This window comes from Mesoplodon mirus (assembly GCF_964341445.2).
Source record: "Mesoplodon mirus genome assembly, chromosome: 12".
NCBI classification, from domain to species: Eukaryota; Metazoa; Chordata; class Mammalia; order Artiodactyla; family Ziphiidae; genus Mesoplodon; species Mesoplodon mirus.
Window position 1 is genome coordinate 12,955,640 of NC_138988.1, and position 1,153,433 is coordinate 14,109,072.

Here is a 1,153,433-nt window from a genome sequence, read left to right on the forward strand (position 1 = left end):
ACTTAAGACTGTTGAAAAGAAAATCAGCTATAACCCAACCGCCCTTGGAATAATTGATGCATTGGCCCAGTCTCCATCTATACGGTTTTTATTTTAAAAATTGGAGCTAATGCTGTATAATTGGGTTTCTATTTGCTCCCCGGCCCCCTCATTAAGAGCGAGGTGGAGACTAAGGAATCTGAGCCTGTTTCTCCACGTGTAAAATGTCGTGCCAGGGGCGGGAACAGGCGAGGGCTCGGCACCTAGCGAGGCGGGCACCAAGTCACCGAGAGCAGCGGACACAGCGCTCGGCCCCCGTGGCGACGGCCCTCCCGCTCGCTGCGCCTTTCCTGGCGGGCCGGCGCGCGGTCCGCCCCGCGGGCGCCGCCAGAGGGCGCTGTGGCCCGGGACGCGACGGCGGCGGCGCGGCGCGGACCCTCCCCCGGCGGCTCGGCCGCCGCCCTGTCCCAAGCTCCTTTGCGGGTAAACAGACATGGCCGGCGAGGGAGATCCGCAGGACGCTGCGAACAACATGGGCAATCACTTGCCGCTCCTGCCCGGTAACTGCCCGGGCCCGGTCCCTGACGGCGGGAGGGGGCGAGGCCCGAGCCGTGAGCGGTATGGCGGGGCCGGGGAGGCGGGCGGGCGCTGTGGAGCCAGCGGGGCCGCGCCGGAAGCGGCCGCGCATCGGGCCGCCGGCCAGGGACCCAGTAGCGGCGCTTCTCCCAGCGGCTCGGTCCCCCGGGTTGGGGACGAGGGTTTGGGGGGCGGGGAGGGCGTCTCCCCCAAAAGGCAGGGATCCCGTGCTCTCCATCCTCCGTGTGCCCAGAACTTGGCTCCCAGGAAATGGTCTGAAACTGGGTCGGGGGAAGAGAGGGGGACTGGGACAGAGCTCAGCAGCCCAGACTTTTCCTCGACTTCTTCCCTTTGATAAGGGTGACAGCTACCATGTATTAACTGCTTACCACGTCACGGGCCCTGCCATAAGCGCTTTGCATGCGTTTCTCCGTTTAATCCTCTCCACATTTCTTTTCTAATCCTGATTTGGTGGGTGAGAAATGGATTGGCATATTAGTGTGTAAGGTCACACAGTTGTAGGGCCAAGACTCCTATCCGAGTCTGTCTGCATAGCTGGTGTCTCTTAACCACTTCACGGCCAAGACAGTATTTGGTCTGTTCTTAGGCACATAGTTCAAACACATGGTAGAACAAGCTTAATTAGAGATACTTAGGACTGTGATATTTTCTCTCTCTTTTATGTTTTATGAAAATTTATACTTTGGACTTACGTTGGAATACTGGGTACAAAAAACCCTGGAATAATTGTATAGTTTTGTCGTGGAATGCTCTAGACAGGAGATGCTTTCCAAGAGGTGTATCAGCCAAACTGAGACTATTAGCTGAGTCCCTTCACTGTGTGTCAGGAAGTGTGTTAGGTGTCCTGGAGATGAAAAGAGGTATGATACACAGTCTGATACCTGAGGAGGTTTATCATCTATATGAGGCTCCTGAATATATAACTAGCAGAAGGCCGTTGATTTAGGCCAGTTAAGCAAATGCTCTTACCCTCCATCAGAGGGATTGTTCAGGGCCGAAACGGATTGGGGGAAAGCCCTGTGGGGTATACTGGAGACATCCAAAAGCCTATAACTTAGGATAGGCTTGCAGAAGATAAGGCCTGGAATCTTGCTTCTCTTGCCAGTGAGACTGGGGGTTTCTTCCGTGGGTTGCAAAGAAACAGTTGTGGGTTTCAGACCTAAGAGAAGCTGTTCTTGGAGGACTAATTTGCCCACTGGGAGTGGCGTGGGTTGGAACAGGAAGAGACTGAAGGCATGCCTTCCATATAGGAGGGACCTTTTCCAGAGAAATAAATCAGGATCAGACTCAGTGGTCGATCCGGAAGCAACCTAGCTGAATTGAACTTGACTGAAGAGCTGAGCTGTTTTTTCAGAGACATCAGCCCCGCTGTCGGTGCCAAAGCCAGTGTGTCAGGGAAGATGCTGATCTGATGTTCTGTTGGCATCCGCATGGTGCTCCTGCATGAGATGAGTCATCACACTTCACCCTGGAAGCTCTCAACAGTCAGTGTGTTTTGTCAAAAAAAATTGGGTGCGAAAGGGCTCAGAGATTGTCAATACGATAATCATGCTTTTGCAAATGATACATGAGTTTTATTTGTAGAAACATTGGATTGTCCATACATCCATGTAGAATGAATTGTTTTGAAGAGTAATCCACTTTAAATGCTAAGGAACTAGCTTAATATTTAAGATTCGAAGAATCTGTCCCAACCAAACAAAACATCAATAGATAAACAGCCAAGTGGGGGAAGTGGGTTTCTGCCCTATATATGAGAGAGACTACTTTGTGTAAGGAAATCATTTAGAGACGGAAGTTGGAACAGTTAAAATGTAAATTTTAAAATTATGAATTCTAGTCTTTAAGCTAAAATTTGACCTTTTAAACTCTGTGTAATAGAGCAATAAAGTGTCAAAATGCTTAGTGAAAGCCATGCTGTCAGAATTGTGAATGCAAGGAAGTAGATTCAGAATATTTTTGTCATCAGTTTAGATTTTTCTTTGTTATCTCTTGGTCTCTTAATGAAATTTCTTTGTGCTTAGGAAAATTTTGTATGAAGTGTTCAACCACTGAACATTTGAATTTAAATTGAAATAATTATGTTGTTCTCTTTGACAAAGCTTTATATCTAAGGAATTTATAAGAATTGATAGATAGTCCAAGGCAATTGCCATGTTGAAAAACATTTATATTTTCTTGTCAGGGACCTAGCTGGAGGTGGTTTGATTTAAATAATGATATGCACAAAGGAAAATAACTATTTTGGAAAGACATTTTATCCATTTAGAAGTTTATTTGGGGGCTTGCTTGCTTCCTTCCTTCTCTCCCTCTCTCCTTCCTTCTTTCCTTCCTTCCCTCCTGTCTTCTCCAGAAACTCTTTAAAGTTAAACGTTTGAAAGAACTTTAGAGATTGTTCTTGTTCATGCCTGTCATTTTCCAAATGAGGGAACTAAGGTTTAATCAGGTGGGATGAATTGTCTGAGGTGTCAGAATTAGTTCCTAGCAAGGGAGAAGAGGTAAACCTCGTCTGCAGAAGAACTTCAAATCATTTATGCAGGTAGTCCCCCTTCAAGGAGCTGGAACATAATCCCTGCTCCTTAGATGTGAGTTGTCCCTAGTGATTTGCTTACGAAGAGTACAGTGTGGAAAGGAGGGGGAAGTAGCTTTCCGGTGGAGAAATCTGGCTATCACTGCCTCATCCAGGTGATCAGGGTCAGCTTCAGTAGTTATAAGTGACATCGACAGTGTGCACCCTTGACAGGACATGGTGAACATGGCTCTTCACCTCCCTAGGCTTCCTCCCCAAAACACAAATCCTAATTGAGGGACATCCTACAAAAATGCCTGACCAGTAGTCCTCAAAACTGTCAAAGCCATCAGAAACAAGGAACGTCTGAGAGACCAGCCCCGCCCAGAGGAAGCTAAGGAGACATGACAACTAAATGTAATGTGGTGTTCTGGATGGGGTCCTGGAAGAGAAAAAGGATATTAGATAAAAACTAAGGAAATCCAAATAAAATGTGTTTAGTTAACGGTAATGTGCCAATGCTGATTCCTTAGTTATGACAGATGTACCGCACTAATACAAGACGTTAGCTATCAGGAAATGGATGTGAGGTATGCAGGAACTCTCTATTATCTTTGCGACTTTTCTGTAAGTCTTAAACTATTCTAAAATTAAACATTGATCTAAAAAAAGTTGTTGGTGGCAGAGTGCAGCCTAGACCCCAGCCCTCAAGCTGCCTCTTCACAGTACTGTCCAGATTCCCAAGTGTGTGTGGTGTTTACAAGAACCTCTCTTTTCATGGGCCCAGAATCCTCATGAAGGAATTATGTATTTGAAAGGGAACATAGCTTTTACATGTTCATGCCTCTGTTTTTTGTCTGTTTTTCTTTTTCCTTATAATATTGTACTTTTACAGCAGAGGATGAGGAAGAAGATGAAATTGAAATGGAAGTTGAAGACCAGGATAGCCAAGAACCCAGGAAACCAAACATCATAAATTTTGACACTAGTCTTCCGACATCACATACAGTATGTAATTTTGTAACAGATCTAGTATGATAAATACGTACATTTAACTGTAGGTGAAAGTTCTTGAAAACGAATGACTGCTTTTAGCATTACTGGAAATTACCTCACACCAGAAGTTGTGGATGAGGACGTGGGCTCTTGACAGTAGATAAACAGTCTTAAGCTGTAATTTTTAAGCAGTTTGATACCATGTCTATTACTAGTTGTAATTCTTTAAAGAATTGGTGCCCTTCTTACGTCTTTGCTAGTAATGGGGCTACTAAAGTACTTCTTATTCTCTGTACCACTGGGTCCCAGGGTGTGATTTAACATTCTAGCATTTTAGACTTGTCATTTATGCTCTTTGGACATAGAGATGTCTAGCTTAGTCAAAATCAAATATCCGGTTGGCCAAAAAGTGCCTTTGGTTTTTAAGTGAAAGTAAAAGACATTTTTCATTTTCACCAAGAACTTTATTGAACAAGGTATTCACCCTGTTGTTCCACTACCTTCTGCCATTTTTTAGGCAACTTCATGATTCCATCTTCCCAAAACTTTTTATCTTTTTGAGCAAAGAACTGTTCCAAGTGCCTTTTACAGTCTTCCAGGGAATTGAAAATATTTTTCCATTAAGAGAATTTTGTAAAGACCAAAATAAATGGAAATCCGAAGGTGCAATGTATGGTGAATACAGCAGATGAGTCAGAACTTCCCAGCCAGGCTGTAACAGTTTTTGCCTGGTCATCGAAGAAACATGCGGTCTTGCGTTATCCTGATGGAAGATTATGCATTTTCTGTTGACTAATTCCGGATGCCTTCTGCTTTCAGTTGGTCTAATTGGGAGCAGTACTTGTTGGAATGAATCGTTTGCTTTTCCAGAAAGAGCTCATAATAGAGGACTCCCTTCCAATCCCACCATATACACAGCATTACCTTCTTTGGATGAAAGCGGCCTTTGGTGTGGTTGGTGGTGGTTCATATCGCTTGCCCCACGATCTCTTGCATCCGCATTATTGTACAGTGTCCACTTTTCATCACCTGTCACAATTTGTTTTAAAAACGGAACATTTTTGTTACATTTCAGTAGATAATCGCATGAGGATATACGGTCAAGAAGGTTTTGTTCCCTTAATTTATGTGGAACCCAGACATCAAAGTGATTCACATAACCGAGCTGGTGCACGTGGTTTTCAGTGCTTAATTTGGATATTTTGAGAATGTCGGCTATCTCCCACGTGGTATAATGTTGATAGTTCTCAATTACTGTCTCGATTTGATCGCTGTCAACTTCAACTGGTCTACCCGACGTTGGAGCATCGTCCAGCGAGAAATCTCCAGCACGAAACTTCACAGACCACTTTTGAAACGTTCGCTCAGTCACAGCATCTTCTCCCTCCATGGCACAAATCTTTTTTTTTTGCGTTTCAGTTGCATTTTTACCTTTCTTAAAAATAATAAAGCATACTGTGATGAAAATGTTGCTTTTTTTCTTCCATCTTCAATATTTAAATGAATACACAAAAATTCACCAATTTTGATCTGTTTTTTTTTTTAAATGCACGCTGATATGACAGCTGTCACGATACAGTCTGACAAAATTGTTTCGAGTGAAGTTGAAGACAACTAAGCGCTCCTAGAGCCGTCTTACAAAAAAAACGAATGAACCTTTTGGCCAACCCAATATTTTGAACTTAAAAAATGCTCTTGAATTTTTATGTATGTGAGAGATTCTTCACAAGAAATTAGAAATTCTACTTTTAAGAGTCAAAAATAGATTTTCATGTGGGAGCTGATACAGCAAGTTTATTATTTAAATATTTGTAACCTCTGTGTGTGTTTCCTTATGCTGATTTGCTGTTCAGTCTGTTGAGCTTGCGTTTTTGTCCCATATCTGTAATGACACTGACCCTGTGTGTGTTCCTCTGTAGTATCTGGGCTCTGATATGGAGGAATTTCATGGCAGGACTTTGCACGATGACGACAGCTGTCCGGTGATTCCAGTTCTGCCCCAGGTGATGATGATCCTGATCCCCGGGCAGACCTTACCTCTTCAGCTTTTCAGTCCCCAAGAAGTCAGTATGGTGCGGAATTTAATTCAGAAGGACAGAACCTTTGCGGTGCTTGCATACAGGTAAAATCCTAGCGCTAACTGACTTAACACTCTCTCATGCAGTCCCAGGAGAGGTGGTTTTAAAGCCAAAACTGATGACTGTTCTGCATGTACAGGACATGGGATGAGGTTGCAAAGTAAAACATTTGGATAAAAAGTGTGAAAGTGCAAGTTGGAGTATTCTGGTATGATCATTACCATCTAAATCAGGCTTTACCTTTCCCACACATTTGAACTTTCTGGTATTTGAAAGGTTTTATATCATTAATATTTAATGAAAAACATTTCTAGAATCTTATTTTCAAGAACTATCTTTATTTAAAGAAAAAGAGGGCTTTACATTGTAATGTAAAGTATTACTTTTACAGAAGAGCAACTAGTTATTTCACCGTCTCAAAATTCCTAAGCTGTCCTTTTACAGACCCGTGCTAAACTGAAGCTGAATTTCAAGTATCCCATGACAACTAGAGGAAATCGGTGGTAGAGGCAGGAAATCCATACAGGAAGGTCCCCCTCCAGCCCGGCCCCCAGTACTGTGCTGCCCATAAGCAGCAGAAAGGATGGTCTGCTGAATAAAAGGAATGCTTGGTTTGGGAAGTGAGAGTTTAAACTCCTGTCAGTCCTATAGGTCATTTTTAATGCCTAGCAATCTATTCTGTTCCTAATGGGCTCTAATGGTACTTCCTGAAGCCTCTTTATGTATCTCAGTTCCCTGTGTGATTCTAAAATACATAAAATTAAATAGCTTTGCAATGAGAGCAGATGGCTATAAATTGTTTTCCCATGTGTATTGCTTTTGTCAACTTGGCATATCTGAAAACTAAATGTTCAAAACTGTTTCCTTTTTTAAAATTTACCTTGGAAGTAACGTACAGGAAAGGGAAGCACAGTTTGGAACAACAGCAGAGATATACGCATATCGAGAAGAACAGGATTTTGGAATTGAGATTGTGAAAGTGAAAGCAATCGGAAGACAAAGATTCAAAGTCCTTGAGCTCAGGACACAGTCAGACGGGTAAGAAACACCATCTGTCTTAAAGCTCCTTGAACATCATAAAATGAAATGGTTTTCTTATATTTTTTCTGTTTTGCTGACCCTTCACATTTTGTGACTTTTAACTAGTTGTTCTTTTCCCTTTGAAAGTATAGCCTCGGGGTTTCCAACTTTGCTGTGCATCAGATGCCCTGGGAAGTTTTTAAAACTATAGATGCTTGAGTTCCAACCTCCCCTCCCATCCCTAGAGAGCCATCAGTCTGGGAGGGTGGCCACAGCATCGTTTCTGATGGTTTCTAGGTGATTCTAATGTCCCTTTAGGTTTGGGAACGGTAATGTAAACCCTGCAGGCAGTGTCATGTGGGGCAGGGCTTCTTTGGGGTTGAAGACCTCTCTTCAGATTGAAAAGGGTGGGAGGTCAGAGCCTGGCAAGCTGTGTGTGGCATTCCTGTGCTTGGGGAGCCATGGCGGTCAGCCTGCCGCCTGCTCCTTCTGGGCTGTGGAGGGGCGTTTACACGGAGTGCCCATCTCCACCGTGAATGTGCTCTCACCTGTAACGGGTCATATACTGAAGAAGTGACTAGGAAGCACTTGTCATCTCTGTGCCGTACACAGTTTAGAAATTCTCAGTGTGTTCTGTTTTAGCAGTTAACTATTCTGGCATGGCTCTCATAGTTAGGGTTTTTCACAAATTTAAGGAATACCTCATTTTTAAAAAGGCAGTTCACCTTTGCTCTTAAAACAAACAAACAAGCAAACCTCCCCAAAAAACCACACAGCATATTGTCCTCAACACTGCACGTTTCCTTTCATAGGAGTGGTTCTTAACTATGGTACCTAAGAATCACCAGTGAATCACCAGTGAAGTCTTAGAAACAGATTCTTGGGTCCCCCCAGCCCTAGTGAATTGGTCTCTTATCTGTAGCCACGGTTGAAAATCTTGTCAGGTCTCTGTGTTGCACAGGTAACGTCTTCCGAACACATGGACACTCAGAGGGATCTTTAAAGATTTAAAAAAGAATATGAGCTGCCTGTGGGCAGTAACTTTGTGTCTGTTCTGTTCACGTAGTGGGCATTCATAAATATTATCGAACTGTGAAAATATTGAGGGGTCAGCCACCCTTTGGAGCTTGAGAGAGCATAGAAGAAGGAGGGGTAGGGTGCCAGAGCCCTCAGGGGGGTTAGTGCTACCCCCCTGGTGACCCCCACCCAGAGCATTCGCTGCACAAACCCTCCGAGCACTGAACACAGTGTACTGTCATTGTAGGGTTGTGTGTCTCCCTCAAGAGGCGAGCTGCTCAGGACAGTGGCTGAGACTTCTATGTGTTCTGCATTTAGGACCATCACTGTTACGTGAATGAATGAAAGAGTGTCTCCCGAGGGCTCTGCATTGAGACAGCTGGCAAGCTGTTTTGTTGCTGTGGATTTTACTAACAGCTCCATTTTTAAAGTACTTCCTATCCTCATGCTTATAAAATTTTGAGTATTTGTGAATACTGTATTCCAGAAACCATAATGGCAAATTGACTTGGGGAAAAGTATACTTCTGAGACTGTCGACATCAGTGACTTGTGATTGTGGACAACTAGTTTGAACACAAGATGGCAATAGACCCTTAACTGTGAAAGCAAGTCAAGGGATATACCTTTGACTCTAGTAGAGATGAGCGTGAAACCGATAGGGCCAGACGGGACTGGGAAAGGGCCCATTCTCTGTAGTATCCCTGAGACCCACTTACACGGCCTCTCACAAAAGGGAGTCTGTCTTAATTTAAAAGACCTCCACGGAGTGAGAATCCTCTGTCTCCACTGTCCTTCTGGTCCTGCCACTACCTTCACTGGAAATGGTGAAACAGAAGAAACTATGGAGATAATCTAGTGGGAGCTCCTCTTTTTTCAAATAAGGAAACGAAGTGCTAGAGAGGTAAGTAATTTGCCTAAGGCCATACAACTAACAGGCACCAGCTGGCTGGTTCTACATCCCTGACTTCCAAACCAGTGCGCTTCCCACTAAACTTGAATTCCTCCATCTCACGTTTGCACCTCAGGCCAGTTTCCTTTTCTTTAGTAATGCAGTACCAGGTAATAGTCATTTGTCTTCCACATAAATGACTCTTCATATGTAAAAAGCATACTGCTACTTTTCCAGAGTGAGTCTTTATTTCTGTGGCATCTTCTGAGCACATGGAAATTTATTTGAAAAATTAATTTAAAAAAATGGAAGTGTATCATTGAATCACCGTAGGACTCTTCAGGAGTTCCTGAGTATTTATTACATGTAGAGAGGAAAAGGAGATTAATACTCTGTTTGGAATTACAAAAGAAGCTCTCTTACCTGTCATAATTGAGATGAATAATTTTTAGTGAAAAGGGTTAATTAAAAATAGAAGTCATAAAAATTTACATATATATATCTTAAACATTTTATTTGAACTTAAAATATATAAATGTCCCTTCATTCATTTTATGTTTGATGGAAAGACAGGATACTTTCTTCGAATTGGGTCTGCAGATTAGAGATGGCACTAGTCTTTCTTGCATTAACAGCTTTCATTGTGCATCATCTACCTGCAGTTTATACCTGTAGTTTTTCTTCAAAGAGAGGTTCTGAAGATACTCACAAGGCTGGCTGAGCACCAGAAGCCTTGCAGATTTGTGCGCTTTTTTTCTTACCATTAGAATTGTCTGAACCTAATTTGAAAGCATTTTTTTTGGCTCAACCTAATATTCATTGAAGCAGTTTTAATTCTGTACTTATATTTTATCAGTTGCTATAATATTTATATAGCTTGTCAAACAACAGGATTCTACTGTATAGCCCAGGGAACTATATTCAGTATCCTGTGATAACCATAATGGAAAAGAATATGAAAAAGAATATACACACACACACACACAGATGTGCACACACACACACGTGTGTGTGTGCGTGTGTGCATCTGTGTGTGTATATAACTGAATCACTTTACGGTACATCAGAAATTAACACAACATTGTAAATCAACTATACTTGAATAAAATAAAATTTAAAAGAAAACTTCCACTTCAAAAAATATTTATGTAAATTATGCAAGTGTAATCACAAAACAACTGCCATAAACAGGTCAGGAAGAAATAAAACTAGTTTATGTTACAACCAAAACTCAGCTGCTGGGAGAAGAAGCAGCTGTGTGCAGCAGACCCTGGGCGGGCTTCACAAAAGGAAGAGAGAGCAGTGCTTAAGCCTGTGAGGCAATTCAGACAGCCTGTGTACAGACTAATGATTAATACGATCACTAAGCTGATTTTTCAGTAGCATTAAAGTTTTTATCATAATAAAATCTTACATACTAGGTGGGTAAAACATAATTCTTATTCAGTTACTTTTGTTTTTAATGAGCTCTGATAACATAAGAACATTAGAACGTAGTTTGAACATAGTCAGACTTATTTTACCGTTTTCCAGAGTCATGTAGACATAAATTTGAGCTTGCAGGAAGGAATTGAAGTTAGTGGAGTGAGTCTAATATTATCGTTAAATTAAAGCTACATATTTTCAGACACATTTAGCTATTTTCATTTAATAAATCAGAAGAAGTATCAAAGTATCGTAAGTTTTTGTGGGTTGAGACAGTGGTTACAATGAAAGACCACTTTAGAATTCCTAAGCATGATTAATAGTGAAGCAGAGACTTGTCATATTTTTGTAATTATTTTGTAATATATTTGACTTCATCAGTCGGACAGTGTTTTGTTCCAGCGTTTGGATATGTTGATACCTTCTGCATTTGAAAAGGTATGCTAGGAGGTAAAATGGCTCATAAGACAATGGTTCGGAGGTACAACCTTCCTCTTGGCATTAATTCATGATGAGATGTTTGCAATTATGATATTCTCAAGTAGCATTCTAGAATGATGACTTTACTGTCATGAGAGTTGAATTTTAAAGTGAAAAAAGATAATATGATGGATATTTTGATTCTTTGCATATTCAGGGTAAATGCTGAGGAATGAGAAAAGGAATGCACATAGAAATAAGGCTACATGTAATTCTTTAGTCTTACCTAATCTTATCCATGTAAATGGGTTCTTGATTTCTCTTCCTTTCTCTACCGACTCCTCAGGTTCGGTGATTTATGAGAAGGCATAGTTGTAAGAGTCGGGCAATGTAAAGAGACGGGGCGAGGGGAGGGGCGGGGTGTCTAATCACGTCTGAGGAATTAATTTAGAAGTTATCAAGGTAGGCATAGGGGTTGGTTGTATATTGGTTTTTTAAACTTTGTTTCATTTATAGGCTATCTGAAATGTAAAAATCTCCATTTCCATTCCACAGTGAGAGAAAAAATCTTAGGTTACCTTTGGTTTTAACTTTGGTATGATTTATGAAATATAGTATTTTTTGAAAATTTCTTGTATCATAAGAGCATTTGATGAATACGTTTAAGAAAGAAGACTGTGAAACTCTTAGTATTTAAAATTACCCGTAGGGCCTCCCTGGTGGCGCAGTGGTTGAGAGTCCGCCTGCCGATGCAGGGGATACGGGTTCGTGCCCCGGTCTGGGAGGATCCCATATGCCGCGGAGCGGCTGGGCCCGTGAGCCATGGCCGCTGGGCCTGCGCATCCGGAGCCTGTGCTCCGCAACGGGAGAGGCCACAACAGTGAGAGGCCCGCATACCGCAAAAAGAAAAAAAAAAAAAAAAAATTACCCGTAATGTTTAGAAACTTAATAGTTGGAGTTAAGATTATCTAAAAAATGAACAACATGCCTGGTTCTCTTTATTTCAGAATCCAGCAAGCTAAAGTGCAAATTCTTCCTGAGTGTGTGTTGCCTTCAACCATGTCTGCAGTTCAGTTAGAATCCCTCAATAAGTGCCAGATAGTTCCTTCAAAACCTGTCTCATCGGAAGACCAGTGTTCATTTAAATGGTGGCAGAAATACCAGAAGGTGAGAAACTTATTTTTTATGCCTCTTCAATAAAACAAAGACAGGTCGCTTTTTTCCTGTTTAAGAAACAAACACAAACCACTCTCATGATTTCCTTCCCCAGACTCCTTCTGGACAATACTGTAGCCGCGTTTGATCATGCTGGAGCTTCTAAAAATTTCATAGGCAGCTGTTTATGTAAAAGCAGTTTGCAACAGTAGTAAAATGTTACCATACTGTGAGGTATTCCAGCTATTGTGCCTGTAAGTTATGTATTAATTCATAACTCGTGGTGTTAAGTTCTGCAGGAGTCTCTTATTAGACTGTGGTCAGATGAGATGCTGGGCTCTTGAGTCATAAAACGCTTTACCTCAGAAAAAGCGTTTGGGAGAGCGCACAGGAGTGAAGCGCGTTTGCCTCCTTCTGGACTTCTGAAAGGAAGATTTTTTTTGCTCTTTTTGTACAACACTATTGACATCACAAAAATTGGCTTGAGACTAGGTGCTCTTTAAAAGTATTGCCTGTTGGGGCATTAATTCCTGTGTATATCCTTTTGGCTAGATCATTCTTTCTCTTAGAAAAAATACTGATGAAGCTTGTTTGTATGCATTTGTGAGATGTATCAGTTATGAGTATAAAATACCTAATATTTATGATTTCTACCTAAAGGAAAAAATTTACTAGTTCCTAAATTCAGAATCAGTTGGCTTTTTGAGATTTATCTTTTAAAAATATGGAAAGACAGTTTTCATAGTAACCTGAAAAATCCTGTGCTCATCATCCTTTACTCTTTGTCATGTACAATAGTGGTTTTTAATTTTGATGTAGATTAGCATAGGATCCTAATTGGATGTGATTAGCATATATTATTCATAAGAGGGTCTCATACACTAGTCACTGTACCTCCACTTTTAGTGGTCTTGCAGTAGAAGTCATCCGGTTTCCAGAGAGAGCTTTGTGCAGGATGGGTGGCTGACGGGCAGCAGGCTTGTGACTGGCTTTCTGTAGGCGCCTTGGTCTCGTTATTTTGTGTTTCAGCTGACCAGTCTGTGTCATGATATACTGTGGTTTAATTCGTGTTTCCAAGGAGATTCTGATGGGAAAGTTTAATTAGACAGCTTGAAGTTTCCCAGGTTTTGACACTAAAATTTTGGAAGGTTTCAGAATATTGATATGCCATAGGTTTACAGTAGCTTTTGTGTAGCTGTGCAATACCTGTATTTTCAGACTCGATACAGGCACTTTAAATATCCTTTTACTCTTGTTTATTTTAGCAGTAGAACAGTGGAAGGGTTTGCTGTCATAGTCATTTTCAGTGTAACTGCTGAAATAAGTGTGTGGAGGACAGCTCTGTTGGTACGTGGCTCCGTGGAGCGGCTTTGGAACGCGTGGAGTCATTTAGTGCCTAACAGTGTGTCTGGCACTGGGTGGTGCTGAGATGTGGTTCTTTGGTGGGGTAACCGCATCAGGGTGTGCACCTCCACAGCCTCTCAGTATTTACACAGCTGTGTAGTTCAGTCACTGGATAAGTTTTCAGGAGGTAGGAAGTATTTTGATTTATATAATAGCTCTTCCACACCAAGATTTTTGTTAAAAACTCTTAACCACTTATAATCTTAAGTTAACTCTTAGCACAGCTCTAAGCATAGAGTGAGAGTGATTGGAGTTAATTCCTGACTTCAGTGCTCTGGGCGACTAGTTCCGTGTTCTCTTTGCAGGTCCTTGCCACCTTAAACCTGAACGTGGGTTAGGCAGATAAAACTTTTTACATGTAATTTTTGTGTGAATTACTGATTAAACTCTTCCTATTCTGTGGTTAAATCACCTCCACATGTTCACGTTGAATTCAGAATTAGGCCTTTGCAGCTGGGTTGTCACTGGCTCAACGACAGCAAGGAAGGACACATGTGCAAAGGCCAAGGAAGCACATTTTTGTTTGGAACCAGATCTTTTGACCTTTCCCTGTTGTCTTATTTCTCCAGTAATTCTGGACTCTCAAACATTAGCCCTCAGTTATCTTCATATTCAGAGAACTCAACAAAACTAAGAACTAAACAAAAGGTGCTAAGGCATGAGAGAGACATAAAAGGTTTTCAGAGATAGAAATGTCTCATCCCGTGTATTTTTCAGATCATTCAAGGGGTTCCCTTGCTTAGACTTTGGGTAGAGTTTCTTAGGTTCTGAAATTCGGATCTAGATCACTAGGCCGAGAAAAATTGCTAGCTGATCTATTTTGGACTCCAGGTGCCCTACAATCTCTGTCCTACTTTAGAGAGACCACTTACAGCCATTCTGCCAGCATCAAAATGTGGAGTGGAGCAGAGGGAAGGGATGGCAGGTGACCCCGGCGGGAGCTCCACTGGCCCTGGTCCCGTCCCAGTGGGTCGTCCTATTGCACCCATAGCCAGACACTAACTTGCGTCACAGCGCTTGTCTTCAGGCAGATCTGGGGCTCGGGTCAGCCCTCTTTGCAGAGTTTATTTACATCTGACTTGTGTGTCTTTGTCTTTGTGTCTGAGAAATGGTTCACGGGGCCAGAACTGGGAGATGCTTAGTTGATTCTTAAGCCAACTCGCAGTAATCGGGTTGCCACACACTTTTCCACCAGAAAAGATACTTAAAGGGTCTAGGAGTGGAGTGGAGTCTTCCTGACATGTATTCAGTTAACCTTGAAACTGTGCACACACCTCTCTTAACATTTGCCATTGAAAACTAAAAAATCCAAATGACAAAATTACTTACACTTCTGTTATCTTCCATCCTGACAAGGGAACATTGGAGAAGATGCCCCTAATGATTAAGGAGTTAGGCCAGTATTATCAGGAAGCGCTCTTCCAAACCCACTTCTATCTGGAAACCTTCCTCACTCAGTGATTCGATCTTGGAAACTCATGTTTACTTATTTCCTTTCTTATCACAGTGCCTTTCTCTCTTCACTGGGTTTACTGTAGTGGGATTCCCTGAAAGAGAGGAAAGTGTTGTTTCACCTACTTGGAGTACAATGTGAGTGTTTCTAAGTACACCCCCTGCTTGCCCAGACTATCTATCTACTTGTTGATTCGTAAAGCCCTCTATGTTAATCAGAAAAAGAGTTGAGTATGAAGTATAAAAAATCAAATGTGGATGGGCTTCCTTGGTGGCGCAGTGGTTAAGAATCCGCCTGCCAACGCAGGGGACACGGGTTTGAGCCCTGGTCTGGGAAGATCCCACATGCCAGGGAGCAGCTAAGCCCAAGTTTCCTTATGAAAATACAGATAAATATTCTAACTTCTTTCCTTTTTCTTATGTAAAAGGATCCATACTGTCCTGCACCTTGTTCTCTCCTAAGAGTGTAGGAGATTCTTCTGTATTTGTTTTTGGAGCACTGCTTCCTTCTTTTGAAAGCTGCACAGTATTCTCTGTATGGATGCACTCTAATTTATGTCACCAGTCCCCTCTGGATGACACACCTGCACTAAGTGCTGTGTACAAATGACCTTTCATACAGGTGAACATACAGGGCAGATTTTGAGAAGTGGGGTTATTGGATGTCAGGGCGACTGCACTTGTAATGTTGGTAGGTGTTTTCAAAGTACCTTATTAAGAAGGTTGTTCCTATCTGTGTCCTGATTGTCAGTGTTTCACCAAGGCTTTCGAGTATCCAGCTTAATTTTTGCTGATCTGATAAGTGAAATACAGTATCTTGTTGGAGGTTTAATTTGAATTTCTTTGAATATGAGTGAGATGTGTGGCATGTTGTGTTTTAGAGCAATTTCTGTTTCCTTTGGTTGGTATTGTCTTCATAGTCTTTGCCCTTCATTGATTGCTAGGAGTTCTTTACACATTAGGAAGCTTATCCTTTTGTCTGTGATTAATGAGTTCCAAACATTTCCTTTAGTTTGTCATTTTATTTTGTCTTTTAACTTTGTTTTTGGTGTGCTATCATACATAGTTGAATTTATCTTTTTTTTAATACTTCCATATTCTGAATCATAACTAGAAATACTTCCCTGTGCAAAGGAGTCTTCATTCTTTAAGAACAGTAAAACATGTAATCTTTTACTTGTGATTTCATTGTCTTTTATGACCAGAATGTAAGCTTTGATCCAAGTGTAGTTGATCCTGGTATGATTTCAGTGCTCCTTTTTCCAGGTGGCTCCTGGTTGTCCTGTGACCATTTTCTGAGAGGGTCATATTTTCCCTCACTGAGATGCTGCCTTAGTATAGACCAGATTTATGTTTTTTATTTTATTTTTCTTCTGCTCTGTGATCAGTTTGTTTATGCCTCACCAGGACACGGCTGTAACTGTCGACAGTTTATAGTTTTGTAAGTAAAACTATGAGCAGTAAAACCCCCCACTGCTCTTCTCCTTTTAAGGTTTGTTTGGCTCCTGTTACTTCTTAATTTTTGCATGTGAACATTAGAATCTGTTGTTGCCTTGTTCCAGGATAATAATAGTAGCAGAAGGAGCAATGATATTTGTTGTCTATTTTTATCGTAAAGAGAAGAAAAGTCTTGGAATCGTGGCTATGTGTATTCAGGGACTTCCTCAAACCAGAGTAGTGATTTCCCTGGCATACACCTTAAGCTTATAGTTGTCCATCTGCCATTATGAGCTTATAAGCCTCGGGATCAAGAAAAAGCTCGCCATTCCATTCCAGTTCTTATAAGCAAGTAGGATTTGATGAAGGAAGGAAGGAAACAGAAACTTGTTTCAAAAATTCAAAAGCTTGAATTATTTGGATAAATTGTTTTTATCATTTACATTGCTGATTGTGATAGGTCTTAATACAACAAACGACAACCTTTGGTCACTATGTAAACCAGTGGTAACATTTTACTATTCACACTTAGCCTTTCACATTACTCTTCCAATTTCATTGCACTTCAAAGAACCATTTAAGTGGAGTTTGACATTTTTTGAACATTCTACATTGTTGGGAGGCAAAGCCGAAGCTATATTATGAGGCTTAAAAATGGAAAAAATGTGATGGATTACCTCCACGTAACAGACAGTCATTTGAAGGGCCTTTCTGCCTGGTTTCAGGAGTAAGTCCTATTCCTGGAGCGAATACTACTTCGTTGGAGAATCAGTCATTGGTCACTTTCAAGCACCTAACTTTTTGGCTAGTATTAAAATTTTCTTGAAGTATAGCCCTTTTAGGAAGTGAATCATGGTGTTGATAGACTTGAAGAATGCCCATAAATTGCTGGGACTTATCATCCGTATTACCCAGATATAAGTCGGGCCTTTCCTATTGTGCCAGGAATCTAAATGGAACTCTTAAATTTGAGGATATTGAAGTGGCTTAAATTTTGGCAGTTCAGTAAAAGCTAGCTGATCTCTTCTGGTTTACTTCTCTTCAGTTTGTACACTTGACTTTCTAAAGGGTGTAATATTAAGGTTGTAGTACGTATATTTAATTGATTTGTAAATACAACTGTAGAATCTGTCAGGGTAATCCTGATAAAGAATTTTAGAGGCCGCTTCACGTTGAAAAGTAGGGAACAGAGACCTGAGGCTGCAGCTGGTTCACATTCACAAAGCCTGGTAGAGGCAGACCGGATGGTCATGACGCTGACCCTGATGGTGCCTTGCCCTTCATATCCTATTCACTGTATATTATAGTGAGAAGTAATGTTTATATATAAATAATTTTTTTATCTTTCTGTGGGTGTCAAATTACTTGCTTTTGTATCACAAAAGTGATCATTTTGATGTTTAAAGTACATATTAGTGACTGAATTCAGAGTGTGTCAGTCATCAAACTGAAAGTTCATTGGATCTTTGTCATTTCGTAATGCTAAGTACCCCTCTAGAAAGTAAGCTTCTCCCCACTAAAATGTAAGCTCCACAGGGCAATGAGTTTATTCTTTTGCTGTGCTTTTAAACATTGGTATACACCAAATGCATAAAAATGTCAGGTACATCCTAGGTGCTCAAAATATTTGTTGAATAAGTAACGGTTGGAGTCAGACCCCCTGAATGCACATCCTAGCCAACCCCCATTTACCAGCTGTGACCTTGAGCAAGCATCCTTCCGTGCCTGTTTCCTTGCCTTTAAATTGGGGTGATAATACTGCCAATCTTATCAAAATCTTTTAAGACATGTAAAGTGGTTGCCATTACTATTACTGAATATTCAGTTACCTGATGGGCTGTTAGCATTTTTATTCTGTAACTGGACTCTGACAAAAATTCTTTTTAGCGTTAGGTTTTGGTCTGACTCCTCAGGCTTAAATCACTACCTGAGCATGTGCTCAGAGGCCAGGCCCCAGACCATCTTTGGGTAGCTTCAAACATAAGAATTATATTGAGCCCCAAATTCTTCTTTAATAAGAATCCATTGGTTTGAGCAGTAGCCCACGAGCCTTTGAGGGCAAGTCTGTCCTCATCCACGTAGCAGTTTGATTTATTCGTAAGCAAGTATCACATCCTCTTGAGAGGCAGCTCCAAACCACACACCCCTCGTGTGAACTCTAGACCTTATCTTCAGCATCTGGGCCCCTGACGGTGAAAGTTCCCATTTGTGACCGCCACAGAAGAGCAACATTACTGCCTCATCTTGGTGCCTAGTCTTCTTCTAATAGCGCTAGAGTAAGACTGTGGGGGGGAGTAGGGGGTGAGCTCTGCAGTGCGTTGGTTAGTGTACGACCATCAGCTAAGACCCCAAGTCCTCTCTGCATGTGCCGTGCACCCACGTTCCCCATCTCACATCCACTCACTTGGTCTCGCAGGTGCAAGCGTAGGATTTCCCTTTTATTTTGTTAAAGGTTATCTTGCCTTTCTTGTTCCACTCTGATAGTTCTTTCTGGTCTCCCGTACCCCCTTCCCACCCAGTTTCACGTGTCATGCCTTCTGTCAGTTGACAGCTTGTGTACAGAATGACAAATGTGTGTGTACATATGTAGGTTTTGTTTATTAAGAGAATGTGATCGTTCTTTATTTTGTATACATTCTATTGTATTTAACTCTTGTTGAGAGATGGTTAGGTTGCTTACAACTGCAATGCATCCTTTCAATCCTGTTCTCGTGTCCTGTAGAACACTTCCCTTTCCAGATTTTCTTGGTGGTTTTTACACATCTGTTCTTTCAGATGAACTTTATACTTCTAAGTTCCAATCTCAGTGGTATTGCATTGAATACATACTCTGAGGACAGACATCTTAATTATTGGGTCTTTGCAACATTGAACTGCTGCAGGAATTCAAAAACATCATTGTCAAATATAAATAGATAATCGTCTATTATGGGATTATCTGCAAGCTTTTCCATCTTTTTGAAATTAGAAAGTCTTCCTGGGCCAAGATCATTTTTTAAATGTGTTTCTTTCTACTATAAGATCTTGATTCTGTGGTGTTTTTTAAGTGACTTTTTTTTTTTCTGTTTTCAGAGAAAGTTTCATTGTGCAAATTTGACTTCATGGCCTCGCTGGCTGTATTCCTTATATGATGCTGTAAGTAACTTACCTTGAACTTTGTGCTCTTGGGGGAAGCCATGGCATAATTAAGGGTCATTAGAACAAAATAGGCTTTCATACCCAGTGGGGTTTAATTTTTGGAACTAACGCCATTCATTACATTTAAGTGGAACAGGCAGGAATCATACTGCTGGATAGACTTGCAGCTTCAGGACAAGATATTGAGGCATTTTAGGGTTTATTAAGGAAATTTTGCTGAGTCAAGGGCTGGTTACATTTAGGAAAAATAAAGAATCCTTCAACAATGTTTTGGTTTTTTCCTAAACAAGTGTATTAACTTCAATCAATTTCCTGATCCCTAGTGTACTAACTGATGTATCCACCAATGTTTTTTTTCAGATTTTTTTATTAGGCAACTTGAAAAATTCATCAAGAGACTAACTGGAATAGTTCAGAGAATCTGGCTTTTAGACACAAAGACTGTGTTCAAAGCCTGATTTCTGTTACTTTTCCTGTGGTGTGGGGCAAAACTTGATTATCTATAAAATGGGGATAATGGCAGTTATTGTCTTTGGGATGTCGTAGACATTCAACAAATGTTAGCCTTTCGCTTAGGGAATCGGCCCGCCCACAGATATGGAGCCCTGGGCAAACTAAACCCATAGGTTGTTAGCACTTCCCACATGGGCAACACTAAAGGAAACTACAGTTCCGTCTGCCCTTCGGCAGCTTTTGAGCCGTTACAAACACACAATAGACAAGAGTGGTTTTTGCGTCCACTGGTGAAAACACGGTGAGCATCTTATGTAGTAAGTGCCAAGGAAGGTGTGTAGGTAGCAAGTGTGGGTGCAGCTTACAGGGACCGACAGAAAAGGCTTCCTAGAAAAGGGAAGAGGAGGCCTCGGAGATAGCCAGAGCGTGGGAGGAGAGGCCTGGAAAGCCAGCCTAGTGCTGTGCAAAGCTGGGTCTTCCATCGTATCTGCCTAAGAAAACAGACACATTTAAACTCGGAATTTTACTAGGTAGTGATGACTTAAATTGCTGCTAATATATTAGGTTTATTGAGTTGACAAGCTGCCGGTAAAGTGTAAAAAGTCTGTGAACCTTATTATGGCTACTTTTGTTTCAAACAAAACAAGGAAACCTTAATGGAGAGAATCAAGAGACAGCTACACGAATGGGATGAAAATCTGAAAGAGGATTCTCTTCCTTCAAATCCAATAGGTATGAAAAATCAGTTTCCTTCCTGTGACCTGTGATGCCTTGCTGAAAGAAATTTTTTTGTATGTTTTCTGTTTAATGAAAATGAAACAAAAAAATTTTTTTAAATTAGTATTCTGAAAAGCATACCCACTTCTTTTGCTTTGAGCAATTACAAATTATTTTTTAGTTAATAGTAGCAAAGTTCTTAAATTCTCTGAGCACTCCTGTTTTAGGCAAGGTTTTCATGAAAAGTTCAAGTTGCAATAAATGGTTTGCATCCAAAAACACCAAGTGTAAATACTCTCCTTTCCCTGGTCTTCAAGGTGCCCCTGAAAGTGACTGCAGTACCAGGACTTATTACCTTACTTACACATCTGTCAGTTAGGTCGTTTAGCTGTTCTTCTAGTCTCGTAGCAAATAAGTGACTTATCCTAACATGGGTTTGATTTCATGTTTAATTTAAAAGATTACATTTACAAAAACAAGTATGGGAAAAGAAGTTACATTGTAGAACCTCCTAAGAGTATACTTGAGAGCTGGTATATACTGCAGTACTGTTTATAATTGTGTGCAACGTGTTCTTTGGGAACCCTGTAGAGAAGAGTTTATTTCAAAAGGATGTTACCGTGTTCATAAGCTATCCTGATACTTAACGCCTTCCTAAGTTTAAAGCTTGAAAAACCCACCATGTCTTTAAGATTTTTCTTACAGAGTAGCTGCTTGTCTTCCTATTGATGATGTATTAAGAATTCAGCTCCTTAAAATTGGTAGTGCGATCCAACGACTTCGCTGTGAACTAGACATTATGAATAAAGTGAGTAAAGTGAATATGTTTGGATGCCCATGTTCAGTCAGTCTAGAGAGCGAGGGGGCACTGTTAGGAGAACAGAACTATGTGTAGGGTCCATTCATGTGGTCATGGAATTAGAGAACTAGTTGTTGTCTGTCATGATTTGCATTAAAAATATTTTAAAGGATTATTTTATATATATATTTCATTTGGGATCATAAGACAGAAACTTGAATTGTTTTGCATTCCTCATAGATTAACCTTTATGTGATCTTCATTCAGACTTTGAACATTTGATTTCTACATGAACCATGTATGGTTTTATATATATATATATTTTATATATATATATATATATACACACACACACACACGTCACTATTTCTCTATCCTAGAAGGTCATAAGTTTTATGAGTGAATATGTGTTAGATCTCAGATTGTGTTTTTCTTGTCCCATCTTTAAAACTATGTTGTTGAATGGTTTGGAAGGAAAATATGATAATCAGAGGGATCAACACCTTGGGAGCATTTTCCCCACTAATTTTCTCTTAAATTTTTTTAGTGTACGTCTCTTTGCTGTAAGCAATGTCAAGAAACAGAAATAACAACCAAAAATGAAATATTCAGGTGAGATCTTTATTACATTTTTTTTTTAGTATAGGTCTGAATACGTTTTCCCAACTGCTATAATAGAATTACAGGCAAGACCGTATTTCCGTTCTCCATATATTTCCCTCCATTAAATTACAAATACTTATTAGCAAATGGAATAGGGGGGAATTAACTCCACGTTGGGTAAGACAGTCTTCCTGATTGGGTACCCAGAACAAAAGTGGGGCTATGATGTAAATGATTTTTCATAGGTAATGAGCATGGTGAATGAAGTAAAACAGCTGAGCAGTTCTCTTGTCCCCCGCCCTCCACCTTCCTTGTTGAAAATCTGTCAATTAGAGGATATCTTCTTAGTGCTTAAGGACCTACGTACCATGATATTTCACTCACATATCAGTTTCACCACATAGCCTCAAAGATAAAGGAGGACATGCTTGAACATGTGCTGATGCTGTGTGATAGTGTTTGTTTGGAAATTATTTTCTGACAAAGTCATTATGAATCAAAAAGGGAAGAACTGCTGTTTGCAGAGTACTCAGATGCCCAAGAATGACCAAGTGGAAACTTTTCATTGGATTTTTGCCCTCTCGGGCTCCTTTAGGGGAAAGTTGAGTCCATACATTTGACAATGTATATCTTGAGGAAGATTTTACAAACTAGCAGTATTTTCCTTTTTGTCATCATGGAAAACATTTACACCAAATGAAACTGGGCTGACTGCCACTCTTATTATTAGTTTTAACTAAAAGGTTCAAAACTATAGCTCTTAGAACCTTGTTTCTTGGTGAACTTTTAAAGTATGTTATTTACTACCCCCACCCCACCCCATTTTGACTTGACTTATCCTGTGCTGATTCTCTGTTTTAGTTTATCCTTATGTGGGCCGATGGCAGCTTATGTGAATCCTCACGGATACGTGCATGAGACGCTTACCGTGTATAAGGCTTGCAACTTGAATCTGATCGGCCGGCCTTCTACAGAGCACAGCTGGTTTCCTGGGTAATGTGGTGGTGGTCACTTTTTTTTGGTTTTGCCTTAATTGGGAAGAAAAACCCAGAGTCCTAAGCAGAGCTGCTAGAATTATAATCAGAAGTAGACAATGAAGTAAATAATTCTGTTTAAATGTTCATTTCATGAACAGCTAGAAAAAGGTCTTCTTGCACAGTCTCACTGAATGTAAGGTTAGGGAGAAAGAAGGTGGCCAACTGCACTTCTCAGATTAACCATACACTTACTTAATCAATCCACACTCATTTTCCTGTCAGCTCAGTCTGAAAATCAACTGTTGTATGACCCAGTAAAACTACATTTGACCCTTAAACAACAGTGGGTTTGAACTGTTTGCATCCACTTAGATGCAGATATGTTTCACTAGTAAAATACTACAGTACTCCGTGGTCTGCAGTTGGTTGAATCGTTGGATGTAGAGGAACCGCAGATATGAGGGCCAACTGTAAATTACAGGCGGATTTAACCCCTGTGTTGATCGAGGGTCCACTGTGTATCTGTATCATATTCTGTACTAGAGAATGTTACCCAAGCAGTGATAGACACGAAACATGCAGAAACCACGCTTGCTTTTTTTTTTTTGCTTTAGCCCAGTGCCCTTCAGAGTATGACTGTGGGACCAAAAGCACCACCTGTTCGATTCCTTGAGCCATATTATCTTCAAGACCCCCTATTATTTGTCCAAATACTGGCTCAGCCTTTTTACTTTGAAAGAGGCAAGCTGAGTAGAGATTAGTGCTTATACTTACTCTTCTGGACCTAGAACCGTATCACTTAGATTGTCCAGTCTTATTTGATATCCTTCTTAAAAGGACTAAAACTAGAATTAATGTGTTAACATAAATACTAAATGGGGGATATATCCAGGGGAAAAAGTACCATTACATGGTTTGGGCTTTTGGTTTGTTTGGGTTTTCTTTCTGTAATGCCATGGCTTGTATTTTTGGATGAATTACCTGACAAATCATTCTCATTTTAGAAGAGTAGTCCTGAAATCTTTCATACGTGAGAAAAACACCTCCCCCATCCCCAGTTTTAACTCACACAAAAGTGCGTATTTCTACCGGTAGTTGCTGTTTTCTAACTTGAGTGCAATACAAAACCAAGAAAATGCAGATGCAATTTAGAGTGTGGTCCTGGCAACCAGCAATTTGTATAAATACACGTGTATTAGTAAGATTATTATTTTTTCTTTCTTGGCATTGGAGAAAAAAATTCTAAGCACAGCTTAAGAGTACAATCAATAATATATAAAGACTGACGCATTACCATGATGAACCGTACTAGAAAATCTTTTTGTGAGGTTTGTTTCAGGAAACTATAAATCCAAACTCAGAGTATTCCTTCTTCCCATCCTTAGAATTTGGCTCTAAGATCTGTCTTCCCAACAGGTTTATATGGTGATAGGCTGGGATACACAGCCTCAGCTGATACCTTTCCTTAATTTTATAGGTTCGCCTGGACCATTGCCCAGTGCAGGATCTGTGCAAGTCATATTGGATGGAAATTTACAGCAATCAAAAAAGACATGTCACCTCAAAAATTCTGGGGTTTGACTCGATCTGCTCTGCTGCCCACGATCCCAGACACTGAAGAGGACATAAGCCCAGACAAAATAATACTCTGCTTATAAACGAATACGGTAGGCATAAGGTTCCTTCCTTATTAGCAAAATCGGTATTCTAACATCAGGTCTGCTTTGGAGATTACTACTTTTGATGCACACCGAAGTAAAAAGCGACATTACATGGAAGGTTGCAGTTTCCTAGTCAAACAACAGTATTTGAAGATTTAGACTAAAATATACTATTGAAGAGGATGAAAAGCAGTCTAGAGTACTTGGTTTCGGGAGTTACCTACTTTAGGAGCTTGGTGCTCGTATTCTGTGGGATCTGATAGGACATGAAGACATCTGTGAAACAAACTGGTGAGAGTATTTCCTGCAATTCCTACAAATTCTTACAATGTGAGGGTTCCTCATTTGATCCTGACCCGTGGAACGGAACGGCACGTGTGTATCAGTGCTCCAAACAGAAGTTTCCAAAAGCTAGGGTGCCAAGCGCTAGTACTGATCCTTTTTGAAGGAGGCAAAGCAGTGTATTATTTTAAAAGGGCTTTGTTCTTTCTGATTTTCTTTAATACTTTCAAAATTTACAAATCAGTATCTCAGAGAAACTAAAGAATTACATAATACACAGTTTGAGCCCCAACATGTTTGTTTGTTAGTGAAAAGAGTATTTGTGTATTTGCTCAGTGTTTGGTTATTCTGTTCCAAAGTTTCATTTGAACCTAAGACTACTGTGGAACACAGATGCTAAAACATGTCCCCTTCCTCCAAGTGAGATGTGCTAATAATGTATTTTATAGGCTATTTTGTTCAATATAAACTAAAGAGACTGTAAGTAAACTAAGAGCAAAACTAAATTAAACATGTTCTTTGTTTAAATAATGTAAAATATCTACTCATAAGCAGATAATCTAGGTGTAAGAAATAATTCTTAAGATAAAGTTCTAGACAGACTGATTTGCCACCTACCTCTTTGCTTATACATTCAAGGGGTTTATTGGATACTTTTACATTTGCGTAATTTTGATGTTCCTTCACTGCTTTACATAATTCATTGGGAAAAGTTCAGCTAATCGGGTACAATGGATGTGGCCAAAAACGGACTGTTAAATTTCTTATGTTTGAATTTGTCAATATTTTCTTCTTCCAAACATGCAGTGGTTTTGACTGCCTAGCCTGGAATCCGCAACTGAGTATCATGTTGCATATTTATGTAAAGAGAGTAAATGAAAAGCAACTCAAGAACGCTGTCGGTTTTTAGCATGTGCTCCTGTATTCCATATGCCTAACCTTTACTTTGTTACGACTAATAACAACAACCTTGGGTTTTTAATGACTCTACTATTTGTTCATATAGTCAGTCAGTCTTACACTGAACTAAAATGTCCTCTAAAGGGAGTTCTTTTCAGTAGCACGGCACATCTCTTTATATCTAAACCAGGTGTAGTGAGGGAACATTTGGCCCCCTGAAGAGTGTAATCTCAGAATGTTCTATATTGTTTACTGACACTTGCAAATAAAATCTCCTGGTATATAAAAACACGCATATCCTACTTTAAAAAGTCTCTTTATACATGACAAAACCAGACCTCAAATAGCTGCATACTTCCTATATATATAGCACAGTATGAATTCTACAGTGTTGGTTCCAAATATATATCTTAATATACTTAAATATTTCAGTGGGTTATTTTATAAGACGTTTAATTACTGACCTGTGTGCAGTCGTTTCTGAGGCTCCCTTTCTTGCAACATAGTCCCTGTTTGTACACTGAGTGTTTGTCTGTCACACTTCCTCTTAGCAGGGCTTTAACAGAAATATGCATTTCAAAATTGTTTTATCAAGGTCCAAAACTGCTATTTACCAGTAGCACACAAAGATGCTCTGACTGGCTACACAGAAAGGAAAATTATAAAATGTCAGAATAAATAATACTTTGTGCCATACACCTGCAAGCATCTGGCCTCAAATCTTTAAAGAGCAAAAGGCCATAACCTTTATTTTTACTTTAAAGCAACAGGAGTACTGTCACTATGTATATATGGCACCTGTTCATATATATATATATATATATATATATACACACATATATATATATATATACACACACACACACATATATATATAGATACCCACATTTATCGTCCACTTCCTCAAGACTAACCAACCCTCAAGCTAATCTTTCCCGGCTTAGCAGGAAGTCACGGAAATCGTTCATTATGGCAGAGAAAAGTATCAAACTACATACTAAACTAAACTACAGCTCCCTAGGACAAGTCCTGGGTGTAGGAATGACGGCCACCCGGGACACCTCTGATCTTCACATTTTATATATGATGCTTTATGCAAATTTGTCAGCTATTTTCAAGCACAAGTTTATTCTGGAATTCAGATAAAAACCGACACCTATCATACACAATCGTAGGAAATTAAACCAGGTATTTCAAGTGCAAATACTAAGAAACATCTTTTTCAAGACAGTTACCACGTATTAGGATTAATCTTAGTACTGCCCTATGCAAAAACAAACCAAAAAACCTGCTATTTAAAAAAAACCTAGACAGATTAAGCGAAGCCAACTCTTTTTTTTTCCTCAGTAGGACTATTCCAAAAGAATTACAAGGCTCAGTGATATAAATCAGATTAAGAGGAGGGAGACTTTCCTTTAGCGCCTGAAATATAATTATATTTCACAAAATAAGACCTTTACCCTTCCGAAGAGATCCTCTAAGCTGGCTTTTATTCCAGTCTCTTCACTCTCACTAAGGGGGGGGATGGTCTTACCAAAACGTTTCTGCTTTTTTAGTAGCCAGCTCTCATCAATTTTCGGTCTTCTTTATGTAACTTAGCAGTTCATCTTTTTCCATTTGGTAACCACTTTTCTTCCACTGTTCTCTCAACTGCTGTAAGAGAGCCCCAATTTCTTTTCCGGAAGAAATGCCCACTTTTCTGATGTCATGGCCACTTACAGGAAATGGAGGAATGGACCACTGCTGCATCTCCTTCAGAAGACCGTGCTCTCCTTGGTACTTGAGGAGTTCACACACACGAGCAGTTGCATCGGAGTCTCTAGACTAAGGGCCAAAATCAAACATTACCCCACTTGCTAATGATCTTATCCTAAAATTTAAATAAATGCTCAATGTGAAATTTTTCATTTAAAATAAAAGAAATTCACATAATACTTTGTGGGTCTTAGTATTAATACATTTGTTCCACAATTAGCAAAGATGATTTATAGTCTGACCAAGCCTAGAACATACTTACATCTATAATGAAGTCTTGATAGGGTTTCAAAGGTTCTGAACTATCTGTTGCTTTAATTAAATCTTTCCTGTTTTTAACTATAAATAAACCAAGATTCTTCTCTTCTTTTGAAATCTTCAACCTCAGATCCAATTTTGTGACATCATCCTGTACTTTGAACAGTGAGGTCAAGAGAGTCATTGGCTTTGGGGAAAAACCTTCAACATTTTTACTGACTTTGTTAAATTCTTCTAAACTTGCATTAGCAGGTAAGCCTGTAGGGACAAAAGCATTTTTCACCCATTTTTTAGAGAGGATAAATTTAATAAAATAAATTCATATCTTTTTTTTTTTTTTTTTTTTTTGCTGTACGCGGGCCTCTCCCGCTGCGGAGCACAGGCTCCAGACGTGCAGGCTCAGCAGCCATGGCTCACGGGCCCAGCCGCTCCACGGCATGTGGGATCTCCCCGGACCGGGGCACGAACCTGTGTCCCCTGCATCGGCAGGCGGACCCTCAACCACTGTGCCACCAGGGAAGCCCTAAATTCATATCTTAGGCAAACACTGTTTCCGTTTGCAGATATGCACTGGCCCCAGGGCTCACTGTGGGGTCCAATGTGCTGCTCCACCTTACAGATGAACCACTGGGTACACTGTTACTGTCCTCTCCCACATCACAAAATCCCGCTGTTGCTTCTGAATATTAATTTTAACACCTACTGAACTATTTCCATGTATAAGGCAGGTCTTCTCCATGCTTTACATGTATTAAACTCCCGGAAGCTCTCAGCCCTTCCATTAGACAAATGCCATCACTTTCATACCCCTCTGTTAGATTCAGAAACTAACACGCAAGGAAATAACGCAAGTCACAAAGCTGATAAGTGGCAAAGCCTCACTGAAACCCACGATGGACTGACTCCAGAGGCCACTTTGTTCCACCACAATGTGCTGTCTCTGAGCTGTCCCCTACCTGTGAAAAAACTGTCCTACTCCTGACCTCAAAGTTTACCATCTTTTAAAATACTCCATTTTTCCTTTTAGAATTGTTAAACATTTTTTTTTTCTTAACGAAATTTTTAAACCAGATGTGTTTCATGGCCAAAAAGGCAAACATTTTTTAAGTTGGACTCACCTATGTAAGGAGCCACATCAAGATCATAGATGAGGTGAATCAAATGATTTACGTGGTTGCTAGTAAGAATTTTTTTCAGTTCCACCCAAATCCTCTCTCCTGATATTCCAGCCAAGCCTTTTGCATTTTCTGCAATTGCTTCCAAAGTCTCAGGATCGTGGTCACCAGGTATATCTACAATTTTCCCATAAAACCTACAAAGCAAAAGTCTCAGAATGTACTACCTCTATGCTGGTGTTTCAGCAGAAAAATCTGCTTTTCATTTTACCAGTACTATTGCAGACATCTATTTAATCAGAAACAACAGAGAAGTAGTTAGGTCTAGGAGGGACCTTAACAATCATCTGGTCAGTTCACCTTCTCTCTTCTCACAGGAGGAAACGTGAGGTCCAATAAAGTATAAGTAACCTTCTTAAAGTCAGCAAGAACCAGACCCCCTCCTCACTGCACTTTCACATCACTGACTGAAACGTTAGAATGGCCATCAAAAGAGGTCTCTGAATTGGTACTGACAGTGGATGCATAAATAAACCAGAGCAGTCTTCTCCAGGCACTAAAACAAGACTTGAAGTGCCATGCTGGAGGAGTCTTAACCCCTCAAAGGTTGCCTGTCTGTACACATCAATACTTTTAATTAAGAGCTTCAAATAAAATCTCGCTGCAGACAAGGGAGTGTATTTCATGGACTCTCAGAACTGGAAGCATTAAAGTATACCTGTTTTTACCACTCATATCTTCAAAATTCAGTTCATTAGTGATCTAAATTAAATGACTAAATGGCTATGGCTGTGCCTCAGTCTGTGTCCTATTATTTGTAGAGAGACGGTTTGCAAACACTGAAGTCTAAAGGGATAGCATTTATTGACAAAATATGTAGACTGTCAAAGAATATTCTGAGAGTGATCCCAACCAGTGAAAAATTAATATTAGTAGACATAAATTAGCCAGTTACAATAGTTTTCTTAAACGTTACAGTTCAGAGTTGAAAAAGCATTGCTACCCACAAAACCATCCAAATGCATTTCATACCTTCCCAATTCTTCGGACAGATTTCCCATGACCACCTAAAACGGTAAGCCATGTGAAGGCATACTTTGACTCACTACTCTGTTCAAAGCACCTAGCACAAGGGTTGGCTTGTGATAAGCCCTCATATCTGTGTAATGAATGATTTGGTGCAGAAAATATTCAATCAAAAAGAAAAAAGACATTTTTAAAGCTGAATTATTTAAAAGATCATCACAGAAAGGAGCAAATAACTGTTTTGGACAATGAAAAGATGAAGTATCTAGGTATCATCTCATGAGTCACAGTATCCTGTCTCTTGGAGACAGACATTTGGGATGTCACCATTGTGTACAGTAACCTGCTGTGCATTTCACATGATCAGAATTGTGCTCTGGTGATAATATTCAAAACTGTATCATTAATGTAACTTATAAAAATCCTTACCTGAAATATCTTAAAATTCGAAGATAATCTTCTTGTATCCTCTGTTTAGCTTGTCCAACAAATCTAACTTTCTTATTTTTTAAATCTTCATAACCATTAAAATAGTCAAATAAAGTACCATCGAAACCTATTCATTAGAAAAGAGGGAAGAAAAATCACTACTGACAAATAAGACCTGGAAAACAATGGCACATACACAATGGAATATTACTCAGCCATAAAAAAGAATGCAATCTTGCCATTTGTGACAACATGGATGGATCTCGAGGGCATTATGCTAAGTGAAATAAACCAGACAGAGAAAGACAAATACCGTATGACCTCATTTTTATATAGAATCTTAAAAAAACAAGCTCACAGACAGAGAACAGACTGGTGGTTGCCAGAGGCTGAGGCCAGGGGCCGGTGCAGTGGGTGAAGAGAGTCAAGAGGTACAAACTCCTATCTATAAAGTAAATAAATCCTGAGGAGGTAATGCACAGCATGGTGACTCCAGTTAACAATACTGTATTCTATATAAGATAGCAGACCTTAAAAGTTCTCATCACAAGGGGAATAAAATTCTGTAACTATGTATAGTGTCAGGTGTTAACTAGACTTTTTGTGGTGATCACTTCTTAATATACACAAGTAGCAAATCATATTGTATACTTAAACTAAGGTTGTATCTCAATTACTACCTCAATTCAAAAAATTAAAAGGAACTGAGAAAAAAACTGGAAAACTTAAGAAAATTAGCTAAAAACTATCACAAACAGTAAAAAGTAAGCAAAGTGAAGACTTACAAGGTTGAAATACAGACATGAATAGCATTCATCTATATCCAGTATCAAATGGAAGATATAATGGAATAAAAGGCTGCATTTACACCAGCAATTAAAATACTCTCAGTAAACTAAACAAGACCTATTCCAGTATGAAGTGGGCTGAGACAACATCAAACAAGCTGATTTTCAAGTGAATAATGGAAAATACCCAAGAACTGCCAAAATAATCCGGAAAAAAATACATAGTAGTAAAAACTCCCTGGAGAAATTAAGTACTAAAAGTAATAAATAATAAACCGTAGGAAAAAATTTTATAATCCTGAAATAGGGACGGCCTTTCGTCATCCCTATTGGTAAAATATAATTACCAAGAAGAAACAACAAAACACAACACCACAGCCTTCAAAGAAATTAATAAATCCAACTACATAAAACATCAGATATGCCTGCATAGCAAAAAACATCACAATGCAAAGCATCAGACAGATGACATACTGGGAAAAACACATTTCAGTCTGTATCATAGAGACAAATGGCTAATTTTGATAATCTACAAAAAGGTCTTAAATAGAAAAAGACCACATAAATGGAAAAATGAGCTAAAAATATATACAGGAAATACAAAAAGCCTCTTTAAAAATGAAAATTTTCAACCTTAGTCGTAAGAAATGCAAGTTTATGATACCATTTTTCAGCTTTGTATCAGCTTGGCAAGGATCCAAGTCGTATTACACTGTCAGCAAGGGGACGGTAAATCTGATGGTGACACTTCACCATGCAGCCTTTTAAACTTTGCGAATTTTGGACCATGTGAACCTAATATCCATTCAAAATGTTGTAAACCAATTTCTACCACAATATGCTCTCTCACATGTTGAACAAAATGAAAAAAACCTAACAATTTTAATATAAAGTGCATAAAACCTCAGGTATGAATAAAGTGATCAATTCATCCCAGTCATCCCAGGACTTTGCTGATTTTAAAACTGAAAATCGCAGGTCTCAGGAATTAGTTCAGTCCCAGGCAAACGGAGACAGATGGTCACCCTGAGAACTAAGAAGGAAAAAGAGCAACACTTCGAGCAGACACAGGTACCATCCAACCACCCAAACGGGGAGCTCTGTGAGCGTAAGAGAGACTTCACCTCGTGGCATCACAGAAAGGAAGCACTGCCAGAACTACAAAAAATAACCACTTGTCATTTTAATGCTCTTGAACCTGAACGCTCTTTGATTATCCCAAATGCAACCACACTGGTAAACTCAGGCTTAATACTTGCCAAACTCTTCTGATGTGGCATTTTGACACTTAGAGCCAATTTATAAGGCTCCAGATTCAGAAAAATATAGCAGGAAATGAGAATAGAAAACTATGTAAAGAGACAAAGGTAATGATTACAGTAGAACATAAATGTGGTCTATATCTGTCTCTTCATGTTACTTAATGAAGCGACTCTTCACTCCCTGGGGAATGTGGAAATAATAAGATCTTTTTCAGTAAAGGGAAGATCAAATTTGGAGGAAAAAAACATAGTGTGACAAAACAGAAAATAAGGGTTTTGAAAAGCAAAGTAACCCTCACCCCCAGAACCAGGAATGCTTTATCTGATAAGGCTTGAAAAAAGTCTGGATGGGAAAATGGGCTAAAGGTAAGGATTACTGAGTATATATCAGTGTGTACTTTGTTTTGCTCTGAATACCCTTTTAAAAAAATGATGAATAAAAATGAGAAATAAAGCTGTGTTGCTGAGCATAATGTGGTGGTTAAGGATGTGACCTCTGGAGTCAGGCTGCTTAAGTTGGAATCCTAATTCTCCAATTTACCAGCTGCAGGACTTTGAGCAAATTATCGTAAGTTAAATACCAGGAACTACTCATAGGGCTGGTGGGAAGACTAAATTTATGTGATGGGCTTAGAACAGTGGCTGGCACATTATGAGGGTTCAGCAAATGTTAGAAAACAGTAGTACCAATAAGAACAGCTTTTATTTTTATAAACTAGCATCTTGAAAAAGGCTATTAGTTTCTCTTAGTTATGTCTGCGTATGAGAAGCTAGTTGTACGATTTTTCATACACTGCACTAGTTGGAGCAGTTTAAATAAAAATGGTGTTAGAAGAAATTAGCACCTGGAGTTCCACCCCCTAATGGAGAGAAAACATGCCTCCAGCTGGGCTGCCTTTGGCCATAAATCACCCAGGCTTTGGAAACCAGTCAAGGCTCTCCATGACTTGAGCTCAAGTACTTAACATCTCTGAGTCTGTTTCCTTATCTGTCGAATGAGTTTCATACCCACTTTATGGAACTTTTCTGAGAATTAAATGAGCTAAAGTCTATCAAGTGAGCACTGATGCGCCTCGAACCGAGTAGGTGCTCTAGAAATGTTATTTGGCATTAATGTAATTAGCAAGAGATCCCATCTGGGCCTACAGCCCCCTTCCCCATCCCACGAAGTGGAACCCACTGCTTCATCCTTTCACAGTTACTGTGCCCCAAAGTAGGTTACGAAGAGTGGATGCTCCATCTCTCTTTTCTAATCCAGAGATTTAAACCTAAAGAGCTTGTCTAAAATTTAAAGGACAAAAAATAATGCTTCAATTGTGCACGAAAACACTAACCTAATTCACATCTACTCCCATTATGATTCTCACTCCTTTCATGAACAAGTTAAGCTGAGATGACACACAGGTTCCCTCTCACACGCCACCTCTGACAGAATACAGACAATTGCTGAGACGCAGTGCAACAGAAGACTGTGAAGTGGGGCTCGGCACACGGAGCAACGGGCGACGGAAGAGCTGAAGCCACTGACCGAGTGCACTAGCGGCAGCAGCAGAGAGGAAGGGGTGGAATGTGCGCACAGGAGAGACAGAGGAAGAGGGGCACAGCGTGTGTGTGTCGGTGTGCACGTTTCTGACCCAAAACCTAACCTTTTTAGATGCGATTAATAAGGTGCCAGGCACTGCGCCGGGGATCCGCCATGACCAACTCCTTGAGTCCTCACAACAACCCTGCAAAGGAAGCTAATACCACCTTCCTCGTTTTACAGCGAGAGAATGAGGGAGTCCGAGGAACCCAGGGATCTCGGCTCCAGGGTCGTCTTTAACCAGCAGGCTGGCTCTTGGGAGAAACTACTGCAAACCCTCAAGCTGGGGAACATTTCCAGGATGCAGGTTTCACTCAAAAAGAAGGCATTCAGACTGAATTAAAACATTATCTACATATATTACCTAAAAACATAGAATTTATAGTGAGATCTCTGCGTTCAGCATCTTTCTGCCAGTCAGTTGTGAATTCGACCTCAGCGTGTCTTCCATCAGTGGCAACGTCAATCCGTAGTGTAGTAATTTCAAAATTTTCTTCATGAAGCTGGAAGTAAATATATGTTTTTTTAAATTCATTTTTAGTATCACTGGATAAATTGAAATTAACATGTCAGTCCTGACAGGTATCTTCTTTCTTTTTACAGTCAACTAGTGCACATATACCTTGAGACAGGAAGACACCCATAGTATTCAAAGATAGATCCAAAGAATATTTTTAAGAAATAATAAACCCATCTTAATTAAAAAAGATGAGTCTGACATATAAAAATGGCATGTCTGACAAATCATGTGGCAGAAGGGACGAGCCCTTAAAAATAGTATATTCTGGTTCTTCAATTTCATACCAGGCTACTCTTTGAAATATTTTTTTAACAGCTCCAGTTTGCAAAGAGCTGAATATCAATTTACAGAATATATACCACTGAGCAAAGGACTGACAGAGGAAGGAATACAGTACCACATCCTGCAGCTCCTTTACTGGTAATCATCAATGAGGTTAAAATACAGTGCCACATATATCTCGGGAAGAGAGATTACCTCCAGCTGGGAAAAGTTGGGTAGCCTCATGTTAGAGGGACATGCGGTCTTAGCCTTGAAAAATAAGTAGGATGTGTACATGCAGATGTGGGAAGAAGAACATTCAGATGAAGAGAAAAGATGACCAAAGGCACAATGGCGAGGAAGAGGGATACCTGTAAGGAAAGCACACTGGACCAAGAGCACATCAGCACGGAGGGGAAGACAGCAGAGGGCGCTACATGCCAAGCAGGGGTCTGGAATCTCTTCATTAGGAACTGAAAGTCATTAATGATCAGTAAAAGTCTGTTCTAGAATTCCTCTCAACCTCATGCATATTCTTCTCTACAGACAAACTAGTGCTCACTACAGAATTCCAGAATCAGGAATTTGAGGCACAAGTTATCCCAAAGAAAAGGGTAAGAAATATGAAGCCTGTTGAAAATCCGTGTAAGAAAAAATTAGACCTCCAGAGTGACTCCCTCACCCAAGCAGAGAAACAGAGATTAACCAGAAAGGCTGACCCCAAAATAATCAGAACTTGGGGCACCAGACACATGACCGTGGGAGTGATGCACCAAAATGAAAATAACATGAAGAAAAAACCAACATGACCCCTATCGCTTTCCCCACTTGGTTTTCAAAATGCTAACAAGCAAGCTTATTCTAACCTGGGTAACACTGGAGGATTCCTCTGACGTCTCCTAATGAAAAGTCCTCCTGATATTGACAGTGGTGGTCCCACAACTAACTGGCTGACGCTTCCCACACAGAACTACAGGAGAGTGCTCAGGTCATTCTGCACACAGTAGATCCCCCAAACATAAAGAGAGACCAAAAAATACCCACACCGAAGGAAAGCCAACAGCAAAGACAGAACAAGCTCAGAGGAAATAAAGACATTGTCGAAGTACCTAAAATTGATGCCCTAAGGGAAATAAGAGAAGATACTGCATCTGAAACAAGAACAGGAAGCTTTCAAAAATACTGTAAGAAAGACCTCTTGAAAATTTAGAAGACAGCAAAAGTTGCCAATACAATAGGAAAACTGGATGATCAAGTTAAGGCAATCTCAAAGTAAAATAAAACAAATGAGAATATAAAATAAGAGACAAAAGATAAAACTAGGAGATGAGTCCCCATGGTCCAAAGTCCAGCATCACGGGATATTCCAAAGGGAAAGACATTTAACAAAGGGGATGACATCATGAGGGGAACACAAGGGGGCCCTAAGTGCCCTACACAATGAATGAAAAAATAAATCCGAGCCAAGGCACGTCATCTTGAAATTAAAAACACCAGAGATAAAGAGATCAGAAAGGCTTCCAAGAGGGGAAAAAAATAATAATAATCAGGTCTCAAACAAAGGAGAGATCCGAATGAGCTCAGACTTCTCAGTGGCAGCACTGGAAGGTAGAAAAACAAAGCCTTTACATTTCTGCCTGAAAATAATTCCCAGCCTTGAATTCCACGGCCAAGCAAACTATCAGATCAGTGTGAAGGTAAAATAAAAACACATTTCACACATGTAAAGCTCTCTCAGGTTACCAAAATGAGGGCATAATCCAGGAAAGACTACCACGGGATCAGGAACCAGGAGGTCTGGTAAGTAAGAGACCAAGGAAGCTCCCAAGATCTGGTGCGGAGAAATCCCAGGACGGGAGTGGGGAGCCGGCCTAGGACGCACAGATGGGAGAAGACAGACTGCAGCCGGTGAGCTGGCTCCAGAAAAAGGAACTGAAACTTGACGTGAAAGCCACCACGAGGAACTGCAGAGCACAGGATGAATGAATGAGCAGCACACGAGAGCTGTGTCACAGAACTACGCCGTTAACTCCAGGGAAAACCCAAAGCACGGAACACGAGGAATGTAGTCGAAACACACTGCACGATCTAGCCATAAACAACACTTATGAACTGATTTAGCCAAAAATTATGGCATATGTGTACTGAGAAAATGAGGGAAGGAGCATCGTATGTGCTTGCTGTTGAGGAGGGTGTGATAAGAAGGCTCAATCGTCTTCCATGCAGCAAGTCAACAAGCAACATCTTAAGACTGGAAATTAAAAACGAAAATGAAACACTGGAGCGTAGAAAGGTCTTTTTTAGAAATGTGGAGGGAAAAAGTAACTACTATAAAAATAAAAGGGCCTTCAGCAAAGGAGGATGCAGTATTTAATAGAGGGTAGAGAAGACTGACTTTTTTTTTTTAACTAGGCTTTTTGTTATTTGCTTTTTAAAAACTAGAAATGATCTATAACAATTCTTGACCTTACCAAAAAAGGCAATGCAGTTCCTGTCAAACTTTTCACTCACCCTGGCAGTGATCGTCCCGTGCTTTTCTCCTTTGTTGTTGATCATACGAATGCCGACCGACTGAAACAGCTCCTTCATTTGAGCAGGGGTAGCAGTGGTAGCAAAATCCACATCCTGCGGCTTTACTCCGCTTAATAAATCCCTCACTGCTCCTCCTGCTATTCTTAATTCATGATTTTCTTTGACAAATAATTCTGAGGTGAAAAAGAACGTTTTCTGTTTCAGTGTGTTTCTTTTAAGCGCAGAAGTACAAATTTTCCCATCTACTTGGGACAGCAGAGATTATTGAAATCAGCCTTTTTACATAAAAATTGGGAGAACAAGGCCCACAGCAATGAAGTGACCTGCCTACAGCGGAAAGCCTCTAACAAACATGAGAAGCAGGGAACGTGCAGAATTTCTTTTAGGTTAATTCGGAAGATCATTCAGAATTCCACAGTGCTTCAAGGTCATCAATGTAAATTTGAATTACTACTAAAAAGTAAAGTGAGTAATTCCGCGCTCTCTCTCCGGGTTTACGTGCATACTTTAGAAATGTGAAGTGTTCTTGCACATATTTCTCTCTGTGTATTGTGCTGAGGTGACATATTCATGCAGGAAGCTATCAAACATTAGTCTAACACACCACACATGATAAACGTTATAGCTAAGAACGCTTCAAGAAATAATCGACATCTGATGTCTGAAACCAGCTCAGAGCTCTTCTATGGAGAAGCCATATGACACTGGGGTCACCGTGAGGACCTGAGCCCAGGACACCCAAAGCAGGCAGAGGACAAGGCTGAGTCCACCACAACCACCCATGTGACTAAGGGACACCACAGGGACCCAGTGAGCATGACATCCAGGACCCGGCCTGACACCACCACCCAAGCCTTGGTGTTGCTATGAGCTGGACGCACACAGTGAGGCCCAGGTGTCCTCCTGTGAACATAACGGTGGCAAAGAACATCCACAGCAGACAAGGCCACCCTGTGACCAGGATCAAGACAACTTGTCATCATTTCTGAACAGGTGAGACACACACACTGCCCAGACAGCACCCTGTAACAGTTCGTACGTGTGATACCCTTAGTTCCCAGTCAGCGTTAGCCTCACACTGCGTAGGCTTCCCACCTTCCAGGTAAGAATCATTAAGACAATCACAGGTTAACCCCTGCTTCCTGACACCACCTGATGCACAGCAAAGCCCCGCTTCTTCAACTTGCCCCCAAAACACGTGATTCAAGCTCACATCCTACAAGACGTCCTTTCTACACCCCTGTTACTCAGAGGCCCCAAGGTGCCCCAAGGTTCCCCATGGTCAGGGCTCCCCGTCTCGGCGAGGGGTGTTCCTGCTGGTCTCTGGCAGGAGGGTGCTGACCTGAGCATTCAGCTAAAGGCGTCAGAGCTCCAGCAACACTAATCACAGCTCAAAACGTCATCCTCCGTCCCCGCGCCAGTCTCTGTGCTCTTTGTCGTCCTCCTCTACCTGTTCTTCCCAGGCCTTCCCGCTGCAGACCTCTGCAGACTCCCTCAAATGATCTGCTAAAAATAACAGTGGTTCCCTCCCTCTACCTTCTTGCCTTAACTAAAGGCTCTCCCACAGGGTTACCACTTCCGAGAGCCCCCTCCCAGAGGAAGTGTGCAAACTCCTTTAACTCCACATTTCCATTCAAGTCCCAATGAGTCCTTAAAATAAGGTCCATGGCCCTTTAAATTAAAATATAAAAATCATCTGTTAGTCCAAAGTTTTCCTGAGACTTAGAGAGGTAAGGTAAAGAAGAGTTTCATGAAGTAGTACTTACCCTTACTATACATACCATGCAATCTAATCTATTCTTTATCTCTTTTCCTCTATTTTTTAATGCTGGTCATGACCACTAAGTTGACTTTATGACCCACTCACCAGTCACACAGTGGGGAACACACACTGACCCAGCTCACCCTTACTCAACTCCTGTGATTCAGTTTAGGAAGCCTCTCCTCGTGGTGGAGTAAAGTGAATTCCACCTAAGCTAGGAGAGCAGCCTATCTTTAATTACATTAAAATTACCTGTTTATGTCTTTGTCTCCCCACTTCTCAGAGTAGAAAACCTATCTCACTCAACTTTATACCAAACTGGCTCACGATGGAACTGAACTGTGGTACACAAGCTTAAGAAAAAGAAAAGAAAACAAAGAGGGATCGCTTCACTGAAAAGTGTACTTTTTAAAAAGCTTTTCTTCCTTCAACTTCAGAGTACATAAGAAACTGTTGGAATGCAAAAAATGGGCAAGTTTTACTTTCATTTGAACCTACTTTAAGAGGATGAAAGTCAAGGCTGAACACAAAGATAACCACTGTTTTGAGATTCTCAAGCTGCGTCTACTAAAATAAAATTGTCAGTTCAAATCACCCAGTGTATTAACTACATTACAGAAAAAAATGTTCCAGAACTCGAAGTAATCTATTCATCATTTTGATTAGCCCTATGGAAATGGATAACTATGTCCAAAAATCCTCACAATCCTAACATTTTTATAAATGAGAATGGCACATAAAGGCATATGTACGTGCCTGTGTGAAACAGCAGTCATAAAAACTGCAAGAAAGGCATGATTTTATACTGACCCGAAACAGTAAGAATCATCCAGCTTAAAGAGGCTCCTTTTCCCCCTCAGTTACTGACATCTTCAATCTTACAGAAACAAGGACACATTCCACATTCCAACAAACTTTGTAAACTACATACATACTCAAGTGAACAAAACACCTCATACAACTAAACTTAATTGCAAATTCAAGCTTAAGACTCATGAAATGCAGGATCTCATCACTCCAAATGGTCTTAATTTGTGTCAGCTGCCACATCTGATAGCAAGCTATTATTAATCAGTCTGAAGAGCAACCAAAAGACCATGACATTAATTTGTCAGAAAACTTACAATTGTCTTCTACCTTCTAAATTTTATTTTAATTTTCAGTCAAATTTTCATAAACTGCTTCACTTTACAATTTTGAGTTTTGAGTGTTGGAGGTCGTAGGGATGGAGAGCGGGCAGGAAGTGTTAGTAAAAAGACCACTACACAGCACGACCGTTACTACCGGAAAACAAACTATCTGTTCCTTAGCGTTTCTAGGAAATCCCAAACTTCAAGAGTGATCAGCTATTCCAATTGTCCCAAATGTTAATATGACTTGGTGACATCACATACCTAAGCAGCAGCGGATAGCTAACCATGGAGCACTATCTCCCAGCAACCCTGGCTTGTCCACTAACCGTGTAACTTACACAAAAAGCACTAGGTTTGGAACTTCAGTCTCATGTATACAATGAAGAAATAATTTTATATGCCACTGGTATTATATGGCTGTCCTTAAGCAAAAGGAAACATAAATTACATGACATAAACTGACATTATAAAACGCTGTATGAGCAGAATACACTGTCCTAACCTCCCAAATTCTTGCACGCTGGGAACTAATTTTACATTTGGCAAAACAGCTATCATGATTTAAGAACTGGTACAGTATGAAACTGCACAGCATCACGGTACAACAGCCATCATTTTTTTCCTTTGTGTGTTTTTGTGCATTGTTTTCATACAGAACATTATATTTTACCAGGATACTCAAGTCTTTAGAAAGTAGCAAAGATCAAATAAAACTAATCAGTTGATTTTCTAACCACTGGGCACTGCACTAAAGGACTCCTTCTTGCCGGTTCCACTATAACCTAGAAAAACGCAATCTTAGAAGATGCCCATGCTCCCATTTGCCAGTCTTTCGAGGACCAGACCACTGGGCAAATACTACCACTCTCTTACCATACTATTCCGTCTCTAACTTCCTTAGGACTTCACCTCTCAAGGTGGAGAAGACTCAGCTCTTGAAGTCAGGGTTAGTAAGCCAAATGCAACTGTTAAAATAAAAAATGTTCAAGGACCTACAGTAATCAATATCCACAGCCTTGTTTCCAAAAGAAAAATGCAGAAGGATCTGAGATAGGCCCCCAAGAGTTAATTCCCTACATACAATCATTTGGCCCTTACAACGGAAGACGGGAAGAGTGGGAGCTGGGAAAGGCATGTAAGGAAAGAATAAGCTAGAATTCAACTCAAAGTTGAAGCTTCTAGACATGAGCCATACAAACAGTAGCCACACGTGGTTCTTGAGCACTATGAAATGCGGCGAGTCTGAATTAAGACGTTCTGTACGTGCTAAGGACCAGATTTCAAAGATTTACAAGCGAGAAGGAATTATCTCACTCATAATTTTTACACAAATTTGACATTAAAATGATGGTATCTTAAATATACTAAATTAAATAAGTTGATGTACTAAAAATAGTTATTAAAATTCATTTCACCCACTTCTCTATTTTTTTTTTTTTTTTTTGCTGTACGCGGGCCTCTCACTGTTGTGGCCTCTCCCGTTGCGGAGCACAGGCTCCGGACGCACAGGCTCAGCGGCCATGGCTCACGGGCCCAGCCGCTCCGCGGCATATGGGATCCTCCCAGACCGGGGCACGAACCCGTATCCCCTGCATCGGCAGGCGGACTCTCAACCACTGCGCCACCAGGGAGGCCCACTTCTCTATTTTTTTAATGCAGTTACCAGAAAAGTTTATGTACCATATGTGACTCACTTCTATGGGACAGTGAGTTTCTAGCATTTTTCACTCTAATTAAAAATCACAGCGAAGCATCTGCTTTAGGCCCTCCACTTCAAAACTATGAGAAGAACCTATAAAAATCAACAAGTTCTGGACCATTTATCTTGACATTCACCTAAAAAAATCACCTTATTTCAAGAATAAGAAAGTAGCTCTGTCAATAAGCTAATGCAAGGGAAGTCATTTTAAAGCAATGGTTCCTCCACCTTCTGGTCATGAGAATTAAGAGGAGAGTTTTTATCAAAATTTATGAATGCCCGTGCTTCCTAGAGATTCCGATTCCAGTTCAGTGGGGCAGGAGTGGGACACCAGCACCTGTATGTTATAAAAAGCTCCCCACGGGGCTTCCCTGGTGGCGCAGTGATTGAGAGTCCGCCTGCCGATGCAGGGGACACGGGTTCGTGCCCCGGTCCGGGAAGATCCCACGTGCCGCGGAGCGGCTGGGCCCGTGAGCCATGGCCGCTGAGCCTGCGCGTCCGGAGCCTGTGCTCCGCAACGGGAGAGGCCACAGCAGTGAGAGGCCTGCGTACCGCAAAAAAAAAAAAAAAAAAAAAAAAAAGCTCCCCAGGTGAATCTAATGGACAGCCAGAGTGGCAAACCAACAGTTACGGTCATGTCTCCACATGCACACGCCTTAGTATATCTCTGAAGGCGTGACTAAGGTACCATAGGCTTTGAAATGCAGCCGTGGGCACTGCAACAGCAGTAGCTGATACTGAGAACCAACGTAAGAAAGGATGGAACTGCGGCAAGCAAGATGAAGCTGCTGTAATCTGGCACTTAGCTCCAGTCGTTTCCCGTGTTCCTTCCAGGTAAGTTAACCCCCACTTCCTTCTACCTCCAGTTGTTTCAAAAAGCACTTATACCTGGGGCGGAAATATAGCTTAGTGGTTACAAGCTGGGTTCTCAAATCAAGACTGCACAAGTTCAAAACCCAGCTCTCCACTTATTAGCTATAAAAACGTTGGAAAAGCATTTCACATTCCTAAGCCTCTGTTTCTTCAACCATAAAACAAGAGGAAAAGTACCTACTCCTTAAGTTAGTAGGCCCAATTCTGTGATGCATATAAAGTACCTGGGGTGACACACAAAAAAGCCATGTTCCCCCCCCCCCGCCCCACCCCGGTACGCGGCCTCTCACTGCTGTGGCCTCTCCCGTTGCGGAGCACAGGCTCCGGACGCGCAGGCTCAGCGGCCATGGCTCACGGGCCCAGCCGCTCAGTGGCATGTAGGATCTTCCCGGACCGGGGCACGAACCCGTGTCCCCTGCATCGGCAGGCGAACTCTCAACCACTGCGCCACGCGCCACCAGGGAAGCCCAAAAGCCATGCTTTTTAACGGCAATCATTATTTGCCTCTTCTCATGATCTGGCTATAGTTTTGGATTACCCATGCATGGTAAACCCTGCTTTCATTAGCTTAACAACAACAAAAACCCATGAAGGTTGGCTAAAAAACGTTAACCCTCTGCCTCTCCATTTTTACAGGCTTCCAAAGCAAGAAGAGGCATCCTAATCTCTCACCTGTCAGACTCTTCAAGCCTTCTGTGAAAAGTGACTGGAACTCTGGAGACTGCAACTTCATTGTAAACAGAGAGTGCTTCAGAAGGCACAGGCTACTCCAGCTGCAGCTCAGCAACTGCCTGCGCCAGGGACCCAGGCACCTCAGCATCTGGAGAGAAAGTCACCAACCACACATCTACAAGACAAGCAAGCATGCCCAACAATGAAACTTCCCAGTGAAGGACAACAAAGGGATATTCTGCGATTTTACTTATCAACAGAGACAGACATTCATCTCCTGTTCAGATGAAAAACTGAAAAAAGCGACAATGGGAGGGAGAATTACAGCTGGAACTACACTTGTCGTTATCCGGTTTTGCACTCATGAAGCACATACTACTGATACTACCCCCGCATATGTATTTTACTGTTAGGGTGCTCTCCCGGGAGGTGGTTTAAAGCGTGAGGGCTGCCGAGAACAGTGGTTCTAGAAAATGTAACTCAAAGACTTGCAGGAATACCTGGTCTCCTCCAGAACAAGTCACGGACACACACTTGCCCACAAGCACCTGAGACTTACGACCCAGGGATATTTCCTAGGCACTGTAAAATAAGGTATTTCCCCATGACCGGTCCTTGCTGCCCGCTTCTTCCTCATTCACCATCCGCCCCTCCCATCACGTCTCCTGAATCCCACCCACCCAAACCCCGCCTTCCGTCCTCCGTCCTCCCACCCCGCTTTCCACGTAAGGTGGGCTTCCGTGAGGCAACAACAGAGCTCAAGTGACCCCCGACGGAAACCACTACAGAAGAACCATTCCTACACTTGGAAAGCAGGTTTCAAAGAGCGGCGCTTCCCACCAGGGGGCGAGCTCCCCTCATCCAGACCACTGGGGAGGACAAACACCGCGCTTCCTTCCACCTCCGATTCAACTCAGAAAAACCCAGGGGGGCGGACCCAGGCCCTGAAACGGCGTGTCCCGCCCCTCCCACGACAGGTGCTGGACAGAAGTCGGAGACCCTCAGGGGCCCGGCCGCGAGGAAGGGAAAGCGCCCGGGGGAAGCCCAATGAAGCAGCCCGCGGTTAGCGAGACGTGGCGCACACGCGGCCCCACGACCTCCAGGTCGGGCTCCGTCCTCTAGTGCGGAAGAGGCCTTTCACCGCCCCCGGCACCCGCCTTCCCCAAGACCCGGCCCGCGCAAGAGCCCACAGGCAGCTCGCGTCGTCGCCGCTGCTCCCCCTCCCAGCGGCGCGCACCCGCAAATACCCCGCGCGCCCGCTCACCGGCCCCGCTGCGCCGTCATCGCCGCGCGCACTTCCCGGCGGCAGGCGAGGGGACGTCACTGACGCGCGCCGGTCGACGGCAAATGGGAAGTCGCAGCAGGGTGTGGGCGGGGCCCGCGCAGGCTCTCCCCGGCCCTCCCACCACCCCGCGGAATCCGCTCGCTGGAGCGCGGTTCCCCAGCTACTCCCAGGGCTGCGCTGCCAGTCGTTGCTCCTGGGGGGACCCGAGGGACCAGGCTCTGTACATTTGTTTTAATTACATCTCACCGCGCCTCTCTCTGGCCCTGAGGTAGTTAGGCGCCCATCTGCACTGCATACCTGTGTGACCTTGGTCGAGTGACCCCGGCTTCCTTTGTAAAATGAGACGATCACTAGAACCTCTCTCAGGGGCCTGCCAGGCTTAAATGTCATGTTATTCACTAGTAAAGAGGAAGTGCTCAATAAATGTGAACTTGTTATTCTTGCCTGCTCCCTGGTTCGCACTTGACTCATGTTACTATTCTATACCTTAATCTCTGCCCAGGAGTAAGAACACATTTTTTAAAATACACGTACCTCGACAAGACCTAGGCAGAGGGTTCCAGAGACATTCGTTTTAAATTAAAAGCCTCGGGGCTTCCCTGGTGGCGCAGTGGTTGAGAGTCCGCCTGCCAATGCAGGACACAAGGGTTCGAGCCCTGGTCTGGGAAGATCCCACATGCCGCGGAGCGTCTGGCCCCATGAGCCACAATTGCTGAGTCTGCGCGTCTGGAGCCTGTGCTCCACAACAGGAGAGGCTGCGATAGTGAGAGGCCCGCGCACCGCGATGAGGAGTGGCCCCCACTTGCCACAACTGGAGAAAGCCCTCGCACAGAAACGAAGACCCAACACAGCCATAAATAAATAAATAAATAAATTTAAAAGAACTGAAGGTCTTAGTGTAAAAAATAATTAATTAATTAATTAATTAATTAATTAAAAGCCTCCGGTCCGTTGAAATTACTGGGCATATTTTAATTTTCCCATCTGAGTTTTGTAACCGTTGGCTTTCACGGTCTGGAGACTTTTGCAGCTGTAGAATGAAGAACTTGGATTTGATTCAGTGCTTTCGTTTCTCGGAGAGCAGAGAAGAATGAAGAAAGTGGCCAAAGAGTGGGAGGACAGCCCTAAATTCTTAACATGGGAAACTTCCAAGAAGTTTTCTAATAACCTAAAAAATAAAATCTGCATCGTGTAATGTCGTTTTAATATTGTGAGTGTAGTCTTTTTGCTTTAACTTTAATGTCCCTAAAACTGTCCTAGAAAAATTCATATGCTGTGGTATTTCTGTGGCTTCCCTTGATGAGACCTCTTATCTTCAGAGGGGTTAAGTGTCCCATTTTGAGGCACATATGACTAGCCTTCCAAGTTGCCACTCAGAGACAAAGCACTGATTCAATCCCACTCCTTAACACAGTAATGAAAATACATATATATGTCTCCTAACTAAGCTGGCCAAGAAAAAAATACAGAGAGCATTTAATGTAAAAGAGACCATCAATAGGGACTTCCCTGGTGGCACAGTGGTTAAGAATCCGCCTGCCAATGCAGGAGACGTGGGTTTGAGCCCTGGTCTGGGAAGATCCCATATGCCCACATGCCGTAGAGCAACTAAGCCCATGCGCCACAACTGCTGAGCCTGCGCTCTAGAGCCCGCGTGCCTAGAGCCCATGCTCTGCAACAAAACAAGCCACCGCAATGAGTAGCCTGCACACGGCAACAAAGAGTAGCCCCTGCTCGCCGCAACTAGAGAAAGCCGGTGCACAACAACGAAGACCCAACACAGACAAAAATTAATTAATTAATTAAATTTAAAGAAAAGAAGAACCATGCTCACAAGTTAAAAAAAAAAAAAAGAGCCCATCACTGAAGACATATGGACATTAACAGAATAATAGGAGACACTATGGACAACTGTATGCCAACCAATTTGATATTATAGATGAAATGGACAAATTCTTTGAAGAATACAACTTATCAAAACTGAAACAGGATCAAACTTTTAAATCTGAATAGCCCTTTACTATTAAAGAAATCAAATTTTGTTCAACAAACTTCCCACAAAGATAATTCCAGGCCCAGATAGTTTCAGTGGTCAAATTTATCAACCACTTAAGGGAGAAATAACACCAATTGTGAACAATTTTTGTTCAGAAAATAGAGGAGGAAACACTTTCTCTCATTTGAGGCCAGAAAATAGAGGAGGAAACACTTTCTCTCATTTGAGGCCAGCAAAGCACTGATAACAAAACTGAAATAGATATTACCCAAAAAAGAATTTACAGTTCAACATCCACATGAACACAGAAAGAAATACCTCTAAAAAAATCTTAGCAAATTGAATCCAGCAAGTTGGATCAAGTTGGGTTTATTCCAGGAATGCAAGGTGGATTTAACATTTAAAAACCAATCAATGTGGGCTTCCCTGGTGGCGCAGTGGTTGAGAGAGTCCGCCCGCCGATGCAGGGGACGTGGGTTTGTACCCGGGTCCGGGAAGATCCCATATGCCGCGGAGCGGCTGGGCCCGTGAGCCATGGCCGCTGAGCCTGTGCATCCGGAGCCTGTGCTCCGCAATGGGAGAGGCCACAGCAGTGAGAGGCCCGCGTACCGCAAAAACAAAACAAAACAAAAAAACAACCAATCAATGTTACTCACCGTATTACAGGCTAAAAAATAAAAACTATATGATCATCCCAATAGATGCAGACAAGGTGAAACCTAGCAGGACCTTGTGGGGCTCCTGGGCACAGAAGCCTTTCAAACACTTGCTAATCAGGGAAGGGAGGGGATGCAGAGACAAGGGAGGAGCAGTCAAGAAACATTAGTGTAGCCTTGGGGCAGGGTCCATAACAATATCTTTGAGGTCTTTTACAGAACTACCCCCCCCCCAACAAATGGAAGATGTTAGCATTTTTCTTTGCAGAGAAGCTCATCGTGAGACCATATGAGGCCAGATTAAAGGAACGGGGAGAAGCTCATTAGTAGATCACCTGAGGCTAGATTAAAGGAGTGCAGGCCCTGGGCACACCCTGATCCTTATCAGCAACTCCACTCTTGAACCACTGCTGTTAAACTCCTCACCAAATCCTCCCGGGTTGGGACTTTCTGTTTTTGTAGGGCACAAGCCCGCTGTGTCCCCCTTTGCGTGGCAAAGCTATTCTTTTCTACTTCACCCAAAACTCTGTCTCTGAGAGTTGATTCGGCACCAGTGCACAGAGGCGGAGTTTTCAGCATCAAAAGCACTTAAAATTCAACACACATTCATGATAAAAACTCCAAAAATTAAGAAGACTTCCACAATCTGGCAAAGGGTATCTCTGAAAAATGAACAGCTAATATCATACTTAAAGGTAAAATATTGGCTTCTTTCTCCCTAATATCAGCAACAAGAATGCCCATTCTCTGTACTTCTTTTCAACATTTTACCATAGTTCAAGCCATTAACATAAGGCAAGGCAAAGAAATAAAAGATACAATAATTGAGAAGGAAGCAAAATTGTCTTTGTTTTCAGATGACATAATAATTTACACGGAAATCATAGGAATTGGCAAAACTACTAGAACTAGTAAGTGAACTTAGCAAGGTCTTAGGATTCAAGGTTAATAAATAAAAATTATTTGTATTTTTATACAGTAGCAGCAAATAGTTCTAAATTCAAATTTTAAGAGTAGCTAAAGTATATGGATATAGATAGAGATATATAGGTACATAGTATAATGTAGAAATAAATGGAATAAAAGAAGCTATATGGTTGGTAACCAAGCATAGGTAAAGTAATTCAACATCAGCACGCATTAGGGAAATGCAAATTAAAACCACAGTGAGATGTCATTACATACCTATAGAACATTTTAATCAAAAAGAAACAAAAAAAACCCCTGATAATATCAAGTGCTGATGATGCGGACCAACTGGAACTCTCATACATTGTTAGTGAGAATACAAAGTGCTGCAGCCACTTTGCAAAACAGTTTGATGATTTCTGATAAAGTGATGTATATACTACCCACCATACAACCCAGCGATCCTGTTCCTAGATATTTACCTGAGAGAAACAAAAACTTATGTTCATACTAAAAAAAATGTATGTGAATGGCTACAGTAGCTTTATCAATAATCATTCAAGCCTGGAAATAAGCCAACTCTCCTCCAACATATAAATGGATAAGTAAACTGTGGTCGATCCACACAAAGAAATATTACTCAGCAATATAAAAAAAGTTAACTGCTGCTCCACACAACACGTCTAAAACTCCAGTCAAGAAAGCCAGACTTGGGAGGCTCAGAATGATTCTACTTATACGACATCCTGGAAAAGGCAAAACTATAGAGGCAGAAAACAGATCAGTTGTTGCCAGGGACTGGAGGCAGAGGGAGGGGTGTACTACAAAGGGGCAGGAGAGGATTTTGGGGGGTGATGGGATGGCTCTATATGTTGATAATCGTGGCAATCACATGACTGTGTGTCTTTGTCAAAACACACAGAAAGGTACACGAAAAAGGGTCAACTTTCCTGTATGTAAGTTATACCTTAATAAACCCGACCAAAATATTGTCTTTCTATAATATTAGCAAAACAACACCTAGAACATGAAGTTTTTAAAAAATATATTTTTAAAGGCTCTCAAGGAATGCTTATTCAAATGGATTCCATTTTTAAAGCACTGACATATAAAAGGAGAATGAAGAACTGAGGGTATTAAACTAAAGAGGGAAGAACTCTGTAGATAAAATGCCCCTCAATGCTCCTCCCCGGTGCAGCGAAGCTCACCATGGCTCTAGAGGAGTCCTGTGTCCTCCACACAGGATGTGCACTATTACCTCTTAACACAGACCCATCCTAAGGACCATAAACATTACCTGCCAAGGAGCTGACATTTACCACACTGAAATCCTAAAGGAAGTTTTCTCTTTGTATAGTATATACCCGAAAGTAAACATTATGAACAGAGGGGACTGTTAGGGTTCGGCACGTATCTATACTCTGGAAACATCACAGCCATGAGTGTGATGCTGCAGTTAGAAGGCAATGTATTATTAAAAAGAAATGTCGGGCCTCCCTGGTGGCGCAGTGGTTGAGAGTCCGCCTGCCGATGCAGGGGATACGGGTTCGTGTCCCGGTCTGGGAGGATCCCATATGCCGCGGAGCGGCTGGGCCCGTGAGCCATGGCCGCTGGGCCTGCGCGTCCGGAGCCTGTGCTCCGCAACGGGAGAGGCCACAACAGTGAGAGGCCCGCATACCGCAAAAAGAAAAAAAAAAAAAAAAAAAAAAGAAATGTCAATAAATTGAGATAAGAACAGTTTAGAAACATGTATCAATATTTATTATATATACCAACTTCAGGTCTTAACAGTTATCAGTGCTCGTTTGAAAACTCACTAATGCTTGTTGCAATATAAGTTCAGTGCTGGTTAAAGATTCTCTTAAGAGTGGACAGCTTCCATCTTTCTTCACAGGAAATCAGATCTTTGATTCCAGTCTATGTAACTAAGTGGCCAAAATTTGGCTCCCAAATGTCTAGTTGTCTCTTCACTCATCTATGTTTTGGTTGTGTTCCTCTGAAACTGATTCACTTCTGCAAACTAGAGAGAAGTAATGGTGTATGTATAGCAGTTATGAATGTAACACTGTTTTCTTTCTTCCTTTCATCCATCCATCCATCAAATGTTTGTTTAGTGTCTACTATGACCAATGACATGTGTGAATACTCACAATAAAGATAAGTTTATCTAACTATATTGTGCTTAGAACAGGGCCAGGCGTTGTATTAACACATTAATCCTCACAAACAGCCCATGAGGTATTTTACCAAAGAGGAAACTGAAGCATAGAGAGGTTAATTTGTCCAAGGTCACACAGGTAGTAAGTGGTACAAGCTGAAGCCAAACTCAGACATTCTGACTCAAAAATCACCACTGTCCTCTGATAAAGGTGGAAAACGAGACAGGGACCACCAGATCATGCAGGGCAGGGCACTTCACAGGATGACATTTGGTTCCTTTTTAATGTTAATACAAAGAAATGAAAGGTTTTCTACATAGGGCTTTCTATAAACCCATTTGTGTTTTCACCAGAGGGGTCTGGCTGTAGCATGGAAAATGGCTAGAAGCGTCTGGTGCATAAATTTATTATCTCACAGTTCTGGAGGTCAGAAGTCTAAAATGGGTCCACAGGGCTGAATTCCTTCTGGAGACACTTGGGAAGAATTATTATTATTAGTAGTAGTAGTAGTCTTTTCCAACTTCTAGACGTTCCCTCCTTCCATCTTTAAAGCCACCAGTGTAATATTTTATTTCCTCTCCCAGCCTCCTGCCACTTTCTTACAAGACCTTTGTGATGACATCACCCCCCCCACCCCGCATAATCCAGGATCATCGTCCCATCCAAAGATCTTGACCTTATTCACATCTGCAATGTAAGGTGATGTGTTCATGGGCTCTGGGAATTAGGATGTGGATATCTATGGGGGACCATATATCAACCTACTGCAACCCCAAGTGTGTGCTTTAGTGACTGGGGGATGGGAAGACATAGGAACACCATGGATTATTAAGTTACAAGCCAACTGACTGTTCAACTTGGGACGTTCACTTCATGGATCTTAATGAGGAATACTTTCTCCTTTTATTTTTTTTCTTTTCTTTTCTTTTCTGGGCTTTAGGCAGGTGGTTTTATTTCAAGTAAAAACACAAGGCTGAACAGAGGTAGAGCTATTAAGTGGCAGAGTGACAGCCTTTGGATAGTAGTTCTGCATTCCCCCTGGCGGCACCTCACTCCAGGACCCTTGAGCAAAAGCCCTCCTTAATCACTGCTCCCAGGAGCATTTGCATTCTAAACTAGGACAGAGAAGGGAGACTCATGCTTTGCATAAAGATATGAATTTATAATGAAAGCATGTTAGGCCCCTTGGAGACATCTGAGGCAATATGTAACAAAGGCAGAATAAAAACGTAATTATAAGGAAATTTTAATATTCTGCAGTTTTGTCATGGTGGTAGTGATCTACTCAAACCTGTCCCCCACCCTTTTCTTTTTTTTTTCTTTGTAAGGCACACTGAGTAATTTGTTTAAAAGAACAAGTTCTGTTTCAAGAGTGCGTTCTTTCACTGAAACAACAAAAAGTACCTGTTTGAAGAGAAAGTCATTCACTCGTTTTGTTCTCATAAAAGTTTAATAGAAGCCAACTAAAGTTTAAGATGTCCCAGAGGACAAATAAAGATATTTCTCAGCAAATGCAGAATTGCAATTTTCATTGGTGCTAGGGGACTTTCCACACAAATGCAACTTTATTTTACATTTAAAACAGGTAAGTAAATAGACAAATCAATTTTAGCAGTTCTGAAATTTCATACTGGGTCATTAGTTTTAAAAGATGGGACTTCAGTAATAGTTAAAAGAACAGAGGCCCAAGGGTAAAGACTGAGAATAATCACCTTCAAAATTCTGACAGCAGCAGCCTCAGATCAGAACCAAGAGTGGTGGCACAGTGGTTAAGACTCTGCCTGCAAATGCAAGGGACACAGGTTCGATCCCCAGTCCGGGAGGATCCCACATGCTGCGGAGCGACTAAGCCCGTGCGCCACAATTACTGAGCCCACAAGCCACAACTACTGAAGCCCATGACCGTAGAGCCTGTGCTCCGCAACAAGAGAAGCCACCACAATGAGAAGCCCTCATGCCTCAACGAAGAGTAGCCCCCGCTTGCCCCAACTAGAGAAAGCCCACGCGCAGCAATGAAGACCCAACGCAGCCAAAAATAAACAAACACATAAACATTAAAAAAAAGAAAAAGAGGAGTCTAAACCAGCTTTCTTGTGATGTTCTCCATCACATTCCTATGGAATTCCCTATTGTAATTACACAAACCCCTTCTTCTTTCCTTAAGACTGCACACTCTGATGGATTCTGGCAAGACCAAGCTAGATAAGATTAACACCTGTCTAGCGTAGAAACATCTAGTGGTAGAAACAGAGATATAAACATAATATTCAGTGCAGCATAAAAATAAAATTGACAGGTAACTGCAGCAATTGAACATACACTCAAAGTAAAGAGAGTAGGGTCAGAGATGCCTTCCCACAGGAAATCAGACTTAACCTAAAGTAATTAAAACTTTCTCAAGACGAATCTCCTCCCCCTTCCCCACCAACACCAAGTAAGATATTTACTCCCAGTTAAGTACTTGTTATACTGTTCCTTTTAAAATAATTATGGCAATTATATAAGGTTTTGCCATCCTGGGCAATGTGGCTTTGGAAAGCACCATAAAGAAGCTGTGCTAAGTAACTTCCCTGAGCCTCAGTTTATTTATATGTATAATAGGTTTATAGGAATGTGTGTAAAGCAATCGACACTCCCAAGCACACAGGAGGTTCCTTCCAGACTAAAAGGGAACACTAACTTACATTAGTAAAGTAAGTTTAATTTTTAGTTAGTCTTTTTTACATTCTAGTTGATTTCCTGTATCTGGCTTTGAGAGCAAAGAGCTGGCTCCTGCAAAATCATTTCACACTATATACTTATATCAAATCCTTATGTTGTTCACCTTAAACCTATACAATGTCACATGTCGATTAGATCTCAGTAAAACTGGAAAAAATAAAATAGTAAAATAAAACTGATCACTGAGTAAAGAACTGAAAAAGCTTAGGTTACTGAGATTCCTTACTGAAAAAACACATGCTTTTAAATTTAGCTGTACACAGTAAATCCAGACTGATTTTACACTGGAATTGTTCTAATAACACCTGGGATTCTATTTAAACCCTGTTAGTGCATCTTTCTATTTTTTTAATAACAGTTTTTTTTTTTTTTTCTTTTTTTTTTTGCGGTATGCGGGCCTCTCACTGTTGTGGCCTCTCCCGTTGCGGAGCACAGGCTCCGGATGCGCAGGCCCAGCGGCCATGGCTCACGGGCCCAGCCGCTCCGCGGCATATGGGATCCTCCCAGACCGGGGCACGAACCCGTATCCCCTGCATCGGCAGGCGGACTCTCAACCACTGCGCCACCAGGGAGGCCCTTAATAACAGTTTTATTGAGACATAATTCACATGTCATAAAATACATCTATGGTTTTTAGTATAGTCACGGAGTAGGCAGTTGCCACTGTGATCAATCTTAGAGCACTTTCATTACCTCAAAAGAAACCTCGAACCCTTTAGCAGTCACTTCCCATTCTGCCCAAGTTCTCGCCATCCAGCCCTAGGAAAACACTAGTCCACTTTCTATCTCCATAGATGTGCCTATTCCAAACATTAAATGTAAGTGGAAGTATGCAACATATGGTGTTTTGTGAACTGGATTTTTTTTGAATTTTTGAATTTTATTTATTTCTTTATACAGCAGGTTCTTATTAGTCATCCATTTTATACACATCAGTGTATACACGTCAATCCCAATCGCCCCATTCATCCCACCCCCACCCCCACCCCCTGTTGCTTTCCCCCCTTGGTGTCCATACGTTTGTTCTCTACATCTGTGTCTCAATTTCTGCCCTGCAAACCGGTTCATCTGCACCATTTTTCTAGGTTCCACATACATGCGTCAACATAAATTCCACATATTCTTAACCCACTCATCAGCTGATGGACATTTGTGTTGTTTCACTTTTTGGCTGTTACGATTAATTCTGCTAGGAACAGTCACATATAAATTTCCGTGTGGATGTATGTTTTCAATTCTTTGGAGTATTTACCGAAGAGTGGAACTGCTGGGTCATATAGCAACTCTATGTTTAACTTTTTTGAGAAATTACCAGACTGTTTTTCGAAGTGACTGCACCATTTTCCATTCCCACCAACAGTGTGTGAGGGTTCCAATTTCTCCACACCCTCACCAATGCTATTACTGTTTATCTTTTTTATTTTAGCCATCCTAGTGGGTGTGAAGAGGTATTTCACTGTGCTTTTGATTTGCATTTTTTTTCCTGATGGATAATGATGTCAAGCAGCTTTTCATGTGCATATTGGCTATTGGTACCTATTTTGAAGACATTTCCATTCAAATCTTTCACCTATTTTTAAACCGGGTTATTTCTCTTTTCACTGTTGACTTGTAAGATTTATTTTTTTTGTAGATACAAGCCCCTTATCAGGTATTTGATTTGCAAATATTTTTTCCTATTCTGTGGGTTGTCTTTTCACTTTCTTGCTCGTGTGCTTTGTTTTTATTTTTTAATTGAAGTATACTTGATTTACTATGTTGTGTTAGTTTCTAGTACACAGCAAAGTAATTCATAGATACATATATTCTTTTTCAGATTCTTTTCCATTATAGGTTATTACAAGATATTAAATAGTTTCCTGTGCTATACAGTAAGACCTTGTTGTTTATCTATTTTCTATAAAGTAGTGTGTATCTATTCATCCCAAGCTCTTAATTTATCCCTCCCCCTCCACCGCCTTTGGTAACCACGAATTTGTTTTCTATGTCTGTGAGTCTGTTTCTGTTCTGTAAATAAGTTCATCTGTATTATGTTTTTAGATTCCACACATAAGTGATATCAGATGATATTTGTCTTTCTCTGACTTACTTCACTTAGTATGATAATCTCCAGGTCCATCCATGTTGCTGCAAATGGTATTACTATTGCTGGTGTCCTCTGTAGCACAAAAGCTTCTAATTTGGGTGAAGTTTATCTTTTCTTTCCTTTCACTGCCTATGCTTCTGTGTCATATTTAAGGAACCATGGCCTCATCCAAGGTCACAAAGATTTATGCGTATGTTTTCTTCTAAGAATTTTATAGGTTTAGCTCACTGTTAGGTCTTTGGCCCCTGTAGAGTTAATTTTTGTATATGGTGTGAGGTAAGGGTTGAATATCATTCTTTTGCATGTGTATATGCATCACTTACTGAAAAAACTGATTTTCTCCCCCAATGAATCATCTTAGCAACTTTGTCAAAAAAATCAGTTGACAACTAATGTGAGGGCTTATTTCTGGACTCAATTCTATTCCATTGATCTCTATGTCTCTAATATTTTAAAAATATTTTTTATTCCAGCATTTGCTTTGAATAAAACATTGGTATATGTAGAAGCATAAGAAGAAATTTAAAGGAAATATCATAAGAACCTGCTATATAAAAAAATAAAATTCAAAAATTCAAAAAAAAGAAATTAAAAAAAAAAAAAAAAAAGGAAATATCAATCCCCCTGTGGGAGAACAAGCTACTGGTTCCAATTCTCACTCCTCTCTACTGGTTATATACACACATGCCCTTGCCTTAGCAAGGTGGGGGAACTGTACTGTGGACCATCTGACCCTGGGCTTGTCCATGCAATTAGCACTGACTCTTAGGATGTCAGTGAATGTGACATAAGCAGACACTTCAACTGCTCTTGTACAGTTGGTCTTACTTTCTTGCACTTTGGGGATCACATGAAAAGAATATGCCCTGCATAGCCCCAGGTTCCAAATGAACAACAGATGCTTGGAACAATCCTGAACCTGCTCTGTGACTGGGAGCCCAGCCAAGTTTAGCCAGACCCTAGTCAAAACTCAGAGGCTTGGGCAAGAAATAAATGCTTATCACTGTTTCCCACTACAGCATTTGTGGTTGGCTGCTCTGTAGCAATACCTAACTAAAACGCCTACCACCTAGAGATAACCACTCCTATCAGTTTGGTCTTTTGACTGAAAATGAGATTATGGAAAACAATTATATATTTATATATGCATATTTGCACTCCTGTTGTTTTTACTTAACATTTTCCCATAATACCCTGTGCTTAAAAGTTCTTGATAAACACTCCTTTTACTATCCACCTATTTCAACCTTTAAAAGCCATACATTTCTCTTAACCATTTCTACATTACTTTTTATTATAAGTAAAAGTACAATGAATTGTGTTTACTTTCCCTCTCTCAGATTAACCTTTTTCTACATTTCACATGTTTTCCAAGGAATGGATTCCTAGAAGTAAAACCTTCAATAAGCACTTTTAACCAGGGTTCAAGGTAAAACCACTGCATCCAGACTTCCATGTTATTAGTATTCATATTTTCACTTACACTCCTCAGCTAAACCCAGACTATTTAGCTTCTTAAGAAATACAGGCAAATTTGATTTAACTTTTTGAAAAACCATTTTTGTGAATTCTTCTAGCATGTTCCATTATACTGTCCTTGGACATTTACAATTTATTCTAAAGAGTCGTTCCCACACACACACAAAAAAACCAAACAAGAAAACAACTATACAAAGCCCTCCCTTTCTTATTTTCCTTTGGGCTTATTTGGAAATAGGGCATGGGGACAAAATGTGAGCACATTTATTTTTGCTTTTAATATTGGCATAGTTGATAAAGTGTCATATACCTACACTGATGGTATCCAGGGTACAAACCAGGTCTAATTCTCTTTATATCTGTAACAGTACCTGGCATAATGCATAGGTGCATTCAATAAATAGTAGTTGAATAAATGTATGTAAGAAATATAGAAAATGTTAAAACAGCCTTTCAGACCAGAAATTACTGCCCTCACAATGATTAGTAACTAGTTTTAAGGCTTCTAGAGTGACAAATATGCTACAACTAAAATTAGATATAGGACTCTAAAGAGCAGACCAGATGGCTGATACCATATCTGACATTTTCTGGGTCCTTCTTAGCAAACAAATGTTTCTCTCTCTGTTCCCTCTTCAACTTTCCTTTCCCCAAGGAAAAAAAATCACATTTTTTTTCAGATCATCTAATAACAATTTTTGTTTGTTTGTTAACAGGTTTACTGAGATTCATGTGCTCAACTAATTCACTCAAACCCCTTTGTAGTTAATATTAAGCAGTATAAAATTTCAGAATTAATACCTTAATTCTATTTTTTAACATCTTTATTGGAGTATAAATGCTTTACAATGGTTTGTTAGTTTCTGCTTTAAAACAAAGGGAATCAGATATATATATATATATATATATATATATATATATATATATATAATAGGTAGTTCTATTTGTAGTTTTCTAAGGAACCTCTATACTGTCCTCCATAGTGGCTGTATCAATTTACATTCCCACCAACAGTGCAAGAGGGTTCCCTTTTCTCCACACCCTCTCCAGCATTTATTGTTTGTAGATGTTTTGATGATGGCCATTCTGACCGGTGTGAGGTGATACCTCATTGTAGTTTTGATTTGCATTTCTCTACTGGTAAGTGAGGCTGAGCATCCTTTCATGTGTTTGCTGGCAATCTGTATACCTTATTTGGAGAAATGTCTGTTTAGGTATTCTGCCCATTTTTGGATATGGTTATTTGTTTATTTGATATTGAGCTGCATGACCTGCTTATAAATTTTGGAGATTAATCCTTTGTACCTTGCTTCATTTGCAAATATTTTCTCCCATTCTGAGGGTTGTCTTTTCGTCTCGTTTATGGCTTCCTTTGCTGTGCAAAAGCTTTTAAGTTTCATTAGGTCCCATTTGTTTATTTTTGTTTTTATTTCCATTTCTCGGCCATGGCTCACGGGCCCAGCCGCTCCACGGCATGCGGGATCTTCCCGGACCAGGGCACGAACCCGTGTTCCCTGCATCGGCAGGCGGACTCTCAACCACTGCGCCACCAGGGAAGCCCTTCCCAGCACCACTTATTGAAGAGGCTGTCTTTTCTCTATTGCGTATTCTTGCCTCCTTTATCAAAACTAAGGTGACCATATGTGCATGGGTTTATCTCTGGGCTTGCTATCCTGTTCCATTGATCTCTATTTCTCTTTTTGTGCCAGTACCATCCTATCTTGATTACTGTAGCTTTGTAGTATAGTCTGAAGTCAGGGAGCCTGATTCCTCCAGCTCCGTTTTTCTTTCTCAAGAATGTTTTGGCTATTTGGGGTCTTTTGTGTTTCCATACAAACTGTGAAATTTTTTGTTCTAGTTCTGGGGAAAATACCATTGTTAGTTTGATAGGGATTGCATAGAATCTGTAGATTGCTTTGGGTAGTAGAGTCACTTTCACAATGCTGATTCTTCCAATCCAAGAACATGGTATATCTCTCCATCTGTTTGTATCATCTTTCTTTCATCAGTGTCTTATAGTTTTCTGCATACAGGTCTTCTGTCTCATTAGGTAGGTTTATTCCGAGGTATTTTATTCTTTTTGTTGCAATGGTAAATGGGAGTGTTTCCTTAATTTCTCTTTCAGATTTTTCATCATTAGTGTATAGGAATGCAAGAGATGTCTGTGCATTAATTTTGTATCCTGCTACTTTACCAAACTCACTGATTAGCTCTAGTAGTTTTCTGGTAGCATCTTTAGGATTCTCTATGTAGAGTATCATGTCATCTGTAAAAAGTGACAACTTTACTTCTTCTTTTCCAATTTGGATTCCTTTTATTTCTTTTTCTTCTCTGATTTTTGTGGCTAAAACTTCCAAAACTGTATTGAATAATAGTGGTGAGAATGGATAACCTTGTCTTGTTCCTGATCTTAGAGGAAATGCTTTCAGTTTTTCACAATTAAGAATGATGTTTGCTGTGGGCTTGTTGTATATGGCCTTTATTATGTTGAGGTAAGTTCCCTCTCTGCCTACTTTCTTGAGGGTTTTTATCATAAATGGGTGTTGAATTTTGTCAAAAGCTTTTTCTGCATCTATTGAGATGATCATATGGTTTTTCTCCTTCAGTTTGTTAATATGGTATATCACATTGATTGATTTGCATATATTAAAGCATCCTTGCATTCCTGGGATAAACCCCACTTGATCATGATGTATGATCCTTTTAATGTGTTGTGGGATTCTGTTTGCTGGTATTTTGTTGAGGATTTGTAAATCTATGTTCATCGGTGATAGTGACCTGTAGTTTTCTTTTTTGCTGACATCTTTCTGTGGTTTTGGTATCAGGGTGATAGTGGCCTCGTAGAATGAGTTTGGGAGTGTTCCTCCCTCTGCTGTATTTTGGAAGAGTTTGAGCAGGATAGGTGTTAGCTCTTCTCTAAATGTTGGATAGAATTCGCCTGTGAAGCCATCTGGTCCTGGGCTTTTGTTTGTTGGAAGATTTTTAATCACAGGTTCAATTTCAGTGCTTGTGATTGGTCGGTTTATATTTTCTATTTCTTCCTGGTTCAGTCTCGGAAGGTTGTGCTTTTCTAAGAATTTGTCCATTTTTTCCAGGTTGTCCATGTTATTGGCATATAGATGCTTGCAGTATTCTCCCATGATCCTTTGTATTTCTGCAGTGTCAGTTCTTACTTCTCCTTTTTCATTTCTAATTCTATTGGTTTGAGTTTTCTCCCTTATTTTCTTGATGAGTCTGGCTAATGCTTTATCAATTTTATTTATCTTCTCAAAGAACCAGCTTTTAGTTTTACTGACCTTTGCTATTGTTTCATTTCTTTTTCATTTATTTCTGATCTGAACTTTATGATTTCTTTCCTTCTACTAACTTTGGGGGTTTTTTGTTCTTCTTTCTCTAATTGCTTTAGGTGTAAGGTTAGGTTGTTTATTTGAGATGTTTCTTGTTTCTTGAGGTAGGACTGTATTGCTATTCACTTCCCTCTTAGAACTGCTTTTGCTGCATCCCATAGGTTTTGGGTCACTGTGTTTTCATTGTCATTTGTTTCTAGGTATTCTGTGATTTCCTCTTTGATTTCTTCAGTGATCTCTTGGTTATTTAGTAGCATCTTGTTTGGCCTCCACGTATTTGTATATTTTACAGTTTTTTTCCTGTAACTGATATCTAGTCTCATTGCATTGTGGTTGGGAAATATTCTTGATACAATTTCAATTTTCTTAAATTTACCAAGGCTTGATCTGTGACCCAAGATATGATCTATCCTGGAGAATGTTCCATGAGCACTTGAGAAGAAAGTGTATTCTGTTGTTTTTGGATGGAATGTCCTATAAATATCAATTAAGTCAATCTTGTTTAATGCATCATTTAAAGCTTGTGTTTCCCTATTTATTTTCATTTTGGATGATCTGTTCATTGGACATAAATATCAATTAAGTCCATCTCATTTAATGTATCATTTAAAGCTTGTGTTTATTTATTTTCATTTTGGATGATCTGTCAATTTGGATAATCTGTCCATTGCGGTGTTAAAGTCCCCTACTATGATCGTGTTACTGTCAATTTCCCCTTTTATGTCTCTTAGCATTTGCCTTATGTATTGAGGTGCTCATATGTTGGGTGCATATTTACAATTGTTATATCTTCTTCTTGGATTGATCCCTTGACCATTATGCAGTGTCCTTCTTTGTCTCTTGTAATAGCCTTTGTTTTAAAGTCTATTTTGTCTGATATGAGAATTGCTACTACAGCTTTCTTTTGCATTTCATTTGCATGGAATATCTTTTTCCATCCCCTCACTTTCAGTCTGTATGTTTCCCTAGGTCTGAAGTGGGTCTCTTGTAGACAGCATATATACGGGTCCTGTTTTTGTATCCATTCAGCCAGTCTATGTCTTTTGGTTGGAGCATTTAATCCATTTACATTTAAGGTAGTTATCGAAATGTATGTTCCTATTACCATTCTCTTAATTGATTTGGGTTTGTTATTGTAGGTGTTTTCCTTCTCTTGTGTTTCCTGCCTAGAGAAGTACCTTTAGCATTTGTTGTAAAGCTGGTTTGGTGGTGCTGAATTCCCTTAGCTTTTGCTTGTCTGTAAAGCTTTTCATTTCTCTGTCGAATCTGAATGATATCCTTGCTGGGTAGAGTAATCTTACTTGTAGGTTTTTCCCTTTCATCACTTTAAATACGTTCTGCCACTCTCTTCTGGCTTGCAGAGTTTCTGCTGAAAGATCAGCTGTTAACCTTATGGGGATTCCCTTGTATGTTATTTGTTTTTCCCTTGTTGCTTTTAATACTTTTTCTTTGTATTTAATGTTTGATATTTTGATTAATATGTGTCTTGGCGTGTTTCTCCTTGGTTTTTTCCTGTATGGGACTCTCTGCTTCCTGGATTGACTGAATGTTTCCTTTCCCATATTAGGGAAGTTTTCAACTATAAACTCTTCAAATATTTTCTCAGTCCCTTTCTTTTTCTCTTCTTCTTCTGGGACCCCTAAAATTCGAATGTTGGTGCATTTAATGTTGTCCCAGAGGTCTCTGAGACTGTCCTCAACTCTTTTCATTATTTTTTCTTTATTCTGCTCTATGGTAGTTATTTCCACTATTTTATCTTCCAGGTCACTTATTCCTTCTTCTGCCTCAGTTATTCTACTATTGATTCCTTCTGAAGAATTTTTAATTTCATTTATTGTGTTGTTCATCATTGTTTGCTCTTTAGTTCTTCTTGGTCCTTTTTAAATGTTTCTTGTATCTTCTCCATTCTATTTCTGAGATTTTGGATCATCTTTACTGTCATTACTCTGAATTCTTTTTCAGGTAGACTGCCTATTTCCTCTTCATTTGTTAGATCTGGTGGGTTTTTACCTTGCTCCTTTATCTGCTGCATATTTCTCTGTCTTCTCATTTTGCTTAACTTACTGCACTTGGGGGTCTCCTTTTTGCAGGCTGCAGGTTTGTAGTTCCTGTTCTTTTTGGTGTCTGCCTCCAGTGGGTAAGGTTGGTTTAGTGGGTTGTGTAGGCTTCCTGGTGGAGGGGACTGGTGCCTGTGTTCTGGTGGATGAGGCTTGTCTTTGTGGTGGGCAGGACCGTGTCTGGTGGTGTGTTTTGGGGTGTCTCTGACCTTATTATGATTTTAGGCAGCCTCTCTGCTAATGGGTGGGGTTGTGTTCCTGTCTTGCTAGTTGTTTGGCATAGGGTGTCCAGCACTGTAGCTTGCTCGTCGTTGAGTAGAGGTGTGTCTTAGCGTTGAGATGGAGATCTCTGGGAGCACTTTTGCTGATTGATATTATGTGGAGTCAGGAGGTCTCTGGTGGACCAATGTCCTGAACTCAGTTCTCCCACCTCAGAGGCTCTGGCTTGACACCCAGCTGGAGCACCAAGACCCTGTCAGCTACACGGCCAGGTACGTGGGGAGTTTCTTGCCTTTTGGGAAGTCTGAGGTCTTCTGCCAGTGTTCAGTAGGTGTTCTGTAGGAGTTCTTCTACATGTGGATGTATTTCTGATGTATTTGTGGGGAGGAAGGTGATCTCCACGTCTTACTCCTCTGCCATCTTGAAGGTCTCTCTCATCTAATAACAATTGACCTGGTTCCTTTTTGGCAACTGTGAAAACAATTACCTTGGGGATCCCAATGGCTGTCCTTGCACATGACGTTCACTGACTTGCAGGACGTCTCATTAAGGGTCCCAATCATTTGTCATCTTGCAAACTGAAGCCCTTATCTCACCTGGCCATCACCTCTCTCTACATCTCCTCTGTGGGGACCTAGGCCACTCGGTTCCCAGTTCGGCAGTGGCTTCTCAGGGCCTGCCGTCACTCACCGTCTTGGGCTAAGCCTGGAGGTCCCCTTTCAAAGGCAAAGACTCACACCTGGCTCAGACACTTGATACATTAAGTGCCACTGTTGTCTATTCACACCCGGGCAACATTTTTTTAAAAAGTCAGCTTTGCAAGTCAGTGGGCTGGAAACTCCCCAGACAGAAATGGAACAAAGGACAGGAAAACCTAGCTAGGTTTACTTAAATTGAAGGTACTGAAGAGAGGACAGCTGAGGTGCAACACTGGGAACTGGGAGATGACAGAAAAGGGAAGGTCCCAGGGTGCGCGCAGACTGACACTGCCACCATCACAATTTGTTCAGGGCGCGTCCAGACTACCGATGCCAGCAACTGATGGCACCCGGAGACTCCTTCTCCCTCCTCTGCCCCCTCCCATGGCACACACCCATTTATCTGAGGGCGCAGGACCTGCTAACACAGCAGAGAAGGGTTAATGCATCCCCAGAAAACTGAGAATTGCTGATCAGCTTGTAGGGAATAGTGGATGCCCCGTTTTTCTGTCAAATCATGTGCCTGGTATTGTGTAAGTAACAGAGGCTCTATACATACTCTAGTTGACTGAAGCACGTAAAGAAAACAGAAACGCAGCGCTGGAAAGTGCCCAGAGAAAACTTGATTACCTTGTCACCCAGGAGCAAACGTTCATTTCAGCTCCTGAATAGAACAAAGCATCTTGAAAGAGAATGAAAATGCAGATGAGACGGTTATCAGATAGTGGCTATCAGGACAAGAGAGACCCTTCACTTGACAGCAGTTTAGTCCTCGGGAGTTTCAGTTACGGCTCGTCCAGAATGGCCCGCTCACAAATGCTCCTGGATATTTGCTTAGAGTAGCCCTGCTGCCATCCTATCGTCAAGGAAACTGGCTGTGAGTTTTTAACCATTACAGCTGCGATGAGGAAACAGTGAAGGAGGTCCGTCTCTAAGTCAAATAGTGCACCCAGAGATAAGGTTCATTTTCAGTGCCCTGTGGCTGCTTCTGATGACATGGCACTGCACTTCTCAGTAAGTGGGGATCCAGGCTGATTCATCTCCGAGTGAGCAAATGTCTCTTTCTCTCTAATAATACCCTGGGCTCCACCTCCTAATAATTTCATTACACGGTGGGGGCAGAGGGGGGATAGGAAAAGTGACTGAGAATGATTTATAAATATATGGCAAACTTTTAAATAAAGAAAAGAGGAAAACAAAACCCCTTGAAACTCTATTACTAGCAGGGACGGAACTAATACCGGTGCTATGGACATGGTATCAGGCAGGTCATATAGACTCTGGGTGTAGCGTTCTATTCCTGTGTGTTGGCTAAGTAACTGTGGTGTGCAAATCCGTGCGAAGGTGAGTCACATTAAAATAACACCTACAGTTTTTGTTGATGCTTGTGTAAGAGGCTTGTTTCCCACCGGTGCAGATACTTTAGTGATGAAAATGAGAACATGCGTTCTGCCAAGATTTCTGAGGAAATATGTGAATTTAGAAAATAGGGTACAGGATATAATAAAATATCTCAATATTTTGAGGAAGTTTCAGTTAATTGAGAAAGCTACAAATTAAGAAACAACAACAACAAAGAAGGAAATGACTGCATTGCCTCTAACTGAAGGCATTCTGCTTTTTTGTTTCTTCTGAGGGTTCTAGGATTTTCAAACAATTTTTTCAAAATTGTTTGATTTTATATAAAATGTACAAAAACTTGCTGAAATATCTCACTTGGTTTTATGTTCACTAATTCAATTTTCACCGAAAGCAATGTAAACATATTTTCATGTATACAGAAGAAATGGATGGAATGAAAAAAAAAGGAGAAAGAAAGACAAAGAAAAATCAGAATCTCTTATTAATCTATTAGCCTAAAATTCATCAACACATAAAATGACTGCTTTTATAGCCATATTGATTACTGTATTTGATACCCAATTTAATGAATTATCAGGCCGAAAATTCCATTACCTGGTACAGCTTCTACTTCTTGTGAAAGGGTATGCCCTCTTTCATAGTTATTGAAAAATATGTTAATGTCTGTAGCTATTTATTCAAAGTTTGCATTTCAAACATAATAAAGTTTTGGAATTCAAATCACCTCATTTGTTTTCATTACTTGAAACGCTGCTTGGGGAAATTTTTAGGCAAGTTACCAAAAGTATTACACCTCCCTCAAAACAGACCAGGCTTGTTACATGTTCCCAGCCTGCCGTCCTCTCATCTAACTTGTCCCTATGCTTACCCTAAAGGGCTTGACATGTTAAGGGTTGTGTGTTAATTTGCCTTTACTCTTTATAGGGCCAGGCATGTGCAGCACCTGCCCTGCACCTGACACTGTGCTAGGTGCTGATGGACGTGGTCCTGGCTTTCTGCTACTGAGTACAGTCGTGGGAAACAGGAGGACCGCAGGAGACAGGTAAGCCCGGGAAAGGGGGTGAGTCTGGGGAAGGGAACGCATGGATGTGGGATGAGAGTGCACCACATGCAATTCGCTAGAAGACATCCAACCTCTGGGAGATCTGCAGCAAACTCCTTCTGCCAGCAGTTTCCAAATACTCAGGGTGGCAGCACCTTTTCTGCCTTGGCTAATGAGTGTTTATGACTGTGGCAACAATTTGAATCCCTGAGTTACATTTTAGGACTATTTCAGAAAATTAATCAGAAGTTCCGTAGCAGAAAAAAAAGTTGCCTGCCTTATATATGGTCCTTGATACCCACTTGTATTTTTAGGAGTGTGTAGATTTCTCATTTGGGGGTAAGGCAACATACCTAGCTAAACTTGTCATTTGCATTTCACACCTTGGGTTACTTATTTATTCTTCATCCCCCAAGAGATAGGTTTTATTGCTGATTACACTGTACAGAGGGGAAAAAAAAAGAAAAGACGAAGTAAAAAGTAAACTCTACTTTTAAGGGCTTAACAGACCGTGAATCCTCTCAGTTGCTTTTCAATTTCCGTGCACTGATATTGAGTTTGAATTCATTGTCACCACAGTTGACTCAAAAAGTTTCTTTAAAAAGGGTAAATTCAACTTTGGTTATAAAAACAAATGTACTGGGCAGCAAAATATGTGGGAAAGAGTGGGGAAAATATTGTCTGAACTTCAGTAGAATCTGACGAATTCTCAAGAACACTGGGGAAATTTGTCGCCAATTTTCAGGACTTCACCCAACTTTCTAGAAACATCTGTAGTGCAAGAGATGGTGCTCCGGTTTCCTCTAAATTTGAAAGAATATAACACCTACTAGAAGCCAGATTCTCAGAGTGCTCAAGAAATTTTAGATTGACTCAGCAAAATGTCACACGAACAGGTAGCCCACGGGCTCTCTAAGACACTGAGTGTGCATTTTTTTTTCTTTTCTTTTTTTGGCTGCATTGGGTCTTCGTTGCTGCACACGGGCTTTCTCTAGTTGTGGGGAGCAGGGCTACTCTTCTTTGCGGTGAGCGGGCTTCTCATTGCAGTGGCTTCTCTTGTTGCGGAGCACAGGCTCTAGGCGCGTGGGCTTCAGTAGTTGTGGCCCGTGGGCTCAGTAGTTGTGGCTCATGGGTTCTAGAGTGCAGGCTAAGTAGTTGTGGCGCACGGGCTTAGTTGCTCCATGGCATGTGGAATCTTCCCGGGCCAGGGCTCGAACCCGTGTCCCCTGCATTGGCAGGTGGATTCTTAACCCCTGCACCACCACGGAAGCCTGAGCGTGCATTTCTGACAATCGTAAGTAGGAAACCCACGTTTGCTGCATTCTGCTGAATTTGAATCTCATTTTAACAATGTAATGGTTTTCTGCTGGATTTTAATTGGTAGCCATGAAAAGAATGAATTGAACATGTCATTCTGATGTATTTTTAAGGTAGTGAAATAGCCTATCGCACAATGAAATATTACCCAGTTGACATCTATATAGCAGTATATCTTTGGATTAAAGAGACGACCCCAAGAGATTCAAGTTGTTTTTCCAGTAAGGGTGATTGCTATGCCTGGAACCAGAAATATTAAGGCGACATGAGGAAAGGCTGAAGGTGTTTTCAGGGAACAAGCAAACAGAATTATAGAAAATACGGGATCAACTGTCAAAACTCCAGTAATACCCAGCCTTGTATGGAATTTATCTGGCCCACAAAAAATTGTCATTCTTGGTAAAATTTATACTCCCACTTGAGTATCTTATGTTGCCTATAAGACAACCATTTTTTGGTCAAAGTTATCATCCTGTTTAAGAGAAAATATCACAATAAGATGGGGAAAAATAGTGTATGGCTGTTTTATGGCCAAAAAAAATCATTGAAAAATTTTTGAATGATCAAATTTGAAAAAATAATTCTATATTCAACAGCTATAAAAGCAGAACACATAGCAAATTCTAGGGGAGACTGCTTGGTTGTGTAAAATATTCAATTATCTCCCCACTGAGACATTCAATAGTTTATTACTTCAACAATTTAATTGCAAAGGAGAGACATTTATTATTTTTACAAGTATGGTTATAACTTACTACTTACTCTGCCAGGCAGTAAAAGTCACTCAGGAATATCACTGTTACATTTTTTTCTGACCTAGAATTCTTCCTGTTAATGGATTACTACAAAGTTAGAACATATGTGATATTATTTCCGGAAATGCTGACATTTCAAAGACATCACCTTCTAAACTTGAAGAGGAAGCTATCTTTGTTGTTTGTTAAGGATTTTTTATTCTTGCTTCTCAGGCTTAGTAAATTACTAATGCTTCCCTTTAATTCCTTAACATTCTCACTTATTGAAACCTTTAAAAATACAAGAATACTTGCTTTTATTGTCACTGTTGTTTTAAAAATTCTTTTTCTACATGGTGTGAAATCATCAGAGAGAAAGAAACAGGATTATTTTTATCAAAAGTGGCATAACTCTGATTAGTAATACTTAAGTTTGTTTGAAAAAGGAATTAAATGCTTTGTATGCTGTTTCTGTTTTCTATGTTGTGACATTTTACTAATTTCATTAGCAAGTTAAGCAGTGATAACAGTAAGTTAAGTTGTAAAAGTGAAGAAAGCGTGGTTTTTGTACTTCCTGAACGTATCCATTTAGGCAAGTTCTATCTTCTGTGGTTCTACTAGAATTATGTTTGGAAAACACCAAACCATTTAAATAAATCTTTAAATTGAAAATCATGTCATTTAAATTAGTATAGAACAAAGGTTTTATGGTTGGAAGATCTGAGATTGGGTCTACGTTCCATGATTTACCAGACACGTGATTTTTGGCAAATTATTTAACTTTTTAGACACCTTTTCACCCTTGAAAATTGGATAATAACCACACACCACTTCCCTGGTGGGGAGGCGCGGGAGGTAGCTCATGAGAGAAAACAGGAAGAACTGCTTTGTAAAAGCGAGGGCAGCACACAGCAGGTGGAATGTTACTTTTGTTCTTTAAGTTCATAAGAAAAATGCCTTTCGAAATTTTTGGAGGAAACACTCAAGATTTCTAATCTACAATTCCCAACAATAGATCCTCCACTCTTTTCTTTCACATGTAAAAAAAAGTGGCTGGGATGACCTAACCACTTTTTCAGACGGTCACACTTGAGTTATGCTAACTTTTCTACTCGAGATTCCTTTTCATTGTCCACTTATTTCAAATAAATAGAAATACTGTTTTCATCTTCTCCAGGCCTATTAACTATGTCTTCATTTTCTTTTATGGCCTGTTCCTTTCTGGCTTCAACAAAAAATTCAGCCTCTTCACAGTTCAAAGTACCACACACATTCTAGGTTTGTGATACAAAGTTTCTCTTTCCCACATTAAAATTGTTTTAGATTTAAGTTTCTTGTCATGTTGGCTCATATTTAAATCCTTATTAATGAAACTGGCAATGGTATTTACTTTCAATTTGATTAACGCTGCCTAGAACTTTTACTGTTCAAAGACCTGCTCTGGTCTCCCGCTGAATAGCAATCCTCTCCTATTTTCCTTCTTCTCTTCCGGCTTTGCATGGCTGTGTGCAAGGCCACCAGAGATGCCTTTGCTCACTTGTGTGTGTGTGTCAAGAACTCTAGTTCATCCTTTAGGACTCAATTCAGAAGTCCCTTTGCTCCTACTGTGCCCCATAAACATCTTTATGGGAGCAGCTTTTCGACTGGAATTACAATTATCGAGTTACACTTCCTTCTGCCGCTCAGATTACGGATCCACACTGGCAAGACAAAGTCCAAGATTTTTTCATATTGGTATTTCTAACACGTAACAGAAAGTTCATAAATGTTCGTTAAATGGCAAAATGACTACATTTTTCTTTAGAAAGGAGCTGCCAGTTTTTCTTTAAAATGGTAACAGGTGGCAATTTGGATTTTTGTCTCTGTTTTCTGTAGGATTTGATCATCATGGCACCTGCATCACTGATTCTTTTGGGGGCCACAGTGATACTGCAAGTAGACTTACTTCCTGATAAAAAATGTAAGCACCGTCTATTAAATTCAATAATATTTTTTTGAGAAAAAGTACATTACAAAAAGGATAGCATTATTTTCTCCTAAATAATAATTAATTAGGAAATTATGATTTTTTTAAAGGGGATGGAACATTTACTCTTATCAGAATACAAACTCTTTAAACATGCTCTATTATAAGAAAGCAGAGTCAGCTGAAATGCACATTTTATGCTGCAGTTTACCTACACTTCATATTCCAAGTGTGGGTAAATGGGCACTCAGAACAAAGCTGCAGCTGATGGCCGTATTTGGAACGTCTTTCCAGGCAAGGGAACGGTTCCAAGTCCTCACAACCAAAGAATAAGAAGCTTCCAGTAGGTTTGCTTCAGAAACTTGTTGATCAATGGGTTTAAGAAAAAAAGAACTGCCACATGGTTCCCCCATCAGCACTGTCCAAGAGACCTTGCTATGACCATGACAATGCTCTGTATCTGCACTGTCCAGTGATAAGTGACTATCGAGCACTTGAAATATGGCTCATGCAATGAAGACAATGAACATTTGATCTTATTTAAATAAAATAGCCACATGTGGCCAGTGGCTACCATAACGGGCAGTGCAGTACAGACAGAGCCTCAGAATACTGTATGTGGCAGGTGTGGAAGCAGAGTCAGGGAAGGCTACTGAATATTAAAGGTCAGTGGAAACATCCTCACATGTCGTAAATTAATCAAAGGAGGTTTCATAATTGTACAATATTGTAATTTTAGCAAAAATTATTAAGTTGTATAAACATATGCCCAAGAAAAAAGATAATGACTGTATCACGTTAATGTCACTCTCGGTGATAGAAGTGTGGGTAAATTTTTCTTTTCTTTTTTGATCATTTGTGCTTTCCAAGGTTTCTAAAAAGAACAGGCACTGATTTTGTAATTTAAATGAAACCTTTTATTTTGTGAAAGCTTTTATTTTCAAGGCAACATTAGAGAGTGGTTCATTAATGGGGGGAATAGAACACTAAATGCCTATTTGAGTAATTTTGCTCACGAGTTTTTTTGACCTTGAATCATAATAAGAAATAAATCCTTTTAACATCATGAACCAGTACATATGCAAATATGTGAGTACACTTATAATAGAAACAAGAGGTTCATGAAACAGTACTTCTTATATATTTGATGCACCTGGTATTTTCTATTCTATTTTCTTCCATGTCATTAAACACATTGCTACCCACAAACTAATACATTATTGCAGTCCATTAATGGATAATGACCCTTTGAAAATTATGCTTGTATTCGGTAATGATATAGTAAAATATTCAGATTTCAATAAAATACCTGTAGATGTTACAGGTAAATACCTGGGCAAAGTAAAAAGAAAATGAGCTTAAAACATTTCTAAGGAAACTTTTCCCAAGATTATTTCAGTGTTATACATTCTGATAGCCATAATAAAATACTATACTACACAAAAAAATACTTAACAACTTTAAAATGCTATGTATAATTAAACATTGCGTGGCTTTTTTCTTTTGATCTACAGTTTTACTTCTCCCACCTGTCAATTTCACCATTAAAGCTATCAATTTAGCTCAAGTTCTTTTACGTTGGGAACCAAATACTGATCAAGAACAAAGAAATGTCCAGCTAGGGTATCACGTGAAAATAAATGCTCCACAAGAAGAAGATGTAAGTGTTTATTCTCATGGCAATCCTTATTTAAGTTTTAACTTTGACTGCATTTTCCTTATCAAAGAAATTTTAACTAAAAAAAAAGAAAACCACTAAAGGGCTTTTTGTTATATTCCCAGTAGAGCAATGTCTCCATTGAAATGACTGAGAACTAGTGCCACACCTGCATTAAACAGCAGCTCAGAACATTTTAACTTTGGGACAATTCTTCCACTTAAAAATCAAGTTTAGGGGCTTCCCTGGTGGCGCAGTGGTTGGGAGTCCGCCTGCCGATGCAGGGGACACGGGTTCGTGCCCCGGTCCAGGAGGATCCCACGTGCCGTGGAGTGGCTGGGCCCGTGAGCCATGGCCGCTGGGCCTGCACGTCTGGAGCCTGTGCTCCGCAGCGGGAGAGGCCACAACCGTGAGAGGCCCGCATAACACACACACACACACACACACACACACACACACACACAAAATCAAGTTTAGTAACTTCTGAGGTACAATGGTTCAGATATTGGTTTTATATAATTTCCTCTAAAATAGTCACAAGAACAGAAGAGAAAAGCTGAAAAGAAGAGGAGGGCAGGGTACCTAATCGAAGAGGCCAAGTTCGAATCCCAGTTCGGCCATTTCCTGCCTTTAGAGTCGTGGACCAGTCACTTAATTTCTCAGAGCCCCAACTTCACTGCAGGCATATATTAAAGCATCAGGTACCTAGTAGATGCTCAATAAAATTAAACAAATTAAATTCCAGTCAATATGGAATTCTAGAGAATTTTCCGTCAAAAGTTACCTCTGGTAAGGAGACTGGAACTAGAGATAGTAGTCAAAGGAAACTGGAGCCTTCATTGTAATATTTTGTTTGTTTTTATAAGAAGCATTTATTCAGGTATCCTTGAAGAATTAATTTTTATATTTTTATTATGTATTTTTGAAACATGTACACATCTCGAATTGGTTAATTTATTTATTCATTTTTAAAACCACTTTATTTTGATATAACTGACCTGTATTTTAAAAGCTGCACCTATTTAATGTCTACAACTTGATGAGTTTAGGGATAAGGACATAACCTTGAAACAGTGGGTTTAATTTTTTCTAGCAAAACAATTTCATTGCATTGTGTTTACATGCCATTTTAAAAATGGAAGAAAACGCCTAGTTGATTAAAATAGTTCTCTCAAGGCCACTTCCCCTTTGCATATTGTGACTTGTGGGTCTTATTTTTAGTACGAAACCAGGAACACTGAGAGCAGACGCACAACCATCCTTCATAAAGGCTTTTCAGCAAGTGTGCAGACGGTCCCGTGGAACGACCACTCCCTCCAGCCAAGCAGCTGGGTTTCCGCGGAGCTTAGAGCCCCACCAGGTAAGGCAGCCCTCTAAGAGCCCAGTTTTATATTTCAGGCTTTGTAAACACAGGAAAGTCAGAAAACACCACCTCAGTTTTCTCTTCTTTTGTCAGTCACCAGTTCCTGCCCAGTATCCTTTTACCTCATCAACATCCTCACCAAGACCATGATCACTTCTCAGCGTCATAACCCAGCCAACTCTGTCTGGCCGGTCCCTGTCAGCATTGTGGATATTTCTCCTCCCCGGCTCAAAAGACAGAGGGTCATAAACTAAATCTGGGCCAATCAGGTCTCTAATAATTGGGTTCCAGGACATCTTTCCAACCACCCCCTACGTGATTCCTGCGGTCTTCTCAGATGGATTTACAGCCATGACTCCTACACACTGGCACAGTCCTGCCTTGGAGCCCTCGCTTTCCTGGGCTCACCTGACTGCTTTTCTGAATCCTTCCTATACTTCAGAGCCCAAATCAAATCATACCTGCTCTGTGAAGCCCTTTTTGATGTCCCCAGTCACTACCCTTTCTAAACAAACAATCAGAAGCTGTCATGGCAATGTCTTGTTCTTTTTTTTTTTAATTTTTATTGGAGGATAGTTAATTTATATGGTTGTGTTACTTTCCGGTGTACAGCAAAGTGAATCAGTTATACATAAACATACATCCACTCTTTTTAAAAACATTTTTGACCATCTAGGGTCTCCTGGAACCTCAATTGTGAATTTAACTTGCACCACGAACACCAAGGCAAATAATCACACACACTTACGGCCGTACCAAGTTTCTCTTCACTGCACCTGGCTTGTTGGCAAGGATGCCCCTGAGGATACGCAGTATTTTCTCTACTACAGGTTAGTATCTGCTTTCACTTTCGCGAGTGGGTTGTTTCCTCCAGCCTTAAAAACTTACGAGTGTTCCAATTCAGGTATGGCTCTTGGACTGAAGAATGCCAAGAATACAGCAAAGACACCTTGCAGAGAAATATCGCCTGCTGGTTTCCCAGGACTTTTATCAATAGCAAAGGGCGCGACTCGCTTGCAGTGTATGTTAACGGCTCGAGCGAGGAAGCTGCGATCAAGCCTTTCGATGAGCTCTTTGCCCTTCACGCCATTGGTAAGATGGGCTTGACTCAAAGCCAAAATAACCGAGTCGCAGAATCTCAGCACTCGGAGGGGTTATAAGGATCACCTTGTTTAGCTACTTGTCTGATGCTAAGTGACCATCTGCCCGCTGCTTAAGAACCTCAGTGTCAAGGTTTCTCAGCCTCCGCGCTCCTGATGTATTTGGCGAAAGAACTCCATGTGTGGCCTGTCCTGTGCCTTACCAGGTGTTCAGTAGCAGCCCTGGTCTCCACCTACTAGATGCCAGTAGCACCTCCTCCCCCGCAAGTTGTGACAATAAAAATGTCCCCTAGGGGATAAAATCTCCCCTCGTTGAGAATCACTGCTCCAGGGAAAGTAAACTCACTGCTGGAAGAACACCATATCATCTCTCAGCAGCTCTGGCTGGTTTAGTAACATTTCTGCCCATGGGTCCTGTGATGGGCTGGTGCCACCCCCAAATAGGTCTGATTCTTTTCCCCACAAGATGGTCCCTCAGCTATCCAAAGGCAGCCAGGTTTCCCATCCTGAGATCTCTCTTCCCCGGGCTACCGGCCCCCAGTTCTCATGCATTCCTCTTATGATCCTCTATCCTTCTGGAATTTCTCCTCTGGCTGTTCTTGAGTTAGAGTGTCCCCCTTACGATGTGGTTCTCAGATCTAAGCCTATTATTTAAGCCTTCACTTGCTCAGTTCTCAAAACTGAAGACCTTCTCTTTCATCCTAGATACTTGTATTAATGCAGCTCATCAGGAGCCGCCTCTCACATAACATTTCTGGTTCTGAACGTTCAAGGTTTCAGTGGTGGCCTCTGCTTAGTAGAGTGGGCTGTGGAGCCAGGCTGCCTGGACTTGGGCCCTGGCTCCTCCACTGACTTGCTGAGTGACCTTAGACAAGCTGGTCATTTCTCTGGGCCTCAATCTTTTTATCTGAAATATGGGGAGAAATCAATACTTCCTACAAGGTCTTTGTGACAATTAAGTATGTTAATAATTATAAAGTGCTTAGAAGAGTGCCTGGCCTAAGTATCCAATAAATATGCAAAATGTTATTATTTAAAGGACATGGTTTGGCATGTGACACCTATATCTGTTTCTATCATCTATATGTGCATCAAACAGAGTATAACTTTGTTTAAAGAGGTTTAACTTTGTTAAAGAGGTTTGTTAAAGAGGTTTAACTTTGTTTAACTTTGTTAAAGAGGTTATATAATTCTCTTCGATAGAGTATTACTTAGATGACCTAAAAATATCACTTTCATAAAAATAGGTAATAAAAAATGCTGAGGGGGACCTGAGAAACAATGATATTAAGATGTCAATGGACACAGCCTGGGACAGACCATGGGCATTTTCTTGTGTGATAGTCATTTTATTGAGACCAATCTCTCAGATTACTAAAAGAAATAAATGTGTTTTTTTTTTTTTTTTGCGCGTTACGCGGGCCTCCCACTGTTGTGGCCTCTCCCGTTGTGGAGCACAGGCTCCGGACGCGCAGGCTCAGTGGCCATGGCTCACGGGACCAGCCGTCCGCGGCATGTGGGATCTTCCCGGACCGGGGCACGAACCCGTGTCCCCTACATCGGCAGGCGGACTCTCAACCACTGCACCACCAGGGAAGCCCAATAAATGCTCTTTTGATGAAAAATTTTTTGGCTTAGGGGATGGTAGCCTCTGGAGCCTGTGGGCCCCATTCTTAGCTCGTCCCTATGACTCAGTAACTGTGAGATCTAAGTCACATAACTTAAGACAAGGCCACTCACTTAGAGATAATTTCTATCCACATCAGGTGGCCATAAAACAATCATGTGAGATCTCGGGGGAAAGAACTGTGGAGTTATATGCAAAGGCAAGTTTAGCCTAATCCGTTCTTCTTCTGTAAGAGAAAACTAAATCCTCACAACAAACCAAAACAAGATACACAAAACAAAATGAAATATAAACTGAGGCCCAGGAAGAGGAAATAATCAGTCCAGCCACACACCTGCTTCATAGAGCAGGGCTTAGTGGAGGCTCCAGGGCATTCTCTCCAGGATCAGGTTTGCCCTCAGATCGGTCCAACTGGAGAAGTAAAAATGGATGGTGGGCTGGGTCTTGCAGTAAGCTGAAGGAAAAGGCACTTAACCATTCGATGCCCTTTGAAGTAGGAATCCTTGAGGTTTACGGGAGAGATCTCTCCTTTAGCACCACAAGACGGGAGTCAGATGTGAGTCGCTGGAGTCCTGTGGCTTGCAGGTTCGTAGATTAAATCCTGGTTAACAGTACTCGACAAGACGCAGCTTAGAGATGCCTTGAGAAATGTGGGTGGATTAGATTTATCAACAGTGATCACCGACCTCTCGGTTCTTTAACCTAGATCGAGTAAATCCTCCAGCAAACGTCACAGCAGAGATTGAAGGAACCTGTCTCTCTATCCAATGGGAGAAACCAGTTTCTGCTTTTCCGATCCATTGCTTTGATTACGAAGTGAAAATTTACAACACAAGGAAGGGGTATTTTCAGGTAATGCTTCAGCTCATTCTGATATTCGATGATAGATTTCTTTTAGAGACATTTAAAAAATTATTGTCAGTGACTGCGCTGGTTACACCTTGGAACTAGCAAGGTCAAAGGTAATCTAATCTCCATCTACCTGGGTTTTATGAAAATAACTCAAACCTTACTGGCTTTTTGTCTTGAAAGGATCTATTACTTTTGGTTGAAAATAATGCAACGGGTCAGATAAAAGTTCATTAGCACCACTGTTGGTGAAATGGTGCAGCTGCTATGGAAAGAAGTAAGGGGATTTCTTAAAACTTAAAAATAGAATTATCACATGACCCAACCTTTCTACTTCTGGGTACATATCCAAACGAATTGAAAGCAGGGTCTCAAAGATCTTTGTCCATCCGTGTTCACAGCAGCATTATTCACAATAGCCAGAAGAAGGAAGCAACCCAAGTGTCCATCGACAGAGGAATGGATAAACAAAATGTGGTCTATCCATACAATGCAATATTGTTAGCCTTAAAAAGGAAGACAATCCTGACATGTACTGTATCATAGATGGACCTTGAGAACATTATGCTAAGTGAAATAAGCGAGTCACTAAAAGACAAATATTGTACGAATCCACTTATATGAGGTACCTAGAGCAGTCAAATTCATCACGACAATGGTGAGACAATGGTGCTTTGGGGGGCGGGGGTGAGGGGTGAATGGGGAGTTTTTGTTTAACGAGTAGTTTCAGTTTTGCAAGATGAAAAGAGTGCTGGAGATGGGCTGCACAATGTGAATGTACTTTACTACTGAACTGTGCACTTAAAAATGGTTAAGTTAGTAACTTTTGTGTTATATGCATTTTACCACAACTTAAAAAAAAAACTGCCTCCTTAGCCTTAATGGACAAAAAGTTCAAGGGGAAAGGAACTGAATGAAAGTCAATATTTACTGAGCATCAACTATGCATTATGCTTTATTATCCTCACAGTTACTCTATTATGTAATAATCATTCTCATTTTACAGGAAAGTGAGGCACAGAGAGATTAAGTAAGTTGCCTAAAGTCACAAAGCAAGAATAGAATAGAAGTCAGCATTCAAACTTCTGCCTTACAAATTCAATTCAATTCAATTCGGGTTAATAAATATTTACGAGCTGGCTTCTCTGTGGGATATACAGAGATAAATAGGTACTGTTTCTGCTATCAAGGGGCCTGGTCTACTGGATGCACTCACTCAGCCTCAGAGCTGCCTGACCATCGTTAATGTCAACGTGGATACAAAGGAGGGAGTGGACAAAGCAAGGTGCCAGGGCCTCCACCCAGGGGAGGGGAATTGAACGGAATCTTGAAGGAGGAATAGAAACTTGCTTAGTGGGAGAAGCAGAGATGGATTTTTTTTTAGCCAGCACTTCCCCATGTATTTAAGCACACATGGCGAAAGACTGGCTTTCTTTTTAAAATTTCTAATCCACCCTACATTGGTACTTCTGTAAAATACAATAAAAATGATTTGCTAGAAAAATCACATATAGCCAAAGACAAGCCCAGTGATTCTGGGCGTGGACGCCACGGCAATGCCAGGTTGCTATGAAAGCTCCCAAATTGTTGCCTCCATTTCTATATTTATCTCCTCAAGGATCAGCAATAAACAGCTCCTGACTCACACCAGTCCTCCAACCACACCTGGAGTGGCAGGGGTTCTAGGCCGAAGGAGCAACCCCACAGCATGAGTGAGCATGGTTCCTTCAGCCCAGCGGCAGTAATGTAGTCAGCCTGGACATAAGGCCAACGCTGGAATCGTAACTCTAGCTCTTACACTGGGACTTCTCCCAGAATGACTCTAAGATTTTGTTTAAAAAAAGAAATGGTTTCTCTTTTTAAAACCATGGTCATAGACAATGGAAACCACTAAAGTGTTTAGCTTGATAGAAAAATGTGAACACATCTGCAGAATCGCAGAATTAATTTGGTAGCAGCATGAAAGCTGGGTATGGACGGAGAGGGGACATGTGGACATAGAATACCAGTTTCATGGCTACTGCAATGCTCCAAGCAAAAAATGATGAGACCTAAAATGGCAGTGGTTTTGGAGCAGGGACGAAGAAGGGAGAAACACATCCAGGAGTATGTAAGATACAGGCGGCCAGGGACACATCTCGGGTTTGGGGTATTAGCTGCATGGTAGGGACACTGACCAGTAGAGAGAATATAAAAGAAGGGTTTGATTGTGAGAAAACAGCTTCATTTCAACACTAGACAATGTTAGCCTGTGTTGCCTACAGCAAACTGGCATTTACTGAGTGCTTATTATTAGGTTGAACTGCCCAAAATGGCTGTTTCTGCAGGTCAAAAATGGGCTGGTGAATATTATCAGTTTTCATACGATACAACCCAATATATCTTTAAACTTGGGCTTTACAAAGTTAATTCCATTTAATTCAATAATCCATTAGGTGGTATGGTTCCTAGTTTAGAGATGAGAAAACTGAGGCTCAGAGAGGTCAAGGAAATTACCCTGCAGTTAGATGGAGGTAGACCTGGGATTCAAACCCCCTTCTTCCTAGATTCAAGGTCCTTGCTCTTTCTGCTTCCTTATGCCCCCTCCACCCCTTGCTCCTTGCCCCTTGGCTTGGGGTGAGACACTGTATCAGGGATCAGCGAACTTTCACTGTAAAAGGCCAGGTAGTAGGTATTTTAGGCTTTGCAGATCATACCGTTTTTGTCACAATTACTCAGCTCTGCCATCAATACAAGCAAATAGGCGTAACTGCATTCCAGTAACTGTGTTTGTGGACACTGAAATTTCAATTTCATGTACTTTTCATGAGTCACAAAATATTATTCTTTTTATATTTTTCAAACACTGAAAAATATATGTCATTCTTAGTTTGCAGTCCCTACAAAAACAGGTAGCAGGCCACATTGGCCATAGACTGTAGCTTGCTGGATCCTGTTGAATATGATGGAAGCCATGTGATATTGTGAGTTAGGTGATTAGAGAATATCCAGGGACAAGATGAGAGAGGTTATGCATTCTGCTATGTGCCACTCCAGTCTTTCAGTCTGGAAATATCAGTTGGACCCGGATGGATCATCTAGATCTTACAGTTGCCTGTTTTATTTATTTTGGTTACTACATAGCTTTCCCCCCAAGGGTGACTGCCAACACCTCCATAGTGAAGCGGTCTAGAATAAACTAATCGATGTGAGTCTTACTGATTTTAAACGGGTCACTGAATACTGAGTCACATTACTTACATACGACCTCCCATCCTGATGATTGCCATAATTTAAATTGCGTGTCCAGGGATTCTTACAATGCTATTTTTTCCCATTTAGACAGAAAAAATAACGACCAATACATTCATCTCCGTAATTGATGGTATTTCTCAGTATTCCATTCAAGTGAGAGCAGCAGTGAGCTCTGTGTGCAGAGCGGTGGGACCCTCCAGCGAGTGGAGTCAGCCTATTTATGTGGGTGAGTATCTCGTGTTTATTTTAAAGCAAGTGACCTTACTTGTGGTTATAACAGATCCTCCTGTAAAGTGTACACCTTCACTTGTGAATCTTGAAATGCTTTCATGTCCCTACTAGGCCTCATCCTCTGTCAGTCTGCTGCCTTTTTTTTTTTTTTTTTTTTTTATGGTACATGGGCCTCTCACTGTTGTGGCCTCTCCCGTTGCGGAGCACAGGCTCCGGACGTGCAGGCTCAGCAGCCATGGCTCACGGGCCCAGCCGCTCCACAGCATGTGGGATCTTCCCGGACCGGGGCAAGAACCCGCGTCCGCTGCATCGGCAGGCGGACTCTCAACCACTGCGCCACCAGGGAAGCCCCTGCTGCCTTTTTAACCAGAGGTGGATTTACCATGAGGCCAATGAAGCTCCAGTGTTCCAGCTTCTCATTAGCAAGAGCCCTTCCAAAGTCTAGTACTTTTTTTTTTCCCAGATTATCTGGTTCTACTTCTATTCAGTTTTTCCAAATTAATTTTTTTGTTTTGAAATAACTGTAGATTCATATTCAGTCATAAGGAATAATGTCGAGAGCTCATGTAGCCTTTACTCAGTTTCTCTCAAGAGTAACTTCTTGCAAAACTGTAATATAATATGGCAACCAAACAAGTGGCATTGCTACAACCCACTGATCTTATTCAGATTTCATCGATTTCGTATCTACTCATTTGTGTGTGTACTAGTTCTACGCAATTTTATCGCATGTGCAGGTTCATGTATATGTCACCACAAGGGTTCTTCCTTTTGCCCCTTTTTAAGTACTTTCATTTCTCTCTCCTCTCCTCCACTCCTAACCCCTGTCGACTACTAATCTGGTCTCCATTTCTATAATTTTGCTATACCTAATTCTGAATTTATGCTTTTGTTTCATTTCATAAAGAAGATTCCAAAACTGAATAAGCTCAGGGCCCACAAAATCTGGATCCAGCCCTGGGCCCTCAGCATAACAGACCTAGAGGATCCAAAGGACTGGGCATCACCTGGGCTCCTGCATTGGTTCTGCAGCTGTTTTTGTTTATGATTAAACTGACTAGCTTACTTGGCAAATAATATGATCATTGTATCTGTCTGTGGGATTGGAGAAGGGTGATGATGGTGGCTCTGAATGAAAGGGCAAATTTCCATTCTCCTTTTATGTCAGATGGCACTTCCATAACCTGGAGAGGTGGCCTTGCACCATGATGCTAGAAACATGTACACCCTGTGTTTGCTATTATCTGTGTATCTTGGCCAGTTAAAAAACAACTAGTGTATCTCATGTATGTGCCACAGACATGCAGCCTGGGGAAGCAGACGTATGTGGCTAAGTGCTGCATAAGAGCTACAAGAACACAAAGAGGGAGGAAAAATTCTGGAGTCTTCCATAGAAAGCTCAGGTTTAATGCCAGCCTTAGCACGTACTGACTACATACCCTTGAACAAACCACTTCTCTCTGCCCATCCGTGGATTCCCAGGACTAAGGAGATAATTAATATCCACCTCTCGTGTCTCACAGGTTATTGTGAAATACAAACAACAATGACAGCCGATAACATTTATTGCTGACTATCCTCCAAGCCCTGTGCTAAGTGCTTCACATGCACTAGCTTCACTAATCCTATCCACCAAACTGTTCTGCAGATGAGAAAACAGGTTTCGAAAGTTTAGACAGTTTGCTTAACTCCGCATGGCCAGTGAGTGGCAGAGAAGGAATTCAAACCCAAGTTGACTGACGCCAGCACCAGAGACCTTAGCTCTATGGCATGGGGGCCGGGATGCTGCAAGCTGCACAGAGCTGAACAAATTAAAGATGTATTTAAGGGATCCTGGTAGCTAACTTTGTGGTTATGGCTGGTCAAGCATGTGAATATCACTCTCTCTCATCCTACAAGGTAGTTAACGCTCCACTGAAGGGTGTACCTAAGGAGAGATTTCTTTCGGCACATGCTAGGATTTTCTATCATTTCATTCATTCACTTAGGCTAATAGGTGTCTCTGCAGGACATTCCTGGGCAGAGACCCATGGGCCCATGTGGATGTAAGTCAGACCAGACGCATAGCAGGGAGATTTCCAAGGGAGCCTGAGAAAGACAAGGAAAGACCCGAGAAATGGAGCTGGGTTCTGAGTCTGCAAGGGGACTGGTCTCACTGAGTCGCTGAGTTTCCAAAGGGGAAAGGAGCCCCTAGAGCTGTGTGACACGACCAGCACAGCCTTATGGCACGGCCGCCACATCTCCGCACTGGGACTCAGAGGACCAGCATGAGCCTTGCTGGGAGAGGAAACCGAAAGGACAAAAGGAACTGAGAACCGGCCAACTGCACCTACTTCATGTTTCTGCCAAAGCCAGTCTTTCCCCCTCCCCACTGCATCCTCCCCAGGTCCAGGCCCCAACCTGACGAAACAGACCCACCGCACGCAGGCACCCCTTCCACACCGCTTTATCTGCACAGACGGAATCCACTCTACGCCCCGAGAGGGGGACCAGCAGAAGAAACGTAAATCCGTCTCAGGGAATTTTCAACAAGGCTATGAATTTCTTCAAATGACTGTGATAGAAGCTTAATTTTCATGACCCGCATTTGGTGGATTTTTTTTTTTAATGCTGTTATTCCCCAAAGGCCGAAAACTCATTGGCCCCCAATTATTGACATTTCGGAGTGTCTTCCCAACATCACTGCGCGTACAGTTTCAGAGTTTTTTTTAAATTTCTTTTAAAATTCTGTTTGAGGACCTCAAACTAACTTGGAGACCAAGGTGGGAACCTTGGTTATGGAGCCAGTTCTGATTTTTTAGTGTTTGGGTTCTGAGTTCTCATCAGTGTTGTCTGCTGAGAGTTTAGAACCTAGAGAGCAGAAGAAAGCGAGAGGCAAATCAGGAGATCTAGGTTTTGGTCGTGGCTCGGCCAGTGCCTCGCTCCGACTGAAGTTAGAGATGCGGAGATAGTATTTCATGAGCCCAGTAATCAGAGACTGCTTCCACAGCTGTGTTGAGAGGGAGTCTCAAGTTACATCTAGGTCATCCAAAGGCGTGGTCCCCTGTTGTCACCCCTACAGGGGACAGAGTGGTGACCAGCGTGGCAGGGTTTGGCTGCCCCCGACCTAGTCAGTCACCTCTAACCCCTCTGGGTCTCAGTTTCCTCACCTGTAACACAAGAGTCTCCTCACTTGTAAGGTCTTCCCTGCTCTGCCTTTCATGTTCTCTTACCCCCATCAACCGCCGACAAAAGTGCTGAGAGATCGTGACCTGTGCTGAGTTTATTTTAAGCTTGTTTTTAATTTATTTTTCACTCTCCACTTTAGAGCTGCCGCCCCATGATTATTTTCTAAATAACAGCTTCCTAGCTTGGAACCGGGCTCATTATCGTTTGCCCTCAGGTGTGCCTCACTGCCATCACCCACGGCAAATCCCATTTCATTTGCTGCTGGCCTGGTCATGAAGATGAGCTGATTAATATTACCACGCGCCTTATAAATCCATCCTTTCTGGAATTGACTTCCCTGCTCACTTTAGGATCATCAGTGAATTTAATCAATGCAGGTTCTCCACTGTCATCAGGATGATTAATAAACATCACAGGAAGCTCGGGCTCCTCTGGGACATTCCACATGGCTCTTCCTTGCCCGGGGAGGATGCAGCAATAATAATGCTCCGCTTGCAGCCTACCAGACAGTGTTCCCGCTCCATTCATTTCCTCTAGACATCCTTCCTCCACTCCTACCTTGTCTTAAAAATGGCACCCTGGAGCCCTCCCCTTCCACTTTCACACCAAGGCCCGACACACATCACCTCTTTGTTAGACATTATTAAGTCCACCTCCTTTGAGGGAAATGGAGGCCCAGAGATATTAAGTAATTCAGTAGTTATCAAACAGCCAAGAAGTGGCTATTAATGGATAATATTCTCAAATAGGTGACATAGGAGTCAATTAGCAAATTGGAATAGATTCAATTTACTAATTAACCCATCATCACCCAGGGTTATTGAATCAAGAGAGAGACACCAGATGAGTAAGTTTTTTGACTGATGAAAAGGGAGGGCGGAGGAGACAGGACTGCTGTCCTGCTCCGGCTGGCAAGGTCCCTGGACAGTCAAGAGGCACAGGGGCAGTCGTCAGGGGTCCAGCCAGCCACAGTGTGCTCTTTACCTGCCCTGGAACTCTGCCCTCCTGTGCTGGGATTTCCACAACATGGAATACTTCTTTTTTTTTTCTCAGATGGAAGGAGCAGTTTCATTTTATCAGCCCTCATTCTCAGCTGCCCATCTTTTCACACTTCTTCCTCCTTTTGCAACTTTCTTAACTTCCGGACTCTTCTGTTCCCTTGTTATCTGGGCCATCTCCTGTTTACCAAAACCTGGTGTCTCCTGAGTGGTTTCTGGTCTGAGTGAAGACATTCCTTTTCTCAAGCCCATCATCTTCTCTTCTCTCTCCCCTCCCGGAAGCTCAAATATCATGCAGGAAACAAGCAATAATGAAAACAAAGTTTCCTACAATAATGCCCTTCCCCGTGGACAAGAGCGTTACACATGCGTCCACCCAGCCGTGCTGCTGGTCAGACTCTGGCTGAGTCCTGCATATCAGTGACGGGTCTTCCCCGCTCCCCCCACCCCAGGCACAGGCCCTGCCCCTCAAACAAACAATTGGGTTTTGCCCTGACGTCACTGAAGGCCGTATCTGAAGGCCAGGATCTATTCGATGATGGTACCAGGTACCAATTAAAATGTATTTACAAAAAAAAATATTGCTTTAGGCTTGAGATGTATAGCACTTACACCCCGGGGAGTAGGGGAAAGTTCACCGCTTTTCTCAGATGGTTCAGCTGTGCGGTCAAGGTCAACACGGGCGGCGGCTTTTCCTTTCGGGGCATCTTCCTCGAGACCTGTTACTCACAGGAAATCCTGGCCGTGGCTTTCTGTCACAGTTTGTTTGCTGTGTGTGTGTTTAGGGTGGGGAGAGCCTTACAGTCACATCACACATTCTAGAATCGGTAAGGACTTCATGAAAAGAGTTGGAAGCAGAAAATCAGGGAGGGAAGTAAGAACCGGGGCTGGGATGGAAGCAAGGCTCCCACAGGGAAACTCTCGTGCCTTTTTCCTCGGACTTGACATTCATGGGCTGTGAATGAGTCAGGAAACCCGGCACACCAGCCCCAGGGCACCTGGAATCAAAACCTGGAGGGCTTGGTGTCACCTTCGAGGTCCTCCAGCCCACCTCCTACATTTTACCCTTTGCCGGCTCCACCCTCTGACTCCGCGCCTGTGCTCTTTTTTCTTTTCCTTTCGCCACCAACTTTCTTTCTACTTCCTCACACTATCGTGAAAAAGCGAGAAAACCAGGAAGGAGACAGGTGAAGGGGAAACACTGCAGAGGGCTCAGATCCACTTTCCCTGGGTCTTCCAAATGAATTCTGCAAATTCAAAAGCTTCTGTGAAGAAATGGCCGGCTTCTGGCTCATTAGTGACAAAAACTGATTGAGGAATAAAAAGTTGACCCAGTCAGTAACCTGAAAAACCCACTTGGCTTCCCTGAGGGTGATATAACTTGTGACGATGCTGGGTTTTCTTTGTAAATGGGGGGTTTCGGGTTGGTAAATGTGGTGGCCGCTTTGATCCACTGTTTCCTTTTCCTCAGGCTCCTGTGGTTTCCAGGCTGGTAGCCCCACGCCTGGCAGCCCTACCGCTTACTCGTTCCCAACAGGGGAGCAGGACCACTTCAGCCCCGTGGCCTGGGGGAGGGCCAGCAGGGAGCCTTCAACTTCTGTCCCCAAATGTCAGGAGCAGGGAGCTCCCCTGTGCTTTCAGGCCCGGCCGCCTGGAGGTGTGGTGTCCACACCAGACTACCACGCGTGACCTTGGCCTCGAGATGGGCCCGCCAGATGATGGGAGGAAGGTGGGACTCCCCTCTTGGGGTAGGCACTGTGCTTGGCGTGTTCACCTATGTTATCTTATGTATCTTCACAAACACAGGATTTTCCTAATTTACAGATGAGCAAAGACACGCACAGGGGTTAAGGAACTACCCCAAGTGACAGAGCTAGGAAGTGATGGGCCCGGACGTAGAACACAGCCACAGGACTGGGTCCACGTCGCGCTCTTTCTGTGGTGCTTGTCACCCCGTGGGTGACAGTGCCAGCCAGGGAGACAGAGGCAGGAGGACTGGCTGTGGAGACTGGCGGCAGTGAAAGGGTTGCCCTGCCAGCTCATGAGCTGGTCAGCCTCCATGGAGCCCAAGCAATAGGGACATTTTCATTGACCTCTTCAGGCTACTCCAGTCTAAATACCCCCTTAGGAGGTGTCCACAGCGTTCATGTTAATACAAACCTCCTTGGGGTGAGGACCACCGTGCTTTATGCCCTTTCCTCCTCCCTCATATCTTCAATATTTGGTGTTTTCTTTCCCTCCAGGCCTGAGCTTATGACTCTGCCTTCTGAGGATTCTGAAAGGGCTCCAATCTTAGCCTGGCTTTGATGATTTAGGGAAATTATCTTGATGCCTTACTGCTGACACGATGTGTTTAATCATAATCACAGTTATAATAACATTCATTGAACACCTACTATGAACTAGCACCGGGCCAATCACTTTACAGGAATAACTCAGCCAGTTCTTATCCCTGTTGAACAAAGCAGGTGATGGAAGCTCCTGAGGGCTCCCTGCTCAGGGTCACCTCTGTTGCAAGCGGCCGAACCAGGATGAAAGCGCTTCACCCCTGTTTCTTACTTCTACGTGAAGGCTGCAGCCTCTGCAGCCAGCTTTCAGTTGCTTTAGCAGGTTGGTAGAACAGGGCCAGCAAACCCCTTACAGGGAAGAAAGTTCTGGGTTGCCTAGGGCCCCAGAAAGCACACACCTCTTGGTGCTGTCTGCAAAGAAGAAGAAGATGGCAAAGAGGAGTTCTCTATTTAGTTTCATCAGGTCGTGTCCTACTGGGGACAAATGCAGACCAACAGTACGGCAGTGATCCCTCTAGGGAATCCTGAGTGCGCAAAGGTACACCCCCCCACAACCCCCATCCCAAGCATCTCCATGTCCTTTCCATATTTTGGGTCACTGAGCCCAATTTCCCCAGATGAACACAGAACACGTTCTGTGCATTTTGCTCTGGACCCTGGACTACCTATGTTCCGTCCACTGAGGCTGCATTTGCCGATCCCTCTCTTTCACTCTCCCGAAATCAGGTAAAGGGATTTTTTTTCCCTAAAAAAAAAAACCTCCCACAATCCACTTGACAGCTGCCTTAGAAAGCTCACCCACCCAAAGGACTTGCTTATGATTTTTGCTTGCATTGTGAGCCTGTGACCGGCTTGGCGGGTCCCTTCACAGACGACGACGCAGCCTCCCGCTCTAATGAGAGACAAGTGCAGGAGGCTTCGTAGACTAATGCACCTGCATCCTCTCAGTTATCCAGCGCTGTCAGTGCCCTCAGAACTCCTCCCAGCGCCTGCTGGTTTAACAGAGTAGGGCTGCTTCACTGGAAGAGCCCCATCAATTTACTAATGAGCTCTTTTCCTGCAGAACCTACTGCTGAGTCTGAAATTAGATTCAAATGCAATATGGAATCCCTAGAAGTCATACTTGTATGAACAGCTTAAGGGTGGAACAAGCCTCCAAACCAAATCGACCTTCTGAGAGTTATTAGTCTGAACTACAAAGATCACACAATTCTAGAACAAGTGGGGCTGCAGCACGGGGAGGCACATGACTTGACAAAGCTCTGAGGGCAGCCAGAGGCAGAGCTGGGACGAGGGCCAGGGCCTGATTCTCTCTACCCACCATGCTATTCGTCCCCCTCTGTCCCTTTCCCACCATACACTCCCAGGACATACAGCACGAGCAGAATTTTCATTACTTGGCTAATTCTCAAGGTTAAATGGTCGAGACGTCAGAAACTGAGGGAGCCAAGGTCACCCAGAAACCAGACAGCTGAGCTCCCAAATGCTCCAAGTTGGCAATATTGGGAGAAGATCCTAGAATGAGGTGCAGAGTCTGAAGGGCTTCTTCTCCTTGGCAGGACAGGCTTTGCGACTTGGTCTTTCTAAAGCTCATCTCTGCATAACCAAACAGTGGCGCCCATCAATTTCTTGAAAATAGACATCTGTGGCTTCCGCGTTAACGGCAGAAAACTCATTCTTGAGTCAGAAAAAAGATTCAAGTTACCTTGAAACGCTTGTTCTTATGAAAATGTCCAACGTCAGAGACCCCAGAATTCAAATTAATGATGTACCGAGGGGCCTCCCAACTTTTACAGAATTGAAATTCTTAATCATTTTGACCGGAACAATATACATTGTCAGTGGGAACTGTACCCCTGTTCTACCTTCAGTGAAGTCAGAGGAGGTGCTGTCTTTAATTCATTTTACTTACATAACTGACTCTCAACTTCGTTTTTGCATTAATAAATAACGTAACAGTAGATAATCCCCAAGCAATTTCCATTTGGTAGTGAACATGTGAAACCTTTTTCTTGCACTGAATTTACGTGACAGTTTAGGTTTTCTTTGCAGGTAAAGCTGACCTCGGCTCTGCTGTCTGGGGGGTTAGCTCTGTTCTCAGGTGGCGGTAGGGGAGTAGTTCTGAAGCAAGGTGGGACACTGCAGAAACCAGGAGGGGAGAAATGACTCATGTGCCCCCTCCCTCCAGGCAGTGACGGTGACTTTGCTTTCCACACAGTACCCTGCATGCACCACTAACTTTCTTTTGATCGAAAGAAATAAAATCAGTTGCCTCTCCAAAGAGGTTTTGTTAATTCAGAGAGAATCTTCACTTATCACTGTGAGCGCTCAAGTGAACAGCTAGAGAGTGGTTTAACTGAAAAGGTTTGTGTAAGCACGCTCAGAAGAGAACGGCACTTTTATCAGGACCTGACATACCAGCCTGCAGAGAATTGCACAATTTGAGACGCCAACGGGACCCAGGGTGCCACCCTGATAATATTGAAAACACCACTCATTCTTTCTGCAGGACTCAAGCTTCACCTGTTTAACCTACTTGCAAACAGGAATAATTTTGCTACTGGCATAACCCTTGCTAAATTTATATTCCATGTATATGAGTCTAGAGTTTCTGAATGTACTTGTTAGGGGACTTGCATAATGGTTCAGAGTGCGCTACAGTGAGTTTCAGAGATGGGGCAATGAGGCAGGCAGAATCCCTTATTCAGGAAATCAGAGTGGGAAATAAAGCGAGCTGGTATTTGATTTCACGGTAGTAGTTCGTCCCAGTTGCTCTTTATATTAGCTACGTGCAAGTGCAGTAAAAACTAGGTTTAACGGGACACTCGGTGACAATCCAGAGAACTGAATACTAATCCTAGAACCAGTGAGTGTCTATGGGATTTGGGAAAATAAAAGGTTTGTAAAATGATGAAAAGCAGAGCCCCAGAGAGCCAAAGTGTGGCTACCACCTGTTTGTAAAACAGCTATAAATACATGAAACTTCTTTTTCAACGCCATGGTCAGAGATTTTAAATAAAGTGATTCGGTCCTGGCTAGAGCCCAGGGAGCATCGGAAGGACTGGTAGCTTACAAGGCAGCCCCCTTCTACTGCAGACATAGCCCGCAAACCCAGCCACACCCAACAGCTGAGACACCACAACAAAACAGGGCTGCCTTGGAAGGAAGTGGTATCCAGCCGGGAAGAGGATGCTCGGGAGGGTATTCCGTGACAGAGAAATGTTTAGGATGTGTCCCGTGAAGCGCCTGCCCATGCAGTGGGTCCTGGGTTTGGGGGTGGTGGGCAGTGGGACGGGGTCCCTGCACTGTGGTTAAGAGCACAGCTGCTCAGCACGTCCTGGGCTTCACCCCCAGCTACTAGCTGTGGTCCTCAGCTGACCCCCTCCACCCTTCTCTGCGACAGCTCCTCCATCCATCAAACTAGGACAGCAGCGCCCACCCTGAAGCACTGCTGTGAGAATTCAAGTGAAATTGCAAGGTGAACACTTTGCAGAGTGTCTGGTAACTAAAAAGGGAATGTCAAAACATGTGTAGAAGATAAGCTATTGGTGACTGCTGGTTTCTGATAACTTTTATTTTTTGTTCTTTTCTACAACTTTCCAACTTTCACCAATGAAAATCTACTAAAGTCAATTTTGTGAGAGGTCAGTATACACCAAACGACAATGCCGTGGATTGGGTCAGGGGTACTAAAAAATGTGCTGGATTGAGAGCATTCTTAAGGGTCAGAGTTCAACTTCCTCATTTTTGCAGATGAGGAAACTGAGGCCCAGAACGGCCACCTTCACAACAAGCTAAGAATAGAACCCAGGTTTCCAGACTAGGCAAAGTCATGACACAAAAGCATGCATATATTGCATTTATGATGGTACAGATGAACCTATTTGCAAAGCAGAAATAGAGACACAGATGTAAAGAACAAATGTGTGGACACTGGTGGTGGGGAGAAAGGGGGGTGGGATGAATTGGGAGGTTGGGATGGACATATATATGCCACTGGGTATGAAATAGATAACTAGTGAGGGCCTGCTGTATAGCATGGGGAACTCTACTCAGTGCTCTGTGGTGACCTGGATGGGAGGGAAATCCAAAAGGGAGGGGATATGTGTATACATATAGCTGGTTCTCTTTTATTTATGGTTGGGTGTGATGTACTGGTGTAAACCAAGTGGATGAGGAAAGGAGGGAGGGGCTACAGAGAATGAGAAGAATCCAAATGCCTTCCAAGGATTCCAGTTTGGGATCTTGGAAGAGGGGAGATCAGAATGGGGAAGTTATGAGGGAAGTTGTTTTGATGTGAAGAAAGGTGTGAGTTTGGTTTTGAACGTTGTCAGCTTTGAGACACATCCCAGTGGGTTCCACCTACAGGCAGTCTCAGATCCAGACTGGGAGCTGGGCAGGGATAAAGACTCGGGAGAGGATGCCATGGAATTAAAAGACGAAGCTGTGCTCAACAAACATTTCAAAGTTCAAAGAATAGACCATAGTGGAAAATACCAAAGGGTTAAGGCTGAGCGGTGAGGGGCAGTTGAAATTAGAAAGCGGGGAAGGAAATGATATTGAAGAAGAGGAATATTTGGGTAAAGGAGCCAGTGGCTTGGTTTCCAGGTGGGTGCAACCATCAAATCTGAAATTCAGGAGGGAGGTCAGGAAAAATAAAGTTGGAAAAAGAAACTGACCGTCCTTTGGCTTCAACCAGGAGGAAGCCACCAGCGAATTTTTAAAGTGCTTTCTGAGATGGGAAAATGAAGCTGCCTGAATCCCTTATTCAAGAAATGAGGCTGGGAAACAAAGTAAGGAGGTATTGGATAATAGTTGGGAGAGATGGCAAAGTAACGGCTTATTCAAGATAAAGGACTCTATGCATACCTGAAAGCAGAAGGGAGGAGATGAAGGAGGAGAGATTAAAGCTTTTGGGAGGTAGAAGATAAACCTCAACTAAGAGTTCTCAGGAGGCCAGAAAAACAAAAAAAAAGTGCACGAGATCAAGGCAACAATGGAATCACTAGCATTAAATCCTCAAGACATCTCTCCATCCTGATACCTGGCAAGATTTGAGTTTTAAGTACTTTGGGGCTTTTGGAAGTCTTAAGATATTTACAAGGGACTTGAAAATTCCACTTACATTCCCTTATCATTTTATAATAGAAACCGTTACCGGCAAACCGAGGATGAGGACCTGCTTCTCCCGGGGGGGTGGGGGGCGGGTGTGTACCTCACCTCTGTACTTAGAGCTGCTGTCACTGAATTACCTGTGTCTTTATTTGCTTATCGACTTCTTCCCTCAATTGCAGGAAGGGAGGGTTCACATGTTTTCTTTTAACGCTGTCTCCCAGCAACATGTATAATGTCCCACACATAATAGGAGCCCAATAAATACTGGCTAAATGGGTGGATAAAGGAACGAATGAACACAGAAAGGACCCATGCATTCAGGGAGATAACTCAAGATTTGCATTCTTCTCTAATAATGAATCAGACAGTTTAGCAAGCAGGTTACCCTTTAAACACCATTTGGTAAATGGCCTTGGGTTTTTCTTGAAGGTATTTCCAGTACCTTAAAAAAAAAAAAATCACACACACCCCAAAGCTATCATCAAAGCCCACAGAAGAACCTATCCTTGAGCACAGATTAGAAGCAAATTTAACTAGATAGTCAGGCAGCATGTGGCATATTTATACTTTCTGTACTGAATCAACTTAGCATCTACGTTTCCATCTGTGAAAACAGGTATAATCGTAAGAGGTGTTGTGAGGATAATTCAGATTGTAAACTTACAACCGAGTCTAATACCTTTGCTGTGAACTATGAGTATTATCCCACACTGTACTTCCTCTAAAAGTCCAACTTTGTAAAATGTTTTGACTGTACTGCAATTAGGTTACTGAGTAGGTTTACATTTTTGTACCTTTTTCACCTAAAAACCTTAGTACTCACCAAAAGCTGCTAAGCTCCAAGATCCAGCTGGCATATTACCTAAAATATACTCCATAAATATCTGCTCACTGATTAAATAATGCCTCAAGATTAAAAGTGGCCTCATTGCCATCGCTGTTATTTCATTTCACTCTTGTATCAACTTTGTGAGATGGATGCTCCCTGCCCACCCTGCCCCATTTTACAGATGAGAAATTTAAAGCTTGGGGAGGTTCAGCTACTTTCCCAGCATCACCCAGCACCTTCAACCCAGACCCAAGCCCCCTTATGCCCTAGTGTAGTCATCTCTCTTTTCTGCTGATGATTCTAGTTCTAATTTCTTTTTTTTTTTTTTTCATTAGGAAACAATGAGCCGAAACCCTGGACAAAATGGTTCCTTATTGCAGTTACGGTGACCATCTGCTTGATCTTGTTAATTTTCTCACTCATCTGCAGAATGTAGGTATTCTTTTTATTTGGGTGCTTTCACTGGGATCTAAATATTGGATTTTTACCTTCTTGCCATGCATCCACTGGATGGAGGGTTCTCGTTATCAGGTGGAATTTACGATGTTTTTGTGTCTTCCTGGACAGCCTTTCCAAGATGAGTGTGGACCAAATAAAAAACTGGGAAACAGTAGGTGATTTACAGAAACTGGACACAGAGCACAACACAGCCCTCAGTCGTTAGATACCCCCTTCCTGAATTTGCCAACAGTCTATTATTCATCTCCGTGAAGGATTTTTTTTTTGGCTGCACAGCGTGGCATGCGGGATCTGAGTTCCCCAACCAGGCATCAAACCCGTGCTCCCTGCAGTGGAAGTGTGGATTCTTAACCACAGGAATGCCAGGGAAGTCCCTCTATGAAGGTTTTTACATTTGTGTTTTTTTGATTCCCTGACTGCCTTCCACTCCGTACTTGGTTGCCTCTGTTGAGCCCCCAGGGCGTGCTTGTTCTGTCTTGGGTAAAGGAAGGCATCCCATTGGACGCTGAACTCACTCTGGTGCCTCCTGTTATGATCCCCAATTACGAGGCACCAACTCCTACCCTGGTCCTTCGGTCATCCAGTCCCTTACTGGCTGATCGTTCCCAGGTCAGACACAGATTCTAGAAGGGTCATGCAGATTTGGTGGCCAAACCGAGAGCTTACAAATGGCCCCATAAGAACTTCTCATCCCTTCTGGCGTCCAGGAAGGCCAAGTGCCACTTAGGAGGCTGCAGAACATGTTCTATCTTAGCTTTTTCATAATTTATAAAGTGACTTATTTTAAACAGCTTCACTATTATAAATGTCTTATCAGATGGCATCTATAGGCTGGGGGGGGCGGTTGGCAGCTCAAAGGAGAAGAAAAAGACAGTAAACCCTGAGAGCTGGCGCCTAGGGGGAGGGGCCGCCTACCAGCATTGTGGGTAACCCTGGGGCCCCACGCACTTGATGTACATCATTTTCAGAAATCAGGCCTGGTAACATGCACCAACATGAAGCAATTGCCATTTTGTCTTTCTTGGATGATTCAGAAGTCACATCAGAGCCTTGTAGTACCCCCAAGGTCTTCAACTATTATTACACTGTAGATATTTGGAAGTCTTAGTCAATGACGATTTTGAATTCACAAAACAGCAGGTCCAGGGATTAACTAGGTCAAGTATTAGAGTAGATATTTAAGGACAAGAAAGGCTGTTCTTGCTTATCTATTTCCCTCCTTTACTCTGTTTTCAGGTGCCACTTATGGACCAAGTTGTTTCCACCTGTTCCGGCACCAAAGAGTAATATTAAAGAATTCTTTGTAACTGTCAACTATGAGGTAATATTGAAGGTTATGATATGTCATATCTGCCCAGGGTTGGGTCCCCAGGGATCTGTCACTGGGTCATTCGTTTTCCATGTTACAAGGCAGGGTCTTTACCCAGGAGGACAGGTGACTTCATGTTGCTTTAGTCATTCTGCTCTTCGGCTGACTGTTTTAATATATGTTCATTACAGTCTCTGAATATTGCAAATGTCCTACTCAATTATGAGTGTCCTCACCAGTCAGAATTGAACTTTTATTTTCTATCACCCAGCTCTTATCACCCAGACCCTGGGCAATTCCTTCAACCCCATGGGCCCTGACTTCCATTTCTACACAGTAAGGGGCACAGATGAGATGGTCCAATGACCTGTTTAGCTCTGACGTTCTAACAATCAATGTTTCTACACATGGGTACCCCAATCAGTAAAGCTTTTCAGAGGGATTTTTCCTAGTTCCTTAGTATAAAGAACCATAGAAAAGGCAAATGATTTCCCCAAATATGTTTTCTTAGGCGCTGTTAACCATTCAGAGCACTCAGGCTTAACTGAATGCTCACTTACCAATGGCATCCAATGGTTCTAGCATCACATGGTAGAAGTCATCCTTTCCCTAGTGAAATGCCTTGGCATCTTTGTTGAAAATAAGTTGTTCATGTATATCTGTGTCTATTTCTGGACTATTAGGTTGCATTGATCTATTTGTCTATCTTTATGCTAATATAATACTGTCTTGATGACTAGAGCTTTATTGTAAACTTGGAGACCAGGTAGTGTAAGGCTTCCAAACATGACTGTTCAAAGTTGTTTTGGTTATTCTAGGTCCTTTTTATTTCCATATAAATTTTAGAGCCAGTTTATCAATTTCAACAAAAAAAGCTGCTGGGATCCTGATCAGGACTGTCTTGTATTATAGGTGCATTTGGGGAGAGGTGACATCTTAAACATAACGAGTCTTCCAATCTGTAAATGTGACATCTCACCTTATTTTTGTAGGTTTTCTTTAATTTTTGTCAGCAAGGTCTTGTGATGTTCAGTGTATTGCAGGTTGCTTGTTAAATCTGTCCTTAAATTGAATGGTTATTTAGATCAGGGGCCAGCCGACTTTCTGTGAAGAGCCAGATAGTAAACATTCAAGGGCCAAATGCTTTATCACACTGCCACTGTAGTGGGAAAACATCCACAGATGATATGCAAATGGCTCTGGCCAATAAAACTTTATTTACAAAACCAGGCAATGAGCCAGACTCAGCCCACAGGCTGCAGACTGCAGACCCTCATCAAGCAATTTTCTTAACAAATTTCATTTTCTCTCTGATAAAGTTACTCATGGTAGGATGAGTCAACTGGTGACTGGTTGTAGGGGCGTTTGGGTCGTTCACTCACTCACCAAAATGAATCACTGCAGTAAGCGGTGACCTTTCTTTAGAGTTTGCAGTTCGGGTGTTTGGGATGATTTAGCGGATGACAGTTACCGACCTACTGAAGCAGAGAATCGAGGCTGGTCCAAGAGTCACGCCTACCCTCAGTTCCACCCTTGTGGTCTCCTTTATCAGGGGGACCACGGGCTTGCTCTGGTTAACCCGTAGCTTTTCTGGAAGGAAAGTGTGCTGCACTGTGAAGCTTGTTTCGCTTCCTGTGAATTCGTGCTGTGGACCCCTCCTGGATCTGGCACACTCATGCCTGGAAAGCACCTGTGCTTTAAGCAGCAGAGACTCAAGTCACCTGTCCCAGCCTCTTAATAGGACATCTTAGTGCTGGCATCTCATTTCCCTACACAGCCCCAACGATTTCCTTGCACATTCTGAGGTTGGTAAAAGAAACTGGCTTAACAGCTTACTGTGTAAGTTTGCGGTTTGTTGTTAATTAAAATCAAGTTACGGGGATTTCCCTGGTGGTTCAGTGGTAAAGAATCCGCCTTCCAGTACAGGGAACGTGGCTTTGATCCCTGCTTGGGGAACTAAGATCCCACATGCCGCGGGGCAACTAAGCCAGCGCCACAACTACTGAGGTCAGCGCCTCAACTAGAGAGCCCGTGTGCCGCAAACTACAGAGCCCACACGCCCTGGAGACTGCGGGCCACAGCTAGAGAAGAGAAAACCTACATGCCAAAACTAGAGAGAAGCCCGCACAACTAAGACGCAATGCAGCAAAAAAAAGAAAAACCAAACATCAAGTCATGTGTGCAAAACAACAACTCTTGGGGTAGACAGGCTGGTTTCAGAATAAGCAAAGGATTCATGTCAAAACCCATCACTGCCAAGCTCTTCCGGACAACGCACTCTCCTCTCACATTGCAGCGGGTCAGGAAAAACAGATCAGTGAGAGGGACGGGGTGGGGCGGGAGGGCCGCAGGGTGGAGGGGGAGAGTGGGGACAACTGGGGAAATGAAGGGTCACCTCCTGCTCTCAGTTCTACCACCTCCACCTGGAGTAGGTGCCTCAGTACAGAGCTGACCACAGCTGGGCCACGTGCGGCAGGGCCCCAGCCTCTACCTTCAAAGGCAGAGCCTGTGCAACCCACTTTTGGGGCCTTTGCTACAAGGACAACGAGGGGGCCCATTAGAGTTATGGGCAAACCGCCAGGAAACCTCCCGCTGGTGGGAGAGGAAACCCTGTGCTTTTCATCACAGCTCACACCTCTAAGCTTGATGTTGGTACCCAGAATCCTGGGGTTCAGAGGGTAACTGCCAACCCAGAGAGGCTGTTAAGCATGTTTTTGCTTGTCCAGGCCTGAGTTAGAAATTGTTCTGTAACGTTCAAGACACAGGTTCTGGTGGGAGGAGAGGGAGGGAGGAAGCAGGGGGATGAGCTTTTCAGCGATGAAAAAGACGCACTGCAAAAACTCTTATTCTGAGCTTTCCATTTGTTACAGACTGGTTTCCAGCCATTCATTGTTTCTACGCTGGTAACCGGAGAGGTTTCCTTCCGAGATTAAGTAGACAACAACCTATTAAAAGTACATAAGGCAAAGAGCACAGCTGCCGTGTTCATCACTGCGTATTCAATGCATCACGTGGTGTCCAGTGCAAAAAATGATGTGCTGGGACTTCCCTGGCAGTGCAGTGGTTAAGGCTCCACGCTCCCAATGCAGGGGACCTGGGTCCAATCCCTGGTCAGGGAACTAGATCCCACATGCATGCTGCAACTGAGAGCCCATGTGCCGCAACTAAAAAAGATCCCACGTGCTGCAACTAAGACCCAGTGCAGCCAAAAAAACAAACGTGTGGAATGATTCCTACATTGTTGGTGGGAATGTAAGTTGGTGCAGCCACTATGGAAAACAGTATGGAGGTTCCTCAGAAAACTAAAAATAGAACTACCATATGATCCAGCAATCCCAGTCCTGGACAAAACTATAATTCAAAAAGATACATGCACCCGTGTTCACAGCAGCAGCACTGTTAACAATAGCCAAGACATGGAAACAACCTAAATGTCCATCGACAGATGAATGGATAAAGAAGATGTGGTGCATATATAGAGTACAATGGAATACTACTCAGTCATAAAGAATGAAATAATGCCATTGGCAGCAACATGGATGCAACTAGAGATTATCATATCAAGTGAAGTCAGTCAGAAAGAGAAAGACAAATACCATATAATATCACTTATATGTGGAATCTAAAATATGGCACAAATGAACCTATCTATAAAACAGAAACAGACTCATAGACATAGGAACAGACTTGTGGCTGTCAAGGGTGGGGTGGGGGGGAGGGATGGGCTGGGAGTTTGGGATTAGCAGATGCAAACTATTATATATAGGATGGATAAATAACAAGCTCCTACTGTATAGCGCAGGGAACTGTATTCAATATCCTGTGATAAACCATAATGGAAAAGAATACAAAAAATAATAATATATATGTGTAGAACTGAGTCACTTTGCTGTCCAGCAGAGACTGGTACAACACTGTAAATCAACTATACTTCACTTAAAAAATATGAAAAAGATGTGCTGAATGAGTAAATGGGGTCAAAGAATACAATCTCTTACAGGAGGTATTTTTTTGGTCATGAATTTTGTAATTAATATCAGCATTATCTATAATAGCCAAAATTGGACATAATACCCCTATTTTAAGGGAAGACGATAGTCAACTGTGGATGGCATACAATGGAACTATTCAGAATGAGGCAGCCAAAGAACATACAGTCATCCCTCAGCATCTGCAGGGAGCATGGTTCCAGGAGACCCGGCGGGCACCAACATCTGCAGACGCTCGGGTCCATTATGTAAAAGCGTGAAGCCTGTGGATACCGAGGGCTGGCTGTATGGAATTTAAAATAGGATGTGATGCTAAGCAGAAAGAAATCCACTTATAAAGCTCTTCATATAACTGTAAAGATAACTTTCTATCTAGAAAAAAGGGCTGAAGACAAACAGTGGGCTGTGCTTGGGAGTTAAGTTCATCGGTATTTTTTGGTTTTCTTCCTACTTATTTTCCGTATTTTCTTCAGTGACCATTTACTATTTTCATAAGCAAAATTGACTTGAAACCAATTGTAAAGAAATTCAAAGACTCAGAAAGTTCTCTAGAAGACATCTAAGGAAGGATGGTTTGTTTTGCAGAAAACTGGTTCCAATGAAACAGAAATTGAAGTCATAAGCTATGCGGAGGAGGCTGGATCTGAGACCCTGGAGGACTCCGTGTTTTGATTGTCCCTGGAGCACTGTCAAAACCAACTCACGCTCACGAGCCCCGGGGATAAGAATGGGAACAACTGTTTCTTGGCTAAGGGGAGTCTGGAGTTTACCGGACACTCAATTTAGCTGCAAGGGGAAAAACACCCAAATCCCTAACTCTCACAGGCTGATTGATTCATTGATTCATCTGACTGTCCTGCCAGGTCTGATCTCTGCACAGGGCAGCACCTCCTCACCTGCCAGCCTCCTGATCTGCATCACCCACCTCAAACACTTCTGCACGAGAGACAGTTATTAAGGCTAACGTCAACTGTGTTTACTCTGGTAGTGCCAGGTTGACTGGTTCAGCTGCCAATGGTAACGATCAGCTAAAATCTCAGGAAGAAAGCATTTTGCACCATTCTGGAGTGAATAGTGAACTTGGATTGAAGACTATCTTCCCTATAGCAAGTGGGAGCCATGGTGTTTTTATTCTGAGTTCTGGAATACTTTTTCTTTCAAGTAGTGTGTGTGTGTGTGTGTGTGTGTGTGTGTGTGTGTGTGTGAGAGAGAGAGAGAGAGAGAGAGAGAGAGAGAGAGAATCTAAAGTTCTATGGGCACAATCAAGTTAGTGTCATCTGATGCAAACTAATTTCAAAACATAAGAAGCTAACATATCAGTCCATACCAAAGGAGGGGACAGGATTTTCTTTGAAGATTATATTCTCAAAGCCAGCCTTGATATTCTGGGAATATTCTGAGAAAGGCATTGGGTGGGATTGTGTTGGAAGGGGATCACTTAATTAAGAATGAATTTTCTGAAAAGACGTCTGCTTGCAAAGGCTTGCAAAGACTTCAGAGCAACCTGTTGGGCATCTGGTCAAGTAGTGCTGGGGCAACGCTAGCCTTGGAGGTTTGGAAGGGGTACTACAGGTATCCCAACAAACATGCCAATCTAGACAGGAATTCCTCCTCTAACATCCTCCTGTATGAGTCTGCAACTAGATGGGTGGCCCTTGTGATGGGCCATGGGCTACAGGTAGAACCAAGTACAGGTGTGTCCTGGGCAGAGAGGGGTTAGGAGGGACAGTTGGTACTTGAAGGGATCCAAACAGTGCTGACCGTACACGGCCCTGGAGCAGGAAGCTTAGAACAGGGAAAGGTCACGGGGCTCAGAACGAACCTCCACCATGGCAGACTCTTGACATGCTTTGAATAGTTGATTTAGTCAGTCTGATCGAGGAATGAGGCATGTTGACTACCAAATACTTCCAGGGGTTGCGTTTCTTTTCTTTATTATTATTATTTTTTGGTTGCGTTGGGTCCTCGTTGCTGCACGCGGGCTTTTTTCTAGTTGCAACGAGTGTGGGCTACTCTTCACTGCAGTGCGCAGGCTTCTCATTGCAGTGGCTTCTCTCATTGTGGAGCACGGGCTCTAGGCGCATGGGCTTAGTTGCTCCGCGGCATGTGGAATCTTTCCGGACCAGGGCTCGAACCCGTGTTCCCTGCACTGGCAGGTGGATTCTTAACCACTGGGGAAGTCCCCAGGGGTTGTTTTTCTGATAACCATCCACTGCAAAGAGCAGGGACCTGGGCCCAGGACAGTAGGCACAGCAGTCTGGCAGCTGTCAGTTATTGCCTATTTCCAAGAGTTATGGACTGAAAGCACCCCACCCCCGATTCACGTGGTGAAACTCTACACCCCAATGTGATGGTATTTGGAGGTGGGGCCTTGGGCAGGTGACTAGGTTGGAATGCTCACGAATGGGATTAGTGCTCTTACAAACGGATCCCAAAGAGTTTTCCCCCCATGTGATGATATGAGAAGTTGGCCTTCTGCAACCAGGAAGAGGACTCTCACCAGAACCCCAGCATGCTGACACCTTGATCTGGGACTTCCAGCCTCCAAAACTGTCAGAAATAAATTTCTGTTGTTTATAAGCCCCCCAGACTGTGGTGCTTTGCTACAGCAGCCTAAGCTAAGACACCAAATGTCGGGAGCTGCACCAGATGCTTCCCAGACATCACCTCCAATCCTGGGAAGCCCACATGGTGCTAGTGCCCGTTTGACAGATGCAATCACTGTGGCTCAGAGAGCGTGTTAGATAAGAAATGGATAGTGAGGGGTTGAATACAGGCACTAGTGACCCCGGAAATGTGGAGGGGACGGTTAGGAAACAAGCTGAAGCCTGCTTAGGGATTGGGACCAGGAGGGCATGGCTGCAATGACTGGCAAAATATCTGATCACCTGATCTAGAAGCTCTGTGAATGGTGTTTAGGAATCTATAAGAGTCTTAGGTTAGGTATTCTCCAGCCTGAGCACATCAGAATCACCTGGCGGGGTTGTTAAAGCAGATCAGAGCTTGTGACCGAGTAGGCCTGGGGGGCCTGAGAACCTGCCTTCCCCTAAGCTCTCAGGTGACGCTGATGCTGGTGTCCTGACCCCACTTTGGGAACAGCTGCTCCAGGTGATTTCGCTGAATAACAAAATTTGAAAACCAACTGTTTTGTTGCAAAGCCCTGCAACCCCCCCCCCCGCCCCGCAAAAAAACCCTACCCCTTTTCGACTTATTACTCCACATCTGATCTCTTTCAAACTGGGGCCCGGAAACCTAGGACTGTGAAAACTGCCTCTGCCTAGGAGGCTGGACGACAAGGAGAGAGCCATGCCCAGTGTGGCCAGTTCTTTCTGTTCGGTGAGGTGCTGGCTTCACACCCACCTGCCTCCACCTCAGTAGCAGCTGTCACCCTGGTACTGAGCCCGACCCACAGCCTGATTTGGGGATATCAGTGTCAGGGCAGCAGAGAGCAGCCCAGGTGTCTCCCTAGAGGGTTAGGCCCTTCCTTTTCTGGCTTGTGGAACTCACACTCAGTCTTTGGGAACGTGTACCCCACGTCTCCTCCTTCGTGAAAACTTCCAAAGCAGAGTTTGCTTGATCCTGCCTCTGGGGCCTCATTCTGGGCCTCAGCCCCCCTCTTCCAGCGGCTGTCCTGTAGGATGGACCATCCAGGACGATGGGGCTCATGTGAAATGCATTTTTATCTGCAGCCTCCGGGACTGTCCCTGACTCTTAGAAGGGATCAATGCTTCTTGGACCCTCTTAAACCCTCTTCCCACCCCGGCACAGCTCCTTGCAAACAGTTGGAACTGAATGCTATTTGGCAGAGATCATCAAGGTCTAAACTGAAAGCACGGAGAGGAAGACGGGTGTCTAGTGAGAACATGATTGGAAATAACCAGGAGGCTCGCGTGTGCCTGGCCATCTGGCTGGTGTAGCCTGGGTCTCTTTCTGCTGATGATGTGGCTACGCTGCAATGTGTAAATTACTATATAAAAGGACTTGGGTTTTGAGTGGTGTGTCCTGTTTTCACTGCCCTGTCATGGCAAATCAGAGTGTGAACGCTTCACAGCAAATACCCTCGTCAGCAGGTTGATGAGATGTAAGCACCCGCCTCTTCCCATCTCCCACCAGGACACGGTGGACGGCCACCTCCCTCCCAAGAGCCTTCACGGTCACAGGCTCAGAACAGTGGTTCTGAACGACAGCCTTTCCAATAAGGATTTCAGCCCCATCTGAAATTTAGTGTCTGCGATGCGCTGAGCTCGGCAGGGGACGCGCCGGAGAGACCAGAGGGGGAAGGGCAGTTTGCCAAGAGCTCAGCCACCTGAGCCTCACTGAAATGCCTTAAGGCCTGAAGCTATTGACGCAGCCTGGGGAGGAACTCCGTGTGGGCCGAGAACATCCCGATTAAAAATCCAAACGTTTTCATGGGGGAGGTTTGTATGTGTCAGGACCATCTGCTGGTGGAATTAACAACCCTTAGGTGCTAATTTGTTAAAGAAAAAGTAGATATCTGGCAGCTAGAACGGAGAACCGAAAACAGTCTTTGAGGGCACGACTAAAGGTGAAAAACCTAATTAGAATAGGATTTCGTGTCAGCCCAAGGGTCTCCGTGACGACCCCTGTGCAGCTATTCCTGCTTCCACAGCCTACAGACCAAGTTCCAAGGTACCAAGTTTTCAAAAACTATTTCTTGTTAAAGAATTAACCGTGGTTTTTTCCCCAGTATTCCCCTTTTAGGTAATAGATATGAACGTAAATGCAGTTCAGAACGAGAAACGCCGAACAGAATTGACAGTGAATTATCTGCACGTTGAACAGGAGCACATTTCTCATTTTCCCCCCAAACACTCTCATTCTTTGTCCACACTACTGTCTGCATTATCTCTCAGCTAGGACCAACACAGCAGCCTCTCAGTATACTGGCCTCCGGTATTTCCTTTACTTTGAAACATCTAAGCAGAAGCACATCTACCTAGGTTACCCCTGCGCAAAACCCTTAAATAACTCCAGCACCTTCAAGTTCAAGCTCCTTTTAAAACAAAGTCCCCTCTGACTTGGCTTCTCCGTAGTTCTCCAGCCACGTCCCCGGGGAGCACCCCTGTAATCACAACTACCATGTCCCTCATCCCTCCAAGCCGCGGCTGAAGCTTTCTCTGATGGACAAGCCCTTTCAATCTTTTTTTTTTTTTTCCCTATCTTGTAGACAGTTTAGCTTCTAAATCTCGGCTCTTTGCCACCAGAAAGTCTATGTTCCCCAAGTACCCTCTGTTGCATTCTATTTTATCACTTATTATTTAAAAATTTTCTGTCTCCTTTATAGGGGAAACACTCCGAAATTGAGAAGGAGGCCCTGTTTATCTTAGTGCCCTGAACAACTGCGTAGGAACTGGTTGAACTTAGACTATGAAAAACAAAGTCAGTTTCTTAAGTGTAAGCCAAACTAGACAAGTCTATTCAGCTCATATCGAAAGAACCGAACTCTACGCAGCACACTCTCTCATTAACGCTGTGTGGGAACAGTAGAAATATCACCAGAGTTTAACAAAAAAGTTACAAGAACTCACGGTTGACGTGGCTCTCCCTTCAGAAACGCCTGCCTCGACCTCAGCGTCCGACCTGCACCCTAACTCCCGGAGCCTCTACCTCCCACCGACCTTCCGGGAGCCTTTAACGACCTTCCGGGAGCCCGAACCGCCCTTTCTGCTCACGTGACTCACGTGACTCACGTGCCTCACGTGACTCACGTGCCTTTTGTTAAAGTTCCAGTGGGCTCTTTTCCCCGTGAAGGTGTATTATTCGTTTTCTTTCATTTATTAAAATGAAAACCCAAGATTTGTCCCTGCCAGGTGATAAAATGAAAGAATGCATAAGCCTGGGGGAAAACTGTGGGAAAGAAATCAACACTTAAGCAACTGGTGTCATAGTTCAAAGGTGGGCCAGCTTCCTCTTAAAGGGCTAGACAGTAAACCATTTCAGCTGTGAGCGCCATCCGGCCCTAGCTCCCTGGACACACACACACCCCATCCTCGGAAAGGGGGTGGGAGAGTTCAGCAAAGAAAAGAGACTTTAAAACAGCAAACCTGAGGGTGCTGGCACCCTCAGAGGCATCAACCTTCAAAGAACTGATCACACATCAGCAAGACCCTGGAACTTAGCACTAGAAATGAATTACCTCAATGACCAGGCAACTTCTTCCCTGCATAAACTTGCCAGATTTAGCAAATAAAAATAGAGGAGGCCCAGTTAAATCTGAATTTTCGGTAAGTGTTGCATGAGACATGCTTATAATAAAAAAGTACTAGTTTTGAAATCCAAGTTTAACTGGGCCTCCTCTACTTTATCTGGCTACCCTGATCTTGTAGGATAGTCCGAGTGTGAAAAACAACTCTGAGACACCTGAAGCCAAGTAAAACAAACAAGCAAAGACCAGCCTTTGTAGTTGAAGAAGTCCAAGCAGCTGAGCTAGACCACTGTGGAGCAAAGAACTCACCACACCTGAGCTGTATGGGTTCTCCCTGCAGGAACCCTACACCTGGGAGCCCTGCCCCCGCCCCCCCCGTGCCCCAGGTCACTTTTCAACAACCCGGTGTACAACTTCCTAGGAAGCTCACTACCCTTCTTGTTGGGAACCGGCATCCTTATCTATCAACCTATCTATCTATCTATCTATCATCTCCCTCCCTCCCTCCCTCCCTCCCTATTGGTATAAATATCTAACTTTTTGGAGAGAGGCCTGGAGTCACAAGCCACCAGCATCTGAATTCCTGGCCTCCCTGGTCAGCTGTGTGACCTGGAACAAACCTATAAACCTCCCAGCCTTGGTCCCCCATGTACCAAATACGAATACTATGTGGGAACTAAACCAGCAGGTTGACTTGCAGAGACTGGCACATACTAAGAGCATCATTGTTATCTGCGATTATTATTATCATTGCATTTCTCTGTATTGTGACAAATGCCATGGCTGGTCCCTTGGCTTCCCCACCCAGTCTCATTCCAAACCAGCTGATTTCACACCAGCCTTAGAGTGTCCCCATCTCCTCCATTCTGCGGCCCTTGTGGGGTCCCCCTTCCTGACTGCCGGCCACTCCCCTGTGCCTAGAACAGGGCCTGGTACACAGAGGGCACAGGGTTCCTCTGAATGGCTGTCCTGCACCTGGTTCAGAACCCCTCCCCCTCCCAACCTCAACCTCACACACCTCCCCTCCCCCCTCACCACCATCTTCTTGCTGACTCAGTGTCCTGACTGTCCTCTGGTTGAATTTAAGAGACCAGCTTCTTACCCTCTCTTGTCTTTCCTCTCAGTAAATCCTTATTTCTAGGTGTTCAAATGCACTGAATTGAGAGTTCTAAATTCTTGTCCTGACTTTCTAATTGTCTGTGTTACCACGGACTTGTCGTATCACCTCTTTCCCTCCATTTCATGAGTGAAAAAGGGAGAAAACCTGCATCTGCTGCTTCTTAGTGTAAAGAGCCCTTAACACTAGAAAAAAATTTTGAGTTATTACTCTTTGTTAGTTAAAATCCTAAGATATACACATTTCCTGGGATAGTTTTGTATTCCTAACAACAGGTAAGAATATGTAGTGAAAGTCCAATTTACAGAGGTTGGGAATATCACATTTAAATTACTTCGGCTTTGCAGTTTCCTGACATTCAGCTCTATCATTTGGTTGACATTTTTTAAAAACTGCTTTCTCTCCATGTGGTCTATATTATGGGAGGGCTTCTCATCTACAATGGAGCAAATTGTTGGTGATAAAGAACAGAGGCTGATGTTGTTGAAATTGTGAGCTCTGTTGAGTGTTGTACTTTATCCTTGAGTTGTGGAATTGGAACATTTATTCTGCATGGCCCATTTAGCATGAGGGGAAAGGGGCCTCCTTTCAGAATGGGCAGTCTGACTGGCACATGGTAATCATATCCTGGCAGGAGGGCAGAGCCTGGGGAAATCACTCCAAATGGTGCCAGGGATTCTCCACCTTCTAGTTTTGTTAGGGTCAGAGATGGGGGCATACGAGCCTGGTAACAGAAGTCAAGAATCATAGCCAAACTGTAACCCTGAGATACTCTCTGTCTACAGGGAGGGAGAAGACACAAATGCCAGTGATTTAAATACCAGGTAGTGGATAGACAGACACTCATGAGTATTCATGACACGCTCTGGAATCACAGAAACGAGAGGTCAGTGCCAGATAGGGAAACTGAGAGAGGCTTTGTGGAAAACCTGGCATCTGACTGAGGACCCTACTGCCTAACTTCTTTTATTAACATTATTACATATTTTTATTTTATTAATTTTATTATTAAAATGATCAAATATTAATATTTATACTAAGAAGTGAAAATACTTAAGAAAAAGGTGATAATGGATGTGTCAGGTGAGTTCAACTCATTTTGGTTATGGAACGCACCCACATTCTATTTCGGGTTTTTTGTGACTGTCTCAAGTCACTTGGGAAAAAGAACAATGGCTGATTTATAGAATAATTTGCTAGTACTTGGAAAGCTGTGATTCTAGAACTTTACAAATGTTACCCTGTCGAATAAGTGGCAATTGTCTGAATATGTAAGGCCCCCGTGTGTGTCATTTTTGTATAGAATAATTTGGGGTAGGTCCAGAGATTGACTCTGAGTCTTTGATTTTTAAAAGGCTTGCTCCTGAAATCACTATGGGTGGCCAGAGGATTCTTCAGTTGTCACAAAGGAAAATACAGCCAATTCTTAAATCAAGACTACAATGAGATATCACCTCACACCAGTCAGAATGGCCATGATAAAAAGTCTAAAACCAATAAATGCTGGAGGGGGTGTGGAGAAAAGGGAAACCTCCTACACTGTTGGTGGGAATGTAAATTGGTACAACCACTATGGAGAACAGAATGGAGGTTCCTTAAAAAACTAAGAATAGCGCTACATATGATCCAGCAATCCCGGTCCTGGGTATATATCCAGAGAAAACAATGGTTTGAAAAAATACATGCACCCCAATGTTCATTACAGCGCTGCTTACAATAACCAACACATGGAAGCAGCCTAAATGTCCATCGACAGATGAATGGATAAAGAAGATGTGATACATATATACAATGGAATACTACTCAGCCAATAAAAAAGAATGAAATAAGGCCATTTGCAGCAACATGGATGGGCCTGGAGATTATCGTACTAAGTGAGTAAATAATCAGACAGAAAGACAAACATCATATGATATCACTTATATGCAGAATCTACAAAAATGATACAAATGAACTTATTTACAAAACAGAAACACTCACAGACTTAGAGAACGAACTTATGGTTACCAGGGGGAAATTGTGGGGTTGGGGGAAGGGGTAGATTGGGAGTTTGGGATTGACATGTACACACTGCTATATTTAAAATAGATAACTATTCATGGAAAAGACTCTGACAAGTACAGGTTTCTGGTAACTGACTATACTGATGAACTGAATGAATAAGCATTTTCAGAACTCTAATGGAAAACTGATGAACTCATAAAAGTGCTAACAAAAGATCAAGATGAAAAAAAATTAATTACATGGGACTGAGTGAACTGATGAGGATGATTATAATTTTTGTGACTTTCTGTTTGAATAAAAAATAATAATAAAATAAAATAAAATAGATAACTGACAAGGACCTACTGTTTAGCACAGGGAACTCAGCTCAATATTCTGTAACAACCTAAATGGGAAAAGAATTTAAAAAAGAATGGATACATGTATGGATATAACTGAATCACCCCGCTGTACATCTGTAACTAACACATCATTGTTAATCAACTATACTTCAATATAAAATAAAAATGAAAAAAAAAGAAAATACAGCCAATTCTTGATTATCTGTGTTAATGGAGGTGAACAGTAGCATTGATAATCCGATATGGTGTGCAAAAATCACCTGGTGGTTGATTACATTAAAATACTTTAAAAATTACATGACATTTTAGTAGCTAATTATGTACTATTTATGTACTTTTTAGAATTCAGCATCCCTGCAGCATATTTGCAGTAAGGTACGGGTGGCAGGAGAGACTGGGAAAAGGTTCATCAGGATTGAAGGCTGCTTCCCAGATGTGAATAACCAAAAATTTGACGGTAGGAATAACTCCATCATTATTTTAAGATAAAAGCTTATGGCAGCTCCCACCTCAGGCTGGAAGAATTCCAAGCTCACCTGAAGATGAAATTTATCACCCATGTCTTCTGCCCCCGTGGAAAGATGCTGTTTCGTACACAGGGTTTGTGGGCTTTATAAAAGCTCAGGAATGCTGAGAGAATCCACTTATCTGGCAAAATAAAATCTCCTTTTATACAGTTAAATCACAGGTGGACTATCCACACACAAAATGAGCATCAGAGTAAGTGCTGGGAAAGATTAAATTAGCAAAGCAAATAGACACTTTTCTAGTGCTTCTCCTTCAGAGTCACTGTGCAAAAATCCCAAGCAGTAATACATTCCCCCTGCACTTATTAACTGGTACTAGGGGGTTGGGGAATCCCGCCTGGAGGGCTAAGCATAGAAAGTGTGCTGCTTAGACCTTCTTAGCATTTATTATCCCATCTTCTGGAAACATCATCTCAATTTTCCTTTAACAAACTCTCTCTCCCCTATGAGTGCATGATCGAGATGCCTGGGCAGTATGACACAAATTGGATCGATCAGACTCTTCTAGGAATTTGGATACTGAACAGAGTGGCATCAAAATCAGAAACAGAGCCAATTCATCCCCACAATAGCTCCCCCAAAAGACTTTGCAAAGTTCCTGCAGGCTTGATCCTCAGAGTGGCCTGCTTCTTATTCTCACCAAGGCTTGAGCATTCAGTGTCTCCTTGGCTCATGTTATCTGACCAGGGTCATTCCTTTTTGTTTGCTCAGGTTATCCAGAGTTGCTTCTGTTGCTTGCAACCAGTGAGCCTAACCTGCAACAACCATGGAAACCAACAAATCAGACACGTTTGGGTGAAGGTGTTTATGGGGCACTTTTAAAAAACATCTTGAGCTCGGTCAGACTCAGCTAATCCAGGGCCTCATTTATCAGATGATGAAGCTGAGAGATTAAAGGACTTTTTCAAGGCATCAAGTTAGAAGCCAGGCCTTCTGACACTTTCTGCCACCTTGCAAAATAGTGACACAGTCTCCTCTGATTGGTTCACTAGGGCACACAGGTAGGCAACTGATGCAAAATGCTACTTCAAAGACCCCTTCGATCAATTAAACAATGATTATTTATTGCAAGGCACTGTGCTAGGCACTATGGAGAGTACACGGAAGATAAGACCAAAGTCCCTGCCCTCAAGGAGCTTACAATCTAGTTGGGAAGACAAGGCATACATACAAGGAAAATTAAGTAATACAGGAGTTAAGTTAAAATGCAAGATAACAGTACAAGAGATTTCCAAAAGTAGTACCTGATTAATTACTAAATGAGGGGTATCCACAGGGCTTACAGCTCATTCAGAGGAAGAATGTCAGCAAGGACTGGAGTGTGGGAAGGCTTCACAGACGAGCCTACCCTAGGACAGTGGGGATTCAGGTGACAAAGGACAGTGGGGTGTATTTCAGGAAGGGGCAGCCAGATGCCCGAAAGGCACAGAGGTGAGACCAAAAGCAAGCAGTGTTCAGGGGCCAGTGAGGACTCTGTGTGGCTGGGTACAGAGTTAAGTTGTTATTCGATTAAGAAGGGCCTCAAGTTTAGATTCTATCCTTTTAGCAGCGGGGTTGGGGAAACCTTAAAACAACAGATAGCCTTAGATTAAATACAGAAAAGACTTAGCTAATGTAGAGGATCTACTCAAGTTTGATCTTCAGGACATTTATTTGTGGATTTTTGTCCCTCTCTACCTCCAAAGAGGATTTGCAATGATGTTTTCAGGGTTGTCAATTCCAAAGGAAGAGCTCTGGGTCATCTAGCTTTGGATCGTGACCAGAGACTTCTGAGTCCCTCTATGATCTCAAATTATAACTAGCACAAGGGTGAGCTAACAAATTCCCTGACAGGCAGGCAGGAAAAATGCTCCCAAAAGACAAGTATCTTTACAAATGACAGAATATTTATTAACAATACCTTTAAAAAGAGATTACATATGCTAGATCACTGGTAAATATCATTTACACTGGGGTTGGGAACTACCTGGGGTATCATTTTTTTTTTCATTCATTTTATTATTTTGTTGATTTTTTTTTGCATGTGATTTAAATGTTGTTTTATTTTAACATAGAAGTAACCATATCAAACTAAGAAAGGAACACAGCTTGAAGTACTGACAATATTTTTTTCCAGTTACCACCCTAGTTTTTACACAAGTGGAATCCTTATTATGACTTTATTGGATAAATATAGCTAGAAGGTTGAAAAGTTAAGGAAAACTGACAAATTACAGGCAAATGTGAGCTCTCTGAGAAAGAAGAAAAGGTGGCAGTGTGTTTACATGTGAAAATTTTTATAGAAAATTTCATTGCCTTTTATATGCACTGTTCCACTAGTGTCAGCTTACAAAACCTCCCCCATTATTACAAATAGTTCTTTTCATAAGAATACAGTTTTGTTGATATTGTCATTTTCCAATGTGTGATTTTAAGACGTAGAAGATGAAGCTTGTAAAGCAACGAGGCTACCTATTGCAAAACCGGAGACTCATCGAGATACCACACCATTGCACTAAAGATCTTTGATAGAGTCATGAAAAAAATTCTTTGTGGCAGCTAGTTGCTGAAATAGGAGAGATCTGCCAGACTCCATACATAATTTTGATTCAAAAGAAGGGCTCTATTATTAAAGAGATACACGTATTATCTATAAGAAATTTTGTAAAGAAGTTACAAATCCATCAACAGAGAATTACCCTTTTTGTTGTTAAATGTACATTCAAGACAGATACATTTAAAGATAGTAAAATTATTTTTTATCCTTTGAAAGACATGGTTGACTCTATTAACTTTTGGTCTATGTTACTACAGGATATTTAATTTCCAATGTCATGTCTAAGATAATGCTACTACTACAAAGACAATGTTAACTGAGCTGACGGAAAAGAAAGTCTTACCGTAGGATGCTAAATTCAGGGATGGGAATATTGCACAAGGTGCCTCTTGGGCAGTTAGTTTAGGTTTTGAGATTGCAGCCATTCCTGAAACCATCTCAGGTTGTGTTGAACAACAGAATTCACAACAGGGCTGGAAAGCATATTGTACATGGCAAAACGACTTGATTCAGTACATTAGTCATCCCAAGAGTCATTTCCATACAGCAGCCTTGAGTTGCAGACCAAGTCTTCAGCTGTTCTGCCACTAAACCCTTATAAAACTGTACAAGGAATCTGCAATGTATTTACCAAGGTGAGTTTCCAACTCTGTCTTTAAAGGAACTATTTTCAAATAATAACCATATGATTGTGTTGCCCATAGCATTTTACAGCAGAGGAAAAAAATTAATATCTACATTTCATGTTAACTTTAAAAAATTCTATAAAACACTAAATATATAATAAAAAATATGCATATACGGACATATGTAAACTGCTTTGGTAACATCATATTACAGATGTCTTCAGTGCATTGCAGAGTTTCCAAAGAAACTTCAGACAAAGCTAGATTTGCTTTGAGGAAGTACTGTAGAATGCCATTCCTAAAGAAGCAAAGAACATTTTTTTTTCCAGTAATAAGATGTACTTGAACAACAATATTACTTAGTACTGGGCGTCTTCAAAACAACTAGCTAAATGTTGCTTATATTATAAACACCAAGTCCTTTAGAGAACTGTTGTCATAAACTGGACCTGGCTGTGAGGGAGATCATGATCGTACTGATGGCCGACAGCGTGCATGCGTTGGAAGTGGACGGCCCCGCTCCTCTTGCATAGGCATCTGGAGAGAGAAGAAATTTACTCACCCTGGCGACAAAGGGAGGCGGGGCCCCAGGGCTTTTGGAGACAGAAGAACTATCTGAAGTCTACTGGAAATGACCATCTCTTGTTGACTTTTTTAGTCTCAGTTCTATGACTCCCTAGCTATGAACCTGGGAGCAGGTGGTGGACATCTCTGGATCTCTGTTTAAGCATCTGTAAAAGGAGGGTGTCCCCCTCTAACATGAGAAGAAACTTCAATATGACTGGTAACATTACTGATAAATACTATGATATCAATGATGCAGCAAAATAAATATTGATGTTCCCTTTCGAATTCAAGCTTAATGCTGGGCACAGAGCCACATGACACTTAATTCCTATAAAAACCTTGAGGACCTCTGGTATGGTTATCACACCATTTAACTGGTAAGGAGATGGGGGCCCAGAGAAGTAAGATAAGTCTAAGATTACCCAGTTGGTAAATAGCTGAATTGGGATTCCAACTCATGTCTGTCTAAACATACCTCTTTTTTTTATTTTTTATTTTTTGCCCAACAAGATAATCTCAATTCTTTTAAAACTTTTTCTTATACATCTTACATTTTTTCACAGTAAGAAGTTACCAACTGTGATTTGAGGTTTTATCAAGATCGTAAGATCTCTGACCAACAAAATGGAAAACCTCTTGAGAAAGAGATCATGTTTTGCTCACAGTTACATCCTTATCATCTAATAATTTTACCAATAAAATTGCTTAAAATGTTTTTGTAATGAATAAAACCAAGAATCATCAGTCAGTCTTTAAAAAAAAAAATCCTTGCAATGATAAGCAAGTATGAAGTCAGATTTAAAGAAAGTGAGATAAATTAACCCCAAAACAAATTCTCATCTTGTGTGTTTTTGGCCTGGAGATAATTTCCACATCTCACCATAAATCTGGTTCCTTTCAACAGAAGTTAGAGTTCTCTTCTGATACGTAGAAACCAATTCTCCCCAGTGTTTTAAAAGACAAAAATGCCTTTAGTGTTTGTATGCAAAAAAGGTGCAGTACCTGGAAACTGGCATATTACTCCTGAATTCGGAGAATGTCTTGGGGCAGCCTTGGTTTCCCACCTGAAGTCCTGTTCTATGTTCATTAACATTAACAAGTGCTTATTCAGAAGAATGGTGAAATGACCATTAAACATTTTGTTTTCTGATTTGAGGCATCCAAATTTTATAGATGTAATTAAAATGGCTTAGTGGATGCTTTACTAAAACTTGATATCAGCAAGAATAGTAGACCCTTTCCTCATCTGAAAAATACTATGATGGACACTTGGCAAAGGGGCTGAAGCTCAGAACTCTGTAGTGAGGGTTGCCCATGATTTAAAATATCGTATCTCCACTGGTGGCTTGAAAGTTCATATCTCCAGCCTTCACCGAACCCCTCATCTCTAGACTGTTAAATCCAAAGGCCAATGAAAATCTATACTTAGATACCTAATGGCAATCTTATTTTTTTTTATTATTGTGGTAAAATACACATAATGTAAAAGTTACCATTTTAAAGTGTACAATTCAGTGACATTAAGTTCACTCCAATGCTGTACAACCGGGACTGCTATCTAGTTCCAGAACTTTTTCATCATCCGAATGGAAACCCAGTACCCGTTAAGCCACAATTCACACTGCTGGCCAGTCACTACCAGCCACTAATCTGCCTCTATGGATTTGCCTGTTCTATTTTTTTCTTTTAATTTCAAATAAATAAAATCATACAAAAAAAACAAAAAAAATAATACGCTGCTGAGATATTTGCAAACATAGTATTTGAAAACTAAGTTGAATGTGTTTGGCTCAGAAAAGAACACACTCTTCAACAGTCTTTGTAAACAGATAACCTTGACTATAGGTAGACATGTGCATTTATGTATATATGTTACATACACATGTTCAAAATAAACAGTGTCAAGTTCAAAATATTCTCAGCCAAAGACATTGTATTGTGTCACCACGGACAGGTTTCCAGAGCTTTTTAAAGAACGCTTTGCTTGTTCTTCCTGAGTCATGCTTTTAACTTTCTAAGCTGTAATTTTGGGGTTATTGTAGATGCAAACTACATGGGTCCACATGGAAAAGCCTGGGTGACTGATTTGGGGCTGCTTTAACCTGATTTTTGATTGCCAGCTGATTAAATCACTCAAAACTAGTCAAACTGTCTTCTGCACAAAACTACCTGAGATCAGCAAATACCAGTGGTCTGAGGAAGGGGGATGGCATCGTCCATTTTTATTTTAGCCTTTTTTTTTTTTTTTCGGGCTTAATTTCACCCTAGCCCTGACTCACTGGGAGGCTTAGGAGATAGGGCAGACAGGGAGAAGGGAGGCAAAAATGACATTCTTACTTGATATCTTTGGAATTCGAATCTGTTCACTGCTGCTGCCATCTCCTCCATCACTGAATGGCTTAATTTCTATTATATAATCTTCATCAAAAGGCAAAGAAAGCTCCACTGATGTTTCATTTGTTTCAATGACAGATGTGCTGCTTTGTCTGCTCCATCTGTACAAGACCTGCCAATATGGAAAGAACAGGTATCACCTGCTGTCCTCACAAAGGCCCCAAGGATGGAGCATTCCTTCACTTTCACCTCTGGGCACCGGTGAAATGCAGGGACGCCGAGGTTGTCAGGCTGCCCACTTGCATTTGGAAGGCTCATTTGATAGCGAGGGGCATGTCTGCAGCCACCACTGATTTCATTATGAGGAAAGAGTTTAAAGCGTTGTGCAGCATGGCAGCGGGGCTAGCATGAGTCTGACGACGTGCTGTGTGGCCTCATGTAACCTCTGGAAGGTCAGTTAACACACATGGAGAAGGTGGATGTACAGAGCTCAGTTACACATGAGGGTCTTTGGCATGAGCACAGACTTGGCTGCTGTGTGACCGCGGTCCACTTACTTTCCCGCTCTGAGCCTCACTGCCCACATCTGTAAAACAGGGACAATAACACCCACTTTTCTGGCAACTCTTCACGATTGCACAGGATTGAATAAAATGAAGGGCTCAAAGGAAGCATTAAGAAACAGTATCTATGAAGCCTTAAGGGGAACAAAAGGTACAAATACACATGCCAAAGGTTAGAAGCAAAAAGTAAGGCGTAAAAATCAGGCCAGGGCTTCCCTGGTGGCGCAGAGGTTGAGAGTCCACCTGCCGATGCAGGGGACGCAGGTTCGTGCCCCGGTCTGGGAAGATCCCACATGCCGCAGAGCGGCTGGGCCTGTGAGCCATGGCTGCTGAGCCTGCACGTCCGGAGCCTGTGTTCCACAACCGGAGAGGCCACAACAGTGAGAGGCCCGCGTACCGCAAAAAAAAAAAAAAAAAAAAAAAAAAAAAAATCAGGCCAAAAGTTATCATTGTTATTAATCCTTTGGAAAGAGGACATTTCAGAACAGGGAGAGCATCTCTGAAAGACAAGTGCTATAACCCCCTTTTCCTCCCACTGGACCTCTTTTTGAGCTACATAGAAAAGAGGGGATGTTATGGGGCAATTACTGTCACTCTAGAAGTGTCTGTACCTTCAACAGTGCCACTCATGTAGCTTCAACAGTGCCACTCTTTGTTCCCCTTCTTGGTTTCCTCTGGGTCAGAGACTAGGCTGGTAGTCCATGTGATGAGATGGGCAACTAGGTCTCTTGAAAATACATTCACCACTTGGCACTGCCTACTGTGGTCACCAACAATTCCCACCAGGAACAAAAGATAAAGGCCCAGAGAGGTGCACCTGCCTTTCTGGATATGATAATCGTGACGAGAACTGTCCCACAAATACTTTCTGATGTTTACAATGAACCAGGTACTCTATTGACATGACCATATTTAACTGCCACAACGACCTGACAGGAAAGGCACGGTTATTCTTTTCTGCAGATGAGGAAACTGAGGCCCAGAGATGTCACAGAGCTGGTGAGTGGTAAAATGAGGGCTCCTAAGCCTGTACTCTTGAATCACCATAACCCATCGTTTCTCTTGACAATAAAAAAAAAAAAAAAGGGTTGGGTAACATGAATGGTTCTGGTCCTGGCTGTGTGTTAGAAGCACCTGGGGAGCTTGTAAAAAATACAAGTGCTGCAGGCCACTGGTTCTCAACAGGGGCGGGAGAGGGGAGGACCAGTTTTGTCCCCGGCGGCATCTGGCAATGTCTGCAGACATTTTCTGTTGTCACAACGGGTGGGTAGGTCCTGCTATAACGCAGAGGACAGTCCCCACAACAGAGAATTATCCAGCTCAAAGTGGCACCAGTGGGGAGGCTGAGAAATCCTTCTCCAGCCTCGCCCCAGCCCTCCTGAGTCAGGCTCCATAGCAGAAGGGTCCAGCCCGTGACACATTGTTAAGAAAGATCTTCAGGGAATGTTCATTCAGGGAATCATGAATGAGATCAGGGTTCTCCAACCTGAGCGTGCATCAGAGTCGCCTGGGGGGCTTATTAAAACACAGAACACCAGGCTCCACCCCAGAGTTTCTGATTTAGTGGGTTTCAGGTGGAACTTGAAAAATCTGCATCTCTAAGAAGTTCCCAGGTAACACCATTGCCTCTGCTCCAGGGACCACACTTTGAGAACCACAGGACTGGCTTCTCTTTCCCTAAGACCCACTGTAAATTCTGATTGGCTGAGGTCAGAGACATAGGGTTACCCTACCATTGCAAAAAAAAAAAAAAAAAAAAAAAATCAAACACAAGTGAAATTCATAAAATTCCCTTAAAACAGTTTAGATCCCATTTGTTTCCTGGCATTTCATCACCTTTATTTATGTCTCTCTAATACAAGGTGGAAAACACAATTTCCTTGAGGTGCAAAGATTCATAAGTGTCCCCCTTCCTTCTCAGAGCATCAGTTGTATCACACTCAGCATCCCCTCACTAAAGATCAGGCTCAAATAAATCCTGAGGCACCTTCAGGACTGTCACAGCATCTCATCAAGGCCCTTCAGGAACATGAGCTGGCTGATGGGATGCAAGGGCACACCTGGCTTTGAGGAATAAATTGCTTCTTTGACTCACCTCTGCCAGAGCACAGAGGATTCAACTAGTTTCAACTGTAAATCCAAAAGAAAGACTTCCAGGAAAAAAACTGCCCTTTTATCAGCATTGCTTATCAGTCTTCTAATGATGGGGACTGCAGTAGCACCTAAATAAAGGCCTGTAAAACCTTTATTTACACTAAACACTTGGTTCAGCTGCTTGACTTAAAGGCTGTGTTTGCATTTCCTATAATCCAGGGTGGAAGACACGGAGAAAGAGTGAATTTGTGGGAATAATGATAATAGAATCAAACATTATTGAATGCTTACTATGTGTTTGAACACTTTATATTCTATGTGCTAATACAGGTTACCCCTTGAGGTAGGCACTGTTATTATTCTGATTTTAAAGATGAGAAATCTGAGACCTGGAGATGTTTAGCCATGTGCCCAGGGTCTCATGGCCAGTAAGTGGGGGACCCAGCATTCAAACCCAGGCAGTCTGGGTTCACAGCCTATATTCGTAACTAAGACCAGCTTGGCCACCACTGTGGGCAACTTGCTTCTCTTCTGTGGTCTCTGTCTTCATGAATGCAAAACAAGGGGGGTTAGATAGTAGAAAGCTCGTGGCCCATGGGTAACACTTGGCCTGCATATTTTAACTATTGGGCCCTTAGTGGGTTTACATTTTTTTTTTTGAGTTAGATGTCAACATGTAAAAACCAAGAAACTATACATGATAAAGTTTTGGGTTCTACTAAAAACTGGAAGATATGGCCACACTGGTCTACATTCCTGTCTGGCAATAAATGGCTGGAGCTGAGAAGCTGCTGCCTATCCTGGACCATCACAAGCTCTGTAGCTTATCACAGTCTCCAACACTTCCTATTGTGTCACACTGGCATGTGTCTACCTCAGGACCTTTGCATATCCTGTTCACTATGCTTGGGACACTCTCAGAGAGCTGCCTATCTTACTCTCTCCTTTTTTCATGGCCCAATCGAAATGTCACCTCTTGATAGAGCCTTTCCCTGTGCTTTATTTAAAATAATGTCTCTCCTATCTATCCCATGGCACTGCCTATTCCCTTCACTGAGTTATTTCTCTTGGTAGTACTTTATTACCACTTGATCTATTTGTTTACTGATGGCAGGCAGAATAGCTGAGTGGTTAAAAGGTGGGACTCTGGATCCATACTGCCTGTGTTCAGAGCACAGGTCTTCAATATACTAGATGTGTTAACAACACTGTACCATATACTTGAATGTTGCTAAGAAAGTAGATCTAAAATGTTCTCATCACAAACAAGGAATGGTAATTATGTGATGGGATGGAGGCATTAGTAAATGCTATGGTGGTGATCTGTTTGCAATATATAAATGTATCAAATCAACACACTGTATACCTTAAACTTACACAATGTTATATGTCAACTGTATCTCAATAAATGTGAAGTAGGCAAGTTACTAAACTCTATGCCATGAGTTCTTCATCTATAAAACTGGGGCTAATAACTGCACCTACTTCATGGGTTATTACAAAATTAAGAATTAAAACAGTGCTTGGCACGTATACTGACAGTATTTATTGAAAGGATTAAGCTAACTTAATCCCTTTACATAACCTGCCTGGCTCTGTAGACAGTTTAGTTTGTGATATTGAAACCAGACGCCCTCTTTTTAGCTCAAGTATCATAAAGTAGCTTGACACTTTGTGCTGAAAGAATATTTTGCACCTTAAACTGTCTAAAGTCAACTTCTTTTTGAGACTATTTACGCAAGCAGAAATCCCACGAATCTCGACAATTTAGGTAGAAAACCAAAAATACACACACATACACACAGATGTCTAATTTTTACAGAACTATATATATCCCTGAACATTAACATTGTATATGTAGCGTTTCAATATCTATAACCAGTTACAGTGAGATTCCTTGGGATCTAAATGAGGATGTGTAGGGAGTCTGGCTCCTCCAGTTCCAGGCCTAAAGGGCAGGGAAGGAAGTGAGTCGAACTGGAAATCAAGAAGTCACAAAGGGCCCTTTACTACCACCTGGTCTAACCTTGTTAATCCTCTTTCCTCTACTGTCATCACATGTGGTTTCTGCAGCATTTCACACACTTCGTACCCAGCCATGAGTGATGCTTCCTAAGGCATGAAATTCCCAACTCGGAGGTGCCACTCTATTTTTCATAGATATAGTTTAGATCCAACGTGAAAAACCATATTTGGGGGAAAAAAAAAAGCCTAAATCCATGGCTCTTGTTGTGTTGTCCTTTTATTTTTTTCCTGAGATAGTCTGTTCTTTCCTTGATTTCTGGATAGGACTCTATCTTAAGCTGTGGTGTCCTTTTTCTTTTTTCTTTTCTTTTTCTTTTTTTTTAAAAATTAAGTCTGTGGTTGAGCCCTTGTGACAAATATATTAAACAAATACATTTTGGATCCCCCCCCACACCAAATTAGCCTATATCATCCGATCTGCTGCTCACATCTGAAAAGGTTCCATGCTCTCCAGCTGTAATTTGTTCCAATGTTTTATTCTAGTTGTATAGAAATAAAAAGTTTCCCCAATCCTCCGTGAAGCCCCAGTTCTTTTCTGGGAGCTGAATACCGCCGTGTTGGTCTTATACTGCTTGATTCCACCACACCTGCCCGATTCTGTGCTGCTCAAGGGAATCTTCTAGATGTCTGCAAAAGTGTCTGTTGAGTTTTTAGAAAATACATAAGAAGGGCCTCCTTGGAAAAGTGCTACCAAGACAAGCTCATATGAGGGTTTCTGAGAGGGGGCAGGAAGACAAAGAAGTAGCAACTAAATAATACTCATTTTCCAAGTTTTCTTCTAAAACTGCCTATAATCTTTTAGACCCAGTTCACTGAAATAAAATTCAGCTTGCATACAGATCCCTGCCCTGTGAAAGCTGAGGGTGCTTCAAGTCACTTTACTCAATGGCCTTCGGTCTTCGCATCTGCGAAATGAAGGGCTTTGGCTGGATGATCTTCAGGATTTCTTGCCCGACTAACATTTTGCTTGGTTCCCTGAAGTACTTTAGGCAGCTCCCTGCCTTTCAAATTTATTTCAGCACCAGCTTCAACATGAGCTTAAAATCTAGTAAAAGGTTCACTCATGGAACTTGTGCCCCTCCACAGGGACTCCTAAAGCTTTCTGAATTTTTATTGTGTTTTCTCTCTCTGTTCTACTGGGCGACACTGGAAGCAGGGAGGAAGACTTTCTCGCTCCTGTTTTTTTTGCTTGTTTGCTTTTTCACTCTCCTCCTTGGTTTGGTTAAATTAATTCATCCCAGATCACATCTGCATCTCTCTCGTGCTGTGTTCAGTCCCGGCAGTGTCAGCCTGGGTCAGACCCCAAAGTTGCAAGGTCTGTCTTCACTTTTGCCTTCTTTCGAGTCTACTCTCTCCTCTCTCGTCTTCCAGCCTACCAAACCCCACATCTCTCTCGTCTTACGTAAAACTGATCAGATGAACTCTTTCCCATTATGTCGCACTAAGAGACTAATGATTTAGGAGTTCAAGAAACGAAGGCTCCCTTTAATACCACCATAGTGAATGCATCCGTGGTTTGAGAAATCATGGGGACCATTCAGCCACTGTGCTCGTGAGGCCCACAGTCTGGGGATTCACAATAAGTCATCAGCCAATTACAATTACCCAAGAGGATGGAAAGTACTTTAAAAAAAATCTGACAAATAGTGAGAGCTCTGGCCATCAGGGAAGGCTTCTCATCTTAGACCCGAAATATGCGTGGCTGATTAAGGATGGAGATGTAAGAGGCGGCAGTCCCAGGGAGATGGAATAGAGGTGCAAAGGCTCAGGGGAAAAGGAAGATACTGGAAGATTTCTCCTTTAATAAAAGAGAAATGCAGTCCCAGAGAGGTAACATGATTTACCTAAAGTCACATAATGACTAGAGCACCAAAATGGGGTCGTTTTTGCTCTATTCTGTAAGACCCTTCCAGAAAGTTTGCTTTTACAAAGGGATCCAGGGAAAGGTCTGAAGATTAGTTCTTAGGGAATGTTTCTCTGCTGGCAGAATACAAATCACTGTGCCACATGGATGAAGGAAAAACAGTCCATAGCAGTGACGGTTTCCGAATCCCTCTCTAATCATATCACCTAAGACTCTATGGCCGACTATGTCAGCTCCCAATTCCAGCCCTGGCTTTACTAACTGTAACTAGTGCCTGACAGCACTGTCACTATGCTACTCTCAACAGCTGCATCCAAAAATGTCACCAAATAGCAGCCTGCAGGCTTGATGCATCCTGCAGACTAGTTCTGTTTGGCCTGCCTTTGCATTGCCTCAAATGTTGTTTAAAAGTAAAACAAAACAAGATACTTAAAATGCCCTTTAATTGTGGTACCAGGGCTACATCCATTTTCTTTTCTAGTTCTTTAAAGTCAGGCTAACATTTATGGGATCAGGCAAACGAATGTCCTAAAAAATCCTTGTGTATATGTATGTATATGTATGTGTGTCTATGTGTGTGTGGGGGGGTGTGTGTATACATACCCCTAACAATAGGAACATGAACAAAAAAGATTAACCATTAGTAATAGGAAGAAGTTACTACTGTTGATTAAAAATACAATCAAGACAAGCACAGAACAAAACTGACAGTAGAAATGTTTAAAATGTGGTTCTTCATGATTTTTTGGAGACCCAACCACAGGGTCTTTAACTATTTCTGATTGTCTCTGCCTGGGCCCGAAGTATAGGCAATTCTCTAAATCCTGACCAGCTGTCATGGGCTGTTGACAAAACTCAGACCAAACCACTTTGGCGTTTGGGAGAAAGAGGCTGCCAGAGCGCTGTCAGGGAGAGTGAGGACAGGGTTTTGTTTTGTTTTGTTTTGTTTTTTTGTGGTACGCGGGCCTCTCACTGCTGTGGCCTCTCCCATTGCGGAGCACAGGCTCTGGACGCGCAGGCTCAGTGGCTATGGCTCACAGGCCCAGCCACTCCTCGGCATATGGGATCTTCCTGGACCGGGGCACGAACCCGTGTCCCCTGCATCGGTAGGCGGACTCTCAACCACTGCGCCACCAGGGAAGCCCCGAGGACAGGGTTCATGAGAACAGTGTGTCCCCACTAACAGCAGGAGCAGGTGCCTCTGCAAAAAGAAATTACCCACTTTGTATCCTTTTACTTCCGACTCATTATCCAGGGCCTTCACTTGATCCCAATTCAGGATAATTTTGGAGTCCGATGAATTCCATATGATGTTTCCGGGGGGTTGACTTGGCGCTGTAAAAATTTAAGATATACGAAGTCACAGATTATTAAGTCTCAATGGATTCTGAGGAATATCTCCTTCCTAGAATTCGAGAGTGGAGGCAATTTAACGGGCTATCGCACTAATATGTGTCTTCAAGGTCACTAAAATCTGATGAGATACAGCATTGCACATGGAAAAAAGATTCAGTTGGTCGCCTAACATTTATAGCTAAAAGAAGTGGCCCTTCCCAGTGAGGAGAAAACATTTATCTTTCTGTCCTCCGGAGCAATGAATTTTGCATGGTATTCGGAAAGGTTCAGTTAAAATGCTAAGGTAAATCTGAATTTCCATAATGACACCAATTAGTATGCAAATGATCACTGGGAGGTGGGGATGGGAATGAACTTGGAATATGTTTGACGAATCTCTAAAATATATCTGAGCAAGAATGTTCTTACGTGGCTTTCTGGTTGTCACGTTGACCGTCGCACTGGAGGGGCCTGTCCCTGCAGAATTATATGCCTTGACAGCTAAATGATACAGAGCGCTGCCTTTTAAGTTGGTGATTTTTGTTGATGTCTGATTTCCTATTGTTCGTATTTTTCGAGCATTTTCTTCTTTGTCATCATGTCTCCAATATTTTACCTGAGAAAATAAAAAGGAAGACCTTGGATGTCATACCTATCGGGGATATCTCCAACGTTATCAGGTGATTTTTTTTTTAATACAAGATTCTTATGACAGAGTTAATTTTCTATACAGCAAGTCGTAAGCAGAGCTTTCAGAACCAAGAGCTTTGTGCGTGCTGAGAAATTATCGATAATTAAAAAGGCCCCCTTTTTGTTCTTAGCTTCAGAGTGAGATGGTAAACTGGCACAGTCATGGTTGGGTATTTCTCCCTTTTTCCCCACCTTGTTTTGAGCCCAAGTGATCCTTGGTGTATCAGAAATCAAAGCTCATTTTGCCAACCACCTTATACATGCTTAGACCTGCATGTATTTAGGCAGAGTTCTCTGGAGAGTACCATGGAAATGGGTAATCTCACAGTGGAATGCTCAGGGCTTCCATTCATGCTCCTTTAGAAACAACTATTCTCTAAAACAAATGCCTCTAAATGGAACTTTAGGTCTTTTTTCATCAGAGGGTGTCTAGAAAGTTCTCATTGAGGGGTAGGGACCCTTTCCCAGAACCAAGGCACCTATCTCTTGCTTACCTCATACCCTTGTATCCGACCTCTATTCTTTTCCATGGGGGAGGCCCAGAAGACTTCAACGTCTGTTGCAGAAAGACTTCTGGCAAAGATGTTGGCTGGTGCTTTGGTGGGTTCTGCAGATAAGTATGGAAAAAGTTATGACTCTATCAGCTGCATCAGAATAGGCTTCTAGATGCAAAGGCATCATATGGGCAAAGAATCAATGATTATAGAAGAGTCCTTAGTGATTATGATCCAAACCCTCATTTTTACAGAGAAACCATCATTAACAGCTGGGAGAGGATGGTGATGGAGATGGTGGTGAAGAGACTTTTTCAGTCTTTGGCTTCTAAATTTAGGGGTAGGTGGAAGGGAAGTAACCCAGGACACTTAAGTTTAAGCACCATGTCTCATAGCCAGCAATTTATTTAACACACATCCTTCTTAATTAGCATTTGTCCTAGGTGAGAGTTGTAGTCACTGGTTACGAAAATTAGACAGAAAAAAGGAGAGTCAACTGACGTGACTAAGTTTCAGGAGGGCCGGGTAACGGTTCAGTTCTGCACAGCCAGCTGCACGTCTTACAAGCTTGGCTGTACAAGTCATTTATGCTTTCTGGGCCTCAACCTCCTCAGCTGCAAAGGAGAGTCTGGACCCAGTTTGTCCCCTAAATTTCAGTTCTTTTTGCCAGATTTTTGCCAGAGCTGTGTACCATTTTTATGTAAAGATTTTCCTTTCAGTGGTCTTTCTTAATGAACAACCTAGGCATGTTGTGAGTTGTAACATAAATGAAATCCTGGTTTTGATTTGATAGCTGTATTTTTTTCTGATGCAATTCAAATCGATATATAAGTATTAAATAATTTTAAAGGTTCATCTAGTACCATTTACAGTCAACTTGTGTGCTCCCTCTGGAATGCACATTATGTTCCAGAAAATGGTGTACATGGAGACCCCTAAGGTTTTGTCTATTTATAACAATGTATGATTCTATTTATGTGTTAATTCATTCAGTATTTATTAGGGGTCTGTGTGTCATACACGTTTTGACACTGGTGACACAGAGGTAAAAAATAAATAGCCGGCCCTCAAGAAACACACCTTAGTGAGAATATAAAACTAAAATTCAAAATTCATAATACATTGAGATGAGAATTATAACAGAGCAATGTTAAGACACAAGAAAAAAGAGAAGCACCTCACTCCGCGGGCCTGGGGAAATTAGAGAAGACCTCGGTTATTTGAGTTGAGTTTTGAAGGATGACCATGAGGTCACAAGGTGGGCAAAGCAGGGAACATTAAGAGAAGTTAAAGCATATACTAGGGGCTCAAGCTTGTTTGGATAATTGCAAGTCCTTTGGCTATGGTTGGAACATGGAGCATGCAGGGAAGAGGGGCAGGAGTTGAGGCAGAAAAGAGAGGTGGGGGCTAGATCATGGAGGGCCACTGAGTCTAAGGGGCTGACTTCTTTATCTGGACAGAAAAATTTATTGCATCTTCACTTACTCCAAGTCAATGACTCAACTTTTAATATGGTCTCATTCTGAACATCACCTTTGAAACAATGAAGGCAAACTCCAGTGGAAATGAATACCATTAGGAGAGGTATTCTGAGAGCAGGGATAGCACAGAGGCAGTAAAAATGAGTGAGAACCCCTAAACATGATAACACCGGAGATGACAATGAGAGCAATCACACTGCTTTGTGACTTACTCTATTCTTTAATAACAGAATAATTTTTGAGTACAATATGACTTATGAAAAAATCATATTGAGAGGAAATACAAATTATATTTTGGCATTTTACTTAAAGGCATAAAATAAAATAGAATTCTGTTGAAAGTAATGTGATATATACATAGACATGAAGATCTTATATGGTACTTGAGATTTTGGTCCTTAGCAGTGGAATTAATAAAGGATAACCATTTATTTTTATATACCATGGAGTTGCTGTCTTTCTAAGAGATTGGTGGTAGATAATGAATCATATTTTTCATATTACGCTTTTCTTGATTCAGGATATGCCTTCAGTTTATGGGTAGAGTGCTAAATTGATGGTACGTCCTAAAGTCAACATCTCAGAATTGAAGAAACATCATACCTTCTTCTGCAGAATACACCACCATGGTGGGACTGAAAGGGCCTTCTCCTTTATTGTTGAAGACACCCACTTTAACCTCGAAGGGAGAGAAGGGATGCACGCTCTCATTCCTGAACACGTATCTGGAGGCATCCGCGGAGGCCAGCACGGTCAGCATCCAGATCATTTTGCCATAAGGCCGGAAGGCCACCACGTAACCAAAGCCTCTGCCATTCTGTAATTCCTCAGGGACCGTCTGGGAAGAAAGGGAGGTGGTCTTCAGAGGCCGCAGTACTTTGATGCAGATGCTACATTGTTTTATTCCACTCCCCACCCCCACACACGCCCCTGTGTTCACGCTATCTTATTGGGGGCTTTGCCGAGAGTCTTCAATTTGGGACTTGCCATCAGTCTACCAGAGATATTCAGGGGGGATTGAAGCAGGGCTAAAAAAAAATCAATGAAAACCTGCAGTGGAGAGCCTGGCTTCCTGATGGAGGAGACCCAGCTCTGAAACTGTAGGAAATGACTGTGGAAGACACTGGACAGTTGATCTAAAAACCAACATTCCCAACATGTACCATCTAGTAGGATCCTTCCTCTAGTGTCACACAGACACTCATTGAAAGAGCTCTCACCAAAGAAGTGGGGACCATCCTGGCTCAGGCAAGATCTTCCCTCTCAGCCCGGAAGAGCTGGGCTGGAAGGGGTGAGTGGTTTCTCTCACTGCTGGGGCTCTGGTTAAATGACAGATTTAAACTTCCGTGGCTGTTGCCTAGAATCCTTCAAAATCATTGTGGACTCTTTCTGAAACTCCGACCTCCTCTCTCAATTTTTAATAAAGTGGTGACTAACACACCTCTACGTTGGTGAAAAAATACTTTACACAAGAGGGCTCCTGCAGCAAAGCCAATCTTAGGAAATTGTGCTGGTACACGGAGTCTATTGTGGGCAGATGTTTTAAATCAATTGGCCTTGCAGTAATTCAGGAAAAAAAGAAAAACTGGTTTTCTCTAAACCAGCCTTCTTTAATGTGCATATTATACATATATACATTTTTTCTTATGTTGTCTTCCCTTTCATGATTGTTTTTCCTGTGATCAACTGAGTTAAAACTTGACTCCACAACTGATGGGCAAGCGCCATCTTTTCCTGCTAGCCATTCACGAGAGAGGGAGTGTTAGCACTCAAACAGAGTTTTCCTGTTAAAAACAGAGAAGGCAGCTCCCCATACATGTTTAACACGGAGTAAAATAATAAAATAGCCTAGGCTAATGTATGTTCCTTTCGTTCTGCGATTCAGTTACCTCCCAGGTTATAACCAGTTCAGATTTGCTGCCTCCGCCTCCACTGACGTTAGCTGGGGTGACTTCGGGGACTGTACGGGAGACAAAACAACAAGTCATGTCAGGTGGCAAAGGCCAAGAGGGCCAGCAAGGTTGCCTGGCTGAGGTGACTCAGTTTAAACAGACACTCAGATGCACACAGCTTTGTCTTCTGAGATCAGAAATCGTATGGTCAAGGGTCCCGAAGCATCAGCTCGTGGAAGTGAAACATACCCAGGAAATTGCTATTAGTCACCTCTTTCCCATTCAACAAGAGGCACACATGTTATCTGACATGACTGAACAATGATTCAGCTCCACCCCTAGAGGCCAAAGTTCAGGGGGATGAGGAAAGGACTGAGGTTCTGGTTCCAAGGCTTGGGTAGGCGTTTATGAACCACGTGGCGGTACACAAAGAAGTGATGACACACACTCTGCCCGTGCAGAGCTCACAATCTAGTTGGAGGGTGGGAGCACATGCAGGACGATTACAGAGCGATGTCAACAACCAAAAACAGTGCAGCACAGACAGAATGGAGGCGTGCGGAGGCCTCCTGAAGCGCAGGCTGGGCTAATGGCTTCTCGGAGGAAGGTGAGTTTTGAGCTGGTTGTTGAAGGAAGCGGTGGACAGAGGTTGACCCCTGGCTCACTCTGCTTAACCTCTTTGATTCCCACTTTTCTCTGTAAAAGAGGGCAAATTATGGTAGCTTCCCCCTCAGGATTGCTGAGAGGAATTCATTAAATTACGATTTTGGAGGGGAAAAGGAAGCATGGGGTTCCTTCCTATAGTATCATCCTATAAATGAAAGACTCCAGACAGAATCTAAAAATGTCCGGCTGGGGTATAGATTTGGTGACTGGGAATGTCCCCTTGGATAAGGCCAACGAAATAGAGCCAGACGGATTTTTGTCCAAGAGTAGGGTCAGTTTCCATTTGCTCTGGGGCCTTGCTCTTCCTTCAATAAACATTTGGCCTCATCGCAGCTGGGACCTTTACACACACCCACACTAGGCCTCCCACTCTATGCGAGACAAATACAAGGGATGCAGATGAATTTATGCCGTTCTCTCACCGTGCTCACCCAAGCTGCGTACACAGAAGCTCCTACAAACTGCCGACCAGGCTTGCGTGAATTACTAAGATGTTCCCAATCTTAGCTTCTGGGAAGGGTTTATACCCTAAGAAAATCTTACTGAACATTTCTGAAGAACTTATTCTTTGCCACTTGACATTTCTGTGAGTTGATTTTATTTGAAGTGTGGGTGTGCATTTGAAAAAATAATAATCCTGGTAGGAGAGTCTTGGTGACAAAGGAACCAGTGAAGAAAGACGTGGTGTTTGAGAGAACAAAGCAGAGTGTCTCACCCTGTACCAGGGAACCCAGTGAAGAGTGAGAACGTAACTCTGGATTGAAACTCACTGCTAGGACTCACAGAGAGAGAGAACAAACTAGTGGTTACCAGTGGGGAGAGGGAAGGGAGGAGGGGCCATGTAGGGGTAGGGGAGTAAGAGGTACAAACTATTATGTACAAAATAAGCTGCAAGGACATATCACACAGGGGAATATAGCCAATATTTTATAATAACTATAAATGGAGTATAACCTTCAAAAATTGTGAATCACCATATTATACACGTATAACTTATATAATATTGTACATCAACTATACTTCAATAAAAGTTAATACATAAAACTAAAAACAAAAACACCAACAAAATAATGAAACTCCCTGGTGGTAAAGCTGAGCATCTATTGGTCTGATTTCTGATGATCACAGTCACTCAGGGAAGGGTGGGCTAGCATAGAGCCTCGTTAGGGCTGAAGAGCAGGGAGATTCAAAGCCTTTCCCTAAGGAACAGGAGCTCCTGTATCCTTGGTGCTACTCACGGGCCTCTTCTGTCCTCCGCTTCTCAGAGGGCTGACTGGGCTCCCCAATCCCAATCACGTTGGCTGCAACTGTGCGGAATTCATATTCGACCCAAGGGTTCAAACTCACCACAGTTGCTGTGAATGTCTTCCCATCAATGAGTTCTGGGACTGAAAGACATCAAAAGGTGAGTGTGTTTCATAGGATTCCATGTTAGGAAGATAGGAACTTCTATCCATCATCATCACCATTACCGTGTTCGGGGCATTGCTGCAGGTCTGAGGGTAGCTGCACAAACAGCCCTTGCAGGGAGGTAATCTCAGACCTCTCTGTGCCAGACTAATAAACTCAAATCACACACCAGCAGATGACATCACAAAAGACAATCTTCAAAGCCCAAAGCTACTTGACCATAATCACTGTTGTTCTCACCTCACATGTTTTTCAGCATTTACTGTATGGGGCTGGGCATATCATTTAATTCTTACAACTATCCTATGAGTAAGGTGAAATTATTCTCTTCATTTTTATAGTTGAGGAAAATGTACCACATAAAGGTCAAGTGACTGGCTCAAGGTCATAATGGATTGCACCTTTGACTGCATGGCTCAAGCTCTGTAACTTATTATAACAATGGAGTAATAATGTTATAAATCCACACAACTACTGTTAATGAACTGTATTAGCATATCAAAAGAAAGAATCTGTAAACATAAAAGGAACGGCCCATGAAGAACAGAAAAAGAGTCAGAGAGGCAGAATTTCATAGTGTTCATCCAGCAGGATTTGGGGAAGGCCTCCCTTCACAGAGGACAGGGCCCCCTGCTTGATGCCACAAGCCATTGAGCTCTGGACTTGGCTTCTATGCTCACTGCACAACCTTTTGGGTTTTGAATTAATTACTATGAAGATTTCCCAATGGGCCCAGGAGACTCAGAGGGATGTCCCCTGCGACAAAGCTGAGGGCCCTGTGACTAGGCTTCAGTGGCTTCTAGCCTCCTTGGGGCCACACTTATATAGTCCTTCCCTCCAAAGGTGAAGAAAGTGGGTTCTGGAGTCAGACAACCTGGATTCTAACCCTAACTCCACACTCAGTAGCCAAACGACCTTGGGCAAGTTGCTTCACCTTTCCATGCCTCGGTTTCCTCACCATGAAATAAGGCTAATAACAATATCTATTCACAGTGCAGTTGAAACACTCAAGAAAAGCACTTAGCAGAACATGTGGCACATAGTAAGGGCTTAATCAATTCCAGCTGTTTTCTTTTGTAAACCATCATTATTATCTTCATCAGAATCAGCATCTTCATCCCACTCTTTTCCTTCATTATATTTATTCAGCAATTTATTTTTTTTAAAGTATCACAATCATTTCTGTATGGGGTCATAACAATTCTTATTATTCCCATTTAACAGAAGAGGAAAATGAAGATGTATAGATATCTGCTGATTAGCAAAGTCAGGACTAGAATTCTTATCTCCTTAACTTCCAGATTTTTCCTTTCCTTCCTTCCTAAAACACTCCTGTGACTCAGAAGAAAGTCAATGATTCAGCTGGAAACACAGAAATCCATTTCAGAGGTTAGACAAGCTAAAATGGAAAGACTAGAAGAGTGTGTAACTTGCTTTCAATAACTACTTTTTTGTCCATATTTTCCTCAAATGAAACCTAAATAAAATAACAAAATGAGTCAATTTGGAGGTATAGACAGCAGCAGGGATGGTATGGCCAACACATGTATTCTTTAATTTTACAAACTCTCATGCCTCTTCATGCCCAAATATATCCATCTAAAAAAATGGGCAGCAAGTCAAGAGGCTCCACGCAGCCCTTAAATACAGGTTTCTTGAAAGCAGTGTACAAACTTTACAAAGACTGTGATTAAACAGTAACATAATCCACTGTTTTTCAAAGTGCCCCACTAGTGGTACACATAGGATTTTAGGCAATGCACAGATAGACGATGCATTTTATTTTTATAACTAATGTATTTTAAAATGTGTGTCAAAAATATAACACAACAGACCTACTATCATTTCAGACTCATTGCTTAGAACAAATTAACAAACAAACAAACATGAATCAGTAGAAAGAAAAACATAAAACAATAGTATGCTGGTTGAGGTATAGGAAACACTGCCATAAAGTCTCATCTGTAGCTGTGTCTGAATGAGAACCTAGACGCCTCTCGGCTTCTGCCACAGAGCTGTGTCCATTCTGCTGAGTTTCAGAAGCCCTGAGAGACACCAGCACCAGGCATCCGACATGGTACCTGTATTAACTGCTTGCCAGCCCACGGAGAAGGGAGTCCTGGCTTGAATGACATACATGGTGATGGGGCTGTGGTTGTCAGGCCCGGGTCTCCAGGAGAGCTGAGCAGTGGTGTCTGTAATTTCATCTATGGTCACAGCCTCTGGGGGGCCTGGAGGACCTGAGAAAGAGCAAGACCCTCAGAAGTTGAGCAGAGTGTTCAAATGTCCAAGGACGTGACCACTTTGTTGAATGGGGCGCTGACCTATTCAACCGTTGATTCATCCACCCACAGATTCATCACTTGTCAATTCCTTTTTGAATAGCTATTAGGAGCCTGGCTTTCTTCTAGGCTCTGAAACTACAGAGATGAGCGAGACATGGCCCGGCCCCTTCCTTCCACGGCTTCACAATATAATAGGAAAAACCAGTAGGTATATATAGAATTATAATAGAATATTTGTTCTAGATGTGAAGAGAGAATATTGGGGTACCACCAGGGCCCAAATTCATTAATCCATCCATCATATATTATAAGTTCCTACTACGGTTGGACACTGTTATCTGGGGATATAGTAGTGGTAAGTGAAGATTGGAGCCTTCTGGAAATGGTCATTTCTACCCCTGATGATGTGAGCGAAGATGACTTTAGAACTTTGGGGGTCTCAGTGCTGCTCTGTACATTCCAGCTGCATTGGAATGTCCACAGAAAATGCCAGCACACACTTGTGTGCCAGAGAACTGCTGTGAAAGTGGCTTGTGTGCAAGAGCCCCAAGACTGTGCCTTCCTCAAAGCGGTTTCAAAATCGGGTTGAGAGTCGAAGGACCACATTGGCAGTTTCTGTAAGTTTCATACCTGTATTTTCCTCCTTCTGCTCTGGATGTGCATTGTTTCTGCCATTGTACTTAGACCATCGAAACAGGAGGAAATCAGTTTTAAAAGAAGGCTTGCAAATCATAAAGAAACAGAGGGCTGGAAAGTGGTTGGTAAGCAAACACAAAATAACAGCAGAGCCAGAGCAGAGACGCAAAGCTGTCCTTGATTCCAACATGAAACGCTCTTAGTAGGCGGTTAAAGGCATTTCTAACAAGTGACCACCTGGGCAGAGAAGGTGAGTGTGAGGGACACATAATGACACAGCTTGTGTCCATTAGACAGGAGTAAGGAGATCTTCCTGGGGGGGATGTGCTGAGGCCCGGGACAGCAATCACATCTTCTTCCAAAATACTACGGGGCCACGGCACAGGGGCAGGGAAGGAAGAGACCTTTCACAGAGTGCTGAGAGGTTAATGGCAATTTCTGGAAGTAACACTTTGTTCTGGGACTTACTTCCGTACCCTTTAAGTGATGCCCTAAATTTCTCTTTCCTTTTTTAAAAATCGTTTCTTATAGACCCACAGATGAGACTAAATTTACCTTCTCCCTCCTACTCCTGAATGAAAGGTCTGCAAGTCTGTATGCTGGCACTGATTAATTTTCCACAGTGACATTTCAGCATGTCAGTCTAATGCCACCTAGATAGAAGTGAGGTAACCTCTGGTCTTCAGGACTCTTATTAATCAGAGAAAAGTCCAGAAGACAATATAATCTTTTTTTTTTCTCACCAGCTTTCTCATCTTAGCATTCCCATCCTTTTTTAAAATAGATGCTCCTTCCATGGCCTTTAGAATCAAAGTACCACAAGGAGAGAAGTGTTCCTCCCCACATTCCTCAATGAATTAAACTGATAGAGGAAGATCTGAGCCCACTGTTGGCAACTAGGAAGAAGGACATGAAGGGGTGGCATGAAGTTGGCCACTGGGGGTAAGATGGTACTTTCACAGCGCGGTTTGCTGTTTGTTATGTCCCTGCTACCAGCCCCACCCAAGTGTAGATATGCTACACCCTACAGAATGTTTACCACCTTTGTTTTGGGGAAGTTGGGTCTCTCTTTCAAAATGACAAAATGAGCAAATGTTTATCCTCTGAGCGAAGTGTTAACATGGTCTGGGGCTCAAACAGTTTGTGTCACAGGCAACAGCAGAGGGAATGCAGGTGTTACACCTGCATCCCTGTTTCTTTCTCAGGGAAGGGTGGCCTTTCTAGCTGCTGTTCGAGTGCTCTAGATTAAATAAAGTAAATATCAGAGAATCAAGGAAGCCAGAGCCAAGACTCCAAGCTTTACTAGTTTCAGATACAAAAATCTCTTACAGGTCAGTGAAACGCATACCAGCCTTGACTCTGCAACACGCAGAAAAGCTGAAAGGGCAGAGCTAGGAGGAGGTAAAACAAAAGATTATGGTTCAACATGGCATATTAATTTATTGGCTTTATTAACTGATCAGGCTAGAGGTTCTTTTAGACCGCATGTGCAAATTCCTCTTGGTATTTAATGTTCTTTTCTGTGAAATGAAATATACAGTATCATTTAAGAAATTCAACTATTACTAATTTAAATATTTATTAGTCTAATTTATTGGTGTGTAAACTGCTGATCTGAACATTATCCTATTGAAACAGAGGATACATTTTCAACAACAGAATTCTTTTGGTCCCCAGTGGGAGAGCAGACCAGCTCTGGTGTATTTTAAAATGGAAATAAACCCGGTCCCGTAGGTTATAGTATAGGTAGCTCTACCCAGGTTGGAAGTTCTTTCTCTTCTCTGGCCCTTATTCCTTCCATTATAGAAAGGTTTTTAAGGCGATTTAAAGGGGAACCAAAGCAGACCTGATGGAAAAGCTATTTTTCTTTAACCTCTCTTGACAATCAGTTTGAGTTGCTAACTTCCACACACCTCTCCCCTCATGTTATGCCCACAGGATACAGCAACACTTTTTGTGGCTTCCAATAATATCTTATTCTCTGTGTACTCAGATTCATCCTGCCTCCAAATCTGATACCCCCTGGATTTGTTTGCTTGCACTCAAAATTCTGCTGGCCAAAGATTCCTAAACACCAATAGTTAGGGTTCAAATGAAGGAGACACTGGCTAAGAGATTATTTGGATGTTCTGATTTGGCTTTACATTTAACTTTAGCAAACCCCTGAGCATGCATCAGTTTGATTCTGGCATGTACACTGGTTCACAAAGACTTGAACTTTAATTAAAAAATAGTCCTTAAAAGTCCACTTACTGTTCCTTTAAACATTGGTTTGTTGAGGCTCAGCCAAGTCATTCACAGCCATTTGGATGAAGTTAGGCCATGTCTGTCATATGCAAGAGAATCTCACCAATGTCAGTTTTGACATCAACTTCCTGCTTATTTACTATATCCCAGGCAGGAAATATTTCCTTCTAAAGACATATTTTAGAAACTGGACAGAACTATTAACTTTAGGGGAAAAAAAAATGGGAAAAACTGGTGATGATTTTACTTAAGCCACTGTTACATCAGTGACCTAACTCACTACAGTAAGTCCCCTACATGCGAATGAGTTCCATTCTGAGAGCGAGTTCGTAAGTCCAATTTGTTCCTAAGTCCAACAAAGTTAGCCTAGGTACCCAACTAACACAGTCAGCTATATAGTGCTATACTGTAATAGGTTTACAATACTTTTCACACAAATAATACATAAAAAACAAACATTAAAAAATAAAGAAAACATTTTTAATCTTACAGTACAGTACCTTGAAAAGTACAGTAGTACAGTATAACAGCTGGCATACAGGGGCTGGCATCAAGTCAACATGCAAGAAGAGTTACTGACTGCAGGAAGGAGAGGAAGTGGGAGATGGTAGAGTTGAAAGATTGCCAACAACAGGAGATAGAGGGCAAGCTGTAATTTCACTCACGCCTGACGTTGATGGAATGCAAGTTCGCATCTTTGAAAGTTTGCAACTTGAAGGTTCGTATGTAGGGGACTTACTGTAATTTGGCTGAGCCCAGATGAAACAGCAAAAGGCACAGTTTGATCCTTCTTTAAGCTATTTGCTTTTCTTAATCTAAAGTTATTCTGTTCTAGTTATTCTGGTGTTGAACTCCAACACTATAAATCAGAGTACTGGGAGCATTTATAAGAGTTATTTTCAGTACAGAGTAACTGAATTTGCTCTGCACTTTCTGATCCCCTACGAGAAATAGCTGCACACAAGACTTCTGTAGACTCTTAACCACTCTTTACAATGTTTACCTTCTATCGTCTTTTCCCCTGTAATTCTAAACCACTGAGGTTTTTAGAACTCTGTGCAGGAGCAGATATCACGAATATATTTTAAGAACAAAACCCAAAATTCTCATACCTCTCACAATCAGGTCAGCAGCGGCAGACAGCTTGTCTACACTTGTCTGGACCATGCAGACGTATTTCCCAGCATGCTTCAGCTGGATGTTTCGGATCATCAAATCACCAGCTGAATCCTGCTGATAAAGTAGGGGAAAGTGGCTACAATTACTTTTTAATGAGCTCTAAATATCATTATCACATGAAGGACACTGTGACTAACGGATTTATTCTACACTGGCTGATGAAAACATTAGTGATGCAAGCCGTGGCCTATTAAAAATATGTGAGCCTGCCTGAGAGATAAGAACAGCAACATCTTCAGAACACACCTAGGACAAGACCTCAGGTGTCTGGCTTCTCTGTGTCTCTGGAGCAGTTTGCCATCCACGTTGGAAGCACTTAAACTTACGTAATAAAGCGGCTGCTGACCTAGTCCTGTGGGTTTCTTCAGATATGCCCTCAGACTACAGCCTTCGCTGGCACTGCAGTACTTGGGAACTCTTTTTTTTTTTTTTTTTGCGGTACGCGGGCCTCTCACTGTTGTGGCCTCTCCTGTTGCGGAGCACAGGCTCCGGATGCACAGGCTCAGCGGCCATGGCTCACAGGCCCAGCCGCTCCATGGCACGTGGGATCCTCCCGGACCAGGGCATGAACCCGTGTCCCCTGCATCGGCAGGCGGACTCTCAACCACTGTGCCACCAGGGAAGCCCCTTGGGAACTCTTTAGTTGGAAAGGGGAGGCAAGCCCACATTTGGAAGCATCTGTATTTTACTGCACAACCCTGTCTTATAGGCATCATTCTGACTGCTCCCAGGTTTGAATTAATGAATTATGAGGACCAGACTCTCCAAGGAAATCTTGCATCACCTAGTGTGGAACAGTGCTAATTTGTTTTCCAATGCCAAATGTATGTTTGATCAGCAGATGAATAGGACTAATTACATCCCGGTACGGATGTCTATGTGCCCTAGAAATATTTCTACATCATTCACCAGCACGGTACTTTTAATAAATGTGAGGAGATGCCTCCACAGGCCATCACAAAGCTGGCATTTTTTTTTTTTTTTCGGTACGCGGGCCTCTCACTGTTGTGGCCTCTCCCGTTGCGGAGCACAGGCTCCGGACGCGCAGGCTCAGCGGCCATGGCTCACGGGCCCAGCCGCTCCGCGGCATGTGGGATTTTCCCGAATTGGGGCACGAACCCGTGTCCCCTGCATCGGCAGGCGGACTCTCAACCACTGCGCCACCAGGGAAGCCCACAAAGCTGGCATTTTAACTGAAGAACACTGCTACACCTTGGAGTTCGGTTTCAGAGCTCTGTTAATCAAAAACTTGGAGAACAGCTGCTTGAGCAAGCGAACACCCAAGGGTTCAGAGTCAGGAAGCTATGCTTATTTCTAAACCTTGATGGATGACAAGATAACATAGGTTATTTTGGCCCTATTGTTATTCTTCTAAATGACAATAATATTGGATAATACTTAATGATACTTAATATCTGGCAGGCCTATATTACACCAAATACTGACATGTCCTGTGAGGTAGGTACTTTTATTATCCCTACTTTACAGATGAGGAAACTCAAGCACAAAGATGTTATTCCTCTTGCCTAGAGTCACTTAGCTGATCAGTGGCAGAACCAGAATGTGAGCCCACACAGTTTCAGGCACCAGTCCCTACTCGTTACCAGACCACTGTACTATCAGCTGGAAAGATCTTCTTCTCATTCTAAATGTGTACTTAGTTTCCCTCCTTGGTTTCAGTACAGCATATTACATATTTACCCACGGCAATGAAAGACACAGAACTGCTAATAGTTGTAAACAGGATTAGAAGAAAGGCAAAAGCCTATTGACAAGAGAGAGCTTAAGTTTTGGGACTTAGTTGTCTAGGGCTGATCCCTGCTGTGTGACTTCCTGTGAATCTCTTAATGTCTCTGGGCCTTAGTTTATTGACCTGTGAAAGAAGGATGCATTGCCTACTGTGCTAGAATCTAATGAGATTGTATGTGTATGTGAAATCCTGAAAACTGTGAAGCACAGGGTAAATTTAAACTAGTATTACGGACGGCTACGATCAGTTTTCTTTGTGAAACAATTATGTCAAAGACATTAAATCTAATTCAAGGAGAGCTGTGATTTTTTTTTTAAACCTGAAATCTATTTTTCATTTATAACACGGGTTCTCATCCAGATTCTACTATTTACTAATCAAGTCTTATAATTGCTAGTAAAATAGGATAATTGCTACCATATTTCACAGAGATTCTGTGAGGATTAAAGAGCTGATATATATGAAAATGCTTGATAAATGATTAGGCACTTTGCAAATATAAGGTATCATCATCATCATGATTATTAATACTACTTTACCTAAGACATTTCATGTGCTAGGACTTTGAACAGAGGCTTAAAACAAAAAATATGCCTCACAAGGGGGTATATGCAGGGAAAGTGGGAAGTCATAGTGGTTTAAAGGAAATGGCTACACTATCTCAATAATTTGTTTTATTCAACAAGGACTTGAACGTCAAAGAAACCAGTTGTAGCCAGCAGATTTCAGAGCACAGCAATCCATTAACAGAATTTTATGACTGTGTGGTTTGGAGCGTGCTCTCCTTATTTGCAGATTTTGACCAGATTTGTGTTTTTAATGTAAAAGTGAAACAAAGAAAAAAATAAAGTCAGGATTGAGGTATGAGTCTCACAGAAGGAGACCCCAATAACTTTCTCTTCCCTTCAAAGTCATACAGACCAAACTGTTTACTGAGATCTACATTTATGTTCCTACCAAAGAGAACAAAACAGCACTGTTGTCTGCTCTGTTCCTGACCGAACACTCAGAGCCGCTCAGACGACAATGAAATAATAACTCTTCCAAACACTGCAATAGGTTGGCTCTCCCAAGCATCTTCTGTACCATACTGACACAGGAAGTAGAAACTGAGAAATGGGCTTGACTTCAGAATTGCTTCCTTACCTCTACTGTTATCCAGTGCTAACCCTATAGACACTAATGATCCTGGTGGCTAATACACTTAGCTCTCACAATTTGTAGTGTTGTCCCGCATTTTGCAGTTACTTCTTAGCAATGGTTGATTGGTGCTAGTACTGGTATCACAAAAGAGACAAACACTTCCCATACAAAAGGCTAATGAGAGTGATTCCATGGACAGAGGTCTCGACAAAAGGTGCTCACTAGTGCTTGACTCCATCACGGGTAGCTCCATCTGTGCCTCAGCCCTGGCTGATGTGCAGCCTGTCCAGCATGAAGTGCGTATCTGTCTGACTGGCAGGACATCTATTTTGATTGCCCAAGCATCTGTTCTGATTGGCTGGTGCCTGTGCCATTCTGAGAGATAATATTTTTATTTTTTATTATCTCTTATGCCCAAGACATTTATTCTAGTCTGAAAACAAATATTCTGCTTAATCTATGAAGGTTTTCTCAGTATATATGCTCATGTTATTAGAATTAATGTTACCCTTCCTTCAATGAATACAACCGTTAATGTTTCTCACAAACTTCTTGTGGTAGGCGTTGGGCTATGTAGTTTTCTAGACCTGAAGGTATTTAATATCCTCAATGCCTTTGTGAAGTAGTTAATATCACTCTCACTTGGGCACAGTTATTAGGCTGAACCATATCAAAGTGGTTCAGAATGGTTAATAATGGCAATTTCATCCAGCCCTCCTCAACCAGGACTCCGAGAGAGAATTACTAATGACTCGAGTCATCCACTGATGTAATGAATTAACTTCTGTCTCATGCATCTAAAATGGTACCAGTTGTATATGATCCTTGGGAGAGTTGAGAAAATAGTTACTCAAATCATTTTTGGTGTTCTGTAATTCAGTGGAGAGGTACTGTCTGAGAAAGGCAGCAAGAATGTAAATAAGAGGAATAGCACTATCTTTGAGAGGAACATAGGCCCTCCACATATCATACGGATAATTTGTAAGCCTTAGTCCATTTATTCCCAACATAAGGGATGGGGGTAAGATGAGGTGAGTAAATCAGATTCCTGTGGGACCATGAGGGATGGGAGGGCTTTTCAACACAGACTCATGCTTATATTCTGCTGTCTTTGATTGGACTCCTCCATGATAATAGCAGCCAGAATGAACCTTTTTTTTTAAATTGGACTACAGTTGATTTACAATGTTGTGTTAGTTTCAGGTGTACAGCAAAGTGAATCAGTTATACATACATATATCCACTCTTTTTCAGATTCCCTTCCCATACAGGTCATTACAGAGTATTGAGTAGAGTTCCCTGTGCTATTCAATAGGTCCTTATCAGTTATCTACTTTATGTATAGTAGTGTGTATATGTCAATCCCAATCTCCCAATTTATGCCCCCTGAATCTTCATTACTAATAGGAGAGTAGGGCTATGTTAGGGCAGAACAATTTTTTTTTAAGATTTTTTTGATGTGGACCATTTTTAAAGTCTTTATTGAATTTGTTACAATATTGCTTCTGTTTTTTTTTTTTTATGTTTTGGTTTTTTTGGCCGTGAAGCATGTGGGATCTTAGCTTCCTGACCAGGGATTGAACCCACACCCCCTGCATTGGATGGTAAAGTCTTAACCACTGGACCTTCAGGGAAGTCCCAAGGGCAGAAAAAATATTTTTGAGAATGATTGTGATAGATTCAAACTATTTCCAGAGTTAACCTCTTCCTGGTGTGAGAGTTCAATGATACTATGTGTATTTTATGGAAAGTAAGGCATTTTGAAAATTCAACGATTAGAATTCAAATTATCTGGAGATATTAAATAATCTGATCAGACTTTCAGATTCATGAAAGAGAGCCCTAACCTCACAATGATAAGTCTTCTACAAGAGCCAAAGGGTGTTTAATCAGCAGCCTAAAAGCATCTGAGTAAACTGTCCTTAAGCTATTTTCATCAGGTTCAATGGCATATGGTACAGTATGGGGCAGAGACTTTGGGATTTGAAGTTTGAAGCTGATTTCTGCAATTTAGTAGCAGTGAGGGCCAGGCAAGCCATATAGCTCCCATTAGCCTCAGTTTTCTCATTCATACACAGTAATGAATAACTACCTATAGGGTTAAGGATTATGAGGATTAAGAAAAGGCATGGCCTATAGGTGGCTCAATGAGCAGGGCTGCATTCAACACACAAAAAGGAGCAGATATTAACCAAGAGTTTTTGGAAATAAGGTGTTTGAACAAAAGTTAGTCTAAACAACTCGTCTGGGTCAGTTTTGAGACCTTTAGTTGCTGACTGCATTTCCTGGGGATAGTTTGATACTAATACTTACCCCTCCGACTCTTTCAAAGTGGTCCCCGTCTTTGTCAAAGTCTATCAGGTGTCCATTAAATGACCAAGTAAACACGATGTTTAGCGAGTGATCGTGGGTTACCTGGCATGGCAGAACGATACTTTCTCCAACAGTGACATCCATACTGGAAGGTGGTACCATTACCCTTGTTGGATCTGGAGAGTGAAAACAAAGCAAAACAACAAAGCCTGTGAGCTGGTGTGAAAATAAAATGTAGAATCCAAGTGCTGGATGAAATACTAAGGAGTTTTGCTTTATTTTGTCTTAGTCTGTGCCCGGCAAACCTTAGTCATCTGGGAAGCTCAGAGTCGGGCCAGGAGGTCATTTTTAATATGAAAAGATGAAAACACTTATTATGTCAACCTTCACAGAGCCGCAGAACTCAGCTGGGGAGCACTGGGGTTAGCTCTCTTGAGACACTTATGGAAGGGCCTACTGCTGGCAGACTGCTCTGAAATTATCTCTTCGAAAAGGTTTTTAGATCTCCCCAGTTTCACTAGAAAGCAATACTACAGCTGAGTGCAAACAGGAAAATCCATGTTAATTTGAAGTTTGTTGGGGGTTTTTTCTATTATAAAAGCGATACATGTTTAGTATAGGGAATTTAGAAAATTCAGGGAATTTGAAAGAAGGGACCAAAACAAAACAAAATCCTACTTCATTTCTGACTGTCCAGATAAAACCCCTATTTTCATTTTAGTATAATTTCCTCCTGTCTTTTGGATTCATAGTTTTTCAGTTGTCTTGTTTTGCATTATTGTAAACATGCTACACATGTGATTTTCCTCTTTTCTCTACTTAATATAGGCTTATACCTTTATCCACATATTTTTATAATCTGCATAATATGCTGTTAATAGTTTCAATCACTTTGAAACTAGTACACATTTTAGCAAATTTTATTATAATTATAAATAATGTTGTAATGAACACCACTGACAAAATTATATGTATATATAACTTTTTTTTATTGAACAATAGTTGATTTACAATGTTGTGTTAGCTTCTGCTGTACAGCAAAGTGATTCAGTTATACATATATATACATTCTTTTTCAGATTCTTTTCCACTATAGGTTATTACAAGATATAGAATATAGTTCCCTGTGCTATACAGTAGGTCCTTGTTTATTTTATATACAGTAGTGTGTATCAGTTCCTCCCAAACTCCTAACGTAGCTCCCACCTTCCCCTTTGGTAACCATAAGATTGTTTTCTATGTCTGTGAGTCTTTCTGCTTTGTAAATAAGTTCATTTGTATCATTTTTTTAGATTCCACATATCAATGATATAATAATATTTGTCTTTCTCTGTCTGACTTTACTCATATATTACTTCTTTAAAATAAGGACTACTAATTCATTTTTAAATTCACCCTTTACTTTACAGTTTTAATTGGGAGCAGAAAGGACTTGCTTAGCCAACACAGTTTATAAACTCAGAACTACATTCACACATAGGTAGTCTCTTATTTCTCACTGAAATAAGCTTTCATAAATGGTATCAGAGAATAAAATGGTGAAAAGCAATCTGAGTTAAATAAAAAGGTCATATAAGTGCCTAAAGAATAAATTATGAATTCAGCCATATTCCAGAAATTTCTCTGTACTAAACAAAGTCAAACAAAACCAACCAAACAAACCATAATAAAGAAGACAAATCAAAAGCAAACAAAAACAATATAAGAACAATGGTTAATCCCCTTCAACATTCACAGGGTTGTGTTTCACACGCTGTGTGGCACATAAACATTTACTGAATGTAGCTCTTAGATTAAAATCTCAGCTGAAAATTTTGTAATGGAGTCTCATAGAAGGCTTTTGATTGGTCTTTTTTTTTCCCAACAACCCACCCACTAAAATTTCCTCCTTAAAGAGAGTATTTAAAACAGTTTTTCTATCCTTTTATCCAACTGAGGAAAGCAAACATCTCAGGTTGTTAAAAAAGGAAAGTCTGTGTCCATAAATAGATTATAATCTAGTGGAGGGACATATTTTTGCTGTTTTCTGAAAGTAGGTAAAGCTCATGATGAGTGGACTGGTGTGCTTTTAGTCACTGCTGAACGAATGATGTCCATGAAATGAGAAGCGAAAAACAGGTATTTCTAGCTAAGAGGTAATGGGAGACAAAACTGTTTGTTTCAAAACCTGAGGCTTTTTGCAAGTCACATAATCAAAATATACTCCATTGGTTAACTGACCCACAGGAAAAGATTCAGACTGAGATTTTTTTAATGAGCGAAGGAGTTGAGAGCAAATCACCTTAGAATAATGCTAAGCAGAAAATCTAGGAATAGCTCCATTTGACTTAACATGTCATTTATCATTTTTTAATTTAAATTTTCACCTATAAAATGAAGATTGGAACATATAATTCCTGGACAAAATGATATATGTCTATGGTTTGTATTTGGCAAGATGTCACCTTATTCTATTTTAAATAGCTGTCCACTGATTTCACAATTTAGATTTTCATTTTAATGTACCTTCATTCATTTGTTGATCTATCTACCAAGCACTCATTAGGTGTTATAAGGATAACAGTACCCTAGTACCAAGAAAGATTTAAAAAACTTATTTGTAAAAACTAATTGAGCCCCTCACATTCTAGATACCATGTTACACACTTGACAAGGACTGTTTCATTTATTCTCAACAAATACGTAGTATTATCGGCCCTATTTAACAGATGAGGGAAACTGATACCTAAGGGTGGTTGAGGAATTATCTATTGTGCTAAGCTGACTCCCTTCATTTAGCTGAAAACATGATATCCATTCACAAATCATCCATGCAACAAGGCTAAGGGCATAATATAGCAATTTGCACTCTTGATTATGTGTAGTCAGCTGAGGATATGTAAATGCAGAAGAAATTCAAAGAAGGCCATGGGGTGAAGATGGTTTCAGAGGGCTTCACTGCAAGAGTAATCAAGTTACTGCCTTAGACAGGTAAAAAGCAGTGATGATTTTACACCTAAAATGCTGGCTCTAGCTATATGCTTACACATCACACTGATGAGTGCAGAGTCAAATGTCCAGGTTCAAGTCCTTAAAAATGTCTTGCAGTTGGCACCTACCCTAAAGCCTAGAGTCATATACAACCCTGGCCGACATTTTTAATTGACATTTGTTTCCTAAAGAAATGTTCATCCCTTTATGCACATGTAGCTATCTGGGACAGATTTTATTACTGGTGAACTCAGTTGCCTGTTAACCAAGGACCAGAGAAATGCTCTAAATCAAGGATTATGCTGGTACAGTTGCTGTGCTGACAGCTGCTAATTCATTACCTTAGCACTTGTCACCAATTCACATTTTGAGCCCTGAAGTACCAAGAATCAATGCAAAGGAAGTCAAGCACTGTACACACACCAGAGAGGTCTCCTTGGGACTAGAGAAGATTAAACTAAAGAGGTTCAAAACCTCATTAGCTACTTGGTTTTCTCAAATTGTATGCTTGTTCAGTACTCCTGTTTTCTGTGTTATGAATTCTGATGCTTTATACTTGATGAATTTCTTGAAATTTGAATACAAACACTGTACACAAATAAACAGATGGCTTCTTCAAAACAAAACTGTCTCCCCTCCTTTGGTTTTAATTCATTAAGATCAGGAAGAACCTATATTTACAACTTCTGTTCTGAAGAGTCACTCCAGCTATTGTTCTGCGCACAGAACTCTCAAAGGCAATTAGAAATCAAGATGTGAATTGACGTCTGGGTTTGGATGTAATTAAATAGCAACAATAAATAGGACCAACAACACTTAAACTTTCTAGCTTGTGGTTGGTTCATCCCACGGAGAATGATAAATTCAGAACTCCAGAGGACTGATGCTCAAAATATATATATATATATTTACCAAGCACTTAACCCTCCTAGAGTAAAAAAAATTCTTTTATGCTTTATAGTGTTTTCTATAATATCAAGAGGTCAGAAAGTGAACTATGCTTTGTTCTCAAGGTCAAAACAATGATGGAAGGGAGATTTAATTATTAACCACTCTGTTAATGATTAGGTCAACAATTAGATGCATAATTTCTTACACTAACAATGAAATATCAGAAAGGGAATGTAGAAAACAATAGCTTTTAAAATTGTATCCAAAAAATGCCTAAGAATAAACCTGACCAAGGAGGTGAAAGACTTATATTCTAAGAACTATAAAACATTAATGAAGTAAATTAAAGAGGATTCAAAGAAATGGAAAGATATCCCATGCTTTTGGATTGGAAGAATTAATTTTGTTAAAATGGCAATACTACCCAAAGCAATCTACAGATTTAATGTGATCCCTATCAAATTACCCATGACATTCTGCACAGAACTAGAACAAGTAATCCAAAAATTTATATGGAACCATAAAAGACCCAGAATTGCCAAAGCAATCCTGCGGAAAAAAATAAAGGAGGAGGCATAACTCTCTCAGACTTCAGACAATACTACAAAGCTACAGTAATCAAAAAAGTGTGGTATTGGTATAAAAACAGACATATACATCAATGGAACAGAATAGAGAGCCCAGAAATAAACCCACACACCTACGGTCAATTAATCTTCGACAAAGGAGGCAAGACTATAAAATGGGATAAAGACAGTCTCTTCCGCAACTGGTGCTGGAAGAGTTGAACAACTGCGTGCAAATCAATGAAGTTAGAACACACCCTCACACCATGCACAAAAATAAACTCAAAATGGCTTAAAGACTTAAACATAAGACATGACACCATAAAACTCCTAGAAGAGAGCACAGGCAAAACATTCTCTGACATAAATTGTACCAATGTTTTCTTAGGTCAGTCTCCCAAGGCAATAGAACCAAAACCAAAAATAAACAAATGGGACCTAGTCAAACTTATAAGCTTTTGCACAGCAAAGGAAACCATAAAAAACAAAACAAAAATAAAATAAAGCAAAAAAAAAAACCCCACAAAAAATGAAAAAACCTACAAAATGGGAGAAAATATTTGCAAATGATGTGACTGACAAGGGCTTAATCTCCAAAATATACAAATAGCTCATACAACTCAACAACAGGAAAACAAACAACTTGATTGAAAAATGGGCATAAGACCTTAACAGACATTTCTCCAAAGAAGACACACAGATGGCCAGAGGCACATGAAAAGATGCTCAGTGTCACTAATTATTAGAGAAATGCAAATCAAAACTACAATAAGGTATCACCTCACACCAGTCAGAATGGCCATCATTAAAAAATCTACAAATAACAAATGCTGGAGAGGGTGTGGAGAAAAGGGAACCCTCCTACACTGTTGGTGGGAATGTAAGTTGATGCAGTCACTATGGAGAGCAGTATGCAGGTTCCTCGGGAAACTAAAAATAGAAATACCATATGATCCAACAATCTTACTCCTGGGCATATACATGGACAAAACTATAATTCAGAAAGATACGTGCACCCCTATATTCATAGCAGCACAATTTCCACTCCATCGACATGAGTGGATAAAGAAGGTGCGGTGTATATATCATACTACGTGAAGTAAGTCAGAAAGAGAAAGATAAATACCACATGATATCACTTATATGTGGAATCTAAAATATGGCACAAATGAACCTATCTACAAAACAGAAACAGAATCACAGACATAGAGAACAGACTTGTGGTTGCCAAGGGGCAGTGGGGAGGGAGAGGGATGGAGTGGGAGTTTGGGGGTGGTAGATGCAAACTATTACATTTAGAATGGATAAACAACAAGGTCCTACTGTATAGCACAGGACACTATAACTAATCTCCTGGGATAAACCATAATGGAAAAGAATATTAAAAAATGTATATATGTGTATAACTGAGTCATTTTGCTGTACAGCAGAGACTGGCACAACGTTGTAAATCAACTATACTTCAATAAAAAAAATGTAAAAAAAAAAACCTCACATACATTTAAAGCATGTAATAAAAATGTGGACTCTAACATCTTAATGTTTTTTGTAATCTCTTAAGTTTAGAGTTTATTTTTTAAAGAAGATTATCTCTCATATTGAAGAAACACTTTGTGTTCACTGTACTTTCTTTTCCTATTAATTTTAGCTAATATTTAATGTTTAATTTTCATTTTTGTGTTTTCTGCTTTGCTCAAATTGCTTAAGGAGAACATGTATACTTTTATAAAAACAATTATTTTTCTTAAAAGAAATCTAGCTGCACATATTCCAAGATGTTAACATTGATCAATTCTGAGGAGCATGAAAAAAAAATTAGATGCATAAATTATAACATATTACTCAAGTCATATTATATTCTGACTTTCACTGTTGGAAGAAAAGCTTTCTGATTTCAGGCTTTTATTATCTGTAACAACAAGTGTCTGTAGTTTATGGGATAAGAATTCCATTTTGATGTTGCTTGCCTTTTATTACATCAACCCTTCCATTTCAGTTTATAATTTCTTTCCCTTTCCCTCACAGTGCCAAGATATTCACTTGGTGCCTATCAAGGAAAGTGCTTAAAATGTGTGTTTTAGTCATCTTCATTCATGGGAGGTATACATCTCCTTTTGTTAGTGAATTTCTTAACTGTAATGGTTTTGATGATGCCTTGCAGTCAGGTTGTGTCTTCTTTTTTATATTAAATTTTGTAGGGAAACTTTAAAAAATGGGATCCTTCAAAAACAAGAGTTAGTGAAAGAGCTGACAGTCAACTCACCTCAAATGACACTAAAGGGGATTGGATAGAGAACTATTTTTTTTTTTTTTTTTCGGTACGCGGGCCTCTCACCGTTGCGGCCTCTCCCATTGCGGAGCACAGGCTCCGGACGCGCAGGCCCAGCGGCCATGGCTCACGGGCCCAGCCGCTCCACGACATGTGGAATCTTCGCGGACTGGGGCACGAACCCGTTTCCCCTGCATCAGCAGGCAGACTCTCAACCACTGCGCCACCAGGGAAGCCTGAGAACTATTTTTAATAGTCGTTAAAGGCCACAACAAAGACAGTTGATTAATGATCACAATCAACCTGGAGGGAGAATCTCTAGGGATGAATTTAAGCTCTCTCTGGTTGGTCATATTTTTTTTAATAAAAACAAAACCAGTTCTGGATGTACTATTTTTCATCGAATTTGCATAAAACACACATAAGAAAGGGATACCCTACACATGAGATGAGAGTCAAAATTCCCAGTGATTTCAAGCTGGACCAATTCTTTATTTTAGGATGAGATCTAGTAGGGGTAAAGCAAAAAGCTACACTTATAAAATCAACTACATAGGTTCAGGCTGGGGAAAAAACTGGGTTGGCAGTTCACATGGAAAAGACTTGAGCATTTCAGTCTCAACACGGTCCATGCTGCTGCCAAAGAAAGCTAATGCAATCTTAGGCTGCATTTAATAGCATGTGGTATTCCATCTTAGAGAGGTAAAAATCCCATTATATTCTTCATTAATGAGACCACAGCTTACTAGGAACATCCTTTGGATTCACTGACAGATTAGTCCACCTAGGTTAGTGAAGGAGCTAATAAATCTATAACAGTTAAAATAAATGAAAATGTTTGACAGGAGTAAGAGAAATGAGAGGAGACATGAGACTGGTCTGCAAATATGTGAAGGGCTTATAGGCAGAAGATGAATTGAGCTTATTTTGTGTTGTCCCAAAGTAGAAAGCAACAGTACCTACAAAGAGGCACAGTTCGGCTCTACATAAAAGAGAACTTTCCAAATAATCTGATCTTATCAACAGGAAAATGGGCTGCCTCAGGAGAACATGCATCACCATTTCTAGAAGTATTCAAGTGGAGGTGGGCTCCATCAGAGAGGGTGTGTCAGGAGACACTGAAAGCCAGCCAGGGTAGATGAAGCCTATTATTTCTCCGAAGAGTGTATGAATCCAAACCACTTTCCCAGTGTTTTCCTGACCACTCTCCTCATGGGTGATCCTTTCCTTGTGTAAAGCTTGTCAGCATTAACTGTCTGTTCTATTTCTTCAACATTAAGCTTGAGCACTGCTGTGGAATATCATTGACATATGTCCCATTTCTCCCTTGTAAGCACGTTCCTGGGGGTTGGGGACCACATCTTACACTTTTATAAATCCCCTGTGCCTAGGTCTGTCCCTACTCATGAGAGTCGGTTAAAGATTGATTGGGTGATGACCCATGAATGGTAGTGTTGGTGACTAACCAAAGTAGGGACTTGAACCTTGACATGCTGTAGATTGGGAAGCTGTTGTGCTGCATTTCTTATTATTTATCCTGACTTAAATTGACTACTGAACAGAAAAAAGTAGCTACCTAAGGGCTCAATCACTGTGCAAACTCTGACCTTTTGTCTGTGCTCATTGCTGATTTTTGCCTCCAAGGCCATATTTAGAATTTTTTCTTGCTTTTAGAAAATAATTCATTTGAAAAGTAATTTATTTAAAAAATAATTTATTTTGAAATAATTTCAAACTTATAGAAAAGTAGCCAGAAAAGTACAAAGAACTCTTTCACCTTCGCACAGACCCCTCCACTGTTAATATTTTATTGCATTTGCTTATTTCCTGTTCTTATATATAATAAAGATATGTAATAGATATATGGTATTATCTATAATTTATATTTACTTATTATCATTAGTCTTTTTCTGAACCTTTTGAGAACAACTACAGACATGCTATCTAATGGGTAGACATGCTACCCTTAAACATTCCAGTGTGTATTTCCCCAAACAAGAACACTTTCTTAAGAACCAGCACAAAATCCTCCGAATAAGGAAATCAACACTGGCACATCATCACTATGCAATTCAGGTCCCATTCAAAATTTGCTAACTTTCTCAGTAATGCCTCTTTATCTTTTGGTCCAGGACCTTACCCAGGAATAAATGTTGCAATTAATTGTCATGCTTCTTTAGACTCCTTCAAGTTAGAACATTTCTTCAGTCTTTCCCTACCTTTCAAATCCTTGACAGCTTTAAAGAGAACAGACCTTACATCTTGTAGGGTGACTCTCAACCTGGATTCATCGGATGTTTCCTCATGACCTGATTTAGGTCTGTATTTTCAGCAGGAACAACACTGAAATGCTGTGTGGTACCTTCAAAGTGTGTCAAATCAGGAGCTGTGTGATGTGATGTGAACTCATCTCAACACTGACCAATGACCATGATAACTCTAATCACGGGTCATGCTGGTGTCTGCCTGGCTTCTCTACTTTGTATTTAGCATTTTCCCCCTTGCAACTGATTAGCATTTTGTGGGGAGGTATTCCAAAATTACACCAATATTTTGATGCTCATCAAACCTCCACCTCCCAGCCTTAGGATCCACTGAAGACTCCTGCCTGAAGCAACCACCTCTCTGATGTTGTAAAATGGCAAATCTCCATCATTTCTTCTACATATACTAGATGACATTCTACTTTAAAAAAGAGCTTTCCTGGGACTTCCCTGGCGGTCCAGGGATTAGGACTCTGCAATTCCACTGCAGAATGAATATAGAAAATGTATCACTTTACTAAAATTGAAACATTCTGAGTTCCGCATTTCACACCTGGGTGAAAATTTAAGTCCATACATTTATAAAATACCTAAGGCATTATTTAAAATTAATTAAGCTTTTGGACAATAATTCATTATTAAACAGAATAAAATTTAAACCTAAATTGTCCAATAATAGATGAATGGATAAAGAAGATGTGGTACGTATTTACAATGGAATATTACTCAGCCATAAAAAGGAATGAAATTGGGTCATGTGTAGAGATGTGGATGAACCTGGAGTATGTCATACAGAGTGAAGTAAGCCAGAAAGAGAAAAACAAATACCCTATATTAATGCATATATGTGGAATCTACAAAAATGGTACAGATGAACCTATTTGTAGGGCAGGAATAGAGACGTAGATGAAGAGAACAGACCTGTGGACACAGCGGGGGGAGGGGAGGGTGGGACAAACTGGGAGATTCGGTTTGACATAAATACACTACTATGTGTAAAATAGAGAGCTAGTGGGAACCTGCTGTATAGCACAGGGAGCTCAGCTCAGTGCTCTGTGACCACCTAGATGGGTGGGATGGGGGGAGTGGGAGGGAGGTCCAAGAGGGAGGGGATATAGGTATACATATAGCTGATTCACTTCATTGTACAGAAGAAACACAACACTGTAAAGCAATGTTACTCCAATAAAAAATTAAATAATAAATAAACAAACAACAGAGATTAAGGCCAAAAAAAAGGCGTTACTTAAAATTAATTAAGCTTGTAGAGAATAATTCATTATTAAATAGAATAAAATTGATTAATATTCTAATTCTTCTTCTCTGCTAGGTCATTTGGCTCTACATTTGAGAGCAGCTATCAAAACAAAACAACAGCATAGCTTCCGGTTTGTTCTTTTTCTCTGACTTACTTCTTAGAAATCCATTCTGTCAGGGAGTCAGGTAGGAAGCAGGGAAGGATGGGGTAGGTAAGGTTATCCTTGAGAAATCTACACTACTTAGTTAAATGTCCTTTCAGATTGCTCCATTATTGCTACTTTTGAGAGTGTGAATTCTTCTCTTTGTTGTATTTGCCAACTATCTCTTATGGTGGCAGACTTCCTCACTGTCTTTTTTTTTTTTTCCCCTCTGGTTGTGGCGAGCAGGGAATGCTCTTGGTTGCGGGGTTGCGGGCTGCACATCGTGGTGGCTTCCCTTGTTGCAGAGCACGGGCTCTAGGCGCGTGGGCTCAGTAGTTGTGGTGCATGGGCTTAGTTGCTCCGTGGCATGTGGGATCTTCCCACACCAGGGCTCGAACCCGTGTCCCCTGCATTGGCAGGCACATTCTTAACCACTGCGCCACTAGGGAAGTCCCCCCTCACTACCCTTCTAATTTTGGTTTGGAAGTTCATCTTGTAAGAGAGTTTTTCCCTCCTCATGAACATTCCTCGCTATGTGTGGTTGCAAAGCCCCGAACAGGTTATGGGAAAGGTTTGCGGTTTACACCCCATGGGGGAGCAAAATATAGGGCATCCCACCTTATATTGTACAGGCCTGGCTCTTGTTTCCTTAAGTGGCCTTGCTGCTCACTCTGGCCATAAATAAATTCCCTTTAAAAGTTCTTAAATCTGAGAATTCCCTCTCCCCTACCCGACCCCTGTTTCCTGGCAGGGAGCCAAGATCCAGGCCCTGATTTAAGGCTTAGGCAGCTTTACCTGCCAAAATACCCTGATGAAATAAAATATATTCAGTGTATAATCATCTAGATAAGATCAGGCATCTAAGTATCTGGTATTTGTTTCCAAGTCTCCATTTTGGTTATAATTACTACTCTTTTCGAAATCTTTTAGACACTTGATTTCTTTTAGACACTTACTTTTCACTTAGATTTGTTTTGTACTGAGCAGCTAGGCCTGTGAAATGAGAATTTAGAAAATTTTAAGACAAACGGAGGCCAATTCTCTTTGTTTATCTTATCTCTCTTTTTGTTAACACAATTTAAATCTGATTTTGTTGAGTGAAAAAGTGAAGGGCCCAATGATTTTGGCCAAACCAATGATTTGGCCAAACCAATGATTTTATCTTGGCTGAAGACAAGGAAACCTTCCCAATTTTGGTGGTGGAAAAACCACAGCAACGGCATAGGGCACTTCAATGAGTCAAGGTTTTTAAGCAATCCGTGCCAAGAAGCACTGCCACGTAGTACTGTGACCTGGTTCTTTGAACAACTTGTGCACCTTGACAAACAACATTGGAAGAAAACATAAGGCAAATTCTGACCCCAGTCGGACTGAGCAGAAACTGGAGCCTTCTGTAAAGCAATTTACAAATCACCCCTGAGCAGAATGCTTATGGATCTATTTTCAAGGACTAGGGAAAAAACACAAAGCAGAGCTGTTTAATAAGCCTGACTGCCACAAATGGAAACTGCTACGCACGAGTCAATTGAGGGTGGCCAGGTATAGGTGCTTGGGAAACAAGCAGTCAAATGATAATCAAACTTATTAGATTTGCCTGGTCAAAATGTGTAGCATAAAGCACCTACTTAATTATGCAGACTGCTCTCATGCCACCCGGTTGCCTTTCAGGCTTCCAAGTCACTTACAACTATTAATAATGACTTTTTGTTTTGTCTTGTTTTGTTTTAAATAACCAAAGTATCATTTATCTTAAAATCATTCATGGTCATCTTGTTTGCTCTTTTTTTACCTGCCACCAGGGCAAGCCAACCTCCTGGGTTTGGATTTGTGCCATGTTTTAGAAGCAAGATTCTCAGTTGGGATGTCTTTCGAAATGGAAAGAATTGTCTGCAGGTGTGTAAGTGTCCACTATGAATAAGAATATTCTGCAAGCAAACTAGAAGCCATAACAGAGGTAGAGTAGGATATGCTAAATTTGCCCTCTCATATTTTCTTTGTGAAGCTTTCTTTAAGATTTAAAAGGAACGATCTAAACAGACTATTAGAAAAGACTATTCTCATTGACAAATTACATAAATTGCATCTTCAAGTCAAGATATAATTAACATTAATTACTCTATGACATTTTTGGGACGGTGATTGAAGATGAAAAAGAATGGTAAATGGGAGTTACAGGTATCTTTTAACCATGGAGAAACATTTTCATTATATAATAATTCGAATTTTTCTTTTTGAGATGGAGGGATTATAGGCCTGTTGTTTTGCAGCTACTACACATGAGTAACTCTCCCTTATGAGTCACTGGGCAAAAAGTTACAAAGAAATCCCATTAGTGTCAGTGAAAAAAAGTAAATCCCATCGCATGCCATGCATAAGAATGGCGAAATGAGGTCTTTGCTGATTAAAGGAACATATAATTGTACTTGATGGGCATCTGGCTGTATCTACCGATACAAGGTAAGAGAATATTTATCTAAACTACAAAAGAAGTGAAACGTACATCATGAGGCAAGGGCAATGACTTCCACAGACAATGCATTCCTCTGTCATTATATGCAAAATAACAACTAGTGCCCCATTCTTGCAGTTTGCTACACGGGGAAGCATTAGGATCTGGTCAGTAGGTGGTGCCAAAACCACAGCAGAAGGAAAAAGCATTGCGTCTTTCTGTTTATCTGGTTCCTGTCAGCAATTTTCTACGTGTTTTCAAATTCCTCCATTTAAGAACTCTGCAACTTGGAAAAGAGGCAATAATTCTCATCCTCTAAAGTGGTATTTCTTCGTTTGCCTACCGATGTAAGAGAAGGTCACCGAGGAGTATATGATGCTTAAAAAAGAAGGTATGACTATCTTTGTGGACATGACTAGGCCCCTCCCTCTATGTGGTGCAGGAAGGATTGATGTATAAAGCTTTCTGCACAACAGAATCAAACAAGCCACCCACCCTAGCACCTGGGCCACTACTGACTAGCTTGTTTGGAGGCTTGTCCATAATTCTAAGTGAACTTTTTCCTGAAACCCTTCAGGATGGACAACTATTAATAGCTCCCAGGTCCCTTCAACTGCTGAGATCTCCTGTGTGCACGGCAGGTAAGACACCCTGAGTTGAGCTAACTAACAGATTCCTCTCCCTGTTGCATTGCCTGCTTCAGAGTGTGATCTGTATACACATTCAATGAAATTTAAAGGAAGAAGAGGGAAAATGGGGCGAGTCCTCAATGAAGATTTCGTTACTGCTCTTCACTGGAGGAGAAACAGGCAACTACCTGGGAAACACACTCCTGTCGAGAAGAACTCGTTTCTGGGGTAGATTTTGAGGGTCATTGCACGTTTAGTTCACTCTTCCACACCAGAGACAGGGAAACTTTTCTTTCTATTGAGAGTTGCTGACCCAAAGAGGGAAAAAAAATCAGCGAAGTAGAAAGCAACTTAAGTTTATTTTCAGAGAGATGTTTACAACTTTTCATGTCTTTTCAACTAGGTACAGGGAACACGAAACTCTAAAGGTACATCAAATAATTTAAAACTTACATCTAATATCTAAAAAGGATAGTGGAGATGAGGGCAAGTGGGAAGGCAGGGAGATGGAGAAAAGATGAAAACACGGAGAAACAGCAAGAGAGACAGAGGTAGAGAGTGGCAGAGTCGCCTTCTCCACAAACACCGAAGAGACTCTGTGCTGAATCAAGGACACAAACACCAAGAGGAAGGCATGCAGAGGCAAAAGAATTTTTGGAAAGTGAAATAGCAGTCTTTTGTGGAGCAACAAACATTCCATCCTTTGGTTTTTAGGCTATCAACAGAGAAAACCTTTGTTGGGAAAGATGCAGCTTTGTAAATTTAGTCATTTACAGATAAGTTCTGGAGGGGAGCGAAATCTGCTACCCAGAAATGTGTCTCTTTGGCATGAAGATTAATTTAGGCTAATTCTTTTTAAGAAACAGAAGACTCACAAAGTCTTTTTTTTTTTTTTTGGCTGCACTGTACGGCATGTGGGATCTTAGTTCCCTGACCAGGGATCGAACCTACACCCCCTGCACAGGAAGTGTGGAGTCTTAACCAATGGACCACCAGGGAAGTCCCAGAAAATCTTTCTTTTTACCTCCACCTTAGCTGCCTAAGGAATTTAGATAGAGTGCCTGTTTCCAGAATAGGACCATCACCAGAAATATCTGCCAAGAATACGGGCTAGGTGTGGTAGGGGAAACTCGGCAGGGCCTAGAGATCAGAGCCGCTCTGTGTCCCGGTGTCTCTGCCTGGCCCAGAAAACATTTGTGTACCAAACATTTGCTTTTCCGTTTCCAGGTCCATTGCCTTCCTCCTCTTTGAGTCCCAAACCAGTACCCCCAACATCCTCTTTTGTTCTTACCTGAAGATGGTATTTAAAGTGAGGGTTTTGGCCATTTGGGGGGGTTATTCAGTTTTCCTGGGTCTCTCCCATGTATACCTATGGTTAAACTTCTGTTTGATTTTTCTCCTGTTAATCTGTCTCATGTCAATTTAATTCCTAGACCAGCTGGAAGAACCTAAAAGTGTAGAAGAAAATGTCTTCCTTCCTGAAAGTTGCATCTTGCTACTTGCACCTAAAGTGTGCTTGAAATTTAAGTCAGAGTTCTAGTTTGACCCAAAGTCCCACATTTTCTACATATTCATTGACTGTCCTCTACAATGACAACTGGGCTTTGCCGTGATGATTACATGAAGCACTGAAGTGTTAATACCATCTAAATATACTGAGTCATGATCAGCATTAAAAATTGGTGAGATGGGCTTCCCTGGTGGCGCAGTGGTTGGGAGTCCGCCTGCCGATGCAGGGGACACGGGTTCGTGCCCCGGTCTGGGAGGATCCCACGTGCCGCGGAGTGGCTGGGCCCGTGGGCCATGGCCGTTGGGCCTGCGCGTCCGGAGCCTGTGCTCCGCAACGGGAGAGGCCACAACAGTGAGAGGCCCACATACCGAAAAAAAAAAAATTGGTGAGATATTTTAGAAAGGGATTTATTAAGGGCAAAAAGAGAAATTGTTTTCTGGCTAGGTCTTGGTTAACTGAAAAAAAAAAATTAACTACTTCCTCATTCCAGAAACATGTTAATTACTTGAATTAAAACCAACAAACAAACCCCCTAAAAGTAAATGTGTGTGTGCATGCGTTCAAATGTCCATTCTTCAAATCCTTTTAGACTTTACAGGAAATGTACTCATTTCCTGTACTATCCATTAGAATCTAACAGCTCCTTTCTGGTAGGGAAGATAGTATGGCAAGACCCCCAGCACAGGTTATAACAAATACAAACACATTATTTGTATGACTTATGCCAAGTCCCGAGGGTGTCTCTCTGGGCTGTGGTGCAAAAGAGTGAACAGAGTTTTGCAAATTGCTGCAGCATCAAATAGACCAAAACTCACAGTGAGGTAAATAAGAAAAATCAATTCATTCATTCATCCAAGCAAGCAAGATATATAAAGCACATGACCCTTTACATTTGGAGATCATTCTACAGTTTACAAAACAGTTTCTCACCCATTTCCACAGCTCTCTTTTTTTTTTTTTTTTTTTTTTTGCGGTATGCGGGCCTCTCACTGTTGTGGCCTCCCCCGTTGCGGAGCACAGGCTCCGGACGCGCAGGCCCAGCGGCCATGGCTCACGGGCCCAGCCGCTCCGCGGCATATGGGATCCTCCCAGACCGGGGCACGAACCCGTATCCCCTGCATCGGCAGGCGGACTCTCAACCACTGCGCCACCAGGGAGGCCCTCCACAGCTCTCTTGAACCTTAACTTAGACTCCACTGGGAGTTATTTCTGTATTACATAGAAAAGCAAACAACCTCACAGAGATCGTCTTGCATTTGGCCACTATACCAGGATACACTACTTTGCTTAACTCCAGAGAGGACCATTTCTGCAATGTTACCTTGTGCAACACAGCAGCCAACAGAATGCCCTGCCATTTCTTCCCAGTCTGGAAGCTCCCAAACAATGTTGGAGGAGCAGAATCAAGCTGGATGCTCATTTCACTGCAAATACGCCCAATCCCAGAGCTTGCCTCGGAAATGGCACCTGGGAGTTATTTCTCATGGAGTAAAATACCTTCTTTGAGTGATTCTTTGATGTTGACATAGGTTTGGCTAAAAATGTCAGCATGATAAAATGTATAAAACACTTTATTTAGTGCCTTAAAAATCTCATTTCCAGGTTTGGCCATACATCAGTGATTAGGTATATAACCATCAAGAAGTCATTCGACATCTGAGCTGTAGTTTTCTCATCTGTAATTTCGAAGTGATGGTATTTGGCATCCCAGGATGACTATGAAATTCAAACTGGGTTAATGGATTTTCACATGCTTCATAAACCATAAAGTTCTACCTGAGACACTATTATTACCATTACTATTGATGCCGAAGATTTACTTGGGAAATAAAGGAAAAGGAGAGACCTATTTTGAGGATAAAAAGAGGGTGACATTCTAAGGGAAAGAGCTCACTGTTGTAAGTCATAGTTCCAAGACAGCTGCTGGCTGCTTAATAAAAGCCAGTGAAGATGACAAAGTAATTTCTGGTTCAAGCATGAATGCTCAAGTACAGGTGTTTATGTTCGATTGCCAGATGCTTCAAGCTAGCAGCTAAATCCGAAGACACCAAAGACACTTCATGCAACAACAATATCCTGGCTTCTCAAGTCAGAGCACTGCATAAATGCACATCCCAAAAGGAAAGGATGTCACTGGAAAATTACCCGGGAGGAAGAGTAATTGTGAAACTGATGAGAAAGATGGCAAATTCCACAAGAATCATTAAACTACTGGTTAGAAAAGGAAGTAAAACATGAATAGGGAGGGACTCTCCTGGTGGTCCAGTGGTAAAGAATCCGCCTTCCAATGCAGGGGACGAGGGTTCGATCCCTGGTCAGGGAACTAGGTTCCCACATGCCGTGGGGCAACTCAGCCCGTGCGCCACAACTACTGAGCTCGTGTGCCTCAACTAGAGAGCCCGTGTGCCACAAACTACAGAGCCCACGTGCTCTGGAGCCCGCTCCACAACTAGAGAAGAGAAAACCCGCACGCCGCAACAAAAAGCCTGCACACGGCGATGAAAGATCCCACGTGTCGCAACTAAGACTCGACACAGCCAAAATAAAATAAAAAAGTTAAAAAAAAATATTTAAAAAAATCATGAATAGAGAAAATGCAGCATCTATAGTGTTGGGTGATAAAAAAGATAACACTGCTGTTTTCTAATGATGAAGATGACCATCCTTCTTGATGCTGGAAGAGGCTGCATTCATTTATGATTTTTGGAAAGATTTTTGGAAATCTGTCAATGGAAGATTTAATGTGGGTGATTTAACAGAAATTGTTAAAATGTTTACCTATATTACTCTAACCGTAAGTTAAGACTCTAGTGTATTTATCAAGATGATAAGTAATGTGTTAATGTAACCTTCTCCCTTTTGCTTTGTGGTTATCTGGTAAATAATGTATCTGAGGGGGGAAAAAAAGAAAGCAAGTAGATTTATTATGGTGCCTAGTTCTTGTTGGCTGGAATTATCATTTCAAGTTCTCGGTGAAATGGTGATGATCCATGCTGGCCACAGCACCATCCTTGAATACCATTATCATCATCATCATTGCAGCTTACATACATTATGGAATATATTTACATAATGACAAACATTATATTTACCATGTGTCAGGATCTGTGCTAAACACCTGCATTTATGACCTCACTAAAATTTAAGCATTGTGAGGGCAGGGAACATACTTTTCTTGTTCAGCATAGATACCTTGTATGTAGCATAGTTAATGTCAAAATAGGCGCCTGATAAATATCTGTAGCAGTTAAATGAATCACCAGCAGTTAAACCTCACTACTCTGCGATAGGTCTCATTATTATCACCATTTAATATACAATGAACTTGAGGCTTCCCTAAAGAGGCTAAATATATTTCCCAAGGACACAGACCTAATTAGAGGGAGAAAATAGGTATTCAACCCCAGGGCTGGTTGACTGGAAAGCCCTATATGTTACTGATTTCCATTCCAATATGACTGCAGCTTACTGCTCACTTTAATTCATTTTGAAAGAGGCGTTTGGGTGGCTGCCAATGTTTAGGTATAAATGAGCTTTGCCTCATTCTCCTTTTATTCTGATAGAGTGTGACATGATGTGTTGGAACTAGAGGTGGTTGCAGGAGTGAAGTCATAAGAAGGAGGAGGAAACAAAGGAAATCCAATGGAGCCCAGTGTGATGAGGTGAGAAAAGGATTCAAGAGAAGAATGGCAAGAATCAGCTCTGGAAAAGCCAGAAAGGAATCATTATGCTTTATTTCAAATGCTCTGAAAGGTAGTAATGTCCTAGTTATTTATGGAAACCAGCTCCATAAACGAAGGCTCAGCTCAAGAGGAGGAAAAATATATGGATATAAAACATTTCCAAGTTAAAAAAAATCATTGCCACATATTATATACTGGAAAATTGGACTCCTTGAATGATGGGCAATTTTGTTTACAGATTAAAAATGTGAAGAGTGGAGCCAGACTACCTGAGTTTTAATTCTAATTCAATCACTTACTGACTGTGTTGATCCTAGGAAAATTATTTCATTTCTCAGAGCTTCAGTTTCCTCAGATTTAATGGGAATAAGAACATATACCTGCTACTTTGAGGATTAAGTGAGTAAATTAATATAAAGATTTGGAAACTGAGCTTGCCACATAATGTTAGCTATTAGTAAGACTCTAGCAAAAACAAAGATGCCTCCATATTTCATTCTGAGTAAATGCTGAAATCCTTATCATGGCCAGTAACACCCTACCTGACCTCAACTGACACTTTTATTGAAGATAGAAATCTGAAGAACCTCTTTCAGGTGTAAAGATAAATACCTGTACCATGCATATCCAAAATGAAAACTGCTGTGTAGACTCCAGACAAGAAAAGAGGGTGTAGATTCTAGGTAGACAGCTGCATGTACAGACAAGAAGTGGTTAAGAAACTGAGCTGCGGAGTCAGAAATATCTGGATGCAAATTTTATCTCTACCACTTACTAGGTGACTGATTGTGGGTAGGTCACTTGACTGTAAGTCAGTTAATTTGTTTCCTACCTTTAGTAGTCCTGTGGCTACGTGTAATAGGACTAAAACATGTTAAGTGTGTGATACAAACTATCTCTCATCATCATCACCATCTTCATCACTGAGCTTATTTGTGCCTGGGTTCCATGCATTGTAACTGCAAGAACTTTCAGAGAATATCAGCTTCCTCTAACATGTAGAGATTGGGGAGGGGGAGAGCAAAATTTAGTGAGAGAAAAAGGTCCCCATAAATCTCCAAAGCAATACAGTGGGTCTCTAAGTTATGACAAAAATCTGCCTCAACTTTACACGGAAGCAAAAGAGAAAGCAAATTGACAGCTACTAAAAATGATAACGGATGCTCAAAACAATTTGCTGCTAGTGGAAGTATCATAAGGAAATTATCATTGTACGTAGACATTTCTTTGCCAGAACAGTGTACAAACACCCAGATAAGTAGCACAGGTGCTGTCTTGTTCACTTGCCAGGACCACACACCAAGGCTGAAGACGTTCCCCGGAATGACATCAAGTCAAGAGATTATCATGCTTGTTGTATTCACATTCCAGGACCTCCATTAACTCTCTGGACATCATCAGACACTGTGAAAAATGCTGAAGACAGGACAATATGACCCTGAGCTGAGAAGATTAATAACCGGTGAATATCTAAACTAGCTCACTGATAGTTTGATATGCTGATTTCTACAGCTATCTTAAACGAATTATTTGAGTAAGTTATGGGTCATGGCCAAAAATATACTTTACTGGGGGACACAAAAAGTCTGAGCAAAGCCTAGGTGAGTGCCATCTTTAGCTTTTAAATACAGAATCTTTTAAAATCTTTGTTTTCTCCTCTTGTCCTCTATTTCATAATTTTCCAGAGGCCAGAAATCACGCAAGCACTAAGCATCAGCACAAATTCCCAAAGACACCGTAAGATTGCTCACCACACAGGGTCACCCTGAGGCATACTGCTTGACTCTGTACAAGTGATACATGTGGGGAGGTGCCGTACCAAACTTTCGAGGGAATTCCACTCTTCGACAGAAGTCAGTAGAATCAACTAGTCATCAACAGATCTGATTCCAATCCAGAGATGGACTTACATGATGCTAAACACAGAGTTAGAATCCTCATCATGTTAGTGGCTGAGTGTGACACACTCAATCCCTATTTCTTTCACAAGCTCAGTCTAAATCATCATGGCTATACAGATAACCTAAGAACAGTGGCAAGTGACTCTTGAATAAATCAGATAAATTACATAAGTCTTGATTTCACAGGGCTTTCCCTTTCTATCCTATTTGACTATAGAGAGAAGGCCAAAAATAATTTACATACCGGGATGATTTTATGAGAATAGAATAATAAAACAGCAACAAAAAGTAATCACTATGATTATGTGTCAGTTACTGGGCTAGCTTCTCTCCATAAGTGACCTCATTTCCTCTTCAAAATAACTCTGTTAGGATTCTGGGACCTCTCTAAAATCTCTTTAAACAGTAGCACAGGGATTGTTTACAAAAGGGCATAAACTGTAAGGATAGAAGAATGGTTGTGGATGTTGGGAAGCCACTGGATGGTCAGCAGACAAGAAGCCCTGATCCTAAGCTGGCAGCAGAGAAACAGAAGGAGCAGCCTGACTTACTCTTTAGACTATCCCCCCAAGATCCAGGAAGTGGTGACCTCAGTTGCCACCAGAAGTGCAGGTGATGGAGCACTGGATGAATGTTGTTTAGAATTAGTTAAGTCCCCAGTTACTTTTCCTTATTGCATGCAGCCAGATGACTAGCTTCCTTGCCCCAGAAGGATGCCGAGATTTTACTTTCTAAGCAGATAACAGAGGAAGGTTTCTGAGCCAGAGGATACCAGGTTCAAATGAGGGTAGCAAGGATTTTGTGAACATGTGTCCTGTGAATGTTGGGGTTCCCAGCTCCCTTCCTCAATATGGCTCTCCAAACACTGGCAATGAGATATCTGTCTCTAGGGACTGTGATGAATTCAAATGCAAACACCTAAAAATACTGACATGGGGAGGGGTTTTCTCCCTAAAATGGCTCAGTCATATTGAACTCAAGAGTCAATAAACTTGACCCACAGGTTCCTGGCTTCAAGTTAGCATGTTAGTGCCTCCCTCTTCCATATGAGCCGACAACTGAGAATCACTAGATATCTGAGGACAGCTTCTAACATCAACGATCAAGTCCAAGGCGAGTACAGAAAATCTATCATTAATATTTTCAGAGAAACAAGAGAGATTGAATTCATGCATAGACAAAAAAACTCCCAATATCACAAATTAAGGAACATTCAGAGACTAAAAGAGAGTTGCTAGAAATTTAAGCCATGGTAATTGAGAGGTAAAGGGTAACTTGTCTAAGACTAGTCTCCTGTGGGCTGGCCTCCAGGAAAGGAGGAGAATTTTTGCCAGGCTCCATGGCCTAGCATTTAAGGCAATTAATCCTAGTCAACTCTAACACTGGGCCTCTAGTCCCCAATAATGTCAGTGTTCTTCCCCAATCGTGAACACTGAGGTGGTGTTCCTGCACTAGCTCACACACTAGGAACCACAAGGCTTGGCCTCTGTTCTGCAAAGAAAGTGTGCTAAGAAAGAAGCCATGCTTCCATAATCGTGCAGTTTGAAGCCCCACAGCCCAAGGTTCAGCACCCCATTTTGTCATGTGACAGTTAGCTTACTTCATTTCTGTGGGTTGCCCTAGAACGCTGTGGACAACGGGGAACTTGTATTCCTACTAGTGCTCATGTCTCCGTGAATTTCTCCCTGGGAATGCTGCTTCAGCAGGTGTGATGTGTGTGCAGCCTGGATATTTGCCTCTGTTAGCCTGGCAGTGGCTGAGATGAAAATTAGTTGGAAGAGAAATCGGAGGAAAGTTTCTGGAGGATAGAGCAAAAACACAAAGAGATAAAACATGGGAAGAAGGAAAGAGAAAATTACAGGAAAAAGACAGGAGAGAAAGGAATTCTTACTAAAAGAAAACCCCCGATTTCCCGGAAGAAAAGGACATCTGTTTCCAAATTAAATAGGCCCAAATTGAGTATCAAACAGAAAAGAGAAAATTAGATTTCACACCAAATCACTCTACTGTAACATTTCAGAATAATGGAAATGAAGAGAACAATCTGTAAGTGTCTAGAGAGAGACAGAGAAAAACAAAACCAAAAACAGGTCACATACAAAGGAACAGAAATTAGAACTGCTTTGGACTTTTAAACAGTAATGTTGGAATTTGGAAAGCAATGAATCAATACCTTCAAAATTCAGAAGAAAAACTACTTCTAGCTTAGAATTCTATTCCCAGCCCAAGTATCATCATGTGTGAGAGTAAAAGAAAGAAACTTGGAGAAAAGCAAGCTGTTTTTCAGGAAACCAGTGTAGGATATGCTTCAAAAAATGAAGGAATACATGAGATCCAGGAAATAGGTGATCCAAAATAGGAAAGAGATGATAGAAGTTTCCAGGAGGATAGAGGATGGTGAAGTAACATCCTAGAAGGATAGTTTACAGTAAATGTTTAATCACATCTAAAAAGTTTTTTGAAAGCTGGCCAAAAGTTTTGGGTTCAAATTTATGTTATAGAAATTAATGTATAGAAACTAAGTAAATAAACAAAAAGATAGTAGAGAAATAAAAAATATGTGAAAAGAAAATATTCAATAAAAGGAAATTAATCATGGTTTGTTCCATTGCTCACTTGGGAATAGCTTTGCATAGTCATAATTATGTAATCACGGATTCATTATCTAACCAGGATTATGATTTGTTTATATTAGGAGGACATGGACAATAAGAAGGGTATTATGTAAGTATGGGGTATGTGAAAGAGAGCTAAAAACTCATTTTCTATAGTAAGTCAAAAAATAATCCCTAAAATGGGAAAATCAAGCCATAGCAAAGCAAGCATGTTATTTAAAGATATAAAAAGCCATACAAAACCAAAAAAAAGTCCCCCCAAATGAAAGTGGTTACCTCTAGGAAAGGGAAAAAAGGGAACAGGAGAGTTTATCTTTCTCATATGAACACTCATATATAACCCTGGAGAAAAAATTAAAACTGAGAAAACAAAATTTTGTCAGGTAGACACTGCTATGCCTATTTCAAAGATGAGGAAACTGAAGCTCAGAAAGTCACACAATTCGTAAGTAGCAAAGGGGAAATTGTAACCCGGATCTGTGGTTGTTCTTAACTAGGATGGTGAACCTAATTGCCTCTAGAAGGGAAAAGTCCCATCATTTTGCAGATTGTCTTTTATGCGTCAGGTTGTAGGCTAAGTGTTCTGCATAATGTACCTTACTTAGGCTCATGATAACTTGGAGTGGTGGGTATTTTTCCCGTTTTACAAAGGCAGAATCAGAAGCTTCGAGAGGAAGTGGAGAGATCTGGATTCGAAGGGAGGTTTCAAAGCCCATGCTAAGGAGCCCATAGCAGTGAATATTTTAATCCTTCCCATCACACTGAATAAGGTGGGGACATTGTCGGTCTTTATGTAATATTCCTAAGAAGTTTTCTCAATGTAAGCCCTGCTTCTTTGACCTGCTATTTTTGAATCAAAAATTCAACTCTGATGTTTGTTTTCTTTGGAGGAGCTGTACCAGCTAAAATGTTACCTGACACATTTCTCATTCTGTCACCTAACGTTCATTTAGGAGAAAGGTCGTTTTCTGCTTGACTCACTATACCTCCAAACAAAGATTTCAGTGTGGCACATTTGCATTTTCTCTAAACTGACAACAGAAAAGGATCTTAGTGCAGGCAGAAAACTGTCCAAACTTGATGTAAGATCATCCTTCCCAGGAATTAACAGCTCTCCTCTCCTAGCAGGAGCCATTGCCTCAAATACGGAAAAACACACATTCTCTACATGGCTGAATAGTAAGTGATGGTTCATCTGTATCACCAAGGACTCTCCTCCGAGAATCCAGGGGAGGAGTACACCACAGAAACATCATCAACCCCAAATATCCCAGTTACTTAACATTACAAGGGTCAGTTCTGGCTTATCTGTGTTGTCCAGTCTCTCAACAGCATTCTACTCTGGATGAAAAACTATATAATAGTCTACAGATAATTCATTGTTGCCTCCATTTTTGTATGCGGGAGCTGAATTGACTGCATCCCCTACTCTTTTCTTGCCCCCATGCCAACGTATGTGTTACCAAGCCAGTCCTTTGTAATGGAGATGGACAAGGTGGCATCTTACCTTCTTGGTATTCTCGCTTTCTAACAGGGTACCAACCAGAAAACAAGTATGCATTTCCCTAACTTAATGCATTGTTCTACATACTGTTTTAAAATAAAGCTGACTTAACTTCCAAGATGCTTTAAATTAAACCAAATATGACAAACGACAGCACCGTTTTGGTCAGATATTACAGATAACCACGGGCAGATCCAGGTGACATCTGTGTAAGGTATTGATTAAAAGGAGCTGATATCCATCTTTCCAAGCACAGAATAATCCTCTGGCATTAAAGAAATGATGGCAATCTTACAGAGAAGGTTAATCAGATACATGGGAAATCACATCTGCTCCTCGAGAAAGTACAAGTCACGCAGAGTTCAGTCAGACACCAGGCATCCCCACCGTCCCTCAGAAAACAGAATTCAAGGCAGGCGGATCCTGGTTTGTCAAACACCTAGTACAAAACAAGACATTCTGCAGGTCTGAACAGTTTTGCCTGCTGAGAGCATTGATTTGTGGGTTTTATAATACATGTGCCATGGTAAACAACATAAATATAAGAAGTAGATAAAAAATGATTTCCTTTTTCTGAGAAGAGAGTGACTAATCTCTCAGACCTCAGTGCTGCTACAAAAACACTGCTGGATTTTTGGCACAGCCTTAGGGAAACTTAGTGAGACACAAATTTAAGCACTTTGAGACACTGCTCTTGAATCACTGTAGTGGAGTTGATGGGGGGCAGGCAGTGAAAGGAATACAAGCACAATGCTACTGACTGTCAATTAAAGGTACCTACTAAATGCCAGGGGCTGTTCCCTGCTTTACACAGAGAATTTGAATCCTTACAACAGAGGGACTTTCCATTTTATAAAGAAGACAGTAACACTCCTAAAGATTTATTTTTTTAGGTCAGAGACCTGCCCAGAAGTGTTGGACTTGGTACATGAAACTAGGCTTTCAGACACCAAAGCCCATATCCCTTTCACTGTGCCCCATTGACCTCTATTTTCCCCTAGTCTGTTGCTTATTAATTTCCTTAGCCATTGCTTTAATAACGAGAATTTGCTGAGCTCCTTTGGGAGGCAACATGAAAGAGTAGAAGGAAGAAGAGGCTATTGTGCCTTAGCTTGGATATGTAATTTCCTCTTTCTAGTTTCCTCTACAAAAAGAAGGGGCTGGAATAGATGATCTAATCTCTTCCAAGGATCTCAACGGGTTCTTTCAATTGGGTCAATTCATGAACAGACTGTGAGAATAGGCTGATTTTAACATGCTATAAAAGGAGTCTTAGTTAATGTGGTCTATTCCTTCGCTCGTTTGTTCATTCATTCATTCAAGAGATATTACAGAGCTTCTAATATGGGCAAGGCAGGTGCTAAAGACAGTGGTTATGGGTCAGTAGCTCCGATCCTCATGAAGCTTACATTCTAGGTAGGGTGATGGATGATGGGTTTATAAGTAAACAAAACCAAAAAATATGTTTAGATGTTGAAAAAGTGTTTATGAAATAAATGAATAGGGACCATGATAGAGAACAGGAAGAAACTTCTTTTGATAAGATGGTTAGAGGAGATTCCTGAAGGAGATCTGAGCTCTGAAGGATGACAAGGAGTCAGCCACAAAGTGGAGTTAGGAAGTGAGGTGGTAGGAGGAGAACTTTATGATATAGAGAAAAATGATCCAAATATCTCATATTATTATAAGAAAGACAAAGACAAGCATGCAAGCATACTTGCACGAACACACACACACACACACACACAAATAGACCCTACTTCTGGTAGGTATTTACATCATCAAAGCCCACTGGCAAAACAAAAACAAAAGCAATAGAAAACACATAAATACATAAATAAATGAAATGGATTCACCTTGTCTTTTAGATGAGGAAACTGAAGCTCAGAGAGATGGTGAATTTTGGTCCTGGTCACCCAGGCTGAGAAACTAAATAGACAAAAGTTAAGGTTGTTTAATTAAGCCCACTGGGAGCAGACTCTACCATGTACCATAGCATTTAAGGTTTGCCTCAGTCAACGTAACTGGTGGGATTTATAATATCCAGAGTCCAACACACAAGTTCTCCTTGTGTCTCACCAAGATGGCCTCAGGTAATCAATTCAACCCAGTGACACAGCCAGCAATGTTAGCTACTGCTCCAGGCTAGCTTAGGGGATTTCATAGGAGATTTTTCTAGAGGCTTCAAACTTTAAATTGCCAATCTACACCATCATGACAATACTAATGACACCTAATGTTTACTATATGTTTACCACATGGACAGGTAGTGTACTGAGCATTTGAAAGAATTCTCAGTTAATTTTCTCAACATCTTTATGAGGTAGGCACCATTTTTATTTTCATTGTATGCTTATCTGACTCAAAGACTCAGAGATAGTAGAGTATAATGGAAACAACAGTGGACATTGTGTTTTAAGATTGGATTCTGACCCAGGATTACTATTTGCTAGCTGGGTATCTGAAATATGTCACATTACATTTCTGAGCCTCAGTTTCCTCAATTTCCTTAAAAAATGGGGAAATAAAACTAGTTTCTCTTTGCCTCACTCAGTCAAGATGGTGTGTGTTCTATGTTATGTGAAGTGTGTGAAGTGGCCAGTATTATTTTCTTGTAGATACTGAGTCATCTCTTCATTTATTTGAATAAAATATTAGTGGCAGATGACACAGGAAACCACCCAAGCTAAACTATGTGAGCAAAGCCTGTAAGTGCAGTTTGTCTACAGGACCCAGCGGGCATGGATCTAAGAAATGTTAAGTCAGTCAAAGTGCTAAAGAAGGATAGCGGTTGGCTCCCTTGCCTCCTTGGAACAGTCTCTCAGAGTTATTTGAGACGCTGTCTCCCTGGGCTTAAAGTCCTAAGAATGTCCGCTGAATAAAACGTAACTCTCAATAAAACAACTCTCAAAAAAACAAAAAACCAAAAGGATAACGGTTGGGAAGGAAGGCAGAGGGATGGACTAGGATAGGAGCACATAAGTAGATTTAAGTTTATGATAATAATCTAGTTCTTAAGTTGGTCATGGGTCTATAGATATTTGTTATTTTAATACAATAATAAAAAATTCAAAGAAGAGTTATAAACATCCAAGGGAAATAAACGCCCATCATTATTGGCTGTCAAATAGTTGGGAGTTACTTCTTCACCAGAAAAACGAACTATGCCTCATTACTCATTGATTTACCAAAATTTACTGAATTGTATGCTTGGCATTAGAGATTCAAAAATGAAGAGTAATCAAGGGGGAGTCATAACTAGATTGTTACAAAAATGTAATAGGTGAAACGAGAGAGATATTCACAAAGAAATATGGGAGTAGTATCAGGGAGTAATAAGGATAACTCGCCATGGATGGTGCTGCGACCAAATGAAAGAGAGCACTCAAGAGGAAGCGCTAGAGCTAAGGGAGAGGAAAAGAGAGCTAACATGGCAGAAATGCTTTATTTGTGAAGCCAAGTATGTAGAGGCATAGACAAGATGTTTGTAGAACATGGCTGATTGGCCAGGTGCTGAAGCTCTCAATTGGTGGGCTGTGAACAGTAGTCAGAGAGAAGAGGAAAAAAATATTTGAATGCTGATATGTGCTAATGAATGGAAATACATATCGAATAGTCTTCCCAACAATCCTGTGTAATAGGGTCTGTTATACCCATTTCACAAGTTCACTCTGAACAGCTTGGAAATGATCATGCTGGGATTTGAACCTCATTTGTCTCTCTGCAATGCTTGTATTCATCCCCCTTTAATATATTAGTAGAGAAGGAAAGAGGTGGACCATATTGGACATACCAGAGACCTTTTCTACCCAGTTACTCTGCTGTTAATATCTGGCACGGTGTTACAGCACTAGAGAGGAACAGCCCAAGATTCTGCAGAGCTACAGCAGATGGAAGACATGGTGAGAGTACTTCTCCAACCATGTCTTCAGGAGCAGAGTGGAGGGCTGTGATCAGAGTAGAAGCAGGATCAGGAGAATCACCTAAGTAACTGAGAATCATAGAGCTGGCGATCCCTGAGAATGTGTCAAGCTCTAGGAATTATATGACACCTGGATATCAGAGTTGGTATATTTATTAGTCCTTTTTCTTTTTCTTTCTTTTTTTTTCAGTGTCCAAAATGGATCATAACTTATTTTTTTCCTTTTAAAATTGAGATATAATTCACATAACATAAAATTCTTCTTTTAAAGTATACAATTCAGTGGGTTTTGTATATTTACTTTTGTGCAACCATCACTACTACCTAATTCCGTAACGTTACATGACCTCAAACAAAACAAAACAAAACCCTGTGCCTATTAGAGTCAATCCCAATTCTCCCTTCCCCTATCTTCCGGCAAAAGCTAATCTACTTCTGTTTTCAGGAATGTGCCTGTTCTCAACATTTCATAGAATGACATCATACAATACATGGCCTTTTGTGTTTGGCTTCTTTCACTTAGCATCATGTTTTCAAGATTCATCCATGTATCAGTACCACGTATCAGTATTTCATCTCTTTATGGATTAATAATAGTCCATTGTATGGATAGACCACATTTGGTTTATCTCTCCATCAGATGATGGACATGTGGGTTGTTTCCACTTTTGGTTTTTATGAATAATGCTACTATGAACATTCATGTACAAGTTTTCATTGCTTTCTCATACATCTACACAGGGCTCTGTTTTAAAGTCAGTATGTAAAACAAAAGTTTTATATACTGAAAATTGCCCTTAAAAATCAAAACATTATTCAAATGAGCCAGTTTTCTCACCAGCTCTCTTTGGCTATGAGTCTGCTGACATGGCTGGCTTGTGTTTGGTGGCCATAATGTAAAAAATCAACATGTAGTCAAACACTGCAATCCCATTCAGTGCTGTGAAGTGATCATATTTTCAGAAGTATATGAAGATTGAGGCACACTTAGCCCAGGGTCCTTTCAGATCCCAACCTCGTGACCATGCGTGGATGGACTGGTTGATAAAACTGCCCACACCACATAATTTTCATTTTTTCTCTTTCCTTCAGGGATTATAGCCTGAACTAAGAGAAAATAGATGTTTATACAATGCAAATCTCCTGCGCACGAAGATTTCATCTCATTTTCTTTGAGAGCCTGAGTGAGAGCACCTCTGGATAGATTTTTTTTGTGGTTGCCATTGAGTGAAAAAGAAGTTGGACATTAGAGGGCTTTCATGCTGTATTTCAACTTAAGCACTTCTTTATCAAACCACAGAACTTCAGAACTGGAGGAGGCCTTAACTCTCTCTATTCAAGGCTCTTCATTTTACAGGTGAGAAAACCAGAGTCTGAGGCAATAAGATCCAAGTAGTGTCACCCAATTGGCCACTAAGAGATCTAGGACCAGAACCCAGGGGATGGCAATCATTCCCACATTCACAAAATTTAGAAAAAGTAAGCCATACCTTCTCAAGTTTTTTTTTTTTTTTTTTTTACTGTTCACAACCTTTATAACCCAGCACGTTGTCTACTGTTTCCTTCTTTCTCACTCTCTTTTTCTCGTGCTAAAGCTGAACTCTAATCCACCTCCAGGCTGGCAGGGGTTCCAAGAAGACAAGTTAACCAAGGGAAAGAGCTATTTTGCTTATAATTTATGGCTTTTCCTTTATACATACAGAGCTTTCCCAAACATACTGGCACATTAATGACTGCAGCTGGAAGATGGCACCCCGATTTTCTGGAGCTGAATCTTAGCACCAATTTTGTCATTCAAACACAGTAGTCAAATCAATTAGAAATATTCATGAATATGAGAAAATGAGTTTGTAGGTATTTCACGACCACTATTTTAGTACCATTAAGCCACATCTTCCCTATTTCTTTGGCAGTTGACAGGAATCCTCAGTCAGCAGATAGAGAAAGCAGAGTCTTTTTAAAGACAGGGCTAATTTTTTTCCCGGTGAGAGGTGACAACCTGCCTCAATTTGCTTCAGATTTCTCAAAGATAATGACTTATGTTCTCTTGTCCCAATTAACCACTAGCTGCTCCTGAGAAGAGCGTGTACATTCAGATAACTGAGTTTCTATTCCCACTGATAACCTCCTGGTAGAGATATGGGAGTGAAATGCAGATTTGGAGTAAAATCTTATACAGAATTATAAATAGAAAGATTTGAAACATTCCCTTTTCCAGTCTTCTTTCTGTTATAGTCCCACCATGGTCAATTTATATTGACTTAATAATTTAATAATTGGAAATAATCAAAAGGCTGGTCTTCCCCCCAGAGTCATGAGACCCACTTAATACTGCATGTCAAATGCTTACAGAGGTCCTGGCAGTATCACCAAAGTGTGATTTAGAGATATGAGACAATAATGAATAATGAGGTCTGGGGTCAATTTAGAGAGCACATGCCCCCTTGTTTAAAAGCATTCCAATTCAAAAGTTTTAAACACTCACAGCCAAAGAAAACCAGTCTCTGGGTTCAAGTAAAGTCAGCCATGACAGCTACCAGTTTGCAACCTCTGGTCTACAGCTGACTTTTAGAGACTCTTGATGTTTCCTAATACTCCTCTTCTCTCTCCTCCCCTGCCTCAGTCCTTCTCATTCAGTGGTGAGTCTGGGAAAAAGCAATAAAGCATTTCTGGTTCCATGCCACTCTTTCTCCTGCAAGTGTGAAGGAAGAACATACAGTTGTTTGATTCTCCATGTTGCAAGTTTCAAGGGAGAGATCTGATGTTGTATAGCGGCACAAGTCTACCCAATTTGGAGTTCAGTTTTAGGAAGCCCACCATTGCTGTTTACCCAGTCACATTCTTTTCTATACGCTGTATGAGTTACAAAGCTGACATTTGATTGCCATCTGCCTGACAGCCTTGGCTTACCTCTCAAAGGGTTCAAAACTCAGGCAATGAACAAAGGTATCATTTACTGAACACTCTCAAATTGCAACATATAATTAAAGAGAAAATTGATTTTTTATAGGACTCTATTTTAAGAATATACTATTCATAATTAGCAGAATAACCTTTTCAACCCATGCTGCACTGCTGATTATGGATAAATTCATGCTGGGAGAAAAAAACAGAAAGAGTCTGCCATAAGAAAATACAGTCAACGTGACAGAATTCAACTTAGTGGCAAAATTTTTGCTCAGGGCTAGAAAAACACACAGGGCAGAAATAAGTTTTTAAAACCATAAAATCAAAGAACAATAACATTTCAGAATTGGGAGGTTCACATGGATCCAGGTTTACAAGGTCACCTAAGTAGACCATGAAAATGCTAAAATGACTAGGAAATGCCCCTTACAGGCCACTCAGACCACACACTCCCACCTGATGCATGAATTCTTTATGCAGTGTTTCCCCGGAGTACTTGTCCAGTCTGGAAATGAACATTATTGATAATAGAAAAATCGTTAGTTTCATCTTCTGCATGGTCTAATTATTTGAAACTTTTTCGTCTTATTGAACACAAATAATATCCTCTGCTCCAACATTTATCACCCATCTATTCAGGGACTGTCTTTTGATACCACATAGAGTTTGATAGCTCTTTAAATGTTTGAAAACATTGATTAGCCCTCCCCTTCACCCTACCTAAATCCTCTTCTTTGACTTAACCTCCTTCACCTGTGTCTCCTATCACCAGCTCAGTTGTCTTCCTCTAGGCTGATTTTAAATTTTAATGCCAATCTCAAAATAAAAACACAATCCTCCTCCAGTTATACTTTCATCAGGTCTACTGTAGATTTTTAGATTGTCCCTCTCTTGTTTCAGGTCCTCTATTAAGGTATAGATGTAATTTGCTTTTTTTTTTAAAGCATAGAATATTGTTAACTCACCTTTAACACACAGCCTTACCCTAAAATTTGACTCTTTCAATCTAGTTTTTGGAGACAAGTGAAAATCTTTACATTCGCCACTATTAAAATTAATCTTGTTACATTTGGTTCACATGATTACCTTTTCAAGGTCATTTTGGATACTGACTTTGTCATTTCATCTATTCCCTAATGGTTCATGTGATCAGAAAATGTACTCAGCATATTATTAGTAACATCATGTGTCACTGATAAGAAATTCCAATAGGAAAAGGTTGAGGAAAGAGTGCAGAGGGATAGTTCAGGATCTCCCCTCCAGGTTGACATGAATGCCCTAATCAACATCTTCACCAGTCCTCCAAATTATCCTCCAGTATCCTCTCTCCATCTTACCCACACAGGTATCACAAGAGAGTCTTTTTAAAGGCTTCTTCCTGATGCTATTTTGACTAGCAGGAGAAAGAAACATATTTATAAGAAAATAAGGCTAGTACTTATTTCTTGTTCAAAAATCTATGCTGGCAGAAAGCTATTAATGACAAAAGAGGTTATAAAACAGTGTGTATAGTATAATCTTTAGTATAATCTTTTAGTAACAAGGATATTTATTTACAGGTTAGAAGACAGACATAGGGACTTCCCTGGTGGTCCAGTGGTAAAGACTTTGCCTTCCAGTGCAGGGGTTGAAGGTTTGATCCCTGGTTGGGGAGCTAAGATCCCACATGCCTCAAAGCCAAAAAACCAAAACATAAAACAGAAGCAATGTTGTACAAATTCAATAAAGACTTAAAAAATGGTCCACATCAAAAAAAAAAAAAAAAGACAGACATAGATTTAAACATACACACACACGTATATACACATACACATATTTCATATATATGCATGCCTAGATGTAATTCTGGAAGAAAACATAAAGATTATGTGGCTCTCTCTGAATGATGAGATTATCTTTTCCCCTGATATTTCTATAAATAATATGCATTATCACATACTTTAAAAATAATTTTAAAAATCCTATGTTGGTGATAACTGCTTTTCTTTTTAAATTCTCTTAGAAGATGTAAAATTTCCCCTGAAGTTGGTGTCAAGATCATTTAGGTAGTTGATGGAACCTGTTTTCTTTGCATTGAAAAGAAAATCAAAATGTTTGCCTCTCTATTGTCCACAGTTGCTGAAATGTGATTGATAGTGTTTCATGGGCTGCCTCTCTGGAAGTGTTCTCATCTCATCTTTCAAATGTATTTTTTCTGAACTTGCTGGGGATTTTCATTCCTCTCATACATTAGATAAATTTCTTCTGCCTGCAATTACCTTTATATTTTTTAACCTGGTGAACTTATTCATCTTTTTGTTTGGCTGTGTTGGGTCTTTGTTTCTGTGTGAGGGCTTTCTCTAGTTGCGGAAAGCAGAGGCCACTCTTGATCGCGGTGCGCGGGCCTCTCACTACCGCGGCCTCTCTTGTTGCAGAGCACAGGCTCCAGACGCGCAGGCTCAGTAGTTGTGGCTCACGGGCCTAGTTGCTCTGTGGCATGTGGGATCCTCCCAGACCAGAGCTCGAACCCGTGTCCCCTGCATTGGCAGGCAGACTCTCAACCACTGCGCCACCAGGGAAGCTCCTCTTATTCATCTTTTAATTTCCAGTTCAATGATTACCTTCACTCCCCTAGTTAGTCACTCACTCTGTTTTCTTCCTTCCTTCCTTCCTCCCTCCCTCCCTTCCTTCCTATTCCTTTCATAGTTTGAACACAACTCTATTTCTTGGCTATTGGTATGCATCCTTAGACTGTGAGCTCCTAGGTTTTTGACCTTTGATGTATGCAGGTATTCCCTGGGGAACTTACTAAAAATAAAAATTCCTGGGTTGCACCCCTGGAGGTTTTTGTTCATCAGGTCAGGGGTCCAGGAATATGCATTTATTAAAAACAAAAAACAAAACAAAAAAAAACCCCAGACAATTCTGTGGCTTGTGGTCCAAGGCTCACAGTGTCCTAGAGGGAGAGAGATGGCTACGTATTTTGTGTCTTTGACTATTCCCTTATATTCAGACTGCATCAGTGTCCCCTCATCATCTATACTGGTCTTTATAATTTAGTTTCTTTTGTCTTATCCATCAAAAAGTATTAGCACAAATAGCACCAGATGTTTTACTTATGCTGTGGGCAGAGACAGTGGAGATACATGTTATATCAGAAGAGATGTGGGCTAGGCTTATAAGAGTAGGCATGGAAGAGAAGGCACTTCTGACTGGACTCTTTGGATCCCACTCTTTTAGGCCGAGCCCAAGCTTGACTTTTATTTATAAGCAGTTCTACTGCTGAAGAGAGAGAAAGTTTGGGGGGGGGGGCGAGTTAATATGATAATACGGGGCATGTTTTCCAGTTCGGGAAATTTTCAAAGCAGATGTTGCTAATCTTCACTAAGGAACATGTCTTGCACTTTTGCACACTGATTATAGAACTGCTAGAAGGCCATGTAAAAATCCACTGTTGTTCTAAATGTTCTGCTTACATTTCTTCTCCCATAACCAGTCGCCTACTTTCAGCTCTTCAAACGGCTGCATAAAAGAGACAACCATTTTAACCTTTTAGAAATGGATCTTGCTAGAGTAAATCAGAGAGAGTTGATGGAAATGTTAATTAACTTGTTTTCATCTTGGTCAGGGTCTCTATTTAACCTAAAGGCCTACACAGTCTTTTGGATGGTTTTCTCAGATTTGATTGCCTATGACAGCCAGAGAAAGTCAATCATGGTGTGGTGAGGTTACTTGTTTGGGAGGGCAATACCCCTCCTGCCTCTCGCATAGAGAACAAATGCCAAGAAAGGAAGGTAGGTGAGTCACTCATGAATTATTCTGACACATCTCTTTTCTGGTTCAGGGTTGGTAATAGACCAAATTTTCCTTTTCAAGGTTGGGAACCAAGTGTTGGCTTCCCCCATGGGGCCGCCTCTAAAATACAAGGAGAGGGATGATGTGAAACACACACACACACCCCTCTGCTTATGAGAGAGCACGTCCCTATGAAACCGGTCTGCATGACAAAACATTATCCTCAAACCACAGGGAGCTTCAATATTTGGGAACAGAAGATAAAAGTGCTTAATTTTACTTTCCTCCTTATTTATAACACAATTAGTCATTCAAAATCCATTTCAACATTGGACATTATAAAAAAGAAAACTCACTATAGTTGAAAACAAACCACATGGATCTTGAAATACTTCATCACTGAAAAGCTCAATGTAAACCATTTTTTTCCTTCAGTAGGGGACTAGCTGTATGGCAAGATATAAGAGGACAGACGTAACTTAAAGGATGTATGTGAGAAAGAGAGGGATTTTTATTTACGTATTTGAAAAATATATAACTTTAATAATGCTGGGCATGTGTTCAGACATGGTAGCAGAGGTAGGTCAGAGATCTATGCTTTTTAATATCAACCTCCTCTCAAGTAAGGATTTTATCACATTAATAGCTAAATCATACTGATTGTAAAACAGCTGAAATGAGGCAATTAGTATGGCCTATGACAGCCGTGAAGAATGAAACGTGAGGTTTTCAGGGCAAGCCAGATGGATATCTTCAATATACTTCTTATTATCTGCTTGTGGTAATAAGTTCAATTAAACTGAATCAGTACAACACAAGTCTCTTTGAATTGCAGGGAAAGCAATTAATTATGTGCTTCACACTTAATGAAGCCAAAAAGTCATATTCTGTTTGCCTTTTTGTTTGTTTTGTTTATTTTGATTGGTAAGTACTCATTAGGAAATAACCATTTATTTCATTCTACAGTAGGGTTTTTTCCTTAAAAGAAAATACTTGGATTAAACGGGTTAAATATCACTAGGAATAAGGTCTTCTCTATTCTACAATGTTTAGGAGAGAAGGAGACAATCAGAACCATTCTCTGGATGATTTTGACTATAATATCTGACCATGTAGAGGAATTCTGACCCGAGGTTTTCTTTTTAACTAGAGATATCACACATGTAAAACTACAAAAAATGTTTACCGATACTCATATTCCCATTTCTAGAATTAACAGTGTTTAACATTTTTCCCATAGATCTCTAGCCTTTTCCCCCTCTGAATATACATTAAAAATTTATCCCCCAAAATATTATCAATACAGCTAAAGTCCTTTCATGTAACCTTACTCCAGATTCCCTCCCTCGCAAATATAATCACGAGTTAGCACTTATGTTGAGCATGTATTTGTATGTTTCAACATTATATGGTATTATTTTTATTACTAATTCTCTATTAAATCATATTGCATGCATTATATGAAATACTACCAAATGTATTATTCTTTAATTTGCTTGCATTTTTTTTTTGTCATTGCAAACAACATAATGAACATCTTTGCAAGTCTACCTCAGAACATGTGTAATTTCCTCTAGAGTAAATACCCTGAAATAGAATTGCTGGGCCAATTTTACTAGTTCTCCCCAGTGTCTATTGCAGGTCACATTCCTACTCATACTGTGTGAGTACCATTTTCTTCACATTCTTACCAACAAAAGGTTTGGTTAGATGTCTATCTTTTGCCAGTCTTATATATATAATGTCATATCACACTGGTACTTTAATTTGCATTTCCCTGATTACTAATGAGGCAGACAATTCTTCAAAATCTTGTTGATACACACGATGTCTTTTATACTAAAGGCAAGTACATGAAAGCTGCTTTCAGCATAGAGGCCTTCCTAGGAAAAGGGCAGAGTTAGCGTAGAGAAGCACAATAGTTAAGGAATTATGTCTTCCCTCTGGACCAAGGATGGAGAAATGACGGGTAGGATGGAGTCAGGGTAGACTGTCCTGACACACAGTCTTAATAAATTTAAATCTCAACAGTATAAAAGGAGAGAAGCTCTTTTACAGAGATGATCAGACAAGAGGACGATCATACCCATGATTGATACTGCTAAAGGCACACTATTTACTAAATCTATGTGGCCCTCATTAGGGCTCACAAGAATCTCAGGGGAAATAATTATGCTCTGTTTCATTGAAATCTTGGCTTCGTGTCTTTGTATAAAGAGAGTTCTAGGTTATGTCATGCTCCGTGAGCACAGGAAGAACAAGAGGCACAATCATCTACACTTTCTTTAGGCTTCTGCTATTTGAGTTAGCTGCTACAAACTCCAGTGTGGTAGGTCTTCTCACATCTAACAGGATCTAGTACTGAAATGTTCCGGCCACTGTTACTCTACCAGTAAATCTAACATAATTAGCATTTAGCACTTCTAACAACAAACTTTTCCTTCCTATTCTAGATGCCTTGGGTCAGAATTTGTGTCAATCCTATTAAAAAGGCCCTTAATTATCATCTCGAAATAACTGGTTCCAGTAGAAGACATCCAATTAGGTTGAAACGTATTCTGTTACAAGGGCCCGACGTTAAAAGCTTTTGTTGTGGGTTAGTAGCCAAATGTCATTGTTGGTTACTGATTTCTGATTGATCCTCAGTCAAATATGGATAAAGCCTTGAATAACTTTACATAGAAGATGTAGGCTGCTTCAAACTCATTTTCAAAAAAGGTTCCAACTGAAAAGCCTCTACATTATCGTGTCGGTCATGCCATGCCTGGAAAGGCCGATATTTCGGAATTTCCTACAGTTTAAACAGAAGAACAGTTTTTTATAGTGCACTGTAGTAATGTTGCAGAAACTCTTTGGTGTTGGTAAGAAAATTCCTTTTTGTCTGCTACCTGTATGTATAGGATAGTATCTTGTCTTCTAAACATAAGTAAACTCTTGATGGAATGGACAATGAGGACTAATTCTGACAAGGAAAAAATGAATTAAATGTTCAGGAAGCCAAAGGAACATCTTCACTTTGCAGGGTTACAGAATGAGAACACAAAATAATCTCTTATTAGGAATATATATGGTCTTAGTTAAATACTACTGAGAACCCTTTTTCTATCAAAGACAGTTAAACTACAAGGTTATTTTTTTCTTAAAATAAAAGTAATTCTGTGCACTGAATAAAAATTAAAATAAACAAAAGAAATATACTTATACATTTATTCAAAATTAAAAAAAAATTATATTAAATTTATTTATTAAGAAATCTTTTAAAATCCAGACGGAATCAGGATAAAATTTGTATACAGAAAAACTTCAAAAGAAAAAAAAAGAACAAATTATTAGTAAAAGACCAACCTGCAGCCTGAGAGATGTGTATTCTACATGTTGGACAGTTCAATTGATTTAGGCTGTGACAGTAGGAAGTTCAGGAAGAGATTAATATCTTGGAAAACCTCAGTTGCCATGTTTATATGCTCAGCTGATACACTTTAGGATTCTCCCTGGCATAACAGTCTGGTTCTAGCAGTGTGAGGGTTTCTCAATTCCTAGAGAGTCAGAGTAAGCACACTGTTCCAGTGTCTGCCAAGGTTTTATCCTCCACTTTCTCAATCAGTGATCCAATTGCCTCTCCTCTGGATTTTCACCTTACATCCAAGTACTGAGATCAACCCTTTTGATACTGGGGTGGGGCTAAGGGCCTGGGAAAGAAATCTCCCTACCAGTTCCAGCTTGTAATCAGACTCAAGGAGATGTGAAAATTTCCAGTTGTGTTGTCACCTGACTAGGCTACACCTTGGAACAAATTTTGATGATCTGTCTGGGGAAGGAAAAGGTTATCAAAAGAAAGGATTAGTAAGTATTTTTCTGTAAAGGGCTGAATAGTAAACGTTTTAGGCTTTGCTGGTCAAGAGGCAAAACTGAGGATATTATGTAGGTACTTATATGATCTCTGTCATGACTGCTCAACTCTGCTGCTGTGCAAAACCACCATCATTAATATGTAAACAAATGACACAGCTGCATTTCATTAAAATCTTATTTATGCACACTGAAATAAGAACTTCATAAAATTTTTACATATCTGAAAGTATTATTATTCTTTTGATTTCTTTTCAACCAGTTAAACATGTGGAAACCATTCTTAGCTGCTGGGATGTACAAAAATAGATGGTTAGCTGGATTCGGCCCATGGGCCATAGTTTGCCAACCCCTGAAAATGCAGTCTTCTGAGACTTTGGTGTGTATGATGAGTTTATTAAAAATGTAGTGTTTTCAGGTCTCATCCCTAAAGATACAGAGTTGTTAGGTTATGGGTGAGGCATTGGGAATCCACTGAACTTCCACTTAGTAGGTGGCATGTACAAAGTTCTTTGATGTAGGATATGGTTTCTCAAAGTATGGTCTGGAACCACCAGCCACAGAGTTACTCAAGGTCACTTTTCAGCTAGATAACAGCACAGCTTATAGCCGTGCATTTCATTTTGAGCCCTGGAGGTGATTAATAAGACCTAGGGTTGCTATTACCATAATTATCTTGATGAACTATATCCAAGACAAAGAGAAGTCACTCATCTTGAGGACTGCTACTTAGAAATATCCGTTATAGGAAACCTGTACAGTAAAGACACTGTGTCATGCAAAATGGCATGCCTTTAACTCTGCTCTAGAGATAAAAATGAATTAGTAAGTACAGTACTGCAGGGAAATGTGGCCTGCCTTCCATATAGTTCTTAACAATGCTCACAATTGCTAAAGCACTTCTTCCATGAAAGGTCAAATATGATGCTTTCTGTTAGGATCCAAGGGTCTGACTCGAGAACTCTTCTTGCTTAAAATGAAATAGCAAACCAAAATTCGAAATAGACGCTAACTAGCTAAAAAAAATAAAATCAGTCAAGTTTAGAAATTCAGATGATGGGATGATAATCAAGAGCCCCCTGGGCACCTGTCAGAATTCTGCAGTTTGGAAGCCTGCTCATGCATAATCTGAATATTTCTCCATTTTGTGGTTGCCTGCTAGAGATGTATTTTAAACCTACTGTACCTGCTGTAGTGGATTTGTCCTCTCTTTCCCTGCCTCTACTTACTGTCCCTGTGTTTGACAGTATCTTCAGCTTCTCTCCAAAACACTGGGGTGGGGGTCGGGGGAAAGAGAATTGGATTTTAAAAGCGTTGTTAATGACAGAATTATTGTAAAACGGTTAGAGGAGATGTGTTCTCATGTCTGACCTTCACAGTGTTTTAATCTGAGACATTGGAGGAGATCAAAACGAATACAAGCACATTTTAAGGTTAGAGTGCAACTTCTCTGATAAATTAGTCCCTTTGTAGATCTCTAAATTGAATTAAAACACAGTGCTCCATCTATTTTGGACTAAACTACTACATTTACATTAAAGGTACAGCACTCAAGTATTCTGATGTGAGATTCAGGACCTGGCACAGTTCATACGGAGTTCAGAATGGTTTTCTCTGCCTTTATCGTGCTTTACAGGGCAGATTTCTAAACTGTATTTCTCCATTTATGTTAGTGTCCTTCTCGGAGACCTGGTGGTCTGGGTGCCCCTCTGCACACGCGTGTCCTTCCCATTAATGCTAATGGGAGTCAGAACCAAGCAATGGGAAATAAATGTTCTCTCAAACATCTTCTGACCTTACCCAGGTAACAGGATTAACCCTGTGAACATATTAACCAGATAAAGCTCATATTTCTTTGTCCCACCTCACCTGGAAGAATAATATAAGAATCAGAGGGCCTCTGTGGAGAAAGTGACTACAGTTGAATACCAGAAAGAACTCTGCTTTGAAACAAATGAATTCCCCCAACAATCAGGTGGGGAAACATCATACTTTGACTTCACAGTTCCTGCCTACCTCTGCCTTCCTCTTTTCATAGGCCACCAGGCTCTTCTGGTCCCATCCTTCCCACTCTCCCATCTATTACAAAATCTCAGTTTTTAAAGTACTCATTTGTACAGGTGAATCTATTTGCAGGGCAGGAATAAAGGCGTAGACATAGAGAACAGACATGTGGACACGGGGGGATGGGGAGGGTGGGACGAATTGGGAGATTAGGTTTCACATAAGTACACTACCATCTGTAAAATAGATAGCTAGTGGGAACCTGCTATATAGCACAGGGAGCTCAGCTTGGTGCTCTGTGACCACCTACATGGGTGGGATGGGGGTGGGGTGGGAGGGAGGATAAAGAGCAAGGGGATATACATATACATATATCTGATTCACTTCACTGTACAGCAGAAATTAATACTACATTGTAAAGAAATTATACTCAAATAAAAAAAAATAAAGTATTCATTTGCCTCATCAAAAACTAGTATTTTCCGAGCCCAATCCACCAGAGGGCAGACAGCAGAAGCAAGACGAACTACAACCCTGCAGCCTGTGGAATAAAAACCACATTCACAGAAGGACAGACAAGATGAAAAGGCAGAGGGCTATGTACCAGATGAAGGAACAAGACAAAACCCCAGAAAAACAACTAAATGAAGTGGAGATAGGCAACCTTCCAGAAAAAGAATTTAGAATAATGATAGTGAAGATGATCCAGGACCTTGGAAAAAGAATGGAGGCAAAGATCGAGGAGATGCAAGAAATGTTTAACAAAGACCTAGAAGAATTAAAGAACAAACAAACAGAGATGAACAATACAATAACTGAAATGAAAACTACACTAGAAGGAATCAATAGCAGAATAACTGAGGCAGAAGAACGGATAAGTGACCTGGAGGACAGAATGGTGGAATTCACTGCTGTGGAAGAGAATAAAGAAAACAGAATGAAAAGAAATGAAGACAGCTAAGAGACCTCTGGGACAACATTAAACACAACAACATCTGCATTATAGGGGTCCCAGAATGAGAAGAGAGAGAGAAAGGACCCGAGAGAACATATGAAGAGATTACAGTCGAAAACTTCCCTAACATGGGAAAGGAAATAGCCACCCAAGTCCAGGAAGTGCAGAGAATCCCATACAGGATAAACCCAAGGAGAAACACGCCAAGACACATAGTAATCAAATTGGCAAAACTTAAAGACAAAGAAAAATTATTGAAAGCAGCAAGGGAAAAAGGACAAATAACATAAAAGGGAACTCCCATAAGGTAAATAGTGGATTTCTCAGCAGGAACACTACAAGCCAGAAGGGAGTGGCATGACATATTTAAAGTGATGAAAGGGAAGAACCTACAACCAAGATTACTCTACCCAGCAAGGATCTCATTCAGATTCGATGGAGAAATCAAAAGCTTTACAGACAAGCAAAAGCTGAGAGAATTCAGCACCACCAAACCAGCTCTACAACAAATGCTAAAGGAACTTCTCTACCTGGGAAACACAAGAGAAGAAAAGGACCTACAAAAACAAACCCAAAACAATTAAGAAAATGGTCATAGGAAATAGATAATTACCTTAAACATGAATGGATTAAATGCTCCAATCAAAAGACACAGGCTTGCTGAATGCATAAAAAAACAGGACCCATATATATGCTGCCTACAAGAGACCCACTTCAGACCTAGGGACACATACACATTGAAAGTGAGGGGATGGAAAAAGATACTCCATGCAAATGGAAATCAAAAGAAAGCTGGAGTAGCAATTCTCATATCAGATAAAATAGACTTTAAAATAAAGAATGTTACAAGAGACAAGGAAGGATGCTACATAATGATCAAGGGATCAATCCGAGAAGAAGATATAACAATTATAAATATATACACACCCAACATAGGAGCACCTCAATACATAAAGCAACTGCTAACAGCTATAAAAGAGGAAATCCACAGTAACACAATAATAGTGGGGGACTTTAACAGCTCATTTACACCAATGCACAGATCAATCAAACAGAAAATTAATAAGGAAACACAGCTTTAAAGGGCACAATAGACCAGATAGATCTAGTTGATATTTATATGACATTCCATCCAAAAACAGACTACACTTTCTTCTCAAGTGCGCACAGAACATTCTCCAGGATAGATCACATCTTCGGTCACAACTCAAGCCTCAGTAAATTTAAGAAAACTGAAATCATATCAAGCCTCTTTTCTGACCACAATGCTAAGAGATTAGAAATCACTTACAGGGAAAAAAACATAAAAAACACAAAAACATGGAGGCTAAACAATACATTACTAAATAACCAAGAGATCACTGAAGAAATCAAAGAGGAAATCAAAAAATACCTAGAGACAAATGACAATGAAAATACGACAAGCCAAAACCTATGGGAGGCAGAAAAAGCAGTTCCAAGAGGGAAGTTTATAGCAATACAATCCTATGTCAAGAAACAACAAACATCTCAAATAAACAATCTAACCTTACACTTAAAAGAACTAGAGGGCTTCCCTGGTGGCGCAGTGGTTGAGAGTCCGCCTGCCGATGCAGGGGACGTGGGTTCGTGCCCCGGTGCAGGAAGATCCCACATGCCGCGGAGTGGCTGGGCCCGTGAGCCACGGCCGCTGAGCCTGCGCGTCCGGAGCCTGTGCTCCGCAACGGGAGAGGCCACAACAGTGAGAGGCCCGCGTACCGCAAAAAAAAAAAAAAAAAAAAAAAAAAGAACTAGAGAAAGAAGAACAAACAAAACCCAAAGTTAGTAGAAGGAAAGAAATCATAAAGATCAGAGCAGAAATAAATGAAATAGAAACAAAGAAAACAATAGCAAACATCATAAAACTAAAAGATGATTCTTTGGAAGATAAACAAAATTGATAAACCATTAGCCAGACTCATCAAGAAAAAGAGGGAGAGGACTCAAATCATTAAAATTAGAAATGAAAAAGGAGAAGTTACAACAGACACTGCAGAAATACAAAGCATCCTAAGAGAACACTAAAAGCAACTCTATGCCAATAAAATGGACGACCTGGAAGAAATGGACAAATTCTTAGAAAGGTATAACCTTCCAAGACTGAACCAGGAAGAAATAGAAAATATGAACAGACCAATCACAAGTAATGAAATTGCAACTGTGATTAAAAACCTTCCAACAAACAAAAGCCCAGGACAAGATGGCTTCACAGGTGAACTCTACCAAACATTTAGAGAAGAGCTAACACCCATCCTTCTCAAACTCTTGAAAAAAAATTGCAGAAGAAGGAACACTCCCAAACTCATTTTGTGAGGGCACCATCACCCTGATACCAAAACCAGACAAAGATACTACAAAAAAAGAAAATTACAGACCAATATCACTCATGAATATAGATGCAAAAATCCTCAACAAAATACTAGCAAACAGGGGCTTCCCAGGTGGCGCAGTGGTTGAGAGTCCGCCTGCCGACGCAGGGGACACGGGTTTGTGCCTCGGTCTGGGAAGATCCCACATGCCGCGGAGCGGCTGGGCCCGTGAGCCATAGCCGCTGAGCCTGCGCGTCCAGAGCCTGTGTTCCGCAACGGGAGAGGCCAAAATAGTGAGAGGCCCACATACCGCAAAAAAAAAAAAAAAAAAAAAAAATACTAGCAAACAGAATCCAACAACACATTAAAAGGATCATACACCATGATCAAGTGGGATTTATCCCAGGGATGCAAGGATTCTTCAATACATGCAAATCAATCAATGTGATACTTCATATTAACAAATTGAAGAAGAAAAACCATCTGATCATCTCAAGACATGCAGAGAAAGTTTTTGACAAAATTCAACACCCAGTTATAATAAAAAACTCTCCAGAAAGTGGGCATAGAGGGAACCTACCTCAACATAATAAAGGCCATATACGACAAACCCACAGCAAACATCATTCTTTTTTTTTTTTTTTTTTTTGCTGTAACGCGGGTCTCTCACTGTTGTGGCCTCTCCAGTTGCAGACCACAGGCTCCAGACGCGCAGGCTCAGGAGCCATGGCTCACGGGCCCAGCTGCTCCGCAGCATGTGGGATCTTCCCAGACCGGGCCACAAACCCGTGTCCCCTGCATCAGCAGGCGGACTCTCAACCACTGCGACACCAAGGAAGCCCCAAACATCATTTTTAATGGCGAAAAACTGAAAGCATTTCCTCTAAGATCAGGAACAAGACAAGGATGTCCATTCTCACCACTATTATCCAACATAGTTTTGGAAGTCCTAGCTATGGCAATCAGAGAAGAAAAAGAAATAAAAGGAATACATATTGGAAAGGAAGAAGTGAAACTGTCACTGTTTGCAGATGACATGACACTATACATAGAAAATCCTAAAGATGCCACCAGAAAACTACTAGACCTAATCAATGAATGTGGTAAAGTTGCAGGATACAAAATTAATGCACAGAAATCTCTTGCATTCCTTCCAACAAACAAAAGCCCAGGACCAGATGGCTTCAAACAAACAATCTAACAAAATGCAAATCTCTTGCATTTTTCACTGAAGATGAAAAATATGAAAGAGAAATTAGGGAAACACTCCCATTTACCATTGCAACAAAAAGAATAAAATACCTAGGAATAAACCTACCTAGGAAGACAAAAGACCTGTATGCAGAAAACTATAAGACACTGATGAAAGAAATTAGTGATACAAACAGATAGAGAGATATACCATGTTCTTGGATTGGAAGAATCAGTATTGTGAAAATGACTATACTACCCAAAGCAATCTACAGATTCAATGAAATCCCTATCAAATTACCAGTGGCATTTTTTACGGAACCAGAACAAAAAATCTTAAAATTTGTATGGAGACACGAAAGACCCCGAATAGCCAAAGCAGTCTTGAGGGAAAAAAACGGAGCTGGAGGAATCAGACTCCCTGACTTCAGACTATACTACAAAGCTACAGTAATCAAGACAATATGGTGCTGACACAAAAACAGAAATATAGATCAATGGAAGAGGATAGAAAGCCCAGAGATAAACCCATGCACCTATGGTCATCTAATCTATGACAAAGGAGGCAAGGATATGAAATGGAGAAAAGACAGTCTCTTCAATAAGTGATGCTGGGAAAATTGGACAGCTACAGGTACGAATGAAATTAGAACACTGCCTAACACCATACACAAAAATAAACTCAAAATGGATTAGAGACCTAAATGTAAGACCAGACAGTATAAAAATCTTAGAGGAAAACATAGGAAGAACACTCTTTGACATAAATCACAGCAAGATCTTTTTTGATCCACCTCCTAGAGTAATGGAAATAAAAACAAAAATAAACAAACGGGACCTAATGAAACTTAAAAGTTTTTGCACAGCAAAGGAAACCATAAACAAGACGAAAAGACAACCCTCCGAATGGGAGAAAATATTTGCAAATGAATCAATGGACAAAGGATTAATCTCCAAAATATATAAACAGCTCATGCAGCTCAATATTAAAAAAAACAAACAACCCAATCAAAAAATGGGCAGAAGACCTAAACAGACATTTCTCCAAAGCAGACATACAGATGGCCAAGAAGCACATGAAAAGATGCTCAACATCACTAATTAGCAGAGAAATGCAAATCAAAACTACAATGAGGTATCACCTCACACCAGTTAGAATGGGCATCATCAGAAAAGCTACAAACAACAAATGCTGGAGAGGGTGTGGAGAAAATGGAACCCTCTTGCACTGTTGCTGGGAATGTAAATTGATACAGCCACTATGGAGAACAGTATGGAGGTTCCTTAAAAAACTAAAAATAGAATTACCATATGACCCAGCAATCCCACTACTAGGCACATACCCAGAGAAAACCATAATTCAAAAAGACACATGCACCCCAATGTTCGTTGCAGCACTGTTTACAATAGTCAGCTCATGGAAGCAACCTAGATGCCCATCGACAGAGGAATGGATAAAGAAGATGTGATACATATATACAATGGAATATTACTCAGCCATAAAAAGGAATGAAATTGGGTCATTTGTAGAGACGTGGATGGATCTGGAGACTGTCATATAGAGTGAAGTAAGTCAGAAAGAGACAAACAAGTATCGTATATTAACGCATATATGTGGAACCCAGAAAAATTGTACAGATAAACAAGTTTTCAGGGCAGAAATTGAGACACAGATGTAGAGAACAAACGTATGGACACCAAGGGGGGGAAGTGGCAGTGGGGGGGGTGGTGGGATGAATTGGGAGACTGGGATTGACATACATATGCTAATATGTATAAAATGGATAACTAATAAGAACCTGCTTTATAAAAAAATAAATAAAATTAAAAAAAAAGAAATTTGTGCAGATGTGAACCAGATCACAGGAACAAAGAGAAAAAAGAACTAGCATTTTCCTACTATACACTGAAAGAAATAATTACTTAAATTCAAAAAAACCAGTTTAACTCTGGATTGCCTAAAATAATCTGTTATATCATACATGCGGAATCACTGTTTACATTTTACTAGAAGGCAAAAAATGAAATGTTAAGTTTCTTAACATAGAAAGGAGTTACTATGTCAGCAACATTTATATCCACCCAAGTAAGGAGGCGATCATTGTGCATTTCATCATTGGTGTCTCTCTAAGCTTTGTACCATAATTCACTACAAGAGGAGCAGCAGGGAACTCTATGCATGGTTAAGAATGTTTTTATCCTGGGGCTGGTGGTACTCCTGGGAGATGGACTCTGATGGGAAAGAGGACTTTCCTTTCTGCCAACTATTTTGAGAGCTGAGGAAGTCAGGTTTATAAGAAGGATACTAACCAAACACAGGACATAACTTATTCCTACATGTGAAAATACCCCAGTTTCAACAATACATAGCAGCATATATATGGCGTCTCTGCTCAGGTGTTCATAGTCTTTCACAGTCTCAGTCATGTCTTTGTGGCAGGCTCCCTTCTCTTTACTGATTCTCCTCATGGGTGGAAACTTCATGAATTTCCATTTCAATAAGATTTAGATGGTATGTATAGCCATTTTGTTAAAATACAAACAACAACAGCAAAGCAACTACTAGTATTTCCTAAGTGCCAAGCACCATGTTAAGCGGTTCACATGGATAATCTCAGTCATCAAAACAACCCGATGAGGTCAGCACTGCTATTATCCCAACACAGGTTAATTATCTCATCCAAGGTCACGGAGCCAGTAAGTGGGAGAAATGAGATTCAAAGCCAGATCTCTCTGACTCTAAGCCCAGCCTCTTCATCACTACTGAAGACTTCTGCCTACTCTTCTCTTTTAACTCCATAACTAGCAAATCATCTATAGTTAGGTGTCAGCTCTGTCACTGATCAGCTCTGAAACCTTGCGGTTCCTCCTGGTCCTAGTTCATCACTAAGTTTCCTTTTGTAGCTGAGAAAGCTATACATTAGCAAAGACGTCTAGCTGAAATTTTGTTTTACAAGTATTACTAACTTCTTTTTCCTCTGCCCTGTGAAACAGAACGAACACATAGTCACATACCCACACTATTGCTCTGAGTGAATAATAGGTTGAAATAGCTGGAGTCCATCCAAATACAGATTTACGTCTGACTCTTGAACTTACAGTTTTCTATCTGCATAGACAAGTATGTCTATGATAAAAAGGCTTCCATAAGTGGCAGTACTTTTCCAACTTCTAATGACTCCGAAATATGTAATTAGGTAATTTTTAGTTTTCTCCTTTAAATTAAAATATAGGCAAATATTCTTTTGGGGATATTTTTATTTGCCTTAGCCTATCTTACTTCACAGAGGGAGCTACAAATGGGCAAGAGGGAAATAATCAGTATGCTATAACACATCTGTATCTATTATAGAGAAACAGGAAAAATGAGTAAGATTTCCTGGCACAGTAGAAAGAACCAGGGAGATTGCAGAATCAGGATTCCTGGGTTCACATCCCTCTTCTGCTACTGGTGACCCTGAGAAACTCACTAACCTAAGCTTTATCTTCCTCAGTCAGATCATTGCCAAGATCCCTGACTCAGGGGCGAGATATAAAGTGATAGAAATGCAAATTAAATGTAAATTAAAATCTCATCTTTCACAATTCTTACTTGGTACTTTCAGCCCATCCCATCAACCTGGTGTTGGAATACACTTACATCCTGTGCCATGCCAAGAGCATAAAGGACTTTCTGTCTCTACTAAAAAGCACCCAGGCTAAGGGATGTGGAAAATTTTATTTCTTTAAAACTGACAGGGTTGGCTGGGTGACTGAAGCAAAACACAGGGGTGGTCAAAGCCCTTTATTAATATAATAATCCACATCCATACCCCTGATAACCAAGGCAGCTCTTTTAAAAAACTGCCAATGTCATTGCTTAAACAATGTTAGCTAAAATTAGTATTTGAGTCGTGGGTTTTTAATTTGTTAGCACAGTGTTCCTAGACATGAATTCCAAATCTATAGAGACTTGAAAGAAACTGAATTAAAGGGTTGAAGAAACATTAGTTATGATGCTATAATGGCTACAATGGCTGTAATTCTCAGAATTGTATTGGATAATTCTGCAGTAAGACAGCTTTTCAATCATATGCATTACCAACAGTTCTCTAAGAATTGTTAATCATATCATGTTTTCCATGATGAATTAATTTACCAACACAGTGATATCTGTACCTATTAATATGAAGGATGTCACTTCAATAGACTTCATTGTTTGAAATGAGGACACACATATTAAGCCATATGTTCTCTGGGTTAGTAATTACCTTTTACTACCAGGTTTCCAGTACTGCTGGCAGTTCCAACATGGTTAGTGGCTATGCAGGTATAACTTCCGGCATCTGATTTAGTCACACTGATGATTCTGAGACTTCCGTCTTCAGAAATGGTAATTCTGAAATCAAAGCAAATAAACCCCAAATGGTAAGTTTATCCCATATGACCAACTGGCAATTATTTCTGTCATTCTGTCATTTTCAAACTATTAAATCATGGCTACATCACTTGACAGCCTCATCTTTAGGGTATTCATCTACATATACATAATTAGGATGCATGACTTAGGACTTTTAATACTTTTCTTGCTAATATGGTCTCAACAGTCTGTTGGAATAACTATTAGAAATAGGAGACAGGTTGTAACTATTCTCTCTCCTTGGCAGCTCTAACCACATTATGCAAAGAGAAGACTTACTGTAGATCACCATTAGTCTTAAAACTGCTGAAGAATAAGAAAAAAAAAATCCCTTGATTGGCCACTTTATGCATTTTCATTGAAAGTGTTTTCTTCTAGATGAGAAGGCTTAAATTAAATGAGTTATTATTAAGCATATTTCTTTCTGAAATATGTCAGGCAATACACTTTTAAAAAGATGGAAAAACTGAACTTAAAAAATTAAAATATTCCACAACATGGTATGACTTTGGCAAAATAGCAAATGTAGATGGCACATCTCAGGGCCCACAGTTAGGGACAAATATCTACTACCAGGTGGGAAGGAAACACTTTCACTGACAGACACAAAACTGGAACAGGAAGGATTCGAGAGAACCCTGTTTTAAACTTGACTACAGCTGAAGGGAGAGATGCAAAGATGAATAAGACATACAGCATGGCTTAGAGGCTAGCTGGAGAAACAAGAAATGTACACAGATGGCCCATTCAAGGTAAATGCTTGTTGAATCTTCACTGTATCTTTCAAATCTACCCACTTCTGTCTATCTCTTCTGCTCCCTCTTTTTCACCCAACCCTTCATGACAGCCTCTTAAATGATCTGTCTATTTCTACTCTTGTCCCTCAAATGCATTCTTCAGTCAGTGGCCAGGGGATCTTTCAAAATATAGATCAGATTACGTCACACCCCCCAGGCTTAAAGATCCTTCTTTGGCTCTGAGTTGCACTCAGAAGAGATTCTTTCCTAGAACCTACAAAGCCTAAGGGATCTGGCCTTTGCCCTTCTCTCGCCTACTTTATTTCATCCTAATCTTTCTACCCTTTGGTGAACTCTAGTCACACTGGCTTCTGCAAGTTCCTAAAGTATCTGAACCCCTTTCCCACCTCAGGACCTTTCTGTCTGCTGTTCTGTCTGCCTTGGTATCAGGGCATAGCTGTCACCTTCACACCCTCTCAGGACCTCAACTTGGAGATAGCTGTTCCTTATAGACTTTTCCTGACTCACATTTCTAAAGTGAATTTCCCTTTTCCTGTTATTCTCTTTTCCTGCAGCCACTTTATTTCCTCCCATTCAACACAATCCAGAAGTTTTGTTTACTAGTTAACTGTCCCATCACATGGAATATCAGCTTCTCTGAGGGCAGGGACTGTGTTTGTTTGAGGACTCAATCTCCTGGATCTAGTACACAGGACCGACATGTAGTAGATGCCCTGTAAGCATCTGTTAAGTGATGGAGTGAATAAGTAAATAAATATCATAAAGAAAAATCAATATTATGTTATAGGAATTCAGAGTCACTGAACCACTTGGCGCTAGTTCCAACCTTAACAGAGTCCTTTACAAAAGGACTAGGATGGGCACAGCTTTACTTAATAGAATTTTGGCTAAACATTTTAAAATCAAGGGAAGATTTAGATGCACTGGATCGCAAATGCTGCATATACTTTTCTCAAAGGCTCTTAGAGATAGAGAAGTGACAGCCTTCCTGACGACCCATTCCAGGTTCTATGATTCAGGCTGATGAGACAGTATGAAGGTGTAAGAACTCTACAAAGGATGCTGGCATCAGAAGGATGGGTATTCAAATTCCAGTTCTATCAGCTCTAGCTGTGTGACTGGACGGAGGCAACTTGCTTAACTTTTTCAGCTTTAGCTTCCTCATCTATAGAATAGAGCCATAGTACCAATCTTCTAGGATGACAGTAAAAACTTATGTAAGAGGGTCAGTGAGATTTCTGGTAGTTATTAGGTAGTAGTTCTCTTTTATCTTCAAAACTGTCCTCTTATTTAATCATTGGCATATATGGGGAAAATGGGACACCATTCTCTTAATATAGTTATTAAATCAGCCTGCTTCATGCACTCCACCTATCACATGTGACAACCTGAAGGCATATACGAATTAACTGGGTCATCCCAAATCAATGTACAGGATACAGACAGGGAGGCCCTTTGTTCATTTACACCATAGATATACACATAACACTTGCTCAATAAAGAACATATGATACCCCATGAGCCAAAGAGCAGAATGTACTTACAAAAATAGAGTGGTGATTAAATCCTAATTACCTCAATAATCACAAAAATAGCTTTAAAGGAATTAATCATATTCCCATTTACAAAATAATTTGCTGGAAACTGTGAAATGTTGGCATACGAGAACTCAATAAGGAAGGTGACATTTGTGTTTTCGACATGGAGTCTTCTTCCACGAAGTAACATAGGCCTACAGTGTATTAAACACTCTGAGGGGTGAGCTGACTCTTTCAAAGCACCAAATTTATACCATTTAAAATTCCCCAAACCTAAAAAGCCTGTATCACACTGCATACTGTATAATGCCAAAGGATATGAATAAGGAAACAAGCACAGGATTTGTCATCAGATGACCTGGGTCCTAGCCTTGACCCCGATACTTCCTAAGTGTATGACCTGGCCAAATGACTTATGCTCCAAGACAAGGTTTCTCAACCTTGGCACTACTGACATTTTGGACCAGAGAAGTCTTTGTCCTGGGGAGGATGTTTAACAGCATCTTTATCCTCTACCCACTGTACTCCAGTAGCTCTGCCCCTCCTCCCAAGTCGTGACAAACAAAAATATCTCCCAAATGTTCCCTGGGGGCAAAATCACCCCAAGTTGAGAGCCACTGATCTACATCGGTCTTTATTTTTTAATTACACAGGATACTATGAGGATTATCTTATACAATAGATAATATATGTGAAAGTTTCTATTAACTGTAAAGTGCTATACAAATGTTTTTCCCAGTGTCATTTCCATCCGTGCATCCCTAATTTTGGTATTTCCATTGCACAAAAGGCACCCAACATATTGTGGCTACTCAGCTATGGGACCCAGCTAGCTCTTCACAACCTCTCACAAGGCTCTTCTTTCCCTTTATGGAAATCCACTGTTTCCTCAAAACTTCCCTGTCCAATTTCCTATGGGTCTCATGAAATGAGAAAGGAAATTTATAAACTACTGTACTACCCAATCTTCAAGATTTCAGTGCCTCACAGGGGTTTAGTGTTTTAATCTTCCCATTGTTTTTCACAAAGAGTTGAACAAAGAGCTAAGCCTCCAGTGCTAGAGTTCCAGACAAGGGAGAAGATCAGTGAAGGAGAAAATTTGTAGAAGAATTTGTAATTTTTAGTAGCTGTCATTAAATCACATCATACTTCTATGACTGCTTACTCTTCCTAGGGATAATCCAATTGTGGGTGCAATATGAAGTTGGGAGAACTGCTCTTTTGGGAAATTCAACCACTTCCTTATCTGAGCAATGCAGTGTAGTGAATAAGAACATATGATCTGGAACTCAATTGTCTAGACTCAAATCAGGCATGTACCAGTTATGAGCTATGTGACTTTGCGTAAGTTAATGTCTCTGTATCTAAATTTTTTAATTTGAGATAATGTAATAATAAAAGTAACTATATCCATAGGGTTGTTGTAGAGATGTGCAGTGCTCAGAACAGTGCATGGCACATAAAATGCACCATGTAAGTGCACTAGCCAAATGCTCTATTAACTAAAGCTCTGTTCCCTCCTAGATCCATTGTTTCAAGCATTAATAAAAGCCTCTGTTAAGACTAAGACTACTCTGCAGTAGTTCTTTCCCTCTGAAGTCTGGCAACACATGATTATGCTTAAGGAACACACAGGTGACCACAAGTTGCAATGGAAAGGGATGAAAAACCGGGCTCATGCACTTGTAGATATCTACTATCTACCTCCTGTATACCAGGCCTCTATAAATCAGGAGGACCTTAGATGGTTATATAACTAGAAGTGATTCCACTGTGTTATATACCATAACGCACACATTTCTATAAATGTATAGAAAAAGGGGCATTACTTTTTCCAGTGGAGAAGCTGTTTCCTATACTATCTAGAGTATAAAGATGGGCAAGGACTCAGGAGGCCTGGCCAATCAGGAGACCCTATTCTCCTCTCTGCAGTGATTGGTTTAGAAATAGGCAATTCACCAAAATCAGGAGCTATTTGAGGAAACCGCCTTTCTGCTGAATTGTTAAGTCCGGAGATGGGCGTCTAGAACCGTTGGCAGTCATTTTGCCTGCCAAAGAAATCATGTCTTCAAGAAGCCAAGCAAAGATAAATAGAGCCCAAGAGACACAGAGAAAAAAAGAGGTAGAGACCTTATGACATCTTTGAACCCCTGTTTCCATCCATGCCTGAAGGCTGCAGTTTCCTTTGGATGCTCCGGTCATACGAGTCACTAATTTAAGATATTAGAAATTGGGTCCTAAGCCCTTATAACCGGACGAATCCAATCTCTTAAAGTAATTACCGAACTTGTTCAGGAGATAGTGGCAGTGAACGTGGAGAGGAGGGAATGGATTCTGCAGATGATTCTGTGATGCCACCTCCATAGAACTTGTTGCTAGAAGACTGATTAACTCCACTATGGAGGAATAACCATGGGGTGCTGAGTATGAAAAAATTGACATCAGCTTCTTCAAACCCAGCTGTAACATATACCATTTATTTCTGCAAATAAAAGCTAACTATACAATGACCTATTGCTTTGAATCTGCTTTTTGGGAATTTGAGGAGGGATGAATTAGCTACAGAGCTAACATTTGGCCTTGGGGGCTAATTCGGATGAACTCAAGGAACTTCTGAACTGCACCTCAATACTAATATGTAGATACTTGCTTCCCTTCAATTTGGATCCTATATCAACTTAGAAAAAGTATTTTTCACCTAATACTACTGCATCCATTTTTGTTCTATGAATAAAGTGCCTAAATCTAGTTCAAGGACAGTTTCATTTTCATGTCTGTTTCTTCATGAGGTTTCAAAGTTTCTACTTCATTTTTGTTTCCCTATTTCAGACTACTGACTGACCTGTAGCTATTAGCTTAATATGAACTCTGACTCCTCCTAATACTCACGCATAGTGATGGAGTTAGATAAAAAGAATTGAAAATGTAAATCTGTTTCTGGCTTAGAACAGAAAGGTTAACCTTGACCTACCTGCAGGCTCTTTTTGAAACATTGATAAGTATCAGAGAAAAGTCAAAGATGATAAATCAGCAAGCAGTAAAAATAAAGGTATGACATAGGACTTAACTTTCTTTACATGAGAAGAGGTCAGAGGTCATCTAATTCACAATATAATAAATTACCAATCACACAGAGAAGCAGTTGTTCCTCCACTGTCATTTGGAGACTTCAGATCCATAGTGGCTGGGAGCATATTTGGAATTATGAGACAAATTGAATCTCTCTTTCTCAGTATGAGGCTCTGGGTTACAGCCACTGAAGAGCTGACCTTGTCAGTCCTATAAATCTAAACCTGCCTGGGGACATTGGACCTTTAAACATGCTGATCTTTTCTTTTTGGGGGCTTTAGTAACAGAGGACAAAAACTGCCAACTCCACAATACCCTATCACCCTACAGAGGAGAGTTATTCTAAAATGGCGACCTATGATTTTCTGGGTAATTCTCCATGGAAGCTCAGTTGCTGATGACAGAGGCAGCATGTCCTCGCCTGCCTCTGAGTCATAAGGAAACATTTCCCTTATAAGTAAATCCCTTTAAAGTGCAGCTTAGAAAATCACTTCTCCCCTTCTGCCAAGGGAGGAATTACGGATTAATAGTTTCCTTTCAACAAACAATGGAAGTATCAAACTGTTAAGTTAAATTTAATATTATCTTTAATATTGTTAGATCATGACTCACTTAAAATTTTACGTAAAAAAAAAAAAAAACCTCAAAGGGTCACAACAGGTTGCCCCTTTGTTTTATACATGATGAGTTCCAGAAAACATGTTTGGAAGTTGAAAGCCTGACTGTCAAAGAATCGGTTTACACGTTACACTGGGAGTGAACACTGGGGGAAGGTTGTGGGGAAGGAATAGTTAGGGAATTTGGGATTGACATGTACACACTGCTGTATTTAAAATGGATAACCAACAAGGACCTACTGTATAGCACAGGGAACTCTGCTCGATGTTATGTGGCAGCCTGGATGGGAGGGGAGTCTGGGGGAGAATGGATACTTGTATATGTACGGCTGAGTCGCTTTGCTGTGCACCTGAAACTATTACTATATTGTTCATCAGCTGAACTCCAATATAAAATAAAAAGTTAAAAAATTAAACAAACGAAAAAACTTCAAACATCGTCAACAGAAGCACTGCTACGTCTCAGCTCAAGCAAACTGACAGGATGGTGGGGTGCTGTCACAGGACCCCTGGTCCCAGGAACCACAGGTGATGCCCTAGAATGAGGAACTGCCTAGCCATACATGCGTTTGCTTCATTCTGCAACACAATTTTCTTTTAAACCAAATAATGGGGAGAGTTCATGTAAAAACTCATTCCTGGCTAATTATGGCAAATGGAAAGATGGGGTAGTCCTGCAACACTTCCCCTCGGGCACCAGTGGGCTAGAGGAAAGGAGGGGAAACTCCTTTAAGCAGCTGGTGGGCTTTCTAGCTCCCACCATCCCTGGCTTGAACAGCTCATTAATGTCTCTACCTCACTCCTGTGGCCTTTTGAAATTACTTTAAACCTTCATGATATGCTGAGCTAATGGGATAGGGCTTGGGGGCAGCCTTTAGGTTTAAGGGCACACTTGCTTCCCTCTTGGACTCTCCCCACCCCAGACATCCCATACAGAACAGAGCAGTGGCGTTCGAGGAGAAATTGGGCTTTGTATTTGTTTCCTAGAACTGCCATAGCAAAGTATCACGAACCGGGTGGCTTAAACCAAGAGGAATTTCTTGTCCCACAGTTCTGGAGAGCAGGAGTTTGAAATGAAGGCACTGGCAGAGCTGGTTCCTTTTGGAGGCTCTGAAGGAGAGTCCTTCTTGCCTCTCTTAGCTTCTGGTGACAGTCAACCATCCTTGGTGCTCCTTGGCTTACAGATGAATCACTCCAATCTCTGACTCCATCCTCACAGGTAGTTCTTACTGTGTGTCTCCTCACATCGTCTTCCCTCTGTGCATGTGTCTGTACCCAAATTTCCCTCTTCTTACAAGGACCCCAGTCATTGGTTTAGGGACCATCCTAATCTTGTATGACTTCATTTGAACTTCAGGTAGATATGAAACTTAAGGGACATTCTTCAACTGATTATAAGTGTTAAGAACGGAAACTCACCAGAATTATTGGTCTAGGTTGAGCAAGCAGCTTCAGGGCCTACTTTGCAGCCATCAGAGGATGAGGAGAAGGGGTGATGTGGGGGGTTGAACCATCACACGTGGTCTCCCCAGTGCATCCACTTCCCTTCTCCATGGGCCTGGCCCTTTTCCCCAAGAGTAGCTAACAGAGACTTGAAATTATTGCTCTTTAGGTGGTAATAAACTAATAATCACATGTGGTGGACATATATACACTACCAAATGTCAAATAGCTAGCTAGTGGGAGGAAGCCACATAGAACAGGGAGATCAGCTCGGTGCTTTGTGACCACCTAGAGGTGTGGGATAGGGAGCGTGGGAAGGAGATGCAAGAGGGAAGGGATATGGGGATATATGTATACATATAGCTGACTCACTTTGTTATACAGCAGAAACTAACACACCATTGTAAAGCAATTATACTCCAATAGAGATGTTAAAAAAAAATAATCACATGCAGAGTCTGAAGGACAGTTTGATGTGGTAATGGATAATATGTAGAAGGGTAAAAGTCTAAGAGGAAAACAAAGATTAAGGCCTACCTCCAATTTCAATTTTTTCTTTAATTAACCCAGTTTATTTGTTGGAATCAAGTAGTACTTCCGTTCTCTCTCTTCTTTGTTGTCTAGACGATTAATTAGTATTTATTTTGATGTTAAAATTATGGTCAAAATTAGGTAGAGGAGATCTCTACCAAACGGTGACCTACGGTTTTCTAAGTAGTTCTGCATAGAAGCCAAATTGCTGGAGAGCAGCCGTATCTTTACTTGTCCTTGAGGCAATAGCAATACAAAATAGTTTTAGAATACGACACCCATGAAGTAGTCAAAACTTTGAAGGAGTGGAGAGGTGGTAAGGAAGAGGCACAGGTTTGTCTTTTCAACCTATCAACTAGAGAATCAGCCTGTGACCAACAGACTTGAAGACATATGGACTCAGAGCTATCCCTGGCTTTGTGCCAGTTGAGAAATAGGAAAAGCCTGGCAGGTTAACCGGCATTGGTATGCTGTAGACATCAGCAAAACACACTGAAACACTGCTCTGAAGAAAAAAAAATAGGGCTTGTTTGGGTTTGAATTTGGCTATCTATTTTCTAAAATTCAAAAGATATTTTAATTTTTGTGATGGTTAATTTTATGGGTCAGCTTGACTGGGCTAAGGGATGCTCAGATAGCTAGTAAAACATTATTTCTGAGTGTGTCTGGGAGGGTGTCTCTGGAAGAGATTAGCATTTGAGTTGGTGGAGAGAGTATAGATTGCCATTGCCAATACGGATGGTCATCGTCCAATCTTTAGAAGGCCTGATAGAATAAAAAAGCTGAGGAAGGGAGAATTCATTCTCTCTTTGAACTGGGACACCCATCTTCTCCTGACCTTGGATGTCCGTGCTCCTGATTCTTGGACCTTTAGGCTTGGACTGGGACGTATGCCTACTCTCAGGCTTTGGAACTCTGAATGACACCACCAGCTTTCCTGCTTCTCCAGCTTGCAAACGGCAGACCGTGTGACCTCCTGCCTCCATAAATGTGTGAGCCCACTTCTATAATAAACCTTCTCTCCTATATATCCTATTGGTTCAGCTTTTCTGGAGAATGCTGGCTACTACAACTTTTAACTGGAATTTGCTTGAGTTTATATACTTAATTTCAAAAGATACATGGAAATGCTCAGCCTGACTGGGGAGAATGAATTATCCTAGTTTATGAAAGAAAGACTTTCGTAGTAATGCGCAATTTATAAAGAGTCAACTGAGAGCTCTAGGAGATGGCTTTCCTCCCCATCTTAAGAATAAAGGATGCTTTGGATGACCAATTTAAGTGAAGGTCAGTGGGAAGAAACTTATTCTAAGGGTGGTATCAGGCCAGCCTGTCATTGATATTTCTGTGTAATGTCCAAGGCAGCAATAGACATCGCTATTGAACAGACACCCTGGTGATAAAGTTCCCTTAGAGATAATTTGCTTTCTGTCATCAGATTCGAATTTAATAAACCAGTGAGCAACCTGTGTGCTTCTGCCTGCAGAACAACTGGCAGTTCAGAGCTACTGCCCTTGCCTGCAGCACTGCTGGAAAAAGAAAATAAACTCATGTTTGTTTAACCTGGTTTGATCCGGCTCTAACTTTCTCTGAACAACAATTTTAAAAGATTCATAAAATAACCTGGAAGGATCTATCTGCCCAGGGCAAGATGAGTATTTAATATTGTAAAGTTCATTTTAATTATTCTTTATGACATGGTGTGTGGATGAATGTAGGAAATACATTTCTTGGGCAGGTAAAACTTTGTAATTTTCTGTATTACAAATAACACTAAAAATACCATGTTTGGGGGAGAAGAAATAAAATACAGGACATGGTTTTGTCTAAAATTTGTTTCTTAAATTGCTACCTTTCATTCAGATAGTACTTCTCTGTGTCTCTATTAATATAAGACTTAGAATTCCTTTTTTCCAGTTTCTTATGACCTGAGATAATTTCAAATAAATTTACAAGGCATTGGGAAGATAAATGAGGTGGGGACAGGAAGGTAATATAATATTCTATTTTCTGTACCTCTATGTATTTTTATTAAAGCAAGAAAATGAGAAAAAAACTTATTATTAAACTACAGGCACTCAGGAAGTTTTACGTAACAACCTCTTGGGACACTAGAATAGTTTAATAACCAAGTGCAGCTGTCCTTAGAAATCATTGGAAATAAAGAAGACATACACAGAAATGGACCAAAGGACCCAGAGGAATAGCTGTAAATATACTCAGTTGAGTGTTGGGCAGGGCAAGGTGTGAAAAAGCTTATTAAGCACCTACAGTGTACTACTGGGTGCTGTTGAGTGCTTGCACTTATCACATTTAATCTGCACAATCCTGAGAAGCGTTATTATTCCAATTTTTCTGTTGAGAAAAATGAAATCCTGAGAAGTGAATGAAAATGTCCAACTTTAGTTAATAAGGGATGGAGTATAGTTTCTAACTCAGATCTCACTACAAAGCCTGCACTCTTTCTACCAAGCCATCCTGCAGGGCTGGAGGGCCCAGGAAAGGAATGAAACAAGAAGCAGAAGAACGTTATAACCACGTGTGAGAGGTTTTCCTTAAATTTGCCATTAGATCTTTGATTATAATTAAATACATTTTTTTGGCTTTTTCATTTTACTTGTTGAAATTGCTTTTTCTAATATTGAGAAATGTGTGTTCACACTATTGTCTCAAAGCAGAAGCAAAAGAAAAGAACGTATAAAAACACAGCAAAGTTGTAATCGCAGAAGGTTCCTTTACTGGGAAGTGGCTAAAATGCCTGGAAGACAACGTTAATTATTAATTAGAAAGGGAGGGTCACTATATAGATTACATAATTTAGTAAGGAGAAGAGGCTTCTACAGCACAAATAGCTATACTGGCTATGCTGGAGAAAAAAATGTTTTAATTTGATTATGTACCCAACTTTCAACCCTTTGGGAATTGCAGGATCATGGTTTGTACCCAACTTTCAACCCTTTGGGAATTGCAGGATCATGGTTTGTACCCAACTTTCAACCCTTTGGGAATTGCAGGATCATGGTTTGTACCCAACTTTCAACCCTTTGGGAATTGCAGGATCATGGTTTGTACCCAACTTTCAACCCTTTGGGAACTGCAGGATCATGGTTTATGTGCTTCAACCCCTCAACCCAGGCCTTTATAACACTGTTAAGAGAGAAAATCAAAGTGGAGTCTCCTAGTTCCTGCAATATCACGATAGAACCCCACTATCAGGGCCCAGCAACAATTCCGTAAGTACCCCCTGCCCTGCACACGAGCGGCACCTATCAGTTTTTGCCTTCTACAAAAGAACATAAAGTCCTAACTGTATCACCGTAATGGTCGTACAGTCTAAGCTTTCCCAAACTCCCCAGCATGTTCCCAGTTTCTGTCATATTCATGTACTACCAGATAGCTTGAATCCTTGCTCCAATATTTATTAGACACGTGACTTGGGAAAGTCTCTTACCCTCTCCGGGCTCCAGTTGGCCATCTCTAAAATAAAAATAACAGCACCTCCATTTCACAGGGTTTGTGAGAAGGTTAAATGTAAAAATACCCATGAAACGTTTATAACTGTGGTGGTGCATAGTAAATACCTAATAAATGTTAGCTGCAATGATCATTTTTACTATTATTATTTTCTGCATCATTATCATAATTAATAGTCACAATATTTTCTTTAAATGGCTCAAAGTTTAAAATTAAAGTAATTAAAGGAAACCAGTATCACTTGTCATAAATATATGCTAAAGATAAAAATAAATATGATAAAAACATACCTAAGATATCACATTCTACCTGGGTGTGCTTATCTGCCAGGATACTGAACTGACAGCCTGCTTTTTCTTTGGCAGAAGAGGTATTAACCAGGATTTCAAAAGTGTTCAGACACAGTAGGACCAGACTGACTTTCTCCCTGGACTCAGGAAAGACAGAGAACTACGTGGTTCACTGGCATTCAATGTCTGTATACTGTGTACCGTCCTTGGAGAGGCACAAAGTCTTACACTTTGTGAAACACACACCTATTTCAACCATGTTCTCAGGATCAAGTTCCTTTTACAATATTATGACCAAGTGGGCCATCAACCTGTGTTGGGCAGGTCCCATTACTGCAAATTCATGACACTGCAAGGTTGTCCAATCTACTCACATGGCATTTGTCATATACTGCCTCAATATCCCATCACCCCACCTACCCAAACAATTTCCAGAAATCAGGGCCCAGGTCTTACACTTCTTTCTGTCCCCTTACTATTTCATATACCCCTTTATGTACAAAGAGGTACACAGTAAATATATTGATAATTGGATGAAAATTCAGTCTTGAGAACTGTAGAGACACTAGTGACACCTCCTTGGATAAAAACCTTGATTTCTAACCTTTTTTGGTGGGTGGAAGTCAGAGATCTCTTTAAGAATAGGAAGCAAATTATAATATTCTCCCTCCCCCACCAAATGCAACTACGTACATTGTTTTTGAAAGTTCATAAGCCTCCTAAAGCTCCCCCTGACCCATGTCACAAAGCTAAAGAGAAATCATTGCCCTGGAGTAAATAGAGATGCCATAAAAATTTTAGTCATGAAAGTGTGTAAACTGTATTACTGTTTTCTATAAAGCTCAGTAAAAAGACTCTACATGCTGAAGTTAATGTCGGATATTCTCTTTTCCAGGGGAGTCATTTGTATGTGCCCTGTACCTGCAAGTCTATTTTGCATTGGAGAAACTTCCACGATCAACCCGAGTCCTTGCCCCAATCTTCTTTTCTCTCAACAAATACTCAACCAAGTGTCATGTGGAAAATGTACACAGGAACCTGGTGGTTATACTATTTTTTCCTCCCTGGCTGGAAAAGAAAGCAATTTCTTTTCAAGGAAGTCTTCACTCTTTTCAGACGAACCACCGAAAAAGAACTGTGAAGTCACATAGGTAATGGGTTCCAATAAATAATTCTCATGATGACAGAACATTTAAGGAATTGATATATGGGTCCGCTTCTACTTAATAGCCAAAGTCTGCAAGGACCTTTTCCTAACTCCAAGGGGAAGCTGATGACAGAAGAGGGGAAGAGCTTAAGAAAGAAGCAGGAAGCTCTTATAATTAAAGGTGTCTTGGGGATGGACAGAAGATACTAATTTAGATATGCCAGTGATAAGGGGAGTTCGATAAGGATATTGCTGGGGCGGGTTTTGAAGAGAACAGATCATCATGAATCTGACTTACTTAAAGTGAAGGACAGGATAATATCTGAACATATTTGTACTGTATATACATACAAAAGAGTTTTCTGGCAAATCCTCCTCTAATAATCAGCACACCACATTTCTTGGAAAATCTGGTAAATGAGGCTTTTGCATAAATGTTAAACTTGAATGATGAAAGGAATATAGTAGCCCTGAAAATACTGATAATCTCAAGCAACAAACCAAATGTGCTACCATTCTTTTTCGAAGAATTCACAGTAGTGAATTATTCAAATTAGATATCTCTAATCATTAAAAAATCAGACTGGCTGATATGAGCCCCAACACTTTTGAAATCCTGCTTAATACCTCTTTTGCCAAAGAAAAAGCAGGCTGTCAGCTCAGCATCCTGGCAGATAAGCACACCCAGCTAGAATGTGATATCTTAGATATGTTTTTTATCATAGTTATTTTTATGTTTAGCATCTATGCTTTTTTGCTTTAGTTTGCTTATGTGTCCAACATCTCAGTGATGCAGAATTGTTAGACATGTTTGCCTTGGGGAGATGATAAGATTCAGATAAAGAACTTACTAGAAGCTTTTCCTTGATTGTGTGCCTGGGAGTGAATAAATCAGTGTGTGTGTGTGTGTGTGTGTGTGTGTGTACATCTATGAGTTCAGTCCAAAAATGAGGAGCAGAATGATGATTAATATTTATGAGTTAGAGTGATATGAGAAAACTGATGTGAATAGTAAATTCATTTTTAAAAATGAAGTAACCTGAATAACAAGTGATTTAGGATATTCGCTTTGTAGCAGTCAAATAGCAGAGGGAAACAAAGTTGAAAAGAGTATAAAACATCAGGAGGTCTGTATAATTAATCAGCAATCCTACAAAGTATGCCATAAATTAGAGCTACAATTATACTACTGTGCTTGGAAAGTTTAAGAAACTGGACTTTTTATATAAGCACTCAGACTTAATTTTAAAAATCGAGCTCTAGCATAATGTAAAGTGCACTTAGGAAATGTGGCTAAAAGAGTTGATGCTTCCATCGCTGCTATTTACAACCTAATTTGCAAGTTTTTACAGCACCTTAATAGTTATATTGCAGTTAAGAAAGAAATAGGGTTGCCATTTTTGAAGATCCTGTCAAGAAATAAAACTTTAAAAGGCACTGGAAAATAAAGCTTCTCTGGATGCTAAAATTTACTACGAACAATTTTCCTTTTTTGAAATTAAGTATAAAATTTACTTTTAAAATATAAGTTGTATCTTTGCAACTTTCAACTTCATTTCTTTCTACAGACAATATACTCCAAGGTATTCATTGTACTAAATTATTTATTCCAAACATTCCGGAATTTTGCATTGTTTTTACGTTATGGGTAAAGATTTGTATAGTTTGAAAGAAAAATGTTTGCTGAGTATAAATTACAACACGCGTGGGGTTCCTTGCCGGCTTATGTTATACCACTGAAATGATTCCTGGTCATTCACTGGGGTCACTTTTCTGAGAAAAGGGCATTAAGAGAGGCCCTACACAGGGGAAGAGTCTGGTTGCAACCTGTTTTTGACTTTCTACACACATCCAGCCATTCTCTATCATTTGCCCATGTAGCCTCTCAGAATAAGCCCCAAATTATCAGCTTTTAAGTATACTAGTCATCTTCCTAATTTTGGTAGCCTTCTCAAGCAATAAAATAAGTAAACACAGAGTCCTTCATTCTTAGTCTGCTCTATGTTTTAGCCTAAATATAATCAGGCCACAGATATTTCCTGAGCAACTGCTACATAAAAGGCACTGTGATAACCACTACAGGGGATTCAAAAGGAAAGAAGCAGCATTTCTCTGATCAACAAGTTCTCCTGTGGAGTGGACATCTACTGTATTGCCTGCCTAGAATCCATTCCTGTTTGTCTAGTAATATCAATAACCCCTATTTTCCTTTGGGGATCCATGTCTCCCTATTCTCAGACCACAGAGTTTGGTGGTGATAACACCATCCTCTCAGTACCAGGTTGTTCATGTGACTCAGGCATGGCCGATGAGAGTATCCCATGCTCTTGGTCAAGGTGATTGGTTCAGGGGTAGGCATGTGACTTACTCTAGGCCAATCAGGGGAAACGAGTGTTATCCTAAGACACTTACTAAAACAAATGGAAAAGAGGTAAGCATTTCCTACTGGGGTTACTAAAATGGAAGATGATCTGTCAAGGGTCACCTCTAATTCATATCGGGGAATAGCTTGCCTGAGAAAGAAACCAAGAGAAATCAAGTCTTGAAGATATTCCTCCAGCACAGAGACGAAACTCTGGAGTTTTCAGGTACGTGAACCAGTAAACTCTCTTTGAAGGGTGATGAAAATATTCCAAAACAGGATGACGGTGATACTTGCAAAACAGCAAATTTACTAAACCTCGTTGAATTTTACACTTAAGATGGGTGAATTTTATGGTATGTAAATTACACCTCCATAAAGTTGTTTAAAAATCCACTGTGTGCCAGTCTGAGTTGGGTTTCTGTTATCTGCAATCCAAGGAGTTGCGACAAATACACAGTCTTACTGGTGAGAGTGTGGACAGAAAGGAAATATTTGTATGGCAAGAGATGATGCATCAAATGGTGAAACACCAGAAGGGGTCATTATGGGTGCTTAGGCTGATTATAACTGTCCACTTCCTTATCTACCTCCTCACCAGACTCTGAGCTCATGAAATATAGTTCTTTTCCTCTCTCTGTTCAAAACCTAGTGCAGGGATGACTCAGAGACACTATAAACACGTTTGTTCTGTCGTAGTGGCAGTGGAGCTGCTGGGAAGCTGTTCTTGTGAGAAGTGGCTTGTGGAAAGAGAGTGAATTCAAAATGACCTTGACTGTATGACACACAAGAGGAAGTGTTTGCCTTTCCTTTTGGTATCTCATCAGAAAATGCTTTTCTGCCTTAAAACAAAATCAGTCAAAGTTTGTCATTAGCTCTATGTCTGTTTCCCAGAAAATTCAGGCAAAAATTATTTGACACAAAGAAGTCTGAACCTGTAAATTCATCCTCCCAACTGGGCAAATTCCCTGGATAACTGCTAAAGTTTTCACCTTGCTTTGTCTACCTGGGGACAGAGTTCTTTGTAGGGATTATATAACCCAATACATTTAGGTTGGCCCCTCCACATTTTTTCTCAGCACTGAAGCATTTCTTTAGCTGTTTAGGAATACATTCCAAAGTATGAAATGATACATTCAGATATTTATCTTACTTTGGAGGAAGGAGGAGAAAAAAAGCATATTGTAATCAACTTCCAAGAAGCTTAGAAAGTGATTTTCCTGTGAGAAAAAATACATACATGCTCACAGATTCTCTTCTCAGTTCAGCTGCTGACAAACGTTTTTGGAACTGTTCTTGAGATTCATGCAGAAAAACAGCAAACGCAATCTCAGCTTATTTGTTCCGGCTGATAACATCTGAAGAGAAGCCCAAAGGCATGGCCTTTTGAGATAAGGCAGACTTCCCCAACTTCCAACTGAAAACATGCATGGTTCAAGGACAGATGACAGACTCTGCTTTTAAAAGGGGGCACAACTTTGTAACTTTTATTTGAAGGTAAATCTCATCAAAATCGTTGTCATGGTTTTTCATAAACTTCTCTGAAGCAGGTATGTAGAAAACAATATGCCTTTCCTCCCAAACTTAGCCTTTTAGAATGTGTCCACGTACATACAAAGTTTGACTGAATTCACCACTCACTTACTGACTTACCACGGGCATGTGTACAATTTCCTTTTCCGAAAAATGATGGGGTTTGATTTAGTGTTTTCTGGCTTGGAACATTCATAATCGTGTTGCCAGTCAATAAAAAAATTCAGACACTTCAGCGAAAGGAAAAGCGATTTGGCTGATTGAAACAATCTGCCTATGTAGAGGACATAATGTCTTTTATTTTGCACATTTTAAACTAAATTCTAAATATCAGTTGTTTTTAGGAAAGCCATCCAAAAACCATGTCCAACTTGGATTTATACCAGCTGTTAATGATAAGAAAATAAAGTTAACTGGAAATTTGTACTTTCCAAATAATGAAGAGCCAAGATTTTTAAAAATTGTGTATATTACTGGTTTAATTCTTCTTTCATTTTTTTCCTCCTTCCTTTCTATCTTACATTCATTCAATGTCTTTGAGTGCTTACCAATCATGGTAGGTTCTTGGGCAATAAATTTGAATGGGAAATAGTCCCTGCCTTCAAGAAACTCACAGTCTGGCTAAAAATGAAAATCTCACCACCATCACCATCAAAAAATAAGAGATTAGACAATGTGGTTTCTTTCCTGAAGGGATATATATATTTGTAGGATATACTGAGAACATTTGGCAGAGGTGCTGAGAGGGAATGAATTGTGAAAGTTCTTTCATGGAGATAAACTGATTTTTAAAGGATATGTAGGAATTAGATACATACATGGAAAGGACAGTATGTGATAACAGAACCTCATTGCCAGGCATTAACTTGAGGAAGAAAGGAAGCTGGAGGACTCAGCAAGGGACCAGTTCACAAAGAACCTGTATGTCATGCTTGAAACAAAGATTTTATCCTGGGGACAAGGACTTCAAGCATGGGAGGGATACCACTGGATTTGCATTTTAAAAAGATCACGCTAGTGAATGAGTAAGGAAAATGAATCTGAGAACAAGATGGAACCAGTGGAACCAGGAAGAAAGCTCCTGCAAGAGTCCAGGTGTATGCTGTCCAAGAGATAGCCACTAAGCATACGTGGCTACTTATATTTAAATTAATTAAAATTAAATTAAACTTAAATTTCAGCTCCTCAACTGCATTAGTCACCTTGTGAGTGGTCAGTAGACATGTGTGGTGAGTGGCTGCCATACTGGACAATGCAGATATGGAAAATTTCCATCATTACAGAAAGTTCTATTGGATGCTGCTGGACTAGACAAGAGATGAAGTGGCTCTAAACTAGGCAGCTGTGGCCAGGATGGCCCAAAACAGCACAGGAGGAACAATTTCAGAGGAGAATTATGTGAACAAACATATGAAATGGATATGAGAAGGGGTGTGAACAAAGGTTCAGACGTGCTTGATTGCAATGAGACAAAGGATGTGGGAAGATGCTTTGTACGGTGCTGATGACCTGCTGCATTTAGGTTTATTAATTATGACCATGCAGGTAGAAGATGATGTCTAAGGTAATGCCTTAATTCTAGAGTTACATTTTGTAAATATGGTATAGTTTAATAGAATCAATGAGCATTGGAGTTGGACGGGCCAGTCATTCATTTTACATATCAGAATATAAAGTGAGACCTTTGTCTCATTCACTGTGATATCCCCAGCCCCTATTATAATGCCTGATGTGTAGAGAAGCATAAATAAACTCACTGTGAATGAATGAGGCCCAGGCGTGATGTGAAGCAGTATATAAGGTGGAATAATCATGGTTCCTGAAGCGAGAAACATGGTTAAATTTCCAGTTGTGTTATGAATTAGATGTTGAATCATAGGCAAATTATAAGTTTTCTAAACCTTGGTTTCCTCATTTATAAATGAAGCATTGGGTCACTGTAGGGATTAAAAAACTAACTTACAAAATATTGCTTTTTTTTTTTTTTTTTTTTGCCTGCGGTACACGGGCCTCTCACCGCTGTGGCCTCTCCCGTTGCGGAGCACAGGCTCCGGATGCGCAGGCCCAGCGGCCATGGCCCACGGGCCCAGCCGCTCCGTGGCATGTGGGATCCTCCCGGACCGGGGCACAAACCTGTGTCCCCTGCATTGGCAGGCGGACTCTCAACCACTGCGCCACCAGGGAAGCCCCAAAATATTGCTTTTAAAACTATGAAGAGCTTCACTTGCATAAGATTGTTTATTATTATTATCCAGGCTTATCTAGTTCCTTACTCAAAATCTGGCTGTGGATCAGCAACACTGTCATATCTGGGTGCTTGTAAGTAATGCAGAATCTCAGTACCCAGCCTAGATAGTCTCTATCAGAATCTTTATTTTAATAAGATTCCTAGATATTTGTATGTTTCTTAAAGTCAGAGAAACACTGAACTACTTACTACCAGACTTGGTATTTCAACTCAAGCCTTCCAATTCTTAGAAGACAATGAATGAAGCATCAACACAATTACTAAGCCAATTTGGTGGGAAACAAATGTACTTGAAGTGTGATTTATTCACATTGGATGTTCATAACTGATTGATGGCCCTAGAAAATTGCTAGACTCCAGTCTAATTTTCTTATGTAGATGCCGTCTTGGTGGTGGCTAAATTTCTCCAGTGAGATTGCTGACTACTTGGATGAGGACAGGGATAACATACCAACTTCTTCTCCAGATGATACAAAGGTGAGAGGGAAACCTCCCATATCGTGTATCAGTCAGGGTGCAATCAGAAGGCAGAAACCACATTATGCATGACAGAATTAAACTCCCAAATGATCTCTACCATCTGGAATCCTGGGCTGAAGATAATAATAAATGACATTTAATAGGGATAATTATAAATATTTCTATGAAGGTTCAAAAATATTAATAATGAAAATATGATATTCTTTCATTCATTAAACAGACATGTTATAAGAAACTACTGTGTGGCAGGCAATGTACTGGAAAAGCCTTGGTGAGCCAAACTGATGAGGTCTGCCGTGATGGAACTTAAATTCTTTCGGAGAAGACCATTTATTCTATGGATGACTATTCTCACATTCACTAATTCAACAAATATTTCTTGAGCATCAACTGGAAGCCCTATACTCTTCTGGGTATTGAGCACACAGCAGTAAATGCGACAAATAATGTCACTGCTCTCCAGGAGCTGACATTTTAGTGAAAGGAGAGAGATAAGAAACAATAAAGCATATATATGAATGTGGTAATTTAGATCAGTAATATGTGCCAAGAATAAAATACAGATATTAATAAGATAGATTTGTGTGTTCAAGGAACAGAAAGAAGGCTAGTGGGAGGGGAGAGGAGGGGGTAAGATATGACTTTGGTTGCTAAGGCTTGAGCCAGGCCGTGTAGTAAGAAATTTAGATTTTATTTCTAAACCAATTTGAAGCTAGTCATATGCAGAAATGTAAAATTATATCATAAAGGCTGCTATAAAGGAGAAGTACACAGTATTATAAGAGTTAATAATAAGAGGAACTGAGTCTAAGTAAGTGATGATGCCACTGAAATCTGAAGCAAAAGTAAGAGTTAACTAGGCAAAAACAGAAAGCAGGAGAGTGTATTCTAGATAGAGGGGAGAGAGATGATCACAACAGGGGAGACATGGTGTAAATTAGAGGAACAGTGAGGAAATTAATTACTATATTTCAGGTGACCTAAACTCAGTCTGATACAATGGAATGATGAGGTTGCCAAAACTGTGAGCATAGTCGTGGGCTGCATGAATAGATATATGGCATCCAGAACGGGGAGGGAATAGTCCCACTCTACTCTGTGCTGATCAGACTGCAGCTGGAGCTAAGGCACCATCATTCAACAGCCTTTGAAAAACTTTACTGTGTTTATTTAGGACATATCGATGATGCGTGGGAAGAAGGGGGATGGGACTCTAAGCCTCTTCATGTGAAAATGAAAGAACAGTGCTCAACATTTGTTGTTGTTTCTTGACTACTTAGCATCCTTCTCCCCTTATAATAGCACCTACATTTTCTTTTGAGGACATCTTTTCCCACTGGATTTGACCTGGTGGGGCTGTAGTCAGGGGCTCTCTCTTCCCCTGTGGCCTGGGACCTATGCTACAATGGTCACACACAACCACTTTCCCCTAGAATAGCAGGACAAAGAGCCTGAAGATGGTTGGAATTTATTAAACTCAACAGTGGCAGCCTGATCAAACTACCCCCATAAAGAAACAGCTTCTGCATTTCCTGTTTCCTAACCCCAGAGAACCAACTTGGGCCCACTTAGTTTCAAACTTGCTTTTTCCATGGATTTTCTAAGTCCTCCATATCCTCCCAGTAAAATTCTTGTTTGCTTGAGTTAGCTAGAGTTATTTTTGTTAACTGCAACCAAAGAACACTGATACATTTAGCTTTGGTGAACAAAAGACTTGGGTGAACCTGGGGACAGGAGAGCTGCTGTTTCCAAACATTTCTGAAAAGAAAGCTTGGATTTCTCCTACACCATACCAGGGAGCTGGCTTAGAACTCAATGATAAAAACTCTATTTATGGATAAGCATCTTAATAAATAAAATTTCCCTAAGGGGTACAATTCTCCGTGAAAGGCCACCAGGTTCTATTAGTTGAGGTATTTTTAGCAGAAGGGAGCTAAACAAGTTAGGCTTTTCTTAGAGGGATTTCAAGAATGGCAGGGGCGGGGTGGGGGGAATAGTTGAAATGATTTTTATAAGGTCCAGAGATTCAGTAATTCTCAAGGTTCAAATGACATCTGTCATATAACTTAAATTTTCAAATGTAATTTTTTTGGCATATTTCTTGCCAGTATACTCTCCCCAAGCTTAAACAGACTTTGATGGAGAAAAAAAAAAGGCAATGGATTCTTATAGGAAGTGCAATTAAAAGCAAAAATACAAAAAATTCAAGTATCTAATGGACTGAAAAAGTTAGGGCATGCTTTCTAGACCAATTTCCCTGTATAAAATGCTTCTCAAAGGTTATTCTGAAAAACAAACAAACAAACAAAAAAACGTTATGCTGTGCACATGGCTTTGTTTTCACCCTCAAAGCATGACACCGAAGCTAAACTGCAGCCTGGTAATTTCATTCTCTCCAATCCACATTTTAAGTGTTTGAGAGAGTGATAATAGCCTTTGCTTCCCCAGATATTAAGCAGGGTAGCTTTGCATGACTGAAAGGATGGCTGGTTTCTAATGATGTGGTTTGGTTCAGAGGTGGGCATGGTACCTTCAGCAGGAATTCAATAATATTTAATGTAGTAGGCACTGAGGCAACTAAAAAGTATTTTTATTTTTACATAAGGTATGCCCTCAAGGGTTGTCATTTTTTATAATGAAGATATTCCTGTAGTTGCTGAAAAACTACTGTGTAAGACACTATTCACTGTATTATCAAATATCTCTCATATGAGACTCTGTATCAGTTACCTATCACTGCATAGCAAATAGCCACCAAATTCAGTTGCTTAAAACAACAAGCATTTTTATTGCTTATGAGTCTGTGCGTTGGCTAAGTGTTGGCTGGAGTGACAGGGGTGACTGGGATTGTGTGTCTTTTCCTCATCCAGAAGACTGCCCTTATCTTATTTGCAGGGTAGTGACAAGCAGCCAGGGAAAAGCTCTAATAGGGCAACCACTTTTAAAGCATTTGCTTGCATCAATTTTACTAACATTCCACTGGCCAAAGCAAGTCACATAGCCAAGCCCAGAGCCAAGTGGGAAGGCAATGTCAAAGGGCATGAATGTAGGTAAGTGTAAAAACCTGGGGACATTGCTGCAACCAATCTACTACTGGATTCAAATAATAATTGAATTGGCTATATAATTGGCTATCAGGAGAAAGTTGTCTCTTTTCAATAACATTTTTCAGACAATGAACCTTAGTAGCTCACTGATTTCTCTTTTGGCTTAGGTTACTAGGAAGCTCAAAATATTAATATGTATTTATCCAAACCACTACTAATATATGCTTCTCCCTTCTTGTACAGGTCTAATTGTTCTATTTGAACAGTCTTATTGTATATAACTTGTAAGCTACCTCAAGTATTTTTTTATTTGTTTCAGAGAGAGATTGTATATTAACAAAAAGTGAATATATGGTCATTGTCCATTAAGTACCTATAGACATCAAAATATCTGTGGACAAAAGAAGAGAGAGAAGCTTTCTTTTTGAAAGAGGCTTTAGTCATCATTACATATTACATTCTCCTGGTTCTACTGTGAACCAAAGTGACAGCTATACATCTCAATAAAAGTTTTTCTGGGAATTACCTCAAACCAATTTCCACTAGGGATGTAGCCTCTTACAATCTCCACAGGTTCAAAAAGAGAGGTATTTTAAAATTCCGAACTCACACCGAAGAAGGTGACAGATGTAAAGAAAATTCATCCAAAAATGAAGTTCTTCATTTCATTTTAGAATATTTCCTCTAAAGATATCATGGGACAGATTTTCAAAGGACTTTGAAGATATAGCGGCAGTGTTTCATATCCATATGATTGAGTCCAGGAAATATTACCTGAGCCTTGGCAGTAGAATTTGAAATGCTGACTTGAAATATTTTCATTGAAGTTATACCAACATTAAATAGAACTAGAAAGTTATTAAAGCTGGTTTTAACATTTTCTTATATATTTCCTCTGAACTGACAGCAAACTCTCAAAGCTAGTGAGACAAAGAATTAACAGGTGTTAAAAATCTTTGGGGGAATTTACCTCTGGAAGACACCAGAGGATTTTTACAGATTCCAAATTATTTTTGAGGAGTTGAAGATTTCTTTGTGATAAATCGGTCACAAATCAACATGAATCTGAAAATAAAGGATGAGCTCTCCCAACTAAATGAAGAATAGGCTAGGTATTCAATTTAATGGTAAGGAAATGATTGAAATTAAAATAATAATTAGACTGTCTATACCAATTCTAAAACAAGGGATACCTCCTCAGTGATTTTCACACAATAGGTTGAGAGGTATCAATGTGAAAAGGGCTATAAAAGTTACAATCAATCTGAAGAATTCACAAACACCTTGTGTAGACTTGAGGACTTTCTGGTTTCATCACAATGAAATATGGTTAGGTATTTATAATTTTAAAGAGCTTTCCACAGAAACTCTATAGATATTACGGACGTAACTTAAAATATATTGCCTTCTGAACACTTGCTCTGAAAATATCACCCACCTCCTCCTTTTTAATATATTTCCCTCAGAAGCGAATTTCATTGACCTAAAAGGACTTCAAAGGATTCTATTCTATTCTTCTTCTTTTAAAAAATATTTTATTTATTTATTTGGCTGCATCAGGTCTTAGTTGTGGCGTGCAGGATCTTTCGTTGCGGTGCATGGGCTCTTAGTTGTGGTATGCGGGCTTCTCTCTAGCTGTGGTGTGCGGGCTCTAGAGTGCGCAGGCTCAGTAGTTGCAGCATGCAGGCTCTCTTGTTGCGGCACGTGGACCTGAGAGCGCATGTGCTTAGTTGTTCCACAGCATGTTGGATCTTAGTTCCCCGACCGGGGATCAAACCTGCATCCCCTGCATTGGAAGGTGTATTCTTAACCACTGGACCACCAGGGAAGTCCCTATATTCTTTTCTTGATGTCAAATTATCATTGTAATTTCCTGTAATGATATTTATTCCTATGCAGGAAGGAATAGTTTATAGCTAATGTTAAGGGCTTATATATTATACTCAGTATGATCCAGGGGAAGGCTCTAGCACAGATGCTGAGAACTTTGATTTCAATTAATGCCTCAGTTGCTCTCTTTATGGGCATGTCTTTGTCTGTAGGTATGCGGATACCCAAAGGACTGCTGATCTTTCTGTTTCCTAGGGGCACAATTTTTGTCTAACAAATCATTTGGGCAAATTAACTAGTCAGTACAATGCCTGTTTCATCTTTATGCTCGTTGCTCTACAGTTATGTAGGAATTTAGAAATTCGTAAAATCTATATTCCTCACGTTTGTGGAGAGGGTAAGGAGACGTATTCCTTGCATTCCATGAGTCAAGTGGGGAAACTAAAACTAGACCCCTCTGCCTACTATTTTTTAATGGTCCTTTTAACTTTGGAATGTTTTATAAGACTTTTCATGGCAGATTTGCTTTCTTGATTAGTTTTGCTTTAGCCAATATTAAAATAAGATTGCACTGCTAGGCATCAGCCTGCTGTTATCTACCACAAGCCCCTTCAAAATATTCCAGGTGGGGCTTCCCTGGTGGCGCAGTGGTTGAGAGTCTGCCTGCCGATATAGGGGACACGGGTTCGTGCCCCGGTCCGGGAAGATCCCACATGCCACGGAGCGGCTGGGTCTGTGAGCCATGGCCGCTGAGCCTGCGCGTCCGGAGCCTTGCCCCGCAACGGGAGAGGCCACAACAGTGAGAGGCCCGCGTACCGCAAAAAAAAAAAAAAAAAAAAAAAAAAAAAAAAATATATATATATATATATATATATATACACACACACGCACACACATATATATATATTCCAGGTGATGGGAAGGGGGAGAGGGACTATGGTTAAACATTAGTTTTACAATCTACGACTTCTTATGGTGAGAGAAAAAGATCAGAGAACAAAAGCCAAGATTTAAAAATCTAAACAAAATTGTCCAGAGACAGAAGCTTAAAATTAGTACCAGACACAGAGGATGAAAGCACTAGAAAATTCCATATGGTATTGTTGTAATTACTTACTAGACCTAGATTGCATGACTATAACGTTATTACATTGCAAGATTAAACGCACTGAAGCTATAGGTCTTTGCTATCCATCCTAGGCGTGAAACGTTCCAACTCCAATACATGAATGGTCCTTCCCCTCAGTGCAAACAGGAGGAAGGAGTCAGGCATTGTTGGCCCTATTGATTTGGGTGACGCATGTTCTCTGAACCACATAGAGGGACTCTCCGTAGACTGAATGAAATCCAAAGGTCAGAGAAAAAAACCTGATAAATATAATTGCAATTTCCTTGCAGCACCATATTTGATGACAAGACATTTGACACTGTGACAATTTAATATGTGGAAAGGGGAGAAAGACCAGACATACTGTCCATCTGTAGTAATTGATGTTCTGCAAGTTCCCACTGGGCACAGGGGGACAATGCTCATAAATAGCTTCTTTATGTAACCCAAAGGGAGAAGGTGAAAGACCTTGTTCATTTTGGTGAAGCTTCCTCTTTCTCTCTAGGAGACAAGCTGACATGATGACATCAAGCAGAGGGACCAGAGGAGGCTGGGTGATGTGTAGGCAATCAAGATAAGGTTTCTGAATGAAAACTCAATCTCCCTTAGGTCAGCCTTACTAGGGTGCAATTATCTTGTATGACATCCAAATATATCTCCATTTTGGAAAGAATTAATATCTATTTTAGAAAAGGAAACGCGGGGATGAGTGAGTCAGAAATCCTCCATTCACTGTGTATTATGGAAACTAAAAGCTGATTCTAAAGTTATCAATTTAATTTGGAATTACTTAGTGCTTAGATAAACTGCTCTAACATTTTTATCTAGAGTCTTAGCATAGTACCTGGCACATGATGTTGTTTCTAAATAATATTTAAATGAATAGATTGATGAATTAATGGCTCCATTAATCAATGAAATCCTGCAGGTGGTTTGGAGAACATTTGTCGTCTAAATCAATAGGCCCAACAAAGCTTGATGGCTTTCCCCACCTTTCACTGAGGGGAAAGATGGTTCACGTTTTGGAGTCAGAACTTTGCACCACTGGCAAGTAAGCAAAGACTGAGGTAGATGTTCAATAGCCTACTTAATATACTCCTCTGAAGTTTGTAGAAGTCTGGGCTACAGATAAAACTTGGGCTCCCTTAGAATTTAGAGAGCTTATAAGGCTGAGAATTAGATGAAGACAAGACACCTAGGAAGAGGGAACAGATAGATAAGAGGCCTAAACACTGGGTCCTGGGTCACTTTGGAGATTGTAGAGATGAGAATACAACAGACTCAACTAAGAAGGAGTGACTGCAGTGTAGAAAGAAAACCAGGGTTCTGGATATCAAGTAAAACAAGAGTTTCACTCTGGGAGGAGTGATCCACACCTGTGTCCAGTGCTACTGAGAGACCAAGGTGAAGACTGAATCCTGGCCATTAGATTTGACAATCCATGGGTCACTAACCTTAACAAGAGTGGTTTCAGGGTGTGGTGGGGAAGGTGAGGGCAGCCTGGTAGGTGATGGTGTCCCACATAGAAATGGGGTACATTGGGGGACACATTTAAGGGAAGGGTGAGATGGTGAGATCAGCTATAGATGTGGTGAGCTTGAGATCACACAGGATATTGATATGATGGTGTTTATGCTGTTTTGAAGTCAAATAAATCTACAAATGAACTATGGTTTTGCCACTTACTCATCTGAAAGGCTATGGGTAAGTTAGTTAACGCTGATGAGCATCAATTCAGTTCCTTCAAGTGTAAAAGAGCACAATAATAATGAGCTGGAATGTTCTGGAGAGATTTATACAAAGTATACACCTAGCACATATTAGTCACTTGAAAAATGCTAGCTGTTACTGTAGTCATGTTGGTGGAGATGCCCAAAATATGACTGCTTGGAAGTTCCCAAGGTTATTATTATAATTCTCATTAGAATCCTAGAGATTTGAAGTGGCTGATGTGAACTGCAGTGAGTTAAACAGCATTTCTCAGGAAGATACTGAGTTGCCTAAAACTTAAAAATACTTAGAATGAACTGACAAAATCACATAATGCCACAGGATCTAGCCATTAAAAATGAAAGAAATGAAAATATGTTCTATACTTACATTATGAAATGATATCGACTGTACATTTTAAATCGAAAAGTCAAGTTATAAAACAGGTATAAGAGAATGCCATTTTTGCAAAAATGTGTATAGGTTTAAAATCTATAGAATGAAACCTCCACGGTGCTTTACCATTTCTAAAGCACTTTCCCCTTTAATGAAGTCTCACCAGAACACTGTAGGTATTTATTATTAAGTCCATTCTAAAGACAAGAAATTAACTGACTTGCTCAAGGCCACAGAGATGGTAAAACTTGGCCACTGATTCCATTCCCCAAATATAGTCCTTTTCATATCAAATCATGTCACTGCAGTAGCCGCAAGTTTTGAGAGTCTCTGGGACTAAGAGTTCAAAATACATGGGAAGGTGTGAGCCCAGACAGGCTCCATGTACATCTGCAAAACCATCTAAGGCTTTTAGACAAGGCTGTTCTGGGAAAAAGTAGTTCTCAAGCTCTTTATCTTTCTTCTCTCTTTGTGAGGACTTTTGTCTCTGCTTTAGTAGAAGCTCCCTATAACAGGGGCAGCAGGATTTCTCTCCAGGATTTGGGGCTTCAGGCCAGGGGTGGCTGCCAGGCCTTTCTGTGTTGGGTGACTTCCAGAACCCACCAGGCACCTGGGTATAGGGTTGGAAATCCCCTGGGTCTTGTTGTAGCTGTTGTTAAATCTGTCAAGTGTCCTTTAGTTCACCCAGTCATCTAAGTGCCCCCAGCACAGGGATCCGTGACATATGTGGCTAGTTTGCGAGTTAAAATCCACGCATGCCAAAACAAAACTACTTTCTAAAATAGTGTTTAGAAGGTGAAGTCACTAGAGGCATACATTCACACATATTATGATTTTGACTCTTGCAAAAAAACGAGTTGCAATGAAAGGAAATAAATGGAACTGTCATAGAGAGATGAGTCACATTTGCTGTTCTGACATACACATGAAGGAATGAAACTTTGTGGGAAGTTATAAATAAATATATTCATTTAGTATCTATTACATGCCAAATACTGTGTTAAGAACTTAAGATACCGCAATGACCAAGGCAGGCAATGTTGTCCTCATGGGGCTTACAGTCTAGTGTAGGAAGTGGACTCTAAACCACTAACTGCAGCTTCAAATGCTCTAAAAGCAAAGTGCATGAGCTATGAGAACAGGGATTTAGACCATCCTGGGATTCAGGAAGGTCTCCATGCAGAGTTGAAATCAATTCATCCAAGAATACTTGAGTATCTCTTCTTCCTCCACACCCACAAGGTGCTGGGGGGGCTTAAATTACAGCCTAGGTGAGGGGTCCCATGTTGCCTTTGATATTCTGCCCCAATGCCATCACAATGCTGTCAGGGCGACGGGCACTCATTTTGCTGAAAGAGGGTCTATTTCAGCATCTCTGGGCTCAAGTGCACTGCACGGACATGGGCAAAGTACCCTATCTGGATGTCACTGGGATGGGAAGCTGCTCATCATCACAGACTATGGCAGGTCTAACTGCTGAGCACAAAATGCTTATATAACAAGATACTGATGTGTTAGGGGTTTCCCAAACTCATTTGGCATGTTCAACCCCATTGTCCAAATCTCCTTCAGCGAGAATCAATGAAGCAGAGAAGTTCAATGATTCATCCTGGGAGGATACAGATGCCAGACAACCTGAGTCTGCACAAAGGCAGCCAAAAGGTTTCATCCAAAGTATTTCACAGACGCCAGTGTAAGAACCAGAATGCTGAGCACATGCCCACGGCGGTGGGCAGCGTCACACTCCAGTGCGTGCTCTCCTTCTAGAGAAAAGAGCTCTCTGGAGGGCACACATTTGTTTTAATTCCAGGGAATCCTGCCACTCCGCACGCTCAACTAACGCCATTAGTCCTGGACAACATACTTAATCAGGCTGGTAACTAGTTAAGTTGAATGCAAATGCCTTTGTGAAGCACAATGCTTCAAACTGTCCCTCATAGGTTTTAGATATTCAAGATAATAAGTTGTCTAGTTCAAATGGGATAAGGTGTAATCATTTTTAAGAACTAAGATAAATACCCAAATGATATTAAAGGGTTGCTTCTTATTTTTCTAAGGCAGATTTAAAGGAAAAAAAAATCTTGTTACAGATAATCCAGCTGTTTGCTTATATCAGTTAGGGATATGGAGTTTTAAGTAACCCAAACAGACCTTGGTTAACTTATGCAACTCATTTGAAGGATATGGAGTAGCTTACAAACTGGGGAAGGAACTGAACAAAAATGGCTTGGAGAGGATAGAGATTAATAGTAAGTAGCTCTGGGGATGTAGGGAGTAGAATCTAAGGAGGAGTATCCCCAGGGAGCTGCCATCAAAGGACTCTGCTCTAACTTTGTTCTGCCCATAGGAAAGTTCTAATTCCTGAAGATGGAGAGAATCTGGTTGGCTCAGCTGTGCCCACTCATACCTCCACCCACTGGATAGAGAGGGCAGAGCACTGGGATCAATGAATTAGGGAGATGGCGTGAATGTGGAAAGGTACTTCCTGAGAAGATATTATGCTTTTTTTTTCATAATATCCGAATTCTTTCTGATGTTATCTCATCTATGAACCCAAGAGAAATCTGCCTAATTTACCATCACTCTTTTTGGTTTGCATGACAGGAACAAGGTCTGTCTGCAGAAGTAGCATGTCAGATGCGATGCAGGACAAGAGGAAGCCAGACACTGAAGATCAGTGAGGTGTATTTCAGTCCAAGGGAAGAGCAAGTGCAAAGGCCCTGAGGCAGAGAAGAACTTGATGTCTTTGATAAACTATTTACAAAACCAGTGTGATTACAACTAAGTGAAAGAGCTGGCAAATGTACATACCTCAAAATATAAAAAGACTTTGTTGCTAAAAAATGTTAACCTCATCTCAGCCTTTAGCAAGTAGTAACATCAAAGATCACCGATCACAGATCATCATCACAAATATAATGAAAAAGTTTGAAATATTGTGACAATTACCAAAATGTGACACGGAGACACGAAGTAAGCAAATGCTGTTGGAAAAACGGCACCAGCAGACTTGCTTGATGCAGGCTTGCCACAAACCTTCCATTTGTAAAAAAACACACTATCTGCAAAACACAATAAAACAAGGTACACCTGTACCTTGAGCACGATGCTTAAAATCACTGAGTCTCAGTTTATTAGATCTTCTTTACAATGGTCTAGTACATAACCCAAATATCCTCAGGGAAAGCTGTGTTTTAGAATTCAGGATTTCTAATATTAAGAATCATACCATGGCACATAGTTTATTGTAGGTAACATTCCCCCAAAAGTCTGATGTGGCATCTAACCATCCAATACATGATTTAAACACAATTTCTGCAATTAAACACAAGATAAAAAAAACAATTAAACACAAGATAAAAAAAAAGTTTATAGCCTCAGTTTGATTTTGCCACCAGATGAGTTTGCTACAAAACTGCCAAAAATAGACAAATAAGTAAGAAGAAAAAAGGAAAAAAAAAAAAAACCTTCTGTTTTCAGAGCATTTTGGATCTCTAAGATACAGATACAGGACTGTGGCTCCATGCCTGAAGGTAACAGTGTTCCTTGGTCCTGGCACTAAGGGAGAGTCAATACATACTTGATAATTTTCCCTTTTCCATCACTTACCCACCCCCCCATCTCCCTCCAAGTCCTAATATCCAAGTAGAGCAGAGTGAAAACGAAGCACTCCTGCTGAGGGTTCTTCCTTATTTGTTCCACTCTGCATCATGAACTTCAGTTCCTTCCTATCCCTGGGCTCTGTGGGCTCGAACAAATGTGTAGGTTTGCAGATCACAGAGCCTGTCAGGTCTACAACATAATGGGACCAACTGGGAACACGACCGACAACCAAATCCCCCAAAGAGAACAAGACTTTCTAGAGTTTCTAGGTCAGAACCTACTCTAAGGTGAGCCAATGAAAGCTCCTTTATATAGTAACTTGTTTAATTAAGATAACAGATGTTACTATTATACGAGTCCTAGTGAGCCACTATTTAATTGGACACTCATTCACAAGGCTTGTGACTGGTAAAAACCAGTTCAAACAACCATTTCCCTTGCATAAGGTTTTTTTTTTTTCTTTCTTCCTACAATTAAATTGAATAAACAATGCACCCAGGGCCCATCGGTTTAAAAGAGACAGCTTTAATGGCACAGGAGTTTAACATGAGCAATAATGTTAGAATAGAATAATTTCCTATTTAAAAGGCAAGTTTAATTCTCTTTTTTATCTATCAGGCAATAAGGCTGACAATCAGCTGCTCAGGAAAAACAGCCGAAAAAACCCCTCACCTGGGGTGTTGTTAGATATCTGATATTTATAACAGAAGAGAGGTCTGACTGTAGCTTTCACGTTCAAATTTTAATATACTCTGGAAAGAGGGATAATTGACAACCTGTCATGCATGTCAGTATGACAGAGGGAACAAAGTCAAAAAGAGGAGGAAAAAACACCAGTAGATTAGCAGAATCACCAGGGAAGACAAAATACAGAGATTCTATTATTTAACCATTCATGGGAAAATAAAAACAACACTGTGCTAGATAGCAGGAAGCAGATTCTTGTCCAGCCTTCTTCGGCTAGTCTCAGGGATTCCAAACCATCTTCTTCCTCCAAATTATCACTGCTAACATAAAGGAACAGAACTAGATCTAGATTTACAGATGCCATTACCTATAGGGTTTAGGTGGGTAATATACACGGACCAAGTTTGTGAGAATGTTTTCATGATACACTCTGCTTATATTTGAAAACAAGAATTTAATTATGAGCATAAGAAAACACACTCTTTTTCTTCTTCTTTTTTTTGAAATGTGTGGCCTTTTTGGCCAAGCTTTCTTTTTCTCATTTTTGATAGAGAAATAGATACCATCAGTATATTACTTTTATTTTAAGTCTACTGTAAGAAAAACAATAATTCAAGAGCAGTGATAAATGGCCAACTGACATTACATCTTAATATGGGGTACGAGGGTTGTGTGGCTAACAGGAGATTTCATGCCCTTGCTAAAAGGATAATTGTTTCTCACCTCTGGCCAGCTCAGCTATAGACATGCAGGCTGGTTGACATAGATGATCTAGTTTTTTCAAAAATAAATCAGAAATCTGATTTATATGACATATTCCAAATTTTAATGGTTAGAATCTAATTAAAAAATGTAAACATAATTCTGGATAATGTCATGTGTTTGCCAAAGAAAACCTTCCTGCAAGCTGAATTCATTGAATCTTGGCTAGATGACTTTTGGGATCTTCTGATGGTATCTTTCTGGTATTCTAAATCCTACTCTTGCTATGAAGTTTTATCACCAAACCAAGAATGGGAAGGGGTTTCTTTAGTTTGGACACACTATTACATGAGCATGTATGTGCCAACAGTTGTGGGACCTGCTATGAGTCACCTAACCCCTGTGTTCTCATAAATGTAGATCAAAAGTGCTGGTGCTGGGGAACCAGTGATTCCCACAGACTGGGAAGCCATGCATGACAGCATATTCTGGAGGGATTTTTTTCAAATCATGTCCTGTCTGAGATTCTTATCTATCATATGTTCCTGGGCTCCCTCCCTCCTTTGCTTTCCATCCCCTGTTCCTCCCAGTCTCCATTGGAGATTCTCTCTGCAAATAGCATAGTAAAGGCTCTGAGAAGGTTTGAAATATAGACATTATACTTGCTTGATCACAGAATACTGCTTTATATAAAATGTGTCACACACCACCCCCCACCCCAAGAACTAGCTTTGAAAAATACTGCTGTAGATACTTAAAACTTTACCCTTGGGTCAAGCCTCTCCATTTAAAAAGAATAATAAATTAACTATTCATTCATTCATTCTTGGCCCCATCTCACATAACTGAATTTACTAACTTGCCTATTATCACTACATAACTTGACAAATGTATAAAAAATATAAGGCACATCTATGAAATCTTGTATCTACTATAGTAATTCTGTCTCATGGGGAATATTTTTCCAATATTTCACTATCAGGTAAAACAACTACTTTAAATCTTACAAATACTACAGTTCTTTTAACTAATTTTGTTTCTCTCTTTGCTTAGGTAGTAAGACAGGTATATCCAAATCTGTGAATTATACAGAATGTGTTTCCATGTACTAATTTCACTTCTGACATTTTTGTTTTCTACTGATTTCCCATTATTCCCAATCTCTAAATTACTAACTTTTATCTTTTCTATTGCTTGTATTTTTTTAAAGCAGCCTCAAATCCTTTGTGAAATGAGGTACACTGTAAGTTTACTGATTCTTTTCTCCATTTATTCAACAATTACTGATTCAACTCCTCAGCACTATTCCTGTACTAGTGCTGGATAAACAGTGGTGAATGAAACCAGGTCCGGTCCTACCTAGCTTACACACCAGTCTGGGAAGATAGATAATAGGTAAAACAGACATAAATATGTAACCTCAAATTCAGAAAAATGCAAGGAGGAATTGAAGAGGAAAGCAGGCACTGGAGATCTAAGGAAAAACAAGATACACACGGTCTTAGATATTTTGTCACTTTGATTAGTGAAGGGGAGGATATTGAAACAAAAAACAAAAATAATACAATAAGGAACCAGATCATGCAGTGCCTTTAAGGTCCTGGTCAGCAGCTTCTGTCTTAAGGGTTAGTGATAAGATCTGAATTATGTTTCAAAAAGACCATTGTGGCCATGGTACAGGGAACAGGCTGGAAGGGGGTGAGTATGGTACAGGGCAACTGGTTAGGAGATGTCATGGACTGACTGTTTGTGTCCCCTTGAAATTCATATGTTGTAATCCTAACCCCCAGTGTGATGGCATTAGCAGGTGGGGCTTTGGAAGATGATTAGGTCATGAGGCGAAGCCCTCATGAATGGGACTAACACCCTATTAAGAGACCCCAGAGAGCTCCGTCCGTCTTTCTGCCACGTGAGTTTAGAGAAGACCGTTGTCTATGAACCAGGAAGCAGGCCCTCACCAGACACTGAATCTGCAGACACATTGATCTTGGGACTTCCCAGAGCCTCCAGAACTGTGAGAAATAAGTGTTTGTTGTTTAAGCCACCCAGTCTATGGTGTTTTTGTTATAGTAGCTCGAATGGACTAAGACAGAGGCTACTGGAATAATCCAACAAGAGATGATGGTGGTTGGATGAGGGCACAGACAAAGCAGATGGAAAGGAGACAGATTCTATATATTCTCTGGAAGGAGAATTACCAAAATTTACTAATGCATTGGATATGTGGGACGTTGGAGAATAAAAATCAAAGATGATTTCTAGGTTTCTGGCTGGAACAACCAGAGGGAGATGGGGTAAGCAGGAGAAGAATGGGCTTTAGGGTGGAGGCTGGAGGCTGGAATGAGTTCTCTTTGGGGCATGTCAAGCCCAAATTGCTCAAGCCTAGACTGAAGATGTACATTCGGGAGTTGTTAGTACAGATGGAGTTTAAAGCCATGGGAGGAGGTAGATGAGGAAGATGAAGATACGCTGACCAGAAAGATCCAACAGAAAGTGAAAGCGGAGGGAAAGTTTGATGAGGAAGGAAAGAACAGGGGTGACTGAAGGTGTGAGAGTCCTTGAGTAAACGAGAAAGGGGAAGAAGAATTTTAAAGTGCATTGTTTGTTCTGAGTCAGAACATATTGAATTCAGCTGAAAAACATTTTTCTTGGTGTTAAGAGCAGGCAGTTTCACTTTTTCTGTAACAATTTTATGCATCCTTTGGAACAAACCACCTCTTTTGGAATAAAACCCTTTCGAGCAAATCAATATATGGGAAAGTCAATGTGTGTGGAAGCAACAGAAAACATAAAAAGCACAATCCAAATCTTATCTAATTTCTATCACATTGACACATAGATGTCATAGATGACAGTCTAGGCATCTTTCTCTCTGAAGCACACCAGCACCTCCCATGGCCACGCTTTCATAAGATGACCTTGACTCTCATTTTATTGAGATCATGGTCAAGGCCATATTCCATGAAATTCCTCAACTCCCTCTTTCACACATTTCTCTGTGCCCTCACCTACCCTCCCTTCCTCCCCACAGTCAGAGGAGACAGGTTCATCCTTCTTTCCCACAATAATTGATTTCAGGTCTGACACCCTCCTTGAGAATACCTCCCCTCTCTTACATTGTTAACTCCTTCTTTACCTTGGTGTGATTCCCCTCAGCTATAAATATGCTCTAATGTCCTCCATCCTAATAACATCCTTGCCACAAACATGTCACTTCCCTCCAGTGTATCTGATCTTCCTCTTTCCATTACTTGACACCAGCAAAAATCAGTTACTGCATCCAGTCGCTGATCCGGCCAGAAAAACTTTTGCTCTTATTGAAAGTGTTTATTTCAAAGTTACTTTTCACTTCATTAACACCACTCCAAATATAGTTTGAGGTCCTGATTCTTTATGACCTCTCAGTGATACCCGACAGTGTCAAAGACTGCCATTTATGATACTTTCTTACCTGGGATTTACAACACCCCGATTTCCTGTTTCTCCTCTTAGTCTTCTGATGAATGTTTTGGGATTTCTTTTTCTCTTTCATGCACTTGACAGTTTTGAAGAATCTATCCAGAACTCTTTTGTTTTCCCATTTTTTCTCAATTAAACTTATTTACCATCATCACTTCAAAGAAGATGAGCTAGAAAGCTGTGTTTCTAGTCTTCATCTCTCCCATGAACTCCAAACTGGCACTGCCAACTCTGAGCTGTGTTATGTGCCGCAAATAATGATGTGCTGGTAAATGTTTAACAACTGGCCCTCTATGGAAAAGAATGTCCTGATGTGTGCTAATTTCCATGGTGTAAATACTCCCGCTATGGTCAGTGTCAAGCTACCAAGGTGACATCACTGAACATGGTCCTGAGGAGAGTTGTGCACGTTTGGCTCTTACGAGCCCGTCCAAGTGGAGTCCAGGATACTTTCTCATGATAAGCCTTTCAAATTCAACACACTGACGCTGAACTCATCATGTACCAAACTGGTTAGTCTACTTCCAGAGATGATAAGTAGGCATTAAAAACCCCTTTTTTATTATTGGTCAAAGGATTCAGGCCTATTTTTGCTATATATTTTGCAGCCATTTGGGTAGGTTATTTTGCTTGGAGGGAGGAATACATCCATCAAGTAACTTATCTTATACAGAGCCGCTTCCAGCATTGCTGACTTACTTCACATGATAACTTTTAGAGGTATGGAGGGTTAAATAATTTATGCTAATAGTATCAATGATTTGTTTTATTTAAAAATGTAAAACTCTTATGACATAATTATGTTTCATGTGGGAAGGACAGTTGAATTACAACCCATTTCTTATTCTGGGGAGAGGAGGAGGAATTGTATGCATTAAAACACACATACACACACGCACACAGAGCAACTTTGTTTAATAGAGTCTTTTATCCACTACCTGGGTTTCTCATCAGGCAACCTATAATTCCACTATAGGTACCCTCTAGGTGCCATATGTTGTAATTATATAGAGAGCCAAATGTTGCTCTAATTAGATCATTTGGCAAAAGGGATTTAGAAACACCATGATGGATATTTACTAGTAGAGATCTAATTAACTCTGGCATGTCTGTGACTGAAATATGAGGATAAAACTGCACTATAGAAATATAGGGTCAAACATAGTGCATGACACTAGACCTTCAATATTTCTACAGCATCTACACGGTCTAGCAGATACTATTTCTAGAGATGACCAAGTTAGGAGGAACCCAAATTACCTGCCTTGTCTCTACTGAGGAGGCACAAATATTGTCTTTCTGGTTTTAATATCCAGTCACATCACTTCGGTTCTAATTGCTCTCAATTACATGCCACTTTGGTTGGAATATTTTCATGATCATGTAAATCCATTTGACGATACAGAGCTATTTTCTCTGAGCAAAGGCACTGCTGAGGTAGTTCGAGGATTTAATTTACCTCTTCTCCAAGGGGCTTACATGGTTCTAACCCAAGCCCTGAAAACAGACCATTATGCCTCTTTCCCCAGGAAACTAGAAAGCCATGGATCTGAAGGCTGCCAATTTATTATTGAAAATACGAAATGAGTAACAGTAAAAGCTGCTTCTGGCCAATTTATCTATATTAAAGGCATCAGCAATATTCCAGTTTCAAAAGGGAGGTAATGCAAGCAGAGCTTTATTTTTACTAATAATTTATTGGCTGACCACCAGATTCCATGCTCTCTTTAAGTAGAGAGAAGCATCTAATGCTGGTTCCTTCTTCAAGCAAAGCTGGTAGAGACATGGCTTCTGGAATAAGTGAGACCTGGATTTGAATCCCAGCTCTAACACTACCAAGCTTTGCAACCTTAGATAGGGTGAAAACCCTCTCTGGGCCTAGATTTCCTTATCTAAAAGATGGGATTAATAATAGGACTGATCTCATTAAGTTTTTCTGAGGACTAAAAGAAAACACATTTAAAGTGTTTAGCAGAGGGCATAGTAAAGACTGAAAAAAGCTAGGTAATATTACTCACAAATGGGAGAAAAGCGATGGCCACAAGATAACTAGGAAATACAGGAAAAGAGCCAAAGTAATCAGTATCCTGAATCCCCAAGGATTCCCAAGGCACAAGGTTTATTCGTGAATGTACTAGTGACATAAAGGGAGATCAAAGTCTCATTTCAACTTAATAACTAGAGATTTCTGAGCTGTTTCAGAGCCAAGACAACTCACAGTGTTTCTGTCACTATTATTTTATATCTGTCAACATTATTTCAAAATGTTAATCATCTCTTGTTAAGAAATCTGAAGCATCTCCCTACTGATTATTCTTCCATTTCTTCCATCTAAACTCGACCGACACCCAGTCTCCCACTTGGCTGGATCCCTCCTGACTTGCTCACATCTGTCCCTTCATCTTGCACATACTCGAGCTCCCACACGGAGACCTCCCGCTTCCCCCTCTGCCTATGTAAACCACTTCTTTCACAACTGCTTAAACTCCAGTTGGAAGCCAGTTCTGGCAGACCCTGCCTAACTCGGAGAGTTTCTTCTCTGTGTGTTCCCTAAGCACTGCCGCCTATTTCTGTTTGGAAGATATTATGTTAATTTGTACTTCACTGGTGGTTTCCAAATTGTTTCATGTGTGTATATATTGTCATAATAGCTGAATTTTATAAAACCCTAGGAAGCGAGTCTTGGGGTTTCTATCTCCTCTCTCCTCCTTCAACTGAAACAGGCCATTTATCATTTAAAAAATAATTTTTATAATCATAAAGTGAAAATAGAAACCCCTCTGCAAAACAGTCAGTGTAAACCACAGATGCTTAACCTGGGATGAAGAGTTCCCATCGCTTCATTCTTTTACTGGTTTTCTAGAAATTTAGGGAAGAGGATCCAGAAATACACTTCCCTCTCCATCACCAACATCTCTCACCTTTTGGGTCTTCACTTTGCAAGTTCCCCTCTGCTGATTTCTCCAGGCAGTTCAAGGCTTTGGGGGCATTAAAAGAAGTTCCCTCTAGCAAAATGTGGGAGCCACTGCTCTAGAGACAGAAGGGACAGCATTTAGGTCTCCAGCCAAATTTACTTCCTTTTCACTTTGCATTTGATGGACCCAGTAAAAGTGACAATTTAATCAAAACGTAAGTCACAAAGAACAGGTAAAAGACAGCAAACCAAAATAAAACCAAAATAAAAAAGCCAGGCAAAGGGAGAGTTGTGTTACTGGAAGATGTTTTAATACCCCTCATTTCTAGAAACATGCCATGAGTTGGATCGAGGGACACAAACTTTTTCTGTAAAGGGCCAAATAGTAAATATTTGAGGCTTTGCAAGCTAGGTGGTTTCTGTTGCAACTACTCAACTCTGCCGCCCATGTAGCACAAAAGCAGCCTAGACAATTTGTTAATGAATGAGTATGGAGCCGGGTCCAATAAAACTTTATTTGTGGATGCTGAAATTCGAATTCATCTAATTTTCATGTGTCACAAAATGCTATTTTCCTTTTTATTTTTTTCCTATCTTTTGAAAATGTAAAGCCATTCTCAAGCATGCGGGCTGTGCAAACACAGGTGGAGGGCTGGATTTGGCTGTGGGGCTGTAGTTTGTCAAGCACTGGATAAGAGAGTTTTGGGCAAAAAGAACAGCTTGTTGAAAAGCACTGTGGTAGGAAGAATAAGGCCATTTGAAGAAATGACAGGAGGTCCACGTGGCTCAAGAAGTAAGATTCAGGGAGAGTAAGAGAGAGCAGTTAGGACAGTGTGGCTGGAGCGTGACCAGTTTAGGGTTTTGTTGGTCATGTGATGGGCTGTCTGTCCTGAGGTTAACGGGAAGCTATTAATATAGTGCCCCACCTGGCTGTGCATTAGAATCACCTGGGAAACTTAAAAACATATTCAGACTCCTGGTCTCATCTCAGAATTCCTTAGAAAGAATCTTTGGGGACAGAGAGTGGGATTCTGTATTTTAAAATGTACCTCTGTTGGTCCCAATGCAGTTAGATCAGCACCAGCCTGCAGACCTGAATTTGGGAACTACCTGTGGATCTCTGCTTGAGGGATGGAGAGACCCTAGGAAGGTCAAGTGAGCTCCCAGATGGGTGCACAAGAAGGCCCAGCAGATGCTTTCTGAATACACACATCGAACACAACTGATCAAGGATGAGAAACAATTTAAAAAGAGTGCAGAGAGCTGTGCCCAAATCACTTCCTAACTCTGTCTGTTCCCCAGTGAAGTACCAGTTCCTCAGCCTGCTTTTGAGAAATTTTCCAGCCTGATCTCCCCCTGTTCAAAAATTCCTCTGTACTTTCCTTTTGAATATGTTTTATTCCTGCTGCTCCTTTCACTTAAATATCCCATCACCATCTTCTCCACTGATCTCCTCTAAGAATCAGATGATGCAGGATGGTTGGTTCATTCATTTCGTACAAAAATCCTAAGTATCTACGGTATTCTAGGCATAGTACCAGGAGTGGGGGCACTCGTATGCTCAAACACACATGGCATCTTTGCTCATGGTCATTCTAGCCTGTTATGGGAAATAAACATTAATAAAATCATACCCATAAACACAAAATTTATAACTGTAAAGAGAAGGAAGGAAGGAAGGAAGGAGAGAGGAAAGGATAGAAAGAAGGAAGAAAGGAGAAAGAAAGAAATCCATACTCCCAACTCCCAGGCAAACCACTATTTTGGTGGACTTCCTTCCAGGCTTTTTCTCTGCATGTATATCAAAATATGAATATGTATATGCGTGTTGAGACTATAGAATGATACTTTATATACTGTTAAAAAATAAAATTTATACCTGTAAAAGATGAAAAGTCTCTTTCCTTTAAACCACTGTAGAAATTTTTTCCCTTTCAAAATGACACCTGTATGGTGTTAGGTAGTGTTCTAATTTCATTCTTTTACATGTAGCTGTCCAGTTTTCCCAGCACCACTTACTGAAGAGGCTGTCTTTTCTCCGTTGTATATTCTTGCCTCCTTTGTCAAACATAAGGTGACCATAGGTGCGTGGGTTTATCTCTGGGCTTTCTATCCTGTTCCTATTGATCTATATTTCTGTTTTTGTGCCAGTATCATACTGTCTTGATTATTGTAGCTTTGTAGTATAGTCTGGAGACAGGGAGCCTGATTCTTCCAGCTCTGTTTTTCTTTCTCAAGATGGCTTTGGCTATTCAGGGTCTTTTGAGTCTCCATACAAATTGTAATATTTTTTGTTCTAGATCTTTGAAAAATGCCACTGGTAATTTGATAGGGATTGCACTGAAGCTATAGATTGCTTTGGGTAGTACAGTCATTTTCACAATGTGGATTCTTCCAATCCAAGAACATGGTAAATCTCTCCATCTGTTTGTGTCGTCTTTGATTCTTTCATCAGTCTCTTATAGTTTTCTGCATACAGGTCTTTTGCTTCCTTAGGTAGGTTTATTCCTAGGTATTTTATTCTTTTTGTTGCAGTGGTAAATGGGAGTGTTTCCTTAATTTCTCTTTCTGATTTTTCGTTGTTAGTGTATAGGGATGCAAGAGATTTCTGTGTGTAAACTCAAAATGGATTAAAGACCCAAATGTGAGGCCAGACACTATCAAACTCTTAGAAGAAAACATAGGCAGAACACTCTTTGACAGAAACCACAACAAGATCTTTTTTGACCCACCTCCTAGAGTAATGAAAATAAAAACAAAAATAAATAAATGGGACCTAGTTAAACGTAAAAGCTTTTGCACAGCAAAGGAAACCATAAACAAGACGAAAAGACAACCCTCAGAATGGGAGGAAACATTTGCAAATGAAGCAACTGACAAAGGATTGATCTCCAAAATATACAAGCAGCTCATGCAGCTCAATACCAAAAAAGCAAAAAACCCAATCAAAAAATGTGTGGAAGACCCAAATAGACATTTCTCCAAAAAAGACATACAGATGACCAACAAACACATGAAAAGATGCTCAACATCACTAATCATTAGAGAAATGCAAATCAAAACCACAATGAGGTATCACCTCACACTGGTCAGAATGGCCATCATCAAAAAATCTACAAACAATAAATGCTGGAGAGGGTGTGAAGAAAAGGGAATCCTCTTGCACTGCTGGTGGGAATGTAAATTGATACAGCCACTATGGAGAACAGTATGTAGGTTCCTTAAAAACTAAAAATAGAACTACCATATGACCCAGCAATCCCACTATGGGGCATATCCCCTGAGAAAACCATAATTCAAAAAGAGTCATGTACCCCAATGTTCACTGCAGCACTATTTACAATAGCCAGGACATGGAAGCAGCCTAAATGTTCATTGACAGATGAATGGATAAAGAAGATGTGGCACATATATACAATGGAATATTACTCAGCCATAAAAAGGAACAAAATTGAGTCATTTGTAGTGATGTGGATGAACCTAGAGTCTGTCATACAGAGTGAAGTCAAAAAGAGAAAAACAAATATCATATATTAGTGCATATATATGGAATCTAGAAAAATGATACTGATGAACCTATTTGTAGGGCAGGAAAAGAGATGCAGACGTAGAGAATGAACTTGTGGACACAGTGGGGGAAGGGGAGGGTGGGACGATTTGAGAGAGTAGCACTGACTTATATACACTACCATGTGTAAAATAGATAGCTAGTAGGAAACTGCTGTATAGCACAGAGCTCAGTGCTCTGTGACGACCTAGAGGGGTGGGATGGGGAGGGTGGAAGGGAAGCTCATGAGGGAGGGGATACAGGTACACATATAGCTGATTCACTCTGTTGTACAGCAGAAACTAACACAACCTTGTAAAGCAAATATACTCCAATAAAAAAATGACACCTGTAGAACCCTGTTTTAAATTATGTTCATAATCTCAAATGTGTCTTATACGGAGGAGGGGTGTGACAGATGTCTACTGAATTGAATATATCAGGGATGTGATGTGCGAAGTTTGATCTCGTGGAAGATCTGAGTGAGGGCTGGTTGCAAATAAACCAGTTAAGAGGTTAGTTTAACAGTTGCAAAGTCTATACAAGAGATAATAAGGGTAGAAACTAGGACAGGGGCAGAGGACTGACCGACAAAGAAACAATGAACGTGGGAGACAGCTAGAAGGATTTTACCAGGTGTTGCCTTTAGACTGGGGACCTTATTTTAAATACTTCCACATAAAAATTCAGTTCTCTTGCCAGCATATCCTGAGGCATAACCAATACTGCGAGCATATGAATAGAACAAGTGGCAGGTAGTCCCTGCCTGAATTTGGATACCACTTTAAATTCTGACCATAAAACAATATGACATAACTATACTGAGGTAGGAAAGGCTGGTGGCTGAGGGTTAAATTCATGGAGTCTCCACAGGACAGGGTCTGTGTACCATTACAGCCATTTAAAAACAAATGTCTCTAAACTCTTCTGCAACTGCTCTTCAGGGGAACTCAAAGCCATAACTATTTTATGCATGGCTCTAGGAGAGACAGACGGAAGGAATGGGGGAAAGTTCCAGGTCTGAACTGGAGAGCAGGATAAGCTCTGCCTATTTCCATGACTGCACATGCAAAATTTAAATGATATAGTACTGCCAGTAAGCAGGGCAACAGATTCTATCTAGAGCAATGATGCTCAAGTTGCTTTGATGTTGTTTTGCCTCCAAGACAGGATTTCCATTATTATGGAGATGAAGTGCCTCTAATTATTGCAATAACATAATTGTTCCCCAGGGCAGAATTCCTAATAACAGAGTTGTATGCCTCTGCAGCCCCTGTAAGAGATATCCTGAGGGCAGGTTTCTCATTAAGAGCACATATATAGACAGGCTGCCTCTAGAAGGGAAACAGAATGCCTGAAGCAATAAACTTTCCTTTCCACGCAAGGACTGCACCAGCCTTCTGGGCAAATACCTGCCATCACATTTGCTCTGCCTCCCAGACTGCCAGTGTCTTCAGACCAGAGTTTCATACCTTATAGACAACATGGAGTTTTGCTGCCCTGTGCTGGGATTTTCCTCCACGTTTTACATGCATTTCAACTCTCCCAAAGGCCTTTGGGAAGAGAGGCAAATTAGAGCCATGATCTAATTTCACCTTGGATGAAGACTTCAATGTCTCTAGACAAGACATATGCATTTTATTCCTATTTGGGTTGAACAGTCTCATAGGATGTTAGACTTGCTCTGATTATACCGTGGGGTCAGGCAAACATAAACATATATTTCAGTCTGGGAAGGAATGCCTAAGAATATGGATAATAATACCATTTTATTGTCTTCAGAATGTGTCCACTGTGGCCTCAGCGTGCTCGCCCAAGGTGATGTTAAGGTTCCTAGGTCCAGCACTCATTTTTGAGCCATTATTTTGTCGGACCGCTTGGAAGCACCAAGCGCTTGCTCCTTCTTGAAACTTTCTGCTCCCTTGGTTTCTGTTTACTACGTTCTCCTGGTTGTTCCCCCACGTCTCTGAATTCCCACTCCAGTCCTCCCAGTGGCCTCTGCTCCCACCCATTCTTTGCATGTGGCCGTTCCTCAAGGTTCCTTCCTTTGATTCACAGGTGTTCTCATTCTACAAAACTCTCTCTGGATTCACTTCTCCACTCCATGGCTTCTTATCTACTGGTGACATCTAGGTCTCTGTCTTTACTCTCCTCAACTCAGACCCATAGTTCCTGTTAGACATTCACTCACTGAAAACTTACTCTATACCAGGCATTGTCCTAGATGCTAGTGTTACAGAATTGGACAAAACACAACGGGCTCCATGTAACCGTGATGGTCCTTCAAAGTAGAAGAGAGAAGCAGAAGAGGAGGTTGAAGTGCTGTGTTGTGAGAACTCGACTGGACTGCACTTGACTTTGTTAGCTCTACACCACGTGCCAAGGAATGCAGGTGACCTCTAGAAAGCCAGACACCGCGTCTCCCCTAGAACCTCCAGGAGGAACACGTGACTTTAGCTCAAGAGGAACCATTTCAGACTTATGACCTCCAGGGCTGTATGATATTAAATTTGTATTGTTTAAGCCACACACACACACACACCCCACACACATGTCTCTGTTTTCATGGAATTTACATTATGATTAAATGGAGGATGGAGAAAACAGATAATAAAACAAAAAAGCAAATATGCAGCATGTTATATGGTGATAAGAACTATGGAAAATATAAAGCATGGAAAGAGGATGGGGGCGGTGTTTACAATTTGAAATAGGTTAGTTGGGAAAAGGCTTTGCTGAGAAGGTGGCACTGAATGGGAATTCCAATCTGAATGTGACCTCGCCACTTACAGGCACCTCAGATTTAACGTGTTAATACTAATGTCTTTATTTTCCCCTCTCAAACTTGTTTTTTCTCTACTCAGTATTGTGGTAAATGGCACTGCCATCTACCAGCTGCTCAAGTTAGAATCCTAGGAGTCATTTTCTTTTTTGCTTCCTTCTTTCAAAAATCTTTCTACTTAAATTTAAATTCTACTCTTTAATAGCTCATCTATCTGTCTTCTCTCCTATACTCTCAGAAGACTGACATCATTGAAGTCCTTTTGATTTCTGTCCCAGCCTACTGCCTGCAACTGGTCTCTGTACCTGCCAAATCTTCTTCTACTCTGATTCTTTCTCCATGTCATGGGCAGAGCAACCTTTCTGCAGCACTTGTATGACTGTGCACTCCCTTGCATAAAATCCTTCAATTCTCTCCCAGAATTCAAGTCTAAACTCTACAGACATAAAATTCAAGGCTTCCACAATCTATTGTTGGCCTACCTTTTCCAATGTTCCATCTTAATATATCACCTTTATAACATACACCCTAGGATTATTGAAAAACATATTGCTATTTTGCTACTGAGCCCCCTGCACTGTTCTAAGAGCATCTTTTTTAAAAATAAATTTATTTATTTATTTTTGGTTGTGTTGGGTCTCTGTTGCTGCACTTGGGCTTTCTCTAGTTTTGGCGAGTGGGGCTATTCTTTGTTGCGGTGCACAGGCTTCTCATTGCGGTGGTTTCTCTTGTTGCAGAGCATGGGCTCTAGGCACGCAGGCTTCAGTAGTTGTGGCACGTGGGCTCAGTAGTTGTGGCTTGGGGGCTCTAGAGTGCAGGCTCAGTAGTTGTGGCACACGGGCTTAGTTGCTCCGTGGCATGTAGAATCTTCCCAGACTAGGGCTCGAACCTGTGTCCCCTGCATTGCCAGGTTGATTCTTAACCACTGCACCAGCAGGGAAGTCCTCTAAGAGCATCTTGAGGGCTGGGTTTATGTCTCCGCTTTCTCTCTGTCCTCAGTGCCAAGCAAAGGGCTTAGCATGTGGCAAGCATCCAATGAATGTTTCGTTCATTGATCAAAATTTGTGTTGGCTAGTTTGACAAAATAGTCCTGCTGCTGTTCTGAAACCATGCCTGTGACATGCAGGCTGTAAGTTTCAGATTCTTTTCGGAAACATTCAGCAGCATATCTCTACTTAGTTATTATCCATTAGCTTGATATAATGTATTAGCCTAATGTCTAAAAGGAAGCAGAGAACTTCTCAAGGATGAGTAAGAATAAGAAATCATTATTCACACATTGTTAACTAGAATAACATTTCACTCATTTCTTCAGCTTCAGTGAGAAGCAAAATATTTTCTCTAAGTGAATTTTCCAGACAACTAGATTTACCCCTTTAAGCACTAAGTTAATTTTTAAAAATAATCACTGGGAGGGAGTGGTCTTTCTATGATGTACACTCACCTGCCTTACTAATCTAAGCTCACTGAAGATAATTTTTCCTCTTTAGGGACATAATAAAACAATAATTGTCATTGTTTGCTACAGAGATAAAGAAAGATATTTATTCCCTTATTAATACTGCTTTAATTCCAAATAGCAGATTTAATTCTGGCTTTCAGAAAGACATTGAAAGAAATGCTTAAGACAGTGAGAGGATGCCAAATAATGTCATATGAAGATGATCAGGGACATTTGGGCTTGGAAAAGAATTGAAAGAGGACTTGAGAATAGCTTGTTAGAATACAAGGGGAAGAGGGGTGGTGGAAAAGAATTAGATTGTTTAGTATAACTTTAGAGTGGAAATTACAAGGATATTGGTTATAAAGAAATAATCTAACAATTAGTTAGGTCTCCATCTTAGACGTAGCCAGGGAAGGTGAGGGTCCAGCCATTGTGGGGATCCCTGTCCTGGAATGGAGGCTAGGCTCCATGACTAGAGTAGGAATTTGACATTACTGCCTGCCTAGCATCCATTTATTCTTTTTCTGGTTGTAGGACCCTACATTTCTTTGGAGAAACCCCTGTCCCATTCTCAGTCCATGAGGTCTGAGGTGGCGCTTCTCCAAGGGCCTCGTAGGATAAGCACACGATCATGTGCTTCTAATCAGTGCATCATACCCCCTTGAATGTTACTGGTTCAGGGAAGATCACTGACCAAGGCAGGTTTATTCAATTTCATGAACACCTATTCTGGAACTGTTAGAAGAGAGGGCAAGCATGGTGCTGCTGGCAGCCATCCTACCACCAGGAGAGGACAACCCATCAGAAAATGGAGCTAACAAAGAGGAAGGCACTGGTGAGAGACGAAGAGAGCCATCCAGTCCTGATGTCAACGTGTAAGCACCTGAACCTGGTTACACCTCAAGTCACAGCCCATCCCTGGTCTTCTTAAATGTGGAGCCAATGAATTCCCTTTTGTACTGAAGCCAGCTCTGAGTTGGGTTTCTGTCACTTGCAATCAAGAGTCCATCCAGGTTGGTTTAATGGTTCCCTATAATTCTAGGAGCCTAGGTTTTTATTAATGATTCTGTTATTTCTATATTTTGATGTTTTTGTTTGTAATAGATCAACTTCAACCTCATCTGTCTCAAATGCCTTCTGTCTAGAAACTGAAAGTAAACAAAATTATCAACTTTATTCAGTTAGTTGGCTTAATTGTTCAATTAGTCCAAATGATGCCACTGCTTTGGTGGCAACTAGAGGCCTCTCCTGAGAAGTAAAGTACTTGCACCTTTGTGACAAGTCTTCCCTGTTTTAAATGTCTGCTATTGCCTACACTCCGATTGCTGGATAAATATACAAGAAAACAAGAAATGATTTATGTTTATGGCTATTCTGCCTACACAATAGCAAAGCTATAAAAATTGAAGATTCAGTCTTTCATTTAGATGATTGGTTTAATATAGATAAGGCCAGTGTAAATATGATTTAAATTTCTAAAGCCTTGAAAAACCAAAGTAAGGATATACAAACATATTTTAAAAATTGCTCACATGTTAACATTAAATCAGTATTTTTGAATCCATACCCACTGAGATAATTATAATACCACCATATAAGATCAAAATGTAAACATTTAAAAATGTTGCTTCTTATACTTTTATTGTAAACTCATTTGTAGGCAGTTGATTAGTTAAATTTGAAATTAAAAATCACTTAAGTAGCATTTGGCAAAGTCAAAACATAAGCTCTAGGGAGAACATTAATAAAAAGTGGTGCTTGATCACAAATTTTGCTCCACTGAAACTTGGTTTATATCGATATTTTGTAATTGAGATGAATAATCTTTTATTCAAATGTTAAAGGCCATCATTAAGAAGTCTACAAGTAACAAATGTTGGAGAGAGTGTGGAGAAAAGGGAACCCTCTTGCATTGTTGGGAATGTAAATTGGTGCAGCCACTATGAAAAACATTATGGAAGTTCCTCAAAAAACCAAAAATAGAGTTGCCATATGATCCAGCAACCCCACTCCTGGGCATATACCCAGACAAAACTATAATTCGAAAAGATACATGAACCCCCTATGTTCATAGCAGCACTATTCACAATAAATAGCCAAGACATGGAAACAACCTAAATGTCCATTGACAGATGAACGGATAAAGAAGACGTGGTACATATATACAATGGAATACTAATCAGCCATAAAAAAAGAATGAAATAATGCCATTTGCAGCAACAAGGATGGACCTAGAGATTATTATACTAAGTGAAGTAAGTCAGAAAGAGAAAGACAAATACCATATGATATCACTTATATGTGAAATCTAAAAATACGATACAAATCAACATATCTATGAAACAAAAACAGACTCACAGACATAGAGAACAGACTTGTGGTTGCCAAGGGGGAGGGGAGAGTGGGGGAAGGATGGATTGGGAGTTTGGGATTAGCAGATGCAATCTATTATATACAGGATAGATAAACAACAAGGTCCTACTGTACAGCACAGGGAACTATATTCAATATCCTGTGATAAACCATAATGGAAAACAATATGAAAAAGAATATATATACGTATAACTGAGCCGCTCTGCTGTACAGCAGAAATTAACACAACATTGTAATCAACAATACTTCAATAAAATTTTAAAACATCTTTTATTCAAATGTTACTGCCTTTTGATTCTTAGGATCCCACATCTCAAAAAAGAATTAGGGCTAACAAGTCAGTATATTAGAAAGTATTACTCAACACTGGACACAGTCAAAGAATTTTTCCTTTTGTGTTGTTCTAACAATGTCAATCCTTTCCTAAAATAGGAACTCTAAAATTTTTCATTTCTGAATTCTACATATGATTGCTTTTGTTCACTTATCCACTTAATTATGCTTCTCCTTTATCACAAAAAAAGAGGAAAATGGTGGAATTTCCTCTCTGCCAATGAGAAAATAATGGTAATATCTTTCTTATTTTTTACACTTTTCAGAAATTACAGGATGTTCAGCTGAGATTATGTCTTTCTCGTAACTTAAAAACCAGCAGCCCAGGGCCTCCCTGGTGGCGCAGTGGTTGAGAGTCCGCCTGCCGATGCAGGGGATACGGGTTCGTGCCCCGGTCTGGGAGGATCCCATATGCCGCGGAGCGGCTGGGCCCGTGAGCCATGGCCGCTGGGCCTGCGCGTCCGGAGCCTGTGCTCCGCAACGGGGGAGGCCACGGCAGTGAGAGGCCCGCATACCGCAAAAAAAAAAAAAAAAAAAAAAAAAAAAAAAAAAAAAAAAAAACCAGCAGCCCATGGAGTAAAGTTGGTCCATGGATGTGTGGACCATATTGTACTAACATTAAAATTTTAAAAAGGTGCTGATGATTAAAAATTAAGATAGTTCAAATTAAATTCCTTATTTCTAGTTTCCCTTGAAAAATGAGATGGTGGGGAGGCAACGGACCTGCATCTCCATTTGGTGGCAAAAATATGCTAGAATTGAGTGGCAGATGTCTCCCTTGGATGGGGCACATACTGAAGTCCCCACCATTCCCCTTTCAATTACACCTGGCCAGCTTTTGGATTCATTTACATTAGGGAAATCAACCTATCTGTTTAATACATTGTGAGCGAGGTAGCAGGGAGAAATAAAACTGTGAGAACACAGCACCCATGGAGAGAAAAAGTGCTAATACTGATAGTTTGGGTCATGCCTGGTGACACTGGAGGTGGAGGTGATAAATACCAAGACTTGAGCAATGATGGGGAGTTCCCTCGCTTTAAAGATACCTTTAGTGCCACATAAATATTGAAGTAATATTTGAACCCCATTAATCAAGTCAGAAAAAAAAACAAAAATTGGAGAGAGATAAGCTTTGTGGTAAGCTAAATGGTAGAAACAGTCAATTAAATTCACTTATTAAAAATAATTCTTGATAGTGATATATCATTTTCCCAAAGTTAATTTAATCAACTTATAGCAATGATTAAGTTATAGCAGTGGTAAACAATCATTAATACTGTTCAAAATGTTAGGCTGTCCCTTTTCTTCTAGGCACATAGTAAGACTGGATTTCCCTGCTGGGTTGAATTTGGGCAGAGCCATGCGACTTGGTTTGGTCACTGAAACATGAGTGAAAAAGAAGTGTTTCACTTCTGGGCAGAAGCTTTAAGAGCCCATGCATGTTTAGCCACCCTCTTTCTTCTGCAATTCGAATGTTCCAGAGAGTGCTATTCTACCAGTCTATACTTTAGAGGGCAGCAAAGCCCCCAGCAGACCCCTGGTGTGCGTGCAGTGTGGATGAGAAATTTCCTTTTGTTGTTTTAAGACACTGCAGGCTGCTTGTGACAGTGGCAAAGCTTATTTGCCTCTCCTGGATTTTGATCTACCATGTTGCTAGAGCTTCATTCATTCACGTTTTTTTTTTTTTTTTTTCCAGAATGTGGGCCTCTCACTGTTGTGGCCTCTCCCGTTGTGGAGCACAGGCTCCGGACGCGCAGGCTCAGCAGCCATGGCTCACTGGCCCAGCCGCTCTGCGGCATGCGGGATCTTCCTGGACCGGGGCACGAACCCGTGTCCCCTGCATTGGCAGGCGGACTCTCAACCACTGCACCACAAGGGAAGCCCCATTCACGGTTTTTGACATGTCTGTCTCGTATCCATATTATGAAAAAAAATTTTTTTTTCTTTATATCATGGTTATATTAAAACTTTAAAAATGCAGCCTTAATCTAAGCAATACATGTGGTACATAAAATAAGAAACTGTGCTCTCAAGTTCCAACTTTGGCTCCAGATTTAAATGCCATGCCAATAATTTGTAAACTATACTGCTTTCTTGATATGATAGAAATCAGAGAGAGATGTATATTACAAATTTAATATATGTGAATACACCATCTATAAACCATATCAGGTTTGTTTGCAAAAATCATTAATAAGGACAACATCATCAGTGCAATGATCTACTTTGCATATGCAAATCCAAAGGTGTACAGGTATAAAGTTGATACATACACATTTTTACAGCCTTCCCCAATTGCATCTTTGAGTACTTGACCTTTAGCATCCATGAAAATCGTTATGTATAGAGCTGGTAAATGTGATCTGATGTGGGACATGGACTCATGTGCAATTATCATTTTCCAACAGATTGAGTAGATTACGGAAAGGGGTGGGGAATATATTTTATGGAGGTGACGGCCAAGAAAAGGTCTTAAGAGATACCTGCCATCTGTCACAATGTGACCTAAAACCCCAACAACCCCTGTAATTACACTGTATAAACAACATGCCTTCTAAACGTAATTCCCTTATAATAGGAAACACAGGTGACGAGTTTAGATATCAGAAAGAAAAAAAAAAACTTTTCAAAAAAAGTTTCTTTTTGGAACTCTGTTTCACAAAGCCATGATTAAAATGATCAAAACCATCCTATTTGAGAATGAGTTTTGGAATTAGAGACATTTAGCTCCAAAAAAGGAGAGACTAACAAGAGACATACTAGCCACTGCCAAATATCTGAGGGGTTGTCATCACAAAGAAGAACTGGATTTACTTGTTTATACAAAAAGGAGTAGGATGGAGAAAAGTGGGCAAACCTACAAAAATAAATCTTAGGCTAAAATAAAGAAAGATTATTTCTAGTTGCTCATCTTTGGGCAGCTCCAACAGCCTTCAGGAGGGATCATGTGACCTCTCTGTGCAGGAAGGGCTTTCTAGAATCTTAATATCAAGAAGGATTATAAAGACCAACTAATTTACCACCCTTTTCCAAAGCTTCAGTTCTTTGATTAACAGTTAGTTCACGAACAGCAGAGATTAAATTCTTCCCTCTAGGACTATTAATAACAGACTTATAAATTATTGCAGGTTAATCAAATATTAAAAATATTTCAAGATAATACCTTTCATTTTCTCTTAATATGTCTCTTCCTTTCTTCCAGGTGTAGGCAGGTTTCGGAGAGGCTTTCGGCTTACACTCAATGACAACTTCACCTCCCACTTTGACAAGAGTTACTCTTTTTAAGAGGGCTCTTGAAAAATCTGGGCCCACAGCTGGAAGAGAATATAGAAAATAGAATAATGAATTATTATGGAAGAAAAAACCCACTAGATCATTCTTTATAGCTTTTTTCTTTCTGTAATGGACTTATTGCTGTCTTGGGCATCAAAGGGAGGATGCTACTTTTTTTTCTGAAGTAAAGGGAGTAGCACTGGAAGTTTTGATAGATTATGAAAAGTTGAGCTGTAATTTGTATATGGTAAAATATACCAGCTGCAAGTGCATACAGCTTGATGCATTTGGTATACTCCAACATGAAGATCAAAATACAGAACCTTCTATCACCTTATTGAGTGATTCTTTAAAAAAAATGATTCCATGTTCAAATGAAGATAAATTTAAAAATTTCAGGGAAGCAAAAGGGAGAGACAAAACAAAAACCCATAAGGTATTTTTCTGATTGTGTAGACTAAAGCTTTCCTTCATTGATAGTTACCACCTCTGCTCTTTTCCATAGCACTCTGTGCATGTCTCCATCAGAAGATGTGCTGAAATGTCTATAGCATCACCATGTGTAAAGCTTCTCCTTAAAATCAACGACTTGGTTCAGATTTCCACTACTACTGCCCAGTGCAATGCTTGGTTCTTGCTGGATAAACTGTGACTTGCTCTTACAAAACTCTACTCCATCCTCACTTCCAGTATTCTAAAAATTCACTCATGTTGACATCAAATATGTAGTTATGGGGATATAATATTAAATAATTCTTTCTTTCCTAAAACAAAAGATATACATCTGTGTCCTTACAGAAATATAGAAGGGGCCTTTCTGAAAAATCTCTATTTTCTTCTGCATTTATTGAATTAACACGTTTTAGGATATGCTGTGAGCACAGATTCATCTCCTGGAATCTTAATTTTATCGTATTTAAAATCCCTAACTCACTGCCATTTGACCCGATGGAATTTAAGATTTCATACCATGCTGAATGTGAAATTTAAATGCTAACCACAAATTACTTAAAAGAGGACAGGTAGTGAGTGTGTATTATGTAGGTGGGGAGGACGGGGGTCAGTTTTTTTAAACGTACTCAAGCCATAAGCTGGTGATTAAAAAAAATAAAAGCAGGCTTCAGCAGAAGCAAGGTAAACCTTTATTAAGTGCTTTTGTCATGGAAATACTTTCAGTGTCTAGAAAGAAAGAAAGATGGAAAGGTTACTTTTTAATGGGGTGATGCAATGTACACATGGGGCTGGTTTTACTATGTGAAGGTTAAAGTAAATAAATGAATCTAGCAGGCAATTGATACTTCAATCTGTGCTCCTTGGATTCATGAGGGGAATCTATAGTTCAAAGAGTAATTCCATAATGATAAATGAAATTAATAAGTAGAGTGCAAGTACAAATGTTTTTGCTGTAATTAGATAAATGCATTCCTTGTATGATCTGCAAAATCACATAATAAAAATTATAGGGTTCTCAAAAAGATAAGGTCAGGACAGACGTACTCGATATTTATGTAACAGGAATGCTAACAAAAACAATAAACATTCTAGTAAATATGTTAGCATGACTAAAAAGACAGATTAAATTCCTAATAGATAAATACTACAAAAAATACAGGACTTTAGTGTGTGTGTGAATGAAGACAGCTTGATGAAACAAGGAAGCTGGAAGAGAGAAGAGTTGAGATTGGTAAAGTATAAAACAAGTACAAAGTGCAGAAGAGAACCACACTCTGAACATCGCTATGTTAGAGTACGTGACCAAACTCAGTCAAGAGGAAAATGTGGGCTGAATGGGAGTCACGGTCAATGTGCTTTTTGCCTTGGCTAGCTGTGTTGACCTGAGTTAGTGGGCCTTGTGCTCGGTTGCTGGAACTAGTGACATACATGGACAAAGCCAGCATCTGCTATACTGACCTCATTTGCCACTCCCACACATGCTAATTTCAACACAGAGAAGTTACTGTTTTTTTTTCTTTTTGGCCTCACCGCATGGCATGCGGGATCTTAGTTCCCCGACCAGGGATGGAATCTGTGCCCCCCTGCAGTGGAAGCACGGAGTCTTAACTACTGGACCACCAGGGAAGTCCCACAGAAAGGTTCTTGTAGCAGAATAGACTCACTCCCACCTTATGGAAACACCTGAACTGACACATTAATGTAAAAAAAAAAAAATCAAGTTTCTAGAACATTTTAAAAAAGGGTATTGTGTGAAATAGTTACAAATCTGTAACATATAAAAATCCCTTCTTAAAACTATATCTTTCTACACACATTTTTATCACTTTAGGCAGACATTTTTCATCTGTTCAACAGGAATTCTGCAGTTGCATTTAAATGAGTTACATAAATCAAACCATGCACAACACATGGGTGTATTTGTCAAAAAACTATGTATTGCATTTATGCTTTGAAATAGCACGATATCAGCCACGCAGAAGGCAGAAAACACACATTCCAATGTCAAAAGAATTTGTACTGTACTATGTATGTGCATATTATCTTTTGGATATCCTAGAGAAAGACTGCCTTTGAATGTCTTTCACTAATAAAAATGGAATTATAAATTTAAATCTTTTCTCTTTGTCTACTTCGTTTGCTTAATTTATTTCTAGTGTTATCAAACTCTGCAAATCTATCAGTTGCCACCATAAGCTGCAATGCTTCCTAGGGCAAAATTGTTAGACCTTCATCTGTTTTTGAATACTTGATCCATTAATGGATGTCTTAATACTCTGCCATTTTGTGATCATCTTTCACACTTGAGATACCCTAAAGCTTGTGGGATGACGCTCTTTCATGTCTGTACCTTATATTTATTCTGATTACTAACCAGGAAGGTTAGTAATCAGGAGAGGAGAGGCTTGAAGGCAAAGTAAAAGGACCCTGTTAATTTGACATTCACAGAGAATCAGGTTTTAAAAGTTATTGGTAAGGTCCCAACAGGGCACTGTTAGAATCCAACCTTTGGTGGCACTGGAAAAAGTGAGTGCACTTTGAAGGTGAGATTTCAGTGGGTTCCTAGTAGTTCAGAAAAGATAAAACCAATTGTCAAATTACCCACTTGAGCCTGAGAGTAGCACCAATCCTGGGAGATCCTCTTTTGCTAAATCTAATACACTTCAAGGACAATATTTCTTACATGGGCGACTAGGGGGCACTGCTCACCCAGTATTGGAATAATCCATACTACAGGACCACTTCCCTGTGGGAAATCAACTTTTTATTATTTATCAATGATCTTTAATTCATTAACATTACATTACCTAGGAGAAGCATCATCCGGCTGAGAGAAGTCTTCTATGCAATTCTCAACTGTTTGTTTTTACTTAATTAAATGGTTCTTGGTCACATGTCAAGGGTATTTTAAGTGGCCAACAGAACCCTTGAAAACTGAAGTTGTGCCTTAGGATCATTTCTCAAGAGAGATAGTAAGAATGATAACTCCTTAATGGGATGTGCAGTGGCAGTCCCATCTGGGAGATAGATGGGTGTGATGTGTTACTCTATTATTGAAGGGGAAAGGATTAATTCTGTGTGCCTGTTCTATCATAGTCTGTAGACACAACACTGGGAACACTGCCAGTTGATGGAGACCATTAAGGATGGCTCTTTTAGAAGTTCAGAATTTCATATTATTTTAACTTTTATTTATTATCTTTATTACCTCATCATTCCATAAAAATAAACCCAGAGTACATATATTCATTCAAGTATTTCCACCACTGAAGAGATAGTGCTGGTATCAGATACTAAAACCCCAAACTTCTCCTGGTTGCTGGGTAGGTAACTAGAAAGCTGGCTATACTGGAAATATTCTTCTTTCTAGGTCCATCATTTCAGAATGGCTGATGCAAAATCAGCCTCTCTGATTTGGGATGATATTCACAAGGAGACTGTCAAGAAATGCTGAAGTAAGAGTTTTCTGTTCTAACATCAACATTATGTGTCCCTTCTAAGTCTCTAATACTCTGCCCTGCTGGTTTTGGTCTAATTCACTGAACGTCCCGTTTCCCCAGGGCTCCTCCTACCATGGTAGCTCTTGTTGATGGGCTCCTGCTCTTTCGGGGAAGTTATTATAAAACCAAACAAATAATATTTACAGTCACAAGGTTGCTTTGCAGATTAAAAAAAAAAAACATGTATTGTACATATAGTACTTAGCTCAATATTGTCCCAGAGTAAGTCCTTTATACCAACTCTTCCCCGCTACTATTTCTACTATCACCACCACCATTTTTAGAGCATTTTAAGTTTTGTTTGAAAACAGAAAAAAAACTTTTTATTTTGAAATAATTATAGATTCATAGGAAGTTGCAAAGATAGTACAGAGAGGTCCTGTGTATCCTTTACTCAGGTTCTCTCAGTGGTTACAGCTTATGTGAGCATAGTACAACATCAAAACAAGGAAATTGATCATGGGTACAGGGTGTAGAGTTCTATGTTATTTTATGAAATACTTCGATGTTTGTACCTTCCACTGAAATAAAGATACAGAATGCTTCCATCACCACAAAGCTCTCTCTCATGCTACCCTTTTAGAGGCACATCCAACCCCCTCCTGTCTGTCCTCTCCCTATGCCTAGAACCCACCATTCTGTTCTGAAACTCTATAGTTTTGAGAATATATATATATATATATATATATATAAAATCATACATTATATGATCTTATGGGATTTCTTTTTTTCTGTCAGCATAATGCTCTTGAGATCCACCCAGGTTGCTAGGTGAGTTCTTACTATTGCTGAGTAGTCAGTCATATCTTATATCTTACCCATCCTGGTATGTATGAGAAATTCATCTTTACTGTTGGCATTTCAGGCACTATGATAACTGACAAATGCTTTTAAGCACAGGAACCATTTCAGGATCTTTCAACACTTTCTCTGTCCACAAGTAGCATGCAGATTAGCCCTTTTTTCTTTTTATAAAGGTTTGAACGCCAAAAATTAATTGTGTAGACATAGGTGGAATCTTTCTTATTCAAAGAAAAAGATTTTAAAGCCATTTTAGAACGTCATTTCTTATACAATAATTAACATGTTGATTGAAAATCATTCTTACATGTTTTAAAAGCTTTAGCTGCTAAACCCCTATTAACCTCCCTTGAGTTACCCTATCTGTATGACGATCATAAGACAGTATGCATTTTTAAATATCTGGAAGCACTTGACCTTGCTATATCAGTCCAAATTAGTGACATTCCATTATACTTGGCACAATGTCCTAAACACTCACACATATTTGTGTCCTTGGTTAAACAAGTAGTGTATGGCAGTACAATGCCACATTTGATTACGAGTAACTTTGTCATGAGATCGAAATCTTTGTTGAATTTTATTTATTTAAAAAAATTTTTTTTGGCTGTGTTGGGTCTGTTGCTGCGCGTGGGCTTTTTCCTCCAGTTGTGGTGAGCAGGGGCACTACTCTTCATTGTGGTATGCAGGCTTCTCATTGCAGTGGCTTCTCTTGTTGCGGAGCACGGGCTCTAGGCGTGCGGGCTCAGTAGTTGTGGCGCGCGGGCTTAGTTGCTCCGCAGCATGTGGGATCCTCCCAGACAAGGCCACGAACCTGTGTCCCCTGCATTGGTAGGCGGATTCTTAACCACTGCGCCAGCAGGGAAGCCTCTATTTGTTGACTTAACAGAAGAGGGTAATTAGACTGTGAGAGTTCTGGAATTCCAGTGGTTAAGAAATGGTAGTACTTGTTATTAGCAATTACTAGCTCATCAGTTCCTTGAAGGCAGAAACTATGAATTATGGATCTTGGACTTAGCACAGTCCTTGGTACGAAGTAGATGTTCGATCAGTATGTGCTGAATTAATGTGTGTTGTAGGAGAAAACTCAGGAATTAAGTTCCAAACAGGAAATTCCCTTCTCATGATGCTTTGGCTGGATATCACAGCCCTGTCTTTTATCCAAGTGGGGCTGTAAATGGTTTCTTGAACTTCCTGGCTTGTGTATAGGACACTCTGTCCTCTCTGGACGTCAGTCAAATGAAGCAGAATTACCCAAGAAACAATCTGGGCTGTTGATACGGTTGTCCCTTGGCATCTGCTATCCACAGGGAGACTGGCTCCAGGACCCTGAAGGTACCCAAATCCGCAGATACTATAGTCCCTCATTTGAATAGCATAGTGCAAGGAATACAGCCAGCTCCCCATAACTGGCGGATGCAGAGTGCTGGCTGTATTCTCACACCACGTGAACTGGTGTGATGGTAGATGTTTAACAACTGGCTCTCCAAGCAAAACAAAACACCAAAGAACTTGGTTTCCGGTGCTTGCCAATTTCTGTGGTCTAAATACTCCCATTAGGGCTGAGCTCAGGCTACCAACAAGAAGTCACTGAACGCTGGACTGAGAAGGATACATCAACTCAGCTCCTGCCGATATGAACTAGCTCCAGCATATAATATCCTTTCCCTGCTTCCCTAAAGCACATACTTAGGAGAAGGGCACAGGGCAAGTGGGCCCTGGGAGTTCAGCTTTCCCCAGATTTGGGTCTTTCTCTGAGGCAACACACGACTGTCTCCCCTTTCCTCCCGGGTACTCCCTGACAATCCAGTGGTGAGAAGACGGGAACTTCAGTTCCCTTCCAATTCCTTTGACTGGTTCACTCCGTTTAAAGAATCTGTATCCTGGGGCTTCCCTGGTGGCGCAGTGGTTGAGAGTCCGCTTACCAATGCAGGGGAAACGGGTTCATGCCCCGGTCCGGGAAGATCCCACATGCCTAGAGAGGCTGGGCCCGTGAGCCATGGCCGCTGAGCCTGCGCGTCCGGAGCCTGTGCTCCGCAACGGGAGAGGCCACAACAGTGAGAGGTCCACGTACCGCAAAAAAAAAAAAAAAAAAAAAAAAAGAATATGTATCCTGACACTTCATGAGTAACAATAACACAGCAGTTTTAAGGGCTTCAGCTACACGTGCCCTGACCTAGACATGCAGGCTCAAGAGAAACATACTGCAATGTGGACAAGCGATGTTTAAATAGCCCAGCAGTGACTGATCTCTTGCTTATCATGTTCCTTCAATAAGGCACTTAACTGAAGGAGTTTTTTGCTTTGTTTTTTGGTTGCTTTTTTTTTTTTGCCTTTGCACTATGCTTATTTTCAACCACATTCAAAAGGCTTTATTAAAAGCAACATGCCTCATACTAAGTACAAATGAATTTCTTCAGGAGCCTAGAAGAGCCAATGTCTGTTAATGTTGGGAAAAAAAAAGCTGGAATGTTGTTGGTACAAACGCTCTGTTTCTAGAAGAAATTGTCTCACATGATTAATAGAGCTTTTGTCAATACTAGGTTTAATCATGGAAGCACAGATTAATTGGAAGTAGAGTGGTTATACCAACAAATCATTATTCCTCCCTCCAACTCCTACTTGCTTTTACAAGTTAGCTACTCTGCTGGGATGGCTTAAGACTGGATAACAAAGGGTTCTATAGAGCAGATCTTAGATGGGGCACCTAAATTTAACTGATCATAAGAATCACCTGGGGCTTCCCTGGTGGCGCAGTGGTTGAGAGTCCGCCTGATGATGCAGGGGACACGGGTTCGTGCCCCGGTCCGGGAAGATCCCACATGCTGCAGAGCGGCTAGGCCTGTGAGCCATGGCCGCTGAGCCTGTGTGTCCAGAGCCTGTGCTCCGCAACGGGAGAGGCCACAACAGTGAGAGCCCCGCGTACCGCAAAAAAAAAAAAAAAAAAAAGAATCACTTGGAGGTCCTCCTCAACTCTACCCACCATGAAAGGGGGCCTGAGAATTTAAATTTTACTATTTTTGCCACTAAAACAGTGATCCTCAGAACAGAAGCATTGGTGATCACCTGGGAGCTTGTTAAAAATGCAGACTCTCAGGCCCCACCCCAGATCTGAAATCAGAATCTGAATTTAACAAGACCCTCAAGTAGTTTAAAAATGCATCAAGGTTTGAAACTCACTGCTAAATCTTTGTGAACACCAATTCTAACACTCCCTGGGTCAGGCTACTAAAAGAGAATCAATTTGTTGCCAGAAAGTAGTGGAGAGAAAAAATATTTCATTTATTTATTTATTCAGTAATTCACAGAGACTTGCAGCAGATAATGATAAAAGACATAAAGTAATAAATACATCTAAAATATGGCTGAGGTCAAACATAGGAAAGGTAGGAAACTATCTTACTAGACTTAGTACTGTAAAGTGAGCTACTATGAAGCCAAAACAGACAAGTCAATGTGATGGGCAGAGGGAAAAAGAATATATTTCTTTCTAACTAATAAAAAACAAAGACAAAAAACCAAACCAAACCAAACTATATAATTTTTTAGAAGACAAACTTTCCTCCTGATTCTACACCTTAACAATTTATTGGAAATCCCTTTATGTAAAGGACTAAGGACTTTGGAATGGATAATGCCTTCATAGCACTTTTACAGAAAACTCAGACTTCGGTGGAAGCATAGTACATCAGGCCCTCAGTATACATAGCTTCCGAAATCTACAGTTGGTTGAATCCAACAAAAATGAATTTGCAGATACAGTGGGCCAACAGTACATGGGATTAAGACTCAGTGATGCCTTGGGCTGCATTCCTGAGTTATATTTTAAACTCTAACTCACGGAAGGCATTTCTTTGGGGGAAATGACATAAGGAATTGTCATAATATTTATCCTTCAGATTTCAAAGTCTCCCTTCAGTTGGCTTTAAGCCACTGAAGGGAGACGCCAAGAACATCTAAGTATAATCCTCACATGGCAGCCAAAGTCACTCTGTGGGCCTAATTCTAACTCACCATCTTGGTAAAATGGGTCCTTTAAGACATGGTTGGAATCTCTGATGCTTGATATTTCTCTTCTGCAGAAGGACTTCAGTTTCAGAGTCCTGATCCAAATCAGAAGGTTTGCCAGGTAGACCATATTCAACTTAAACAAACAACAACAACAACAAAAAACCCTCTGTTCAGGCTAGATTTCCTATTTTAGGATCGTGGTTTTCCAAGTGCAGTGTTGGACTGGCAGCATCGGCATCACCTGAGAACTTGTTAGAAATAAACATCCTCAGGCACCACCCCAGAAGTACTGTGTCAGAAACTCTGGAGGTAGCGCTCAACAATCTGTGTTTTAACAAGTCCTCCAAGTGATTCTGATGCATGGTAAAGTTTGAGAATCAATACCATGGGAAAACTTAATTACCCTCTGATCTAATCAATTACAGCAGTAGTTCCCAAACTGTGCTGTCCATTGGAACCACACCTGGGCGGCTTTAAGGAATAAAGGGTCCCGGGGTCCCAGGCCCAGGGATTGAATTAGTTGGTAGGGAGGATGGTAGAGTATTGGGCTCTTAAAGAACTCCCCAGATGACTGTCATATGCAGCACAATTTGAGAACCACTGAAATGGGGTTTTCTGGTGATTGTGCAGCTGTCTACATTATAAGCTTTTGGTATGGATACTAGTTAAAAACAGCAACAAACAAACAAACAAAACACATCTTACTATATTGCTACACTTTTAGATTTGCAAGAAGTTTTCATATGTGATCACTTTTAGTTTTGGCAATGAGGAGTAGCACCCTCATTTTACTGATAAATGTAGGCTTAGCAATTTGTTAAAAGATACCAAATTTGCATTTGAGATCCGAGGGCATAGCTTCCCCTTTTCATGACGAGTTATGCAAAGCTCCTGCCTAGATGACATTTGGGTAAGAAAGGCGTCCGTCCTCTCATTGGATGCTGATCACACTCAGCACATTTGATTATTTTGTAATCTGGCTCAACGAGGCAGTTGAGAAACCAGATGCAGATGAGCACTTGTGGAAGTCCCTGTGAAATAACTTTCAGTTGAGACTTAATGTTTTTCTAATTTGTGAGCCAATCATTTGGACAAATGCCAAATGAACCAGATAATTGCTCAAGCCTGCACCTCACTTTAATTGGACTATCAGTTCCTTAATGGCATTGGAATGTCCTGCCAGGGTCTGATGTTCTCCACCACACGGGCCAGGAGAATCCCCACGGTCCTGAACCATCAGACGGAAACTCCTCAGGGTGAAGCTACTTCTATCCCTTACACAGTCTTGGCAAAGTCAGGTCACATTCAAGACCACTTGAATGTGAAGACACACACTTGCTCTTTGGGATAGTTCATCCCATTTCAAAATCAAAGACACTCTAGTGACACTGCTGGTTATGATCCAGGTAAACTGGACCCAGTACCCAAGCATCTTGCTCTAGCAAATCACTTGTCTTCTGTACAGAATTGTTGGTTCCCTCACTCAGATTCTTTTTTCTGGCCCCAGCTGCTGCGAGCATTGGTTGTCTAACACCTCCAGCTGACCCCTTCTCTGGGAAATTGACTGGGAGGTTTTGCTCCATCTGCCCTGCCATCGCTACCACCACCTAAAGGGCAGTCCAATGAATAACTGATACAGAGATTTTTTTTAAAGGCCAGCCTCCTTGCCTCAGGTGGGAATAGCTCTGAGATGCAGTTTATACTCTAGACATCCCCTTCCAGGATGCAATATAGGCGAGACTTCATCTGAGACCATGTCCCTGCTCAGCTGCCCTCCATCGCCTCCCTAGCTTGCTTTCTCTTCCAGGTTTTTCCCAGAGGACACTCCTCCAGTGACTCATAGGTACCTGAATCCCTGCCTCTGCTTTTGAGGGCTTAGGCATCCTCTATCTTTACCACACGATATATATAGAGTGACATTAGTATTCTGTCGGAGCAGCATAGAAAATGTCAAGTTAAGCAATTCAGTCAGCATTCCCTAGAACCAATATGATCATCTACCTAAGTGGACGCAAACATTAAACATGAATAGAAATATTTCATTAGAAAAGTTACTTTTCAATCAATAAAATACCTAGTTTGGTTTTTTAAATTATATTTTTTATAAAAGACTCAAATTTCCTCAAGATTATAAGAGTCTATTCACTCTAACTCCAACATGCCTTCATGAGTGGAGAGAGAGATGTGATGATGGTATGACCCAGGGAATTTTTTCTGTGTAGCACCCCAGGGATGCCCATGAGCATATATCACACGAGTGAATCTCATCCATGACCTAGGCTAACACAGGAGAAAAAGTCTGGGAACAGTTGCCTTGAGGAATAATCAACTATCAATTGCACCCCAGGGATGCCCACGAGCATATGTCACACGAGTGAATCTCATCCATGACTTAGGCTAACACAGGAGAAAAAGTCTGGGAACAGTTGCCTTGAGGAATAATCAACTATCAATTGCAATAGGTCAGTCATAAACAAGGACACTTCTATTTGATGTACTCATAACCAGGCCTACTCTAATATACTGACCTCAAGGTAAAAGTCTCTCTATGGCATTCACCCACCCGGTGAGTAAATCACCCAGCACCTAGGTTAATTATTTAGCAGTTTTAATCCATTAATTATAGATACGTTACCTATACATTAAATACCCAGACAGACACATAAAACAAGACCAAGGGAAAAGCCTATTAAATATACGCTTCCTAACCATCTCTTATTCATGACTTTAGGGCTATTACCCAGCATGAAAAGGAGTCTCCTCTCTAGCACTGGAGGATGCTTAAATTTGATCGATAGCTGGAACCAACCTCCATTTTTTCTTCCTCATACTGAAGTATCTTGTTTTCATTTTGTTTCTTTGTTCATTTCAACCTCTCTAAGATTCTACTACAGGTAATAACTACTCAGTTATTTGATCCATAAGAGTCTAACTATTACCATTTGACAAGAAACAAAGTGACTTGTGAAACACAATCGTATTAGAGCTTACCCAAGTTAACCAATATTAATTTATGTCTATTTTTAAATAGTCAAATGTCTTCTCCCTCCTTCACTTCAGATGGACTCTACGATTCACCCATTCAATACTTAACTGCCCTTCAAGTCACCTGGAATATACTAGTGTGATTTTTTTGGGGGGGGACAGGAAAAATGTGATATTAAAGAGGGAGCTTCTAACTTGCTGTTTAAGATCCTCTAAAATTGGCCGTTAAATAATTTTTCCATCTTTCTCTTTCAAGTTTAAAGTTTGCCTGTACGCTTTATGTATTTGAATCAAAAATTCTGAAAAACATTCAGGATTCTCTATGGGCAAGAAACTATCCATATGTTTTATAACTTTGAACCTTTGTTCAGGCCATTTCACTCTATTCTGCAATGTTCCTGGTCCTTTTCTTTTTTCTTTTTTTTGCCTGTACAAAAATTATTTTTCAAAGCTCATCTGACTAGCCCAGTCCATTAGCTAAAGTCTTTTCTGAATTTCTGGAAGACTTACTATTTTCACCACTTGCTTGGCCTGTATCAGTCACTGACATGCCTTACCGTTCTCATACTCAACAAGGTTGAAATCGGGGGTTAAATAACCTCTCAGGCATTTTTATCTTATCTTTACTGATCTTGCTTGCTGATCTCAAGGGACTTAAGAAGACTCAGATCAAGAATTCATTTGGAATTAGTTCCAACTGGAAATGATTTGAAATAAACCCCTGAATGTAAGAGTTGAAGCAGTGATTACCACCTCACAGGCCTTGAACCCTGGGTAGGGGGAAGGGAAAGGATCTGGTGAGGATCTTGGGATATATAAATGTAAATCATAACATACGTATATAGAGATAGATATAGATATGGATATATAGAGATGGATGTATACACACATACACATCTCTACATACTGTTATGTTCAGCTGTGGGTACGTGCTCTTGATAAAAATCATTTAACGGCCTTTCTCACTTTTGGCTCTGCTTTTGGGACTTTAGTCATCCTCTATTTTTATCCCATGACTATGTCGCATGATTTCCAGTCATCTGTTACTGTCAAATTTTTTCATTTTAACTAAGGGACCTACAAAATCTTTTAAAATTATCACGGCATCCCCAGACTTAGCAATTGGCCAGCACTCACTTAGAAGGTTTCAGGACTATGTGATTCATTTCTTAGGCCACACACCCTCAGTTTTAGCTGTTCTTCTAACCAGCTGACATAGTGTTTAATAGAGAGCACACTTCTTTCTGCAGAACATCCGAAGCAATCTACCTTCGTGAACTGCGCTCCACAAGAATCGGCTCTAACTACCAATAATCAGAGCCCATTTGGCCATGGTGGGATCATTGTACTTGTCCTGGAGGAAGCTGGAATTATTGTTCTCAATATTTATAGGGTGGGAGATATGTGTGTTTAGGTCATCCTTACAGCAGGCCAAGCCAAGCTGATGATGACTCCAGGAGAAGAGAATTCTCCTAGGCCTCTTTGAGAAAGACTGCAGCCTCGTGAACTCTCACAAATTCTTGTCTTTGATGGGATGTTGGTTCAAGTAAAGAATTTGGTGAGAACAACAATTATGGAAGCTTTTCCATCCGTTTTTACCTTGCAGAGGGTGGAAGGACATTCAATTTGGCAGCAACTACTTATGCATGTCAGATCTACAGTCCAGGCACCGAGAAGTGCTTTACAGAAGGGCAAGTCAGGTCTCTGAATATGGGAAAATTATCAGGGCTTATGGAATCAGCTCCCTTTGTGTGCTGCCTTTCTCTTATTTATAATCTTTCAATTATGTTCTAAGAAGAACTGCTGCTTAGATATTTAAGATAAATTCTGAAGTCAGAGTCAAGATTTTTCTACAAGACAAATGCAAGTTGATGGCCTGGAGTTCTTGTTTCCTTGTTTTTTTTTTTTTTAATGCCCATAGGTTTGTTAAATCACTTAATTGTGTTTTCAATGATTTACTTAACTCATTAATTCATTTTTTTAACAGTCTCTCAACTCCTTCATCACTTAGTACAGTCGTTCATCCTTACATTCATTCATTATTTATTGAGCACATACTTTGTGCTTCAACATTGTATTAAGTCCTGAGGATTAAATGATGAGTTAAACCAAATATGGTCCATGACATCATGGGGAAGTTAAAGGGCAGTTAGAGAAAAAGACAGAAAAATCACATAAGCAAATGTAAAATGCAACGGTAGCATGATATATGAAGAGGGGACAGAAAAGCACTCTAGGCAGAGGAAACAGTGTGGACCAGTGGCCTGTGGAGGAAGGGAGGGTGGTGAACATGCAGCACAGAAAGCTCAGCATTGCTGAAGAGCAGAAGGAAAGGGCACATGGTGAAAAATGGAGCTGGAGGGGCAGACCACCAGTGCATAGCCTGGAAAATTCAGAGGTGAAAGAACAAGATGCACTTTGCTGGCTGTTCAAATACACCTTTCCACACCAAGTCCGCTCTTCCTCTCTCCAAGCCCAATCAGAGTGATAGCAACAGACGCCAAAGCATTTCATAAACTTCAGTCAATTTAGAAGAGGGGTTGATAGAGGAATAAAAATGAGCACCAAGGGAACTACGCCACCCATTGTAAGCATCAGGAGAAGCTGATTTAGAAAGTGGTCTCTTCTTATTGCTTACAGAATGCATTCCTTGTTTCTCGAGCGATATCTTCGGCCTAAAGATTTCTTCACCCCTTTTTCTTGGATTGAACGTTTATGTTTGGCAGAGGACATGGTAGTTTAGTGATTTTAAGAGTTTTTACTTTTTTTCTTTCCAGTATAAAGACTCACCTATAACACTAAGCTCTGCGCTGGAAAAGATAACTCCATGTTTATTTTCTGCCACACATTGATACATGCCAGCATCTGAGAGGTTCACTATTGTTATGTTGAGTGTTCCTTGCTCGATATGAATTCTATCCTGTGAAAGAAAAGAGGAACACAAAACAATGACCTTCTACAACTGAGACCTTAAGGCAATTTTGCTGCATGTTATATCAAAGGGGCTTAATGGGAAGAAAATAGCTATCACATAAGCAATTTACATACCATGATCTATTTATCTGTCAACTAAATTTGTGGCAGGTCAGATGCTAAATGGAACAACCCGTACATCACTTGGTAAATGGAATTTAAATTGTAGGACTCTCTTGAGCTCTCATTGATTTAACAGTGAAACCATTCAGATTAATATCCCCTCTAAATAGATGAACTTGAAATTTAAAATGCTTTTTTTACTCCAAGGCTTTGTGCTAACTGTGAGGAGTGGGAAATACAAGTAAGTTTACCTTTTAGAGTAGTTAAAACACTCTGATTATAATCAGGCAACACTTTGAAAGTTAATAGGATTGTAATCTTCTTGGATGAAGCAGAGACAAATATTTAATGTCAGCCAAAATTTACTAAGAAAAAGAGTAGGTATTAATAATTTAATGTTCCCTTACTCAATTGCTATCGGGGGCATGATCTAAGCTTAGGACCATCTGCTGGTAGCCAATCTGAAGAAAGCAAAGTTAGTGTACGGTACAATAGACCATCCTCATTCATGAGCCTGAGGCTATGTAACTTGAGGGGTCAATTTTTATAAGTACCCAAAAGGATCTCCTCTTCTCCAGAAGACCTGCCATTTAAGAAAGTAAAATATATAAAGACATACTGGTTTTCTGTTTGCCCCGGGGTTGTGATTTAGTTGGGTGGATACCATATTAGGCTTTGATCAAATCTAAGCATCCATGTTCTCTCTCTCACATTAAATAAAGGGAAGAAAATGCCAGTTACCTGGGTACTTACACTCTAGCGATTAGAGTTTGGCTTTTAGAATTGAGAGAATCATGGGACCAAAAAGAGTCCAGCAGTGACAGGCAGAGGTGTGGGTGGCAGGGTGTGGACTAGGCTCATCACACCAGCCCGTTTCTGCGGCTGCACACACCACACTGACATCCTGGCCAGCGCTCAGAGCAGCTGCTCTTCTCTGGGGGCTGACGGGGGAGGAAACCTGAGCACAAAAAACTGGCTCTCAACTTGGGGCCTGAGGAAAATGTCGAATTTCAGCGAACATTGGACTTCAGTAGGAAAATTAAACTAGACACAATTGTTCCTCATTCTAAGGTCCCACCTTCACTTATTTTTATGGGCATCATTCCTTCAGTTATCTCTTTGAGCATCCTTAACAGACTTATTCCGATTTCTGTTTTAGACTGTTCTACAGGTTGGTTATCTTTCTAAAAAAATTTTTTTTGCATATGGTTTGGAATATTGGTGTGCAGGCTTATTTTGAAAAGGAGTTACTTTTGTCTGTCTTTTCCCCTCTATTTAGCAGTTTTGTGGTTGCCTCCACCTCACCCCCTGGGCCGCTGGTCCAGAAGCAGAACTACTCATGGCTTCTCTCAGGTCCTGATCTGGGAGGATGCTTGGACTACTGCAATTCCCATCCACGGCCAGTAGGGGGCATAACCTGGTACCTTCTACCTCTCTTATGTCACAGAGTCCTATTAAGCCAGGCAGCAGTTTGTTTGCATTTGCACTTAAGCCTTAGCTACAAGGATATTGTACCCTTGACTCCAGAGAGGATTTTTTTATACCTGAGCTCTCAGCTACTACTGCCTGCTTCAGGGCCTATAGGCTGGTGCCTCCAGCCTCACTCATCACTTTTAGTTTTTCTTCTATTTCTGTTGCATTAGAGATGTTAGTCTCGAGCTTGCATATGGCATTGTTAAACGTCTGAGGCAGAGTGGGCATTTTCCTGGTGAACATACTGGACCATGTTGTCCACTAGTCTCCTCAGACGGAAGACGATAATAAAACCACATTGAAGGGGAGAATTTGGATGCTGAAAGGTGTTACTCACTCATTCTTGTCTAGCATACATGCAAATTTGTGTCTTAGCACAATTACATGTTCCAGACCTTCAGCATAATTTTCCAATTGTAAAGCCAGAGATGTTAATCTCTGAAGACCAAAGATCAACAATAGATGCTTAACAAGGTTGAACAAGGCTGGAGTATCAGATTTATGTACAGTTTGTATTTATCAACTGCATTCGCTTTCACTTTTTCCACTCTTTATGGCACTGGGCTTCATATAATTTTGGAGACAATTGGTCATTTTTCTGTTTCCATAGCAACAACACCAAATTCAACATTACAGTAAATATTAAGACACAATTATCATCCATTTGCTTACCCAAGTTAACAGTGGTTCACCATTTTTCAGCCACCTGTAGGTAGGTTTGGGCCTTCCATTGGCTTTACATTCCCAGAAGACATTTTCTTCAATGGCCACATGAATGTCATTTATTTTTTGAATCCAGTTAGGTTGAGCTACAGCAGTTCACAAAGCAAAGACATACATTCAGTGTATGTTCAATCCATGTTTATCATATGCAATCAAGGGACAAAAATAGGCTTATAATAAAATTCCTTTTCCAGAGGTTATGCAAATTATAAAGCTGGGTAGAAGTTCAGGGGGTGCTTTTAGAAAACACCCCACCCTATGTCCAACTCTGAATGTCGTATTTTTGCAGCCCACGTGGCTGGTTCTTTCATTACTAAAGGCAGAATGAATAACACTACCATGAGTCACATGGTACAATTAACTGACCTTCCCCCCAAATATCTATTCTTCCTTTTTTCCTTTTAATACGAGAAATCTCCCACCACCAGCCTACTACTTTTAGCTGGGCTCATGTTTTTTCTAGCTACACGCTGCATTTCCAAGATTCCTTTGCAGCTGGTGGTAACCATGGGCCTAAGTTCATACCAATGATATGTGGTGTGTGTGAAAGTGATGAGAGCAACTTCCAGGTGACTGACTTAAAGATACGTGTCCTGGACTCTCACTGCCCTTCCCCACTGACTGGAAAAAGTAACAACAGAAGTAGCTTTGGGCTCAGAGATGAAGCTATGTAGGATGAAAATGCTGACCTGCCAGCCTCAGACCTTGAATGGCCCTGTGGAGGAAAGCAGCACCAGACCCACCTGCCTAATTTTGGAGAGATACATGTGAGAGAAATAAACTTCTTAGTTAAGGCACTATATTTCTGGGTGTCTCTCACACACATCATATGGATACTTTTTGTGACTCCTTTCTCCTTCGAGGCTATCATCATTTTCTATTATTGACTTCTTTCATATCGATAGAATGTTATCCACAAGCGTATGGCCCTGGAATTCCAAATCTCTGATGAGTCCTGGTTTTTGCCAAAACCTTCTCAGGAAATCAAGTCCTGCCCACAATCTAACACAGGAATTCAAGACAGCACTTAATTCCCACACTGCCCAATGCCCTCTTCCACCCTCCCCACCAAAATTATGCCTAATTTTTCATGCTTCAATTAAGGTCATATTTTCTTTCCTTGTTCTTAAGGGAGATAAAGACAATGTTAACCTATGTTCCCTAAAAAGTCTTCATCAATATCAAGCCTTCCCTAAAGCACAATTCGTGCCATTGGTAACTATAATGGCAAACATATTTAGGCAGAAGACCCTCAGCACAAAGTTCATGCAGGAGAGAAGCACAGTTGTCATTCTGGAATGTTATCTTCTAACAAGGCACTTCCACAGGATAATGCCTACCAATGTAAACTTAACAGTCAAAACTGGTATCAGTATTTAATTAGAAGATGCTACTCAATATTCTTAACTCATCTCTTTGCTGACTTGACCTCAGTATCTTTATTCAGTGAGGCTACTGATCATCCATAATTTAATTCAAAAGGAAATGACTAGTATTGAGGCCAAGCTATCTTATCTTCCCAGCAATAAATGAAACTGGAAAAACACTAACAAGTCACTTAACCAGCAGAGGTCTCTAGGTCCCTGAATAAATGCTGCTTTCTCCTTTTATCCATCTATAAGCAATTTCATGTTTTTCAAAGAGCAAAACACAATTTGACAAATCCTCTACTGATGGGGATGATGCATTGCTGCATATGCGGAGAGGCTGAAAGGGTCAACTTTCAAAAAAGTTATAACATCAACAAGTATTAACTTGAACAAAGGGTTATAACCTTTATCCTTGAAAGAGCTGCAAGCCGACCATTTTTCTTTATCTTCCTGCTGCTAATGCAAAGGAGCTCAAAAGGTAGACACCTTTTTAGTTCTCTGCCTGGAAAATCTGATGTGTACTCCTGATAAGGCTAATGGCAGTTGTCTGCCTGATTTCACATTCAACCTGCTGAATATTTACCCCCCACAGAGTTTATGAAAACAAAGCAAAAAAGAAAAGCTACAGAAATCTGTGTGGAATATTAACAACTAAGCCAAACTTTTCAAAGAGAGTGAGGAAGAAAAAAAATGGAAGGGCAAATGTAACTTATGAAGCAATGTCAAGTTGAAGTTCAAAAAGGAAACATCAAAACGATGTGCAGAGACAGAGATTTCAATGTCATAGATTTCCTGTAACTCTTGGGCTTATTCATTGCTTTCTTTCAAAAATACAGAAAGCTGGAAGCACTACCTTGCAATCTCAAAAAGGAGATGGGGAAGGGAAGGGAGGGCCTTGAGAGGATTTTGAAAAGACCTTGCAAAGTTCTAACTAATTAAACACTTCTGAGGGCTCATTCTGTCTCTTGCAACAGGGTTATGGAGGTTAAGGTGCTCGACAGGAATGCTCCGTGGTAGTGATTTGTGCTGGTCAAGGTGAAATCGACAGCAAATTCAGCCTTTGGGAGACATCGTCAGGTACTATCCTTTTTTTTAAGTAAAATTAATTCGTGGAAACCAAATTTGAATGGTTAAAAACCTATTCCTCCTGAAGTAAAATAAATTCATATATGCCAAATCTGAAATGATATAAACATGTTCCTCTTGAAGTCAGTATCTGGACATGGGCCCAGGGGGTCAGGATTGGAATATCATATTATATAAATGGCAAAGAATGAGATAATGTTTTTTTTTTAACATAACTGCAGATCTACAGGGCAAAAGCCCACACAGTGAAGGTTCCTCCTGCCACTCACTTAGATTGGATGAATCATCTCTAAGTGGGTGAGTTTTTTGTAATAGAATAGTCCTGTGCCTGATGGAAATTATTCATATCTCTACATAGGTCTTAGGGTCACCCAGTTCAAAGTCCTTGGATGACAAATGGTTCATTTTAGTGCATAATAGAAAATATTGTTTCCTGTAACTTGTTTTTGATAATGTATTTGGGTCCATTGTATTTATCACTTAATATCTAGGTTCGACTACATTTTATAACTCCATGTCTGAAAAATAGCTCCAAGGAAGGCTTGAACAGGTTGATTCAGCCCTATTATTTCAGAAAGAAGGTTATGTCTAAATGTCTTTTGGGGCATTATATATATAGATCCCAAATACTAAACAGAATTAATCATATTCACATATTAAAACAGGACCATCTGTTTTGGCCATTCATGTTCTTTCAAGGTTTGAATAGAAGAATCTCTCCTCTAAAACATCTTAAGTCTTGTTCTCAAGATACAAATTCAAATATACAGTTAAATGGTTGTGTTTTATTTGACCCTGTGACACTGTTAGTCTCTTGGATAAATGAACAAGCTCTTCATTTCAATCTTTAGTTCAATAACTGCCAGAAATGACCTAAGTCAATGTATATTCCAGCCACTGGAATCATGCAAGCATCTTATCCAATAACAATTTATATTGCAGACAGATATAATTTGAACTTAGTGGTTAAACAATTCTCAGACATATCTGGCTCTCTGACTGTCCAAACCCAGAAATTTCTGGTAGAAAGAAATGCCATCATGAGCCTTAGACCTTAGAAAGTTAAAAATTTTAAAGAAAGGATATAATGGGGAAAAACAATTTAAATTGTTATTAGAATGATGACCTGTGGGCATTCAAAATTATTTCTGGTTGCTTATACAGTCTTGGAGAAGATGAATCATGTCCAAGGAATGCAGAGGTCTGGCTAACATTACTTAAGAATTATACTGTTAGTGAGCTCTATGAACCTGAGGATAATTACTTGGCTTCAGTTTACCATATATATAGTTGCTTCCCAAATCTTTATCTCCAGCTGGAATTCTTATACTGTTGACAGAATCATTGAGATACTGTCAATATCTGTACCTTGAATCCAACATTCCCAGTATTGGCACTTGAACTATTCCTTTTCCAACCTTACTGTAGAGAGTCTTCTAATTTATTGTTATAGTTTCCTCTTAAACCCTCAACTTCTCATTTGCAGAAGTCACTAAAAGGAAGGACGAGCTTCACAAGAAATACTCATACTGTGTTCTGTGCTAGGGTCCAAATTTGATCTCCCCTCATAATCTCCAGTCCTCTGACTTCAGGCTCTCATCCACTCCCCACACAACACCAGCAACCAATATCCTAATGAGCAGTGGTCCCCAACCTTTCTGGCATCAGGGACCGGTTTTACGGAAGACAATTTTTCCACGGACTGGAGGTGGGGGGATGGTTTTGGGATGATTCAAGCGAATTACATTTATTGTGCACTTTATTTCTATTATCATTATATTGTAATATATAATGAAATAATTATACAACTCACCATAATGCAGAATCACTGGGAGCCCTGAGCTTGTTTTCCTGCAACTAGATGGTCCCATCTGGGGGTGATGGGAGACGGTGACACCCGAAGTGTGTTGCTTATGTCCAGTCTACTCCATAAGATGCAGCTTAATTGTCACTTGCCACTCACTGATAGTGTTTCTGCAAGCAACTGATTTCTTACGGTCTCTGTGCAGTCAAACCTCTCTGCTAATGATAATCTGCATTTGCAGCCGCTCCCCAGCGCTAGCATCACTGCCTCAGCTCCACCTCAGATCATCAGGCATTAGGTTCCATAAGGGGCGTGCAACCTAGATCCCTTGTACACTCAGTTCACAGTAGGGTTCATGCTTCTCTGAGAATCTAATGCCTATGCTGATCTGACAGGAGGTGGAGCTCAGGTGGTAATGTGAGTGATGGGGAGCGGCTGTAAACACAGGTAAAGCTTTGCTCACTAGCCTGCCGCTCACCTCCTGCTGTACCTAACAGGCCACGGACTGGTACCGGTCTGTGGCCGGGGGTTGGGGATCCCTGCTAATGAGGGTTTTCAAATTCAGTTCTATGATGCTCAGAGAATTCTTGGGAGGGACGTCCTTCAACTAGGACAGCCTTGCTTTGTTTTAAATATTGAAAATTTCATGTTTAAAAAAGTAACGTGACAATTTAACAATACATACATGTTGAAAAGTACTATTTTGAGGTATCTAAATCTTGTCCTTTTGTAGAAAGAGCTTTGAATTTGGAACCTGGAGATTGAGCGCATACATTTTCTCATTTAAATCAAGGGATGGCTGGACTTGGTGTCTAAAGTTCCTTCTGACTTTAATGTGCTAAACCTTTAATTACCTCTTGAACCATCTGAATTCTTGGATCTCCTGGGTTCTCTGTTAATTACTGTTTCACTCAGACTTTCCTATTTGTGATCTCTTCATCTCTGTGTAAGTTGCACTGTACTTTTGCTCCTGGCAATGGCAGAGGAGGTGCCACCAGGCCAACTGTCTCACAGGTAACAATAATAAGCCACAAAGAATATAAAAACCAACAATGTGAAGGCACGCTTACGGGTAACCAAAAGCAGGTACATTTCTATTAATAGGTACTCATTAATATATAAAACAGATATGATTGTAGGAAGTAATCCATGCATGAGATAATGGATAGAATGTGCGAATGTGCTTTGCACACTGTAAATGTTGTACAAATTAAGAGAATATTGCCATCATTTCATATTTTTAGGCTAGTATTTAAAGTACTCTGTCATCTGGTTCTACCTAGTTCTCTCACTTTCTGTCCAAGTATGCCCAGTGAACACACAGCTCCTGTCAAATGAGGGTCTTCTTTGTTCTCAAATCCAATAAGCCAGCTCCTGCCTCATATACTTGTTCAAAACAACTTGTGTTTTTGGAATGTTCTCCTCCCCTTCATCCCTACCCAGTGTTCACTCCGCGGAAACACTTCCTCCACGAAGCCTTCCCTGATCTGTCAACTGCTATCCTCCTGAACACATACAGCTCATAGGGCACGAACACCAAAACTGTTCTGTGTCATCATGTGTATTGTTTTTGAATGGGTTGGTTTAACTCTTTTTTTTTTTTTTTTTTTGCAGTACGCAGGCCTCTCATTGTTGTGGCCTCTCCCGTTGCTGAGCACAGGCTCCGGACGCACAGGCTCAGTGGCCATGGCTCACGGGCCCAGCCGCTCCACGGCATGTGGGATCTTCCCGGACCGGAGCACGAACCCGTGTCCCCTGCATCAGCAGGTGGACTCTCAACCACTGCGCCACCAGGGAAGCCCTGGTTTAACTCTTTTACTGCTACCTAATTTCTATAAGAACATACGTTTTCTCTTTTCTTCCTGGATGTGTTGTAGTCATTTCAGAACTTGAGAAATGAATCAATGAATAAAAAAGGATTGGAAATTAGCCATATGTTCATGAAAAAGGTCTTAAGGCTGGTTCACTAAGCCCACTGCCACCCAAACAAACCAAGCTATTATCTAGTTTAACACAGACTAATTTCTTTATGTTTATTTTTAATTCTCAACTCGGTCACTGCCTACTGTTTCTCTGAATGTGCTCTTATTGGGTTAAATACATTCCTTTCTCCATCCCCCTATTCACCTTCTGAACAGAGTACTACCAATCACAGACACTAAAGTACTGACATAATATCTCTATCAGCATCACTTTATATGTGCTATTTCTCGACCTCATAATAACCTGCAAGTTAAGTGTCATTGTCCCCATTTTACAGATGAGGTCCAGAGACATGAAAGTCCAGATTCAGAAAGTGGCTCAGTTAGGACTGGTACACAGGCCTTGCTTGGCTTCAACATCCGTGCTCTCCTGACAGGCTCTTAAACTATGCCCCTACTGTCAATGGAGAAGGGAGTATTCTTTTGGACCCATGGTTCTCAAAGTGTGGTCTCAGGACCACTGGGGTTCCCCAAGTCTCTTTCAGAGAGTCCATGAGAGCCTTTCTTTCTACCTACACATCTGTGTGAGATCAGATTTTCTTTGTACACTTCAACCAAAACAACAATCGTGACAGATTAAATACAGAAGCACATACCAGAATCTAGTTTTTTCTGCTAAAATAGACATTAAAGATATTTGCAAAAACCTAAACAACATCCCTCTTTTTTGTTTGGAAAAATACAGTTTTCTTAAAATACATTAATTATGTTAATATGCACTGATTATACTGTTGTCATTTTAAAATAAAGTACTCAAATTCTCAGGATTAATTTCTAATATGCTATATACTGGCAGAAATAACCCACATAAGCAAAAGTTTTTTGGAGTATACGATAATCTTTCAGAGTGAAAAGGCGATCTGAAACCCAAAATTTGAGGACTCCAGCTTTAGAGAAGCATGGAAATTTTCAGATAAATGAATATATGTATGCAAAACTTGCTACAAGTAAATTTAAACAATATTCCTTGATAGATAAAAATTGTAACAGTTACTTCTGCCTTCTTTGATGACAGAGTAAGGGAATGGAACTGCATTTCACTACATTGTCTTTGATGTGACTTTTTCTTCCCTGGTCTGAAGCTTCTCATGGGGTAAGGACCCTGTAACCCTACTCCTGTATTACTTCCCAATGACCATTATTTACAAAATGTTTCAATGTGCACCCCTTGAAAAATTGCACCAACCCACTTAATTGGAACTACCAGCTGAAGTGAAGGAAACAAAAATTGTTGACTATCTGAAGTGACACTCAAGGAAACTGAGGGTCTCGATATCAGTTCTGTCTAGGACAGTTAAGCAGATTACAGCTTTACTGCAAAATTACCTTATCTGTTGTGTTCATTTTTTGGTCACTCAATCCTTTAAGCCACTTTGTGGGGCTGAATATTATCTAGTGATCACATATACATAGCACATCTGTGGGGAAATTAGTATGAGATGCTACACGATGCTTCTGTATTCTGACCTTAGAGATAACCCAACACCACGTGCAGTGTCATCATGGCTACAGTTTTGCCTTTAGAGCCAAAGGACCATTGCCCACAAGGTCTAGACATATAGCCATAGATGTAAGTTGGAGAGGAAAATAAAAAAGAACTCTTTTGGACTCAATAATCAGGTGGTCACCTTGGAAAATAGGAAGTGAATAAGTCAACTGTTCAACTGGATGTTTTAATTTATGACTTTGGTTGTGGAAAATAAGCAGAAGTATCTGGATGATTGATGAATTTTTTCCCTTTACCTATTTTATTAAAATGTCTTATTGGCAGGAAAAGGAACACAGAAAGAGCAGTTTTAGTCATAGCTCTGATTCTCGCTCATTCTATCACCTTGGGTAAGTTATTTTATGTCTCTGGGACTTTTTCTCTTTTTCTTTTTTTTTTTTTTAACTTATAAAAATCAAAGAGAAGGGCTTCCCTGGTGGCGCAATGGTTAAGAATCCGCCTGCCAATGCAAGGGACATGGGTTCAAGCCCTGGTCCAGGAAGATCTCACATGCTGTGGAGCAGCTAAGCCAGTGCGCCACAACTACTGAGCCTACGCTCTAGAGCCCGCAAGCCACAACTACTGAGCCCTTGTCCCACAACTACTGAAGCCCACGCGCCTAGAGCCTGTGCTCCGCAACAACAGAAGCCACTGCAATGAGAAGCCCACGCACCACAACCAAGAGTAGCTCCTGCCCACCACAACTACAGAAAGCCCGCGCGTAGCAACGAAGACCCAACACAGCCAAAAATAAAAATAAATAAAATAAATTTAAAAAATCAATGAGTTGGCCCCAGTAGATCCTTCCAGCTCAAACATTATAGGATTCTATGAACAACAGCCTGCTCACCGCTCAAATATTATATTCCCTATTTCCTCATGGTGAAGATGATTTTACTCTCTTAACACCCGTTACATATGGGAGAAACTGAACAAAAGGCATTAAATATCAGGCTCCTTTAGTTCATGCTTCATTCTTCTAAATGATGTTACTCTGTTGGTCTATTTGTGCAAAAAGGAAGTGACTATACAGACATAATGAGGTGGAAAGATGAATAATTATCAAGTGAATTAAATCCATTTTATACTTCCCTTTCCTTTTTTCAAAGATAATTACTTTAGCACCCTCCTACTTTGTCTATGTAGACTGGCCATAATGCTTGATGTGACAGCAAGCTGGTAGCTTTCATGGGAAGCAGGAACACCTTTGCTTGCATGTAATTTAATCTTAGGATTCACTCTACCACTTGAAAACAGCCTAGCACGAGAGCTATGGTTCTCACACTGTGGACTCCAGACAAGCTGCATAAGCATGACCAAGGAACTTAACAGAAATACAAATTCTCAGGTCCCACCCTAGTTCTACAGAATCAGAACTTCTGGGGATAGAATGCAGTATTCTGTATTTTAATAAAATTTTCAGATTACTCTAAAGCACACTGAAGTTTGAGAACCTCTAGCATGAAGGAACAGGCATAGAATTTGGAATCTAGCTCTACATAACCATGTAACTTCAATCAGTAACATTTTCTCTTTGGGAATCAATTTCCTTATCTATAAAATGGCTAAGTGTAGGAATGACTTGGGAGTGTCTTACTCATTCTAACTCCAAAATATATGTCAAGCCTCCATTTATTTTCCTTCTTTGAGTCCTAGCCACCAACCTCTCTCACCTGGTTGGCTTCTTGACCAGTTGTCCTGCTTTTACTCTTGGTTCCCTATAATCTAATCACCACAGAACAACCGGAGTGATCTTTTAAAAGCATGAATGTGATTGAGTCATTCCCCTGCTTAAAATCCTCCACTGGTTTCCCGTTATGATCAGAATAAATCCCAAACTCTGTGCCTGGCTTACAAGATACTGCATCATCTGTCACCCTCCTATGTTTCCAAACTTTTTGCCCTTTCTCACTATGACTAAGTTACACTAGCTTCCTTGATACATCTCACAATGCAGTGTTAATTGCAATGTTAAGTAGTTTCCTGTCTCAGGGGCTTTGCAGTTCCTTACCTTCTGCCTGGAATGTACCACTCCTTGAATGCCTGGCTCTTTTGCGTCCTTTAGGTTTCAGCTCCAAAGTCAAATCTCAGACAAGTCTTCCCTGACTACCTTATCTTATGAAGCCTTTCTTCTGCTCCTAGTTATTTGCTATCATATCATACTACTCATTTTCTTCACAACTCTTACCACACTATGAAATTTTCTAGTTCGTTTATTTGCTTAATAGTAAATTGCCCATCAGCTTCTAGTAAAAGACAAGCTCCTTGAAGGCAGGGATTTGTCCTACAACCCTAAGTGCCCAGCATTGCCTGCCATATGGTAGGCAATAAAAATTTCTTTTGAACAAATTAATAATATATTAAAGCCATTTTAGAAAATGTCAACCTTTAAGTAACAAAGATCTGTAGTATTTTAACCCTGAATATATAACAGATCTATTTTTAGGAAGTTTTTTATGCTGAAAAATATCTGAAAGAGCAGATTAAAATTAGACCACACAGACAAGTATAGGTCATGGCAAAATAAATTGGGAAAATGGAGATGGGTAAAAATATTTTATGTCTGAACTAGCTTCAGTTCTTCCCATATCCCAACCACGAGTAGCACATGCTAACCTAAAGACACAGCCACAGTGGAAACACACCAACCAGGAACAGGGGCTTCTATCATCCTGACACAGGGAACATAGGAGCAATGGAACCATGCCCAGCAGGTCTTTGGAGGAAGGTAAAAGGGTTTTAGGGCAGGATCAGAAAAATTGCCATTTTGTCAGGCCAGAACAGAAGTGAGCACACCTGTCCGTGGCTGTTCAAGTGAAGAGTTGATGAATGGGATGCAGCAACCTGGAACCAAAAAGGAGAAGCAGGTTTCTAAGCTGAAACCCATGGTTTATAATCCCTGAGCACAGCACATATTAATGTTGTAAGAAATTTTCTTGTTAACAAAGACAGAACATTCATGGATAAGTGACTGGGGCTACTTTCTCCCCTTTTGTGAAATATATGGTGACTTTAATGATAATAACTCATTTAACTTGGAGATCTAGGCAGCTGGATATCAGAAACACAGCATTGGACAAACCCACTACAGACCAGAAAAAATATTTAAAAAGAAAGAAAAAAAATGACAGCCAAGCACTTTTGTATAATTAAGCTCTCCTGTGACAATGAAAACAATTTGATAATTTCTGTGTCAACTAGCTGATACGCTAGTTGAGGATAAACAAAAGAATAAACATAGATGCAAAAGCCCAGCACCATGAAAGTCAACTTATTAGACAAGCTTCTAACACCAAGGGTGGTTGACAACTGAGGAAAAAGCTGAGTTATCTTCAGAAAGTAGGCAAATTTCATTCTGCTTTCTTCTCCATGCATGGATGCAGACAACTTCATTTAAAAGGGAAACACTGTTAGGACCTGATTTTCATCTCCAGGCAGGATCCCTGAAAAAACCTTTCACTATACAAGGCTGGAGGCCAGTGACAAGGTTGATTCTCCAGAACAGTAACAGTGGACTCTTCTATTTCTGGTGCAGGAAATCTCTGACCTACTAGAAAGCACTATGTCAACTCCTGGTAACAGACTATTTCACGCCTTTTTAACATAGTGAAACAGATATTTCACTTCAAAGAAAAACATGAAAGTGAAAAATGACTCAATCAATTATTCGAGCAACACAAGTAACATTTAGGAACCACCGCCACTGGATGGAAATATCTATCCAACTAATTTTAAAAAAATTGGTCATTTACCTAAATATTTTCAGGTTGTTCCTACCTGATACAGGAGAAATAATTATTACACTGGAGAGAAAAATGTACCCTAAACACTTAAAAAAGACAGCAAGTGCATCTCACTGAACAAATCTGTAACCTTCAGTCTTATGTTTTTCCAGCCAATGAACTGTGATGTCTTTTGCTTTTCAACCAATCAAATAAGGTATCAACCATGACAGTTTATGAAAGAGCAAAGATCAAGCATCAAGTCTGTCATCTGGCATGAGTAGAGTTGGTCCTTTATTGTTGAAGGAAGATGGGTGATTAAAAAAGAGTGCATATTTATTCAAACAACTGGTGCTGAAGTCATCACGTGAAGCACTTGGTAAAATCATGTGTGTTCTTCCACCAAGTGGGCAATGTCAGAAGTATGAGTCCAAAATGCTGAGGGTCAATGGGGGAGGTTGCTGAAGGCTAGCTGATATTCAAAATCTCCGCCCATTTTCTAATCATGCTTCTAAAAAACCTTACACGATTACTGAACAAAATTCTTTCCCCATATCTTAAAACCAAAATGCTCTGGAAGAAGAATTGATGAAATAAATACACTTTCATGGTATTAGTTACTTCAAGAAAAAGGAAGGTTTAAAGCCTTTGCTACAACTTGGCCCTGCCTAAAGAACTGCTCTCAGCCTTTTAATATACACTGTTGTTTATTTAAGCCATTCTTGAATACTTATCAATCTATAATATTTATTTTCAATATGCCAGACAGATGGGATTCAGGCATGTTCCAATTTGGGAGAACTCAATTTGCTTTCAAAATGCCTATTCACTGAAATCCCTTTCTGGATTTCAAATCAATACCCTAACAGGGTTTCCAAGATAGGCTCAATTGATGACCACTTGCTAGAGGTTTTACATTTATATTATGTTTGGATCAATGCCGATGATTCGATTGGAATAGGAGCAGCTGCGCGGAAAAAGTCTTTGGGGTGAGAGAGATTTGTCATGCTCTGCTCTGGTAAGAACTAAATTTGGACAATGTGCATTTTGAAATGTTCATAGCACCATATTAAATCACTACCAAATAGGAGCAATTACAAAGGATTAACACGAACTCCAAATCAAAATTCGAATGAAGAAAAGCAGAGAGCTTTAAAAAAAAAAAAAACAGGAACAGGAATAGCAAAACGTTTCCTGTGTCAGTTTTGCAGCTTGATGGCAGGAGAGAAAATAGGTCCTCTGCAAGTGTGTTCACACTAATTTCTATGCCCCAAACGTATCAGCCTATATCTTCCATCCCTGCCCCCCATCCTCACTCTCCCCACCCAGAATCACCCAGGGCATGCTAATTAAGCAGCAAACCAAGGGTTTTACATGATCCTATTTCGAACAATCCTTCTGAAAAAACCTGAATGCACACCTCCCAGCTTACAATGTTAATACCAGGAAGGTCAACAAATGATAAACTGGAATCACAGTCTTACCAAAGAAAGTCAGCTGTCCCCTTGCTATGTTTTTGCCTCTTGAATTTTCAGCCACACATTCGTACCAACCAGCATCCTCCTGCTGAAAATTGGGGATTTCAAGAATTCCATTTGACTTGTGTCTTCTGGCTTTCCTTGCTATCGGCTTTCCATCAGCTCTTCTCCAGATAATAGTTGGTACTGGACTGATAGCAAGAAAAAATGGGAGTGAATCAAGTTAGAGTGACTGTTTCTTTTATTTGAACCTAGGCTGCTTACAATCCCTTCCTTCTTACTTCTAAACATTATAAGCTTGCACTAGACAGTGTTCCCCAAATGTCATTTATTCACATATCACCATTAATGATTTTAGTGATATTCACATCTCCAGTATTATTATATACTTAGTGTTTTCCTTAAAATCAAATAACCTTAAATAAGTTAATCTATATCGTATGCAATATTACCAATGAAATAAAAACAGATTTTTATATGCTTCTTCTATTTTTTCTAGTGCATCTGTTTCTTTTAAAATCATAAATATGAAAATGAAAATGTCCATGCACAAATGGGGAGAATTAAACATGCCTTCCACTAAGGTGAGGTCCAGGCCCCCCTCTCCTTGAAACTGGTGGGTTCTTTGGCTACCTGGATTACTGAAATAAGGCAGAAGTGATGTGTCAGTTTCAAGGCTCAGGGGATACGAAACTGGCAGCTTCTACTTGCTGCCTCTTGGGACACTCTCTGTGGAACCTTTAGGAGTCCATTGTAGCAGTCCATTAGGAGGGTGGTTTCAGGAAACTCTACTTAAGTAGTGAGATAAGGAAAGAAACAATCTGTGGGGTCTTTAAGTACTCTCAAGACATCTATCATCCTCCAGCCGAAACTGTTAGGATGCATCTTTTTTTTTTTTTTTTTTACATCTTTATTGGAGTATAATTGCTCTACAATGGTGTGTTAGTTTCCGCTCTACAACAAAGTGAATCAGTTATACATATACATATGTTCCCATATCTCTTCCCTCTTGCGTCTCCCTCCTTCCCACCCTCCCTATCCCACCCCTCTAGGTGGTCACAAAGCACCGAGCTGACCTCCCTGTGCTATGCAGCTGCTTCCCACTAGCTATCTAGTTTACGTTTGGTAGTGTATATATATTGCAAGGGCATCACTGAATCTGCAAATCAATGGTTTAGTGAGCTAACCACAGCTTTTAAGATTGCGGCTTCCTAGTAGGGGATACAATTGTTTACATATTTATTTTTTACAAAAACACACACAGACAAGTAATTACACTAAAGACTTGCTAATCTTCTCTGGAAAACCTGAGACGGTATTTAAAAAATTAGAGCCATCAACTCTACTATACTTATTTTAGAGGAATTTAAGTTCATTAGGCAGACACTAACTCGAAAGGCAGAAAGGGTTCTATCAAAAGTACATTATGGGTGTCTTTACATGTGATGAGATAGACACTTAATACGTGCCTTTACAAATAACTGTACTTAGAGATAGTCTTTCTGCTCTTAAGCGGGCCACGATGATGTGTTTCCGCAGCTGGATGTGCATACCCAAACATTTCTGTGTAGATTGGAGGAGCCCAATTTGGGGCCTTTGTTTTCATTCTAGTGCCATTCAAGCAGTGTGAATAGTGTGTAATTCATACCCCCTTTGAAGTGGGAACAACGTAAATTTTGCTGTCTTCCTCCACAGAAGATTTTTCAAGGTGTCACCTTGCAGAGTTCACCAAATACATTTCTAGCCTATCCAGTTACCTTCTCTCATCTTTTCTTTGAATTAAGTTTCCTAATATATATATAAATATATATTTATATACAATAAAAAACAGGACCATCTTCTACTGTTTGGCAATCTGCTTTTAGTCTCTTAGTAATAAACCATGGGCATTTTCTAGGTTTCACATGTTGTTTTACAACTTGACTTTTGATGTTGGTACAGTGTTCAATCCTACAGCAAGGTCATAATTTATTTAACGGGGTAAGTTTTCAGGACATAGAAAATGATCACTGTATATTTCAGCACCAAAGTAAAGATACTACTGCAGCGTATACTACCATGACTTGAAAACAGGAAAACCAAAAGAATCCTTTCTTTAGAGCTAAAAATAAAATTGAAAAAAAAAGGAACAGCTTTCTTCCATGGTTGCTGTAAAACACAAAATCATGCTGACACAGGGGTTGAGCAAAAGTTAGTGTTGCTGCCTTAGCCAACATTTGGGTACAGGAAAAGGATGAGGAGTTAGCAGTGGGTTAGCCAGATAGGTGGGGTTGGGCATAGAGATTCACGTGCATCATTAAAGTACATAGATGACCAAAAAATTCTTATTTCAGATGACAGTTTTTATCACTGATGCCAAACCTTTCCTGCAGGGTTACTGGCAAAATCTTAACTGATCTGCTTTTTATCTCCCTTATGCCCTCTGACAGATACTGTAACGGAAAATCTAACTGGTTCCCAAGTAGGCTTATCTAAGAAGACTCCACAGATTGAATAATAAAATTGTGAATAATTTTCAGATGACTTTGTAAAATAAAGACTCTCTTAGAGAATATCAGGTCTTACCAATCTCTAGCCAAAGCAGAAGGAAATCGAAATCGAAAGTAGAAAGAAGATGCTATTGCTTACATGTGGAATCTAAAATATGACACAAATGAACTTATCTATGAAACAGAAACAGACTCACAGACATAGAGAACGGCCTTGTGGTTGACAAGGGGGCGGGAGGTGGGGAGGGATGGATTGGGAGCTTGGGATTAGCAGATGCAAAGCAGTATATAGAGAATGGATAAACAATAAGCTCCTACTGCATAGCATAGGGAGCTATATCCGATATCCTGTAATAAACCATAATGGAAAAGAATATATATATGTATAATTGACTCACTTTGCTGTATAGCAGAAATTAACACAATACTGTAAATCAACTATACTGCAATAAAATAAAATTTTCAGAACAGGAGAAAGAAGAGACGGGCAATTTAAAAGGAAATACAAGACGTTTGATGCATATTCCGTAAACTGGGACCCGAATGAAAGTCCACATTTTTCCAGTCAACTTCACAGTACCTCAAATGAAGGCCATTGTTTTCCTATCATTCTGGGTTAGACAACATGTACATTACAGGTCATTGTAATAGAACAAAGCACTTTTTCAGAACTGCCCATTCTCCTCTCCTTTGTGGCCATGTCCATCATGGCAGCCTAATCCCTCTCGTTCCATGACACATCCCCTCTCCATGATGAGAGGGCGAAATCAAAGATGTGCACACAGTATCACAGCAAGAGAGGCTTGGCTTGCTTTTCAGTTACTTCAGAAACCATCACGGCGAACAGTGCAAAGAAAATTCTACACTTGCCCAAGCTGGAGGGAGGACAAGGGAGAAGAGAAACCAGAACTTACTTTCCTAACGCAAAGCATTCCAGCTTCACTGTTGTTCCTTTTGCAGTCGGGACCGTTTCTGGGAACTGCACTTCTATTTTTGGCTCATATTCACCCATCACCCCTGTGAATAAACAAAGGAGCTAAGTCTTGGAGATTCTTTTAAAACGTACACAAGTGTTTTTCTGTTAACGTAGGATGCTCCTACACACCACTGTGTGTGCACTTAGTTCCTTCCTGTAAAACGGCTCCTATCTCTTAACAGCCGTGAATCATGGCTTCTCTCCCAGTTACTGCTACAGAAAAATTTGTATCACAGCACCACACCATCTGCCTAGGAGTAAATTCTCCATGCATACCCCATTGCTTCTTGAAAATACTTTTTAAAAAAAAGTAGTCATGGAAGAAAAAGAGGAAGGGGTATAAAGTCCTAGTCACCAGGAATATATTAATTATTTTTTTGGAAACGTACTGCAGAAAATTTAAAATACATTAAAATAATATGTTCATGCTTTATTGTGTCTATATAAAGACAATTTCTGAGTAATCATCACCACAAATTACTTTTCTTTCACTTTTGAAGGTCAATCTGAATTAGTCATAAATTGGTATATGCAAGGTAACACAAAATTCTTATATTTTTAATATATTCTGAAACAATGACAAAAGAACAATAGGAAGTAACCACTGAAAACAACCTTTAAGTTATACCCACCTTGCCAATGGCAGCAATGGCAGGCTAACTTTGAAGGTCATATTCTCCCACTTTTCCATATCCTGGAAAATTACTGTATAATTATAGCCAAGGCAGCACAGCCGAACAAATTAAGTCCACGCTTTATAACTAAATGCTTATGAATGATTTCTTATCAATACATTCTTGACACTGTCTACCACTACTCTAATTGTTTTAATACATTTATTTCTATTCAATTTCTAGTCATTTCCTGTGGTCTCTGATTCAACTGTGCCAATATAAAGTTTGAAATTATCTAGCTTACTAAAACATGATAGGATCCTCCATTTCATCTCTTCTTTAGGCTTCCCACAGTTAGAGGGAAAAGAGACTGAAGGATTCAGATGGAAAGGTTAAAAGTAAGGAACAGATGGGGACAGGTAAAATGACTAAGAGAAACAGTTCCATTCATTTTGCAGAGGTGACCCTCTTTATCTGCAGCTTCACAGTTTGGGAAGCAGCAATGGGATTTCCTCAATGTGTAAAAAAGAAATCAACCCCAAGTGACAAATGATGCATTAGTCTAGCTAGGTTTGCTGTGACATATGTCATCAAAAGCGCAAAGTTGAACATAGCTGTTCGTTTTTATCCTTTCGTAGACTGACAGGGAGGAATGGATTTGGAAGACACCTTTGAGTTAATTTGGTTCAGTATTCTTAATCTTGGCATTCATGGATGCATACTTTTCTGCAGAAAGGACCCATACCTAGCAACCCATACTAGAAAGGACCTTAACCCCCGCAAAATGAAAACCACAGTTCTAGTCTGTCCCTGCCTTTCACAAGCAAGTCTGTAATCTCGAAGGGGTTAAACTGTTTGTCTTTAGTCCCACAGCAGACTAGTATTCAAGGTTGCAACTCTGGTCCCTGAGTCCTCATCTTAGTCTTTTACTATGGCCTCTGGCCACTGCAGGAGTAACACTCCAAAACTAAATTCCAATACATGAAATCCATGCTTGACACGTTCAGATACAAAACCATTCCCCCCTTTCTGGTCAGTCTCTGAGTCCTCTTGCACTTATGTTTGGGTTTGCCTTCCCTTAAGCATGCGCCCTCACAGCAGGACCACAAAGAGACAGGGCTTGCTAACGCCCGCATTCGCACACTTCTGCTCAACTTGCTAATAAACAACCCATACAGCTGATTCACCATCCCATAAATATCAGTAGTATGACTCGGAGCTCAGGAACAACTTAACACCTCTGAGTGCTGTCTGTGTGGCTGTGTACCCCGAGAGCAGTGTTAATTAGAAAAACAACTGCCTTGAGAGAAAGAGGTCTTTGGTCCTCCCGGGAAATCAAGACAAACTACATTGCGGTGTATTGTGAGCGGAAGGGAGATGAAATGATACGGTTAAAATACGGAGGGTCAAGACTGTCTCAGCCATGATCAGGTTTCCCCCCTACCCCCTCGTTCTATCAACATTACATATAAACCTGGTTCCTGTAATCCAACTATGAAAGGATCATCAAGGATCAAAAATGTCTCACACATCCTTGTCCTGAGCAACCGAAATAGCACTTGCTCAGTGTCCCAGGTCCCCTCAGCTATTATCTCCTCAACCTAAAATCCCACCTTTTATGGCCCCGATTCAAAATCCCCTCCTCCAGCCTGCTGTACCCCTTTCCTTAGTATGCCCTACACTCTGTAGCCCACAGCAGTCTTTAAATGACCAGAAAGTATCAAATCTCTTTTGCTTCAGTTCTCACTGTTTCCCATGACTTACTGTAAAAAACATGTAATGATTTTGTAAACTGACTGAGTCGTGCAACCATCAGCATAAGCCAGTTTTAGAACATTTTCATCACCCCAGAAAGACCCCTCATGCCTGTTGACAGTTAATTCCAGAACCAATCCCAGCCCCCGGCAACCACTAACCTGCTTTCTATGTCTATAGATTTGCCTCTTCTGGACATTACATATAAATGAAATCATACAGTGTGTGGTCTTTTGCATTCGGCTTCTTTCTTTCTTTCTTTCTTTCTTTCTTATTTTTACTGCCCTAGATGCCAGGAATACAACTGGGAATGTAAGGGAGGAAAAACTTTTTCCCTACCTTTCTAAAATTCTTTTGGCTTATTTATTAATTAAGACATTAACAGGAGAAAAAAACAAATTTAATTTTGTACATATGGGAGCCTCACACAGGCATGAGAGGGTCAAAGACAGGCAGGCAGTTAAAGCTTATAGGCCATCCTGAGCTAAGGAGGAGGGGGTAGGGATATGGGTCTTCAAAGGGAAGGAAGACAACTCACAGAAATACGGGAAAAGCAAATGTTTGGTAAACAAAGTCTGTTATGCCATGCAGAGACAATAGGATAGAGTTAGGAATTTGAATACACAGGTCCACTGAGCCCTCCCGAGTCTACCACACCTAGGCCATACTCTTTGTAGTTATCTCTGGTAATAGCTCTCTTTCTGGACCAGGCCCTCTATCTAAATCCTTCTTTTTTTTGTTTTTTAATTTAATTTACTTATTTTTTATACAGCAGGTTCTAGTTTATTAGTTATCTATTTTTATATATATTAGCATATATATGTCAATCCCAATCTCCCAGTTCATCCCACCATCACCACTCCCGCTGCTTTCCCCCCCTTGGTGCCCATACATTTGTTCTCTACATCTGTGTCTCTATTTCTGCCTTGCAAACTGGTTCACCTGTACAATTTTTCTAGATTCCACATACATTAATATACGATATTTGTTTTTCTCTTTCTGACTTCCTTCACTCTATATAAGTCTCTAGGTCCATCCACGCCTCTACAAATGACCGAATTTTGTTTCTTTTTATGGCTGAGTAATATTCCATTGTATATATGTACTGCATCTTCTGTCGATGGGCATTTAGGTTGCTTCCATGACCTGGCTATTGTAAACAGTGCTGCAATGAACACTGGGGTGCATGTATCTTTTTGAATTATGGTTTTCTCTGGGTATATGCCCAGGAGTGGGATTGCTGGGTCATAGCCATATTCTTCTTAACTGCCATCTTGTCTTGCCTACCAGTTGGCTCCTCACTGAACAATTTTTTTTTTTTTTTTTTGCGGTACGCGGGCCTCTCCCTGTTGTAGCCTCTCCCGTTGTGCAGCACGGGCTCCGGACACGCAGGCTCAGCGGCCATGGCTCACGGGCCCAGCCGCTCTGCGGCATGTGGGATCCTCCCAGACCAGGGCATGAACCCATGTCCCCTGCATCGGCAGGCGGACTCTCAACCGCTGCGCCACCAGGGAAGCCCTGAACAATTTTTTAAAGAACATCTCTTTCAAAGATTTCAACCTTCTGAAATATTTTGTTTATTTGTGACTTCTGTCTTCATCACAATGTATACTTCTCATGTTTAGTTCTTGTGTTTAGTTCTGTCTTCCATCCAGATTGTAAACCCCATGATGTCAAGTAATATGTCCATCTTTTTCATCCTTGCTTTTATTTTTGTCTCTGTACTTAATAGGTGCTCAGTAAAAAACTGCCATGAAACATTTTACAAATAAACTTCTGGGTGCTCTCGAATAACATTGCTGTTTTCTATCATCTTTATAGCTATTTATACATTTGTCATCTCTTCTGTTGTACTTTTACTTCTTTGAGGAATGGAAGTACTTCTGATTTTTTTCTGTTCCTCACAAATCTTAGCTCAGTACAAGGCATATGGAAAAAACTGTGATATGTAGGAATTTGTGAAAGGGAGAAAAAGATGTAGAAATGTGGCTCTTTATACTGATACTGGGACACATAATAGCCATTAAGTCAAACATGGAAGTCTTCCCAGGCATGGAAGTTGTTTTTAAGTATTATCATGGCTCTTGTCCAAGTTCACTAACTTCAGATCATGTTTCTCTAAAATGAGCTGTGTAGGTTGTTTATGTGGTCACATGGAGTGATTTCTGGGTGGACACACAGTGGTCTATATTTATGGCTATAGGAACCAAGTAATAGAGTTATCAGTAATGGTGAAGATTAAATGGTATTTATGGCAGTAGTTATAGGACATAAAGATAGGGATCAGAGGTGAAATGGCATGCATTTCACTGCTCTTTAAACAATTTTTATTGTATGTAAAGACTGTCCTAGTATTTAAGTCATAAAAAAATGAAGGAAGACATTTTCTTCAATTACATTATGAACATTTTTTGGAACACCTGTGAAGCGTTCCATTTAATTTGATTACATCTTGCACAGGCTACATTTTTATTTGACTATTTCTTTCATTTCAACTATTTTGGCCTTTTTCTATATTAAATTTAAAAAGCTGTTGCCTTTTTTTATTTTTTAAGAAACAAAAGGCCCCTTAAAAGAGGAGCACATTTTTCAAGTCATTCCTCTGACCACCTGTACACTTTTGAAATTAATTGGTCTATAGCTGCTCTGGTGATTTACATAATAATTAGGCAAAAAGGGTGAGGCCATTGATGGGATTGCTCCAGAATCCTTTTTCCATCTTCAAACTATTTAGGAAGTCGGGAAGATATAATGGCCTAGGTATGTCTACACAACCAAGGTACAGCTGAAGTAAAAGTGCATACAATATTGTCAGGATCAACCAGGATTTATAATCTCAGCAATATTTCCTTTCTCCTGACTGAAATATATACATTGCCTATAGAAAAAAATCTTGCTTTCAATTCTAAATAGAGATACCTATATCTATAATTTTAAACATAAGGTGAAAAAAGTCTTAATTCATTAAAATGCATTGTCAATATTTTCTATTCATTGGAATGAGAGCGCCGGCTGCTATAACAGTAGTGAAAGTTATATCACTTAAAATTTCATACATCAAAGTCTTCAGGAGTCAGGGGCTTAGGTGTATTTACATTCCAATGAATTCAATAAATATTGATTTAACACCACCTATAGCAATGGGGTTACGATGTGCATACCACAGACCTGATCATTATCTTCACGACATTTGTAGTTAACCTTTTCCAGTGCCTTGTGTAGTGATGTGGCATATGCAGGGAACAATTAATTGTTTATGGAATAACTGAGTTTATTTCCTAAAGAAGATATGCTACAAATTTCTAGGTGTTTTTTCCAAAACCAGTGTTCCTAAACTTTAAATCACCTGGAGGGCTTGAGTTTCAACTAGTAAGTTGAGATGGAGCCTGAGAATGTGCATTCTCACAAGTTCCCAGGTGATGCTGATGTTTCTGGTCCAGGGAATGTACTTTAAGAACTTCTGTAGCAACCACGAGGTATTGAGCCAAAGCAGGAAGTTGCACCGAAGAGTAACATACATCATGGGCTAGTCACTGGGAGATGACTAGTAATGCAGAGTCACACCAGCCACAATGCCAATCAAGAGCCTGGATCCTGCAGACGACCTTGTGGCAATGATTATCTCCCTTTCAAAGCCTGAAAAATTATTAAGGCTGATGCTGATGTCTGTAAGAACTAGAATGTGACAGAATAACTGCCAAATTATAGAATATAAAAGAGAAATCAGCCACACACCACTCTTGTTTAACTACAACTTGCAGACAGCTGTCTTGGCAGAAGGAGGCCAGTTTGCAGAATTTTGTGCCTTAAGATTTTGCCAACACCTGCCTTAGCTGGAATCTGCAGTTGTAAATTAAACCACAGAAGGGACTTTTACCAACTTCTACAGAGTGGGATTTTCTACTGAAGAAAAACTGCAAAAACTGTCCTATGAAAAGTTCCCACATGGCCTTTCTTGAGGAATGAATCATATGATATATATTCCATTTATCTAAAAATATTTGGAAATATCTGATTAGTCATACACATTTCTTTGGCTGAGTTCACTATTTTACTCTTTTAAGAAAAGCTTGTTTTGCCCTGGGTTGAAGGGGACATTGTAGGATCTAGGGGACTGTCCATGGAATCTCCACCACTACCCAGCCCCTAATCAGTGAATTCCCGTTCGAGGCAATAATTGTGCAAATAAGAACTTCCCCAGTGCTGGAAAAGAGGAATAAGACACCTGCGGGTGTATCTCACTTACACTGGGGTTTTAATGTGACTTCAGAAGCCTGTGGGAGGTGAAAACAAACCTCATTATTTGACCTCAATCAAACCTACATCTCTTTCCTTCCTTCTCAATAGTTAAAGTGCAGAGATAACCTGAACTATTCCAGAAAGGTGTCTCCTATGAAGGGAGAGTAACTATTTATCCTTGCTTGCCTGGGACAGTCCTGGTTTACAACAAGTCCTGAAGTAATTTGCTAATAGTTTCCACTTTGGGCAATTAATTATAAAGCCACCATCTTTTAGGTGAAAGAAAGCCGACTTTTGTCTTTTTTTGACGAAGTACTTTTATATTGATCCTACTAAAAAGTTCTTCATATTGTGAGCTAAACAACTCTCTCTCCCTCATTTTTTATGTCTTTCTTATGTATGTATGTATGTATTTATTTATTTTTGGCTGCATCGGGTCTTAGTTGCAGCACACGGGATCTTTGTTGAGGCATGCAGGATCTTTCGTTGCTGCATGTGGGCTCCTGTCTAGTTGTGGCGTGAGGGTTTTCTCTTCTCTAGTTGTGGCGCATAGGCTTCAGGGCACACAGGCTCTGTAGCTATCACGTGCGGGTTCCAAAGCACGTGGGCTCTGTAGTTTGTGGCGTGCAGGCTCTCTAGTTGAGGCGCATAAGCTCAGTAGTTGTGGCATGGGCTTAGTTGCCCCGTGGCATGTGGGATCTTAGTTCCCTGACCAGGGATTGAACCCGCATCACCTGCATTGGAAGGTGGATTCTTTACCACTGGACCACCAGGTAAGTCCCTCTCCCCCAAATTTGTACATGGTGGTCCTAGTTCAAGTCTTTGGAGCCACAAAGAACAAGTCTTGATGGACAGTCTTAAAATATTTAAAGATATTATCCTGTTGTCAGAGATTGGCAAAGTTATTTTTTGCATAGACACAGATAGCAAGGATTTTATTTAGGTTTTGTGAGTCATGCAGTCTCTGATTCAACTCTGCCATTGTAGCTGGAAAGCATCCATAGACAATATGTAAACAAATAAGCATGGCTACTTTCCAATAAAATTTTATTTACAAAAACAGTGGTGGGTTATATGTGGCTCATAAACTAAGGGCTGGCTAAGTCCTGGCTTAGAAGAAATGGGGAAGACAGCAAAGTTTGAGAGAGTCAACAGCATCAACAAACTATAGAACTAACAAGATTTCAGCAAGCTTGCCAAATGCTGAATCACTTACAATTAAATAGAGAATGTAATTAAAAATAAGATACCATTTACAATAGCAATAAAAATTACAGAGAATCTAGGAGTTAGCTAAGAATACTCAACATTTTTATGGAAAAAAATGTTAAACTTTATTTACAAAAGCAGGCCACGGGCCAGACTGGCCTACAGGAGGAAATTTGCCAGCTCCTGGTTTAAACAAACACTGTATCCACTGCCTGGAATTCTTATCCTTCCTGTTAGATCGGCCAACTCTTTATGGAAGCTTGAGCTGATTCCCAAGACCAGGCCAGACTTCCTTACACACAAACTTTGATTGTCTGCATAATCTCACTGCACCTTCACTGCTCCTTGGTAGCTCTTACCACAATTGAAGCTTAAATAATCCTGCTTTAATTCTCCATCCTCCCCAGTCTGGCTCCACTCCTGCCTTAGGTTGTAATTAGGCTCCTAAGCTAGACTATTATCTATGAGGACATAGAAGAATTTTGTATCCCTAGTGACAAGTATACAACAAGCACTCAATGAACATTTCTTGCTTAAAGGCACGATCAAATGAATGCCCAAGTCATCTGTATTCTAGGCTGGACACCTCTCCTGTCCTCTTTCATTTCAAATCCCTCTATCTGTAAATGTGTTTCGTAGAACCCAATTCAATAATTCCAGTAAGGATGAAACTTTAGACCTTTTATTAATTTGGAGTTCTCTAAAACTGCAGGCTCCCAGGGGCTCTGATCACATCTTTTTATTTTACAGTGTACTATACACAACAGGTACCTCATAGATGCTTCCTAACTGAATAGTGAAATGACCATCTAAGACCTTTTGGCTCCCACGGACCTGAAATGAATCTGACTATGCTAGAGGTCTAAAGCTGACTGACAAGTTCCTAAGCTTGTCAAGGTTTCAAAATATCCAGATCATTGAGACACTATTAAATCAGATTAGCAATGGCAGTTTAGCAAAATATCTCACATCCTTTAGTCATTCAGATGTTCTTCTCATAAAACAAGTTTTATGCCCACAGATCCTCAAATGTGATGTTGTTAGAGAATTAAATGAAAGACATGATCGCTGTGACAAAGCCACACGAAAGTTGCAATCAGAAGTGAGAGTAAAATAAAGCAACGTGTTTTGGGACAAACTCTAGGTCTTAGGCAATATAAAATTACATGCAAGTCAAGGGCACATCTCTCTGCCTGTTGCCAGGCAGAAGTTTCATCCTTGCCAGTCTAAAGGCTATATCATCAAAAAAAGGTTGTAGATCAAGTTTATAATCAAAAAGAGATCCTCTTAATGCTTAGGTTTTTAATCTGATGGCTAAGTTAATTAAATGGCCTACAATTGAAGCTGATCTATTCAAGAAGACCCATTGCGGTTGTTAATGCTCACTTGAGGATCTAACCCAATTTGGGGCAATATTAGGAAAGTTTACTATGAACAGATGGTAGTGTCATAATGAAGACTACATTACACTCCATCGATAATCCAGAATACTCTAGAATATTCTAGTTTTCTCTTTTCGATTTTTTTAGTCTTTGGTCTTAAATTTGGAACATTGAAGGGAATGTAGTCTTCTGAGCCACTAGGAAATCCAATGGCCACAGAGGTGAAGGTTCACAAAATGACCTGTGATAGCCTGAAAGAGTGAATGCACCTAGTTTTGCATTCAACTAGGATTGGTTGTTAGCACTAAGAAGAAATCTGATCCAATGAACAGCATCTGTGTGGTGAGTTGTATTTGATATTATGTAGCCTGTACAAATGCTGAGACTGGAGTAAAGTAAGGTAGAGAGTTGTGACTGGCATCTCAGAAAACAACTAGAAGGACCCTTAGATATAACTTATTATAACTCACTCATTTTTAGAGCTAAGAAAACTGAGGACCAAGGAAATGGCATGATTTGTCTCATATGAGTTAGTGGTAGATCTGGGACTACACTTCAGAATCCTATAACTTTTTTTTTCTTCTTGACTTTTAGTGCTACCCTTCTTTTACTGCATCCTAGGTGGCGCCACAGCAAACAAGACAAAGCTGGGTGGCACCAATGATGGACACTCTCAATCCTATGTTCAGCACATCTGTTTCTGTCCCATCTTAGACTGCTCTGAAACTCTAGGCTGCTAGAGTTATCAGTTGGTCTCTTGTCCAGTAGGTTAAAATTTGATTTATGTTGAGAAGATTAAATGCTTCAATGCTGACCTTGTTCAACGTTTTCATGGCTAAATAAAATTAGGCTTGGGGAAATGGGTCAGGATTTAGAAAAATATGGTCAGTTATTTTGTTATACTGAAAATACAAATTTTTAATAATTTAAATTTACAGTGAAGTATAATAAACATTCAGAAAAGTGTTTTACATTTTAACTTCCAAAGACAATATATATAGTGTATATAAATACATGTATATTTATACACACACATCCTACATATATATGCTTATCAATGTATAAAAATATGGGGATGGAGGAAGGAAAGAGAGACAGAGAGAGAGAGAATGTGAATTCTAAGATAGGATAAATCCTTTGTTTCCTGTTCCCTAGTAGCTCTTCTATTGAGAGTTCTAATTAGTGGTAATATTCAAAAATATTTAACAACCAATGTGCAAAGCAAAGAACCATCAGACACACACTGGCTGTAAACTGCTGAACATTTGTCTTGGTTCTAATAAGCAAAATAAGGAGCTGCCCAACCAATCCCCAGACAGGCTCAAGGAAAACACAGAAAAAAGGCAAAGGCCATACAGTAACTTTTCATGCTCAGTTACGTACCTGTTTATGTAAAGTACATAAACAACCTCACAGACCTGATCTCATTTTCCCAAGACTGTCCTAATTTTTGCTAATTTTTAAAATCTTTAGCCATTTTAGAGCAAGTCCGGGGTAATAACTAAAGACAGAAAACGTAGCCATTATGATTATCATCTAAATCTATGATTTCTCTCATGGTTATGCTCCTTGGGTGGTTCATTACCTTTGTTTATGGAAATATAGGTACAATTCTTCGAAATTTGTGAAGAAAGCACACAATGGAGCAACCTCATCATCAATAACCAGCAACTGGGTTAATATTCATCCTTGGACTACTTTAGTATCTGTGGTAAAAATAATTATGATATATTTTTCTCAATTAAATCTTTTTCTTTCACGGTACCAATGCAACTGGTGCACTTTCCCACATAATGAGTTTTATTATCATTTCAAAGCAGATTTGAAAATACCCAGATAAGGGAATTCGCTGGTGGTCCAGTGGTTAAGACTCCGCACTTCCACTGCAGTGGGCGCGGGTTCGATCCCTGGTTGGGGAACTAAGATCCCGCATGCCGTGCAGTGTGGAAAAAAACCTAGATAAATAAATATTAACTCTAATGTAAAATTCTCTCACATTTGTCCAGCTCTCAGTTTTATAGTACTTCCTCGTGATGAACACTACAAATAACATACAGGTTTTAGGAGAATTCCCAAAATAAAATTTGCAAAATCATAATGTAAATATATAAATCCAGAAGCCAAAAAATCTTTTCTGAACCTCAGTTAAATAGCATGGTAACTGGAGACTAAGAATTTGATCCCACTGCTGTCCTGACTTACTTCTCTGGTCCTTAGTTCCCTTCTTTCTCGAAGAATAAAGGTGTAAAATTGGGTGATCTCTAAGTGCCTTCTAGATTCAATAAAATGTGAATATCCCTTTCACCAAACATTCTTCTAAAACAAAAAGAAAATCTCTAATCATTGAAGAAAGATGAGAAAACACAGAGAAGCAGAAAGAAAATAAATTAAGAGCGGAACATTTTACCACTAAAAGTTAACTGCTTTAAAGTTTAACACTGTTAGCCTTTTGGAGAGTAGGATTCCAGCTTTCTCTGTCATTCTCCACATACATTTTACAAAACAAGGATAACACTAACCATTCACTCTGTAATCTGTTTTTTTTAAAATGTAATTTGTGGAGCATATCTTAGGTAGGGAAGTTACTGATGTACAAAACAGTACTGCTGTGTTGTCACTGTTCAAAGCAGTTTACCTATAATTTCACACACGGAGTAAGCCTCTGAGGTAGGTACTGCTATCCTCATTTGACTGATGAGCACACCATGAGGTGAGGTTAAACTGATGTCCAAGGTCACGTCTCTAATTAGTGGTGGGGCTGGATTCCACCCAGGGAACCTGGCTTACCTCCTCAACACCCTGCCCTACATTTCAGTCACGATCTGAGATGTAGGCAGGGGTGAACCATGTGAAGAGCTGGGGAAAAGGGAACAACAAGTATGAAGGTCTCGCAGAGCCACAGTGTGCTGGGGGAGAGAGCTAAAGAGGGTCAGTGGGATCAACATGGAGCACATCGCCCTTGGATCCTGATAGGAACATGGACTGATGGCAGTTGTCCGCTGTTCACTTCTGACTCACTGTAACCTTTGGGGCTGGAAACAGTCCCAGTCCAGACTGCTTAGTTGAAACTCTAAAGAAATAATCTGAATACTGAGGATACCTAGCTCTTTAAGCTACATCTGCACTTAGCAAGGGAAATGATCAGCCATGCCAATTAGTTCAGCGCAGGCAAAAAGCTCCATTGCCTTGCTTATCCACATTTTGGAGGCAGAAGGAGGCTATGAAATTTTGAGTGAGCTTCAATTATCGAGATGCTTATACAAATTGTATACTCACCTTGCACTTAGCAGTCTAATATACAGTCACTAAATACCAGATTGTGCAGAACGAAAATTTCATTGATTTTAATCTCACAGTGTACACTTTAACAAGAATGTCATTTTTATTTTGCAATCTCTTCTTGATTTATATTTCTCCTTTTCTCTTACGTCCAGACAAGAGCTAATTAAATAATCTATTTTGTGCTTAGTAATACAGTTCGAGCAGCCACTTTTTTTATGTATTCCAGCCTAAATGGGAAAGACATATTATGAATTTTCACCATGCAGCTCTCATGGAAATTAGAAATGAATGGGCATTACTTGCTGAAGAATGAGATCCTTAGTCTGCTAATTTTGTGATAAAATATTCTAATAAAACACATTTGTCATCTCTATGAAGATATACTAGGCAAGTCGAGATAAATCTAAAAGCCAAGCAGAAGGCAGAGTTGTGGCCAACTTGTGTCACCTAGGAAGATTATGGACTTCCTGTGTTCCTGAATTTTTGTTCCTTCTCTCTGAAGCAGCAACTCTGGGTGTTGTTTCTCCTGGGCTGTGTATTAGTGCATCAAAGTCAATATTTGACTATATTTTCTCCTTGATATACCAAAATGGATAACACCACCGAACAGACATTTTGGCATAAGCGTTATTATGGGCAGAGGCCAGAGGGGCTGTATTTTTAAATAATTCAGTACAGAATGCCCCTGGAACACATATCTCAAAACAGATTTTTTTATCCTTAGATCTAGAGAGACGGCACTGATAGCTTTTAACAGAATCTATCCTTTGCCTACCTTTCTCGTTAAACCGATGAGATTGTTCAGTTTTATTTAATGTAACTCAGCCTAATGCAACATAGTCATTTAACATTTGCCATGTGGCAAGCGCTGTGCTGCACCCTCGCACCAAACTGGTTGAAAACTGTGGTCTGTGCTTGATCACATGTCAGTGTCAGCGGGGTGGAGGAGGGCAGGCTGACAAGTAAATATGAATATACCAGATGAATATTATGATAGAGAGATGGACAAAGAAGCACAAAACAAACAATTCTTTCTGTTGCCAAGGGAAAAGTCATGCTTTTGGCTTCATAAATAATGACTAAAATAATATTCTGAATTTCTCCCTTGTAGACCTGTTCAGTAAAACCATTTCAGTAAATGGCATTCCCATCCACCCAGGTACTGTGCCAGAAACCTATGTGTCATCCTCGATTTTCTCTTTCACCACCTCCCACATGCAATGCATCAGCAAGTCCTGGCAGCAAACTGCAAACTATATCCTGAATCCATCCCCTTCTCTCCTCTCCACTGCCACCCGCTAGTTCAAGCTGCCATCGTTTACTGAGTGAATTATGGCAACTGTCTTTAACTGGACTTCCAGTTTTGACCCTCACTTTTTTAAAAGTCCATTTTCCACACAGTAGCTAAGCAATCTTTTAAAAAAACATACATAACTCTCTTACATAAAACCCTCAAATGGCTTTTCATTTCACTTGAAATAAAACACAGTCTCCAACTTCAACTCAAACCACCCTCTACCCTGGTCATTATGCTCTATAAGGCTCACATTCTCTTTGCTCTCTGAACATACCAAGTGATTTATTTTTAGGCCTCAGGGCCTTTGCATGTGATGTTAACTCAGCATGGAAAGCTCCTCCCTCTGATCTTCACAGGACAGACTTCTTATCATTCAGGTGTCAGCTCATGTCATCCCTTCAGAAAGGTTTTGCATGACAACCCTGTCTAAAGTAGACATTCCGCCCCACAGAACCTCTGTTTCATCATATTCATTTATTTATTACTATCTAAAATACCACATTTTGGGTTTTGTTTATGTTTGTTTGTTTGTACCTGTATCCTTTGAACAATGTAAATGCCATGAGAAGGGGTCTTATGGTTTTTGTTCACGGGCGCCCAGAGTAGTGACTGCCACATAGCAAGTGTTAAATGAACATATGTTAAATTCATGAATAAGTAAATGACTGATTGAAATCTACATTATTTGCTCAAAAATTCAAGCTTGGTCTACGCTGTAAGGATGCTCAGACTTTCTCTGCAGAGGTGGTTTGAGAAGGCACCCGATACAGCATAGTTGAGGGGGAGGGGTCACACAGACATAACCTCCTGGAGAAAGTAATATATTTGAAGAAACTGGAAGGACCAGTATAAGTTAGTCAAGAGACCAAGAGAAGGAAGAGCATTTCAAGAAAAGAGAACAGAATACATATAAAGACTCATTGTGAACGTACAACGACTCATGGTGGGGAAAAGGCGTGGTGCTATTAGAATTTGGCATACAAATCGGCAAGATTGTCTTCAAAACGCACATGATGAATTACCATACACTGTTATGTCATCCATCTAAGTAAGTAAAGTGAAATTCATATATTTTCTTGAAATATTCGTACCAAAGTGTGGGAAATTAAAACTTCTATCTCAAATAAGACTTGACATTCTTGCATTTCACTGTGGTTGGAACTATGTCGTCAGTATCATAAATCCAGAAGTTATTTGGATAATTTAGAACTTCTCTTTGGACACTGAATACTAAATTACATAGAATTGATTAATGAGCTAATTGTTTAACCTTCTACTTCATTTTGCCTGTGTATACAATTTAAGTGGAAAGAAACAAGAAATAGATTCCTTTGTTATTTATAGTCACCTAAATCCACATTCCGTTCCTGTTGAGATTAGCAATTAGATTTCTAATTAGTCTTCCAAAATGGATTCAAGGGTTTATTTCTTACATAAGTGTAGGAAATATAGGTACTGAATGTAGAAGGCATTAAACTTTTCTTAAATTTAATTGACACAGTCAAGCTTTGCATGCCAATAACATAACAACCTCCTGAACTCAACCTATGATCACAAAAAGCAGAATTACGAAAATGCCTTTGAAAACTCACCATCATTTCTCAATATTAGCGGTGTGGGTGGCCCCAGGACCTTTTGGTTTGTTACTGTATTTGTAACCACACAGGTATAATTTCCAACATCTGATTTTTCTACTTTGGCAATATACAGATTCCCAGTCTCTTGAGAAACGAAGCGGCGATTATCCTGATAGGAAGGGTATTCATTGAAAATCCAGGCATAGCTCAGCTCTGAAAGCAAAAGGAATCATCATTACAAATATGTCTTTTGTAAGAACTCTACTGTGCTCATGAAAGAACTGGTCAAGTTAAAAATTCATATTCCTGCCCAGTGGTCTTTTTTCAGCGGGCTAAATATCAATAGGAAGTAATTACAGTCCCTTAAAGCATTTATAGTCTTCCTACCATCAGTCAGTAAGATTTTACTCCTATATGCCTAGAAGGTACACTGATAGCCGATTAAGAGAAGTCCAATCTCTTTAAATCAAGGGAGTAAGTAAGCATTTATAGTTTGCTAAGCATGTGCCAAACACCATGTAATTACTTACAGAGCTAATGCTCAAATTACAGACCCAGAGAGTCTACAATCTTGATATACCCTGGAAACTATTTAGATCACTTCTTTCAACTGATAGATAATAATCATAATAGTACATCACGGTACCACATACTTGCATAGTACTTTGCGGGTTTCCAATACACTTTATAGTTTTCCATTAACTGAGAAACTTTGGCACAGAGGAACAAAGTAAAGAACCTAAACTCAGCCCTAGTTAGAGAAAATTCTGAGTCTCAATCCAGTCTTTTACCAATGCCTCTTACTCTTGATGCAAATTCTTACTCCTTTCTCACTTGTGAGGTTGAACTCCTCTCCCACTATTTTAGTGAGATGGGGATTTAATATTGTAGCAAATAATCACTAAACATACAATGACTGGTTGCCTGGTCCCATAAATGCAAATATGTATTTTTAAAAAATAAGCTGAAAAAATTATTACATACGTAAGGGAGTGACTATAAAGTAGCCATCAAAGAGCAACCTTCTCACAAACACTTATTCATCCCAGAACGCCAGTGGGATGAGTGTAATAGGCAGTCATACTTGAAAATATTCCTTTGAAATATCTAACTTTTCTTAAGAACTAGGTGAATGTTTTGTGAACGAGCACGTTAGCCCATGCTTTCAATTTCAGAAAAGAAACCTAAATGACAGTGAGTTTAAATGATTTGCTGCAGTGAACTACTGTGCTCTGAGGAAACCAAACTTCTTTAGCTCCAGGCATTCCATGATTCCTCTCTTTAAAGTGTGATCCCCAGATTTGTTCAAAGCTGGAGAAGTGATATAGTACCCACTGGCACTGATTAGCCAACATGACCTGTTTTATTTTCAAAAGTTATTTTAGGCAGGAAGAGGAAGCAACTAGAGGCAAAGGGAGTCTCAGGTTTCAGAACTAGTTGGCTGTGTTCTTGTATGCCGCTCTTTAATATGATCCTGGCCTAAATTCTAAATGTATGGAGTGTCCTTGGAAAATGGCAGAAAGGTCACCTCAGCTTTGTATAGAGAATACGAACTATTGGAAAAGGCACTTGTTGTTTAGTACTTCAATGAGTCCCCAGTTGTAATTGGCCTCAATAACTGAATGTGCAACAGGAAACGTATTCTATCTTAATAACCCACTGTTTACATACAAAGGAGGGGTCATGCAGATTTCTTTCCCTTTATCACTGGATTATAACATTTCCGTATGCATTATTTTAGAGAGATATAATTATGTTTATATGAGAATAGCTAATCATTTTATTTACACATGTGCGTGTAATTATAAATAACCCCATGCTGATGTCAAGAGGATACTCAGTGTAAATAAACAAGTGCTTCCTAAAAAGCTAGTTACTTCCTCATGAAACTAAAATCTGGGGGAGGAAAGGCCCCTCTAATAGGTCATGAAGAAGTACAATGTGATATGGCAATTTCCCATAAAAACAGGAGATTTAACAAACAGCACAGAGCAATGTACTCCTCTCTCAATTTGGTATGTGAGTTTCAGGAAAACAAAGTAATCTCTGAGCTTCTCAATTTTCTCATATGAACAATGAAGAGAACGCTGCTTATCCCCTAATTAACTATAGGAGAGTTTTAAGAATAAATTAACATATCCAAAGTCACAAGGTAGAAGTTAGAAAGTAATTTACCAGCAAAATATTAACACACACTTCTCCAAGGAGAGTTATAATCAAATATATAAACTGTGTATATATATTTTTTCCTGAAGATATTTTTCAAAACTGTTGCTAGTGGCTAGTGCCACAAGGCTTTCTTAATTTTGTAGGAGAAGGACAGTTTAGTAACTAGAAAGTTGTATGGACCACACATATCAGGAAAAAAGACATCTGCTTTGTTATTTTCCTAACTGGAGTAAAAAGAAAAAAATGACGAGAAAACCAAAACTCAAACCTGTATTCCATAAAGAAAGCCATTTAAATTTAAACACTCTCCCTTTCAATTTCTTAATCCATCAAAAGGGGATAATTAATAAATGTGATACAGGTATGTGGTGACGATCAAGTTACGTGAAAGCCCTCTGAGTCATAAGCACATCTGTATCATTAAAAGTTAATCATTTTTAAAGTAAATATAAGAACAAAAGTCAATTAACATGCTGTTGATCTATTTAAATTATTTTGGTTTCACTGCTTTTGTTACTTAGTGCTTTAGTAGGAGATGCAAACAACTGTAAACATATTCTGCAGGATTTTCTAAACTGTGGTCCTTGAAATATTAATTCCCTGTTAACAGAAGTTCTCTACACCCCCGTCTACCTCAAATTTAAAAAGGTTACATGACCAAATGACTTTAAGAAGCACTGGATTAAGTGAAGTTTAACTGATTTAAAAATGTTTCCTTTCAGGACTTGCAAGAGGTTTTTAACATGCCAATGTTCCTCAAATTTCTTAGAGAGTATGTAAGCCATGCAAACTTATTTGATATAGAACTGCCTCCCAACCCCTCCACCCACACACTGTTTTTCTAAAAATTTATTAAGATGTCACAAAACCTAGGTTGGGAAATCCTGAACTAATGCAATGATTTCAATTCAAGAAATGGTAAGTATAATATAAAGATTATTAACTGTATTACTTCAGTTCTGGGGAAAGCCATTAAGGTACAATAAACAACAGAAAACAACAAAATGTTGAAATAAAGTTGCAATAAGTTTCCAAAATTGTAATAGTAATATAACACTGTAACCATTTCCAATGCTGTAGACAAAGGAACAAACCATAGTTCTGAAGACAAGCCTCAAGTGGATTGTGCTAAGGATGGTAACTAACATCAATTCAACATGCAACCTTTGTAAAATACTGTTGAGCCCCAGAGTGCAAAGGTTAGCCAAAGAATCTTGGCTGGTGCACTGGTGAGATCACGTTGAGCTAAACGCTGAGCCCCTTGAAGGGGGAAAGTCTCTAAAAATGATATTAATTTATTTTTCTTCACAGTAAAGAGCACTACCTGGAATACTGTATTTTTATTTACCCACAACAATGAGTAATATAATATAATGATAATGCAGACATCAAAGCAGGGAAATATGTAGTAAGGCTAAAAATTATGCAACATATAACTTGTCTTATCTGTTCTTTTTAAAGGTATGAAAGAGGAACAAAGCTGAAGGCATCATACTCACTAAATTCAAACTATACTACAAGGCTGAAGTAATTAAAACAGTATGGTATTAGCATAAAAACAGACACACAGATCAATGAAAGAGAATAGAGAGTCCAGATATAAACCTATACATACATGGTTAGTAAACTTACTACTAAGGAGCCAAGAATATACCATAGGGAAAGAACAAGAATTTGGTAAATGACATTGGGAAAACAGGACAGTCACATGCAAGAGAATGAAACTGGAACACTACCTTGAACCATACACAAAAGGTAACTCAAAGGGGATTAAAGATTTGAATGTAAGACCTGAAACCATAAAACTCCCAGAAGAAATAATAGGCAGTAAGCTCCTTGACATGGGGCTTAGAGATGACTTTTTGAATCCGACATCAAAAGCAAAAGGTAAAATAAGCAAGTGGGACTGCATCAAACTAAAAAACTTTTGCACAGTGAATGAAACCATCAATAAATTGAAAAGGCAACCTACTGAATGGAAGAAAACACTTACAAATCATATATCTGATAAGGTAGTTAATATCCCAAAAAAATATAAAGAACTACAACTAAGCAGCAAAAAAAAAAAATCTGACTAAAAATGGGCAGAAGCTCCCTGTTGGCTGTTTGGCCTGAGGCAACTCAGCACTGGAGCCCACCTGGCTCTTTTTACTTTTTTTTTTAACATCTTTATTGGACTATAATTGCTTTAAAATGGTGTGTTAGTTTCTGCTTTATAACTAAGTGAATCAGCTATACATACACATACAACCCCATATCTCTTCCCTCTTGCGTCTCCCTCACTCCCACCCTCACTATGCCACCCCTCTAGGTGGCCAAAAAGCACCAAGTTGATCTCCCTGTGCTATACTGCTGCTTCCCACTGCTTTCAGTTTTACATTTGGTAATGTATATATGTCCATGCCACTCTCTCACTCTGCCCCAGATTATCCTTCCCCCTCCCTGTGTCCTCAAGTCCATTCTCTAGTAGGTCTGTGTCTTTATTCCCATCCTGGCCTTAGGTTCTTCATGACCATTTTTTTCTTTTTCTTTTTTTTTTTAGACTCCATATATATGTGTTAGCATACGGTATTTGTTTTTCTCTTTCTGACTTACTTCACTCTGTATGACAGACTCTAGGTCCATCCACCTCACTACAAATAACTCAATTTCATTTCTTTTTATGGCTGAGTAATTTCCATTGTATATATGTGTCACATCTTCTTTATCCATTCATCTGTCGATGGACGCTTAGGTTGCTTCCATGTCCTGGCTATTGTAAACAGAGCTGCAGTGAACATTGTGGTCCATGACTCTTTTTGAATTATAGTTTTCTCAGGGTATATGTCCAGTAGTGGGACTGCTGGGTCGTATGGTACTTCTATTTTTAGTTTTTTAAGGAACCTCCATACTGTTCTCCATAGTGACTGTATCAATTTACATTCCCACCAACTGTGCAGGAGGGTCCCCTTTTCTCCACACCCTCTTCAGCATTTATTGTTTGTACATTTTTTGATGATGGCCATTCTGACTGGTGTGAGGTGATATCTCATTGTAGTTTTGATTTGCATTTCTCTAATGATTAATGATGTTGAGCATCCTTTCATGTGTTTGTTGGCAATCTGTACATTTTCTTTCAAGAAATGTCTATTTAGGTGTTCTGCCCATTTTTGGATTGGGTTGTTTGTTTTTTTGATATTGAGCTGCATGAGCTGCTTGTAAATTTTGGAGATTAATCCTTTGTCTGTTGCTTCATTTGCAAATAATTTCTCCCATTCTGACACCCGGCTCTTTGGTGGGGCTAATGGTGGACTCTGGGAGGGCTCACGCCCCGGAGTACTTCCCAGAACTTCTGCTGCCACTGTCCTTGTCCCTGCAGTGAGCAACAGCCATGCCCTGACTCTGCAGGAGACCCTCCAACACTAGCAGCCATGTGGCTGACAGGGTCTTGGTGCTCCGGCTGGGTGTCAGGCCTGTGCCTCTTAGGTGGGAGAGCTGAGTTCAGAACATTGGTCCACTAGAGACCTCCCGGAGCCATGTAATATCAAATGGTGAAAGCTCTCCCAGAGATCTCCATCTCAATGCTAAGATGAAGCTCCGCTCAACAACCAGCGAGCTACAGTGCTGGACACCCCCTGCCAAACAAGTAGCAAGAAAGGAACACAGCCCCACCCATTAGCAGAGAGGCTGCCTAAAATCATAATAAGGTCACAGACACCCCAAAACACACCACTAGATGCGGTCCTGCCCACCAGAAAGACAAGATCCAGCCTCATCCACCAGAACACAGGTACCAGTCATCTCCACCAGGAAGCCTACACCACCCACAGAACCAACCTTTTCCACTGGGGGCAGATGCCAAAAACAACAGGAACTAAGAACCTGCAGCCTGTGAAAAGGAGACCCAAACACAGTAAGTTAAGCAAAATAAGAAGACAGAGAAATAAATATACAGCAGATGAAGGAGAAAGGTAAAAACCCACCAGACCAAACAAATTAAGAGGAAATAGGCAGTCTACCTGAAAAAGAATTCAGAGTAATGATAGTAAAGATGATCCAAAATCTTGGAAATAAAATGGAGAAAATACAAGGAACATTTAACAAGGACCTAGAAGAAACAAAGAACAAACAAACAATGATGAACAACACAATAAGTGAAATTAAAAATTCTCTAGAAGGAATCAATAGCAGAATAACTGAGGCAGAAGAACGGATAACTGACCTGGAAGATAAAATAGTGGAAATAACTTCTACAGAGCAGAATAAAGAAAAAAGAAAGAAAAGAATTGAGGACAGTCTCAGAGACTACTGGGACTACATTAAATGCACCAATACTCGAATTATAGGGGTCCCAGAAGAAGAAGAGAAAAAGAAAGGGACTGAGAAAATATTTCAAGAGATTATAGTTGAAAACTTCCCTAATATGGGAAAGGAAATAGTCAATCAAGTCCAGGAAGCACAGAGAGTCCCATAGAGGATAAATCCAAGGAGAAACATGTCAAGACACATATTAACCAAACTATCAAAAATTAAATACAAAGAAAAAATATTAAAAGCAGCAAGAGAAAAGCAACAAATAACATACAAGGGAATCCCCATAAGGTTAACAGCTGATTTCTCAGCAGAAACGCTGCAAGCCAGAAGGGTGTGGCAGGACAAATTTAAAGTGATGAAAGGGAAGAAACTACAACAAATATTACTCTACCCAGCAAGGACATCATGAAGATTCGACGGAGAAATTAAAACCTTACAAACAAGCAAACGCTAAGAGAATTCAGCACCACCAAACCAGCTTTACAAAGAACGCTAAAGAAACTTCTCTAGGCAGGAAACACAAGAGAAGGAAAAGACCTACAATAACAAACCCAAAACAATTAAGAAAATGGTAATAGGAACATACTTATCAATGATGACCTTAAATGTAAATGGATTAAATGCTCCAACTAAAAGACATAGACTGTCCGAATGAATACAAAAAAAGACCTATATATATGCTGTCTACAAGAGACCAATTCAGACCTAGGGACACATACAGACTGAAAGTGAAGGGATGGAAAAAGATATTCCATGCAAATGGAAATCAAAAGAAAGCTGGAGTAGCAATTCTCTTACCAGACAAAATAGACTTTAAAATAAAGACTATTACAAGAGGGCTTCCCTGGTGGCGCAGTGATTGAGAGTCCGCCTGCCAATGCAGGGGACATGGGTTCATGCCCCAGTCCGGGACGATCCCACATTGTCCCGGCCGCGGAGCGCCTGGGCCCATGAGCCATGGCCGCTGAGCCTGCGCATCCAGAGGCTGTGCTCCACAACAGGAGAGGCCACAACAGTGAGAGGCCTATGCACCACAAAAAACCAAACAACAACAACAAAAAAAAACACTATTACAAGAGACAAGGAAGGACACTACATAATGATGAAGGGATCAATCCAAGGAGAAGATATCACAATTGTAAATATTTATGCACCCAACAGAGGAGCACCTCAATACATAAGGCAAATGCTAACAGCCACAAAAGGGAAAATCAACAGTATCACAATCATAGTAGGGGACTTCAACACCCCATTTTCACCAATGGACAGATCATCCAAAGTGAAAATAAATAAGGAAACATAAGCTTTAAATGATACATTGAACAAGATGGACTTAATTGATATTTATAGGAAATTCCAGCAAAAACAACAGAATACATGCTCTTCTCAAGTGCTCATGGAACATTTTCCAGGATAGATCATATCTTAGGTCACTAATCAAGCCTTGGTAAATTTAAGAAAATTGAAATCATATCAAGTATCTTTTTCAACCACAATACTATGAGACTAGATATCAATTACAGGAAAAAATCTGTAAAAAATACTAACACATGGAGCTAAACAATACACTACTAAATAACCAAGACTTCACTGAAGAAATCAAAGAGGAAATCAAAAAATACCTAGAAACAAATGACAATGAAAACATGATGACCCAAAGCCTATGGGATGAAGCAAAAGCAGTTCTAAGGGGAAGTTTATAGCAATACAATCCTACCTCAAGAAACAAGAAACATCTCAAATAAACAACGTAACCTTACACCTAAAGCAATTAGAGAAAGAAGAACAAAAACCCCTCAAAGTTAGCAGAAGGAAAGAAATCATAAAGATCAGATCAGATATAAATGAAAAGGAAATGAAGGAAATCATAGCAAAGATCAATAAAACTAAAAGCTGGTTCTTTGAGAGGATAAACAAAATTGATAAACTATTAGCCAGACTCATCAAGAAAGAAGGGGAGAAGACTCAAATCAATAGAATTAGAAATGAAAAAGGAGAAGTAACAACTGACACTGAAGAAACACAAAGGATCATGAGAGATTACTATAAGCAACCCTATGTCAACCAAATGGACAACCTGGAAGAAATGGACAAATTCTTAGAAAAGCACAACCTTCCAAGACTGAATCAGGAAGAAATAGAAAATACAGATAGACCAATCACAAGCACTGAAATTGAGACTGTGATTAAAAATCTTCCAACAAACAAAAGCTCAGGACCAGATGGCTTCACAGGCGAATTCTATCCAAAATTTAGAGAAGAGCTAACACCTATCCTTCTCAAACTCTTCCAAAACATAGCAGAGGGAGGAACACTCCCAAACTCATTCTACGAGGCCACCATCACCCTGATACCAAAACGAGACAAAGATGTCACAAAGAAAGACTACAGGCCAATATCACTGATGAACATAGACGCAAAAATCCTCAACAAAACACTAGTAAACAGAATCCAACAGCACATTAAAAGGACCATACACCATGACTAAGTGGGGTTTATCCCAGGATGCAAGGATTCTTCAATATATGCAAATCAATCAATGTGATACAGCATATTAACAAATTGAAGGATTAAAAACCATATGATCATCTCAATAGATGCAGAGAAAGCTTTTGACAAAATTCAACACCGATTTATGATAAAAACCCTCCAGAGAGTAGGCATAGAGGGAACTTACCTCAACATAATAAAGGCCAAATATGAGAAACCCACAGTCAACATCATTCTCAATGGTTAGACTGAAACCATTTCCACTAAGATCAGGAACAAGACAAGGGTGCCCACTCTCACCACTATTATTCAACACACTTTTGGAAGTTTTAGCCACAGCAATCAGAGAAGAAAAAGAAATAAAAGGAATCCAAATCAGAAAAGAAGTAAAACTGTCACTGTTTGCAGATGACATGCTACTACACATAGAGAATCCTAAAGATGATACCAGAAAAGTACTACAGCTAATCAATGAATTTGGTAAAGTAGTAGGATACAAAAGTAATACACAGAAATCTCTTGAATTCCTATACAGTAATGATGAAAAATCTGAAAGAGAAATGAAGGAAACACTCCCACTTACCATTGCAACAAAAAGAATAAAATACCTAGGAATAAATCTACCTAAGGAGACAAAAGACCTGTATGCAGAAAACTATAAGACAATGTTGAAAGAAATTAAACATGATACACACAGATGGAGAGATATACCGTGTTCTTGGATTGGAAGAATCAATATTGTGAAAATGACTATACTACCCAAAGCAACCTACCGATTCAGTGCAATACCTAACAAATTGCCAATGGCATTTTTTATGGAACTAGAACAAAAAATCTTAAAATTTATATGGAGAAACAAAAGACCCCGAATAGCCAAAGCAGTCTTGAGGGGAATAAAGGAGCTGGAGGAATCAGACTCCCTGACTTCAGACTATACTACAAAGCTACAGTAATCAAGACAATATGGTACTGGCACAAAAACAGAAACATAGATCAATGGAACAAGATAGAAAGCCCAGAGGTAAACCCACACACCTATGGTCAACTAATCTATGACAAAGGAGGCAAGGATATAAAATGGAGAAAAGACAGTCTCTTCAGTAAGTGGTGCTGGGAAAACTGGACAGCTACATGTAACAGAATGAAATTAGAACACTGCCTAACACCATACACAAAAATAAACTCAAAATGGATTAGAGTCCTAAATGTAAGACCGCACACTATAAAACTCTTAGAGGAAAACATAGGAAGAACACTCTTTGACATAAATTACAGCAAGATCTTCTTTGATCCACCTCCTAGAGTAATGGAAATAAAAACAAAAATAAACAAATGGGACCTAATGAAACTTCAAAGCTTTTGCACAGCAAAGGAAACCATAAACAAGATGAAAAGATAACCCTCCGAATGGGAGAAAATATTTGCAAACGAATCAACAGACAAAGGATTAATCTCCAAAATATATAAACAGCTCATGCAGCTCAATATAAAGAAACAAACAACCCAATCCAAAAATGGGCAGAACACCTAAGTAGACATTTCTCCAAAGAAGACATACAGATGGCCAAGAAGCACATGAAAAGCTGCTCAACATCACTAATTAGCAGAGAAATGCAAATCAAAACTACAATGAGATATCATCTCACACCAGTCAGAATGGCCATCATCAGAAAATCTACAAACAATAAATGCTGTAGAGGGTGTGAAGAAAAGGGAACCCTCTTGCTCTGTTGGTGGGAATGTAAACTGATACAGCCACTATGGAGAACAGTATGGAGGTTCCTTAAAAAACTAAAAATAGAACTACCATATGACCCAGCAATCCCACTACTGGGCATATACCCTGAGAAAACCATAATTCAAAAAGAGTCATATACCACAGTGTTTGCTGCAGCTCCATTTACATTAGCCAGGACATGGAACCAACCTAAGTGTCCATCAACAGATGAATGGATAAAGAAGATGTGGCACATATATACAATGGAATGTTACTCAGCCATAAAAAGAAACAAAATTGAGTTATTTGTCATGAGTGGGTGGACCTAGAGACTGTCATACAGAGTGAAGTAAGTCAGAAAGAGAAAAACAAATTCCATATGCTAACACATATATATGGAATCTAAAAAAAAAAAAGGCGGGGGGCAGGACAGGAATAAAGTTGCAGACCTACTAGAGAATGAACTTGAGGACACAGGGAGGGGGAAGGGTATGCTGGGACAAAATGAGAGAGTGGCATGGACATATATACACTACCAAATGTAAAATAGATAACTACTAGTGGGAAGCAGCCGCATAACACACGGAGATCAGCTCGGTGCTTTGTGACCACCTAGAGGGGTGGGATAGGGAGGGTCGGAGGGAGAGAGACGCAAGAGGGAAGAGATATGGGGATATCTGTATACGTATAGCTCATTCATTTTGTTATAAAGCTGAAAGTAACACACCATTGTAAAGCAATTATAATCTAATAAAGATGTTAAAAAAAGGGCAGATCTGAACAAGTATTTTTCCAAAGAAGACATACTGATGGCCAACAGGCACACAAAAAGACGCTGAACATCGTTAATCATCAGGAAGATGCAAATGAAAATCACAATGAGCTATTATCTCATATCTGTTAGAATGGCTATTATCAAAAGGATAAGAAATAACAAGCATTGGAGAGGGTGTGGAGAAAAGGGAACCCTTGTGCACTGTTGGTGGGAATATAAATTGGTGCAACCACTATGGAACACAGTATGGAGGTTCTTCAAAAAATTAAAAATAGAACTTCCATATGATCCAGCAATCCCACTTCTGGGTATTTACATCAAGAAAACTAAAACACTAACTTGAAAAGATACCTGCTCCCCCATGTTCACTGCAGCATTATTTACAATAGCCAGGTATAGAAACAACCTAAGTGTCCACTGGTGGATAAATGGATAAACACATCATGTATAAATATAAATACACACATACACACACACACACACACACACATACAGAGAATGGAATATAATTCAGCCATTAAAAAAAGGATTAAATCTAGGGCTTCCCTGGTGGCGCAGTGGTTGAGAGTCCGCCTGCCGATGCAGGGGACGCGGGTTCGTGCCCCGGTCCTGGAAGATCCCACATGCCGCGGAGCGGCTGGGCCCGCGAGCCATGGCCGCGGAGCCTGTGTGTCCGGAGCCTGTGCTCCGCAACGGGAGAGGCCACGGCAGTGAGAGGCCCGCGTACAGCAAAAAAAAAAAAGGATTAAATCTTGCCATTTGGGACATCAGGGATAGACCTTGAGAGTATTATGCTAAGCGAAATAAGTCAAAGAAAGAAAGATGATTATCACATGATCTTACTTATATGTGGAATCTAAAACACAAAGCAACAAACCAACAAACAAAGTTTGTAGATATGAAGAACAGATTGGTAGTTGCCAGAGGCAGGGGATGAGGTAGTAGGAGAAATGGGTGAAGGTCATTAAAAAGGTAAAAAACAAACTGAATTTATAAAATCTTAAAACAAAACTCCCTAGCAATTCCATTACCTCAACAGAATGATAGCTATCGTTTGGAATACCTTTTCAATTCTTGCCTATATGCCTGTAGGCTTTCCATGATTTTAACCATAGCTTAAATATTATTAAACAACAAAAAAAAGGGAATTCCCTAGTGGTCCAGTGGTTAAGACTCAGCACTTTCACTGCTGAGGGCTCAGGTTCGATCCCTGGTTAGGGAACTAAGATCCTGCAAACCACACGGGACGGCCAAAAAAAAAAAAAGTGTTTTTTTAACAAAGCAAAAAGCCAACAACAACCAAACAAAAAATATGACAATTCTGAGGCCTAGAAAAGGTAAGACTGGAGAGTCAGAAAGTGGCAAAACAGACTACATCTTAGTCCTTCTACACTCCCATTCGAATGCTCCCTCCCAAAGCAGTAAAAGCTCTTGAAGTTTGAAAGCAAGGAGTTAGTATTGTTATATTACTCACGAGACAATGCAGTTTTCCCCTAAGAACCAGTCTATTTTAATCACAGCAGAACATTAATTCACTGGGTAACATGAAATGCTATCCACATTCTGAAAAAATAAAGCCAAGTAAATAAAACAAAATAAATGCTCATGTGCTGCAAAAATGTATCCCACTCCGTCTGATTTCCTTAGGGACTTTCATGCAATATTTATACTTGTTCAAACTTGACAGATTTCTTTTGATAAGTTCTCACACACTAATTGCTCTGGAAGTGACAGACAGTTCCTGTCTCATTGGCAATTTTTATCAACTGAGTAAACAGATACTTGGAATGCAATATTTAATAGATTGTGAGGTTTCTGATGCTCAACTGAAAAATACTGAGACTGGTTAGAATGTGATAGCTATTAAGGCAGAAGGACCTAGGGATGGTTTTCTAAGTCGTAGCATCTAAGTCTATAGGAAATTAACTATGAAACATCACCCTCTTAATTGGTTCCTTTTTCCATATCTTTGGGCCAATAGCGAAGGATGTTTGTTTATTATTTTTAAAAGAAGACATCAATCAAGGAATTTTCAAATTCAGGTACTCATTGAGCAAGTTTACCCTCTGATCAGAGTCCTCAAGATGAATGCTCTTAACTTCACCTTGATGCTGCCTAATTTCTTTCTAGAGTTATATTATGTTGCATGACATTCTGAGTCATATCCCAAGGGGTAGCAAAGATGTCAGTTTTCAAAGATTCCTTTCTTAATCCTCAAAGTTTTAAATTTGAAAGGGACCTAAGTCCAACCCCTGTGATTTTACAGATCAGGAAGCTGAGGCCTAGAGAAATTACATGCCTGGATGACAGGCACACATTTGATAAGTGGGCAGAAATGGGATGATGGGGTAGTTGCAATATTCAGATGAGCTGGTTCTGTTAGCAAGCCATATGTTCCTCTCAGGATTTAATCTGGAGCTAGAAGAGATCACTTTTCTTTATCTGTAAATTTAAAGAGTAGAATTAGATAACCTCTAAGTATCTTCCAGCATTAAAATCCCATGATTCTATAAGCACACCATCAAATCCAACACCCTGTTTTGACAAATGAAGAAAGTGGGATCCAAAGAGACTCAGTAACTTGCTAAGATTCACAAAGGTAATTTATTGGCAGGTCAAGAACTAGAACTTTTATACACACACACACACACACACACACACACAAACAAACAGGCATACACACTTATATTTGAGTTAAGCTGTGCTGTGTAGAAGGATAACTGACTTGATAGTCAGGAGACCTGGATTCTAGTCCTTGCATTGCAACCAATTTGGGCTTTGACAGTTGTTTCAACAGCACGAGAGCCTCCTGATCTTTAGATAGATTTATACGCACCTCTCCTACTTTTTGCACAGTCTTGTGAGGTTAAATTTCAACTGAGATATGATTCTAAGCAAGTAGATGTGATAACGAAATAGGTTTTGAGAATGCAGTCATTGGTTTACTTGTTGGCCAAATATTTACCTGGCATTAACCATTTACAAAACCATGGAGCTCAGGGCTAGAATGGAGAGCAGCTAGAAAGACAGGGATCACCATCAGTGAGTACTCTGTGTGGGCAAAGAGGCAGAGAGCATAACTCATTGGAAAGATCCCTGAATTTGGTGTCAAGAAACACAGACTGAGGGCCTCCCTGGTGGCGCAGTGGTTGAGAGTCCGCCTGCCGATGCAGGGGATACGGGTTCGTGCCCCGGTCTGGGAGGATCCCATATGCCGCGGAGCGGCTGGGCCCGTGAGCCATGGCCGCTGAGCCTGTGCGTCCGGAGCCTGTGCTCCGCAACGGGAGAGGCCACAACAGTGAGAGGCCCGCGTACAGCAAAAAAAAACCACAACAGTGAGAGGTCCGCGTACAGCAAAAAAAAAAAAAAAAAAAAAGAAACACAGACTGAGTCTTGGCTTCAGTGTTTCTCAGCTAGAAAGTAATTTCTACTTCTCAGTTTTCTCATCTGAAAAACAGGGATAATAAAAAGAACACCTGTCCTGCTAGGTGGATATCAACTATGTTAATTTAAGTCAATTTTTTAAAGATTCTGCTGTTTTTGTTTTGCTTTGTTTGTTTTTGCTTATAAACTGATCGATAAGTCATTTGTCTTCCTCTGACCTGAGGAGAAGGGAGACATTAAAAATTGTGAGTAATCTCATTAATTCCAGAAAAAAAAAAGAACTCAGCGAGGAACCTTAAACACAAAGCGGCCCTAGTGATTATGCACCATAAACAGGTAGTGGGAGAGTCAAAGAAAAAAGTGTGTTTTTCTGTATTGAAGTGTTATCCCAAGAGGGGGTGACTGATAGACTTCTGACTTCTGAAAGCTGAAGCCTCTGGATGACACCTCTAATACTAAGACGCTAAATGATCAATACAAGTATATTTGAATAGCATCTTGGGAAATAGGAGTGGAGGGGAGGTGTCTGAGAGGAGCTGAAATTGAAGGGCTGGAATAGGACAGATATTGTACCTCTGTTAATTAGAAGATGGACTTATGGGTGTTTAATACCTATGGTAATGGCCACAGCCCTTGACAACTTTGGTTGCTGAAATCATGGCTGTGGCTGAAAGGACCCCCGTTATAGATGCTCTGTGTCCCAGAGAACTGGGTTTAAACAAGGAGCCCATCATCAAGCAGGACCTCCCAGGGTTCAGACACTGTTTTGCATTATTCATTAGTGCTGAGTGGAGTAGGGATGGCATATATGTATCACTTGGACCAGCAGGTGCCATGCCTTCTCTCATGGCAGACACTGAAAATTGACTATGCCAGACACAGATTCACAATCCTCAACGCAGCGCTTCAGGCTGTTACCTCCAATCAATTCATGTTGGCACATGAAGTCAAACCTTTTTACCATCTTTGCAAAAGTGATTTAGGGGAAATGAAATGGTGACCATGTGAGGCAAGGATTAGATAAGACCCAGTGCTAAAACTCATCCAAACTCATGGCAAGCCTTTCTAAAAATAAGCCTCCTGACTAAGCCTCCTGACCACTCACTGCATTCAATGATTTTTAGTACACGCTCTTTACTCACTCAGATGTGGCAGTGGAGGTATGGGAAGTAAGATGGAAAAAGAGTTTTCTAGTCATGTATACAGCTCTTGAATATTGCTCTTGTGTATGGCTCACGGTTTCCCCCATTTTATGGGTGACTTCTTGGTTTTTTGTCTCTATTTTATTGGGAAATTGGACATTTTTTCTGGAGTATAAATTTTCTTTAAACATTTTTAGATGGAAGTTTAGGAATTTAACTTGAAGGCAATTTAACACATTGTTCTGACAAAAAGCCAGAAATGAGTATATGATGGAACAGTATAAAACTCACACAAATTTAAAGGTAAAAGGAAAAACTTCAACAAAATCTGTACTTTGCAGTGGATTGCTTTAGGATATGCTCCCAGATTCCCAGGGGCAGATGCTGACTCTCCTTTGCTCTCATAAATGGATCAGTAAAAAAGTTTGAGAAATACTGCCTAGGCCTGGAGTCAGCAAACTTTTATACTCCAAGGGGAGAAGCCCTATAATTTTTAGACAGAATAGCATCCTTTCTGTTAGCATACTCAGACTCTTGAGTGGAGGCAGGAAAGTGATGGCACATGAAATGGATTTAGCTTACAAAACTGTGTGTGTGTCTTTTATGGCTAAAACTGTTTTGAAAACACTGAAAATCAAACAGACATCTAGATAATTAGGGTTTTCTTGAAACTCAAACACAGTTCTTAAATATCAAGCTTTGAGAGGAATCAGGGGGGTGCACACAGCACCCACTGCTCTAGTGGGTCCCCAGCTAGAGTGAGCTCCAGAATTATCAGAAGGGCTTGCTACTACACAGAATGCTGGGTCCCACCTCCAGAGTTCCTGATTCAGGATGTTAGGATGGGGACCGAAAATCTGCATGTCTAACGGGCTCCCAGGTGGTGCTGGTGCTGCTGGTCTGGAGACCACACTTGGAGAAACACTCCTTTAAAAGGCTGACTAAATTAGGCTCTCATTCTATCAGGGAAACAACTGACAGAGCTGAGCACCAGCTTCCCACTTGGAAGCAGGCAAGCGGTCTTCTGTTTGCCACAGTCTCTACCAATCCCTAGTGTACACCAGGCCCATATTACTCAGTAGGCAATTTAGCTTGTGAGCTCTGCTTTGGTATCTAGAAGGAAAGACAAATCAAGATATGGGAGTGACCCTTAGTTGTGTGCTTTTGTTAGCATGAGAATGGTACTGGAGACCATAAACACAAGCTAACCTGAGTATTTTGATGAGATGAAGGTGGAGGTGGTGCTGAAACAACACAGAATCAATATCAGAGCTTTGTGTGACTGTAACAGGGAATGGTCCAGCCTGCTCACTGTGGTCAAACTAGCAAGGCCACAGCACAGCTTGAGTGGACTATGATGGGCAGATGAAAATACTGTTCATTGGGGATTACAGGATTTTTCTTTCAGTTATTTGTTAAATATTTAGCATTTAAAGCACTCAAAATAGCACCATATTTTATGAAGAGCTCAAACAACAGCCGAAGTTCATTTGAGAAGTATTAATCTCGTGAAGCATAGATACCCTTCAAAAGCCAAGTATAAAATGTGAAAACCACGTAAAAGTTGACGAGCTCATTGCCCAATTCTAGAAAGAATACCACTTTTCCTGGGGTAGTGGGAGAACAGAACATCAGATGACAAAATTCTTTCAGCTTAATATTTATGCCCTCTTCATACAATGCCCTCCCCCAGATCCGAGATATCTCTAGAAGGTGTAAATTTCCTACTGCAGGGGGAAGGGCAAATGTAATCAGCATACAAGTCCTGTTTTTTGCACCCATGGCTGTCTCACCATTACCTCTCATTGGCTTAAGGACATTCATTTTGCCAACTTCAGGCTGACTGCCACTCCACACCAACCCACACACAACTGCCAGATTAATCCTTCTATGGAACAACTCTAAATCAGGCCCCTCCTTTGCACACAAGTCTTTTGTGAGCCCTGATGCCTCTTGGATTAAGTAAAATGCATCAGGCTAGTATTCAAGTCCTTCCAAAGCAGGACTCCATATTATCCAGTCTTAGCTTTCCACACTTCTTTACATGTAGATCTATATTTGGGAGAGGATTCCTCAAGCTAAACTCTACAAAACTCCAGGGAGGCTGAGGAGGGGCAGCCATGATTAATTTATTCATACAATACATCCTTATTCCCTCAGGGATCACTTTTTGATACAAAGATGAGGCACCAAGGGAAGGCTCTGCCCACCCTGTTTGGCTTTAAGTAGAGAGCTCTGTTGTATATCTTTTGTCTGATTTGCACCTCTCAACAAAATTGTATCTTAAGGAAGGTTCATACTGCTAAGTAGGGTCATTTAAGGTAACATGGAAAAACAGTCACTGCTCCCCGGAGAGTCTCCCTGCCCAGGCCAGTGCGCTGTCTTCCCAGGATTCCCTTCCCACTTCTGCTTAACTCAACCACTGCCTTCTGCAAAGAAGCCATTTTCTGGCCTGGGAAATATAAGTGATCTCTCCTCAACAACCAAATAAGCATGTGTGTCTTTTCTGCCTCATAGCAACTGCACATTCTCTCACATATTAAAATGTTTTTCCCATATGAGAATGGCTCAATTGCTTGTCTCCTCTCCGACTACCAAACTTGAGTACTATTTGTGCACCAGAATACGTATGGCAGGAGAACACAGGTTTCACTTTGGTCCCTCACATTCTGGAAGCAACTCAGGTAAACATTAGTTGAATTGACCTGAAATTCCAAATGTCAGAAGTTTCCTAGAGCCACAATTTCATTACTGAACTCGAGGCCCAGAGTGCTAGTGAGAAGTAAGTTAACTGCAAATAAGAGGCTACAAGACTTTCATCAGACCACTGGTGGCAAATCAAAATCACTGAAATCAGAGAAGGGCAAAAACTCTGTAATATCAGAGTCCATATGTTTTCAGTCAGAACGCATAAGGCCTTTCCCTAAAAAAGCTTTCTTTTTCTGTTTTTTTTTTTGACTCTCGGATGCAGTTTACTAAGTTTACAAAATGGCAGAAAGAAAAGATGACTGATTCATAGTCTTTCGAATATCCGAGAGTGAGAAAGACTCAGGAAAAGCAGAGAGGTAAGCATGCAGGGGTGAAGCTGGCCCATACGACTTAACAGGCTAAATGACATATATTGAAAAAATGACTTGAGTTACCAGATGATGCCTGTGTGCCCTGGCCAGATTACAGATACTCAAAGTTAGCAGTAATCCCTGGACTAAGATATTTACATGCACAAGAAAGGTAAACCTGGCTCCAGTGAGCCAGATTTTCCCATCTACCTTTAAGTAAGGCTACATCTTATAAGTACAGGCTTAACTCAGAGATTATTGGTTCCTGACCACTGCAATAAAGCACCTCATATGAGGTGCTCTGGTTTTCCAGTATATATAAAAGCTATGTTTAGATCACACTGTAGTCCATTAAATTTGCAATAGCATTGTATCTTTAAAAATGTACATACTTTAAAACTAAAAAATATTAATACTTTATCCCTAAAAAATTCTTACCATCATCTGAGCCTTCAGTGAGTTGTAATCTTTTTGCAATTGTAACATCAAACATCACTGACCACAGATCACCATAATATATATAATAAAAATGAAAAAGTTTGAAATATTGTGAGGATTACCAAAATATGATACAGAGATAGAAAAGAGCAAATGCTGTTGGAAAAATCGTGCCAATAGAACTTGCTTGACGAAGGATTGCCCCAAACCTTAAATTTTAAAAAAATGAAATATCTGTGAAGTGCAGTAAAATGAAGTGCAATAAAATGAGGTAAGCCGATACATTAGCAGAACCATAACTTGCTTAATTCTTTACATTTCCAAAACACTTTGGTATCTATTATCTCATTTGTTGGCTCTGACAATTTTTGGAAATAAGTAGGATAAAGATTAGTTCTGGGGACTTCCCTGGTGGCACAGTGGTTAAGAATCCACCTGCCAATGCAGGGGACATGGGTTCGAGCCCTGGCCCGGGAAGATCCCACATGCCGTGGAGCAACTAAGCGGATGCGCCACAACTACTGAGCCTATGTTCTAGAGCCCACGAGCTACAACTACTGAAGCCCACACGCCCTACAGCCTGTGCACGGCAACTACTGAGCCCACGCACCGCAACTACTGAAGACTGCACGCCTAGAGCTCGTGCTCTGCAACAAGAGAAGCCACTGCAATGAGAAGGCCATGCACCACAACGAAGAGTAGCCCCCCTCGCTGCAACTGGAGAAAGCCCGCGCACAGCAACGAAGACCCAATGCAGCCAAAAATAAATTTTAAAAAATTGCTGTTAAAAAAAAAGATCAGTTCCGTTGGAGACAGAGGAAATGTAAGACACAGGAAAGTCAAGGGATCTATACCAAGACCACAGAGAGAACCAGTGGAATTAGTCTTGGGATTAAAACAGACATCTCTTAAGACTGTGGCAGAGATTTCTTTTTCTGTGCTACAAACCATCACAACCACAACCTTCAGATTAACTGAGCCAGTAATGTGGTGGTCCAGGGGTTATCATGACTGATGCTCCACCCCGTTTGCTGACAGAGCTGCAGTAAGGATTGTGGCAAGGATCGTGACAATCTTGACTGCTTTTGTATTCCACAGTACCTAATCCCAGAGCTGGCACTCAGGAGATGCTCAGAATTTCAGAGAACTAGCTGACCAGCTAAATCCTGAAATATCAGGATGTACACATCAAGTGTATCATCAGAATTTAAAGACATGCTCTAAGAAAAGGCTGCACCAATCATCATTAATAGAATTTGTGCTTTCTGTCACAGCATAATCAAAATCTGTGTTATTACTTTAAGCTAAGCTATTTCTGGTGACAGAGAAAAAAAAAGAAATATTCAATGTGGGAACTGAAATACATTCACAAGAATGATGAAAATTTTTGAGTAAATGGTAAAAAAAAGGAAATTAAACTATAATTATTTACATTTTAAAAGGATTCAAGCAGTAATATGGTTAGCTGAACAAGCTTTCAAGCAATATCAACTCCCACACAACTCAGCAATACACAGCCTTTTCACCAGATTATTAAACAGTTCTACACCCTTCTCAGTTAAAGATGTGATCTAAAATTCAAATAACTGACATTTAAATTCTGAACATAAATTAACTTTAACTCAATCAAATTTATCAAGAAAATACTATTTTTCACTGGAATCCAAGATACTTTTTCTTGTCTCTTCCCTTTATCTTGCCAATGTTGAAGTGAAACCCATACCAAAGCATTCAGCTTGGTGGTCTATTAAAAATGAATCTGTCCTTCCCCAAAGAGAAGTATTTTCTGTTTTTATTTGGACCTTTAAAAACAAAAAAAGTTTTGTACTGACTGAAATGGTCAAGCTTTGTTTTGAGGTGTGGCGGACAGGACCAGATGAAAGATTTATCACCCATGAGTTAGAGTTCATTATCTGGTTTGCCATGAAAGGCACTCTTCTTCTTCTTAGCAATATTTCTTCACTTGGTTCTCATAGTATGGAATCACCATTCCTCAAAGGCTAGTTATAGGAATGAGGGTGAATCATGAGGTAAACCAATCATATTACCTCACCTCCCAAGGCACAGTGACTGGTCCAGTAAGGGTCATATGACATAAGCCAGCAAGCAGAATTTTATAAAATTCAATCTGAGCACGAAGGGCTTTTTTTTCCTCAAGTTTCAAGTCTCAGTCTGTGAGCAGAGTCCTCCATGCCCGTGTCTAAGGTGCTCCTGACAAGCTGGTGTGAATGGGTGAAAGGAAGACTCAAGAGGTGACAGGCAGAGCAAGTGAGTGCACGTGGTGTTGAGTTCCTTGAGAAAAATCAACTCGGAGGAAACATTCTTGCCCTTCATGTAATCTTCTTTCTCTTAAAAATCAATAAATTGTTCATTAAAAAAAGAAAAATTCCCCAGGGATACTGAATTCCTGTCCCCTGCAATCAAAAGTGTCTTGGCTAATATTAACTCTTGGCATTTCTTTTCCTTCTTAGAGATTTACCATACCTCCTCTCCCAAATTTAGTAATGGCTTCTTCTTACCATCCTTCATTAAGTCCCCTCAGAATGTCCTTTGAAAAATACTTGTTTACTAATCTACCATCCACCCACTACCACTTAAAACTGTTCTTTAAATTAGTGACTCTTAGGAACTGTGGATTCTTACCAATGACTCTTCTATCTCTTTTAAGGCAATAAAACAAAGACCTGCAAGAAAAAAGGCAGCTTCAAGAAAACTTTTCAGTAGGAAAAAAACAAGTGATGATCACTGCCCTCTATCTGATGTTTAAGCAAACCTGTGTGTGTTTGTTTTTTTAAATAAATATTCTTCCCTCAGGTGTTTCAGAGTATTTTCTATAACTGGTCAAGTATCTACCCTAGTATTTGGAGTTAGACATACCTGGTCCTGAAACCCTGCTTTGCCACTTCTGTGAGACCATGGAAAGTTACTGATCTATGACTCAGTTTTCTCATCTGAAAAGTGGGGATAATAATACTTACACTTCATAGGTATTTGAGAGGATCAGGGGTAACTTGGTAAGCAAAGTGCTTAATTACAATTAGCACAATGTCCAGCACATACAAGCACTCAATAAATGTCAGTTAATATTTGTTGTTATTATGGATAAGGCAAAGATGGTGACTAGAACTGTCTGATAAATTATATATTCATTCAAATTCACTCTAAAGATACATTCTAAATCATCCACTTATATTAACAAATCAGATCAGGATTTATGATTAATAAAGCTACACTGACATCTCAGTATATTCTTTCTTTTTCTGAAATTATTTTCACTTATGTTATTCATTTGATTCATCTCTAGGAGGTAATATCTGCTTTCGGGAAAGGAAAGTGAAGGACAGAGAGAAAAATGACTTATTAAAACTTAGCATTAAACAAAGCTAGCCCAGAAAATCAAATCTTCTGACCATTTGTACAGTGCTAGTATACTACGCCAATAAGAGGAAATAGCAAAACCATAACTCAAAATTAATATGTTCTCTCAGTTTCTAGAAACTGAGATCAGAGAGAAGCTGGGGAAGCAATGACAAACAGAGCTCTGTGGGTAACAAATACTGCACTGGGGAAACTTAGCATTAAAGTTAAAATCAGAGCTCATGTATTACAGATTTTAGCTAGAATTACTCTGGAGAAAATCTGACCAACACTTTCCTTTTCAGAAGCAGGGAGAGGCACCTAGAGGGGTTATCTAACTTTCATGTTCTTTGCTTGTTTGTTTTGCTTTGCTTGTAGTTAGTAAGTGATTAGGGTAGGACTTGGTATCCATGACATTAGTCTTTATACCTATTCTTCTCTTTTCATACAGTGTACTTGAAAGGCGGGAGGGGAGGAGGTGTCCTCCACCTAACTTTGTGATCTTGGCCAAATCACAATCTCTCTAAGCCTCAATTTTCTGGAATGTAAAGAAGGGATAACCCTTACCTTAGAGGCTTGATGACCAAATAAGACATCTATGTGAAAAGGATTTGTAAACAAGAAAACACCAAGCCAAGGTGAGAAATCATTATCGCACGGGCATAGTGAATAGATTTCAACTTGACTACAGAGCCCTGCCTGATTGGTATTGGCGATCTGGAATGCTGTTAGGGTTTTGAGGATTCACTGGGACCCACAGGAAAAAGGAGTCATAATAGATCTGGGATGCTCCCATGGGTACAAGAGTGGAAACTGGGGACACATGTAACAATATTTAGGCTGCTGCCCCTGCGTAAATGAGTAGTGGCTAGGATGGGGAGGGGGAAGTCTTTAATTAAGAGACTATGTTCTATGGCATAGTTTTCTTTACCTCTCTGTTCCCACAAAATGTAAAATTCTGTAAAATGGAAATTACCAAATTCAGTGTTGTCTTGAAGATGCAATTAAATAGTATATGCAAAAGAGCTCAAGAAACTGCAAAGCAACCTCCAGTGGAGATGGATTAATACTATTATAGCATAAAAAAATTACACATGCAGCCATATCTTACCCATAGAAAATACCTCCTTTATGTGTATGAAAATAAAAGTTAATTACCCCTCCATAATACAGGCAAAACAATATGAAACTGACATTCTTAAGTGAATGTTAGTAAAAATATTTTGCCCACTTTTTCAATTTCTAGCTTTTTGCCTGTCACTTTAAATTGGCTAAATGTTTGACAGATGTTCAATAACTGACATAGCTTATCTTCCTCTCTCAGGCTCCTTTCCTACTCAATTGCCAGCATTTCTAGTCGCTATAGCAACTGTAAACATTAATGATTAATTCTAACATGCCAAGGGGATTTAAACACATTCTTTCTTAAGGAAAGAAAGGGAAAAAAAATCTATCCATCTCTGGCAAGATGGAAGATATTATATGATTTAAATTCCTTAGTTATAGCATTTATTAAACACACAAGCCTATTTCTATAGGTCGCACAGGTAATGAGTTTTATTTTCTCCCATTTGACTAACAAAAGGAATTGTGGGGAACTGAGAAACTCAGTTTTCTCTCATGTGAAGGAGAAAGAATTAGTCTGGATAAATGATAAATAAAAGAGCCTGAGGGGGAGCTTTGAAAGCAACCACCTGAGGTCACATGATACAGAGCACTGTTTCACAGGTATTTGGGTACAAGTTTAGGTCCTTCCACTTAAAGCCTCAGTGGTTTCAAAAGTAAAATTGGGATGATGGTATCTATCCTACCCACACGTCACCCTCAACTGTTAAATATACAAAATACATGGTATCATTACTATCATCTGTGAGAAAGTAAATAATAGTCTACCCTTTGGAGGAAACTGAAAATAAATAAAAAGAGAGTAGCATTGACAACATTTATTTCAAGCTGTTGGACCATGGGCCAGATCTGTATAATAGTTGTGTTCTATTTTCCATGCTTATGTTATAAATTTTTAAAAATTGATTGCTAACAGACAAAAATTGAAATATTTCATATAGAATTCCACATTATGGTTTCTCATGAAAAACCCTAAGATCAGGCAATACTAAGCCTATATTTCTCCAAGGCAATAATTGGCTTGAGATGAGCAGTCGCTGGCATGTTCGAGTGGGGCACATGAATCTTGGCCAGACATTCTTACTTGCCTGGGGCTTAAAGACAGAAGAGGTTTCAAAATCTGGCTGAACCTCTTATATACATCACATGCATTCATAAAATAAACCTTCCTGACTTCTATCAGTCCTAACCACTTTGTATTTCCTGGTTTTATTGTGTGAAGCAGGGGGCAGCTAATACCTGTGCCCTACTTTGGTGGACCAGCACCGGATAACTGCTTCTGCTCCCACTGGTGACTAAACAACTCCTGAGGTCTAGCGACTCACTAAGGCAAGCTTAAAGGGAAGAAGCCATCAAAATATTGCCTTTCTTAATGGGCAGAAAGCCTCAGTAGACATTTTTCCAAAGAAGACATACAGATGGCTAACAGGCACATGAAAAGATGCTCAACATCGCTAATTATTAGAGAAATGCAAATCAAAACCGCAATGAGATACCACCTCACACCAGTCAGAATGGCCATCATTAAAAAGTCTATAAATAACAAATGCTGGAGAGGGTGTGGAGAAAAGGGAACCCTCCTACACTGTTGGTGGGAATGTCAGCTGGTGTAGCCACTATGGAAAACAGTATGGAGGTTCCTCAAAAAACTGAAAACAGAGGTGCCATATGATCCAGCAATCACAGTCCTGGGCAGATATCCGGACAAAACTATAATTCAAAAAGATACAGGCACCTCTATGTTCATGGCAGCACTATTTATAATAGCCAAGCCATGGAAACAACCTAAATTTCCATTGACAGACAGATGGATAAAGAAGATGTGGTACATATATATATACTGGAATACTACTAAGCCACAAAAAATGAACGGTCATTTCCAGCAATATGGATGGACCTGGAGATTATCATACTAAGTGAAGGAAGTCAGAAAGAGAAACACAAATACCATATGATATCACTTATATATGGAATCTAAAATATGACACAAATGAACTTATCTACAAAACAGAAACAGACTCACAGACATAGAGAACACACTTGTGGTTGCCAAGGGGGAGGAAAGGTGGCAGAAGGATGGATTGGGAGTTTGGGGTTGGCAGATGCAAACTGGTATATATAGGATGGATAAACAACAAGGTCCTACTGTATAGCACAGGACACTATATTCAATATCCTGTGATAAACCATAATGGAAAAGAATATAAAAAAGAATGTATGTATATATATATAATTGAATCATTTGCTGTATAGCAGAAAGTAACACAACATTGTAAATCAACTATACTTCAAGAAAAAAATCTTGCCTCTCTTAATGTCTAAGTTTTTCCCTTTAAAAATTATTGTGGCAAAATATACATAAAATTACCATTTTAACCACTTTTATGTATACAGTTCAGGGCATTAAGTATGTTCAAACTGCTGTACAACCATCACCATTATCCATCTCCAGAACTTTATCATTATCCCAAACTGAAACTCTATATCTATTATGTCTGTCATTCAACAAATATTTAATGTGCTCTTACTACGTGCAGGCATTCTTCTAGGCACTACAGATAGGGCAGGACATACACAGCAGGGGTACAGTTCTACGGGAAACAGATTTCCCAAATCCTGATCATGTTTCCAGGATGGTAGATCTTGTGGTTCATGGAATTCACTTTCTCTATCCTGCAATAACTGTTTGAGGACGGGATCCTGAACTGTAACCTTATCTTTGAACACGGTAACAACCGGACATCATTTGTTCTTGTTGCTTCGCTTCCCCCCACCATGTACCCTCATCTCCATTTTTCATCAGGAACTATTTCTCCTCCCACTCTCAGTAGATGTTATTATATGAGTGAGGCCGATCCTCATTCTGGCTCCAGGAATGGGCACGTGTTCTAGGTCTGCTCAATCAAATAACCCTTCAGTTATCCTAATTAGTTTAGAGATGGGCATATGACTCAAGGTGACACATCACAGGCACTTCTGAAACTTTTGCTAAATTTTGCAGAAATTATTGGGAATGCGGCATTCTCTTTCTGCTAGCGTTACCGTGAAGTGAGAGTCACTTTGAGGAAAGTCAGGCCAAGAGATGGAGAGACAGATTCCTAACACTATCATTAGAGAACTAAAATCCAGCTGCCTCTAATGGGAATTTTACACCAATAGATTCTCATTTTTGTTTAAGCCCATATCATTTGGATTTTGGCCCTTGCAACCAAAAGGATCCTGATTAACAGAACAATTAGATAATAGACGTAGTATTAAAGAGTGTTATATAATCTTAACAAGTGTCCAATGGCCAGTTGTATGGTGACTTCTGGAAATCCGTTCTCAAAGTTTACCTTCTAAATTCTCTTTAAAACAAACTTATTCCCATTGCCCCGCCCTAGTCCTGCTCCTGTTCTAATACATCCTTGGCATCTCTGCTTTAATTCTTCTTCCTCAGATGTGTATGCAGCCTCACTCTAATTGAAAAACATGTTATCTAAAAGCCTATGCTAAGATTTTAGATACAATGTCACATCTACCAACTGTTAGCCATGTGATCTTGGGCAAGTCACTTCAACTCACTGAGCTGTCTGGCCATTAAGTCCACCTGTGAGAGCATGAGGATGAGGAAGGAGGCAGGTAAGTATTCCCTAAGGTATCTCTGTAGTTGATCTCTTCTGATGGATGGTGGTGAAGATTCAGGAGAGACGTGAGGGGTGGAATGAGGGAAGGTCCTTCTCACTAAAAGCTCTGAGCACAAGCGTTCACTGTTCATCTGATATTTGCTAGGTGGTCAGGAACTAGCACACTATGAGTTGGCACAGGAGAGACACAAATGACAGTCAACCACAAATGGCCTGGTTATCCTGCAAAGAACAGCATGAGGCTGCAGCAGGGTCAGGGCTAAGGTCTGCAGAGCTATTTTCAACTGGCTTCACAACACAGAGCTATCACCTCCTGACGTGTCAACTTTAGCTCTAAGGGACAACAAGATACATATAATTTTAGCATTCTTGCCACCCTTCACATCACTAATTGCTGGGTGAACACTGATTAGCTGACTCTTTTTGATGATGCTGACCCTAGATGCACTTGTTCAGCTTGTGGTAGAACTTCTTTTGCTCCCCATAAGCTTCTCAACCAAGACTTGTTGAGCAAGGGGTGATCTCAGTCTTTAGCTGACTCTCTGCTTGTGGATAGTTGCATGGAGCCCTTACTGACCTCTAAGGGTAGGGGTGCCAAGGTCACAGTTCAGCTATCAGAAGAAACGGCCAAGTCTATTTCTGGAAACACTTGTCTTTTCTCTCCTGAATATGATAAAGAGCTGAGAAAAATAAGAGTACAATAAAAAGATTCAGACCGGAGAACTATGGTCAACAAGCTGAGAGTATGTAAGAACAGGACTCCATATAAGAGAAAACATAAGCACACATTCTATAAAACAACATTTACAAAATGTGTGCATGGAATACTGCTTCAATTGAATTTAAAGTGGCATTACATGATAAAAACGTGGACAAATATGTTTGGGAGATACTGGGTTGAAAAAAGTTGGGTACATTTATTCACTACATTTTTCCTAATCTCGGCACTGTAAAATCTCCAAAAGATTTGATATGCAGTATTTACCAAATCAGGGAACAGCCTGACACCCTCTTAAGCTACAAGAGTTGGTCACTGGAGATGAAAAATGGCATTTCTATTATCACAATGTCATAGTCATTCAGGAGCTATTAAGTAAAATATATGATTAGGTCAGCAGTCTTTATTTAATTTATTTATTATTTTTGGCTGTGTTGGGTCTTCGTTGCTGTGCACGGGCTTTCCCTAGCTGTGGTGAACGGGGGCTACTCTTCATTGTGGGGCGCGGGCTTCTCATTGCGGTGGCTTCTCTTGTTGCGGAGCACGGGCTCTAGGTGCACGGGCTTTAGTAGTTGCAGCACATGGGCTCAGTAGTCGTGGCTTGTGGGCTCTAGAGATCAGGCTCAGTAGTGTGGTGCATGGGCTTAGTTGCTCCGCGGCATGTGGGATCTTCCCGGACCAGGGATTGAACCCGTGTCCCCTGCATTGGCAGGCGGGTTCTTAACCAGTGCGCCACCAGGGAAGTCCCAGGTCAGCAGTCTTTAGCTGACATTTATTTTGAAAAAGCTGCATTATAAAAGATCTAAATAAAAAGTGTGGGAGAAGAGGTTCAAAGAGGCAATAAGTCTAAGAATGAAGAGCATGATCGATCCTTAAGTAAGACACATCTTAGTTCTCAGCAGGTTAGTTCTAAGTCATTTACTCTCCTTAAGTCTCATGCGTAAAATGGGAATAATAATTTACTTTTCTCACAGGATTGTTCTGAGTATTTCACCTCCTTTGCTATTCTTGACATGTCTGTAATGGGATTATAATCTCTACTTTCGAAAACTGTTTTCAAATAACGTAAAAACTCTCTTATCTTCATACACTGTTGGATCCTAGAGTTGGTTGGTTAATTGAAAAAGTTGGTAGAAGTGTGAGACCATAAAAAATTCCATATTTACATCTTAAACATATCATGCAATTAAATTTACATAGTTTATCTATTTATATAGTTTACATATATTTATTATTCATTATTAAAATGTTTATTTTTCAGGAAATTAAATTTATTATTTGTCATTCTTTTGACATAGAACCAAATGCCCCTTTGTCTTTTTATTTTTTATCCTTTTAAAAAAAGTTTAATACTGACTTGGATTGTTGTTATCATTTTCATATAAACTACACTCATCACGTACAACCTGCCCTCATATCCTGTCTTGATTTCCTTAAAAACGGACTTGTAAAAATATATTAGTAAAGAATCCTACAAGAGTTTAATGATTCCCCCCAAACTCTTATAATTGTCTTGCCCACAGCATCTTTATTTTTTACTGACTTGCCTTTATTGAGCCTTCCCCAAAGGATTTCCTGTAGTTTTTATGGAAATGGAAATTTTTTCCTTTTCATGATATTTCAGCACTTTATATAATATTTAAAGTACATAATTATAAGTACAACTGGCATAAACAAGTTTAGGACTAAAAACAACTGATTCTTGGCAAGTATGCAACTCAACAGGTAGGAACAGAGAGATACACGTTTACCTGAAAGTAGCCTTCCAGCCACGAACCTACAGCTTGCTACATGGAACGATCACTGTGTATCACAGAAGGAATGAAGAGAATCTGCTTATCCAGAAAGTTAGTTAAGGGACGGTGCTTTAAAATGTCATATTCTGCTTTATTGCCCCATAAACAGACTCTTGCTCATTAGACCACGTAACTTTATCTCAAGGTCTCTGCAAAGGCTGCCTAGAGAGGCACTGCAGGTTGACTTCTAATTATGGTTGGTACCACTAGGGGAGACTAATGTGGGACTTTACAGGTATGATCGCAGCTCAATGACAGATGAATGTGGAGAAGAGCATTTTTAGGTATCCCTCAACTGCATAATATTGATGATTGTCCAGTCCATACAAAACAGAGCATTTCAAACTTTCCTACTGATGTATCCCTCATTGAGGAGTAGATCAACACACACTTCTGAAGGCCCAGAAACAAATCCTGAAGCACCTCCCCTGCAAGTCTGGAGTGTTTACATTACTTACTTATTCTACTTCAGAATGCCATGGCACAATATATCGATGCTGGATTTAACATAAAATGTTTTAAAATATTGCCATGAAATTCCTCAAATCTGTTAATAAATATAATTCTCAGGAATGAGCATTATGTCACATGGTGTCAAACACTATTAGGAAAAAAACCAAAAAACAATGAAAGACATGGTACTATTTTAGAAATATCAGGGAAGGAGTAAAAATGAGCATGGCTATGAAATGAGAGAAGGCGGCCAGCCATGCTGGTGTCTGGGGAATGAGAATTTAAGGCATGGAAACAGCAATCACAGAGGGCCCAATACAGGCAGGGGCACATTTAGTGTCTTTGAGAAACAGTCTATGGCTAGAGCCCATTGAGACAGGGGATGGTGATTGAGAGGTAGCCAGGGACCAGTTTATGGAGGCTACTAGCCAAGATAATGGTTCTATATATTTTTTTCCTGAGTGAGATATAAAAGCCTTTGGAGAGTTTTAAGCAAGGAAGAAACATGAGATGACTTATATCTCAAAAGTATCATTCTATGTCTTATAATAAGAAACAGCTGGAGAGGGGCAGGAGCAGAAGCAGGGGGACCAGCTAGGAGGCAGTTATGAAAGTCCAAGATGGATATGATGGGAATCTGGATGAGGGTGGCAGTGGTGGAGGTGGGGAAAAGTGGCTAGATGTAGAGTATATTTCAAAGGTACAGTAGACAGGATTTGTTAACAGACTGGATGGAGGTATAGGAAAAGAAAGAAATTAAGGACTATGTCTTAAGTTTCAGTCTTGAGCCACTGGCTGAATGGAGTGAGTTGCTGTTTCTCACGACTGGCGAAACTCTAGGAGGATAAGATTTAGGAAGAAGATCAATGCTCAGGTTTGGTCATATCATCTTTGAGATAACTATTAGGAAACCAAGCATGCTAATGACAAGACAATGGATACATGAGTCTAGGATTTAGGACGGAGGGGTGTTGCAGATAGACATTTGGGAAATACGAGTATAAAGATGGCAGTTGAAGCCATGAACTGGATGACATGACTAGGGAGTATGCACATATAGGGGGTCCTGAGCCTGAGGATGCTTATAATTTACTTTAAGAAGATGACAGGAAAATGAGACAAAACCAGGAAGGGAGACCAAAATGTTAAGCCAGTGATATAAAGGGGGTACCAAGAGAGCTGTAGCCCAAAGGCCTAGGGAAGAAAGTATTTCAAGAAATTTAGAGTGATCAACTGTATTGAGGGCTGCTGACTGGTTGGATAAGACGACAACTGAGAATTTACCATTGGCATTAGTACCCTGGAGATCACTGACGAGACTATTTTTGCGCAAATGTGGAGAAAAGTCCTGTGGGGCTGGGTGCAAAAGGCAGTGAAACAGAAGATGTAGAGACAACACTTTGGCGAAGTTTTGCTGCAAAGGAGAGCACAGAAACTGGGTAGTGAGGTCAGAGGAGTTTCTAATTTATTTAAGATGTGAGACACTGCTACATTTTTAAATGCAGATGGGGAAGATGTATCAGGGAAGGAGAATATACCTAATGCAGGAATGAGGAGGGAAACAGTGCCTAGAGCAAAGTTCTTGAGTGAGTGAGAGGGGAGAGAATCCAGCCACAAGGGCGACCCTAAATAGGAACCCAGAGAGATTCTGTGTTTGGGTTTCAGGGAGGGAGCAGAAAGTACCCATCACTACAGCCATTATACAGGACAAAGAATCAACACCTCTTAGCTGGCTACTGCAACTACCACTTTCTTTGTCTCTGCACACACCCCTGCCCTGCTGCAGCCATTTGCTGCACTCTTCAAAAGAGTTAATTTTCAAACTATAAATATAATTACCTAAAACCAAATGGCTTTTCATTGCATTTACGTTACAGAACAAAATTCCTTACATGGCTTCAACAAATCTTAGTAAGAATATTTTAAATGTTGAATGAAGGCTCAATATCTTCTCTTAAAAATTTTTTTAATCAATTAATTAATTAAATTTTTTTTTTTTTTTGGCTGCGTTGGGTCTTTGTTGCTGCGCATGGGCTTTCTCCAGTTGCGGCGAGCGAGGGCTACTCTTCATTGCAGTGCACAGGCTTCTCATTGTGGTGGCTTCTCTTGTTGTGCAGCACGGGCTCTAGGCGCCTGGGCTTCAGTAGTTGTGGCACGTGGGTTCAGTACTTGTGGCTCACAGGCTCTAGAGTGCAGGCTGAGTAGCTGTGGCGCACGGGCTTAGTTGCTCCACGGCATGAGGGATCTTCCAGACCAGGGCTTGAACCCGTGTCCCCTGCATTGGCAGGCGGATTCTTAACCACTGTACCACCAAGGAAGTCCCTCAATATCTTCTCTCAATGAAAGTGGTCTTGAAAAAAATGGGGGGAGGCAGTTTCTGTAATTTTTTTGTATGTTTCAACAGAAGAAAAAAAGGTCCCTCTGTTTTCATATCATATATTACAATGTGACCTAGTTAATCCTTTAAGAGCTAGCTTTCAACATCTTTGATCAGCTTCTTACTGTGATATGAAAGATTAGATCCTGTTCCTAAGACACAATCTCCCATTGAACATTTCCTTGGTGAAATGTTTAATATTGTGGCCAGTGGAGGAAAATGAAATTCCTACAAATGCCTGTGTTATCATGAATGAGAGCATTTCTAATAACTGTGAGGCATCATCACTTTCAACCTAGACCCTTCTGTTCCTCATGGATACACTTTTCCCACATAACAAAGAGCCTCTGGGGACTTCCCTGGTGGCGCAGTGGTTAAGAATCTGCCTGTCAATGCAGGGGACACGGGTGCGAGCTGTGGTCCGGGAAGATCACACATGCCGTGGAGCAACTAAGCCCATGAGCCACAACTACCGAGCCCGCACACTACAACTACTGAAGCCCATGTGCCTAGAGCCTGTGCTCCACAACAAGAGAAGCCACCGCAATGGGAAGCCCATGCACCGCAACGAAGAGTAGTCCCTGCTCGCTGCAACTAGAGAAAGCCCGCAGGCAGCAAGGAAGACCCAACGCAGCCAAAGATAAATAAACAAACAAACACATAATTAATTAATTTAAAAAAAAAAGAAAAAGAGCCTCTGATCCACAAAAATTAAAAAGATTTCTTCGAAAAGGATTGAGCAAATAATCAAATCCCTAGGCTACTGGCCAACTGTAGATTTGATACTGGAGCCAGGTTGGGAGTTGATAAATTCCTTTCTTCATTTCTGGCTAAAGAATGGAATCCTTTACTTGGTCTCCATAAGACTGCTGATGAAATTGTACCAGGAATATAAAAATGAAAGTAATCCTAATTTCCTTCATTTGTAAATAAATTCTATATCACACTACCTTGTCTTGGTGATGATGGTAGAGTTGGCAAAATATTTTTGTGTGTGTGATTTGTGGGATTGTAGGCTATAACGGTATCACAATATGAAGCTGTTTCAAGGATTGTAGCCTCTGTAACTACCCTGGTAATAATCTCTGTGGTGTGTATTAACATATCAATGCTCTGAAAAACTGGACTGAAAGTCAAAATCCACTCAGATGTAACATTTTGGGCCCAGTCTCTTTGGGTGATGCAAACAAAAGCAGATATATTGGTCTTTGTTGGGAAATCTTGTCCAATAACGAGATTGGCATCAATCATTTATAGTTTTGAAAGACCTTTGACTATTTTACACTCACTCTTTGGTTTCACATGATAAAGCACGATAGAAAAACTGAGGGAAGAGAAACAGGGTCCTTGGCATTGAGCATATGAGCAGGAAGTATCAATTAGAAAATAGCAACAAAATCATTAGAAATATCTTCTCACTTGAACTTAGGCAAGACTTTTACTTTACAGACGTAGCTCACACAGCTCATTGCTAGAATACTAGGACACAGCTCTTTTATTTTCTGGCCCAGGGCTCTTATTATAGTACTCTCACTTGAAATTTGGGAGATTTAACTTTTAAAAACTCTGGACTTCTATCCTTTTTAAAGGAAGAAGGAAAGGAAAGAGACTGAGGAGGAGGGGGTAGAAGAGAAGGAGGAAAAAAGGAAAAGAAAAAGAAAGACCTGAGTCCACACTCCCATATGCCAGCAGCGGGTTCAGTGTTAAAAACCTTTCTTCTTCTCTATGGACAAATTTATCTCGGGTTAACTTTCTGGCTTGTGACCCCAGAAACCTGATGAAGGTGAAATGTCAGTCGTGTGACCAGGCAACGTTGTTATGGTAAAAATGACCCAGGATTGGCACCCTGCATCTGGCTGGGAGGAATGCAAATGAACTATTCATAAATATCTGGTGTTGGGCTTCCCTGCCTGTGATGATTTTCACCACTGGGCTTGTTCCTCTGCAGAACTTTGGAAGATCTGCCAATAGAAATGTTACAAGATATCTTTTTAAGACATGGGCCTTCTAAGTCAGGAGGCTCCACACTTAACTGATTCTTAATTGTTTGCTCTTAAAATATCACTTGGAAAAGAAATAATTAAAAAAAAAAAAACTCCCTGGAGATATGTGTTTGGACTATTCCAGGATGCCCAGTGAAGAGAAGGGTCTGGCACAGCTCTGCTGGCACGTCCTGGGTCCTGCCCTTAAGTACCTGTTGCTAAGTGTGATCCACAGTGATCATGTCATTTCAATTGTCTAGTCCAGCCTATGAACACTCTTGGGTGAACTGTAGATATAACCAGGTACACCTTTTTGATGAAATGTATGCTCTCTAGTTCACCAGAGTCGTCACCATTCCCTATCATCTTACATCTGGCTTGCTCTAATTCAGTTTCAGTGTGACCTCTGAAAGTTTTCGAGGCCAGTTCTAGATTCTGGGTGGGATAATTTCTTCCTACAGTAACTTGACAAGTAACCTGTCAAGGGAAGCACTGAACCTCTCAATATTTATGAGCTTTAGAGAAATAAAAATCACTCACCTACAGGAGTCTAATATATTTCTCTTTTGATCACCTCTTTGTTCTTTCTTGTGTTTTCTGCAGAAAAGCAAAGACCTGCCATCCTGGCCCAGAGGGTTCTCAATTTTCTCTTTCCAGCCCCTAGTTTTTACCTGCACCTAAGGTGGATTAATAAGCACTCCAGCCAAAATCTTACAGGCAATTTTGACTTACTTCAGAGAATTCTTTTTTTAACAGTTAATTGGAGAATAGGTCTTGACAACATATTTATCTATCATATCCTAGAACAATTCCGTAGCAGACGTGGAAAGAAATAATGTTTTCAAAATAATTGTGCTCTATCTCCAAGGATTCAACCTAACAATTAGAAATATATCTTTTAAAAAAAATTTAGAATGTGTGTGTCACTGTGGGTGTAGGGTGTTTTTCTTTTCTTTTCTTTTTTTAAACTGGTTACAGGCTGTCACCAAGCTAGAGGAATGAGACCATTAGCACGACATTCATCATTCAGTATTTTCAGGAACTTCATTTGAGAGAACAATCTACCTGCTTTAGTTTTTATGAACCCCCTATGAGTTACAGACGCCAGATGTCTTTTCTCTGGCCGTCTCTCTGATGACAAGCATAGTGGCACATAAAAGGAAAAGCAGTCGGTGTTGGGGAGGAAACTCACAGCTTACAGCGGGCCAGTCCATTATTCATGGAGAAAGTCACAGGGTAGTTAATGTATGGATGTCAGACTTCCCAACTTTCAGAGAGTTCCCTTGGGAAGTGGTGCTGACAGATGTGTTGAAGGCAGAACTGCAAGCAGAGCGGGATAGTCAGCAGGGGATCATTAGTCTGCTTCAAGAGCTGGGGCTCCTGAGTGATTAAGAGGTAACAGCTTACAAGAGCCATGCATAAATTACACATCCCAGGGTCAACGCCCCAAATTCTTCTTAATTTTTTTCTTACAAGGCATAGGGTCTGAATGGCAAATAGATCCTAGTAGTCTGTCAACAAAAACCTTTACAACTTTAATATTTCTCATACTATCTATAAAAGCCAACTGACTCTTTAATTAATTAATCCTGGACTGTCTCCCAGCTTCTGTTAGAGGAGGACTGTATGTGAAAGGGTGTCCAGGAGAACACTTTCATGTGCTTGTAACTCATTTTAACGACACTTGTTCACCGCAAAGATGAAAGCCATTAAAGCTAGGATTAGGGAGGATTACTTTTAGTCTTAGCCAGCTCTGTCTTTTAATGAGCCCATTCATTCTCAACCTGAAAATTTCAGTATAGTGAAGGAGAACAGAATATGTCACCTCAAAGCGTGCCATGCTGGCATATTGATTACTTGGAATTAAAGTTACTTAAGAAACGGTCCGTGCAAGCAAGACACTCTGACCCTCCTTTGTCCTCCTGAAAGCAGGAAATAAATCTCCCACGTGAAAGGCACCGTCCCTCTACCAAAGGTAGAGATCATCCTTTATCACCAGAGATAGGAAATTTAGGGCCAAGAAGGATGTATTTAACCAACTTTGTTACTTCTTCACTAATTTACTACCCTAGGCCCAAACTTCTTTGTCTTGTCAATTCTTCACAAGTTTATTGTTCTTTTGTCTAAAAAGTATAAAAGCTCCTTGTTTTGGTCACTTCTTGGAGTCTCATATTTGTATGGGCTCCTGTACACACAAAATTATTTATTTTTCTCTTGTTAATCTGTCTTAGGCCAATTTAATTATTACCAGCCAAAGAACCTAGAGGGAACAGAGGAAAAGTTTTCCTCCCCTACAAGAGCTACATGAAAATTTCTACACCTTAAACTTTATGGATCTACCCTGACATAAAAGCAGAAGTCACACGTGGTGCTTAAGGGGGGAGCACCTAACATGAGGTTTATTGAATGAAGCCGGGCATGGTCAGAAAACTGGCTGAACATCATTCTCGGCTTTACCCTAAGATCCTCAGCCCTGAACCTCTGGATTTAATTCAGACTGGATCCTTAATTGCTTATGAACTGTCTGGAACGCTGGTACATCATGAGATAACTTGTGTGGATTGCATTTTTGCTGTTAAAGATTGCTGCTGGGGGGCTTCCCTGGTGGCACAGTGGTTGAGAGTCCACCTGCCGATGCAGGGGACACGGGTTCGTGCCCCGGTCTGGGAGGATCCCACATGCCGCGGAGCGGCTGGGCCCGTGAGCCATGGCTGCTGAGCCTGCGTGTCCAGAGCCTGTGCTCCGCAATGGGAGAGGCCACAGCAGTGAGAGGCCCGCGTATCGCAAAAAAAAAAAAAAAAAAAGATTGCTGCTGGGTACATGGGATTTTGTGGAAAATAAGAGGAGAAGGTCTACCAGTGGAAAGCAAATTTGGTATGGTGTCTGCTACAAAATAAACCATGACATATTTCAGATCACAGCCACTTTCAAGCTTTGGACCACTGACTCCCCCTGTCCCCCCCCCACCCCCCACCTCTGCCATATTTCACTGGTTGATTTTTAGCGGCAAACGCCGCGTTTCCCCAGCTGAGATGAGTACGGAAATGAAGAGAAGCTATGTCAACTTGAATTTAAAGTTTTCTGACCTGAAAATGAACTAGTCCTCTTAGCATAATGTACTCCCCTGCAAGCAATTCTCTTAACTAGGCTACAGTGCCATTTGGGAATGGGGGTGTTTACTTTTTTCATTCCCTGCAGAAAGTCAAATCATCTGAGCATTGATCAGTGCAGATTTAATGCACAACACTGCACATTTGCCCCAGTAACACAGTGAAGGTCTGCCACTGGAGATTCAAAACAGCTCCAGGCAGAAGCAAAGCATATTACTGCCAACCCAGGCATTTTTAGTGATAACCATCTCTCAAGGCAGGGTAGCAAGGACAGCTATTAATAACCAGAGTGATTTTCAAAAGGAAAATAAGTAATAAAATAGCTATATGTCTGCACATCGTAGAAACTCCTCCATGCAATGCAAACATCTTCTTGCCTCAAAGGCTGATACAAAAATACTTTTATGGAGAAGGAGATAATTAACAATGGAGGATCATCTAAAATCTGAGCTGGAAGCAACCTTGGAGATCACTAAATCCAACCACATACTTGTATTTTTAAAGTTTTTGTTATGGAAAATTTCAGACACACACCAATTACAAAAGTAGAGATAATGGTATAAGGAACTCTCTTCTACCACCCAGCTTCAGTAATTATCAACATTGTTTCATTCTTGTCTCTTTACTCTCTCTGGGTGTTGGCTATAATTTAATAGGACATAGAAGTATCTTTCTACAAGTCATTATATTTTTCTTTTATAACTTTTTGTATTTTAAATTTGGAATATGGGAAGAATTTAAGCAAAACTCTTTTTGGGTTATCTGTACTTTTAAAACTTTTTGCTCCTTTTATATACATATCCAAAAATGGTTGTTCATAAGGTGTTGAGGAACTTCCTATTTACTTAAACAATGTCTCAGGGATTTTGCCATTTATAAAATGGCTGTATAAGGCAATTATATCACCAGGTTGTTGTAAGAATTACATTAGTGAATTTATGTAAAGCTTTTAAAATAGTGCCTGAAATATATTATCCACTATATGTGTTACTAACATTCATAAGTGAGGCTACCTCCCCCTTTTGCTGTCTTTGTCAGGTTTTGGTCCCAGTGTTATACCCATTTCATAAAATGAACTGACAGCTTGTCTTTTGCTCTGAAACACATTATTTGGCAAGGGAATTACCTTAAAATTTTGAAAGAGTTCTTTGTAAGATTTATAGGCCAGAGTACTTGGAGAAAGTAATTCCTGACAACTTTGAATTCTTTCCATGATAATTAATCTATTCAGATTTTCTATATTTTCTTGGTTCCATTTTGTTGCTTATATACTCTCAGCAGATTGTTCATTTCATCCAGATGTTCAAACGATCATAGGGTTGTATCTAGTTTTCTCTTATGATTTTAAATCTTATATACAAAATTATATGCTCTTTTTAATTTCTAATTTTGTATATAGTCATCCCTTAGCTTACCATCTGTGAGGAACTGGTTCCAGTATCCCCCCTTGGATATCAAGGAAATCTGTGGATGCTCGAGTCCCTTATATAAAATGCTGTAGTATTCGCATATAATCTAGGTACATCATCCCGTAAATTTAAAATCATCTCCAGATTACTTATAATACCTAATACAAGGTAAATGCTACATAATTAGTTGTATACACAGGTAAATGCTATATAAACAATTGCCAGCAAGCAACCAATTCAAGTTTTGCTTTTTGGAAATTTCTAGAATTTTTTTCCATGAATATTTTCGATCCTTGGTTGGTTGGTTGAATCTGAGGATGTGGAACCAGTGGATACAGGGGGCTGACTGTATTTGTACTCCTCTTCTTTGTTCTTGATTATATTTGAAGAGGAATACACTTGTATTTATCTTTTCTTTTGTCTATCAAAACTCCTCTGTGCTGTTTCTATTTTCTCATCCACTAATTTCAACCTTTGTCTTCCTTCTGTTTCCCTGAGGTTTGTTTCATGTTCTTTTTTAACTTCATGAGGTGAATACTTAGTTTACTCATTGTGATTTCCAGAATTCCTTGCTTAATAATGAATTTAAGGTTACTGACTTGCTTCAGAGTAAACTTTTCATAAATTTCGTTAAACGTAGATCTGTTTTCATTTCTTCAATTTTGAAACGTCTATAAATTATGGTTTTTATTTCTGTTTCAACCCAGGAGATACTAGAAAGCAGACTTGAAATTTACACGAGTTGATTTAAAAAAAAATTGTGGTTGTTCTCATTGTGTAAAACTGATCTATAGCTAATCTCTAGTGTAACTACATTATGGCAGAAAATAAGGCCTGATCTGTACAATTTCAACTTGTTGAACCTTTTCTTTTTTTGGCTTAATATATAACCAATTAAAATAAGCATTATATGGGCACCACAAAAGGAAGTACATAAATACATATTGTATTATTACATTATTCCAAGTTTTGTATCATTATTTCTATTTACTTAACTATCAAGTTACATCACAAACGTACTTTAGTAATTTCTCCTTGTATTTCCAAATGTTGAGTATTATAAATTTTTTTTTTTTTTTTTTTTTTTTGCTGTACGCGGGCCTCTCACTGTTGTGGCCTCTCTCGTTGCGGAGCACAGGCTCTGGACACGCAGGCTCAGCGGCCATGGCTCACGGGCCCAGCCGCTCCACGGCACGTGGGATCTTCCCGGACCGGGGCACGAACCCGTGTCCCCTAGCATTGGCAGGTGGACTCTCAACCACTGTGCCACCAGGGAAGCCCAAGTATTATAAATTTTGACCCTATGTTTTGCGATGTTTAAAAGAATAAAATTGGAATGCCTTCCTTGAGGTTTGTGTATTTAATAATAAAAAGTATCTTTTGCCAAGTTACTGCTTTTGCATATGAATAATAATTGGTCCTAAACTAATAATTCTACCCTCTTTTCTTTTACAGTCTACTTTATAGAGTTTATTTGAAATAAATGCCATCATACTTCAGTTAGATCACACAGATTTTTAATTCAATTGTATGCTCTCATTAAATATAGAAATTATACCTCTATATTTTCTGCCACAAGTCATATATTCTTATATCTGTCATCTTTTTTGTATTTTTTTTATTTATGCTGTTTTTCTCATTTTTCTTTTTGGCCTTCGCTTTAATAGATTACTATTTCTTTGATTGAACTGTCTCCAGCAACTTGGAAGGTACACATTTTTTTTTTTTTTTTTTGCGGTATGCGGGCCTCTCACTGTTGTGGCCTCCCCCCGTTGCGGAGCACAGGCTCCGGATGCGCAGGCCCAGCGGCCATGGCTCACGGGCCCAGCCGCTCCGCGGCATATGGGATCCTCCCAGACCGGGGCACGAACCCGTATCCCCTGCATCGGCAGGCGGACTCTCAACCACTGCGCCACCAGGGAGGCCCCACATTTTGTTTTTATATCTATCTACCTAGATTTCTATTTCCATTAATTATTAAAATAAAGAATACATTTTGGCTCCCTCTCAAAGAGGAGAAAGTACAATAAGTGTGTCATGATATAAAACAAAATGGTATACACATATATACTGGTCAAATATCTTTATCAATTACATTGATTATATATAGATTAGATCTTTACTTCTTAATTGCCAAATTTACAAAGCTTCCTGGTCATTATACTTTCCTTTTACATATTAAAAAACAAAACAAAACAAAACAACTTTAGTTAGTCATGCTTATCACTAATTCAATTTTCTACAATGTTCATTTGGCTTTTTACTGAGTCTGCATTCCAGATTTTAATTCTTTCATTACTAATTTTTGTTAGCGCCCTTTAAACCCCAGTTAGTATCAGAGTTAGGTCTCTCTTCACATGAGCATCTTTGTTTCACAGATTCCATGGTTTCTTGTGCTTAACAGAAGGCACAACAGAGATGCATCTTTTAATTTTATTGTATTTTCTTAAGACATCTCTTTCACATGCATTTCTGGTGTCTGTTTTGTTTTGCATCCTCAGGCAATAGCTGACACTTCCCCCCTTCCACCCCTCCCCTCTTTTTTTTTTTTTTTTTTTGCGGTATGCGGGCCTCTCACTGTTGTGGCCTCTCCGTTGCGGAGCACAGGCTCCGGACGCACAGGCTCAGCGGCCATGGCTCACGGGCCCAGCCACTCTGCAGCATGTGGGATCTTCCCGGACTGGGCACGAACCCGTATCCCCTGCATCAGCAGGCGGACTCTCAACCACTGCGCCACCAGGGAAGCCCAATCCCTCCCCTCTTTTAACACTGAATATTTTCTTAGGTCACCATGATGGAGTAGTTTTTTTTATTTAACTCTGTCTATTAACATTGGTTGTAATTCTATCCAGGTCTTAGCTTCACTAACCAAAAGTGGGTGTATCCGTTTATTCCTCCAAAAGTGTGTGTGGGGCAGCTTCCAGAATTCCTATCTGAGGAACTCAGATGGAACTTTCTGTTGCTTCAGTTTCCACCTTCAGAGTAAGCTGGTATCACCCTTTTGCTATGTCCACACCCAATATGCCATGTTAGCCTCTTTCCCTATAAAGTATTAGCTAGAATTATTAATTTCCAAGTAATTTTTTGGCGGGGAAAGATGGTGTATGGCATGTATGTGTGTGTTGGTAAGTATGGTAGAACATTTCCTCTGGATTCCTTAGAAAAATGTTTCCTTTATAACAAGCGAACACCTGATTTTTTAAATAGGTGTCCAGATTTAATACGTATTTCATAGAGAGATACAAAGTGGCTATTGCGGCTACTGCTGAAAGCTTTTAAAGATAACCTCTCTATCTCCCCGTGTTGTCAATTTAGTTCTTTAGTTATTAGTCTTTAGCCTGAATGTTTGTGTCCCCCCCAGAATTCATATTTTGAAATCCTAAACCATAAAGGTGATGATATTAGTAGGTGGGGCCTTTGGGAGGTGATTAGGTCACGGGGGAGCATCCTCCTGAATGAGATTAGTGCTCCCGTAAAAGAGATCCCACAGAGTTGCCATGTTCCTTCCACCACGTGAAAACGTGCTTGTAATAAACCAAGAAGAGAGCCCTGACCTGATCATGCTGGCACCCTGATCTCACACTTCCAGCCTCCAGAACTGTGGAAATAAATGTCTGTTGTATATAAACCACCTAGTCTGTGGTATTTTGTAGTAGCCTGAACGGACTAAGACTGTGAGATGGTCACTTCTCAACTTGACCTGTGCTACAACTACAGGTAATTGTTCAAGTAAATTTTTAGTGGTTACCCTCTGTTTCTAGTCTGATTAAAACATTGCTTCTTTCTTTGTTTTTCATAGAAAGCTGGGTAATAATAAATCAGCCTTGGCTTCCAAGAACCCATTTTAAAACTGCCTTCCACTCTAACTTATAACCTATCTCACAATGCTACTTAAAACAATCTTTAGCGATTCCTAATTTCTTTCTGGAAAAACACACAAATCATTACCACCACATCTGACCCTAGTTTCTGCCTGTATCCCAACCTGAGACTTATCCTACTCTCTCTGCTGCTCTGGAGGTCCCACCACACTGCCTTTCTCTCCTGGCAGGCAATCTCCCAGACTTATGCACTGTTCCATCTGTAATACTACTCCTTCTTTCATCTTTCAAAATCTAAGCTCCAGAGCTACTTCTTCAGAGAAGCCTTCTCCCAGACTACATCATGTCCTTCTATTCTACATGATCAGATCATTGAACCCAATTCTTCTCCCACCTCACAACCAAAAGCACACGTCCCAGTGTGATTTTCTGATTACCCTCTTACTCCCCAGCAGACCGGTAGGTCCCATGGTAAGAGGAACCACTGTTTTTGTTCGCTCCTATATCTGCCATGTCTACTAAATGCCTGACATCTGAGAGTTTCAACCAAAGTTCGATGCTTTCACTTTTAAAAAATAATCTGTTCTCCTCAACCTCAATATCCTGATTTACATACTCCACTGGGACCCAATCATAAATCTCATTCATCACAACAGTTTCACTGAAGTAACCTGGAACTGCACATTGAGAAGGAATGCTGGCTTGCAATATACTGAACAAATTCAAAAGGCAGCAACACTTATAGAGAAGGTGTAGGGATGTCTTTGTTATAGTTAAGTGTTGATTTCAGAGGTGTGTCATACTGGCCTCATTTTGCAATAAGTGGGAACCACAAAGGGAAGAAATACATGATACTTAAATCAGCTACAATTTATTCTGAAAATCCCATTTACCTTCTCAAAAGGCAAACCTGAGTTTGCATGAAATGATAAGAACTGGGGCTTCAAGCACCTATAAAACTGAAGTATTTTGGCATTTCCCAGGTGTTTCCTATTGTATGTGCTGGTTTGAGGGAAAAAGAAAGTGTACAAATTCAAAATTACTTCACAAAGTAGAGATTCTTTGGATATTTCTGAGACGCTACATTAGCAACTGCAACTATCTTTCCAGCTGTGCCCGCCATACGGATCTATGAATTACTGCGGAGTGTCGTTATAACACAACTGCTTCCCAGGGGTTCATTTTCACGGTGAGGATGGTGATAATGTGTTAACCTGTGACTAGGCGATGAGAGAAAAACAGGGTGTGTTGCAGTTAGAAATGGGAGGAGCTTTCTTGGCTCGATACGATACGGCTGCCCACTGTCTCATCAGCAGCCAGGACCCACCTAAAATATCATGAACATTCTCCCAGCAAGCCTCTGCACTAAAGATACGACATTTCTTTTAGTTCATAATGTAGGCAGAGTTGGTCTCTCTGTGAAAGGATTACTACTTCATGTGAAAATTTGTGTTTATTCTATATGTCTCAAATGCCAAAATCGTTAGTGAGTATAGTTAACTCAGATAAGCATGATGCGTAAAACAGTTTTTCACCCATACTGTTTGTCCTAGATGAACAAGCGACTTCATTAAGTCATTTCCTTTTAAATCAGCAGCTATAATCCTACCTTTAGACAAAATGCCACCATCTATTCCTTTGCCTATAAAAGTGAACTTTACTTGTCCAAATGCACAGTGTTGTCTGGTCTTTGATTTGACTGACTCCAGGTATTTTCTTCTTAAATGTCTGAAAACTAAACTGAATGAGTTAAAAAATATATCAGAAAAATGGCCAACTTTTTTTTTTTAAGTTTTTTCAAAAAATTATTTATTTTATTTATTTATTTTTGGCTGCTTTGATTTTCGTTGCTGCACGCGGGCTTTCTTTAGTTGCGGCAAGTGGGCACTACTCTTCGTTGTGGTGCATGGGCTTCTCATTGTGGTGGCTTCTCTTGTTGCGGAGTATGGGCTCTAGGCGTGCGGGCTTCAGTAGTTGTGGCACGCGGGCTCAGCAGTTGTGGCTCAAGGGCTCTAGAGCGCAGGCTCAGTAGTTGTGGTGCACGGGCTTAGCTGCTCTGCAGCATGTGGGATCTTCCCAGACCAGGGCTTGAACCTGTGTCCACTGCATTGGCAGGTGGATTCTTAACCACTGCGCCACCAGGGAAGCCTGCCAACTTATTTGTGCCATCACACTCAGAAGATCAAGATCCCTGACAGTGGTGAATATTCCACTTTTGAGACTTCAATTTCTGATCTCCCAACCTGAGTCTCTTTCCAAATTTCCAGGACTCAACCAGCATTTCCTCATTCTATGTACTGCACCATTATCCTGCTTAATTCAATGTAACATCATGATGTACTGACCTGACAAAACACCGATTTGTTGCTGAAAATGTATCCAAAGGGCTGCTCATTTCTTTTTCACCTGAAAAGATGAGATTCATATTTCCAGTGGACATTAAAACAAGAATGCTTGCTATATATCCTGCAGTGATTGTCCACTGGATTATTTATGAAATGCTAAGCCAGGTTCATGTTGTTGAAAGATCACTGTTGATCATTTGTTCTGCTCTGGCTGGAACATCCCTGGTAGCACTCTTAACTGGGTATGTAATGTGTTTTTCACATCTCCAGACTCTTCATCTCCCAGTTAGCACCTGGGTTTCCACATAGCATCATCCCTCACTGCTTTCTGGGATAGGACAACTCCAAAAGGGAACTCTGCATGCAGCTGAGCTTTGTTGAATGATCACAGTTTGTAGATCATTTTGCTTTTATGGATCAAATCTCATTTTCCAAATGCCATTTCCTTTTGGTGCTAATGTGTCTGACCCTCACTCTGATGGATCAGTGGTCCTCCAGTTCTAAGGATCAAACCTGGAGATAATCACTTTGATTTTTTTTTTTAATGTTTGAAAAGAAAATAGAGACCTTCCCAACTTGAATTTACATCTACAAATACAGTGCCTATCATTAAATTAAGTACAGAGTAACCATTAGCAGAGAAGCTGGGTAATTAGGGCCATCATTAATTTACTAAAATCCGTGGTTTCAGCCAAATAAAGAACATGGAAACATCTGCATAAAAGCAAAGAAGGAAAAAAGAAGAGATAGAATAAAATTCTTGCAATGTAGTTCTGTTTTTTTTCTAAACTAAATGATCCTCTTTAGGCTACTGAACACTAAGAAATTTAATTAACTGCTATTAAGTAGCTAAGTCTATTTCTAAGTGCTACAGCCTGGGACTTGCTATAGATGCAAAAACAGCTTAAACATCTCTCTTACTAGAACTGAAAGCAGAATGAAGGTAGAAGGTATACAACTGCCACTCCTGGGGAACTTTTCTTTGAAAACAGACCAGCAATTCTCTATACAGGTTAAGAAACTGGGGGCTCAGAATTATTCTATGACCAGGGAATGTTTGCCGTCTATACAAACTCATTTCTTCTACTCATAAGTATATAGTTGTTGACATCTAGGCTTTCAAAAGTAACGTCATGGAACCTTCAGATTGTTTTAAAGAGCTGAAAGGAAAATTCAAAGGTAAAAAGTATGTTGGTAGCCTCACAGAACATGCTTAACTAATTCTGGAGATAACTGACATCACAAATATTCATCTCAGTTCTTCTTGTCACATCTAGTGATGGAGAAGCTCACCATTCTTCTAGAAATGTGGAGCCTGATTTCTCCCTTTTGCTTCCCTGTTGATTCCTTCTTTGAGCTACGTGGCTCTCTCACGGCTGAGAGAAATGCAGCCTGTATCTGGTGTGGTAAGGACAAAAAATCTTAGTGGCCTCTCCTCCCAAACATGAAACACTCCACCAGGCCATTTAGGTTAGACAATTTTATAACAAGTAGTCCCTGATCAATGTGGCTTTTTTTTTTTTCTCAGTTGGTGAAAAAAGGGAGGTTTAATGAACGGAGAAAAGCATCATCTTCCAAATTGTTGCCCATTACTCTACGCTGATTAAATCACGTGTGTGCTATAACCTCTGCTGGTTGGCAAAATGGGAAAAGAAAAAAGGGAGGAACTGGATCAATAACTTTCAGATAAAAGAATCCAGGTTTGTATTTTTCAAAGGAACATGGTAGTCAAGGAGCATCAAACAGGATTGCTTTAAGAATATTTAAAACAAGATTTAAAAAAAACACCTAGTACTATGGTGTTGATGAACCTATCACTAACTAAATATTAACCTCTCCTCACCGAATTTCAATAGATGTGCATTCAAGTGAATATATAATGTCTTGGGCTTAGAAGTGGAACTCGGAATGCATTTTCCATAGAAATAATATCATACAAGTTGGTTTACCAGAGTTTGATCCGTAATATTCTTGAAGACTAGAACAGTAGTATTATTTCAATGCTGCTCCAACCAGCATTTTAAACATTATTTCCCGGGATCCCACATCCAGAAAACCTCTTCTCAATCACTGATCTCCAACAAGGTCACTCTTAACTTACTGAACACCTGTGGTTCTAAAATTTATTCGTAGGAGATAGGGCATCTCTCAGGAGAGTCACTTCTCAGGTGACATGAAATGGGCATCAAAGGGCAGCTATTTCAGTGGTGACCAAACATTAAGGGCTCAAGATCCTAAGATCACTTGTTATTTAAGTGTCTTAAAAACTGAGTCTATTTTTGGGCATCTTCCCTCACTCCAAAAACACGTACACAGAACGAGATGATTCAAGTGCAATGCCGGCCCTTCATCCTGATGTGCACGTTCAACCATGTCCCCACTATAACCAGAAAAGGAGATTGGTACCACACTTAGAAAGGGACTCTTCTTATAGCTTTTCATGACAATTAAGTGACTGTTAAATCTTATAACCATCTAAAAATTTCAAATTTTGCTTTTTTAAAATTGCCATACAAAATAAGCTGAAGATTATGTTCCCTAGTCTCTTAAAAAAAACTCCGCAACATTTTAAAACCCTTAGCTCCTCTGAGGCCCACTTAATGCTTTGCTTCTTCTAAGGAAATGAATGGAGCCCAGGCGCATACTGTGCACACTAATGCAACATGCAAACATAAAGAATTACATGGGGCTTGGCCTCTGAGAAGACGATTGGCAGAGTTCATCTCAATTGTCATGCTGAGTCTTTAAGAGCAATTTTCAAATGTTAGGAGAATGGCTAAATCAGCATTTTAATAAAGCCACAATGCCAGAGCATGATGAGTTTATGTTAATAATAGATGCATATTCCAGATGAATCTCTTGGAAGATACATCTGAAAAATATTTGCCTACTTAAAATTTGTTAAATGAATGTAAATCAAGAATCATAATATGTCTTCAAAGACATTCGATTTTCTGATTTAATTTTAATTCCAGGCTTAGGCAAATGAAAAAATCAAACCAGGCCTAATTAATAAAATCAGGAATGTTTGGATGTTTGAATTTTGCAAACTGGTGCCACATTTATTATGTCTTTAATCCTTACAACACACTGGGGAGATTTAAAGGACAAAGATAAATTCCATTTGGCTGGCATAAGGCTGTGTGAGGATTTGAGAGTTATACTGGGAACCGAGATATGGAGGAGAAGAGCATGAAATCTCGGTGAGAGAAAGTAGAGGAATAAGTTGGAAGTGGAGGGACTGCTTCCTGAGGAAGGTGGTCAGTTGTCTAATCAACAGAGTGAGGAAATTAGAACCTAGCCAGGAAGATGTCAGTATCCAAAGGCGTCTGATATGGTAGGCAGGGCCTGGTAACTAGACTACCTGGAGGTTGCAGTACTCAGAATCCAAAGGATAGTGTGTTATGGTTTGAGGTTTGGAGCTGGATTAAAATGGAACCTGCATGTACCTTTGGGTGAAACATGAAGGCAAAGAGCTAAACTGTCTGGACTGCAGTGGAATGGGTTGGTATTTGGAGCTAATATGGATGCCCCTGAAAATCTAAAGTTATATAAAATTGGTAAGCAGTTTGGGGCAGGCATGGGAATAAGGCATGGAGAGGGGAATTAGGCACTCCTGCCTTATTCATTATACATTCTTGACTAGCATGTAGATGTCTTGAAGATTATTCTGGGCATAAAGGATGCTCATTTTAGCAGAGCAAGATTAGTTGTGGCCCAGTGACCTGTCAGCATAGTTTGGACTAATTAAGAAACTGGTGAGCCGGATTCTGAAGGTGACATCTTGATGCCGGAAGCTGAGTATGTGTGGGGAGATAGAAAAAGAATAGGGCTCAGAGAAGTTACATAATTGGCTCAAGTAAGTTAACAGCAGCACTAGGATTAGAATGTGGGTGTCCTAGTTCCATGCTTTTACCTCTGTCCTACAGCAAAGACAAAATATCCAGCTGAAATAACCATGCTGTGGGAGGGCATGATTGATTTTTTTAAGACTATAATATTCATGATATGTCTAGATCAAATCAAATTTCTGGGCCCCTGGAGATGTTTGCAAATCGAAAGGTTTTGCTGGGACAAGACCTACTTGATTTTGTAGGGCAGACACACAAGTTTTCCACCCTGGCTACATATTCGAATCACCTGGAGTGCTTTCAAAACTATGAATGATGTCAAAGGAACCAATCTCAAAAAAAAAAATCAGATTGAATTGATATGGGATGGCACCCAAAGAACTAATGTATACAGAGTACAAAAAAGTAGTTGTATGGTTGTCTCCTGACTATAAAAAAAATGGGGCACATTCTACGCAAAGGTAACTACTAGACCTGCCATTGATTAATGTGTGACCTCACTTAATCTCTTTGCTTTTACTTTCTTATCTATGAAACACGTCCTTATTTCTTATAGGATTATTGTAAGCATCCAAAGATAATATAAAGTAAACTAAAGATTATAAACACCATAAGGGACTCTACAGATGCTGTTATAAGGTCCCTGAGTCTGCGGCCATGCGAATGGGATCTAAGTTTAACGGGGATGTGTTCAGCGTAAAAGCATCCAACGACGACAATTATAGCTAGTTTCTCTATAACTCATAACAACGAAAATAATCTCAGAATCAGAATCATGTGGGTTTCTTTTTTTATACTCTAGGAAGGCATACTTTCTCTAACAACGACATAGTAAGAGCTGTTCGAATGTAAAATGCTACTTCTTCATGTGAATACCTGAGAAAATGCCAGCCTTTTCTTAGTTGTTCACCTCTCTTAACAACAATGACAAAAATATAGGAAAGCCTGAAGTGATTATATTTTATTTTAAATTCTTTTAAATATGAATTGGACATAAAAAACGTTTAACACTTCTGCTTGGCTTTGATGTGGAAATCAAAGTACTCCACCTCAGCAGGGTGAACCTGGGCTGGTTTTGTAGAAGGTGATCAAAGTGGGCGCATCTTCAATCTGGTTCTGCCTCAATCTGTTCCAGTCAACTGGAACAACAGTTTTGGGGACCCTGCCCTGGGTTTATGGAATCAGAATATCCGTGGGCAAAGGCCAGGCACCTGTGGCTCTAACATGCTGCCCTGGTGATGCTCCCGCTTCTTGGACACCTCTAGCCAGAGGTGCGGAGTGTGGGGGGAGCATAGGTGAAGCTCAGGGCTTTTCAAACTTTAATGTGCACATGAATCACTTGGAGATCCTGTTAAAGTTTGAATTCTGATACAGTAGGCCCTGTGTGGCACCCAACACTCTGCCTTTTTAACAGTCTTCCAGGTGGGGTAGATACTTCAGGTCCAAGGACCACATTTTGAGTAGCAAGGATCTGGGTGACATATAAAAGGAAGGTGGAAATGAAAACATCCCTTGGTGAACAGTTCATGAGGATTTCACTGGTGAATAAGCTGTCATGTTTTAGTAAGCTAGGAGGAAGAATCTCAAAGTACCTCACTTCTGTTCCTATTTAATGAGTGGTTGAAGAGCACGAATTCCTGCTGCCAAATGACCCTGAAGTTGATGGAAAGCATGGTGAAAATTCTAGATCTCAAAATACTCTGCTTCTAATCTAAAGAAGCATCATAGACAACCAGAGCCCCATCATCCATAGTGATTTCTATTTTTTGGTGTCTGTGTTAAAGATTTAGTAGTACAATCTATGAGACGACATCACATCTGAATTTGTACCTATTAACCAAGAAATGACAAAGACGCTATGCATGGTGATTGGTAGAGCACTGGAAATACGTGCTGACGGAAATGCTTTTCAAAGTAGATTAATTGCTGCTCATTTCTATGTTATCCTAAGAAGGTCTGACACTGCACAGCTTTTGAAATAGGGCATGCAGCATCCCTTACAATGGATTTCATGCCATTACCCAGTATCCCACTGATACAATAAAAGGCTGACTCATTTCCTTTCCTCTTCATGATCTGTTACAATAGAAACTGGGATACCATATGCTGGGTTTAAAATGCTCAGTATGTCCAGCGGCTCTTGGCGATGCTGCCAGCTTTAAGGTGATTACAGCCTGGAGAAGCAATGAGCAAATCACTGCTGGACAGTTTGCATTGGAGGGTTTTGAGTAACTGGGGAGATTTCATCAGATAATCATTGACTCCACTGCCCCAAACTGATGGATGTCTGTGATGCTTTCTTATAACCTTCAATACCCACCTTGTTTTCTTGCAAATTTCCTTGCCTTGCCTGCCTTGCCTACAGTATTACTGAGCTCACAGTTTCTAATAGAGCCCATAATGAGAATATTTATTTCCTTGTCTTTCACCATCAAGACTGTCAGGAATGTCAGCACAACTCAGGGAACTGGATTTCAGAGCTGCTGACTGCTGCCAGTGGAGACAAGCAAATTTCAGTAGATGTCTACAGAAATTTTTAATATATTTCTGAGTGGGAAGGGAAAGTATTCAGGTTCATTCATTGTGGAGCAGCACCACAGTGCTTCTTGTGTTTTGCCTTTCCCAAAGATATCATTATACCAGGGAGTAGTGGGGTATTTTTTTCTCAATATGCTGTAAGATTAATTTTCAGAGTTGCTGCCATGTTATGAAAGATTAATGCTGTGAAGGTAGCCTGCAGGAGAAATTAGCAAAATCTTCCTTTCTTATTTGATCAAATTTCATAATAAGAAGAGAACTGTTAATGTGAGTGAACATCACTTTAACCTAAATAGATGTCCAGTTAATTGCTCTCCTCATATAAAGGACAGGACTTCAATAATGCACATATAGTTTATAAATACGTTTAGTTTTTATTCAGCAATTATTATGTAATGATAGAACTAAAAGGGATCTGAGAGATTTCTTTTAATCTCTTCATTTGAGATAAGTAGAGATAGAGAATGTGAACATAGTAGCCCAATATCAAACAATGATTTGAAATAGAGCCAGGAACAGAATTCACGTCCTGGACTCCAAATTGAATGCTTCTGATACTAACTTGGCAAGAAAATTAAGTCCTAAAGAATAAACCCATTTCTCAGAAGACAAACTCCTGAAATCTAATCTGGATTCTTTGCCAGTCTCAAACACCAGAAACCCTAACAATTCCATCCCTCCATCCAGACTTGGAGGGGTGCCTGCCTCTTCCACCTGCTTATCTATTCACCGTGCTTGAAATGCAAGCCATGTAGCTGTTTTACTAATTGTTATTTCCTGCTAAAAACGTTAGCTGGGGCATTAGGTGAGAAGGAAAAGTTAAAACTTCTGAAGACAGGACAAAAATAAAATGGTGTTTTCAAATTCTCAGTTTAAAATATTTTCTTTTTCCATCATATGTAAAGTCAAATGGAAAATTAAGGTAATAACAAGGAGAGCAGGTATCAAACTAAATTTTAGCCAGAGTGACCACAAATGGAGTTTATCAATCTTGTCAGCACAAACTGTAGTGAAATCCTAATAAATATCACTAACTATTAAACCTCCAACCTACCGAACTCTGTATGTGCAGAGTCACCTTACAGTCATCATTAGTCCTTTCTGCAGACACTGCAAACTGCCTACACATCATCTCTCTGCATTCTCCCTTATTATCAAAATTATGATGTTTTAGGGCCATCACGTATCTGTAGAAAATACTTGATTTTTGTGTCTCTTTTGCCACTGGAGTGATCAATGAAATGTACATAAAAGTCTTTGGGCAAAGCAAACCTTCCATAATACAAAAGCAACTCGAAATGAATAGACTTCTGACATTTGCCCTGCCCTCTTCCCATTTCTACCTTTCTGCACTGCACATTTGGTGCCTTAGCCATGCCCCATGTTTAGGACTTCAGAGAAGGATCAAAGAAAGGGCTTGGGTCCTGGGAGATGTCCCCCCAAAAGTGGTGTCAGCTTTAGACCACATACCTTTGGAAGTCTTGTGTGTGAGAACAACACAAACCCAAGTCCACTGAAGCCAGTGTTATCTGGGTTTTCAGGGACTTGCAATCAAATGCATTCCTAACTGATCTAGTCATTATGCGTCCTTACAAAGTCATCTTGGATTCTGTGGTCAAGGGACTTTGGTTCTGGGTCTGATCCCTTCCCAGACCAACAATGAGATGAAGAGAAGCAAGGCCATCTTTTAATACGATCAAGTTGGAAGAAGTGCTGGCAGTTTTACCTACGTGGCTTTACCAAGCAACAGGATTCTGATTTTGATTGACTCAGGTATCTTTCCCCTTGAGCCAGGTAGACAGCAGGGGGATGGAACATTTGTACAATCTGATATTTTCCTATCCTAACTATGGGAGGCACTGACGATGCTTCCTCGACACAGAGGGACTTTGGGAATCTCTACAAGTGACACTGTCCCCCCTGCTAATGCCAAGAGGGTGAACAATCAGCAAGAAAAATAGCAGCCAGTGACGTGCACATTTCGGTGCAGAGTTACCTCCAGAATGGGCTGGTGGGCCGCACAGCAGTACCATCCCCTGACCTTGGCGGACAGACACGGTACTTCTCGTTCTTGTTTTAAAGTTTTCAAGATCTGTTGGGAGAAATAAAGGAAAAGGAGTTTAAAATTTAAAGTCCTAAGACATTATGGAAGACTAATACTACTTCAAAAGAGGATAGTCTTCTGCTGAAAAATAGCCTTTACAGCACCCAGATCAGGGAAATTCAACTTGACCCTCTTCTTGCATGATATTGTCCCATCCTCCATGACTCTATATCTATACTGTAAGGTAGCTACTTGCCACATGTGCTTATTTAAGTTAAAAACAGTTACAATCAAATAAAATGTATGAATTCAGTTCCTTAGTCACACTAGCTGCATCTTAAGTGCTCAAGAGCCACACGTAGCTACTGGTTTCCATACTGGACAGCAGAGAGAGAGAGAGAACATTTACATCACTGCAGAAAGTTTTATTGAGTAGCACATGTCTGGATGGAGTAAGTGACCTCTCCAACTCTATCTGTAATTAAATATCATTATCAGGATGTAAATTCTTGTTTTTTGATAGTCAACTGTTTACTTCACAAACCGTTACATTATATGCAATTATGTTTGTTACTCTATATATACCTAGAATATGACTACCTCTGTCTACACACACACACGCTACATACAATGTGTAAACAGACATACATACACAATTGTTTTATAAAGTTCCTGTGTATTTTTAAATACTTATAAGGTACTGTCCAAGGTTCTGTTTGGAATAAAGTTCCCCCTTCTCAAGGAGGTCAAATCTGGTTAGAAAGATAAGACATTACAAGCCCAAAGATCACAGTTGGAGTCAGTAAATACACAGTTGCCAATAAAAATGAGTTAATATAAGAAATATGTCTAATAAAGTGACAGACATATTATTGTTCAAAAAGATTTTTCTTTCATCCTTCCAAATGCAAATCCTCTCAGCAATGATTGTTTTAAGTGCCATTTCATTTTTTGTTGTCTGAAACATTTGATGTAATAACCTGTTACCAGATTTGAGGATTATTCTAAGCCAAGTATGTTCTGTAGGGTTGTAAGCCCTGTAACTGTGCACATCAGAGTTCAGTAACATTTATTGACTATTTCCTCCATTTTGGCCATTTTGGTAAGTATTTTATGGTGATTATTTCAAGGGATCCTAACAACAATTATATGAGTTAAGTACCATTAATATCCTCATTTTACAGACTAGAAAAGAGAGGCACTATAACATTTGTTAAAGGGTACAACATCAGGGAGTAATGGAGCTAGGAAATAAACCTGGACAGCATTGCTGCAGTTACAAAATGGAATGTTTCCACACTCAGGCTTGGTTTCAGGGAGTGTTCACAGGGTTAAAAATAATTTATACAGTGAGCTAATCTCCTTGTGCTATGTGGCTGCTTCCCACTAGCTGTCTATTTTACATTTGGTAGTGTGTATAAGCTCGGTGCTATGTGACCACCTAGAGGGGTGGGATAGGGAGGGTGGGAGGGAGATGCAAGAGGGAGGAGATATGGGGATATATGTATATGTATAGCTGATTCACTTTGTTTTACAGCAGAAACTAACACACCATTGTAAAGCAATTATACTCCAATAGAGATGTTAAAGAAATAATCTAGGGCTTCCCTGGTGGCGCAGTGGTTGAGAGTCCGCCTGCTGATGCAGGGGACACGGGTTCGTGCCCCGGTCCGGGAGGATCCCACATGCCGCGGAGCGGCTGGGCCCGTGAGCCATGGCTACTGAGCCTGCGCGTCCGGAGCCTGTGCTCCGCAACGGGAGAGGCCACAACAGTGGGAGGCCCGTGTACTGCAAAAAAAAAAAAAAAAAAAAAAAAAAAAAAAGAAATAATCTATACACATACATGTCTTCATTACCAGCTTCTTCTAGAATTAGGCAAATTTAAGCTAATATATTATTGCTTTTATCAATTAAAACATATACAAATTTGGCTGCCAGCTCAGGATACAGACATGAAAAGAAAGCTTCTGCCCTGTAGGGACTCAAGAGTTTGGTGGGCAGGACTGACAGGTAACACCTAATCAGGGGAATCCAAAGACTGCTGAAGGTGAGGTGTGCAGAGCGACACCTTGAGGACCCACACGTACTTAGTGCAAAACAAGACATGACTACAACTTAAGTTTTGATGTAATAAAATTCCTTTTATTATATTTCTGATGTAATAAAATTCCTTTTATTCCATGAGTATCAGGTGAGGCTAGGACGTGGTTTTTTCTTCTCTTTAAGGAAATGGTTTGAGAAGCCTTCGAAAATGATTAAACTAGAGATTTTAAAAACTTCATTATGGCATTAATACTGTAAACCATTATCCCTAAAAATGATACTGAATCATTCTAAATTGTCGCTTCTGCATAGAGGTTCTTAAAATAAGTTATCTAAGTTTTGGCACAGACATCTCATCCAATCTCCAGAGTTGCATGAAAAATTAAGAACTGATGGATAATAGAGATCAAGTCTTATCCAGGCAAAATCCACCTTGATTCTGACTAGAGAAAGAGCATGAGGAAATGGGAAAGAAAATGAGAAATATATGCAACGATTTTTTAACTTGTCCTTATTGAGTTTTAAAAACTGCATTCCTGTTTATTTCCCTATAGTTTATGAGTCCATGCAGTTCCACAGGATTTGGACAGTTAGAAAAATTGCATTTATCTGGTATTTGAGATAATATTTCGATAAGATTCTTAGCAGTTAAGTGAAATAGATTCCAGATGGTAAACCCTACCTACATAGTGAATGGAAATATTGCATTTGGGCAGATCTGAGTTTGAAAGTCATCTCTGCCATGTATTATGCAAGGTTTAATTTTCTCATAAATAACACGAGATGTAATTAAATGTAATTTATTTTGAAATAAGAATGATGCGAAAAGATTAAATGAGGTAATATTTAAAAAGCACAAAGTCTTTCCTGCTACAAGTTCGGTGCTTACTATATGTTTGTTCTGTTCACTGAGGAATAATGTAATCCAGTGGCAAATCATACCCCTATTATTCCATTTAAGAAAGGGTTTTGAATAGCAAATGTACTCTAGAGAGAGGTGAAGAGGCTGGTCAAAGGCCACCATATTTATGCACATGTTTAAGAAAAGACTGCATGTCCATTATTGGTCTTTTCAGATGTTATTATCCATTCAGATCCTAATTGCTAGCAGCATGATAATTTTCCAAATTAAAGAACTATGTGTGTGTGAATGGGTATTTTTTTGAAACTTGGACATGGCCAGGCCTTTCCCAGAAATATTCTCATATATATTATCTTATTTAGGGTCATTTTATCTCCAAGGACTTGGTACTAGGTAATGATCAGTAGCAACAGGCATTCCAAGTTAGAATACGTTATAGATAATGTTATGTCATCATGACCGTAGCACTCATAGCAATAATTGGATCTACTTGCAAAATGTATTGAGTTCATACCATGTGCTAACAAATTTTCACACAGATCTCATTTAATTCCATTATAGTTTTAATTCCCAATTTTCAGGTGATGTAACTGAATTTCAGAACCTTCTTCACACACTGAGAAAGTGGCCAGAAGAATACAAACTCATCTGCCTCTCTCCAAACCCACCACTATCAAGTACCAGAATCTATAATTTCCCCACTGACTTAGTGAAGCCAGTGAAAAAGGGCATTCAAACTGGTTACTTCACATCCTAGGGACCAAAAAAAAAAGTTTGTTTGAATGAATTTTATGTTCTTCAGTGAATATGTAAGAAAGTCCACATTTCAATGCACAATGCTATGAGTCGGTACATTTGATTCCAAATTTTCTATTCCTTTGCTTTTCCTTGCGGGTGATCACTTGATGGGGGATTTTAAACATCAGGTGCAAAGGATGGACTGGAACAAGGAGAAAACAATCAGAAACCACCGTACTGAAAAGCAGGATTGGGCCTCCCTGGTGGCGCAGTGGTTGGGAGTCCGCCTGCCGATGCAGGGGACACGGGTTCATGCCTCAGTCTGGGAAGATCCCACATGCCGCGGAGCGGCTGGGCCCGTGAGCCATGGCCGCTGAGCCTGCGCGTCCGGAGCCTGTGCTCCGCAACGGGAGAGGCCACAACAGTGAGAGGCCCGCGTAGTGCAAAAAAAAACAAAAAAAAAAAACAAAAAACAACAACACCAAAAAAAAAAGAAAAGCAGGATTGCTGCATTTTTAGGGAGGTAGCTGAACCATGACACTTGGGTAGTATTCCCTTTAGCTCTGTGCAGCTAGTTACTAAAGGTAGTTGGATAAATGATAGTTACTAAAGGTATCTGAATAAATGATATACTCGTATGACAAGGAATTAATATCCATGTACTGTGGTTTCTCAAAACATTTTTTGCAGCTTTGTATATGGTTCATTGAAAAGTGACTTGTAGACTTTTTAATAAAATGAGTGACCATACATTAGGGTGTTGACTTCATTCATCAGCATTTTATATAAATTTTTCCAGAAATCATGGGCTAAAAAATGCAGTTTTGTGGCAGATGTGTTTTCCTATCATGTTTTTCTGTGAAAACAACTGTCCTTTATTCTTCTGTAGAATATAATATTAGCACTTTATTTTTACATGAGGTTTTAAAAAATACACTATTACAGTACGTGGAATGTGTAGCTCATTGAGAGCTTAGAGGAAGTGCTTTAGCAGCTAAATTCCTTGAGGAGTAAAAGTGTACAAAGGTCTTAAAGCTGCAACATGAGATAAATAATAAAAGCCTTAATATAGGAAAACATTTGGAATTCAGGCCACAGAGTAAATCAGACAGTGAGGGGGAAAAAATCTCCAGATATTTACTGTCTGGAAAGTTATTAAATGTTTAGAGCTGGGGATGAGGTAGTCTACAAAAAATACCTGGATGGGTTGAAAGAAAACAAAATCGAGGGTCCAAGATATTTTTTGAGAAGTAATAACAGTAAATAAGAAAGGGTAACTTTCTTGTCCATCATTAAGGGACTGCCCATCACACTTATGAACAGGAAGAGTTAAAGCCATCCACGGGGTGGAGCCCGAGAAGAAGAGCATAAGAAATTCAGCTTTAAAATGGCCAGGAAAGGTTAATGAGATAGTAACATACATCATGCTTTGTCAAGAATCCACAGAGGGGCAGGAGAAGAGGAAAGAGGAAAAATGATACAGTAAACCATGCAAGTAATGCACATATTTTTAATGCATGTATTATTTACTACAAGTTAAAAAAATACCTATTCACTTTTTTCCTGACTTGGGTAGACCTAGATTCTATTAATTCTCACAGGGTGACTTTAGAACAAGAAATTGTCAGTGACAGTTGCCTTTGTTACTGCTTCTTTCAATTTTGAAAGAAGCAATCAATAAAAAAATCAATATCAGCTTGGAAAAATGGTCAAGTGATATATTTGTTATGAATATGCTTTCCATAATGATGATTGCACTATTTATTTTAAAAAGAGGTATTTGGGGGGCATAACTTTAAAAACCAGTTATCATGCAGCATATCTAAAATTATGTCTTGACTCTGCCATTTGCTCCTTGAGTGTGTACATATGTGGATCTGCATGGCTTCTTGGATTCTAGGGACTCAGAATGACAATAAGTCTAACTTTACAAAAACCTTATGAGTTGCAAAGTCACATTTTTGACATTCTTTCCACACAAGAAGGAAGAAATCATGAGGGAGACTGGTATGGCTGACGGGTTTTTCCTGTGAGAGTGTATACAGCAAGAGGAAGAATTATTTAATGGTTTAGCACACTGGCTCTGGAGTCAGAAGGACCTGAGCACAAACTCGGTACTCTCACTCTTTAGCTGCATGATGTGGGTGAGTACTCTCCTTGAACTTCAGTTTCTTCATTTCTAATATCAGAAAAATAATTCCTATCTCATATGGCTCTTTAGAGATTAAGATCATGAATATAAAGCACTTAACACAATGACTGGCCCAAAGTCAGTAGTCTGTAGATGCTAGCACTATCATGATCATTTCTGAGCACCACAGGAAAGTCTACAGAAAGTGACTCACTGGGGCAAAGCTAGTGATTCCAAACTTCCACCAGATAAAGTAACAGTAGAGTAGTCAGGTCAATCCCACTGTGGCAAAATAAGCTGATAAGACTTAAAACATCTCTTCTTTTGCTGGTCTTAACTGTGTTTTCAAGTCTAGATTGGTGCTAAAGTAAGCCAGATACCTTATCCTTTGCAGTGCATGGAGTGTACTCTTCATGTGACTTAAAATTAAGATATACTCACATATACTGAGTTCAGATAATTTTCCTTAAGAAATTCCTATGATGGTATATTCTGAGCAGGTATAACTTTTTTTTTTTTTTGCGGTACGCGGGCCTCTCACTGTTGTGGCCTCTCCCGTTGCGGAGCACAGGCTCCGGACGCGCAAGTTCAGTGGCCATGGCTCACGGGCCCAGCCGCTCCGCGGCATGTGGGATCTTCCCGGACCGGAGCACGAACCCACGTCCCCTGCATCGGCAGGCGGACTCTGAACCACTGCGCCACCAGGGAAGCCCAGGTATTACTTTTTAATGTTAAGGTGGGAAATATCATTTCATAAAACAGTAAAAACTGATGTTTGTATATCTTTATAAAGGATACAAAATATTGTTATTTTAACAGAGAAATAAAAGACGAAACATACTATTTACTGATTATATAAATTTACTCGTTGCACTTAAAATTTGAGGAGTTTACACTGTATACCAGATGTAAATAGAATGGATATAAATGGAACTGGAAAAAATATATATATACATTATATGTTTGTCAGTATCTTGCTTTTCCTGTCATTAATTTTTCCATCTGTTTAGCGAAACTTTAGCAAATAATTTTTCAGTTCCTCTTTTCCTCCAAGTATTGGTGTCAGCCATTTTATCTCTCCAACAACTAAGTAAAACAAAACAATCAAAAACCTATGGATATGCTGAAGATCTGACATTAAATATCCCAATTTGTTGGCAGTTTAAAGGAAGGGACCAAAATCTGATTCTAGGTAGCTGTTTGACTTTGAAAAGAAAAGCCAATCTCTTTCCTGGAGATCTTTGTATAGATAATAAAGGACCTTATCAATATTCCTAAATTAATGTACACACACTTTACAAATGACTCAGTTATAGAAATTGTTTATGACCTTCTTCTTTCATAGCCTAATGCTACTTCTATCGACATCCCTATGAAAATCCTTAGAGCACTTGTTTCAAAGTGAAAAAGGAAGAACTCATGGGAGCTCTCCCAGGTGCTGATTCTGACCCTCACAATGTTTTCCCTGTGTCTGAATTTTTCCTCAACCTCTTTAGTCATATCAGATGAAAGTCTATAATTTAGGGATTACTTTGGAATTACAGAAATGCCATTTTAAACCCATATATGGCTGCAAATGCATTACCTTGCTATGAGTCACTTACAGTGAAGAATTAATTAATTCAGAGATTGTTTCCTCTTAAATAAATAAGAGCAGTATGGATTCTTTGAATGTGAGTTTTGATTAACCAAAAAAGAAACAAAGAAAATGTAATCTATGGAGTAATAAGGAAGGCAACGTAGGGCTGAGAAAGCTCAAGAAAGGAATAATGACTTAAAAATACTATTAAATTTGATTTTCTTCACAGGTGTTTCTTACTGAAAGAGTTATGTACCAACAAAACTATCTATAAACAATACTAGTTTCTCACTCAAAATTCTTTACCTTATTTTTTTGTAGAAGAGCTGAAAAGGAAAGAGAAAATATATAGATAGGATGAGAAAGGTGTGTGCAGATTGCCAAAGACAAATTTGTCTGGAGTCAGCAATTCCGCATTTAGCAAGAGGTTACTCTCCTCTTTCTCTTCCTGCACCACATTACTACATCACTTTTTCTTTCCAGTAACAAAACCTAGGCAAGACCTGAAAATAGCATAATGAAGGTTACCTGTTAAGGAGGCTTCTGTGGGCTGATTTGGAAATTTAATCACTTTTGTAAATATTAACTCTTTGGGAGAAATGTAAGGCCAGTTTCAACTAACTTATGTAAAGAATACAATTTCTCACTTTCCATGCATTCATTCATTAAATCCTCACAACAACTCTATGATGTATTATTACTGATTCCACCTTATAGAAAGAAAAAAAATCCATATCCAAGATCACAGTCCTAGTATAAGGAAGAGTGTGGATTAGACCCCAGCTCTTCTTTGACCCACAAGTCCACGTATTTAGCCTCTATTCTATACTGAGTTAAATACCAGGAATGAAACAACACATGTTGATATTCTGGTTGACTATTTGAGACTCATATTTTTTTACCCCTCTGCTATTATTTTCTTGACTTTACAAGAAAATAAAGGTTGCTTTGCTGCCCTTTTCCCTGTAAGTGTACCACTTTCCTGATAGCTATTTTTATTTCTGATTTCAGATTTTTTTCTTTCCTCATTGCTTTGACATACTCTATTTTACCTAGACCTTCATGCTATTTAAGAAGCCAAAGAGCAACCCAGTTTCAGATGTTTGAGTTTCCCTGCATGTTCCATAAAAGTGTGCACCTACCAGACTCATGAGGTTACTGTGATTAGTACAATCTGCCATCATAAATACTGTTGTTCTCCTTTGGAGACAGGTGCCCTAAAACACAAGCTATTATTACCAGCATTTTTCTCTACAGGAGCACATCTCCTTTTGCATATCATCCTGACTCAGGAGTGTTAATGGTTAGGCATCTGCATTCTCTATCTTTGGTTTCATACTTACACAACACAAAGAGAAACAAAAGTTTCAGAAAACCATTTGGCTTAGAAAATTTTAGAACAAAATATGGACTCTTTGCTGAGCTCTACAATAGCCCTTAGGGATCTGATCCTTGCCCAGGTCCCCAGTCTCATCGCCTGTTAGGTTCCCCCTTACTTATTTATACTGTAACAACCATGTTTTGCTTTCTGTTCTTCAAACACCTTAAGGCTAATCCTGTTTCAGGACCTCTGAACTTACTGTTCTCTTTGCTTGGAATGCTCTTTACCCATCTTTTAGCTTATCATGCTCATTCTTTGGGATTCAATTCAAATGTCACCTCCTCAGAGTAGCCTTCGCTGAGTTTTTAATCTGAAGTAGCCCACCATGCAGCTCCGGTTACTATCTATCACATCACCTCTTTATTATGTCTTTCATAGTGATCATCACCAACATCTGCGATTACTTTGTTCATTTATATAATATTTGGTTTATTGTTCCTTCCCCCTCGCCCCACCCCAAAATGAAGGCTTAATAGAGGCAGGAATCTTTTCAGTCTTTATCAGGCTATATATAGCACAGTGCCCAAAACATGTCTAATACATATGTTGTGCTTAGTTACTATTTGCTGAGCACTATTCCCTTTCCTGCTTCACACACTGAGGTGGTGGTCAGGGGACTTGCTGGAGTAGGGTGAACCTTCTTGTAATATTTGTCCATATGACACACTGTCTTCCAGCATCTTGGCTATGATGGACCTTTGTGTGCTCAATGACCAGGGATGCTCTAAAAGATAACTTTAAGAAAAGGTCTTTAATCAACTGCACCGAGCCACCTACGATGCCTTAAAATGAAATTTAAAATGAAAGCTTAGAGGCACACTAAGATTGGAATGCAAGCAGCATATGAGACAAATGCATTGCTTGGCAAAAGAAACACTCTCTCACCCACTGACACCTGCCCCAGGGAACACTTGAGATGAGGAAAACATGAAAGGACATCATGCAAATTGCACAGGCTTGTTGCTCTTTGTAATCAGGGCTGTTATCAGCTAGTCAGGGAAATATCCTATAATTATCTGTTCTTCACCTAGTGTGAGAGTTCTACAACTTGATAGACTTATGATCATTACAGTTTTGATGGAAAGAAATGTGAATCTTCATTTCGAACTTTTACTTCATAGGCTTTTTTTCTCCCCTCTGAAAATTAAAATCAGAAAGTTGTCATTCATTGCCCAAGTCTTCCTAAGAAACGGGCGACCCTAGTGGGCAAGTCAGATATATTCAAGTAACATTAGAATAAATATTCTCTGAAGAAATGCTGAAAAGGCACTGCATCAAGAGGACATCGTAAAGCAGCTAATCTACAGGAAAAACTTTGGGGATGTATTACTGGATGGAGATATATGGGCCACAGATCATGATAAAAACCCAGAGACCACAACTCTACCAGCCAAACGATTTGTCACGAAAAACCTTGCTTTAAAGTGAAGGGAAATTGCTTCATCTCTGACTTTTTCAGTCCATTTCTTTTCTTTTGTTAAGCTTTCAGGGGTACAAGCCTGAGTAATGAGATGGCTACCGAATTTGCCTAACAATGGCAGTGGATACAATCTCTGAAGGAAGAGGGGCAATTTCTCACTCCTTGATCATAAATAAAATTAGGTAGATGTTCGTACAGTTAAACTGGCTCTTAATTCTATCCAAAAAAGTAGGCATTTTCCCCAAGCAGCTTGGGAGGAAATTACTCTGATGGTTAACTTTAAAGGGAGACGCAAACTTTACTAGTATTTCCTGACACCAATGCTCTGCAGAACTTTTGCTTTAAAAGCAAGTAGAAGACTCCTCACTATGTACTCAGTTGTGGATTTCTGAACTAATAAAATAGGGATTGGTGACTCATAACGAAAAATGCCAGTCATGCTTAAATTCATTGCTCCTAAGAAATTGGACATGTTCTGCCATACAGCTATTTGGGGGAAGTCAAAGCTTTTGGAAGTAACAGGTTTGTTTAACCACTGGCTCATAGAGGGCTATTTCTTTTCTCTTTTCCTTCCCCTTCTCAGAGTATAAAACATTTCTTGGGACACTGGATGCTGAATTAGCTGTATACTGGTTAAAATTTTTTAAGGGCATAAAAAATGCTGTATATGGATGAAATTCCCGGATGAAGAGCAGCTGTTATTTATGTTGAATTTAAGTTGCTTCGGCAACTCCAACCATATATTTTTATCTCATTTAATTACAGTTTTGAAAATAAAACCATCATCAAATATACATGCAAGCCATGTGTTTATTCATCATCTATTTAGACTTTGCTATGGGGGCTGTTTCACCGTTCCCTTCACAGAGAGAAATCAGAGATAAGGCTGCACTGCGGTAAAACTGCCAGTTTTTGGAAATGTCATCACTCAAGCACCTTGCTTTTAAATACACCCTGAGAACAAATAGAAGTTCATTCAATACCTACAATAGGCCTCCAATGAGCATCTATTATATGCCAGCCACATTTTAGGCACTGGGGTTACATCATTGAAAAATAAAACAAAACAGATCTCTCCCGTTAAAGAAGGTAAAGTGGGTGAAAGGACCATAAACAAAATAAATAAATCATGCACAGCATCTTTGAGGGTGATAAGTGCTATAAAAAATAAGTTAGGGAAACAGGATTGGGAACTGGCATAAAAACTATAAAAGAGGAAGATAATATAAAAGTAGAATCTTGCTACTTTCCATCCCACTTCCAAATGTGGAGGAATAAATCACTCTCTCTCTGCCGACTCAGCTCCTGGCGCCCACGGAGGCTGCAGAGAAGGGCAAAAAGTAGTGTCAAGCGACACAGCTGCCCTGATTTAGTTTTGTACTTTCTTATTTATAACTGAAGTTGAAGTTTCCTTAGTTCGGGTAACACCTGAGGAAACTAATAAATAAGTATTTTCATCTTCCATCTAAAAGTTTCAAAGAGTGCTAACTTCTTGGTAACTGAGGAAGTGAGAGAAACAACTGAGCAGGCATACTAAAATATACACTGATTTCCTAAGGGAAGACAATTACTAAACCAGTATTGTGATAACTTATGCTCTGCTTTAGATACAGTTACTGTTTTCTGCCTCAGAAATCTTACAAATCTAGAGAATTTCAGAGGTGGGAAGATCTTACTGTCCGTCTTAGTCTGTTCGGGCTGCTATAACAAATATGCCATAGATGGGGTGTCTTATACAACAGACAGTTATTTCTCACAGTTCTTAAGACTGAGAAATCCAAGACGAAGGTGCTGGCAGACCTGGTGTCTAGTGAGGAATTTCTTATAGGTTTGCAGATGGCCGTCTTCTCACTGTGTCCTCACATGATAGAAAGCAAAGAGAGAGGAAACTCTTCGTGTCTCTTCTCATAAGAGAATTGACCCATTCAAGAGGGCTCCACCCTCATGACCTAATTACCTCCCAAAGGCTCCACCTCTTTATAACAGCACTTTGCCAGGGGGTGACGGTTAGAATTTCAACGTATGAATTTTGGGGGAGACGCAAACATTCAGTCCATAACAGCATCCTTTCTTCAATCTGAACTCCCTCCCTTGCCCCCCTCCCTTCTTTCCTTCTCTCCATCAACATAATTTATGGTACCATGTGTGGTGGATGCTGTGGAGAATATTATGGTAAGTTGAACATGATGCCTGACCTCAAGAGGTTTCCAATTTCGATTAGATAGGCACATAAAGAACTCTACTGCAAGGTACAAAGGAAGTAGTCAATTCTGCAGAGCTGTAGAGAGAAAGAGCTATGGGAGTTGATAAGAAGTACTTTTTGCTGGGGTGATTCATCCAGTCAGCATTTCAGCTGCACAAATGATGGACCCAAGTATATGGATCCTGGATCTGGGTTTTAATTTAAGTCAGTGCCCAGGACCTGTTTCCTCTCCATCTCTATCTCAGCCCTGCTCATTCTCGCCACTTTCTCTCCTACAGATCAAAGCTCACAGACAGCACAGGGCACTGCCTCACTCTTACTCAAGGTGTGACTGGATTCTTATGAGAACTGTAGCATCAAGTATGTCCAGGTCAGTTGCTCAAACCCATCAAACCTAGACTCTGTCAACCATTGAGACTCCTGGTTTTCACAGGAGACAAGCTCATATGCAGCTCTAGCCTTATCTTCAGAGCACTGACGTGCCATCTTTCCATCTTCACAACATCACTCCTGAGGTCATTTTCCAGCTCAACATCTCTGGGTATATCTCTGCCTCACAACTTTAAGGCTAGGGTTTTGAGAATATTTTAGCACAATCCCCACTGTCACAAGACACTCTACAGCAAATTTACAACCTCACTGTGGCACCTGGATTTCCACAGACTTCTTTAAACATTGTAGATGAAGCCTACATCTGTGTATAAGGATGTTACACAGCACAGCAAGTGACAGACCCATTTTTAAATGTCCCTAAAGTGTGTGTGTGTGTGTGTGTGTGTGTGTGTGTGTGTGTGTGTGTGTGTGTAGTTGGGTGATCTAGTGAAGGTATTACAGATCACTGCTGAGGCATCCTGGGACTTAAGTGATGATGCAATGCTCACATCCTTCTTGCTCAGTTGGAAGTTTGGTACTAATTCAGAGGTGGCTCTGCGTTGCAGTAATAATAATAGTAATGACAGCTAAGATTTATTGAGTGCTTACTATGTACCAGGTACTATTTTAAGCACCTTTCAGGTATTAACTCATTTAATCTTCTCAACAATACCATGAAATAGGTACTATTTATTCCCTTTTATCTATGAGGAAATGGAGGCAAAGAAAGTGAAATCATTTGTTCAGTTTCACACTGATAATAAGTAATAATGCCAGCATTCTAAACCCAGGCTTGGGATAACCTGATAACCTGATAACCAGATAACCTGATGTTCTTCTTTATTTTGAACTTTTGTCAATCTGGTATATAAATGGCAATCCATGATTTCTCATTTGCATTTCTTCAGTTACTAATAAAGCTGTTTGGTTTTTTTTCATGTTTATGGGCCACCCACATTATACCATTCTTAAACTGCCAGTGCATGTCTTTTACCTAGTCATCTAGTGGACTTGTATTTACTCTTACTGATTCATTGCTGTTCTTTACATATTTGGGACCTTCTGTTTGTCAGTTTTATATATATATATATATATATATATTTTTTTTTTTTTTTTTTTTTTTTTGCGGTACGCGAGCCTCTCACTGTTGTGGCCTCTCCCATTGCAGAGCACAGGCTCCGGACGTGCAGGCTCGGCGGCCATGGCTCACGGGCCCAGCCACTCCACGGCATGTGGGATCCTCCTGGACCGGGGCACGAACCCGTGTCCCCTACATCGGCAGACAGACTCTCAACCACTGAGCCACCAGGGAAGCCCTGTCAGTTATATTTTTATAATTATCTTCTCCTGGTACATGACTTTCTTCCCCGCTCTCTTTCTATTATTTTTGATGACTGGAAGTCTTCTGAATGTATCAGTCTTTGCTTTAAGCCTAACATTCTTAGTTTCTTACCTAAGAATCTCTTCCTTATCCCAAAGTCATAAGGATATTCTCTGCTATTTTGTTTTCTAAAAAGATTAAAGTTTTGTCATTATCATTTAAGCTCTTGTACTCAATCACAGCACAACACTATCAGGTATCAACAGGCAGTTCTCAGCACTGATGGAATTATGTCCTATAAAATTGCTGCAAACACTTATTTAGTGAATACTGTACTGTTGTTCTGAAGGGAATTACAGGGTCAGGTTTCTATGAGTCTCTGCTCATAACATTTTCATCCACCGATCAACACATAACCTTGTATTATGTGTGTTTATATTTAAATACACCTTTTAAATATATAATGTTGATTCACTAACATTAACTCAATGCCAACAGCACTGTAACTTATGCCTGAATAAAGCTTACCTAACACACGTATTTTCTCTGTAAGGCACAGCACGGCCTTCGCTAGCTTAGGAACACTAGACAGTACTAAAGTACTACACTTTGGGCTATTTTAAATAGCAAAATTACCAACAAAGAGAATAAAAATGCAAAAAAAAGGCACTAAAAAGACTGCAAAAAGAACACTGTTTAATTAATGCACAGAAATCTCTTGCTTTCCTATACATTAATGATGAAAAATCTGAAAGAGAAGTTAAGGAAACACTCCCATTTACCACTGCAACAAAAAGAATAAAATATCTAGTAATAAACCTACCTAAGGGGACAAAAGGCCTATATGCATAAAACTGTAAGATACTGATGAAAGAAATTAAAGATGATACAAACAGATGGAGAGATATACCATGTTCTTGGATTGGAAGAATCAACACTGTGAAAATGACTATACTACCCAAAGCAATCTACAGATTCAATGCAATCCCTATCAAACTACCAATGGCATTTTTCAAAGAACTAGAACAAAAAAATTTCACAATTTGCATAGAAACACAAAAGACCCCGAATAGCCAAAGCAATATTGAGAAAGAAAAACGGAGGTGCAGGAATCAGGCTCCCTGATTCAGACTATACTACAAAGCTACAGTAATCAAGATAGGATGGTACTGGCACAAAAAAAGAAATATAGATCAATGGAACAGGATAGAAAGCCCAGAGATAAACCCACGCACATAAGGTCACCTTATTTTACATAAAGGAGGCAAGAATATACAATGGAGAAAAAACGGCCTCTTCAATAAGTGGTGCTGGGAAAACTGGACAGCTACAGGTAAAACAATGAAATTAGAATGCTCCCTAACACCATACACAATAATAAACTCAAAATGGATTAGAGACCTAAATGTGAGACCAGACACTATAAAACTCTTAGAGGAAAACATAGGAAGAACACTCTTTGACATAAATCACAGCAAGATCCTTTTTGACCCACCTCCTAGAGACATGGAAATAAAAACGAAAGTAAACAAATAGGACCTAATGAAACTCAAAAGCTTTTGCAAAGCAAAGGAAACCATAAATAAGATGAAAAGACAACCCTCAGAATGGGAGAAAATATTTGCAAATGAAGCAACTGACAAAGGATTAATCTCCAAAATTTACAAGCAGCTCATGCAGCTCAATATCAAAAGAACAAACAACCCAATCCAAAAATGGGCAGAAGACCTAAATAGACATTTCTCCAAAGAAGATATACAAATTGCCAACAAACACATGAAAGGATGCTCAACATCATTAATCATTAGAGAAATGCAAATCAAAACTGCAATGAGATATCACCTCACACCTGTCAGAATGGCCATCATCAAAAAATCTACAAACAATAAATGCTGGAGAGGGTGTGGAGAAAAGGGAATCCTCTTGCACTGTTGGTAGGAATGTAAATTGATACAGGCACGAAGGAGAACAGTATGGAGGTTCCTTAAAAAACTAAAAATAGAACTACCATACGACCCAGCAATCCCACTACTGGGCATATACCCTGAGAAAACCATAATTCAAAAAGAGTCATTTACCACAATGTTCACTGCAGCACTATCTACAATAGCCAGGACATGGAAGCAACCTAAGTGTCCATCGACAGATGAATGGATAAAGAAGATGTGGCACATGTATACAATGGAATATTACTCAGCCATAAAAAGAAACAAAATTGAGTTACTTGTAGTGAAGTGGATGGACCTAGAGTCTGTCATACAGAGTGAAGTAAGTCAGAAAGAGAAAAACAAATGCTAACACATATATATGGAATCTAAAAAAAAAAAAAAAGAATTGTCATGAAGAACCTAGGGGCAGGACAGGAATAAAGACGCAGACCTACTAGAGAATGGACTTGAGGACTTGGGGAGGGGGAAGGGTAAGCTGGGACAAATTGAGAGAGTGGCATGGACTTATATACACTACCAAATGTAAAATTGATAGCTAGTGGGAAGCAGCCGCATAGCACAGGGAGATCAGCTGGGTGCTTTGTGACCACCTAGAGGGGTGGGATAGGGAGGGTGGGAGGGAGGGAGATGCAAGACAGAAGAGATATGGGGATATATGTATATGTATAGCTGATTCACTTTGTTATAAAGCAGAAACTAACACACCATTGTAAAAAAAATTATACTCCTATAAAGATGTTTAAAAAAAAAAAGAACACTGTTTATAGTATGAGAGCTGAACCAAGAAGGCAAAGAGTCATCTTGTTCAATCTCAGCAGGAAAAGGGTGTGTAGGGTGACTCAGTATTTTGCTGCTCTGCACCTGTCCATGAATGACCATGAATGACCGCAGGCTGGATACTTTGTAGGCACTCGATAAATGTAATAGTAAAATACTTAGTATCTTACACAGAGTTTAGACATGGGTGATACCAGACATTTTATGCTCTTAGGCCATGTTTCAGGTAATATAATAGTTATGAAGAAGACGATGACGACGACGACGACGATGATGATGATGATAGAAATAATTTAGCAATGATGACAATCATAACATTAAAACTATTAGATGTTGTAGTTATAATAAAAGTAGCAGCAACAGGACCAATGATGATGTTTCCTTATATTTTTATAGCACTCTAAAAAAATGCTTTATTTTTGTTGAGCTTTCTTGAATTTGGGACCACGTTAATTCTGAAAGGCACCTGAACTCATATATGCAAATGAATATAGTCCTTTAACATGTAGTGCTTGGGATGTGCATATTTTTTTCCTCTAATTTTTTTATTATAGTAAAATATATGTAACATAGAACTTCCCTTCTTAAATATTTTTAAGTATACAGTCCAGTGGTACTAAATACATTCATAGTATTGTGCAACCACCATCTCCGTCTATCTCCAGAGCTCTTTTCATCTTGTTAAGCTGAAACTCTACCCATTAAACAATAACCTCCTGTTCCTCCTCCCACCAGCCTCTGGCAACTGCCATTCTACCTTCCATCTCTATAAATTTGTATAGTACTTATTTTTAACAAGTAAACAAAAATCAACATTTTTACTTATAATAACTCATTGGATCATTAAAACATCTCTCTAAAGTAGGAGGCGACAGCATTAAGTATTAACTGTACTGCATAGAAGACATTTGAAATTCAGAAAAGTTAAGAGAGTTGCTCAAAATTAAACCTCTAATAAGTAAATGATACAGTCATTTCCAGATATTGGCTACTGTAACAAATGCTGCAGTGAACATGGAAGTGCAGGTATTTCTTTCAGGTCCTATGTTCATTTCTTAAGTATCATTCAACAGCTGCATGGATAAAGAAGATGTAAGACATATACATATATACATGTATATGTATATTATATTTATATAAAATAGAATATTATCCAATTTATGAGACAAAAGGAAATCCTGACATTTGTGACAAAGTGGATGGACCTTGGAGCATTATGCTAAGTGAAATAGGTCAGGCAGAGAAAGACAAATTGTGTATAATATCACTGACATGTGGAATCTAAAAAAGCCAAATTCATAGAAACAGACAGTAGAATGGGGTTTACCAGGGACTGGGAGGTGGGAGAAATGGGGAGATAGATGTTGGTCAAAGGATACAAATTTCCAGTTATAAGATGACTAAGTTCTGAGGATCTAATGTACAGCATGGTGACTATAGTTAACATTACTATATCATACTTTTAAAAGTTTTTAAGACAGATCTTAAATGTTCTCACCACAAAAAGAAATGTAATTATGTGATATGATTGATGTGACAGAGGTATCAGCGAACCATATGGTGGCAAACATTTTGCAATATATAAGTGGATCTTATCAACATGTTGTACACTTTAAACTTACATGATGTTGTATGTCAGTTACATCTCAATAAAGCTGGAAAAAATTAGTAAATGATCTGAGACTAGAATTCAAAACACTTTCAGTGAAGACTGCAAGCTCCTTGAGGGCAAGAATGACATCTCGCATTTGTTAGGCTCCAAAAACTTATCTCGGTGTTCTGATGGAGTGGACATGTCATGAAATATTGCACTTAACTATGATGATGATGAAGGCAGTGTTGCATTGGATTAAAGAGTAGAAACCTGGTATTTTCAAATAGGGACCCACTTTTTTTGAATGCTCTATTTTCCTCCCCCCAAGAAGTCTTCATTATTTTACCAAAATTCTTTAGAGGGAACAAAACCGATCTGATGAAACTGACACATTGTGTCTAGAGTGATATGTTAGGCTACGACGATTCAACAATCTGGTTCAGCTGTGTTATTAATATTGCTCTTCCCAATTAGTGTTAACTGGAATATTTTAATTGGTGTAATGTTTTACTACCTTCACAGCTTGAGCGAGGTAAGGTGGAGAGAACAATTTTTCAATAATGAAAGCTAACAGAAACTACCCTGATCTTACTAAGTTCCATATGAACATATTGTGACAAACAGCACACACTCGCTGTACTAGAAAACAGGATGAAAATCACGTTCATTTGCTCTATTCTTTTAACATATGTTAATGCAGTGCCTAATATAGGCCAATCCCTGCTCAAGGGGCTTGGGACACAGCAATGAAGAAATCAGACAAATATCCCTGCGCTTGTGGAACATACATCTAGCCAGGTGAGGCTGGATGATAATAAACATGATAAATTTTAAATTATGTAGTGGGTTAGAAAGTAGTGAAGCAGTGGGAAAAAGAAAACAGAAAACCAGAACAGGGTAAGAGGGATTGGGAGAACTGGGAGGAGGGAGAAAGCTGTAATTTATAATGCGCTCAGGGTGAGTCTGAGCAAGATGAGGACATTAGAACAAAGAGCTCCAATTCTGATATTTAAAGGAGTTGAGGGATTTAATCAGGTAGTTATTTAGGGGAAATCATTCCAGGTAGAAGAAAAGGCTCTGAAAGTAAGGATACTAAGCATGTTTTAGGGACACCAGGAAGCCAGCCTGGCTGGAGTGTAATGAGTGAGAGAGGGAGCAGTTGGGAGATGGAGTCACGGATATACGGGGGCAACCGTGTAGGGACCCCTGGAAGGTCCTTGGCTCCTATTCTGAGCCAAAGTGGAAGCCACAGCAGGTGTCTGAGAAGAGTGACATGGTTTGACTTACGGTTTTGTGGTTATTCAACTCAATTCCGTTCAACCAGAATGACTGCCTATTACCTCCTGGGCCGAGTGCTAAGAAATGAAAGATGTAAAGATAAATGAAGATAAAGCCACTACCCCTAAAGAGTCCCTCATCTTGTAAGGAAATGTGGACAATTACCTGGTTCAAACAGACAATGGCAAGAGCTTTAGCAGACGTGTAAACAAACTGCTATGGGATCACAAAGGAGAAAGCAAATTATTTTTCTTTCAGGAAAAAAATATAACAACACGGTATATAACATTAAGTCTTGACCTGGAAAAAAATTAAGATTTTAAGAGGAGAAAAAAAAAGAAAGAGATTGACGGGGTAAAGGACAGCTTGCACAAAGATCAAGAGGCATTAAATATATGTAGTATGGTCATGGAAGGACAGTCAGGTGTCTGCACAAAAATAAGAGGAATGATGCTAGAAAGGTAGGTAAGGGTCATAGTGTAGACATTGTTACCACCCTGGAATTGTATTTTGTTTCCCACAGAGTAATCTAATAAAATAGAGATGGTTCAAAAATGTTTTGTGGTTAGTTGCAAAAGGTAAAAAATTATATTGATCTCTTAGAGATTTACCGTGCACGGTGCAGAAAAAATCCACAGTAAAGGGATTTGCTTAACTTTATTAAATCGATTACTTCCTAAATTTATTTGAGTCTGTACACTTTGGAAGTGCCTCTATTAACATCCTGTAGAACCAGAGTTCACCAATTTGAGAAACATTCTTACAAACAACAATGGATAGAGCAGGAATTTGAGTGTGCAGTAGGGGTGATGTCGTGAGCAACATGATAGTTACCAGGATTTTGGAAAGTTAACTCGACTTATGGAATGGTCTGAACTCTTAACTTAAGGACGAACACTTTGGGGGTATAGCAACAGAATAGGATGAAGCTAAAAATATATACAAAGGTATCTGCCCTCCTCCATTTAATCTCTTCCAGAGAACTTTAAAGAACACACTGTCTTATATAAGGACTTAAGCAATTAACATTTCTTCTGATAAGTCTTAAAGAAAGAAGCTGAAACACAATGCGAACTGGTAATACTTATTCATCTTTATTCAGAACACTGGTACTAGCCTAAATTAGATTTCATTGAATTAATGTAGCAGTGAGAAAACTTGGGGGTATATTTAGCTTGTGTATTAAGTACGGATTTTATTTTTAGATTCCAGCTTTCAATTTCCATTTTTTTTTCCTCAGAGAAGTAAAGGCGCATTAAAAACATACTATGGAATTAAAACGGATATTGAAAAGTGAACTTAATCAAGTGGTATTTTTAGATCAGGGGAGGCCAAAAGATTCTGCTTGATTGGCTTTAAGAAAACTCAAGTTCATGCCAACCATGCTGATGAGTTCTTCAACTTTCCACATTTTGGTTTCTTGAAAACCTTCAGATATAATTCTAAAAGTGACATCTCTTAATAACTATTTCAGTAAGAACTACAAGGAAGAAGGAAGGTAGTTCAATTTGTTCAAGTTATGGTGTAGCTTAAGTCCCTATTTTTTTGTCCAAAACCAAGTACATAATGAAATTGAAATGCACTTGGATTTACTTTAAAAGAAGAGAACAAACACAAACTTAACTCCCTACGTCGAAGCTTCAAGAAACCACTAAACAACAGTTCTATAGTGAGAACAAAACATCCTGTTGTTTCCTCCAGCTGTTTCTGTGATTAATGAAAGGATAAGAAAAGTAATTATCAGAATTCTGATAGAGTGGTCTAACTTCTCTACAGTAATGAACACATAAGAATTAGGTGTAATGAAAAGATTACTTTGCCCACAATCAAATTTTACATAAATCTGATTAGTTTTTGCATTGATCATACATATTCTTTTGGATAAAAACACAAATTTGAATCAAAAGATACCTTTCTATTACTCAAAAATAAGACTGTTACGAGTACTAGGAGATGTTTCATACCTATTTAATAGAATTTATAATAGGGGTCCCCCCCCGAAGGGATTGTCCCCTGAGTTGTGGGGAGAAAAGGTACTGAGGTCCCACCAAATTCCAATTATACAAGTTGCTCTCCATTCTTGAGAATGGGAAAAAAAGGACACATGTGATGACCTTTGCACCAGACCCTGGAGAGAGGGGAGGGGGGTGGATGACTGAACTAATGCCATCAGGAGAATATCTGAGCCCTTCACCCCTCACCCACTCACTATCCCCAAAATCTTGTGTTGCACCCAAATCTTTTTTAGCTTTTTATTTGAGTGTAAGATTAAAGTGTCTGCCTGCTAGTTCGAATTTTGATATTTAACCTGCCTAATTGGGATTATTTGTCCATGACTATGATACTTTCAAAATATTAACCCTTTTCATGTAAATCATTTAACTATACCAGTGGATTTGATGATTCTTTCTGACACCAGCAGATCATCATATTTGCAAAATGGAAATGTGGGTATCACATGGGGATCTACTTAACCTTGAACAAAGAATTACAGCATTCCAAATTTTCAAAGGACTCAAGAGATCATTTATCTCCACTCCCAAAGAAAGCTGAGGCTGAGAGTTGTCACGTGATTTGCTTTGAGTGCCCTGTTTGTCACAGAGCTGGGATTAGAACCCAAGTTGACATTTTTCCTGCTTTTCCATTCCACGATGTTGTACAATGCTAATGTTTCTTACATTATTATTAAAGTTCATTTCTGAGAACAATGATTTTTCTATGAACAAAAAGGGGATTTATCATCAAATGAGTTTGGGATTTACTACTTCCTGTATCTCCTTCCTGGGGATATACAACGCACATTACAGCATCAAAGTCTCTCAGAAGTCCTGCAGAAAACAAACCTATGAACTGTTCATTGCTGATCTCTCCTGAATCAGTGTCCTCCGAAGCATACATTGAGAACAGCTACAGTGGAGCATCACGCTAATTTTTCACTAATGGATACAGTACCAGACATTATTTGCAGAGGGTGAAATATTTCTGTGATGATATAATCAACTTTTAGGATCAGAATCTATAAAACATGAGACATGTTTTTCATTATTTGTCCCAAAATATTAAAAGAGGTGAATGGACAGGAAAATATATCTGAAAGTATGGCAGATATGAAACATGCTAAATTTTTCTATGCTGTAAACTTTGTGTCATAAATTGACAAGAACAAGATGTGTGGCAGTGCGCATTTTTATTTCGTATTCCCAACTAGTCAGAGCCTACCAGAAAAGTGGGAGGCAGCAGCTGGTCATTCTTCTTAGATATGAATAAGTCTCAGAAATGTATGAGTCTTCTTCGTGACTCATACATATGAGTGGGTTACCTGAATGTTACTTGAGTCCATTCAACTTCCCAGAACCTGGAGCTCATGACTTTGCTATTCTCTCCTTCTTGTATATTCAGTAACTGTGATCAAGGCAAGAAGTGGTTACCTTTTTCCTTGTTATTTTTCCTATGCTGCATGGAATGAGACAATGCCATACTGGTAGCCACAAACGAGGTTATCACAAAGGTCTGGAAATTTGAGAGTTGAAACAAGTATATCAATCTTGGGAACTAGATAAGAAATAATACTTTTAAAAAGTCCCTTAAATAGCAGTGATCAAGAACTGAAAAGAAAAATCATTTAGGTTCTCAATAACTGCAACTATATTTGGTTAAACTATACCACCCCATATTTCATGAAGGTAATTACCAATAATTAAGGGCCCCAAATCCCAAAGTAAAGCCCCAAATCCCTTTTTTACATTATGGATGGAAATAAGCCAAATGGTTATGGGAACAAGCGAGAGGTAGAAAAACTTAGGAGCAAGGACAAAACTTGCTCTTGGACCTTTTCTGACAAGATTTCACAGGTTAATAAGAGAAATTAGTGGGCTTGCTGGATAGATAAGATGAATAACCAGCCTCCTTAAAGCTATGAAGAAACAAGCAGAAGTATGTTAGGAACTGAGAGTGAAATGCATGACCTCTGTTTCCAGCAAATACACCTATTTCCATTTAGGATGAAACTAATTGTGAAGTTTTTTTCATTTGAACTCTGGCATCCTGTTTACAGCATTTTATACAAGGTTAGCTTTCTTCGTTTCATTGCCCATAATGTGGAAATAATTCAGCAACGGCACTTAGTGCTCCTTGGTAACCATAATGAAAACAAGAATACTTCCCCAAGGAGGTTCCATGTCTCAGGTCATTGGTGGTGTGACAGAGATGTCCCTATCCTTTATGAAGGCTACGCTCTGCTTTGCAAATCTTTATTCACCAGGGGAATGATCCTGTGAACACTGGCATTTCAGAATCTATGTTATAAAAATGCACAGTATACACACACCCCTATATACACCTCTATATTAATTTTGTGGGATTTACTGTTATTACACTCATTTTAAAACTAAGAACCTAAACTAAGGGTCTCTCTCTCTCCCTCTCTCTGGGGATGGAAGATACGCAGTTAAAACAAAATACCCTTTAATATTAGAAGTGAGTGGTAAGTGAATGGAATTGGATGTGACAGGTGTCTCTTAGCAAGACGGTTTCTGTAGCTGATTGCTCGTGAAGGACTTCCACATTTAGCTGAATAATGCTATCCAAATCCGAGTGCATTTGTTACTTCAGCTGGCTCTCTAGCGTTTTTGCTTAGGAAGCTCACAGCCAGAATTAGTACATATTCAGTTGCAAGCTAAAAGATGCATGTATCAATTGGTTTTAGATATTTTAAAACCATCTCACTCAAAACTAAGAGCAATATTTATATTCATGCAAATTAATGTTATTTCTTTTTAGCCAGGATTGCGGATCCTCAGATGACCTAGCTCTGAAATAAAGATTGTAAACAGCCATGATCACCAAAGTAGTCAGGTAGTAGAAATTTTTATTGTTTGATTCCAGTGGTCTAACATTTCTCACTGCAAAAAGTGTCCAATTAGCATCCATACTGGAAGAGCATCGGGATCATCTACATTTATGGAGACCAGGTAGAGTGGGCTGAATGATGCTCCAAAAAAAGGATATGTCCACATCCTAAGCCCCAGAATCTGTGAATGTGACTATTTGGGAAATGTCGTTAAGGATCTCCAGATGAGAGAATTATCCTGGATTACCTGGGTAGGACTTAACTGATGAGTATCTTTAATAAGAAAGAGGCAGAGGGAGATAAGATAGACACGCAGAAGAGAAGGCTATGTGAAGAGGAAGGCATGATATGGCCACAAGCAGGGGGAGGACAGGGCAGCCACCAGGGGCTGGAAGAAGCAAGGAACAGATTCTCCCCTAGAGCTGCCAGAGGGAGTACATTTGTACCACACTTTGGACTTCCAGGCTCCAGAACTGGGAGAGAACACATTTCTACTGTTTTTTTTTTGTTTTGTTTTTTGTTTTTTGTGGTACGCGGGCCTCTCACTGTTGTGGCCTCTGCTGTTGCGGAGCACAGGCTCCGGACGCGCAGGCTCAGCGGCCATGGCTCACGGGCCCAGCCACTACGCGGCATGTGGGATCTTCCCGGACCGGGGCACGAACCCGTGTCCCCTGCATTGGCAGGCGGACTCTCAACCACTGCGCCACCAGGGAAGCCCTATAAAACTCATTTTAACACTAATCTCAGAGCAGTTAAATGACTCATCCTTGTTGAAACAGGGAGCCTATAGGGACCCCACCCTTGATCTTCCTTTTTTCCCTTCGTTATTCAATATATAATATGATTAGGACACTGTGATCATCACCACTCTGCTGACGTGGAGTTTACAGTCTAGCAGGGAAGATGAATATTAAGCAACTAAATCCAATCTCACTTGAATTTTATAATTAAACAAGAGTAATAATACCTGTAACTTCTGCAAATTGATGCTGGCAGACGCTGATTATCATTAAGTATTTATCTATTTCATGTATAGAATTTACATCAAAGATAAGATCACTTTCTCTGGAAAGGAAGGAAGTCAAGAAAATGTAGGAGTTACAGGTGGCAGGAAAAGACAACTCATTGGCCATCCTCTGAACTGCTTTTCTGGAAGGTAGACAGGTCTCTGACAAATACCAAACTCACTCTGCTACAGTGGAAGGCATTTGATAAATCCATACAGTACTCACAGAAAGCAAAGTGATCTTCCTGCACTTAAGACCTGGAGGCTGGTTTCCTGCACTTAAGACTTGGAGGCTGGTTTGCCTGCCATGTTAAACAGAAAGTTCTCAAGCAGAACACCTCCCAGTAAGCTTGTCAGCTGGGGGCCCGGGTCACATGGAGCACACCTGCCCACTTATTCCCTTACTCCACCATGCCTGCCCGGCTCCGCTCCTCTGCCTTCTGGGGATGTTGTGAAGTGACTATCCCTGAAGATCTTTCAGAGAAAAAGTAGCAAGCATCTGTCCTAGATGTCTGGGTCATAAACCTGATGGAGGCACTGAGCTGGCACAGCTGATCTCTCCAGATCTATCGTGGCTCGATGCCACCCTTTTTAGCTCACTCAGCCACAACGAATCCCTTTAGATGGCCCGGAATACCAAAGAGGGACGCAGCAAAACGGCAGCATTTAGAAGATAAGAATCTCCTAAACTCAGGTTCAAATTCTAACTTTGCCCTTCTTTAGTCTTAACCTTGGCTTTCTCGTTTTTAAAAGAAGATAATGATTTTTCCCCCTACATATAAAGTGATATTATGTCAGTAAATTGTGTAACCTGGCGTCTGGTGAATGCTAAGTGCTAAATGGCAGCTGCAGCTATTATTATATTCACTCACCATTGTTATCAAATCCACCTTTGGAAATAAAGAGTTACCTCACCTGTAAACTCTACCAAATGGCTGAAACCATACACACTTCCCTAGTCTGATGGAGCCAGAATCACAGGTCGGGTTCAAAGTGAAAAATTCACTCTTCATCTTGCAACCAGATATATACCTTTCCAAGTCTCTTTGAGTTAGTTTCTTTTCCCCTTTACCACTCTGCACTGTTCTTTGGGATCCCTCTGTTTTGTATCAGAAGGAAACTTCGGAGTTGCATCCACCTGGGTAACTGGGTCAGAGCTAAGACCTTTCAGGTATGGCAATTTAAGAGTGATGATGGTACAATAATAGTAACTACACACCATTCCACATTTCACATGGGTCATATCTTTAATCCTTGCAACTGCCCCATGGATTAGTTGTTGTTATTATTATCCTTATTATTATTTCACAGATGACGAAATATTCAGAGTAAGGGACCTGCCTAGAAGCACACAGTTATTAAAAGGAGCCAAACTTGGATCCTACACAGTCTGGTTCGAGAGACTTCCTTCAAATGGTCAGGCAAATTCCTAGGCATCCTGTGTCAGTATAATTAAGACTAGATGGATACAACATCACACACAGTGAAGATCTACCGATTACACATTGAGGACAATCTTAAAGGCATAAAGAGATAAATATACGTGGCAGACAGACAGAATCAGAACACTTTTCTCCCCTTTCTTGTCATGTCTCTCAGAAAACTGATACGCTGAACTTTGTAAAGACCTATGTCTCTGAGAGTTTTATTTTTTTTAAAAAGGAGAAAGTTTTTTGTCATTTCTTAAGCAACTACAGTGGTTCTGTTCTCCTGCTGGCCTTGGGAATTCGGGCAAGGCTTACCTGCCAGCTGGAGGGATGGATGGTTCTAACAGAAGACCTTTGGATACTGAGCTTAATGGTTTTTCAACTTAAGGGTTGGCATTCTAATGACTTCTTTCTTAGAGCCTTGAGGATGAATGCTTTCTAATTTGACCTTTGGAATAGAAGTTTTAGATACTATTACAATTTAATTGCAAAATAATTTTAAAAGATATAGCATATTCTCCAAAAGATGGAGGAGAATCATTAGCCAAATAATGGTGTTTAAAAATCATCCTGTCACAGATGCTTCTTTTGTATATGTGTTTTTGGAACATCTGAACTCGATAAGAATGTTGTAAAGAAGTATTGGTATCGTTTGAGAAATCAATTATTTATATCTCCACACTCCATTTTATCCTTACATTATGAGGTAGTGAATATTGAATCAATTTATATTCCATTGGGTTAAATAATCCCCAATTGTATCATACAGTGAAATGAATGGGTGCATGCAATTAGGGAGGACCCAGGACACAGAAGAAAATTCGCATTTCAGAAATCCGTTTCCCTTGAGTACCTCCATGACTTCTCCACTCCCAAGTGCCCACTGGCACTTTTGCATTTGCCCTATTGCACCTCATGCCCGAAGAAAGAGACATTATGAGCTACTCTCTCACCAAAGAGTTTCCTTGCCAGTGATGTGAAATTCATTAGGGGTGCTGGCTAGTGTCCTGAGGAAGGAGGAATCTCACCTCAATTGTCCCCAAAGTAGGAGACAGTACATATCCCAAAACTGTTTAGAATTAGAAATAGAAGGGGTAAAGAAGAGCCCACCATCACCCGTCATCTAGATGCTAGGAAGCAAGCCTCCGGAGTAGGGAGCACAAAGGAAGAATGGGGGAATCATGCCTGATTTCTGTAGAGAGTGCTGCTTTACCAGCTGAGGGAACAGTCACATGTACTTTATTGACAGCCTACATTCCCCGCCCCCCATTCTGATGCCTGGGCACAGAGGCATACTGGTTCATAAACAAAGTGGAAAGAAAGGGACTCTGAGGAGATGTCAGAGCTCATACTTCAGGCCTAGAACAACCTGAGAAGCACTGAGGACAATGCCAAGCAGAAGAAGAACCTGATATAAGTTATTGAGTAAATGAATGACTCTGTGTTCTGGCAGGATCTTCCTTACACCATCACTGCAGAAAATCTTTTAAATAAAATAATAAGATGAAATTTTTGCACATACCCCTACATATACTAACCGGTATTTAACAAACTACATAGGGGATACTTTATTGGCTCTAATTTAAATTTTAAATGCAAAAATTGAAGCTCCTTTTAAAACAACAATAAAAAAATTATTATAACAATGAGTATGCATTACGAAGATGGTGGTTCTTATTAATTTCAGTCAATAGCTAGAATTATTATTATTATTATTATTAGCAGCTAATGTTAATAGAAAAAGGCACACTGTTATGTTTAATGTATGGGTACTAGAGTCTTGCTAGCAGAGTTCAAACCCTGGTTCTACCACTTACTAACTGTGTGATGCTGGGTAAAACACTTAACTTCTCTGAGCTTCATTCTCCTCATCTATTATGTGGGGATAATAAGATTTCTTACAAATTTGTGTGAAGATTAAGAGAGTTAATACATGTAAACTGGTTACAATAATGCCTGGCACAAAGTAAGTGCTCACAACATACTAGCTATTTCTGTTATGATGATGATGTGATAGTATTATTATTACTATTATTATTGTTATTATTATTTTTACAATGTGGCAGGACTGTGATAAGTACATTCCATGTATTAGCTAACTGAATAACCCTATGAACTATGTGCTACATCAGCTCCATTTTACAGATGAGGAAAACAAATGGAAAAAGTAAATAACTTGCCTATGGTTAAACAGCTGATACGTGACAGAGACTGGCTTTGAACTCTGGGAATTTTGGAACCTGCAACTCAATCATTACAAGATGTTGCCTTTTCTACATTATCTAGTGAAGGGTGCAGACGTTTATCCAATAAACACCATGGCTTTCATATCAATAATTCCTGTATATAAGGACTGCTGTATGTCTCCTCAATTTACTTCTCAAAAGGTATAATAATCCTGGTCATATGCCTTTTTAAATTACCCTTCTCATAATTCTTATTAACATAAAAAATCAATTTTTTTATTTTCTTGAAAAGCTGTCAAGTTTCCTTATTCCTTTTAACCATCAAAGTCAAACTGCACATTCATTTTATACCATGTGCCTACTGTTACATCAATTTCTGATACAGTTTCTGCCTGCATGAGTGTTGGAAAAAAGTTCAAATAAAAAATAGAATTATTTGAGTGAATTACTAAGGCCACTCACTGCATTTGAGGTTAATATCTTATTTTTGGCCACAAGACTGACACCATATTTTGTTCTCCTGGAAATATGCCCTTGCTGATCTGTGATGGTATTCACCATACAATTCAATTGCACTTCACGGAAATGGAGCTCATAATTTTTAAATACAGGAAACCATATGCAAAAGTGTGCTTTTTCTTGAGGCCAAGCCACTCTTAGTTCCCTAGGACCTACTTTCTTTCCTGAACATGATTAAAACTCTTGAAAGAGATGAGAAAAGTTTTGACAGTTACCGAGATTATTCGTTATTTCAGGCGAACAGGAGGTGGTGATGAGGGGTGGAGATCACTTCTTGTCTTTTAGGTCTAAACTCAAACATCCACCTCAGCAGAGCCACCACTTGGGGTAGCAGAGATTATGAAGGATAGTTCTGTCATCTAAGAGGTCTTCCTGATCACTCACTCCCAAGTTTCCTTATAGTTCCCATCTTCACAAACCAGTTGTATTTTCATTATAGCATAACTTCTGTATTAAATGATTCTGTTTGTTTATTTGTTCTCTCATCTTCTATTTGGCTTCATTCTAGGATATAAGCTCCATGAAAGAAGAGAACTTACTTGCCTTATCCATCGCTGTACAACTATGGGACATAGCCAATCTCAATAAATAGTTACAGAACAGATGAATGTGTCCACCTCTATGATTAGATGGAGGAAAAAGTAAGAACCTAGGGGCTTTGGGGTCCCGGGACAAGTAAGCTAAAATGTGAGGGCTGATTGAAGCAGGAGCTACTCAAGTTTAATCATCCAGGTACACAAAAAAGGGACTCTTTGTAAAAATCTCTAGCTTCATGCCAGCGCTCCTTTCAACTCTATAGGAAAAGGCAACTAGTCCTTATTGAATGCCCTCTGCGAGCCATGGCATTTAGTTCATAAAAGCACCGGGTGAAGTGAGTCATAATCCTTTCATATAAGTGGAGGTGACGCTCAGAAAGGTTAAGTAAGTGTCTCAAAGTGAGACAGCTGTGAAGTCATAAGCAGAGCCGCGATTTTAATCCAGTGATGTCTGCCACCAAAACTCTACTCTTTCTAGGTCATGACAGTGCTTCTAGGCTACTTCCTTCTGCCTGACTAACAACTATTCTTTCAGTGAAAATACTGCTGGGTTTCCTCTGGGTTCAGGTCCTGTTTCCCATGGTATCATCTCAATTCTGACTCATGTATCAGTATGATTCAGCCTTCAGTGAGATATTTTAATCAGGCCACACATATTAATGGTAAATCACACCTAGAAGGAAGCTTAGAAATGATGTAGCTGTTGAACCCTCTGATTCTGCAGATCAGAGAGAATGAAGTACAGGCAGGTAAATGCCCTGCCCAAGGTGATACTCTCACCTACACAAAAAGATCAGAGAAGACAGCAGGGTCTGAGTTTCTTTCCTTGTTGAGAGGTTAAACAGATTGCTCAAGTTGTAAACCATCTTTCCTGCCTGGGTGGATATACCAGTGTACATTTGATAAAAGATATCTGAGAAATGGCTCCTAGAATTTAGCATGGGAGATTCCATAGTGGGCACAAAACCATAGACGCACCAGAATGAAAACCAAAATATTTCGACATCAGTGTAAAGTCACTCTGTTCAGGGCAAAGTTTGGCCTGAAATGTAAATCGCACAGTTAATAGTTTGATGTCCTTTCAGCACTAACAGAGTGCGTTCATCATATTATCTTCTTTCCCTTTTGGACACAGTTTCTGTTTTTCAAGCATCAGAGTATGCTTTGTATTGACTTTGAGTATCATTCTACCACTTAATAGCTGTATGGCTTCAGGCAAAGACCTTAACCTCTCTGAAATTCAGTTTCCTCATCTGAAAAATGGGGCTAATTATATTTTCCCTATAGCGTTTCAAAGATCATATGTACAAGCTGGAGAAAGGTGAGAGAATCGGCCCAAGGTGTGTTGGGCCTGCTGAACAAAATGATTAAAATGTTTTCAAAACACTGATTGTGATAAAAAAAAAAAGAGCACACACGTGTGTTCTTCTGGTCTGGCACAATTTTCACCTCTCTCTTTTGATATCTATCCCCCTCTTCCATCCACTCATGTTACCCACCTGGACTGTACATGAGTCTGAGTTTCTAACTCCTGAGGGAACAGTAAAGAGTGTTGGCTGTTATTATCCCAATTTTCTGAATGCCTACAAGTAAATATTTCAGCAGGTGATGAGATGAATACAGATAATCTACATAATCTAAATTTTGAAATCACAGCACAATATTGTCTGTTCTCTGACAAATATACACCCAGAAGACCAGGAAGGATTATGATTAATAAAAGAGTATATTGACCTTTCCAGAGGAATTATGCATGGCACCTTTATAACAAACACTGTAAAATGAAAAACAGCCAAGAAAATTGCAGGGTTTAACCAACTAGAGAATGGATTCATTATGAACATTCATTAGATGTCAACCTGGTGGATTAGGAACAGTAGTAGTTAGCCTGCAGTGATCGAATGATATTCAAAATGCCAGGAATGAATTTTTTTTTTAAAGTGCCAACTATTTTCTAGTCTTGAGTTCAAATGCTGTCTTATAACATGGGATGCATGAGATTGGTTTCAGTTTTTCTAACCACTGGATACATTTCAGCACTAAATATTGATATTTTCAAGTAATCTAGAGAAAAATCTTTAAACGTTTAAAAGCCTAAATCCTACAGAGAAAAATCACAATTATCTTCTAACTACTTCCTTTGGTTCCTACTTTTCCCTTTCATTCCTTCTGATCCTTAGATTCCCATGTAAACCTCCATGTTGTACCTCTGGCAGTAAAGAGGGGACACCAATGTGCAAACCATAGGTATGACGGGGGAAGGGTGACCCACAAGCCCTAATAATAGCATCTGGACTTCAGCTGACAGCTGTGACCTTCTTCAAGATGCAGTGCCTCTAAGCCTTCAACCGTTCTCGCCTTTAGAATTAGGAAACTGGATCAATGATCTTAGGGATCCCTTACATAGCTCAGTAAATACATGGATCAGGGCAGGACACTCAACAGAAACACAAAACTGATTTCAGGTCACCCTTTAGCCCTAAGATTATGATCTCCCTTGAAAGCATTTCATACATATCAAGTTGCCTTTCCTCACCCCAGGGCTTTAGGATACATGCCTTCCTCTTCTTTTCTTTGTTATGCATTAAAGAGCAGAGAGATAAAGAAAAGTAGCAGCTTATCCTGGAAGCCACAGGGAATGAGCACTAAAAAGATTTTCAAAGTAGTGTTATTGGCTTTCGGTCCCCAAACTGAACCATGACACCAGGTCTCCTGTCTGCACAGTGGTGTATCATGACTTCCTAGAGAAACGACCAGAACTTTCTGAGACTTAAGCTAATTCTTTGTAAGTGAGGCAGAACCCTTTATGAACTGTCTACTCCTACCCATTAAAAAAAACCCACATTCAATAAGAAGGTAGGAACCAGTTATGGGTATGCATTTTCAGCTCTTTATTGCCACTAAGAAACCATTTACTAAAAAGCTGCTCCATGGAAGGCAGAGTAAAAGGGTTAATACAGTGTTCCCAGGCATCTTGCCCACTTCATACATGTATCTTTAGGATACAGCCTTGATCTGATTTGCAGAATAGTATTATTGCTTACTCTTTTTTCTATTTTTAAAAGTCTTTTTAAAGTGTTTTATATTTGATTTGTTAACGATGATAAACTTAGAAGAGTATTTTTCCCCCTACTTTCAAAAGGAGGTTTCAAATGAAGGTTAGAGAAGACTAAAGAATACAAACAGTATTTCCTGAATTCAGCAAGTTTGAACTCACAGGAATTAAGATTAAAAGCACCTTTATTCCTTGTTTGGGTTTCTGGCAGATATTTTATTTCAACTGATCTTATGGCATATTGGTTTCTTTTCATTTGAAGCCATGCACTCCATGTATAATTCTTTCTATTTCTCACTTTTCTACTCATTTGTGATTTTGGCAGGATCATATTTAATGTGCCTCCTGTTTTCCAGAGCTCCTAGACAGTGTCATGTGCTTAGCTGGTATTTAAGTATAGATCAAAATATTTTTTTACTTTACCTGGGCTTGAAATTTTGAGAGAGAATTAAAATCAGCAAAGAGTTCACACTGACTAAAATTCATAATGCAGGAACTCTAAAGAAGATTATTTAATTTTGTATGATAAATAGCATCACCATTTACTTTCTCAGGAAATGAAATATATTATTACAGATATGAAAGTGGTACTCTTTCACTAATGCGAGAATAGAATTTTAAGCGCAAGGGTATACATAAGGTAGAACAAGGACTACAAACACACTTGCCTATAGGGGTAAAAATAAACATTAAATGAGTGAAATGGGCTGGGTTTAACTGCATATTACGTATAAGATCAAAGTGGTGGAATAACATGTCTCATCAACAGGAGCTCAATGGCAGCCATGGTTGCTAGAAATTCTATGTCTTTAAGAGAAGCTTGAAATCCTGATTACTTTCTGGAGGAAAAAAAACTTTAAAAAAAGCCTGAGTCTTTACTCTTAGGCCGAACACCAAATCAAAACATATAAAAGAGAACATACTCACATCGGACACACAGAGGGTTGGAGGGTCCAGAGCCCTTTGGAGATTATAAATGTGTTTACTGGATGAATAGAGCGGGTGTGAGAAATCAATCTCACAGAAGCTAACAGGCATAAATGATCTCTTACACTGAAAATGTCCATGTAGTCAGGCACTAAATGTCTAACATTATAAAAGACATTAATAGTAAGAACACGGTGCTTACTATAGCTTGAATTAAAATATTTAGAATCATTCTGCACCTGCACTTGGCCCTCACAATGCAGATTTTTTTGGCAACCAGTTTTCTCTTATTCTCATATAATACTCTCATATATAATACTCATACTATGAGTCAGACATACACACCAACATTTTTGCTTCTGTCATGTGTTGCCCACTACAGTTGGTGGGATTAAGATTGCCCCCATTTCTTTTACAGACGGCCAAGAAGCACATGAAAAGCTGCTCAACATCACTAATTATTAGAGAAATGCAAATCGAAACTACAATGAGGTATCACCTCACACTGGTTAGAATGGGCATCATCAGAAAATCTACAAACAACAAATGCTGGAGAGGGTGTGGAGAAAAGGGAACCCTCTTGCACTGTTGCTGGGAATGTAAATTGATACAGCCACTATGGAGAACAGTATGGAGGTTCCTTAAAAAACTATAAATAGAATTACCATATGACCCAGCAATCCCACTACTGGGCATATACCCAGAGAAAACCATAATTCAAAAAGACACATGCACCCCAATGTTCACTGCAGCACTATTTACAATAGCCAGGTCATGGAAGCAATCTAAGTGTCCATCGACAGATGAATGGATAAAGAAGATGTGATACATATATACAATGGAGTATTACTTAGCCAAATAAAGAAACGAAATTGGGTCATTTGTAGAGATGGTGATGTATCTAGAGAGTGTCATACAGAGTGAAGTAAGTCAGAAAGAGAAAAACAAATATTGTATATTAACACATGTAGGTGGAATCTAGAAAAATGGTACAGATGAACTGGTTTGCAAAGCAGAAACAGAGACACAGATGTAGAGAACAAACATATAGACACCAAGGGGGGGAAGCAGGGGTGGTGGTGGTGGTGGTGGGATGAACTGGGAGATTGGGATTGACATATATACACTAATATGTGTAACATGGATAACTAATAAGAACCTGCTGTATAAAAAATAAATAAAATTCAAAAATTCAACAACAAAGAAAGACTGTCCCCATTTCTTTAACAGTGGTATCAGTAAGTGTTTAATCTTAAAATAATAATGGTCAGCTGACTCTTCAAATCAATGAATAAATTAATGAGTTTCTCATATCACTATTTAATTTTGGTATGGCCTATTGAGAGTAAAAATGGCAGTAATTTGAAGTAATATATTGCTAATCTACCTTATTAGTCATTAATCCTTATGAAGGCTTTTATAAATATTTTAAGAATTTCCTCTCCTGATTTGAGGAGTTAACAATAAAACAAATAACTACCATAACTTACTATGTGGTTTCTAGATACTTCAAATACATAATCCTGGACCTAAAAAGTCACATACAGAACATTCTATCCAACAGTAGCTGATTACACATCCTTCTCAAGTGTACATGGAACAGTTTTTAGAATAGAACATATGTTAGGCCACAAAACAAGTCTTAGCAAATTCAAGAAGACAAATCATACCAAGTACCTTCTCTAACCATAATGACATGAAACCAGAAATGAAAAACAAGAGGAAAACTAGAAACTTTATGAATATATGGAAATTAAACAACACTCCCCTGAATAACCAAAGGATTAAAGAAGAAATTAAAGGGGAAATAAAAATGTTTCTTGAGATAAGCAGAAAATGGAAACACAATATACTAGAACTTACAGGGTACAGCAAAAGTATTTCTAAAAGAGATCTTCACAGCAATAAATGCCTGCATTAAGGAGCAAAAAGATCCTCCAAAACAAACTAGCTCCATACCTCAATAAATTAGGAAAAAAAGACAAACTTAGTCCAAAGTTAGTAGAAGGGAGAGAATAATAAAGATTAGAGCAGAGATAAATAAAATAGAGAGAAAGAAATGAAAAGATTAACCAGACTAAGAGTTGGTTCTATGAAAAATAAACAAAACTGATAAACCCTTAGCTAGATTAACCAAGAAAAAAAGAGAGAGGACCCAAATCAACAAAATTATAAATTTAAAAAAATGACAGCTGATAGCATAGAAATACAAAGAATCATAAGAAGTTACTGTGAACAACTATATGCCCAAAACATGGACAACCTAAGAGAAATGGAAAAATTCTTAGAAACCTATAACTTACCAATACTGAATTGGTAGGAAATAGAAAATCTGAATAAACCAAATACTAGTAAGGAGATTCAATAAGTAATCAAACATCTCCCAATGAAGAAAAGCTCATGACCAGATGGCTTCACCAGTGAATTTTACCAACCGTTTAAAGAAGAATTAACACTAGTCTTTCTCAACCTCTTCCAAAAAACTGAAGAAGAGGAAAGGCTCCCAAACTGATTTTAGGAGGTCAGAATTATCCAGATACCAAAGTCACATAAGGGCACTAGTAGAAAAGAAAATGACAGGCAACATCCCTGAAAATATAGATGCAAAAATTCTCAACAAAATACTAGCAAACTGAATTCAGCAGCACATTAAAGGGTCATTTGTAATGATCAAATGGGACTTATCCTCAGGATGCAAGGATGGTTAAACATATGTAAATCAATCAATGTAATACATCACATTAAAAGAATGGGAGAAAAGAATCATATGATGATCTTCATAGAGGCAGAAAAAGCATGTGACAAAATTCAACATTCATTCATGATAAAAAAAAAACTCTTAACAACTTAAGCATAGAAGGAACATATCACAACATGATAAAGGCCATATATGATAAGCCCACAGTTCATATCATACTCAATGATGAAAGGCTGAAAGCTTTTCCTCTAAGAGCAGGAACAAGACAGGGGTGCCCACTCACACCACTCATATTCACCATAGTACTGGAAGTCCTAGCTAGAGCAATTGGGTAAGAAAAATAATTAAAGACATCCAAGTTGGAAAAGAAGGAGTAAAACTTCTCTATTTGCAGACAACATGATTTTATATATAGAAATTCCTACAGGCTCAATTAAAAAACTGTTAGAACTAATCAATGAATTCAGTAAAGTTACAGGATACAAAATTAACATACAAAAATCAGCAAAGATGAATTTTCTAATAAAGAAATAAAGAAACCAATCTCATTTATAATAGCATCAGAAACAATAAAATACTTAGGAATAAATGTAATCAAGGAGGTAAAAGATCTGTACTCTGAAAACTGCAAGATACTGATGAAAGAAATCAAAGAAGACACAAAAAAAATGGAAAAGTATCCCATGTTCATAGACTGGAAGAATTAATATTGTCAAATGTTAATACTGGGCTTCCCTGGTGGCGCAGTGGTTGAGAGTCTGCTTGCTGATGCAGGGGACACGGGCTCGTGCCCCGGTCCAGGAAGATCCCATATGCCGCGGAGCGGCTGGGCCCGTGAGCCATGGCCGCTGAGCCTGCATGTCTGGAGCCTGTGCTCTGTGACGGGAGAGGTCACAACGGTGAGAGTCCCGTGTACCGCAAAAAAAAAAAAAAAAAAAAAAAAAAAGTCAATACTACTGGACTTCCCTAGTGGCGCAGTTGTTAAGTATCCGCCTGCCAATGCAGGGGACACGGACTCGATCCATGGTTCAGAAAGATCCCACATGCCTCGGAGCAACTAAGACCATGTGCCACAACTACTGAGCCAGCGCTCTAGAGCCCGCATGCCACAACTAGTGAAGCCCATGCACCTACAGCCCAGGCTCCACAACAAGAGAAGCCACTGCAATGAGAATCCCGCGCACCACAACGAAGAGTAGCCCCTGTTTGCCACAACTAGAGAAAGCCCATGTGCATCAATGAAGACCCAATGCAGCCATAAATAAATATATAAATTAATTAATTTATATATTTATTTTTTTAAATGTCAATACTACCAGAAACCATCTATAGATTCAGTGTAATTGCTACAAAGATTCCAATGTTTTTTTTTTTTTACAAAAAAGAACACTCCTAAAATTTATATGAAACCACAGAAGAAAATGAATAGTCAAATAAACCCTGAAAAGAAGAATAAAGCTGGAAGCATCATACTTCCTCATTTCAAGCTATACTATAAAGCTATACAAATTATAACACTATGGAGGGGAGACCTTCAAGGTGGTGGAAGAGTGAGATGTGGAGATCAGCTTCCTCCCCACAAATACATCAGAAATACATGTACATGTGGAATAACTCCTACAGAACACCTACTGAACGCTGACAGAAGACCTCAGACCTCCTAAAAGGCAAGAAACTCCCCACGTACCTCAGTAGGGCAAAAGAAAAAAGAAAAAACAGAGACAAAAGAATAGAGATTGGACCTGCACCTCTGGGAGGAAGCTGTGAAGAAGGAAAAGTTTCCATACACTAGAAGCCCCTTCACTGGTGGAGATGGGGTGGGGGTTGGTGGGGGAGCTTCAGAGCCACAGAGGAGAGCACAGCAACAGGGGTGCAGAGAGCCAAGCAGAGAGATTCCCAGAGGATAGGTGCCGGACAGCACTCACCAGCCGGAGAGGCTCGTCTGCTCACCCGCCGGCATGGGTGGGGGCTGGGAGCTGAGGCTCAGGCTTTGGAGGTCAGATCCCAGGGAGAGGACTGGGGTTGGCTGCGTGAACACAGCCTGAAGGAGGCTAGTGCACCCCAGCTAGCCGGGAGGGAGTCCGAGAAAAACTCTGGAGCTGCCCAAGAGGCAAGAGACCACTGTTTCAGGGTGTGCAAGGAGAAGGGATTCAGAGCACCGCCTCAACAAGCTCCAGAGACGGGCGCGACCCGCAGCTATCAGTGTGGACACCAGAGACGGGCATGAAACTCTAAGGCTGCTGCTGCAGCCACCAAGGAGCCTGTGTGCAAGCACAGATCACTATCCACACCTCCCCTCCTGGGAGCCTGTGCAGCCCGCCACTGCCAGGGTCCCGTGATCCAGGGACAACTTCCCTGGGAGAGTGCATGGCGCGCCTCAGGCTGTTGCAATGTCATGCTTGCCTCTGCCGCTGCAGGCTCGCCCCACATTCCATACCCCTCTATCCCTGCGGCCTGAGTGAGCCAGAGCCCCCTAATTAGCTGCTACTTTAACCCCGTCCTGTCTCACCGAAGAACAGATGCCCTCAGGCAACCTACATGCAGAGGCGGGGCCAAATCCAAAGCTGAACCCCGGGAGCTGTGTGAACAAAGAAGAGAAAGGGAAATCTCCCCCAGCAGCCTCAGGACCAGCGGATTAAATCTCCACAATCAACTTGACGTACCCTGCATCTGTGGAATACCTTAATATAATATGAATCATCCCAAAATTGAGGCAGTGGACTTTGGGAGCAACTGTAGACTTGGGGTTTGCTTTCTGCATCTAATTTGTTATTTCTGGTTTTATGTTTATCTTAGTTTAGTATTTACAGTTTATTATCACTGGTACATTTGTTTATTGATATGGTTGCTCTCTTCTTTTTTTTCTTATATATATAGATATATGTCTATTATTTTTCCTTTTTCTCTTTTTGTGAGCGTGTATGTGTATGCTTCTTTGTGTAATTTTGTCTGTATAGCTTTGCTTTTACCATTTGACCTAGGGTCTGTCGGTCCATTTTTTGTTTTATTTTTTTGTTTGTTTTTTTAAATATAGGTTTTAGCGCTTGTTACCATTGGTGGATTTATTTTTTGGTTTGGTTGCTCTCTTCTTTCTTTTTTTTTTCTCTCTTTAATTATTTTTTAATTTTTAAATTTATAATATTATTTTTTTATTTTAATAACTTTATTTTATTTTATTATTATTTTTTCTCCCTTTTCTTCTAAGCCGTGTGGCTGACAGGGTCTTGGTGCTCTGGCCAGGTGGCAGATCTGTGCCTCTGAGGTGGGAGAGCCGAGTTAAGGGCACTGATGCACCAGAGAACTCCCGGCTCCACGTAATATCAAACGGCGAAAGCTCTCCCAGAGATGTCCATCTCAATGCGAAGACCCACCTCCACTCAATGACCAGCAAGCTACAGTGCTGGACACCCTATGCCAAACAACTAGCAAGACAGGAACACAACCCCACCCATAAGCAGAGAGGCTGCCTAAAATCATAATAGGGTCACATACACACCAAAACACACCACCGGACATGGTACTGGCCACCAGAAAGACAAAATCCAGCCTCATCTGCCAGAACACAGGCACTAGTCCCCTCCACCAGGAAGCCTACATAAACCACAGAACCAACCTTATCCACTGGGGGAAGACACCAAAAACAGCAGGAACTATGAACCTGCAGCCTGCAAAAAGGAGAGCCCAAACACAGTAAGTTAAGCAAAATGAGAAGACAGAGAAACACACAGCAGATGAAGGAGCAAGGCAAAAACCCACCAGACCAAACAAATGAAGAGGAAATAGGCAGTCTAGTTGAAAAAGAATTCTGAGTAATGATAGTAAAGATTATCCAAAATCTTGGAAATAGAATGGAGAAAATACAAGAAACATTTAACAAGGACCCAGAAGAAATAAAGAGCAAACAAACAATGATGAACAACACAATAAATGAAATTAAAAATTCTCTAGAAGGAATCAGTAGCAGAATAACTGAGGCAGAAGAATGGATAAGTGACATGGAAGATAAAATAGTGGAAATAACTACCACAGAGCAGAATAAAGAAAAAAGAATGAAAAGAACTGAGGACAATCTCAGAGACTTCTGGGACAACATTAAACACACCAACATTCAAACTATAGGGGTCCCAGAAGAAGAAGAGAAAAAGAAAGGGACTGAGAAAATATTTGAGGAGATTATATTTGAAAACCTCCCTAATATGGGAAAGGAAATAGTTAATCAAGTCCAGGAGGTACAGAGAGTCCCATAGAGGATAAATCCAAGGAGAAATATGCCAAGACACATATTAATCAAACTATCAAACATTAGATACAAAGAAAAAATATTAAAAGCAGCAAGATAAAAACAACAAATAACATACAATGGAATCCCCATAAGGTTAAAAGATGATCTTTCAGCAGAAACTCTGCCAGACAGAAGGGAATGGCAGGACATATTCAGAGTGATGAAAGGGAAAAAGCTACACCAAGATTACTCTACCCAGCAAGGATCTCAGTCAGATTCGATGGACAAATTAAAAGCTTTACAGATAAGCAAAAGCTAAGAGAATTCAGCACAACCAAACCAGCTTTACCACTACTGCTAAAGGAACTTCTCTAGGCAGGAAACACAAGAGAAGGAAAAGACCTACAATAACAAACCCAAATCAATTAAGAAAATGGTAATAGGAACATACATATCGATAACTACCTTAAATGTAAATGGATTAAATGCTCCAACCAAAAGACAGAGACTGGCTGAATGGACACAAAAACAAGACCCACATATATGCTGTCTATAAGAGATCCACTTCAGACCTAGGGAAACATACACACTGAAAGTAAGGGGATGAAAAAAGATATTCCATGCAAACAGAAAGCAAAAGAAAGCTGGAGAAGCAATTCTCATATCAGACAAAATAGATGTTAAAATAAAGACTATTACAAGAGACAAAGAAGGACACTACACAATGATCAAGGGATCAATCCAATAAGAAGATATCACAATTGTAAATATTTATGCACCCAACAGAGGCACACCTCAACACATAAGGCAAATGCTAACAGCCATAAAAGGGTAATTGGCAGTAACACATTCAGAGTAGGGGACTTTAACACCCCACTTTCACCAATGGACAGATCATCCAAAATGAAAATAAATAAGGAAACACAAGCTTTAAATGATACCATAAATAGCATGGAGTTAGTTGATATTTATAGGACATTCCATCCAAAAACAACAGAATACACTTCCTTCTCAAGTGCTCATGGTACATTCTCCAGGACAGATCATATCTTGGGTCACAAATCAAGCCGTGGTAAATTAAAGAAAACTGAAATTGTATCAAGTATTTTTTCCGACCACAACGCTATGAGACTAGATATCAATTACAGAAAAAAATCTGTAAAAAATACAAACACATGGAGGTTAAACAATACACTACTTAATAACCAACAGATCACTGAAGAAATCAAAGAGGAAATCAACAAATATCTAGAAACAAATGATAATGAAAACATGATGACTCAAAACCTATGGGATGCAGCAAAAGCAGTTCTAAGGGGAAGATTATAGCAATAAAATCCTACCTCAAGAAACAACTAACATCTCAAATAAGCAACCTAACCTTACACCTAAAGCAATTAGAGAAATAAGAACAAAAAAACCCCAAAGTTAGCAGAAGGAAAGAAATCATAAAGATCAGATCAGAAATAAATGAAAAAGAAATGAAGAAAACAATAGCAAAGATCAATAAAACTAAAAGGTGGTTCTTTGAGAAGATTAACAAAATTGATAAACCATTAGCCAGACTCATCAAGACAAAAAGGGAGAAGACTCACATCAATCAAATTAGAAATGAAAAAGGAGAAGTAACAACTGACACTGCAGAAATACAAAGGATCATGAGAGATTACTACAAGAAACTGTATGCCAATAAAGTGGACAACCTTGAAGAAATGGACAAATTCTTAGGAAAGCACAACCTTCTGAGACTGACCCAGGAAGAAATAGAAAATAGAAACAGTTTAATCACAAGCAATGAAATTGAGACTGTGATTAAAAATCTTCTAGAAAACAAAAGCCCAGGACCAGATGGCTTCACAGGCGAATTCTATCAAACATCAGAAAAGAGCTAACACCTATCCTTCTCAAACTCTTTCAAAATATAGCAGAGGGAGGAACATTCCCAAACTCATTCTATGAGGCCACCATCACCGTGATACCAAAACCAGACAAAGATATCACAAAAAACAAAACTATAGGCCAATATCACTGATGAACACAGATGTAAAAATCCTCAACAAAATACTAGCAAACAGAATCCAACAGCACATTAAAAGGATCATACACTATGATGAACTGGGGTTTATCCCAGGAATGCAAGGATTCTTCAATATATGCAAATCAATCAATGTGATACACCATATTAACAAACTGAAGGAAGAAAACCATATGATCATCTCAATTGATGCAGAAAGCTTTTGACAAAATTCAACACCCATTTATGATAAAAACCCTCCAGAGAGTAGGCATAGAGGGAACTTACCTCAACATAATCAAGGCCATATATGACAAACCCACAGCCAACATCATTCCCAATGGTGAAAAACTGAAACCACTTCCACTAAGATCAAGAACAAGATATGGTTGTCCACTCTCACCATTATTATTCAACATAGTTTTGGAAGTTTTAGCCCCAGCAATCAGAGAAGAAAAAGAAATAAAAGGAATCCAAATCGGAAAAGAAGAAGTAAAGCTGTCACTGTTTGCAGACGACATGATACTATACATAGAGAATCCTAAAGATGCTACCAGAAAATTACTAGAGCTAGTAAGTGAATTCGGTAAAGTAGCAGGATACAGAATTAATGCACAGAAATCTCTTGCATTCCTATATACTAATGATGAACAATCTGAAAGAGAAATTAAGGAAACACTCCCATTTACCATTGCAACAAAAAGAATAAAATACCTAGGAATAAACCTACTTAGGGAGACAAAAGACCTCTATGCTGAAAACTGTAAGATACTGGTGAAAGAAATTAAAGATGATACAAACAGGTGGAGAGATATACCACGTTCTTGGATTGGAAGAATCAACATTGTGATAGTGACTCTACTACCCAAAGCAATCTACAGATTCAATGCAATCCCTATCAAACTACCACTGGCATTTTTCACAGAACTAGAACAAAAAATTTCACAATTTGTATGGAAACATGAAAGACCCCGAATAGCCAAAGCAATCTTGAGAAAGAAAAACCAAGCTGGAGGAATAAGGCTCCCTGACTTCAGCCTATACTACAAAGCTACAGTAATCAAGACAGTATGGTAGTGGCACAAAAAAATAAATATAGATCAATGGAACAGGATACAAAGCCCAGAGTTAAACCCACGCACATATGGTCACCTTATTTTTGATAAAGGAGGCAAGAAACACAATGGAGAAAAGACAGCCTCCTCATTAAACCCACGCACACATGGTCACCTTATTTTTGATAAAGGAGGCAAGAATACACAATGGAGAAAAGACAGCCTCCTCAGTAAGCGGTGCTGGGAAAACTGGACAGCTACATGTAAAAGAATGAAATTAGAACACTCCCTAACACCATACATAATAATAAACACAAAATGGATCAAAGACCTAAGTGTAAGGCCAGACACTATAAAACTCTTAGAGAAAAACATAGGCAGAACACTCTGTGACATAAATCACAGCAAGATCCTTTTTGACCTACCTCCAAGAGAAATGGAAATAAAAACAAAAATAAACAAATGGGACCTAATGAAACTTAAAAGCTTCTGCACCACAAAGGAAACCATAAAGAAGATGAAAAGACAACCCTCAGAACAGCATAAAATATTTGCAAATGAAGCAACTGACAGAGGATTAATCTCCAAAATTACAAGCAGCTCATGCAGCTCAATATCAAAAAAACAAACAACCCAAGCCCCAAATGGGCAGAAGAGCTGAACAGACATTTCTCCAAAGAAGATAAACAGATTGCCAACAAACACATGAAAGAATGCTCAACATCATTAATCATTAGAGAAATGCAAATCAAAACTACAATGAGGTATGACCTCACACCAGTCAGAATGGCCATCATCAAGAAATCTACAGGGGCTTCCCTGGTGGCGCAGTGGTTGAGAGTCCACCTGCCGATGCAGGGGACACAGGTTCATGCCCCGGTCCGGGAGGATCCCACATGCCACGGAGCAGCTGGGCCCATGAGCCATGGCTGCTGGGCCTGCGCGTCCAGAGCCTGTGCTCCACAACAGGAGAGGCCACAACAGTGAGAGGCCCGCGTACTGCAAAAAAAAAAAAACAAAACAAAACTACAAACAATAAATGCTGGAGAGGGTGTGGAGAAAAGGGAATCATCTTGCAGTGTTGGTGGGAATATAAATTGCTACAGCCACTATGGAGAACACTATGGAGGTTCCTTAAAAAACTAAAAATAGAACTACCATACAACCCAGCAATCCCACTACTGGGCATATACCCTGAGAAAACCATAATTCAAAAAGAGTCATGTACCAAAATGTTCAATGCAGCACTATTTACAGTAGCCAGGACATGGAAGCAACCTGAGTGTCCATCAACAGACGAATGGATAAAGAAGACATGGCACATATATACAATGGAATATGAGCCATAAAAAGACACGAAATTGAGTTATTTGTAGTGAGGTGGATGGACCTAGAGTCTGTCATACAGAGTAAAGTAAGTCAGAAAGAGAAAAACAAATACCGTATGCTAACACATATATATGGAATCTAAAAAAAAACAAAAAAAGCTTCTGAAGAACCTAGTGGCAGGACAGGAATAAAGACACAGACGTAGAGAATGTACTTGAGGACACGGGGAGGGGGAAGGGTAAACTGGGATGAAGTGAGAGAGTGGCATGGAGTGATATACATTAACAAATGTAAAATAGATAGCTAATGGGAAGCAGCCTCATAGCACAGGGAGATCAGCTCAGTGCTTTTTGACCACCTAGAGGGGTGGGATGGGGAGGTTGGGAGGGAGAAACAAGAGGGAGGAGATATGGGGATATATGTATAGCTGATTCACTGTGTTATAAAGCAGAAACTAACACACCATTGTAAAGCAATTATACTCCAATAAAGATGCTAAAAAAATAAAATAAATAAAAAAATAAATACCAAAACCCAAAATAAAACAGAAAAAAACCACTATGATAGTAGCATAAAAATAGACAAATACACCTATGGAGTAGAATTGAAAGCCAAGAAATAATCTCAAGCATAGAGTCAACTGATATTTGGCAAAGAAGAATAGTCAATAGAGAAAGGACAGCCGCTGGGAGTTCCCTGGTGGTCTAGTGGTTAAGAATCTGTCTTGCAGTGCAGGGGACATTGGTTCACTCCCTGGTCGGGGAAGCAAGAGCCCACATGCTGCGGAGCAACTAAGTCTATGAGCCGCAAGGAAGAGCCCACATGCCGCAACAGAAGATCCCGTGTGCCAGAACAAAGACCAAACACAGCCATACATACATACATACATACATACATACATAAACATTTTTCTGAAAAAGGAAAAGACAGCCTCTTTAATGAATGGTGCTGGGAAAACTGGATATTCACATCTAAGAGAATGAAACATATTACAGCACTCACAAAGATTAACTCAAAATGGATTAAAATCTCAGATATAAGACCTGAAACCATGAAATTACCAGAAGTGCACCCTAATGTTCATTGCAGCATTATTTACAATAGTCAGGTCATGGAAGCAACGTAAATGTCCATCAACAGATGAGTGGATAAAGAAGATGCGGTACATATATACAATGGAATATTAGCCATAAAAAGGAATGATACTGGGTCATTTGTAGAGACATGGATGGACTTAGAGACTGTCATACAGAGTGAAGTAAGTCAGAAAGAGAAAAGCAAATATCGTATATTAACGCATATATGTGGAATCTAGAAAAATGGTACAGATGAACCTGTTTGCAAGGCAGAAGCAGAGATGCAGACATAGAGAACAAACGTATGGACACCAAGGGGAGAAGGAGTCGGGGGGTGGGATGAATTGTGAGATTGGGACTGACATACATACACTAATATATATAAAATAGATAACTAATGAGAACCTGCTGTATAGCACAGGGAACTCTACTTAATGCTCTGTGGTGACCTAAATGGGAAGGAAATCCAAAATAGAGGGCATATATGTATACATATAGCTGATTCTGCTAGTACGGCAGAAACTAACACATTGTAAAGCAACTATACCCAATTAAAAAAAATAGGAGATTAAAAAAAATTACCAATAGGAAACATAGTGCATTAAAGCTCTTGATATACATAAGAATAGAAACATAATGGGTTTGCTTTGCTAATAAATGTATGTTTTTGTTTAAAAAAAAAAGAAACTCCCAGAAGAAAACATAAGGAAAAAGCTCCTTGACATATGTGTTAGTAATGATTTTTCAGGAAATTACAGCTAAAGCACAAGCGACAAAATAAAAAATAAACAAGTGGAACTATATCACACTAAGAAGCTTCTGCACGACAAAAGAAACCATCAACAAAGTGAAAAGACAACCTATGGGATGGAAGAAAACATTTGCAAACCATATATCTGATAAGAAACAACCCAAGTGTCCATCAATGGATGAATGGATAAAGAAGTCATAGTACATATATATACAATGGAATATTACTCAGCCATATAAAATGAGGAAATCCTACCATTGCTACAACATGGGTGAACCTTGAAGGCATTATGCTAAGTGAAATAAGTCAGACTGAAAAAGCAAATTACTGTATAATCTTACTTATATATGGAATCTAAAAAAAAAATCATAGACAAAAACATCAGATTTGTGGTTACCAGAGGTGGGGGCAGGGATGGAAGGAGGGGGAGAACTGGAGGAAGGTGGTCAACCGGTGCAAACTTTCAGTTATAAGATAAATAAGTACTAGGAATGTCAGGTATAACATAATGAGTATAGTTAACATTGCCGTATGCTACACAGGAAAGTTGTTAAGCAGGGTGACCCTCACATCACAAGAGAATTTTTTTTTCTTTTTATTATATCTCTACTAGATGATGGATGTTAACTAAACCTATTGTGGTAACCATTTCATAATATTGTGTAAATCAAACCACTATGCTGCATACCTTACATATATACAGTGATATATGTTAATTATTTCTTAATAATACTGGAAAAATACATAATCCTCTTTAGTCCTCAATGCAAGGTATGTACTATTAAACACACTCTTCTGAAGGGAACACTGGGGTTTTGAGGAAATTAAATGACTTATCCTAAGTTAGCCACATCTGCTAAGTGAAAGAGCTACCACACGAACTCTGACCAGTCTCATCCCAAAGTTTCTACTCTTATAAATGTCTCTTTTATTCCAACATAATTATCTTTAAAATAGTAAAATTGATTTCTAATTAATAACCAATTGCCAGAAAAGAAAGCCATTAAATATCTTTCTAAGTCTCAAGTCATTTCAACATGTTGATGTCAATAAAATTATTACTCTACCTCCCTGCCCTCCCCCACAATAAAAATCAAACATGGCTGGCTTGCTTTCTGAAAATTCTTTCATTGTCAGTTATATTTAAAACAATTATTTTGTTGATCATGTAATCATTTGAAGTAAATAAATGCCACTATGGGGCATTAAGAGACTAACATAGTAAAGAACCTGAGTTGCAATTATAATTTGTTTCTTAGCAACTAAGAGTGAAAGTTATAAAGTTGATTCTAGCACATCTATACAAGGCAGCATTACAGCCTTGGGAATACTGCGACAGGCCTTAACAGTATAATGTTGTGAGTAATTTGCTTTTGCTACTATCATAGATAAATTACTTTGGACCTGCTTGGTCAAAGCCCTCAAGAATTCTCATTAAAAGTCAGCTATTATTGTATGTGTTGTTTTCGTCCCCTTTCTTTCACATTATACTGAACCCAACTCTATTGGTTATTCCATGCATTATAGTAAGCTGAAAAGAATCAGCATGATAAAAACAGCTTGCTTTAATAACTAGGGGAAAGGAGTTCATCACTATAATAGTTACATTTCCTGTCTGAAACAGCATTTATTAAATGTAGTCATGGTTAGAGTAAATTAAAATTTTTATAATGGATATCAGTGAGAGCAGTAGGGATTTTAAAGGGTGTTATATGCTGTAAACAGGGAAAAACAGTAGTGAAAGCTGAGTGGTCTTAAGTCTGAGAGCTTAGGAGATTTTCAGGCACACTTTGCTTATTTTTTTAAGTTAAAATATATTGACCTACAATATTATGTTATTTTCAGGTGTACTACATAGTGATTTGACATTTGTATACATTAAGAAATGACCACAATATGTCGAGTAACTATCTGTCCCCATACAAAGTAATTACAATATTATTGACCATATTCCTTAAGCTGAATATTACGTCCCTGTGCTTATTTATTTTATAACTGGAGGTGGGTACCACTTAATTTCCTTTGCCTATTTCCTCCCCCCGCCACCCCACTCCCCTCCCTCCCCTCCACCCCACTTGTTCTCTGTACCTATGAGTCTGTTTTTGTTTTGTTTGTTTTTTACATTCCACATGTAAGCGAGATCATACGGTATTTGTCTTTCTCTTATTTCACTTTTGTCTTTTTCTTATTTCACTTAGCGTAACACCTTTCAGATCATCCATATTGTTGCAAATGGCAAGATTTCACTTTTTAATGCCTGAGTAATATTCCATTGTATATATACATACTATGTCTTCCTTATCCATTTACCTATCAGTGACAGATTCGCTTCTCAAAGATCATACTGGTGGCTCACATTTTGGGAATATAATTTAATTCATTTCGCTTAGAGGAATCCAATTCATCAAATTTAAAATCTTTAAAACAATTGTATCATGGTTATCTTTTATACATCCGTGGAATACAGATGACACGAAGTATTTCTAGGATAGATTTTTCTTAAAACTAGAAGCTAGGTACTATCTATCAGGAAAACCAAATACTATCGCATTAAGATATAAAGTCAGAGTAATAGGTTAAGTCATTGAATGAGAAATATTTTAAGAGCTTTCATAGAAAATAAGATACAATTACACAGCTAGGCATGTTTGGAAATATGCCAGTCATATTGTGAAGAGTTTATGTTGTGTAAAAGGACATATATTAGATCTGACTGCTTGCGGATGTCTGGGGAAAGATTCCTCCCAAATAAACCAAGAGTTCATGACTCCTGTCTGTCCCACTGATATGCTGTGTGTCAGAAAGCCTGTAACTGGGGAATAGCAAAGCCCACTCTCCTGGTTACTTGTGAGGTGACTCAGTTTATAGGAACTAGGGAAGCTGACAGTAACCTCAGTAACCTGAACTATCAGTTGGTCTTCCTCCCCTTTGCTGCTGCCAGAAAGGGTCAGGTGCACCCAGCCAGCTGTCAGATAGATAATTGATGCCAGGGTCATTAGTTAAAGCACACCTTTACTCAGGCAAAGACTGATAAGCAGCAATAATCCCTGATAAAGGTTCCAAACACAGTATTAGAAATATCAGTTGAAGATGTTTCCAGTGGTAACCATGAGTCACTACCCTCAGCCCCTCTTGACTGAATTTGGTCTCTACATCATCTGCCTAAAAGATCAAATGAAAGGGCTACATCTATTTCCAGTTGGCAAACATGCATAACCTAGGTCTTTGAACCCTATGAGTCAGCAAAATCTTATTAAATAAAACTTAGTGCAGTGGATGCCTACAGGTAATTCATCATATATTTATTGAGCACTGACTCTCCAGCACAAAGCCTGAGCGCTAGGGAATCAAAGATGAGGAAGGCAGTCCCTTCTCTCAAAGAGTTCAGTCTATCAAGTCTACTGAGGGGAGAGGGCATGTCCTATAAATGTGTGCCACAACTATGCTATGAGATAAGTGTGTACAAAATGCAAGCCACAAAGTAAAGCGGTTAGTTCTACCTAAAGAGCAACACTTCAGTCAACAAATATTGGGACTTCCCTGGTGGCACAGTGGTTAAGAATCCACCTGCCAATGCAGGTGACACGAGTTCGAGCCCTGGTCCAGGAAGATCCCACATGTCGTGAAGCAACTAAGCCCATGCACCACAACTACTGAGCTTGTGCTCTAGAGCCCGCGTGCCACAACTACTGAAGCCCACGCGTCTAGAGCCTGTGCTCCAAAACAAGAAATGCCACCACAATAAGAAGCCCGTGTATGGCAATGAAGAGTAGCCCCCACTTGCTGCAGCTAAAGAAAGAAAGTCCACGCACAGCAATGAAGACCGAACGCAGCCAAAAAAATAAAGTAAATAAATAAATAAATAAATAAGTAAATTTAAAAACAAATATCTGTTAACTGTCTTGTGTGGGTCAGGTCCAATGCTAGGCGTTGGTATCATAGCAGTGAATATAAAAGAAAAGGTACTTGCTGTCATGTAGCTTATATTATAGTAAAGGAAACAATCAATAACTTAGTAAATAAGAAAAAAAGGAGATGATCACAGAGTGTGATAATAATTGCCATGGTGGATATTTTTTAAATGTTAAAGAGATTAAATGGTAGGAAATGGCTTTCTAGAGGGTTGTCAGAGATGGTGTGCTTCTGCGGGAACTCTTCATGCAAAAGAGTTTTGTATGGGGAAGAGGGTGATGACAGGAGTAAAAGAGGAATGGGAGAAATGAAGTTTGAAAACAGATCTGTAAGAATGAACTGGCTGGAAATAAAAACACGAAGCAGTATTTGACTTCCAAAACAAGCTAAAGCAGTGCCCTAAAGGAGTCCACGTGAACTTTTAATTGTTATAGTCACTGTACAAAGCATATGGATCATATCATACGAGATTAATGCTCTTAAGATGCAAAAGCAAACCATCATTTATGCCTGCTGGAAAGCCATTACTGTCCCGTGGAGCACATGATGAATAAAGAGCGCCGGCAGGTTGCTGAACTTCACAAGCATAACCAGTCTTTTGCAAATCTGAAACAGCCATCTCTGCTTCCGAAGGATAAGGACTGGTCAGTCCATGGTGGAATGGAAATTGACAAAAGAATCTTGGGAATCTTGCAAGAACAACAGGCTGTTTTGTAAACTGCCCCCACCAAAGCATCTTTTTCATGTTCTAGATGGTTAATGAAAATGAGAAAATAGTATTCAATAAACATCTTGAAGCCAAATGACCTTGCCTTGTAGTCTATGGTCACATCTTGGTTCCTAAACTCCTCTAACAGTCATCCCTCTTGGAGTCTTTACAAATGAAAGCAAAGAGATACTTGCTAGTCTGAAGGACTGAAGGTGCTGCCTCACCTCTTCCCCTTCTATGTCTAGTACACAAGAACGAAGTCCAGAGCTTCCTGAAGGCTTTCTAAAACTCAAAATATATAATGTATCAGTTTCGTCTAAATGTTCTCAAGAGCTAATAGAGTGGACAGTAAGCATTATTTTTTAGTCAATGTGTAGAGAAAAGGAGTCCCTCCTTCACTTGATGGGCACAAGCAGAAAATGAGTGACTGTTTACTTTGGAGGTAGAGGAGAGAAAGGAAATACAGTAACTTAAGACTCATGTGGAAGAGAAATGGAAGGAATTGCTGTGGGGATGGTATGTTGCTCAGAAAACAACAAGCTTGGCAGTGAAAATGGAGCCTGGGAGGTGATGCTGACTCATATTTTCTGAATTAGCATAAGTCTTGGTCAAAAGCCTACTGAGCTGAGATGAAGTCTTCATCATGACGTAACACCAGAGCTTTGGTAGCACCTAAACCTCAATATCTACAGGTCGTTCAGAAAGGAGGACACATTTTCTATCCACAGGTAAGGAAATCAGTGGTGTAGACTTACTGCAGCACGTTCTTAAAACATGTATTTTTCATTCAGTGACTTAACCTATTACTATGACTTTGTATTTTTTTTCTTTTTTTTGAGGTATGTGGGCCTCTCACTGTTGTGGCCTCTCCCGTTGCGGAGCACAGGCTCCGGACGCGCAGGCCCAGCCGCTCCGCAGCACGTGGGAAACTCCCGGACCAGGGCACGAACCCGTGTCCCCCGCATGGGCAGGCGGACTCCCAACCACTGCGCCACCAGGGAAGCCCTATGACTTTGTATTTTAATGCAATAGTATTTTTTTCCTGATAGTACCTAGTTTCTAGTTTTAAGAAAATCCTGCAGCAGTCTCATCTTCACTCAGAATCATACATGCATCACCTTTCTGAGGTCTTCCTCCAGTTTCCAGGTATCCTCAAATAATTCTGCAGCAGTGTAGCATGGAAAATACCCAATACATATGTTTCATTCACTGCTCTACCTACTTATAAGAGCAAAGTGAAAAATAAAACTTAAATGAGTTAATACTGTCATTGAATGAAAATGGTACAGACTTTCAACTTGAACTAAACTTAAATAAGTCAGTACTACTATTGGGAAAAAAAAACCTGTGTCTTTAGGTTTGTTCTTCTGCCTACTAAAATATGCAAACTTCTGTCAACTTGAAAAAAATCTATATATAAAGCAAAACTTCCTTTGACTCTATACTCCTTTTAGCTATTTCTCTCTTTTTCTCTTCCCTTCCCTTGGTGCACCCTTGCTTCCTCTACTTTATTTCCCATTCACTCGTCACCCCACTGCATCTGGATACTAACCTCAGCTCCACCTGAAATCAGTGGCAAAATCAACTCTCTATCACCAAACTCAGCAGGCATTTTTTAGTTCTTTTCCTATCTGATTTCTCACTTCTCTTGCTGCACTGGACATTTTCAGCCTCCCTCTGAAACTTTCTGCTCTCTGCCCTCTTCTACCTCCTAATCCTTCGTGGATTCTTTAACCTTCCCCTTCCCTTTAAACACTAGTGCTCCCCATGGTGATCTTGGCCTGCTGTTCTTCTCTTTCTTTTTTAGGCAATCTGATTCACTCTCATGATTTTAATTCTAACCTTTAAGCTCATGTCTACTTACTGTAAATCTTCAGTCCTGTTTGACGTATTATCCTCATATATCCAACAGTCTGATTAGCACAGACATATATACTTGAATGTCCTATGGAAAAAGTAGACTGTACATCCTAGTTTTCCCTAGATAGTTGTGGTTTACATGTATTGTCCTGGCAAAATTATTAATAATGGCCTTTTTCACATTCATAAGTACCCAAGTTCAGATGATAAATCATATGACTTGGTATGTCTTAAAATGAATTTGCCTTATCTTAATCTCCAATCCTAACCTGCTTCCAGACTCAGTCAGTGACACTCCACCATGCAAAACAAAACTCTCAAGTCATTCTGTACTCTTCACTCCCTCTCCCCACACTTACTCAAACCATCCACCAAACCCTGATGCTTTTACCCCGTAAATATTTTGTATAATATGCCTCGTCTAATACTTCTGCTTTTGTCTTAGGACAGACTCTTAACATTTCCTGCCTGGAATATTAAAAAGTCATCATAAGTGTTTGTTTAGGCTCTGGCATTCCAGCTCCCTAAATGTACACTCCAAAATGAAGCTAGAGTAATACATTTCTGAAACGCAAACCTGATTATATCATTCTGCTGCTTAAAATTACCTTGGAAATCATCACCCACCAAAAGACTAACTCGTCATCTCAAATGAGGCCCCCCCATAACCTGGCCCTCACCTCTCTCTCTGACCTCTCTCCTGGCCTCCCATTCCCCAATTCATGTTTGACAGCCTTGATATATGGAGTGTTGCCATGCTCCCTGCCTATCAGTGAAGAGTCAGGCTTTCTTGTCTTTGCAGCTCATTTTGCATGAAACATCCTGCCAACACTGGGCCTCTTTAACTGTCAACCATCTGTCAAGACGAGGCTCAGTCACTGTCCCTCTTGGGGAGTCTCCTGGGCACTCCCAGAATAGGTTGTATGTTGCTCCTTCAGGCTTCCACAACATACTGTGCACACCACTGTCTTTTCATTCACCGTATAATTTCCTGGAATACTTTATTAATACCTTATGCCTTTCTCTCCCATTAGTGTGCAAGATCCCTCTTTGTTGTGTTTATTCCTTTCAGACATTTCTTCTTTAGATCTTTTTCTATTGTCGTTTTCCAACAAGGCATGTCCTACTTTTAGAATTGGAAGAAAATATTCCCTTATACTTTGTTTTGGTGAATCTTTTAAAAGAGCCATTGCTACTAATATTATCCTTATTAAAGAGAATGAAACTGAGGCACAGAAGAATAAAATGACTTGACAGAGTCGGGTGGCATATGTGAGACAGTAGAGACAGCCATATAAACTGTGTGGGCAACTGCCCACCATGCCACTCGCTTGTATAACTTCCCATTTGCATTAAAGATGGGGCACCCAAATCTATTTTATTACTTAGCTTCAATTTTCCCTAGTTTCACAAAAGGGAATCTTTTTTCTGTATTTAAAGATATCTATTTTTCACACAACATGGTTGTGAACTCTAGCTAACTTCTTCATCTGATGCTAAGCCAAAGAAACAGTTATTTGTACGTTCTGATCCTGGTGGAAAAAAGAACGGCATGCCTTTTTCCAACGTGGGCACCTAGACCCACAACTTCAGGGAATTTTGAGGGTAATTTTAAGTACTGTATATACATTTTGCTTTCAGTGCTGACTTTAAAAACAAATTCCTGGAAGATGTGTGAGACTCTACCATGCTCTATTCCAGAACACTCCTGCTTCTAGACACTACTGCTGCAGGAGAAGCAGTATTTTTCAAGCACAATGGCTTCTCACTCTGAATTTTTAATAGAAAAGCAAACCCCCCACCCAAAAAAAAAAAAAAAAGGAAAACACATGGTCTACACTGGCTGTGTATGCACGGCCCGTGTTTCTGGGAGTAATTTGTCGTGTCTGGAAGCAGAGTCCCTTAGCCGTGCCTCAGGTGGTAACAGAATGCCACTGAATGTTTTACCAACTAGTGAGTGCTGCTTTTAAACTCTTGCTATTCCCACTGCATCAGCTTTTCAAACAGCAGTTCTTAACCACATGACACTTGAATTTTACATTCCTTTGCTGAGTCCAGTCTACTGATTATCTCCGGATCACTTCTATTTTGCTCATTTTCCACCCTCCGTAGGGCCAGTGTAGTGACACATGTAATAGCTGTGCAGGAAGAAGTGGAAAAAAGGAGATAATGCTCTGCAAAAATGGGCAGGTTTCAAGATTCTTTGTCTTTTATGGAGCCAGACTGGTGAGGGATTCTACAATACACTTCCTCTCTTGGGAAGAAGGAAGATGGTTGCCCAGGTTATAGGATGGGGATGTACCTGGGAACAAAATGCAACAGTGCCTTATCCTAAAGGGTTGCAAAGTTCCAACAGCTGCTTCCAAAACTAAATGGAAGGAGAGGGGAGAGAGGCCACCAGACAGGATATAATTAATCTAACCTTGAAAACAAGACATAACACAGGTGCTGAAGTACAAGAAATGAGCTCCAGGGAGCACTACAGAGGCTAGCATTGACTCCTGGAGACAGTCTGCTTCTCTTGCTGGTACTTTCAGTCTGCCGGTTGGGATGCTGACTCTGTTCATGTTTTCTAAGGGTTGATACTGCCAGCAAGAAGCATTTTACCTGCCACCCATTCTATCAGCTCATGTTGCTTTTAAAAGCACTGGTTCATAGTCTTTTTTTTTTTAAACATCTTTATTGGAGTATAATTGCTTTACAATGGTGTGTTAGATTCTGCCGTATAACAGAGTGAGTCAGCTATACATATACATACATCCCCATATCTCCTCCCTCTTGCGGTTCATAGTCTTTTGTATTTAATGGGGCAAGATAATTTTTTTTAAGAAGGGAGGTGTGTGAAACCAACATACATATTTCTAAGTATTGGTGCTAAAAACTACCACCACTCTTACTACCATCTTCCACCATCCTCAATTCATACAAGAAAGAATTTTTCAACATTAAAAATTAGAGGAAGGTTATAAAATCAGGACAAAAACAAGGTTTTTTAAATTGTCTAAGCTCTGCCTTTTTAAAACAATATAGTTTGGGGAACCTGTATTTGAAGGTATAGCCCCAAATATCTTTTTCACAAAATAATGACAGACATCAGACACCTCACAAGTAAAGATCCATTGATTTGGCTTAAGAAAGGAGCCCATTTTAGATCAGCTCACTGCTTTGTGTCCACCTAGAGGGGTAGGCTAGGGAGAGTGGGAGGGAGCCGCAAGAGGGAGGAGATATGGGGATGTATGTATATGTAGAGCTGATTCACTTTGTTATAAAGCAGAAACTAACACACCATTGTAAAGCAATTATACTCCAATAAAGATGTTAAAAAAAAAAAAGAAAGGAGTCCACTTTAAATGAAAATAACAATGTGGTGTAGTGAAAAGACATCAGGACTTGAAGTCAGAAGTCTGAGTTTTGATTCCGAGATCTGACACTTACTAGTGGCAGGGACTTGAGGAAGCTGCTTCTCATCTTGAGTTACTCATTCCACAGTTGTACAATGGGGATGATGATGATGATAAATCATACCTCATGGGGCTTTTGTAATGACAAAAGTTAATAATAGATTTGAAAGTGCTTTCTAAACAGTAAAATAGTATAGACAATTTAGCTATTAATTATTTTTCCAAGGCATAACAGTGGTGGCTTAGATTATCAAGAAGAAAGTGAAGCAAGCCATTGACGAAAGGACCAAAACATATTCTGTGGAGTGACAGTTTCCTTGGCTTTACAGTCTTCAGTGTCAAGACAAAACAGGGAAAATCATCAGAATTATTTTGGAGGCAAACAGAGGGCAAGCTCCTCCACATTTATTTCCTGAGCTCTCTACAGCTGGCTAAATGAGACTGTGCCAGCAAACCAGTAAACACCGCACCAATTTTCTTTTTTTTATAAACACAATTTCAGCTAAAAGACATTTCATAGTTAACAAATTGAATACTGAGCCAATTAGCCAGATCACCTACTTGCTAGCTGTAGCAACATTGGTTTTGTTGAAATATTAATTATCTAAAACAAGATTTCCTGCTTAACCTTCAAAACAAGCTTAAAATGCTGGAAGATGTTTATGATGTGATTATAATTTATATTCCTGGATTTACCATTCATTTTAGAGGTATCAAGGCCACCTGGTCAAATGAAGGATACATGTGTGATGCTTAATTTCCAGTAGGAAATGTCAATGACACTCAAGGTGATAAATATGAAGCCTCCACAGATGTAATACATTCGTTCATCTCTAAGTGCCACTCTTTGCCCAAATTACCTACATTTCAGCAAGTTAAAAACCTCAACTCATGTAACATTTATACACAAATGTTTTCTAGCTTCAACATTTGGTTGGCAAACAGTAAATGACATCACACATCTACTGCTATGTAATGATATTTTAAGTTCTTCTTCCCTCTAACCAATTAAAGAAAAAAATGCAAAAAATACTAAGAGTGAAAGCTATTTAGTTTAAGAGCTTTTACTGAGTGTCTGCTGCCTGTGGAGCACTGTATTACATGCTGGGCTATCAGGACAGGGAAGCCACAGAGCTGCCACCAGTAAACTCATATTCAAGACTTTGCTCCTTATCATTATTAAGACGTTGGTCATAGAGCAAATCAGAGAAAGAAACGGGATCAGAACCCAGTGTCTGGGACTCCTAGTTTGGTACTCTCAGGTAGGAGCATTTCTCCAATGGGCCTTGCATTTTCCACCATGAAGTATTCCATGGACTAATTATTATCTCTATTATCTGCCAAAGGGACCACTAAACGAATATTTTAAAAAACAGCTCACTTACAAAAGGCAATAAACAGCACTCCTATAAACTTCATGTTTTTTTTTTTTTTAGAATACACTAACTAGGCCCTGATTAGCTGTGGCAAACAGTGGGTCTATTTTATAAACCAAGCGCATGACAGCTGTTCATCAGGAGTGGTCGTAACAGCCCTCTGATCAAAAAGTTACATGCACACCAATCACCTGACAACAAAGGAAATAAAGTCTTTGGGAGATCTCCTCTCTCCTCCTGCAGAACAACATCTCTTCCCGAAGCAAAGCACGTTTATCTTTGTCTCTGAGGTTTTTTTGCATGTAAAGGGTTAAATGTCAAGGTTGCCATCCCTACTAGCATCTCTTTGGGACCCCTGCTTCCGTGTAGAGTAACTTACTAGTCTGCTTATCCAACAAAAACGTACTGAACAAAGCAAGGCAATGGTAAACTTTCTAGTGGGGTTGATGAGCAATAGACAAACTGGTAGATACAATTATAGACTCTTATTAGGGAAAATGTAAAGAAAATCAGCAGGATATTGAAAAGATAGGACTGAGGGAAGCCACTTTGGCCAGCATGGCAAAGGTAGTTGATATCAGGATCTTGCACCAAAAAACCAAAAATGACCCTTATTGTGACTTTGGACTTTAACTCTGATTTGGAAGAAGTGGTGACAAGAGATGCCTTGTACCATCTCATGGGGGGTTAGGAAGGGGAGCGGGGAGTAAAATTTATTGCTACAGACAGGAGATAAAATTCTGGGAGGTTCTTACTTTCCATTGCCCAAATCCCTAGCCTCATGAAATGTTTTCTCTTTTGCTGGTGGTTTGTCCTTTCCAGCACCCAGTATTGTTAGTTTCTCCATGTAGGGTACAGTGCTGTTGTTGAAAAAATAGGCACTAAATATTTGTTTTGATCAGGTTTAAATTTAACACATGCTTGTTTACTTCTTGGCTAATGAAGAAGGAATTACTGAAGAAGGAATGGGGTTTCTCCAGGTGGCACTTGCCTTATAAATCTATGGGATAACCTCTGAGGGTACCTGTTTACTAGAGACAAAGACAGAAAGACAGAGGACCTTCTACACAGCTTTTCACAGATATAAAAACTCTGTGTAACATAATGACATTTAATGACATCTAATCATATTTAATTGACAATTAATAATTTAAAATTATTAAGTGAAATTAAAAACACAAATGAGACTATTAGGAGCAGAACCTGATCAGCCGTCAACGTCATGAAAACAAATAGCTTCACTTTTCTCCTCTACACCAAAACTTGGCAGATATTTCCTAATTCTTAAAACAACCAAGTGAGGCAGGGAAACCAGAAAGAACATCCATCAGCAGCATCATGTGAGCTCTGTTCTCGAGCACTATCATGACTTCCTTAGCATCTTCAATCTTATTCTCTCATCTTTTGCAGAAATTTGGTGTTGAAAAATAAGACTAGTGATATTGAAATCCTGAACTGCACTCAGTGCGGTCTCTTACTGGCCAAAGAACAAAGCACAGCTTCACCTTCTCACCCACGGATGCAGGTGGAGGTTGGTTAACAATATGACATCCAGAAAAAAAAGAGTCCGGCTCTTTTACTAGTACCACACTCCAAACTCAGTTTTGAGTTTCTTGGCAAATTGTTTCCTCTGATGGAGATGCATTTTCACTGCAGTAGAAATAAAAGAGAGACAGTATGGTGTAGTGATGAATCAGGCAAGTATTGAAGTCAAATGACCTGGAATCTGCTCCTGGCCTTTCAACTTCCTAGTTGAGTGGACTTTGGCAAGTCATTTAACTTTTTCATACCTCTGCTCTCTCCTTTGTAAAATGGGAATATCAAGAGTACCAGTGTCTAGAGTTGAGATAGGATTAAAAGACAATTCATATTTGACTGCCTGGCACATGCAAATCAGGTAAGAATTGTTAGCTCCTGTTGTTATTACAGGTGGTTGGTTGGGGATGTGTGAACTGATGATTGGACTTACAGAAAGCTCCCACTGTACTGAACATGATGTAGATTTCAAGGCACTGAGCATGTTTTACAGAAGCACATATATGAGGATTTTTCTAATCTTTAGCCAGTAAACAGATATACTTCAAGGTCTTGAGGTAAAATGCAGAATAAATAAATAATCTTCACTCTACTCACTCCCTACCACCATCTTCTACTCTGCTGTATTCACCTCTTTCTGCTCTGTGTACTCCAGCCACACAGGTGGGTCTTATTCGATTCCCCTAAATGCGCCACATTCTATTCTACCACAGTGCCTTTGCACATCCTGTATTTTCTGTCTGGAAAATGCTTCCTCTTGAGTCCTTACCTATCCTTCAGATCTCAATTAGAGTCCCTTCCTCAGGGGAAATTACCATCTGTCTATGTTCACTTCCTTTGTTACAAATTGCAAAGTACCAAAAGCATTTTTTTCCTGTTTACCTCAGTGGATGATTACATATTTCTTGTGTAATTACTTGATGAACACCCCCTGTCCCCTGTTAGAATGTGAACTCTAAGAAGAGGGACTGGGTCCTGTTTTCTTGCCTTTCTCAGCAAAGAGTGGATAACTACAAAAAAATTCTGAACTAATGAATGTCATATATAGCCTATGTTTTCTCCTCTGCTGAAATGTCTTGCTCTTTTCTCCATACCCCTCCATTTTGCCTCTCCTTGAACAACTGTCTAACCAACTACCTTATAAACAAACACCACTTTCAGGCCATTGCTCCATTCCCTCTCTGCTGCTGCTTATTCTGTCCTTTGTTCCTTAGAAATCAAGACTTCAACCTTCCTAATACTCACCACACTTGAGGTTACTTGTCCAATATCTGTCTTCCCTGTTGGATGTAAGTTTCATATTTGTCTAGTTCATTGATGTGCTCCTGCTCATCTAACACAGCACTTACTACCTAGTTGGTATTCATTAAATATTTATGGAAGGAAAGAAAAACAAACACACAAAGGAAATCTCCACACTGAATATTGATAACTCAATTTTTTGCAACACATGTACTTGGATGATGTGGTGGTACTTCCCAAAGGTACTTAATTTTTCAAATATGCAGGAGGATTAACAATTTCCTGATAGTATAGATAATTACTTAGCAGAAATCTCAGGTTGTGATTACTGAGGTTGAATTATATGCAGGATCAATGGTTGTTTAGAGTATAATGAAGCTTAGTATCTTAGAGAGAGCAATTGCTAACTGTTTTTGAAACCTTGGAACATCTACCATGTTTAATGCTCAGTAAAATGTAAAAACATGAATACAGTTGGATTTGGAGGGTGTACACCGACCAGTGACAGGACCAGACAAAACCACCCTAGTACCGGAGCATTTGCAGATGAAGTACCAGAGCACTTGTAGACAAAGGAGATAAGAAAGCACAGCATTCATGTGTTAATGTACATTCTGTACATGAACAGGTGAAGGCATGTTGATAAACATACAAATTATATTTCCCTGGCATATTTCATTCTCACAATTTTAAAATACTATCTTTATGCTTCTTCTGAGGACACTGGTGTTGAGAGGAGTGTGGAAACTTTCTCAAGGTCACACAGCCTTTCGGTGGTAGATACAGAGAATGTCAGGTCCAAAGGCAACGTGGGGGTTGAAAGGTCTAAGCAAATTTAGGAGAAATCACTTATTATAAATTACTCTAGTGGAGATAAGAAAACTGACATTTCAAAATAAACGCTGGGTCAGTAGTATTCTCTGTTCTAAGAAAACCCACTAAGGACCATTTAAGGTGTGCAAATATACACCAATTACCTCCACACAGTTTTTGGAAGAGTTAGAAGTGGAGATGCACTGGCCAATGTTAAATGGTCTGGTTGCTTATTCAGTAGTTATCTTAGGACTTCGATGCCTTACAGAAAATTATTTCTATGTGGATTTAGAGTTTCCCTGGCCTGTAAGATGGTGATTGCTCGTAAGAAATTGTAAGCATTCTTGCTTGAGAGGTTGAGGAAAACAGAACTAAGACTCTGAGGAGTAAGGAAAAAAATGAGTTCTTCCTCAAATTTGAGGAACCAGTAAATTGGGTTTTCAAGGCTCCAAATGTGATGTTATTTAAGATTACATAGCTCAGAATTCATCGATTTTAAATTTTATATAACACATCCAAAGGCAATATGCTTTGTTTACAGGAAAGTAAGATGGAGTCTACAGTTAATGTGATATACGCATCATATTTCTTTGATCTTATGATGCTATTAATGGATACTTCTTGATTTCAAAACTTGCTATAAAGCTACAGTAAATAACACAGTGTGGTACTGGATAAGAACAGACATATAGATCAAGGGAGTAGAAATTAACTCTTATACTTAGAGTAAATTGATTTTTGACAAGAGTGCACGACCATTCAATGGAAAAAGAATCATTTTTTCATTAACGGTTCTGGGACAAACGGATATCCACATGCAAAAGAATACATTTGAGAAAATTTAAAAAGAATGAAGTTGGACCCCAACTTCAACATATCCAAAAATTAACTGAAAATGGATCACAGGCCTAAACTCAAGAGCTAAAACTACAAAATATTTTATTAGAAAACATAGGAGTAAATTTTTGTGACTCTGGATTAAGCAATGGTTTCTTAGATATGACATCAAAAGCACATGTAACATTGTATATATGTGCCACATCTTCTTTACCCATTCATCTGTTGATGGACACTTAGGTTGCTTCCATGTCCTGGCTATTGTAAATAGAGCTGCAATGAACATTGTGGTACATGACTCTTTTTGAATTATGGTTTTCTCAGGGTATATGCCCAGTAGTGGGATTGCTGGGTTATATGGTAGTTCTACTTTTAGTTTTTTGAGGACCCTCCATACTGTTCTCCATAGTGGCTGTACCAATTCACATTTCCACCAGCAGTGCAAGAGTGTTCCCTTTTCTCCACACCCTCTCCAGCATTTATTGTTTGTAGATTTTTTGATGATGGCCATTCTGACTGGTGTGATGTGAATACCGTATGCTAACACATATATATGGAATCTAAAAAAAAAATGGTTCTGAAGAACCTAGGGGCAGGACAGGAATAAAGATGCGGACGTAGAGAGTGGACTTGAGGACACGGGGAGGGGGAAGGGTAAGCTGGGATGAAGTGAGAGAGTGGCGTGGACATATATACACTACCAAATGTAAAATCAATAGCTAGTGGGAAGCAACTGCATAGCACAGGGAGATCAGCTTGGTGCTTTGTGAACACCTAGAGGGGTGGGATAGGGAGGGGAGGAGGGAGACGCAGAGGGAGGAGATATGGGGATGTACGTATGTGCATAGCTGATTCACTCCGTTATACAGCAGAAACGAACACACCACTGTAAAGCAATTATACTCCAATAAAGACGTTAAAACAACAAAAAAGCACATGTAACAAAAGAAAAAAATAGATAAATTGACTTCATCAAAATGAAAACTTTTGTAGTTGAAATGACGTCATTAAGGAACTGAAAAGACAACATATAGAACTGGAGAAATTATTTGCAAATCATGTATCTGATAAGGAACTTGTATCCAGTATATATAAAGTAATGTTACAGCACAATAATGGAAATCCAAATAACCCAATTAAGAAACGGGCGTAAGATTTGAATATATATATCTCCAAAGACAATATTACCAATAGTCAGTAAACACATAAAAAGTTGTTCAATATCATTAGCCCTTAGAGAAATGCAAATTAAAACCAGAGTAAGATATCACTTCACACCCACTATGACAGCTAAAATAAAAAAGACAGGCAATAACAAGTGTTGGTAAGGATATGCAGAGATTGGAACCCTCATACACTGTTAGTAGATTATAAAATGACACAGCCAATTTAGAAAATAGTTTGGCAGTTGCTCAAAATGTTAGCATAAAGTTACCATTTGACCTAGCAATTCCACTCCTAGGAAGATACCTGAAAGAAATAAAAACATGTGTCCACGTTGAAAAACCTGTAAATCAATGTTTACAGCAGCATTACTCAGAACAGCCAAAGAGTGGAAACAACCCAAATGTCCAACAACTGATGAATGGACAAACAAAATGGTATTTTTCCATACAATGGCCTATTATTTGGCCATATAAAGAAACGAAGTACTGTTACACACTACAACATAGATGAGCCCTGCTAACATCACGCTAAGTGAAATAAGGCACAAAAGGCCACATACTGCATGATACCACTTATATGAAATGGCCAGAATGGGCAAATTCAGAGAGACAGAAATTAGGTTAGTGGTTGTCCGGTGCTGGGCGGAATGAAGAATGACTGTTAATGAGTACAGGGATTCTTTTTAAGATGATGAAACTGCTCTGAAACTAGACAGTGGTGATGGTTATACAACTTTGTGAATAGGTTAAAAACTAACTAAATTGTACATCTTAAACTGTTGAATTATATAGTATGTGACATATCTTAATAAAACTGTTACTGAAAAAAGATGGTACTGGAAGTCAGAGGCAACACTTTAACGAATTTTGTTTTTAAAAGAGAAACACTAAAAAAAAAAAGTACTCAGTTCAGGGAAATAGACTATTTTAGAGGAAACAGTACCTCATAGGGTAGTAAAGGCCAAGGCATTTCTGTTTCTCTTATATTTTTACATGGGCTGATTCATATATTCATTCAGCTTAATTTATTCCATAAGGATTTATTCAGCACCTATTCATAAATACCTGCCCTCTGGGTGGTAACGTTTGAATACAATAGGAGAAAGTAATCGCTGAACTTAAAATTAAGAAAATCCATTTGTTAACTCCCTCACATCCCCTAACCCCTCTTAAATAAATCTGGGCTGCTTAAAAGATAGTCTATAAGGCATAATTAAACTAAACTTTATGAGGTCAAGCTAACAGACTGCTCACAGCACAAGACTGCATTGAATTTGGGGTGGGAGAGAAGTAAATGTTATGAAAAAAAGAAAAAAACAAATTTGAAATGCTAAAGATATACAACAATGCAAATATTTTGCAGCAGATCAACACTGTAAATATCATTACTGTGTACCCTAAATACACATATCAGGAATAGATTACTGGCTGGCAGCACCATCCGTCAAGGGTTTAGCGGCTAGTACAGAATTGCATCTCTGGTAAAATATCTAACAGAATAATTTAGCTCTTGGAAAAACACAGACACACACACACACATGAACTCACACACACATGCACACACACCTTATCATCATGCTCCTGAGTTTGAGATTTAACCTCTGAACCCTAAAGCATTTGTTCTCTCCAGGGACCACATATTACAGCTGTGAAGTAAAAAACCAGCCAGCGTGGTGCATAAAATACATGTCCACTAGGAGCCAACTGGCTTGTTCTGATTAGAGGCGACTCAGTGAAAGGTGCTGATTGGGAAGACAGCAGAATCGGGCCCTTGATAGCACAGGGGCTTCTTTCTGCAGCCAGAAATGTCATAACACGAATCGTAACAATGCATGAGAGGCCACAGTAGAACTGTTACAGACACAGGTTGGTCAGATACTCTAAATGTGATAATAGCTAGTTTCTAGGACTTTAGAGTGCCAGACAAAAAGGTCAAATTCAGGGAAAATGACCTAGAAAAAAGAAGTCCAGAGAGAGGGTCTAGGGGCCAAAAAAACAACTCAGAATCACTTCAACTCGTTACACTATGGAGAAAGGGTCAATTCCACCTATTTTATACCGGGCTATTCTAAGAGATGGGCAGAAATGTGCTGGCAAAAAGGAAAGCTTACTCTGAACTTCTGCAGAGTACTATTTTTTTCCAGTATTTCATCAAATCATACTACACAAAGATTAAAACCCCTTTTATGCTCCCCAGAGGAAAATACAAAGCGTGACACAAAACTTGCCCAGATTATTCCGCATTTAATCAAGGTCGTCCCTCTCAATACTTTGCTTCCTAATACAGTTCAGTTACAAAAGTACCTGACCTCGGTCTCACTCCTAGGTGGTTTTATTTTTTCCTTGATGGAGGTGGTCAGGAAAGAAAAGAACTGTGCATACGTTGGTCTACTAGTTTCTTACCGTGGCCATAAACAAGTTACCACAAATTTGGTGGCTTTAAACAAAAGTAACCTATTCTCTCAAATTCTGAAAGCTATTAGCCTGAAATCAAGGTGTCGGCAGGGCTGTGTTCACTGCGAAGGCTCTAATCCTCCCTGGGCTCTTCCAGCTTACGATGGCCATTGGCAACCGTTGGTGCCCCTTGGCTTCTTCTCTCCAACCTCTGCCTACATGGTCACAGTGCCTTCTCCTCTGTGTGTCTCCTCTTTTGTCTCTTGAAAAGTCCTTGCCATGGAAGGCAGCTATGCTAACCACGATACCACCAACACCTGGGCAAGGACCTTGCCATGGGATATAGGGTCTAAATGCTTAACTCTGGATGATCTCAAGATCTTTAATTTAATTACATCTCTAAAGACCCGCTTTTCCAATTTGTTCCACAACTGCGTTTTCACTCATCATTCGTTGCCTCTTGGTATAATGCAATTTTCCAAAGCGTTTTCCATTTTTGCCAACAAAGTCTTCCCATTGACAGGTTCTAGGTGGATGTATCTTGTGGTAAATTATGATTCTAACCACTACAGGTGGTCAATTAGATTCTGAATTTGAACCATAATCTCTCACATAAAAACTCTTGAAAAAGAATGCAATATGATGAGAGTGTTCTCTAGGTCGACACCTTCTCCCATTCAAAAACTGTTGCCTCTTTCAACTAACTGGTGACACCTAACTGATGGTAGACAAAACTTCACATTTACAGCACAGTGAGGGTCAGACTTGATCCTCAGTGTCTAAAAACTAAACTTGAAAAACAGTCAAACAAAATTATTTTAACATTTAGTGACTGAATTATTCACAACAATAAAACAAAAAGGGATGACATTTTAGTAACATTACTTAAAAAAAAAGATATGAAGTGTTAATTGTTTTTAACTTGGTGATTTCTTTTAAAGCCCTGATTCATCAAGCCTGTATAAACACCTCTCTGGTCCTGGTTGCCAATTTTAATGTGTTCTGTTTTCTTAGAATGCTCCTGAATTTTAAAAAATTCTCTATACTTCATTGATTTAGTCATGAACTACTCTTTGTCACACCGCAAACTAGACTGTGGCGATGACTGAAGGAAATATACCTAATAAACGAATAGCTACAATTAACTAGCATCTGTACATTAACAGGTTTTGTGGAAGAGACAGAAAAAAAAATACAAGTGAGAATAATGCTGTGTACTTGTGAATTTCAACTCTTTGTACCACATATCGCAACTGTCCGCACCACTAAGAACCAACAGCACGCCTACGTACTAACTAGTTCTGCATTATGAACTTTTCAACAGACACCAATTGTCACCAGCATTCTGTTTAGTACTATGGTAAGTGGCAGACAATACCTACTAAAAACATTATTTCAGAAACTCAGCAAGTTTTGGTTTGAATTCTTCTAACTATTCCAATGAGAAATTTTTAATTCTTTTATGGAAGATCAAAGCCCTCCATTGATAAATGTTAGCAGCTTTTCAATTCAAATACTTCTTAGTTGATCAAGTTTTAATTGATCTAAATATTCACAAATTATTTATCCAAACAGTCATCCATCAACATTTTATTGCTCAGAAACAAAAGTCTGCCTGTTTAAGCAGCCTTCCTAATTAAAAATCAGTCAAGTCAGTCCTGAGTTTGGCCATCTATCAAACTCCCAGTTATTGTTCTGACTGCACATTTTATTCTTTTGTTATGAAAGATAAACTAAACATTAAAAGCAATGAACATTTGAAATTTACTGTGAATAACTGTAATGATCAAGACTCAAAAACCAGGTTGCTGGGCTTCCCTGGTGGTGCAGTGGTTCAGAGTCTGCCTGCCGATGCAGGGGACGTGGGTTCGTGCCCTGGTCCGGGAAGATCCCACACGCTGCGGAGCAGCTGGGCCCGTGAGCCATGGCCACTGAGCCTGTGCGTCCAGAGCCTGTGCTCCACAATGGGAGAGGCCACAACAGTGAGAGGCCCGCGTACCACAAAAAAAAAAAAAAAAAAAAAAAAAAAAAGCCAGGTTGCCAAAAGCCCCAGTTGGAGTACAGTCAAACATTCTAAATTTAATATATTAATCTTTATTACCACCATCACCACAATTGTCAGAGGGTACCTAAGTTAAGGAGAACTCAGACAAGGCTTACTTTAGTACCCATTAGAAAGATATTTTTCAATGATGTTATCTGATCAGCTACTGTTCATCAATGTGATATTTTCACCATAAAAACTGTTGACTGCACATAACTGATAAACCAAAATTAATCTCAGAATGGATTGGTTTATTGAGTTCTTTATATATATATATAGAGAGAGAGAGAGAGAGAGAGAGAGACAGAGAGAGACAGAGAGAGAGACAGAGAGAGAGAGAGAGAAAGAGAGAGAGAGAGAGAGAGAGAGAGAGAGAGAGAGAGAGAGAGTGAGAGAGAGTCATAGAAGACCAATATGGGGTGGTTTTTGCACCTAAGGCTCCCTTTCATTTATCATCTTCATCTTTCTTCTTTTTTCTTCCTTTTCCTCTTCTATTCCCTTCCTCATAATACAAGCTCGGGAGGTACATATGCAGGGTTTGAATAGAGTGTACCAATCTAGTTTCTTTTCCCACCTCATGCGAGGTACCAACAGAGATCAGCATATCCATCACTTCCTTCAAAAGAACACCACCTTGCCCACAGCCAAGACCATGCCAGTTTCCCTACAGCAGGCAGGCGACTTGATTTTGTTAAGTGATTTAATTTTACCGTAAGCAATTTGGAGGTACTTATGTATGAATTATAGTCATCCCCAGCAGGAGATGAGTAGTATTAAGTCTTCTGTTTTGAAGGTCTGAACTGTTATAAAACAGCTGAACTTCTTCCAGGAAGAAGGCCCCAAACAATGTTTATGAAGCTATCAGTTTGACAGGCTAAAACCTGAGTTATTGGATTAGTCTCTTGGAAGCTCTTCTTAACAATCTACATTTAAAGTACATCTTTTTTCACATGTGGGGGAGGAATAATACAGGAGTAAAAAAACTTATAATAACATGTCATTTACTGCTTGGGGATATAAAGTTTGCCAACTCACAGTTATTTATCATAAAATATCAATATTCAGAATGTTTTACAACCTACTAGCAATAAACTGGAAATTTGCATATTAACTTTTAGAGCAGAAATATTGTTCTTAATTATTCTCATATGGAACCTGAAACCAATTATATTAAAATTAGAGCCACAAATGTATGCATAATTGTGGTACACAACATTATGGTTTTAGATATTAACAGCAAATCAACATTCTGACAGCATCAGGACGCTGTAACTAAAAAATTAAAAACAAACTAATGATGGATGTACTATATGAAAGGTTGTAAACACATTGAAAAATCCAAGTTTGTGTCTACAAAAGAAATTTTTTATTAGTCACCCAAATCTACAGTTTGAACATGAATTCCACGAGGAAAGTGTAGTTTTAGCTGTCATGAGGAACTATGCATGTCAAATGCCATGTAATGAGCATCTGCTCAAAAGTCAGGTAAGCCAGATTCCTATGCTGGGTCCTCTCCCTTCCACTGCAGCCTTGGTGAAAATTATCTCATTTCACTAAATCTGCAGATTCTTTACCTATGAAAGAAAAATAATGCCTATACTTCCTTGGGTTATGTTGAGAACTAAATGGGATAATGCTTCCAAAGTGCTTAGCCTAATCTCCGACCTAGAGTAATCAAATCATAATAAAAATTATAACAATAGCTAACAGTTATTAACCCCTAATGTGTGCCAGACAATGATCTAGGAATTTTAGGCAATATTAATTTATGCGATCTTCACAATAAAGGAGGTAGAGTTATTAACCCTATTTTATGGATAAAGAAACTGAGGCAGAGAGAAGGACCTTGTCCCAGGTCACAGGGTTACAGGATAAATTGAATTTCAACCCAGGGAATCTAACTCCAGGGCTTGTGCTCTTACTCCCTATACCTAAGTGCTTAATAAAGGTTAGTTATTATTCTTGTTTTAAAAAGACAGAAAAAGGAGGGGAAAAGAGGGGAAGAGAAGAAAAGACAGAAGGAAAATACAGAAGCAGTTTTTTTCATCATTTTCTCATGCTAGGAATTATTCTGGGCTTTTGCATATGCTTTATAATTTAAACTTCATAACACCCTAAGGGGGAAGTATGGTTATCCCCAGGGCTCTGATGAGATGTCTCAGTTCTAGCAACATTATAAGACACATAAAGTGGAATGGAGCAATGGACAACATTCCATTCTATCTAAACTTAGGCAATATAGTATCTCAGTTTCTCAAGCCCACATTCACAAATTTTTAAAATAGTGACTTGGGTATTTTATAAGCGTGTAAGTGTAGATTACAACTTACTTAAAAAAATCCACATCTATATGTCAGTGAACAAAATTGCCTTGTTGCCTAATTGTGTAAGGTGATTCTCAAGCAGATTTGGATTGGGATGCTTGGCTGGGAAGTGGGTAGGTAGGGTGACAGAGCTGTAGCACTGCATTCTGTATAGACACAGCCTCTGAAAAAATCCCCACCATGAAGCAGTGAAAGTAATGAACTGAAATTCCTTCTACTCCTGGCCTTATCTTCTGATTCAGGTACCTATGTAAGAGTTAAAGAACATTCAACTTGCTTTACCCCTTGTGAGAAGGGGAGGTTAAAGGAAAGCTATTCCTGAACACTTCACTGAAGCTATATATACTCTCATGCCAGGTTTTCAGGATACAAGTAAACTTTGATGGCATATTTTAACATATGATGCCCAACACATACCCTTATCTGGAAGTAGGATGTCAATTGTCTTCTACACAAACTCAAGGTGGAAATACTTGCATCTACCTCCAAAGCACTCCCAAAGGACTGCCAGAAAGTCCTTAAATGCAGTGGTTCAACTCATACCCCAAACATGGCCTGATGACTTTAACATCCAATCCTTATAACTTATTCATTTATTCAACAACTATTATTGCAAGTTTACTAAATGCCAGGCACTGGGTAGACCCTGGTAAATTAATCAATCAAGTTTGCTAGCCCAAGGTGAAACAGTGGGACTAGATGGTAGAAGGGGCATTGGTAGTCTACTATTAGAAACAGGCTAAGTGACAGAAAGAGAAGTGATTGACCCTGGCTTAATATTGCAAGGGGACTGAAAACAAAATGTGCTCCAAATTACATTACAATACTCTATGCTTATGAAAATGTCCACACCTTATCAAGAGTGACTTCAATTATGCTATGCCTGTTTAATCAAGGAAAGTTTTCTGTCCTAAGAAAAGTGGGGGTAATTCTTAGAGGTATCATCTCCATTAATTAGATTTTTTGCTTATGTGAATTAATTCATTTTTTAAATGCTAAATACAAGAGATTATCAAATTCTGTCTACAAAAGCAGTATGAAAATATTTTAAAAATAAATCATAAATGATGTCTACCTTATAAAATTATCCTATGGATAAAATTACAGAAGGTATATAAATGAGATTTGAAGGTGTAACATGTTAGATAAAGATGAAGGGATTTTTTTTCTTATAAATCAAAGTGAGTTTAACGTAGACATAAATCAAGGTACGCTGGATTAGGAGCTGAAGCTGCCATTCCTTGGTTCTCACTTATTAATTGTGTAAATAACAAGTAATTTAGTTACTTCAATCTTCAATTTAATTTTTTTTTTAAAGATACAGGCCAGGAAACCTTTAAGGTCCGTTTCAGCCATAAAATCATATGATTAAAAATGAAGAAATATTCTTACTTGCGTTATTATAGTGCAGTAAGTATGGTCAAAAGGCAACATTTTTTTCCCTCAATGATTATGAAAATGCTTGGGAGAAAGCAATTACTCAGTAACATTTAAAAGATGTCATTGTTATGCTCCACCTTACATCACTGAAGAAAAATATTTTATTCTAACCTATTAAAGATAATTTTTGAATAGAGGCAATGTCTTTTCATTTTTTTTTAATTTAAAAAGGATAGAAAAGAAAGGTCTAGAAACTATATGTTAACGATCAAAATGCTAGACTCCGGAAAATGACTAGAATAGAAAGGGTGCGGGTTTACCAAAAAAAAACACCCTCCCCCAAAATAACTTTATACATATATTTTCTTTGTTGTGTCACTGAATAGGCAATAAATAAAGTAATTTGTTTATTCCTACATATAAATTATTCTAGACTCTGGAGATATCAGGATGGACAAGATAGTCTCACCTCTCTTAGAACTTAGATTCTATCATAGAAGTCAAATAATGAGAAAAAAGGAATACACAAAATCATTCCAGATCATAGTGAGTCCTAATGATTGAAAACGAGGTTGTTATGTAGAAAAGTAGAGGGCAACAAAAAGGCAGGCAGAAGACAGGAGAAGAAATGGAAGGAACTGCTTCTTAGATTAGACATGGTGATATGGAAATTTTCTCTTAGGAGGTCACACCTAAATTGAGAACTAAGGGTCATAGGAAGTGAGCATGTGAAAGATCAGGAGAAAAGCAAATAAGGCAGAGGGAGTGAAAGTATCAAGGACTGGTGCAAAAGATAGTTTGTCATTTTTGAGAAATGAAAACAAGACCATGGTAAGGAATTTGAGATTTAGTCTAAGTGCAGTAGAAGGCATAAAGTGGCAAAGTAGAATGATCTCATTTACATGTTTAAAAGATTACTCTGGCTATTTTATGATAAATGGTTAAGGAAGATCTAGACAAGATTCACAGAGACCAGGTACAAGTGGATGTTGCAGAAACTGTACATCTTGATTTCAGCAAGGCATTTGGCAAAGATTCTCATTACTCTAAGAGCAAGTAGGAGGTTCAAGTAGAGTATGTATGGGTAAATTTGTAGCTAACTGAACACGAGTAGGTGAAGGATATTGATTTATAAATTTAATCTCATTTTATTGGACATTCTCTACTGGCAGGCTGCCCTGTCCCGGTCAATATTTTGTATCAATTATTTGAATGGACACACGCTTATCACATTTTCTCTGACACTGAAGTAAAAGGATAATCAATGTCAGATTTTAAAAAAAGATTTAAAACAATTTCAACTGCGATGGAACAAAGGGTCACAACTCAGAAGGTGAATTTAATATAAATATTCTGTAAATATAAATATTCTGGATATAAAATTCTGGATTTAGGTAATAAAATAATACAATTGGGTAGCTCTGGATTAATAGCTATTCATGAAAAATCAATCCTCTAATTTTATATGAAAAAAGTTGAAATATGAGACTGGGGGTTTAAAAAAAAGTGAATATCAATGTCAGCCCTATTCATCAAAAGAGAAGCTCACATCGTGGGATACTACTGTTCCCACTGTCCTCTGCAAGGTCAAGGCACATGCATAGAGTTGGGTACATACATTTCTATAGGGTCACAGTTTAATAGATAATTGAATAAAATTGTGTTGTGAAGAAGATGGTTGTGGATTGAGTACATGGAGAAGAAAAGAATTATGCGACAAGGGACATGAACATATTTTCACGTGTCTGAACCTAACCAGAATCATAGAGTAAGCACTGGGAGTGAAGGTGATAGCCCAATTTAGCCCAATTTTAAGGAAGAGATATTGCGCTTGTTTTTGTGCTTTTGAATAACTACAGCAATCACGGGTCAGGATGCTTTGTGATGAAAAGGTGAGCTCTCTATCTTCAGAATTTTTCAAGCTGAATGCTTATCAGCTGACGATTCTGAGGGTGGCAGGATGTTAGGCGCAGGAAGTGGGATAAGCAGGGTGGATTCCGAACTCAGGCACCTCAACCACAAAATGAGTGCTATAGCTTTTACTTTGGCTAAACTCTTCTATTTAAATGACTATCCCTGCATATGAGATTCTATCTTTCCAATATTTTTAGTAGTAGAAATGCCTGGACTTCTACAAAAGGAGAGCCTTAAGAGTTAGTAATTTGTTTTTGAAATGTCATAAATTAGAAAAGCAAAAGGTTGTTAATGCTATGTTAATCCTTTTCTGTTCCTGTTATTGTTACTGTTTTTTAAAAAATTTCCTACGCTGTGAAATCCAAAAATCGATGAAGTACAAGAGTAATTGAATACAGAGATTTCCCTACTCTGAGAGTCTATGATTATTTTCTAAAACGAATCCAACAAAATCTATTTGTTAAAAATATAGATACCACATTTGTGTTAAACCAAAAGAAATAAACACTTTGGTTCTGTAGCACTCAATCAGACATGTCCTCCTATTTTTCTGCTCACCTTAGATTATTTGGAAGACTACTGCAGAAGACATTCACAAAGAAAATAAGCCTGGTATCCCATATATACCTAATACCTAGAAAATTCATTTCTCAACTAATAAAAATGCCACCAAACAGCAATAAGAAATTAAGTACTGAATATCAGGTATATTTGATATTGAGTTTCTGGAGAGGATTTTGTTAATGAGAATATCCTACAGTGTTACTGCCAACAGACTTTGTAATTAGGAAAGCTTCGACATTCATGCACTGCTATATGAGTTGGGATTTTACACGAGGAAACATATAATCATAGGCAAATACATAAACCCTTAAAAATACAGCTGAACATCAATCCTTCAAGGTGTCTATACTCAAATGTGTACTCACTGCTCTTGCCTGTGGATTTTATTTTCAACTTGCTATTTCTAAATTCCACTATCTTTCACATGCTCATGAACTTTCATGAGCTGGTAGTCTTAAAAGATGGCAATTTGTTTTTTAAATGTTCTAAACCAGAAATATAAAAGGTAAAGCTTTGATTGCCTCTACTTTTTGTTTTTTGTAGTTGCTTTTAAAATTTTCCTTTTCCTTCAAATAAGAAAAAGTATTAGAGAATTATAGGATTAAGAGACTACCAAGCTTTTTTCTTTTCCAACTGTGAGCTTTATGGCTAAATCGCTTGTCACATTGACTATTAACTTACTGGCAATTCAACTGCTTGCTTATACATACTCTCTTTAAAATGTGTGTGTGTATATGTGCGTGTAATTTGTTGTACATGTAAACTTATATGTGTATAAATTTGAGTGTATGTGAATTTATGTGTATAGAGCATCATATAACCAAATTATCATACAGTCAAACTATCTCAACCCTTATAAAAGCAGAAGAATACATCTTCCCATTCAGATTTACAGTTTACCCTACAATGAAAGATATTTTGCAAATATGAAAAAAGGGTAAAGAAGATCAACATGACAAAGTAAAATCTGTTTGGTTTTTTAAGATAAGCTGTTTTAAAGGCTGATTGGTACAAGGCACAAAAACTCAAAGTCACATTTGCAGCAGGATATAATTGCTACTTACAAGCAAACTGAAGCTTTGCTTCTCTGCTAACAATTGTTCCAAATGAGTTTGTTGCTCTGCACTGGTACGTTCCAGCGTCTTGGGTTTTATTGGGGTTATTGATCAACAAGCTGCCTTCAACAACACTGTAGTGGAAATCCATACCAATGTCAACATCTGTTCCATTTAACTTCCACCTATAGTATAAAAATGCCAGTAGATAAAGCCTTGTAATATTAATCAATAATTCTGAGTTGTCTAAAATATATAAAAACTATGAATCACATGAAATGTCATCTGTGACTGTTTTTTAACCATGGTAAAAAAATATATATATATTAGAAAAGCTCCACCCAGCAATGGTGTCAACATAGATCCATAGATGTGCTTTAAAAGAGCACGTCCTTTTAAAGTAAACAAGATATTAAACTTTTAACACTTGTTTTTGTGACTACTTACAATGCTACAGACACTTCCCTTTTTTTTTTTGGAAATTTCCCATAGCATCTTGTACAACTTTCTTCAAATAGCACTCCTCAGTAAAAGTCCTTTTTCTGGTTTGCCGTCATTCTTTAAATGGGTCTATACAGATGACAGAATACACCATTTTCCAGTAGATTGCTGAGTATTTGATGAAATTGCAGAGTTGCTTTGATTTGGTCCTTAATATGACTGAAATGGCTGACTACAAAGCAGAGGAATTCCATTGATCTAGAGTTAACTTAGGAACCAAACTAGCCTTCACCAGGGATCACTTTGAAGATATCCTTAGCTACCAGCACTCAAGCATCAATCAACCAGCCCAATAAACTGTAGATCAGGCCATTAGGTAACAGACACAAAGAGGGTTTTCTTGTTTTTCTGTTTGTTTACTTGGATCATCTGTGTATCTGAGTATAGGGCCTGGCCCAATAAATTAGTTTTAGTGGGACTCACACATTTAAACAGAAAAGCTTTAGTAACAAGATCTCCTTTTTTTTTTTTTTTTTAAACAGCCAATAACATTCCAGAGAGACTTTATTTTAACCAAACTGCATTTCAGTAAGTTGTTTTAATATGTACAAACTTTTGAACTAATACAAAACAATGATTATCTTTTTTTCTCTTCCTTCCCCACAATCCTACATAAAGTATCAGGTAATGAATATAGCATAGTCGGAGTATCTGAATTATCAACCGTCTCCTAGTAGCGTTCACACTGGGAGGTCAAAAATAAGGCAACACTAGACCATAAAGGAAACTGATTGGAAGCAATAACAGGCATAAAGAATGAGAAATAGTGATCTTACTTCCTTCAAACGGTAAAAAAACACTATTTAAATGTGTGCGTGAATATACGTACTCATTGTGTTTCCTCTTATAACATTCTGGGGTACTAGGGCTGGTATGCATAACGCAAAAGGATTTAAATGAAAAAAATGAAGGCCAGTTAGTTTCAAGATTTTGGACACTGGGTATCATCAGAAACATATTTAAAGAATGAGTGCTTTCTTTCCACCAAGACGTCTCTTACACTTCAAAGTCAATCTTCAACTACACCTCTTCTAATGAAGTCTTCCTCAATATTCCTAGTCAGGATAAATCAAAGCTTCCCCCAAACTCCTACAGAATTCTCCTTACTTGTTTAGGTAGGAATTCTGCCTTCACCTTAGATAATTTGCCTATACCACTCTCGTAGTCTCCCTTTAGTAACCTAGAACTTGACACTCAGTGTGCTCAATAAAGACTTGTGGTATTTCACTAAATATTTTACTTCTTGGCTGGATATTTTAGCTTTGAGCATACACAATTTAAGAAGCATCCTAGCCCACCACAGCACAGCAGTGTACGTTTGTTCACATCTATGTCTTTGAAAGGTGAAAATATGGAAACATGAGGCGTGGGAAAGGTGGGCCAGATCAGGAAATGGGACATAGCTCTTTATGTGTTTTTTTATTAGAAGATGGGTATTAGAAACTGACATTGTTCTTAAGCTTGACAGTAATTCTCTCTGTGTTCTGACACAGACAAGAAAGTAATAAGCAATAAAAGGAGAACGACTGGGTTACATCCCAGCAGGTCTATATGCTCATGAATCTCCAGGGCTGACTGCCTGCCCTAGACATTTTTTTGAGCCAGCTGGTCACATCTCTGTCATAACTCTCACTTCAAATGAGAGTCGAGCAATTTAATATGACAAGTATAAGAACTCAAAGAGGAAACTGCAATCTAATGTGAGCTGCAGAGAGCGGAATTTAGGAATGGGCTCACGTGAGCCTTTTTAGAAAAGTCTTCGTAGAGATAATGAGTACACTTCTGCAGGTTTGTCTACACTCGTCATCTCAACCAGAATGCTCTGCAGAAATTCCATTAATCTACTTTATTACCCGTTTTTACATACAAATAGCAAAGGAAAACGTAATATTTAGAAAATAAGGTGCTTGTTGTGAAACGCAGTTGAGTCTCCATTACACAGCACTATACCAAGTTTTATTGCGATGCAGTCACTGTTCATTCCAACTGAATGTGGACTGTGTTAAATTCCTTATTCCATACTGAAACAGTCTTGAAAACATTCACAATTCCTGGACAGTCTTGAAAACATTCACAATTCATTTTCAATGTTTGAAGAGTCTTTTAAGAACTGGTAATATAGAGGCGATGTTCATTTGACACAAAGAGATTTTCCCAAGGGCCAGGACATGGGTGAGTCTTGTAAGCTGATTTCTGAATTATTCAGGGAATCACAACCTCATTCTCTCCAGAGAGTGAGGTTGTGCATGACCAAACACTGATACTGTGAAGCTCTGTAAGGTACCATTTTTCAGACCTTGCTGGGAAGCTGTCTATGGGATGTGTTGTAACAAAACCCTCTCTCTTTGTTCACTGTTTCAGCTTGGCACCGAAGAAGGGGCAGGACCTTTCTGACTTGAAATTTGTTGTCTGCAAACCAAGCTGAATACAAACTTCACACCAAAAGTATTTCCACCAAGTACTTGACCATTCTTTCTGTCGGGAAATGGAGGCTGACAGCCATAAGTAATGTCACATGTCCTTCAGGAACTTTAATACAAGTAAAGTGGGCACAAGTCAAAACTTCTTAAGTTTTTCTGGGTCTGGGTCAATCCTTTCAAAACTGAGGGGCAGCAAACAATGAAAAGAGAAGGCTCCGTTCAGGGAATAAACACAAAGAAGAGAGGTCAGTCGGGGCATCTGAGGGAAAACCTAATGGCGAAGATCCCCATGAAGAACTCACCTTGAATTTCTCCTAGGGGTTCCTCCCCTCAAAGTCAGCCTGAAGACTGAAAAAGTTCAGCCAGAAAGATGTTTGAAAATACCTGATCTCTCCATTCTTTCTGTTTTTCTTTCCTTCTACAAAAGGGAGTTTTTAGCTCCCAGGTACCAATCAGCTATTTCATCACAGAGAAACTACCAAAAGTATAAAGGAAAGTGAAGTACAGGGCAACAAACTGCTAGTACATTTGATTAAAAGTTTTCTTCTCAGCTTTTCCTGGCAATCTTTAAAGACATAATAGGTTTCTGTTCCTCTGCTTGTTTTAAATAACAAAGCAAGCCCCTATATCTAGAAACACAATGTTACAAAAGCAATGTTAATTAAAGGTCAGAGTTTGGGGAAAAACAAAGCAGCAACCTGCCAAATCTGCTGCAAAATTTGTTCTCATTTATGGCTAACATCTGAACTTATACTTGGCGATGTACTAAAAACTGGGGCCATTTAACTCATCATTTATGTATGTAGGCACCTTTGCCTCTTGCATTTATTTATTTATTTTACTACGTAAAGCATTTAAAAATGTTTGATTTAGCCTTGAATTCAACATATTATAGGGAGAATAACTACATATTCTGATTTATCCAGGACGTTGCTGGGTTTACACCTGTCCTCCTGGAATAATTATTAACAGTGGCCTTTTGCTCTCAGAAGTGTGCTGGTTTGCATGATAAATTACATGTTCACCCTAATTATATGGTCCATTAGAGAGTTTTTTTTTTTCTTTCTGGAATGTACTTCCTTTTTTTATCCCTATGACAAAAGGTCTTTAGCCCTCCAAATTCACTTAAATATCTCCTTTTCTGTGAAACTTTCTCTGATACCTTCCCTCTCTATCCTGAAGCAGACTTTCTTTCCTCCAGAATGCCCTAGAACTTGGACATGAACAGTGCAGCTGCTTTAATGTAGTGGTTTAAACAGCTTTCCTAGAGGATGTATTTTTCAGAATCCTAATATATACCCTAGTTCAAAGCAGAGATACCATGATGGAATCTTGGTTAGAAACTCCATAATAACTCACCCCAGGTAATTCCTGAGTCAACTCCTTGGACCCTGGCATTCACAGTTTGAAAAACACTGGGGTGGTCTGATGAATAAAGGTATGTTTGATGAATGAATGGGCACACAAACTACTCTAAAACAATTTCCACTACGTTAATACCACCATCCTGTATGGGATGTCCCTTGCCCTCTGCCAATTTGAAAACTATCAATACCTACCTCAGTTCAAATTCCACTTCTGTGCCCCCCGGGCGACTCCAATTTCCTTCTCCCCTAAACTATGACACATGTGCCATATACTCTTTTGGTTTTTACATACTACTACATATTGGTTATTAGCTTAAGGTTTTCATCATTAAATCTGAATAGAGGTAAAATAATATTTATAAGATGTATGTAAATTATATAAAGAATCTCAAGACAATAAATATCTGTGTTTAAGAAAAGGAATATTATTACTCTTGAAGTCTCCTATTTCCATTTTGTTTCCAATCACTTTTATCTCAATGGTTAATTATAATCTTGAATTTTGGCTTTTTCATTCCTTTGAATTTATGATTTTATCATGTATGTTAGTATCCTTAAACAACTACTCCATCTTACCTGCCTTTGAACTTAGTAAATACGGGATTATAAACTTTGCATTCTTCTATGACTTGCTTTGTTTACTCAAAGTTACGTTCCTGTGATCCATCATGTTTTTGTAGCTATAATTCATTCATTTTCACTGTTGCATGGGGTTACCGTGTATGAATATGCCAGGTTATATTTATGTATATTATTTATATTACGTTAAATTTGCTCTTCTAAATTTCTGTCAATTTGGTGGGTTTGAAAGAGTGTGTCGTTTTAGTTTTAATTTGTATATTTTAATATACACTGATAATCTCTTTATATGATTAATGGATATTTGATATTCTTTTCTAAGAAGTGTCTGATCAAGTCTTTTGGAAATGTTTTTATTAGGTTACTTGTTTTTTACTTTTTGATTTGTGGAAATTCTTTAAATAGTTTACATATTAATCCTTTGCAAATAATACTTATTAAACATATCTTCTCCCAGTTGGAAACTTATAATTTTACCCATCCCAGTATATTCTGCTAAACAGAAATTCTTAATTTTAGTGAAGTTAAATATTTTCTTCTATGATTTGTGCTTATTTGTCATTATTGAAAAGTTTTTTCTTCCCTCCAAAGTCATAAATATGTATGCCTATTTCCTTTTAAAAGTTTTGTAAATTTCCCATGTTGGTCTTCTATTCACTTGGATTTGATCTTTGTGTACCCTGTGAGGTAGGGATACAACTTTATTTCATTTTTTTTTAACCACATGGATGATCCACTGTGCAGTATATATATTCTCAATTTATTTCTAATATTATCATGACTTTTAACTTTTCTTTTTTAATCTTCACAATACAGTATTGTTTTTATTATTTTTATTGTTTAGTGCAATTGATTTTTATATGGAAATATTAACCTTTTACCATTTGTGTTACTTATCACTCCTTCTTATATCTAAGACAGTATACCTGGGATCATTTTTATTCTGCTTAAAGTATATCTTTCAGCATTTTCTTTAGTAAGGATCTGCTGGAGTCAAACTTCAGTTTCTGTCTGTCTGAAAACACATTTACTTTCTTCTCCTTTTTAAAAAGTACTTCTGCTATACAAAAATTTGACAGCTAATTTCTCTCAGCATATTGAAGATTCTGTCTTCTGTCTTGATTTTTTTGTTGCTATTGAGAAGTCAGCTGTTGGTTTAATTGTCATCTCTTTGAAGGTTAGCTGTATTACAACTTTGGCCTATTTTTATGATCATGTCTTAAGATTGGTGTTTTGCTGTTTCTCCATGATAATTCTAGACAGGGCTTTATTTTTATTTGCACTGCTTGAAATTCACTGGGCTTACTTAGTCTGTGTCTTTGAATGTTTAATTACCTTCGGGAAATTCTTAGCCTTCTCTTTAAATATTGCCTCTGCCTCATTTTTTTTTTCCTTTCCTTATGGAACTGATTAGATCTGTGTAAACGTTTTCTCTTAATCTCTTTTTTCTCTCTCTCTCTCATATTTGGATAAAGAGGAACACCTCTTTATCCATTTCTGCTGCTTTTAGACGATTTCTTCATATATATCTTGCACTTTACTAATTCTCCTTTCAGCTGCGTCTCATCTGTTATTAAAACCACTTAACACCAAGGTTTGAAACAGGCAATTACTTTTGCTTTTCAGTCCTTTGGGAGGCAAGGTTACTTCTTATTACATTCACGGTAAGAATGTAGCCCTTGGGTCCCAGGTCTATTCTGGAAGGTGTTCTCATGTTAGACTCTCCTTCTGGTTGAGTCTAGGCTTTGTCTTGTGACCCTAGTCCCCTGTGAAACTGCAAAATCCAAAGCTGCAGTTCACATAGTTCTTCAAGGTGAAAACTGCTTTCAGTGTTCACTTTTCTTCCCTGGGTTCAAAACCCACTTACTAAATGTTTCTTTCTTTCCTAGCAGTTTATTGATGCATTTTAAAAAAAGGTATTTTAAAAAAATATGTTGTTAAGTAATGTTAAGGCTTTCAGTGAGATAGTCAATCAGGATATTTAATTCCTGGTACTGCCAGAAACAGAAGCTGGGTACTAAACTTTTCATGAACACGAGCATCTCTTTAGCATCTCAGGATATCCAGTGATGCCGATCTAAAAGCTCTTTATGTAATCAGCACTCCATAAATATTTGTTGTTTAATAATAGAAAGTATATGCATGAGAACACATGCTTTTAAGTCAACAAACCTGATATGAGGTTTTGGATTCCCTTTAACTTCACAACTGAGCTTCACTTTTTTCTCCTCAGAGTCCAAAGGGAACATTACATGACTTGGTTCTTGAATGAAAATTGGGCCATGCAGTGTGTAGTCATCTGAAATAAGAAGAGAAAATGTCCAAAAATGAACATCTTCCAAATAGGGACAATGACAGGAAATAACAACAAAATGAAAATAAAAGAGGTAAACTAACAAAAAAAAAATACACAACAGATTCGTTCCAGCCTCTGGATGAAATTTCCCACTGAAGAATAATCTTTGGAATTATGAAGTGGAGATATGGACTCTCCTATTTCATATTGATGACTTATTTTTACCAACAACTTCCAGACACTGAACGGCTTGGCATTCCCTTTTCTCTCCTCCACTTCTTATTGTTCCACTGGTCTTTAGCCTGGCCTTTTATGCTGCTGTCATCCTGGAAGACTGTCTAATGTCACAAAGTTAGAATGTCTCTGCTCTGTAATGGGATACTGTAGTTGGAAGCAAGCAATGATGATTTCGTAAATACATTAATAAGGAGAAGCAGCAGTGTACTGCTAAAATATGTACAAAACTTTCTTAAATTGGATATGTAGGTAAATAAAGAATAACCTAGAGTTCATGATTCTCAAATTATGTGTGGTAAATTAACAGTTTGTTTTTTTTCAACCTGTTATGGACCCATAGATGGATACTTGTGCAAGTATCACACAGCTGGGACTGACTAAGCACATGAGTTCAGTAAAACCCAGACTGGTCTATACCAAGTTCAAAGAGGTATGAGTTTCTAAATTCTTTCTCTCAGTAACAGAAAGTAAATGCATAAAACTTATTTTGTCATGGAGCAGCAACAAAGCTCAAAGAATGGAATAATCCACAAACTAGATTTGAAGTAGCAGTGTAGAGTACATATGCTTCTATAGTAAACACATAATAAATATTGGTCAAAAGGCACCTGACCACCCATACCATGAAGGTGGTTTTCATTCTTTACAGTCTAGTCCCTTTTTTCCTAGAAGGCTTTTCTAGACCCTCAGGTCTTCCTTTAACCACATGATTCACAAATTATATCCATATTTCTCTGTGGACACATCTTTTTCTACTAAATGCATTTGTACCTTTCTTTCCCCTTCTTTGGACTGTAAGCTCGAGAGCATGACTGTATCTTACCCATTTTTGCATGTCTTGTAGTACTAACTACAGTAGCTTATACATCAAAGATGGTCAATAAGGATTTTTTCTATCTGAGGTATTTTTTCACTTTTTAATGTATTCAGTCAGCTGATTTAGGCACTGCCTAACAAATTTTGAGACAGAGGGCCAGGGTCTATGATGTAAAGTGATACTGAGTAGCGCCCTGGAGCTGACAATCCATTTTCCCCTTATATGTGATTATTTTGATGGCTGTGAATTTTAACTGCTATCCTGGAAAACCTTCATAACCAGCTTTCTGTTGATAGGTGATAGGATGAGACTGAACTCATTCAGGTGAATCAGGACTGAGGAAAAAGAAGAAAGCCGATTTGGGGATCTAGGTGAAACATGGTAAAGTCATTTCTTTTAAGGTTTTTAATCCGGGCTTTAAAAACTCCGCATGTTGAGGTTGGGATAGAAGAAAAATTAAGGACACAAGAAAATCAAACAGAATTTTAGAGGAATGGGGACAGCCAATGACCTTGTTGAGAGAATAAGCAGGATATGGGTTCAGAAAGACTAGGAACTGAGGTTCAATGCCTTGTGTCAGCTACTAACTCCATGACCTATGGAGAACCACCTAGTCTCTCTATGCCCCAATTTTCTCATCTATAAAATAACAGCGTTGGACTCACTCAGTGGTTCTACATTGGTTACGGGTGAAGAAGAAGCCATGAAAACTTTCCCATAAACGCACATGCACATACACATGATATTTGCATTCAAAGATGTCATGAATTATATTACCACCACCACCCTCTCTCCTCAGTCCATGTATACAATCTCAGGCTAATGAGAGAGTTAAACAAAGAAAACAGTATTTACCAAAGAACACAGAATAAAAGCACGGAGTAAAAGTACACAAAAGTATTTTTTTTTAAACACTGGTCGTTTAAAGCTAGATATTTCAAAACCTGCGTATTTACATTTCAGATTTTCAATGACAGTTATTTTCAAAACAAATTTAGATACTGGTCAACAGTTAGCTCAATTCAATCTTGAAGAATTAGGTGAATTTTTAGCATATTTAGTTAAGTGACAAACAATACTCATCAAGATCACTAACACAGCAGCAAGTTTGGTAGATTTTTCTTTAAGAGAGAAATATATTTCTATTGTTGTCTCAATTCCAAAATTATGTGTGTATATATATATATAATATCAATCATTGCAGTTCATTGGTGTTCCCTGATTTGAATTTCATACAGAAATACACAGTCTGTTACTAGTAATTCCAAATAAGAATAAAACATAATAATGATTATCCAGGATGCAGCTGAGAGACTTTGGATTAACATCTGTACTATTTCTCAATGTATCCATGCCATATTTAAATAACAAAAAGGATATTTTTTCTGTGTATTTTGTAACAAGAATTGATAATAATGATGCTTTGCATTTGCTATAAATGACACATTTCATCTGAAGTTTTTATTTTCTCTTGGTTAACCAAGCTCACTGCCTAGAAATTAACATTAGCATAAAGGGACCAGCATTTCAATTCTCATCTAAGGAAATCCACAGCCTTTCAAGCATGAACTATTTGGTTTCACAAAGATGGAGGGAGAGATTTTAGAAAGTTGCTATCCAGGTGTAGAAAACAGATATCCTAACTTTAATACCTTTAAGACCAGAGTTACCAATATTTTAAGAAAAATGAGTTAAAGAGTTGCTTTATTTCCTCCAAACCTTGAGGTGCCTGGGTTAAACAGACCTGAGACTGACATTCTCAAATGCAACATGGAGCAAGGCACCACTAAGTTTGTTCTATCCGTGTGTAGGAGCCACAAAGTGACTTTCAAGTGGAAAGTATACACAAAACACTTTGCATTTGCTATTTTCAAAGCTGAGAAGATTAACTTCACCCTTTCCTTTATCACAGTAAGTTGTCCTATGCAACTAGTGGAGTGGCCGTGATTTTTCAGCCTGTGAGGTAAAGGAGCATCTCAGAAAGCAACAGAGGAAAGGATTAATAAGCCAATACACCTCAGTGTTGGTCTGTGGACCACCTGCATTGTAATTACGGCATGCTTATTTTTTTAAACCCCAGTCCAGACTGACTAAACCAGAAAAATCTGGGGTCCATGAATCTGCCTTTTAACCTGGTTCTCTGAGGGATTCTTTTGTACACTGAAATTTGAGAAGTACTAACACAGACCCTTCTGATCCGAGCTCTCCATTTCCTAAGAGCAGAACACCAACCAACACTGGCTTTAGACCCACCCTTAGCCTTTCTCTCTTAAGCAAAGTTTAACCAACAAATTCTTGTTTGAAAACATTTACAGAAGGAATTTTAGCACATGTTTGGACTAATAGTTGAGAGATAAGAAGCCAGGAACAGAAAACTATAAAACTGACCCACACAAAGAAAATGGATGGACTTGTCAAACTCTGGGACTAAAGCTGTATAAAATAACCCTTAGAACAATCATAGTTCAACTCAAGAAGCTAATTGTGAGAACCCCCAGGGCTGCACCCCATTGAAGAGGTATCCTCAGGGAAACCCACTAGTCCACTTCCCTGTAGTAAAATCTTATCTTCACTTGATACACACAACATTCCTGCTATAACCACCCTTTATTTATATGTAATGAATCTCATCTTCTTTAAATGACAGGCTGTTCAGATTGATGTTTTTACTTTGGGATTACCAATAGGGTGAAAAGTCATGGTGGTGCTCCCCTGCCTTGGAGAAGTTAGTGGAATGGGCTCACATTGTTTTTAGGGATCTCTCAGGAAAGGAGAAGGCAAGGATCTTTCATGCTTCCGGGAAGTCTCAAAAATCATGGTTAAGAAGAAGGATGGGGGAAGCAGCCAGGTAGTCAGAAACGCAGATATAATCTCATAGATTCCAGACCACTGATCTCAGCCCCAGCTTGGGGGATTTAGTGCAAATGCCGATACTGGTACATCCTGACTTTCTGGGTTCTCCCCTCCTTGACATCTAACTGCCAATCGGTCGCTAGGTTACCTCTAGCCCCACCACCCATGATCCCTAAACTCTATCCCACAGAAACTCTCCAATTTTTATTCAGGGATAAGCTTAAAAGAGAAGAGAGAAGATCTATGTTAAAGAAACCCTGCTTTCATGCTTCAATGAAGAGTGGGGAATGTTTGGATCTTCAGAAAAGAGTAGAGATTTCATGACCAGAAACTTATTTAGGTTAAAGATCAGACTACTCTAAACCTTTCTCCCCTTTTGCTCAAATATTGATTCAAATAAATTTAATTTAAATATTAAATTTAAAAGTTAAATTAAATAACTTTTAATTTAAATTTTTAAAGTTACTGAAAAACACTGCTCTCAACCAGCAATTCTCAAACTCCTTTTCCCATCTGATTCTTCTCTTTTTAGAATCTATTCTGGGGAGAGATAAAACCAATGTTTGTCAGCCAACTTCTTCCTGTATCCTCCTGCAAGCAGCCCAGAAATAAAATGTAGTGCCAGGGCTACTCTTCAAAATTTTAGATTATTGAAAGAGATGCAGAGAATCACAGAATTTTAGATTAGAAAAGATTATTTATTCCTAAATGTATTTTCCCAGATCACAGACTAAAACTGTACTGCATCTGTAATAGAAAGAAAAATGATTTTCACCTAAGAATAAAATAATACTCTAAGAAAAACAGTAATAAAAACACATTCTACCACTAGATGTGAGTGAAATCACGGATGTCCCAAAGCTGCAGATAGAATAAGTGATAGCTAGATATCACATTCTATCTGCAGCTTTGGGACATCATTGATTTCACCCTCTATTTTATTCTTTGAATTAATTTGGCCCATTTCTGCATGTCCCCAAAGTTCTGTCCCAGGCAAGCAGGATGCTGCTCAGTTAGGCTACCAGAAGCCAGACTGGGCTAAGGAATTAGAATGGATAGGGCCAGCATGAACTTTTCTGTGACTGACCAGAGAAATAAGACTGAATCTAGGTGATAGTAGACTCAGGGAAGCAAGACAGAGGCCTGAGTATCAGGTCCCAGGGAATAAGAGTAGAGCAAACTCTGGATTCCAAGTGAAAGGTCAGCAAAAGATAACATGCATAAAGGAGCAAGTGAGAGGGGAGGTAGAGCTTAGAAAAAGCCACTGCTGCTAAATATAGATTTTTTTTTTAAACAGGGATCTGTGAACAGTCCTAAAAGGTAACTGAGATGGGAAGGAAAGTCATTAAGCGGCTGAGCCATATTAGACAGCAGGGATGAATTCAGGGTAAATATTTCATAGAAGATAACTTAATAAAAAAAAATAGTCAAGCTATCTCCAAAATAATTATTCTTCAAAGCGTGGTCTAGTAACCTCATGCACCAATACCCCCTTACCTGGGGGTGCTTGATAAAAGGCAGATTTCTGAGCTCCTGCCAGACCGACCCAGCACCTCTGTTCATTACTGTGCATTCTGCAGCTGGAAAACTGGTACTTTCAATTACGAATTGAGCATAGATAACTTTCAGCCCTAGACCAATTAAGGACACCAATGAAGAAAAACAACCCTGCAGAGTTTTGTTCTGTGTGCTAGACTACTCCGTAGCTACCATGTGGGATGGGGTAAAAGGTCGTGTTTTGCAAGCACAGCCCTTTGGTCAATGTGCTTCTCTTCCGCTGGAAATATTTTTCATCTGTTGCAAACTCAGTGACACAACTCTGTTGGGAAAGGACAAAAATGCAGTACTATGATTTCATCCTAGAAAACTAAAAATACCAGATTCAATTCTACTTGTAATTGCTGTGGAGTTCCCAGGCGTCACACCTGAGGGTTGTTTAGGCCCTTCATCCTCATGGCAGGTTGAAAGTACTGCCATAGCAGCCAAGAATCTAGGACTATGATATACAGTCAATTTTCCTACAACATCAAATAGGTTGTTTGATTAAACACCTGGTCTTCGGCAGAAATGGCAACGATCTCATTTCGGGAAGCCAACTCTAGGAGACCTAATGCAGAACAACAAGGGCTTGAAATATAAGCTCAGAACATGAGCCCATGGGTTTAGATGAGAGTTTTATCTGGAGGGCAGGTGGACTGTTGCATTCGGCACACACAGAAGCATCCTGACACGAACCACAAAGGCTTTGCTGTGTTGTGTCTTTTACTCTGCATCCTGCAGAGCCCTTGATCAATCCACAGAGTAAATGCTGTGTGTGTTTGTGCGTGTGTGTGTGTTCACGGGTGTGTGAGTGTGTCTGTGTGTGTAATCAGGGAGAACAACGCTGCCTTATTGGATTGCAGAGCAAAGCCATGCCACGGGGGACAAGGAACGGGTAGTCCCGCTAAGCTGGTTTGTTGGGTGTGCTCCAGTGTCATGGTCATATTTCGCTTTTTCAAGGGGGAAGCCCAATGGGGAGAACCAAATGTTCCAAGAAGGGCACACACAGGGCCCACTGTATCTAGCTGGCTGTGAGCCTTCTCCTCCAGCTTTTCTAATGATCATGGAAATTCATTTTGGATAAAAAACTAAGGTCAGCAGCATCTCCGTGGATCCAAATTACTCACAAAACGTATGGGCAATAACCTAAGGAAATTCAGAAACAAATGAAATACTGTAACAGTGATTTTCCCGAGTGTAAGAATTCCTTTAAAATTGAATAAAATTGAATCCACTGATCATAGAAATGACTGGACAGCTGTCAAACGATCATTACAAATACGATTTACTGTTGTTCGTCCTTATAAAATAAATAGCAGGGGATGTTCGAAGGCCCCACACAAGGGCTTATGTGTGAAATTAGCCTACACACAGCATTTTTATTGAATAATTATTCCATTTGGTTCTATCTGGTTGTTCAGTTGAATGGAGCAGAGGCAAAACAGATACTAGAGGAGACAGACATTCCTACTTAAAGGATAACACATTTTTTTGGTCCGTTCTTGCTTCCACCTTCCTTATTTATTTTTTTTAAAGACATCTTTATTTTATTTTTTTTGGCTGCGTTGGGTCTTCACTGCTGCGCATGGGCTTTCTCTAGTTGTGGCCAGCGGGGGCTACCCTTCGTTGTGGAGCGCGGGCTTCCCATTGTGGTGGCTTGTCTTGTTGCAGAGCACGGGCTCTAGGCACATGGGCTTCAGTAGTTGTGGCATGTGGGCTCCGTAGTTGTGGCTCACGGGCTCTAGAGTGCAGGCTTAGTAGTTGTGGCACACGGGCTTAGCTGCTCCGCAGCATGTGGGATCTTCCTGGACCAGGGCTCGAACCCATGTCCCCTGCATTGGCAGGCGGATTCTTAACCACTGCGCCACCAGGGAATCCCCCACCTTCCTTATTTTAACTTCCTCAAATGAGCATTTTAAACAGCAAGCAACAGAGAAGTCTACTGACAGATGGTATATGTTTTGAAGGCAGAAAGTGAAAGAAAATCCAAACGAGAGGTGAACTCTTCTACTCTTTCTTTGTCCTCTGGTTAACAAAATGATGCCACTGCTATCACACATCATGTCACACATAATGAAGACCTAGTCGTACGTAATGCCAGAGCTTAGAAATGATGGGATGTGGGAAAGCATGAGGAGATAAAAGTGGTCTCTGCTTAGAGAAATTCTATGTTGCTGGAGGAATGGTCTGTAGGAGTGGAAAAGAACAGCAAGGGGAGCTGTGTCAACACATCCTACTCTGACCCTGACCTCAAACTCTGACCCATTTCAGGGGCAATGGATTCATTACTCCTTAAAAAAAAAAAACAAAACTGGGAATTTGGGGTTGGTACATACAAACTATTACGTTTAGAATGGATAAGCAACAAGGTCCTACGGTATAGCATAGGGCACTATATCCAATCTCCTGGGATAAACCGTAATGGAAAAGAATATTAAAAAAAGGAACATATATATGTGTAAAAGTGAGTCACTGCTGTACAGGAGAGATGGGCACAGCATTGTAAATCAACTACACTTCAATTAAAAAAAAAGTAATTGGGTGATTTTGATGTCAAGCCTCAGGTATGAAAAGAAAGATGACTTTTCAACAAATGCAAATATTGTGCAGCTCAACTGGAGGCAAAAACTGACCTGAGCTGATGTGAGGCTATATATAGCTTAGCATGAATATTCATATTTTTTGGCTACAGAATTATAAATGTGTTTGATTATGGAGTGCTGACCCAGACTCAGCTGGGGATGTTACATAATACTGGGCATGTTTTGTGCACCATATTTCTTTTCTAAAATCAGAAGGATTCTTAATTATCAAACATTTTGACCCAGTTTCTGATCAGCATTCTCAGGCCTATATACTATAGTCATTTCCAATGTGACATATAGAGGACATACAGCGTGTAAAGAAGATACCATCCTGCACTCATGGCAACCACCCTGCCCTCATGGAGTGTTTATTCTAGAAGGACTGACAGACAATCAGAAAAGTAGAGCTAGCTTTATATTTTTAATTAATAGACTTTATTTTTAGAACAAATTGAACAGAAAGTACATGTTCTCATATATCCTTTCTCCCCTGCTCACAGCTTCTCCTATTATTAACATCTGAGAGGGAGGTGCAAGAGGGAGGGGATATATGTATACATATAGCTGATTCACTTTGTTATACAGCAGAAACTAACACACCATTGTAAAGCAATTATACTCCAATAAAGATGTTTAAAAAAACCTTGCTTTAGTGTGGCACATGTGTTGTAACAAATGAGCCAACTGATACATTATTATTAACTAAAGTTGATAGTGTACAATAGGGTCCACTCTTTGTGTTGTATAATTCTATGGATTTTGGCAAAGGTATCGACCTAAGATGTATGCACTATTACTCTATCACACAGTTTATTGTCCTAAAAACCTCTGTGCTCCACTATAGCTAATTCTTTAATTTATATTCAAATATATTACTACTGACTCATGAGAACAAATAAGAGTATAAAACACATATGTATATAACTGATTGGTTTTGGCTAAAGAAGTCTAAATATCTGGGTCACTAATTCACTTGCTATTGCCTCCCTAGTGACATGAGTATATAGTGAAAATCTATGGCTTTTGCCTGCTCAGAATCCATCTCTCCTCTCTAAGGTAAGAGCACTCCACCCTTTCTTTGGTGAACCACTTTCTCAAACCAGGTGGTCTGGATAGACTAAAATCCTCAGTCCAAGTCAGGAGGAGGTAACCCAGGCCTGGCCAGTTAATATTACATTTCCCTGACTAAATTATGGTCCCCATGCATAAGATGTAAGTTTGGCTAATAATGCTGTTTCAGAGCTTTTCATGAAACTACTAGGGCAAAAATCCCTTTTAGAGCCTAGAATTGCTTGGTGGCAGGAAGCATGGAGCTTCCAAAGGTCCCCACATAGACAGCCTAAAAAAAATGAATGATGCCAAAAAAACAATAATGAAGCTAAAACAAAACCGAAGGATGGAGGCTGACTGAGCTTTGATGATATCAAGATTTGGAGCCAGTTCTGTCCAAAGCAAGATTTATTCCTAAGATGCCCAGATATGTGAGCAAAACGACTGCCTTTATTTAAGCCAATTTGAGTTGTTTTATCAGCTGCAGATAAATGACCCCTAATTGAAACTGTATTCATAGAGAGTACATATCAGTTTATTCATGGGTTTAATTCATGTTATTGGTCTTCGTTCTCTTCTATTTCCTTTTGACAACTGTCTACATGCACTTGTATGTAAAAATGCACACAAATAGGCTGTCGGCAATCTGGCAGGCAAAGATTTTCTCTCTGTGGACCTAAAGTTCATTTTTATGCCTCCACCTTCACCTGGTCAGTCCCATGATCAACAGCACCCTAGAAGTCTCCTCCTTTGAACTGCACCTCTTCTGATTTCTGGATATGTATAGTGAGCCCCAACAAAACATGTCTTTCCCATGCCCTTCCCCATCACAGGACCCTATTTCTTATTGGAAAAAATATATATATATAACTATATGTTAATCACTCCCCAAAGTCTTAGCTTCCAGTTGAAATGCATACACTTTAATGGGGGCCTTTTCAGAAGATCATTAACCTAAAACAGTGGTAATACTCCTAATATGTTTTATATTCTTTGTGTGCAAAAAGAGGCTCCTGGGACACTTAAAAATTAATATAGAACTACATTCTGCTCCCCAAATTCTGATTAGATAGATTTGGAGGTGGGGCACAGGTATATGCATCTGAATCCTGCACGTCAGGTTATTCAGATGCATGTGTTCTACAATCAGGAGTCACCATTTAAGAAAGAAAAATGGGGGGCACACCAGCAACGCCAGCAGACTGTTTCAAGCACCAGGTGGCTGCTACAACTGGTAACCAACGAAAGAGAGCTCTTGCATTTGTGCAGCTCTCAAATCAAACGCTGGAAATGCCTCTCTTTCATGCCCTGGGTGAGTGGAGGATCTCCCAACCTACATGCTAACAGGAATAAATTCTTCGGTGCAATAGGAGGTGTCAATGATTGTACCAGACCTGCTTTGGCTTCCGATGCTTTCCTTATCATGTATTAAGAATATTATCATCCAGATTTGTCCAAGCTTCTGCACTTTCCCCAGCTCTCTCTCCAAGCCCCCCACAGCCAAAGTACCCTCCTTCTCAATGAAAAAAACTATAGCCAAAGGGTTGAGGTTGTCTTTTCTGCCCTCAGTCATAATTTCACACTTTCTTGGAGACCATCTGCTTTAAGCCCTTCTGGGGTGAACTGCTGGTGTTATTATCTCCTCAATGACACCCTAAGTTCCCCACTGCCTTCCCTGACATTAAGATGCCTGAACACGGAACACCTGCAGGCAGTACTTTCATGTTACATGCACCGTGGCTTTTCAAGGAATATTAATGAACCTTTGCACCTGTCTCTTCAGCAGCTGAGGTACCCCATGTCGGTCTTTCCTTAAATGTTTCAGGTTTTCAATTTGGCACATAGTGAATGCGTCAGTATATATATATATATATACACACACACGTACATACACTGGGAAGCGTGAAAGGGAGCAATCTGAGAGCTGTTCAAGCAAAAGTCTAACAATATATTTCAAAAGGAAAGATCCACTAAAGCTGAATTTCATATGCTTCTCTTTCTGGTGTGTAGGTACTTTAGTGATTTTGCATATCGTTGCTTAGGAAACAAGGCTGTCATTGTGTCCCTGATGAAGTTGGGGAGGAGAAAAAAATTCAGATTTAGTTCATGGCAGGCAGTGGGCTCCAGGCATGAGCCTTCCTGGTGGGACATGGGTATTTTAATTGAAAGTTGGTAAGGAAACCCAAATCAGACTTAGGTTTTACCTCCCTCACTGACTGAATCCAGAAGTCCTGCTAGAGAAGGATAAACACAACTACAACCACTCAATTTAGGCAGAGATGTGCTCCGCTTTGGCAAAAAGATGCTTAGGAAATCACAAGTCAACTTCTACCTTCCCTTCTTCAAAAGGTAACACGTGTGCCTCCTATTTAGAGACACGCGGAATAATGAAAATAACAACTCTCCATCATAATAAGGCCAGGCTCTGTGCTGAATAAAAATACTAAGTAGGCCTTGTCTCACGCTACAACAACCCTACTGACAGGTCCTATGCTCCTCCTCACTTGCTGACAGAGAGAGAGAGAGGCCTGGAGATAACCCACCCTTATAATGGGTGTCAAAACAGGGATCTGAACATGGTTTCTTCTTCTTAGAGCCCAGTACTCAGCGGCGCTATGATATACACTGGCAACTGCCCTCTGTATGTTACCCCCAACAAATAACAAAGGAGATTCTGATATGTTGAGTAAGAATGGTATCATTAAATGTGAGTGGTTTCAGATTTTTAATCCAACTCCTTTTTCGAGGCAAGGAAACAAAGGTTTTCAGAGGTTAAGTGGGCACACAGATACTCAGTGATGGAGCTTGAACCAGAATCCTGATTCTCTGATTACTAGTGGAATTTTTTTGTAGTACCATAGGTTCCCTCTAGTTTACTATTTGGATAACAGTAGAATTAGTCCACTTTTACCTAGAAATATAGTGGAGAAAAATGACAAAGTCATCCCTTAGGGAAGGGGATACTCTATTTTGTCAATATTTATGTCTTGAAACTTCAGTTCAGGAGAAAATAAGTGAAAGCCTGTTTCTTTTCAATAGGGAGCAGAAAGGATAAATGAATTCATCATATGCTATACTTGTTCCTAATTCTTTCAAATTACAAAGTTGTTCTTTTGGGGAATTACCAGCATATTGAGGTATGGAAAGGATATTTTGTCCTAAAGTATCCTCTATAGAAAACTTTGTAAAAGAGGGGATTCATAACCTTTCAAAACGACAAGCATAAAATGTGCATCTAATTATTGGCCATTCTGCCTTTTCTATGTCATTCTGTCTTAAGGTAAAGTGGCATGCATGCTGATCCGGGCAAACACAAAGCAAAAACTCCTTCTGTAAAGGGATAAATGGCAGTAAAAAAAAATGCCATTGATGTGAATTCACAGGCTTATCAAAGGGAGGAAAAAACGTTTCCTTCACTTTCCAAAGACAACGTAAAAAGCATGTCCATTAAATTGTTGGGCGCTTTGAATAAGTCATCCACCTGTCTGCTTCATTTCACTGACAACTGATGCTCAAATTCCTTCCCACAGACCTGCAACCAGAGAGGAGGTGGGTGACCATGACCTTCTCTATAACAAAAATACCTGTTTGCTTAAGCAATACAGCAACTAACCAGGAAGTAACTGACAGAGGATACTGGATTATCATCTTTCATTCATTCAACAAGTATTTAATGATTCCCCACTATGCGCTAGACCATGTTCAACACACGGAGGATAGACAGGGAAGTAAATCAACACACTGCCCTAAGAGAGCTCACGCTCTAGATTGGGGAGGCAGACCCTAAGTAATTTATACAGTGTGTTGAAAGCTGATTACTGCCAGGAAGTAAAAAGAAGGGGCACAGAGTCCAGGTACGGTACTGCAATTTTAAATAGGGTTGCCAGCGAAGTCCTTTATGAGAAGATGATATCTGATGTAAGGCTTGAAGGAAGTGAGGAAACAAACCAGGAGAGTACCTGGGAGATAAACACTGCAGGCAAAGACTGCAGTGACTGCATAACTCCTGGGGCAGTGGAAAGGTACTTAGCGTAATAAACACTTTCCCACTTTCTCTCTCCCCACCTCCTGGTTCCCTGCTCTCCACCCCTCCACACACATATATATACACACACACCCAGTGTACATGGAGCCCAGGAGCAGAGGGAACAGTAACAGGAGACAAGGAGGAGAGGTAGCAGCTATACCACCTTCCAGCTATACCACCTTCCACCTATACTACCTCTGGAAGCTATACCAGAGCTACCCTCTGCCATATTTCTGGAAGTTCTCCAACCTACACTGTGTAAGTGAAAGCAGGTATTATTGCTATATCCTCAGTCTACAGACAGACAAGGTAAGACACACAAAAAATCCACTTGAGGGACCCTGGTACTACCACGATGTTTCTTTTTCTCTCTCAAGGGATGCAAATGGAATTAGGAAACTGTAATTCTTGACCAATTTTCTTAGGTAGAACATGCCAAGATCTGTACGTTACTTACAGTATAGGAATTAAAAGCATGGGCTTCGGACAATACTGCCCAGATTAAATCTCAGCTCTACCTGTGGGTAACCTTGAACAGTTGCTTAGATTCTGTGCCTCTGCTTCCTCGTTTGTGAAACAGTAGCACATATTTTATAGGGTTACCTGTGAGTGTTGAGTGACTTAATATTTTTAAAGTGCTAAGAACAGTGCCTGGCACCTAATGAGTCCTACACAAGGAAGGAAACACAAAATGTCTACAAATTCCCTGTTTCAAGTCTCTGATTTGGGGAGGGGAGTATTGGAAATACAAAGGAGAGAATGAACCCTGTCCTCTGCAGTCCAGATGCAATAACAATTTTCTGAATGTAAATCGCCAAGGACATAAATTTTTTTTTTGCCTCAAGAAAAGTAATAAAGTGGGTCAGCACATATTGCTCCTCTTATCCCCCTGCCCGACCAAATTAGTAGTCTGGATGGTTCGATAAACACTCAAGTATGAGCTGCACACAACTCATCTTTAATCTTCCCCCAGGTTTCTGAATGAATGATCCAACATTCAGGCTTAGAATACTTGTCTAAATCAAAGACGGTCGTCTTCAGAAAGGGCTGAAAAGAATAGGGGCAATGTCCCTGTTTAAAAGGGAATAAAAGAAATATAAATCCCTTTGATTGGTTTCTATCTTTTGATGTCACGGCATTTCTATCCCAATGACATCAAAAAAAGCAAAGTATGATATGGAACAAAATTAGGAGACATCTCTATTTTTGGCAGGCAATAAAGCATCCCCACCAATGAAACAACCTTTCTTTCTGCTCCCCAAACATTCTGTACACTCCGATACTTAGCTACCCAGAATATGATGATATTTTATTTACTTGCCTATTGACTGTAAGTTCTTTCAAGATAGGAACTTCAGTCAATGTGGTCTTAGTTCCCCAGACTTTATCTTTCTTTCTGACATGTTGTTGATATCTAAACTATCTCTAATGAATGAGTTAGTGAATGAAGGAAACAACTTGCCAATGATAATAAGGTGGTATGTAGCAGAACCAGGGTGGAAAACTAAATATCCTGATTGCTTGTCAACTACTATTTACAACAGAACTTGGTGCTTCTGGAAGACCTTTTGAGAGACCTAGATAAGGCTTATTCAATAAAGAATGTCAATTTTTGAATTTTCTATGAAAATTGACTTTTCATTCACTTTTAAAATAGAGTCTTATCTTTATAAAGTCTGTTTCTAATGACCTTCTATAGAGGTCACTCTATAGAAGAATTCCTTTCCATTCATTCATTCATCCGCTCATTCATACGATGAGTTTCTTCTGAGCATCTACTCTGTTCCACATGCTGAAGATACAATAATGAACAAAGGTAGATAAGGTTTCTCCCTTTGTTCATTAAACATCTATTCACCACTGACAAGTTGATGCTTAGTCACTTAAACAAACAAACAAAACACAAAACAAAAAACCTGATGTGGACAGGCCTAAGGCATCATCTAGTCCAGTAACTGGTTCTAACCATTTTCTGAGTCACAGAACACATCGATAAGAAGGTAGAGAGGAATTGATATCTACACAAACTTTTACATAAAATTTTGGGGGTTACCAGACAGACTTCCCTGAAGACCATCTGTGGATTTCAGGTTTAAAATCCCTGATCCAATCTGGGTCTATCATTTCATACATTGTGTGTGTGCGTGCGTGTGTGTGTGCGTGCACGTGTGCGTGCCTGTGCTTGTGTGTGCATGTGTGTGTGTCTAAGCTTACTTTAAGGACACAAAGTAAAAATGTTTAGCTCATATTACAAACTTCATAGCAAAATATTAACTATAGCTAAGTCTCTGGGGTATTTCAGAGGATTGAGAAATTGCAAAAGTGAAAATAAAATGTTTTAAGTGGTAGGGAAACAATAGTTAGAGAGAATTTGTTCTCTTTTAGTAACAAAGTAACAAGAAAAATTATTTCAAAAAGTACAACTCTCATTTAAGTCTTCTGTACCCTCGGGAAATCAACAGTGAACTACTGGTTAAAGTGTAAGCTAATCTCATGAAAAAGATTGAGTGAAATACAACTATTTTGTCTGGGTAATAACTGCCCTCAAATGAGGAGGAACCATTCATTACCAAACTTTTGGGATCTTGACCCAAATTGCATACTGAAGTAGGATTTGAGCAATTGTTAACATTTCCTCAAAGATAATTCAGGAGTTGGCAGTTGACAATTGAAAGGCTTTTACTCTTGGCAAAATATCCAGCATGTAACCGAGGTATTTATAAGCCTTCCACAGATAATTACTGAAATGTGTGAAATACTTGGCCAATACACATAGGGGATTCCATGTGCTATCAATACAGCAAAAGCTACAGGGTCAGAAAAAATAACCATGAAAATACACGCTTTTGGTGAAAATATAAATGAGGCTATTTTGGTAAACTGAAGAAAGGCTAGTGATGATTCGAAGGTATGACTATTAAAACAATAATTATAGCCAACCTTTATGAAGCACTTAAAATATCATGGGCCATAGAACATCAAAAAATATTTGCAAATCATATATTTGATAAGAGGCTGGTATTCAGAATATGTATAAAAACTCTTATAACTTAACAATGATAAGAGAACCCAATTTTAAAAAATAGGCAAAGGATTTGAATGGACACCTCTCAAAAAAAGATATACAAATGGCAGATAAGCACACAAAAAGATGTTCAACGTCACTGGACACTAGGGAAATACAAATCAAATGAGGTATCATTTCACACCCAGTAGGTGTTATACATACTTAAACAAAAAAAACCCAGAAAAAATCAAACGTTGACAAAAATGTAGAGAAACTTGAAACTTCAAATATTGCTGGTGGGGATGTAAAATGGTGTAGCTGCTATGTAAAATAGTTTGCAGTAGCTCAAAAAATTAAGTGACCCAGAAATTCCACTCCTAGATGTATACCTATGTCAGAGGTCTCCAAAGACACCCCAGGTTCAATGACTTGCTAGGAGGACTCACAGAACTCAGCACATAGTAGGACTCACAGACAGGATTCATTACATCACAGTGTAAAAGGTTATGGAGCAAAATCAGCAAAGGGAAAAGGCACACAGAGTGAAGACCAGAGGAAACCCGGGGCAAGCTTCCAAATTCCTCTCTCAAGTTGACTCACACAAAAGCAATTCATTTTGAATACACCTGTGAAATGTTGTCTAACAGGGATATTCATTTGACATTCAGTCCGCAGAGAGTTTTTATGGGGCACTGGTCACGTAGGCAGCCTCTGCTCGGCACATACCAAATTTCCAGATTCCCAGAAGGAAAATGGGTATCCAGCATAAAACATATTGCTTATATAAGCAGTTTAGGAGCAGTAAGGCATTCTTATCAGTTAGTGTAGGGCAAAACCTACAAAAATGTGGGTTCCCAGATGCTAGTCAAGGGCTAAACTTTTATGCCATCCTTTCCAACAGAGCAGGCAGGCCTGCTGAGTTACCTCTTTTCTGTGCAATACCCAAGAGAATTATGGTGACAGTTGCATACACTGTGAATATACAAAAAAACATAAATTTTGTACTTTAAGATCATTAAAATTGTGAGTTCTACCTCAAATGAAAAATAAAAACTTAGCAATGTTAAAAGAAGATATGTCTATTTGGTGTACTAGATGTAATTGATGTATTAAAAATGTAATGAGGACTGCTATGGACTAAACTATGTTCCCCATCCCCCCCCGCCCATAATTCATATGAAGCCATAAACCCCAGTGTGGCTATACTTGGAATAAGGAAGTAATCAAGCTTAAACAAGAGTAGAGCCCTGATCTGACTGAATTAGTGCCCTTATAAGGGGAGACACCACAGAGTTTGTGTTTTCTCTCTGCCATGAGAGGACACGGCAAGAAGGCAGCTGTCTGCAAGCTAGGAAGAGAGCCCTAACCAAAACTGAATGAGCCAGTACCTTCATCTTGAAATTCCCAGAATCCAGAATTGTGAGAAAATAAATTTGTGTTATTTAAGCCACTCACTTTGTTAAAGTAATCCTAGCTAAGACAGGGACTATGCAATATACTTTACATAAAGCATGTCATTTAATTCTTAAAACAATGCTGTAAGAGAAATTCTATTCATGTTTCCTTTTTACATTTGCTAAAGTAGCGAGGTAGAATTTAAAGAAAGGTTACCTGATATTAAAAATCCATGTTCCATCATACTCTGTACTGTCTCAAATTATAATGATACTGTGAAGAAATTTCCAAATTATGAGAATATATAATATAAAATAGGCTCATGTTTAAAATTTCCTTTGTATATATAACTTACTCATTTATGCATGTATTTTCACAATACCTTTTCCTTTATTATATTTCTTTTTGGTAACCACTTCCTTCAGAAACACCCAATTCCACATTGAGCACACAAAGGCAGTGCTTCATTCTTCTCTTGTTGGAAATCACCACAAAGCAACAAGTAGCATGTAAAAAGGAAGTGAAAACTCTATCCCAGACAAAACCAGGAAATATCTGTGGAAATCTATGGAACATGATACAGTTGATTCTTGAACAACATGTAGGTTAATCCATGTATAACTTATAGGTGGCCCTCCATAACTGATTCCTCCATAACCATGGGTTCAACTGATAAAAGACCTTGTAGTACTATAATATTCACTATTGAAAAATATCGGAGTATAAGTGGACCTGTGTAGTTCAAACCCGAGTTGCTGAAGGTAGCAGAGGGCTGCCAAATCTGTTGGAGTCACCTAGGAACTCAGAAAGGTCCTGAAAGAACCTGATAATCTCAGACAAAGCAATAGAGTACAGCTCTCCAAAGCAAGTTGCCCAACCAACAGTAACTTGTTTGGAATAAAAAGATGTTTTTATGGACTGAGACCAAGGGTATTCTGGAACTGGCTTTGTAGAAAATCTCAAGAAATGAGGAAGGTGAGAATGAACATGAAATCACACAGAAAACATATATATGCCAAAAGTTATGTTTTGGCAGCAGAAATGACTGTATTTTGAGCAGCACTATAGGTATTGATTTCTGTTGGCTAGAGAGAATTAAAACCTAAAAAAAATGACAAAGATAAAACCTTGAGTCAAAAGGAGAACCCTTGCTGTATGGAATACAGTACTGGCTTTTTACAGTACTAAGTGGTTAATAAAGAACTCACACTATTCAAAGATGGGTAATGTAAAAAAAGAAAAGAGCACAGAACATATTGAATGAATTAAAAACAGGAGAAATGGAATAGCAAAAGTAAATGGCAGAAAAAAGAACATGAACCCAAAATACACTGCCACAGAACAGATGAAATGTGATCAACTATATTATCGTATATTAAATATCTTAATAAAGCAATAACCTTATAAAAGATAAACTGGTTGCAGAGATTCTAAAGCTCAGGGAAATAAGGTGTGACATCAGAAGAAGAGGAATATAAGCTCAAGCACAAAGATGTGGAATACGTTAAAATCATTATGGACACAAAAATGAAATTAGAAATTCTACAAAGGAGAAAAGGCATTGTTAATATAATAATAGACTAAGAAGATGGAAAGGAAAACAATGAGAAAATGAAATAGAAGTGAGTTAACAACTGAAAAGGAAAAGCATGAAAATAATAAGATTTATGGTTACTGAAGTACAGCACTTTCAACATGTGCTTAGTTCATACCCTTATGGAAGAGAACTGTACCACTGAAACAAACCAAATGATTCAAAGATGTAAATAAAAAAAAACTTCATAAGTAAAATTAAAGTAAATAAATATAAAAGTAAAAAGCATTACGTGTCTCAGAAACAATTGGCCCAGAATAACGAACACAGGTATGTACAAAGTACAGTATAGTCACTAGATAACCATTAAAAAAAAAAAAGATCCTTTAAGCACTGAAGCAAATCATTTAGAAAGTCTGCTTCAGACTTCTCTAAAGCAAAATTTAACGTGAGGCACTGAAGACATTTATAAACACCTTAGAGAAAAAAAAAAAGTGTGATCACAGAATTTTATACCCAAACTGTCATTTGAATAACAACACAAAGGTATTTTAAAATGTGCATAATGTAGGAAATCTACTTTTCATAAGCCTTTCTTGAAGAAACCATACCAGTAGCCAAATGACAGAAAAATTGAGAAAATACCACAAAAGGACTAGAGGTGAATATTGAATCCTTATAATTGTAGGGTTAATACTAAAACAAATGAGAAATTATACACAACAGAATGAAATGTCACAAACCTGACAATGCAAATTCTATAACTACCAAAATTTGGCAAAGGGGGGAAAAAGTGGGAGGTAGTGGAAGTACACAGATTTCCTCATCTTTTACGTTCAAAAGATATTATTTAAAGGTAGTAAGATGTGAACATTAAAAGATATAAGGAAACTATATGAAATTATATAACATTAAAATGAGACATTGGAGGGGACAGTGGGAAGGAATCAAGAGGCAAAAATTTAATAATTCTACTACTGTTCACAGTAGGGAGTCCAAAAACACCTACCTTAAGAAACGAATGATTAATTACATTATATAGCATTATCATCATGAAGATAATGACCACACCCAAATATCAAAATAAATATACCTACCAAAAATAATCATCAACTACATGTGGAAATATTTTTTAAAATGATAAAAATGGGTACCATATCAAAATATGACAATAAAAGCAAACAATTATTTTATGTGAAAGAAATACTGAAAGATACTCCCAGTATGAATCACAAAGCAAAGTCTAATGACTTCCTAAATAAAAGCATCACAACTTGTTAAAAATTACAGGATGGACAAATGTATACTCAACAAATGCAAGCATAAAGAAATCAGAGGAGACCATATTAGTCGTAGACAAGGCAAAACAAGTGAATCAAAGGAGAAATCCTTACAAGGACAAGAGTTCCAATCCACAAAGAAGACATTGTTGTTATTAATACATATAAAAAGAACAGCAGCAGCATTTACATGGAAATAATGTAGGAGATATAGGGGAGAAACAGACTAAAACAAAATCATACTAGGAACCATTGATTTGTCTCTTTCACTCTGTGACAGTTTAAATGGGGAAAAAATTAATTAGATAGGATTCTAAATGAAATAATTCTAAGTCATATCTACTTGAGATAGATAGATCTATATCTATATAAAAAATATGGCCAACAGAGCAATGAACTTTTTATGTGCCATGTAACAGGTGTAACTGACCATAGTAGTCACACAAAGCTAAATAAATTTCCAAATAAAATAACAGACTAATTACAAACTAGAAAAGAAAAACACTTGGAAATTTAAAACAAGCAGTGATTAAGGAGAAAATTAAACTGAAAATTGGGGAATATTTTCAGAATGACATAGTAAAATATCACACAAACCTATGATTCAACAAAAGCAATGCTTAGAGGAACCCATGTTCTTTAATATAATGACATAAGTATGTAAGTAAAAAGCAAAGTAAAAGAACAACAACTAAAAATGAAGGGAAGAGAAGAGTAAAAATCAATCAGAGAATAGAATAATGGCTCAATTCATCTAATTTAAAGAAACTATAAAAGACTTAAATGGTTAATCTTATATAAGAAAGGAATAAAAGTCCAAAAACACCAAATAAAAAAATGAAAAGCCACGAACACAAAGCAGAGAAAATTAAAAGAATCCAAAGAGATTATTTGTCTCAATTCTATGCAAACAGATGATCAGTAGGAAAGTATTAATGTTCAAAACTAACTCTAGGGACTTACCCTGTGGTCCAGTGGTAAAGAATATGCCTTCCAATGCAGGGGACGTGGGTTTGATCCCTGGTCAGGGAATTAAGATCCCACATGCCGCGGGGCCACTAAACCTGCACGCCACAACTACTGAGCTCACATGCCTCAACTAGAGAGCCTGCGTGCTGCAAACTACAGAGCCTAAGCACTCTGGAGCCCGTGCGCCACAACTAGAGAGAGAAAACCTGCACTCCACTAGAGAGAAGCCCAGGCACCACAATGAAAAAAAAAGGTCCTGCATGCCTCAACGAAGATCCCTCGTGCCAAAACCAAGACCTGACGCAGCCAAAATAAAAACAAACCCAAAAAACTAACTGTAGAGGAAGTAGAAAATCTAATTAGGTCAGTTAGCTGAGTAGACAGAAAGCTGTCCAAGAACTATCAAAGAATCAGACACAGATGGATTCACAAATTCCACAAACATTTAAGGTGTCCAAAGCTATTTAGCAGTTCAGAAGCTAATAAAATGAAGAAAAGTTTCTAAATTATTCTTCTAAATCCTGAGAAACATATATACCATAATTCAACAAAAATAGCTCAATCTCTGTCTCTCTTCCTCCTTCCTGCCCTCTTCCCTCCCCTCCTTTCCTCCCCCCGCAACATACACATACACCAATCTCACTTTTGACATTCTACTAAATTCCAGTTAGATAAATGTGCAGATGAGAAAAATGTGTATTCTACTTCCCTTAATTTCAAGGTTACCTTTGAACTAGTTTAAAACTAAATTCATACTATATTCCCTTGGGTAAAAATGGGGACTTTGACTGACCTTCCTCATTTGAAACTGTATTCAGAATGTTTAAGTTTTATACATAACATGTATAAAGGACTCCATAAAATCCAGAATATAGAGCAGATGAATGGCAGCATTTAGCAACAAACAGCGGTCTAAAGCACTGATTATTTCAAATTGAATTCTGTATAAGTAAAATCAAGGCTCACCAAGCCAAACCTCCATGAAATCTGATGCTTGGAAGAGGGCTAAGAAATATTTAGCTGAATTTGATTCTTACTGTAAATGTTCCTTTTTACTCAGGTCACAATTATGTAATTTAAGAGCCACATCTCCTCTGTAAGAGGCCTTATAATTATTTCATTTACATTGTCTTATTATGTGGTACTAATTTCATCTAATTAACCAGTCACAAATTGAACAGATCAAAATTGCTCAGAACTACAGCAATTTTCTTCATGACTAAACAATATACCATTGTCAAAGAAGATTAACAGGTAGATTCACAATGTTACTTCTGCATTTTTATCTCTGCTTTCTTCTACATACAAACACAAAGCTAAATCTGCCACAGGGATATGGATGCAAGGAGGTGGTGGAACTCAAGAGAGGAATGAAGGAAATAATATGTATATACAGTATGATAAAGTTTAGGTGAATATTTTGATCTAGGGTCATTTTCTAGTGATAATTTTGTTGATTTGAACATATAATCTTTGTCTATATATAGGAGAAGCCTTTATGAAATCTATGAAGATTTCTCTGTAAAGTTTATGAGCACTTTTAATTACAACAGAATCTTTGTGCTATGGGATGAACATTTGAGATTTGGATTTTTGTAAGTGATCCCAAAGTTCCACCTCACACCTTGCGATTTTGCTGAGGCACCATTTTAAACTGGAACCCTTGAGAGATCAGTAAGCAGATTCAACACTCACTCAGCATTGCCATGTGGCTTTTCTAGTACCCCATCATGCACAGAATAAATACAAGGTTTAGACTAAACTTCATTTCTTTGTAGAAAAAAATGCCACCCCGAAGTCATGCTACTAGGTATTTGTGAATTTAGAGATTTCCATGTGTCAAAGGTCTCCTCAAGCTTAATAATATATTCTATTAAGAAGTGTGTTTTTATAAAAGGCCATGGTTTTCCCCAATAATCTGAGTACTGTCAATTGTTTTCCATGCATTTATACTATTTAACCTCATCCTCTATCAAACCTCCTACCTCAACACTGGGACTGAACATCAGGCTGCCCTCCTGGTAATTACTCTGGCCTGCTTTCTTGGTGAAGATTGATCCCTATAACAGCGTTTTCTTTGGGGCTGAATACTTGTTTGACTTGGCTTTGTCTTTGGACTACAGGTCCCATGCCTTTGGCAACGTGGCCTTACCCCACAACTGCAAGTTAAAAGATGTTATCTTCTTCTCAAGCTCTTAGGTTCCTTTTTGGCATAGCATCTAATTCCCTGGCAGTCCAACTAGTGATGAAATGTCTCTAGTCTGAACCCTTCTTCACTTGGCTGTTCACTATATAGAGCCCGGCCATCTCCTAGAGCTACATGCGTATTTGTCTTTAGAACAGTGGGAATAACTCAGTTTTAGAATCATAAATGATTTAAATCCCAGCTCCTCTATTTGCCTCATTTTCTATAGAATAGTATTATTATAATACTACATTATATTCAATATAATAATATACAATTATATATACTAATATACAATAATATTATTTCTTTATAATTACATTTCTTTATAATAGTACAGCCCTCCCTTGGTATCCACAGGGGATTGCTTCCAGGACCACCCCACTCCCCCTCACAGCCTGTCTGGCAAGTACCAACATCTGGGGATGTTCTTACAGTCAACGCTCCATATTGTCAGAAGCGAAACCCACACATGACACAGGGGGCCAACTATATTATCAATTATACATATTTTTTTAAAGGATTGTTTTGAAATTTAGAAAACAATCAAGTAAGAGTCTGAGCACCCTGTGTGGTGTGCAGTGGTATGACTATCTAATAGAACTTTATCTCACTATGGCAAACTAGCACATTGCTGGACTCTCAGCAGATGTCAAATAATAATTTATTCTGGTTGCTATACATTTGTTTTGTATTAAAAGTATAAAGACATACATGGAAACAACCTAAATGTCCACCAAAAGATGAATGAATAAAGAAGATGTGATACATATATACAATGGAGTACTACTCAGCCATGAAAGAATGAAATAATGCCATTTGCAGCAACATGGATGGAACTAGAGATCATCATACTAAGTAAGTCAGAAAGAGAAAGAAAAAATACCATATGATATCACTTATATGTGGAATCTAAAATATGACACAAGTGAACTTATCTATGAAACAGAAACAGAATGCAGACATAGAGAACAGACTTGAGGTTGCCAAGGGAGAGAAAGGTTGGGGAGGGATGGACTGGGAGTATGGGACTAGCAGATGCAAAACTAGTATATACAGAATGGATAAACAACAGGACTCTATTGTATAGCACAGGGAACTATGTTCAATATCCTGTGATAAACCATGTGAAAAAGAATATGAAAAAATATATATATATATAACAATCACTTTTCAGTATAGCAGAAATCAATGCAACATTGTAAATCAACTATACTTCAATAAAATAAAAATTTAAAGAAGTATATAGACATATAACAACAATTCAAAGAAAACAATTTTTTTTAAATGACATGTAGTTCCACCTCAAACAGCTACTTTTGGTATACTTCCTTCAATTGTTTTGTAATTCAACTATAATAATAGTTGTAATCACAATGTATGTAGAATTTTCTATCAAGCTTTTGTTCTGATGATAAGTACTTTCCATCCTTCTTCAGAGCCTCCATAAACTGCATTCTAAATGGTTGTGTAATTCAGTAAATGCTGACTGATTACTCATCTGTCATTAATAGCCAAAGCAGATCAACCATGAAGCCCTCTGATGAACTATGCTATGAATAACATATTTTAAAGTTCTTAATACAATGAAGGGAGAGGTGAAAAAAACTGGTTGATACCTGTATGCTTGAAAATATTTGTACCCAATGCACATAGGCTCTAACTGTCACTAACTAGTGAGAGGACTGGGCAAGTTCTTTATTATCCTTAGCAGTCTTTGGACCCTTATTATAGAATGGGTCGGAATTTATATTCTTTCAAAGGTTCTTACCTTTGAAGTTTTATAATTTTATTATGATACATTTATTATGGTCCCAGTTCTAACAGTCAGCAGTTGGGTGACTGGACCAGTTCTCTAGCAGATGAAGAGGTTATACTAAATGAGTAGTTTTCTTTCTGTCATGCTAATCCTCTCTGTGGTTAGCAATTCTAATCTGGACAGTGGTGCTGATGGTGTCCCCTTCCTACATCTTCAGGGACCTTGCCATCATCCTAAACTCCCTCCAGTTCTAGATATTCTTCCTCTTTCCTCTTACAGAAAAGTTGACGACCCTTCAATATACGAAGTCTCAAGTCCCTTACTAAAGCTGGGCCAAAGATGCCTATTGTGGTGCTGGTACGGTATTTTACTCCCTTTTAAATTCATTCCCAACATTTAAGATAAAAGTCCAGACTTAGCGCTCTCTCTCTCTCTCTCTCTCTCTTACTCCTCTTCCTCTTTCTCTGCTATGTGAGGACACAACAAGAAAGCAACCATCTGCAAGCCAAGAAGAGAGCTCTCACCAGAGCCCAACCACGCTGGCACCTTGACCCCAGACTTCCAGCCTCTAGAACTTACGCAGGCCTCTCACTGCCATGGCCTCTCCCGCTGTGGAGCACAGGCTCCGGACGCGCAGGCCCAGCGGCCATGGCTTGGAGGCCCAGTCGCTCCGCAGCACGTGGGACCCTCCCGGACTGGGGCACAAACCCGCGTCCCCTGCATCGGCAGGCGGACTATCAACCACTGCGCCACCAGGGAAGCCCTGAATGTGGATCTTGATGTTTGAATATGTTTTAACCTTGCATGATGTCTATACTAACAATGTATGGGTTGTTTGATAAATAAATATTTAAAAAAAAAAAAGTCCAGACTTAGAGCTCCTCCTAAAAAACTGGCATCTCTTATCACATTGGGCCAGCATTTCTACTAGGCAGAAACAGGCTGGAATTCAGTAGATGCTGACCACTTTGGATGAGCCATGCATTCTCCAAAGTCTGGACCACAGCCTCTATGACCACCTATTATCATCTACCTGGTAAGTCTCACTCATTTATTTCCTTACACAGGCATCGGGATTTGTGACCCTGTATTATGTGTAATACTACTGTGGCTGAGGAGATCATCAAAAACTGACAATGACTTTGAAGGCCAGTGCTACAAACAGTTCATTTAGAAAATGTCAGAACACTTCAGGCTGATTGACCTTCACTTAAATCCAATCCCAATTCCACTGGTTTCACACTCTGCCATTTCACTGATTAAATGCACATTGTACCTGCTTGGTAAAGCTGACTTCTCTGCTTTGAAGATTAGGGTCAAGTACATTTTCATACTGTAAGTAAAAAGGGAAGAGACTGGTCTTCTTTGAGAGGGAGCACCTCCGAAGAGAATGTCTAGAAGGCCTTTGCCACAAGCAAAGGGTAAAAACAGAGCTGTTCTGGGTGTTTACTTTGCATAAATAGTCACTCATGAAGCATTTTCCTTTCTGACAAACTTTATGAAATTATTCATCAGAGGTAGAAATGGCCTCAATTAGATAAAAGAAATGGAGCATTTAATTAATTTGTGACAAAACCACGGGTGGCCAGAAGAATAAAATCTTATCCAAAATTAATTGAAGACAGACCACAGGATTGGATGCTTTTCTCCATATTAAAAAATGAATGCAATTGACACCTTTTAAACATTTGTCCTTTATCCATCTTGTAACAAAAAAATTAATTTCCTTAGTCAAAGCTGGAAAACAAAAGACCAGGTTACAACTACACAGAGCTTTCAGGAAAAGGAAATTGCACTAGTTAAGGAAACAAGAAATTTTAATCCTGTCACTATTAAAATATAAAAGCCAGAATAAAATTACCACAATAATGCACAATTAAAATTATTCCTGACTGGTTTTTCTTTTCCCTTTCCAGTTACTACTTGTTTCTAGCCAAGAGAAGCAATCTGGAAACTGCTTTATACATACCCCATACAAGATGGATGCCATAAAAATACTGTATTATTTGGAGTTTTCCGAGGTCTGTACAATGAGCAATGAAAGTACCCAAACCAAAATTACTCTCACGGACTACACATGAACTAGAAACCCAAACCACTCATATGTAAAATACATGATAGTGATGCAATGAAATACTCACAAGGCATTTTTACAACAGTGTATTTACTAACTGTGGTTCTAACTATAACATGGGCCAAATATTATAGCTGGGGCTAGCAGTTTAGTTTGTATCAATGACTCTTCCAGAAAAAAGGTAACAATATCTACAGTGATGATTAAGTATGTTAACAAACTGGGTGGGGGATTAGCAATAAGTAATAATTGAGGAAACATGCATTGCAGAATTTAAATAATTAATTATTTAAAATGTTTTTAATATTTGAAATTGTTCATCTTACAGAACTGGGAAGTAGGTTGGTCTGGAAATCTAGTGTAAGACCTTGGCCTTGGCCTAACTATTGATACATACACTTGCTATAATTCCCTGGGTTGAGGCTCAGCAGTTCCCATCCTTGGCAGCATATTACAGTAACAGGAGAGCTTCACAAATCCCTGGTGGACAGGATGCACATAACCAGTCAAATCATAATCTGGGAATAGGACCCAAGCATCAGTATTTTTTTAAAGCCAATGTGCAGCCAAGGTTGAAAATCACACCATAATGCTTATAAATTCAGGCCCCTTTTAAGATTAAACAAATAAACAAAAACCCTATGAATAAATTTTATATATTCTAAAAGGATGGTTATCTCTATCAATAAAATTAGGCTTGTCTGTTATAAATGCAATATGCATTTTTTGCTGGATTGTCATCAAATGTTAAGGCTATATTTGTGATGATCTGGTGTAAAACACAGCTCCTGTGGTCTAAGCAAAACAAAATTCACTGGGTGGGAGGATGGGGTCTTTGGGACATCTGAAAGAGATATGCCACCTTTTATTCTGAAGATGCCAGTAGTAATAGCCATTGATAGAATATGTACACACCCTTCTGCAATGCAATATCAAGCATGAAGCCATCCATACACAGTTGGATTTACACTTAACGTCTTATCAGAACATTTTACATGAGAAAATGGAGAGGTTATATATATAATATATATATTAGATATATACCACCAACAAATATATATATTTTTCCAAACTTGTTTGTTTGCCTATTATAAAATGGTAAGATTTTTACAACAGGAAAAAGTTCTATGATATTCTCCTGGAGCGCATAGTTCTGTGTGTGTGTGGACTGCCTTTCCAGGAAGATTTCCAGACCTCAGGCTGTGAATGAGTATTCACAGGGTGGGACGCAGGCCACAGTGCTAGCACCTGGGGCCCATGCCTGTATGTTCCTTTATTAAAACTTCCCACTTCCGTCACTGATGGCACTCGCTCATGTCACAGAGCTTCAGCACAGCAGTGGAAGGTAGAGTAATACTCAAAAATCTGGAGAGTCTGCCCCCTCCAAGAATGGGCAGAGTCTCCTAAGGAATCCTTCACTATCTCCCCTCCCAACACTTACAACCATTCCTTGTAAATAATATGGGTTATCTTACAAGTACTATTTGGTTATAAATGATTACCTTTTTTTTTTTTTTTTTTTGGTGGTACGCGGGCCTCTCACTGTTGTGGCCTCTCCCGTTGCGGAGCACAGGCTCGGGACGCTCAGGCTCAGCGGCCATGGCTCACGGGCCCCGCCGCTCCGCGGCATGTGGGATCTTCCCGGACCGGGGCACGAACCCGCGTTCTCTGCATCGGCAGGCGGACTCTCAACCACTGCGCCACCAGGGAAGCCCTAAATGATTACCTTTTGTTGGACAGTCCTTTCCTTCTTGAAAGTCCCATCATATTATTAGCAAAAGAAGATATTTTGTCATCATTATTGTGCTTTTTAAAGTATGTAATGAAGACCAGAATGATGGTATATTTGAACTTCACGTCACTAGCTTTCATTTTTAAGTAAATGGTAACTATGTGATTAACCCATTGCAATTGTGAAATATAAAATAAGACAAGACAATCTTAAGACTAATGTATTCAATATTTGATTAGCACTCTAACCTGAAGCCAATTTGTTCTCATTTTGTTTCCTCAGTTTCCAGAAGAACCAAGAGGAGAATGGGCTGGCATTATATAAGACAAACTACCTTCTTTGTCCACCACATTTCAATATGACTATGTAGTAAGCAAAATAAAAATATTAAATTTATTGAATTATTTCCATACTTATTAGCTTTAATTATGGCTATAGTGGGACTTCCCTGGTGGCACAGTGGTTAAGAATCCGCCTGCCAATGCAGGCGACACAGATTCGAGCCCTGGTCTGGGAAGATCCCACATGCCGCGGAGCAACTAAGCCCGTGTGCCACAACTACTGAGCCTGTGCTCTAGAGCCTGCAAGCCACAACTACTGAGCCTATGTGCCACGACTACTGAAGCTCATGCACCTAGAGCCCATGCTCCGCAACGAGAAGCCACTGCAATGAGAAGCCTGCACACCGCAACAAAGAGTATAGCCCCTGCTCGCCGCAACTAGAGAAAGTGCACAAGCAGCAACGAAGACCCAATGCAGCCAAAAAAAAATAATAATAATTAATTTTAAAAAATTATGGCTATGGTAATTTGTTTTCATTTAAGCACGTGAAATCCAGTCAGATTTATGAAAATTCAGACATTAACTTACATAAAAGTGTCAAACAATATTAAGTTAAAAAAGGATACAGTAACAAAAATCTATAAACTTTCTTCCCTGCCACTGCCAAAGAAGAAATTCTGGTGTGCTGGCAATAACAGGGGACTTTCAACTGGAAAACGTGATTTACAGATCTGGTTCTGCTATTAACTAGCCGAGAATTTTTACACGTCTATCTGTGTTGTCTCTTTGGAATTAAGAGGGTTGAACTAAATTATCCCTGAAGATTTTTTGAATTTAATTTTCCATGATTTTAAGGAAAAAGAAAACAGTATTTATCAAATGGTAGGTGAAGTTTTATTTTATAACTAAACACACACACATATATACAATCTAGTCCTTCCCTATTTCAAAGACTCTTCCAGGTACTTTGGAAATACTAACTCACTTTAATTTTATTCTAACCTGGTAAGTTATGTTTTACAGTTGAGGAAACTGAGGCACAGAGACGTTAAGGCATTTGCCCAAGATAATAGCAGGAGAGGTGGGAGTTGAATCTACGCAGTTTATTTCTGGAGACTATATGATCTTTTATTTCCTCCCCCAACATTGTATGTACACTTTTAAACATGCAGAAAAGTTGAAAGAATTGTACATGGACACCCACCTACCCATGGGTAGGCTATACTCACACTATACAAGTATTCTTTTCCTATGGCAGGTAAAACTGAATAACCACAGGTAGATCACCTGAGTACAAACTGCTGCATTTTTACATGCAATGAAATCATCCAGCCCACTGCCCCGATACTATGGGAACTGGGTGAGGCACTGGGTCTGATGTGATGACACGAGGCCTGATCATCTTCTGTGAAAAGTGAATTGCAAATGTTGACTTCAGAATCAAACAACAATAACGCTAAAGACCAAAAGAACCACTTCTACCTCACTGATTTATATTTCAGAGTACTATATAATTAATGAAACATCTACAGTTGTCATTTATCTTAAGAAAGTGCACTGTTATTTTTTCAGCAATGACAGTGGAGTATTGTCTGAGTGACAGATATCAAGCAGATTTCACTGATCATAATGGTGGGCATAAAGCAGACAATGGATTAGCACAAAAATGACATCCATACATTATGTATTATGTCACCAGCTTTCCCTATTATATAAAGCATACTTTCAAAATGGACTTCTGTAGTCATTTGGCTCTTTTACTAGATTAACAGATGTCTCACCTCCACCAAAGTAGATAAAAACTTTACACTTAAGGCTTTATACAGCCTATATACTGCTGAAGTTGGAGCAGTTTCTTTACAACTCAGATTTAACATACACCTAATCCAGTGCTCCAGTGATCTCTGATCCCATCGTCCCTCATACAGTCTTTGGGATACAACTTGAGATGGTTTAAGGAAAATGAAAAGGAACATAGTCTTCTTTTTTTTTTTTTTATTAGTTTCTGCTTTATAACAAAGTGAATCAGTCATACATATACATCTGTTACATAGTCTTCTTAACACTTAAACTTCAGCTACCATTGTCTATAGACAAGCCTCTTGTGTCTCCCTCCCTCCCACCCTCCCTATAGCATCCCTCTAGGTGGTCACACAACACCGAGCTGATCTCCCTGTGCTATGTGGCTGCTTCCCACTAGCTATCTGTTTTACGTTTGGTAGTGTATATATGTCCATGCCACTCTCTCACTTTGTCCCAGCTTACCCTTCCACCTCCCCATATCCTCAAGTCCATTCTCTAGTAGGTCTGTGTCTTTATTCCCATCTTGCCCCTAGGTTCTTCAAGACCATTTTTTTTTAGATTCCATATATATGTGTTAGCATACGGTATTTGTTTTCCTCTTTCTGACTTACTTCACTCTGTATGACAGACTCTAGGTCCATCCACCTCACTACAAATAACTCAATTTCGTTTCTTTTTATGGCTGAGTAATATTCCATTGTATATATGTGCCACATCTTCTTTATCCATTCATCTGTTGATGGACACTTAGGTTGCTTCCATATCCTGGCTATTGTAAATAGAGCTGCAATGAACATTGTGATACATGACTCTTTTTGAATTATGGTTTTCTCAGGGTATATGCCCAATAGTGGGATTGCTGGGTCGTACGATAGTTCTATTTTTAGTTTTTTAAGGAACCTCCATACTGTTCTCCACAGTGGCTGTATCAATTTACATTCCCACCAACAGTGCAAGAGGGTTCCCTTTTCTCCACACCTTCTCCAGCATTTATTGTTTGTAGATTTTTTGACGATGGCCATTCTGACTGGTGTGAGATGATATCTCATTGTAGTTTTGATTTGCATTTCTCTAATGATTAATGATGTTGAGCATTCTTTCATGTGTTTGTTGGCAATCTGTATATCTTCTTTGGAGAAATGTCTATTTAGGTCTTCTGCCCATTTTTGGATTGGGTTGTTTGTTTTTTTGAAATTGAGCTGCATGAGCTGCTTGTAAATTTTGGAGATTAATCCTTTGTCAGTTTCTTCATTTGCAAATATTTTCTCCCATTCTGAGGGTTGTCTTTTCATCTTGTTTATGGTTTCCTTTGTTGTGCAAAAGCTTTTAAGTTTCATTAGGTCCCATTTGCTTATTTTTGTTTTTATTTCCATTTCTCTAGGAGGTGGATAAAAAGGAACCTGCTGTGATTTATGTCATAGAGTGTTCTGCCTATATTCTCCTCCTAGAGTTTTATAGTGTCTGGCCTTACATTCAGGTCTTTAATCCATTTTGAGTTTATTTTTGTGTATGGTATTAGGGAGTGTTCTATACAAAGTTCCCGCCTTATAACAATGGGAAACCATCAATGCATTTTTTAAAGTGAATCTGATTGTATATAAATCCACATTTTAGTAATTTAGAGACACACACACAGATACACAAACACAAAGACACACAATGCAAGGTCCAAACAGGAGGCTAGCTATTCATGCTTTTTCTAGGTGTATATAATGCTCATCTCTAGAATAAAGAATAAATCCCAGACATCACTTGAATAGTGAGAGATCTAGGCCTCTTCCCAAGGGTGGCTGACAGGAGAGGGCCCCCAGTATTCTAGCACAGCGGTTCTGAATATGGTTTTCAGACCAGTAGCAGCATAACCTGGGAACTGAGAAATGCAAATAATTAGTACTTCCCCCCACCCTGGAAGTACTGAACAGAAGCTGTGGGAATGAGGATAGTAAGCTGTGTTTTAACAAATCTTCCAGGTGAACCTGATGCTTACTAAAGAAAACCATTATTCCAGCCTGTACAATATGAAGTTCTTCCAGCAAAGGACACCAGTCTTGCCACTGTGCTGATGAACCAATTCTATCCACTGCAGCCATACTATTTTCTCTTCTTTTTTAAGCCGTTAGAGATCACTTTGGTTGTATTTTTTCATATACATGTATTTATTTTATTTATTTATTTTTGACTGCGTTGTGTCTTTGTTGCTGTGCACGGGCTTTCTCTAGTTGCGGTGAGCAGGGGCTACTCTTCGTTGCAGTGTGCGGGCTTCTCATTGCAGTGGCTTCTCTTGTTGCAGAGCACGGGCTCTAGATGCACAGGCTCGATAGTTGTGGCACGAGGGTTTACTTGCTCTGTGGCATGTGGGATCTTCCCAGACCAGGGATCAAACCCATATCCCCTGCATCGGCAGGCGGATTCTTAACTACTGCGCCACCAGGGAAGCCCTTTGGTTGTATTTTTTAAATCGCTCTTACTTTCACAGTGTTATCCTATTTTCTATCCCATTATTTTATCTTCCTTATTGTCATTAACTTTAAAGGGGGTTTTGAAGTAGGAGTATATATAAGAGAGAGTGTGTTACAGTTAACTTCAACTTGGAGAAAAAGCTAGTTCATTCCTTCCCATCTCTTCTCCTCTTCCCCAATAACTGTATGGAGATTTTCCAAATTCAAGTTTCCTTTTTCCTGCTTTCTTTACATTTGTTACCATATTAAAAAAAAATTGTAGTAAAATACCTAACTCTTTCATTTTTTGGGCTAATAAACACATGTAAACCATATTTTTTCCTCTTAGAATGGCCTTTGCATTTTCTGTTAATTTAGATATACTGTGTTGTCATTATCACTGGTTTATAACTAACTGTGATTGCAATTTTGTTTTCTCCTTTGATTCAATGTTGAAGTTTAATAATAACTTTGTGGTTTGGTTTTTATTTGCAATTTCTAATTCTGTGCCAAGATAATGTAGATTGTACAATTTTTAGATTTCTAGATAATAGAATTTATTAAAGATTTCTTTGTTGCATAGTATATCTTTTACAGTTAAGAACTAGTTGTTACAATTGAATCAATATGGGCAATTTACATCCTTGAGATTTTTCTTTCTAGTCAAACAATAATAAAACCCTTTAACTAAATGCATTTCTTATCAAATGAGCTAATGGATATGAAAACTATAAACAAATTATGAAATGCTAGATTTTTATCCATTTCATGAAAGCTGTTATATTTTGATTTGTCTAACCACTGCAATATATACCCTTTTATTGTATGATATAATTTAAATTAATTTATTCAATCATTTGTTCAATCTTAGCTAGGTACCAGGTACTATATCAGGCACAGATGATATAAATACAAATAAGAGATTACTCCTGTCCTCAAGGAGTCTTTAGTGAAAAAAAAAAGCCATGTGAAGAGTATAGAAAGTGTTATAAAAGATCATATATATATGGAAGATCTTAAGCAAGTTATTAAACGTTATCTCTGCCTCAGTCTCTTCATCTCTAGAATTAGGATAACAACTTCCAGCAGCTGTCACAGTGGTGTATAAACCAAGACACAAAAGCCTCCGTCTACAAAGGGGTGAGCACTGGCATATCTTTCAAACTAAGTCAATCAGATATTATTCTAAGATCTTGGATCCTGAGCAATAAGACAGAGATAGGAAAACTGTAGCAAATTTTAGAGCCCAATCATTCCATTGGCCACACGGTCCTTAGAAAACTCGATTGTGATGTTACCGACACCTTTCACTCTACTCTGTCTCCAATCTTCTCTGAATCTGGCCAAGATCTCCATAATTTCTGGGAACTCCTCCTAACTTTTCAATGAATTCCTTTTCTGCTTAAATGATCTGGAATCAGCTTCTGTTACTTGTATCCTCAGAATCCTAAATAATCAAGAAATTTTGAAAAATGATGTTTTATTTCCACAAGTAAAACAACTGTGAAAGGGGAGTCACAAGATTAGGACTGAAATCCTAGAGTGTTTAATTTACTGGGTAAGTTGTTAACCTTGCTAAGCCCTAGTTTTCTCATCCATAAAAAGTGGGGTAGTCCTTGGATGCTATCACTCATGTGTTGCCCTATGAACCATTTGTCAGGATGCTCTGGATGTTCCCTCTTCATCCCCCAACTCCCTACATGGCTCCAGGGGCAAACCATTCACAAAAGTCACTTCCAACAAAAGTTGGATAAAGCAGATTTCCAAAACATTTGAATTACAGCTCAAATGCCATTTTATCCATGATATTCCAGGCTGAAGGTGAACATCACTGTATTTTCAATAGCAATTGTCACGACTTTGTGCCATGTTTCCTAACTTATGTTTTCCCTCATTTCTGCCTGCACTGGACCATAAATTACACTGAGGTACCATCCCTATCTGATTTATCTCTCATTTCCAAGATCTAGATTAGTGCCAATCATCAGTCCTTACTCAATAAATATCACAGGAATTTTTTTAGAATGGGTTATTCCTACCGATGGCTACTCCATGGATGCTAAGTGAGTGTCTGTACCTAAAAGGAAGGCCCCAAGGAAAGGTCATGATGAGTTTTGTTATGCTCCAGTGAGAATGGAAGAATGAGTATCAAACATTACTTAACAGATATGGTTCTATTTAACAGAGGAGGATGTGGGTACAGTATATTACACAATTATATCAAAGACGCACCAAATCAGTGGTGAAAACAATACTATAGAATACTCCTTTGTGTTTGTAAACAATTGCATCTGATCCCACATTCCAGCCACTCTGGACATGCTGTACTATACAGGGACAAAAACCAAAACCAAAACCAAAACAACAATGAAATAAATCAGAATAACCAGACCAAACATTTTCATTCAGGTGCATAAGTGAAAATCATTCTTATTGCATCCTATTACCAGATTCTTTGACAGAAATTGTTTGCTAAATGGAATTTCTTTCATTTTCATCGAAATTTATGGCCAATTTGAGGGAGAATTTAATTGAATATCTCATACTGTAGGGAAAACTAATAACTAAACTGAAGTGAACTTTTGGAATTGAGCCACATAGATGATAAAATCCTTTCTCAATTTTTTTTTCCCCCAAGGGAATTTATTTTAACTCTATCTCAGTGAATCAGATGACAGGCCACTTTCAAACCAACTTACAAACAAGTATTTCTACAAGGCAGAAATCTGTCAAGAGTCCCCCCTTCTGGGAATGTGAAAAGAGAAGTAGAATAAATCCAGGAAGAGGTCGAAGAGGGGCTAAGAGTCAACTTGTTTACACTGTTGGATTTCACATTTGCTCGCAATCCAAATCATGCATCCATTGGCCCCTCTTTATTACAACAATAACATTGTGACTCAAAAGCACCTGGAATTCTTGCCCCGTCTCTACCACCAACTGCCTATGTAACCTTAGGGAAGGGACTTAACCCTTCCGGATCTCAGTTTTATTAACTCTAGGAGAAAAGAACTGGGTATGATGATTTTATAGTTCTTCAATCTCTAATTTTGTCTTTATAGTTTTTTAATCCCTAATTTTATCTTTGAAAATAATAATCTCATCAGGGGTTTGCAATGTGATGGATTTCACATGGGCACTAAATGTCCAGTTCAAGAGTTGCACTGGCCTATGGTACCATCCATGTCTTACTGTGTCACCTCTTTGTGGCTCAGCAGCACACTGGATGAAGGAGGGGTGGCTGTGCTAGGCAGAGGACAGGTTCCCAATCACACACACTCAGAGGCGTAGACAGCTTGCCACTCCATCTACCTGGTGCAGCATTATGAGAGGAGGAATCATCTGTTTCATCAGCTCACCCAGTGGCGGCAGCCTGTGTGGATGCTCCAGATTTGTGTGGAGATGAGCTGTATAACCCCAACAATGTCTACAATGCCAATAATCAACATATTTCTTTTGAAGAATCAGGCCCACGAGGCCAAGCTGTACAACCATTAACATCTTTAGGCAATAAATGTTATTCATTCAGAGCCCAGCAATGACCCAAGAGGCCACACTGCTGAAATGACTGTATTCGCACATTGCTGACTTCCATTCCAAATGGGTGCAAACCCAGTAAATAAGGTGTCTGAAATTCACCTGAAACACACTGAACTAACCGTTTGGACACTTGTACCACCACTTCCAACTTTGGAGTGAATAGCGGACTGATTCTAAGGGCAACTGAGTTATTCTCCAAATGTCATTTCCAAATAAATACCGAAATCAACCAAAAAGGCTTAGGTGTAAATCCATTCTCAATTTACACCTGACTTTTACAAGTTCAAGTGAGCTGTATTTGAAAATGTCAGGTAGAATTCTTTTATGAAGTTGCAGACAACTTTTGGGAGGACAGATCTAGTCTGAAGTGGTATTTGACAATCCAGGTGCAGCATTCAGAGAGGAGCTGAGCAAGGAACAGCCAAGTGCAGAGGAGACAGAGCAGCAGGTGTGAAACCCTTGCAGAAACACGCCAGACATGTCTTCCTGCAAATTTACAATGATAGAAATCGCCACTCCAAAGCCTTCCCCAAAAGTCGTAGACCTTGGTAACCTCCAGTTATAAGCCAGAGGGTGTATTTTAGGGCTGACTGATTAGACTCAGTTTTTAAAAGATTATCATCAGATTCTCCCAAGCATTAGGCATTCCCCCAGTTTTAAGTTAATCACCTTGGATGAGTATGCTAACAATTCCAGGATACTAAAATTATGTATAAATGATTATCATTACATATTTTACTTTTTTATATCTTAATGGAATGCTCAAATTCCATGGTTCATAGACATAAGACCATGAGTAAGTAACTTCAACTCTGTCAGTAAGATTTGAAACATATGTTCCAGTTGTACTGACTTGGAAATGTATGCAGACATCTGACTGGCAAAGCACATGGCAGTCAAACTTCATGTTTTTTAAAAAGTCATCACCACAGAGAGCAACTTCGTATCTGTAAAATGGGCAGAGGGAGAAATACTCTCTCTGTGGACACTTCTAGCTCTAGCCTCTTGGAATGCTGCCTGGTCAGTAAGAAACCAGTTAATCTCTAAAACAGAAACTCTCAAAGTGCTTTGCAAATTTCCAATTTTTAGGCAGAGCAAGAGGCTTACTCAGAGGCCCAAATATAGAAAGGGGAAGGGAAAAGGGGGGAGAAAATTAAACATTTAGGCTACGCACTGCCCTTATATTTTAGCTTATTCAAGTCTCCCTAAGCCATGAAATATATTCCTACTCTACAAATACAGAAGAGAAAAGTATGGATTTTCTAACTTACCATGAAGTAGTATACCCCCTTATAGCCTCTGTCCTGACTGTCTCTATCCCATGATGACTTCTGCCACATCTGAGCATCTCTACCAGTGGCTGTCTGAAGAGGTCATGCCTTTTTCACTTACAAGTGTGATGGTTAATTTTATAAGTCAACTTGGCTAAACTGAGGTGCCCAGTTGTTTGCTCAACCATCAGTCTAGATGGATATTGCTGTGAGGTAGTTTTTAAGGTGTCATTAAAATTTTTTTTTTTTTTTTTGCAGTACGCGGACCTCTCACTGTTGTGGCATCTCCCGCTGTGGAGCACCGGCTCCAGATGCACAGGCTCAGCGGCCATGGCTCATGGGCCTAGCCGCTCCGTGGCATGTGGGATCTTCCCGGACCGGGGCATGAACCCGTGTCCCCTGCATTGGCAGGTGGACTCTCAACCACTGCGCCACCAGGGAAGCCCAACTTTTTTTTTTTAATTTACTTTTATTGAAGTATAGCTGCTGTACATTATATAAGTTACAGGTGTACAATATAGTGATTTATAATTTTTAAAGGTTATACTTCATTTATAGTTGTAATAAAATATTGGCTATATTCCCTCTGTTGTACAATATATCCTTGTAGCTTACTTTATTCCTAATAGTTTGTACCTCTTACTCCCCTACCCCTGTCTTGCCCCTCCCTCTTCCCTCTCCCCACTGGTAACCACTAGCTTGTTCTCCATACCTGTGAGTCTCCTTCTCTTTTGTTATAGTCGCTAGTTTGCTGTATTTTTTAGGTTCCACATATAAGTGATATCATACAGTATTTGTCTTCCTCTGTCTGACTTATTGCACTTAGCACAATGCCCCCCAAGTCGATCCATGCTGCTGCAAATGGCAAATTTTTGTTCTTTTTTATGGCTGGGTAGTATTCCATTGTATATATGTACCACATCTTCCTCATCAACTGATCTTTTGATGGACACTTAGGTTGTGTCCATATCCCGGCAACTGTAAATAATGCTGCATGAACACTGGGATGAATGTATCTTTCTGAATCAGTGTTTTTGTTTTTTTCAGATATATACCCAGTAGCGCAATTGCTGAGTCACATGGTACATGTATTTTCAGTTTTTTGAGAAACTTCCACAATGTTTACCACAGTGGCTGCACCAGTTTACATTCTCACCAACAGTGTATGAGAGTTCCCTTTTCTCCATGTCCTCATCAACATTTGTTATTTGTGTTCTTTTTGATGACAGCCATTCTGACAGGTGTGAGGTGATATCTCATTGTGCTTTTGATTTGCATTTTGCTGATGATTAGCTATGTTGAGCACCTTTTCATGTGCCTGCTGACCATCTGCATTTTCTTTTTGTATATGGTGTTACAGAATGTTCTAATTTCATTCTTTTACATGCAGCTGACCAGTTTTCCCAGCACCACTTATTGAAGAGACTGTCTTTTCTCCATTGTATGTTCTTGCCCCCTTTGTCATAGCTTAATTGACCATTAAGTGCATGGGTTTATTTCTGAGCTCTCTATTCTATTCCATTGTTCTGTGTGTCTGTTTTTGTGCCTGTACAATATTGTTTTGATGACTGTAGCTTTGTAGTATAGGCTGAGGTCAGGGAGCATGATTCCTCCAGCTCTGTTCTTTCTCAAGACTGTTTTGTCTGTTTGGAATCTTTTGTATTTCCATACAAATTTTTAAAGTATTTGTTCTAGTTCTGTAAAAAATGTCATTGGTATTTTAATAGGGATTGGCATTTAAAACAGTAAACTCTGAATAGCAGATTATTCTTCATAAGGTGGATGGGTCTCATCCAATCATGAAAAGGCTTTAAGAGAAAAAAAGACTAAGAATTCTCTCTCCAGACTGCCTTCAGACTCAAGACGGCAATATCAACTCTTCCCTGAGTTCCCTGGCCTGCAGAATTCAGACTTGCTTGTCCCCATAATTACATAAGCCTATTTCTTAAAATATGGGTTTCCCAGCTATCAAAAACTAGAGCATTCCTGTAAAGACTTGTGTAAGCTGAAATGGTGTAAAGAGAAGAAGCAGTTACCTTAGGGCACATCGTGCTAATGGATGCACAGATTAAAATGAGATAAAGCACAGATGCTCACAGACACAGTTTAAAGCTATGGTGGCTTAGTGCTATGATGCCCAGTGTAGTTGCTGGGGAAGGAGATTGGTGGTGCCACTCTGGCTACTCTGGGTACCAATTCCATCTATAGGCTCACTGCAAAAGAAATGCTGAACACTATTTTCACTTTTTTTTGAAAAAGAAAAAATCCTCTTTGGATTTCTTTCAGTTAGTGAAAACAGGTATTAAGTGGGTCTTTTGTACAAGCAAAGTGGTGTAAAGTGAAGTTTCCAAAATCAGGAGATACCTGTAAATATCTTTCTCTCTGTATATACATGTATCCCATTGGTTCTGTTCCTCTGGAGAATCCTAACACAACAAGTGGCAGAGAACTCAACCAAAACTGGCTTTAAAAAAATCTGTTGTCTGACATACCTGCAAAGTCTAAGCTCTCTTGTCTATTTTCTATATTTGTAGGTGGGCTCCCCTTTGTGGCAAAAGAGACGGTCACTGGCCATCGGGCTTACATTTTACCATGTCAAATGTCATAATCAGTGGGCACTTCTTCCACAAAGACTCAGCAACAGTTTGAGGAATCAGGAAGACTGATCCTGTCAAACCTGGGTTTCTTTTAAGTGTTTTGGGGGGATGGTCAGGGAAACCCCAATGAACTAAAAATAGGAGATGGCTAATTGTCCAAAGGAAAATTAAAATGCTATCACAAAAGCAGAGGAAGTGGATAGTGGGCAGGCACACCACAGACACCCCCTACACAGTCCAGGGCACTTAACTAGTACTTAATACTGCAGGCTATCTTTACATGAGCACCTACATTATCTCCTTAAATAAACTATAAAGTTATTAAAAAGACCACTTCTTAACAGCTTGTTATATTTCCTCTGGTCACTAGTACTGTGAGTTCTAAATTTTCTACCCTTGTTCTTTTTTTTTTTTTTAAAACTAGTACATACAATGAATAACCATATACCCTTTACCTAGAACATAAAGGACTGTTATTATTTCCAGTTTATTTATTTATTTATTTATCTAAACCCACATTTGTTTATTTATTTATTTTTGGCTATGTTGGTTCTTCACTTCTGTGAGAGGGCTTTCTCTAGTTGTGGCAAGCGGGGGGTCACTCTTCATCGCGGTGCGCAGGCCTCTCACTATCGAGGCCTCTTTTGTTGCTGGAGCACAGGCTCCAGATGCGCAGGCTCAGTAGCTGTGGCTCACGGGCCCAGTTGTTCCGCGGCATGTGGGATCTTCCCAGACCAGGGCTCGAACCCGTGTCCCCTGCATTAGCAGGCAGATTCTCAACCACTGCGCCACCAGGGAAGCCCTACCCTTGTTCTTGACACAAATCTAGATGCAGGAACTCAAACACCATTCATAGATTGCATACAGTGAGCTTTGTGACGAGTGATATATAAAATTGAGTGAAGAGAAATTTTTTAAAATTCATAAACCTCCTTTTCTAAATACTGACAAAGACTATACAATATGGCTTAGTCCACTCATAGCAATTACTTACCTAAATGGCTATCTTAAGTTGGAAAGCATCAAATAGAGTTTGATTTCTGGGATGCAAATAATCCATGGGACACAAGTCTTCTGAAATAGATGAAAACCTTCCTCTCAAATATCAATAGTATAAGAATCAAATCTGCTAGTTTATTTAGGTAAAAGAAGTAAAGAAGCATCCCCAAATGGCAAACCTCCTTACTAAGACACTTGAAGCAACTTACTATTGATTTATAACTATACCTTTTTACAACACACACTATATAAAACTCTGCTTTGCAGAAACTATTTATTACATTTTTGGTCATTATGATCATGTCATTATGATCATCAATGCTGATTCTTTATGACCCCTTGAAAAGCTAATACATTAGTTATAGTCCTTGGCCATCGAGAAAAAATTATAATTTCCAACAAGACAACTGTGGCAAAACTCAATAAATAAAAAATCAAAAAAATGTCTTCATGCACACACAAACATATATACGTATACACACACACACACACACACCTCATGAGCCCTCTTTTCTGTCATAATTCATTCTTAAAAATAACTATAGGGCCTCCCTGGTGGCGCAGTGGTTGAGAGTCCGCCTGCCGATGCAGGGGATACGGGTTCGTGCCCCGGTCTGGGAGGATCCCATATGCCGCGGAGCGGCTGGGCCCGTGAGCCATGGCCGCTGGGCCTGTGCGTCCGGAGCCTGTGCTCCGCAACGGGAGAGGCCACAACAGTGAGAGGCCCGCATACCACAAAAAAAAAAAAAATAAAATAAATAACTATAGTGTCTCCAAAATCTCCACCCACGGTACTCATTTCTTACCTCAAGGCCTTAACTCCTGTTGGTTCACTTCCTACATTTCACCTCCCGGCTAATATTTGGTCATCATTTCAGATTCAATTCTGGGGACATTCCTCTAAAACTACTTTCTTAAAACCAAGATTGGACTAAACTACCTTCCTGAGTACTCCCACAGTACCCTTTGCTTATTGCTAACATGATTTGCAATATCACATTGAAATAATCTGGCAAAATCATTGTCCCCCTGCTGCTGTGCATATACTTTTGGGCAGCAGGGGTTATGCCCCATTAATCTTCTCTACAATACCTCCTCAACCAACCAATATCCCCCATCAGATGTCTTTCACAAGCCCTGTTCAAAATAAACTGAGGAGGAGGGTTTGTGGAACCGACAACAAATGTACAAGGAAAAGTTATTCATTTAAAAAGAACCAGAGGGAGATGGGTTCAAGATGTCAGAGTAGAAAGACGTGCACTCACTCCCTCTTGCAAGAACACCAGAATCACAACTAACTGCTGAACAGTCATCAACAGAAAGACACTGGAACTAACCAAAGAACATACCCTACATCCAAAGACAAAGGAGAACCCACAATGAGATGGTAGGAGGCGGGCAATCACGATAAAATCAAATTCCATAACCGCTGGCTGGGGACTCAAAAACTGGAGAACACTTAAACCACAGAACTCCACCCAATGGAGTGAAGGTTCTGAGCACAACGTCAGGCTTCCCAACCTGGGGGTCTGGCAACAGGAGGAGGAATTCTCAGAGAATCAGACTGTGAAGGCTAGTGGGACTTGATTGCAGGACTTCGACAGGGCAGGGGGAAACAGAGACTCCACTCTTGGAGGGTACACACAAAGTAGTACGTGCATCAGGACCCGGGGTGAAGGAGCAGTGACCGCACAGAAGACTGAACCAGACCTAACTGCTAGTGTGGGAGGGTCTACTGCAGAGGCGGGGCATGCCTGTGGCTCACTGCGGGGACAAGGACACTGGCAGCAAAAGTTCTGGGAAGTACTCCTTGGCACAAGCCCTCCCGAAGTCCACCATGAGCCCAACCAAAGAGCCTGTACTCTCCAGTGCTGGGTTGCCTCAGGCCAAACAACCAACAGGGAGGGAACTCAGTCCCACCCATCAGCAGACAAGTGGATTAAAGTTTTATTGAGCTCTGCCCACCAGAGCAACACCAGGCTCTACCCACCACCAGTCTGTCCCATAAGGAAGCTTGCACAAGCCTCTTAGATAGCCTCATCCACCAGAGGGCAGACAGCAGAAGCAAGAAGACCTATAATCCTGCAGCCTGTGAAATGAAAAACACATTCACAGAAAGACAGACAAAATGAAAAGGCAGAGGACTATATACCAGATGAATGAACAAGATAAAACCGTGGAAAAACAACTAAATGAAGTGGAGATAGGCAACATTCCAGAAAAAGAATTCAGAATAATGATAGTGAAGATGATCCAGGACCCCTGAGAAAGAATGGAGGCAAATATCAAGAAGATGCAAGAAATGTTTAACAAAGACCTAGAAGAATTAAAGCACAAACACCTAAAAGAATTAAAGAACAAACAAAGAGAGATGAACAATACAATAACTGAAATGAAAAATACACTAGAAGGAATCAATAGCAGAATAACGGAGGCAGAAGAATGGATAAGTGACCTGGAAGACAGAATGGTGGAATTCACTGTCACAAAACAGAAAAAAGAAAAAAGAATGAAAAGAAATGAAGACAGCCTAAGAGACCTCTGGGACAACATTAAATGCACAAAAATTTGCATTATCAGTGTCCCAGAAGGAGAAGAGAGAGAGAAAGGACATGAGAAAATATTTGAAGAGATTATAGTTAAAAACTTCCCTAACATGGGAAAGGAAATAGCCACCCAAGTCCAGGAAGCACAGAGAGTCCCTGGCAGGATAAACCCAAGGAGAAACACACCGAGACACGTGGTAATCAAAATGACAAAAATTAAAGACAAAGAAAAATTATTAAAAGCAACAAGGGAAAAATGACAAATAACATACAAGGGAACTCCCATAAGGTTAACAGCTGATTTCTCAGCAGAAAGTCTACAAGCCAGAAGGGAATGACACAATATATTTAAAGTGACGAAAGGGAAGAAGCTGCAACCAAGATTGCTCTACCCAGCAAGGATCTCATTCAGATTCGACAGGGAAATCAAAAGGTTTACAGACAAGCAAAAGCTAAGAGAATTCAGCACCACCAAACCAGCTCTACAATAAATGCTAAAGGAACTTCTCTAAGTGGGAAACACAAAAAAAGAAAAGGATCTACAAAAACAAACCCAAAACAATTAAGAAAATGGTAATAGGAACATACATATCGATAATTACCTTAAATGTGAATGGATCAAATGCTCCAACCAAAAGACATAGACTGGCTGAATGGATACAAAAACAAGACCTGTTTATATGCTGTCTACAAGAGACCCATGTCAGACCTAGGGACACATACAGACTGAAAGTGAGGGGATGGAAAAAGATATTCCATGCAAATGGAAATCAAAAGAAAGCTGGAGTAGCAGTACTCAGATCAGAAAAAAATACACTTTAAAATAAAGAATGTTTTAAGAGACAAGGAAGGACACCACATCATGATCAAGGGATCAATTCAAGAGGAAGATATAACAATTATAAATATATATGCAGCCAACATAGGAGCACCTCAATACATAAGGCAAATGCTAACAGCTATAAAAGAGGAAATTGACAGTAACACAATAATAGTGGGGGACCTTAACACCTCACTTACACCAATGGACAGATCATCTAGACAGAAAATTAATAAGGAAACACAAGCTTTAAATGACACAATAGACCAGGTAGGTTTAATTGATATTTACAGGACATTCCATCCAAAAACAGCAGATTACATGTTCCTCTCAAGTGCACACGGAACATTCTCCAGGATAGATCACATCTTGGGTCACAAATTAAGCCTCAGTAAATTTAAGAAAATTGAAATCATATCAAGCAACTTTTCCGACCACAACACTATGAGATTAGAAATGAATTACAGGGGAAGAAACGTAAAAAACACAAAGACATGGAAGCTAAACAATACGTTACTAAATAACCAAAGGATCACTGAAGAAATCAAAGAGGAAATTAAAAAATACCTAGAGACAACTGACAACAAAAACACGATGATCAAAAACCTATGGGATGCAGCAAAAGCAGTTCTAAGTGGAAAGTTTATAACAATACAATCCTAACTCAAGAAACAAGAAAAACCTCAAATAAGCAATCTAAACTTACACCTAAAGGAACTAGAAAAAGAAGAACAAACAAAACCCAAAGTTAGCAAAAGGGACGAAATCATAAAGTTCAGAGCAGAAATAAATGAATTAAGAAACAAAGAAAATAATAGCAAAGATCAATAAAACTAAAAGCTGGTTCTTTGAGAAGATAAGCAAAATTGATAAACCTTTAGCCAGACTCATCAAGAAAAAGAGGGAGAGGACTCAAATCAACAAAATTAGAAATGAAAAAGGAGACGTTACAACAGACACTGCAGAAATACAAAGCATCATAAGAGACTACTACAAGCAACTCTCTGCCAATAAAATGGAAAAACTGGAAGAAATGGACATATTCTTAGAAGGTATAACCTTCCAAGACTGAACCAGGAAGAAACAGAAAATACGAACAGACCAATCACAAGTAATGAAATTGAAACTGTGATTAAAAATCTTCCAACAAACAGAAGTCCAGGACCACAGGGCTTCACAGGTGAGTTCTGTCAAACACTTAGAGAAGAGCTAACACTCATCCTTCTCAAACTCTTCCAAAAAATTGCAGAGGAAGGAACACTCTCAAATTCATTCTACGAGGCCACCATCACCCTGATACCAACCAGACAATGACACTACCAAAAGAAAAAAAATTACAGACCAATACAACTGATGAATACAGATGCAAAAATCCTCATGAAAATACTAGCAAACAGAATCCAACCACACATTAAAAGGACCATAAACCATGATCAAGTGGGATTTATCCCGGGGATGCAAGGATTCTTCAATATATGCAAATCAATCAATGATACACCATAACAAACTGAAGAATAAAAACCATATGATCATCTCAATAGATGCAGAAAAGCTTTTGACAAAATTCAACAGCCATTTATGACAAAAACTCTCCAGAATGTGGGCATAGAGGGAAGCTACGTCCACAGAATAAAGGCCATAGATGACAAACCCACAGCAAACATCATTCTCAATGGTGAAAAAGTGAAAGCATTTCCTCTAAGATAAGGAGCAAGACAAGGATATCCACTCTCGCCACTATTATTCAACATAGTTTTGGAAGTCCTAGCCATGGCAATCAGAGAAGAAAAATAAAAGAAATCCAAATTGGAAAAGAAGAAGTAAAACTGTCACTGTTTGCAGATGACATGATACTATACATAGATAATCCTAAAGATGCCACCAGAAAATTACTAGAGCTAATCAATGAATTTGGTAAGTTTGCAGGATACAAAATTAATGCACAGAAATCTCTTGCATTCCTATACACTAACTACGAAAGATCCGAAAGAGAAATTAAGGAAACGATCCCATTCACCAGTGCAACAAAAAGAATAAAATAGCTAGGAATAAACCTACCTAAGGAGGTAAAAGGCCCGTACTCAGAAAACTATAAGACAATGTTGAAAGAAATGAAAGATGACACAAATCAATGGAGAGATATACCATGTTCTTGGATTGGAAGAATCAGCATTGTGAAAATGACTATACTACCAAAAGCAATCTACAGATTCAATGAAATCCCTATAGAAGTTACCAATGGCATTTTTTACAGAACTGGAACAAAAAATCTTAAAATTTGTATGAGGCACGGAAGACCCCGAATAGCCAAAGCAATCTTGAGAAAGAAAAATGGAGCTGGAGTAATCAGACTCCCTGACTTCAGACTATACTACAAAGCTACAGTAATCAAGACAATATGGTACTGGCACAAAAACAGAAATATAGATCAATGGAACAGGACAGAAAGCCCAGAGATAAACCCACACACCTATGGTCAACTAGTCTATGACAAAGGAGGCAAGGATATACAATGGAGAAAGGACAGTCTCTTCAATAAGTGGTGCTGGGAAAACTGGACAGTCACATGTAAAAGAATGAAATTAGAACACTCCCTAACACCATACACAAAAATAAACTCAAAATGGATTAGAGACCTAAATTTCAGACTGGACACTATAAAACTCTTAGAGGAAAATATAGGAAGAACACTCTTTGACATAAATCACAGCAAGATCTTTTTTGATCCACCTCCTAGAGTAATGGAAATAAAAACAAAAATAAACAAATGGGACCTAATAAAACTTAAAAGCTTCTGCATAGCAAAGGAAACTATAAACAAGATGAAAAGACAACTCTCAGAGAGGGAGAAATTATTTGTAAACAAATCAATGGACAAGGGATTTATCTTCAAAAATATATAAACAGCTTATGCAACTCAATATTAAAAAAATACAAACAACCCAATCAAAAAATGGGCAGAAGACCTAAATAGATATCTCTCCAAAGAAGACATACAGATGGCCAAGAGGCACATGAAAAGATGCTCCACATCACTGATTATTCTAGAAATGCAAATCAAAACTACACTGAGGTATCACCTTACACCGGTCAGAATGACCATCATCAGAAAATTCACAAACAACAAATACTGGAGAGGTATGGAGAAAAGGGAACCCTCTTGCAGTGTTGGTAGGAATGTAAATTGATACAGCCACAATGGAGAACAGTATGCAGGTTCCTTAAAAAACTAATAATAGAACTACCATATGATCCAGCAATCCCACTACTGGGCATATTCCCAGAGAAGACCATAATTCAAAAAGACACATGCGCCCCAATGTTCATTGCAGCACTATTTTCAATAGCCAGGTCATGGAAGCAACCTAAGTGTCCATTGACAGACGAATGGATAAAGAAGATGTGATACATATATACAATGGAATATTACTCACCCATAAAAAGGAAAGAAATTGGGTTGTTTGTAGAGACGTGGATAGACCTAGAGACTGTCATACAGAGTGAAGTAAGTCAGAAAGAGAAAATCCCATATCGTATATTAACACATATATGTGTAATCTAGATAAACTATAAAAATAAACCGTTTTGCAAGGCAGAAATAGAGACACAGATGTAGAGAACAAATGTATGGACACCAAGGCAGAAAAGTGGGGGAGTAGTGGTGGGATGAATTGGGAGATTGGGATTGATATGTATAAAATAGATAATTAATAAGAACCTGCTGTATAAAAAAATCTAATTTAATTTAATTTAAAAATAAATAAATAAATAAATAAAAAGAACCAGACGGGTATATTCTCAAAGTTTAGCTGTTATACTGCTGAGATATGCCATCTTGGGAAAGTCACGTGCATGTCTGGGATTTTTGGTTTTTCATACAGAAATTCAAAGGATAAGATCAGTGATCTCTTCCACAGAGTAACTGTAGTTGCAGACACATGTTATTAACTGCAGATGACCACTACTTAGATTTAAGGATCAATTAGCATTAAAAGGCTCCTAGACAAGTGTCAGGAAACTGCAAAAATGTGACATGATTAGGATATATCCATTTGATGGCCATGAGAACAAAGATAATAATCTACTGGCATGACCCTAAGAACAAAGATAATAATTTTCATCACAGTTAAGCAGGTCTGCCTAATGTCACTAAAATATTCAAAGAGAAAACCAAGGCAAGGGCATTCCTAAACTCAGGCTGTAGGCAAATTTACCTTGGATTAATTTGTGAATTTCACTGATGTTTTCTTCTGGTTCTAAAGACTTTTAAAGAAAATCTTACAAAATCAACCTTTTGATATTTTATTTAAAACTCAACTCATACTTGGAGGGAGCTTTCTGGGATAATGTTCTGTACTTTGATTGGGGTTTGTTTTACACAGGTATATGCCCTTGTCAAATTCCAGGAAATGGCCACTTAAGATCTGTATGTTTCACTGTATATAAATTTTGGCTAAGTATTTAGGAAGAAGTGTATGCATGTGTGTAGTTTACTTTGAAATGCATTGGAAAAAAGAACCAATGAATGAAAAGGGGAATGGATAGATAGAAGGATGGAGAGAGTAAAATGTTACAGATAGAATCCAGTTGATGGGTATACTGGTGTTTGCTGTGATATTATTTGAAATAATGTATGTTTGAGAATTTTCATAAGAAAATGATGCAAAGATTTTCAAAAAAAAATTAAAATCAGGAACAGACATTTACAGAAGTACCACATTTGTCTTTTGAGACTACCATATTTTTTAAAGAAGTATTCTAACCTATGGTGAAGAAATGAAAAAAGATAAAAATGAAATGTCTTTTACTGATTTTTTTACACATTTTAATTCAGAAATTTTCTATAAGGATATTTCCCTTTCTTGACAGAGTCATCACAGGATTAAATAAAATGGTGTTTGTATGTATCAGTGTGTGTATGACAAAAAAATATTTACTAGAGAGTATTAAGAAAGATACCTTCTCAGGATATGTGGTTGCAGGATGTTTTAATCAAAGACATAAACAGCAACAGACCTCAGAGTGATAAATTTAAAATCAAATTTTCTGTCATATTAAGAAAGAGGCAAAGGGAAAAATAGAAGATATCTAAGTGCTCAAAACATGGATGGAGCTCACATTCCCTTCCTCCTGCCCCGATCCTCAAGGCTCTGATATTTACATTAAAAAAAAAAATGAGCTACTTCAAGGAGAAAGCAGGCTGGTAAGAAAAGGGAAATTATTGGAACTGTGTGCAGGGAGGGCAGAGGTAGTGGAGGGAAAGCACTGGGCACTGTGGGTTTTCATCGCTTTTCCAAAAGGGGAACATCAAACTCTCTTAGAAGCAAAGCTGCTTCTTGCCAACCTTTCTTCCTGCTATTTGCAGAAATATTTAATCAAGGGATTGCATCTTCAAATATTTGTGAATAAGCAGACAGAACTGCCAGTTGCCTAGCGAGAAACTTAATACTTCTCTTGGGTCCAAGTGTGCCACTTAACTTTAATCTAAGCATCTGAGATGTAATTTGTGCCACATACTACATGAAAATCAACTGGATCGCATTCTGCTGTTCAACAATAACACGGGTGCAGAATGTTGGCACTCATCACCCCTGGATACTCTGCAAAGCAGTAACAACAAACATCATCCTCTCTAGCTGGAAGGTATCCACTTGTCTAATATGCTGACACACATGGTGTGCTAAGGAAGGTCATAAATATGTTTGTGATGGCAAACAGCTCGGGTGATAGCTTGCTTAGAAACAACAAGAAAAACAAAAGCTCTAATAATTGTTTATTTTAACTTGCAGTACCAAGAAAATACATCTAACACTCTTTTGTTAGTGAGACAATTTGTTAATCAAAATACCTATGTTTAAACTTATCCATATGTGCTACTGTCGTTGATAGCTATGCTAATTAGTGTATTCCCTGGAGGCAATGGCTTTAGGTAAACAGCCTGATGAAACACTATCTTGGAAGAGATATCTTGGAAGACCCTGCAGTTAATAGCTTCTATTACTTTCCAGTGAGTTCCTCATTCTCAGCACCCTAGAGGAGAGAACTCCTACCTTGATTTCACCCAGCTTGGAAATGAGATCATGTGATCCTCAAGCCAGTTGTTGACCTAACAGTCCTTGGGCTACCACTGCACAGTGGGAGGAAAATGGAATCATTTTCTTTTTCTTCTTCTCCTCTGCCTCCTCCTTTGTGTCCTCCTCCTCCTCCTCTACCACTACCACCACCACCACTTCTTCCATCATAAGCACCACCACAATCATCATAGGTTATAAATAAACTTACGTTTCTGCCTCTTTGTTACTAGACCATTGTAAAAAGTGTTGGGTAGTTTTTCAACAAACTTTGAGGACACGCTATGGGTGACATGATTTAAGATAAAGTCAAGGAGGCACCGAAGGAATCAGCTTTGAGATGTTCTTGAGGAATGCCTTAAAGACACGGTCACACATTCTCCCAAAGAGCTGTAACTTTGATAATACTATAAGTCAGGATAACTGCCAGTAGAGACAAGTTATGCATATGAATACCTGGCACACATAAAAAAATAAACAATGATTTTGAATGCAAGACCCACATCAAAGATAACAAGGGTAAAGGTGATTATTTGTGATGGAGGTGATTCTCACGTGGTCTCCCCTATATGGTATTCTCTAGGGCAGAGGTTGACAAACATCTGTAAAGGATCCGATTGTAAATATTTTAAGTTTTGAGAGCAAGGGTCTTTGTTAGAACTTTGCAGCTAGAGTGTGAAAGCACTCAGAGGCAAAACATAAAGGAATGAATGTAACTGTATTCTAATAAAATTTTATTGAGGGACACTGAGATTTGAATTTTGTAAAATTTTCATATATAATGAGATATTAATATTATTTTTCATTTTTTTCAGGCATTTACAAAATTGTAAAGCTATCCTCAGCCCGTGGTTTGTACAAAAATAGGCAACTGTTAAGATTTGCCCCTTTGGCCATAATCTGCTGACCCCTGCCCTTGGCTGAGGAGCACAGGGATTTATTACTTGATGATGGGTAATCCCTTCTCCTTGGTGAATGAAGAGGATTTGATAAGGATGCTTAAAAACAAAAGGACCTCTCATGGACTGAACACTGACTATTCACCTAAATTGTGATGTTGGCAGTATTACCCGACTTGTGGATTAGAAAATAAAGCTTGGAGAGTTGAAAACCTACCCAAGACCACATAGTTAGCATAGGGGTTCGTGTCTGGACTATCCCAAAGATTATGTATCCCACTATGCTAATTGGCTTCTCTGAGAAATAATGAATTGAACATATTTGGGACATTTCCCCAGACTACTTTGTCTCTTGGTGAGTATATTCACTTGAGGAGAACACATGTAACCAAAAGTAGAGCAATTTTGTTTCTTATTACCTGTCCCAGAGAAGGTAATTTAACTAAAACGGTAGTTGTAGCAAAATATTCACAAGCTGTAGGACACACACTACCTGCTGACAGAATAGAAACTTTATTTGGAAAACCTATTGCTCTGATAGCTCACCAAAGAAATTGGAGATTGTAAAGAAAAAAAAAGGGAAATTATTAGCTAGTATGAACATCATAGGCTGTTATGACTACTTTTCTAAGTGTTCAGGTTTTCCATGAGCAACAGAAATAGAAAGTAGTATGGAGACATATAATCTTAGTTCAGTGGCAACACACACGCGCGCGCGCACACACACACACAGACACCTCACAGGGCATGCCTGACTTTTCATAAAGAATACATATGAAATAGTGAACTGATAAGAACTTTCCTGTATGTTCTGGAAGAAGGGAAGGAGGTGTGGGTTGCTCAGTGTCTCTACAGAAACCGATGAATTTTCATAGCAGTGTATACAAGAGAGGAGGAGAAGGGAACTGGGGCCAGGACATTGCATTAAAAACGCAGACTTCTTATATCAGCCTCTCCACTGCTAATCCCAGACTGAATTTCAGAGAGTTCACTTCATCCTGACCTGCTGAATCACCATCCTCCCACAGATTTAATTCTCTCTAGTATTGCCCCGCCTCATTTTTCCCTCTCAGAAATGGTTCCAAATATCTCTAACCTGATCCCATTAAATAAGGGATGGAGCAGGGTTTCTCAACTTCAGTCCTCCTGACATTTAGGGTTGGATAATTCTTTGTTGTATGGGTATTGCTCTCTGCATTGGGGAATGCTGAGCAACAGCAGATATGGTCAAATATCTCCTGAAGAAGGGGGAGGAGACACCTCTTCCCCCATTCCCCACCCTTCTCTCTCTCTCTCTCTCTCCTAAGTAGTAAAGAGCTTGTGAAAAGAGGTGGTCTCTAGCAAGATGCAGACAGATGCGCTGGGGCAACAGTCATAAACAAGATGAAAGATGAGATCCCTTTGGACTGGGGAGGGGATGCAGTTCTGTGGGAGCAGAGCATCTGCGGCAAGTCGGCGCTCCCCCTACCAGGTTACTCCGGGATGTGCCTAGGGAGGTGCTATCCAAGGTACTGATGCTATAACTTTAGCTGAGATTCTTTTTCTAGAGGCCAAAGGAGAGCTGCCACATTGCAAGGAACCATCTGGGCTTTGACAGAGACTGTCAGTGGCAATTTTAGCAGACCAGCATTTAGATATCCTTCCCCATTTCCTGTGTTCAACTTCAGAGGCTGGATTGGCTCCAGTAAGAATGGAAATGTAATTTTCTCACCAAACTGGCAAAGATTGGATGGAGCTTCATAGCCAGAAATAAGTTGCTTTAAAGCAAATAAAGAAATGAAGTCTTACACACTACTGTTACATGTTTATGTCTGCAAGTTGCAGAACTCTCTGTTGTGTTAAACTTCCAGTCTCAATTGTGGATGATTTAGTATAGAGTCCTCAGATGTGAAGAGGTTCAGATAAGCCTCTCCAAAAGGTTCCAATTTGGCATGTGAACTACTCTCAGCTTAAGGCAATAAAGACCTGGCAGACTCAAGGAAAAATTTTCTCTCTCCCTTGACTATTTAAAGGAATTTAGATAGGGGGTCTGGCCCAGAAAAAGAAAAAGTACCAGAGATAACTTTTTATCTGAATGACCTATCTGTATGGCAGGACAAACATCTGCTCTGCTTATTGTCCTGTGAATTACCCTCCTCCTGTTTTAAGGCCCCTATCCCCACCCTTAGCTCAGAATGGCATACAAGATTCAACTGCCCAACTTGCCCTCCTGTCCTATATTCTTATGGGACCCGTACATACATAATTAAATTTGTTTTTCTCCTGTTACCCTGTTTATCGTTAATTTGATTATTAGACCTAGCAAAAATGTTTCCTTCCCTATAGGTGCTATACTGAAACTCAATAAGGATTATATCTCCTCATCTTGGCTCTGCTCTTTGTTTAATGGTTCCCAGACTGCCAACTTTTACAATGTTCTCAACGCCTAACTCTCACTAGTGCCTGGGCCACAGAAATGCTTAGATCACTGGCCTGGACTCAAATAATGGCTCCAGGCATACCCAGTGAGGGTTACAAAGACCCACAGGGGGAATAAGGTTGGATAAATATTTCACTAGGTAAATGTGTGTTTTCTGAAAGTCTTGCAGCTGGTAACTGGATGGGACTATTCATGCCTCTAACCTTGTTGAAGAGTTAACTGTGCTAGATGGTTCCTCATTATCAGGTTGCCTGCACTCATCTGCTATTTTAATCTTGCTCAAAAACAGAAATCGTATACCACTCCAGCAAATAACCCTGTCCTCCCACCAACAGTAGGGAGCTGTGTGCATATGATATATTTCTTTTTGTGTATATACACACATCTGCAATTATTTTAATTCTATGTATTCAGGATGATAAAACACAGCTTGGGTAATCAGTAATTGGCTGGTATTGAGCCTGGCATGACATACCTTTCATACCAAATGATTCCTTTGATTCTTGGGTGGAGGGCGGTGCCTGTGGCCCTTTTAATTTGGCTGCATTGCAAACTGTGTTGGGAAAAAACCCAATGTGATCCAAAGGAAAATACTAAGGAAATAGCTATTTCTCTCTCAATAGATAGAAATAAGCAGATTATTTTTTTAAAGGCACTGTTCAAAGCACAACTGCAATAAGTAAATTTACAATCCCTTCAAAAATCTGTATACCATATATTCATATTCAATAAGATATCAAATTAGTTACAGGTTTTAACTTCATTTTTGGTGTCTCTATTCCCATGCAGATATAAATACAAACTTTTCCGTTCAATTAAGAGCAAACATGTCAGTATATGTTAATAACTAAAGATTCCAAGGTCTGGGAACCATGTGACCTGAATTCTCTCCTTCCCATGATGCGAACTTACTGCCAACTCTAAGCTAGCCCCTGCCCCACCTCTCCATCTGCAGAATGAATGGCTGACTAAAGAGCTGCTAAGGTTTCCTCCTACTCTAACATTGGATAGTTGCATCTCTCTAAGGATGCAAACAATCCTACGGAAAAGCCACACTTTTAACTCCCATTCAATTGTAAAATAATTGCCCATTCAAGGACTAAGAGAATGAAATCAAAAGCAGAGATATGTGTTTACAATTGTCCATCAGAAATTGCAAATTCAAATGTTTACAAAGTGACTGGCTTGCATATAAATGTGTGAAGCCAAACGTAAGCGAATAGCGGGAACTTTGGGGAACCAAGGAGCACATTCCCCGTCTGTGAAAGGCAACTTGTCAGCTCCAGTCTACTGCGGCCATACAGGAATGCAAGTCACCATACCATCAAGAGAAGTCAGAAATCCAGACTTTTCCGTTAGATGTCCTGATATTTAAATGACTGAAACTCCCTGTGGACAAACTCTAGTAGGCTAAAGGGAAATCACAGTTTCTTATTAAAAGCTCATTCTCTTCCCAGATAAGGTCACACCTACCTTGGCTTCAATTAACACCTCTAGGCTAAGGACTCCCAAATCTCTAAGATCTCTAGCTTGGCTCTCATTCTTAAACCTCAGGCTATATATTTAATAACCTCCCAGGCATCTCCACTTAGATGCCATGAAATCTAAATTGCACCAATTTGCATATGGTTAGTTTTTTCCCCACAGCATTTAAGAACCCAGTTGTGGGCACAGTTAACATGGGCCAAAAAGAGGAAGTTCAAAGGCAGTAAATTTGGATTGATGTAAGGGTTAAATCCTGCCAGAAAGTTGTCTCATTCTCAGGCTGCAGGCATCAGGCATATTGCTAGCTTCCCCTACAGCACTCACCTGCTGTTTTAATAAATGTTCAATAACAGGAATCACATACCTTTCCAGAGCAAGTATCTTTGTCCTCCTACCAATAGCTGGGGAACTAGTTTACTGTATAGGATGTAATTCTCTTTATAGGTACTCCTATTTGAAATTATTTTAATTCCATGCACTTTGGGATTAAAATACAGCTTCGGTAGTCAGGAACTGGCTGGTGTATTTTCTCCAAACAAAAATCAGGTTAGTCTGTGGTTTGGGTTTTCTCCTGCACAAAATCACAGGGTGTAATACTGCTAACTGAGGTTGGAAATTGGAATAGAAACACAATTGTGAAGCGTTCACTGATGTAAACCAAAACCACCACCATCTACTCTTTAATTCTTTTACAATACGATTTAAATAACAAGGGGCTCAAACAGAGGGAAAACAAGGCTTTAATCTAGCAAAGAAAACACAGATAAGTCTCATATTTTAAGAAAATAAACAAGCCCACAAAAAGCAGTTAGGTTTTCTCCTTTAAATCACTACAATGGGGACTTCCCTGGTGGTCCAGTGGTTAAGACTCTTTGAGCTCCCAATTCAGGGGCCCAGGGTTCAATCCCTGGTCAGGGAACTAGATTCCCGCATGCTGCAACTAAGAGCTCGCACACCACAACTAAAAGATCCCACAGGCGGCAACTAAGTCCCAGCGCATCAAAAAAAACAAATATTTTTTTAAAAAACCACTATGATGATCTATGAAGCTTATTTCTTAGATTCTAAACCTTAAAACTGTTTCTAAAATTATCAAAACAGTGACATTTTTGGAATGACACTTCTATTTTTATGTCTTGTCTTAGAGTAAGACCAAATGCTACTAAATTTATGGGATAGTGCTACCTCTTGATGTGAAATAAAACTAGATGAAAACATGCAATGGGGGAAGAATTATACTATTTCCATTGGTTTCTTCAGAGGTTTATATGCATTCTTGTATTTTAAGATTATTAAAAAAATTTTTTGGCATAAGTTAAAGGAAATGGAAAGGGGTTAGGTCACCTAAAGTATTCACTCTCTCACTACTTCTCAAAATGTGATGCTGAAGTTACCTCTCTTTCAATGTCTTTTCTTCAGTTCTGCAGTAAGTTACTGTGCATTTTTATCCCCATTACTTGACCTGACAAAGACGGTTCACGGTGTAGACATTTTTAGGTTAAAGACCAGATGGTAGATAATGTATATATAAGGAAGAAATGCCAGATTAATATGACGGATGTTTATGTATATTAAAATAACCAAAGCTAATTGCTATGTAAAGAGCTAATCGCTAAATGAATGTAGCTTCCATTTCACAAGAATGTATGGCTAATCTTTCTTTTCCACAAGCTCTGACAAGTACAAATTATCATACTGATTGCTGAACAAGGCAATGGCCTGGCTAATAACACTCCTAAAGGTATTTCTCCTCTGCCTGTCCCAATTCATCTTGCCTGAGTATTTCTGATCCTTCTTTTATCATTTTAATCTGTACAATGATACGTTCATACAGATAACAAGAAAATCACATGGATATGACTTTTTGTTAAATTATTTTATTTATGACCATTATAAAGAAAAAAACTTGTAAGCAATTTAAAAAATAATTTAGGGGAAACAGTATTCAAAATTGAAAACTTTTTTCCCAAAACAAAATTAGCTGATTACCATTGTTTGGATAAATCTAGGTTTAATTTTGTCTGACTTGTTCAGGGTCCATTCTTCATCCCATGATTTATACTGAGATGTCTGAACTCTGCATTACATGTTAAATACGTGGGACAGACATCAGACTCTACTTCAGGTCACGCTGGGAAGGAAATAGGAAAAACAGGTACTTGGGGTTCAAAGCTTATTTTAAACCCACTTATACAACTTTCTACAATTTCTCCTTTTTTGCCTTTGGCTACAAAATCCATTGTTTTCATATTCCCTAGCTGTCCAGTATTCTCAGTTGCAATGTTTTGGTTAGGCTGATCTATTCTGCTCCCTGCCTTCTCTCTCCTTTGTCCTCAATGGAATTCATTCATCTTCCTCTCCCCTTGAAGCCTTGCTAAATGACTGACTTTCAAATCCCTAAATCACACAGAGTGTTAATGGATGTTAATGGCTTCCCCAAGTATTTAAATTTTAAATGGAAACTCTTATAGGTACACTAGAAACCAAAAGAATAAATATTTAATAGTGTGAATTGTAGGAAAAGTAAAGACATTTTAGAGCCAGCATTCTCCACTAGTCCTCATCAAATGAAAGTCTACCTTTAAGGTAGATCCTATAAATGATACATAAACGTGAGTTTTTTCAGTTTGGATAGAGCAATGGTTGCAGAGTTTAAGGCAGCCTCAGGGATCCATGCCCAGAGACTCTGTTTTAGTAGGTTTATGGGAGAGCCCAGAAATCTGTGTTTAAGGGAACAACACAAGAGGTTCTACAGCAAGTGGTCCTGAGAGTACACTATAAAATACCTGCCACCTGAAAGGCTACTGGAACATTCATAGTCAAGGATGAGAAGGGCAACACCTACAGCTGCCACTTAGTTGCATCGTTCAGTTACCTTTCCTCAAATATCAAAAGGGTTCAAAAGAATCATTATTTTACTGGGTTCCTCTAAGGAATAAACAAGTTAATAATATATCATTGTTGGCCATCATCACCATCAACGTCATCATTAACATCAATAACAATGGAAAAACACTTGAAGTGTGTTCATATGTGCTATGCTCTGGTCTAAGTGTTTGCATGTATTGACTCATTTAATCTTCAACATGTGGACATATATTCAGAGGGACTAACTGAACTATGTTCAAGCATCAGCATATAACTATATTCCTATGATTAAAAATTAGTATCAGGAAAATCACATCATCAACAAAACTCTTAGAAGTTGCTGGCTGGGACTGTGTGTGTGTGTGTGTACACAAGAGAGATACGTGCATTTGTTCAGGGTCTATCAATCTTGTCTCGACTGTTTTTTCAAGTCAGCAGCCTTATCTTTACTTTTATTCCACTCAGTCTCTTGTCATTTTCCCTTTGTTTGAAAATAACTACACCCAAGTCTGCAAAGCATCATCTTTCTTTTCCACTTCTTGTTGTAAAGAGTTTGTGACATTCTGAGAGATGGACATGCTATCACAATAATGGTGGATTGTTCTGACTTATAGGGAATCTAAGGAGAAAAAATGTCTCCATACAGGAAAGTGACAAGACAGACCTCAGTCGCTCTGAAAGGTGGGGTCAATGACTGGTACAGTCTGTCCAATCTCTCCTTTGGTTTCACAGAATGCCAAACACACACCTGGATGCTGGCAACAGAAGGAAAACCACCTTATGCAGGATAAGAGCAAAATTTGTTGTTGCTAAAGCCCTAGAATGAAACTAGGAAGACTGGGTACTTTTGCTTAATTAAGATTAACAGTGGCTGAAAGGCAGGTCTTTGGAAATGGACCCATGATATAATATGGCACAGGGTGCAACTTTCAGTACTTAGAGACTTGACATCCCTCCCTCACCTTTCAATCTAGATCTTCTATTACCCAATTCCGGGTATTGAAACAGAGCTACTCCCCATTTTCTATACACACTTCATGCATTTCACCTTGGTGTTTTTACTCACCCACATACAATTAATTCCCTTTGCCTGCTTCCAGCCTAGTGCATGTCTAGATTCTACCTACTCATTAAAGTAGGCGTTTGTAAGCTAAATGCACACAGACTGGCTTGGAGAGAATCTATCAGTTTGCTAAATTGAATTACAATGTACTTGTGAATTTTGGATCTGAGAAACAATCATTTTCCTCAGATGATGAAAGAGATCTCTGACCTCCTCACCAAAAAAGTTAAGAAACACTGCAACCTGGAACCGAGATCATGGGTCACTTCTTCCATAAAGATGTCCTTGATTTCTTCAGCCTGCAGGTCAAGGTCAATGGTTAGAATTTCCTTGAGGGCAAAATCAGTACCTTTATTGGCCTGAGTCCTCTAAGAGATCATAAATGTTTAATGGTCAAGGAGTACATTTTCTTTATTCTAGAATCTCACTATCTGTAGACAGTAGGGACTCATGTTCCTTAACTTGTACTTTATATTTCTGTATCATTTATCAGTAGCTTTACACCTAGTGGAGGAAGAGCTTTACACCTATGTGTGAATGGATGAAAATTCATATCGAAAGAACAAACACAAACACATTCAATAAACAACTAAGAAATATCCCATTTGCCTAATACTTTAAGTTTGCTATGATACTTTCAAAGGTGAATTTACTGGTTCTCTTGGTATCCAGAATATATTTTTCTTGTCCTTTTCCAAAATTTCCAGGCATTTTTCAATAACAACATTGTACATATTTTTGACCATTCTAGTAATTCAACAGTAATTTAGGATGAAGCAAGTTGGTGGCAACAGGAATGAAAATGGTAAATCCATTTAAATGAGTTTATACGATCACCTGCCATAGACTGAGTGATTCACGCAAAGAAAAAACTTACACACACACATGCGCACACACACATATAGAGAGAATACATACATATGTACACATACATAGGTGTGTGTGTGTAATTAATGTTCATCACGTCAGAGAAGGTACAACCACATATTAAGATATTAAGGATGGGGTTTTTTGGAAAGACACAGCTTGAGAAAGGAAGGCTGCTGAGAAACATCTACTTGTTTCTGGACCCCTAGTCACAGGAAGTCTGAGATCTCTCTACCCTCCTCCTCCCCACCTTCTCAGTCAGCCCACACGTTTACCCATCACTCCCAGACTCTGCTGCCATGGCAGGTAACTGCAGAGCCCACATGTCCTTGCACAGCTGGTGGGACCACATGTACCCTAAAGGGACATGGTTGGGGCATAACAAAAAGCACTTAGAAATTCTACGTAATTACTCAGTAGGCTAATCTCTGTCTGAACTTCTAGGTCACAACTTATATACCACACTTTTGGCAATTTCTAGCATCCTGACCCATGGTATGGCTAGAACTGTTATCTGACATTGTTATTAAGCTATACATTTATGTCTTGCTTCCCTAAGCCAGATTATAAAATCTGAGTGAAGGGCCATATCATGTACTTTTCCCTATTACCTTGAATACTTAATACAAGGCTCTAGAAACATTAGTGTCTAAAAAACCTTTAAAACTGTAGCTTTATTTTCTAAAACTGTTCTCTGTACATTTTATAGTTTAGTCATATGATATCATATCCTATTTCCTTCATAACATACAATTTCAAATATCTCTGTTTTCCTTGTTACAAAAGCAATATTACCACTGTAGAAACCGTGGTTTTTGTGGAAAACAAAAACATATGCAAAAGAAGATGGAAGGTCTTTGTAAACCTACCACCCAAAGGTAATTAATGATAGCAAATTAGCATATTGCTGTTATTTCCTTTTTCCCCCAGGGTATATTTTCACTCTTATAAAACTGGTGTCCAACTTTCCATTCAGATTTTCATTATGTTATATACATATTGCATTCCAAGCACCTTTCCATGTCATTAAATATTCTTTAAAAACATTTTTTAGCAGATGCATAGCTCTTCACTATAGAAATTCTGTAATTTAATATGAACCTTCATTTGTTTGTTTAGGCTGTTAATTTGTTAATTATGCTGTGATAAAGAATTCTGAACATAAAGAATTGCTCACACCTCTGACCATTAAATAGATTCCTAGAAGAGGAAACATTGAGGCTTCTGATGTGTACTGCCAAATGGCTTTCCAGAAAGTGTCCATACCTTTGCAGTCCTGCTAGGAGCAGAGAGAATGCCTGTCTTACTGGATCCTTGTCAGGATTGAGGACCACCATGTTTTCCAGTCTTTGACAATGTGATAACATCATGTTTATCAATATTTATGCACCTGATCTTTGCTCATCTTCTGATCTCTTCCCAATATGCCCTTTCCCTAGTTCTCCACTTATCCAAAACTACCTGCAAGGCAGATTTCAAATAACCTCTGAATTTTTAAAGCCTTGTCCATGTTGGCAGATTTGTTTTCTCTGTGTTCTCATAGAGGTGTGTTTCTATCTCTTTTACAGCATGTATTACCGTCTGGTTTATATGATATTTAATTGTATGACTTTCTCCTCCACCGTATTGTAAATCTCTGAAGGCAAGGATTAGATTTTACTTATCTATTCCTTGCTCCCAGAACCTAATACCACAGTATCACTGGGAGTTCTCTGGCCGTCCAATGGTTACAACTCAGCACTTTCACTGCCGGGGCCCTGGCTTCAATCCCTGGTCAGGGAACTAAGATCCAGCAAGCCACGTGGCTCGGCCCCCAACAAAAATACAGTATCACCGAGCATAATGGACACTGAATACTTTCAAAAAATGTCAAATATCTTGCAGTTTCTTGAAAAAATATTTAATAGATTAATCATTAAAAATTACTTAGTGTCTACTCTGTGTCAATTACTATTAAACAAATGACAAATAAATGATAAGCAAAATTAGAAATGACCTCTGCCCTTGAAGAGACTTCATTTTTTTTGGGTGAGGCAGACAATCAAATAATCAACCAAATAAACTGCAATTATAATAAGGTTGACTGGTGCCAAGGAAAGGTATATAATTTAGCTGTGGAAGGTTTCTCTCAGAAAATGATACTAGAAATAAAATCGGAGAGTGTGGGAGGGGAAAGAATGGGAAGGGGGAACCAAAATCTAACACACCCCTCTCCTAATCTGCTCCTGGATCTTTCCTTCCTCTAACCAGATGACCTGTTCAGAGTGACCTCAGTATCATCCCCCACACACACAAAAATTGGCAAATCCATTCTAACAAGTATCCAAGGACCCTTCCAGAATAGCTTCACTATGCCTATTGCTTTTAGGATCGAATTTTACCTATAATCATCACACTTCCTTGCCCCTCAGAGACTACACATAATGCACCGAATGACCGAAGTGCATTTGTTCACTGTCCTTCAACTGAGGAAAAAATGCTTCTTACTTCTTTGTCTGTTCAACAGGCTGAGTCTCTGTCCTATTCAGTATGAGCTGCCACACGGACACAAAACAAATCAATATGCTCTACTCTCAGCCAGGGATTCAAGGTATTCCAATAATTAAGCAAAAACGTGTGTGCAGAAAAGGCAATATCCTCAACGATTAGTGCTAAATTTAATTAATTACCTCTAAAATAAAATGACACATAAACTTTGTAATTAAGAATAATTCTTAATTAAGGAACATTTGACAGATAGGCAGGAAGGAGGAAAGGGATGGAAAACGGCTGATTAAGATGGGGAATTAAGCACCTCATTGAAGACATTAGCAAGCCCTGTTGTGTGTTTATTTAATTTTCAGGGCATTCAACGAACTGAAATTTAAAACAGATATGGAGGGCATTTCAATAAAACACATGTGGCCTTTTTCTGTTTAATGTAAAATTGTACCTTTGCAGCTAAAATGACAGCTGCACTTTTACTCCCTTGATCACCCAACTAAGGAAAGGGAACCAGCTGGTTGGGGAGTTACCATATCTGTTGACTTTCTAAGGCATGAGAAAAGCCATATAGCCCTAAAGACTTAATGTGGGCCTGCCTTATTAGATATGTACTTCTTTTCCTATTATAGGCATTGAATGAAGTTTCTTAGCCACCTCATGTATCTGACATTTGGAGGAGCTGAGTTGTATATTGAGCTATTCCATTACATGCTGATAAACCAACCATGCAAAAATGGCCTGGGGAATCTTGGATAACAGAAGATACAGCATAGCAAGATACAGTGTAGCAAAAACCCATAAAGGTTATCTGCAAATATGGCCTCTCTGTGCTAGGACTGTTTCTTGTGGTTACTTCAAATATAACCCCCAATCCCCACCCCCGTTACAGCCACCATTTCCACTACCATAGAGCAGAGATCAAACAGACAAATAAAAAAAGACAACTAAGGGGGAAAAAAAGTGACATAAATCAACCTGGTTTGGTTTTTTGAGCATCTATTGAGATAAAGTTGCACAATTTGTAAAATTTCCATTGTAGAGAGAAGTTATAATCAATATTCTTAAGGTCAAGGTAAGCATAAATGTGACAAAGGATAGATAAGAATACATACATATATATGTATAAATATAAATATATATACATATATATACACATATACATATATATCCAGGGTTGAATAATAATTTCTTCACAAGTTCATGGAATTCTAGACTTTGAAGTGCTCAAAAATCTATAAAGGGTAACTTAAAAGATTAATTAAAAATAATCATTTCTTTTCCCCAAATTATACTAAAATATAGTTATTATAGTAAGAATAATAGTAAGTATAATAAGATCATCATCACCATGCTATAGAACAGGCTACTAAGAGAACATGTACTCTTATTTTTTTCCACTTTAAATCATTAATAGAAAAACCATAATCTTTTAGAAAATACCTCTGGTAAGCTTTTTTGGAGAAAAACACATTGCTCTGCATTTCCTAGGTTATTACATACTAAAGAGATTTGGTGACAGCTGGTATTCAGGTTCTCTGCTAACAGACTCATCAACTGCTTTACATTCCCATAATGTAAAATACACATTGGTGTGCTTATTGCAAATTCTACAGTTTCTCAATTTTCTGATTTGCACATAATAAGATGCATTGTAGAAAATCTGTTATTTTTTTTCTAACATTCACTCCTTGTTGTTCCAAGTTTACGAATCAGCTATTTTAAAAGTTCTCTTTGATTTCTCATTGACTAGAGTGTTTGCCTGCTGCCACCACCATCTGCTGGGAATTTGAAGTCAACTGTTTAAAATGCTTAAGACAAAAAACTCACAATGAACCATGCTGTTTGATGATGTTCAACCTATCTTCATAAAGACTGTATTACTTCCCAGTCATCCAAAAGAGCTCTTGTTACGATTAAACCAGTCAAAAGTTTATGTGTGTATACGTGTGTGTGTGTATATATATATATATATATATATATATGTATGCTTATATATATAAGTTTACACATATATAATACATAATTATATATATAATTATTTTCATGAAATTGATGCTAAACGTGTGGTATATTATGACTTAATTTTTTTGTGTGTGTGTGTGATACGCGGGCCTCTCACTATTGTGGCCTCTCCTGTTGCGGAGCACAGGCTCTGGACACGCAGACTGAGTGGCCATGGCTCACGGGCCCAGCTGCTCCGTGGCATGTGGGATCTTCCCGGACAGGAGCACAAACCCGTGTCCCCTGCATCGGCAGGCGGACTCTCAACCACTGAGCCACCAGGGAAGCCCTGACTTACTTTTCATGCACAATTTCTTCTCAGTCGAGAAGGTATTTGAACCTCTCAATTGAACCTGGTGTGTTAATTTCTGAAAAGTTATCACTCGTTACTGGATTTAAGTTGTTTGATGTGAAGGGTATGCCTCAGATAGACACTTAGTCTAAAAACCCAGAATTCTGCAGACTGAAAAGTTTATGTGCAAATGACTGAAAAGTCCATTTTGATCCCCCTGATCCACACAAACATCTTCCAATTAAGGACAAACACCATATACCATTTAAGAATGTTGTCCAATTAAGGTCTTCTCTGAAAGATCAGCTGTCTCATCATTTTCTCTCCACTATTTTTTTTTTTTTTGTCTGCATTGGGTCTTCGTTGCTGTGTGCTGGCTTTCTTCAATTGCGGTGAGCAGGGGTTGCTCTTTGTTGCGGTGCGCGGGCTTCCCATTGTGGTGGCTTCTCTTGTTGTGGAGCATGGACTCTAGGTGCACGGGCTGCAGTAGTTGCAGCACACAGGCTCAGTAGTTGCGGCACATGGGCTCAGTAGTTGTAGCTTGTGTGCTCTAGAGTGCAGACTCAGTAGTTGTGGCTCACGGGCTTAGTTGCTCTGCAGCATGTGGGATCTTCCCGGACCAGGGATCAAACCCGTGTCCCCTGAATTGGCAGGCGGATTCTTAACCACTGCGTCACCAGGGAAGTCTCTCTCCACTGTTTTTTTAATGTGTCTGTTTAATTATGTTTCTCAAGACTCCAGAGAGGTTGAAAATTGTGTAAAGATCATCAGGAAGGTTTCCGTACCAAAACATTTTCTTCTAAACACTGTAACCTTTGAAAGCACTATCAAAACTCCTTTGTACATTCAGTTTCCTTTCCCTGGAATTCCTAATTTCTGCCTGGCCAAATCTTGCTCAACCATTCCTCACAGTCCATCTCAAATGAGATTGCTCCATGAAGCCATCCCTATGCCCCCAAACTGTATGAGTTAACCTTTGGTTTTATTGCCTGGGTGTCTGTTGCTCAGGTTCCAAACGTAAGTAAGATACTACCATCGCTTTGGAGGGAAGCATAAGGATGGGATAATAACATAGCAACAATTTATTCAGGAAATCATAGTCCAGTGTATTATATAAGAAGGAGTCTCTAGGGTTAAACCTTGTGACTTTAAATCTTGGGTATTTTATCTGAGTAACATGCAGCTAGTTACCAAGTTGTTTAACCTCTCCAAGACTCAAGTTTTTTATTGGTAAAAAGAAGAAAATAGAAGACTGAGATAATGGATATGCTCAGGAGAAAAGTGCCTGGTTCAAAGAAAGCATCCAAGACATGTTAACAAGTAGGAAGAGCAGTGGGAGTCAGTACTGTAGTTATCAGTACTGTTCTCATGACCCAGGTCCTCTGCTAGGTGCCTTCATGCCTGTAACTCTGAATAATTCCTCAGAATGACCACTTTACCTATTTGTTCAATGTGCATTTACTCAGCAGGGACTATGCACCACACATTGTTCTAGGATCTGGACAACTCAGAGTCCACAGTCTTTCCTGAACTCATGGAAAGGTGGGAAAACAGACCATAAGGTAAACATAAATAAATGAGGTAATGAAAGATAGTGCTATGCAATATGATAGAAAGAAAATAGGGGAATTGAGTACTTTCTGGCCAGCTGTTGGGAAGGGGTTATCCGAGAAAGTGACATTTAGGTGAGACCTAATTTGTGAGAAGGAGTCAGGCATGTGAAAGCCTGGAAAAAGAATCTGAGGAAGAGAAAAGAGCAAGGACAAAGGTCTTGAAGTCTGAAAAGGCCTGGCACATTTTGGGAATGTGGCTAGGAGACTGAGTCAGAGAGAAGATAAGGTGATAAGGTAAAGAGAGGTGGGCAGGGCCAGAGCAGGTAGGACCCTTTTTAAAACATGGCATGAGGAATTTGGACTCGTGACACTAGTTTTTGTTTAAAAGGCCACTTTTTTATATGATGACATATATGCAACAAATGGGATAAGTACTTAAATTATCTACTGCTTTGTAACAAACTACTCTGAAACTGAGTGTTGAAAGCAGTAATGATTTATTATCTCTCACCATTCTTTCATCTAAGCTCACTTATGTGGCTATATTCAGCTGCAGTATCAGCTGGGCTGGAAGGTCTGAGATGGCTTCACTCAATGTCTGGCAGCTGGTGTTGGCTGTTGGCTGGGTCACCTCAGTTCTCTTCCACATGGCCTCTCATCCTCCAGCAGGCTAAAGTGGCCTTCTTTTCAGTGGTCACAAAAGAATGTTGCAAGAGGATGAAAATAGAAACTGCAAGGCCTCTTAGAGCCCAACCTCAGAAGAGTTACTTCAGCTGTATTCTACTGGCCAAAGTAAGTCAGAGAGTAACCAAAGTCCAGCCCAGATTAATGTCCACCTCTTGATAAGCTGAGCAGTAAAGTCACACTGCAAAGGAATGAGTACACCTGGATGACAAGAATTCATAATCATAGGTTGCAATTTATCTCAACCGTAGTGGTCTAGTGGGTCCAGGTAAGGAATAATGGTGGCTTAGACATGGGTGTGATGTTGCAACAAACATAGAAATAGTGTACACAGCTACCTGATAGGGCTCTTTTGTATGCCTATTTTACTGTCTCTGCAATGAAGCTTGTACAGGTTAAACAACTTCCCAATGTTACTAGTTATTGAAGCCAGGTATTTAAACCCAGGTACTCTGACCACGGAGTGTGCATTCTCAGTTAAAATATTCAACCATTTCCCACTATATTGACAGGACAAAAAAACAAACAAAATCTTCGAAAAGAAGACCTACAGATGGCCAAAAGGTACCTGAAACGATGCTCAATATCACTAATTATTAGAAAAATGCAAATCAAAACTACAATGAGGTAACACCTCACAACAGTCATAGTGGCCATCATTAAAAGTCTACACATAATAAATGCTGGAGAGGGCATGAAGAAAAAGGAACCCTCTGTACTGTTGGTGGGAATGTAAATTGGTGCAGCCACTGTGGAGAACAGTATGGATCCTTAAGAAACTAAAAATAGTTACCATGTAATCCTGCAATCCCAATTCTGGGCATATAACCAGAAAAAACTCTAATTTGAAAAGATACATGCAACCCAATGTTTACAGCAGCACTATTTACAACAGCCAAGACATGGAAGCAACCTAAGTGTCCACTGACAGATAAATGGATAAAGAAGATGTGGTATATATATATATATAGTGGAATATTACTCAGCCATAAAAACGAATGAAATAATGTTATTTGCAGCAACGTAGATGGACCAAGAGATTATCATATTAAGTGAAGTAACTCACACAGAGAAAGACAAATATCATATGATATCACTTATATATGGAATCTAAAAAAAATGATGCAAATGAACTTATTTACAAAACAGAAATAGACTCACAGGAATAGAAAACTAACTTATGGTTACCAAAGGGGAAGGGCCGGGGGGACAAGAGATAAATTAGGAGTTTGGGATTAACAGATACACACTACTATATATAAAATGGATAAACAACAAGGACCTACTATATAGCACAGGGAACTATACTCAATATCTTGTAATAATCTGTAATGGAAAATAATCTGAAAAAGAATATGTATATATACACATGCATATATACATATACATATACAAGGACCTACTGTACAGCACAGGGAACTATATTAAATATCTTGTAATAATCTATACTGGAAAAGAATTTGAAAAAGAATATATATACACACACACATACATACATATCTACAGTATATATATATACTGAATATTCAGTATATAAATACTATATATATACTGAATATACAGTATATATACACACACAGTCACTTTGCAGTACACCTGAAACACAACATTGTAAATTAACTATACTTCAAAAAAAATAGTTAAAAAAATCTCTGAAAGATAATATGGGGGCTTCCCTGGAGGCGCAGTGGTTGAGAGTCCGCCTGCCGATGCAGAGGACAAGGGTTCGTGCTCCAGGCAGGGAAGATCCCACATGCCGTGGAGCGGCTGGGCCCGTGAGCCATGGCCGCTAAGCCTGCACATCCGGAGCCTGTGCTCCGCAACGGGAGAGGCCACAACAGTGAGAGGACCGCATACCGCAAAAAAAAAAAAAAAAAGAAAAGAAAATGTATATTAAAAAAAAAACAAAACTAAGTTTTAGGGAGCAACCATTTTTCTTTCTAGATCATAGTGCAGTAAGTGCAGTATGATCATTACTGATTTTTCCCAAAGTCATTGCTGATTTATTTTTATCTGTGTTACCACTTCTTCTTACTATGCACTATGATCTAGAAAGAAAAATGGTTGCTCCCTGAAACTTAGTTTTTTTTTTTTAATATACATTTTCTTTTTTTTTTTTTTTTTTTTTTTTTTTTTGCGGTACGCAGGCCTCTCACTGTTGTGGCCTCTCCCATTGCGGAGCACAGGCTCCCAATGCGCAGGCTCAGCAGCCATGGTTCACAGGCCCAGCCACTCTGCAGCATGTGGGATTTTCCCGGACCAGGGCACGAACCCGTGTCCCCTGCATTGGCAGGCGGACTCTCAACCACTGTGCCACCAGGGAAGCCCTTAATATACATTTTCTTAATACCAGTTCAAAAATCAGGTCTTACTTATAATGACCTATTTGTAGAATAATAAACAATGGCTCTGAAGACTTAAGCAATTCTACAAAAACAAGACTCTGAACGTAAATTAAAACCCCAAGGACATGAAACCAGTTATTCTAATACCAAAAATAGCTAGGAGAAATCTAAAAAGGAAGAGTATTAATTGGCCTGGATAACAAGATGAATCATCATTCCTCTTCTAGGAAAAGTCATGAGATAAAGCCCCGTGAATTTACTCTGTAGTTAGCTATGATGTGTTACCATTGCAGGGTAGAGCGGTCTGACCTTTAGGAGGGCCAGTTATCTTCACCTGCTCATAATGACAGGTTATACTATAACTTCAAAGTATACATATATAAATGAATAATATCCTTTATGAGGGAGATGAAATCATTGAAGAATTAAAGCAGTGCCACTATTGACCTTCCTGAAAAGGCCAGTGACAGCATCCATCCTACTGATGCCACATGCCATCTGTGTAAGAACAGGACAACATTACAATGTTAGGATGTGGACAGAAATACGTCCTCCATACCCCATTTTTATTCCTCACATGCCAAGTATCCAGCTAGAGAAGGATGTGGCAAATTATTCAGTTCTACCCCACTGGAATTGATTGAGAGGGTAGCTTAAGTCTCTACCACCATTCCTACCCTCCCATTCCCTCCTGAGAGGCCCAGGAGTGGTCACCAAATCAGGCTGAGGCTTTGATCACCAGGATGTCTCCCACCAGAAACAAAAACTGAGACTTTCAAATTTTTTCATGCAGGTTCTCCCAGGTGACCAGGAAACAAAAATTACAAACTTGCATAAAAGAGGTTTAACCTTGCTTCAGACATGCCAAGCTCCATTTCTCAATGTCAATCTCCAGAGATACTGATTCTGAGTTTCTGTTTGTAGCTTTATTGCTACATATGATCATGTTGAAAATTCAAAGAGGGTTGTGTATAATTCGATTCCCTGTTCTGATTTAGTCTATTATGAGTCTGAAAATGAATTTAAGTTTTTAAAACACATCAACAGAAAAGATACTCTGTTCCTTAAACTACTAAAGCTCATGAAAACATCTTGAAAAAATCGACTAACACAGCTTCAAAGACCTGAGTACCACGCTAACAAAAAAAGTAGAACTTGCACAAAGCTGGGTTAAGAACAAGAATGATGCAAGACCATCTGAATTAATATTTGCAACACTAACAAATGAGATTCTCTTTTGAAATCTAAAGGCCTGCAAGAAGGGTGTCCTACATCACCAGCCTCTTGAGGAATTGTGGATAAACACAAAATAATTATATCCCAAGAGATGAAATACAGCTAGTTGTCCCCCTGAGAGAGCCCTTGTTTTGATGTTAGAACGAAGAATGGGTGTTACTGGTATTTCAAAGGAAAACCTCCCCAGAAGCAGGCCACAATAAAAACTGACATACAGATTAAAAAGACAATTAAATATTAATGAAGCTAAACCCGCTTGCAGATCAAATGCTGATGAAAAGAGACATCTTTCTTCCAGAGAAACTTGGTTTCACTCATCACGTCCTATTACTTTAAAACAACAAATCTGTTTGTGTTATTGCATACTATAAGCATCACATTTTCGATAACATGGACTTGACCTCTGCAAAGCAAGCTGGTTACTAAATAATGTATAACTGTGTTATTTGTGCCACTCCAGGAAAACCTGGAGAATATCTTGGAGGAGAATTTAAAGGTAAAATGACAAATGTTTTTCTCTGGTAAGTTTAGCTGGGTTCACTTTGGGTCCCAGACACTACTGAGGGTGTGGTTCTGATTATCTAACCCTGGATAATAGGAGGCTACATGTTTATGGGTAACTGCAATATTTTCTAAGATAAATTTGACATTAATCTTGATATTAAAAGTCTTTTATTATAAACAGAACTTTCCCAACGTACTTATCATAAATCTCAATGCTAATTTACAGATGACCTAGACTTAAGAAGGAAAAAACATGGGTGGTGATCTCAGTACCTTAAGAATATGCCCAATTACAAGTAAAAGTCTTTTCTACACAGAAATTTAAATATATTTCTGGATAAAAACAAACACACAAACAAAAACATGATTGGTTTAGAAATCACAGACTTTTACCCCCAGAAGTTTGCTTAGAACACATATGGGTATTTATTGTACCCAAGACTTTGTTGTTCCCTTTTTTGTTAAATGAAAGTTTTATTGAGATATAGTCCACATACCATACAGTTCACCTGTTTAAAGTCTAACATTCAATGTTTTTTGTATAGTCACAGAATTGTGCAACTATCACCACAATCAATTTTAGAATATTTTCATCGTTCCCCCAAAAAGCCCATTAGCAGTCATTCCCCTTTCCCCTCTACAACCCAACCTCCCCACCCTGCATCCTGCCCTAGGGAACAACTGATCTATTTTCTATCTCTGTAGAGCTGCCTATTCTGGACATTTCATACAAATGAAATCATACAACCTGTTGCCTTTGTGACAGGATTCTTTTACTTAGCATGATGTTTTCGAGGTTCATCCACGTCATACCAGGTTTCAGTACTTTATTCTTTTTTACTCCTGAATGATATTGTACAGATTTACCACATTTTGCTCATCCATTCATCAGCTGATGGACATTTGCTGTGTTTCCTACCTTTCTTTCTATAGTTCTTTCTTCTCTTATTTCTCTTGGTAACCATTTTAGTGTCTTCATGGACAAACTCTTCTTCTTCCAGTCTTTTAAATTCTGCCTTGCAGGCGTGCGCAAGCCTTTGGTGTTTTCTTTCTCTTTGCGATGGCATTTACTCTGCATGCTTCAAGGAAACCTACATGTTGATAAGCCTCAAATCACAAGGTATAAAGACTTCCTTCCTGTACTTCAGACCCATATCGATTTCTACCCACTTATTATCTTTCCCTCCTACTTATTATCTTTTCCAATATCTAATTAATTTAGCCAAATATTACCCAGGAGATATTCTAGACTCTACCTCCTTTTTTCCTCACTTTTCACATTCAGTGGGTCCACAAGTCATGTATATTTTACCTACTGCTATTTCTTGAATCCATCCCTATTCCATGTCATTAATTACTTGTTAGTTCATCATTTATCCCTAATTCTACAGCCCTAACCTCTTAAAATCCAGTTTTTCGGACTCTAACACTTTTTAGGTTCTTTAATAACTTTCCATCATTGAAAAAAATAAACTGCAAGCTCCTCAGCAAGGTACAAAATCCTCCCTGGTCTCATCTCTGTTTATTCCTCTAACTTACCACTCACACGCCTCTTCACAGGTGGCCTCTCATCCGGTCACATCAGACTGCTTTCCCTTTATGCCACTGGACAGTTTATTCCCTCTGCCTGGAATGCCCTTTCCTCTTCTTCTGTTGCCTAATTTCATATTGTTCGGTGAGGCAGAGACTAGTTAGCTGCTTAACAAACCTTCTTCTCTTTCTTCCTGGACCCAGAGCTAGACCACACCTGCCGTGCAGTCAGGCATGGCCATGTGGCTGAACTTCACTATTGGCCCATGGGTCCTTTCAGACCTGGATTATAAAAGCCTCCTGTACAATGTTCCTGTCTCTCTTTTTCTCTCCTCTTGTCAAGTGACTGGATGTTGATGTCCGATGATGCCTTGAAAGTCCCATTTGAAGACAAGCCTGGGTCCCTGAATGACTACATGAGCCACAGCTGTTCCAGCCACTCTCCTCCACTGAATCTTTACGTGAGTAAGTTCTCATCTACAAAGCCTCAGATTTCAGGGATAATCCAACTCTTCAACAAGCAGATGCTCATAAAGGCTTTTTCATTTCTATCTCCACATGCCTCCTTTTGTGCATCACACTACCTGCCAAACCGTAACGTAACGGCAATCTACAAGTTTACCTCCTTCCCCATCTGGCCTGTGCACTCCACCAAGTCATGGGCTGGGGCTTTGACCCAACATCATCCACAGTATCCGGGGTGTATACATACCTCTTATATTTGATAAGTATTTGCTGAATGAGTTAAAGTTACCCTCACACATCTTTCCCCATGTCTGTTCTGCAGGAATTTTTAACAAAAAGTGGGGGGAAAGGGAGAATTTCTCCAAATTTGGGAAATGCTACGTTAAACAACTGAAATGTTTCTCATAGGCCTTCTTAAAACTTCTGTATACTAATGAGCATCATCAAAATGATGTAGTTTGCTCCCAAAATTATTTGATCACAGGCTTTTTTTCTCACGGAACATCTTGAGAGGCGAGCGATCCACAGAGCACATTTTGGAAAACAGCTGACCTTGACTAATAATATAAATACTGCAAAATCTTGCATAGAAACTCTGAAATGTTTTATTTCAGTCCTAGATGCATAAATCACATAGTCAATTTGAATATTCATGGGCTGAAGAGTTTCTGGAGTATTCACGCCAGAGCCTCTCTTCATTTGGGGTCTGTAGCTTTCGGAGATGTTTCTGCCATGAGTACACGTGAAGAACAAGAACTAGGATGCGAGGCTAAGTTAAATCCCGCCTCTTTACTTCCTTTGTTTTCTGAGTCTGGCTAAGAATGGGCTGGAAGGATTGTAGCTATTGGCTCAGCCACAGAGAAACAGTTTGGGAGTCAGTATGACGAAGTGGAAACTTATTTTGCTGGCCCTGTACCTCAGTGCTCTCAACTATAACAATCAAAACATGTAAAGAGTTTGGAAGAGTGCTTGGTCAACAAATGTTCTTTACGGTAGTTATTAACAGGAAGAACACTGGTGGGAGTCTCCTTGTGGTGACCTTAGACAAGTCCACTTACCGCTCTGGGCTTCAGAGCATCTTTCAAAAGCAAAGAGTGGGATTAAATTTGCCCCGGACTCCTAGTCTCCCTTTGACTTACTGGGCTTCAGTCCTGTTTAACTTCAGTCTCGTATCTGTCACTCTGCCCTTGAGCAAATCATGTTTTTGTGTCTTCCCCTTTTGAAGATGCTAAGAGGAAGCAATCAAGTCTAGATTATTATCACTGGTGTAGACAGAGTCAAGGATAATCCCCCAAAGAAGAAAATTCAGTGTCATTTTAATTTGACCTTGCAATTTCCAGTGACTTTGGGGACTTAAATTCACCTTCCTAATTTGCTAGATACTATAATTTTAATTGCCTGGTGGACACCTATTGATGACAGGGTTAAAACAGGCCTGAAGCAGACCAAATACAGAACCTCTCTCATAGACAATATAGCCTTGGATTCTTAAAAGCAGTGTGCTAGTTTGCCAGAAGCACAGGTATTCAAAGTAAAATGCCCTGGCTATCTAAGTTGAACACATGCTGTTTATTTTACATAGTTTGCTGCTTTATCTCCAGACACATGAAATACTTGTTTTGATGTAATAATGTAGCTGAATCCAACACCCCCAGCATTAGTATATCGTTCTTAAATAAGCCCTGGTAGACTGAGAGTTTTCTTTCTTTTAAAAAATGTTTCGAGTATACTCCTGTAGTTTTGTTATCATTTTTAAACCATCTCTTAGCACTTAGAAAACCAGTAAGTGCTGTGGCTTTACAGTTTTCAGGATGTTGGATGCTTTCAGCTGAACTGAGGTCACTCCTCAGATTGACTGTTCACTGACAGAGCAGCTTGGGAAGAAATGTAAATTTCTCTGGCCAGGAGGAAATAGATATTTGACAAAGCCCAGTGACTTTGCATCAAATTGTCATGCCATTTTAAAAGCCAATAAAAGACAAACACAAACAGGATTTTACGTACAAAGTATGTGCAAAAATGAAGCTGTTCAAACAATCCTTGAGGAGGTTTCTAGCTCTATATATCTGAACAAAAGCAACATTTTGAGAAATTCACATGTTGCCAGGTTTCATATGTCTCTCAAAAAGATTATGTACATTGAGGATGACTTCAAAGCATTATTCTATGAAAATAAAACAATCAAATAAATACTTGGGCATGTCAAATATATACCAGATATTATGAAAAGTCTTAAAGGATGAAAAAGAAAGAATAAGAAGTGTCCTTGGTCTCAGACTGACCATCTTATACTTAGGAAGCCAAGACAAACGAGTGCAAAGGTAAATAATAACAACTAAGGAACAGGTTGAACATTAAATTAAAAGATATTACAATTCACTAATGATTGTGGGCGTTAAGAGAAACTTCATGGCAGACGCGGGTGATGCCTGCAAGATACTATAAAGATACTATAGATTTACTCTGTGTTCCTTTTTCTAAGAAGGTTCTTATGGAATTTTATTGTGCAATAAAGAGTACGAACTATGTGTCATTCTAATAAAGACATTCTCTCTAGAACCACTGTACTTAAAACCAAATACAATTCATGAGACCTGAAATATTTGCTCTGTGTATGTATATGTGTGTGTGTGTGTCCACAGAAGTTAAAAAAAAATTACCAAGCAGCTATTTAAAATCATGGATATGGGATTTTCAGTTGATCCTCTTTTGGGTTCAAACCTTAAAAACCTGAACATGCTCTACTGGAGAAAGTATGGATTTTGTTATATAAAAGGCTTGACATTAAGAGTAAGTTACCTAGCCTGGGCAAGTCATTCCACCTTTCTTATTGTCAGTTCCCTCAGATAAATAAGTATAACAACATTAACTTCTCAGATTAAATGAAATAATGAAAATGTCTATAAGAAGAAAAGGATGGTACAAATGCTTATGATTCTGGGGACTTAAGGAAATGGGAAGGATGGTACCTGTCAAATATGAACTGAAGGGCTTCCCTGGTGGCGCAGTGGTTGAGAATCTGCCTGCTAATGCAGGGGACACGGGTTCGAGTCCTGGTCGGGGAGGATCCCACATGCCATGGAGCAACTAGGCCCATGAGCCGCAACTACTGAGCCTGCATGTCTGGAGCCTGTGTCCGCAACAAGAGAGGCCGCGATAGTGAGAGGCCCGTGCACCGCAATGAAGAGTGGCCCCCGCTTGCCACAACTAGAGAAAGCCCTCGCACAGAAATGAAGACCCAACACAGCAAAAATAAATAAATTAATTAATAAACTCCTACCCCCAACATCTTCTTTAAAAAAAAAAAAAAGAACTGAGGTAACAAAATAACAATACAAGACAGCTAGATGGAATGGACTTTATTCTTGTGAACTTCAGTAAGTTGTTTTACTTCTCTGAGCTTACTTTTCCTCATCTGTAAAATGGGAGTATCCCTTCATAATCACCTGATTTAACCACAGTATTAAATGAGATGATATAGATCACGTACCACAGCATCTGGCCCCTAGTATATGAGTAATATGTCATACCTATTTACTATTATTACTCTTCCAATCATTTCTGTGGCGAGTCATTCTCATGGATTCAGTTATATCTGATGAACTCGATTCAATTGCCAAGAAAATTTGGAACAATTTGCTAATGTTATTTGTTAATTTTATGGAAACTACAGTGCAGCTCAATGACCTTTTAGAGTTTTATTTATATTTATTCACTTTCTCCCCTGAAATTAAAAAAGTCCTTAGTTCTAAAGAGGTTAACAAATTTCCCTTCTAAAAATACTTTTTTTTTTTCTTTTTGGCCCTCAAACTCTTTGCATTGGAAAGACATGCCATTTTGAATCTCTCTATCCAGATCACAGAGCCATAAACATACACATCCGACTCATGACTCACCCATCTGAGAAACCACACGTATACGCCCTCTGCTAACTAAATATGCAGGTTTACAGAATGCATATTTAGAAAAAACTAATTTACTTCCTGTGCTCCCTGTAGCCCCATCATGTTTTCATGCAGTTGGTCCAACTTTCAATTCACAAAAGCAAAACCTCCTTAGAACCAAAATAAATACTAATCTTAAATTCAATGTACCCTGACAGCAAATAAGTTTGCTGTGCTTACTTCAGCATGAATAAAATGCCCGCAAGGGGACTCCACATAAGAGTATATTTACAAGTTCCATTATCCACTGCAGAGATTGATGTAATAAACCTATAATAAAAAGCCTCACGTTATAGATTTCTCTAGTGTTTCTTATCAAACAACCTATATTATCTTGGCTGTGTATTCAATTTAAAATAGGTTTTCAATAAGTGCCTCAAAGCTAGAGGTCATTTTCACTTTGTTTTCTGACATACAGGAATGTTTACAGATACTTTCTGCCCCCAGAATTGGAAAAATATGCTTGTCTGCTCAAGTACTTCATGGCATTAACCTATATATTTATTTTCAGCCTTGAACAGTTTTCCAAGCTGTAACAGTTGGCTGTCCCATTATCTAATTTACTTTCACTGCCAAGGAGGAGTAGATGAACTGTTCCACATCACATCAGAGCAGCACTGTAATCTCCAATTATTTTGCCGTGTGTATACTAGATATTTCAGAGCTTGTTTATTTGAATTTCCGAGTATCTGACCAGAACTCTCCATGAGCTGTGCTCCTGAAGGATGAGGCAAACCACTTACATGAAACTGGCAGTCCTTCTACCCCAGAAAAAGGAAGCTAGATGGGAAGGTATGAGTAGAATACTTGAATTCCTATACACACTGAGTTCCAGTTACTACTATCTATCCACACTGCAAAGATTTTGCTACACGAAGCTATTCTTGCATACAAATCCAAAACATTCATTAGTTAGACCCACCCCTTTGAGACTTGTTCAATTTACTGTCCCATTAAAATTGTCAAAATGTATCCATTCACTAATTCATCCAACAAATACTAATTTAGCCTGTATTATATTCCAGGGACTGTACTCTAGAGTTTGGGATTCAAATGGAGAACAAACAGATATAGCTGCTGTCTTCATGGAATTTATAGCACATGGGAGAAACTGGACATTAATCAGTCATAATGACAAACCCTCGATTACAGCAGAAAAACATGCTTTGAAGACAGGACAACACAGGGGATCTGATGATGCTTCTGTGCAACTAAACCTGGGATTAGATCAAACTGCTTTTTGCATGGCAGAAGTACTTTTATTCTCAGCTTACTTTTTATCCATTTGAATTTCTCTTCAATTTCTTGGACTTTGAATAGATTTTCCGGTCTTGAGATATGATAGGTATTCTCATCTACTATCACCCAGTGAAATAAGACTATATCTGCCCTTCCTTATAACTGAAATTATAATTATTCTATTGTTATTGCTTTTAAAATTCCATAGGATCCTTGGTCCTACTCTTCAACACCCTTGCCAGATAATTCAGATAATTTTTGCTACAATCCTGACAGCTCCATGATAGAAAAAAGAAAACAGCACCAATAAACAAAACAACACTCTTCTTCTCCATTCCAGAAAGTCCATCCTATTTTTTAGATATGTCAAATCATGAGAAAGTAAATCCTAAATCTGAGGTAGAATATATCTTCAGTTTTCACCATTTGTCCAAGTTCTAGGGCTACTGCAAATAAGTCAGCCTCCTCTTCTATATGATGGTCCTTCAAATTTTTGAAAGTTAACAACCCAGTAGGATTACCCCAAACCAAGAGTCGAAAGAAACTTGGTAACACTGTTACGATTTGCCTATTCATTTCATTAGCGTCCTCTGGCAAAGAGGTACAAGACTACTACATGTCCAAGTATTCAAGTTCTATCATTTCAAATTGCTCTGGCCCTGTATAATCCTTTGTTTCAGCTCTTTAGACTCCTTTTCCTTTCTGTGTTACAGACAAGTCAGGTATCTCAATACAGAGCTGTATTTTTTCAAGGTGAACTGCCCTGCATGTCGGAATACTGGGGAGCAGGAAACAGAACCAGAGGGGAGACCACTACATGAATATGAGCTAATGCTGCAGTGCATTAAACCGAAATCAAGACCCTTAATTCAACTTTTATGAGAACAGTAGAGAAACTTTCACTATCAATCTCATTCTGAGAAAGGTGAAGGGCATACAGAACCAAAGAGACAGCTTGTCATTAAAAATGTTAAAAATAGAAAGCCTGGTGCACACACTGGGTGGTGCAATAGTGCACACACATTCTTTAACAGACAAGATTTCTCTCTGCAGTTACAGCTATGAATCTCCCAAGTCTAACATCCCTTAACTCTCTTCAGAGTTAATGGTTCAAAAGGCAATGTAAGCTTCTCATTAAGATTCTGTACCACACTGGAGGGAGGAAGACTAAAAAAAAGATTTTCTAAATTCCCTGAAATTATCAGGATTCATATCATTTATGGGTTGTGACTCTTTTAGAGAGAAAGTGACCATGAGTGACTTTGTGCTTTGGGTAGACCATGAATTTCATCAAAAACAATTATTTAGGGAAAAAATTTCAAAGCTATCTGTCTTTTAGGGTGAGATGCTAACTTGCTTCACAAAATTCTCTGCTTTCTAGGATGTAGGCTGCATGTAGGATGTCAATGGGTCAAATTCCTCCCTGGCATTAACTGGGGCATAATATACAGCACATTAATATCTACTAGAGCAGATAATAAGGAGAAGCAAAGAAGTTATGACCCAGACCTTCCAGAAAGCACTGCTAGATTCCTATTTATTTTTACAAACCTAAATCCAGGTCTCCCACCTGGACTTACTGGGGTTAGAAAGAAAGGACTGGGGGAGGAGGAGGTGACAAATGAAGCAGCCTGTAAGAAAACCACCACACTCTTCCCAAACATTCCTTTTCTACCCCAAAGACCGATTCTTCAAATACATATTGCAAGGAAGGGCTGAATGCTTGTAATGACTAAGGTCTGAGAAAAAATAACATCATTTTTTGTTCATTTTCAGAATTAATACCCTCGGGCTGGCCTCATGAAGTCTTTTGGAAAAGGAAGATACAAATCATAAAAAAAGCATGGGGGGTGGAAAAGGAATAATGATTTAGTGATTCTAAAGCATCTACTTTTTTTAAATTCAAATTTTCAAACTTTATGCAAGTACAAAATAAGTCACCAATTGGGACGTTCCTGGTGGTCCAGTGGTAAAAAATCCACCTTCTAATGCAGGGGACGCAGGTTCAATCCCTGGTCGGGGAACTAAGATCCCACATGCTGCAGGGCAACTAAGCCCACACCACAGTTACTGAGCTAGCGCCTCAACGAGAGAGGCTGGGTGCAGCAACTAAGACCCAACGCAAGGAAGGAAGGAAGGAAGGAAGGAAGGAAGGAAGGAAGGAAGGAAGGAAGGAAGGAAATAAAAGTCACAAATAGAAAAGTCCCAACAATCCATTTGTATACATTCTATAAAAATTGATGGAAATTATTGCAAGATTAGGCTAAAGAAGTATATTCAAGCTATGTTTGAAATGAGACATTAAGCTTCCATAATCCTAAACAGAAGTAATGTGCCCAGTTCCCTATGTACCAGACGTTTTAACCCATGATAAATTATTGTAAATACAGTATGAGACTAGCTAAAGCCTATTTACACCTGCCAATTAGCTGCCCTTCAGCACTAAAAACAAAAGCAAAATGGTAGCATAAGAACTGTGCCGCTGGTGTACACCCCTTTCTAGTTCCACAAACAGAACCTTTTGCTTTATGCTTTTCATCAACAAATTCATCTTTGGGATTTAAAATATATTGATGGAAAAAGACATTTTCATGACATGACAACAGCCAATAATTGTGAGAATGGTCATCTCCTTCCAACACATGTCCACTTAAAACAATGTAAGTACTGTAAGTGTTTCACGACACTTTTAATTGAGAAGTAATACATGTGCTGTAAAGTCAACACATACACCTCAGATTTTAGGCTATTTTAACATTATGGTCACAAAAAATGTAACTTTGAAAGTAGCACAATAACTTAAATTATTAAGAATCCTTTTAAGGTCTTACAATCTGTATACTTTTAAGAGGCTTCCAACTTTAAGGGGGTTTTCTTAGACAATATTCTCAACAAACAACAAAGTGGTTGGCAAAGGCAACATAACTGATGGTCAGGATGAATTCTTTTTTTCAATGGTCTTTCCATATCCCTCTTGAATTCTCGTAGCTCAGCTTTGGGGCAGAAGGAGTAGATAAAGCTCATCCCCTGAACAGAAACTCAGCAATTAATTGCTTACAGGAAGGAAAGCAAGGCCTTGGGGAAATTAGCAAACATACATCTGCTTATCAGGTTAGTTTTAGCTACCAAGGACAATAAAACAAAAGAAAACAAAGCAAAAACAAAATAAAGCAACCAAAAAACAATAGCAAAACAAAAGAAAACAAAACATGCTCTGCTTTTCTATAAGTACCTATATTCTTAACCTTTCTGATTTACCTGCTGCTAGTTGTCCCTATGTAGCCACTCATAACTCAGTCAAAACCACATCCTGGATTTGGCACAGATGAACTGGTCCCTTGGTCTTTAAGGAAGAGGAAACTGCAAAGAATTAAAAGTTCATTTATCTAGTGTCCATTACATGCATGTGCATCAATTTACACTAGTAACTGATGGGAAAGAAAGGAAATGAATAGTCAAGAAGACTGTTATTCAACCTTACGGTTACCAGGGAGGAAAGGGAGGAAGGGATAAACTGGGAGATTGGGACGGACACATACAGACTACTATATATAAAACAGATGATTAATAAGGACCTACTGTATAGCACAGGGAACTCTGCTCAATACTCTGTAATGACCTATATGAAAAAATAATCTAAAAAAGAGTGAATTTATGTACATGTATAACTGAATCACTTTGCTGTACACCTGAAACTAACACAACATTGTAAATCAACTCTACTCCAATACATATTAAAAAAAAAAAAAAAGGAAGACTTTGCTTGTTACTCAAACCCTAAAACAGCTGGAAGTTATACAAGGAGTTTGGTATAGACTATGGAGGTTGAAGGCAGAGGTTTCAGAGAGAAAACAGGAGAAAGAAGAATACTTCAGGCTAAATCACTTGACCTACACAAATGCAAGGAGCAAAGTTTGGTGGACTTAAAGGCAGGAAATTTGAATTATATTCTCTGGCTCATCAGTTACTAACTTTTTCATCATAGATAAGTCATTTGTTTCTCTTTCCTGAGGCTCAGGTTCCTCATTTGACAATTCTCTTAAGATATTTCCTATGAACTGAAGATAAAATATGGAAAAGTGCTCAATCGACAGGTTAGCTGGTAGATACCACCAAAGGAGCAATTTTTAAAGAAGTGAATTTAGCAGTTAAAAAGGTAGTTTAAAACATGTGTATTGAGTATGAAAGGAATGTGTTGAGATATCAATATAATTTAATAACTGATAAAAATAAAAAAATAAGCCCTTTTGTAGAGTGAATCACAATTTTTTAAAAAAGCGTTCACGGGGCTTCCCTGGTGGTTCAGTGGTTGAGAGTCTGCCTGCCAATGCAGGGGACACAGGTTCGTGCCCTGGTCCGGGAAGATCCCATGTGCCACGGAGCGGCTAGGCCCGTGAGCCATGGCCGCTGAGCCTGCGCATCCGGAGCCTGTGCTCCGCAACGGGAGAGGCCACAACAGTGAGAGGCCCGCGAACCGCAAAAAAAAAAAAAAAAAAAAAAAAAAACCTTAAAAAAAAAAAAAGCTTTCACACATATTTTCTCATGTGAATTTAAAAACTTTTTTGAAACTGTATACAGAACTGATTTATGAGCCACAGAAGAAAATTAGCTTAATTTTTAGTCACAATTCATTTTTCGACCAAAAATGGTGTTTCCCAGCATGAACACGGACTTTTATCCTGACTTGGCTCTGAATACGTTTCTAAAAATAGAAAGGTAGCTGTTGCCAAAAGTGAAATCCGACTTCAAAGGACAAGGATTTACCAGCAGTTTTAAATAATCAGAGGAATAAAACACAAGCCATAAAGAAAATTCAAAAAGAGAAGATCCATAATAAATGTTTTAAACGATAGCAGAAGTGCGATAATAAGTATGTAGTTTGGGAAGCATACTTCTTGGATGGAGAATACATTCACATGTGAGAAATCGAGTCAACCATATAAACAGTGACTTAACTTACTAATGCATGGGTTCCACTGGGACCTGTATTACTACTTCCTTCCTCCACATCCTTGGGCAAGTCTTTCTAATCTTTGGGCCCCTGCTCAGGTTTCTTTGCTAAATCCCTCGGGTCTAGAAATAATAGAACACCATCTGGGAAGTTTTCTATCTCTTCACTCCCTCTCACATCCCACTAGCAACCCCAGGCTGGGTTAGATTCGGGTTGGATGCTATGCTTCATTGTAGCTGCACTGTAGTCAGTGCTCAGTTTCTGTCCAACACTTACTGTATTTCAGGGGGAGTGTGTGTGTTTAGATTAGCAGATCTGCGAGGGAAATGTGTGGCTTTTTAGAACACACTCCCAGTAACTAGTGTGGGCCAAGAATGTTGCCGGCCACTTCAGTAAACAAAGGATGTTGCAGCCACCAAGCCATCAGCCACTGCAGCTTCCTGCTCTGACTATGTACCCTGAGGGGATACAGAGTGGAAAAAAACAGGATACTGGCCCTAGATAGTTAAGGTGCATAACAAAGGAATGATCTCACTGAGCCCAGACTCTTGAGTCTTCCCATACATAGAAAAGCGCTAAATTCATTAACTTGAGATATCTGGTTTTTCTTCAATTTACAGTAATCTCTTGATGTTCCAGTAGCCCAGTTTTTGTTGCAATAAGTTTGCCTATCTACCCTGGCTTCTCCCTTATCTCTTCGGAGCCGTCCCTCACAGTGATCTGAGAGCCTGTCTCCTGGACCTATGTCCTTAGTGTATCTGCCGAATAAAACACAGTTCTCCACTGTTAGGTTGTGCATTTTTTTCAGTTGACACTAGCATAGGTGCTTATTAAATATGTGTTTTGTGAATGAATGTATGATGAGATGAAGTGTTTTTCTCTCTCTTCTGCTCTTAACTTTCTTTGGTCGTTTTTTTTTTTTTTTTTTTTTTTTTGCTGTACGCGGGCCTCTCACTGTTGTGGCCTCTCCCATTGCGGAGCACAGGCTCCGGACGCGCAGGCTCAGCGGCCATGGCTCACGGGCCCAGCCGCTCCACGGCATGTGGGATCTTCCCAGACCGGGGCATGAACCCGTGTCCCCTGCACCAGCAGGCGGACTCTCAACCACTGCCCCACCAGGGAAGCCCTCTTTGGTCATTTTGATAACACTATCCAATCAGAGGAAGAGGTGGATTTTATTTCAACCTAACATCCAGGGTATATGCTAAGAGGAGGTCATTCTTGGAAAAGGGTGGTTCCACACACAAATCTGATAGAACTGAATGGCTGACAACCTACATAGGTGGCCCTGGAGAAGAAACTGTATTTTAGAGAGAAGGAGGGAGTGAAGGCATTAAAGAGATGCATGGATCAAAGCTACAAAGGGATCACAGGAAGAACAAAGGAATGAGAGAGAGTCCTAAGAACGAATTCTACCCCCCTCTCTAGACCCTCATTGTAAGAGAGGAGGCTCTAAGAGATGGGATAAAAAGGCGGGGAGGGTGGTAGAAGGAGGGAGCAGTTAAATAGACTGCAGTGGCCACTTGGACTTAAATCCTTAACCTGCTAGGTTAGAAGACATAACAAAGGAAAAGACTGGAAAGGGTCTAATAATAGGATTACAAACAAGTTAGTTGTTCTTTAAGATTCCTCCAGCCTATAAAATGCCAAGCCTTTATAGTCTAACCTGTAAAAGACTGCTCATCTTCCAAACTGAAATGATGAAGAAGAAGCTGGTAAAGTTTCCCAAATATCTGTGGGCTATTTCAAAGTACACATAGGATACAGGCATTCAAATAAAATAAGTGACATTAAAATTACATAGAGATGGTGGTTCCAAAGGCAAAGTGGTATTTTACAGGGAAAAAAAAATCTTTAGAGCATTTGCTTTGAATTTGTTATACATACTCTGAATAATGACTGGGAAGGGTTTGTATTTTGAAATGGGTATACAGCACAACACAGTAATTTGCTTAAATGTCAACTGAAAATTACAGTTTTCTTAAAATCTAGAAAGAAACGCATCTAATTGTAAACTTATTGCTTCAGCAACGAGGTAAGTGTCTTTCCTAAAGTGACCATTAAAGCCATTTAATATTAATAACTGCCAAGTAACGAAGACTGTAAAACAGAAAATGGAATTAATATTGCTTTTTCAGTAAGCAGAAAGCTGGTACCTGTTTAGCAATTTAGAAGTTACAAAATTCTTTTCCCTATCCTGGTTTAGTTTATATCTTTTTGTGAGGATATGTGTTCCCTTTTACAGATAAGTAAAAGCAAGTCTTTAGAGGTGAAATGACTTGCCTGAGTTTACATAATTCCTATATTTGTATAATATCAGTAATTCTATTTGTATAATATGCAGCAAATCTGAAGTGTAAACCCAAGTCTCTGGACTGTAAATGTTATCATCTTTCTATGGCATGAGTCTGACACACATGCTAATTATCAGAGGAAAAAAATAATAAACATGTGGTGTTGAAAGACTAACTGTAGCCACAGAAACTGGACAGAGATTTTGAGATAAGGCATAGATTACATATGCTTTTAAATACATTCATCCTGGTAGGAGTCCTGAAGGCAGAGCATCAGGATAACTGCCATACGTAGGTCAAGTTCTATCTTGGGGCTATGTGCTGAATTATGTTCCCCCCAAATTCGTAAGATTGAAGCTATAACCCCCATAACCTCAGACTGTGACAGACTAGGTGACAGGGCCTTTGAAGAAGTGATTAAATTAAAATGAAGACCTTAGAGTAAACCCTAATCCAACTGACAGATGTCCTTAAAAGGAGAGAAAATTTGGAAACACACAGAGGAAAGACCTTTAAATATACAATGAGAAGGCAGCTCTTTGCAAGCCAAGGAGAGAAGCTTCAGGAGAAACCAAACCTGCTTACATCTTGATCTTGAACTTTCAGCCTCCAAAACTGCGAGACAATAAATTTCTGTTGTTTAAATCACCCAGTATGTAGTACTTTGGTATGGCAGCCCCAGTAAACTAATACACTAGATAATAGAAAATGATAAGGAAACTCTGATATGTGTGCATATTCTTTCAAGAGGGTAACAATGATAGCAATGGTTAACTCTTACTGAGTTCTTACTATGTGGTAGAAAATATTCCAAGGGTTTAACATGTACTAACCCCTATAATTCTGACCACGATTTAATGAGGTAGGTACTCTTTATTTTTCCTAATTGACAAATGAAGAAACTGAAGTATCGACAGACTAAGTAACTTACACAAAATGCTTAGCCAATATTTGAACCCAGCATCTAGCTGGATTTATAAAAATGATCATTAATAAATGTTCACTGAGTTTCATAAAAATATTATTGAGTCCTAGAAATTGAGACTTCATTTTAATACCATTCATGTATCTTTAGTACAGACCAGATACAACTGTTTACAAAGCATCTTCTACTGCCAGCTCTATCATAGCAGATACCTTCACATGCTATGCCATATGAAATCACAGTAATTCTAGAAGGTATTGATACATTACATCTTATACTTTCTTATTTTTTCAGATAAGGACACTGACTCTCAGATAAAGTCAGCTGCCCAATATCAAAGTCAGCAAAAGTAGAAAACAAATATTAGGCCCTGGTTGGTTTGAATCCCAGTGTCACACATTTTCTACTGCAGTGATACACCACAGTAGTTGAAATGATACAATTGAAGAATTAGTATAAATCATTTTTGGAAGACATGTCATTTTTGCATGTATATGTCTCTGTGTTTAAACATACTCTGAAATGTGAAAAGATGTTAGAGGATGAAAATCTGGGACCTGACTTTTCCTTGTTTTGAATAATGTGTAGTAAGGCAGGAACTAGCTTTATACCATCCACTTCCCTGTTCACCATGAACAACAGGGAAATCTCAACTTTGTGATTTTTTGGCTAAGGACATTTTTAACTAAACTCTTTCACATATTCCCAGTAGACAATGAAAAGAATGCTGGGGCCCAATTTTTAAATGGAACATCTTGAACAAGTCACAGCAAAGGAAAATTTGAGTCCTTGATCATTTAAGTCCTTGATAATTTAAGTATTTTACTACTAATGTGAATTCAACCCTGGCAAATTAAAACAGGAAGAATTAATTGGATATGCAAATGAGATTATTCAGTATATAAATCTAATTACATACCAATTTGCTTTAACAGCATGAAAAAAGAATAAATTGTTCTATGTAAATTGATTGTCTTAAATAACCACCTGTAGTCCAACAAAAATTGTCTTGGAAAAGCTATACTGTAAGTGCAGACACCTAAGTAACATAATGTTCTTCACAGATCTTGTCACAAGAATCTCTTTACAATGAAGCCTGCTTATACTCCTGATGTACAATAAGGTATTATCAGGTTTCTAGACGTAAGGAAATAATGTCACAAGTGGGCTTTTTCCCCCCAGAGCACAATAGATTGATAAGACACGTAGATTTCTGAAACACTTATTGCTTTCACACAGACTAGACTTGAAATCTGAGCAATTTACACATCGAAAAATAAGAAAGAAAAATGGGTGAAGTGTGCCAGTTTTTGTTAATTTAGCGGTGGCTCTCAAATCTATTTAATCAAATGCTTCCAATACGATAGAGCAACCCCCCTCTACCACCCATCTTTAAAATTATTTTCTTTGTCACTCAGTTTAGGCAAATGAGTTTTGAATACTTAACTGGGAAAGGAGGCATTAATTCATGAGGCCTGTGTCTTGGGAATAAGTAGAGTAATACTAGATGTTTGCAAAATACCAGATGAGGGGTTAGCTGCTTTTCTCCCCATTGGGAAGCGCCACTGTGTCTACCGCCTTATGCAGCACTGACATACAGCCCAAACAGAAATATCAGGCCAGTCTTCTCAGGGGTTAGCCACACTAAGACTGGGTCCATTTTCAATGACTCAGATCAAAGAGCTCAAAGGTCCTAGTTTCTGTGACTCTCCTACAGACAGATCACAGAGGCCATGGTGAGTTAAATTCATGGATTCATCCTGGGGAATCCAATTTCACCTTAGTCTTGTCTTCTCAGGTTTAGACACAGGTATTTTGCAGAACAGTGGACAAATAAAGCATGTATTGGAATTGAGTGGTAGACAGATAGATAACTAGATAGATAGAAGAATGGAAGGACGGATGGATAAGAGACAGATGGACAAACAGAATGAGCATAGCAAGACCGGTGTAATTTCCCTTTGCCATCAGCATTCATCCTTGGCTCTAAGAATCAAGAGAGGTTCTAAAAAGAGTTCATAAGATAGTAAACATATTAGAAACCAAAATCTCGGTAGCTGGTGTAAAGAAGGCTGCGGAGCAATTTGTCCAAAGGAGACTTTTCTCCTACTGCAGTGTGAGTACAAGTGTTGCTGAACCCCTCTTCAATCTCCAAAATAAAAATCAGCAATGACAGCTGGTACTGTTGTTAAGAGGCTCTCTGCCCAAGTTCTTTTCTTTGGGGAGATAATTAGAAATTACCCTAGGGGATTCCTTATCTACTCTTCCCTCCCTGGCAAGGAGGAACACCAAGTGGGGAGCAGGGCACAGGAACAGATGTCCTGGCTCCGTGTTCCTGCTCCCTGGCTATAGTAAATGGAATCATAAAGAGGGATCTAGGGACTCCCCTGGTAGCACAGTGGTTAAGAATCCGCCTGCCAATGCAGGGGACATGGGTTTGATTCCTGGTCCAGGAAGATCCCACATGCCACAGAGCAACTAAGCCGTGCGCCACGACTACTGAGCCTGCGCTCTAGAGCCCGCAAGCCACAACTACTGAGCCCATGTGCCACAACTACTGAAGCCCACGTGCCTAGAGCCCGTGCTCCACAAGAAAAGCCACTGCAATGAGAAGCCTGTGCACCCCAATGAAGAGTAGCCCCCACTCTCCACAACTAGAGAAAGCCTGCATGCAGCAATAAAGACCCAACACAGCCAAAAATGAATGAATAAATAAATAAATAATCTATTAAAAAAAAAAAAAGAGGGATCTAAGTTAATGATAGTGTCGAGGGATGAACCTGAAATCAGGGGCAGGCTGACTGTGCCCTTAAGCTGAGAGGAATGGAAGACACAACGGAGTGACCAGGGGAAGATGGGTTCAAATCTGATAAGAACAAATGAATTTGAACAAAAAGAAGGAAGCAGCTCCCAGAGACGTTCCCTAAGCTAGCATGTAGAAGTGCAGCAGATTTTATAAGATGTCCATGACCTCAGATGAGGGCAGTCAGGGATACTTTGAAAGAGACTCAAAAGCAGTGGCCCAGGGCTTCCCTGGTGGCGCAGTGGTTGAGAGTCCACCTGCCGATGCAGGGGACGTGGGTTCGTGCCCCGGTCCGGGAAGATCCCAAATGCTGCAGAGCGGCTGGGCCCGTGAGCCATGGCCGCTGAGCCTGTGCACCCGGAGCCTGTGTCCCACAACGGGAGAGGCCACAACAGTGAGAGGCCCACGAACCGCAAAAAAAAAAAGCAGTGGCCTGGTCTCACTCTACTCTTACTAACATAGCTCCAAACATATAAACCAAAATGGTGACAATTACATCACCTCTTTTATTTCCTTCCTGGCTCTTATCACTATCTCAGGCCATTTATATTAACTTCTTTATTATCTGTCTTCTCCAGATGGAAGGTGAGCAGGTATTCCTGGCCTGTGTTTTTACTCCCACATTCTCAGCATCTAACCCAGTGTTTGCATTGTAGGAGCTCTACAAATGCTCAGTGCGCAGAAGACAGGCATGCATGCAAGTCACTGGATGAGAGAACACAGTTTGATAAGATTCCAGTAGCCAAGCACTATGAGGTCACTTGAGGGTAAGAGATTAATACATGGGGATAAAAAGGGCTCCATGGTGATGATACAGCTCAGCTTGCTTTGTTTAAGCACTTCCTATGTGACAGGTATTGTGCACAGTACTTTAAAAGGATTATTTCAATACAATCCTATCTGCCCTAGGAGGTATGTACTAATACCATCAACCTTTTCCAGAAGCGGACACAGGTTTAGAGCAGTTAGGTCACTTGGCCCAAATCATACAACCCACCTGTTGGTGGATTTTGAATTGGTATCCAAGCAATCAGAATGTATTATGCCTCTTGGGTCTTGAAGTACAGGCAGGGTTTTAAAAAAATAGAGATAACTGAGGAAGGAATATCAGGGACAAAGACAGAAGGACAAAAGTAGGTAAAGTTTTTAATCTTCTAACTGCAGAAATAAACATATGTGCACTCACGGAACAGGAGGAAAGAAGTTGGGGGGAGGATTAGCGAGAGACAGAAAGGCTAAACATATTAGATTTGGCCATAATATAAATATACACAGGAGATGTATATACATACCTGCTTCTAAGTATGCATACCTGTATACTGGAAGGTATTGGTACTGAAGAGAACCAATATATTCTATATAATTTATGTGGCTTACATGAGGAAAGAGAGATCTTCTTTCTCCATATTTTCACGAAACATTTTGGGATCCACCAATGTTAAGGTGTGAAAAAGCATGATATAATTAAATATATTATTCAACATAATACAAATATGGCTTGCAATCTGACTGGCTTTTGAAGTTCCATCTGTCAATACAGGCTATAACGTAATCCTAGCTTCTAAGCAATTTTCCTTGCTGGCATCAAATAATCTCCGGCAAACCAGCAAAGAACAAAATTTTAAAAATTCACCTCCAGGATACCAAACTGTAATTCATCATGTTACAAACTTTGCCACAAGCTGGGGGGCTATTTAATGAGAACTGTAGACAAGCGCCATCCTGAGGACGAAGTAGAAAAATATCAATAGAAAAGAATATATGGACCAGTCTTAATAGTAAGTCTGCAAACTGTGGGGGGGAGGGGGACTAAAGTTGATGAATTTAACATTCTCCATGACAGAATTTATCTGCATTTATTTATTTGGCCTATGGCAAGATGGTTTTAATCAGATATTTCCTGCAGTCATGAGGATTAAAATAACCTAGATATTTTAATGCCAAGACTGATTTCTGGACAATCTAAGTGTTTCTTCTTTTCATGTCTCTGTGAAATATGTGAATAACGTGTACTTCCTGGGAAACACCAACAGAATATACACAAATCATTTCAAATGCATTTACAGACAAATTCAATAGGTTTTTAAACACTTGCATGCCACAGTGGAACTACCTATCATAATTAACGTAATAATTTGGGAACAATCAAGCATATGACAACATTTAATTTCATCCATCATTAAAATGTGATGGAGAGGACCTTCAAGATGGCAGAGGAGTAAGACATGGAGATCACCTTCCTCCCCACAAATATATCAAAAATACATCTACATGTGGAACATCTCCTACAGAACACCTACTGAATGCTGGCAGAAAACCTTAGATTTCCCAAAAAGCAAGAAAACCCCCATGGACCTGGGTAGGGCAAAAGAAAAAAGGAAAAACAGAGACAAAAGAATAGGGATGAGACCTGCCCGTTGGCGAGGGAGCTGTGAAGGAGGAAAAGTATCCACACACTAGGAAGCCCCTTCACTGGTGAAGACGAGGGGTAGCTGGGGGGAAGCTTCGGAGACACGGAGGAGAGCACAGCAACAGGGGTGCAGAGGGCAAAGCAGAGAGATTCCCACACAGAAGATCGGTGCTGACCAGCACTTACCAGCCAGAGAGGCTTGTCTGCTCACCCGCCGGGACGGGTCGGGGCTGGGAGCTGAGGCTCAAGCATCAGCGTTTAGATCCCAGGGAGAGGACTGGGGTTGGCTGCATGAACAGAGCCTGAAGGGAGCTAGTGCGCCACAGCTAGCCAGGAGGGAGTCCGGGAAAAAGTCTGGAACTGCTTAAGAGTCAAGAGACCATTGTTTCGCGGTGCGTGAGGAGAGGGATTCAGAACACTGCCTTAACAAGTTCCAGAGATGGGCGTGAGCCAAGGCTATCAGTGCGGACACCGGAAACAGGCATGAAACGCTAAGGCTGCTGCTGTAGCCACCAAGAAGCCTGTGTGCAAGCACAGGTCACTATCCACACCTCCCCTCCTGGAAGCATGTGCAGCCCGCCACTGCCAGTGTCCCATGATCCAGGGACAACTTCCCCGGGACAACACATGGTGTGCCTCAGGCTAGTGCAACGTCATGCTGGCCTCTGCTGCAGCAGGCTCACCCCACATTCCATACCTCTCTCTGTCCCCGGGCTGAGTGAGCCAGAGCCCCCAAATCAGCTGCTCCTTTAACCCCCTCCTCTCTGGGTGAAGAACAGATGCCAGAGGGCAACCTACAGGCAAAGGCAGAGCCAAACCCAAAGCTGAACCCCAGGAGCTGTGTGAACGAAGAAGAGAAAGAGAAATCTCTCTGTTCATCCTCAGGAGCAGTGGATTAAATCTCCACAATCAACTTGATGTACCCTGAGTCTGTGGAATACCTGAATAGACAATGAATCATCCCAAAATTCAGGTGGTGCACTTTGGGAACAACTGTAGACTTGGGGTTTGCTTTCTGTGTCTAATTTGTTTCTAGTTTTATGTTTATCTTAGTTTAGTATGTAGAGCTTATTATCACTGGTAGATTTGTTTATTGATTTGGTTGCTCTCTTCCTTTTTTTTATATATATTTTTTCCTTCTCTTTCTGTGAGTGTGTATGTGTATGGTACTTTGTGTGACTGTGTCTGTATAGGTTTGCTTCTACCATTTGTCCTAGGGTTCTGTCTGTCTATTTTTTTTAGTATACTTTTTAATGCTATTAACATTGGTAGATTTCATTATTGGTTTGGTTGCTCTCTTCTTTTTTTAAAATTACCTTTTTATTATTTTATTTTAATAATTCTTTTTATTTTTTATTTTAATAAGTTTATTTTATTTATGTATTTATTTTTCTTTCTTTCTGTATTTTTTCTTTTCTCCATTTTCTTCTGAGCCATGTGGCTGACAGGGTTTTGTTGCTCCATCCGGGTGTCAGGCCTGTGCCTCTAAGGTGGGAGAGCCGAGTTCAGGACATTAGTCCACCAGAAACCTCCCAGCCCCTCGTAATATCAATCAGCAAGAGCTCTCCCAGAGATCTCCATCTCAATGCTAAGACCCAGCTCCACTCAATGCCCAGCAAGATCCAGTACTGGACAGCCCCTGCCAAACAACTAGCAAGACAGGAACACAACCCCACCCATTAGCAGAGAGGATGCTTAAAATCATAATAAGTTCACAGACACCCTAAAGCACACCACCGGACAAGGTCCTGCCCACAGGAAAGACAAGATCCAGCCTCATCCACCAGAACACAGGCACCAGTCCCCTCCACCAGGAAGCCTACACAACCCTCTGAACCAACCTTACCTACTGGGGGCAGACACCAAAAACAATGGGAACTATGAAACTGTAGCCTGCAAAAAGGAGACCCCAAACACAGTGAGTTAAGCAAAATGAGAAGACAGAGAAATATACAGCAGATGAAGGAGCAAGGTAAACACCCACCAGACCAAACAAATGAAGAGGAAATAGGCAGTCGACCTGAAAAAGAATTCAGAGTAATGATAGTAAAGATTATCCAAAATCTTGGAAATAGAATGGAGAAAATACAAGAAACGTTTAACAAGGACCCAGAAGAACTCAAGAGCAAACAAACAATGATGACAACACAGTAGATGAAATTAAAACTTCTCTAGAAGCAATCAATAGCAGAATAACTGAGGCAGAAGAACATATAAGTGACCTGGAAGATAAAATAGTGGAAATAACTACTGCAGAGCAGAATAAAGAAAACAGAATGAAGAGAATTGAGGACAGCCTCAGAGACCTCTGGGACAACATTAAACACACCAACATTCAAATTATAGGGGTCCCAGAAGAAGAAGAGAAAAGAAAGGGACTGAGAAAATATGTGAAGAGATTACAGTTGAAAACTTCCCTAATATGAGAAAGAAATAGTCAATCAAGTCCAGCCAGGAAGGGCAGAGAGTCCCATATGAGATAAATCTAAGGAGAAACAAGCCAAGACCATATCAATCAAACAATCAAAAATTAAATACAAAGACAAAAATATTAAAAGCCCCAAGGGAAAAGCAACAAATAACATACAATGGAATCCCCATAAGGTTAACAGCTGATCTTTCAGCAGAAACTCTGCAAGCCAGAAGGGAGCGGCAGGACATATTTAAAGTGAGGAAGGGGAAAAACCTACAACCAAGATTACTCTACCCAGCAAGAATCTCATTCAGATTCAACGGAGAAATTAAAACGTTTACAGACAAGCAAAAGCTAAGACAATTCAGCACCACACAACCAGCTCTAAAACAAATGCTAAAAGAACTTCTCTAGGCAGGAAACACAAGAGAAGGAAAAGACCTACAATAACAAACCCAAAACAACTGAGAAAATGGTAATAGGAACATACATATCAATAATTACCTTAAATTTAAGTGGGTTAAATGCTCCAACCAAAAGACATAGACTAGCTGAATGGACGCAAAAACAAGACCCATCTATATGCTGTCTACAGGGAACCACTTCAGACTTAGGGACACATACAGACTGAAAGTGAGGGGATATAAAAGATATCCCATGCAAATGGAAATCAAAAGAAAGCTGGAGTAGAAACTCTCATCACAGACAAAATAGACTTTAAAATAAAGACTATTACAAGAGACAAAGAAGGACACTACATCATTATCAAGGGATCAATCCAAGAGGAAGATATAACAATTGTAAATATTTATGCACCCAACAGAGGAGCACCTCAATACATAAGGCAAATGTTAACAGCCATAAAAGGGGAAATCGACAGTAACGCAATCATAGTAGGGGACTTTAACATCCCACTTCCACCAATGGACAGATCATCCAAAATGAAAATAAATAAAGAAACACAAGCTTTATATGACACAGTAAACAAGATGGACGTAACTGATATTTATAGGACATTCCATCTAAAACCAACAGAATACAATTTCTTCTCAAGGGCTCATGGAACATTCTTCAGGATAGATCATATATTGGGTCACCAATCAAGCCCTGGTAATTTTAAGAAAACTGAAATCGTATCAAGTATCTTTTCCAACCACAATGCTATAAGACTAGATATCAATTACAGGAACAAAACTGTAAAAAATACAAACACATGGAGACTAAACAATACACTACTAAATAACTAAGAGATCACTGAAGAAATCAAAGAGGAAATCAACAAATACCTAGAAACAAATGACAATGAAAACACGATGACCCTAAATCTATGGGATGCAGCAAGAGCAGTTCTAAGAGGGAAGTTTATAGCAATACAATCTTACCTCAAGAAACAAGAAACATCTCAAATAAGCAACCAAAACTTCACCTAAAGCAATTAGAGAAAGAAGAACAAAAAAAAACCCCAAAGTGGAACTTCCCTGGTGGCGCAGTGGTTAAAAATCTGCCTGCCAACGCAGGCGATGTGGGTTTGAGCCCTGGTCCGGGAAGATCCCACATGCCTCGGAGCACCTAAGCCCGTGTGCCACAACTACTGAGGCTGTGCTCTAGAGCCTGTTTTCCACAACAAGAGAAGCCACCACAATAAGAAGCCCGCGCACCCCAACGAAGAGTAGGCCCCTCTCGTGGCAACTAGAGAAAGCCTGCGTGCAGTAACCCAATGCAGCCAAAGATAAATAAATAAATTAATTAATTAAAAACAAAAAACAAAAAATAAAAAAACCAATGTTAGCAGAAGGAAACAAATCATAAAGATCAGATCAGAAATAAATGAAAAAGAACTGAAGGAAACAATAGCAAAAATCAATAAAACTAAAAGCTGGTTCTTTGATAAGATAAACAAAATTGATAAACCATTAGCCAGAGTCTTCAAGAAAAAAAGGAAAAGACTCAAATCAATAGAATTAGAAATGAAAAAGGAGAAGTAACAACTGACACTGCAGAAATACAAAGGATCATGAGAGATTACTATAAGTAACTGTATACCAATAAAATGGACAACCTGGAAGAAATGGACAAATTCTTAGAAAAGTGCAACCTTCCAAGACTGAACCAGGAAGAAATAGAAAATATAAACAGGCCAATCACCAGCACTGAAATTGAAACTCTGATTAAAAATCTTCCAACAAACAAAAGCCCAGGACCAGATGGCTTCACAGGCCATCTTCGGACAAATGTCCATAAATGGACATTTCTCCAAAGAAGACAAACAGATGGACAAGAAGCACATGAAAAGCTGCTCAACATCACTTATTAGTAGAGAAATGCAAATCAAAACTACAGTGAGGTATCACCTCACACCAGTTAGAATGGTCATCATCAAGAAATCTACAAACAATAAATGCTGGAGAGGGTGTGGAGAAAAAGGAACCCTCTTGCACTGCTGTTGGGAATGTAAATTGATACAACCACTATGGAGAACAGTATGGAGGTTCTTAAAAACCTAAATATAGAACTACCATATGATCCAGCACTCCCACTACTGGGCACATACCCTGAGGAAACTATAATTCAAAGAGAGTCATGTACCACAATCTTCACTGCAGCACTATTTACAATATCCCGGATATGGAAGCAACCTAATTGTCCATCGAAAGATGAATGGATACATACACCTCTTACTACGTCTAAATCTACATTACTCTATTTGGTGAAAATGATATTCCAATGATTACCTCCGAAGCTTCAGTATCCTTAATTCTGAGAAAGATTTAGGTATGTTCAGTACTATACACTTAAAATTTGGGGAGACAGTGTACTAATACACAGTAAAAAATTTTTTTAGTATTTGTTCTTTATCTCATTCTGTTAACTCGTAATGTCAATTGAAATATGCCCTGCCCCTTGCAGGTCTTGTTACTTAAAGCTGTATTTTGTTTTTTAAAAGGCTATATTTACTTAATTTTTGTTTTTTTAATACTTTTCAATATATTTGGGTGTAAAATAATAGTATCATAATTTGAAAACAAGGCTCAGAGATCATGTTCTTCCCCAATAGGTAATGTTTTATCTTAAAAAAAAAAAAAAGTTGTGGCACATATATACAATGGAATATTACTCAGCCATAAAAAGAAACGAAATTGAGTTATTTGTAGCGAGGTGGATGGACCTAGAGTCTGTCATACAGAAAGACAAATACCGTAGGCTAACACATATATATGGAATCTAAAAAAAAATGGTTCTGAAAAACCTAGGGGTAGGACAGGAATAAAGACGCAGATGTAGAGAATGGACTTGAGGACACGGGGAGGGGGACGGGTAAGCTGGGACGAAGTGAGAGAGTGGCACTGACATATATACACTACCAGATGTAAAACAGATAGCTACTGGGGAGCAGCCACACAGCACAGGGAGATCAACTCAGTGCTTTGTGACCACCTAGAGGGGGAGTATAGGGAGGGTGGGAGGGAGGGAGACCCAAGAGGGAAGGGGATATGGGGATATATGTATACGTATAGCTGATTCACTTTGTGATACAGCATAAACTATCACACCATTGTAAAGCAATTATACTCCAATAAAGACGTTAAAAAAACCCCAGTAATACCCAATTTATAAAAATTAAAAAAAAGTGATGCAGTTGTTGCATTTGTTTTTAAACATGTACTTGGAGTTGTGTATCAGATTTATTTAATGAATATGGTAAATTGTAATGAACAATCTGGTAGAATTCTTCTTAGGTCTGTGACAATGCAGAATTGAGAAATCAAGAAAAGTCTGCATGACCACCTCCAATTTTTCTTTTTTCTCTTTAATTACCCTATCCTCTTCCCTCTTACCCCCTGCCCAGCACTCTAATGCTGCCTGAGGTCAGGGAGGAAATTGGCCTGACAAATGTGGCACATTTAAAAAGAGGTCTTACAATCCTTACGAGGACATACAATCCTAGGACTTGTTATTAGAATCATTAATAATTCATATAATTAGAATTATTACAAAGGACCCTCTGCTTCCAAAGTCATTCAACAATAAAAGAATTAGCCATCAGTAATGGAAAATTTGATGCCGAGAGCTGAATAGTGATGTTCCTATTTTTGTTCAAGAATCTTCCTAGTGTTGGTCATATACACATACACTGTGTGTGCTTGTTATATGTGTGTATATGTGTTTTATATACCTACTTGCACACGCACTCAGATGTAAGCTGCCCCTGGATATCAAAGAGCTGCCCTTGATTCTATTTATATGTCAGTCATTGTTCAGCTTTATATTTGTTCCCAAGTAATATTTACCATCACCCAATCTTCCCTAAGAACTTTACCAGGTAACCACTGGTTCTTAACTACATTTTTTTTCTTCTTTCACATCCTAGTCTTTCCACAAACCCACCGTTTCCTGATTACATAATCCCGGCCAGACTTATTTCTGTACAAAAACTGCATATCACCTTTTGGTGAAAAACCTATTCTTTCCATGCTAATCAATCTATAAACGGCCTTCCAAATCTCTGAAGACAGAATGATGTTTCCTAAGGAGTACAGCGTTGTTATAGAATTCAGCTTTTGCTCTGCTGTCTCCACAGTAGTTCTCACGCACGATAGATATGTTAAGGTTTGCTTCTGTTACTCAATTTAAACTCTTCAACTTGTCACACTTTACCATCATGTAATGAATTTTCCAAACACTGTCATTTCAGAGTTCAGAAAGCTTGCATGGAAAGAAAAGCATTGTCAGATCATTCTCTTACTTGCTTGTAATCCTTTAGTCCCCAGCTACACCCCCTTTAAGTCAGACAAAAACAGATTTTGTTTTACATGTAAATGTTGATGATTTTCATTGTATTTTTGGTTCATTGAATTCAATTAACTAAGTTCTTTTAAAAAACCAAGTGTGTATTATGTGCCTTTTTGACAATTCCAGCTCTAGCAAGGGGAGAGGAGGTGGAAGTCAAATAGCTTATTTTTTCCTTAAGCTATTATTTTAAAAAATGTCCAAACAAGCAGTCAATTTGGTCTACCATTCAGTCATTTGGCTTTATCTGCACAAAGGGAGATAACTGGTAAGATTCTCTTTTCCCTTCTGTATTCCAACCTTGCATCGAAACAGCAATAGTAACAAACCTCCCTCCTCCCCCAACAAAACATTAATGTATTAAACTTTTCCAGAGGCATTTACTTCAGATAGTCTCACCCATTTATTCATGTATTAATTCAAGAACAATTTACTGAGTGCCTGCTTTGTGGTAGGCACTGTCCTTGGTACTTGGGATACATGAGTGGATAAAACAAAGATGTCCGCCTTTGAAGAGCTTATATTCTAGCAGGAGGGAAATACAATAAGCAAATATAATCCATAAAATATATGGTAGGTGAAATTTCTTATAAATATCATAGAAAAAAGAAAACACGGAACAGGATAAACAGACCCATGATTGTGGAGGGAGGTAGATAGGACCACAGGTGTGGTTCAAAGGGGTATGTTATACATGTTAAGACGACTTTATCACTCTCACCACTTAGGGTTTTTGGAGCTCTGTGCCAGAAATGAGGATGAAAGCCATATACATAGATTTCTTATTATAAGTCACAATATTACACTGAGAGATTTTAAGCATGGCCAGCTGAAACATGTCACTAGCCATCAGGCTCTAAAAGGATTGAGTCACTAGCTACTGCTAACCTTTAACACACTCTGAAAGGAGTTCAGGGTGGAGATCAGGAATGAGGCACCCTGTACTCTGGGAAAACTGGCAGAATAGGCCTTCAAATAGTTGGATATTTCCAGGAGAAATTTTTTATGAACTTGGATTCTTGCATCTTCCCATACTTTGGAAACACTAAAACCATTAACTAAGATACCTGTTCCCCGTGAGTAGCAGCAACCTTCTACTGAGATGCGCACTTGGTTGCACGGACTCCCTTTGACAAAATGAAGTTTATACTGACCTCCCGACCTACCCGGTTGGAGAAGTTCCTTAGAGCTATCTGAGAGGCTGTCTCCTGGGCTATAGTCCTCAGTAAGTCCCCATATAAAACTGAAACTCACAACTCTCCCTTTGTGTGTTTTTATTTCAGTCGGCAGCATGCATGGAGTCACGATAAATCTGAAGCCAAATGAGAGTGAGCAGTAAGGCAGAGGCCAATGGAGGAATTTATCTAAAGAGCTAGAAGTTAAAGTCGAGCTTGAGGAAAACAACAGCTACCATTTGCTTAGTTTTAACATACCCTGTGTAGGTTAAAAAATGGAAATTACGCACTGCATTTACAAATAATTAAAAATAGAGAGAAGTGTATGTGGGAGTATTGTTAATTCTAAAGCAACTGCCCTTGAGATAGTTAATACTGTGTTGTCCTTCAGCAGAAAATGCATTTGAATGAAATAGAAAATGGTCTTCCAAACACCTGATGCTTTTAAAAACCTCATGCTTGTGATTCTGTTAGGATTTTATCAACTTGTTTGGATGTCACTGTTGATATGAGGAGTAGGGGGGCAGCTGTAAAATAATGAACAGGTATGAGTTTAGGCTGGGGATTTTGGAAACTGCCCAATAACAAAATACATTAAGAGAAACTTATTTTATAAACCACTTCATTTCCAGGTTAACTCAGAGAATTTAAGGAGCAGAGATAATCAATTCCTGGTTTTTCTTCTCTTTGAGGTGAACAGATCCCTATCAGGTTGCAAACTCTAAGACTCTGGGAAAATGATTACACAATCCCTAAAGACTATCAACATTCTATCTTCTGTAAGTTAAATAGGCATATTTAATGTGGTTCAGCAGTAAGAGAGGGGACAGAGAGGAGAGGGGATGGAGTATGTCCTGATGACAGGAAGTACTGAGAGCATCTGGGATTAGCTCTTTTCCTGTTTCTGTGAGGGGTGGAGGCAGTTCCCATCAAGATTACAGATTATCGCAACCTCTGAACATGGCCAGAGGAAGCTAGAGTAGGAAAAGAACAAGGCAGTGCTGGGTGGCCTCCAGCTTGCATGTCCTTCTGTGGGCACTTTCAAGGGACCCCTGGTGGGAGTTTCCAAAACAATTGGAGAACAGAAGGGCAGAGAATTGAGATCCAGTTATTCCATGGGGAAGGAGTCGGGGGATAGAGGTTATGTACATACAGATACATCAATGTGTCTGTAGATATACAGAGACAGAACACCTTTTTTTGACTCAAATTGTTTTCAAACTACAGTTTAATGGAAGATGAGGCATGACTAAAATGTTAATAAAGAAAAAAGTGTATGGGAACTAGAAAAATTAAGAGAAAATAACTTGATTGCAAATTACATTTTGATACCTCACACGTTCCTTTTTTCTAACTTGATTTATCTTTCTTTGGAGATTGTCAGATTGACCCATCAAACATAACAGGCTATTTTTTCAAGGAGATACAGAGGGGAAGGGATTTTAACAGTTATCCACAGTGGTGGTGTTAAATAGGGAAGTAAGGAATGAACAGGTTTCAGTTTAAACTTAGTGCAACAATAATGTTCAACAGAAAAAATGTTCCATGAAAATTAAAAAATTCCCCTGGGTGGTGCAGAGGAATATGTCTTCCTGATACAAATTTAGTTACTACATAAAGTGAATCTTTTCAATCATGGAGTGGCTTATGCCATGTCTTTCCACCTAAAAGAATATCATTATCTCCCAATTCTAGATTTTTTTTGAAATTCCAAATGATTAATGTATGTAGTTATTTACAGAGTTTTAAAAATCATACTATTTTCTCTACAAAAACCCAGCAGTGAATATTTTCTGAAACAACATTTTCTTAGGAAGGAATGCTTATTTTCTATAATAAACACACACCACTGGAGACACACATACTTCTTGCTACTTAAGAGAATCTTTTTTTAAAGTGTAATTCTTCAGCATTGAGACTTTAAGAAGTGTTTGCATTACAGACTAGTTCAAGTGGAGTAACGTCTAAGAGAAAATGCCACAGAGTGAATGTTAATGTATTTATACATAGAGGCTAACACATTTTTCATTTGACTACAGAGTGGAAGCGAATACATTTTTGTAGCGAAACTAATACATTTTTCATTACTTAAATGCATAGTAGCTGGTTCCAGAGTTACTAATGAATTTACATGAGATCCTCCAAAGAACTCAGAAACAATTTAAATCGTTTTCAACCACTATGTTCCCCTGGTCATGAAAAGCAACGATTGTAAGGGGTAGGTATGATTTGTAGAGAGTAGGTAAGCATTTCTTTATCTACAATATCAACAACGTCTAAAGGTAATGGCACTTAATGGTAGAAAATTCATGTTTCCACTACATTACTTGACTCTGAGTGTCGCATTTCTTCTTTTCATTTCCTGACAAGTGACAGAGCAGATACTTTCATCCCCTTTCTTTCCTTCCGTACAGGGACATAGATTTTGAGGTCAAGAGCTAAAGACCAAGCAACTTTCTGAATTAACCTCATGCCAGCAAGGTTATAAACACAGTGCTTCTGCCTTCGAAAAGACTTTTACAGGCTGCAGACTACTGTGATTGCTTGCATGACACCTCCTATTTAGCTGTTTTTATGATTACATTATCATCACCAAAAAAAGAGAGATAAAAGATGTCTTCAGAAAAATCCCCACCTAATTAAAACAGACTGAATTTTCACAAAGGATTGAAGCCTAAAATCAATTTTGAATTTCTCTACAAACATGAGAAACCAACGTGTTTATGGCACCAAGTCCACTAGCCTGAAATCTTCACTCTTAACGTTAGGCACAATAAATATGTCATCACATTTGTTGAAATCTCTGTATATTAAATATATACAGGAACAGAATTGGAGACACAGCGATGAATGTGACTCATGAAGTGGGAGAAAGACACAACTGTTTTGTGTGATAAAGGCGAACCCTTTTGATGATGAATCTAATGACTAATGAGTGGGCTTGGACCCTGATTGCTCTGCACAACTTTGCAGTGAAGTGGGGGTGATGCTCACATAAAGCACCATGTACAATACGGTAGGTGGGATACAGCTAGGGTTTACATGACCAGATTCCTATGTACAGATGACTGAGGATTTTACTACCTTAAATCACTTTTTGGACTATGGAAATAATAAATATACAGAAGAATAATTTTAAAAAGGAACCTGAAGCAAAAGGTAGCTACTGTACAGTGTTAAATTCAATATACTTTTTATTACTTGCAGTTTTTCCGTCAACATCAACATATACTAATTGAGAACTTCAGGCAGTGCAGCTTGGTCAGTTAAGAGCATTTGTGGTGTTTAAATGCTCATTTTGGCGCTCATTGGCAGACTGAACCCTGGCAATTGACTCAACTTTTCTACCCCTCAGTTTCATCACTCCTAAAACAAAGATGGTAACATAGGTCTTGTTCAGTGTCGTGAGAACTACTGCTGCAAAGTGCATACAGTGTGGATGGTCCATAGAAAAGTGCTAAAGCGTGATTCTGGTGTATGAAGGAGCATATTTGACGTACAACATGGCCACTGAGGATAAGAAAAGTACTTCGTCTAATGCTCCACAGGAATTTGCTCCAGTGTTAAGGGGAAATTCAGAAGTGTTGGATTTACTGAGAAGTAATATATCAATCTCCAACACGTTCCTTTCCCAAAAGGTTCTGAAAAGTAATTTTGTCTCTGCACTGTTTTTAAAAATAAGGCTCTGTATAAGATATGATTGTACCGTGTGGGAAATGCACCTGATAAGCACTAGGGGAATTAAACAATTAATAAAACACAGTCTCTGCCTTTCATGGGATTATAGATTAGGAGAGAAGGTAAACACAATGCAGCTCAACAAGAAATAAATAATTTTTAAACACAGCACAGATTTCAGATTCTTGTACACTGGGTTTGAATCATATTTTACCTAAGGCATCTTAGTTAACCTGATTTCAATATTCTCAGATAAAAAAATATAAAAATCCAATTATTTATAAGTTAATCCCTTAGTATAGGGCCTGGTACATTGTCAAAACTATGATTAAGACACAAGAACCAGCATGGAGCCAGATGGTGGAGGAGTGACCAACATCAGGCTCTGGACGACCAATGGGTTTTCTAGAGTACATGGTAACTCTTAGGGGTATTTTATTTTCACTGAATTATGCATAGTTTTTAGTGTCAAACTTGTTTCCTTCGTACAGTGTATATGAACATCCAGCTAATCTCTGGGGGTTACTAAAACATTTTGTAAGGTTCACTGACAGAAGCATTCTGCTAACTGCATTCTGCTACTACATAATAAATGAAGTCTCTCAAAACTAAGTATTCACTGCAATAACCTGTCACACTGTATGGATTTTAAGCTTCGAGTGACTGTTTACCATTTTTTCATTCCCCTAAGCTAGATTCCTGACCCTAGTAACCTAGGCCTCCTAGCAGTCAGTAATGACAAATGTGGAAATAAACCATAAAGCACTGCCTGAGAGCCATCACCCTTAGGAAACACCTTCAAGACTTAATTAGCTTCTGGAGAAGGGATGAGAAACTTGGCCTGATAATACTACTACTCCCACATCAGCCAATATGGATGAGATCTGATGGGAATACAAAAAATCTTTTGTAACTTGGTCAACTGGTAATAAATGAGTAGAGGGCTGATAAGATGAAAGTAACATATACCATCTCTTAATGAAGTTGAGAACTTGCTTGATCAAGTGCAGAGAATAACTGTGTCTTTACCCAGGTACATCTTGTGCTAATAAGACTCCTGTACTGAGAATATTTATTTGATTTTAAGTTTTATACTTGTTTTAAAAAGGGAAGTTACTCAATAAATCCTAGTGTTCCTAAGATTTTATTAAACACATGGCATATATAAATATTTACATATAAAAACATGCTCCTAGAGATATGTCATATTAATTTCTCTCAAATTTTTCTATAATTTGAAAGAAAAGACTTAACAATACTAAGTTATAGTTTCTCAGCATTATTTATGCTTTACATATTAATAAGGGGTTGGAGTATACTGGGGCTATCAAGCAAAGATGTCAGTATACAGCCAGGGATTTGAAGTTTTTTCCTTAATTTTTTTTTAATATAGATAGTGAATGTGTTAGTAATATATGGATGCAGAGGTAGCAAATATTTTAGGCTCCTATGGTCTCTTTTGCTCTTTTTGCAACATCTCAATTCTGCCATTGTAGCATGATAGCAGCCCTAGACAACATATAAGCCAATGAGTACGGTTTTGTTCCAATAAAACGTCACTGACAAAAAACAGGTGTAGGGCCAGATTTGGCCCAAAGCTCTAGTTTGCCCAGCCCTGATAAATAAAAAAGATTACTTAGTAGAGGATAAAAGTTATCTTACAGAGAAACATACAGAAAAATTTCCAGTTGAGTTCTGGGGAGAGTAGAGGATGACCACGGATAAATAGGAGTTTGTAGCATAATTTCAACCCAGAGTATCATGGCCTCTGTAACAATCCACAAGTACCCCCTTTAGGAAAACCATAAAACAAACCACAGCATCAGGCATCATTTGAATTGAAGTAATTCAATTATTATAGAGTCAAGCAATTTCAGGGATGACAAAAACCTGGAAGCATGTGTCAGGAATCTTAGAGGCCTAGAGGAGGGACTATGCACCCTGTCAGCTCATCAAGGAGGGCAATGTTATAACCTGGGCCTTCTGCTTCATATTAAACTTACAAATTCTTGTCAATAGACCAAACAGCTGGAGTACCCACAGGGAGGACAAGAAGTCAGTCTATGAACCTGGGATGGAAAGGACTAAGGTCAAAGGCCATTAATAGAAGACAGAGAATCTAATTCATAAGTCAAGCAGTGATAATTTGCCCTGGGAAAACAAGGTGTTTTCAAAATGTTTATTTTAAAGTTAGGTGCTGTATTAGTCTGCTACGGCTGCCACAACAAAATGCCACAGACTGCATGGCTTAAACAATATAAATTTATTTTCTTGTAGTTCAGGAGGCTAGAAGTTCAAGATCAAGGTGTGGACAGGGTTGGTTTCTGGTGAGGACTTTCTCCTAGGCTTGTAGATGGCTATCTTCTCTCTGTGTCCACTCATGGCTATTTCTCTGTGCACGCATCCCTGTCACCTCTTCCTCTCCTTATGAGGACAGCAGTCCTATTGCATTAGGGCTCTACCTTCATGACCTCATTTAACTTTAATCACCTCTATAAAGATCCTGTCTCCAAATATATTTACATTAGGGTTTAGGGCTTCATTATGGAGAGGAGACAATTCAACCTATGAGACACCCATTTGGATATATTACCTTAAGATATAATTTCACTATAGCCAATGATAACTGACAAAATTAAATTATTCTAAGGTCCATAGTAGCAGTAGCTGGATTATTATCTTAACAGTTACGCTAATCTATTTGCCACATAATCGGGGAATATTTTCTCAGAAAAAAAATTATATCGTGAGTTAAAAACTTTTTGATTTTGTCCAGTTTTAAATGAGCATAATAAAGAAAAATTATTTTGTGAGTTTTTTATAGCACTTTTTGATATGTCCAGCTCTGAATTATCACAGGGAACATGATTAGGTGGCTTTTAATAAGGCAGTTACTACTTTGTACAAATCAGACATGGAACTACAGGTTGAAGGACATTCAACTGATTTTTAAAGATTCAGATCTGATTTCTTTCCAGTTTGAGAGAATAGAGAGCCATGCTCTCATTTCACTGACACTGATAAAGGCAACTAGGGAAAAAAATCCCACTTCATCATTGCCTACTGATGGCAATCAGAGAAATTTGGAAATATTCTCTCAATAGTCACTTAGATTAGAACAAAACTACATTGGATATCCATTGCATTCTATCTGGAGTGGAAAATAATCTCATGAATCAATCCTTTTCAGGTCTTTACTTTTTGTCCCAAGATCAGAGCATTGTGGAATAGCAAAATTGGTCTCTGGAGCTAATACCCTTAAGGTGCCCTACTGCATCTCCCAAACATGCAGCCACAGCCTTCTGGGCCTGCTATTCTGTGTTCCTGATGACTGCTTCCTACCTGCGGCCTTACAATTCCTTTCTTGTCCAAATTTTCTCTCTTCTATGCTGTTACTTTGGAAAGCAGCTGATAAACTAATTTCTGCTAAAAGGGGTACTAATCCAACTGTCTTAATATGCGGAGCTTCCTCAAGGCATTGGTATTTAGGGAACCAGGTTTAACCAATGTATGGGTGAAAATTGGTGAGTTGAAGGCGCACACTAGGCCAGTGTTAGACATACTGCCAGCTACAGAAGCCATTTCAGTCACCTCTAAAATTACACCATTAAGCAAATCCCTCATCAATCTGTACACAAAAATGTCACCTCCAGGATAACTCAACAGTGTCAAAAACTTGACAACTAAAACTTTTATGATTCTAAAGAGAGACATTTGATGAGAGAACAAAAACTAAATCAGTATCTTCAATTAAAGCCTGCAAGATGTTAATGAAACTGTTAATTAGTATTGCAATTCATAGTAAATTTATTTTAATTAGTAACCTGTGATGTATTTGTGAAAATGAAAAAAAAAACATGCTGGCTAATGGATACATCACTCATACGGAGGTAGACCCTGCTAGTAAAGGAAGTCCACTGTCACCCTAAAGTCACCAGATTAAAAAGGTTAAACGTACTTAAGAAAATGCCACCTTAATGAAATTATATGTTAGGAAAAAAACATAACTTGTAAAAAGACTTAGTAGAATCCAAATCAGAACTAAGTATCTCCCAATTTAAAGTAAAACACATTTTTTTAAAAAACAGCTGACTGTGGAAACACTGTGAAAAGAGTTGTACAACATAAAAAAGATGCAGTATATACAGTTCTTGTCCTCAAAGGAGGGTGACCAACTTGTCCCAGCTGCCTGGAGCTTGAGTTTAGTATTGAGAGTTCTGCATCCTGGGAAACTCCTCAAACTCAGCCAAAGCAGGATGGTTAGATCCTGCCTTGACAGTATGTTTAGACCAGCAGGAAGAGGAGGCATAAACCAAATTATACTAAGTAGATGAGCAGAGTGGGGGTTAAGGACCAAGTATAAACTGGATATAGACACAGCAAATATTAAGATTATAAAGGAAATGCAGATGTAATTCTGTGCATCTCCCTTGAATCACGCCCCAGTCACATGGTAACTGTGAGACGTGCTATCCAGATGTAGAAGCCCAGGCACATGCCTCCCCTCCTTATGACAGTCTTTATATCTCTAGCATCTAGTATATTTGAGTAAAAAAGGGTAACCTAAACTCTGTAAGTTAAATGAGAGGTGGACACCACAGAAACATTACAGTTTTATTACCTAAAGATTCTCTTTAAATAATCTGGGTAGTCACAAGCAAGTTTCTGCCTTTACCCACAGTGCAGCCACAGATGAAAACTGTAAAAAGCTGTAAATCAATGATAGTACAATAAAAAAAAATTACAGAAAAAAATGTAAAAAGAACCAACTCCAAGACAACTCTTTCCTCTTCCCTTGCGTTATTATTCCTCTTTTAATGATAGAAAGAGTTTTATTTGATCCATTTCACTATTAGGAAAAGTAGACTGTGGAATTTTTATTTGATCCATTTTACCATTAGGAAAAGTAGATTGTGGAATTTTTTACACAGGGCAGGAGGCACAATCATACGGAAAAAGCTTAACAGGCTCAACTATAGTAAAACTAAGTACTTCTGCTCTTCAAAAGACTCCAAATAAATTGGAAGAGGCCAGCAACAAACTACAAACTGGAAGACATTTTACATACACATATACATATACCTGGCAAAGAATAGTGTCCAGAACTTCTTCAAATTATGAAGAATACAAATAATCTTGAAGAAAAGTATCTAATGACTTGAATTGGCAATTCACAGAAAAAACATAAGTGGTCTATAAAGAAATAAAAATAAAAATTCCAAATTAAAATCATACTGTGATACTATTTCAAACTTAACAGATAGTTAAATGTGCAGAAGTCTGACAATATCAAGTGTTGGCAAGAATGTGAAGGAACTGATACAATTAGACACTGCTGGTAGAAATTAAATTAGAACAATCCTTTGAAAAACAATTTTGAATTATCTGCATTTCAAATTATCTTTACTGTGAAGGTAAAGATACACTAGATTCAGTAATTCTTCTTAGAGTCAGGGACAACAGGGGACATATATGGCAGGATTCATAGTGGCACTTATTGTTACTAGCAAATAAAAAGGTTATCAGTAGTAAATGGATAATAAATTGTGATACATCTATTCAGAGAAAAATGATAGAAAAGAGAAAATAAAGTAAAATGAATTATAGCTAACTGTAATGGTATGGATGAATCTTAGGAACTTAAACTGAGTGAAAAAAGGAAATCACAAATTTCGGTATGACTCCATTCACATCAAGTTTATATTTATTTGTAGATATGCATGATAAAACCATAAAAGCAAGCAATGGACTATTAAACGTAATTCAGGCTGGTGGTTACAACTGTGGGGAGGAAAGCACCTGGGATCATAGAGAAGCATTCTGGGAATTTCAAAGATAATGGTAATGATGTTTTCCTTAAACTGTCATTAGTACCCGTTACATTGTTATTCTTTATAACTTACATATACTTTATAAGTATTCCTGTATAATGACCCAATATTTACTGAAGCTAATTTTAAAAGTAGAATATAGGTTGATTATATGATAAGCTATCATATGAGTTAGGTACCAGGATGCTCCAAATGACCGAGTCTACTCTTGTGGCATCCTGGGGTGAGGGGGCATGGGTTTTTAGGGACCTACTAAATTTTTGGAGGATGAAGATGGTGGTGGGCAGCAATTCTTATTATACACATAATTATAGTATTAAAAACAATACTGGTGATTTTGTATTAAGCACTATGTATTTATAACTGTTTTAAGTGCTCTAAGTACATTGTTTCTTTTATCCTTCACCACAACCCTATAAATTAGGTAATGTTATTATTCCCAGTGTTATAGATGAGAAAACTGAGGCTTATAAAGGTAAAATAGCATATACCCAACACAACACATCTAATAAAGTAGTAGCTAAAATTGACATCTAGGAATTCCACTTCTAGAACCAGGACTATTAATCACAATTCAAACTCCACCTGCATAATGAAAGTAAAGGTTAATATGGAGGTAGATTACTATTGATTAGTCTGAAAATCATGCCATGTTCCTGGCTTAGCATCCAGGTTGCAAGATTTGATAAGTCAAAGGTAAGGCATTACTCCCCAAATTAATTTTTATTCACGGTAGATGCTGACGTGGCAACACATATCACATTGAATATATCCAAGTATAACTTCTGCTTCCTCAGACATTAAAAAAAATTAAGCCCTTTAGAAGTCAGACCTTATCTAACATTAAAAACAATACCTACTGTAAGAGTTCGTAGCTTTTTTATGTGCTATGGACCCTTTTGATACTTAAGTGAAAACTATGGGTTCTTAGAATAGTATTTTTTGGACATCAAAAAAACATATATATAGAATTACAGAGGCAACCATTTATAATGAAATGATTATAAAATATTTTAAGCTTGTGTGATAAAATATACATTTCTAAGGTGACTATAATAACTATAAACTTTCAAAGTAGTGAATATCATAAAAGTATTTTGAGATATTTGCAATAACTATTAACATGATATAAATAAATCAGTGATTTCTACTGGTGGTGAAGGCACAGTAACTGATCGTAACTCCATGATTATTATCTACATTCATAACTGAAGGGAATGCTAAATTTCAGTGACAGGTGAATGAATACAGAATTGGGATTTTTGTTTGTTTGGCTTTGTTTTGTTTTTTCCCATCTGTGGCCGCTGGTTAAGAAACCCGGGTGTACTGTATCTTACTCTGCTTCTCTAGCCTCACCTCCCTTTGACTGACTTGGTTTTCCCAGTCAGGGACAGTGTGCTCCTCCTCGTACTGTTTCATTCAGGCTGAAACAGATACCATTGTTTTTCACTCTGTATCCCCAAGCCCTATGATGTATCCAAGCGACTGTGCTACTGCAGTAGTTCCCATGCTTGCTCTTTCACCAGGGAGCAGTTCTATGATTCATCATTCACACCACATAGCCCTCTCTGCTAAATAGGAGCTTGACAAAAGCCAGAGCACTTTGGGAACCAGCATTCATCATGCTTGTTTGTTCAAACCTGATTTATGTTTACCTCTCCCCTGACCTCCCCTGCCCCCCTTCTGTCTAGTTTCCGGTAGGAAGCTCCACAGTAACAGCTAAATATCATCCCAAAGCCTTGGTAAAATGGCCACGTGGTGGAGGAGGATTAATAGCGCACACCACCAGAATATCTGTGCACTGATCCGTAAAACTCAGAAATGATTGTGGAGCTTCAAGATGAGGAGTTAAAATGACAAAAATATATGGACCATGAATGGGCAAAACAAGGAGGTAGGAAATCAGGAAAGAAAACATGAGAATAAAAATGGAAATAAAAGAGGATTAATCTCAAAAAAGGATTTTTCAAGAAGCTAATGTTCAAAAAAAAAAGCAGCTAATATTCAGTATTTACAGACACACCAGATTATCATCCTTGAATGAGGTGAGTATGAAGGGATTTCATCGTATTTGGGTTAGCAGAGAAATATCTTTCTACAACCTTTGCATCATTTCTTAAGGTGAAAGAAAATTTGCCTTCTAAAACACAGCATGGATCTTTAATTTCATCCACTCCTTTACAGGTAATTCTTTGATAGCTATAGAAAAATTACTAGTTATAAATACAGAATTGATATTGGGTAAGAAAAAGAAAACAGATATGTGTCCCCACTGTCCTCTTCAGACCTTTTCACACTAGGAGATCCAATCCTTAAGAGCACTTGTTCTGGAGTCAGAGTGCACTGGGCTAAAATCCTAGCTTTTCCATTCTGGCTGTGTGATCTAGGGTGAGATACTGACCTTTCTGAGTTTCTGTTACTTCATCTATAAATGGATATATTAAAACTCTCTCTTTTACGGTTATTGTGGAATAGGCGCTCTTAAGATAATGTATGTAAGGGATTTCTCAGAAGGTGTGTTACGTATTAACACATTCAATAAACAATAATAATTATATTAAGTACTACTATTCCTCCATAATTGCTCACATGTTCCAGGTTTTTCAGCAGTCTTCCTCTACTGCAAAACATACTTGTCCTACATCTATACTACTCTATACCTCAGAATCAGAATTGATGACTTTCCCAATATAATAAATTATACTAACTGAATGCCCTTCAAAAGAAAGATAAATTTTTGAAATCATTACCCCTCTGTGATGCCCACGACAGGTCATTCAACATCTGCATAAAGACTCTTAGTTATCGGAACTCATCTCAACGAATCTTTATTGAGCAATAATTGCTTTAGCCACTGCTAGTCCTGTAACTTGTGTGATTTTTTTAAAAGGGTTACATCACGTTTACTGCGGCTAAGGGTCTCCTGGTACCACCCCGGCAAAGTGAAGTCCTTATCTTCTGTCTAATGAGGACTACATTTACAGCTCAGATTCCCATCTAGAAGTTACTCTTTTCTACCAAAAAGTAACAAATATAAAAATCCCCTCCCATAGCCACCGCGAGTATAGAACACACCATAAAAAGCAGAACCTTGAAACAGCAAAGCAAAAGGCCGACGTGCAGATCAAGAGTGGACTTACAGAAAAGGGGTATTTTCTAATAATTAGGACAGAAGTGCAACAAAATGCCTCAGCACTCTCTCTGACAAAGGATCCCTTAATGAGAACTTCATGCACTTAAATACGCAGCGAGCCTGAGATTTTACAGAGCAGGACACGAGCCTTGGTATCCAGTTGTGACATGACAGCATGTAATGGTCTGGAGCAAGTCCCGTTCAGAGCATGGAAAGGGGTCTAAAAGATAAAATCACACCTAACCAAACAATTTTTAACAGAGGTGCTCTGGAGTTTGAATGTCTTGTTTCAAAGGAGGGATAATGATATGGGGTTATTACAGAGGCTAGTGATGTGTCTATTTTGTCTGTAAGTGAGGGTTTCAGATTTTCTAAAATCCTATTAATCCTATACAAGGACTTTCTTGTGTAAACAGATTTTTCACTTAAATCCAAGCAATTATAAAGGATTAAATCCAACTTGTAGGAACATTTACTGAATCTTTTATCAGCATATTAAAGGTATAGGGTTATTATTTCACTCCACAAGTCCTAAAACTTAGATTTCCATGACTCTTGATAAATTAATAAATATCAAATTCAAAACCACTTTCTGCATCACTAGAGTAGCTCAGCTAGAGTTGTATTAAGAGAAAGTCAAATATGATTTTATATAGTACGGCGTTGCCCTGCTTTCAATTACTCAATCTTAGTACAACCAAATGAATGACCGGCTTACAATTTTCAAAGCTCCCCAGGGACTGGGAAAGATAACAAGTCACTGCTTGAGTACACATTTAGAGCAGAGCGATACCCTTATAACTAGAAAAAAGAAAACATTATACTCTTTTTTATATTGGAAAAAAAAACAAACAAAACACCAAGTACAGAAACAAGAGCATTGTTTCTATCAAAGAACAAGAGATTCCAAAATTGAAAGGGTTAAAGCTATCAGCTCTGAGTACTTCTGGGAAAACGAAGGCATAAAAAATGCTCTGCACTTGTGGCCAGAAAAGCTATAAGCAGTCACAGCCCTGGTAGACTGTCTATGTTATGTTATTAACATGTCTGATCAATACAAAAAAAATTTCAAGGAAAAAGTGTTTGTTCCCTCATATTCTTCATCAGCACATAAAAAGCCTTCTCTGTAAGGATATAAAAAGAGTCATGAAATAAAGTGTGTGATCCCTAGAACTAGATTCAGTATGATTTGTCCTTTTTCATTACTAAACCAAATGGGTCTTCTGATGTCAACCATTTTACAACTGTGACCCAATGACCACACTTGGTCTCTAATAAGAAACTGTGAATGACTTTAAGAGATAATAGAAGCAGGAAATCAAGGTAGACACGGATGCTGCACATGTTTTCCCTGTAGGTGAAGAGTGGAATGTTCTTTATCTATTCCTCGAGCTATGTGTTTGAAAATATTTACTCCCCGTGTGGTTCCTATGTTGCATCTGTGCCTATGAATCAATATATATTGCTACTAGGGGAAGCCCCATATTGGTATTTTTAGTCAACTACAGCTGGTAGCAAGAGCCCAAGAATAGCATGTCACCTATATTATCATATTTGATCTTGATGACAACTCTTTGGGGGATATATAATATTATCTCTTCCTTTATACTTTATTTCTGCACATATTGAACATGTACTTCTGAGGTGACAGAGAGTATCCTCAACGATACTGGAGATACAAAGATAAAAAGATGTGGTCCCTACTGTTAAGGTCCCTATTGTTATGGAAAGACAGTGAACAGAAACTCCCAGGCAATGTGACGTGGCTACCATGTTGTTATTATGAAGACATACAAGAGAGGCACCAGGACAGCCAAGGAATTCCTTCTCTATTTTATTGATAACAAGTTCAAAGAACCTAAATAATTTCCCAAGTTCATGCAATTATGTTAGAAGAATGATCATTTCTAACCCAAATCTCCAGATTCCAAACTTACTATTCTTCATACAATACTAGGTGGCCAATGTGTCTGACAATATCTTACAATTTTAAAAGAACTATTTCAGAGCAAACTCATATTTATTATTAGATTGGGACTATCACATGAAACTTTATTAGGTCTTACTGATGTTAAACAACTGAAGCCATATGATATGAGCAATGGTGATAATTTGCATTGCCACTTACTATTTGGGGCACCTTGAGCAAACTAATTTCTCTGTGCCTTACTTTCCTAGTTTGTGGAATGGGGCCAATATAAATGCCTATTCCACAAGTTGTTGTAAAAATCAGATGAAGAAAAATATATCTCTAGCTTAAAATGTACCTGAAACATAGAAAGTGTTGATTTTTATTATGATTATGATTTTTATTTGATACTTCTATTTGGCATACCACAATCTAGCTCTTGAAAATTTCAAATAATTTCATGTGAATGTGTTCAATGTGACACATATTTTTGATATGAACACTTATCTAAATTTCAACTAAAAATGTTTGTCCATTTCCTAAGCTACTCTTTGAAAATGACACCATCTCAGCAAAGAGATTATAACTGAGAAGAAATAAGAACATTATCGTTAGGGAAAGAACATTTGTATTCCTCAGATTAACCATGAGAGAATGATCCCTAGAAAGAAATAAGGGCATCGTGAAGAACTAGGATTTTTAATTTTTGCCAAATAATATAATTACAGAAGAATCTGTGTTACTTAAATACTATTTAAGGAATAATTAACCCCAATCCTTGATTCCTCCTGTCTAGAATCCTGTTTTCGATGTTAGTTTTAGCCAACTCATGGAAATATTTTAGAAGAAAAGCATACCAATCCTTTTATAGGTCATTTCTAAAGGTTAGGTACATCCCAGCTTCCCCTACAAGCTAAATTCAACACCACCATGGATAAATTTGTCCAAACTTTAAAATTTCATCTTTTCTAAATATACTTTGGTGATGATTGTACAACCCTATACATTTACTAAAAAAAATTAAATTTTACACTTAAAAAAGTTAATTTAATGGTATGTAAATTATGCTTCAATAAGGATGCTTTAAAAACTCACTTATTCTTTCAGCAGGTTTTTAAAAATTATTTTTTGCATGTGGAATTTAGTCAACACTCTAAGTATATTATTTTTTGAGTGAAATAGTTCAGGAACTTCATTCTGTTGTCTTAATCCAAGAGAAATATCAACAATTTAGTTTTTAAAAGGGCTGTTAAAAATGTAAAGTGTTTTAAGACACATATCCCTTTACCTCCCTCAAAACACATAGAGGACTTAAAGATGTACAGATGTGAAAATGATCTGGGGCAATTTAGACACAAACAGATTAAAGATTCTTTCATATCATTACTGACACCTGCAAGGTTTAATTAAGCTGAAAGTCACCAACTTCTGCTCAAAATGCTGACTACTGGCTTGTTAATTGGTTTCTTTTCTCATTGATTAACAACTTATGCAATACCCTGTTATAAATGGCTGTAATGCTTGCCTTGTTTCAGAGCTTAATTAATATGATATAGACTATTTAACAATTGTGTCCTTGTTTGATTTATGAAGCAAAAGCAGAGTATTTTATTGCTAACGCCAAACAGTGACGTACCAAAACACATTTTCAAAGCAAGCCAAAGCTGATACTATAAAACTTTCTTTATCTTTTAGGGAAACTTTGATGAAATGAGCCATCACTGCTTGTCATGAACAATCAATTAATTTCTCAGAAATCATGTTGTCAACAAATTTTCAAGACAAATGTTTAAATAAATAAGTACCCGTCAGTTTTCAGTCATCCAAATTATACTTTGCAATGCACTGTGGAATTAATTAAAATAACTGTGTGGGTACGTCTCTGCTTTTTTATATGCAGATGACTCCCAAATCTCTATCGCCAGACCTAGTTTCTTCCTGGAACTCTAGGCTGTTGTACCCAACTGCTTACTTGGTATCTCCACCAGGATGTCCAAGAGGCACATCTGAATTAATAGGGCCAAAAGAGAACTCCTGATTCTTCCCATCACCTTTCCCCAACAATCTCGCTTCCTACCCATCTCAGTAGAAAACAATTCCTCCCTCTACTCTGTAGCTTAAGACAAACATCTAGAGAGTAATCCTTTCTCTCATTTCCCTACTTCCCATGACATCCCAAATCTGTACATGTTTTGTACATTTCACTGCTACCACCTTGGTCTTATCCACTGACATCTGTAACCTGGGCAACAACCTCCCAACTGTACATTTAAAAAAACATTGAAGTGTAGTTGATGTACAGTATTATATAAGTTACAGGTGTATAATATAGTGATTCACAATTTTAAAAGTTATACTCCATTTATAGTCATTATAAAATATTGGCTATATTCTCTGCATTGTACAATATATCCTGTAGCTTATTTTATACATAATAGTCTTTACCTCTTAATCCCCTAGCTGTACTTTGACTGCTTCCCTACGATACTGTCCCCACCCCATCCAGTATGTGCTCGTCACTTCTCAACGTGGAACTTTCCAATGGCTTCCCAATGTGCTTGGAATAAATATCTTTTTACATTTGATTACACAATTCCCCATGATCTGGCCCCTGTGGTCCTCTCTGACCTCATTTCCCTCCCTCCCTCTGCTCCCTGCATTTTAAGTTCATTCCCACCTACAGGTCTTGGCACTAGCTATTCCCAGTGTTTAGCCAGCACCTCCTTGGACTTTCACATGCAGGCTCCTTCTTTTCATTTTCTTTTCATTTAGATTTCAGCTTAAGTGCCACTTCCTCAGAGCGAACTTACTTGACCCACCGAAACAGCCACCCATTTGACTGTTATCAGAGCACTTTTCACCATGTAACTTTTTACTGTTTTTTTTCCTAGTTGACAAATTTGCTTATTTTTTCTTTCCACAACAGACTGTAAACTCTGTAAGAACAGGAACCTTAACTGTCTCATTCTGTCCTCTATCCACAATGGTTAGAACAGTGGCAAGCATAGAGAAGGTACAGTATTTTTTCTTTTTTTTGGTTGAATAGCTAGGTGTCTGGATAGATTTTGTGAGGTTTATTCAATGTAGAGTTACTCTACACTGGTTTTCTTTCCAAAAAGACAAACATGTAAGTTGCTGATCAAACTTTTTTTTAACAGCGAACTTGTTCTCTATTCATCCTTAAGGAGAATGCTTATGATACACCCAGGAAGGATAAAGGGTAAACTTAGGCAGATCTTGATACTACAGTTGAGTTCTCACCTTATGTGTGCATTATATGCTACCATCAATCTTAAGGCAAACGTCTGAGTCACAACTATCCCCACAAAATGCCTTTTTATTGCCCATGAAGTACAATGGGCAATAAAGTCTTGAGTATACCACTTTATAAAGTACTATGAATGTAAAAATGTGAAATAAAATTAGTGCTTTAAAACACATTAGTGAATAAATATGTGGTAGAACTCATTTGCCTACCTGACCACTGTTTACTCCCATTCCTCTTTTCTGACAGAATCTAATGGTTGGCCTTATGCATTAGAGAATAAGGGCCCGCTCCCAAGCCAGTGATTGAATTATGGCTGATCTAAGCAAATCATCATGGTATCATTTTCCTTGCCAGGGACTGGTTTGGGTGTGTGATGCAATTTTGGCCAAGAAGAAGTGAGGAGAAACAGGCTGGGGGAGTGTCTGGGGGAAAGTATCACCACTGATAAAATATAAGAGAAGAAACAGAATGTTTTCCACTGGACCTGGAGTCTCCATCTGAGCTTAGAAGTATGGCAGCAATCTGAAAGGAAACTAAGTGGTCATTCTCAGAATGGCACAGCAAATTAACAGGGGGAAAAAACCCAAAACCTTATGCCACTGCACTACTGATCTGCAGCTATCGGCTCCTGTTATAATATGCAAAATATATTTTAAGCATATTATATTTTTAAACATATGCTCATGGGCAGCACCCTAACATGCTTCCTTTAGTCACACATGAAATGAAATGGGATCTACTGAGTCACCAGCTGATTCGCTTCTCCCATCTCAAGGTCACTCAGGTTAGCACTCTTCGTGTCAAAAAGTGTAAGAAATTGCTCACGTTATTTAAATTGCTATTTCTCTCATCCTTCCCTTTCATTTTAAGTTTGTATAGATGAATTTGACTAAATTAAATGTCTCCATCTTGGGATACTACTCTATTTCCATCTGTAATAAAGGTATCATAAAGTACATGTTAATTTCTTTAACGAGTAAGAAATAAGAAATGTAGCTTATCACATGAAATCCCTAATTCAAATAACCCAGAAGATATCTTTTATCTGCATCACTCTACTGGACTGAAAGCCACATCTTCCTCACTAAATTCCCTTAGCAATTATAACATTCTCCAGATTGGTTCAAGATGGCGGGGTACAAGGATGTGCTCTCACTCCCTCTTACAAGAACACCAGAATCACAACTGACTGCTGAACAATCATCGAAAGGAAGACACTGGAACTCACCAAAAAAGATATCTCACATCCAAAGACAAATGAGAAGCCACAATGAGATGGTAGGAGGGGCGCAATCACAATAAAATCAAATCCCATAACTGCTGGGTGGGTACTCACAACTGAAGAACACTTATACCACAGAAGTCCACTCACTGGAGGGAAGGTTCTGAGCCCCATGTCAGGCTTCCCAATCTGGGGGTCCAGCAACAGGAGGAGGAATTCCTAGAGAATCAGACTTTGAAGGCTACTGAGATTTGATTGCAGGACTGGGAGAAACAGAGACTCCACTCTTGGAGGGCACACACAAAGTAGTGTGCTCATTGGGACGCAGGGGAAGGAGCAGTGACACCACAGGAGACTGAACAACACCTACCTGCTAGTGTTGGAGGGTCTCCCGGAGAGGTGGGGGTGGCTGTGTGTCACCGTGAGGACAAGGACAATGGCAGAAGTTCTGGGAAGTACTCCTTGGCATGAGCCTTCCCAGAGTCCGCCATTAGCTCCACCAAAGAGCCCGGGTAGGCTCCAGTGTTGGGTCGCCTCAGGCCAAATAACCAACAGGGAGGGAACCCAGCCCCACTAATCAGCAGACAAGCGGATTAAAGTTTTACTGAGCTCTGCCCACCAAAGCAACAGCCAGCTCAACCCACCATCAGTCCCTCCCAACAGGAAACTTGCACAAGCCTCTTAGATAGCCTCATACACCAGAGGGCAGACAGCAGAAGCAAGAAGAACTACAATTCTGCAGCCTGTGGAACAAAAACCACATTCACAGAAAGAGAGATAAGATGAAAAGGCAGAGGGCTATGTACCAGATAAAGGAACAAGACAAAACCCAAGAAAAACAACTAAATGAAGTGGAGATAGGCAACCTTCCAGAAAAAGAATTCAGAATAACGATAGTGAAGATGATCCAGGACCTCAGAAAAAGAATGGAGGCAAAGATCGAGGAGATGCAAGAAATGTTTAACAAAGATCTAGAATAATTAAAGAACAAACAAACAGAGATGAACAATACAATAACTGAAATGAAAACTACACTAGAAGGAATCAATAGCAGAATAACTGAGGCAGAAGAACGGATAAGTGACCTGGAAGACAGAATGGTGGAATTCATAGCTGCAGAACAGAATAAAGAAAAAAGAATGAAAAGAAATGAAGACAGCCTAAGAGACCTCTGGGACAACATTAAACGCAACAACATTCGCATTATAGGGGTCCCAGAAGGAGAAGAGATAAAGGACCCGAGAAAATATCTGAAGAGATTATAGTCGAAAACTTCCCTAACATGGAAAAGGAAATAGCTACCCAAGTCCAGGAAATGCAGAGAGTCCCATACAGGTTAAACACAAGGAGAAACATGCCAAGACACATAGTAATCAAACTGGCAAAAATTAAAGACAAAAAAAGTACTGAAAGCAGTAAGGGAAAAAGGACAAATAACATACAAAGGAACTCTCATAAGGTTAACAGCTGATTTCTCAGCAGAAACTCTATAAGCCAGAAGGGAGCGACATGATAAAGTGATGAAAGGGAAGAACTTACAAACAAGATTACTCTACCCTGCAAGGATCTCATTCAGATTCGATGGAGAAATCAAAAGCTTTATGGACAAGCAGAAGCTAAGAGAATTCAGCACCACCAACTCAGCTCTACAACAAATGCTAAAGGAACTTCTCTAAGTGGGAAACACCAGGGAAGAAAAGGACCTACAAAAACAAACACAAAACAATTAAGAAAATGGTAACATCATATCAATAATCACCTTAAATGTGAATGGATTAAATGCTCCAACCAAAAGACACAGGCTTGCTGAATGGGTACAAAAACAAGACCCATATATATGATGTCTACAAGAGACCCACTTCAGACCTAGGGACACATTCAGACTGAAAGTGAGGGGATGCAAAAAGACACTCCACACAAATGGTAATCAACAGAAAGCTGGAGTAGCAATTCTCATATCAGATAAAATAGACTGTAAAATAAAAAATGTCACAAGAGATAAGGAAGGACACTACATAATGATCAAGGGATCAGTCCAAGAGGAAGATATAACAGTTATAAATATATATGCACCCAACATAGGAGCACCTCAATACATAAGGCAAATGCTAACAGCTATAAAAGAGGAAATCGACAGTAACACAATAATAGTGGGGGACCTTAACACCTCACTTACACCAATGGACAGATCATCCAGACAGAAAATTAATAAGGAAACACAGCTTTAAATCACATAATAGAACAGATAGATTTAATTGATATTTATAGGACATTACATCCAAAAACAGCAGATTACAGTTTCTTCTCAAGTGCACACAGAATATTCTCTAGGATAGATCACATCTTGGGTCACATAATTTAGCCTCAGTAAATTCAAGAAAATTGAAATCATATCAAGCAACTTTTCTGACCACAACACTATGAGATTAGAAATCAATTACAGGGAAGAAGAAGTAAAAAACACAAACACATGGAGGTTAAAGAATACGTTACTAAATAACCAAGAGATCACTGAAGATATCAAAGAGGAAATCTTTGAAACGTCGAAAACACGATGATCCAAAACCTATGGGATGCAACAAGCGCAGTTCTAAGATGGACGTTTATAGCAATACAATCCTAACTCAAGAAACAAGAAAAATCTCAAATAAACAACCTAAACTTGCACCTAAAGGAACTGGACAAAGAAGAACAAACGAAACCCAAAGTTAGCAAAAGGGACGAAATCATTAAGATCAGAGCAGAAATAAATGAATTAAGAAACAAAGAAAACAATAGCAAATATCAATAAAACTAAAAGCTGGTTCTTTGAGAAGATAAACAAAATTGATAAACCTTTAGCCAGACTCATCAAGAAAAAGAGGGAGAGGACTCAAATCAATAAAATTAGAAATGAAAAAGGAGAAATCACAACTGACACTGCAGAAATAAAAAGGATTATAAGAGATTACTACAAGCAACTCTATGCCAATAAAATGGACAACCTGGAAGAAATGGACAAATTCTTAGAAAGGTAAAACCTTCCAAGACTAAACCAGGAAGAAATAGAAAATATGGACAGACCAATCATAAGTAATGAAATTGAAACTGTGATTAAAAATCTTCCAACAAACAAAACGCCAGAACCAGATGGCTTCACAAGTGAATTCTTTCAAACATTTAAAGAAGAGCTAACACCCACCCTTCTCAAACTCTTCCAAAAAATTGCTGAGGAAGGAACACTCCCAAACTCATTCTATGAGGCCACCATCACCCTGATACCAAAACCAGACAAAGACAGTACAGAAAACGAAAATTATAGACCAATATCACTGATGAATATAGATGCAAAAATCCTCAACAAAATACTAGCAAACAGAATCCAACAACACATTAAAAGGATCATACACCATGACCAAGTGGAATTTATCCTAGGGATGCAAGGATTCTTCAATATATGCAAATCAATCATAGTGATAAACCATATTAACAAGTTGAAGAAAAATCATATGATCTCAATTGATGCAGAAATAGCTTTTGACAAAATTCAACACCCATTTATGATAAAAACTCTCCAGAAAGTGGACACAGAGGGAACCTACCTCCACATAAAAAAGGCCATATACGAAAACCCACAGCAAACATCATTCTCAATGGTGAAAAACTGAAAGCATTTCCTCTAAGATCAGGAACAAGGATGTCCACTCTCGCCACTATTGTTCAACATAGTTTTGGAAGTCATAGCCACGACAAGCAGAGAAGAAAAAGAAATAGAAGGGATACAAACTGGAAAAGAAGAAGTAAAACTGTCACTGTTTGCAGATGACATGATACTATACATGGAGAATCCTAAGATGCCACCAGAAAACTACTAGAGCTAATCAATGAATGTGGCAAAGTTGCAGGATACAAAATTAATGCACAGAAATCTCTTGCATTCCTATATAATAATGATGAAAAATCTGAAAGAGAAATTAAAGAAACACTCCCATTTACCACTGCAACAAAAAGAATAAAATACCCAGGAATAAAGCTACCTAGGGAGACAAAAGACCTGTATGGAGAAAACTAAAAGACACTGATGAAAGAAATTAAAGATGATACCAACAGATGGAGAGATATACCGTGTCCTTGGATTGGAAGAATCAATATTGTGAAAATGACTACACTACCCAAAGCAATCTACAGATTCAATGCAATCCCTATCAAATAGCCAATGGCATTTTTTACAGAACTAGAACCAAAAACTTAAAATTTGTATGGAGACACAAAAGACCCCAAATCACCAAAGCAGTCTTGAGGGAAAAAAACGGAGCTGGAGGAAGCAGACTCCCTGACTTCAGGGCATATTACAAAGCTACAGTATTCAAGACAATATGGTACTGGTACAAAAACAGAAACATAGATCAATGGAATAGGACAGAAAGCCCAGAGATTAACCCACGCACCTATGGTCAACTAATCTATGACAAAGGAGATAAGGATATACAACGGAGAAAAGACAGTCTCTTTAATAAGTGGTGCTGGGAAAACTGGACAGTAACATGTAAAAGAATGAAATTAGAACACTCCCTAACACCATACACAAATATAAATTCAAAATCCATTAGAGACCTAAATGTAAGACCGGACACTATAAAACTCTTAGATGAAAACTTAGGAAGAACACTCTTTGACATAAATCAGAGCAAGATCTTTTTTGATCCACCTCCTAGAGTAATGGAAATAAAAACAAAAATAAACAAATGGGACCTAATGAAACTTCAAAGCTTTTGCAAAGCAAAGGAAACTACAAACAAGAAGAAAACACCATGCTCAGAATGGGAGAAAATATTTGCAAATGAATCAACAGACAAAGGATTAATCTCCAAAACATATAAACAGCTCATGCAGCTCAATATTAAAAAAAACAAACAACCCAATCAAAAAATGGGCAGGAGACCTAAATAGACATTTCTCCAAAGAAGACATGCAGATGGCCAAGAAGCACATGAAAAGCTGCTCAACGTCACTAATTATTAGAGAAATGCAAATCCAACCTACAATGAGGTATCACCTCACACCAGTTAGAATGGGCATCATCAGAAAATCTACAAACAACAAATGCTGGAGAGGGTGTGGAGAAAAGGGAACCCTCTTGTACTGTTGGTGGGAATGTAAATTGATACAGCCACTATGGAGAACAGTATGGAGGTTCCTTAAAAAACTAAAAATAGAATTACCATATGACCCAGCAATCCCACTACTAGGCATATACTCTGAGAAAACCATAATTCAAAAAGACACATGCACCCCAATGTTCACTGCTGCACTATTTACAATAGCCAGGTCGTGGAAGCAAGCTAAATGCCTATCGATGGACAAATGGATAAAGAAGATATGGTACATATATGCAATGGAATATTATTCAGCCATAAAAAGGAACAAAATTGGGTCATTTGAGGAGATGTGGATGGATGTAGAGACTGTCTTACAGAGTGAAGTAAGCCAGAAAGAGAAAAACAAATATCGTATATTAACGCATATATGTGGAACCTAGAAAAATGGTACAGATGAACCGGTTTGCAGGGCAGAAATAGAGACACAGATGTAGAGAACAAACATATGGACACCAAGGGGGGAAAGTGGCGGTGGGGTGGGGGTGGGGGTGGGATGAATTGGGCCACTGGGATTGACATGTATACACTGATGTGTATAAAATGGATGACTAATAAGAACCTGCTGTATAAAAATTAATGAAAAAATTCAAAAAAAAGTCCTCTACTTTGTGCAACTAGTATTAATATATGTCATATCTCGACTTCAAAACTGTTGCCAAAGCACCTGCGTGTGCTCCAATTCCAAAAGCATATATACATTTTGGCTATATTAAGTTGAACAGCAGACTTCAAATGGAACACATTACAGTGTTCCTAGCCATTAAAATGTTATCATCTGGGCATATGGAATAGAATCTTTGTGGATGCAGCTTTACAATATTCCAGCCCCTATGCAGTCTGAATAAAACTAGGCCACCTAGTAGTTCATCTCACTATAGGTTTGGTGCACTTAAAAGCGAACCTCACCTGACGTTAAAAAATGTAATTAAAAATTTTAGAGTCATCTGTTTAAGAGATGCCACAGGGGCAGTCTGTTATACGACAGAGAGCCAAGGCACCATGGCCAGTCTCCTCCAACCCGTATTTCCTAAATGTTCATGACAGCCTCATAACAATGTGTTAAAAATCAACAGAAATTTAAGCACCCCTTCCAGGTCAAATAACTTCCTGCATCATATACTTGAAAATGTATTTTCCCCCAGTTATTAGTGGAATACAATGTCAATTTCTTTTTGGCAGTGGAAAACACCACCACATTCTCAGATAAAACACTCTACAATGTTCATAATAGCTGTTCTCCCACTTGGCTGAATGTTTATAATTTTTATCTGATATCAGTCTTATAAGATATACTTAAATTTCTCAGAAAAGCAAACTAACACAATATTTTTTCGTGTTTTCTTCTCCACCTACAGCTTGCTGTTACATCAAGGTTTTGTACACTCACAGCACATCGATCCACCCCCACAACTGCAAAATGCACAAAGTGTGAGGTTTTACTAGATGACAAGTTGTTATGAGTTTCTTCAAGTGCTGAAATATGATTCAGTGGAAACAACTGCAAAAAAGGTGAGGAGAGCAAACACACACACGTAAAAAGCAGTGCTTCCAAAAAGAGATGTTAGAACTGATTAACTGAATCATCTCTGAAGGCCACAGACTTAAACTTTATCATGCATAGCAACAGTAATTTAAAAATAGTCGCAGGTTTCTAAAGACTTAGAAAAAGTACCTTCAGGATGGTTACCCAAGAAATAAAATTATCTCATTATGCAAATAAGGACTAAGGTATCAGAGATGCTCTTTAACATTTTGGGTGTTTTTCTTTAGTAACAGAAGATTACAATCACTACAGTAAGAAAACTCTCCTAGACCCTAGGTCACTATGCAAAAGGCAGTCAATTTCCTAAAGGTCCAGTAGAAGCAAAATGATCACTTCTACATTTGGAAACAGCACCCTTGATAAGAAGAGATGAAGTGAATCCTGAATATTCTTATAGGAAATGCTCAAAAAGCTTAATTCTGTGTTAAAATCCTGGGAGAAGAAAATTAAAGGAGGATTCCAGTTCCTTGTCTTTTCTTTAACAATCTGCTTTAGAGCTATTGCAAACCAGTATTTGTTCCTTGATGAAAAATTTGTAATACACTTGTTATGTGACACACACTTTCCCAGGTGGGTAAAGCAGTAGGGACAATAAAATCCCTATCTTCTTGGAGTGTACATTCTATGGAAGGAGACAGACAAAAATCAAACAAGTAAAGGCACAAACATACTAATACGGACTACGGAGAAAAAGTGGGATGGGGGTGGCACACCACATGGCAAGTGCTTTTGTAAAACTTGGTATTTTATATTTACTTATAATACGGACGCTGCTTTACCCAGTCAACAGACATTTAAGTACCTAACAAGTGCCATGAACAGGGCAGGTCTAGGGAGAGAGAAATCAATAAGACATTATAAATAAATCAAAAGGAGAAAGATAAACATATATTTTTGTTTGGGTGAACATGTTCCAAATTAAGGTGAAGACAATAAATTTTTGTATGAAATCAGTGATGACATTTGTATAATGAAACAAAATGATGCCGTATGTAAGGCTATGAAAATCTAAAATTACAATTTTATTTATAGTAAGGGAGATAATTTGTTTAAAATTGAAAAATAGAAGAGTTTTAAAAAGAGAAAATATGATTTTAATATAAATATACTATATATTATAGAAATACACACATATATAATATAGAAACATGCCTACAGGAAATATATTTAGCATTTAATTTTTCAAGCCCCAAAGATTTATTTTCTTTAGAAAGTACAATGAGAAGAAACTCATTTATAGTCCTTAATTTTTTTCACACCTTTTATTTTTACTTGAAGTACAGTTGATTTACAATGTTATGCCAGTCTCTGCTGTACAGCAAAGTGACTCAGTTATACACATATATACATTAGTTTTTTATATTCTTTTCCATTATGGTTTATCCCAGGAGATTGGATATAGTTCCCTGTGCCGTATAGTAGGACCATGTTGTTTATCCATTCTAAATGTAATAGTTTCCATCTAGCAACACAACATTCCCAGTCCATCCTTCTCCTCCCCTCCCCCTTGGCAACCACAAGTCTGATAATCCTTATTTTTTAATTAACTTATTTAGATATAAGTTAGAGAGTTACCCTACTGAACTTACTGTTCTTGAGAACTATCTCTATTGTATAAATACATATAGCTGTTTCATTGTTTTGAATTCTGTATTGAACGTGCCAGCACACGAAGCATACATATTTATTTTCAAGAAAGCCTAGTAGAAAGATGAGCGTTTCCATAGAATGGCTCAATATGACTTGGCTAAAGTATTAGAGGGTTTCTTAAACCTCTCTTGTTGATTATTTTACCTCCGAAGATGATGAAAGAAGAGGAAGACTAGACTTTATCGGCTGTCAGCATCCCCAGGCACTCCCATGTCTAGAGAGATTATTTGCGTGGTGAAATCTCCCAAAGGTGGAGCAATAGGGAATCAGATAGTTCGAGCCACTATTTCCTTTTCCATCCATTCTACTCAAACAAGTGGGTCTTTCTGAGAGTATTAATCATGCTCAAATCAAATGGTTTATGCGGTGGGCTAGGGAAAAAGCTTTAAGTATTTTTCTCTGCCTGCATTTCTCCAGCTCACTCGGAATACAGATGTTCACCAGATGTTGACTTCCAAACTACATCATCATCTCATGTGATTATTAAGTACACAGTCGAAATAACACCTCACATTTCACTACTGTCAAGTTATTTCAGACTCTTGGTTAGATCTTACAACAAACCCTGTGATTGTACTAAAGAGTCAACCTAAACATTAAAAGTAGAGCATCACATCTAAAAATGATTCAGTCACTCACCAGAAAAAAAAAAAAAAAGATTTTATTATGTGCTTGAATGGTATAAAAGCACAGGGGGAAAAAAGCATCAAATTGATCAAGATATGGCTTGTGGGAAAAGTAACTATAAAAAGACACTTTTTTATTATTTAATATTTTCAATTATTAAATACTTCTATCCCACAGAAATGTTCATAAATTACTATGACACCCATGCACTCAAAAGCCAGATTTAAGAGATGATAACATTTACAGATTAGTTTAAAATATATCTATCTCTTTTTTAACATAGCATTTTAAAATGACAGGTTCGGCTAAGGCCTTCTTTATCTCTCCTACCTGCTTTTATTCCCAGAAGTTTTCTGAAACTTGTATGTATCATTACCATGCATATTTTTATACTTTTATTAGCCATATATTGATAGGTATGTGTATTTATGTATATACAGAGAAATAAAATTATATGTATCATATATATAATTTTGTATTTCTAAATGTATATAAATAGCACTGCATTTCTATGTTATTTTGAAATTTACTATTTCCCCTCAATATTATATTTTTGCAGGTATTCCCACTGATACATGTAGCTCTAATTTAGTTATTCATGATGCAGTATTCGACTATATGAATAAAGAAATTATGTATTCATTTCCCTTCTGATGGACTGTTAGGTTGCTTCTGTCTCTTTGCTATTAAAACAGTGCTATGGTGAACATCGGGTACCTGTGTTCTTGTGTACTTGCTCATGTTGCTCTTGGGCAGAAACCTAAGTATCTAAGAAACCTAAGAAATCTAAGTATGTACATAATCAACTTCAGTGAACTGTTTACATTCCTCTACAATATGAATGTAACCATTTGTACTCTATTCCTCACCCACATGACAGTTTTTTAGCAAAAGCAATAGGTTGAACCAGATACCAAAAGAAAAAGTCCTTAGAAGAATATATAATTTATTTAACAAAGCCCATACAATTTACTCAACAAGAGAGGCGGCAGTGCAATAGGAGAGGAGCTTAAAATTATTTAGAAAAGCTTGCCGTGGGAGCTTGAGGAGGGCTGACAGAAGTGAGCACAAGAAGTCACAGCCAGGAGCCAAAGGACAAAGTAGAGGCAGTATCTATAAAACTCACTGGTCTGGAGATCTGAAGAGTCTGAGGTCATCACTTTTCATCAATCTAATAACAAGGGTGAGGCAAAGGAAAAGATTTGGAGTACGGCTCCCCTCCATTTAAATGATGCGTGAATGTTAAATATTCAGGAAAACTTTCATTTAAATGGAACACAAACTTGTTAAAGATGCAGAGCTTATAAAGGCAACCCATAGCTATTTGGGAAGTCTTTTTCTAAGGATCATTTCATTCACTAAGAATGCTGAATGGTGCACGCTTAGAGGGGCAAATATTTATTTCACTTTAAAAAACAAAAGGAATAGCAACTGGTTCTGCAAAGATAAGAAAAGGATGTGGAATTAGCCATAAAACAATAGCCTCCAAAATGGTCTCAAGGCTAAAATCCCTTTGAAGTCCATTCTGCAGTAGTCAGGGCGAATTCTTATTAAAAGGGTAAATCAGGTAATAAACTCAGTTTGAAACCTTACAATGACTCCTTATGGCCACAGAATCACAACCATCTAAATTTCTTACCCTGGCTTAAAAGCCCTGTGTGACCTGGCCTTTGTGGGCTTCCCTATCAATACTGAACCATCTTCTACCTTCACGTTATGTTTAAACTACAGAGACTATAACCTTTCCATCCTTGGCTAAGCCTAAGGATCCTTGCAGTACAGTGTGTCTGCTTGAGGGCTCCCCTTCCATTCCTCCAATCTCTGATGTCTGCTTCTCTTCGCTTAGGCCTCAGCTCTCCCAGGCTTACGATTACCTGTCCGACGTAGCCACTTAAGTCACTCGTATCCCCATGTTAGAATTAAACCCCATGAAAATTCAGTCCCTGCAACCCCAATTCTTGGAACTGCACTAGCCCGTGACAGGTTATCAGTTAGTTCCATAGCACAGATCTGTGGCATCTATAGAGTAATAATTACCAGGGTAATCTCACATCTCCCAGACAATCCATTAAGAAACCTGAAGGCTCCACGTTCAAAATGCATCCAGAATCCATCCCTTCCCCTCAATGCTACCACCCCCATTCCAGTCCAAGCCAACATCACCTGACATGGATGACCATAGCAGCTGCCCAGCTGTGCTCCTTGCTTCCACGATTGCTGTGCTACAGGTTATTCTCCACAGAGAAGCCAGAGAAATTCAAATCATGTCATGACACCCCTTTGCTCAAAGCCCTGTAACCCTCCCTTCTCTCTCAGAATAACACTCAGATTCTTTACTGTGCCTCCAGGGCCCTTCGAGACCCGACACCCTGCTGTGTTCTCTGATCAAGTCTCACACTTCCTTCCACTGTCTGTCTGACTCACTGCACTCTGCAGACTCTAGGCTCTGTCTGGTCCTCAAATGTCCCCAGCAGCATCCTGCCTCAGGGCTCTGAATTCACTCTTCCACTTTTCAGAAGCCTTCTCCTACTGATAATCACGGATATTGATCCCCCTTTCTTTCTGAAGTCTCCACATTTATGCTTATCAGAGAAGTTTTCCTTGAAAAACCTACCCTGCTTTATTCTTCTTCTTACAACTTTTTACCACGTGAAATGTCACAAATTATTTGTGTATTGTCAACACTGTTGGAATATAAGATCCATGAGACCAGGAATTTTGCCTGTTTTTGCTTTCTGCAGTTTCTCTAAAGTTTAGCCAGTTGTCTGACTCATAGGAACTCAAAAAATATTTGCTAAATGAATGGGGGGAATAGGCTTTATTCTGGTTTCCAGGATATGCAAAGATCAGAGGAGGGTTTTGGAAAGAGAGGTCAAATCAGGGAAATCCTCTACATTCTTTTTTAACAGACTAATGAAGCTCAGATGTACTAAGAGGTTTATACAAAGTCACACAGCGTGGTAGTCATGAGTAACATCTTGCTAGGCACATGGTAGGATTCTACTTTCTTTGCCTTTGACCACGTGATTTGTGTTGGCAGATGAAATGTGACAGAAGTTATGTGTCATTTCCAGGTAGAAATGTAAATAGCCTCAGTGATTTACATTTCCCTTCCTACTGTCCATGGTGTTTAAAGCAGGTGTTAAGAGGAAGCCTCCACCAGCCCAGGTCCCTGAATGAATCAATAGTAGAGGCCCCTTGGCGACAAATTCCCTTGGAAGATGTACTGTGAGTAAAATACACACATTCCCAGGGTTGTGTCATTGAAACCTTTTTATTGTAGCACAAGCTAGACTATGTTGTTTATCCCAAATAATACACACAGCTACCAACTGGAAGAGATAGGACACAAATCCACATCTCCTCCCTATCATTCTAAGCTGCCCTGTGATAAGATACAGAGCTCTGTTAAAGAAGGAATAGATGAGCCCATAATGGGCTGTTTGTATTCAACTGGAGCTCTCATATACACCTCATTTCATTTTCAAGCACAGGAAATAAAGAAAAAAATCTTTAAGCCATAAGACGTGAAATATAAGTCATTATTCAAAAGTTTCTGAATTCAATATTTAGAAACTACTATCTCTAATACTTACATGTTCATTTTTTCTATTTACCTAATCCATTTTATTCAGACACTGAAATCAGCAGAGCACCAGAATTATTTTCCATAGGGTTTTGTTTCTGTAGAGATTTGATTATCTGCTTCTCGCACCACAGAAAAATCTCTATAAACCTGCACTTGCATAACATTACAAGAGGCAGACTATTTCTAACAATTTTTCCACACTAGGAGATCCTAAAGTACCTTCTCAATCAAAGACAGAATTTCATGTTGTATGCTTTCAACATAATGAATACACTGTATTTCTAATTTTATTAGTCTTCGATGTTTGGCATATAGGGAAAGGTCAGTTACTCTTTAATTAATCCTAAATATTATTCCCTAGTCATATAGAGTAATAAGATTGTTCCATCCAAAATGAAAAATAAAAATAAAAAATTCTTGACAATTATAATTTGGCAGAGAAGTGAGAAGCACAGAAACATGGGAAGGGACTCAAAAATTCCAGAAAGCATTTTAAACAACAAATTATAATCAAGTAAGTGAAGAAACAATTTCGCCCCATACTCATATTCACTCATGTTCATTCAGCCACCTGAACCACCTTGGGATTTAAACTTTCAAACAGTTTACGAGGTTGCCTTCATATGATAGGACATACTCCTGTATGTGCTCACTGAAACCTCATTTACTTAAGCCTTCTTTTCCCCCTAAGCCAAAATGTAGGACACCATACTCAGCAGGCAAATTTGTGCTTCATAAAGAAAGTAACTGGGGCTTCCCTGGTGGCGCAGTGTTTGAGAGTCCACCTGCCGATGCAGGGGACACGGGTTCGTGCCCTGGTCTGGGAAGATTCCACATGCCGTGGAGCGGCTGGGCCCGTGAGCCATGGCCGCTGAGCCTGCGCATCCGGAGCCTGTGCTCCGCAACGGGGGAGGCCACAACAGTGAGAGGCCCGCGTACTGAAAAAAAAAAAAAAAAAAAAAAAAAAGAAAGTAACTAGTGCATTAGTCTTCTCTCTTGTTTTTGTTATATTACTACCACACAGCACCTGTAATCTGTGGATGACATGCTCTCTATTAATACGAATCCCATAACTAAAATAGGAATGGGGTAGAATCCCAAAATTGAGGTTCTGAATATTTTATCGCTTGAGAAACAAGTGCTCCAAATCTCAATAAAGAAGAGATTTTAGACCTCTGCTGACAGCTAACTCAGACTTCAGGCAATGGAGAACCTCATCCAACTTATACCCGATGCTTGTTTCTCCATTTAATTCCCTCAGGAATTTGATGTGTGCTAGAGGATTGACCCAAGTACACTCTCTAATGCAGTTATGAATAATGCTGATGTAACTTCCTCCAAGGAATTCTTTTTCTTTGACTGACGAGTCGAGAGTTCTCTGGCGTTACAGACTTTTAACCAAAGGAAGTTTGATGAATGCTACAAACCGTGCTACAGAAGATGGCCATAATACAGAAAGTGCTGCAAGCAGAGCTGTTAAGTAGTTAGATGGTCTTTCTGGGTGTCTTCTGACCCTATGCAATAATACCACACATTGGTCTAGCTGCTCACCATCATCTTTGAAGTTGCAAACAGGGTTTATTTTAAAATACCCAAAAGGATGGAGAAAATGACATCAGAATAAAGAGGTCATAAACTTGGGACTTATGGAAAATAGATTACCAGAGGACTAACAATGGTGATACTGCATGGTGGTTAACAGCTCACAGATTCTGGGTTCAGAAAGACTAGTTTTGAGTTAGTCCTCCACCATTTACCAGCTGTATGATCTTGAGAAAGCATTTAAACTCTATAAGCCATAGTTTCATCTTCTGTAAAATGGATAAAATGGAACCCACAATGAGTATTGGTGCCCAGGGGTGGTATAGAAGGGCTTTAGCCAAAACTCCAACAATAACCCCTATATGTGGATACCTCCTAATCTCTGAAATGGACAATTGGTATTTTCCTAGTCTTAGGTACAGCATGACTGAATGCATTTTTTTTTCTTTGTGCAAAAGCTATTTATTACTTTAAGCACGTTATTTCAGTTATGGCTGAATGTATTTTTTCAGGAAATTTATATTGATCTAAAACATATACACCACGTAAAAATAATGTGCTTACAATAGATATTCAGCTTCAAAACAAGTCTACTGTAGTCTATTCTAAACCCAGATTGCCATCACTGATTCCTTAGTATATAGAATATCTATAACTGCCAATGACTAACCCATTTTGAAAATTAAAATGGGATACTGCACGTAAAACATTTAACACAATGCTGGATACATAGCAAATATTCAACAAATACCAGATGTTATTATTAATAATGTATTTTGTTATACACATTTAAGTGTATTTTTCTTAGATTAAAAATTACTTTGAATGCCAAGGAAAGAAAAAACAACCTTGTTGTCCCATGTGAAAATGCCTTTTAAATGGGAAAAGTTGTTACCATTAGTAACAGCTTGAGGAAAGTTGTTCAGCTACAAAACCAAGGAAGTGGATCTTTATCTCCCCATTTATGTATATATGTTGGGACAACATTTGTACAAATGTCATGGCTGTACATGCACAAATAAATACATCAACTAATTGAACTGATTTGTAGGGTCTTAGCTGCCAGGAGCTATTTATATTTATTTGCCTTTAGTGTCTAACTTCACTGAATTTCTATTAAAGATACATAGATTTCTTGATATTTTTGAATTATAGAATAAAAGTGATACACACACAAAATCAAGGAAAGAGTGCTGGCTTCATTGCATTTCAAATACCATATTAAAAATATATGTGTGTGTACATACGTACATATACATATACATACTTACAATAAATTCAATTTTAGCTAGAACCATAAAACTGAAATTGGTTCCTAAAAATTCCAATCATTGGTGATTAGAATGTTGAGAGGCAGAGTTTGCTTTGATTTTTTTCTCTTTTCTCTCTAAAGCATTTTCTCCCTCAAAATAAGCCAGAAGACTTCCTGTATAATAAGGTTTAGGTGATTCCGAATGTGCAATTGTATTTGCTAATACCACTGCAGTTTACGGAGTGTGGAACCACTCAGACCTCCTAACATTGCCGACTGGGCTCAGTGATAGGACTAACAAGGTTGTCTGGTGACACAGCAAGTAAAAATTAAAATCAGAGGAGCAATTGCGTTTGCTACTGGGAGTCACTAAATGGAGGCGGCAGAGAGGCACTAAGACACTGCCAGGCTTCAAGCACCTGCTGAGTTCAGAGTATGTCGCAGCCTCAATATAGCCTGTTAAGGGAAGGTCGTAAAAGAGGATTACAAAAATCAATTCTTGAGGCGACCAAAGCATGAATAAAAATTTCAGCAGCTGCCTGGTTAGAACAGGATGTAAAAAAAGTTCATTACGGAGGAGGGGAGAAGAAGAACTGACAAAGTGTAACACTTTCAACACAGTATTTTTCTTGTACTTTCAAGTCACAGGATGAGATGGGGGTAAACAATGGGACTGCTGAACACTATCATGTCATTCTCTGACAAGTGAGACTTGATAAAGTCCGATTTTCCCATCTGTAGCCTCTTGATGCACAAGCATCTTTACACTGGGGGACCGTTCGGATTGAGTCTGAGCTCCTCTGCGTTGGTACTTTCATAGACACACAGCAGTGCTTCTCAGATGCTGGTCTTCATGGCTTCAGGATGCTGGTTCTTTCTTTTGCACCCGTCCGTGGGAACAGCTGGGGTGCCATCAGTCACCAGATGTACCATGTTGCTAAAGCTCTATGCTGAAGTTGATCAAAATTATGACTCAGGGGCCCTAAGTCAGAACAAAAATGCTTTAGCATTTTTATGAACTTTTGTTCAGGCTCTCTCGTTCAAGTGTAAGGTGCTCCTTGTCAAAGACCTTTGAAAGCTCCTAAAACTTCATTTAAAGTGTTAATGCTGAACTTAGAAGAGACATGACAAATTCAGAAGAGGCACTGTCCTTTCCTTTGCATCCCAATGTTTTGGTTCTTATTAAATTTATAACAAAGGACTGACCTTGCTATAATTTTCATGACAGTCTCTGAAATCTTGGTAAGAAAAAGGATTAGGAGAGTAGTAGTAGGTGCAAAAGAATGGAGGTTGCCTTGCAAATGCCTTGGAAATCACAGGGATTGCCAAGCATAGCTGCCAAAGAATATGCAAACTATGCCTGGTGGTGACCTGGTCTTTTATCCCTCTCCCACTACAAAGCTCAAGACATTTTGTTCAATGATCTCCCTAAATAATCAATTTCTGAGTTCATATTTACTATGTGTGGAAGTCAGATAACCTCAAAGAAGAAGATATTATCAGGGATGTTTCCCTTAACATTTAACTATGTCCTGTACGCAATACCAAAAAAAGACATGATTGGTAATCAGATGTGTAGCCAATTCACTGTAAATTCAACATCCGATCATAAAAAAAAGTCAGCACATAACATTTATGAATTAAAATTATATCTGCAAGATGGTCTTACAACTTGTGGACAGGAGGCAGTATCGAACAGTGGTAACAAGCACAGGGACTTAGAGTTATACCGCCTAGATTCAAACCCTGCTCCCGCATGCAGAGTGATGAAAGGCAGACGATTGAACTTCTCTAATTGTAAGTTTCCTTAGCTGAAAAATAGATGTAATAAAAGAATCTACCTCCCAGGGATGGTGTACAGATTAAATGAATAGATACACACACATATACAAGCATGAAAATATTGGGTTGGCCAAAAAGTTCGTTCAGGTTTTCCCGTAAAATGTTATGGGAAAACCCAAATGAACTTTTTGGCCAACCCAAAACATACCTGGTTTGGTTCTTTACTACCACCAGAGTAAACACCCTGTAATTATTGCTGTTACTATTGTTCATATTAGGACTATCATTGTGAACATCATCTTTTTTACCTAAATGAAAACACTGAAAGAATTTGGAAGACAAGAAACGTCCATTTTATTAGTCTTTTAAAATAAAATAAATATAATGGATAAGCTATAATTTGTTTAGTAAATTACTTTGCATGTAAATTAATGTGGGGACTATTCATAATTCAATATGCTTCTCACCTGCTTCTCTCGAAAGAAATATTTATATCAGGGTGGTTACAAGGTCTATTTTAAACATTTAATCCTATCTACATCCAAAACACAGGACCCTTAAAATATTATCAATAAGTTTAACATATCTACATAGGTGTTCATTTATTGCTTTTAATTAAAGCTTCACGTGAAGGCACAGACTTTAGTCCTATTTTTTATTCAAAAAGTTTAGACTCTGAGAATGATGTCATCTCATAAACTCCTAAATGGGAAAAAACATGACAGCGCTTCATTTGTTTTATCCAGTATTAGTGCAACGCCACTCACCTAGCACAGAGAATGATAAATAATTCTCATGGTTATTATAGTGAACCTTCCGCTAAGTAATGAGACTCCCTCTAAGAGGTGACCAGCTTTGACAAAATGTTATACCTGCCTGCTTAAGGATCATGTAAATCTACTGTTGTGGTTTGAAAGAGCAGTACTGTCTGAAAATAAACAAAGAAGCTCGCTTGGTGTCCATGGACAACATGCCAACTAGGATGGGGGCTGCCCTACTCTCTCCCAGTAGGAGAGGCTGCACCCGAGCTCATGCTCCACGCAGGGGAAACTACACCATTGCACAGGGCCTTAAGGTCTCTGGGAGCTCAGACCCAGGATTCTAGAACTCCTACAAATGGCTTGCCTGGGGCCAAGCAGCCTGCTTATCCTTTACTGACAAAGGTAGATCATTGGAGAGAAGGGGGCCTTGACGGGAACACAAACCCGCATTGCAGGCTCAAGGCAGTCAGGTTCTAACTTATCTTTTGGTTGGGTATGGAGGATTAGGGGATCTTTGGCTTTTCTCTGTGCTAACTCTTCACCTATGTGACTTTCCTAATAAATCCTATTCTCTAGTCCATGATGTGTGACATTGTGGAATATGTCCTGAAATCTATGTGATAGATGTAGATTCAGATGGGACCTGCCATAGCAACTATGAACAATATCATCTTTAAAATGCCCAAAACAAATCACTTTACTATAAAATTTATAGGCATTTGATATTAATAGAAAGAATGCATCACAGAAATACTTAGTAAATTGTGTAATACTGGCCAGTGTTTCGAAGGAGTTAATAAAAATATGCCATGAAATCGTAAGACAAGCAAAGAAAGTATAGTATCACCATTAAAGGATGTACTATTCCCTCTAAAGTATAACTCAAATCATATCTCAAATTCTGTATTTTACCTGGTTAAAGACTGGTCACATACTCAATGTGATATGAAACTGTGTCTGTATGATAAATATTTCTTCTTTAAAAAGTTTATAATTTTTCCAAATATAGTCAGTTCTTGAGTGTTTCCACTCATAGGCTGAGATCAGAGACAAGAAATTTGCAAAATTCATCACACTTATCTTTGAAAGAGTAAGGAAAAAACGACTCTAAATACACAAGTAATACACACACACGGTTACACAGAAAGACACACAGACATACACACACACTTTTCTTCTGATCTAATACTAAATAACTCTCCAAGCTCCACACTATTATATCCTGATCAACCAGATACTCCAGGGAAATCATCTTTTACCAGATTATTTATTTAGGAAGAACAAAGAATTTGCATATTTTCATGGAATCAATGGATATGTAAATATTACCTCATCCACAGAATTGGCCTAAGGGATCTTGATCAGTAATGTTTCAAATTTTCAAAAGAAAACAGCTTCTCAGGAACCCTATTCAACATTACTCCAAGAATGTAGCTCTCCAATGAAATACAGACTGAGAGTCATTAACTAAGTAAGCAAAGTGATGCATTATGTTCCCAAAATCATCTCCCACTTTTGAAAATTTATCTTGAATATGTGACCTGGTCAGCACCAAGCATAGTTTGCAAAATTTATCTTGAATATAGCTAATACCATTAGCTATAAGGCAAAACTGGCTTTAATCATTCAGTTTAGAAGAACATGAAAGAAATCCATCGACCCACATGTTCCACTTGCTAAAATATCTTCAACACATCTAGATCTTAGCCAACGCAGAACATTCTTATAGAACCTTAATCTGTCCACCTAAAATATGACCTATTCTTTCTATCAAAAATACCCAATCCAGATTCTAGGATGAAATAAAAATGTGTCATCACACAGACTTGAAAATCAGTAACTACTGCCTGATCATTTCAGGGGCCACAAACTCAACTTTCAATTCAGTTCTACAATTTACAAGTGATGTTACTATGGGAAAGTGTTACTATGGTAAAGTTCTATCTAAGCCACAGTTTTCTTATTTATTAAGCAGGGTTGATCTCAGTGTATCTCCCTACCAGGATAATTGAGAAGATCAATGGAGGCAGATACATTCAGCTGAGTTTTTGTCATATTGTAGGTGCTGAATGAACACATGGTAGAGACTACCATGTGGTAGAGAGAAAGTTTCATAGTCAAGAACTATTTGAATGCACATGGCATTCCACTGTTATGTTATTTACTTATTGGCCATAATTCTCCACACTGATAGTCAGTCAATAACCTCCAAAACATAAAATTAAATCAAAGAGAGTTATAGATTCTATTGTACTTGATATATCAAATGGATGTTTTGATATATTTAGAAAGTGTATAGCCCATATATTTGTTATACTTCTTATTGTGTATATTACAATTGTGCAGGCATATACAATATGTGAGTTCAGAAAATGTTGAATGAGTGCCATGTATGCTCAAATTAGGAATCATAGAGGAAAGAAATCTCCTTAAAGATATCCAAATTCAAATTCAAACTCCCCATTCTGACACTGCTTCTCTCCCCAATATAGTGACCTAATTACAACCACTCAGTATAATATAATAAATACCAAAATAAATGCGGACAAAGCATCTATTTTGTTATGTACAAAATGTATTTCCTAACATCTGTGTAAACATTTCTAAGGCTGCGAAAACCTTAAAAATACACACTTTATTTGCTACCAACACAGAATGGACCACTACAGAAAATGGTTAAACCGATCGTCTCTTTAAGAGAAGTTCAAACACATATTTTGAATGGTATTTGTATTTTCCTAACTTTTCTTCTTTAAGAATGATGGAAATCATGTAAAGACAAGTAAAGTAAAGGTTTTAAAGACAATCACATGTGTTTTCTCATCTACTGGTGCAATATTAATTGCACTGAGGTATGGACAAGATGACTAAAAGTTGGGGTCAGGCTAAAAAACTTCAATGATTGCTTCTCTTTCTCTACTGAAATAAAGACCAGGTTACTATACATGGCATTCAATGCTCACCTTTCTTCTTCTTCTTCTTCCCCTACATGACAGCCCAATGGGGATCTTGTTTTTCTTTGTTTATTCTTTAAACACCTCATTCTCTTTTCCAGATTCAGAAGGCTTTCACCTGCTTTGTTAAAATTCACGAACCTACTCCTATTGAAAGGGCAGCTACAATAGCACCAAACCCTACATTCCTAAGTGAATCCTAATCTCCTTGACACTGCCAACTTCCTGACTTAGCACCAGAGAACTTGACCTGTGTCTCATTAAGGGCCCTTGTCAGTTGATATTATGCTTAATTGATCCTTTATTTTAAAAAAATCAAACATCTACAAAGTTCCAGGCAACGTGATCATGGAGATACAGCACTGAATTCTACAGACACATTTTCTCTTTACGTGAAACATACAATTGTGGAGACACACAAGTAAGTTAGTACAGACTGAAATAAGAGCAATTAGTGCATGTAAACTGTCATAAGCACTGTAATGATTAAGCAGCAGGTTAATTCAGGAAACAATGAAGGATGCTCTTTATGAAGGGCCATGAGGAAACTTTTGGGGTGATGGATTATTTTACTTGCAGTGATGGTTTTGTAGTTGTACACATATGTCAAAATGTATAAATTTGTACATTTTTTAAATGGTGAGTTTGTTACATGTCAATTATACTTCAATAAAGTTTTGTTTTGTTTTAAAGAAAAGAGAGACCAGTGGAAAGGTGCTGCTTTAGTTTCATCAGGTAAGTTTCTCTAATGGAGAGGGATTCAAGTGCAAAGTCAAAGAATAAAGCCAGTCACAGAAAAACAAGGGGAAAGACCAAGACAGAGTGAACAGCAGGTGTAAATGTCCTGCGTCAGGAAGAGATTGACTTGTTTCAGTTATGGAGAGGTTAGAATTCCTAATGAGCCTGGGAGAGGGTTGCATGGGAAGAGGTGAGAGAAGGAGGCAGGGAAGCATACATAGGACACAGGCCTCTAAATTTTATTCCATGTGTAGTAATAAGCCACTCAAAGTTAAGAAACGTGATAAGGTAGATTTATGCTTTTAAATGATCCCTTTGGCTGCTATGTGGAGAATGGAACAGAAATGGGGAAGAGTGGAAGAGTGAGCATGAGAAGACCAGTTAGAACTGTTCTACGTCATCTCCATAAGAAGTGGTGAGAGTCTGCCCCACTGTGGGAACACAGGAGATGAAGAGAAGTGGATTGGGGTGGTTTTAAATTCTTTGACGCTCCTCCTTCTGAAGGATGGAGCCTAATGCCCTTCCCTATAGTGTAAACAGAACACAGGGACTCACTTTGACAAACAGAATATGGAAGAAATGGCTTTCTACCACAATGGCTTGCACCTAGGCACTGCGGCTTCCTTTTGCTTTCTCTCTAGGCCATTTGCTCTTGGAGGAAGCTGAGGGCTCTGCCATGAGGATACACAGCAGCCACAGAGAAGCTCTGTGTGGAGAAACAGAGGCCTCCCTCCAAATGCCAGGATGAGCTTGCCAGCCATGGATGTGATTGAGCCAACTTGAAAGTGGATCCTCCAGCCCCAGTCAAGCCTTCAGAAATTACAGCCCCAGATGACATCTGACTGCCACTTCCTGAGGTTAGAACCCCCCAGCTAAGCTGTTCCCAAATTCCTGACCAAAAAAAAAAAAAAAATTGCATGAGACAATAAATGTTCATTACTACTTTATAAAGAGAAAAAAAAAGTTGAGAATGACGCTAGCGTTCTTCTAATGCTTCCATTATCCAGATATCTTTGTGGGTGGGGAATGAATGGCTTAGATAGTCCTGCCTAAGGAGAAATTACACTAGAAGACACACATTTAAAACATTGGGCTTATTATGATAACAGCAGTGGATGGCTAAAAACAGAAACAAGATTGTACTTTCACAGATCACTGAACTGAAAGGTACTTCAAAGAATGTTAAAAATAAGGCACTGAAACCAAAGAAACTCTTAAGTCCCACTTGTAAGAGGCAACTGGACTCCCTCAGACTTTAAGAATGGTTTCTGTGTTAAATCTCACAAAACTAATACCGCAGCACTCTGTCAAAATACCATGTGCTTAAAGGGCCTCTAATCACAATAATATTATAAGCCAGGCGGTCCCTGTTCCAGGACCCCATTCAGAGGTTAGTCCGGCCCCTTTATGTCACTCATTGTGTGATATTCTGGATAGGCAGAGGTAAGTAAGAAGATGGGCCCCATTCTTTCTATTTACAAAACCTTTGAACATCATTAAATAGAAATAATAAAGGCAATATAACAGTATCATTACATGTCTTAGCCCACAATTGATTTATACTAATTTTTGCATAATACATGGGGTCAAAAATACAATTATTTCCACATATGAAAAATAAATCATGAAGAGAACATAATCTCACATAAAAATATGATTTACCTGAATCAATACTGCCAGACTGCATCTGATACATCATACTGGGGTATTACATCTATTTTGAGGGTGAGAGAATGTCAAACTTCTATATTAGCATTTCCCAAAATGTGGGATGCACAGCACTGGTATGAGACATAATTTTTACACTGTACAGAGACAAGGCACTAAATAATACTGACTCACTCCAGAATAAATTCATTCCTTCTTCAATTCTCTTTGATTTCTTCTGATTAAAATAAAGAAGAAAGTCTGAGTTGATGCCAACGTGTCTTAAAAACCTGTCTAACATTTGACAGTCGTATTTTTGTGGAGAAAAATCAGGACTCGGAATCAGAGTCATCTGAGAACAAGCCAGGCTTTCATGCATTTGTTTCTATAATATTTACTTTTATGGTTATTTTTTACTTGTAACAAATGATACTGCTATGACGAAGTTCTTTTGGTAAAAAAAAAGAGTTAATAAAAATGGAAGTAAATATCTTGTAATAAAGTATAAAATAATAGAAAAGAACCTGAAAAGCATATATATATACATATATAAATCATTTTGCTGTACATCTGAAACTAACACAACATTGCAAATGAACCCATACTTCGATTTAAATAAATAAGTTAAAAAAATGCTGGCTAAAAAAAATTGGAGTAAATAATAATACTCTGTATACAAGGAGTATACAGATTGAACAGAAATAGATGATCACTGAACTGTGGGTAACACTAGCCCAGAAAACTAATTTTGTTCCATTCCATTATTTACTTATGCAGAATCTCAGGTTTTAAGTGGCAGAGTTATTTACTTAAAGTTATAAAACTACAAAGTGGCAAATATTGCTCTAGATTCCTCGGATTTCTATTACATTACCATAATAAAAAGGTAAGAACAAACTTCAAGAGTGATTTCTTCTCTGTGTATTTAAAAAAAAAATTTTTTTTTTTTTTGTGGTATGCGGGCCTCTCACTGCTGTGGCCGCTCCCGTTGCGGAGCACAGGCTCTGGACGCGCAGCCTCAGCGACCGTGGCTCACGGGCCCAGCCGCTCCGCTACATGTGGGATCTTCCCGGACCGGGGCACAAACCCGTGTCCCCTGCATCGGCAGGTGGACTCTCAACCACTGCGCCACCAGGGAAGCCCTAAAATTTTTTGATGTTAGTAAGAGTGTTTGTTTTTCCCTCAGTCTACTGCAATATAACTGACCTACAACACTGTATTAATTTAAGGTATCCAACATAATGATTTAATACATGTATATATCAAGAAATAATTATCACTATAAGTGGTAATTACTTTCATTCATTAGTATGCATAGTTACATTTTCTTCAAAAGTGATTCCAAATCACTGAACAAAACATTTATTCATTTACTTATTTATTGAATTGGGGATTAATTTAGATATTATGAAATCATAAGCAATTATAAAGTAAAATTGATTGATAAGCTCCTTTTCCCCTTCCTCAACTTTTTTTTTTAATTTAGTTTATTTTTTTATACAGCAGGTTCTTCTTAGTCATCAATTTTATACACTTCAATGTAGATACGTCAATCCCAATTGCCCAATTCATCACACCGTTCCCCACCCCCCCGCCGCTTTCACCCCTTGGTGTCCATACGTTTGGACTCTACCTCTGTGTCTCTATTTCTGCCCTGCAAACCGGTTCATCGGTACCATTTTTCTAGGTTCTAAATATATGCGTTAATATACGATATTTGTTTATCTCTTTCTGACTTACTTCACTCAGTATGACAGTCTCTAGATCCATGCATGTCTCAACAAATGACCCAATTTCGTTCCTTTTTATGGCTGAGTAATATTCCATTGTATATATGTACCACAGCTTTTTTATCCATCCGTCTGTCAATGGGCATTTGGGTTGCTTCCATGACCTGGCTATTGTAAATAGTGCTGCAATGAACACTAGGGTGCATGTGTCTCTCTGAATTATGGTTTTCTCTGCGTATATGCCCATTAGTGGGATTGTTGGGTCATCTGGTAATTCTATTTTTAGTTTTTTAAGGAAACTCCCTACTGTTCTTCATAGTGGCTGTATCAATTTACATTCCCACCAACAGTGCAAGAGGGTTCCCTTTTCTTCACACCCTCTCCAGCATTTATTGTTTGCAGATTTTCTGATGATGCCTATTTTAACTGGTGTGAGGTGATACCTCATTGTAGTTTTGATTTGCATTTCTCTAATAATTAGTGATGTTGAGCAGCTTTTCACGTGCTTCTGCCCATCTGTCTTCTTTGGAGAAATGCCTATTTAGGTCTTCTGCCCATTTTTTGATTGGGTTGTTTGTTTTTTTTAATATTGAGCTGCATGAGCTGTTTACACATTTTGGAGATTAAACCTTAGTCTGTCGATTTGTTTGCAAATATTTTCTCCCATTCTGAGGGTTGTCTTTTTGTCTTTTTTATGGTTTCCTTTGCTGTGCAAAAGCTTTTAAGTTTCATTAGGTCCCACTTGTTTATTTTTGTTTTTATTTCCATTACTCTAGGAGGTGGATCAAAAAAGATCTTGCTGTGATTTATGTCAAAGAGTGTTCTTCCTATGTTTTCCTCTAAGAGTTTTATAGTGTCTGGTCTTACATTTAGGTCTCTAATCCATTTTGAGTTTATTTTTGTGTATGGTGTTAGGCAGTGTTCTAATTTCATTCTTTTACATGTTGCTGTCCAGTTTTCCCAGCACCACTTACTGAAGAGACTGTCTTTTCTCCATTGTATACCCTTGCCTCCGTTGCCATAGATTAGTTGACCATAGATGTGTGGGTTTGTCTCTGGGCTTTCTATCCTGTTCCATTGATGTATGTTTCTGTTTTTGTGCCAGTACAATATTGTCTTGATTACTGTAGCTTTGTAGTATAGTCTGAAGTCAGGGAGTCTGATTCCTCCAGCTCCGTTTTTTTCCCTCAAGACTGCTTTGGCTATTCGGGGTCTTTTGTGTCTCCATAGAAATTTTAACATTTTTTGTTCTAGTTCTGTAAAAAGATGCCTTGGTAATTTGATAGGGATTGCATTGAATCTGTAGATTGCTTTGGGTAGTGTAGTCATTTTCACAATATTGATTCTTCCAATCCAAGGACACGGTATATCTATCTCTCCATCTGTTGGTATCATCTTTAATTTCTTTCATCAGTGTCTTATAGTTTTCTGCATACAGGTCTTATGTCTCCCTAGGTAGGTTTGTTCCTAGGTATTTTATTCTTTTTGTTGCAATGGTAAATGGGAGTGTTTCCTTTATTTCTCTTTCAGATTTTTCAACATTAGTCTATAGGAATGCAGGAGATTTATGTGCATTAATTTTGTATCCTGCAACTTTACCAAATTCATTGATTAGCTCTAGCATTTTCCTGGTGGCATCTTTAGGATTCTCTATGTATAGTATCAGGTCATCGGTAAACCGTGACAGTTTTACTACTTCTTTTCCATATGTATTCCTTTTATTTCTTTTTCTTCTCTGATTGCTGTGGCTAGGACTTCCAGAACTATGTTGAATAATAGTGGTGAGAACGGACATCCTTTTCTTGTTCCTGATCTTAGAGGAAATGCTTTCAGTTTTTCACCATTAAGAATGATGTTTGCTGTGGGTCTGTCATATATGGCCTTTATTATGTTGAGGTAGGTTCCCTCTATGCCCAATTTCTGGAGAGTTTTTATCATAAATGGGTGTTGAATTTTTTCAAAAGCTTTTCTGCATCTATTGAGATGACCATATGGTTTTTATTCTTCAATTTGTTAATATGGTGTATCACATCGACTGCTTTGCATATACTGAAGAATCCTTGCATCCCTGGGATAAATCCCACTTGATCATGGTGTATGTTCCTTTTAATGTGTTGTTGGATTCTGTTTACTGGTATTTTGTTGAGGATTTTTGCATCTATATTCATGAGTGATATTGGTCTGTAATTTTCTTTTTTTGTCATATCTTTGTCTGGTTTTGGTATCAGGGTGATGGTGGCCTCATAGAATGAGTTAGGGAGTCTTCCTTCCTTTCCAATTTTTTGGAAGAGTTTGAGAAGGATGAGTGTTAGCTCCCCTCTAAATGTTTGACAGAATTCACCTGTGAAGCCATCTGGTCCTGGAGTTTTGTTTGTTGGAAGATTTTTAATCACAGTTTCAATTTCATTACTTGTGATTGGTCTGTTCATATTTGCTATTTCTTTCTGGTTCAGTTTTTGAAGGTTATAGCTTTCTAAGAATTTGTCCATTTCTTCTAGGTTGTCCATTTTATTGGCATAGAGTTGCCTGTAGTAGTCTCTTAGGATGCTTTGTATTTCTGTGGTGTCTGTTGTAACTTCTCCTTTTTTCATTTCTAATTTTACTGATGAGTCCTCTCCCTCTTTTTCTTGATGAGTCTGGCTGACGGTTTATCAATTTTGTTTATCTTCTCAAACAACCAGCTTTTAGTTTTATTGATCTTTGCTATTGTTTTGTTTCTATTTCATTTATTTCTGCTCTGATCTCTATGATTTCTTTCCTTCTGCTAACTTTGGGGTATTTTTCTTCTTCTTCTTCTAGTTCCTTTAGGTGTAAGGTTAGATTGTTTGAGATTTTTCTTGTTTCTTGAGTTAGGCTTGTATAGCTATAAACTTCCCTCTTAGAACTGCTTTTGCTGCATCCCATAGGTTTTGGATTGCCGTGTTTGCATTGTCATTTATCTCCAGGTATTTTTTGATTTCCTCCTTGATTTCTTCAGTGATCTCTTGGTTATTTAGTAACGTATTGTTTAGCCTCCATGTGTTTGTCTTTTTTACATTTGTTTCCCTGTAATTCATTTCTATTCTCACAGCACTGTGGTCAGAAAAGATACTTGATATGATTTCAATTGTCTTAAATTTACTTAGGCTCGATTGTTGACCCAAAATATGATCAATCCTGGAGAATGTTCTTTGTGCACTTGATAAGAAAGTATAATCTGCTGTTTTTGGATGGAATGTCCTATACATATCAATCAAATCTATCTGGTCCATTGTGTCCTTTAAAGCTGTGTTTCCTTATTAATTTTCTGCTTGGATGACCTGTGCATTGGTGTAAGTGAGCTGTTAAAGTCCCCCACTATTATTGTGTTACTGTGGATTTCCTCTTTTATAGCTGTTAGCAGTTGCTTTATGTATTGAGGTGCTCCTATGTTGGGTGCATATATAATTGTTATATCTTCCTCTTGGATTGATCCCTTGATCATTACGTAGTGTCCTTCCTTTTCTCTTGTAACATTGTTTATTTTAAAGTCTATTTTATGTGATATGAGTAGTGCTACTTCAGCTTTCTTTTGATTTCCATTTGCATGCAATATCTTTTTCCATCCCCTCACTTTCAGTCTGACTGTGGCCCTAGGTCTGAAGTGGGGCTCTTTTAGACAGCATATATATGGGTCTTGTTTTTGTATCCATTCATCATTTGTCTTTTGGTTGGAGCATTTAATCCATTCACGTTTAAGGTAATTATCGATATGTATGTTCCTATGACCATTTTCTTAATTGTTTTGGGTTTGTTTTTGTAGGTCCTTTTCTTCTCTTGTGTTTCCCACTTAGAGAAGTTCCTTTAGGATTTGTTGTAGAGCTGGTTTGATGGCGCTGAATTCTCTTAGCTTTTGCTTGTCTGTAAACCTTTGATTTCTCCATTGAATCTGAATGACATCCTTGCCGGGTAGAATAATCTGGTTATAGTTTCTTCCCTTTCACCATTCTTAGTATATCATGCCACCCCCTTTTGGATTGTAGAGTTTCTGCTGAGAAATCAGCTGTTAACCTTATGGGAATTCCCTTGTATGTTATTTGTCATTTTTCCCTTGCTGCTTTCAATAATTTTTATTGTCTTCAATTTTTGCCTATTTGATTACTATGTGTCTCAGCATGTTTCTCCTTGGATTCATCCTGTAATGGACTCTCTGTGCCTCCTGGACTAGGTGGCTATTTCTTTTCCCATGTTAGGGAGGTTTTCGACTATAATCTCTTCAAATACTTTCCCTCGTCCTTTCTCTCTCTCTTCTCCTTCTGGGATCCCTTTAATGCGCATGTTGTTGTGTTTAATGTTGTCCCAGAGGCCTCTTAGGCTGTCTTCATTTCTTTTCATTCTTTTTTCTTTATTCTGTTCCACAGCAGTGAATTCCACCATTTTGTATTCCAGGTCACTTATCCGTTCTTCTGCCTCAGTTATTCTGCTATTGATTCCTTCTTGTGTAGCATCCATTTCAGTTATTGTATTGTTCATCTCTGTTTGTTTGTTCTTTAATTCTTCTAGGTCTTTGTTAAACATTTCTTGCAACTTCTCGATCTTTGCCTCCATTCTTTTTCCGAGGTCCTGGATCATCTTCACTATCATTATTCTGAATTCTTTTTCTGGAAGGTTGCCTATCTCCACTTCATTTAGTTGTTTTTCTTGGGTTTTGTCTTGTTCCTTTATCTGGTACATAGCCCTCTGCCTTTTCATCTTATCTCTCTTTCTGTGAATGTGGTTTTTGTTCCACAGGCTGCAGAATTGTAGTTCTTCTTGCTTCTGCTGTCTGCCCTCTGGTGTATGAGGCTATCTAAGAGGCTTGTGCGTTTCCTGATGGGAGGGACTGATGGTGGGTAGAGCTGGCTGTTGCTTTGGTGGGCAGAGCTCAGTAAAACTTTAATCCACTTGACTGCTGATGGGTGGGTTGGGTTCCCTCCCTGTTGGTTGGCCTGAGGCAACCTAACACTGGAGCCTACCTGGGCTCTTTGGTGGTGCTAATGATGGACTCTGGGAGGGCTCACTCCAAGGAGTACTTCTCAGAACTTCTGCTGCCAGTGTCCATGTCCCCACGGTGAGCCACAGCCACCCCCCCACCCCGCCTCTCCAGGAGACCCTCCAACACTAGCAGGTAGGTCTGGTTCAGTCTTCCCTGGGGTCACTGCTCCTTCCCCTGGGTCCTGATGTGCACACTACTTTGTGTGTGCCCTCCAAGAGTGGAGTCTCTGTTTCCCCCAGTCCTGTCAAAGCCCTGCAATCAAATCCCACTAGCCTTCAAAGTCTGATTCTGTAGATATTCCTCCTCCCACTGCTGGACCCTCAGGTTGGGAAGCCTGACGTGGGGCTCAGAACCTTCACTCCAGTGGGTGGACTTCTGTGGTATAAGTGTTCTCCAATCTGTGAGTCACCCACCCTGCAGTTATGGGATTTGATTTTACTGTGGTTGTGCCCTTTCTACCGTCTCATTGTGGCTTCTCCTTTGTCTTCAGATGTGGGGTATCTTTTTTGGTGAGTTCCAGTGTCTTCCTGTCGATTGTCCAGCAGCTAGCTGTGATTCTGGTGTTTTCACAAGAGTGAGTGAGAGCATGTCCTTCTACTCCACCATCTTGGTTCAGGGCCCCTTTTCCTCATCTTGAATGCTACTGAATAGAGCAAGTCTATGAAATCATAAGGGAAACACAAGGAATACAGAGCACCAACTTCAAACTTGACTCTATTTCCAGTTAGATAAATATTATGTTAAAACCAAGTTTTTGTGCAAATATCACACCACTGGGGAGACAAGCAGTCCCAAAGAGGGTGTCCAAGAACTCTGCCTAAGAGAAACAAGAGGAGAGGGGAGAATTCACTTTTACTTGACAATTTTTATTTTACAAAGATCACTTGTGTGCAACTCCTATTTGCCAGTCTTAGCAGAAGTTCATAACTTTTCAGTGAAATTCTACAGAGAATATCACATCAAGTTCTGGCAAAAACTGTTGACCCAGACAAATACTGCTGCATTTTTATTTACTCTTTTGCTCAGAGATGGGAATTTATTTTGGTTTTGCTTCGTTCTTTGAATTATCGTTATTCCCATGGGGGGGCAGTATTTTATTCTGTGGATAAGACTTTGTTAGAGAATCTCACCCTTTCCTTTAAAGGAAGCACAGAAGATAGCATATACAAAGTGCAAACTGCATCTGCATATATGAATACATTAGCCTAGTGAGTTTTAAACAAATAAATTAAAACTTTACTCGTTTCAACACAGAGGGAGGTGAACAGCTGGGAGTTTGAAGGAGTGTTTAAAGACAATTTCATTAGCTTTACATCTGTATTCTAAGCTAAGATATAATTAGACTGAGTAAGTAAAGGAAGGCAGGAGGGAGGGAGAAAGAACAGAGCAGGAGTAGGTCAGAGGGAGAGATAGTGACTATTACCCCAGGGGGTAGAGAAAAAACAAAGAGACAATTCGAAGGGATATAAAATGTGGGGAACTAGGGGAAAGATACCTCCTGGGAGAGAAAGCAGGATCACTACACTGTGACTGCATACAAAATATAAAGCAATTTTGGGAGGTAACATCTACACATTTTAATCTAGTTTCCTCCAGAGTAACGGGTTAACCAATAACTAGGGAGGAAGATGATGAAGTGCTAAACTGCACAGACACTGGGGGAGGGACAGAAAGGTTGAGTTCCTGCTCAGGAGACGACCTACAAAAAGAAGAGTGTTGCTCCAGAAGGTCCCTGCTAAGGTCTGAGGCTGGTGTTGACCAGGTGAGAGTAGGAGTAAGATACCTGGTATTGGTGAAGCCACTCCTGCATGATCATCAGCCACTATGATTTAGTTGCCCCTCTATAATGCAGAAATGATATTAGCCATCTTAGGTCCAATATAATTTATATAATGTATTTAGAGGATTTAGAGGAGACAGGTGGACAGTAATTATTGCTGTTATTATTATTATCATCATCATCATCAGTAATGAATAAGTTGCCCAGGACTCTTAAGTAATGTTTCAATGGTAAGAAATGTGAACCATCAGGTAAAATAATAATTATTAATAGTTAATAAAGTATTAGATGGGTGATATAGTAGTCTCTATTTCAAAAATTCTCTAATTCATATATTAGCATACAGCCCGAGAGAGTGGGTAGATATACAGTAATAAAATGTTTATAAACATTTGTATCTATATGGCTATAGAGAGAACAAGATACAGATTTATTCTTAGAATAATGTAATTACATAAGAGAAATGGTCGTCAATCCTGCCTTCTTTTCCTTCCCTACCTACAAAGGAGGTTGTGACCTGCCCTCTTCTTAGTCAACTTCACAACAAAATTAAACAATATCACTTTTGACCTTTCCTCCACAGTTTTATTCATGATAGGCCAGATTTTGGCATTCTCTCCTTCTCTCTCACTCCCACTGTTCTCTTCCCTCTTTATTCATACTATGTAATTCAGGATCCACTGGAGTCTATGAAGTAGACAGAAGTACATCACTTGTATTGGGACTCAGTGGTAAAGGGGGAAGAAGGTTATGCCCATTTTATTATTATTACATCTGACTACAGGCCAGTCACTGTGCTAAGTATTTTACATCTAATTTCTCAGAGAATTAAGCAATTTCTTCTATTTCATACATTTAGTAACTACACTTAGAGAAAGGTTTTGAACACAGATTTATCTCAGCCCCAGGATCATGGTGCTTTCCACTATAGGTTGTACCAAGGAAATAGCTTCTGATATTTTAACATTATGGTTCATTGAGAAGAATAGTGTATTTTGCCTAGATTTCTCACTTAAATCTGGATTTAAGTTCAAGATTTAAAATCAAGATTATAAGCGCCTTAAACAATGGACTAAACCACAAATAACTTTGTATGCCCAACATCTATCACCACATAGCATGTAACAGATGCTTAGTAAATAACCAAATAAGTGAATAAATGAGTAAAGAATGTGTAAGTATTTTCAAAGAAATAAAAAGTTCTAACTATCTTTAAGAAAATAATCTCTTCTCAAAATTTATTTGCTGCTGTATCAAAAGTCTATAGGGGATTATTAGACAACCTACTAAAAACCACCATCTCCAGTGGGAAAACAGTTGACAAAGGCAATCAAAAACTTTTGTCCTAAACACCTCTAATAATAAAATTCCATGTCCATTTACATAAATAGAGTTTAGACTTGTTATGACGTAATAACAAGAAAACAATTATCAAGTCGAAATCAGAAAAAGTTATTATTATTGTGAGAAAAGTAAATCAAACCTTCTCAATTTAACCCTTGCTCTGAAAGTCATTAGCCATGTGAACTTGGGCAAAGGAATTAATCTTTTTGTTCATTGGTTTTCAAATCTGCCCAAGCAGAGACAGACTGGATGAGAGCACAACTTTGACAGCCTGTGAATCTCTGACTGTGGAAGTAACGTATTTGCTGCAAGGGATTGCTATGTTCACCACTGGCCTAGCCTTCAAAGTTCCCTAGAAAGAGTAATGCTTTCTTCTGTAGTATCTCAGGTTGATCGTAAGTGGTTTGTTTTGACATTTGTTTCCACATCAACAAGCAGAATACGTTTCTAGCTGTGTTAATACCTTTCTGGTGTAGATGTCATCTAAGTGGAAGCACTATAGCTGAAACGAGGGAGTTTATATTGATTTTTGTTTCCTTTTACTTAACTAGTTCAAGCAACATATGCATTACAGCCTTCATACCTTTCAAATAATATATATGACATCATGCTTCCCTCAGGCACTCTTAATCCAGGCAACTGCCTTCCCTTTTTGTATCAAAAGTATTTTCAAGACTTTGGTCTGGGACATAACCCTCTGATGGGGTGTGTGGTAATCACATAGTCAATACTATGGGTTTTTAATTTTGGCCCCCAGGGTGTCTGGTACAGACAGGCAGGAAATGAAAAGATGTTCTGCTCCCTACAGATGCCGATATGGGACAAAATTGAAAATCGGTGAAGTGGTGAAGTCAGTGCACATCCTGACTCCTCAAGATCCCTCTCACAGCACAGAAGCTCTCCTTCTTCCTTCTCGCTTCCAGAGGGATCCAATATGACACCTCAGGTGAGTTAAAGTCAGAGGGTTCATGCTCCCAGGGAGGTATGTCCCTCATTCTTTTTCACTTATTGCAGTAGTTGCCCTTTGGAAGTGGAAGAGAGACGAGGCCTGGAGTTTGAGAAACTTGGACTCGGATTATGCCACTAATTATCTGTGTGTCCTTGGTCAGTGCAGTCAATTTGTCTTTAAGATAAGGTATAGGTTTATAATCCCGTGAATCATGTCTGAGGGAATTTGGCTCCAGTAACCCTGACTTCCTGATAGCAAGACAGGCTCTCTCAGGAGGCAGTAACACTTGTGTTAGTTTTGTTTCTCAGAAGACTTATTTCTTGTTGAGATATAATTCACACAGCATAAAACTCACCCTCTTAATATGTACAATTAAGTGATGCCCTGGTTGGATGTTTGCGTCCCTCCAAATTCTGTGTTGAAAACTCATGCCTTATGTGACATGATGTGATGGTATTAGGAGGTGGGGTCTTTGACAGGTGATTTGGTCCTGAAGACAGAGCCCACGCGAATGGGATCAGTGCCTTTATAAAATAGACTCCAGAGATACCTTGCCTCTTCCACCATGTGAGAACACAAAGAGAAGTGGGCAATCTGTGATTTGCAAGAAGTCTTTGATCAGAAACTGATCAAGCTGACATCTTGATCTTGGACTTCCAGCCTCCAGAACTATGAACTGCTGTTTACAAGCCACCCAGTCTGTGGTATTTTGTTAAAGCAGCCTGAACAGACTAAGACAAGTAGTTTTTAGTATATCCATAAGGTTGTTCAACCGTCATCATTAGATAATTCCAGAATATTGCACCACCCTAAAAGGAAACACATATCCACTAAAAATCACACCCTAAACCCTCCTAAGTTCTGCTCTGGTTCACTCTATCTTTATGGATTTACCTATTCTGGACATTTCATATAAATAGGTTCATAGAATATGTGGCTTTATTCACTTGGTATAATATTTTCAAGGTTTATCCATGTTGTAATATCAGTACTCCATTCCTTTTTATGGCTGAATAATATTCCACTGCATGGGCATATGGCATTTTGTTTATCCATTCATCAATTGATGAAAATTTGGGTTGTTCCCACTTTCTGGCTATTGTGAATAATCATGCTATGAATATTTGTGTATAAATTACTTCTGTTTTTGTTGATACAATTTGCAAGCTCTCTGGAAATACTTTTTAAAAAATCCTCTGGTCTTCCCTGTTTCACTGTTTTTGCTGGATATAAGACAATGATTCTTTCCTCTATGAAGGCATCTTTGAGGCCCTGTGGTAGAAAAGGGCACAGTACTTGGAATATGAAGACGTAGATTTGAATACTGGCTCTGTTGATTTCTAGATGTTTGACCTTGAACAAGTTCCATAGCCTCTCACAGTCTAATTTCCAAGACTATAATTTTAGAGAGGATTAGTGACGCCTGACCTCCAGAGTTGTTAAGAAGGTTAAACAAGGGCTTCCCTGGTGGTGCAGTGGTTGAGAGTCTGCCTGCCGATGCAGGGGACACGGGTTCATGCCCCGGTCCGGGAAGATCCCACATGCCGTGGAGCGGCTGGGCCCATGAGCCATGGCCGCTTACCCTGCGCGTCCGGAGCCTGTGCTCCGCAACAGGAGAGGCCACAACAGTGAGAGGCCCACATACCGCAAAAAAAAAAAAAAAAAAAAGAACGTTAAATAAGAAGGGAATGGAAAAGCACATAGTAGATCCACAAAAGATGTCAGTTAAATTTATTCTTTCATTTACATCCTATTTATTGACTGCCTGCTCTGTGCCATGTACTATCCCATATACCTCTTAAAACCAATGAATAAAACAAATATTCCTACCTCTATAAAGTTTAAAATCTGCAAGGGGAAGCATTTACCTTATTCTTTGAATCAGCAACTTAGTGAATTTACATTTTGTACCTCTCCCATCTACACTTATCCCCAGTCAACTTCCCTTTGGGGCTACTAGCCAGGGTTTCTACTTCTACAGAGACAAGAAAAGGAGGGAATTATTCTCAGGTACAGTTATAGGTTAAGAATTAGTAGGTTAGTTCCTCTATCTTCAATGGCACTGCTATCCAACAGAAATATAGTGTGAGGCTCATATGTAGTTTTAAATTTTCTAGTACCTACATTAAAAGAAAGTAAAAACAAACTGGCAAAATAAATATGTTTTATTTAACCCAACATATTCATTTCAACATAATTGATATAAAAATTACTAATGAGGTATTTTATATTCCTTCTTTGTAGTAGGTTTCCCACATCCAAGGGCAGAAGTGCAGACACAGAAAAGAAAGCAATGTAAGGATGGACACAGACATGAGAGTGATGTATCTAATACGAGCCAAAGAAGGCCAAAGACTGCTGCCACAGCCAGAAGGTAGAAAGGAGGAAGGAAGAATTCTTCCCTAGAGTCTTCAGAGGGAGCATGACCCCACCAACATCGGATTTCAGACTTCTAGCCTAAGAATAGTGAGAGAATACATTTCTATTGTTTTAACCCACTCACGTTAGCGGTAATCTGTTACAACAGCCCTAGGAAACTACTACAGATTCTGGTAACTCAGTTTGGACTGGCCACATTTCAAGGGTGCAATAGCCACATACGGCTAATTTGAGCACAATTTTTAAGTCTGTAGAGGAGCAGTCCTCTGTGGTCATTTTCCAAAACCTTGCTTTAGAAATGAGAACCTTTGAGATAAATCTTAATTGAGATCTGAAGGGGTGAGCCCTCTGCCTTAGAATCATTTCTTTCTGAAACAAAATAATCTGTTACCTTTCTTAAGGCAAAGGATTCTTGATTACTCTAAAAAGACAAAACATCCCAGCAATCCACTAGGGGTTTTGCAAAATAAGAAAACTATTTTTCTTTTATCTCTCTAAGCACAGAACTCACACCTTATTGTTCACCAAAATGATCAGTAATTGTACTCTAGCTGTAGGCTTAGGAGACATTCCTCCTTTATTTTCTGCTCTCCAAAGATGCTGCAACGTAATTCTATTTCCCTTTAAAATTAAGGAATAACATCTTTTTTGTGTTCATTACATCACAAAACAGAAAGAGCACAGGCCAATATCATACCTGTTAGTGGTTCACAGGCAAGGAAACAAGGCTCAGCAGAAAAATTAAATCATTTCAATACTCAGGACACCTCTGCAACATAAAAAGCCCTTCCTTTGTATCGTCAGGTATTCAATAAGTTGCCCTGAAAGCCAGACTGACTTGAGTAAAAAGGCAGCATATGTACCGGGGGAAGAGTAAACCACTGGGTTATGAATCAGAAAGCCTAAGTTCCAGCTGATGCCATTGATGTCAGGAATATAACCTTGAGCAGATCCCTGACCACTCAGATTCTCATATGTAAAATTGGAATAATGACAATTTCTGCCTGACTTGTCTCTCAAGACCGTCTACTATGACTCTCAAGCTTTTGGAAGTATCAGTCTCCTGGAGGGGGAACGTGAACTCACCTCCAGAGATTACGATTCTGTAGGTCTGGCCTGGGGCCCAGGAACCTGCATTTCTGATAAGTTACCGGCTGATGCTGCTCATCCATGGACTACATTTTGAGAACCACTGGTTTGTAGTATTTTACAGGATGGTAAGCCCCATGATGACAGGTACTATGTGTCAATAGATATCATAGCATAACTGTTAGAGACCCTGGCTTTTGAGCTGGATAGACCTGTATGAGCAGGACCTGTATGAGCTCTAATTCCTTGGGCAGGTCATGTAACTCCTTATCTAGGAAAAGGGTTGTTCTGAGGTTAAATGGGATATTGCATTCAAGAATGTGATATTACATCTGGCACAGAAATGTTCAATAGATGTTTACTCTTAATGTTATTATTGTACCTGTCTCTAGCCCTAACAGATTTGTTAAACAGACTGTTCAGCAAATATTTTATAGACTAACAAGTGCTAAACAAATTAAGGGCATTAGAAGGGTGGTGTGGGGCTACATCCTCATCAAACTCTGTTCTTGCTACAGATGAAATACATGGTTAACATCACCAATGGGAATTTGGGAGGAGAGAAGAATGGAAAGGAGTCTGCTCGAGCCCACTCCATCACATGCATGAGGGTCTTCTATGTGCTCCTTTCTTTATCGTAGTTGTTTTGTTGTTTTTTTTAGCAAAATGCATTCAAAAAATCTTCCGTCTTTTTTTTTTTTTTTTTTTCCGGTACGCGGGCCTCTAACTGTTGTGGCCTCTCCCGTTGCGGAGCACAGGCTCTGGACGCGCAGGCTAAGCGGCCATGACTCACGGGCCCAGCCACTCCGCGGCATGTGGGATCTTCCCAGACCGGGGCACGAACCCGTGTCCCCTGCATCGGCAGGCGGACTCTCAACCACTGCGCCACCGGGGAAGCCCCTTCCGTCATTTTGAACCACCAGATCCTTCTCGTTTTAGAACCTCTAACTCTGCAACTTGGTAAATTTCTAGGAGGCCCATCATAGACACCTCCCCAGCTTTTTCCCAGTGCCAGGCCCCCAGATAGTTGGCTCCACTGGCACCTGTCCCAGGGGCCTTGCTGCCAGGAGGCAGACCCTAAAAGTTGTGGCTGCTAAACATGCATATGGATGCCCCCTGGCTTGTTGCTGCTAGTGGTGATGATGATGATGACGGTGATATTAACAGCAAGTAACACTTAGTTCACGTTACTAAGCCAGACATCTTCCTAAGTGCTCTATACATATAAATAAGTTTAATCAATTTAGGTATTTATTTTTCAGAGAAGCTTATCATTATTATTATATCCCTATTTTATAGATGAGGTCGCATCTGTAAAGGTGGGGGAAGGGCGACAAAGGTGCTATGAACTCTGCTTCAACCACTGAAGAAGAGCGAGACACCCGTGTGCTAAGAAGCTGATAGTGGTGGCATCAGCAGCAGCAGCAGTGCAAAGACAGAGATGATCTTTCACTTAGAGCTAAACTACATTCTTAGAGAGACGCACAATCCTAGCACTGGCAGGTCCTCCAATATGGGCTAAATGACTCAATGAATGACAGCTCACACTCAGTGTTGATTGCAAGGATCAGACACTGCATAAGTACAAAGAACATATACATGATCTCAATCCTCATAAACACCCCAATAAACACTTATTTTGTCCATTTTATATGTGGGGGAAAAAAAGCAACCCAAGACTTAGGGGGAGAAAATAGCTTCATCACACAGCTGATAAGTGGCAGATCTGTCTATTTCATTTCAAAACCCATGCTCTTAACTTCCAGATCCACTTCATCTCCAGGTGGTAGGAGATGCCACGGCTATTCCTTCACCTGCCCTCAACCTCTGAGGCAGTATCATTGATCCCACATTTCAACCAAGCATTATCACATTAGCTGATATTAAATGCATATAATGTTTGGATTTTTCACTTGTCTGTTTTTCGCCCCTCTTCCTAATTTATTTCATTCAACAGAGTTCAATCTTTTTTTTTTAATACAACATGTCCCAGACTCTATCAGCAAGGGAGTTTTATTTATAGTTAAGACAACCAGGCTGGCTGAGCATGTCTAATGAAGCCATTAATGACTTTGCTTCAGGAGAGGTCTTAAATTGAATATTTCTAATAACTTTTGGTTTGTATCACTGCTACTATATGTCCATGCCAGTGGGGATATAAAATTGCTGTCAGTTTCTCTATTTACCTCAACATCCTTATTACTGATTAATATTTTCCCACCATGAAATGTATTTAAGTACTTAAATTGATATTCAAAGGGAGTTTTCCATTTGTTGTTTATTATTTTTTGGGTATACTTCTCCCTATTCTTTTCCTGAATTTTCTTCACTGGAGTCACTGCTGTTTAATCTAGTTATTAGCTTTCTTCTTGCTAAATCTTTCTACTACCTTGGCTTCATTTCATGGCCATGGTTTTGAGACAGCACAGAGAAATAGGAAATCCATTCTTTGGCTGCAGTCAGCATGACTGTAAATGCACTGGCCAGCCAGTTTCTTAGAAAGAGAAACAATAAAATAAAAATTCAGTACAGAACTAGGCTTTGCAGTAACTGCATGAAAACTGACATTTACTCAACTCTCCTTTGATCTTAATTGAACACTTGTTACTTTTGCAAAAACAGGCAGTACTAGGTTTAATATCTGTCTGGAATTGTGAATTATTTGAGAGTTGTCTGTTCTTCTATTTATTCTGGGGAAACGTATGAGAGTCTTGAGAAGTGAAATACTGTTCCTGGCTGCTGTGCTGTGAGGCCAAGCTTTGAAACTCACTTCTGTGTTCTCTGCATTCTGGTGGGGCTATATGGGCATGATGTGGGGAGTGGGGGGATGTTTTAGGGCGGGTCCTGAGCTTTGCAGGAATGTTTGATTAAGGAGTAACTCGATAAGATTGTGCTTATCGAGTTCTACTATCAATATGAACAAATACTGGAGGTTCCTACTGTACATGTGTGCTCTCTGACCCTAGAATAAGCCAAAACCATCTATGGCCTACGTTAGTCTTAGTGATAAGACACTTTCTAAGCCTAAAATGCCTTCTGAGGACCACTGGGCAGTGTCTCCACATGCTCTGACTGTTGTTGGTGGCCCCTGGTTTGCATTTCTTACTGTCATAGATTCAAGCTACACCCCTGTGATTATTCAACCCAGGCCTCCTCCTTGCTCCAATTTTGAGAACACTCACTAATCCCAGAATACGCCTCACGTGAATGACACAGGACGCTTTCTGCCCTGCCCACCCCAGATGCAGCTGTAACAGCAGCAGAAATTTTGTGAACAGATCAACAAAATGCTTACATTTGGAGAGGATGTACTTTCCCAAAAAGAAATAACTGCTGAAGTTGGTAAACTGCACCACAGAGATGGGAATAAATTTAGCCTCTCTGAAACCAACATCTACTGAGACTACATCAAACATACATTTTTTTTTCACCCATTCACAGAGGGTTTTTAAATGTTTTCACACCTCTTGTTCCATATGAACATATGGACCAGCCATTTTATTCTTTTTCTCAAATCTGCCAATGTGAACAGAATCAGTAACACACGGTAAGGCATAGGATCTGTGGGAAATTTCGTATTAGATGAATACAGTTTCAGGCTTAGCTGTAACCCTTCAGCATATATATCTGCCTTTCAAATCACGTGTTTAGCTAGAACTATACATTCTTAGAGTTAGAAAGAACTTTAGGGACCATCTGTTCAACACCCTCATTGTACAGAGGTGTAAACTGAATCCCAGAGAGGCAAAAATGACTTATTAGCCACCCAGCAGCTGGCTAATAATAAAAATTGGTGTGTGCATGTTTTTGGTTTGGATTCCCCCAAAAGGAGAGCCTGAGAGAAGGACCTGGAAACAGTTTATTTGGAAGATAATTCCAGGAAGTAGGAGTGAGAAGGAGAAGATAGAAGAGGGTACTGTGGGCAACGGGGTTTCAGTCTTGCTGGGGACCTCAAAGGAACTGTGTAGAATGTGCCTAGGTATTCTCCTTCTAAATGGCAGGCCCTGAGACCTTTATCTACTGATTCTCATGCCCCATTGTGTGAGGACTGCACTGAAGAAGAGAGTTAGTTTCTCATAGTTCCCCTTCCTTGTGACTTTAGAGAAAGGCTTGAAAAACAAAAATACAGAACAGGGACAGTCAACCCAGCTGTGGTTGAAAGCAGAAATGGGCGAGGGGATTGGGAGATTAGGATTGACATATATACATTAATATGTATAAAATGGATAACTAATAAGAACCTGCTGTATAAAAAAATAAAAACAAAACAAACAAAAAAAAGAAATGGGCAAGGGCGTGCTGCACCAAGAACAACTGATACACAGTTCAAGGCACAATAACCACTTTTATCACTTCATATATTTCTATCTAATTTAAACAACACAGTTGTATGTATTAGCCTCAGAGGTGGCTGGTTCACTGCCTTAACATGAAAGGGACTACAGCATGCCTTGTGTCCAGAGTACAGTTTCAAATTGGAGACTGGGTCTCTCTCTCCTTTCTGGTCAGTAGGCAGCATTTGTTCATTTGACATATGTTTATTTATTTAGTGAATGGCGCTATGTACTAGGCATTTTGAAGATGCTGGGCATACAGCAGTGAACTAAAAAGATAGAAATGCCTGCCTTAACAAAGCTTCAGTCTGGTCAGGAAAGACATTTCACATAAAGACAAAACTTATAGTTATTCATATATTGATAAGAACTCTGAAGAAAAATAAAATAAGAAGAGGAGTATAAAATGTTGGTGAAAAGAATTATTGCTGGGCTTCCCTGGTGGCGCAGTGGTTGAGAGTCCGCCTGCCGATGCAGGGGACACGGGTTCGTGCCCCGGTCCGGGAAGATCCCACATGCCGCGGAGCGGCTGGGCCCGTGAGCCATGGCTGCTGAGCCTGCACGTCCGGAGCCTGTGCTCCGCAATGGGAGAGGCCACAACAGTGAGAGGCCCGCGTACAACAAAAAAAAAAAAAAAAAAAAAGAATTATTGCTTTTTTATTTTATTTTATTTATTTACTGTGGTCAATAAAAGCCTTACCAATTAGGTGGCATTTGAGCACATATCCAAAGAAGGCTAGAGGGCAACTGATGGGAACATACAGGGCAACAGCATTATTGGAAAAAGTCAGTAGAAAGATCCTAAGGTCTACTTACTTGGCACTGTGTCTAATAACAAATAAACACTAAGTGCTTGAAACAGACTTCACAACCTTGTGGGCTAGGAACAGCCTCTTCCCGGAAGACCACTTTGATTTGTTTCATACAGCCTTTTTATTTTTATTTTAAAATTAATTTGAGTTGGTTGGCAGTGTTAAATAATTAGGAGATTTATTAATAAAAACTCAAAAAACTGGGAGACCTGGCATATAGGACCAGAGCAGTGCACTGGTTGGTACTTTAATGGGACATGTTTGGTCCAGTTTTCTGCAGTCACCAGCCTTCCCTCTTGTCAGCAGGAGTCACTTTTCCTTTAAGAATGTTTCATTCATTTGTTAGCTTCCTTGCTCTTCTAGGTAGTTGGGTTATGTGTTCCCTGTTACTGTGTTCATCAGTAGTTTTTTCTGTCTTCTAATTAGTGTCAGAGACTGAGTCTAGCTTTGGTAAGAGAGAACATTTCCATTGTTCCATAAATTACTAATCAATTCCTTAAATGATTAGCAAACCTTTCAAGGTGCATCCCTTGCACGAGGAACCTGTTTATATATTTGGATCTTCTATCTTACTTAGGGAAAAAGATCAGGAAAAAGCATATTTGAGATTCACTAATTATGATAAACATAATAGACATAAATTATTTTCCTTGTCAAAAACTCACCAAGAAATATATGACTAAGGAAGTATAGAAAAGGAAAAGAATGAATAGTTAAAGAAATCTGTTCAAAATTCAGTGTCGAGTGCTATGTAAATTAATAAAATCAAGACAAATAGCAAGAAAACAAAAACATTAATTAAAGCTTGACTTTACTTCCACTGAAGGAGGCATATGGTAAGGGAATATTAATGCCATGTAAACCAGTTCACAAAAAAGACTCACCAAAAAATCAGTATACTGATTTCCTACAAAAAACTAAGTGAATAAAAAAAGACACAGATACACATCTTGGGTGAAAATTCCGAGTTTTTCAAAACACCACTGAGGAGATTAATGGCTTCCTTGATTTTCAACCCTTTAATTTCTGATATCTACTCAGCACAGTGAGTTAAATAAACACATTGCTTTGGTCAAACACTGAGAAATCGATTCATTATGTTATGCTTTAGAGAATATGTTTCTCCCAGAGTCAAGAGAAGTTAGAGCCAGTTTATCTCAGTTGAGGACTTTGGGGAGGGTCAAGGGTCATGAAAAGACTGGAGAAAAAGAAATGAGGCACAGAGCCTGAGGCACTGGCTTGGGGAGGGGGCGGAGATAAAGCTCCTGACCAGATGAGGGAGAAAAGTAATAGTTCTAAAAGAGACAGCTAGATGCCAACATGTCCATGATCAGGGAATGGCGAGGATGCTATGAACCTAACTAAGGCAAGAAGTTTAGGATTTGAAGGTAGGGCATTCTAAAGTTTGTAAGTGGATGGGGGTTTACATTTAGAAAAACGCAGGAAGAGTGAAAACCAAAACTTAAAGAGTACATTTGCAACCGTTTACTGGACAAATCGACAAGACAGTCACAAGGCTGTATAGTGAGCTGGTCAAAACTATGGAATCTGGAGTTAGTCAGCTTTGGGTTGGAACCTTATTTTCTCTACCACCTCCTGGCTTGGTGATCTTGGGTGAGTTTCTTAACTTCTTAATGCTTCAGTAAAAATATTAATAATAATAGTGACAAAAGTAAAAATAAAGAGTAAATACTTCCTAGTGATCATGAGACAATGAAATAAAAGTACACGGAGTGCTTAGCACAGTACCTGGCATGAATAAGTGATCCATACATGTAAGCACTACCGTTACTACCTTTAATTACTCAACAATTGCACATAATCTGCCATATCAAGCTGTTGGTCAATATAGCTATAGAATGCAGCTAATAGAGTTCTGTGTCTGTCTTGCTTAGGAGTATATTCACAGATATTAACACAGAGCTGTCTCCCTGTAAAATACTCAATAACATTATTTGAATGAATGCATGAATCAAGGTCATGATGATCCAAAAAGTTATTTTTTGTTTTATGTTGTAAAAACACAGATATATTCCAGGTGTCCTTCTTGGACTTGACACTCTGAATAACAAAGCAGGCGAACTAGACTCATTTCAAAAAGACCTGGAAAGACACCCACCATCCCAACCTGGAAACCAACTCTCAGTGCATGCTGGAATTAGGCAGCATCAACAATGAGTTATGTATGTCAGCTGGTAGGCTCCTATCTTCTAGAAAACCAAGAAAGTAATAAATAGCATGTTTGAACTTTTTAAAGCCCTTGTCTAGCAGGTGACCATGAAAGTATGGTAAAAGCCTTGTGTCTATGCTTTCTGGCTCCTGCTAAGCTATAGGTGTATTGACATGAAAAAGAAAGTATCAAAAGACAGAGTGATACCAACAAAGACATTGAAAGAGTCACCCAGATACACTTCCATACAATGACATCAAAGTAGGCAATACTCTGTATTATCAGTTTTATTGCCCAATATCTCTGTGCAGTTGAGCACTGGAATGAGCAAAAATAACAACTTTCAAACTAAATAATGGCTCAAACAACTCTAAAAGGACCAGACAGACAGGTGAAACACCAATGTCTAGCTTTGGATACAACACCATGGAAAGAGGCACTAAAAGACTATCAGGAGACAGTATTCAGAAGTGTCAGCAAATGCTAGTCATAGTAGCACGCACTCTTACGATTTTATCATCGCCATCTAAAGTGAAGGCCCGCTTTTGAATCAGTGTGAAATACAGTGGCATTTTTAAATCAAAAAGTTCTAAAATGACACTCTACCTGCAAGGCACAACATGAATGACTGCAGCACCAGCAGTTCCCATGGCAACCTCATCTTCAGTTTCTGAGGTCAAAGGAGTTTCAAGTCCAATAACAAGTGAATAAAATAGCTGTTTCTTTTAAGTTGCATTCAACCTTTAATCTGTGGGAGAGAAGAGACATTACAATGAGATTTGGGAATACTTCTCCTTGTGCTCTCTGAAAATTTATCTTTAGTTGAGTACAAATAAAAATGACTTCTGGAAAACTACTCTTGAAGAAGAGAAAGCATGTTAAATTTTGAATATGAAGCAAATATGGCTCCTTTCCTTCTTCCCAATAATACCTGGGTAGAGACTGAAGCTGGTAGGTCCCTGTGGCTACTGAGTGCAGGTAAGAACAGCTTCTGATCAGATGTGAACCAACCCTTTCCAGTCCCTTAGTTTCCAGGCCCTGTTCTTATTTATTTTCCAATTAATAATACACCCAAAATAGTGAATACAGAAGAAATTCCACTGAACAAAACAGGGCTAGCATTGGTGGACTTTAAGGAGAAATTCTGAAGTCTTAGAATGGAGTTACATGTGTGAAAAATTATAACTACCCCATCAATTCAAACATTTTTTCCCCCAATGCTCCATGTTTCATCCCCAAAATGCAACAGAAATGTGCAGCTCCAGTGCCTACAGAGAAAAATCCTACTAAGTATGAGTAGCTGTCTACTAGGTTCTTTTGGACAAATCTAGAGCATGAGTAAGAACAGTCATTCTTCTGTTAGCCAGGAATCTTAAAACAGGAGAACTCCGTGGTGAAGAGAGGCTGCTTGTTCTGTGTATGATGTACAAAGCAGGTAAGCAGATGGGTGAAGCAGGCAGCATTCGCGGGCCCTTGGGAGGGCAAGGGTACATCCTGTCTGAAGGGGCAGGCACCCCCCCCAGCTCATGCTGATGGCTAACATGTGGGGCACAGACCTAGGGTTGCAGGAGCACTTACAACTTTTCAAAGAAAAGTTGAAAATATTATTGTATTTTGAAAATCTCCCAAGTTTTAAATGTTGGAAACCACTTCAAAAGATTCTTTTAAAACATTGAGGGACGGGCCTCCCTGGTGGCGCAGTGGTTGAGAGTCCGCCTGCCGATGCAGGGGATACGGGTTCGTGCCCCGGTCTGGGAGGATCCCATATGCCGCGGAGCGGCTGGGCCCGTGAGCCATGGCCGCTGAGCCTGCGCGTCCGGAGCCTGTGCTCTGCAACGGGAGAGACCACAACAGTGAGAGGCCCGCGTACGGAAAAAAAAAAAAAAAACATTGAGGGAGCCAAACACCACCAAACTGTCTTCAGGTGCCACAGTTTTGCAACATGACCTCAGTGAAACAGAACTAACACTGTGCTTGGCTTGCTCTCATCCACTCATCCCTTCTCCCATCCATCCTGTGAGCCAGCCATGGATTTATGCATCTAAGGAGTGCCTTTTGCTTGCCAGACACTAGTGAGGCAGCGGACCTGCCAAAATGGAGATCCCAGCTGTATGTAGCCGTAAGAATCTCCTATTCCAGTGGGGTCAGTTACCTGCAGTTTCATAAAACTGCAACACAACACGCCATTTTGAAGGAAGGAGGACAGTTTCTGGACTTCATAAAGGAGATGAGCTCCTACTGGTGTTTGAAAGATGATAATGATGCTTCTTCCTATTCATCGTTTAACCAAATAAGGGAGAAATCTAGGAAAGCAGAAGACACACTCTGTTTATAGCTTGGGCGGTAACCAGTTGCCAGGTCCTGGTTATGTACCCCACCCCGTCTCTCTCCCAAGGTTGTTTCAAAAGAAACGTCCTGGTTAAGTACATGAAACCTCTTTGAAAACCACACAGCACCATACGAATGCTAGATATGATTATTATTGTAGCCCTGATAGTTTTTAAGCTGATGATAACCTGGGTCTTCTGCTCTCACTGCCACTTACCAGGAAAACACTGAGCGAACACAGGTTTACATGAGAGCATGGATCAACATGGACTAACATGAGCTCCTCAATCAAGGGCTCTTAGCATTAATTGACACCACGTGGTCACTCAGAAGCCTTTATGTTTACCATGAAGCGAACAGAAAGTGAAGAACCATCATTAGAGAACTCGTCTTTCTTTTGCATCCTTAAATAGCTCAGTTTCTGATTAAGCCAGACTAGATATGCTGTAAAGACAAAAGGGACTCTTAACTTCTGATGTGCTGATGTGGCTGAAAAGTGGGCCGTGCCTCTAACTGGATATGTTCAGATACTCTTCTGACATGCATGGTGATTAGGCCATTTTAGATAAACAGGATGTGCTGATCAATGAAAACTATTAATGTCTTTAGCAAATGATCAGGGTATTAATAATTAATTTTGCGACGGAAATGTCATCTCAGACCAGCGGATTGATCTATGTTGTTAAGCAGTTTCTTGAAGCAATTAAAATTAGCTTAGAAAATGTATCCAATTACACCATAAAGATTTAATTCAAGATAGGATGCTATTTACAGTGTGTGTTCTGTTAAGAGCTGTAGATTTTTAAGGATGAAGGATTTCAAGAACCCGACTGGCATTTATTTACATCCAGGTAGGTAAGGCTCACATTCACTAATCAGAAATAATGGGGTCGTTGATGGTAATTCGTCTAGTGGGCAGTCGTAACCAGAGCAGAGGGTTTTCTGAAGGGAGCTGAAGACTGATGAATCTCATGTGGGACTGTGGTGCAGGATACAAAGTTTCATAATTTCCATTTTTCTGCCAGAACCAGAAAGCAAGCTGTGGGATGAGGCGAGAGTTATGGCAGTAATAGATCTTCCCTGCAGCCTGGAGCTCTCTCTGGTTTACCCTAAGGTGGCTGTAGGAAAAGGTAGTGTACTCAGCACTAACTGTGGGACCTTGACCAAGAATTAGACTCGTAAATCCTGAGGAGGGGGCCACACAATGAAACAGGACTGGGTTGCTTTCTCTGGCTGAGCCAGAAGGATATGAATAATTGAGAATCCCACAGTTTATCTGTACACATTGCTCCACAGCAAAACTCCTCCAGCCTCCAACACTTCAAACAATTCTTATATAGCAAGACTCATGCTAAAGAACTCAGTCTAAAGTGTGTAAGACAAATCATGATTTAGTTCTTCCTTAAAAAATCTTGTTTTCCAAGAATCTACATGCAGGGTCTCATCACATAATGACTGCTTTTAGCACTTTGCTAAATTAAAATTCTGCTGGTATCCAAATGCTCTAATTCAGCTCAACAAATAAGCAGGTGTGCTTACTGGGGGCAGGGACAATGCTAGGGGTGGAGGTGCAGAGGTGATGGAGGTAAGAGCCCTGTCCTCAAGGAGCTCACTGTTTACTTGGCGAGAAAGGCGATTAAACCAGGCATTATATTTCTGTGGGATTCACGTAATAAGTCTATTAAGGACAAGGTGCTAAGGATGCTAAAGAAACATCACCTAACTGAGCCAGGGTGTGGGGTAGGGCAGGGGCTTCAAGAATGCTCTCCAAAGGTGCTAACAGTTCGAACTGTGTCTTAAAGGATAAATAAGAGGGAGGAAGGAAATTCTAAGCCAAGTGACAAGGGCAACTGACGGGCATGAGAATTTAGAGAATCTTCAAGTTACTGCAACACAAGAAAATGGAAGGAGCACAATGGGCGGACTCACACCTGTGCTCTAATCTTGGCCCTACATTCTCCAGCTGTGTGGCTCATCTGTAAGATCACAAGAATACCCATCATCCAGGCTTACTGTAAGGATTAGTGAGAGGGTATGGAAGGCACCAAGGTCAGGGCCTTGACACTTAGTAGCCACCCTTGCTAAACATAGTACAGCACTGCCTAAGCCAGGTACCTGATCCCCAAACAGCCTTGAATGTATATTAAAGAGTTTGGACCTGAATCTGAAGACTAGGAGAGGGTGGAAATAACTTTAAACAGGGGGAAGTTCTGAATAAACTTGGTTTCCCTGTATGGGGATCTGCTTTACATGCAATCCCCAGAAACAGAGAATATCTATTTTCCCCATTGCTTGTCTCCTCTGCTCAACAGGTGAACTCTAATTATGAAGTATACTTCCAATATTCACCACATTTTTCAAAACCTCATGGCAGTAAGACAGAGTGGGAAAACACTGGATTTGGAATTAAGTGAATTGAGTTATTTCTTCTTGGTTTTGCCACTGGTTATCAATTTTGGGGAAGCCACAACCTTTGTAAACATATTTGCTTATCTATAGTTTGGGACTCATACCATGAGCCCTATCTTTCTCACACGTGGTTGTAAGATTTAAGTGATCTATGTTTTGAAAGTGAACATCAATTATTCTTATTGTGTAGATTCTAATTCAAATCCCCTCCGAGATTTTAAACTTTACAAAGGTAGTAATATTTGTTTTTTCATAGGTATTTAAGAGGCTCATGGAGAATTACATGGCACAGAGCAGGCAGTCAATAAATAGTATGTAAATGAAAGAATAAATTTAACATCTTTCATGGATCTACTACGTACTTTTTACATTCCCTTTTTTTTTTTTTTTGCAGTACGCAGGCGTCTCACTGCTGTGGCCTCTCCCGTGCGGAGCACAGGCTCCGGACGCGCAGGCTCAGCAGCCATGGCTCACGGGCCTAGCCGCTCTGCAGCATGTGGGATCTTCCCGGACCGGGGCACGAACCCGTGCCCCCTGCATCGGCAGGCGGACTCTCAACCACTGCGCCACCAGGGAAGCCCTACATTCCCTTCTTATTTAACCTTCATCACAACCCTGGAGGTCAGGTATCACTAATCCTCTTTAAAATTATGATCTTGGAAATTAGACTATGAATGGAACTTGTTCAAGGTCAAACATCTAGAAATCATCAGAGCCAGTATTCAGATCTAGGTCTTCATACTTCAAGTACTGTGCTCTTTTCTACCACAGCAACAGAAATGTAAATAAAGCAATGTGTCTTTAAAGGGGTGACATAAAGTTCTGGTGGTAACCCTTCTAACTCTGCTTTTCATGTTGCGCTTCTGCAGAATAGAAGCCAGATACCAGGGAGGAGAGGTACAGAATCTGCATAATATTCATAATGCAAAGTAGAGCATGGATTTCAGAGCTGAGCCCTTGTCAGAGGACTGCATTTCACTAGTGTGAATTCAGAACTCCTTGTGAGAGCACAGCTGGGAATGCTTCTTTCCCTCTAAATGTAAGAACAACAGGAACATTTGTTTTCTTCCTAATTATTATTTAGGATGCAGCCATTCTTAAGGCAAGAATTTTAAAAAGGATCATCCACAGTTCCCAGTGTATAGTTGAGCATTTTCTAACTCTACAATTAACTAATAAGCGGTGCAGTCAATCATAATGGCAAGGAAGCAGTGAGCAGAACTGAAAGCAGGAGACACATTCAGCTTCCTCAGAAAGCAACCTGACAATCATTTCAAGGGAAAACGGCATATAGTCAAATCTTAATATTCAGTCAGTCAACAGATATTTATTGAGTGCTCATTATTCAAATGGTAATATGCAGAATGCAAAGAGTCAAGGTCAAGGCCTCTGCCCACAAAAGGATGACAACTCAGCTGGGTAGAAAAGATTACTGACTATATAACTTAGTTTATATGCCAACTTAGGGGTACAAATAATCTATACTTTCTATCCTTATGGTATCTGGTCTACAGGTTCTTCTTGGATAATGAAAATTCATAGCAATCAAATTAGCTTAATAGACTTTCTCCTTGTACCAGCTTTTTACTCTATCTTCTACAAGAAACATATTTCCATGTCTATTTCCTTGAGGTCTTCCCTACTTCAGTGGAGACTGAAATAAGTAGTCTGCCAGGAATGTGAAAAAATATGTGTTGCTTGGTTTCTCTTTGGATTGCTTGTCCCAAGCATCTGAAAGTATTAAGAGGACAGTGTAAAGAAGATATAAAAGGGACTGGATAATACATTTGGAAAACTGCACTTATTAACCAACAGGTAGGCACGCATGAGATGGAATTCCTTATGTAGATGGTACCCAGCTACTCAGTGGCTGACTGAGACTCTATTTCCATCATAAGATATTATAGAGGACTTTGAGGACAGAGGGTCAGCTAAATGGGGACAATTAACCCCATTTTTAAAGGCTTTCTAGGCAGAATGGTGTCTGCCACTTGTAGCAATTCTAACCAGAAATATGATGATTACATTAAGACACACTCTGGCATAAAAGCCAGCTAGCCAACATCTTATCAACTCAGTCACTGAAGGATATCTTTTAGACATTCTGAGAGCCAAAAGAATTCTACACACTATTTATAAAAATCCCATATTAAAGTTTCTTAGAATATATACGCACTACCACTTTCTCAACAAATTTTCTCCTTGACCTTATTCTCCTTTGATGTTAGACCTTTACACTTTGCTACTCAGGAGACCATCTTAAAAACAAGAACTGAAGTCATTGCAATAATCAAAGTGTGTTATTTCAAAAGATCACTGGATTGAGATTCAGAACAACTGGGTTCGTAGCTCAGTGCTGTTATTTACTTGCTGGGCAAGTTTCTTTACCAATAAAAGTGGTCTGGATCAGCCTGTTTCTAAAAATCGTTTAAGTCCTGTTGCATCATTACATCGGAAAAACGGTGTGTATTCAAAAGACTTAATTCAATAAATGAATGGTGGTCACTCTGCCTTTGTCATCACCAATTAGACATCTCACAATTTCTCAGATGATATCCCCTTCTCATGCGTCAAAGTTGTCTGAGATACACTGCTTTTAAGTTCTATGTATGGTGCCGTTACTGCAATGTAATCCCAGGCCACAAATACATATTCACCATTCATAGTCTCCACCAGGTAATCACTTACCGTACTACTTTCCAAAGCTGTATTTAATTTTTACTTTTATTAAAGCAATACATAAACATAGCTTAAATACCTACTCCTACTCCCCTCAGATAACTGCTTCCCAAGGAAAATAGGTTGCCTTTCTGATATGTATCGCAATCTTCACAAAAAAAATGCTTATAATACTATATCTTGATTTGGGGGTCTTATGTATTATTAGCTTCTCTTATGGATGACAGTAATTCAGCTTTCTCATATAATCACTCCCAATGACAGTCACACATACACAACACACACACAAACACCTGGTTCCACTGTTGTCCAAATTTAGTTACATCATTTAATTTGGTTAATAATTTTTCAACTGAGTCCCAGAGTAAACTGCTTATGTTTCCTTGCTGTAATAGTTGGGTTTTTTAAGACAATAATTTCCTCTTTATTTGCTAAGTATATATTACAGATTCATTCTAAACATTCTACCATATCTAATGCTTTCATTATGTTCAAACACAGCTTGTAGCCCATCAGCTTTAATAAGTACTTATTTAGGACATGTAGATACTGAACACTTTTACATTTCAGTTGAAAAACAAACAGATATGGTTCGTGTTCTAGCACCCTTTAGATGAAAACAGAAAAGCCTTGCATTCAAAGATATAATTAAATATATTATGCAATTATTCATATATTAAACTTACATATTTGTGAGTTTCCAATACAACAGATGTAATTAAAAAGCAACATAAAAGGATATGTGATTAAACAACGTTGGAGGCAAAGTAATGGTAGAATGTAACATGAAATAACTGAGGAGATGATAAATAATAGATATCCCTTACGAAGCACTTATTATGTAGTAGTCCCTTATTAAGTATTAACACATATACTCTTTAAAACAACACTTTAAGTAGACAACAATATCATTTTAAAGGTTAAGTATGTTGTCTTTAGTTAGAGCTGAGAAGTAATGGAGATAGGACATAAACTCTGAATATATTCCCCAGAAGTTTACTGAAGTATATTTTACATACACTGATAGGCATTCTTTTTAGTGTAAAGTTTAATGAGATTTCAAAAATGTATGTAGTCATATCACTACTATACCACCAAGATGTAGAATATTTCCATCACCCTAGAAAGCAACCCTAAAAGTTTAACTTCAGAGTATAGATCCATTCTTCTGAAATTCTCCCAAATAGTTATAACACAGGCTTATTAACTGTAGTATGTATAAGATACATGTTTTTTCTTCCTCTTATTTAGACTGCTTCTCTGATACTTCATCTTCCCTTTAGAATATCATTCCCATATTAGTATACTCTCAGTACAACAGAAATGAGAACAAAAGTAGACCATAGCAGAAGACAGGAAAAGACACGGCACCTCCATGGCCCCTTCCCAGGGAAAGCACTGCTAACTGAGCATGGCACCTTCTCCCACTTAGCCCAAGGGCAGTCCCAGAATCTTTTCCAGGTAGCATTTCAAGCAGGCACAACAAAATCAATACGGTTTATAAGTAACATAAAAACTTATTTGCCTTCCCTATGGTGGTTGAAAACATCAGCTTTAGAATCACACAAGCCAGCTTTAAATCCCAGCTCTACCATTTAGATGTTGCCCTTGGGCAAGTTATTTAACCTAGGTTAGTCTTACTTTTCTCTTCAGCAAAGTGATGGTGATGATTCAGGGTTGTTGAAAGGAATATAAGAGAAAATCTCTTTAGTTGGATTCTGCTAAAAAAGTTGAGCATGGCTTTGAGAAGGTAAACTTGTTGGGAAAAGAAGGTGGACAAGCAGTGGAAGCACCTGGCTTCAGGAGACACATGGATGCAGGAAGCTCACTGTGACAAAGGGGAAAAACCCATGACCCATTGCATTCCCTCCTGAGCATCAGAGCAGAGTGCGTGGAGGAACCTGGGGAATTTGGGGGTGGGGGAAATGACATTTCCCAGAGACGCCAGTCTTAGTCTTGCTTTCTGGGTAATGGGAAGTAAACTCTGCAAACTTTCTTAAGGCTGCTACCAACAGAGCAGGAAAGAAGCATTCTTAGCAATCATCTCACGTTTGTTTTCCTTCTGCCCACTGGTGTGCTGCAGAGTGCCAATTCTGCTAAACTCCCACATAAATCACTGGTAATGAAGCATGTTGCACATACAGACAGCAACAGGCATTTTTTAATCACCTAAACCAAAGAAGAGCTAAAGGTAAGCACAAAACACTCTAATACCTAATATATTAGGTGTCAGATTTAAAGTGGAAAGAACCATGTGACTTTCAGAGCTTTTACTTGGATGCACTTAGTGGGGAAGTAAAGCTACCGGTATATTCATCACTATGCACAGCTTGCTGATTGCTTGGACAGCCAAATCAGATAGGTGGTAGCCTAAAAAAGAGTCTGTACCTACTTAATCAGAAGTAGAAATAAGACTGCAAACATAAATGCACAAATTATGACAGGCTATAAAAAATAAACAGGCTAAAATCATTTATCCTCTGTACTTCACTCACAAATTATTAACTAAATTTCTACTAATTGACATGCCACATGATACAGAAGTGAATAAGACACACAAAGTCTGCCCTCATGGAGCTTATTTTATTCTACTGGCGGTATAAATAACACAGTGCTCTAGGGGGGCTTGTAACAGTGGACAACCAGTTAAGTGTGTCAGTAAGAATCAAGAGTGTATATGACCTTTGGAAACAGACCTACATTCAAACCTTGGTTTTCTATATCCAATGCCTGAAATGTTTTGGAAAAGTTATTTGGATGCTCCAATTTTTTGTCTATAAGATGGAGACTGCCATCTACATCAGAAGTGCATAGGGAAGTATGTGAGCTAATGCATGTAAAATGGTTAGCACTCTAAGACAGTCTTAACATGGACTTTGTCTTACCTAGGGGAAGCTTAGAAGTCTAAGTGGAGTGTGGGACATGAAACTACCCTACTCTTTAGTGAAGTGGTAAAACAGGATTTATATTCATAGCCTGCCATCTCACGAAATGGTAAACAAATTGTACATTCTAGATCCTTGCTATTATTTATAGAAATAAATATATTGGAACATTATCTAAATAAAATTTGATGAATAAACACAGTATGTTAGACCCTTGATGTCACAGTAGACAAAGTCCTGTTGTCATGGAGTTTGCATTCTAGTGCACTTTCCAGTTTATCTGCCCATGGAACTCATTTTCTTGAAGAATAAGCTAAATTCCTATAGGCACACCTCGGCATCATTGTCATTTGGTCTAGGACTGCATGCAGATGATAGGACGTTTCCAGATCATCTGACAAACTCTTTTGAATCCTTCTTTGGTATCGAATAGTTTTCCAGAAATCCACTGCATATTATACAAAACTATTTAAGCAAGTGCTTGCCTCTGTTTTCTTGTTTTATTTTATTTTTTTGCACCCTGATCTGTATCTCAGGCATGAAAGATGATAGAGAGAGAAAACGACAAGCTTTTTTCTTGAGTACATACTACATCTGTTACTATCCAAAGATTTTACATGAACTATGTAATCCGCACAGTAACTTGAAGAGGTAGGTATATCATTATTCCCATTTGTCAAAGAAGAAAGTGAGGCTTGGAGAGGCAAGTGAGTCAATTACTTCTTTGGTATTCCTTCCACTGCTTTCTCTTAGACCTGTAAGTGGCTAACTTCTTCTCAGCATATTGTATCAGGGCGGATAGTGGTGATATTCCAAAAGAAAAATAGAGGAGACAGCTGGTAAACCTGTGTGTGAAGGATGCCTTTCTCTGCATTGGTGGGGATATGTCATCATCAGATACAAACTAATGAGACTGAATTATTGCATATGGATCCAGAATCATTAGCATGCCAAGGGACACTTTCCTCCCTTATAAGAACAGCAGAAATTGCAAATGTGACAGTTTAAAAAAACGTTTTTATAGCCCTTATCAATGCATGGTTATTCATCAGTTAGTTTAATAGTCAAAATAGGTAGAAAGTGATCAGTGTGCTCTTTGTTTAATCAGGCTGACTTAGGCCAAATTGAGCAAACATTAGTTGGTTCTCAGGGAATGAGATTTCAGGCCTGGCCTGTCACATATAGAGCAGATGTCCCTGTAGTTCTGGGTGTGAGATGAGCACATGCGGCCAATCTACTTTAACCATTCTACTTATGTTCTTATTTAAAATGTGATAGAGTGATCATTTCCAGTTATAAAGTGGCTTTTATCTGAGAATCTCCAAAGGACAGTGTATTAAGTCTACACTGTTTGGGATGAGGGTTAGGTTCCAGTATTATAATTTTTAGGCAGGGAAACTGAGGTATAAAAGAGTATAGGGAGTATACAATACTTAGCAAATTAAGAATAAATACATGCGTCTTTGTCTAAAGCTAAGACTCGGGGGAAAAGAATAATTTGACATGAGGAAACTTAGCCAACTCCCTCTTAACCAAGTGATCAAGGCTGACATCACCAGTGCCAATTCATATTGGCCTCAAGTCCCCTCTGCCATGGAGCACTGAGGGGGACACAGTATTCGTGTGTGGTCTCCTTGCAAAGAATGCCTAAGCTCAGTGTGATCATGGGAAAACATCAGACAGTTGAGTAAGGTGCTAGAACATAACTGACCAGCAGTCTTCAAAAGTGTCAAGATCACCAAAGGAAAGACTAAGGAATTGTCATGAATTAAAGGACAGTACAAAGAAATGAATATTGCAAACAAGGTGGGATTTTGGATTAGATCTTGGAAGAGAAAGAGGACATTAGTAGAAAAACTGGTGAACTTTAAATAAGGCTTGCCGTTTCATTAACTGAATGGTACCAATGTCACTTTTCTGCTTTTGATCACTATATTATGGCCATGTAAGATGTTAACACTAGGAAAACCAGAGTGAAAAGGAACTCTGTAGCCCTTTTTGTAACTTTCCTATAATTATTTCAGAATAAAGCTAATACTGCATCAACTATTTCCTAGCCTGAGAGTAAAATTTTGAAAAAAAATCCATTTTTGGTTTTTATAACAGTGGATTTATCCTCCTTGAAAGATATGTGCACACATAATGCCAGTTTAGACGTTATATTTAGGTACGCCACATCATTTCTAGAGAAAGTTCAATGATCATTAAAGTGTGCTCACAGGAGACACATTGGTCAGGGGAAAAATGATGTAGGAAAAAAAAAAAATGTCTGGATGCCCAGGCTGCAATCCATCTTGACAATACTGACTTTCTTCCAATTTAACTGAAATTAGACTGCTGAACAGACAAGTTAAGGTATGAAGAAAAAAGTTTACTCTGCTTTTCTTAATGAAGAAAAAATAAAGCCAGAATTCTTTACTTCTTGTATGCTAAAAACACAACACCCAGGTTTTCCCTAAACTTTTAATTTAGTAATCACTGTGAGCTCTTTGCAATGACATGTGAGATCTATGTAAAGAGACAAAAGTATGAAGATGGGAATACTTGTAATACTATATCATATTTTTTCATGACATCAAACTTCCTCCCTAAATTAGCAGTCTAGGTCTGCTGTTGGTAAAACAAAATGTAGCAATTCTATTTACCTATGGAAACTAAGACATAGTTGAATTATCTATGAAAACATTTTTGAGAATATAATTCTAGTAAGTGATAACTTCAACTTTGAGGTTATTTCAGAGATGAGGCAAACAACAAAAGAATGATCTAAATAGTTGTAGTTACTTAGGAAAATTCAAGTCCATGACCTATGTTAAAGTGTATTCCTGCACACAGTTCAAGTTTTTATATTATTGCCTCCCAGCCCTTCACTTACTACACCTCAGCTGCAAGTTTCAGGAAAGTATTTTCAAGTGTAGGAAGAAACTTGATGAACTATGTCCTCCTGCTGCCTACGTGTATATTACTGTAAGTATATGTAAGTTCTCATCTGACCCTCGCTAGCATCACATTTCAGGCTCAGACTGTACCTCAAGTTACCTTAGAGAAGCTCTGCTAGAGGAAAACCAAAAACTACTTGGGAACCAGGAATCTTGAAGGATGAGAAAGAATAACCTGCATAAATACAATGAAATAGCCTTCCAAGTGTCTAGCTGAGTGCAAGAAGGCAGATTTTCCTAATCAAAAATGAATATTTTTGTATGTACTTTAACTATGTTCCTAGCTCACAGTAAGCCCTCAAGTGGGGCGGTAGCAATGGTAGTGGAAATGCATCAGGTTGTAATGACAGACTTGTGTTACTTCAAAGCTCTGGCACCAATTCCGCCCAAGAGATGCTACTTTCTCCTGAGTTCACACAATTGAGGAATGAGTCTGGAGCCACGATGAGCATGCTCAGAGAAACCAGGAAAATAATCAGAGGAGAAGTGTATTGCTTCTGTTTTGTTGATATTAATAGGGACTCCAAGGAAGCCCCTCTTTGATCCAAATCCCCAAAACCTTAACCCATGGCTTTGTCCCACTACTTTTTAACACCTGATCCTCCATTACAACCACAGAACTCCACAGACCCTTCAGTTTGGACGTTAGAAGTTGCATTTCTGAGCAATGTTAACTAGCCAGAATAAAATATAGAAACAGTATATAAGTCATATACATTATATATACATATATATGTGTGTATATATATATATCTGATTGTGAATATATATTATGATTGTGACATACATACTATATATACACACACATATGTATACAAACACACACATATATGTGTGTGTATATATATATAAACACACGGGATATCTCAGGGTCCAGTTGTCAACACAGAATAATTTGTTCTATACAAGAAAAGAGTTTTAAAAGAAAAAACCTTCACATCTTTGTAAGTACTTCACTGTGCTAAGTGGACATATTTCACACATTGTTATTCAGTACACACAACATTATGCTACATTCTAATTGAGAATAACTTCCAGAAATACCTCATGCATTTGTAAATGAACAGTGCAGGTGAACAAGGACAGGCAGGGTGTGCAATTATTCCTGTGTATATTTATATGCCCACCAGTTCTGTTGTCTTAAAACAGACTTAAGGGAAAGCTCTTCTAGGTTAATTGCTGTTGCTAAGGAAAAGGCCCAGGTTTGCCTTCACAGTTAATCATTTCCTTCAGGTGCAACAATCAGGCTGGCCTCTTGGGATCAACTTTTGTCTAAAGACAAATGTGTAGTAAAGTCTCCTTTCATTTTTCTAAAAATACTTATTATTCACTCTTTAAATTTTTTCAATATCCCCAAATAAAGAGAGTTTAATATTTCTAATGGCAACCAGATAATTTCAGGAAAAAATATTCTCTGGCTCTTGGTTTCTTAACATAACATAGGAGGCTGGGCAGCATGTTACCTGTCTGAAGGAAGAATGTGAGAAATGGGTCACCAATGGCAGATTCCCTGGTAAAGCTATAGGTCAGCTTAAGAAAAGTCCCATATCTGAGCAGCCCAGATCCCTTTGGCCCATTCTCCACATTTCAGCCACAGCTATGTTACCACAATGTAAATACGATAGAGCCACATTCTCCAACTTTCCACTTACCTTCAATACCTTTACAGAACCAGGAAAGACCTGCTTAATTCAAACTCCCACCCATCTCTGCAGCAGACATCTGTCTTAGAGCTATACTGCGTGACAGCTGGATAGGTCTGGCAATCTTGCCTATTTATCTCTGTTCCTGCTTCTTCCCCACTTCTCTGTAGCTAGCTTGAAATTTATACGTAGATGAACTTCCTCTGAAAGTCTTCTCTGACCTCTTAATTATCATTTTACTTCTCATACGTGCTTTGACAACATTCAGAATTTCTCTTATGAGAGCAGTTATCATATAGTATTATAACTTTTGTCTTTATCCTCCTTTGTTATTTTAAATGCCCAGAAAGGAGAAACAAGGTCTGTCTCATTCATCCATGTACTGAGAAAGTAAGCCCAAAGTAAATATATCTTGAATCAACTTAAACTGTAACGCATTTAATTACTTAGAAGAAGGCAGAGTAAGTCCAATAGCTCAAATTGCCAGCAGGAAGTAATACAATTTGAACCTAAAAAAAGAATAATCAGAAAATTACTCAGAATTAGTTAAGAAGGTTAGGACTTTACCCTGGCTACTTTTGTGGACAAGAGTTTGTGGGTTGTCTTGGGAATTTAACAAGATTTCAATAAAGATATGCCTATGATAATCTATAGATAGTTAAATTATAAGTTTGGAAACTTGCTTCTAAATCACAGATTCTCAAATATGTTTAAGAGTTAATATGATAAGAATAATTCCAAGTTTCCATCTGTTTGAGAGGAGTGAGCTAACTAAAGTAGATGGATCACTTTATTCTAAGACTTCTCATAGACTTCAATAAGATGACATGGAATTTATATAAAAGAAGAAAGAGGCATTCCAGGTGGCATTGCCTGGAGTTAGTTGACCAGAAGTTCCTTTTCATCCATGAACACATCATGGGACAAAAGTTCTTCAGAACTCACTTTGGTATATGTCTGTCATCTACAGCAAGGTCTGGCAATCTAAGGGCTGCTCCCAGCTCAACACCTGTTTTTGTGAACAAATTTTTATTGGAACACAGCCAGGCCTGCTCATAAATGTATTGGCAGCCATATCTATAGCTGCTTTTGTAATATAATGGCAGGGATGAATAGCTGTGACAACAATCATTTTGCCTGGAATTAAAAAAAAAATACTTGCTACCTAGTCATTTACAGAAAATGCTTGCTGATCTCCAATTTATAGTAATATTTTGTTCTTTCTTAACCTTCACTATAAAGGTCTCCTCTGGGTATAATTAGGTTTAACACAATCAGCTGGACCCACTGCTGCTGTTTTATACAAAACTGTTGTACAAATGCAGGCTGAAATGATCCATGAAACTGGAGAGCATCACATTTTCCCTAAATGCTGAGCTGACCAGCAGTATTTTCTAAATTGAAAGGTGAACTAAGCAAAATATCTTTGGATTTTCTGCTTCAAATTCTAATTAGAAACTGTTTAATACATATTCTTAAACTAGCATATTAAAGCTTACAAATATAGACACATTTACCATAAAGAAGTCTGAAACAGATACCCTAAAATATCTTATGGGTAGATAAGTTATTAAAACACTGACATACTGGAAATTTTACTAACGACAACTAAACTTTTATTTGATAATTTGAAGAAATCACGCTAGTATCCTAAAGTACCTAAAATACTTAATTATAAAAATTTGTTTTGGTCACACAAGACTAGAGTTGAACAACATTTGTGATCTAGACTTTATCTAAATGAAATATCAATTCATGTACAGTACATGGAATAGTTAGATGATTTGATTTTTTTATTCCCGTTTGGTAGTTAAAGAAAATACACAGCTTTAATTCCTCGTAGTAATGAGAATTCTGTTTCTTCAATTGTTAATCTATACATTTAAAGTAAGTCAAATATTGGGTTGGTTCAGTACACATTCAACATTATTTTGTGAGTTGCTAGAATCAACCTGTTTCGTCATTAGTTTAAAAGAAAAGAGTAAAATGGAAAGAAAGAATTCAGTTAACAGTAACTTCTGGTGATAGACATTCGCAGAAATACAAGTTTTCTCTATTTCTATAATTCAGCAGAATCAGTCTGAAATTCAGTTTCTCATTTGCTTTTCTCCTCATCTTTCAGCCTCTATCTCCCAAAAATATATGACAGGTACTGCCACTGGGTTTTGGCTCTGCTCTCTTTCTCTCCCTGCATGTTTAAAACCATCACATTTGAAAACTGATTCCCTTGGAGAAACTGTTAAATGCCTTTTGGCTCATTTTAGAAGCCAAAGTTGGTATTTTTTTTTCCTTGTGGCAAGAACACTTAACATATATGGGGGTTTTGATAGTTATTATGAGGCAGCCCTTTGACTAGAGTTTCAAAATAAAGAACTTTGGTTTCCATGTTTCTGTTCTTGGGATAGATGGCCAAACTGATTGTACATAACACATAAATTCAGCTAAATGTGCTGTGAAAAAGAAGAAAAGCAAACCCACACAACATACATATAGAGATAGAATATTGTAAACAGCACATGCCCCAGAATGAGGGTTAGTTGGGACATACAACGGAATTCACTATTCCCATGGGAGATTTTGGTTCTCAATTATCTCTCATATTGTGAGCATTCCATCGGGGTGAGTATGATTCTTCCACCTATAGATGCAAAAGCTTTATAAAGTATGGTTCCTAAACACAAGCCAACTGCTTCAGCTGGTGTTCAACCATTAACTTGGTCATCTACCCCAAAACTAGAAGAAAAACACTCTGTATAGAATCACTGTGTGCTGACACACTGGTTTCCAACAGGGTGCCATAATTTTCCAGGTTGAAGCATACATCCTTGGGAGGTCAAATGATTCTCAAGAACACTGGGTAAGTGAATGGCAGAGACAAGATTGGAACTCTGGTCTCCAGACTCCCACTCCCTGCTCCTCTAGTGCCTTACAGTAATTTGCATTCCATATAAGACCGTCTCCAGTCAAATTCCCACTGACTTTGCCAATCACATTTCCCAGCCTCCCTGGCATACAACAGTGCTGCAATCAGATTGGGTTTTCCACGCGTGAGCTTGCGGTATATTATACTGTTTCTATACTTTGCTTTGACTGTTTCCTCCATTCCTCCACCTTTTAAAATAAAATCTCCTCAACTGTCACCCTCCAAACAGTTAAGTTATCCAAATTTCCACAGGTCAAAGTTATCACTTAGGCTTTGAATAATAAAGCACCTTTTCTGTATCATCACTGTACTCCTTATTAAATCCCAACTTGCATTATAATTGCATGTTAACTCCTTTATTAGGATGGAAGCTCCCTGAGGTTAGGTGGAGTCCAGAATTTGATAAGATTCTGCATCCCTCACAACAGGCTCAGAACCCTGTCTTACACGTCATAAGTACTGAACCTATGCTTACTAATTTACAAGGGCAGACAAATGTATCTCATCACTAGCAAAAAAAAAAAAAACCTGACATCTTCATTTTCTAGAATTTATTCTTACACTATCTTTAAAAGTCAAAACAACTGGAATTGTTCTACAAAGCCCTCTGAAATTCTCCCTGAACATCAGCATTGCTAAAATACTATTCTAAGTGGTTTCTACAAAAGCACTTGAATATGCCTGCTTTCTGTTTTATGTCTGTAAAAGTTCCATAAGTTTTCATCCATTGGGCAGTATCATGAGAAACCTGATTATTAATAAGTTATCTTTACATGAGAAGAATGAAATCCCACTTTGTTTCACTGCCCTCTAGATGTAAGACATCTCCAAGGAAAGTCCACAGCCCTTGGCTCCCACACCCACTCTGGTGACTTCAGTTACTCCCTTGGGCATATGACTCTTGGTTTCTCTAATTCAGTCTCTCTGGAATTCTAGGTCCCAAATTTCTAAATGCTTACTGAGTAATTCCCTTTGAATCATCTCATTCCAATTCACTAAAAATCATCTCATAAACAACTTGTGCTTTCTTCCCCATGAACCAGCACTTTCAAGAAACACCTATTTCAGTTAAATCTATACATTCTTTGAAGTTTGAAGACATGGGGTTATTGGTGATTTCTCCCAATGTTTTCTTCCCAATTCCCTACACCTCTATTTCCTACATCCAATCAGTGACTAAGCCCTTCCATTTGCATGGCTTAAATTTATCTTATATGCTGTGGTGAAGATTAATCAATATTACATGGAAGCTATTAAGTATTCAATAAAAAGTTAACTTCTATTATCATTAGACCTAACACTTAAATTTCTCTGCTTTCACATTTGTGCAGTTTAACACCTTTCCTGCTTTGGACTACATGTCTAAATCTTAACAATCCTTGGGGAATCTGTTCAAATTATGTTTCTTCCATTTATGTTGGAGGCCTGGATAGTACATGGCCATATCTCCTTCTTCTAGTCTCCTGGAGCATTTGTTATTTCTACTATTCATTCCATCAAGTATTGCTTCGTGACATCATCTGTATTTAACTGAACATTCTTCATCTCTTACACTGGTAATTTGTTTACACTGTACTCATTTTCTTTCCCCAATTATATTGTGAGTTTTTCGTGAGGACAAGGGATGGTCTATATTGTCATATTTTGTGTATCCCACCAAAATGTCTAGCAAAGTATATTTTTAAAGCTGCTTAAAATCTTTTGTTGATTTCTTGATGACTACTAATATTCTCTTCAGTTGTTTTTGGTGGGATTGACCTTGTATAAAAATATGCTTGGATGGTAACAGTCCACTTACGATTGCACGAGAATAATCTTTCTTCCCAACTTTTCCAATGAGGACTAAGGCTTTGAGAAGTATGTTCCCATCATTTACCCAATACACTGAACTCCACTCCATGAATACTTCTAAAAAACGGGACCCTGGGGCAATCATGAATCCAGGCATGTAGCATCTCAGAGTCGGATTTAATCTGATTTATTAGGATTATAACATCAAATTTATGATTCATGAATCTGACTTGTAAAAAAAAAGTATAACTTCTATATCAAGAACATATTTTGAATTTATAATTCAATGCATTAGCTATAAGGGTTCTCTTATGCATCCTCAGAGGAAAAACAGGGCAGATACATAAGAAATATGTAAGGCTGGATGCTCAGCAGAGAGAGGCTTGTCCCTTCCTCAGCTCCATATCAAGCCAGCTCTTCACTGAAACAGAAAAACACAAGTCCACAGTGCAGACAACAATGAGATATTTCTTTCTTAATGTTTGTAGGTCAAACACTTAAGATAAAACCACTGTGTAAATGCTCCACAATATAGGAAAAGGATGTATTAACTAATGGAGAGAGCACCATTCTGTTTCTTAGCACCATTCTGTTTCTTAAAGCAATCTCAGACCATGAGTGAACACAGCAGAGAATCTCCCATAGTCTGCCCTGTGAACTCTCTACATACCTAACTTTATACAGAGGTAGTTGCAATTTAACCAATAGAACTGTCTTACGGGGCTAGAGAGAAAGATGGCGGAAGAGTAAGACGTGGAGATCACCTTCCTCCCCACAAATACAGAAATACATCCACATGTGGAACAACTCCTACAGAACACCCACTGAACGCTGGCAGAAGACCTCAGATGTCCCAAAAGGCAAGAAACTCCCCACGTACCTAGGTAGGGCAAAAGAAAAAAGAAAAAACAGAGACAAAAGAATAGGGACGGGACCTGCACCAGTGGGAGGGAGCTGTGAAGAAGGAAAGGTTTCCACACACTAGGAAGCCCCTTCACGGGCGGAGACTGCGGGGGGCGGGGGAGGGAAGCTTCGGAGCTGCGGAGGAGGGAAGCTTCGGAGCTGAGGAGGAGAGCGCAGCAACAGGGGTGCAGAGGGAAAAGCGGAGAGATTCCCGCACAGAGGATCGGTGCCGACCGGCACTCACCAGCCCGAGAGGCTTGTCTGCTCCCCCGCCGGAGTGGGCGGGGGCTGGGAGCTGAGGCTCCAGCTTCGGAGGTCAGATCCCAGGGAGAGGGCTGGGGTTGGCTGCGTGAACACAGCCTGAAGGGGGCTAGTGCGCCACAGCTGGCCGGGAGGGAGTCCGGGAAAAAGTCTGGACCTGCCGAAGAGGCAAGAGACTTTTTCTTCCCTCTTTGTTTCCTGGTGCGCGAGGAGAGGGGATTAAGAGCGCTGCTTAAAGGAGCTCTAGAAACAGGCGCGAGCCATGGCTAACAGCGCGGACCCCAGAGACGGACATGAGATGCTAAGGCTGCTGCTGCCACTACCAAGAAGGCTGTGAGCAAGCACAGGTCACTCTCCACACCTCACCTCCTGCGAGCCTGTGCAGCCCGCCACTGCCAGGGTCCTGGGATCCAGGGACAACTTTCCCGGGAGAACTCATGGCGCGCCTCGGGCTGGTGCAACGTTACTCCGGCCTCTGCCGCCGCAGACTCACCCCGCATCCGTACCCCTCCTTCCCCCTGGCCTGAGTGAGCCAGAGCCCCCGAAGCAGCTGCTCCTTTAACCCCGTCCTGGCTGAGCGAAGAACAGACGCCCTCAGGTGACCTATACGCAGAGGCGGGTCCAAATCCAAAGCTGAACCCCGCGAGCTGTGCGAACAAAGAAGAGAAAGGGAAGTCCCTCCCAGCAGCCTCAGGACCAGCGGATTAAATCTCCACAATCAACTTGATGTACCCTGCATCTGTGGAATACCTGAATAGACAACGAATCATCCCAAATTGAGGAGGTGGACTTCGGGAGCAAGATATATTATTTTTTCCCCTTTTCCTCTTTTTGTGAGTATGTATGTGTATGCTTCTCTGTGAGATTTTGTCTGTATAGCTTTGCTTTTACCATTTGTCCTATGGTTCTGTCCGTCCGTGTTTTTTGTTTTGTTTTGTTTGTTTTCTTAAAAAATTTTTCTTAAAAATTATTTTTTATTTTAATAACTTTATTTTATTTTATCTTGCTTTCTATTATTTTATCCTCTTTCATTCTTTCTTTTCTTCCTTTTATTCTGAGATGTATGGATGAAAGGCTCCTGGTGCTCCAGCCAGGAGTAAGTGCTGTGCCTCTGAGGTGGGAGAGCCAACTTCAGGACACTGGTCCACAAGAGACCTCCAAGCTCCACGTAATATCAAATGGCGAAAATCTCCCAGAGATCTCCATCTCAACACCAAGACCCAGCTTCACTCAACGACCAGCAAGCTACAGTGCTGGACACCCTATGCCAAACAACTAGCAAGACAGGAACACAACCCCACCCATTAGCAGAGAGGCTGCCTAAAATCATAATAAGGCCACAGATACCCCAAAACACACCACCAGACGTGCACCTGCCCACCAGAAAGACAAGATCTAGCCTCATCCACCAGACCATAGGCTCTAGTACTCTCCACCAGGAAACCTACAAAACCCACTGAACCAACCTTAGCCACTGGGGATAGACACCAAAAACAATGGGAACTATGAACCTGCAGCCTGCAAAAAGGAGACCCCAAACACAGTAAGATAAGCAAAATGAGAAGACAGAAAAACACACAGCAGGTAAACGAGCAAGGTAAAAACCCACCAGACATAACAAATGAAGAGGAAATAGGCAGTCTACCTGAAAAAGATTTGAGAATAATGATAGTAAAGATGATCTAAAATCTTGGAAATAGAATAGAGAAAATGCAAGAAACATTTAACAAGGGCCTAGAAGAACTAAAGAGGAAACAAGCAATGATGAACAACACAATAAATGAAATTAAAAATACTCTAGAAGGAATCAATAGCAGAATAACTGAGGCAGAAGAACGGATAAGTGACCTGGAAGATAAAATAGTGCAAATAACTACTGCAGAGCAGAATAAAGAAAAAAGAATGAAAGGAACTGAGGACAGTCTCAGAGACCTCTGGGACAACATTAAACGCACCAACATTCAAACTATAGGGGTCCCAGAAGAAGAAGAGAAAAAGAAAGGGACTGAGAAAATATTTGAGAAGATTATAGTTGAAAACTTCCCTAATATGGGAAAGGAAATAGTTAATCAAGTCCAGGAAACACAGAGAGTCCCATACAGGATAAATCCAAGGAGAAACACACCAAGACACATATTAATCAAACTATCAAAAATTAAGTACAAAGAAAACATTTTAAAAGCAGCAAGGGAAAAACAACAAATAACACAAGGGAATCCCCATAAGGTTAACAGCTGATCTTTCAGCAGAAACTCTGCAAGCCAGAAGGGAGTGGCAGGACATACTTAAAGTGATGAAGGAGAAAAACCTACAACCAAGATTACTCTACCCAGCAAGGATCTCATTCAGATTTGATGGAGAAATTAAAACCGTCACAGAAAAGCAAAAGCTGAGAGACTTCAGCACCACCAAACCAGCTTTACAACAAATGCTAAAGGATCTTCACTACACAAGAAACACAAGAGAAGGAAAAGACCTACAATAAAAAACCCAAGACAATTAAGAAAATGGGAATACAAGCATACATATCGATAATTACCTTAAATGTAAATGGATTAAATGCTCCCACAAAAGACAAAGACTGGCTGAATGGATACAAAAACAAGACCCATATATATGCTATCTACAAGAGACCCACTTCAGACCTAGGGACACATACAGACTGAAAGTGAGGGTATGGAAAAAGATATTCCATGAAAATGGAAATCAAAAGAAAGATGGAGTAGCAATTCTCATATCAGACAAAATAGACTTTATTTTTTTTTTTTATTTTTTTTTTTTTTTGCGGTACGCGGGCCTCTCAGTGTTGTGGCCTCTCCCGTTGCGGAGCACAGGCTCCGGACGCGCAGGCCCAGCGGCCATGGCTCACGGGCCCAGCCGCTCCGCGGCATATGGGATCCTCCCAGACCGGGGCACGAACCCGTATCCCCTGCATCGGCAGGCGGACTCCCAACCACTGCGCCACCAGGGAGGCCCCAAAATAGACTTTAAAGTAAAGACTATTAGAAGAAACAAAGAAGGACACTACATAATGATCAAGGGATCGATCCAAGAAGAAGATATAACAATTGTAAATATTTCTGCACCCAACATAGGAGCACCTCAATACTTAAGGCAAATGCTAACACCCATAAAAGGGGAAATCGACAGTAATACAATCATAGTAGGGGACTTTAACACTCCACTTTCACCAATGGACAGATCATCCAAAATGAAAATAAATAAGGAAACACAAGCTTTAAATGATACATTAAGCAAGATGGACTTAATTGATATTTATAGGACATTCCATCCAAAAACAACAGAATACACATTTTTCTCAAGTGCTCATGGAACATTCTCCAGGATAGATCATATCTTGGGTCAAATATCAAGCCTTGGTAAATTTAAGAAAATTGAAATCATATCAAGTATATTTTCCGACCATAACACTATGAGACTAGATATCAATTACAGGAAAAGATCTGTAAAATATACAAACATATGGAGTCTAAACAATACACTACTTAATAACCAAGTGATCACTGAAGAAATCAAAGAGGAAATCAAAAAATACCTAGAAACAAATGACAGTGGAGACACGACGACCCAAAACCTATGGGATGCAGCAAAAGCAGTTCTAAGAGGGAAGTTTATAGCAATACAATCCCACCTTAAGAAACAGGAAACATCTCGAATAAACAACCTAACCTTGCACCTAAAGCAATTAGAGAAAGAAGAACAAAAAAACCCCAAAGTTAGCAGAAGGAAAGAAATCATAAAGATCAGATCAGAAATAAATGAAAAAGAAATGAAGGAAATGATAGCAAAGATCAATACAACTAAAAGCTGGTCCTTTGAGGAGATAAACAAAATTGATAAACCATTAGCCAGACTCATCAAGAAAAAAAGGGAGAAGACTCAAATCAATAGAATTAGAAATGAAAAAGGAGAAGTAACAACTGACACTTGAGAAATACAAAGGATCATGAGAGATTACTACAAGCAACTCTATGCCAATCAAATGGACAACCTGGAAGAAATGGACAAATTCTAGAAATGCACAACCTGCCGAGACTGAACCAAGAAGAAGTAGAAAATATGAACAGAACAATCAGAAGCACTGAAATTGAAACTGTGATTAAAAATCTTCCAACAAACAAAAGCCCAGGACCAGATGGCTTCACAGGCAAATTCTATCAAACATTTAGAGAAGAGCTAAAACCTATCCTTCTTAAACTCTTCCAAAATATAGCAGAGGGAGGAACACTCCCAAACTCATTCTACGAGGCGATCATCACCCTGATACCAAAACCAGACAAAGATGTCACAAAGAAAGAAAACTACAGGCCAATATCACTGACGAACATAGATGCAAAAATCCTCAGCAAAATACTAGCAAACAGAATCCAACAGAACATTAAAAGGATCATACACCATGATCAAGTGGGGTTTATTCCAGGAATGCAAGGATTCTTCAATATATGCAAATCAATGAACGTGATGAACCATATTAACAAATTGAAGGAGAAAAACCATATGATCATCTCAATAGATGCAGAGAAAGCTTTTGACAAAATTCAGCACCCATTTATGATAAAAACCCTGCAGAAAGTAGGCAGAGAGGGAACTTTCCTCAACATAATAAAGGCTATATATGACAAACCCACAGCCAACATCATCCTCAATGGTGAAAAACTGAAACCATTTCCACTAAGATCAGGAACAAGACAAGGTTGCCCACTCTCACCACTCTTATTCAACATAGTTTTGGAAGTTTTAGCCACAGCAATCAGAGAAGAAAAAGAAATAAAAGGAATCCAAATTGGAAAAGAAGTAAAGCTGTCACTGTTTGCAGATGACATGATACTCTACATAGAGAATCCTAAAGATGCTACCAGAAAACTACTAGAGCTAATCAATGAATTTGGTAAAGTAGCAGGATACAAAATTAATGCACAGAAATCTCTTGCATTCCTATACACTAATGATGAAAAATCTGAAAGTGAAATTAAGAAAACACTCCCATTTACCACTGCAACAAAAAGAATAAAATAGGCATAAACCAACCTAAGGAGACAAAAGACCTGTATGCAGAAAATTATAAGACACTGATGAAAGAAATTAAAGATGATACAAATAGATGGAGAGATATACCATGTTCTTGGATTGGAAGAATCAATATTGTGAAAATGACTCTACTACCCAAAGCAACTACAGATTCAATGCAATCCCTATCAAACTACCACTGGCATTTTTCACAGAACTAGAACAAAAAATTTCACAATTTGTATGGAAACACAAAAGATCCTCCGTAGCCAAAGCAAACTTGAGAACGAAAAATAGAGCTGGAGGAATCAGGTTCCCTAACTTCAGACTATACTCCAAAGCTACTGTAATCAAGACAGTATGGTACTGGCACAAAAACAGAAATATAGATCAATGGAACAGGATAGAAAGCCCAGAGATAAACCCACGCACATATGGTCAACTAGTCTATGAAAAAGGAGGCAAGGATATATAGTGGAGAAAAGACAGCCTCTTCAATAAGTGGTGCTGCGAAAACTGGACAGGTACATGTAAAAGTATGAAATTAGAACAGTCCCTAACACCATACACAAAAATAAACTCAAAATGGATTAACGACCTAAATGTAAGGCCAGACACTATCAAACTCTTGGAGGAAAACATAGGCAGAACACTCTGTGACATAAATTACAGCAAGATCCTTTTTGACCCACCTCTTAGAGAAATGGAAATAAAAACAAAAATTAACAAATGGGACCTAATGAAACTTAAAAGCTTTTGCACAGCAAAGGAAACCATAAGCAAGATGAAAAGACAGCCCTCAGAATGGGAGAGAATATTTGCAAATGAAGCAACTGACAAAGGATTAATCTCCAAGATTTACAAGCAGCTCATGCAGGTCAATAACAAAAAAATCAAACAACCCAATCCAAAAATGGACAGAAGACCTAAACAGACATTTCTCTAAAGAAGATATACAGATTGCCAACAAACACATGAAAGAATGCTCAACATCACTAATCATTAGAGAAATACAAATCAAAGCTACACTGAGGTATCACCTCACACCGGTCAGAATGGCCATCATCAGAAAATCTACAAACAATAAATGCTGGAGAGGGTGTGGAGAAAAGGGAACCCTCTTGCACTGTTGGTGGGAATGTAAATTGATACAGCCACTATGGAGAACAGTATGGAGGTTCCTTAAAAAACTAAAAATAGAACTTCCATACAACCCAGCAATCCCACTACTGGGCATATACCCTGAGAAAACCATAATTCAAAAAGAGTCATGTACCAAAAGGTTCATTGCAACTCTATTTACAATAGCCAGGACATGGAAGCAACCTAAGTGTCCATCATCAGATGAATGGATAAAGAAGATGTGGCACATATATACAATGGAATATTACTCAGCCATAAAAACAAACGAAATTGAGATATTTGTAGTGAGGTGGATGGTCCTAGAGTCTGTCATACAGAGTGAAGTAAGTCAGAAAGAGAAAAACAAATACCGTATGCTAACACTTATATACGGAATCAAAGGGAAAAAAAAAGGTCACGAAGAACCTATGGGTAAGACAGGAATAAAGACACAGACCTACTAGAGAATGGACTTGAGGATATGGGGAGGGGGAAGGGTAAGCTGTTACAAAGTGAGAGAGTGGCATGGACATATATACACTACCAAATGTAAAATAGATAGCTAGTGGGAAGCAGCCGCATAGCACAGGGAGATCAGCTAGGTGGTTTGTGACCCCCTAGAGGGGTGGGATGAGAGGGTGGGAGGGAGACACAAGAGGGAAGAGATATGGGAACATATATATATATATGTATAACTGATTCACTTTGTTGTAAAGCAATTATACTCCAATAAAGATGTTAAAAAAAAAAAGAACTGTCTTACGTGGGATCCCTATTAACCCTTCTGTAGCCAAATCAATGAAGCTCTGAAGTCAACCAGTGCCAAGTGGCCCCTAACATCTCCACATAGTGAAGTCCAGAGTCAAGCCCATATTCACTGTTATCTCCTCTCGGGCCCCAAATCCCCCAGGGCTCCCACTAAATGGAACCCAATACTAGGAAGGAAGGACTTAACTACACATGGACTGCCTCCCTTATTATTTGTTTATCAAATGGTTCTCGGCTAGGTTCTATTTTAAAAGGTTGCTTCTGAATCTGAGTGCTTTAAGTGAACAGCTCTGTCTTTGCCAGATCACTTTTTCCAACAGCAGGTTAGGTGCTTAGCTCTTTACTACAGCTGCAATAGGTCGGGGTTCTACCCCTTGCAGGTCAAAATACATCCTGCCTTATTTTTCAAATTAATGGTAGCCAGTGAACCATATATTTTGTATAACTGACAAAAAAACAGGTTTCCCAGAGCAACTGAGACTAATATAAATTATATGGATTTATTGTGGCATGTCCTACAACATGTCCACATGTATAATCTGGCTGTGACCTTTCATAAAATTAGCCTGTGTTAATACTGATGATTTCCATTCCAACTCTCCTAATGCACATTCACTGGAGTGATAAAAGAATGAGTGGAAATGTTTCTTTTCAAGGCTATCATTGGTACAACACAGGTGTGGTCAGCTGTCTTCTGATTGCCCGGTTCCACAGAGAACACCGAAGAATCCTTCCTAATTCCTGACCTGCTATTCAGCCCAGGAAACATGCCACTCACTCCCCGGGACACCTAATAAGACTACATTTTGACTTCTCCCATTCGACTCAAGAGGCAATTTTCCCGCTTCATGTATGAGAGAAGAAAAAGTGCCACAAAGCATCTCTAAGATGGCAGAGACCTCATACGGGGAGTTGATCTTGCCACCATGAAACTAATCTAGAAATATCTGTATCAATCTCCTGCAGAAATAAATTTTCTGGAGCTCTCTATCTGATATACAGTGAAATTTGTGCTATATCGGCTGTTGCTAGGCACGCTGTTAGGAATAAAAAGAAAATGCAGAAGCTTAAGTGCTGTGCTTGGGAGATTATTTCTTGTTTATGTTCTTTCTTTGCAAATTTTCTAGTGCTAGTTCATTACAGAGATTTGGGCTCCCCTCCTCTGCTACTGTGTCTTTGCTACTTCTCTTCCTTTGGCCTTAAACCATATGTCACAATCAAACCTTTTAATCTGGGTCTGTGAAGGCCTATTTTGCTTATCTGACTATTAGAGATTCTCTAACGTAGCTGCAGGCTTCTTACTCATCCAGGAGATAAGGCTCATGGTGGAGAGGTCAGTCAGCTGTGGCTATTTCACCCCAGTCTACTTCTAGCATCCTTGCTGATCTTATCTAGAAGAATTACTCCCCATATCATTTTACCTGCTGGTATGTTTAGGCTAAAAATAAGAAATGATGTCACCCAAGTGGGATTAGATAGCAAAGAGCACAGTGCAACTGACCCCAAAGTAGTTTGCTACCTACAGGGAGTGTATCCTGCCCCGTCACTGTATACACGATAGTTAGTTTTAATGACATACCTGTTGTCTCCACATTATTGTTTTTAAATACTTGGAAACACCTGTGCAGTGACCTTTAGTGTCACAACTCAATTCTACAGAGATAAGTATTACAGTTGCCAAGGTCAGTGACCCTGCCTAATGGCATCGTGGACAGCCAGTCAAAAGGACGTCTCTGCTCACTGCAGGCTAATTAAGAGTTGAAGGAGGCCTGTAACACAGTGGCACCCGCACAGCCCCCCTCAGCACAGATTTTTGCCCTTGGCATTCTGAGAACAAGCTGACATGTACTCTGGTAGATGCTACTGTGCTTGCTTCAGCAAATTTAAGTGACTCTACCCTCTGCCATTCACTGCCAATTAATTTTAAACCAAATGTCTGGGAGAGGTGATATCAGGTAGCCTAAGAAAATTACATGTGACAAATGTAGGATGACTAGTGTCATGAACAGTGACTGGTCTTAAAATTCCGAAGTTTACCTTCTATTGTACTTGTTTCAGGAAGAGGAAAGTGATGCTAAGTGCTCTGGGGATTCTCTGTTAACCCTGCTTATCCTGTCCAATTCCTTCATATGGAAAGAAAGTATTTTTCTCTTGACTTGTTTGCAAAGTAAGGTTAATAGTATACATTGAGAAGTTTTGTTGGCACAGAAAAGTGATAAATACATAAATGACTAGGTGGTTTAATACTATATACCCTCATTTCACTCCAGGAAATTAAGTATACAAACAAATAATTTGCCAAACACCTTGAATCTGGTCCAGAGTCCCAGAAGATAGCTGTAGAAAGCTAGAAGGCTACTAGATGATAATATAAAGACATGGGGTCAAGTTAAAGAAAAAATCTTGTAACTCTCAGTTTCCTCATTTGCAAAATAGATGCTTCATAATCTTAATTTACAGTTTCAATATTTCTATACTCCCAAATAAATTATTATGGGTACAATCATTAATTGACATTATCAACTATATCCCTTCTTCTGACTTTATTCTTTTATCTATATCCACTCTGTTAACAGGAAAATAAAGTTAAGTAAGCACAGATTCTAAATTACTTATATAAAGCTTGGATCAAGAATAATGAAATACGTGAAACATTGTTACAAAAAAATTCTACTTTTCCTTGTAATTGGCCTTGACTAGTTTTTGACCTGCTATTACTTATTAAACTATAATGTTCATGGAATTGGCTACTTTATTAACTACATTACTATATTATGTCTGAAAAATATTCACATTTAGAATTTCTATAGACAGTGGACATATCACATTGAAACATCTGCCATTTTTTATAAGACCAGTGAAACCATTTACCGCAGTAAGTAGGATCCTGTGACACCCACTATCTGGAGTAGAAGCAGAACAAATACAATTTTACCCCTCACACTCTTTCCTCCTCTCTGCTCTACAACCACACACCTCTACTCTCTCAGTTGACAGCTTTCTGTTTTGTTACAAAAGGAATTAAGACTCAGTGCCCATGAGACACGTGGTTCTAAACTAGCTGTTGGTAACCCAAATGAATGGTGTCAAACAACATGATGCAGCTCCAGGTAACTAGACTTTGATGTGATACATTTTAAAATGTAACTGCATTTACCCTCCAGTTTATTACTAGTCATAAAAGAAATAAATTTCCAAAAGGAGGCAAAAAATTGAATGGCTGGTAACTTAGGCTGGCTTCTTTGGATGCGTCTTATAGTGCTCAATTTTTCTAATCATCTCTTAGTTAGTTCAAAACATATTCACTGATACACACACTGATGATGCAGATTATGGCAGATTATCTCTTCCTCTGCCACTTTAATTTTATTTAATAGATGATCCGTATTTGTTTGAAGACATTTTCTCAATACAGTTATTGGATCTACAAGGAAAAAAATTAGAATAACTCTAAGTTCCCTCCTAGCTCTAAGCCACAAGTGTTGAGTGATCAGTGGCAATTTACAGTATGCAAAAATAGCACTTCTTGACACAAACTGCTTTCATTCACTCATATCAGCTATCAGAAGGAAAAAATCCACACTATTTTATCTCTTAGATTCTACATCATCTTTGAAGTATGTAGATGTTCAGCATCAGAGAGAAAAGCTGGGAATCTCTTTACTTATAAAATTAATTTCACATCTTTTTCTTTATGAAGAAGAAAGATAAAAAGAAATCATGTTTGTGAAACTAGAACATCTTATTGATTTTTGTATCAGGCCTATGTGGTGAAGGACAAAAAGTCAAACTTTGTTTTTTAGTGTAAATAACATGGACTTTTTATATTGAATTTCTTTGGGGATTTATACCTAGGGCATTTCCAAATACTTTTGTTCTTAAGATTATTATCTCAGGTGGAGATTAAGGGAAAAATAATGAAGCTGTTGAACTAGGAAAAATCTCCTTTTTTTTCAAGACACATTTCTGAAAAGAAGTTAGTACCAACTGGCAGGGATTCAAAGACAAAATATGATGTTGCAGAGATGAGGCAAGCTGAGGTTCATATGAACAGCTAAAGCATTCAAATGATAAAGTATACAATACATTCAGAAAATTGAATTCTTATGATTAAAATTTAGCATTAGAATTGAATCTTACCCCTATATTACTGTTTTCTATCCTACTGGTTTATGCTAATTTTAAGCCTTAATTGCCATACTAAATTTGTCAATTTCACTGTTATTTTGCTTATAAATAGTCCTTAAGGAAATAATTACTGGAAATCAACAAAATGTCATAACCTTTAATCTATTCTTTAAATAGATATTCTTCATTTAGAATAGTCATGGGTACTGTAGCATAAATTCCAAAAGCTTAAAGCTATAAGGAAATGTTTAATAATGGGGAGTTGTTCATCAATAATACTTAGACCATATACATTTTAATTTATAGAGTATTTTATGGTAGTTCAAAATATTTCATAAAGGTAATATGAAAACAGGACATGCTTTAATATATTAAATAATAAATTACAGGGCTTCCCTGGTGGCACAGTGGTTGAGAGTCCGCCTGCCGATGCAGGGGACACGGGTTTGTGCCCCGGTCCGGGAGGATCCCACATGCCGCGGAGCGGCCGGGCCCGTGAGCCATGGCCGCTGGGCCTGCGCGTCTGGAGCCTGTGCTCCGCAGCAGAAGAGGCCACAACAGAAGAGGCCCCAACAGTGAGAGGCCCGCGTACCGCAAAAAAAATAAATAAATATAAATAAATAAATAAATAAATTATAGAACATTGTATATATGTGTATCAGAATTAGAAATATGTAAAATACATATGCATATGGGTAAAAACTAGGTGTAAATACACAAAAAAGAACTGCCATTAGGGATTATATTTAATTTCTCTGTTAAATTATTCAGTCATGTTTTTATAAGTTAGCCTAGTTAAGAATTTAACTATAACATATGTAAAAGCAGGTGCTATGAAAATTAACATGAGCAACAGTTAGCTTCAGATCTAAACCAGATTATAAAGTCAGTAGTCTGCAGAATTTAATCTTTAATGTAAGTTAGAGACAACTTATTACACTAAGCTATATTTTTGTGAATAGATTAATATTTTTTAATTTGGGGAATAACTATATACTAAAACTGCTAGAAATAACATATACACATACATATTGACACGGAAAAATATCCAAAATGTATTGCCAAGTAGATCCAGAATAGTTTATGCAATGTTCGGGAGAGAGATTAATCCCATAGTTTACTGTGATAGTTTATTAGGGCTGCCTTAACAAAGTACTACAAACCAAGTTGCCTGAAAAAAATAAATTTATGGTCTCACAGTTCTGGATGTAAGAAGTCTGAGATCAAAGTGTTGGCAGGGCCATGTGCCTTCTATAGGCAGTAGGGCAGGATCTGCTCCAGGCCTCTCCTGGAGCTTCTAGTACTTCCTTCCTTGGCTTGTGGCACGATACCTCCTATCTTCACATGGAATTCTCTCTGTGTGTCTACTTGCATCCAAATTTCCCTTTTTTATACAGTCCCAGTCTACTCCAGTATGACATCATCTTAAGTAATTACAGCCTCAACAGTCCTGTTTCCAAACAAAGTCACATTCTGATGTATTCGGGGTTAGAATTTCCACATATAAATTTTGAGGGGACGTAATTCAGCCTGTAACTACTGGAGTGAGAATGAAGGAAAGGAAGGGACTTTCATTCTGCTGCCATGGGGAGAGCTTTCGGAGATGCACACTCAATTCCTTTTTGCTCTGCTTTCTCACTTCTACAGGAGATGAGGTACCTTAGCTGAAGAGTGAACTCAGGAACAGAACATTAAGCTCACCCTTTTTAACTCCTTCTGTCAGTTGGCCTGTTTTCAAGTCCCTTGGATTTTTCCTTGAGAGGTAAAAATATGACATTGATGAAGGAAGGAATGGAAATAAACAGGCAAACAAATTCCAAGTGGTAAAATATATGTCTAAATATTAACTATATTTAATATGGGTGGTGGCAATACTTGTGATTATATATTTTTATTTGTATTATTTGCAATACATTTCTTGTACAACTTTAAATTAGAAAGCAAGATACTCTTTCCCTCCAAACATATACGTGTATCATAGGCAATAATTATAACTAATAGCTATTTAGTACTTACTTTGTGCCATTCAGTGTTGTAAGTGATTTATATGCAATAGTATTTATGATGGGTGGGTATATGGATTGATAGGTAAATGGATGGATGGATGGACAGATGGTAATTACACTTCATCTTTCTAAACATTCTCATGATCTTGGTTCCTGACACCAAGATACTTTTAGGGGACAGCTAATGGTAAAGGTGAATCTGATATCCTGGGTCATGAGGTATCAAAGTCCCCTAGAAGTGTCATAGTCTGCTTCAAGCCAACACCCTTGCTGAACAGTTTGGACAGAAAACACTTTTCATCAGATATAAGCTAGATATTTATATCGAGAGAATATAAGGCAAGATGGAGGTGAACAAGCAGATTTGAATAGTTGCCACTTAAAAAGAAGTTAAAAAAAATACATGCTGGTCATCAATGGGGAAATTATAGACATAGATCTCTCACAAGTGTAAGGACTCTGAGTTATATATTCTGATATTACTGTTTAGATTTCCTACACACTATCACAGATCTACCAACTCTAGTCAGTATCTTCTATCCTAATGGATTCACAAGAACCTCTGTGACTCAAGCAATTACAAGTCTTTGAGACAGTATTCCTGTTGTCTATGCAGCCTTGATATCACCACCAACATACTGCATGGCAATACACAGTGCACAGTTTCCTAAATTTCCACTACAGAATGCATGTGTGTAAAATACAACTCTCCCCCGAAATTTAAAAATCCACGGCATCTTTACATACACTACATTAGCATGCAGTACAGACTCCAGTTGGTTGACAGGATTCAATTTTGTTCTACTTAATATGCACAAAAATCCCACATGGTAAATATTGTTTTTTTGTTTTTTTTTCTTGCGGTACGCGGGCCTCTCACTGTTGTGGCCTCTCCCGCTGCGGAGCACAGGCTCCGGACGCGCAGGTTCAGCGGCCATGGCTCACGGGCCCAGCCGCTCCACAGCATGTGGGATCTTCCCGGACCGGGGCACGAACTCGTGTCCCCTGCATCAGTAGGCGGACTCTCAACCACTGCACCACCAGGGAAGACCATAAACATTGTTTATTACTTATTTTTACACAGGAGACAACGAAGGTGCAGAGAGATTAAGTAAATTTCTCAAAGTCCAGGGGCCACACACTGGAGCCAAGGTCTGAAGTTGGTGTAGGATTCTAGAATCTGGGCTCTTCAACACGATATTCTGTAACATCTACTTACATGATGTCAAATGTTTCACTACTGAGACAGAGAAAGAAAAGAGCTATTTCCACTGACCTAGAAAATTTTGCTGCGCTTTGATATCTTAAAAATATACTCATTTAAAATTTTTCTGGGATCAAACTCAGTGTACTACTTTGATATGACCTTGCCTCAGTGGGGTCAACTGCTTTTATGATATGTATTTGAGAACGCTAATTTAATATTTTCATCATAGGATATTGATTTTTCAGGTCAAGCTCTTTAAAAACAGTGAATTAAATAAAAATCAGTCTCAGCTTATGAAATCAAATATCACTACCAGTCGTTGGGGGAAGTATCGTAATGATTTTAGCTCTATGAATCTGAGTCAGCCTAAAAGCAGTAGGATTAAGCTTAAAAACAGGCATGGGGGGGCTTCCCTGGTGGCGCAGTGGTTGAGAGTCCGCCTGCCGATGCAGGGGACCCGGATTCGTGCCCCGGCCCGGGAAGATCCCACATGCCACGGAGCGGCTGGGCCCGTGAGCCATGGCCGCTGAGCCTGCACGTCCGGAGCCTGTGCTCTGCAACGGGAGAGGCCACAGCGGCGAGAGGCCCGCGTATCGCAAAAAGAAAAAAAAAAAAAAAAAAACAGGCATGGGGGCTTCCCTGGTGGCGCAGTGGTTGAGAGTCCGCCTGCCGATGCAGGGGACACGGGTTCGTGCCCCGGTCCGGGAGGATCCCACAGGCCGCGGAGCGGCTGGGCCCATGAGCCATGGCTGCTGAGCCTGCGCATCCGGAGCCTGTGCTCCGCAACGGGAGAGGCCACAACAGTGAGAGGCCCGCGTACCGCAAGGAAAAAAAAAAAAAACAGGCATGAAGGAATGCATTTGAGTAAACTTTGAACCAGTTGAACTTTGTAGATCTGAAATTTACCCATAGATCTAGATGGTTTTTAAAAGATTCCCTGATATATAAATGTCACCTTTGAGAGGTACGGTGGTAGATGTAGGCCTGAACTGCTTCACCCTTAAACCCCTGCCTATGTGACACAGTCCTCCAGACAGTTCTCTAAAGGAAGTGAAGGTTCAAGTGCAAGTTGCTGGCACTCAGATCTTTCGTTGACTGCTTTTCCTTGTGACACAGAAAGTTCTATTTGTTTTTCTTGTTTGTCACTAATAGCAGAACAGTGAGCTTGATCTCTGAAGAAGAGACTTCAAAAACACAGCTTCGGGAAAGTGGACGATTTTTTCTATGTCACCAGGTTGCCCAGCAGTGCTAGATTAGCTCTTTCGAGATCGGTATCATAAATGCTGAAATATGTTATTAAAAGGCATATTTTTAACTCCACCTATCTTGAGAGAGCCTCTTGACCACACATGGACATACAAATGTTTTCACTTCTCATTCAAATGTTCGAAAACTTAAAGGAAGAAATGACATCGACATATAAAATAATCAATCTTAGAGGTTTCTTTCTGAATTCTAAAAAAGAGAAGGAGGACTCCTTTTAATAATAACATCGAGTAGCAGATGAGAATACAGGAGTCCCTGGAGTGAAAGGGAACCGTCCTATCAACATATGAACTGGAATGTGATTAATTACTAAGAACTGTGAACAAGTAGCAAGCAACTGTCTGGAGAGTCAAGGGGATATCCCTGGCTCCACATGAAAGTCTGAAGAGCTTCTTAGCAATGGGTGAGAAGAATGAAAACTTGAAAGAATACTGATCGTTTTAGAAAGAGCAGAGAAAAAGCCTATGATTCAAACGTGAAACCTAGAAATAAGAGGAGATAACAGAAAGAGACGCCTATTCGGAAAGAGAGGAAAAGCAGGAATTCTTCCATCAAAAAGAGATAGCTTCGGAAAGGACTGGGGACAGATTTAAAAGGGAAAGACAAGGCATCCAACTGTAAGGGAAGATACGCTATCAGGAAAACCAATAAAGTTGCTCTTTTTTGTTGAAGTTCAAATAAAAAGGCATCAACTGGCTCTTAGAAAGACACACTGACAAAATTATCTTTAAAAAACTGGACAGGTATTTTTACTTAAAGCAATCCTCAAGAAGAGAGTAGAAAGGGACATAAGAAATACCCAGATCCAATTATTATTATTATATAGACAAGGTATTTAAAGATGAGGCAAGGCTGGAGAGCTTGCTTTACTGAAAAGGTAGAATAGGTTCAAGCATGAATCCCCATGTCCCCAACACTGATTTTCATTTCAGATACCTAAATCCTTATTCTTGCACATGTCTACACAACGACCCAGTTCTACGCCCATCAATTCTAAATATGTTTCTAAAAGGAGACAACAACAACAATAACAAATGCAAACAAAAAGAAGGTTTTTCCTCATTTGGTATCAGTCCCAAAGAGTGAAACTGCAGCTTTTAACAAACATTTCTGAGGTGACAGGATAGGGAACAAAAAGGAGGCCAGTGTAACCAATTAAAACTTCAGAGGACATTTGGATAAAAACTGGAAATGAGGCCGAGGCTCTTAGGTCATGGCCCTCAACTGCAGAACAGTGCCAAGGGACTTGGGATGACCATAAGGAATCCAGAGTTCACATCAACAATGCACAGCTAAGATCTCTGTTCAACAGTTTCTTAGAAAAAGCACCAATCCCTAGTAACCCACTCTGAAGCTAGAAGCAGCCTTATTCTAAAGGAATGCCACAACTCAGATCATCTTAAGTCATCCAAACTTCTCTATTTTCTGAGAAAGAAACCCAAGTTCAGAACAGTTAATGTCACATGGCCCAGGTCACAAAGGAAGTCAATCGTGGAAACAGGTCTCAAAACCTACAGGTCTGTTACAGTGATTACACAAACCAACTGATCACTGGTACAACTACCGATTTCACAAATCCTGCCCAGGTAGTACCTTCAGTACACTTGAGTTCCACCTTTTTTTTCAGAACAATATGATCTCCTTTCCCATAGTCTTCCCACCCCATGGTGGGTATATGTATATGTGTGCAAATATTAAACAAAATAAACTTTAGGACAATATAAATTTTCTCTATCAAAATAGAAGAAGTGGCTTATGAATGTAACAGAAAGAGTATGAAGACTATTATAGTCATTCTTTTAAGGAAGTAAACAACCATTTTACAGTGAATAGTTGCTCTGATTTCCACTTATGTTATGGTAAACCAAGTAATGTAAGCGGACCATATTTATGCTTGGATTCCTTTCCTCCCAGTTACCTATGTACAAAGCAAGAAGTTTAAAAATCACAATTAACCCTTGAACAACACTGGTTTGAACTGTGTGGGTCCACTTGTATGTGGATTTTTTTCAACAGTAAATACTACAGTACTACACGATCCATGGTTGAATCTGGGGATACGATACAGAGAACTGCGTATATGGAGAAACCAACTATATGGAGGACTAACTATAAGTTATACATGGATTTTCAACTGTGAAGGGTCAGCATCCCAACCCCCACATGCATTGTTCAAGGGGCAACTGTAGTTACTTTTATAAAACTGTATTTCCTTCGTCAGTCAACTTCTAATTGATGACTCATTTAAAAATACAGATGTTAAAATGGCTCCTACTTTGTATTTTTCTTTAGTATGAACATATGGGCCAAATGAAAGACCTTGTCCCTTACACTTGTCAGAAGACCTAGATGAAACTCTCTGACGAAATGGAGAAATACCAGCCTCTTTTACTTCTCTTAATGGTAAATGTACAATCTGCCAATAAGTAGGAAGATTCACAAGTACGCATAACCAAACTGGCAACAAGAATACAGGTTGTTGAAACTGAAGATGTAAAGAAGTCCAGTGGGAGTTTACAAGTCAGTTATTCTCAAAACATGACTCCTGGCACATATGGAAACAGAGCACTTAAAAATCTTCTCTTTCCCCAGCATTGTAATGCTGCCTCTGGTTTAAGTCTTCAACTCGCATAACGCTGAGATTGTCTCTTACAAGATAAAGCGTGAGAGCAAACACTGCCATGGGTTATTTCTGGTGGATGTCAGGGACATCACATGAATCTCATTAGGAATATCAGGACAGATTTTTACTTGAGTATGAATTTGTAAAATTGCCTGTATTATCCATGCAAGGGCATTCCTGACCACTAATAACGGGGGAGATAATTCCACTCATCAGATTGAATCTTCACTTCTAGAGACAATACAAAAGGGATCAAGAAAGGTCAGAAACCTCAGGAGAAGAGTCAGGGAAGAGTCAATATTTTCTTTTTAATTGAATAGGCAGGTTAAAGGCTGAAACAATAAATGGACATTCAACAGTGAGTCATTATACTACCCTCACATTTGGGACTGGGAACAGTGAAAAGGTACCACATTTTTTGGTTAGTGTAGTAATTGATTGAAAACCAACTATGGGTAACAGCTTGGATCCCTAAGGACTTACTGCTTCCCACATTGGAGGGATGGAGGGACAACGGAGATGGAGAATGTACCCCATTTGTGCCCCCACTCTTCCCCTAGACTAGGCTGCTGGTAATGAATTCCTGACTATTCCTAAGCAAAACTTAACAAATCATGCCTCTTGCTACTCCCCCTTCCCCACCTGAGCTCTTCCTCTTGCTTTCTTTCTCTGGTGGTGCAGAAAGGCCCAAGGTGACAGGAGAACACCCTGAAGGTAACAACTTGTCCCCTTTACTTCAAGAAAGAAAGGGGTACAATCTCAAGACCTGCTGGTGTTTCCAACTGACAAGTGACAACACTAAAAGATGAAAGCCTTCAGTTTAATGTCATCAACCATACCTTCACTCCTTGGGAAATTCATTTTCCTAGACTCAGCTGCCATTTTTTACACATCTCCAATCACTTCTGATAGTAAAGATAATCCTTTTCCATACGGGTCATCCATGAAAACGACATAGTTGTTTAGTTAAATTGCCATAGTAAAATAACTTAAAACACAACTAAAAAACAAGGGAATCTCTAACACATGGTTAGAACAACTGAAAACTTCAGGATGGTTCATGTCTTTTCATTGCCAAATGTCATAGGGGATTATTCCCAAATTATTTCAGAAGGTAAAACTTGGAGTAACCCATTGACTAAACCACATTTCTCAGATTATATGATATAGTCCTTTAAGAATACTTTCTCAAGGGAAAAAAAATTGGTGTAAGTAATCATCTCAAAATAACAAAAGGAAAATGCAAATAGCACCTATATAATAATGCCACTATATAAGAAGTAAATCATGAGAAAATTTGAAGCCAAGTCCCAATCAGTGTGGTTTTAAGAAGGAAACAAAATGTGCCAGTAAAATAAAGAAGTAAATTGACAATGGATTACACTTGGCAGGCAGGCCACGATGAAACAGGATTTTATTTACTTATTTTGAATGAATTCTAAGCCAATGCATATTGTGATGAAAATGTTGGTGAAGCAGCAACAAACATGGAAAAAAAAAAGCCCCTGCTGCTCTCCTATCAGTGGATTTAATGCAAACTTTCTGAAAATCTACACTGGTGACAGCAGAAGGTAATGATTCTACTGTCAGGGAAGAAGCATGATGATACAGCCCAGACAAGGACGTGAGGGAAATCTAAAGCACAGTGTCTCCACTTTACAATGTTCACTGATGAAAATATATCAACTGTAAATTGGTCTTCCACTGCAGTGTGGCCAAGAAAGAAGCAACTTAACTGGAATCAAATCAGCAGCTGTTAAAGGACTAGGATATCAAGATATTCTGCTATTGCATTTTGTCAGTGATGCCATCATGGTGATCCACAGCATGACCTTTATGGAGTGGTCACCATCACCAAGTCACTCTTAATGAGTCAAGACAAGTGATCCAGCTTAACAGGAGACAACCAATTTAGCTCATGCAACAATCAACGTATCCTGCACAAGAAGGCAGGTCCTTTAAGACCTTTTATAGCCAGGGAGAGGTGAATGTCTGAGAAAACAATTGCTAAAAGGGAGGGGCTGGCAGCCTGCAGCACAGAGGGTCCATAAGTGCAGCTTCTGGGACTTTTTTTTTCTTGTTTTTCTGTGTACTTTATAGGCCTGTGATGTTTTACCTCATACCCTGGGAAGTCTTTTGTCTTGTTTTAATGCATCTTAATTTTAATAAGATCCTCTAGACACACATTTATTTGCTACTGAAACTTAAAATAGCACATCAAAAATTTTTTATTGCAATTCAAAGTTTTGAAAAACAGAAAATAGAGTTAAGGAGCTCTGTCTTAATCATGCCCTATCCAAGCCACCCAATGTTTTAAAATACCTCTTGCAAGAAACGTTATGTCATTTTATTGTGTTTGTTGATTGTATGTAGTAGGCACTGTATGTATTATAGTACAAAATCTATTTATATTATGTATTTTCTGCTCTATGTAAATATCAAAATCAATAAATAGCTTATAATACTCAAGGTAGGAATAAATTATTGTATTATAGGTGAACTGTAGACTCAGGGATTTTTTAAAGGTTAATACTGAAATATTAAGTATTCACTATTTAACTCTACCAGAGAGGTGACAATATATTTATCCAAGTAACACAGTTACTTCACCACCACCTAGATTTTTCAATAATCACCACACTATTGTCCTCATAAAAGTGTTCTGGGAAAATTATGTTTGAAATAAGTCAGTAAGGTATGACAATCTCACAAAAATCAGTTTTGGTTCCTTAGGTTAAATTATACTCATGTCATAGCCTGGTTATATCAATATCATTGCTGTCTGGGTGTTTGTTCATTTGTTTTAATAGGAGTGATTTAGTATCTAATATACATTAGGTTCATTTTATAGGTCAATGGAGCAAGTGGCCACCAGTGTAGCATAATATAAATGATATCCTGGTTTTTGTGGGTGGGCATGACAGGTAATAACTGAGAAGAGAAAATGAAAACTTGAAAGTACATATACTGATTACAAAGAGCACTGAAAAAGTTTATATTCAAATAGAAGTGAAAACTGAAACCTTGGAGTGGGGGAAATACCAGGAAGAGACACATATTCCAAAGAAGAGGAGAAGCAAGGTTTCCTACATCAGAAAGAGCTGTAGAAAGAACTGGGGGCAGAATTAAAATGGGAGAACAAAGTACCCAACTCTGAGGGAAGAAATGCCATCAGAAATACTAACAAAGTTGTTCTTTTGTGCTGAATTTCAATAAGTAAAAGCACCTTTTCGGCAACTGGTTCTTAGGCAGATACGCTAATAAAATTTATGTTTGTAAATTTGACAGCTATTCCTGTTTTTAAAAAATTATCAAAAAGAGCCATAAAGGACATAAGAAAAATCTAACTCTTTTTATTATATAGACAAGGTATTTTACAGATGAGATAAGTCTGGAGAGTTCACATTACTTGCAAAGATAGAATAAGGTCAAGTAGGAATCCCTAGGTCCCCAACACCGATTTTCATGTCAGACACTTAAATCTTTATTTATACACATTTCCACACAATGACCTAATCTGCCGACCACCAATTTTAAATATGTTTATAAAAGGAGACAACAACAACAACAAATGAAAACAAAAAGAAAATTTTTTCTCATTTACTATCAGTCCCAAAGAGTAAAATGGCAGCTTTTGCCAAGCATTTCTGAGGTGACAGGATTGGGAGCAAAAAGGAGGCCAGTGTAACTAACCAATTAAAACCTCAAAGGACACTTAGATAAAATTGGTAATAAGATCGACGCTTTTAGGTCACAACCCTCAGCTGCAGAACAGTGCCAAGGGACTTGTGATGACCATAAGGAATCCAGACCTCACATCAACAATGCACAGCTAAAACCAGAGGGCAGACAGCAGAAGCAAGAAGAACTAAAATCCTGTAGCCTGTGGAACAAAAACCAAGTTCACAGAAAGATAGACAAGATGAAAAGGCAGAGGGCTTTTCATCATTCATGTACCAGATGAAGGAATAAGATAAAACTCCAGAAATCCAACTAGATGAAGTGTAGACAGGCAACCTTCCAGAAAAACAATTCAGAATAATGATAGTGAAGATGATACAGGACCTCAGAAAAAGAATGGAGGCAAAGATCAAGAAGATGCAAGAAATGTTTAACAAAGACCTAGAAGTATTAAAGAACAAACACCTAGAGGAATGAAAAAACAAACAGAGATGAACAATACAATAACTGAAATGAAAAATACACTAGAAAGAATCAATAGTCGAATAACTGAAGCAGAAGAACAGATAAGTGACCAGGAAGACAGAACAGTGGGATTGACTGCCACAGAACAGAATAAAGAAAAAAGAATGAAAAGAAACAAAGACAGCCTAAGAGACCTCTGGGACAACATTCAACGCAACAACATTTACATTATAGGCGTCCCAGAAGGAGAAGAGAGAGAGAAAGGACCCGAGAAAATATTTGAAGAGATTGTGGTGGAAAAATTCCCTAACACGGGAAAGGAAATAGCCACCCAAGTCGAGGAAGCACAGAGAGTCCCAGGCAGGATAAACCCAACAAGAAACACATCGAGACGCATAGCAATCAAATTGACAAAAATTAAAGACAAAGAAAAATTATGAAAAGCAACAAGGGAAAAACGACAAATAACATACAAGGGAACTACCATAAGATTAACAGCTGATTTCTCAGCAAAAACTCTACAAGCCAGAAGGGAGTGGTATAATATATTTAAAAGTAATAAAAGGGAAGAACCTACAACCAAGATTACTCGACCCGGCAAGGATCTCATTCAGATTCGACAGGGAAATATAAAGCTTTACAGACAAGCAAAGCTAAGAGAATTCAGAACCACCAAACCAGCTCTACAACAAATGCTAAAGAAACTTCTCTAAGTGGGAAACACAAGAGGCGAGTAGATAGATAGTGGGAAGCAGCCGCAGAGCACAGGGAGTTGTGACCGCCTGGAGGGGTGGGATGGGGAGGGTGGGAGGGAGGGAGATGCATGAGGGAAGGGATGTGGGAACAGATGTATATGTATGACTGATTCACTTTGTTATAAAGCAGAAACTAATTAAAAAAATAGAGAGAAGAAAAAAAAAAAAGTCACCTGGGATGTGAAAAAAAAAAAAAAAAAGAAAAGAAACAATCGTCCAAACCTGGGCAAGATGATTCTTTGGGACACTAGTCCACCATTTTTTCAGTCTGCTGGGTTTCCAAATAAAGTTGCTATTCCTTGCCTCAAAAAAAAAAAAAAAAAAAAAAGAGGAGAAAAGGACCTACAAAAACAAACACAAAACAATTAAGAAAACGGTCATAGGAACATACATATCGATAACTACCTTAAACATGAATGGATTAAATGCTCCAACCAAAAGACACAGGCTCGCTGAATGTATAGGAAAAACAAGACCCATATATATGCTACCTACAAGAGACCCACTTCAGATCTAGGGACACATACAGACTGAAAGTGAGGAGAAGGAAAAAGATACTCCATGCAAATGGAAACCAAAAGAAAGCTGGAGTAGCAATTCTCATATCAGATAAAATAGACTTTAAAATAAAGAATGTTATAAGAGACAAGGAATGACACTACATAATGATCAAGGGATCAATCCAAGAAGATATAACAATTATAAATATATATGCACCCAACATAGGAGCACCTCAATACATAAGGCAACTGCTAACAGCTATAAAAGAGGAAATAGACAGTAACACAATAATAGTGGGGGATTTTAACACCTCACTTACACCAATAGACAGATCATCCAAACAGAAAATTAATAAGGAAACACAAGCTTTAAATGACACAATAGACCAGATATATTTAATTGATATTTATATGACATTCAATCCAAAAACAGAAGATTACACTTTTTTCTCAAGTGCTCATGGAACATTTTCCAGGACAGATCATATCTTGGGTCGCCAATCAAGCCTTGGTAAATTTAAGAAAATTGAAATCGTATCAAGTATCTTTTCTGACCACAACGCTATGAGACTAGATATCAATTACAGGAAAAAATCTGTAAAAAAATACAAACACATGGAGGCTAAAAAATACATTACTAAATAACCAAGATATCACTGAACAAATCAAAGTGGAAAAAAGCTTCCCTGGTGGCGCAGTGGTTGAGAGTCCGCCTGCCGATGCAAGGGACAAGGGTTCGTGCCCCGGTCCGGGAAGATCCCACATGCCGCGGAGCGGCTGGGCCCGTGAGCCATGGCTGCTGAGCCTGCGCGTCCTGAGCCTGCACGTCCAGAGCCTGTGTTCCGCAACGGGAGAGGCCGCAACAGTCAGAGGCCCACGTACCGCAAAAAAACCAACCAACCAACCAACCAACCAAACAAAAAATACCTAGAGACAAATGACAACGAAAACACAACGATCCAAAACTTATGGGAGGCAGCAAAAGCAGTTCTTAGAGGGAAGTTTATAGCAATACAAGCCTACCTCAAGATACAAGAAAAATTTCAAATAAACAATCTAACCTTATACCTAAAGGAATTAGAAAAATAAGGACAAATAAAACCCAAAGTTAGAAGGAAAGAAATCATAAAGATCAGAGCAAAACAAAATGAAATAGAAACAAAGCAAACAATAGCAAATATCAATAAAACTAAAAGCTGGTTCTTTGAGAAGATAAACAAAATTGATAAACCTTTAGCTGGACTCACCAAGGAAAAGAGGGAGAGGACTCAAATCAATAAAATTAGAAATGAAAAAGGAGAAGTTACAAAAGACACCGCAGAAATACAAAGCATCCTAAGAGATTACTACAAGCAGCTCTATGCCAATAAAATGGACACCTGGAAGAAATGGACAAATTCTTAGAAAGGTATAACCTTCCAAGACTGAACCAGGAAGAAATGCAAAATATGGACAGACCAAGCACAAGTAATGAAATTGAAACTGTGATTAAAAATCTTCCAACAAACAAAACTCCAGGACCAGATGGCTTCACAGGTGAATTCTACCAAACATTTAGAGAAGAGCTAACACCCATCCTTCTCAAGCTCTTCCAAGTAATTGCAGAGGAAGGAAGACCCCCAAACTCATTCTATGAGGCCACCATCACCCTGATACCAAAACCAGACAAAGATACTACAAAAAAAGAAAATTACAGACCAATATCACTCATGAATATAGATGCAAAAATCCTCAACAAAATACTAGCAAACAGAAGCCGACAAAATACTGAAAGGATCATACACCATGATCAAGTGGGATTTATCCCAGGGATGCAAGAATCCTTCAGTATATGCAAACAATCAATGTGATAAACCATATTAACAAATTGAAGGAGAAAAACCATATGATTACCTCAATAGATGCAGAAAAAGCTTCTGACAAAATTCAACATCCATTTATGATAAATACTCTTCAGAAAGTTGGCACAGAGGGATCTTACCTCAACATAATAAAGGCCATATATGACAAACCCACAGCAAACATCATAATCAATGGTGAAAAACTGAAAGCATTTCCTCTAAGATCAGGAACAAGACAAGGATGCCCACACTTGCCACTGTTATTCAACGTAGTCTTGGAAGTCCTAGCCACGGCAATCAGAGAAGAAAAAGAAATAAAAGGAATACAAATTGGAAAAGAAGAAGTAAAACTGCCACTGTTTGCAGATGACCTGAGACTACACATAGAGAATCCTAAAGATGCCACCAGAAAACTACTGGAGCCAATCAATGAATTTGATAAAGTGTCAGGATACAAAATTAATGCACAGAAATCTCTTGCATTCCTATACACTAACTACGAAAGATCCTAAAGAGAAAATAAGGGAACAGTCCCACTCACCACTGCAACAAAAAGAATAAAATAACTAGAAATAAACCTACCTAAGGAGGTAAAAGGCCTGTACTCAGAAAACTGTAAGACACTGATGAAAGAAATCAAAGATGACACAAACCAATGGAGAGATATACCATGTTCTTGGATGGGAAGAATCAATATTGTGAAAATGACTATATTACCAATAGCAATCTACAGATTCAATGCAATCTCTATAAAAATTACCAATGGCATATTTTACAGAAGTAGAACAAAAAATCTTTAAATTTGTATGGAGACACAAAAGACTCGGAATAGCCAAAGCAATCTTGAAAAAGAAAAACAGAGCTGGAGGACTCAGACTCTCTGACTTCAGACTATGCAACAAAGCTACAGTAATCAATACAATATGGTACTGGCACCAAAAGAGAAATATGGATCAATGGAACAGTATAGAAAGCCCAGAGATAAACCCACGCACATATGGTCAACTAATATGACAAAGCAGGCAAGGATATACAGTGGAGAAAAGACAGTCTCTTCAATAAGTGGTGCTTGGAAAACTGGACAGCCATATGTAAAAGAATGAAATTAGAACACTCACTAACACCATATACAAAAATAAACTCAAAATGGATAAAGACCTAAATGTAAGACTGGACAGTATAAAAATCTTAGAGGAAAACATAGGAAGAACACTCTCTGACATAAATCACAGCAAGATCTTTTTTGATCCACCTCCTAGAGTAATGGAAATAAAAACAAAAATAAACAAATGGGACCTAATGAAACTTAAAAGCTTTCGCACAGCAAAGGAGGCCATAAACAAGATGAAAAGACAACCCTCAGAATGGGAGAAAATATTTGCAAACGAATCAACGGATAAAGGATTAATTTCTAAAATATATAAACAGCTCATGCAGCTCAGTATTAAAAAAACAACCCAATCCAAAAATGGGCAGAAGACCTAAATAGACATTTCTCCAAAGAAGATATACAGATGGCTAAGAAGCACATGAAAAGCTGCTCAACATCGCTAATCATTTGAGAAATGCAAATCAAAACTACAATGAGGTATCACCTCACACCAGTCAGAACGGCCATCATCAAGAAATCTACAAACAATAAGTGCTGGAGAGGGTGTGGAGAAAAGGGAACCCTCTTGGACTGTTGCTGGGAATGTAAATTGATACAGCCACTATGGAGAACAGTATGGAGGTTCCTTAAAAACTAAAAATAGAATTACCATATGATCCAGCAATCCCACTACTGGGCATATATCCACAGAAAACCGTAATTCAGAAAGACACATGCACCCCAATGTTCACTGCAGCACTATTTACAACAGCCGGGACATGGAAGCAACCTAAATGCCATCAACAGACGAATGGATAAAGAAGATGTGGTACATATATACAATGGAATATTACACAGCCATAAAAGGAAGGAAATTGGGTCATTTGTATAGACGTGGATGCATCTAGAGACTGTCACACAGAGTGAAGTAAGTCAGAAAGAGAAAAACAAATATCGTATATTAACGCATATATGTGGAACCTAGAAAAATGGTACAGATGAACCAGTGTGCAGGGCAGAAATAGAGACACAGACATAGAGAACAAACCTATGGACACCAAGGGGGAAAGTGTCCGTGGTGGGTGTTGGTGTGATGAACTGGGAGATTGGGATTGACGTAAGTACACTAATATGTATAAAATGGATAAATAAAAATAAAAATAAATAATAAATAAATAAAATAAGATGCTTTTATAAAACTGTATTTCCTCCAGTAGTCAATTTCTACTTGGACAACTTCGATTTTTAAAAAGTACAGATACTAGGAATGGCTCTGACTTTGATATGTCTTTTCCAAGTATGAAAATTTTAGCCATATAAAGGATTTGTCAAAAGACCCAGGAGAAACTATCTGACATACTGTGAAACACCAGGTCTTTTTACTCCTCCAAACTCTAAGAATTATAAGAACTACTGGAATGGAGTACTCTCAGTCTCTCTAAGAATATGTTTTGGTAGAGAACTGAGAAATTGGAGAGAAAGGACTGTTGGGAGGGGAAAAGCACATGAGGGCTGAGTAATGGAGAGAACCATAGTTCCAGGCATGGGTAAAACTTGTCAAAGGTATGGGTGACAGTATAAAGAAAAATTTCACTAAAATAAACAGTATATACTGCACAGTTTTGTCTTGTGCTGGCTCTCATTCTTAACTGACGTACTTAATTGACTTGTAAGTCACATTGTAAGAAACCTGTCTTAAGACCATTATTTGGAGTAGCAATAGGGGTGGCGGTATAATGTTAATTTCTATCTCCATGTGACATTGTACATATATTCCATCACTGCTAAAAACAGAATTGAATGATTAATCATTTCCTTCATTACACAGTGTATCTGTCATATTCACCTCTAAATACATATTTTCAATCCTTTTAGAAAGTAGACACTCGATACTGATTCTGTTCCAGATCACTTGTTAGTAATGATACTTATTAAATGGAAAACCTTGGCCTTGTCAAGATGAAAAGCAAATAAAACATTAGTGACAAGGTTTGCAAAGTACAAACCAATGTATATTTGTGCTTGGTGTTCAACAACGTTAAATCATGCACAATAAAGACATGTCAGTAACTTGCATTTTAAGTAAAATATTTGCATGTTTGATTTTGGAGCACACTGAATGAAGATTACATACATGACTTTCACAGACATATATAAATTTTAAAATGTTTTTGACTAAACATTTACTGACAATGTTCAATTTACTAAACAATATTTAGTCAGTTGCTTTTTTGCACTCTTTCATCATTCAGGTCAAGGAAGATAATTTTGTGGCAGTGGCAGTATCTTATCTTTATTTTTTCCTTTCAGAACACTAACATGTTCATATCCTTCCTCTAACCTATTTTCAATTGGAAAAAGAAAAGGTAGTCCCAGTAGAATACCTGCAAAACATCAAATACAGAGGAGTGGTAATCAAATGCAATCCAAACAGCCTTCCAAGGTGCACACCACATGAATAACATCACTCTCCCCAGTGCATTCATTCAGCCTCCTTTCTAATAGGTGTTCTGATACCGGTCATCACATTCAATGATAGTAAAGATCTATTTCCAACATGGGCATGATTTACAGTCTTGACTGGCACTTCCAGGGATGAGAAAATACAAGCTTGATACCTTTTTGCATCTATAACTTTTGGGTTTTACAGATGGTTGACAAAGCCCACCCAGAGTTTTCTTTATTGCCATGCAAATATTCTAAGCACCCAAAAGCCTGAGCTGGGATTCAATTAGATTTTTTCCCCTGATATACTAACTAAACTTGTTTGTCAATATACTATATCCAAGTTGCATGGGTTTTGCTTTTAATAAGAGGAAAGGACATATTCTTTGTTTCGTTTTTTATAGACAATTTAACTTCTTGTCTTGTATTCAAATCCTTAATCATTGGATGGTGTGCCACTATTGAGTTTGGAGGAGAAGGACTAAAGCTTTAGGAGATACTTATTTTCTAGAGAGTAAAACACTGAAGAGGTAGTTTAGATGAGTAAAATGATTCATTGAGAAAGAATTTGACTTTAGAGCATTTAACATATTACCTTTAAAACTTCACCAAATTTCAGGGTTGATGAAGTTTGAACATATTAGTTAAAAATCTTCAGTTTGGACCCCAAAATGACACTCCCAGGTATACGTCCACACAAAAACTGTAGTCAAATGTTCATATAGGCATTATTTACAATAGGCAAAAAAGTTAAAACAACCCAAATGCCCATTAACTGAAGAATGGATAAATAAAATGTGGTATATCCATGCAATGGAATATTATTGGGCCATAAGAAGAATGAAGTGCTGACACATGCTACAACATGGATAAACCTTTAAATCATGATGCAAAGTGAAAGAAGTCAGTCACAAAAAATCACATATTGCATAATTCCTTACATATGAAATATCCAGGATAGGCAAAACCATAGAGACAGAAAGTAGATTAGGGCTAGGAGAGGGTTTAGGAGAAATGAGGAGTGACTGCTAATAGGTATGGGGTTTCTTTATGGAATGATGAATATAGAGTTGACCCTTGAGCAAAATGGGTTTGAACTGTGTGGGTCCACTTGTACTCAGAGTTTTTCAATAGTAATACTACAACACTATACAATCCACTGTTGGTTGAATCCATGGATGTGGATCCTTGGATACAAAGAACCAACTACAAGTTATATGCAAATTTTCAACTGCATGGAGGGTTAGCACCCCTAACCCTCACATTGGTCATGGGCCAGCTGTATTCTAAAATTGATTCTGGTGATCCTTTGAATATACTGAGAACACTGAATTGTACTTCCTAAATGTGTTAATTATATGGATTATGAATGAATAACTCAATAAAGCTCTTTAAAAAATATCTGGTTGAGAATTTTTTCTTTCTAATTTTCACAGTCTTTTCAACAAGGTCATACATTCACAGTGGTTTTTAACAAAAGAAATCTTTTAAAATAGAGAACTGATTTTTTTTTAATTTATAAAAGGAGAATTGCTTTGATGAAAGTTGAAAAAGGTAGTTATTCACCTTGATTTCTAAGTACTCAGATGACTACCTAAATATCCACCTATTATCTGAAGACTCTGGGTAAAATAAGGGTTAGGAGACCTACACTGATCATGATATTTGCACCTCTTGGAGACAATCTCCATGCTGTTGTTTACTCTCTGTTGACTTCCTGATCTGAAAACCTCCTCATATGACTCTGGATTTTATTACAGGGGTAACCTTTTGTAAGTTCAAAGCCAAGGTCGTGTCCCTTCAGCTCAAATCCAGTCCTGAGGCATAACTCTTTCAAGAAAAGATCCTTCCACACTTGCATCACAAAGACTCTGACACATGTCACAATGAAGCAACTTCCATTAAGTTGCAGCAATGAATGTCCCTTCATTTGACGGACTCTGAAAAATTGTTCTATCTTTCCCCATTCCCATGACAGCTGTCACCATGTCATATATAGAGAAAAGTTTAAAAAAGAAAGGCCTCTCGCTTTCCCGACAGTTGTCACCACTAGCGATAACATAATATGCAATGTTACCAAGGGGAAATAAAACACTGTATAAGAAACTAGACACTGCCTATATTGGAAAAGCCCACATTTTACTTTCATAAATCGTAGGATCAAAGGGAAACAGTAGTATCATTTATAATATTTCAGAATATCCCCTATGGAGTATATCTGTCCTGTCTCCAGTATACATCTCAATTCCTATGGTTCTGGAGAGAGCATCTATCCCAGATAAAGCATTCAAAATATTTCACTTCACATGTCTTTAAATAACTAACCACAAGACTTGGGTGTCAGGGAAAGATGTATCAGATCAATTTAGGACGGAAGGCAAAGATTTAGGGCATAAAGCAGTGTAACATAAAATGAGGCAAAAACTTTTAACTTGACAGGTTGATAAACTTGTTGATCTAATACATTTTCTTTTCTGATTTCAAATAACAATACAGTGATAAAAAGATGCCCAAGAAAGAATTCCTTAGTTATAAAATCCAGTGTGGGTGGAAGGAGGAGTTCAAACTGGTCTTTACTCTTATTATTCAAATGCAGTGCAGACCCTCCCAACACTGGCATCATTTGGGAGCTACTTATAAATTCAGATTTCAAGCCTCACTCCAATCCTGCTGAATCAGAATCTGCATTTTCATACTTTAATGTCTGAAAAGCACTGTCCATGCTATTTTCCCACTCGTGTCACTATTCAATGTTTGGATTCTCGGGCCATGGAAACAATTAATTTCTTACTAGTTACAGCTATTAAGTAATATTGACATGAGAAAAGAAATGTAATGCAACAAAATACATACCCTATTGTTAAATTAACTAAAAGTTCAAAACATCAGATTTCTCATGTGACAGCTATGCTAAAGCCTTAATATTGAGGGCAGGTTAAGAGATATTCTAAATCAATTGATATCTAAGACTACATCATTTGTTAAGAGTCTCTATGGAAAATGAAACAAGCTTGTTAATACTGACTACAGATCTTTAAAATACTACATCAGTTTGATGCTGAGGCAGTTTGAGGTTGATGCTTACGCAAATGTGACTTTGCCTAAGAAGGTGGTGTTTCTAGATGTTGAAAAGGAAGGGGCTTGTATTGTGCTGGCAGGTAATGTAATGTGCTTTGAACTGGCCAGTGACGTATTTCATGTATATAACAACTGCTTAGGCAGGCCACATGCATACCCAATTCAATGATGTCTGCAGAGGATCTGCCTGCCTGGTGATGGTAAAAATAAACCCTTGAGTGCTCTGTGTTTAATTAAGGAAGCAGATTTGGAAAGCCATTGAGCCTTTAGGCTCTTACCATTAAGAATCATCCCGTTCATCACTTCCTAGGATCACACGAGGTCAGGACCACTGTACCAAAGCTCAGAGACAACGTTCTGTGGTGACTGAAGCACTACTACTTCTGTGCCTCTGAAAAAAAAAAAAAAAAAGACATCAGATGTCCACACAATTAATCACTGAAGAGTGTTCAGCCCTCAGAAAAAAGACAAAGCTGTCATCTCCTCAGTAAATCCCTCTAACTGGCTACTTCAAAACTTTGGTAAGCTCCCAGGTTACCAAAGGGAAGTTAAAAGGGAGAGAAAAGTCAGTAGCCTTGGGGAAAGAATCGATAAGGCAGACAGGCACTATATATTCTAGTACCTATTTTCATTTTATACACTGAAATGAAATAGTGCACTAAGAGCCCCTTTTCACTTAGTTGGCATAATATTTACTTCCTAATTATCATCTTTAATACTAACAGCACTTTGCAGTTATAAAAATATCTTGTTCCAAAAAGCTCAAAATGTTTCCTTACATATCAATTCAACTCTGCTTAAGACCATGTCTCAGGGAGGGATGGCTGTACCCATACCAATGGTATAAATATAGTTATAAATAGGTTTCAAATTAGTCAATTAGATCAACTCCATCATTTAAGGTGGGTGGAAAGGAAACATCTAAGAAATAAGTGACTTGTTGGGTAGATAGAAGTCCAGCTTTATTCACAGAAGTGAAAAGAGGGGAAGGTCTGCCTTGGTAACTTGGGTGCCTAATTACAAAAAGCTACTCTCAAACAAGCGTACAAACAAGAAGTCTGCTTCAGTGATTCAGCTATTTTAGGCCAACATAATTCTGAGTTCACAAAAACATCCAGAAAATTGTTTTGTTCCTTTACTTCATATGGCCTGTATAGGATCAATTTAAATACCACAGAAGTACTCTTAGCTGGAGAAATGAGCCAAAAGAGCAAAAGGAGGCAGTGGAGATGCAAAGAAAAGCCACCAAGGTCTCCAGCATAGCGTACAGAACCTCTCCTTCCCTCTTCTTCACAGATTTTGCCCAGTGAGAATGGGCACACTTTGATAAGGACAGCGACTTTCTGTGTGTTTTATTCATCGCCGTATCCCTACACCCTAGAGCAGAATGAGGTAAATAGTAGATAATTTTAAAATGAATGAATGAATGAACTAGGCTGGCAATCATGAAGATGGGCCCACCTGCTGATTCTGTCAGCTGCACGGTAAGCAAGAAAAATGCGAATGCCTAAACATCAAAGCATTGTGTTCCTTTAGCAGATACAACCTGCAAAACGTCTGTTGTAAAACTACATAGCATATAGGCTGTGTCCTTGAGGGGAAAAACAAGTGAAAATTAGACCATCTTTTCTAATGTGATGTGACGTGTCTAATCTCACATAATGCAGATGTGACAGAAGCATCTGCAGGTTTCCTCTACCTGCCTGATTAGATACGTGCTCTGTGTCTGTGCAAAGTTTTTTTTTTTTTTTTTTTTTGCAGTATGCGGGCCTCTCACTGTTGTGGTCTCTCCCGTTACGGAGCACAGGCTCCTGCCCATGGCTCACAGGCCCAGCCGCTCCGCAGCATATGGGATCTTCCCAGACCGGGGCACGAACCCGTGTCCCCTGCATTGGCAGGCAGACTCTCAACCACCGCGCCACCAGGGAAGCCCTTATTTTTTTTTTTTAAAAAAGGAAATAATCATCAACGTATCCCTTTCAACAGTAGTGTAAATCATGTTTGGCAACGTTAGTGCCAAATTTAAATAAAAAAATTACACGTTAGTAAAACCAGTCACTGTAATTGTAGTCTATCAAACTGAATAACAGGTATATTAGATCTACTTATTTATTGAATTCTGTGTGATTAACACCATACTTATGCCTGTAAAATAATGAGTTCTTAAATCTGACCCCTACAAATTGACAATCTGGAGACATATTAGGATCTAAAGAAGCTTTGTAGGAATCCTAACACATTTTGTTCTAGTCTCCTCTTAAATTCCTTTCTAAAAGTGCATAGAATAACTTATACTAGAGGATGTAAATTACAAGTATATATTTGAAAGCTGTCTCTAGCTTTGAAACACTGAAAAAATAAATAGAGGTATTTAACATGGGTGACGTGTAGCAACACTGAGCACACAATCTTACATGGCACTGAAGAAGGATGCTTATGCACTATCCTCAGCCAACCCTGTGGATGCTCTATTTTCTGACATCTGGTCTACCTCACTCATTTATGTTTTCAGCCTGGTATCAACAGGCCCTTTCTTTGGGCTTTCTGGCGCTCAGTAGCTTTCTAGTATTACGGCATGATCATAGAATCTAGAGAGCAATTCAAGGGTTACTCTCTTGCCAGAGAAAGAGCACCATGGTGTTCTGGAAATTCTACGCTCTATTCCTAGTCACACTGCTTACTAGTTTAGATAAGCCCCTAGCCCTAACAGAAGAGAATCAAACAAGACAATCTATAGAACATTTCCAGGCTTAACATTCCATGGTTTCTTGTCACTGTTTCCCCATTTGCTAGGGTGACCATTCTTGACCTATGACAGGGTCACCTGCATGTCCCCATTACAAGTTCTGCTACATACGAGAATGCCTTCTAAAATTGTTAATCAAAAATACTTTTAGAAAAACAGTTGTATCAATGTAGCCTTGCCCTAAGCAATTATATCTGTAAAATAATATATTTTATTTCCTAGTTACATATTTTTTTCTTTTAACATATCCATTAAAAGTATCTATCTATATCCTAAAGTCATCAGACATTCCATCAGCGGTATTTGCTTCACACTCTGGAAAAACTGCCATGGGGAGCCCAAGGTTTACTAAAATGGATATTTTAGAGAAATTATCAGAGTCTTAGCCAGACTTTCAAACAGGTTCCTAACTCTATCTTTCAGATAATTTTGATATTGAATACCTTCAAATACAAACTCAAGAATGTTTCCCAAGGGAAATATTTTAGTCTATCATTTTACATGAATATCTTGAATATTACTCACGTGTTATGAAATTAATTTGGAAAAAAATACCACTGTAACCAATGTATCATTCAGCCATACCCCTTGATGAACATCAGAAATTTGCAGATTTTAGCTTTGTTGTATATACACACACACACACAGAGACACACACAGACATACACACACACATGCACACACACCACTTAGCTGAGAAACTGTTTTTCTCCTAATAATTTAGGTAAGAATGTTTAAAAGTAAAGTCATTTTTAAAGCTTTCACATCTCTTAGAGGTACTCGCATGCCACAAAAGGTACTTTCAACAAGAAATATAACACTACAGGAGAGGTTAACGACAGCAATCAACTGAATACCCTGGTGGATTCCTGCAGGGAGAGGTAGAAGGGGGACTCCAGGGAAGGACTGTGTCAGTCTAAATGTGCTGCTTTTCTTTGCTCTCAGCACACAGCCAGACAGCTGGATGGGAGGAAGAGTCACACACCTTAAATTACCAGATTCACAGTTAACACACACATCATAAAGATGTCAGAGACCATGTTTGAACACATGATTTGTTCTCTTCTGGGAGATGGTGCTTGTTTCCCCACCCGGGGTCGAGCATCATGCCTACCAACCTGAAAGGTGCACAAACGCATGGAATTCTAAGCAGCACGAGGCAAAGTTCTTGCAAATGACTGTGTATAATTAGTGACGTGACTCATTTAGAGGCTCCTGTCCGATAGAAAAGGGCATTTATCTGACTGCTCCAGAGATCTAAACATTTTACTCTGGATACGATGCTTAGTAGAGTAAAAGTGAGGTGAAATGATTTCAAGAAGTCCTTCCATATCATGGCGCATCACGCCCCACAATAAGAACGTTAAACTTACTTGTGAGCAGTTGAAGTGATTTAATAAAATCAAACTCCTAAAACTTCCTGGTCACCTCTCCTGGTATTCTTTAAGGTCATACACATAAATGGTGAGCGGGTGTGTGTGGGGGGGAGATAAGAAACACAAACATTGATAGGAGAATCAAGACAATTCACTAGCAACCTGTATGGACAGCTACACAATGTTTATGAATACTTACCACATGAAACATGATACCCATATACGCTATTCCAGAAGTCCTCACTAAGTAAGACAATTCACACTGATGCCACAGTACACACTCCATTTACGATAATTCTATTTTTAAAACTTGTTTGGGCAGTTAAGAGCCAAAGGCATTCCTTTTTGTCTGTGTCTCCTCACTGATTTAAATTTCTTAATCATTTGCACAGTAACTTAGCAATACCTATGCCAATTAATTTGGAATTAGTCCCAGTGCCCTGACACTTGGTGCTTTTTCACTCACTCATCACAATACCCTCTTTCCTCTGCTTCCTTATTTACAATGTTTGTTTGTTTGTTTTTGCAGAGCACTCAAATTTCTACCCCTTGATACAGGGTTTCCTTCTGGCAAGCCTTCAATCTCCCTCCTCGAGTCCCCTGTGCCGAATGCGTGGCACAGTCAGCTTCTCTAAATTCCGTCATAGCCTCAGAATCTGTTGCTCTGCATTTTATATCTAACCAAAGAAATACTTTATTCCCTTGCAGCTCCTTCTGATATGCTCCCTTCAATACTAAATCATACTGGTCCTTCCTAGAAACAACAGAGAAATTTCATGCTGATATGCAGAAAGACTCTCATTCCTACGCTGGAATATAAGCAAAGACAGGAAACCATGAACAAAACCTACTGCCACATCTGAGACTGATTTACAACTTTACTTTTTTAACTATACAATAAAACAGTCTGATAAACCACTGGAGCTATTAACTAAGTGATACTGAATTGAACGTCTCAAGTCATCAGATCCACTGGTTTAAAACCAAAAGTAGTGCCCTTGAAGCTGCCTGGTAACTTTATAATCAGGGATTTGAGAGCCACAAATTATCAGACATATCTGTCACCATAATAGTTTTTGCACAGAAATAGTACAAAATCATTTTGGTCATGGAAGGATGCACAACTATAAAGCCGAGGAATTATTCCATGTTACTGATTCTACTTACTACAGGGCCCGCCACCTAAAAAGTCAGGATATCTACCCAATTTTTTGAGATTTGGAAAATTAATTTTATACTCTGCATGATCACATCAAATACAGTCTATGAGTTCAATAAGGAATAACATTAATATTCAAAATAAGCCACATAGAGATTTCCTAACAGTAAAACTTGAGAGAAAAATTAATATTCCAACTTATATTTAAAAGCTGTCCTAACACTACCCTTTTCTGGAATAAGCAGCAAAGCCCACCCAAGCTATTGATGTCATAGAACGGTCACTTAAAATCCATCTCATAAGTACTCACTGGATGTTAAGATATATACATATAAATGTTGTCAAGTGTTAAGTAGAATATTAGCCTGCAATTATTTTGTGCCATTCCAGCTATTCAGTCAATGTGTATGCTCATTTCATTTACAAGTGAAAGAAACAAAAAACACTGTCATCCTTGTACTACAAATATCAATTCTGAAATTAATTTAGCTTCTTCCAGTACTTGTAGTGAAGATGATCAAACAAAATTTACTCACAATTGGGTCTGAGTACATCAAAAAGCCCCAGAATCATTAGTGATGGTTCAGTAACTTCATCATTTGTCGATTTTAACTGACAGTCTTATCTCGTAATGAACAGTTCTGAGAGTACAATAAACATAGAATGAAGAAAATCTTCCATGAAGTTTTTTTCTTTTAACGCTCTTGGATGCTACAAAGTTGCCTGCATGATTATGCTGTCAGGTATATATTTCATACTAAAATCATTTATGGCTTTTTATTTTCCATACCATCTAACAAGACTGTCATTTTTCATGGAAAAATAAAATCCTTTGGTGAACATTTTTTCCCTTTTTAAAAATCAAGCTCTTTAATATCCTGCAAAACTGAAGTGGATTCTCATTTGTGAAATTTTGTTTTTGTTTTATTTTTAAATTAAATGTTGTCAGCTGAATACATGAGGATGAATCCTGCTTAGTCACCTTCAATTTAGAATATAAGATAAATTATTCTCTTACTTTAAAATTTAACATGGGAAATCTACACACACATATATACACACCCATAACTTTCAGTGTGCCTTCTGCACACACCTGCCTAGGACTAAGTAAACATAATACACAACAGAGCAATGTATCAGTGTATCAATTATACCTCAATGACCTCTCATAAGAAAAGGTGACAAACAAACAACTTACGCAAAAGAACAGGTGATCCTAACCTTGTTTCTGTTTGACTTTAGAATAAGTCACTAATGAAAAAACAGAGGAGGGAGGCAGGAAAAAAGGGAACCAGGGACAGGGTAGAAAGACAGGGAGTGGAGACAGAAAAAAGAAGGAAGGAAGGAAGGAAAGGATAGAGGGAGGAAGGGAAGGAGGGGAAGGGAAGAAAAGGAGGAAGAAAGAAAAACAAGAATCCAATTTGTTTTGGATGACAATTATATCACATTTTGCCCAGTCCCGAGGCAATTTGAAGGGCTATCAGGAGTGAGTGAGAGGCTAGGATGAGGTGTCATGAGATCATGGATTTTCCTAACCTAGAGAGTATCTTAGAAATCATACCATTTTACAGGGGATACTGATGCACAGAGAGGCGGAGTGCCTTTTTAGAGCTTGCACAGCAGCTGAAAAGAGGTTAACTTAAGTGTCTGCTGGGCCAGGTGAAAACCTAAGGAGCAGACACTGATATTGCAGAGTCGAGGTTTACTAACATTTAAAATCATCCCCAAATTTTTTAGGTTATTAAAGTCATGCTTTTTCTATTCAACCATATTCACTGTTGAACATCTCGTGGAAAGAGTTTACAGACCTTCCGGCTTCACCTCATATTTGCGGGTGCAACCCATTAAGCAAGGATAGGGTGCAGTCTGTATGTAAAAAGGACCTGCTGACAAATTCTGCTGAGGATGCTGTGAAGTTCCCTCTGTGCTTAGCCCAGCAGCTCTGGGACAGACATGACAGTGAGCCAAGGGCCCAAAGCACAGCTGCCAGGGGGCTCTTCTCTCTTGCTGTGCCCCTTCTCACAGCATTCTTTACTTTGTTCAACTCTAGCAGCTTCTGGATGCTGAGGGAGCCCTGAACTGGGAACAGCCTGGAAATTATCTACAGGGCTCGTATGGTGGACTTGTACTCACGCTTGCAAATGCATAGAGAGATAAACCCTTTTTACATACAAAATGCAAGACTTTTATTATCTTTTATAGCAGTTAAAATTTATTTTGAAGGCCAATCAAATCACCATGAGTTTAAAAGCCCCTATTACAAGGTATATGTAACACCCATCTGGCCTCCCCATCTGTCAAATGACCAGACCCTAAACTAACCCCTGAAGCATCCAATCCCCTTTTCTACAGATTAAGCATAACTGAGGATACAGTGTCCCAATTTTTATTAAATAGTTAAAATATTTCTAAATAATAGGAGCACACGATAAATCTTGCAAATACCTCTTGTAGCTTTGAGGTGACCAGCCGCAAAAAAAAAAAAAAAAATTTAACATCACAGGCATTGACATTTCTAAATGTTTGAATGGAAAGAAAGAAGTCAAACTTAACTACTTCAGAAGAATACCTCTCTACAAAGGGCAAAAGTTCCTGCTAAATATATACATACACACACACACACACACACATACATATATATGTGTATATATACACACACATATATATAGAAGAATTCAGGAGTCACACACAAAATTGAAACTCAAAAGAAAACAGCACGTACTAAATTATTTAGACACAAAACAAACGATTGTACAAAAATCACTGGACCTTAACTACTTCTATTTCTGTTCCTTACATCATTTTAAATAAGATCACACCTCTGTGAGATCACATACTTGCACTAGTTAGAAAAACACAAACTATTATTTAAAATATAGCTGAGACTTCCTCAGTAACCATCACTCACACAAGTCAGCTCAGTTTGGGAAGAAGGCATAAGGCCAATCTTTTGCTTAGGGGAAATGTAACTAACCATCAAATCCACTTGCCATTATTTCAGATTTCCATATTTCAGACCCTTAAACACACTTACTTTTATCCAGAGAACAGAATTCTCCTCAAGGACAGCCCTGGGACTGTTGGCTACCCAGAGGTACCACGGCCATTCTCCTTTTGCTTCATCTTGCCAGATGCTAAGTGGTCTTTATTGGTTTGTTAACTTTTCCCCTCCAAACCTCAAGCTCTGAAAATGCCTGTGCTCATGTACACAGCCATCTATTTTGAGTCTTCTCCCCCTTGCATCATTCCCCTCAACAAAATCTAATGAGAACATCCTCTGTCCTCACCAGTGAGACACTTTGATACTTCACAGCCTGTGGTTTCTCTCTGCTTTGAAACTTACTGCCTATTCAGAAAAATTGTATTTCCACTCCGGAAACTGCGGGATCCTCCGGCTCCACGGACTCAAGCTCAATGAGGGCACTTTGATTGCCCTTTGCAGATAGGAATGATTCGAAGTTCACTTTGGTCCACCTCAGCTCTGGCCATTGGTTCAAGTGGTTAAAGCCTCTTATATTCAAATTCTATTCTTACAGCAGCTCAATTATTCTACTTTCAATCCAGGAAGAAAAGTGTGGTTTATATTTAGGTTAGGGGAAACCCAGACCAAAAATCTGTATATCCTTTTCCACAGTGATAATGATCTTTAATTTCACTAAGCCATTGATCATTTGAAAGACACCATGCAAACATTGTTAACAATATTAATTTCTAATATCATTTTTATGATGAATTCATCTTGCATACTAATTTGATAGGTTGCATTTGGAGACATATGAAAGATAAATGAACCCAGAGCTGAACTGATAATTTTTGCTTTTTTAAATTTCACATCTCCATAAAAAGTAGTGCATTCAAAAGCAAAAATGGGCTAAACATAGACTCTTATTTTTCAATACCATCCCTTAGAATGAAAAAAGACATATACTTTATATTTGCAAATATTCCTAATAGTTACCCCCACCCCCGGCAAAGTTTCTAAATAGCATGCAACTGAAAAACAAGAGAAACTTTCCTGTTTCTGCATTTCTTAGTAGCAGGAGAGAGCCACAAAATAAACTATCTTAAATAAATTCTGGAAACACTGACACAAGCATCTTTTATACAGAAATGCAAGTAAGATGATCTCTTTACATATACGCATGACTTCTACTTACATTTTTCTCGCAATGGCCAGAGATACAGAAGATAAATATATGCTCTAGCCATCCTGAGCACCACAGACAATGCATGTATGCTTCCAAATTTCAAACAAAGCCAATAATTTTTAACTTCTATAAAAGCGTTCTAAAAGGTCTCTTATCTCCTTGTATGAATCAATTATAAAAGAGATCTGACAGAAACAGCAAGCTCCAAACAGATTACACTGTCTCACCAGCTTGATTCAACAAAGAGCGATGGAACAGAAAATCAAATGCAGCTTGCAAAGTCACATTCACATGGAGCTGCAGGGAGGAAGAGGGGGAGAGAAAAACCTGGTACTTACAGACTGCAAAGTAAAATGTCCCAGTTTCGCTTTACATGTTACAGCGAATTAAACAGAGATTTCAGCTCTCAGCAAGTCCCTGCTTCCACTACACTGATCATCCACGCAGAACAGGCCCTTATGGATTGCTTAGGCAGCTGGGAGATAATGGGACCATATTCTCATCTGGGACTAGAGATGCTGAACTGCTCTCCGCTGTGCACTGCATGGCTCTCCGCCAGCATTAATCAAGGAGGACCCAGCTTTGTGGCTGTGTTCCCCAAAGGATCGACATAATTAGCGCATGAATCAAAGACGCACACTGGGAGAATCACACACATCTCTAACTGGCTCTGCTCATATCAACCTGATTAGGAAATCAACTTGGTTCCCCGATCAAATGTGTTCAACCTTTCAAAGATATGCAGAGACTCGCACAGCTGTTTACAGATTTCAAGGGTGGGGGGTACAGTTTAAGGCTTCCTTCCCAATGGACAATTTATGTAATTCCTCAACTATAGAATATAATTACACGGGTTGTTCGGTATATATGGTGGGTTTGCCCTGTGATTTGGTTTGTCTGTTAGTGTTACTTGCGGCTCCCAGGAAGCTTACAGGCTGCAGCATTGCCCCTCTGGATTATATGGGACACGTGTGCGTACATTCTTTGCAGATCTAGACTTTGGGGAGACTGGTTAGACTCAAGATAGTCTCTCTGGGGGCATTTTATGTCTCCAAATGTATGTTTCTTCTTGAGTCCTAGAAGTCCAGGGCATTCAAAGCAGAGGGTTTGGCATGGAACTCAGGACACCAAGTATTCAAAAAGGAACTGGCAATGTTGATTCCGCTTGTGTAACTGGAATAACACTCTTCTTTACTCTGCCTGCATGGTGATACAGTCAGGAGTTGCAAACTAGTAGCCTGTGGACATGCTTGGTTCGGCAAGAGAGAGATTTTAGAATTTGAATGTGAACATTTTTAAACAGAACATGTGTTCTGCACTTTACCAAACCTGTGCCAACTCCTGCTTTTGCTCATATACGCTACCTGCCAGCCCTTGAAGATATTTGCTTATGTAAATTTGACCTTAGTTAAGCAAGTGTGGGTTAGAGATGTAAAACTTTCCATTTCAGAGAAAGGAGACATCTCGTGTCACTCATCAAAGGCTGTGATTAAGGCACCCATGTGATAATTTAAAGTTCCAACACACACAAAAAGCTGCTTATAATTAATAGGCCTGTGTGATAAAGACAGGGCAGATATTAGGAGGAGAGAAAAACCGTTCTTATGCTCATCTTGCTACAAAAATCATATGACCTACAATATGACTGCACCTCTCTGAGCCTTGTTTTTCTTATCTATACAATGGGGCCTTGGTCTAGATCTCTGAGGACTCTTGCAGATAAGACAGTCTACTATTGTTCTAAGAACTAGAAAGTGGATCTCCTATAGTGTTTATACTTCATAGCAGCGACCTGAGGAACGGGAATGAAATAAATGTACGCTTTTTTTTTTTTTTTAAAACTGTCCTCAATTGGGAGGTCTCTGTTACCTTTGAGGGTCCCATGAGAAATTGGCTAATACGCAGCTGTTTTAGAGAACTAGAGGCAGCATGATCTATGTGAGTAAATTATAAATGTGTAAAAGGAAAAAAAAAGGCCAGCCAGAAGATGGTTTTGGCTATTTCTACACACACTATTTCTGCCTGAGAGTAAAACATCTGGATGAAGAGCCAAAAGTCTGGTCAAAATGTTTTGTCTTCATGGTGTCAATCACCAGATACTTTGATTTGTGAGGAAAGAGTCTTTTTATATTTAAATGGGATTATTCCGGCTTACTTTCTTACACTCCTACTATCCAAAGTAAAGAAAGATAGGGTTTCTCTTCACATTGTCAGTCACGCCATCTTTTGTGGGAAAATTTGTATCATCAAGGTCAAGACAATCCAAACTGTCCTAGGGTTTTGATACTGGTCTCAGGGAATCACAGAAAAATGGACCCACATTTTCCTGATGCTTTACTGAATAACTAGAAAAATAACTCACCCAAAGGACACAAGATTTTGCAAAAGATGCATGCTACCAGATCTTTTTGTGTCCATTACCAACTCATTCCAAACTAGATACAAGGCCTCAAGTAGACTTACTATCAATAGTTAATAGTGACAATATACAAAGTGAGGGATGATGAAACAGTATAATTAAACTTAAAAAAATTCACCAGACTTTTGAGTAATTTTGTGTTGGTTCAATACATTTGTTTTTGCAACTATTTTCAATCCAATTTCTTTAAAATAACCCATTTAAAAAAAATTTCTTGGGGTATTCTTGCAAATTGGTGTAACGTAAAATGACTGGCACAAATTTCATGTTTGTTATTTTTATCTGGCTCATTATTATTGAGACTTTAGCACATCTACTTCACGCGACTCATGTGAGGTGCTGACAAAAACAGGTTAATTAAATAGCAATTGTGCGTCTCAGTTATATTAGCAAACATATTGCTGCAGCAAATGAAAACAGGAGCAAATTAAAATACAAACTGTTTATTCAGTGGTACAGTCAAAATAAATAGTTTAATTGGTTTTAAGTTGTATTCAATCTCTCTTTGCCTGGTAATTACTTTGATTCATCTTTGATTATGGTATGTGATAGATTCACTTTGACATCATGTGATTTACACTTGTTTCTAATGGTAGGTGATAATTACTAACTAAAAATCTCTAACTTCCATCAGTTCTTCATACATTACTCCCCAAGACATACCATTTAAAATATGGTTTATAACAAAAGCCTAAATCTGGAAAATGTCTGTTTTTTTTTTTATTTTAAAGTCAAAGCCAACATTAATGGCAAAATAAATATAGCAAAGAGAGGGAGTAAATGACCAAAATGATTAGTAACTGCAAACAAGAGAGACTGTCTTCATAAATACAGTAGGGCCTGATATATTACCCCAGAATGTATTTTGGAAGCCAAAAATATACAGTGATTGTTTTAGACTTTATGTGGAAACTCCAAGAAAGTGCATCTCTTTGGAATTGTCAACAACCTACATTTTTAACAACACTCTTGTCAAGGCTAATAAGGACCTGGGGAATGGGGCCCCTGAGGTCTTTTTCTGGCCACAACACAAGATTCAGCAAGTTAAATACAGTTCTGAGCTTCCGCAAATCTAGGGGAAAAATGAAAGTTATGGCAGTAATTTCCCAACAGGTTGAGGCTTAATATTTTTTAATGCTTTGGAATCTTCAGCAGTAACTCACTTGATGTGCATATAAGTGCTCATTGCTTCTTCTAGAAAGTATTCATACTTCCTATTCCTTGCCTCTCTCACTAAAAGTCAGAGCCAAAAGCTGAGACAACTGACATTTCTCCAGCTGAGAACAAATTTTCAAAGGAATGGACAGTTCAGAAATCACTGCCCCAGGGCACCCACTGGAATGACAATCTAAGCAGCTTGACTGGACTTCCTTTTCTAACTGAAAGTGATGGAGCCAGTAAGAAATTAATCAAGAAACAAGCCCCAAGTATGGATCCACACGAGAAAGTGTGTAGCCATATTCATTTTCCAGGAAGTAATCAGACTGCTGTAACAGTAATCCACTGAGACCAGGGTCACAAAATTAAAACAACCTGTAGAGAAAATAGCCCATTTTGAAAATTACATCACAATGACATCAAATTGACCTATAAGCTAGATTGAAATGCAGTATGCCTCAATATTTATCTACCACCAACTACTCAGAAGTTTGGAGCCATCGTTAGCAAATAATGTCAGTTAATTTAAGGTGTGCATGCATGGGCCTATGTGTTTATGTGTGTGTGTATGTGTGTGTGCATACGTGTGTGTGGAGAAAGACAAGGAAAGAGAGAGAGGAAGAGAGACAAAGTGTAGACAAATGGTTTTGCAAGTGGTATTGCTCATTTACTTTTAGGGGTAGAACTGATTTATCCTCGTTACACTGGCCAAAGAACACATACTGATTTTCTTACCACCTGAGAACAAAAATTCTTTTCCTCAGAAGATTCTGATTTTTCTTCCAACAAAAACGGGAAGTTTTAAAAGACTAGTTTTTGATTGTCACAACTCAGGGGAGGGGGGTAAGTGGCATCTAGTGGACAGAGATACTGCTAAACAGCCTGCAATGCACCGGACATCCCCTCCCTCAAAATGATCTGTCCCACATCTGAGAAACCCTGACCCAAAGGAATCTTGATGGAGTCCTCATAGTTAGAATTCTTAAGAATTCAGAGCTAAGATGAAAAACTGACCAAGTTTAAATGGTGTTGCTCTAAATATAGCTGCAGTAGCAAATGGACTGTTTTGCCTTGAACGTTACTTTAGACTTTCCAGTATGCTTTCACAAAAATTACAATATTCAATACAAGAAGCTAGTCCAAAAGCTGAGAAAATACTGTAATTCCAAGTCTATTAGTGCAAACAAACGTGGGCCTTAGAACAAATGGCTAGTGGCATGACGCAGTGAAAAAGTCAAGTCAGCACAAGCACCCAATATGGCCCTCGGCTCCCTCCTCCTGCTTCTCACAAAACCAAAGAGAACTGAGAAAAATGAATCTCAATCCAGCTCTGTTACTCTCTCTTGCACCCCCACCATGGAAACCAATGAACACAAGTCTATGGCAAGTGGACGGCCGTGTAATTCCACACATATTTTTTTCTTTCTATCTCTGCGATTCCCCCTAAACAGATGGGTATCCTTTTGTATGTTCCCATTTCAGGAATGTGATTTCACTCCTGAAATAGATAGACTTTTAATACAGAGTTGGGATTAAACATGCCTCAAATATGCTTCAATTCATGGACCTTCCTTAGGAACTCAGTTGTAAGACCTCTTTTGCTTACTCATTCAACAACAACTTATTAAGCACCTACTAAATTCATTGTCCACTTAAATTATGGGGGAGAGAAATCGAATCTCTCAGCATCTGCTTTCCTTACAAACTTCATGCATTTATATGGTATCCCCTACATCATCCCGTCTGGCTCAGAAAAAGTTTACTGCATTTCTCATCATCCACTAAGATTATTATTATTTATAAACAGCTTTATCACTAATGACTCCATCTCTAGTGCTGAGCTCTTCTGTCGGCTCCAGGGAGGGTAGGTGCTAGGTAGACGGCAGGAGCTTTTCATTTTATTCTTTGGCATCCCTTCCATCAACTGCAAAAAGCCTTGTTGTGGCTTTTACATGAGATGAGTCACAGCTCACCTTTGTTTCTTAAAGGGAAACTGTTTCCCCTTAGATCTGCTGCAGCTGGAACAAGATGAGAAAAAGGTACCCATAGTATGGAGACTGGCAGAAACAGAGCAAAATCCAAAAAGTTCTGTACTTGGTAAGATTACCAACGTTACTTTAGGAAAAAAGTGAGTGCCTGATTAGAATGGGCTAAAACTATTCTTATATTTTATGGATCAAAGAAAAGGAGAATAAGACGCCTGCTTTCCTTCCTACCTGCTTTGAGAAAATGGGTTAAAGTTTTTTTTCCAAAATGGACTGATTCCCAGATACAGAGGAGTAGACAATTTTGGAACACACGTAAATCAAAGATTAAGAGAGAGTTCGAGATTCTCTCTAGAAATTTTAAAAGCTGTTTTCACGGAAACTTCTTTTTAAATTCATACCCTTCTATCCTCTGTATCTATATGATGTAGAAACACTACTAGCAAACGACAAATGTAGGGAAAGCAACCTTTTATTCTAGGAATCTAAAGTTTATGTAATCTATATGATATAGCCACATAATCATATGTATCTTTAAAGTATACCTCTGTTCTTATGCTAGGTGATTATTTGAGACTCTGCAATTTTAAAACAGTATGTAATTTTATGGGGTGGGGGATATTACAGATTTATTCTGAGCAGTGAACAGTACAACAGGAGGAAGACTTTTGTCCAGAGACACAGTTTTATTCTGCCACGGCCCATCATTATTTTGAGAGCTTATTATGTGTCAGAAACCACTATGCACTTTACATGGATTAATTGAATCTTCACCGCAACCCTATGAGTTAGGTGTTTTTACTATTCCCGTTTCATAGATGAAGACACTGAGAACCAGAGATATGAGTAAGTTGTCCAAGGGCTCATAGCTCATAAATGGCATTTTTTTTTAAACTTTATTATGTAGAACTTTTATTTTTCACTGTTGACATTTTTTTTCCTTTTCCAATCATGTTCATAACAGAAAATGTTCTTAACTGTGTTTGCCTACAGTAAACCAATGGTTCTAAAGTTTGAAATTTTAAAACAGGCTGATACAAAATAAAGCAAATGTATTAAACCTCAAAATTGGTGGGTAGCGTTGATCTAAAATAACATACAAAATGTAATAATTTTAGATAAGATTATAGAGCACTATTTTCAACTTGATCATCTGGACTTCCATCTGCCCCAATTTTTTTTTTTTGAGTTATTTCAAACTTAGAGGAAAGTTGAAAGAATGGTACATTCAATACCCTTATATTTTTGACTAGAACTAATGTAAACATTTTGATGACTGCTTTCTGTTTTTAATCGCTCTTCTCTCTCCTTTCCTTCTTCCTTCTCTCTGTTATATTCATTTTTTCCTGAACCATTTGAAAGTAGCAGACGTCCTAACACTTTACCCTTAAGTCACTTTAAGAATTCGCCAAAATTTTTTTTTCAGTATTACTGAGGTATCATTGACACATAAAACTGTAAAATATTTAACGTGTATAATACAATAGTTCACCAAACAATGTTTTTCCAAAGAACAATGACTTTCACCTATATAACCACAATGAGAGTAAGGAATCCAAGGAGCGTAACACTGATAAAAAACTATCACTTACTACATACTCTCTGGTTAGGTGACACTGAGTTCTCGGTGCACTGTGTTGGGAGGTACGTATTGTCAATTTATACTGTTATTGGTGGTATTAAGTTTGATCTCCAGATTTCTCTGTTATAAATGTAAAAGTATCATTTTACTTTTGTAACTAGTAATATTTGGAGAATACTTCATATATGTCATTTTCTCAAACAGCTTTCACCTGCTCATTGTGGCACACATTGATGAACCTTGACTTAATTTTCACAACCATGGTTAGAAAATACCTGGATTCTTTGACCTCAATAATGTGTCAATTTATTTTCTTAAAGGATCCCAACCTACTCACTCTACCCTCTCACACAACATCGAAGTGGTGCTAATGGATGCCATCAGGAAATTTCTGCAAGTTTTCTCAGAAACGGAGGCCAATGATAACACATCAAGCTCTTCATGAAAATGTATTACCAGCTCCAGAACATATAAAGGTGGGAAGAAAAATATAAAATTAACCATTTTTTTGAGGGCAAGAGGGAAATCGTCCAGATAAATCTGGATATCGCTCTTAGTGATGTCTTAAGTTGAATAATGAGACATCCCCCTTCATATCTATAAACGCTAAAAATACTACACTTATCAGATTAGGGTCACTTTCAGCTTCTGCAGAATGCACTCTATATTTAGGAGCCAAAGAGTTCCTTTCAGACATTTTAAATTGTGCCATTTATTGATCTCTAAACCACTCTGTTTTGCTGTAGCATTTTTCACCTGAAAATGAATAAAAAATGAAAAGCCCTGGTTGAAATCCGTTCTCCACAGTGATGTCAGCGTGCCCTTTCCAAAATAGAAATCTAAACATTATCCTCCTCTTTAAAATGCTTCAAAGGACCCTATCAACTCCCTGGTCAAACCTAAACACAACCAATTCATACCTGGTCCCCACTCTAATGACCGCCTCCCTCAATGATTTGTGCTCTCTATTCCATTCATCAACTAGGATTTTTTTCCTCTTCCTTCCTTAAAAACTTCACGCTACTTTTCCCCTCCATGCAAATATATTCTCTCTTTGTCTATAATGCTACTCTACCCGAAACCCCTTCATCAGGAAGTACTTCTAGTCTTTTAGAGGTAGTTCTAACTATCAAAGTGCAAGGGTGAACACTCTGGAGTCAGACAGCCTGGTAGCCTAGATACTCCACTTACTAACTGTGTGAGCTTGAACAAGTTACTTAACTTCTCTGTGCCTGACTTTCTATATAACGGTGATAATGATAGTAACTATCTTCATCACGTAACTATCCATCTATTTATCCCTCTATCCAATACATTCATGAATCTAAAAAGAACTATTTCAGGATGAAGCATTTCTGAACCCATTCTTCCTCCTCCCCCACCCCCCAGGACAGTATCACTGTCGTCTTTGCACTCACATGATCTTCAGGCACACTGCTCTGTAATTATCTGGTGATACAACTATTTTGTCTACTGGAATATGACCTCCTCAAAAGAGCTATAACGTCCTGTTCAATTTTGTTAACCCAGCATCTAGCTCAGTGGTGTAGCTCTGTAAATGTTTAAAGAATTAATGCTTTTTTAACATGCGTGGCAGTTACAAAGCCATGCAACAATATGGTTTTCATCAGGTTCTTATATCATTTGACAATTCAGTCATGGGTATTAAAATGACAGGAGTAATAATAATAAAAGCATAGTCATTAAATTTTATGAAAGAGCTTTCACATCAGATTCGGACACCAGCGTTCTATCTTGGTTGTTTAGTAGTCAAGTATACTCAGGTAAGTAAGTTGACTTTTCTGGGAAGTTCTTTTTTCATCTGCAAAATGAAGGACAAGTTCTAGAAACATGGTGGGCTAAAACACCTCCTTTAAAGAGTCATAAAAATGCTGGTTAAAAGGATAAAAGAAATACACCAAAATTACATGTATGCACATGTGTATAGCAGAGCCTGAGAGGAAAAGAAACAAAACAATGCCAAGACAGAGTAGCAAGGTTAAGCTGACAACTGAGGGCCTATGAGCCCTGAGAGCTGGCTGGGATGTCAGGCCACACATCTCTAGGTGTCATTCACATAGGATATGATGTGAATTACTTCCTGAAACTGTGCAAGAAAGCATCTCTGGGGGCTAGAGAATGAGCTGTAATACGTGACAGGAACAGAAGAGGCATAAAACTGAAACTTTATTGCCAAAAATGCAATCAGTATTTATTTTACTAAGCACCTATCAAATTCCATGTATAAGTATTCACATGTATTTGTGATAACATATATAAAAGTAAAAATAGAAATAAGATGGAAATATTCAGTTAACTGGTTACTTATTAGTACCTCACGATCTAAATAATTTTTCCTAACATTGCCTTACTATATTCCAGTGGGGCATTTAAAATTATTTTGTCTGTTTCTAATTCAAAGGACAAGTGGTTATTTGTGGGATAGAGAGAGGAAGAGAGAACAAGTAAATAAACGAGTAAGTGAAATGATTCATTCAACTCATCCTTATTATCTATTGGGTGCAAATCAGTGAGCTGGTTTTAGCCACATTTAGCAACACAAATGGACAGCAACAATTATGGAGTTATTATCTCTGGGGAGGGAGACAGCAGATAAGCAATCAGTAATTAAATTAAATAATTAGAGATTCTTTTAAGAACTCTGCAAAAATTTTAAAAAAAAAGAGTCCTAAGATAGAGAATACAAATTTTGGCTCTTTGTTATTCATCGGAGTAGGAAATATCAGAAAAATATTAAAGAAGTAATCACTAAAAAGCAACATTAATAGAAAATATGTGAAATTTTTATATTCCACAGTGCTGGCCTAACTTTACCTGGGTCTTGTGAAAATAACCCCACTCCATCTCCCAAATCCCTTCTTACTAAAACGGCTTAGGTTTCTACCTGTGTACACTCACGGACAAAGGGCATTAAAGTGTTCACTGCATGTGTCAATGGCAGAATCACCGACAGCAGATATGAAATGTACCAAATTCTCGATTTTCCAAAGACAAGCTAATGAGCTAAGTCATTTGGAAAGTGAAATGTTAGGGGAATGCGAACTGCAGGGTACAGATTTCAGATGCTCTGAGGCCAGTTCACAGGGATCACGTGTGTCAAGCTAAGGATTTTACATGTGATTTAATCAGGGATGAGTGTTCATAGAAGTTTTTCTACAACTGGTGAGAAGAAAATGATGACATAAAACAGTATCAGAGGAACACTATGAAATACAATATGTAAGAACAGGGAACACTTAGTACCCAGGAACAAGTTCCCATTTGGATGGGCAATGGTAGAGTAACACTCCTGGACTTTGCCCATGAGATTAGAAGGATCAGAACATAAGTTTATCAGTTTCCTCCTCTATTCTTACTTTGGCCCTACCTTCAGAAATGGTGTTTTCTGTTCTGTCTGACCACACAGCACAGAGCCTGCCCCTTTGAGAAGGGGGCCAGGACACTAAAGCAGTCCAGGTGTGCATGTAACTGGGTGAATAAATCTGTTTAATTCAGGGGTAAATTATTAGTACTCTACTTGTCAACAGATCTATGCCATGTTTTTAACTTTATCAGTAATAAAGGTTTATTTTTATTTCTATCAGTCTGACTGCTAAGTATGTTTCTCAATTAATTCTGAACTTTATAAGTAAAGAAGAGAATTATTCTTAAGCCTCCTAAAGTCCCCAAACAGGGTTTTTCCTAGAATGTCTAATAACCCAAGAAAAATTAAATGAGCTGATTAAAAGCAACCAAGTATAATTTAACCAAAATTTCAGATGTCATCAAGAATAAATGGCTTTCTTACTGGTACAATTTTGTAGTGCCAATATATTTTCAGATGGCACAAAAAAGTTGAGTTTGTGTCAAAAGGAAAAAATTGATTAACTTTCCTTTGTTTTATACCTACTACACAGAAAGTATAGTATGGTAACAAATGGTATCTCCTAGGTAGAAAGTTTTTTGTATCTTTTTAAACCTAACTTCTCTGAGCAAACCCAAGCACAGATCTAACTCCTATTGTCATGTACATAGTAAGGGACCGCAGACCAAGTGACAAGATGTGCACTGCAGCCATGCACTGTGGATCACCATCTGCGCCCTTTCTGGGCCATGTTCCACTGGCTGAACTCTGGATCCAGTTTGAAGCCCTTCCTATTAAATTACTTTTGAGGCTGAAGTTTCCTATATTTTAGACCAGGCCTTTATAAAAATGTACTGTATATACCACTAAAATAAGCAAATGTTCTGAAAAATTTATTCATCTAACAAGCATATGATAAGTCATAGGATTAAGTGGCTAGGGATTTAATACAGGTCTAGACTTAATACTTGCTTTTCAGGATAGAGAAGTATAAAACCCATAGATATGCTTTTTAAGAGAGTTATTTATGAAAGTCCAATGGGAATCTAGAAAAGGGAAAGATTATTTCCTACTTGACACTTTAAAAAATGCTTTGGGGAGGAAGTGGTGTTAGAAATGAGAAATTGAAGGACTGTCAATTTTAGCCATTCAGAGATGGTTACTAAATGATGATTATGATGTTGAAGGTAGGCTTTCAAATAATATTTTGTAACTGCTCTACAACAGAAAGGGCTTTTCTCTAGATAAATATCATCTTCCTATTTTGGACACTGTCTCTGAGTTCTAGATTCTGCTGAGGATTTAAAGGACTTTCTCCCTAGGAAAAAAAAATGTATCCACAATTACAGTTTTTCATAAAATATCAAGGAATTCACAGACTTTCAGTTAAGAAACCTTGCTTTAGATCAAGAGAATATTATTAATGGGAAACATATTGCATATAAATAGTATTTTATACTTTTTCAAGAACTACCACATTATCACAGTATGAAGAAGTAAGAGGGCTATTATCATTGCCTCTATTTTTCAAGTAAGAAAAGCAAAATATAGAGAAATCAAGCAACTCTTCCAGTATTATCAGTTTCTTTGGGAGTTCCTGGGATTAGGCCAGTGTTTATTAAAATGCCTCCCTAGGGCTTCCCTGGTGGCGCAGTGGTTGAGGGTCCGCCCGCCGATGCGGGGCACATGGGTTCGTGCCCCAGTCCAGGAAGATCCCACATGCCGCGGAGCGGCTGGGCCCGTGAGCCATGGCCGCTGGGCCTGTGCGTCCGGAGCCTGTGCTCCGCAAGGGGAGAGGCCACAACAGTGAGAGGCCCACGTACCACAAAAAAAAAAAAAAAAAGCCTCCCTAACCTATGGGAATTCCACTTCTCTTAGCATCATTCATTTGAAACTTTAGAGAAATTGATTCAACTATATATGGGAGGAAAATCAAAATACTGGGTTGGCCAAAAAGTTCCTTCAGTTTTTAGGTAAAAATAAAAGACACATTTTTCATTTTCACCAAGAACTTTATTGAACAACATATTCACCCTTTTGTTCCACTACCTTCTGCCCTTTTTCAGGCAACTTCATAATTCCATCTTCCCAAAACTTTTTATCTTTTTGAGGAAAGGACTGTTCCAGGTGCCTTTTACAGTCTTCCAGGGAACCAAAATCTTTTCAATTAAGAGAATTTTGTAAAGACCGAAATAAATGGAAATCCTAAGGTGCAATGTCTGGTGAATATGGTGGACGAATCAGAGCTTCCCAGCCACAGTTTTTGCCTGGTCACCAAAGAAACATGCGGTCTTGTGTTATCCTGATGGAAGATTATGCATTTTCTGTTGACTAATTCCTGATGCTTTTCATCTAGTGCTGCTTTCAGTTGGTCTAATTGGGAGCAGTACTTGTTGGAATTAGTCATTTGGTTTTCCAGGAGGAGCTGATAATAGAGGACTCCCTTCTAATCCCACCATATACACAACATCACCTTCTTTGGATGAAGACCAGCCTTTGGTGTGGTTCATTTCACTTGCCCCATGATTTCTTCCATTCCATATTATTGTACAGTATCCACTTTTCATCACTCATCACAATTTGTTTTAAAAACGGAATATTTTTGTTACGTTTCAGTAGAGAATTGCGTGCGGAAATATGGCGATGAGGGTATTTTCACTTAACTTATGTGGAACCCAAACATCAAAGCTATGAACATAACCGACCTGGTGCAAATGATTTTCAGTGCTTGATTTGGATATTTTCAGTATGTCGGCTTTCTCCCGCATGGTATAAAGTTGACTGTTCTCACTTAATGTCTCAATTTGATTGCTATCAATTTCAACTGGTCTACCCAACCGTGGAGCATTGTCCAGCGAGAAATCTCCAGCACGAAACTTCGCAACCACTTTTTTTTTTTTTTTTTTTTTTTTTGCGGTATGCGGGCCTCTCACTGTTGTGGCCTCTCCCGTTGCGGAGCACAGGCTCCGGATGCGCAAGCCCAGCGGCCATGGCTCACGGGCCCAGCCGCTCCGCGGCGTATGGGATCCTCCCAGACCAGGGCACGAACCCGTATCCCCTGCATCGGCAGGCGGACTCTCAACCACTGCGCCACCAGGGAGGCCCCGCAACCACTTTTGACACACTCGATCAGTCACAGCACCTTCTTCATACACTGTGTGTATCTTTTTATGTGTTTCAGTTGTGTTTTTACCTTTCTTGAAATAATAAAGCATAATATGCTGAAAATGTTGCTTTTTTTCTTCCATCTTCAATATTAAAATGGCTACACAAAAGTTCACCAATTTTGATAAGTTTTTTAAAATGCACGCTGATATGACAGCTGTCACAATACAATCAAACAAAATTGTTTTGAATGAAGTTAAAGACAACTAAGCACTATTAGAGTCATCTTAGGGGAAAAAAAATGAACAAACTTTTTGGTCAACCCAGTAATAATAGTTCAGGTGAAAGAAACTCATTTTTCACTTGAAGGGAAAGAATCTTAATAAGCCATACAGGGCTGGTATTGCAGTCCCATAGTCTTCAATTAAGAACCTAGGCTGCTTCTATAATTTTCCTCCACTATTCTAGCTTGTTACATTAATCAAGATCACCACATGGTTCAAGGTAGCTACAAGAGCTCCAGCCACCAAGCCTGATTTCCAGGCAGCAGAAAGAAGGAAGTGGAGTGGAGGACAAGAAATCTCAATTCCCAGCTAAAACATCTCCCCTTGAAGAGACCTCTTGGAAGTCCTCCCAAATATTTCTGCTTGTATATAATTGGACAAAACTTAGTTACATGTAATAAAAATTACAACATTTTATCTGGGCACATTGCTGCTCTAAATAATACTGGTGTTCTGTTATTAAGTAACAAAGGAAGAATGGATATTGGTTGGCAACCAGCAGTCTCTTCCATAATCACTACCCAACACTAATTACTCAAGCCAACAATGAAACTCTAGTGGCAGAAATCACTGAATGAGGATTCTGAAGATGGGATTCTGTTGATGAGAAGATATCAACTAGATCCCTGTGTGGTCTGTGTAAAATGAGGGAGGCTAGAGACTAGAATGTCTCTCAGGCATCCTCCAGCTTTGAGGTTTTAGGACAGCAAAACTGTTACCTTATCACCTTACCTCCCAAGGAATGGTATTTTTTGACATGTAAACTATTGCCACATCTGGGAATAGTCTAGGTTAGATTCTATTAGAGTAACAGAATAAGACTATTAGAGTAGCCCCATTGAATCATTTTAGAGCAGATATTCTTTTCTTTCTTTCTTTTTTTTTTTTAAATAAGGGGAAAAAGAAAGAAAAGAGAACAAGAAGGAAGTTCTTGTTCTTTTGGAAGTTGAATGTGGATGGCAACTTTATCATCTTGGTACCAATAGGAAGTAAAACACTCTGTAAATGATCTTGATATTTGGGGCAGGGGATGGAAATTCACAATTAAAATGAAACATTCATGCTTACAATTTAAGAACTGTAAGATACTAACAGTAAAACATGCAGCTGTTTATAAGAACTACCATCTATGCAAGTAAAATATTCAATCAGTAAAAACAGTCCTCTTAATGCCCCTAGGGTAATCAATTTTTTATGTTCATAGAATTAAATCTGTGTAACAATATAACCATCAAGTCTTTGTACAATCTTCCTATAAAACTTGATAGACTGAAAGGAATATAGACAATACGGTTTGGGTTATAAACCACCGCCGCCACACTTCAGATTTGTTAATTAGGGTACCGGCCTGAGGTTGTTTCTAAGCATTATCAAGGAAGACAGCTAATCCAAGTTTATCTGCTTTGCTCCTCTCCTTCATTTATTGTAGTTTCTTAAATAGAAGGACCCAGAGTGTCATAAAAGGGAATTAAATAGAAAACTAAGTAGAAAATGTAATAATAAGCTAAATGACTAAGATTCTTCCTTTCAATTATTTTACCAAAGAGGAAAAATATTTACTAAGCACAATGTGGTCACCTATGTAGCTGTAAAATATGGGAAAGCAGAAAGGAAAAGAATGGCTAATCTCACCTCTGAGATCTTTAAAACAAATATACCTGGAAGCAGAAACTGCTCTCTTATTCTGCCACCTTGGAGCACTGGACAAGATCCCCCGTTCTCTACTGCGTACAGCATCTCACTTCCAGTGCCTTCAGATTGTTTCTGAACACATGAGATAAGCCTCCATGACCAAGCCCAGCCACCAGACCTACTATCCGGACCTATAATCTCTGAAATTTGGGATGCGTTTAGAAGGAAGGACTCACAAATGCTATAAAAGAGGCGCTATAATTTTAAAAGTGTGTAAAATATCTGTAAAGCATATGAGCCATCTCTTGCATCAAAGTCAAACAGTATTTATTAAGCACCTATTATATACAAGGCACTATGCTAGAAACCCAGAAGGCAACATTCCCTGCCTTCAGGGGTTCAATCAAGTTTCTGCTGAGTATTATTACAACAGTGCCTAAAGATTTTTTTGGGAAAAAAAACTATCAATAAAAACCAAAACAACATGATAGAGCCTAAACTGCCATATTTTCTGATTTACAGGGAGGTAATAAGGTATCAAAAACTTAAAACACTCCTTGTCTGAGAAGCTTACAGTATACATTTGTGAGACAGACAAAATAAAATAAATTAAATTAAATAAATAAAAATAAAATAAAAACTTGTGAATGATTTGCAGATAATCACAGAGAGAATCCCAGTGTAAAGCACCAGAGTGCAATAAAACCATGACAGGCAGTCTGCTTGGTGAAGGAAGAGTCACCTTCTCATTCTTTAAGTGAATTTCTAGTCTTACAAAAGGATTTGGAGTTGGGGAATACATACGTGTTTTGAGGCATTTCCGTCATACTAAATATCAGAGGCCATAAATACTAAAACTGTAATTAGAGGGATTTTAAACACACAGGAAAAGACAGGTTGAATGAGATAGTTCAAACTAAATGATGCAAAGTTTAAAAACTGCTTATAGCCTAGGAGAGTCTATAGCGATATAATAGTATGTCTTTTCTTACATATAGGCAACTGCATCTGCTTTCTCCCAGTATTTTATTGTGAAAGTGCTTACACATTCACAGAATTTTTTTAAAAAGGGCAATAATTACCAATTTGCCCACCATGTGGATGCAACAACTGTTAACATTTTAACACATGTGTGTACACATATATATATTTTTTTCATTTGTTGACCCACTGGTAAGTAAGGCTCCTAATAAGGAGGACCTGCTAGTAGAAAGATTTTTGAATCTGTTATTCTTTTATAATTTAGTTCTTCAATATTTAGAGCCAACCTTATTTTTATTGGCAATGGTAAATGGATGCATGTAGAGTGGATTTACTGATATCACAATAAGTTGTTTCTGAATACCTACCATTTACCGGGTGCAATGGAGGGTATAAGAGATATATTAGACACAATCTCTACCCTTATATGGCTTCTTTTATTGATTCTCCAGAATCAATCAATCAATCGGTTGATTGAGGCTCTGAAGTTTATTTCTTGCTTCATGTGAAAGATTCTACCCTCCCAGAAGCACTGAATTTTTGTCCTTAATTTTTTAATAGGAAGTTTGTATAAAACAGAAGATAATGTCTCAGTATCTAGATCAGTGATGTGAAAATTGATTCTATCCTTAATTCATGTCCATGTTTTAGTGTGAGATTTTTCCTCCTAAATACAATTTTCATTTACTAAAACATACAAAGGAGATACAGTGATTTGTAACTACAACATATATTCCAGGGTTCAAGCTATTTTCTATATATTTCTATAAATAATGTTGCTGGCACACAAATACAAAACTGTAAATGAGTTCTGTATTAGGGTAAAAGAGTATAAAGCAGGCATTTCCACCACACCAGAATATATGTGCTTTTGAAAGACCTCACTCTTTGCAAAATGATGCACTAAAAATATGGCTTATGGGAAAAACAAATTTGAGGTAGACCATTGAAAACCTATGCAACTTTATAAGCAGCACATAAGCAAAGAATTAAGGGCACCTCCTTCAAAAACTATCGTAGGTAAACTAGGCAGGCAGCTGAGCATGACTGGAGACTGACTAGGTGGTAAGCAAAAATGCAGAAAACCATGAGACGGGGCATCAGGGTTTCTTGCACTGAGACAAAGCAGAATAGCAATGGGCTTAGGGTGCGTAGCACTGATGCTAAGGTGGGCCCAGGAGGAAGTGTAGCCTGCCACAAGCCCAAAGACCTCCTTAGATGTAAAAAGCCCCTGTTGCAGATAAAGGCTTTTTTCCCCTTTTTCTTTTTCTTTTCTTTAGAGTGGTGAATGCTCTTGTCTAAGCACCTGTTAGCTGAAGGTTTCTTCTTTCCTGGTGAAGACAATAATCCTAATCCTGCCACTTCAGCAACCTTTGCCTAGGAAAATATCATATGATCAATTATGACTTCCATGTTCCCTTATTTACTCTTTTCCTATTGCTGTTTAGAAACACATATAACATGGCAGGACAGACTGTGTATTTAACACACACACACACACACACGTATGTTCTATTTACAACAAAGGTCAAATCAGCAAGGTGGGTGGAACCACTATTGTTTAGAGTATTCCTTGGTCCTTAGAGGGTATATTCTTTAGAAGAAATGAGAAAAAACAAATGTGGAAGGCTGGAAGAAAGGAAAAGAAGGGAGAGGGAGGAAAAAAAGATAAAATTCCATCATTTTCTAAACAACTGAATATGTGGTTTAGTCTAGGCAAAAACACTATACCCTATATAAGTAGTTTTAAAACTTAGCAACACGTAGAAAAGGCATTCTTAAGAGTAACTGATATAACCAGCATTATTTTAGAGTGTGGAGGTTCTAAAATGAGTACATAATGCTTCCTACACTGGACCTATGAAGATGCTCTTCAAACTCCTTCAACTCCACAGAACATGGTACTTTGGAAACTAAGAAATAACTTCGGTGTTTGTCTTTATTTCAGTTGTAGGAAATGGGAAATTTCATCCAGCAGGGAAGATAAGGTTTAGCTTAAGGGGATGGGAAAATAAACAGTGGGTGTGGGAGTGCCGGTTTCCTTCCTTCAGAGGTACCCTCCCCCTCAATTTCATTCAAGTGAGGAAAATCTGATGAATGATGCAACTTCACAGTTTTGTTACTTAAATCTTGGGGGGGGGGGCTTGAGAACAGCCTTAATCACTACGGTGACTTCTATTAGATTCAATATGAAAATTCTAGAATGCTTAAACATCTAATGTCTTTTGTTGAGAGGGCAAAAATAGTTTTCAACAAGTTTCTTATCCTCTCAAGATTGGCAAAACCTCCCAGATGATCTGTTAAACTGAGCTATTTCAATATTTCACCAAAAAGAAAATGAGTCAATACATGCTAATGTGGAAAATATTTCAACATAAAAACTCACTGGAAAAAAAGAACTGCAAAAACAAAGCAAGGCTGGATGCCAGGAAAATATGTGATGGAAATCAGCATGTCTCTGTAGAGCTATGCAAAGATGAATGGTTTGGATTCTATTGTATTATTTATCATTCCTTTTTATCTATGATTCCAGACTATCTATTATTAAAAATGGAGCCTACATTCAATTTAAGTACATTATGTTGGTTGCTTTTTTTCACTTGTAAGCATCCATTTCAACTGAAGGGAATGGTAATGCACTAATGCAAGGAGATGTCTATGCATTGCCATTGCATCTACTATACAAGCTCTGAAAGTTCAGACTTGTTTTGCACATTTTCCCAGCAAACATGAACTTAGATTTTTTTTTTTTTTTTTTTTTTTTTTTGCTGTACGCGGGCCTCTCACTGCTGTGGCCTCTCCCGTTGCGGAGCACAGGCTCCGGACACACAGGCTCCGCGGCCATGGCTCGCGGGCCCAGCCGCTCCGCGGCATGTGGGATCTTCCGGGATCGGGGCACGAACCCGTGTCCCCTGCATCGGCAGGCGGACTCTCAACCACTGCGCCACCAGGGAAGCCCGAACTTAGATTTTTAATTGCTAAAACTTTGCATCTAAACATCTTAGATAATTACCAATAGTTGTGCTTGAAGGGTAAGTGATTATAAAATGTGTTGGCTAATGCCCAAGAAAGTAGATCTGTATTAGGGATAAGTATAGATACTTTAATTACTTTAGGGTGTTAATTGGCAAGGTACATACAAGGAAGGAAAAAGAGAGAATCTAGAAGTGTCTTTTTAATCTGTGCTGACCCACAGGTTTGCTAAACCTACAATCAATGTGCAGTCTTAAAATGTACTGAGCCATAATTTAACTTTACAAATTTATTTTCACGAACAGATATAACCTACTGGTACGTTTGCTTTTGCAAAAATTAATTTACTGCCAAAGGCTGATACTGTTTCTTTCCAACTCTCTGAATGTGGCAAATCCCACAGTATATTAGAAACTGAAAAGAAAGTATAGAAGACAAATTCTCATGTATTCCTAAAATTACAATGACAAAGGAGGAAAGAGATCAATACCAATGCAACGTCTAGCCAAAGGCTTTTATACCTTCTTGAAGTCACAGAATCTATTGTAGGAAAAAGAGGGAAAACTTTCACCAAATACTAACAAAGTTTTTAAGTGCTTATATGCATTTGCATTATAATTATACACAGATACAGATTTTATTTTAGTTTGAAGGAAGTCATCCATGGTAAAGAGTACCTGAAAATGCTGATATTATCCTAGGCAATAATTTTGACTGTGAGCTCCTTAAAGACAAGGACTATGTATTTTCATCTCTGAATCCCCTGGCAACAAATACTTGTACTGTACATGGATGGATAGATGGATGGATGCAGGGATGGTCTGTTGGTAGGTTGGTTGCATGGTGGAAAGGGAGAGAAGAAGGTAAGCTGCTTTACAAAGATGTAACTTTCCTTGTTGTTACTTTTTAAAGTTAAGTTTAAACAATACCTCATCCGAACCTCACCAAGTAGTGGCAATACGTGTAAAAGTCAGTGCATTGGGGCTCTATTTACAATAGCCTGGAGGTGGAAACCACCTAAGTGTCCATCATTGGCTGAATGGATAAAGAAGAGGTGACACATATATACAATGGAATATTACTCAGCCATAAAAAGAAACAAAATTGAGCTATTTGTAATGAGGTGGATGGACCTAGAGTCTGTCATACAGAGTGAAGTAAGTCAGAAAGAGAAAGACAAATACCGTATGCTAACACATATATATGGAATTTAAGAAAAAAAAATGTCATGAAGAACCTAGGGGTGGGCTTCCCTGGTGGCTCAGTGGTTGAAAGTCCGCCTGCCGAGGCAGGGGACACTGGTTCCTGCCCCGGTCCGGGAAGATCCCACATACCGCAGACAGACTAGGCCCGTGAGCCATGGCCGCTGAGCCTGCGCGTCCGGAGCCTGTGCTCTGCAATGGGAGAGGCCACAACAGTGAGAGGCCCGCATACCGCAAAAAAAAAAAAAAAAAAAAAAAAAAAAAAAAAAAAAGAACCTAGGGGTAAGACAGGAATAAAGAGAGACCTACTAGAGAATGGACTTGAGGATATGGGGAGGGGGAAGGGTAAGCTGGGACAAAGTGAGAGAGTGGCATGGACATATATACACTACCAAACGTAAAATAGATAGCTAGTGGGAAGCAGCCACATAGCACAGGGAGATCAGCTCGGTGCTTTGTGACCACCTAGAGGGGTGGGATAGGGAGGGTGGGAGGGAGGGGTACACAAGAGGGAAGAGATATGGGAATATATGTATATGTATAACTGATTCACTTTGTTATAAAGCAGAAACTAACACACCATTGTAAAGCAATTATACTTCAATAAAGCTGTAAAAAAAAAAAAAAAAAAAGTCAGTGCATTGGGGTAAAGACGAGCATACTTCCAAATAAGCTGGGAAAGGAGTCAGGTTCAGAAATGATATGCTTATATAAACTAAAACTATTTTTAGAAATAGAAATTTCACCAACAAAAAAACACCAGGTGGCATTCAAAAAAGAAGAAAGTGAGAAGAAGGTAGGCAGACATTTGGTAGTCATCATTTCAACAAGGTTGCAAATTTTTATCTGATTTATATAAAGAAATGATCTCATAACTTGACTAAAAAAAACCAAACAGGACAATCTAATAATGTTATTTTATATAATCTTGGAATGTCATGAAAAGTAGTTTGGAGAACACAAGGGCTGTAACTTTAATTTCAGCCACCCTCCAAATGGTCAATTTTTACCCATTCTTATAAGGTGGTTAAACTGTCAAAGGTTCACCAATGATCAGAAATCAAAGCTAATCCATTCCTTTACAGCTGCATCCAAGTGAAATGTGATTTGGAAAATAAAAAACTTATGTAAACATCAACAATCCCCCACAAGGTAAACCCAGTTACAAGGGTCACTGCATTCCAGGGGAGCCCAAGCATTACACCCCGATCTAGTATCAGAGGCCATTTACAGTTCTTCTTAATGCAGATACAATTTATAAACTATAATTTATTTGTACCCAAAACAACACTATTTAGTGATGGAATTGTATTTATTGTCATATCAGGTTAGCAGGTTAACAGCCCTAGAGTAATGGAAAATGAAATTCAAATGTTGAAAAGGATTTTGTTGTGTACTCAGATGAGTGTCTTGACAGCAGTCACTTCAAATAGCTTCTTCTTCTACAGGTTAAGAATTTGAAGGCAATAACCTGAACGTGGACAGTTACCATCATCAAATGTTATGCTACCGACGGGAGCTTTTTAGAAAATTCCATTTCCCCATTCTATTAACATCCATTAGACAAGGAGAAAACTTTGATCCAAATCCCAATTTTCCAAAACCATTATGAGACAGATGGTTCAGGATAAGTTACTAGTCGCTTGTTACTCAAAAAAACGGGAAAAACTGTCCTTGCACGAATGGATTTCTACCAGCACGTGATGCACGTGTTAATTTGTTGCATTAAACGGGAAAGGCTTAAAATTAACTTGTTTCCCAGGTCAAAAAGATAAACAGCAAAGGAAGTGGCAACAGCAGGCAAAATTATTTGAATATTAATTTTAATCTTCTCAAGAAGGAAAAGGAAATGTATGTTCTTTTTGGATATTTCAAGGGAGAGACAAAACAAATATGTTGAAATGGTTGGGACTTTCTAGTTATAGACTGTTGCCAAAGTAGTAGGAAGATGGAAAAAATGACCAAGGACTTAATTCTTGCTGGGAAGTAGGGGAGATCTGAAGGAGAGAACACACAGTTAATATAAGCTTCCATTAGTGGTAGAGAGAGAAAAAAAAAAAAAAATCAAAGCCACTTGATAAACCTGTGATCATGATTTTACGTATTAAAAATGAATGATCAAATAGAACTAAGTGCTAAATAAGAAAAGACATCTATGTATCAGTGAACTTAAATTTTTCATTCATTATTTTTAAAAATCTAATTTGAGAGTCACGTTTATGGCACGCATACACTCTGTGAAACAGCTGAAAGGTGGACTTTCAACTCCCTGATCCCCAGATTTACATGGTACCTCAGACTACCTGAGATCTCCTGTGTGTATCACCCTTGGAAATAAGAAAACACCAAGTGTGTACCTTTCTGACTTTGTGCCAATGCAATTTCCTTCTTTATAATAACGGGGTTTCAAGTCAACACATCATCTTTTATATTTTTCATTAACACATGTTGACTCCCTTTTCCCCCCTCTTCAGATTATTGAATATAAAATAGCAAACAATATCTGAAAGCATACTTCTAAGATAGAGTGTTTTCTACAAAACATCCTCTTCTCTATCAATGCCCAAGAGATGATTTCAAAGTAATTTAAAAATAGATTATATGTTTCAGCAACATCTCCTGTTTATTTTCTGGCCTACTAATAGCCTTTTATTAAGCAGCTGTTCCTACTGAGTTTACTGTCTTCTTGCTCGAATGGCCATAGCCCATGACACCTCAGCATTTTCACACAGCTCATTAGATGGAGCACAGTTTAGAATACAGTGATGGAAATTAGTCCCTCCCAAAGGATTAGAGCTAAAATAAACCAATCCTACTATTGGTCAAATCATCTGTGATCCCCCCCCCCAAAGGCATAAGCTATGTATCTCTTTGCTTTTGCATTTTTACTTTACAGAGTTTAAGACCTATATCCTGTTTATAAGGAATTCTAAAGGCAGATCATAGACTTTAATGTTGAAAGTATGAGCTCTGAATTAGGACTGCTTCAAAACTGCGTCTGCCACTCACTCACTATTTAACTAAGGCTCACTAAGACTCAGGTCTGCATGTGCAAAATGGGATAAAAATATTCTGTTTGTAGGGTTGTTATAAGTATTAAATGGGATAATGTATATAGAGTATTTTATACAGAGCTTCTGACATTGTAAGCACTGGATTTTATCACTTTATATAATATCATTATAAATAAAATCATTACTATAATCATTATCATCATCGTGTGAACATAAAGCATGGACTCTCCAGATGGGCATCCTTCCAGCATCTACCAAAAACCTAATGTACCATTTATATCGGAAGCCTCCCTTTTGGCCTGAATCCCCTCCTAGATTTTCTGGGACTCTCTTTATAACAGGCAAACACATTTTTATAAGGGTAAAGCTACTTTAGAAGCCAGCTGCTTATACCTCTTTGCCTGCCTGAGGAAGCCAACTTGTGTCAGACTTTACGTTTATTTTTGTTAAATTTCATCTTACTGGTACTAGCCCAGCTTTTCAGGCTGTCAAAACAATTTCAAATCTTGGTTCTGGCTTCTATTCTATTAGTTATCCCTCCTAGCTGTGTCATTCACAAATTTGAAAGCATGTCTTCATCCAAAACAGTTGACAAAATATTGATGAAGCACAGCCAAGTACAGGGTTCTATGGCATATCCCCAAAATCTTTCACTTTAGGTAAGATTGAAAATAAACATTATTAAAAATAATTTAATAGTGAAAAGACATTAACAATCACTGACTATGCCAAACAGTATTTTAGGGTTTTTTTTAAAACAGATTATTGAGGTTTAATTTATACAACATAAAATTACCTGTTTTAAGTGTACAATTCAATGATTTTTAGTACATTTACGGAATTGCATGATTACCACCGAGTTAATTTTAGAACATTTCCATCACCCCAAAGAGATCCTTTGTGCCCATACACAGTCAATCCCCATGTCCAGCTCCAGACCCAGGCAACCAAGAGTATATTTTCTGTCTCCCTACATTGGCCTTTTTTGCACATACCATTTAAATTGAATCATACGACACATTTGAGTCCTTTCACTTAGCATAGTATTTTTGAGGTTCACCCATGTTGTAGGAGGTATTAATAATCTGTAACTTTTATTGCTAAATAGTATACCATTTTAGGAATATACTATGCAAACACTGTACACACATTACCCCGCTTTAACACTTACAGCAATTGTAGGAGGTAGATGCCACACACCGGCATTCTTATAGTGAAGATGAAGAACTTGAGGCTTGGAGAAACTAAGAAATTTACTCACAGACTAAGTGTGCTGTGGAAAAGCCAAAATCTGAGCCCAGACAGGCTGACTCCACTCCAATATACTTAACCTACCCTGCCTCCAGTTTCATGAGAATTCTCAGGCATTTGAGAAAGTACATGCCCACAATATCAGCTAGACTACTCACCATTAGCCACATTTTCCACAAGGATGCCATTCAAACTGCTGCCCCCTATCTTGCTGAATGACAACTGTCCTGTCCAAAAGCTGTCCTTTAGTGTACCAGTCACGAAGATAAGGGAGATTAATTTTGTGTGACTTATTTGGTGTAAATCCAAGCGGATCCTCAGTCCATTTAATACCTGTGCTTTCCAAACAGAAATTTTGGAAGGATTTGGAAAGTACTCTAAAAATCCAATTACAAATTATTTATCTATTTTTAAATTGAGGTATAGTTGATGTGCAATGTTACATAAGTTTCAGCTGTACAACATGTTATTTACAGTTTTTAAAGGTCATACTCCATTTATAATTATTATAAAATATTGGCTATATTCCCTGTGTTATACACTATATCCTTATAGCTTATTTCTTTTACACATAATAGTCTGTACCTCTTAATCCCCTAACCCTATCTTGCCCCTCTCCTCTTCCCTCTCTCCACTGGTAACTACTAGTTTGTTCTTTACAAATGTGAGTCTGTTTCTTTTTTATTATATTCACTAGCTTGTTTTATTTTTCAGATTCCACATGTAAGTGATATCACACAGTATTTGTCTTTCTCTGTCGGACTTCACTTCACATAATGCCCTCCCAGTCTATCCACGTTGATGCAAATGGCGAAATTTCAAATTAGTTTCCAAGAACACCTTTAATACATTTTATAGTCAATATATCAGAATTTCACAGGTAACTACTTGAAATATCTTTGAAAAAAAGACTTGATGCATTTTGCATAGCACACATTAAGGGCAGGCAACCCAGATAACCAGACTGTCTAGATTTAAATAGTAGCACAATTTTGGACAAGTTACAGAACCTCTCTGGGACTCAGTTTTGCAGTATTTGACATGGAGGTTAAAAAGGATGCATGCATCGTGAGTGCTGCTTTGAGGAGTAAATGAGTTAATACCTGCAAAGCACTTAGAATGGGACTCAGCACACAGTACGTACTCAATAAGTTTAGGTCTTATTATTGCTAATGCTAATTTTATATTATTATTGTTATTAGGAGGCAGAGAAGTACATCCTGAAGCACAAATAGCTTTAAGCATGGCAGTTAAATAAGCAAACCAAAATAGGTATCAATAAAAAAAGAAGTGATACGGGAAACTGGGGGAAGGGAGTATATATGGAAGACCGTGCACATCTATGGACTATCATGGGTCAGGTTTTGAAATAAAACAGAATGTGAAATGTCCCTAGAGAAAAAAAAAATAAGTAAACTGCTTCCATTAAAGCTAAACTGTGGATACATACTTTACTTGTGTTCTTGAGCTCACTAGATCCTATTGCACACGGAGTGATGCAACACTAATGTCACATCTTTACCCCCTTGAGTAGGAATACCTAAGAATTCAAATTATAAAGGGGATATTAACTTCAGTGTATAAGAGGTTAGTGACTTAGTTTAAACAATGGAATAAAATAAATGGCATCTTTTTTTTTCTTTGAACTCAATTCTTTGTCAACATAATAGTGGTGATTGAAAAGAGCACTATAGTGTTTCAATAAAGAAATAGTATTTCCCACCATATACTCATTTTTTAAATCCTATTTGTCCATCTTGTACCTATTGCATTAAAAAAAGAATTTAACATGATGACAATATCCCCAAACTCATGGGAAAATATTTGGCAAAATCTTTCAAATCCCATTAACTTTACAGATTTTTATACTTAAGCAATTTAGCCTAAGGTAAAATATCTCTCTCCAAATAAGAAAATCTGCTTGCATAAAATATTCAATGCTATTTAAAATAGAAAACACTGAAAACAATCTAACTATCCAAAAAGTAATAGGTGAATTTCTAAGTAAATTACTTTGTCATTAGTGGATAGACTATAGTGCAGCCATTAAAAATAATTACACTGTCCATGCTGGATGTGTATGATGAAATATTAATGTTAAAGCTAAAAACAGAAACTATCTGAGCTATGGAAGCAACTGTCAAATTATGCATCCATGTAGTCAAGGGTTAGAAGGCAACATGGTAAAATGAAAACAGTTGATTTGTTCTAATTATATTAGATAGTGGGCTTCTCACATGCACTGGTATAAAGCAGACTTAGGTTAAATGTAGTTTCCTTCTCCTGAAGTGGGTGTGAGGCTGATGGTTATTTTCCCTTAGATTTCCTGCTATGATGATGATGATGATGATGATGAAGATGATGATGACCACCACTGTCATCAGCATCATTACCGTATGGTTTAGGGTTAAACAGGCTTAACATTAACTACCAGATCCTTAAGGGTAATTTTCTTAAGGTCAGTCTCTGAGGAAATTAATATCTACTTTTATAATAGAAGTCAAATGAAAAAAAGGCTTCAATTCATGGAAAATTATAAATACATTTATTCAAGTAAGTTTGCCTATTCCAAATAAACATTTAAATTAATCCGTTATTAATCATAAGTTTACTGAGTTCTTGCAAAGCGCCAGGCACTCAACTCATGCCCGAACATGAGACTGAGCCAGAAACATGGGCCTATTGTCTGGTGGGTGATGGAGAAAAATATACACACAATTACAATCTATGTGATAGACGCTATGCTAAGGGAAGCCATAGTTATGAAGAGCAGCACAGAAAGGGAACATAATCAAGGCTGGTGAGTTGGGAAGGTAGAGAAGATACCCCAGGATAAAGCCCCAGAGGAAGGAACCTCAGCATATGAAACCAGAACAGGAAGGAGGAGTTAAGTAAATAAGGGGGACTTGGAAAATGAGAGCTCAGTTACCCAGTAACTTTCTGGCTGAGGAGAAAGACCAAAGGCAAGGAAGGGCACTTATCTCTACAGAGATAAGTGCTACAGCACTGCTGCCCAACTCAACTTTCTCTGATGATGCGAATGTTCTAAAATCTGCGCTGTCCAGTAGGGTAGCCACCAGCCACAAGTGACCAATAAGCATCTGACATAAGGGTCGGGTGATCCAGGAACTGACATTTTAATTTCATTTGATTCTAATTAACTTAAAATTAAATAGTAAGAGGTGGCTAGTAGCTACATTATTGGAGAGCACAGCTTTGGGGTAACTAAAATAAGTTCACTGTGACTACGGCAAAAGGTGTGGGATGGTGAAGAAGGAGCGAGGTGGCAAGAGGCAAGGCAGGTGGAGGCTTAACTCCCTAGGGATGTGTGTGTCATGTGATGTGGAGGGTGCCACCACAACCATGGTGTAAGGGGAAACGATGTACATGAGGGTAAGCAGTCATCCATGGAGGCCAGTCAACAAGGCACTTACAGACTGAGATACCCACCTCACCTTACCGCTTCCCTGCTAACGATACTCTGAATTCTGCAGACTGAAATAAGCAAAGCTGACCTACTTAATACACTGAAGTGTGGGCAGTTATGGTGGCATGTGGAGGGGAGGAAAGGAAGAGTATTTTGTTTGTGTGTTTTTGTCTATACATTTTCTAGAATTCTACACAGTTGGAATTTTTTCATTTCTCTTACACTGATGTTCCAAACCACAAAAGGATGCTCTGCTTTGAACCTCCCTCCAGTCTCCTAGATCATTCCTGTTATGTAATGGCAACTTATAACCAAGAATAATGCAGTGATTTCATAATCAAGCCTGAACTTCAGAAAAGTTTCTATTGAACATGGAATTGAAGAAGCCAGGCTAAAGGCAAGGAGACCGATCACCATGCCATCATAGTATTGATAAATTAAGAGAGAAATACTAGAGGTTTTAACAAAGTAGCAATATACAGTAGACCCTCTGTATTTGCAGCTCAGGCATCCTCATTCAACCAACCGCAGATAAGGTACTATGTTTAAGACCTGCTGTTGTTTGAATTTGCGGACGTGCATTCTGCAGATAATGAGGGCTGAAAACTGGATTTGAGCATTCGTGTATTTTGGTATCTGTGGTGAGGCCTGAAACCAATCAATTGCAGATACTGAGGGACCACACTGTATCAGGGATGGACCAAACAGCTACAGTCAAGAATTTGACAGGAGATGTAACAGACAGACTTGGGATTGACTGCATGTGGGCAGAGAGGTATAGGGAATGATAAGCAGTGATACCCTGTTCCAGCTGGACCAGAGTAGATAGTGGTACCACTGGTGGAGACATAGAATTTAGGTACTACCATCATTGGATCCTGATTTTGCTACTTCCTAAGTGGGTGACTTTTATCAAGTCACTTAACTTCTTAGGGCCCATCGCTCAATTAGGTCAGACCAGATGACTGATGAGATCTGTTACCTGATTTTAGGGGCATATTTCCAAAGACACGTTTGTTTTTTATTATCAAACACTTGAATCAAAGACAACTTGTTTTTCAAAAAATGTTAGTCAACAAAAAATAGTATTATGTGCCATGTCTCTTCGCTTGATCTCAATTTTGACTGTGGATGGGAGTCTATGATTCCATTTGTTGGTAATTCGATATGCTGAATTATATACCTAAGCTATAGACATACATACATGTCCTGGAATACATCCTTATGTGTAGCAATAAATAACATTATGTTCTACAATAAATCATAAAAGAGTCATAAATGAGAAATGACAAAGCACACTATCAAAGTCTCCCCTTGGCGATATTGTTTTTGCACAAATTCTGTATTTATTCTACCTTGCTTTTCCTTAAGTAGTGATAATAGTGTCTACTATGATTAAAACATATTTCATATCAAACAGAATTGTCCCAAATCAATTTTCACAGCTACTTGAAGTCCAAGGTATTCAGAAGATGGTAACTTTCATATTCAATCTGAGCCATATCCATCATTTATCTTGATAGAATGAGTTTTAGGAATGAAATTGAAGAAGTGGGAAACACACACACACACAAGGATGTGTGGATCTGCTCTGAAAGTTAGATAGATAAGAATGATTGTGGGGTGGTTACTACTTTTTGTATTTAGAAACTTTCTAGCTTGACCTCCCATAGCCCCAAATTCTTCACTGGAGTTGCTCAGAATGAGCCCTCCAGAAATAGACAATGTAACAACGAAGCAATCTATGCTTTTGTTTCCCCTACCATAAGGACATCGAGACAGATGACTAGTTAAGCATAATGATATAAAATAGAGCTGTCGTAGTTCTGTCAATGTAAGCTCTCTGGATTTGAATTTTCACCTCTACCATTTATTAATGGTCTGTCTTGGGCCAACTGCCCAGCCTTTTAAAGCCTCATCCTCCTCATCTGTAAAAGGGAATTATGAGCAAAATCCACCTTATCACATTGCTGTGAACACTATCTGTCTACAGATCTATCTACCATATTATTTATGTACTAATAGATCTCATTACATACTTCATATTTTTTCCATCAATTGCAGCCATTATTTATTAATGCTCAAATTGTCCCATTTTAGGTCAATGGGGAGCCCTGCACGTTGACTCTTTATCCTTTGTTATTATCCCCTTTGTCTTTGATAGCTTCCTTGTTTTCTAGTTTGGCAAAAGACCTCGGTTATTTTGTATGTTTCCTAGAAGTCAGGAATATTCGTTTGCTTTGTTCACTGATATATCCAAGGTACCTTAAAATATTCTCAATAACCATTTTTTGAATGAATGAATGAATTAGCATGTAACACATTTTCAATAAAAGTTATCTATTTTTATTTGTCATGGTATTACAAGAATTTATGCCTCAAGAACATAAGGATGTAACTCTTTCAGTTCAATTTAATTTAGTCACTTACTGAGGCCTTGCTGTGGGTACCCACCCCCCGCCCCGTGCACAAATGTTTTAGCTGGTATGAAGAGTATAAGTACTGTTAACAAGCACAACATATAACTATATTACAAGGTAGATGAAAGGAACGTAAAAGGATTAAAAGAGGCAATCAAACTTTTACTGCACCTCAAAAATTCTTTAGTTCTTTCTATACCATCTTCCTTGTATTAGAATTAGGGGTTTCTAATGTCAAACGTGTTTCTGGGATAAATCTTACATTTCTTCTGCAATGGAAGAATCTGTTTAAATCTTCATTTCCAATTTTATTTTTGCTTTCACTGCCAAAGCCCTGTACTGTCTTTGACTTCCTTTGTTTTTCAACTTTTTCTCAATAGTAATTTAGTTTTAATCACATAACCACAACCACCTTTCCTGTACTCGACCATTTCCAAAATAATTTTGTTTACCATTTAAGTAAAACTCGCCCTTAATTTATCTGCTGGAAAGCTGAGGAGAAGCTCAGGATTCTTTCCCTTATTCAAATTTTAAACAGCTAAAGAAATACTTCACATCTGTAATGTATCAAAATTACTCAAAAAACCCCCCATTTTGTGCCACATCTGAGCTTTTAAAGCAGACTTTCAAACATGTATTGATTGCCTCCAGCTTTGCCTAGAATGAGGCAGTTATAAGTGTTCTCAGAAGGTAAAATCCAAGATTCTAATACAAGATGCAGTTAAGGTTAATGAAAACTTCATTGGCAGACAATTCTGACACCATGTCCTACTAATGCTTAGAACATTCAGATGAGAGATTTCTTAATTTGCCATGCTGGCACTGCCATGATCACCTCATTCTGGAATACTGTGAACCAACACACCTCTGGAGGGACAGATGGTTTCCAATTCAACAAGTCTGATGATTTACAAGTTTAACATTTATGGAGGACAATCGCAAGATGAAGTGAGCATTATTCCTAGAATTAACAATTTCAGAAGGGAAATGCTAATTTTTCCTCATTAAAAAGAGAGAACACAGATGTCACTCACTTCCAAGAGAAAAGAATGACTGTAGCTCTAGAGCATTCTACCCTTTTAGGGAACACAAAGCGGGAGGTGCGAAGCAGAAATCTAACCCTCTGCCATCTTCCCTCTCTCTTCATGACAGATAGATTTATGTGTATTTTTCTCCAAATATATATGGTTAATTAACACATTTATGTTCTGCATCCCCCCTGCCCCAATTTAGGATTTTCTTTCATTCCTTCCTGAACAAATCTAGTCTGGCAGTCTCTAGGAACAAATCCTGGTTCTGTCAATAACAAAAGTGTAGCTCCTTGAAAACCGCAATCACTTTCTGGGACTGAGCTGGAGACTTCCTTTTACTTATCTGTACGATGAGGGGACAGGATAATCTCTTCGATGTTCCGTGTCTTTTTAGTCTTTGGCTCAAAATGGTCTGTACCTTTTATGAATTCCTAGCTCTAGATACTGGTACTACATTCATTCAGAAAAATGAATTCAGCCAATACTGGACAGAGAGTCTTGCAGGGCAAGTTAACTTTCAAGTACACATGCTAGCCCTTCCCCTTCAAAAGTGGCAGTGCCCTGAGGGCAAAGACTCTATTTTGTCCTCCTTGCATTTTTGTGAAGCATCTAACCCTAAACCTTACATATATCATCAGGTGCTTCCTCAATACCTGTGCAATGATTTGCTGATGGACTTATCACTAAACTTTCTTCAGTTCTACTTGGGAGGCTGTACATATAGGCAGGACTCTAAATGTGCTATGCTCCTAAAATGAGAGCCAGAACAGGTCAGTTTTTAATCCAAGCTCAAGTGGGCAAGAAGAAACCTTTTTTTCTCATGGGTAAAGCTGTTAGAGCAGAGTTCTTCAGAAGAACATAACAGGGGGAAATAAGTGATGGGGCTGGAAAGTCTGTTGGCCTCTCATGGTAGCAGAGTAAGAGTGCTGGGAAAAAGTCCCAATATTAAAACAGGATCAGAAATGAGAGTAGATGTGAAGTTAAGAGGAGCATTTACCACTCATTCCAGAAAGAACAAGAGTTTAGAGAAGAAATAAGAAACACAAAGGAATAAGCTGTATAATCTTATCTGTAGACAAAATACATTGTTGGAAAGTGAAAAACTACCCAATACCCATATTTGCTAAAAATAAGTGACATACACCTAAACATAAAAGAAATTCCATAGTACTTTGAAAAGCAATGCCACTCCCATGCAATACATTTATACTAGTGAATAGTTATACAGAAACATTTCTCTCAATCTTTAGTCAAAAATGTCAGCTCACATATTAACACAAATACACCTTGTACGTACTTCCACTAGGTGAGTAAGGAGACTTTAGATGAGTAACTCAGTGAAACTGAATTTAATTTTCCCACTAAGACATAAGGAAGTAGATTCTCACATAGGGCAGGAATTTAAACATTTGACTTTTCTACTGGGCCCATAAGCCAACAGATATGAAACAGGGGATCAAAAGAATGGAAGGTCTATTTTTGCAATTGCTCAAAAAGTACACTTAGTTTCTATAAAGCAACTGAAACACTGGTTGAGACATGGGCATTACCTCCAAACAGCAAATTGTATATTCTGATTACAATATATGGTCCTACCCAAATGAGGCTCCGACCTGACCCAGTGTTAGAAGATTCCTCTAATTGTATGACAAATCTACATGAGAAAAGCAAAAGACTATTGCAAATTATGTGGTGCATTTTTCCTATTCAACATTATTCTAAAAATTTTAGATTGTAAAAGATGCATAGTCCAATAGAGAACAGACTCCTGGCTGCCAAGGGGGAGGGGGTGGGGGAGGAATGGAGTGGGAGGTTGGGGTTAGCAGATGTAAGCTTTTATATATAAGATGGATAAACAACAAGGTCCTACTGCTGTAGAGCACAGGGAACTATATTCAGTGTACTAGGATAAACTATAATGCAAAAGAATATGAAAAAAGGATGTGTGTGTGTGTGTGTGTGTGCACATGTGTATATATATCTGAATCACTTTGCTGTACAGCAGAAATTAACACAACATTGTAAATCAACTATACTTCAATAAAAATATTAAAAACCGAAAAAAAAGCATAGTTCATGCAACTGGGAGTAGATTAGATTAAGAATAAGCTATCATGTTGGTTGTGACCACTGTTAGAATGAGAGTACCTGCTAGAAAATAAAATGATCACTTGCAGGTTTTCCCTGACTTTGTCAGTTGCTTAATAAAATCACTCACTGTTTTCTTGGTTAGACTAGTTCCAACTTTAAAAGTAGAATATTAGAAATAATTGCCATATATAAGAGGCAAAGAGCTAAGTAAATGGTTATTAGTTTACACATTGGAATATTTTTAGGAATGACATGGTATTTCTCAACTTAATAAAAAAAGTAAAACTTAGTTAACTTATCAGGATTTGTGGAAAATTGTCACAGTAAAGAGAAACATGGGTGGTTGGTTAGCTAACTGTCAGCCTATCCTTTTCTGTGATAACTGAATTCCATTTCTCTTCAGAGCAGCAATGAATTCAGCCACAGTGATGATCTATGACTGGGCTGGGTCAGTTATATGGCAATCTTATTTCTCTTTCCCAGATACTTACATACCTGGACCCTTCAAGCTAGAAACAGCTGTGAGCTGGTTTTAACTAATGAGCTTTGAGCAAAGTTTTACATGGGAGGGGTGTTTTTAGGGAAACATTCACTTTAAAAAAATAAAATGACAGGAATAAGAGAGAGCTTAATGGTGCATCCCTTCCCCATTTTTTCCTACTTTCAACAATGATATGATCCCTGGAGTAATGACAGCCGTCTTAAGACCATACACTGAGATGCATGAGAACTAAAGGCGAAGCCACAAGAGCAGAGAGGAAAGAAAGAACCAGTCCAGGTCACTGATGACAACAGTGAGCCTCTGAGTTAACCTTGGACCCACCTAACCCAGAGTCTTTCAATTAAGTGAGGATAACGTAACGTTTAAGGCACATATTCTGCAGCCTGACACGTTTCTAAACAGTACAGTCCTCTCTGCAGAATCCACCCACAAGAGCCCATCAAAGAAGTCTCCATTTCTCAAATGTAATACATCCCATCTCTTAGGTGACACCCTAGTGGCCTGCTCTAACCATCTGCTTATCTCATATGCTTGGTGATACTCTTTTTGCTCTGTATAGGAAAGGGGTCACAGACCCAAACTAAGATATGCCCTCTGCCCTAGAAATGTATTCATAACATGCGATATGAAACACACAATTTCACGGGGCTTGGGGAGCTCCCTGAACCATCCATGGTCTTCAGAGAGGATCCACATATAAGAATCCTGCATTTATATGATTTCTTATGTCTTTACTTTTTTTTTTTTTTTTTTTTTTTTTTTTTTTTGTGGTATGTGGGCCTCTCACTGTTGTGGCCTCTCCCACTGCGGAGCACAGGCTCCGGACGTGCAGGCTCAGCGGCCATGGCTCACAGGCCCAGCTGCTCCGCCGCATGTGGGATCTTCCTGAACTGGGGCACGAACCCGTGTCCCCTGCATCGGCAGGCGGACTCTCAACCACTGCGCCACCAGGGAAGCCCTGTCTTTACTCTTAATATTGCTTTTTGATTAATTTCATTTCATAAGATAGATAAAATAAATGCCAACTTTGGTCTTATTTATAGAACTCTTTGTGCTCCAGTGTCTTAAAAAGGACTGGACTCAGTTGACAAGGAGCAGCAAAGTGAGGGAACTATGTCTGGATGGTGACTTAGGAGAGACTGAGTCTGGGCATGATTCTGTCCCCATCTTCAGAGTGACCAAGGTCACTTTGAATTTCAGGTCCCTCATCTATAAAATATGGAAAATGATACCCAGTTCATCTAACTCTTTTGAAAAGTATAGTGGTATCACTGGGTGCTGTCTGAATGATAGATTAAAGGTAGAGTTTTCATTAGTAGGAGGGACCAGGACACTGCAAGGCCAAGTTCAAGTCTGTCTCTGTCATATCTGATCTCGATCAAAAAAGAGGATTCTGTTCTGCTCTTAAAAAGCTGGTTTTGTTCTATTTAAAGGTTTATTCATTTATTACATAATTATTGTTAAGAATAATATTAGTTATTATTTACTGCAATACCTCCATCTACCAGGCATTCTACCCAGAACTTTACATATATTATTTTATATTACCATCACAAGTCAGATATCACAACCCACATTTGAGGGAACAGTGGCTCAGAGACATAGAGTCACTTATAAAGAGTCACACAAACACAAGTAGAAGGACTGGGATACGGACATAAGTCCATCCTACAATGGAAACCATTCTCTTGGTATAATGTTAAAATGCATCTCACACATAGAACTCAATTTTACTAGGACCTAGCTAAAAAGTATGTTGGAGATGGTTGGGAAGTGAAGTTGTAACTGTCCGATGGCAAATACAATTAGCATTCACAGTTTCCCAGGCCTTGCATCTAGAGGCCAAGCTACAGCAAGGGCCGATGCATACGCTAGCTGGAAACTAAATTTTGGATTCAGAAAGTAAATGTATTAGTAATACTGTGCCAATTTAGGCATCTTATCAATATTCATACCCTTGGTATTTTTGAAGCCAGGGTCTGACCAGAATTTTTTTTCCTCAAAAAATAGCATAACTTTAGCCTACTATCCAATGGAAAAATATGTATTAGTAATATTGTAAGACTTTTTAAATGAGGCAAGACTGGCATTTACTCCATATGTGAATACTAAAATTAGATCAGTGACTGAGAGCTTTGGCAGCTGGAAATGGAACAAGAATCTTTTTTTTTTTTTTTTTTTAAGCAAGAAATAAAGATTTGGGACTTTGTTAAAAAAGAGATCTCCACTTCCTCCCATGATAAACATAACAGCTGGAACGAAAACAGTTAACGTTGACTGCTATTAAAATAATTAATATATAAGTGCCATTTTGTTCACACAGTATGTTCATTTTTGGTAGAGTCTTGCATTAAGTAAATAATTTAATTTTGAGATAGAACACATGTCAAAGCAATCCAGCTTTCACATGGAAACAACAGTCAAAATGTGTGTAAAATGCCCCTGTAAAATGGCCAGTTACAGCTATGACCGGCAATGTCAAAAGCGATATTCAGAGATACCATAGCAACAAGAGTTTTCTGCTATAGCAGCAAAATCACAGTCACTAGGTGAAAGAAGGAATCATTCTAGATACTTTAAAAATTTACTTAAAAAGTACTTCCTCCCGTGAAAATTTCTTCATTCATTTTGAATTCCTAATTTTGTTACTTAACGCCTTGAAGGGTTCTTCACTCTATGTAAGATGCATATATCTCGGTAAAATATACAAATACAAGTTGAGAGCAGCACAGAATTTGAGGTTTGGCTTCACACGTGCATACTTTAGTTCCAAGAAAACAGCCTTAGGTGTTCAGGATTTTTAGAGTCTATTTGCTTCACAAGCATTTTGTCTTTTGTTTCATGTACTCAAAGTGAAATTCTCTTATAATACTCTCAGTGGACTTAATATTTCAACAGAATGATGCATCCTAATATGAATGCCCATTTTATTTATTTATTTTTTTTACTGTTAACAAATCCCATCTCAAAGTAAGATAGGAAAGATACAAGGATGCCATACAAGGCAGGAGCATGTGACCTTTTAAGTGCCATGGGCTGCTTCAGCAATCTAGACCCTCCAATCAGAGTGTTTCTGAGTGATTTTGACATAGAAAATGTGATTACAAAGAAAATCATTTATATTGAAAAAGACATAAAAATATTTAGAAAGCAATCTGTGATAATAGTAATGTGTGCTTCTTAATGCATAAAAAACATGACACAAGAGCAGGTCTAAGAGCTACTGTAGTTTTCTGAGCAGTGACAGGCATAATTGATAGCTTAAACTACCTCCTACACATGATACAAAAATGTGTAATTTCTATGTGGCAAAGCCACAGGTGCTACTGATAGTACATGGTTTATGGGCCCTTTTCATGATTGGAAGAAAAAACACATTTTGGTTAGAGGATAGTGAAAATAAAAATGTACTTTTTTTTCCCTTCACCCACTCACCCAAGTCCACAGACCCTCTGAAGTGCATCCAATGACCCTAAGAGTGAGGGACCCTGACCCAGAGAATCAGAGTTAGACCCAATGGAACAATTATTGAGACTTGACAAAAGTTCTCCTAATAGCCCAGGAGTTTCTAGAGAAACAGTAGCTCAGTTTTATCCCACTCATGGAACCATTGAAATTCCGGAAATTAAACAGTAATTTACTGGTTGGCACACATTAGCAGGATTGGGTTGAACGCCCATTTAAAATGATCGAGATACACCTGCAGTAATTACCGCAGTGAGACTAGTGAAGCCGTCCTATGCTCTGATGACTTCATGCAGTGTTGGTTTAGTGCACCAAAGCTTGAATTCCCTGGTATATCCGACAGACAGCCTACTACAGAGTACTTGCACACTTGATGCTTTTGACCTTGCTCATAACACAATCTGAACACATGCACCAAGTCGCTTTTAAATAGTAACAATGAAACCTTCCTCCACAAACTTACCAGTTATGAATCGCATATTCAATTTTAGGTGAAATATTTCATATCAAAATGTTAACTAAACTACATAAGTAAACTATAGACCTGTGGAATATCAGAAAAGAGCCCAGATACTATCTGATCCATCCCACAAACAGTTTTCAGGTTTCAAGAAATAATGGACATTTCAAGTTTAACACCTGCATTGCTATCCTATTAATTTTTACTTTTTAAGAAACCAAAGCAAACATCATTTACATTTTTCAGATCTTTGCTAAAACTAAAATGAAAGGAAATAAACTGCAAAGAAGTTTTTTTTCCCCTAAATTAATGAACAGTTAATCTTTGTGGATGTCTGTGCACGAAAGTTCTCATTAAGAATCATGCCAAGGGCCTCCCTGGTGGCGCAGTGGTTGAGAGTCCGCCTGCCGATGCAGGGGATACGGGTTCGTGCCCCGGTCTGGGAGGATCCCATATGCCGCGGAGCGGCTGGGCCCGTGAGCCATGGCCGCTGGGCCTGCGCGTCCGGAGCCTGTGCTCCGCAACGGGAGAGGCCACAACAGTGAGAGGCCCGCATACCGCAAAAAAAAAAAAAAGAAAAAAAAAAAAAGAATCATGCCAACAGATTACTAACATAATCTCAAAAGTAGCAGTTACTAAGTAAAAGAAGCTTTTTTGTTGTAATATATAGTATAATGGTAAAATATAGATAACATAAAATGTACCTTTTAACCATTTTTAAGTAGAGAATTCAGTGGCATTAAGTCACACTGTTGTGCAAACATCACCACCATCTATTTCTGGAACTTTTTCATCATCCCAAACAGAAACTCTGTGCCCATCATGTCATTTTTTTTTTTTTTTTTTTTTTAAGGAACACATGTAAGAAAAAAAATTTCTTCTCATCCTAATCTGCTCCAGAATCTAAATTACAGGATTTACAAGGTTATTAGAGCCTCAAAAGGGAAGTTATTTCTAGGTGGTTTACATGCAGAGCAGGAGAATGAATAAGTGCAATTGCCACAAAGCAGCCATCTGTCTTGGGATTCTCTGCTGCCTTGAGAAGGAACCAGCAAATGGAATACAGGATACTTCCTTTTCCTCTAGGGCAGAGTTTCTCAAGTATAGTCCACAGTCCTGGGATCCTTGATAAAATGCAGTTTCCCAGTTCCAACTTGAGACCCAGTAACTCAAAGCCTCCTTGGGAGGTGTGTAGAAGCCCGAGAGAGTATCATGTGGTCCCCAGGTGACTGCAATCCACATCAAAGTTTGATACATGCTGCTTGCCTGCCTCTCACTCTTTGTCCCTTCCCCATGCCCCTCCCACACATTGCCCAACCACCTCCACCCATGAACAATACCTCTTTGTGTCTTCCCTTTATTCCTAAACATCCCTTTAGGTCCCTGTCTGATGAGAGAGGCAATGATTCAGGTAAAGGGAATTAAGAAAGTTTCAGTCTTAAAGCAAACCCAAAAGATTAATTCCATAATAACATTTAGAAATAATTTATCAAAGGAAGAAGTAACTATGCATTCTCTTGCTTGCCACATTGACAATCCTGAACAAGAAAGAACAGGGCATGTATATTAAATAGTTTTCTCCAGTGGCGAGTTCTGTTTAGTATAATCCACACATAATAAACTGCTTGAAGTGCACAGAGAAGTAAAATTTTTGACTTCCCAAATATCTCACAGAGCAAACTTAGAAGTTACCAATGTACAGAGCTTCGTGACTATGCTATATTTTCTCAATAATCTGTGGGTTGAAAACCTTAGGGTGTTCATTAGGAAATATACCTCCAGAATATTAAAATATCCCATAAGTATTTTTTATGCATACTCACCACCTCCCTGTTCTGTGATCCACAGCATGTTTTGTAAGACCTCACTAACATTCATGCTGTATTTTCCTTATTAGACTACGCGCTATTGGAAGGTTGTGTGCTATGTATCTTTCATAGTCTTTGGGCAAAAACACACTTGATGATGAAAGAAGGTGAACACTAAGATCTGTGACAAAAGGACTTCTTGTCAAATGGTATTCAAGCCCATAACTTGAACCTCATTTTAACCAACTCGGCCACAAGACAAAATGAGGCAGAAACCACAGTAAAAATGCAAGTACCAAGTCATTACTGATAGCAGCCACACTTGATTCTAAACTTGCTCATTTCCCCAAATCCAGAGTTACAGTACTTACTCAATTGGCTTACTTCTTATTTTTAATAAAAGATGTATATTTTACTTTGACTTTTTAAAGCTTTATTTCTAAGTTGACTTCATTTAAAGTTGAAGGATATTCTTAAAAGGATGCTAGTAGTATACACTGCCTTTTGGAAGAAGAAGAAGAATGGATAAAAATATGGTGCAAATGAATTCTTTTATATATATATATATATATATGTATGTGTGTATCTTAGATAAAAGTTCCAGTTACAAAATGCCTTTATGTAGTAAAGATGTTTGAAGTTAATAAAACTAAACAAAATATACAGCACAATGCGTCCCTTAGTTTTGACCTTCACTGGAGATCTTTCATTTTCTTTCTCACATTAGACAAGTTACTTAATTATAGAAGCTATTTCAGGAATAATTAAGAACTCCCCTTTCAGAAGCAGCGAAGTAGTTTATGTGGTCATCTTTAGAAGGTTATAACTTGAATGTATTATTTCTCGGATGGTTAACCTTTTGGGTAGGCAAGAAAAAAAATGATGGTATACATTTCATTTATGACTACCCAACAGCACCCACTATTTATTAAATGCCAAGAAAGAGTATGTGCGTCTTTTCCAGTTACAGAACATGGGAGATCCAAGCCCTCAGTCCAGCTTGCCATGTGGAAATTTACACTGAGTGTACAAGCAGGGGGTTGGTTCCTGAATTTAATTTGAGTTCTACTAATATAATAGGGCATTTCTTTTAAAAACAGCAATATAGTGGAGCAGTTAATTACAACGTTGAGCCTATGATCTTTAGGAGACTACCTAGGACGGTTAGGGCAAAGTGCTAATGAAGTCATCATAAGTGGTTCAGTATAAGTTAGAGACAGTTAATTTCATGTAGAAATCAAATTTGGTGTAATGGTCTGAGAAGTACAAAACAGCTGCCTACAGTTAGGGGTGCAAACACAGTTTTAGAGAAGATTGGATGGGAGAATGAGCAGTTCAAGGCATTCTGTTATTAGGCCTGGAAAATGAAGCCTAACACAGGTGTTTCTCCTGGTTCTAGGTCATAAAAGTCAGCTTCGCACATGAAGGGAGTGTGCTCTTCTACCCAGGGACACAGCATCTCATACCTTAGTACCGGACACCCAGAAGCAGGGTTAAACAAAAAGCAGTTCATTCCCATTTGACACATATCTTTCATGTAAATCAAACAGCATAATTTCATATGAAGGAAAGTTGTTCCATCAGCTAAAAATTTATACTGTACCCTAAGGATGGTTTACGTCCCTCTAACTTTAGTAATATAAATTGGTAGATCCTCACTCAAGTTTTTATTTCAGCTGAAGGAGCTGAAGTTTGGTTTCATTTTCTAGGATGTGTTTTCATTCCACAGGCATATTCTCACTTTAAAGTTTTATCAGTTGCTTTCAAGTCAAGTATTTTTTTTTAAATGTCAGCCTATTTAACAGACATAGTCTTCTATTTCTCCAGTTGTATCTTTGTCTTCTGCCTTTTTACACTTCTATTCAGACAGGATGCTTTCTTTTTCATCATCCCTGACTGTATACAGTTAAAGTTACAAAGACATGTGGGGCTAGCAATTTCATTCCTTAAGAGTACACAGTAAGGGAATGGTTCCCAAACACAGCTGAGTCTCAGAAACAGAGAATTGTACAGTACAAACTGAAATGTGCTTTAAACATAAGATGTATACCAGATTTCAAAGACTTGGTTGGGGGGGGGATGCGAAATATCTCAATAATTTTTACACAGATTCTATATTGAATTGATACTATTTTGGATAAATGGGTTAAATAAAATAGATTATTAAAATTAATTTCACTTGCTTATTTTTCTGTTTTCTAATGTGTCTGGCATTATGGTTCTGTTGGCCAGCACTGCTATAGACAGTGCTATAGGTAGTGAGAAAGCCATCTAAGAGAACACTGGGTCTGGCTTTGTACAGATAGCTATGTAGATGCACATGAATGAATTTAGAAGTATACCGCATAGACTTGGAAGTGTGAGGAGACAACAGCAGTAATAATAGCTGGTATGTAAGCGTGCTAAGTGGTTTACGAGAATATTTCTATTTGATAATCAGAACAATTCTATTATGCTCATTTTACAAATGAGAAAGCTGAGAAGTGAAGTAATATCCCGAAAGCAACACAGCTACGTGTGGTACGACCAGGAATCAAATGCAATTCTGTCTGACTCTAGAACTTGGGCTTCTACACATAAAAGAAAATCGCATCGCAGTCAATAAAGCCTATTTCTGGTATTGCCATATAATGCCTCTGTGTTCTAGCATACTATTCTCTCCACCTACCATCCTATCCTTACCATTATTTACCTTCTTATATCCACCTTATCTGTCAAGATACTGCTCTAGTTCACAGGAGTCTGCCATTCTCTGAAATTTCTATAATCAGTAGCACCAGCCTAAGGGTTCACGGATTTTTATTTATATCAGGTATGTTAATTCTATTTACTTATCAGTTTCATGAAAGCAGAAACTGAATCTCATATCTTTTGTGGTCTCCACAAAAGCTAGTACATAGTAAATAGACTAAAATAGCTATTAATGGAAAACACAGGGAAGGAGTTGGGGCAGAAGAGGGGGAGAGGCAGGTAGGCAGGCAGTTCTATGCTTGATTACCTGGATGATAAAAAATATAAAACCTTGGTAGGAATAATAAGGAAATTCCCTCTTGCTTGGAATGTATGTCCCAGCCCCTCTAAATAACTTTTACACTGGACTCATGCCCAATTCTGATTAGCTAGTAACCAAATATAAGATTTGCACAGTTGAAGATTTTGGACGAAATTCATGGGTAATTATACTTGGAAACTCTTGTAAGAAATATGCAATGTAGGTATAAAAATATTTTTATTCCTCTTTTTAATTTTGTCCAAACTTGCTGTCTAAACTGTAATTGAGCTACAGTACTGATAAAAGGCACAGTAAATCTGCAAAATAGGTTTGTTGTAATGAAAAGAAAATGTCTGAAACACCAGCTTATTTCCTTTCCCAAATAACATGTTGAAGAACAATGTGGCTACTTTTCTTTACTGAAGCCAAAATCACCACTAGTCATCAGAGTGCTACTTTTATCATCTTCCCCAAGTGCTTTGCCTTCTTTAATAAACACACCAATTTGTGTTTCCACTGTAATAACTGATATCCCACCATAGGCTCTTGCTGGGCACAAGACTAGTTTGTATCCTCATCATGCACCCAACAAACTGTAATATTCCAACCCAAAATTTCAGTCATGATAAAAGACACACCAAACTAATCATGCACACTGGAGGCTATGTTCTGTTTTCCTAATTTGGGAGAGTGTATTATACTGTATGCTTCTTCACAGATCATGTGGGTGGCATACATAGTATATTCTAGAAGCCAGAACAGATTTATAACATAATTGATACTTTATAGGAAATAATTCTCTGTTGTGAGGGGCTGTCTTGTGCACTGTAGGATGTTTAGCAGCATCCCTGGCCTCTCCCCACAAGATTCCAGCAGCATCCTCTTCGAGTTGTGACAACCAAAGATGTCTCCAGGCCCTGCAAATATCTCTGGAGAGGGAGGAAAAACACTCTCCTCATTGAGAACCACTGGGTTAGAATACAAACTCTGCACCAGACTGGCTGGGTTAGAATCGTAGCTCCTTACCTTTGCAGAGGTGTGACCTTAAGCAATCAGGTTAGTCTCAGAATGCATAAGTTTCCTGATGAGTAAAATGAGGATAACAATAGTACTTTCCTCAAGGTAGTTGAGGTGATTACATAAACGAGCCTAAATAAAGCATTAGGAAAGTGCCTGGAACATAGTAAGTAATAAGCACTATGAAAGATTCAGTTGCTGCTGCTGCTGTTGTTATTGTTAGTATCTTAAAATGAAGACACAAGATTTAGTCTCAAGTCTGTAGCTAAGCAGTATGTCCACTTGGCGAGTCACTTAACAACCAGTTTCAATTTTCTTGTAAATAAAATAGAGGGTAGACCAAATGCCAGTTAGTGATGCAGTGTAGCATAGAGGCTAAGAGTTCAGGTTCTGAAATCAGACTGCTCGTGTAGGAGTCCTGAATCCACAACTTAGCACCTCCGTGGCCTCGGAAAGATCACTGAACATGCCTAAAGTTTATGCTCTCATTCCATGAAACCTGGATAATAAAACCCCAACCCCACAGTGTTCATGTGAGAATTAACTGAGATGATGTAGATAAAAATCTCAGCAGAATATTCAATAACACTGTAAATACTCAATATAACAGTAGCTACTGTTACACTATTAGTCTTTCTGGCTTTTAAAGTATGGATAATTATAAAAGTGAGGGGAAGTAAGTCATTTGAAAGAGTAGCCTCGGGTTTCCCTTGTGGCGCAGTGGTTAAGAATCCGCCTGCCAATGCAGGGGACACGGGTTCAAGCCCTGGTCTGGGAAGATCCCACATGAGGTGGAGCAACTAAGCCCATGAGCCACAACTACTGAGCCTGTGCTCTAGAGCCTGCAAGGCACAGCTACTGAGCCCGTGTGCCACAACTACTGAAGCCTGCGTGCCTAGAGCCCATGCTCCACAACAAGAGAAGCCACCGCAATGAGAAGCCTGCGCACCACAACACAGAGTAGCCCCCACTCGTGACAACTAGAGAAAGCCCGTGCGCAGCAACGAAGACCCAATGCAGCCAAAAATAAATAAATAAATTTATAAATAAATAAATAAGTAGCTCAGTGCAGTATGTAGGAAGGAAAAATAAGACCAATTCACTTGTGTTTATATAACTTTGCTTCCTATTATGTCTAGAGTACCCTAGAGTAAATACAGAAGGCTTTTTACCTCGATACTTCAAAGGCAAGGAATAATGACCTTTGAATATGGGCTTTGAGAGTCCTCAGAATATGTCTAAGGTGGGCTACTATCCTTTTAGGATAGACAATCGCAAGACTATACACATGAATTCCACTCATCACCCAGAAGGGCACGGGCTCACTAAATTAGACAAGGATATTCTCTGATGAGGGCCATCAAGAATCGGTTATCAGCTTAATGCCTACCTACTCTACAACTGGAAGCTACATGAAGTGCTCTCTTCCTCTCTCACACTGCTGTATTTCCAGTAACCAGCATAGTGTCAGACACAGAGTGGGCAGTACACCATAATATTTACTGACTGATAATTTTCAGAACCAGTGTTCCAACCCCTGCCAGAATCTCTGGGAGAGATGCTAAGCATTTGTAGTAATCTAATCTACAGGAAAAGGTTCTCCTTAAGCCCTATTTAGGGGGACTATTCTTATCTGTAATCTTTAGAGGCTAGTTAACCCTGTCTGATCTTTAGAGACCAAAGTTAACCATGGATCATTTTTTCACTTAAGATGGGTAAAACCATCATTTTCACCAATGACAACTCCGAAGAACATCAAGAAAGTGAAGATGATTCAGTAGCCATGTGCAACAAAGATCTTCCTCCTTAATATCTGAGTCACAAAGGGGTTCCATTCATAGCCAAGTTCCAGATTTCACTGTACTGATTGCGGCACCGAACATTCATAGGATCAGGATATTACTGTCTACGAGTTCTGGAATACATATATTCATCTCTCATGATGTGATGGGAGATTTTCAAGGTGGAAACTGTCAGAATGGCTCAGGGAACAATTTCTGGAATAGTGTCACTTAGAAGGTAATTATAAACTTGAGGAACAATGAGATAGTGTTGAGCTGTGAATACCAGAAAAGGTCATACTGATTTGACTGTGGCAATAAACTCTACCCTGGATAAGAAGCCCAGGCTATTTCTATGATCAGGGTGACCTACCAGACAAAGTGAGAGCCCTTTGACTCTACCCTCGATGTATTAAAGGCTTGTTAGAGAAAAATGTGGCCATAACTCAACATAGAGCTGGATGGCCAGACTGGTTACATCTCACGTGGCAACCCTGACCAGCAACAGTGACCCTCTCGAGGGCTATACTGAGAAATATTATGAAGCCATATCTGGGTTTTGCAGGACAGAATACTGTAGCAAATTAGTGATGGCTGCTAGAAATACAGGGCAGAGGAGTGATAACAATTAAACTATTTATTTCCTTTTTTTTGGCTCAGACACTGAAGTGAACTCAAAAAAATCAGATCACCTCCTTACGGTCATCTGTTGCCCTGTGGACCCAATAGTCGGGGTTATTCAGCCAGAAAGGACATGAACCCAGTTAGCCTTTTTGTAGCAGTCAAAGTGGTCTAATCAAAGACTTACATTTTTAGAGCTTTGAGCTGTTTTTAGTACCATTTCTGGAAGGCAACTCCTTTTCTCTCTGCATGCCAATCTGCTACCAGCACAGCAAAGTAATCTTAAAGGGCAAGACCAAGGTGAAAAGCCTGATTGGCCAAACCTCTACAGTAGCTCTGCATCTAGCCGATTTTACTGTTTAAAATTTGAAATACCACTGATAAATTGTTCAAAATATATTTGGCTTTGGAGATGCACTGCAGATTGAATACTGACGAGATGGCAGACGCAATGTAAAGGGTAGGGGCAACTTTGAGCGACTGTGTATCACCTGTGCATTTTTCCAGTTTTCTGCTTCTTTTGACTGTCTTCAGAGGCTTCATGGCATGGGTCTCTAGCTGGAAAATCCGAAATGAATATCTCTTTTTAAAGATGGATATGACTCATAAAATTAGGGGAAAAAGAAAGGTTGAAAAAGTATAGTAGTACGTTTGAATCTACAAGGGAATTGTCCTCATCTATGATTGCTCCTAGGAAAGTGTTAACATCGCTGTTGGTATCAACAAAGGGGGAGATCATCATTCAGGCATTTGCTGAGAGTACAAGATTAATACAGGTATTATGTATAGGTAATTTTCATAACCACAGGGTATCCATTTATCAGACTTGAAATGTATAGAGGAAATCTGAATCTTCTCAGCTTCAGCTAAGAATGAATGCCGTATATACACATACACTCATATACACACACATTAAAAGTGGTATGTGAGGCACACAGGTAGAAAGGAAGAATTATAGAGTCTAATGTACAGATGAAAGATTCACTATTACCCAAGTCACTAACACAAAGAAAATGTGCTTAGGGAGGTTTGATAGCAAGGCTGATACCCTGCATTATAGTCACGAGGCCAGAAATTTATGAGAACTACTGTCACTTCATTTGCATTTTCTTCCCATCACAAAATCCATTTAAAAAGGAAGCCAGAATGAATATCTGCCTCCATGAAATAATCGTAATAAAAACAAGAAGACCATTCGTTTCGCTTGCCTTTATCCCTATATATAAAGAAATCACAGACATTTATGGGCAGTAAATTGGTGGGGAAAAAAATCTATTCTTGAAAAGCTCATTAGTAAATTGTGTAGTTTTAAAAGGCGTGTCCACCCCCAGGATGATCACTATCAACATCTTCTAAGAGGGAGTAAATAGATGATGCCTAATTAATATATTTAGACTTAGTGAAGACATCAAAACTCAAGTATACACACCTGACAATTAGGGATTTCTATTCTAACACAAAGTTTATTGAAAAAGATAAAAGAAAAAGCTTAGCTTGACTTACACTATAGGTCTGTTATACACAAGAAAGACATGTATCTCAGGGTTGGGCAAAATACATTTCATTTTTTAAAAACATTTCATTTTATCACTTAATATTAACTTATATTGTTATAAAAATGGAGTCTTACATTACAACTTTATCATTTGGTTTAATTCATAGCAGCTTAGTGAGATTAAAATGTGGTCAAATGCTATTAATGTAGGCACATCCCTCAGATAATAAATTATACTGAGCAAGAGACTGTGCAATTCAATACTCAAACTGAGAATTGCATAGAACCTCTGGTTTCTAATGCTATTGTTAAACTTGATAAATGTCTTTCCATCCCTACATGTCACACCTTTGCAAATGAAGTTCTAGTTCTACAACTGGAACCTTGTTACTCTGCATAACTCAAGGCTGGTGGGGGATGTTTGAGCAGGATTCTGTCTGAAATAAGTGCAAAGCAGACATACTTCTGTAGCCTAGGTGGTCAAACTCTCCCAGCTGATAGCATTAAATACACCCATTAAAATAAATGAAAAATTCCCAGGATGGTCAAGTGGCAGAGTTTTTTGCATTTTCCAAACTGAGAATGATCAGTAACAAGCTGGTTATCATACTTGGGTTGTACAGTTATCTTGACAGAATGGCATTGTGTAATTCAGTGAGCATGTTCTGGCCCAAAGACATGGAAAGTTCTACATTTAGGTTAAGAAAATCAACTGCATAAACCAGCACAGCAAAATGGAGTTCTGACTTAACAACAGATCCTAAGAAAAGCGCCTGGGAGTTTTACTCCACCCCAAACTCAGTGGTAGATTCTGGTATGCATCTCTAAATGAGCTAAAACTGAACCTTGAGGAAATAAATAAGACTCTGAACACTACCAATGTCAGAACATACCTGGAAGGTGTATTTGGAAATATATACACTGCATTTTTCCATAAAAGAAGTCATAATAAAAATTTTATATACTTCTTTACTGTTTGGATTTTCAACATGCATATGTACTGTGATTTTACTTGATTGTTTAATGGCAACAGAGAGATGCTGGGCTGTGAAACCTGGGGCTTGTTTCTTAATTTGTTATTTATTATATAATTTTTATTATTAATAAAAACATAAATATTATTTTGAAAAACTAACACCTAATAATCTTTCAAGTGCAACCAAAGTATCAATAATGGTAGTGGTGATGGTAACAGTAAAAATAAATTACTCCTGGAATATTATTAACCAATATTGGATTCCACATTTTAAGAGGAAACTTGACAAATCAGAGTATGCCCAGGGGAGACAGGAAAGGGTAGTATCAGGGAAGGGACAGCTAACACAGTTGTAGGTGTTAAGTCTGAAGGTAATAAGATACAAGACAGAAAAAGCACAGTGTATAGACTCTGGAACTTTGATGCTAAGATTTGAGTCCCAGCACTAGGAGTGTGTGACCCAATGCAAGGTATGTTAACCTCACTGTAACTTAGCTTCCTCAACTATAAGCCAGGTATAATAATAGTATTCACCTCACAGGGTTCTGAGAATTCAAAGACGTCTTACACATAAAACACTTGGTTCAGTGACTAGCACAAAGTAAATGCTCCAAAAGATGTAGCTCCCAAAGAATCCAAGATAGTTACTCAAACAAATACTTGTACATGAACGGTCAAATCAGCACTAATCACAGCAGCCAAAAGGGAGAAGTAACACAAATGTCTATCAACTGATGAATGGATGAAAAAATTGTCATAGAATATTATTTAGTCACAAAAAGGAATGAAGTGTTGAAACATGTTACATCATGGATGAAATCTCAAAAACATGATGTTAAGTGGATGAAGTCAGACACAAAAGGTCACATATTGTATGATTCCATTTATATGACATATCTAGAACAGGTAAATCCAAAGAGACAGAAAGCAGACTGGTGATTGATAGGGGCTGGGGCATGTAAGGAGAAAGAATAGGGAGTAACTGCTTAATGGGTACTAGGTTTTATTTTAAAGTAATGAAAATATTTTAGAATGAGATAGAGGTAATCTTTATACAACACTGTAAGTGTACTAAATGCCAGGAAATTGTTCATTTAAGAGTGGTTAATTCGGGCTTCCCTGGTGGCGCAGTGGTTGAGAGTCCGCCTGCCGATGCAAGGGACACAGGTTCGTGCCCCGGTCCGGGAAGATCCCACATGCCACGGAGCGGCTACGCCCGTGAGCCATGGCCGCTGAGCCTGCGCGTCCGGAGCCTGTGCTCCGCAACGGGAGAGGCCACAACAGTGAGAGGCCCGCGTACCGCAAAAAAAAAAAAAAAGAGTGGTTAATTCTAAGTTATGTGAATTTCACCTTGATAAATACTTAGATAACATTCATAATAATAAAAAAGGTTAAACTGTTGATATATTACTTTTCCTCCTCCCCTTCCTCCTCCATGGATGGGGAACTCACTCTCTCACAAGGCAACCAATTCCATGTTCTGGGAGGTTTGCTGTCATCAAAGATCTGTTGGGCTTCATGGACTTAAGCTCATTTCTCGGCTCTATCTGCTATTAGCTGTGCAGAGTTGGCAAGTTACCATGTCTCTTCTGTAGAATAGGAATGCAAGTGCCTGTGGGATCAGTCTGTAGTTTGCATTAAAGTAAATACATTGCGTCTAGTACAATGGACAGCACATAGTAGGTGCTTACCAGCAACAAATGCAATCTCAACTTAATAGATCTAAGTGTTGACACAGATTCGGGGTGGCGGTATTGTAAGAGAGAAAGAAGAGGGGCATGTTTAGAAGTTGCGATGTTTCTAGTGGCTAAATTTCATCGCTAATTAACGATTAACTGTTAACAGTTAGCTCTGCTGACGTATGCATCAATGGCCCTCTCCCAAAACTTGATTCTAGTTCTCCCTCTGGGGCCACACAGTAATGCAATTCTTACCCAAAAGGACACCCTTCAACAATGACTACTTGAAAAGGCAAGAAACACAGACACACCTGGCTAAGCACACAATTTATTAAATCACTGAACTTAATTTTCCATACATTTTGGAGGTGCCCTCCTTCCATCACTGACAAAACAGTAAAACCTTAAGAGTAAAAATATCCTCCTCTCCTCTCCTACTATCAGAGCAGTTCAAGATTACTGAAGAGATTTCTGGTTATGGAAGCAAGGGTGTTTCCCCTTAAAAAACAAACCAAGGAAGGAATCAAGGGCCTGTTTCTCCCTGTTCTGCCTCTCTTCTTTGCACGGTCCTTTCAACACTTCAACTATTTACACTGCCCTCTTTGGATAATGATCATATTGGAGGGCTGACATTTGCCCAGAGTGGCTGTTACAGTCCATTGCATGTGTTGTCCAAGCCTGTAAAACAATCGATAACCCCAAATGAAGAGTAATGGTTGATGAACCTTCCTTAATGATATTACATTTGCCTATTGCTTCCTGCATATTTGTCTGCCACAGCCCCTGCTGCATTCAGCTGCACCCCTTTCCTGGAAGAACTCACATATCCACTCTGAACTTTGTGTGAGTCTCATGCATATCCTCTTCTGAGCAATCCAGCCATGATTAGTTGCTTACACCATATTTGCTGGGTTTATTTTTGTTTCTAAGATGGATGAAGTGTGCTTGTTATTTAGTGAAGTAGCCATTGCTTTTAGTTATTCATCACCAAATACACTCAAGACTCTCCTTTCTTTATTTCCAAAAGCCGTAGGACATCTCTCAATGACTAGCCCATCACTCACACTCCTGAGTGTAATGGCTGTATTTTAAAATCACTCTAGGATAAAGGTGATCCAAAAAGTTTTTTAAAATGTTCACACATTCAGCAATGAAATATTAACTGAGTATCAAATTAATATCAAAGTTAACATGGGGCAGAGATAAGACCATTCAAGGACTAGAAAACAAATATAAAGATTTTGGAATTAGAAATACCTAGACTTTAACTCGGCTCTGTCATTTACTTGGCATGTGACAACAGAGAAATTAATGTCTTTCAGCCTCAGATTCCTTGCTTATAATAAGGGGCTGATTATATCCACCTTCTCACAATGATACAGGATACAGAAACACATACACATAAATCACTTAAATACTTTCCATATTTTCTATATTCACTCTTATTAAAGTATTTAATTTTTCCTCCGTATTTTCTATATTCACTCTTATTAAAGTATTTAATTTTTCCTATCTCTGCCTCTGAAAAGCTACGTGATCATGAACATGGTATTTAAAATGAACCTCAGTTTCCTTGCCTTTAAAGTGTTCTTGATGACACTCTGCCTCACTATGTCGTTTATTTCTTTTAAAATGAGGTTTTATATGTGGAAGTGCTTTATGAACACCAAAACAAACAAAAAGCAGCTATCAATACTTTTACTGAAATTTCTGCTATTTTTTTCTTGATTATTCTCTTGAATTTTAGTGGCAAATAAATGAACTCCTTTTTCCTAAAAAAGAGTTTTAAATAGTATTTATGTTTAGAATTCACATCAAAGTTCACTATACGTAACAAATTAATTTGAAAAGTTCTAGACATTTTTTTGACTCTAAAACTCGATGATTCTGACTTGAATGACTTTCTTTTTCTTGCAGAGTTAATCACGTAATTACAAACTAGTAGATTATTTTATGCAAGAAGATTCTTCCACAGATTAGGTAACTGTCATTTATCATTATCATTTCTTTTCAAAACATATCAAATCTTACGATCTGTTAACATTTGCTTCAGTGCATATCGATTTTATTCCCCTCAAATGAACATTATGAATAATTACAAAGACCTAATCAGGAAAAAGTTAAAAATTCATTGTATAGTACAACCATGAATATCTGCAGTGATCAAGGCCAGTAAAAGAACAACAATAACAACAAAATGGTAATGTTTTAGAGCTCCTAGAGAAGAGGGAAATAGGCTTATTTGGGGTCATGCCTCTTTTGTATGCTGGGGCTTCATGGGAGGAAGAAATAAACTTGGATTAGAGATTGTTTCTTATATACTCCTCCATGCTAGACTATTTCCCCTCCCACTCCATCAAGTGCATAAATAGACATGATTGATTCTGAAGGGACAGAAGCCTGACATTCACGAAAGATAACTACCAATTCAGTGAAAAACATAAGATGGAAATACAGATGCTTTTAAGTTTTAGGAACCTCTGTCCATACTCCTTTCCGCCTAAAAATATTTTGTGGGCTAGAGGAAAATGAATCGCAAGCTCATACTGTAATTATAGATGAGGACCAATTGGTACTTTGCAATTCCTAGGCTGAAACCGTGCCAGACTAAGTCCCTTCCCAGACAGAATCTCACTCTAAAGAGACCAGAAACCATATAAGGACAGGACTACTCCAGCAGAAGGTGGGTGGCTGCACAGAGCCTGCATGAATTCACAGCATACATGCACAAAGTAAGGAACACTTGGTACTCCCACAATAATTAACTTTGTACAGTGCTAGAGATCAACGGGATCCTGGGAACATCTGTGCAACCACCTCATTTTACAGAGAAGAACACTCGGGCCAGGGCAAGTAAAATGACTTTTCCTGCTCAAAGAGCTAATAAATAGCAGAGCCCATACATCAGCTTCTGGCTCCTGTTCTCACTTTGCTCTCTACACAATCCTACTTCTCCATGTCAATGCTGGTTAGGTTTTTCTTTCCCAGTCTCTGTGAATGTCAGGTACCTGATTTGCAGGCCCTAAAATTAAGAATTTGACTAGTGATAACTATGACAATTCAGCCAAGAATTAATCGTATTTCTCTTCCTCTATAAGCATGTCTTATGTAAAACAGAGATTTAATTCTTGTCCAGAATTCCTGTTTGAGGCCTGTAAGGGAATGAGATAAACTGCTTAAAATTCACACAAATATCTAGCACATTGCTGTGGTGAGTCTAAAGAATGCTGAACAGATTTTTCTACTAATTTAAAGGATTTACTGGAGCTGGGAAGGAATGTTATGTATAAAATCAGGGTACAGTAATTAAAGGACAAAGAAATGGAACATTTCATCATAACAGAAGACTCAGGAAAATATGTACACTAAAGAAAATAGGATACATCAAAATGGTTATTTTAAAATCATTATAGAGTATATATATTTATATGGTTATAGCCAACTAATAATTATGACAAAATTAACATTGATAAAAATAAAAAAACCCCAGAAATTAGCATATAAAATACATATATATAAGATAGGTACAAACATATATATAAATAGCTTGATAAAAAAAAGAATACTGATTTTAACCCCCTGGGGTTAATTTTAAATAAAGACCCTAAAATCAAACTGTTTTAATATGCAAAATACCTCATTTCTGCTCATTTCAAATCATAATGAAAATAAAACATATGAAGCTTGCTAGTGATGCCCCAGATTGTATAATCCTACAAAAGACATTAACAGAAGCTCTAAAAATCTAATTAAATTTTAGAGTGCTAGTAATGTCGCCATAAGGCCCATGTAAGCTGTTATCTACATTAATAAAAATTAAATTCAGACTATACTCCTAACTGAATAACAATATACCTGGTTTCAAGGTTATTCTTATTTCCTTACTTAAGGATATTTCTTCTCTGTTCTCATAAATAAAATTGATTAATCATGAAGGGGAAAACCAAATACCTTCTCTTCTATCTCCACATTTTTCTCTTAGGCCACATAGAAGGGAATGAACATCCTTACCACTTTGGGGGGCAGAGCTCACACACTGGCATCTCTCCAGCCTTCCCCACTTGCTCCTCCCAAGAAAGGAAGGGCTCTGTAATCTGTCTTGTGCTTTTTCTCTTACAACATGTGTGCTGGGCTCAGCTTGGTTCTAGCCTCCTTATGTTATGCTGAGATGACAGTCTACCATATAGAGACCCAGCTGGGTCTTTTCTCTCTTTGCTGCAAAATCAGGGCCTGCAACTGTTTTGGCTGAGTCAAGGTAGACTCTTCCTGGGACAGATTTCTTTATTTTATTTATTTATATTTTTATTGGAATCTGGTTGCTTTATAATGTTGTATTAGCCTCCACTGCACAACAAAATGCAGCCATCATATACAGATATCCCCTCCCTTTTGGACTTCCCTCCCATTTAGGGTACTACAGTGCATTAGGTAGAGTTCCCTGTGCTATACAGTACATTCCCCTCAGTTGTCTATTTCACACATAGTATCAATAATATATCTGTGTCAATCCCAGTTTCCCAATTCCTCCCTCCCCACCTCTTTCCCCTTTGGTATCCATACATTTGTTCTCTACGTCTATATCTCTATTTCTGCTTTGCAAATAAGATCATCTATACCATTTTTCTAGATTTCACATATATGCATTATTAAATGATATTTGCTTTTCTCCTTCTGACTTACTTCACTCTGTATGACACTCTCTAGATCCATCCACATCGCTACAAATGACCCAATTTCATTCCTTTTTATGGCTGAGTAATATTCCATTGTACATATGTACCACATCTTCTTTATCCATTCCTCTGTCAATGGACATACAGGTTGCTTCCATGTCCTAGCTATTGTAAATAGTGCTGCTATGAACATTGGGGTGCATGTGTTTTTTTTGAATTATAGTTTTCTCTGGGTATATGCCCAGTAGTAAGATGTTGGGCCATATGGTAGTTCTATTTTTAGCTTTTTAAGGAAACTCCATACTGTTTTCCATAGTGGGTTTTTTAAAATTTATTTTTATTTTATTTTTAACATCCTTATTGGAGTATAATAGCTTTACAATGGTGTATTAGTTCCTGCTTTATAACAAAGTGAATCAGTTATACATATACATATATCCCCATAACCCTTCCCACTTGCGTCTCACTCCCTAGACCCTCCCTATCCCACCCCTCTAGGTGGTCAGAAAGCACCGAGCTGATCTCCCTGTGCTATGCGACTGCTTCCCACTAGCTATCTATTTTACATTTGGTAGTGTATATATGTCCATGCCACTCTCTCACTTTGTCCCAGCTTCCCCTTCCCCCTCCCTGTGTCCTCAACTCCATTCTCTACTAGGTCTGCATCTTTATTCCCATCTTGACCCTAGGTTCTTCATGACCATGTTTTTTGTTTTGTTTTGTTTTAGATTCCATATATATATGTTAGCATACGGTATTTGTTTTTCTCTTTCTGACTTACTTCACTCTGTAGGACAGACTCTAAGTCCATCCACTTCACTACAAATAACTCAATTTCATTTTTCATGGCTGAGTAATATTTCATTGTATATATGTGCCACATCTTCTTTATCCATTCATCTGTCGATGGACACTTAGGTTGCTTCCATGTCCTGGCTATTGTAAATAGAGCTGCAGTGAACATTGTGGTACATGACTCTTCTTGAATTACGGTTTTTGCAGGGTATATGCCCAGTAGTGGGACTGCTGGGTCGTATAGTAGTTCTATTTTTAGTTTTTTAAGGAACCTCCTGTTCTCCATAGTGACTGTATCAATTTACATTCCCACCAACAATACAGGAGGGTTCCCTTTTCTCCACACCCTCTCCAGCACTTATTGTTTGTAGCTTTTTTTGGTGATGGCCATTCTACCCGGTGTGAAGTGATACCGCTTTTGGTTTGCATTTCTCTAATAATTAGTAATGTTGAGCATCTTTTCATGTGTTTGCTGGCCTTCTGTATGTTTTGTTTTCTTTAGAGAAATATCTATTTAGGTCTTCTGCCCATTTTTAAATTGGGTTTTTTTGTTTGTTTGTTTGTTTTGCCGTACGCGGGCCTCTCACCGCTGTGGCCTCTCCCGTTGCGGGGCACAGGCTCCGGACACGCAGGCCCAGTGGCCATGGCTCACGGGCCCAGCCGCTCCACGGCATGTGGGATCTTCCCAGACCGGGGCACGAACCCGCGTCCCCTGCATCGGCGGCAGACTCTCAACCACTGCGCCACCAGGGAAGCCCTGAATTGGGTTCTTTTTTTGAGCTGTATGAGCTGCTTGTATATTCTGGAGATTAATCCTTTGTCAGTTGCTTCATTTGCAAGTATTTTCTCCCATTCTGAGGGTTGTCTTTTAGTCTTGTTTATGGTTTCCTTTCCTGTGCAAAACCGTTTCACTAGGTCCCATTTGTTTGTTTTTGTTTTAATTTTCATTACTCTAGGAGGTGAGTCAAAAAAGATGTTGCTGTAATTTACATCAAAGAGTGTTCTGCCTATGTTTTCCTCTAAGAGTTTTATAATGTCTGGTCTTACATTTAGGTCTTTAATCCATTTTGAGTTTATTTTTGTGTATGGTGTTAGGGAGTGTTCTAATTCCATTCTTTTACATGTAGCGGGACAGTTTATCTTTAATTCAAAGCTGGGAATGGGAGGACTTTGGTCCAGGCCAAATTCACTTGTTCCATTTTAGCAGAGAGTTTGTACACTGGGAATTACTCTGTCTCCATTAATCAAACCTTGAGGGGTATTTGGCCACTTAGTTCCCTTTTCAAATGGGAAGAGCTGGGACAGGAGTCAGGGTGTGAGTAACAAGCCCTTCACCCCTCCAAAGAATCACACTGACAAATTACCATATTACATCTGCTAGCAAACTACCATTGCAGGGTGCATATCAAGAATCAACACTGCCCCCACAGCTTTTAGAAACCCAAACACGTCTCCTCTTCTCCCTCCACCCCTCATACACACACCTGACTGATACCTTAACATACGAAGAAAATATACAACATTTAAAGTGAATTATAGAGGGACTGCCTGGAAACATCAGTTTTTTCTAACTCATTCTCTGAGAAGTCAGGTGGTTTCTTTGTTTTTCTCCTATGTTTGACTACATATCATGGTCTTATATTCAATCATTTATCTCAGGTCTTAGGGTACAGTTTTTCTCTATCTGCTTGGTCTCTGGACTTGGGGATGGGATCTCTGAACCCATTCCTGCAGGCTCATTCCCTGATCGCTGCTCCCTATAGACTGATGTACCTCTTCTTGGTCAATAAAACTATTTTTCAAATAATGATCCTGAAAATAACAATGCCTTTCCCTTATTTTTTTCTTCTGTCTTTGAAATCTGACATGTCCCAAACATCACCCTAGCTTGGGAAAATGTGTAAAGGTTTCAGGTTTTCCTTAGCTCCTAACATCACCCTTTGACCAGGGAGTTATATAGGTAATATGTGCTCTCTCAAACTGTGATCTTTTGTTTGGAAGTGAAAATTAGAGTGACAGTTGGAAAAAGAAAACACAGTAACTTGGGTTACACTGGAAATTTAAAGTAAAATCAGCTGGCAATAGGAAGGCAGACTTATAAGGCTGGGTACTGATGATAAAACAGCACCTCATATTTATATGGTACTTCATCTTCACATAATGCTCCGATATACTTTCTTATCTAATCTGCATACCAACACAGATTAGATTTGACTCATTCCACTTAATAGATGAGGACATCTGGGCTACTGGACAGCCAGAACAGACTTAACAGAGGAAGTAATACATTCTATAACCTGTCAGAGCTGGTGCTCAGTAATATTCGTTAAATGGATAATTGTGATACAGCTGCCACGACTATGGTAAATAGAGATTTGTGTATGTTGTTTGCCTAATATCCATTCAGAGAAGTATCTCTTCCATCTCTATGTGACTCTGAAAGAGGAGAGGGTGTCAATGTAGAAGGTCTGGTACATGACCTAGAGTCGTCAGTACTCCATGCCCTGGTCAAAACGTCAGAGATCTTTTGGTCTTTAATTTAGATGGTGGAGAGAAAGAGGGTAATCCTCTAATGCATTTGAGTTGTGTTTCTATAACCTGCAACTGAAAAGTCCTATTACTACACACATCTCCCTATCATTCCTAATGGTAGAGGACAGTGTTCCAATGACCTGGGTTATTTTCCCTTCCACCTGTATATTCATCTGTTCCCCTTCCTGAGAGATGAATATACCTATCCAGTGCTCTGGTTCACGGTTCCCTGGTTATTCAGATTCTGCTTAACAATGCTTTCTATTGATCCCTACATTACCTGCCCCATACTCGTGACTAACTCCTCTTACATGTCCCTGAATTTTAACTCACCAGCAGTCTTTGCTGCCTGCTCTGAGCGTGGCTATACTCTCTCCTTCCTAGAGGACAGTAAGTCCACTTGATGACCTTACTGTTAGTACCCATGACCCCATGAGCCATAATTCTTCCTGCATTTTCATGCAAAACTTTCTTTCAGGCACTTATTTTAGAGGAAGTATATTGCAGGGATTAAGGGCATTTGCTTTTATTTCAAACAGGCCTGGATCTAAGTCTTGACTCCATCTTTTATGAGCTAAGTATCCTTCTGTAAGCCACTTACCTAGACCAAACCTACCTCTCTTCATTCCTGAAGTTAAGATAATAATAGTATCCACCTTTAATTTGGATGTTGAGGGATTGAAACCATAATGCATTTGAAGTATATATGACAAATCCCAACACATAATAAGGACTCAATAAATTAATTTGAACGTATTTGTTGAGTGTAAAAATTATATATATATATTATAATCATATATATATATACACATAATATATATATCTCAAGATATATATATATATAATTACTATATACGTATGAGAGTGAAGTATGCCTCCTATATTCTACAAGGTCTTGAGAGCCAGATTAAACAACACAAAAATGTTCTTGTGGACATTACATTATAATAGTAGACACAGACAACAAATAAGCACACAAAAGGTTTAATATAAATATATAAATACAATATATTTAAATATGAGAGAAGTTAATTGTAAACACTGATTTTTAGGCTATTTAAGGAGTTAGTACTTCTGCTACACTGATATGGACTAAACGATTGACAGAAAAATAATTATTATATACTTATTATAACACTAACTCTTAAAGAGACTAGATAATTAGAATATGACAGATTTTATGACTGGTGAGCAACATTTCAACCCACCAGCCATGTGCTGAGAAGCTACTATATTCAGGACAATATGCTGAGGCTCTCTGGATGGGGAAGGAAGGGATGTTAAGGTAAATTACACCTAAAAACAACTGATAAGGAAATAAATGTGAAGTAGAGGCACATGTAATGTGATGACTCAGGAAAAAAAAGTAAGAGTCATCATTACAGAAGTCTATTAGGTAAGGAAAGCATATGAAACCTCACCAATATTTTCTTGAACTGAAAGATGAATTATGACCTCAACCAATGAAGAACCACCAACAAAGTCATTCTGTGTTACAAAAAGGTCTTGATATGGGAAATAAATTTTAGCAGCAAGAGATTAAAGGCAGGGAGAATAATTAGGAGGTGATAACAGTAATCCTGGAGATAAATTACAGAGTCCAGAACTCAGATAGTGGCAGTAGTGGTAGAGAAAAATAAACCGAAGGGACAGTGTTTTTGCAAATTTAAGCTTAAAAGGTTTTCATGTTGTTGGTAAGAGAAAAGCACACAGTGCTTTTACTTTTAAAAAGTATACCATCACTGTAATAAATTGAAATGTAAAACAGCATAAAACAATTATTTTGAGAGGCCTAAGTACCTAAGTTCCTTACATACATTTGGATAACCACACACACTTATTTAAACATACATAGATAAAATATATATACACACACACACACACAAATATTTCTACGTACTGAACAGACAGCAAGGTTCTAATTACCACTGTTTATCAAACATTATTGCTCTGACTTAGATACATGGCTTTTATAGCAGTAGTTATTTTCTTCTGTTTATTGACTAACAGACATAATATATACACAGAGAGACACTGGTATCCCTTCAGTGGCTTGACTCTCTATAAAGTGCCAGATTCCCACATGTATTTTAATGTTTATTTTATTTTATTATGTATTTATTTATTTTTGGCCACACCCCGTGGCACAGGGGATCTTAGTTCCCCGACCAGGGATCGAACCCATGCCCCCTGCACTGGAAGCACTGAGTCTTCACCACTGGACAGCAAGGGAAGTCCCCCCACATGTACTTTAATACAGCTGTCATGTGTTCTTTTAGTGTTACTGGCCCTTCCAAGTAAAATAACAGTTTGGATACAGTAAAAGTTGGCCGTGATTAACACATGCTATCATTTAAGTACACCGACCATTATTTTTAGTACCTTGTGCACGTCCTTACAAATGAGACACTAGCAGTGACTTGCTCGTATTATAATTAGGTGGAAGTGCTCCTGCAGTAAAAAATACACTAGGATTCTAGGTAACTTGAGCCAGACAACCTGAATTTGAATCCTGGTTCCATGTCCTAGTGAAGTAAGTCATCTTGGGAGAGTTACTAAAAGTCCTTGTCTAAATTTTCTCTTTTATCAAAGTAAATAACAAGTGTATACAAGTAATATACATGATCATTTTATGTTGAGTGTGTGTATATGTAAGTATAATATATATTAAAATATATAAATATATATATTGAGAGGGAGAATATATAAAAATCTTAGAGTAATCCTTATTACATTTTAAGCACTCAATATGTTATTATTTTCTTTGTTGTTACTACCACCACTACAGTTTTCTGCGTGATCCTCGGTAAGTCAAAGAAAATACGATAATCTGTTATTTTCCATGAGCAAGAAAGGTTTCAAGATTCTAGGTTTGGAGGCAGTCTCTTTCATTGAGGATTTTCCTCCAGGTTACTTGAAAAAGGCTTGGTGACACAACATTGACAATAATTGGTGAAGTAAGGGCTATAAATACAATCTCTGATATGACAAAGTTTCTGCCTTCCAGAGACATACAGGACATAGAACTTAGAAGGGAAAAGACAGATTTCCCTAATAAGGAACTATATAGGTCAAATCCCAGGGAGAGGACTGGGGTTGGCTGCGTCAGCAGAGCCTGAAGTAGGTTAGTGCGCCACAGCTACCCGGGAGGGAATCCAGGAAAAAGTCTGGACCTGCCTAAGATGCAAGAGACCATTGTTTCAGGGTGCACGAGGAGAAGGAGTTCAGAGCACTGCCTAAACAAGCTCCAGCAACAGGTGCGAGGTGCGGCTATCAGCATGAACACAGATGGGCATGAAATGCGAAGGCTGCTGCTGCAGCCACGAAGAAGCCTGTGTGCAAGCACAGGTCACTATCCACACCTCCCCTCCGGGGAGCCTATGCAGCCCACCACTGCCAGGGTCCTGTGATCCAGGGACAACTTCCCCGGGAGAACACATGGCGTGCCTCAGGCTGGTGTAACTTCACGCCAGCCTCTGCCACTGCAGGCTCGCCCCACATCCGTACCCCTCCCTCCCCCCGGCCTGAGTGAGCCAGAGCCCCCTAATCAGATGCTCCTTTAACCCTGTCCTGCCTGAGCGAAGAACAGACGCCCTCCGGCGACCTACACGCAGAGGCGGGGCCAAATCCAAAGCTGAGACCCAGGAGCTGTGAGAACAAAGAAGAGAAAGGGAAATTTCTCCCAGCAGCCTCGGGAGCAGCGGATTAAATCTCCACAATCAACTTGATGTACCCTGCATCTGTGGAATACCTGAATAGACAACAAATCATCCCAAAATGAGGAGGTGGACTTTGGCAGCAACTGTAGACATGGGGTTTGTGAGTGACTGGCTTCTAGTGTATGTTTATATTAGTTTAGTATTTAAAGTGTATTATCATTGCTAGATTTGTTTATTGATTTGGTTGCTCTCTTCCTTTTTCTTTTATATATAGATATATATATTTTTTTCCTTTTTCTCTTTTTGTGAGAATGTTTATACTTCTTTCTGTGATTTTCTCTGTATAGCTGTGCTTTTACCATTTGTCCACATGTTCTGTCTGTTGTTTTTTTGTTCTGTTTTGTTTTTTTATAGTTTTTAGCACTTGTTATCACTGGTGGATTTGTTTCTTGCTTTGGTTGATGTCTGCTTTCTTTTCTTTCTCTTTCTTTTTATTGCTTTTTAATTTTTAATAATTTTTGAAATATTTTATTTTAATAACCTTATTTCTTTTTATTTTCCTTTTTTCTTTCTTTCTTTCTCCCTTTTCTTCTGAGCCGTGTGGCTGACAGGGTCTTGGTGCTCCGTCTGGGTGTCAGGCCTGTGCCTCTGAGGTGGCAGAGCCGAGTTCAGGACATTGGTCCACCAGAGACCTCCCGGCTCCAAGTAATATCAAACGGTAAAAGCTCTCCCAGAGATCTCTCTTAACGCTAAGTCCCAGCACCACTCAACGACCGGCAAGCTAAAGTGCTGGACACCCTAGGCCAAACAACTAGCAAGACAGGAACACAACCCCACCCATTAGCAGAGAGGCTGCCTAAAATCATAATAAGGTCACTGACACCACAAAACACACCACCAGATGCGGTCCTTCCTACCAGAAAGAGAAGATCCAGCCTCATCCACCAGAACACAGGCACCAGTCCCCTCCAACAGGAAGCCTACACAACCCACTGAACCAACCTTACCTACTGGAGGCAGAGACCAAAAACAATGGGAACTACAAACCTGCAGCCTGCGAAAAGGAGGCCCCAAGCACAGTAAGTTAAGCAAAATGAGAAGACAGAGAAACACACAGCAGATGAAGGAGCAAGATAAAAACCCACGAGACCAAACAAATGAAGAGGAAATAGGCAGTCTACCTGAAAAAGAATTCAGAGAAATGACAGTAAAGATCAACCAAAATCTTGGAAATAAGAGTGGAGAAAATACAAGAAACATTTAACTAGGACACAGAAGAACTCAAGAGCAAACAAACAATGATGAACAACACAATAAATGAAATTTAAAATTCTCTAGAAGGAATCAATAGCAGAATAACTGAGGCAGAAGAATGGATAAGTGACCTGGAAGATAAAATAGTGGAAATAACTACTGCAGAGCAAAATAAAGAAAAAACAATCAAAAGAATTGAGGACAGTCTCAGAGACTTCTGGGACAACATTCAGTGCAGCAACATTCAAATTATAGGGTTCCCAGAAGAAGCAGAGAAAAAGGGACTGAGAAAATATTTGAAGAGATTCAGGTTGAAAACTTCCTTAATATGGGAAAGAAAATAGTCAATCAAGCCCAGGAAGCACAGAGAGTCGCATACAGGATAAATCCAAGAAGAAACACACTAAGACACATATTAATCGAAATATCAAAATTTAAATACAAAGAAAAAATATTAAAAGCAGCAAGGGAAAAACAAGTAACATACAGGGGAATCCCCATAAGGTTAACAGCCAATCTTTCAGCAGAAACTCTGCAAGCCAGAAGGGAGTGGCAAGACATATTTAAAATCATGAAAGGGAAAAACCTACAACCAAGATTACTCTAACCAGCAAGGATCTCATTCAGATTTGAGGAAGAAATTAAAACCTTTACAGACAAGCAAAAGCTAAGAGAATTCAGTACCATCAAGCCAGCTTTATGACAAATGCTAAAGGAACTTCTCTAGGCAGGAAACACAAATGAAGGAAAAGACCTACAATAACAAACCAAAAACATTTCAGAAAATGGTAATAGGAACACACATACTGCTAAATAGCTTAAATGTAAATGGATTAAAAGCTCCCACCAAAAGACACAGACTGGCTGAATGGATACAAAAACAAGACACGTATATATATTGTCTAAAAGAGACCCACTTCACACTTAGGGACACATACAGACTGAAAGTGAGTGGATGGAAAAAGATATTCCATGAAACTGGAAATCAAAAGAAAGCTGGAATAGCAATTCTCATATCAGACAAAATAGACTTGAAAATAAAGGCTATTATAAGAGACAAAGAAAGACACTACATAATGATCGAAGGATCAATCCAAGAAGAAGATATAACAATTGTAAATATTTATGCTTCAACATAGGAGCACCTCAATATATAAGGCAAATGCTAACAGCCATAAAAGGGGAAATCAAGAGTAATACAATCATAGTAGGGGACATTAACACCCCAATTTCACCAATGGACAGATGATCCTAAATGAAAATAAATAAGGAAACACAAGCTTTAAATGATACATTAAACAAGATGAACTTAATTGATATTTATAGGACATTCCATCCAAAAACAACAGAATACACTTTCTTCTCAGGTGCTCATGGAACATTCTCCAGGATAGATCATATCTTGGGTCACAAAACAAGCCTTGGTAAATTTAAGAAAATTGAAATTGTATCAAGTATCCTTTCTGACCACAATGCTATCAGACTAGAAAAAAAATATGTAAAAAATACAAACACATGGAGTCTAAACAATACACTACTTAATAACCAAGAGATCACCAAAGAAATCAAAGAGGAAATCAAAACTTACGTGGAAAAAAATGACAATGAAAACACGATGACCCAAAACCCATGGGATGTAGCAAAAGCAGTTCTAAGTGGGAAATTTATAGAAATACAATCCTACCTCGAGAAACATCTCAAATAAACAACCCAACCTTACACCTAAAGCAATTAGAGAGAGAACAAAAAAAAACCCCAAAGTTAGCAGAAGGAAAGAAATCATAAAATTCAAATCAGAAATAAATGAAAAAGAATTAAAGGAAATGATAGCAAAGATCAGTAAAACTAAAAGCTGGTTCTTTGAGAAGATAAACAAATTGATAAATCATTAACCAGACTCATCAAGACAAAAAGGTAGAAGACTCAAATCAATGAATTAGAAATGAAAAAGTAGAAGTAACAACTGACACTGCAGAAATACAAGCGATCATGAGAGATTACTACAAGCAACTCTATGCCAATAAAATGGACAACCTGGAAGAAATGGACAAATTCTTAGAAAAGCACAACCTTCTGAGACTGAACCAGGAAGAAATAGAAAATATAAAGAGACCAATCACAAGCACTGAAATTGAGAATGTGATTAAAAATCTTCCAATAAACAAAAGCCCAGGACCAGATGGCTTCACAGGTGAATTCTATCAAACATTTAGAAAAGCGCTAACACCTATCCTTCTCAAACTCTTCCAAAATATAGCAGAGGGAGGAACACTCCCGAACTCATTCTACAAGGCCACCATCACCCTGATACCAAAACCAGACAAAGGTGTCACAAAGAAAGAAAATTACAGGCCAATATCACTGATGAACATAGATGCAAAAATCCTCAACAAAATACTAGCAAACAGAATCCAACAGCACATTAAAAGGATCATACACCATGATCAAGTGGGGTTTATCCCAGGAATGCAAGGATTCTTCAATATACACAAATCAATTAATGTGATAAATCACATTAACATATTGAAGGGAAAAAACCATATGATCATCTCAATAGATGCAGAAAAAACTTTTGACAAAATTCAACACCAATTTATGATAAAAACTCTCCAGAAGGTGTGCATAGAGGGAATCCACCTCAACATAATAAAGGAAATATATGACAAGTCCACATCAAACATCATTCTCAATGGTGAAAAACTGAAACAATTTCCTCTAAGATCGAAAACAAGAAAAGGTTTTCCACTGTCACCACTACTATTCAACATAGTTTTGGAAGTTTTAGCCACAGAGAAGAAAAAGAAGAAAAAGAAATAAAAGGAATCCAAATCATAAAAGAAGTATAGCTCTCACTGTTTGCAGATGACATGATACCATACATAGAAAATCCCAAAGATGTTACCAGAAAGATACTAGAGCTAATCAATGAATTTGGTAAAGTAGCAGGCTACAAAATTATTGCACAGAAATCTCTTGCATTCCTATACACTAAGATGAAGAATCTGGAAGAGAAATTAAGGAAACACTCTCATTTACCATTGCAACAAAAAGAATAAAATATCTAGGAATAAACCTACCTAAGGAGACAAAAGACCTGTATGCAGAAAACTATAAGACACTGATGAGAGAAATTAAAGATGATACAAACAGAGGGAGAGATATACCATGTTCTTGGACTGGAAGAATCAACATTGTGAAAATGAGTCTACTATCCAAAGCAATCTACAGAGTCAATGCAATCCCTATCAAACTACCAATGGTACTTTTCACAGACTAGAACAAAAAATTTCACAATTTGCATAGAAACACAAAAGACCCCGAATAGCCAAAGCAACCTTGAGAAAGAAAAACGGAGCTGGATGTATCAGGCTCCCTGAATTCAAACTGTACTACAAAGCTACAGTAATCAAGACAGTATGGTACTGGCACAAAAACAGAAATATAGATCAGTGGAACAGGATAGAAAGCTCAGAGATAAACCCACACACACACGGTTACCTTATCTTTGGTAAAGGAGGCAAGAATATAGAACAGAGAAAAGACAGCCTGTTCAATCAGTGGTGGTGGGAAAACTGGACAGCTCCATGTAAAAGAATGAAATTAGAACACTCCCTAACACCATACACAAAAATAAACTCAAAATGGATTAAAGACCTAAACTTAAGTCCAGACACTATAAAACTCTTAGAGGAAAACACAGGCAGAACACTATATGACATAAATCACAGCAATATCCTTTTTGACCTACCTCTTCAGGAAATGGAAATAAAACCAAAAAGAAACAAATGGGACCTAATGAAACTTAAAAGCTTTTGCACAGTAAAGGAAACCATGAACAAGAGAAAAAGACAACCCATAGAATGGGAGAAAATATTTGCAAACGAAGCAACAGAGAAAGGATTAATCTCCAACATTTAGAAGCAGCTCATGCAGCTCAATATCAAAAAAACAAACAACATAATCCAAAAATGGGCAGAAGACCTAAATAGACATTTCTCCAAAGAAGATACACAGATTGCCAACAAACACATGAAAGAATGCTCAACATCACTAATCATTAGAGAAATGAAAATTAAAACTACAATGAGACATCACCTCACACCATTTAGAATAGCCATCATCAAAAAATCTGCAAACAATAAATGCTGGAGAGGGTGTGGAGTAAAGGGAACCCTCTTGCACTGTTGGTGGGAATGTAGATTGATACAGCCACGATGGAGAACAGTATGGAGTTTCCTTAAAAAACTAAAAATAGAATTACCATGCGACCCAGCAATCCCACTACTTGGTATATACCCTGAGAAAACCATAATTCAAAAAGAGTCACGCACCACAATGTTCACTGCAGCTCTATTTACAATAGCCAGGACATGGAAGCAACCTAAGTGTCCATTGACAGATGAATGGATAAAGAAGATGTGGCACATGTATACAATGGAATATTACTCAGCCATAAAAAGAAACAAAATCCAGTTATTTGTACTGAGTTGGATGGACCTAGAGTCTGTCATACAGAGTGAAGTAAGTCAGAAAGAAAAATAAACACCATATGCTGACACATATATATGGAATCTAAAGAAAAACAAAGTTTCTGAAGAACCTAGGGGTAGGACAGGAATAAAGACGCAGAGGTAGAGAATGGACTTGAGGACACGGCGAGGGGGAAGGGCAAGCTGGGACGAAGTGATAGAGTGGCATGGACTTATATTACTACCAAATGTAAAATAGCTAGCTAGTGGGAAGCAGCCATATAGCACAGGGTTATCAGCTTGGTACTTTGTGACCACCTACAGGGTTGGGACAGGGAGGGTGGGAGGGAGACGCAAGAGGGAGGAGATATGGGGATATATGTATATGTATAGCTGATTCACTCCGTTATAAAGCAGAACTAACGTACCATTGTAAAGCAATTATACTCAATAAAGATATTAATAGTAATAATAATAAAAAAGAGCTATATAGTATTTCATTCCTTTTTATAGCTGAGTCGTATCCCATTGTGTGTGAGTGTGTGTGTGTGCGCACACCGCATCTTTATCCATTCATCTCTCGATGGACGTTAAGTTACTTCCAAGTCTTAGCTATTATAAATAGTGCTGCTATGAACATTGGGGTATATTCCATTTGCAGCAACATGGACGGACCTAGAGATGATCATACTAAGTGAAGTATGTCAGACAGAGAAAGACAAATATCATACAATACCACTTAGATGTTGAATGTAAAAAATGATACAAATGAACTTATTTACAAAACAGAAACAGATTTACAGACATAGAAAACAAAATTATGGTTACCAAAGGGGAAGGGGGAGAGGAATAAATTAGGGGTTTGGAATTAGTAGATACAAACTACTATCTATAATACAGATAAACAACAAGGTCATACAGTACAGCATAGGGAACTATATTCAATATCTTGTAATAACCTATAATGTAAAAGAATATGAAAAATAATATATATATGTATGTGTATATATATATATATGTATGTATGTATTACTGAATCACTTTGCTGTATACCAGAAACACCACACTGTAAATCAACTATACTTCAGTTAAAAAAAAAAGACTAAATTTTTTTTTTAAGTACACTAGAGTCATAAACACTGACAGAAGGTATTTATTCAGCCCTATGTATTTAGTGGTGTTAAAGGAATGGGTTAAGGAATCATGTGGAACTGGTCTACATCTAAAGCCTACCTCTTACTAGGTATATGGCCTTGGGGTCAATGCTTAACTCCTCTAAATCTCAACATTGTAGCAGTTACAGAACTTTACAGCAGAGGCTCTTAAGCCAGTCTGCCAGTCAAACTTTTACTCATTATCTGTGTGACTTTGGACAAGTGTCTTAACCTCTCAATGATTCCTCATTTGTAAAATGGAACTAGTATTAGCTACATTTTATGGGTTGTGATGGTACTTAAATGAACTAATAGAGATAAAGACAAAGTTGTAATCAGTACATAGTAAGAACGCAAATACACCTTAGTGTGATTGCAGCTCTATTCACAATAGCCCGGAGATGGAAACAACCTAAGTGTCCATCATCAGATGAATGGATAAAGAAGATGTGGCACATATATACAATGGAATATTACTCAGCCATAAAAACAAATGAAACTGAGCTATTTGTAATGAGGTGGATAGACCCAGAGTCTGTCATACAGAGTGAAGTAAGTCAGAAAGAGAAAGACAAATACCGTATGCTAACACATATATATGGAATTTAAGGGAAAAAAATGTCATGAAGAACCTAGGGGTAAAACAGGAATAAAGACACAGACCTACTTGAGAATGGACTTGAGGATATGGGGAGGGGGAAGGGTAAGCTGTGACAAAGCGAAAGAGAGGCATAACGTAAGGTAGATAGATAGTGGGAAGCAGCCGCATAGCACAGGGAGATCAGCTCGGTGCTTTGTGACCGCCTGGAGGGGTGGGATAGGGAGGGTGGGAGGGAGGGAGACGCAAGAGGGAAGGGATGTGGGAACAGATGTATATGTATGACTGATTCACTTTGTTATAAAGCAGAAACTAATAAAATAAATAAATAAATAAATAAAATAAAACCGGACATATCATGACCTGGACTTTTGACAGGGGTCCCCAAATTTCAAACAAAAGAAAGAAATCCTTACATTTTAAACCTACTTGCTGGACCATTTCTGAAAAACTTACAAATGATGAAGCTCCCCCCGCCCCCCAGAAAGGCTCTGCAAATGTTGGCAAAATTGCTAAGAATGGCATTTTTGCAGATTTCCCCGTGGAGAGCTGTCAGTTCAAGGTGCATTCCCAGTCCAACACATGCTGAAACTAGGGGTAAATGGAGAGCTTATTGCATCTTAAGTCAAGTGACAGAGACTCACTAAGGTCTGATGCTCTAGACTCAGAGTCTGAGAGCCTGAATTCAAATCCCAATTCTATCACATATTTGCTTTGTGATTAGGGACAAGTCCTTTACTTCTCTAAGGCTCAGGCGTACATCTATAGAACAGGTGTTAACTGCTTTTGTTGGTGGTGTTGTTCTTCCCCTGAGTATTCCTTGCTTATCTACAATACAACAGTTTACTAATCTATGACCCTTAAAAGTAAAGGAAATTAGAAGGAAGGTAAAGAAAGATGATGCTTCTTCCACTAGGCTACATTACACTTGGCTCTCTCCCACAGTTGCAATGAGGAGAGTTTCCTCTACCTGCCTTAGCCCGTCAAGACATATTTAGCACTGTCATTTTCAGGGCAAAAAATGATGAGAGCTCAACCCACAAGATGCTGATAGCATGAAGCAAAACATATGCTGATGTGACTCATCTAAGTATCAAACCTCAGTAAACTCAGTGTGTTTATTTATAGCAGGAGGTGTTTTACACTCAGAGAGACTAGCCCCAAATCAGGTTCTGAATTCAATTCAAGGAGCAAGGGTGAAGGTATGAATGAGCTGCAGGATAACGTACTTGAAGGTGAGAGTTTACTGAATTTGAGTGAAAGGAATCAGGGAGAGAATGAGAAAATAATTGGTATGAATAAAGCCAACCTTTTAAGAAAGATGATAGTTAAATGAGACGGTGACAAAAAATTCTCTAAAGCCCTGGAGGCTATGGGAGAGAAAAACAGATTCTGCATTCAAGTCACATTAACAGCACACAAGTGTGGCACGCTCACTGTGGCATGCATACAGCACTCTAGCTCGGTATGCTAATAAAAACAGGAGTGGGAAGCAGCCGCATAGCACAGGGAGATCAGCTCAGTGCTTTGTGACCACCTAGAGGGGTGGGATAGGGAGGGCGGGAGGGAGGGAGACGCAAGAGGGAAGAGATATGGGAACATATGTATATGTATAACTGATTCACTTTTTTATAAAGCAGAAACTAACAGACCATTGTAAAGCAATTATACTCCAATAAAGATGTTAAAATAAAACAAAACAGGAGTGCGCACAGCAGGAAAAGGGGCCTATTCTCTCTGAAGTAGGAAAATGTACAGGAAAGAAGACTTCCTACTGAAAAAACGTCTCCCCCTTCTCTGGCTAATGTCACCCTTCCCAGTGGTCTCTTCAAGGTCACAGGGCATTTTGAGATTCAGATCTCCAAGCAGAGCTGGGAAATTCGGGAATTATGGATTTAAGAACTCAATCAAAATAAAAATAGGAATAAATTTTTCATTCATTTATCTACCTAAGTGGGTCATTGAACAGGTAGTTGAGCGTGTTCTACATAGCAGGGTCTCTTCTGTGTGCTAAAGGAGAGAGAAAAAAGAGCAGGATATAGTTACTGCCTTCAAGAACTGCACAAGCAGATGAGGGAGAGACATACAAACAATGTGGGTAAGCCTGACTTCTGTGCAAAGCCTTAAATTGATATTTGGGACATCCCTGAGTGTGAAGAGAGGAGGATGTGGTGGAGAGGGATGGGTTTTGGAAGCTCCACTCAAATACACTGCCTGGAAAATACCAGGAAAAGAGTGCTAGCTTTAAGATGAACAGGATCAAGAGACAGAAGTTAAATGTTAGAATCATACAAAAATAAATGAAAACAAAAATTACTCTATTATTATTATAATTATTCATGAAGAATCTAGTCACAATCGCCAAGTCCTTATTTGAGCTTATATCTGAAAACCCTATGATTATTTTTTAGAGATAGTCCAAGAAAAGTAAGGAGAACTATAAAACTTAAGAATAAAAATACTGAATCAGGCTCCCTGACTTCAGACTATGCTACACAGCTACAGTAATCAAGACAGTATGGTACTGGCACGAAAACAGAAATATAGATCAATGGAACTGAATAGAAAGCCCAGAGACAAACCCACGCACACATGGTCACCTTATCTTTGATAAAGGAGACAAGAATATACAATGGAGAAAAGACAGCCTCTTCAATATGTGGTGCTGGGAAAACTGGACAGCCGCATGTAAAAGAATGAAATTAGAACACTCCTTAACACCATACACAGAAATAAACTCAAAATGGATTAAAGACCTAAATGTAAGGCCAGACACTATACAACTCCTAGGGGAAAACATAGGCAGAACACTCCATGACATAAATCACAGCAAGATCCTTTTTGACCCCCCTCCTAGAGAAATGGAAATTAAACACAAAAATAAACAAATGGGACCTAATGAAACTTAAAAGCTTTTGCACGGCAAAGGAAACCATAAACAAGATGAAAAGACAACCCTCAGAATGGGAGAAAATATTGCAAATGAAGCAACGGACAAAGGATTACTCTCCAAAATATACAAGCAGCTCATGCAGCTCAATATCGAAAACACAAACAACCCAATTTAAAAATGGGCAGAAGACCTAGACATTTCTCCAAAGAAGACATACAGTTTGCCAACAAACAAATGAAAGGGTGTTCAACATCGCTAATCATTAGAGAAAGGCAAATCAAAACTACAATGAGGTACCACCTCACACCAGTCGGAATGGCCATCATCAAAAAATCTACAAACAATAAATGCTGGAGAAGGTGTGGAGAAAAGGGAACCCTCTTGCACTGTTGTTGAGAATGTAAATTGATATAGCCACTGTGGAGAACAGTATGGAGGTTCCTTAAAAAACTAAAAATAGAACTACCATACAACCCAGCAATCCCACTACTGGGCATATACCCTGAGAAAACCATAATTCAAAAAGAGTCATGTACCACAATGTTCATTGCAGCTCTATTTACAATAGCCAGGACATGGAAGCAACCTAAGTGTCCATCGACAGATGAATGGATAAAGAAGATGTGGCACATATATACAATGGAATATTACTCAGCCATAAAAAGAAATGAAATTGAGTTATTTGTAGTGAGTGGGTGGACCTAGAGTCTGTCATACAGAGTGAAGTAAGTCAGAAAGAGAAAAACAAACACTGTATGCTAACACACATATATGGAATCTAAAAAAAAAAAAAAAGGTTTTGAAGAACCTAGGGGCAGGACAGGAATAAAAACGCAGACATACAAAATGGACCTGAGGACATGGGGAGGTAGAAGGGTAAGCTGGGACGAAGTGAGAGAGTGGCATGGACATATATACACTAAGAAATGTAAAATAGATAGCTAGTGGGAAGCAGCTGCACAGCACAGGGAGATTGGCTTGGTGCTTTGTGTCCACCTAGAGGGCTGGGATAGGGAGGGTGGGAGGGAGATGCAAGAGGGAGGAGATATGGGGATGTATGTATATATATATAGTTGATTTACTTTGTTATACAGCAGAAACTAACACAACATTGTAAAGCAATTATACTCCAAAAAAGATGTTAAAAAAAGAAAAAAAAAGAATAAACCTCCTACTTAGCTATATAAAGAAAAAACTTCAGGCATCAAGACACTGATTTCTTCTGACAAAAAATAATCTAAAGATTTAAATATTATTTTTAAAGGAGGGTTATTTAGATACAATGTGTGTTATGTTCTGCAACCATATTATTTTACGCCTGAGCATATTAGCATATATATGGATCCATTAGAGAATTTGGTCACAACTCATATTTTTTAAATCTAAATTTAGTGCCTTTAAATCACATAGATTTCCAAGATACTTCGATTTTACTAATTAAACATGTCTTAGAAGTCAGAAGCTCTACCTTCTGCTTTTTTAAAATCTCAGTTTCCCATGTGTAGACAACCATAGCAAAGATTTTTAAAATGATACTCTTATAATGTCCTGATTTTACTTCTTTTTTCCAGACTAATCAAAAACCACAAATGGCTGTTTTATTCATACTTTCAAGTAGTAGCACCTGGATTTGATGGGACCCCTTGTTACAGAGGATTCACAAGGATGCTCAGGTCTCCTCTGCCCAGCAAGGAGGCTGTCACCAAGCCCACAACATACACTGGGCTCCAGGGCCCTGATGAAGGGGAATTAACCAAGTTATGATCATTCTGTCTGTCCCATCCCATTGTTTTAAGAGAGGAGATATCTGATCCTCTGACCTCTGAGCCGGGGAATCTGGCATACCATTATCCTTTAGGATTATTGGATGGAAATACAAGTAACCTTAAGTGGACAGTCAATCATTCTCAAGATGTCAAGCCAATCAGATTTTTTAACCTAGGGAGAGGATGAAAAAGGGTGTAACGTTCAAGGCACGAGGCAGAGAAAATTGTAATTACCTAGATGTAACAAGTTTTAAACTTGCTCCTGTCAAAGGCAACAGATGCAGCACCAACTAGCAACACGTATAACTCTGATATTAGAAAAGCAAAGCAAAATAAACTAGCAAAAAGCTGTTTTTAACAGACTCACTGAAAAAGAGCAACAGGGCTGTAGGGCCATTAAGCCATTTGTCTGTCCATGCATCCATCCACCCATCCAATATTTACTAAGTGTTAGTCTTCAGGGCTGAAAAGGTAACTGCAGATCCCATGCTTATATGGCTGGCATGGTCTAACAACAGATGAGATATGATGTAAAATCCCACTGAACATAAAAAACAAAAGATGAACTTACATCAGATGACAAGGCCTAAGTGATTTGTTCCCTGTCAGCCTCTACGGTCTCCATTTCTACCACTTTCCCTCATTCAACAAACCCAGTGTCACTGACCTTCTTTCTCTTCCTCCAGGATAATAACCGAGCCCCCTTCAGGGTTCCCCTTTTGACTGGAGAACTCCTCCCAATGACCTTCACAGGATGGGCAGCTCCTTATCATTCAGTTCTTGGCTTGGCCTCATCTGCTCAGAGAGGCCTTTCCTAACCAGAGAGCCTAATCTTGCCGTGACCTCTCCTCCCAGGTTATGCTCCATTTTTATCCTGCTTCATTTTATCTTCATAGTCTTTTTCATTACCGAACATTATAATACACGCTGCTTAAGTTTGTGCCTTTCTTGCTAGAACGTAAGTTTCACGAGGCAGTGGTTTTTATCCATTTTAGTCACAGAGTATATCCACTTAATGGTACGCGATACAACATAGTCATTAGAAAAATACTTGATGGAAGAAACTAGCACAAAAATATATATATAATTACAAGACCATGTAGGAAAGATAAATGGTTCTACTGAGGTATAAAATAAGGTTATTAGAGCTATCTTGGAAGAGACTAAAAAGAGGTTTCTGAGGAAATGCTGTTCAAATTTAATCACACATGTTTGTCAGATAAATTATGTAAATCAATATGGTCCTTCATTGCCTAAAACCTAGAAGGAAATAAGATACACTACAAATGAATCAACTTATACATAAATTAAACTGGTTAGTGAAACTAAAACTGACTGCTTAACTAAATGAAGAGAAAAACAACAACAACAACATGGAAACACACCCCAGGGTCACTGCTTTTTGTCCCTTCTACAGTTGAGCTGGTCTGGAAGGCTGGTCTCTAAGCAGAGGACAGGTCTTCCAAACAGGTCAGAGACCCAGCTTCGGTGAGCTGATTAGGTAAACACATAAATGCATATTTAAAATTGAGCTCAGTGATATATGTCCAAAATTCCTTTGGAATGACCTCAAAATGATAGAAATACTCTCTCTTACTGAACTACTGTGATTTTTAAAAAATAAATTTATTTATTTTATTTACTTATTTTCGGCTGTGTTGGGTCTTTGTTGCTGCATGCAGGCTTTCTCTAGTTGCAGTGATTGGGGGCTACTCTTCATTGCAGTGCGCGGGCTTCTCATTGCCTTGGCTTCGCTTGTTGTGGAGCATGCGCTCTAGGCATGCAGGCTTCAGTAGTTGTGGCTCGTGGGCTCAGTAGTTGTGGCTCATGGGCTCCAGAGAGCAGGCTCAGTAGTTGTGGCACACGGGCTTAGTTGCTCCGCGGCATGGGGGATCTTCCGGACCAGGGCTCAAACCCGTGTCCCCTGCATTGGCAGGAGGATTCTTAACCAGTGTGCCACCAGGGAAGCCCCAGAACTATTGTGATTTTTGATGATTTGTCTTCATTGCTATAGAAGCTCAATACGAGTTTTAAAAGAGGCTGCAGACCCTTAAAAACTAATGCTGAGATGCTACTAGAAGGGCAGTCACCCTAGTGGTTTAATGAGAGACAAAAACCACTGAAAGAGAAAAGGATGAGTGTGTAAGTGTGAGAAAAGAAGGGAAGGAAACTCAGTTGTCCTTCAAGAAACTCGAAGCCCTGCCTGACAAATGAGTCCATACCATTAATTTCTGCATCATTTCCTACTCGGTGCTGCATAGGTCACCAGGAACCAGAAAGGAACCAACTTATCCACTATACTGAAGAGACACTTCTATCAAAAGAAACTCTTCCCTGAAATGTCTTCGTTTAAAACCATCCCTCTCTTAGAGAATTCTCTTAACTAAATTACTTTTCCAAAAGTAAGCTCCTACTATCGTATAAGTTACTTTTCCTAAGTATTTTATTAAAAAGAGTCAAAAGTGTTTCCTCCCCGCTAAGATATATTTCTTCAAAGTGTAGAAATCTAGTTGGGAATTAAACTTGGAAAAAAAAAAACAGGGGCACCCTCCTTAACCATTTCAAAAATCGTAATTTAAGAATCGTATCACTCACACTATGATGGTTAACTTTAGGTATCAATTTGACTGGGATAAGGCATGCCCAGAGAGCTGGTAAAGCATTATTTCTGGGTGTGTCTGTGAGGGTGTTTGTGGAAGAGGTTAACATGTGAATTGGTAGACTGAGTAAAGAAAATCGCCCTCACCATTGTGGGTGAGCTTCATCCATTCCATCGAGGGCCTGGATAAAACAAGAAGGCAGAACAAGGAGGAATTCACCCCTTTTGGTTCCTGCCTGCCTTCCTGCTTGAGTGGGGTCATTTCATCTCATCTCCTCCAGCCCTTGGACTGTGATTTAAACCATCAGCTGCTCTGGTCCTCAGGCCTTCTAACTTGAATTGAATCACACCACTGGCTTTGCTGGGTCTCCAGTTTCCAGAGAGCAACATGTGGGACTTCTCAGACTTCAAAATCAATCTCTCTCTCTTTCTGTATGCGTGTGTATGTATGTATGTTTATGTATGTATGTATGTATGTATGTATGTGTGTGTGTATATTTATTTATATTTCCAACAGGCTCTGTTTCTCCTAATACACACACCTAGAAATAAGCTTCTGAATCTTATCTATCACTGAAGTAGTAGTAGTGGATAAATCACTATTTAAATGACACTATTTAAACTACCCAGTTAGTTACAGCTACACGTGGAACAACTCCTACAGAACACCTACTGAACGCTGGCAGAAGACCCCAGACCTCCCAAAAGGCAAGAAACTCCCCACATACCTGGGTAGGGCAAAGCGGAGAGATCCCCACACAGAGGATCGGTGCCGAGCGGCACTCACCAGCCCGAGAGGCTTGTCTGCTCGCCCGCCGGGGCGCGCAGCGCTGGAAGCTGAGGCTCGGGCTTCGGTCAGAGCGCAGGGAGAGGACTGGGGCTGGCGGCGAGAACTCAGCCTGAAGGGGGCTAATGCACCACAGCTAGCCGGGAGGGAGTCCGGGAAAACTCTGGAGCTGCCGAAGAGGCAAGAGACTTTTTCTTCCCTCTTGGTTTCCTGGTGCGCGAGGAGAGGGGATTAAGAGCGCTGCTTAAAGGGGCTCCACAGACGGGCGCGAGTCGCGACTGAAAGCGCGGAGCCCAGAGACGGGTGTGGGACGCTGGGGCTGCTGCTGCCGCCGCCAAGAAGCCTGTGTGCGAGCGCAGGTCACTGCCCACACCGCCCTTCCGGGAGCCTGTGCAGCCCGCCACTGCCGGGGTCCCGGGATCCAGGGGCGGCTTCCCTGGGAGAACGCACGGCGCGCCTCGGGCTGGTGCAACGTCACGCCGACCTTTGCCGCTGCAGGCTCGCCCCGCACTCCGTGCCCCTCCCTCCCGCCCGGCCTGAGTGAGCCAGAGTCCCCGAAGAGGCTGCTCCTTTAACCCTGTCCTGCCTGAGCGAAGAACAGACGCCCTCCGGCGACCTACACGCAGAGGCGGGGCCAAATCCAAAGCTGAGACCCAGGAGCTGTGAGAACAAAGAAGAGAAAGGGAAACCTCTCCCAGCAGCCTCAGAAGCAGCGGATTAAAGCTCCACAATCAACTTGATGTACCCTGCATCTGTGGAATACATGAATAGACAACACATCATCCCAAATTGAGGAGCCCGGAGTCAGTGCTGTGCCTCTGAGATGGGAGAGCCAACTTCAGGACACTGGTTCACAAGAGACCTCCCAGCTCCACATAATATCAAACGGCAAAAATCTTCCAGAGATCTCCATCTCAACACCAGCACCCAGCTTCACTCAACGACCAGCAAGCTACAGTGCTGGACACCCTAAGCCAAACAACTAGCAAGACAGGAACACAACGCCACCCATTAGCAGAGAGGTGGCCTAAACTCATAAGAAGTCTGCAGACACCCCAAAACACACCACCAGACGTGGACCTGCCCACCAGAAGGACAAGATCCAGCCTCATCCACCAGAACACAGGCACTAGTCCCCTCCACCAGGAAGCCTACACAACCCACTAAACCAACCTTAGCCACTGGGGACAGACACCAAAAACAACGGGAACTACGAACCTGCAGCCTGCAAAAAGGAGACCCCAAACACAGTAACATAAGCAAAATGAGAAGACAGAAAAACACACAGCAGGAGAAGGAGCAAGATAAAAACCCACCAGATCTAACAAATGAAGAGGTAATAGGCAGTCTACCTGAAAAAGAATTCAGAATAATGATGGTAAAGATGATCCAAGATTCTATTTCCCAGATCCAAAATCTTGGATATAGAATAGACAAAATGCAAGAAACAGTTAACAAGGACCTAGAAGAACTAAAGATGAATCAAGCATCGATTAAAAACACAATACATGAAATAAAAAATACTCTAGACGGGATCAATAGCAGAATAACTGAGGCAGAAGAACGGATAAGTGAGGTGGAAGATAAAATAGTGGAAATAACTGCTGCAGAGCAAAATAAAGAAAAAAGAATGAAAAGAACAGAGGACAGTCTCAGAGACCTCTGGGACAACATTAAACGCACCAACATTCGAATTATAGGGGTTCCAGAAGAAGAAGAGAAAAAGAAAGGGACTGAGAAAATATTTGAAGAGATTATAGTTGAAAACTTCCCTAATATGGGAAAGGAAATAGTTAATCAAGTCCAGGAGGCACAGAGAGTCCCATACAGAATAAATCCAAGGAGAAATACGCCAAGACACATATTAATCAAACTGTCAAAAATTAAACACAAAGAAATCATATTAAAAGCAGCAAGGCAAAAACAACAAATAACACACAAGGGAATCCCCATCAGGATAACAGCTGATCTCTCAGCAGAAACTCTACAAGCCAGAAGGGAGTGGCAGGACATACTTAAAGTGATGAAGGAGAAAAACCTGCAACCAAGATTACTCTACCCAGCAAGGAACTCATTCAGATTTGATGGAGAAATTAAAACGTTTACAGACAAGCAAAAGCTGAGAGAGTTCAGCACCACCAAACCAGCTTTACAACAAATGCTAAAGGAACTTCTCTAGGCAAGAAACACAACAGAAGTAAAAGACCTACAATAACGAACCCAAAACAATTAAGAAAATGGGAATAGGAACATACATATCAATAATTACCTTAAATGTAAATGGACTAAATGCTCCCACCAAAAGACACAGATTGGCTGAATGGATACAAAAACAAGACCCATATATATGCTGTCTACAAGAGACCCACTTCAGACCTAGAGACACATACAGACTGAAAGTAAGGGGATGGAAAAAGATATTCCATGCAAATGGAAACCAAAAGAAAGCTGGAGTAGCAATTCTCATATCAGACAAAATAGACTTTAAATTAAAGACTACTAGAAGAGACAAAGAAGGACACTACATAATGATCAAGGGATCGATCCAAGAAGAAGATATAACAATTGTAAATATTTATGCACCCAACATAGGAGCACCTCAATACATAAGGCAAATACTAACAGCCATAAAAGGAGAAATCGACAGTAACACACTCATAGTAGGGGACTTTAACACCCCACTTTCACCAGTGGACAGATCATCCAAAATGAAAATAAATAAGGAAACACAAGATTTAAATGATACATTAAACAAGATGGACTTAATTGATATTTATAGGACATTCCATCCAAAAACAACAGAATACACATTTTTCTCAAGTGCTCATGGAACATTCTCCAGGATAGATCATATCTTGGGTCACAAATCAAGCCTTGGTAAATTTAAGAAAATTAAAATTGTATCAAGTATCTTTTCCGACCACAATGCTATGAGACTAGATATCAATTACAGGAAAAGATCTGTAAAAAATACAAACACATGGAGGCTAAACAATACACTACTTAATAACTAAGTGATCACTGAAGAAATCAAAGAGGAAATTAAAAAATACCTAGAAACAAATGACAATGGAGACATGACGACCCAAAACCTATGGGATGCAGCAAAAGCAGTTCTAAGAGGGAAGTTTATAGCAATACAATCCCACCTTAAGAAACAGGAAACATCTCGAATAAACAACCTAACCTTGCACCTAAAGCAATTAGAGAAAGAAGAACAAAAACATCCCAAAGTTAGCAGAAGGAAAGAAATCATAAAAATCAGATCAGAAATAAATGAAAAAGAAATGAAGGAAACGATAGCAAAGATCAATAAAACTAAAAGCTGGTTCTTTGAGAAGATAAACAAAATTGATAAACCATTAGCCAGACTCATCAAGAAAAAAAGGGAGAAGACTCAAATCAATAGAATTAGAAATGAAAAAGGAGAAGTAACAACTGACACTGCAGAAATACAAAAGATCATGAGAGATTACTATAAGCAACTCTATGCCAATCAAATGGACAACCTGGAAGAAATGGACAAATTCTTAGAAATGCACAACCTGCCAAGACTGAATCAGGAAGAAATAGAAAATATGAACAGACCAATCACAAGCACTGAAATTGAAACTGTGATAAAAAATCTTCCAACAAACAAAAGCCCAGGACCAGATGGCTTCACAGGCGAATTCTATCAAGCATTTAGAGAAGAGCTAACACCTATGCTTCTGAAACTCTTCCAAAATATAGCAGAGGGAGGAACACTCCCAAACTCATTCTACGAGGCCACCATCACCTTGATACCAAAACCAGACAAGGATGTCACAAAGAAAGAAAACTACAGGCCAATATCACTGATGAACACAGATGCAAAAATCCTCAACAAAATACTAGCAAACAGAATCCAACAGCACATTAAAAGGATCATACACCATGATCAAGTGGGGTTTATTCCAGGAATGCAAGGATTCTTCAATATACGCAAATCAATCAACGTGATACACCATATTAACAAATTGAAGGAGAAAAACCATATGATCATCTCAATAGATGCAGAGAAAGCTTTCGACAAAATTCAACACCCATTTATGATAAAAACCCTGCAGAAAGTAGGCATAGAGGGAACTTTCCTCAACATCATAAAGGCCATATATGACAAACCCACAGCCAGCATCGTCCTCAATGGTGAAAAACTGAAACCATTTCCACTAAGATCAGGAACAAGACAAGGTTGCCCACTCTCACCACTCTTATTCAACCTAGTTTTGGAAGTTTTAGCCACAGCAATCAGAGAAGAAAAGGAAATAAAAGGAATCCAAATCGGAAAAGAAGAAGTAAAGCTGTCACTGTTTGCAGATGACATGATACTATACATAGAGAATCCTAAAGATGCTACCAGAAAACTACTAGAGTTAATCAATGAATTTGGTCAAGTTGCAGGATACAAAATTAATGCACAGAAATCTCTGGCATTCCTATATACTAATGATGAAAAATCTGAAAGTGAAATCAAGGAAACACTCCCATTTACCATTGCAACAAAAAGAATAAAATACCTAGGAATAAACCTACCTAAGGAGACAAAAGACCTGTATGCAGAAAATTATAAGACACTGATGAAAGAAATTAAAGATGATACAAATAGATGGAGAGATGTACCATGTTCTTGGATTGGAAGAATCAACATTGTGAAAATGACTCTACTACCCAAAGCAATCTACAGATTCAATGCAATCCCTATCAAACTACCACTGGCATTTTTCACAGAACTAGAACAAAAACTTTCACAATTTGTATGGAAACACAAAAGACCCCGAACAGCCAAAGCAATCTTGAGAACGAAAAATGGAGCTGGAGGAATCAGGCTCCCTGACTTCAGACTATACTACAAAGCTACAGTAATCAAGACAGTATGGTACTGGCACAAAAACAGAAAGATAGATCAATGGAACAGGATAGAAAGCCCAGAGTTAAACCCACGGACATATGGTCACCTTATCTTTGATAAAGGAGGCAGGAATGTACAGTGGAGAAAGGACAGTCTCTTCAATAAGTGGTGCTGGGAAAACTGGATAGGGACATGTAAAAGTATGAGATTAGATCACTCCCTAACACCATACACAAAAATAAGCTCAAAATGGATTAAAGACCTAAATGTAAGGCCAGACACTATCAAACTCTTAGAGGAAAACATAGGCAGAACACTCTATGACATAAATCACAGCAAGATCCTTTTTGACCCACCTCCTAGAGAAATGGAAATAAAGACAAAAATAAACACATGGGACCTAATGAAACTTAAAAGCTTTTGCACAGCAAAGGAAACCATAAACAAGACCAAAAGACAACCCTCAGAATGGGAGAAAATATTTGCAAATGAAGCAACTGACAAAGGATTAATCTCCAAAATTTATAAGCAGCTCATGCAGCTCAATAACAAAAAAACAAACAACCCAATCCAAAAATGGGCAGAAGACCTAAATAGACATTTCTCCACAGAAGATATACAGACTGCCAACAAACACATGAAAGGATGCTCAACATCTTTACTCATTAGAGAAATGCAAATCAAAACTACAATGAGATATCATCTCACACCAGTCAGAATGGCCATCATCAAAAAATCTAGAAACAATAAATGCTGGAGAGGGTGTGGAAAAAAGGGAACACTCTTGCACTGCTGGTGGGAATGTGAATTGGTACAGCCGCTATGGAGAATGGTATGGAGGTTCCTTAAAAAACTACAAATAGAACTACCATATGACCCAGCAATCCCACTACTGGGCATATACCCTGAGAAAACCATAATTCAAAAAGAGACATGTACCAAAATGTTCATAGCAGCCCTATTTACAATAACCCGGAGATGGAAACAACCTAAGTGTCCATCATCGGATGAATGGATAAAGAAGATGTGGCACATATATACAATGGAATATTACTCAGCCATAAAAAGAAATGAAATTGAGCTATTTGTAATGAGGTGGATAGACCTAGAGTCTGTCATACAGAGTGAAGTAAGTCAGAAAGAGAAAGACAAATACTGTATGCTAACACATATATATGGAATTTAAGAAAAAAAATGTCATGAAGAACATAGGGGTAAGACAGGAATAAAGACACAGACCTACTAGAGAATGGACTTGAGGATATGGGGAGGGGGAAGGGTAAGCTGTGACAAAGTGAAAGAGCGGCATGGACATATATACACTACCAAACGTAAGGTAGATAGCTAGTGGGAAGCAGCCGCATAGCACAGGGAGATCAGCTCGGTGCTTTGTGACCGCCTGGAGGGGTGGGATAGGGAGGATGGGAGGGAGACGCAAAAGGGAGGGGATATGGAAACATATGTATATGTATAACTGATTAAATTTGTTATAAGGAAAAAAAAAACAAACAAAAAAACTACCCAGTTAGTTTAAGGTCCATGTAATAGAATAAAACTAACCAAGCTGGATATTACCAAGGTCCTAAATTATACTGCATTTCCTTTTTGGCTTAATTCACAAAGCTTCTAAGATAAACTATCCAGATACGTTGGGGGCAGGTCAATCACAAGTTTATGGTAATTCAATATTTAAGAGATATGAAATAAAAGAATTAGAGAAAACAAAAAAAGTGTTGGAATTCTGCTTCTGTTCAAAAAATGTCTTAAAATTCAGCAAGATGCTTTGTAGATAGTAAGATAATCCTCAATATTAGCTAAGACCTGGGTTTCCTTCATCTTATACTTAGAAACAATTCATTTTATCTCTTGGGTTATATCTGCTTAAATCTTTATGGTCTGTAAGCTACTAATTTTTTTTTTTTTTTTTTTTTTTTGTATAGGGTTTTGCAGTTCCAGGTGATTGTAGAAAGGCAACAACGTGATGAATTCCATTCTGGAAATTGAGTTAGATTTAACAAAAGTATAACAGAGACAGAAGGCAAAAATAATGATAATAATAATAATCCAAAAATGACACAGGAACTTTACACTTTCACACGATTGCAGAAAGATCTGACTTATATATATACTCAATTTTTATCTTGTAAAACTTACTCCAACATGTAATTTCCTTGTAAAGAGATTTTTCTTTTCATGCATAGGAAAATTACCTAATATTTCTTTAGAAGGCATATTAAGTACTAGTACATAGCACATTAGTCATTGGAAAGAGGAAGCAAGCTAGAGATGAGAAGGGAAAGTACTGTACTGGTAAGAGCCAGTTCTACATAAAGGTTAATCAGAAATGAAAATAAGGCCTTAGGTAAAAGAGCATGTTTTCATAGTTTTCTATTTGTATAAAAATTCACTTTACATAAAGCTTTTCTTTAAACTGAGACCCACCTGTTTTATATATTGCATGCTTGATGACAATTTCTCAATGGCTCTACTGTGCCCTGCTGCTGTCCCATGCTGCCAGGGCCCCTGAACAAAATATAATGTGGAAGCTCTGGAGATAAGCCTTCCCAACTCCTTTCCTATAGGCAATTACTAGCAATTAGCCATGCTGCAGAGCTAAATAACTCCCTCTCTGCACCTGCAAAAACGATGTTTGAATGCCACAGCTGAATCCACTGCAGGACTCAAAATTAAATTTAAACTGAAAATCTAGCTTAATACTTTATTACCTGCTACTCTCAGGAATAGGATATGAGGAAGAAGAGGCCTCCAAAGATAATATTTTATCTTCAGTTTGTTAGAATACTTCCCCAGGAATAAGAGTGTCTTTTACGGACAGATAATATACAGAAATATAGTTGTTTCTCTTGGGCCCTATTGTAAGCAACATTAATTCAATCAGATCACACAGATTTGGGAGGCTTAAATAAGACACCTTTCCTTCCTTGAAAATGTTACTTTTGAATCACATATATTAATACGTGCTTATTAATGGATATCATATTCTACTCATCTCAATAAAGGGCTTCTTGGGGGCCTCCCTTGAATTTATTCAAAGGCCTCACTTATTTACTTATTAAGTTACTGAATGTAAAATATAGCAACTAATTTTGACCTCAAGAGTAATATTTTATAAATGAATTGAAGACCATACAAGTGAATGGTGCCTGGAATACACAGTAGACACACTGTATCATTAGGTACCAGTTCCACTCCTGAATTAATCTTTAATCAAGCACAGGGGTTTGAACTAGTTATCACTTAACTGTCTTCTATACCTGTTGAGTGGAAAAATGAATTAAAAGAAAAGATTTCACAATGTTTGGCTTTGTAACACACAGACATCCAATTATTCAAAGACACACACTCTATTCTCAAATACACATATACACACATCAATTGGTCCCTTTAGCATAACTGGCTCTGACTTACTTGGACATGTTAAAAGTGAACTCAGGAGCTGCAGTTCTTGAGAACTATGGGTGATTCACAAATGATCTGCTCACAATATTTATCAAACTTGTATCTAATTAAACAATGGCACACAAAAACATAAAATCTCATGCACTGGAATTTGAAGATATACAAGGCATTTTCAAGTACCATTAGTTACTGGATCTGAGGTCTGTGTGACTTAATTCTTCAGCAAGTACGTTTGCCAACAGGAAACTGAAAAATGAGCTGGACAATCAACAAATATGACAATGCCAAGTATGTCTCTGCAAATATAATATTATGGTAAGAAAAGAAAACTGCTTTTCTGGGTTGGAAAAGTTCTGTGCACTCCTCTTTGGTTTGGTTTATTAATCTCATTTATTTATTGCTAGAGGCTTTTGCTAACACTAGCTTTGCCACTACTAAAAGGCTAAAACTTAAAAAAAAAATACTTTTAAATTTTTTTTTTTTCAAGAGGAACCACTTTTAAAATAGTCAGATTGTTGTGCTAAAGAGTGAACCTGAGAGTCTCAGTGCCTGACTCAGAGTTGAGTGCATGAGGCACTGGCAATGGAGCATCACAACCAGGCCCCCTGAGATGTACGATGCTTCTGTATGTGGCCCTGTTTTATTGTTCTTCTCTTCTGCATAATCCCATTCACTCCTCATTAGCTCTCCAATTCAAACTTGTCATCTTCCTCCATTTTAGAATGTCACACACACACACACACACACACACACACACACACTGTCCAAAACTTTCAAGAAAAGTCAGATGACTACAATTCAAGTTAAGGCAGCACCTATCTCCTCCAAATTTCTTCCTATGATGCTTAATGTTTATAATCTTTCACATGAGAAAATTTAAGTGAGAATAGCATCCCAATTTTTAAAAAATCATTTCATTATAATACTAAGTAATGAACACAGTGAATCAGAAACGTGCTGGTTTGCCATATTCAATAAAGCAGTGATTCTCAAGCTTCAGTGTGCATCAGGATGAACTGGAGGGTCTGTTGAAACAACTGGACTGGTCCCTTCCCCAGTTTCCCATTCAGTAGGTCTAGGTTGGGGTCTGGGGAGCTGCATTTCTCACAAGTTATCAGATGGTGAGGATGTTGCTGGTCTGGGGCTCATACTTGGAGAACCACTGTGCTGAAGTTCTAATGCTCTAATGCAGTAATTCTCTTGCTTTGTTTCAACTTCCCAGGAACAGGAGGCACTGCAAATTCCCACCCTACTGCCAGAGATTTTTTTAAGTAAGTCTTAAGTTTCTGCAATTTTAACAAACATCTCAGGTAACTCTAGGGATGGTGGTCTAGGAATAGAGAGATCAGTGCCACAGTCTACTCTGGACTGTTGTGGTTTACACTTGCTATCTCAGTGTCCCATCTAGGCAGCCCCATCTACTTTCTCTCTAAAAAGTGGAATTGAAGATTCAGTATATGCTTATCTTATTTGTGAACCATAACTTGAGAAACACTGATGCAGAGGAACACCAAATCAGTAAATCGCCAGTCTTCACACCCATTTTAAGACCCTCTGTCCACCCAGTGAGAACCGGAGCTGCAGCCCCCATACCTTAGTCTGCCATTCCTGCAAATACCATTGCGATGCTCATATGCCTGCTGTTACCTGCCGGTACTGCAACTGCTCATCCAGCCAGTGACCCACTACTGTACTCTGAGCTGAGTGTTTCCTGAAATGTATGTTATTTACTGAATGGACACCCCACTTTCTGCCTTTTACTTCTTATTTTGGCCAATAATTTCAAACAGAAAGTGTGAATAAAGTATATTGTTTGAACTAGCCACAAAAAATAAACAAGCAAAACTGAAAAATAAAAGAATATCTTGAAAAATTTACAGCTCAGAACACCTTTAAAGAACTGGTGAAATATATATAGGGTAAAGGTAAGCGGGAAGCTTAAGTAATTGTGGCAAAGCCTGACCCTGCGAAGGTCAATATAAACATAACCACAAAAAAGAAGCATTAATAAATGGAATATAAGGTAGGCAAAACTGACTCTGGTTGGAAGCACATCATCTCATAGGCTTTAAATATATCGCAAGTTCAAATTTTGATGCTGGGAATGTATCTCTTAATGCTTACAGACTAAAGACTGTAAAGATCTCATTGAATGCTGATTTGTTTAGGTCCCCCCAGTAGATTAAGCATGCCATTACCTCCAGACATTTACACTAACTCAACCCTAACTCATCCTATTGCCTCCTCCATTGCCAGTATATATTTCATGAATCTTCAAAGACAGAGGTGATTAAACTTCATGCTTCAAAGTTTCTCTAAGTGCGTACTAGAAGCCACCTGCATCATAATCATTCAGGATTTCCATCTTTCAAAAATTGTTTTAGACTGCAAGGCAGGATTTTAGAATCAGAATGTTTGGGAATGAGCCTGGATGTCTACATCTTAACCAATACAGAGGTGATACATATGCACATTACATTTTTTAGAACTTCCTGTTAGGATTTTTTTTCTTCTTTTCTTTTATTGCTTTTATTTTATTTTATTATTTTTTTTAACATCTTTATTAGAGTATAATTGCTTTACAATGGTGTGTTAGTTTCTGCTTTATAACAAAGTGAATCAGTTATACATACACATATGTCCCCATATCTCTTCCCTCTTGCATTGCTTTTAAGTGGATGGGCCTCTGCAACAAAAGGGTATATGGGTTCAGAAATTTGGAGTGTGACTGTTGGCAATGATATGTTTTAAATTTTACAATATAAAGAGCTTTACATAAAATAGGCATTTATGGCAGTGAAAAACTATCATTCACCATGTTGTGAAGAAATAATTCAAGTAATTGAGTCTTTTAATAGACATTATTTTATCTTTCAGCATTTTATTTTAAGAAACACTAATGAAGTAGGTTTCTTTTCTTCTAAAATGTGCAGAAGTTATTTATTTGTATCTGGTGTTTCTTACGCTCAAGTGAGTTCCAAGATGAAGAAAACTATGAAATTGTCAATTAAACAGATTCAATTATCAGAGTCTCCCTTTTCCTCGCTAGAATTGTGACTGGGGAATGCACATCTCTTAAATATGTCTGGGCACTTTGCTAATTAACAGGTTCCATTCATATGACAATAGGTAGAAATCAGAGCAAAAGTTAAAGATGCAGAAATATTTAACATCATATGTCTCAAGCGATCTCCACATGAACTAAACATTCTGCGTAACCCAATTTCAAGCTTCACATAGAACCACCTTCCTCCATTTAAGGTTTAAAGTTGGCGAAAATTAATCTTAGCAACACTTTATTCTCCTATCTGATGAAAATGTAATTTAACATGAAGACCTGTAAACTCTAGGTCTACCATTTTATACTTCAAATAAATCAATCTTAAAAATCACTTAGCCAATTCCAAAGGGAAAGAAAGTATAGTTCTAAAGAACACTCTCAGGTTAACAAATACATTTCATTTACAAAATGCCAATTTATGGCCATATCTATTAACCAAGTGGGAAAAATATATGAAGCTGCTTAAAATAAAATATATATAAGACACTAAACTACACAGCAGAGATGAAAAACTACAGTGAGAGTGTGTGTGTGAGACATATATCCAGCTCAGCCACAAGAGTTGAAAGCACTATAGTTTGCAGTTATCAGTACCATCAAGCTCTGAGATCACAAAGGATTCCTTTGCAACACTCTGGGTCCAAATTCACAATACCAGAGGCCAATAGAAAGTGATTTTAGAAAAATTCAATAAGGTAATAAAAATCTTGGAAAACACTTAAGAGTAAATACTAAAATGACACATTTCCTGCTGCACAGAAATGCTGCTCACGGCCTCGTCTGATTAGAAAGGTCATCATACTTTAGGACTTTAAGCAGGTGTCCTCCCCTCCAGGTTGCCATCTGCAACCCCATCCATCACCCTTCCCATCTCATTTACCTACCCCTGTGAGAGCTCCCTGGAGCTCTCTACTTAAACCACGGAGAGCACTTTGTACAGTATCTTCCTCTGTTCACTGTGAGAAATTACAAACTAAAGTCCATATTTATTTTAAATCTGTGAATCCACAGCTGTGAACTGAGTTTCAGCCTGCCTCATAATAAGTATGCACCCGATAAAATGTTTGTTGAATGAATAATTGTTGAAATATTCAGCTGAAAACACTGGCCAAAGGATGAAGTAATAATTGGCTCCAGCTACAGCTCTCTCAAGGCAATTCAATTCAATTCAAACTAATTTAATTCAACTTCATTCAACAGGCATTTAGGAACGGTCTAGCCTTTGCCTGTAATAGAGATATGAATGGTTTTTGGACCTGCATTATCTCTTCAATTGCCTTAACACTTTACTTTGCCAATAAAGGCACAGTTTAGCTTTACAACCAGAAATTAATTACAAGGGGGTGGAAATCATAGTAGTGCTCCAAGTTTTGTGGGAAGAAAAGAGTAAACAGATATAAAATGTGTTCTCTGAAATTCTGTAGATATTGTACATAGCATATATTTATGTATAGGTCCTCTTAATAACCTACTAGTTTTTCTTAAGTGGTCTTGAAGGACAAACATCTGTTGCATGTTAGGAATTATCTTTTCTCCTACACATTTAGAAGAGTACTAGAACAGCAGTAGTACTCCTTGGAAGAAATGAGAAAACAGTCACTCGAATTATTTCCTGTGTTTTGTGGTTGTGTCTAACGCTGGTAAAGGCAGTCTGGCAGTGTCTCTATTACAGATTGCATGTAGATGTGTATCTATGTATAATTTTTCATAACTTACTTCAATGAATCGGTAATTAACTGATAGAATTAATGGTGTTTAGCGGTATACACAACCATGGGGATAATTCAGGAGATTTAGTACTAAGCTCTTTGATTTGACTCTCTTAGATAATTTGCTCAATTCTCCATATCACACATCTTAAACAATCACTAGAACAGATTCCAGGGGAAATAAACTTAGAAAAACTCCTTCCTTGAGATGGTTTAAGAGAGGGTCATTGTCCTTTGGCTCAGGATTTGAGACTCCACATAAAACAATGACTGCTTTCATGTTCACAACTAATGAGATTCCACAGGTGTAAAGAGGGCTTTCTATCAGGAGACGGAAGGCACAAACTAAAAGTACATAGGATGGTGCTTCAAATGAATTCAGAATGAACTTTGTGGAGGAAAATGACAGTAGGTCTTTGAGTCAATCACAAAATTGACTCAGAGGAAAAAGCCCTGTGTAATGACAGACCTCCACTACAAAGTGCATTCAACAAGAAAATGATTTGATTAGGTCATCTTTAGAGTTTCTGCCATATCTAAGATTCAATGATTGCAAGATAAAGAATTCCATTCTTAGAAATTATAAAACAGACTACGATCTTTCACTGTCACCATAAGGGCTGTGCTTTCAGTACTTCCGGGTTGTATTTCCTCCCAGATAATGCACACACCTGTGGCTGAGATCCTTGTTCAATTTCACCTTGTTTGAATCCCTGGAATACTCCAAATTCTTCCCTAGCTCAAGACTTACACATGCCTCTCCCTTCACTCCCCATAAGCGACTCTAACAATGAAGTCTCAGCTTAGTGCCACCTCTTAAGAAAGACTTTCCCTGAATATACCAAGTAGACCTTCTCTATTCCAGTAATTTCATTCACAACATCAATCTCTATTTGTGACTTATTATTAACTATTTGTTTGTTTCTTCCAGTAGAATTGGAGCTTACAGGGTAAGGACCGTATTTGCATTCCCCAATATCCAGCATACACAAGATGCTCCATATATATTTACTGGATGCAAGAATGCAAGAGCACTTGGATGGAGAGAGGGGGAAAAAAAGGAATTCAGGTTACATTTGGGTATGGCCTGGGCAATGACAGATGTTCAGTTACACAAATCATGTCCAAAAATTGAGTTGAAGATCAGTCGGACTAGGCCTCCTGAGTGCATCAGAAATGAACACATGAAGATGTACTAACTTCAATAAAACCTGGCTCATTGCTTGTGCAATGAGACTTACTGACTGATTTTTCTGGATGGTTTGCCATTTGCAAAGCATTACAGATTAACTACAGTCAACCAGATAGACTGGATCATCTGGCCTATTTCTTAAGAAATACTCTATTCTGTACATTTTTATTCACCTAACTTTTTAGTGTTTCCATTGTTTTGACTTCATAAACAGCCTCCTTGCTTGGTTAGGCCTGATTCAGGCTTCAGATGTTGGTGCAAAAACTCCTTCCTCAGGAAACCATCCCTGACCATATAATTACAGACTCTTCTAACTCCCTGTACTTTTCCTACATAGTAATAAATGTGTATATTTATATATTTCTTTGATCAATTTCTGTATACCTGAGCTCAGGGCCAGTGTGTCTCTTTGTTCTCCACTGTATTCCCATTGGCAACGGTAGTAACTTGTACATAGAATGAGTACCATTAACATTTGTTGAATAGATTAATTGGATAATTATGACTCCACATACCTGTTTCATGGATTTTCTTCTTTTAAAAAGCCAATTATAAACAATAACAGAAAATTCAGTTTCGTGCATGCCTTTTGTAGAATAATGTAAAGTAGAGCTGCATGTATCAAAATCCTATTTTCAATGCTCCACATCCCATTCTTCTCCAAAGAGGAAGAGAATTCTCTTTCAAAACTTATTCTTTGCATCTACATACATATATAAAAAGATGGACATGCTTTTTATTTATTAAACAAAGAGTATCCTCATCTGCGTATTATTCTACACGTTGCTTTTCTCGTGGACCTGCATTTCCCTTCATACCAGCACATACTGATCTGCCTTATAATTTTAATAGGTTTATACTATTCCACTGTAGGTGTGGACCATACCTTTCAGGACTCTTCCCCTATTTATAGATACTTAGCCTATTTATAATTCTTATGTATGACAAAGCTGCAATGAATATCCCTTAAAACATTTCATTATACACATATTTAATGTTGTTGGATGATAGAGTCTTAGACCAAAAAAAATGCCAGGAGAGTATTGTTTTTTCTCTAAAGGTGTACTACATTCTGGATGGAATGCTCTATTTATTTCACAAGATTTTTAAGTCTAAAAGGTGGATATGTGAGGCTTTTGGCATCATGATTTAATTCTAATTTTCATCAGCAACTTGGAGACCCCACAAGTTGTTTAGATGAGTCTCTATTATAATTTGAACACATCTGTCTTTTTCAGCTACCTTGGACCCCAGGGAGATGGAAGAAAAGCTCAACCAAAAGAAACACGCACGTTGAAATAACAACACACGTAGAGTAATGTGAATGTACTTAACCCTTTCCAAAACCCGATTAGGATCATCTCCTGACACAACAATTATCGGTAAATCATTTCTAAATATAATGCACCTCTAGCTGAGGCAAACTAACTGAACATATTTTTTTAATTTGCGCCCAATAATAATTGAAAAGCAAAATATCATTCATAAAAAATAGTGTATTCCAACTAAAGGACATAAACTATTCCCTTTGTGAGACTTTTTGACAGGATACAAAAATCAAATGGTAAGAAAAACCGTAAGTATTTTTCTCATTCTAATGTAGGACAATAAATCTGGTACCAATTGATCAGTGTACTCCACACAATTTATGAATGGTGAAACTACCCAGTAGGAAGTTTTATAATAGAAAGAATGTTTGAAAAAGAAGAAAAAAAATGACTGGGTACAGATAAAGCTGTAAACCTTGAAACATCCATAGAGGAATCTAATGACTATCAAAGAAAGTGAAAATTCAATTTTAAGTAGACAAATACTGGGTTTATATCAGCAAAACCAGAATAAATTTTTAATTGACATATTTTCTCTTTTGTAGCAAAAATAAAGGTACATTTTAGTCATGTTTGTTTACTTTTGGCAAAAAACATTCCACAGAGGCAGTTTGCAGAAAACTAAAGTTTCTACCGAATCTTTCAGAAATGACTAACTTGTTTGAAGCATGAAGATATGTGTCTGAATGAGCATGATCAATGTTCATTAAATGAACTAAACTGACAGGTACACAAAATGGCACCACACGGTTGTGCATCTGAGCTTTCTGTAATGAATAAATGGAGCGTGTGATCCCAAAGGCAGCTGTACCAGCCATAACTTTGTATTTGATACTTGACTGCCTTTAGGAATCTGTTTGTCAAAAATCATCTATTTGGAAAAGAAAAAAAAAATAAAGAAAGACAAAAACTTGTGAGGCTTTCTAGAGGGCAGTTACACACAAGCTTCCCAGGAACACTACTTCTAGGAGTCAGATTGTTCTGAGATGAATCCATTATTTATTTTATTGGTTTATTACTACTGGAGTTCATTCAAAGTTCATTTCACTAAAAATAATGGCACCACCTTACTTGCTAAAATCCAAAGCTGCTGTGGAAAAGACAGCAATGCTGCTTTTCCAGTTTGGCATGGAAATTCAGATTCAGAACCAGAAATCCAGAACAGGTGGCAGATAGGGATGAAAGAAATTTAGTTCCTGGACAACATAGCACTCATTAATTTGCAGGATATCTCCTATCTCATGACCTGATGGTCCCTCCATGCCTACAAATGATAAAGCATCCCTTTGAAACCATGTCACTTTCAGACACTAGAATAAAACAGGATATTAATAGATCTCCCTTTACATCAAAAGATCTCCACACTGTGACGATGAGATAAAGCCACTCCTCTAAAATTGTGAATAATTTTGAGGATGTAGAGATGCTTATGATATGCTAAAATAAATTCCTGTATCCAATTTTAGACTAGAAGTACCAACAATCTATAGGGAAGAAGCTATCTGCAGTGGAAACCAGCTTGCAGAACAATAGCTTTAGATTATAAGGACTTGATGCAAATCTTTATCTTCCTGATCCTGGCTCTCGGGAAATTACAACAGAGCTCACTATTACAGTACATTTAGAATTTGCCATTGATAAGATGTCTTTGTTTTTTAGGGACAGTGAAGAACACAACATCTGTTTGGGGGTGAAAGAGGGAACCTTGGCCACTATCAAATTCAGACCTTCCATTCTATAAAAAGCTGCAGAATGAGCAGAACTAAAACCAAAGGGTCTAGATTAACACTGCTTCTACAATGGAGAAGTTTGGAAAGGGAAGTGCTTGAATGGAACTGGGGTAGGAGCTCAGGATAAAGGGTAGAAAAGTTCAGTGGGTAACACAACTTAGCCTAAAAATTTGATCTGCATTCCCCTCTTTTTTGTTCCCTTGGACAGCGTTCCTCATGTGCAATACCCCTCCCCAAGTCTGTGTAACTTTATCCACGGTGAGAGCCACCTGGTGACTGCTTTTTTATTCCACTGTCAGAGAACAGAAACAAAGCTGTCCATATCAGTTAAAGAGGTCAGACTAGATAGTGGCTAGGAACACAAAATCAAGTAAGTACGCCAGTGTTCAGATGCCAAGTATTATAAATAACATCTAAAAGTCCAAATGCTCTTTTAGCCTCTTACTTGCTAGTGTGTTGTTAAGAAAATTATATAATCTCTCCATGACTAAGGTTTCTCATTGGTAAAATGGGAACAACCATTCTTTGTCAAAAGATGGCCATGAATATAATGTCAGATAATGACTGTGAAGTGCTTAGCATTCTGCCTAACAAGGTAAGAGTCCCATACTCAGTAGTTATATTGTAAATGAGTTTGGTCTTGGCCCTATCTTTGATGTAGAAATATTAGACTTCAGTGAGGACACGCATCCTTCAACAAAACGCTGAGTGAGGATGTGAAAAGGGGCTTCAAGTACCGATTGCCTAGTGCTGCCCATTATAGCGCAGTTAAAAAAAGGAAATTAAGATCAACATATGAAACCCTCTTAAGGACACCCTGAAGCTCACTCCCTACCGCCTCTTGATAACAAGGTACTGATTATTATAGGATGTTTATTATTAGGGGGATGGGAGATGGCTGAACTGGGACTGGAATATGAAAAATGTACCCTGAACTAAGAGCTGGTTCTATAAACCCTTCCAAGATGGCTTGCTCTTGCCAGCTGGGGGTGGGATGTGTCTTAGTCTGGGTTCTTCCAGAAGCTGACTTTGAAACAAGTATTAGAATAAAACTAATTTATTCAAAAGTGCAGGTAATGCTAGGAAGAAAGTGAGGAAATGTTACACAGGAGTAAAAACATCCAATAAATAATATTTTATCAAAGCAGCTAATACAGTGGGCAATCCTGCACAGAAACTCTGCAAAGTGGTGTAAAACACATCTTGCAGGTTATCCTGCCTGAGGGGCAGGGGAACGAGGGTACTTACACAGCACCATTTCAGAGTCACTAGCGGAGGGCTACTTCCAGGGGATGTTAATTCTCAGCACTGAAAGCTCAGTTATACATATGGGCAGTGCAATTTCCCACAGTTCCAAGAAGACAGACCTTAGGAAAAAGCTGTAGGTAATAGGAGTTGGAGGTCTTCAGGAACACAATTAAGTGTCTGAGGCATATAGGCAGAGTGCTGACAGCACTAGATACAAGAGGTCATAATATCTACTTATGCTATGCCCTGAAAACAGGTGGAATCAGGAACAGATTCCAGCAAATTTCCTAGGACTCTACATGCCAGAGTATCTTCCAGAAATCATGTGGCCCAGTGACCACAACTTCCAGCAGAATCAACACCTCAGAATTATTCAACCTGTAACTAAAAATTACAGTCACGCAGGGCAGTGATTACAAACATTTAATGTTCTGAAAACATAAAGGAAATAAATATTTGAGCTGATGTGTGTGCTTATGTTTGTGTATATGTGTGAGGGAGAGGGGAATAGGTAGATCCCAGAAACCACTCACACGTGTATACACAGTTACTCCTTTAAAGACCTGGCAAATGCATTTAATACAAGAAGGCATTTGGTTATCTGTAAATTTCGTTAACGTATCCTCTGCTCCTCATCATCTTCTGCATGACAACTTATTATGCTTGTTAGTAGAAGTTTTAAAAATTGGTTCAAAATCACATTTTAGATTTATTCACGCAATGTTATGTCATATAAACACTTTATCTTTTAGTTGCAGACTTTTCTATTTACTATGTTATATTATGTCATCCACATTACATTTTACTAAAATGCCAGCATTTTTTCAATCATTGAGCTGGAAGGCACTTAAGGAGATCAGTTTATTGTGTCCCCTATATAGGAACAAATAAATGTTGGACATATCCTAAACACATGGTGATCTCTAGAAATATCCCAACTACCACCCTAAAAATTATAAAATCTTAATAAAGTTGAAAATCATAAGGTACAGAAAGCTGTATTTAGAGTGAAATGTAGATGATAACCATTCAAGCTTTTCAGCCAATGGAAATCTGGGGTACATAATTCACATCAGAAGCTTATTTGTTATATGATTAATTACTTGCAATAATGGAATATTCACTATTATTCAAAGCAGCTTATTTTTTTCCCATTGTTGGGAAGATCCAATTTGTAGAAATCCTTTTTAGAACTTGAACCATGTGGCCATTTACCTTCTACCTATTAATCCTAGTCCTGAATCCTGGAGCAAACTTAAATCTACTTTTATGACAAAATCTTAAAAAAAAACCGTTATCTCTTTGTGTTTCAGTGTCCTTGTCCTACAGTAAGATTAATTCTTCTTTCACCCTATGGATCTAAGACTTCTTTCATCTCCTGGGATCTCCTAAACTCTGTGATACAAACATCATGCACTTTAAATCATTCCTTTCCTTCACAATGCAAGCCAACACTGATTAAAAATGATATTGATTACTTTCCTCAATTCAATGTCCCAGACATCATTTTATGCATTATTTCTTCTTAATATAGTACATCCTGCCCTCTATATATCAGAAATGCTGAACGATTTCCTCTTGCTTAAACCCTGGATGTGCATTACAGAAGTGGAATCATTTTACTGATTCTTTAGTTCAGCTTTATCAACAGTTATTAAATACACAAATGCAATTGCCAAATTATAGCTTTATGCTGACAGTGGATCATGTTAAAAGGCATGTAACAGGACAGTAAGTAAACATTAGCTACTGGGGGAAATTCTACTATAGCTAATGGTTTAGTAGTCATTTTAGTACCTGGGCTATAAGCCGTTTTGTGTTGTGAATTGCTTGTCTTAGTTAGCATTTGTAAATGCCCTCCACATATTATTTTCAAGAGGTTGCTCTAATCTCATTTTATTAGTTTTTTTTACAATCACTCCCCAAGGGGCCTGTTGGTAAGTTAATAATATGAGGGATGAGAAAGGGGCAGCAGTTCACGGCCTTGCTCAAAACCCCGAGTAGAGCATCAAACAGTTCAGTGCAAACTCACTAGTTCTGAATTCAAAGCTGGACTGAGGTTACCGTTTTTGAAACCAGCTCAAAATGTGGTTGCTCATGTCCTTGGTTGGCTCATGATACAGTAGATAGTGGACTCAATTGAAGGAACTAGGTTTTACTCCTGAATTTGCCACCAACTGTCTGTTTGACTACAAGAACCAATAACTCGTGGACTGAAACAGCTCTGACACCGCCCACACCCACCACTCCTTCCAGTGGGCTTCTTCTCATCCATCCACAAACTTACGTTTGCTTTAACACGGAAGAGGGGATAAAAGGAGAAACAGAGTATGTTTTATGGAAACGGAATGCAACTCTGCCTGATGCAGGGCAGATAAATACCCCAAGGGAGTAGGCAACACAGCACAAACCTAGTAGGTAGCTGGAGCCATTATAACCTGTCTGCCAGCCCTCAGTGGAGAAGGGTAGTTATCAAACTATGAGGCTTCTGATAAGAGAAGCAAATCTGATGCAGGAGTAAGTCAGGATACCAGACAGCCCCTTGGTTTTTTTATAATGCAAGTTACACAGCCTTTTCAGAATGAACAGTGGTAATTGGAAACTCAAATGAGGAAGCATGATGGAGTTCACCAATATACAGTCCATGAAGGGAGCATACCAGCCCTACTATGGGCAGCCTCCTAACTTTGGTACCTCAGTATTCTCATCTGTAACACAAGATGGTTCAACTACCTACCAACTATCATTTAAGAACATTTTTGCACAAAGGTTATTTCACATATGCCACATAAGGCAGATATTCCTATTATCTCCGTTTTAAAGATGAAAAGTCTGAAGGCATAGCTAAATGAAGTAAATTTCCCCAAGGTCACAAACGCAGTACATGGCAGAGTCTGACTGTAAAGGGACATCATCTATAAAGTCTGAAACTTAATGATCCTATTCTTTTTGGAGGATACAGGTGGTCCGTGATATGGAATGACCTTATGAGGAATCAGATTCTAACTTACAGAAAAGTTCTCTTTCATTACATAAAATCATTATCTGCTAAATATATTTTAAATTTCTCTCTCCACTAGATTGTTCACTCTGTAAGGACAGGACACTGCAGGTAACCTAATAGTTATACAATAGCTGGTGACTGACTAAATAATTCTCACTTCCAAAGCACCTTATATTTGAAATCCACCCAGTAGTTAAGAATATTACAGTAATATGAACACAGGTTATAACTTGGGTTGTTAAGCTTCCAGACTTGGTAGTGAAAGAGGAGAATGTGGTGAAATCCAGAGTTCTAATGAGACAAGGCCAACATTAATTAAAAACAATATTCAAAGAAGAGGTGAAAATAAACAAGGCCAACAGCAACGACATATAAATGAAATATCAGAGTTTTAGGAAGTTTATGAATTTATTATGTTATTAATACAAGGATAAAAGAAAAAAAAACATGATGGAAAAAGGAAAAAGCAAAGGAATTTAGTGCAGCAGACCATCAAAGCAAAATGCTGGTGAGACAGAAAAGTACAGCAAGCAAAACGTACCTCCCTTCTCACTTACTACTGGACTAAAAATAATGTGGTATATTTAATCCATTTCTTCTCTTATAAAATGACCCATCACATTCCTGTCCTTGAAAATGTTATGACTTTATAAAAGCACCTAACAATTTCCCACACCTGGTTAAGCCCAATGAAACACTGTACTATTTCAAAGCTGATCCATAAACTGCAATTCTATAGAATTCATATAGATTACCGGGAGGCTCAAGCTATTACAGTTCTCTCATTCAGAGAGCGAAGGTTTGATGTGAGCAAAACATTATAGGGCCTTTACAAGCCAACACAATCAATACCTTTACAAAATACACTTGCTGCTGGAATGGTCATTCGTGCTGAGAAGGCTAAGGATAGGGGCTACACGACAGGCAGTAGACTCTCTTAGGATGAAGGCATTTAATACTATGATGTTTGACTAGGTGGCACTCTTTTTTTTTTTTTTTGCGTTACGCGGGCCTCTCACTGTTGTGGCCTCTCCCGTTGCGGAGCACAGGCTCCGGACGCGCAGGCTCAGCAGCCATGGCTCACGGGCCTAGCCACTCCGCGGCATGTGGGATCTTCCCGGACCGGGGCCCGAACCCGTGTCCCCTGCATCGGCAGGCGGACTCTCAACCACTGCGTAGGTGGCACTCTTTTAAGTCAACAAAGAAATCAGAATACCTCATCCACAGGAAAAATATTGGGGTGCTCTTGAATGAGTAACCAACATAGTGATTAAACCTATACTTGCATTATACTTAATATATTAGAAGTAAAGATTCAGATGAAGAGGAAACTGCTTCCTGATTTTGAGATACTGGGAAAGTTTTCCAACAAAATTCACTCAACATTTATCATTTTCCTCTTTATGTGTTTTCCTTTTAATATATGTATAAATTATTGCTGGTTTTAAAACAGAATTGTTGAACTTACATTCCTAAGTCTACCTGATCTAAAGTGTTCTTTTTTTGTGCTATTTTTGTCAGGTCTTTGCATTAATGTAATGATGGCTTTATAAAAATAATTTTTAAGATTTCTGTCTTTCTCCATACGCAAGTAAAAATTAAATTTTAAAAGTCTGTTCTTTGAAGGTGCAGGCATGATAATTTCTTGGAAAGTAGTTGTTGAAAACTTCACTGATTTCTTCTACAGTTAATGCTTTGCTCAGGTTTTCCTTTTTAATCTACTATGAGTATATTCTTTTATTTCTCATTATATAAATAATGCATAATCATTATACAAATGATACAATTACAAAGAAATGTTTTAACCATTTGAATTCCCAGCAAAAGACAACCACACATTAATATTTTAGTGAGAATCATTTTACATATTTTTATTCATATGTGCCATTTTTGTTGTCATATTCTTTTCAAGTATTCTTTAAATTTCACTCTCCTTTTAAAATCTTATAAGCTTGTTTCATTTATTGAAAAATATTTATGTGGGGCATAAGTGCAGGGCCTTATGCTAAGTGATACAGAAGAAACAAATTAACACCTAAAATGTGCTCCCCAAAGAGGTTACATTCTCAGAGCGGGGGATGAAACGCCTACATAAATAATTCAAGTAGCATCTCTGGTACCTCAAGGACACCTACCAGCCATCTTACACTGTTGGAAAACCTTGAAATCCCACAGACCAGGGAAGTCTTACATCTACCATCTTCCAGCCACACCTCCATCCCATCATCTATCATTCATATGCTGGAGGCACTGTCCCTAATGCTCACGGTGAGAGGGAGACTTAGGTCTTTGTCATCTTTGCTACTCAATTAGCAACACTAAGATAGATTCTGGATGCCAATGCAGAGATTAGGCTAAACACTGAGTTGTTAGCACCAAAAATGCAAAATGTTTGACTGAAAAAACCCACAGCTGTAGCTGTCAATAATAGGTACTCAAAAAAAGGAATTTAATTTAATATTTATATACTCAGGGCTTTATACAGAAATCTTTATAAAATGAGAAACATATTAAGAAAAATTTATTTTTCAAAGGTAAATAATTTAGGAAGACACACCTATATGTTCAACAAATTTGATGTTTATCTTTTTTTTTCATACCTAAAGCATTCTCCCAATATCAAAAGGCTTAGTGATTCAAAAAGGGAAGTTTGAGTTTTCTTTTGTTATTCTTAGAAGTAATGTCTGGATTCTGAAAGTAAGCAGTTGAGAGTGATTCAATCAAGACCATTGTTGACGTAATTTAAACTCTAGTGTCTCATTATTTGTAGTCAAGAAGGAATTTCTCTATGGTTGTTATCATTCACTTTGGTTTAGCTAAAGTAGAGATACAAGAGCCAAACTGAATGAAAATATTTAGCCTTTTGGCAATTTCGGTTACAGAAAATAGTCTATAGGTTAATTCACATACTACATTTTTACTATGTGAAGTTATACAGGATCATATGGAATCTTGTATATATTTTGAATAAAAATGACTTGTCTGCTTGGAACAATAGAAATAATAGCTATCATATGTTAAGTGCTTATCTATTCTGAAGGTATAGTCTAACTCAGTCATCATAACAACTTTATGAGGTCGGTTCTAGTGCCATTGTTTTTACAAATGAATGAAGTGAGATCCAGTAAATTTAAGAAAATTCCTCCAAGTCACACAATAGCAAGCAGAATATCTATGACTCAAATTTAGGCAGTTTAATTCTAAAGCTTTCTATCTTAAGTACTATGCAATCCTGTCTTGTTTTAAATTACAAAAGTGTATACTTATGATGCATTAAGTGTAGCAAAGAACCTATTACCAAAGTATCATCAATTATTTAATAACTCAGTTAAACTGTATCAAATATTGCTGCATAGTGATGAGAGAGTTCAATGTTCTCATTAAAACACATACATATACATATATATGTGAGAGAGAGAAAAATGAGTAACCTATGAATCTACAGTAAAATGAATAAAATGTAAAATACTAAAAAAATAATAAGCAAGTAATATGAACATTCAAAATAAGGGTAAATGCATAAATTCATATGGAAAAGAGACTAAAAACAGAAAGATCTAGAGTTGAAACTGTGTGCATGTAATGAAAACATCAGGGTATGGAAATGAGGAAGAACACATATTATGAAAGCACTGACTGTCCATGGAGGGTCTCTGATTAACTGCACTGAGTGAGTATTTAGTAAACTCTAATGCTCTCTCTAAACTTGAATACAGGAAACAATGCAAGATGTCATCTATACTTGAACAGATGGATTATTTTGAAAGTTCAAGTTAAATGCCAGAGAAACACTACTCCCCCCTCACCTTAGTTCACTAAGAATGGTCTCAAATCTTACAAAGTGTATGAACTCAAGCCTGTGGACTCGACTCTTTCACAGCTTATAGAGTGAAATTTTTATGCTGCTTCTAACATGGTTACTTGCTTGATGCCACAAAGAAGATCAGAAGAAGAAAACCAGGAGGTTTAAGTGACAGTAGGGAGTAGAAGGTTGAGTTAATATAATGATATATGATAGAAGCCTGAGCAGAAAGCAGCAAAAGAACTATAAAAAACAATACCATGCAATAATCAGTTTCCAAATGATTCATAAAGATGACCACATACTCAGCTGGGAAGATATAAAACTGCATAGTTGACTTTAGAGATTTTTTTGATATAAAATAATTTAAAACAATTCTGACACTTGAAAAAGGGATTCTTTATCTTTAGCCCCTTCCCCTTGACATTATGTTGAAAAGGTGTAATTACATTAGCATTTACATTATAATGCTAAACCAACAATAACCTAAGTATTTGCTAAATGTTTAATGAGAACATATCTCTATGAAGAACCCAACAACTTGAAGTGAAATATTATTAATTCATCAAACATGACTGAGTACGTATTAAGCGCCAAAATATTCAAGAATCTCAGAAACCAGGGAAAATTTTAGTCAAAGGGCTCCCAGTTTAGAAGTAGGCAGGATAGAATATAAAAAGAAATATAAAGAAGGCAGATGGATCGTCACCAGAAGAGGAAATTCTGGCTGGTGGTACAACAATGCCATGAAGATAAAACAGGTAACTGAATCATATGCGTTAAAACCTGTGCTTGCTAGATAATTTCTGAGATTTCAATAATATTCAAACACAGTATTTTTAAAGAATAACTTTCATAGAATGACAATTAGAAGAGTAAACCACTACCCCATGTGGATACATCCAACTGACGAGAAAGTTGAGGACGAATATACACGTAAATATGCTTCAGAGGTATCCATCACCAGGAGAGCGGACAAAGAATTGTGATATTTTAAAATGAGAGAATAACATACAGCAATGAAAGGAGCACATATAACAACATGAATGAATCTCAAAAATTATTATGTAGTGCTAAACCAGCTAGATACAAAAGGATGTCAGATGCATCCTTTATTTCACTGTCTGTATATAGTTCAAGAACAGGCAAACCTAGTCCATAGTGACAGAAATCAGAAGACCAACTGTCTCAGGGTAGGGAGGCATTGACTGATTAGAGGTAAAAGAGAACTTTTCCCAGGTAAAGAAAATATTCTCTACCTTAATCTGGGGGATGATTACATGAATACACATAAATGGGCTAATCTAGTCTTTCATTTTTGATTTCTCACTAAAGGATATGTATTCTAACACAATAATATTGAAAATATACCTGAAATTGATTTTCATTGTTGATACATTCTTTAGAACCCTAGTAACCTGGCCCTGACTTTCCACAGCAGTTTTATTTTGGCCACCAGCAATGAAACTGACAATATAATATATGAGATTATGAGAGAGAATATGAAAATAGGAGAATAAAAATGTTATCTTCAAATATCCTCTGAGAGGATAAAAATGGAGGATTACCACTACACAACTGTCAAGAGAAAGGATTAATTTTAAACCATTTTCTACTTCCACTGCCTGATGTGGTAAACTTGGATGAATAAAAGGCCACTGCCTTTATTCATTAATTTCAGAAGATTGTTAGAAGACGGAAATCTTTTAGAATTATTATGCCTCTGTAACAATCTTTATCTAAAAACTATGACTCTTAGAGAATAGTCTGTTCTCTTCTAACTGTAAACGTTGTCAGAAGGATGAACTAGAGAAGAGCTGTCAACACAGAGTTTCAGTGTCTGCCCCACAAAGTTCATTTGAGGGTCTTTTATCTTCTTACATTTGTCAAGATACCATTTCATCAAAAGAACATGATTGCGATCATTTCTCATTATATACAAATATTGGATCATTATGTTGTACTCCTGAAACTAATAAAATGTTATATGTCAATTATACCTCAATTTTTAAAAAATAACTTGATTTAAATTAGATAAAGAGAAATGTTTAAATGTACGTCACTGACTTCTGAAGTTTCTCTCATAAGCCATCGTGGGTTTGATGAATGGCTATAAATAAAGCTAAAAATGACTAAGCTATGATATAGCTAACCTCCCCAAATATTGAAATATTTATCAATGATACAATGGGTTTCCCTTCATGATGTGGTGACAGCAAGATATCAACAAAGCCCCACTAGTGAATTGTTTTCTGTAGAAACTATCAGTTCAGAAGTCAAAACAGCAAAAAGACAATGCCTCTGTAGGAATGTATGTATATACATATATACACTACCAAACGTAAAACCAATAGCTAGTGGGAAGCAGCCGCATAGCACAGGGAGATCAGCTCGGTGCTTTGTGACCACCTAGAGGGATAGGATAGGGAGGGAGGGAGATGCAAGAGGGAAGAGATATGGGGATATATGTATATGTAAAACTGATTCACTGTGTTATAAAGCAGAAACTAACACACCATTGTAAAGCAACTGTACTCCAATAAAGATGTTTAAAAAAAATTAGACTATAATATTTTGAAAAAATGTAATAATATAAAATAGTAATATTAAATTACATATTATAAACATAGATATACATAATTCTATAAATATACAGTTGAACCTTGAACGACATGGGTATATACTGCATGGATCCACTTACATGCCAATCCTTTTCAAAAAATGTACTGAAAATAATTTTGGAGATTTGTGATATTCAGAAAAACACTGCAGACAAACCATGTATCCCAGAAATACTGAAAAGATTAAGAAAAAGTTAGGAATGTCATGAATACATAAAACAAATATAGATATACATATAACATACAAAATATGTGTTTATCAACTGCTTATGTTATTGGTAAGGCTTCCAGTCAACAGTAGGCTATTAGGTGTTACGTTTCGGGGGAGTCGAAAGTTATATGCAGATTTTCAACTGCAGTTTGTGAGGGGGGGTTGTTGGTGTCCCCACCCCCATGTTATTCAAGGTCGACTGTATGTACGTATTATGTACATACAGAAAATATAGTGCATGTTTCTTTCAAAGAGAGAATAGATATCATGATACATGTTTGATCATGTCTTTGAAATTCATATTGAAATACGGCCTAAACATTCTTACAGAAATGAAATAAAAGAGATTGAAATGGGATCTGGAAATAAATGTGACTACAAAGTTATGATTTCATAGTTATGAATTCATTTCTTATATATTTGAAATTATTATATGCAGCCATTATAGCAATATTGAAAATATATCTTTAAATTCTCAGAACTTTATAAAAGGTACAGATGTTTTTATTAAATAAAACCTCCAAGATCAGTATGCTTTAATTCCCTAGGATTCAAAACATTTTAGAAGATGATCCTAAACCTATAATTTTGTTCCCCTTAAATTCTGGCTGTATAAATACAACTATAGTTCATCTTCCTTTAATGATACAGATGTGAAAGACAGTCTCATAACATGCAGACCTAACCTGACTGATTAGCTGAAGAGCAGAATTCTACCATACAAAATCTGCTGTATATGTACAAAAATAAATTGCAAAGTAAGCCCTGCAAATAACCTCTAAAGCTTAATTTTTTAAAAGTTATGAGAACTTGTGCAAGTCATCAACAGGCATGTCCTCTATTTCACCATTTCTACAACGAGAAGACTGTTCTAAAATAGCCTCTTATAGAGGGTGTGGAGAAAAGGGAACTCTTCTGCCCTGTTGGTGGGAATGTAAATTGGTGCAGCCACTATGGCAAACAGTATGGAGATTCCTTAAAAAATTAAAAATAAAACTACCATAGGATCCATCAATCCCATCCCTGGACATATATCTGGAGAAAACTCTAATTCAAAAAGATACATGCACCCCAATGTTCATAGCAGCACTATTTACAACAGCCAAGACATGAAAGCAACCTAAATGTCCACTGACAGAGGAATGGATAAAGAAGATGGTGTGTGTGTGTGTGTGTGTGTGTGTAATATATATAATGGAATATTACTCAGCCATAAAAAAATGAGATAATGCCATTGGCAGCAACATGGATGGACCTAGAGATCATCATACTAAGTGAATTAAGTAATACAGAGAAAGACAAATATCATACAATATCCCTTATATGTGGAATCTAAAAAATGATACAAATGAACTTATTTACAAAACAGACTCACAGACATAGAAAACAAACTTATGGTTACCAAAGGGGAAAGGGCAGGGAGAGGGGATAATTTAGGAGTATGGTATTAGTAGATACAAACTAGTGTATCTAAAATAGATAAACAACAAGGTCCTACTGTATAGCACAGGGAACTATATTCAATATCTTGTAATAAACTATAATGGAAAAGAATCTGAAAAAGAATACACACACACACACACACACACATATAACTGAATTACTTTGCTGTACACCAGAAACTAATACAACATTGTAAATCAACTGTACTTCAATTACAAAAAATTAAAAATAAAAGCCTCTAATATCCTTTCTACTTCAAATCCATGAAGACAGTGACTTCTATTATCACATTTTATTCTATGATGAAACTACATTCACTTGCTATTGATAAACATAATATTTTTGTCCTATGGAGGAGTTATAATACATATTGATATGTCAGTTTTGTTATTTATTATTTCTCACTTTTCCACGGGGTCTTTCTGATGGAAGAATTGGGATCTTCTGTTTTCACAATTTATTAAAATGAACTACATATCAAATATACACACTGAAGACTCCCTTCGTCCACTCTCTATTTATTACATAAACCATGACCATAGTTCCAAGAGTGGCTCTCAGTACCCTTCCATTAGCAAACTGCTGGCCTGACTCCCTAAATGAGAATTATAAATTATACCTCTTACTACTTTTTTTCCTAAAGTACATTTTCCTAATATTTAATTTATAAATCATTTCCCAGATGTGTTAGTAATAAATGGTTGTAGGCGGCAGACAGGTCTCCAACAAGTACCATGCTTGCTGTTTACTGGGAGGCCTCATTAAAAAGGCATCAAGAGAAAGCAAAATAAAAACAACCTTGTGAACCTTTGTAATTGGTCGCAAGGGATATGTAACTCTGAGGATATCAATACAGAAATGCCCTAGTCCAAACTCCCTCTTAGGTTTTACAAAAAATATTTCTTTGCTGTTATAAAGTTTCTATAAGGCAATTGCTTATGATCAGAATGAAAACAAAGCAAAAAAGTAAGTGCCCTGTGATTTCAGATATTTTCTCCCTAAAGCATATTTTAATATAATGACCAGTCTAATCCTTTTGAACTGCCAAGCTGCTCATAAATGAAGTAATTTTATTTTTATTTTTATTTTTTTGCGGTACACGGGCCTCTCACTGCTGTGGCCTCTCCCGTTGCGGAGCACAGGCTCCAGACACGCAGGCTCAGCGGCCATGGCTCACGGGCCCAGCCGCTCCGCGGCATGTGAGATCTTCCCGGACTGGGGCATGAACCCATGTCCCCTGCATCGGCAGGTGGACTCTCAACCACTGCGCCACCAGGGAAGCCCATGAAGTAATTTTAAACAAATATGTTGCAAATGTTTATCATGCATGTAAAAGTGGAGGGATACATATGTACATTATATACAGAACGTAAACACACATATTAAAGTGGTATGGTCAACACATCAGTCAACAATTTAGATGTTAAAACAATTTAGACATATCACATATGGATTATTTTGTGAAATGAAGATTTATTAATTTTTTAATTTACCAATTTTTAAAGTACTGGGTTTTCTTAAAGTGAGACATTCTCTTATAAAGATGGGGACTTTTCATGACTGCATTTGTTATATCCATCAGACCTCAAATTTGACATTTTGACTGATTTCAGTTATGAATTTCAACATAGCACACTATTTTCACCTTCTCATGACCCAGAGGGCGAGTATCATCCCATATGATGGATGAGGAAGCAAGTCCAACAAATGTGGCCAAATAACACATGCAGCTAAGATTACTAAAATACAGATACACCATCAAATCCCACTCCAGTGTTCTTTATAATTGTTTCATGGTTTTTTTCTATGTTTTAAGGCATCCTTCCATATAGCAAGATAGATTCATAGCAGTTATGTTGCAAAAGTTATTACATCTTGGTTGATCCATAGATCAAGTGGTGTATAAAATGGATTTGCAAAGAAAAAAATAAAGAAAATCCTAAAAGTATGTCTATATTTGGGTTTCTTGACAACTGATTCATCTCAGTAGTTTTTCCTCTTTGTTTTGAACTAAACAAGTTACAAGTAAAAATAACTTCCTTTTTTATGGACCTTCTCTCCAGATTCAACTATGCCTATTATGTTATAAATCAAACCTATTTATTACTGCCAGCTTCAAATAATAACACATAAAACTAAATAAATTAATATTTTAGACACTTAATTTTTAGTATCTGTTTTATGCAAAAAAAAAAGAAAATCTAATGTGAGATACTGGAATCCAGAGCACTGGATTCAATTATTTTTTTTGCCTCATTCTTCGTTTACCTCCTGGCATAAGCATTTACAAATTTAATTGCCCATTCACAAGTAAGTTATGGACAATAGTATCACAAGTAATACTCTGGGTAGGAGTATGAACATTTATCTTGCATACTGTCTATATTAGTAGTATATATAAATTTACTGATCAGTTGACTAAATGTAAACTTGTTCTTATATTTAGATATTTCTCTTAGGAAAATAATACATGTTTAAAATAACAAATATGTAAAATAAAACAGAAAATAAAATTTACCTGTTATCCCACTACCCAGAAATAATCAGGCAGCGTTTTCTTACAATTCCTACCAGTTTTAATTTAATCATTCACCTGTTATTGGACATTTAGTTAACCATTTGCTACAATTAGTAACACTGTGGTGAACATTTTCACACAATTTCTTGGCAGACTCTTCGGTTATTAAATTTATTAAATAGGACTGACAGATTATTGTTCCTTTCCCTTTTTATTAAGACATTAACAAAATATTTACCTGACCATCGACTCATACAAGTATAGAAAATAGTGTTTAGAGCAATAGTTGCTGAGCTGAGATTCGAGTAAAAAGCTGCCCTGAACAGAAACAAAAGGCAATAGGACAAATACTATATGATTCCACTTATATAAAATATCTAGAATAGGATAATTCATAGAGACACAAAACACAGCAAGGTTACCAGGAGCTGGGGGTGGGAAGGAATGGAAAGTTGTTGCTTATTGGTTTTACGGGTTCCCTCGGGAGATAAGGGAAAATTTGGGGCATAAATACTGGAGATTGTTGTATAACACTGGGAACATAATTGATGCTACTGAATTGTACACTTAAGAATGATTAAGATGGCAAATTTTGGGCCTCCCTGGTGGCGCAGTGGTTGAGAGTCCGCCTGCCGATGCAGGGGATACGGGTTCGTGCCCCGGTCTGGGAGGATCCCATATGCCGCGGAGCGGCTGGGCCCGTGAGCCATGGCAGCTGGGCCTGCGCATCCGGAGCCTGTGCTCCGCAACGGGAGAGGCCACAACAGTGAGAGGCCCGCATACCGCAAAAAGAAAAAAAAAAAAAAAAAAAAAAAAGATGGCAAATTTTATGCTATATACATTTTACCACACTTTTTTAAAGTTTCATTGAATTTGACACATAATAATTAAAACCTATCCAATTCACTGAAACTTTAATCATAAATATGTAATAATAATAGCAAGTTTTTGAGTGTATACTATATCAAAGACTCTGATAAGTGCTTACCTATTGTATTCTATTTAAAACTCACAATAAACCTATCAGTACTAACAACAGGAAAACTGAGGCTTAATGAACTTAGGTAGTTGTGCATGGTCTCACCAGAATCAAGACTTACACCACATTTGTATGACTTCAAAGCCATTGCTTTTAATTATTATGCTGTCTAAATGACATCTCACATGCTTTGTCTGTTACAGCCTCTGAACTGTTAGGCCTATTTTACAGAGAAGTAAAGTGAAGCTCAATGAGGTTACATGAGTTAATTCAATATTACAAAGCTAGTATATGGGAGAACCTAACTTTAAAAAAAAATTATTTTAGACTACAAAATGGCCAATATAGTACAGAGAGTTCTCACATACTCTTCATCCATCCTCCCGAAAGTTAACCTAAATAACCATAGTGCCATTACTAAAACTAGAAACAAACTACAAACTTTATTCAGATTTTACCAGTGTTCTCACTAATGCCTTTCTCCTTTTCCACGATATAAGGATGTAATGAAGAGAACTGTTAAATAGCTTCGTACAGTGTCCCTCAATTTAGTTTTGCCTGATATTTTTTCATGATTAGATGGTGGTTATGTATATTTCTCAAGAACAAAACAGAAGTGATATGTCCTTCTAAGGGTATCATGTCAGAGGTACATAATATCCATATGTCTCATTATTAGTGATGTCAATCATGATCATGGTTCTTAAGAAGGAACACTTGGTTAAGGTAGTGTCTGCTAGGTATGTCCAATGTAAAGTTATAAATTTCCCCTCTGTAATTAATGAAGAGTTATGGGTAGATGCTTTTTGAGTAAGAAAAGTTTTCTTTTCCTAAAACTTTCATCCACTACTTTTAGCATCCATCATTGGTTCTTGCCTACAATTATTATCATGGTTTTCTAATGATGATGTTCCATCTTCTTTATTTCTTGTATATTTACTAACTGAAATTCTTCCATAAGGATGGACTGTGTCTTCTCTGCTATCTCTCTATCTATCTATTTCAGTATGGGCTCATAATTATTTATTTTACCCTGTGGGTTAAAACTCAGTCTTATACTTATTTATTGGGTTGCTCTCATTTTCCGGCTTTGGGAGCCCTTTCAGGTTGGCACCTGTGTCCTTTGACATGACCACATCCTTTTAGAGCACTCCCTTACTTTTGGTGCCAAAGATGCTCCAAGCTCATCTTATAGTCTCTCTGCTCCAGCCCTGGAATCAGCCACTTCTCCAAGGAGCCTGGAGACAGTGGTATTTAAATACCAAGATCTAGGTTCTAGGTGTGCTCTTTGCTACTGGAGTTTTATTGCTTCCAAGCCCTCTTCAGTAAAAAAAAGCTTGGAAATATATGTATTATACTGATGAAGAACCCAGGCGTTTAATCAAGGAATTTTCACTCTCCCTAACAATCTCCTCCCCTGTCCTGAACTGGTTTCTAGTTTGGTAAGATTCACAAATCAGAAATGAATAAGGAAATAATAATGTCAATTATATAAATAATTAAAACAGCAGGAGTGAAATAAAGGCCTGGTTCTCTGTATTGCGTTAAGGACTAGCAGATGTTCTTTACACTGAGAGGAACTCTAATATACTTTCAACTACAGGTCTCCTGCACCTGAGAAAAACTCTTAAGCTCGGTGCTCTTGTTTCCTTATCCATGAAATGAGGATGATTATCTCTATCCCCTACAGATTTCATGAAAATACATGCTATTATAATAAATGTGAAGGTACTTTTTATACTCTAAAATACATGATTTTATGGGCATATTCTGTTCAATATGAAAATACTTAAGAAAAAAAATCACTAGGATATGACAGGCAGAATTCTATGTATGTCCCTCCAAGATTCTCATTTCTTGGTTATTCCATCAAACACGAATCTAGGTACTGCTTAGAAGGTACTCTGCTGATGGAATCAAGGGTATTTATCAGCTGACTTTAAAATAGGGAGGTTATTCTGGATAATCAGTGGGACCAGTGTAATCACATCAACTCTTAAAAGCAGGAGACAGAAGAGCCCATCAGATGTACTTGAATAAGAAGATGAGGCCTGAGAAACGAGGATGAAGGGGAGGGCTGAGAGAGGTGTGAGAAGAACCTAACCCACCATCTCTGCCTTTGAAGACTGCCATGAGCCAGGTATGTAGGTGGATTCTAGGAACTCAGAATGACTCCAGGACAAGAGCCAGCAAGGAAACGGGGACCAGTTCTGCAGTCACATGGAGCTGAATCCTCCCAACAGCTTGAATGATCCTGGAAAAAGATTTTCCTCTACAGCTCCAGGAAAACAAAAACAAAAAACAAAGACAAAAAATTTGTTGATCCCTTGCTTTCAGTCTTGAGAGACCGTGAACAGAGATTCATGCTGTGCTTACACTTCTGACACAGGAAAACGGTGAGCTAATAAGTGGGTACTATTTTAAGTCACTAAATTTGTGATAATTTGTTAGAACAGCAATGAAAACAAATATATCAGGTTTCTCCAGAAGAAAAATGATTAAGAGAAATGAAACAATTATTTTCATAATCTATGTCAACCACAGAGCCTCATACATAATGACTATTGTAAATTGATAACAGGAATAATTTGATTTAAGGAAATTGAGAAAGTATTATATGGACAATCTATGCTGACAGGGTTCACTATATAATTCAATCAGTCTCTGTTTGAGACCCATATGAGTCACAAACCTACCTACACCAATTTTCTAGAGAGCAACATGATGATAGAGCAGAAAGAATTCAAGATTTGGACTTGATATTGATCATAAAATCTAATCCAGGCTGTATCTAATCCAATCATTAGCCAAGGAACCTTTGACATTTCATCACCTCTAACCTTGAATTTCCACATCTTTAATATGGGTATATGTCATACTGTGTCGGTTTAAGTGACATAATGTAAATTAAAGTTCTTTGAAAATTGAAAATATATAAACTCTCGTCAGGTTGGCTACCTTATTTGCTGATTCTCAAAAACTGAAAAAAATAATTGCTGGTGGTCAGATTAGTTTACACTGTTAATTTACTAAGACTGATTCATAATTACTCACTCTAATGATTATCTCACTGTATATTCTCCTACTTTGAGGTTATAAATTTACTATATTAGGAGGTAGTTTGTTATTTGTAGTTAATAAAGGTAAGAGGAATGGAGGAACGGAAGGATGAAGAATGACATTATGGTAATCCCAAAGTTTCCAGTCAGTTGAAAGGACACTAAATTAAGAAAGTAATTTTTAAAATTGCCCATGTTCCTTATAACGGGCTGAATTGTGTCTCCACAAAATTCTTATGTTGAACTCCTAACTCCCAGTGCCTCAAGGTATGACCTATTCGGACAGAGGGGCACTGCAAATGTAATTAGTTGAGTTCATACTAGGGAAGGGTGGCCTCTAATACAAGAGGACTAATATCTTTTTAAAAGAGAAATTTGGACACAGACAGACAGACAGACACACAAAGAGCACCATGTGAAGATTAAAGCTAAGATCAGGGTGCTGTCTCTACACACGCAGGAACACCAAAGGTTGGCAGCAAAGCACCAGCAGTTAGGAGAAAGTCCTGGAGACGATTCTCCCTCACAGCTCTCAGAGGGAACCAACCCTGCAGAAACCTTGATCTCGGACTTCTAACCTTCAGGTCTGGGCAACAAATATTACTGCTGTTTAAGTCACCCAGTTCATGGTACTTTGTTATGGCAGCCTGAGTAAATGAATGCACTCTCCCACTCAAGAGAAGATACCCAAGGAACTACTGCAATTATAATTATCCAGCAAAGGGTATGAGCCACTTAAAAAAACTTTCAAATTCCTTAAGTCCATTTAATTCTTTAAAAAACAAAAACAAAAAAAAACCTTGAACCATGAAGAAGGTGGGAATCGTTACTGTATTTCACAAGAAACTAATGGATGTAAGATAATTTGAGAAGCTTGCTTAAAATCAGAGATGATGGAGGAAAAGCTTGAATCTGAAACTTTTAAGTTTGAATCCACATCTTTCTCTATGCCGTTTGGTCAAAAATTTTTTTTCTGAAGAAGAAATGGTTCCTGTATTTTATTTTATTTATTTATTTTTATTGTTGTGTTAGTTTCTGCTGTACAACAAAGTGGATCAGCTATGTGTATACATATATCCCCTCCCTCTTGGACCTCCCTCCCACCACCCCTCCATCCCACCCCTCTAGGTCATCATAGAGCACCGAGCTGAGCTCCCTGTGCTATACAGCAGGTTCCCACTAGCTATCTGTTTTTTTTTTCTTTTTTTTTGTCACTTATTTTTTTTATTAGTTTCTGCTTTATAACAAAGTGAATCAGTCATACATATACATCTGTTCCCACATCCCTTCCCTCATGCATCTCCCTCCCTCCCACCCTCCCCATCCCACCCCTCCAGGCGGTCACAAAGCACGGGGGTGATCTCCCTGTGCTATGCGGCTGCTTCCCACTATCTATCTACCTTACGTTTGGTACTGTATATATGTCCATGCTTCTCTCTCGCTTTGTCACAGCTTACCCTTCCCCCTCCCCATACCCTCAAGTCCATTCTCAAGTAGGTCTGTGTCTTTATTCCTGTTTTACCCCTAGGTTCTTCATGACATTTTTTTTTTAATTCCGTATATATGTGTTAGCATACGGTATTTGTCTTTCTCTTTCTGACTTACTTCACTCTGTATGACAGACTCTAGGTCTATCCACCTCATTACAAATAGCTCAGTTTCGTTTCTTTTTATGGCTGAGTAATATTCCATTGTATATATGTGCCACATCTTCTCTATCCATTCATCCGATGATGGACACTTAGGTTGTTTCCAGCTCCGGGCTATTGTGAATAGAGCTGCAATGAACATTTTGGTACATGTCTCTTTTTGAATTATGGTTTTCTCAGGGTATATGCCTAGTAGTGGGATTGCTGGGTCATATGGTAGTTCTATTTTTAGTTTTTTAAGGAACCTCCATACTGTTCTCCATAGTGGCTGTACCAATTCACATTCCCACCAGCAGTGCAAGAGTGTTCCCTTTTCTCCACACCTTCTCCAGCATTTATTGTTTCTAGATTTCTTGATGATGGCCATTCTGACTGGTGTGAGATGATATCTCATTGTAGTTTTGATTTGCATTTCTCTAATGATTAATGATGTTGAGCATTCTTTCATGTGTTTGTTGGCAGTCTGTATATCTTCTTTGGAGAAATGCCTATTTAAGTCTTCTGCCCATTTTTGGATTGGGTTGTTTGTTTTTTTGCTATTGAGCTGCATGAGCTGTTTATAAATTTTGGAGATTAATCCTTTGTCAGTTGCTTCATTTGCAAATATTTTCTCCCATTCTGAGGGTTGTCTTTTGGTCTTGTTTATGGTTTCCTTTGTTGTGCAAAAGCTTTGAAGTTTCATTAGGTCCCATTTGTTTATCTTTGTTTTTATTTCCATTTCTCTAGGAGGTGGGTCCAAAAGGATCTTGCTGTGATTTATGTCATAGAGTGTTCTACCTATGTTTTCCTCTAAGAGTTTGATAGTTTCTGGCCTTACATTTAAGTCTTTAATCCATTTTGAGCTTATTTTTGTGTATGGTGTTAGGGAATGATCTAATGTGAAACTTTTACATGTCCCTGTCCAGTTTTCCCAGCACCACTTATTGAAGAGGCTGTCCTTTCTCCACTGTACATTCCTGCCTCCTTTATCAAAGATAAGTTGGCCATATGTGTGTGGGTTTATCTCTGGGCTTTCTATCCTGATCCACTGATCTATCTTTCTGTTTTTATGCCAGTACCACACTGTCTTAATTACTGTAGCTTTGTAGTATAGTCTGAAGTCAGGGAGCCTGATTCCTCCAGCTCCGTTTTTCGTTCTCAAGATTGCTTTGGCTATTCGGGGTCTTTTGTTTTTCCAAACAAATTTTGAAATTTTTTGTTCTAGTTCTGTGAAAAATGCCAGTGGTAGTTTGATAGGGATTGCATTGAATCTGTAGATTGCTTTGGGTAGTAGAGTCATTTTCACAATATTGATTCTTCCAATCCAGGAGCATGGTATATCTCTCCATCTATTTGTATCATCTTTAATTTCTTTCATCAGTGTCTTATAATTTTCTGCATACAGGTCTTTTGTCTCCTTAGGTAGGTTTATTCCTAGATATTTTATTCTTTTTGTTGCAATGGTAAATGGGAGTGTTTTCTTGATTTCATTTTCAGATTTTTCATCATTAGTGTACAGGAATGCCAGAGATTTCTGTACATTAATTTTGTATCCTGCTACTTTACCAAATTCATTGATTAGCTCTAGTAGTTTTTCGGTAGTATCTTTAGGATTCTCTATGTATAGTATCGTCATCTGCAAACAGTGACTAGCTATCTGTTTTACACATTGTAGTGTATATGTGTCAATCCCAATCTCCCAATTCATTCCCCCTCCCCATGTCCACACGTCCATTCTCTACATCTGCGTCTCTATTTCTGCCCTGCAAATAGGTTCATCTGTACCATTTTTTTAGATTCCACATATGTGCGTTAATATACGATATTTGTTTTTCTCATTTGCAGAGGTGTGGATGGACCTAGAATCTGTCGTCTGGTGAATTTTCATTTGGCTTAATTCCTCATACTTACTCCTAAACTCAGATGGAAGAAACAGTCAAACAAAATTGCTCAGGAAGCTCAGCCCTTAGACTGTATGTTTAGTACAGGATAAAATCCCATTAAATTCAGCTGCAAGGGGACGTAGGGGTCAGGACCCTGAAGGAAGGTTACACCTGTCCTGATGAGGCCGTCTCCACAAGCCCGTCTTGATCAGTTTGTCAGGTGCAGTTCAGCAGAGCTTATGTCACAGATCTCATCTTTGTCTGATTCTGTTTTATTAGATAACTGTCCAGCAGCTGTTCTTTGCCCCAAGAGGAGCTTTAAGGTCCAGCAGCTGTTCTTTGCCCCAAGAGGAGCTTTAAGGTATTTTAAATTCCCAGCAAGGTCCTCTGAGAAATACTCAGAATCCAGGTACCCATTTGCCAGTGAACAAAATTGCTTCTGTAGGATTAAACTATTCAATTCTTGAGCTTTTGGTTAAAATTCACCTGACAATGCACTGTGGGGAACAAACAGCTACACTTGTGTGGTGAAAGTTTTAACCTCTACAAAGTGTGCAGCCTATTTGAAGCGCAAACTACTATCAACTATAGAACCAATGGATTTGGGATCCCTGAAGAAAACATCAAACTAGGTGTATCGTTCATTCTGAATAAGAATGAAACTCTATTTCTTATTTGCTTCCCTCCCATTGAATTACTCGAATTGTCTCCATCCCTCATCCCACTTGAGAAAACTAGAAAAAACCCAAAATATCAGAAACCTATTATTTAACAGAAAAAAATGTTCTAAGTTGTGAAATAATTTACACATGAAAGCACATTCAAATGAAAACTATCTTTTGTTATCTTAACTTCTGGGGTGGTACTCCAAAATAGCCACTGTGCTACATTATCCACCAATATCTGAGAGATGTCTGAACGGCAGCAGGGAACAGTTTATCTATCTGACTCAGAGGAAATAAGGTGCACTAAAGTGGACGTTATACAAGAAGTCAGGAGGCCCAATTTCTGTATCTGGCTCCACTATTAACAGGCTCTATGACTTTGAGAGGCCTTTTGGAAACTATCTCCCCATTTGAGTAATGAGCTAATGATCTCCGAGGTCGATTTCTTTTTTTTTTTTTTTTTTTTTTTTTTTTTTTTTTTTTTTTTTTTGCGGTATGCGGGCCTCTCACTGTTGTGGCCTCTCCCGTTGCGGAGCACAGGCTCCGGATGCGCAGGCCCAGCGGCCATGGCTCACGGGCCCAGCCGCTCCGCGGCATATGGGATCCTCCCAGACCGGGGCACGAACCCGTATCCCCTGCATCGGCAGGCGGACTCTCAACCACTGCGCCACCAGGGAGGCCCCCGAGGTCGATTTCTAATCTAAAATTACGAGATCCAAATAATGTAACTGACTCTCCAAAACCTATTAAGAAATAATTCTCGATTGTGATTTTGGCCAATTTGGAGAATAAACTAACTCTAAATACAAGGCAGGTCAAAGCGGGAATAACGAGATCGTTTTTATCACAACATTTGGTATATATCTTAAAGCTGGAAAGAGAAGCAAAAATTAAAGTGAAATGATTATTTTTCATGTGCTATGTTCTATGCTAGTTTCTCCATATACTAACCCCTATCCTTTAAAAATCCTATGAGAAAACTATAAGAATGTGCCCCCAAAGGGGGTCATTTTAAACCATGGGAGAAATAACGAGGGTGGTATTGTTAGAACCTGAAAATTGGAGCACGGGTTAGTGTTACTCCTATTATGAACAGCATAATCCAAATTATGTCAAAGTAGTTATTTGAAAACTTGGAATAAAAGCCATTACAAAGTTAGTTTCTTTGCTTACAGGCACAAAATATCACCAAATCTTTCATTTTAAAAATGATAACAGGCATGATTTTTGTACCATCATTCAGATATAGTCAGGTAGAAAATAATATTTTATTAATATTTTGGCAATATTAAATTGTTGCTAAATCTACGATTTACAACCTCTGATTTACTGAACTAGCATTTAGAAGCTAAGCTCTATTACTTACTTCCCTACTTATCTACAGAAACACAATCATGCATCAAGTGGCAGGGGAAGGTTTGATGGTAAGCACATGATTCTGAAACCTTGTAATATACTTTAAGAGAAGAACAGATAGTATGCAAAAAATGGAGAAAATTTCAAAATAATACAGGAAGATGTTTCTGGTTTTGTTGCAGTAGAAATGTTTAAAATAAGAAAAGTATTAAAACAGAAACAGACTCACATACTTAGAAAATAAACTTATGGTTACCCAAGGGGAAAGGTGAGGGGGAGGGATAAATTAAGAGGTTGGGATTAACATATACACACTACTATATATAAAATAGATAACCAACAGGAACCTACTGTATATAGCACAGGGAACTCTGCTCAATATGCTGTAATAACCTAAATGGGAAAAGAATTTGAAAAAGAATAGATACATGTATATGTATATGTATAAATGAATCACTCTGCTATATGCCTGAAACTAACACAACATTGTTAATCAACTATACTCCAATGTAAAAGAAAAGCTTTTTAAAAAGAACAGTATTATTTCATGGTGGTGCTTATCACGAAAGTTCTATGAAGAAGGCAGGTCTTGAAGGAGAAAAGGTTTTACTTTACTTTCCAGGTAGAAAACCTGGAAATCCTAACAGGAGTGACTTTCAACCTACAGAAGTTAGTTATATAAATACTTCCTTGGAAAACCCAACCTCATAATTAGTCTCAGTTTGTCTGCCCACATTAAATTATATTACATCATGTACACAGTTACATTTCTCCTTGATGTATTTCATAACTAATAAAATCACTCATATCTATTGATTTGAAGGAAAATGGGAAAGTTACTCTTTACAAGATTTCCACCACAGCATGATTATGTGGTGAGCTGGTAATGACAGAAACCATTTGATTTTTACTCTTCATTAAAAATAAATACACATTTAAATAAGATTCATGGTTACTCAGAATCCATATACCAGACCAAATCCATTACCACCCTAAACTAGAATTAATTGCAGGGATTTTTTGGAAAAGCAGAAGCCTTCCTGAAATACTAGGTGAATGCAGTAATAGATTTATTGAACATTTACTATATGTAAGGCAAAAATTAAGTATTTTATATGAATTCTCTCATTTGATCCTCTCAATAATCTAATGAGTGAGGTGGTTTTAATATCTTCATTTACAAATAGGGAAAACAGAGGCTCAGAGAGTTTATGTAATATGCAAAGGCTAGAAAGCAGCATAACTTGTTTTCAAAAACAACTCTAGTCCACTCCAGTCTGAAATCACAGATGGATCCTAAGATATCCATCATGAAAAAAAATCCGCTACATGAACACAGTCTTGAAACTATGGTCACAGAAGCGACCATGGCTCAAACCTTACATGAGTAAAAAAAAAAAAAAAAAAAAGATTTAAAGAAAACACCAGACAGGGTGTTAGCAAGTGAGCAAGCTTAAAATGCTTATCCTGGCTTAACATGGTCAGCGAAGAGAAATCTAGGGACAAACCCTAGAGACTAACCCAGGGCAAGAACAATTCAGGAGAGAAAGTGATTGCAGATATGGAACAACAACAGAAGGGTCTCCAAGCAAAGTTTTACCTTTTTTCCCCACCTTCAACGGCTTTCTTAGTATAATGCCTGGGTAGATCCACAGGATGCTCTCTGCATATTGCTTTTTTTTCCAAAATGCTGCCCTGTTCCTAGGTCCTTACTGATTTTTAACTTAGCATCTGTCACTGGGCAAATTTACAATTTAACATTCATCTAACAAACCAACTTCTGAAAAAGCCTGACTCCTACACTCTATAGTTTCATTGAAAATCCAAATACACAGTCCAAATCTCTGGCAATGGAAAGTAGGGAATCAAATCGGGTTAGCAAAATGGAATGGAGAATGAGCCCATCATCTGTGATCAAATTTCATTTCCAAGAGTTTCAGGGAATTCTCAAGTTTTGGTAATATGCTGCCCAAAAGTGATGGGCCAGAAACTGGATCTTGGAAATGCTTTGGTTATAAAGAGACTTGTTTTAATATTGAACCAAATCATAGTCTGCTCAATACAGTCTTACTAAACCTGCCCGTAGTAAATCTACTTCTATACATTTTTTCCCCTGTAATGACAATTTAATGGGTCAACATCACATACAGAAAATAAAGTCAGGAAAATATTACTTTTTTTAAATGGTAGCTGTTGGCTAGTAGTGGAAATGGGTCTAAATTACATACCATATTAGTAGTACCTTATTATCAGTTAAACAATTTCATGTAATTTCATGACATTAGGAGCATATTTGCTCCTAATTTTGCATCAACAATTTATTTAAAACATAAAATGAATTATTTCACCCTAAAGGAGAAACATTTTTTATTCTTGTTCTAATGCATCCTACAATTATGTGGCATCATCTCTTTTCATTCAGGAAACTCTTTGGATATGTATGCTATTGTTCAAGAATACTTAAAATTATAGGAATTTTCATAATTTTTGATGCACTGTTATTTATCTTTGAAATGCTACATGTCATACCCTGGTCTCTCTGGCCTAACCAGGAAAATCATCTCTATTTTTAATACTTTAATGTCATATAGGTTCATGCAAAATGTTAACGTCATTATGTTAAAAACTGGCTATACAAAAGTAACAGCATAATCAAGGTGCTTTTATTTCCTAGGTCATTTTCACATTTAGCCATTTTTATAGAATGAATTAACTCTCTATTTTCCTGCACCGAACTTAACCTCATAAAATTATTTTAAAAAACTGTAATCTGTTTTAATTTAAGTCAAATAGGACTAGCATCACTGCAGTGTACTCAAAGTAATAAAGCTACTAACTAGCTATTAATAATATGAAAGTTTGCACAGATTTAGCAAAATATTTCTAAAATAATATCTTATATTGGCTAAGCTAGAGACACATAACACATTTATTTTAGCATAGCTAACCATAACATATATTTCTACCTTATTAAAATTTATATTGATAAAACCACCAATTTACAATCATTGGCTAGATCAGAGCTTTGGTATAATATCCTTCTTTAAATTGTAATGTTGAACAGTTGTGAAAATGTAATATCAGTTAGGACTGCTGTTGTCTGAATTTGATACAGTCAGTTGTATGTATACTTGGAGAGCACACTTCTGAAATATTCAGAAATTGCTAAAAAAAAAAAAAAAAAAACCTGCACGTAAAATGAGACTAATCTTATGTTTGCAAAAAAAAGAGAACAGATTTTAAGCTCATTTATTTTTCTGCAGAAGTTTTTAAAATAAAACATTACATATTAAAGAGAGAACCAAAGAAGTCTGGGAGGCTTCATCAAGTATTAAAGCTAGGGGCTTCTCTGGTGGCGCAGTGGTTGGGAGTCTGCCTGCCGATGCAGGGGATGCGGGTTCGTGCCCTGGTCCGGGAGGATCCCATATGCCGTGGAGCGGCTGGGCCCGTGAGCCATGGCTGCTGAGCCTGCGCATCCGGAGCCTGTGCTCCGCAACAGGAGAGGCCACAGCAGTGAGAGGTCGGCGTACCGCCAAAAAAAAAAAAAAAAAAAAAAAAAAAAAAAAGTATTAAATCTAAGTATCCAGCAAAAAAACAAAAAGGATCATACAATCTTAGTTCTTGCTTCTTTGAAGAGCTATAATTCGTACATGAAAAACACTGTACTTACTAGGTCAGATGTCTGCTTTCAGCAAATACTGAACTTATCTTTAGCACAAATTCAATCTTTGGTGCATTATTTATTTCCTCCTTAAGAGCAGCAGAGATGCAAGATGTTCCAAAGCTTTGCTTTCAGACAGTCTTCTTGAACCACACTCTTTCACGTCCTGTTATTTGCTTCAGCATCTATGAAACAACTCCATCCTTCACGATAATCAAAACCCTTGAAGAAATCCACATCTGCTTCCTTATACTGAATTTCAAATCTACTTGGAAAGAAAAAATCCTCCTCCTTGCTTCGTATTTTCTTTCAGAAAGTTTGATGGGTTGAATAGTCCAACTCCCTTTCACATACCACAGAGCACTAAATGGTAAGAATCACATTACTGCAGCTCCTTAGATTATAACTGATAAGGTGAGCCTTTTACATTTATATGAGGTTCTGAGGAGCTGATGCCATACCGGTTCAATAATTAATAATTCATGGAGCCAAATTACAGCCTTAGAAGGAAACAGCCTCTTTGACTAGTTCTTTCATAATCCTCTGATTTATGTATGACAGCAGAGAAGAGTTCTAGGAGAGGTTAATAAAAAAAAAAAAAATCCCAGACATAACACTTGAGTTTTTAAAATTAGTCCTGCCTTGGCACAAGCTGGGTTTGTTGTGGCATCATGGGAGTTCCACCTCTCTGAGCACAGTCAATTCAAAGGGATAATCATATCATTTTAAATGACCATCTGGCTACTGAGGATGTCCAGGGAAAAGTAAGGGATGCAGGAAGTTGGGGGAGTAGTCAGTAAATTCACTTTGAGGGCACTTTGTACCGAAAAAGGGGAAGATTTCACCCGGTGTTCCTAAAAAGTAACCTTTGACAGAATTTCTGAGAAGACATTTCAGGTTCAAAGGTACCCTCTTTCTCATTACCCATCACTCCTGAAAACAGATCAGTCAGGGACACAGTCACCATTCATATGCTATGTGTAACTGTTTTTTTGTGCTCATTCCCCTATGAATATTTGGCTATACACAGTCATTCATACAAGCAATTCCTTCAATGCCTGAGCGATCCATAATCTGTAAGGCTTAATAATTTTAAAGAATAGTTGTATCAAGGAATAACTTACATATTCTAAACTGTACAGATCTGAAGTGTACAGTTCAATCCAGAGTCCTATGAAGACACAGAATATTTTCACCACTCCCGAAGCTCCCGTATATTTTTTCCCAGTCAACATCCTGCCCTCAAAGGAACTTACTTCTTTCACTAAAGACTATGTCACCTACTCTAGTGTTCTACATAAATGAAAACATACAGTACGTATTTCTTTCTGTCTGGTATCTTTCACTCATCAAGTTTTGAGATTCATTCATGTTGCTGCTTGTTTCTGCTGAATAGTATTCCACTGTCTGAATATGCAACCATTTGCTTACCCCTTCCTTCTGTTGAGAGACTGTCCCCAGTTTTTTGTGATTACAAATCAAGCTGCTATGAACATTCAGATACAAGGCTCTTTGTAGGCATGTTTTCATTTCTCTTGGATAAATTTCTTTGCATATAAACATAATTGCTAGGTCATAGTGTATATTCATTTTAACTTTTTATGAAACTGTCAGACTGTCCGAAGTGTCCAAAATAACTGCATCATGTCACATTGCCACCTATCATATAGGAAAGTGCTAGCTGCTTCTCACCCTCACCAATGTTTGTGGCTGCCAATTGCCTTCATTTTAGCCATTTAGTGAGTATTTAGTGGCCATATGGTCTCATTTCTCCAACGACTTATGATGTTGAGCACTTTTTTCATGAGCTTATTGGCAATAAGGTTCAGTCTTCACTGTTAATAAAGTGGGTTTTGAGTTAGTGATAGATCCAGAAGAGATTTTCCACATAGGCCTAAGACTTAATTGTCTTTGAACCGGTGCATCTAATGAAACACTGTCTTTCCATTCAGCTAGGTGTAGCCCCTGCCCCTGTGAGCCGATACTGTTCCTGTTAACACGGAAACCCTAAGCCCTACACCTACTCATTCCCTACTTCTCCTTTTATTTTGATTTGATGATGCTACGTCTTTTGGTCATTTTTTCATTCTCAATATTTAAAAATAAGTTCCGTTGTTTATAAATTGACACTCTTTGCAAACTTCTTCCCATTAGCATACCTAAAAAGTTTAGCATCCACTGATGGATAGCATCCATAGGTAATCCTGACCAAAACTCATGTCTTGATTCTTTCTTTTCTTACTTGTAAAATGAGAATAATAGCTTTCTCTTAGGGTTGTTATGAGAATTAAAATAGACAACTGGTACCTGACGTAGCTGGACCCCTTGATAGCAGCAGAGGTAAGGAGGTGGTAGCAGTTATGACACCTACTACCCAATCTGCAGGTGATCTCAATTCATACTGATAATTCTTTTGAGTGAACTAGTGGATTTATGGGGATTCTTTCCTGTATTTCACTTGATCTCTTCAGGCATATAATTTATCATCTGCCAGCTTCAGTGATGATGATGATAATACTTAACAATTATTTATAATTTATAAAGATAATGGAAAAAAGAAGATAACGTGATGCGAAATCTTCACTATTATTGCACTTGATATAGTCTCATAGAGTAAGTCAGATCCATACACAAAGTTTTGATTATTTTATTAAGTGCATATTTGCTGACAGAGTAAAGGTAACTATTTTTCTTTACCTACACAAGTATAGTAAAATAGACAAAAAGGAGTATAATCCATATAACTCTATGAAAAAAAATGTACCAAAAGGAATGGCTGATTTCTATTTTTCATACACTATCACCAGGATGAAAGACAGCCTCAAGAGTGTGTGGGAAAATGATGTATCTTACAGGTTCAGCTGTGCCCCCCACCCAACCCCACATACCAATTCATCTGCTTAAGTCCTAAGTCCCAGCATCTCAGAATGTGACCTTATTTGGGCACAGCGTTGCTGCCGATGTAATTAGTTAAATTAAGATAATGTCATTAGTGTGGGCCTTAATCCAATATGACTGGTGTCCTTACAGAGGGGGAAATGTGGAGACAAACACACATGAAGAAAGTCAGTGTGACAATAAAGGCAGAGATTGCCAAACCAAGAACTCCAAAGGTACAAGCCAACCACCAGAAGGTAGCAGAATGATATGGAAGAGGTTCACTCACAGCCCTCAGAAAGAACCAGCCCTGCTAACACCTTGATCTAGGCTTTCTAGACCTGAGAAACATAAGACAATAAATTTCTGTGTTTTAAGCCACCCAGTTTGCAGTACTTCATTACAGCAGCCCTAGCAATGGGTAAGTCAAGAGTTGCAGAATGAGAGGCTGTGGGAGTATCGATGTCATGTCTCCTAGGTCATGAAGACCTTGTGTTTATTTCTACTCTGAGCTTAACAGGCATAATTACTAGTAAAGCAACAGGAGATACTTAATGACTAGGATTTGTTGACATGAGGGTACAGAGTAGAGTTTCCAAAGGAGGTGTCGGAGGTAATAAAGGGGAAGGAGAAGGAGCTAAGTCATATCAAATCACCAAATCTCTACCAGGATAGAGCTGGTTATGGACTTCCTGAAGAGGAATCTTCATACAGGGACAAAGTGACACTTGTTTTTATTTCCTTGATACTAACTTGTCCTTTGACAAGGTAGCCAAATGTATCTGGGAAGGCTGAGAAACAGACTGGTAGAATTTGATTTAACCTTCTGATCTGGGGTCATGGAGCAGCATTTTTCTTGGCTCGGCCTGACTAGCAGGGTGCAGTGTGGAAGAGGTTTAGTTCTGTTCTGAGCTCCCTAAGAAAAGCCACAACTCTAACATCTTAACTGAAACAAGTTGAATAAAAACTCACTCCAACTACTTAATGCTGTTGTCCTAACTTGACCCACTGAACCAGCAGACTGAGAACGCCTACGTAAGGGGCTTAACTCCGCTTTTCCAAAACTGCTGGGTCATTCCAGTTTTACAATAAGCTCTCATGGGTCACAAACTCAATAAAAAAAAGCTAACGACTAAAGTTTTTATGATCATAAATGATCTTTGATTCTCAACTACTGGTTTATGGGAGCAGCAGTTCCAAGCTCAAAATGCTTGCTGGGGTCATGCAGATGACCAGTATGTACAATGATGTGCAGCCAGTTAGCTTTTTCAATCTATGAAGGCATCACATGTAAATGTCCTTTGTGCTCCAGCCTTGATTCATGCATGATACTATCCAACAAAGTAAGGCTCAATTTTCTCTGATATACCTACTTTTGGAGGGGCCATGTTGGTAGAATTTTCAGGTGTAGAAAGGAACAGGGGTTAGAAAGCAGAGTTTGCCTTGGTTTTGCTTTCCTCTTGCTCTCTAACAGTGGCCAGTTACTTCACTGTATTCTTCACCGAACATTATAGCTTTTCCATTTTTCTTAGGATTTGCCATGGTTTCATCTACTGAACTTGATAATGACTCTCAGCCATGTAGGGCTGAGATAATGTAATTGTAAAAATGGCCATAAAAGGGCCTAGCATGGATTTAGTCAGGAAACAAGGAGTCAGATGAGCTCAAAATAAGCACACACTAAATGACTCTAACACACTCTTATTATGTACTCTGTTTCACTTATCTGCTTCAGTAATTTTGGATTGGATGCTTGTTATTATGTTCGAAGGTATGGAAGGTATCCAACCCCATGAACAAAGGTATTCCTTGGATAGTAGCCATTTTGTCATGTTAGAATGACACCCACAGGTTGTATGGCAGGGAAGGTCAATACTGAGGCCATTACAAACTAAACCTGGCTCCCATATTACAGTCCAGCCATTCAGAATCTGTAAGGAACACCCGTAATTAGAATTTTAAGCCAGATATTAACCATTATGAACTCTCCTTTGCATCTTTTATTTTATAACCTAAAAAATGTACTTAAAGAACAAACTATCTTCTGGAAGAAGGAAATGCCTTTTCAGAGTCTGCACTATTTAAAAGGCATTCAAGTAAAAGCTTGGGTTTAGCAACTCTCTGAGCAAAATTCCCCAGGGCAAGAAATAAATAAAACATCATTATTTAGAAATTAATGTGTCTTGATGAAGTCTCAGTTATGTGTCCAGTATTATATTTTTGTAAAACTATTCTCATTCTACAAATATTAATTTACACCAAAAAAGTAAGGTGGAGGGCCTCCCTGGTGGCGCAGTGGTTGAGAGTCCGCCTGCCGATGCAGGGGATACGGGTTCGTGCCCCGGTCTGGGAGGATCCCATGTGCCGCGGAGCGGCTGGGCCCGTGAGCCATGGCCGCTGGGCCTGCGCATCCGGAGCCTGTGCTCCGCAGCGGGGGAGGCCACAACAGTGAGAGGCCCGCATACCGCAAAAAAAAAAAAAAAAAAAAAAAAAGTAAGGTGGAAATAAAATCTCTGAATCCTATTTAGGTTATTCTTTAATTACTAACTGCATGGAGTTAACTTGTTTGTTACTCTCAAAGTAGAACTCATAAACTCTTTAACAGACCTACAATGATCTCAATAGGAATACAAATCTTTGGTTTTCACATCAGTTTAATTGATAAACAATTAGAACATGTGTTTTTCTTAAGAATATTTAAGGTTTTAATTAGAGTGAGATAGTAATTGAAATTGTCTGTAGTTATTTTGTTAAACTTTGGATGCAGTTTTCTTGTTTTAATTTTGATAATTTCAAACTTAAAGATAGTTTCAATAATAGTATAAAGAATTACTGTATGCTCAAATCCCCCAAGATTGGCCAAATTTTAATATTTTACCATATTTTCTGTATCATTTCTATTCTCTGACTTTCTGTCACACTCTCTATAAACACACACACATACACACACATATTTTTTCCTGAAACCACTGACAGCAAGTTGCAGACATAACAATTATTTAACTGTAAATAATTTAGTATATATTTCTTACAAGTAAGGACATTCTCTTACATAACCACAATAAAAGTATCAAAATCTGGAAATTAACAATTATATAGTAGTATTACCTAACATAACTATTACTCAAATTTTTCTAATTGTACCCATAATACCTTTTAGAGCAAAAGCAAATCTCAGATCCTATACTCCACATGCTTGATGGGTCTCTCTGTCTCTCCCTCTCTCCCTCTCTCTCTTTCTCTATTTATTTATTTATTTATGGCTGTGTTGGGTCTTCATTGCTGCATGCAGGCTTTCTCTGGTTGTGGCGAGCGGGGGCTACTCTTCGTTGCGGTGTGCAGGCTTATTGTAGTGGCTTCTCTTGTTGCAGAGCACAGGCTCTAGGTGTGCATGCTTCAGTAGTTGTGGCACAAGGGCTCAGTAGTTGTGGCTCGTGGGCTCTACAGCGCAGGATCAATATTTGTGACTCAAGGGCTTAGTTGCTCTGCCATATGTGGGATCATCCCAGACCAGTGCTCGAACTCGTGTCCCCTGCATTGGCAGGTGGATTCTTAACCACTGAGCTCCAGGGTAGTCCCTTGATGGGTCTCTTTAGTCTCAGTTAAGATAGAACAATTCCTCAATCTTACTTTGTTTTTCATGCTCTTGAAATTCTGAATGTCATGGACAATTATATAATGTGGTTTTGTCTGATGTTTCCTCATGATTAGATTCTTCCATGAATTTTTTTTGTATTCTCCTCAGGGTAACGTGTTAAGAGGCACATGATATTGATCTGTCTCATCACTGATCATGCTAACTCTGATCATGGGATTAAGATGGTGAATGACAGATTTCTCCACTATAAAGTTTCTATTTTTCCCTTTCTAGGCAATAGCATATGTCAACAAAGAAAATGCATAGGGCCCATTCTCTCATGGAATGTACATTTTATCAAGGGATGTAGACTGTAATAAAATGAAAAAAAAGTAAGGGAGGGAGAAAGGAAAGAGAAAGATAGTGAAGGAGGAGAGGAAGAAAGAACAAACAAGCAAGAGATAAATTCCAGGAGCAGTAAATGCTAGGTGAAAATTAGAATAAGGCTATGAGGTTTAGAATAAGGACAGTTAGAAGAGAGTTGATGCAAAGCCTCCCTGAGGAGGTAAACATTTCCTCAGTGAACAAAATAGTGAAGGGGTTCCAGCCATGTGAAGGTCTATCAAGGGGGAAGACTATTCCCGACTGAAAACAGGAAATTCAACAGACAGAAATGAGGAGCAAGAGTTAAAATCAGATTGCTTAGGCAGATTTCCAATCATGTTGAGACTATGCAGGCTGTAGCGTGGAGTTTGGATTTTATTCTGAGAGCAAGCCAAGGAGTGAAATAATTCATGTTTTCCTTGGATAATGAAGTGTAGAGAGTTGTAAGAGCAGAGAAAGAGAGGCCAGTATGGGCTCATCTGTTTGCAACATTGGGTCCCAAGCTCTTCATCCACTGAGAGTGTCACTGCACTGGTTGCAAGAGAAAACAGTTCTCATATACCTACTTTCTATGCATTTTTGTATCCAGAAAATTCAATTATGAAAGACAGATTAACTATATGTATGTAGTGATTATGGTGTTAATAATACCTGGAAACTTTCGACTGAACACATCTACAACTCATAAGAAATATTTCCAGCATTTAACTCTCCATTTTAAGTGCCTTTTGCAGAGAGAAAATTTTTTTTAATGTTTTCCAAAAACATATATTATTTAACTTCTTATATTTTAAACTTTTCTCGACTAAATTTGGAATGAAAGCCTTTGCCAAAATCCTAATAACCACACTTAATTAAGTCATTACATGGAAAGCAAAAATCATGGACCCTAATATTGTTTTAACCATGTTTTCAGAAAAGCTGACGGTACTCTTCTAGAACCTCGGAGCTTGCGTGGAGCAGTATAATTTTAAAATAAATTTGGTTCACACTTTGTTCTTGGGAAGATCAAGTCTTAGTTGTCAGTCTTCTGATGATACACATACTTCAGGTTTAATGGGTGGAACATAACAAATAATTAATTCCATTAATGAGGAATAATGGAAGTGTATCCCTTAAAACTAGCATCGCAAATCTTGCAGGAAGAACAGCAAAGCAAAACAAGAAAATCTCTGAAAATTGGTTTTTTGGATAAGAGCTTGGAAATAAAAAGTGAAATTCATCCAGCTAGCTACCTTTAGGTTTATGATAATTAAATTCCTTATAATTTTTATAATTTTCAAATTTGTCCTTTAAATATTCTACCATATTAATCAAATAAGGTTCTTTGTCAATAATAAAACTACTTAAAATGGAAGAGGGTATCTTTATTATTTATTCATTTATTTATTTCGACATCGTAGTCAAAATAAAACACAGAAATTATACTTCCTTTGATAAAAAATAAATTCACAGGAGCATCGAAACTCTAAGCCAATTTTATTTTTAAATGTTTTTCTTTTTACTATTAATAAATATTTGCCTTGAGAATTGTAGACATAACCCACCAGATTAACATATATTAAAAGTGACTACGGGGCTTCCCTGGTGGCACAGTGGTTGAGAGTCCGCCTGCTGATGCAGGGGACACGGGTTCGTGCCCCGGTCCGGGAAGATCCCACATGCCACAGAGTGGCTAGGCCCGTGAGCCACTGCCGTTGAGCCTGCGCGTCCGGAGCGTGTGCTCCGCAACGGGAGAGGCCACAACAGTGAGAGGCCCACATGCCGCAAAAAAAAAAAAAAAAAAAAAAAAAAAGTGACTAACAAACCGTTTGTAAAGACATTACTTCCACTGACTGGTAGAACCACAATTCCTGGATTATCAATAGCATTTTTAAGAGACAAATAGCAAAAGAATGGACTGAGTCACAACTAAGTAATTTTTATTATAATTATTCATATTTTTAAAATATTTAGTTAACTTAACCTAATGTTTATTTAACATAAGGATAGGTTTTATGACTTTGAATAACTCAAGATGACATGTAAAATGAACATTTATTTGTTACCATAGCAGAATGTAATAACTGACATTGGAAGTCACTGCATAACATAAGGTTAGCAAGTTGAAAACTCTAAAAGATACCTCCTCCCTTGTATGTAGCTTCCTGGAATAAAGATGCAAAGCCAGGAGATGGAGAAAAAAGCAAAAGCCAGATATTCATGGATTTGCTACATATATGACTTCTGTAACTTTTATCCGTCTCCTTTACCAACCACCTGTAAACAGGTCATCTTTAAACACTCAGTTGCAGCTATATCTTACCTCAATTTGTTGTGATAATTATCTCCTATGCTCAAAGTAATCTTTAAATTATCAATTTATCTTTATCCTATTCACATATTTTAGTTAGAACCCACCCCCAAAGAATAAGATAAGCTCCCCTTTTGTATCTAAAGAGGAAAATATACCCTTAGCCATCAGTTTTTTAGCTAAAAGCTACAAACATAAATATCTTTGCAACTTTCACATATCTCAGAAACTTTCTAGCTTCAAGCATGTGAAGCTAGAAAATTATTCCTCTTTACATAAAGTTTTCCAAAAATTATTGCCCAAAATGCAAACATCTTTTCCAACAAATATTTTAAATGCAACATAAACATACTTTGCAAGCACAGATTTAAACTAATTTCCACAAACCACACTATTATATAGTATTCTGGGATACTGCTGGTGATGTAAGCTGGCTACAGATGGTCACAGCATTCTTTACTGTCTTAAGTGGTTACAGTAAAATAGCCCCACAGAAGGACTATGAATTGTATATCTCAATGTTACAAACTTACCACCTGGCCAATCTGCTGCCACCACACAAAGGTTGAGCAGGGGCAATGTAATTTGGGGGAAAATAAGGGAAATAATCCAGTAATAAAGAAAGCAGAAACTTAATTACATAAACATTTGTTCTTCCCTTCCAGGGACCGTGCTAGGCAATGAGATATGAAGATGAATAGTACATAGGCCCTTCCCTGAGGAATGCATGGTCATATAATGATACATATATATGAACACATGCATTGTGACGGGCCAATTAATAAACAACATGTGCAAAGTATAGTAACATAATTACTGTAATATGGAGGGGAGGTGACTACCTCTCTTTTGAGCATAAAAGGTTTTTCAGAAGTGGTAGCTGAGCACACATGCATTTATTCATCCACTTATCAAATACTGATGAAGCATTATTATGGGTTAAATTGGGTTCCCCAAAAGAGATGTTCATGTCTGATACCTGTGAATGTGACCAATTTAGAAATAAGGTCTTCACAGGCATAATCAAGTTAAGATGAGGTCATTAGGGTGAGCCATAATCTACTATAAGCAGTGCCCTCATAAGAGAAGGAAAATTAGGACATACATACAGACACAGAGGCAATATGTTCTACTGACGGCAGAGGCAGAGACTGGAGTTCTGCTCTCACAAGCCACAGAATGGCTGGGGTAACCACAAACTAGAAGAGGAATGGAAGGGTCACCTCCTAAAAGTTTCAGAGCAACCTGGTCCTATAAATACCTTGATTTTTTTTTTTTATACAGCAGGTTCTTACTAGTAATCTATGTTATACACATCAGTGTATACATGTCAATCCCAATCGCCCAGTTCATCCCACCACCCCCGCTCCCCCACTTTTCCCCCTTGGTGTCCATACATTTGTTCTCTACATCTGTGTCTCTATTTCTGCCTTGCAAACTGGTTCATCTGTACCATTTATTCTAGATTCCACATATATGCGTTAATATACGATATTTTTCTCTTTCTGACTTACTTCACTCTGTATGAGAGTCTCTAGATCCATCCACATCTCTACAAATGACCCAATTTTGTTCCTTTTTATGGCTGAGTAATATTCCATTGTATATATGTACCATATCTTCTTTATCCATTCCTCTGTCGATGGGCATTTAGATTGCTTCCATGACCTGGCTATTGTAAATAGTGCTGCAATGAACATTGGGGTGCATATGTCTTTTTGAATTATGGTTTGCTCTGAGTATATGCCCAGTAATGGGATTGGTGGGTCATACAGTAATTCTATTTTTAGTTTTTAAGGAATATCCATGCTGTTCTCCATAGTGACTGCATCAATTTACATTCCCACCAATAGTGCAAGAGGGTTCCCTTTTCTCCACACCCTCTCCAGCATTTGTTGTTTGTAGATTTTCTGATGATGCCTATTCTAACTGGTGTGAGGTGATACCTCATTGTAGTTTCGATTTGCATTTCTCTAATAATTACAGATGTTGAACAGCTTTTCATGTGCCTCATGGCCATCTATATGTCTTCTTTGGAAAAATGTCTATTTAGGTCTTCTGCCCATTTTTGGATTGGGTTGTTTGTTTCTTTAATATTGAGCTGCATGAGCTGTTTATATATTTTGCAGATAACTCTTTTGTCAGTTGATTCGTTTGCAAATATTTTCTCCCATTCTGAGAGTTGTCTTTTCATCTTGTTTATAGTTTCCTTTGCTGTGCAGAAGCTTTTAAGTTTCATTACGTCCATTTGTTTATTTTTTGTTTTTATTTCCATTACTCTGGGAAGTGGTCAAAAAAGGTCTTGCTGTGATTTACATCAAAGAGTGTTCTTCCTATGTTTTCCTCTAAGAGTTTTATAGTGTCCAGTCTTACATTTAGGTCTCTAATTCATTTTGAGTTTATTTTTGTGTATGTTGTTGGGCAGTGTTCTACTTTCATTCTTTTACATGTAGCTGCCCAGTTTTCCCAGCACCACTTATTGAAGAGACTGTCTTTTCTCCATTGTATACCCTTGCCTTCTTTGTCATAGATTAGTTGACCATAGGTGCACAGGTTTATCATTGGGCTTTCTACCCTGTTCCATTGATCTATATTTCTGTTTTTGTGCCAGTACCATATTGTCTTGATTACTGTAACTTTGCAGTATAGTCTGAAGTCAGCGAGTCTGATTCCTCCAGCTCCATTTTTTTCCCTCAAGATTGCTTTGGCTATTTGGGGTCTTTTGTGTCTGCATACATATTTTAAGATTCTTTGCTCTGGTTCTGTAAAACATGCCATTGATAATTTGATAGGGATTTCATTGAATCTGTAGATTGCTTTGGGTAGTACAGTCATTTTCACAATGTTGACTCTTCCCATCCAAGAACATGGTAGATCTTTCCATCGGTTTGTGTCATCTTAGATTTCTTTCATCAGTGTTTATAGTTTTCTGAGTACAGGTTTTTTACCTCCTTAGGTAGGTTTATTCCTAAGTATTTTATTATTTTTGTTGCAATGGTGAATGGGATTGTTTCCTTAATTTGTCTTTCTGATCTTTCGTTGTTACTGTATAGGAATGCAAGAGATTTCTGTGCATTGATTATGTACCCTGCAACCTTACCAAATTCATTGATTAGCTCTAGTAGCTTTCTGGTGGCATCTTTAGGATTATCTGTGTATAGTATTATGTCATCTGCAAACAGTGACAGTTTTACTTCTTCAATTTAGATTCCTTTTATTTCTTTTGCTTCTCTGACTTCCATGGCTAGGACTTCCAAAACTATATTGAATAACAGTGGCGAGAGTGGACATCCTTGCCTTGTTCCTGATCTTAGAGGAAATGCTTTCAGTTTTTCACCATTGAGAATGACGTTTGCTGAGGGTTTGTCATATATGGCCTTCATTATGTTGAGGTAGGTTCTCTCTATGCCCACTTTCTGGAGAGTTTTTATCATAAATGGGTGTTGAATTTTGTCCAAAGCTTTTTCTGCATCTACTGACATGATCATATGGTTTTTATCCTTCATTTAGTTAATATGGTGCATCACATTGATTGATTTGCATGTATTGAAGAATCCTTGCATCCCTGGGATAAATTCCACTTTATCATGGTGTATGATCCTTTTAATGTGTTATTGGATTCTGTTTGCTAATATTTTCCTGTAGATTTTTGCATCTATATTCATCAGTGATATGGTGTGTAATTTTCTTTTTTTGTAGTATCTTTGTCTGGTTTTGGTATCACAGTGATGGTGGCATTGTAGAATGAGTTTGGGAGTGGTCCTTCCTCTGCAATTTTTTGGAAGAGTTTGAGAAGGATGGGTGTTAGCTCTTCTCTAAATGTTTGATAGAATTCACCTGTGAAGCCATGTGGTCCTGGGTTTTGTTTGTTGGAAGATTTTTTTTTTTTTTTTTTTTTTTTTTTTTTGCGGTATGCGGGCCTCTCACTGTTGTGGCCTCTCCCGTTGCGGAGCACAGGCTCCGGATGCGCAGGCCCAGCGGCCATGGCTCACGGGCCCAGCCGCTCCGCGGCATATGGGATCCTCCCAGACCGGGGCACGAACCCGTATCCCCTGCATCGGCAGGCGGACTCTCAACCACTGCGCCACCAGGGAGGCCCTGTTGGAAGATTTTTAATTACAGTTTCAATTTCATTACTTGTGATTCGTCTGTTCATGTTTTCTATTTCTTCCTGGTTCAGTCTTAGAGGGTTATACCTTTCTAAGAATTTGTCTATTTCTTCCTACCTGGGCTCTTTGGTGGGGTAATGGCGGACTTTGGGAGGGCTCACGCCAAGGAGTACTTCCCAGAACTTCTGCTGCCAGTGTCCTTGTCCCCACGGTGAGCCACAGCCACCCCCCGCCTCTGCAGGAGACCCTCCAACACTAGCAGGAAGGTCTGGTTCCGTTTCCTATGGGGTCACTGGTCCTTCTCCTGGGTCCTCATGCGCACACTACTTTGTGTGTGCCCTCCAAGAGTGCAGTCTCTGTTTCCCCCAGTCCTGTCGAAGTCCTGCAACCAAATCCTGCTAGCCCTCAAAGTCTGATTCTCTAGGAATTCCTCCTCCCGTTGCCAGACCCCCAGGTTGGGAAGCCTGACCTGTGGCTCAGAACCTTCACTTCAGTGGGTGGACCTCTGTGGTATAACTGTTCTCCAGTTTGTGAGTCACCCACACAGCAGTTATGGGATTTGATTTTATTGTGATTTCACCCCTCCAACTGTCTCACTGCAGCTTCTCCTTTGTCTTTGGATGTGGGGTATCTTCTTGGTGATTTCCAGTATCTTCCTGTTGATGATGGTTTAGCACTTAGTTGTGATTATGGTGCTCTCACAAGAGGGAGTGAGCATACGTCCTTCTATTACGCCATCTTGATCCAATCTCCAACACCCTGATTTTGGAATTCTAGCCTCCAAACTGTGAGAGAATAGATTTCTGTTGTTTAAGCGCTCAGTGTGTGGCGCTGTGTTACAAAAGCCCTAGGAAACTAATACAAGCATCTACTATGGACAACACATGAAGAGTATTACTCAGGAAATGGTAGTGAAAAGAACAAAGACTCAAGATGCTAAAAGGTTGTCCTGGGCAATAATATAAACAAAACCCAAGTTATGGACAGGTGTTGTTTATTGGGAGAGTTGGACGTGATTTGATATTACTGTAGAAAAAAGAGGGATGATGAGGCTGGAGAGGAAGGCAGGCCCAGATCCTAAATACTCTTCTTCGTATTTGTGAAGAGTGTGGGTTTAATCCTGTTAATAACAGTATGATTTATGGTTGAAGTTAGGGAAATAGTGATATGCTTATATTTTCAGCAGGTCACTCTGCTAGTAAGATAATCAATTTGATCTGGGCACTAGCAGAAGGAGAGAGACCAGTTTGGAAGCTACAGTTATAGGACAAGCAAGAGATAAAATGAGGATCTGAGTGATGGTGGTGGTCGCAGCAAGGACTTTCAACTCAAATTGATTTCAAACTTAGAGCTACAGAGAAGAGGCTATGGGGGACCAATTTTCTTTATTAATTTTTAGGATATTATTTAAGGCAATGGTGCTAGTAAAAGACAACAACAACAAAACCCCTCAAAAATAGATAAAATGATAAGTAAAATTTAGTCCTTCCATTTAGAAATGAATAATGTAGAGATGACACTGACACACATGTACACAAACATGCTGGGTCGCTCCTGGTGTGGGAGCCAGAGAGAAATCTAGATGAGAGAGCTGCTTGAAATGCTGGACTAAAAACCAGGCAGATGTGAGCATCCTATGTGAGTCTCAAAGCAGAAAAACTTCACAAAGGGACTGCCCCTAAATCCTGATTTATCTGGGCATTTGCAGTTTACTCTGACTTAGGGTTTGTTTTCTGACAAAGTTACTATTTCCCAATCTGTTGTGTTTTTAAAAACCATTAAAATAAGCATAATAAATATATCTCTCTTTGGCATTCTCTGACAGTAAATCTAAATTGTAAGAAAATTCCCCTGCTTTTTTCTCCCAATGTAATCTAGCAGATGGATTTATGTGGACATGACTTTGGAAAAGGAAAGAACTTAGATGGAAACATACCTCCACTGGACTAGAGCAACTGAATTCAGGGTTCACAGTACTTACCCTCCACTTGGTCAGAATGATGAACTTACATAACAGTCAGTCAGTACACCGAGGCTGAGGCGTCTGTTTAGGCTTGTCTTGTTTAATAATGATGCTAACAATAATAATAGTGGCTAATGTTTATTGAGCCCTTATCATGTGCCAGGCTCCATACTATAAACTCACTGCATTATCTTATTTGATCTACCCAGCAAACCAATAAAGTAGGCCATAATCTTATTCTCATTCTATTGATAGGGAAACCATACCTCAGGAAAGATAAATAACTTTTCCAAGTGGTGAATTAAGGATTTGAATGTACTTTCAATCATTAGGTTATTACAGTCAATCATAGGTACCAAATGTCTATAACACATTTGTGTGTGTGTGTGTGTGTGTGTGTGTGTGTGTGTGTGTGGACAGAGAGATAAAAGAGGGGGGGAGTGGGAGGAAGAGAGAGAGAGAGACGAGGAGAGGGAGGAAGGAGAGAGGAGAGAGAAAATAAAATAAGTTTACAGGCTCTTGACAAGATTTTGCAGGATCAAAATTCAAATCCAAGTCCATCTCTGTTGTGTTACCTGGGACAATTTTCCTCATCCCTATAGACCTCAGAATGTAAAATGGGGAAAATAAATAGTAGGTACTTTGAAGGGCGATGGGAGGATTAAGAGTTACTATATGAAACCATGCATAGAAAGCAGGTAGAAAGTACTATGTAGCTAGTGTTATCATTTTCATCAATATCATCATCATCATCATAAGTAATTACTCAATACTGCAGATATTTAAAAAGGAATTGGACAAATACACAGCAGGGGTATTATAAAAAGGATTCGCAGGCTGAATAGGTAATTGGGTAAGATAATCATTATTCTGTGAGTTAGGATCTGTAATCATATAAGTCTGGGAAATGCTACATGACATAATCCCTTCCTGCAATTTCAAAAGTAATGTCAGGTCTATCAAGAGTTTCAAAGGTCAATGAAGCTGTTTCTCTTGCTTTTAACTCAGAATTTCTGAGCTCTGTCAGACTGTATGACCCTTCATTGACTTTACACTTGAGTAGAACCCACAACGTTGGTGTTATTTTACACATATTATATAAAGTGCCTAATCTGGAGCCAAAGAGAAGTGTTCCTTATTTTTGGTTCTAACTCATCAGTAATTCAAAATCAAATAACCATCACTTAAAAGAGCAGAACTGAGGTGCAAAATAAGCCTTTTAGAGAATAGGGAGCATTTCTTAGACAGTGTTCCTGTTTTACTGGTTATGGTTTAGATGGAAGAATATCTGGGGTAAGAAACCTAAACATAACACAAAAAGTGTGACAAAAGAAAGTTAAGCCACTGTCAATAAAGCATATACTGGGCTTTTAAAGTAAAGTTGTACAGTGATCCAGGTTTAACATACCTCTACCTGAAATCACAGTCATATATGTACCATCTTCATAAGCAAATCAAAATTATTATGTGTGTGAAACTCGCTTTGCTCCCTTGTGTGCAGTGTCTTTGCCACAAGATTCAAAAAGAACAATATGCTTTCTTGACAGTTTGAAATTATACCTTGTAAATGTTACACAGCTACCTTGCTAGGAAAATTTCAAACTACTGGCAAAAAAAAAAAAATCATACTATATCATGTTTTATAAATATTTCCTATGAGCTAAATACGTTTTCCAAATATGCTTTTACAAGAAGTGGATCATTTCTTCAGTTATATAATCAAAATATTACTATAGTTAAGTCTTTGTTAAAGAATGGAGACAGTCTACAAATCATTTACAAGTACTAATTTTAACTTTGATATAACAAATCTCAAATTCTTTAAATTTCCAACCTAACCTACAGACCTTGAAGGAAGCGACTATTATGTGTTATGTGCCAGATACTCTCCTAAGCACTTTAACACATTTTTGTCATGTAATTCCCACATGATCCATATAGTCCCACATTATACAAGAGAACAGTATAGCTCAAAATGTTTACGTTGTTCCAGGTTCTCCCGACTAGTGAGTGGGATCTACTGAAGAGACCTAAATGAAAAGGGTCAACCAGATCTTCTGAGTCTAAGTCTAACCAAGAAACATACTATACTAAAGCAAATATCGGGCACCCTCTCTCCCTGGAAAGGAAAAAGAAGGCCAAGGTTTAAAAATTCTGACATAATTGGTACTCGGGACACCAGACCACAACAGCATTGAATTGAGAAGACAGGCAACACATACAAAACACAAGGGAGCAGGTCAATTATAAATCAGTGATCCAGAATCACAGAATTGCTGGCAGTCTTTGAAGCTACAAAGAAATGTCTATCTAATCTGCCCTTCTGTCTTTTAGGTTTCCCATTTTGCAGATGGGGCTACTAAACTCTAGAGAGTTATTTATTTAGTCTAATGTCAAATAAGATAAAGAGAACAAAAACAAACAACATAAAGCATGCATGATCAGCACGTGAAATCAGGGTATGCTTAATTTAGTAATAGTCAGTACAGTAAATGAATCAGGTAAATTGGCCATTCTGCTAGATGTCCACGGGGGTAAAGTGAGAATATTTACTTAGCCCACAGAAGTGATGCTCAAATAAACTAATTAAAGTTTGCAAACTGTTCTGCAAATATAGGATGCTCTGAGAGTGGTAAGCATCGTTACTATTCAAATTAATACCAAATCTCCCCCGTTCCACAAAGCTATATAAATGTAAAATAGATTCGTTTCATTTTCTTCATCTATTTCCTGTCTCCAATCTTCAACACCTGATCTTAGGGCTCTTTAATATTTTATCGAAATGCCTTAAAGAATCAAAAGAGAAAAAACAGATCCCTGAAAGTGAGAAACACCAATGCAACCCCCAATGTCATCACCAAGGCTGAGATATATAGGCAATATACAAATTTCACATAAAAAAATGAAAGGGTGCTTTGGAAAACTTTCACCCTATTTTCCCTAACTTCTATAAAAACACAATGGACTGAGGAAAGGGAATGACTTTGTTTTTTTAAGTTCATCAACATTTCTTTGAGAGCTTATGTTATAAGAGGGATAATATCGTTAAATTCTCACCAAACCCTATGAAGCTGATACTCTTATAATCCACAATTTTTTAAGCTAACAAGGAAGCCGTACCTCAGAGAAGTTACACATTGTTCCCAAGGTCATGTGGCTAAATCAAGTGGTAACAACAGATTCAAATCCCAGCAGTCTGATTTCAAAGGTCAGATTTTAACAATAAATAAATGCTCCCTCCCCAGTGTTTTCTTTTATAAACATCTACTTCATGTCCGTAACCAACAATTTATACCAACATAGCAATTAGGTAACAAAACTAAAAGAGGCCTGTGACAATCTTGCTACAATGTCCTCCTTTTTTAGACAAGGATACTGAGGTCAACCACATTAATAAAATTAGGTACTATAAGAAGTTAGTAGCAAGAGTGGCAACAGAACCCAGAACTTGTAACCTTGCTATTTTCCCCTCTACAACAGGCAGAGCTGCAGGTTTCTTGAAGAATTTTACCCACAATGATAACCATTTGGAGAGGAGGGAGGGAGGGAGGGAAGAAATGAGGGAGGGGAAGGAAGGGAGGAAGGAAGGAAGGAAGGAGGGAAGGAAGGAGGGAAGGAAGGAAGGGAGGAAAAAGAAAGGAAAGTAAAAGAAAAAAATGGGCTTTATGGTCTGATTGTTAGAAAAAGCTTGACTCCTTTATGCTGCTTTGGCTATTATTCCATAATCCCATTTGAATGATCATATATCATATGCCTATTGTATAAGAAAATATGCTTGGCAATGGATGGGAAGTACAAGAAGCACAAGTGATTCATCTGCCCTCATTTAACCTACATGACAATGGAAAGAAAAACGGTTAATGTATGGAGAGTAATGGAGATTGAATAAAGCACCTTAGAGTGAAAATTTTATGGAACTGTAGTGTAACATTTCCATTCCTCTAGTATCAATAATAAAAGGGCAGCACTCTTACAGAACACTAAAAAAAATAATGCAGATTCTCCTCTTACTAAGGTGAATATAAAGGGCAGGAAAAGAAAAATTAATGCCATTACCAAAATTATTTGTAATCCTTCCCTTCTCAAAAAGAAAGAGACGCTGAGCCTGACCTCTCAAGTTCCCACATGCTTTATCTGAATTTTCAGCCTTATTTCTCTTATACAAGACATAAATTAAATTAGCCGTTTTCTCTGATGCACTGTGAGAAGGCCAATGGGCAGATGAACTAATAATACAGTCCCTAGTCCAATGCCTAGCAAACGGGTTGCTCCCAAAACATACTGAATGAAAGAATGAGGGAGTGTAGTAAAGACTGCTGTCTGCCCACCAAGATCCATTTACCTCTTTTTCTAGGATACTATTCTAGATGCTGTTTCCCAGCTTCCCATACATAGCCAAAGAAGGCCATGTGACTGAAGTTCAACCAAGGTGAATGAATGGAATTAAGGGCCTGTCCTATAAAGCCTCTTGCTAGCTGCTCCAAGTTCTTTTCTTCATCCTGCTGACTGGAAACGTGAGGCTCAGAACCACCCTGAAGGCACATGCTGAAGAGGCAGAACCCTCGTCTGCCTGGATCCCTGAACAACTACATAGGTAAGATGACACCAACCTCCCCAACTCCTGGACATGGAACCACCCTAGATTTTTGAACTTGAGAACTAATATTCCATTTTATCAACTCAATGAAATTTGGGTCCATTTGTTGCATCTCTTTCTCCTACCTAAATTAATGCAATGGGTAATCACAAAACTCAAGCCCCAAATCACATTTTGGCATCTAGGTTTTACACAATATATATATTCCAAATAATGAAAGAGCTTGCAACAGCTCCCTTTCATACACACGACACACAAAACTATGACGTGACCACAATAGCTGGTGGGAGCTCACCTTTTACTAACACTTTCCTTTAGAAAAAGAAACCTTTGCATTGACATTTTGTTTGTTTATTAAAAATATTTTATGCTGACATATATATTATAAATATTCTGGGCAGCTTCAGTTTTACTGTCTTCTTCGCTATAATGGCGCTCTTTTTCCAAAAAAAAAAAAAAACCTCAAATATAAAATTAGTGTGATAGTGTACACAGACAATGAAAGCTGCCTGTCCTTTCCCGTGAAGGTGTCACGTCTCCAGAGAGGAAAGCTTTACTAGTGCCCAGGGACAACACATCTCGCGGTGACTTAACGATCTGTGTGTGGGTGAAGGAGATAGAGAGAAAGATTGTGCCTTGCAGGTACAACCCATCATTCTATTAATACTCTGTATAATGAAGCACAGTTCAAGGTGGCATCTATATTAAAGACAGTGTGCTACGCATGCTATTTGCATCCTATCCTAGAGTGGAGCTATCAGAAACACTAATAACACCTTAATGTTAAAAAAAAAAAAAAGAGTGGCTATTGTACCTGGAAACTGATATGAGAAGAGATCTAGGTCATTTTCTTTTTGTGTTAATACAGCTGGTGCCTTAAAACCATCTAAGACCTGTACGCTGATGATAACGAGTCAACACATGGTCAGCAGACAACCAAGGTGAGAGCAGAAAGCAGACACCGAAAGTTGGAATATTACAGCATATTAAATATTAGGCATATAATTTTTACATATGAGTGCCTCCCTCCATAAAACTATAGAGAAATTAAGAAAACGTGAAAATTGAGAAATAAGAATTCTTGAGGTAAAAAGACCTAAAAAACAGCGACAACTCTGTGGACTGTGCTTAAAAACACCTTTATCTCAGAGACTGCCTGGTGATACACAAGTACCTACACTTCAAAGCCCACTTCACACATCACCATCTCTTTGAAGACTTTCCTGACTTGCTCCTATCTTCCCCATCCAAAAAAAGAAAGGTAATCTGCCTTTCGTGTGCTCCCAATATTCTTGGTTCTCCTCATAAGATAAATCATCAGTCATCATCACCACTAATATACATTGGGCAATTACTAGGAACATACAAACAGGCAAATGTTCTGGTTTGGATTAGAGATTATATAATAAGAATTATTGTTTCAATTAAATAGCCCAATAGTAAAAGTTAGAAGAATAGTGCGAAACAGAATATCAATTTCTATCTGATGCATGGATTACTGATAACTTCAAATTTAGAGTGGAGGCCCTAAAGAAGTTCTGGGACTACATGCCTTTATTCAACTACTAACATTCTACTGTCACTCAGGAACAGAACAGTAGGTAGTTATCTCACATTTCCTTAGCTTTTGTGAATTGTAGAACACAGCTTTCCTGGAAGGTGGGGCACCCTTCTATGCTTCAATAAATAGCAAAGTAAGAAGAAAAAGGAAAATACACCAAATGTTAAGCTGCAAGGGAACAAGAGACATTTTGTAGAACCACCTGTGTTTTTTTTTTTTTCCAATGATGTATGTCAGGCTGGTATAAAAGGGGCGAGTTGAACATCTGGACCGAAACCAAGGCGTTTAACATTTCCAAGCAATTCACAGGCATGGATGATTTATGATGCTATCCTGAGATTTTTATCATGTATCCTCTCATACTTTATGAAATGTGGACAGGCACATAAACCTGGTGACACTTCATGACATAAAAACAGTGACTGAAGACTGACAAAGAAGAAAGAAAAAAAGAATCATTTTCGTTTGGAGATGTTCCAAACAGAGCAGGTCCCTGGGAAGATGAGTTGAATTCTGTTCCAGCCACAGCACCTTTCAGCACTGGACAGAAGCTTTGTGTTTAAGCAATCATGGGCTTCCTCTATCTCTAGAAAAAGAGGAAAAGCATCTGTGACTTAACTGATGTATCTGTGTGGCCTTTTTCTTTAGAGAAGCTGAGCAGTCATATTACTGAGTACTGAAAAGCCCTGAAGAAAACAAGGCCACTGTAATAAACTTTCTATCTTCAAAATGACCCATCTCGTTCGGTTTTGGCCAAAAAAAAAAAAAAAAAAAAAAAAAAAGGTAAGAAAAAAGGCAAAAGCAAAAAAGTGAGGGGGGAAAAGGTACAAAGACTTTTGGCATACCAAGGAAAACAGAAACAGCATAACATTTTGGCAAAGATGAAGCTTGTTTATAAATAATTTGTCTTACAGATACTCTCTGTATGAAAAATAATGCCCCTAAGGTAGCGATTTCTATTTTGTGGCAGAGATATGCCATATATTTAGAAACACTAGAAACTGTCTACTGTCATCAACTTGTTGATTAATTTCAAACAATATGCAGTCTCAGTAAAACTCTTGTAACTGGAAAAGATCTGCACCATGACTTTTTAAGGTAACACATTATATGTATACTGTCAGATAGATTTTCATTTTTTAAAATATATCACTCAATTTAACAATAATCACTGTATTTTGAATTTGCTCAAATAAGTAACAGACTTCGGCATAAAATGCTATCCTACGTCTATATATATAGGTCTAGCATTTTAGAGAAGTCATTTGTCTTCTTATTTATTTTATCAATATTTCAACCAGTGACACTTGATTAGCATCAGAGCTCAAAGAATATGATCTTTTCTTTCATCGTTAGATAACAATTTAAACATTCATTTATATTTTCTGTATTTATGAGAGTTTTGGCTTTTGAGACTTTTTAATTTTCTCATGGTCAATCATGTTTAATGACTAAAGCATAAATATTTTATTGCTTCTAATAACTATTTCTCATTAGAAACATAGCCTTTTTTTTTTTTTTTTTTCAAAGAAGCCCTGGCACTTTAGAATGGTCCATCAGGAATGTATGATGTCCTTATGTACACAGAGATAAAAGACAAGTGAGCAATAGCTCTGGGCATTTCTAGTTACGTGATAGTGCAACAGACTCCAAAATACCTACTCTATGAAGAATACTGGGTAGTTAATGATATTCACCAGTAACATTTAAAAATTAAACTCTTTTTTTTAAAGTCTTTATTGAATTTGTTACAATATTATTTCTGTTTTTTATGTTTTGGTTTTTTGGCCACAAGGCATGTGGGATCTTAACTCCCCCACCAGGGATCGAACCCGCACGCCCTGCACTGGAAGGTGAAGTCTTAACCACTGGACCACCAGGCAAGTCCCTACGTTAAATGCTTTAATATCAACAGCTGATATGACATCAAAAGGGAAAAGAACAACTCTTCTTTCTAGTTATTATTAGAGTTAAAACTGCATCAAGAAGCATGGAAGTCAACTTCACTATAGAAGGATTTGAAGAGAGCATTCCCTGCACAGCCTATTTGTACTACGTGAAGCTCTATCTGTGAGCCAGGGAAGGGAAATCCTGGATGTCCCTCCCAGGCCAATTTACTCCGTGACCTATAGATAGAAGGTTGTAAATGAGTGTTCCTGAATATCACCTTCTACCTCAGGAGCCCATTTTCCTTTGCTGAATTAGACACTTACCTTACAAAAGAACCCTTTCCCTCAGGGGTTCTAAAATAGAGCTGCTTAATTATGCATGCCACGCACCCTGGAGAACAAAAGTCCTCCCAATCATAGGAAAGAAATCATTATTATTGATTAAAATGTCATTCCAGTGAGAGATCAGGAACCCCCAAAAAGATCATTTTTGCTTTCCAAATTAAACCTAAAAAGTTTAAACTGTAAGTAAAATGCCATTCCGTGCTACTGCAACGAATTTCCAATAATAGTATCTGCTTTATAGTGGTTCAAAAACATTGCCTTAATCAGGGTGACCTTTAAAGAGCTTTTCTAGAACTGAAATCCTTTAAAATGCTTTGGCATGCTACTATTCACATGCAATCTATCTACCCAAATATAATTACAAAAGCTTTAAAATCACAACTTAATATTTGCTCTAGACACCAATTATTATTTTTGTCACTTCTCTCAAATATTAGAGTTCTGTTTAGAAGCCATTAAGAGATTTAAAATTTTAATACTTGCTTATACTAGTTTAGAATTGGCCTAAACGCTAAAAATTGTGTTCTTGGGGTGGGGGTGGGTTAAACAAAAAACAAAACTTGCTTCAAGATACCAAGCAAATATGGGGTTGGCCCAAAAGTTCGTTCGGGTTTTTCCCTAACATCTTCTAAGCAGTGTATCCATTTGGAAGTGTTTAGCATATAATCATGACATCCATACTTCTCTAATTCTTACTTTGGTTTTCAGTGTTAATAAAACACTTCTACCTACTTGAATCCTTTTGAAAATTACACCATTCCTGGGAAGTACAGAAGAAGAGTCTTCTATTTTAAAGATGAGGAAATAGGTTCAGGGAGAGAAATTTCATTCATATCTAAGTAGCAATATTTATTTCATCAGCCAGTACCCTCAAGGAGTAAGACTCTGCCTCGGCCATGCAGGGCCTAACACAGCTTTTCTGATGTTCACGAAAGATCAACATTGCTTCCCATATCTGTAATTACTGGATGAACCTTTGAGATTAAGTCCTCTAACCTCAGTGTTCCATCCTATCTTAAATTGAGTGTTGGGAAGGATTATAGAAATAAAGTGATTTTTCCAAAGTCAAACAATTTATTAGAGCCCACCTGACACTAGACTCCAGATCTCCTGACTCCCATTCAATTGTTCTATCATCTCCTGCCTGTTTTCTCCTTTTCAAGAACTGAATAGATAAAAACATTCCAGTCAGACTCTGAATGCCAGCTAGCCAGTTCTGAAAGGTAATGGAATTGTCTTGGAAACATTTCTTTCCTGTCTAAACACGTGTTTTACAAGACACTAAGGACTGGAACCGGATGTCAAATTTCAACTCTGTTTCTCATTGCAAGTTTCTGAAGTACAAATACCCTTCTTTTATGGACCTTTCAGCATGGCACATGTCACATACTTTAATGAACAGGGAAGAATGTACAAATTAGCCATACCGTTTGCTGCCTTTTATATTCTATATCCTATCATATATTTCCAGCCAGAATGTTCCACAGTCTTTTAGTTAATCAATCACATAAAACCATTATTTTCAAAACTCATCACACAGTTATCGTAGTTCTGGGTATTCAGCAAGCATTAAACATCATTTATGCCGGGCTTCCCTGGTGGCGCAGTGGTTGAGAGTCTGCCTGCTGATGCAGGGGACACAGGTTCGTGCCCCGGTCTGGGAAGATCCCACATGCCGTGGAGCGGCTGGGCCCATGAGCCATGGCCACTGGGCCTGTGCGTCCGGAGCCTGTGCTCCTCAATGGGAGAGGCCACAACAGTGAGAGGCCCACATACCACAAAAAAAAAAAATAAATAAAAAATAAAAAAATCATTTATGCCTCCTTCATATCACTGCTTCAGTCTTGCAAGTCTTAAGCCTCTGAAGCATATGTCTTCAACATACATGCATACATACATACCTAAATAAATAAGGCTACTGCAAGGGCTTGTCATAACTCCACTGAGGGTTTAACAAAAGATTATAATGAGAATGATCATGTTTATGCAACTTTCCTACTCTAAGCAGAAATATAAATCTTTATTACCAGAGCCTGTATCATTGTTTATACATAAAAACATGATGACTGTTTATTTAAATGAAATGAAATTGTTCTTCTCTAAACCAAACAGCACAAAGTAATCAGATGCTGGATCTAATCTGGTTTTAATTCCTCCACTGAAAACATTATTTGTATACTTACAGGACTTGGCCAACTACTGTATTATAACTATTACAACTACAAGCACTTGATTATTTAGCATGTTTCCCAATCATCACCTGCCAAAGGAAATTATTTGATAGAAATCAGCATCACATTAGCTTTGAGCTTCTGTGAGGACTGCAGGGAAGATTTTAACAGACATGAATATTATAATTTGTTCAAGTCCTTTTTTAGTTCCTTCATTCATTCATTCAAAAATATACGTTACATGACTACTATGTGCAATGCACTGGGGATACAATCCTTAGCACAAAAAGCAAACATACCATTTCTCTATTTTCATGAATCTTAGTCTACTGGGGGAGCAAAAAATAATGATTAAAGGACACAAAAACTGGGACTTCCCTGGTGGCGCAGTAGTTAAGAATATCCCTGCTCATGCAGGGGACATGGGTTCGAGCCCTGGTCCAGGAAGACCCCACGTGCCATGGAACAACTAAGCCCGTGAGCCACAACTACTGAGCCCGTGAACCACAACTACTGAAGCCCATGAGCCTAGGGCCCGTGTTCTGCAACAAGAGAAGTCACCGCTATGAGAAGCCCGTGTACAGCAACGAAGAGTAGCCCCTGCTCGCTACACTAGAGAAAGCCCACGCGCAGCAACGAAGACCCAATGCAGCCAAAAATTAATTAATTAATTAATTAATTAAAAGAACAAAAAACACAAAAACTTTTCCTGACTAAATATTCATTCACTCAACAAATATTTATTGAGAGCCTACAATGCGGAAGGCATTATTTCTAGACATCTGGGTTACATCAGTGATCAGGCAAAAATCAGTGCCCTCTTTGCAGGCATCTTCCAGGATGCAGAGGCAGATGCCATGACAACTGCTGGAGAAAAAGAAGAAAAAGTGGAGAAGGAAAGAGGATTCAGAGCATTGGAGTTGGGAGCTGTAATTAAAAAGCATGTTAAGGATGAGTTTTACTGAAAGGTGACCATTAAGGAGACTTTTAAAAGGTATTAAATGCCTTGAAAAACTATTACAAAACAGAGGCTTGAAAGTCAGGCAGGGATGTGTGAGCCATGAAAAGGGTATGGTGTTTATGCCAAGTGTGGTGGGAAGCGAACTTTATGGAAAATTTGAGTCATCATGGATGGCTCAAATTTCTGACTCCTTTGATAAAATGGATGGTGGGATTATTTACTGAGTTAGCAAAGAGGGGAAAGTATAAGAAGTAAAGCCCTTAGATGTCAGTCCTTTTACCTACAACTGTGGCATCCAGAATACTGAAGGGATCAGAAACCACTATACACAGGCTCCCATTCCCATCTCTAAATTATACCCAAACACAAATAAGGAAGTCAGATTTGAATTCTCACTCAATATAAATATGACATCAGGAAAACCCCAAGAAATGCCATAACTTTCCCTATGCCTCGGTTTGTTGCTTTCAAATCATACTTTTCAGGAGAGTGAATCCTATGGGGAGGTGGGGTCTTCACAAACGTCTGCCTGAGCTTCTTTCATAGAAAAAGGTGGATGTGGAACCCAGCACGTAATTTGAAAAACTGGTCTACATCCACCTCCGAGTTGAGAAACACTGGGATAAACATCTAGAATGCTAAAACTCTAGGAATCTGTGACAAAAACACATCGACACTGGTAAGCAATAAATCAGATAACCCATTCACTTATAAAAAGTCAGAGGAGAGCTGTCTTTGAGATCACCACCATACTCAGAATAAAAGAACTATTCTGTAAACTACAGCACCACTTTCTCTGATAAAAAATATGCAAATAGGGGCTTCCCTGGTGGCGCAGTGGTTGGGGGTCCGCCTGCCAATGCAGGGGACGCGGGTTCGTGCCCCGGTCTGGGAGGATCAGACATGCCGCGGAGCGACTGGGCCTGTGAGCCATGGCCACTGAGCCTGCGCGTCCGGAGCCTGTGCTCCGCAACGGGAGAGGCCACAGCAGTGAGAGGCCCCCGTAACGCAAAAAAAAAAAAAAAAAAAAAAAATGCAAATAGTCTTTAATCAAACAGTCTCATTAAGCAGTTATCCTTCCAATATTGTCAGATCAAACATGAACAGAAGCAGTAGGGGGCATTTCATCACTCAGTCACCTTGCCCTCCTCTATCTGTGCTCATTTCATTCTTTTGGATGTCATTGAGCTTGACTCTGGTACACTCTAACCCAGTTTTTCTGTAAGTCATTTTCATGACCATTTTATGATTTCAGGCAGACCAAAACAAAGCACCAGAGTTATGAAACAGTTCTCTTCAATATAATATTATTAGTGAGCTTTAAAAAAAAAGTTAATGGATTTAAGCATACCACAGGATAACATTGGTCCTGTATAAGTGTTTTTAAAGATATTAAATATCACAAATGTATTTTCTAATATCAGGTCTTTAGATGTGGGTAACTAACCTCTTTTCTGGCTTTAGGCTGTAAATCCAGTTGTGTGTATTAAAGAGAGCAGAGAGAATGCAAAGACTAAAAACAAACAAACAACAACTGATTCCTATGTTCTAGAATTAAAGGTGATGTCTCTACTCAGTTACCCAGGGCTGGGCACTTTGCCAGTAAGGCTGTATATTGGGGCTAGGTGCCTACAATCTCAATGAGTTCACAGTCTCTATAGGAAATTTAGTATGAAAAGAGACTACCAATATGGACAATTACACTCTGTATCAAAACAGTGGTCACAGTATAAATAGACCCAGACGTTCTCAAGAGGGAAACAACATTTTACTTAGGAGAAATGATTAAACCACCACTCTATTATGGTGGATAAAAGAAAGGAAGCTAGTTCCAAATCAATGCAATTTTTTTCTCTTTCTTTCCTTAACATCTGTGACAAGCATTGTAGTTTCCACCATTAGATGCTAGACAAGGCTCTACCTCAGAGAGGGAACCTGTGCTTTTCTGAAAATGTAAATATCTTTCTAATTTCCAAGCAAGAGGAAGGAAGCATCCAGTTTCTAATATAGCCTGGACATTCTGATGCATGGGTTCACATCCTGAGGATAAAGCCATTATGTGTAACACGGGCCATTATATTCTGTCTAAAATTAAGAACATTTGTGATTTCTGGTAACTTTTCTAATTGCTTCAACTTTGTGATAGTCTCTGTTCAAAGGAGACTTCCTTGGAGAACTTCTTGCTCTTCATGTCAGAACCTGCCATTTGATACTTAGAGGGAAAAATGTAGGCTGCTAAATAATAATGGCTCTGATTTTTCATTTTAATTAATGCAAGAACAAGAGTAACTGTATAATTAAAAGACCAAGAGGAGCGAGTGAAATTCTTCTTACCTGCCTTGTGAATAGGAGTTTAAGATGCTAGCTTTCCAAAACTCAAAAGAAATGGGGACAACATTTATGTTTTAAAATCAGCAAATCACTACTTTTACTGACATATTTCCATACTTTGACCTGATGCTTAGCTCAACACACAGAGGAAAGTTTAATTTACCATCCAATTTTACATTAGCATTTTCCTATTTGCTTCTTTATAATGTTTGAGGTATGACTGTGAGTTAACAGGAGAAGAAAATCTGTTTCCTTATTTTGTAGACATAACCTTACACTTCAATATCACAACAGTTATCTCCTAAGACAGTCAGAGATTTTAAAGTTTTGCACTTCAGTTAAATTACTTATTTCTCTTATTATTTAAGGAAATGTGAAGAATCCAGTTCATTCATATTTTATATCTCAAACAGCCATCCGTAATACACAGAAGTCATAGATATTAGGAAACAGGCTTGATAACAGGTTTAAAAATGGCTTGAAAATAATGAATTGTCCATTAGCTCGTATAAATTTGTGGGTTATCACAATAAATGATAAGAGAACTTGGAAATAAAGTAAGTTCAGAAAGGGTGGTTCAAGTGAAAAACTGGTTTTGAGTACAGCTGACATAGGTACATGTGCACACACAACCATATATAAATTCAGACTATGAAAACATAGATGAAGGAAATCTCAAAATAAGAGGTAAGAAAAAGAGAGGTGATATGGCTATATCAGCATATTTTTAAAACAATGAATTGTATAATGTCACAGTGAATCACTGAGTAGGTTCTTCTTTAAATAAATCTGGAGGTAAGTTCTATAGAAAAATAATAGTACTTATGAATTCTAAGGTGAATTTAACAATACCAAGTAGAGCCAAGAGGGTTAAAGGTTCAAATTTTGAGTCATTTTAGGAGTTTCAGATAAAACAGTTTCAATGGGTCCTATCCCTATGTTAAAAAAGGGAAAGACTCAGCTAAAGCCAAGTGAGATTATTCTACCAGTGGAAGGATATTCTATTCCCACTTATCCACATAACTATAATTAAGATTGTTACATTTTCAAGGATAGTTTGTTTCTTTATTTTCTTGAAAATAACCTAAAAATATGAAGGAGAGGAGGATAATTTAAGCTTTCAATACAGCTTTAGTAATGTGCCTTTATTTTAACGAAAAATCTGGAAAAGCAACTTATACATTTTACATGTGCCATCCAAGAGGTTTTCTCCAAACATAATAAAATGTGACATCTAGAAATACAGTAATTTTTCTTTTACAGATCTGTGTATTTTCTATGATTTTTTTGTTTGTTTTTGTTTTTTCTTCTAAAAACTACTCTTTTCTTATATACCATTTGGTCTTCTATCAGGACAGTCCTATACACACACACACACACAGATGCTTAATAAACATTATTAGAAAAAAAAAGTTAAATAAAGCCAGATCAAAGAGGTCACATATATTAAATTTGACTGAACATCACACAAAGTGCATTTATCCTTATTATTTGGGGTTTCCACAAACTACAGCTTAGCATGAGTATTTTAAATTTAACATGTTGGGATACAAAGTATTAAACATGACCTTCTTTAGCCATTAAAGAAATTATGCAAACATAATCAAAAAAAGACTGCTGACAATAAACATCAGGAAGACATGGCTCTGAAGTCAAGTTTTAAGAAGAGACACAGACCTTGTCAAGGTAGATTTTGTCCCCTTTCCTTTGATTTTTTTACAGAGGGAAATTATAATGCCAAAATGTATGTTAAGAATGAAGGTTTCATTGCCACTCTGAAACTGCCTAGGAAACAGAAGGCTGTTTATTGCACTACATGTTGAGCCCTAAAGATTAAGAATTTGTGTTTCTACTGAAAATGTCTCCTTCTTCCCCAAAGGGAGCAGCCTGGGGACTAATAGAGCATTCCAAGTTAATATCCAGTTTTATACATCAGAAGATGAGGCTCAGAGAAATTCCTTATAAGAACTGGTCTCTCATCTTTGTATCTGTGTGGTCAATATCTGCAGGACTTCGAATTTTCCGCATTAAAATTCATACTATTAGTTTCAACCTAATGGTCAAGTCTACCAAGAAATACCTGATACCTCAGGAAAGACAAGATGGTGGAGTAGAAGGACATGCTCTCACTCTCTCTTTCAAGAACCCAGAAACATAAATAACTGCTGAACAATCATCGACAGGAATATACTGGAACTCACCTAAAAAGATAGTCCACATCCAAAGACAAAGAAGAAGCCACAATGACATGTCAAGAGGGGCGCAATCACAGTTAAATCAAATCCCATAACTGCTGTGCGGGTGACTCACAAACTGGAGAACACTTATACCACAGAAGTCCACCCACTGAAGTGAAGGTTCTGAGCCCCAAGTCAGGCTTCCGAACCTGGGGGTCCGGCAACAGGAGGAGGAATTCCTAGAGAATCAGACTTTGAAGGCTAGCGGGATTTGACTACAGGCCTTCGACAGGACTGGGGGAAACAGAGGCTCCACTCTTGGAGGGCACACACAAAGCAGTGTGCCCATGAGGACCCAGGGAAGGAGCAGTGACCCCATAGGTGACTGAACCAGACCTACCTACCTGCTAGTGTTGGAGGGTGTCCTGCAGAGGCGGGGGGTGGTTATGCATCATCGTGAGGACAAGGACACTGGCAGCAGAAGTTCTGAGAAGTACTCCTTGGCGTGAGCCCTCCCAAAGTCCGCCATTAGCCCCACCAAAGAGCCCAGGTAGGAAGAAATGGACAAATTCTTAGAAAGGTATAACCCTCTAAGACTGAACCAGGAAGAAATAGAAAACATGAACAGACGAATCACAAGTAATGAAATTGAAACTGTAATTAAAAATCATCCAACAAACAAAACCCAGGACCACATGGCTTCACAGGTGAATTCTATCAAACATTTAGAGAAGAGCTAACACCCATCCTTCTCAAACTCTTCCAAAAAATTGCAGAGGAATGAAAACTCCCAAACTCATTCTATGAGGCCACCATCACCCTGATACCAAAACCAGACAAAGATACTGCCAAAAAAAAAAAAATTACAGGGCCTCCCTGGTGGCGCAGTGGTTGAGAGTCCGCCTGCCGATGCAGGGGATGCGGGTTCGTGCCCCGGTCTGGGAGGATCCCATATGCCGCGGAGCGGCTGGGCCCGTGAGCCATGGCCGCTGGGCCTGCGCGTCCGGAGCCTGTGCTCCGCAACGGGAGAGGCCACAACAGTGAGAGGCCCGCATACTGCAAAAAGAAAAAAAAAAAAAAAAAAAAAAAAAAATTACAGACCAATATCACTAATGAGTATAGATGCAAAAATCCTCAACAAAATACTAGCAAACGGGATCCAACAACACATTAAAAGGATCATACACCATGACCAAGTGGGATTTATCCCAGAGGTGCAAGGATTCTTCAATATACACATATCAAATCAATGTGATACACCATATTAACAAATTGAAGAATAAAAACCATATGATCATCTCAATAAACGTAGAAAAAGCTTTTGACAAAATTCAACACCCATTTATGATAAAAACTCTCCAGAAAGTGGGCATAGAGGGAACCTATTTCAACATAATAAAGGCCATATACGACACACCCACAGCAAACATCATTCTCAATGGTGAAAAACTGAAAGCATTTCCTCTAAGATCAGGAACAAGGCAAGAATGTCCACTCTCGCCACTATTATTCAACATAGTTTTGGAAGTTCTAGCCATGGCAATCAGAGAAGAAAAAGAAATAAAAGGAATACAAATTGGAAAAGAAAAATAAAACTGTCACTGTTTGCAGATGACATGATACTATATACAGAGAACCCTAAAGATGCCAACAGAAAACTACTAGAGCTAATCAATGAATTTGGTAAAGTTGCAGGATACAAAATTAATGCACAGAAATCTCTTGCATTCCTATATGCTAATGATAAAAAAGCTGAAAGAGAAATTAAGGAAACACTCCTATTTACCATTGCAACAAAAAGAATAAAATACCTAATAATAAACCTACCTAGGGAGACAAAAGACCTGTATGCAGAAAACTATAAGACACTGATGAAAGAAATTAAAGATGATACAAACAGATGGAGAGATATACCATGTTCTTGGATTGGAAGAATCAATATTGTGAAAATGACTCTACTACCCAAAGCAATCTACAGATTCAATGCAATCCCTATCAAATTACCAATGGCATATTTTACAGAACTAGAACAAAAAATCTTAAAATTTGTATGAAGGCACAAAAGACCCCGAAAAGCCAAAGAGGTCTTGAGGGAAAAAAATGGAGCTGGAGGAATCAGGCTCCCTGACTTCAGACTGTACTACAAAGTTAGAGTAATCAAGACAATATGGTACTGGCACAAAAAGAGAAATATAGATCAATGGAACAGGATAGAAAGCCCAGAGATAAACCCACGCACCTATGGTCAACTAATCTATGACAAAGGAGGCAAGAATATACAATGGAGAAAAGACAGTCTCTTCAATAAGTGGCGCTGGGAAAACTGGACAGCTATATGTAAAAGAAAGAAATTAGAACACTCCCTAACACCATACACAAAAATAAACTCAAAGTTGATCAGAGAACTAAATGTAAGACCGGACACTATAAAACTCTTAGAGGAAAACATGGGAAGAACACTCTTCAACATAAATCACAGCAAATTCTTTTTTGATCCACCTCCTAGAGTAATGGAAATAAAAACAAAAATAAACAAATGGGACCTAATGAAACTTCAAAGCTTTTGCACAGCAAAGGAAACCATAAACAAGATGAAAAGACAACCCTCAGAATGGGAGAAAATATTTGCAAATGAATCATCGGGCAAAGGATTAATCTCCAAAATATATAAACAGCTGATGCAGCTCAATATTAAAAAACAAAAAACCCAATTCAAAAATGGGCAGAGGCCTTAAATAGACATTTCTCCAAAGAAGACACACAGATGGCCAAGAAGCACATGAAAAGCTGCTCAACATCACTTATTATCAGAGAAATGCAAATCAAAATTACAATGAAGTATCACCTCACACCAGTTAGAATGGGCATCATCAGAAAATCTACAAACAACAAATGCTGGAGAGGGTATGGAGAAAGGGAACCCTCTTGCACTGTTGATGGGAACGTAAACTGAGAACAGCCACTATGGAGAACAGTATGGAGGTTCCTTAAAAAACTAAAAATAGAATTACCATATGACCCAGCAATCCCACTAGTGGGCATATACCCTGAGAAAACCATAATTCAAAAAAACACATGCACCCCAATGCTCATCGCAGCACTATTTACAATAGCCAGGTCATGGAAGGAACCTAAATGCCCATTGACAGACGAATGGATAAAGAAGAAGTGGTACATATATACAATGGAATATTACTCAGCTATAAAAAGGAACGAAATTGGGTCATTTGTAGAGACGTGGATGGATCTAGAGACTGTCATACAGAGTGAAGTAAGTTAGAAAGAGAAAAACAAATATCGTATATTAACGCATATATGTGGAACCTAGAAAAATGGTACAGATGAACCGGTTTGCAGGGCAGAAATTGAGACACAGAAGTAGAGAAAAACGTATGGACATCAAGGGGGGAAAGCAGCGGGGGGGTGGGGGGGGGTGGTGTGACGAATCGGGCAATTGGGATTGACATGTATACACTGATGTGTATAAAATGGATGACTAATAAGAACCTGCTGTCTAAAAAAATAAATAAAATAAATCTTAAAAAGAAAAAAAAAACAAGTATGTTAAGAATGGAAAGAGGTATGGATTTTACATCAGAAGCCCAGAATTTAGGTCCTGAATTTTATTCTCTTATGGATCACTTATTAAAAAAAAATTTTTTTTGGATGCAAACTGACAAACTTGACTTGATGAATTTAGCTTCCTGGGCTTTCACTTAATTACAAAGTGTGAAGATGTACAGATTCACTTCTCAGGAAAGGATATAGTCAAGAAAGGAATTTGCTTCCCGAAGACAGAGAGAAATCAGTACAGAAAGCAGAAGAGTAGAACTGAGGGTTAAGACTCAAAGAATAAGTTGAAAATATCATATAATCAAAATTAACTTCATTCATTATGGAGTTGCCCTGTTGGGAATGGAAGTAATTTACCTTCTCTCAATAGGCCCAACATGGAAAGATTTTTATGTTTTTGTTTTATTTTACCCTAGCATTGGAACAGATCACTGTTTCTTCACAGAACACTATACCTAGTTGACTTCTGACTGGCATTTAAGGGTCACATTGCCTAACAATTATTAATATTTACACTCTAGAATCACACTGGACCTGGCAAGGTGGTCACATGGGAACTAGAAGAGCAGAATCTCATCTCATCTCATCTCAATCTCACTTCGGTGAAAAGCATCACTCACTCATGGGAGGTAAAGAGCAAATGTCTGCACTCTACCATCTCTCTCTTTTTTACTTTTTCTCTCCTTCCATCCCCTCTTTTCCTTGTTCCTTTATTATTAACCAGTAGAGCAGAATTTGAAAAGACTAATTTGTGTTTAACGTAATGACACACCAATAAGATTAATATGACTAGGCCTGAGAAATAGTGGAAAACATGATCAGAACAGAGATGACAACAGCACATTTAGCACAGATGATGGAGAACAGTGAACAGCAAGATGAGACTCTCTATTGCACAGATAATGGTGGGAATTTTTATCCACATAAGGATCCAGAGGCAGATGAATCTTCAGAAACAGATAATGAAGTACAGACCAAAGAAAATGTGAGACTAAACCAAATATGGTCACTCTGCGCTGATGAGAAGAAATGCTGGATAAATTATTACCTGTACTTACTACAACTGTTTCAAATCCCTTTGTGGTCTTTTCTCCCATGATAAAATAATAATAATAAACTAAATAACTACCACAGGATCTCTCAAAATTAGATATTTAGAAAAGTGCTTAAGTCACCAGGTGAAATACACACAATATGCAGACCTACTAGAGAATGGACTTGAGGACATGGGGAGGGGGGAAGGGTAAGCTGGGACAAAGTGAGAGAGTGGCATGGACATATATACATTACCAAACGTAAAATAGCTAGCTAGTGAGAAGCAGCCGCATAGCACAGGGAGATCAACTCGGTGCTTTGTGACCACCTAGAGGGGTGGGATAGGGAGGGTGGGAGGGAGGGAGACACAAGAGGGAAGAGATATGGGAACATATGTATATGTATAACTGATTCACTTTGTTATAAAGCAGAAACTAACACACCCAAAAAAATAAAATTAAATTAAATTTAAAAATAAAGAACATTTACCTGCAAAATCTAGGAAATCAAAAGAAAGTCACTGTGTTCAATTAAAGAAATAAAATAAAATAAAATATTGTAACTTCCTTATCCCCGAAGGATAAATAAATGGTTTGAAAAAGGTCTTCACTACAAAGTTAAATTGCAGCATTATTAAGAGTATTTTGTGGACTATAAAAATAGTATATTTGAAGCAGAATAAACTACACACACACACAGAGGCAAAAAAGGAAGAAAGAAATTGCAGGGCTTGGTATTGTCATGGCAATGGCCTAGATTCACCACAGAGTTGTCTCTCTTAAAAATAGTAACAATTTTTTTTAACTTTGTTGGAATCATTAATAGATGCTTTCAATTAACAGGAAACCAAGATTCATAAAATCAGATTCTGCATAATTTTTCCTTTTCCTTGCAACTTCCAAAACAAAATGCAATACACTCTCCATTGACATCATTTGCTTCTTAAGTAAAACTGCATTATATAACAATTTAACTGTTCTTCGGAGATTCAACTAAATTAAGAGATCTAGAATGGCTGTATTATTGAAGAATGCCAGAAATGATGTAACTCAGGCTAACATTTGACAGTTTGGAAAATGGAAATTTTATTGTCATCACTTTCAAAGATTGCAGTAACACCCCTTCCTCCTCTGACATGCCAACACTTAGTGGTTCTTGAAAACAGCAAGTGTAGAAACTATGATAGTTTACTGGGTTCCTATCTGATCCTGTTCTAGGCACTGTAAAAATATTCTGACAATTCCTCTGAGAGAAATACTTCCATTTTATAGAATATGGCTCAGAGGATCAAAAAGTTAAAGTTATACCGCCAGCTGGTTTCAGCACTAGAGTTCAAACCCAGGGCTATCTGATTTCCTAACTTAGTTTAGTAGAACTCTTCCATGTTGCCCACAAAACACAAGGTTACGGAGTAGCACTGAAATAGGATAGCACCACATCCAAGCAAAGCTCTGGTCCTGAGACGGCCGGAACATAAATTTGCCTAGTCTGTTATAAATGTTCCATTATTCAGTGATCATTAAGAAGTGATCATAAAATTGGAAATATTCATTATGCATATTTATTTTCAAATAAATACGCATTATTTATTTTCAATTTGTAGGAAATCACCTACATTAAAGCTATAGATTATGTGTTCCCTTGCTATTTATTGTTTCAGTCTTCAGCAGAATTACTATATTCCACCCTTTATGAAGCTTGCTGTCAATACCACCTTGAAGAGGACTTTAAATTATATAGAAAGCTACTCTGAAGAGAATGCGGACCAGTTTTTTGCATATGCACAGAAGTCTATAAAAAGAGGGAAGATGTTAGACTTTGGTAATTTTTGGTGACAGCATAAAGGTGCAGTGAAAAGAAAATACGGTTTTGGAGTCAGACCCATGTGGATCTAAACTGCATCTCCCAGGAGTTGTTAACAAAGACCCCCTGGACAGAATTTTCCCATCTTAAAAAAAAAAAAAAAAAAAAAAAAAAGAGGCAAAATCGTATCTGCTTCACATGGTTACTGTAAGCTCAAAAACAAGACATAAAAATCACCTATCTCCTGTAGTATATACAGAGAAAAGTAGAGTTTTGGGAATCAGAGAGGTTAACTTTCATCACATCTTTACCAGTTACTGGCTGTGGGATCCCAAACTAGTAGGGTCCCTTAAGATCTGAGACCTGATTTTCTGATTTTTATGCTAAAAACGGCACTTGCCTTAGAGGAAGGATAGCTGTGACATGCTTAGCTGAGTACTGACACTTGGTAAATAACCAATAAATGTTAGTTCCCTTACCTGTTACACAGGAGGCATTTGAAAGATGCTGGCCTCCTTTTGGTATCACATAAAGTGATGTTTTACCACAAATGGATTAAAAACCAGGTTCACTAAGGGAGAAGCATAGAAGAGGGGAGACTTGGACATCTATAGATGAGAGAATCCACCAGGCCTTGATTGGTTCAGGTACGGACACCCACGGCCCTTCCATCATTAGAGTATTATAAGAGAGGCTCCTGTAGAAACTTAGAATATAATGTTTTCTAAATGTCTATATTAGGCGTTAAACGTGAATCTTAACATAGTCACTCTCTTGCTTGAAAGTCTTAAAAGTCGAATCTTATTTTTAGAATAAAGTTAAAAATTCTTTACATGGCCTTACAGTACCTAGGTTGATCTGGGTCTTGCCTAATTCTCAAGACACTCTCCTTAACTGCTATGCTTGGTCCTACTTGACCCCTGACAGTTCTTCGAGTGCACCGAGCCCTTTCCTACCTCCCACTTTGCCTGTGCTGTTCCCTCTGCCTGGGGTTCTTCCTTGGCTTTGTCAACTCTCACTCCCTTTTTCTACTTAAATGGGAACTTTTGTCAGACCTTTCTAACTCAGGTCCTCCTACAGTTCTTAGATAACCCCGTGTATCATAAAACACTCATCTAAATTTTAATTTAATAGGCATTTCTATAATTATTTGTTTAGCATCTCTCTTGAGCCCATGAAATTATAGACTTAATGAGAGCAATGCCTGTGTCTATCGTTACAATCAGTGCTTGAGTGTACACTTACAGAACAAAGTCACTAATGTTATGGTCACACAATGTTAATCGAGGAACTGTTTCTTCAGCTATTTTATGTGAAAATGTTTTTATTCTATAAAAGAAAAGATTCAGTTCTGTTTTATAGCAGAGCATGCAATTTCCAGCCTAATTATTCAGCTCTTATTCCAATATAGTTGCATACACACACTGGTTAATTAATTTCCCTTTTATACTGAGGCATAAACCTATAAGCTAACATCTAAGTCACAGAATGACCTTAGGTATAGTGTACAGCAGGGTTGCTCTGCCTTAATACTACTGATATTCGGGCCACATAATTTTTTGTTGAGGAAGCTATCATGTGCAATGTACAATGCATCATGTACAGTGTAGCATTCCTGGTTTCTACCTATCAGATACCAATAGCACCTACTCCCCAGCTGTAAGAACTAAAAGTATCTCTAGATATTGCCAATTATTTCCTTGAGAACAAAATTATCCCCTGGTTGAGTACCACTGATGCAGAGTATCTGTATAAAAACACAGTCTTTGCTCTGATGAGTTGCAAACCTACGTGGGGTGGTGTTAATACAGGTATACAAGGATAACTGAGACACACAAAAAAATGCTATTAGACTTAAAAAAGAATCTCTCCTTTTCCAAGGAGTTAGCATTTCATTATGTATTGTCTCATGCTAATTTACCATGGCCATGTCAATTCTTAATCAACATTATAAACTGCTTAATAAAAGCAGTAATACCTTGCACAGTACCCACCACAGAGCCCTGGGGAACATTCACAACCATCAGCACTGTGATTATTATTATGCCAGAAGAAAAAGTGAACACCACACCAGGCTTTCAGGAGAGGTAAGTGTCGAGCATTCAGAAAAGGTTTAAAGTCAACTTTCAGCATTACGCAAGACTGTGTTCACATTTCATTGGGCAAACACAGAAGACTGAAACACTGGGAAAATTATATTTTTTCAGTCTTTTCAGATCAATGAAAGATGAAATAGAATTGTTTTGTTTTGTTGGGGGGGGAATAAAATTCTAAAGATTCTAGAAACATTATTGACCTGATGAGTAAAACATTTTTTACTGCTAAAAATTGCAGTACAAAGTAATCATTAACTCTTGCTCTAAATAACCTTCTGTTAGAAGTGCTCTGTGTCTTGTCTCCTACTTACTGTTCACCATCCTGTTCCAATGTCACCTCCCCTGTGAAGTTTTCCATATACTCTGTGCTCCAAAGAGGACAGGCCTAGTCAGAAGGTATAGTGAATATCTGTTCACCTAGTTTTCACTCTGCTCTGTTAAATCCCTTCAGGCAAGGCCTGTGTTTATAACTATACTGCACAGTACTGAGAATTTCAGAGGAACTCCAAAATATCTGTGTAACAAGTGAATGAATGAGTAAATGAGCAATGAAATATAAATGGTTTATGTTAAGCACATGCTAGTTTGGGTTTGCCTCAGACTTAACTGGAGGATGATGATTTATTATAGATCATAATGATTAAACTCCCTTGATGTTTGTGTAACTTCTTTCTGGAAACATAGCACCTAAGCTCTTAGTAACAGACATTCCTGCAATCCCAGAGAGGGGCTGCGAAGTGAACATGCGGGTATCACACATTATAATGTATTTCAATGTACATTGTACATCATAATAATTACATAATTGTATTCACTCCACTCCAACCAGACAATGGGACCAGCTACAACTGAGTCAACTCTATCTGTAAACTCATGTCCAGCTAATTAAATGGTACAGACCTGACTGATGTATCTGTGTGGCATCAAATCATATAAAGTCACTGTTTCAGTATGTCACAGGGCTGGCATTGGTTGTTTAAAACCTGCAAATAAATAATTATCACAATTCTGTCAAAGAAGATGATGATTTTACTTGGATGGGGTGAAAAGGCCCAGAATAATCAGATGACTTGATACAAATATGGCATATTCATAAACCCACCAGTAGTACCTAACAGCAACTAGAAGGAAGGGGAAAGTACCTCTTCTCAGAAGCTCATGGAATTGCAAGAGAGAAAAATGCATGCTTTTTAGACACACACCCTATGTCTGGACCAGCCATATTTGTTCATTCACCATATATTCTGGTTTTAAAAGGGACTTACTCTCCTCGATTAAGTACCTATATAGGGACAAAAATATGATTTTTACAGAATTCAAAAATCCCCCTCCAATACCCCTCGAATATATAACCAAGAAATTGATACTAATAATACCATTATAGCTACATGATGAAAAATGTCTACGCACCTTAGTGCTGATTTGGGTTGCTATTATTTATCATTAACTCTCATTTATACATGCTAATAGATGAAGCAATTTGGGGCATATGAAATAATAGATTATCAAAACTAATTTTTAACTGGTTCTGGAAAGCATGCTTCCTTTACTTTTCCCACAGTAAGTTTACACTATTAATTGTCCAGTTACAAGTAAAACTTATTTCACTTATCCAAGAGTATTCTAGGTGCCTGAGGTAAATAAATAAAGAGAATTATCATTTTGCTACAACTTGTTCTTGGAGATATTAAATGCTTCACGGAATAAGAAGAAAAGAGTATTTCCTAAGAGCTTAGCATGCCAAGTGCTGGTTAAATGCTTTTAAATATGCTGTCATTTTACCCACATTACCCTGGAAGATAGATATTACTATCTTCATGTCATAAATGCAAAAACTGAGGCTCCAAATGCTAAGCTTACCCAAAGTCACACAATGACCAAAACATGTTATTACCCAAACTGCTAAGGGGACTGTGATATCCATCTTGAATAGACAGAAATACTGTATCCTTTTTGCATATCTTTTTATCCAAAGATAAAACTGGTAGAAACCCAACGAAAAGATTGGCCCCAGCAGACTTTCTCTCATCCACACTAAATAAGAATGTTGCATGGGGGGTAAATAGATGTTCCCAGACCACTGATTCTGCTACACAGTAGGTTTAATAATCAAATGAGAAGTGCAGAAATCATGCATTTTATTGCACAAAAGACAGTCACTGGATAAATTTTAAAAACCTCTAACTGAAATATGGTATATTCTGAGAGTATTCTTTCAGAAATATATTGACTACCACAGTATTTTTAATTTACAGATGTTAAAGCATGATACCAAATATATACAGGATTAAGAAGATTATGGCGATTTATAGCAGTTAATCAAAGCTAAACTACATGTTGCAGGATCATATAATTGGAATTATAGACAATTTATTTTTGCTTTGAGAAAGGATACAACCCACTCACTGGAAAGGTCCTTAATAAATCTGAGCTTTATTCTCATCAGTCCCCTTTAGCCCAAGTTACTCATCTTGTTGCTGAAAATACACTCCCAGGTGTCAAAATTTTAGTATCTATCAACAATCTCTCTGCATCCTGGGCTTTGCTTTGAAAAAGCTTGGCTGATAAACAGATAAATCTGTCTTTCTGTGTGCATGTTTATATTTCCAGTACCTGCTTGAGCTGAAAACCAGACAGTGACAATGAATCAGGGCTATGAATGCAGCACTTTTACTAAGTGAACAAAAGAGCACGGAATCAACATAATAAATATGAGAGTCCCTGAAGTTGTTAGAATCAACAGAAATTAGTTTTTAATTCCAGCACTGCTACAAAACAGAGCGTCCTTATGCAAGTTGTCTCACTACACTGATGTTTGTTTTGTTCAGGTCTCAAATAAGAACTTAGGATATTCTATTATGTTCTGAAAAATCCACCAATTGTGGATGTAAATATATATATATATACACACACACACACACACACACACACACACACACACTAATGTTTTTGTTACTTGAAGCATGATCCCTAGACCAGCAGCATCTAGATCACCTGGGAATTTGGTAGAAATTAAAGTTTCAGGCCCTACCCAGGCTTACTGGAAAAGCATCTGCATTTTTAACAAGATTCCAAAGTGATCTGTAGGCACATTTAAGTTTGAAACGTACTGGTCTAGACATCAAGTTGTAATAATAAACAGGCACCATGTCATCTAGTCTGCATAAATCTGATTGTGTTGACAGTCTTGGAATTTTTAGTAAAAATATGAAAATCATTGAGGGTATTAAAATATCTCTTGTAAAAATTGACTCTTCAGATTTTAACAGCTAGACATCACAAAAAAGACCTCTCAACCAAAGGACAGGATCTACATCCTCCCCTAACTGCTGTGGCTGAGACGTCCAATACTATGTTGAATAAATGTAGTGAGAATATCCTTGTCTTGCTCCTTATCACAGAGGAAGAGCTTTCAGTTTTTCACCACTGAGAATGATGTTGGCTGTAGGTTTTTCATTTACAGCCTTTATTATGTTGAGGTACTCCCTCTATACCCACTTTGTTGAGTTTTTATCATAAATGGATGCTGAATTGTGACAGATGCTTTTCCTGCATTTACTGAGATGATCATATGATTTTTACCCTTTGTTTTGTTAATGTGATGCATAACATTTATTGATTGGTGAATCGTGAACCATCCTTGAATCCCTGGAATAAATCCCACTTGATCATGCTATATTATTCTTTTAATGTGTTATTGGATTTGTTTGCTAATACTTCCATGAGGATTTCTGCATCTATGTTCATCAAGAACACTGGCCTGTAATTTTCTCTTCTTTTATGGTGTCCTTGTCCGGTTTTGGTATTGGCATAACGCTGGCTCCATAAAATGTGTTTGCAAGGCTTTCCCCCTCTTTAATTTTTTGGAAGAATTTGAGAAGTATAGGTATTAAATCTTCCTTGAATATTTTGTAGAATTTGCCAATAAAGCCGTCTGGCCCTGGGCTTTTGTTTTTGGGAGACTTTTATTACTGTTTCAATCTCCTTACTAGTAATCAGTCTATTCAGATTTTCTATTTCTTCATGATTCAGTCTTGGAAGATTGTACGTTTCAAGGAATTAATTCAGTTCTTCTAGGTTGTCCAATTTGTTGGGGTATAATTATTCATAGCAGTCTCTTGTGAGTCTTTGTATTTCTGTAGTAACACTTTTAACTTCTCCTTTCATCTCTAATTTTCTCATTACTGTTGGTTAGTCTAGATAAAGGTTTGTCAATTTTGTTTATCTTTTCCAAAATGCCACCCACCAGCACTGGTATTAACAAGGTAATTCGAGATCACATAAATGGCTCCCAGCAGTGACTGTGTCCCCAAAGAGTATTGCACCTGGTTCCTTCCTCCCTGGCAGATGCTTCAAGATTAGTAGGTGGGTTCCTTTTACATATGATCCATGCACATGATTTTATTCATTATTTCTTTGTATTTGTAGATGGGCATTGGTCTACAGTAGCCAAGTCCATGATGTTTTCAAAACTGGAAGTCTGTAGCATCAACTTTCTAATCTGTTAGAAATGGTGCTCTAACTATATTATCCACAATGATCTCACAACTCTATGACATATCTCTCTATGAATTACTGGGAAGAAGAACCAGACTGAGTAACAGGTCTCCTGTCTTTTTTCCACTTTGTTATTAACCAATTGTGTGATGTTAGAGAAATCATTAAATATTGTTGGGCTTAAGTTTCCCAATCTATAAAGTTAGAAGTTGGGACTCAATGCCTCAAGTAAATGGATCCTCTTCTCTACAATAAGCAACTTTAGAACTGGCAAGTTTTTTGGAAAGACCCTACTTCATTCCCAATATTCTAACATTTAATTATTCAATTATTTCTAATAGAATTTTTTTAACATACATTACTGAAAAGATTACATCTTAAGCCGACTTGGTTTGTGATATAAGTGTGTGAAGAACCATCATGACTTTTTAAACCTATGGATTGAATAAAATTACAATTGCTATTATAAGGGTCTCAAGAGGTAATATGAATATAAAGTGTTTGTTGATTGTCATAAGACACTTTTTCAAGAGGCCTTCTGAAGTAGCATGCCTTATTATTTCATCATATGGAAAAAAAGAATTAGGGTACATCTTTAGCTAGTCATGTTTAAAATAAGACAAATGGTAGCTTGTCAAAATTTCAAAACAAAGTCTTGAATTTAGTATATTCAGTGCAGAATCACCCTTCTAACTACATGTGTAATGAAAGAATGTAAACTCCATAGACCACCCAAAACATAGTGTAATTCCCTTTAGAGTATCATCTTTAAAAGTCATGTCCAAACCACTCCCAGGATTTGAACATAGAAGTCGAAGATATCCTAACAGATATTACCCAAAAGCTAATGATTTGCTGTCAGTTCTGTCTTAAGCACATATATTTTAAGGAAAAAATAAAGACATATCTGTCTGAAGATAGTACAGAAAATTTATTAAAAATTCAGGCTTCAGGGCTTCCCTGGTGGCGCAGTGGTTGAGAGTCCGCCTGCCAATGCAGGGGACATGGGTTCGTGCCCCGGTCCAGGAAGATCCCACGTGCCGCGGAGCGGCTGGGCCCGTGAGCCATGGCTGTTGAGCCTGTGCGTCCGGAGCCTGTGCTCCGCAACGGGAGAGGACACAACAGTGAGAGGCCCACATACAGCAAAAAAAAAAAAAAAAAAATTCAGGCTTCAGGAGACCAATGGACTATATGCAAACTATTAGCATAGTTCTGATTTTGCAAGCACATGACTTAGATAATGTTACCTCAGTGGAGATATTCAAATACAAAGTGGAATAAGATCTCAGAGTGCTGATGGACCAATATTCTGAACTGAGTACATTGAAACAAACAACCAGAAACAAGCCAGAGTAATATAAGAAGCTTAAACTTGGGGATCAGTGCAGGGAAAATGAAAGGAAACAACAGCCAACTTTATCTGAAAAGGATGAAATATCATACAACAGGAGGATGTTAACATATCTCTTGTGAGTCTGTTGAGGGCGGGGCATGGAACAGTCAGAGCAATCTACTGCCCCCACTGAGATCTATTTTGAAGTGAGACAGGCACTTGTCTCAAAGGTCAACGACTGAATGTGCCCTATAGACGTGGTTGTGGTTATTTTACCTTTTAATCCACCTTTGAAATAAGAGATTAGAGATAAAATGAAAGCTAACTGGATCCTTGCTGGAAGAATGAACCTTTTTAAAGGAGAGCCGTAATTACAGCTGCCTTCAAGGTAGGTGGATGCCAAATCTTAGGGACGTGCAGGATTAACCGCATTGGTAATGACAGAACCTTAGGTATCCCCAGCAGTGTTCTTAAGAGCTTGAAAACCAAGGATTTGGAGAGCAGGTGGTTGCACACAGCTGCTGAATAATCCTCTTAACCTCATCTGTACTCCACAGGAAGAAAAATAGCAGGAAAACAAAAACCTTCACCAAGTGGTTGATGGCAGTGAAATAGAAGGAGCATCAAAAGTACACAAGGACAAATTTGTCCTAACGCTAATAATTTTGAAAAAAAGGGACAGGCAGTTGCTGTAGAGCTGTGTACAAGTATAAGATAAAGATGTAATAAGTATGGCTACATAAAAGATACAACAGGGCTTCCCTGGTGGCGCAGTGGTTGAGAGTCTGCCTGCCGATGCAGGGGACACGGGTTCGTGCCCCAGTCCGGGAAGATCCCACATGCCGCGGAGCGGCTGGGCCCGTGAGCCATGGCCGCTAAGCCTGCACGTCCGGAGTCTGTGCTCCGCAACGGGAGAGGCCACAGCTGTGAGAGGCCCGTGTACCGCAAAAAAAAAAAAAAAAAAAAAGATACAACAGAGTAGGATGTGGGATTCTAGGGGTGGTCCTGTCTTCAAGGAACATCTAAAGCTATTATTCACTGAGGGTCTAAATCCCTCTTAATGTCTCTTTATTAATTTTTTGCCCAGGAAATAGCTAGAAATGAATAGCTCTCAGTCAATATTTAATTGATGCTTATAAATTAAATTTAATCAGGAACTAATCTAGATGTCTCACTATCCAAGGAAAATTTAAGCAAAGCCAATGCAACAAAGGAAAATGAGAAGCAAAGCAGGCAACAGGCACCAGACTTTGTGAGAGAGAGATATAAAACTTTACTATATTAAGCAATTAACATTCTTGATTATTATAGTAGAGCCTAACTAATCCTGATTAACACAGCCCCTGCTCCCCACAAAGCATGAAATAAAAATTGTTTCGGTGCAATGTAATGGTTCTATGTCTTAGTAATTCTTTATTTTTAAAAGTCCCTATATTGAGTTTACCTGAAACATATTGACTATTGAAACTCAAGTTCTGGTTATTGCGTACTTGGAGAACTGTATAGCATCACTCCTACCATGAATGTGAGATCATTTAACGTTCAAACTAGGAAGAGGAAACTCCTAGAGCATAGTAAGTAAAAAAGAGTCCCAGGTAACATCCAGGCCAGAACTTTCATTTTACAGTTGAGAAAACTTAGGCTCAGAATTGTTAATGACTTGTCCAGATTCACACTCACACTAAATAGCAGTCCTGAAGTTCAGAGTTGTGCTTCGTCCACAATGATGGCGAGTCTTCGTCATGTCAATGGTGAGAATTTACTTTCCCCAAAGTTTTTTTTTTTCCTCCCTCAAGTGAAGGAGGATGATCTTACTTCCCCTCAAGAACTGAATGACATTTAGTTGTGCTCAACAGAAATGGGAGAACACAGGAGACATGCTTTAAACCATAAGCAGTCCTCACTTGATGATGATGATAACGGCTAATCGATTTTGAGCACATATGATGTGCCAGGCACTTTCCTAATCTTTATGAACACATTTTCATCTTCAAAATTTAAAAATCTAACCCAAAAGTAGGTTCTAACATTTTCTTCATTTTTAAAAATTAATAATCTTAATAACAGGAACTGGATGTTCTTGAACTTCAAGTGCCAGTTAAGGGGTTACGCACACAGGATTGAAGAAATGCAGCCACCAGGGTGATGTCAGAGCAGCTTGTTGCACCCAAACTCTTACCTTCCACACGGAGGTAAACTACTAACCGGAACTTTGTGTATGAGAATCTGCCATGAGGAGGAGACAGTTGTGCTGAGCTGCTTTTGCCCAGCACTGCAGACAAATCACACTTGGCTGTAAAGAAGCTGTTGATTCCTTACACTGTTTCTGTGGCATGCCAGCTCCTCTTGCCAGTCTGCTATTCCTTATCAAAGAGCCAGGAGTTCCAAGTGAGGTGAGAACCCCACTTGACAAGCAGACATAAGCCATTTGGGGAAAATACAAATTAAAAGGCTCCAAGATAGAAATAGAAGCATTAGCAGCAGGAAGTGTCTTGGGGATACACTGTGTCAGATTACATAGGGGAATTGAGAGAATAAGTGAGTCACAGCCTCCCAGTGGATAAACTGCACTGTGTCAGTAGTTGGGCCGCCTTGGAAGAAAGCTGTATTAGCTATTTAAAGGTGCCAGCACTGATCTTAATGCCCTCAAACTAGCATCTGCTTAGCAACATCCTTGAATTACGCACAGTTTGCCCGTTTCTCAAGTAGCTTTAGCATTTGTCCTAACTTCTAACCTGTGAGTCTGGAATTCCATCATAATGGAATTTTATCTATGTGTAATGGTAGGAATACAGAAATAAAAAGAATTAGAGAAGTTTTGCCTAATATCTCCCAGTCATTCAGTCAATGACTTAAAACTACGATGTTGATTTCAAGGAGTCTTGGTTTTTAAAAATAGACAGTATCAATTTGCTGTCATAGGGCACATGTGGTCAATGTCCAGGCCAAGAAATCTCAGTTTTAAGAAAGAGAGAGCCCCTTAAAGCAGGCCAAGCAAAAAGTTTACTGGAAGAATACAAGGAATCTCGGAAAACCTACTGCTACAAAGTACAGCTAGACTAAAATCACAACCAACAGGGCAGGTGCAAAGGTGCTACCCTTTCTCTATTTCTGGGACCACGTGGTCACTCAGCTCTCTCTCTCTCTCTCTGCCATGTTGTTTTCTTTTCTCTTTTCACATTCTTCTTTCTGTGTTAGTATGTAGTCATAGTCAGTTTAAATAGCCCAAGATTAATTAGCATGACCCACTGGTTCCTTTGCTCAGGTCTCATCTAGTCTCTGTGTCCTCCTCAAAATCCTCAAAGAGAAAAATCTCCTGCTCCTATCAGTTTGTGGTAAAAGGAGACACCCAGAACATCCTTTCAGCCTGCGCTGTGGCACTTGGATATTTCTAAGCGAAAGGGCTGCATACTCAGCACACAACCCAAAGATTTCTTTTGTATTCAGCAAATTGCTTTGAATGTTCAGTTCTGATCTGACTCAAATTATAGCAAGGATGGGGCTTATCCCTGGTTAATGTATAATATGAGCACTTAACACCAGGGGAGCCACTTCTTCCCTGCCTTCTAAAACTCCCATCAGTAGTTGCCTGTATGTTTTTTTACCTTGTTTCACTTAGTGCTTCTTGACTGCTAATCCTGTATAAAAGAAAATTCAATCCAAGATTCAGGGTTTCCATTTTCTATTGTTTAATCCATTTCCAGCTGTTGGGAAAGGGAGTGGGAGAGGAGTTTCCATTAACTTATTACAGGCAAAGTACTTTACCGTTTAGAGAGTTCAAGATGGTGGCATAGGAAGATCCTAAACTAACCTTCTTCCACAGACACAAGGGATCACCAGCTACAAATGGAATAATTCCCTCAGAAAGAGACCTGAGAACTAGATGAAGAGCATCTCCACAACAAAAGGTAAAAGGACAGCACTGAGACAGGTAGAAGAGGAAGCCATATGGGCTCACCAAGGAGAAACTCACATGCCAGCCACAGCAATCCACAGACAGGAGTGATTACAAAGGTGGGGTTATTTTCCATGGAGAGTGAGGGATTCGAACTCCACATCAAACACCCCAATGGCTAGATCCTGCACAACAGAGATGAGCCCCCAAAACCTCTGGATTTTAAAACCAAAGGGGCATATGCTCAGGAAAACTAAAAAGCTGCAGGGAACGGAAAACCTGCTTTATAAAAGGCTCATGTGCAGAATCACTCAACATGAAAACCAGCACAAAAACACTGGATTGAAAAGTGCTTGGGCGGTAGGTGAAAGGAACCCACTTAATAATCTTGAAGCATCTGCCCGAGAGGCAGGTACCAGATGGGATGCTCTTTGGAGACAAAGTCACTGCTGAGAGCCATTTATGTGATCTCAAGCCACCTCAAGACACAGTCTGGAATTCTGCTGTCTGCACCAGGTTCAATGTGCCCCCTGGAAGAAAATGAAACTCCGAGCCTTTGCCAAGCTTAAGTATATGATCTAAATGTATACTACTCATGAGGTGTAGGAAATTAACACTGGTCTGGGACACTTTACATCCCAGGACCTTGGTAAAAGCAAAAGCAAAACTAATTTAGGGGTAAGTTTTCACAATACAGGGTCCACAGCATTCCCACGGGAAAAAAAACCATACCTAATGTGAGTTCACAATACAAAATGACAAAATATATGAGAGAAAGAAAAAGCTATCACAAAAATGAATCCGCTAGCACAGTAAAAAAAAAAAAATGCAATGTAAGCACTAGGAATAATAAAAGATCATGAACATGAATAGAAAATAAGAGTTTGGAAAGTGATAAAAAGGAATTGAACCCATAATAAAACAGCAGAACATTATAAAAGATACACAGAAGATAAACGAAATAAACCAAATAGAAGTTCAAGGAAAAAAAATAATTTAAAAGCCAACAGACATTTGGTATTGCAATTAAATGCTTTTCACAAGTATTGTCCTTTATTTCCAAGCAAACGTTAATACTGTATTTCTTTGCCCTCTTTGTAGTCATCCATGGCCTTGTGACTTCTTTTGCCAATGAAATGTAAACAAAGTGACATGTGTCCACCCTGGGAAAAAGCTTTCAGGCTTAGCTCACGATCCCACAGGCTCTCTGTATGTTGCCTCAGCATTTATGCAATCATTTCCTGACAATGACTCCATCAACATGGGTCTCTGAGTAAATAAAATGAGCAGAACCCCCGTGTTAACTTGCACTGGGTATGTAACCTGAGGGAGAAATAAACTTCTGTTGCTTTAGCCCGTAGGACTTGGAAGTTGTTTGCTAGTGCAGCATCAACTTGCTATTTTGACTGATATAAAATGTTAAATAACAGAGTAGACAATGATGAAGAAAGGATGTGAAACTTGGAGGAGGAATCTGAGGGATTTTCTCAAAAAGCAAAATGGAGATGTAAAGAAATAGAACATTTAAAAGGATAGTTAGGCATTATAGATAGGAGAAATAAATGGTCCAAAATATGTCTACTTAGATATGTAGAAAAGGACAATAGAAAACAAAATGTTAAGAGCGTCAATATTCAAATAAATGATCAATGAGCATTTTCCAAAATTAAAAAAAAAAACATGACTTCAGGTTGAAAGTAAGACATCACATGAGAAAAACTAAAAATAAATGCATAATTGGACAAATCACTATGAAACTTCAGAACTCCAAACAGAGAAAATCTTAAAAGGAAACAGAAAGAAAAAGATCACATATAAAAGATTATCAGTTTGACTAACAGAAGACTTCAAAATCTGCAATAAATAAAGAGTAGAAAACAACAGAACAATATTTTCAAAGTACTGAGGGGAAAAATTTGGCAACTAGGAATTCCCAACCTACTTTAATATTACTCAAAAATAATGGTAAAAGAATGACATTTAATGATAAAGAGAATTTACCACTAAAAGAACTTGCTAAAAGAAATATTTTGTGGGTGTATTGAGTAAAAGGAACTTGAACACAAAAGAGCAGGATGCTAAAAACAGTGATGAACAATAAATAGGTAAATATATAGGGAAATCTATGTAAATGAAGCCTTAACTATATTAAATATAACAATTAGAATCACTAACTGCGAGAAAAATCAAGTTGAACTAAAATACTATGTGTACAACAAAAACTTGGAACTTTGAGTGGTACAATTAGAGTTAGAGAATTTTAGGTTTTATTTGAGAACATTGTTAAATTTGGCATTGTTAAGTTTAAAATTAAGGGAGTCGCCTACAAGCAGAAACAGAGTAAGAAATCTGAAATAATGGGAAGGAATAGTAGAATAAAAGAAAAATTTGTTCTATTAGAATACAGTAAAGGAGAAATATACAGAAACAAAAAAAAACCTCACACAAAATATGCCGACACAAAATAAGGTGGTAGGAAGAATGTAAAAATAGTTCAAGATTCAAAATAAGTGGGAACTTTTCAACTCCCTTGATAAATGAGAAAAAAATATTAGGTGGAAAAAATACAGCTATATGCTACTAAAAGGAGACACACCTAAAATGACCTATAAGGACTGAAAACAAAGTAGAAAAGAAATCCCTGGTGAAAATTAACTTAAATAAGGGACGAATAGTAATCTTAATATGATATGAAATAAATATGATGTCAAAAAGCTTTATTCTGAACAGAAAGAGGATCATACCCTAATATCAAAGGGTCAATTCATTATGTGAAAAGAAGTCTGATGCCCTTTGGAGAGAAGCAGCCTACCCAGGGTCACATAACAAGCTAGTCTGGATGCAGAGCTATCAACTGTGCTTCTTTATTGTTGCATCCTCTTCCTTTCCTCATAGCACCTAACACAATTAGTACTTTTTCACTTGTTTATTACCTGCCACACCTATTAGGTATCAAACCCAGAATCCGAGGCTACATGTGTATTTTGTCACCATATTGCCAGGTCCTAAGGAAGATGCTGGTGTACATACTTGCTCCGAGAACAAATGATGCAGTCTCAGGCTATTCTGGCCACTCACCATAGCATAATCCTTTCCATTATCCATAAGGAAAAGCATAAAGCAGCCACTGGATCAAATGGAGCAATTCATACATTTTTTTCATCATGAAGATTAAACACTTCTGCTTAATGTTACAATTTATAGTATACTTCACTGAATAACTCTATTATCTTCTATATTCCCACAGTATGATTTTAATTTCAATTTCCAAAGACAAAGCCAAAGGTAAAAGCATCTCTACTGTGTTCTGTTCTAAAGGGAAAAAATCATAAATAATAAAAATGATGGACAATTGAATCATACATTTTCAGGCAGCAGTTTATTTTCTTATTGGCAACAGCCTGACTTGAATTCAGAAGCACATGCACAGACGGATTTTAATATAAGGCCACAGGGATGTGTTCTCCTAGTTCTAGCATCACCTTCACGGTATGTTAATGCTCCTCTCTCGGCACAGGTAATGTTACCTCTGCCAGGGAAGGATCTGTTGACTACCAAGAGGAACACAGGAAGCATAAAAATCATGTTTCTCTGTTAAATATTTCCCTGCTGTATCAAAAGTCTGTGCGGGGCTGATTAAATTCATTAAGCACTAGCAGATATTCTAGCTGTTCTTTTCTTTCAGGCCCAGATGCCCGCCGCACCCCCCCCCCAAAAAAAGCCAACTTTGGAACAGTTGACTCGCCAAAAATCTAGTCGAGTTGCCAAAAACCTATAGCCTAATACTTACAAGCAAATAACACTAATTAAAATACACCAATTACATAATATTATAAATCAACTATACTTAAATTCAAATATATATATTTAAATATCTATATATATATATATGTGTATATAGATATAAATTATAGAGGAGCTGTTTTGTAACTGGCACCATGGTAAAAACTTGACATTTGTTCTTCCTACCTCTTACAATAACCCAACAAAATGGCTATTAGTGCCTTTATTTTATCATTTGAGGAATGTGTGGCTTAGAGAAGTTGTAATTGATAAATTTAAAAAATGAACCCATCTCGGTCTGACCCCATCATTCATAACCATTGTATTAAATGATGAATTCTTACAATTAGAAATCTGACATGGTCTTTGGCTTTGGAGGACACAGCAGGACTTTTAGGAAGACAGTGTATATTGATTTGAGTGACAACCCAAGGAACCTGCTTATTTTGTTACACTGCCTAGTCGCCATATCTGAAACAGAAATTTTGTCATCCTAAAACATGAATTTCATATTCTATTACTTTATTGAGAAATAATTCATGTACCATAAAATTCACCATTCACTGCACAATTCAGTGTTTTTTAGTATATTCACAAGATCGTGTAACCACCAGCACTATCTGATTCCAGAACATATTCATCACCCCAAAAAGTACCCTGTGGACCCATTAGCAGCCACTTCACATTATTCTCTGCCCTTAGTTCCCGGAAACCACTAAAATGCTTTCTGTCTCTATCGTTTTTCCTATTCTGGACATTTCATATAAATGGAATCATACAGTACGTAGCCTGTGTGTCTGGCTTATTTACCTAGCATAACATCTTCAAGGTTCATCCACGTTGTAGTATGTATAGATACTTAATTTTCCTTATCTATTTTAATTAATATCACCTAACAAAAGATGAAAATTATTTGTACCAATCCAGAAAAAAAGAACTAACAATCTTCTTCCTTTTTCTCTGTGTGTACAGGTTAGGTGGAATTTTGCGGTTTTTACAAAGCAACTTTACATGATGCAGGTCCATACACAGTATCATAGTCTCTATTTCTCCATTTTACAGATGGGAAAAAAGAGTCTTGAATAGATTAGTTTATCTGTTCAAGCATTTGAGAAGGAAATTAAGCACAGACTTCTGAACACGAAGCCAAAATTACTTTCACGTAGTTGATAGATATATGTTAGCAAGAACTAAATGGCTCATCCAGCCACCGAACCTATGATCTTTGGTTCATGAGAGACAAACTCTTAGAAGTCAAGTTAAGCTACCACATACCATCAATTCAGGTGTCTGTGTAGGTGAGGACATTGAACTCAAGTGCCTGCCAGGGCCATATAGGTAGTAAATGATGGGGCATGATGAACTGAAGGTAGAGGAAGGCACCTGCTGCTCAGGTAAGCCCCCTGGCATCTGGGAATGCAGGCTCAGGGTAGAAAGATAATCTGATTCCTTCTAAGAGAATCTAGAAACCATCATTTCATGTGAAATCTAATTTTCAAGTGTTAGCAACAAATTAAACTTTTTCTTTTTCAAATTAAAAGAAAAAACGAGCAAATGCGTGAACCAAAATAACCCTGTTTTGCAGCTGTTCTGTTCCACAGGCTACTGCTTTTACAGAAAACAAAAAGCCAGGGCACCAGAGGGTGTCAGAGCCCTCCTTCAGACAGGGCCAAAGGAGGATCAGGAAAATTTGAGTGAAGGTGACCTCCTGCCTTTCAATATTAATTCCAAAAATGTCCAACAACTTAAACCTTTAAAGACAGAAGAATTGGAGCAGAAAAGATGTCCAGAAAAGAATCCTTCATTCTTTCCATTAATAATTACTAAGGACATTCTTTGTGCATGTACTGCTAGGTTCTAGGAATACCATCATGTACAAGAAGATGTAATCACTGGCTTCAGAGTCTACGGTGGGAGAGTAAGATAATCAGGCAAGTAATTACAGTACACTGTGATTATCATATGGTTCACATCAATGTTAGCAGCAGAGGGAAGCCTAATTCAGGCAAAGGAAAACATAGAAGGCTTCCTGGAAGAGGTGAGTTGATCACACAAAGATAGGAGAAGTAAGCAGGAGGAGGAGAATCAACTATTCCTGGAAGAAGGGACAGAATGAGCAAAAGCAAGAGAAAAGATGGCATATTTTAACAATTTAAAGAAATTCAGAACCTATTTTGTAAAGTGTGGGGTGGGGGAAAGAAAGAAAGGTAGAGAGGTAAGCAAGAACCTAATAATGTAGAATCTTTTGAAACCATGTTAAATGGCTGGAATTGATCCAAGGAAAATAGGGAACAGTGGCAGATTTACAGGTGGTTTTGGTAGTTGGATTAGCTTTAGAATGTGATTTAAGAAGATCAATCCTATTGCCTTGTGTGGGATGGATTATAGCTCAACAAGTCTGAGGAGGTAAACACACAGAAGTTCACAGCAAGTCTGAAAACACTCAGAATATCTTGGAACAAAGCCAGCACCATGAGAAGAAGCCTGGCTCCTACTGGGAGGATTGGCGACCATAGAGAGCATGTCTCCCCCAACTAACCTACAAACTGATCCCGACACACAAACACACCCAGCAAGACTGGGGAAACCTGTTTCGTATCAGAAGACCTAAACAGCTGACCTGACAGACTTGTGAGAAATAATAAATGGTTACTGTTTTTAGCCACTGAATTTTGGGGTGGTTTTTTATGGATTAATAGCTAATTGTTAAAGGATATCTTACTCAAACTTGGCTTATGAAAATCATCTGAGAAATCAAGTGAAATAAAATTTTTTCTACATATTATTTCAATAGAGGTTGTTAAGAAAATTCCCTGAGAGTCAAAAGCATGCACTGATATTTACCCATTGTCATCAATCCCTATGCTGAATGACTCATATTTTGATTATATCGTTTGGGAGACAACTGGGCCATCAGGAGATAATTATTGCATCTTTTAAAGTAAGTGAGCATTTTATTTTGTGTATAGCAATGCAATGAGATCTTCCTCTACCACTACTCTCCAGGTTAGTATTTTTCCCCATTTATGTCTAGTTAACCATAGTTAACTTCACGATCACTCTTGTTTCTTTTAAGGGCCAGGTACTATTATGGATGAACTATGTCCCCCAAAATCATATGCTGAAATCCTAATCCCCATTAACAGTGAATGTGACCTTATTTGGAAAAAGGGTCTTCGCAGATATAATCAAGTTAAGATGAGGTCATATTGGACTAGGGTGGGCCTTGATATAAGGACTGGTGTCCTTACAAGAAGAGGGAAATTTGGACACAGACACACACAGGGGAGGAGGCCATGTGAAGACAGAGATTTATTTGAGTGATACAACTACAAGCCAGGGAACACCAAAAATCATTGGCAACTTCCAGAAGATGGAAGAAGCAAGGAAGGATTTCTCCTATAGAGCTCTCAGAGAAACCACAGCCCAGCCTACCCTTTGATTTCAGACTTCTTCCCTACTCAACATGAGAAAATATATTTCCATTGTTTTAAGTCACCCAGTTCATGGTACTTTGTTACAGGAGTCTTAGCAAACTAAAACAGTAACAGTTTTATTTTTTTAGACCTGTATGTTTCATAAAGGAAAAAACTGCGTGCACTATAGACAGTAAGTTACAACAGTCATGCTTTACCCCTAAAAGACTTCAATTTTAGGATCTAGTTAACTTAGTATTTTGAAGATTTGACTGAAAACGACTTATCTGTAAACCATGGGCAAAAATGCAACAACCTTCATTTTATTCCCAGGACTCTCTCCATGACGCCAAATTCTGAAGTTTTTGAATTATCAAATTAATCTGAACCACCAAAAATCAAGTATCTTCTCCAGAAAGGACCCAGAAAGGTCTCAACTTCCTATTTTCAAGGCTTAAATTTATATGACTTCACTACCTTCATTAACTTCAACCCTAAGAAAAACATCAAAAATGATCTCATGGTATGACTCTCTAAGGAAAGGATCTCAATGTTTCCATAGTAACTAAGGATGCTAATCAAAGGTGAAATGAATGTAAGAAAAAATCTTCCACGTGGGAAGCTTACCATTTAGGGCAGTTCCTGGGGCCACATGCTGTGGAGTTACTATATGTCAACAATTCCTAGAATAAAAAAAACAAAAAATATACAAATACATTTTTCAAGGATCAATATTCTTATACATAGCTGATGCTTAATTATTCCCATTCTAAACTTAAACTAGAAGGAAATAAAAATTAAATACAGTTGGTGTGGATTTCCAGCTTGGTATAATCGCCTAGATTAGGAACCTAGATTAGGAGGTTGGGTTTTTTCTTTGCTTTGTGTCTCACTAGCTCTGTGAACTTTCCGGTTTTTTATGTGATTTTCTTTTTAACTTAAAGTATTTAAAATTTTTTTAAATTTATTTTTATTGAAGTAACCTTAATTATTAACATTATATGTTTCATATGTACATTATATTTCTACTTTTGTATACCCTACCAAAAAAGTGTGCTCACCAACAAAAGTTTATTTTCCATCTGTCACCCTTTAACCATTTTGCCCTCCCCATGTCTCCCTTCCCATCTGGTAACCAACTTAAAAAGACATATGCAACCCTACGTTCATTGCGGCATTATTTTAAATAGCCAAGATATGCAAACAACTTAAGTGCCCATGAACAGATAAATGGATAAAAAAAAATTCATATACAATGAAATACTTCTCAGCCATTACAAAAAGTGAAATCTTGCCACCTGCAATAACATGGATGGACCTGGAGGGTACTATGCTAAGTGAAATAAGTTAGAGGGAGGAAGACAAATACTGTATGACTTCTCTCATACTTTATATATAGGATATAAAAAACTAATAAACAAGAGAAACAAAGTAAATGAACAAACCAAATCAAACTAGCTGTGTGACTTGCCATGTGACTGCTGACAAGTAAGTTCACCACTCTATCCCTTCTTTGTTAGTTTACCAGCTCTTGGAGCCTGTGACATTCTATGGTATTCAAATTCACTAAGAGCAACCATTTCCTAACAAAATATGTTACAAAGTGATTTTAAATAACGAAAAGGTAAGCAATGAACTAGGAGGCATCCTATTGTTTTTGTTAGTTTTATAAATATGTAAAATGAAGGTAACAAAAACAAAAGAACTCTTCCAGTAAATATGGCATTATATCTTCTCTTAAATCCACCAAGTTAAGCTTTAATTGCAAAATAATTTTCTACCTGGGAGTACTCTTCCTTGAAGTAATAGTTTTTCTAAGGAAAATATATACATGATATTACTAAGAGTAAATGTATATATTCGTAGCTTCATGTTTATGTATATGTGTGTATCTGCTAACCAAGCTTCTACTGTGGTTAACTTTACTTCTGAGTAAAATGACTGTCTTTTAATATTTTATAACTGAAAATATCATTTTATGTAGATATATATAAATTAGCCACTCAAAAATATATTTAACTATAATATTCTCATCTAATTTACATTTAAACAGCATATTTGACTGGGATAGAAATATAGTATTTCCTTGACTAGCTATAAATACCTTATCACTTCTTAATCTTATGCTATCCCCTGCTGGGTACCATAATAGTTCATCACTTTATTAAGTACCTAACTACCTTTACTTTCAGGTTAGTATCAATAATGTCTGGAAGGTAAGAACCAAACATGTGTTCTTTATGTTGTTCATATGTTAAGAATGTAATTTTTTTTCTTTCCTTTCTTACATATTCTCCAAAAATAAAGTGCCACAAATTATTCTAACAAATCTAAGGAAGTGCTTCCTATGAAATAGAAAAAAATGCTATCAACTTAACCATGAATCATAACTATATCACTATTTGTTTTATTTTAATATGGTTGGTCACCAGCCGTATATATGTGTATGTGCCTCAAAGCCTGACTATTTTCTTACACTAAGGATACCCACTGGTAAGAAGGTAAAGCTCTGTTTACAGCTGTTGGCACCATTTGCAACTCCAGCTTACATATCAGAAACAACAGCTAAAATGAGAATTATCCTAAAAACAAAAATGAAAAAACTTTGGTCAAGGTTTCATTCTTTCTTTTCAATTATTACTACAATCTTGGCATATACATATATATATATATTTTTTTTTTTCTTCACAGAATGAAAGTAAGGATTACATTTATCCACTGGAATGACACAGACTTGAAATGAAAACAGACTCTAACTTTATTCATTAAATTATAATTATGTTCCACTTGTTTAAAAGCACAATCTCTGAGAAAGCTGCCTGGGATGGGATATTGGTTCAATTATTTACTAGCCAGGGGAAGCCTCAATTTCACCTATAAGATGGGGAGAATAATGTTATTCAGCTTCAAAAAACAATTGAAAAGTAAGTAACATAATGCAATTTAGTATTCAGTCTACTACTTGGCATATGGTAACCAGTAACTTGATATTAATATTAAGAGTTTCTCATCCATTATGAATAGTTCATGACAAATGAGTATACACACAAAAAGCAAAGTCAGCACCTAAAAATAACACATACTTCAAAGAATTTCCCCATTGTCTAGAACACTTAGCACTAATCCCACCCCTTTGATTTTAGGAATTGCTTCCTGAGGGAAACTTGGTCAAAAGAATTTACCTGTTGGATGGGCTAACATCATGAGTACCTTTATGAGATTTGTTAGGTGCCACCAAGCAAAGAATGATGCCACAGAGAATGGAGAGCAGGATGGAAAGGTTGGAAAAGTAAGGAAGAATATCTGAGATTTACCCATGAAGGCCTCTGAACGAACGTCTGTTTCTAAAAGAACTTGCCCTACCCATAGTTCCTAAAAAGGAAAGCCACATGCACTATCTGATTCACCCTAATGAACACTCAACCCATATTAAGCCAGTAAGAGTCTCTCATAGATGTTGAATTACAACAAGAGGTCCAAGCATGTAAAGGTGGAATAACTGGCAAGGAAGCCACTCTGTGGAGAGAATTGGGGAATGAATCAGACATTCTGAGAAAAGAGAGAGTTGAGATAACATATACCCTTACTCCTCATCCCCAAGAGAAACAAGGGAATGAAAATAAGGTAAAAGGGGTGAGAAGTAGCCACATCTCTCCACCTTTCAAGTCAAGTCCACATGAGGTCAGGTTTTATCTAGTTTTCTGTTCTGAGAGGGCCGTCGTTTTTGCCTGGCATGTGGTTTCAATAGCGCTTCTATTTCTGTCAGCTAGAGCAGGTTTCTGCATCTTAACTAAACAACTGCTTGTCAAGAAATAAGCCCACTGAAGGCAAGCTTTCCATGAATAATATCAAGTCCCATCTTTGTGTCTAAAGAAACTAAGGGAAGCATACAGGTGAAAAATAGACTGATAGAAACAAACAAAAATCAGTCCAGGGGCCTCCCTGGTGGCGCAGTGGTTGAGAGTCCGCCTGCCGATGCAGGGGATACGGGTTCGTGCCCCGGTCTGGGAGGATCCCATATGCCGCGGAGCGGCTGGGCCCGTGAGCCATGGCCGCTGGGCCTGCGCATCCGGAGCCTGTGCTCCGCAACGGGAGAGGCCACAACAGTGAGAGGCCCGCATACCGCAAAAAAAAAAAAAAAAAAAAAAAAAAAAAAAAAAAAAATCAGTCCATCATGCTATCCATTTATTTACAAGGAAATCCCCATATACAAATTTTCATGTCTCCTGAATATGAATCATAGTCAGCTATTCTTTACTATTATAGGCCAATAGTTTTTATGTTTGCATTTATTCATTTAATCAAAAATATTACTAGGAGAAGAAACACAGCAAGGTCCCTTACATCATAGGGTTTGCTGTCATCATAAATTTACTACTCTACCACCCCCCAAAAAAACAAACAAATCATTTAAATAAATGTAACAGAGTAATAGATTAATATTTTTGAAATAACTCTTTTAACAAAACCATAGCATTTCCAAACTGGATCTCGTGCTCCTGTTATATTCAGCATGACAACAATCACAATATATTTATCACCCACACCACACACAAACACACATCATTTATCGTGGGGAAACAGTTACCTGTCTTAGTTTGTCTTGTTCTTCAAATTGCAGCTGCGGAGCCTATTACAACCTGGTCTAAAACATGTGCTCTTTAAATGTGTGCTGACTGAATGAATGAATCCAACTTAAAAACTAAGTTATAGTAAGGGATGCACACTAAAAATAAGTTCAATTTCCATAGTGTATTTTTCATGGCTGGTCTTAAAAAGAAATTTCTATTGGTGCCTAGGTAGATATTGAGAAGTTTTTGATTTAATAATTAGGAAATGTTTTTTCAGTCCTTATTGGAAGAAAAGTTGACTAGCCATATTCTCATCAGGGGTAAAGTGACTTAGTTAAAACTTCTCTTCAGATGTGCCAGCATACACAGAGAAAAATCAGGTAGATAGACATCGAAGTCCATTCCTTGAAATGGTGTAAAAGTACAGGAATTATTCCATACCACCTTTGTGCTGCTTTACACAAACAAAGAAACCATGCATCTATGCACTGATTGTATAATAGCCTCTCCCTGGACAAGAACATGAGGAAAGGTTTTCATTCCATTCATCTTCTTTAAGTTCAGCTTCCTTATGCATAAAATAAGCATAATAATTATATTCCCACCTTACACTGTTTTTATAAAGGCAGAATGAGATAATCTATGTACAGTGTCCAGCTCATAATATGCACAAAATATTTAATTTTTAAAATCACTGAAAATTTATATTTTCCAATATTACCATCTATGTCATTTACCTGCTGTTGTAATAATTTTAAGTTATGTTTAAATTTTAATGATGGTTTTTATTATAAAAAAGCACATGTGAGAATAGAAGGGACATTAATACACGAACAAATTAATAAATGGATGAATCTCCCTCGGCTAAAAGAAAGACTGGACAAATCAGAGTTCTGAACAAATCAGATGGTGTCAACACAAATGCACTGGCTATATCACAATACAAAAGAAACAGAAATCCATGAATGACCGTAGACCTTCCTGGCAAAAAGCAACTATAAAGAGGCAGCAGCTGGTAAAGCCTGGGTCAAAAAGGATCATTTTACTCTAGAGAACAAAATGTCCTGATCTAGACCTTTCCCAATACTTCAGAACTAAATGTTGTGTTGGTAATTTATTCAGGACAAAACAATCCTTCCCAAGTGACAGGTAAAGGAATGAAAATAAGTCTCATGAAAATGTTCAAAAAAACCTGAAGAGACATCTCTAATTGTTTCAGTTCTCACAGATGTAGGATGCAAAATTAGAAGGGAGAAACAGGAATATTTTTACTCAGTGGGCTCTTTCACCTTCACTGGGCTCAGATAGGTATGTATCTAATGATAAAAGTGTATATGATCACGGCGGTTACAAGTCTATGATTGCACTGAAGCCTCCTGTGCAGTATGCCTTTACATAATCAGTGGATAACAAACACATGGGCCCTCAGGTCAGATTCTAAGCTTCACCACTTTCCTGCTACATGAACTCAAGCAAGTCATTTAAGCCCTACCATGTCCGTTTCCTCAGCTGTAAATGAGGAACAACATTAACTACCTTGCAAGGTTCTTGTGAAGATAAAACGACAGAATGTATGAAAGCTATCAGGCATACAGCAGGTATTCAATAAATGATGTCTGTTTTTACTGCTTTGTTTGAACATGAAAAGATAGCATAAGGTGAAAGAGATGCCGTTCAATGGCTGTCCATATTCTCAAAGGCCATTACGTTTAAGGTGTTTCTCCTTACACATATTCTATTTTACTTAAGTTATCGATGGCATTTTCCATCACTGAATCAGCAGGTATTTCTCATGGGTGTTTACTTCCTTCTCAGGTACTTAAAACCCAGCCTGACCTTTCTGTGAGAGGTAAAGGTCATGTAGACATTAAATTACCCATGTTTATTTCCAGAATTTCCATTAGTTTGGCTTGATATAATTTAGTATTAATATCTGGGTTATAAAACTAATACTAAGAAAGAGATTACATTTAAATGCATTTTCCAGTGGGAAGTGGGATGGATTTCTAATCCTGCTGTCTAGCTACAAGCAAACAAATGGTCATTTGATTCTTTTGTCATTATCATGATGTATAAATATCGACCACAGAGATCACTAATGGGTTCCCCCCCACACTCAACGTAAACAACAATACAACATGATACATAACAGGCTTTAGAGTTATTAAGAGATAATCACATCCTTGGGACTTTCACTGGGCACAGTAAGTGGCACTGCTAAAACACGATTATCTCTTGATAACAAGGGTACTTGCAGTTTTCACAAAGTGAGAAGAAAAGTCATTACTGTAGGGAAAATGTGCATTTTACTGAAACATAAAGCTAACAACTTAAGCTAAAAAGGAGTGGCTCTCCCTGAGATGACAATATTACACAGTGTAGGAGGCTTCATATCAAGGTTACACAGGCACCGTCACCTTTAAGAGTCTGGCTTGAAAATCCATTTTCTGGAAGCCTAATTTCTAGGGTCTTGTCGACAAGATAAACAGGGCTGGGAGATGCTTAAGGGCCTAGAGATCTATGAATCTATTTAAGACAGAAAAGGGACTGAGAAGAGCAATGGGAGTGGCTTATATGGCTTATCAGTTGTAAGGTTAGGGACTTGAGATTCTGAGCTTCTCAAGTTGTCCTGATGAAACATAATTAGGCCAGCTCACCTGAGGGACTAGAGACATATGTTCCAGTCTCCAGGAGGTCCCAGGACAAACAACCAGTGACATCGAAGAAGGGAATGGTGGCAAGTGGATTTAGAATTAGGACAGTAGGAAAAAGACACAGGCAGGAGTCTTTAGCACTGCTCTCAAGGATGGAAAAAAGTTCATACACAAGATAAGGCTTTACTTGAGGGTTCTAATCAGCAAGAAAACTCTATTCACCTAAAATTACTCGGAATGGTGGTATTTTCTGGTCTCCCTAACTCACAATAAATAGACAAAATTTACTTTTCTTGAGTCTCCATTTACTAATCAATAAAATGGGTTTTTAAAAAAGGCCTCCTCAGAGTTACTGGGAAAAGTAAAGAAAATATTGAGTTTGAAAGTACTCTGTAATTATATAACAACCTATATTTGTCAGATATTATTATTTGGAGAGATTAATTACATAAATATTAAAAATGGGGTGAGAATACATAATTTCTCAAAAGTTCTGCCAGTGATGTGACCTAAGTTTATTTTTATGAGATAATACTAGTAGAGAATACATAATATTAATATTTTATTGTAATATGCTTGGAACTGTAAGCTTGGCATTTTGTCCCATAAGATACTATCCTGAAAACATCTAAAGTCTTAAAACATGTGCAAAGGTGTTACTGATTTTAGGAGTTTACAGCATAAAAGAGCCAAAAATTCTATTGCTCTAAATCAGTGATTATCAAACAGAGGCAATGTTTCAGCAAAGTATGGAGATAGTTTTGATCATCATAATTGGGGGAGGGGGGTGAGGGTGGTTTGCTCTAGCAAGGTGGATGACATGGATATTGCCAGATCTCCCACGATGCACAGGACCCTGTTCCCTGTCCTCTTTAAATACAGACACTTACTGTTATCACTTAACTCATAATTTGAATGACTTAACCTCATGAGGCACCCACATCTACAATTCAGTGCTGTGAAAAACTACCTCATCAGCCTCAACATCCTAGGAATAGAGATGGAAAATAATTCTCTTCAAATTATTGAAGTCCATATCCAAATGCAGGCTTTTTAGCCCTTTAAATTTCTATTAAGAATAATTATCAGAAAAAAAAAAAAAGGGGCTTCCCTGGTGGCGCAGTGGTTGAGAGTCTGCCTGCCAATGCAGGGGACATGGGTTTGTGCCCTGGTCTGGGAAGATCCCACATGCCGCGGAGCGGCTGGGCCCGTGAGCCATGGCCACTGAGCCTGTGCGTCCGGAGCCTGTGCTCCGCAACGGGAGAGGCCACAACAGTGAGAGGCCCGCGTACTACAAAAAAAAAAAAAAAAGAATAATTATCAGTTTGGCTAAATCCCATTGTCTTTCCCCTTGGGAAACCACAGGGGTAGAGTCAATGGGTTGGCAATCTGCAAAACCAGAAAATGAAATTTGCAAGGGTTCACCATTATCACAAAAATTTGGCACAGTTGTAATGACAACCTGTCACTCTGCATTCCCAAGTCATATATAACTCCAATGCTTGACATTCCACCATATCACATTATGTGATGTGATATTAAAATATATTGGACACTTGGAATTTTATATTTCCTATAAGTGCATGCTACTTATCTCAGTTTTACCACCATAGGGGGAATAAAATATCTATATTTCTGCCCAACAAATGGAAGACAAATTAAATGAAGCAAAAATTGCAGAAAGTAACTATAGATGTTAGAGTCCAAATATTTTCACATGGATAACTTCATAAACCTTAAGATGAAATACAGCATGGAATAGTGGTTGAGAGTGCAGAATTGTGCTTTCAGAATTCAGATCTCCACTGTCTACCTGAGTGACCTTCAGCAAATTACTTAAACTCTCTGTGCCTTACTCTCCTTGTGTATTAAACAAAGGTATTATTCCTATTTGCTTCATAGGGCTGCTATGATGATTATATAAATTAATATTTAGAAAGTGTTTAGAATCCCTCCTGATACACAGTAAAGGCTATGACCTCTTTTTTTTTCTTTTTTTTTGAAATAAAAAGAAACACCTCGATAAGGCAGAGTATATTACCCCATTTTACCTGAGAAGTAACGTAAGCTCTATGAGTGTTAAGTAACTTTTCCCAGATTCACTCTTTCCTTGAGCTTGCTCAGCACTGCCCTGTTCTCACAGCTGCATGGACCTCAGTGTGCTGTGTGATTTCTGTGTGAGATCTCAACTCCCTTGATCTCAACATATCAAGTACACAGCACACAACTATACATGATGGATGACATAATGGAGAGTGGGGTGAAGGAAACAGTCTGGAGGCCTGAGAGTCTCACAATCTGGTCCCTCCAGGCAGAAAATTTGTTCATAGCCATAAGCGGCTTGTGTATAATGGAAACCATGGTAAGGGCTCTGAACTCCAATTTCAACCTTGATAAATAAGGATTATAAGGGATCTCAGTTTTCAAAAATATGGTCATAGGATTTCTAGGGGTACACACCATTATTTTTATTTTCTGAACATTTTAATGTAAATCTATGTGTATTTATTTTATGTTTATATAAATATTTATATATTTATTTGTATTTTTTTTCCATTAATGGTAAGTTTTCATCTATTTGTATTACTGATATAAGCATTCTTTTTTTTTTTTTTCTTTTTTTTGCGGTATGCGGGCCTCTCACTGTTGTGGCCTCCCCCGTTGCGGAGCACAGGCTCCGGACACGCAGGCCCAGCGGCCATGGCTCACGGGCCCAGCCGCTCCGCGGCATATGGGATCCTCCCAGACCGGGGCACGAACCCGTATCCCCTGCATCGGCAGGCGGACTCCCAACCACTTGCGCCACCAGGGAGGCCCGATATAAGCATTCTTCAGATCCACAATTAGTTAAAAATCCATTAAATTTGTAGAAAATGTTAAGTAGACAATAGTAGAGATGGTATGCAGCTATGGTAAGAAATATGATCCTGGTACATAACTGTCCAAATGTGGGGAATACTGGTACTTGAAAAGGGAAATCCTATATGAATAATTAGATTAGCCTAGAATAAGGAGGGTTTCAAATACTACCCTGCTTTTCACTAGGAACATCGATTTATTCTGGGTTTCTGAAGGAAGAGTACTACTTCCCACCAGTACACTTGAGAATGTGTGTTCTTTTCCATATCTCTTGCTGTTCATGGTCCAGAAAGAGGTCTATGTTATGGTTCTTTTTAAAGACAAAAGCATTAATTGCACAACACCGTATCTTGGAAGGGAAAGGCATCCAGAACAAAAGGTAAAGTACAAAGAATGACTTGGTTTTCTTCCTTAAAGAGGGAGAGACTTGCTGATGCAAAAAGACCAGTGCCATCTCAACAAAGGGCTACTGAACTCTAAAGTGAATCTTAAAGCTCAGTATGTATTTACAATATCATCGAATATTTTGTTATTACCATGAAGAATGAAATAGTAACTAAACAGCACAAAGGGGATGAAAGAAGTAATATTTTAAAACTTACTGAATTGAGTTACACATACAATAATTTCCAGGATTGATTCCCTGTCTACTTTTGAAGCAAAGAGCCATGAATTTGGAAATCCATGCACAAGTATGTGAAGAATGCAAACATTTTCCTAGTCAGTGGCACATTTCTTTAGCTTTCTTGAAAAGACTTAGCACTTTACACACATAGACATGCACACTTTGATTGTAAGGATTGTGTAAATCATACCAACTTGAAATTTCCCCAGGTCACTATAAATCAGTTATGACTTAACTAAACTCCAGGGTAGGCACTGCTACAATTGAAACCATTTGAAAAAATTATCTTGGTGTCCTGCATTTTTGTAGATAGATAAATGCTTTATATATAGTCCAGGCCCAAGAAAGCTTAGTGAACTAGTAAGAGAACAGGCTTCTGAGTTAGAGTTCTGGTTCAAACCTAGCCATCTCATTTACTCCTGTATAACCAGAGGCAAAGGAGTCTCTCTTAGCTTCGATTTCTACATTTGTAAAACAAAGGCCATAATAATGGCTCAGCGCCCAGCACATGGTATTAATTCAAAGACAGTGGCGGTCACTCCTATCCTTGCTTCAAGGGAGACCCTACTCCCTAGTTCTGTCCTTGGAAAGAGATCAAATCACCTGAATGAGTTCTCAGACTGAGAAGATTATCCAAGTTAGGGCTCAATTTCCCCTCATAGTTGCTATATGCTAAAGTATATTTCCTTGATGGTTTCCTTAATCCCTAATTATTTGAACTTTTCACTCTGTACCATGTTATAATTTTCAAAAAAAAAAAAAAGTTCAAATACTGTAGGAGAAATTCCATGTTTTTTTGATACCTAGTTTTAGGAAAAACACAAAAATAATACTTCTAATGATGTATTTTTATCTCTAAAGTATGTAACTGTACTATTAAATTATATATATGACATTTAAACACTATCTTAAATGAAGGTCTCCTGTTTTCCCACCCTCATATGGATATACAGTTGACCCTTGAATAATACAGGTTTGAACTGTGTGGGTCCACTTAATATACAGATTTTTTTCAATAAACATATAGTTCGCCCTGTATCACTGTGAATGCGGAATTAGTGGATATAGAAGGCTGACTATGGGACTTGAGCATCCACGGATTTTGGTATCTGGGGCAGGTCCTAGAACCAATTCCCTGAGGACCCCAAAGGACAAGTAACTGTATTTGGCTATCATCCAGCATGCATCTGACCACTGGTAAGTCCCCTGTTGTAAAGAAAAACCTAAATACAGGAACAATGAAAGGCTTCCAATTTTGGCCATTTCAGAGTCATGAGCACCACACTTACTTTAGTCTTGTAAACTGCTATAAAAGTGAACAAAATACTGAGGAAACTGTTTCCAGGTGTTGGACAACAGAGAGCACAAGGCTGATCTTTGAGAGAAAAGAAGCACATGATGTCAGCTCTTCATGCATCCCGACTTGACTTCTGTGGGCACCTTCCCAACCACAGCAAAGGGAAGTGATGCCCACACTGGAAATGTGGTCTCGCTGGGTAAAGTAGAGACTGGAGTTTGGGGCTGTTTGGAATTTAGAATTTCCAGGATAGGTAATGAAAAGGAGGGAGCTTCACAGACAAGGATCTGTTGACATCTGTACAGGGGTCCACTTGAGCTGTCAACTAAAAACTAAAATGCACATGCCAAGGGCAAGATTCCACAAGGCCTGGCAGAGGACAGACACTGGGGCAGCTTGAGATGAACATATACTATCTTTCTCCCAGGGCTGGAGATGTTGAAGATCCAAAAGCCAGAGTAGAAAAAACTTGATGAACACCCCAGGTATTCAACTGAGACCCTAAAAAGGTACACTCTTAAATTTACTGAGAACCTCAAAGAGCTTTTATTTGTATGGGTTATGTATATCATACTTACCATATTAGAAATTAAAACTGAAACTTCTAAAAGTAGTAATTCCTTTAACAATCAGTATATTACACACTAACATAAACAACATGTCTTATGGAAAAATAACTAAATTATCTGAAGAAATACTGAGAAGAGTGGCATGTTGGTACATTTTCACAAATTGTGTTAACATCAGACTCAATAGCAGAATAACTGAATTCTCCAATTTGTCTCTGCATTCAGTCTTATTTACGTGTTATCACATGCCAGGCAGCCTCTGAAAAACTCTACTGTACCTCTGTGAAAGACTGAGAGTGACAGGCAAATACCATCTTAGTATTGTAATAAAAATAGCTTGGATCTGACCGGCTACCTGAAAATCTTGGTTATCGCCCTGACCAGGGTTCCCTGGATCAGACTTTGAGAACTACTGTAAGACGATGCCTTGGAAACAGAGAGAAGCAACACCTCACTTAAACAGAGAGATAAAAAGAAAGAATAAGAAAATACGTATGAGCAAAATCTCGGGGGGGGGGAGTTTTCATAAAGCAATCTTCAGCTTAATTTCCTCTCCTACAGAGTAAATAAAAGATCTCTGCTTTGCAGGGGAATCACTCTTCGTGATTGTTTTCAGGGTTGGGGGATCAGTGAGGGTAGGCTGAGAGGAGTGGGTAGGGATTGGGTAACGCAGGCTGGTTCATCCCCCTGGAAAAGCGCCTGGGTCCAGAGAACACGTAAGACACAAGCAGATCCAAACACTTTTTTTCCCTGAGTTTAATCTATGGACTTTTGAGGGCAGGCTCAAGGTTCTCAGGAGCCACCTACCTCTGTCGTGGCAACAGCCTGAGAGAAGCAGAGGTGGGACACACAGACAGACACCTACTGAGAGCACAGTGTGAACCCCTGGATTCAACTATGCCTAAACTGAATCCAGGGAATGTCAATTATACAATTAAAACTGAAAGCAAAAGACAGTATCTGGAAGAAAGCACATTCCTGGCCAAAATAGAGAAAGCCGCAACTTAAGTTAGTGTCTTATGCTTCTGGACTAGAAAATGGGAAAGTTCTGATAAAGTTCATGCCACAGAGAAAACGTACATCTGGTGTAGTACATAATGTATGTGTGTGTGTGTGTGTGTGTGTGTGTGTGTCTGTGTGTCTGTGTGTCTGTCTGTCTGTCTTAAGAGAAAAATACTACAGATACATTGTCTATTTTCTCCATTCCTCTCCTCTGCCCCCACCTTCTGTTCCAAAAACTTAAGCTTTCTCAGCCAGGCCAAAACTGAGGCCCTGGAACTCCACACCATACTCTCTACACAGTGCTTCTCAACTCAGCACAATATTGTCCCTTCCCTACCAGAGGACAATGGACAGTGTCTAGAGACATTTTTGATTGTCATGATTTGTGGAGGGGGTGTTACTGGCATCTAGTGGATAGAGCCCAGGGATGCAGCTAAATATCCTATATTGAACACGACAGGTCCCCAGAACAAAAAATTATCCAGTCCAAAATGTCAACAGTGCTAACACTGAGAAGTTCATCTTAAGGAAATAACCTTGGTTTGAGAATTTCTGTTTTTCTAGGCTAGCACTCTCTGAATTGCCAGTGTACTACCTAGATTTCTAAAAACACCCAGACAATATTATTAAGCCCAGTATTAAACTTTACTATTTCCCGAAGCTGTTTGTATTCATACTGTATTGTTCAAACTATTTTAATTCCAGTCAATGCACTAATGGGAGTATACACAGATACATGAGTATATATGTGCTTGCTTATTCAAATCACGGTTTCAATGTCATACTTACTTTGACCACAACGTGCCAGGACAAAAAATAAAATAAAGCATCAAAGAAACTTAATTTAATGGATGGACTATTTGTTTAGCTTCAAAACGTGTTCATTTGGTTTGAGGCATGCTCTGACAACAAAAAGAATGGGTGATCATCGCTACCGAGGAGCTCTGAGAAATGGAAGAAAAAGAGACATCAAAAGGTCTATACACATAGACTTAATATAACGTGAAGCAGAATGACACTTCATGGGAAAACTCTGAGCTTTTGTTTACCAGCTTCCATGAACCTCCAGGAGACCACGGCATGCAAATATGTTCTCCCAGATCCCACAGTTTCCTTCCATCCATTTCAAAATCCTCTCCTGGCTGTCTTTCTCTCTCCTTGTCATTTACAGTCTGTGCCCCAGAGACAGGCTAACGGGGCATGATTCTTACCCCATGATTGTTACCCCAGCCAGCATTCCTATAGGACTCTTCATCCTGTAATCATCATTGTTCCAGCAGTGCATGTCTATGAAATTAACATGGAAGAGATTGATTCTTCAGGTATGTGCTTGCTGCTATTGACAGTCAATCCAGATCACTCCCTCCGAGGCAGGACAGCTCAGGCACGAAAAATACCTTTGCTTATCAAGCTGAGGCTCTGTGCCCGTGAGATGGCAATTTTGGGCCCATATGACAGCAGCCAGAATGAGCTAGGGCGCTCAGGAGAGTGAATTTTGGTAACCCTGCAGTATTCCATTAATCTGAAATCCACTAATCTGAGACCTCAAATTTTTCTCCATTTTAAAGCCCTGATCCATTTACAACATTACATAAACACAGCTAGTACCTCAATTTAAAAAAGACATTGCTGGCAGCATGTTTCAGGCATTTAGATTTTCAGTATCTTAGGATATAAATTTTGTTTTTCATTTTAAAATATATATTTATTGTGATAAAATAAATTTAAAGTAAAATTTGCCGTTTTAACTATTTTTCAATGTATGATTCCGTGGCATTAAGTTACATTCACAATGTTGTGCAAACATCACCACTATCCATCTCTAGAACTTCTTCATCATCCCTAAAAGAAATGTTATCCTCATTAAACAATCACTCCTCAGTCCCTGGTAACCTCTATTCTACTTTCTGTTGCTATGGATTTGTCAATTTTAGGACCTCAGATAAGTGGAATTTTCTATCAAAATTTATCCTTTTGTGGGACTTCCCTCGTTGCACAGTGGTTAAGAATCCGCTTGTCAATGCAGGGGACACGGGTTCAAGCCCTGGTCTGGGAAGATCCCACATGACGTGGAGCAACTAAGCCCATGCGCCACAACTACTGAGCCTGAGCTCTAGAGACCGCGAGCCACAACTACTGAGCCCGCGCGCCTAGGGCCCATGCTCCACAACAAGAGAAGCCACCGCAGTGAGAAGCCCGAGCACCGCAACGAAGAGTAGCCCCTGCTCGCTCCAACTAGAGAAAGCACAATCTAGCAAGGAAGACCCAAGGCAGCCATAAATAAATACATACATACATACATACATACATAAAAATACCCTTTTGTGTGACAGATCTCACTAGCACTTTTTCAAGGTCCATCCATGTTACAGCATATATCAGAAGTCCATTCCTTTTTAAGGTTTGATAATATTTCATTATATGGATATATTACATTTTGTTTACCCATTCATCTGTTGAACATGTGGGTTGGTTTTACCTTTTGGCCATTCTCAATAATGCTGCTAAGATCATAGGTGTAAAAGTAACTGAGTCCCTGCTTTCTATTTAAATTTTGATTCATTTTTGCTCATTAAAAAGAAAAAACTACCTGACAGCTGTAAAGTGTTACAAAGTAAGATAATCTAGTGTTCTTTTTTTTTTTAATATGATCTTATGTGACTCCTTGTGGCACAGGTAGAGATAATTTTTACAATATGAACACTGCCACTTGGAGAACTTCAGTTATTTTCCAAAGCATATACAACAAATAAGTACAGTTGTTGGTAATATTCTTTCATCTTTCTATGGCCACCCAAAATACCTGGTCCTTATCAGCAGATCACGAACATGGACTTTGAAGAAACAAATAATATTCCATTTCAAAGCAGCTCACTACATCTTTGGTTAAGTTAAAGTGAAGGTCAAATCACTTCACTATATATCATAAGACACTTCTCTCTCTTTTACCACAAACAGCTAAGTGACAGAGCAGAGCTAGATAAAATGATTCTGAAGTTTATGTGACCACAAATGTCCTTCTTAACCATGTCAATATATTAATTCCATAGTTCCATGAATGGAAAACTGAGATACTAGGTTGTATAAAACCACGACTTCAGAGGCAGGTATGTGATGAGGCTAAGAACAAAAGGAACATAAGTTTAAAGCTGATATAAATAAAAATACTAACAAAATAATGGTACTGAAAACAAAGATTGCTAAACGTTACAATAACTGCATACCCAGGAATGAAATTTTGGAAACCTTATTTTAAGAGAGCAGCTCTTCTAATTTAAACAATTGCAGAACTCTGCATTTTTAAGATGTTTACTAAGTCTTGGTCACTCACATAATATTACTTTATTGAACTCTCATGGCCGTTCTTTGGGGACAAACTGTTATTTCCATTTAAAGCTAAGGAAACTAAGAGTTTCAAATAACTCTCATGGGGGCACATGGCTAATGGTGGAGGTGAACTTTGAACTACTATCTATGTGACTCCTGAGATAAAGCTTTTTATGACTGTGCTATCTGCAACTGGTCCAAACCACATTTCACAACTGGGACAATGCTTCAAGCAAATATGTGTTTATGAGGGAGATAAGAATTAACGTGCCTTGTCAATTAAAATGGGTCCCCTCAGAGCTATGAGATGGAGCCCGCTCAGCCTGTGTTTGACAGTTCCCGCATTATCTGGTATTTCTCCATTCTGAGAATTTAGCAACCCAGCATGGCTCCACGTGGATTCATCTACCGTTTCTTTTAGACATCTCTCCTGAGCTTCTAACGTTGGCTGTTTTACTGAAATATAAATATTTTAGGAGTGAAAGATATCTAGAATGTTCTAAAGAGAGTTTCACTGTTGCTATTGTAATTATTCTTAATTATCACTATTGTTCCCTTTGGAGCAAGTTAACTCAGGGAGCACTTATGCAATCTGCCTTCAGAAAATCACTGAGAGTAAGCTATAAAGGAATTATCAACCAAATGTAGACTCCTGTGTTTCTTTTTCCTATGCACCGGCAGTAACAGTTTTAGAAGTCAGCAGTATACATGGTTGGAAGTTCACATTGATATTTGCTTCAGGATAATTTATGGCATCTGAAAACTGACACAATCAACTTAGAATGGTAGTCTTTATTAACATGGCAAATTAAAATGGAATAGTGACCGATGTCTTGAGTAAAATTAATGTGCCATTAACCTTAACTATACCAATAAAGTTACCTCATGAAGGTCAACTACAAGAACATTTATCCACCTGGGATACACAGCAAATATATATTAACTCGATGTTAATGTGGAATGTAGATGTTAAAAGGGAAAGGCAATTGAAACTAAATATTAAAACCTTGGTTGAAATAAAAATCATAAATGTTGACACATAAGCTGTATGAGTTCAGCATTCCCTATCCCATATCATCACTGATGTTGTTTCCTGTAATTTGTGTTGATGAGTTTTAAGTAGCTGGGACCAAAGTTTCTTTCTCTAAACCACATTAATACATCTTAGTTACGCTGACAAAAAGCAGAACATTTTTAAAGCTTGAAGGGTCACGAGAGACAATTAAGTTCCACCTTCTCATTCTATACATGAGGAAACAAAGATCTAGAGATCCTGAAGCACAGAGAGAGGAACAGAGCCTCAGTCTAACTCTCACTCCGGAATTATACCCCCTACAACCTGCTTGATTATACCCCCTACAACCTGCTTGATTTTCATTCCAGCTTTCTCCTTGCTAAGGCACTTTCTCTCCTTTTTTTCTCTAACTGTGACAGATTGTAGGAGACCAACACTTTTTTTTTGTTTTTTGTTTTTTTTGGCTGCGTTGGGTCTTCATTGCTGTGAGCAGGCGTTCTCTAGTTGGGGCGAGCAGGGGCTACTCTTTGTTGCGGTGCGCAGGCTTCTCATTGCAGCGGCTTCTCTTGTTGCAGAGCACGGGCTCTAGGGGCGCGGGCTCAGTAGTTGTGGCGCACGGGCTTAGTTGCTCCATGGCATGTGGGATCTTCCTGGAACAGGGATCGAATTCATGTCCCCTGCATAGGCAGGTGGATTCTTAACTACTGCACCACCAGGGAAGTCCCAAGACCAACTTTTAAAGTAAGTAAAATAGAGGTAATAATGCCTAATAAATAGATGTATTATGATGGACAAACCAAATGTTTTTGAAATCTTACTTGAAAACTGTAAGAAGTTATATTTTATATTCATAATAGGAATAATTATATAACTATATTATTTTATTGCAAATATAAATATATATATTTATTATAAAAATAAAAGTAACTTTTAAGCCATTGAAAAAGTTGAACTCTCCTTTGAGAAGTCTCTTCTTTTTTAAGTAGCCCATAAGAATATAGGCTTTGAGACCAGGAAAATGTGGTTTCTAGGCAAGTCTCACTCAACTTTCTGGCTACCATTCTTGAATATCTCTGGATGTTCTAGATGTCTAAAATCATTAACAGTAATATTTCTCTTATATGGTAGTTGTGAATATTAAATAATATATATAAAATACGGGACAATACTTGGACCCTAGGATACATTTGATAATTATGGATAAATATTAATTTTCATTTCTCTTCCTTTTGAATCTTCCCTCTTTCCTTTGAATATGTACAATTAAATTGCAAAATTTTAAATAGTACTAATATGCAGGCACATATCTGTACTTACAAAATTATTTTATTACAATAAAGAGCTACTTAGTAAGCTTCTCTACAACGTAAACAGAGAACTTAAAGATACAAAACAGTAAGTAAATCTGCTCACTGAAATGGTACCACACACCCCTAAGCATTCTCAATTAAAACGAGTATGTGGATCCCGGGGGAAGATGGCGGAAGAGTAAGACACGGAGATCACCTTCCTCCCCACAGATACATCAGAAATTCATCTACACGTGGAACAACTCCTACAGAACACCTACTGAACGCTGACAGAAGACCTCAGACCCCCAAAAGGCAAGAAACTCCTCACATACCTGGGTAAGGCAAAAGAAAAACGAATAAACAGAGACAAAAGGATAGGGACGGGACCTGCACCAGTGGGAGGGAGCCGTGAAGGAGGAATGGTTTCCACACACTAGGAAGCCCCTTCGCGGGCGGAGACTGCGGGTGGCGGAGGGGGAAAGCTTCGGGGTAGCGGAGGAGAGCGCAGCAACAGGGGTGCCACGGAGGGCAAAGCGGAGAGATTCCCGCACAGAGGATCGGTGCCCTCAGGCACTCACCAGCCCCAGAGGCTTGTCTGCTCAGCCGCCGGGGCGGGCGGGGCTGGGAGCTGAGGCTCGGGTATCGGGTTGCAGTCGGAGAGCAGGGAGAGGACTGGGGCTGGCAGCGGGAAGAGAGCCTGAAGGGGTTAGTGCACCATGGCTAGCCCGGAGGGAGTCCGGGAAAAAGTCTGGACCTGCCGAAGAGGCAAGAGACTTTTTCTTCCCTCTTTGTTTCCTGGTGCGCGAGGAGAGGGGATTAAGAGTGCTGCTTAAAGGAGCTCCAGAGACGGGCACGAACAGCGGCTAAAGGCGCGGACCCCAGAGATGGGCGTGGGACGCTGGGGCTGCTGCTGCCGCTGCCAAGAGGCCTGTGTACGAGCGCAGGTCACTGTCCATGCCCCCTTTCCAGGGAGCCTGTGCAGCCCGCCACTGCCGAGATCCAGGGACGGCTTCCCCGGGAAAGCGCACGGAGCGCCTCGGGCTGGTGCAACGTCACACCGGCCTCTGCCGCCGCAGGCTCGCCCCGCACTCCGTGCCCCTCCCTCCCCTCGGCCTGAGTGAGCCAGAGCCCCCGAATCAGCGGCTCCTTTAAACTCGTCCTGTCTGAGTGAAGAACAGACGCCCTCCAGCGACCTACATGGAGAGGCGGGGCCAAATCCAAAGCTGAGACCCGGGAGCTGTGAGAACAAAGAAGAGACAGGGAAATCTCTCTGTGCAGCCTCAGAAGCAGCGGATTAAAGCTCCACAATCAACTTGATGTACCCTGCATCTGTGGAATACATGAATAGACAACGAATCATCCCAAATTGAGGATGTGGACTTTGAGAACAAGATTTAAGATTTTTTTCCCCTTTTCCTCTTTTTAAAACGAATTATCCCAAATTGAGGAGGTGGACTTTGAGAGCAAGATTTAAGACTTTTTCCCCTTTTCCTCTTTTTACAACGGATTATCCCAAATTGAGGAGGTGGACTTTGAGAGCAAGATTTACGATTTTTTTCCCCTTGTTCTCTTTTAGTGAATATGTATGTGTATGCTTCTGTGTGAGATTTTCTCTGTATAACTTTGCTTCCACCATTTGTCCCAGGGTTCTATCCGTTCATTTTTTAAATTTCTTTTTAATAATTACTTTTTTATTTTAATAATGCTACTGTATTTTATCATACTTTATTCTATTTTACTTTATCTTCTCTCTTTCTCTTTTTCCTACCTTCCCTTCCTCCATCCCTCCCTCCCCCCTCCTTTCTTTCTTTCTTTCTTTGCTTCCTCCCTCCCTCCTGTCTTTCTTTCTTTCTTTCTTCCTTCTTTCTTCCTTTCCTTCCTCCCTCCCTCCTCTTTCTTTCTTTCCTTCCTCCCTCCCTCCCTCCTTTCTTTCCTTCCTCCCTCCCTCCTTTCCTCCCTCCCTCCTTTCTTTCTTTCTTTCTTCCTTCCTTCCTTCCTTTCTTTCTTTCTTTCTTTCTCTCTTTCTTTCTTCTACTAATTCATTCTTTCTACTTTTTCTCCCTTTTATTCTGAGCCGGGTAGATGAAAGGCTCTTAGTGCTGCAGCCAGGAGTCAGTGCTGTGCCTCTGAAGTGGGAGAGCCAACTTCAGGACACGGGTCCACAAGAGACCTCCCAGCTCCACATAATATCAAGCGGCGAAAATCTCCCAGAGATCTCCATCTCAACACCAGCACCCAGCTTCACTCAACGACCAGCAAGCTACAGTGCTGGTCACCCTATGCCAAGCAACTAGCAAGGCAGGAACACAACCCCACCCATTAGCAGAGAGGCTGCCTAAAAACATAATAAGGCCACAGGCACCCCAAAACACACTACCAGACGTGGACCTGTCCACCAGAAAGACAAGATCAAACCTCATCCACCAGAACACAGGCACTAGTCCCCTCCACCAGGAAGCCTACATAACCCACTGAAACAACCTTAGCCACTGGGGACAGACACCAAAAACAATGGGAACTACGAATCTGCAGCCTGCAAAAGGGAGACCCCAAACACAGTAAGATAAGCAAAATGAGAAGACAGAAAAACACACAGCAGGTGAAGGAGCAAGACAAAAATCCACTAGACCTAACAAATGAAGAGGTAATAAGCAGTCTACCTGAAAAAGAATTCAGAATAATGATAGTAAAGATGATCCAAAATCTTGGAAATAGAATAGACAAAATGCAAGAAACAGTTAACAAGGACCTAGAAGAACTAAAGATGAATCAAGCATCGATTGAAAACACAATAAATGAAATGAAAAATACTCTAGATGGGATCAATAGCAGAATAACTGAGGCAAAAGAACGGAAAAGTGAGGTGGAAGATAAAATAGTGGAAATAACTACTGCAGAGCAAAATAAAGAAAAAAGAATGAAAAAAAGAGAGGATAGTCTCAGAGACCTCTGGGACAACATTAAACGCACCAACATTCGAATTATAGGGGTTCCAGAAGAAGAAGAGAAAAAGAAAGGGACTGAGAAAATATTTGAAGAGATTATAGTTGAAAACTTCCCTAATATAGGAAAGGAAATAGTTAATCAAGTCCAAGAGGCACAGAGAGTCCCATACAGAATAAATCCAAGGAGAAATACGCCAAGACACATATTAATCAAACTGTCAAAAATTAAACACAAAGAAATCATATTAAAAGCAGCAAGGGAAAAACAACAAATAACACACAAGGGAATCCCCATCAGGTTAACAGCTGATCTCTCAGCAGAAACTCTACAAGCCAGAAGGGAGTGGCAGGACATAATTAAAGTGATGAAGGAGAAAAACCTGCAACCAAGACTACTCTACACAGCAAGGATCTCATTCAGATTTGATGGAGAAATTAAAACGTTTACAGACAAGCAAAAGCTGAGAGTTCAGCACCACCAAACCAGCTTTACAACAAATGCTAAAGGAACTTCTCTAGGCAAGAAACACAACAGAAGGAAAATACCTACAATAACGAACCCAGAACAATTAAGGAAATGGGAATAGGAACATACATATCAATAATTACCTTAAATGTAAATGGACTAAATGCTCCCACCAAAAGACACAGATTGGCTGAATGGATACAAAAAGAACACCCATATATATGCTGTCTACAAGAGACCCACTTCAGACCTAGAGACACATACAGATTGAAAGTAAGGGGATGGAAAAAGATATTCCATGCAAATGGAAATCAAAAGAAAGCTGGAGTAGCAATTCTCATATCAGACAAAATAGACTTTACAATAAAGACTATTAGAAGAGACAAAGAAGGACACTACATAATGATCAAGGGATCGATCCAAGAAGAAGATATAACAATTGTAAATATTTATGCACTCAACATAGGAGCACCTCAATACATAAGGCAAATACTAACAACCATAAAAGGGGAAGTCAACAGTAACACACTCATAGTAGGGAACTTCAACACCCCACTTTCACCAATGGACAGATCATCCAAAATGAAAATAAATAAGGAAACACAAGCTTTAAATGATACATTAAACAAGATGGACTTAATTGATATTTATAGGACATTCCATCGAAAAACAAAAGAATACACATTTTTCTCAAGTGCTCATGGAACATTCTCCAGGATAGATCATATCTTGGGTCACAAATCAAGCCTTGGTAAACTTAAGAAAACTGAAATTGTATCAAGTATCTTTTCAGACCACAATGCTATGAGACTAGACATCAATTACAGGAAAAGATCTGTAAAAAATACAAACACATGGAGGCTAAACAATACACTACTTAATAACTAAGTGATCACTGAAGAAATCAAAGAGGAAATCAAAAAATACCTGGAAACAAATGACAATGGAGACATGACGACCCAAAACCTATGGGACACTGCAAAAGCAGTTCTAAGGGGGAAGTTTATAGCAATACAATCCCACCTTAAGAAACAGGAAACATCTCGAGTAAAAACCCTGACCCTGCACCTAAAGCAATTAGAGAAAGAAGAACAAAAAACCCCCAAAGTTAGCAGAAGGAAAGAAATCATAAAGATCAGATCAGAAATAAATGAAAAAGAAATGAAGGAAGCGATAGCAAAGATCAATAAAACTAAAAGCTGGTTCTTTGAGAAGATAAACAAAATTGATAAACCATTAGCCAGACTCATCAAGAAAAAAAGGGAGAACACTCAAATCAATAGAATTAGAAATGAAAAAGGAGAAGTAACAACTGACACTGCAGAAATACAAAAGATCATGAGAGATTACTATAAGCAACTCTATGCCAATAAAATGGACAACCTGGAAGAAATGGACAAATTCTTAGAAATGCACAACCTGCCAAGACTGAATCAGGAAGAAATAGAAAATATGAACAGACCAATCACAAGCACTGAAATTGAAACTGTGATTAAAAATCTTCCAATAAACAAAAGCCCAGGACCAGATGGCTTCACAGGCGAATTCTATCAAACATTCAGAGAAGAGCTAACACCTATCCTTCTCAAACTCTTCCAAAATATAGCAGAGGGAGGAACACTCCCAAACTCATTCTATGAGGCCACCATCACCTTGATACCAAAACCAGGCAAGGATGTCACAAAGAAAGAAAACTACAGGCCAATATCACTGATGAACATAGATGCAAAAATCCTCAACCAAATACTAGCAAACAGAATCCAACAGCACATTAAAAGGATCATACACCATGATCAAGTGGGGTTTATTCCAGGAATGCAAGGATTCTTCAATATACGCAAATCAATGTGATACACCATATTAACAAATTGAAGGAGAAAAACCATATGATCATCTCAATAGATGCAGAGAAAGCTTTTGACAAAATTCAACACCCATTTATGATAAAAACCCTCCAGAAAGTAGGCATAGAGGGAACTTTCCTCAACATAATAAAGGCCATATATGACAAACCCACAGCCAACATCGTCCTCAATGGTGAAAAACTGAAACCATTTCCACTAAGATCAGGAAGAAGACAAGGCTGCCCACTCTCACCACTCTTATTCAACATAGTTTTGGAAGTTTTAGCCACAGCAATCAGAGAAGAAAAGGAAATAAAAGGAATCCAAATTGGAAAAGAAGAAGTAAAGCTGTCACTGTTTGCAGATGACATGATACTATACATAGAGAATCCTAAAGATGCTACCAGAAAACTACTAGAGCTAATCAATGAATTTGGTAAAGTAGCAGGATGCAAAATTAATGCACAGAAATCTCTGGCATTCCTGTACACTAATGATGAAAAATCTGAAAGTGAAATCAAGAAAACACTCCCATTTACCATTGCAACAAAAAGAATAAAATATCTAGGAATAAACCTACCTAAGGAGACAAAAGACCTGTATGCAGAAAATTATAAGACACTGATGAAAGAAATTAAAGATGATACAAATAGATGGAGAGATATACCATGTTCCTGGATTGGAAGAAACAATATTGTGAAAATGACTCTACTACCCAAAGCAATCTACAGATTCAATGCAATCCCTATTAAACTACCACTGGCATTTTTCACAGAACTAGAACAAAAAATTTTAAAATTTGTTTGGAAAAACCAAAGACCCCGAATAGCCAAAGCAATCTTGAGAACGAAAAACAGAGCTGGAGGAATCAGGCTCCCTGACTTCAGACTATACTACAAAGCTACAGTAATCAAGACAGTGTGGTACTGGCACAAAAACAGAAAGATAGATCAATGGAACAGGATAGAAAGCCCAGAGATAAACCCACGCACATATGGTCAACTTATCTTTGATAAAGGAGGCAGGAATGTACAGTGGAGAAAGGACAGCCTCTTCAGTAAGTGGTGCTGGGAAAACTGGACAGGGACATGTAAAAGTATGAGATTAGATCATTCTCTAACACCATACACAAAAATAAGCTCAAAATGGATTAAAGACCTAAATGTAAGGCCAGACACTATCAAACTCTTAGAGGAAAACACAGGCAGAACACTCTATGACATAAATCACAGCAAGATCCTTTTGGACCCACCTCCTAGAGAAATGGAAATAAAAACAAAGATAAACAAATGGGACCTAATGAAACTTCAAACCTTTTGCACAGCAAAGGAAACCATAAACAAGACCAAAAGACAACCCTCAGAATGGGAGAAAATATTTGCAAATGAAGCAACTGACAAAGGATTAATCTCCAAAATTTATAAGCAGCTCATGCAGCTCAATAGCAAAAAAACAAACAACCCAATCCAAAAATAGGCAGAAGACTTAAATAGGCATTTCTCCAAAGAAGATATACAGACTGCCAACAAACACATGAAAGAATGCTCAACATCATTAATCATTAGAGAAATACAAATCAAAACTACAATGAGATATCATCTCACACCAGTCAGAATGGCCATCATCAAGAAATCTAGAAACAATAAACGCTGGAGAGGGTGTGGAGAAAAGGGAACACTCTTGCACTGCTGGTGGGAATGTGAATTGGTACAGCCACTATGGAGAACAGTATGGAGGTTCCTTAAAAAACTAAAAATAGAACTACCATATGACCCAGCAATCCCACTATTGGGCATATATCCTGAGAAAACCATAATTCAAAAAGAGACATGTACCAAAATGTTCATTGCAGCTCTATTCACAATAGCCCAGAGATGGATACAACCTAAGTGTCCATCATCGGATGAATGGATAGAGAAGATGTGGCACATATATACAATGGAATATTACTCAGCCATAAAAAGAAACGAAACTGAGCTACTTGTAATGAGGTGGATAGACCTAGAGTCTGTCATACAGAGTGAAGTAAGTCAGAAAGAGAAAGACAAATACCGTATGCTAACACATATATATGGAATTTAAGAAAAAAAAATGTCATGAAGAACCTAGGGGTAAAACGGGAATAAAGACACAGACCTACTTGAGAATGGACTTGAGGGTATGGGGAGGGGGAAGGGTAAGCTGTGACAAAGCGAGAGAGAAGCATGGACATATATACACTACCAAACGTAAGGTAGATAGATAGTGGGAAGCAGCCGCATAGCACAGGGAGATCACCCCCGTGCTTTGTGACCGCCTGGAGGGGTGGGATGGGGAGGGTGGGAGGGAGGGAGATGCATGAGGGAAGGGATGTGGGAACAGATGTATATGTATGACTGATTCACTTTGTTATAAAGCAGAAACTAATAAAAAAAAGAATTTAAAAAAATTCCTAAGGTAACATGAACAAATGATTTTTCATTACCATAGAAAATCATGCCTTTTTGTCCTCACCTTCTAGGAGATTCCACTGTGTTCTCTTAGTGTAGTAACAATTACAACAGTTCCTTAAACAGTTGAGTAACAACTACAACGGCTCCCAATGGTATGAAATTGTATTCTAGGACAAAGGTGTTTTTTAGGGTTTCCATTCTGTGGCAACCAACTGAGAAATCTTCCCATGGGAAAAGGTGCATTGTAATGCCTATAATAACCATTAAATTTCACACCACAAGGTTGATTTCTTCCAAAGAAAACCTGTGATACCGACTCGCCTCCAAGTTTAAAACACACCTGCAACCTTCCAGCTCATTATACAGAAAAAAAGCCATTTTTCACTACCACTTAGTTTGAACTGAGCACGTGGCTAAATTTGAGGTTAGCTCGACCCAAAGATGGACCTTGAGAAAACCAGAGCAGTCTCGCAGGGGAAAGCCTGAGAAGTTCCGACCCGCAGCCAGGCCGCCCTGGACACCCTTCTCCCGCCATGCCGTTTGCCCCCACCTGGATCCGCCGGAGCAAAGGGGCCAGGCCGCCTCTTTCGGATGGCCTCGAGGCCTAGGCGCCAAGGGAGGAGCCCCGGGCCTCTCTCGTCCACAGCGTACCTGGGGCCACACGCGGCTCTGGGCGACGCCAGACGGCAGAGCTCCCGGTCTCCACGCTTCCTTCATGGTGGTCCTTCCAGACGCAGCCTGGCGAGGGCTGCCGTCAGCTCCTTTGTCCGAGGGAAACGGTTCACGCCAGAAGCATATCAACTCTCGTGCCCTGCGTTTAGGGCGGGCAGCTCTTCCCGTAGGCCCATCTCGGGCTCGGGAGGCACCGGGGTCGACCCGAAGCCTCGCGAGGCCTCGAACTCGCGTGAGGAGATCACTGCACAGCTTCTCACTTCCGGCCTGCGGGCCGCGCGACTCCAGGCCGGGCCTGAGGAGCCGAACGCCGTGTGGGTGCGTGCTGCCTAGGCTGCTGGGCAACCAGGGAACTGAACCTAAGCCTACTGAAAAGCGGACGCATTCCAAAAGTGGGGATCCCAATGACTGAGCGCGAGTTGAGAACCTCCTGGAAGAGTTCTCTTCCCTTCCCCCACCACGAGACCCTTCCGCCATTCAAAGTCACACCAAAACCCATTATTCTCCATATCACATACTGAAAATGATTTTATTTTATCCATTTACATTTAAGTTGATATAAACTTGTCTGGAAAAGTCAAATAATATGCTTTATATTAGCTCAAACATTTATTAAGAAAACCAGATTCCATAAATAAGCACAGACAATAAGTTAAAACATATCACAAACTGACCAGTATGTAACAAGAATGCTTTTATCTACACAAAACATCCTATTTCACATGTTTGTTCATTCTTCGAAAGTGCTTCTGTTCTCTGGGTTTGGATTTGACCAGCACATGCAGAAAGAGCTGATTGTGTTTTCTCTGTACCAAGTTGCAGGGTTGTAGATGTCCGAGTGCACCCATCGGCGGCCAGCAGGGGCCGGGGCGGGGGGAGGGGTGGCCGAGGGGCACGAGGAACGACAGGATGACCACAAAACAACCAAGGGCACAGAGCAGCAAGGAGAGAGAAACGGAAACAGGAAGCAAACAAACCCCAGTCCTGAAGTATCCAGAAAAGAGATGTGGCTTTTGCTTTTACAAAAGGAAAATTTTCTTACATGTTTATTTTATTCTTCCTTATAAAGACTTATCAAAATGGGTAAGATCACCTTTTCATCACATGACTGCTTTAGTCCACTCCAGCCACCCAATCCACTGTTATGTTCCTCCTGAGAAGCCTTTCCCTCAATACCTGCACACAGTTGTGCTTAAGAAAATAAAAGAAAGATGAAATAAAAGCGTTCTTTTGCAAGCCAAAAAGAAAAAAAAAAACGAGTATGTGCAGCTCTCACATTAGGAGGAGAGGAATACACCAAAATATGGATTAATCTTAGAAGTGCTTCAATGGAGAAGAACAGAGCCATCCTACTCAAGGGAGAGCAATGCTGATGTGTTAAAAGACACTTTGCTACATCCCAGGTACTCTGACAATTTCTGATGGAGGCAGGGTCAAGCTCTTCTGGTACAAGTTACCTTTCTGATAAGGATAATTTTAATAATGTGTATTTCCAGCACATTAGGTCCTTCAGTATATACAGGATGTATATTCACATGATGATATATCAGCATATTCAAGCTGCCACTTTTAATGTACCAGATCACACTAAGACTAACACTCAAATTAATTTTGACTTAAATCGAGAGAAATACAAAACAACGGGGAAAATGAAGTTAAAAGACGAAGTGTTCTGAATTGAGTCCTAGAGGACATACCAAAGACATTTGTACCGTTAATGCAAAAGTAAGATAACGCTTTAAAACAATATTACTCTTCTCAGAAAAAAGGGATGCTAGCTTCCTGGGCCACAGGCTCTGAGGGCTAGCACATCAGTCTTTTTAAAGAAATTACTAGCATGCTGTGTTTGGTTTACTGCCTCGCACCTTGCATTTTACCAACTGTATCAAAGCACAGAGTGTAACAGCTCCAATTTCTTTCATAGCAGCCACACTGTGTGAGCAAAATTGACAGATTAACTAGAAGAAAGCTTCCGACGTCACTAGAAACTATGACTGCCCATTAGAACAGAATGGTAGACCAAAGAACACACGGAAAGGAATGCCTTGGTGATCCACTGCGCCAGCACCAGTTACGATCTGAGTGTGAGTAGGAGAGGGTCCATCCAGGAATGATAACCTGGACAGTGCTGCCCAGCACTCACTCTGGGTGAGGATAAAGATCTGGATTAGAAAAGTAGCTACTGATTTTTCCGAGTATTTCAGCTATTATTCTGATGAATCTTCTGGTTGCTAGCTTATACTAAAATATAAACAACATACATATCTGTTTCTTACATAAATTAATGAGGTTAAGCTAAAATAAACACCAACTACTTCACAAACAAGTAGCACTGTTAATTGAGTTCAGAAACGTACATTTGTCTTTTTGATGATAATCTGTCAGGTCTAGATTCATTGGGAAGCACTATACCTCACATTCATACAGAAACTATACAGTGTGTTTGAGAAATATCTGCCATGTGGTCCATAGAAATAGGGAAGACTGCTATTATGACACCTGTTTTAGAAATGAGTGACTTAGAGGTCTGAGAGTTTAAACGTAGTGACTAACAGCAGAGGAAATAAGGAAAGTGGTAGTGTGCCTGTTGGTGGGATGAAAGGAAGGTGTGGGGAAGAGGAAAGAAGTCCTGAAAGAGAAATCAAAGGAAGATACACACTGGCTCAACCTCAATGTAATTTGCAAGTATTTTTCGCTTTTTTGAGTTACTTACCTTAAAAGTTTGTATCAATACACCTTTAAAAGATAACTATGGATAAATTAAACCTTTCAAAGGGCAACTGCAATGTTCACATTACTGGGAAGATGTGGTATGATATGCGATGATTTACATTTTATCTATGGAAGGACGAAATGGATAAAAACAACCTCACAATAGACCACAGCTGATGCCTCTGTTATGGAGCATTCCCTCAGGGAAAGGGCTGTCAGAATATTTACCATAAACTGGAGTTTTAATGTGTCTGTTACAATTATTTAAATCATCAGCAATCTACACTTTAAGACTTTTTTCTCCAATCATTTAGTATAATTTGACCTTCTAGACTTTAAGTAAGACAGATAAGTAGGGGGTATGCCTCAAATATATCTTGAAAGGGAATGTCCTTTTCAAACTGAAATTTTACTGTCAAACAGATGAATTAATACATACAGATCACGTATAATGAAAGACTTTAAACATCAGACTGTTTAATATCTACTTATTGAAAACTCACCAAATATTCTACTGATATTTTTATCTATCAATGTATCTATCTACCAATGTATCATTGTTACTGGTTTCACCAGTAACATGAAATTATGATGCAAAAAAAGGGAAATATGTCATATTAAAAAGATAAGCCACATCTTCAAAATTAATTACTAATAGAGCCTAGAGTTTGCAGGTGGAAACTCAGAGTCACACAAACTAAGTGATTTACCAACAATCATCCCTGGTAATTCCATAACGCGAATTGAAGCCTCCTGATTCTTGATCCATGAATTCTTCTGTTATATAAGGAAAATCCTAATTGGCTAAAAATAGGCCAGTTCAGTGTATCTCAACATTTTTTCTAGTTCTATATTTGAGGAAAATTCTCACTGTATCCTCACATGGGGTTAGGGTTCTCCATAGGGTCTCTTTATAAGCTCACTGCTATCATTCCTGAGAAATCTACCCTCATATCCTCATCAATACCCAAAAGCCCCATATCTTAATACCATCACCTTGGGGGTTATGTTTCAACATATAAATGTTGAGGACACATTCAGACAAGAGCATTGCGCATGCCTCTAGTCTGACAGAGGTTTCAGAATCACCACCATCAACACCAAAAGCACTGACTTTTATTCAGTGTGTCAGACTCTGCACCAGGTGCTTCTAGATTATACCACTTCATAAAGGACACTTGTTAGTTTGCCCTCTATTTCTGTGCTCTGAAACAATTATGTAACATAAAGTACACATTTATCATTAATTTGAAGTGGTTTATCCATTAAGATGGCATTCCAGTGTCATCCCACTGGGGATAACTATGACAAGTTTTACATTTTTTCCAGATTATTATTATTTTTTTACTTGGGTCAATTTATATAATTTGTATTGCTCAAAAAAATCATTCATCTAACATTTTTAATATCTTCTGTATTGATATAACCCCCTTATAATTATTAATCCAGTGTATATGTTTTCCTTATTTTTTGTGCATGAGACATTTGAGCAATTTATGTATGTCTTGATTTTAAGTCACAGCTCTCAGATTTATCTAATTTATTTTCTGGTTTTGCATTATTTAATGATGTTTTCATTATTTTCTTTACTCTTATAGCTTTATTATCTATTTTAACTTTTCAAGTTGGACATCAACTTAACTTCATTAATAATATGTCATATGATGACATTTTATTTAAAGCTATGTATTTGCCTGCAAGTACAATTTTGGTCCTACTTCACGGGCTTTGACATGTAGTGCTTTTATTTTTGTTATGTGCTTAATAGTATGTGACTCTAATTTCTAATTTTAGTTCTTGTTTTATCTATGTCCACAATATATGAAAACAATCTCAGTCATAAATACATACACAGAAACAGGCACACAAAAACAACAAACCAAAAACCCAGATGCTTGCACCTAAAATACCTGGTTTAGGTCAACTCATCTGAAAATACAGGTTTCTGTAACATTTGAGAAAAAAATTAGTTTATTTTCCAAAAACTATGTTCTTTGTACTTATGATGTGATTTGTATTACAAAACACATATATTCCAGAAAGCACAAATTTTGTTATTAGAAAGGACTGAACCATTTGGGTCACATCACCTTTTACATGAAGAATCACGAGTATTATATTACACAGATTTCAGGATCTACCAGGATGGATTTCCTCCTGGCTTACTGGGATGCAGAATTTCCTGTAGATCTTTGTAACAAATTAGCTGATAACTAAGAGGTTCAAATCAGCCAGAACAGCTAGGTTATAGCCCAATATGATTAAAATCAAGGCCTTAAAGCAATTCATTTCTGATTCATGCTCTATGTCTAATGCTTGTTGGCAATGTTTGTTTACCACAATTATTCAGGGGCATGAAAGAGAGTATCAACAAACATTTCCAAAATCTCCACAACAGTGAGAAGGGAAACAAATTAGGTACTGGTTTTTAAAGCTGTTTTAATCCAAGTGTGATTCATGTCACTTCTATTCATATTCCATTGGCCACAGCAGTTGGTCTGGCCTCATTTTTGGGAGAAGTACAACCCTACCATGTACCCAGAAAGACAGTAAGAATAAGAATATTGCATAAAATTCATTCTTTACTTTTCCCTTTAGCTTAAAAACAGTTTTTTCTCATGGCATGAAACCCTCACATTTTTCATATACCCAATCGATGACTATTTCTTAAGTGCTTACACTATACCAGATACACATCCCTGATTAAGAATCCTCTGAGGGGCTTCCCTGGTGGCGCAGTGGTTGAGAGTCCGCCTGCCGATGCAGGGGACACGGGTTCATGCCCCGGTCTGGGAGGATCCCACATGTTGCGGAGCAGCTGGGCCCGTGAGCCATGGCCACTGAGCCTGTGCGTCCGGAGCCTGTGCTCCGAAACGGGAGAGGCCACATCAGTGAGAGGCCCGCATACCACCAAAAAAAAAAAAAAAAAAGAATCCTCTGAATTTCATACCTCTGGAAAACATCTAAGGATTGCCTGAAATATTCTGTTATGTTTAGATGAAGGGCAAAGAGTTTTAACAAAGAAATATAATTGCTTGGAAAACATATTTCTATTCAACTACTTTTCATATGAGCAATTTTCCAAATAATTTTCTATTCATACGGTTTTCCAAAGTATTATAAATGTGTACCAGCCCTTGCTCTGACATAACAAACTTGCTGTATAGACGCAAGACAAGATGCACACTCCTCACTCCCCTGAGCATATCAGAGCACTGAAGAAAACCTACTGAAATGCTATTCCTGCTGAGTGACCAGGAAGAGCATCAGTTATCTGTTCCCACAGGTGCACAGCTGCACTCTCTGACAAGACTGTTTCAAGTAACACTCCATTCACTACTTTTACTGCAGATGATGAAAAGTAGAATGGCAAAGAGTTATTAAAAGCCTCAATAGAAAGAAAACCCAACAGTGCCTGTGTCAGTGAAAGGCCTCTCTGATTCTTATCAAATACATTTCTGTTTGATATATTTCTTCAATGGTTCCAAGAAAATAGTGAAGTAAATTAAAATCAATGTAAAATTACAAATCAAAATCTCAGGTTGACAGAAAGACAGAAGCAAGAGCATTTCAAATCAAGGGAAAAAATACATCACTGACTCACCCACAGTGCATTCCTTTCTGAAGAGACTATGACTCATTCCTGCTGCTATTGCTAGGCGGGACAGCTTGAATCAGGAATGGAGAAACAGCTTTCAATTAGAAATTCATTGAAATTTGTCAGATTCATTAAGACATTAATGTCACTTCAAGGGGGAATGGTAGGTATGTTTTTGATTCAGTCTGCCTCTCTGTTTCTGATATTTTCATTCTAGGCTACATTCCTTAGCTGTTATTTTTCATTCATTAAGAAGGAAAAAAGTGTGAAAAACAGGAGGATAAAGTCAAGGGAGGCTTTCTGTTTATAAATCAAACGTGAAAATTTCAAAACACATTCACTGCATTGAAAAACAGGTTGAATATCTATCATTTGAGAATTAACCAGATTTGTGCACTTGAGCACTCACAGTAAGAACATTTTACAGCATTTCAATGGCAATCCTTTTATTTCTATAGGATAAGATAAAACAAGTGGGAGCAGAGACAGAGCAAGTCCTAGACGGTGGAGTGTTAAAAGGCTTTCATATCCACAGATAATCATGGTAACTTTAGTTAAAGTATCAAGGGACACCTAAAGACACACAGATGCTTAATATGCCACTGGGGTATGAAAGAAACCATTTTTAAAGGGAGCAAGTAGTGGTCGAACATTTGCTAAAGCCGATGGCATCAAACTAAAAATAAGGCTGTTATATGATGAAGCAGTATGTGCTAGGGTGAAAAAGTGGGAATGCAAATCCTTATGCTATAAACGTCTCTCTAGTAGCTTTGTAAGTCATAGAAGACATTACTTTTAGAAATAGTGAATGACAGACATTCTGCATTATTCACCCCTGTATATTCTGTACTGATGGCAAAAACTTATGTAGAAGTTTCTTCAGGTAGTTCCATAGCTCCACGGTGTCATTCATGATCAGAGCACCACAATGTCATCCATGGAAATGCATCTCTTTAAGAGTGGGAAACTTGAAAAGCACCTAGAAATTTAGTTGAAGACAGGCAAAAGCCAAGTCATTTGACTGTTATGTCTAACACTTGTCCCTTTTATCACGAAGTCTCAATCCAGAATATATTTCCCATTCATGCAGTTGGTTCCCAAAACTCTAACATTCAGAAGCTATTGAGGTGTTTAATTGGTTTCTGATAAATTTTTCACATATTCCATCTGGCAACTGAAATATGTTAGCATAAAAAGAGTTATGACATGAAAGTACCCACATACTATCAAGTGTTAATAAAAGTTAATTTTTACTGCTATTGTTTCAAACTATTTTATAGGTAAGCAGGATTTATTTAAGTGTGTTAAGACAACATACAGAAGCAAGAATGCCAGACTTCAGCTGGTCCAGGAGACCTTCCAAATATGGAAAACACAGGCGGCAAATGGTTTCTCTTTGACTCTATTTGCACAGTAAATATAGCTTGTTCGATCCACAACAATGCTTTTAAAATCTAAATTAGTTTCCAAAATTTTAAAATTGAGTAAAACCAAAAAAATTCACAATTCTAACTTCTTTTGGCATACTGGAAAAACTGACATCACTAGGACTCCATTCTGTAATGGCACCACCTACCTAAACCAAGTCGGGTATTCTGTTGAGTTCCTGCCAGGTGAAGGCCTGGACTGCAGGGAAGATAACGGAAATGGAGAAATAAGTAGAGTCACAAACAAAACTGACATAAGACACATAGAAAACAAATAATAGAGAGAGCACCAGAATCATAACTAACTGCTGAATAATCATCAACAGGAAGATGATGGAACTCACCAAAAAAGATTCCCCACATCCAAAGACAAAGGAGAAACCAAAATGAGATGTTAGGAGGGGCACAATCACAATAAAATCAAATCCCATAAGTGCTGTGTGGGTGACCCACAAACTGAAGAACACTTAAACCACAGAAGTCCACCCACTAGAGTGAAGATTCTGAGCCCCACATCAGGCTTCTCAACCTGGAGTCCAGAAACAGGGGGCGGAATTCCCAGAGAATCAGACTTTGAAGGCTAGCAGGATTTGACTGCAGGACTTTGACAGGACTGGGGGAAACAGAGACTTCACTCTTGGAGGGCACACACAAAGTAGTGCACACACCAGCAAACAGGAGGAAGGAGCAGTCACCCCATAGAAAACTGAAGCAGACCTACCTGCTAATGTGGAAGGGTTTCCTGCATAGGCGGGGGTGGCTGTGGCTCACCGTGGGGACAAGGACACTGGCAGCAAAAGTTCTGGGAAGTACTCTTTGGCATGAGCACTCCCGGAGTCCACCATTAGCCCCACAGAAAGGCCTGTTGTCTCCAGTTCCGGGTCACCTCAGGCCAAACAACCAACAGGGAGGGAACTAGGCCCCACCCATCAGCAGACAACTGGATTAAAGTTTTACTGAGCTCTCCCCACCACCAGTCACTCCCATCAGGAAGCATGCACAATCCTCTTACATGGCCTCATCCACCAGAGAGCTGACAGGAGAAGCAAGAAGAACTGCAATCCTGCAGCCTGTGGAATGAAAACCACATTAACAGAAAGATAGACAAAATGAAAAGGCAGAGGACTATGTACCAGATGAAGAAACAAAATAAAACCACAGAAAAACAACTAAAGGAAGTGGAGACAGGCAACCTGCCAGAAAAAGAATTCAGAATAATGATAGTGAAGATGATCCAGGACCCCGGAAAAACAATGGAGGCAAAGATCGAGAAGATGCAAGAAATGTTTAAGAAAGACCAAGAAGAATTAAAGAAAAAACATTTAGAAGAATTAAAGAACAAACAGACAGAGATGAACAATACAATAACTGAAATGAAGCATACACTAGAAGGAACCAATAGTAGAAAAACTGAGGCAGAAGAACGGATAAGTGACCTGGAAGACAGAATGGGGGAATTCACTGCTGCGGAACAGAATAAAGACAAAAGAATGAAAAGAAATGAAGACAGCCTAAGAGACCTCTGGGCAACATTAAATGCACCAACTTTCACATTATAGGGGTCCCAGAAGGAGAAGAGAGAGAGAAAGGACGTGAGAAAATATCTGAAGAGATTATAGTCGAAAATTTCCCTAACTTGGGAAGATAATAGCCACCCAAGTCCAGGAAGCGCAGAGAGTCCCAGGCAGGATAAATCCAAGGAGAAACACGCCAAGACACATGGTAATCAAATTAACAAAAATTAAAGACAAACAAAAATTATGAAAAGGAACAAGGGAAAAATGACAAATAACATACAAGAAAACTCCCATAAGGTTAACATCTGATTTCTCAGCAGAAACTCTACAAGCCAGAAGGGAGTGGCACGATAGATTTAAAGTAATTAAAGGGAAGAACCTACAACCAAGATTACTCTACCTGGCAAGGATCTCATTCAGATTCAACAGAGAAACCAAAAACTTTACACACAAGGAAAAGCTGAGAGAATTCAGCACCACCAAACCAGCTCTACAACAAATGGTAAAGGAACTTCTCTAAGTGGGAAACACAAGAGAAGAAAAGGACCTACAGAACCAAACACAAAACAATTAAGGAAATGATAATAGGAACATACATACTGATAATTACCTTAAATGGGAATGCATTAAACGATCCAACCAAAAGACACAGGCTCACTAAATGGATAAAAAACAAAACCCATATATATGCTGTCTACAAGAGACCCACTTCAGACCTAAGGACACATACAGACTGAAAGTGAGGGGATGGAAAAAGATATTCCAAGCAAATGGAAATCAAAAGAAAGCTGGAGTAGCAATACCCATATCAGATAAAATAGACTTTAAAATAAAGAATATTACAAGAGACAAGGAAGAACACTACATAGTTATCTAGGGATCAATCCAAGAAGAAGATATAACAATTATAAATGTTTATGCATGCAACACAGGAGCACATCAATACATAAGGCAAATGCTAACAACTATAAAAGCGGAAATCAACAGTAACACCATAATAGTGGAGGACTTTAACACCTCACTTACAGCAGTGGACAGATCATCCAGACAGAAAATTAATAGGGACACACAAGCTTTAAATGACACAACAGATCAGATAAATTTAATTGATATTTATAGGACATTCCATCTGAAAACAGCAGATTACACTTTCTTCTCAAGAGCAAATGGAACATTCTCCAGGACAGATCACATCTTGGGTCACAAATCAAGCCTCAGTAAATTTAAGAAAATTGAAATAATATCAAGAATCATTTGTGACAACAACACTATGAGATTAAAAGTCAATTACAAGGGGCTTCCCTGGTGGCACAGTGGTTGAGAGTCCGCCTGCCGGTGCAGGGAACACGGGTTCGTGCTCCGGTCCGGGAGGATCCCACATGCTGCAGAGTGGCTGGGCCCATGAGGCATGGCCGCTGGGCCTGCACATCCGGAGCCTGTGCTCCACGGTGGGAGAGACAGAAGAAGTGAGAGGCCCACGTACAGCCAAAAAAAAAAAAAAAAAAAAGTCAATTACAGGGAAAAAAAAACGTAAAAAACACAAACACATGGAGTCTAAACAATACGTTGCTACATAACCAAGAGATCACTCAAAAAATCAAAGAGGAAATCAAAAAATATCTAGAGACAAATGACAATGAAAACATGATGATCCAAAACCTATGGGATGCAGCAAAAGCAGGTCTAAGAGGGAAGTTCATAGCTATACAAGCATACCTCAAGAAACAAGAAAAACCTCAAATAAACAATCTAAGCTTACACCTAAAGGAACTAGAGAAAGAAGAAACAAAACCCAAAGTTAGCAGAAGGAAAGAAATCATAAAGATCAGAGCAGAAATAAATGAAATAGAAACAAACGAACAATTGATAAACCATTAGCCAGACTCATCAAGAAAAAGAGGGAGAGGACTCAAATCAATAAAATTAGAAACGAAAAAGGAGAAGTTACAACAGTCAATGCAGAAATACAAAGCATCCTAAGAGACTACCACAAGCAAATCTATGCCAATAAAATGGACAACCTGGAAGAAATGGACAAATTCTTAGATAGGTATAACCCTCCAAGACTGAACCAGGAAGAAATAAAAAAATGAACAGACCAATCACAAGTAATGAAATTGAAACTGTGATTAAAAATCTTCCAACAAACAAAAGTCCAGGATCAGATGGCTTCACAGGTGAATTCTACCAAACATTTAGAGAGGAGCTAACACCCATCCTTCTCAAAATCTTCCAAAAAATTGCAGAGGAATCAAAACTCCCAAACTCATTCTATGAGGCCACCATCATCCTGATACCAAAACCAGACAAAGATTCTACAAAAAAAGAAAACTACAGACCAATATCACTGATGAATATAGATGCAAACATCCTCAACAAAATACTAGCAAACAGAATCCAACAACACATTAAAAGGATCATACGCCACGATCAAGTAGGATTTATCCCAGGGATGCAAGGATTCTTCAAAATATGCAAATCATTTAATATGATACACCGTATTTACAAACTGAAGAAAAAAACCATATGATCAACTCAATAGATGCAGAAATAGCTTTTGACAAAATTCAACACACATTTATGATAAAAAACTCTCCAGAAAGTAGGCACAGAGGGAACCTACCTCAACATAATAAAGGCCATATACGACAAACCCACAGCAAACATCATTCTCAATGCTGAAAAACTGAAAGCATTTCCTCTAAGATCAAGAACAAGACAAGGATGTCCACTCTCACCACAATTATTCAACATAATTTTGGAAGTGCTAGCCACAGCAATCAGAGAAGAAAAAGAAATAAAAGGAATCCAAATTGGAAAAGAAGATGTAAAACTATCACTGTTTGCAAATGATATGTTACTATATATAGATAATCTTGAAGATGCCACCAGAAAACTACTAGAGCTAATCAATGAATTTGGTAAAGTGGCAGGATACAAAATCAATGCACAGAAATCTGCTGCATTCCTATACACTACCAATAAAAGATCAGAAAGAGAAATTAAGGAAATAATCTCATTCACCATAGCAAAAAAATAAATAAAAGTAAATAAAATACCTAGGAATAAACCTACGTAAGGAGGTAAAAGACCTGTACTCAGAAAACTATAAGACACTGATGAAAGATATCAAAGATGACACAAACTGATGGAGAGATATACCATGTCCTTGGATTGGAAGAAACAGTATTGTGAAAATGACTCTACTACCGAAAGCAATCTACAGATTTAGTGCAATCCCTATCAAATTACGAATGGCAGTTTTTACAGAACTAGAACAAAAAATCTTTAAATTTGTATGGAGGCACAAAAGACCCCAAATAGCCAAAGCAATCTTGAGGGAAAAAAACGGAGCTGAGGGAATCAGACTCCATGACTTCAGATTATACAACAAAGCTGCAGTAATCAAGAGAATATGGTACTGGCAGAAAAACAGAAATATAGATCAATGGAACAGGATAAAAAGCCCAGAGACAAACCCACACACCCATGGTCAAGTAATCTATGACAAAGGAAGCAAGGATACACAATGGAGAAAAGACAGTCTCTTCAACAAGTGGTGCTGGGAAAACTGGACAGCTACATGTAAAAGAATGAAATGAGAACACTCCCTAACACCATACACAAAAATAAACTTAAAATGGATTAGTGACCTAAATATAAGACCAGACACTATAAAACTCTTAGAGGAAAACATAGGAAGAACACTCTTGAACATAAATCACAGCAAGATCTTTTTTTACCCACCTCCCAGAGTAAGGGGAAAAAAACACAAACAAACAAATGGGACCTAATGAAACTTAAAAGCTTTTGTGCAGCAAACGAAACTATAAACAAGACTAAAAGACAACCCTCAGAATGGGAGAAAATATTTGCAAATGAATCAAGGGACAAAGGATTAAACTTTAAAATATATAAACAGCTCATGCAGCTCAATACTAAAAAAGCAAACAACCCCATCAAAAAATGGACAGAGACCTAAACAGACATTTCTCCAAAGAAGACATACAGATGGGCATGAGGCGCATGAAAAGCTGCTCGACATCACTAATTATTAGAGAAATGCAAATCAAAACTACAATGAAGTACCACCTCACACCAGTTAGAATGAGCATCATCAGAAAATCTACAAACAACAAATGCCGGAGAGGGTGTGGAGAAAGGTGAACCCTCTTGTGCTCTTGGTGGGAATGTAAATTGATACAGCCACGATGGAGAACAGTATGGAGGTTCCTTAAAAAACTAAAAATAGAACTACCATATGACCCAGCAATCCCACTACTGGCCATATACACACAGAAAACCATAATTCAAAAAGACACATGTACCCCAATGTTCATTGCAGCACTGTTTACAATAGTCAGATCATGGAAGCAACCTAAATGCCCATCGACAGAGGAATGGATAAAGAAGATGTGGTACATATATACAATGGAATATTACTCAGCCATAAAAAGGAATGGAATTGGGTCATTTGTAGAGACTCGGATGGACTTAGAGACTGTCATACAGAGTGAAGTATGTCAGAAAGAGAAAAACAAATATCGTATATTAACGCATATATGTGAAATCTAGAAAAATGGTACAGATGAACTGGTTTGCAAGGCAGAAATAGAGACACAGATGTAGACAACAAACATATGGACACCAAGTGGGTAAAGTGGTGGGGCGGGGGTGGTGGGATGAATTGGGAGATTGGGATTGACATATATATACTAACATGTATAAAATAGATAACTAATAAGAACCTGCTCTATAAAAAATAAAATTCAAAAAAACACATAATAAAAGGGCAGATATAAATCCTATCTTATGAATAATACCATTAAATGTAAAGAGATGAAAAGGTAGAGGGCTTCCCTGGTGGCTCAGTGGTTGAGAGTCCGCCTGCTGATGCAGGGGACATGGGTTCGTGCCCCGGTCCGGGAGGATCCCACATCCCACGGAGCAGCTGGGCCCGTGAGCCATGGCCGCTGGGCCTGTGCGTCTGGAGCCTGTGCTCTGCAGTGGGAGAGGTCACAACAGTGAGAGGCCCGCGTACCGCCAAAAAAAAAGAGATTAAAACATAGAGATTTGCAGAATGGATTTAAAAAAAAAAAAAAAAACATGATCCAATTGTATGCTATCTACAAGGGAAACAATGTGGATTCAAATGCACAATAGGTTGAAAGTTAAAGGATTGAAGATGCTATACCCTGCATATGGTAACCAAAAGTCATCTAGACTGGTGTTACTAACATCAGGCTTTAATACTTCAAGCCAAAAATGTTACTAGCAATAAAGAGGAATATTTTCTAAGGAAACATGGCCAAACTACCAGGAAAATATAATAATTAATAAATATATATACACTTAAAACAGAGATCCGAAGTACATAAAGGGAAACTGAGAGAAGTGAAAAGATAAATAGACATTTCAACAATAGCTGGAAACCTCAATAGCCCTCTCTTTCAGGAGTGGAAACAAAATTAGAAGGCCAACAAGAGAATGGTTGATTTTAACAACACTATAATCAAACTAAACCAAAAGAATCTATAGAACACTCCATCCCAAACCAACAGAATACATATTTGTCTCAAGTGCAAATGGAAACATTTTCTTTGACTGTAAGAGGTCTCTAAGCTATTTAGTACACTACAGACTATATATAGACTATAAAAGGTCATGAAACAGGTTTCAAAAATTTAAAAGAACTGAAATCATAAAAAAATATGTCCTCTGACCACAAAAGAATGAAACTGGAAATTAAGAACAAAAGCAAATTTGGGAAATTTGCATGTATGTGGAAATTAAATAACTCTCCCAAAATAACCAGGAGCTCAAAGAAGAAAGTACAAGAGAAATTACTTTGAGATAAATGAAAATGAGGACACAATATGGCAATACCTACAGAATGTGGATGAAATAGTGTTGGAGAGCAATTTAGAGCTGTAAATGCCTATGTTAAAAAAGAAGAAACATTCAAATCAATAACCTAACCTTCCAAAGTAAGACAGTGGAAGCACAAGAGCAAAATAAACCTAAAAGTTACCAGAAGGGAAGAGATAATGAGGACTGGACACAAAATAAATTAGAGAAGAGTAAAACAATAGAGAAAATCAATGAAACCAAAAGTTGTTTTTGATAATAAAATTGACAAAACTTCAGCTAGATTGATTAAGAAAAAACTGGAGAAGATTCAAAATCTAGACCAGTCAAAAAAAAGTGGAGAAGATTCAAAATCCTAAAATTAAAAATAAAAGAGGGGAGACTACATCCAAACTCCCATATATTTTTTTAAAGTGATTGTAAGGGAATGCTATAAATTCCTGTATTCCAAGAAATTAGATAACCTAGTGAAATGGATAAATTCCCAGAAAGACATAAAACTACTAAAACTGCGTCAAGAAAAAATAGAAATTCTGAATATAACCACTAAAGAAATTGAATTAGTAATAAAGGAATTCCGACAGAGAACTCCATGAACAGAAGGCTACACTGGTGAATTCTACCAAATGTTTAATGGAATGCTCTAAAAATATATATATATATATAAGAGGTGGCAGCACTTCCCAACTCATTCTGTCAGGTCAGTATTACCTTAATACCAAAACTAGTTAAGGACACGTCAAGAAAACAAAATTACAGATTAATACCCATTATGAAGATCAACAACAACAACAAAAACTTCAACAAAATAACAACAAACTAAATATAGCAAGGTATAAAGAGAACCTATGACCTAGTGGGTTTATCCAAGGAATACAAGGTTTGTTAAATATATGAAAATTAATCAGTTTAATATACATATTAATATATTAAAGGACAAAAGCCACATGATTACTTTATAGATGCACGAAATACATTTGACAAAATGCAACACCCTTTCGTGATAAAAACACTAAACCAGGAACAAGGAAAAGAAAGGATTTTACTCAACCTGTTAAAGGGTATCTACAAAAAACCCACAAGAAACAACATACTTATTAGTGAAGGGATGAAAGCCTTCTTTAGATGTTCATAAACAAGACAAGAATGTCTGCTCTTGCTATTTCTATTCAACACTGTATTGGAGGTTCTAGACAGGGTAATTAGGCGAGAAAATGAAATAAAATGCATCCAAAGTGGAGAGGAAACAGATTTGAAGATGACATGGTCTATACAGAAAATCCTATGGAACCCACTAAAAATATCTATAAGATCTAATAAAATATCCAAGATAAATAAAAAGCACGTCCACTTAAAAACTTGTACACAAATGTTCATAGCAGCATTATTCATAATAATAAAAAATGGAAGCAATTCCAATGTCATCAGATGATGAATGAATAAACAAACTGTTGAATACGATATGATGCAGTATTATTAATCCATAAAAAGGAATGAAATACAGATACTTGCTACAATATAAACGAAAATGAAGCATAGTGCTAAGTGAAAAACCAGACCCAAAACTCTACATATTTTATATTATTTATGTAAAATGTCCAGAATAAGCAAATTCATAGAAGCAGAGTATAGATTAATGATTTCCAGGGGCTGAGGGAGAGGCAAGCGTGGAGTGGCTACTAATGGACCCGGAATTTCTCTTGGTTAGGAAAATATTCTGGAATTAAACAGTAGTGATGGTTGAAAAAGTTTGTCAGTATTCTAAAAAACATTGAATTGTACACTTCAAAAAGGTCAAGTTTATGTTATATGAATGATATTTCAATATAAAAGAGGAAATCCACAAAAATATTTTTATGAAGGTATCAGTGTAATTTATGAATTAGCCTGCATAAAGCGGAAGGACTATGCAAGAGGAATCTAATATCTGGCAGCTAGCACATCAGTACAGGACAGCAGAGAAGCTGAATCTGGCAACTGGTAAAGTGCTTTACTTAGATATTAAACATTAAGTTGATATAAAATAATAAGCAAAAAAGTATACAGAAAAGTCACTACCAACCAAAAAAATTTTTTAAAGCAAAATGCTTCCCAAAGATTTCCCTGAAGCAAATACATTGTAAAAGAACTTTCAATTAATTCCCAGAGAGGAGCAATTGATTTCAGCTGTCAAATATGTCTCTTTTCTTTAAACAGAGTCCATTCCCTAATATGTACTGCCAGGCTGGGCTGTTAACTACCCAGGCCAGAGTAGAACCAGAAATTTCTAACACTGATAACTGTGGGAAATTTGTGATCGCTCTGTCCCATTCATACAGCTACTTTCCAAGTGTCAAAGCTTGGAAACATTGGACAGCTCTGTGTATAAGTGGAAGGTAAAGGCCATAGCAGCACTGGGGAAATGGTCCTATAAGTGAATTCTACCTGCACACAGGGAGCTAAAAATAACTTTCTCATATCATACTTATTAGTCTTCTAATCTCTTTAGAACATCAGTTTGCCTCTTTTGGTTGTTTAGGAATAAATAAATAACTGCATAAGTTTCCCCATTGGTCAACCAACATTTTTTTATATAGCATATTTGATGCTTTTGAGAGATACAATTTCAACAGGTTATCACAAAGAGACACAATGGTCTCAAGCCACATACCACAGGTTACAACAGAAAAAGGCCCATTCTGTTTACTCCTGTTAAATAAACACGCTGGGGATATGGGGAATTCTCTGATATATCATTTGTTGGGTCAGATCACATAATATGATAAAACCGACTTTCTGCCTTCATTATTTTCCTAATTACCAAGGCCAACAGTGTTTCATCTAAATTATGCCGTGAATTCAAGCAAGAAGGTGTGAAGTGTCTTTCTCGTATGTGATATAACACCTCTTCCTTCACCTCGGTCACTCTTTAATCATAATCAATGCCAAGGATCACGTAAAAATCAAAAATCTACCAATAGACACTGGCTCTAAACATACTTCACTGCATCTAAATGGTGTAGATTAATAAACTAATATTTTCCAATGAGATATTTATAATATGCAGTTAATTTCTTTCTCTAAATATACTAACTCACTTTAATAACAGGGAAATTGAGCATCATAACTAAACTACATAATTATTACATAAGTCATAAAATAAGGAATTTAATTTGATGTGAATGATGAAATTAGCAGGCATATAAATCTGAACTTTAAAGAAAATATTTTATAAGAGAATTTTTCTATTTTACACAGTAGCTCCCAACTTCCCATTACAGATAAATGAACAGATCATGTCACCAAATGGTCCTTTCTTGATATTACTATCTTGTACATCTCATCGAAAAATAGATAGACTGAATATCATTGTGCATCTCACCTACTAATATGTAATCAAGATTTACAGGAAACTTGAATAACACTCAACTAAAGGTGCCATCATCTAATTTCTCTTTGAAAAGGGTAACTCCAAAAGTGATACTCTATTTTAAATGAAATATACTTTTTACACAGTATTCTAAGTATCCAATCTGTCCTGAAAACTCCAGTAAGTGTGACTCCTGAGGTAAGGATTCAACTAAAGAGAGATGAGAGGGCAGACAGAGGGCAAGTCCATGTGCTCCTACCCCATGCTCACTTGCTGTATTCACTTCTCAGAGGATCACAGCTAGGCTAAATCAGCTGTGCCTTTCGGACTCCAAAACCTTAAGCTCAGAGCTGTCCTTTGTGGCGGTGTTGAAAGAGTCAGCTGAGCTGTCCAAACTGTTAGGGTTGGCTTTTATAACCACTAGAGGTTTTTTGTACCTAAGTAATGAGAGAGGTAGCAAAGATGTGTGGTTAAAACAACATGGATTAGCATCCATCAACTAATAAATGATTAAATAAAATGTATATCCATACAATAAACTACTTTTCAAAAAATAATGAAGTATTGATAAATGCTACAACATAGGTGAACCTTGAAAGTAATATTATGCTACCTGAAAGAAGGTAATCATGAAATGCCACATATTGTCTGACTCCATTTATGTGAAATGTCTAGAATCAGAAAATCTATAGAGACATGAAGTAGATTAGTGGTTGCCTGGAACTGGGGGGGATAGTAAATTAGGGGAAAAGATCAGTGGTTGCTAAGGAGTACAAGGGTTATTGTTTGTTTGTTTTTTTGTTTGTTTTCTTTAAGGGGGGGACAAGAAAAAATTCTAAAATTGACTGAGGCAACAAATCAATATAATTATTATTCATTCTTAATATACTAAAAATCATTAATTGCACAATTTAACCAGGTGAAACGTATGGTACATAACTTATATCCCAACAAAATTGTTATTTTTCTTAACAAGGCCATGGATTTATGTCACGGCTCTACCATTCAAGAGCTCTGCAATGATGGGAAAGTGACATAACTTTTCTCAGCTTCAGTACATTATCTGAAAGTAGAGATGGTAACAGTATCTATACTTCATAGTTTTGAAGACCAAATAATTTTTATATATGTAAAGCATTTAGGACAATGTCTCACATAGTAAACATGAGCTGTTACTACTGCTAACCAAAGCATCTTCTTCCAGGGTATCTCCTGAAAGCTGATGGCTGCCACTGTCTGTAACACATGTGTCAACAAAAGGGCACCTCATTGTTCAAAATTCCATTCACTTGTTTATTCTTAAATATTAATGGAGTACATACTGTTTGCTTGGCATTGTTAGGTACAAATAAAACTCTAGATGGACTAATAAGCTTATTGATGAGACATCCCAGCATTTCATTAGATGCTCCTTCTTATGGGACAAAGTGACTAATACATCCTTAGCCTCTACAGTGGGAAGAAACAGTGGGTTCAGTGGGAAGAAACAGGGGGTTCTCTGTCCTTCATGAACTTCCCATGATAAAAATGGATGGAGATGGAGTAACTCTAGATGAAAGTAAGGCAACTATGATCTGACTCTCAGGTTTTCTGGGAGGAGAATCAATTTTAGAAAGTAGGACTCCATTGCAAAAATAAGAGCTGTAATGACTTTAGCTAGGGTACACCAATTAATGCAAACTAAGATCTTCCTGTAATATATTTTTATTAATTTATTTTTAAGTTGCATAATCAAATTACTCAAAGCTTTAGAAAGTAAACAGTATGCTTATCCCACAACAATTCCTCACAAAGGAAAACGTAAAGAGTAATTAGCTCAATTCCAATTTAGACAGAATAAAATATATACACACTGGTGTGATTAATAACAAGTGGCTCCAACTGCTTACCTCTTATCAATTTCAGACTACAGTTTGATGTTTTTAGTGATTTTTGTCAAGTAGATTGCTAAAATGTAGAAACTAGGAGTGAATTTTTAAATTTAGTCATTATCATATGGCTTAGAGATTTTTTTTAAAAAGACAGGCCAAGCCAGCCTGAATCACAAGTTTGATGGCTTAAGGGACACATCCAATACAAGTGCTTATAGAAGCCAAAAGTGGATTCCAGTCTGAAGTCTGACATGAATGCTCTATTAGAAATGTGCATCTGACTCAGCCAAACTCAGGTTTCATGCTGTGTTCAAACAACTCTCTATTATTCCCTATATGACTTGCATCCTTTTTCTGTGATTATGATTTCTGCTCAAGGCTGATAATCAAATTTCTTACAAATCAAAAGGAATAAAACATAAGGTGAAACTGTTAAAAACCAGCTATCAACAAAAAGGTCAAGGCCTCCGGCATGAAAAAGGGAAAAAAAACCACTTATTCTCTGGTCGGGGATTAGATTTATTCTTGATACAGAGCAGAATCATTTACAGCCACAAAAAAATTTTTAACTAGTAGTAAAGCATATTAAAAGCTCTCTTGATTCAATTTTCCCTGGCATTTATTGTGCTTTATAAAATATCTAAATGTCAACCAGATTTATAAAAATGTATTTATAACTTAATAAATGGCTAAAACAGATTATTCATAAACAGATACAATGTAGGCCATAATAATCTAAATTGATACAAATTTGTTTTCCTCCACATCACAAAAGTAATTAGTGTTTGCTTACAAGTTTTTTATTTAATAGTAATGGGTACTAAAAATGCATCTGCATCTGCATGCATTTGAGATTTCAACAATACTACTGTACAGTTAGCATTCAATACGAGAACATTTGGTGGATTTATGTATTTCAATTTGCAATGCATCAATGAATGGTCAAGGACATATCAAGGAGGGCTTAGCCCAAATCCGGATTTGAGGAATAATACTAATAATATTTTGAAAATGATTATCCACTAAGTTGTGCTTCCTGCAGGTGAATCAAGGTCTTATTTGAAAGCCATCAAACGGGCAAGACTTCATGGTATTTTCAGGTTTCTCTGATAAAATGTTTTATTTAAAAAAAAAAAGGTTCACTGACTGACTATCATCTGATCCTTTCTCTGAGGTAAATGAAAAGAGCAAACAGTTATAAATGAGAATGTTAGTTCCACCATTTGGGCTCAAAATAAACATCCACTGTTGCTGCAATTTTCAAGGCCCCTGACTTTAAGGAAAAAATTATTGCTTAAGATAAAAACTGTGATACTTCCCAAACAATTCTATCTATTTTGAGAAACTTACACAAGCAAATCTACCCTGAAGTTTCAGGTACTGATCTTTTCACTGACGCCATAATCTTCACATTCTATGACACAGAATATCATATAGTTGAAATCATACAGTATGTAGCCTTTTCAGAACAGCTTCTTTCACTTAGTACTATAAATTTAAGTTCCCTCCATGTCCTTTCATGGCTTGATTGCTCATTTCTTTTTAGCGCTGAATAATATTCCATTGTTGGGATATACCACAATTTACTTATCTATTCACCTACTGAAGGACACCTTGGTTGGTTCCAAATTTTGGCAATTATGAATAAAGTTGCTATAAATATCCATGTGCAGGTTTTTGTGTAGATATAAGTTTTCAAGTCCTTTGGGTAAATATTAAGCATGATTACTAGGTTACTAGCTTTTAAAATTTGAATGTAAAAGAATTTGAAATTCATTCTCCATTGAGTTTTACAAGAGAAAGGGACAGACAGAGGTACAGAGAGACAGAGGGATAGGAGAAAAAAGGGAAGGGGAAAGGGAAAGAGGAGAACAAATTTTAAAATTCCCATTTTTTTCAAGGGCATTTTGAAACATACAGAATGTAATTAGAGAACTACTTTCTCAGAATGCAAGGTTAATTAGATAATTAGTTGAGCTGAGCAATACATGAGGTACCGCATGTTTAAAAAATTAATATACTTATTCTAACTAAGTAATTATAACTGCAGGGACAAAAGCCAGGTTTCAAAATAAGCCTGTTAAATACCAAGAAAAAGGGTGAGACTAGATTTTAATTTGACTGACAAGATGAAGACAGCCTTGTCAGAGGAAGTTAAAATTATACATTTATAACTATCTTTAGACATAAAATAGAATATATATTTTATATATTATAAAATGATTTATTACTAATTATGTTCTCTTTTAAGGATCAGTTAAATGCATTCATTTATCCACTTAATGGCTCATTCATTCAAAATCAACTTAGTGTTCACTTTGTACCAAGTACTGTCTAGCTGCTAAGCACACACCCCTCAATATAACACTCAAAATTCACTGCTCTCATGAAGCTTAAATTCATGTGTAGATAGCCTAGGAATAAAAGTAACTAACAAGAGAAGTGTACAATATTTTATAAGTCCATAATCCCTTGGGGATTAAATGGGTAGGGTTAAATCAGACAGAGGTACAAGGAAGTTGCAATTTTATATGTGGATCAGGGTAGGCAGCACTTAGAAGGCTGCAACTGATTAGTATCTTTTTTGATTCATTTTTTTACTGCATTCCTTTTTAAAATAGCAACATAAACTCTTAACAGAATCTTCAAAAAATCCTGTAATTTTCACAGTAATTGTTAAAGCATCAAAACATTTAACATCATTTGACAATATTCTATAATATGATTTATACAGATGATTTGATTTCCTTCTGATGGGAATTTTAAAATAAAAATAGAAATAGTGTGTCTTACATTCTTTTTAGATGCAAATTATATAGCATCCTGTGTACCTAACAGTTGCAAATAAATTATCTGATACCTCACATTAAATCTGGAAAAATCTCACTAATGAATCCATTGAAAGACATTATAGCTGACATATAAAGCACTCTTAAGCTGAATTTATATTGTGATTTAAATCAACATTTTGTCAACAGGATCCTCAGATGGCGAGAATCATATAAAAGTTCTCAACTCCCAATCAATGCATTCAAAATCAAATTAATGTCTACAATCAAAGGCATGAGTGAAGACTTTATTTCACCATTCCCCTAACCAAACTTATTCAACTCCACTATGTTTAGAGGGGAAAAAAAAAGAGGAGTGACATGATTTACCAATACAATGAACTCAACAGAACTTTTACAATAGTAAAGCAAAAATCTTCCAAGACAATCTAAAAGGCTAGTTTTTCCTTAAAGTCTAATTTTCTACTTCATTGGATTTATAGGTTTTTTAGGGGAAGAGGTAGTAACAGAAACTAAACAGACACCCTTCTGTATACACTAATTGTCAGTTGCAGTATCTGTGGATCATTTCACTTTCCTTCTGCCCTTTGTTCTATAAAATCTCAAAACTGTTGCCATTTCTATTTGACTAAACTGTCATGGTAAATTGTCAACATTTATACCTATGCTTCCTGAGACAAATCATTCTTCTCAGGCAGAACCATTTAAGCTTGGTCTCCTCCTTTTAGTCTTCAAATATTTATCACTTTTCAATGATGATAAATCATAGTGGTATCAGCATCTTTTTCTAACAAATTTTAATGCTCTTCAGTAACTTCCACAGAAATAATTAGAAACAGTCTGTTCTTGACAAGCATTTGAATTTTTTTTTTTTTTTTTTTTTTGCGGTACGCAGGCCTCTCACTGCCGTGGTCTCTCCCGTTGCGGAGCACAGGCTCCGGACGTGCAGGCTCAGCGGCCATGGCTCACGGGCCCAGCCGCTCCGTGGCATGTGGGATCCTCCCGGACCGGGGCACGAACCCGTGTCCCCTGCATCGGCAGGTGGACTCTCAACCACTGCGCCACCAGGGAAGCCCCTTGAATAATATTTTTAGTAAGAAAAACTTGCAAAGCTGTTTTAGACTGAAAAAGACACAACTCCTCTACCCTCTGTTTGCCACATAACTGCAGGTCCTCACGTCGCCACTCACAACAGGGGAAGGCTAGCTCCCTAGCTCCCGAATCAGGTCTGGCTTTGCCGCTTGCTTTGGACAATAAAGCATGGTGGAAACAACACAGCACTAGATACAAGGCATCCTGTATCTTGTGTTTGAGGTTTTACCTAGTTACCGTGTGAACAAGTCTACGTAACTGGCTGGGTGATGAGAGATATGTGTCTTAGGTGCCACCACTAACGGAAGCAAGTCAACTCCCAGAAACAGAGTGAGGTGACTGGCAGTGCCTTCAAGACCAGAGGAAATACCAGCTGAACTGAGCTCAAATTGCAGATCCCCAAAATTGTAAGCTGCATAAACAGTGTTCCAAGCCACTCAGCTTTAGGGGTGTAGTACAGCAATGGCCAACTGGCACAAAATCAAGACTAAGAGTACTGTTTATATTTTCAATCAATAGTTCAACCAGATTATAGGATTACAATTAATATTTCATAAAGACGTTAAAGTGAAAATGTTTAAATAAATTGCTACTCCTGCTGATTATTTAAAGAAATATACTCATAACAAATACATAACAGAGTGACACTATTGCTAATAATATTAACAGCCAACACATGTATAACGTTCATTATGTGCCAAATAATCTATTGACACATTTACTATCAAAACCACCCTATAAAATGTGATATTATTCCCAAATGAGGAACCTGTAACACAGGTTAAATAACTTGTCCAAAGTCACATAGCTTGTGAGTGGTAAAGCCAAGATGTGAATTCAAGTAATAAATACTATTCCATTCTGCCTCTTAACAATAACGATTGGGACTTCCCTGGTGTCACAGTACCAATGCAGGCGACACGGGTTCGAGCCCTGGTCCGGGGAGACCCCACATGCCGCGGAGCAACTAAGCCTGTGCGCCACAACTACTGAGCCTGCGCTCTAGAGCCCATGAGCCACAACTACTGAGCCCATGTGCCACAACTACTGAGCCCATGTGCCACAACTACTGAAGCCCGCATGCCTAGAGCCCATGCTCTGCAACAAGAGAAGCCACCGCAGTGAGCACGTGCACCTCAACGAACAGTAGTCCCCATTCACCGCAACTAGAGCTAGCCTTCCCCTGTTGTGAGTGGCGACGTGAGGAGCTGCAGTTATGTGGCAAACAGAGGGTAGAGGAGTTGTGTCTTTTTCAGTCTAAAACAGCTTTGCAAGTTTTTCTTACTAAAAATATTATTCAAGGGGCTTCCCTGGTGGCGCAGTGGTTGAGAGTCCGCCTGCCGATGCAGGGGACACGGGTTCGTGCCCCGGTCCGGGAGGATCCCACATGCCACGGAGCGGCTGGGCCCGTGAGCCATGGCCGCTGAGCCTGCGCGTCCGGAGCCTGTGCTCCGCAACGGGAGAGACCACGGCAGTGAGAGGCCTGCAGCAATGAATGCCCAACGCAGGCAAAAAAATTTATTTAAAAAAATAATGATAACAATAGTAACAATAATAAAATGACAAAATATTAGTTTACCTTATAATAATAGCTAAAATTTATGGAGTGATTTACTGTCTGGTATTGTGCTAAATTTATTACATTTACTCCTCAGAGAAACAAATATTACTATTAATATTCCTATTTTTAAACAGCTAACAAAGGCACAGAGAGATAGTTAGTGCTGCTTCTTGTGCTGGAAAATCTTTTTAAATATTATTATAAAATGGATAATTTACACACGTGCCCCTTAAAATTTGGTACTGTAATCAAGTCATCAAGAAAATCCACCTTGAAATCACAATGTAATACCACTGAACAATCACTAGAACAGCTAATATTAAAAAGACCAGGGCTTCCCTGATGGCGCAGTGGTTGAGAGTCCGCCTGCCGATGCAGGGGACACGGGTTCGTGCCCCGATCCCGGAGGATCCTGCATGCCGCGGAGCGGCTGGGCCCGCGAGCCATGGCCGCGGAGCCTGTGTGTCCGGAGCCTGTGCTCCGCAACGGGAGAGGCCACAGCAGTGAGAGGCCCGCGTACAGCAAAAAAAAAAATAAAAAAAAAATAAATAAATAAAAAGACCAACACTACCACACATTAGTGAGGATGTGTGAGCAAACAGAACTCCCATGCATTGCTGGTGACAGTGTAAATGGTACAATGAATTTGGAATACATCTTGGTAGTTTCTAATGAACATGAGCATACACTTACCCTATCCTTTAGCTACTGCACCCTTAGGGAAATGAGTGGATGCGTCCACAAAAAGACTTGTACTGGATATTCACAACAGTTTTACTTCTAGCAGTCCCAAACTGTCCATGGATAAGAGACAGGGAAAATATATTGTGGTATATCCATATAACAGAATACTCTCAGGAATTTTAAAAGATCAAACTACCTACACATGCAATAACATATATGAATTTCAAAATGTTATGCTGAGCCAAAGAAAGCAGATGAAGAGTACATACTATATATCAATATTTCCATTTATGAGAAATTCTAGAACACTAAGAACATTCCGAGGTGTAATAAATATCAGAAAAGTGACTGCCTGTGGTGGAGTGGAGACTACGCCTGAAAAGGTGCACAGGAGAACTTCCTGGAATGATAAAGGTGTCCTGCATCTTTATTTGAGTGGTGGCAAATGGGTATCAGAAAGTCAACACACTGTAAACTTTAGATATGAGCATTTTACTGTGTGCACATCAAAGTTGAAAAAGCAAACAAAACAAAGCTGATCATTCTCAACTTACTCAAGTTAACAAATACTTTTGGGGTACCTACTATGTACTTAGCACTGTGCTCAAGGCAATACTGAGTAGCAGAAAGAAATCTTGCAAAAATCTATGCTATTAATAAGCTCATCAGGCTTCCCTAGTGGCGCAGTGGTTGAGAGTCTGCCTGCTGATGCAGGGGGACACGGGTTCGTGCCCCGGTCCGGAAAGACCCCACATGCTGCGGAGCGGCTGGGCCCGTGAGCCATGGCCGCTGAGCCTGCACGTCCGGAGCCTGTGCTCCGCAATGGGAGAGGCCACAACAGTGAGAGGCCCGCGTACCGCAAAAAAAAGTTCATCCATTATGAGTAAGAAAACTCAGGGAAAAATCCAAGAGAAAAATAATCTGCTGCTAAGATATGTGCGTCAGACAAGTGTTGTAGAAGTGACAACACAAATACCACTTGTCATAAGTGAAACGGGGAATAAGCATTCATGAGACATTGTGTTTTAAGAGTTAATGATGTGACAGATTAACATTTTACTATCTTTTTAAAAAAGTCATTAAAACATTACACTTTGAAACAAAGCAACCAAGTAAAATCACTTATATCCCAAAAGAATTCTAGAGACCTCCAAATAGTTTATCATAAAGACGTCAGTTAATCCCTTAATGATTTCACAGCACCTGATATCCTGTGGTAAAATATGGGATAAACAAAAAGATATCTTACCATCCGTTCAACAATCATAATTAAAACTTCCTACTGAGGCTTTTTAACCCCATTTTGTTCTTCAAATATTTAAAGGAGGAGTGAATAAGCACCAGTGGTAACTAGGGTGACTCTGCTAGTCTAATAGCATGTCAAAAGTTATTCATTATTTTAAAATGATGCTACAAGATAAATTCTTGAATAGTGAGAGGTCTCCTCCATGTATTGAAGTTTTTCCATAAGAATCACTGAACAAGAATTTATTGAATGCCAAGACTATAGATTCAGTGTTGGGGAAGTTAACATGCTATTCAAATATACTCTCTGCCACCAAGAAAAGTCTAATGTACTTGGGTATACAGGAAGGGTAAAACATGTACACAAATCGAAGCAAAGGAACAGTAAAGAATGAAAATCATCCTATTTGTAATGATGGGGTCCAGATACCTTAATGGCTAGGGATGCAATCATCCAAACATACAGCTATGGCATGAGTCATGATCAAAGTGCACCAAAACTCTCATCCTATATAGCTCTATTTTTTTCAATAAACGCAGCTCAACAAGAAAAGTGATAGGATTTTACAATGTAAAACTTTAATAAAAATCAGCCACAGATCATAAAACAATTCCATTAGTCCCTTGAGTTTTCCTTTGGAAGAGCTTGTCACTTCAATAACAATAAACTAAACAAAGCTCAGACCGAGAGTTTCTATTTAAAGGAAAATGAGTTGTTTCCTCCAATCTGATCTATTTGAAGTCAGAAATATTTTATTGCCTATCTCCGCAGCTACCATCCCAAAACACTGTACATACACCATGGTCTCATGCCTGCCTAAACTCCTGATGCCTTCACATCAATACACGTATCTTTAAGGTGGAGCGCAAGACCCCATGTAGCCTGGCTCAGCTCTTCCTCTTCAGTCATCTCTTCTCAATTTTGATTCAACAAGTGATTTCAGTCATACTGAAAATCTTCATTCTCTTGGGCATACCATTATTTGTCCACTTACTCCTATTTCATATATAGTCTCTCTCTACTCTGGATTTCCTATATAAAAATCATCAATAATGATTTTGCCTATAATTGCAACCACAGAATTTAAGTACTCCGTAAGTTACATGTATAAATGAAAAGATGAAATTAATACTATAAAACACAATTCAGTGTGATGATATTCAAGTCATAATGCACCAGACTAAAATGAGCAGTTTCTTTAAATTACTATGCATATGTCCAGGGTCCATCTGGCTTTCCCCTTCCTGTGCTGTGACCAGGAGGCTCTCTCTAGGTTATGTATGTAGCCAGGATAATCCTAGAGTCACCTCATTTGCTGCCCTTGTTTCTGGGATCATTGTTCTACCCTGCCTCTTCTGTTCACTGTCTAAAAGCTGTTGTTTCATTGTTGTTGTTGTTATTTTCCATTTTTGGTGTTGTTATATTAGGCAGAAAGGTAAGTCCAGCCCCTGTTACTCCACTATGTTAGATGAGGAAGTTACAAGATCTCAGAAAGTGCCTGGCTCAGAGGTCAGACCTCAAGGTACTGGAGAGTTCTAAAACTCTGAAAACAACACTTTAAAGTTTCCAAATAAGGTGGTCTTAATCCAACCAAACTTCCAGATAGAATTATGTTACAAAGAAATATTCTCAGTAAGTTATTCAGCCACTATTGTGACAACTTATACATCAAATGACTATTCTTATAAATGCAAAAAAGTCGGAGAAAATTAGAAAGAGGCTCAAAACTAAAGATAGTCACAAGAGGCCCAAAAATTGATGCACAGTCTGGTCTTCATTATCTTATTTTCCTTTTTATTTCCATAGGATGAGAAGCAAGGCTTGGAGGTGGTAGAGAGCTGCCTAAAGTAAAAAATCCCATGTGGATTTGAAAAGACCAGAAAGATCATCATATGTGATTCAACTACCCTCCGCTACAGCATGTTCCACAGCTGTTGACTAAAAGCAGATGCCTTCATGCCTTGCTTTTTATTATGAACAACAGCATTTAATGAACATCATAAATGTTCCAGGTGCCATGCTATGTGCTTTACATATTATATCAAATTAATCCTAACACCAACCCCGTGATGTAGGTACAATGATTATCCCCATTTCACAGCTGATAGAACTAAGCACAGAAAAGTAAAGGAACTTGTGTAGGATACCTCTATGCAATGGAAAACCTAGGTCTGACCCATGTTGATCATTCTATACAAAATCATGACATTTAACCAGCTCATGTTTAGAGGACCTGGTCTCCCATTCCCCACAACTCCCTCACCTGACCTATGCCTGTCACCCCTTCATTTAAGTTTATCCACTGTGGCTCCGGTCTTCAACTGGCCCACCTTCAGATCAGTTATGCTTCCACCCTTTCCAAGGAGAGGATCTTCATGAATTTAACATAAACTGTCTGCAATTTTCAGAGAATACAGAGAAAACCCTTACTGAATCTGTTTACGCCAGTGTACACCTGCCCCTGCTGAGATCCCAGCCTCACTGCGGGACTTCCTCATCACGTTCATTCTTTTCACCTGCTTCCTCCTGTACCAGTTTCCACCTGTCATGAGAGATCACTCGCGGTAGAATTTGTGCTACATGCCAGCTCAACTGCTAGTCTTGGCTCACTTTTTCTAGTTTTACCTCTCTGACCTACTTATGTTTATGATGAGAAGCTGAATTTCAACACGTTAAAAAAAATGGATGTCACTGTCCTATTCCCCATCAATTTGCAGAAGTTTTACCTAAAAGGAGTCTGAACTTGGATAAAACTGGACAAAAGTTAATTGATGATTTCCTTTTTGCATCTTTATAATAGCTTATAATTTCTCATATATAAATATATAAATACATGAATATAATATGTAAATTTATAGATAAAAGCTATTTAAATGTAGAATGTGTTACCTTACAAAATAATTAATCCCCTGTCTTCAGTCTATATTAAGCAAGCACTTTTCAGGAATACGGGGCTAGGTAAGGTCCACTCACTAAATAGGGAGCTGGAGCAAATGATTTATAAGACCTTTCTAGCCCTCAAACGGTTCTGTGTACCTTTAACCTCACTACCTGTATTTAATGCTTGTATATACTGCATTAATGCAGTATATACTTCATTTCACTCCATTCCTTGAAATTTCTAGCTCTTCTTCCACCTTCCCTACATTACTGAACAAACAAGTTACTTAACTTGAGTAACAAACTATTTTCCTTTATTTATATGCTCATCTAACATTTACCAGCTCTCTTCCAACAAGTCCAAAAAATGAGTTATTTTCTTTAATTCTGGTTTTCAGATTCATATTTCTCTTACTGTCCTTCTACTTATTTGATAACAATGCATTTGTGATATATTTTCTGTTTTATACTTACTATGGCTTAATCTATTCCATTCCAAACAGAAACTATTTGAAGATCCCTGAACATTGCAGACCTTCCCAGTTTCTTTAACCTGCCTTCATAACGATTTCCTCCCTTCCTTGTTTTCTTTTCAAATCCAGACCACCTTATTTCTACTAATATCTCCTCTAATTTATTTGCCAATTCTGCTGTCAATTTTCTCACTGCATTATTAGAGGTCAATGTTTCTGTCAAAATTTCCAGTGACTGAAATCCTCTGTTCCTCATATTTCTTTATAAAATTAATACAACCAAAATGATATTAATTCTCAACTTATTTAAAATTTTATTAGCAAATTTTATTAGCTTTTTACTCTTGTAATATAATTTGAACATCAGGAGATGAATATAAAGTTTACTAAGTTCACTACCAATTATAACCAAATTATAAACATACAGCCAATTTCAAACTCCATGTTTACTAATGTGCTATTGTAAAATAGAACCTTTTTTTCACACATTACATCCTAGAGCTACCATGCATAGAATGGTATAAAGTCCCTTAGTTGTTCAACTTTATGGATTCATATTTAATTGCCAAGCTGGAAATAGCCTTAAAGGTAATCTAGTTCATCTATCATCAAATGATAAAATCATCTCTACAATAACCTTGCCAGGTGAATGTCCAGTCTCTGAACAAAGAGGTCCAAAGAAAGAATATGCCATAAACCTCCTCACAGGAATGTTTGTTTTATGACAGGTAAGACATTCCTCATCTTTTAACCTACAATTCCCTGTTTTATCTTAAGACTATAATCAAAACATTCAATCTACACTGATAGCCCCTCTAGTGTTTGTATACAAAAATGCCATTCCTGAATTTTAACTCTCCTAAACTAAACTTTCCCTGGTTTCTTTCTCTCTTTTTTTTTTCATAAATGAAGAAGTACAACTATCTTTACTTGTAGTCAATATGATTGCTCATGAAGAAAATTCTAGGGAATCTACCAAACAACAACAAAAAAGTACTAGAATGAAAACAAATTTAGTAATGAGGCCATATGATACAAGTTCACTGTCCTTTCCTGTTTTTTTTTTTAAACACTTCTCATGACACTGTGATTAATCTTTTCTCTGTATTTTAAGCATTCTCTAGTTCTCTATGTCCCTTTCAAAATATGTTACCCAGAGTAAACTAAACATATGTTCAATTACATCCTTGGATAATCCCAAGATATTTACAGCTTCCACTATGTTCTATGAAAAAGAAGTGCTCTATTGTAAATGTAAATATATGTATAACCTAATCAGCGGTAATGCATCCCATTCACACATTAAGCAGATATTTTCACTGTAACACTCATCTAATCGAAACACCAGTCCTATTTCAGGGCAGTTGTCCTACTTAGAGATTGCAATTTTTATCTTTTTCCTGTTCTTTTTATATATCTTGACAAGCCTTGTTTAATAACCATGTATTTTTAAGCTAACTGGACCCTTTACGGTTAGGATTCTGATATTTTCCATTCAGGTTTCACTATATTTTAGGTTACTATACATTTGAAGAAAGGAAAGTACTCATCTTTCTAATCAGTAAGAAAATTGATGTATAGACCAAACGTAACATCAAAATACAGGTTCACAATGTTTTTAATAGTCTAGTTTATATGTGGTTGTATGTATGAATGGGTGAATAGATATATATATATAGAGAGAGGGATGGGTGGCAATTTCATACAGAGAGATATATTAAATTTAATAGTTAGAATTTTAAAGTAACAGAATTCATCATGATATGGTACCTTATTCTTGCTTATAATATTGGCAAATAAAAAGAAAAATGCCTCCCCAAATTGGCAAGGATGCAGCTAAACTGGTTCTTTAATTCAGTATAGACATGTAAATTGGTACACATTTTCCTAATGGAAATTTATTAATCCATTAAAAGCATAAAATATATACACTCTTTGGTTCAACAATTATGCTTCAGGAATTTACCCTCAAGAGATAAAAGATTAGTTAAATAAACTGTGTACATCCATAAATGGAATAATTGGCCATTAAAATAATGGAAAATAGTGTTTCCTGAGATGGAAGGTGTTCATATTATAAAACCATGTGTAAAATACAGGCCATAATACAGTTGAAAAATACATAATCGTTTATTTATGTGACTATTTAAACAGGAAAAACATACCTAGATTGACATCACCAAAATGACATTGGTTATAATCCCGTGGTATTAGAATTATCAATGACTAATTGCCTTGGTCTGTTTATCTAAAATTTTCTAGTTTTCTCAAGTGAACACACACTGTGTTATAAGTGGAGAGTAAGCAATGATACTTTTGAATATAAGGAAGTGTTCACTTGGTTATTCCTCCTACATAGCAGTATATTTAGAATATAAGAAATAAGAGGTATGTTACAGGAAAAGAATGGGAAAGAAGGCAAACTGTTAGGCACCCCAATGCCCCAATGCCATCTTATGTTTCCACTTCAATAATTTTAATATGTGTTTTGTTTTTTTTTTTCACGGTACGCGGGCCTCTCACTGTTGTGGCCTCTCCCATTGCGGAGCACAGGCTCCGGACGCACAGGCTCAGCGGCCATGGCTCATGGGCCCAGCCGCTCCACGGCATGTGGGATCTTCCCGGACCGGGGCACGAACCCGTGTCCCCTGCATCAGCAGGCGGACTCTCAACCACTGAGCCACCAGGGAAGCCCTAATATGTGTTATTAATGAAATTATGTTATGACAGAATAAGCAATTTCAATGTCATTAAACAGATTTATCAACTGTAATTGAACCAGATAAACTATTTTTTAACCAGCCCATTCATCTAATTAAAGCCTATTTAGTATTTTTTGCAGATTAAGAATTTCTTAATTATGACCTTTTAAATATGTATCAATATTTGTTACTCATCTTGCAGTAATTTTCTAGGTGCTACTAAATTCCATATTCTACTTGTTTGCTAATTGTTAACATCGCTTTCTAATTCCATATTTTGTGTTTGTTGCAATAAAATTAAAATCTAATTTTTATGTAGACTGAGCCCTTTTCATTTTTTATATGTTTTATTTATTCTCTTTAAATATACTTTATTATTTAAAGTATACCCTGGTAAACAAACTGGCAGACATAGTATATGTAAGAAACTAAAATTAAAACTATCCTATTACCTACCTCCTAAGATTACAACCAATGAAGCATTAACATATTTTTCAAGACTTATCTGTGTGGTATAATTTGAACAATTTTAATATTAAAAATTTCCTATACTATATATTTATGCTCCTACCTAAGGAATATTTTGCATATTATTAAATGTTTCTTCAAGATTATTTTCATAACTCTCAATACACTGTGTACGTAGATTAACTCTTCTGCTACTGTCAAATACTTTACTACTGATAAAAATGAACACCCCCAAAGATGATGCTGGCTCATTTTAATAGCTCTATTGCAGGAGTTAGGTTTCATTAACTATGTAAATAAATTATTCTACAATAGAAAATTACAATTGCATAGGAGAGGAAAAATAATTTTCCCTCTACCCTTATGAGTTATTGGTCGAGACCTCTGCAATAGAGCACAGATTAACAAGAGAAAAGCGAACAGGTTTATTAGCATGCGTACCTCATGTGTTCATGGGAAATACCCAGGAACACTGAGTAACTCAAAGAGGTGGCTTAGAACTCTGACTTATATAATAGCATCTCCATTAAAAAGCAATCCATTTGTGGACAAATGACAGGACAAAGGAAAGCAGTTTTAGGCTTTCAAAGATGGTAAACTCGTAGGGTAACGAAGTAAAGATAGATAAAGGCTAGTCTGAAAAGTCTGTTATACAGATTCCTCTGGTGCCATCTCCAGGTCAATAGAGCATAAAGTTCTCAGCTAATTAACTTTTGTCTTTTCTAGTAGAGAGGGGAAGAGTGACACCTTTGAAAACTTATCTCCTGCTTTTAGGCAAACAGGCATAGTGCAGGGGTCTTTTCTTGTATCTGCTTCTTCTCAAATGACTACAGTTCAAAATAATACTTATGCAAAAGGTGCATATTTGTGAAAGGCATATTCTGCTATCCTTCAATAACACAATTATATAATAAAACCCAACTGTGATGGAATATTATAATTCTTTGAAACTAAACCTCATATAATTGCTTCATTTTAAGCAATCATGAGAAGATGGTAAAAATAAAATTAATGAAAAACATTAAGAAACTTTTTTCAAACCACCTTTCATAAAAGGTTATAGAGATGAATCAGATAATTATTGCAAGATATCCAAAAAGTGTAAAACTGCCTTCAAAACCAGAACAAGCTAAGTCTTCAAACGTATATTATAGATGGACCTAAAGAAAAATATATTTGCAAATAACTTAATTGGTTCTGCATTCTTGCAACTCAATTAAAAAAAAAAGTTTATGTCCTGTTCTTAACTTTTGCATCATTCTTGGAGTTGCTTCCTTTGTTTTTCTCAGCCGATAGCCATCATTCTAATTTCTTCCCAACTGTTTCCTCATTTCCTTCCTTTCCTTCTACCTAAACCTCATATAGCAATCTAACACCCCGGCTCTTTTTCCCTCTTTGGGTACGTATTCTATTTGCCTCTCTTTCCTTTTTTCACTTTGCCAACATGCCCTTACTATTTTACCTGTTTTTAGTTTCACATTTGCACTGGCAAAGAGCAAGAGATGAACTAGATAAGTAAGAAGCAGATTTCAGGCCAGGCAAAGGGGCAGAGAACACATGAGCATCAAATGGGCATATGAAAAATTCATAACGGGAAATATGCTTTCGTAGCTTTTGTAGGACTGAAAAAAAAAAGTTCTAATAGTCTCCCTTGAGCAGAAATGTGGAAGTTGTAGGAAAACTAAACCTTACAAACTGAGCCAAAAATAAGGACTGAAAGCTATTTCAATTATATTTAGGGAAGGAATCACTGGGCTCAATGAAGAAATAACTAACCCTTCCTGGATAGAAAAATGAGTTAAGGTGAGATGAAAGCTCTTACTGATCGTGTTATCCCCTCCTTACCCACACCGTGGGGAAGTCCTATACCTCCTTCCAAAAGTAGTTGAAATAGAATCTCTCTGGCAAAAGGTCTCTTTACAACCATTCAGCTATGAAGTGTCAATTACCCTCTCTTCTGTACCCCACTCCTCAAGACATGGCACTTAATCTTTGTGAGCATATTCGGTGACAGATTTGTGAATACATTATTTTCCATCCACCATTCAATGGCTTATTATCTGCTTTTATTTTGTGGGGGAGAGGGAATCCATTCATGAAAATTGGAACACCCATTAACTTAGCATATAATAAAGGTTGTGCTAAGTGTTTCTTATCCAAAAGCATTCCTGCATTTAACGTTACTGTTATTTTGCAGTCGCTCATATATGTTTATCAATTATACTGAAATCTAGACTTGATGATGCTCTCAATGTCAAAGCATTTCCACTAATTCTAATGGCTTTTTATTTTTATACCCTCTGTTCACTATAACATCTTTTCACTTTTTACTGAGATAAATGATGAATTTTCTGTTAGGTTAATACTAACTATTTTGAAGTGTACAATTCATTGGTTTTTAAAATACTCACAAGCTCATGCAACTATCATCACTATCTAATTCCAGAACATTTTTATCACTGCCAAAAGAAATCCCACTCAGTGGTCACTCTCCATTCCTCTCTACCCACAGCCCCTGGCAAATACTAATCTCCTTTCTGTTTTTATAGATTTGCCTATTCTCCACATTGCATATAAATGACATATACAAGATATGGCCTTTTGTGTCTGACTTCTTTCACATCACATATTTTCAAGGTTCATCTATGTTATGGCATGTATGATTATTTTGTTCCTTTTAATGGATGACTAATATTCCATTTATGGCTATGTCACATTTTGTTTACCCATTTAGTGGGTGACGGACATCCAGATTGTTTATGCTCTTAGGGTATTATAAATAATGCTGCTATGAATATTTGTGCACAGGTTTTTCTTTAAAAATAGATTCTCAATTTTCTTGGATATAAGGCCTTCTTGAAAAGAACTCAAGATACTTAAAACCAGCATTTTAATAGTCAATGTGATAGCCTTGCTCTGTTTTGTTATGTTAAATATACATATTTGGTATGCCATTTTTGTCCAAATGATTCATCAAAACAGAAGGAGGGGAAAAAAGCATCAGACAGGCCATAGACTCATGAACAACATACACTACAGAATACAACTAAGGACAGCACATTACAGCACAGACTGGCTGACAGTGATCACAAAATTGTGTGCTTGCTCTCTTCTCTTTGTCAAAGAACATGGAAAAATACATACTGTGTAACGAGTCATTTGATATATCCTTATTTTAAAGAACATAACTTGGAGATGAATGGAATTACATCCAATCGGCAATAAACAAAAGTAATTAAATGTCTGTCACCACTGATACACTTTCAGTAATTTTCTAAATGTTTACTGCATGTAACCAGCCTTATAAAATTCAGGCCAAGCACCTGACAACCGTGTGAAACAAGCATTCACAAGAAAATAAATTGTAAAATAAAAGTTTATATTCATGATCTTTCAGACAATAATGTTTATTATTCTCAACATATTGAGGATAATAATGTATAGGAAAATAAGAAAATTTCAAAGGGTTACTGTAAAAATGGAGCAGGCATATAGGTAAAAATACAGGCAAAAAATGAATGGCTGCTGGGGAAAATGTGGGAGGTTAAAAGCTGATGGCTTATTAAAATTTTAAACACATGAAAATCTTCGTGTCAGAGTCAGTAGAGTTGCCAGCCAAAAATAAGTGAGTCAAGAATACCCAATCTCCACAGAACGATATGACACCGAACAGCAAAGTTACGTGCTTGACAAATGAAGCAACTAACACAGTTACCACTAAAATAAAAGCACAAAAAGGGAAGAGGAAAATAGCTAATGAAACAGAAAGCTGTTAGCCAAACCTTTTTCCAAGTAAATATGTGAGATCCAACTACTTAAGCTCATCAAGAATTAGGAAAAATAGAAATCTATCAGATGGCACATGATGACACTGCCAGGTGTGACAGAGAGCTTCAGGGGCCACAAAAATTGCTGTATTCCTTTAGGGAGAGCTCGAAAGTAGCCAGAAGAGATAGAAGACAGCAGTGTACAGTAGACAGAAGAGATTACAAAACACTTTCAGTGCATTGTAGAGCTTAGCTCCTGAAGAATCTTTAGTCTTGAAATGCTCCATGGAGAGTAACCAGCTGAGATAAGTACATAGTGGACAATCACAGTGCTGGGCATTTTATTTATCCTCCCGACTAGAGCATATGGTATGTACTGTCATCACTCCTACTTAATTGACGCATATACTGAGGCTCAAAGAAATTAAATAATTTGGTTAAGATCATAGTACTGACTGACTTCAGATCCTGAACTCAACACTACTATCCATGCTAATGGACTAAAAGGTAGCAAAATATGGTAGAGGTACACCCACTTATCACAAAACCCAGTAACTGTTAGACATGTTTTTTTAACATCTTAATTAGAGTATAATTGCTTTGCAATGGTGTGTTAGTTTCTGCTTTATAACAAAGTGAATCAGCTATACATAAATATATATCCCCATATCTCCTCCCTCTTGCATCTCCCTCCCACCCTCCCTACCCCACCCCTCTAGGTGGTCACAAAGCACTGAGCTGATCTTCCTGTGCTATGCAGCTGCTTCCCACTAGCTATCTAATTTACGTTTGGTATTATATATAAGTCCATGCCACTCTCTCACTTCATCCCAGCTTACCCTTCCCCCTCCCCGTGCCCTCAAGTCCATTCTCTACATCTGCGTCTTTATTCCTGTCCTGCCCCTAGGTTCTTCAGAACTTTTTTTTTTTTTTTTTTTTTACATTCTATATATATGTGTTAGTGTATGGTATTTGTTTTTCTCTTTCTGACTTACTTCACTCTCTATGACACACTCCAGGTCCATCCACATCACTACAAATAACTCAATTTCGTTTCTTTTTATGGCTGAATAATATTCCATTGTATATATGTGCCACATCTTCTTTATCCATTCATCTGTTGATGGACACTTGGGTTGCTTCCATGTCCTGGCTATTGTAAATAGAGCTGCAATGAACATTGTGGTACATGACTCGTTTTGAATTATGGTTTTCTCAGGGTATATGCCCAGGAGTGGGATTGCTGGGTCATATGGTAGCTCTATTTTTAGTTTTTTAAGGGACGTCCATACTGTTCTCCATAGTGGCTATATCAATTTATATTCCCACCAACGGTGCAAGAGGGTTCCCTTTTCTCCACACCTTCTCCAGCATTTATTGTTTGTAGATTTTTTGATGATGGTCATTCCGACTAGTGTGAGGTGATACTTCATTGTAGTTTTGATTTGCATTTCTCTAATGATTAGTGATGTTCAGCATTCTTTCATGTGTTTGTTGGCAATCTGTATATCTTCTTTGGAGAAATGTCTATTTAGGTCTTCTGCCCATTTTGGGATTGGGTTGTTTGTTTTTTTGATATTGAGCTGCATGAGCTGCTTGTAAGTTTTGGAGGTTAATCCTTTGTCCGTTGATTCATTTGCAAATATTTTCTCCCATTCTGAGGGTTGTCTTTTGGTCTTGTTTATGGTTTCCTTTGCTGTGCAAAAGCTTTTAAGTTTCATTAGGTCCCATGTGTTTATTTTTGTCTTTATTTCCATTTCTCTAGGAGGTGGGTCAAAAAGGATCTTGCTGTGATTTATGTCATAGAGTGTTCTGCCTATGTTTTCCTCTAAGAGTTTGATAGTGTCTGGCCTTACATTTAGGTCTTTAATCCATTTTGAGTTTATTTTTGTGTATGGTGTTAGGGAGTGTTCTAACTTCATTCTTTTACATGTACCTGTCCAGTTTTCCTGGCACCACTTATTGAAGAGGCTGTCTTTTCTCCATTGTATATTCTTGCCTCCTTTATGAAAAATAAGGTGACCATGTGTGTGTGGGTTTGTCTCTGGGCTTTCTATCCTGTTCAATTGATCTATATTTCTATTTTTGTGCCAGTATCAAACTGCCTTGATTACTGTAGCTTTGTAGTATAGTCTGAAGTCAGGGAGACTGATTTCTCCAGCTCTGTTTTTCTTTCTCAAGATTGCTTTGGCTGTTTGGGGTCTTTTGTGTTTCCATACAAATTGTGAATTTTGTTCTAGTTCTGTGAAAAATGCCATTGGTAGTTTGATAGGGATTGCATTGAATCTGTAGGTTGCTTTGGGTAGTACAGTCATTTTCACAATGCTGATTCTTCCAATCCAAGAACATGGTATATCTCTCCATTTATTTGTATCATCTTTAATTTCTTTCATCAGTGTCTTATAATTTTCTTCATACAGGTCTTTTGTCTCCTTAGGTAGGTTTATTCCTGGGTCTTTTATTCTTTTTGTTGCATTGGTAAATGGGAGTGTTTCCTTAATTTCTCTTTCACATTTTTCATCATTAGTGTATAGGCATGCAAGAGATTTCTGTGCATTAATTATGTATCCTGCTACTCTACCAAAGTCATTGATTAGCTCTAGTAGTTTTCTGGTAGCACCTTTAGGATTCTCTATGTATACTATTATGTCATCTGCAAATAGTGACAGTTTTACTTTTTCTTTTCCAATTTGGATTCCTTTTATTTCTTTTTCTTCTCTGATTGCTGTGGCTAAAATTTCCAAAACTATGTTGAATAATAATGCTGAGAGTGGGCATCCTTGTCTTGTTCCTGATCTTAGTGGAAATGCTTTCAGTTTTTCACCATTGAGAACAATGCTGGCTGTGGGTTTGTCATACATGGCCTTTATTATGTTGAGGTAAGTTCGTTCTATGCCTACTTTCAGTAGGGTTTTTATCATAAATGGGTGTTGAATTTTGTCGAAAGTTTTTCTGCAGCTATTGAGATGATCATATGGTTTTTATCCCTCAATTTGTTAATATGGTGTATCACATTGATTGATTTGCATATATTGAAGAATCCTTGCATTCCTGGGATAAACCCCACTTGATCATGGTGTATGAGCCTCTTAATGTGCTGCTGGATTCTGTTTGCTAGTATTTTGTTGAGGATTTTTACCCCTATGTTCATCAGTGATATTGGCCTGTAATTTTCTTTTTTTGTGACATGTTTGTCTGGTTTTGGTATCAAGGTGATGGTCGCCTCGTAGAATGAGTTTGGGAGTGTTCCTCCCTCTGCTATATTTTGGAAGAGTTTGAGAAGGATAGGTGTTAGCTCTTCTCTAAATGTTTGATAGAATTCGCCTGTGAAGCCATCTGGTCCTTGGCTTTTGTTTGTTGGAAGATTTTTAATCATAGTCTCAATTTCAGTGCTTGTGATTGGTGTGTTTATATTTTCTATTTCTTCCTGGTTCAGTCTCAGAAGGTTGTGCTTTTCTAAGAATTTGTCCATTTCTTCCAGGTTGTCCATTTTATTGGCATAGAGTTTCTTGTAGTAATGTCTCATCGTCCTTTGTATTTCTGCAGTGTCAGTTGTTACTTCTTTTTCATTTCTAATTCTATTGATTTGAGTCTTCTCCCATTTTTCTTCATGAGTTTGTCCATGGCTTATCAGTTTTGTTTATCTTCTCAAAGAACCAGCTTTTAAACAAGGTTATGCCATCTCTTATGTGACCAGGAATGACTTCTCTAACTTTGCTTGTTAGGTCACAGCTAACTTTTAGTGTTCAGTCTCTCTGTTTCATCCCATCAGCATGTCATGAACTGTCAAGAGTGTGGAAAATGCCACCCAAATCTCAGCTTTTCACTAACAGAGCAAGTAGGTGCCACCTCTGAAAGGCTGCTTCTGTCACTCCAAGACTCTGCTGGAGGTTGATGCCAGTGTGATGTGCCTTCCCCAGATGATCGGAACAAACACCATGTGTGTCATTATCATAATGTTTCCAACTTCTGTGAAGAACTTAAATTAAGTGGGGTTGAGGCTTTTAGACCAACTTTGCAGGATCTGGGGCTCTTAAGTACCAAACTTCATACAGAAATTCTTATAAACTGACAAAGAAAGTAGGCAACAGAAGCTAGGTTTTTCCATGAAAAACAGTAAAGTTTAGTGTCTCCTTTTTTACTTTTGATATTTCACCATGTTCTCTAGGGTTGTGACCTTATATTCCTAGGAGGTCAATAGCTGAAGACCGTATAGGATACTGGCTAAAAGCATGGTTTCTGGAATCAGACGGCCTGCATTTCAATTCCAAGTGCCACTAGCTGAGGGACTCAGAGCAATGTGTGTTACTCTCCAACTGTATCCTCAACAGTAAATTAAGGTTTTGCAGCCTGAGTCTAAAGGGTAAAGTCAAGAAAGGAGGGAAGGGCCTCCCTGGTGGCGCAGTGGTTGAGAGTCCGCCTGCCGATGCAGGGGATACGGGTTCGTGCCCCGGTCTGGGAGGATCTCATATGCCGCGGAGCGGCTGGGCCCGTGAGCCATGGCCGCTGAGCCTGTGCGTCCAGAGCCTGTGCTCTGCAACGGGAGAGGCCACAACAGTGAGAGGCCCGCGTACAGCAAAAAAAAAAAAAAAAAAAAAAAAAAGAAAGGAGGGAAAAGAGGGAGATGTGCCTTCTTTCTTTCACTTTCTTTCTCTTGCTTTTATAATTAGCTTTCAGAGAATCATAATAAACAATCCTTGAAACATACCTTTAGTCAAGAGCACTAGATTCATAACTATGCTTATAAATGCCTATTGATTAGTCCAGTATTATACCTGGTAATCAAGAAAACATGATAAAAGGAAGAGAACACTTGCAGGTCATAAAAAATACATGTATTACGACTGCATCTAGGGATATTTTAACAAAAGTGCTGCTTATTTTATTTTATTTTTTACAATGCATACCCTGGTTTATAAAGGCAGGCACTGTTTACAAAAAGGTCCTTTTAATCTGATTTGACAAAATAAGCACCGAATTCAGAACCAAGCACCGCAACTCATTATGTTCTTTTGGCCCCTTTTAATACAGTGCAGTTCCTTCTCCAGACATTAACTTGTTGAAGAGATCAGGCCTTCAATCCCACAGAATGCCTCACATTTGTTATTTGTCTGGTTGCGTCTGTATGATGATGTCTAGTGTGTTTATTCCCTGTTTCTCCTGATGATCGGATATTAACAAAACTTTGAATACATCATGGATACTGTCTGTTATAGCCTGCATTATATCAAGAGGCATATATCTGACTTACTACTGTATTACAATGAAAACAACCTAATTCCTTCATTGTATATTTTTTCCCTTTGGAAAGTTTGATGTTTAGTTCTACCTTGATATTATAAAATTATCTGGCTCCCCATAAAGCAATTTATTAAAAATTGCTGACCCTTACCCAAATCAATAATTTCTTTTGGATGTTTTTATTCGTTTCCGTTAGTTGCTTTGTTTCTTTGTATTTGTTTACATTTGAACAGGGAAAAATCTACTTGGGCCAGGCTTTTTGCCAACATAGAAGGTAAACACAAGGTTGGCAATTTCAATTGTCAGGTCTAAACTTGAATTTTAACTTGATGGGCATAATCTCTCAGCTCGATCTGCAAAGCTTGCAGGGATTCATTTCCTTCTGATCCTAACCTAAGGATAAACCAATAGCAGAGGTGACCATCTATCCAGTGTTTACCAATATACACCAAACACCAGACTTAGTTCTTACTTATTAATCCTCACAATAATATTATGAAGTGTTTTATCCCTATTTTACAAATGGGAAAACTAATGCACAAAGAAGTTTGGCAACTTTTCCAGTGTTCAACAGCACATAGTTATTTTGGAATTCAAAATCATCCTATTTAACATCCTTTCTTTTAACTACTATGTTATAAGTATATTTTAAATGTCTTCTTTGAAGGGGACATGTATACAGTATGTACAGTATTTCTCTTTCCATAGCTATGTATGCCTGCCTTTCTCAAACACTGCCATTTATCTCAAACATGTTGCTTTCTGAGATTTGTACTTTCTGCATTAAAGTAGAAATACATGAGCTGACCATGATGGGGAGTGAGGACAGTGGTATTCTAGCTCTGATTGTAGGTGGTACCCCATTCAGGAAGGGTCACATACTTTTCTAGTAAATTTTTTCAGTGTATAACAAGATTGGTATATTATTGTTCAGTTTACTTTCCTACTTTATCCATGTCCAGCTGGTATATTGGTGTTCTCTAGGATGTGTAGACTACCAATGTACTTCCTAAGCCAATTCCAAGACTGAGCTATTATTGAAATTTCCTCTACTGATAATTACTATTTAGTGACATGGAGAAAGTGAGGCTAGTTTGATTTTTATTTCTTTACAGATTATCTTTATGTTTGGAGGAGTTTCTACTTGAGTTATAAGCTCTTCTCATTCTTATTTATAATCTTGCTGCCAATTTGTCTATTTCTGTGTACCTCCTTAAACATTTAATGAAAATTTGAGAGATAGCCCATCAGAAAACCAAACTGTGCTGCCATATTCACCTAGAAAAGTCCTGTACAAACTTTCAAAGTCGTCACCTTCTGAAGTGATTGGTCTTCAAATCTAAAGTCTCTCCTTGATTTACAATTTTCTTTTAAAAAATTTAAGTCATTATCCTGTGCACTCCAGTATTGTGCTGGTTCCACTGAATTAGTCAGCCATGCAAGGATGGAGAAACTGACAGATAAATTCAATAAATAGCATTGTGCTGAACTTGCTGAGTCTCCAAACAAGAAGGAAGTAAGCACAAATGAGCCATGTAGGTGCATCCCACCTACAATGGAGGGGAATCAACATCCCCCAGGCAAGAAAAGGACAAACCAGGAGGAGGAAAAAAGCAAGCAGTATATAATACTAGCTTCAGTGAGAATTCTGTGAACAATAGGGACTGGAGGCGAAGATGAATAATTATGCATATATGTGCTCTACAGAGGAAAATTCAAAGTTTCTGAAAGGTATACAATAATACCCAGCTGTGAATAGTGCCAAGAGGGGAAGACCAGAAAAGGGGGGAAAAAAGCATAAAAGTATTTTTACGGCAGACAGAGCCTGTTGAAAACTACTTTCTTTTCTGTATTTTTCTATAAACTGTTTAGTGGGAACATTTGTTCAGCTTCAAGGAATGTCTTTAAACTAAGCAACAACTTACACATGTACAATAACTTTAAAAGTCACTCTAATATTTGAAAAACTAACCCAACAGGCATTTTGCTCATTATTAACTTTGCTGATAGTCTGCCAAGATGTTTACACCACCTTTCTCCAAAAAGAAAAGAGAAACAATTAAGTAATGTACTATATCATATTCTCACATGACTTGGGATACAATAATTTTATGAACCCTCACAGCCCTTAAAATTACCCTGGTGAAATAATGGATTCTAAAACATATAGCTCCTTCCTTCTCTCTTGCTTTTTTGGGTCTGTTTTTTACCAAACCTACCAATTTTTTTCACTTTTGTTGTCATTTATTTGTATAATAATCTTTTTATACATATATAAAAAGGTAAAGATTTACACCTTGGGCTATCCTGAGGCACATGGATTCTTTAAAAGCAATTGTATTGATCTATACTATACCACCTAATTATGGACTAGAAATGATTCTAATAAAAGAGCAAATAACTTTAGAAACTGACCAATATTTAGTTCAAACAAAAGCTATTTATTGGGACTTCCCTGGTGGCGCAGCACTTAAGAATCCGCGTGCCAATGCAGGGGACATGAGTTCGATCCCTGGTCCGGAAAAATCCCACATGATGCGGAGCAACTAAGCCCGTGTGCCACAACTACTGAGCCTGAGCTCTAGAGACCACGAGCCACAACTACTGAGCCTGTGTGCCACAACTACTGAAGACCGCGCACCTAGAGCCCATGCTCCACAAGAAGAGAAGCCACCTCAATGCGAAGCCCACGCACCACAATGAAGAGTAGCCCCTGCTCGCCACAACCAGAGAAAACCTGCGGGCAGCAATGAACACCCAACACAGCCAAAAATAAATAAATACATAAATAAATAGATGAAAAGCTATTTATTGAGAACTTTTATTTGCAATGCATTATGTTATGGGGATCAAAAAATAAAACAGTACTACTTTATGAATATTTATCATTTAATTGACCCATTATTTAAAAATTGTTAAAATATAAATCAGTCAGGCAAAGAGAAACGAAGGAAATAATCCGTTTTACCATCACATCAAAAAGAATAAAATACCTAGGAATAAACCTACCTAAGGAGACAAAAGACCTGTATTCTGAAAACTATAAGACACTAATGAAAGAAATTGAAGATGACAGAAACAAATGGAAAGATATACCATGTTCTTGGATTGGAAGAATCAATATTGTCAAATTGACTAAGGTATTTTTCCTCCCTCCTTTCCTCAGGATATGTTTTCAACTTTCTTTCTCCAAGATCCATACACTTGGCCTTCTAATGTGCTGAGGGTATCATTCGAGACAGATTTAACAGAAGAAAAATGAAGTGATTCAGTATTGGTCAAATTTATTGATGAAGGAGGGAGGGTAGCTATAATACCCCCACCAAAAAAAGTTTTTAATTAGAAAAAATAATGGTATTTCTCTAGGTTTTATGAGAAGTAAAGAAACAGGGATCTTAAAACAATTACAGATTTGAAGAACAAGTAATTTCCAGGATGATTCCTTGATTTGTGGATGGAGATTTGAGTATGGCATGGGCCTCTGTAGATTGGAGAAGGAATGGAAAATCGTATCTACTTTCCTAAGACCCAAAATGGAATGTTTACTTTCACACAAATCTCCAGGGGATGCTTACTGCTATGTTTATGTAGAACAGGAAAATAATGCTAAACCCCCATTAGATGCAGTAAAGGAGAAAGAAGATTTTATTTCTTGTATACCTAGTCTGAAGAGAGACACTATTATCCTATTTTACATGGGGAAAACTGACCTGAATAATAAATGACAGAGCTACAATTTAAAATCAGTTTTGTTATGCCTTAAGCACAGGATTTTGGTGCGTTGTTTTCTTTTTAACTTTTTATTTTATATTGGAGTATAGCTGATTAACAATGTTGTGATATAAAAAATGTTGTGATAGTTTCAAGTGTACAGCAAAGTGATTCAGTTCTACACACACATGTATCTATTCTTTTTCAAATTCTTTTCACATTTAGGTTGTTACATAATACTGAGCAGAGTTCTGGTTTTGATTCAATACATATTAGTATTAAGAGGAAAACAGTAAAGTGGGGAGCTGACCTTCACACTGGTGTGTCCAGGATTTCCTTTATCTGACAGGCTCAGTCAATTACATTTCTAGGACAAACAAACTTGAGGATTCAAGCAATTGACTTCCAATCAAGGAAACCCTGTTTCCATTTATATACCATCATCTTAAACTCCACTCACTCATCAGTCATGGTAGTCACCACAAATGAGATCAAGAGGTGAAGTTAAATGTCTCCACGTAAGACATCAACAGTACAAGTAAACCAACTCAAAGGACACATCCAAGCAATATGTCTTACTGTTGTTTTTAATGTAAAGAAAGCTGAAATGGGCCTTTTATCACCTCCCTGGGTAAATATAAAAAATATAAATCTAAAAATTATATATGTGTGTGTATATATATATACACATATGCATATATACACACATACAGATATATATACACAGACACGGAGAAAGGAGGAAGAGAAAGAAAGAGAGAACAGAACTGAAGGAGATATTAAATGTCTTCATAAGGCTGCACAAAATCAATTATAAAGGGAAAATGAAGAATACAACAAATAAATACTTTTTAAATGGTCACTGAAAAATTTTGTAGACAATCTAACAGTATCATGGTTTACTGCTATTACTGTAATTTTTTTAAAAAAGATCTTTAATAAGATTTCAACTTTAGCATGGCATCCCCAAATCTGTTCAGTGTATGATTTCCAGCACTGGATAGGGTAGAAAAATTGGACCACTAAGGAAATTTTGAGGTTATGTTTATTTTTATTTTTCCTCCTAGTTTACTTAATCTATGAGAAGGCTTTACATCCTATATTGATATTTTTTTAAAAATAATTTTCATTCCTGCCTGAGGATGCAGAGAGCTATCTAGTGTTAGGCACACACAGCTTCTCTAAAAAGACCTAACAGGGCGCTCTGATAGGGCTCCATCTGTGCCCTGAAACACATTTCAGCTCCCGCCTCAACTGCAGCCCCATTGGTTTCCTGTGATTGTACCACACAATATTACAAAAGTGATGACTGGGAGTCCAATCACCCCCTCACCCTCACAGGAAGGAGGCCAGAATCACCAGGGTGGGAGTGTGATTAAAAGAACTAAAAGCTGTCTAAGTGTTTCTGATATTCTTAAAATATTCCCTCCAATAAATGAATGCTCACACTTATATTGTGAATAATTTGAATCCAACTGTCTAGATGAGGAGCTCAAGTACACCTATGAGAAGATACTCAACCTCATTAATATTTAAATAAGAGTAGATTAAAACAATAATGAGATTTTTAAAAACTAGCTTAGAAGTATTTGCATATACTCTTATTGGTAATATAAATTGGTATGCACAAGAACGTTTACCAGAGTGTAGGTTTTAGTGCATTAATTGTGAAAGATAAACAAAATACACACCCACACATATATATATGTCTGTAAGAGATTTTCATACATCTATTCAGTGGACTGGACCATTAGAATAATGAAAGTCAGTATATTTTGACAATGGAAATGTGCATGATGCATTCTTGAGTGGAAAAAAGTACAAAATTCAAACTTCATTTATGTAAAATGAAAGAAGTAGTGAATATGGAAATTCAAAAATAATATCTGGAGGATATTAATAATATTAATGATGGTTATGTTGAGGAGGTGAGATTGCAGATGATTTTATATTTTTCCTGTTTTGCTTGACATATCTACTTGACATATCTGTATTTATCATAGGATTATAACATTTTAATATTTTTCATGATAATAAAATTCTTTTTTTTTTTTTTTTTTTTTGCGGTACACGGGCCTCTCACTGTTGTGGCCTCTCCCGTTACAGAGCACAGGCTCCGGATGCGCAGGCTCAGTGGCCATGGCTCACGGGCCTGGTCGCTCCGCGGCATGTGGGATCTTCCCGGACCGGGGCACGAACCCATGTCCCCTGCATCGGCAGGCGGATTCTCAACCACTGCGCCACCAGGGAAGCCCTTTTTTTTTTTTTTTTTTTTTTTAAACAGATCTCAGGTATCCTTTTATTTATTTATTTATTTATTTATTTAGTGGTACGCGGGCCTCTCACCGCTGTGGCCTCTCTCGTTGTGGAGCACAAGCTCCGGACGTGCAGGCTCAGCGGCCATGGCTCACGGGCCCAGCCGCTCCACGACCATGTGGGATCTTCCCGGACCGGGGCACAAACCCGTGTCCCCTGCATCAGCAGGCGGACTCTCAACCACTGCGCCACCAGGGAAGACCCTAAAATTCTTTGATGATTACAAATCTAGGATCATACTTAAATACTGTTTTGCAACCTGTTAACCTATTTTTTTCTACTTGACATCTTGTGAACATGTTCCATATTTTCAAATATTCTTCAAAATATAGTTTTTAATGACTTTAGTATTCATTGTATAATACATTAGTTTTTAACTATTATTTAGTTTTCTGATATGGAAAGTAATTACATGATATGATTCTGAATTACAGTTATTTATTGAAGAACAAGTTCAGATGGTGGTAGAAGGTAAGGTGCTCAAGTTAAGGATAGTTGGCTTTTAGAGATTATTATATTAAGTGAAATAAGCCAGACAGAGAAAGACAAATATCGTATGATATCACTTATATATGGAATCTAAAAAAAACTGATACAAATGAACTTATATACAAAACAGAAGTAGACCCACAGACATAGAAAACAAATTTATGGTTACCAAAGGGGAAAGCTGGCGGAGAGACAAATTAAGAGTTTGGATATACACACTACTATATATAAAACAGACAACCAACAAGGACCTACAGTATAGAACAGGGAACTATACTCAGTACTTTGTAATAATCTATACGGGAAAATAATCTGAAATATATATAACTGAATTACTATACACCTGAAACCAACACAACATTGTAAATCAACTATACTTCAATAAAAAAATACTTAGGCTCCAAAAAACCATTTGCTGGGGATGGGACCCTACCGGGTGATTCTGCTGTAGATTATCTCATGTCCTGGCTCAGAGGCACTGATATAATCAGGATAGTCTAGGAAGAAAAAATCTAAATTGACTACCTACTTGCGATTATACTATTCTTTTCCTTAACAAGATTATCTAACCAATGATTTTTCTATTAAAATAATAATGGTGAATAATTACATACCACATTACTAATATTAACTCATTTCATCTCCATAATAATCCTTTGATGTAGGTGCTATTATTATCCCTATTTAACAAGAAACAGGCCAAAAGAGTTTATATAAGGGGGTAAAGATAACACGGCAAGTAACTGCAGAGATAGAAACTGCACCCAGCACTATGGCTACAGATTCCATGTAATTACTTTCTTCAAAATTATGAGCAAATTCACAAGACATGAGGCTCATTCAAGAACATATACTTAGTTATCAGGGGATCCAAGATCAGAACTCAGGGGTAAATTCAGGATCTTTCCATCACATTTCACTCTGTTTCAGCAACAACAACAAAATTATCTAGAAAATGAGATTCAAGCAGAAGAGGAAGAAAGACACACTTACTTGTTCATATTTCTAGTGACTGCAAGTTCAGTATATAAACAGGTTGATTATATACAGACATAAATAAAACATTTTGAAAAATGGTATGATTTTTTCCTACCATCTACATTCTTTTTGCTACCATATATCACCAAAAGCACATAGGTCCCCAAGTTCTAAGAAGTGGCTGAATTAATATTCAGCTTTCTATAAAGAAAATCAGAGTTGTTCAACCTCAGAAATAATTCTTTAAGACACAGCAGATACTTCAGCCTATAAACCTGTGAGCTACTGATAGCCCACATATGTAACAATGGCTGGTTTGCATTTCAGGAGGCAGCTGGACTATGAGAAATTAGTAGAACACAAGGAACTGAGCCATGGTCTGTCCCTCCCAGGACCAACGAAAGAAATGTCATCATCCTGGGTAGTTCTAACATCCATTTTCTGTCAGTGCATAGTTCAGTCTTCCTCAAGCAAATCACATGGTTAATACTAGAAAGTGATCACAATGAACCATATTCTTGTCACTGTGTCAATAAGTATGGACACAGTGCCCATGAATATACCTCGCCAGCAGTCCTCCTAGAGCCATCTGTGAAACATCTTTGCAAGTGAACTAAGTGGGATCCTATAGGTCATAACAAGTACTCCTGTCCCATCCCCACACTTGAAGTCAAATGACATTTTTACACATATTCCTTTACTTCTCTGTCCCCGAATATACAGAAACTAGCCTCCCGCCACCACCATGACTACACACGCACACACACACACACACACACACTTTAAACCTGCTATGAAAAGAGGATCAGTAAGTAAACTGAGTTCAAAGCTCTACTACAAAAGTACCTTTACTTCCAAAAAAAGTCACTTAACTTCTTAGAGTCTCCCTTTCATTATTTTCAAATAGAGAGTTAATGCTATGATCTATCCAGTCTCTTTTCTACCCCACAAGTTACAGGCTTAATGTAATCCATTACATCATAGACATAGGGTATACTTAACCAATTTCAGCACCCCACTGACCAAGGTATAATTCTTCAAGATTCTCATTTTTTCATGATCTCCCTTTCCACTCCTAATTGGTTACTTAAGGCATTTCAAGTGGATAACATCGAAATCCTCAAGTATTGACAGCCATCTAAACTGTTCCTTTGGTGTTTCTTCCAGAGATGAACTAAAATGGCACCATTTCCTGTTTGTCATTCTTAGCCTGGTGAGCTAATCAGTCCATAGCATCCAGCAAGACTTTGGCTCTGATATTGTGAACAAAGTAGTGATTTAGAGATGCTGAAATGCACACTGTAGAATCGCCAAACTATGGAAATGCATCCCACAGAACATATCATTTCCAGAATATAAATGAATTAATCAGTAGGCTTGCCACCCACATGCCAAAAACATCCCTGATTAAATTTAATGTAGTGAGTTTGTGCAATCACCACCAAACTAACCATCGATTAAACAAAGGCCTCTGAGTGCTAATTCTTTTAATGTGCCGTTTACTTCTGCTCTTGTCTGAAGGGCATACCTTTGAAAACAATGCTAGTTTGGGGCACATATCTACATTTGGAATTCAGTCTGGGTTTATTTCTCAAGGCAGCCCAGCTCTGTTATAGGAAGGGCAACTAATGCATCAGACATTTAGACAGATGCCTATTTAGTTAATTTGTCATAGTGGCACTAAGATTTCTCAACTACCTTATGGACAGGTTGAGAAACCTGTTTACCACAAAGTAATTAGTCACCTAATTTCCTCTCTGCATGTATAAACAGGAGAGAACCAACTGCTTTTTACCCCAGAGATAAAAGTTAAAGGTTGAAATATACGTAAGATTCCCGCCTACTCTGTCCTACACATCTGAATTTCAGGCATAATGGTATTTGCCTGCCCATGGATGATAAAGGAGTAAGAGAACTGTAAAATATTATAAAGAGACTGAGATTTGTCAAGACTAGCTCTTTATTTTCCTCCCAGACAGATATACCTAGATAGATTTAGATATTTCACATATTAACTAGAATCTAATTTATATAGCAAATCCACTTGCAGACTCCTGCTGTAATTTAACAATAGTTCAGACTGCATGTACTGTGTTCCTGGTATCCAACAGGTACCATATAAAAGAATCAAATTCCTGCTCTCAAAGTAGCTGAAAATTTAGTGGTAGTAAATGGGGAGTAATATTTCTGGACTGAAAATGTATCCCCTGGTAATTTATCAAAGACTGTCTCTTAAGTCCTGTGGAGTCATGCTCATGTAAATACTGGACATTCAAAAGTATATTTTTAAGAAACAAAATTGAGTTATTTGTAGTGAGGTGGATGGACCTAGAGTCTGTCATACAGAGTAAAGTAAGTCAGAAAGAGAAAAACAAATACCGTATGCTAACACGTATATATGGAATCTAAAAAAAATAAAATAAAAATGGTTCTGAAGAACGTGTGAGCAGGACAGGAATAAAGACGCAGACATAGAGAATGGACTTGAGGGCACGGGGAGGGGGAAGGGTAAGCTGGGACGAAGTGAGAGTGGCATGGACTTATATATGCTACCAAAATAGATAGCTAGTGGGAAGCAGCCACATAGCACAGGGAGATCAGCTAGGTGCTTTGTGACCACCTAGAGGGGTGGGATAGGGAGGGTGGGAGAGACACGCAAGAGGGAGGAGATATGGGGATATATGTATATGTATAGCTGATTCACTTTGTTATAAAGCAGTAACTAACACACCATTATAAAGCAATTATACTCCAATAAAGATGTAAAAACAGAAAGTATATTTTTAGACTTAAAATAAAGCTGAGTGCTAAATATCTAATCTTAATCCATAATGAACATATAGGACTGCTGTCTGAAGTCAAAACACTATTTTTATGGCCCTATTTGGCCCTAAGAGGTCTGGCAAACATTCTCTTAGACTTACAGAACAGCCCTATCTGTATATCATGGAGCAACTATTTGAATGCATGTTTGACTGTGCACCAAATCTAGTATATTGAACACATAGGAAAATGTGTTCAGGCTAAAAATGTTTATGGCCCCTTCTCTCACAGCCCACATCTATCTCACGATCAATTCCTGTGGACCGTACCTTCTAACTAATGCTGCTACATATCCTGAATATGATCACTTCTCATCCCCTCCACTGCTAGAATCCTCGCCTGAGACTCAAAAAGTTCCAGAGGACAAGACAACAATATATAAATATATAAGGACTATTAATGTGTAAGATGGAAAGCCTTGGTCCCATGTGACTCCAGGTGGCAGAATCAAAATCAATAAAGTGGTATTTTTCAATGTACATAAGAAAATCTAATACTCTCCAAAAACCTAATAGGTTACTTTAGGAAGCAATGGGTTTTTTCACATAGCTGTTGAGGAATGTATTAGAGAGGGGTCAGCATGGTCAATTAAGAATGAGAAAGTAGGGAAAGGAGATAGATTAGAAAACAGTTCCAGCCAATCCCAAAATTCTATGCTTTCAAATTGTCACTTTCCCATGAAGTTCATGAGTCATAGATGAGATAGGACTGTCATGTATAACATACACGGCATGTTTATAATGGTGTAGAACCATGAAATAATATCCTATTAGAATTTTGGATGCAATTCAAATATTGTTTTCATTCCAAATGAATCTCTCCTACTTTGATTTGTATACATCATTTCAGGATTTCACAAACCAGCTGTGAAACTGCTGATTTGTCTTCAGTATGAATTTCTTTGTTAGGAAAGAAAATGGCTCTTTGAAACAGTCCTCTTCCTATGAGAAGAGGAGATACTTTTGCTTCTTTTACAAACACATGCAGGTCAATTCAAAGGAAACCCACTTATTCCTAAATGGCTGTATCACCTCAGGAAATGGTTTTTTCAGTGGTTGTTATGCTTAATTTCTATACCACACAGCCATATTTGGCACAGGAGACAGAAAAGGAGGTGAATGGTATCTTTTAGACACAGGCAAAATTCAGTCATCAGAAGTTCTTTACATCCCTGAAAGGGAAATTCCCCAAGCGCCATCTTTGTTTCTTTGAGACAGAGAGATCCATGACAATAAATGCATTTAATTCTTAACTGACTTCCCTTTAAAATTCTATAATAATAAGTGTATCACTCCACTGCTTGATTATATTTGAGGAACCATAAAAATAACTTCAGCAATTTCATCTTTGGTTTTAGTACGTGAGAGCCCATACTCTTTTGGTATCTAAAAACCCCAAGCCAAGCATATTGCTTGAGTGTGGTGGCAGCTGTTGCTACTACATATGACCTTCCCCTGCTGAGAACTCTCCAGCAATCCTCTGAGAAGTCTCCAATATTGTCACATTTCTAGGAAACTCAAAACAGCAATGCTGTTCTTTACCAATGAATCAGTTTGCATAGAAGGCATTATACGTCCTTCAACAACAGAGCTCAATAAATGAAACATTTAATTAACCTGATCCCAGGACATTAAGGCTCCTTGTCTCAGGAGTATGGGAACCTCAATCACAGTTAACAGCCCTTATTTTAAAATCCTTCAAGGGGACCAAATCTCTACTTTCGTCTCTAGATATCTCTACTACTTACCATCCTACTATGGTAGATTTTTTTTTTTAATTGGAAGAATCAGAAAGCTGTCAGAGCAAAAAATAACAAAAGCAGGTTTTAAGAGAACAAAATGAGTAGTGAAGAGAATTATTTTCTTATATTGATATGTCTTAAAATTTAAGTCTGAATGTCATTTCCAAAGAGGAATCCACAACATGCCTTGATAAATGGTTGTATCACAGTTACCAGTTTGAGAAAAACTCTAGTAATCTGACTACAGTACTTAGCACGTAAGAAGTTAAATAGTTATTGAAAGAATAAAGATTGATTGAGTACAACTGTTTTAAACTTTAAAAAATCAGTCTCCTTTTTAGTTGTATTTCACATTAAAAATACTCTTTGTGTGCATCTTCAATGACTATTTATTCACTGCTTTGGTGTCGCAGTAAGTTAAGACTGATAACACAAAATTATTTTATTATACTAGTCCCTGTCCTCATGTAGTTCACAATCTACTCAGCAATATTCTCAAGTGGAGGATATATTAAAATTACTATTTGTGGGGAAAATACTGCTAGTCTTCCTCCACAACGCAGAAATTTTAGCTCGGCACAGGGCCACAAGAAGAACTATATCTTCCAGTCTTCTTTGAAGCTACACATGACCATATAAGTAAGTGCTGATCCATGACACTAACCAGAGCACTTGTATGGCAACTACTGGGAACTTCCCTTAAGAGAAAATAATTGCTCCCTTTCTCTATTATGCTGCTTGAAATGTGCCTATGACACCAAAGCTCCATCCACAAAGATGATGTCTTACAAAGCCTGGATCCCTAACATCCTGCAACACTGTGACTACTTTGGACTGCCTACTTTGACTTTTACTCGATAAGGAAAAATCAACTTTTATCTCATTTAAGTCTCTGCTATTATGGATTTTCTTTCTCTTGCAGCCACCTCTAACTCTACCTAACATTGTATGAAGAAATGTTTTCTAAAGTTCTAATGGGTCTGATGGTATAGTTATCAGAAAAAGTTCTTAAAAAATGCATTTGAAAAATAAAATAAACATGGAACTGCAAAAGTATTTCACATCTTTGTATACCTCACTTTTGGAAACCTCAAAAATCCTCTGTGCAGGACAAGGACAGATGATAGAATTTTCATTTTAAATAGAAGAACATGGCACAAAGAGGCTGTAAGACAATTCCAAGCTAATAAAACCTGCTCTTCACTCAGGTGCCTAAATGGGTTGCTTGCCTTAGTCCAGCATGAGCATTTTCATTCCCCTACATAAAACCCCTCCATAAAATTGCAAAAAAGTGTAAGTGGGCTCTGGTAGTGTTCTGTTAGTCAGAAAGTGTGCTGCACAAAATGATTCTGCAAAAAAAAATAGCTTTTATTTTCCTGAATTCTATCATGCAGATGAAATTGCAAAGAAAGAAAAAATTATCTGGAAAAACTGGTCCAGTTGGGGATACACAGCTGAAAACAGATGAAACTTTTTTAGGTATCCCTTCTATATTTATATAGCCTGAGTTTTCAATAAATGGAAAGCGTTGTGCAGAAGGGTTAGAAATATATTTGCAATTTTCACATTAAAAGTGAAGGGAAACATATAGGGAATAACTAAATGGAAAACTCTGAATATTGCTGAGGGGAAAAAAATGCATTTTACCAGCTGGAGAAAGACCTGGGTAATAAGTAGAGACAATGTGATTTGTGAGGCAAGTTGCAAAAGGCACTCTATGGGAGAGGAAAAATAAAATGAAGATGACAGCATGTTTGGGACCTACTGGGCAAAAATAAAATCACTTTCAACATGCATCCCACACACAGACACTCAGGCAGATCTAGTTGATCAGTTCTGACAAAAACAAAAAACAGTATAAGTGGAAGATGTCTAGCTTCTCAAGGTACACAGTTCTGTCTGAAAATTAAACAACTAACTTCCACATCTGAGCAATACTCCACTGCCAGGCAAGAGCAATGAAGAGGGCTTGTTCTACACTGTTTGCTCTATTCCATATAATTTTTGAACGGATCCTCTGCAGCTTAGAATAGGTGGTGCTGGTGCTCAAGCTTCTATCCCAGATGGTAAATGCAGCAAGTTACATTAAAATAAAAAGAGTAGAAAATTCTTGATGGAGGAGATGCTCACACTCTTCCCTTGGACTGCTTTCTCAAAGCTCCACCACTGAAGCCTATAATATAATGTATGAATGGGTAATTTTAATAACATCTCATATATGAATATCAGCAGACTTGATAATAACAGTGTGAGCCATAACATGTTCATGCCATCTCAGAGGACTGGTAGATTCTTACTCTGAGTAGTAGACAAACCAACATGTAGACCTTTAAATTTAATTGGCACCTTCTATAATTTCATTTCAACAAAGCTAATATAGCATAAATGCTCTCACTCTGAATAATAACTTTGAGTCACTACATACCAGCGAATACCACAAATAGGAGTAATATGCAATAAACCATGTGGGAAAAAATTAGGGATTTTTTTCCCATCTCCAAATGTGGTGTGCTCATTTATTTTGACAACTGCAATTTAGTTTTAATTATTCATCATATGGTGGTGAGTGTGCTGCAGGATATTTCATAAAGTAATGAAAACTCAAATCTATAATGGGAACTCCTGTTAAGAGGCAACATAATATTAAATACTTGCTTAGAATAATGCAAAACCAAGGAATTTATAGCAGGCATAGGAGTGAGTGAGCTTTCACAAGGCAGTAACAGTAGGGGGCCAACTTTTGTCCTTAATACATCTGCACTGTTTTCTCTTACGCCTCCTTTTCTCACCCACATCAGTGAACTTTTATTGTTCTTAAAGCTCATCCTAGTAACACCTTGAATTTAAAGAGTATTTCTAAATTTACAAAACATTTTCCCATTCATTATCTTAATTTAATCCACAGGTTCTCAACCAGGGGCAATTTTGCTTCCTCTGAGAGGTAAAAATTTTGTCATCGCCCAAAGACATCTTTGGTTGTCACAACTAGGAAGGTACTACTGGGTAGAAGCTACTGACAAACTTAACAAAACACAGGGCATCCTCCCACAAAGAACTGCCTGGCCCCAGATGTCAGTATATGAGGCTGAGAAACCCTGATTTAATCCTACAGCTACATTGTATGGTAGAGTAAACGAACTGCTACCTCCATTTGTGGATAAGAAACTGAGGCCCATCAGTCTTTAACATATATAAAAAAAAATTAACTATGGCCAAGTACTTTCCTTATATTTCCTAAAACATTACAAAAGTCCAGTGATCTGTGGAAAAAGTGGGAAAGCTTGGTGATGAGAACAAAAAATCTTGAAAATAATAGAGCAAAGTTCCCGAAACCAAGGGACAAACAAAACAAAGAAGTATGGGAAAAAGGGAACTACCTGCAGGTACCACAGTGCAACAGAGGGGAATGAAAACAAAATACCTAGATCTGGGTCCCAGGCCTGCCACTCACCCATCAGATGCAGACTTAACATTTTCAACTCCGAGCCTGGTTCCCAACTTGTAATATGATGATTACTCAATAAGAATACATATGCAAAGCTCTTTATAAAACATAACGTGCTGTCCAAGTGTTACTTATTATCATCAACATTAGAGACAAATTTCACTGTTCTCTCCTTGCTTCATTATCATCTGGTTAGTGCAGTCCTAATTTGTGTTCACATACTGACTTAAAAAACTAGACTTAGGTCCAAAAGCAAGCACATGTGCAGATCCCATAAAGATATGGGGGGGGAGGGGATGCATGCAGAAGAGAAGTTAAAAGAAAGGGGTCTCAAGTCAAAAAGTCTTAAATTTAGAGAGACTAAACAATCACTAAATAATCAGCTAACTACTGCAATATAGCTTTGGGTGAATTATTTAACCTAAGTCTCCATTTCCTCATTTGGATAATAGTACCTGTGCCTCATAAGGTTATAAGAACTTAATGAAATACAAGAAGAAGAACTGTGTCAGAGTATACAATAATTTGGATAATATTGGATATTTGTACTTGTGCCTCATTTGGATGATAGTACTTGTACCTCATAAGGTTATAAGAACTAAATGAAATACAAGAAAAAGAACTGTGTCAGAGTATACAATACCTGCTGTGATATTAACAACCATAGGGCATGATATATATTAATAACAACCATCATGTGATATATCTGTATGTTTTTTGAGAATCCCTCTTAGGCCCAGCAACACCCTGAGGATCTGTGAAGTAATGGTGGATGAAATGGACAAGGTCTCTGTCCTCATAAGCCCCACATTTCAATGGGGGACATGAGCAAATCAATATATGAATAATAAAAATAATCAAAAATAAAAAATTTTAAAGGTCAGGAAATAAGGTTAAGACATGAGATGCTAATTCAAAATATCTGTTAAGCCAAAGATTAGAGTTTCCAGAAATGATGTGAGAAACAGACTGTGTGAATAGAATTATTAAATATAGGATTTGTGATCCAGGATGTTCAAAGCCAATTATAGTACGGGTTGTGAGTTCACAAACATGAGCAAATAAAGTGCATCTAGCAGGAGGATATGATTAAAAAGGTAGGAAAACTCTCCCATTGTTTTCTTAAGCGGTATTTCATCCTAAAATAAAATATTTCATCTAACAACTATCTAGGCCTACTTCTTACTTATTAGGAAGTATCTATCTAAATGCTTAATAAGACAAAAAAATTAAACAATATTTTTGCAATACTCAATGAAACTTCTTGAATCAGAATATCAGAAAGTAACAAGACATCTATCAGCTATGCAGATATAACTGAAAATGTTAAATTAATAAGAAATCTTGGCATATTATGGTCACACTGATTCCACTAAAGAGGAGATTAATAGTAGAAAGCTGTATTCTGCTTCAAGGAAATAATTCAATTAAATAAAAATTCACGAGCAGAGCTTTTAGCAGTGAATTTATCAAAGGCCAGATAAAAGAAATTCTAGAATTAGGGCATAAATCATACGGCAGAATATTGGTGGTTTTGCTTTGTTACTAAAACGTAGTATCACTTTTGAATTTCTGATCTCATTTCTCATAGACACCATAACATCAACCCCTATCAAAAACAAAAATTTTTTAAAGGAAATAAGGCTACTTCTTTCAGAAATAAAGTTACTGTTCATTCTAATGGGAGGAAAAATAAGGCAGCAGACATGGAAGTAGTTTAAACACGTTTAAAAACACTGACAAATTCTTCAATATGTTTAGAATAATTACATAGCACAAAGTACATGGGAGATTTAGAATCTAGTCACCTTGATCAACTTCAATTAAAAGAAAACCAAGCTAGTAATTCTAGACTCTAGGAATGCTCTTTGGATCTTAAATTATTTTTAATGGCCTTTATATACTCAAAGCAATCATGTAACTACTAAATATGGGTCTTTTTCTTTGTGCTTTGCATATATTATCTACTATGCTCTTATGAATATAATAGTCTCTGTAACAAAACAAACTAAAAATTAAATTAACTAGCTTAGAAGTGACTAAGTAAGAAAACAACACACCTGGCAAGCAAAGAAGTAATAAATAATTTAAGATAATCTTTTTTCTGAGGTCTTTAGATATTAACAGTATTGATGACTTTAGAAAGAACCAAAAATGCTTTGGAAGACCACTGAATCATCAAATACAATTATCAAGCCAATCTGTACTTAAAGGGATTCAGCATTTTTATCACCTTATTCAAGTATGTGAGTTAAGTTCCCTAGTGGATGGGCTTTTAATCATCAGCCATGTTAAATCAACAGTTTAACCCAGAAAAAGAGAACATATTTTATAAGAGCCAAAAGGTAAAATCAAAGTGATGTTCTATGATTTGACCATTATTACAAGCAATACTGTTTCACTTTCAATGAACGCCTTCCAACTTTTTTTCCTTTTTCTGGTTCATATGTATGGAACATAATAATCAATGGAAATGTAAGAAAGGTAAGGGAAGAGTAGAAGGTAGTTTTTATCTTTATTGATATATAAATACCATGAATGTATGGAAACATGTTTATGGAATACCATAATGTTATAAATTAATAAAGCAATAATAAGGTCCCAAAGGTGATATACAAAAATGTAATAAATGTAACGTAAACACTTAAATGTTTTGCTAAAGATTCATTTGGAAATAAGTCCATTTTATTTTCAACATGACTTACTGTATTAAGTTATGATCAAAAACCTTATCAAGAGTATTTTTACCATTCAACTACCTTGGAGGGAAAAATAAATTCAATCATTTCATTAGCGACTGTTGGCTTTAATAAGTATACTCCCTTCATTCATTAAGTCAGTATGTATCTAGTACCTATTAAATGCCAAGCAATATTCCACCTCCTATAAATATGAATGTAGAGTGTATGTAGAAATCATCACAGGTTACAATGCCATACATATTGAGATGATGTGAATTAGGTTAGGCCAATATAAAATCAAATCAGTGAAACAGTTTGATGTGCTCACTTTCCTAAGGGTTGGTTTTTATTACATAAAATAGATTGGATAAAAATATATCAACTAGACAGCTAGTTAAAATGGTAAAACAGCCTCCTCTTTTTACTCTCTATGCTCCAGGGCATTGCTTCAAAGAAACTAAACCAACTTTATTTTTCCGTGGAATCCATTGTGTATAATATACAGAAAAATATGAAACCTGCCTCCACAATACATTACAAATCAAGAAAGATTAGTAGTACTAACTCAGTTTTTTAAAATCGAACAGTATCTTTTTTTTTGCCAACTTGTAACCCTAAGAGAAGAGACTACATAGTATTTTATAACTAGAGCTAAATTAAATAATAATTTATTTCCTGGCTATCCAAAAATTCCCTAATACAGAAATGGCAGTGGACCTATGAGGAAGTAGATGGAAGGGCAAATTCATTCTTTCAATTTATTACGAAAATCCCGTTAATGACCTGATTATGCAAGGACATATTTCCTAAGGGACCGTTAGTGATGTAGCCCTGAGAGCCCTATTTCCAAACTTGGACCTCTAAATGTAAGTGAGAGTGGTCAGCATCAAATGGGAACACAAAAATCAGAAGAATTGAGAAAAATGAATCTAAATAGATATTCCTTCATTCACTTGATACCCAACTTTGCTGTTTCCATTAAAAAATACTTTGGGAACAAAATGTCATCGTATTTTATTAGCATTCCTGGAGCAAATATTTAATATCCTAGATGGCTATGCTCAACTTCCCAAATGTTAATTGATGTTATTACAAATTGCTTGTGGCATATTCAAGGTGTATCAGGAAATTAACGACAGAGCTTATAGGACAGAAAATACATTTTAATAACTGGTCAGAAGGATCATTGTTCTCATTATCTTTTCTATGGTAAATAGTTAGACATTCCTATTTGGAATTCTGAAAATATTTAGATAATGACACTCTGTAAATAGGTGACAAGGCAACATTAGCATTGTAAGCAGAATTTCTCTTCCTCAGATTCATGTGTAATATTTACAAGTGCCATTACTAACTATTCTTTTAAAATAATTTCTTCTGTTCCTCTATTAACTAGAACAAGAACAAAATCAGTGAAAGTTTCTATTTTAAAGAATTAGGAATTACACTGACCACTGAGTATTATATTCTGGGTTTCCATGATCACCATCTATTTGTGTCTTCGTTTGGGACACGTTAAGAAGAAATGTAATAGTTTTGGGGGGATAACATTTAGTATGTTTTAAATATGGTTATGCAATCCAAAACCAAATGAACATGAAAAAAGAGGGATACAATGCAAGTTATTTCACAGGCAAAGGTTCCAAAATAGTTTTGTTACCTTTATTTCCCGCTATTATCATAGAATCACCTTTAATTACAGAGCTCTCAGCCATCATAACCTCAGAAGTATATAATAATGAGAATAATTAATAAAAATTAACAATAATAGTTCTCTGAAGAAGACAGAAATCTGTGAAAGCCCCCAAGATTCCTGCCCCTTGGTATATACCACTTTTGTAACCCTCTCCCTATTAATGGTATGAACATGATGGATTTCATTCCTTAGATTACACTACCTTATATGACTAAGGGGACTGGATTAAGGCTCCACATCAGTTGGCTTTGAGTTATTCCAAAGGGAGATTCTCTTGGAATATTGACCTCCAGAGGTAAGAACTTAAAAGGGACAGGCTCCCTTCTTAAAAGGAGAGATGTCAAGTGACAGAGATTGTCGTCTTGAATATGAAGAAGTAAGCTGCTGTGTTGTAAGGTGCTTACAGAGAACATCACGTGGCAAGGACCAGAGGCAGCCTCTGGGCGCTGAGAACAGTCTTGACTGACAGAAAGCTACCAAGGCCAGGGGCCCAGACCTCAGTCTCACAGTTCCAACAAAATGGATGCTGCCAACAATCTTAGGAAGTTTAGAAACAGTTATTTCCCTAATTCAGCCTCCAGATGAAGACACGGCCAGCTGATACTTCCATCTCAGCATTATGAAACCCTGAGCAGACAGCCCAGCTAAACTATGCTGGACTCCTGGCCCAGGGAATCTACAAGATAATTAATGTGGTTTATTCTAAGCTTGTTTTTCTGTGGTCATTTGTTACACAGCCATAAAAATATAATACAGATGGGCTATCATGTATTGATTATTTTCGAAGACTTTGCAGGCATTGTGCGAAATCCTACATTGGGCTGGCCAAAAAGTTCGTTTGGGTTTTTCCATACAATGTTATAAAAAAATCCAAACAAACTTTTTGGCCAATCCAATATTTATTATCCCAGTCAAGCCAAATTCATAAGTTAAACATTATTATCAACCCTATGTTACAGATGAAGTAAAAGTTTACAGGGTAAATATCTTGATGAAGGTCACACAGCTAATAGAGATGACAGTTGCAATTTTAACACTCACCAACACTCCATTCTGCTCTCCCTGTGAGAAAGAGCACTGAGGCCACAGTCCTAAAACCTGGGTTCCAATTCCATTTTGCCATGAATCAGTCATGCCATTTAAAGGAAAACACGGATTCACCCTCCTCATCCCTGATCTACTAATTGAAGACTAGTTCATCCTCCCAAGTCCTTTTAAATCTAAGATTCTCTCATGAAATTAAAAGCTTATATTCTTAACTGGCCACACAGAAATTAGTGTAGTTTTATGTAGAAAAGTTAAATTACAAGGGCCAGTGATGAGATACCTTATTTTGTCAAGAAGCCACTTTCTCTCTATGAGACTCAAAACCCACACTGAAAACATTTTAGGGCGATATGCAAGTCCCTGGAAAGGGATGAGGAGATACTAAGAGATGGTTTATTTTAAATTCCATTTTGGCACACATCCCAGCTAAAGTAGACATAGAAATGATTCAAAGTCCCTCTGCAGGAATCTTGAAAAGAAAAAAAATCTAAAAGTGAGGCCCAGTAACAACACTCATTATGTAGAGGATAAGGTCGAAGTACGCTTGCAGCTTTTTCAAAAGAAAATATCTATGGCAAGGAGTACTACGGTACTGTGAGTGGAAATCTAAACCACACTTTTGTGGGACAATTTCTCTCACCCGCTGACTTTCCAGGTTTAAGGATTTCTGTTTTCTTGACTTCCTTCCAACTCATTGGATCTCAATGTATGTTCTTCCACGACCCCCTTCTTCCCCCTCCATTCACCTCCTTGCCCAATCTATTTCAAATGCTCTGCACACTTGTTCTTACCAACCTCAAATGTCTGAACTTGACCCAATGAGCTAGATCCTTTGCCCCAGCCCTACCAGTTCTACCATAAAAAATAAATGAGCCTGTCTTCTTCACCCATCTATCTGCTCTCTTTCATTAGCACTAACTGATCTGGGAAACAAATAACATCTGTATAACATCTGTATTCATGAGATGCCATACAACTGGATTATTATCTCACTGCTGAGGTCTCAGCATGATTTGGACCACTCTGCAATAGACCATTCATGTGCAGTGTTCTCTGGATGTGATACCATAAGCTTGCTTCCAGTGACTCAACTCTTCATTTTTCATAGCACTTCTTTACCTCCTGCACAAAACTGTTCATCAATCCCTCTAAATAGCTACCTGTCTCTTGGTTATTTAAGGCCCTCTGCCATTTTTTAAGGTAGCTTATTTTAAACAGTAGATGATTCTGGTTTTCAGCAACTAATATTTTCAGTCCCATTAGAAAATCCCCCATGCATTAGGAGGGCTCAAGGGAATACTTTCACCATCTGCATCTTTGCTTGTTCCACACATACCTCATTTCCCCATTACAACAAATCCTCCTCCTGAAATTTAGCTGGATTTTACCACATCCAGCCAACACAAATGTCAACAGGCTACTATATGCTATGTTATGGTGTCAGGAGAATACATGTTGTTCTGCCACTTTAACAAGCTTTTCCCTTTATGTATCTACCAAGCAGCTATTCTCAGTGTTAACCTAAGAGAGTGCTCAAGCTTATCATCCAAACTTCCAGATATGATGAATGACCAAGGCAAAAAAACACATTTGTTAAGGAAGTAGCCCTTATAAAGCTTGTAAAGCTTTGATTGATCATGTTTACCCAATGGATACAAATGTTATTGGCCTTTAAAAAAAACTGGGGGGGTGGGGTATGTTTTGTTTTCCTGTCCTTTCTGAACATGGCTTTTTCCGACCAGCATCTGCTCAGGCTTACACAATGGAATGGTATGGAATAGTGGTTACCAGTGATTTTGTATAAATAAAATTGATTCCTTTTTTCTAGAATGTGTGAAAGTGGTCTACCTACAAGTAAGGAAATGTTCCATTTCCTTTTCAGGGCTCTTTGTTGCCTGTATTATTTGGGTATATACAAACTAAAACAATTTGTGTTAATAAACCAAAATTCTTGAGTTTGGCTCTGGAGCCAAATATTAACTAGCTTTCTAAATCATCTTTAGCACCCTATTTAGCCCCCTCTGTGCCTACAATAAAAATTCATCCAACTAATCATTCAACAATTATTAATTGTGTGCCTATTACGGGGCAGAAAATTTTACAGGTGCTCAGTTTGTAGCACTAAACAGTTCAGTCTCTGCTCTGATGCCGCTTACATCCTAGGAAAGAGACAATAAATAAATAAACACCTCAGTGGGTGAAAAGTGCTATGCAGCAATGAGAACAAACAGAGGAGGTACAGACACTCTTCTAGAGATGATGAGCCAGGAAGGCCTCTCTGACGAGAAAATATTTGAGCAGAAATCCAAAGAAGTAAGGGGCCCAGCCATGCAGATATCTGAGGGGAAGATCAATCCAAAAAGAGAGGACAAGTGTATAAGCCGTGAGGAACTTGAAGAGAACACTGAATATTAATGTGCGTCAACACTCTTGCAAGACTTTAGTAAGGCATGTTAATATCTTCAAAGTACCACACTGTCTGCCACTTCTCTGTCTAGATTCGGGTTGCTATCTGTTCCCCAAATATAACTCAAAACGGAGGACACTGTAAAGCCCAGAATAACTGCTGTCACTCAACTAATATGTACAAAACAACTCATTATTATTTGCCCCATAGCTCAGTTTTAAAGCCATTTTATCATAGAGAATACAGTCCTTAACAATTTCCCATTTAATCAAAAAGATACCTAATATGACAAGAAATCCCCAATCCAGATTACAACATCAGCCAAAGAGAAAAACAGCCATTTCCCCTGCAAAACTGATTTCAAAACTATCATCATCCATCATCATCAATCACAAGAGGCAGCTGCTTTGGCAGCATTATTTTAAGTCCGTATTTAACGAGATGACAGCTTAACCTTCTCAGGAGAGCAGAGTAATCCCTCCTTACAACCCCAACCGAGTACAGAGAAGCAGATTTGCTCGAATGTAGAAACTGGCTTTCATCTGATTTCATAAACACACAATGGCATTTAATGATTTAATAGGTACTTAGATTTTTCTTTTGAACATTCAACATTCTATCAGGGCTGGTGAGGCCTGTGTAACTCAAGGATTACTGCAGTCACTACATCAGCAAGAACTTATCAACAGAATTGACTGTGCACGATGGCCAGGGAGAAAGCTATCCACACAAATGTACCTTCCAGAGCAAGAAGAGACACTTGCCTACATACATAGCAGAACACAATGTGCATGTGCTTCACACATGATAGACATTTCTTTCCCCATCCTATGCTTGTATTTAACTGACCTCCTCCTCTCACTGTTCACATCCATGCCCCAAAGCTTTTCATAGCTCTATGTATATATTTATACTACTTACTCAGCCTGCAAGGACCATCACCAACATCTCTATATGTTCACGTCCCAGCCATAGTCACTGAGGAAATTTCATCACCAAGCCCTTCCATAAAACTATTCCTGGAACCCCAGAGAGAAGTAATTTTGGTCTTCTCTGAATTTCCCGTCAGGCTTCATTCTACACCTCTTTTAGGAACTCATCTTGTATTCTATCTGATAGTGAAGTCATTTGCTTGTATCTATCATCTTGTTTTTCCTATTAATGAAAAAAAGTATTTATGGGCAATTATAATAGCAGTGTATCTTTTTACTTACTAAAATAGTCTTTCCCTATTACAGTATTACAGAGGTATGTGGTAAATTAACAAATGCTACATATCCCAATTATGTTGCCCCTTCAAACAAATATCCTCAGTTAAAAACATGCCTTCCATCATTTCCATCATAGCTAAGTGCCAGAATCAAAATAAGTATCTATGAAAGTTACTTAAAGCAAATGTCAAAAACAGCAGTTCCATTATGCACAAGAAATTTTTTAAATATAATGGCAAAAAAGTCTCCCTATTAAAAGTTTCCTTTCAGAGTAAGAGGTATTAGGAATTTTTTTTTCATTATGATTCCCACAACAGCTAGCACACTGCCTTGATGACAATTTGTTGAATGAATAAGTAAATGATTGCATGATTATGCGCACATTACTGTAGCTCAGACACAGAATGTCAGAATTTCAGGGAGGGGAAATGGCTGAAGGAGGAGCGTGTCCAACATAAGCAGGGAGTACAGGTTGAATTATAGGAAAAATGGAAAGGAAATAGATCAATACTGTTGTTAAACAGCATCTTAATAGAGAATATGAGGTTAAGAATCGTATCAGTACCCAGGGAAAATAATTAGGATTATTGACAATCATTAGCATCCAGGAAGGTGTTCATCTAGAGAATGGGACAGTGTAAGAATGTGAGAGTGTGGGCGAAAGAAAGTACCCACGCACACACATGCGTGTGTGCCTATGGGCCTGCCCATTGCTGTGAAGTCAGAGGAAGGGGTGGGAGCAGAAGGCTAATTCTCAGAAGGCACCTCGCTACTTACTACTGAGATGCGTGCACTGAGTCATAAAAAAATATGAAAACTGCAGCATAGCTAGACAGCTTGTGATTAATGATAGGACACCTAGTTAAAGGGAGCTGAAAGGTATATCGTTTTTCATGACATAAGACCAATGAGACTCAATTAATAAAATGAAATATTAAGTTAAATATAGAATTTTTCACCACACAGTAATTTCTCTGAAGAAAAAAATATGTGCACTCATTTTTATTGTTTCCGAGTACAACGGTAGGAGTTTTAAAAACATGTACAGGGTAAATTACTAAAACTCAGTGCTCACAGCGATTTTCTTTTGCCTACTTCAACGTCTGTACTTCTGAAGAACAGTTACAAGAGTTTCAATGCACTATGAGCTTTTAAGAAATTAATTATAGCAGGAGAATCACATGCAGATACAGTGTGCACACTGTCATTGCCTTTTTCTGAAAATATGAGAACTATCATGTGGGAACCTATCGATTGTGAAACTTCTCAACCTGCCTATCTCATGCATCTTCACGTGCCAGAAAGTACCTGGCACAAAGTGGCTACTCAGAAAGTATCTGTTAAGCTGTGTTGACTATTTCATCAATTTATCTATTTTTCTCTAACATTCAGATTCTAAAATGGCAGCTTAAAAACACAAATCAATTGGGGATTCCCTCAGCCTCATTTCCTCCCTATCAAGCTATTATTAGTTTATCTTCTGTTAGATCAGCAACTCCCAAAATATGTTCTATGAAATACTGGCTATGAGTAGGGGAGTGGGTCCTATCCTCAAAGTATGTGAACATGTATCTTTGAAAAAGGAATATATTTTGAGCTTTAGAACTTCTTAGTTTATTTAATATACATACATACATTGTGTATATTATGGTAGGTGGATTAAAATGTATATAATACATCTCAATTTGACTTGAGAATACTTTTCAATTAAAATACTGTATTGGGTTGACAAGACCTTTTCATACATTGAACATGAAATATCATGAATTATAAGGCTTTCAGCTTTGTCTCAAATATCTTCCTGTAGGCAACCAGCATACCTTAGTCTTTCTGATTGCACAGTCTTTTTGAACATAGACCATAAGGAACGGCTGTAACATGATTACTTTATAAGATAAGAATTTGAACAATGTACTTTCCACATGTCAATTCTAAAAGTTTGAGGAATAACACAACTACAAATTTCGGAATATTTATTTTGACCTTATTTTTGAGAAAGGCATTACTTTTTACTTGTCCATACTGGACTACACTCTGTGTCTCATTCATTCCATTTTGTTCATTTATTCACCTAACATTAAACCCTCAATACACCCCACGCATGGGCCAGGAAATTGGTCATATAAAGATGAATATAAAAGGTTTCTGCTCTAACAGAGCCCTTGTTTCATTTGAGAGAGAAAAATAAAATAACAGTAACTCAAAGCAGAGTCTGCCGACATGAGCAACAGATGCACACACTTACAAAGTAAGGCCAACTCTGCCTTGGACCGTCAGAGAAAGCTTCCAAGAGGTAGGCCTTCAAAGAACGAGTTCACCAAGTATAAGAGGACAGCCTTTTGAGAAGTATAACACATCCAAAGAGAGAAACCCCATTTGCTGAGGCGTGGAAATAAAGAAACACAGAAACTTAGAAGACTGAAGTGATGAGGCAAAACTAAACCATGACCTGCTTGCCAACTAATTAATTTAGCTGAGAACTTTTGTAAGAGCAAATGTTACAGATAAGAGGGCTCAAATTTTCCATCTTTTGTCTCCAAATTACAACCATACTTGGGAATGTCCATGTGAGTAGACTTGGACTGAATTTCTGCACATGCTTAGTGTTTCCAGGAAAAGTTCATCAATTCCTCTGGGGCTGGTCTCTCGTGAAATTACGATGACCTGTACAAGGCAGTGATTCTGAGATGTACTGTATAATTAGTCTCTCACAATGCTTACTAAAGAAGAAAGGGTAACATGTCCAAGTCCCTCTTTACCCATACCTAGTATCGATAATAGAGTACACGAAGATTCAATCTACTATTCAAAGTACAATTTTTTTTATCTCTGCCAATTTAAATGATGCACAGTTATGTATTTTGAATTTGTCATCTGCCTAGAACTTGGTGAAGAATTGTCATTAATAAGAATCCTCCTCTAGGGCTTCCCTGGTGGCACAGTGGTTAAGAATCCGCCTGCTAATGCAGGGGACATGGGTTCGAACCCTGGTCTGGGAAGAGCCCACATGCCGCAGAGCAACTAAGCCCGTGAGCCACAAATACTGAGCCCGTGCTCTAGGGCCCGCGAGCCACAACTACTGAGCCCGTGTGCTGCAACTACTGAAGCCCACACACCTAGAGCCTGTGCTCAGCAACAAGAGAAGCCACGGCAATGAGAAGCCCGCACATTGCAACGAAGAGTAGCCCCCGCTCACCACAATTAGAGAAAGCCCGTGCCTAGCAACTAAGACCCAATGCAGCCAAAAATAAATAAATAAATAAATAAAATTTATTAAAAAAAATCCTCCTCTATGCTCACTTTTTCATTACCCCTTTCCAATTCACCCTTCATACCTTCAATCTTTCCACCAATCTGAAATATTAGACATATGCTTTAAGGATTTCTTTTTATAATTTTTCCCCCATAATTGGCCTGGGTTCTGCCTCCCTTTCCAGAACACCAATGTCTTAAAAGCAAAAAGAGGAAATTTAATTCTAAAGAGAACAAAGACTATATGTTGCTTATCTCTTTTTCCTCCGAACCTAGCATAACGCTTAATATATGCTCAACAGTTGATGACTATTAGACGAATGCATGGATAGATGGATGAATGAACAAGTGAACGAGAGGAAAAAAGACAGGGGAAGGGATAAAAGGACAAGTAGAAGGAAAGGAAAGGAAAGACAGAAAAGAGGAATGGGAAGTGGAATAGAAAGAAAACTTCAATTATATCAATAATTTTATCTCTATGAGTCAGGACTTTGAATTGAATAACAAAGACCCAACTCAAACTAGCTTAAGTAAAAGGGTAAATTATTGGTTTCTGTAGCTCCTAAATACCCAAGGATATAGTTCAAGGGACTGGACAAAGTAGCAGGAAACAGGACCTGAGAAGACAGAAGTGGGGACTCAGCTCTTTCCAGACTCTTTCCCAGTCTCCTTGTTCACCCTCTTGTCTGGGTACCTTGGTTTAGCTTTATTTTATGGACATTAGCCTCCTTCCTGTATATAGAGCTCCCCATCCTCATCCTCATTCTCCTCATCCTCTGATGGTCCTTTTTAGAGTTTAGGCCTACACTTTTTCTAATCCCTTTGTCCAGAGGAACAGGGAACTGTGAAATGGTGAAACTTGGCACACTGGCCCATGAATTTTTATCAGAATTGCTATTATATCTGTTATAAAAGATACAGCTATAAGTATATAACTGTAAATTATGCCATTGCAGTTTGGATTACAGATGTTACTTTATTTTTGAAATTATGCATAGAGATCATAGACATTAAATATTAGACTAACATTTAATAAAAGAATAGCATGGTTTTGTAATCAGCTTTGAAAAAATATCACAGAGTTCATAACAACCTTGGCTGTATCTGAATAGTATATAATTTCTTCCCTACCAATCTCATGGTGTGACATGAGGATCCAATAAGATGAAGTATGTGAATGCATACAGTAAACTCTATGAAACTACAGTGGCCATTAGAATTGGCAATTTTGCTGTTTTTAAAATTAAGTAAGTATTAAGAAACAGAGCAAGAATGGTCAAAGAAAGCATCTATCACCCTGTGATTTCTACCAAAGATGTCCCTCTGATCTTTGATAAAATAAATATTACTCATTTAATTCCCTTTTAAATAACTGTGTTCTCCCCAGAACCAACATACATTTTTCATGGTCTCTTGCCCAATACCTAAGACCATGCATGCAGATGCATTTTTTTTTCCTGGTATTTCTCAACACTTAGGAACTCTGTTTGCATTAAATAAATCATGGTGTGAGATGATTTATCCAATGAAACAGAAAACAAGAGGATAAGTGAGATCATTTTAAAAGTAAGAAGCAAAAATTATTGGCCCACCCACTCCAAACACACCATGTGGGAAAAATCAAGCCTGAACCTCTACTACCTTGTCTGATGTACAGTTTTAATTTTACAAAACAATTCAATCAAAAGCATGATTTGTGCCAAAGCAGGGAACACAGGGAAGAGAGGTACACAATCAAATTGGAGAATGGATACAGAATCTGTTAGTCACAAGGCAGCAAGATAGAGATGAGCTACAGATGGAAGGACAAGTTGACAGCAATGACCTTGAGCAGCAAGTTCTGACTAGAGGGCATCTGGATGGCCTCCTGGAAGAGGCAGGAAGGAGTTCAACTAGACATAGAAAGATAAGTAGAACTTTGACAGGTAAGGACTGGAAGAAAGGGGTATCCCTGACAGGAAACTGAATTAAAGAAGGCAGAGAGGTAGGATCAAACACTGGGTGAAATAGCAAGTGACAAGCAGCAAGAGTAGCAGGAACATGAAATGATGGTTAGAAAAACTGAAAAGTAACCATGGAAGATTCTCAAGGTCAGCATTATAGCTATCTATCCAACAGTATACTCAGCAATAAGATGTAGGTATTAAAAATGGAATGAATTCACTAGAATACTTATGATATTTACCACTTTCCTAATTAGTATTATACTGGCCTCTTGAAATAAGTATATCTAGCTGCTCTATTTATATGTTCTTATAATTCCAATAAGTAACATAAAATATCCAATATTTTAATTGTTTATTTTTAAATATTTCCCTTAAAATTTGCTTCTACTGATTTGCATTCCTTTTAAGGGAAATAGCACATTTATATGTTACCTTTGTCAAGGCCATGCTGAAAACCACCATTTGGCATAAAAAGATATTTTTACTAATGGCATATAATCAAGCATGCACTTCATTAGTCATGAAAACTTACTGCAAATATTCAACAGCTATGTAGCAGTTGCAAAGAAAACAATGAACTTGATTTCAAACTGTAATGCCTATGATTTGTATCATAAGACACAAGAAAATAATTCCTGAAAAAAGAAAGATATGCAATGAAGGTTTTATTCCTATTTGATTTACAAATATTTAAAATATAGTTTTTAATACCTGGCACTCACGATGATAACTAAGTTTTCTTAAATGAAGTTAGTGTTTTAGTAAGCTTTGCTGCTTGTCCTTACCATTTTCACAGAGGAGCTATATTTTTTCTCAACAATGAATAACTGATATGTAGGCTGATCCATATAAAATTGACACCATCTTACCATTTTTCACCTACAAAGATGGTAATTTTTTAGATTTAACCTAAAAGATTAAAATTGTAGTATCGTAGAATCTTAAAGTTAGAAAAATGGTCTGAGAGATCTAGTGGATCCTTTGGCCTGGTTCATAAAAATCCCCTCTGGTATAAAACAGCAATCATTTGATATCTGCTGTTGGAATGCTTGAGGTAAGCTTAAAATAATATATGAATGGGAGCAAAAAGAAGCAGTCAATGAGAACAAGCCCAACACTCACATGGATCCTTCTACTTATTCACTGACTTCATTTATTTTTTTTTAATAAAGGAAAGGAAAAAGGAAAAAACAAATGTCAAGCAAATATCTAACTTCACAATAGAAAAGGTGCCTGAACATTATTTAGAATTTTTTAAATGACCAGATAAAGGATATGAGGGCTTATTCTTCAGACTAATATATAATGCATTTATTTTCTAATTTCAAACAAAAGTAACTAGAATTAGCAATCCCTAGTTAACACTCTTTCATCTAAGTATCTTGGAAGAATCAAGTGAATTATTCAAATCTAGAAAAGGAAATCACTAAGAAAATAGATATTTTAATGCTGTTCAGCCTGCAACCTATACAGGAAGAGAAATCAGACAAAAGATAACCCTGAGCTAACAAGGTTTTAAGGGATTCTTTCAAAATGAGAGATTTTTCAAAATGAATCAATCCTATATCTCCATGTCAGGTGGGACAAAAGGGCACAGAGGGAGGAAAGCCTGCCTTCCTAGATCCACCCAAATCCCCGAATTCAGTAAGTAAACAAAAATACTTCTGACTAGAGAATCAATGAACCTTTCTACACGATTATCCCAGTAAATGAATTTACCTTACCCTGTCACCTCTTAATTCATAGCAGTTTTACCAATATGAAACTATTCACCTCTAAACTTCAGCTTTTTGAAGTAAGAAATGAAAGTATTTCAGGAAAAGAAGGAACCTAACAAATCATGATTTGGCACACTAACCATACAAATGAGGAAAGTGAACTTTAGGGAAAATGAATTGCTCAAGATCCCACAGCTTGTGAGAGTAAGAACAGTCTCAAAACACTTGACTCAAGAACCCCTGGCTCACTACTTCCTGTGATGGCCCAACATAGTAGGACACCATCCTCTTTGTTGTAATCTGGTCATTTTTGCTATGGGATTGGCTAACATGTGTGTCTGTGCATGTATCTCTGTGTAGCTTAGAAAGGCATTAATACAGTTAAGACTCAATTTTATACTGATTAATTAATCACTCCTAAATGGTCAGTAATCCTTTTTAAGTCTAAAGATCTTTCCCATAAATTAAACTCTGTAATGCCACAGGATCATCTGCAATTGGGTAACCAAATACAAATCATGTAATTATCATGGAACTACCAAAGTACAAATTGCTAAAACAAACTGATAATTCTCCAGTATATGATGTATGCACTAAACCAGAAGGAACGAAGACAGAAAACTTTGTACAAAATATAAACGTGTTAGGTTGAAAATCAAAAAAGATGATTTTTGAGATAGTTGCTATTAAGAACAGAACCATTTGATCACTAACATGACAACATATAAAATAATGTTTACAGGGGTAAGTTGTGTTCCAAAATGCACATTTTGGTACTATTAGAATTTAACATAGCAAAAATATAAATTTCATAAAATGTGAAGATTTACAGCTGAATAAATATGTGAAGGAAGACAAACAAATGCATTGCCTATTATATTTAGTTATTCAGATAATAAATTTCAGATAGTTAACTTTCCTACTTTAAAAAGTATAGTTTTTAAATGCATTGATAAATGAGATTAATAATAAAATGTTATTTGTAAATGAATTTTGAGGGCCACATATTACATTTAAAATCACCTCCTATCTTATGGTTTAATATAAAATCCATTGCTACTGCTTTCTTATATTTACATAAGCTACATCCCATAAGTCATATGGAAAAGTAGCCCCAGTGAGTATCAATATCAAAACTTTTCTACAATTCCTCAAAGATAAAATATATTTATATATTATATTACACATATATTTTTATTTAAATAAAATGGCACTTACCCCCAAATGTTATTCGTCTCAAGTTCAATTGCATATCACCTACAAATAAAGAAATGGATTTTAGAATAAAGCATAAACCTAGACTTTTTTTTTTAAATAATCAGTTGCATTCCAGAGGCATCAATGGTGTTAGAAAAAAGTCTCAATGGCACGTTATGTGAGAAAGTTTTTCTCAATTACAGAGAACCTGATTTTACCAAGATATTCCTTAAACTGTGTAGTAAGATACCCTGATTAGCAAGAAAAGTGTCACCGTGAATCCATAAAAAAGGCCAATAGGGGCTTCGCTGGTGGCGCAGTGGTTGAGAGTCCGCCTGCCGATGCAGGGGACGCGGGTTTGTGCCCCGGTCCGGGAGGCTCCCGCATGCTGCGGAGCAGCTGGGCCCGTGAGCCATGGCCGCTGAGCCTGCACGTCCGGAGTCTGTGCTCCGCAACGAGAGAGGCCACAACAGTGAGAGGCCCGTGTACCACACACACAAAAAAAAGGCCAATAGGATGATTTATATCTAAACATCTGAAATGAGAAAGATACTGATAAGGCAATATGTTTAAATAAGCTAAATTAAGTATTTGATTTTCATATTAAAGTCAAAACTCTGTACCATTTGAAATTAAAGGATAAATTACATAAGATCATAAAGAGCAACAATTAATACTCATTCTGTATAAACTACATGAAAACAATTCCCTTATCCTTTCTTTAAAATCACTGCCAAATTTTCAGAATACATTTTTTAAAACTTGAAACCTAATTTATAAAAGTAGGACAAATGGTACAATTATAAAAATTTTAAATAGTATGAAGGCTGTCCAAGATTTACAAATCCTCACTTTTTTACCCTCAAAAATTATACACTAAACGTTTCTAAATTTAAACTCCAGGTGATACCGACGATAGTTTGGACTTAACACAAAAACATATTTATGTTTCTTTGAGTTCTATATTGCCTTCATACTTTCTTTTCTGAGCTCTAGATCCATGCAGCCAATTAACTACCTGACATCTCTATTTGGATACCCTAAAGGGATGTCAAACTCAATGTGCCTGTATACAAACACATGACTTCCTATACCAATCCTCTCTCCCCACTAAGTGGGCCACTAAAGGGCCCACTTCTAGAGTTGATAGCGAATGGCACCACCATAATTTATCAAGCCAGAAAGTCAGGAGTCACACATACCTTCCCTTGTCTCTCATCGCATCAATACTCAATCCACCACTAAGTAAAGATCATTTCACTTCACCCACCTCTCCCCATCTCTACCAATAGTTCCCTCAACCTACCATTACCTCTCACCTGTAGTAGCAATGAGCGCATTCTCACTGCGTTGTCTCCTGACACCGCCTATGCCTTTGCTATCCATTAGCCAGTATTATCACCTCTCCCAACCCAAACCCTCTTAAGATGCTTCAGTGTCTTCCAATTAGTCATAAAAATAAGACCACAGTCTTTAATTGGCCTACAAATCATTGCATCATCTAACCTTTGTCAAATATTCCCAATAGCTCACCTTTCACCACCCTCTACCTTGCTCTCTGTACCCCAGATACACTAAAGTGTTTTCAGTTGTAGAAATGAGCCATGTTCTTTCTTATCTCAGGGTTTTTATACATACTGTTCTGTCATGTTCTTTCCTTTAACCCATTTCCACCTATTCAGTCTGTGGAGCCCCACTTAAATTTCACTAAGAGAAACCACCTCTAACGCCCTAAGTCAGGTTCTCATAATATTCTATACTCTCACAGGACAGCATTTGCTTCTTCAAAGCTTTTATCACAAACTGTCTTTGTAATTGTGTCATTTATGACTACAGCCCTCACTGAACTTTAAACTAAATGATTATAGTATCTATGTTGCAGATCCCTGGTGCCTAGCATAAAGCTTCATATCCAATATATTAGTGAGTGAAATTAAAATGAATGCCTGAAAATGATAGTTTGGGGCTCATCATTTTCACATTCCATTCATACCAAAGTGTGTTGCTATAAAAGGAACACAAGCATGCTGTGTTCCTGAGGAAAATATTTAAGATTATTAGATTATTCTGGGGCCCCAAAACAAAAGGCATGGGGTACAATAATGACCTTTATAAAATGCTAATTGCTTTTTTGCTTTTTTAATAAACCAACATTAGTTACTCTCCAGATGTAATTTGAAGAATGGAATATAGTTGGTGTGGAAAAATTTATACAGAATAAAAGAACTTTATTTTTAACTTCTTTATTGGAGTATAATTGCTTTACAATGGTGTGACAGTTTCTGTTTTATAAAAAAGTGAATCAGCTACTGGTGTGTTAGTTTCTGATAAATAACAAAGAGAGTCAACTATACATATACATATATCACTATATCTCCTCCCTCTTGCATCTCCCTCCCACACTCCCTAGATGATCTCCCTGTGTTAAGCACCTAGATGATCTCCCTGTGCTAAGCAGCTGCTTCCCACTAGCTACCTATTTTATATTTCGTAGTGTATATATGTCCATGCCACTCTCACTTCATCGAGCTTACCATTCCCCCTCCATGTGTCCTCAAGTCCATTCTCTACATCTGCGTCTTTATTCCTGTCCTGCCCCTAGGTTCTTCAAAACCTTTTTTTTTCTTTTAGATTCCATACATGTGTTACCATATGGTATTTGTTTTTCTCTTTCTGACTTACTTCACTCTGTGTGACAGTCTCTAGGTCCATCCACCTCACTACAAATAACTCAATTTCCTTTCTTTTTATGGCTGAGTAATATTCCATTGTATATACGTGCCACATCTTCTTTATCCATTTATAAGTCGATGGACACTTAGGGTGCTTCCATGTCCTGGCTATTGTAAACAGAACTGCAATGAACATTGTGGTACATGACTCTTTTTGAATTATAGTTTTCTCAGGGAATATGCCCAGTAGTGGGATTGCTGGGTTGTATGGTAGTTCTATTTTTAGTTTTTTAAGGAACCTCCATACTGTTCTCCACAGTGGCTGTATCAATTTGAATTCCCACCAACAGTGCAAGAGGGTGTCCTTTTCTCCACACCCTATCTGGCATTTATTGTTTGTAGATTTTTTGATGATGGCCATTCTGACTGGTGTGAGGTGATACCCCATTGCAGGTTTGATTTACATTTCTCTAATGATTACTGATGTTGAGCATCCTTTCATGTGTTTGTTGGCAATCTGTATATCTTCTTTGGAAAAATGTCTATTTAAGTCTTCTGCCCGTTTTTGGATTGGGTTGTTTGTTTTTTTGATATTGAGCTGCATGAGCTGCTTGTATATTTTGGAGACTAATCCTTTGTCAGTTGATTCATTTGCAAATATTTTCTCCCATTCTGAGGGTGGTCTTTTCGTCTTGTTTATGGTTTCCATTGTGGTGCAAAAGCTTTTAAATTTCATTATGTCCCATCTGTTTATTTTTGTTTTTTATTTCCATTTCTCTAGGAGGTGGGTCAAAAAGGATCTTGCTGTGATTTATGTCACAGAGTGTTCTGCCTTTGTTTTCCTCTAAGAGTTTTATAGTGTCTGGCCTTACATTTAGATCTCTAAACCATTTTGAGCATTTTTATGTGTATGGTGGTAGGGAGTTCTAAATTCATTCTTTTACATGTAGCTGTGCAGTTTTCCCAGCACCACTTATTGAAGAGGCTGTTTTTTCTCCATCATATATTTTTGCCTCCTTTATCAAAGATAAGGTGACCATATGTGTGTGGGTTTATCTCTGGGCTTTCTATCCAGTTCCACTGATCTATATTTCTGTTTTTGTGCCAGTACCATACTGTCTTGATGACTGTAGCTTCGTAGTATAGTCTGAACTCCGGGAGCCTGATTCCTCCTTTTTGCATCTATGTTCATCAGTGATATTGGCCTGTAGTTTTCTTTTTTTGAGACATCTTTGTCTGGTTTTGGTATCAGGGTGATGGTGGCTTCGTAGAATGAGTTTTGGAGTGTTCCTCCGTTGGCTATATTTTGGAAGAGTATGAGAAGAATAAGTGTTAGCTCTTCTCTAAATGTTTGATAGTATTCGCCTATGAAGCCATCTGGTCCTGGGCTTTTGTTGGTTGGAAGATTTTATTTTATTTTATTTTTTTTTTTGCGGTATGCGGGCCTCTCACTGTTGTGGCATCTCCCGTTGCGGAGCACAGGCTCCGGACGCGCAGGCTCAGTGGCCATGGCTCATGGGCCTAGCCCCTCCGCGGCATGTGGGATCTTCCCGGATCGGGGCACAAACCCGTATCCCCTGCATCGGCAGGCGGACTCTCAACCACTGCGCCACCAGGGAAGCCCGGTTGGAAGATTTTAAATCACAGTTTCAATTTCAGTGCTTGTGACTGGTCCCTTTATATTTTCTATTTCTTCCTGGTTCAGTCTCAGAAAGTTGTGCTTTTCTAAGATTTTGTCCATTTCTTCCAGGTTGTCCATTTTATTGGCATATAGTTGCTTATAGTAATCTCTCATGATCTTTTGTATTTCTGCAGTGTCAGTTGTTACTTCTTTTTCATTTCTAATTCTATTGATTTGAGTGTTCTCCCTCGTTTTCTTGATGAGTCTGATTAATGTTTTATCAATTTTATTTTCTCAAAGAAACAGCTTTTTGTTTTATTGATCTTTGCTATTGTTTCCTTCAGTTCTTTTTCATTTATTTCTGATCTGATCTGTATGATTTGTTTCCTTCTGCTAACTTTGGGGTTTTCTTGTTCTTCTTTCTCTAATTGCTTTAGGTGTAATATTAGGTTGTTTATTTGAGATGTTTCTTGTTTCTTGAGGTAGGATTGTCTTGTTATAAACTTCCCTCTTAGAACTTCTTTTGCTGCATCCCATCGGTTTTGGGTTGTCGTGTTTTCATTGTCATTTGTTTCTAGGTATTTTCTGATTTCCTCTTTGATTTCTTCAGTGATCTCTTGGTTATTTAGTAGTGTATTGTTCAGCCTCCATCAGTTTGTATTTTTTACAGACTGTTTTCCTGTAATTGATATCTAGTCTCATAGCATTGTGGTCGGAAAATATACTTGATACAATTTCAATTTTCTTCAATTTACCAAGGCTTGATTTGTCACCCAAGATATGATCTATCCTGGAGAATGTTCCATGAGCACTTGAGAAGAAAGTGTATTCTGTTGTTTTTGGATGGAATGTCCTATAAATATCAATAAGTCCATGCTGTTTAATGTATCATTTAAAGTTCGTGTTTCCTTATTTATTTTCATTTTGGATGATCTGTCCATTGGTGAAAGTGGGGTGTTAAAGTCCCCTACTATGATTGTGTTACTGTCGATTTCCCCTTTTATGGCTGTTAGCATTTGCCTTATGTATTGAGGTGCTCCTATGTTGGGTGCAGAAATATTAACAATTGTTATATCTTCTTCTTGGATTGGTCTCTTGATCATTATGTAGTGTCCTTCTTTGTCTCTTGTAATAGTCTTTATTTTAAAGTCTATTTTGTCTGATATGAGAATTGCCACTCCAGCTTTCTTTTGATTTCCATTAGCATGGAATATCTTTTTCCATCCCCTCACTTTCAGTCTGTATGTGTCCCTAGGTCTGAAGTGGGTCTCTTTTGGACAGCATATATATGGGTGTTCTTTTTGTATCCATTCAGCCAGTCTATGTCTTTTGGTTGGAGCATTTATTCCATTTACATTTAAGGTAGTTATCAATATGTATGTTCCTATTACCATTTTCTTAACTGTTTTGGGTTTGTTATTGTAGGTCTTTTCCTTCTGTTATGTTTCCTGCCTAGAGAAAATCCTTTAGCATTTGTTGTAAAGCTGGTTTGGTGGTGCTGAATTCTCTTAGCTTTTGCTTGTCTGTAAAGGTTTTAATTTCCCTGTCAAATCTGAGTGAGATCCTTGCTGGGGAGAGTAATCTTCGTTGTAGGTTTTTCCCTTTCATGACTTTAAATATGTCCCACCACTCCCTTCTGGCTTGCAGTTTCTGCTGAAAGATCAGCTGTTAACCTTATGTGGTTTCCCTTGTATGTTATTTGTTGCTTTTCCCTTGCTGCTTTTAATATTTTTCCTTTGTATTTAATTTTTGATAGTTTGGTTAACATGTGTCTTGGTGTGTTTCTCCCTGGATTTATCCTTTATGGGACTCTCTGCACTTCCTAGACTTGATTATTTCTGTTCCCGTATTAGGGAAGTTTTCAACTATAATCTCTTCAAATATTTTCTCAGTCCCTTTCTTTTTCTCTTCTTCTTCTGGGACCCCTATAATTCGAATGTTGGTGCATTTAATCTTGTCCCAGAGATCTCTGAGGTTGTTCTCAGTTCTTTTCACTCTTTTTTCTTTATTCTGCTCTGTGGTAGTTATTTCCACTATTTTATCTTACAAGTCACTTATCCGTTCTTCTGCCTCAATTATTCTGCTACTGATTCCTTCTAGAGAATTTTTAATTTCATTTATTGTGTTGTTCATCATTGTTTGTTTGCTCTTTACTTCTTCTAGGTCGTAGTTAAACATTTCTTGTATTTTCTCCATTTCCACGATTTTGGATCATCTTAACTATCATTACTCTGAATTCTTTTTCAAGAAGACTGCCTACTTCCTCTTCATTTGTTTGGTCTGGTGGGGTTTTACCTTGCTCCTTCATCTGCTGTGTATTTCTCCGTCTTCTCATTTTGTTTGACTTAGTCTGTTTGGGGTCTCCTTTTCACAGGCTGCAGGTACGTAGTTCCTGTTGTTTTTGGTGTCTGCCCCCAGTGGGTAAGGTTGTTTCAGTGGGTTGTGTAGGTCCTGGTGGAGGGGACTGGTGCCTGTGTTCTGGTGGATGAGGCTGAATCTTTTCTTTCTGGTGGGCAGGACCACATCCGGTGGTGTGTTTTGGGTTTTCTTGCTGTTTGGGAAGTCTGAGGTTTTCTGCCAGCGTTCAGTAGGTGTTCTGTAGGAGCTGTTCCACATGTAGATGTATTTCTGATGTATTTGTGGGGAGGAAGGTGATCTCCATGTCCTACTTCTCCGCCATCTTGAAGGTCCCTCTCCAGCCTCAGAAGTTACATTTTATAGACCTTTCCCATTTGCTACATGCTTCCAGATACATGATATCCTTTGAACATGAAGTCAGACATTTACTGAGTACCTACTGTCAGTATCTCCAGATGACAGATACAAAAGTACAGTAAGAGAGGATCAGCGTGTTGCCCATGTGGTTGCATTGCTAATAATCAGCAAAATGAGACTTTTTATCTCCAACTCCTGTGTACTTCCTGCTCAATTACAAAGCCTTGGCAATGATCCAGATGATGTAAACCTTACAATTTCTCCCACTGAGACCATCTTGTAACTTCATGATGATGATATTGCTGCCGCACAGCATTTTCACAATACTGTGGGTGATTCATACTATCTTCTAGCTATGGAAGCATTCACTCAGCATCCCTTAAACTCAACTCCACCAACCTCAACTTCCCAAGCCCTTCTCCACTGAATTAAAATGGGTCTTTTCTGCATCTCCTATCACAACATTTTCTGCACTAAATTTTAAACAGGTTTACTAACACATCTACTTTAACTAAACTGTATGTGCCTTGAAACAGGACGGTGCTCAATGTTTATATTCCAGCACCAGGTGCAATGCCTTCACCACAGTGGCCACCTAAAATCTGGATAGTGAGTGGTTGTGTGCAACAGTTAATAAATGAATTGCCCAAGAACATGCATGATACTAGATGCTCCTATGACTTCTCAAGCATCAAAATTTAAAATCAAATGAGAGCATTTTGTTGAAATCTAGTTCTCTAGTCAGCATAGTAACCATTAATACATCATATGCTTATCATATAGAAACAAGTTAAAGGACTATGAAATTTGCACTGGGGAGATTATTTTTAAGTGGATATACAAAGGCACAAAAATACAGAAAAACAATGACAGGAATTAATTTTTTAAAGTTAGAAAAATAAAACAATACAGGACAATTTTAATTTCTTCAAAATTTTGACACTTATTTTAAATATTTACTGTAGCATGTTCAAACACAGGCTGCCATATACTCTTCCTAGATAGCTATTTGGGGTTCTCTGTTTGTGACTGCATCAAAGTTAGCTTTCATATTAATAAACTGCTTAATCTAAATAGCTTTCATGTTACCCTGTTATGCACATCTGTTCACACCTGGATAAACGTACAAATTGATAATGTTAACATCATTAAACCTCATGCAATTCACAGTAATCATTCAATTCAAGCTCTAGTCAAAAGGCAAAGAGAACAGGGAAAAACAAATCATTTTTGTTTCTGAAACACCCAGACTTATGGGTCTTCTTGGCCACTTTGCTCTTTTGTTAGCTCTGAGTGAGCTCTAAGACAGAAGCCCTTACCAATGCCACAGAGAAGCCAAGATGAGTAACTCATTTTTTCCAAATACCTATGGCCTTTTTCCAAGCAAAAGTAAACTCAGAGCAATACTGTTCAAAGCAAGTGAACAGGTTTTGTCAAAGCTTCAAGCAACAAGAAAGACAAGTATCTGGTCTCCACTTAGCATAAACTTGAATCTTTTGCGACCGAGGTAGTACTGAAGATGCAATAACATGCTTTTCTGGTGGAGAGATGGGTGCTACTAAATAAGCAAGAGAATAGAAGAGGAAAAAAAGACAAAGGCAACATGGTGTTTGTGAAGGACACACTGATAAAATGACTGAACGTCATTTGGAGTAACTGATGAAGATTAAAATACAATTCCTTTATGACAAAGGCAATCAACAATGCATCTGCCTCATGCTAAAGAAAGTAATTTTACTTCTTCCTAACTCTAGGTGCTATACCAGTCTTGTCAGCTATAAGAGGGCATTTAATAAATGTTCCTATCAAATATATCAGCATGAATCCCTGTCAATGACTTCTTGGTCCAGTGTCCAGAATAAAGTCACTTCTATAAGTAGTTCTGTATATAAATGTGGTAAGCAGAGAAACTCAACAACCTGATGAAGTTTGTTAATCTCTGCTACATGCAATAATGACCTTTTAAAAAATATCTATTCCCAATTCTCTTGCCAAAAAGTAGGTTGTCATTTCAGAATCTAAAAGCTACCTGGCCAATTATCATCTGAAAATAAAGAAAACGTGTTAGATTCCTAAATGAGCAAGAAATCATATGGAATAACAGGAGTGGGGAGGAAATACTGCCAACACTAATTACATCAGGTATATTTTCCAGGTAACTGTCCTTGTTTGCTTTTCTTCTTTTGTTGCACATTCACTTCTTGTTCAAACAGGGCATGGATAATTTTGAGAAAGGAGAACTCACTAGGCTCAAACCAAGGAGTTTGGATGAACGTTTCCAATAATTTCTTGGAAAAGTCATTTCTCTAATGAGCTTCTTCATCTACAAAATTACAGGGGTGAGCTAGATGACCTTGAAGTCTCTGCAAGAGATAGTAACTGTGATATCCAGGATGATTCTATCATACTGCTGCTTTGTTAAAAGGTTTATTAGAGAGAACACTGAAATAAGCACCCAGAAAAATAATCTGAAGATTCTCAACGGATTTCATCTCCCCCGCCGGCCACACCTGTCCTCAATCACTGCAGATAACGCTTAAGTTAAGTGATATTCTTCAAAATCAAGTACTACATACTGAATTGTATCTGCCTCATTCAGAAAGGCTATCTATATGATAGTGCATATAACCATGAGGGAGAATGCAGAATATATCACAAGACTGAAAGAAAAAAAAAAGGAGGCAAAAGCTTTTTAATCGACCACTTAAAAGGTTATGTAGAGGCCAGGCCACAAGGTGAAGGTATGAAGTATGTTTCTAGTACAGAAAGCTGTCTACTAACAATGAAATACTCAATATTCTTACGATTTTTTTGAGTGAGGAGTCTACAGCAGATTTCAGTCCCGGATCAGTTAAGAATCTGGTATGTAAAAATAAAAGCCCATCAATTCTTAGCATCCCTTTGGGGTTTCTGTGGGTATATGTTTAATAACTGTCATATCTCAAAACAGTTCAATCTGACCCCCATTTAGTTTAAAAATATAATGATAGTGGCCAGAGTTATCAGCTATGCTTTGATGATTTGAATGCTCCTAACTGGTGCAATTAGGTGAAATTAACAATTTCTTAGTGAGAAAACAGATTTGTATCTAAAGGGCTCAAACCACCTCAGAAAGGCGAATAGGGCATTTCATAAAAGTAGAATCTATCTGCCAAGGTCAAAAAGCTCCTGTATCTCTTCCTCAGTTCAATTTTTCTCATGACTTTCCACCCCCAAGGTTGTCTCACTTAAGACTTGTTGATTCCCTGGCGAGGCTGTTTTGAGATACAGAGTGTGATAAGAGCTATGGAAAGGGTATGATCTCAATTATAATAGAAAACACCAATGGAAACAAAACTTTTTCACACTTCATGTTTTCCATCTATCAAACTGGCAAAGATCAAAAGTTTTACACTGTGTTGATAAGTGTGTGGTATAACAGACGTTCACATACATTTTTAGTGGGTGGGTCCATTGGTACAAATTCTGTGGAGAATTATTTACCAGTATCTATAAAAAGCAAAAAGGCTTTTTTTTTTGACTCAGAAATGCCTACTCTAGAAATATAAAGTCTAGGAATATACAGTCATTGGAGCACTTCTTCCTGGTTGTAATAGCTACCTGATAGGGTTATTGTTAAGATTAATGAAATAATTTATACGAAGTGTACAGAACAAAATTTGCATTTTACTGGTATTAATGGTAAGCACTGATAAAACTTAGTTGTTCATGTAATTGTTATTAGATGATGATGTTCATGTAATATTATTAGATGATAATACAAGTCATTTTTTGACATACTACAAAATTTCAGAGAAGTAGAGGACAGCCTCATATTCATTAAGGTTAAAAAAAGCAAATATGTGTACTACACATATCTATATCTAGAACATGGTATTTAAATGCTCTCTGGTAAGCCCTGTCAACTGGGGAAATTTCTTTACAGAAAAGTATAATTTGCATATAATCATGTGTTAATTTCATAGGACTGTTTTATACTGAATTAATAAATGTCTAAAAGATTAGGGAAAAACACAAAAACCTTGTAATCTGGATCAAAATTATCATAATTTTATTAGGATATAAGTGTTTGAATGATTTGAAGAGTAGCTTAAATATTTTCTGGGTTTTTCTCTTCTTTCTGTAGCTAAGTGACATTCTAACCATTATCAACCATTCATTTTAACTAAATGACAAAGAGAGAAAAAAATGTGAACTAAAAGCGTGTTCATTTGACATTAACCCAAAATACCAATTTGCTTCTCATGAGCCTTGGATGTTGCTGAGGTGCATTTGTTAAATTATAACAGCAACTTTTCCTCAGGAATCTTCTAATTTTGTTCCAATCACTGGAGTCATGCTTATCTATTTCCTTACACAGATATACTGCCTCTTCAGAGAACTCTTGAGAATAGAAACTCTGTATCCGATGAGTGAATATCAAACAGTGAGATGACTAGCCAGTTAGGTTAAAAATATGAAAAGACATTTAAATCTAAACATAAAGGAGATCATGTGAATAATAAAATATGGGGGATGTAGAAGAATAAATTAGGAATATTTCTCCCCTTCCTTTTCTCAGAGCTTTTCCATACCCAAGCAGGAAAGCTGGGTCATACTATCCTACTGTTTAGAGCTGTGCTATCCAATATGGTACCACTAGCCAGATGTGGCTACTGAGTGCTTGTAAAGTAGCTAATAAGAAATGAAAAGAAAGTGTAAAAAGTGAGTGTAAAGCATCTTATTCCTAATTGTTTTAATACTGGTACAGGTTGATATAATATTTTGAACACAATATATTTAACAAATTTCCACCTGTTTCACTGTACTTTTTACTGTGACTTCTAGAAAACTGAAATTATATTCTTGGCTCACAGTATATTTCCATTGGACAGTACAGATCTAAAGCATTAGTATCTATGACATATGTATACGCCACATGTTCCTTTGTGTACACTTGTATTTTGATGGTTCCAGTAAGTAAGTCGGTCTCTAAAAGGGAAGAACCCATGTATCTGTACAATCTTATCTAGGCATGGGAAAACTGCTTGGGTTTTATTTGAGTCCAGCTCTTGCCCCTCAAAACAAGGCCCTACCCAACATGGTGTTGCAGTCAGAAGACTTGAGTTTCCACCTGGGTTACGTGGGCAAATCACTCAAATCCCGAGTCCCTTGTCTTAGGTATACAATACCAGTCTTTCTAGCCATGAGCACTGCTGTGCAAATCATTTCAGGTATGTATATAAGAGAACTCTTAAAGTCATACTCATTATGGTCCTTGAAGGGGTATTAACATTTAGTTTTAGCTCAACAAATGACATACTTAACAACTGATCCTTTGCAGTCCACCTAAGTCGCAGCAGAAATACCACACCTTTGCTTTCAGTCACACTGCTGTGTATGACAGAGGCAGCTGATCCCTAAGTCGTAAGTTAGACTGTTCCATAAAGATTCTTTTTCAAAGCAAGTGAATCGAGTGTGGATCTCTGAAAAAGCTTAATAACTGTGATCACAGTACTAGAATTAAGAGTAAAGATACCATGATGATGTATTGCTGATAACAACTGACTCTTTCACACACCCATGCATTCACTCATCAAACATTTGGAGAATGCCCTACAACCACAGCATGAGAAAGATCAAGCTTTGGAGTCAGAGATACCTGAGTGTTAATTTCAGCCACGCCTGAGTGTTTTATATTGCCCTGTAAACCCTGTATTATTGGAATAAGTTATTAAGAGCGGAAGGTTTTTAGACAGTTAATTAAGTATTATTTGTAAAAAAAAAAAAAAAAAGAATAGCTCAATTCCTGGCACATAGTATTCAGTAAAGGTTAACTAAAATAATAATATTTAGTTACTGTTCTTGATACTGAAGATACTGTAAGACACAGGCTCAGCCCTGGCATTATATAGATTATCATCTATCAGCTGTATCTAAGGAAGTCTGTAAGAATGGATATTTTTAAGAATCCAGGTAACTATATGAATTTCAGCTGTTATTCTGATACTTAGCACTGTGTAATGACAACCTGAATTCTCAGAAGGTCCATTCAATAAGCCTAAGGGATTTTGCAAACTAAAATGCAGTTTACCTTACCGGTTTCATGTAATAAGTCTTTCAACACTGAATTTCAGGAAACTCTTGAGAAAACCTCTTCTACCAGGCTTAAAGTTAGCCTAAGTACCCTATTAAATAGACCTCTTAAACCATTTTTTAATAACACAGAAAACTGATCATCATCACAGTCTAATGCAACAATCATTTATTGTGACCCTCTAGTTCAGCAAGGGAGGTGAGAAATCAATGATGGAAAACATCAATAACTTCTTGCCTCCTTCCATAAACCTAGCTAAGTAAGCTCTTACCATGAACAGCCATCATCTTTGCCAAGTTATTTTTTTTCTGCAATAAATGAGTGAGCAGCAAGGATTTCCACAGAAAGGCCTTAGGGGCCAATTCCCCAAGACTGCTGTATTAAAGTTCTCAAAATAAAAGTTGCACCAACTTGTAATCATTTTTATATATAGCAGGATCCACACTGACACAGAAAACTGATTCTACCATCTACTATGAAAACAGAATACCAACCTCCCTTTTGTAGATAGCTACAAGTTGATACGGCGTGTCCAAAGTTCCATACACTGGAATGACTGCTTTTAAATCAATCAACCAAATGGTATTTAATAACTTAATTAAATTAGAACACATAACCCCATTTTCAAAAGACTTAAAATATTTTTAAATAGATCTAAATTATAGGCATTTATATATATTACAAGTTGTTATAGTTCAAGACGGCCCTCAAAACACAATTCTAACCAAGTCAATGACTTAAAAATCAGAGCCTCAGTGTCCTGATCTGTAAAATGGAGATATTTGTATAGAAATTACAGTCCTATTAGAAATCACAGTCTTATTATTACTACTGATGTTTTATTTTCTTTATTGGCTAGGGCAGGGGTCTGCAAACTTTTTTGTAAAGAGCTAGATGATAAATATTTTCAGCTTTGCAGGTCATAAAATCTGTATCAGAACTACTCAACTCTGCTATTGTAACATGAAATCAGTATGGACAATATATACACACAAGTGTGGCTGTGTGCTGATAAAACTTTATTTATGAACACTGACATTTGAATGTCATAGTTTTCACATATCATGAATTACTATTCTTTTGATTTTTTTCCAACCATCTAAAAATATTTTTAAAAAGCATGCTTAGTATGTGGAAGACACACACAGAAGTGGAGAACTAGACTGGGCCAATGGGCCATAAATTGCCAACCCTTTGACCAGAAGATTCTGATCCAACCTTATGTAAATTGATTATATATTTAATTAGCCAAAGAGTTTTTGGAAAAAATCACTTATAACAAATTGAAAATTTCTCTACCTACAAAACCATGTTATTTACATTTACTTCAAATTCTGTTGAACATTTTTGGGGAAGAAAATACTCTGTATTCACTATTTAATCACCTTCCACTTTATAGATCTTTTAGTAGTATTTTCTCTCTAATGTAAAAAGTTCAACTATGGTACTTCAAAGCATTGCAAACAAATTTATTTCCAGTGCTTGTTAAACATATTGCTTATTTTCCTTACTAAATTAACTGTGGTTTGTGAAACAAATAAATCCAACAGTACAAGATACAAAAACAATTTCAATAAATAGGTCTTCATTTACTATTTAATCTCCTTTCTACCACTGACTTAAAAACATCTGCCAGCAAGATGTGTAAACACCATATTTCTCCAGTTACACAATGTTAATTATAATGGAATTACACCACCAAGAAATTCTTAATCATGTTGGCCACTCTTCTCCATGTTCTTATTACTCACTCCTAATCCATTAAATCTGTGCTGTAGTATTAAAACGGGCAGAAGGACAGGGAGAGAGAAGATGAATTTGATTTGGTCAAAAGGTGAAGGCATAATAATTTAGTTGAATAAGTTAAGCGGGGCATCGACTTTTTATCCCTTTATTTCTTATGCTTTTAATGCTGGATTATATGTAAAATGAACAAAAGACTGTGAATATCAGGCCAGTTACACTGAGACAATCAAGCAAACCGACTATGGCACCAAACGACATGCTGTTGAGGTTCATATTAGTTGCTCTTGTGACATTAACTTAGAGTTTAAAGAGATTTACCAAGCATTCCTAATCTATCATTATCTTATAATCCACCAATTTATTTACCTTGTTGAACCTAATTAGAATGAAAAGTAAAAATGTTAGGGATACAAAGATAAGTAAGTCAGAAACTTTTGTAAATCCTCAGAATAGGTTTCTGTTTTGTTTTCTGAGTCATGGCATCACATCAGCCCCCAAACAATTAACACAATATCCATGTTACCATGGATGCACATATCTACAGATAGTTAAGTACACAGATAATAACAGAAGGCAGCATAAAGCACGGATTAAGACCACATGCTACAGAGCCAGACTGACCAGTTTTGTAAGCTCAGCCATTTATCTATCCGTGTGATCTTAAATAATTCACTTATCATTGTTTTCCTGAGTTTCTCTGTAAAATGGAAAAAAAATAATCATAGCCACCACAGAATGTTAGAAGGATTAACTTAATATGCATAAAGTTTTTATAACATTGTCTGACACAAAAACTATCTAGGGCTTCCCTGATGGCGCAGTGGTTGAGAGTCCGCCTGCCGATGCAGGGGACACGGGATCGTGCCCCGGTCCGGGAAGATCCCACATGCCGTGGAGCGACTGGGCCCGTGAGCCATGGCCGCTGAGCCTGCACATCCGGAGCCTGTGCTCTGCAACGGGAGAGGCCACAACAGTGAGAGGCCCGCGTACCGCAAAAGAAAAAAAAAAAAAAAAAAAAAAGAACTATGTAAATGTTAAATAAAGCAATGGCTAAAAAAGTATTATTGAATAATACTCTATTACCATTTCCTTATAATATTTGCATTTTGATGGGTGATTACTACACGGCTCTTTTTAGATCTCTATGAGAAAAAAAATCATAAGAACTTAATAGCCCCATCGATGATAAATGTTTGCCAATGATACAGGTGAAAAGGCAATCTAGGGTTGTTTGCCTCAAATACCACCAATGTCTGACATAATTAATGAAACAAAATTACAGGGCAACAGGGCACTTACTTCTAAAGCACCTAATAATGAAGAAGCCTTTAACCAACAGTATAGACTCGGCCACTTAATTAGCTCCTGCTACATAAAGTGGTTACCCTCAATCCAGTGTTTTCTTTTCTTCTAAATACCCCTATGACCTACTGCCTCCAAACTCCAAGGTCCTCATCAATAAACTTGACAAGATTCTTTTTTTATTTTTATTTATATATTTATGTATGTATGTATGTATTATTTATTTATTTATTTATTTAATAGTTGCAGCACACAGGCTCAGTAGTTGTGGCTCGCAGGCTCTAGAGCATCAGCTCAGCAGTTGTGGTGCACAGGCTTAGCTGCTCCGCGGCACGTGGGCTCTTCCCAGACCAGGGATCGAACCCATGTCCCCTGCACTGGCAGGCACATTCTTAACGACTGTGCCACCAGGGAAGTCCCAAACTTGACAAGATTCTTAACTGAGCCCCATTTAGCAGCACACCACTTTGCTAACTACCATAGAGAATGTCAATACACAAAAGAGACAGCCCGAACTATCAAGGAGCTTACAATCTATTTAGAGAAACAAAGTATAAAAAAGTGAGTTGATGGCAACATAAAACTATACAGAAAGGAAGTAAGAACCCAAAATGCAAACACGGGTGCAGTGCTTTAGTGTCTATACAGTGTTCTCACCACTACAGTAACTCATTCTGTGCCTCCATCCCACTGTAGACCAGCAAGTTAAAAAAAAAAAAACTGCTATCTTGGCATTACAGACTACCAAGCAGAGCCTTGGGAAATCTAACTTGCTCGAAGTCTTACAATTACAGACAAAACCATAGTGCAGAACCTAGATATTCACGCTCACATCCATGATTTTAAGCTACAGCGCTCTGTTCCCTGAAAGGAGAGACCCACAAGATTCCAGCACTCTGTGATCACTTCCTAGAGAGAGGGTGTGAGCCAGTTCATGATGAGTGGTCAGAAGTGGGCATCTGACCAAAGGGGAAGGTCACTGCAAATGGGAAATGGTGTCAGCTCAATGAAGTAAAGAAAAAGTCCAGGTCAACGGCTTTAAATGGAGCGTTTGGAGAGGAGGTCTGTGTTGGCACAAGCAGAAAAGTCATTAGCTAGTATTCTGTGTTTCCTATTGGCTGTGCAAAAGATGGGAGAGAAGACTGGAGTTTTAAAGCAATTACATCAGGCATTATTAAGCTAAATTTCAACTCCACCACCTCTAACGCGTATCTACCCCTTTATCTCTTGAGACTCTGATATGACCTACACACTCAGTCAATCTGATTCACTTGGGATCCCCAAAGCAATTGCTACCCCATACTGAATGACAGCAGGCACTTGAGTGAATCTTAAGGTACACAGTACACTTATGATGTTAGAAGCATTGTGCTAAAATCTTTCACATCATGTCATTTAATCTTCAAAATAACCACAGCAGCTGTGTCAGGGTCCCCAAGACTACTCCTAAAATCAAAGACTTGCTAGAAAGATTCACAGGGATCAGCTTCTAAGTTGCACTTATGTCTAAGATTTATTACAGTGGTGTAGTAGGAATACAAAGCTGGATGATAAAGAAAAAAAAAAAACCACAGGCAGAGTCTGGAGTAATCCATATGCAAGTTTCCTTATGTGTCCTTCCTCCCATCAGGTGGTCACACAGAGTGTATACTTTCCTACCAATGAAAATGCATCAACACGGGTGCAATATTTCTGTCCAGGCAAGCTGATTAGGGACTCAGTGTGGGCACTGTTTATTCCATTTGTAGGAGGGCTGGTCACATAGGTACACTCTGCTAGAACTACCAAAATTCCATATGACTCAAAGACAGCAGGTGTTGAGCATACACCACATTATTTGTACAGACAGTCTAGGCATAGTGATCAACTCCTGTCAATTAAAAAAATTATATTAGTACCAGCCAAGATCTCAGATGTCACCCAAGGGCCAATCTCACATGCATCCCTCTTAGTATATCAGACCTGAGACTCCATTCCTAACTCTTTCCTACACAAGAGGCAAGTATTATTGTTTCATGTAGAAGAAGTAACTGAGTTACAGACATTATTTAACTCATCTAGGATCCTAGAAGTTCTAAGTGCCAGACAATGTGTCATAGCTTGAGAGCTCCTGAAACAGACATGCCACAAGGTTATAGGCTAGCTGTTTTGTTTTAGGAGACATCCGGGAAACTGAAGGGCTACTTGTAGGTGGGCACAATGATAGCCAGGTGTGGAAAAAGGCAGGATAGCAAGCTAATCCAAGGATCTGTAGTTAAATTGGTTACCATCGTGGTCAAGCAGGAGTCAGTCCCACTGTGGTACAGTGTGAAATGAACTTCAAAGTTTTCCACTCAAAATACCGACCAGGGGAATATCTATTTACTGGTTGTTCATCCCCTATTGGTCAAGGTTTTCAGGAGCTATTAACTCCTCATAGTAGAGAAATCTTAGGGCAGAAAGCAAAAATCCCAGAGGCAGAACACCACCTGGTTTTGCAGCAAGGGTGGGAGCCAAAATCGGCATCCAGAGAAAGAAAGATAGGGTATAAAAAGAATAAACAGTCTGTATTAAACCTCAGGCAGTGTGACTCCCCATGCTATACCTGAGTCATCATGGTGGGTTCTGTCAGATTCCTTTAGAATGGATTAGAAGTCCCTAAGTAGCTTTCAAGGATTAAAAAAAAGAATAAACATTGTGGACCAATGTGACAGTGGTAACTCCAGCTTTTGCACGGCAAAGAAAGTAACAGAGTAAAAAAATCTGTCTTAAAAATCCCACGCACCTCAGTTCAGCATTCTTTACAGAAATGCTATTTGTTTAAGGCCAGCAATTGTTGACATATAAAGTTTTGCAGAAAGTCTGACTCTGGCTCAGTCAGGTTTCTGTTCATTACCCTGGGAGATATGAAGGTTTTATTTATATATTTATATATATACAATCAGTAGTTTTTTAACATTTTCCAAGGGTTGGAAAATCTCCCTCACCTAGTTCCAGTATATTTTCATCCCCCTACAGAAGAAACTATATAAATTCACTCCCATATTTCCATTCAAAATCATTCGCAATTTCTCCTCCTCCTAGCCCCTGGCAACCACCAATCTATTTTTTGTCTTTATGAATACGCCTATTCTGGAAACTTCATATAAATGGAATCATACAATACATGCCTTCTTTTACGTAGCATAATGTTTGCAAGATTCATCCATGTTGTAGCATTATCAGTACTTCATTTCTTTTTATTTCCAAATAACTTTCCATCATATGGATATTCAGTACTTGTTTATCTGCGCATCAGCTGATGAACATTTAGGATGACTCCACTTTTGCACTCTCACGACTAATGTTTCTATGAACAGTGTGGCTTTATGTTCTCATTTCTCTTGGGTATATACCTAGGAGGGGAATTTCTGGGTCAAATGATGACCTTATGTTTAACATTGAGGGATAGCCAAACTGCTTTCCAAATAAGCTATATTATTTTACAATCCCACCAGCAGTGTATGAGGGTTCCAATTTTTTCCTTCATCAACACTTGTTTTTGGCAAATACAAATATTTGGAGGCCAGTAATTTCAAAATCAATGGCTTGACTAAGAAGCTTCCTAATTATTTATATTCAGTATTCCTAAATACGTATTATGGAGAAGGTATGACATAATACCTTCAAACAAAAGGTACTGACATAATACCTTCAAACAAAAATAACATGCCATCTAGTAGTTGTTGTCATAGTGGGAAAACAAAAACATCCTCACCTATATACATAATAAGTGGCAGATGGAGGTAAGTTTTCACAGTAATTCCAAATGGAAAGATCAAACCCAAGAAGGTGTGATTTGAGGATTACTTTTAGAGTAGGATTTGGGTGGAAGTAAAAGAACATAACAAAAGAGAAAGATAGCTGTTAGGACTGTTTGCATCCCCCCAAATTCATATGGTGAAGCCCTAATCCCCAATTTCATGGTATTTGGAGGTGGGTCCTTTGGAAGGTAATTAGGTTTACATGAAGTCATGTGGGTAGGGCTTCCATCATGGGATTAGTGTCCTTGTAAGACTAGAGACACAGACAGACACAGACAGACCAGTGCTAGCTCTCTTCAACATGTGAGAACACAGGGAACAGGTGGCCATCTGCAAGCCAAGAAGAAGGCTCTCACCAGAAACCTGATCTCCTAGCACTTTAATCTTTGACTTCCCAGCCTCTGTAACTGTGAGAAATAAATGACTGCTTAAGCAACCCAGAATATGGTATTTTGTTATGGCAGCTTGAGCTAAAACAAGAGCATACCAGATGCAGGAAACACTATGAGTGACAACATAGAAAAAAGAGATGAGTAGTTGTATTTACCCAAAATCAAGTAGTGAAATACTGATCAACTTATTTAAACTTGTGTCCTGAACATGGTGAAAACAATATCCTCCTAGTAGATGGAAAGGAAATGGAAAGAGAACCTAAAACAAATTAGATGTAAGAAGAAAGTTGTCATTGGGAAATAAATAGAAGCATGGTATGAATTTGGCAAAGCTAATTCCATTAACTTCAAGGTCTATAATTCTGAAAAAAGCTATCAAATATTCTCTGATAAAAGATGGCATAAGATCCAGCTTAAAACCATAAAAATAATGCTAAAGGCAGTCTCAAATGTGAATAATGATTATGAGTTATAAGTAAATAAACAAAGCTGTTACAAATTACCCCGCCATAATTAAAACAAAAACAAAGTCATTATTTTGTATTAACTTTTATTGTTGATACGGGCCAAAATTAAGGAATATTCCAAGAAAGTGTACCTTAAAAGACAGAGAGAAATGACTTCAAAGCTCTAGGAGAAGAAGTTTAATAGACACTTCAATTGATAACTGGGGACAACTAAATAATAAATAGGAAAAGAATGCAATGGCCTAGAAAATCCACTATAACCCAAATAGTAGACTTTGGCAAAGCCAAGCCATATAACATTTTTCAGTAACAGTTGGTAAAGGCATACAAGAGCAAAGAAAATTTATATAAAGAAAGTAAAGTTCAATTCACTGAGAGATTCTCTGTTTCATATACATTTTCAGAGATATTTTTCTGTAACTGGGATACAAAAACTCAAAAATATCTTAGACATATATGTTTATTTTTGGAGCCCTACAAAAGGTATTTAACTATAGCCAAGACAGATGATTGTCCCAAGTAAGGAAATGCTTCAAATATAAATCATCAACTCTCTTCCTTCAGTTCCTGTTAACATCAAGCTAGACATATGAAAATTAGCACTGCAACAACTCACCATTTCTATGCATCCAGGCATTTATGGAAGATCAGATCTGCCTCCTGGAAATGTGCTGAGTATTAGTATCTGCAAGCCCTGGGTAAACCTAGGGGACAGCTGAGCCCAAAGCCTCATCACGTCTTTAAACACTTAACGCCTTCAACTCTAGCATTCACTTTAACAGATGCTCTCACATCCCACATGTCAGCACAGCTTCCTACAACCCCTATACATAGAAAACACGATGACACATCTTGGTCATAACTGATAAGCAAAATTGGAATTGCTAGAGGACCATCTGATAAGCCACGCCTAGCATGATGAGAAATGGAAGGACCTCATTCCTGATAGGAAAATACGGGGGAGAAGCATGGTGGATTGTGACCAATCCTCCTTGGTTATATGTAACCCTTTACTCTGCCTTTACATCAGGGGAAAGGATCCCTTTGGTTTAATACAATAAGCATGTGTTTCAGAAAAATATACAAGGTAAAGGATTAGTGATAATGGAATTTTACAGTTATATGCCACCAAATATTTAAAGCAATTTACAAATTACTTATTTTCTACACATCCGGGCCTGGGCATGTATCGGAAAACAGCTATTATTAGACTTATATTTTGAAAGAAAGTTACAAAATGTGTACCTGTTCCCAATTTCTTTAAAAAATAGAAACATACCATACTATCTGATGCCAAAATGCAGTTCTATAAACTTTCTATTTACCTGAAACTGGTTAGATCCTTAAATTGGGTTGTACATTTCAATTATTGTGTTCTTATCTCCCCTTGACTCCTCCTTAGAAAGCTGTGGTTAAATTGATGGTGTCTCTTCCTAACTTTAGCTACATTCCAACCTCTTTCATATCTCTATACACTCTGAACCTGCACCTCTGGCTCCCTATAATCTCGTCCTCCTTGATCTCTGCACGCCTGCTTTTCGTATCCTGTGAAACTCAGCTGAAACGTTTTCTTCTAAAAAAACACTGGCTTTCCCCATCACACTAATTAGTCTCTACCCGTGTAACTCAGTCTACGTAACCCACTCTTCCTTCCCTTTCAGTCACAACATTGCTATCACTGTACCTCTTTCTTACTTTGACAATATTTTTCTCTATTTGCTTTTACATATTTGGTTATTTGTCTGTTACTATCTCCCCCTGTAGACTTTAAGCTCCATGAATGGTAGATCTATATTTAATTTATTTACCACTTTCTTTGTGTACCCAACATCTCGTAGGCACTCAAATTTTTTCAGTTAATACATACATGTTGGGCCTCCCTGGTGGCGCAGTGGTTGAGAGTCCGCCTGCCGATGCAGGGGATACGGGTTCGTGCCCCGGTCTGGGAGGATCCCATATGCCGCGGAGCGGCTGGGCCCGTGAGCCATGGCCGCTGGGCCTGCGCGTCCGGAGCCTGTGCTCCGCAATGGGGGAGGCCACAGCAGTGAGAGGCCCGCATACCGCAAAAAGAAAAAAAAAAAAAAAATACATACATGTTCATCTTCACATCTGGATTGCTACAAAAAGTTAATTATGGGTCCATGAAAAACCTTCTGTTTTCTTTATGCACTGCTATATTTTACAGAATTTCTAAAATGAACACATGTATTTGACTTGTGAAATCAAGAAAAATATTCTCTTTTTTGAGGGTTGCTTTCCCTTTATAATGCTATTCTTAGGGCTTTGGTTTTCTGATATACTCCATATATTTGAGCTAAAAGCAGTCATTTACTGCTAGGTGATCAGAATATAGGTGTTAGTCACATCTGTGGAGATGATGTTCACACAGTAAAGAAGATATTGAAATATCTGGTAGTTCTGGTAATGATTATGACCTTCAAAACGTACTCAAGGGGGAAAAAATAGGTACCAAACAATTGACAGTTTTTACAAAAGATTAGAGCAAACAGCATGAAATCACTTCCAGAAATGACAGCAATCAATCGTTTTCTTAAATGGTATCAGTGGCAGAGTCCATACAAGAAAACAGATTGTTTGGAACTAGATCAGCCCTCCAGGCCAGGAAGATGCCAAGAGAAGGAGCCTGAAAGTTATGACAATAAATAAAGAGCAACCATCTTACAGTACAGACAGGAAGGAAGCCCAAAAGAAGATAAGAGGGGTTGCTGAAGCATGGGGACCAAGAATCATGCCACAAAAAAGCCCAGTAGCATCAACATCCCAAAGAAGCAAACTAAATTTCAGGGGATGAACTTCAATCCTTGGAAAAGAAACTTTAAGAAGTTGGATAGGGCTTCCCTGGTGGTGCAGTGGTTAAGAGTCCGCCTGCCGATGCAGGGGACACGGGTTCGTGCCCCAGTCCGGGAAGATCCCACATGCCGCGGAGCGGCTAGGCCCGTGAGCCATGGCCACTGAGCCTGCACGTCCGGAGCCTGTGCTCCGCAACAGGAGAGGCCACAACAGTGAGAGGCCCACGTATCACAAAAAAAAAAAAAAAAGAAGTTGGATAAAGTCCACATCCTACATTTAATGTCGGATCCTAAAGGAATAGGCTTTGACACAGAGCAGGGTGTTCTACTTTTCAAAATGTGAGTCCAAGAATATTTCGTATAAAAGAAAAGTCTCATTATTTGAAATAAGTCACAAAGCAAAGGCCAGACTAGCAGCAAGCATAATCCACCCATGAGCTACAGAGCAGTGGGTTGTAGCTCCCTCAAACCTGCTATGGAAGGGCAAGGTCTACTCAAGAAAAGGAGACGAGGCTGAGGCTGCAAGGGTTTCAAAAGGTTGTGGCTCTGTGGTAAGAAGGGTATGTGGACTGAAACCACTCAAGGTGTAACATCAACTATATAATCAAAGTAAGGGAGCTCGTCAACACTTGGTGTGAATGTAAACTGGTACAACCGCTTCAGGAAGCAATTCGCCAACGTATCTAGTAAAACTGACACATGTACCGTACAACTCAATGATTCAACATCTGTGGGGGGATGTCCCCAGAGAAACGTTTACATCAGGAGGATGTATGTACCAGGAAATTCATTGCCACAGTTAAAGTGGAAATGTTTAAAACTGAAATGCCCACATGAGAACAGATAGACATCATGATCCAGTCACACACTAGACTATTATATTACATTTAAAATAAATAAACTATTATTGATGTTGATATAAAATATAAGGAGAAAGAAAGCCATTAGCCAAAGGATATACACTGTATCATGTTTTTAAATTAAGTTTTAACACAAAACAGTGTGTGTATATAAATATATATATATATATATATACATATATACACACATATATTTAGTTAAATAGATGTGTATAAAAGTATAAATACTTGAATGGGAAGGAAACACATTTACTTCAGGATATGTAATACCTCTGAAGAGGTGGGAAGGAGGAGACTGGGATGACGGGCTTCATTTATATCTGTACTTTAAGGATTCAATTATATCTATAATTAAAATGGATCTAAATAGTAAAATATTCAACTGTTTTCAAAGGTGGTTAAGGATACATGGATATGGATTAGTATTGTCTTCTACAATATTATTTATCTTTAGAATATTTATAACATTTTTAACAATTAAAATGGTAGAAAATATTTTTCTTGCAGAGCTTCCTCTTTTCTACTGAACCCCATTATTTTAAATCTCTATTAAGTAGGATTCCCAGATTACATTTAACAGCACGGCAGAGTATGTACACTGAGATTTATTATGTACTTCCTGGAATGCAGCCTAAGCCCCTACTCAGGTAGAAACGCTCTCCTACCTAAGGCTTTGACAGTCCTCACATGATCATTGTGGCTGATTTTATGTGATGGTTTTCATGGACTCTATGCTCTTTTTCTGACTTTGTGAAAAATTTTATGTTATCAAATTTCATGTTAGGAAGATTCATTCTGTAATATCAACTCATAATGTCAAAATTCAGTCATGCGTAATTTCCCTCTCCTTGGGTCTGAGACACCGTCTGTCTTACTACCATTACTAATTTTTGAAAGGAAAAAGGAAAGATGGGGGAGGGGCTAGCATTATCCCTTTCAAGGAAAAAAGTGACGGACATTTATAAAAGCTCAATACTAAACAAATGTAAATCTGATCAATTGTCTGATCATGGTTGACTACCAGGAAGACACCATTTAGGATTCATCACTATAATCTACACATCAACTGTCCAAATTCAGGGGAATAAAACACCAATTGACCTGAAGTGCTAGATTATTTGGGGATGTAGAAATAGAAAGACTTCAAATGAAGTATTTGTACTCGTATCCCCAGCTTAAGCTGCATTGAACCAAATTTCCACACTCAGGACTATTTAAGCCATATTACCCACCTTATCTCTAAGAGCAAACCTTGAGCAAATATACATTTTAAAAAATCAGTCCTATCTTTGAATCGTGGAGACCACTTAAGCCCAGGTTGAAAGTGTGCACAATTTGTAACTATAAAATGAGAGTGAAACAAACATAATATTCCACCAGATAACATGATGTAATGAATCATAATAAGAAATAAGCCTTCTAGTATTTTCTACCCGCATTTCTGAACACAATAAGGAGTGTAGCATGCCGATGAGTCCATTCCACAAAAAAATTTTTCAAAAAAAAATTTTTAAGTCCACTGATATAGTTTGTTGCTAATCTCATCCCACCTTCTGTAATCTTAGATGTGTACAATGTAAGACACTCACAACAACAAAAATACATCCTCAATTGATTCACTTTGCTATTCTGTTAATTTCCCTGGGAGCAAAAAGTTATTTCCTATGAGAAAGATGCTGTCTCATTTCACCAATGGACCACTTAACTGTCCAAAAACAAAACCTGCTTTTCATGGGGAGAGCAGAATTTGGTGACTGGCAATTGGGAAAGCTGATGGGAGCCTGGAGAACATTTGATCTGTTGGCAACAGAAACCCTTACATTGCACTGCACATCAGCTAAATTTGAGGCCTCAGTAACTTGAGCTTATCCATTAATGATGATTGCTACTTCTCAGTGGAGATACACTGTCGAAAGTACAGGTGTAGATCATTACCGCTTTTTTTTTTCCCAGAAAATAACACACATCTGCTCACTGTAAAGTAATTTCTAAATGGTAATTAGAACTTAGCACTGGGGCTTAAATAACAAATGGAATTTTTAGGACCTGGCCCAGAAAGAACAAGTGAAATCTCAAGTCCTGTGTTATTTCACAAGGCTTCTTCCAGAAAGCAAGGGGTAAAACAGAAGGAGCACCTGACAAGAGCTAAGAGCCTCGAGTTCATAGTCCCTACTCCCCACCTGAGCAGCTTATGAAGCTGGGCCATACATCTCATCCCTCTGGACCTCAATTTCCTCATCCATAAAATGGGGAGGTAGACTAAAGATAACAAACTCTCAACTCCAACATTCTACATGTCCCCTGACTTTCAGATACGTTAAAACAGTAATTTCAGTCAGTAGGTCAGGTTCCCAACTTGCTAAACACCACCAGACAAACCGCGTCATTAATGAAATTGATGCCAGTACTAGCCAGATATAAAGTTTGAAATTGAAAAATTCATGATTTCACATGAGGAACAAAATGTGTATTAATATGCTAAGACCTTAGATGATCTCAAAGATTCATAAAAATCCCCAATGAACTGTGGGTCACATCTTGAGAAACTCTTCTCAATCAAAATTCCTCAACCTGAGTTACATACAAGAAACACATGGGGTGAATTTTAGAAATATCTCTCCCTTAACTCCCACCTCAGATCAATTAAACCAGAATCTTGGTGTGAGGGTCTCTGTCACTGCTTTTTTTTTTTTTTTTTAACATCCATAGTCAATTCAAATGTTCAAAGACTGGAAAGCACTGTTTTAAACCAAGTTAAAATTAATGAAAAATGGGGTGGGGCACTTTAAGGGCATTCCAGAAGAGCTTCAATATGAGAAAGGAACATTTTTAAAGCATCAGAATGCCTATGAGATGTAAAAAAGGCAAGCGAAATTATTAACATGGGGAATTTTTTAAAAGATATCATTAAACAGAAGGTCAGAAAGCTGGCTTTAGCTATCCGTAAGTCCACCCAAAGAGGGTACTTCACTGAATCAATGAGTGCATATGCTCATTTCATGACTGACCTATGTGGAAGAATGTTATAGAAGTGTAAATGAGTCTGTACCAATTCTAATGGCAGTAGCGGGGGATGGGGGGGGTTCCCCACACTGACAAACACTTCTCAGGCTATCAGCTGGGTGCCCTACAATTCAAATCAATTCTGAGACTATCTACCCAGAGACTGTATCAGGTTCCACAGGTTAACAGGTCGGTCCTACAAGACTGCCTCCTTCCCCACTTCACGTGCGAATCACAAACCCAGGCTGTTACCTGTGCTTCTGACCAACAGGCTACAAACTGGAGGTTCCCAGACCCCCTCCAACTCAGGATGTCAATGTCAAGCATAGGTTGTTACCTGTACAACCCTGTACAACTTTGTTACAAGTATAAACTAGAGTTTCCCACAATCCCCTGCTCTGGTTTGGTTAATTTACTAGAACTCAGACAAACGTTTCAACTTACCAGATTATAACTCAGGAACCACCAGATGCTCCACACGCATAGGGCAAAGTACGGGGAGAGGGCACAGAAAGTCCATGTCCTCCAATCACACCATCTCCCCAGCACCTCCGAGGGTTCAACAACCCACAAGCTCTCCAAACGCTCCTCTCTTGGGTTTTTATGGAGGCCTCATTACATAGTCATGATTGATTAAATCACTGGCCAATAGCAATTGAGTCAACCTCCAGCACCCCTCCTGGGAAGTCAGGGGGCAGGACTGAAAGTTCCAACCCTCTAATTACATGGTTGGTTCTCCTGGCAACCAGTCCTCATCCTTAGGTGGGATCCAAAATTAACCTCATTAACCTAACAAGAAACACCTTGATGTACTTAGTACTTAGGAAATTCCAAGGGTTTTGGCACCTGTGAGTCAGGAACCATGGATGAAGACCAACCAAATATATATGAGAAATGAGAAATATATATTTGGTCATCTGAATAGCCAAATATATACTTTGCTTATAAATCAAAATATTTCAAATATGTTTCAATAGTTTTAACTAACAACCAAGAAAAAATAAATTTTAAAAGCAATAAGAAGAATTAGCTAAATTGTTCTTTTAAACTCCTTGTGAGTGGTAGTTATTAACAGACAAAATGGTGTTATCGGATAGGTTTTGGAATGCCTTTAGTATAGGAATTAAAAACAAGAGTTGATTGTAATCTGTCTGAGAAAACATACACATAGTTCTCTATGTGTATGGTGTTAATGAAAAGACAAAATCTATATGGAGTGTAGACTGGTATAAAATTACACATGCACATGAGTGCATAATATTCTCAGAACCAACAGAAAAACAACAAACTAAAGCAGCAGTTACTACCTTACTCAAGAATCTTCTGAAAACCCCATTATCAGGGAAATTGTTTTATTGCTTAAAATATGACAAATAATAAATATTAGTTGTCATTATCATTCATCAATTCATTCCTATTTGCTTTTCTATTATGTGTTTGCTTTTGGGTAAAAAACAGTTAATAATAAAAACCCTTTGCTTCCAATGAGTTTTTGATGTAATGAAGGAAGTGGGGAGATTCAAACGGACAATTAAAAGATGATAAAGCAGTAAGAACAAAGAAGGGGCAACTAAGATAGAGATGAGGAGTCTCATCACACAGAAGGAGGAAAAAAAGTTGAGGCTCTAAATAAATTAGTAATATTTAGTCAAGTACAGGGATGGGGTAAGGAAAAGAGGGCTAACATGTTCATACACCCAGTAAGGACTTGAGTGTGCCAGGACCTAGGGTCCTAACTCTAATGAACTGCATTCATCACATCACATGTACCTCCTCAAAGTTCATTCTGCCTCCCGCTTTACTGAGTCCTCTGCCATTTTGTTCCACCTCAGCCTGTGTGGCTGTTGTCCAACTTCACGTCAGCACACTCGATTCCGCCTCCTGAGAGCCAGATGCCACATGCCCCCAAATCTCTGCCACCCCCTGTTAATTTCATATTCAGACCACCACAGCAAATGTGGAATCTGGCTTCCTAAGCAGCTCCTCAGGGCCAGATGATGAAACCCAGAAGCATGGGAGGGTTCACCAATAAGAGGCCTGAGAGAGCTGGAGGTGAACTCTCTCTATTTTCCTTCCACTAATGAGATGTGTTTTTCTTTAAGCTGTGTTCTTCTTGTGTTCACACATCAGATCACACGTGATCTAACCACTGTCCCTGCCAAGCAACTGTCCTTGATGTTAAGCAGATTATAAATCAGTGGGCACCCTGGAAATGCAGCACCTTTCTGCTGCCCCTTCTCCTTGTCCTCACTGCCCTTTTCCTCACTCTTGCCACTATGGAATGGCACCTCCCAGTAAAGCCTGAACACTTTGTCTTAGGCTCTGTCTTTCCAGGAATAAGGATAAGACATGAGTTTTTCTTTGTAACAATGGGGGCAACTTTAAGTTTTCAATAGGAGACAAAGATATTTATAAGATCTATTACAAAGATCACATGGGCTGTGGATTGGAGGGGAGTCAAAACTGAGGGAGTAAGACCAATAGGAAAGCTAATTTGACAAAACACCCAGAATTACCACAGCGATCCTGAGGAAAAGGAACAAACCTGGAGGCATAACCCTCCAGACTTCAGATGATACTACAAAGCTACAGTAATCAAAACTGCATGGCATTGGCACAAAAAAGACATATAAATCAATGGAACAGAATACAGTCAAGAAACAAGCCCACACACCTACAGTGAATTAATCTTTGACAAAGTTGCAAGAATATGCAATGAAGGAAAGACAGTCTCCTCAGTAAGTGGGGTTGAGAAAGCTGGACAGCTTCATGTAATCAATGAAATTAGAACATACCTTCATACCATAAAAAACCTCAGAATGGTTTAGAGACCTAAATATAAGACATGACACCTTACAACTCCTAGAGGAGAACACAGGCGAAACATTCTCAGACATAAATCATAGCAATATTTTCTTAGATCAGTCTCCTGAAGCAAAAGAAATAAAAGCAAAAATTTTAAAATGGGACCTAACTGAATTAAAAGCTTTTGCACAGGGGCTTCCCTGGTGGCGCAGTGGTTGAGAGTCCGCCTGCCGATGCAGCGGACACGGGTTCCTGCCCCGATCCCGGAAGATCCCACATGCCGCGGAGCGGCTGGGCCCGCGAGCCATGGCCGCGGAGCCTGTGTGTCCGGAGCCTGTGCTCCGCAACGGGAGAGGCCACAGCAGTGAGAGGCCCGCGTACAGCAAAAAAAAAAAAAAAAAAAAAAAAGCTTTTGCACAGAAAAAGGAAACCATCAACAAAATGAAAAGACAAGCTATGGACTAGGAGAAGATATTTTCAAATGATGCAACCAATGAGGGGTTATATCCAAAATATACAAACAGCTCATACAACTCAATATCAAAGAAAAATACAATCAAAAATAGAACAGAAGACATAAATAGACATTTCTCGAAAGAAGTCATACAGATGGCCAACAGACACATGAAAAGTTGCTCAATATCTCTAAATATTAGAAACAGATGAATGGATAAAGAAGATGTGATACACACACACACACACACACACACACACACACACACAATGGAATACTACTCAGCCATAAAAAAGAATGAAATACTGCCATTTGCAGCAACATGGATAGACCTAGAGGTTATCATACTAAGTGAAGTCAGAGAAAGACAAATGTCATACGATTCATATATATGTGGAATCTAAAATGATAGAAATGAACTTAGTTACAAAACAGAAAAAGACTCACAGACATAGAAAACAAACTTATGGTTACCAAAGGGGGAAGTGGGGAGAGGGATAAATTAGGAGTATGGGATTAACAAAAAGACACTACTATATATAAAATAGATAAAAAACAAGGATTTACTGTATAGCACAGGGAACTATATTCAATAGCTTGTAATAATGTATAGTTGAAAATGATCTGGAAAATGTATATATATGTTTATATGTAACTGAATTACTTTGCTGTATACCTGAAACTAACACAGTATTGGAAATTAACTATTCTTCAATAAAAATTTAAAAAGAAAGTTAATTTGGAGATTTAGGGAAAATATGGTTGTGGCTGTGATTACATCAGGAATAATGCAGGATGCCATCACCCCCTCCAGCTCTCTGCCTGGGAAGTTTACTTCCCTACAGAAAATATAAAAAAAGTTTTCATTGCCATTATGAAATATCGTGTGTGTGTGTATATAATTTTATGAATTTTTCAAGTTACATTTTCCACATAATCATAAACATCTTTTCATGTAGGTAAACATAGGCGTAAACTTTTTTACCAGTTCCATATATCCTACTATGTAATTACAGCTTAACTTATTGAATTCTTTCAGCCATGACTTATTGAAATGAGACTCCAACAAATATCACCAGATAGACAGACACAGGGACACAGATATCTTCATGGACCTCTATATAACACACTAAAAGTAGAGATTCTGGGCTGAAATGTATATCAGTCAGGAAAGGCTAGGTTATGCTTCAGTAACAATAACACTACAAAATCTACAAAATGAAATTAAATTAAAACCCAGTGGCTCACACAAAATTTTATTTGTCACTCATACCACACATCCAACATGGGCCTATGCATCAACCTTAATAGGAACCCAGGTGACAGAACAGCTCCAACTGGAGCACTACCTGTTGTCTTGATAGGAGGAAAAGTGAACACAGGAATTGCACACTGATTCTTTTTTTTTTTTTTTGCGGTACGCGGGCCTCTCACTGTTGTGGCCTCTCCCGCTGCAGAGCACAGGCTCTGGACGCGCAGGCTCAGCAGCCATGGCTCACGGGCCTAGCCACTCCGCGGCATGTGGGATCTTCCCGGACCGGGGCACGAACCCGTGTCCCCTGCATCGGCAGGCGGACTCTCAACCACTGCGCCACCAGGGAAGCCCCACACTGATTCTTAAAATTTCCCCTACAAGGTGTACTGATGACTACTGCTTTAGGATTTTAGCATTATCAGTAGAGCTACAGCAAGTTCTAGTGGAGGACCCTGCATAGAGCGAAAGTCAAAATTATAGCCATTCATTTCTCCGGCTAATCTCTTCATCAGGAAGATACCATGTTCTCCAGGGTAAATCACAGTAAGGTGCACCCAGCCCAGGCAGTGCTTAAAAACATGGACTGTGAGGCAGACCTGGCATTACCGTAACTCACCCAGATGATATAAGATATTATTTGAACTTTAAGCCTTAGGTTCTTACCTATAAAAAAGGAATACACCCTCTCTTGGAAGAGACTGGCTAGTTTTTCAGTAAACTTCTTTCCTTTCCCCATTGTACCCATGGCTGGATTACATTTCCCAGACTCCCTTGCAATTAGGTATAGCCACATGACTGAGCTCTCACCACTGAACATGGATAAAAGGACAGATGCCTTTTCCATTGAAAACTATTCTTTCTATCCTCACCTTCTTTCTCCCTTCTTGTGTCAGATGCAACAGAGAATCCAGCAAAGGATTCGGAAGCTCTGTGAAAGGGTGGACCACAACTGGAAGAGCACATGTGTATTAAACTGTTAGGTGAAATAAAAATATCTATTCTGTGGTGGTTGTAGCTTATGGCATTTAGCCTACACAAACTATGTGCTCCTGTACTAGGGTAGTTATAAAGATTACATGCAAAAATCAAAAGAAAAGTCTTATCACAGCATCCATAAACAGTGCATATTAAACCACTACTAGCTATGATTTTCATCACTGTTCTGATATTTACCAATTGACACATCTGTATATTTTCACTCTAGTCAGTGTCAACTTGCGTAGACACCATAACTGACCAATAAACATATTTAAAACAAAACGGACTCTAAAAGTCATTCTTAATATCACTGTCTTAATATCAAATACAAATACTGTCCAAGGAAAAACTAACTATGGCTTCTTTCTTCTTTTAGTAAAAATCCAATCCTTAAAAATGTTATTTCAGGGTAAAGGAGTACTCACATTGATTATTTAGAGAACACTGGCACGAATGTATATTGATTTTTAGGTTTTATAATGAAATTTGCTTGATGTGGTTTTCTTCACAAATGAAATGAACATTGACCTGCCTGATTGCATATTGACAGTAAAATCATCCTTAGATACGGAAGCCTTTGTACATATTGTCAAAGAAAGTTAGACATTATGAGTGGGCTCTTTCATAAGTTGACAGTATTAGCTCTGACCCTAACTGTGACCTTTCCTTATGGTTTAGGCAGAGCAGGCAGAGACAGATTACCTCTCTTCTTCCTCACTTTACTTCAAAATAGTCCTGTTTCTACACCTTACTTGGGAAGAAGGAGAAGGCGAGAGGGCCCATGGAAGGAAAAGGTATGTCATAAGAGCTTACATCTGTCAAAAAAATACTGGTGAAATATTCTCACCTGTCAGTAAAAATAACTGCCTGCTAAGAAACAGGACTGGAATAGCTGGAATACTCTTGTAAGTATTCATCACCTCCCTACTTTAAATGCAAAGTGATGAAATGTATTCAATTGTTTTGCATTTCCTCAAAATGAGACTTTTGTCTCTCAGAATTGCTGATTGCTTCCTTGGTTATTTGCATAGGATACACCATCTTATCCACTCAGTACAGAAGTTTACTTAATAATCGTACACTTCTAAAAAGGATGAAACAACCAGTTTTCCGAGAACTGCATACATGTCACTTTGCTGAGACAAATATTACTTCTGTTTCATTCTGTGTTTCTAGTATTATTATTTCGACTCCAGAGAAAAAGAACTGAGAGACTGTTTTAAAATTGCATAAGCACACTCGTCATTCGTTACTGAATGGCTACTTTGAGGCTGACATGCATTAGGCTCTTGAAAACAAGACAAGATATAATCTCTGCTCTCTGGGAGCTTATAATTGAGTAAGAACTTAACCGGGTTGTATTTGAGGCCCAAACTGGTTTCAGGAATATACAAGTCCCTACAGTTCACGTCTCATGTCCCTGGTGGAAGTTTCAGTTGGAGAAAAACTACATGGCTCCTACCATGGTCAAAGAAATGTAAAATTAGGTTGGAATATCCTACTTTAAGTCAGGGATCACACATTTCTGAATTTCATAATCGGGAAAAATTTTTAAATAGTGGTATTTAGGAATTTTAAAAACATTATTATTAAATAATATATTGAATATGACAGAAAATCACCCACATAATAAAAAGTGGAGTAACAAGGCTAAAAAAGTTGTTTTAAACTCAACAGGCCATAAGAAAAGACAATACTAAAATCATGTTAAAGATAATTCATTTTGACATGAACTTTCCTCACCAAAAAAAAAAAAAAAAAAACTCATGATTTGGAAGAAAAAAACAGTGACTATTTTAAGCAAATCCTAAGTATATCCCAATCTACACCTATCTACTACAAATGAATAAATACTTAAATATAAATGAAATAATATTTTTAGTGAGTTTCAAAGTAGGTTTCACGTAATTCTATACTGACAATTATGAGACATCCATCTGTTATTCAGACCAGAAGTGTTGTCATAACTCAGCTTTCTGAATTATCCACTCAGCAAATTACTATTTCAAACTCCAACTGTTTCTTCAAGAATTGACAGGGTTGCTATTTCTCTGAACATGTCAAATTTATCCAAAGCGGTGCCTTGACTCCTTGGACAATCATGAAACAAAAATTAACACACTAGCATTTTTCTTATGTGCCCTAAGTCTGAATGGAAAAAAAAAAGTTTTGAAATAATTGTTCTTTCTTAATTTAACATTATTTATTTAAGGACCACATTTATTCATTTTAAAGCATGTGTACAGTTTTTAAAGCCACCCAGAAGTCTTACTTTGCTTAACCAACAAACCAGCAAGCAGCAAACTACAAAAGTACAAAACTTCAAGAAGAATCTGTGAACAAATTCTACAATTGCAAAATAAAGAGTTTAATTATCTATTTTTAGGATCAAAAGAAAAGCTTATATTATTTTTCTGTGTAGTTGCATATAACTTTATTAAATGTGTATAATAACATCAAAGGCATTAATTCATCGTTAAGATTTGAAGGCATTGTAAGTTTCTGAATAATTAAAAAAAAGTATGCAATTTTTTGCTGAGTAATGAATATGTCAAGAAATATGAATTTTACTGCACCTATTTATTAAGGTCTGTACATCAAAGATCTTAAAAGTTAACCACTTCTCTGCATTTCTATGTATTTACAAGTGCTCCTCATGGGTTATAACAATGAATGAATTGTTAAACCTCAATTGTTAAACCTTAAATTGTTAAAAACCTCAAATACAAATTATAAAGTTTAATTTTCTATGAAATTTAATAATTTTAAAATGACAATTTTTACATTCACAGGCTAAACCTTTGAATATATAGATTTAAAATATACACATACCATTCATATACATAAATATATGAAGAAATTGCAAGAGAAAAAAAAAAGACACTTGGGGAAATCTTGTTTTCTATTTTAACTATATATCCAGGTCCACATACCGATTCTGCCCTAACTGGCTAAGCAACTCTGGGCTTGTGATTTAAACCTATATGCTAGTTTTCTTATCTATATAAAGGGGTTTTGCCCAGTATCCTATTTATTGGCTAGGAAAAGGACTATAATTGACCTGAATTGGACAATTGTAAGGCATTAACTGGGTCAAGTCTCCTTTGGATAGAGTTTTCAAGGGGCTTCTAAGGTCAGGACACCAAGATATGTTCTGACTTTTTTCTCTCTCTCAGCACGACTGTCTGGGATAATGAGCTGACACAATACGATCCCTCTACCTACGTGTATGGTAGACAGTACATGCACCTGTTCTAGAATGAACCTGAGCAGGTCCAACTAGATCAAGTACAGACTAATTATCCCAGAGACAATGAATTCTTCCATGTGGTCCATCATATTAGACTTCAGTTCTATACTAACTGGTTAATATAATATTAAGGTTAATATAATGGACTCTATTTTGCTTTCTTTTCCTTTCTTTATATATATATTCCTCTCAGAAATATGATAGGAAGGAGACACTTCTTGGACAGACAGACTATGAATATTATTCACATAAATGGCCATCACGTCATCATAAAGATAGCACCCAATTTTTCAGTGTCTAACTATAAAACCTAGCATGGTGTCTTGTACAAAATGTGGTCTGATAAAATGGTAGGTAGTGATACATATTCCCTCTATAAGGTAAGAACCAGATAGTCCTTTTGTAATCATGTGGTCCAAATACTTTCATTTCACATACTGGAAAATGTTCAATACAAGGACACAATAAATGAGCACATTCCTGAGTCCTAGATAGGAAAGCATTAACCAGTGCTACACTTAGGTTAGTTAGATAAAATAAAGGCATTAAAATTATTTTTGGTGGTTAAAATGATAAGTATTATGGCTCCACAGAGATACCAATAAAATATAATAATGAACACTTTTATTTTTATATGAACCATTTTAAGGTACTCTGACTAGTTACACCTGAGATTCTCATAATGGTTTCTGAGTTAGGGGAAAACAAAGCTGACATAAATTAAGTAGGTTGCCTATTGTTGAATAGTTAGTAAGCAACCTCTCTAAGTGCTAGTCAATTATGTAAAAGGCAATGTATACATATAGGAATACACATTGTATATATTTTTGCAACTATTCACCATGTTTTACATTAGCTCCTTAGACACTACTCATCATACAGGTGAAAGTTTGTACCCTTTTACCAACCTCTATTTCCTCCATCCCCCAGCCACTGGCAATCACTTTTATATTCTCTGCTTCTGTAAGTTTGACTTTTTTATTTTAGATTCCAAAAATAGATGATACTCTGCAGTATTTGCCTTTCTCTACCTGGCTTGTTTCACTTAGCATAATGCCTTCAAGTCCCATCCATACTGTCACAAAGGGTAAGATTTTCTTCTTTCTCTCGTCTGAATAATAGTCCATTGTGTATATACATATATACATATATGTATATATGTGTATATGTGTATATATATACAATTTCTTTATGCATTCATGTCTTGGCTATTGTGAAAAATGCTGCAATGAACATGGAAATGCAGATATCTGTTTGAGATATTGTTTTCATTTCCCTTGGATATATACCCAGAAATGAAATTGCTGTTTCACATGGTAACTGTAATTATTTTTTTTAACTTTGAGGAACCTCCATACTATTTTCCACAGTAGCTGAACCAAGTTACATTCCCATCAACAGTGCACAAGGGTTCCCTTTTCTCTACATACTCGCTAACATTTGTTATTTCTTGTCTCTTTGATAATAGCCATTCTAAGAGACGTGAGGTAACATCTCACTGTGGTTTCAATTTGCATTTCCCTGATGATTAGTGATGTCGAGCACCTTTTTTTTTTTTTCTTTTTTCTTTTTTTTGCGGTACACAGGCCTCTCACTGTTGTGGCCTCTCCCATTGCAGAGCACAGGCTCTGGACACGCAGGCTCAGCGTCCATGGCTCACGGGCCTAGCCGCTCCGCGGCATGTGGGATCTTCCTGGACCGGGGCACAAACCCATGTCCCCTGCATCGGCAGGTGGACTCTCAACCACTGCACCACCAGGGAAGCCCTGAGCACCTTTTTAATGTACTCATTGGTCATTTGTATGTCTTCTTTGGAAAAATGTCTATTTTGTTCCCCTGCCCATTTTTAATTGAATTGTTTCTTTTTTCTATTGAGTTTTTTGAGTTCTTTATATATTTTGATAGTAACCTCTTATCAAATATATGACTTGTAAATATTCTCTCCCATCCTCTAGGTTGTCATTTTGTTGATGGTTTCCTTTGCTGTGTTGAAGCTTTTTAGTGTAATGTCAATTTATGTTTTTATTGCCTTGACTTTCTTTTTTTTCTTTGAATTGGCTCTATTTAAATATAGCAGCTATAAATCTCAGGCTACTATTCAGGCTGCATCCTACCTGACCTATCACCAGCATCTGACATGAATGGTCATCCCTTTACACTTTATTCATTTGGGTTCCAGCATACTGCACATTCATGTTTTTCTTCTTATTGCACTGTTACTTGTGTCTGATTCTCATTATATTCAACAAGCTAGTGACAAAGAAATAGTGACAGCTCTCCCTTTGGGAAGAATCTACCATATGAAACACCACAGAATTTGTACACTTCCTCCTGTTCTCTACAGAACCTCTCTAATGAACCGCTTACAGACAGCTCTCTCCTGTCCTGTTGGCTACTCTACCTGCCCGACTCCATCCACTCATTATCGGACTTTCTTGCCTTTTATCCCCTATACTCTGGACCGTCGTGCCTCTTCTTTCTTGCAGTCTTTTGTGATACCAAACCAAGCCATATAAGATGTAATTTAATAAAATCCAAAGAATTACAGAATGAAGACATCCCATGGAGTGTAGATGCAGAATGACCTCTAATGGTGTCGGCTTCTAATGCTGGGTCAATGTGCCTGGGAAACTAGTACTCTTGGCTTTTGGTGTCAAATCCAAAAAATCATTGGCAAGACCAATGTCAAGGAACTTACTGCTTATGTTTTGTTTTAGGAGTTTTATGGTTTCAGGTCTTACGATCAAGTCTTTAATCCATTTTGAGTTGATTTTCTTGTGTACGATGTAAGATAGGGGGTCCAGTTTCATTCTTTTACATGTGGTTGTCCTATACCATTTATTGGAGAGATTTTCCCTTCCTCATTGTATATTCTTGGCTTTTTTGTTGTAAATTAATTGACCATATATGCCTGAGTTCATTTTTGGGCTTCCTATTTTGTTCTGTTGGTTTATGTGTCTGCTTTTATGTCAATACCACACTGTTTTGCTTACTATAGATTTACAATATAGCTTGAAATCGGGAAGTGTGATGCCTCTAGCTTTATTCTTCTTTATCAAGATTACTTTGGCTATTGGAGTCATTTGCCATTCCATTGAAACTTTAGGACTGCCTTTTCTATTTCTGTGAAAAAACATCATTGGAATTTTGATAGGGATTGCAAATAACCTGTAGATCACTTTGGGTAGCATGGATATTTTAACAATATATTAATTCTTCCAACCCATGTACACAGGATATCTTTCCATTTATTTATGTCTTCTTCAATTTCTTTCATCAATATCTTACAGTTCTCAGTGCACAGATCTTTCATCTCCTTGGTAAATTTATTCCTGAGTATTTTACTCTTTTCTTTTTTTTTTTTTTTTTTTTGGCTGCATTGGGTCTTCATTGCTGTGCATGAGCTTTCCCTAGTTGCGGCAAGTGGAGGCTACTCTTAGTTGCCGTACACGGGCTTCTCATTGCGGTGGCTTCTCTTGTTGCGGAGCATAGCTCTAGGTGTGTGGGCTTCAGTAGTTGCGGCGTGCAGGCTCAGTAGTTGTGGTGCATGGGCTCAGTAGTTGTGGCTCACAAGCTCTAGAGCACAGGCTCAGTCGTTGTGGCACATGGGCTTAGTTGCTCCGCGGTGTGTGGGATCTTCCCGGACCAGGGATCGAAGCCGTGTCCCCTGCATTGGTAGGCAGATTCTTAACCACTGCGCCACCAGGGAAGTCCCTATTTTACTCTTTTTGATGCAATTATAAATGGGATTTTTTTTCTGATAGCTTGTTATTAGTGTATAGAAATGCAACTGATTTTTGTATATTGATTTTATATCTTGCAACTTTACTGAATTTGTCTATTAGTTATAACAGTTTTTTGGCAGAGTCTTTAGGGATTTCTATATATAATCTCATGCCATCTGCAAATAGAGACAGTTTTACTCCTTCTTTTCTGATTTGGATGTCTTTTATTTATTTATTTATTTATTTTCTTGCCTAACTACTCTAGCTAGAGCTTCCAGTACTATGTTGAATAGGAGTGGTGAGAGTGGGCTTCCTTGTCTTGCTGTTGATCTTAGAAGAAAGCTTTTAGCTTTGCACGACTGACTATGATGTTAGCTGTGGGCTTGTCACATATGATCTTTATTATGTTATACATATTTCCTTTATAAGCAGTTTGCTTAGTATATGAGTGTGTGTGTCTGTGTATTTTTTTATATTAAATTGTGATTGTTACTCAAAAAGGTATGGTCATCCCCAGATTAAATAAGCAGCTAATAAATTGGGGAATAAGCAGTTTCGCAGGTCAGCAGATTACATTTAAAGTCCAAGTGCCACCATTAGCTAGCTATGTGACCTTGAGCAAATTACTTAGTTTCTCTGAACCTTACATTTTTATTGTCTGCAAATTGAAGGGAATGAATTTTCAGTGATGCACAAACACCAGGAGAATGGTGTAAAAGAATGCATTTCCTGAGACTTTGGAAAAACCTAAATTCAGTGGGTTCTAACACTCCCCTCAGGTTTCAAATCCATTTGGGTACGATTCTTACTCTCCATCAGGTTTCAAGTCCACTTAACGAATTGACCCTTTCTACTTTAACATCCCTGCATGTAAACTGAAACTCAAGGTAAATGACTTGTCCAAGGCCACAGAGGTAAGTAGTAACAATGCTGAAATTAGAACAAATACTTCTAACCCCCATTTCCGTGACTCTTCCAAGGAAAATATAAGCAACAACACATTAATCTGATTATCCTGCTACTTTAAGGACTAGGAGCCTTGACATCAGAAAACCTTAGAAATATGCACTGTTTTTCTCCAACCAGACAATGTCTTGGGATCAATATATATCCTTCAAAATGAAAAACTGCTTAATGGCTCCTGAAGATAGAGGAAGAACGAGAAGCTGCTCTCTGAAGTGAAAAAAAGTCATATTTCCTTCAAAAAGCAAAAGAAAAATGCATGTAGGATAAAGTCTCATTTTAACAAGTGAACCTATTACATAGCTTAAGAACTCTGTTCTTCTAGTTGGAGATACTGAAAATAGCCTCCCCTATAATATTTAAACCACTTTAATATATTTTACACTTAGCAGGTGTATAATAAGTTGAGAGGATTGAAATAGGAATTTGTTAGAGGATTGTAAGAATTTGTTAAATGAAGAAAATCATGCATTATCAGTATCAGCATATTACTATGAACGTCGCTGTCTACTGATAGATCCTCTCTATAAAAGTCTAGAACTTTTAAGTCATAAAGACTAAAAATGAAAAAAAAATCATTTTCTTGCCAGCAGCATATGCCAGCTGAAGGATTCTCAGGCTTTACATTCTGAGGTCACCTCCTAACACTTCATTCTTGGGTACTTCTAAGCTATCTTCTGGACCTGGCCATCATTCTTCGTAAGCAGACCTTCTGAAAATGAATGAACCTCTTGATAACTGGTTATTTTTAGCAACACTTTGACCAAACTTTAAACAGTCAATGCCTGGAGTAAGAAAGAACCTGTATGTAATTAACAACTTTGCTAATTCTCTGTATTTTAAATTCTGCATTTTTAATTCTCCTCTTGTTTACTTGAACTGTTGATTAAGTGATGCTCTGCGAACTGATGCACGCATTCACCTAGCCAATGACTACTTCAATGACTGCCTTGAATATTTACTGCTGCTTAAGTATTTTAAACTTCTACCAACATTATCTTGTACCCAATTAAGAACTCACTGAGGCAGTTTTTTTTAACCTCTCTTTCATTGTAGGGAGTGTTCTTAATTACAGGAATGGCTTGCTTGTTCCTCTCATTTGGAGGCATTAACTTCCTGGAGGGAGGCAACCTGCCCTGTGGGAGGTTACTAACAAGAGCTTGGTGCAGAGCAAAGCAAGGAGTGGATGCTCAGTGCTTGAGATGGAAGGCATGGAGAACTGGCTACTCTATTCATGACTCTGCTTTCTCGCCAGCTTCTTTAATGAATTCCCTTGCCATTTCTCAGGGGAAAAGGTAGCACACTGCCCCTAAAGTCTCACATTCTCCCACCCACCATTTTCTCTTAAAAATAAAAGTTTACTTCGCAACTCATTTCCAATGAATTTTATCATCACTTTTCTGCAACACAATTTAAAATTGTAGCTATTGTAGAGTCAAAAGAAACCTGGAAGCAAATTTTTTTTAGTTCTTCTCTGCTACTCTACTGAAGGCTGATGGGGCTACTGCCCAAAGTACCGCACTCAAAATGCACCACGTTCATTCAGGACAAGAAGAGAAGAGATCATTCTGATTACTCAACTGCAAGAATATACTGTGTTTACTCCAACATATATTGTAAAATTGTGGCATCAATAAAACTGTGTATAGAATTTAAAACCTCCATCCGGCTTTACAACATATTATTTCAGTAAATCCTCACAATCGCCCTGTGAGGAGGGTAGATGTCTTCAGGGTTTCTCAACCTTAGCATGATTGACATTTGAGGGCAGAGGATTCTTTGCGGAGGCAGCTGCCCTGTGCAATGTAGGATGCATATCATCATCCCTGGCCTCTACCCACTAGATGCTAATAGCATCAACTCCATACACAGTGTGATATTTAAAATTGTCTCCAAATATTGCTAAATGTCTCCAGGGTTTGGGGAGGAGGGAATGGTGGCAAAATCACCCCCAGTTGGGAAACACTGATGTATCTATAATTAGGATTTTATGAGGGGCCCATCACTAGAAACATTTAAGTGACTTACCCATGTTTACAAAGGCTTTGATTCCTTTCTTCACTTAGCCTCCACAAACCATCAGTAAATATTTAATTTGACCTCAAACATATCCCCAAATCTATCCACCCATCTTCACCTCTATTAACACCACCTAGACCTATGAACAATCTCTTGCTTTGGCTGGTGCAATAATGTCCCATCTAGCACCCTTACTATTTCTTCCCCCCTCTCAAATCCATTCCCCACATTCCACATGAGTAATACTTTTACAACAAACTGAATATCAACACTGTGTAGCTTGAAACCTAAGATGCTATCCCAATGCACTAAAAATAAAATCCAAACATTCATCTTTCTTATCTCTCTGTCATCTCACCCTCACCCAGGACACTGGTCACAGTGATCTCCTTCACATTCTTAGAATATGACAAGTACATTGCTGCCTTGGAGTCTCTGCATAAACTATTCCCTCAGTCATGAATTCCTTTTCCCTGACCTTCATGGCTGATTTCGTTATATCTCAGTTAATTAACTACCAAACCTAAAATAATAATTTACACATTTCCTATTTTAATTCTCTGCATGCCATTCATTTGATGTTTGTCTTGACAATTTTCATGTGTTATCTATCATCTGTCTTCTCCATAAAGTGCAAACCCTAGGACAACAGGGATGTCTAGTCTGTATCTTGACTGTTTTGTTCACTCCTATATTCCCAGGGCTGGAAACAATCTGGCACAGAGTAGGCACTCAATTAATTAATCATGTTGAATAAAGGTATTAATGACTAAGGAGTCATGGAGTCAGAACCAGAATCCAGAGGGCTCTTTCCATTATACTATTAAAAAACAGTCATTTCAAAGCCATCAATTCATAAAAATATTTATAACAGAAAAAAGGTAGGGACAAGAGGATAGTAGGTGAATAAGGGGGGACTCCCTGCAGTGGAAAAGCTCACAATCTATGGGAGAATGTCTCCCTACCTCTCTCTCTCTCTCTCTCTCATACACACACACACACACACACATTTTTTTAAAAGCACACGAGAAAAACGTCAAAACAATGGTACGGACGCAAAACAGTGGAAGAGAAAGAAGTAGAGGGTGGGATCATAGAAGCCTGTATTTAGGAGGTGAGCTTAAGCTGCATCTTGAAAAAAACATAGGTCAATATGTATTTCAGCCAACTACAGGCTGTCAACGCTTTGCCTTTAGGACACCTGGATTAATAATGCCAAGTGAGGGGTGCTACCAGCTAGAGACTGAGCTAATTATGCTGCTTATATGTTTGCTGTAGGTATTCTGACATCTTTTGGCCATGGGCTGCAGGACCCGGAGAGACACTCCTTTCTTGTGTCAGTGAAATGTGATTCAGCTTCCCCAGCCATGTCTTTGCGTGCTTGCTCAGAACAAAAGCTGTCATCTGCGCTGAACATCGCCAGTGTGCCCCTCAGATGGGATACTGGAACAGCCACTGAGTGCGATGAGAACATAAAACCGGTATCTTTTGTGATCAACATAATTTAAGAACTTGGAATCTGTGACAATAATGACTAAAATGATAAGAGCTGGTTTTCAAATAAAGCGAAATGGGAAGCCTGGAAAAGAAATAGCTTTGAAAATGAAACTCAAAATGAAGCAAATTAAGTCTCAAGTACACTCTATGCCAGTCCCTGATGCCTGTGATGGGTGGAGGGAGGAGTAAAAGTGTTTTATTTCTCTGACTTTTTTTCTACTTGACTGACTCCATGCCAATTCAGAGGTCCAAAGCTATTCATATATTTGGATATTTAGAAATAAAAATGGGGGGGGGTTAACTAGAATAAGCATTTTGTGATGTAGATAGGATATATCCACTGTATGCTTTCACAACCATAAGTTAAATTATTATGGGGTTAGTACAAATCTGCATGGTATAAACACTTTCCTACTCTGCATGTACTGGCTAAAAAATAGCCTCATACCAACTTGAAAACTGACACCAGTTTGAATTCTATGTGTTATTCTGTTTGAACATTAAAAATGAGTCATCCAAAGGCATTATCTTCTTTTGCTGTGATGTGAGAAAATATGTATTTCAAATGGTAATAAAATTGAGAGCAACCAAGTTCACAGGATAAACCTAAAATTTTCCAAAGCTAAAAAGAACATTGTTATAAGACAAATACATCTTCCTCCTTGTATGACAGGAGTACAGATTTATGGTTCTGTATGAATTTGTCACAAGTCAAGAACCCCATGTGGGAAACCAAAATCTCTGCTGCACTATTCCCTCAAGAGAATTCACACATTATTGAAAATGCTCTATCTTCAAAAGTATGTACTTACCAGCTTTCATCTTTTTTTCACAAGACAGATACTCTTTACTTAGGAAAGCATTAAAAGATTGGAAAATTTATGCCAGAAAACTCTAAGTTCAAATCCAGATCTGACCATTGATGACATATACTAACATGAGACAGTGACCAAATCTCTGAGTCTCTGGCTCCTCATCTATAAAATGAAGAAATTAACCCTCGCGCTGAAGTATTATTTTGAGGATTACCAGGAAATGCAGCATCACCATGCTGGCACATGGTATTCCTTCAGTAAGTGTTAACTGTAGAATAATTCAGACATGCTCTTTCTTGATTTTTCTTTCATAAAAAAAATCAATTAATTCAGGCTAGGAAAACCAAGAAGGAATGAAAAGGGAATAACAGTGCTTTGAATTTTTAAATGGGCAGTTAACCTCCACTATATACACAGGATGAATCCAGGTAAATAGCATCCATGGAAATCTATAAAAAGCAGTAGAGGTCTAGGAGCCAGTTTGAAATGAGAACTAGGGAAGTGATGCTAACTTGTGAAGATTCCTTAAAAGTTGCTATAACTTCATGAAAGGCTGTGCTTCAATTTACTAGTGGAAGAGGTCCAGTGTACGAATCTTTCACAGGTTAGAAGTGGATCACTGCTCAGAGCACAGACAAGATAGGAGTGATTCACAGAGAAGACATCACAGTCAACTACGCCAGGAGTTTCACAAGAAGAATTATCACTTGTCTCTATCCCTTTATGCCTGGCATATGGCAGGCACTAGTATTTGTTGAATGATAAATGAATGATACCAACGAAAGTAATGGAAAAGAAATCAGAGATCAAGTGCTTGAGTAGATGCTCAACAAACACTTTCTGTATTGAACAAATGAATGAAGTGATGAACAAATGATACAAAGATTAAAGGAATGAACAAACGAAAGAAGGTTCCTTTGAATCTACCAAGCAGCCAATGAATAAAAGAGCACATATGTTCCAGAAGGCCCACCAGTGAAATAATTCAAAGTCCATAACAGAAATCAGGATTCATGGTAGGGTTCACAGGAAAGCAAGAATATCAAGCTGGCCATTTCAAAAATTACTCTGGGGCTTCCCTGGTGGTGCAGTGGTTGAGAGTCCGCCTGCCGGTGCAGGGGACATGGGTTCGTGCCCCGGTCCAGGAGGATCCCATATGCCACGGAGCGGCTGGCCCGTGAGCCATGGCAGCTGATCCTGCGCGTCCGGAGCCTGTGCTCCGCAACGGGAGAGGCCACAACAGTGAGAGGCCTGCGTACCGCAAAAAAAAAATTACTCTGGCACAATTTTTGTTCTCTCCATCTCCAGCCCTTCAGACACATACCTCAGAATATGTCTTTCCAAGTAAGACATAAAAGCTAGGTGCCTAAAAAATAGCAAAGTGGTGTTAATTCCAGCCTGTTTTCTTTACAGGATATAATTTACAGATGATATAGCTCTATACAAGTTAGTGTCTTCTAAGGCTGGGTCAGATACTACTGATTACAGGGCCTACAGAAACTTACTTATTCCCATGTCATCTCTAGAAATTGGGGGACATTTATACTCAAAAGGAGATCAAACAAACACGAGTACTTACTAAAAGCTTAGCAACATAGCAGATAATACCACAATTCTTCCCAACAATTCACTGAGAAAGTTGACTTTTTTATTCCCTGACAATTAAAGAACATGTCTGCAAGACAGTGATTTTTCTCTCCAGAACTAAGTTGGTTCACAAGAAGCTTCAGATTATTTCAAGCCAAACTAGGTGACTGTCACTATAAGTATTATCTTGAAATATTAGGAAAGTACTCACCCGTTTCTGAACGCAACTCTCCACGAGTTGGACAACCATGTGATTCCTAGAATGACACCTGTCAATGGAGGGCTTATCTGATAATATGGATCCAGAACTGTTAAGCATCTAAAAAGTGTCAGTTACTTCCTGTCCTGTATAAGTAACTAATACTTAACAACACATGCTAATTCTCCTCCCGTATTTTTTTCTTGTAGGTGTTAGTATTATATATTGCATCAGAATAACAATTATTTCCAAATATTAATATATGACAATGAAACTTTAATTTTACAAGAAAGTCAATTTCCTGACAAATCATATTTTCTATTTACAACGTACATGCTATTATTAGAGTAGCATCATGAGTGAAAAAGATGGCACTCAAGAAAATATAAACAGAATCTGTTCAACATTTCTTAACATATATACTCCCTCATGTTCTCTATTTTGTTTTCAGTGGGAATCTTTAAATTGTCTCATCTCAGCAATTTGTACTCATTTGTTTTACCACATTTCTTTTGACCCATTAAACAAAATCACCAATAAAACTAGCATTACTAGAGCATAATCTTCCCCTTCTCTGAGTCCTGATTTGAGAAATTTAGGGTTGATTCTAAAGGTACATCTGTATTTTGGAAAGAAAAATTAAAAGGAGTAAAACTGGATAACTACCTCCTTGAATATTCACCTCTAACTTAACTACATGGGGTAGGAAACTACCACATCCTGGTTCTCAGAACTCAACCACAGATTTCTTAACTTCTTTTTAAAAGACTTTTTACATATCTCTATTTTAATAGCAAGAAAATCTCAAACTTAACATGAGGGCCCTTGTGTAGGACATACAGCTAGTTGCTTATCCATTGGACATTATCCTTTTCTTACCTAGAGGAAGAGCATGGGTTTTGTTTGAGAATTTACCTCTTTCTTCTCAAACTCAAGGATGTGAAGAAGGGATAAATCCAAATTTGTCTAATCCAGGGAAGCAAAGTGGTCCATCTGTTGTACAAATAAAGCTTTACTGGAACAAAGCCATGTCATTCCTTTACACATATCTCTGGTTGCTTCTCCGCTACTTTGGCAGAATTGAGTAACTGCAACAAAGACAATATTGCCTGCAAAGCCTAAAGTATTCACTAACTGACCCTTTACAGAAAAAGTCTGCCACCCACTGGTGTAACCTAATCCTAATTGTCTCATTCCACTCACCAGTGACTAGTTTGAATAAATGCATACGACACAATCTTATCCAATAAGATATATGGAAAAGTCGATGAAAACTTCTGAGAAAAGTTTCCTTACTAATCAAGAGAAACACACACAAAGAAATAATCCCTTTCCTTTGTTTTTTAATGTTGATATGGCTGCATACTGTGGCTAAATTTGGGACAACCTGTTTTTCGTTTGTTTCTTTGCTTCCTTAATGGGAGAAAAACTGTATGTTGAAGAAATCTGAGTGAAAATAAAGAACTTAGTCCCTTGATGAAGTCAGTGAAACACTAAATTAACCAAACTTAGAGCCTGCTTATCCCAGAGCTTCTTCTTAGGTATAATAAAGATGCTAATTTTTAAGCCTGATAGGTTAGGGCTTACTTTTACCTGCAGCCAACAGCTTCCTAATAATATTCTCAGATCGTGGAATGTCAGAGAAATGACTGGCTGGGAAGAGACCGGAGAATATATGTGAGTAGACTAAGGAAGTAGCTCCTCTGAAAAGACTATTTTATAATATAGGATTGTAAGAATGATGGAAGATCCACACTGCAGAACAGAGTGAGAATTCTGTATTTATTACACGTTAAAACATTCTACTCTAAGTAATTAGGGCTACTTACCAATAATCTATTATTGCAAAGAGTCATTGGTATAGCTATGTATTTTCAAACAAAATGACAGATTATTTCACAGGTAACTAGGAGAGAAAGTGATTACTAAATTTATATTTACTTTAAGATTTTCCTACCAATGTAATAGTACGATTTAAGTCAATTTCATTTAACATGACACTCATTCAACAGATTTTACTAAGCACCCACTATGCGCTAGGCATTTGAGATACAGGAAAATACAGCAAAAAAGACCTTGTTCTTGAGGAGTTTATATTATAGCAGAGACAGACAATAATCCATAAAAGTCAATAAGCAAGGTAAACAGTATGATAGAAGGTAACCCAGAACAGTAAGGGGGACTGGGACTATTAGAGAGACTCCTGGGGAGAGGATGCAGTGTCCTCTCCTAAATAGGGGTGTCCAAAGACATTAAACAGGATGTAGTTTGAGCAAAGACTTGAAAGAATTAAATGTGTAAAAGAGTAAGTCAATTAGAGAATTCAGAGAACGAAAGTAAAAACATGGGCCAGGGCTTCCCTGGTGGCGCAGTGGTTGAGAGTCAGCCTGTCGATGCAGGGAACACGGGTTCGTGCCCCGGTCCGGGAAGATCCCACATGCTACAGAGCGGCTGGGCCCGTGAGCCATGGCCGCTGAGCCTGCGCGTCCGGAGCCTGTGCTCTGCAACGGGAGAGGCCACAACAGTGAGAGGCCCACGTACAGCAATAAAAAACAAACAAACAAACAAAAAAACCCATGGGTCAGTGCCTGGCATGTTCAAGGTCACTGTGGCTGGAACAGAGTGAGAGAAAAAGTGGTAGAAGAAAACATTAAGGGGCTACATCCTATAAAAATCTGTAGGTCATTGTAAGGACCTCAGTTTACACTCAGGGTGAAATGGAGGGTCACTGCAAAACTTTGAGCAGAGAAGTGCCATGATTTCACACACAATTTAAATAGATCACACTTTGTTGAAACTAGACAATGCTGATGGGCGAGTGGGCAAACATCAAAGCAGGAGAACGATGACAAGGCATTGCAATAGCCTAGAGAGATGATGGTGACTCAGACAAGGGTGATGAAAGTGAAACTGGTAAAAGACTTTCCACTTCTGAGTGTGTGTATATGTGTGTGTGTGTTTGTGTGTGTGTTTCTAGTTTTTAAATCTTTTTAACTTGCAGTAATTCCAAACATACTGAAAGTTGCAAGAATAGTAAAGAACACCTCTAAACCCTTTACCCAGATTCACCTACTGTATTATTCAACAGCTTTTTAGGGCTGCTGTAACAAGGCACCACAAACCTGGCGGTTTAAAACAACAGGAGTGTATTGTCTCACAGTTTTGGAGGTTCGAAGTGTGAAATCAAGGTGTCAGCAGGGCCACACTCCTTCTGAAATCTGCAGGGGAGTGCTTCCTTGTCTCTTTCTAGCTTCTGAGGGGTTGCTGGCAATCTTTGGTGTTCCTTGGTTTGCAGCTGCATAAACACCAATCTTTGCCTCTGTGTTCGCATGGCCTTCTCCCTTTGTGCCTCTGTGTCTTCACTTGGCCCTCATCTTATGGCTTTCTGCAGGCCCATAACGGGCAGGGTCTGTGGGCTACCCAGCCCACTGACGACCCCCTCAGCCTTCTGGATCTGCTCTGGACACTCAACAAGTCCTGAAAGGCCTCTGCCTGCCTGGTCCTTACACTACGTCATCCCCCATGCCTGTCTGCCCCTCTTGGGGTGGGGCCTCCCATTCCTGCTGCCTTCAGCTCTACCTGGCCCAGCTGGCACCTCTGTGGGGTAGAGATGCATCACAGGCCTTGGGTCAGGTTCTGCTCCTTTGTGGGACATTTTTCAGCTCTTTGCTATTGAATAAACAAACCTGTTCTGGGAAAAGAAAAGTAATATTAAATCAGGGGCCCATACTACTCTAGGACGACCATATCTTAAATAATTACATATGCAATAACCCCATTTTCAAATAAAGGCACATTCCAAGGTGCTAGGGGTTAGGACTTCAACACTGGTAAAAGAATCTAAAAAAGAGGGAATATATGTATATGTATAACTGATTCACTCTGCTGTACAGCAGAAAGCCAACATAACATCGTAAATCAACTATACTCCAATAAAAATAAATAAAAGGGATATTTCCTATTACACCTGTAGAACAGTTAATAACTTCATTGAACTAAATATGTATACAGAACTTTAATCTAATCTGCTGGTTGTATTGCTATTTTGTTAATTCACCTATTAGTACGCCTTATACTTTAAGATCCAGGCTATATCTATTTAGTCATCAAATATCTTTCATATCTTTTTATCTGTAAAAGTTCTCCAGCCTTTCTTTTACTTTTATGATACTGATATTTTTGGAGAACAAAGTTGATGGGCCATTTTTATAGTCCTTTATATCACCTTAATATTATCTTTTCTAGAGTTTACATTCCTTCAGACTTAGAAGGTAAAGGTGTTTCTATATGGGGCGTCCTAAGGTTTTAGGGCCAATCGGGGTCAGGTTATTTTATCATTGACAGTGGCAGAGATGATAGGATGTGTGGAGGAAATTCTCCATATGGAAAGAAATCCTGCAGTGAAGGAAGAACAGATTAGGGGCACGGCTTGAAATCCAAGAATTTTGGAGGGGACAGAACCTGTGGAGAAGATTCTGTCGCAGGAGAAACTGGGCAAAGAAAGTAAGACAGCACTAATAAATGCTCATCCTATGAGTGGGAAAGGTTTAGATGTCCTCCCATGGCCAATGCAACAGAAAGAGAGGGAAATGAGGAAATCAAAGTAAATACTTTAGATGGTGTTTGATTTGAGCAGTTAGTGATCTTAACAGTGATGCTGTGTTTCAAATCTGTTACAGGCCTGGAACACATGGCAAACACACACACATATTTTCTCTCACTATTTTTTTTTAATATTGGGAAGTGTTTTGGGGGAGTTTTGGGAGGTCTCAGGGCAAAGCATTCTGAGAAGGACAAGAATGGCAAACAATGACTGAGAGTATTTACATGATCTGCTATGAGGGGTACTCACACCTTTCTCCAGCTTTTTTTCTCTTCTAGCACCTTTAACACAGAGGCTATTCTGCTTACTGATTTGTTGTGTGTGTGCAAATATAACATTTTGGGTAAACTCGAAGCAGGGGGCATGGTGAGAGTTGAGGTCTATGTCTGGGTTAATGCAAGAAAAAAATATACTACGTTGGGAAGACTGAGATGAGAACAGAGGAGATTCTAAGGGAGTGAACTGCTGAGAATTAGTAAAAATTTCTGGGAAAGCTCCAGATTTTCAAGACTACTGAATTGGTGAAGTTAAAGCCACAAATGGGACTTCCCTGGTGGCGCAGTGGTTGGGAGTCCGCCTGCCGATGCAGGGGACACGGGTTCGTGCCCCAGTCTGGGAGGATCCCGCATGCCGCGGAGCGGCTGGGCCCGTGAGCCGTGGCTGCTGAGCCTGCGCGTCCGGAGCCTGTGCTTCGCAACAGGAGAGGCCACAACAATGAGAGGCCCACATACCGCAAAAAAAAAAAAAAAAAAAAAAAAAAAAGCCACAAATGCCAAGGAGTAAAGATCAACGGAGCTAATATCTGGATATATGTGGAATACACAGAAAATTCTACTAAGGTGTGGGCTTGTATGTGTGCATGGGGTGTGTACGTGTATATGTATATGCATACATATGTATGTATATTTGGTAAATATGTATATGTGTGTACATATGTTGTGTGTGTTGTGTGTATGTATATTTAGTCTTCCAAGTCCTGACCCCAGCACATACCAACATATACAAGCTGAAAGGTGGAAGTTGGAAAATAACAAGGCCCAGGGAAGGCTGTAGGGATTTAATAGGCTCAGGATGGGTGGTGGAGATCTGATAGGAGAAATGAGGGTGGTGGTGGATGGTCTGTAGGTTCATCATGTTTTCTCTCCCCCCCAACCCTGGAGACCACTTTGTGATTCTCCCATGGTTCTGAGATGTGGGCCAGAATTCTAGGATACAGTATTCATGGTCAATACCCAGTTACTAAGGAAGTAGAGTGCTACAGAAAATGGAGAATACCTCTAACCTTCCTGAAGAATTTGTTTTGAACAGGGAAATGTGGAAGCAACTTGTGTATCACCTTCAAAATAGGCTCAAAGAAGAAGAGAGGGGTCAGCCTTCAGCATCCGAGACTGGCACCAATGCAGCCTAGAGGTTAATTACCAGGAACCTCACAGATGAAGAAGCAACAAGGACTCTCACAGCTCTCTGTGATGAAGGGCCAGAGAAACAAGGATCTCAAGAGGATTGACCTGAAGCATCCAGTATTCTGTTTAGAAGATCCAGATAATTCTAGCTAAGGAATAACCTGAAAAGGGGTCCAAAAATAACCTATCAAGGGGCTCAGAAAGCTATCCAATGAAGACTCACTCATGGGGCTGGTGCTGAGGGAGAGACAAAAAAGGACTTGATGAGTCACTCAGGGAATTTTGGACTGGCCCAAGGGAGAATACCACCAGAAGCCAAACATCTATTTCACTTGCTTTCATCAGTGGCAAAGTGGGCCTACTTCTGAAGGTCCTTGGATTCATAAAACTATGGTATCAGATGAGAGAGGCTCAAGCCTGGCTTTTTCACCAAGCTATCTTTCCCCACTCAGTCATCCACATTTCAGGGGAGATACACTCAACAACTGAGCTAGGGAAAATGGATAATCAGGAAAAATGAAGTACCAACCCTGGACCACCCACTCCTAGGGGTGAGCAAGTCCAGAGGCATGAGGTGCTCCTGCTTTGATATTTGTGGTGGTCTTGCATAGACTCATCAGGCTAGGGAAGGCAGCAAATACATTTTAAAACCCTCATACTTTGCAGGAGAGAAAAACCTAGCAGAGTATGACTCAGTTGGGGGCCAAGAGGGTGACCCAGAGCTAACTATAAGTTGAGTAACAGCAGACCATGAACCCAAAGATAAGAATGAAAACTGTGCCCCAGGAGACTCCAGCCATAGCATAGGTGTCCTCATGGAGTAGAGATATGGAAGGTAGTGTTAGAGGTGCCTTCAAGGGCCAATGTTTCCAAAGAGATAGTATAATTAGGGCTGCAGAGTCCATGATGCCTCAAAAGAAAAAATTGAAGATACATTCTGAGCACCATTGAGCTAGGAAGCTTCCAGACAGTAACTGGAAATCTGAGTAGTTTATGGGCTCTAATAACCAAGGAATGCCTCATTGCACCATGACTGTTGGTAATCCAAAACCTAGGGAAACCACACCTTAAACACCAACTTTCTTCTCAGTTGAAGCTCAAAACACGGACTTCCCTGGTGGTCCAGTGGCTAAGACTCCACGCTCCCAGTGCAGAGGGCCCAGGTTCGATCCCTGGTCAGGGAACTAGATCCCACGTGCTGCAACTAAGAGTTCGCATGCCACAACTAAAGATCCTGCATGCCGTAACAAGGATCCTATACGCAGCAACAAAGATCCAGCGTGCCTCAACTAAGACCCGCCCCAGTCAAACAAACAAACAAACAAACAAATAAATAAATACATAGCAAGCTCAAAACAAGGTAAAGCCTAAAAGTGAGGTTCATAACTTGCCACTGAAGTGCTCCCTGTCTCAGGTACTTTGGCTGCTAATGGCTCATAGCCCCATCCCCATAGCATGCACCCTGGGAATATGGTACCTTCCCAGGTGTTATATATTCACATAGAGGGGACGGCAAGCCCTAGGATCGCAGAAGCATGGACCTCCTAAGTTTCAGACCCTAAGAAAGATCTAGGATGCCAATTTAGACCCATCTGAAGAAAATGAGGCATCCAGCAGCCAGTAACTAGGAGACAATCTAGAAGGGAATACAAGAAGGGTGACCTTCCACAATGAGGGAAAGAGCCAGCCTGTGAAGGACAAAGGAATAGCAGAGACCCTGCTGAGCAAGATATCCCAGTTTCTGCCCCAAAGGGCATAGGTTCCTCAAAAAGTGAAATTCAGAGAAGTATGAGTCATCTGTCTCTGTGGAATCATCCAAGGGAAAAAGGGAAAAGTCAGTAAGGTGACTTGTAGAATGCCAAGTCAGTTCCAGCCTCTGGGCAGAGCCTAGGCCCTGTTCAAATCAGAGCTGCGTTTGGCTAGTGTGGTCCCCGAAGTGTAAGGGCACACATCAGTCATAGGCCTGGTTCTGGAGAGGAGACTGGGAGGAAGGCATAAATTTCAGGCAAGATAGCATGGCCCACACGTGAAAGAACTCCAGGCTCAGGCAGAGCCGAGGGCTGAACGATCCTGCCAATGCAGACCTTCCTCCTTTCTTAAGCAAAGCAAAGTGCTAAGTGCCACATCATGCAGACTTCAAGCAGATTCTAAGGATCGTGATTTTTTTAGGAAGAACAGTTGGTTCAGAAACAGGAATTGATGTCCTGGAAACACTGAGACGGTCAACTGTGTCTGAGGCATCCTATTTCCACGCTTCCTCAGGAGCCTTTGTCCCCATTCTGGACCTACCAGTGGGTGTCCAGGATGCAAGATGTTACACTCACCCTCACCCCTGCTCTGGGCTCTGTGTTTGGGCCTAGCATTTCTAGTCTGCCTGAAAATCCTCCTCTGTTCCCTTCTAGAAGGGAAATAACTGTCAATGAAAATTTTCAGTCCATGTGGACCAAAGGTATTTCACTAGCTTGTTCTCTGAAAAAGACAGTCTTTGTATCTTCTATCCCAAAATATTTTTTGTCCAATTACATTTGTTTCTTCTAATGAGAGAGTTGTCTCTTCTATCTCTGCTGCATTTGTAGTCAAAGTTTATAGTCTTAGTAGCTTGGGCTGATTATGTAAGCATCATTCTCAAATATGACATTCTATGCAAACCTTTGATTGCATAGCCATTATGTCCCATTATATACAGTCCAGACCTGAAAGAGCCATTCTCCTTCCAAGGGGGCACAAAATTCTTAATTGATTTGAGCTAAAAGCTGACAAATACACAAACAAATAAAGACTAACAAACCAGATTCTCTATTGCCTCTTACCCAACAGAGAACAGGTCTCTATAAACCATTAATCTACTTACAGACCTCACCAAATGGTGAGACCATAACACCAAATTGCCAGTCATTCTTGACACTAATGAGAAATAACTTATCGGGCCAAAAATAAACCCCAAACAAAACAAGCAAACAAAAAGCATAAAATTACTAGAGAAAAAAATAAGACGAGAAAAACAAACTCCGCAAAATTCTGTTGTCCCTCTGGGAGCCGAGAAAAGACATGAGGTAGGCTTAATTTTCCCATGAAGTAAGTATATTTCTCTTGTGAAAAACTTTACCTGACTCTGTCTGTTGAATCCATTGGATAGCTCAAAACTTGAAAAATATAATTAATTTTTTTAAAAGTTAAAATCACAATTGTCATAAAGATATAAGATTGACAGCTGTTAAAGATTTTGTTTTACTTATAATAAGGGAACTAGTCAGATGCTATAACTGTTTGTTTCTTGTTCAAGTTGACCCTTGAACAACATGGGTCTGAACCTGCATGGTCCACTTACATGTGGATTTTTTTTCAATAAACATAGTACCTGTATTCTCATTTTCCAGATCTTTAACTAAATGTGGGAACAAGTTTGTGTTCAATTAGAGATCACAATATGCGGAATCAAAAGCCCTAGGGTTTGAGTCCTGAGTCTTTGAAAACTGTTTTCAGTTTCCTGCTCTTGGGTGAGTCATTTATCAATTCCTTTGTTTCTGAGGCAGAGATAGCGGCACATAGATTTTCAACTATGTAGGGGATCAGTGCCCCTAACCCCCACATTGTTCAATGCTTAACTGTATTTTGAAAGTAAATCTAAGGATTCCCTGAAAGGTGCAATGCATGTTGTAAGTTACTGAACTTAGCAAAAAATCTTCTTTAAAGAAGATGTGAATTAGAGCTAAATTATTATTTTCTTATCATATGTATATAGCTCTTTTTTCTCTACCTTTTTTTTTTTTTTGCTGTACGCGGGCCTCTCACTGTTGCGGCCTCTCCCGCTGCGGAGCACAGACTACGGACTCACAGGCTCAGCAGCCATGGCTCACGGGCCCAGCCGCTCCGCGGCATGTGGGATCTTCCCAGACCGGGGCACGAACCCGTGTCCCCTGCATCAGCAGGCAGACTCTCAACCACTGCGCCACCAGGGAAGCCCTCTCCACCATTTTTATAGTTGATTTTTCAGTATTTGTGAACACCAAAGGCACGTTCAATATATTTAAAACAAAGAAAAGAGCACCTGCTGTTAGGAACAGTCATTTTAAGTTGAATAAAATCATTCACGAAGAAAAAAAAAAAAAAAAACATGCTGGGCTAGCAGCTTTATCTCAAAAGTACCACAGTTATCAACCAAGAGAAAAACAAACTTATGGGGACATTTTGCTTAGAAAATAGCTCCCAAATTACCAATAATTGGATTATAGGAAGACATGTTTGCTTTTATTAATGTTATAATGAGTTACATATGCAATACCTTTTTGGCTGATTGACTCATAGTTTTAAACATTACTCAGATAATTCATAACATATACAATGAACTGCAGATTCAGTAGCTTTTTTGCTGGCCATCCCATAATTTTAAATACTAGTACAAATCGTTCATAATAGTTTACAATAATAGATGGTAGATATTATATATTGGTTGCTTATTAATGAGAATATAAAATAACATAACTTGGGATCTCCTATTTAGTAAGAAAGGAATAAACAAGATACACCTAATATTATATCTCCAGACTTTATTAAAGATGATTAACAACGTTATATCATCTCTATTCAGTTAATACTGTGAATTTTTTTATGGTCTTGCACTTGAATAGCTACCAACAAGTAGGTAACAATAGACAGGTAGGTGGCTAAGTAGGATAGGTAGGTAGGTAGATGGATAGATAGATAAATAGACAAACTTGAGTAAAGAAAAAAGAAAGTACAGTTGATAACTGAGTTTCCACTTATGAACAGCTATCACTGGCTGCATCCTGAAATAGGCACCACCTAGTGTACTGGCTGAGAATTCCAGCCTCAGCAAAACTATCCAAAACACTCTGGAGCATAAGTGTTGACATGGTGGAACATCATGTAATTGATGACAAAATTACACTTTGCTAGAACCTATTGGTTCTATTATTTTGTTTTCTCAAGAATCATCATTGTTGGAATCAATTTTCTGTGCTTACTGTCAATGCCTAAAGGCATTCGATACCTATTATTGCAGGGGAACCAGCAATGACACACAGACCACCAGCTAAAACTGGTTCATATTATTTGTTTATCTAGTGTTCTACCAATATTTTGTATATGGAAATGTAACCATCAAACCACCAAAACAGGTGCTATTTCTATTTTCTTTGGGAATTTATGTTTGATTAGCCCCTACCATGTGTTCACTCAACCTATGACCAACAGGACACATTTTTTTAATAGTCCAGTTAGAAGGAAAATATGGTAGTTGAAAAGAGAATGAAAACTACTAATCCATCAGTGATTAAGACCAACTTTGGCTTTTTAATATTAATTGACAAGCAACCAGACACTTAAAACAGAATCATCTACAAAGCCACCGAATTTTTTTTTTTTTCGGTACGTGGGCCTCTAACTGCTGTGGCCTCTCCCGTTGCGGAACACAGGCTCCGGACGTGCAGGCTCAGTGGCCATGGCTCACGGGCCCAGCCACTCCGCGGCATGTGGGATCTTCCCAGACCGGGGCACGAACCCGCGTCCCCTGCATCGGCAGGTGGACTCTCAACCACTGCGCCACCAGGGAAGCCCAGCCACCGAATTTATACAAGGAAATAATACTGGATTATTAGTCAGGAGACTAGGAGCCCCACACTAAGTATAATATGACAAGCAACAATTAACTTCACTTCCCTGTGTTTTCATTTTTTCCCCCAAAATAAACCAAATATTTGCTAGTGGAGTTTCACTCAAATGACTCCTGGTTCTTGACACATTCTACTGAATATAAATTTTCAGAATTTCAAACAAGTCACCTGCCCCTTTAAGCTTGGCTTATCAGGGACACCCCATCACCTTTCACTACCCATATATCTGAGTAACAACAGATTGGCTAATGGTCTTTAAACATTTGGCAGCTTCTAAAACCCCTGGGGGTAGCCAACTTTGTTTTCTAATTACTGTTGAAGGAATTATGCACCAATTAGTGAGTGCCATTTTCAGCACCTAATATATTTTTTTCAGTAATGCATCAGTCATTTCAAAAATGAAGAGCAAATGTTTTACAACAATTATGGCAATCTCCCAAATAAAGGTTTTTTGAAGGTCATGCTGGAGTCATACTAGCCAATGGTTTTTCAAGTTCATTTTAAGCAGAATCGGTTTGTTTTAGCAGATAAAGCATATTTCACTGATAAACTAAAAACAAACAAGTTTCCCACGTAGTTGCCCTCAGTACAATGTTAAACACACTGAGTCCAGCCTAATCATGAGCAGTAGCCAGATGGCTAGGCAATATTTGACACATGACTTATCTGTCAATGCTCACAGCCACATACTCAGTTCACTCTGGATTTGACCTTGATTGTCTACAGACTCCGTCAATCACAATGACATGTGATTCTGCAATCCAAGGTAAATTTCCTCTATAACTACAATCAGATGGTTGCTAAGGCATTGCTGTCAGTCACTGAGTTATCCCCAAAGGTAGGCTTTCTAGAAGTGTGCACAACAGGCAACAAACTCAGTTAAAATGCCACTGAAAGACAATTTATACTATTTGAGATAAATCTGACAGAGCTAGCTGTCAGGAGAGTCCAATTCAAGGAACTGAATTGCGGAACTTAATTCAGTGGATAAGGAAGGTCAAGAGTAAACCTAGGGCTTCCCTGGTGGTGCAGTGGTTGGGAGTCCGCCTGCCGGTGCGGGGGACGCGGGTTCGTGCCCCGGTCCGGGGGGATCCCGCGTGCCGCGGAGCGGCTGGGCCCGTGGGCCGTAGCCGCTGGGCCTGCGCATCCAGAGCCTGTGCTCCGCAGCGGGAGAGGCTGCAGCGGTGGGAGGCCCGCGTACCGCAAAAAAAAAAAAAAAGGAAAAAAAGAGTAAACCTAAGAATCATATTAATCAACTAATCAAACAACCAACCTTTTTCTAATGAAGCCTGCTACACAATATTTAAGGAAGTATGGGTCATTCAAAATCCTTTTGCTAGGACCACCAATGAGCCAGTGAACCCAAAATATGTGTCTCTTAATGGAAAACCAGGAGACAAAGTTTGTTATCAAAGAGAGACAAATTTGGATCCCAGTTTACTATTCGCTGTACAACTTTGTAAGGTAAAACCTTCTGAGCCTCACTTTTCTAATATGTAAAATGAGGACATACAACTTACCTTGCTGGGCTACCTGAGAATTAAACTAGGCAATACTTGTAAATGTACTTAGCATCATATATAACCTAGGAAATACTTCATAAATGTTAGTTCCATCCCTATCTTTTAGTAAACATTGAATACAAAAAAAATAGGAATTCTTTTAGGCTGGACATATATTTCACCAAATTATGAAATATAAACTGATGTAATACATATAAATCAGAAAGTAAACTATACATTGTGAGCCATATTTCTACCATGTAGATATGATCAATATAATCAATATACCTATACTATCTAATTCAGTAGCCATAGCTACATGTGGTTATTGGGCAACTGAAATCTGGCTAATCTTTTTTGGCTTAGAACAATGATAAATAATTATTATTTCACACAATTTTTTTGCATCAGGAATCTGGATGCAGCTTAGCTGGGTCATTCTGGAGGTTTCAGTCAAGATATTATCCAGAGGTGCATCTCAAGGCTTGACTTAAACTAGAGGATCTTCTTCCAAGATGACTTACTCACATGACTAGCAAGCCAATGCTGGCTTCTGGCTGGATGTCTTAGTACTCTGCCATATGGACATCTCCATAGGGCTGCTTGAATACCCTTAAGGCTCCACATGGCCACTGGTTTCCCCCAGAGAAAGTGATCCAAGGCAGAAACTGCAATGTCTTTTTTTTTTTTGTTAAGTTAAGTTCATATATAAGTTAAGTATAGTTCATATATAACATAATATGTTACATGTCTACAGTATAGTAATTCATAATTTTTAAAGTTTATATTCCGTTTATAGTTATTATAGAATATTGGCTATACTCCCTGTGTTGTACAATATATCCTTATAACTTGTTTTATACATACTAGTTTGTACCTCTTAATCCCCTATCCCTATATTGCCCCTCCTCTCTTCCCTCTCCCCACAGGTAAGCACTGGCTTGTTCTGTACATCTGTAAATCTGTTTCTTTTTTGTTATAGTCACTAGTTTGTTGTATTTTTTAGAACCACATATAAGTGATACCGTACAGTATTTTTGTCTTTATCTATCTGACCTATTTCACTTAGCTTAACACCCTCTAACGTTGTCCATGTTGTTGCAACATCCACGTTGTCGCAAATGGAAAAAAATTTCATTCTTTTTTATAGCTGAGTAATATTCCATTATATATATGCATACACACACACACACACACACACACATACATACATACATACATATATATGTGTATCACATCTTCCTAATCCGTTTCTCTGTTGATGGACACTTAGGTTGCTTCCATATCTTAGCAATTGTAAATAATGCTGCTATGAACATTGGGGCGTATGTATCTTTTCAAATTATTGTTTTTGGGTTTTTTTTGGATAAATATCCAAGAGTGAAATTTCTGGGTCATATGGTAGTTCTATTTTCAGTTTTTTGAGAAACTTCCATACTGTTTTCCACAGTGGCTGCACCAATTTACACACCCACCAACAGTGTACGAGGGTTTCCTTTTCTCCACTACCTCACCAATATTTGATATTTGTATTCTTTTTGATGATGGCCATGTTGACAGGTGTGAAAAAACTGCAATGTCTTTAATAACCTGGTCATGGAAATCACACTCCTTTATTTCCAAAATGTGGCTAATCTGAAGAGATGCACTGTAAGCAAAATGCGTAACAGATTTCAAAGACTTACTACAAAACGTGTAAGATAGTTCATTAATAACTTTTACACTAAGTATTTTTGAATTAATGATGATTTAAAATAAAATATACCATTAAAACTAATTATACCTGTTCCTTGCTGATTTTTACGTGACTACTAGAAAAATTTAAATTGGATAGGTAACTCACATAATATTTCTGAGGGACAGTGCTGGTATATATATATATATATATATTTGATCTTTAATGGATGTCTGAATAAACATATTTGGGAGCTACTTTAGTTTAGGACTCATACATGTAGCTTGCCCCACTCTAAACAAAGCCTTTGAAAATTAAAATACACACTGAATATGAGTAGGTGAATATTAAACGTTTTGAAGAAGTAGTGTGAGAAAAATAAAAGTTCACTGTAAAATCGCTAATGGTGGTGTTGGACACAAAAAACACATTGCCCTCAATGACATTCATAGTGTATACTCTTAATGGGGTAATATTTTTTGTTACAGGAGGGAAAGCATTCATCCATGCTGAAAGTTGAAGTTTATTATCTCAACTTCATTGGATGTACAAGGAATCCTATTAATGAAATCTAAGTTTCTCCTCTCCTTACCAATTCATTGCATTTGAAGTATTGTGGGAATGTCACCCTGACAGCTCTACTTTACCCACAAAAGTGAAGACCAGGAAGCAACCTTTCTTCTTTTCAAAAAATAAAAAAATTAGTCCCATGTATAATTTTTTTGACCAAAAATATTTTAATCATGTGAGTACTTAATAAGGTACAAATAATTATGTGCAATTACATGATAATTACTTTCAATGTAATTACTATGCCAAGACAGCTTTGTTGGATATGATCAGATGGTTACTGGTGAACTGCAAATTAATTGATAACAGGACATTTAAAATTGCAAATGATCATGATTACCTTGGAGTACTATCAGCACATCAGAAATGTGATTAGATTGGCAGGAGGATCAGGGACATTCATTTAACAGGAATGTCACAGAAAAAGTAAGATGAGATCATAAATCTACCTGTCTCTGTTCCAAGCTGAAGGATGTTCTGTGCCTGCTGGTAGCGAATTTTTTGGCCTTATTTCACTCAATATATACACAGCTTATTTGGGTTAGTCTATCAATCAGAGTTTCTTCATATATGCATCATCTATGTGGTGGTCTGTGTTGTGTATTTAAAGGCATCTAAGTAACAAATCACATTTTTAGAGATGGAAGATAAATTAACAGAGTATCTATATGAAAAAGGGATACAGGTGATAAGAGAGATAAAATGTGTACAGATCACACCGACAGTGAGTGAGAGAACTAATTTCTAACCTCCTCATATCCAGTCTAGGATTGCATAACACTCAAGTTTCCCAATCCTAATTCCTTTACATACTACTTCACGATGTTACCATATTTATATACTGACCCTTTATTACTTAGTTAATAATTGACTCAAGCCTAATATAGTTCTCTATCTTAATCTCATCCTAAACATTAATACCTGAAAATTTATTATTTTCAGGTCAATTACATTTTTTGCTAAATCATGCTAAAATGAAACATGTCTATTAATACAAACACTATGTTCTGTAGTATTATTCAGTATTCTGTGGAATGCGTACCACACTTCGTGAAACACTATCCTATATCACACTCCCACTGTACGCTAGAATGTATCTGTAATTTCTTAAGGTTAAGAATGGCTTAGAGGCAACAGCCAGCTTTACCCACCACCAGTCCCTCCGATCAGGAAACTTGCACAAGCCTCTCAGCTAGCCTCAACCACCAGAGGGAAGACAGCAGAGGCAAGAAGAACTACAGTCCTGTAGCCTGTGGAACAAAAACCACATTCACAGAAAAATAGACAAGATGAAAAGGCAGATGGCTATGTACCAGATGAAGGAACAAGATAAAACCCCAGAAAAACAACTAAATGAAGTAGAGATAGGCAACCTTCCAGAAAAAGAATTCAGAATAATGATAGTGAAGATGAACCAGGACCTTGGAAAAACAATGGAGGCAAAGATCGAGAAGATACAAGAAATGTTTAACAAAGACTGAGAAAAATTAAAGAACAAACAAACAGAGATGGACAATACAATAATTGAAATGAAAAATACACAAGAAGGAATCAATAGTAGAATAACTGAAGAAGAAGAACGGATAAGTGACCTGGGAGACAGAAGGGTGAAATTCACTGCTGTGGAACAGAATAAAGAAAAAAGAATGAAAAGAAATGAAGACAGCCTAACAGACCTCTGGGACAACATTAAACACAACAAAATTCCCATTATAGGGGTCCCAGAAGAAGAGAGAAAGAACCTGAGAAAATATTTGAAGAGATTATACTCGAAAACTTCGCTAACATGGGAAAGGAAAGAGCCACCCAAGTCGAGGAAGCACAGAGAGTCCCATAAGGATAAACCCAAGGAGAAACATGCCGAGACACATAGCAATCAAACTGGCAAAAATTAAAGACAAAGACAAATTATTGAAAGCAGCAAGGAAAAAAACGACAAATATACGAGGGAGTTCCCATAAGGTTAACAACTGATTTCTCAGCAGAAACTCTACAAGCCAGAAGGGAGTGGTACAGTATACTTAAAGTGATGAAAGGGAAGAACCTATAACCAAGATTACTTTACCCAGCAAGGATCTCATTCAGATTCAACAGAGAAATCAAAAGCTTTACAGACAAGCAAAATCTAAGAGAATTAAGCACCACCAAACAAGCTCTACAACAAATGCTAAAGGAATTTCTCTAAGTGGGAAACACAAGAGAAGAAACAGACTTGCAAAAACAAACACAAAACAATTAAGAAAATGGTAATAGGAACATACCTATTGATAATTACCTTAAACGTGAATGCATCAAATGCTCCAACCAAAAGACACAGGTTTGCTGAATGGATACAAAAACAAGACCCATATATATTCTGTCTACAAGAGACCCACTTCAGACCTAGGGACATATACAGACTGAAAGCGAGGGGATGGAAAAAGATATTCCATGAAAATGGAAATCAAAAGAAAGCTGGAGTAGCAATACTCATACCAGATAAAATAGACCTTAAAATAAAGAATGTTACAAGAGACAAGGAAGGACACTACATAATGATCAAGGGATCAATCCAAGAAGAAGATATAACAATTATAAATATATATGCACTCAACGTAGGAGCACCTCAATACATAGAGCAACAGTTAACAGCTATAAAAGAGGAAATCGACAGTAACACAATAATAGTGGGAGACTTTAACACCTCACTTACTCGAATGCACAGATCATCCAAACAGAAAATTAATAAGGAAAGGCAAGCTTTAAATGACACATAGACCAGGCAGATTTAATTGATATTTATAGGACGTTCCATCCGAAAACAGCAGATTACACTTTCTCCACAAGTGCACACAGAACATTCTCCATGATAGATCACATCTTGGGTCACAAATCAAGCCTCAGTAAATTTAAGAAAACTGAAATCATATCAAGCATCTTTTCTGACCACAATGCTCTGAGATTAGAACTCAATTACAGGGAAAAAAATGTAAAAAACACAAACACATGGAGGCTAAACAATATGTTACTAAATAACCAAGAGATCACTGAATAAATCAAAAAGGAAATCAAAAAATATCTAGAGACAAATGACAATGAAAACATGATGACCCAAAAGCTATGAGATGCAGGAAAAGCAGTTCTAAGAGGGAAGTTTATAGCTGTATCAGCCTACCTCAAGAAACAAGAAAAAAATCTCAAATAAACAATTGAACCTTACACCGAAAGGAACTAGAGGAAGAAGAAAAAACAAAGCCCAAAGTTAGCAGAAGGAAAGAAATCACAAAGATCAGAGCACAAATAAATGAAATAAAAACAAACAAAAGGGCTTCCCTGGTGGCTCAGTGGTTGAGAGTCTGTCTGCCGATGCAGGGGACACATGTTCATGCCCCTGTCCGGGAGGATCCCACATGCAGTGGAGTGGCTGGGCCTGTGAGCCATGGCTGCTGAGCCTGAGTGTACGGAGCCCGTGCTCCGCAATGGGAGAGGCCACAACAGTGAGAGGCCTGCATACCGCAAAAAAAAAAAAAAAAAAAGCAAAGATCAATAAAACTAAATGCTCGTTCTTTGAGAAGATAAACAAAATTGATAAACCTTTAGCCAGACTCATCAAGAAAAAGAGGGACAGGACTCAAATCAATAAATTAGAAATGAACTAAGAGAAGTTACAATAGACACTGCAGAAATACAAAGCACCCTAAGAGACTACTACAAGCAACTCTATAGCAATAAAATGGACAACCTGGAAGAAATGGACAAATTCTTCAAAAGGTATAACCTTCTAAGACTGAATCAGGAAGAAATAGAAAATATGAACAGACCAATCACAAGTAATGAAATTGAAACTCTGATTAAAAATCTTCCAACAAAGAAAAGTCCAGGACCAGATGGCTTCACAGGTGAATTCTACCAAACATTTAGAGAAGAGCTAACACCCATCTGTCTCTAACTCTTCCAAAAAACTGCAGAGGAAGGAACACTCCCAAACTCATTCTACAAGGCCACCATCACCCTGATACCAAAACCAGACAAAGATACTACAAAAAAAGAAAATCACAGACCAATATAACTGATGAATATAGATGCAAAAATCCTCAACATAATACTAGCAAACTGAATCCAACAACACATTAAAAGGATCATACACCATGATCAAGTGGGATTTATCTTAGGGATGCAAGGATTCTTCAATATATGCAAATCAATCAATGTGATACACCATATTAACAAAGTGAAGAAGAAAAACCATATGATCATCTCAATAGATGCAGAAAAAGCTTTTGACAAATTCAACACCCATTTATGATAAAAACGCTCCAGAAAGTGGGCATAGAGGGAACCTACCTCAACATAATAAAGGCTATATATGACAAACCCACAGCAAACATCATTCTCAATGGTGAAAAACTGAAAGCATTTCCTCTAAGATCAGGAACAAGACAAGGATGTCCACTCTCACCATGGTTATTCAACATAGTTTTGGCAGTCCTAGCCACAGCAATCAGAGAAGAAAAAGAAATAAAAGGAAAACAAATTGGAAAAGAAGAAGTAAAACTGTCACTGTCTGCAGATGACATGATACTATACATAGAGAATGCTAAAGATGCCACCAGAAAACTACTAGAGCTAATCAATGAATTTGAAAGTTACAGGATACAAAACTAATGCACACAAATCTCTTGCATTCCTATACACTAATGACGAAAAATCTGAAAGAGAAATTAAGGAAACACTCCCATTTACCACTGCAACAAAAAGAATAAAATACCAAGGAATAAACCTACCTAGGGAGACAAAAGACCTGTATGCAGAAAACTATAAGACACTGATGAAAGAAATTAGTGATACAAACAGATGGAGAGATGTACCATGTTCTTGGATTGGAAGAATCAATATTGTGAAAATGACTATACTACCCAAAGCAATCTACAGATTCAATGCAATCCCCATCAAATTACCAATGGCAATTTTTACAGAACTAGAACAAAAAATCTTATAATTTGTATGGAGACACAAAAGACGCCGAATAGCCAAAGCAGTCTTGAGGGAAAATAACGGAGATAGAGGAATCAGACTCCCTGACTTCAGACTATACTACAAAGCTACAGTAATCAAGCCCAGAGATAAACCCACACACCTATGGTCAACTAATCTATGACAAAGGAGGCAAGGGTATACAATGGGGAAAAGACAGTCTCTTCAATAAGTGATGCTGGGAAAACTGGACAGCTCCATGTAAAAGAATGAAGTTAGAACACTCCCTAACACCATACACAAAAATAAACTCAAAATGGGTCAGAGACCTGAATGTAAGGCCAGACACTATAAAACTCTTAGAGGAAAATATAGGAAGAACACTCTTTGACATAAATCACAGCAAGATCTTCTTTGATCCACCTCCTAGAGTAATGGAAATAAAAACAAAAATAAACAAATGGGGCCCAATGAAACTTAAAAGCTTTTGCACAGCAAAGGAAACCATAAACAAGACGAAAAGACAACCCTCAGAATGGGAGAAAATATGTGCAAACGAATCAACGGACACAGGATTAATCTCCAAAGTATATAAACAGCTCATGCAGCTGAATATTAAAAAAACAAACAACCCAATCCAAAAATGGGCAGAAGACCTAAATAGACATTTCTCCAAAGAGGACATACAGATGGCCAAGAAGCACACGCAAAGCTGCTCAACATCACTAATCATTAGAGAAATGCAAATCAAAAGTACAATGAGGTTTCACCTCACACCAGTTAGAATGGGCATCTTCAGAAAATCTACAAACAACAAATGCTGGAGAGGGTGTGGAGAAAAGGGAACCTCTGGCACTGTTGGTGGGAATGTAAACTGATACAGCCACTATGGAGAACAGTATGGAGGTTCTTTAAAAAACTAAAAATAGAATTACCATATGACCCAGCAATCCCACTAGTGGGCATATACCCTGAGAAACCCATAATTCAAAAAAACACATGCACCCCAATGCTCATCGCAGCACTATTTACAATAGCCAGGTCATGGAAGCAACCTAAATGCCCATTGACAGACGAATGGATAAAGAAGATGTGGTACAGGGCCTCCCTGGTGGCGCAGTGGTTGAGAGTCCGCCTGCCGATGCAGGGGATACGGGTTCGTGCCCCGGTCTGGGAGGATCCCATATGCCGCGGAGCGGCTGGGCCCGTGAGCCATGGCCGCTGGGCCTGCGCATCCGGAGCCTGTGCTCCGCAACGGGAGAGGCCACAACAGTGAGAGGCCCGCATACCGCAAAAAAAAAAAAAGAAGATGTGGTACATATATACAATGGAATATTACTCAGCTATAAAAAGGAATGAAATTGGGTCATTTGTAGAGACGTGGATGGATCTAGAGACTGTCATACAGAGTGAAGTAAGTTAGAAAGAGAAAAACAAATATCGTATATTAACACATATATGTGGAACCTAGAAAAATGGTACAGATGAACCGGTTTGCAGGGCAGAAGTTGAGACACAGATGTAGAGAACAAACGTATGAACACCAGCCAAGGGGGGAAAGCGGCTTCGGGGTTGGGGGGGATGAACTGGGAAATTGGGATTGACATGTATACACTGATGTGTATAAAATGGATGACTAATAAGAACCTGCTGTATAAAAATTAAATTAAATTAAATTCAAAGGTTCAAAAAAATAATAAAATAGCAGGGTTCCCTGGTGACGCAGTGGTTGAGAGTCCACCTGCCGATGCAGGGGACACAGGTTCATGCTCCGGTCTGGGAAGATCCCACATGCCGTGGAGCGGCTGGGCCCGTGAGCCATGGCCGCTGAGCCTGCGCGTCTGGAGCCTGTGCTCCGCAATGGGAGAGGCCACAACAGTGAGAGGTCCGTATAACGCAAAAAATAATTAAATAAATAAATAATAAATAAATAAGTAAATAAACTAAAATAATAATAGTAAAAAATAATGCCTTAGAATAGCACTCTGCACTTTAGAAAACAAAACAAAACAAAAAATTATAAGCACCTTTGTGTAGAGCAATCTATTATACACTAACTCAGTGCAAAGACATATGTGTTACTACCCTGGCCCTTGAGAAGCTCAAAGCTCTCATACAATGCAAAAGGCTTACAGAAATACATTCAATACCAAGCAGCATGAAAGGCATGCTGTAAAAGTGGTGTGTCTTGGTACAGAATTTCACAGGTCCTTGCTATATCATTCCTGGCTGAAGTGAACAGTAATGACTTTTCAGTGGAGGGAGAAAATGAGCTGGGGCTTGAAGGATATTCAAGTTTAGGAATGTCAAGTAAGGACACGTAAGGCAGAGAAAGCAAATACAATATCCATTTGACAGAAAAAAATTCTTTCTATCACAAGGCATGTGTGATGGTTCAATTTAATGCATCAACTTGACTAAGTTATGGTGTCCAGTTGTTTGTTCCAACATTAGTCTTGATATTGCTGTGAAAGTATTCTGTAGGTGTGATTAATATCTATAATCAGTTGAATTTAAATAAAGAGATTACCCTCTATCGTACGGGTGGGCCTCATCAAATCAGTTGAAGGTCTTACAAGCAAAAACTGAGGTTTCCTGGAGAAGAGGAATTCTTCCTAAAGACTGTAACAACAAAATTCTGCCCGTGTTTCCAGTCAGCCACTCTGCCCTACAGATTTCAAACTCAAGATTATAACATCAACTCTTGTCTGAGTCTCTAGGTTGTTAGCCTCTTCTACAAATTTTAACCTCAAGACTTCAACACCAACTCGTTTGCCTGCGTTTCCAGCCTGCCACCTTGCCAGTATCAGACTTGCTAACTTCCACAACTATGTGAGCCAACTCCTTAATATATTATATATTTAACATATATATTTTATATTCCTTAACATACACACATGCATACACACACACACACACACACACACACACACACACACACACAAAAACCTATTGGCTCTGTTTCTCTGGAGAACCCTGACTGATACAGTATAGTAAAAGTTTAAAAATCCAAGAATACATGGAAACCCTTGAGAAGTAGATTTGGAACATAGAGCAGAGGCATGCTGAAGAATTCAGATGTGGCGAGGAACTCATGGAGAAGCCACTGAAGAGGAGAGGAGCAGAACAATCCATGAGGTGCTTTAGAAAAAAATATGTCAGTAGTATTCTTGATGGATCAAAGAGAGAAAAGATACTAGATATAGAGAAACCAGGTAAAAGAAGGTTATTATCAACACTTAAAAGTTACTTGCATTACTAGTGCTAGTAGACTAGTTTATTTTATATTTAAAATATAAACTAGAGACTAGTTTACTTTATATTTAAACTCACTTTTAAAGCAACATATCCCCCAAACTATATAAAATATCTTAAAATATACCCACTGAATTTAGAAAGCAAACATAAAGGGGATTATCTTTGTCCAGTTTGCCCACGGCATATCATACTAATCTGGTAACATTTTTTTTGAAGAATAAGTCTTATACTAATTACAGTCATTTGCAAAGATCCTCCATTATTGTGACCATATGGGCATGCCACCAAAACTGCTTAAGTGGTATTTTTTAATTAATGTTTTAAATTTAAATACCTATTTTACACTTGTCCTAATCAAGAGAATCTAGGAAACCATGGATTTGCCATGCTAATTATAATTCCCTAATATACATTATAATAGATATATAATGATTAAAACAAGAGTTAATCTGAAATGTGTCATCCAATATAACCATAGTACCACTAAGTGGTATATATATATTCTACCTAGGAAAACTCCATAAAATTAATAAGTAAATTTTAGATCCTTCAGTTACACTCCACCATTCCTCACTGAGATAGTGGTATAAGATGTGCCACATGAAGACCTTACTGACTCTTGTTTTCTGTAAAAGACAACATCCCCTTACTGCTGAGAGATCTGTCCATCCTACAAGGCCTATCACTGGCCAGAGGGTTAGTGCATGTTCTGGTGATTTCAGGAAGTACAGCAAGTACTTAAGCATGGAAGCTACAGGGAGGCATATCTAAACTCAACGTATAAAGTCACTTCTATCACAGAGATTATAAAATGATGCTACATTAGGGAAGGTTTTTTTTTTTCAGATACAAGGAAAAAGCCACATTTTCTAGTCATTTCAGTCAATGAGGTTTACTATAAAGATAAATGGGTTGGTAAAGAGCCGATAATCTTCTCCAACTTCTAGTAACCACTTTGTTTACACTGACTTCAGGCTGTGCTCTCTGCTTGCCCGTGGTATCTGATTTCTGCCCTCTCTCTGCACCTTTCAGCTTCAGTCAACCCACTTTCTGCTCATTCCCTCTGGATGATCTCATTGGGTCAGTATTTCCATGAAGAATTGGGCACACCTGTTAACCAGAGCTCTTGCCAAGCCACTATTTAAAGATCACAGACCTCTGGAGGCCATCTCTGGTTCATTAAACCTTGGTTAATTGGTTAAGTCATATGGTATCAAGCACGACTGTGCAAGCTAAATCCTCAGTATGGCATTTAGGGGACTCTTCCCCATATTTTTCAATTGATTTTCTCACCTTTCTCTGATGGAGTTTACAATCTAGTTAGATTTTTTAAATACCTGTATACAAACATATACAAGAGCAGGCCATTTAAAACGCATGTCATAATAGTGTCATTCCTCACTGAAGTCAAGGGAAATTACTTTGCTAAGGAGGAGGATTATAAACTGGGTCTTGAAGGATTAGTGATTTTGAAGCTTAGAAGTGTCAAGTTAGGATAGCCTAGGCAAGGAATCTCACAAAATAATTCAAGGCCGCAGAGAAAAAGTAATCTATCAGTTGAAGTTTAAGAGGTCATCAAACATTCTGAGGTTTCCTAAAATAGGACAGTTAACCTGGAAGGTGTCTTTTATGACCTGTCCAGTACAGACATTATTTTTATAAATTAAAAAATATATATAATTTTTATATTTTTGATATATATATTTATAGGGGAAAATAGTCTAGTTTTCTCATCCACCTCCATCAGGGATTATTACAGTTTTACCATCAGGTGCTCAATCTAAAGGATCAACTGTACCCTCACTTTCCATAGAAAAGACAGCAATGGTATATTTTGGAATAAACAAGTCACTGCACCCTTCTACCCTAAAAGTAAAAACAAATCAATGTAGACTTTACCAGTCCTTTACAAACAAGTGTATGCTTGATGACATTTGCTTAGCTAGTAGCTAATAGTGGCCGCTTAAGTGTATTCGAGAGATGCAGAAACCTCTCACCTCAAGGTCTGCACATTTCTAGTTGACTCAAAGCCTAGTCAACAATAAAAGAAAATAACACCAGCAGCAACAACAGCTACCCTTTTTGAGACGTTACTTCTCCAGATTCTGTGTTAAATGTTGCATATGCATAATCTCATTTAATGTTTTTCATTTAATTCATTTAATAACCCCATGATATAAACCATTATTATTATTTCTATTTAATGAATGAGGAACCAGACAGTGCAAGTCAAACCAAATTCTCTCAGAAAGTAAGTAGTAGAGTTTGGCTTTGAACTGCCAAGGACTTTTATCTTATTCCTACATCTTACCTACCATGGTGTATCCAACTTCAAACCTTGGTTCACACTGATCCACCTCCCAGGAATATTCAGTCTATCCCTTGATAGCTATTAATAGCTCTACAGCCCACAAGAAGCTCTGCTCAAGATTAATAAACCATCACTATGATAAAAACATAAATAAAGTACTGTGGAAGTTCTGAGGAAGGTGTGTTTAGTTCTGCAGATAAACTCTAATACAGGTAAATTAGGTTACAAGATGAAAAATCATTGATCATTCAGATTCCCAGAGGCTTTATCGCACTGGCTTCCCACCACTCCATGTCTTGCTAAAGTACACCAACCAGCTAGTACCATCTCTAATCAGCAAGTTAGTAGATTATGCCTATGTTGACATTTCCATTCAAGCCAAATGGTCTGTTTGCTCAGTTGATCACTGTGTTCTCATTAGGAGTTCTTAGCCTATCAAAATCATATTTGATGAGTCTGGCAAAGTACTCAACTGTATTTGTGTTCTCTTTTGTTCTAACGCTAATTGCTGAATATTTTAACCACCCTTCTGATGAACTGAAAGCCCCAATTTAGACATCCAAACAAACCAATCATTTTTCTGATGACTGATATCAGCACAAACATAATCTACCAATTTGCAGATCACTGATAGGCTTTTTGATCTGTACTCCCAATGATACCTGTCACACAAGCTTAAAATCTTAATCATCTTTGCTTTGCTTTTCTTTTGGCCCCTACATGCAATCAGTAACCGAGTCCTGTTTTCACTTTCACAATCTCTCTCATTTCCCTCTTCTTCTACAATTCTATTTTCTCTGCTACCATTCAGGTTTTTATTATCTCTTGCTTGTCTATCCAAATGTCTATCTCTTGCTTGTCTAACTTGTCTCTAGCTCCAGTGTCTTTCCCCTACAAGTGTCTTTCCCCTATACTCTACGGCTGGAAGGAACAGCTGTCCTGATGGACATCTCTATACCTGTCCTTCCCATACTCAGAAACATTTGAATTTTCCTATCCTCTAGCAAAAAATCTGCAACTTACTTAGCCAAGTATTTACAGGCTCACATGGGCCGGCCGTTTTAGCAACTGACTTTCTAATCGTTGTTAATAAATTCTCCGATACTTTCTAAGGGGAAGACCAACTTATAATAAAACTTGACTTAGTTAAAAGCTTTCCCCTGAATGTACCAAAGCAGTGGTTCCCAAACTTCAGTACCCATGGAATGCTTGTTAAGACACAGATTCTGGGGGTAGGATGCAGCCGTTTCTGATTCAGTAGATCTGGGATGAAGCTTGAGAATTTCATTTTTTAATAAGTTCCCAGGTGCTTCTGGTCCAAGGACCACTCTTTGAAAACCACTTGTCTAGACTAGAGCATCACAGACAATATTAACACCAAACACATCAAGAACTTGATGCGCATAATACAGTAATTCAAGTAAATACATTATACAAATGATCTGTTCTTGTCCTCTATGGTTTTCGTTGTAGCTAGAGACTGTTTTCCTCATAACTGTGAACACACACTGAGAATAAGCATGATTTACATGAGCTTTGGAATGTGTCAACTGGAACACCTCTAAGAATTACAGTTTGCCCTAGGATTTTACTTAACATACAGGTAGAATATAGACTGTAACTTCCCACTGAATTTCTTACCTAAAATGAAAACAGCTCTACTTTTTCCAATTCTTAAAGCAGTGAATGCTCACTATAAACATTCAAATAATTTAGAATTTTAACTATATAAAATAAAGCTAAAAATCTCCACTCTGTCATTTCAGCCACTGTATTCTTAAAAGTTTGGCTTTCATTTTTGCAAATATTTTTTTCTTTACACAAAGGACAGACACAAACATGAAGACAAAGGATTACAAAAATGAGATCACAGATTATACCCTATTTAGAAACTGTTTTTTTCCTCTGAAACTACAGTGAATATTTTCTAAGTCAATACATACAGACCCACCTTATCATTATTTAGAGTCACTTAAGCATTCTTTTGTAAGAATGTATTATTTTAAGTACTGGTAGACATCTAGGTGCCTAATTTTTTTGTGGGGGGGCGCGTAATCAAAAATATTCCCATTTACATATACCTTTGTGTTTATGGAGAACTTCTGTCTTGTTGAATTTAAGTTTTTAAGAAAATCTGACTTAGCTTTCTCTTCTTTTATAGTTCCTGGATTTGAATCATACTAAGGAGGTCCTTCCCTCAAAGTTAAAAATATTCCATATTTTCCTATTGTAGTGTGTGATTATTTTTATATTTAAATTTCAAGCTAATATATATATTTTTTCATTTGAAGTATAAGTCTAACTACTAAAACAAGTGTTTTTTTCTTGCAGTATCTGTTGAGTTATCAATCCATATATATGACATATTTAATAAACATTTAAATTCCTATCTATAATTTGTTTCTATTGAGCTATCTATATGTGCACAATTTTTTACTGTGCAGTTTTTTAAAAACTATTTTGGCTTATTAATTCATGTATATATTTAAGAAAGTCCCCTATCTCCCTTACACAGTGACCTACTTCTAATAAATCCCTTACATTTTTCTAGCGAGTTTTTCTTCAGATCAAATTTAGATTCATTGCTTAAGTTCTGCCCTAAATCTAAGTAGAAAAATAAATAAATAAACCTGTTAAGATTTTTATCAGAACTCCAATAAATTTGTATATTAATGTGTACACAACTGACATCCTTGAAATGATAGGTTTTCACAATTAGGAAAAAAGTGTGCTTTACTCTTCAATCAAATATTTGTTTTATATTAATTAGTAAATGGTAATACTTTTCTTCATGCAGGTCTTGTGCATTTCCTCTTAAGTTTACTTCTATTTTTCTTTTTTGTACTTGTTTCTCCTGTGAATATATTTCCTTTACACTTCTTTTTCTTTTTTTTTTTCTTTATTGAAGTATAGTTGACTTACAATATTGTGTTAGTTTCAGGTGTACAGTGAAGCGATTCAGGTTATCTTCACGTTATATTCCATTATAGGTTATTGCAACAAGTTATTGAATATAATTTCCTGTGCTAGAGTAAATCCTTGTTGCTTATCTATTTTATGTATAGTAGTTTGTATCTGTTAATCCCATACTCCTAGTTTGTCCCTCCCCCATTCTCTTTCTCCTTTGGTAACCAAAAGTTTGTTTTCTAAATCTGGGACTTTCTTTCTGCTTTGTGTATAGACTCATTCATATTTAGACTCCACATATAAGTGATAACATATAATATGTGTTTTTGTCAAAACAAAACATATATATATATATATATGTCACATCTTCTTAAGCCAGTCATCTGTTGATGGGCACTTCAGTTGTTTCCACACCTTAGCTATTGTAAATAGTGTTGCTATGAACTTTGGGGTGTCATGTATCTTTTCAAATTAGAGTTTTTGTCTTTTCAAGATATATGCCGAGGAGTGGGATTGCTGGATCATATGATAGCTCTACTTTTATTTTGTAAAGGAAACTCCATACTGTTTTCAATAGTGGCTGCATCAATTTACAATCCCATCAACAGTGTAGGAGGGTTCCCTTTTCTCCACATCCTTGCCAGCATTTCTTATTTGTAGACTTCGATGACAGCCATCCTGACCAGTGTGAGGTGATACATCATCATGATTCTGATTTACATTTTTCTAATAATTAGCAATGCTGAGCACCTTTTTCATGTGCCTGCTGGCCATCTGTATGTCTTCTTTGGAAAAATGTCTATTTAGGTCTTCTGCTCATTTTTTGATTGGGTTGTTTGTTTTTTTGATATTGAGTTGTATAAGCTGTTTGTTTATTTTGGATATTAACCCCTTGTTGGTTGCATCGTTTGCAAATATATTCTCCCATTTTGTAGGTTGGCTCTTCATTTTTTTGATGGCTTCCTTTGCTGTGCAATAGCTTTTAAGTTCAATTAGGTCCCATTTGTTTACTTTTGCTTTTATTTCTCATCTTGGGAGAATGGTCTAAGAAAATGTTGCTACAATTTATGTCAGAGAATGTTTTGCCTCTGTTCTCTTCTAGTTTTATGGTGTCATGTCTTTTTTTAAATAGATCTTTATTGGAGTATAATTGCTTCATAATACTATGTTAGTTTCTGTTGTATAACAAAGTAAATCAGCCATATACATACATATATCCCCATATCCCCTCCCTCTTGAGCCTCCCTTCCACCCTCCCTATCCCACCCCACTAGGTCGTCGCAAAGCACTGAGCTGATCTCCCTGTGATATGCTGCTGCTTCCCATTAGCTAACTATTTTATATTTGATAGTGTATATATGTCGATGCTACTGTTAGGTCTTTAAACCATCTTGAGTTTATTTTCGTATATGGTGTGAGGGAGTGTTCTAATTTCATTGATTGACACATAGCATTCCCATCATCACTTGTTGAAGAGGCTCTCTGTTCTCCATTCTATATTCTTGCCTCCTTTGCCACAGATTAATTGACCATAGGTGTTTGTGTTTATTGCTGGGCTCTCTATCCTTTTCCATTGATCCATGTGTCAGTTTCTGTGCAAGTACCAAGCTGTTTTGATTACTGTAGCTTTATAGTACAGTCTGAAGTCTGGAAGAGTTATGCCTTCAGCTTTATTCTTTTCTCTGATTGTTTTGGTAATTCTGTGCCTTTTATGTTTCCATATAAATTGTAGGGTTATTTGTTCTAGCTCTATGAAAAATGTCATGGGTATTTTAATTTTCTTTACATTTCTGATTCTTATAAGCAAAGCTACTTGTTTTGTTTATCTTATAGCTTGCTATATTACTAAGCTCATTAGTTCTAAAAGTTTCTAAGTAATTGTAAAGCTTCTATTGAAGAACTCACAACAGTAATCTGAAAATAGTAATAATTTGTCCCTTCCCAATATTTATTCTTAATTTTGTTTCCATTTTACCTTCTACAACCTTGAGAGCATTGTTGACTAAGAGCATTTATAAGGAACATGTCTGTCCTGTTTCTGACTTTGAACAGGAATGCTTTTAGTGTTCACAATGAACTGTCATGTTTACTACTATTTTTCATAGATACCCTCAATCTTAATTATGCTAAGAAATTTTCTTTTATTTTTTCTTAGTTGGCTAAGATCTTTATTGAGGAATGTCTATTTAATTTTATCAAAAGGCTTTCAACAAGTATCAACATAATAATATGGAATTTATCTTTTTAATATGTTGTAATGAATTATATTAACATACTTCTGAATATTGAACTCATCTTGCATTTTTAAAATAAATGTACTTGATAAGTTTATAGCATTCTTTTAATGTAATGAAGACTGTGATTCACCAATACTTACATAAGCAATCATAAGGAAACTGGTCTATAATTTTTGTTATTTGGTGCAGCCCTTCCCAAATGTGCCAGTATATTTTTATGTTAGCTTCTCAAAATATGGACTTTACCTAAAATAGAAGGTGTTCCCTCTTAATTTAGGTTTTAAAATTCTGAAATATTTTAAATCACTTAGTAATGATTGCTTCTTAAACTGCTTCCAGCACTTAACTATATAAAGCCGTTTGATTCTGTGTGTTTTGTAGAAATAAAGGTAAATCTAAGTCAATATTTTTCATTTTTCCCCCTAGGAAATTCATTTAATTGGGAATTTTTCTTTTCCTGAAAAAAACATTGATACTGTTTTTTTCCTCCTCAAGTCACCAATTTTGTTTGCATGTATATATCAATAAAATCACTGACAATTTTAAAAATTTATTACATATCTATGGTCCTATACCCTTTAAATTTAATAATACCTGTTAGTGGACTTCTCATTTTTTCTGAATCAGACATGATAAAACTTTTTTGATTTTACCAGTCTTTTCAAAACATGAGCTTTTTTTTTTTTTTTTTTTTTTTTTTGCGGTATGTATGCCTCTCACTGTTGTGGCCTCTCCCGTTGTGGAGCACAGGCTCAGGACGTGCAGGCTCAGCGGCCATGGCTCACGGGCCCAGCCGCTCCACAGCATGTGGGATCCTCCCAGACTGGGGCACGAACCCGTGTCCCCTGCATTGGCAGGCGGACTCTCAACCACTGCGCCACCAGGGAAGCCCCATGAGCTATTTTTAATTCTATATATTTTGTATGTAAACACTTCACTAATTTCTGCCTTTTCAATTACTAATTTCTCTTCATTTGTTATGTTTTCCAGCCTCTTAATTATTTAGTTTACCTAATTTCAGTCTTTTATATTTAAAAAATGGAAGCAGTAATGTTTGTAAAAAATCTTTGAGTATAAAACTGACCAAATATCAAAATATTAAGTAAGTATGCTTGGTGAGTTTTTTTTAGTTAGGATTTAGTTAGGATTTAATTTAGTTAGGATTTCCTCTTCAATCCAGGAGCCATTCTGAAATTTTTTTTTTTTTTTAATTTTCAAGTAGTTCCACTTTTGTTACTTGTTAATTTATAGCTTTATTTCTCCCTAATTAGAGCATGCAACCAGTAAGATTTTTAAATTTTTAAGTGTGCAACTTCCTTTAGATATATTATATAATCAATGTTCATAAACATTCCACACTTTTTAAAGAATGCAGATGTTATATTAGTAGAGTATAATTTTTAAAACATATCTTTGCAATAGATCTTAATTGAATTATAATATTCAAATGAGTGATTATCAAGTGAGAAAAGAGAATCAGCACATATTACAATAACCTAAAAGCCTTATCAAAAGGGATTAGGACAGATGTATAAACAAAGAAGTGTTTTGTTCTAAAGCTTTATTTTTAGTCACCAATTTATTTTAAGATTGAAATGACATTAAAGAAGTAAAAGTTTATGTTATCAAAGAAGAGGTATAAACTTAAAATTGTAGAAAACATGTGTATGATTTATTTAGGATTTCTTTGACAGTCCAATTCTAGGAGATGTGTTAAAATTTCCTAGTCCAGTAGCAGTTGCGTTAATTAATCCTTAGATTTTTAAGATTCTAATTCATCATATTTTAATGCATGTTTTTCAGTGCATGAAGGTTTAACGCTACGAATATTTAATGCTACTATATCTTGGTTAATGGTTGAATTTTCATCAATAAACATAGTCCTGTAATACTTTATTACTTTGAAGTGTACTTTGATATTGGTATTGTTCACTCTCAATTTCTTTTTTGGTAGTGGTGGTGGTGGTGATGGGAGGCTCTGTTATAATTTTGCACACCGTTTCATTCCATGAGTTGACAACCATTTTTGAGCCACATGCTCAACCATGCCAAGTGTGGCTGATATAATTATGAATAACCCTCTGATTATTTTGTGCCATTTTCTTTAAATGTGTTGTCTCTTAAACAGCATGTTACCTTTTACCTAATATAAGCATATCTGTTTTGTAGTTAAGATTTTACTTACTCACTTTAGTCATAACTTGTATATATTCTATCACTTCATTTGTTTTTGTTTGTTTATATTTTATTGTTGTTTTCTTCCCTCAAATTTCTACTCTATTACTGAAGTTTTCTTTTTCTCTTTGTTATTTTCCAATCTGTAGTCATCATGGAGATCCTCATCTTATCTCTTTTGCACTGTTAGTTATCTTAAAATACATAGGCATACCTCGGAGACATTGCAGGTTCGGTTCCAGACCACTGCAATAAACAAATATTATAGTAAAGCATTTTGGGTTTCCCAGTGCATATAGTAGTTATGTTTACATTATACTGTAGTCTATTTAGTGTGCAATAGCATTATGTCTAGAAAAACATTGTACATATCTTAATCGAAACATAATTTTTTGCTAAAAAAGGCTAACAATTTCTAAGTCTTTGGTGAGTTTTAATCTTTTTGCTGATGGAGAGTTTTGCCTTGATGTTTATGGCTCCTGACTGATCAGTGTTTTGAGTGCTAAAGGCTGGGGCAGCTGTGGCAATTTCTTAAAATAAGACAACAATGAACTTTGCCACATTGATTGACTCTTCATTTCACGAAAGATTTCTCTGTAGCAAGCAATGTTGTTTGATAGCATTTAACTCACAGTAATCTCCTTGCAAAACTGGAGTGAATCCTCTCAAACTCTGCCACTGCTTTATCAACTAAGTTGTTGCAGTATTCTAAATCCTTTGCTGTCATTTCAACCATCTTCACCAGGAGTAGATTCCATCTCAAGAAACCACTTTCTTTGCTCATCCCTAAGAAACAACCCATCATTCCTTAAAATTTTATAAGGAGATTGGAGCAATTTAGTCACACCTTCAGCCTCCACTTCTAATTCTAGTTCTCTTGCTATTTCTACCACATCTGCAGTTATTTCTTCCACTAAAGTCTTGAACCCCTCAAAGTCACCCATGAGGGTTGGAATCAACTTCCTCCAAACTCTTCTTAATGTTGATATTTTGATCTCTTCCCATACATCACAAATGACCTTAATTGGCATTTACAGTGATGGATCATTTTTTAAGTTTCCAATTTACTTTGCCCAAATTCATCTGAGGAATCTATGGCAGCTATAGCCTTACAAAATGTATTTCTTAAAGGCTAAGACTTGCAAGTCAAAATTACTCATTGATCCATGAGCTGCAGAATGAATTTTGTTCCAGCTGACATGAAACACAAACTAATATGGTACATCTCTGTCAGACCTCTTGGGTGACCAGGTGCAATGTCAATGACCAGGTGCAATGAGATTTCAAAGGAATCTTTTTTTCTGGGCAGTAGGTCTCAACAGTAGGCTTTATATATTCAGTAAACCAGTTTGTCAACAGATGTGCTGTCATCCAAGCTTTATTGTTCCATTTTAGAACACAGGCAGAGTATATTTAGCATATTTCTTAAGGGTCCTAGGATTTTTGGAATGGTAAATGAGCACTGGCTTCAACAGAAAGTCACCAGCTGCACTAGCCCCTAACAAGAGAGTCGGCCTGTCCTTTGAAGATTTGAAGCCAAGCATTGACTTCTCCTCTCTAGCTATTAAAGTCCTAGATGGCATCTTCCTCTGATATGAGCTGTTTAGTCTACATTGAAAATCTGTTGTTTAAAAGTAGCCACCTAGGGCTTCCCTGGTGGCGCAGTGGTTGAGAGCCTGCCTGCCGATGCAGGGGACACGGGTTCGTGCCCCAGTCCGGGAAGATCCCATATGCCGCGGAGCGGCTAGGCCCGTGAGCCATGGCCACTGAGCCTGTGTGTCCGGAGCCTGTGCTCCACAACAGAAGAGGCCACAACAGTGAGAGACCCGCGAACCACAAAGAAAAAAAAAAAAAAAAAGTAGCCACCTACATTCATTATCTCAGCTAGATCTTCCTACATTCATTATCTCAGCTAACTTGCTGCAGCTTCTACATGAGCACTGGCTGTTTCACTTGTACTTTTCTGTTATGAAGACAGCTTCTTTCCTTAAATCTCACGAACTAACTTCTACTAGCTTCAAACTTTTCTTCTGCGGCTTCCTCACCTCTCTCATCCTTCATGGAATTGAAGATAGTCAGGTCCTCACTCTGGACTAGGCTTTGGTTTAAGGGAACATTGTGGCTGGTTTGATCTTCTATCCTGCCCACTAAAACTATCTCCACATCAGTAATAAGGCTGTTTTGCTTCCTTATCGTTCATGTGTTTGCTGGAGTAGCACTGTTAAGTTCCTTCAAGGACTTCTCCTCTGCATTCACAACTTGGCTACCTGTTTGGTGCAAAAGACCTAGGTTTCAGCCTATCTTGGCTTTCGACATGTTTTCCTAAGCTTAATCATTTCTAGCTTTTGATCTAAAGTGAGAGACATGTGGCTCTTCCTTTCACTTGAACACATAGGGGCCACTACAGGGTTATTAATTGGCCTAATTTCAATAGTGGTGTGTTTCAGGGAATCTGGAGGCCTGAGGAGAGGGAAAGAGATGGATGGACAGCTAGTCAGTGGAACAGTCAGAACACATACAACATTTATCAATTAGGTTCCCCATCTTACATGGGTACAGTTTGTGGCACCCCAAAACAATAGTAACATCAATGATCACACACCATCGTAACATATGTAATAATGAAAAAGTTTGAAATATTGTGAGAATTACCAAAATGTGACACAGAGACAGGAGGTGAGCAAATGCTATTGAAAACATGGTACCAACAGAGTAGCTCAGTGCAGGGTTGCCACAAATCTTAAGTTTGTGAAAAATGCAATACCTGCAAACGGCAATAAAGTGAAGCACAATAAAATGAGATTTGCCTGTATAAACACACATACATATTTCTCCAATCTCAATAATTACACTATCTTTAAGAACAAGGCTAGGAAATCACAGGCTTCTATTTCTTCACCCTGTATAACCTTTTCACCACAATATTCACAAATCACCTAGTTTCTTCTGATAGGATTTTAGTTTTAGTAAAAGAATTATTTACATTATGTTCTTTCTAGTTGAAGACCCTCTATATTAAACCCTAAACCATTACATTAACATTCATGATGACATTATCAACAATAATTTAATTATATATTTTACTGGATTCATTACTCACAGGTTACCAAATGAGGCTAGGTATCACATCACTCGAGAAACTTATTAAAAATACAGATTGCCGGGTCCTAGCTCATAGATTTACATACTCCATCCCTAACTTTGGACTCTAAGAATCAGTATTAAAAGTCTCCTCATGATTTTAATGCAGTCAGCCCACGGCCAGTCTTAGAGCAGCATCCGTGAACTATATATCATGTCCTCCTCCTTCACGATCCATTCTGACACATTTTCAGTTTGGCTATAGTACTTCACTGCTTCATTATGTTTCCCCTCCCCTCCTTTTTCTTCTTTCCTTTTCTTTTTTTTTTTTTTTTAAGGAACAATACATTTGTAGATACTTGGAGTTCTTTCAAGTTTCAGAACGTACTCTTTCCCTTCATATATGAGAAAGGGTATCTGGTTAAAGAATACCAGGGTTGCAACCCTTTCCACCCAAAGTTCTGAAAAGAATATTGCACTTTCCACAAGCATTTTGTGTTGCAGATGAGAAATTAGGTAACAAATTCTTGTCTCTTTGTAAGTAACCTATTTTTTGTTTTTGTGTCATTTTTTGTAGGAATTTTCTCTTTATCCTTGGAATTCAATGTTTTCACTATGATATGTCTAAAAGTTTTTATTTTCATTAATCTTCACCAGGCTGTGGTGAGTTCATTTAATGTGAAGTCTTTAAGAATGAGTCCGGCCTAGTGGAAATGGTAATCTATTATCTCTCCTCCTTCCTCATATCTGTTCTCTATTTCTAAAATGCCTATTATTAGCTATGAGTTGAGCCCTAGGACCTACCCTTCATGTCTCATCTTCTCTTTTATAAACTGTTTTTTTGCTTGCAGTTATGTCCATTTTGCCAGACTTCCAGTTAACTAATATGGTTTCCAGGAGAATCCTTTCTGATATTTACCATCTCTACATATACTTGGTGTTTTTTCCTGAAAGAATCTTTTTCCTTTAATTTTCAATTTCCCCTTTTTTTCATGGTGGATTTTGATTGATAAATGCAATAACCCCTGTGACTGACTGAAAACTTCAATTGGTATATCATTATAGTCCTTGTCTATATAGAGCTTTAAACTTTCTCTAAACAGTTGTGGTTATGGGCTTTGACAGGCCACGTGGCCAGCAGACAGCAAGAGGAACGTTCCCCATTCCCTAAGTTTGACAAATACCCCTGAGTCAATAAACAGGTCACAACAGCTCTCCCATATCTCTCTCTGCATGAATGGGTGCCTCAGACATCCCACAAAATTTCAAACACATAGATGGGGACCCGTATGGATTTTCCAGTTGTGGGGCATAGTTTTCCCTTTACTTTATGTGGTAGGAAGTTGGGAAAGAAGAAAAGTCCAAACAAAATAAAAACAAATAAAACCTAATTAAGTTGCACATCATGGTGTTACCTCCAATTTGTTTCACAGTGAAAAGATTATTTTAAGTTCTTTGAAATCCAAACATACGTACAATGTGTGAACATATGTGAATTAAAAAGGAATATTTTTCAATACAATGAACAGAATTCTGAACAAAAAATACTTAATTCTCGATCAAATGGGAACCTCATGGCAATGAACAAACATGAGTATTCAAGTGCAAATCAAGTTGACATCATAATATGCTCAAATGAATAAAATGCACATAAGAAAACTACACTAAATTATATGTTTTGTTTCTTTTATCCTCATTCATGCCTACATTATGTTTAGTCTTAAGCCTAGGTTTTCAGTGAAAAAGAATAAAACGAACCGAAAAATAAAATATTGGGGATATTTTTAAAAGATGCAAGATCATTATCTTGTGTACGAATGGCAGTGGTTCTACCTTAATTTCAGATGCAAATATTCTAACCAATCAATTGATACCAAAGAACAGATACAGACTATTCCAAGTTTCTATTAAAAAGCGACGAATTTAGTTCACCTAAGCAGTTTATCTGATTACTGTCATTGAAAAACACTGTGCTCGTGGAAACAACAAGAAACAAGAATTCCTCAATACTGATGAACATACACAAACCTCACAATTCAAAAGTTAACTATACTGACTCCTGGTATTTGATTATCTTATTACTTAACATATTTGGGGTAGGAATGTATTCTATCTGTTTTGTTTAGAAGAAGCAGCAAATTAGGCTCAGAGAATGAGACTGTCTTTGCCAATATTTTAATTAAACACAGGTTCACTGTGGGGATTACAATAATTTCACAAGCCAATAGCACACAGGGTAATGTCTCTTGAAAAAGAAATAACACTACAATCCAATGATAGATTAATCACACTATTGTTCCAGGTAAGGGGGGATGAAAGGAGTAAAGACCAAATTTAGTTTGAGGTGTATCTTTTTTTTTTTAACATCTTTATTGGACTATAATTGCTTTACAATGTTGTGTTAGTTTCTGCTGTATAACAAGGTGAACAGCTATATGTATACATATATTCCCCATATCCCCTGTATCTTTATAGGAGTTGGTAATGGGGAGAGATGCTTGACCAACCTAGAGCTGACTTCCAGCTGCCAGTGCAAAAATAAAAGTTCCTCGTTGCTAGAGCACGTTGCTAGGGAACAATGGCACTGGTGTTGGCAGCAAGACCATCCTCCTGAGCCACTTAACAGCTTTTGCCACTGCTGGTAAAAGACTTGTCTGTACCAAGGCAGGAGCTAATGCCCCAAGGCATGTAGATCAGCAAAGAGTCACCTTACCCAGACCTCAATTCTCAGATTATCCTCACAAACTCTGGGTACTTATAATCTACGTCCCCTCACCAGAATGGCTTCTCTAATTGTTTTTACTGATAAGCCCCTAGTGGGTACCCTCAGCAGCTGAGCTACTAACTGCTTATCGATTATACCAGAGGAGACGATGACATCATGACATAACTTACAGCATTCTTATATCAAAACAACTTTACCTCTAAAAACAACTTTTTTGTCCATAAACAATTGGATTTTTAAAAAAAACACAAACTTCACTTAAATCATAAACAATGGATTTGAAATTATATCAAACCAATTCACAACATTATACTAATCATAACCAAGAAGTCCTCTTTTCACTTCCTTGTCTGCGATTCTGTGATTTATAAGAAATATACCTCACCTTCATCCATCATTCCTGGCATAGACCTCCCATAACCCTTGGAATTTCCCAATAAGAGCACTGGAGCATCTTTGGTTCTAACATTTAGTCTATGACTCTGGTTCCTAATCAAAGCTCCTAAATCTCTTGAAATTTCCTACATCATAGAAGTATCTTTTTTTCTAATGAGGCAATTCTTGCCGGGTTACTAAATAGTTCCTGATAGGGACCAATTATCAGAAAAACCAAGCCATGATTAGAAGTTTAGAACTTTCAGTCTCACCCCCGCATACTCAGAGGAGGGGAGAGGGACTGGAGATTTGAGTGAATGACTGAGCTTGCCTACATGATGAAGCCTTCATAAAAATCCCAAAAGTCTAGGGATTTTCCAGGTTGGTGAACATATCCACGTACGTAGAGGGTGGCACACACTAAGTCCATAGGGACACAAGCTCCTGTGCTCAGGACACTTCCAGACCTCCCCCTACGTACCTCCCCATCTGGCTGCTCATCTGTAACCTTTATCATATGCTTATTATATAACATACTGGTAAATGTAAGTAAGTGTGTCCCTGAGTTCTATGAGCTATTCTAGCAAATGATGAATCCAAGGTTGGGGGGTTGGGGTGTCATATGAACCCCTGAATTGTGCCAAGTCTGACAGAATTTGTGGGTAACCTGGTGGCCTACTACTTGCAATTGTTTCTGATGTAGGGGCAGTCTTGTGGGACTGAGCCCTTAACCTGTGGGTTCTGCACTAACTCTGGTTAGTGTCAGAACTGCACTGAATTATAGGACATTCAGCTGGTGTCAAAGAGAGTTGCTTGGTGTGGGATTAAAAGAAAAAATATCCTCACATATGGTGTCAGAAGCGTTGTGAGTATGGTGGTGGTGTGAGACTAAAGGAGAAGTGTATTTTTCCTACACACTCTCTATTGTGTGGTCTACCATGTGGATATTCTTCTGCCAGAACCCAGAACACCCTTGTGCTTCAGTTGCATCAGGGAAAATTCCGATCATATATCAACTTTGCTCCATCATTAATGATATCTGGAGCCCAAGACAGAAGTGGAGTCACTCTTTCTACTTCCTTCTGCCTCTGTTAACACACTGATCACACACCAGGCTCCTTCACTGTACCCCTTTTGTATCTCCTCAGATCTCTCTTCACCTCCACTCTCCCCAGCCTATCACAAGCCACCCTCTTTCCTGAAGAGCTTTCTCTGTTTTGAATCTTCTTCCCTCCACCCATTTTTTATATAGCACTAAGATGATCTTTATAAAAGATCTGGCTAGGACTTTTTTATTTATAATCGCCTAATAACCTTCCATTATCTCATAATAAAGCCCACATATTTTAACATGGCCTAAAAATTCATGATCTAGGACCTCTTCCTCTCCAGCTTCATCCTCCAGTATCCACTTGATTCAGCCACAAGTATTTCCATCTATTCCTAGAATTACAATGTTTTTCTCTTCCTGCACCTCTGCACGTACCTTTGAAGAAAGCTTCAAAACTCAAAGCTTTCTGCCCTATTTGCCTAGCTAAGACCTCCTCATCCTTCAGAACTCCATGCATTGGCTGCCTTGTTTTACTCACTCATAGCAATTAGTACTCATTTTTATCATTTACCACAGCCATAAATAAACAAAAATATGATTGGTTGTTTAGCATCTATCTCCCACCCCAAAACTTAAGCTCCATGAAAAGAGGGGTGTCCCCTCTGTTCCCAAAGGTCTGCTCAGGATCTAGCACAGAAGCGTGTACAGAGGAGAAAGGTGCTCAATACATACTTATTGAATTTATAAACCAAATATGAAGATGGCATCAAGGGGAATGGGGTGCAAACTTAATAATACACACCCATGTGCACCGCTGAACCACACAAGACACCCCCAGCAAATGACAATGCATTCCAAGCCCCTACTGAGGAAGCTGTAACAGACCTCAAGAAAGCCTTCAGATAGTTTGGAAGCACTGCTAGAGCTATGTGATAAAATAAACCTGGGTTGGTGACCAGAACATTGATTATGCCAGTGACAGCAGTAACAGTGACAATTTATTGAGAACTTAGTATGTGCTAGAGAATGTGTCATGCAGTTGGCCTAGATCCTATCACTTCTTCCTCATCACAGTCCTTTGAAGTGAGTACTATTATTATCTCCATTTTAAAATCATTGAAACTAGGGCTGAGAAAATTTATTTGGCTTGCCTGAAGTCACAGCAAGATAATTAATATATGGTCAGCCAGCCAGGACACAAACTTAGTTTGTCCACCTTCAGATCCTAAGCCCTTAACCGCTATGCAGTACCATCTCACCAGTAGCATTTGCACGACCTTGGCCAAGATGACCCTCCTACAAGGTTCACCATGGCCTTTTGAGTAAAAGGAGGGTGTTAGACCAAATGACTGCCCAAGTGCTTTTCACCTCTAACAATCAACAGAACGCATATTTATACAGTTCCAGAAGGAACCCTGTGAGACTGACATTCAATGATAAAAATTTTTAAATTACAATTTAGTAACAATTCCTTCCCATCCCACTTTAGCTTTTCCATAAACAAATTAGGTAACTCTGCATTTGACTGAACTATTATTTTTCAAGCAATTTTACTAATCCAAGCATAAGAAATTGGGGACATAGAGGGGAAAAGAAAGCAAGGAAAATAAAAGGGTCTGAGTGAGCTTTGGAGTTCAATAACAAGGAAAAGGAAATAAGCATTTTTAATTTTCAAATTACATAACCAGCCAAGGCAGGTGGTACAAGGTTAAAGACAAATGTGAGCGACGTTTGTCAAAGGATTAAACTAAACGTTTTTTAAAAAAAAGTCAGGCTGTGTCAAACGGATCTTATTATTGTTCAGATAAAAAAAGACCAGAGTGGGACAAACATAATCCATTTAAACGCTGCTTTAAAAATGAAATAAAGTATTTTTAACGACTGCTTACAGATCTCATTTCCTGCAAATCACCTACAAAAAAATGGCTCACCTCACACAACAGAATACTTCAACAGTCCTCAGAAAAAGCCAGTGAAGGGGGAAGTCTCAAACACCTGGCAGAAAGATAATCCGTTTAATAAAAAATCCATGGGGTAAAATACCTTTCATGAGGAGGGTCTCAAAACCAACCTTCTGTTGTCTTTTGCATCCTTTCCCACTGCTCTGAGGACCTACAATCCTTTCCCAATGCTCAGGTAAAACTGGTTTGTATCACCAGATGAAAAGCTTGATAAAGAACCCGAGATAGGTCAGGAAAAGAGAAGACAAAGGATGCCTAACAATTTTGTATTTTGTTTTGATATTTAATTTTTTTAAATATTAAGAAAGTTCATAAGGAAGTGTTACGGGCATAGATATGGCAAGGTTTGGGCATATGTTGAAATTAACTGTTTTCTTTTAAAATGAAAAAAAAATGTTCAGACTCATGAGAGCAGTGTGTTCATACTGAGGAACAAAACTCTTAGGGGAAAGATCTTGGTTAAAAGTATCAATTCTGGAACATTAATCTTACATAACCATCTCCTTGATCGAATCTTGTCTTGTGCTAAGACAGTCAATCAGCGCTCCAGGAACAAGATGTAGTCTTGATGCCAAGAACACTGATTGTGATCTGAGATCATAATCACCCACCTCTCTTGCCTCTCAGGATTCCCACACCATGCATTAGGCCTCAGGTTGTGAGCTGAAAGTCCCTGGGCCAAATGTGGCACAAGGTATGTCCTGTCCAGCCCACTCAGTGCTGCCTGCACTGACTTAGGCCATGGAAAGAATGCTGGATTATTTCCCAATATTCTAAAATTTGCAGATTTAACCCCTCCAAACAAATAAACAATCAAACAAAAACCAATGGATACTTTGCTTCTCTTGAAAAAGTGAAGATCTAGAAACAATGGGCTCAAATTCCCAAATGGCAAAACCAGCAGCATATGCTGCCTGTTCTCCAGCCTTCTCTGCAGACTCAACCACTCACATATCCTATAACTAATCTGATTCTCCTGCTCTTTGTGGTCCCTGCTGGCAAGGACATTTTCACTTCTCTGTATCAGTGATGATTCACTTCATTGAGAGACTAGGCTCTTTTCAAATGTGGAACAGGAAAGAAGATGAGGATAATTGGCCCAGATATTCTCATCTAAGGGGCCAGCATTTATGACGGTTGTCTTTGGTGCAACGGCTCACTATGAATTTTTCATAATTCTTTTAGCAGTTGTTGCGACCACAATCACATGTGTATGGTAAGAAACTGTTAATTAAAAGCTTTGATTTCTCTATTATTTATGAAATGCATTTTAAGAGACACTGAGTATGTATGTACTGAAATATTAATGCACAAATAATAAAGGACAGTAGACTTTTGGAAACATACCTAAACTTCTTACATTAATACTTTTGGAAAACACTCCCCCCACCCACTTTGTCTGTCTTTGTGTTGTAAGCTGCACTTTCTGGAACATTAAATTTGATATGTAACTTGGCCACTCTGTCCTACTTGCCAGGGTTGTTAAAAAGCCCTTCATTTCCATTTCCCATGTAGGACAGCATGTTCAAGATTAAAGAACATGTGAATTAAATCCTGGCAACTTCTACTGAATTGAATCCAAACACTAGTCCTTGTAATTTAGGGTATGAGGTTGAGGCTCCACTGTACTTTCGGTATAAGTGAAATCATCTTCCCTAATTTGGGGTTCTTTTCATTCATTCTGATAGATTCCTGGGAGTGATTTTATGCAAATGTGTGCTTATTCAGCCATGTTTCTTTATTGAAAACAATGATTTATTCTGCACCTACTCATGAAAGACAATTTCTGAGAAAATCTGAAGGGAAAAGTTTTTAAGTCAGCAACAATAATTCAAGATTAACTGAAAACATTCATTTAAAACTATAGCTAAGTCAGTTACTGCAATGTGGAATGAATATATTTTAATATATAAAGCTAACATTTATTGGACACCTCCTATAAGCTAGCATTATCCTAGGACATCTCACTGGATATTTCACTTTATCATCTCAACAACCAATTTTTATAAATGAGGAAATAGGGTTAAATCTTTTTTTTTTGTTTTATGCTTTATTTTATTTTATTTTTTTATTAGTCTCTGCTTTACAACAAAGTGAATCAGTCATACATATACATCTGTTCCCACATCCCCTCCCTCCTGCGTCTCCCTCCCTCCCACCCTCACCATCCCACCTCTCCAGGCGGCCACAAAGCACCGAGCCGATCCCCCCGCGCCACGCGGCCACCCCCCACCATCCATCCACCCCACGCCCGGCAGTGTATACACGTCCATGCCTCTCCCCCGCCCCGTCACAGCCCACCCACCCCCATATCCCCAAGCCCACCCCCAGTAGGTCTGTGTCTCTATTCCTGTTTTACCCCTAAGTTCTTCATGACATTTTTTTCTTAAATTCCATATATATGTGTTAGCATACGGTATTTGTCTCTCTCTTTCTGACTTACTTCACTCTGTATGACAGACTCTAGGTCTATCCACCTCATTACAAATAGCTCAGTTTCGTTTCTTTTTATGGCTGAGTAATATTCCATTGTATATATGTGCCATATGTTCTTTATCCATTCATCCGATGATGGACACTTAGGTTGTTTCCATCTGCGGGCTATTGTGAATAGAGCTGCAATGAACATTTTGGTACATGTCTCTTTTTGAATTATGGTTTTCTCAGGGTATATGCCTAGTAGTGGGATTGCTGGGTCATATGGTAGTTCTATTTTTAGTTTTTTAAGGAACCTCCATACCGTTCTCCATAGCGGCTGTACCAATTCACATTCCCACCAGCAGTGCAAGAGTGTTCCCTTTTCTCCACACCCTCTCCAGCATTTATTGTTTCTAGATTTCTTGATGATGGCCATTCTGACTGGTGTGAGATGATATCTCATTGTAGTTTTGATTTGTATTTCTCTAATGATTAATGATGTTGAGCATTCTTTCATGTGTTTGTTGGCAGTCTGTATATCTTCTTTGGAGAAATGTCTATTTAAGTCTTCTGCCCATTTTTGGATTGGGTTGTTTGTTTTTTTGCTATTGAGCTGCATGAGCTGCTTATAAATTTTGGAGATTAATCCTTTGTCAGTTGCTTCATTTGCAAATACTTTCTCCCATTCTGAGGGTTGTCTTTTGGTCTTGTTTATGGTTTCCTTTGCTGTGCAAAAGCTTTGAAGTTTCATTAGGTCCCATTTGTTTATCTTTGTTTTTATTTCCATTTCTCTAGGAGGTGGGTCCAAAAGGATCTTGCTGTGATTTATGTCATAGAGTGTTCTACCTATGTTTTCCTCTAAGAGTTTGATAGTTTCTGGCCTTACATTTAGGTCTTTAATCCATTTTGAGCTTATTTTTGTGTATGGTGTTAGGGAATGATCTAATCTCATACTTTTACATGTCCCTGTCCAGTTTTCCCAGCACCACTTATTGAAGAGGCTGTCCTTTCTCCACTGTACATTCCTGCCTCCTTTATCAAAGATAAGGTGACCATATGTGCGTGAGTTTATCTCTGGGCTTTCTATCCTGTTCCATTGATCTATCTTTCTGTTTTTGTGCCAGTACCACACTGTCTTGATTACTATATAGGCTTAAATCTTATAAAGCTTATCCAAAGTCACCCAGGTAGTAAGCAATAAAGTCAGATTTGAAACCAGAAATTATGCCAGAGATTGTTAATTTTTTAATTTTTACTTTGTAGAGGTAATCCCCAATTTATACACACAAAACATACGAAGATTCCTTTCCCATTCATTGTACCCTGTAAGAGTCTGCAGTTTTACAACTTCCTCTACTGATCTTTATATACCAGTCCTTTGGCAACTTAAAACCCGCTGATCCGAGGAACTCCTTCTCCAGTGCATCCTTTCCTCAGCTGGTTCTGAGTGATCCCACCAAGGCTAACCACCTCTCTTCTCCCAACCCCAATAAACACACGTGCCTTGTTCTTCCTTCTCCCTGGGATGCACATCTTCTCCAGATATTTTCATATCACCTACCTTAAAACCCTCTTCCTCTAAGAAGCTGTCATCCATCAGTCTCACCCCATTCTCACTTTTATTACCCACTAGGTCTTATGTAATCTACTTTATTATACTCATATGTGTTTACTTCATGTATTTCCCTTTTTAAATATTTTCTTCCATTTTCACAAGTGTAAGAGTAAGTTCATATCAGAAAGCAAAACTTCTCTTTCTTTAAAAATCTCTTTGGGAAAGTAATGAAAGAAAAATGCCTCAAGGAGATAGGCAAGAAGAAAAGCAGGGAGGTTACGAGGAAAACTAGAATGAAGAGGTTCAGATATACAGATGTTAAGTTTTAACGATCCCAAAATGATTGGCAGACATAAGATAAGCACCCCATAGACATAGGCTTACCTATTCCAAAATAGCCAGGTATTCACACCAGGAGGGCATAAAATTTAACCTCTCAATACACATCATGGAAATTTGGGCAGCCTTCCTCATGGTTTCACTCAACTGCAGAACTACCAAAACAGGGACCAGAAGATTCGCATAGCTTTATCCTAACCCTACCACTATGTAATGCTGCGATCCTGTGATAAGTTACTTGACTTCTCTCAGTTTCCATCTCCTCATCTATAAAACAAGCATTCATTGAGAGTCTACAATGATTCTTACAAGCCAACGGAGACAAAGGCTTCTCCAAATCAGGGTTCATATGCAGTTGCGTGCTCATTCTTCCACATGCATCATGGGCAGGAAGTCCTCCTAGGACAATCACACCAGGAAACAAAGAGCTGACCACTGTCAGTGCGTACTGCTGCCTCATGGTGGCGCTGTTTACGGAGGCTGTGGAGGAAGCTGAGCTATTGCTGCAATGGGATCTCCAGAAGGGCTCCGCATGCCACTTGGAGGACAATTTCACTTCCTGGAGGCTAAGCTCATCAAAGATGCGTAGTTCTGGGGCTTCCAATATTCTCATGACTCAGATTTTTTAAATTTCCACAAACAGCCACCGCCCAGGTCCCCAGCCGGTCATGGAAGCACTGGCAGGAATGGCTCTGGCATCTTCCATCTTTCCAAAATGCCAACTCTTTTCCTTCAAAGATCACAAGGGTTTTTGCTTTTCGGTCCGACTGTACCCCTTCTAAGGCAGCCCTGCTACCAGCCTGCCGTTAGGGGGAAACTCGCACATATGCTTCTAAGGGGAGAAATTCTGGAATCTCTATCGATGGAGAAGAGAAAAAGCAAACCCAAGTAAACCCCCCCCCCCGCCGTAGGACCTCACTGACAAAATGTAATTATGAAGCATGTTAAATGTTTTGGTGAAAAAGTAAATGTGTGATGAAAAACCAATAGAGGAAAATCGAATGTAAACTGGAGGGTCAAAGAAGTGCTTTCTGAGGAAATGGCATATAATCTGAGATCTTAAGGATGAATAGAAATTGCCGGGGGGCACCTGAGGAAAAATAAACCACATGCGCAAGGACTCTGGAGCAGACAAGCCGTAGATGTGTTTGAGAAAATAAACAGGCCAATACAGTTCATGGTGGAGAACAAGGTGGGGAGTGAGAAGATGAACCTGGAGAGGAAGGCCAGGTCCAGATCGGGTGGAGCCTTGGACTATGTGGTTCCCAAGACCGACCCTCCCGGACTCAGTGTCCACTGGCAACTTAGCACAAACAAATTCACTTAAAAATAGCTTTCAATCAAGTCAGGGAAAAGAGAAGAGTCAGATCTTGTAATACAAAGGTTATGGGGGTGTTCTCTGATCTTACTCACCAGTTGTCTGAGCAGCGGATCCTGGGGGGCCCCAAAGTCTCTGTTCTCAGAAAAGTGCCCTCCCAGGTACAAATAATCTGTATTCACATGTCCTGTGGTAACGGGTGCCCCAGTTTTTCATAAAAGATAGAGTCTCCATATTCAGAAGTTGATGGGTCAGGTGTCTGAGGCAAATTTCCACTGCTGTACAGGAATTAATTAATGCAGTCAGGTAAGAGAAAGAGAGAGAGAGAGAGAGAGAGAGAGAGAGAGAGAGAGTTGGGGAATTCAGGTTTAAAATTAGCTTTCTGAACATAATGAGAAGATTATGTATAAGGCTCACTGGCTTTTTTTTTTTTTTTTTCCTGGAAACAGTCTTTCAGGAGAAAGATAAGTTAAATGAAAATGACTGTCAGGATGCCAAAGTCTAAAACACCAAAACAGTTAACAAATCTTGGAAAGATATCTGAACCAAGAGAGACAGATGATGGAAGAGGTTTTGTTATCGTCAGATTTAGGACATTAGCTGTTTTGCTATCTATCAACTCTATTTACCACAAGCAGGACTTTTTCTCTGGGCAGTCCCATGTAGATAGAAAGATTCTAGTGACTTCATTTCCTCTGTATTTCTGGATATTTCATGGATCACACAGAGGATGATTAAATGGCTTTTCTGTATTGTTTGCTAAATTTGACTCTTCCCACGAATTGGGGGTGGTTCCCATGGGAACCTCTGGACATGGTGTAAGAGCAAAACAGATCACAGACAATCATTGAAGTCTCTACTGAAAGCACACTTGGCAAAATACTTTATTGGCCATTTCTGTATAAACAATTCTCTACTACATATAAATCCGAGATCTAAGAAAGTAAAAATGTGTTTTGTTGTTGCTTAATCCTCATCCCAAATAAAACTCATGGACATTTTTCCATTCAAAAAAAAGTTATTTTGCAAACAAACTCAGTCAAGGACATTATACCAGAAACTGCCACTAATGTCATTTGAGCAAAATAGGCCAGTGTCGCTGGAATGGCTCAGACTAGAATGGAATTTGAAGGAGAGAAAAATTATCATATTTTTCCATATTTATCCATAGACAACACAAATTATTACTTTGAAACACAGCAGAATGTAAATTTTATAAACTAACCAACATAACATCATATTGCTTCAAATGGGCATTATCCATGTAGATAAGGTACAACTGGAAATAAACTATAAAAAAAACGCTCATGTGCATTTGTCACTTTCATTTGATCACAAGAACTTTCTAAAAATCTGTAAGCTAGAGATCCCACACTACTGTCCTTCTAATAGCATTACCTCTTTGTAAAATTTATGCATGGCTTTCCACATCTACAACTCTAGCCAAAGCCAACATAATCTCTCACCTGGGAAACAGAAATGGCCTCTTTTTTTTTTCTCTTAATAGATCTTTATTGGAGTATAATTGCTTCACAATACTGTGCTAGGTTCTGTTGTACACCAAAGTGAATCAGCTATACATATACATATATCCCCATATCCCTTCCCTCTTGAGCCTCCCTCCCACCCTCCCTCCCTATCCCACCCCTCTAGGTCGTCGCAAAGCACTGAGCTGATCTCCCTGTGCTATGCGGCTGCTTCCCACTAGCTATCTATTTTACATTTGGTAGCGTATATATGTCGATGCTACTCTCACTTCGCCCCAGCTTCCCTCTCCCATCCTGTGTCCTCAAGTCCAGAAATGGCCTCTTAACTGCTCCCCCCAATTTTCACTTCAGACCTTTCTCTATACAGCAGCCAGAGCAATACTAAACAGACAAACAGATCACTATTTAAACCCTCCGACTACCTCCCACCTCAGTCAGAATAAAATTCAACACCTTTACCATGGTGTACCATTCCCTTTGTGAAAAGGCCACATTTAATCTCATTTTTATCCCCTTTCCACAATTTTTCTCACAAACTTATTTTACTTGCTACATAGAATTCCTCTCCTCCTATATTCACATTTAAACTCACTCACTTGCACCTCCACTGTGCCTGTGAAACTGCCTTTATCAAGGTCAACAATGAACCGCTCCCCCCAAAATAAATAAGATACAAGGGTATAATGTACAACACAGGGAGTATAACCAATATTTTATAATAACTTTAAATGGAGTATAATCTATAAAAATATTGAATCACTATGTTGTACATCTGAAACTAATGCAACATTGTTAATGAACTATATTTCAATAAAAAATAAAGGTAATGAGGTTACCAACGCCAATAACCAATACTTAGTAGTCATCTTTGACACAGTTGATCACTTCCTCCTCCTCCATATTGTTTTTGTCCACTTACTTTTTAGGCAATCTGCTTTTCTTCTGCCTCACTGGTTGTTCCTTTTCAGCTTTTGCTGCTGGTTCTCCCTCTTCTTCTAGAATTTTGTAATGATGCAGTAACGCAATCTTTGGTGACCTTCTCTACTCCATTCACTCCCGTGGTGATCTCATTTCATCTTGAGGCTTTAAATATCATTAACATGCTAATAACTCCTAAATTTCTGTCTCCAGCCCAGACTTCTTCTGAGCGCCAGACTGTTACCTCCAAATCGCTGTTTTACTTCACTGCTTAGATGCCCTATTGGTGAGTTACTGCCATAAAACTTCTGCATAACATATTGCCTCAAAACTCAGTGACTGGGGGGACTCTACTCAATACTCTGTAGTGACCTATATGGGAAAAGAATCTAAAAAAGAGTGGATATATGTATATGTATAACTGATTCACTTTGCTGTGCACCTGAAACTAACGCAACATTGTAAATCAACTATACTCCAATAAAACCTAAAAAAGAAAACTCAGTGACTTATTACAGCAGCCATTGATTCTCAAGGATCTGTAGGTTAGTGAGGGTCTGATGATCTAAGGTAGGCTCAGCGGGCAGCTATGGTCTAGCTGCACTTGGCTGGGTAACTGCCTCACCTGCACTCACTGGAGGACCGAGTCAGAAGACAACAACTATTGAGGGAAAACTCTTCTCATCATGGCGACAGAAAGCTCTTCTCACAAGACGCTGCGCCCAACCCTGTGAGCGCATTTCAACCCCGTTTCATCTCACCGCTAATGACCCACTGGCCAAAGGCAATCACACTACCCAGACTAAGTCAGGAGGGGGGATACAGTGTACCCGAGGTCACAAGGAACAGTAACCACAGTGTGTAACAGACGTCTCCCACTTTACGTCTTCAAGCCCACCCCATCCAAACCTGCTCCAGCTCAAGTCTTTACCATGTTCATCTTTTATTTGTTCAAGACCAAACACTTAGAGTCATCCTGGACTCCTCTTTCTCACACGCTCCACTTCAGCCTACAAAATATATTCAGAATCTGACAAAGTCACACCATCTTGGCCACCTCCTTCTATGAGCCATTAGGGTGTGTCTCCTGGTTCACTCCAATGTTCTAGCAGGTCCCCCTGCTTTTAGTCCCCCAGCCCCAGTCCATGCCCCTTAACTCACCCCCCCAAGTTGGCCACTCATTTCATTCAGAGTCAGAATGAACTCCTGACAGTGGTTTACAAGACCCTGCATGGTATCACTGATTACCTCTCCAAATGCACCTCCCACCTCTTTCTCACTCACTTTGTTCTGGTATCAGACACTTCCTTGAGGCCTTCTGAACAAGCCAAGCCTAATGCTTGCTACCTACCTCTTCTGCACTAGCTCCTACCTAGGCCTGGAAATTTCTTCTCCTAGATACTCACGTGGCTGACTTCCCCAGCTCCTTCAATATTTTGCTTGAATGTCGTCTGCTCTGTGAGACCTGTCTTGACTGCAGTATTTTAATTTGTAGCCCACCCACTCTAAACCTCCACACTAATTCTTTTCATATCACTGATGAGCTAATACTCCACATAACTTATTTATTATGCCTGTTTATTGTCCACTCTCCCCCAACACCCTCCAAAGCCCTAGCCTAACAAGATGTGCCATGAGGGGAAAAAAAAAAGGTTTATTTTGTTCACTGGTATATATATCCCACACACTTGAATAGCACCTGGAACCCAGAAGGCTACAGAAATGCATTCAGTCATGTATTGCCATTCTCACCCAGACTGAACTCCTTCTTGCCTCAGAGCCCTGACACCTGCTGTTCCTTCTGCCTGGAACCATCTTTGCCTCTCATCCTTCAAACCTCTGCCCACACATCACTTCCTCAGAGAGGCCATCTCTGGTCACCTCATCTAAAGAACACTCCTTCTTGCCTCTTTGTCCCATTTTCCTGCTTCATTTTCTTTTTTTTTTTTTTTTTTTTTGCAGTACACGGGCCTCTCACTGTTGTGGCCTCTCCCGTTGCGGAGCACAGGCTCTGGACGCGCAGGCTCAGCGGCCATGGCTCACGGGCCCAGCCGCTCCACGGCATGTGGGATCTTCCCGGACCGGGGCACGAGCCCACATCCCCTGCATCGGCAGGCGGACTCTCAACCACTGCGCCACCAGGGAAGCCCCCCTGCTTCATTTTCTTCATCATACTTTCACACTTTGAAAAATATCTAATTGATTTGTCTGCTTATTACTGTATGTCTTCTCCTACAAGGGTGAAAGCCCCATGAGAACAGGGACATGGTCTATCTTACTCATCACTGTCTCCTCAGTTCACCTGGAACAGTACCTAGTGGGTCAGTAAGAACTGAAATAGTTCCTTAATAAATCAAGGTCCCTTCTCAAAGGGAAGGCAGTACAAATCTCATCCACCTAATGTGGAAGAAAAAAGGTAACTGCATTGAAGGGAGGGCAAGCCTTAAGAAATTAAACAGAGGGAACATGAGTTTTGTGGTTAAACAGAATGCTCCCAAGTTCAGTCATTCTTAAAAGCTATAGGAGAGTGCACAATGCTTCCAAGAGAAGCACACTTGAGAACTACTCTAGGAGGAAAACCAAGAAAAAGCAGCTTCTGGTGCTCACTTTAGGTTAACTATTTTCCTCAATAAGAAAACATGCATAAAATGAACAAGCAAGTTATTTGATGTTTCAAATGATTAAGTGCAAGCTGGGATAGCTTTGAAGTAGCTGCCACATAATCCCCAGGGGAGGATCTGTAGACAAATATCCACACTATTCCTTGGAAATAGATTTCTCCAACAAGGGGGAAGAAATAGAAAAAAATATGTCCCACACAAGGTAGAGACACATGCACTTTCACATTTCCAAAAAAGGTAAGGAAACAAAGAGATGGTACTTTTCCAAGAATGTTAACACGTAGAGCCATGTTAGGAATTAGTTTTAGAATACATTACAAATAACAATAACTAATGTTTAGCTGGCATTTTTTTATTATTTTCTTTCTTATTAAAACCACTGTTATCAACCTTTATTTCCCACAATCACCCCATGAAGTAAATACTTCTATCACAAGTTCAGAGATGAGGAAACAGGAACAGATAGTGTGAACAACTTGCCTGAAGTTACTTAGCTTAAACCCAGAGAGTTTTGCTCCAGAGTGTATGCTGTGAACCCCTGTGGTAAAAGCTTCTCAAAGGGTAATATCAGTATAAGGAGTGCTTACAATGAGCTGAGTATGGTGCTAAGCACTTTGTAGATACTGGCTTATAAATGTATATGAATCAACCTAATCATTATTTTCTGAATTCTAATCCTGCATGTCCACATACCTTACAACATGAAAAAATGAACAAAAGCTATGTCACTCTGTTCCCTATTCAGTTTGCACTGAGACCCAAATGTTTGCCTGATAACCTTGCGGACATCATTTTTAGCTATTGGACTAGCATGGGCCAGGCCTCTGGTTCTGTAATCAGTACAACAAAGTAAAAACACACAAGTTGACCAGGTAACCTACAAGGCAGCTGGTTCTTGCCATTTTACGAAGCGCTAAAATAATTTTATATTACAGGGAAAACTCACTGCATCAACTTATATAAATATAAGCTTTACTATTCTTAAAAACCATGGGCTTAACAGCCTTTGTATAAAAATACACATAACCTAGGTTAGCATCTAAGTAGCAAGCTGTTTCAGAGACATCAAATACAGTTACAGAATTTCAGACAGAGTTTCTTATGATCTAGGGATATGCTACTTTCTTACTATGAAGGTCACCACCTTAAGCACATGGACCTGAAAGGTGCTTTTAGGGTAGAGCAATAACTATATTCCAGTGCGGCCTCTGAAGTAAGCATTAATCTCAAATTGATAATTAACGGTCCCGTGACACACTTCTCACTGTATCCCTCCACAGACTAAATGTTGCCATTTCACCTACCTTCACAGGTGTGCCATGCTCTGCCTAAACACAACCAAGTGGAAGTTGTACACCCCTCACAAAAAAATAAAACCACTGTCTACTGTCCTGAGGTTTTTACTATATCACTACTCTTTGCACTGCTCCATCACTTGACCCAACTTGAGGACTGCCATAAGGTAGATGAATGTTTCTGAAAAGATGTAAGAAACTACTAGGTGACCTGAAGGCTTAACACAATGTGAAACCTGCCTGGTTTGCTCTAAACTACAAAAACAAACCTCTCAGATTAGAGCAGAATCAATAAAATAAACCCAGTTCAGTATAATTAAAGAAAATCTACAATATTTTAGTATTTTGTATCAGTAATGAGAATTAATAGACTCAGTCAACAGATACACACAAAAAACCACTGAAGGAAGCGGGTATAATGTTTAATTGGCATCCAAAGGTAATCAGCTAAATGTTAAAAAGTATTAAATGTACATCTCACAAAAAATTACATTTGTCCTTGACTTTTGCTTCTCTCTGATCCACGTTATTAATACATCATAATACATTATATACGCCACATATTGAAACTGGCCCAAGGCATCTAGACATATGAAAGGAGAGATATTAACATTCACTGACTCATTTAATTTTGTCATCACCTGACAACTATTAAGTGCATTTATCAAGCCTCATAAGAATTATACAAACTGGATCATTTTACGCTACCGTCATAGCCCAAGAAACGGTGTATGTTTAAAGCCCAAATTGTAAAATTGGAATTAATCTTACGACTATATTTGTGGCATTTTAATATTATTTTTATAGTTGTGAATTTGTCTTTTTATTTCTGCACTGCTATATACATATAATTTTTTGAATTACATTTTTATACAGCAGGATCTTATTAGTTATCTATTTTATAGACATTAGTGTATATATGTAAATCCCAATCTCCCAATTGATCCCACCACCATCACCCGCATCCCGCTTTCCCCCCTTGCTGTCCATACGTTTGTTCTCTACATCTGTGTCTCTATTTCTGCCTTGCAAACTGGTTCTTTGTACCATTTTTCTAGATTCCACATACATGCATTAATATACGATATTTGTTTTTCTCTTTCTGACTTACTTCCCTCTGTATGACAGTCTCTAGTTCCATCCACGTCTCTACAAATGACCCAGTTTTGTTCCTTCTTATGGCTGAGTAATATTCCATTGTACATATGTACCATATCTTCTTTATCTATTCGCCTGTCGATGGGCATTTAGGTTGCTTCCATGACCTGGCTATTGTAAATAGTGCCGCAATGAACATTGGGGTGCGTGTGTCTTTCTGAATTATGGTTTTCTCTGAGTGTATGCCCAGTAGTGGAATTGCTGGGTCATATGGTAATTCTATTTTTAGTTTTTTAAGGAACCTCCATACTGTTCTCCATCATGACTGTATCAGTTTACATTCCCACCATCAGTGGAAGAGGGTTAGGGTTCCCTTTGGGTTAGGTTCCCTTTTCTCCACACCCTCTCCAGCATCTGTTGTTTAAGCAGCTTTTCATGTGCCTCTTGGATATCTGTATCTTTTCTTTGGAGAAATGTCTATTTAGGTCTTCTGCCCATTTTTGGATTGGGTTGTTTGTTTTTTTAATATTGAGCTACATAAGCTGTTTATATATTTTGGAGATTAATCCTTTGTCCATTGATTCGTTTGCAAATATTTTCTCCCATTCTGAGGATTGTCCTTTCGTCTTGTTTATAGTTTCCTTTGCTGTGCAAAAGCTTCTAAGTTTCATTAGGTCCCATTTGTTTATTTTTGTTTTCATTTCCATTACTCTAGGGGGTGGATCAAAAAAGATTTTGCTGTGATTCATGTCAAAGAGTGTTCTTCCTATATTTTCCTTTAAGAGTTTTATAGTGTCCGATCTTACATTTAGGTCTTTAATTCATTTTGAGTTAATTTTTGTGTATGGTGCTAGGGAGTGTTATAATTTCATTCTTTTACATGTAGCTGTCCAGTTTTCCCAGCACCACTTATTGAAGAGACTGTCTTTTCTCCATTGTATATCCTTGTCTCCTTTGTCATAGATTAGGTGACAATAGGTGTGTGGGTTTGTCTCTAGGCTTTCTATCTTGTTCCATTGATCTATATTTCTGTTTTTGTGCCAGTACCATATTGTCTTGATTACTCTAGCTTTGTAGTATAGACTGAAGTCAGGGAGTCTGATTCCTCCAGCTCCGTTTTTTTTCCCTCAAGACTGCTTTGGCTCCTCGGGGTCTATTGTGTCTCCACACAAATTTTAAGATTTTTTGTTCTACCTCTATTTTAAAAATGCCATTAGTAATTTGATAGGGATTGCACTGAATCTGTAGATTGCTTTTTGGTAGTATAGTCATTTTCACAATATTGATTCTTCCCATCCAGGAACATGGTATATCTCTCCATCTGTTTGTGTCATCTTTGACTTCTTTCAGCAGTGTCTTACAGTTTTCTGAGTACAGGTCTTTAACCTCCTTAGGTAGATTTATTCCTTGGTATTTTATTCTTTTTGTTGCAGTGGTGAATGGGATTGTTTCCTTAATTTCTCTTTCTGATCTTTCGTTGTTAGTGTATAGGAATGCAAGAGAATTCTGTGCGTTAATTTTGTATCCTGCAACTTTACCAAATTCATTGATTAGCTCTAGTAGTTTTCTGGTGGCATCTTTAGGATTCTCTATGTATAGTATCGTGTCATCTGCAAACAGTAACAGTTTTACTTCTTCTTTTCCAATTTAGATTTCTTTTGCTTCTCTGATTGCTGTGGCTAGGACTTCCAAAACTACGTTGAATAACAGTGGTGAGAGTGGACATCCTTGTCTTGTTCCTGATCTTAGAGGAAATGCTTTCAGTTTTTCACCATTGAGTACGATGTTTGCTCTCGGTTTGTCGTATATGGGCTTTATTACGTTGAGGTAGGTTACCTCTGTGCCCACTTTCTGGAGAGTTTTTATCACAAATGGGTGTTGAATTTGTCAAAAGCTTTTTCTGCATCTATTGAGATGATCATATGCTGTTTATTCTTCAGTTTGTTAATATGGTGTATTGCATTGATTGATTTGCATATATTGAAGAATCCTTGCATCCCTAGGATAAATCCTACTTCATCATGACATATGATCCTTTTAATGTATGGTTGGATTCTGTCTGCTAGTATTTGTTGAGGATTTTTGCATCTATATTCATCAGTGATATTGGTCTGTAATTTTCTTTTTTTGTAGTATCTTTGTCTGGTTTTGGTATCAGGGTGATGGTGGCCTCACAGAATGAGTTTGGGAGTGTTCCTTCCTCTGCAATATTTTAGAAGAATTTGAGAAGAATGGGTGTTAGCTCTTCTCTAAATGTTTCATAGAATTCACCTGTGAAGCCATCTGGTCCTGGACTTTTGTTTGTTGGAAGATTTTTTTTTTTTTTTTTGCGGTATGCGGGCCTCTCACTGTTGTGGCCTCTCCCATTGCGGAGCACAGGCTCCGTACACGCAGGCTCAGCAGCCATGGCTCACAGGCCCAGCCAGTCCACTGCATGTGGGATCTTCCTGGACCAGGGCACAAACCCATATCCCCTGCATTGGCAGGCGGACTCTCAACCACTGGGCCACCAGGGAAGCCCTGTTGGAAGATTTTTAATCACAGTTTCAATTTCATTACTTGTGATTGGTCTCTTCATATTTTCTATTTCTTCCTGGTTCAGTCTTAGAAGGTTATACCTTTTGAAGAATTTGTCCATTTCTTCCAGGTTTTCCATTTTATTGGCATAGAGTTGCTTGTAGTAGTCTCTTAGGATGCTTTGTATTTCTGCAGTGTCTGTTGTAACTTCTCTTTTTTCACTTCTAATTTTATTGATTTGAGTCCTCTCCCTCTTTATCTTGATGAGTCTGGCTAACGGTTTATCAATTTTGTTTATCTTCTCAAAGAACCAGCTTTTAGTTTTATTGATCTTTGCTACATTTTTTTGTTTTTATTTCATTTATTTCTGCTCTGATCTTTGATTTCTTTCCTTCTACTAACTTTGGGTTTTGTTTGTTCTTCTTTCTCTAGTTCCTTTAGGCATATGGTTAGATTGTTTATTTGAGATTTTTCTTGTATCTTGAGGTAGGATTGTACTGCTATATACTTCCTGCTTAGAACTGCTTTTGCTGCATCCCATAGGTTTTGGATCATCATGTTTTCATTGCCATTTGTCTCTAGGTATTTTTTCATTTTCCCCTTGATTTCTTCAGTGATCTCTTGGTTATTTAGTAACGTATGGTTTAGCCTCCATGTGTTTGTGTTTTTTACGTTTTTTCCCTGTAACTGATTTCTAATCTCATAGTGTTGTGATTGGAAAAGATGCTTGATATGATTTCAATTTTCTTAAATTTATCGAGGCTTCATTTGTGACCCCAAGATGTGATCTATTCTGGAGAATGTTCCGTGTGCTCTTGAGAAGAAAGTGTAATCTGCTGTTTTCAGGTGGAATGCCTTATAACTATCAAATAAATCTATCTGGTCTATTGTGTCATTTAAAGCTTTTGTTTCCGTATTTATTTTCTGTCTGGATGATCTGTCCACTGGCATAACTGGGGTGTAAAGTCCCTCACTCTTATTGTGTTACTGTCGATTTCCTCTTTTAGAGCTGTTAGCATTTGCCCTATGTATTGAGGTGCTCCTATGTTGGGTGCATATATATTTATAATTGTTATATCTTCTTCTTGGATTGATCCCTTTATCATTATGTAGTGCCCTTCCTTGTCTCTTGTAACATTCTTTATTTTAAAGTCTATTTTATCTGATATGCATATTGCTACTCCAGCTTTCTTTTGATTTCCATTTGCATGGAATATCTTTTTCCATCCCCTCTCTCTCAGTCTGTATGTGTCCCTAGGTCTGAAGTGGGTCTCTTGTAGACAGCATATATACAGGTCTTGGTTTTGTATCCATTCAGTGAGCGTGTGTCTTTTGGTTGGAGCATTTAATCCATTCACATTTAAGGTAATTATCAATATGTATGTTCCTATTACCATTTTCTTAATTGTTATGGACTTGTTTCTGTAGGTCCTTTTCTTCTCTTGTGTTTCCCACTTAGAGAAGTTCCTTTAGCGTTTGTTGTAGAGCTGGTTTGGTGGTGCTGAATTCTCTTAGATTTTGCTTGTCTGTAAAGCTTTTGATTTCTCCGTCGAATCTGAATGAGATCCTTGCTGGGTAAAGTAATCTGGGTTATAGGTTCTTCCCTTTCATCACCTTAAATATACTGTACCACTCCCTTCTGGCTTGTGGAGGTTCTGCTGAGAAATCAGCTGTTAACTTTATGGGAGTTCCTTATATGTTTTCATTTTTCTCTTGTTGCTTTTAATAATTTTTCTTTGTCTTTAATTTCTGTCAGTTTGATTACTATGTATCTCAGCATGTTTTTCCTCGGGTTTAACCTGCCTGAGACTCTCTGTGTTTCCTGGACTTGGGTGGCCATTTTCCTTTCCCATGTTAGGGAAGTTTTTGACTATAGACTCTTCTAATATTTTCTCGGGTCCTTTCTCTCTCTCTTCTCCTTTTGGGACCCCTATAATGCAAATGTTGTTGCATTTAATGTTGTCCCTGAGGTCTTTTAGGCTGTCTTCATTTCTTTTCATCCTTTTTTCTTTATTCTGTTCCATGGCAGTGAATTCCACCATTCTGTCTTCCAGGTCACTTATCCGTCCTTCTGCCATTGATTCCTTCTAGTGTATTTTTCATTTCAGTTATTGTATTGTCCATCTCTCTTGGTTTTTTAATTCTTCTAGGTGTTTGTTCTTTAATTCTTCTAGGTCTTTGTTAACATTTCTTGCATCATCTTGATCTTTGCCTCCATTTATTTTCCGAGGTCCTGGATCATCTTCACTATCATTATTCTAATTTCTTTTTCTGGAAGGTTGCCTATCTCCACTTCATTTAGCTGTTTTTCCATGGTTTTATCTTGTTCCTTCATCTGGTACATAGTCCTCTGCCTTTTCATTTTGTCTATCTTTCTGTGAATGTGTTTTTCGTTCCACAGGCTGCAGGATTGTAGTTCTTCTTGCTTCTGCTGTCTGCCCTCTGGTGGATGAGGCTATCTAAGAGGCTTGTAAAAGCTTCCTGATGGGAGGGACTGGTGGTGGGTAGAGCTGGGCGTTGCTCTGTTGGGCAGAGCTCAGTAAGACTTTAATCTGCTTGTCTGCTGATGGGTGGAGCTTAGTTCCCTACCTGTTGGTTGTTTGGCCTGAGTGATCCAGCACTGGAACCTACAGGCTCTTTGGTGGGGCTAATGGCAGATTCCAGGAGGGCTCACGCCAATGAGTACTTCCCAGAACTTCTGCTGCCAGTGTCCTTGTCCCCACCGTGAGCCACAGCTGCCCCCTGCCTCTGCAGGAGACCCTCCAGCACTAGCAGGTAGGTCTGGTTCAGTCTCCTCTGGGGTCACTGCTCCTTCCCCTGGGTCCTGATGCACACACTACTTTGTGTGTGCCCTCCAAGAGTGGAGTGTCTGTTTCCCCTAGTCCTGTCAGAGTCCTGTAATCAAATCCCGCTAGCCTTCAAGGTCTGATTCTCTGAGAATTCCTCCTCCCATTGCCAGATCCCCAGGTTGGGAAGCCTGACGTGGGGCTCAGAACCTTCAGTCCAGTGGGTGGACTTCTGTGGTATAACTGTTCTGCAGTTTGTGAGTCACCCACCCAGTGGTTATTAGATTTGATTTTATTGTGATTGCGCCCCTCCTACCATCTCATTGCGGCTTCTCCTTTGTCTTTGGATGTGGGGTATCTGTTTTGGTGAGTTCCAGTGTCTTCCTGTCGATGATTGTTCACCAGTTAGTTGTGATTCCGGTGCTCTCACAAGAGGGAATGAGCACACATCCTTCTACTCCACCATCTTGAACCAATCTCTGCTCTTACTACTATTTTTTTACTATTATTTTTTCAGGGATAAAATCCCACCACCAATCAACTATATGGGAGCCATGAAATACTTCAACCTGAGTCAGACTGTACATGCCTTGAGACAAGAAGAAAAAGGACCCTACGCATTTTGCTAAGTGAAATAAGTCAGAGGAAGACAAATACTGTAGGATATCACTTATATGTGGAATCTGAAAAAGTCAAACTCACAGAAACAGAGACTAGAATGGTGGTTACAGGAGGCAGTGGTAGAGAGCAGAAGGTGGGAAAATGGGGAGATGTTAATCAAGGAGTACAAATTTCCAGTCACAGGATAATTTCCAGGGATCTAATGCACAGCACTGGGATTACAGTTAACAATACTGTATCATATACTTGAAAGTTGTTAAGAGAGTAAATCTTAAATGTTTTCACCACATATGAAGTGGAAATTATGTGACATGATGGAGGTGTTTGCTAACACTACAGTGGTAATCAATTTGCAATATGTGTGTAAATAATCAACATATTGCACATCTAAAACTTACACAATATTATATGTCAACTATCTCACTAAAGCTAGAAAGAAAAATTTTTAATTGGTAGACTATTTTATTCAAGGAATTTGCCCATTTTTTTTCCAAATGCGTTTGCATAGTGTGGAGATGATATTATGAACAACAAAATGGACATATCTACAGATAAAGTTGAGACTAAAAAAGAAAGAAAGCCTTAGAAAGGAGCTTCAGAAAAACCACTGTCAATGGAAGTAATGTGGGAGTTAAGGGGGAGTCGATTACTAGAAGAATCACAATAAAACTGGCAGTTCTGAAAGGAAATCAGAAAATAGGAGCAGTTTTTAATGAGTAGACATGGACAAGAATAAGGGTCTTCTACATAGAAAATAAAGGCACAGAGACTAGAAATTGCAAGATCTGTTTGGGGAATGACAGGTCATCTTGTCTGATGAGAGTAGTTAGTATGAAGAACAGATTAGAAACTAAAAGGAAATAAAGCTCCAAGTGTGGGCTGGACCTGTATCATGAAGACTTCAACTCAGGCTGATGAGCCTGTGACTAATTTTTTTTTTTTTTTTTTTTTACTTTTTGGCCACACCTGCCAAGAGGCAGGCACGCAGGATCTTAGTTCTCCAACCAGGGATGACCCTGCACCCCCTGCAGTGGAAGCGCAGAGTCTTAACTACTGGACTTCCAGGGAAGTCCAACCTGTGACTAATTTGAAAGACAACAAGGAGCCAGTGAAATGAGGAGGGAAATAACACGATTAAAGCTTTGATTGAGAAAGACCTTACTGGCACCACTACATGAAAATGGGCCAGGAAGGTTAAAGAGTGGAGGCTGGAAAAAAAATGTCTTAGAAGGTTTCCAAAAGGTGGTCATAAAAAATAATTAACAAATACAAGTAGTCATTTCCATTTGTGATACATAAAATTAACAAGTCCCTAGATTCTGTTCTGGTTCTTGGAATACTCAATGTGGGTCTGTTAAAATTACAAGATTTTTATTTTTTTTTGGTTGTTGTTTGTTTTTATTGGGTGTTTTTTAAGCCCAAGATATGAAGGAGAGACATAGTTAAAATCATATATAGTCTAAGAATCCAATAGAATGCAGGTATGCCCAAACAACTAGATATTTTCTATCATACTATGGAATAATAATTAATGGCTGAAGTGTGAACTTTAAAGGCAACAGAAATGGACATTTGAGTGTCTACTCAGTAACCAACCTCACAACGTCCTGGCCAAGTATTCATCATTTCACTGGTTAGGTGATACACAACTCATATATACTAGGTAAGGACCAAACCAGGGTTATCTGACTAGAAAAAAATCTCATTTAAACAAACTACAAACGGCAGGTTACAACCATATTGTGGGTCAGGACCAGCGTATAGTTTGAAATGGGATAAAATACAAAATATCAGTGAGCACTGATATTTTGGGCAACTACTATTTTAGGAAATGTTAGTTTCATATATATGTATTTGTATGTGTATATTTAAAGGAATAGTATTTATTCAGGGTCATAATAAGTAGGTTTGATAGCTACTGCACTCACTACAAGATGCTCAAAACACAGATGTTACTCAGCTTCCTTTTGGGAATAAGTAAATGTTTACTCTAAAATTCTAACAGCAGTTACTCTAAGTTTGCGTATGAACTAATACTATTAAATTACTCCCCCAAATCACAGTAAACAAAATCAATAATTAATATTAATATAAAGTCTTGGATTCCTAGACAATGCTCAAATATAAACAAATGTTACTACTTATTTTTGAAATAAAATAAACATCATAAATACACAGTGTAGCAAGTTTACCTGTTTTCCAGGTGACTTCTAAGTTTATGTAACATAACTGCTTTCTTAAAATGGTTAATTATCAACTTTCACAAGTGTTAAAAAAAAAAAAGCCAAGACTTCCTTCTTAAATAATAAGAATTATTCTAGGGCAGTAATTAGAACATCCTGGGTTTGTATCCCAGACTATCATTCTAGGCGGTAGGACCTTAATCAAATTACTTAAACTTTCTAATCCCCAAATATCCTGTATTAAAAGTAGGAATGATACTACTTACCATATAGGTTTGTAAGGACCACGACGAGAAACCACACGTCAAGGGCAGAGCAAGAAAGCCAAGCTCTTAGAAAATGCTCAACAAATGTGACTGAAATTACATTTCATGTTTAATGGTTGGCATGATTAATTTATGCAAGAAGCCAATTGTTGCTTTCAGTAAATTTCATACCAGTTAAACTGAGCGTGAGGCGAATGAATCACAAAAGCTAAAGTTGTGAGGATAGTTCATCATTATTCCTGATGTTTTCCCAATTTATCTGCCCTTTCCTATCAGTCTTCCCACTCTCTGTTAACCTGGAAAAATTAAAAGCTCTATCTCACCTAGCCACCCTATTGTGTTTCATGTGATAATTTCCAAACCTGCAAGTGGCAAAGCTTTCAGTCTCTCTTCTGGAGGATTAACAGCAGCATGACAAGGCCAAAGTTGCTACTCCAGCAAACGACCAGCTTCACTTTAAAATCCCCTAAATGGTTTGAACTGCCGTGGTGTGATAAATGTGGAACTGCTTTATAAAGAATCACTTAACAGTGGTTTATTTCTGGAGGGAAACAAAATGCCACCAGAACTAATTTGATGAAGTGACAAGAGAACACAGATTTTAGTTTTGGGTCACAAACTCTCTTCACCCTTCTGCTACTATATTTCCAAATGAGAAAAGGAAATTTGAGGTTAAAAATGCCTCTCTGTAGGGAGAAAATTACGAAAAATAAGCCCAGAGCACCAGAGGTTACCTCCACCTGCACATCAACTCTCATGAGAGAACCCTCCTCCCACAAAATGGTTCTAATCCACACTGCTTTCCTGGAAGAGGGGTCACGATGTATAACATGGTGCAAAAGTCTTACGGTGGTTGCTTATCTTCCATGCATATGTATTCCTATTTACATAAATAAAATTAATCTGGTATGAACAGAGTGACTCCAACGTTGAGAAATTTCTCCATGGACATCCTGGGCAGATTTTTCTCTCTTAGCAAGAGGATAGCACACCAGCCAGGCACTGCCTTGTCTTCAGGTCCTCAATTCCAGGTTTAACAATGAGCTTCACATGAGGACCTGGGGTCAGGAGGATGAATACAATACAGCTCAGAACTTCAACAACCTGTGTCTCCTGGTGGCCAAGTTGAATCAACTATTATAGGTAGGCAAGTGACACACATATCCCTCAAAACCACCCTTTACCTCCCTGTCCTGAACTCCTTGATCTGTGTGCCCAGCCAAGGCTGACCATTCTGCAATGGGAACCATGCTTAGGCAAATGTGTGTCTGTCCCTTCTAGAACCTTTATGAAACCCCATAAGTAGACACAAACAGAGATGCCATTGGTTTATGTGAACTGTCATGAAACAGTCTACAGAAATTTTTTCAGGTAAAAGGAACTCATGTTTTATATACCTAGTAGCCAGGGAATCATTTTAAGGTTGGAGACTTAGAACCTCCCATGTCAAGAAGAATCCCAGGGCCCTGGACGTGGGCAGTGGTGAAAAGCGAAAAAAGAAAAAGCTTTGCTCACATCTGATTTTAATTTATCTTCTTAGCCCCACCCATGGCTGTAACTCACAAAAAGCGGGGTTCAGAAACCCTATTTCTGCCTTACATCACTTGCCACTACAGTTCAAATACATATGCCTCAGAAGGCCTAACTAGTAACCAAAATATTATGGTATAAATCAACTGTATTGCCCATTAAAATTACTCATGGCTGCCTTTAATTGGCCCCTTCACCTTTGATGGCTCATCACAAAGCAAGAGCTCAAACGCTGGAGGACACAGTATGTCCGTTTGGTTCCTGATTCTGCACTGAGCTAACAACAAAACCTCGGGTCATCTCTTAACCACAAACTCACTTTCCCATCACATAAATCAGAGATAATGATAGCTCATAGATCTGTGGATTGGATGAGTGAGTGTTAATAAAAGACTGGGAGCAATGGCTAGCACAGAGCATGCATTTAACAAATGCTAGTTATTAATAAAATTGGCAGAGTGGTATAAGAGAAGGAGTAAAACTTTAGACTTTGATGATCTTGGCTCAAAACTGCATTCTGCTGGTTACTCTCTAAGCTTCAGATTCTTTGTCTCTATAGTGGGAATATTTTCACCTATTCCAAAAAGTTGTTTTAAAGACAAACAAAAAAATGAATATTATTGAACCCAATACAGTTATGGCACATAGTTTATGCAAAACCAGAATCGAAAATCTTTGCTTTAATCTCACTAGCAACCACAACACTTGTGAAGGTAACTGTGAACCAAATCCACAAACGAAAGAAAAAACATATATCCAAACAGAACAATTTTATTAATTAATTTAGCCACGGTTCATTCCACATCACAAAGAAAATGGGAAACCTTAAAAATAAAAACAAACCAAAAAACCCCTCCAGTCTGTAAAACGAAGAAGTGACGATGCACCACAAATCATGAAATGGTCAGAAAGTCTGTGGCCGTAGTGCAGTGCAGTGAACCATCCCCATGGAGTGAGCACCGCGCTCTGAGTGACCTTGATCGCTTATGCAATGAAGGCACAAAGCAGGACATACATTTGAATCTAGTTAAGAGAGAAAAGAGGTAAAGGCCACAGAGCATTCATTTTGTTCTTTCAGAGGAAAGCCGAAGTACAGTATAGTTTCACCACCTGACAGTTGCAAAAAATAGAGGCAGCTCATTCACAAAACCTGAAAGCCACGTGAAAACTCACTCCCCAGTTCCCTCCTAACAGCTTACATGATATGCCTGAAGTGCTGCTGCTTCCCTTTCTCTTTACCGCTCCTCCTCCATGTTCCCTCCCCACCCTCCTCCTCTTCCTCAGACTCCTCCATGGCAAAGCCAGCTCTATAGTTTCTGAACTGGTAAGGGAGGGGAAGACTAAGAAAACTGTACTGGGAAATGAAAGACTATCCAAAAGCAGGAATGCAAAGGGCCTAGTTCTAAAATAAGCAGAAAATGCTGGTGTATTTTGGACAGATTACAAAATACTTTTATCAAAAACTATTATTTGGGGCTTCCCAGGTGGTGCAGTGGTTGAGAGTTGGCCTGCCGATGCAGGGGATGCGGGTTCATGCCCCGGTCCAGGAAGATCCCACATGCCGCGGAGCGGCTGGGCCCCTGAGCCATGGCCGCTGAGCCTGCGCGTCCGGAGCCTGTGCTCCGCAACGGGAGAGGCCACAACAGTGAGAGGCCCGCGTAATGCAAAAAAAAAGAAAGAAAAAAAAAAAAACCTATTATTTGCAATAATCAGATGTAGACACAGATGCCTCCACAAATACTGGGAAAAGATGTATGCACCCACACTGCATATCCTCTGCTTCCATTTTTGGCTGTATGACCAGTGAAGATAGCCCCATGGAAAAGCAAAACAGTGTCCCAGAGGCTTATGTGTGGACCGTTAACGTGCTGATGACAGAAACAATTAAGGTGTCATAAAATGAGTGCGAAATGTATCAGGATGAAGAAATATGTACTGACGGTAGTGAGGTCTAATGGCCAGCAGCTTGAGGTTTGCAGACTCACCCTCGGTTCCTGACTAAGCCCCTAATGGTCGGTGATATAGAGCATTTCAGTCTTTATTTTTTACTGAAGCTGGATTCATAAAATGCATGCATCTGCCAAAGGCTTTACGCTTTTTGGAGGTAATCACCAGAACCCCATGTAAAAAGAATTTGATAGTGAGAGTCCAACTGCCTGAGCACAAAGATGGTATAATTCTGCTCGTGGTAAAACTGAGATCAGTGAAGTTGACTGTGTAGTTGTCAGTCTGAGACTCTGAGAGCCGTATTCTTCTAAAGGATGCGTTCAAGGTTAATTTCAAAAGGCTCAGTGAGCTTTCTCTGGTTTTTCAACTTCATGCCTGTATTTGTTTCCCACTGCTGATGTGACCAACCACCACAAACGTAGTGATCTAGAACAACAGGAAGTGATTATCTCACAGTTCTGGAAGTCAGAGATCTGAAATGGGTGTCACTGGGCTAAAATCAAGTGTTGACAGGCTGCGTTCCTTTTCAGGGGTCTAGAGAAGAATCCATTTTCTAGCCTTTTGCAGCTTCTGGAGGTGACTCTCAATCCCTGGCTCATGGTCCTCCTCCATTGTCAGAGCCAAGCCAGCAATTGCATCCCTCCAAACTCTTCCATCAACACAGCTCCTTGTCTGACTCTAACTCTCCTGTCTCCCTCTTCCCAGGGATGAGGACATGGACATCTTTGGTGGGAGCCATTATTCTGCCTATCACATCACCCCACTTGACAACTTTGTAGAAAGCTGTCTGTTATAATGAAGAAAAAGCATTTAAAATGCTAAGGGGCTCTGCCTTTGAGAAATATCCCCCCAACTCTTCCAGCAACTAGTATTCCAGCTGAACACAATGCTAAATAGTATCTAATTTGAGGCTCCATATAACCCTTTACCTTGTGGATTATATACTGAATTTTGGTCTGGCTGGTAGATGATCAAACTTGGGAACTTTAAAGGAATGAAGCTGCAATTCTTAACAAAAGCAGAGGGTACTCCTGTCTCAATCCAACAGTTAACACACATATATATAACAGACCTGGGCGTATACAAGTAGAGATCAAATGAACAAGCAACACAGAAAAAAAGAAAAAGAAGACAGTATTATTCCAAATCCAAAACATAAAGTTCAACGCATACTCCAGCTTGTGCTAACATGCACAGGACCCAAAAAGAGAAACCATGCTTTCACGTACACCTAACTCTGATCTGGTCAACAGAGGTACTCATCTTTTTGCTAATCATATAAGAAGAAAGATGTTTTCTCCCGAGTCAGTAAATAAATATTTTAAAAGATGTGTTTTTTAGGTGTTGTAGAGTTTTGTTGAAAGGAAAAGACTGTACACATCTACGATAAGTGCCCGATTGATTGGGAAAAGGAAACACCAAATGAAAGCAGAGTGGCTACACCAAGGTAAAGGGTACACTTTGGCAAAGCTATTGCCCAGCCCTTGGTTCTGTAACACAACTGCTTTAACATTCCCCAACCAAGCTGTCTTGCAGGCGTGCCCTTAAACTCAAATTTCCATCATCACCCCTTCAGAACTTCACTGACAATTTACATCCACTTGTGTTCCCCATCTGTGTTAAACTTTCAAGGTAGTTCCAGGTAGTTCACAGTTTCAACATTAGATTGCACTACATTCCTTCTGATGACATCATATCTCTGCAAAGGCGTATTCATACCATTGCTGTGACAAAACGTGCTGCATGAAAATCAACGTGGACTGGAAAGAGAGTGGCAGTGTCCAATCTAATTCCAATGTCTGAGAAGTCATTCCCCTGCCCAACTAAGACATATTCATAAGTAATTATGGTCAAGACTGGAATAAAAATATTTTTCTTTCAATTTGTATTTTTTTCAAACAGAATAATTTTTTTTCAAATTACATTAGGACATAAATACTTGTTAATTTGTTTCAACCTAACTACTTAATAAAGGAAACTATTGGGCGTTTCCATTGGCATGAGGTGCTATGAAAACACTACTGAGGTACTAAGGGCACCATGAACGAGGAAAGTTGGGGAACCTTGGATCTATGCTGTTTCATTTAAGGTAATGTTTGCAAATACTGGCTTTCCTGTTTAGTTAAAAAAAAAGTACCCAGAAGGCCACATCATCATCTGTTAAAGGAAAAAAGATGCAGTACCCAAATCTCTGTCTAACTCCTGCTTTTCAGAATACTCTCCTCCTCTCCTCTTCCCATAAAACCATATGCATGATAATTCTTTGGCTGCCAAGCATCTGAAGCCTCTTCCTCTTTGGGGAAGTTCCCACCATAAGAAGGCGTATTGGGAGGTATTCAGCCCATTAGCGAACCCAAAAGAGCTGGCTACTCACTTTCCCAGCCTCCCTGCAGCTTGAAAACAAGTGCCTGACACGTGCTCAGCCAAAGAGATGCACTGCTCCCTTGACTGTGAATGGGGTCCAGAGAAGGAAAGAATAAGGAGCCGTGCGAACACTGCAGCAAGAGGCAGCAACGCTCTGTCTCCAGGGATCAGGGGAAGGGGTACCAGCAGAAGGTCCAGTGTCTAGTGCAGCAGTCAGGGCTGAGCAGCAGCCATGGGTGTTGATGGCACTGCTACCCTGGGAGGTTGTAGCTGTGGGGACACCTGCCCGGCCTCCTTGGATCTTGCCATCCTCTAAGACTGACTCTCCAATCTTCCTGCTGGACATAGTATCTCTAAAAAATTCATTTCTTCCTGCTTCTATCATCTGCAGCTCTTTTCTGTCACTTACGAGTAAAGTCAGGATGAACACAGTTCCCCAAACACAATCTTCTTTCCACAGAAGATTCATAAACCTCCCAATGTGATAGTTACATGAAACAACACACAAATAGAACTTAAGCAAGTGCATCGCTTGCAGGAAACAAAACTCATTTTGAGTCAAGCATCTTTCCAAAGAATTCCCCCATCAATTTATCACATATGGGGAAGGAAAATGTGCAAAAATACAGAGAAGACATCTTGATTTGGAACACTGTACAGCTGCAGAGTTAAGCCGCTGTCCACACATCTCTTTGTCTATAGTGGCAAGGCAGTCCCATTGCTGATACCTGTGCTTAGTTCATTTAGAAGAAGACCTAAATCACTTTCTTTTTATGGGTAAGGCTGACATAACCTTAAGTAGAGCAATACGAAATGTGCCACTATAACATATGAAATTGACATTTCATGTCCATTTTAGGTACAGCTAGATGACCTTAGTCTAAAAGAGCCATTTTAAGTGAGAGTCAGAGTTTTATTTTTTGACAGATGGATGCGACGGCTAGAGAATTTATCTAGGTTATATCTGAACTCAAGTATGATCTACACAATTATTTTGATTTAATGGCTTTAGACACTGTGAAAATATTTTTCCTCTCCCAGGTTCTAATTTGTTATGTCACAGATGTCCTATTTAAGAACTTTTTTTTTTTTTGCATTTCAGCAATCATATGAAGCAGGATGACATGCAACTAGTCCTTCAAACTGATAATCCATATATTTCTATCTTTACTCATTCCATGTTGTTGGATAAGAACAGACTTCACAATCATCTAATTCTTACAGTACACTAATAAAAAAGCAAACACAGGCAATGCTGTTCAATGGTGTCTGTAATTACATATACCATAAAGTGTACTGTCCCTGTTTATACATCTGGAACACTCTAGGATTTCTTCCTTTCTTTCTTTTTTTAACCAAGGAAGCACTGCTACCCTTTAATTTTCTAAGTATTATACTCTCACAAATTGCTATCACACCACTTCTCAAATATAACTCTCTAAAATATAAGAAACGCCTTAAATAAAGCATTAATAGAGAGAGCCTGTGCATTTTGTTAAAACTCGCCAAAACACAAACATACAGAAATGGAAGAATATTATGAATATGTTCACAAAGTCTAAGTAATGGAATATGAAAGACTAATCCATTGAAAGTTATTACTTGGGTACAACACTTTCTCTCTTATTGAAAGTTTCTTCTAATAACTCACTGTACTTTTTAGTAATTTATTCAGTTGTCAGTGAAAGGAAATATAACACAATCTGGTATCATCAAAATGGAAATTTAACGGTTTACATAACTGAATTCTGGGGCTATACTGGCTTCAGATACAGCTTCAACCTGGAGCACAAATGATATGATGTGTCTCAGCTCTGTTTTCCTTTAAATTGAATACCTTTTTAGTCAGTGCCTCCTGTCAGGATGGCAAGATGATGGCCAAGAACTTGGGGTTATTTCCTCACACCTCCAGCTACAGAAAGCAAAGGAAGAAAAGAGTCTTAGAACTAGCATCAGTACACCTGAATGGATCACCTGAGGTCATCGGTCCGTACTAGAAAGAGACTCAAAACCAAATGCCTCTGAAACCATGTGGCTACGTCACAAACCCAACCCTAGAGCCAGGGATGAAGTCAACATCTCACAGACTAAGGAGACCAAACATGAGGACAGGGTATCCCTGTGAGAAAATTAGTAAGTATTTACCAGAAGGCGGATGGAGAATGAACTAGCCTTTCTCTCCAATTAGACATAAGTTCCAAGAAGCCAGGAGCCATTTTCACTACTTATGATAACCCCATTCATTCTGAACAACAAATCTGGACACAGATCAGGCAATTAGAGATATGGATGATGACAATAAACAGTGTAATTTAAATCACATGGTTTCCATACTACTCCTTCATCTTCATTGACCAGCTCCACGCCCGCAAACATAAGGCTCTGCCTACTCTATTACCCCATCACTAGCCCTGGAGAGGCAAAAATATATGCTGATTACCCCACTCTTTCTCTTGACTCTTCGTCCTAGTGACAACAGTCCCAGAATAGTAAGGTACCATCAAATTCTCTCTGGATCACTGTCTTGTGTTTCCAGTTTTCAAGGTTCAAGAACTACCATTAGGTCTTACAGAACAGAGATGTACTATCTTAAATCTGATACTTATGCTCTATTTTTTAAGACTACAAGATACATCATACTTGTATGTTATATACTGCCTTCAGGAAGAATAATACTCCAATGAGCGTGCCTTTTTGCAAACTCCTGATGTTCATTAGAACCACTACTCTTCTTGTCCCAGGCCTTTATCCTATGTTCTTTCCCTCTCCTCCTCCTTATCTCACCTGGCTTCCTCGAGGTCCACACAGGCCATCTCCAATACTCTCTGGACCGGCCTGTCACCACCATTTTTAATGCTGATTCCCAGAACGTTTTTTCAGAATGAAGTATTTCATTGCACTTCACTAGATCAGAGTTTCTCAACCTTGTCGCTACTGACATTTGAGGCCAGATAACACTTAGTTAAAAGGGGATGTGACAGTTCATTTTATGTGTCTACTTGACTGGGCCACAGGGTCCAGACATTTGGTCAAATATTATTCAGATTATGTCTGTCCCGGTGTTCTGGATGAGATTAACATCTGAATTGGAAGACTGAGTGAAGCAGATTGCCTCCCCTAAAGTGAGCAGCCCTTATCCAATCAACTAAAGGTCTGAATCGAACAAAAGGGCTGAGTAGAAGGGAAAACCCCCTGACTCGGACTTACACCATCAAGTCTCCAACTTGCCAACCGCAGATCTCGGGACTTCTCAGCCTCCATGATTGTCTCAGTCATTTCCTTTTAACAAATCTTTTTAGATAGAGATAGAGATAGAGACAGAGATGATAGAGATAGAATAGAGATAGGGATATATGTGTATATATAGATATGTATATATGCACATATATATATACATACATAGATATAGATATATAGATATAGATATAGATATAGATATGCATGTCTCCATATAGACATCTCCTTTTGGCTCTGTTTCTCTGGATAAACTTAACTAACATAGGAGCTCTCCCCTGAATTTTAGGGTGTTTAGCAGCATCTCTGGTCTCTACCCATTAGATGTCAGGAGCATCCCCCTAACTGTGACAACCAAAATGTCTCCAAACATTGACAAATATCCCCTGGGGATAAAACTGCCCCTGGTTGAGAATCACCACACCAGAGGTTACAATTGGAGACACCATCAGGACAACTGGGGACATAAAAATGTCTTAGAAATATCACAAATTTTCAGCAGTGATTACACCATCATTCACAACATGCAAGTGTTTCTTAAATTCGCAATGTCTCCGTGCTCTCTTCTTAAAGCTTATCTATGCCTCAGGCTAGATCTTGTCACCCATCCAATGTGCTACCCTGTTTATAAAGTAATGGTTCTCAGACCTGGGCTGGGTATGAATTCAAGTCACCTGTGAGGCTTGCTCAGCACACCTGTGCTCTGGAAACTTCGATTTAACAAACCTGGTGTAGGGCCAGGGACTCTCTATTAATCAAAAGCTTCAGAGGTGATCCTGGCACACAGCCCCAGTAGAAGCACAATTGTCCTAAAACGGCAGCAAGGATTGAGAGGGACACGACCTCCAGGAAACCAAACACCTCTAGATATAGCAAGTATCCTGCCTCCGAAAAGAAGTCAGGGTGGGCCTCCCTCACCTCAATCGTTTTTCCAGTAAGTGAAGAAAGATCATGAAATGTCTTGTCACTTCTGTGAGCTAGTTCTTCAAAGGATGTCAAATGTTTTTAATTCCATTAGTTCTAAAAGGATTATATTTCTTAGCAGAGGAATAGAAAATCATAGAAAAGAAATACAGGCTTTATAAGACACATACTCAATTTTCATAGTAAAATCATGAGAAAACAATAGGCTTTAAAACTGATTCTGGAAAGTGACTTAATAAATCAAAAGACTGTTAAAGGACTTAGCTGGTGATAAATTTGAAAAGGAAAGTAACTCTAAATTGAATAATTTATGGACTCAGACATACAAGTAATTTCCTAAAATTCTCTAACAACAATTCAAGCCGCAGTACATATATATTTACTTTGCCAAATTAGAATATAAGTTTCTCATTCTCAAGGGCTTTCATGTGTTCATTTTAACACTACAGAAAATCAGTAAATATTATGGATAATGTAACTATATAAAACTTTTCCTCCAAGTAAAATCTATGTACAGCTAGGAAAAATACAGAAATCAGAGGTTTTTAAAAAAGCTATGGAGAAAGCTTGAGTTAATTATCTTTTGAGACTAGATCAACACTGGAATATGTAATTTGTTCTTCATTGCTCTTTGCAAAATACCATTATCTTCTAGTCCCCTTTGCTAGCGACAGTCACAAAATGCATGGAGACTTTAAATTTGATGTGACAGTTACACTTAAGAAATCTGAAGAATGACATTGGAAAACTGACTTCACAGAAAATGTCCTTTGATTCCGAAAAAAACCTATAATATAAAGAAGACAATCCATGTCATCATTTTCCTTCTCTAGGGAGAAAATGAACTAAGTAAAGCTGGAATTAATTACACATAGGATGGAGTAAACCCATTAGGTGACGATGTGTCAACCAACCCTTAGTTTCTTCTTTCTCTCTTCCCCGACCCCTCCCATTCAACCTACTACAGATTGCTCTGGTGTTCCAGTGTCAAATTCCTAATTTCTTCCTCTTTGCATCCTTCTTACTTCTTTCTTCTTTTTTTGTTTCATTATCTGCTTGCTTGTAACACCACCAAAGAACCAATTTCTCTTCAACAGTCACTCTGGCAGCCTTTCCCAATTGTTGGGAAGCTCTTCGTCCAAATGTTCTTTGACTCTTGCTGTCAATTTTTCAAAATCCACCCCATCTTATTTCCCTTATAGTCTCCAGACAAAGAGTCTGTAAAAACAGAGAAATGGGTGCTGTCATCTAGAATGAGGATCTATCAGATGGTCTAAGCATGGTTACTGTCATAACAATAAAGGATGGTTATTATAGAAAACCCCTTCCTCTATGAAAAAATAAATATGAGTGAAAAAAATGCAGAATTTTTTAAACTCCTGCAGTAAGGAGAAAGGAGAAAGGATGACCACCTTGGCTGCCAGCCAACCACAAATACTCTCTATACTTGCCCAGGGAGTACAGAATGATCACTATCCTCATCACAATGGCATATTATAAAGAAAACTCCAAGGATATTAGAGAGAAAGGCCTTGGTTTTGAGGTTGTCAAAACAATTATAATAAAACAGCTGCTCACCTTCATTTGAGGAATTTAACACATTATCTCCCATCTTTACAACAAACCTCTTTGGGATATCTACTGCTCTATAACGCACCACCCAGAAACTTCATGACTTATTACCATGGATTATTATTTCTCATGTTTCTGTGAAAGAGCTCAGCTGGGCAGCTGTCCCTTGGGGTCTTTCAAGCAATTGTAGACCGATGGCACTTAAGACTGAAATTATCTGATGGCTTGGCTAGGTGGGGGTATCCAAGATAGTTCACATATCTGGCACATCGGTTGAGAATAATGGAACAGCAGCTGGCTGGCCAGGAGTGGCTCTTTCTCCATGTGGCCAGCTTGGGCTTCCTCACAGCATATTGGTCAGACTTCTAACACAGTAGTGGCTGCCCCCAGAGTGACTTAGTCACAGAAGTCATGCAGCATCACCTCCACTGCATCTACTGATTGCACAGGGCCAGCGCAGATTCAGTGTGAGAGATGACCACACAGTGTAGGAAATACCAGAGGCAATTTGGGCCACCTCAGCTATCACAAAGCCTGCTGGGTAAATGGGGAGAAGTATTATTTCTCTCAAATTACAAATAAGAAACAGACTCTTTGATTCCAGTTCTGAGATCCAAGATCTAGAAACTATCCAAACTGGGACAGGAATCCAAGTTTTCTGATTTTAAGGTGTCAAAGTCAAAATGGATTATAATTAAAAATGTAAATCTGATTTTCATGCAAATGTTAATTTCACCTGCAATTAATTAATCATCCATAGAGTGCACATTTCAGGGCAGTCTGCTATCCCACATTAATCATACCTTCTTTTGCTAACAGCCATCAATTTTCCTTTAGGAATGCTGTTCTATCCACACTGGATACAGCATACCCTGCTCCACCCTAGCTAAAGGCAGCATGGGCTCAAGTATTTTCTAACCCTCTGGGATCTGAATCTTAAACAGAGTGGCAAAAGGCCTACAATGTTTGAAGCACATTTATTCTACTGGCAACGTCCTGGAAAGACTGCCAAATAGTTGTTATAAATAAGACCCATCCTCTCCCCCAGTTATCCGCTAGGCCTGGTACTCTGGCCACCCGATTTCTTTCCTGTGAATTCCCTTTGTGCTAATTAAGCCAGAGTCTATGGCCCGCAGGTCAGATACACGGACAACCAGGCATGTAGTGTCTGGGATACGAAGCATACTATAGCAGTGGTAAGCACCACTTTGGGGTCTAACTCAACTTAGTTTAAATATGAATCTGCCACTTACTGGGTGTGTCCATATTTAGGCAAATTACTTAACTTCTCTGAAGCTGCCCCTCATTTTTAAATCAAAATTTAAAATGTCATCTTCTTCAAACAGTTGCAATGTTTAAAAGAGACAGTACAAGTAAAGCACAGTGTATAGTTCATAGCAAGGTCAGGTATGGTTAGGTATTATGTTTAATATTATAGGTCCATAATCCCTTATCTGCCATTCTAATATTCAAAAATCTCTGAAAACCAAACCCACTGTCAGTAAAACCTGACTTGAGCTGAAATGGAACTCTTTGTGATGTTTAATCCCATTCAAGTGACTATTTTATGCCTCACTGTGGAAATGTCAGTATGTTTAGGTGCTGCCTGTGATCCTATGGGAATGCCACATGGCATATTGCACAGGTAGCATATTATCTTTCTAAAATGTAAAATTCTAAACCACCTTTAGCCCCAAGGGTTTCAGATAAAAGACTGTAAACCTGTAAGTTATTATTCAAGAAATTTAAAATAAAAACCATACACATTGAGAACAGTGTCTAAGGAGAACCATGGGTGATCCTATAAAACTGGAACTATTTATAAAAAACCAGAAATTATACTGGAGCCAATTCAATAACAAACATTTTATACTGAACTAACGCTGCTTATATAGGCAAATTGTACCAAAGGAACAAATTTACATATAATTGGATAAGCTACTCTACAAATATTGCACTTCTAGTTAAGGCATGTAATTAGAACTGCATCTTCTGGCTTTTTAATTTAGTGTGTGTTTAAGAATTATATTTTATTACCTGAATTAAATACCATTGGTTCCACACTTGTAGGTTTCTCACAGGCTTGATGTTCACTCACACTGTATCCTCTTACTCATAGTGAATTGGATAAATCAGAGGTTTAAATTATAATCCCATCCTGGGACGGCAGCATTTGTTTATACTTTCAGATCTGGCTCTCAATGGTCCAGAGCTCCAGAAAAACACACTAAACCACTGCAGCATCATTTCTCTAGGGTTAAATTTTTAACTTTAGAAGAAACACTGTGAGGCTCGATTTTTAAAATTAAAACGGAAGGTTGAGGATATATGTGTGCAAATCCCTACATGACAAAAATAAAAACTGTAATTCAAATCAGAATGATATATAGAGAGCTTTATTCTGTCAGATAATGAGCAAAAGCTATGAAGCACACTATCATCTTTTCCACTATAGTTCCTTTTTTTTTTTTCCTTTGCCTGCATCACGCAGCTTGCAGGATCTTGGTTCCCCAACCAGGGATTGAATCCGCGCCCCCTACAGTGGAAGTGCAGAGTTTTAACCACTGAACTGTCAGAGAAGTCCCCACCACTGTAGTTCTTTACATCCTTTCTAAAAAATTCTTCCTTTAAATGGATTCTAATTCACAGTGCAAATTTTGGGGCATGCAAATGATATACACCTATACCAGGTTCAAAAAACCTTTACTTTAGAAAACATGTTTAGCTGCCCAAACTGAAAGACTCATTCATGAAATCACCAATATAAATTTGTTTGAAAGGATCTATCTGTTCACATAAACACTGATATGAGGGATGTCATTTTCTGTACAATTTATTTAAGTAGGTAAATGAAGAAACTGAGTTATGTAAAACCAGGAAGTGTGCTCAAGGTCATGAAGCTAACTGCCAAGCAAATGATGCAAAAGACCATTTCTTAAAAAAAAAAAAAAAAAAAATCTGACTTTAATAAACAGGGCGAAGGGCTTCCCTCCAAAGTCTCCAGCATATTTTCAGTTTTCATGAATTTTTCAGAGAGCATCTGTTTTTAAGTAAGTAGAAACATACCCAGGGAACATAAGGCCCATTATAAGAAATTAAAATCAAAGTCCGGAAACATGCTCTACTTCTTTATCTGTGTGCGAAAGCAAGTTTAATACCATCAACATTTGATTACTTCTGAGAATAGAAGAGAATGCAAAATAGCGTATCTAAAACAACTTTCTTAATCCATCCCACAAAACTACTGCTTTCTCACAGAATCACCAAGGAAGCTAAGAGTTCTTTTGTTTCTCATTACAAAGAGCTGCATACAAGGACCATGGAAGGTCTCTGCATACAATGCTATTTTCTGTAGGTTTATATCAGCATTTGCAAACAATGTTCTATGGGCTCTTGATTGGTGCCATAGGAAAAGAAGAATTTTGTGGTATTTTAAAATAATAATAAAATAAAATAAATTTAAAAATCTTGGGAAATCCAGGGTAAAATAAACAGTTCGAAGAGTTTTGTTTTATTTTGTTTTCCTGAATAATTTTTGGGCCCTTAATATGTTCTAATATATATTATAAATTGACAAAAGATGCTTTTCCCAAATATGTATCCACAGAAAATTAGGGTTTGTTCTTGACATTGCACAAAGTATTTTTGGGTAATGATTCTCTGTAACACATCATAATCAACCCACTGATCTAAGATTCCTATAAAACCAAAATAGTGTATTTTTGAACATTTCTGGTGATGGGGGATTCACTACATGCTGAGATGGCCTATTTAATTTGGGGCCGTTCCGTTCAGTTGCCTCTCTACGGTTTCCTTTAGTATGTCTTGGTTCTTACCTCTGTGCAAATGCAAAACAGATCATCTTCCACTTGAAAACCTTTCCTGTGTATGAAGACATCTACTGAAACCCCTTGCACAGAATTTCTACCACTAAAAGCTAAACATCCTAAATTCTTCATGGTTTGGGAGGCCCTCATTAACCAGACTGATCTCATGATACCTCCTTGTTTGGGAGATACATGCAGTCGTGTAGATCACAGTCCTCAGAGTGGGATCAAGTCAGCACAGGATTAATAATGAGCCTGTTTTCCCAGGGCCTGAGCCTTGGCTCTGCCATTCACTATCTTTGAGACCTTGACAAGTTAGCCAATATTTTCTAAGCCTCACTCTACTCACTAGTTAAACAGCAGTAACAATAGTTCTTGCCATCATGAAGCTTCTGTGAACATTACATTTAAAATACTGAATCTGCCCCCAAAAAAGTTTTCAGTGAATATTAGCTAGTATCAGTATGTCCATTTTGGAAACATGTGTTTTCTTTTAGTCAATTTATAAAAAGTAAAATTCACCAAGTACTCAACAGTGACTGGCCCAGGGCTGTAAATAGCAGGTAAATGGAAGAGTGAGGGGGGACTTCCGGGTAAGATGGCGGAAGAGTAAGACGCGGAGATCACCTTCCTCCCCACGGATACACCAGAAATACAGCTACACGTGGAACAACTCCTCAGAACACCTACTGAACGCTGGCAGAAGACCCCAGACCTCCCAAAAGGCAAGAAACTCCCCACATACCTGGGTAGGGCAAAGCGGAGAGATCCCCACACAGAGGATCAGTGCCGAGCGGCACTCACCAGCCCGAGAGGCTTGTCTGCTCGCCCGCCGGGGCGCGCAGCGCTGGAAGCTGAGGCTCGGGCTTCGGTCAGAGTGCAGGGAGAGGACTGGGGCTGGCGGCGAGAACTCAGCCTGAAGGGGGCTAATGTGCCACAGCTAGCCGGGAGGGAGTCCGGGAAAACTCTGGAGCTGCCGAAGAGGCAAGAGACTTTTTCTTCCCTCTTGGTTTCCTGGTGCGCGAGGAGAGGGGATTAAGAGCGCTGCTTAAAAGGGCTCCACAGACGGGCGCGAGTCGCGACTGAAAGCGCGGAGCCCAGAGACGGGCGTGGGACGCTGGGGCTGCTGCTGCCGCCGCCAAGAAGCCTGTGTGCGAGCGCAGGTCACTGTCCACACCGCCCTTCCGGGAGCCTGTGCGGCCCGCCACTGCCGGGGTCCCGGGATCCAGGGGCGGCTTCCCTGGGAGAGCGCACGGCGCGCCTCGGGCTGGTGCAACGTCACGCCGACCTTTGCCGCTGCAGGCTCGCCCCGCACTCCGTGCCCCTCCCTCCCGCCCGGCCTGAGTGAGCCAGAGTCCCCGAAGAGGCTGCTTCTTTAACCCTGTCCTGCCTGAGCGAAGAACAGACGCCCTCCGGCGACCTACACGCAGAGGCGGGGCCAAATCCAAAGCTGAGACCCAGGAGCTGTGAGAACAAAGAAGAGAAAGGGAAACCTCTCCCAGCAGCCTCAGAAGCAGCGGATTAAAGCTCCACAATCAACTTGATGTACCCTGCATCTGTGGAATACATGAATAGACAACACATCATCCCAAATTGAGGAGCCCGGAGTCAGTGCTGTGCCTCTGAGGTGGGAGAGCCAACTTCAGGACACTGGTCCACAAGAGACCTCCCAGCTCCACATAATATCAAACGGCAAAAATCTTCCAGAGATCTCCATCTCAACACCAGCACCCAGCTTCACTCAACGACCAACAAGCTACAGTGCTGGACACCCTAAGCCAAACAACTAGCAAGACAGGAACACAATGCCACCCATTAGCAGAGAGGTGGCCTAAACTCATAAAAAGTCTGCAGACACCCCAAAACACACCACCAGACGTGGACCTGCCCACCAGAAAGACAAGATCCAGCCTTATCCACCAGAACACAGGCACTAGTCCCCTCCACCAGGAAGCCTACACAACCCACTAAACCAACCTTAGCCACTGGGGACAGACACCAAAAACAACGGGAACTACGAACCTGCAGCCTGCAAAAAGGAGACCCCAAACACAGTAACATAAGCAAAATGAGAAGACAGAAAAACACACAGCAGGAGAAGGAGCAAGATAAAAACCCACCAGATCTAACAAATGAAGAGGTAATAGGCAGTCTGCCTGAAAAAGAATTCAGAATAATGATGGTAAAGATGATACAAGATTCTATTTCCCAGATCCAAAATCTTGGAAATAGAATAGACAAAATGCAAGAAACAGTTAACAAGGACCTAGAAGAACTAAAGATGAATCAAGCATCGATTAAAAACACAATACATGAAATAAAAAATACTCTAGATGGGATCAATAGCAGAATAACTGAGGCAGAAGAACGGATAAGTGAGGTGGAAGATAAAATAGTGGAAATAACTGCTGCAGAGCAAAATAAAGAAAAAAGAATGAAACGAACAGAGGATAGTCTCAGAGACCTCTGGGACAACATTAAACACACCAACATTCGAATTATAGGGGTTCCAGAAGAAGAAGAGAAAAAGAAAGGGACTGAGAAAATATTTGAAGAGATTATAGTTGAAAACTTCCCTAATATGGGAAAGGAAATAGTTAATCAAGTCCAGGAGGCACAGAGAGTCCCATACAGAATAAATCCAAGGAGAAATACGCCAAGACACATATTAATCAAACTGTCAAAAATTAAACACAAAGAAATCATATTAAAAGCAGCAAGGCAAAAACAACAAATAACACACAAGGGAATCCCCATCAGGATAACAGCTGATCTCTCAGCAGAAACTCTACAAGCCAGAAGGGAGTGGCAGGACATAATTAAAGTGATGAAGGAGAAAAACCTGCAACCAAGATTACTCTACCCAGCAAGGATCTCATTCAGATTTGATGGAGAAATTAAAACCTTCACAGACAAGCAAAAGCTGAGAGAGTTCAGCACCACCAAACCAGCTTTACAACAAATGCTAAAGGAACTTCTCTAGGCAAGAAACACAACAGAAGGAAAAGACCTACAATAACGAACCCCAAACAATTAAGAAAATGGGAACAGGAACATACATATCAATAATTACCTTAAATGTAAATGGACTAAATGCTCCCACCAAAAGACACAGATTGGCTGAATGGATACAAAAACAAGACCCATATATATGCTGTCTACAAGAGACCCACTTCAGACCTAGAGACACATACAGACTGAAAGTAAGGGGATGGAAAAAGATATTCCATGCAAATGGAAACCAAAAGAAAGCTGGAGTAGCAATTCTCATATCAGACAAAATAGACTTTAAAATAAAGACTACTAGAAGAGACAAAGAAGGACACTACATAATGATCAAGGGATCGATCCAAGAAGAAGATATAACAATTGTAAATATTTATGCACCCAACATAGGAGCACCTCAATACATAAGGCAAATACTAACAGCCATAAAAGGAGAAATCGACAGTAACACACTCATAGTAGGGGACTTTAACACCCCACTTTCACCAATGGACAGATCATCCAAAATGAAAATAAATAAGGAAACACAAGCTTTAAATGATACATTAAACAAGATGGACTTAATTGATATTTATAGGACATTCCATCCAAAAACAACAGAATACACATTTTTCTCAAGTGCTCATGGAACATTCTCCAGGATAGATCATATCTTGGGTCACAAATCAAGCCTTGGTAAATTTAAGAAAATTGAAATTGTATCAAGTATCTTTTCCGACCACAATGCTATGAGACTAGATATCAATTATAGGAAAAGAGCTGTAAAAAATACAAACACATGGAGGCTAAACAATACACTACTTAATAACGAAGTGATCACTGAAGAAATCAAAGAGGAAATTAAAAAATACCTAGAAACAAATGACAATGGAGACACGACGACCCAAAACCTATGGGATGCAGCAAAAGCAGTTCTAAGAGGGAAGTTTATAGCAATACAATCCCACCTTAAGAAACAGGAAACATCTCGAATAAACAACCTAACCTTGCACCTAAAGCAATTAGAGAAAGAAGAACAAAAACATCCCAAAGTTAGCAGAAGGAAAGAAATCATAAAAATCAGATCAGAAATAAATGAAAAAGAAATGAAGGAAACGATAGCAAAGATCAATAAAACTAAAAGCTGGTTCTTTGAGAAGATAAACAAAATTGATAAACCATTAGCCAGACTCATCAAGAAAAAAAGGGAGAAGACTCAAATCAATAGAATTAGAAATGAAAAAGGAGAAGTAACAACTGACACTGCAGAAATACAAAAGATCATGAGAGATTACTATAAGCAACTCTATGCCAATGAAATGGACAACCTGGAAGAAATGGACAAATTCTTAGAAATGCACAACCTGCCAAGACTGAATCAGGAAGAAATAGAAAATATGAACAGACCAATCACAAGCACTGAAATTGAAACTGTGATAAAAAATCTTCCAACAAACAAAAGCCCAGGACCAGATGGCTTCACAGGCGAATTCTATCAAGCATTTAGAGGAGAGCTAACACCTATCCTTCTGAAACTCTTCCAAAATATAGCAGAGGGAGGAACACTCCCAAACTCATTCTACGAGGCCACCATCACCTTGATACCAAAACCAGACAAGGATGTCACAAAGAAAGAAAACTACAGGCCAATATCACTGATGAACATAGATGCAAAAATCCTCAACAAAATACTAGCAAACAGAATCCAACAGCACATTAAAAGGATCATACACCATGATCAAGTGGGGTTTATTCCAGGAATGCAAGGATTCTTCAATATACGCAAATCAATCAACGTGATACACCATATTAACAAATTGAAGGAGAAAAACCATATGATCATCTCAATAGATGCAGAGAAAGCTTTCGACAAAATTCAACACCCATTTATGATAAAAACCCTGCAGAAAGTAGGCATAGAGGGAACTTTCCTCAACATAATAAAGGCCATATATGACAAACCCACAGCCAGCATCGTCCTCAATGGTGAAAAACTGAAACCATTTCCACTAAGATCAGGAACAAGACAAGGTTGCCCACTCTCACCACTCTTATTCAACCTAGTTTTGGAAGTTTTAGCCACAGCAATCAGAGAAGAAAAGGAAATAAAAGGAATCCAAATCAGAAAAGAAGAAGTAAAGCTGTCACTGTTTGCAGATGACATGATACTATACATAGAGAATCCTAAAGATGCTACCAGAAAACTACTAGAGTTAATCAATGAATTTGGTCAAGTTGCAGGATACAAAATTAATGCACAGAAATCTCTGGCATTCCTATATACTAATGATGAAAAATCTGAAAGTGAAATCAAGGAAACACTCCCATTTACCATTGCAAGAAAAAGAATAAAATATCTAGGAATAAACCTACCTAAGGAGACAAAAGACCTGTATGCAGAAAATTATAAGACACTGATGAAAGAAATTAAAGATGATACAAATAGATGGAGAGATGTACCATGTTCTTGGATTGGAAGAATCAACATTGTGAAAATGACTCTACTACCCAAAGCAATCTACAGATTCAATGCAATCCCTATCAAACTACCACTGGCATTTTTCACAGAACTAGAACAAAAAATTTCACAATTTATATGGAAACACAAAAGACCCCGAATAGCCAAAGCAATCTTGAGAACGAAAAATGGAGCTGGAGGAATCAGGCTCCCTGACTTCAGACTATACTACAAAGCTACAGTAATCAATACAGTATGGTACTGGCACAAAAACAGAAAGATAGATCAATGGAACAGGATAGAAAGCCCAGAGTTAAACCCACGGACATATGGTCACCTTATCTTTGATAAAGGAGGCAGGAATGTACAGTGGAGAAAGGACAGTCTCTTCAATAAGTGGTGCTGGGAAAACTGGATAGGGACATGTAAAAGTATGAGATTAGATCACTCCCTAACACCATACACAAAAATAAGCTCAAAATGGATTAAAGACCTAAATGTAAGGCCAGACACTATCAAACTCTTAGAGGAAAACATAGGCAGAACACTCTATGACATAAATCACAGCAAGATCCTTTTTGACCCACCTCCTAGAGAAATGGAAATAAAGACAAAAATAAACACATGGGACCTAATGAAACTTAAAAGCTTTTGCACAGCAAAGGAAACCATAAACAAGACCAAAAGACAACCCTCAGAATGGGAGAAAATATTTGCAAATGAAGCAACTGACAAAGGATTAATCTCCAAAATTTATAAGCAGCTCATGCAGCTCAATAACAAAAAAACAAACAACCCAATCCAAAAATGGGCAGAAGACCTAAATAGACATTTCTCCACAGAAGATATACAGACTGCCAACAAACACATGAAAGGATGCTCAACATCTTTACTCATTAGAGAAATGCAAATCAAAACTACAATGAGATATCATCTCACACCAGTCAGAATGGCCATCATCAAAAAATCTAGAAACAATAAATGCTGGAGAGGGTGTGGAAAAAAGGGAACACTCTTGCACTGCTGGTGGGAATGTGAATTGGTACAGCCGCTATGGAGAACGGTATGGAGGTTCCTTAAAAAACTACAAATAGAACTACCATATGACCCAGCAATCCCACTACTGGGCATATACCCCGAGAAAACCATAATTCAAAAAGAGACATGTACCAAAATGTTCATAGCAGCCCTATTTACAATAGCCCGGAGATGGAAACAACCTAAGTGTCCATCATCGGATGAATGGATAAAGAAGATGTGGCACATATATACAATGGAATATTACTCAGCCATAAAAAGAAATGAAATTGAGCTATTTGTAATGAGGTGGATAGACCTAGAGTCTGTCATACAGAGTGAAGTAAGTCAGAAAGAGAAAGACAAATACTGTATGCTAACACATATATATGGAATTTAAGAAAAAAAATGTCATGAAGAGCATAGGGGTAAGACAGGAATAAAGACACAGACCTACTAGAGAATGGACTTGAGGATATGGGGAGGGGGAAGGGTAAGCTGTGACAAAGTGAAAGAGCGGCATGGACATATATACACTACCAAACGTAAGGTAGATAGCTAGTGGGAAGCAGCCGCATAGCACAGGGAGATCAGCTTGGTGCTTTGTGACCGCCTGGAGGGGTGGGATAGGGAGGGTGGGAGGGAGACGCAAAAGGGAGGGGATATGGAAACATATGTATATGTATAACTGATTAAATTTGTTATAAGGCAAAAAATTTTAAAAAAAATAAAGGGACATGGCTAGTAAAAAAAAAAAAAAAAAATGGAAGAGTGAGGAAAGAAACTGCCAGAGGATTAAAAATAAGCCACAAATTATCTGCAAACAGATAAAGCCCTGACCGCATAATAGTTACTGAACAGACTCTATCTTTGTCTTCCCATGTAGTAACATGTCAATTTCTTTTAAGGGTTTCAGTGAAACACACTTTACAAAAGCCTTCAGTGTGAATGAGAAATGGGGGTGTGGAAACAAACATCTTTTAACAACACAGACTTCAACTTTTTCCTGCTCTGCTTGGAAGAGTGTTATTCAAAGGAAGAAAAACTCAGTGTCAAGTTATTTTCTACTCCTGGCCTGATGCCACACAGCTTTGAGCTTGCTTTTGGCTATACCAGTGGAGCTCACAATCTTTTAATTTAGCACATGACTTATAGCTCCCTGTAGCACATTTTAAACACTGGCAGAGTTCTACAATAATGATGAATGGGGCTCCATTTAGCCCAAACCTCTAGCATCTTAGAGCAGTTGAACTAAGCTTGGCATATATTTCCAATATGGATTCTGATCCTTCTATGATTGGTGAGATTGAGGAGAACTCTTGGCAGTAGTATAAGAAGTAGAGACTCAAATTCTCTCTTAAGCAATTTCTTTGATATTTTAGGAAGGTCCTTGATTTCTAGCAATCAATTTAAAAAGTAAATAGAAGAAACAGACTAGTTTCAATCATGGAAGGGATTATGGAGCATCACATAGTTAAATCCCACTATTTTAGAATCATGTTACTACTCTCTCCCTCACTCCACCTAATGTGATCAAATATTGAGTTCTTTCCTAAATTTAAAAAAAAAAGAAAAGAAAGAAAGAAAGGAAAAGAAAAGGCATCCACTAGGTTCTGAAAGATGATTCACAGAAAGGTACTTCTCAGAGTTCTCTGATGTACTTGTTATCTCAGATCATGAAGCTACCCCATCGTCAACACATATTGGGGCTGTGCTGGACACCTGGTAAAGGACAGCTGATCACCACAGAGCAGCCAGCAGTCTACCAAGTGGCCCCTAACAAGGGCACTGCCCCCAAACTGGGGAGATGGTGACTTAACCAATTCAGTTTCTTCTCATGAAAAAAGAGTAAGCAATTCATAGGAATGAGGAAAAAAACCCCACAGGCCACACAGATGAGAAAGAAAGAGTAGGTAAATCATATTAACTGTGCCACAGTGAAATAGGGACCCATAAACTGCTAATGTCCCTTATCAGGTAAACATCAAAAAAAGATCTCACATAACCTTCTAGTCCTAGACTTCCCTGTCTTGGTGAAGTCTAACTGTACCACGGTTGTGTAGCTTTCCCAGTATTCCAATCAGAACCTTCCATGAGAAAGATATTCCTCTCTTCTTCATTTCTGCTTTTAACCTTCTGATAAACCCCCGTTACTTAACAAAACCTAGATAAATTTTCACTGCTTGTAACCAGCGGAGGACAACGCACATGTAAAAGGAAGAAAGCGGCTCCTTGATGAGTTTCCAACCATGTTTAAAGTTACCATCTCCCCTCCTCTTCTCAACTTCCAGACACATGTTAAAAAAAAAAGACAACAGAACCCATATGGAGTCACTTGTGCTAAGGCCCATGTCACCAACCAGAGACTTAATACCTAACTTAATTACAGTTTCAGCCTCTCCAAGGAATGGAGTCTTAAACAAGTCAATCTGGAATCACCTGGTCAGCACTAGTGGTTAATCCACTTGATAAGACCCCTGCCATCCCCTAAAGGAAAGTGACCTTGCCACAGCTAATCCACTTTTTGCTGGTATAACTTCCTTGTTCCCTCTCACTGCTGACTATAAAAGTCTTTTTTTTTTATATACAGCTTGGATCTCCTTTCTATTTGCTAGATGGGACTCATGAATCATTGAATAAAGACAATACGATCTTTAAAATTTACTCGACTGAATTTTTTTTTAACACACAGCACTTAGTTTTGTATATCAAATTCACCTAAAGTATTATTCCATTCAAAACAATTATGTGCTTAGGAGCTAACACCATCAAGTATACTGGCTATAGAACTGCAAGGTGCACAATAAATCTTATTAGTTAATGATTAAATAAAGTCCACAGGACAAAAAAGTATTAAATCAGTATTTCTTAATTATAAGACATAAATCTACTAGAAACACAGATCTCTACTTCTTATTACCCAGAAAGTACAAGAAAAGGTGTCAGATAAAGGAACCAAAAGTAAAATTTACTCAGACCTTTATTTACTGAGCACTTTAATACTAGGAACTGTATCAAACTGAGGCACACAGAAATGCCACATGCATTGGGAACACAGACAAGGAAGAAACGGTCAATTATCTCACACTCTAATGAGAGATATGAACAAGAAAACATCATAACACACAATGGAGATGCTATGATTCATTTACCACTCTACCAAATTAGAGTCTGTGGGCTCTAACTAGACAGAGATCAGTGAGCGCCTAAAAAGTGTTCATTGGTGGACACTCCATAAAGGCATCAGATGTTTAATATTCAGACACTCAAAAGGCTATATCCACAATTCCACAGTCAGGGGATGTTTGTAATAAGATACACTATGGGAAGGGCTTCTGATAACAACATAGAGTCACAATCGATGTCAAACATACCCATCAGAAGGGAAATCCTAACTATAATAGAACTTTTAAAATTAACACACACAGGGACTTCCCTGGTGGCGCAGTGGTTAAGAATCTGCCTGCCAACACAGGGGACACGGGTTTGAGCCCTGGTCCAGGAAGATCCCACATGCCGCAGAGCAACTAAGCCCATGCGCTCCAACTACTGAGCCTGTGCTCTAGAGCCTGCAAGCCACAACTCCCGAGCCCACGTGCCACAACTACTAAAGCCCGCACACCTAGAGCCTGTGCTCCGCAACAAGAGAAGTCACTGAAATGAGAAGCCCGCACACCACAACCAAGAGTAGCCCCCACTCACTGCAACTAGAGAAAGCCCTCACGCAGCAACAGAGACCTAACACAGCCAAAAATAAATAAATTTATTAAAATAAAATAAAATAAAAAAATAAAAATAACACACACGAAACCAAAAAACTGAGGGACCCAGAAGTCTTAATGCAGACAATAGCTTTAAGAAATGTGTGACTTAAAAAAGAGAAAATAGGACCTCCCTGGTGGCGCAGTGGTTGAGAGTCCGCCTGCCGATGCAGGGGATACGGGTTCGTGCCCCGGTCTGGGAGGATCCCATATGCCGCGGAGCGGCTGGGCCCGTGAGCCATGGCCGCTGGGCCTGCGCATCCGGAGCCTGTGCTCCGCAACGGGGGAGGCCACAACAGTGAGAGGCCCGCATACCGCAAAAAAAAAAAAAAAAAAAAAAAAGAGAGAGAAAATAATCTATTACCAAAGCCACCATGACCTAAAACTGACCCAGTTAAACAACATAATTAGTTGACCTCGGTGGCACGGTTAATGGAGGTGACAAAACAAGTGAGAATGTGCTGACCTCTTCTTTCTGTTACCCTGCTCATACTTTTTGGATAACTCCTTCCCCTCTCCCCTACTGCTTCACTTCTCCAAAATCTGTCAGTGGGTTGGGAATTTTACCTGGCTTCTTCTGACAGACTCTCAGACAGGATATGATGCCAACCTCTTGTAAGTGGTTTTTCCCTGACCTGCATTCTCTGTGTCAGCCTTGCCACAGGCAGATTCCTCTTACTTGCTCTTCATGCTTTGAGGGCCTAGGGTTTCGTTTTCTGGTTTCTTTGTCTTTGTAGAATCGTTAGATGTTTACCTGGATTCTTGGCTTTGAGTAGCCCACATCTTATATTCTTTTCATCTGTTTATATCTTTAAAGATTCAACCAGGGCCTAATCAAGAAGAATTGATTTGGTCATGTAGCTTCTTCACTGCTCTTAATTGCTACACATTTCAGTTTTACTTAGAGTTGGGATGACCTTCCCTATGATGTCAAGCTGCCTGGTGATCCCAAATGCAGTTTTGATATGTTAAGTGCTGCAAGACAGAGCTGTAAATCTGAAACTCTAACACTCATCTCCTAGCCCCAAAACACAAAGTAAATTTCTAAGGAAATTTCCAACAATAAATCATCTTATGTCAGCAACTAATTACAGTCAGTATAGTGCAAGAAAAAACTACAGCATCTCAATAAATCTTGTGAGATGTCAGTTCAGAAACGTTAGGTTGTGGGTGTTGCCAGGGGACACAGCACTGCTGGATTCAGGACTAGCAGACTATCTATAGCAGGCATATTAGAGGGATACTAAGCAGCAGGGGTACAAAAGCTGGACCAACAAAAGATAGGGATTCTTTAGACAAGGCACTGCCTAAAATTTCCAGAATATTGATAACAAGGACCTTTTCAATGCACAAAGATTAGCAGAGTGATTCTAATGGCCAATTGAAATTATGCAAAATAAAAGGGAAAAAATCCTATGGAAGTAGGTATCTCTACGTCAAAAATACTGGTGCCATGTGGAGGACAGAACAGAGACTTTAGAACTGAAATGGCTGCCCTGCCAATTATTAGTTATTAGGCTTTTTCCTGAAATTCCTGCTCTACCAATTATTAGACGTTGAGAGGCACTCAGCCTCTCTGAACTTATTTTTCCACAACTGTAAAGTGCAGATAATAATGCCCACCTTGGAGGGTTGTTGTAAAGAGTAGAAATAACATAGGCAAAGGTTCTGGGCATATTGTTAATGTTCAACATATGAGAGCTACTATTCACTGTTAACTTAATATACCTGATTGCAAGTTCTCCAAAGATCAGTTAGGTATCACTTTGGTAACCAAATCCTGAGGCTGCCCTAAGCTAAGAACATATATTCTTGGCATCTTCTATCCGCTGCACAAAATCGAAGACCAATTTTGACTGCCCAGTCACGACACTGTCTTACCTGTAGCACCTAATACCTCATAATATAACCTGCAACGTTGTAGTGAGAGGCCTTAATGAGCTCTTATAGCTGGAAATGATAGAAACAACAACAACTATGACCTTGCACAAGAATGCCCTAATATAAGCTGTTCTGCCTGGGTACATGATCGTTTGTAAGGCTTTGTGAAAATCGCTAACATTGATTATAGAATGAACTTCTGCGAATCACTAAGGGGCTACTACATCATTTCAAAAGGGATAAAGACATTATTTGGAGAATGTAAATTGTGATCGTTTCTTTGGAGGGCAATCTGGAAATAACAAATATTAAAAATGCAAAATGCACTACTTTTTAACTAAGAAATTCCAATGCTTCTTCCAGGAATTTGCTCTACAGATACACTCACGTATGTTTACAAAAATAATGTTTAGAGTAGCAAAGGCCTGTAAAGAGCATAAATGATGGTGACCAGGGGTCTAGTATTATGGTCTTGGTATAAGGGAATAAATATTCTGAGTCATCATTGGCAAGCAAGGGATAGCTATGCATAGGCTGATGTCAAAGATTTATCTTTAAGTAAAAAAAGGATATTCCATGCCATTTTTTTTTAATTTTATTTATTTATTTACTTATTTTTGGCTGTGTGGGGTCTTCGTTTCTGTGCGAGGGCTTTCTCTAGTTGCGGCAAGCGGGGGCCACTCTTCATCACGGTGCGTGGGCCTCTCACTATCGTGGCCTCTCTTGTTACGGAGCACAGGCTCCAGACGCGCAGGCTCAGTAGTTGTGGCTCACAGGCCTAGTTGCTCCGCGGCATGTGGGATCTTCCCAGACCAGGGCTCAAACCCGTGTCCCCTGCATTAGCAGGCAGATTCTCAACCACTGCGCAACCAGGGAAGTCCATGCCATTGTTTTTATAGTAGACAGTCACATATCTGTTTTTATTCAATAAGTATCTCAATATATATGTGCTCATATACATTAAATATCTCTGGAAAGAGATATTATATAATAATAGTGGCATTGCCTCTAGGAGAGAGAGCTAATAGAAGGTGACAGAAATGAATCTTAGTTTTGACCAGATACCCTTTTATACTATTAAAATGCACACTCACAGACATATAACCTTTCGGAAAAATAATTTAAAAATACAAAGTGTTGGGCTTCCCTGGTGGCGCAGTGGTTGAGAGTCTGCCTGCCAATGCAGGGGACACGGGTTCATGCCCCGGTCCGGGAAGATCCCACATGCCGCGGAGTGGCTGGGCCCGTGAGCCATGGCTGCTGAGCCTGCGCATCCGGAGCCTGTGCTCCGCAACGGGAGAGGCCACAACAGTGAGAGGCCCGCGTACCGCAAAAAAAAGAAAAAAAAAAAAAGTGCTATAAAGGCAAAGTGAAATTGAAAGTTCAGACATTATCCAGGGAAATTCAACAACATTAATAGCCAGTCCAAATCAATCAAGGTCCCAGACCCTACTTCTTCATCAGTACCAGAATTTTTTTTCTTTTAAATAACATGGATAGTTACCTTAACTGTTCATTTGAGTTTGGATGAATTTTTCAAGATATGAAATGAAAACTCTGCCAAGTTGAAAGTTTGAGACTTGCTTAAATTATTCAGTGAGGGGCTTCATATACAGCACAAGTTCTAGAGTTCTATTTTACAATTCTACAGAACTGGAGGACGCACATATCCAGGCACCTAATTTTTTACAACTGAAATGATATATTCACCATATTCAGTGCTGTACTGACTTCTAAGCTTTTGGTAAGGATTTGATTTAAAAAAGAAAAAAGGGAGAGGAAGTGGGGGGAGAAGCAGGGAAAGGAGATGAGAAGAAAATAAACAGTCATACAATTAAAATTCCAAAAGTCAGTAAGCCTAGAGTTTCAAGTGACTTGAGATACCTCTTTAAGAGATAGCCTCTTAAAGTATGGAGAGCCTTCCAGACCAACAATGTGACACTCTAAGATCTATGATCTCTAGACAAGTATCCATGAGCTAGACTTAGACAGCAATCCATGCTCATGACGGCCATATTCATACCAAAAACAGAAAATATTTCTCTATTACCTAAATGCCTCATGTATGGTTTAAATAATACGGAAGTTAAACATATTGAAAAACTGGTTAAATGTAATATCTAAAAAGATAACTAAATAAAATAAATAAAATAAAATAAAAATAACTTATTTTTATTATACGTATTAGTTATTTAACACTTTTTTCCATCTCCCCTACCAGACCCTAAGCTCCATGAAGCAGAATGCATGTCTGTTTTTCTTTTTTTTCCTACCCACATGACCTAACTTGCCCCAAGCACAGAGCAGCGGTCAATATGTATAAGTAAAATGGATGAATGAAGTGAATTGTAGGATATTTCATTCACTTTTTTCTAAATTACCCTACTTTGACTAGAAGACCAAAGCCATACCTGAAAACCTGTAACACCACAAATTTGCAAGGAGTGAGAAATGCCATTTTGAACTTTCCGTGCCCTCACTTACTCTCTATGACATTTATGAAATGGCCCAATTCATGGGGACACATCATCAGTGTTAGAGAGGGTAGAATTTGGTGCCATCCACTGCTCATCATTCTGCAAAAGTATGATGGCAACTGTGGACAAGAACATCCAAGTCAATTATTTGAAAAACAATGGGAGAACCTTCTTTAAACAGGGAGAATAAGGAATCTTGGTGTAGTAGTCAAGGTTTTCCAGAGAAACAGACCAAGAGAATGTGTATGTGTGTATGTGTGTGTGTTTACACACAAAATATATATGTATTAGAAAGAGAGAGAGAGAAAGAGATTTATTTTAAGGAATTGGCGCATGTGATTATGGAAGCTGGCAAGTTCAAAATCTGCAGAACAGGCTACAGACACAGGGAAGAGCTGAGATTGTACCCTGAGTCTAAAAGCAGTCTTCTGGGGCTTCCCTGGTGGCGCAGTGGTTGAGAGTCCGCCTGCCGATGCAGGGGACACGGGTTCGTGCCCCGATCCCGGAAGATCCCACATGCTGCGGAGCGGCTGGGCCCGCGAGCCATGGCCGCGGAGCCTGTGTGTCCGGAGCCTGTGCTCCGCAACGGGAGAGGCCACAGCAGTGAGAGGCCCGCGTACAGCAAAAAAATAAATAAATAAATAAATAAAAGCAGTCTTCTGGTAGATTGCCCTCTTCCTTGGGGGACGTGAGTCTTTCGTAAGGCCTTCAACTGACTGGATGTGGCCCATATTATTGATCTGCTTTATTCATAGTGTCCCTATTTAAACGTTAATCACATCTTTAAAAGTACCTTTATAGCATCATCCGGATGTGTTTGACCAAATATCTGGACTGTGGCCTAGCCAAGTTGACACATAAGATGAAATCACTACACTTCATTAAAAAAACTCTGTACTGTCGTTTACACATTACTCAATTTATCTTCTCTGGGAAAATGAAAGACATACAACTGGAAACTTTATCTACTTGTCATAACAAGATGCCCAGGCATGTACTTTTAAAAGGAAACATCATGTTCTGGGAAACTAATAAGTATGTATTTGGACCCATACATGAATCCTCTTAACTGAGTTTTATTGCCAGTAGTCAAAAGCACTCTTTCCCTTTGTTTAGATTTGTGGCCAGAGTAACAAAAATCTACCAAACTCAATATTTTTTAGAATCTTAGCAATACTTGGAAGGCTAGCTGTAAGAAAAATATATTTATACATTGAATTTTGAATATTCAAATAAATTCAGAATAATGAATATAACATATAATTTACATACACAAATTACCAATCTATTATAACTGCAAAAATTCTACTTACATTCATATACCGATGTTTGTCTGAAAATCTTCCTATTTTAAAATGGTTCTTAACATTTGGTATGTATTCCCAAACCCCTATAGTTTATGAAGATGCACCATCCTCGCAATAAAATGTAGTTCTGAAAGCAATGTGCATATGCTTAGGTCTTTTAACCATATACTGATCACTAAATATAAAAATCTCTACTTCAGTGATGAATCCATACTGGTTAAAAGCTTTAGCTCACAGGCAGGCAGACTGGGGATATGACATCAGTGTGGCCATTTCCTACCTGTGTGAACTGAATTATTTAATAACTGATAACTGATTCTCCGTTATCTCATCTAGGACCTAGAGGTCATCACAGCACCTAACTCATAGGATCATTATAGGTTTAAATGAGATAATATAATAAAGGCATTTAGCAACTTGCCTGATACATTGTGCGTATATGATTAACATTACTCATTCTGATTAAAATTTACTTAGAAAGCCCATGTATATATATTTTTTTCTCGTAGAATGTCTCCAAGGGCTCCAACTCCTAAAAAGAAGTTTCTATCATAATCAGAAAAAAAGACATTTGAAAACCTACTCTAAAAAATATGACATGAGACACATAAATTGAGTAAAACTACCTGACAGGCGTGAAACAAAATAACCTGGGTGATAAGGAACACATACTAGGACTAAATGTCCCAACACGTATTCCAAAGAATATACCACAGTATCTATGGTCTTCAACCCTGCTGCATTTAATAAAACCATCTGGGAAGCTTTATAAAAATTATATTACCCAGAACCCACCTTCACCCCAAACCAACTAAATCAAATAATTCTAACACACTGCCATGGCTGAGAGCCACCCCACTAGATGTTTCGTAGACCATCTTTGCACTGGGGAGGGAGGTTGTTTTTCAGTTCCTATAGACTGAATGTGTATGCCCCTTCAAAATCCATATATGGAAACCTAATTCCCAATGTGATGGTATTTGGAGGTTGAGACTCTGGCAGGTAATTAGGTTATGGAGGCAGAACCATTACAAATGGGATTAGTGTGTTTATGAAAAACACCCCAGAGAGCTCTCTTGCTCCTTCTTTCATGTTACGTTACAGTGAGAAGATGGCTATTTAAGAACCAGAAAGTGGGCCTCACCAGACACTGAATATGCTGGCACTTTGACCTTGGACTTCCCAGCCTTCATAACTGTAAGAAATAAACTTCTGTTGTCTTATAAGCCACCCAGTCTATGGTACTCTGTTACAGAAGCCTTAAAGACCTTAGTCAAGTAAATTTCAGAAATGTATTTTCACAAGGCACATAAAGATGCTGAGAAATTCTAATGTAAGAAAACCTATTTAAAATCCAGAATTTCCTAAGCTCAGTCCTGCTGAGATTTTTTTTAAAGGGAATCTTATTTATATCTTGAACAATTAGTGTTCTGCAGAACATGCTCTACTTCCCAAACCTGGCTGAACATCAGAATCACATGGGGAGCATATTCAAAATACAGTATCCTAAACCTCATCTCCAGGGACTCTTATTCAGTACCTCTAGAGTGGGGCTGTGAATCTTTACTTTCTTCTAAAGTGCCAGGTTTTTCTGAGGATCATATTTTCTAGCAATTACCCCAGAGACTTTTTTTTTTTTTTGCTGTACGCGGGCCTCTCACTGTTGTGGCCTCTCCCGTTGCGGAGCGCAGGCTCAGCAGCCATGGCTCACGGACCCAGCCGCTCCGCGGCATGTGGGATCTTCCCAGACCGGGGCACAAACCCGTGTCCCCTGCATCGGCAGGCGGACTCTCAACCACTGCGCCACCAGGGAAGCCCCCCAGAGACTTTATATTCACTTCCATAATCATGGCCTCCTCTTCCACTTCCAAGTTGAAAGTAGGGAATGGGTCTTTATATCTCACACTAGGCCTCCTGCAATGCCTTGCTTCTAACAGAAGATCAACAAGAGTTTAGTGGTGCATGACTATATATGAAAGAGTATTAGAAGATCATCAGGCTTGGGGTGCAACTCAATTATGAACACCAGGCCCAAGTTACACTCAGAGACTTTTCCGCTCAGACTCCTATAAGGCACACTGGACAAAGACTAAGCCCATAAATACCAAGAGTCCTGGTTCCCAGAGTTAATGACAAGTTTGCAAGGTGCGCCCACAAATCTATGCTTTAGCTCCTTACTGTGATAACAGAGCCTCCAGAAACACATTTGCACAAAGGACATTAAGCACTGACTAGACCAAGAAGGGAACTTTCAGCTGCTGATTTTATCAAACATCAGAAAGTACTGGCTGATATGAACTATTCAGAGAAGAACAAGCTTATTAAGAAACACCATGGCATCTGCAGTTGTATGAGATGCTAGAACTCCTTCTGAAAAAAAACACTCACCCAAAACTGAAAGCCAGAGATAGGCAGGGGGATTTACACACCAAATTCCCAGCCAACTTCCCCATCCTGCAGAACATCAGCATGAAGGTAGTTACCGTAAACTGAAGAAAATGCCATAGGCTCTCCAAGGGGATGACTTTTCCAAATTCCTGGAGAGGCCTCAAACTAATGAGTAGTGCACCCTGAAAAAATAACCTTTGTGTCTGTGCTTCAGAAGTTCTTGACAGAAAGATGAGGGCATAACACTATAAGGCATGTCGCAAATAAGAAGCACCTCCAAACATTTCCAAATACTAGGAGAAACTCTTTACAGTCCTTGGGTTGCAAGCAAGAATAGTGACCTCCGAGAACCTAGGGAAGAAGATACTCTATAAAAAGGATATAAGGAGATCATAAGATAGAAGAGAGAACGTGGGAATCAAACAGCTCCCAAATTCCCCAGAAGCAGATACCACTGGGCAGTCTGGCCAGGACACTGACACAGTACAAAGAATAACCGCTCCAACTCTTTCTTCATCCTTGTGTTACTTAGCTTATGATTCTACCTATGAGGAGAGAGGATCTGATAATCCATGCATTCAGAGGTGCTGGTCATATGCCTGCACCTTTCATATACTGGGATGGAGGAAGGGCCAGCTGAAGAAAGACATCCTGGACCACTTCTTAGTGGGAGGGTGGGCTCTGGATTTATCAACCTGCAAGACCACATACAGTGGAAGTGATTTTACTCTTAGGAAAGTAAGCTTGTTCAGGTGAATTAAATTTTTAAAATATCCAGTATCAATGGCTACTACTTGAAATGTTGTCAAACAGCATTAGTTCCCCTTTAACAATGTCTAAGGACAGCAAATGTTATTAGCAAAGGAATGTACCATAGCCATGGGAGAGAAATATGGAGTGAAGCCAGAAAATATGGGGGGATAGCAGATGGGCACTGGTTACCTTGCCATGTAAACCTCCGACATCTCACATAAAACATTTTTAAACGGAAAAAAAAAAGTGTCTTGTACTCAATTGAAATTGTACATTTGGAAACCTACTGCCAGAAGACAAATCTCATGCTACAAAATAAAAGCATTTAATTACCTTGTGTAATGCTTTTTTTTTCCATTATATGTTTAAGAACAGTTGCTATTTGTTCACTTTCTTAGTTTTCTAATTTAAACCCCAAATTATTTACTAATCCCTATGTATACTGGACTTAAATATGAAATACATTAAACAAGTATAAATATTTTATATAAATAAAATGTGAATGGACTTTTGTACCCAGTTTACTGTAATCTTACATAATTAACATGATCAGAAAATAGGAAATAAGAAATATTCATAGGTCAGGCACACATCTAAAACCTTAGACAGGTTACAGATGCCACTCAACACACCACCCCCAACCCATTATTCAGATTTCCACATTAAATTTGGATGAATTTTTCAAATTTAGCAATCTGACGTCATTCCAGCCCTTTAAAATTGTGTAATGGCTTTCTATGGCCTAAAGGATACAGATCAATTTTCTCTTATTCCCCAAAGATGCTACTTTATACAATTCTATGATGCACTAATCACACTATCTTTGTTTGTTCTTTGCCCAACTCTTGGGGCATCATTCACATTCTGGTCTATGGTGAAGATCCTGCCTCCACCCTCCTACATCCCTAAGGTCCACTTACACTCTGCTCTTTGCCATTCCCTGAACACACCATTTCTCTCATGACCTCATGCCACTGTACACACTATATCCTTTTTCTTAAGTGTTCTTTCCAAACCCAACCTGCAAATTCTGTCCATCTTTTCACTTTAACTCAATTATCAATTCTTCCCCATAATCTCTTTACAACTGCCACCATAATATCCCACGTCACATTGCAACCTGAGTTTTCTTTTCACACCAAGCAATAGCTCCTTAAAAGCACATTATATGTGTCTCTTCATACACAAATATATATATGTATATATACTTATATATGTGTGTGTGTGTATACATATGTGTGTGTGTGTATATATATATGTATATATATATAGGCTATGTAAGAACTCACTAAAGCCTGATCAATTACAATGATGGGTAAGATGGTAGATATTGTACTCAAGATCCTGACCTCAACATAAGCAAAAATGGCTTGAGATACTCTACTGCTAAGAGCTTCAAGAAGAACATGATGAGGACATGTTTCTAAGAAATAAAACCACTTCCCTACAATGATTTCTAAAGCATTGTCTATTCCATTCACGTTGACCATATTCTACCTGAATTTCTGATGTTAGCTGCAATGGATGTGAGTTACATATCTATATATTTTATCTACCCATCTAGATTCTGATCATCCTTTGGCCAAGCGCTATTAGCCTATTGTACCTATCTTTAATCCTGCAGTATGGGGTCCTTAATATATAATTAAGCATGTTGAGTATATGTTTGACACTTATAACTAGCAGCAGGGAACCAGTTGGTTCAGTTAGTTAAGAATATGATGGAAATCTTAATTCCCTGGTGGTCCAGTGGTTAGGACTTGGTGCTTTCACTGCTGAGGGTGTGGGTTCAATCCCTGGTCAGGGAACTAAGATCCTGCAAGCTGCATGGTGTGGCCATAAATAAATAAATAAGGTTTTTTTTTAAGTAAAATAAATAAGAAAATTATATTTTTAAAAAAGAATATGAGGTAAATCAATGCCTATCAATCTTTAATGTGAACACAAATCACATAAGAAAATGAAGACTATGATACAGTAGGTGTGATGTGGGGGCCAAAGTTCTGCATTTCGCACAAACTCCCATGAAATACTCATCTATGGACTACAATGACAGTAAGGTCTTGTGCAAATTACCCATAGGAATGATATTCTGTTCTGAACTACACACCGTATACCTACCCTGTATACCTAGGCCTCGCTAAAATGGATGTTCTTAGTCAATGAGAAGTAGGGTACACAACATCAATGATCAATAGCAAACTCAAATAATCCTTATTGATGGATAATTCATTATATTATTTTCAGATATAAGAGAAAGAGCCCCTCCACCCCTTCAGTTACTCACTCCACGTAATTCAAATAATTGCAAGTGGTGAAATCCAGCAGTGTAATTATGTTTCTGTAGCTTTTTCTAACATCTGAAAGCCCAAGAAGCCAGAAATGGCAGGAATTCTACCACCGTTTCCACTGAAAATGTGTACTTTAGGACATTCATGAACACTTGGTCTGGTGCTCCAAAGAATCAACTAAAAACTGTGATACATAGTTCATTTGGGAAATAATCTAACAGCAGAGAACACCAGGGCATGAATGATTAGAAGCCTGCAGTCAAGCCAATTTCCATACAAAGCCCAAAACTTAGATTCTATAGGTTATAAATTAATAGATGGAAGTCTGTCAATGAATTAAGATCCGGATGTGCGTTAGCTTAGTAGATAGTGGGTGGGGAGGGATGTAAACACAAAGAAAAACAGTAAGTTCTCACTGTATGTGTTAGAAATTACAGAAACAAATATAAAGGTAATTAAAATATCTAAGTAATGAGGTTAAATGATGAACTATAAATAAAACAATATATAAGTAGCTTTGAATTCCAAAAACACAGTTTGTAGGTTTACACAGTAAACCTACAAACAAGGAGGAAGTAGAGAAGCATTCAAAATAAAATTACTAAAAATATTTCATTATATACAAACACATGGAAAATAAAATAACATTAGCTTGTTTCTCTTCAAATACGTAAAACTCCTTCATTGCAAGCATATTAGTAATATACCAGTCATTACTGTTATGCTTGCTAAGTTTTGAAATTCAAAGCACCCATAAAGAGACTATGTGGACTGATATTCTCCCAAGTAAACAGAAATTCATTCCCCAATACTGTCAGTATCAAACATTTTTAAAAATTATATAAACCTTTTAAAAATTTTCAATCACATTTGACTGAGAGCAACTGTAAACATTTTTATATTTCTACTCTGTCACATGTCAGCATTTCTTTTTGCAGCATGGTAAGATGGGCTATAGCTGAAGCAGAAAGAATACAGATGAGAGCCTATTCAGTAATTCATTCTTTATAATAAATAAGACTCTTGACCATAGCCAAAACCATTTCTCCAAAATGAAATCTTAAACAGTGCTAATTGCATCTCAGTCCTGATACAGTGGCTCTCTGTAATGGTCAACCATAAAACAACGTGCTATGGAAAGGATGCCTTCTCCTGTTTCTATGCAGCCAAGGGAGATCACATTGTCTATCCATGGATAAAGACACAGGAACAAACATACATCACTTTACTGAGTATTTTAAAAGAATAACATTTCAAATTTGTAAATCATAACTTTCACATATTTCATCAACAACATAGATATCATATTGAATAACTGTATGAGAAGAATAAGATCATAATGATAAACTCAACATTTTTAGGGATAATCTAATTATGTGCCTGGCACCAGGCTATGTATATATAGCATTAGCTCATTTTAGTCTTCACAACCCTACAAGAATACCCACATTACACAGATAAGAAAAATGAAGCTGAGGGGTGTTAAATAATTTGGTCTAATCTTACAAATATACAAGTGGTAGAGCCAGAATTTGAATCATCAAATCATTTTCAATCACCAAGTCTACCTACTACCTTTCTTTTACATCACATAACACAGTGTTTCCATCTGTGGAGACTGAATCCCAACCTATAACATGGAATTCATTATTATGGGGACTGTATTACATTATGTCCCTTTTCTTAAGCGTTAATCTTAATATATTGATTTAAGGAGCTACATTATAAGAAAATTACTAAAATTTGTAAAAGCTCATTAATTCAGAAGAAGAGTGCTGCTTTGAATAACAGTAATGTCTAAAAGAAAAGTACTAATTTCAGTTACAACACAAAATATAAACTACAATATAGTAGTAAATTGTTACAAATAAAAGAATTGAGTAGAGTTCATGGAAATACGAATTCACAATAAACCCATGTTACATAGAGCACATACATACTTTACCACCACCTTAACAGTATCTAGAATTGTTGCAATGTCTCCAATTCTGACAATTAGGTTCAAGAAAGAAAATAAAGGGAACAGACTAGGAATTTTTAGATAGGTTCTAGTAAATGGTAAATGAGAACTTGAAATGTGCTAAAGAAAATAAAAGGAACTTTTTTATACAGTAAAGATCATGTATTCAGAGTATAGACTTTTGAATGAAGTTTATAGTACCACAGGCAAGCTAGCCAACCTTCCACAACTGTAACTCAGAAATCTTCACAAACAGGCTGCTGCTGCAAAGCATATCACAAATACATGTGACAATATTATCAAAGAAAGTTACTGTCTATTTCTACTGTACCTCTCAGTACCCCAGTCAGGAAGTAGGGGAGGGGGAAGCTGAGAAGAGTGAAAATGGATATGACACATACACACTACTATATATAAAACAGAAAACTAATAAGAACCTACTGTAGAGCACAAGGAATTTTACTCAATACTCTGTAACGACCTATATGGGAAAAAGAGTGGATATATCTATATGTATAACACATTCACTTTGCTGTACACCTGAAACTAGCACAACATTGTAAATCAACCATTCCTCAATAAAAATTTTAAAAAAGAAAAAAAAATGGATATGAAATATCCGTACTGTTCTCTCACAAGAAGGCGGGGAGGGAAGAGCCCTTCAGAGCCTCATTCAGAACTATTCAAACCATTAAATATAGTTTGAATGGCTTGTATATTTAATTTTTTCTACTGCACAAACGATAAGAAAAAGTAAATAGAAATGGCTAGTTCACCAAAGCAAGGGATCATATATGACCACCTGAAAGGCAGAGGAAGGCAGACAGAGGTCACTCGGCATAGGGACTTATGTTTCACCAGCACCTGATGGGATCCTGTTGCACAGTCTGGTATAACATTCATTGCCTCAACAAATATAGAAAGCAGCTGTATGTACCGTGTTCTATATAAACTGCCAAGAGTATAGTATAGGGCTAATTTGCTTAGTGCTTAGAATGTATTGTGTGCACTGTACAAAAGTATTAAACTCACATCATTTAATGTCCACAGCCTCTCTGCAAGGTAGGCATGATCAACTTCAATTTACAGATTTTTAAAAGTGCCTTGTAAGGGTTAAGAACATGTTCAAGATCACACAGCTGGTGACAGAACAAATCCAGGTGGATCTGATTCAAAGGCCAGTCAATGTTCTAGTCTAAACTACTAGACTACCTTCATCACAGTGATCTGTGTCAAGAAGTAAATCATATTTAGCTGCCTGTTTAAAGGGGAAAGTAATATAGTTTTACATGGATTTCCACTTTTTAAAAACCACTATTGTTAGACTAAAGACAAACCTCTATTTACTTAATTCCAAGAATTCTAGATAACCATGTTCTTGCTATAATTTTTACTAGGAATTAGAAACATGACTTAAGTAAATATTCTCTCTTTAAGGATGTCATTCACCTAATTAAATACCGTAAAAGTACTGCTTGGACTCCCAATTAATTCACTGATCTGCATGGAGTCTAGAATCAATAGCTAGCTAATAGCTAATCAAATGAGTCACTAAAGACAAAAATATCCACATTTATATTTGCTAGTTGAAGAGCAATCATAATACAGATGACAATATAAATTTGTACCACTCAAAATGATGGCAGTGTGCCTAGAATCAAGCCCTATAGGGGATTTGAGTCACGCCATTTTTTGTTTTATTTTTTTCTCCTCCAAATGGGACCCATTTCAGCATAAGCACACTGGTTAACACCTGTCCTCATTAGAAATTTCCATGACAAACCTAAAAGTGATAGGCAACATGAATTATCAAAGTTATATTAGTACAATTGTGCAGGGTACAAAGTACTTTATATACAAAAGTTTAGCCCAAAGGTAGAAAAGCTATTTTATTGTAGTAAAAACAAAGGAGACTTCTGGATACATTTTTTAGAACCTCAAATTCATTGTGGAATCAGGAGTGCTGCCATCCTAACCCTCATTTTCTCATGAACCAAATTCCCTTCCCAGAAATGCACCACTTTTATTTAATTAACAGTAAAAAAAAAAAAAAAAAAGCATTTTAAGGATTATGAGCTGAAACTGACCCTGCCTAAATATGGAAAATATTTTCACTTTCCAAACCATTAAACTTATTGATTCTGGCTTTAAATAAGAAAGAAAAATAAAACTCTGTCAAAACAAAAAACTAATCTTGCAGCCAACTCTTACTTTTTCAAGTTTCAAACATCAGAAGATCTTTGCCAAATATTTCCTAACCACTCTCACTGACTTGTTTGCTCCCCTTATCCCAAACTCCTGTAATATCATTAATGCTCCATGAACACGTATATTGAGTTTAATTGTCCTTTTGGTGCCTATCATGTTTTATGCAAGAGATACTCCAATATAAGTAAGATTAGTCAATTAAAAACTGTTTACTAAAAGCTTACTAGGTTTTTCTAAGTACTAGGTACTAGTACTAAGTACTAGGATGTACTAAGTACTTTGCATGCAATACTCCACATAGTCTTCACAAACTCCTGCACCTTTAGGTACTACCCAAATTTATGGATATGTCCATCAATACACTCAGTGAGTTAATTTACCATGTCTTTTAAATATCTGAACAAGCCTACAAAATGCATATTATCCCATCATACAGCTGATGAAACAGAAACCTAGAAAGGTAGGTAATTTGCTGTCACACACAGTAATACATCTAGTACATAATGGATTCAGGACTGGTAAGAAATCTGTCTCCAAATTTCAAGCTCTTATCCACTGTCTCAAGAAACTCACATGGTACTGAGTGACACGTGAAGTAACTTTACAACGTAGTAGGTATGGCAATGAACTTGTCCCAATTTGCCCAGGACTTTCCAGATTTTAACAGTGAATGTCCATAGAAAAGAGACTTCTGGTTGCCAAGGGGGAGGGGGGAGGGGGGAGGGGGGAGGGGAGGGGGAGGGATGGACTGGGGATTTGGGGTTGGTAGATGCAAAGTATTACATTTAGAATGGATAAACAACAAGATCCTAAGGTACAGCACAGGGAACTATATTCAATATCCTGTGATAAACCATAATGGAAAGAATATTTTTTTTAAAAAGGGTGTATATATGCATATAACTGAGTCACTCTGCTGTACAACAAAGATTGGCATGACATTATAAATCAACTATACTTCAGTTTAAAAAAAAGAAAAGACAAATACATTCTAAAAATAAAATAGATGAACTAGAAAAAACAAACAATGAATGCCCAGCACACTGGGGACCTCTCAGTCTTGGGATAACTGGGAGAGCTGGTCACTTTCATGATAGGTATTATACGAGTGGCATGAAAAACAACACAATAGGAATATGTACAGAGAAGGGAGCCATTCCTTACTCCTCAGTAGTATCAATAGAGGCTTAACAGAGTGACATTTGAGTTGAGACTCGTGCAAAATATAGTAGACATGGTGGAAAAAGACAGCAAGGGTAGACCAGACAGAGAGGCAATGTAAACAATGGCCAAGTGACTGAGTTCTACCCAGTGGAATGTGGGCAGGAGCCATGATAACCATTCCCAGGCTGAGCCTAAAACAAGTTCCTCTGAAACCTGTCAGGACGCTTCTCTCCTCAAATGCCATACACCTTGTCTGAAAAAAGAGGACTGTGGGGACTCAGGAGAGGACAAAGCCACAAAAGGAGGAGGGGCCTGATTCCTTGAATGACTCCATGGAAAGCCACTCCTGTGCTGTGAGCACTGCACATGGGCAAGAAGTATAAAGATTTTTCAAGTCACTGAAAATTTAGTTTATCTGTTACAACAGCTAGAATTAGCTTTTCACAAGGCCTTATGGGACTCAGCTCTTTGGGAGTCTAAAAACATGAGAGTAAACCTCTCCATCTCTCTAACACCATTAAATCACAAGAAGGGGCTTGAAAACACACACACATACAAATGGCATGGATGTGAGGGATACTGGAAGGGAGACAAATTTAGGGGGAAAAAAGCAAAATAAAACAAATTTCTGAGGACAAGAGGTTCAGGGAAAGTTAGAAGGAAATGAACATGGGCTTTTGAGAGTTGACTGATAAGTTTACAGTACACCTGCCTCCCTACATGGTGGGAAGATGTGTGTCTTCTCATTATAGATTGTGAAGATGCCACAAATACATACTGAACAAGAAGAAAAAAATGAGTTAATAATGTGGAAGTATGAAGTGTCCTGGCAACAAGTCCACTCTCACTGTGACCACCTCACATTTCCACTGTGGCCACTGGAAACCAAAACTGTACTAGGTGTTTTTGTAAAAGACAAATGCATAGGAAAGATGAGATGAGGCAGATTCTCTAATGTAAGTGGGACAACAGGATGAGAACAACAAGAGGGGTCACTTTGTTCAGAGGATACTAGGAAAATAGCTAGTGGTCCCTTCACTCATGCAGGAAATACTGAAACCGTTTTGCAAAGCTGAGCGAACAGCAGGAGCCTTCTTGGGAGCTGGGGATGTTGATGAACAGCAATGCCTTTGATAAAAGGGAAGGTGAGGAGAGAATGCTTTAGTTGTGAACTTACCAGAAAGGATATTTGCTTGGGCTAAGAGATAAACAGGAGTTTAGCTTCACATACTGCAGCATAAAAGTGGTAGCCCAGGTTCCCTGGTGGCGCAGTGGTTGGGGGTCTGCCTGCCGATGCAGGGGACATGGGTTCATGCCCCGGTGCGGGAAGATCCCACATGCCGCCAAGCGGCTGGGCCCGTGAGCCATGGCCGCTGAGCCTGCGCGTCCGGAGCCTGTGCTCCGCAACGGGAGAGGCCACGGCAGTGAGAGGCCCGCGTACCACAAAAAATAAAAATAAAAAAATAAAAAGTGGTAGCCCAGGATTTCCAAAATGAAAGCTTAAAAAGAAGGTTAAAATTCAGGGAAGAGGGCCTCCCTGGTGGCGCAGTGGTTGAGAGTCCGCCTGCCGATGCAGGGGATACGGGTTCGTGCCCCGGTCTGGGAGGATCCCATATGCCGCGGAGCGGCTGGGCCCGTGAGCCATGGCCGCTGGGCCTGCGCATCCGGAGCCTGTGCTCCGCAACGGGAGAGGCCACAACAGTGAGAGGCCCGCATACCGCAAAAAAAAAAAAAAAAAAATTCAGGGAAGAAACCCTGGCAATATGTTTATCAGAAATGAGAAAGCATTTAGTTGGCATGGAGAGTGGTCTTCCTTTAACTATCTGCTCCCGATCCTAGTAGGTATTCAAGATAAACCAATATCACATGTAATTCTGCTCCAGTATATTTCAGATTAGATGCAATCTTTTATTTTCTTTAGGATTTTTTAATTCTCCTCCAACTTTTTTTTATATAAATGAAAAGAAAAGGTGGTCCAATGGCTACAATAAGAAAAACGTTGCAGCAAGAACAAAAAACTAGTATAGTGAAACTGCTAGGAAAAGCAATTCTAAAGCCGTACAACTTGGTTCAAATCCCAGCTCTGCCACTTGCTGGCTATGTTGGGCAAATGATTTAGTTTCTCTAAGCCTAATTTACCTCATCTATACAACAGACACAATAATAATTCCTATCTAGGGGGGCAAGGTGCTTAGAAAAGTACCTCAAAAATAATAAGCACTATGCATGTATTAGCTGTTTCTACCATTTGTTCTTATATCTGTTCCAGTTCTTCTGCTAAGAAGACCGGGGATGGGGTGGGGGGGGAGGGGAGAAAAGAGAAGTAACATTTATTGAACATGGAGGAAATATCACATACAATAATAGAATGTCAGGCAATGATGGCTATTCCCCCAAGCCTTTTTTCTCCTTCCTGAAAACACAGCTAAACTACATTTCCCAGACTCCCTTATAGTAAGATACACACATACATAACTGAGTTCTGGCCAATGGAATGAATGCAAAAGTGATATGTATGACTTCCACATCTGGGCAGTTAACACCCTGCAAGTCTTTCTCCTTCCAATGGCTTGATGCAGATGAACACAGTGAACCTGCTAAAGGTGGCAGGGACACAGAATGCATGAAGGCTGGATCTTCAAATCACACCTTGGAGGAGTGCTGCTAGGATCATGCATTATGGAACTTTACATGAATGAGAAATACATCTGTTGCATCTGAGGCAGTACACTTTGTTTCGATTCATTTGTTATAGCTTTTAACCTACCCAATCTAATACAGCCGAGCTCTACACCTATAATCCTATGTATAATACCTACCACGCTGCTTTGAAATAGATGTCATTCCAATTTTATAGCTAAGGAAACAGAGGCTCACAGAAGTTATGGAACTATCTTGCCCAATATCATTAATGTAATAAGTGGTAGGGCCACATTTAGGTCCAGGTTAATCTGCTCCAAGGTAAATGGGCTTTCTACCCTCCACACAGTAAATACTGTAACACAAAAAGTATCCTTCCTTTACTCACTCATTTACTCCTTAGTTTCCTCACTTTCTGACCACTGGAATTTTAGTCTTTCAATGAAAACTTCATTTTTTTTTCATCTGTATATCTAATTTGGGAGGTCTAGGAAGACCCCTAGATCACATTCATCTCTATGCCTCATTTCATCCACCTATGATTCCATGACAGGGAAACAAGTATTCCTAACTCATCTGTTACAGGAGACACAGATTCCGAGCAGTTTTGCAACTGGCTACAGTATAAGAGATGATAAATGAGAGAGCCACAGATAAGGAGAGAAAGGTAAAAAACATCAATCCATCAGTGATCTCCAAAGCTGGGCAAGTACACCCTAGGGGCTGTGCAAAACAATCCACTGGGATACAGAAAAAGAATATCAGAACTTCTGTTTCATGATTTTTGCTTAATTTATCCTTTAGTTTCTTTCTGGGTATGTTTTATAAGTAGTATATCAACATAACAGTACATGTGTGTAATTTATAAATAACTTTTAGTGCTGAACGGTCAAATTTTCTTCTGATAGTACATAATTTAAAAAATATGAAGACCAATAAGTCTAAGTTAATAAATCTGGTTTCCTTCACCAGACTTAAAACACTGTGTTATGGGAAATGAAAACAACAAAACTCGCCACATCTGTGTATACAGACATCTCCTAGCTTACCCTGTGAAGTAGATTAATTCAATTAAAATCATATAAAAGCATGTTTTCATAAAAGATTAAGTTCTTTATATAAAAAGAAACACTGACACTAATGTATATTATGTCTATGTCTTCAAATAAAACAAAGAAGAATCAAACAGGTTAAAACCATGATCATACGAACTTGGGGAAAGAGTCAGAATTATAAAGGGGAGTTTTCTGTTGAGAAATTTAATTGTCCAGGTTATCTTTATTTTTTTAAGACCTAACTTGAAGTAACATGTTCTATGTATCTTTCAGGAAAAAAAAATCTAGTTAAAAGATTTAGTGCTTAAAGGGAAAAAAAATTTGAAGACCTACTTCTGAATAAAAACGAGAGAGCACTAGGTAAAATAAGTGGATGATTTAAAAACAAAAAAAGCCAACTTTATTTGAAAGGCTTGTTCTCTACCCACCCTTAATGACCTGCCAATATGAAATGACTAGGGAAAGAGGCAGCAAACTGACTGGAGGAGACAAAGTCCCCCAGGTCAAAGGAAATGAAAAGTGTTTGTATAAAGGCTGCGAATAAGGAAACTTGCCTCCATTGTAATTTCCAAGTGGCTCTGACCAGCACCCTTAAACAGCAGGTCGCGTCTCCTAGAGTCTTAGCCCCTAATTTTAAAAGGTCAGTTTTTCATGCTAGCCAGCAAACTTGGCAGGGTCCAGACTGAAAAATAATCATGGGGCTTACCATCATGATCCCTCCCCATCAATCCAGAGCAGTGGAAGTCAGTTTAAACAAACAAACAAAATCAATGGCAATTTATAAAGTGGCAAAAAACAGCATTCCCATGGAACTTGTTTTTGATCCTTATCAATCTTATACTCTCACCACCCCTTGTGTTGATTCACACGTCTTGAGTGAAATCAACATGAAGATAGCAAGAATAAAGTCATGGGTGAAATGTGAGTTTTCTCATCAACGCTGGGAAAACTACCTCAACGTGCCTGCCTCCATGACACAACGTTCTTTTTCACCCACTTGGGCAGACACAGAGAAAACAAACTTGCTAATCAGTCCGACTGGCAGTGCTACTGCGTGGACCTGCCCGGATGGAAATCTACAGTCTTCATGCTCTTGCCCCTCTCCCTAAAGGACATAAACTTCAAAATACAAAAATAAAAGCACATTCCAAATTACTATTGTAAGTGTCCAAACAAGTCAGCTATGTGCAATTATTCCTTGAAATACCCAGTTCCCTTCACAGTAAACTGCAGGAGCTTCCCCAGCAATTAAAAGACTGACAAACATGTCCCCGCCCCTATGTTGATGCCGGTAGGAAAACTAGAAAAAGTTCCACGAGCCGAGCATTCCTCCCAGGAGCTCCTCCCTGCAAAGAACCCTCCAACACACCGCAAGATCCAACCACACCTCCACGCAGACCACCCACCCAAGGTGATCTGTCACACTGACTGGCCCTGCGACCACCTCCGCAAGCCTCTTCGCTCCAAATTTGTAGACCCCAGCCAACGACCCAACCTCCCAATCTTCGCGTTGCACGAAGCCGCCTCCTTGCAGGAGCTCCGCTGTGCTGCAGAATGTTCCCATGCATCAGACGCCCTGAGTGGTTCTGAGAGATTCAGGAGCCCACGTCCTCCTACCCTCACCTCCACACCTTTCATAAACAAAAAATATATAAATACGCGAAGCACACTGAGAAGAAATGCACGCAGGTTCTGAGCCCTCCTTTCCAGAAGGAGAGAGAACCCGTTGGTGTATGCGGGCCGCCCGGCGCACATCTCGCTGATGTCTGGGTCCGGAGGGGAGACGAGGCTGTTGCCTTGGCCTTTCAAAAGAAACTGCAAATCCCCCAGAAGTTGCTGAAAAATTAACGCTACTCCCCACAAGCTCCGTCGGCAGCGCGTGGCTACACCAGGTACGTGCCACAAGAACGGGGACCTGGCGGATGTGGTTCGCCGCTGCACCCCCAGCGCTTAGCACTGGGCCTGGCACACAGTGCGCGTCCCCGAAAATCAGTGTCTATTCTCACACGGCTTCTTCCACCACGGCTACGGGATCCTGATCTTTTAGTCCCTTCAAACCTCAGCCCAAGTTCGCCTTCCTCTACCGTGGGCTGCAGCTGGGCCCTCGGAGCCCGGGTTAACATCAGAGGGAAACTCTCTCGCCAAGAACCGTGCTCCGGGGCCGAAGGCGCACGGAGAGGGGGCTACAGCCTGAACCCGCCGGAGGAGCTGATCTTAAGGGTTCCCGAAGCATTACTGGCTCTGGGCTCCTTGTTTTGCGGCTGCCTCGCAGCGCAACAAACTTATTTTCTGACTAAAAAGAAGAAGGGTTGCCGTGAGGTGACGGCGGCGTCCTCGGTGCCCTGCCTCCTCCGGGTTCAGGGCGCACGGCGTCGGCTGCCCCGACCCCGCAGGGTAACCGGCTCAAGGCGGTTTGGCCCACAGCCCCTCTCCAGCCCGGCAGGAGGGGGAGCCCCGAAGAGACCTTCTCCACCTGGCAGCCTCCGAGAACCATGCTCTTTCTTCGAATCCGAGAGCCGGGGTGCCCGGGGCAGCGCGCACCCGGGCTGGAGCGGACCCCGGCAGCTCGCGCCTCACTTACCTCAGCACCTGAGCGCGGAGCCCGCTATCGCTTCGGGTGCGGCGCCGGCACAGTCCGACGGTCCCAGTGTAGCGGCTAAAGCGTCCTACTTGCGACCAATCCTGGTGTTGAAGCCGGTGCTATGTCTGGTGCCGCGCTCCCCTCCCTCCTCACGCTCGCGGCTGCTCAAAAAACCCGGCGCGACGAAGTTCAGGATGCCGGCGCCTCAGCGTCGAGGAGGGTGAGACGCGTGAGGGAGACGAGAGGCGCGGGGAGGGCGGGAGCCGGCGCGCAGCCGAACTGAGCATGCTCAGTGCGCGGCCGGCGGAGGCGCGCGCCCAGGGGGCTGCGCGCGCCCAGGGGGCTGCGCGCGCCCAGGGGGCTGCGCGCGCCCAGGGGGCTGCTCCTGCGCAACCCTGTCGGCGGGAGAAGAGCCCTGGTCCCCGCGAGCAGAGCTGTGAAAGGGCACCTCGCCTGAATCCCAGGCACCCGAAGACCATCAAGCCGATTACTGAGCAGGCGTGTAGAGGATGCGCAGCTTAGCGATGGGGAACAAACCGAAGCGATGCAGCCTTCCTTTGCAACCCGAGTATGGGGGGGCGGGGCGCAAGGAGGCGCGACCAGGTTCGGTACCCAAACCTCTGGCCTCGGGGAGACGCGGGGCCTCATTAAGGCGCCCTGGCCAGGGAAGCACTTCTGCTTTGGAGCGGCGGGGGGGTGGGGTGGGAGTGGACCCTAAACTTGAGAAGTCGGAAGAGGGGGCTTTTGAAAGGTTTTACCTACCTGTCCTTAGGGGGAGGACATTGGCCAGACAGGCGGCGTTACCGGCCTGGAGTCTCACCCATACGAGGGGGCTTTCACGCTGGGGGGGTGGGGGGGAGAGAGAGAGACAGAGAGACAGAGACAGAGACAGAGAGTAAGAGGAAACGGTTGCATGAAATAGGTCCGAGGATCCATTTGCAGTGTGTGCGGGCACATTGAAAGCTTTGTTATGCAGAAACATGTGCTTTGGACAGTGACGTTACCATGGTCATTCTATAGTATGCATCTACTGTTTTCTCGCAGAAATGGCTCTTTTCGCCCCAACTCCAAACCTCAGGGTAACCGTAGAGATGGGCAGCGATGCCCAGCCCCTCAACAACGCTGTGAAAAGTGAGTCTGACAGGCAGAGGAAAGCCAGCCGACTCGAACTCATCTGGAATGCATGTCCAGAAATCCCAATAGAGCCCGGGTTCCTCTCCCAGGGAAAAAGCCCCAGCGTTTGCTGAACCCTGGTCTTCCTGAGTGTCGCTCAGCAATTCAGAGCTACATAAACAACTTCTGACCATTTACACGATCATGTAAACCTACCCTGACATCTCCATTATAGGGAAAAGACGTTAACTGGAAAACTATTTTTAAATTACTGTAGTAAGCAAACACCCAACTCCTACGAATATATGCAGCTGCCTTGTTAGTTCACACAGTGTTTTTTGGGGGGGTTGGGGTTTTTTTTAATTCCTGTTCAATTCCATGGCATTCCTTGTTGCCCTAGTTAATGCTAAGGAAAGGAGTTTTTGTTGTTGTTGTTTTTCCCAGATTTCTGGATTGCTTAACCTTCGAAAGAAATTTTAAGCTTTTTCCCTCCTCCTTGTGTGGTGTGTTTCTCTAGTAGAGGCACTTTCGCAAAATGGAAATGTTGATAATGCAAATATATTACATGGCAAATAACTAGTTAAAATGAATTGTTTCTCCTCTCTGAAGGCTTTTGTGTTCCTGACAGAAACATTACTTCTAATTTTTTAGATTGATTATTTTTGTGCACCTAGTCAATTAAAAAAAAAAAATATATATATATATATATATATATATATATATGTATGTATATGTTTTTCAGTAAAAATATATGACAAAAAATGCCTGGCCAGAAATTCTCCAGGAAATATTCATACATATACATGCATACTCTTAACATGTTTAGGGAAAAGTGGTATTTTAGGCTCAAAACAAAATTTCAAAGAAAAAAGAATAAAGCAAGCCATCATGTTCTCCCAAGGAGACTACAAACTGAGGCAATTTTTAAAGTTCTGTGAAGATTTTGGGCAAAATCCCTTAACAGTGTTTCTGAATTTCACATTTAGATATTTTGTTTTCATTCTTTCCTTTAACCCTTCTTCCCTGCCTGTTACATGCTAGGCATTGTATTCTAGCAGGGGCTGGGAAACAAAATGACCAAAACTTAGAATCTGCCCATAGTTCATCATGTAGTTGGGAAAACAGACATTATGTATCAGGAGAGATAGATCTGGGTCATGTTGAGGGAATGTCAGTAAGTGTTATGATGAGAGAGACATTTGTTTTTTCTTTTCACCAACAGGGCCACACGGATCAAATGCTAAGCTTGATCAGCACCTCCCCAACTTTTTTTCCCAGAAGAACAGCCACAAGTTTAAAATGCAACAAATAATCCAGTCCCTCTTTTCCATCCCACAGAAAAGACATGAAGCTTACTGCCTGCCATCTCTGCCAAGAAAGGAAGCTTCTCACTAAAGCTCCCAGGATTGGGGAGTGTTCCTGGGAGAACCAGCCCCTGCCAGGAGACAAGAATGGTTTATTTTGACGACAACATCCTCACACATGTGTCCCCGCATATCCGGGACTGGCCGGGTGTCAGTTTCTTGCTCAGGGAAGTTGTCATTGGGATTCTCTGAGGGGAAATGTTCCAAACGAATCAATTAACACTGCCAGCAGCAAATTTAATACCACTGCACTGAGTCCCTACTCTGTATCAGTGCATGAATGAATTACTGGTGCTCACGTATTTTGCAAATAATCATCATTATAAGGCAGTGAAAAATTTCTCCTGCCCATTGGCCTAGGTAGCATCTAAGCAGAGACCCTCAATAACCCCCTATTCACCCCCCAAGGTAATTATTTACACACGTATGTGAAGTTTTGCTTCTAGGTCTTCTAATACAGTAGTATCTATGTGGACACAAGGTCACCTCTTACACTCATTAAACCAATCTGAACAGAGTCTGATAACTCTTAAGGGAAATCAATGCTGAAAATGCTTTTGACTTCTTGGAGACGTGTGGAATACAACATCAGGTTAGACTCAGCATGCAACAGTTCTGAAAACTCCGGAAAGGGCATTTATCTGCTCCTGTTGCTTCTTCCAGGCACTTCATGAGGATTTGGTGGAAGCGGCTTTAATATAAGAGGCAGAAAGAGGAAGAGCATCACAGGAAAAGAAATATGTCTCTTCCAGACACATCTGATTTGATTTGACTTTCTTATACCTTGCATCCAGTGCCATTTAAACAAACTCACAAACACCACCCTCTTGGTCCCAAATGACTTGAATAAGGTCATCCAACGGCAAGAATGCTTCAATCAGATAACACATACCTTAGTTTTTTTTTTTTAATTTTATTTTATTTATTTATTTTTTTGCTTTATAACAAATTTAATCAGTTATACATATACATATGTTTCCATAGCCCCTCCCTTTTGCGTCTCCCTCCCACCCTCCCCATCCCACCCCTCCAGGCGGTCACAAAGCACCAAAGCACCGAGCTGATCTCCCTGCGCTATGCGGCTGCCTCCCACTAGCTATCTACCTTACGTTTGGTAGTGTACATATGTCCATGCCGCTCCCCCACTTCGTCACAGCCTACCCTTCCCCCTCCCCATATCCTCAAGTCCATTCTCTAGTAGGTCTGTGTCTTTATTCCTGTCTTACCCCTATGCTCTTCATGACATTTTTTTTTCTTAAATTCCATATATATGTGTTAGCATACAGTATTTGTCTTTCTCTTTCTGACTTACTTCACTCTGTATGACAGACTCTAGGTCTATCCACCTCATTACAAATAGCTCAATTTCATTTCTTTTTATGGCTGAGTAATATTCCATTGTATATATGTGCCACATCTTTATCCATTCATCCGATGATGGACACTTAGGTTGTTTCCATCTCCGGGCTATTGTAAATAGGGCTGCTATGAACATTTTGGTACATGTCTCTTTTTGAATTATGGTTTTCTCAGGGTATATGCCCAGTAGTGGGATTGCTGGGTCATATGGTAGTTCTATTTGTAGTTTTTTAAGGAACCTCCATACCGTTCTCCATAGCGGCTGTACCAATTCACATTCCCACCAGCAGTGCAAGAGTGTTCCCTTTTTTCCACACCCTCTCCAGCATTTATTGTTTCTAGATTTTTTGATGATGGCCATTCTGACTGGTGTGAGATGATATCTCATTGTAGTTTTGATTTGCATTTCTCTAATGAGTAAAGATGTTGAGCATCCTTTCATGTGTTTGTTGGCAGTCTGTATATCTTCTGTGGAGAAATGTCTATTTAGGTCTTCTGCCCATTTTTGGATTGGGTTGTTTGTTTTTTTGTTATTGAGCTGCATGAGCTGCTTATAAATTTTGGAGATTAATCCTTTGTCAGTTGCTTCATTTGCAAATATTTTCTCCCATTCTGAGGGTTGTCTTTTGGTCTTGTTTATGGTTTCCTTTGCTGTGCAAAAGCTTTTAAGTTTCATTAGGTCCCATATGTTTATTTTTGTCTTTATTTCCATTTCTCTAGGAGGTGGGTCAAAAAGGATCTTGCTGTGATTTATGTCATAGAGTGTTCTGCCTATGTTTTCCTCTAAGAGTTTGATAGTGTCTGGCCTTACATTTAGGTCTTTAATCCATTTTGAGCTTATTTTTGTGTATGGTGTTAGGGAGTGATCTAATTTCATACTTTTATATGTCCCTATCCAGTTTTCCCAGCACCACTTATTGAAGAGACTGTCCTTTCTCCACTGTACATTCCTGCCTCCTTTATCAAAGATAAGGTGACCATATGTCCGTGGGTTTATCTCTGGGCTTTCTATCCTGTTCCATTGATCTATCTTTCTGTTTTTGTGCCAGTACCATACTGTCTTGATTACTGTAGCTTTGTAGTATAGTCTGAAGTCAGGGAGCCTGATTCCTCCAGCTCCATTTTTTGTTCTCAAGATTGCTTTGGCTATTCGGGGTCTTTTGTGTTTCCATACAAATTGTGAAATTTTTTGTTCTAGTTCTGTGAAAAATGCCAGTGGTAGTTTGATAGGGATTGCATTGAATCTGTAGATTGCTTTGGGTAGTAGAGTCATTTTCACAATGTTGATTCTTCCAATCCAAGAACATGGTACATCTCTCCATCTATTTGTATCATCTTTAATTTCTTTCATCAGTGTCTTATAATTTTCTGCATACAGGTCTTTTGTCTCCTTAGGTAGGTTTATTCCTAGATATTTTATTCTTTTTGTTGCAGTGGTAAATGGGAGTGTTTCCTTGATTTCACTTTCAGATTTTTCATCATTAGTATATAGGAATGCCAGAGATTTCTGTGCATTAATTTTGTATCCTGCAACTTGACCAAATTCATTGATTAGCTCTAGTAGTTTTCTGGTAGCATCTTTAGGATTCTCTATGTATAGTATCATGTCATCTGCAAACAGTGACAGCTTTACTTCCTCTTTTCCAATTTGGATTCCTTTTATTTCCTTTTCTTCTCTGATTGCTGTGGCTAAAACTTCCAAAACTAGGTTGAATAAGAGTGGTGAGAGTGGGCAACCTTGTCTTGTTCCTGATCTTAGTGGAAATGGTTTCAGTTTTTCACCATTGAGGACGATACTGGCTGTGGGTTTGTCATATATGGCCTTTATGATGTTGAGGAAAGTTCCCTCTATGCCTACTTTCTGCAGGGTTTTTATCATAAATGGGTGTTGAATTTTGTCAAAAGCTTTCTCTGCATCTATTGAGATGATCATATGGTTTTTCTCCTTCAATTTGTTAATATGGTGTATCACGTTGATTGATTTGCGTATATTGAAGAATCCTTGCATTCCTGGAATAAACCCCACTTGATCATGGTGTATGATCCTTTTAATGTGCTGTTGGATTCTGTTTGCTAGTATTTTGTTGAGGATTTTTGCATCTATGTTCATCAGTGATATTGGCCTGTAGTTTTCTTTCTTTGTGACATCCTTGTCTGGTTTTGGTATCAAGGTGATGGTGGCCTCGTAGAATGAGTTTGGGAGTGTTCCTCCCTCTGCTATATTTTGGAAGAGTTTCAGAAGGATAGGTGTTAGCTCTCCTCTAAATGCTTGATAGAATTCGCCTGTGAAGCCATCTGGTCCTGGGCTTTTGTTTGTTGGAAGATTTTTTATCACAGTTTCAATTTCAGTGCTTGTGATTGGTCTGTTCATATTTTCTATTTCTTCCTGATTCAGTCTTGGCAGGTTGTGCATTTCTAAGAATTTGTCCATTTCTTCCAGGTTGTCCATTTTATTGGCATAGAGTTGCTTATAGTAATCTCTCATGATCTTTTGTATTTCTGCAGTGTCAGTTGTTACTTCTCCTTTTTCATTTCTAATTCTATTGATTTGAGTCTTCTCCCTTTTTTTCTTGATGAGTCTGGCTAATGGTTTATCAATTTTGTTTATCTTCTCAAAGAACCAGCTTTTAGTTTTATTGATCTTTGCTATCGTTTCCTTCATTTCTTTTTCATTTATTTCTGATCTGATTTTTATGATTTCTTTCCTTCTGCTAACTTTGGGATGTTTTTGTTCTTCTTTCTCTAATTGCTTTAGGTGCAAGGTTAGGTTGTTTATTCGAGATGTTTCCTGTTTCTTAAGGTGGGATTGTATTACTATAAACTTCCCTCTTAGAACTGCTTTTGCTGCATCCCATAGGTTTTGGGTCGTCGTGTCTCCATTGTCATTTGTTTCTAGGTATTTTTTAATTACCTCTTTGATTTCTTCAGTGATCACTTCGTTATTAAGTAGTGTATTGTTTAGCCTCCATGTGTTTGTATTTTTTACAGCTCTTTTCCTGTAATTGGTATCTAGTCTCATAGCATTGTGGTCGGAAAAGATACTTGATACAATTTCAATTTTCTTAAATTTACCAAGGCTTGATTTGTGACCCAAGATATGATCTATCCTGGAGAATGTTCCATGAGCACTTGAGAAAAATGTGTATTCTGTTGTTTTTGGATGGAATGTCCTATAAATATCAATTAAGTCCATCTTGTTTAATGTATCATTTAAAGCTTGTATTTCCTTATTTATTTTCATTTTGGATGATCTGTCCATTGGTGAAAGTGGGGTGTTAAAGTCCCCTACTATGAGTGTGTTACTGTCGATTTCTCCTTTTATGGCTGTTAGTATTTGCCTTATGTATTGAGGTGCTCCTATGTTGGGTGCATAAATATTTACAATTGTTATATCTTCTTCTTGGATCAATCCCTTGATCATTATGTAGTGTCCTTCTTTGTCTCTTCTAATAGTCTTTATTTTAAAGTCTATTTTGTCTGATATGAGAATTGCTACTCCAGCTTTCTTTTGGTTTCCATTTGCATGGAATATCTTTTTCCATCCCCTTACTTTCAGTCTGTATGTGTCTCTAGGTCTGAAGTGGGTCTCTTGTAGACAGCATATATATGGGTCTTGTTTTTGTATCCATTCAGCCAATCTGTGTCTTTTGGTGGGAGCATTTAGTCCATTTACATTTAAGGTAATTATCGATATGTGTGTTCCTATTCCCATTTTCTTAATTGTTTTGGGTTCGTTATTGTAGGTCTTTTACTTCTGTTGTGTTTCTTGCCTAGAGAAGTTCCTTTAGCATTTGTTGTAAAGCTGGTTTGGTGGTGCTGAACTCTCTCAGTTTTTGCTTGTCTGTGAAGGTTTTAATTTCTCCATCAAATCTGAATGAGATCCTTGCTGGGTAGAGTAATCTTGGTTGCAGGTTTTTCTCCTTCATCACTTTAATTATGTCCTGCCACTCCCTTCTGGCTTGTAGAGTTTCTGCTGAGAGATCAGCTGTTAACCTGATGGGGATTCCCTTGTGTGTTATTTGTTGTTTTTCCCTTGCTGCTTTTAATATGATTTCTTTGTGTTTAATTTTTGACAGTTTGATTAATATGTGTCTTGGCGTATTTCTCCTTGGATTTATTCTGTATGGGACTCTCTGTGCCTCCTGGACTTGATTAACTATTTCCTTTCCCATATTAGGGAAGTTTTCAACTATAATCTCTTCAAATATTTTCTCAGTCCCTTTCTTTTTCTCTTCTTCTTCTGGAACCCCTATAATTCGAATGTTGGTGCGTTTAATGTTGTCCCAGAGGTCTCTGAGACTGTCCTCTGTTCTTTTCATTCTTTTTTCTTTATTTTGCTCTGCAGCAGTTATTTCCACTATTTTATCTTCCACCTCACTTATCCGTTCTTCTGCCTCAGTTATTCTGCTATTGATCCCATCTAGAGTATTTTTTATTTCATGTATTGTGTTTTTAATCGATGCTTGATTCATCTTTAGTTCTTCTAGGTCCTTGTTAACTGTTTCTTGCATTTTGTCTATTCTGTTTCCAAGATTTTGGATCTGGGAAATAGAATCTTGGATCATCTTTACCATCATTATTCTGAATTCTTTTTCAGGTAGACTGCCTATTACCTCTTCATTTGTTAGGTCTGGTGGGTTTTTATCTTGCTCCTTCTCCTGCTGTGTGTTTTTCTGTCTTCTCATTTTGCTTATGTTACTGTGTTTGGGGTCTCCTTTTTGCAGGCTGCAGGTTCATAGTTCCCGTTGTTTTTGGTGTCTGTCCCCAGTGGCTAAGGTTGGTTTAGTGGGTTGTGTAGGCTTCCTGGTGGAGGGGACTAGTGCCTGTGTTCTGGTGGATGAGGCTGGATCTTGTCTTTCTGGTGGGCAGGTCCACGTCTGGTGGTGTGTTTTGGGGTGTCTGCGGACTTTTTATGATTTTAGGCCACCTCTCTGCTAATGGGTGGCGTTGTGTTCCTGTCTTGCTAGTTGTTTGGCTTAGGGTGTCCAGCACTGTAGCTTGTTGGTCGTTGAGTGAAGCTGGGTGCTGGTGTTGAGATGGAGATCTCTGGAAGATTTTCGCCGTTTGATATTATGTGGAGCTGGGAGGTCTCTTGTGGACCAGTGTCCTGAAGTTGGCTCTCCCACCTCAGAGGCACAGCACTGACTCCGGGCTCCTCAATTTGGGATGATGTGTTGTCTATTCATGTATTCTACAGATGCAGGGTACATCAAGTTGATTGTGGAGCTTTAATCCGCTGCTTTTGAGGCTGCTGGGAGCGGTTTCCCTTTCTCTTCTTTGTTCTCACAGCTCCTGGGTCTCAGCTTTGGATTTGGCCCCGCCTCTGCGTGTAGGTCGCCGGAGGGCGTCTGTTCTTCGCTCAGACAGGACAGGGTTAAAGGAGCAGCCTCTTCGGGGACTCTGGCTCACTCAGGCCGGGCGGAAGGGAGGGGCACGGAGAGCGGGGCGAGCCTGCAGCGGCAGAGGTCGGCGTGACGTTGCACCAGCCCGAGGCGCGCCGTGCGTTCTCCCAGGGAAGCTGCCCCTGGATCCCGGGACCCCGGCAGTGGCGGGCTGCACAGGCTCCCGGAAGGGCGGTGTGGGCAGTGACCTGCGCTCGCACACTGGCTTCTTGGCGGCGGCAGCAGCAGCCCCAGTGTCCCACGCCCGTCACTGGGCTCCGCGCTTTCAGTCGCGACTCGCGCCCGTCTGTGGAGCCCTTTTAAGCAGCGCTCTTAATCCCCTCTCCTCGCGCACCAGGAAACCAAGAGGGAAGAAAAAGTCTCTTGCCTCTTCGGCAGCTCCAGAGTTTTCCCGGACTCCCTCCCGGCTAGCTGTGGCACATTAGCCCCCTTCAGGCTGAGTTCTCGCCGCCAGCCCCAGTCCTCTCCCTGCGCTCTGACCGAAGCCCGAGCCTCAGCTTCCAGCGCCGCGCGCCCCGGCGGGCGAGCAGACAAGCCTCTCGGGCTGGTGAGTGCCGCTCGGCACTGATCCTCTGTGTGGGGATCTCTCCGCTTTGCCCTACCCAGGTATGTGGGGAGTTTCTTGCCTTTTGGGAGGTCTGGGGTCTTCTGCCAGCGTTCAGTAGGTGTTCTGTAGGAGTTGTTCCACGTGTAGCTGTATTTGATACCTTAGTTTTATAATTAGTTGTTGCTTATTTTTAGTGTATTAGGTATCTGGATAAATCTTCAGGTGTGAAGCAACACTTGTATCCTATTCCCGTTTTTAAAACTAGTTCAAATACACTTTAATCAAGTGGATAAAGCAGTACTTTTTAAAGAACTGTGTCATGAAGAGTTTTGTGTTCAGTGCTGAAATAGTAAAATAAAACAGAGCTCAGGTAAGGACTTTCAGACTAGCCTCCCTAAGGCTCCTCCTGTGCAATTGTTTTCGGTGACTGATGGATGCTTGAGCTTCAACCTAAGGACATCAGAACAATAATGGCCACATAGTGAGATAATGATAATTAGCAGACAAAAGCACAGTTAATTGCCATGAAGGTTGTGATACAGACTGACAGAGTCAGAGTAAACTAGAAGCCTGACACCCCAGCCAAGACTATTTTATAAACATAGCAGTTAGACTCCCACTGAATTTAACCATGATGAACTGGAATTAGGAATCAGTCAGCTGTGCTCCCCTCCACACTTTTCCAGATTTTATTAGATCCTTTATGCAAAATGCAAAAATGAAAGTTTCAGAGGACTTTGCTTTGAAAAAGTATTTACAGGTGGTTTTCATTGTTTGCAGTAGTTATGCTCTATAAAGTCTCTGGGAACCGTGAATTAGTGAATACTAAAACCATTGCTCCTAGGAGAAATAAAGAGTTAGGTTCCTGTGAGCCTCTGGTGACAAAATTTTCATTAATCAATAGAAAAAAACCTTGTTTTATGTGCATTTCTGCTTAAAGGCATCGCATTATTGTTGATTCATTAACATTGTACTCACAGTCAGCATCACTATAACTCATTCCTGAACAAAGCTTGTCTGACACATGTATTTTCTCTGTAAGGCACAGCACAGACTTCTTGCCCTTTGGAACACAAGATAGCACTTTGGCACTACGCTTCGGGCCGTTTTGAATGGCAAGATCTCCAATAAAAAAGCACAAAAATGTGCCAAATAGACTGCAAAAAGGAGACTTCTTTACAATTAATAAATAAAACAGGAAAGCAGAGCATCACCTTCTTAGACTTCAACTAGGAGAGTGGGCAACTTAAATTTCTCACCGTTCTGTGTGTGTCCACAAATGACCACAAAGGTGCCACAGGTGCTGACTTTGGGGTTACAAACAAATTTCAGGAAGTAGATAAATTTGCAAATATGGAATCTGTGAATAATGAAGATGACTATACCAAATATCCCCTATAAATGGCTAGCCACATTAGTCCATATGGTATGTGATTCAAGTTACAGATATTCAGTTTACATGCAGTCATTTTGGAAATACATTATTGAGAGGAAAAAAATTATATTTTGTACTATCAAAGGCTGTCTTCTGCCAGTTTCCTCAAACAAATTATATGTTACAATCACATAGGAATTTTCTGTTTATTACAGACCACGGTCATTTTGTGTTTATTTCCAAAGTGGATTTTGGAGTTTTTGTTGCTATTGTTCAACATGATAATTCATGCAGTTGTTCACAAAGAAAGATGACTTCAAGAGCTAGGTAAAGTTAAGAGTAAAGAGAGAGGAAGGTTAGTGAAGTGAAAGGTGTATCTCTTTAGGAGCTAAGAAAACTAGAGTTCTGGTCTCGGCCCAAGAACGTCATAATCTTAGATGAGACGTTAGACAGACAATTATCTCTGCAGAAGGCTAGATTCAGAGGAAACAAATCCATGGGCTGAAATGAATGTCAGATTCTAATAATGGATTTTTTGTTCTATGAAAGGGATTTGGGAAATAAATAGTTTGTATATGAATCCTTTAATAATATTGTTAAAAGTTTAGATTTGAGATCTCAGCCCATGCTAGGAAATTTTATAAGATGGTCCCCAATAATCCATGCTCTCTAGTATTCACGCCCTTCCTTAATTCCTTTCCTTTCAACTGTTGGCTACACTTACTGATTCACTATTACTGATTCACTGAAATGATGGATGTCACTTTCAAGATTAGGTTACACAAAGACTGTGGCTTCTATCTTGGGTACTCTCCCTCCCTCTCTCTCAGATTGCCAGATATGATGGGACTCAGTTAGTCTACGGAAAGGGCCCCATGGCAGATAACTAAGGCATGACAGCGTTCATTAGAAGTAGATCCACTGAAGCTTACCAACAGCTATGTGAATGAGCTTGGAAGCAGATTCTTCAGTCCCAGGAAAATCGTGAAATGACTAAATCACTGGCCAACAGCTTGACTTTGATTTCATGGGAGACCTTCAGTCAGAAGCACCCTCACTAAGAGGTACCTAGATTCAAGATCAGTAACATTGATTAATTAATGTTTGTGCATTTAAGCCCCTATGTTTTGATATAATTTGTTGATAATTAGCTAATACACCCCCCAAGATATTCTGATTTAATAAGTTTGGGATGGAGCTTGGATGTGTGCATTTTACGAACAAACCAAGGGATTCTGATACATGTGGTTCATGGACTACACTTTTGTAAACCCTGGTATTTGGTGATGAAAGAGTTACAAAAAATTTAGAGTTCATCAAATCATACATCTTTCATATTTCTAAACAATCAATATTATACTCACAGAAGAATAATTATAGATTTTCTTAAATATTTTCATGTTGTAAATATTGTTTTAATATCATTTTCTTCACTTACAATGTGCCCTGAAATTTCTTCCTATCATTGAATACTTTTCAATGCCATAATTTTTAAAAGCTGCTTAATACTCCACTTTAGAATAAACTACAAATTAATCAATTCTCCATCAATCGTTGAACATTTAAATTGCATATGGTCTCCCATGGTAAACTTTTTGATAAAGATATTGAAGGTAACTTTTACACACACCCTTAATTATTTGTTTAGAATAAAGTATTGTGATTTTGCTCATTCTTAATTATTAGATTCTTTTGGATAGATAACCATTACCTCCAAAAATCAAAGGTAGGTGAGAGCTCTAGGTCTTATTCTCAACAAACACCTTCAAAACAAAGTAACAAATTATAATAAAAGAAGATTCAAGGCTAAATTCTGTGTAAGAACATAGCAAGGAGACATAAAAAAGCATCATTCAAACTGTAAGCTCAACAAAGCACCAGCTCTCTATCCTACAGGCTCTGTAATAGCCCTTTGAAAGAAAGATTCACTAGCGTCAGTGCAGCAATATTGCAAGGGCAGGATTCATTTAACATTTTAATTGGAGTTAGGCAACAAAATCCTCTGGAAAGTGATCAACACAGAAACGATTACAATCATAAGCATGGGACACAATTCCTAACAATATAGGCTATTGCTCTCACAAGAACATAGATTCTTATGTTCTGCAAGAGCAAAACTCACTGCAGTATTTCTAGTAAAACTCGTATCTTGAGCACCACTCATTTCACCAGCGAATAATCATTGCTATCTTCAATTATGTCAATTAGCAAAGCTTTTATCATTGATCTTAAATAAAGTTAATTGGATCTCATGTGGTTTTCTGATAAGAGGCTTTCAGATGCTAACTATCTACGTCTGGAATATGCTCTCCTGATTAGAGAAATACAAATGTTAACAAACCACAGCAAGAGGGTAGGGAAAACTAAGACACACACACACACACACACACACACACACACACACACGCACACACACACACACACACACCCATCAACCATACATCACACCACTATGCTAACATTTTTAAATAAAGTGAATGCAACATAGAAAAGTGGTGCACGTTTTTAATATGATGTTGATCCCTTTTGCCAAAGTTTATGTCAACTTACTCTCTCATCAGTAGTGTATTTTCCCAGTTTATTCCATACTTGCTGAGTAATATCATTTTACCTATACCTTTTCTAATTTGTGGACATAAAGTATGTCTCTTTTTTCTTTTCCTTGTTACTAGTGAGGTTCCATATTTACATATGTTTGTTATATGCATCTTATGAAACGCCAGTTTGTGTTCTTTGTTCGTTTACTTATTTGCCAAAGTTTTCATAATATTGAAGATAATAAAACTTTATCTTTGCAAATATTTTTGTTTGCTTTTTAAATTTAGACACATACACCTATTTTTACCTTTTTCTATAATTAGATTTACTGCTTTTTCCTTACATTCTTTTTTCTAGCTTTATTGACCAAAAGTTGCAGTGAGCGGGGGCTACTCTTTTTTGTGGTGTGCGGGCTTCTCATTGCAGTGGCTTCTCTTGTTGCGGGGAACGGGCTCTAGGCACACAGGCTTCAGTAGTTGTGGCTCAGGGGCTCTAGAGCGCAGGCTCAGTAGTTGTGGTTCACAGGCTTAGATGCTCCGTGGCATGTGGGATCTTCCCGGACAGGGCTCAAACCCATGTCCCCAGCACTGGCAGGCAGATTCTTAACCACTGCGCCACGAGTGAAGCCCAAGAACTTTATTCTTATAATTCAGTTCAATTAATATTTATTAAACACTTTTTATGTGCTAAGCACCCAATAAAGCAATGGGAAGATATGATATACACAAACAGCACAAATAGAACCCTCTCTCAGTTCTTAGTCTGTGGTTGGAAAAAGTTACTATAGTTCATAAACAGTTAATAATTACTTAGATTCAGTATATAACATGTTAGAGTAATTATTTTGGATTAAGTGATATTTCTATAAATATATATTTATATATCCAAGCATATCTATTTTTCTACCTGTATAATGTAAAATACCTGCTTCTTGAGCCTCTAATTCAGTGTCTTTCCAAATGTGGTTAAGGATCTTTGTATCAGAATCACTAGGGGGTGCTTTTTAAAATCACACTCCTGGATCCATCCCAGAATAACAAAATATTAATCTCTTTTTGTAAGGCCCTTGGAAGCTGCAAAAGCACCAAAATGATTTTCATGCACATTAAACATGGATATCTGCTACCTTAAGTGTATAGGTGTTATTTAAGTCTTTCACAAAGAACACTTATAACTTATTTTTTCTTGAATACTTTACCGTTTTTCAGGACTTCAATTACCACTTTTAGTAAGACAAATATCAGATCTCCGTATTCAATCTAAATGTTTCTCCTGAGAACTGGACCTGTATGTCCATTTATCTTCGGAAGAAATTCATGTGGATGTTCCACAGGAAAGAATGTCCAAATCTTACCGGTTGTCTTGACTATTCTCCTAACTCATTCCCCATTTATTCATACTCCTTTGTTGCCCTCAGAGTGAAAGGTCTTACTGTACATTGAGCTGCTCATGACAAAAACATGACCTTTATCCTTCACTCCTCTCTCCTCTCCATTATTTCATTCCATATTTTAATGAAATTAAAAGTCTGATTCAGTAGACTTCACCAATATGTCCCAAATTAACCCAATTCTTTCCATGTTTACTGACATAATACTAGCTCTAGGTTTCTGTTGGCTAGGGAGTAAACTTACTAAAAGCAAACAAACACTCTCAGCTTTAAGGCTCTCGTATCTGTGACCACTGAATCAGAATGACCAGACATGATGGCTAAAAATTCATACACTTGGGACCTACCTCATATTTATTCAATTGTAGTTATGGGAGTAGAGCCAGGAATCATTCAAAAATAAATATTTCCAGGCAATTATCATGCAAATATAAGTGTGAAAACTTCTGCTTTTAGAGCTGGACACTTTCCCTAGAAGGGTTAATTGTAGGGTGGTTGAATAGCCAGAAATAAAAGAACTCTGGCACTCAAAGAATTTCAGATGTGAAAGAAACCAGAGAGATAATGTACTCTAACTCACAGAGGGAAAGCTGAGACAAATATGATCACCCGGTTGATTAGTGACAGACTCAAGAAAGGAAGCTAGAACAGGTGACTTCCAATCAAGAAATCTCCATATTACTATGCTGCTGCCCTCTTTTCAATATATTCAAAGTTAGAGATTATTTTAGGAAAATTATTTAGTCAAACTAGAATTTGGTAATGATATAAATCACCCAATGTTATCTCTCATGTAAAATATATATCTTATTCACATTTTTTTGTAAAACAAATGCTTTACTTAAGCATTTCATGGTCAAGATATCTAAATGCTTCTAAAGAAGACTGGTGCATATTTCTTATTAAAGGAAAATTTGTACTTTGTAGGTTTTTCAATATAACCCTCAAGTGCATTTACAATCATTTTAATTGTGAGGCAAGACTTTGAATTGGAAGCCCCTACAGCTTTTCTACTCAAAGAATGCAAAGAAACTTTGAGATCTAGGTTTTAAGAAGTCATCTACCTAGAAATCTTCAAGGAAGAATATACTTGTTTAACTTCATTATCTAGCTCCAAACTTGAAATTGCAGTTTAAAAAAAGTAATAGATTCTTTCCAATTATTAAAGAGACATATATTTCAGAAAAGAAATGTTTAAATGCGTTATTAAAACTTGTTCAAAATGTCTTGCATAAACAGAAAAAAAGTTTCAAGTTCGAACAAAAAACAGCAGTCTCAGGAAGATTTGTGAAACTCAGACTATATTAGCACTTTAAATTTTCTTGAAAATCTCTAACAAACTTTTGTCCATGGATTAAAGAATGTGAAATCCCATCAGCATTAAATTTATTAGGTAGATTGCATGAGACCGGGGCTAAGTTTGGGGCTTTCTCAGTGTTCCTTCTCAACATCTCTGTGGGAGTCAAGTTCAGCCTTATATCTGTGGTTTTCTTAGGGAGAGAGGAGTTTCCTACCATCCTCCAGTGGTTTCAAACCTTTACTTTCTCTCAGTATAAGATTCTGTGTGTCTAAGGGTTTCCTACATCCCCCATGTGTAGTTGGCTTTTGCTTCTATCCCTTCCTGGGAACCGGAGAATTTCGTAAAATGGCCACAGCAGATTAAGGATTTTAATGTAGTGGAGGAAAGGATCTGGAGATGTGGGTCAGGTTTCCTTCCTGTGTGGAATTAAAAGTTCCCTGTCTAGTGTTCTGTTTGCCCATAGTCTTTTGTACAACACTCAGGAGAGGTCTAATGAAAAGAGTTTGCAGAGAGCAGACTCCCATTAAGATTGGGGATCAAAGTTAACCTTAACTCTCAGGCTAACCACACCTGTCATTTAAGAATTCACCAGAATATTAGCAGTTTTCTTGCAAACCACTTTAATGGCAGCCACTTCTTCCTCCCTTGCTCTGCCAAAGGTGGAACAGTTCATTATGTCCAACCTCTTCTTGGAGGAATGTGGCACTTCAGGAATTCAGTTCACCTAGTTGCATGCATCTTTGGTCGCTCATGGGCTCAGAAAAAAAGTTATGATTTTGTAGTTTATTCACTGTCTTCTCATTCTCTTAACACTGTCTTTTGCAGAAAAGATGTTTTTAATTTTAATGAATTCCAACTTACCACGTTTTTCTTTCATGGGTTGTCCTTTGGGTCTTGTATCTAAAGAGTCAACAAATTTAAGGTCACCTAATTTTTCTCTTATGTTATCTTCTAGGGTTTTTATAGGTTTGCATTTACTTATAGTTCTGTGATTCATTTTGTGTTAATTTTTGTGAAAGGTTTAGGGTCGATGTTTAGAGTTTTGGGGGTTTTTTTGGGCATTTTGTCCGCTTTTTCCAGTACCCTTTGTGGAAAAGCTATTCTACATTTTTAAATTCTTTTTTTTTACACTGTAATTAAATTTGAAAAAAATTTTTATTGGCCTGTCATTGAGTTAACTGAGCCTTTCTTTCTCTTCATCCAATATTTTGTTGTGTGTCCAATGAGTTTGCATTTTTGAAATTACGTTTTTCAAATCTAGAATTTCCAGATATTCTTTAAGCTTTGCACTTTGTCTTAAAATTTTCCATGTCTTCTGTCATTTGGTCCATCCATCTCTGTGTATGCTTTAACCCACTTATAAATTTGTCTGAAGGGCTTGTCTACTAATTCTTACATCTGGCTCATCTGTGTTTATGTCTCTGTTGTCTCCTTTTTCTCTTGCTTATGAATCATAGTTCTCTACTTCTTTGCAAGTCTACAAATTTTTATTCTGTGCTGTACATTGTGGATTTTGGACATTTTTTTATTTTGTTATTTTCCTTCAGTGAATGTTGAGTTTTATTCTGGTAGTTTATTGACCATTCATTTTAATCATATTGAGGCTCAGTTTTAGACTTGATAAGATGGATTTATTTCAGTTTGCCATTAGCTCTACAGTATTGTTGCTTTTCTTGGATATGTTCCTTACTCTTAAGTAATGAACCTTTTGGGGTTTCAATGGACAGCCCAATGTGTTTATCAAGCACCTTTAAGTTGACAAGATTTTAGCTCGAAACTCTGTGTCCCTGACATCAGGCAAATACTGAAATCTATGTTTAGATATTTAGTTGCCCAGATACTGCTTTATGATTGTTTTACCCAGCAGTTTAGGACTTAGCCAAAGATAGGAGATGAATCTGTAATCATATTTGGTATTTTGGACTTATCCTTCTGTATTTGAGTCCTTCTGGGGATTTTCCCCTCAGTTTCAAGCCACTGCGGCAGTTCTGAACTCCAGTCTCTGTCTCTTTAGCCCTGCCTGTTTATGCTTGATTTCTTCCCTGTTTGTCATAGTGAGCTGGGATGTGCCTTCAGGGAAAGTTCAGGTAAATATGGAGTTCACCTATTGTGTTTCTCTTCTTTTATACACTTACAGTTGCCATCTGAGGGGAAATTAAACTCTGTCCTTAATGAATACAGAATTCCTCCCTTCCCAATTATAGTTATCATAAAGTCCCTGTCTGACAATCGCAATGTCTCAACAATCCTGGATCTGTTCTTATGGTCTGTTTTCTTTTCCCTTTTGGTGTTTGGTCATTTGGTTTTCTTTCCTAGTATGCCTGGTAATTTGGGGTGCTGGACATTGAACATGAAAAATTGTAGAGTCTCCAGATGATCTTATCTTACTCTAGGAAGGATTAATTTTCTTCCAAGAACATTTAAAGTACAAGTATGTTACTTTAACAATCAGTGAGTGAGATATTCCAAAGCCATATTTCAGATTGTCAGGCTGAGTTTAAAGCTGTATTAAACAATCGTGTTAACTCAAGGTGAGGAAGAAGGAAGTGTTCACTGGGAAAACATTTGGATCTTATATGATTCTGAATAGGTTCATTTTAAACTGCTACTACATCTGGCACTGGCTATGTTTTATGTCTTCTTACAATTATTAAAAATATATTTCACAGCACTTATTATCTATAAAATATAGCATTTGAATTCAAGTTCTAATAGAGAAAAAATGTGCCTCATGCTCATCTTAGAGCACTTATACCTTCTCAGACTGTAGGTGTCAGGAGACTTGGGGAGCTGAAACTTCCTGAGAAAGAAAATAGTGCAGCAAAATAAGTTTGAATTGGATTTTTTAAAATAGCCTAAGTAATTTAGCTAGCCAGCACTGAACTCCCAAAGACAATTTACGTATTCTGAAGCAAAAGTAGTTTACTGAATTGAACATGAATAAATGAAATGTCCAGGTGATAGGTTTATAATTTTCCCTAAAAATAAGATCATTCCTTCCTTTAAAAATCTCATTTTTTATTGGTTTCCTGAATACTCATTTCAAAATGGGGTTTATGTTATTATGTTTCTAAATTTGGTAGGCTAAAAAGTTCCATATCAGTTGTTTGCCAACTTCAAATATTGCTTTTTACTGAACGTGCAATGTGTAAGATCAAATTTGATCTGCTCTAGTTAAAGCAGGGATGAAAAAAGAGCCAGTTTATCTGTTAAGCAGTACAGGCCTAGGGCCTACAAGCTTTTAGCACCTTCAGAAGATTTGAGAATTGAAAAACATGTCTAGTCTCCAAAAAAAAAAAAAAAGGCTCAAAATAGAAATTAATAAACATTTCATTGAATATCTGCAAAATATATTTTGTTAACTACCCATAAAAATCTCATCAATTTCATCACTTAAGAGAACACTGTATGGATTAGATTTTTCTCATTTTGCAAGAACTCCTGAATATGTATTATGATTCCTAAGAAATCATAGACAATAAATTAAGTTCCTCACAACCATGCAATTTCAAAAACAAATTTATAAAATTATTTACAAATTTTTATTTACTGTGTAACATAGGTGCATTTTATTGCTTGATAATATCTTTGAAGAGGAGGTCTTAAAATCGCAGCTGTGCGTTTCTTCAACCTCCTTTCTGCAGAGGTTAAAGAGATTGCAACTTGAAAATCACAGTAGTTAGTTTTCTCTCAAGCCTCTCTAAACTTGTAACATTCATTATAAGCTTAGTCTGTCTCAGGAATTACAGATTTGATTTTGCACAATGAGTAAGAAGGAACTCTCAGTAGCTTCCATGTAGTTTATTTCATGGTTAGGATTGTGAATGGCAATATATAATAGCAGGTATATAAGTTAGGAAATATTTTACTAAAGAAGTGAAAACAATTCCTGAATGATTTTCAAATTTTTCTTCAATAGCATTACTTTAGACATTTGAAAAAAAAAAAAAAACTAGGCTGTACTGAGAGAAGATATTTGAAACTCTGGACTTGCCACTTCTGCATCAGCTCACTCCTTATCACCTTACAAAAACTTATGGGAAACTTATCTTACAGAAACTTATGGGAAGTGAACCAAAGTGCACACAAATACAACTGAACTTTTTAGATAAAATACGTTATTTTATCTTATCATCTTATCTTTATCTTTATCATTAAGGAAGGGATTTCCCTGGTAGTCCAGTGGTTAAAAATCCGTCTGCCAATGCAGGGGACACGGGTTCGAGCCCTGGTCCAGGAAGGTCCCACATGCCACGGAGCAACTAAACCCGTGCACCACAACTACTGAGCCTATGCTCTAGAGCCCACGAGCCACCACTACTGAGCCCACGTGCCACAAATACTGAAGCCCTTGCTCCTAGAGCCCGTGCTTCACAACAAGAGAAGCCACCGCAATGAGAAGCCCACGCACCACAATGAAGAGTAGCCCCTGCTCGCTGCAACTAGAGAAAGCCTGCACACAGCAATGAAGATCCAATACAACCATAAATAAATAATAAAAATAAGTTAATTATAAAACAAAACAAAACAAAACATTAGGGAAGTAACAACACATAGCATCTGGTTATATGTTAAGACACTGAGTTCTGAAAAAGTATAATCTCTTGAGTTTTTAATTGAATGTCCTAGAAGCCTTTTTTTTTTTTCTAAAAGCCTCTTATATGAAGGTTATTCTAGTTCAACAAGTCAAGAGCAGCACATTTTCTTAGCTAGTTTTAAAGTTATTATTGAAGAATAGTGTTGTCCCTTTTTTAGTTCAGTGAGAAAGGGTACACTCTCTATTGCAAAACAAAAACAAAAATATTAGAAACCTTTTTTTTTGAGAAATTTACAACCCAAGATACCATGAAACAGACTTAGCTAGAAGCATTTGCTGTTTAGTCTTGGTAATTTAAGCTCTGAATATAATTTAAGCATAATGTGTTTGTTGAGAAATTGTACCACCTCAGGAGAATTTCACATTTTTAACAAATGTTATTGCTGTGCAGGGCCCTTTTGTATACGTTAGCATTTGACTTATTGTTAAAAACCTGACCCTGCTTAGGACCATAAAACCTAAGTTGCTTACTAAGTGCACCCTTTTATTCCTTTGGAGAAATGATAAAAATACACATGTGGATTTATTTTTCAAAGAGCTGAGCATGAATGTATTTGTCCTTCTTCTTAATATTGACAGAATACTGTAGTCCAGTGATTTTGCTGCAACCTATTATTACCTGAATAAGCCTTATTTGTTATTCATAAGCTTTCCAGTGCTTACTACTTTATCATTCTTTTAAACTTTTCATTGTGTATAATTGCCTTTTAAATGTTTTCAAATAAAACTTCTTTACTTATCATTTCTAATCTTTCCAAAATCATTCCCTATAGTCAAGGTGAATCATCGCTACCCTGCTTTTTACTGTTGTGTGCTAAACAAGCATATTTTACTGTGGCCTATGGGACTGATGTCATTTACTGCTGTTCTAAGAGAAATATCCAAGACCACTGAAATTAGTCTTAGAAGGATTGCTGGAAGACTACTTTTTGGTATGTACAGAATTTTGCAGTATCTGCTTCTACTTGTGCTTGCTATAGATCACAAAGTGATTAAATGATGGTATATAGATTCATCTCTGTATTGAGAACCCTACTGTGACAGAGACCATTGTTTGACTACATTTCTCTCAAAATACAGGGGCTTTTCATGCAGCAAGTATGATAGAACAGGCTTTAATTTTTCTGCTTATTTTATTACTATGAATATATTGAAACATGAAAGCTCAAAAAATTAGGTGTCTAGTTGCCTTGGTTCTAAGGTACAAAGAACTGAAATTATTAGTATCTACTTTGTATAGAGGAAAGAAAATAAAAGGTCTAATCCAATCAAACAATGAGCTATTGTTTGATATTAGCTATTCAAATCTGTCAGAAGATTAGATGTGTGGATGCTGGATGCCAGGGGTGCTGCTCGAACACATTCTTCCCATGGACCATTGTGGCGTAGGAGCACCAGAGGAAAACCGACTTCCATCTTGACCAAATTTCCTGGGTTTTTGTGCATCTGCTGCTAGTTATCTTAAACATGTAAAGAATCAGGGAAATGAATCCCCAGGGACCATCAGACCCACCGTGAATACTAGCTGGGTCATCATGAAGGCAATGAAGGACTCTTAGGATGTGGTCTTGGATCACTGTGTCTTGAAAGTTGAATAGTATTCACAAGGCATTGGATTCAAGTAGGAAGTTTGAGGTAGGAGATAGCTGTGCCCCTGGGCCAGACAGCTGGTGTTTGTCAAGTGGAGTAAAACTGAAGTTTGTTTTCACACAGACACTCCAAGGACAAAGCTAGTGGCAGAAGCTGAGCTCTGCTGAAGTAAAGAGATGAGGCGCCCGCTACTGAGGTCAAGGAAAACTTCCCTGTCTGCACATGTGCAGGAAGACTCCCTGGGGGGCAAAAAGGGAGGGGGCACCACCCCATAATAAGTGTGGACATACCTCCTACAGGCCTTTGCGGTGAGATCCATCTTAGCAAAAAATTGCACACGCATGTTGGGGAGGGTCCTGGGACGAGTCAGGTGTGAGAAAAGAAAAAGATCAAAAAGGTCAAATGTAAACAAAGAGCCAGAAGGACTGTCCTGCCTAAGTGACTTAAATCACCTCCTCACTGCACTCCTCATTCAGGATGTCCACACTCCTCTCTGGGTATGTATTCTGCTTTGCTTCTGTCTTAAATAAACAAACTGTTTGTCTGTGTACTCTCCCACATGTTATGCTGTGTCTCTAATAATAAACTTTGTACCTGTTTTTACAGTTTTTGCCTCCTTGAAACATTCTTGCTTTCAAATGGTGTAAGAATCAGGGAACTTGGCTTCTAGCCTCCAGCCCCTGGTGGACTGGCGGCTAGGTCAATCCCTGGAGAGGGAAATAAGATCCTTCTTCAAGACTACTGTGCCTCCGAGAACAGGTTCATGCAATACACATCCTTAGCAAGAGTTCATGCAGTTGAGGCAAGGTTGATTACACATCTCATGAAAGCCACACTCTCAGACTACTGTTGAAATCTCCTCTTACTTCAGGCCAACAATCAAGAACTGCTTCCTCGGCAGAAACAAAGTCTACTGAGATAAGGCACTAAAAACTCAACCTGGACTGGAGATTCTCCAACTTAATCAGGAAAAGGGAAAGGTGGGGTGGGCTACAACATACAGGAACAAAAGTCAGCTTGTCACCTAACATTGCAATCAGGCTAGCATTCATTTGCTCATTCATTCATTTATAGAAAAATATTTGTTTGAGCATCTTGTTACATACCAGGCACTGCTGGGACAGTGGTATGGAGTGATGTCTGCTTTGTCATTGCAACTTCAGTACTAACTGGTTTTATGTGCTTAACACAGTCCTTGCCTTTTAGTTGCACGGTATGTATTCCAGTGACTGCAATATAAGACAGTCTGTTAGAGAATCATTAAAAATTAGAAGTCACTTCCAAATATTATGCTTCCAATACTTTAAATATTTATTCCTCTTCTCCACCTTTGGCTTTTTCTGACTTTCAAACAGAATTTTCTATTTGTCTATTATTCTTCCCATTATACTCGTATTTGAAAATCAAATCTCATATCACAGTGAAACCCTGGCAATCACAATCAGGCAGTAGCTCAAATTTAGATTTTTGATGTCGTCTTCAAATAAGATAATATATAATATAATATCCCAGAAAGAGTGACAGAATTGAAAAAAGAAACTTTCATCAGGCATTGTTAAATGTAAACATCTGAAACATAATTTTGGTCACTCTGCTTGGCATTTCTTAATTTTTAATGTCAAGGATGTTAGAAAATGGTAATGTTCTGGGTTTCTCTTGACATCTGAGGTGTCTGAATGGATCCCTATGAGTATCTATGGATAATATTTATATCTTATGTTTTCATGTAATTGTGACTGTGTTGGTTTCTATGATAAAATCAATGGCTTATTTATTTCTTAGTGATGGTTATTTTGACTAGAGTCTGTTACCAATACAAAAGTAGGCATAAAAATCTACCAGTCTTGAGAATCCTGAAAATAATAAGCATTACTTGTTGGGCTCAACAGTAACGCTATTAATGAATTGGGAGGCCTAATGTGTTCTGTGGAGTTATTAGAAAATTAATTAACCATATTTTTGACCTATTTAATATCAATTCCAATTATTGGTTCCTCTGTCCATTGGTCAGCAAGCTTCAATATTACTATCTTTCAGTATAGATGGTGGGCTTACACTTATGATTACAGATGAATTTTGTACATATTACAGTTCTTACCTGATGCCCCAGATTGAACAATCTTTTGTCTTAATGGCAACCATGACCAAACCATGAGATCTCCATTGAACAGTCATATAATTTTTCCTAAGAGAATTAGCCTAGTGGCTCAGATTCCTGTACTTGCTAGAATTCTTGAGAGGTTCACTGGCTCCAATCACTTATGTATATCTTAGTCCATTTATTAGGGTATGTGTGTATATGATACCCTTTTTTAGCAATAGACGTTCTTTGTGGGATGGAGGAAACATGTATGTTTATGGAGCTGCCTCTACAGCACTTTAACTTTTTAAATATCAGTAACAGTAATGTGAGAGCATAATAGTTGGAAATCTCCTGCCCTTGGCAACATTCACAGTCCTTCCATCTGCGTTCATTTTCAAGTATTTAACTCAGATTATCTGGTTACTAATCTAGTGCTTTGAGACATTCTGGCTCCTTTTGGTAGAAATACTTCATTTTGACCTTTTGGTTTTCTCTCCACCTCTTGTATTTTTTTCTGTGGAGCACGCTGGGGTAATTTTTGGAGAGCCCAGCTGATAATTCCTTGGCAAAGAACACCAGTCTGAATATGCTAAAGATGCTAAAATACAGATTGCATATTCAAATGACTGTGACTTATATATGTGACTTATATTCTAGTTATTTTACTCCCCAAACTCTTAATAATAATGTTCAGGGACAAAATCTGTTTCTCTTTTGAACTTTGGAAATAAAAACCAACATTTACATGCAATTTTTTAAAGGCAACATGTTGGGTGAGCAAATAAAGCAGATTTAGTTGCTCTTAAATCTGTATTGGATTGTTTTAACAACTTTAATAATACTAAGATTGCTAAATTGCTGATGAGTCTCCATTTATCTTTTGTTCTAAAGAACTTAGGGTGGCACATGTTTATCTTAAAATACTTTCAAAATAGGGGATGAAATTCACATTGTTGCATAGGCAAGTAAATAACATAAACATCACTAACACAGTAATGTATGATTACTGATGATAAATTGCATTTTTTTATAGTTTAGAAAATGATTATCAAACATTAACTTATATATTGATAATCATCATGGGCAAAGTCCCAGCACTGCATAAAGAATTGATAGACACAAAATCCACTTTCTGATCTTAAAGATAATTTACTCCTTTTTTCCTAGTAAATGTATAGATGACTTGAAAATCTATTATCTCAATTTTTCCATATGATTGCAGTGAAATCGGTAGGGTGCCATCTCTATTCCACAAAAGGTAAAACTAGGCCTAAGATAAGTAAAAGTAGTCTCATTCTGCTAACAGTCTAGAAAATTCCCTAGCAGATTATTCTCCTTTAGAGGGAAGGATTGGATATTTTAGTAATTGAGAGAGAATTTTCTGAAAACCACTCTAAATAAAGTTCTTTTGTGGACCAATGAGAATACACATATTATCCTAAAAAGATTTCAATCTTTCTTTCAAATTTTAAAACAAAACAGGTGAACAAAACCACCAAAGAATAACCTTGCTTTTCTCTATTATATAGAAAAATGGCACTAAAAAAAGATGCCTGAAATCTTAGTGTTCTCTGCTGATTCCAAAATCAGCTCTAGATTCTGTTTTAGTTTGGGTCATTAGACTATATCTCTAGAGAATAATTTCACTAGAGGTCTCTTTGGATCAAAAATGCATCTTGATGACACTTTTTCATTGCAATGAACAATCAAATTAGTCTGTATGTGATCCTTTCCAGAATGCATGTAATAGAATAAATTGATATTTACAACAGCTTCTGATTAGAGGCAGACACACCCAAAATCTGCTGCTCTTATAGCAAAGATGAATATCGACATTTCACTTCTATGTCTACCAGGGATTCAGAAACATGTGATCGTATCTCAGCCATCTTGTTTTTCTGGCTATATATTACTGCATTGAGTTGTCAGATTTCATTCCGAGGTTCACAGTTGGGGCCCTTGATCATCACTGCCCGCACTCACACCCTTCCCTTCTCTGTGCTGTCAGAACCAGATTCTTTCTCAGTGTTCTCTTGGTTGGGAGATGATGTTACACTTCACTAAATACCTCACAAATCTGTGCGCATATCTAGGGATCTGTTGCCAAACTACTTTGCAAGCATTTGAGGAGCATCAAGATTTGCCCCAACTCTGTCTTCTACCTTAGGTAGAGTGCAGGAGCATGGTGTTCAGTAATCTAAAGGCACTCTTCCTCACCCAGAACTGTAGCAAGCCTAGGTGTTTTCTGGATAGCCTAATACTTTGACAACCCTTCAAACCAATATGCAATAGATATTTCTTCAATATTGATTTAAAAGATAGTTTGAGATATGTGTAGGAAACAGATGGAGTTGGAAGACCATGGATGTTTGAGGTTTTCAGTCTCTATTTCATTTTCCCGAATAGTTCTCCTTTGGTGACAAAAAACAGCCCCCAATCAGAAATACAAGACTTCCTAGTTAACCACACTGATTTTCCTTAGAAGACACCTTGGAGGTTCCTCTTTTGTGAGCACATACCTTGGAGCTTTCACCCCCATCCCTTTGTGACTCACCAAAGTAGTCTCTTCAAATGAGCTTTTACTCACAAGGAATCTGTTAAAAATTTTTTTCTCCATCTCATTTATATTTCCAGATAATTTTTTATTGTCTGGTGAAGTTTCAAGGCCCTTTATAAGTGGTACTCCTGAAGGCTAACCCATAATCCCATTCTGCCCTCACCACCAATTAATTTCCTTATCAGCCTCAAGCTTCCACAATTTGCAGGAGACACAGATTATTGGTAAAAATATTTCAGTACAATCCAATCCTTTTCATATAACAATAAGTGGAGGTGCCAAGAAAGGAAATTGTTTACCCAGGGTCTGCCAGCATTTGTAGTGTCAAAAGTCGATCTTCTGATCCTAGGTTAGTACTTGTTCAATGACTCTAATTAGATTAAAAAATTATGACTGAAGGAAATAAAACAAAAGCTATCACATACCCTTAGAGGTTTAAAACAATCTTATTAAAGCGTATGCAGGATCCCTCTTGATATCTTAACCTGTAATTTAGATTCTCTAGGACATATTTCGGGGCTTTAAATATACTTTAAAATTTTCCCTTTTCCCCTCTGCCTGGGAACCCCTTACATCTTTCATCTAGTTAATTTCTATGATTTCCTGTATGTCATCTCAGGTATCACTTTCTTGAAGAATCTTTGTTTTGACTATATCAAAATTTTTTTCTACCCTAATAGTTCTTCTGAGTGGCACTCATCTCAACTGTAATTAATAGTAATTTATATTTGTTTAACGTTTTGTCTTGTATATGTACTGCAAACTCTGACGAGATCAGACACCATATCTGTTTTGATTATTTCTTCTATATTTCTTTTGAAGATCATACCAGCTTTGGCCACAGGTTTTGACTTATGACCCAGGCTCCATCAATGAGTCCTCATACCTGTGTAATTGATCTGGGGAGTGGCATACAATCCGTGGTGGAATTGTCAAACTGTAGGCAGTGAGGAAGATAACATTTGTCCTCCTGGTTGGTAGGATGTAATCCCAGAATTATCTAATGCCCTGGATCCATCCTCCTAGGAGCAGCTGGCCTGAGTGAGTGAGATCAATGTGCATAAACAGGGAAGAGTGTAAAGAAAAGGGAGGAGGGGATGGTGAAGACAGGAAGGGAAGAGAAGAAAGGAGAAGAGAAGAGCTATTGTAGTCTCCGGACCAAGATATCCCCAAGAGGGCTCCATTTCTGCCCCTGCCATAGTACAGTTAAATGAGTCAAAGAAGCAAATTTTATTTATTTTTTGTTTATTTTGCTTAACCTAGTATGAGTTGAGTTTCTTTCTCCTGCAACCACATCTCTAACTAATTATTCACTGTATTTATAGCATCTCACAGACACAGTGTCTCACACACACTCAATTCTTAAATAAAGAATGAATACATGTATATTTTTGGATTTGATTATGAAAACTAACCATCAAAAGAATGGTCACAGGAGTAAATGGTCACAGGAGTAAATGGTCACAGGAGTAAAATGTTCTTTTCCAGGAGGATCTGAGGTTTAATTCTGACAAAAAAAAATCAAAGATTGATACCAATTTTATTTTCTATGACAAGGTCTTATTTTCAATTTTCTAATGTTTGTAGTGAGAAATAAAAGGAATAGCAAATTTCCAATGATATTTTCTGTGTACTCTGTAGAAACTATTATCACATTCCTGAAAATCATATTTTCACCTCCAAAGGTGTATTTCCATGGTTTGTTTGGTAGCATAATGGTTCCAGTGTGTGATTCACACTTTCAAAATAAGCCATGCCACACTTTGCTCACGTGCCTTTCCCTCCTAAAAGTTTTCACTTGCAATTGCATCTTTTAAAGGCATGTTTGCTACCTTTTATGGTGTGAAATATAAATGCCAAGGAAAAAACAGCTAGGAAGGGAAAATCAGGCCTGAAAGCTTATAAGTAAGACCACAGAAATCCCCGATAAAAGGTTTGGTCCTATATTCTCTTTTGCTTTATAATTCAACTCAAAGAGCAGTCAACAAGCCACCATATCAGAAGACCAAAATGAGAAATTTTGAGGGCCACTGCCCAGAGACAATTTCCTAAATAGATTGAGGAAAAGAAGTGTATTACAACAGGTTTATGTGACTGAGATACACAGTAGGAGCTTCCTGGGATCACAAAGCTTGAAATCTCAAATCCCCAAACTTTTCTGTCTAGTGGCCTGCATGGAGAAAGGATTGAATCTGCCTGTGGTTTCTGATTTGCGTGCACAGTTAGAACACCAAGTATGTCATCTTACAGGGTTTGAGGTTTGTTCATACTCATTTTCAGTGCCCAGAATTATGTTTTTCTTTGGTGAGTAGAAGAAAATTTTTTTAAAAAAAGAAAATTATCAAAGAGAGGTTTTGGAAGATTATTTTATTTATGAAAAACAACTATAGTTGAAGCTATTATTTTTTTAACTTATTTAAAATATTTTAACTTATTTAGTTCAAAATTCACCGGATGGTACCCACCCCCTGATTTGAAAAAACAAAAGAAAAGAAAAAAAAGAAAAGAAAATCTCTAATCAAATAGAGTGCTTAAAATTAAAAGAAAAGAAAATAATTAGAATATACTTGGAGGACAAGGAAAGAGAACGGTGACTGGAAGCCAACTCTGGGCTTGTCCTGTTTTTCTTCACAAAACTCAACTCTAAGCCTCTGGACAGGGAAAATGATAGGATACCCACTTCATATGCTTGATTAAAAAAAATCATCTTGTGATCTTATCCCCATCCAGTGTCAATAAATAATGTTGACTTAACAAGCAAATGCTGGGGAAACGATGCACATTTAGCACATTGGACAACGTCAGCAAGGGGGTTAAATATCTGAGGGATATTTGTTACAGGTTGGCTCTAAGAGGCATTTTGCAGAGCAGTGGAGACTGTCGTACACTGGAAAGCCAATACTCATCTGAAGTGGACAGGCGGTATAGAAAGCCAGCCAACTGTGGCCATATGAAAATGGGAAGGAAGGCTTTCTAGATCTTCTTGGGCTTTTTCTTTTTGGTTCTTTGCTTTTCAAGAGAAGCCAGAAATCTGGAATTTTATGTGAAAAACTTCACCCTATGATTACTTGACATAACTGATTATACAATATTGGGAGTTAATTGAATTTTTTAAAATGTGGGATGCATAGTATATAATTAAGGATTGAATATGATCTATGGGTCACTACTTTATTGACATCTGATTTCTTTGTATTTTAATCACTCAACTGTGTAATTTATTCTTCCAGCTCCCATCAATTTCTCTTTAACTGATTCTCAATTCTACTTTGACATGTATCCAAAGTCGTTGTATGGGAATGACTTATGATTTAAATTAAGTTTATAGAATTTAGTGAACTTTTCCTCATCTGTATAATGGGAATGTTAATAGGATAAAGGTTATTTGGGGCCTTAAATGAGTTAATGTACACCAACCCCTGTACCTTTGTAAGTGATAAGTGCCTTTACTATAAGTCTATATTGAAATACCCAATGCATATATACAATGATTTTTCCATAGAGGATGCTTTTAAAATATGAATTGATTGATTGATTGATTGGTAGACTGGTACGTTTATGGCAAAAAAATACCCACTAAAGAACTTTTCTCAGCCTATTCCACTTGTATATGAACTAACAGTAGAAGGATGTGATTGAAAACAGTAAGATTTTAGTTTTAGTTTCTGATAGCATGTGAAAGCTTAATTCTTGAAATAATTATAGTATAAACATTTTCACATTAAATAAAATATGTCTAAATAGCTTCATAAATATTTAAACAGTTAATCTACAAAATCCCACCTGTGATCTCCAGGCAGCATAATTTGAAAGCAGGAGCATTTTCTTAGTATCATGTACACCATTAGGACACATTATTTATACAAATGCAATGCCCTTCTCAAGCCACCTAACCCACTTTCCATTCACTGAGACTATAACTGCTTCTTCTCTGGATCTGTAGCTCAAACGACTAAAGAAATGACAAAGCCGGGAAGGCAGCTTTTTGCAGGGGTAATAAAAATGATAAGTAGAAGTTTTTCTTTTCTCAATGACACAGTGAATTTAGATATTAAGAAAATCAACTCCCCTTTGAAGATTATTTTTGTCAACTTTAAAGTAAACGGATTGACTCAATGATCTCTCTCTTCTAGTCTGAAAAACCTGTGATTATAGTAGTAATAGCAGATCCATATAATTGTAATTATAAAAACAACACATTTTCCCTTTTCAGGTCCATTGGGGGGAAAAATGTGTAGTTACCATGCAGAAATACATGCTCCTTTCCTTCAAGGAGCTTAACATTTAAGAGGGAATGTCTACCTATGGGAAAAGTCATACAAGAAGGAAACACAGTCTGGGGAAAATAACAGAATGTAAAACATTTTTCTATTTTTCCTGAAAAGACTTCGTATCAAAGCTAAAATCTGAAGGCAAAAAGAAAAACTTTATGGAATAGGTTCATTTAGGAAAAAAAAGAAAAAAAACTTGAAAAAGGGAAGTAACAGATTGAGTGGCTAGAGGCTCTGAAGAAGGAGCAAATAATTTAAAGATTAGTGTATGATTTTAGGAAAGAGTAGCAAGCAGAGAAGAATAAGAAGTGAGAAAGCTCTGCTTACACAATTTTTTAAATTCAGAGATGGACAAGGCAAAATATAGTGAGGATACACTGAATTCTTCAGAACAGTTTGAGTCTACAGTCCAGTGACTACTTCATTTTTCACCATCAGGAAAGAGTTGATTTCTCTGTGTTCTTCTCTACAGAAATCAGGTGAGGAGTGTTAGCCTATTTTCACAGGCTAAGAAAACATTAAAATATGGCAGGGTTTAGTGTTAAATTACTCATGTGAAAGCCAATTGTCCTAAAAAGTAATGCTATAAAAAAGTTCAGGTCCTATGGAAATCGCTTCAAGCTCAACAGAAATATTTTAAAGTCCTGGTAGTATTTTTCTAATATATCAGGGCAGTGGGAATGACATTCTTTGATCATCAAAGAATCAAAGGGCACTGGGAAGGACATGGCTTTACTCTACTGAGTTTCTCTACCTCATCATATGCACATTATATTTGGAAGATACTGAAATTTAATTTATAAACGTTATACACTATCATAAATGTTGCATGTAATATAAACATGTGGATGCATCTATGCATGTACCTTATGAATGTAAATTGGCTGCAGGTTCATGAGCTCAAAGTTGTCCTGCATAGTTACTAGAAATACAAAGAAAAATAGAAACACACTAGTAGGAGATGACTAACTTACTCAGCTCATGACACATCAAGTAGACAAACTTGACCTAAGAAACACAACTAACAAGGTTGATCTAACAATATTTGGATGAGCTTCAGTTTGCTACAAAGGGAAACAAATATCTTTTTTTTTTTTTTTGCGGTACGCGGGCGTCTCACTGTTGTGGCCTCTCCCGTTGCGGAGCACAGGCTCCGGACATGCAGGCTCAGCAGCCATGGCTCACGGGCCCAGCCGCTCAGCAGCATGTGGGATCTTCCCGGACTGGGGCACGAACCCGTATCCCCTGCATCGGCAGGCAGACTCTCAACCACTGCGCCACCAGGGAAGCCCTAAATATCTTTTTTTTTTAACAGCACATGAAGCATTCATAAAAATTAGCCAAGGACTGGACTATAAAGTAAATTTTGATAAATTTATAAAAGTAGAATTAATACAGACATTATTTCCTGACCGTGGTGCAAGAAAAGTATGAATAAATAATAAAATTTGTACAAAAAATTCTTTCACTTGGGAATATAAACACTCTATTTTGACTAACTCTCAGTTCAAAGAGGAAAAAACAGAACTGAAGAATATTTACAAAAAAATGAAAATAGACCTGATATCTATCAGAACCTAAGGGACACAAAAGGGAAACTTATAATTGTGAAACTTATATTGATATTTTTTAAAAAGAAAAAAAATGAGGAAAAATAAATTAAGCATCAGATACAAAAAATAACATAAACTGAAGGAATGAATAAGTGTGAAATTTATAATAATGGTAAATTCAAGAATAAATTTTTGTGAAAACTTCCAGACAATAGAAGTAATGTGCTCATTAAAAGATTATGGTAGGAAGACAAGTAAATGAATAAACTACTAAATAATCTAATCAAGAAAAAGGAAAAGGAGGACTAACATCAGCAAGATGGTAGCCTAGGAGGTACCAATGCTTGTCACCTTACAAAAACAATGATTAAACAACTAACCACCAACAAAAACAGCTTGAGGAGAGCTCTGGAGTACACTGGAGAAACCGGAGTAACCAAATGGAATGCAAAAATGGAGGATGGCATATAGAAAAGTGTAGGAAGAATTTAAATTACGTCACTACATCTCCCAGTCCAGCACAGCTTAGTGCCAAGAGGAATCCCTTCAGCTGCAACCTCCCCGCTGTGGGGTAAAACAAGAGCAGCTTTTGCCAGTGATGTAGACACACCAGCTTTTGACGATAATGACCCATGCAGTCTTCATCAACACTAAGTCCAGTTGACAGAGCTGCCCAGAGTTCACACTGCTGCATCCCACTGGAGAAGGAGCCACCACTGCCCCCCTATTCCAGGCTGCAGATGCCACTCCTCTGTGACCCCAGGCCTAGTGCCACTGTGCACACACCACGCACCTCAGTGCTGCTATAGCTCTGTGCATGCCCATGACACAGACACTGGTGCTGCCACTGTCCTGAGCATTCTCACACCCAGCTCCAGCGCTGCCCCCGCTCCATCTGAGCCTGTGTTCCAGTTCCTAATGCTGTTGTTGCTGCATGCATACTCACATCCTGGATCCTGGAGCTGCCACAGGCATGCCCCTGTCCTGGTCCTCAACGCCACTGCTCCATGCATGCCTCTGCCCTGGACACTAGCACCTCTGCCATTTGTACACTCAAACCCTGGCCTCCAGCACCAAAAGACTTCCCCTCAGCCATGATTTTCCCCTGTGTGTGCAAAGAAGAGCAGGAACAGCCTTTGCCACTGAGGACCCCAGTAGCCTTCGCTGCTGCCATGCACATCTGTAGCCTTGGACACCAAGGATCCCTATATCCTTCCACAAAGGCTGACCTCAGCTAATGGAGCTATCCAGAGTCTACACTGCTGTACCCTTCCATCACCCAGAGCTGAAAACACTGCACCCCAACCAGCAGGCTGTCATACCCACCTGTAAGTGAAAACTGTTCCCTACCAAAGCCCATCCATAAAGTCTGAAAGAGGTGACTGAGGAAGAGGAAGGTAACTGAAAGAGGAAGACTGAGGTCTTCATATGCACAGACATCAATACAAGGATACGAGAAACATGAAAAATCAAGGACACATGATATATTCAAAGGAAAACAATAATTTTCTAATAACTGACCCCAAAGAAATGGAGATTTATCAATTGCCTGACAAAAAGTTTATAACTGGTATGACAGAAAAGACACTGAAAGAAATCTATTTAAAAGGCAGATCAATACTTAATTGGTTTTTTTAGGGATAAAAACTAAAGTATCATTGAAATTTTATATTGAAAAATAAAACTAAAATTTATGAAAAAATGAATTTATCTAATTTAATAAAGTGTAGGTTCTAATTTCAATTATATATTAATTTTTTAGCAAGGACAAAAAAGTGCATCAAATGTTGATTTCTTTTTTTCTCATATAAAATTTCCAACAACAATAGTGATAACACAGTATACCATTCTTTACTTCTTAGTTAACTATTCCGGGAAAATCATAATGAAAGTCATTTTTGAAGAATAATTTGGAGGTGTCTCAAGTTTTCAGAAATTTCTTCAAGGGTTCCTCTTAGTCCTTTGGGTCACAAAGCATTCTTACTTGAATTGTCTATTGTCTCTCTGTCCGCATTGATTTTTCTCTTCAATTTTAACTGGTCTATCTCTGTCATATCATCAATGGGTTTGCCTGGAGTTGCCGAGTTCTCCATAATTATCTTAAATGACTTCTTGATATCTTGCATCTTGTACAAGATTTGCAATTGTTTACTGCATGTTAACAGTCTGACCTACAAATACACTGATGATAGTCACAGATACACAGAATAAGTTGAGAAGAATGTTTGAGTGGAGGTTAATTTTCCAAATGGTCAATTCATTACTGAATACTGTGCAGTGATCACTTCTTTCTTACATGGTAGCTACAGGCTTGGGCTCAAATAAATGTTCTGATAATGAAGACTCAGAAACAATTTAGTAATCTGGGAATAACCTTTTTACTGGAAATTTCTAGAGAATGAGTGATTCTTTTACACATTGACAATGCATTTTATATAAAATTGCTCAGACCCAGAGAAATTTACAACTCTTCATTTCCCCTTAATTTGATTACATCAGTGTAAAAGCCTAGTAGTGATAGGAAAAAACTACCTACTAAATCCAAGAGTAAAAATGTCATGTAGGCTCTCACAATGATTTTCTCCACTGATGATCCCTTTTCATAAATAGACTCTGAAATTATTTATCTATGATACCTCAAATTTCAATAATAAAACTGCTCTTAAATAAAAATGAAATAGAGACATATTTTATCATTGCAATACTCACCTTCCAAAGTAACAAGCTAACCATTATCTAAATGGTTTTATTTTCTAAATCACCACTTATTTTTATTTTCTGAAAATGATGTGAACAAATGTTATTTTAAAATAGACTCCTAGAAACACAAATACCATATGATATCACTTATATGTGGGATATAAAATATGACACAAACGAACTTATCTAAGAAACAGAAACAGACCCACAGACATGGAGAACAGACCTGTGGCTGCCAAGTGGGAGGAGAGAGTGGGGGAAGGATGGATTGGGAGTTTGGGATTAGCAGATGTAAACTGTTAGATATACAGAATGTATAAACAACAAGCTCCTACTGTATAGCACAGGGAACTATATTCAATATCCTATAATAAATCATAATGTAAAAGAATATAAAAAGGTTGTGTATATATATATTTATATATATATATATATAACTGAATCACTTTGCTGTACAGCAAAAATTAACACAAGATTTGTAAATCAACTATACTTCAATAAAATAAGTTTTTAAAAAAGACTCACAATAGCTACTCCATGATGCTTAGACACTAAAAAAGAAAAAAAAAAACTCCTAACCCGTTAACATTTAATTGGAATCATGCTTGGAGATTTTAAAGGCCCCTGGATTTGCAAGCATTGGGCTTTGAAAAAAAGAGTAAAAAGATACTTTTCAGAATTCCAAAGTATAAGCTTTAAAAATAACATGGGAGACTTCCCTGGTGGTGCAGTGGTTGAGAGTCTGCCTGCCGATGCAGGGAACACGGGCTCATGCCCCGGTCCGGGAAGATCCCACATGCCGCGGAGTGGCTGGGCCCGTGAGCCATGGCCGCTGAGCCTGCGCGTCCGGAGCCTGTGCTCCGCAGCGGGAGAGGCCACAACAGTGAGAGGCCCGCGTACCGCAAAACAAACAAACAAACAAACAAAATAAATAAAAATAACATGGGAAGATTGTAAAGAGTCAGCAAAGAATTTAAACTATAAGCTACAGAACAAGGAAAATGTATGGTGTGATCACGTACTTCCTGCCCAATGTAAGTAAGATTTTTGACTATCTAGAAGCAATGGGATTTACAGTGGGATGAGATAAGAGTGTAGACGCTAATGGATGCCTAAGAAGGGGATTCTTATTCTAACTTTTCCACAAGTTTGTGCGGGGGACATTCCAGAGCAGAAAAGCTTATACCATGGAAGACAGACAACCTCTTACCGATGCTTGCATCCAGAAGACACTGAAGTACCAGGACATTCGAGTAGTAGTAGAATAGCAATGACCGTAGGAGATTTCTAGACCTGAGGGCAGTTTAAATGTCTCAGTCAGGTGTGGAGAAGGCAGCTAGCAGTCCCTGAACTAAACAAGGATCAGTACAGAAATGGACAAAAAGAAGCCTCAAGTTCAGACCAGAGGTATAGAGGCATGGGCTTTGCTGATAGGAAGCAGGAAAGACAGGGGCTGGCCCTCTAAGTCTACGTATTGACTCACACCTCGACAGAGGCAACGAGGAACAAAGGCAGCACATGGAGCAAAAGCCAGGATGGTGTAATATGCCCCTGCTCTACACGTAGGACTCACACTATCATGGAAGAGTGGGCAAGAGGAGGGGAAGGGGGAGAATCTTATATTTAATTGAGTATTTACCCAAAAGTGACTGAGTTTTAAATAAACAATGATTGAAACACTTTGAATTAAATAAACAAGTGTAATTATTTTCAGTAATTCACTGAAATGGGAAATCCTGAGCTACGTTGAGTTCAGTTACTGAAAAAATAAAATTACGTATTTTCTGACCAATGTTGTCCATATAAATTTCAACATCACCACATGTTGACTTGACCCAGCAAATCTCCATCTAGGAATTTGTCCAAGAGAAACATATGCTCACACAAATAGGCAAGGATTTGTGTGTAAGAATGTTAATTATAGCTTTTAATTTTATGGTAAAAAGCTGGAAGAAATCCAAATAGCCAGGTTACAGGGATTTGTGAAAATGAATTGTGGTATATCCATTGTACATAGAATAGTACTCAGCTGTCAAAAATAGATGCTCAGGAATTAGCATTTTGAGGGACTTTATTGAAATTTAATTGAGGTGATTTGGAAAGTTACAATGAGAATGTAAACCTTTGGAATTTATTATGAGTGAATTGTATTTATTATAAGGTGAATTGTTGACTATCATATAATGGAATAGATAGCCACAAGTAGACTTTTTTTCCCACATCTTTATTGGAGTATAATTACTTTATAATGTTGTGTTAGTTTCTGCTGTACAACTAAGTGAATCAGCTATATGTATACATATATCCCCATATCCCCTCCCTCTTGAGCCTCCCTCCCACCCTCCCTATCCCACCCCTTAGAATCCTCTGTTTAAAGAAAGCTGCTTTCACATATGTACTGCATTAGAGAGTCTTTATTTTAAATGTACCAACCTATTTGAAATAGTTACTTCTGCTTGAAAACTTTGTGATCAGAGGACATAACCTTAGCTACTCATTGCATCATTATTTTGAATATGAGAGAACAGTATTAAGATGTTCTTACTTCATAGGATTGCTGTGAGATATCAGTAGGTTTTATTTAACTGAATTACAAGTAAATCCCCTAATGCTTGGGGAATAAGGGGTTCTGTTTAATTAAATATTTCATTTTACTCAGAGTTATCAAATAAGCCATACATGGTTTCAACTTTAAGGTATTTGAAAAATGTTTTTTAAAAAATGTAGTAAGAACAAAAACTGGAATAGAACATACCTTACTTTTTATTTACTTTTAGAACCTTATAGTGTTTCAGAGTCAGGGGAAAAAACTATTAGATACCAACCAGAGAGGTACGGCACATAGACTGAAAACCATTTAGCCTTCTTGAATTTACCTACTGTATTACTCTGCTAGGGCTGCTATAATAGAATACCATAGGCTTAAACAATAGGGATTTATTTCTCACAGTTCTGCAGACTAGGAAGTCCAAGATCAAGACACAGGCCAATTTAGTTCCCTGGTGAGAACTTTTTTCCTGGCGTGCATATAACTGTCTTCTCACTGTATCTTCACAGGGCCATCGGGGGAGGGAAGGGAGCATGCTCTGGTCTCTGTTCTCCTTATAAGGACGATAATCTCATTATGGTGGTCCCATCCTCATAACCTCATCTAAACTTAATTACTTTCCAAAGGCCCTACTTCCAAATATCATCACATTGGGGGTTAGGCCTTCAAACTATGAAATTTGGGAGGGACACAATTCAGTCCATTGGACCACTTTACAAAGGGGAGAACATCAGCCCAGAGAGGGAAGAAATTTACTAGCCTGGAATTGGTGAAGCTCAGCTGAGCCCCAAGGCTCCTGATTCCTGGTCAGTAAATTCTCTAGTACTTTATCAGACTCTCTCGTAGGACACATTTCCCTTTCTTGTTTACTATAGTTATTTGCCCGTAAGTCACATTGATACTACCAAATTGTAAATTCCCTGAATAGTGAATCCATGTCTACAGCATCTATTGATTTGATGTCCATATATTATTTTATTTTTCATAAAAATTAAGTGTAGATTCTGGAGGGCTGTTGTATTTCTGAATTTTCTAGTTGTTGTGAATTCAAATATATCAAGATTTACTGAAGTATTTTCATGATATATTTTATCCGTATTACTTTTGTCATATTGAAATTTTATATAGTCTTACATTAATTAAATTTTCAGCAATAGCATTTATTATACATTATATATGTCTATTCTCCATGTTGCTAATCACTAGTGTTATAACTATGAAATGGAACTTTTCCTTATGTGGTTTTGGTTATATTATTTTTCATTAAAATTTAGCCCATATAGAAGGTGTATGGAACATGACAGTGCTATACACTGTGTCTCTTTGGTTTACTCCTTGGACATACGCTTTACATACAAAAGTTATTTCAGTTCACCATATGTGATCCATATTTAAATGCAGAAATGGAGCCTCACAGGAGATGTATCAAAATAGCACATGCAAACATTTACTATTTGTGCTAGTAAATGGATCTTTAGCAGAAAACTCAACAACTACCATATGCAGCAGCTGTTATTCAGTGGACCAAAAATAACGTCCTGGAACAATGCAAGCTGCAGTTTCAGCATATTTGAACCCCATCCACCTACTTTCCAAAATCCATTCAGATGCCTAAAAGGCTCTTCATTTGCAATTAACCATTGTAATTGTTCTGACCCAGACATGCTAGGTAGGGAGAAGCACTCCAGGAAAAGATTTCCTGAGCTATCAGGTAATTGCCAGTGGGGGAAAAAACAGTAAACAAATTGTCTATTCTCCAGGATAAGTTTTGGAACTCAACACAAAATATTTTTTTAATAATCCTTGGATGGTCAATAGGGCTGAAACAATACCTTGTACAATTTAAGAATATCAACCAGTTTATTAATCAGATGTCTCTCTGAAATACCACAAAACAGCTGTTTCCTTTTCTTTTTTTTTTAAAGCACATCTGTTTTCGTTTGTGAGTATACCAGCATTTTATTTATCTATCTATCTATCTATCTATCTATTTATTTATTTATATCTCTAACATCTTTACTGGAGTAAAATTGCTTTAAAATATTGTGTTAGTTTCTGCTGTATAACAAAATGAATCAGCTGTATGTATACCTATATCCCCATATCCCCTCCCTCTTGCATCTCCCTCCCACATCCCCTATCCTACTCCTCTATGTGGTCATAAAGCACCAAGCTGATCTCCCTGTGCTATGAGGCTGCTTCCCAATAGCTATCTGTTTTACATTTTGTTGTGTATATATGTCAATGCTACTCTGTCACTTTGTCCCAGCTTACCATTCTCACTCCTCGTGTCCTCAAGTCCATTCTCTATGTCTGCGTCTTTATTCCTGCCCTTCCCCTAGGTTCGTCAGAATCTTTTTTTTTTAGATTCCATATATATGTGTTAGCATACAGTATTTGTTTTTCTCTTTCTGACTTACTTCACTCTGTATGACAAACTCTAAGTCCATCCACCTCACTACAAATAACTCAATTTCATTTCTTTTTATGGCTGAGTAATATTCCATTGTATATATGTGCCAAATCTTCTTTATCCATTCATCTGTCGATGGACACTTAGGTTGTTTCTATGTCTTGACTATTGTAAACAGAGCTAAAATGAACACTGTGGACTCTTTCTGAATTATGGTTTTCTCGGGGTATACGCCCAGTAGTGGGATTGCTGGATCATATGGTAGTTCTATTTTAGTTTTTAAAGGAATCTCCAAACTGTTCTCCATAGTGGTTGTATCAATTTACATTCCCACCAACCGTGCAAGAGGGTTCTCTTTTCTCCACACACTCTCCAGCATTTATTGTTCGCAGATTTTTTGACGATGGCCATTCTGACCATTGTGAGGTGATACCTCATTGTAGTTTTGATTTGCATTTCTCTAATGATTACTGATGTTGGGCATCCCTTCATGTGTTTGTTGGTAATCTGTATATCTTCTTTGGAGAAATGTCTATTTAGGTCTTCTGCCCATTTTTTGATACAGTTGTGTGTTTTTTTTGATATTGAGCTGCATGAGCTCCTTGTATATTTTGGAGATTAATCTTTTGTCAGTTGCTTTGTTTGAAAGTATTTTCTCCCATTCTGAGGGTTGTCTTTTCATCTTGTTTATGGTTTCCTTTGCTGTGCAAAAGCTTTGAAGTTTCATTAGGTCCCATTTGTTTATTTTTGTTTTTATTCCATTTCTCTAGGAGGTGGGTCCAAAAGAATCTTGCTGTGATTTATCTCATGGAGTGTTCTGCCTACATTTTTCTCTAAGAGTTTTATAGTGTCTGGCCTTACACTGGGGTCTTTAATCCAGTTTGAGTTTATTTTTGTGTATGGTGTTAGGAAGTGTTCTAATTTCATTCATTTACATGTAGCTGTCCAGTTTTCCCAGCACCCCTTATTGAAGAGACTGGCTTTTCTCCATCATATATATGCCTGCCTCCTTTATCAGAGATAAGGTGACCATATGTGTGTGGGTTTATCTCTGGGCTTTCTATCCTATTCCATTGATTTATATTTCTGTTTTTGTGCCAGTACCATACTGTCTTGATTACTGTAGCTTTGTAATATAGTCTGAAATCAGGGAACCTGATTCTTCCAGCTCCGTTTTTCTTTCTCAATATTGCTTAGGCTATTTGGGGTCTTTTGTGTTTCCATACAAATTGTGGAATTTTTTGTTCTAGTTCTATGAAAAATGCCATTGGTAGTTTGATAGGGATTGCATTGAATCTGTAGACTGCTTTGGGTAGTATAGTCATTTTCACAATGTTGATTCTTCTAATCCAAGAACATGGTACATCTCTCCATCTGTTTGTATCATCTTTTTTTTTTTTTTTTTTTTGTGGTACACGGGCCTCTCACTGTTGTGGCCTCTCCCGTTGCAAGTACAGGCTCTGGACGCGCAGGCTCAGCGGCCATGTGGGATCCTCCCAGACTAGGGCATGAACCCGTGTCCCCTGCATTGGCAGGCAGACTCTCAACCACTGTGCCACCAGGGAAGCCCTTTTTCATTTATTTCTAATCTGATATTTATGATTTCTTTCCTTCTGCTAACTTTGGGGGTTTTTGTTCTGCTTTCTCTAATTGCCTCAGGTGTAAGGTTAGATTGTTTATTTCACATTTTTCTTGTTTCTTGAGGTAGGATTACATTGCTATAAACTTCCCTCTTAGAACTGCTTTCACTGCATCCCATAGGTTTTGGGTCATCGTGTTTTCATTGTCATTTGTTTCTAGGTATTTTTTGATTTCCTCTTTGATTTCTTCAGTGATCTTCTTGGTTATTTAGTAGCGTATTGTTAGTCTCCATGTGTTTGTATTTTTTACAGTTTTTTTTCATGTATCTGATATCTAGTCTCATAGTGTTGTGGTTGGAAAAGATATTTGATAGGATTTCAATTTTCTTAAATTTACCAGGGCTTGATTTGTGACCCATGATATGATCTATCCTGGAGAATGTTCCATGAGCACTTGAGAAGAAAGTGTATTCTGTTGTTTTTGGATGGATTGTCCTATAAATATCAGTTAAGTCCATCTTGTTTAATGTGTCATTTAAAGCTTCTGTTATTTATTTCCATTTTGGATGATGTATCCATTGGTGAAAGTGGGGTGTTAAAGTCCCCTGCTATGATTGTGTTACTGTCAATTTCCCCTTTTATGGCTGTTAGCATTTGCCTTAGGTATTGCGGTGCTCCTATGTTGGGTGCATAAATATTTACAATTGTTATATCTTCTTCTTGGATTGATACCGTGATCATCATGTAGTGTCCTTCTTTGTCTATTGTAACAGTCTTTATTTTATTTTATTTATTTATTTATTTATTATTTATTTATTTTTATTTTTATTTTTTTGCTGTACGCGGGCCTCTCACTGCTGTGGCCTCTCCCGTTGCGGAGCACAGGCTCCGGACACACAGGCTCCGCGGCCATGGCTCGCGGGCCCAGCCGCTCCGCGGCATGTGGGATCTTCCGGGATCGGGGCACGAACCCGTGTCCCCTGCATCGGCAGGCGGACTCTCAACCACTGCGCCACCAGGGAAGCCCACAGTCTTTATTTTAAAGTCTATTTTGTCTGATATGAGAATTGCTACACCATCTTTCTTTTGATTTCCATTTGCATAGAATATCTTTTTCCATTCCCTCACTTTCATTCTGTACGTGTCCCTAGGTCTGAAGTGGATCTGTTTTAGACAGCACATATATGGATCTTGTTTTTGTATCCATTCAGCCAGTCTATGTCCTTTGTTTGGAGCATTTAATCCATTTACATTTAAGGTAATTATCAATATGTATGTTCCTATTACCATTCTCTTAATTGTTTTGGGTTTTTTATTGTAGGTCTTTTCCTTCTTTTGTGTTTCCTGCCTAGTGAAGTTCCTTTAGCATTTGTTGTAATGCTCGTTTGGTGGTGCTGAATTCTTTTTGCTTGTCTGTAAAGGTTTTACTTTCTCCATCGAATCTGAATGAGATCCTTGCTGGGTAATCTTGGTTGTAGGTTTTCCCTTTCATCACTTTAAATATGTCCTGCCACCCCCTTCTGGCTTTCAGAGTTTCTGCTGAAATATCAGCTGCTAACCTTTTGGGGTTTCCCTTGTATGTTATTTGTTGCTTTTCCCTTATGGCTTTTACTATTTTTTCTTTGTATTTAATTTTAGATAGTTTGATTAATATATGACTTAGTGTGTTTCTTCTTGGATTTATCCTGTATGGGACTGTCTGCACTTCCTGGACTTGATTATTTCCTTTCCCATGTTAGGGGAGTTTTCAACTATTATCTCTTCAAATATTTTCTCAGTCCCTTTCTTTTTCTCTTCTTCTTCTGGGACCCCTATATTTTGAATGTTGGTGCATTTAATGTTGTCCCAGAGGTTTCTGAGGCTGTCCTCCATTCTTTTCATTCTTTTTTCTTTATTCTGCTCTGTGGTAGTTATTTCCACTATTTTATCTTCCAGGTTCTTCTCCCTCAGTTATTCTGCTTTTGATTCCTTCTAGAGAATTTTTCTTTTCATTTATTGTGTTGTTCATCATTGTTTGTTTGCTCTTTAGTTCTTCTAGTTCCTTGTTAAATGTTTCTTGTATTTTCTGCATTCTATTTCCAAGATTTTGAATCATCTTTACTCTCATTATGCTGAATTCTTTTTCAGGTAGACTGCCTATTTCCTCTTCATTTGTTTTGTCTGGTGGGTTTTTACTTTGCCCCTTCATCTGCTGCATATTTCTCTGTCCTCTCATTTTGTTTAACTTACTGTGCTTGGAGGCTCCTTTTCTCAGGCTGCAGGTTCATAGTCCCTGTTGTCTTTGGTATCTGCCCCCAGTGGGTAAGGTTGGTTCAGTGGGTTGTGTAGGCTTCCTGGTGGAGGGGACTGTTGCCTGTTTTCTGGTGGGTGGGGCTAGATCTTGTCTTTCTGCGGGGCAGGGCTGTGTCCGGTGGTGTTTTTTGGGGTGTCTGTGAATTTAGTATGATTTTAGGCAGTCTTTCTGCTAATGGGTGGGGTTGTGTTCCTGTCTTCCTAGTTGTTTGGCCTGGGGTGTCCAGCACTGGAGGTTGCTGGCCGTTGGGTGGAGCTGGGTCTTAGCACTGAGATGGAGATCTCTGGGAGAGATTTCACTGATTGATATTATGAGGGGCCTGGAGGTCTCTGGTGGTCCAATGTCCTGAACTTGGCTCTCCCACCTCAGAGGCTAAGGCCTGACACCAGGCCAGACCATCAAGACCCTGTCAGCCACATGGCTCAGAAGAAAAGGGAGAATAAAAGAAAGAAAAAATAAATAAATAAAATAAAATAATTAAAATTAAAAAACAAAAACAATTATTAAAATTAAAAAATTAAAAATACTAAAAAAAGGGGAGGCAACCAAACCAATATACAAATTCACCAATGATAACAAGCAATAAAAACTATACTAAGATAAACATAAAAATCAGAAACAAGTCAGTTGCCGACAGCAAACCCCAAGTCTACAGTTGCTCCCACAGTCCGCCACCTCACTTTTGGGTTGATTCATTGTCTATTCAGGTGTTCCACAGATGTAGGGTACCTCAAATTGATTGTGGGAATTTAATCTGCTGCTCCTGAGGCTGCACGGAGCAATTTCCCTTTCTCTTCTTTGTTCGCACAGCTCCTGGGGTTCAGCTTTAGTTTTGGCCCCATCTCTGTATGTAGGTCACCCTCAGGCTTCTGTTCCCACCCAGACAGGATGGGGTTAAAGCAGCGGCTAATTAGGGGGCTCTGGCTCACTCATGCCAAGGGGAGGGAGGGGTACGGTAGTTATAATTGGAATGCAGGGTGAGCCTGCAGCGGCAGAGGCCAGCGTGACATTGCAACAGCCTGAGGTGCGCCGTGTGTTCCCCCAGGGAACTTGTCCCTGGATCACGGGACCCTGGCAGTGGCGTGTTGCACAGGCTCAGGGAGGGGTGTGTGTGTGTGGTGTGTGGATAGTGACCTGTGCTTGCACACAGGATTCTTGGTGGCTGCAGAAGCAGTCTTAGCATTTCATGCCCTTCTCTGGTGTCTGAGGTGATAGAAAAAGGCTCTTTTCTATGTAAAGTATTTTACTTGATCAGATTTTTTGGTCAGTTGAGTTCATCAACATAGGTATGTGTTATTATTTGTTGGAAGATAGTTAAAGTAAGATATTCCGGGAGCTAATTTTTTATGCATTGTGAAAATAATGCAGAAAACTCTGATGGTTGTCACTGAATGGCAGTGGGGAAAGCAATGCTCAGGAAACAAGGTCACTGGCTTAGAAATTCAGCTTTATCACCTGCTTTTAAGCAAGGTCCTTAGAAGCCTCAGTTTCATCTCTTACAAAGTGTGATGATAATAATCTCTATTTCTGATTATTTCAAAGGGTTATTATAGTTTCAAAAAACCCACAAGCCTAGACTAAAAAATAAATTTGGCTTTTGCAATTTTTCTTATCACATTCATCAACATACACCTCTAATTTGTGACTTAATGTCATCTATAGTTTCTTGGGTTTTAATATAATTTAAATTTTATTTAGAACACAAAGCTGATTTTTCAATATTTGCTTTTCCCTTAAAAAATGTTTTTTTTTAAATTTGTTTTATTTATTTATTTTTGGCTGTGTTGGGTCTTTGTTGCTGCTTGTGGGCTTTCTCTCGTTGTGGCGAGTGGGGTCTACTCTTCGTTGCGGTGCACAGGCTTCTCATTGTGATGGCTTCTCTTGTTGCGGAGCACAGGCTCTAGGAGTGAGGGCTTCAGCAGCTGTGGCACGTGGGCTCAGTAGTTCTGGCTCATGGGCTCTAGAGTGCAGGCTCAGTAGTTGTGGCACACAGGCTTAGTTGCTCTGCGGTATGTGGGATGTTCCCGGACCAGGGCTCAAACCCGTGTCCCCTGCATTGGCAGGCGGATTCTTAACCACTGCACCACCAGGGAAGCCCTAAAATGCTTTTATGTTTTCCTCTAAATTATAAATGCAAAATAGACCTTTTACATGGCACAGATCTTTTTTAGATCCCCTTTTATCTCTCTATACTTACGTTTGCATGAGGAGTTTTTGTTTTTTGTTTGTTTGTTTTTATTAAAGTGTGGTTGATTTACAATATTATTTTCAGAGGTACAACACAGTGATTCATACATGAGAAGTTTTTTTAACCTGTCATCCTATTTTCCTACTGAAATTTCAGTTTTCATTTGTAATATCACCTGGAATTATCTTGCTTCATTTCCTTATTTTGAATTTAACTACAATTTTGGATGATATATTTTAATACTTTGAGGGTGTAAGCTATCTTCAACCCATTTAATAGAAAGAGGTAGGTGTAAATAAAATAAAGCATCCAAATAAAGTGGATGACCATGAATTCATGAAACCCAGGAAATAAATTGTCTAATTTACTTCCACCAAATTAGACAATTCAGTTTTTTGCAATTTTAGTAATGTAAAAAAAGAAAGAAAGGAGAACTGTTACATATGTACATGTATATTTTTGATAATCATCTATTTGCCTCAGGAGTATATTTCTGATATTATAAGATATACTATAGGAGCAATTACTTTTATAACACATGCAGTGTTTGACATACTTGTCTAACTGAGGTACTATTATTATCATTAATTTTTTAAGTTATGCATGGCAAGGTCAATTTTATAGAATAGTGCTGAAGAGCTGTATCAATACTCAAGACTTTTTGTTTCCTTTAGTAGAGAGAAGGTTTAAAAAAATTGTTTTTCATTTCCTTAACTCAGAATATATCAAGCTACAAATAACCTTCTATCAACTCAGAAATGATCCCCAGTCCTCCCTGGCCGGAGAGCAGGAGCCAAGCTCTTCAACAAATTTAGGTGCTGCCTAAATTCCTTTTGACTACCACTATGCTCCCATCCACTAATGATTAAGCTGCTTCTCATAATTACAATCTTCCCTGACTCAGTTTGGCCTAGTCATTGGAATATTCCCTCTACTTCTGATTCTCTTATTTCAGCTAATGATACCACCAAGTCTTATAATCATGCTGACTTGAAATTACATAGTCAGTTTAATACCCCTTTTCTGAAACCCTGTACTTCCATCCAGTCAATTTCCAAATTAGGTACATTCTATCCAGTCAATTTCCAAATTAGGTACATTCTATCTCCACAAAGCCTTTAACATTTTTAACCTTCCTTCTATTCCTGCTGCCTACACCTCAGTTCAGACCCTCATTACTTTCCTACCATATGTACTATAATAACCTGGTAATTGGCTTCTCCACTTCCATCTCTCTCTATTCCAATCCATCTTGCACACGGCTGCAAGATTAATCTTCCTAAACTGCGTCTGTGGTCACAGAATCACAGACTCTCAAGATAGAAGAGAACTTAAAGGTCAGCTGATCCAACCTGCTTTCTTTTCTTTTCATTTCTTAATAAATATCAAAACTAGATATATGCACTGTGTTTTATTATAGAAGTGGTTCAGGGTTAAAAAAATTAAATGGTGCAGAATAGCACAAAATAAAAAGCAAAAATCTTACCTCTCTGCCCCAGTTTTATTTCCAAGAAGCAACTGCTGTTTGTACTTTTAGTTTTGTTTTTTGTTCCTCTAATGATTATCATGAAAACTTCATATAATGTAGTTATAACTTTCTTTTTTAGATGTCATAACCTTTAACACTATATCTATTGACTTCGTTATGAGATGTGAGTAAATTGGTGCATTTACTCCTTTTATGTACCTTTTAATTTTTGTTAGCTTTATTATTATCTACTTTTTCATATTCTCAAGCTTTCTGTGATTTAAATTCTGTACTATAACTACAATTTAAGTCCTCAATGCTCTGCATATCTCTTAACTCTGAAAAGCAGAAAAAACTCCAGCATTTAAAATGTTATGATTTTTAAATCATATCACTGTAGAATCAGTAGTGTAGTTAGAAACCTACAAAGGGAAATGAGAATGAGCAAAATGATATAGGAAGAGGGTGGTCACATGGAGTTGAGCAGGTTGTGTCCTGCACAAGAGCATCTGGCCAAAAGGGTGAGAGTAAGCTAAGATCCCATGCACTACCCTGTGCACCTTAGTAAGAGGCTATCATTTTTTTTTCCAATTTCCAAGAAAGTTTTCTGCATGCTAGTTGAGGTTCTAAGTGGAAGGAAAACAAGGTGAATACAAGGTCACCAACACCAATGAAAATTTCAAGCGAGAATGAATGATACAGAGTGTCAAACACTTGAAGAAACTAAATAAGAAGAGGATTGTGGTATTTCCCACTGGTTACCAATAGCTTACTGATTATTGGTGACCTTAGCAAAAGCTGATATATTGAATTCACCTGGGTGAAAGTCAGGTTTTGGTGCCTTGATGAAAGTGTATTAAGGCAATAAAGCCTGAGAATAGAGACAAATCTTTCTAAAAATTTAAATGTCCAAGTGAAAGAAAAGTTGACTGAAGGATATTCAAATCTAACAATTTTTGTTTGTAATTTATTTTATTGCTTTTGTGTTTAGATATGCCTTCAGCTAGTTCATATATGATTTCATATTTAAAATATAATTTTAAAATCTATGTTATATATTTTCATAGATGATATTATATAAATCTTTAATTTGAACTGTTTATAAATGGTTAATTGTACTAATAACCCCTCTTCTCTCTGCTGAGCTGGAACATCACCTTCATCATATAATCAATTTTGACTTTGGGGGGACCATTTTTCAGATTTCTCTCTGTTCCCTTAATTCTAATGCTTTTATAGAACTTCCAGTGAAATATGACTATGTTGTCTTGAGGAGGGTATGTCTGATGTTACCTGACCATATGACAATTCAGAAGTAATTTTATTCCTTTTTAACTTGAAGACATGCTTAGGTTTTCCTAAAACTAAACTAAACTAAAAACTAGAGGTTTTCCAGATTCACTCTTTTCTGGTCATTTCTATTTTGCTCCCTTCCTACTATCAGCTCCTCACCCTAGAATGCAATGCCTACCACCACTGGGTGTCCTCCACTCCTTCTGCCATTATGTATTCCTGGTAGTTGAAAAGATATAAAAAGAGACATTGAGGTGAGAAATGTAGTAGTAAAGTAGCCTTAATTTCTAGCCCTCATGTAGTTAGAAAGAGAAAGGAAAGGAAGGTAGATGGTGATGATGAGTTTTCTAGTAGGTAAAAATTACTGATATTTGAGGAAGAAAACATTGGAAATTTCCCCCTAACTTTTCATTATACTATATGGCTTGGCTTTATTACCACTTATGAAAAAGAAAATTCCTTCTGCTTCACGACAGATTTTAGTGCTCATAAAAATTCATATATTTTTATTTGTAAATATTTAGATCAGCAGTTGGTGACTAATTTGATGCTTCACATCTACCAATATACTGCTTCAAAACTGTCAATAAGTCTCCCATCTCTTAAGGAACTAGAATAAAGCATTCCCTGCCCTGGAGCCTCTACAACATTGCCCCAACTTTATCTTATCTGTAGTCTAATCTCTTTGACACTCCTTTCCTTTGTTACATTCTAGCCAAGCTGCTTTTATCTCCTTACTTGCTCCCTTCACTTTCCTGCCTCCGGGATTCCTGGCATCTCATTCCCTCAGCCTGCAATTTCAGTCACTTTTTAAGAGAAATCTTCCTTCACTGGTCATCTTCACAGGCTGTCAGATGACACTGACATGAGTGTATGGTCTTTATCTACACAGTGTGACATTATCAAAAGTCTTTGCTATAAAAACAGCCATTTAGGAGATGTCCTCATTTTACTTCCCCCTTCTGTTCCTCAGAGAAGTACTGCTCCGAGTTGGTGCCAAACTTCCAGTTGCTCTGAAAGTCACCTAAATGACAGAGGTGACATTTGGGAGTGCAGAACTCTCTTCAACTGGCTTTATAAACCCATTTTAAAATTGTCAATTATTGACTTCTAACAGCTTGGCAATGAAGTGTTCCTTGAAGCCTTGATGAACTCAGATTTGGGATAAAAAATCAATTCAATTTCAAGAGTTTGGTTGAAGAAGGGGCACTAAAGCAGTAGCCTGGAAACTGGGGGAGTGAGAGCAGCATGGTGCAGAAAAAGTTAGAACTAAGCATCTTCGTTTGGAGTCTTACATAACGGTTCAGATCTTAGCTTAGCGTGCACTAGGTATGTGATCTTACACAAGTTATTTAACCATTCTGAGCTTCATTTTCCTCATCGCCAATGGCATGTTTAAGTTTAATGAGTGAATGGAATATAAAATACCTAGAATAGTGTTTGAATTAATGTCGACATTATTATTATCACTGTCACAGATCTGTACTGTATTGCCATGTGACTCCATATATATTATTTGACTTTGCAAGGCTTTTGTTTTCTTTTCTATAAAATTAAGAAATTTGTCAGATGATTTCTAAGGCTGCTTCCAGTTTTTAAACTTTATTTTTTTCCAATGGGTAGAACTGGTAGAATAATGTTTAGTTTGTTTTCATTCTTGTGTGTTTGTAACCCTGACTAACAAATCTTAAATCTTCAGAGCCATATCTATAATAGTTCAATACCAGTTCTATGACAGACAACTCATTAGAGTGTGGCCTGACAAAATTTCACAACATAGTGCCTTCTGGCCTGCTAGTCAATCAATGAGAAAGTGATCTTGTTCTTTAGATTCGGGAGACTGTGACATCATTCATTAAGGCAACCAGATTTGCAGGCAATGGACCAATTTTACCTGTGTATTTCCAAAGTTACCTACAATCGTGGCCTATTGTACGTAAGTGTCATTTAGGAGCAGGTCCTTGAGGAAGGCTCTGTTCTACCCGCAACACGTCTCTGGCTTATAGTTTAAATGTGATAGAACATTAAGGTGGAACTTAGAAGTGGGTAGGATAGGAGTATGCCAAGTTCAGCATGATTGTATTCTAAGAAAACTCACCAGACTTTTCATCTCTCTGAAACACACTTAAACCTAGTGTATGATTCATCTTTCCATGCTGGTTGGAAAAAAGCTACTATGACATTTTAAATAATGAAGCCCATCAAAATGCTAGGAGATACTTAGATTGGTAAGTAGGAAGACTAATTGTGTGACCTTTGGAAAATTGCTAACCCAACATGTGTATGTTTCTTCATCTATTAAAATAAGGGGTGAATTCAGATGGTCTGTCTCTGAGGCAGAAATTCATCTATCTCTTTGAAGTTCTCATTTTCAAGGTTCCATCAGAATTATGTGATTTGTGTGTTAAAAATGCACATTTCCAGATCCCAAGTCCATTTATTCTGATTAAGTTAATAGAGAACGAGGCCAGAAAATATGTATTTTTAACATGTATTTATGGGATTTCAGATACAGGCCTGCAGTGATGACTCTGGTGCCGATGATGCTGGCATAATAATCTCCCTTAATGGGTCAACTAAATGTGCTATGACATAAATCTTCACAGAACAGCTTTCTGAAGTAGGTACTCTTTTGGTAATTTTACATTTAAAGAAATGGGGTCATAAAGAATATGTAGTTAATAATTACAGACATACAGTTAACAGGTGGAAAGAATGAGGATTTGAGTAGACTGACCAAAACCAAATCCTATTGCCTTAACTTCTACTTTTTATTGCCTTTCTGGGTCATGGTAAAGTTAGCCTTAGCTGCCAACAGGCCAGTCTTCATTCCTCTATTTTTGATAGACTGGATGTGGAATTTCAAAACCACCTAATTTAAGTTCATTTGTTCAGGCCTCCATGCTTGTGACTCTGAACTAGCTGGGATGGTGCCATGGTTGTTAATCTTGGAAGTGTAGGGAATCACAAAAGCGGCTTTCGCTCCTTTCATTCAGAGCAACTAGGGCACTGCAAGGACCCTATGGTGCCTTTGTATGAATTAGAGAAAGGGACTTCCTCTGGGTGACCCAACTAAATACCACCAGGGGTAGGACTAATCTCAAAACTTCTTGGTTCAGACTGAGGCAGAACCACCAGGTTTGGGGCTTGGGAAGCAGAACTCAGGTTGAATTTAAGTTCTGACTTATGCCACTGACTGGGTGCCTCGTTCAGGATGTGTTCAGGGCAGATGTGCCCTGCAACCCCTACAGGGCTGGAGCATCTAATGTCTCTGCCCCTCAGTTTTCCCTTCAAAGTCCTATACTTGACGTTATAAAAACGTCCTATACTTGACGTTACAAACAAAAAAGGAGGTAGGAAATGGGGAAACATGAAATTAACTTAGAGTCCTATATGTGGATGTCAACAAATAAAGGGCAAGCATATGCAGGAAAACTGAAGTCTATCCTGGGCATAATTTATCTTTGTCAGGTGTCAGTGGACCTGGCCTTTATTTGAAAGCAATTTAATTAATGAGATTATGGCCCCTAAAGTTCTTCACTGCTGAAGTAAAGGAATCCATACATCCTAAAGTCTTGCATAGATCTCCTCCTCCCTCCCACCCCCAGTTTAATATACTTCTTAAATACCAATCATTGATCATTCCCTCATCAGAATTAAAAAACAAAACAAAACAAAACAAAAAACACCTTAAATTTATGTTTGGATTTAAAGAGAAACAAAACAAAATAAAACACAGTTGATGGTGGATGAGTGAAACCATATCAAGGTTTCTGTTCCAGGAGATTTGTTTGTCAAATAGAACCCCCCAACCAAAAACAGAGAGGAAAAAAACCACCTTACTTTGATGCTGTTCAAAAGCCCTGGGCAGTTTCTACCCTATTTGTATTTCTGGATTCTTTTTTTCAGTCCATCTGTTTATTTTCTTTTGAGCCATCATAGCAAAACAGAAAGCCAGCTTCTGAGGATCTGAAAGCAGGTAGGATTTGGAAATAATTTGAAAAGTATAATGATAAATTCTCAGAATAGAGGATCTCAGATTGTCTGATACTATAGGCATTTAATATTTCCTTTACATTTATGTACTATTTGTATGAGGGAGAATTTGTTTGTAGCGAGAAAATCTGAAATGTTCAAAATCATCTGAGTTGAGATCTTTAGGGTTTTTTTTTTTTTTTTTGGTAACTGTGAGACATAATTTTGGATCTTTAAAAATATGGGAGGGGTTTTCCAAAATCCTACTAATAAACTCCCAGGTTATAACATCAAACCTAGGAGATATATTCTAAACTTTCCTCTTTATAAGTGTCCAAATATTTGATGCTGATGCATACATCTTGATAAATCAGATAATATAGACTTTTATTTAAATAGTAGCTTCAATCCAGATTGCTGAAAGTGATAACATCTAGAATACAATATATTTAAAAGTCCACATATTTCCCTAGGAATGAGGGGAAATGATGGTAACGTTATCTTGCATTAACTTTCATTTGACATTTTTTAATGACGGAATTTTGACATAAAGTCTTCCTTGCCAAGAATCTGAGCAAATGTCCCTGGTCTTCCTGGACTTCTGCCAAAAGGCAGTGCAGCTTTTTATGACTTGCCTCAACACACAGGGACAATGGTGACCACCATGGAAATTTTACACACCACTTTCATTATGGGTGAGCAGAAAGCCTTCAGCCCACTCACATGTGGAAGGCTAGGGGTAAAAATGAGCCCATTCCCCAATCAGATATGCATCATCATTTCCAATTTCTATGTACTGAAAACCCAGAGCATTACTGACACTGTAAGTTGGCATGAATAATGGCTGGTTCTGTACATCCTGCTAATGGCTAACACATAAAACAGATTCTGTCTTCCAAGTCAGGGTGTCTCTGAAGTGACAGAAAAAGACATGCATGGATGAATAGATAACTCCATTTTTAACCTATGGACAATTAAACTTTAGTATTAGTCACATTAGCTTAGGTTCTGTTGACCTCCAAATCTCAGTCACTTAATTCAATGAGTTTCACATAAACTCTTATCCCAGTGCATACTGGGCAGCCATCCTGCACCTTGTAGCTATGCCATCTGAAACACGCAGCTTCTAAAAACACTGCAGAGAAAGAGAGGAATGGATGAACTAGCTCAGCCCAGACATAAAACATGTCATTTCCTGTCAGCATTCATGGGCCAAACTAGATACGGGGCTCCAGAATAATTGCTGGGAAGGCTAGGAAATGTAGAGAAGTGTATGGAATAATTGGTGAGCACTAAATATTATGCAAAAACTACCCAGTAATAGTCTGAGGACTTCATACTAAAATAGAAAAAAAATTTTAATGAAGAATATGGTTTTGCGTAACACCTGAGGTTAGCCTTGGATGCTATTTTCTCCTGGTGAAATCTTAAAAGAAAATGAAAAGATACATGGACTTTATTGAGTTTATTTCTGCGCTTTGGGCAGAGCAATCAGCCATTAATTTACTTTAGCAGTCTGACTGAAATGAATCTGTTTACTTATACTAATACCCAGCACTTGAATGGAATAGTATTAAGAGCTTAAGCTCTAGGGACAATTGCTCAGATTCAAAACTTGTCCCTACTGCCTGCTAGCTGCAGTATAGGCAAGCTGTAGAACCCCTCTGAGGCCAAGCTGCCACACCTGTGAAACAGGAGTAATGATGCTAATAAAAGAGCAGTTCCTGGGCTAACGTAAGAAGTAAAT

General features: G+C 38.7%; 4 protein-coding genes across 13 annotated transcripts; 2 read left to right on the forward strand and 2 right to left on the reverse strand.

The window, feature by feature from the left end:
- Positions 1–431: 431 nt before the first annotated feature.
- CRBN (cereblon) lies at positions 432–27,842 on the forward strand. Of its 4 annotated transcripts, none has more exons than XM_082637412.1 (12): positions 432–539; positions 3,981–4,093; positions 6,001–6,203; positions 7,048–7,197; positions 11,940–12,099; positions 19,453–19,515; positions 20,619–20,703; positions 21,381–21,496; positions 22,035–22,099; positions 22,952–23,083; positions 24,545–24,734; positions 27,571–27,842. In XM_082637412.1, the coding sequence occupies exons 1-11, from the start codon at positions 473–475 to the stop codon at positions 24,723–24,725; spliced, it is 1,335 nt and encodes a 444-aa protein (XP_082493538.1). In that variant the 5' UTR covers positions 432–472; the 3' UTR covers positions 24,726–24,734; positions 27,571–27,842. The 4 variants fall into 4 exon arrangements, with proteins under 4 accessions (XP_082493538.1, XP_082493537.1, XP_082493536.1 ...); XM_082637411.1 differs by having other exon boundaries at positions 27,632–27,842; XM_082637410.1 differs by lacking the exon at positions 27,571–27,842 and having other exon boundaries at positions 438–539; positions 24,545–25,541.
- TRNT1 (tRNA nucleotidyl transferase 1) lies at positions 26,127–43,751 on the reverse strand. Its single transcript, XM_082637414.1, has 7 exons — positions 43,578–43,751; positions 37,418–37,611; positions 34,490–34,628; positions 30,494–30,620; positions 29,042–29,235; positions 27,928–28,181; positions 26,127–27,734 (listed from the first exon to the last, which is right to left on the reverse strand). The coding sequence occupies exons 1-7, from the start codon at positions 43,723–43,725 to the stop codon at positions 27,480–27,482; spliced, it is 1,311 nt and encodes a 436-aa protein (XP_082493540.1). The 5' UTR covers positions 43,726–43,751; the 3' UTR covers positions 26,127–27,479.
- Positions 43,752–69,531: 25,780 nt separating this feature from the next.
- IL5RA (interleukin 5 receptor subunit alpha) lies at positions 69,532–98,498 on the forward strand (the record flags this gene model as incomplete). The annotated part of the gene is made up of 10 exons (XM_082638494.1): positions 69,532–69,604; positions 71,125–71,270; positions 72,489–72,627; positions 73,307–73,460; positions 73,535–73,722; positions 76,064–76,209; positions 79,528–79,666; positions 92,405–92,501; positions 93,765–93,849; positions 98,412–98,498. 10 exons carry the CDS (start codon positions 69,532–69,534, stop codon positions 98,496–98,498), a joined length of 1,254 nt encoding a protein of 417 aa, XP_082494620.1.
- Positions 98,499–109,024: 10,526 nt separating this feature from the next.
- CNTN4 (contactin 4) lies at positions 109,025–656,103 on the reverse strand. 7 transcript variants are annotated; one of them, XM_082637404.1, is made up of 24 exons: positions 655,948–656,103; positions 646,459–646,571; positions 594,023–594,164; positions 428,405–428,531; positions 421,375–421,550; positions 345,493–345,588; positions 291,537–291,734; positions 276,105–276,207; positions 272,708–272,892; positions 259,723–259,859; positions 257,332–257,461; positions 242,682–242,832; positions 189,942–190,069; positions 140,112–140,287; positions 134,839–134,959; positions 130,640–130,798; positions 128,387–128,536; positions 126,480–126,550; positions 125,194–125,428; positions 123,110–123,222; positions 122,355–122,541; positions 121,813–121,925; positions 114,048–114,216; positions 109,025–111,680 (listed from the first exon to the last, which is right to left on the reverse strand). In XM_082637404.1, the coding sequence occupies exons 3-24, from the start codon at positions 594,075–594,077 to the stop codon at positions 111,580–111,582; spliced, it is 3,081 nt and encodes a 1,026-aa protein (XP_082493530.1). In that variant the 5' UTR covers positions 594,078–594,164; positions 646,459–646,571; positions 655,948–656,103; the 3' UTR covers positions 109,025–111,579. The 7 variants fall into 7 exon arrangements, with proteins under 7 accessions (XP_082493530.1, XP_082493531.1, XP_082493535.1 ...); XM_082637405.1 differs by lacking the exon at positions 655,948–656,103 and adding an exon at positions 655,619–655,727; XM_082637409.1 differs by lacking the exon at positions 655,948–656,103 and adding an exon at positions 654,496–654,749 and having other exon boundaries at positions 134,839–134,956.
- Positions 656,104–1,153,433: the final 497,330 nt, after the last annotated feature.

Bases quoted from the DNA above. Each gene is read 5' to 3' on its own strand.
- CRBN (XM_082637412.1), top strand. From the start codon at position 473: ATGGCCGGCGAGGGAGATCCGCAGGACGCTGCGAACAACATGGGCAAT. The intron at 12,100-19,452 runs GTGAGAAACTTA...TTCTGTTTTCAG, and splicing joins GGTGGCAGAAATACCAGAAG to AGAAAGTTTCATTGTGCAAA. The intron at 19,516-20,618 runs GTAAGTAACTTA...AAACAAAACAAG, and splicing joins TGTATTCCTTATATGATGCT to GAAACCTTAATGGAGAGAAT.
- TRNT1 (XM_082637414.1), bottom strand. From the start codon at position 43,725: ATGCTGAGGTGCCTGGGTCCCTGGCGCAGGCAGTTGCTGAGCTGCAGC. The intron at 28,182-29,041 runs GTGAGTCCAACT...TTGTCCCTACAG, and splicing joins TGATGTGGCTCCTTACATAG to GCTTACCTGCTAATGCAAGT. The intron at 27,735-27,927 runs GTAAGTATGTTC...TTTGGCCCTTAG, and splicing joins ATCAAGACTTCATTATAGAT to TCTAGAGACTCCGATGCAAC.
- CNTN4 (XM_082637407.1), bottom strand. From the start codon at position 594,077: ATGAGGTTGCCATGGGAACTGCTGGTGCTGCAGTCATTCATGTTGTGC. The intron at 130,799-134,838 runs GTATGAGAATTT...GCTCTTTCTCAG, and splicing joins TGCTGACCTGATTGTGAGAG to GTCCTCCAGGCCCCCCAGAG. The intron at 114,217-121,812 runs GTGGGTAATTTC...CCATATTGGCAG, and splicing joins CGGAAGTAAAAGGATACAAA to GTCTTGTACAGATGGAGCAG.